Here is a 1,120,275-nt window from a genome sequence, read left to right as displayed (position 1 = left end):
CCCTTCTCCGTGATGTAGATTTCTTTTCAAAGAGGGAAAGTACATTACTTTAACATGATCTGTTCTTGACAATTTCATGCTCCTATTTCTTATAATATTTTTTCTCTAGGTGCTCCTAAATATGTGCATTTATTTGAATAACTTTAAATCATTACAAAGCTCTCTAAGTTGTAAATTTCCAGACCCTCTCTCCACCTCTCACCCTTTTTAAGGGCAGGTATTTTTATCTCTCTTAGCTCTGCCATATTGTCACAATTTGGAGTCAATTGCTTCTGGTTATTGTTTGATTTGATAATTCTTTCTGTCTTCCAAATTTTATTAAACTGTCCTGCATGAAATATCTAACTTATCACAAACCTCATATACACACCCCCTGCTTTGCTCTAACACACTGTCCCCTTGTTGCTATTAAAAGCACTGTGCATTCTTTTAAAATTTTGCAGTTTCCAGTCTTTTTGGTAGGATTTCTTCACCTTCTACATCAGCTTCGTTCACTGAAACGTTTTTGGTTTGTTTGGATATTTTTGCAACTCTTGCTGTTGGCAACAGCTTTGGACCCTTAAGGTTTTTCATAGTTACCTTATTCTTATGGGTGCAGTTTCTATTCAGCTTCATAACATGCTCTTGTTTCTCCTTTTGTGATTTCCAGATGAAGAAGAGGTCTTAACACTCCTCCTGAGGGTAAGGTAGAGTGACCTCAATAAAAAAATTCAGCTGAATGGGGGGAGGATGGTGCTCTGTAGAACGGTCTGACACTGCCCAGGAGTGAATCTAAGTGTGTTTGAACAGGGATGGCAAAGGGGTTGGGGCAAAACCAGTTTGTGGGCCCAATAAACATGTTTTGAAAGTAAAGTTGCATTTCAGGGTTCCTCCAGTGACCAGGCAGATGTGCCAGATGCTCCACAGCAATCTCATTCCCATTGCCCTCACCAGGACAGTGTAATGCTTTGGCTGCATCAGGGAACTGATCCAGTAGGTACAAAAACATATTTTAGCAGAGGCTTTTCTTTGTATTTCTTGCTGATCTGGTCCAGAAGAAAACTACACAAAACATGGAGCCAGTGGCACAGAGGCAGCAGTAGCACAGCTGGAGGCAGAGAACAGCAGGAACCTCTTAAATCCCCTGCCTGGTGGGGCTGGCATTCCCCACACCAGCTCTCAAGGGGAGACCAGCTTGCAGATCTGGAGTAAGCAAAAGTGAAATGCCATGCAGAGCACAACTAGTCAGGAATTTTTACTTTACTTATTTTTCCCCACAAAAAATTTACATTGCAAACTTTTGGCCTGAAACTTTCTTTTTTTTGATGTGTTGTAAGTAACTGAAATAGGTTCGTTCAAGGGGTTTTGGTTCAAAGCCAGATTTTTTCAATTGTAAGTTAATTTATTAATTTAAAAATATTATATCAACATCTGAGCTATTTCTAGATTATCATTCTGGTTGTGTAGATTAACAGGACTCTGTGGATTAATGGTTGCTCCCTGAAAAAGAGAAGTGTGGTGCCTTTAGGATGGAATTTCTGTCTTCTTCCTTTCTCAAACTCTAAATATTTATGCTTTTTTGAGGAAGAAATGCAGGATAGGCAGGAGTGATTGCTGTGAGCCACAAAATATGCCAGGGTAAACTGGATCAGAATTCAGGAGCTAAACTTGACTTCTCTGGGCAGCGCCCCGATGAAATGGAAAACTTTCTGCTCTTCAGTGACTTTAAGATGAGCAGTAATGAAAGCTGTAGCTTCAGGCAAAGCTGCCTAAACTTGCCACAGCAAAGAGGGAGACACAAACAAGAACTGATTAGCTGAGGGGAGTGACCAGTCAGTCAGTGATTCACCCTTGTGAAAAGGGGAATATAGACACAAGATAACTATCCTGCTTAACAGCATGCTGGATAGAGATAGGGAAGCTTTGCATGTGTCCTCAGCAGCATCCGATGGCTCAGTTAACTCCTGGGATATGTCACAGAGAAGTAACAGCAGGCTTTGGCCCTGCTGGAATGGGATGACTTTTAAGAAATATAAAAGTCAAACAAGTTGCTGGTAGTTAAGATATCTTCCCAGGATGTAATCATGGAAAATTCCTTTCAAGAGCTGGTGTTTAGACCTCAGAAAATGCACAGCAAATTGCATTGTGATTTATTTGTCGGTGTCTTTATAGGTTGGGCGTTACTTTACCCCACAGCTGGAGTCAATTTTTAATATTTAAAAGTGGAAAGAAAGCAAAACCTAAACACATACAGATCTGTCTGTTTTAGATTGTGCTTTTCCCAAACATTACTGTTTAGAATTGAACCCTGAATAGATTTCTGCAGAGGCCAGCTGGCAACAGAGAATTAAAATAACTGGGACTGGGTAGACCATATAGAAAGACCTCCTAAACTGCAGTTAGCTGGTCTGGTATTCATAGTCACTGCAGAAATAAATCTAATCTTTCCCTTTTCCTGATAAAGGACATGAGGGTCTATCTTTTTTTTTCTTTTTTACCTTCATCTCTTTCTCTCTCTTTTTGTCTTTCCTGTCTCTCTCTTTCCCTTTTTCTTTCACTATTCTATTGCAAAGAGCTGTACCGAGTAGGTGTGGTACAATGCATTCTTTAAATACAGTAGTTGTTGGTTACCATGAGAGCCTGTTGAAGAAACAGATAAATAGACAGAGGGAGATGATGATTTAAATCACTCTTGAACCACACGCATGCGAAGGAATTAATGGAGAAATGGATGACAAGAAATTTTCTGGTGCCCATCAGCTTTTACTCAGCTAATGAAGAAACAGCTGAAGTCAGAAACAGATCCTATTTCAAAGCCCATACTGTACCTACACTAGAAAATTCACTCTCCTGTGGTTCATGCTCAAGCTTTGTTAGAAAGTTGTGCCTGCCTTGCTGCAGCACTAAATGAACTGACAGGCCGGTGCTTAAAGCACAGCTCCAAGGACCAGGATTTTTGGGAATTTTATTGCATGGTCTGCCAGCAAACTGCCAGGTGATTTCAAAGCTTAGCACAAAAGTCAGTCACCATCATATGCAGATAATCATGGAATAACTAAGCCCCAGTAACTGCCTGTACATGAGTTTATAACCCCAAAGTCTGCCACCAAAGACCAGGTAACAGCTCTATTTGGTCCACAGAGAAAGACAGGCTGGATCTGCCATGGGCTGGGAGCAGAAGCACAGACCCAGCTCAGCTGATGCACAGTGAGTTACCATCTCCTGTATCTAAGTGCTGGGAAAAATCACTTTGCTTCTTCAAACTGCAATGGCACTGCCTGACTCACAAATGTACTGCTGCCACAGGCCTGGGTAAGGGCTCAGAGGCATTTGGAAATTTTTTAGTTGCTGTATTATTACTGTGGATCTACTATACAAAGAAACAAAAATCACTAAGGCTATTCCCAACCTCCCTCATTCTCTCAGGGAGAGTTACCTATGGAAGAGGCCACAGCTTCCAGATTCTCAGAGCCTCTCTGTGCTATAGCAGAGTACACATGGAAACAAGACCATCTCTGCATGGCATATCAGATGTCATGCACAATTTCAGTCTCCCAGTTGCTGGTGAGTGGCCCTGGCACCCCTGCAGAGAGCCATGGATATGTTTACCAACAAAAAGGCTCTGTAATATGCAACATATGGAGATAGAAAAAACAACTCTAATTGGGAAAGGCACAATCTCATTTGGTAACATTGTTGTACCTCTTAATAGTATTTTATTTATTCTCTCTTCCCTACTGAGTCATGGTGGATGCCAAAAGCCAGGACCACCAAGCAAATCTGGCTCCTTCCCCAAAATATGCCTTGCCTGAGCAGATTCACTCTGTGAAGGATTGCAGGGAGATGTTCTCCTTCAAAGATTTTTATATGATTGGAAGGGATGTTGTGAGATAGGCAAAGAATGCTTCCAGCTGAGAAAGGTTTTAGTTTCCTGCCTGTCTAGTCCAGAGCAAGAAACTTTTTGGCTGTCTTTGTGAAGCTGATGTCTGCAGACCACAAGGCATTTAGTTCAAACCTCAGCTGTGAAAATGTGCACAAAAGGAGCGTTTAATTCAGCAGATGTGGGACATCTCTGTTTGAGGAAGGCAACTAATTCAGGGTCTGGCCAGCAGCTGGCAGTCCTGGCAAATGATATATTTTTTAAAATATCAACTCTTGGGACTTGACATCCCCATCATGAATTTTCACATCCCTTCTTTGAAGATCAGCACAATTATGAAAGGTTTGCATTACAAACCTTTGAGGATGAGAAAGAATCCTCAGACCAACTCCTTGCTCTTAGGGGCATCTGGTCTGGACTGGTCAGGCTCTATCGTGATGGGATTAGTTTATCTCTCAAAAATCTGTGGGAGGTGAGAAAGGTAGTACAGATTGCTGTAGTGGCTAATAGGAAACACCAGTGTGGAGGGCTCATTCCTCCATATCCCAGATTCTGTGTGCATTCTTTGACAAGAAACACCTTGCTCACTCTAGAGGCTACCCTAGTCACAGAAAATATGGCCAGGAGTATTCCTGACAGAGCTATACTTCATAGGAAAACCTTTTGTTTCTACTCCTGCAAAGTTTCTGTTTGAAAAGCCTTATTCATTCAAGCTTTCACCAAATGAAACAAGCCAACCCTGCCTGGATTCTGGGCAGTCTACACAAAAGCAGGGCCCCTGCCTCTGGGTCTGGCCCCTCTCTCTGGGCCAGCCCAGACAGACGGGTCTGCCACGGGCTCTTGGCAGCTGGGACTTCTGCTTGGAGGCAGGGTCCAGCTGGGACTTCTGCTTGGAGGCAGGGTCCAGCTGGGTCTTCTGCTTGGAGGCAGGGTGGCTGTACCGTGAGCAGCACTGGCAGCCTGCGGGATGGAGAGGGGGCACAGCCTGAGCCTGGACACCAGGCAGCACACCCTGAGCCTGGACACCAGGCAGCACACCTGAGCCTGGACACCAGGCAGCACACCCTGAGCCTGGACACCAGGCAGCACACCTGAGCCTGGACACCAGGCAGCACACCTGAGCCTGGACACCAGGCAGCACACCCTGAGCCTGGACACCCAGGAACCCCAAAAAGGGAGAAGCTTGCGAGTTCTGCCTCAGAGAGGGTCTTGGCTCCCTGGGTCCCGGCAGGGATGCTGACATCCCACAGAGCCTCAGGTGGAGCTGCCCAATTTCCAGCTGCACAGCCAAGACCTGGGAGGACTGAGACAAGACCCAGTGATTCTCTCTACACAGGAAGATAGGAGAGTGGGACTATTGCAGCTCCTGAACATAAGCAGGAAAGGCAGGAAAAAAATTGGTTCCAAGACAGTATTTTACAATTTTTTTCCTCAGGTCAGATTTTCTTAGTTTGGATCACCTCTAGTGACACAACAAAACTCACATGTTAAAATTACTTGCAGTACTAAAATGAGGAATCTATTCCAAACTAAAGAGGCCACCTAAGAGACACCATCCCCTTCCCTGGCATACATACAGACTTCTTATGAACTGCATCTGAGTGTTATTCTCATGAATTACGTGCTTGACTACGGAAAAGGAAATTAATAGACTTGGACTGGAGCTACCTGTTTTGCAAGAATGACACAAATATTGTCAAATTATTCCAAAATTTTCATGTCCGTGCAGTAGTTCTCAAAATTGAAGAAATGAAAGAAAAACACTTTGTGGTGTGCAATAAGAGAACAGGAGATGGAAAAGTATACAACAAACAAGGAAAAATATATAAAAAATTAATTCAGACATAAATAAAAGTATTCTGTCTCTCTCAGGCCCCAACCCATTTGATTCACAGTGTGTGTGTTCCAACTCTTCATGTGCAACCCTTTTTTTCTCTCTAGGGCAAGGGCAGCACAGATGTAATGCCTAAGAATAGAAGGATACTTTTAAACCATGCAGCTGGATCTTGTGTGACACACAAAATCTCAGGAGCTGATCTTTGCATCATGTCTCAAACTTTTTGTTGAACATGTGTCTACAGAGACTTGAACAACTTAAACACCTCCCTAAATAAATTGCTCCAAAGTTAAATGGTCCCCTGTATCACAAATGTGTCTGGATGTGTTTTCCTTGTTAGATATGTTTTAAAAATGGTGTGCCAAAGGAAAATATTTAAGGTAAGTTATCAAGTTTTGCTCAAGATTCAGATATAGCAATGTTCTCACCTCTCTGGTGTTTGAGAAGTTTTAACTTGGATACATTTCTCTAGAGAAAATATCAGAAAAATAAATATGGAACAGTTTTTTACTCTTGATGAAGAGCACAAGCAAAGGAGCCAGAAATGGATTTTGTAAGAATCCAGATGGAGGCTCAGGGTCACTTTCCCCTCCGCTGTAAATAGATGTCATGTGGTATAGGTGAGCCTTCCCAAAAAGCAAAAGACACCTCTATACAAGAGGCAGGGTCCCTGAAAATATGTCCTCATCAACAGAATGATTCAACAATGTGCAGGGACAGGGCACCTCCAACAGCAGCAAAGAAATCACCTTCCCATTCCTGGCAAAATAGGACTGAAGCACTTGATGGAGCAACTCCTCCAAGCAGCTATTGCTGAGTATGAAGGAAAGAGTGTGAACCTTTAGAAACATCCTTTTGCTTTTCTGTGTCTGGTTCTATGGCACAAGAAAGGAGATGCCTAAAGGGTCTTAGCAACACTTTTCTGTTCCCTTTCAACAGTTTATTTTTAAATATGGCCAAACAAGTGGTTGTCCATGTTTCAGTTATCAGGATTGGAAGCTATAAAGCACTGCAGCACTTAAATTCCTGGATGAAATCTTGGCTGCACTTATTCATTGAGGCTTTTTCTATTTACTTCAACAGGGTGAGAACTGCACAGCTCCTACTTGCCTGAAACCACAGAGAGAGACTATCTGCAGAGTTGGCTGCAGGAGGCTTTCACTGAGCTATTTCATGGGATTTGGGGATTGCTGCCTCATGAAAGGGATTCTTCATGGTTTCTCACATGTGTTTAATCTGTGCTGTGTTTAATCCTGCTATCAGATACGCAGATTTAACTCCAAAGGGTGAGGTGTGAACATCTGCCTCAGGGCAGAAATTGCTTCTTTTGACAAAAAAAAATCCACTCATTGTGTGGAAACTCCTGGACTTCTTGTTGGACATCCCCAAGCTGTGTCCTTCTTCTGTATTTGGGCAAAGAGGTGCCTGCAGATGGTTCCTGCACCCTCCCACGCCCCAGCAATACATCCACAAGAGAGGTGGAGGCAGAGCCCTCTGTGTCCAGGTACCTGGGGTGAATAATCAGGGACTGTATCTGAGTCAAATCACACAGCCTGGCCACTGCTGCCTGTGGAGAGGACTGGTGATGCTCCACTGCAGGGCTCTGTGTTGCTATTCTTTATGTAGTGCTAACACAATCTATGGGACACATATATTCTAGGGACACTGCCTGTGAATGTAAATGGGATCTGCAAAGTGAGAGCTCCACTTTTCTGCATAGTGCTCCATTTTTTGAATTTATGGTCTTGGTGAATTACCAGTCATTGACAGTGATTAAAAGCACCCAACTAATATATCAGATGCTTGAACAATACATCTCAAAATGTTCCACAAAGCAACATGAATCTCTTTTATTTCTATAGCCTCTGGAGTTTCCACATTTCTAATTTAGCTCACTGCTTTATATGATCTGATACAATTCAGGAGGAAAAGACAGAGGTCCTTGCCTGCTGCTGTAACCTCAGAGGACATCTGTGCTATAACACACAGATGCAGAACCTGCAAGGAAGAGTTTGTGCAGCCAGGTCAGTGAAGAGAGAGCCAGCAGCTGTGTGGGCCCAGCCCCACACTCATGCACAGCTGCACTGAAAGCAGCCTTGTCTTTGAGTAGGTGTAGAAAAAACTAAATTTCACCTACCTCCTTATGGCAGTGGGGGAGCCACAGAGGGTGATTCATAGGACCTAAATAAGGCAGTAAGCAGGCAGCTGCCTGGAGCTAGTCAATAGGAACATCAAGCACAGAAACACAAATGGAATTTAGCCCCAGTTGTCTAATATAAAAGATCTGCCAGGGACCAACTCACTGCTTGGGTGGTTCTTCTGATGGTAGTTTGTGGTTTCAGTTATTACTTTCAACAAAGGAATGAGGATAATAAAGATTTCTGAGTCTAATTTAATCTTGGGAGGCTTGTAAAAGTTATATTCTGTACCAGCTTTGTGTTAGGCACAATCCAGTGGCCTTTATTTGCCTTTATATCCTTAACTTCTGAAATATGCACAGTACATAGAAATAGCAGATTCTACAAAAAAAAATACAAGGATGAAATTCACATTTAATCATTTATTCTGTGCTAAAACACCATATCAAAGGCCTGTCAGGTGAAAGTTTCTTGAAAACAAATCACCTCAGACGGAGCAGGATCAAAATTTTACTTTGCATTTAGAGTCAGACACTGAATTTTCAAAAAAAAAGGAAGAAAAAAGAAATCTGTACTCACCTGACTAGCAAATAGGCCAGAGCATTTTTTAGATAAATTATGCTCTTCTGTCAGCTATTGTGAATCTAGGAAAACCTACGCATGCTTGTAAATAGATCCCACTTAGATGGAAGGAGATCTCTAAATGCACTGTGACTCATACAGCATAAAGATGCAAGGATGGATGGTACACTGCACAGGGCTGGAGCTTCTTTAGCATTATATATTCACAGACATGTAGTTATACAGCTACAGGGGAGCACTGATAAGAGCCCTGAGGAAGGAGAGTGGCTGTTTACTGGGTGGATTTTGAGGAACAGAGACCAAATCATAATTTTACTTTCCTTCTCAGTAACTACTAATCAATCTGATAATTATTAACAGAATATTTTTAAAGCTCTGGATGGTCTAAAGTTACAAAGTAAGGAAGGAATATATATGGCCATCCTCAGAACACCATACTGCCTATGATCTGTTCACCAATATAATATAGGACAGCTTTTCTTCTTTTGCTTCCTCATAGTTATGAATTCTCAGAAATTAATTGCTTACAGGCTTCCGTGCATGCTAAGTGGTTTGCCCAGCTGCTGCTCTTCTTAAGTGCTTTGCTCCATCCTCAGTAGATTTTGGGCTCAATTACTCATCTGTCTTCCCCATGATTTTGGCATTTTTCTGCCAGTCAGTGTTTACCTGGCTCTGAAGGGCGATGGACTCCGCAGCCCCTGCATTCTGCATCACCTGGTGCTACAGTGACCACTGGCCAGCCACTTCTGTTGTCTGCTGACCATGTGGATGTGTTTGGACTTGTATTCCAACACCTCACATTGCATTTGTGTGGGTTGTACCTCTGGTCATGTCAAAAAGAGTAGGAGTAGGGGTGGCTGGCACAGCCCTTCTGGATGGGAGTCCTGATGCTGCTGTTACAGGACGGTAGAAATGTAGTCCCAGACACACAGATCTTTATTTGAAGCTTGTTTGAGCTGGGAGACAGGAATTATTCATGACCTTCTGAGCATTTAGAGTATCAAATGAGTTCCACTTATCAAAAACAAATATAACACTGATATATTTTATACATTTTTCACATTATTCCACAGTAATGAGAACTATAAACATGCTTTTTTAAGAACAGAAATATGAGATTTTTGGAACATGAATTTCTGGCAAGTTTGGTAAGGAAGTTGCCTGGAGCACTGAATTTGGCCAATCAGTACATCTGCAGGCTTTTGAACCAAAATGGGGCAGGATCAGCAAACATTACAGGGAAAACCAAAGAACTTTGCACACTTCTATCCTGGGAACCTGCTTTCAGCCCCATCCATCCATCAGCACATGCTTGAATGCTTCCTGTAACTGGGCTCCAGAGCAACACAAACCCTTCACTACAAGGGAGGAAAGAAACTCCTGAGAACTCTGCAGCCTGAATTTTGAGCATCAAATGCTAACACCATTAATTGCTTCCAACCAAGTTAGCAAAGCCAGAGCTATGCAAACCTTTGTGCATGAGCAGCTCACATTGAACTCATTTCAGAATGCTGGGGCAAGTCTACTTGGAAGGCCAGGAGTACTCACCAGGCAAGTCAGTCAGTGCCAATTATTCCCCACGCTGTGAATCAGAGCATGGTCCTTGTGTTACAGATTTCATGATCACAGCCCATGCTTGAAAAGGCTTAGAAATGCAAGGCACTGCTTACAGGCTCTGGCTCTGTGCAGGGTTTTGGTGTGTGAAGGACACCTATTTTCATTGGAAGAGACTTGCCAGCAGCAACTGACAAATTCTGGCCCCATTAATTTTGTTTGTGTAAAGAAAATTTTAAATCTATTCTTTGACTTAGAAAATAACTGAGCATGAGTTTTTAATTCATCTTGCCCTTCAAGGAGACAAATTAATGAACTCTGGTAATACATTAGTCCAATTGCCTCTTTTCTCTTATTGAAAAAAAAATATGTAGAAAGAGGTTAAAAAATGTTGTCTGCCCATTCAGCTGGTGCTTGCATTTCTTGAATTATGAGGTGCATACATTGTGAGCCTGGAGAGATGCAGAATTTTGAGTGCATTTCAGTGCCTTCCACTCACTTTGCCGTTGAGATATTTGCTGACAACCTAAAAGGGTGGAGGCACCTCTGCAGTTCTCTCTGGGAGCTTTTAGGGTTTATTTTCTGTTTGTGTTGTATTCCAGGCTCACAGCTGTAATTTTTCTACTGTTCTTTTGATATTATTGCTGGCAGTGAGTTCATTTCCTTACCCAAACTGGTTGTGGCCTGTTTACAGCCATCCCCTATGCTCACCACATTTCAGTGCCTGAAGAGGCATCCCACAGTCTCTGTCCCTGTGCCTCTTGAGTGGAAAAGGGGCAACACTCACCCAGCAGCCCTGCTTGTCCCTGTCACAGGCAAGTGTCCTCTCCGGCCCCTGCGCAGCCCAGGGACACAGGGGTGGGAAGCAGAGACCCCACAATGTCCCTGCAGGGAGGACAGACCACCTCCAGCTGTCACAGGGAGATCTGGCACAGCCACTAGTTGGGGACGAGTGACTTGTGTTTCTCCCAGGCCAGACATGCCACTCATAGCCCACTGCTGGTGAAAGGGCTGCTGCAGGAGCAGCTCAGAGTCAGGGAAGCTGGCAAGGAGTCCTGCCCTTTTTCACACAGGACCGTGTCCCCAGCCTGCGTTCCCAGACCTCTCCCGCTATTCCCGAGCCCCAAGGGCTGCTGAGCTCCCCGTGTGTCACTCGAGGAGGAGCTGGGTTTGGCTCCAGCCGGGCCAGGGCTGGAGCAGCCACACCCTGGCCTGCGCCCAGCTGGCACGGAGCTGCTGCCCCAGTGTCCCTGAGCGCAGGGCTGGCTGAAAACCAGCAGGCACACACACACACAGCCAGCCTGCTCTCTCACCTGGGCTGGCAGGAGTGCCCTGACAAGGTACCTCGCTCACCCGGGTGCCCCTGTTGCTTCTCCATTTGGACTCTTGCCCCAGCACTTGAATCACCCAAAGCTGTCAAACACTCAGGAGATATACTGGGAAAATAGAAAGAATTAAATTAGTTTAAGCTGGAGATTTTAAACAGCTCAATCAATTCCTTCACCGTCGCTTTATTTCTCTGTTATCTGAGGCTATGTGGGCTTCATATTCTGAGTCCTTTCTCTACTGTCCTTCCTTTCAAAGAAAGCCTAAGATTCTCACTCATACTTTCTTCTGCAGCTTTAGAAAAACCCCAAAACAGTAAACAAATTTAATTAGATTTGTGTTAAAATCAGTGTTGGCAGCACTGTCTCATTTGTTGAATTTTTCCATGACATGGAGTAACTTTGCTAACCCAGAATATGGAGAAAGATGTAGTTTATTCACAGAATCACAGCCTGGCCACCAACTGCCCTTTATGCCAGGCTTTTATTTTATTGTTAGCTAAATTTCCTTGGCTGTCATATGGATGAGAAAAATGAACAATTGCTTCATGGGTGCATAACTTTTTTGAGCAGATAAACCACTAAGACCCATTGTCATCATCCTGTCATGACCCCTCCATACATCTCCCACAGCCTTCACATCACATTTATAGTTGAGGAAAAGCTCTCAGCACCAGAGTTCCTCTGCACAGAGCTGAGCTCTCAGAAGATGTACCACATTGATTTATACATATATATTTATATATATATCCTGCATTTTCAACAGGAGGGTATCACATCTTCTAGAGAAGACAGCATTCAATGCTGAATATTCACTGTCAGCAACAGTACTTTTAAACTTTCTGTGAGGGGGAAATTTTTTTAATTCCTCAGGCTTTTCCTAGAGAAAGATAAATGAACTTGGTGTAAAATTTCCATCTTTTAATAGCATCGATTTTATGTTCAGGCTCAGGACTTAGAATAATCAAGTCAGTTTCATTTTTGTTTATTGCCCATTTCTGCTCAATTTCCTCTCACTGCCTTTCCCACAGTAACCTAGCATGGCAGTGCTCACTCTGGCTGCAGATTCTACAGGAAAATGGTTAAATTGAGTTAAAATTTGTTTCACTAAAAATACACTCACAGTTCATACAAACCTATTTATTGATCCCCTTTTCAAAAAGCTTTACCTGTGACCTATGTGAACTAGACTACAACTCTCTAAGCTTTAGATGATTTAGATTTTCCCAGATATTGCTTACTGTCTGTTTCTAATTCATATGTGTGTTTCTGATCTATGACAACTGGCTGTTTTATTTTTAATATCATGGCTGCACATGAGCAATAAAGGGTGGCACTTCTTCAGAAACCCACAAACTAGCAATAAACTTCTTCAGTTACAAAGAAAAAGAGCAGAGCCTTACTGGCAAAGAGAAATCATCAAATTTGGGGGACAAAATTCAAAGTGAAGAAAAGGGTCTTCACATGGTCTGCAACCCACATGCAAATATTTTTTGGCCACTCGAAAGCTTTTTGCATTTACCAGCCAAGTGCTACGCAGCGAATTCCAGTTGTGCTAAGAGAACAAGTCCAGCCCTCCAAAGGTATCCCAAAGCTGGCTTGTCCAGCTGATTGCCTTCTCTGGTGGCATGACTGGCTGGGTGGATGAGGGCAGAGCGTTGGGTGTTGCCTCCCTCACCCCCATCAAGCCTTTGGCACCTCCTGGATCACATCCCGCCGGGAGCGTGTGCTGGGTGGGCAGGGGGAGGCTGGGCACTGCCCGGAGAGCTCAGAGGGCTGTGCTCACACTCAGAGGGCTGTGCTCACACTCAGAGGGCTGTGCTCACACTCAGAGCTCAGAGGGCTGTGCTCACACTCACAGCTCAGAGGGCTGTGCTCACACTCAGAGCTCAGAGCTCAGAGGGCTGTGCTCACACTCAGAGCTCAGAGGGCTGTGCTCACACTCAGAGGGCTGTGCTCACACTCAGAGCTCAGAGGGCTGTGCTCACACTCACAGCTCAGAGGGCTGTGCTCACACTCACAGCTCAGAGGGCTGTGCTCACACTCAGCTCAGAGGGCTGTGCTCACACTCACAGCTCAGAGGGCTGTGCTCACACTCAGAGCTCAGAGGGCTGTGCTCACACTCAGAGGGCTGTGCTCACACTCACAGCTCAGAGGGCTGTGCTCACACTCACAGCTCAGAGCTCAGAGGGCTGTGCTCACACTCACAGCTCAGAGGGCTGTGCTCACACTCACAGCTCAGAGCTCAGAGGGCTGTGCTCACACTCAGAGGGCTGTGCTCACACTCAGAGCTCAGAGGGCTGTGCTCACACTCAGAGGGCTGTGCTCACACTCACAGCTCAGAGGGCTGTGCTCACACTGACAGCTCAGAGGGCTGTGCTCACACTCACAGCTCAGAGGGCTGTGCTCACACTCAGAGCTCAGAGCTCAGAGGGCTGTGCTCACACTCACAGCTCAGAGGGCTGTGCTCACACTCAGAGCTCAGAGGGCTGTGCTCACACTCAGAGGGCTGTGCTCACACTCAGAGCCTGGCTGGAGGCTCTGGGGGCTCCTGGGGTCAGTCTGGGCCAGCCTGCTCACCTGGTTCACCATCACCTGGGGCAGGCACAGAGCATCCCCTCAGCGAGGGGCTGGTGGCTCCATGGTGGGAGGAGGGGCTGAGACCCCCGAGCCTTGTGCTGCTGCTCAGGGGCACCTGGACAGGCTGGAGAGAAGTTCAGGAAAGGCAAGTGCAGAGCCCTGCACTGGGGAGGGATAAACAGGAAGGAATAACTCCATGAGCAGCACAGCCTGGGGCTGGGCTGCTGGGAGCAGCTCTGTGGAGAAGGACCAGTGGGTCCTGGGGACAGCAAAGTGTCCCTGAGCCAGAAGCGTGTGTGCCTTGTGGCCACCCTGGGGTGGTGGCAGGAGTGTGGCCAGCAGGTCAGGGGAGGTGATCCTGCCCTCTGCTCAGCCCTGGTGAGGCCACATCTGGAGAGCTGGGTCCAGTTCTGAACTCTCCAGTTCCAGAAATTCAGGAACTACTGGAGCAGGTCCAGTGCAGGGCTGTGAAGGTGATGAGAGCTGGAGCATCTCTCTTATGAGGAAAGGCTGAGGGAGCTGGGCCTGATCAGCCTGGAGAAGAGATGGCTGGGAGGGGATCTCATCATTGCATTCAAGTATCTTAAGGGAAGGTATTAAAAGGATGGGGACAGACTGGGGACAGACTCTTTTCAGTGGTGCCCAGTGACAGAACAAGGCATGGGCAACAGGCACAATATGAAATGCCAGTTGTTCTGTCTAAATATGAGGCAAAATATGATCACTGTGATAATACACTGTCCTATGTAAGGGAGACAGAGGACACAGAGAACAAGCTGCCCAGAGAGCTTGTGGGGTCACCTTCTCTGGAGATATTCAAAACCTACCTGAAGTCAATCCAGTGCAGCCTACTTTGGGTAAACCTGTTTTAGAGGGGAGGTTGGACTAGATGATCTCCAGAGATCCTTCCAATAGCAACCATAGGTTCCTTCCAACCCAAACCATTCTGTGATTGTAGAGGAACAGAGAAGGTCACACGGAGAGCTGCCAAAGTCTGCCTAACTCTCTGGCTCTTAGGGAAGTAGAGGGAATTTCAAGGGGCGATTCTTTCACAAAAGACAACCACAGATGAGAAGTTATCATCCTGGGGCTGAACAGGCACCCAGAGGACAACACAAGACTGGCCTAAACCCCCTTGTGTGACCTTTTCCTAACAGAAGAGAATGTAAATAGAAGTGTCCTGCAGGGTGGCACCCTGCCTGCCCAAGTGGAGCAAGACAAGCAGCTGGAGCACGGTGGTGGCTGCAGCTGCTCTGGGAGGGCTGAGGAGGCTCTGGGGACCCTCAGCAGGTTCTGGGAGCTGCTGGTGGCCATAAGCTCATGGCTAGGACCCCACCACTAAGACACACACTGAGCTGTCATTCTCTATACCGAGGGAGGGGTCATTGCATTTTAAATTTCCAGATCTGATCAAGGTTTATTCAGCAAGTTCACAACTGTGTGAGAGTAAAGAGCAGTTCTGTTCCAACAATCCCACTTTATTTTTCATGGCATCTTGTCTGTAAAGGCAAAGTGTATTATAAATAATACACTTCAACTTGTAAATTATTAGATCTAGTGTTACACAATGTTCTGATGGTAGTGCTAGAAAATATCAATAAAGTGAGGACTAAGCTGCTGAGCAACCAACATATCATAGTGACATCGATTATCAAATCAGGCTGGCTTTATTAAGGCTCTGTCAGGCCAAGTGCTGAGTCTGGCACTGTTTGATATCTCCACTGGTGATCTGGAAGCATAAAATCATTGCTAATAAGATATTTGGTAACAGAAAAGTAAGTAATTGTGTGGGCTGAAAGTTATGCAAGACTGAGACTGTGCTCATTCTGTCTAAACACCCTTTAATACATTGAACACTGCTAAACAAGGAATGGAGACCAAATCTCTGCAGAGAGGAGGTATCCTAGTCTGGGGTGGGTGACTCAGAATTGGTCCCAGTAAAGAAATACCTTACCAGAAATTCCCTGTGCAATACTGAAGAGGAATTGATGGTGAGCAAAACTAACTGAAGTCTGACACAGAGTGTGGGCACCAAAACCACAATACTGTGTATCATCAACATTCTTTTTCTCAAGTTTTTTTTTTAAGGCTTCAGGAAAACTGAAGAGGATGCAAAGAAATATGAAAATATCAAAGGGCTAGGGAAAATGCCTAAAGTTGGGAGACTTAAAGAGATCAGCCTGATTTAAAAGAAAGAAAGAACTAATTTACAGGCATGTTAATGAAAGAAAATACACAGTCTGGAGGGGCACTTCTCATAGAAAAAAAGCATAACAAGAACCATGAAGGGGAGATGAAGCCAAATGAATTCACACTGGAAATAAAGCACAGAGTCTTAGCAATGAGAACAATTAATCAGTGGAAGCAAAAAAACTGGAAAGGAAGGATTTTCCATCTTTTCCTCCTAATGTCCCCTGTTCAAGTCTGAACTTGCTTTTCTGCATTCTAAATTTTAATTTCTAAAAAAAAGCAATTGGACTCCAACTCAGTGGGAAGTAATTGAAAATCTGGAGACAGACAAGAGGTCAGGCTCAACTGGCAGACCCTTCCAGGCTTAGAAATCCCCTGCATCTATGAACTGAGCTGCTAAAGACTTTGTCTCAGCTCCTAACAAGTGTAATAAGCAGAGAAGTGCTCTTAGAATGGATAACTTTAAGGGTTTTTTTTGTCAGTGATACATACCACTTAATGAAATCTAAAATGAGGTGACAGATACCAACAAAAACATCACTGATTGAAATTGTTCAGATGTTTGTTACGAGCCTCTGCTGTTATATTTCTTTGTTTGTACATTTGCCAAAGGATTTCTTGGCATGCAAGAAGAGATTTTGTGCCTTTTTGTAAGAATGGGAAGAAAGCAGTGTTTTTATGCAGATGATGCAGACCATATTGATTGCAGTAGTCAATTTACTAGAGAAGCAAGTCCAAAATGCATGCCATGTAGTTGCTTAGGGATTATAGTCAGTTGTAATTTTTCTGCTAATTAAAGTTACTGTAGAAATAACAGTATTTCCATGTTGATTTTATTTCAAGAGCAATGAGATTGCATGTCTAGTGCACAGCTTTATTTGACAGAGAAGCTTGCATCTGTATTATATCACTGACAGCTAGAGCATTTGCATGCAGAATACTAGGGAAAGGTCATGATTACCAAGAGAAACATAAATGTGTATGCACTTACTGGTTTATTTGACTTGGAAGCTTATGCCTAGATATAGATGAGGAATGTGTTGCCATAGGTAGGAATTTTTCAGAGAGAGGGGTGTAATCAATTTGTAATTTTTAAAGAAAAGTATGAATGTATAGGCAATCTACAGTTCTTGCCTTCAGCTGGCTTGCTGGTCTGTGTTGCATTATTTTAAGCAGCAGCTTCCTGTGAAGGTGCTGCTGATTCTGAAAGAGCAGGTTTCATGTCAACAGATTGAATAATAATACTGTGTTCAAGACTCTGCTTCCCACTCTGATCAGTCTGAATTCTTCAGGAAAGGAACATATTCTTGTGTGTAGGTATCATTTATGTGTCTCTTCCTTCAGTGGATAATAAAAAGCATTTTCCCAAAGCTGGCTTCATCAGAAAATGTAGCAGCAATTGCACTGAAAGTCTCAAGCTCCAGAGAGGGGAAAAGTTCACCTCCCCTGGTAAAGCTCAGCACGCCTCTGAAATCATCCAGGCTCTCAGCTCTAACTGCCTTTCTCTCCCCCACATCACAAAAATAGCCTTTGAGTTCAAAATGATCACATACTCATCTTACATAAAATGCACAGGTTCCCAGAGAAGCTTGTGTCCTATTTGCTGAGGCATTCACAGAATTATTTCAGTGCCTGCACATGATGGAAAAAATTCAGCCCTTCTGAGCCTTAGAACTAATGCCAAGGCTCATAATGATGAGAAACATAATGTTAGAAATAATTATGTGAATTGCACTTTTACTGATGGACCGTTGAAAATACAAGTGAGCAAATGAAACCCAGTTGCAAAAGGAAGCTGGAATCCCAGGTATAATGCCTATATTGCCTAGCAAGCTTGGACTTTCTTTGCTAGCCTGCCTGAGTTTCTGGTGTTGGATGTCCTGCAGGTTCACCTGTTCCCACTTTGCCTTCTGGAGTTAACTGAGTAGTTGTGCATTACCAACATCAAGGTGCAACTGCTCAGCTGGGGCAGGTGGCCACATGAGCACAGGATTGTCACTGAATCAGCCTTCCAGCCTAGTGCCTGGCTTTAGGCATGACAGGGTTTCTCTGGCAAAAATGTTCCTGGAGAGCACTCATGCCTATGGCACTGCTGGTCATTAGGCTGTGGGAGGGTGCAGGAATCCCTTCACTGGAGCAGTTTTCTTCTCTGCCTGGTCTGGGTGGACTGCCAGACTTAATTCTCAGGAAAATGCTCTGGAGAACCTTTCCCCATCAGAGAATTCCCCGCCTTCTTTCAGACCTTGCTTTTATTCACATGTATCTGTTTAAAACCAACTCTAAATCAGAAGACATGTCAGCTTTCTGTCTCAAAAGATCTGGGCTGTTCTGGGAGGTGACAGTGCTAGTGCACTCACTGCACAGCAGGCATCTCAGGGAGAGCCAGGCAGTGTGAGCCAGGCTGCTTGGGAATCACATTTTGTCCTCTGACACAGCCTGGACCCGTGTACTCAAGTCTTTTAGAGAGCCCAGCCCCAGAATGAAGTCTCCTTGTTGGCTTTTCTGGAGACCAGGTGATTTTCCAGCTTCAATCCAAACCTAATACCTTTGAGAGGCAGTTGGTTAGTCACAGAGAGTGAAGTCGCAGATATTTTCCCCTATATTATCAAAAGAAAGAGGTTCCCAGGAACCTAATAGTAAATGTGATTTGCATTAAATGCAACTTATTAGTCCCCTTTAATTTAACTAGGAAAGACAGTATCCTGCTTTCAATGTTTTACTGTGGTTCAGATATTTATCTCAGTAAATCATAGCAGGGGGCTATTTAATCAGCAGAAACCAAGCTCAGAGTTTGCAAACAGACCTTAAAATAAAAAGCATAGAAGTGGGTTAGACTAAGCAGGCAGCTTGGCATTCCTTAACACAGAGGCAATTTGTTTTCATAACTTCTGTAGCTACAGCCTCTCATCCCTCAGCAAATAAGCACCAATCAACCTGCAGGGAATCATTAGCTTAAAACAATTGCCAGCAGATTTCTTTCAGGTCTCGGGAGCGCTGAGGATTGCAAAGCTTATCATTTGGCATTCACTGCATCTTTAACCTTTCCAAAGGCAGCAGAAAGCAACAGAGAGCCTTTCAAAAATCTTTTAATAGCTGCTTCCTCTGTATGTGTTTATAGTGACCATAGCTGTTGCAAAAAGCTTTCTGAAGTACTCCAGCCCTCCCTGGAGCACAGGCTGGCTGGTGCTGGGCATTGTAATAGCAGCACATTGTTTCACAGGTGCAAAGTCACTCTAAAACCTTTCCTTTTCCTCCCTCTGGAGACCAGAGCTGGCTATAACTCTGCACATCAGCAGTCCAAGTCTGGTGTCATTCCTGCAGGTGTGGTTTCAGCACAGTGCAGGGGGATGGGAACGTGGGGCTGGGAATTGCACTGGCAGCTTATTAATGCTGTGTCTCTGCACTGGGGACTCTCTCATTAGAATCACCATGCTGGCTGAAGAGTAGCATTTTAATGACATTTGCAGATGTCACTCAAACCATGGGTGGCTTTACTTATTTAAACAGGGCATTTTGGCTACATGGCTTAGTGCACTTGATGCTCTGTGCCTTCCAAATTGTGGTCCCTGAGAATATTTTTCCTCGGTGAACAGAAAAGTCCAGATCCTCCCTAGCAGCTGAGACTACTTAGTAAAACTGAGGAGTAGGGACAGCAGGGACTAGTTATTGAATTCTAATTTTCTGCTGTACTCTGGCTTCAAACTGAGTTGGAGAAGCTTAATACTATTATATGCTTTAACTCCTAAAGAATTCACTAGAAGACAGAGCCCTCCACCCACCCCCTTACCTTAATATGCTTATTCATATCATGTGCTTATGTAGAGAATAAAGCTGAAAATCTGCTCCCTAAAAGTAATGGAAATGTGATTTTTACTCACTGTTATTCCCATGTAATTCAAGAACCAGGATCTCTGCAACATTTATGCTACCTGTGCCAAAGAGCATAAAGCTCCTGATATCATAATTCCTCAGCTGATAGATAGGCAGATACAGCTTTTTTGGCACATGTTTTTTTTACACAGGACTGACAAAATCACCAGCAACCTCCATTCACAAAAGCAGTATCTCCAGACTGTAGCCCTTACAATTTGAAGCATCCTTACAGAAAGCCTGTGGTTCTACAAAGAGACTTCTGTTAAGGCCAAGAGATCCAGTTCTCATTTGTGATAATCAGCACCTCCACCTTACAGCTGGTGCCTTGAGAGGCTACCTAGAACAGAGGCTAGACAGTGTTAAAGGAATAAAGTAGGTTTTTATTTAAAAGGCCTTCAAAGGATACACCTTGGGCAGTACAGGAGCCTGGCCCAGGCTACACCAAGATGGACAGCAGGTCATGAGTTTATAAGTTTTGGTCCATTTACATGTTGGGATTAATTGTCCAATTACAGCTTCAGGCTATGAAGTCCCATCCTCCCAGTTTGCTCTCCTCAATTTGCTGCTGTTTATACTTTTTGGGCCTGAAGCTGCAATGGTGTCCTTGGCTCTTGGGCTGGAAAAGGATTGTTTTGTCTAACTAAACTGTGAGGAGATCTTGCTAACACTTTATGTGAAGTTCAGAGTTATATACTAATGCATCACAGAATCTGGAAAATATGAAAGCTGAAACTTAAGGCATCGTAGTGACATCTGTGAACAAAGCAAGAGGAGATCCATGATCTCTCTGCTCTACAACTCAGGCAACAGAAAACAACTCATCCATGCATTCAGTGGTGCAATGCAAGGTATGAAAATGCTCTTTTCATTCATCTCCATGCATGTGCATCCCAGCAGCTTCCTTGCCCAACATTCCCAAACAGTGTTTCACGAGGTGACCGGTCCACTGCCTGTCCTCATGCAGTGGCAGGGAAAGAGACACAGAACCTGATGCACTTGACCTGTTCCCTGCTAACCTGACTTCCCAGCCATAGAGCAGTGGCAGTGGGTGAAAGGGTAAAGTCTGCTTCTGTCTGAGCAACTTTTAAAATTCTATCCTGGTCCCAGCCATACAGACATGAGGAACCCATGCAGTTGTTTGTGGGTTTAGAGGACCACACTGTGCTGGAATTTAGACAGGCCCTCCTAGGTTCAGCCAGAAGCACCCAGCCAGTCACTGGCTTTGTGAAAATACTGCAGAGCTGACTTCCACATCCCAGCCTGTTTTGTTGACATTCTTGTGGACATCAAGCTTTTGGGGAGAGCCCAACAGACCACCCTTCTGTCTTGGTCAGTACAGATCAATCACTAACCAGATTTTGGCTTTTTTGTAAGTTTTTCATCCATACACTCCTTCACATTTTCCTGCTATTTTTTCTGTATTTTATTTCTAAAACGTGACCTTTACCATGGAATTCTGCTTTAGGTTTGTTAAGGTTTTTTGCAGAGAAACAGAGCCCCCAACCCAAATCTTCTGGGGGCTATCACTAGGACACAAGTGGCCCTGTAGGTCAGGGGTAGGACCCAGGAAGGTGAGTCAATGGAAAGTGTCTTCAGAGGACCATCCAGCTGAGGCTGGGACTTATTATGGGATGATTAGAAGGACCACAGGTGGGAAAAGGGATGGATCACAGTTGTTTTAGAGAAATAAGCATGAATATAGAGAGGGATAAGGAAATCAAATGCATGCAAACCTGTGGCTGGTCAGCATATCATTGGGTCATGCCCTGCACCTGGCCAGCACAGCCTTTCTTGTCTTCCTGTTAACCTGCATCTCTGTTTACCTGGAGGGACTCTCTTCTGTATACATGAGTGTGCATTGACATCTAAGTGCCACAACTAGATATGAACCACAGGTTACAGAGGCCCGTGTGCCTGGAGTGCCAACAACCCCAGCAAGTGAGGGTCCATACAACAACGTGTCTTTGCTAGCTGCTGTCAAGCTGGACAAGCCAGCAGAAGGAAGTGGCCTGGGAGCCAAGTACCAAAGTGGCCATAAGCCTGGGCTGGATACACGCATGTCTGTGGGACCTGGAGGAGCTGGCTACTGCTACTGGAGGCACCAGGAGATCCAGGACGTCTCTTGAAGAGACCATGGGCTCTCAGAGTCATGTGTGTGCAAGTACACATGTGTGTGCAAGTGTCTGGGCATGAGGCAGCTGGAGACAAGAGGGTGCAAGGGTGAGTTGCTGGGTAGGCTTGGTGTCTGCCCTTCCTGGGGATCCGTGGTATTCCTAGGGGACCGGGGGGGACACGTGTGTCTGTGAGGGATGGACATGCTCCTGGCCCTGGCCTACACTCTGTCTGCATATAAAGCATCACCTGAGTAAGTAAATTGAAAAGCACCAGAGACTGTTCCTGGGAACTGAACTCAATCACAGTAATGTGAGAACAACCCTTGTCGTGCCCTGAGCCTGTGCCAGCAAACACTCCTAAACTGTTTGAAGGCATGCTTTGGGATGTAGCTCAAGTTTAAGTTTGCGTGCAGTCATCCTTTTTTGGAAGATAAGCAAACCTAAGGCCCCTCCTCTGCCAGCTAATTTCAGTGCCCAAGATTTAGCCTGCACACATTTAATTTAATGACAGAGCTGTAGACACAGAACCACTGAGCATGATACTCCTACACCAAAAACTTCTGGGTATCATCCTGCCTGAGCTGTGGTCACTGGCCCTTCTCCCTACCCAGCTCAGCACAGGATCAAACATTTGGTTACACCACCCCACTCCAGTGGGCATTGGCTCACACTTCTGCTCCCACTGAATCCCTCCATTCATTCCCCTGGTCTGGAAGGTTACACTTTTTCCTATACTACCTATTAGTTTTCCTTACTCAAGATCCATAGTCATCCAGGTACCCTGCTCACCTTGGAAGTCTTCTGTGCAAATCCTGTCCTCTACCCAGCAAACACTTGCAGCAAGTAGCCCATTAATGGGCTGAGCTAACACTGATCAGGATGACCATGACTGTTTCATTATTTCTTTGAGCTGAAAGGCTTGAACTCTGCCCCAAGATAAGGAGCAAGAAGAGACTAGCAGGAGAGTAAGTTGTATTTCTTGTGGAAAGACAAGATATTTTTAACTTGCTTTTTCTCAGGTCTGATGTACTACAGAAAACTGAACAGAAACACCAAATGGTGGAGTGGAAAGGCTACATAGTGGTTCTCTTCATAATGCCACATCAGGCTTCAGTGGTGCTCAGCCCCATCAGAGCCTGTTTCTCCTGAAAGAGCTCAGTGATTCCCCTCAGTGTCTTCTCTGCCCCAACGTGTACCGCTGAGCCACAGCTGTGGGGTGCCAGCCATAAGTGATGGGGTGCAAAGTGCTCCTCTTATCCAGTCCTGCCTTCAGAGAACAGTGTGCTGCAGGTCCTGCTGCAGGCTCTGCTGGAGAGGACATCTTCACCATGTGCATCTCCCTCCTGCCTCCACCCTTCTAGATCTGCCACAATTCCTTTCTCAGAATTTTTCAATGGCAGTCTCTTTGCTCCTGCTATAAATGTGAGATGTTCCCAAGCAGATGGAGTAAGTATTTGCTAGTAGGAGGTAGGTAAGAGTCAGCATGGAACAACAACCAGCTGTCCATCATGACCCATATTTTATATTGTTAAGGGACTGGATTAATAAAAACAACAGGCTGAATAAAATCAGCAAGTAAAGAGCACAGGGAAATTTCACTGTTTGTGTAAAAGGGAGCATGTCTCCCATCACAAGTGATTGTGCTTTTTCTTAGGACTAGCGTGAAAGTCATCCCAGAGAGTCAGCAAAGGCTAAATCTTGCCAAATAAACACGGTCACTCCTCTTTTACTGATTTACAAAACCAGCTGATAAAGAGAATGAAGAAGCAGCCTACAGCCAGTCCAGAGAAAGCCTCAGTTACAAAATTACTTGAAAAATGAATGTAAGTTGGCTGGGAAATGAGCAGTGTCACAGAGATTGAACACAGGCTGTAAGTCCATAAACAAAGAGGAACAAAAGATAAACATGAACATAAAGAGCTGATGGGAGAATATCTGGGGCATGGATTGGGTGTGGGGAGGGGAGGAAAGGAGGAGTAGAAATCTGCCCTAAGTCTGTTTTTATTTAATGTCTATTATGGTCTGGAAGGAAGCAATAAACACCACATTCATTCAATTTATATTTGATGTAACAGCTCCTATGAGTTAGAGAGGTGTTGTGTAAACTAATGGGGACAGACACAAAACATAAAGAAAGTAAGACAGGCTGGAAATAACAAAACAACAGCCAAGTGGATGGGCACAAAGCAGTAGCCTGCAGGAGGAGGGTCAACCTCAAATGCAGACATGGAACTAGAGAAATGTGCTTAAAGAAGGGAGGCAGAAGGTCCTAATAACAGCAGAGACCAACAAACTGTGACCTTGTGGAGCAGACTCATCCCAAAGGAAGCAACGGGGTAAGTATCTGGACCTATTGATTTATGAGGAATTAAGTCAAGGAGACGAGTTTGGCTGTACACAGCTGAGCAGAGTGTGCTCAAGTGTTCATGTTGAGACAATCTGCTGGAGGTGAGGAAATACCCTGGGGATGTCTGTATATTTTGACAGTGTAAACATCACAAAGGAGGAGAAGGACTGATTTATGGACTGAGGAGGAGCAAGGGTCAAAAACAAGCTAAATACAGGCTGAGTCATTGACAGGCTGAGCTGTACTGCCCTGTGAAACAGCTACCTGAGGAGTGGTCTGACATTTCTTTCTCTGAATCCCTTAAAAGTAGATTGCACACAAACATACGAGAAAATAGTTTCTAGGAAACAGATCTTTGTCTTTGAAAGGAGAGACTGAATGGATGCAGGCAATGGCAGCCTGGGTTTGTCTGCTGATGGGTCTTGTCTGTTGTAAAATCCTAAGTGAGCCTCTCTCTCCCCTAAACTGCCCTCACAGTACAGCTGCCTGTGAAGAAAAAAAACAAAACCAAACATAAAGCCAGGGGATAGCTGAAGCAAAAACAAGAGAAGAGAGAGTCCACAGAACTAAAGTGAATGACCTGTCAGCAGGGAAAAAGTCAGATTCAGATCAGGGACCTGGATACTTCACATCTTAGTGTCTGGATTATCCCACAGGTAAAAGAGAAACCTGAGCTCTCTGCTCCTTTCATCAGACTGAAGCTGAGCCCACACCCTCCAGCTGCCCAAAGATTGCCCTAACCACACAGCCTGGGAGAGGCTGCCAAGGTTACCAATCCTCCCATCCCAGTCTCTTCCGCTGGAGAACGGAGGATGCTCGGGGGATCCAAAAAAACCTTCAGCAGAGGAAAAGGGCAGGGTGGCAGTGTGGACTGTGAACTTTAGAGCTGACTGCTCAGCACAATATGGATTTGGATGGCTCTGGAGGCAGGACTAGAAGCTAATGTTTAAGAGGAACTTGGCTGATAGACATGCAGATGGCTCAGGAATTTAGGCAACACGAGGCTGAAGAGGAAGGAGCAAGGAATTTTGAGGTGTAGTATTAGTTCCAGTGTAAGTTAATCTAGCATTAATTTCTTGCAGGTTCATTGTTTTTAGATGTTAAGCCTCTCTCCTGTGCCAGATGAATGTCCAGAATATACTGGAAAATCAACCTTGATTTAGATAATTCTGTTCACCAGAGAAGTAGCTATAATGCATTATCAAATGATATCTCATGCTTTGGGCTGAGGGGGAGGAAAAAAGAAATCTATTGAAAAACATGTTTTCAAGCGTAAGACACCAGGAATTGGCTTCCCAGCTGTCTGAAGAAGATAAGGACAAAAGTGAAAGTGAGGAGCATTTTAATAAATCACTGGGGAGGGAAACATTAGACTTGTCAGTAAGCTGTATTTCTTTACCTAGGTATTAGTCAGTGTTTTTGAAAAATCTTTAAAGGGTATAAATAATTTTTTTAAACAAACAAAAAAAAAAACCAATTACTCCTTACTACAGAAAGCTGAGAAGACACCCAAACTTCAGATCCTTCTGAGAAGGGAGAACTCACACCATACAGAATCATAAAAGGTATTCAAGCAGAAAGAGGTATTTCCACTTTGATTCTCCTTATTATACAGGCAGTCCATGAGCGAAACAGCCATTTCTGATTTTAATGCAAAGAATGGTTGGACAATATCTTCGGTAGGCAGGAGGTGAGTGCCAGGTCATGCTCTCTATAGATGGCTCCTGGAGGCATCAAATCACACAACAGCTGAGGCTGACCAGCCCCCCTGCAGATCATGTAGTCAGTCCCCTGCCCAAATCAGGGCCATGTGATGATGATCTGTGACTGGGTTTGCAGGGGTTTTAGGATCAGGGAAGAGACAAGGAAGTTGACTCTATGTTCAGAAGGCTGATGTATTATTTTATTATATATATATTATGTTAAAAAGTATACTAAAAGAATAGAAGGAAGGATTTCATCAGAAGGCTTAGCTAAGAATAGAAAAGGAATGAATAACAAAGGTTCAGACTGACCAAAACAGCCTAAGACAGGTAGACTGTGATTGGCCATTAATTAGAAATAACCACATGAAACCAATCACAGATCCACCTGTTGCATTCTACAGCAGCAAACAATCATAGTTTACATTTTATTTTTGGAGCTTCTCAGCTTCTCAAGAGGAAAAATCCTAAAGAAAGGATTTTTCATAAAATATCATAGCTACAATGATCCTCTACCAGAGACTGAGACCACACAACCCCTCTGAGCAGCTTGTAAAGGAAAGTCCAGCCCCATCTTCTTCACACCCCCTCCCTCAGGTATTTATAGACATGGATAAGGCTCCACCTCCAGGCTGAGCCTCAGCTCTCAGAGGCTGGTCTTGTATGCCACTGCTGGAGTCCCTTGGACATCTCAATGGCCCTGCACTGGACCAGCTCCACAACGCTCAAATCTCTCTTGTACTGGGGACCCAGCAGTTCAGACAAGTCTCACCAGTGCTTAGCTGAAAGGAAGGATCACCTTCCTCATCCTCAGCCTGCTGGCAATGCTCTGCCTGGGCAGCCCCAGCAGCTGTTGGTCTCTGCTGCAGGGGCACATCTGGCCCACGGCCACCCTCCCATCCCCTGCCCCAGCAGAGCCTCCCTCCCTCCCCTGCCAGCTGCTCTGCAGCCAGCCAGCCCCCAGCCCATCCTACTGCAGCCCACCAGTCTGGCACCAGGGTGTAACCTCTGGAAATAAAGGGATCCTCTCAGTTCTGCACCCTCTACACGTGTGCTATGGGACAGTCCCACAGATGGACATTTCTCTCTCGGCCCTGAGGACTGGGCAAGCAAAGAGGAGATTTCAGCTGGCTACTGGGAAAGACTTTTTAATGGTAAGGAAAGGAAAGTGATGGAAAATCATGCACTCATGAAAATTCTGTCACTGCAGCTTAGACAAGTACCTAACAGGAAAATATTAGGCCTAGTTGATCCTGCTTTTAGGCAGAGGAGTGGATTTAATGAACTGTCAAGGCCTTTGCCATGGTTTTCTGCTGCATCACTACACAAAAATAATGGCATCGATATTTGAAAAATCTTACCCTGTTATTCTAGGAATGGCACCTATCATTTCACACACTGTGAAACACAGATACTTATTCCAAAAAAGGCATTTTATGGTCTTCTCCTCTGGAGGATCAGGGTGTTCTACAAACACTGACAAATTATCTTCCCAGTACTCCTGAAGTTGAGAAGAAAGTATTCTTCTATGTTTATTCATGGTCATTCAGTCAAAATTCCCAAAAGAAACCAGAGACTTTGGCTTCTCATTTGAGATGCTCAAGAACAGATTTTTTTTCAGCATCTAAAGTATATCTTCAAATCAAATTTCCCATAATTGTGAGTTTTCTGCATATCCCATATCAGATTCCAGTTGTCAGGGTTTCCAGAAAATCAGTTACCATCTGTGAAAAGTTGTGAGTTAAGTGACTAGCCCAGCATTACGTTTGGAATGAGGTGAAGCAGAATAACAACAAAATCCATAATAGCAACAAAATCCAATACCAAGAGAGCACTCAGTTTCCCAAACCACAGTACAATCCTTTCCTATTTTGAAGTCCTCGGCCATCACCCTCCAAATTCCACAGCTTCTGCAATAAGGTAACCATGATTCATTCCACAGCAGGTCCATCCTCTGCAGTGAGGGGGGAAAAAAAAAGCAAAGAAACCACTAGTTTGTGGTCATGCAATTAGAAATTGGAAGATAATGTACACAATGGACCTGAATTATGGCAGTTTTAGTTCTGGCATTCCTTAGCCTTGCTTGGCAATTATTACAGTCCTTTCTGGGTTGGCCTTTTTTTTTTTTTTTTTTTTTTTTTTTTATCATTTCAAGTAGTTTCTTAAGCTTTTACAAAAGCAAACTGGAAAGACAAATTCTTCACATGGAACCAGCTGCTCCACAGCTGGGTAAACAGCAAAGCTGGAACTTTTGTATCCCCATCACAGTTCAGTGGGTGAGAGGAGAGGCAGGGGGAGAACTGCTGACACTGACACTCTGTTATCCTCACATGGTGCCAGCAGTTGCATGCCTTCAGACATGACTCGTGCATTCCACAGGAAAAATGTGGCACCTCTTCTCTTGGAAAAGGTAGTCCTCAGACAAACTCCTGCTCTTACTCCAGCTTTCATCCCTCAGGTTTGGTTCATTTTATAGGTATACCAGCATACTGGCTGTCCTCCAGATATAAAAAAACCAAAGCCATATTGTTAAAAGAGGGTCCATTGGCTACAATAGTCTCTGTAGATGTTAGGGCCAAATAACTCATGGTGGATTTGTAACTGGATAGAAAAGCTAAGCACCTTCTTCCTGAAACTGTGCATCATTCTCTGCTGCTTTTCTGAATCTAAAACTGAAAGCATAGATCTCCATTCTGACCTTCTACAGGTTTATAGACTTCTAATTACCCTAAAGAGTTAATTTCTAATAAGTAACAGCACTGTTATACAATTTTTATTTTCTATAAATTTAAAGATGGCTGTTTTCCCATGTTAAAAATTCACAAATGTTCTAATACATGTCTGTACATAAAGACTCAAGTCATTTCTTCTTTTTGGCAGTGTAAATCTCTTACCACAATCAAAGTCACCAATAAAGCAATTAGATCTGAAGTACCTCTGGTTGTTTAATAACTTTAGGCCTGCACATTAATGGGTTTCAGTCTTCTGGCTCTAAATATCTAGAAAACTAGAAGTCTTATGCATTTCCCTGCAGAAGAAAAGAGGCTAAGATTGGAAGTATTGCATTTGGGATATAGAAGCAAGAATCACAGGACCAATCATGCAAAATAAATGATATTATTATTAGCATCATTTAGAATCTGTGTGAAATATGACAAGTTGAAAGGATGTGTTTAAACATGCCAAGCATGTTTGAGATATCTCAGAAGGATTTTATCATGATGCTCAGATATAAACTGATTGGCTTAGTTATTTAGGGCTAGCTGGCCTACAGAGCAATTCAGTACACTCTAAGGCCAGAAGAAAGTATCAGATGAAAAAAAATACAAGTTTTTGTCTATTGCTACTTTTGGCTCCAGTGACATATGTCATAAATCCATTTAACGCCAAATTCTGACAATTTCTTTGCTTCTAGTGAGACTTCCTTAGAATAGTCTCATCCCTAAGTGAGACTACTCTAAGGATGGCTTTCAGCAAATTCAGGGCTGATGTAGCCCGTGAAACAGCAGCAACAAGCAAAGGGCTCAAAATCTGATCCAGTTCAGTGCTATGGCAGAAACACCAGCCCTTGAATGGGAGCTAATGAAGCACATCTAATTGGTATTTGAATCACATCTCTACCTCTTTTTACACCCTCAGCTGAGAAACTGCAATGCTCTGCCTGCCACTATAAATTCTTGGGAAAATCTGCACTAATACTTGGGATTTTTTAATTTAATCTGATAGAATGGTTGAGGCTGGCAGGTACCTCTGGGGAGCCTCCAGTCAATCCCCTGCCCAAACCAGGGTCATGTTGCCTGTGATTATGTTCAATCAGGTTTTGAATATCTCCACAACCTCTCTGGGCAGCCTGTGGCAACACTTTACCACACTTGCATTGAATATTTTCGTTCCTTATGTTTTAGTCAACTTCCCTGGGTTTCAATTTGTTCCTACTTTCTCTAGTCCTGTCACTGAGCACCACTGAGAAGAGTCTGGCTCCACCTTTTCTTAATCTCTTTACCCAATCAGCTGTTTTATGCACACTACTGAGATCCCCTGGAGCCTTGTCTTTTCCAGGCTGAGCAGCCCAAGTCCTCACTTCTCATATGCCAGGTGCTCCAGCCCCCTAAACATCTCAATGGTCCTTCCCTGGAGTCACTTGAGGTACATCCATATCTCTTGCACTGAGAAGCCCAGACCTAGCACACTGCACTTATTTGTAAGTCAGAAGATTCTTATTCTACATCTGTATGCACAGAAAATCAGAACTTTCCACTCTGGGAAATAATTTACTGCTTCCATGTGCTTATTCTTTAACTCTTTCACAGGCAGAGAGTTGGAAGTTTTTCCAAAAAATACCTGATGAGATCTATTTCCTTGGAAAAGAGAAGGCCAAAGCCACATACCTGCCAGCTGCTCCCAGCTATTCTGAAGTTAGCTTTAACAGGCAGCCACAGCAGTGTGCTCATAGTGGCACCTGGCTCAGTAGAGAGCATCAGTTCAAGCACAGTGTTGGAAATGTCCACATGTTCCCAGCTTATGGTGAAGTCCAGCCTGGCCTGTCTCATACTATCATTATCCATGAGAACCAGGGAACAGCTGGTGTGAGGCTGCCTCTCTGCACAGTATTTGCATGCTCATTGGGCTGTGTGAGCAACTCCCCCATGCCTTCTTTCGCCTTGGGATAACCTATGTTCTTGGGCCAGCCTCCAGGAAATCTCTGCGTCCTGCACAGAGAAACCTCACCACTGCCATCCCTCCATCTTTGCCAGGTTGTGTCTCTGATACAAATCCACCCTGAATCTATAATCAACATAAAAATACACAAAATTACTTTATTTGGTGGTATTGGATCTGTAGATAAGAATTTTCCTGGCTTAGTTGTTTGCCTAGTATTGCAACAAGACTACCTATCTAGAGAGTGTTTCTGTTACTAAAGGCATCACTAAGGAATGTTTAATTCTTAGCAGAACTCCAGTTCTTGCTCTACACAATCCAGATGATATAAATAAATAAACCATTAAACATTCAGGGAAGGCAAATCACCAGTCCATCAAAATACCTGATAAATTAGTTCAACAGACTGGACTACAGACATGTTCAGTGATTCATCATCACAAAGAGTAAATAAATTCCGATTAAGCAAAACTTGATTGAATCATGCTGAAGTTTGGCACTTAACAAAATAGATCAGTCTGAAGTCTTACTTTAGGAACACATAATCTCTTAAGATTTATGAGTGTTATTGCTGACCACATATGTTTCTATGTTCCTGTTTGCTGTGTTGAGAAATGGATACTCTGAGTGTACAAAGGTTTGCCTGCTATTACACATTTTCATCTCCAAGAAACTCTTCTCCTTATTCCCCTTTTTAGGGTACAGAACAAACTTTTGCAATAGTAAACTTCCTGATTTCCTCCTCTGCCCCAGTAAAATTTCCAATTTCTTCCAGGTTGTTTTCCGTTCCATCTGACCATTCAATTCGTTTTGCTAGAACAAATGTTGTGATATAGCCAAAATGCAAGAGCTGAACTAGGGCACTTAGTGTCACTGCATTAAAAGAGCTAAAAATTCTTTCCAATAGCTGAAACAATTTTCACACACTGATCATTGTATTAATCTGTTGGTAGCTGTAGATTAGGAACAACACATGGATATCTTTTAAGCAACAAATAGAGGAAAGAAATAACCCACCCACTTTTTAGCAACAATTATGTTTGTTTAATGTGTATAGTATGGCAATAACCAGAAGTCACTGTCAGGGTGGAGATCCAGATGTGGTGACTGCTGTGAGAATGGGAAGGTAAAGTCCTTTACAAAGCAAATAGAAAAATTATAACCACTTGAATGTCTGCTGTCAAGTTCTCCTCTGGTGTAATACTAAAGCCCTCAAATATCTTTGCTTTTGAGAACTTCTTTGTGGTATAAATATTGGCTAGGGATAGAGTTGGTATTATTAACCTCATTATACTAAGAGGTATAATATGCAGAACAAGTTCCAGACTAACAGTGGTGAGTACTCTGCGTTCAGCCTTGGATGGCTATCATACTTTCCAGAATACTTAAAACAACAAATGGTGATTTTCCAGCCAACATCATGGATTGTGGGTCAACACTGTCAAAACTTGATATTTATAATCTGTGTGTTATCACACAAGTAACAAAGTCTCATGTCCTTATCCAAGCAACTGTGCGTATTTTCATCTGGAAATACTGATCTTCATCCATGCCCTCCATCCAGGCTTTACTAAAGGAAGAAACACTGTGTTTGGAGGGCCCAAACGTCAACATCCCAAGAGGTCACACTTAGAACTAGAGTATGACTGAATTTTAAATATGTTCAGTGCAAGTCAAAGTATGCTCTCCATAAATAGCCTCTATTGCTATAGGAAAAATAAACAAACAAACAAACAAAAAACAAACAATGAAAAAAACCCCACAAAACCAACCAAACAAACCACAGGAAGATTCATTTTGTATGAAGTCTTGTCCTAAATTCTAAGTATTAGTGGTTACCATGTAAGCAGAGCTCACACACATATATGTGGATGCCAACACACAAATATTATTTTTCCATTATGACCGTACCCTGAAATAAGCCTGTTCATTGTTTCTCATGAATTACAAAAGTAATATTCACTGAAGCAAACCTGCCCTTGGTGGTGCCTATGCTCCAGCCCATCTGTAGGTCAGAGAGGAATGCTGTACAAGACAGCTTCTCCTGTGTGCTGGGGATTGTTCAGACAGATGTTCTCTGACTACTGGTGGGGTCTCTGTGGTGCTACATTTAAATTTTAAACCCATTTAAATTTACCCAAACCATACTGCAAAGGGAGAGCCCGGTTGCATTTCCCCCATTACATCTGGGAAAAGACTGGCTAAAGTACATCTTATCATTGGTCTGCAGGTCTTAGGAACTGCAGAAAAACAATCTGCAGAGCATGCAACTATGTCAAGCGCTCTCCAGAAAATATTTGCTCAAAATGACTTACAAAAGCAGTGTCACTTGAAGGGGGGTACCAGGAAGTGCAAATGGGAGAACAAGGGACAGTGAAGCAGACCAGAAGTGCCAGTGGCAAAGGCACTGCTGCCTCTCAAGCAGCTCTTATACCCAGGCTCAACAGCAATACATCTGCTCTACTTGTGGCAGATTGTGTGAGTCACAAATAGGATTTCACAGCCAGCAGCAAACTTGTGAGCCATAAAACCCACTCCCTTCAATTACAGTGATCACCTCCCAGGGATATTGTAAGACTTGATCAACTGATATTTACAGAGTGCTTTGAGATCCTGAGATAAAAGTCACAATAAAAGGCTACAGATTTTTCATAACGTTCATAGACCACCTGCTCAGACCAGAAGCATTCACTTTTAACATTGCTTGAGCCAGCTACCAATCTGATATCTCCACAGGAATTTCCTAAAACAGATGTGGCTGTCACATTTAATCTCTCTTTTTACTAGGAACTCTAAAAAAAGAAACTCCTGGAAAAGGAAATAAAACAAACTGCATTAAAACTGATGGTGAGAAGAAGGCCCATAATTCTGTTCCCACAGCTCATGGATTCTCCATCTGTACCTTTCAGAAAGCTGCCATAGTGACTAACTCTGTGAGCTTCACAAATTAGACCTGACCTAGATCCAGCGAAGTCTTTGATCTGCAGCTGGTTAGTGTAATATTCTGACTGCAGTGAATTTCAGAATTGTTCCACAAAGCAGCAGCTTCAAAAGAAAAACAAATAAAACAAAATTCAGGTTTTCCTCACAACATGCTGGCCCTCACTTGACTGTATACCAAATGAATCAGTCAGCAAACCAAATGGTGAAGTTTAAACTACTGCTGTTTTCTCATAATTCTATAGTATATGCTCTTGAAAAAAATTACTTCATTACTTCCTCTCACTCTTTATTATAGGAATAACAAACTCCAGGAGACTGAAGAAAAGCATGATTCTGAGAACCAGAGGGGGTTATAATTAAGCATATTGTTAAGTGCTTTCTTGAATAGAGGTTAAAAATTTGAAGTTTAAAATCATGTTAGCTAAGGATAAAACAGTTCAGAGGCTTTTTTTATAAACTGATCTGAACCATATGAAACTCTTCAGAGCATGGATCTGGACTGGCATCCCTTCAGAATAAGGTTTCCCATGATGTTTTGGACTTTCTGCATTGTGTATAGAAACTGAGCACAGATGTCCCAACATGTTTCAGAAATTTTAAAACCTTTTGTTCCACGATAGCAATGAGAACAGTGGGAAACATTAATTACAGTCTTATTTGGTGATCCTTTTTTTTTTTTAATTGGCTTGTTCTTGCTTTAAATATGATCCAAAAATATCATAGTGAATCAAATCCAAAGGAAATAGTTTCTTTATCCTTCATCCAATAGTGAGAGGCCTCTTTATAACCAGAATCTTTTTGGAAGCATATAAGAATGTACATAGTCTCAATCAGATACTTAGGTAGGCAAGTCTGACCTTTTGGATAAATTACAGACCAAACTGCTTTTGAGATACATTTCAAGCAAGGTACTGCCATGGCAAAGTTACAGTGAATGACTCAGAGATAGACTGTTACTGCAAATAATTTGTTAGTATTTCTAAAGGGGTGGAGGGCGCCCATTCTAAAAAAATGGGACATAAGCATTATGCAGATTATGAAAAGGTTTTTGAATTCCTCCTTCCTTTTGTTGTGCATGCAGTTATTAAAGGATATATGGTTAAGGCTGATTGTTTTTCACTAAACAGAATAAAAAAACCCAAACCACTACCTATCCCAATCCCAGTGGGGCTTGTTGCAGCAGCACAAATCTTTCTCTTTGAGCTGTTACCAAAAAAAAAAAAAAAAAAAAAGAAGAAGAAGAAGGGGGGGGGAAGAAAAAAAAGCTTCTAGAGGCAATAACAGTATAGAAATATATTTTGTTGGCAGCGTGTGATGGCCATACATCTTCCAGATAGTGTGCTACAAACATCTCAAGGAGAGACTGATTTACCTTTATCTCAGCTGGCAAACTCCGCACATGGTGGTTTACGAGGCAGTGGCGAATGGTTCACACAAACTGAGAGAAATTATTCACAGTGCCTGCTTTGGGAAGCTTCAGAAAGCTGGTTAAGTGTGATGGGCTTTCACTCGCTCCTTTTTCGTGATGCCAGACTGCATATAAAAGGATATACCTGTGCTGCCACTTTGGGACCACTCCTTCTCAGACCCATGCTGCTATTTCTTTAGGCACACAGGGTCCTTAAGTTTCTTTGCAGTCGGGCTGACTTCAGAGGCAAACGCTGCTCTTCTCTTGATGAAGCAACCAGCATGAACAAAGTGGATACTGAAGAACTGTGAATGCCAGAGCCCTCAGGGCAACAACTAAATCCTTTACAAGTAACACAAAGATAAAACAAAGGATCTGATGTTGTGTGGCTTCATAAAAAACAGACAATGGTAATATTCCATATTTAAGAATCCAAGACCCTTTTTTAGAAGCCAGGAAACAGTAGCTTCTGAATCTGTGCTCAGCTGCACAAATATTGGGATGCAGGAGGCTGGAGCCCCTGATGGTCCTCTGTGCTCAGAACTGGGTCTTAATAATTAAGTCAGCTCTTCAAAATCTTTCCAGTTAAATCTCTATGGCCTTATCTGAAGATTCAGTAAAGCTTTCTCTCAAGCTAAAATATGGCAATAGAGACCAGATATCGTACCACCAAGCTATTGTGTCATTGTTTGGGCAGTCAGGGAGGCATGGCAGTGGCAACTCAGACATGGAAAGCAAAAAGCACATCTTCTGCCCTCTCCCTGTAGAAACAACCTTTGGGAGGTGCAGGGAATGCTGCCTTCCATTTTCTTTGCTTCCTTGTTTTATCTCACTCATTGATCAAGCTGGGCATTAAGGTTTTCAGTTGCAAAACAAATACATTTGGACAGATGAAGAGTAAGATTCTCTTATGCTCCTCTAATTTGTTTTAAGGTTAGTAAAGGTGCTTTTGATTCCAAGCTGCTTTTGATTCCAAGCTCTACCTGGCCCCCTGCAGACTGGCCTCACACTCTGTGGAAGTGTTGGCCATGAAATGATCAGTCCATCCTTGCCAGTCTCCCCAGTGATGAGGCTGGGCAACAAAAGGCAAGGGCAGCGTGGCAGGTGTCATGCCTGGGTATGTGCTGTACGGGGTGACTATATGGATGAGAAAATTTGGGCGCCCAGCAGAAACTCATCCAAGGAGTCGGGACAGAGAGTCAATGGATTAGGAATTTGTGTTTGGCAGCAGAAGCAGTCTCTTCTGGCTGTTACCAACACAGTTTCAATGTTCTTCCTATTTATTTGAAAAACACAGGATTAGCTAAGAATCTCCTAGCACCAAACTCCCCCAAAAATGTCAGGAAGAAGAAAGGGGATAACACTGATCCACATGTAAGGCAATGGCAACAACACTGGAGCTGGTCCAGCACTGCAACACTGAGCAACCTCGTGGCCTGGAGGTTACTAACCTGTAAAATATGGCATGGCCCTTTGCTGCTCAGTGCTGGCAGTGAGAGCAGCCTGTGAGGCTGGGTCACCCAGCTCAAGTGGCTGCTCCTGCCCTTCTGCATGCTGGTTTCATAATCAAAATCAGTTTTCCTCCCACACTGAAATAGCTGTAAGCTAGGAGGGGCTTTCTCATATTCATGCTTTCTTTGAATTCTATGTTTCCAAGTAGGAACTTGGATAAGTTCCAAAAAAGGAAGTCCGAAATGCAAGCGAAATAACCTTCCAGTGCTCCATGTCAGCTGACTGACGTAACAGAACCAGGCTTTTTAGCCACATTTCAGAACTAATAGCCATAACCTGCATCCAAGCAAGATCTTCTTTCTCCCCACCTCCATTCAGACAAATAGCAAAGAGGCCATGCCCATTGCTGTCTGCAACACGTGCCACTGTGAAAGTGACCATTGCACTGCTTTTGGTCATCTTTACATCCAAAAATGCAGCTCTAAAACCCCCTCTTTCCCACTGCTCATTGCTACTGGCAATGCTTACTGCTGCAGCTCAGCAGGAGTCTGGGAGTCTGTAGGTATGGCTCATCTCACCCATCTCAGACATCAGTTCTCAGAAGGGGACAGAAGGTTGAAATTCTACAATGTATCTAAAAGAAAGTCACAATTATCTAATAATTCTTTTCTTTAACCTTGCGTTCCATGATTCTGGGATGTAGTGCTTTAATTAAGGAAGACAATGCTCCCCACTGGGCTTCTAAAAGCCACACGTACCTCAGAGTCAAGAATCAGGTGGAGCAGGCACAGCAGTGACTAAGGAGGTCAGCTCACAACAAAAGGCAGAATACCACAGTCATCACAGTAAAACTCCAATGCTCATGCAATCACTGCACCACAAAATATCAGATTTGTCTCTCTCTTGAGGTGCTATCAGACAAAAAGAAATGTTTCATTCATGTTCAGTACATGGTTCAGTTTCTTCAGCTGCCAGATGGTCTCTCTGCAGTCCACTGAGTTCCACTGTGTCACAGAGAAGGTCTGTTGTCAGACATGGCTATCACTGCCTTGTAAACTTAGAGCTTAGTAAAGTGACTCTCCTCCCTCCCCCATTTTATACTGCAAATGCCACAGAGCTTGTGCACAGTCTTTGCCCCCTAAGAAAAGCAGGCATGTCAGTCAGGGCACTGACAGGGCGAGCAGACCCATAAACAAATGGCACTCCTTTTCTGCCAGTGGTAATGAGGGTTTGAGAATGATGAAAAAAGCAGGAACAAACTGAGCTGCTGTTAGACTTCCAGTTAGAAAAGGCTGGCCACAGACTGACAGGAGCCAAGGATCATGAGAGTGGCTACCTTGCTGACATGGGGGAGGTAAGAACAAAGTTTGTTTAGAAGGATCCCTCTTCTGCAATGTTCTCTCTCAAATTTCTGTCAAATTGAGGCTGTACTCAGATTATTTGGATAAATATCCGAATACCCATCCAGAAAGGGATGTAGTCTTTCTGAATTTGTTTAAATACATTTTCAACTTTATTCTTATGAACTTGGCAACGTTCTGCTACAGTCCTTCTCTAGTATTTAGTGAGCATGATATGCAAAGCTATTTTTACTTCTTTTAAATGTATTTACTCACTGGCCACAGTTAACAGTTGTGACAATAGAAATGCCAACACAGAAGGGTCTCAGCCATCTTTGGAAAGAAAAACAGGTCCTGCCTATTGATCTTAAACTAACATATCATGGCTCCAGGATTTTCCAATCTGTCTGGAGCAAAAGGAAATAGTCAACAAGAATGTACATTTAAATCTGGCCCCGGGGACAGAGGGAAACCTTTCAGTAAATATGAAGTTCAGACTAAAGGTCTACCTTCAGTGTAATAGATGGGAGCATCCTCAAGTTCAAAGTGAATCCACCATATCCACCATGCCAATAAAACTACTGACTTTGGTCCCATAATTTCCTTTAGACCCTATTCAGTATTTCATTGACACTTGTAGATTTAGTAGTTTTGGAGCAGTTCCATTTCTTCCCAAGGTGACAATGCATCTCAGATGCAGTGTTGTGCCTGCAGGACAGAGTGCCACATGTCCCCAGCAGTGGTGGTGGGGCAGCCAGCAGGGACCAGGCTGGGGATATTGCCTGAGGACAAGGCTTCTCAGGCAGCAGCTTCCTACACTGAGTCAGCCAGGAGGATGGCAATAATTTCCACATTCCCTCACAGTTCAGGTCGCCACAAACCCCAGGCAGGGTGTATTGTCACACACTGCAGTTGCTATGTCTCCCAGACCCTGAAGGGCACCCGTACCCACGCCGTGTTTTTACACAGCACCGGCACCTTCTCATATTCCCTAAATAATGTGGTACCACGTGTACCAATAAAACCAAAACAAGTCCTGTCTCTCACAGTCTCAGTCAGAAACTATAACCACCAAACCCAAAGTTAGTTTAGCTTTCGTAATGTTGCCCTAGGGTAATATGAATCACGCATTCATCTCTCCATTCCAACAGGCAATTCTTTCATACTTCCTTATGCTCCCAGCCCCCCCTCAGCACTGGTCTTGCATTCTTTACAGTACAAGAAATGTCCACAAGGCACTGTAAACAAAGTGTTCTTTTGTATTTTTTTGGTCTATTACCAGCGCATCCCAAAATGCACTCATATCTGACACATCACAAGCTCATTCTGTGCAAAAATGACATACCTGATTTCTTTTGACATATCTTTTGCCTCAGATTACACCAGTGATAGTTTGTTCACAGCATTTTTTTCTGTATTTTCTGCTGGGAAAGGCAAAAATATTAGGTCAGTAACAGTAACTCTTTATGTCCATGGAGCAGAGTGTGCCCCTTGCAAAAAAAAAAAACAAACAAAAAAAACTCAGATGGATTTTGATTTTCTAATTTGGATGCTGGAATCATTTTAGCCTTATTAGCAAAATGCTTGGGCTGAGTCTATTAGCCCTAATTACAGGAGCAGTTATATGAGACCAGTGGGAACTGTATCCTTGTGTTTTTTAAAACTTAGAAAAGTGACCAGCAATTTTTCCAAGGTACAGATAAGATCAGAGATTGATAAATGCATAATGAGACTTCCAATAACCCTTTTTGATTAGCCAAGTGACTTAGGTGAGAACAATCTATAAAAGCTTGGAAATCCTCCAAATATATCTCCACTTAGTTTGCTCTAAAGCAGCATTAGGGAAAAATATTTAATTTAAGAATAAGAGACAAAAGTAATTTATGTTTTTACAAATTTGCTGAAGATGTTTCAATATCTTTAAAGACCTCACCAGCCACCCAGGATAGAGCAGAGCTGGGAGAAAAACATGGACATCGCTTGAATGCACTTCCAGCAGCAGCTCACTATTCCTTGTAATGTTACTGAGGAATATGAGTTATTTTTGTTCTCCTAAGAGTGAGTGGGAAATTACAATAGAGAAGTTTCATGATTTATCCAAGCCCTGGGAAACGTGGTGGGGCATCCAACTCAAAAATTTTAACATGGTGGTTTCCCAGTCCGGTGTCCTGCTACCCCTTGCCCCAGGAATTAAAAGCCAGTATAATGAGAGCTCCCCAGTGAGTGGCTCGCCAGCAGAGCCCTGAGAGGAGGCGGCTCCCGAACGAAGACAACAGCTACAGTGCCACTGGGAAGCAGGAGAGCTGCCTCTCTGGGCGTGAAACACGGCTGGTACAGGGAAAACGGGCGGATCGCCACTACATTTGCAAAGCCTCCTCCCTGCTCTATGCAATCTGTCTCCTCCGTGCCACTTCCCAGCAGGGGAAGAGCTGGAGGGACCGGGCTGAGAGGAGCAGCACTTCCCCTGGCCAGGAGAGCAGCCTGGTGTCCGTAATTCCGTGTGGATTCTGTGTCCCTTGGGATGTCACCGGACACGCAGTGACGCATGTTGGGACACAGAGCCCTGACCCAGGGCAGCTGTGGGAAAGGGAGGCAGGAGCCGCTCACCAGCAGCGGAGCAAAGCAAAGACACGCACCACCCAAGAAAAGGCGAGCAGGGAGACCATCTGTAGCACCACTGAAGCACGGATCGTCGGAAGCATCTCCGGGGGGCTGAGGGCGCCGGGGGTCCTTGCACAGCGCTGTGGGAGTGTCCCAGAGGTGTGGAGTCTTGGCCACACGAGGCACCAGCCTTGGCGGGATATAGTGGGGTGCTCACGGCACCCCAGGTAGGAAAGCTGAGCAGGCACTTAGAGACCTGGCCCGTAGCATAGACCAGGACTTTTTTGCCCCACTTCATGTCTGCGCTCAGTTTCCTGGGCTCTTAAAGGGCCGACCTTTAATACTGGGGGTTTCTTGTAAACGAGGCTCACCTGTGGCTGGAGTTGGACGGTATAACCTCTCTTCCTCACCGAGGCTTTGAGGAACAAGCTGAAGGTGATGCATAGGGCTGGGGGGAAGCAAGAGAGGAGTCTTCCTCCCCCTGCACACCCTAACCCTACAAAGCACTGACAGCAGTGCGTCTCCAGGAACCGGACTTCAGATGCATGGGACCACGAGTGAGAGGCGGTCACGAGGCAGCTGGCAGGAGACGATGTGGGTTATCCCGGCATAAAGCACCTGTCTCGGAGCAGGTGTGCTCTGCACAGCCGGCCCTGCTCAGGGTGGTGTCAGGTGCGTAGGGATTGCCAGGATCAAGCTTCCCCCCGAGAAACTCGGCCTCACCCCGAGCTCAGCAACACAGGGGAGATTTCTTCCCCAGTCGCCTGCAGCGTGGGCAGGGACACTGCCATCGCTGACCATGTAGCTGGACACTACTGCATGCGCTAGCACGAAAAGTCTACCCGCCAAGAGCAGCAGCAGCGCAAGGAGGTCAGCCCTGCCACCCGCCCTGCTCGAGGCCCCGCCGCTCACGATTTCCCCCCCGAAATGGCTGGCAGGGCTGTGTGCGGAGGTCGGGGGTTCCCAGCAGGCGACTGAGGGGGCGGCGAGCGGCTTCAGCACGCAGCTCAGCTCCCCTCACACCAAATTGCTCTGACAAGTGTCCCCGTCTTTCCTATTGTCAGTCTCCGCAGGGACCCTGCTCAGGCGCCACAGCGAGGACCCGCTGGTGCCATGGGCGGCCGGGGGAGCTGCGCCTGCCACCCCGGTCCCTTCCCGGCAGGGTGAGGGGGAGAGGGGCGGGGGCGGGCGACGCCCCTCGGCAGAAGGTCCGCGGGTGCTCGGAGCCACTGCGGCCGTGGGTGGGCGTCCCCCGGCCCCCCTCGGGAGGTTGTGCCGCTTGGAGCCGGCGTGAAGCAGGATCGCGGTGGGGAGGAAACCCGAGTTTGCGGCGCCGCTGCTGCCGGTGCGCAGGGGCAAGAGCGAGCGAGCGGAGGCACCTCTGGCACACCGGCTCCGCCGGGCCGCCCCTCCGCAGCCCTGGTTCCCACCCACCCGGCCCGATCGCTGCCGGCGGGGTCGGGCCGGGGGGAGGTGGGAGAGGCGGGGGCGGGCGGCAGCCGCGGGGGTCGTCGCCATGACGAGCGGGCGTGCCGCCGCCTCTCGCTGCTGAGCGGGGCGGCCGCTGTCCCTTCAGCACCGCGCGGCCGGCGGGGCCGTCCTGCCCTGCCCTGCCCGGCACCAGCACCCCTCCGGCACCGGCATCCCCCCGGCACCGGCACCCCTCTGGCACCGGCATCCCCCCGGCACCAGCACCCCTCTGGCACCGGCATTCCCCCGGCACCGGCATTCCCCCGGCACCGGCATCCCCCGGCACCGGCATCCCCCGGCACCGGCATCCCCCGGCACCGGCATTCCCCGGCACCGGCAGCCCCGGGCAGCGAGGCGAGCCCTGGCGGCCCCCGCGGGCGGCGGCGATGGCGGGCGGGGGCCGGGGGCAGCAGGGCGCGCCGGCGGGGGGCCGCGGCCGCTGAGGCAGCAGGTAGGGCGGGCGCGGAGAGCCGCGGAGCCGGGCGGGGCGGGTTCCCCGCGGGTCGGAGCGGGGCTCCGGCCCCTGAGGCGCTGCGTGGGACGGGACCCCGGGCGGCGGGGGGGGCTCCTTGTGTGGCGGGGCCGGGAGCGGCGGGAGGGAATGAAAGGTCCGCGCGGCCCCGGGGGCACAAAGGCCGTGAGTAACGGGGCTTGGTGAGAGCGACAGGCGCAGCCCAGGTGAAGGGCGAGGGGAGGGACAGGAGCCTGCCGCGGAACAAAGGAGCCTCCCTCAAGGTCTTCAGTGGGAGGTGGGAGAAAAGAGGGAAAGGGGGAGAAATGGGGGCAGAGGGAGAAAAAGGGAGAGAAAGTGAGTGAACGGGGGAAAAGAGAGAAAAGGGGGGAGAGAAGAAAGAAAGAAGGAAAGAAAGAAAGAAAGAGAACATCAATAGGTGAACATGCTTTAGACTTGTTCATTTTGCCAACTTTCTGTGTAATTGTATCCTAGGTTTTCATTCCCTACCCATCTTTGGAAGGAGCTCACTATGACAGGACAGAGTCTGAGGGCTTTATCTGAAGCGAATTTTGAAGACAATGAGATCAGCATCAACGTTGGAGGCTTTAAGAAAAAGATGAGATCCAACACATTATTAAGGTTCCCCGAGACCAGGCTGGGCAAATTGCTGAGCTGCCACTCAAAGGAGTCGATACTGGAGCTTTGTGATGACTATGATGACACCAAGAATGAATTTTATTTTGACAGGAACCCCGAGCTCTTTCCTTACGTGCTACATTTTTATAACACTGGCAAGCTCCATGTGATGGGTGAACTCTGTGTCTTTTCTTTCAGCCAGGAGATTGAATACTGGGGAATCAATGAATTCTTTATAGACTCCTGCTGCAGTTATAGCTACCATGGGAGGAAAATGGAGCCAGACCAAGAGAAATGGGAGGAACAAAGTGACCAGGAAAGTACAACATCTTCTTTTGATGAGATTTTGGCATTCTACAACGATGCCTCTAAATTTGACAAACAGCCCTTTGGAAACATCAGGAGGCAGCTCTGGCTTGCTTTGGATAATCCCGGGTACTCGGTTTTAAGCCGCATCTTCAGTGTCCTTTCAATAGTGGTGGTGTTGGGCTCCATTGTGACCATGTGCCTGAACAGCCTCCCAGACTTCCAGATTGTTGACAGCAACGGGAACACCGAGGAAGACCCTCGCTTTGAAATCGTGGAACATTTTGGTATTGCATGGTTCACTTTTGAACTGGTGGCAAGATTTGCAGTAGCTCCTGACTTTTTAAAGTTTTTCAAGCATGCCCTGAATTTGATTGACCTAATGTCTATCCTTCCATTTTATATTACATTAATTGTCAACTTGGTGGTGGAAAGTAGTCCGACTTTAGCAAATTTAGGCAGAGTTGCACAAGTCCTGAGACTCATGAGGATTTTCCGCATATTAAAGCTTGCTAGACACTCCACAGGTCTCAGGTCTCTTGGAGCCACTCTGAAGTACAGCTACAGAGAGGTGGGGCTTCTTTTACTCTACCTCTCTGTTGGCATCTCCATTTTCTCAGTAGTGGCTTACACTATTGAGAAAGAAGACAATGAGGGGTTAGCCACCATCCCTGCTTGTTGGTGGTGGGCTACTGTTAGCATGACCACAGTTGGCTACGGGGATGTGGTGCCAGGGAGCACTGCTGGCAAGTTGACGGCATCTGCATGCATCCTAGCTGGTATCCTAGTGGTAGTGCTTCCCATTACACTGATCTTTAATAAATTCTCCCACTTCTATAGGCGTCAGAAGCAGTTAGAGAGTGCCATGAGAAGCTGTGATTTTGGTGATGGCATGAAAGAAGTTCCATCTGTCAACTTAAGGGACTACTATGCTTATAAAGTTAAATCCCTTATGGCCAGTCTGACCAATATGAGCAGGAGTACCCCCAGTGAGTTGACCCTGAATGATTCACTGCATTAGTGTACAAGTCTGATGGCAGTTTGCATGAGAGCTATCAAGAGCTATGTTTATAAATGTTTTCCTATTTGTCTTTTTTTTTTTAGAAGATAGTGTTGCTGACACTGCACTTTGCACTTGGGAAACTAAAGACATTTCTAATACAAGTTAACAGTTTGCACATTTTCATCCTGTTGCATAAAGGTACTAAGTGCTGACTTTTCCATACAAATGTGACCCACTTCCATGCCATTAGTACTAGTGGTATAGTGATGATCTGTTGCTTTGTGCATTTTCTCATATGAGCAGAGAAATGAATGTACCCAAGTGGAATAAAAATTCTCAGCTGTGACATGAGTAATGAAAAATCACCTCTCACCTATACTGGTGTCTGTACTAGTATAAGACTTCCCTTACAATGGTTTGAAACAGACACCTGTGAGTCACTCATACAAGAACACTTCTACCTATATTGCTGACCAATAATTCTGATCATCACTTGCCTGAAAACACCTCTGAATTTGCTTATTCTTGAGTATGTGTGTTAAAATCTGGGTGTTCTTGTTCTGAAATGTTATGGATAATAATATTTTTCAGAATCTTCTGGGCATAGACCTTCCCTGTTTCCAAGATTAGACCAATACCGAGCCCTCCAAAGAAGGCCACCCCTCATTTTCAGATAGCTACATATTCAAAGTCGTCATTTCCACAAGTGACTCTAGGTATGGAGGCCCATCTAGAGTTCTCAGGATCCCTTTTCCAGAAGAGATCTCCTCATAGCTTGGTCCCAGTGCAGCTGCAAATGTGTTGTATCAGTCCATCAAAAAGGTTTTGAGATTCGACATATGAAGGATGTGTGGTTTAAACAATTCGAAGCACCAATGAAAAACTTGGATTTGATTAATGAAGTGAAATATTCCCACATGAAGAGTACAGGGAGCATTTTAGGAATTGACATTCATATACTGCAAAAAGACTAATTATAAAGATGCCATATGTGATGCTGAGATATAAAATCTAATTTTATCAGTAAAGCTTGAAAGCAGGTGTTGATGACAGACAATTCCATTAAAATTGCTGCCAAGGAATCTCTAAGCAAAAAACCATTTTCACTCAGAAAGAAACTCTCAATTTACAGCTAAGGGAGAGTATAAGGGCCTAAGAAGGGAACAGATAAAGAGCTTAATACTGCACTATCTGTGGGTAGATCCTCCTACCTACTTCTGTGATGTAGTCAATTTTAATCCCTTCAAGGGCTGGCATGTACTTGTTTGGAAAAAAACAAAAAAACCAACATGAGAGAACAGATCATATGCGATTTCAAGAGTAATAATGAATCTGCATAGAGTTGTTTTTTGAGTGCTCAGTCTCCTCCCTTACACAATTATACAGACATCAAACACTTGTAGTCAACAGACAGAAGCCACTGCTTCCCTCTTTTTACATCTGTGCTAGAAAAGACTACTGGCACTCAGTGGGCAGAACAGCGTCATATAATGTTCCAAATAATTATTTTTTTTTTAGTTTTACTTGTGAAGACTAGAGAGGTGCAGAAATTAAATTCAAGCTAGTTAGAAGAGGAGATACTAAACCTGAAATTGTCTTTTTGGAAGACTGTGTTTTTAACCATGACAAAGGATGGCTCAACCAACAAAATAAAGCAAATATGATATCAATAGGTAATTGCCTCATTTAGGCTATTAGAGGTTGCAGCTTGGTCTGGATCCTTTGATGCTGTACCAGCTCCACCTAAAAACCAGAAAGCTGAGCACCCAGGATCAGATTTCTGTTTGCCCAGTGATCTATGACAGAATACACAGTGTGAAATAACTTACTGCCTCCCCCCCACACCCAGTTCTGTTGAACACCCTCCCCTCACGTCAGTAGCTGATTTAGGCCATGAAGTGGGAGGGGAAAAAGGTCGTCTCCAACCTTACCAATTTTCAACACAGCCTGCACGAGTTCTAAGTCAGTTGGCAAGCCATTGCTTGCTGTCCCTGAAATTGGAAGTGCCATACACGTGGTGCTGAAGGTAGACCCAGATAACCTGAACTTGGTGTCCAAACTTGAAATCTTTTGCTAAGGTTTACACTTCTGGATGGGGCCGGTTCCATTCAATTTATGCTGACTCCCAGGCATAAATTCAGCTGTCCCTGATTCCTACTGCCCGTGTGCAAGCTACGACACACCCACGAGCAGCCACCTGCCACACGGAGCGGCGGGAGCCACCCCTTCCACTGGGACACCGGGAAAGGAACAAGGGCAGGAGGAGGAGGTGGGCACAGGCAGCACATACCCTCCAGTCAGGTTACGTGCTGCCAGGGTGGCAAATTCCCTCACTGATGCAAGGACACTGCACACTCTGTCTGTTGGTTGGGGCTTTTGGAGAACTCGGCTCCAAGCACTGGTTTTATCTCAGTTTCATAAACAGTAGATTTACAGAGCTGAAAACCAGAAACTTTTAGAGCCGTTATTTGGTGAGACCTGTAGACTTGTCCAAGAACCACAGATTCCCTCAGCTGTTGCTGGTTTAACATTGCAAAGGTTGGATTTAACATTGCAACACATCATTTCAATAACCTACAGCTTATCTTATGTTCTAGATTTATTATTATTTGTAGGGCTGATGTTCTGTCATTTCTGCAAAGATTGACTGGAACGTGTCCAAATTGTATTTTACTAAAGAAAATGAAATACCCAAGGAATTCCAACTTTTATTGTACTGGTTGAAAGGAATTTTCATTATTGCATTTTTATATAAGTGCTTTTGATCAAAGACACTAAATAAATAAAGTACTGAAATTTAAGATGTTCTTATTATCATGGCAATTACTTTACACAGTGCACAGGAATTCCTTTCATAAACTTAACTAACTCCATGTTAAAAGTAGTCACATTTTTGCTCCCCCCTTCCCCTGAAGACCATTCTAGAGCTGTGCTGCTCTCCAAGGCTTGCACAACTTTTAGCACAATTTTATTAATGGCTGCTATATACCAGTATTTTTTTTCTTTTGCCAACACTGTTCTTTAGCTTAAAAATTTCATTTTCCTCTTAGTGTATTTATAGGCAGCAACCATATGGCCTTACATACGTATTTTCACAGGTTTATACCTCTCAAGCTTCCTTTTAGTTTTCTTTTTGCAAGTCCTGTTCTCCCGGCCACACCAGGGGATGTAGCTCTTTTTTTGCATTACTTCTGCTTAGATTTATTATGTTTGAGCATTGGACAGTATTGTACAGCAGTTTTAATATTTGCTTATGACTGACAGAATTTTTCACTGAGCAGAATAACAATTTAATGATTTAATGATCTTAGCTGCCCCAAAATATCTAGGTAAGGAAGAACAGGGCACATCTTTCCTGCCATTTTAAGAAGTAATGTCTATTCTAGGGCTCAGTGCAGTAAATGCTGCAAAAACTTATCTCTCATTAAATAAAAGCTACAGGAAAATGTTTACACTACACTTTGAAGAAAAAATGCAATCTCCCCAAAGCCTCACAGGGGAGAAGAGGTGGGCACTTTTTGCACAGTCAGTGCTTTTGCCAGACTTCCTCACTCCCTGCTGTGTGAGAGCAGGGCATCTGCACTTCCATACACCACTGGGTCAGGACTGAAGGATGAGAGGACTAACTGGCCACTTTCTCCAGAGCTGGTCAGTAATCTGCTCAGTGTGGATGTGCAGTTTACTGAAAACATGGCACTGGCCTGGGCTCCTCCTGCCTGTGACAGTCACCTTTGTGGCGCCTGTGAAAATGCTGTGCCTACTCCCTTTGTATCATTTAAATGAGAATTGTGGTAATATTTCAAATGAGGTAACTTGCTTTATTGCAAGGAATAAACTGTTAGAGAATCTGGATATCTGGTACAAATCTAGGGTATTATGAGAGTCAGATTTGCCCTTGAGAAGCAATATGTTACATTATGTTCCTGAGATGTAAAATCTATATATAGGTTGTGATTAAGCTTTTTATGTATGTTCAGATTTTGTATTATTGCCTGGTTTATTACTAATTTGCTTTCATCAGTTGCTAATTCTCTCTTTCCCTGCAGACTTTCCACTTTGAAAACAGACTGGTTTTTCCTCCCGTGTTATAAAAAGCATGGGCTACTTCACACTGCAAACTCAAAACCAAAAAACTTTGCATTTAGTTTTCCAAATTTAATACCTCCACTATTTGTACCTTTTTGTGTAGAACTTTACAAGACTGCAGGGAACTACTGTTTCTGGTGCTCTTTGTACTGTGTGTCTTGTCCCAGTAGTGTGTAATGCACTAAACAACTCAGTTTTGTGTCACAAAATGGAAATTAAATGCATAAAAAATTTTCTTTCACCAGGGATCTAGGACTGATTTAAGTTTTAGGACATTCAGAGTATATATTATAATCAGAGAAGCCTGAGCCTCATTGTGAAGATAAGTTTTTTTTCAACATGCATATCAGGCTAGATTTCTATTCTTAGAAATGCTCTTAATTGGTGATTGTGGTGGGGAACCCGCATTTTTCAGATGAACAAAGAGTACAAGCTTGTTCTCTACCTGACAGATTAGGGACTAAACAACATACCACCAGCATTTGTAGGCACTAAATCAACTTGACACGACCTTTCATCTCTTCCAAAATAACCCCCATCCCTAGAGGCCCCAGCTGTGCACATACAAGCAGCAGAAAGCCCCTGGAGTAACTGCTCCTGCTGTGCTGGTTATCCATTTCCTCCCACAATGCTCCTGACTTTAATCTACCTTTGATGGTGCTTTCAAACAGCATTCAACCCAAGGCACCACTCATATCCCTTGGTGAGGTGTTGTGCCAGAACTATTCTTTTCTCATTATGTTATTCTTATTTTCTTTTCCAATTTATGCACCTGGCTTCCCATTAAGTTACACCAGAAATTAATTTGATCTCCTGTAACTAACTTTCAAGTTGCACACTATTCAGACAGGATAAAAGAATGTTCCCATCTGATTTCTGAAGCATTTTTTACTGATTCTGCCTTTTTCCTTAAAAAAAAATTACATTTCTCATCTGAGAATAATTTACGGGGTTAAAAATAGAGCAATGGGTAATACATTATTCAAAGCAACAGTTCTACAGAGCAATCATTGAAGCCACTAAGAAACATAACTCTCATTAAAAATTGTGGATCTCTTCACCCCTCAGATATAAAATTATGGGTTGTCAAGTGGAGGAAGCAACCTCCAAACAGTCTAGAAAGTGTTTCCCGAGATCACATGACACTGCTGGCAAAGGTCTGGCTCTGGAATTTATTTGCCCTGCTGGAAATGAGGATGGAGAATCATCTTGCAGGTGTTGGGACTCACACTGACCTCCCACTGCAGAAATTTGTTTGCCTGACATTGCCTCACCCTTTACACACAACCCTAAATCATGTAAGCCCTCACTTGGATAAACACATGAATTTGCCATAAGAGGCAGTGGCACAAATCCAGCATTTCAGCTTCACAGAAGTGCAAAGAAACATCAGCACCTCCCACTCTTGCTTTTTTTCTTTAAGGGTACTAATCGGCTCTGGCTTCTCACAAATCCCTGTTCAGATATAAACAGGGCTAAGATTTTCAGGAATTGGACAAAGACTGCTATAAATCTGACAATTCCTTCTATAGATCTAAAGCAGCCTAAGAGCTGCCCTCTTTCAGATGCACGGTCCAACATCTGCTTGTTGTCACCCAATGTGCAGGTGTTCCGTGTGGTGCAAAAGTCTGTGTAGCTTTGAGCAGACAATTCCACTGATGACGCTGTTGACTTTCAAAGAAATCTCTTAATCTTACTTGGAAGATGAGTGGTACTCACACAGCAGCTCAGTTTGCTTGCCAGCAGCTGCTGTGCTGCCCATCTCAAGTCCTGTACCTCGTGCTTCACCCTCTCGATCTGCCATGGCCTGACGTGGCTATCCCTGCAGCCTCCATGTCATATGAGGAAAGGTGATCTGGTGGGGTTGTAACACTGCAAAATGGGGGTTGGGAGTTCCTGAATTAGGAACACTGATCCCACCAACTTTCAGTGGAAATTATCCTTTCAAATTACTATGCTGTTTTTGAAATTCATGTTCTGTCCCATTCTAAGAACTGTTCTGAATAGTGACACTCTACCATAGCCCACTTAAGGAACATCCATTTGATTACCATTAGGTAAATTCTAATTTATTTCCATCGTATCAGTGCCTAGGCTGGTCAGGCTATGGGCTAGCACCTCCCTGTGTTTGGTTTTCCAAGTATGACAGAAGACAACACGTCAAAATTGTGGTTTGCTTTTGGGAAAAATCTACTCTCTATGTTGTTTCTTTCTCCTTTCCATACCAAGGCACACCTTCCTACTGCCAAAGTTAGCGTGATCATTTTTTAACATTTTGATCCCTTCCTATTGAAGGAAGAAGCCCTGGGTGTATTTTTCTTTGGTGAGCTGGTTCTCAGCATTCCCTGTGGCAGCATGCACCAGGGAAGAGGCTGATGCCACTTGCAAGCACCTTCCAGAAGAGTGGCTTATCCCCATCCTACTCCCCTTATGTGTGTCCCCCTCTCTTGCAGGGTCAGCAGAGAGGCATGGCAGGCCCCACAACAGGGACATCTCAACCAGCTAAAGTCAGGATGCAGCTCTTTCTCCAATCCTTCCTTACTCACCCTGGCAAGTGAACTACCAGGTCTGGCAGTTGATTTTTGCAAGGGACATCTCAGCTGCAGTACTGGAAATGCTTTATAAATACAGGGAAATTTTGCTTATGCTTTTGATGGCAAAAATGCTTGGGCCTTCCTTATACATTGGTGAGGGCAGCCCCACTCCAGGCTCTCACATTCCCCAAACTGGAACTGTACTGGTGCTCTCCCCAGTGCTACCAGTGCACTGCTGGAGAGCACAAAGGACTCTGCCTCATGTGAGTAGTAACACAGCAGTGGCCCATCCACCAGCACACAAAAATACAAACATGCTTCCTCACCCTCGGCACGAGCCCCAGAGCACCAAAACAATTTTACATGCTGGGAAAGGAACAGAGGTGGCAGGTGTTTCTAGGTGCATTGGATTTCCTTGGGAATCCCTTTAGATTCAGAGAAAGGTCAATCTAGACATGTACCAAAAATACAGAAGAAAAAGGCTTTGCTAGACGGTTAATGATACCTGAAACAAGACACCTGACAATTTTCCATCCTGAGAAAGCAGTATTATAAAAGCCAAGTGCATCTTTTCATCTTGCCAGAGAAGATGAGAAGAAAGACATAGGGAATGAAAAGTTAGTCTGTTTCAGTTCTGGGCTTTTAAAATAAAGCAATGCAGCCCAGAAAAGAACAAACCTCAAGGGAAAACAAAGCTGCAACTGAACAGTGTTTCAGTTCTTTCCTTGCAAAGTGCACAGGGCAGTCATGTCTTGCATGGTCTCATTTAGAGATCTGAATCAAAAATCTGAGTCCACCTTCCAAAAGTTTCAATTTCAAATTTCTAAGCACAGCCAGGGGTGTTAGACATACCCTCCCCTCACCTGGGTCAGCAGCACGTCACTCCAAACATGAGACTGGCAGCTTCACAATACTGGGGAGGTAAGGCCATGCAGGTTCTGTCACACTGCTGTGATGAGAGAGCACAGCAGCTGCTTGGCTCTGCAGCACAGTGCCCATTCAGCCCTGAGCAGCCTCGATCCACTGATCAGGACAGAACCTGGAAGACAGCTCAGAAATGGAGCACTAGCTCTTCTAAAATAGCCTGAATGGTTGCTCCTTGCTCTAGAGTGAAGAGCTGAACTAAACAGCTCACATTAGTCAAACACTGTGCAAATAAGACTTTCTCCTACTCTAGCTGAAAGATAGGACCAAACTGTTGAGGTTTTTGTGGAGGCAGCAACTGAAGACAAGTGCTATGAGATGTATAAACTCATGTCAGTTGATGGACTGAATAAATCAACACTAACTACACTTAAAAGGCTTCAAAATTATACTTACTCTTGGAATAAATTTGCATCAATTTTTTGGGATGCAGGACTACTGTATTTCTGGTCCTAGAATCCTAGAGATCCTCAATTCCTTACTTATTCTAACAGTTACATATTTGGGGTCTGTTTAAACAGCTGCTTGTCAACAAAAGTTATAATTACACTAACTAGGAGCAATAGGCTTCTTGGGTTTGTTGAGTCTAATACAACACTATTGCTATTGATTTTACCCACATTACATTGTGGAATGTAAACAGCCTCAAAAACTCATCTATTTTTATAACAGCTGAGCAATCAATGGTGGATGTGTTTCCTTAGCAGGAGCGATACCCACATACCTATAGTGAGTTACCAAATTGCTTTTGGTTGTTTTAGAGTTTTTAATGGAATGGGAGACTCTTGGAATGATTCAGAGCAATATTTCACTTGTATTTGTTGAAAATTTATTGAAATACTGAACCAGTACTCATCACATCAGAGAATTCTGTTCACTTTCTGAGGTAAATGGGATCTGGACTAAGCAATTGTATGTGCATATAAATTGGTGCAGTGCTGAACATTAATACAGTCACCCCGTTATTTTCTGTAAAGATCAACTAACAGGAAAAGCCACCCAAAATTTCTTCTGGATTTCAGGAAAAGTAATTTTATTAATTGTACTTATAAGTGAAGCATTTAACTTGTTTCTGCATTTTTAATACAAAACACTTTGAAAAATTCTAGTCTTCTTTCAGCAGGAAAAATTGTTATATGACAAATAAATACGACTTATCTAGACTGAAATAACAGCTGCACTTTTAAAAGAATCTCATGCTTTTGGATATGGTTGCTATGAAAAATGGTACTACTACTTAATCCTTCCTCAAATAATCTCTGACCTCCACAATCTCTGGACTATGACACCTGTTTTCATGTGCAATGAGAGATCAAAAGGACACCTCTTGCTGTTGAGACTATATACCCCACTGTACTGCAATAAAAATGAAATATCAATTGATGCATCACACAAAAGGCTTAGTGTCATATAAATCAACTCAAAAGCTTTTGGTATCCCTCTTTGATGTATTTGCTGCGAGGCTTTTTTTAACAGCAACCATGCAGGCCTTGGGAGCCAGGAGGAGTGCAAAGCAGCAGAAAGATCTGAATAGGGGAAAAGAAATAGTGTTAGAAACATCTGAGGGCCACAGCCACCTTGTCATGCATCAATCCTTCCAGTGACACCGAGGGAATGAAAGGAGAAATGCAGGGGTAGGGTGCTTGTTTCTGGGCACACCTGTATGCAGCAAAGGAACAGCTGTAAGAATTACACTGGTCAGCTCTAAATACTGTCCAGAGGAGTGAAACAGGAGGGCTGAGCTTTTCTCTGGCAGAAGCTAGGGAGGGATACTGCAATATCTGTCCTCAGAAGAAACATCCACAAGGAGAGAAAACCAGTTTTTAGTAAACAACATGTGGCTCAATTAATTTGACAGAGGAAAATATATGCAGGTATATTAGCATGTGGCCATGTATATTTACAAATTTAATTTCTGAAGCTTGATACCTTAAGAAAAAAATTTTAAGGTCACTGGGGTTTGCGGTGCCATGGTAAATGTGAATACCATTAATGTTTCCCCCCATTGTGGCAGACAGAAAACCTATATTTGAGCCCAGAATCAGATTATAGTTTAATTCCTTCCAGTGTCTTCTTGCTACCTGGGTCTGGGCAGCTCCCTGCTTAGTACCCAGTTTATCCTCTCTGAACTTTCTGTGGCCTTTAGAAAGGCCTGTTTGGACCAAACAAGTATCAGCACCAGGCAAGAACTCTGGCTGTTTGCCTACAGCACATGAAAAATTCCTGCTCCCACCATCACTTCTGGCAAAGCTAAAGCCAGCACCCACAGTAGAAACTTGGGAGGCTGAGGAACAATGCTAATGCACTAAGAAAGGTCCTGGCACAGGGCATGGGGAAGTTGTTAGCTGATGCCATTACACAAGCTCTTCCACTGCACTAATTTCCTATATATTTTTTGTACAACAATAAAAAATTAGGCACAAGGAACTTTACCTTTCCCAAGGGTCATGGGCCATACTTGCAGTCCAGCCAACCACGTAAAGCGGCATAAAAAGCTGTTTACCACCACAGCAGGGCTTTGTCCCTGAGATAACACTGGTTCCTCCAAGGCTTCCCAGACCACAGGCATTGATTTGAGCTTAGTGCTGCCCTGCTGGGGATCAACAGCTTCCAGACTCACACTGACTCTGAGCAGAGCAGGGCTCCCTGCTGTGTGTTGGTTCCTCGCGCTCTGCAGGAGCCTCAGCAGGGAGGGGAGCAGGAGCACAGCAGCAGCTTCCAGCAGGGCACAACACTTACAGGACATCCTGAGCAGGGGCACAGCTCATCCAGCCCTCTCAATAAAACCATCCCATCCATGTCTGCCTGGAGCTGGAGCATGCTAAATCGCTCCATGCACAGAAAAACGTTTGCCATCAGAAGCCTCTGTAACCCCAAAGAAAGGAGGAGAAAACATCCCCACTTTGGTGACTTTGATTAGGTTCTTTTTCATTTTTATTTACTTGGCACTGTTATGTTTCCATTTATATAAAGCTTAAAAAAATTAAAACTTCTACCTTTAAAGTAGAAGCAGGATAAATAAAGCATGAACATTGAAGACAATAAACATTAATGGAAGAAAATCAGATGTGAAACATCAACACAGAGCAGTAAGTTGTACAGATGACTACCTGATTTGCTTTTTTCAGCCAACACATTTTTTCCTCACATCCACAGTTAGCCTCAAAAGCCACCTGGCCAGATGCAGATGCCATATTCTTTTTCTTCTCTTCCCAAAGAAACTTTAAAAAATTGTTTCTTTCTTCCTGTTTTTGTGACAAATACTACTCTTCTCCAACTCAGATGACTCTCTGAAGGCCTAGTGAAATGAAGTGTGAATCTGTCCTGAGGACTGTGTAGCAATTAATGGAAAAAAGTATAAAGCATCTGCTGGTCTGGGACTAACAATTATTCTGAAAGATTTGCTCAGAATTTGAACATCTCATCCTTTCAAAGGAAGGAAAAACAGGACAGCTGAGACTTCAGTGACCTCTGAATAGAAGAAGAGAATAAAAGCTGTTGCTTACATTTGCATGTGCCCACTATGTCCAAAGGACACTTGGCTCAGGGGATGCTCTTAAAAGTAATGCCCACATTCATTTTCCTGAGCAGGAGGAAGAGGAGGAGGAAAATATGCTTTAAAAATTCCAACAAAACAAACCAAATCTAGATGGATGAGAGCACACCATGTAAAAGATAGGCAGGCCCTTTCCAGAATGAATGCACTGAACAAAGAGGAGAAACACATCTTGTGAAAATGTATTTCACAAATGCAACTTAATAACTTCACACTAAGCTATCAACATAATTTGCCTTTATCCAGAAAGCTTACTCCATTTGGCACAACACAATCATGAGAAACAACATGGGCTATGCAGGATGTGTCTTCTCCTTGGCTTTCATTGTCAATAGTGGGCATAACACTGCTGCATCACAGCCTGGCATAGAAATATCCCACAGCAAATTTCCCAGCCAGCAGCTTGACACAGCCTCAAGTTGCACCGGGACAGGTTTTAATTTGGTATTGGGAAAAAATTCTTCACTGAAAAGATTGTCAAGCACTGGAACAGGCTGCCCAGGGAAGTGGTGGGGTCACTATCCCTGGAGGTATTGAAGACACATGTGGATGTGGCACTTAGGGCCATAGTTTAGTGTAGAGTTTGCAGTGCTGGTTAACAGCTGGACTCGATACTCTTAGATCTATTTCAAGCTAAATTATTTAACATGCATCACTGCCTTTGGAAACACAGAAAAAAATGCCACTGTAAGCTGGAGTCCTATTTAAGAATTTTCACATATTTAAGTATGCAAAGAAATAAAGACTTTCTTACTTCATGAGGTCTTTCTGATTAGCTTTATAACCAGGTATACACTTAAGAAAAAGTAACCCTCATCATACCCCACTGACAGAGCCACATGCATAGCAAGTGCTTCAGAGAATTTGTACAGTACACGCTCTGCTTGGAAGCACCAGTGCCTTTCCATGTGAGTCAGGCTATCCCATGTACTTGGGCAGAGATTCACTCACCATGAGCCATATTTATATCTGAAAGTTGAACACACTGAATGGAGAAGCAGCCCAAAGCCACCGTGCATGCTCATCAGAATACACTGTGCAATGCAGACAAGCTATTATTTACTGTAAATAAGTGGTAAATAATTACAATATCCAATAACTGTCAGATTAATTCAGATTAGCAGCAAACTTTTGTGACTTCAAACGTACTGTGGTTCACAAAGGAGCATCAGTCATGAGCTCCTTTTACTAAAATGTATTTGTGGGCAAGTTATTAAGAGAATAATTTTAAAAAAATCAGAAAAAAAACAGGCAATGGAATTATATTTGAGACACTAAATGTAGCCAGTTTTCTACTCAAGTCTATCCATAGCCTACTGGTTTTCTAGTGTCATGAGAACAACAAAGGAACAACACACACCCCTTAAATCCACGAGCATAAACTTTCCAAGTTTAAGAAAACAGCCAAGATGTTTGGGTGACGTTCAGCTATCTCAGGATTAGGCCTTCAGCAACGTCAGATTGCAGAAAGGACTTCCACAGAGCACTGAGGATTTCTGGACTGATCCATTTTCATGGGATCCTCAGACTTCAAGTTCTTGCAGCACTGCTGTGATCTGGAAAAATCCTTTCCAGAGCTGACTTTGAGAGATGTGGGTTTCTGTGCTCACAGTGTTACAGAAAGGAAATAAAACATGAGGGATGACTGTGGAAATGAACATTAATGGTTACTATTAAGATAATTTTGCTTCAGTTAGAATGAACAAGTCAACAATTATACAGGAAAAATTAGCTTTTATTAAAAATGTTTAGTAATAAGCAATGATTTTCCAAAATTGTTTTAACCTACTAAACCTAAACATACAAAGTCAGAAGCAAACATGAAATTGCTCGGTTAAAATCTTATTGAAGGTTAACTTGTCAGTAGTTCTATTAGATTTCCTGCAAGGCTTGCTTTTAAAATATCTTATTTATTGTTCTATTGGCTTTCCTTTACAGAGATGCTCATCCTCCAGTAGAGATGTGGAGTCAACAACATGGATGATTTGATTCATTTATATAAACAGAGGAAAGAAAAAATAAGTTGCATCCATCTCTGAGTACAATGTTAATGCTTGCAGAGGATTCAGAGGTCCATATGCTGGCTGCTGAAGCCCAAGGCAGCTCTTACTCTGACTGCAGTTTGCACCATACCAGAATGGCAACATACTAATTTCATATTAATTTATGAAAGTATTCTTTGGTCACAAACATCCTGTACCTACCCAGTTTACAGTGCATCGGACATTACTTTTCACCCTTTTAAGCAGCTTGTTTGATTTGTTTTATTCATGGCATTCAGATTTTCCTCATACACGTATATTCCATTCCTGTGTGCATGCATGTGCACAAAGTCTGAGTTGTTTCTATGCAGACACATCAGGATAGAAAAAAAGGATGCCATTTACCTTCTGATAGCTTTCAGATGTCAGACTGCAACAGCTCTGGTCTAAAATAGCCTTTTATTAGAGTTCCTCGGGATACACAGTTCATCTTTAGGGTACCACATTACTGAAGTTTTCAGAATACACAAAATAAGAAATTTTTGATCCTTTTATATTATTGTGTATTACACTGTAAAGCCACATTACTCAAACTCAAAGTCTTATTTTTGGTGTGAGAAGTTTAAGATTGAGTAAGGGAAAATCCAGCTGCTGAGGATGCAGGTAAGAGTGTCCAGACAACGACACTTTTAAGAAAAGGCACACCAAGAAAAGGCAAGCTAGGTTCCTCTCCTGATGGTTTAAACCTTTCTATATTTTCTCTTTAATATATATAGATATGAATATATATGTGTGTATATCTACACAAATCAATGTATGCACACACACCTTTGAGCTTTTGAGAACAGAAAATTCAAGAAGTAGAAATTACTTTAAATAAATAAGAACCATAGTAATAGGGGGAAGTTGGTGCTGTTATTATTTTCCTGCATTATGATTATAATCTAATGACACAGTGATATGTTTATACCATTTTTTACTTTACATCATTTAGTTCTATGAATGTGAGGCATAGGACTACCAGGTGCATTTTATCTTGCCTAAAGTAATTTTTATGGATCTTCTGTGTTCTTGCATTTTCCCAAGGAGTGGTCACTGCTCTAAGAAGTATGAAGAGAGTTGAGGATAAGGACGTTCTAATAATCACAATTAAGATTTATTTGCCTCTAGGGTTTACATGTCAGAGCGTGGTGTGCATGCAAACACACAGAGAATGACAAGGACAGCGATGGCTGTATATGGCTCAAACCCAAGTACTGGTACCAGCATGGCTGTAGAATGCTGATCCTCTAAGAACTTTTTGTTTCCACTGGCAAAAGCTTTGTGACATAATGCATCATTTCCAAAATTGGCACTATTCCATCTAAATGGTCCGCATATGTTGACAATTAATGTTAAGAGGTATGAGATGATTACTAACTTCCAGAAAATGTTTAACAGAAGATGCCCATACAGTAGTCACCATTAAAAGTTTAACAGCTGAAGACTGAATGTAAAGATCTTTTCAGCTGTATTGTTTAAAGAAGTATGACTGTCACAGTGAAGTTATTTACATACAAGGCAACGATAGTAAAGATTTCAATAGAGAACACAGTAGATTGTTCAGAGAGTGGATCACATTTTCTGCAAAGTCGGAAATATTTCTTACAACGTTGTAAATTCCACCAATAGATATTCCACAACATAAACCAGACATGAACTTATAAAAAGTTATTAAGAGCTTGGTCCTGCATTTCTGAGTCCCCAAAATCTACCAACAGAATACTATAGAATTTTGAATGTTTAGCAATTGCAGGACAACCCCCCCAGAACACTATTAAATGTTGCTTCTTTTCTATACTTATTAAATATAAGTATTCAATTTATTTTCTTTGGTTTTTAAATTATTATCCCTTTGTAGCTACAATATGAAAACAAACAAAACCCCAAAGCACTAATAATTCCCCTCTCCCCTCAAAACAGTGATTAAAAAACCCCAAATGAAACAAAAAACATATCCAGAAAGTGTAGCTGTTACTTCATTATAAAACTACCGTGCAAAATAGAGGTTTATACTGGTCAGAACTGCAATAGCAATTGGAAGTTTACACTTAAGGAGTGACTGTAAGTATTGCTTCTCCTGAATAACAAAAATTAAAACTGATTAGGCACTTGTTTTCTTGTTTAATGACAGCTGACTCAGTGTGTGTACAAATGACAGAAATCCTCTCTCAAAGAATGCTCTGTAGTGTAACAACTGTTCTGTACAACAGTCCCTGATTCAGGAGAGCAGAAAAACATGTGCCTATTAATTACCTTATTCCTAAATTTTACTGCTATGAATGGGCTGGATACATGTTCAAGTGCTGTCCTGAATCAGGATATGTGTTGAATTTGGAGTTTTAAAAGATAATACAGTGGTGAGCAGCTTTTCATTATACTACAATAGCAAGTTTATCTAATTTGACTGCTCTCCACAATATTATCTTACTACTTCCCAACAGAAAACAGGCATAAAATAAATAGGATAACCAAAGATTACATAATAAATATGCTACTATGTGGGAAAAAAATACATTGTAATATAAGGCTCGGTAGTGTTGCACAATCAAGAAAACATTCCAGGTGTTCCAAAACACAATTCCCAATGTACAACACCAAGTTACCACAACGCACCTGAAAAAGATTGGGAAGTAACAGATTAAACTGCTATTACATTAAACATCTGAAAATGCAAACAAGTGGTAAATGTTTTGCTGCCTTTGCAGAACACCATATGAATATTCTTGACTGCTGTAATTGTCGCTGCTTGTGAAGGAAAATTTGACAGATTGGATATTTGAAAACTCTCATAATCGAATTCCTTCTGACTTACAAAGTTACCAGTGTCCACACTGACTCCTAGTATTGTCTGAAAGGAAAACAAACTCAGAAATTTTGCTGCCTCCGTTTCTTTGCATCCATTGCATCTAGGATAGGTTGCCTCTTTGCAGTGTACCTCTGACGAAGCTCCTCAATTTCTCGTTCCATCATAGGGTCCAAAGCCTTTAATCTCATCTGTAATTCTTCTAAACTCAGATTTTTTAACTGCAAAACAACCAAACAAAAAACAATTCCACATAAAATATTAGAAACTGTTTTCAACAAAAAAGAAAATCATTGCCTTTCATAATAAGCCTTTAATTTACAGCTGAAGAGTTTTTACACACTTGGAATGTATACATGTATATATAACTGTTGATAAAGCCAAAAGCCTTAGTGTGCTCCACCATAAATAACAGCCTATGAAAGCAAACACACATAGTACATTTAATTGAAAATTTAAAAAAACTTGGCAAACCTTGCAAATAAATCACAAATAAATACAGGACTGTAGTTTAACTCATTAGGCTGAAAAAAGCATGCCACAGAATACTAACATATATATATACACACAGTCATATATATAACTTATATTGCATAATCAAGTACTTCTTATTGAACTTCATATAGAAGCCTGAAAAATACACTGCTGCTGTAAGTAATACTCTTGAGAGATATTTAGGGGTACTTTCTGATAAGAAGGACAAGGCACCTTCCTCAACAGATTGCCGTCAGAACTACTCAAAACAAATTGCTAACAGTGTTTTAAGTAATATATTAAATAATTTCCTGAATTCATGGGGGGTTACCTTTGACCAAGTTCTTTTCTCTCAAAAAATATTTTCTCAGAATGTTGAACAGTTCATTACATTTCACTCATTACAAGTGAGTGATCATTCAACACGTAAATCACTTCACTGACTTCCTTGCGGCTGCCAACAAAGGCTGGATTCTTGTCAGATACTGGGGCATATTGGGCACTTCTGCTCCACCTGCTATTGCAAGGAATCATCTGCATTTGAAATGTGTTCTTTGTCTGGCCTATGTGTTTTTTTCCTGATGTAATTTAGTGCCATTCTGCATTTCTCTTTTGTTAGAATTGCCTATGTGCCATTCAGTCACATTATTCACCAGTGTGAAAAACAGTCAGCAAATTACAAATAGCACATATAATTTCCTCCCTAGAAAGGAATAATCTTTATTTTGTTTGTAAATACTCTGACATTGCAAACAAGCACACTACCGAACTCATGGGTTAAAAAAACAAATTTTCTGAATCAACTACCAATGAGTCAATACTTCATTCATGAATCTAGGGCAGACTTCTATCAACACAATCTGATCCGTTTTCTCTGATGAATTAACTGCTACTTTTGATCTTTATTTTTATCAGCAATTGAGGCATATAAATTAGCAACACATACTGCTACATACAGTCCAAACCTCAGCATTATGACTTCTACTAACAGACCACACTGCACATAGTAAACAAATCATTTAAGGTCATAACAAAGAGAGTGGGCATAGCAGAAATGCGTAACAGAGCATATGGAAAAGATGCACATTTTCATGCAACACCATTTTAACCATAAGGTTCCTAATGAAGAAGAGAATTAAACCCCACATGTCAAAATACCTTCAAGGATGAAAGATCCCAAGATCTGCATGAGACCAGATGTGCTCAGCAATGTTGGTCTTACAGAATCACAGAATATGCCAAGTTGGAAGGGACCCACAAGGATCATCAATGTTCAACTCCCTGCACAGTACAGCCCCAAGAGCCACATCAGGTGCCTGGGAACATTATTCAAATGGTTCTTTAACTCTTTCAGGCTCGGTACTGTGATCCCTTCCCTGGGAAGCCGTTCCAGTGCCCAACCACCTTTTGGGTGAAGAACATTTTGAAATGTCCAACCTAAACCTCCCAGTGACACAACTTCAGGTCATTCCCTCGGGTCCTGCCACTGGGCACCTCAAAGAAGAGATCAGTGCCCTCATGAGGAAGTTGTAGATAGCAATGAAATCTCCCTCAGTGTCCTCCAGGCTGAACAGACCAAGTGACTTCAGATGTTCTTCATATGGCTTCCCCTCCAGACCCTTCACCACCATCTTTGCTGCCCTCCTTGTAACGCTTTGTTTGCCCTCCCTTGCTTTCTCCCAAAGATTCTTCTTCTCCTTATGAAGGAAAGAGCTGCCTCACAACGCATCAAATATCATCCATTTTACTGCACTCCTCCCATTTAATAGATAGAAAAAAGATGGGGGAAAGGAATTCCTCAGTCACCAAGACTTCTGCAGAAAAAGACCTTTTCATTTTCAGAGGAAGAAAAGATTAAAAGCCTGCACTATTCTATTTAATTTTTAGCCCACTGATATATGTAACTCGCATATGATGCACTTTTCTGTGAAGATATTCTCTTAGAGGAGTTAAGTGTCAAAGATTTTAAGTATAATGGGAAGAGATGTCAGTGCCAACTCCACTGCTTAACTGATCCCAACGCAGCACAGATGAGAGGAGCAATAAACCCACGTGTGACAGGAATAATGTGTTTAGCACGTGTGACAGGAATAATGCATTTGGAGCTCCACAGACAGCAAATGCCAAAGGCAGACACTGAATAATCTCATGTGTGTGTTTTGTGAGAACTGCCAGGGATGAAGTCCCTACCCACTCTTGGCCAGCCTGGACAGCCACTTATTCTCTCTCAGTCACCACTGCAGACAACAGGCTTAAACTGCACAGAATAGACTCCAACAGAATAGACTCCATCTGATGTAATTACATAATTATTCTGCTCTGAAAAACATTTTTTCATAAATTAGCAGAGAAGAATGTGGTGGGTGAGTTTTTATTTAAATTTCAATCAAGAAACTGAGCCAGCAAACAGAATTAACTACCCTTTAAAGATCACAGACAGCTGGGATGAATATTAAAATAGAAAGAAAATTAATTTTTTAAGCCAGAGACCAAGAATCTTTCAGAATTATTTCAGACACATCTCCCAGGAGAGCCAGATAGCCACAGTACTCATCTATTTGAACAGCTGCTACCCAGGACATTTAAAGGAAGGAAGTGGCAGAAAACAGAAGAGTTAGGAAGGTCTCACCTATCTAACATCAGATGAGAAAACCAGTTAATCTGGGAATTATGTGTGTGTCTGTGCAAATCTAAAAATAGATTTGTCTGTGCTATAGGTATTACCTCACAAACCCTAAAAGCCTGCAATAATCCAAACACTGAATGCAACAACAAATATATCAAATAAGATGTGTAGAAATATCTCAAACAAGATATTTCATTACTCCTATGTAATTTATTGCCCTGCATAAATAAATATTTTGGTTCAAATTCTTAAAGCAATAGAGCTCAGCATTCATTTACTTCCACTTGCAAACAGTTTGCAATTTAAACTGCCATAAATAATCACCAAGTAGCTTGCAGCAGTAACTACTGGGGCTACTGGCATTAATGGGAAAGGAGAGGGAAGCATTCAGTAGCACAGGCTACAGAAATTCAGAAAGGCTTTAAATTTTATTTCAGTAGCTTTTAAAAAGCTGTTAACTGTAACAAATTATTACAATTACAATTGTAATCAGGATAGAATTGTGTGATAATAATAGATAATTCCATTTCTGCCACTCCACATAATGGACTGAATCATGTCCTTTCAGAGATCAAACACCCACAGCCACACAAGAGACAGTAATTAGTGTCAGGATGGGCTACTTCCAAGACAGAGGTCTTAAATGGAGTTTCTGGTAGCAGCATTTGCCTTCACTGGGACCCTTTATTTCACCAGGTAATCACATTTGGGATTTGGGAAAGCAATAGTCCAAACTCCAACTTACAATGCCACACACAGACACAGCGTTTTAGAGTGAGTACACTTACCCAGTTTTCCAGAAGAAAGATTAGGTGTACAATGATAAAACTTTTCTCCTTAAAGATGTATTTGTTAACATAATAATTAAAGAGAGCTACAGAAGAGAATGCAGAAGAGATGCAAATCAAACAAGGAACTCAAACCACACCAGAGCCAGATGACATTAAATAATTTCTCCTCAAAGCTAATGTATTCTCAAGACACAGCCACAGGAAAAGAAGCCTCACTGACATTCTCTGCTTTGCTAGAGCAAGAGAAATCAAATCTGCCTATGAAGAGACCAGACAACAGTCATCCTTATGGGGCAAAAGCTCCTAGTACTGCAAGCTGAGTGCCAGCAGCTCCTGCCTCTACCTACTCCTCTCCCTGATCCAGGGGGAAATCCTGGCAGAAGGTAACCTTTCAGCAAGGAGTTCCATTGACCTAAGTTCCCAAGTGGCTGAAGTAAAGCATAACTAACCTTCTAACTGAACTACAATTTTCAGTTATAATCTTTGGAAAAGTCAACTCAGCCACACACTTGGGAGACCAGTAAGTCTGGAAACTTAGTACACTTTATCTCAAACTTCCAGCAAATGGGACACCAATCATTAAACTCCTTGTTGTTCATTTTTCAACTTATTTGTAATAGGTTAGAGGCTTTTCCAGGAAAGGCCACATGTAGACGCGAAAAAGGAGCACAGATAAGGAATCGTTAGCAAGCTTTTTTTAATGTGACTGTCCTCATTATGCTGGGACACAGTAAAAATCCAAAAGTTGGGCCAGCTCCAGGCATGAAGTGTTCCAGTTGCCATCAGAGCACAGGCCAGAGCTACAAGCGCTCCACAGACAGGCGTGCTGCCCTTGTGTGAAGGTGGCAGGAGCCACTGCTGATCACACCAGGGGTTTAAAATAATCCAGCATGATCATGAAAGGTTTGCTGAATACAGTGCAAATTAGCGAGTCATCAGAAGAACACTTCCTATTGTAGTGGGCTGACCCTGTCTGGGTGCTAGGCACCCACCAAAGCTGCTCTGTCACTCCCACAAGTGGACAGGAGAGAGAAAATGTAACAAAGATTCCCGAGCTGAGATAAGGTCTGGGAGAGACCACTCACCAAATTCTATCATGGGCCAAACAGAACTGAATTGGGATACTAATTAAATTTACTATAAAAAAATCAGAGCAGGATAACAAGAAGTCAATTGGACTTCTGTTAAAACACCTTCTCTCTGTTAATTGGACTGTTAAAAACACGTTCCCTCCACCCCTACCTCCTTTCCCCACCAGTGGAGGGAGACAGGGAATGGAGGTTTTGATCAGTTTATCATATGTTGTTTCTGCTGCTGCTCAGGGAGAGTTATCCTTCTGCTGCTCCAGTGCAGGGTCCCTCCCATAGGAGACAGTCCTTCATAAACTTCCCCCATCTGAGTCCATCCCATGGGCATCAGTCTGCATGAACTGCTGCAGTGTGGGTCACTCTTCCATGAGGTAAAAGCCTTCCAGGACAGGCTTCTCCAGCATGGGTCACACACAGGATCACAAGTACTGGCAGAAAACCTGCTCCAGCGTGGGCTTCTCTCTCCACAGGTCTGGAGGCCCCCACCAGGAGCCAGCTCCAGCACAGGTCTCCCAGAGATTCACAGATCTCTTTCCAACATCCACGTGCTCTCCATGGGCTGCAGGTGGATCTCTGCATGGCCATCTACCTCTGTGAACTGCAGGGGCACAGTCACCTCACCAGAGGCTGCAGGGGAACCTCAGCTCCAGCACCTGGAGCCAGAATCTTCTCCCTCACTTCTTCTCCCCTGACTTTGGTGTCCAGAGCTGTTGCTCCCACATAGTCTCACTTTGCTCATGTCTGGCCACAACTGCCACAGGCAATACCTTTTTTTTTGCTTTCTAAATATGTTATCACAGAGGCGTTACCACCAGTCCTGACTGGCTCAGCCTTGGCCAGCAGCGGGTCAATAGCTGGCTGGCACTAGCTCTGCTGGGACATGGGGGAAGCTTCTGGCAGCTTCTCACAGAAGCCACCCAGCTACCAAAACCTGGCCACACAAACACAATATACCTATGCCAAAAACATTCTTACTCTGGTAATTACTGGTTTCAGATGATTGGTTTTTTAACATGTCCTCAGTGAGGCACAAGGAACTTTTCCCTCACATAGTGATGCACTCACCTCCCAGAACTAAACTTCTGCACGAGAAGTTACTTTTTTGGTCTTTTGGTCTACTTCTTGCATCCCATATGGACCAGGTTCATTTGGATCACTATTTTCAGTGAACCAAAGAATAATTACTTGCAATCAATACTACTGCCTGCAGGAGGACCCACACTGTATCTTACATAATTTTTTTACAATCCTCGTCAAATCATGCTGATGAAAATTCTGGACAAAAGAGGCACTTGGAAAATAGGTGTGCATTCCTGTCTACAGACCTGAGTTCTGAGCAATAAGCTCAGAAGGAAGAAGATAAAGTACAATCAAAAATGGACTCTCAGAAGTCGTGAAGTCAAAGAGTACAGTGCAAATCCTGACTATTGAATTCCACATGTGGCCGGCACAGGAGCCAGAAGGATGGACCAAGTATCTGAGATACCTGGTGGTGCTTGCAGTCCACGGATTTTGGTGAGGGGGTCTGGAACTCAACAGCCACACTTGGCTAACTCACATCTGCAGCCATCCAAACTTTTCAGGGGGCAGAAGCCAAAGTTGCAGTGGATGTAGAACACTATAATCTTAATCCATTCTGGACAGCAAGAGAGGTAAATAAAACCTCCATGCCAATAATGTTTTCAATAAGATAAAAGTAGATTTCATTAATAATTCCATAATGCATGAGTTACCATTGCAAACTTCCAGTCTATCAAAAGTAAAATATGAAATACTGCTATTAAACTGGTGCAACAAAAACAAGCAAATGCGTTTTCAGGGTTTAAATTGTTAAGAAAATAGAAATTCAACCAGAAAGTAATCTCCATCAAGTTTGTCGTGTTTACTTGAAAAAACAAATTCTTCCTAGCAACTGCTTAAATGAATCTTACATGCAACATGCCTATTAGGGGCCTTTGATTAAAAAAATATGGATAGTTAATACTATATTCTGAATCATCTATTTTCCCATCTGCTAGCAATTGCTACAGTATGAATTATCAACAGAATGGCTAACAACAGTTATTGCATCAATGGCAATTGCAAAACAGGGTTGCCCATAGCACCTTCTAAGATTTAACCAGTGGATATCTTGGATTGTCTTTGTGTTAGTGGTTTAAGGTAACAGAAACTTTTCCGTCTAGCTGTTCACTTCCCTCTGTCGAGTAGAGTTTTCTTTTCTCTAGTGGAATGAGCTCCACTTCAAACTCCTTTTTTTTTACCGGTATAAAAAGTTAAACTTGAGTCAGAATCCAAAAGATACAAGGTGGACCTTTCTGCCCAATTTATCTCTCCTATGAATTCACATCCAAAATCTGTGAATCTCACTAGTGAAAACATTGTCCCACGTTTGTGTGCAAGGAAATACTCCCCAGCTACTGTTGTCTGTTCAGCTGCTTCCATGCAGCAACAGGAGGAGAACTGCTTTATGTTTGCTTACACAGCAAATCCTGCTGACCCTGCCTAAGCAGTGCCAGGTGAGGACGAGCTGTCTCAGGCACCCACTGGCCACACAGCAGAGCTCTGACTTGCTGCCATCCTCACCCCTGCTGTCACTGAGCAAATCAGTCGCAAGAAAAACTGGGATGGGGAATGGAATGAGAGCATTTATTTCAGGATGTCTGAGGAGCAAGAATGCTTGTTGCAATGCATGAAGTTATACAAATATAAAAAGGACCTTATTTACTGTAACAATTTATAGGAGAGAAGGACTGGCAACTGTCAAAAGCCAAAGTTCAACAGGACTGCAGTTACCTTAAGCATCTTGGGGGGTAAAATAAGCACATAAGAGAAAATTAAAGATAGAGAAGTTAATGGATTTTTAAAATGTTTTTCTAGGGATAAAATTGTATTTAACTTCTCCATTATTAATTCCTTTTTTCACTAATAGAATTCTCTCTGCTCTAACATTTAAGCTGAACATAATTTTAGCAACACAAAGCTAAATCTTAGTCAGTACCATCAATATTTTTCAGCTCTAGGAGACCTTTATCAGCTTCATATAAAGTGACATTTCAATAGAAATCACTAGGAACAAAACAAACTTTTCTGTAGCATTAGTTCATACTGTCATTTGCATGCTTTTTTGAATAGCGCCCAGGGCTCTCCCTTGAGCACACTAAATACTGCCAGTGCTAAAATTCAAAAATCATGAGCTGAGTCATTTATTTTCATTAAACTACCCCTAAAATTAGATTCCTAAAAATAAGATATTTTTAAGAGAAGGGAAGTGTCTTTTTATTTTCCCCTTCATTTCTAAGTCATCAGGATGCAGATAAAATCTAAATATTTCTGCAATTAAAAAAGCTAAAAAGCTCAGAGGAAAAAAAAAACATGGTAGTCAAAAACTTCAACGAACAATCCTGATTATTGGAACTAAAATCTAAGGAAAAGCATAGCTTATCATGAACAAGGTAAAAGTAGCAATAATGTCTGTTACAGTATTACCCAGTTCCTGACAAAACAGTAAGGCAGTGTGCATTGATGCTTTATCATATCCTAAGCATTTTAAATATAGTTTATGTCAGTTTTACCTACTATAGCATGTGGTGTTCTTGGAGCTATTAGGCATATAGTTTTCACTAAAACAAATAAAGCACCATGAAAGAGTCTGAACATGGGGAAATAAACTGAAGCAATGTATCTCAAAAACTCTGTAGCCAGTAAACTTCCATTATAAGTACCTTTAAGATCAAATCCTTAGTATCTCATAGAAAATGTAAAAAATAAATGTAAGTGTACAGAAGGAAAAAAATCCTACCAATCTCTCTTTCCCCTGCAATTTACACAGGGTGTATTGTTACACTACATGCTAGGGTCTACTGAAGCATGACACTTTAATTTGCTATCACCTTCTCTTTAGAATTTCATCATCCATCACAGACATTTTAAAAATTACTTTTAGAATATCACAGGCAAAAATTCACAGTTTGTAATCCCTTAGAGAAAATCTTGGTGGCTTTTTATATCCTGTGATTTTCTATACTAGGAATCTCAAGCTTAATTGTACAATTTGTCCTGAAGACTACTACAAATGTTTACAGAAGCTCCCAACAAAGTAAATAAGCTAAAGATGAGGAAAAACACTCCATCTGGATACTCACCATGCTGTTTAAACTTCATTGCAAATATATCTACACAGTGTTGATGGCAAAGTAGTTACTACACCTGATCTAAAAATATCAGGATTTCCCCCCCAGTCCCTTCTGATTCTGGAAAAAAAAAAAAAAAAAAGGAAGGGAAGAAAAAACCCCAAAATAACACCCAAAACATCCTTTCAAATATTACCAAGCAAAGATATAAAGATTTAAAAGGAAGAGGGACCCTTTATTCAAAGCTCTTAGCGTAGCAAGTAAGTAGCATCAAAAAGTTAAAAGTATTTTATCTTTATTAATCTATAGCTCTCCAGGGCAAGTGTTTCTAAATAATCTTTCATCCTGAGCTCAGCAATCAGCAGGTATCTTACAGTGTCCTTGAAATATCACATTTCAGCTACTGCAGCTATCATTCAGTTCATAAGCCCAAATGTTGCCCTCATATCCAGAAGTTTTTGCAACTTAAGCCACTGCCTCCCTGACTTCTGATTCTTCCATGAAAAGAGCATGAAAAAATATTCAGAAAAGAACAGTATTTTATTTTTGTAAAAGTCTACTCATCTACACATAAATGCACACTGTATTAAGAACAAAGATATAAGCTATTAGGGAAGAGAAACATTGAAAAACCCGCATTTGTTTAAGACACCAAAACACTGTAAAGATAAATTTAAGAATGAAAAATGCTCCTAGTTTTGCTAAAGTATTTTGTAAATACAAAAATATAGTGAAAAGTAAAGACATAAGTAACTTGAAGTAGAAGGCCTGAGGTTAAAAAAAGCTGCATTAAAAATCTAAAAATTCATTGAATACATAATGATGTATTTTAAAGCTATTTTTCCTCAATAGTCCATTTATTTTTAAAATAGAAATAAAAATGGAACCTGATTTAACAGTGAGTTTTGGCACACAATGCACGCACAACAATAACCCTCAGACTGAGAAAAGCATTTAACCTGAAGAGCAATGCAAGAGGCTAAAAGAATTTTAAACATCAAACCTTAGCATCCTACTGAGAGATAATACAAGTGAATCCCAACCTTCTGAGAAGGGTGATACTCAAAACTAAACCAAGAAAATGAAATATTCCTAACAGGAAGTCTGTTGGAAGAGACACTCAACCCCCAAACCCAAAATGCACGTGCGAATTGCTATTTTATTTGCTGGGAAACCTTGACTTAGCTATACTCTTTATAAGGAAGAAAATTCAGTTTAGTATAGAACAGCTAATTCAGAAAGGACCTAGGAATAACAAATTATCTTTAATAAATGTAAAAATGATAGACATTCTGTTTGCTGTGGTTTATTTCATGCAGAAAGCCTTCTGGAAGTCATCCTATAGCCCAAAAACTCAGGGCAATTTATGAGCAACAAATGCCAGGTTTATTAATCACTGGAAGAAGGAAGAAAATATAGCAAAAGCAGCAAAAAACTCTGAAGAAAATTGAGACATCAGTTGAAAGAGGCCTGCAAACCCCCAGAAATTGTGGAATCTGAACTTCCAGCAATTCAATAAAGACTGGGCTAAGCAGAAAGATTTAACTGAGCTGTTAATCTCAGTTAGCAGGGAGGAGAACTCTGCCTCAGGAAGGCCTGCAGGTTATCACCTTGGGAGAGGGATTGGAGGAGGATGACAGCCAAGCACACCAAGCTTGCTTAAACAGCAATACACAGCCCATGGATACTGCACATAGGGACTGACTGCAGTGAACTGCAAAGGTAGAATCAATACCCCAGCCTGTAGGATCCTTGCCAGATAGTACCAAGCTTTCTTTTATGTACAACTTAAAAGACCAAAGAGAAGCACTGTTGGCTTTTAAAGAATGTGTCTCAGTCCACAGTTCCTCAAAAATTCTTTATTCCTTCCTCAAACATTTTCTGGAAATCCTTTTTCCCCTGCCAGAATTACGTGACTACTATTTAGTTTGATGTGGTTCACAGTATTTAGCTTGATGTGGTTCACAGTTTTCCTAAAAGATTTGGGTGCCCAACAGCAGCATCCTGGCCCACGGCATACCCAAAGGGGAATGGTACTGTTCCACTCCTGCATGGCATTCAGCAGCTTCCTGAATCACAGGGGATGGAGATCTCATTTGCTGATGAACATTTCAGTGTTACGAAAATTGATTAACATTGTTCAGGCTTAAGGACTGAGCAGATTTTTAAAAATCTCTTTAGACCAAAACAATAGTTTATTAACTGTTTCCAATGCTGCCTTCCAGTGAAGTCCTATCTAAATCATACCAATTAAGCACTACAGAGTTTCAGCTGGTTCATTAAGTGGATTTGGTTTTTCTTTTGTCAAAATGCAGCCCCATACTTGGAAACACATAATAAATAAACACTATCAATGAGCCTGATGAAATCCACTGTATGATGGGCTAAATCTAACAGACATCTACTGGTTTGCTTTTAATTCAGACTAAATGAAATCTAAAATAAGTGAACAAATACAAAAATGGATAATCTATGAATAACACTACTTAGGTAGCAGCTTTTAAATAATATACAGTATCTCTTATTTTACAAACATGTAGTAGACCAGTCTATTGCAAATAATATACTAAAAAAATACTGAAAATATAGAACAAGATAATCACTGATAATCTGTCATGTCAACACATATTAACCAAGAGTTCCCTGTACCAACATACAACTAAAAGCAATACTAAATTAAAAAGAACAGACCACTCATCTTAATGAACAAGAAATCCAGGGAATCTAGACACTGAACAGTATACTTAACCATAATCTAAATCTAGTCTCTAAAACACAATCCACCTTTGTGAGAAGTGTGATGCTCACTCTCTATGAATTTAGAAACTACAGTTATTCATTAAGATTCAACAATTCGGTGGCATATTCACTGTTCTGAGTCCAGAACTGCCAAAATCATGGGCCAAAGAAATATTTTATTAGCAAACATTTTGTCTGTGACTCAAACATTAGTGCGATCAAGCCAACACAGCTCTTTCTTACCTTCACAGAACTCTCTCCTAAGAAGATCTACAGAGTATTAATCTATTTGCCTTCTCACAGGAAACAGAGTAACACTAGTTTATTTAATTAGTTTTTTCATATTCTGCAGATATAGTTTTAACTCACTACTCAAGGCTAACAGGTACTGTACAAGCTTTTGTGCCAACACTGTTCCTGAACCCCCATTCAAATTTCGAGTGCTCACTACTCCCCTTCTGCACCTCTGGAGTGAATGATGATGATGGCATAGCCCAAACTCAGGAATGGTATGAGCTCTGCAAACCCTCATCATGTGAAACACATCTCAGTAGAATTTTTCTGGCCTCTCTGCTGATATTCCAATCCATCTCTGGAATGATTAAAGGCTCAATTTTCTAGACTTAAAAATCCATAAAGAAAAAGAAAATAATCACAAAATCTTACCCATTGCATAGTATATCAACAATGAAAACACTGGTAATGTTCAAGTGCAGAACATTGCTAAACTTCTAGTGTCTGTAGCTTCTAGTCTAGATCCCTCTCAAGAAAAACTGTTGGGAAATCAATCCAGGTTTTAGAATTGATTTTGTGTTTACAGTTTGGAAACTGAAGGAGAACCAAAGGCATCACCCATATTATTTCCAAACTTAAGTATCAGGGCAGGAAATAATGTGAACTCCCATGCAGCACATTCCTAGACTACATATAAAGAATAAGAAAAATGTGAGCTAGAAAAATGCATTCCTCCAATGCAAGGTGTTAGTACTCAAACAAAATCCATGCTCAATGCAGTCAACTACTATACAGTTCACAGGATTAGCTTTAAATAAAATTATAATTAAAAACAAAAAAAATGTATTTCGGTTTGCAGTGCCTGGTAAAAGCAGTTCAGTAGCTTTGACCATCTTCATAGCAGTGCCTTTCTGAAAAAAAGATAAAAATACAAACTTTGAGGTTATTAAATGCCCTCACAATTTATTTAGAGTACATCACTGGGGTTTCTGCTTACAGAACATGTATTTCTCAGTCTGAATGGTATCTTGCATTCAAAGATACCACACTGAAGACAGACAAAGTACAAATTTATAGGACTGGTCATGTATTAAGAGTCATTGTTCAGTCTATAAGAATAAAAAGAGGGTGAATAACTCCCTTATCACCGACAGATCTGACGGATATGCATGAGATTAAACAGATACTGGAAATGTAAGTGTCAAAAGACTGCCTATCTGTCCTGGACTTTAAATATTAATTTACCGATGCACATGGGTTATTTCTTGTTCCAGTTATTGCACATGTCTGGACATGAACACTAGGATTTACTGTGAAAAACCCTACTCTCAGAAAGATGTAAATATACAGCATACAGAATGGAATTGATGCAAAAAAGAAATTCATCTTACGTGGCAGTAGGATGCAGGAACGGGAAAGGGAGGAATCATGAGTATCTTAATAACTTCTACATCTCATCACAAACAGAAAACAAAATTACCTCAGATATTTTAAAACCTGACATTAACATAGAGCAGCAAATGTTAAGAACCTCAAAAATGTAATTATTTAAAGAATCCCCAGTACTAGTATCATCTCCCCTTGTCACCCAAAGAGAGAGACGTGTTTTCATTTGAAACTCAAATGATTTTCGGGGTACATTCTATCAGTGACAGAGAAGTTGCTTTTGGCATTAAGCCACCATCTTCTGAAAAGCTGCCATGGTTTTGAATACAAACTGCCTCGCTGAACTACACCACATATTGAGTAGTGGACCCACTAACCAATTATTTTTTCCTTCAAGAAACACAATGCCAGCTCAGGTCCTCTGATGGAGGAAAAACTATACTTTTTCTCCTTAATGTCTAAAAGACTTGCATTCTTCCAGTCTGAAATCAGAGTGCAATCCAAGTCTTGATGTCCCAACATCCTATCACCACAGAAATTCTGTTAGTAATTTAAGAATGCTATAGACATGAAGAAAGCAATGTCTTGTCGGGTTTTTTGACATCACTGAAAAGGTAAGGTTTTCATTATAATAGTCCTAACTTCATCTCACACACACACACCTATGTGCATGAAGTTGAAAGTAAAAATACTGTATAAACTATGAGAATTCACAATGCTGTAAAATCAAACACATTCGAGAAAATTTTAAATTTTTTTTTTGTTGCAATGAATGTCAAATTCACCAAAAGTTCCATTAAAAGACAGAAAATGCAAATAAGGACTTCACAATATTTTAAAATCCAAAACATAGGAAGAGGTATTTTAAAATAGCAACTTTACCAAGTTGAATACAAAAAAAATTGTGGAACTGGTCCATCAGTTAATTTTGTAAAAGAAGCAACTGTGCTTCCATTTTCATTACTGATTCCAACTTTATACTCCAGTTGCAGAAATTTTAGATTCTCACCCATTTCAATCTCAAACCATATTCCTCTTTCCTCCATCAGTATCTCTTATTGATTTAAATGCAGTCTAAGAGAAAGATCTTATTCTGTAGATTTTTAACATTAATGTCTCCGAATATCTTCCATTCTGGGAGTGTATTTATGTCATTTGATGGTCTGTATTGCACAAGGAATCCTAGTAATTATGAACTAAATGCCTACTAATCTGGTTGGTGATGATGTTGTTAGAATGCCAGTCACGATTACCAGATCCTGGCCATTAGAATAATAATAGCAAAGGAGTATTTTCAGCAATTTAACAGTTTCTCCTACTTCAACAAATGTATTCTATTTATACTTCCCTAAGTAGAACCCCAGTGCATAATAAGTTGCCTAGAAGCAGCCACATCGCAAAACTATAAGGTAAATTAATTAATCACATTAATTTGCTCTATTATGCTGAAAATATTTCACCTCTTTCTCACCAATATAATATCACACAACATTTTGAAAGCAATATAATTTGAAAATTAACAGATTTGTTATTTAATGTTGCCATAACAACCATAGCAAATTGTGTAAGAAAATACCAAGCAATAAAGGATGAAATGCCATAGAAACAGATAAGAATAGAACAAGTTGTGTCAGTTCTAGCCTTAACAAAAATTTTAGGCACAGAAAAGCTCATGGACAGAATTATGAAAAGGTGGAGAAACAGAAAAGGGCAGTTAATGTTGGAAAATTTAAAAAGTAGTTGTATGGCATAATGCCAGTGTCCTCCAACAGAAATTACATGCAGATTAGTTGAAACCTCTAAGAAAACTAAAGCACATAATATAAAAATTCAGCACAGATTATGACAGAAACTTGTTTTACTTTTTGAAGTTTTTTAATCTTCTGCTTATAACAATACTGCTGCAGTGTTGCACAATATAAATAGTCAAAAGCCCTCAAAACCTGAATACAGTAATAGCTAAATAGCTGCCAGTTTTACATGGTTTTCTAAAATTCCCTCCAGCAGAAGGAACTAACAATTGACTTAGGAACTTATGAAGGAATTCAAATGTAGGACCTATTTTTCTGTAGGTCAATCCACTACTGCACTGTATAATGAATGTAAACATGAGATGATATCATTTCATCTCTGCTCCTCACCTTTCCAACGACCTTTCAGAGAAAACATCCTGGAGTCTGAATTTTGTTTAACATGGAAGTCATATAGGCTGGATAATATGACGTTCCTACCTATGAGCAAAACATCTTTAACGCATTTATTTCTCCTAAAATAAAAATGTTATACAGATATCTCTGTATCACAGCTAAAGTCAACACACAGAGCAGGCAAATGCAAAGTTTTGTGTACAGTAGAAGAAATAATATATTTACAGCTCTTTGTTTGAAGAATTAACAAAGCCAAAATCAATCCTCTCTCTAGTGAAAATCCATTTTGGATGTTATCCACTGCCTTGTACTGAGAGTATAATCAAGGAAAACCACTTTCTTATTACATCTCTCTTGTTTCAAAGGACAAAAAAAGCAGATGGCATCAAAATGGAGCTCAAAGATGGTATATTTAAATTTGATACAGCAAACATATGGAAACCATTATATAAGGAAGGGAATTGTTGCATAAAATGTTCAGGTGAGATGCAACTTAATGAAAGACAAGAATCTTGGGAGCAGCATAAAAAAGGATAGAGACTAAAGAGGAAGCTTCATTCTACACAAAATCTTATCTAATTATAGGAGATAGCCAAAAGGGCCAGTCCTGCTGTGTGATACCCTCAGGCTACCTTACATGACAATCTACCAATTCTGCAACTGTAGGGTGAACTGGGAGAGGGAGGAGGACAAGGGGGAGTTGGACATTTTTTGAGCATGACAAATTGACTCAGCTTGACTGATACATGGAAATAACAGAAACGAGGCAGTGTGCCTTTCTGTCATGCTTCAGTCTTCTCCTAGCTCCCATCTCCTGGGTATGCCACCCATCTGTCCCTGGCTCCAAGCTACTAAGGCCACAATCAACCTTTCAGCATGGCAAAGACAACAGCTGACTACGGGCTTCAGGCTACAACCCACATTCCAACACAGGGATCTACCTGGATCCCTCTTCTCAAGAGGCAAATTCGTAGTAGTTGTAGTATTGAAACATAGAGCAAATTAACTTCCTTCGAAACCTCCACCTTTGCTGGAGGTCAAATTTGGTCAATATGACTCAAAAGTTATCAGGATAAACAGCACAATAATATAATATCCTCAAGAAACAGATGAAAAATATACAGCTAGACAGCACAAAAATAATCTTTGTACAGGGTGATTAAAAATTTGAAACGCCAGTTTGATTAAATGTTAGCAGAAAGCACATAGTAAGACTAAGTATCCCCTTTTGGATAAGTGTAGGTTGGGGGAGAGATCACAAAAATCTATGAAAGATGACTGTGCTTTTATGACAAAGTGAATAAAATTGATTTTATATAGTACAACTTCTAAATCATATAAAGTATTTCCCCCAAAGCTCTGGAACAGGATTAGTAGTTTCCTCAAATTCAGTCTGTGTGCAGATCTGTAAACAAGTCATTTAAATGCAAGAGTGGGATTCTGCAGGGCTGGGGTCAGCCAACAGAGCAGCTTTTCTCTTTCTGGTATTCATAGCACCTTAGAAGAAACACAGAGATGGTGTATCTCCTCAGCACATTTTAGGATTCACACTATATCTGACAGCAAAATAACAATACCAATACCTATATCAAAAAATGGCACCACTGAAAACCCAACAAGTGAAAATGTAGTACCAGCGAGCAAAGCATTTGTACCACTTATTTCTTGAAGACTTAGAAAATGAAATTGCAAACCTTTTTCTTACTTTACAATATTCTTTAAATGCCAAATACCTACAATCATCAGTCATTATCAGCAGACCACACAATAAATGCTTTTGAAAGTGTTTTTATAACATCATCTTACAATGTAACCTATTGCAAAATTTTCTTGTGTTCTTATATTTCTTCCCTGTTCCAACAGAACAAGAGACGAGTATCATATTAATTTATTCTCTATAAATTTGATCTTCTCACATTTATAAGAAGAATATGAATTAGGCCCAATTGTGGATGTGGATGGGGACCTACTCAAGTGCTGAAGTTATACAACAATGAATTTTAAAGCCCAGTCTAACTTATGAATTGTTTTTCTGAGAAGCCCTCACACCCTTGAAGAGGAAGAAATAACATCTTTGGAAAAAAAGTTTCAGGTGTCGCCTATTTGAATCCTCATGTTGCTTCAGTGTTACTACTGACATTCTGACTTGTTCAAATAACTGCTCAGGCAGCCCTGGTTTGATTTGGAAGCATTCAAAATCTTCTGTCTCAGAAAAGCCTCCAGCAACTTGGCATCACATCTTCTCACCACTGGGCAAAAGCACTGCTTTATCAAAACCACAATAAATTTAAAAGCAGTATACAAATAGCAGAGTTCACAACTGTTGTGATAGCACTGATGAAAATGTGACAACAACCCTAATGCTTCAAGAAATGTTTTAATTAACATGTTTCAGTGAAGCAATTGCTACAATTGCTATTTTTACTTTTTACAATAGATTTTGATTATCATTTAAAACAATACAACTGATTAAAATAAAAGCTTAAGTAACATTCACAGTTCTATATTTCACCAGGAAGTAAATGCTTATTAGTAAATTTTCTGTCCAGTGAACTGAAAGGCATCTGCAGACCTATGAAATATAAAACACAAGGGAAAAGAAATCTGCAGGTATTGCAAAGTAAGTTACCACAGAGCTTACTAAAACTCTCCAAACACTGAGATTCTGCAGCACCACTAGGAAAACCTATCTTACGCCTGAAGTAATTGACATTTTTGAGTGATGAGGACTACACCATTCATCCAGTTTTACTTCATGTTATCCAACATGTAACACTGAGGTCAAAAGGTGTTACTAAAATGACCAGCTGTGATTGATTTTTCCGCACCTGAAGTGGAAACCAAAGGCAGCGGGAAAGGGAGGTTCTCACCCTCTGTCACCCAGCACAGTACAGGGTCCAGGACCACACAAGGAGTCATCACAGTGCTTATCCTGTAAGGCAGATGTCTTTTCCAAAAGAAAAGTTTGAAGTGCAGCCCAACTGTATTTAGATTCGCTGCATCACATCCTCACGACATTTGTGCTAATTTAAAGGATTCAACTAATTTCAGGTGGCTGCTTTGAAAATTTAGAAAGTAGAACAAGTCTTACATGGCTATGGCTAGTGACAAAGCTCTGACTGAATATGGCTCAGTTTAACCTTTAAATATGAGTACTCTAAAAGTAAGATATGACTTCTTAACATAAGCCTCCCACTGACTAAAAGTAGAAGCCCTCCTAGACTTTAAATGTGAAGTTGCCAGGTACAACTACTCTAGAAGGAAGAAATAGAAAGGAAATTTTGGTACAGAACAGTCAGGAAATACTCAGTGATTCCTATAGGTAAGAACTTGTAATGCACCAGTGTCAGCATGAGCCTAACATTTACCAAAACCAGTCTTAAGATATTTAACAAACTCTTGGCATGTCTCCTGTAGATTTCCCTAAACTGAAACAAGTTTTGCTGTCTTTACAGCAAAATTCTATCATCTCTTGCCTGCTTTACAGGTAGACATGGTTGCTATTAAGAAAGGTAGTAAAAATAATAATTTTTAGTCTATACTTTCGTCCTCAAAAATCAATATATGCTTTTTTAATGTATAAATGTAGCAAACACTCAATAGCAACCACCACAGTAAGGAGAAAAACTCAAAGAATACATCAAGCATACAAGACATTAGTCAAGCATAAAAAAAGATATTCCATGTTCGTGAATGCGTAGAACATGACAATTCTACTTAAATTTCCTGAAAGGTTAGTTGGGATCATGGACTGTCTGGCAAGAGGTACCATGTGCTTAGGTGTATAAGGTGAAACAAAGCATGATGTTTGATGGCATAATCAGACAAAAAAATACAACTACCGCTAAATAAACCCATATGGATAAGACAGGCAGCTTTCACTTAATACCTGACACTTACTCAATTGTCAACCACCTGCATACAAAGTTCTTTGAAGCTTTAAAATACCTTTTTACTTTCTTTCCTTCTTTCTTAAGAACAAAATATTCTTCAAGCTATTTCCCATTGTATCAAGCACAAACATGCTTTCATTTAAGTTCAAAAACTGAATGGGTCTAATTTTAATCTTTTACCTTTGCTCATTTGAAGAAACTTGTACTGTTGATAATAGGACACAAACCAGATCTTACTTAAATTATGATTTATGCTATATGTTTGTATCTTCTCAGGAACACTGCATTCCAGATTGATAGCTACTTGGGGTTTTTTGGGGGTGGTTATGGTGGTGTTTGTTTTTCTTTTTTTTTTTTTTTTTGTTTATTTGCTTGCTTTGGGGTGTATTTTAATGTTTTCAAAGCAGTCAATCCTGCAAAAGCAGTTGGCAGGATCACCAGGCTCCTGACGCAGTAGGTTTATTCATCAGGCACTCATTTTGTTTTTTAGCTCAAAAACTCCAGTCTTCATTCCATAACTCATGGTTTGGGAATAGAGGATTCCCATGGCTCTGACACCAACAGCCACAATTGCAAAAGGGACTGCATATTCCCGGCTCCAGACCCTGCCAGAGCCCCGCCGGATGCCAGCACAGCAGAGTCTGGAGGGGATGGACACATGCAGGGTGGCTGTGAGCGTCACCTCCCCCTGGCCCGGGCGCAGGAGCCTGGGCAGCTGCTGCAGGTACCACCCACCACAGCAGCTCCTGCCCGTGCTGCGGGGCACACCAGAGCCACGCGGCATTGCACCACCTTTGCTTGCTTCTTGGGAGAGACTTCACCATTTACAGCCTAGATCACCTGCTTTATTTTCTGAATTAACTGAAGGATTATCATGTAATAAGAATGCAGCGCAATTGTTTGGCAGCAGGTTCCAAGAAATGAACACTTTTGTGGATCCAAGGTTGTCAGGACAAACTGCAAAAATAACGAACTCATTTAAAGTAGAAAATAAGATTAAGGAACAAAAACACAGACAAGAGGAATCAGGATTGATTATGTAGCTGTAAGCATGGAAAATGCAAATCCATGAAAAGTAATAAGGGTATCTTTAGAAAAATAAGCAGCCATCTAGACGTGAAAGTAATGCCAAACATCACATTCCCATAGCTACAACTAAACCAGCCCAGCAACACCATGGTACTCCTTCTTCCTCATCTGAGAATTTAACAAGCTTAAGTTTTAGAAGAGATAATGGAATATGAACCAAAGATTAAGAATTATCCCCTCATGCTAAGTCATTTGTCACAGTTTCCAGGCTCGCTGAAGTTCTGGTCCTACCTCTAAAGAAAAACAAATGGCAAAAGGAATTGTCCATCTATTCTGTGTAAACATTTTAAATTTCCTCCCTCAGGAAACAAGGTATAAGCATGAAGTTCAGCAACTTGCTTCTGGTGAGTGCTTCTTGCATTTATACATGGCTGGCTTCTCTTCTAAGACACTTTTCAGTTCCTAGTCACTTTTAAACAGAGTGAAGATACTGATACTATTACTGAAAAGCATTTTCAGTGCTTTTCTGAAGCATTTTCAGTGTCTTTTCTTCAGACACTGTAGTTTGAAGAAAACATGGAAAAACAATCTAGTTCTTTTAATTTTAAGTGCATAGTAATATTCAAAATAGCAAAGTATAGATATTCCTTGTTTCACCTTAATTCAGTGAGGTAAACTTATGATATTCAAAATTATGGTATTAATCGCATAAACCCAATTTTCTTTTAAAAAAAAAGAACCACTAAAACAAAACACAACCAAACAACACAAAACAACAGGAAACCCAACCTACTTCCCAAGTAACTAAACCCAAACAGCAACAACAAAAAAAACAATCCCCAAAAGAAAACAACCCAAAAAACTGAACTCTCCATAAACACCCACAAAATCCCCAAGAGCCAAACATCTATCACTTCTGCAAGAGCTAGCCTAAATAGCTTTGGGCTATTTTAATTTTTGTATGACAAATCTAAGGGATTTCATTTGCATATAGGGAACTGAAGCAACACTCTTTATTTCTTTTCAACTCTTCCTAAAAATATACATGGTATGAAAAAAAAAAAGAACGCAAACCTTGGGAGATGGAAGATCACAGAAGTCTCCCTGGTTAAACCAAATTCCATGGACTCTGCCCTGGGCTGGTCAGATCCATAGTTCAAATCCACTCCAGCCCCATACTGGGGAACCCCCATACAGGGGCCTCAGGGGAGGTTAGAGGTCCAGAAGCCATGAATATCATTATGAATTTTGCTTCCATTAAGGTTGGATTACTGTGTACAGTGGAGGAAATTTGCCACTGTTGTACTACACTAAGTATTTACAGTGCAAGAAATTCAACTCACTAATAAAAAAGTAGCCATTCCCTTTCAGGCATTATTTGTGATGCTTTGAACAAGTTGCTCAGTACTGTGCCTGTCGTGAAAGTTCACCTTAATAAAAGACTGCCCCACAGGCTCTCCTACTATCCCTTTTTTCTTTTTTAAATCTATACCATAAAATTATACATCATATATATTTTATTTCCATTCAAATTCAACACTAGGCATGGGAATATATTTCTATGCTACAGGTATTTAGTAAAAATCTGTGAGCAGTTTAATTTAAAAGCCATGGACAGCAACCTGAAGGAATTTTTGACCATGCAAAATGTTTTATAAACAGTTCCATGTGCACTGTTCTTCTGGAGTCTCACTAGAGACGAATAATGACCTTGTATTTCATTCTCATTTACTCTGAATTAGCCAAACCTTCTGGTTTTAATTACATACTTAATACACCTGGCATGGTCTAATTACAGAAAACAAAACATCATTTAAACAAAGGGTGACCTTGAACTTAGTCTATCAAAATAATGGTTAACTTTAAGTTTTCAATTTTTAACGAACTGCCAAGACATGCAATAGTGATTTTCCAAATGTGATCATATACCTTTAGAGCAACAGACTTATTGCATTAGGAAACATCTGTATACACCCTTTATGGCTTGCCTCATTATTAATGCAAATCCCTCTTAGATTTCAATAGTGCTATAAACAGTTCTATAGGTAAACACCAAGTCTGCACTACTGATAAGTTTAATGTGTTAGACTACACCAGATCTAGATTTGCCAAGCAACAGCTTGTGGAAGCTGAAGCTGAACTATTTTTAGTGGTTTTGTATTGCTTCTATGAACAAAGGGAACACAATGCGATAGCCATGACAACATGCCACTAAAGAGGCAACAAAGGGTTCTAATACCAGAAACTTAGTTAAATACATTGGGGATTCTACTGCTGTAATGTGGTTACTTATCTGCTTGAAACTGAATATTTCCTTTAATTCTCTTTTCAGCTGTGTTGAAGAGTTTCAGTGACAGAATGGTTTTAAAAGAATGTTTTAATATAATTATGAATTCACACATCGGACAATGTTTTTTAATTCTACTTGTGATCAAGTAATGCTAAGAAGGATATTTTTTAAAGCATCTGGGATTCAAAGTCAACAGAATGTAATGCCTACTGAAAATTCAGTAAGGCCTAAAAATTTCTGTAATATAACCAGATCATGTATCATTTTATATTGATTATTGTTACAGCTCTAAAGCTTCCTACCTAAGCATGTCAGTGCAGCAAATGTGAAGTGCATTTGAGGTAAATTATGTGAATAATAATATTAAGGATGGACAAGAATTAGAATCTGAGCATGCTCAACAAAGATCTCCCAATAGCTCTTTGGCTATTTCACAAAGAGCTGGCATTCAAAGATGTACTCACAGAATATTGGTCTATGTTCCATACTGCTGACCACAGCATGCTTCCAAAACAGAATACTCCAGCACGTATAGGCAGAGAAGTTGGTTATTAGAGATTTTGACAATCTTTCAGCATGGGAACAGATTACTGTCACTGCTGACACTGACAATGTTTTGAACATAGATGACAAAGTTAGTGTTTTGCATGTATGTTAGGTCTGAAACGGGCAGTATTTTTTGAAAACAATAATTCTTCACCAATTAATAGTTTCAACTAATTCATATAAAAGTATCTGATATAGATAAGCAAATATATTCAGGGTTGCCATGAATGTTGACAAACATCCACCACTTAATTTACTTGGCTGGCAAACTAGTAATAACAATGACTGTCTAAAGGAGAAAAGCATCCTAAACTTTTAATACCCCACTGAATTCAATAATATGTTAAGATAAATTAAATAGTAAGAAAAGATTGTACAACATAAACCATATATGTAATAGACTGTGATTAAATAACAATATATATATATATCACTAATTATTTAACTGAAATGCAAAAGCATCCAAACCAAGACTCCACCGCCTCACACACACACATTGCAAACTGCCCAGGAAGGGATATGATCTAAATGAGATTTGTCACAAAGTAATACATCTTAGAAAATGAAGACATGAGACACATGGAAGTGAGCAGAATTTATACTTCACATGAGACCTGATGGCAGGACTCCTGTGTCTTATTCCAGCTCTGCTATGAACTCATCGTGAAATCATTCACTTTCTGTTTCTCTGTCATCATTCTCCTGACAACAGCATTTATTAATTTTTTTCCATTACTAGACTATAATTAAGGAAGTTCTTGAATAAATACTCAGATCTGAATCATTTTCACTGTGCTCTCTCAACTAAAAGGTCTCTGTCAGTGCAATTATGTTGTTTCAGCTCTACCAGAAAATCCTGTTTTCACAACATAGGCTACATGCCAAACACACAAACATGGCACCCACTAACATACTAAAAAAATAATGTGTCATAAATTCAAACAGTACTTCATTCTCTTCAGATCTAGCATGCTATGCTGCTTTGAATGGAAATAATCTTGTCCACCAAACAATGTTAGTGACATAAACAACCTGGAGCAAAAAGGCATGTTACATTATCACAGAGGAATAAAATCAACACCAGCAGTTAAGAAGGTAATCTGGAAAAAAGCAGCAGGGCAAAATGCTCTATAGCTGAGTTCTCACAAACTCTGAAATTAATGGGCACAAATAGTTAAAATACAGTTTAACTATAAATTGAACACCATGATTGTTTCTCCTGAAGATTATTTCCCTAAATAGCAAAATAAAAATCACCATTTCATAAGCATAATATGAGCAAATAAAAATAATCTTTTTGTTCAATTAAATCTGATCCAAAAACTTGACATTAGTCTCTGAATTGTTCAAAGCACATAGTTAATTTTATTATAGTTCAAATGACAGCACAATATAGTTGTCAAAAATATTGCAAGAAAGGCAAATCTACAGTGAAAATAAGAACACAATCCTAAAAATGAGCACAAAATCATCCCTATTGCCTTTTCCTCCCTCGTACTGGAACCAAGAGATGAACTTAAAAGTTTTAAACTCTGTTTCCTTAAGTTTGCATTCATACTTATGGAAGTGAATTTAATTAACCTACCTCAAGGTATGTATAGTAGTAGATACTCTCTTCTCTAAGGCCCTTAATACCAGGAATAAGATCTCACAACACAGTCCAAGGCAAAAATCATCCACTATAAAAAAGCATTCCTACAAACCACCAAATTACATGAATGACACACTGAGACTGAAGATAATGGGTCCATCTCTGCTTTCTACAATTCATAAGTATTTTAATAATCCTGGCAGCATCCCTAAGGATAAATTCCTTGCTGTCTGCCAGTGGCTAACCTCTTCCTTCTGTGAGACCAATAATTTATTTACATGGTATCTAAAAACAGCTTACACATGAAACAACAGAGGGCTTTTGTTTGGTTGGTTTCTCATTTGGCAGTATTTAGTCTTTGTGTCCAAAAAAAAAAAGACTCAGCTCAAAAACCTTTTCTCTGAGTATGCCTAGAGTCTGTTCAACTGTAGGGAGAAAAAGTAGCTCCTTCAAGAAGATGACACACAGCCCAACTAATCTCCCCTGGCTGCTGTCAAGGCATTTATAAGGGTTTTTACAAGGTTTTTACAAGGGTTTCCTGTGCTATGGTTCCAGAGCCAGGGGTGACTTGTCACAGTTTAAAATTAGCGTTCTGCTGAGAGACGTCCTGTCCCAGAGATCCAGCTATTCCCACCTGAGAACGGTCCTGATGCATGCACAGAATCGACACACGGGGAACCGACCATATTCTTTACTGCTATTGATCACTTGGTTGTGTTTCAGGGATCTTCAAAGTAGACACAAATACCAAATCTTTTTAATAATTCCTGGCGTGGGTATTTAAACCCTCATATATATATATTGTTCTAGTTGTGCAATATTCTTCTCCCTAAGGCAGACATGTAAAGGAAGATTAAGTAACCTATATAACTTGAGTAATTTTTTCTTCCTTGGAGGAGTAGGAATTGTTGAAGATTGTTCAAGGAGCTTTAGCGATGCATAAGATCATAAAATTTTAAACTGAAGATAAAAAAATAGTGTTTAACTGACAGATCTGTAAAACTGTGAGACAGCCCCCCTCAAGGTAAATTATGGAAGTATCTTCAATTCAGACATGTTAAGCTAAGCTGGAAAAAGTCCTTAGTAGCACATTTACTTTAGTAAGATACAGAAAAGATCATTGAGTAAGGAACTTTCATCTCTCACTTTTCAGATTAATAAGAGTTTAGGCAAGATCTACCTTACTAAATAAAAACAATAGAGTAAAAGATAAGAAAAGAAACTACTGGAATCAATATTTAGTTGCTAATTTACTGTACCACCTCCTACATGTAGGACAACCTCCTACATGTATTCAAATTCAAATTACCCCGTGAACACATCCCAAGTACAAGGAGCTCAAAAACCAGTGAAAGAATAAACATTTTTCTCATTGTGAATATTATATTGGATATTACCAGTAGACTTGTGTGGTTTTGTGCTTAATGTTTTCTTTATGTAATGTCTCATTTAAAATATAAAGTGAAACTCCAGTTTATCTGAAATAAAAATTTTGAAAGACCACAAAAAACCATGATAGTCTACACAGATCATCTTTTATATCCTTTGCAAGAAAACTGTCTATTTATGATATTTTTGGACTTTTCTGCTTCTAATTTGAAGGAAGAAAATAACATGTACAATTCTTCCCAACAACTCAATGAGTCAGTTTTTCTAGATTGTTCTGGAAAACTCCAAAGAGATAAGGTCAGGAATCAATGATCTTCAAGCAGTAAGATATTTAGATACATGTCTTTGGAGAAACTTTGCCTGCCCACAAATTAGCACCAGGAGCAAGTTTTTCTCAAATGCAAGGTGTTTTCCCAGTAACCCTGTCTACTCACAACTTAGCAGCAGGTGCACACTGCTCTTGAGACTGCAGATTTTTCCTGCAAGATAACTGAAGATAGACTCTGACTAAAGAACTGTTATTATAGACACAATTTGTACATTACAACATAAATAACACGGGCAAGCCAACTTAATGTTTTGCTGAATTAGAGGTAGAAACCTGGTACTAGCAAAGAAAGAAGGATGAGAGGGTCAAGGAGTGTCATTAGGTATTCTTAGAGAGGCAAAGCCAGAGATAAAACTTATAGATATAAAATAGCTGATAGGTACAAATTATTGGCTAGAAAATCTTCAGAGTTCATACTGAAAAACATGAAAAATCACAGTTAACAGGGATTAATTTCATAGAAATTATATGATCTAACCATTCATTCATTAACTGGTACCACACCAGTGCTGTGCTTACCATTTTTAGTGAATGAAAAGGTGGATTAAGAGACAAAGTGAAACTGTTTGTATACCAGCAAGAGGAAACAAAAGGCAAGGAAAAAACATTTAAAACAAGGGTTGCAAATGTTCTCATTGGTCTTACACAGGAAAGTGCAGAACAGGTTTTGACTCTGTATTTTACTTACAGAGTTATCAGGTGACTCGGATTTGACACCAATTCCAAGAGAAACACAGCAGCCTCTCAAAAAAAAATTCCCACTGCCTTCTACTCAACTTCAAGAGCCATCTTCTTTCTAGTCTTTCTTTTTTTTCACACTGTATGGCAATCCAGAGAATTTTAGTTTTAACCAAAATACCAAGAGCTGCTGAAATAAGAGAATGTAAATGTCTTTTATAGTCCTATTAACGTGTGAATGTATAACCCAATATATTGCACCAACTATTTACCTCCACAACTCTGCTTCCCTAATATGGTTACAATTGGATTGTATTGCCATGGAGAATAACTGCAGTTTGAGCTTTCCTCTAATTCTGATTGCTGCTGAAGTTTCTCCTTTCATCTTTGTCCCAGAATGCCTTGCTACTGAGCAGAAATCCCAGTTCTTCTAAACGCCCAAATAGAAAATCAAAACCATAAACCTGGCAGTAAGAGAACAGGCATTATAGTTTCCTGTGTTACCAGAAGACATGCAGCCTCATGGTGGTTTTATTATTTTCATTTTCTGGCAATAGTGTGTGAAATTAACTACCCCAAAACTTAACTGAGTGGTTGTTATGCAAAGAAACACACATTTAGATGTAGGATTCCTCAAATGGAAGTTTCTTCTGAATTTACATTTTTTCTCTCTTAATTCCTATTATTTCATTCCACTAGTGGATGAATGCAAAAGTATCCTTCCTGAAATTTGCTGTTTAATTCTCAAAGGGCCTTTTTTCTTTTTTTAAAAATAATAATATACAGCACCACCTTAAATAAGCTACTGAGCAGTAACCAGAATGTCCTTGAAATGTGATGCTCTATGCACAAACCTAGAAAGACTGGGGTTTTTTGGTCTTTGAAATACTCATGACATGCTATGTCATGCTGTGAAGGTTACATATGTGAGGTACCAACTGGCAAACGTGCACCCTTGGTTCCTGACATCCAGAATCCCCAGCAACTTTTAACGAGACCTCATACGGAGTTAGGAATATACACATGAATGCAATTTCCTGAAGAAGTTCCATTCCAAGCTGAACCCACTGGTTTTGACTGATGAAGATATGTAAAACCTCAAGGAAAGCAGTACTTAAGAACCACTGGAGCTGCATCATGCACGGAAGCCCTCAGTGATGGTGCCATGCTTACAAAAAAGCAAAAGCACATATGGAATTTATAGGGACAAATCTGCAAATCTCAGGGATAGACATATTTCTCATCTCAAAGCACACTTGTGCTCATGTGGATATGCATGAATCACACCTCTGGCCCTCTTGCAGTAGATCCTGACCCAGCATGCCACCACACTGTCTCCCTGCAGGGAAATCACCACACACACAGGCATTTTTGCCATCTCTTTGAAAAGCTGAACAATCTTTCTAAACCTTCTTGTCCACATTTAAAAAAATCCTGGTATCTCAGATGTGTGTGACTTTAGTAAGAACACAGGCAAGGTGATTTCCTGGCTTCAGTCACATGTTGCAGGAATCACATAAAATGCAAACTTACACAGTTTTTTCTAACGTAAAGAAAGCCAGTATGACTCAAGATTTATTTTCCTAAGTATGTGGAAATCACTAGAAAATATTATTTGAACTCAAAGAATTAAAAAATTGAAGGAGTGATCACACAGCCATGAGCTTACAGGGATGATCCATAAGGGGATGTAAAGGTAACATTAAAATCTCAATAAAATGCTGGTTCATTAGATCAGCCAGAAAACTCTTATTATAAATTTTCCTATTGGGAAATTTTGCTGAAGAATACAATGAACTCATTCCAAGAACAAGGTGTACTTCTAAAGAGTGCCCAAAGAAAAACTGCCTTTTTGGTCTTCAAAAAATTATTCTGACCAAGGGGAAGGAGAGCTCCACCTTAAAACACAGAGGATGAGTACAAAGCTGGCCACCACCCACAGAAACTGCTTTGCTTGGCTGTGGGTGAACATATAGTGAACTTCTGAGCACTTTTTGATACGGCTGTTCTCAGAGGATCAGGAGACTTTCCACAATCTGGAGTGACACTTAAGGCATCAGGCAATGAAAGTCCCATGATAGTAAGCCTGAAAACTCCAAATTAGCTCTTATCATGGGGAAGAGATTATAGAATAAAAACTGCCTTCACGAAGCTTGGGATAACTTAGGTCTTTTGAATATTTTAACTTTCTAAGGATCACCAATAATCAACCTCAAAATTAGCTCATGGTACTAATTAGAGCATGGTGCTAATAAAGCCAAGGTCACAAGTTTGATCCCCATATGGCCATTCACTTAAGAGTTGGACTCAATGATCCTTGTGGGTTCTTCCAACTTGGAATATTTTGCAAATCTGTAAATAAAGTTGCAGGAAAGAGATGAGTAAAATGACTGTGCTAGCGGATTACAGAGGTATCCAAATAGGACCCTGTGGATAAATGAGACCACAGTGAAAAATATTTATTCACCTAATAAAAAATATTTCCTCTCCATTATCAGGGAAAAAATGGGCCCATTTAAGCATCTCAATTCCCACAAAACTGGCTTTGAGTATCTTTCTGAAGCCTGTTGACTCAAAATTCTCCAGTCCCCACTACCCAATATTATGAGGCTTAGTCAATACGAGTCTTATACAGATAAATCAATTCCACATATAGTCACCTTTTCTGCAGAGCATAAAGATCTCATGCCTCCTTTTTGTTCACAGAAATTATTGCCCTAGTATGCTCTTGGCATTCTTGACATAGAGAGGCTTAGACTCTTCCTAAGACTCAAATACCACACTGGAGAACATGGTGAGATGGGCCAGGTGGGACCAATTGCTTCAACCACAACTGGCCTTTGGGTGTATCTGAACAAAGCATGTGCTTGCCTCATGAACATCACCAGCTGTAATTCTGAGACATTCACCAGTGTACCTACTTGCCAAGCACCTAGCTGTTGCAAAATACCAAGAAAGCTCCAAGCCAGCTCTGACAATCACAAGTCTGAGGACAGCGAGTCACTCCAGTGAACAGCCAAGAAATGCATTCAGGCCACCCTGTGGCCCTTGTACTGCAGACAAGACTTTCTTCTAAGAAGTTCCAGAGAAAGTTGATAACTTTAATGAGTAGGAATTTGGAAGCAGTACTTCTATACATGTGTCATGGGGCAATTTGAGGACAGTTCCAAAAAAAGAAATGAAAAAGCAGCTAGACTGATTCTCTGTATCTGGCATGTGTGAGCAGTTATGTAGAAACTCACTGAAGTGATCTTAACTGTAGGACAGATGGTATTTGCGCTTTAGATCACTGAGGGAGAATCAGACCTGGCACTCTTTCCAATAAAGCGAGCATCTGCAATGGCACTTCTTAGTTACTGAGCGTGACTGCACGACAGAAGTGCTGTATCAGGAAAAAAATGAGAAGAACTGACACAAATCATGAAAACTAACTCTTATGTCCGAGATGAAGACGAGCTTCTAGCAATGGAAGATTCCTCTAATGAGTCTTAGCTGGTGAGGTGGTTTAAGTCTTGCTACCAGCCAAATGCCCACCCAATTGCTCACTCTGTCCCTTTTCTTATGAGTCATGGGGGAGAAAATAGGATGAGAAAGCTTGTGTCTCAAAATAAAGATAAGGAGATTGCTTACCATTTACCACTGCAGGCAAAACATATTTGACATGGGGCAAATTTAATTTATTGCCAATATAAATAGATTTGTGTAGTGAAAACCAACCAACAACAGAAAACCACTGCGGCAACCCCTGGTCTCTTTCCCTTCCCAGGCTTGATTCACTCCTTCATTACAGACTGCTAGTCATAGCCACTACTCCCTCACAGCACAGAGGGATGGAGGGTGAGCAATTACGGTCAGTCAATAACAATTCCTTGTTGCCACTCCTTCCCTCCTCATAGTTCTCATAGAATCACAGAATGATATGTTTTAGAAGAGACCTCTAAAGAACATTTGTAATACAACCCTCTTGCCATAGGAAAGGGCATCTCCCACTAGATCAGGCTGCTCAAAGCCCCATCCAAATTTGAACACTTCCATGAATGGAGCATCCACAAGTTCTCTGTGCAATCTGTTCCAGTGTCTCAGCAAACTTATTAAAAAATCTTTCCATTTGAAAATCCACTTGCACCTCACTGAATCGTTTAAAGTCATTGCACCTTGTCTTCCACTACAGGCCCTGGTAAAAAGTCTCTCTCCATCTTTTTTTAGAACTCCACCATAGATACTGAAAGGCCACAGTATGGCTTCCCCATACATACACATACTGGAGAAGCTTTCTCTTCTCCAGACTGAACAATCCCAACTCCTTCAGCCTTTTCTCTCTCTGATCATTTTTGCACCCATCCTCTGGACTCAGTCCAACAAATCCATATCTTTCTTGCACTGAGGATTCCAAGGCTGGATGCAGCACAGGAGGTGAGGACTCCTGAGAGCTGAGTAGAGGGGAAGAATCACCTCCCTGGACCTGCTGCCTGTGCTTTTTACACAGCTGCAAATGGCTCTCTAAGCCGTAAATGCATATTCAGACAATCATTCAATGGTTTGCATTCAAAGGGACACGTAAAGACCACATAACCCAACTCCCATTTTAAAAAAGCTTTTTAAGGCTACTTCCACTTTCACGGAAGCAGAAATAAGTGATACATTATCTCACACCTTACCTTATCAGTCCCTAGTCTCATCTCAGTTTGCATTATAACACATCTACTGGGCAACTCCGTCACACAAGCACTATTACATGAAGGCCAGGCTGGACTGACTCTCTGCCACAATGACTGGAGGTCAAAGCCATTTGTGTCTTGTTCAGAGTAAAGCATTTGCTCATATTAACCCTACCTCATGACCAGCAGAAAGACTAAGGCAACCTTCTTTGTTTTGTTGTATTCCCTGTTCCCTCCACCCACGCCCCCAGTAATCTATTCTTCCTTTTGACTTCCTCTCTCTGCTGGTCACCATAAGTAGTCTGGGTATCAGTAGTTAACAATTCAGTGCTTAGACCTAACTGATGTTGTATAATGAAAGGCTTTTGTGTGTACATGGAATAAGTGTTGCTTTTCTCCCTCTTTTTCCTTTATAAATTGATAGGAAATTACATTCTGTGATTCTGTATCTAAAATTGTGAAAGAATGTTAAGTCAAATACTTGAAAGACATTAGGGAAGAACATCTTACGATTCCCTAGGCAACCTTAATTTTGCTTTTTTCCCTAATTATGGCACTGTAACACATTCTTTAATTATATGACTATGGGTTAAAACTCAGTTAAATAATGAGCCCATAAGGGATCAAGTGATCATAAATGCGTCACTCCTTAACTTTTGACCATTTGATTTTGGCATCTGAACACAGTTTTTTAACTCGTTTTTGCATTTAGTGAGATTAGTTAAGAACCCTTCACAAATACTACTTTTTCACACATAACCAACAAACTAAGGATCACAGATGAACATTCTCCTTCATATTTGGTCTTATAATCTGCTTGTTAGAGGTGAAGGAAGACTTTCAATCCATGGCTCAACAAGAACAAGTCCAAACTAATGCCAATAGATTTGGGGAATAAAAAAAAAGCAGCTAGCTAGAGTATTCTACACTGTCATACCTCCCACTCAGTAAGGCAAAGGCTCCGGTATTCCTCCTAACTAAGGTGCTTTACTGGGGTCCCAACTACTCCTGTGAATCTGTAGAGCAGTAAAAACAAGGTCTGCCTCTTAAAATTTGTGCCTGGCAAGAATGCACTATTTTTTTAGACATGGGTCACATTACAACCACTCTTCTAACTTCATAACATGAAAAATGCCCTAAATTGAAAACTATATTACACCTCTACTAACCAAACCTTTCTGTTATCATACTATACTGCTGTCCATCTTCTAAGTGACAGTTCTCACAAGGAGCACAGTACACTCCGGATGCCAGGCAAAGTTCACTGCACTAATTTTCAATTTAAAACTGTAAAATAGTGTCTTGAACTGGCCATGTGCAAAATCCTCTCACCACCACATGTTATAACAGCAACAGCCAGCAGCAGAGGAATTTCAGATAGCAAGTCACAGATGAGAACTGTCAGGTAATTTTTCAATGAATGTGTCTCAGCTCTGGAATTAATTTCTCCTTAACCTATGGTTTAACAGTGTATGTTTGCTGACTTGTAACATAGGATATGGAACTGCAGAAGAAAATTACCATTGTATTTGGTGACAGGACAGTATGAGGTCCACAGGGTACTATTGCTCTTTGGAAGTGTTCTGTTTTGGGAAGCAGCAATGAGATGAGATGTGCAAAGGAAAAAATTAATTGAAATCAAGCTAAATTAATAAACTGCTCAGCAGGGTTTGGAAAATATGTTTTCTAACGAATCTGTGCTAATTCTAGGGTAGCATAGGAATCTGTAAAAAAGGTGGATGCAGGGAGAACACTTTGATGCTGGAAGCAATCCAGCTGCTCCACGCACACATGACTGCCGAACCTCTGAAACTTCACAGAGCTCATCCTCGGTGAGCTGCTGTTGCCATAGCAACAGCTCTTTAAAACACGGAAAACAGGTCAGGTAGTTTCAAACTAACCACTGTTTCCAATGTCACTATTTTCCCTTGTAGTTTTGAACTAGCCCACCTCTGAGATAATCACTGGGCTGTTGCTATAGAGTCATCAGCCCACAGAGAGAAGAAAACAAGGCTCTTGAGTTTCACAGGGATGCGTAAGTAACATGGAGTTTGGCCTCCCTCCACCTACAGCTCTCCCTAAATCCCTTAGAAAACCCCTTCAGACTTATCAGCTCTTTTCCATCTCTTTTTCTCTGCAAATATTCTTTACTCTGAAAACTGTTTGGGACTTAAGATTTTATGTTTTCTTTTTTAAATAAAAAGGCACTGCAAAATTTTAGATTTAAATTCTGTTAACCGCTGAGTGCAAGTGAAACATGAATTATTTGGCCGTAACATCATTCCTTCAAAAGGCCATAACAATACCATTCAAAACTCTATGTAAGGAAGAATAATCACTGCAAATGAGGCCTTTAAATCCCATGACAAGGAAGAGAGGCCAAGACAAATCATGAGACAACAAATGAAACAGTTGAGCATGTACACATCAAGCTGCACTACGACCAGCACACTCCTGCCAATTCTTTCTCTGTTTCTCAAAAGTAGCACTGAAGGTGGACTGCACACAGTTGCTCACATCTTGCCAAATTTTAAGCCACAGGAAAAATATAAAAGGACAAGGCTTAGTTTCATTTTTTAATTTAATGTCTTTGTTACGTGAACCTGCCTGAATGTAGGCATGCTTACACAGGTCTCTTCATCTTGACTCATAGTTGTATTCTAATAGTTAATGGAAACTCTTTAGACAAAAATAGTGATGAAATGTACAACTTTGCAAAAGCAAAACAAAAAGCCTATTTAATCCTACATACACATATCACAAGCACCATGGAAATACCATATTTCTATCTCTCTATGAGCATTATCAGCAGTTTGCATCTTTAAGTGGTTCCCCATCTCTGTAGAATACATGCTCTTCTTGTGTATGGATGGCATTTAGAACATGGGGCTATAATTAATGGCAATCTTAAAGTAACCCAGATGTTTGCACTTTGGAAAGAAAGCCTCCACTTCCATTTACACTTTAGGTAATTCCCCATGCCAAAAAGCACAATCTTCAAAAGGGACACCACAAAATAAAAGAGACTTTTATTTGAGGAGAAGTCATTTTTACTAACAGAACTTTTTGCATCTAGGTAACTTTTTAGGGTAATTTGAAAGTTTGGTCTGTGTCTTTGAAGAACACTTTTCCTCCATTCTTACTTGAAAGTATAATATTGAAATATAAAAAACAACTACATATACTGGACTTTATTGACACCACAAGGGAAAAAAAAAATCAAACATGTTTTTAGAAGATTCCACCTAATTCACAGCTACAAGCACTACAGCATGGTCATACAGCATCATGTGGTCAAGGCTGCAAAAGTTACAAAGTTCCTGCTTCTGAGCTGCAGACCTAACCTTGCCCATCACCCTAGTCTGCTGGAGTGCAAAGGAAGTTACATTTTTCAAAATGGTTTAAGGTAACTTGTTTTAGTTCTCACTACAGCACACTAAAAATTGTCATGGAAATGAAGTCAGAGCGCTCAGCTGAGCGTCAAGCGGCTTCCTGAAATAGCTATAACCATGCTACTGTACCTTTAGAGCTGTCCTACTGAACAGTTTTGTCCTGGAACATTTATGTCAACAAACTAGATTATCTGATTACTATTCTTACATCTGTACAACTTCTAATGTCAAACACAAATGTAAGTAATACCATGATCATTAAACAGATGCCAGAAAAGTGTTAATTCTTCATGTGTTTCTTTCTTAGGAATGGGGTGAACTTGCCCTAAACTAAGGAATGCTGAGAGAAACAGTCTAAGTTGTGAAATTTCTAACCCAAAATCTAAATGCAGTTTCACATTTAGCCACACAAATGAAAGTAGCTTCTTTAACAGTCTGAGCAGTGAAACTTAAGATTGACATCAGTAGGAGTTTTGCCAATGACTTTAGCAAGTATGAGATTAAGTCTTTATGAAGAGTTTGCCAATAACTACAGCTTTGTATATTGGGCTTGCATAACTTTATTTTAAAATTTTTACTCATATAAAAATATAAAGTAGGTATAAAAAAATTTTTTTTGACGGATTTGTTGTGTGTGTGTGGGTGTACCCTCCATACACCAGAGGATATCACATAGGGGTTTTTTTACCTTTTTAAGTACTGGTGCTATCCATGAGGCACATGTCTCCCCAGGCACAAACAGCAACATCAGTGAATGAAAAAAAGAGTCAAGTCTCCAAACAGTTTGATTACAAATTTACAATGCACACATCTTACCTTTTTCACCAAAAACGAAATTTCTAGTTCACAGCAATGCTACAACTCCCAATAAACAATAGTAAATGTGGATTATAATGCATATTTAATTACAGATCTAATGTAAAAGAATGACATTTGGATAATTTTAACATATACTTTTCACACATTAAAATATACAAGTAAATGAGAATAATAAGTTGTTCAGAAACTACAGAAATACAAATTTTGCTCTCAGGTTTCACAGAAGTTCCCCTTTATCTCCAATTTCTGCAAGTTGTAAAAGAAATAAAATTTACATGTAAGGCAAAGTATTTTAGACAATCCCTGGACTTGATATATGTGCACTAAGTCAAATCTAATCATATATCTGAAGATATTAATTCAAAAATAACAAATAACCCCAAGTATTTGAGCCCACTGCTTCAAGTCAATGTGTTAGTGCACACATTGACAAAGTGTGCATTGAAGAAGTGTCTTTCTTCAAATTCTACAAGATATTTGCAAACTAAAACCACACAGATTTTTTTTCTGTTCCTCATAAAGCACAATAGTATTAAATGTCAGCCATTTAATTTCCAGCATTTTGTTTACGAAATATTGTTAACATCTATGCTTAATATAGAGTCTACACATGGTATTTATTGGCTGCTGATCAAAACACGAGGCACAGAAATCTAATACAAGCATTGCAATTATTCAGAGTCAGCCACACAGTCACTAAGCTCATCCAAATTTTTTTTCTGTTAAATTGCTAGAATCTTATCTGACAAAGATCTCATCTGAGTCTAAAAAAAAAAAAGGGATGGGGGGCCGGCACAAAAACCCCTAAACTGATAAAAACATCCCATTCTTTACCAAACCTCACAATGAGGAAATCTTCCTTGAAAATAAGAAGCTATAAAAATTAACTTAAAACAATCTTCCAGTCACCCACTCTCTCGAGACAGGTTTTATTTTTAGTCCTTTTCATTAGCATTAATTATCATAGTAAAGAGCAGAAGAGCAGATTTTGTTTCCCGGTGGTAAATTTGCATGATACTGACATAGAGATGAATTCAGAGAATTCTACAGAAAGCCTGAGCTGGAACAAGCACTCCTTGGTGTGAACATTCAGTGTGGAGATCAGACATTATGCACAAAGGTGTGGCACACAGTCTTGACACTAACACTGATTCATGGAACATGAAAAACTCCTTGGATTAAATACCCTCCCTGTTTATTTGGGTTTTTTTTAACTGTAAGGGAAAACAGAATAGAAACCTGAATCTGAATTGGTTTGATGGACAAAAAAGGAACATTTAAAATTTGTCCAGCCACAACTGCCTTTTTACAAGTTTCTCAAAACTATGCACATTACTGAGCTATTACACAATGATCCTAAAGAAGAATATTAGTACAGACAACTGGTTACTAAGGTAACAAGATGTTACTTTAAACCAGCAGCACTGTCCCAGCTCATCAGCTTCACTCACGTCTTTCCTTTGTTCTTTTTAAGCTATGCACAAATTGCAGACTTGCTATATAATCAAATATACATACTAGAGCTATGCTTCAGCTTCTCAACTCATTTTCCTCATTCAAGCTAATGAGGTAAAAAAGAAGGCATTAAGACAATGGAAGCATTTGAACTCTTTGGTGTGTAGTAGATACATTCTTAACTCTATACGAAGAATCTGAAAGTCGGCTGAAAAGTAAGTTTTGAAATGTTTTCTCACCAGAAACTATTTTGTAAGTAAAAAACAACTGCACACTGAAATTTTTTTATGTGATAAAATAAGATGGCAGGGATCCTATAAAGTTTTGGGAGGGAAAACCTGCTTAAGTCTTACTGACTGAATCTTGGCTGAAATTTTCCAGAGGAAGACTCATGTTTGGAAATAACAGTTGACTGCTAATGGCAAAATAGATTAAGGTTACTCAAGCTCTAGCTCCTCCAAAACACTGATGCTTCTAACAAACAAATTAAGTATGTCACTATTTGTGAGAGCTCAAGCTTGTAAAACCTAAGTGTTCTCAACATCTTTTATGATTGCAAACATCAGGCATCAGCAGTAGTTTAAAAAGCCAGAGGAAATAAGGCCATTGGAAACATTTACAGGAGCAGGTCACCTATAACAATCCTCTGCTCCAAGTGGGATTAACTCCACCAAAACAGTTCCTGATGTGTTTATATAACCAGGTCTTCAGCACTTACAACAATGGCAACTTCTGCAACCCTCCAATGCAGTCTGCTGTTGTATGTAGTTATCCATTCTTCCTATACCTAACTTAAAATAAATTGCTGCAATTCAAGCCTGACCTCTTGCCCTGTCTGCAGAGTGTATGTCAATGATAAATAAAAGCCTTTTGTTCTGTTTAACATGTAAGATTGCAAAAAGTTTTTTGTTCTAGAAGGGTGTTTCCTGCTCTTTTAAGATACAAAAATTTATATAATCTTTGTCAGACAGCACAATTCACTTTCCAAAGCAGCTGAAGTATAGCACTGGCATTTTGTTATATTTGACTCAGTAGTCAGAGTAACAGCCTTATAATAGTCCTACAACTTAAGATAAACAGAAAGTATTGATCCTATTTACAGCAAAAAAAAAAAAAATTACTGTGATTGATTTTTAATTGTTTACTTACATACTAATAGAAGAAGGGACATATTCAAAGAGAAAGGATGCTGTATTCAATACCAGTTGGAGAATACAATGCTTAGGCATTGTATTTCTCCCTCTCTGTATGAAAAATAATTCTCCTTTCATGATAAGAATATACATACAGGATTAAGTTAAATCAGTAAGTATTGGACTTATGGAGTTTTTTTAAAAGTGTAGTAAGTTGTTCTGTTATCTTTGCCTATAACATCTCAGCAACCAATACTTCTCTGCTGGTTTACATGTCAGGCTGGCAAAACCTCCCCTCCTGAACAGCCGCATGATAAACCTAACAAACTACAACATGCAAACCATCCTCTGTGGATTCCTAATACAAATACTTCTCTCACTGACTTACTCACACACATACCTTTCATTTTTTGTAAATAATCACCCAAAACACAAGAAGTTTCTCTAAAAGCCACCTACTTTAAAAGGTACAGAAAATCTCCACTGCTGAGGTTTACACTGTCCTCACAAAATGACCTAGATAAAGCATGTAATTTTCATTAAATTCATTTTACAGTCTCTCCCCTTTCAGCCGTGCCTGAACTGAGTGAAATGAAATTCTGTGTGGAAACTATCAGCACCAATAATATCTTTATCTCATGGGTGTATGGCCCATGCAAACACAGAAACCTAAGTTTCATATCTGCTTAGTTAAGAAAACATTTTTCCTGTCATCATCTGAAAATGCTTCATGATATTCAACAACTAATTAAGAATAAAGCAAAAAGAATCTATATTAATACTTCATTTAAAATTTTCAAATCTTTGAAGAGAATCAGAAATGACTGAAAATAGATGAAATATGTTAATTGCCATTAATTAGAAAGAGAACTGTTCCAAACAAACTCATTCACTGCTTAAATGAAATCAGCATAAACCCAGCCAAGATTTTGGACAAAGATGCATTTCCAATGAAGTTACCTCAGCTTAGCTTTATTAGTGAAGTTTTAATTTAATTCTAGATAGTCTTCAGTCATTTTATGCTATTTAATTTTTACAGAATCAATTGCTAAATTATATATTTGTAAATGTTAACTGAAGTCTCAGTATCTGCAGTACTACTATTCCAAAATTATTATATTTTAATGTATTTGTTCCTTTTAAAACCCAGGGAAATATTCTGCCTAGAGTAACAGATGGCTTTTTATTTTTTTGTTGCTATTCCAGAATCTTTAAGTCACCCAAAATGCATCTACTTAAACATGATACTGCAGTTATTATGCAAAGCATGATCTACATGCTCACTGTTTAATATTTAACAATCTGGATACCATTCCTGTTTGGAAATAATTCTACCAGAGACAGAAATCATTACCCCAGCATTGCTATAATAAACAGATTTGCCTTTTTACATTATATTGTCTCTTAACAAAAAGTAAATTACTCATTTAAAATGAAAAAACATATGCAATTAGTGGAAATTAAGTTTAGCAACTCATTCTGACTAATGTAAATTCAGAGGTTATCATCAATTAGGTTCATGTAAATCCTTTGTTAACATCACATCCCACTCTAACACACATTACTAAGGGGCAGAAGGATTTACAGGGTAATTTTAAATCTAAATGAAATCTAAAATGTCATGATACAGTAAAAACGTAAGCAGCAGGTTATTTCACAACCTGTACATCAATCTCACAAGCTAAGATTAATCTGGATATCCCCACATAACAAAAATGTTCAACTCTTCTTGCTCAGAATTAAAAGTTCACCTTCTCTTGGTGAAAACGAATCTCTATTATTAATATTATACAACACAAAATCTTCAACTCTGAAAGACAATGAAAAAAATTTAAGCAAGCTGCTTTAACAACACCCTGCAGTTATACTACTCATTTAATACATAGCTCTCTCCAGCATGTACCTATTTCATGGGAAACATTCCCCATGGAAAGAACAAAGCTATCCTAACAGAAGCATGGTCGTAGGAATACAAAACATCTACAAAAACAACTGTTCTTAAAGGGACTGGCCAGTCAGATGGGTGAAAAAACACACCATTTGCTCTCATTCCAATTCAATCTGCTGACTTCTGAGCTAGAACTAAAAGTCAACAGTTAAGCCTCCTTATGAAAAAGCTACTTATACCATGCACCATTAACACTCCTAGGAATCTAATACCCATACATTACAGAGCTTTACTGCATTTTTACTTATTCATTGAGATTATGCCACTATTCCTCGCAATGAGTACTATCTTGTTGATTACACTTACTGGCATCAAGGTTTGCCATGCATAAAGCATCAGTTAACCCCAAGTAAAACTGACAGAATTAAAATTAAAAATACTGCTTTAATTATGCCATCTGCCACATGCCTTTTAAAAAGAATTAAAAGGAATTGTGTAAAAGAATTGCCTATAGACTGTTAAAATTCATTGAAAACGAAATTCCACAGCGATCCCTCAGTGTGAGATACACATTAACAATTCAATATAAAAGCTGAAGTGTGAATATACATTATTTTGTGTTTTTTGAAAGAGCTGTATATCAAATCAGAGTATCAACAGCTGCACTTCAAAGGCTGAAGTGGAAAAAGAAAACAAAACATTACAAGACTTCCCCAGAAATACATTTCCTAATATTCACTGATATCAAAGGCCCATACTTTTAGGTTTGAGAATTTATCATGAGACATCAAAAAGAGACAGCAGAATAATGGAAAACAAAGATTAATACCAGCAATTCTATACAAATTCCTACTCAAAGAAAATATTCAAAAGTGTTTGAGCTTGAATGTTTTTGTTTGGTCATTGTTTCTTTTTAAAAAGCAAGAAGAAATGTAGTACAAAAACTCCAAACAGCCCTTTTGCACGAAAAACAGCACTTTAAATCCAGAAGCAAATATAACAGTGATAATTTGGAATAATGTAATAGTCAAGGTGAGTATACAGTAACCGAATTCAGTCTAGTTAAAGTTATTTGCAATATACCTGATTCAATGCAATGTAAAACTTGAAAGTCTGCAGTGACAATTTTTTCTTATCAATTCCTGGAACATGACATAAATAACCAGCACAGACTGATCACAGAACTGAAGGCCCACAGGACCAAAAGTCAGAGATAGACCTTAAATTCCCATATGGCATCAGTGAAAAAGAATTAAGATCGGCTTTTAAATTTCAAAACAGATGTACTTCAGCAGAGGAAAAAACCAAACCATACATAAGAACTTACAGAATAAATAATGCTGCTAAAATTTACTTTTTTTAAAGCTCAGATTGACAACCAAGACATGCTATTTTCTTGGAAAAGACTTTTAGTTATATTTGTGTTGGCAAGTAGTTTTTAAAACCTTTACATCAGGGTGGAAAACTATACTCACACCAAGCCTTTCAAACCAGCCCTAGCACTAAGTTCATTTGCCTTATTTTATATATTTGTTTATCCACATTATGAGAACAGTTTCCTATATAATTCATTTACATTATCTAAAAATATCAGCAAGTATGTAAAACTAACTGCTCTACGCACATTACATGTATTTGTACATTTCAACAAATAAAATAACTATGTTTTATCAGACAGTATAATAGACTAAGAATAGGATAAAATATCACTGTGACCTAAAGCAAATGTACTATTTGGCCACAGGAAATAGTTCCCAGTTCTGCATCTTTCACCTTAAAACATACAGAAAATAGCAAACTAATTAGTTGCAGGGATTTAGCAAGTTTGTTTCCACTTTCTTTTCCCTTCTCTTTCCCACCTCAATGGCATTTCTTTTTCCTACTTCATGCTTTAACAGACATACACATTAATTAATTTGCAGGGCTTTCCATTCAATACACTTAAATATTTCTTCTTAACATGACCCTGTCATTCACCCTGGCTCACAAGTGAAGTGCCCACTGGCTGCCAGAACTGCCATGGTGTGTTTGGCCTACAAGGGTAGGAAATTATGGTATCATTCAGCAAATGAGTTTGGTGGCTTCTGGCTTACAGAGCATCCTTCCTCTTCTACACAGGACGCTGGAGTACTATTAGAATATACTAGTATTAAGCTGTATTTTGATCATTTATATTTCAGTTCTAGTGTAGTAATCCCCTCTTTAAATAAAATTATTACTGTTATCATTTACAATTTGGATAGCTTTTTAGATCCCGCTAAGGCTAATTCCAAACAAAACAGCATGGAATTATCTAGTTCAAAAAGTTTCCATCATTTATCCCTTTCATGAATCATTTAAAGACTTCATGTCAGGAACTGAAAACATCCATGTTGATTTCACAAAGAACAGACAATATATTATGCATGCTGCCCACTGATTTATCCTTTGAGAAAGTTTCTTGCAGGCTACTTGCCAATACTGCCACTCACTGTCAAAAACATAAATAGAAGTCTTTCTAGAATATATAAGTAAATAATAATTGCCAGTGGTTCAAATCAGCAGGCAGTTAAAACCCATATCCTGTACAACATCAGCTGGTACCAGATGCTTTAGAGAAATGTATTTTTGAGTGGACTACTCTGAAGCACTATATCCACTACTGAAGCATCTTCCTAAACTTTTTCTTAGGATGGTTTATCTCTTCTTCACGTTTAAAACAAAATACCATGCCACACACAGTGTTCATACAAATAGTTACTCACTTTTGAAAAAATCCTATTTGGTTTTCAATCAGAGTAATTTTGTAGCAACAAGCCTCACAACACTGCCTTTTCAGGAGGCCAAGGACAAACTGCACATCACATAAATTCCAACAGACTAAAGAACAAATTGCCCAGGTAAGTTGTGGATGCCACATTATTGGCAGTTTTCAAGGTTACAGCTTTAAACAGCTAGTGAAAGATGACAGTATCCACAGCAGGAAAGCTCCTGGACTAGATGACCTCTAAAGGTCCCTTGCTTTACAGAGAACCATTCTAGGTTTCTGAAGTCTGTACTTGCCAGTCTACTACCACAAGGAAGATTTGCATACAAAACTGAATAGTTCAGTTTCTGAAGATCAGAACTGCTTGGGTTTTGTTCTAGGACAAATTCCTATTTCAAAAAGGCAACTTCATTGTACAAGCAATATCAACAAATTCCACATGATTATCCACATACGAATTATTAATGAGTAGGTACTAACAGATTTATCATCTTAGCATTTACAAAAAGAATAAGTTTTGCCTGCATTTCTTCACAAGTAATGGAAAAGATAGAATGAATTTAAAATTGTTCTAAAGGCAGTTTTTTGCCGCTATAATAACACCACTGAACAATGGCCAGTTATTTTTCAGTGAATAGTGCAACTAACTATTTTGTTAGTCAATCATCAGGATGATGATTGCTGCATTTGATAGGAAAAAAAAAAAACTAAAAAAACTCCACCCAAACCAAAATTCAACTAAATCAAAACTCTCTAGCAGCAACAGCTTGTACTATGCTATTTAACTGGCTTTACCTCAGTGGTTTAAATTTAAGAGTCAGCTTTAAGTAGAAATGCAGTAAGTGAAAACTGGAAAGAAAATTCCCCGCCTACAACTGTTACCTAAAATTAAACAAAACATTTCTCTTGAAATCTCAAGTGTGCTTCAAAAAGGCACCATGTGATCATATTTAGCTACTGCAATGTAGTTATGAACATTTCATCCACAACAGATAAACAAAGACTTCATTGAAACATGTTAAAAAATAAGCCAAGGTGAAAAACAGGTATAATTACTTACAAGTCTCTAATCACTAATTATATATTTCATTTTAAGTACAACCTCTAACTTAGGAACATTTTCTTTTTGACCCTGTTACAATTTGCAACACAGGCAAAATGAAATAAACTACAAATATTTTGGAGGGTAAAATAGATGAACTTGTCTTAGGTAGAACAATTCTATGTAAAGAGATGTGTGCTATTGGAATGGTACCAAGAAGATGACTTGTGCAAAACAGTAGGTGGTCTTAAACATCTCCAAGGGAATTGATTAAATGGCTCCAATCCAGTTTAAAATGCTTATCATTTCACTGAGGTAGCCAACAATATTCCATGTCTATAGTAATTCTGTTTTTTCTTAACAGTATTGGGTCAAATTTTAAAGTTGCTATATCACATGAATTTTAAGGAACCAAAAACATTTTTTAAAAAAGTAGTAACAAGGTAGTATAATGTCACACACCACTCCTCATTAAAAAAGTCCTGCATTAATGAGGTGTACTTACTTCAACAACCAGGATGAGGCACAAAAATTAGATATCTGGACAGTATTCTTCAAAGTTGATTTATTTTATTTGTATTAATATAGTTATAGAATTAACTATTTTCAGCACATATAAAATAAACTGCATACAAGAGATTAAACAATAAAAAAGTACTTACGAAATCAAAGTCTCCATCTTGAGGGACTTTCCAGTTATCAGGGAAAACGTTTTTGGATATGTGATAAGGTTCATGCATGTTCTGATTACAGTTTTCAGGGCTTTTATTCTTGGAATCTTGTTTATCAAAGTAGTCCATGAAAGAAGGTCTTTGAACTTGCGGTGAAGTAGCATTTCCTTAGTTGAAAGAAAACAGACAAAAAAGGTAAAAAACTATCCAATGATTAAAGAACTCATGCACTATAAACTAAACTTCACTAATTAATTTTTCTGGGGTTTGCAGAAACTAATACAGTCATCTGTATGTGATGCAAGCCTCTGTTTGTCCCCTGAGGACCTCTGGCATAAAAGCTCATAGTCAAAGTATGATATTTTTGAAGCAAGATACCATGTGGAGAAATGTTCAAGACATTTCAGTGTTGCACACACAAATAATAAGAGAAGTTACTTAATGCAGTATTAATTTGCTATAGAGACTGAATAACATGAGGTGCTAAGCATCCCTTTGGATGATGAATGCCCCTAACTTCAAGGCCTGGTCCACAGGCACATATAGGAAAGGAAGAGAGTTTCACTAAAGGTGATTTAATAATCATTTAGAAAAAGAACTTGCAATATACAGCTACACAAATTGTGTCTAGATGCTGCTTAATTTAATTCATTAACAATTAATATTCCCAGAAAATTACAGGATCACCCTCTACAGATGGTTGCGAGCACCCTGTCTCGATATCCTGGGGGACTTTTTGTCATCAGCAAATAGCTGCAAAAGCTTTATGAAGCAGACAGGGGTTAGCATGAACGCCTGCTCTTTTCTCCTTTTCACAAAACTAGAAGTAAAAAAATGAAATTTTCAGTCCTATATGATTGAAATGTGTTTTCATTTGTGAGATTTCAAAGCAAATTTATTATTAAATAGCAAAATAAATAAACATAACTGTCACCTCAAAGACCATATTCTGCATAGCATTGACACATGAAATGTGTCCTGGACTTCCTGGACGTGTAACACATCTGACATGAAGATATATAAAACACATTTCCACAAATAAAATATGACATAAATAACTAAGTGGGGGGGGGAACCTAACACAAAAAAATCAGACAAAACTATACATTTAAATTACAAGCATAACAAAGTAATAGGAATTTTTATTTTATATATTTGTTTTAACAAGTGAGAAGGTAAACTAAAAATATATTTTGAGCTTGTGTTTTACATGATTACTAGGACTTGCTAATCTCCTTATCTGGCTTTACGCTTGTTTTTATTCATTCACTAAGTGGGGTTTTCCCCCTCTCTTCAACTTCTTATTTCATCATCTCTTTCCATCTCCTTTGTCTAAAGATTTTTGAATTTGCTGCATGGCTAATAGCAGCCTATTTTTTCATTGATGTTTGTTTTTGTACAACCATCTTTTCACAGAATCATCAAGGCCAGAAGAGACATTCAAGATCATCTAGTCTAACCACTGACCTAGAAACACCATAATCACCACAACCATACCCCAAGCGGCACATGCAGACACTTCTTGACACTTCCAGTCATTCCAGAGATGTTGCCCCCACCACCTCCCTGGGCAGCCCATTCCAATGCTTACTCACTTTTTCTGTGAAAAAAAAAAAATCAAATATCTAATCTGAATCTCCCCTAGCAAAACCAAAGGTCGTTTTCTCTCATCCTTTCACTTGAGACATGGCACAAGAGACCAAACTCCTTTCAGGTTATTGTGGAGAGCAATAAGGTCACCCCTGAGCCTCCTTTTCTCCGGGCTAAACAACCCCAGCTCCTCACAGGACTTATGCTCCAGACCCTTCACCAGCTCCACTGCCCTTCTCTGGACACACTCCAGCACCACAATGTCCTTCTTGAAATGAGGGGCACAAAACTGACCACAGGATTCAAGGTGTGACCTCCCCAGGGCTCAGTAGAGGGAGACAATTACTGCTCTGGACCTGCTGGCCACACTATTCTTGATAGGAGCCAAGACTGTATATTGATTTATTGCTTCTTTTCTTTCTGCTGCTCCTAAATTTTGCTGTTCCAGTAAGATTTCTTTTGGCATTTTTTAATGTGTGCTTCTACTGTTGTACTCTAAGCTTTAGTGAATTTAACTTCACCTGCTTTCCTTCAACTCCACAATGATTCCATCAATCAATCTGTTATTTCCATACACATCTTCTTTTACTCACATTTTTAGCTGATTTTTCTCTCAGTTTTTGCTACATTTTTTCACGTAATTTTTTTTTCCTAATCCCAGATCTCTACTCACCATATTTTAATTAGTAACAACTAATAATTCAGTGAACTAAACTCCAGGTCAAATTTAACTGACTAGACTGCAGACACCTCTTCTCCAGAATCTCCCAAGTTTGCCCCCACTAAACTCAAGATCACTTGAAGGACATTCCTTGATCTCCTGAATCTGGGACTGAGGAAGGGATGAGAAGTAAACAGCAGGGATGCCAAACAACTACAGGAAAGAGCACTAAAGAGCAAAAGCCATAATCATAGAATGGGTTGAGCTGGAAGGGACCTTTAAAAACCATCTAATTCCAACTCCCCTTCCATGGGCAGGGATGCCCTTCCACTAGATCAAGGTTCTCAAAGTCCCATCCAACCCGGCCTTGAACACTTCCAGGGATGGGGCATTCACAGCTTCTCTGGGCAACTTGTTCCAGTATTTTAACACCCTTGTAGTAGATAATTTCTTCCCAATACCTACTCTAAACCTGCCCTCTTACAGTTTAAAGACATTATGCCTTGCCCTATCACTACAGGCCATTGTCAGTAGTCCCCTTCCAGCTCTCCTGTAGGCTCCCCGTTAAGTACTGCAAGATCCTACAAAATCTCCCCAGGGACTCATGCAGAGAATGAGTTCTCTCTTCTTCAGGCTGAACAACCCCAACTGTCTCAGCCAGTTTTCATATCAGAGGTACTCCACCCCTCTGATCCTTTTCATGGTCCTCCCCTGGATTTGCTCCAACAGCTCCATGTCCTTTTTGTTTTGGGAGTCCTAGGGCTGAACACAGTATTATGGGTGGAGTCTCATGAGAGCTGAGTAGAGCAGAAAAAAAAATGGAAGAATCTAAATTTTGAAAAAACACACATTTAGAAAACAGATCCAAGAGAAGATAGTAGCATGAAGGAGGTAGAATTAAAAACAGAAATACAATGCACTTTCTTAGTACAAACTGTTCATTACTTGGTGATTACTGTCCAAAACCCCTGAAACTGTTTGTACCAAAAAGATAGGACACCACATTGCAGGCCTTTCACAACCAATTTTTTCTTCTGTTGAGATGGCTGTACTTAAGTTTCATCCCTGAGACATAGTTATAAACAAAAAGATTGCCAGTGTCTGTGTGCAAAACTCCAAGTACCAAAATGTTGGCCCATTACAGGTAAGGAAGTCTCCATTCTCTCACATATAAGGGGCTATTAAAGATTTTCCAAGCACTGCTCGTAATTTTTTAAACTATTTATAAATATCTTCCTTATACATGTAATAGAAGACTACCTACATACAGAAAACAAACCAACCCCTCTGAATTCCTTGCTACCAAATGCATATTATGGAAATTGGGTCAACAGGACTGAAATTACTCCAAGGTAAGCAAAGAACATTTATTTTTTTCTTTGAGAATGTGTTTTATTTGTTTTGCTAAGTAAGAATTTAGAACTCAGTTCTGATTTTAACTGAGCATACAGTCAGTTAGCCCAATTAAAATAGTAAGAGCTGCTTACCTTCACTACAAATACAAAAACTCACACAGAAAACCAGAAATGTGACTGCAAAATGACAGGACCAGAGGTATTTCAACCTTTTTTTTGTTTCTTCCTCCAATGTAAAAAATCCCAAAGAATTTATTTAGAAATGTATTTTTAAGGTTTTATTTTATTTTTATAAATAAATAAATGAAAAAAGAGGCACTATTTCAATCTCTAGCTAACCTAACAGGTACAGTTAGTGTTTCATAGGAATGGGTTGACATCTACCAGTTTAAAGGGCATGTGTAAGCTGCTATCTCTTTTGTATTTATGTTAGAAAACACTCAGGATCTTTATGCCAGAGCAAACTGATAAAGTTTGCATTTTTTTTCCAAAATAAGATCATTTTGGTCTGAAAGTACTTTTTTACACTTTCACGAACAACAGAGTAATGTTATTTCTCAAGCATCTTTCAAGAACCAAGAAAATTGGAATTATAATACGTAAAGATTCCCTTAAGGACAATCAATTTACTCATCTATTCAGTAAGTTACATTTGACACAAAAAATCTGCAGCACAGTCAGTATCACTCCAATCTTGCACTGAAATCTTACTGTGCAATAGCCTGTTCCATTCTAGAAGGATCTGGATTTTTCAGTTCTTCTAAATATTTGCTTTCCAATAAGCAGTGATCACGTTTAAAAATGTTTTCCACTGTTTCAATATTTAAGAATACCTGTCTTCTATCATCCCTGCAAGTTGCCTACTGTAAAGACAGCTTGGGGGAAAAGGCTATAACAAAGCAACAGTCAGAAAGTGCTGGAAAGCCATAAAACACAGAGAGCACCACTGGTGCTGAAAACACACTCTACCTCAGCAATACTCCTGATAGGAACACAGCCAATAGGGATGTCCCCAAACAGTTATGTAAGCGAGTTTTTTCCCAAAAGTATCCTGAATAAAATGAATGAGGCAACAACAAAACACCAACTCTATGACACTGTTTCAAAAACATAACACAAATAAAATAAATAATTCTCAACACATTTCAAAATATAGAGGAATGCACACTCCATGCTAATACATATTTTAGTAAAATTCCACCGATGTGTCATCTACCATGAAAAATTATTTTGCAGTGAAGCATTTCCAACAGAAAAGTATTATATTAATATCAAATTGATTTTAAACCAGTTTACAAGTTCTGCTGTTAGTTAACAAGTAAGATCAGCAGATGAGAGTGACCATCTCCTACAGAAGAGTGACTGCCTCTACAATTTTCTAGGAGGGCACGGGTGCCAGTATTTTGTTTGTCTGGCATTTTGGAGTGGAGGGTTTACAATGTCCAGTGGAAAACATGCAAGTCTTTCTTTCTCTCACTCTGCAACTACGAGTAACCTCTGCAGCTGCGTATCTATGGAGGAAAGGTTTCTTCCTTTTGCCAAAAGCCAAAGCTTGCACAGCCTTCCACATTCTGTGGATCTCCATCTACCTCTCAACTGAGGAACATTTTCAGCTGCTTGGTGAAGTTAGGGATCTGGCTCTCCTGTCTGAAGTGCTTCTGTGAACATCCTGTCAGTATCTTTTATTCCCTCAAAATACACTGCTCTGTCACTATTAAAGAGTCAGAAGCTGTAAAGCAATCAGCTTTCAGCCTTCTTTAGACCTGTATCGACCTATGTGCTCCCAACCCTGCTGCAAGGGCTACCACAGCTTATAAACATCATACTCTACTTTTTGTATTCCATACATTCCTACCACTACTCTCTCCCCTGACAAGGTGCCCTACAACACAATGGCAGTAATTCTGAGAAATGGGAGGCAGAAGCCTAGAATGTCAATTTGACCTCAGTCTCCAGGCAAATGCATCTAACAGTGAACTACCACATAAAAAGCTGCCACAGTCACCTCCTTCAGCCATATTTTTAGCAGGAATTATGACTGTATTTTATGAGTGGGAAAGTTCTACTGCTGACACACACCTATCAAGCAACCACCCCAAATAATAGAGATCAGGCTACTGGGAGCCACAAGGAAGCAGCAGTAGAAACTGTATCAGTTACTTAGGTCAGAGCAGCTGGGATTTTACCACAGGACAGATCTAAGAAATGCTTGACTACTGAGAGCTGTGTAACAAAGTGGCTACTGAGTTCACAGGTTTTGTATCACAGTGACCTATATACCCAAGCCTTCATTCAGCATCGGGCTGCATTCACTCTTCTGTTTGCTGTATGACACACCTATTTACCAGAAATAATTGCAACTGGCATCTAAATGGAAAATCCACATAATTTTCAACTAGTTTAAGCTTTCAGAGACTTTTTGAAGGACTATGAACCCAAGTTACAATTTTTGATGAGGAAAAGTTTCTAGCACAAAACATTCCTTTGCTTCTTGAGAATAAGAACTTGTAAAACTAGTTTAATAATTTTGGGGTTTTTTTCCCTCCACTCCCTGGAAAAAAGAAAAAATATTCAATGATACTACTATTTTAATCATTCTGAGTTGGACAGGATTCATCAGGATCATCAAGTCCAACTCCTGGCCCTGCATAGGACACCCCAAGAATCACACCATGTGCCTGAGAGCATTGCTCAAACACTTCCAATTAGTCCATTCCAGCAGAATTATACTTTATTTCTGTTTTTAGCAAAACAAAGAAAATCGACATTAAACTAGCATTCTGCAACAGCTCTCAAAAGCACAATTGACAATAGTATTTAAAAAAAAAAAATCCCCATTTTTAAAATATACTGCGACCAGTGACATAAATGAACTTTATTACCAGTCAGAGAAAATAGCCTGAGAACCAATACAGACCTGTAAACATCTATCATCTCTATACATATACACCTATATAGTACTATATACAGTACTATATATAGTACTTGGGCACCAAGCAAACATTTTACTGGAGGCACAGTAAACATGCCTGACTGAAAATACATCTGTGAAGTATCAATACCTAGGCTACAGACTGAAAACAGCCCACAACTGAGTTTCCTTATGAAATTCCTACCAAAATTAGGACATAAGTTGTTATAAAACACGTTTCACCAGCTTTTGCTTGTCAGCTGAAACACCAACTGAAGGATTTAGGCCTAAGAGTTTTGAAACACCAGTCCAGAGCTATCCAGAGCTATCCAAGCATACACCTCGTATCACAGAGAACACTGATTTACAGTATCAAACAATCCCTTACCCTGGATGGTGAAATCACTAAAAAATAATGAATAAACCAACTCATGAATTCTTCTATCAACATTCTACAGCATGTCCCACTGTAATCAAAAATACCATTATGTATAATAAGACAGGAAAGTAAGTGCTGGAACCAAACCTGTTGCCTGACAGCTGAATGATTAAACCATCACTTGCCTCAGGCTATCTCCAGTTTGCCAACTTTGCTGGAGTTATGCTGCTCAAAACAGTCATCTGTTGTGGGGGAAAGGGGGGGAAAACAGGGAAGGAAACCTGCTGTCCCAAAGATTATATTCTTATATTCTTATGTTTGATTAGAAGGAAGAATGTGTTTAAGAATTATACTGACTAAATCTAAAATGTTCATGCCTTCTAAGGCAAAAAGTAATAAAACAAAACCTGATTACTTTTCTAGATTCTAGCTGTCAAATGCCACCCCTCATGACTTCTCTGTCCTTGTCTTTTAATACATTCATTACCAAACACAAACTATCTAGAAGCTTCACCAAAGATGCAACAGAAATCCAGAATAAACCCAAACTGCACTAAGAGACAACATTTTTCCAGCCCAATGCAGATAGCCAATATAAATTCAACAGGGCAAAAAAGAGAAGGGGGCATGTTAAAAAAGAGAACAACCACAAGTACTTTGGTGCACTGGAAAGCCCTAACACTAAGCCTTGCTGAAAAACCACAAGAGGAATGTGAGGAAACTGGTCTGAACACTAGTCTCTCCACTGACATACAAAAAGGCTTCTACACAAAAACAAGTAAAGCTCAAGCAACTTAACAAAAGAGGTAATATTTCCATCATTCCCACTCTCTCCTCTACTAAACATTAAACCTCCTAAAGTTAAGTTCCTCCCAACTCTCCTATGTTCTTCATTTTCTTTCTTCCTTCCAGGTACATACCAGAGAGTCTCTGTTCAGAGCATGCAGAGGCATACCAAGCAAGACAGGATAAATGTTGTTTATTACTAGACTGTATAATGTATGTTGGGGCAGAAGGACAGACCTCTTTTTGTTCCAAATCCCAATTTTATCTGGGCACAATTCCCTATTTGTGAAAAAAATATGGTTTTAGTTATTTTCTGTCATGGCTCCCAGAGGCCTCTAAGCATGGGTACTTATAAATAAAAACATATTATTGTTTCTTATTTTGTCCTTGAGCAGGGAAACAAAAGGCAGAAGGAAACAAAACATGAAACTAAACACAAAAGCAATTAAATAAAAAGTTTGTCATAAATATTTTGTGTCTCTAGGAAGGAAATGAAATCTCTCTTCCCTAGTTTACAGAGTTTATTTCTCCAACCCTCTTGTTTGCAATGTTCTGTTATTCAACAGTATCAAAGAGCACTTTTAAGATACTAATTTTGATTTATTATAACCAAATCACACAAACATCCAGAAAGTGCCTACTTTGCCTCTAAAGGTATATCGGAAAAAGCAACAAGTCTCCAAAATCTCGTGTCTTTGTCGAGTACAAAGAAGCACAAAATCTGTGACTGCCTTTCAGAGACAGCAAGGCTTTTTATGTCCCTTCCTGGTGACGTTTATTTAGGAAACTTGCTATTGCTCCTATTTCAGCCAATAGCACAACAATCACAGAACCAGAGGACCAGTTACAGTGGACATGATTTATAGTCATTTTTAGCTGAGAGATGCGGAGGTCCTGTTCTTGAATTATTTCTAGTTTTTAATGTAAAAAAATGCAAATAATGGGTGCCTAATGCAAAATACTTGCTAAAATTTCTTGTAAATGCTGAAACCAAACCTGTGGCCTGACAGCTGAATGATTAAATCATCACTTGTCATGAGGCAAACTACCTCCAGTTTGCTGGCTTTGCTTTGCTGCAGTTACAGGGCTCAAGACAGTCATCTACGGGACAGGAGGGAGGGGAAGGGGAATAATCCAAAGATTATTCTTGCTTGAGAAGAAAGAATAATGGGATTAAGACATATACTGACCAAATGTGAAGATGTAGAAAGGCAACTCCGTAACTGCAGATTGTTACTGGAATCAATTAAAAATTGAAAATAACAGTACATTTTAAAAGCAATGTCCCCAGCAGACAAATAAAACACAAATTAAGAGATTGCAATGCAAACCCAATGCCACTCTTCTGATCTGTTTGGCCCAGCAACAGGAATTTCCTCTCAGCACATATAAAAACTGCGTGGATACTGTGGTGCAATTTTGTGAACTACTTACACAGAACTTACTTATGAAGACTGATTTGCCAAGCTGCATAGAAACTGCACTAAACCCTAATTCAAAATACTTCCACCCTAAAAATTAATTCCAAATTTTTTTCATACTATCTTTCCCCTATTTTTTTAATCACACAGCTGAGAACTCTAAAGGAAAAACAAAATAAAACCCAAAACAAACCGCAAAAAAGCCAAACCATCAACATCTACAAAACCCCCTCTTCCTTCCAACTTCCTGTACATACAAAAAAAGCTTCTGCTTTGCACTTCCAAATAATCTTGAGCAAATTACATCAGGTATCTACATGCAAACACAAATGCAGCTTTGTATTTGCTATGAAACACTACAAAGTTATTTATTTGGCACTGAATTCTACTCCTGAGATATTAGCTCTCTATATTACACACACACACACACAACTTCCCACAGCCCCCCCCCCCCCAGTTGCAGCCTGAGTTAGTCATCTATTGACACTGCCTAATCATGCAAATAATTCTATTAAAATTCATGGACCTCAATCTGCAGTAGTCTTCAGCCAAACAATGAGCATGAGTATGTAAATTAACTATTTTTAAAATGCGTATTTATAGATATTTCAGTATAAGTTATCTTTTTATACACAAAAACATTCACAATTCTTTTTTCTCCTTGTTACATACTCCCTCACACGCTGCCAAAATCAATTAGAACTTTTTAGTTAGGTTTCAACAATCTTTTGATCATAGCCTTAAATCAACCATTGTTGAATTACTTTCCAAAAATGTCCAAATAATTATTTGCTTAAAAAATACAGATCTGCTAAGTGATCATGAGTTACAAAATGATTTTGCAGCAAAATATATTACTGATTGCTGACCCCAAAGAGAGTCATGATACATTCCCAGGACCACTGACATGGAAACAGCAGCCTCTCACATAATCACACCAGTTTAGCTCCAATAAACTTGTTCAAATGTATGTGGGACAGGAGACAAAGAGACAAGCAGTACAATTCACAGTAGGACAATTTGAGAGTCCTCTAGAGAAACTTAGCAAAGCACCAAAACCAGGCTTCTGCTTTCAATCTCCCACTATAGTCAACTTTTTCTCTGCAAATTATAGAGTGCTTAGAGACACAAAAACCCCTATCTCCCTGTTTTAACCACAGAACTTGACACTTAAAAGCCTTTCATGATACAAAACTGTCATGCAACATGAGAAAACACACTATTAGAAGAAAACAAATGAACAACATACGTTTCATGGTCCCATCTTCCTCTTCATCATCATCACTGTTGATTACCATGGTCCCCAAGTCTGATTCTAACATGGTGCTGTTGTGCTCAATCATTGTCTGAGCGCCTTCACTCATTGTACTGGTGGCTCTCATGGTACCGGCACTCTCTGAATTGGTCTTCACCATGGTGTGAGAATCCAACTCATCTTCATCCTATGGGGAAACATTTGCCAGAACACAGCAGAGCATTAAAACAAAACAAAGGTAAGATGCAATCACTTATTGATTAGCATTTTATCTTTATGTGACCTAGTTGTACTGCTGGAGTCCCAGGTTTAAAGCTTTAAAAGAAATAACAAAATAAAAAGATCTTCCATATAAAGAAAAACAAAAACTCTTCTCTCTCTCACAGATGCGTAGCAGGGTAAGTATAACATGGCCCACACACTCACTTTCCATTAGCATTCAGGTTTGAGTTATCTTTGTGATTTTCATGACCCACTTTATCTCTCTGGGTTCCAAAAATCACTAACACAATTAACAGAAAGAGATTTTGCGGTTTTGCAAGGGACTGTCACAAACGGTACTCACCCCCTTTAACTTAGGATCATTCCCAGCATCTGACATTACATATAGAACCCAGATGATAGGCTCATGTTCAATTTGGCTATTAAACAATCTCCAACAGAATTTTTAAAGTCTCCCTCAGAAACAAAAAATCAACTTGACTTACTTCAAGTGTTTACTTACTACTTTTAAAATCTTTGTTACAAATATGAGTAAATAACTTGTTAGTACTACACATAAAAATAGCCCTTGAGCACATACTTACCCACTAAGTGTGGGGGAGATAATATCAAGGAGATAGACAGTAACATTTTGAATTGCTAACAGTAATGGGCCAGCAATTTGAAACAGAGGACTAATGGCAATCCAGTTAATGAAACATGAAATTCATATGGAATATCAATACTTGAAAACACTAATGGGAAATACCACTGGTTTCCAAAATCTGACTTAGATTATACACACAACATCACAGCATTTCAGGAGAACTGTGATGGACTGTGACTGTACACATTTTCTATTTGAATAAAATCTATTACTCAAGGTAAAAAAAAATTATTCTCATTTGTTGATTAAATGTAAGCAATAATATCCATCACTATGAAGTTACTCTGTGTCAAATTGTTGTATTTTAAATACATATGCTACTTTCACGAGTTCTATAACCATATATGCATCCATTTCCTCTATTGCGTCAAAATTTCATTGAGTTCCTTGATAAATGAATTTTATCCCTGATTAGCAAAATATTTTAGCTACATAGTTTGGAAGACCATTACATAACTTTTTTTTTCTCTTCTTAAATTTACCCCTTACAAATAACACGTTGTTGCTATACAGAATCCCAGAATTCTTTAGTTTGCAAAAAAGCCCTAAAATCATCAATCTGGCACTGCCAAGGCCACCACTAAATCATGCCCCTAAATGCCACATCTACAAGACTTTTAAATACATTCAGGGTAATATGTAACATTTAAACAAGTCTTCACCCACTAACAAATTTCCCCTTTTTCCTAAATCTTTGCATTACTTTATAGATTTTAAATGTTAAACTACAAAGTGACTTGTAAGCGCAGGGGCTGGGGAGAACAGAGGCAGAATGCCAGAAGAAGTAAAGCCCAGACTCAAACCCCTGCAAGGTCTGGCACTTTGTTTCTCACTGAACTCATTCCCTGGCATGGCAGACAATTTGCCTCTCACACAGACACACGTGCACAAGCTGCATGGCCTGAGTGCCTGTTTCACTAAGGGCTGGTCTAGGTAGATATAGAAAATTGAGTGCAGTAATACCAGCTCCTGAAAATTACTCTAATACACCTCAACTAAGAGATACAAAAACAGATTTAATTTTGATAGTCCAGCTAACCATAATGAAGCCAGGATACAGACCTAAACAGATTTAAATTAAAATTCCAAATGCCAAAAGAATTATTATTTCCCAGATTATAATTTGTAAAAATTCTTAAATTCTTAATTTGCATTCTTTCAGGGTATTTTTTTTTAGTTGCATTCTATTTAGTACCCTACCCTTAAAAAAATGGTGTTATTCCCAAAGATACAGACAACTTACAGCTACAGCACTAGGCAACCGTGACAGTGAAAAAATGAGAACATTTTGGTACTGCTCCTCCTGGTGGCAACTTTAATTTTCTTTACTATCTACCACCAAATGTCACTGTTCACCCCAGTATTTTTAATGAATTGCATTTTTCCCCTTCTAAATAGGGTATTCAGAAAAAAAAGTAGTTTTGCATTACATTTTAGAAGTGCCAGAACAGTTAACCCACAAGAGTTTCTTTCCATACCGCAAAACAACATAAAACTGACTCACGGCATGCTGCTGTTTCGCCTATTAATCACCACAAATATGGCATCTCTAACACACAAGCAGACAAATCTCTGAGTTTAAGGCACAGTTACATTCAATTTACAGACCAGGCTGACTAATATTAATATCCATATTAATATGCACTTACAGTGCATATGGCCTTAAACTTACCTAAGCTGAAATAAGAAATCAAACGCTTTCCTGGAGCTCAAAAGTTTTATTGTAGAATTAATGGGGAAAAGTGATGGCTAACAATATTAACAACTATGAAATGGAGTCCTAAATTACCATTTTCATAACTTCTGCTTAATTGAAAAAAATATCTTTTATTTCTTCAGTTAAATCAACTACCTGGACTGGGCCCAAAGAATGGCATTTCATTTTCCAGTCTAAGAGTGCCCAAAGCCTTTGTCTTAGTATTATCTCTCAGCAAAGAGAACAGTTATCTTTTAGCCTCTAGGAGACTAAGGATCACAAAAGCCCACCTTAGTACTAGAAGAACAGCTGTCACAAAAAGAGAAGTACACAACAATTTTGATGAATGGTGTTTTCCTTATATCAGGAATGATGTACTGAGAAGAAAAATATCAAACTTCTCATGGCCTGTGCGCATCCCAAAATATTTAATTTTGGAGCTAACACAGATTGCTTCCTGAGCTGTCATTCCAGTTTTTCTCACAAATATGAGATTTAGCTAATATGGCAGTAGACTACATTGGTTTTGAAAAGGTTACTTAATAAAAATATGTAGTGGATCCAAGTTATGGATGTGCACATTTACATGAGAGATGAAAGTGATTCTTTCATACAAATTCTGATTCATGCTTTACAGTATATAAATATTGGTGTAGAACTTGTGATCTGTTGTTAAAAAAGGTAAACACACTGATTAAATAAAAACAAACACAATCTCAATTTTAACCAGGAAAAAAAGAGAAGTATTAAAGCTGAAGTGTCATGTTCTCATACTGTTTATGAAAACAGATACAAGAGTCAAACAATAAAAACAGCTAACTCTGGAGTTAAACTGTCTGCTGCTCCCCTGTGTACAAGTAATAAGTAACCAAACTTGTATTTGGAAAGGGTTTCAGTTACACCTCTGTACAGCAACAGGAGGTGAGGCACAAGCAAGAACTCTAAAATCTCTTGAAATGCTACAGAAATAACAACAGACTACAGAAACTCTGAATAACATCATAATGTAAAGTACAAGTAAAGTATCAGCAATAACCTGCAATCCTATACAACTAACTCTCCGGATCTCTTTATTTACCAGAATGATGTTATTAACAAAATCAACGCTTAGAGCATAAAAACGCAATCACAGAGGTTTTATTATCAGGATAGAAAATTTTAAAAGACTTCAGCAGAAACCACACACAAGACTTCATGATATACCTGTAAAATAAAAGATCTCATCACACAAGAAATTTTCTCAGAGAAGCTGGCCTTGCAGACCATACCTGAGTCTACATCAGTACAGAAGTGAATGAGCCAAAGTGATAAAGATTACACGATTTTTCTGTTGCCTTTTAAACATCAGTAAGGGTGAAGACTGATAAAAAACTAAACGAGAGAAGCAAATACAGCAGCAGCTACTTTTAAAATCTCTCTGCCTGTAGTTTGGCATGTTAAAAGAACACTAGAGGGCAGCAAAGACAACCAACTCGGCTGCAAGGTATTAAAGGAAGATGTATTTACATGCTGGCAAAATTTAGTATCCTGTAAAATAATTTCATTTACTATTAACACCTCATCATCACCTTTGAAAAATGTAGCTGTAGTCACAGCTATCTTTTTTTAAAGCACTGCAGTAGCTACATAAACACACAATATAGCTTGGTCAAGCACAAGGATTTTGTAAAAGCTCCTAAAAGTACAAAGCCAAACTTCAACCTGAGTATATGATTAATACTGAGCACACAAAGCTTAGACCCATCAGTAAAACAGGTAAAAGCTTAACTTTCAGCTCACAGGCAAATCCCATCGCATTCAACAGAGATCTGTCACAAAACAGCGCTTAAGCACATTTTCTACCTCCAGGTAATGATGCCTTGCTGCATGCTTGTACCTCCCCATGTTTATTCTTCCCATAACCAGTTTCTGGCTCCACACTGCTGAGGATTTTAACAATATGCTATATTTCTAACTTCAGGACACCTAAAGGACTTCAATCTAATCTAATTAACACATATGTCAAGTGTTCTTTGGCATGAACAAAAAATGGCAGGGAAAGAGAAAGTTTTAACACTTTCATACAAATTTACAAGTATATATATAGACAAATATAGCTACAACATATACATGCAAACACATGAAAGAAGCATGAAAGCAAATAAAAAAACTTTCAGAAAAGTTCAGCACAGAGTAACTCATCTGATTCACTAGTTCCTTTACAACAACACTATAAATATTGTAAAAATATAAAGAAATAATTACAGCAATTATTTCTTAGAGTCTCAAAATACAGATGCCAACTTTTCATAATTATTATAGGATTAACCAAATAACCCTTTGTATGAATGAATAAATAATTCTAAATATAGGAACAACTAATTATTGACAGTTGGCTTTGGTGTTGATAGTTGTCAACCATCAAGTGCCCAAGCAAAAAAAAGGGAAGACTGAAGTAGCAATTCCTTGATTTAATACTCAAAAAGAATTCAACATTTCTCACATCATAGCAACATTAAAATGTAAAAGAAAACATACAGAGAGCTGCTTGTTAGCTCACTCCTTTAAAGGTCCACAGAAACAAATATTTAGACATGTTTTCTGTAAGCTGCCAGGCAACGAGTTACTTTACATTCCCATAATATAGCTGCCCAGCCTCAGCATCCACTTCACATCACACTTCCAAAAATGCACGAGAAGAGACTGGTCATGCCTCATAATGCCTAAACTAACATTTAAACTTTGATATTGGGATTAACCTTTTGTAGAACACAACACTTGTGATTTTTGCTTAATTAAAAAAAGCTGTACAACTACCTCAGCGCCTATCAAAACATGTCAGATTGTCACAAGGCATTCTCATCACATGAGCAGCTCTCATAACAGGCGTAAAATCAATTCTGAGCACACTATTTATAATGATATATCTCTCAGGGAGGATACAGACATGAAGACTGTATTCTACCTGGAAATTTATTTACAGGTCTATAATACAAAGTTTTGAACAGTAAAAAATATTTACAGTACAATTTACAACTTCTCATGCTATAAAATGTTCACAGATGGTGATGAAAAGGAAAAATAGAAATCAATTTTAGAGGGGGATGTGACTCTTCATCTCTTGAAGGACAACTGAATTGACCCTGAAAATTAAATACATAATTGTGAAAACTTTGCATCTGATTATTTCTCCAAATCCACACAATCCATTCTACTTCCAGTTACGTAAGTCACTTTCAACTTGAGTGCCCATTACTATATAATAAGTGACTTTATGAAGGTATTAAAGCACAAAAACATATTCAAATGTAACTGTTAGAGGTAAACAGGTTTCCTAACATAAGAAACTTCACAGTCAGAACACTTTACACCTTCCTTCTTGATGGGTCTCAAATCATGTACTAGGGAGTAACAAGCAGAACTCCTCACAATTTACATAGGAAATTCTTCGGGGGTTAGATCAATAAATTCAAGCCCCTGACAGGTTAACTGAAACCATTCTTTTTCAACAGTATACGGACTCAATTCACTGCCCATGAGAGAACTTTAACCTCAACAGACGCTACTTACCACTAACACCAATATTTGCTCTTGCTTTTAGATGTTGTTAAATATATTTCTCTCGAAGTTCGAATCTGTTTCTACAGGGAGGCCTTTACAGTAGTATGATTGGGAAAAAAATCCATTTTTGAGGTGTTCTTTTTCAAAATTGAAGTGCCAGGTGGCCATTATTTGCAACTGAACAGTGACACCAATTCTAGACACAATGTAAAACCATTTTTAATAGATATTAAAATATGAAGAAATACATGCATTACTTACTGTCACTACTACTACATAAGGTAACACAGTTCTTTCTAGGACTGTTGCCATCACTGCAGACTTATCAAGACCTGTATTATCATTTGAACTATAGGATCCCATAGTCATGTAAACCACATACAAGCAGCCCTGTATTTCTCACAGGGTTTGTGAAACTGATACATAAGGAAGAGGAACATGCAAGGGTTATTTATTCTTGAATGCTGGACTGCTGACTTCATCCACTACCAAATTGTATAGCAACTATACTGAACTGGCACTCGTACTATCTGCTGTCCCTTTCCCAAAGGAAAATCCTAAACACTCAGAAGTGCAGAAAGAATTGGTTTACTCTTTTTCTGGCAGTTCAACAAACAAGTTCCAAATAAAATGAAAGACACGTTATTGTCAAACTATTATTCACTTCAAATTATTTTGAAGTGAAGTGAGGGGTTGGGGGATTGATTGTTTCTTTTTCAAGAATGACAAACACAAATATTGTAATGCTTTCATTTTATTCTTCCAGATTTTTATCCTGGTTTCCTCCAATAACCTGTGGGTCCACTGATTAACCTCTACCCAGTAAGCTTACAAAACTAAAATCAGAATACCATTTAGTGCAGGCTTCACTTACACCTAACATATTGTTCAGGAGTTTTCCACTCTGCAGTATGTGAGCAACATGCATTCAAGAAACACCTTACAGATAATGAAATTAATTGAAAAGAAAATAGTAACAGTGTCAAAGAATCACAGAATGTTTGGGATTGGAAGGGACATTAAAGACCAACTAGTACCAACTCCCCCAGCACAGGCAGGGACACCTTCACCTAGATCAGACTGCTCAAAGTCCCATCCAATCTGACCTATAACACTTCAGGAATAGGGCATCCACAGCTTCTCTGAGTAATTTGTTCTAGTGTTACACACCCTCTCCACAAAGAATTTCTCCTCATATCTAATCTCAATCTACCTTCTCAATCTACCAGCTAAAAGCTATCACCCCTGTACTACATGCCCATGGAAAAAGTCCTCCAGCTTTCTCGCAGGCTCCCCTAGACACTGGTACAAGTTCACACTGCTGTTTCCTAGTTTGGATGAGTTTGCACTTCAGGCTGATCAGAACCTTTGGTGACAGCAACTGGACAAGATTCTGGTGTTATCTATCAAACAAATCTGGAATTTCTTACAATGATGTAGTGCACTGAAACTGCTGCAAGATATAGGAAGTCTGTATTATACCCAAACAATTATTAAAACCAGTCCAGAACAAAATTTGTTCTGCATTTTGACACACGAAAGATATTCACAGATCACTCCAAAAACTGTTTTTGTCAACAAGGAAATCCCTCCTCACCTCACCGTCAATATTCTTCATTTCAAACACTTGTACCCTTGCTTTTTCTATTAAAGCTAAGTATTTCAAAACTTTTTTTCACTCAAGGCTTACCAAGCAACACAAAATTATTGGACATACATTTACTGATAGCAAAAATCACACTTACTACCATATATGACCAGATTTAATAACTGCTAAATATTTAATCCTAACTACAAATCCTATCACAAATTATTTTCTTGAACCATAAAACTGTGTGAAAACTTAGGGAACTAAAAAAATCTCAATAGCATAAAAAATACACAAATTTTTTTTTTTTAGTAGGTACAAAAATCTTCTTTTACTTGATCTTTTTATAATGGGAAACTTTTAAAAATGTTTAATTCTTCAATATAAACTTTACAGCAAAAACACCTGGACATCCTCTTGTCTATTACAAGATATTCTTGCAAGCCTCTTAACAGGCCTTGTAAAAATCCTTTAGTGTTAATTGTTAATATTAATTAAACAATTACAGCCTGGAAATCAGCATCTGCAGCGAAAAATAAAAAGGAGTACACAACATCATATAACAAGAGATGCCAAAAGAATTCTGAAAGAACATATTGCTGAGGTTTTTACCAGACTCTCTCATCCTTCTCTTTTTGTCATCTTCAAGTCTCATGTAGTGATCCCTCCACTGAAGAGAATCCTACAAAGCTTCATTTTCCAATTTCTCCCTTTCTGTCTTTCACTGTGCTGAAGTCATGCTCTTCTATTTTTCTACTACCTTTCTTTTCTGATCTAACTCATCTCATTCACAAGCCCACTTTCATGGCTTTCTCCCATTCTGTCACTATTCAGTACTGAGAAGTCAGGTCTGCCTCTAATTTGCCTATTCCCTTACTCACCTGTGAAGTTTTCAGACCTTTACTCTTTTCTCACATCCTGTGCAACTACAGGCAGGGCTGCCTCTAGCCCTCTGCAATGCTGGCCTTTAGAACTCCTCTACATCATGATCACAAAAAAAAAAACTGAGCAAGGTATGCAAATGCTGAGCTGCCAACTGCTCTGACCTTCTCACTTATATTGAAGAGCACTTTATTCAAGCAGAGGTTGACTTCTGGTTCTGGGTTTGTTGCTGCTCATGCTCTGCTATATGATTTGTAGCCCCTAAAATTCTATTGGTGTACGTTAAAAAATGACAGACTTAGCATTTCCATACACTACAACAGCTCTCATTTTTAAGAGCAAACCAACCTTTTAAAAATAGTGGCTAATTAGACAAATTAGGCACTGCATTAGACAAAGTTGCCAGGAGGTGCAGGAAGGTGAGTGATCCTCCCTTCTGCTCCACACTGCTGATACCACACCTGGAGTGCTGGGTCCACTTCTGGCCTCCTCACTATGACAGACATGGACACACCAGAGAGACTTAACAAAGGGCCACAAAGATGATCAAGGGATTGGAACATCTCTCCCAGGAGGAGAAACTGAGACTGGGACTGTTCAGCCTGGAGAAGACAAAGCTGATGGGGAAATTTTTTAATGTATGCAAATAACTGAAGGGAAGGTGCAAAGAGGATGAAGTCAGGCTCTTTTCAGTGGTGCCCAGTGACAGGAGCAGAGGCAATGGGCATATAATGAAAAGAAGGCTTCCTGTGAAAATCAGGAAACACTTTTTGTACCATGAGGGTGACGGACATTGGCACAAGCTACACAGGGAGTTTGGGAGTTTCCTTCCTTGCAGATATTCAACAGCTGTCTGGACATGGTCCCAGGCAGCCAAACCTCAGTGCCCCAGCTTATGTAAGGGATTGGACAAGATGACCTCTGCAGGTACCTGCCAATCTCAACCACTCTGTGATTCTGTTTTCTCAGCCCTGTTAACCAAGGATACTCCTGTTACTTTCAGATTTGAGGCACTTATCTTCTGTACTTAGTGACAAGCAGACCCTTGCGGTCTTTTTTACTAACTTGCTCCCTTACAGCACCACAAAAGCTCCGGGCAGAATTCCCAACTACTGCAGAGGTAACACAAGTAACAGATTGCTGCCTCAATCCTGGATCTGAGGTTCTCCCTCACACTGAACACCAAACTGAGGGAAGCATGGAGGGAAGGAGACGGGGGTGGGGGAGGGTTGGGGGGTGGGGGCGGTGGCAGAGTGGGGAGTGCACTGTTTGGTTCTGACTTCTGTACCCATGCAAGAACCATGAGGAGTTGCTAAATGAACTTGTGTAACACCCTCTCCACAGGAGAGGGAGGTGTTCACCACATCCTCAGCTGGCACAGACTGTGCCCAGCAATGGGATCTGAACCTCAGACTAAGTAATCAGATGTCATGCCTAATTTTGCGTTAATGCAAAAGACATCAACATTGCCCAATAAGGAAGATTAAAATAAGATTTTCCTTCCAGTTCAGAAGGAAATAGTACAGATGAAGCCAGTAAATATATCAGATTTTTATGTTGGTAATAAATCAGTATCTTCAAAAATCATCTATTCAATAAGCCAAGTCACAAGCATCAACTCTGCATGTCAAGTCACACAGAGGAAAATCTCCTAATGCAACAAAAATAATCTCAGCCTTCCCTGCCTGTTTATTGATGAGTAAGCAAATACAATTCCGAGCAAACCACCTTTATAAAAACAAGCTATCAATATTCTTAGAACATACTCTTAAAACAGAAAAAAAAAAATGCAGACATCCACACTGATTATTTGGGATACAAAAGATTGCACAGAATCTGCTTGAAAAGTACTCCTATGTATAGATCATCACGTAGCACTCTGTAACAAGGATTCTACAATTTGCTATAGGACTAACTTCATTTACTGCACTGCTCTTTTCTGTTTGCTCAAAGCTGTAACATTCCAGTCTCCATATTCTCTTTGTGCTCTTTCTGAATGACTATACATTGTATGTATGGCAATACACTTCTTTGAAGCACATTCTGCTGCACTGCACAAGACTAACCTGAAATAAATTATGTAGGGAAGAATAATAATGTCAGGAACACAGTTTTATTCTTAACACTTCCAAACAATTCTAAATGCAACCTACTTATCACACAACCTGCTTCTCTCCTCCAACATATACTGACAATGCCACGTGAAGAATGAAGCGTTGTCACCATTTTCATGTTACTTGGTTCAAACTACACTGCAATCACTGCTTACTGAGTGTCATCATTGACTATTCTATGCATTAGACTTAAAAACCCCAAACATCAAGCAAAGTGCCCTGAACTAAAAATGAAACTACTTGTCTAGAAGTCCACCTGTGAAAGTAGAACCTTAAACAATTTGGGGGGGGTTTAATATTAGTCTGAGTAGCTGAAGTTGACATGGTTTCTTTTCCCTCTTCCTAGAAAAGCTTTTTACTAAGACATCTCATGGAATAGTGATGAAAGCTGGCTTATACAGCATAACTCATAATTAAAGAGTGGAATACTCAAAATTCATAGGTGTAAAACTACAGAAAACTGGTAAAAAAAAGTATTTGAACACAACTACAGGAAGTAGGGGAAAACCAGCAACTTATCTGTAAAGTATAGGTGGTTATAGGACAAATGGGTACAGACCGAATTTTCTTCCTCCTCTTCTAGCTCTCTCTGCTGTTCCTCATGTCGCTTGGCCTTTATCTCCATTGCTTCGGTGATCAGGTCCCTTAAAATTGAAACTGGCTTAGCATTCTTAATAAATGTATGCTAGGAGAAAAAAAAATCATTGAAATATGTAATATCATTAAAGTAGTTGTACTTCAGATTTAATTACAAGTCCTATTCAAAACCACAGATTTCAGGGATAAAAAGTATTGTGCATTACACAATAACCAAAATCTACACCAACACAACATATATCATTCAGCTGCTTTGTAACTAAAATTTTACTTTAACTATTTTTAATAACTGCAAACCTTGGGAAATGTAGTCACTAACTATTTCATGATTGAGGATACAATTTTCTAAAGAAATTATGCAGAAAGTTGCATATAGAGTGGTGATGATCTGACATAGAAAACCAAACTTTTTCAGATACTGAGTTTCATAATTTAATTAATCTTAACAAACTGACAGCATAAATTAATGCTCTAACCGAGTATCTGTGGCTACTTACTTCAACAAACCTATACTTCAAATGTCATAAAATATTTCTTGATCTATGATGCTGAAAAGTAGAACCAGTGAAAAAAACCCTTACTTTTAGCAGGAAGTTTAATTTTTAATTCAAGGTCAATTAAAACATTACTTCTTCATTTAAGACAACGTGCATCATACCATTTGCACATTTTGCTGCCTAATGACCACCTGCTGTTAGAAAAAGTCTGATTTTTCGCATCATTATGTGCAAGTACAATTTAGGCAAAACACAACTAAGCACCTCAGAAAAATATTATTAAATATTTTAAAACTGTTCCATGAAGAACAGAAGTGATGAAGCCTCATGCGCTACATCTATTATCTATCTTCTCCCTTGATATATTAATTCAATTACTCTCTCTTTCATTCCATGACCTCTCCTCACAAGCAGTACTTTCACTTCTACTCAAACATTTTGACAGCACCTCCAGCTCCATCACATATGCTCCAAACTCCAGCTGGGAAAAAGACAACACAGACTCCTGATGAACAAAAACAGTATCTGGTTTTCTGGTCAGTTAGCACTGGAAAGAAACTGTAAACTGAAGCTTTTTGTTTGTTTGTTTCTCCTTACTTGCCCACATTAATGCAAGTGTCTTCTATCCAGCTGTCTGTACTCAGCTAACCATACAAACTTCAAATCCTGGAGATCTCAAGTACCGGTTCATACATCATACAGACACTTCCAACTTTCAATTTTTACTTACCTTGTGGTCTGCATTTTTGTATTTTGCAATGTATAAAATTAAATATTCATAGCATCATCTACCAATTTGATGGATTTATTACCAAAAACTACTTTGCAAAATTTTTGTTCGCTTTGTAGTGGAGTTCACTGGAACTTAAAATTTAACAGCTGCTATTGCTAGCTCAACACAGAATAAATCTAGCAGGAGAGTAATACAGGAAGCTAGAGCCCAGCATACCTTGCCTCACTCCAAAGGTCCACACCGCCAACTGTGGCTCACATAGGCAAGTGCCCACTTGGTTGAACTTAGCCCAGGAACAAACTCATGATACTGCCCATCAGACCTTTCTAGGACACAGAGCCACCTGCCTGCTCAATCTGACATGACCGGAAGGAAAGACTGAATATAACCCATGCGTGGTCCACACAAAGAGGTAACCTGGGCTCAGTTCTGTAATTTAGACAACTAAACACTTGTCTAAATCCTGAGATCTATCAAGGACCTCTAATCACAAAGCAAGGATCCAATATTAATAGCAAGAACCAGCCCTAAACTATTTAATGATTAATTTTAGAAGCAGCAAGAGAAATAAAATGGGGGCAGAGATACAGGAGCTGACAGAGAAAATACTACAAAGTGAAAAATAAATAAGGCATAATAATAGTTAAAATAAGATTTTCGCTTACACAACATTTTGGGCTCGAGGTGGGGGTGGGGGGGTCCAATACTGACCTGTAGCAGCTGGGTTGCTGTAGCTCTTTGTTCAGGATTTTTCACTAAGCATTTCTTCACAAAATCTGTGAATTCATCAGACCAGAGCTCTGGCTTCCGGAAGGTCGGAGGGGGATTTGTAGGAATCATAAAAATAGCCTAGATAAAAATCAAACAATAGCAAGTCTAAACAAAACACATCACCACAGCAGCTGAAGCCAAGTTAAAAAAAAGAAATGGCTTTATCCACCTTTTTTATCAGGCTAAGAATCTGGAAGACAAATTTCAAGTATGCAAGGATTTCTACTCAGATCAAGATTCAGAAAGTAAATCCATCTGCTACTAATATAACTACTTCCCATCAGATTTTCTCTATTTAAACTGTATCCCATTGAGCACAAGAGTCCTTATTTAATCTACTGCTGTACATCAATCTGAAGAGATGATTATATTATTTCAGAAATTCTTAGCAGAAATGACAGCACTGCTTGTTTAAACACATATATAAAGTTCCTGTAAACAGTCATGCTCACCTTCTCCTCTCTTAAGTGAGCTAAGTTTTATTTGAGAATTGCTTAGGAAATTTGGGAGGATTTTTATTTCCTTTTGCACTCATCATTGATCAAACATAGCTTTAAAACTTGCTTGGTCAAGTAAGACTTAGATACACATGCTAAAAGACCTAAGGTAACACTAAAAGATGACAAAATAATCAAGTAACAAGTCTTACAGTATTGAAAACCTACATGAAATTGAAAATGCACCATTTTACCTACATAACAAAAATTTCTTCTCTTGAGAACCATATGCAAACAGATTTTTCAACTAGGAAAAAATTTTCATTGTATATAAAAAAAAACTCATTGTATATAAAAAAAAAAGTTTGTCCTACTCTAAGATTACCAATATTGTGCCATTTTTTATATTATGATTTCCAGGTTTTCCTCTAACTATAAATACACATTTGTAGTGGGGGGGAAAAACAGTCATACAATTCTGACAGACTACTGCAAAATAATGAAAATTTTTGAATTTTTGTATGTAATAAATGCATCCAATATCATTGCTTAAGACTTACACATGATAGCAACAGACTATGCAGAACTAGGTCTATTGACAAGAACAGGCTATTATTGTCTTCTAAACCCAAGTTCAATTCAACCACATTTTCCAAACTCACAGGGAGTGAAAGTTCTTCATTTGTTTTTCTATAAGCATAGGCAGAAATACAAATCCAGAAAAGGGGGAAAAACTGACTCTGCACACTTTTAACATACAAGCAGCGCTAGAAGCTTCAGCCTGTGTCTGAAACACAGGCAGAAGGAAGAGAAAACTTAATGAGATTTTATCCATAACTTCTAAAGAAGTGTGACTGGCCTTGAAAGTTGGTTGAACTCATTCAAACCCTCATTAGAAAATTCTTCTTATATTCTGAAGGAAAGTGGAATCTATGCAAAATTATTTAAAAACTGTTTACTAACATTTTAACAAAAAATTAATTCAGTACTGAACAGTAGCTAAATGTTTAGAAATCTTGCCATTTTGTTTAATAAAACTGTATGCTACAACAGCAGCTTTATATTTTCAGTGGGCAGCCATGCCAAACAAGTATATAGACTCATATAGGAAACGTGGCACTCAGTAACTACCTTATCTAATTCACTTGTGATGCAAGATTAATTGTCTTGCAGAAGTACAAGTGAAGTGCTTCTGGCAAAAAGCAGTGGCTAACAAATTCAGCTGTTTCTGTCCTTGAAATTAATTATCTCTTCTGAACTTCGAACTGATGACTTTTGATCTTATGTTCAGCTACTCTTAACAGCCAACTCTGCAGTAGCTATTGAAACCACACAGCTGTAACAGAAGACTACCAACTTCTGTTTATGTGTCAAAATGGGTACCTCCTCTTTGATCATAAACATTGACCTCTCTCCCCACAGGTAAGCAAAGATAAGTTACAGAGTCCTACTCAGCTCCTCAGTTGTAGGAAAAATGTTTGTCTTGGCCAATTATTTTCATCAAAAAGCAGAGAACTGACTTCTTTGTCATTCACAAAGGACAATGAGAAGAAAGAGAAAATTAGTGAATCATTCTTGTAAGCCAGGCAACAAAAGCCACAAAAAGAGATATTCAAGGGTTAGAGTTCTAAATCCACACTCATGCTTTGTACACTCATGGAAAACACCTACTTCAGAAATATGTACATCTATGTAATGCCTAAATTGTAGACTTTTTTAAATCCTACTATGCCACATGAGCTGTATTAACTGTAGAGAAAAATAAGACGCATTTTTGTAATACAGGAAAACATACAGAAATTACTTATTGTTTAGTCCAGCTTGGTAATTATGTCATATACTTGCTAGCGTGTACCTCTCCCTCCAGCTCTCATCGCTCTTAACCAACCTAAAATTCTGAGTTTCAATTCCATCTTCCCCCTCTACTACCTAATTTTGGCTTGCAGATTTCTCTGCAGAAAAGTTAAGCTCCTTTCTTCTTTCAAAACAGTCTATGATTTAGCTTTCACCTTTCAGGAGGCTTGCAAAACAATCACTGGAGAATTATAAAGCTAGTCCCAAATCTCCAGGAATAAAACCGAAACACTTATCTGACAGGAACTCATTCCTCATTTTTGCTTCCACTTTTTGTCCAAAAGGTAATTTCTATCCTAAAATAACTCTATATTATTTTAAAACAAAACTAAGCTATTTCAATCACTCTGGGTGCCAATGGAAGCAGGAAATACTTGGGGTTTTTTTCATGCTTCTTTCATCTTACCTTAGATTTCTCCAATCCCTCTGTCTTCCCAAACTATTACTTGTAGTATTTTTTTTACCTCCACTCCACTTGTAATTTTCTCAGAAGTTTCCCACAGCTATTCATTTTAGTGTAGCTCTCACAGTGGGCTGAGGACAGGGCTCACACAGCCAGTGTTAGGCAAATGTTGCTAAAAAGAAACACCAAATATAAGCTACTATCCACCCAACTACATGGGCTGAACTGGCAGTTCCAAATGCAGGAAACGTTAGGAGGAAATTGCTCAACAGATGGGGCAGGTTCTGACATATTTATAAAAGAGCTGGGGCTGATTCCTTTCTCTCTCCCACCCTCACCATCACCTTCCACATTGTCTTAAATTTCTGAGATAGAAGGACAAATCTTACACAATTACACAGCAAATATACAACCAAATAATTAGATTGTATGACTCAGTCTTCAGTTTTAACCATTCAATCATCTTTAAAAAGAGAAAGAAATCTCTAAAGATGCAAGAAGGATCAGCTTAATCTGTGTTTGTCTTCACCTGCATATAATATAGAGTTAATTTCAAATTTATCCTGAACTGGTCCCTCCCCCTCTGAACCTTGAGCCCAATTCTACTTTGAATCATCTTTCACACATTGGTCTGAGGCAAATCCTTCACCCTGCAGCGAAACCAGAATTCAAGGCAGATTATAATATATGCATGATGAAAAATGGGGGGAAGAAAAAATCATCCAGGGCAGTTTTTGGGGCCACTTCTGAATTGGGTACTGGACAATCCAACACAGTTTCTATCAAACCTGTTCCTGGGTAGCACTTCCATGCTCAATCACCAGCAGTTACAGCTAAGTTGAATACCAGACTGAGAACCAGATCTTAAATGAGAGCAGAAATGCACAAGTCAGCCCAGGATTTTCTTTTTATTATTCTTAAAGGGCCTAGTATTTTAAATTAAGTCCAGGCTGAAAACAGGGGGTTTTTTAGTATGAAGGTTCTTTTACGGACAATTTTATTGGCGTGAAAATGTAATTATGGTGATGATGATGAATTAGGAAATGCCAAAAGAAAAATGAGATGCTCATATACCACACATGGAAATTCCTAACCAGAAAATCCTTGCAGCTCATTCTTGTAGTCAGTCAGGGTAATATATCTGTATTTCACACAGCCCACAAACACATTAAGTGATCAACGGTAGTTTTGTAGAGGTACCACGTATTCTGGCTTTTGGTTCCTTGAATAACTTATCTCTATTACTTAACTGAAATAAGTTACTTGTAATAAAAAGCAGAAAATCTACGCAGTACCATAAATGCTACTGAAGAGGACAACAAAGACTTTTATATTGTGGTGATTTTATAATTTTCATGCTGTGAACATTCATTGCTAGAATCTACGGAGAACTTTTTTATAAACATGATAAGGATACATGACATCAGTTTGTGACTTCACTGTTTTTGGAACCACAAGTACACTACTTAGTTCAGCAATCTACTGTAGGAAACAAACACCAAAACACATTTAAACTCAGTAACATATTTCAGAGTACAAAATCCTATTTAAATCTGGCAGAGTTAAATATTGATTACTGCAACATTTTAGTAACTTTGGAAACAAAGAATCACCAGAAAGACACATTTTTCTCTTCTTTGTGATGCACATCATAGAACCTCCCTCCTTTGTTGAATAGCTTTCAAAAAGACTACTAAAACACCATTGATTGAGTTACACAACTCATCAGCTGTCTAAGAATGAAACATCAGCATGGAGAAGGGTGAAATACTAGCAGGTTCTACACTGGATTTTCTTTGCTGAGCATGTTTTCTTGGTGTGCCTTTTTGGGTTTTTATTCACTCAGAACTACAATATTGCAACCCAGTGAAAAATAAAGTTACTGGACAACATCTCATGTGTTTAAAGTCAAGAAGGTCAGTTCATAATCTGCTTCATAGTAGAAAATAGATTTATTAAAATCACTGCTTCCTCCTCCCATTTGCAAACATAGATGTTGATGAAGATCATTTAGTGTACTCACACTTTTTGTGCAGAACTACCAACAGGTCTGGTTCCATCAAACATCAGTCAGATACCTGACCCAAGTTGATTCTTACAGAAAGGGATAAGTGAAGCTTTAGTTCAGGGAAGTTCTGGACGAACAATAAATGACTAAATTTTTCATCCTAATGAGGGGAAATATGTGTGACATTTAACATGCAATCTACTGTGCTTACTTTTATAGTTTTTAGTAATGGCCACACATTAAACCATGTACACAATACTACATAAGTTAAAATTACATTTAAATTACTTTATTATAAAATTACATATATTAACACTAGGAGAACTTGAAAAATAAAATAAAACACCATAGGGGAAAAAACCAAACTGAATAAAACAAACCACAACTGTTAACAGCCATTCACTAACATAAGCTTCCCTCTGGAAAAATGACCTTTCAATGATCAAATCAAAGTATGATTAACTTAAGATGTAAAGTAATAAAGCAATAAACACAGAGAAAAGATACATAATGGGAAGACTATTCTCACAATTAACAGCAAAGATGGGTTACTGAAAGATAAGCTATTTACATTGACCTGCATATTTATTATTGCTAGTAAGCTCATAACATACTGACAGCACTACAACAGGTCAAGAATGTAAAGATACAGATCTCAAACATTTTGCGATAGTAAGTGCAATTGCAAACCTATTGGAAAGAATCAACCCTTGCCTTGTTAGCACTGTCATGCAACAGAATGGTGCCTTCAGATTCACCTCTGACTTTACTCTTCCTACTAAGGGGGAATTGGACCAATGAACCCTATGGGTCCCTTCCAAATTGACATATTCTTTGATGCTAAACAACTGCTTTCAATTTCAAAAGAATACTACAGATCATTTGTTATGTGACAACAGTTTGAACAAGTTAACATTCTTTCAGTCTGGGGTCTTTCATAACTGGTTTTAAACACATTTACTTAGAAAATTGAATTTTAAGTCCCATCATATTTCCTAACTTCTACCATATCCTCCACTGATATATTTAAAGGACAGATTTTATTGTACTGACTGCTATGCAATTATCAAGACAAAGAGTAAGTTCCCCCTGCTAACTCAGCTAAAAGGATCATGGTATCTGCATATATGCCTGTTCATTATCAAACCATTTTATCAGATGAGTAACAAAATATTTATTACCACCAATCTGCTCCCAAAACTATCACCTCAGCATGCTGACTTAGATAAACTCATAAATTAATTAACTGGCACTATTTCTTTTTTTGATTTTTCAAAGCTTCTTGAACTCTTAAAACTCATCACTTATACTACCCAAAGATATCTGAAAGCTACTCAACAAATTACTTCATGGAATCGTATGCAAAGACAGAACTTTGTTGATCTGCACTGACCTCCTTATGTTTGCTTCTTCCTTCTCTCTCTCCCTCCAAGTCAGCAGATCTATCAGTATTTCTCCAGGTTTTATTCTAACATATTTAAATAATATTTGGGGAACTCTCCATTACTTTTGCCTGTAGTTCTTTACTATTATCTTGTCCCAACTTTCCATCTCCTATTCTGAAATGGAACAGTTTAAGTTTCCCTTGTCCAATTCAGTTTTTTTTATTTCCTGAGCTCATCTCTTCAACACAAAATGCTCCTGAATTCTGCCATTCAACTGAACATTGTCCTTTTAGTTTAAGGATGTAACATTCAAGTTCCCATTTCATCTGCAAGGTCCAAGTCATTGATGTCAGTGACATTTCAACAGAAAAAAGACACAGTCAGCAACCTGCTCCTCAAAATTCTTCCCTCCTTCAACTTAGATACCTGAAAGCAGGGCAACAAATGCCTTTTAAAAGTCTGTAGAAGTGAAAAACAAAGCATGGAAAAATCTGCAATGTTGTGAAGGTTTTTGAACCCTTTGGCTTGATGGGGTTTTCTGGTTTTTGCTTGGGTTGTTTTTTTTTTTGGACTGACAGGGACAAGTGTTTTAGATAAGTGAAATTTTTCAAGTGAAAAAATAATTTCAGGCTACTTAAGATTTTGTGTTTAAACTACCCAGTCAGCTATCCCTTTTGAATTTTAATTGATATCTATTGGAACTTTCAGAGGAAAATACCTAACTGCAAATAACCCCTTACAGATACTAAAAAGTGTGAGTATTAAACATTTTATTGACAGGTTATACTGAAAGTTCACATCCGCAATAATTACAAGCCTACACATTTTTAGTGTTCTTAGATAAAAAATTTAAATCCTGATGACTTAAAAAAACCAAGCACTAGTGGAAAACAAGACAGTGAAAGTAAGCAAGTCTTACAAAAAGAAGTTTCAGACAGCTGAAAGAAACTGCAGCATTCAGACACCATCTAGGACAGTATTTCTAATAATTTCAATCACTAAAAGGAAAACCTAAATGAGATGAAATTTATTTCATTATTCTTATTCTGAAAAGTACCCTCAATTTCAGCACTGGGTGATAAAGATTCATTTTATCAGAGAGAAAAAGAAAAGAAGGGTGCACTGCATGTATGTATATGTGGGTTTTTTAAGGTTTTATTTGAGGGGAGGAAGTGTTTGTGACTAAGGGGGTTGAGATAGGAAAAAAAAAAGATATTTAACTACCTTTACCTTAGAAAGAAGTATCTGTTATAGTGGCTTTTTTACTTAACACAAACTTGGAAAAACAAGTATTTTTAAAATTAAACATTGTTATATAGGAGAAAATTTCCTTTTCATAGTGATGAGCAACACCTCCTGTTTGTGAGGAAATCAAAACCACCGTAACAGAAAGATGGGGCCACTTCAGGCCACTGCCCAATTCAATTCAAACCCTCAGAATTCAACACTTACAGAGCCTCTCAGACTAAATCATACATTGTGGCATATCCTTGCTCAAGAGCTAGGCAACTCACTGCCTAAAGGATATCTCCCAGCCACACAGATGGCCGGGAATCAAAATCGAAGATGTCTTTGTGAATGTTGGTACCTCTCAGCCAGAAGCATCCTGCTATCCCAGAATCACACTATCACTCCCATCACAGAATACATGAGATCAAGAACATGATCTTTTTCTTTTTTCAGCACTGAACTTCTTTCTTATCAGTTACAGAACAAGGAAATTGTTCAGAAAGTGCACACTATATGACAGAATCCAGGGAATACTCTTGTGATTAATTTAGTCTTCTTTTGCCATAGTTAGTTTTACTCCTGATTCAGTACTATCTTGAAAATTCATATTCATTATGCCTAGAAGGTTCCAAATTTTTACCAGAATATGAAATTTACTTTCCCTCCAAGAAAACTCCAATAATAGACCTTACTTTAATACAAAATATTTTCTCTTCTTCCCACAGTATTTTCTGCAGTTTCTGAGAAAACGAGTCAATGATTACATCCAGAGACATACTAACATTTAATGAGACAGCAAGTGGAAAAACTGCATTTGCAATTATATTTACTAGTAGAAGAATCAAGGAGCACGTAACGTATATTTGTGAGAAAAAGCTGCAGTAAACTCACTGGACTTTAAATGTGAAATCTATGACATAACCACAGACAGCAGTAATGAAAGAAGGCATTCAAGAAACATGTGGCAGATCTCCTTTATTTGGGGTATGTTAGATCTCCAGCAGCACTTTTGTGCTCAGTTTCAGGAATCGAACTTTCAGAGATATGAACCGACCTAAGATGGTTTGAAACAGACTAACTACAATGCTTAGATATTTAAAAAACACACTCTGCAAGAAAAGATTGCATGGATTAGGATTGCTCAGTCTAAAGAGGAGGATACAGTGAGAGACATGGTAACAGTCCCCAGCGTGTTAAATGCCACTTCAAAGGGGAACAAAGTCTATAAAGAACCAAAGAGGAGCTAATGAGTTTAAATTTTAACAAGGAATATTCAGGTTACATGGTAGGAAAGTTGCCAATAAACTACCCGAGTTCCAGAACTTGTCATTTTATTCTGCAAAAAAATATAAACAAACACAGTTTGAGAACTTCATTATCAAAATCTGGGCATGTGTTTTGAAGATATTTTTCAGCACCGCCACCTTCCCATTTGCCCTCTGCTCATATAAAACTGAGTTTCTAAAAAAAGTATACACAAAAAAAAGGGGGGGGATTATCATGTTTGGTCAGCCTAGGTACAGAAACAGAATGACCATGTTTAACACAAGAAACATGAAACACAAAGGAACAATGCCTTTCAACAATGTTTGCTGCTTCCTACTTCATCTTTTACAGTAACAGATGAACAGGTGACAGCAAAAGCAAAACAATTCATTCACCTGCAGTATGCAAACTAGGAACTAAAATTAAACTGACAGATTACAAAATTCCAGACATTAAATGCCAACATCCTACAGACATAATGAAAACAACTAATTAATTACAGATTTTGTAGTCTATGAAAGAGTAACTGAGTTCTTACATCTTAATGCAGTCTTATTTCAGGAGAGGAATGAAAACCTCTCCTGTATCTGCTACACTGACTCTCAAGGTACTAAGAGAATACACGACTCAATGGTGTTGCTTTCTCAGCTACCAGGTACATACAAAAAACAGTGCTACTGTCCTTGCATTGCTAGTACTTCCAGTATTCTCCCTTCTAGTTTCAAATAAATGTCATTTATATTGTAGAACCTTAACTTTCATTGCTAGATTAATGTAATAGCCACATTCTTTCCAGAAAGGAAATGTAGTTGCTACAGTTAAACTATTTTTCCTATTCCATAGGCCATGATGCAGCTGGAGGCATTACAAAGTAAAATCTGGACATGTGAATGTCCAAAAGAAAAGAGAAGTACAACCAAGGCACAATATTACTTTCATAATTACACTAATCTTACATTCTAAAAAACTAACAGTCCTTTTAAACTGAACTGAATAGTACAAGGTCATAGTCAGAGTTAAAATTCAAAAATATAGCGCCAGAGCTGATACTTCAGGCTCTGATTCAGCTGATTCTTCAAGGCACTGTGTTAGCTTGGTATGTGTGAGCACTGCTCTCTGCAACAGGGTGTGAAAAATATAAACTACATCATGAAATTCAAAAGCCTATTCAAAACCCATGGAATTCCTACCAAATGACAGAGATAAAGCTAAATATACCAAATTCTGGACATGCTAGGTAAATAAATAAAATAAAAAAAATCTCTGAATTGGCATTGTGTTGGAGGAAACTGGAATTGGTAACGATTGTTCATGATTTAATAAGCGATATGACATACATCCTCAGGAAGATTCTTCCAAAACCAGAAAATCTTCTAAAGAGAAAATGTACACACAGGATTCTGATGACATGTATTTTTTTAAAAGACAGTAAAAAGTAAAATGAACTGTGAGCCAAAGCTAACTCTGTATCTTCAGTTTTATTTATCAAAATGAAAAATCTCTCCAACTTTCTCTTTTCCTGTATGAGACCAAAACTATGAGATGTTCTGTTTGTATTACAATTATACTAATTCAATGCAGGTCACTTGCATTTTACTGAATCCAGATGACATTTAGTAAGCTAAACACAGGCCAATTGGCTTTTTTTTTTTAAGGCAGGGGCTGATTGCCGCTGGGTAGGTCATACAGTGGCTACAGAACACAATTGCTTGAATTACATTTTGACTTACATCAAACACAAAACTGAAGCTAAAAACTACCATTTTTTTTTCTGCATGCCTTCTAGATTTCCCATATTGAAATGTACTAATTTAAAAGTCACCTCTTTCCACCCTGAGGTGATAGATACGAACAGATTCAAAGTTTTTGTTGTTTCTGCTTTCTCTACTTAGTTTAAAAATATACATTTTTAATAGTCTAAGTAGTACAAACAATTTAGTTTCCACTTTATTTTTAATATCCCCAGTGGCTAACTAACCTTTTCAAGCCTGCTCATTTGAACATACCACAGTAAAAAAGAAAAACATAGCACCCTAGATTTAGTGAGTACTAAAAATAAGCATCTTCTATTTCTGCAACATCTGTATTCTCAAATCAACCTGAACTGCCATGTAATTAGCCATACAATAACTTTTACTGATAATGAAGAGAACTAGTTCCAGAGGAGTAGGAAAACCCTCAAGCTTATCTCCCAAAAAGAAATAAACAATATGTCTTCCTTAATGCTTTAATTGTGATCAAGAGCTGATTCTCTTTTGACAAAAACACTAGCTATAAAACAGTAGTTAAGATCTATGATATAAAATACAAAAAGAGTTTAGACTTAGTGCACCTGACTGCAAATCAGTCAGTAATATTCTTTCTAATCATGTCTGCCTGACCTTGGCATCTTTTTTTTTCCCCAGAAGTTATCCACCTTTCAAGCCCTATTATCAATTTCTAAAATAAAATGTAATGCATATTATAAAGTAGTAGCCTCATTATTTGTTTATTCTGTAACACCCTGAATTATACAAGTTAGTTATTATTTGTATCATCTCAAGGTTTTGTATCCACCAATATGATCTGCTACATTTTCAACAAATTTCACCCAACAGAGGAAACAAAGCACAACATAACAGATTAATTAAAATGCATTATGTTAATGCCATTATGCTAATGGCATCCAATGCTAATTAGATTTAGTCATCTCCAAAACACATCCTACTGGGATTGCACATCCTGCAGGAAGTCATGCAGATAAACTGCTTAGTTGTATTTACATCACATCACTCTACAGGATATCAAGGACATAGAAGAGAAAAATTCTTCATAATTAAGAAAAAAAATCACAGCATAAGATATTTTGGAGGCCAGAAAGATATACAGACACTGAGAGTAAAGATCTGCAACAATGTGAACTGGCCTTCCATCTATTTTCCTTTTCTTAAACCAAATTATAAACAAACCTGAAGAAAGATGAAAAAAATAGCAAGCATCTAGAGTCAAGATGCCCACATTATTTAGCCTGGAATATTTTTTAAAATTTCCTAAGTGTTGGGTCTGTGGTCTGTGTTTTACTGCCTGTCCAAACACTTACTGATCATATCTTCTACATTTTTGTTATGGTCTATTTTAATCTACTGCACTTTGTTCTATTTGAAGTCATGTATCATAGCTTTTCTACAATGACTGACACTGTAAAGAAAAAAAAAAAAACAAGCAAAAGCAAAGCCCTGTTACTACAGGTACACACAGAAATCCCATTCCTTCACAAACTATTGAGGAACAAAAATCTATAGCCTATATTGCTGAAAAAATTACAGTTTAGCAATGTGGCTGTTGCAATCACTCAAATATGCAAACAATATAGCAATAGTTGAAGCACTGACCAGAAATGCTGATATTGTATAAATGGGCCATATCATACCCTTAATTCCAAGCAGCTTGTCCCCAGTTTATACAAAATACCTCAGGGCAGACAGGGGAAAGGATTTCTGAATGCAAAGGTTCTTCAAGACACAGCAGCCATATACAGTTACATGTAAATGGCCTTTCCTCTCTCTTCAAATGATACGCTAGCAATCATACTCCTGGCTCCACCAGCAATATGATAACTATTCACAGAGTGAACTGCATAGTTCACATGAAGCATCCCAAAAAACATCTTCAAGATTCATCTTGCTTCAACAGCCTTTGAATAGCAGGATACTTTACAACATATATATGCAACTACCAAGTGAAGGCTTTGCAGATCTGAGAAACGTACGCTTTGAAAATGGTGAAGAACTTGCATCTCTCTCACTCTAATTGTATGTATTCATTCCACTCAAGCAGCTTCACAGAAATTCCTCTATCCAGCCTAAGAGTATCTAGAAAGTTACCTTATAGCAGAGACAATGAGGCAAGAAATATTCCTAAGCAAGTAGAAAACTAAAGCATGAACAACATCTATGTTACCTGAAGAACACATGCAATTTGAAGAGTATCTGCTGGTAGATCCCCAGCATAAAAAAAAATAATAACCTAATCCCTATAAAAATCTGCACAGAGTCACAAAGTTAATCAAACTCCTCCATTCCTTCTCAGATCCAAGGTCAACAATAAGGAAAACTCTATTAAAAGGTGCAGGTTGAAGGAAATCACTACAGATTCAAGAATTTCTCAGGGACACCACAGTTATAGAATGGTTGCTACTGGAAGGGACCTCTGGAGGTCATCTTCTTGAATCCTCCTGACCAAGCAGGACCACTCAGAGGCAGATGCCAAGGACTATGTCCAGACAGCTTTTGAGTACCTCAAGTATGCTCTAGAACACTTCCTAGCTTAAGAGAGTTCCTAGCACTCAGAGTGGGACTGAGTTAGAAGTTCCTCATGGAAGCTAAAACATGGAGAAGCAATGCAAGTGATAAAAATCCTAAAGAGAAAGTGTGACATGAAACAGGAAGAATCATTATTTCCTGTGGATTTCCAAGGCAAAAAGACCTCCTTTGGAAGTCCCTTATCTCAAAGGATAAGTTTTGAAGCATTGATCCAGACTCACGTTTTCCTGAAAAGTGTCAGAAACTATTCCTGACAAATATTACACTATTGAGCTTAAGGAACAAAGACCTTCACAGGGACTTGAACTTCACTTGACTTCTTTGTTTCTCAGAAGACTGATCCTCACCTGGGAAAAAGCAATCCCTCTCACAGTATCACTTCTCTTGGTCATCTGTACATACAGTGTCCTCAGGCCACAGAGGAGCTCCTATGTCTAAAGTTTCTGATGTGGATGATGAGAGGTAGATGTTCTCACTGTTAGAACAGGACAAAGACTGAAGCTATACCAAGCAACTGGAGTCTGAAACAGATTCTCAAAGTCAAAAGCTAGCACAGGGTGAATGCAAATTCCAGACATACAGCCCACTCATCCAGGCCATAGCAATACGCTAATATAAAACAGGGCCATCATACAACTTTGCATTAAGAGTGCCATGTATTTCAGCAACACTCTTTACCATTGTATTTAGATATGTCTTGTCTCTGCAGCCCTACATATCGAGCTGAACATCAGACTGCACAGTGCACCCAAACCTATTTCAAATCAGAAATGAGTGCCACTGATTTGGAAGACAGCAAGAGTTGGAAAGCTGCTGAAGACCATCAGTTCAGGCTTCAGGTAGAGAAAGGCTGGGGCACACTGCTTGAAGACACAGCACTCAACCTGAAAGCACCGAATGCAAATCATAAAGCAAAGGTTTCCCTAGAACAGACAGCAACACCAGAAAGCGCAGAGGGTGGTATCTTAATCATTTCTCCTGCAGTTCCTCTTGGCTACTTGCAAGGAACTATGTGAGGTGATGGACTGAAACAATAACTCAAAAGCAGCACAGCACACTCCAAAGAGCAGAGCCCCAGGCAGAGCATAATAAGACCACCACCAAGTCCCATGTCTAGTGAACTATTTTCTTTGTCCAAAAATGGATATGCCCACTGAAGAAGGAACTTGGCCTTCATAAGTTAAAGGGAACATAAAATCATAACTAGGAATGGCATAAAGATGATTAAACAAGCCACCCAGGATAAAGAGCACTCACTTTGTACAAATTATTCACTTACTTTAAAGAAGCCTTTATTTAAAGCAGTAGTAAACTCCACAGTCAAGCCAAAGTCAACTGACATACAAAAGGAAAGGGAGATGTGAGATTGTTCCACCCTTCCTTTACACAGAAAAATAAAGAGAGGGATTATGAACATACCTGCTACAGACTGCTGGGCTATGTAATCCCTATGTTAGACTAACACAGGTAATGATTTAGAAGACAACAATATAAAGGGAAAAGTCAATTGCTTAAGCTGAAATTCAAGTACACATTAAACTAAGAAGCTGACCTTAAAAACAGCAACAAAAGTTTTAGATAGGATAAATCCAAGATAAAGTCCTTCAGAGATTCAATGCCTGTAATTATGTCTTTCATAAAAAAAGAGCCAGATTGAAAGTTTTCAGATGAATCTGCCCAACAGTACTGATAAATACAGGATGATTTACCAGGTTCTCTGCGTAATTCCACCCCAAATGACCTATCTGATGTCCAGTTGATCCAGAAAATGCATAAGAAGAATCATTTTCCATACAGTAGTTAAGCATTACTTGGGCATCCATTCTTGGCATTAAAACTGAGAGTGTCTTGGTTTAGTATCAGATACAGCTTTAAGTCCACTGGAGCTCTTAGGTATAAACATTTTGGGAAGAGCTATATAAAAATCAACAGTTTGCACTCATATGATCACCAAGGAGACATCTGCAAGCTGCTGAACAAACAATGCCTTCCAAGCGTTATTAAACATGGACGCTAAAAAATAACTAAACAAAAACTCATTTTCTGCATGACTGAAAAGAGAGGGCATTATTTACTAATAGAATGTATTCATTCTACATCCTCTGTGTCTGTGTGCCTGTGTTTCTAAACAGAGTTCTTTGAGAGATAAATCAATATGTAAATACATATTCCTTCATATAAAAAACTAAGCTCTTTCTTTATAGATACTGAGATATGTTTATGGATTATATATATTCCTCGCAAAGAACTAACTCCATAGATAAAGATATTTTAAAAAGCACCCAGTAACAATAAAAATTTGTTGTTTTCTTCACCTTCATTCAATGGAGGCAGGTTTCCACATGTTTGGAAATATCTTGCAATCATGCATTGCATTCACAAAGAATACAATGCTCATTTTCGCCTGAAAATACTAAGGTTCCTTATCTTCTAGATGCAAGTTTTTAAAACCTACTGCTCTGCCTCTGAACAAGATTTGCCTCTATTTCCCTAGCAAGGCTGTCTGTATTGGAGATGAGGCATAACTCTAGGTTACATGAGCACAAGGTACAGCAGGTAAGGAATGGCGAATTCTCAAAACACATCACTCACATCCATATGCTACTCACATGCGCACCCTGAACTCACTGGTTTTTCTCTTTAAGAAGCTGGTGTGCAGAGACAACAAAATACAAGTGAAACCACTACTACTGAAAAATCTGAAAGCAGAGGCTCCTCCAGTGAAGGGATTGCCATGGCTAGGTTCTGATCTTCTCTGTGAAACAGAACTTCAATCTCTTGGCTTTGCCAAGCTTCACTCCTGTGACTTGACTTACCTTTTCTCTGCTTGCATGCTGGAGAGCTCCCCTTTGCCGGGCCAAAGCACCGGGGACATGAAAGGAGGTGCAAGAGATGAAAATTCATGTGGAAATTGGGAAAAGAAAGAATATTCCTGAGCACATCTTGCCTGACCTAAACAACTCAGACTAAGTTTCAAAATTTGGCTTTAACTTACGGTAGGGGACCAGACAACCATTACTCTGGCTCTAAACAGGGCCATTTAAAATCTTCAAATTCTAGAACAGATCCCTATACCTGCCAAATTACATCTTTTTTTTGAGAACCACTGTTTATATATTAAAAACACTGATTAAAAATAAAAAATCCAACCAAACATATCTAAACTGTCTGTAACAAGAAGTCAACTTCATTTTTTTAGTGAATACTCAATCAATTTCTTTAGTTAAATTATAAAAACACTTAATGATAAATTTAAGAAGAGAAAACATATAACTTAACTTCTAAATTTGCCAGAGGTTCTGCAAAGAACGGCATCCAAAACCAACACAGCTTACCTTTGCATATCACCCCACCAGCATTAGCTTTCTCTGCCATTTTGCCACTTAACACCCCATACATTCAAATGACTCCCTCAGTGAAAGAAAAGCCATCTTTGGTTGACCATCATTGGAATGGTTATTTGAAACTAGTAATCACACAATTCTTTCAATTCTTATCATATTACCAGTATTTTATAGGAAACAGATGTTAGCAGCACAACTTAGTAAGAATTATTGAACAACTTTTCTTCCAATTTCATAACAAATTAGGCAATGCTTAGTTGATGCATCTGAAAAAAGTTACAGAATTGCAAGCCCTAAGGCACAGGGCTGGTGTTATAATTTAAACCATCACCATCTGAAATGCAAAGGCATTAGAAACATAATGTTTTACTCTGTTAAACAAATTTCCCTTACAGATGAATTTGTTAATAAATTCTGAAGCCTCAATAGCAACCAAAAGCTCCCATTTCAATGTCAAAAGTCTAGTAGCATTCTTATGAACATAATACTAAATTTCCCCAGATATTTAAAAATAAGTAGTGAAATACAAATAAATAATTAAATACATTTTTTTAACCAAAGCCCATCTTGGCCATAGCAATGGTGAAGTTATGATAGAGTTTTTGATTCCTATCATGAAAGCAAAACAAAGCTAGAGAAGGGAATAATGCAGAAGTCAAATCATCCTGTGTGTGTACACTACAGTAGCAGAGCCTAGGTAACAATTCTCAAATTTAAACACAAAGCAAGATATTTTCAGCGTCTGTTTTTAGCTCCAGATCTGCTGTCTTGGCCCCTAGTAATCCAGTTTTAAAGTCACTCTGAGAGGCTATTTTTAAAAATATGATTGTCAAAGGAAACCAATAAAGGTGGAGACTTTTGTCAATTGCTGAAATTCTGGAGTGCAAAAGTTATTTATTTTAGCAACATGCATCAAGAGCATCTTTTGATCAAAGTTGTGTCACAAAAGGCAGAAAAGTTCCTGTGTCAATGCCAGGTTTGGCAGTCTCCTTCTACTCACCATGTGTCTTCTCATAACTGTCATTAATTAAATGTGTAACAAATGTAATTATGATGTTCAGGATACACCTTCTTCTGTTAACATTAAAGGTTAATTTTACAGAAAAAAAGTTCGTTTCAGGTGTGAAAGAAAGCTGAGCCAACAATGTTTTATTTTCTGAATACAGGTAAGGAATCAAGGTAACATCCCAACTAGACTATTAAAAAGCAGTAGGAAAAGAACATGCTCAGCGTATGAAACAATACCTGGAAGACATATATGACTTAATGGCTTAAGAAAATGAACATTATACCCACTGATTTCATCTAGAAGTACAAAGGGGTCAAGAACAAACTCTTATATTATGGGCATGTTAGTCTAGTTGATTTTTATCAAAGTTCTTTCCAGACAACACTAAAGCAGCTTTAGGAATCATAACGCAAGATCAGAAACACCACTGAAAAATACACTGTTCTCCTGCAGTAAGTTACTTTAAAAAAAAAAACAACTAATAGGTTAAATTTTGCATCAGCTAACTTAATGCAGAACTGAATCTTAATTTAACCAGAACATGCACAAAGTCAACAAGCCAATAGCAGAAATCCTGCAGCATATGCTTTAGCTGCTTGGTGAAATGCACTTCTGTGTCCACACTCAGTCCAGGCACGGTGAATGAATTCTGTACTAAAGGTTATGAATCACAGCCTGAAACAGAAGGCATCTTCCACACGGAGAGAGGCAAACATGGAAACAAGCTCAGAGGCCAGGTACATTACTTTGGGCACAGAGGCATGTCAGAGCAGTGCACTGCTCCTGAGCTGGAGCCACGTCACTCCTGCCCTCAGCCAGCACGGCTGTCAGAGGGAGCACCCCTCAACTTTTCAACACCCATCCAAACAGAGAGGTCCTCTGGCTTTTAGCCTGTCCTACTATTCACCTAGGCCTACAGCAGTAAGAGCTTTCTCAAGCACCATCAGCTTACCATAGTATTTCCAATCTAAAAAGAACCTTCCAGCTACTGCACACTCCACATATTTTCACACCAAGCAAGTGGCAATGCAACCAGTTGCTCCACAGTCAAAATTTATAAATGACAATTCACACAACTGCTAGAAGGATCAAGTTCTAAGAAACTTTGTGCCAATTTCTCTAAATAATTTAATTACTCTGACTGTTTAACAACAGCATGTTTTACAAATTAGGAACTTGCATATGCTCATTTTCACCACCAAGAATCAAATGCTAGCTACTTCTAAATATCAAAAAACACAGCTTGCACAAATTAGTCATATTATTCACAGAAACAAACAAAAAGCAAGACATTTACAGTATGCACACAGTTGCTCCAGAGACATTCCTGGAGAAAAATGAAAGGGGGACAGTACAGGCAAAGTTCACTTGTGTCTGGATGTACCTGCCCAGTGTAGACGTGCCCTCTGTCCCAGGTTAGAGTTCATGATTATTACATTTCTTAAGGAACATGCTGCTTGAAACAGACGACTGATTAAAGACATGCATGTCAGTTTGCCAACAAATCTTGTGCTGGCTGATGCTACCTGTTTTACGTTTTCATAGCATGAGAAAAGGAGCAGCAGTAGAGAAAATACTGGGCTGCCATCTCTAATGCCTCCAGTCCCAGCACCAGGACACTGGGAAGTACTGCACCACAGGTACCCATGAACTCCATCAGAGGTACTCTCTTTTCTGGGAACAGATTACTTCATTATCTTCCAAAATTATTCTAAGTTTCTGGGGGAGAATGGAAAATATAACATGCCTTAAACTTCTCAGACTGTCCAGTGTTCCTGTAATTATTATTAAAAATATGAATTGCACCACCAGAACACCAACTTTTTCCTTATTTAATAGTCAACTATAGTACAGCATGGAGCTCAGAGGAGGAGCGTTCCTCACAGAAGATGAGGCTTCTGGCAGTAGAGTTCTTCAGGCAAGTAGGTAATGATAAGCAATATTAGGAAGAATTATGTCCATGTTTGTGTTTCTGAAACACAAATTCATAACGTATAAAGATTTGTGGCATTTGGAATGCCATATATACAATTTTCATAAGGTGAATTTTTAGACATGGTGAAGAAGCACAGACGAAAGCAGAATCACTCATGTTGATTTTGTTTCCCGTGGGAATGCAAATAATGACAACTTACATCTGGAAGAAAACTTTGGATCCATACAGCTTTAAAAGCAGACTTGTGTTATCTAAAAACTATGAATTTTTACTCTACTTTTCTTCAGGTAGTTATTACAGCTTTCAAACACACTTTTTAAGAGAGTGTATCAGAAATACTTCCTATACCTCAATGCATTTTAAAAACAGCAGAATACAAACTGGCATTAGTACAGAAAATTCTAATTAAAAAAAAAAAATCACAAATTGTATACCCGAATCATTTGAGTTAGTTTGTAAAGTACTGACTGTGTATTAAAGCTTTGTCTAAGAATTTAGTCACTAAAATCAAAGGCTGAGCCAGGCTGATTTCATTCTTCTCTAAAACCAGGGTGGTCTACGGGCAATTTTTGATACCACTGGTGTTGCCAGGGAAACAAAATGAAAACAGGTGCCATCAAATACAAATTAAAGATTTACTTCTATTTTAAACCACCTTAAAACAAAGTTTCCATAAACTTAACTGATACTACAACAAATTTGACAATACTTTATAACAAGAAAAGGATTATAAGTTGTCTTTAGACCATCAAGTTTTAACTGAAGCAAATTTAGACTGATTGGGAACCCTTCCTTTTAAATAAATAAATTTCTTCATTAAATATGCATCATCCTCTTTAAAAATGACCTAGTGTACATTTTAAGGCAATATAATACCATGACAGAAATAGGGTACATGCAGTCTTAATAAGCTTTCTTCATTCCAAATTTTATCCCTCTCCCAATACAAGCAATTTTTTAGATTCTTTATGAAGTAAACAACCAGTATAGGCTCAAAGCACACAAAAATCTTCTGGTAAGTAGCAACAGAAGCTTAATATTTTCCTCCTAATTTGACTGCAGTTTTCTCCCACATATTAAAAAAAAATCAAATATCACTATAACGAAAATCCAAGTAAATACACTTCTGTTTTTAAAACTTGTAATAATGTGCTAAGAATTTGACAATACAGCAGTCAAGTCTCCAAAGCACTTCCTCTAGGTCAACTAGCTATACTGACAGAAAACTTATTTAAGAAAGTGAACATACAATGCACTTCAATAAATAAACATTAATTCAAGTTTCCAAGAATGTCTTAAAATTATTTACCGAGTTCTTTTTTGGCTTAAAAAGACATTAGTTGTATACAAAAAATTCAAACAGACATTTCAATTAAAAGCAATATACAGATTCCCTCCTCTTCAATAAAGCTAATTGCCAGACTGAATAAAAATTAACCTTGCATATTTAGTGCTAACCCTAGAACTTGAAAGACAACAGTAAAAAGAAATTGAAGTATATTTGTAGCTAATATGTATAGCTCTTGACTTAAAAGTGGTATACTTGACAATATCCTGGAAGATATAACAGAATTGCTAATAAAATCAATTCTCCTAAATCTCTGTATAAACACCTTGCTGAATTATTTTCCACATCCATAGCACAGGTTAAACAGAAACTGAATAAATTCAGCATACAATGATGTGTAAAAATGAAGGAAAGTTGTTTTTTTTAAAATAACAATGGCTTTAAAGCTCATTAATAAAAAGGTCTTGTCATGTTAAAATTGTCATTTTAGATTTAATGAATCTTGATTATTTACTACAGATTGCCTATTTCAAATAAAATTTTCTTACAATCTTCAAGTCGCAAAATAATTTTGCTTTGCACTCTTACCTATGTTTACTAACATCACAAATGAGCAAATCTATAGCAATTTAAAAATTTCTGAATAAGCTTTTTGGTAGAATGTTGTCTGCCTACTTGCTTTTAATACTTGCCCAGGAGAAAGCAGCCAGCTCAGCCACAGTGGATACTATTATCCTGTGCCACACTACATCTGCCTAACACATTCTGGGCTTAACCCTCATTACAGTTCTATCAAATAATCTTTAACAATGTTTACACCATAGGGCTTCAGCCAGTGCTCACTCAAGTCATCAAGCATATTTTCATTAATTTCATGGTTTCATTCAAACCCTGTTTAGTGTTCCAACCTCTTAGAAAAAGAAATTTTCCAGGTCCAACATTTACCACGGAAGCACCTTGTAAATAAATAGGTGGCATCATGGTATGGGTCCTTTTCTCAGATTATCACTGCTAAGAATCTGAATCATTCACAGGAGATGCAAAGCATTACATGAAACTAACCAAGATCAAACTCCCTTTACAGTTATTTTAGTTAAAAGTTTCAAGTTAACTCACTTGTGTGTAATTATGAAATTACTGTACTGATCCTCCACTTACTTTGAAAGTGATTAATCAAAGTCAGAGAAAACCAACCATTGACTGAAGCATGTCTCAAATTTCCTACTCAGGAGTAAGTCTAAAAAGATGCACTAATTTAATTTTAATTAAATCCTCATTTAGAAGCATGCAATAAATGTTTTCCATTTAATTCAAGTTAAACTCCAGTTCCAGTACAAATTTCAGATATTCTCGCTTCTGCTACTTTATTACACATGACAGATTAACATTTCCTTCTTACACATATGCACCAGCAAACCCGACATAATTTAAAAGCATAAGGAATTTATACTTTTAACAGTAATACACATTTATTCTACTTCCAAAACTTCTAGTGACGTAAAGAAAATTCTGGTGATGTAAAGGAGTGACAAATCATTCTCTAAACCGCAGTCAAACATGTATGCTAGATTCTGCAACTACTATTTTTATTGTAACAGTTTTGTTACATGAAGTTGCAAGCCATCTCCTCACTGAAAAGAAAAGCAAGATAGGGAGATACAAGAAAAAAGGAGGGTAAACAAAAAAAGCAGGAAGACAACAATTACATACATCAGATTTAGACTTTCAAAAGCTTTAATGTGAACAGGAGTAAGATGCTATCATCCTCCAATTTAATCACTGAGCACACCTCAAGTAATCTAGAGCTTTCACAGCAAATCAATGCTAATGTCATATCATTAAAGAGGTCAATAAACCAAGGAGATCTGTCAATCCTTTTTTTGGGAAGCCATGTGGCAGAACCTCTTTGAAAAGTTCCTTGGGCGATTAGGGATAAAATTTTTATTATCTCTGAAGTTTTGCCAGAGAACAAATGGTAATTTTTCCTATCTTATCAGAGTGGTATTACGAACATCTCTTTCACATAAAATGGGCTGATGTTAAACATACTATCCCTTTGCATAGCAGGCTGTCCAGTCTTAGAAACTGGATGCTGCCATGCTGGCACGTCATTCCCTAGGAGGCTCAATACCCATCACCGAGTCTGGTAAAGTCAAGGAATGAACTGTTGATTGCAATTTAAGGAAATAAATAAAATATCACATGCTATATTTCATATGTTTTGCAACCAGATACCTCTAAACTTGTCTTCAGTGAGGAGAACTCACACACTATTTCTTTTCAGTCCATTTATATATTTTGACTAAGCCATTCCATAGGAATTTTCCTTAAAATTCTGTGCTAGGCACACTGAAAAACTGAAAGAAATTGTATTTCTGTATCACAAGAGACTAGACTATACCTCTAGAGCACTTCCCTGGTTGACTTCCTCACTCAGGAGAATTTTTCCCCTTCACCTCTACAGCAAGTCCATAGGAGGCCTGATCATAAACAAATAAGCAAATTAAATCCTTTGGAAACTCACTGCCTGCATTAATCCTGCAGGCATTACATATTAAAAAAGAAGTTATGTTATGTTCAAAGGGTACTATGTCTGTATCTCTGACTGGCATTTCCATGAAAAATAAGAGCTTAAGGAAGAAAGCACTTGAAATCACCTTACATATATAAGTGAACACCAAACATATTTTAACTAAAATTGTAAATCGTAGCTTTGAGTTTGGAGACCCATAACACTTTGAAATGAAAAAGAATTTTAAAAAATCTATAGAACAGGATCTCTGCACCTCTATGATCAGCTTGCCCAAGTGCCACAAGTGAAACTTTGACAGAAAATTATTTTTCTGTAGGACCACAACGTCCCTTTATTTAGTTTTCAATTCACTACTAAAAATAACTCAACCACAATGAAAAGTAACGTCAAGCTGACAAAAGTACCTAAAACCTCTTCTTTCTATCTAGTAAAAATGCCATTACTGTAAGAGTTAACAGTTGCCTTAATTGTATTCCAGAAAATTTAGAAATTTATCTCCTCACATTAAGGTACATACAACAACCCATCAAAAACAGGCTTTCATGCACCCAATTAAAAATAATAGCTGATGAAATAAACTCTCAAGTCCAATTGTTGTTACAATTACAGCAATTCTCCCGGTGATCAGTAGATCTATCATCTAGATAGTAAGACTCTAGCAAACTCTATGCAAATATTTCATTTAGGTAGCACCTCAGGTATTTGCTCACAAAAAATGGAAACATGCACATATATGTAAGTTCAAATGTACACAATCATTCATTTTTATTTGCCCAACATTTATCATCTTATTCCAGAAGCTTTGTTGAAAGGATTCAGATCATGAACAGAGTATTAGGACCTGGTCTGCACCTCAGCAATTACTTACCACACCATCAGCAGTTCAGGCAAAGAGGTCTGTTCACACACTATAAAAACTGACCATTCACTTAAAAAAAAATAAGTAAATACATTTATTTTGACAAGTAAAATAAGTGAATACACTTATTTTGACAAGTAAAATAAATCTTGAATAAAAAAGCATTTAGCACCTTTTTTTTTTAATGTATTTGCCTACATCTGTTTTGGTTTTCGATTCATACAACAATTCCTGCACAGCAATTATATTCACATTTTGATCAGAGCAGGTGAATAGGTTGTTTACTAATTTGAATTAGCAGCATATTTAATTAAAATTTAAAGTTTTCCTTTGTTAAGAACTCTTAAGTAAGTAGGTCACACTTCCTTAGAGTTCAGTCCTGAAAAGCTGTCGAACAAAAAACGTAAACTACCAAAGATACAGATCAACACCGGTATTAGGAGAGCTTCAACTGATCTGAATCACATACTACTACTACTACTACTACTCCTCCTCCTCCTCCTCACTCCAGGAAAAAATGTTCCATATCCCATTAGAATATGGATTTGTATTTCTCATAGTGATTTATGTGGTAAGCAATTCCTTTAAAACCGATTTTTTTTTCTCAGTCTATACAGAGAACATTTTTTTCTCTTCTGTTAGACAAATACAGTCTGGTGCAAACTCCTTACAGGTTTTTTTCTTGAATAAAGTTGTAATACCTATTTGAAACTTTGGCTATAAATAGTACCAGAGGCAAATATATTATAAACCAAAACTTGACTTCAGCTGCCTGCAAATTGAAGACCACTGGAAGTTTCACCCCAAGAAGTTCTGCTGCATCACAGCAATAGCATTTAAAGATGGAAGAACAGAATGCAGTGGAGAAGGGGGAAGGCTTTGTGGGGGAACACTCAGCCATGACAGGTCTAGAATCCTGTCTAATTTTATCAATATGCCCAGCCAGAAAAAGCCTCAAAGGACAATTAGGACTGCTACAAAAATACCAGTTTGTCCCTTAGGACAAGCATTTTTAAGGGTCAACTTCAGAAAAGCTCTGCAGTTTCCTTTAATAATTATTACATTTTAATCATAATAAATTTACAGACAGCCAGCTGGTTTTGCAACTACCTAAATCAACTTGGCTGATGCCCAAGAATGGATGAGCTATTTCTTCTACCAGTCCCACCCATACATTTTTGTCCCCAACTAGCTGGAGTACCCAGTTAACAATATCATTGAAAGCTACTTCTTGTTACTTGGTTAGTTTTCTATCCAGCTTATCATGTGACCAGCTAAACGCTCATTCCAGCAGAAATGGATGTTGAAAAGGCATGGAAACAGGCAGGAACACCACCCCTCTGCACCCACTCTCTGCGTCTAGGTCTGTATAAAGCAAATACAAAAACTCCATTTAAAACCTAGAGAGGGGCAAAGGTCTCACAACAGCTCTTTGAAACCCCTGCAACAGAACACACGCTCCTCCAATTCCTCTGCTGTCATAGCCATATCACATCACTGCTTTAGGGTCCCCACAGCAAACACATGTTACTTGCACCTTAAAACAGCACAGCTCACTGTCATTCTTCCACAAGATTGTGAAGAGTAGTAAAATAACGAACAGCAACGTACAATCAAATATCCATATTTTAAACTCTTTAAATATTAGCTCACTCTATCTTGACACAGCAGGCAAGAAGACATCAAGTTACAAATTAACAGTGTCTCATAGAAAGTTCTTAAAAGGTAAAGGACTTTTAGAAGTTAATTTGAAGTCTTTTGCAAAGATAAGCAAAAGCACTAAAAAAAGAAAACCATATAGTTTTACAAACCTAGTCTAATTTAAAAGCAGTAATGCTGAGATAAGATAGGTGAACTCTTAAAGAAAACAACAGAAACCAATGAGATAACACCATCTGTTGGAGAGAAGAAATGCAAGAGTGACTGCACAGAAAGAAGTGTTTTTTTCTTTTTTCCTTTCCTCAATTTCTGGCACAAAAGGCATACAGAAAAGTGTCTTCTTAATGGCTACAAAACTGGTCCCAATCTGACTGCCATGCTCCACATGACACCTCTTTATTCTTAGAGTCCTACAGAGCAATAATTCTCACTTCAATCTCCAGTTTTAATGCAATATGTCGAGAATAAAAAACCGGGAAATTGTAGTTTGTTATAAGATACATCAGGAATAAAAGGTTATTACAAACAGATTAGTCCAGGGTGGAAATGACACAGGCTAAGCAGGAGGCATGGATAATCTGGGTAAGTGCCATGGAAAAATAAATATCATGATTGAACTTAAGGCAAATGGAAGCAGCTCAAATTGGCTTCCTCCAATTCACTGCAGAACATGTGATGCCCACATGTCCATTTCCAACAAACTCCACCATAAAGAAACAAAGACCAATACTGTGAAGTGTTGAAAAATACATCTAGCACCAGCTTCTTCCATGCCACAACAATGTGAATTACTGCAGCTGCCTGATAAGCATGAAGAAAAGCATTTGGGCTTTTTTAGTCTTTTTATTTCCTTGTCTTTTATAAGAGAGCTACCAGCATTTAATTTGAAGCACACCAACCTGTCAGTAATTGCTCACCTTGCAAAGAAGGGAAGATTTTATAAAACACACATTGCCATTCTGCAGTTGGTCTAAAAGGCTCAAAAGCAGTAACTCGCCTCAGCTCATTTCCTCTGTCCACTACATGCTCCTACAACTTCTCTGGTCCAGTTCTAGGAGTTTTGATCACATTAACTTTTCAGAACATCAGTTGCTTTATCCAACTCCATGAGGGGCCACAATAATGTTAGTGTTTTCTTAACAGAAAGGTCAGGAACTCCTGGCAACAGACAGGATGTCTCTAACAGCAGCAGCCCACACTTAAATTGATCATAAAAATCTCAGCCTTGCAGGAATAACTGATCACATCACTGCATGAACATGAGGAAAAATTTTAGTAAGGGTGGCCTAGAGAAGGACCTCAAAAAGAGTCATGCTTAAGTTTAAAGACTAGCTTTATGGCAAAGTGTTATTAATCTACTTGTTATTAAAGCCAAATACCAGCAGCAGAAGGATTATATGAAAATTATGCAGCTTAAAGGATGAACCACCAAAAACAATTTTTACATGACAATTTGAGATCATGGTTTAATTAGCAAAGACAGAGGATATTTCACAAGCATGTTACCAGTTTTTAGAAAAAGAGCAAAATCACAACTGTTACAGTAAAACAGTCCATTATCTGTGCTCTCGTCACAGATTAAAAATAGCAGATTTAGAAAAACTAAGGATAGATATCACATGCAGAGGAGTGACTGAACAAAACAGTTAATGGTTTGAATTAAGTTTTATCTGGGTTAGGACATAAATATTTTATCACTACAGGACAGCATATATGCTGCAGTCAATGGGGACATGGGAATTCAGCTGTTAAAACATCACTGCAGTTTCAGAGGAAGAGATTGAGTCTCGACCTAGAACCACAATTAAGTCCCCTTTAATTAGCCCCACTCTCAATTGCTAACTGCTCATCACAGCAGAGCAATCAAAGGCAGATGCAGACAGTGTTAGCCACATTAACCCTGGGTGCTGCACAGTCTACTGCAATCGACATGCTTTTAGCTCTGCTAGATGGGTTAAATTATTTAGGTTTGATATTAGGAATTTTTTTTTTTAACCAGTAAATTCCTTGCTATTTCTAGTGTCTGTATCACCATGTTTTAGGACAACCTTGAGGACATCTCTATTTCTCTCTCCTTTACAACTACCTGAAAATACTCCTTCTTTTAAAAAAAAACATTAACAATACACAGAAGTTTCACTTTTCATCATTAGCAAAAGCAGAAAAGGACTCTGACATTGAGCATGTGAGACAGTCCATAATTCTTAGGTGAATAAAGCATTAAAACTACTGAGCTGGCAACTGCTCTTGACCTTTGAGCCTCAAACCAAGTGTGACAACTACAGCTCCTGTTGAACTCAAGTTTGCAGCAATAACAAGTGAAATAAATCTTTAGTTGTGCCAAGGGAAATATAGGTTGGATATTAGGAAAAAGTTTTTTACAGAAAGAGTGATAAAGTACTGGAACAGCCAGCCGAGGGAGGTGATGGAGTTGCCATTCTTGGATGTTTTTTAAGAAAGACTGGATGTGGCACTCGGTACCATGGCTTAGTTGAGGTGTTAGGGCATGGGTTAGACTCAATGATCTTGAAGGTCTCTTCCAACTCAGTCATTCTGTATGAAATAGCATGCATGACACAGCCAAATACACTATGACAGGAATACTTAACCAGAAAAAACCTGCTTCTTCTTCCCCCTCCCACCTAAAATTCCATTTTGCACCCCCCACTACTTCTTTCCCATACGAAAGTAGTACAGATCTTTGGACAAGTCAGAGTGTGGTTAAGCAGAGGAAGCTATGCTTGTTTGTATGGAATCTGCTATTTCCTCTCTGCCAAAACACTTGTTTAAAGAAGTCATGTAATATTTCTATTAAGCTGTAAATGCAGTTGACAAGGAAATGGCCTACTGGCAGTGCATTACCTTTGTGGCAGTGCCAACCAGCCTACAGCAAAACAGTGTGCATGGTAATTTCACTATGCATTCCCAGGCAACAAAATTGTGCCTTACATAAATACCGCAGAACTCCAGCAACATCTAGGAAAAGCAATGAAAATTTGCCCAAGCTTTCATGCTTGCCTGTATCAATTCTGTGTCATAACTAAAACAAAGCATCTACATATGGCCAAAAGTCCTGTGAAGCTGTATCATATGACACCAGAAAAACTATTGCAACTTAAATCTGTGTATTTCTTGTTAACCACTGTAACAACTCACTAATAAAAATTAAGAAAAACTGGAGGTATCAAATATACAAAAGAGTACTAACTACATACAAGCCCTTAAAAACCATAACGTAATTTATTAACAAGAACACATGTTGTATGTAATCCAGAATTGTGTTAGATTACATTGGCCTTTGATAGCATTCACTTGATTGCAAGAATTAAACAGATCCACAAGCATTCAAACACAATGACCTTTGATTTATAAGCAGCTATTGTCATGCACATAAAAATCCTCTCTGATAATGTAGTCCTCACCTTTCAACAGCTAGTGCAACTAGATACAGTGATGTTATTCAGATGTAATTAAGGCATTTTTATTAGAAGTATAACCAAAAATCCCAGCATGATCAAGTGTAGTTAATTTGTCATCAATCATTCTTCAAAATATTTTTACAGGTCATTTCATCTTAAATTCCCATCAAAATCCAGCTTCAGAGATACTTATTTTGTTCTCAGCTTTCACCTGAGTATTTTTAGTTTGAATTGTAATTTTAAAACAGTTACTATCATGGAAGAAAAATATGCTGCAGGAAAACTAATAAACTTTGCTTCCAAAATTATGAAATGTTTCTAAATGAAAATCACTCACTAGCTTTAACAGAAATTTCAGGAAACATCTATCCTCCAAAGAGCACACACAACCAAAAATCAAGAACCCCACAACCAAAAACAACACTAAATACACTTGAATTCAGATGTGCATCACCTTACAGTAACTGCATATGAACAGTACCTTCTCTTTCTATAGTGGTGGTTTCTTTATATTAAGATTCTGATACATGAGGCACCAGAAAAAGAAAATTGAATAAAATAATTTAGTATGCATGACAACTTTGCAGCAAGTTGCTCAGATTTTTCTGGAGAAAGGTATGCTTTAAGCAACATAAAGTGCCTTCTTAATTCAAAATGGGTTTTAAACAATTTAAGAATGGAGAGCTTATTGATGCTCAGTGCAATCAGCACAGCTGTTCTATAGCTCATTACAAAATAATAGCAGCATGACTAACAGCATCAAGTTATCCCTAGATAAACATTGTTCCCCATTAGCTTATCCAAGTAATTCCTTTGTAACTGCTACTCCTCATAAAGCAACCAATGCAATTTATATTTTATTTTGCAAAAAGTAAACTCATTCATTAAGAGACCTTAGGTATTATTAATAAATAAAAGCTGTCAGGTGTAACTAATAATAATAATATTAGCACTGCTCCCATAGGATAGGTTCTGAATTCTTCATTAGGTCACCTTTATTTCAAAACTGCCTTTCAAAAGCAGACTGACTCTTGGTGATACAAATGCCCAAGGGCAGTATGAAACAGATTCTATATATTACCCCAAAGCCAATTAAGAGCATCCTGCTGCAGCTCTCTCTCAGCTGGAGATACAGGCATTCTGAAACCTTACAGAAATGTGTTAAAACACAGGCAAACTGAAGTCAAGAGACAGCAATACAGAAAGTAAAAACTAGTTAGTATTAAAAACTCTATTCATAAACATACAGCTTTATGATTCCAGTATTAGGGGGTTTTGAATGTTTTGTGGGTTTGAGGGTTGTTTTTTTCAATACAACCAATAAAAAATGCCACCAACACACTTACCCTCATTGGGTGAATATCAGCATATGGAGGCTTTCCTTCAGCCATTTCTATTGAAGTTATACCAAGGGACCAGATGTCTGCCACACAGTTATAACCAATCTCTTGTATGACTTCAGGAGCCATCCAAAACGGAGTTCCTATAACAGTATTACGTTTTGCCATTGTATCCTGTAATTATATTATTTATGAAATTAAACCAGAGATGCTTATTTTCAGGTAACTTTTATATCAATTCTATATCCACCCAAAGGTCAAAGGGTAGTGACTTCCAATTAATACCAAACAGATTCAGCCCATCAGCCTACAGAGGCCAAAGAGGTGACAATAAACCTCATACTAAAATTCAAAGGGATCATCAGGCACTCGATACACGGGGCTATAAAAACAAACTACTAAAAATTAAATAGCCCTGCAGCACATTAAATACTCACCATGATAAAGAATGTTAGTTCTGCCACTACCCTAGTGGCAGTGACACTGCTCAGACACAAAATTCAAGGCAGAAGACAAAGGTGAAAGAACAAGGTTGGGAGCACTATAGCATTTTAAAATTATCTTCCCACAGTTACTTACTGTTAACTGGCCAGCCACACCAAAATCAGCTAATTTTGCATGTCCCTCAGTGTTAAGAAGGATGTTTCCAGCTTTTATATCTCTATGTATTTTTCTCATAAAGTGCAAGTATTCAAGTCCTTTAAGAGTAGATTTCAAAATAGTTGCAATTTCATCTTCTGTTAGCTGCAAGAAAACACAAAACCACTTTCAGGTATACACATAATGTCCATATATTTGACTTATTTAAATCATGACAATTTCATAGTGATTATTGTAAGGAGCACAATGCTTGACTTTTTTTTTTAACAGACCAGAAAAACTTCCATTTTAAAGCTAAAAAAAACGAATAAAAAATAAATTATTAAATGCCAACTATAGAGAAAAAAGATATTGTGTAGACTTGGCAGGCCAAAATGCTTCTCTTAACTCTAATATAGTGCAGAGTCACATGCCATCCCAAATGCTACAATAAATTGCAAGTCAACTGGCAAAAAAGATGACAGACATTTCATTACGAAAGAAAACACAACAGAGTGAAAAAACTGAGACATATTTTGTTTTATTGCTTCATAAATAACACAAACTCTTGAGTAAGTCATCAGCTAGCAGTGGTTTATCTTCACCACTTTAGATCAACAAAATAGGAACACATAAGCTCCTGAACAAGCATTACCAGAGAAACAGCAAGAGTCTCTTTTTCAGGTACCAGACCCCCTTGAGAACACTTCTCAGGTTTTCATCAGCATTCGTTCTTGAATAAAAGCACAAACATGCACACATAACTCATTCCATGTGATGCAACTGCTCAAGGAAAGACAAAGAAACTATCCATACAACTGAAATGCCAAGTAATTACAGTACACTGATGCTTCAATAGAAGAACTAAAATGAACCTCACACATTCTCAGAAATGCAAGAAACTAGAAAAGTGAAGATGAATACTCTGATTTGGCTGCCATGTGGGGTTGCATTTTTCACCTCTTTCCTCTACTTCTCTAATCCTACACAGAAAATAAATTAAGCACTAGCAATTCCTTCCAGTTTCAGTTCTGAAAGTGTTGGTAGACATCCACACCTTCCTCCAAAAAGCAGACACCACCAAAAGCCCATAAGAAATAAAAAACCCACTCGTGATCACTCTAAGCCAAAAGAATGAATCAACAAAAAGGAAAAAAAAATATTAGTCAGCAAGATTATCAGCACCTGAGCTACTCACAAGTAATTTAACAAACAGAACCACTTCCCTGTTGCAGCTTCTATCCAGTCTCACAAAACCTAGGTGAGAGCCCAAGGGGCACAGTTACACATTTATTTAAAGCAGTCCCAAGCTTTCCCTCCTTTCCCTGCAACATACAGCAGTAATTCATAGCGTCTCAGCCCTTTTTCCACTGAACAACTATAACAGACAGATCCTAGCTGAAAACAAACCTGCCTGCCAAATTATTTTTCCAACAAAACAGTTTCTGGATTCTACTCATGGCATAGTAAAGAAGAACAAAGCAAAGTAGCTGCTGCTCAAATTGGCATTGCTTTCAAAAAAGTGTATGTGCTGATATACCCCAAGAGTTCCAGAGACCTTTATAAACCTTTTCCTGTGTGAGCAGAGGATGAAATTGATGGTGATATATTAGCTCCAAGCCAAGCAGTTACCGCCTCTGCTGTGCATTATGCATTCCTTGCCCACCATTTATCTCTGAGATCTTTCAGTGTTTCTATTCAGCAGCACACTGCTCAAAGCCTTTATTTGTGCTACTTTATGCTGACTGCTATGCTGCTTCAAAAGACTGCATGCCAGAAGATCTGAAAACCCCCTTACACACTGGTCAAATAAGACAACTTTCCTGGCATTATGCCATGGGAGTAAAACCATCTACTTGATCTGAGTCAAGCAAGAAGAGACTTTAAATCAACTGTAAGATAAACTTAAGTATGGTCAAAAAGATATTTGGAGAAAGTGACAATCCTCATTATGTGAGCTAAAAATTCTATGGTGAACCACTAAAACTGTGATTATCTGCAGACTCACACTTCAGGCAATTTAAACCCTGACTATTAAACACTGCATCGTGAATGGTTTAAGACATGCTGAGCGTAACACTTGCTGCCCAAACTTTACCAAATCCATGAATTTCAGAAAAAATACGTCCTGAATCTCTAAAGCCTTCCATGCGGCTAATCCTGAACGTGCAACAGAAAATGACCCTGAGTACTGACAAACGTGTAGCAAGATAAGCATACAACTTCTCTCCCACTTTCATCTAGAAACAAGTATGAAAAATGGTGCTTAGAGAATATGGCAGAGATCACTTTTCAATATGTTATGATTCTAAAGAGGTAAACACCTAGCTTTAGTTCTTGAAAAATTAACCACATGAAGATCTTTGGATCATCAGCTCTAGATAGAAAAGTCTGCACAGCAAAGTCCAGCTCAAAAGGAGAGGCTAATGTAAGACTGAAACCAAAAGCTGGCAAATAAGCTATGGAGGGAGAATCCAGCAAACCAAAAGAGAAGGCTGGAGTACTGCAGCCTGATGCACTATCTGGGGACCCTCAGCAAAGTAAAGCTCTACCATGGCTAAATATTACATAAGAATAAAGCATTTACACATCCAAATACACAAAGTGGTCAAAAAAGCCCAGAGAAGTGAATAGCCGCCTAAGAAGTACGCAGAGAGCACAAGTCATGTTTATCACAAACAGCAGTAACAGGAAAGCACAGGAAAAAAGGAAGAACAGATTTATGCTGTTCCAACACACATCAATTCCAGCTCCAGACATCCCAGATTTATCCACTTGTGCTTCATATAATCATCATCTATATAACACAATGCAATCACTAAAATCACTCCTGCTTATATTGTTGCTGAACATGGCCAAGTATGTGCACAATAGTACTAAGACAAAATGTTTGGCTTTAATACCTAATATTATTTAGAAGGATGCAACGAATTTCCAGCCTTACACAAGAAGCAAAGAAAGTACACTCACCTTCCCTAGACAAAATTACCTTTTCAGAAAATAATGCACTGTCATATTGAACATAACCATGCAATCACCACAAAAAAAAAAGGAATTTAAAAAAAAGATTTCAAAATCATTAATGTCATTATTTTGTGCCATTTAAACTTTCTGCAGAACACATACCATCTACGCATAACAGTGAAAGTTCTCCACATGTATACTTCTAAAGCCAGAAACACTATTTAACCACACAGTATTGCAGCTGAGCTATACTGCATAGTTAAATGCAGTACACCATTTCTTCCCTTACTGGATGCACTGAGTATTGCTTTAAAAGTTCCATTATGTTGTTCCTGTAGACCAGAACCATCTTGTGCAGATGTTTTTGCACACATTAACGGTATTTAAGTATTTTGTACATTGCCTGTCAAAAAGCAAATGGTATCCTGGGCTGCATGAGCTAATGTTGCCAGGAGGTGCAGGAAGGTGAATGATCCTTCCCTTCTGCTCCACACTGCTGATGCCACGCCTGGAGTGCTGGGTCCACTTCTGGCCTCCTCACTATGACAGACATGGACACACCAGAGAGACTTAACAAAGGGCCACAAAGATGATCAAGGGATTGGAACATCTCTCCCAGGAGGAGAAACTGAGACTGGGACTGTTCAGCCGGGAGAAGATAAAGCTCATGGGAAATTTTTTTCCTGTATGCAAATAACTGAAGGGAAGGTACAAAGAGGACAAAGTCAGGCTCTTTTCAGTGGTGCCCAGTGACAGGAACAGAGGCAATGGACAGATTTGCAAACACAAGAGGTTCATTCTAAACAGCAGGAGACTTTTTACTGTGAGTGTGACTAAGCACTGGAACAGGTTACCCAGGGAAGTTGTGGAGTCTCCCTCCTTGAAAACCATGCAGAAAAGGCCCTGGGCAGACAACTCTAGATGGCCTTTCTTTAGCAGGCTGGTTGGGCCAGATGACCTCCAGAGGTCCATTCCAACATCAACCATTCAATGATTCTGTATTAGTATAATTTACAACTCCATTCAACAAAATTAAGCTCATTTTACACCAATTTGAATAAATCATGGGTGATTTGTTTTAGCTGACTTGTCTAAAGTTTGAATATCATCCCAAAATAAACAAATTCCAAAATATATCACTACTAAAGAATAAGCAAGTTAGTTAACTGTCTGAACAAAAGCAAGTGTGTGTGCTCCTAAGGAGGTAAAATCACTAGCTTTAGTTCTTGAAAATTAGTGGCTGAGGTACCTGGTGACTGAAAGCTAGGCAGTGTTTCTCCTGTTTACAAAAAGGGCATGAGGGAAGGCCTAGGAATCTATGTATATGTTAGTCTAATCTCAGTTTCTACAAAACCAATGGAGAGCATCATACTAGGTACTACTGAAAGGCTTTGAAAGAACAATGAGATCATCAGGCACTGTGAACATGGGTTCACAAAGAGAAAGTCCTGTTTAATTTGATACCTTTCTATGATAAGGTCACCCACCCACTGCTTTTTAGTTAAGTAAGGCTTATGATACCTCATGGCGTCCTTCTGCAAGATGAACGGATACACAGGGAGCTGGAGGCTGAAGGGCAGGACTCAAAGGGTTGTAGTGAATGGAGCTACATCTGGCTGGTGACCTGTCACCAGTGCTGTACCCTCAATTCTAGGGCTAGTTTTGTTCAGTACTTTTATCAATAATCTGGATGCAGGAACTGAATGCACCATTAGTAAAGTTTGCTGAGGATACCAAAGTGGGAGATGCTGCTTGAATGAAAAGGCTTGCAGAGGGATTTGGACAGAATGGAGCACTGGGCAGTGATGAACAGGATGAAACTGAACAAGCTTGAATGACAGATTCTGCATCTAGGATGGGTAACACCGGGACAAGCATAAATTGGGAGACTCAAGAGCAGCCCTACAGGAAGAGATCTGTGTGTGCTGGTCAGCAGCAGGCTCAGTAGGAGTCAGCAATGCACCCTGGCAGCCCAGAGGACAAACCCCTTCTTGGGGTGCATCAGACTCAGCATCCCCAACTGGTCACAGAGGTGACTGTCCTGCTGTACAGACTTGGTGCAGCCTTGGCTTGAGCTCTGTGTGCTGCTCTGGGCCCCACAGCTGAAGAACGAGGGTAAAGGATGAGAATGTGTCCAGAGGAGGGGAAATACAGATTTATATTTTTTTTAACTTGACAAAAAATAACATACAGTTGTTCTTTACAGCATAGAGACTAGCTGACACAGAAACTAATGCAAACCTGATGGAATTTGGGGAAATAAATGGAGGACACTTTTATAGCCTACCAATTGTGGAAGTAACAAGGGACCAAAGTACATAAAAACAGATCCAAAGATGCTACAGCTACTCATTTATTCACAAAACCACAAATAAACTCTTAAAATCCACAGCAAAATGCTTCCTAATTATGTCTCCTCCCTTCTTTACTCTAAATCAGAATCTGTCCTCATAAGCATGGTTAAAAGTTGCTGTCTAGGTAGTGTAGTGTCTGTGTCCCTACAAGCAACTTCCAACATACAAACAGCTAAGTACAGAACCAGACCATACATGCTTTGTCACAGCACACAACTTGCCATCTGCTCAATACCCAGTAGTCTCTAGTTCTAGAAGTAGTTTGATATTGACATACATGCAATGCCATTGATAATCATGACACAGAACAATTAAAAGAAACAAAACTATTTCATATTAATATAAAACTATGTTCCAGTCAATGTTGCTATCCGGATCTAGATGTATGGTTCTGACACTATTCTATTCCTGATCAATCTGTATGGGCAGTATTTTTCCGGTAAACAAGTTGGTCTATTTTATTCTGACATTTTCCATGCATAGCATCATTCTTCCATCAGCACAGCTCTATACCTTGCACCTTAGTATAATCTCACAGTCATAATCTTTCTGCTTTGTTTCGGATCTCTGTTCATGTCAAGATCCTCACTTAAATCCTTATGGAACATTTATCTGTTTAGTATCTTAGGCTAGTTCTAATCCTGTATACTGTCCCTTTGATGGGTTAGTGCCACCCTCTAAATAAGAGTCAGGCATGGAACAGCTTCTAACCCTTCATCATCACAACCACATGCAGATTATATGTTAAAAAAAATGTGAACGTTAAGGTGAACGACTCTACAGCCTACATAAAATACATTACACATTAAGCCAATCTTAAAAATCAAAATCTGGAGCAAAGCAGCAAATTTTAATGTTCCCTGTCTATTAGGAGACTAAAACAGACACCTAATTCACATATTTATATCTGTCTGGCTATGGATGCCACACACAACGGAGACTGAGGGCTGCATTTATCCAGTCCATCACACACCACCTAATCCATGCAGCTGTTGGGACAACTCATCCACAGGTTCTCTTGCACACATTCTCCTTCCTGAGGCCCCTCTAAAGGGGTCTGGGTCAGCTCAATTGTTTAAGTGACTAAGTCCATTCCCAGCTGCTCTTTTTACACTAATACATGCACATTAAATCTGATACTTCCAGGAAGTATCAGATTACTGCACCTAAACACTCTGATTAGGTTGAACACATTGGGTAGGTCCACTCTCATGGCAAATAAAGAGGCCATTCTTCCACCAGAAGCTATGAAGCTCGAACATTTCACATCCTATCATCATCACACACCTCTCCTGTTCTTCATTTACATGAAGGCAAGGCTGGACTAAAAAAAAAAACCTGAGATGCAGAAGAGAAGGGCAAATAAGCAGGGAAGAAGAGATGACAGTTCCCACAATACCCTTCCCATTTGTAGTATTTGTCATCTAACTTAGGAAGTAGGCAGAAATCTTCAGAGAGAAAAGAAGTTGTTAAAGTTACAGTTCTAACCTGAAGCCAATTTTAGATTTTAGTTCCCACTACCTGCTACAAACTACACTGTCCTGAAATTGCTTTCCTTGAGCCTCCCTTTCAGGGCAAAGATTGAGCAACTAGACTCTTTTTTTTTGAGCAGATGTATATGCTATGAGTAAAGATAGTGCTCTTCAAACAAAATCACAGCCTCTGTCTTGGAGTAAAGTACCAAATCATGGCATTACTTAGAACAACACGGTTTGGTCTAAGTCTGCCAGATAATCTTCACTTAATCCTATATTATCTAAGGAGACACCTCAATATTACAGTAATGGACAGAGTAAGAACTCACTACCATAAGACCCAAGCTACACATAAAATCATACAGAAAATATGCTGCAATAAATATAACAACAAATATCCACTGTACAGGTGATGATCAGTGTTAGAATTTTTAAAGATAAGTAACATAACTGTTAAAAAGTTATGTTTTTAAAAAAGTAACATAACTTTCATAATATTTCTTGAATACAATATACAAGAGACCTCATCTTCTCTTTCCTTTAAATTAGCATTTTTGTACTGGATTATTAAAGATAGTGCTAACACATCAGGCTTCTATATGTAGTTTGAAAATTACTACAGCCTAGCAGCAGCATAAAATTATCTAAAACACAGCTAGTGGCTCATAGGAAAAACTATTGCAGGAAAGCTCATGCTCAACACTAGCTAACACTAATACGTAGACACAGGCAGATCAAGAACTGATCAGAATATGGAAGTCAGACTCTTCAGCCCTCCATTACCAAGTCCCAGCTTCCTATAAGATATCTATGAAGTACTGAACCAGATGTTGAGCACAACCTTAGAAGTAAAGCAGAAAAGTACAGAACCTCTTTAGTTAAAACCTGCACTTAGTGCTGTGCTATGATTCAGTAGCACATGCTTTGGCATGTCTACACACAGCTGTGATCAGCACCAATATAGTTAGTTTGGTTGTGCAAAGTCCTCTTCTGACAAGAATAAGGTCAAGAACTGCACTGGAAGCCCTTAACAGAGGTCTGCTAAAACAATACAACTGTATGCCTTTCTAACAGGAAGCACCTATCTGAGTTGCCACTGTTTAAAACCAACCTCACCATCATAGGGAACGCATTTGCTAACAGATCACTTGGCTCACAAGCTACACACCTGCTCATACCACCCCCACTGGGTCTGACAGCATCACCAAGAGAGACCCTGCGCGATCTTATAAGCCAACAAAGAGCTGGCTGAGCATAAAGGCAGGCTCCTAGAAGTATGAAAACAGTCTTTCCTGGCAGGCAAGGTAAGTAAATACAGCAGGAGGCCATCTTGAACAAACTAAGAACTCATAACTGAGCTAAAGTACAGAAAATAAGGCATGCATAGCACAAAAACAGATTACTAAAGAAGTACTACCTGGATAGTAAAGAGTTGAATCTCAAAGGCCAAGAATAGGGCCTTGAATCTGGAGAGTAAAACAGAAGACAGCAAGAAGATTGTATGGGGAAGGAGGGAGGGAAGGGAGGGAAGGGAGGGAAGGGAGGGAAGGGAGAGACAGAAAGACTTTGTGTTGAGTGGTCAGTCTGTTGACAAGCTATGCAGAAATCTCCCAAACATGTTCCTTGTATCAGTCTTTAGTAGGGTTTCTCTGAGTCTCAGTTGTCTCTGCCTAGTAGCAAAATGGAACAAGTTAGGAATTACTCTAGTAAATTGGACAAATACAAGTCCATGAGAACAGATATGATACATCCACAGGTGCCAAGGAGCTGGCTAATGTCAACTCAAGGCTATCTCTTATCAACTTTAAAAGCTTACAGCAATCAGGGTGTCCTTTACAATACCATAATCTTCAAAATGGGCAAGAAGAAGGACCTGAGGAACTACAGGCTGATCAGCTCATTCTCAGACCCCAAGATATTATGGGGTGAATCCACAGAGAAGCTAACTTTGTTTGTGTTTTTAGACACACAAATGATAAAATAGTGACTGGAAACAGCCAGCATAAGTTAACCAGAAGGAAATGACGCTAAATTAACCTGGTCACTTTCTTATGAGGATGAAGAGAAAGCTGAGGATGTCATTTCGTCTCACTTTACCAAGGCTGTTGGCAGCCTCCAATATATGTTTTTAACTAAATCTGGGGAATCGGGGAGAAGATGTGGAGGAACAACCAGCTGAACTGCCAAGCTCAGCAGTGCTTTAACATGTAACCAAGAGCCAGCTATAAGCAATGTTCTCAGAGACTGATCATAGGGTGAATAGCCCCAACATCATGATCAACAACCTAAACAACAAGGAAGAACACACCCCATCGTGGTTTGTGGATGAAATGAGACAAGGTGGAAACAGCCAATACACTAACAGACAGGGCTGGGCTGCCATGTAGAGAGATCTCAACAAGCTGGAAGAATTAGCTTGACAACAAATACAGTAGTTCAACAACGGCAGAGTCCCACACCAGGAGAGAACCATCCCGTGCCATGACCAGTACGGACTGAGAATCCATGTGGCAGGGAACATTCCTCCAGGAAAGGTTCTGGGTGGCTCCCGAAGACAAGCTGAACATCAGTCAGCAACACCAGCAATACACCCTAACTACAGACTGGCCTTCATTAGGAAAGCACAATCAAGTCAAGTAAAAACCCCTCTCTATTTAGCGTTTGTGAACACAAATCTGGAGCACAGCACCCTGTTCCAGGCTGCCACAAAAGAAAGACTGACAAATTGGAGAGTTCAGCTAGAACTGGATTAGAGGGGCTAGAACAAACCAAAACAATCCTCACTGACCATACAAGAAGGAATAAAAGTTTACAGGGCTAGAGAAAGACTATTGTATCTCCCACTTTTCAGATTGTTAAAACTGATCTGAACAAGGTCCTAAACACTAACTGGACTTCCTTCCTTGGTAGATTCAACTAGCTGACTTCCAGAGGTCTCTTTCAAATTAAAATTATCCCTTATTCCAAATTAGTGGCACACTGTTCACCTCTTTCCTTACCACCTCTAAAATAAACATCCAAATTCAAAACAGTAGCCTTTCTTTTACCTCCAGTTTTTCTACATTTCATCCACTTCCTCACCACAATAATATATAGCAATAAACCCATCTAAACTTTAAAGAGTTTTTTATTGTAAAATAAAATACACATGGAAGACCATAATGAAACTTGGCTCAACTCCTTGAACGGAGACAAATTTTATTGCCCAGATTATAACTTTATATGCAGAGAGCAACCTCTCTTGCAAACTCAAATTGGAAATACATTAAAAAATTCAGCTGATATTTCTGTCTCTCCAAGGCAAACAATGATGGGGTTCTTTTAAAAGGAAAGAGCAGTGCAGGGAGGCAATAAGGTTAAACTTCCACCCCTTCTTACAACAGGAATAACATTTTGGGTGTTTTGTGATGCAAGCTATATACAAGGTACCAGCAGATGACTGATTAAACATTCATTTAAACAGATACCTTTTATTGCAAGACTTTATTAAAAATTTCTTCATATTCTATGTTTACATGGTCATTTCATTGTTTGAGCAACTTAAAATTGGCACTAATTGAAAATTATTTACAAGAGGGAAAAAAAGCTGCTGTTTTCATTGAGTAATTCTAACAATTTTTTATTTGAAAAATCATTAGCAGCTCAGTTTGAAAAAGGAGTGACTAACTTCAAACCACAGATGTAACTTCCGCTATTCTCCAAGAAGTTCCACAGATTTGTTTTCTGAAACATGGGTAAGGAGATCTGTTGACTGTGCAACTAACCAGTCTGTTCAAATCAGAAAAAAAAAGTGAAAATCCTATCTCCTCCTCAACATACCATAGTCTCTCTCATCTTTTAGCAGTGACCTGACTGCAAAGAGATCAGTAGCAAATATAACATTGTGAAACCCAGCAAATACAACCATTAGAACTGAAGTACTATTTTGTAAGCTTTCTTCCAAGAACTACACTTTTTAAACAGAAAGTGAATTATATGATGCTCAGCATTTTAGTATTACATGGCTAGTTTTAAGACAGCCCACAAAATGAACTCCAACATTTTATGTAGGAAATCACAGAAATATAGAAATCATCCAGGAATCAAAATCTTCTTAGAACTGACTTGTAGATGTTCATGGCACTAGTTAATAACAGTACTTCTTTTAATGGGAAGAGGAAGGTCAGATAAAGTTTGGGGAGAGATAATTCTGTCTTCAGAGCAATTGTTATAGCATTTCACAAATAAACACAGGATTTCAGAGGATGTATAAAAAATTTAATAGCATATTAGTCCTCACTGAGTGAGCATGATCTGCTAAACTGTAGAAAAAGGGGAAGAGAAGACAGTTAGTGTATCCCAAAGCACATTTACCAGAGGATGCTGCATGGCCAATATTTGTTTTGAAACCTCCCTATTTCTGAATGCTTTTGGTCAACTGCAGTTGCATGTAATACATACACAGTTATTTTGGAAATTGATGAATACCAGTGTAGCTCAAGCTTCCTTTTCTTTCATAAAAATTAGCCAACACATAACTTGCATCTTATTTCTGGCATACAAAGATTTTTCAGCTCAGGGAAAAAAAGTAATCTACATGAGCAAATTTCCAAGCAGATTAACACAGTTTAATGCAAGGTTGAAAGAAAGGTCTATCATTCTGAGAGTCAGAAAATACAATCCATTTTTTAAGGAACTTACAATGCTACTCTAAAGAGCTAAGGAAAAATAATTCCCAGCATTTATATAACAGTCAATCATTCAGACCCATAGTAAGAATCTTATTAGACAAGTACTAGATAATCTCAGCATTGCATTGCAGAAGCTAGTATAAGCTACCCTGCTTTGTAAGATTAAACACAGAATAAGGCAATCAAGACATTTGTGATCAAGTTCTTTCCTCCTTTTCCTTGACCTGCAGAGAAAAGTAATTTAAGAATGTTGGCCTAAAGCTCGGTCGCTGAAGAGACACACAGCAGATTAGCCCACTGAGCCAGTTCATCACCTGGAAGGCCCACTGACCTGAACATGGTCAGCAGCAAAGCCAGGATGGACTTGTCCATGGACACCAAGATGAGATAAGAAAGTGAGTCAGTGCAGAAGGAATTTCAGTCTTTGTGTATGGACTGTCTGGGTATTAATTAATCCATGTGGGTTCAACTGAGGAAGACAGCTGCTTTACAGCTAATAATAATCACATGAACTTTAGTGAAGCAAAGGCCTACAAATTGGAAATATTTTAACTGTGAAACTACTGAGAAACAGGACTGCTTAAAACTGCAAAACAACATCCTTAGGAGCAAAATGCCTTTAGCCCAGAAACAAAAGATTTACCCTGGATCCCCATGGTAGCATACAGAAAAAGCAAATCCAGCAGGACATTTAAATACAGCATCCAGAATTTGGATACACTATTCACTTGAATTAGTGGAGCTTAAACACACAGAAAAAAGTAATTAGCTAAGAAAACATGGCAGAAGCTAATCATTAAGAGTACATGAGGCATTATATATGTAACTGATAAACTGGCATGTAAAGGAAATAATTTTAGATACAAAATGCACAATCTCTGGACCCAACTGCACAGTACCTGCACAGCTATCCACTCCTACACTTGTTACTTACAATACTGACCCAAATAAGACAATTTTGTCTGATAAACTTACAACATAGCCACTACCTGGTATGTTTCAGTCAGTTGAATTTGGTCCCCAAAGAGTGAGGATTATAATGACTTAGTTAATAGTGATCAGTGGATAAGCAAATGCGCCCTCAATAATCATTAGAGAGACAAGGTTGGTTGTGTGCAAATATTCTCCCCTACGTTAAGAGCAGCCAGCGAGTGTTGCTTCACACTGTAATTATCTCATCTATTGACACTGAAAATCAGTCTCAGACATGCTCTTCCTTCCCTTTCCGCACTGCTCATTCCTTGCATCAGATCAAGGCACTGTGCTGCCACAGTAAGTCCAAAGTTAGCTCATGAGGGGGTGGGGAGGACAGAATAGAGAGGAAGTTCCCCCATCATATCATCAAGCTTATCAAAGATCACCCTGCAGCCACAGACAATCACGGCATCTGACGTGTGGAAAAGGCAGAAGGAACACATCAGTCAGGTTGGAGGACAGCAGCAGAACTGCCCTTTCCTGGCAGCAACCCACAGTCTGAATGCATAAGATACACGTACCTCCCAAACCAGTCTCTGAGAAAAGCAGACAAAACTAGATCTAAGCTTTGCTGACCAGGACTGATGAACACCACACCCTGGATGAGCTAACAAGCACCATGGATTTGCTGAAGTGCTGATGATCTGCCTGGCACATTAGAAGACTCCAGGAAGAACTGCGGGGGGGGGGGGGGGGGGGTCCATTTACCTTCAAATTAATGGCTCAGGCCTCTTGGACAAGAACCTGCTCTTGCTAAGCTGAAAATTTCTCCATATGAATGGGCTCCAAACAGTCACTCAAAATTACCCTAACTTTGGATTCTGTTTCCCTTGGCTTTGGTCCACTTGAACAGTGGAAAAAAACCCAGTGTTGATCACTTTCTAAACAAGATTTTTGAAAAACAGAAACCACAGAAACAGAAGATGATCAATAAATTCTTAGTTTTAGAGACAAGTAACAAAGGCAAATACATATTAACATTTCCTCCCCAAACAGGAGGAGAAATCTACCTTCTCCTATGATTTAATAAAGATCCTAGAATCATTTCGATTGCAAGAGACCTTTAAGATCAAGTCCAAATGATAATCCTAATGGCCATTGCACTAAAGGATTCTTACTTCAACTTTCTCTATTTCTTCTCCTTAAATATGAAGAAGCAGGAAATAAACTTTTCTTTGGCCCAGCCACAGTCTTCATTTGACAATTTAAGAAAGTTACAGAATACATAACTCTATGTGTCTGACTGTATTCAGTAAGTATTCTGATAAAATAAGAAACAAGTCTCTCCATGTTTGCAAGTGAATATATTTATTTTCTTATTACAAAACCATTTCTTATTTCCACTTAATGAATGAATGAATAAATAAATAAAATGTAAGGTCATCAACAGAATGCTCAAGTACTTTAAGAAGCCTCATTCCAGTAAGTCACAAGCTTCCCATCACACATAGTGTGAGTGATCAGGCCACTGTTCCACTAAGAGCAATAGCATTCAAACACATCCAAAGCCTCTGCCTAAACCTTCCAAAACTTGCAAGACAGAGGCATAGCAAGGGAGAAATTGAGGAATTTGCTTTGCTTATTTTTTGTTATAGGCATTAGAACAGTCCCTATTTTACACTGGGATGAAAATTCTGTCCAGCCTGGTAGCCTGCCTGAATATAAGTACATGCCAAGTAAACTGTGATAGTTGTGCGCTCCACCTTCCCAGAGATCTGAAGCACATGGATTTCCTGCTCCAGTCATTACCCATTTGAGTGCACAGTTATTTTTTCCTGGCCTAATTTAGCTGCCTTTTGAAAATCAACTCTCAGCACCTACAAGAACTTCTATATACAGTGGCCCTCTCATCATGTGCAAAGAAAAAATTTTTGTTTTGCATCTACTGTGACAAGTGATCTCTTGTTTTATAATAAACAGTAAGATACCCATATTTTACTTTTTTGACACTACACATGGTTTTCAAAACTTTTTACCATGTCTCTCACTCCAGGTACCTCTTCTCATCATGGAAATATTCAAATGAATCTGGCTATCTGCTTCTAGAGAAGTAGTCTTTACTTCTGATCACCCTTGTTACCTTCTTTAACTTCCATAGTTCTGCTGTGTCCTTGGTACTACTGTAACCTCTGACAACCACTTTACTTATTCAACTATTTCTAAAAGTTAAGCTCAAGCACTCATGAACCTGAATATAAAGACTTTGCCTTCCTCACCAAGCCAAATGTATTTCTTCACATTTAGTTGTGTTTATTTTCTCAGTACCACAAAGCCTTTCAAGTCTTTTCCGGTTTCCACCACTAGGAATACAACTTCTCTCACCAGTATTTCTACCCTCTTTCTGAAGCAGGATAGCACAGACCCATGTAGAAGGCCAAAACACCCTCTTTCTTACATTTTAAACAATTACACACCTGTGACAGAACTTCCCATTTACTCCAGATTACAGCTGTATTTGCTTGAAGAGCCTCTGGTGTGGAAGTCTGTATATAAACCTTTCAGCACATCCAACCAACTTTACATCAGCAAGCATTAATTGTGTCCTTACCAACTCCTTCACAGAAGTCTACTAGCTATACACTCCATGACTTGCCTTTACAAAAGCTTTGTCATTGGTATCCATGCATTTACTGATTATTCTGTGTCTTAAAACAGAATTCATGCTATTCAATCATATGGACCTTAACAGCAGTAGAAGATGTAGTTTGTCTGATCATCACTATGCATTTGATCCAAGACTCCAATATCCCTTCCCCTCAAATCTTTAATTAATCTACTAGGTCAATATCCTACAACAGATGTAAGGAAAACTAGATAGCCTAATTTTATATAAGTACACAGACATTCATAGGCACACCTTTTTTAAAATAAAACTTCAAGCACTTTCTATCAATGCACAAATAAGTTTGCTCCTTTTTTTTTTCTTAAATTCTGTTTTAAATGGGTTATGGTTTGTTCTGCTTTTTTAAATTCTGGACTAGCTTGTGCCATTTCTTACTGGAGCTACTGATCCTTGGATAATATACAACTGCAAGAACACCAATTTTGAAGATTGCAGAACTCCAGCAATCTCACATTGGTTTTGGCTTTTCCCCATCACTTCAACATCACAGCAGCCCCGATACAATCCACCTTTTCCAAAGGAGCTCCCTCTAGTCTCGACACCACCTCCACTTCCTAATAAACCTGATCCCATTTTCTTTTAGGTCTTGTTTTCTAAACATTGCTTTTCTGTCCTTTACTTTCCCCTCTCTGCTCCCAAGTAAAGTGCAAAGAACATCTCAAGGAGTGTTCACACTCCTTGAGAAGTGTGAAGCCCAGCAAGTAGTGTCACCTCAGAGTATGGTAAAAAGAATACCTCAATGTTACAGCCCATTACTGAAAACAATAGACTCAGAAGAATTCAAGGCTGCTTGACACCTACAACCAAACACTTTTCAGAGAAGCTGTTTCTTAATTAGAACAAACAATACCTGCTTCCTACAGGCTTCCTCTATATTATTGCTGTTATAACTCCATGAAGACACTTCCATACAACCCTCATTTTGGTTCCCTCTCACATTCCTTAGCTGGCATCTCTTCCCTTCTCGTTCCTTGAGTAATGCCAGTTACTTCTCACGCTTCCTAATTACTGAGTGAGAGCAAGACAATTTTACACCTGTTTCCAAACTATGCAGCTACTAAGTGCTGACAGACTGTAAGGTGGAAGGGGCAGGGGAAAGAAGCCACAGTTTTGCCTTCTCCAAAGCAGTAATTTTCAAGAAATTCCCAAGATGTTTGTCTTTCAAAATGCATTTGCTTCTGCTGGTGACCACTCCACAGAGAAATGCACAATGACAGTCACTGACTGCATGAGCTCGTTTCCTGGGAACCAAGGCACAGATAGGCCCCTTGGCATCAGCCAAAATCTTGTCTTGTAACTCCAGCTTTTATTCTGGCTTCCAAACTTAATTCACAAGTTGATTTTATGAACTGCTATATATATTTTTAAAAAAAACAACTCACCGTTTTATTACGTAGTCTAATTATGTCTGAAACAGAGCCAGCTCCACAATATTCCATAACAATCCATAGATCTGTGTTCTTAAAGTAGCTGCCATAGTACTTGACAACATAAGGACTAAATGAAAAAAAAAAAAAGGTGGATAAATAGATGAATTCCTAGAAGAAGAAAAAAAAATCACCAGCACACCTGTTGTTAAAACCTACTGTTTGACACAGCTAAAGAGAAGGTGTAACCAAATACATTTTAAATCTGTAATTAGCTTAACCAACGCCTTTTTAGAGTAAATTATGATTTCTTAATAAAGTTATAAAGGCACTACTATGTATATAAGTTTTCTGCCATCTTCAAATACAGACAGAGTTTTCCCAAACATCAGTCATCTGATAAAAAGCTTTGTTTTTCCCTCCTCTGAGGCCTCTCTTGAATGCTTCTCTTCTTAGAAAGACTGCCTTGTTTTCTTCTCTCCAGAGCAAAATCACATGGAAACTCAACCATGTTTTCCCAGTTCTGCAAGAATGAATTTATTTCAAGCACAGAACTAGACTTTCTTACTATAGAGAATCTGCTGGATTTGCAAACGCTTTTCATCCTGAAGCATCTCAGAAGAAGCGATAGTATTGTCACAAGCAGAAGGTATTGCTTTGCTACTAATCAGTTTGTCACTTGACATAAGGCTTCCTTGGATTCACTTGCACAAGAAAGGTAGGAACAGATGTGGTAAACGTAAAAAGGATCATCCTTCATAAGTTATTAGATGGCGTATTTAGGGAAATAAAAGACTGAAGGTTTGGGGTGGGGTTTTTGGCAGGAACTGAAACAAAGAAGGCTACAGTTCAATTGTCATCTATCATCCACAAAGTCAGGAAGTGAGATACTGAGATTTCAGACAGTGGATTCTCACCGGAACACCTATATTATGGGGTAGAATCAAACCCCATTTTGTTTTGGAGCAAGGAACTGCATTTTAGGATCATTCCTGGCAGCAACATTCTTCACAGACAACTGATACAAGAAGAGAGGATCTATGGTTGCCTCCTGCAACATGATATCTTTACAAAAAGACAGGTCAACACTATCAAAAAACTATTTCATTTAAGAGCAACTGTTAGCACTAAATGAATTTGCCTTTTCAGAACAAAAGGTGGGTCAGCCTCCTCCTAACTAGTCCAAATGTCTACGATTTACAAGCATGACATATTGATCTTACTCCTTATAAATTCATGAAGTGAGAAAGGTTGTATTACTTCTAAAGAAAACCCACTGATTTTTGTGACCATCTCTTACTCGATTTATACTATGCCAGGATTCCCAGCAACAACTGGGTATTAATATTAATCAGGAGAAGATGATCTTTTCAAAACATCAAGTGCTGTGCAATCTCAAAACACTGTTCATATTTGCCTAAAGACTGACACTAATAAACTTGATTGTGAAGTTGTAGCCCAAAGCTCCACAGACAACAGAAAAAGCAAAGTAATTTCGGCATCCTCACATTACGGCTTCCTCTTTTACAAGACCTGCAATCGTAAGATCTGTGAATAAGTGTAAGGTAACAATCCACCAGCACTTTCACAAGACTGTTCACTTTTTGAAAGGGATGTTCTCACAGGAAAATGGCAGCCAAGAAAATATTCTTCTGGAAGTTAACTGCTAGCCATTCATCTTCTGCTAGAAACATCTTTATCAATCTTCTGAAACAGGTAGACTCAGAATTTCACAAAGCCCAAAACATTTAAAGGAAACAGTAACCTTTGGCCTTAACAGGGCAAGTAAAGTGAAGCAAGCACAGAGAATTCTAAAGCAGAGGCCAGTATTTCTTCTTTCAACAGTTTTTGTAATGTACGCTCTTTGTACTTCCTTCAATCCAAAGTAAGGAGAGGAGGAGGTCCATAAATTGGTTCCTTTAATTAAGAAGTCTATGTTGGACAATTTACTTTCCATGAAAAAGTTGGAAGCTGCTTATATTTCACCTATTTTCACAGAAATACAGTTTCCCATAGACACTTAGAAAAGGAACAGAAATGTCATACCTACCTGTCACATTGTTGCATAATAGAGATTTCTTTAATTATTTCTTGAAGATCTGACTCCACAGGGACCTGTTTAATTGCTACAACTTGTCCAGATTCTTTGTGTATTGCTTTAAACACACTACCATAAGACCTAAAAATAAGAAACAATCTTTTTTAAAAAACAAGGCAAACTGCTCCTGATTTCCATTATGCACAAAAAGTCACGAAAGCCATATGTTCATGCAGAAGTATGAGCACTTTTCAGGCTGCAAAAAGATCAGTTCTACCAGGATTCTCAGGAAAGACAGAAGAATGCTTTGTCAAGACAGCAAAAATTTTTGTCAGGATTTAACAGGTTTCTAATTCCATTACAGGTGCAAGTAAATTTGCTGTGTCAACAACAACAGACATCAAAAATGCATAAATATATAAGGAAAAGTGTAGAAATCTACAAATGCATGCATTTGCTTTAGTAGTAAAACCTGTCTATAGAGGCATTTATAGTCACTCTCTCTGTAACTTAATATTCCAACATATGCTTTATGTATTGTTTCCCTCTGATCCTATGCCCCTGTAAATAGCTGTACTTACCCTTCACCAAGCTTCTCCAGAACATCAAAGACTTCTTCAGGCTGCTTAGTTAAACTATCTTCGCTTAGCTTTTTCAGTTTGCTAAAAGAAAGACAAAAGTTATTTATTTTTTGGGGGGTGAAAGAACTCAAGCAAATTTTCACACAAGCAAGCAGACAGAATAAATTATTACAAAGAAAAATATATTCCACTGAAAATAAAATACTTCATGTGTAACAGCAAACAAATTTTAATCAACTATCATAAAAGATTATTAAGTTATGACCATTTTTGTCATTATCACTTTCCCATTAATGTTTGCTCAATTCAACACAGCATGGGACCAATCCACTCTTCAAACTACTTCCTTTGCTGAAATAGAAACGGACAAAGAATGCAAGAAAGTATACCTTCTCTCAAAAATCAGCACGCAAACACAGGCCCCTTACTGCTTAGGGGATGCCACACTGTTCTCTATTTATAAACCAATCCTTCACCCACACGAAGTACTCCATTTCTAAATTGCCAGTGAATGACATCATTAAAAGCAGAATTCTGAAGTCAAGATGATTCTGGGAGCATATGGGAGCACTTCCCAGGTAGCAGCAGAAGACTGAAATTCCAAAAGCTGAGTGCTGCAAGAGCTGTTGGGGCAGCTTCTCTTGCGTCTTTGTAAATGCACATAGGGACAGGACACAACAAAATCTCTAATTACATAACACCACCATATTTGCCCTTAGTTCTCTCTCACACAGTCTCAAATCACTCAGTAACACCCTATGATTTCTTCCAGCACTTTGAACTCCCGTTTACCATCATTTGTTGTGCTTTACAATCAGTCCTAGCCTTTCCCTGGTCTCTAGCATTCCCAGCTCTCCAGGCCCCCAGACTCCTGGCAAATCTCAAAACACAACTCAGCTGCAAGCTTGCACTAGAGCTAACACCGAACACAGCACAGGAAAATATAATCACACACACATTGCAGCAGGGATGGGTGGCTGCAACGCGTAAATCCTTCACCATAAAGTTCTAGGGAATTTTGCTGCAAGACTGAAGTAACAAGCTGACTCTACATGACAGCCTTCTTCTAATAAAGTAGAAGATGAGCTGAAGAAAGCTGGTGCTGTAGTGTTAAATATAGTCAATGTATTCCATATGCAGGAGGAGGAAAAGGGGAATAAAAAAAAGGAAACTTGGAAGAACAGCAGATCATTGAGAACTTATGGAAAGTAAGTTATCAGACAACACTTTCTAGAAACAAATACGAAATAGGGCAAGGAAGGAGGGCATGGACAGAAAAGATTGACAAATCTTAATAGTGGAAGAACAGTGATCTGAAAAAAAACCACCCTTCATATTAGGAGATGCAATTCTTTAATATACAAAATCAATAAAAATAAGAGACTAACCAATGAGGGACCTCATGAGTCAAAATTGATTTTTAATTGCCAACTATCTAAGTAAAAGAAAAGAACGTAAAGTAATTGTAAAACCACACAAGTCATAGGGATTGGTGTTAAACAAGGGTACACCCATTTATACATCAAAGAACAACTTCACACATGTAGCAATTACAGGAATACAAAAAGCATCCACAATCAGTAAGGAAAAGTGCATTAACTACAATAAAGACCATGCAGTTTGCTACAGCAAACAGTCAAGAAGCTGGAAAGTCTGTGTGTTTAGGGAAAATAAAAATTGTCACAGCAAAGGAAAGGCACAACTCATCAACATGGAGAAAAACAGTAAAAAAATTCAAACGAAAATTACTAAATATCTGCAAAACTGCCCTACAAGAACAAAACTCTTATCTTTTTCACTCTCTCTGCTGGTTAGACACTAGAGATTGGAAAGACAGAACTTACACCTTGCAGAGAAGCACATATTTCATTACTGAAAAAGCATATGTTGAGACAAATCAAAGAGGAAAAAACATTTTGCTGGTAGGTATTAAAGTAATAAATCATTAATTTTGCTTCTTTGTTCCAAATTTTTTTCCTCTCTAAACAGATCACATGCAGCCTTAAAGACTGCATTCAAGAATAACTTGCTGCCATCATCCCCTTCTTGCCACCAAAAAAAAACCCATGCACAGTATGTTTATAATATAAACAGAGCCCTGAAAAATAAAAATAAAAAGCATGACCTTTAGCTGAGTCTCTCAGTCAAAGAGCTGTGTAACAAAAGATGTACTAAACAGAAAAGCAGAGGGACTGAACTTTTTAGTAACAGCAAGAAAAGAGAAAGTATACAGTACCCCTGACTGGAGATGACCACAAAGATAACACTTCCACCTTCTCATTGAAAAAGTAACGCCTGATAAAATGAGAAAGGAGAAAAAACAAAAAAATCCATACCAAAAGGGTTCCAACAGCATCATTAATGGCAAAGCATTGTGAGTGCTTGAGATGAGTTAGTGAAACAATCACAAACAGCCATAAACTGATCAAAACCAATATCATTGTGAAATAATTGTCAACACTATCTGAAGTACTTGAGAAGCAACCAGGAGATTAAAAATAAATAAGCATTCTATAGTTTTAAAATTATTTTCATATTATCCAACTCAGACACACATGTTACAAGACCAAATCACACTTAACAGTGAGACAGCTTAATACAAAGCCTATTTCCAGTAAGAAAGGTACTGGCCTCAAGAATGTCACCACCAAATACCCTGCTCAAAGCACCTCCCACTCCTTCACAAGCACTGTAACAGAACAGATGCTGAGCCCGGTGTTCAAGTGATAGCATCAACACCACAGTTCTTTGAACCATAGAAAAATCCTAATGACTCAGATGCTCTAATGACTTCTGTTTCTGGATGTTTAAATAGAATATTCAGCTCTTGGAACTGCAGAACACCCTGAAGGGCTGCAGTGAAGACAGCACTTATGAAAACTCTAGGAGAAACAAGGAAGAAGGTGGCGACCGGTGTAACTGGTGCAAAGCGCCACGCAGAATACAAGCAGAGACCAGAAATAGTGTCTTGTTGGTTAAAAGCAAGCAACAATCTTGGGACAGAGAAACACATCTAAGACTTCAGCATCAGCTTTTAATGGCAGGGGGAAGGGGACAAGGTGAAGAGGGGGTAGGGGGCAAAAATGAAGAGACAAAGGGCACAAGAACAATAGGAGAGAAAGACAGAATGCATCTCATTCCCCTCTCCCTCATTGATCCTCTACTTTCATAACGCAAGCATTTAAAACAGAACAAATAAATCAGTAAATCCAGGCTCTGCTTTACTCTGGCCAAAGGATGCAAGTGCATATGTGTGTGTGAGTGTGTGTGTATATATATGTATATATAAATATATAAATATATATATGTATATCTGTATATGAGAAAGTCCAAAGGAGATGCAGCGAAGTTCAATATAAAACCTGAAGAGAAAGTTGTTCTGGATTACTTTTTTCTCTAGAATCTAAACTATCAGGTAGTGATTATGAACTATTTTAGAGGACTTCCAGAAGGGAAGCTGTTCCTTAAACCAGAAGGACTAATTAAACTGCACTTCTGGGAAAGACCTGTGAAAACGATTTTCTTGTTCCAAGAAGGTTTGACTTTCCACATAACACCTGCTCTCTTAACAAGGAAAATACATCCTAGCAGATAATTATACTTTCATAAATCCAGTTCATACAAGAAAACATTAATTCCTAGTCTGACCAGAATCTTATTTGCCATTGCGTACATCAGCAAAATTCTAGGAGGTACTCAATTACAGCATAAAGATAGAAAAACTTGACCTGCAACATGAAAGAGCAAGAGATTTCCTCCCCAAAAATGAAAGAAAAAACAAAGTATGACTCTAGTACCCTGCAGTCATTATATATAGATTTCACAAAATAAATTGGTGATGTGCTACAGAGATAAGGATAAAAAAATCCCTGAAAGTTCAAAAATAAGAATAAAGCTGGAATAAAGAATAGAAAGCCATCAATTACTGTCATGAGTTACAAAAAACTGGACAGCCACTCCAAGAAATATGTATATATGTGGGTTTTTTGTGTAGAAAAACTAGCACATTAAAACATTTAAAATTAATGTCTGGAATCAATTATATTGATATATTAAAAGAGAAGGTAGTAGAAGAAATCACTGCAGTCATCTGAAGTAGAGGTAGCATGTGGAAGCCTTGAGACATTTGCTCTGCTTCACAGCACTCACACAAGTAGAAGCAAGATTAAGACAGTTTACACCATTGTGCTGTGTACTTACATTTAGCATTCTGCCAATAAAGCCCAAACATTTTTGTCCCATCATTTTCAGGAGGAACTTGACAATTGCAAACATCTCCACTGACATAAACATTAAAAAACCAATTTTTTCACAAACAGCTCATATTCTAAGAACAAGTTCTTCCTCTTCCCACAAAACCTGAAAAGTTGGGCTTTTCAGTGAACGTTAAACTCAAGTTTAAAGAAAGGACTGGAAAACCTTCAATAGCACTTCCCATGCCTGTTAAGCAGCCTTTCACTTGGCAGCAGAATGCAGGAGATGGGCACGATTAAAAACTATGTACCTGAGAAAATTCTGTCAATAACTACTTTGTTTTTCCCTTGTATGCAACCTGTATCCACACATGTGAGCTTGCCAAGGACACAGAAAAAACAAAACAATAACAACAAAGGAAAATTACAACACTAAGAGGCAAATTTTGTAACTATTTCAAGAGCAAATCTCCTTTCTAGTGAGAGAAAAAACTATAAAACACACCTAAAGTACAGTTAAAGATTCAAGATGCAAGAAAACGCTGCGTCAACTACTACACAAATTGTTCAGCAGAAAATCAGAACATCTACTCTAAATAATTTCTAAAGTAAAAAGTACTCTGAAAAGGACTCTACCTTAAAAGTATTGTGCCACTGTTGCAGTACAGTGCAGTGTTAGTCAAGGGAGAAAACTGAATTATTTTGACAGCACCTCCATTGAAAAGTCACAATGGCCTAGAATGTCACTTGGGCATCATCATTGCTGCTTTCTGAAGGGCTGTATAACAGAGTTATGCAACAGCCAGTTACACTGTGCAAGGAAGTGGAGATAAAAGTGTACCTGTAAGGCAACACTGGGATTCTAGGACATCCCTGCAGCTCTTGAGTGTACATATGAAATTGTTGCTACTTGTAAACAGATGCACCACAGATATGATGCCAAGAGATCCCTCTCAGTATCTGCTCCTGGGAACAACAGCCACCAAAGAATTCTGGTGTTCACATCTGTCCTGCCAACTAAACATGGTGCATTTCACACCACTATTGCATCCAAGGACAGCACCAAAAATTCAGCCCACAAAAAATAATCTGCATTTCTTCTGGACTTGCAGAAAAAGGGGGTGGCCTAGAACAGTTGGAAATACCATCAACTGGGAAACTGTACAAAACTACCAATAAAGGAGATATTGTGCAAAGCCATGAAAAATTTGCTACAAATCTTAAGAAATAACCAGAGTTAATATCTTACAAAAAACTGAGTAAAAATTTTCTCTTCCACCAAAGAAACAAATTTGAGCTCTGATCACAAATTTCCAGAAATAAGCTTCAAAACCCATGAATATAAAACCATGCCAGAGTTTAGACATTCCCAAATCTAGTTCTTTCTGACCTAATCCAAAAATTTAAACATCTCTTAGTGTTAGTTAGGCCAGACACACACCTCCAGCTAGGCAATAAAGTTACAGCAAATGCCACATCTTCCCCAAAACATCTGGCAGGTTACGCTAACTTCACAGATTGATTTTCAGTCCTGTGATACCACCAGATCACTGCTGTTGGTGACATTGATTACACCTCAGACACTTCCATTTCTTTTCCTAAATTTTTGCTGATGCCTCTCCTACTTCCTTATTTTGAGATGTGCAGCACTGTCAGCCTGAAAGTACAACACAGGCCTGTCCCTTCTTACCCCACTGCCTGCTACAATCACCCTAGATAGCAACTACAAGCAATTCATTTTCAAAGTTTTCCACAGTAGGTACTGTCACTTGATGTGCTATTGGAGAAGGCATCAGATGCTTAAAACTACATTCTTCTCAAGTCTTATCATCCTACAGGAAGCTGTTTATAAAGAAGTTTTTCTAAATGGGGAATGTACAGGTTTTAAAGATGAATGCAAAAACTTATATCCTTTATCACAAGTTTTTATTGTGTAGTCCTTAGATTGTTCATTATCAGGAAGCAAAAGTAAAATCAGAGCTCAAAGACAGTAAATATATATGTAAACCATATAATTAAATTCTGTATGCCACACAACTACAGTCTGTGTATTGTACAACTATATCTTGTTCCAATTGAAATATATGATTAAACTTAAATTTAACACATAACAAAATTGGTTTTTTGCACGAAGAAGTCAAATTATAAATTATTTTTAAAAACGGGCACACTCATTAATATAACCTGATAGTCTATATATTTGAGAAAATACATCTACTGTGGGAATATTCCTGGGTTTTGCCTCTTCCCACTCCCTGATTTGCAATTGCAACTATGCAACGCCCACCCCCACAAGCATCCATCCCTCCAGCAGCAGAGCACAAGGACACTTTCCAACGTGAAACAGAACGACTCATGCATGCTGCCACAGACCCGAACCATCGAGTGAGAGACCCTCAGGGCGGAGATGACTCTGAGGCGACCAAGTTTCCCTTGCTTCACGTTAAAAATGTTGTTAACTCAAGCAGTCCCGAAGGGTTCGTCTCAGCCGGGGCATTTACAGGAGCATTTCGGGGCATCCAGCCTAGAGAAGATCCTTCCCCACGTGACAGAGCCCTCCGGCCGCTAAGCAAGGCTCAGCACCGTCCCTGTCCCACCGCCCCCTCACAGACCCCGGGACCGAGGCCTCACCCTGGCCGTGCCACCGCTCCCGGGCGGGGAAGGGGCCGCCGGGGAGGGTCCTTACCTCTTGGGCGCTGTCTGCTCCATACCGTCGCCGCCGCGGCCCCCCGGGGCCGGTGACCGAGCCCCCGGGCCCCGCCGAACCCGCACAGCTCCCGAGCGACCTCACCGCCCCTCAACGCGGGGCCCACGCTCTCCCACGGCCGCGCTCCGGCTGCCGCCACTACCGCTACCTCCGGCCACGGCGGGGGCCCGCCCCTCCGCGGCGCTGATTGGCTACAGCCGCGGTACAGCTGGCGCTGATAGGGTAACGTGGACGTCGCTCAGAGTGGAGGCTGCGAGAAAGCCCCGCCTACCGCGAGACAAGCGGGCGCTGCCGCGCCGGCGGGAGGGGAAGATCATGGAGGCAGCTGTGCCGCCGTGCTCCCGGCATGCCCCGCGCGGCCGTGGCCCGCGGGGCACGCCGGGAGGTGTAGTCCGCCCGCGAAACCCGCTCCGCCCCCGGGACGTCCCTGCGAGCCGGGCCGTGCGAGCGGCAGCCCCGCGGCGCCGTTCCTCCCCCGCGCCTCGTCCCCCGACTGTGGGCGCTGCGCCGCCGGGCGAGGGTAGCCCAGGGCAGCACCGCCGCCTGAGGGCGGCTCTTCCCCCGCGGCCACCCCGTGGCCTCGGGGCAGCGCTGCCGGGCGGCCGAGCCTTTCACCCGCCTGTGTGCCGGGCGAGGCAGCTGCGCCCAGCCCCTCCTCAGAAAGTCGAGGGCTTCGTGGGCAGGCGGCTGCCGAACGGCGCTGAGGGGAAGCTCGGAGTCAGCCACGGCAGGATGGCCGAGCTGCTCCCCGCAGCTGCCTCGGGTGACACGGGAAAGCTTTTGAGGTGAAAAGTGCCGGCTCTTGGGTGTGTGGTGCCAAAGCACACAAGTCACCCTGCGAAGCGGGGGAAGCTGTCACATAATTATTCAAGCAGCAGGTTTCGGGCTCCAGAGCACCATGCGACAGCTGCAATTTCACCACCTTACAACTTCGACTTTCTGCTGTTTATGTGCCTGAATCAGATAGATCCAAGTAGATCCAGCCAAGTCAATACAAGAAAAGCTTACATGCTCAAGCCAATTTCTATATCCTTTCCTGACAGTAGGTTTATTTGCCTAAGTAATGGAAGTTCAAGGCAGTAAAACACCTAGGCAAGTTCTATAAAAACACTGAGATGCCCACGTTCCACTTCAAACTGATTTTAGATGTGCAAGCATTACTCTCCCACTTCATAGAAAAATCTGCACTCCATACGTAATTTTGCCTCTTTGATGTGCATTAGCAAGGGAATTTCGAATGACTGAAGTCCTACTGTTGTGCAAGTCCTCTACTTTGTCTGAGTCAATCCAACCCAGTTGACTCACTGCAGTCAGGCCAAATGCACAATGGCAATATTGAATGAACCCACAAAACAAATCACACACCACCATATGACCTTTTAGGTTTCTTTGTTTTTCTGAGTCATGGAAAAACTGCAATAGAACATCTTCCTTTGCACAACAGATTAATGCAGAGCTCTTCCAAGCATCATCCCACAAGCCACAGTGGCTCACCAGCATTACTGCCAGATGTGTCCATAGCATAAACAGCAGTTTGTAGGATATGCCAAAAAAAAAAAAAAAAAACAGGAAAAGAAGCCAGCAGATGCCTGAAATGGAGTAAGGTATGAGTGCCTCAGAAAGTGGTGAGGAGGAATCCCACAAGATGTCTCATTTTCCAGTTCAAGGACAGGTGAAGTCAGGCAGATAGCAAATGCCACGTGGCCAGTGTCCAGCTTTGTTCTACAGGGTATTTGGCCATAGCCACTGACCAATTATTATTTACAGTTCACCAATTTCACCTAATGAAGGGAAGTCTGACATTTGTATTTGGCTTTAATACTCCTGGAATGCAGAGATTGTCCCCACATCCTTTAACACAAATATTTAAGGCACTATTTTGTCAGGTTATTTTAGAGGAGGCAGGTTTCGCTCCCCCATCTCAAGCCAAAAGTGCCACTGACTACACATTAAAGCAAGGAAAAGGATTCTTAGAAATAAAATATAGGTACTATATTATGGTTGTAACAGCTATACAAAGAAACAGAGCCAAGAAGTGCTCTCTCTCCCCCTTCACACATATATATCATTTTATGGAAAAACTTTGGGTAAACAGTCTAATCTGCCACTTATACCTCTCCCTTAAACAACAGTTGACAAGACCAAAAGAAATTTTTTTCAAGCAAAAAATAGCACATTTAGAAATTTTCTTGTTTCATTTGAAGCTTTTTAATACCACAATCCCCACTTCAAAAAATACCCTGACTCCTCAGTAACTGAGCAAGATGGAGCAGGACTGTCCTCCATCTATGCCACTGAAGAAAGAAAAGAGTGTAAAAAACTCAAGATGTCTGAAAGAGGAGGAGTTAGGTAGCCTGGCTTTATTACATAGTGGGGCAGACAGTGCCAAAAAAAGTATGGACTGATTCCATGCCTCTCTCACAGAAATTTAAGTTGTATCTTGTGCAATTGCCAGAAAACTTTCTAAGTACATTTAAACTGAAAATAAAACATCAGTGGGATAACGCATATACCACGGTATTCAGGATCACTTTATTCATCTCTTAAAACTTCTAGTAGTGTTTTTAGTCAATGACATTGGAATAAATAACACTCTCTCACCTTTCCCCTCTGACATAAATTTGAGAACCACGCTGTGAAATATGACACTGATTTGGTATTCATTACAATACTGTACCTAGCCACTGGCAAAGAAGGAACTTTGAAAGGGAAAACAGATTCCCTCTGTTCTCCTACCTCATTCAGAGTTCCCAGTTAAGAGAAGTCTAGATGTTCTGGAGGCATGAATATACTATGAGATTGCTGGTGTCTAGACAAGATGGAGATGAGGAACTTGCAGACACTCTACATGAGTATTCCCATGATTTCTTCCAACAACAGGACTAACACTACTAAAAAGGCAGCTGAGTAAGAAAAGGCTTAATGTAGCCCAATCCTAAAAATGTAGGAGCAAACTAACTGAATTGCTCTTTTTTTTCTGAAGTATTTTATCCATTTTACAAATTTATCTGCCTGAATTAGGACTTCCTTCTCTACAGAACTGGCATCAACATCAAATACAATTCCTTAGACCAAAGAATGGATGAAGACCATACTTAGTTTTTGAGTACTATAATTATTTTTTATTATAATACAGTTTTGCAAACAGATAAAATAATATCTATTATAATTACTTATACTGCAATGAAATCAGGAATCATGATAGCATGGACAACTATTAGGTGCTGTATAAATAGACACAAAGGAAGTTCTCAAGCCCCTAAAAATATGAACAAAAAATGTCCTAAGATATCAGAGTCCTATCTCAGTTGTATATAGTTTTTAATAAAACTAAGAAGAATAAAAATTATTTGAGAAGGTCATATCTGCATTTCTAACATGTATTACTAATGTTGGGATTTAAATAACAAATATATACTTCAAAGTCATTCATAAACATAATGCAAATAAATTACCTATGTTATAGCAGGGACCTTATCTCATTCCTTTGATAGCAAATAAAAGCAGCATTTACTTCAGAAGGTATTCGATCAGGCTCATTTAAACAAAGTTCATTGTAATGAATACATGATGCTACTGTAAAACAGCAGAACTAATAAATAGTGTGTGTTTTCCAAGAGATACTTGTCATGAACACTCCCCAAAGAAAATACCCCTAGTCCTTCATCATGTCTGTGGTGCTTGTCACAAGCCAGCTCTTTTTCCCATGTGCTTTCTACCCTTTCACCATGGTAGCTCCCATTTCTTTCATACAGACAGGGTCCTCTGTGCTCTGTCCCTTGATGTGGAATTATCATCCCACAGTAGTTCCATTCACCTGCTTGGCACACCAAAACCAACCAAACCCATAAAGACCCCCAAGCAAGCTCTCAGCTCAATCCTCCTTAAAACCCTCCCCATGTCTCACCATACCTTGGCCCACTCTGGCATTTCCCCACAGAGTCCCAAGGGGGCTGTGTCTCCATTACACCTGCAGATTAGCTCACAGGAAAAGGTGTTTGGCTCACAGAAGGCTGCAGGCCAATCCACAGCCTGGTCCCAAACCCAGGTAAGGATAGAGTTTCCCTTACTTTTCCTTTGCCCTGTGGTACTGCCCCACGAGCAGAACATTCTCTTCTCTACCCTTGAGTTTTGTAAAAATAGGAATTTACTATAATTAGAGACCTCCAACTTTTCATGAAACATGTTTAAGACTAGTAAGGTAAGTCACAAATGGTTGTGAAGGGGGGAAAGGCAAGGGATGGCAGGCAAGCACAAAGATGGAATGAATGCAGCAGCCTGCTTTCCTTGGAATCCAATTCATAAATGCAGTAGATAAATAGTCAACAACAACACGTTTGCATATCTCCCTGTGACTGCCTGATAGTGATCTGGTATGCCAAAAGTTAAGGAAAAGCCTTGAATGAAATACCAGCTTGTTTATACAAAAGATAAGGAAAACTGGCTTCTGCCTGTATTTTCTTCCTACTTATCATGTCTAATGTGAAGTAACCTTGAAGACTTATCTATGAATTTGTTATATACTTTCCTAACCTTGTCAGTCATAAAATAGTTATACATAAAATATAAAAGAACATCATATTTTCAAGTCTGGAAAAAAATTTATACTTTTCTGTAGTGAGTGTTTAAGTAAGTTTAGGACTAAAAAACAAGGCAGAGAGAGGGGGGGGTCTCCTTTCCTGAACTATTCACAATTTAATGGTTAATTATTGTCACTAAAAGGAAAATTAATTTTTGCTGGTCCAACAAAAGAAAGAGGCAGAAAATAAAAAGTCAGGCAATAGAAGTACAGCAATATAGAGTCTGCTGTCCATATCCAATCTGTTAAAATCAGCATGATTCACTACTACATGATTCAAAATTCCTACTTAACATTAAAAAGAGCTATAAAAACCCATAAAATATTAGCTGCACTGCTGCAATTCCTCTCCTACCTAGTATACATTATTTTGATATCCAAAATATTATTACTGGACCTAAAGCCATTTGTTGATTAGGATAGGCTTTTACTGTTGACTAATCATTTAGCTCACAGTCTTGGTAACAAGCTATATATAGACTTACCATTTGCTATTTTTCCTATTATAGCACACTATGGTAAAAATAAACCATGGATACAGAGTTGCTATTTACAGTTGACCACAGAAGATATTCTGGTCTGTACTACAGCTGCATTGATTGTGCTCATGGGATCTACAGATTGGCATTAATGTCAAAAAGAAAATCATTTTGGTTTTTGAAATAATTACTGTTGTTGTGGTAATACTGAGGGTTACTCTGGATTCTCTTCTGCACAAAAATATTCTTTCTCTTTCTGAGAGCAACCATCTGCTCTCCAGTGTGCAAAGAAGTGTGCTCACGCCCTGGAGAATAAATAAATAACATTTAACTAGCAAGCCTTGATGCCTGCAGTTGGGGTGGAAACTAGTATCAGTAACAAAAGAAAGATTGAATCATCATTGCTTGATGAAGCAAGTACTTCATGAAACCAGCTTCAGCTGGATGAGTACACACAGCCTTATGCCCAAGGTTTCCACCACCATGGTGGCTGGATTTTCTCCTATCTTCCTTTAGCTCTTGCGCTGAGAATTTTAATTATACATGGCAGAAATATTTAGGGAAGATAAGGATTTTTTTTTTTTTTTTACTATTTTTAGGGATAAAGATTTCAAGAGGCTAACAAAACCCATTCTTTCAGATTCAAAGGAGGGAAATTTCCTTGCCCTTGTGGGCCTTTTACTGAAGTGCTGGAAGAGAAGTATCAATATGTGTGACGCCAAATGACAGAATAAAAATAAGGAGGACTCAACAACCTGAAAGCACATTGTGAACACTGAGCACTGCAAAAACAATGCCATGAAGTCCTTACAGTTTATTCAGTTACAGAGTTTTGAAGGTTTTAGTAAAACCCTTCCTATTTTTTTCTGAAGTGCATTTCCAACTTGCTTCATAAATATTAAAAAACAAATGTTTTTATGAGGAAGAATCACTCATCTAAATGCTTTAAAATCCAGAAACCACATTTCAGTTTAATTTTTTCCAACTTTCCCAACCAAAGCATGCCAGAAGATCATAATTCAAGTCCAAATAAGTTACTTGTATAACATGTACAGTCACACTTAAAAAAAAAAAAAATCCAAAACCTAAATACAATTCCAGTCTTAAAACTTCGCAAAAAAAAAAGTTCAGGGACATAACAGCCGTTTCATGCCTGACTATGAAGTAATGTGTCTGATTACAAGATAAGGACCCATGGAAAAATCAAAAATCTAAACAAGAAAAATGTTAAGATTTGCACTTACATTCCCATTTTGCACTTAAAAGCAGTGGGAAGCCTCCCCAACAGCAGCCTGTGTGCTAAAGAAAAAACAAAGCAGCAAATAATGAATTTTCACAGAACTGGCTTTGTACTATGCACTCCTTTGAGTCTCCTCTAAGCAGGTTGGGATTGGTTCTATAGGGGAGAGTTTTATGGCATCCTCACCACTACCCAGGATGAGTCCTTAAACTGCTGTCACTACTGAGCAGGGGAACTTTCCGCTGAAAACAAGACTTCAAAGTGACTAAACTGTACATGGGTAATGCTATAAAACCACAGCAAAACATAGAGCAGTTAACCCCATTAAATTTGAGAACTAAGCTTTTTCCACTATTTCTTCCTTAAAAATAATTTTCTTAGTGGATGATTAATGGATTTCTTTAATACCACAAGAGAATTTATCAACAGCCATCAAAACAGCCCATTTTTACCCAGCCCGGAGTTAGCAAAAAGATAAAAAGTTTTGGTGGCATGATTTTCTTTCAGAGCTGAAGAAAATAGAGCATTCCATATGCTAGGAGCTTTCCTAATAGAAACAGTTAATTTACCACATAAGGAGTATCACATGCATACCACTTCCACCTAACATGAATCACTCCTTCCAGTTGGGAAAACTAAGGTCTTTTATCTTCCTCAGGGTGGAGTCCATCTCCTCCCATAGATCCCTACAGAATAAAACTGCTAATGATTTTAAGATTTAAAGGCATTACTTCTTTTACTTTCTTGTGTTCATATATCACGTTTCAATGTCTTCTAAACAAGAGAGAGTTTAATGTTTTTGTGTAACCTTGAACAGGCCAGTACAAAACTTTTATTGCTTCATCCTTGAGCTCTTCTGTAGTTCCATAATCTAGTTTGTTATACTGGCGGTATTCAGCTGCTCTTCCTAGACTAACAATATGCAATATAAATTCCTTAAAGCTAATTTTGAAATTGATGTGCGAATTTGAATACTAGGTTAAACAAGGAAAAGCTGATACAGAGCAAAAAGGCCAAACTATGTGTTTTAGTATATGCTGTATCTCTCCTTCAATAAGGTTAATGGATAGCAAATGACTTCTCTATGCAGTTCAAACTAGGCAGAATGTCTCTAGGACCTGACCGAAAATCTGTTGACATCAGCAGATTCTTTCTTTCAAATATACTACTTTGAGGATCAATCCTTAAAGAAGGGTCCTGTCTAATTCACATGGGAGTGTGAACATAAAGGCAGATTTTTGCTTGACTAGTATTTCTATGCTTGCACCATTTCATCTCCTAGGAGGATGGAGAAAAACCCAAGATTGGAGTCAGATCATATTAGACACTACCATTTCTTTGAAATAACCTCTCAATAATGTGTCATTTGTTCATTAGATGAGAAATTATGCAGTCAGAGGAGATAAACAGTGTAGAAGCAGTCCCCTTATTGTGGAATAGATACTAAGCATCTGAAATTTTAGACAGTGGGAAAATCTGCTGTTCCTAGTCACAGGGACACTAATGCAATGTTGTATAATATGCATTGCCTGGTAATGCATTACAATATCTAAGTATAATTTGCATTGCAATGGTATAGCAATTTTAAGTGAGAAAATGTGTAGGAAGATTAAAACCACATAAATGTGTTAGTATACCCACAAACATATACAGCACTAATTTTGCATAAAGTAACAGGAACAACACATTATAAACACTTGACTCAAATGTTATTGGCATTTTTCTTGACCTTTCAAAATGGTCCTTCAAAAACAAGTACATCATTTTGATGGGTGTGGGATACTCAAAAGCTCTAAGTTAAATGCCTCAAAAGCAGTCTTCAAAACTGTGTTGTAAAGTTTACTGCTTTCGGCTACACAAGACCAGTTTTTGGCACCTGTTCTTGCAATGAAGGGGAAGAAAGCACATTGAAACAAGATTATGCATTATTTTTCAGGAATTCAGCAATTTCTTGGAGAGATTAAATTTACCACAGCTTTAAAATAACAGAGTTAGTGCACGTGTTGAATGGTTGCAGAACTGGGTAACAGCTAGCACAGGAACCTCAGGGGATTTTATTGTAGTTAACCCATCTTTGTGTTCTGTTCCCACTTTTACACACAAAAGAAAAAGGTCGTACTTAATACAATATTTATAGCTATAAGTAACAGTCAGTTCCCTTTTGGTTTTACCTTACCAGCATGTATAAGAAATACACAGAACTATATCTATATTACTGCTACTACTTTGCAAAATGTTGTATATATTGCAAAGCTGGCTCTCTGATAGAAGGCAGTTAAAGACCTCTGCACTGAAATCTGCCAAAGCTGATACTGCAATCACAAACATGTGTTGTTACACTTCTTGTGGCTCATCTCCACATGGTGCAGCTGTTGTGTTGGCTGAAGAAAATGCAGGCCCAAGGGAAACAAATTTAATTCAGCTGGGGTGACTTCCACTAAAAAAAGTGCTTTAAGGAGAACAGGTGTCTTACAGTAAGAGGGATTGTTTGAGAGGTTTTCCCCAAAGTTGCTTTGCTTCTAGGAAAGCTATTCTAAAGTGGTATGCTTGTGATAATAATCTTTTGTGGTCTAATTTTTAAATAATGCCCTTCAGAAATGCAATGGATTCCAGAAATTCTATTTTTGTTTGTTTGGCTCAGTCCTAGGACAGGAAAGCTACTACAGGACCTTTTGCTGCTCATTAGGAGCTGGAGGAAGCCTCATTGCTTTTATTCCGTTTCCTCAGCCTCAAGAAGCTTTGTTTAATCAACAAATGATTGTACCAGGCAGACCTGCAGCCCATGTAAGTCACTAGCTGACACCCCTAGAGCTGTGCCAGCTTAAACCTGTGTAACTATTGTTTTAAGTTTAATTTTTTACTGAATTCACTTAAATGTAGCTCCTCCCTAAATATGTTTCCATTCAGTCAAAATAAGTAAGCTAAGATATAGCATGTTCTCTAAGAAACCAGTATGAAGTATATGACTTCTTTTCTTTTCCAGAAAGACATTTACTTTACACACTGTGATACCTCCTCCAGCTCTATCATGCATTCCCACTTCTCTGCCTACTGTGTTCTCTGGTTTAGCAGAATGGAAACTGTTGGACTGATGTTCAGCAGCCTTCACACTATGGGCAGTAGCACATCCCGCAGCACAGAGGCGCTGGGATCCCTGGGAGCTGGGAAAGACTTTTCCCAGCAGGCTCTCAGGATGTCTCTCTGTCAGTGCTGACCAAACCAGCCCTTCAGGCAGATACTGCAGCAGACAGCAGGTCTTTCTCTTCCTCTTGTCAGCTCTCTTTCCAAAATAAGGTTACTGCAGAAGGCAGTCTCTTCTTGTGTAGATGTCTTCACACAGCACTTTCCTCCTTTAGGCCTGTTTTTTCTATCTCCTGTAAGCTCAGAATTCCTTCTCTTCAAGGCAACAGAAGTCCAAATGGGGGATAATTTTTCCACCCACATCCCATTCCTACTTTGTTGGTTCTCCTATAGGATGTATAGGAGTTACTTGCAGCTTTTCTTTCTCACATCTTAACGAAATAAATGTTGTGACAAAATTCTGTCTTTATTTTGCAAAGTTAAGCTTCTTAGCTTCTTCTTCAATATTTATTGCCAGATGTTGTGTCTTTAGAGTATTGTATGCAGACCTTGGGCTGTTTTTTGGACTTTTTCTCAAATTTCTGAATTGAAGACCCAGTACTCCTCTTTTTGAGTAATATTCAGAACTCAGCAAGGCCAGTAGCAAAATTCATGAGAACTTTGATTTCTCTGTCTGCACATAAAGACCTGCAACAAATCTTGCATTTTTGCCCACCTTCCTTTACAAAAGGGAAAGAAATTTGTTCTGCCCTTGCTACTTTTCTCAATGGGACTTGTGACAAAAATCCAAAGTCACACTGGTGGAAGGAACTGCCATGGCCATGCCTGAATTCAAAAGCCAGGAGTAGATGGATCATACCCTGCCAGAGAGGGGAAAAAAAAGTATTCCAATTAACTAAATAAGGAGAAACAACAATGTGGTGAAACCTGCATTTGCAGTGAAACCATTAGGGAGACACTCACTCTTTAATGTGTATGTGTACAACCAGTATCCCAAACACTGGGAAAAAAAAATAATTATTTGTAGAGTGAGATGAATTGAACAAAGTGTCTGAGTGTCACTGAGGGAAGCTGCTTAAAGTAAAATCTGAAGTTAAGATTAACCTCTTACTTTTCATGGCGTTGGACTGTGTGCTTATCAGGGAAGTTTTATGTTTGAGGTTCAGGGAGAAGGTGATGGCCATGTCCTCTGAATGCTTTCAGATGACTGATTTTCAGCATGTTGCTGGCATTCTTCCAGCTGGAGGCCTGGCCATTAGATAAGCTTAACATTATGGTGGCCATTTGCAAAACAGATGAGAGCAGGAATAGCAAGAGGAAATGAGAAACCCAAGAAACCTACTGAAACTCCCTGAAAATAGTCTTAGCATTGGAAGGAAAAGTCTTAGATCCTTCCACTGAAAGAAAAACTAGTAAGCATAAATTTTCAGCTGGTAAAAGTATAACCACTACCCCAAGGGAGACAAAAACCCTGGCTGAAGCAATACTACCACAAGTGCAGGCTTAAAGAAATCTAGGAAACGTTGCACTAGCTTCCTGTGTGAGAGTCTAGACAAAAGTTTTTAGATATTTCCAGATAGGATGCATTTACATCTGCTTTCAAGTGGGGGGGTTTGGTTTGGTTTGATTTTTATTTTTAATGGTGAAGCCCATAGCTCTGCTGGCTAAGGACCCTTTTTAATAATCCCTCCTGCCAGCATTTAAAGTCTGTTAAATGGCATTGGAGCATTACACTAGCAGAAGACTTGACAGATATCATTTGGCAGATCCTGTTGTGGCCATTCACATCACCCTTACAGCTGCCTCCTCCCTCTCTCTGCCAGAAATTACTGCTTCTGGAAGTGGCTTGGCAAAAGGATCATACCTGTACTTCAGCAATTCTTGTTCAGCCAGATGCTGTAATTCAAACTTGCAAGCAGAGATAGCTGAGGGCCATTCATTTTTGTTCTGCATTTAGTAGCGGAAGTCTCCTTTGCAGTGGTGTTTGGAAACATTGTGAGCAGTGATCCTTGGTTACCACATTTTCACTATCAGGCTTTCACATGGCAATGGAACTCGATGTGGTGGAAACAGGAATGAGGCTCTCTCCACTGGTAATTTCCTGGCAGAGAGAAAATATTAAGTCATCTTTTTTTAATCAAAGAGCCTCACCTGAGTAAATATCCTAGCAATTCCAATTTTTAATTTTATTATCATAGTCTGTTGCTCAAGCTGTGTTTTCTGACTGTGCAACAATAACAGTGCTATGAGCACACGAAGATTTTTCAAACTGGCATTGTATTCAGTTCCTCTTACATTTCCACACATAATCTGCATAACATTATTAAATCTTTCCTGTACATTATTTAGCCTCTGGGATCAAATGAAATCATACATAACTGGAACTCTTTGGACTTTGACAGATGTCCTCTGGCAGATTTTTTGCAGTGGTTTTTAAATTGTTACTGCTTTTAGCTATTTTCTTGGCCTTTTCCTGGAATTGGACATGTGTCAGCTGCTCTGGTGGAAAACACTAACCTCTTAGCTTTTAAATATGATAAAAGTAGGTTTGAGTTAGTGTACCAGACTTTGAAGTGAAGTAACTTGAAGTAAAGGTATGGTCCTTTTCACCAGCTCACCTGCAGGAAGAGTAGTGCTCCACAGAAGGCTGTCAGAAGGGTTGGGAAGGTAATGTGGAGGACTTGCTTGCAAACTGCTGGAGGAATATTTACAGCATCTTGTCTCTGGTCCTTTTTCATGGGAGAGTGCTGGAAAGCTGGGTGTTCTCCTAAAACAGTGAAGGTAATGAAAAAAAATACTGAACTTTGGCAGCTCTGTTTTAAAGTAATACAGATTCTCCTAAAACTGATCTGCTTTGTGGGCTATCTCCTACTGTGTGTTATGAAGTTACCCTAAGTAATACTGTACCTAGACACTGCACAGTTTGTTTCCTTTCATCTCTACATCTGCACAAGCCTTTTTATGTGTGGGAGAGCTTTTTCTACCTTGTGTATTTTGTAAGCAACCTCTTTGATAAAGAGAACCCTAGATTTATTTTCTCTGCCTAAGTTACTATACTTTCTACAGATTTGGAGCAAATAAAAATAGTCATCCTAAATCCATAATTTTTTTTTTTTTAAACCTTGTATCAGGCATATAGTAGAAAAAAATCCACACCATATATTTTGATGAGTTTGGGCATTTTTGAACAACTGAGGATTTCAGTCTGTGAATAAACTGAAGAATGTGTCACTGCATTCAAGAAGCATACTTTCACTTTAAGAAACCACAGCTGGAACAATAAGGTGGAAATTTGACACATACTAGGTTGGAGGTGGCAAGGATTAAAGGTATGGAATTAGAAAAGAAACCCTTATGCTGTTGAACAGAATATGGGACATAAATCAATGACTAACTTTGGTTAAGCTTTGCCTTATGGAGGTATGCAGCATTGCAGCTTCACAGTTATCAGTATTTGTCATCTTGAGTATCAGTACACATGCCAGATGCAAAAGAGGGGCCCAGAGAGAATATGGGGGATGAGGAAAAGAAAATTAATAGTTTCAGTGACAATGTACAGTATTTTGATGTGAAACAGAGCTTCTGTAGTATTTCAAGGAGCTTACATACATATATATATGTATGTATATATATATATGGACAAAAGCTGTTGGAAATAAGCCTTTGACTTCAAAATGTGCCTGATTAAAAAGAATACTGATAAAAATTGAGACGAGAACAGCTGGAACCTTGATTGCAGTTATGCTTTCTTCTGGATGTTTATTTCTAGATCACTTTTGCAGCTGCTTTTATCTACTCCTTAGAAGTTCCTTTAGATTTGAGGAACCATTAGCTCTAAAAGTAAACATCAGCTCAAGTCTGGTTTTATAGATTTTGAAACCATTGAGGGTGGGAAAGATAATGTGAGACTAGTGCTGAACTAGATGAGACTTAAGTGATCCTTTGAACAGCATTTTAGCATCTCAGGCTCCACCTGTAATTCCAACAGAACATCCAGTATTTCCAATATTGTTCTTTATTAAGCAGTTAGGAATTTCCAAGCTCTAGGAATTAAAATACTATTTTCTGGAAGACTTAAATTCATGTCTCACTGTCATTCAAAAGACAGAATTCTTTCAAAGTAAGCCTCCCCTATCTAGGTAGAGAGATGGTCCTTAAAACTAGTTCTGCCGCCTTACAGTATCTGTCATATATAAATATTATGCTTTGAATAAAACAGATCTGCGGGTTTGACTCCACTTCACTCTGTTTTGTTATTGTAGTTGTTTAAGAGTTCTTTAATAACTGTGGGTTTTATTTGCTTAAGAGATGCCTGTTTGGAGACTGGAGAAAGGTTAGAGTTAACTCTGCTTAACCTTAGCTAATGACCTATATTGGTGGTCCCTTTTTTAGATCTCAGGAGTATCAGCAGTGATGCTGTGGCCGCTGACTGACTTTCATGCCAGGTCCCACTGAAATAAACACACTGTTATACTTACTTTATCCTTCTTCCCAATAGAAATTTTTAACACACTTTATTGGTCAAAGCCCTCTGGTAAGTCACTCAGATTTCTATATTTTCAGACTTAAGGTTTTAAGAATTCAAGCACAATATACATTTTGTTGAAAAATCCTTTCAGATGGCTTCATGAGTCTTTTCCTTGATTCTATTTCCATGAGTCTATTCCTAGATTCAAAAAATTTTTTTTCAGTTTCTATATTCAGCTTTCGTTTCTCTGTCCTGAGCATTTCCTCACATTTCTCCATAGGCATTCTCTGAAAGCCCCTAGTCTGGCAGATGCCATGGGTCCTTGCTCCCATCACAGCCAGGAAGGCTGTCATTCCAAAGCATTCCTTGCCCCAGGGTCTCTTCTGCTCCCTTCCACGCACCCACAGCCTCCCAAAAGAGCTGGGTGCTGTACCTTCACAGGCAGGGTGACCCAGCAGTTCAGAAACACGCAGCCTCATGGTAACAGTGAAATTCAAATGCTCCTGGTTGCAGTATGGCTGACAGTATCTCTTTTCCCTCTTCTCTGGAGCTGAAAATAAGAGGCCTTGAGTCAGTTCTGTTTCTACTTCAATGTCATGTCCTTGGCTGTCAGCACTGCTCTGGTGCTAAAATGAGTTTTGGTGCTGAAATGAATGGGATTTATGTTTTTCTTGGAGACAATTCCCAAGGGGGAATTTGAAAGAATAGTGTAACAACTAATAACTTTCACCAGCCTAGCATGGGTGAGCAAGCCAAATAAATGAAAGTTAATGCAAACATAAATCCTGCAATAGTCATTGATACTGTTTATGAGACAGACCATGCCATCTACTCAAGACTAAACAGGGAAAAAGGCCATTTGCAAGTTTCCTCTGACCCTTCACCATCCCATCCAAGTCCTTCAAATACTCCTGTGGGGTCTGTGAAAGGTAACTAAGAGGAGCAAGCAAAATGCCTGTTCTCTGAGCAGGGACCTGGACCATTGTGGGAACAGAAAACAAAAGTTCATGAGAAAAGAAGGTGGAAATCCACTGCTGGGTCTTCACTCTGGTTTGTCCAGGTTTTGCATGGTTTCAGTTTGTTGCTGACTCACGATACCCATGACACACTGGCTCAGCCTGACAGGAAGCGAAGGAAAATGAGATAGAAGAGTGTTCTTTACCAGAAAGTTTTCTGACTGGCCCATGCCCATTTCAGTTCTATTCCTGAACTGATCTGTTCTTTTTCCCAGCTGTTTCTTTGAGTGAACTCCAGAGTGATCTTGCCCTGAGCTTTCCCCACAGTGGCTATGGAGAATTCATGGAGAAAAATGGCTTTTTCTTATGCCATAAGCTAAATGCAGTGGAACTCCTCTCCACTGCACAATCTCTACGGTGCATTAATCAGCATTGCATCCACAGACTCTGTGTTGGTGCCACTGTCCTTTCACCCAACAGGATGATGCACACAGTGGTGCTGTGAGGTAGCAGCAGAAGCTGAGAACACCAGCACTTAAGGCAAAAACAAGGTAGTCATACAGATATCAGTGCCAACAACTTAACTCATGGAAAAGGACATGAAAGCAGGCATGATGAAAATTCTTGCCTAGAACAGTAACTGCTCTTGGGTTTTTTAATAAACTTTTGTTCATTTGTTTATTTTTATGAGGCAGTCTGAAAATAATATCCCTGATTAAGCAAATATTTAAAACCTGCAGCAAACCACACATTCAGCAGATAACTGGCATATAAAGACATTGAAGCACCTGCTTAGATGCTGCCCTAGGTAGCAATGATCTTAAGCATGCACTTAAATACTTTTTGAATCATACTGATTAGCGATACAGATTTATGTTCAGCCTTGGCAGTGTCTTTTAGTGCTTTCTATGCCTTACTGAGGTAAGATTTCCCTCAATTTCCTTGTATTTCAGCAGATATCAATAACTTAACATTCAAAACCCCTGATTTTATTATGAACTGCAGGTTTTCATCAGTAAGGTTTGTCTGGACAATGTAGAAGTGAATCTGCCTGGGAATAACTGTTAGTTTTTTGTAACATCCATTATTGTCCTTTTCTTTGAGTTAGATGCCACAAACAACAGAAAAAAACCCCAGAGATTACTACAGACATTGTGCACATCTGTAAGTGATGATTTGCATATGCTTGCACCACGCTTGTAATGCTCTGAAAATATCTGAAATGCTCTGTAGTATCCTGGTTTATAACATATCCTTCACCACAGTATACACATTGAGAATGCATGCTGAAAACAGGAAACCCGCATATGGAGGGTAGGTAAAAGAGGATTATAGTATACAGGCATTCGACAGAATAGTCCCAGTTTAAGAGTATCATGAGCATCAGGCTTGCATAAACAAATCAGTGTTTAACCCACAGATGTATCTAATGACCAGATGGATTCTGCATGTTTACAACTGGAAAAAACTCTGAGCTTTTCTATTGTTTGTTGACTTACACCCTATAATATTAATTTTATTTGTGAAACCAAGTTATTCCCTGGGATATTGCAAGTTCTTAAAAGGAAATGGAGTTACTTAATATATGCCACAGGAGAAGATGTACGGGTTTGTTCTCTGCTGCCTTGGAGTTTTCATGTCCTAGGTAAGTTACGAGGCATGCGACCAAATGTACAACTGCATTTCTTAAACCAATTTATGGCTTTTATACAATAATTCTTTTAGATTTCCCCCCTAGCAGTTGGCTCGGAGATTGCAAACTTCATGATCCTTTCGGCCTGAGGCAGCTGCAGAACTTCATGGGAGCCCGAACCCCCCCTTTAACTCAGCAGCGTAGTCTACAAACCCATGGCCGTGCAGCCGGCAGGCAGCCCTGAAGCCCTGCCGACCTTCACCTGCAGGTGTCCTTTGACACGTCTGCCAAAAGAGGTAAAATGCCACCACCAGAGAGTAAGCAGAGCCTGTCAGTCTGGGCACCCTCTGCAGTCCCGAGGCTCAGCTTGCGGGGGTCGGCGGTGAGGTATGGAGCGATGGGAAAGGGGCCCACTCGTGTGCAATGGGTCCGCAGCACAGCCCTGCTCAGTGTTTCTGTGCTGACGGCAGGAAAGACTTTAGCCAAAAGGTTGCTTAAATCAAACCAGAGCAAGGTACGACATGTTGTATTTCTTTATGTCTTGACATCTACTCACTTCAGGCACCACGAAAACCTCTCATTGCTGATGGCGTGGGAAGGAACATTTTAGGCTAGAAAAGTCCTTTTATCGAGGGCTCGGGGCCCGCCGTCGGGGCAAGGCGGCAGCACCGCAGCTGGCGGCGTCCGCTCCTCGGTCCCCGCGGCGCCTCCGCACCATCCGCACCTCGCTATTGCGCCGAGGCAATGGCTGCGGCACAGCGCGCAAGTTCCGCGGGATGAGCGGCCCTCACCGCTGTGCACACGGCAAGGACGGACTCGGCCAAAGGCGGTTTGACGCTTCTGCCGGTGCGCGACACCGTGAGCCCCGCGGCGTCCGACGTGGAGCCGGGAGCTTAGGGAACGGGGAGCCGGGGCTCGGCAGTGGCCGGAGAACAAAAGCTCCCCGGGGATCTGTGCTCCCCAGAGAGGGGAAGACGAGAAGGGGAGCACCCGTCGGGCTGGCCGCGGTGGTGATGCACATCGGGGTGGCCAGCCGCGGTACCGCAGTGAGGCGGCTGGGCCCGCTCCCTGCTGCCCAGGGGCAGCCCCGCGGCCGGGACCGCGGGCAGGGGCCGAGGGCGAGGGGGTGGCCGGGCTTGTGCGTCCGGGGGAGACGCGGGCGGTATCCAGCCCGCTGAGGTCGTTGCGTGCTTAATTACGTTCTCTTCCATGGTAATTAATCGTGGCGATATTCTAGGAGGATCTGAGTCCGAGAAGGGAAAAGGGGGACGCTGAGCGGGAGTTGCAGCGGCGGTGTCCCCCGGAGCCTGCCAAGCGCCGCGTCCCCGGCCGCCTACGCCTGTTTGTCAAATCTTGGCATTTTCTGACTAGTTCGTTAGAAACAAAACAAAATAACCCACCCAATAAATCGGAGCGAAGCCGGTGATGATTTAGTCACCAAGAAACACCAGCGGAATCCGATGCCAGATAGACGGGCGGTCACTGTTTTCCTTAAAAAAAAAAAAAAGTCCTCGGTGTGTTGCCGAGCGGTTCGCCGCATCGGCCTGTCTGTCGGCCGGCGTTAGCCCAGGGCTGGGCTCGGTCCGCGGTCTCCCTCGCTGCCCAGCGACCGCTCAGCCCTGCGCGCCCCAGCCGCGCTCCCTGAGCCAGAGGCCTTCGGGGGCCCTCGGGTCTCTTCCAAAGCAGGGTGTAGCGGTGCCCTGCACCGGGGACTGTGCTCTCGGCCCCTTCCCTTGGCGTAGCCCCTGTCATGAGTCGGAGCCGTCCCGAATATCCCCTGATTCCTCTCCCTCCGGCACCGGCTGCGGGCGCACCCCTGACCCCCTCTGAAGACTCTGCCCCATTCATTTTCGCAGGGATGAGTTCCCAGCGACCGCGGCCCCCACTGCCGATAGCGCTCCGCGCACGGATCCCGCACCGCGGCCGCGCACGGTGCCCCGCTGGAGGGCCCGACAAGCGCCGCTGCGGGACCTGGCTACCGTCTCCCAGACGCATTTCTGTGCTCAGAAAGGGGCGAATGGTCAAGGTTTGCCCCAAGCTTCACGGTCGCGGAGGAACTGCTTTATTCTCTTCCTCGCAGCAAGAACAAACATTGCCTATCTCCTTGCTCCCCTGGACGGAATCCAGCGCTCCGGACGAATTTTTTTTTTTTGGAGGGGGGGGGTGGTGGGAAGAGAGAGCAGGGGGAGGTTAAGATAACCGCGGCGATGTCTGCACTGGCGGGACACGCGGATGGGAAAAGGAGATGCGAGGTGAGCGCTCGAACGCCCGCCCATAGCGGTGCTGCCTCCGCGCTCCTCGGGGCCCTGCGACCTCCGTCTCTCGGGCGGCGCGGGGAGAGCCCCGCTCTGGGTCCGCCGGGACCCGCATCCCAGCGTGCAGGGGCCCGTGCCGGGACACCCACGGCGGGGCCGGGGCCCGTGCCGGGGCGGGCGGAGCGCGCAGGGCGCCGCGCCGACCTCCAGGCGGCGCTGCAGTACCGCGGGCCGCCGCCGGCGGCGGGCGCAGCGCGGCCCCGGGCCCTGCCCCCGCACCGCCCGGCCGTGCCCGCGCCCGGCCCGGCGCAACGGGGAGGCCGCCCCGCCGGGGGGAAAAGTGCTGTGTGTGCGGGAGGCGATCTCCCCAGGTGGACGCGGAAAGGTGACAAGGGAGTGCTGGACTCCTGCGGGAACCGGCGGCCCGTGCCCCGGCTAGTGTCACCGCCGCTCGACGGGTGCTACTGCCGTGAAGCCCTGCGGCGTCCGAGCGAGCCCGGGCTCCGCCTGGTGCGGAGCTGACGCGGCATTACCGGCGGGCCGCGCGGCCGGCTCTTGCCGCGCACCTGCCGGCCGGGCCGGGCGGAGTCGCACCGGGGTCACCGGGTGCTCCCGGCCAGCGCAGACGTGCGCGGCGACCGCCGCACGGCCGGTGGTGGGAGAGCGCGGCGTAGCCAAAAAGGTACCATGAGCGACCGGGGAGCAAACAGCCCGGGCAGTGACGTCGCACCGCACCGTCTCCCTCCCGAGTTCTCGCCGCTTTGAGGCTTTTTCGTTGCCTGGTCGGCTTGTGATTTGAGGAGGTGGTTGTTGTTTGGGGATTTTTTTAGATTATGGTTTTGATTTTGAGTTGGTTGTTAAAAAAAAAATATTTTTTTTTTCCTTCTTCTCCACAAGTGCGTCTTATTTCTACTTGCTGTAAAGGGCAAGAAATTATGGTTCTCCGGAAACAATTTCCCTTTGATCCTTGAGTCCGGGGGTGTTGCTCTTGGTATCCAGAAGCCAGCACTGCGGGGAAGAAATTGCGACTCTAAAGACCCCTTTAACTTCGTTCTTGAAGCAACCGGTCTCTTTCGAGAAAGCAAAACGAGGGCATGAGGGTCCTGCCCCCGCGTCCTGCCGGAGTCCCGCAGCCCAGCCGCGGCCGACGAGCCCTTGCCCTGTGCAGGCTCCCTGAGGCGGCCCGCACCCACCTCATACCCGGACCGAGGAAATCACTCCTTCTCCGCGAATTGTGAACTTCCGTATCCTCACTGGCCGGGAGAAGAGATGCTATTTGTTTAGACTGTCTGGATTTAAAACAGAGCATTTTCGAAGCAGGGATTTATGAAAAGAAACGAAAAATAGCCCCGGCGGCCGGCGGCAGCTGCGGGCTGCAACGTGCGCCATCCTCGGCTGCGCTGCCCTGTGAGAGGACACGGCCAAAACTTCCTCTGTCGACTCTTATTCCCCTCTTTGATTAGTTTTTTCTTAGTGGACACTAAAAGGAGGAAAAAATCCCCATGCAGCCGTAATTTATGTCCTCTTCTCTACCTCGGCTTGAATTAACCTGCATAGACCTTATCTTTGAAAATTTTTCAAAGCTGTCCTTTAAGTGCCATTTTCCCCGACATCTATTTGTCCTTTTCCAGTTCTAGTTCAAATTTCCAGTCCAGATGATACGATTAATTCCCTATACATGTGATTGAAATAACGCACATAACAAGATAATATTACAGACAAAAATGTAACCCAAAGCCGACATATGCAACCAGACGCGTTGCAACTATCGACGAACCTGAATAGAGCTCCCTAATCGAGTCATTTGAAGAGGGTTAGGAAGGCCCCATTGAGCAGTAAATTCCCCGGTAATAAATCGAAACTGCTTTAGAAACTATGTGTCTGTTCCAGGTAGGGATTGTGTGCTTAGTCACTGAGCATGGGGATGCCTCCGCAGAGCTTCTCTTCCCGAATCTGCCCTTAGGCGACTCAGTCGCAGTGAAAGGGCAGTGCTGAAACGCTGACGGTCCATAGGGCGACCCGACATGGGCCACAAGCCCACTTGGGACTTGAGCACTATCTGCACCCACTCTTGGCGTCATAGGCACCCACAAAACCCCACACTCTAGGTTTGGGGTGTTATTTTAGATATTTAAGCCAGTCGGGCCGCCTATGTCACTCAGCTGGGGCACGACGGGCAGCCGAGATGGCCGGCGAGACGCAAGGAGCGCACAAATATCCGCGGCCGGCAGTGGGACGGGGGGCGTCGAGATGTTCTCGGAGGGGAAAGTCACCTTAGGTGACGCGGGGGGAGCGGGGGGCGTCCTGCCACTTTAAAGCCCAGTTGCTACCCAAACACAAGTAAACAGTGGGGCCGACGCGGCGGGGCGGGCCGGGGCCGGGGCCGCGGCCGGGGGCGGTCCCGTCCCGTCCCGTCGGGGCGGAGCGGCGGGGCCCCGAGCGCGGGGCTGTGCGCGCCGCGGGGTGGGCCGGCGGCGGCGGCGGGCGGGCGGGGACAGCGCTCCACGCCAGTCACCGCTGAAATGTGATGGACCGGGCAGGGGGCGGCTCAGACTCGCGCCGAGCCTCGCCGGGGTCGAAGGCGGGAGGCTGCGGGCGGGAGGCGGCGGTCTGTGCCGGGGCCCCGGGACCGCCGCGGCCAGAGCTCCCAGCCGCCGCCCAGCCCTCCGCAACATGCCGGTCGCCGCCGGGCCCCGGCCCCGCTGAGCGCCCCCGCTGTGGATCTAATGTCTCCGTGAAGGTGCCGCGGCCGCCGCTTCAGCTTTGCCCCCGGAGGAGCAGCAGGCTGCGGTAGGTGAGTGGCTCCGGGGCCCGCCCTGCCCGCTGCCGTCGGCGGGAGCGGGGCGGACGCCCCGGGAGCGGAGCCTGCTCTCAGCCGGGAGCGCAGGGCCGCCGGGTTTACTTTCAGTTCGCAGCTCCGCGGCAGCTTGGGGTGTGGGTTTCCCCCCCCTCCACGCCGCGGGGGCATTGGTGCGAGGTCAGGCGATGGCAGCCTCCTGGGATGCGCTCTCGATGTCCTTCACGAGAAATTCCTGGCAGGGAGCAGCCGGTCCGTGCATGGACTGCGAGTCGCGGTCGCACTAGAGAAAACTCGGTCGGGGGGAACACCTGGCTGCGCGGGCAGCGGCGGCCGCGGCTTCGGGCGAGGTCGTCGGGGAGCGGAGGTGACCCGGTGCCCACCCGCTCCCTGGGTAGGACGGCAGCGCCTTCAGGGCACGGTCCCGGCCCCGCCGCGGGAGAACGGGGAGCGCGGGCCAGACCAGCAGGTCGGCGGCAAGCAGGTAGAAAGGGCTGTCCTGGCACCGGGCTTAATTTAATTAAGGTCTCCGAATGGAAAAGGGAAAAGGAAGTGCCAAGGTTTAAGTAACATCCGTTTTTGGTTTGACTTTCAACCCCTCCGCCCCAGCACACCTTAATATAAATGGCGTTAAAATCACGTTTGAAGGCGCTTTCTATTCTTTTTTTTAATACGTTTTCTAAAGTTACTTCCAAATACAAATAGTAGCATATGTACCGCCATTCCGACAGAAGTGTGGTTTTCGAAGTTTCTACCTTAAAATGAGGATTTCGTGTTCAGAATAGTTTTCTCAGAATTATTTCCTGTACACCAAAACGAGCGTGGTGCAATGACACCCCCATACACAGCCACCAAACGCGGCTGTAACAGAGGGAGCTCTGCCCTACAGAAACACTGCTCCTACCTCGGTCATAGCTCCCAGCCGGTGGCTGCGAAATCCAGCCTCAAACAACCGGGATGGAGGCAGGAGCCGCCGGAGCAGCCAACGAAAAGTGATTTAATTGCTTCTGTTTCTGTTCCTCGCGGAAAGCGAATAGGAACTCACACTACGACATCTTTAAAAATAAGTCTCTATATATAACCACCCCCCACAATAAAACGAAAAGATCGCCATATATAATAGTATCGATAACTGTCCCCGGTGTCGATACCATGACAAACGAGGAAAACAGGGCAGCAGTGGAGGAAGCTCCGGAGAGCCACGACTCGAGGCAAACGAAAACAGGAGTAGGCAGCATTGCACTTCACACCCGACCTCCTTGCCACATTTTTTTCCCCCAGTCGGCCGATTGTGCTGTGCCACAAACGTGGAGGGAAGGGTATTTTAGGAAAAAAATCGAAAAGAATCTTTCCAGCCGGAGTGCGCGCGGTGCCAGCGGAACGGCAGGAGCCGGGCGGCAGCGGCCCGGCAGGCAGGGACCCCGCTCACGGAGCGCCGGCTCTGCACTCGGAGAATTTCCTTAATTCCTGTTGTTGTTTGGAGGTGGTGGGTTTAGGATTTTTTGGGGGGGGACGTTCTGTTGTTTATTTTGGAAACTGCGCGTTACCAGACCCTCCACACAAGTCCCTTGAGGTGCTGGGTCACCCTCGGCCCTACCTCTTGTTTACAGGCCCGGAGAGACCCCGGCGTTTGCTTTGGCCGTTTTCTTGGGTCGCGGCAGCCTCTTGGCTGCTGGAAGTGAACCCTCAACGAAAGCAAAAAAAAGGGGAAACGGCAGGGGCTTGCCCCCCGCGCCGATGTCCCCCTGCCCTCGGGGGGGGAGGGAGCGTCGCCCCGGGCCAGCCGAGGGGACCCCCTTGCGACGGGAGCAGCGGGCCGGGCGGTTTCGGTTGAATGGGCTGAGTGAAACCCTCTGACAGTCACACACCGCTCATTAGCTCACGGCCCCGCCGCTCCGGCGAAGCTCCCGGCCGAGGGACGCCCGAGGGGGTGCGGGGGGCTCGGCCGCACGGCTCCGTCCCGCCGGGGCTGCGGTCGCCCTTCTCGGCCCCGCGGCGCGGAGGGAGCCGACTGCGGGGCAGCGCCGTGCCGGGCGGCCCTCGGCGGGCCGGGGAGGCCTCCGGCCGGCCGCTCTTCTCGCCGCCGCTGGGATGGCTGCTGCGCGGGGGGCTGGGTAGGAGGTGTGCGTGCGGGGTAGGGGGCTCCTTTTCTCTCCTGCGGTTATCTTGATAAATGAGTTGTTGTTGAAGGAAGAAAAATAAGCAACGGAGCTAGGACGAACGCGGGGTTTATTCCCCTCCCGCTCCGCCCCCCGGGCCTGACTCGGCTCTCCGTGAACACCCTGCTCTATCCCGGGGAGGCCCCCGCCAGGAGGGGTCGGGGTCGGGGCCTCTGCGCCCGCAGGAGGCTGGGCGGAGGGTGCGAGCGACGCCGGGGGCCAGGTCGGCGCGGGGGGCAGGAGGGAGGCGGCTCCAGGGTCCCCGCGGTGGGCGCTGCGGCGGAAGGTGGCTGGGCGACGGAAAGCGGAGAGGCTTCGTCCTCGGCCGCGTCTCCGTTCCGTCTGTGTTTTTACACGATTCGTTTAATTTGAATTTGAGGCGCCTTCGGTTGGGTCGGTGTTGGGTTTTCTCCTTTTTTTGTTTTAATTTGGGGTGGTTGTTTGGGAATGCTATTTTTATTTATTTATTTCCTACGCTTTAGCTTCTCCGGTGGAAGCGATCGCGCCGTGGGTCGGCGTCGGCCGCCGGTCCCGGCGGAGGACGGGAGCCTGTACTGCGGCGGGGCACTGGGGCCGCGGAAAGGCAGCGCACCGGAGCCGTGCCTGGCCCTCCCTGGCTCCGCTGCTGCGCTCGCCTCGGCTAAGGAGCACCACGCTGCTCTCAGTAAAACTCTCTCTCTCCTCCTTTCTCCCTCTTTCTCCCTAGGATTTTCTCCTGGTCTCGGAAGCCCAACAGAGGCACCAGCTGCTCCGCCGGCTCGCACCCACCTCGAGAAGATGGGAAGCAAGGCTCTGCCAGCCCCCATCCCGCTGCACCCGTCCCTGCAACTCACTAACTTCTCCTTCCTCCAGGCTGTGAACACCTTCCCCGCAGCTGTGGACCAGTTGCAAGGTCTGTACGGACTCAGCGCCGTGCAAACCATGCACATGAACCACTGGACATTGGGCTACCCCAATGTGCATGAAATCACCCGCTCTACCATCACGGAGATGGCGGCGCAGGGCTTGGTGGACTCCCGCTTCCCTTTCCCCGCGCTGCCCTTTGCCACGCACCTCTTCCACCCCAAGCAAGGGGCCATCGCCCACGTCCTCCCAGCACTGCACAAGGACAGGCCCCGCTTTGACTTTGCCAACCTGGCCGTGGCCGCCACGCAGGAGGACCCCCCGAAGGTGGGGGAGCTCGCCAAGCTGAGTCCCGGACTGGCCTCGCCCCTGTCGGGCATCAGCAAGCTGTCCCCGGACAGGAAGCCTTCCCGCGGCCGCCTGCCCTCCAAGACGAAAAAGGAGTTCATTTGCAAGTTCTGCGGCAGGCACTTCACCAAGTCCTATAACCTCCTCATCCACGAGCGAACCCACACGGACGAGCGGCCTTACACCTGCGACATCTGCCACAAAGCTTTCCGGAGGCAGGACCACCTGCGGGACCACCGGTGAGGGACCACCACGACGGGGGTCGGGCAGTGGGCAGCCGGGGAGGGGTGAGCCGCTCGAGGGGGATGAGATTCAGCGGCTCCAGGAGCCACAGAAACAGCACAAGAAAGGCCCCCCGCTCACATTCGGAGGCCACGGAGGGACCAGGGCAGCCGAAACCTGTGCTTTGTGCGGGAAGGGCACCCACCTGAGGGAGAGCTAGAGGGGTTCACAGACGGAGATGAAGATCCCAGGGCTTTAGCGCTTCTGAGTCATGACCCTGGGGGGTGCAGGAAACAGGACGGGTCGCAGGTGGGCGCTTCCCTGCTGATCCTCCCCACCCATCTCCGCACGCTGCGGCCCGTGCTGAGAGGCTCCCGCGGCCGCAGAGCCGAGAATCCTCTCCGCCTTCGGGGAAGAGCGGGCTCGGGTCCGGCCGGCAGAGCAGATGCTCTCCCGGTCTGGCACCAGGGAGTGCAGTCACGCTTCGATACGAATTATTGCAAATGTTTTGAACCGGCCAAGAAGTTTAACCATACACAGAATAGTAACGGGAAAAGGAAGGAAGAGGAGGGTGAGGGCGTCTGGGAGAAGGGGTCGAGTTTGGGGAAGCGGGGTCGGGGGTCGCGGGGCCCACGCGCCTCCGGCAGCGCCGCTCACCCCACGGGTTGCCTTCCAGGTACATCCATTCCAAAGAGAAACCCTTCAAGTGCCAGGAGTGCGGAAAGGGCTTCTGCCAGTCCAGGACCCTGGCGGTCCACAAAACCCTACACATGCAGGTGAGCCCGCCCTTCCCAGGCCTCTCAACGCGTGTGCCGCCGGCGCTTTTCCGGCCCGGTTCGGCTCGGCTTGGCCCGCCGCGGGGCAGGGGCGGTGGCCACCGGGGGAACAGGGCTCTGGTGCGGAGGGGAGCGAGGGGGGTCCGGCACTGTACGGCCCCGTGGGTCCGCGGGGGAACAGCGGCCCGTGATTACCTCCGCGGCCGCGGGAGACCCGCGGATAAACGGCGCCCTTGGGAGACGGGCTTAAGGACAGGGGGGACGAGATTGGCGGCGGGAAGTGAGCTCCGGGATCGGGTTTGTCCACGCCACTGCTTCGAGTCGTTTTTCTTGAGGGCTGCAGCCCTGCCCTGGCGGCGGCGGCGGGCGCGGGGCAGCGGGGCGGCCCGGCCGCGGGATGCGGTGCGGTGCGGAGGGACGGCCGCGGCGGCCGGGCGGGCAGCGGTGTCCCGGAGCGGGAGGGCGGTGCGGAGGCTGTTTTCCGTGTGCCCCAGGGGCGCGGAACATCACTACTCCAGAACTATAAAATAAGGCTTTTGGGGCAGGATGGGGAGAGGCGGGCGGCCGCCCGGCCGCACTGGGCTCCTCTCGTTCGTGTCCTCCCCCGATATCTCAAGTTGTGCGTTGCGGTGAGAAAAAGTGCAGTAATACGTTAAACAAGGTGGTTTGTGAAGGATTAATCCTTTGCTTGCTTCAAATCTGAACAGGAATCTCCACACAAATGCCCCACATGTGGAAGAACCTTTAATCAAAGAAGTAACCTGAAAACTCACCTTCTTACCCATACAGACATCAAGCCCTACAACTGTGAGCAGTGCGGCAAAGTGTTCAGGCGAAACTGTGATCTACGGCGGCACAGTCTAACTCACACACCGCGGCAGGACTTCTAGAGCAGCCAGGGACCCGCGCCCGCTCCGGCAGCTCCAACTTGCCCACTTTACTCAAGGAGTGTATTGTAGGAACTCACAGACGCGCACGCACACACACGGAGACACGCACGCAGACTCGGGGCCAAGCTTTCCTACCACAAGTCTGCGAAACTCGTTTAGAGAGTGCGGACTGCAGGATCGGGCCCCTCTCCAACCCACACCCAAGCGTAAAGCTCATCTTGTAGATAATCGCGGCTCATTTTAGAGCTCTGTACAGAACATGGTTTTTTCTTTGTTTGTTTGTTTTGTATCGTGTCAGATGCACATCGATAACAAATCATGGAGGCAAAGTATCTCTTCAAAAAGTTATTTCAAAATAAATCTTTTTTTTTTTTTCCAAATACCTCCCGCCTTCTTGTATTATTCTCTGAGCATTTGGGCTTTTTTTTTCCTGCTGTGTCAATGCAATGGCAAAGCATATTGAATAAATTTCCTAGCCGGGTAATTGTACTGTCACAACAATTTTGGTGATCGCTTTCGTCTGGTCTGTTCCACTGTCGCTGTTGTGTTATCTATTGTTAAGTAAAATGAAAGTGCCTTATTTGAGAGTTTATAGCTCTATTACTTAATAGTATGAATGTCTAAATATTAACTTCTGTACCTTTTTTTTCCTAATTTTCCCGAACGATTTTTTTAAAAGAAGAAAAACAAAGAAATATTTGCAAATAAACAGATCTTAGGAAATAATGCATAGAGCCGTTCTTACGCCAAAGCGGCTTATTAGTAACTTATTTGCAATCAGGCCGTATATTGTAAAAGTTATCCCTCTAGCAGGGATTGCAGCAGGCAGCCTCCTGCCTGTAGACTTTGGACACGGGCAATTCACCCGCCTAGACAGGGACTTTATCCTGCAGAAGACGATTCTTTCCCGGCAGCTCTGGAAGCAAACAGCGAGGCGCCAATTCCGCCCGCCCTCCGCCCCGGGCTCATCCGCGGGCCGTGGCAGAGCTGCGGCACTGGGAGCAGGGATCCCCTCGCCCCGTCCCCCTCCTCCGTCTGCAATGCCGAGCACAAGGCACACCCAGGGGGTTGGACGGAGAGGGATTGTTCCTCCCCTCTCGGGAGACCCTCGGCCCACCGTGGGGGCCCCAGGCGCTCCCCGCCTGGGCGGCTCTCGGCGATCCCGCATGTCCACCCCACGGGCCGCACGCTCAGAGCCTGCTCTGGGTCTGCAGCCGGCAGGATGGCGGCACTGCACGACGGCTCTCCTCCCTTGCCATCCTTGCAAGCCCCTCACCGGTGCCTGTGGACTCTTCTGGAAGGGTGTGGCACCAACACTGAGGCATTTTCCGTGATTTATTGCAGGGCAACTTGGTTATGTGCATCCCTTCATTACCATCCCACTGCTCTTGTCACTCCTGGCACCCTCTCCACAGTGTCTCAAGTAGTTTGGGGCCCCAAAAAATTGCTCTTTCTCAGGCTGGGAGCAGCCATCCTTCCCTACTTCTCTGCCAAATGAAGGACCAGATTAGAATGGCAGGGAGAAATCTTTTCCTCAGGGGCAGGAAGCCCTGTCCAAGGAGAGAGCACTCCCCTTACACCCAGTTCAGCAGAGAGAGCTTCACTCCTGCGCTCCATCTAGCAGGGTATCAGAACTCCAGGCTGGTACATCTGTGGGAAGGATCACAGATCCTAGCATGCCCAAAAGCAGCAGGTATTGACAGGGCTTGTGTGGCTACACTGTCACCATTCCTGATCCTGGCTGGTCCTTTGTCAGGGAACACTGCCTGGACACTGTTCATGAGTAGCAAGTCAAACCCAGCAGTGCCTGGGCTGCAGTCAGACCATCGGTGCAGAAAGCTCTGCATTACTGCCAGCACTGCCTCCACAGAAGGCTACCACGGGGCAGGGACTACGAGCCAGCCCTGTTCTGCCCCAGACCAGGCAGCCAGGTGAAATTCCACTGGTACGGCAGATTTGACAGTGCCAAACTCAAAATTTCTTATGTGGTCAAGGCCTATGTCTCCATCTGCTCCTGTCCAGGAAGATGGGGAAGGAAAGAATGTTTCTGCAGCCAGAAATACTCATCTGCTGGCTGAAGAGCAGCCTCCCTAGTCAAAGTTTATGTCAGTGCCATCTGGTCTCTTCCTCTTCAGCCTGTGAACTTGCACCCCTTCTTTGCTAGGGTGCTGCACCCCTAGAAATATCTTTTCTCACACCCCACCCTGCTGTGTTGGCAGCCCTTGTTCTCCCTCTTCAAAATGCTTTTCTCTCCACACTGCTCCTCTCCATACCTCTCTTCATGGGCATCTTTTTCTCCCTCTCCATGGGCATTTTCCCAATATCTGATGTCTTCCCACCTGACTGATTCTTCTACTCTCAGTGCATTCCTGTTCTCTCAGTAGGTTATTTCCTCTAAGTTCCTCTCTCCTTATTGTTCTCTGAGTTCCTGTCCCCAGGCCGTTTTACGTCCCCAAGTACGCAGGGCAAGGCTGGGATAGCTCTGTTTGAGTAAACACTCCTGTCAGGATACATATGGGCTCAGTCCGCTCCTCATAGGCCAAGTTCTGTGTGAAGTTTGTTTGGAAAGAACTTAATCAGATGAGCAATATCAAAGGACAAAATTAAAGTGATTGTATATAGCTAAGGTTTTATTTAATTGTTTGAGGTTGCTTGTTTAATAATCTTTCCCCTGAGCAGACACAGACTGTAAATTTTTCTTCTGAGGATTTCTAAAGTTCAGCAGAAAAAAACCCAAATTACTGAAGCAGGTCAGTGACGAGCATCTCTAACTGTTGGTCCATGAACTGTTATTTTATCTTTAAACCAGTAGCTATCATCTTAAAATCTCAGAGAATGATCTAGTGTTTCTCTTTACTATCAATTCACTTGCCTATAGCACTGCCACACCCCATTCACTTTTTAAAAATTCATCCATCCCTGGAAAATTTCAGAGGCAGCTATAAAGAACATGCTAAAATACACATATGGTTTGTTGGTTTTAGACCTGTTGGGAACAGAAACAAGCTCTGTAAAGCTACTTTTTGGGCAGGGCTAGGGATTTTATAGCCATAAAGTTCCATCCTGACTTTCACAATGCAAACACTAAATACAGCAATATCCCTGTGACTGCCATTTGTGCCTCTGTGAAGTATCCTCCTTCCCTCTGGAAGTTCTCTGCTCAGTCACAGAACACAGCACTCAGCTCCATGCTTCTGCAGTTTCCCAGAGCTTCCCAAACCACCTGCCTCCTGCTGCTCTCTGTTACTCTCTCTCATTGCCCCCTTTTTTTGGCACTGCTTCTTTTTTGCCTGCACTGGCATGGGCTGATTCTGCATCTTTTGCTGTGTTAGAGGCAGCAGCTGCAGTGCTGTAACAGGAAAAAGAACTAGCTGTGCTACATACCAAGGAGAAAAGGACAACAGATATTAAGAATGTCACAATAGTCTACATTTTTAGGGGAAAATTATAGCCCTTTAAGTTGCATCTGAAAACTGAGCTCTTTGAATATCAGTTGCTGAAACAGACACTGTCCACAGCTGATGGCAGGGCAGCTCAGCTCAGCTAATTGTGCATAAAGCTTTTCTATGTGGTAAATATTACTTAGCAATGGCATGTCATGCTGTTCCAGCCAGCACAGACTGTATCTGATGCAGTGTAAATTTGCTGGCAAAGCCCAGCTTTATACCAGCACCACCTTAGCCCAGATCTAAGTGTCAAACACCCAGCAGCAGCCCAGGAATGTGGCATGGCCACGTCTGTCTGGGTCTAGGGGCTGGTGCCTAGGGTCCCTTAGAGTAAAACATGTGAAAAACCACTGTTCAACTCCTCTCTGCCTTCTCTCCCTTTCCTTTTCCCTCTTCCTTCTTCCTTCTCACTGCTCTACTTTTGGCTATTTGCTTCAGGAGTTGCTTCTCTTACCCCAGACATCCTGTACTACACCCTGCCTCCTGCCTAGTCTCACCTCCATCTCTTTCCCTACTTTTTCCCTCCTGTTTCTTTTTTGCTTTCCCATGTCTCATAATTTCAATACCTTTTCCAGAGCAACTTCCTACACTTAGACTTTTTGGTCCCCTCTTTTGAAACACTCCAACTTCTACTTGATGCCTCATTCTGTCCTTCAGCCACCAGCCCAAAGGAGCTCCTCTCTCTTCCCTGACCCAGAGCTCGTGTCCCTTGTGTGGCACTTCTCACACACTGCTGGTCCTGGCTTGCTGATCCCATTAATTGATGCAATATCCACATGACGCTCAGGAGACATCAGAACAGCACCATAGATGTACTTGGACCATTTTAAGCATGCTGGCTCTGACTCAAAGCCAGCAGCATAGTCCCAGGAGCACCAGGGCTGGTGGCACATGCAGCTGGTGGCAGCCTGGGCTGCTCAGGGGGGAAGCACTGCTGTCAGCAGTGTTGCAGACCCCAAACTACGTGGCCCTCATGAAGATCAAGAGGAGCCAGTGATTTCAGGTTCAGTGCTCAAGGCCCAGAATGTCAGCACTGAGTTTGCAGTTGGTCAGCTAAGGTACACTGGTGGCTCAGAGCCTCCTAATGCTGTAAGTGCAGAAAGTCTTCTATACATAAATTGTAGAAGAGTGACTGGGTTTACCTAACTGTATTACACAAGGGTTTAGGCATATGTTCCTTTATTTTAAAATTTTACTGTGTTTACAGCTTGTATTTCTCTCCTCATGGCACATTTCTTCCTTCCTACTTATGTAAACTTGTATTAGTTAATTTTCCAACTTATAACAGTACAGTTATTATGAAAATAGGGTAGCTACCAGACAAAAAGTTAATTTTATTGAAATGATTAAAAATAGTTATTTGCATTCAAAAGAAAGGCATCATGTGTGTATAGAAAATGGATTTTCTTCTATTTTCAAAAATCCAGGTGCATATGTTTATGAAACTTTTTACTAGAAGCTCCCAGTTTATCAAATGAGATGCAAAAATATCTACGCTGAAAGCAGTAAGCATCTTTCCTAGATCTGCAGAATGAAGGCAGTGGAAGTGTAAGCTGCTTCCCCTTCTTAGAGCCCCCCTTGCAAGCCTGAACACCCTCTCCCAGGTGCAACTTCCAAACACTACTTGGGACTTCATGATGAGTGGAGCAGGACCCAAAAGCACTGGGTGGGACCCAAAAGTAGTGGCCTTGCACCTTCATCCCTACACAGTCAAGCTGGAGTGCTGCGTGGTCACCCTTCCCTGAGAAAGTTTCTTCCTCTGTCAGCACTAGGGCAGATCTTTGCAGTACAGATTGACCAAAAAAGCTTAATCTGAAGTTTACAGATACAGAAAATACCAAGCTCTACCTGAACTGAGTGGTGTATGCAGCAGGGCCTGGCTGCTGCATCATCAGGGAGAGCACACTGCCTGTGTCACCAGCCCACGGGCAGCAGGGGACAGACAGCAGGGGACAGGCAGGGGACAGCAGCCAGGGGACAGCAGCCAGGGGACAGCAGCCAGGGGACAGGCAGCACAGGACAGCAGGCAGGGGACAGCAGGCAGGGGGACAGCAGGCAGGGGGACATGGCTCCAGTGGAGACCCTGCATGCTGTGCCGGGAGATGCAGTGGCTCCAGGGGATGGACAGACATCTCTTCTCAGACCTGGCAATGCTGGCTGAAGGTGGCATCTCCCCTGGCTGCAGGCTGTCACCAGCCCCAGCAGCCAGGCCTTGCAGCCATCACAGGGCTGGCTTGGATTTTGAGCCATGAGGGACACTTCTTCCATCGGGACAGTGGAAGGAGGTTGAAGAGGGTGCTGGGCAGTCTCTGGGACAATTGGGATTGGCCAAGTGAATTCTCCAAGTGAATCTCTTCAGACTCCACTTGAAATCAGCCTCCTCTCAGTAGGAGAAGGGGAGCAGCAGGACTTTTGCTTTCCTGAAATTCTTGTAGGATCCAGAGAGTGGCTCCATCGCCTCACATGGCTGAGGGCTGCAGCTGGGAGACGATTACGATCCCCAGGTCTTTTGACTTTCCCTCTCTGCAGAAATCCCCCAGATTTCTGGCTTCAAAACAAGCTCACTTCACCTTGCCTGCAGACCAGGGATGGGATCGGGAAGGAAACCTGCTGGCAGGGCGGTGCCGGTGGTGCCGTGCCCCGGGCAGTGCTGCGGGACTCCCGCTCCCCCGGGCAGTGCCTTGACCTGCGGCTCCCTCACCGTGCGCTTGCGAGGGCTCTCCTGCATGCCGGGGCATTTTGGAGACCCGTTTGTTTGTCTGGGGAAGTAGGTTGGCTGATTGCTTGCTTTTCTTTTTTCAAGTGTAGAAGGAAGCAAAACCTTTATTTCTTTTTCCCCTCAGAGATTATTTATAAGGCATTATCTCTACTACTGCCAGCTGCCATCCTTTGGCGTCACTAGCGCTCAGCGCACTGAAGATGCCTCAAGGTGTGTCAGCCGTGCCGCACGTCAATGCGCCTTGATGTATCTCCTTGGCTGGGATTGAAAGGTACAGTTTCTAAATCTCCCGGTGACCCAATTTGCATGGATCACTGCTGCGCTAGAATGTAGCTACTCCTTCCCATCGTGTTAATGCAAGTTTGCCTGCCTTCAAAGCAGCCTGGCCTCCGTGTGCCACGCTGAGCGCAGCCCCAGAGCTCGCACTGGGGTCTCTGCGTGGAGCGGGCTCGGCTGCTTCAGGCTTAGTGTCTTCCTCACAAGTGGCATGCTTTAGGTGTTTTCATTGCTATATCGTAGTCCCTTTATTTAAACATTGTAAATTCTTTTGCTTGATAAACACGGGCAGACAGCTGGATTATCTTAATCTCGGGGTTTGCAGTCGGCGAGCACAGCGAATGCTCCCAGGTTGCGGAGGCACCCTCTCCTGCCCGGCTCCCCGCGGCTGAGCGGGGCAGCAGCGCTCAGCGCTCGCTGTGTCACCAGGAAAAGGACAAAACGCCTGCAGGGGAGCAGCCCGACACCACCTATGGTCCCAGGCTGCCTGCCCGAGTGTCCCCGGAGCCAGCCCTGGGGACAGCCCTAATAAATACTTCCAGCAGCCCTGCGGCTCCCCGCGCACTGCCCTGTCTGCCGGCACGCTGGGATGGGAAGGAGGGAGGCGGGAAGGCAAACCCGCAGGGGCCCTTCTGGAAGGCCCTGAGGCCCAGCTGTGATGGCAGATGGGATTCATGGGCAGCTCCAGCCCCAGGCTGCCTGCGAGGGCGATGCAAATGCAGTGCACCTGCCCGCAGGGTGCCGTGACCTCCAGAGTCCTTTGAAGGACGCCTGGCTGGGGTACAATGTAAACCCAGGGCTGATTTAGTCCAGGAGCTGGTTCTGCTGGCATGAATCATTTAAGCACACAAGCACCCCATGACTCTGCCTCTCATTTCCATGTTGTGGTCTTCTTTTCCCACTCCACAGAGGAAACGATCTTAGGCAGGAACCGCAACAGAAAAACGCTAGGAAAACAAAGAAGCAGTCGAGGGGATATCAGTTATATGTATGACTGAACAAATCTAGGTGATTGGGTCAGACCCTCACCAACTTCTTTTGCCATGCACCTATTATCTTCTAATTTTATTTCATGAAAACTGGGTCTTGAAACGAATGCTGCTTTAAGAGGTATATGACAGCTCACACTATCACAGGTAATGTTCCTCCCAAGCTACAACCATAGCTTTGTTATGATTCATATTTTCTAACTCCCATTCAAAAGGTAAAAACCAGATTTTCAGTCGTTCAGCTGTGCCCACCTCACATTTTTCTGAGTCTCATTTGCCTGCTTAAAGCAAAAAACAATTTCTAGACACACCAAGTTTTTAATGAAAAAGTAGTCTGCAATGCAGTTGTGTGGTCCTGTCCTTTTCTGGGGTGCATAACAGGTTCAGTTCCCTAAAATCACCCAGTAAATTCAAATGAGCAGGTTTATGACACGGGAGTGAATGCTATAGGTGGGGACCTTGCTGCCTTTGCCTCGGTCTGTCCTTACGGAGGAAGCACTTGTTTGTCTACTTCAACAAGGTTTGCCAACTGGGATGTGGGCAAATGAACAAGTTACTGCAGGCAAAACAGGGGATGTGGAAGTTCAGCCCCTCAGCTACTGCCCAGAAACTGCTCTAAAGTATTCTTCAACCCCCTCATAAATGCAAACTCACTTTTCCTCTCCCACAGGGAATATTTTGCTACACGGTACTGTCTGTAAGAGGGTGCAGGTGGACACTCGCCACCACAGAGCAACCAAACTGCAGGTTGGTGACACCTTGTCCTGCAGTTGGTTGTCTCTCTAAACTCTGGGGCACAAAAGATTAATTTCCCTAAAAGTCCCCAGTAAAAATCCTGATTCAGGTGAGGGAATGGCATGGGAGCTTCTGTGCTCAATTGGCCTTTGCCTCACAGCCACTTGCCGGCAGCAACCTGGTTTGACTAAAATTCTTCAGGTTTCAGCAACAGGAAATTGCAGATGAGAGAACGGTCTGTAAAGTGCATTTGCACAGTTTCAGTCGCAAGCTGTGAAAAGTAGCAGCTCTCCAAGCCCTCAGCTTTAACACTGCCATTAATACTGGGTTTTTCTAATAGCATGGAGATTAATGAGGGTCTTGTTGTAGTGAACATCCTCCCAATGATGTTCAAGAAACCCATCTCCTGTGTTCACACAGTTTGCTGTCTAAATGTCCCAACAAACTCCCAAGCACCTTACAGTGTCCCAGGTAAAATACAGATGGTTAGGAAGGTGACTCTATTTTAAAACCTAGTTTTGAGGGGTTTCCTCTGCCAGGCAGCAGAACAGGCACCTTGGAATACTCCTCGAGGCAATGATGGGTGCTGTTCAGGGTTCATGAGAGGAGAAATTAGGGTTTTCACCAGCGCCTTATTCCTTTTCCTTGGAGAGCTCCAGGGACTGTTCTCATACAGGTGCTCAGACTGCTAGGCAGGAGAAAATCCCCGTCCCAAAATTGGATGGGCTTTGCAAGCTGCCCCCGAGGACTTAACACCACTTTGGCTTCCACACTGCTCTCACTGGTAATGTAGACAGTCTGTGGTAGTATAAAAGCTGGTCAAGATGGTCAAATAAACTACCAGGACTCCCTGCAGCACTGAAACCTGAAAATATATTCCTCCCAAAGCAGTCAGGAGAGGGATGGGTGCAGGGCTGACAGGAGCAAGGCTGGCTGGTGTCTGCCCCATGGCTAGGTGGCAACTCTTGCCAGTCCCTGAGGACAATAGCCCCCATCCTGGGAGTGGACTGGTTTCAATATGGGACTCTCCATCTTGATCCAGTTTGGATGGGTCAAGACATGTTGAGACATGCCCTTTCAATATGCTGCATTTTATTAAAAACAAAGTAGCTGTGGGCCAGATTGTAAAACTAGGTGGGCCTCATTTGTCTGTCCCTACTGTAAGCCAATGAAACCTTCAACATATTCAAACTCTCACCTTTTTACCCATTTGAATGAAAAAGCATCACTAATAAAAGAAAATGACTCACCTAATGCTAAACCTGAGCTCTGTAGATCAGCTTTGATCAAATTCACTGACATTTGGATAACTGCGTTATTATAACTAAAACATCTTTTAAAGTTTTTTTTTCCAGACGTTCATTCTTTAAAATTTGCTTTGATCACTGTGCATATCCTTTTCAGCAGAAATTTGTCCACAGAGGGTGAATTTTTTTCATTTGTTTTTCATATGGATTCTCTTTCCTTTGTTCATATTTTAAATCAGTGAAGCTACCCTTCAAGCTAGCCCTTACAATAAAAAATGCGGCTACTGTGTGGCTTTTAACAACTCATTTAACCCATCTGTGCTTCAATAGCCTTGTTAGAAACCCAACACAATTTATTTATGCAATGAGGCTGATCATGAGGCTTAATTAGATATTTTGTTTAGGATAAAGTAAACATTTCAGAAGGGCAGAGCAGGGAAGTGGTGGTCTGACAACACCAATTTGTAATATGTTAGAACAGTAGTGTTACAAAATGCTGCACAGAAGGCTATTTCTTTCAGAAAGTACTTTTGAATTAGTTCAAGTGCTCCAGTTTCCAAATAGGAGTCACAATCCGAGACAATTAAAATAAATGGAAGCAGGAATGTGTCAGGACAATTACAAATTAAAAGATTGAAATCACTGGAGATGGAAGGGCAAAAATTTGCCTGTGTGTAAGTATGCATCTGTGTACGAAGCTCAGCTTTAGATGTTGAGAAGGATAAAATTTGACTATTCTTTTTCCATGGAAAAAATTTCACGCATCTATGATGCAATAAAATTTAGTTTAGTTTAATTACGTTTTACAAATGTTCATAAGTACATTTGTACATAAGTACATTTGTAACCAATTTTTCCCTTTCAAGCAGGCAGGAAGACTGCGTAGGTTTTAATTTGTTAATTATCATTTATTGTAATTTGACCATGCAGCTGGGGAAGGTGGTGCCGATTGTTCATCAAAGAGGGCGTCTGCCGGGCTCTAGAGTCAAGATGGTCTCATTAGTGGCTTTTTACAGCATGGGCAGAGTTCTTGTTAGAGCTTGTAACAGAGGTGGATTAACCACAAATAATTTTTAAAACTTTGAAGTCTAAAGCTGCAGCACCTTTTGCCGTATTCTAGGAAAAAAAAGCGAACGTGTTCAGATAAGGTTGGAGGGTGAGATTCTCCTCCTGGCTCGTGCCCAGGTGCAGTTCCACCCTCCCAGGGCTGCCTGCACAGCCATTTTGCAGACACAGATCCCTGTCCCACAGAGTGAGCCCTGTGACTCCGCTCGGCTCCCGCCTCCCATCAAACTCCTTCCGAGCGCACGCTTCTCCAGAGAGCGGGCCCGGCGATCATCAGCTCCGTGCCTCTTCTTAGGGATCGCTTGTTTGCCCAGCACACTTCAGGCTGAGAATTCCTATTAATATAAATCCGCTTTAAACAGGAGATAGCCATTTTTTAATGCAGACGTCCTCTAATATTTTCATGATGTGGCTCCTACCTTAATAGATAGCAGTTGCGGTGCAGATCTGGCCCCGCAGTTGCATAAGATATTTGCGGTAATGAGAACCCTTGCCGACATGGAAAATTAATATTAAGAAAATTAATGTAAGGAAAAATCTTTAATAGGTCTTTATCTGTGTCTAATGCAATTTTGCAGTTAGCAGAAGGAAGGAATTTAGTACCAGGTGAATAGCCAGCTCTTCAGAAATCATGTTTTGTTGACCACATTTTAAGACCTGCTGTTTTGATTTAGCGCATCAGGAGCAATATCTACTTCGTAAACAACAGCATGAAACACCACACTCAGGATCCTGCCTGCCAGACTCAGCTGTCAGAACCTTGCCCACAAGAAAGAGTTCCTTGGTAAAAATGTTTTTCATGTTGGTGCCCATTCTGTCTGGGGAAGTGCTTTGAAAGCTCGGAAACTTTGGCGGGGCAGGAGAGCAGCCTAATGCTCAAACCCACCTAGCAGTGACTGGGTGAACAGCCATTCTATTTCCACAAGCAGCAAGTCAAGTCCTTTGGCAGAACAGAAGTAGCTGATTTCCCAATGAGAAAGGCTGCTTTTACTCGCTGCATGTGCGAGGACCGCAGTGTTACAGCAATAGGGCAGCACACAGACACCGCTCTGCACAAAAGGGGAGGAAATCCTGGATGGGGACCAGCCTTCTCTGCCTCCCACCCCAGCCTCTGTCCCCCCTGCTCACGGCTGCCATCCCATCACAGGACACCAATGTTGGCATCAGCTTTTGCTCAAGGTGATCTGTGGTTTAGATGTTAGAGTCTTTTTATCTGCTGCCTGGGTTTCTCTTGAATAAAAGGAGACCGGCATATTTTCCTCCTTTTTGCTGCAAGGAAGGTAGGTACTGACCCCCTTTACTTCCTGGTGATTGTGGATATTAGAGGTGATGCAAGCACAAGATATCTGGCATGATATTACAGAACCCAAAGGGAAAAGAATTCTTGGAAGAAACCCCTTTCTTTTTTTTTCCTTGAAGTTGTTTTGTTTCATTACCTCCTACCTACATTTCTTGAAAACAATACTTAGCAAGAAGGAGGGATTTCTTGGTAAGCACTGTGTATTGTATGCCATTTTTCAAGGAGTGGGCAGACCCCTAGCAGCCTTCTGAGTCCTCCCTGAGAGACACCAATTGTGAGAGAAAGGGTTGTATTCAATCAATAGGAAAAGTGTGCGTGTGTGTGTGTCTATGTGTGTGTGTACACAAATAAAAGGAGCAGCAAATCCAGCGCTCTTATCTTCCTTCTTGCATGCCAGATCACCTCTAGCATCAGCTCCAGTCCTGCAGCTGCTGCTTTCAAGCAGGGCTCACCGACACCAGCCCTGGCTGCTGACCTGCTCTGGCTGCAGATTCAGGCCCTGTCTTTCCTCCTCCCTTCCCTTCACCCTTTCATTCCCGCAACAACAGGAAGGGGAAAATGAAAGTGAATAGTTAACTGCACTTTTTCAAAATTAAACAGATGCCAGAAGTTCTCTGGAAGTGAAAGATGACAATTATTTTCCAAAATACAGCCATAACTTTTTTTTAAGAAACCCTCTGCTGCTCATTGTTTCATTACTGAGGGTGCACTGAGAACAGTTTGCTTTATCACAGAAGGGACTGTCTTCCTGGAAACCCCCACAGACATATAAAGAAATGTTGTTTGGTTGAAGGAGCTTTCAAGATTTGGACAGCTAGTTTTGCCTAGATAAGAAATAATTTATTCTTCATAACTAATTCAGAAAACATTTAAACCAGATTGACTAGCATAATATTCATCATCATCTTGATACTGCTAGCGGCTTGATCACATTGTTCAGAAATAATACATGAACAAAACATGCTTATAAAATATAAGTGTTGGTGTTCATTCTGTGCTGTGCATGCCCATCTCATTTCTTTTTATCCCCAAATATTTAATATAACTTCATTTTGCCATATGTGGATGGTTAGTTCATAGTTAGTTCATACACAAAAAGTAACACAGTATTTAAATATTGCCCTTCCCCCCCCCCCACCCCGAAGAATGAGATAATTAAATCAACTTTTTTCAGTTCCCCATGGTATTTTTATAGAAGGTAGATAACACATATGTATATTTGGAGACACACACACCCAAAACATATATGATGTTTTGTGGCAGAACCAGTTGCATTTGTCATCAAAAACAGCAAAACATGGACCTGATCCAATTGCTTTGCAGCTTCCTGTCACATCAATGCAGTATAGAAATACAAAAATAATGTATAATTGTACTCACCATATGACAGTAGAAAGTTTTCTGTCTAGATTTTGAACTCTATTTTTATCTCTAATAGAAACCACTATTTTATCTTGCTTTACAATGTTCCTTTTGCATCAGAAAAAATGCTGCTTATATTTGCATAAGCCATTCAGCAGACCGATAAAGATAAAAATGTGCACAGAGAATAGAGGACAAAATTGATATCAAACAATAGACATCAAAGAGCAGAGAATTCACTTCCTTTTTGTTACCTACACCCATATATTTTCACATTAATCAAATCAATACTACATCATTGCTAGTAGCCCCAAAGGGCTCATATTAATTCACTTCTTCTCATTGAAAATGATTTTTTATTGAACTTTGAGCTATCATTATATCAAAATAATATGCTAATAAACATTTAAAATAGTCAATAATGTAGAACATTCACCCCTTTCATTCTTGTTAGGTGGACCCCAAAACAAAAACACATCAAAAGAGAAAAGAATCTGAAATTTCAGTTAATCTTAACCAAAGTCATGCAATGACAATATCGAAGAGACTTTGTAATACCTAATATCCCCCGACAATATTTCAAATCCACATGTGAATATAAAATAACTTCTTGCTTGACTTCATTGACCCAGCATTGCCAGTGGAATAGAAACTTCAGTAATTCCTAAAGGTACCAAAGTGTGATTTGCTCTGATTTCAGCTTAAATTATCTATTTGTCTATATCTGCATTTTGTCTCTTTCAGAAAGCAGAGGGGATTTGTTAGTTCATGGTCTTTAAAAACACTGTCTTATTTTCATTAAGCTAAGCCCACTGCTGATGTAATTCTTGCATTACAAAGGTCTTAATTTAAACCATGACATAAATGCTTTTCATCAGTTGATTTTTTTTTGTTCTTTGTGCCAAATTTCTTGCATTTTTAAAATAAAGAATATGGTGTATAATAACTGCTGCGGGACAGGCTGCTTTATTCTCCAATATGAAAGACAAATGGGGTGTGACATGCATACGTTTCAACATGCAGCACTTACTTCTTCAGGACCTTTACTTTTTCCACTGTTTTCTCAGTAGACTATTTCACTTCCTTTGAATCAGGCCTAACGATAACACCGGATTTGAAGCACGGTTCTCGGCGTTGAGCACACTGACGGGACCAAGAGGTGAAAAGTGCTTCTAATCTCTCTCCTCTCTCTCTCTCTCCCCCTCCTCTCCCTCTTCCACTCCCTGCCTTCCTCTCCTTCCTTTCCCCCTCCACTCAAGGATTTGGGGTCTGCAGATGATAATTTGCAGAACGTTTTGGAAGAAGGGTGGGGATGCATTCCTAACACCCCAAATCCTGGTTTGCATTACACATTAGGGATTTCAAAGCACACCAAGATTTAATCATAATCAGAAAGTAGAGAAATCGTTTCTACAGCATTCTGCAGTACTGAGTCTTACTTTTTTTTCCCTTTGGTATCCCTGTTACTAATACAGCAAAATTGTATTGCCATCATGTCCTACTATTATTGCAATGATCAGTGAGCTGTGCAAATGCATCTGGGAAAACTGCATAACTTGTTTGGATATTATTTTGAGTTTAGGAGCTTGGTTAACTTTCAGATGGAGTGAAAAGACGCTAGCTGTTTCTCTATTTGAATGTGAAAGTACAGAAGAAATTTTTCTTGATTAGCGCTACTACAAATGAATCAAGGTTATAATGGAAAGGATGCAAATATTTTATTAAAGTAGAATTTTCAACATGATCCAGGCTAACATCAAACCGCAGTGTTAGATCATTGATCTCCACAGGACAATATTGTCAAATACAGAACAGATTTAGAAAATCTCAGTTGAATTTGTGTAAGGAATAAAATCTTTAAATGATCTTTCTTCATCTATTGCATTTTAGGAGATGTTGACCTGATACTTCTGTGTTCATCCTGGCTCTATACTTTGTCTTTAAAGCAGTGGTCATAGAATTGCCAAAAACAGGATACAGGGACAGGTTGACCTTTAGTCTGTCATCTTGCTTGTATTATGCAAGAAATTAAATTAAATGGAAAAGGTGCCTTTTTTACTCCGATTAAGTATTTGTAATTAATTAATTTTACATGAGGTAATAGATTAATTCTGAGGTAATAGATTAATTCTATTTCTTAAATTGGGAACCTAAATAAAATTGAAGCTGGGGAAATAAATGTTTTTCCTATGAAATACTTACGACAACAGTATGTTGAATACTTCTAAATTGCAGATTATATCCATAAGGTTGGATATGATTTGTTCTGTTATTTTATCTTTTCTCTTTTATTCACTTTATTGTTCTATCGCATGAACCTGAGCTGAAGAGAACAGGGCTATTCTGTAAGGGTGTGTTCATCTTTACATATTTTAAACCTATTTTGATAGATTTATATCAAGGCTGAAGTAATTCACTCTGGGAAAAAACTTGGCATCCAAACTTTTAAATACAAGCAGATTTTTCTTTCAAATTTTTTAAAAGAAAATTTGAAAATAATTCGGCACGTTCTTAAAGGCAAAGGTTTAAGTCCTGATTCATTTTAAGTCAATGGGAGTTTTGCCATGACTTCAGTGGAGCCAGGACTTCCTTCAAATGATGGGAAACAATTACACTTAGCATTTTCAGATGGAAATTTTTGTGCTAGTATAAATTAGAATTTTTTTTCTTTTTTTTTTTTTTGAGGTGGGGGTGTATATATATTGTATAATCCATAGCGTGAACTCATCTCTGGATATCTTTCTGTTAAGTGACTGTCTTTTTTTCATTAAGATAAGTAACAGTTCAACATATGTGGTTACTTAAGAAATTCCTCAGGATCTTTAGTGGAGTCTTTTGGGATAAGATGTGAAATCAGCCGTTGTCATTCATGACAAAGATCCCACATAATTTTTCCAAAGAGTTCGGCATGCCAATGAGAGTGGATCAGAGTAAGTGATTGTATTTTGCCCATGCATTTTCCATCTGAGGTTTGGCTCCGAGATGGGACTTCTGCCTTTCCTGCCCTAATCTGCCTTCAAATACTACTTTGCATTGAAATACCTTAAGTTCACAGGAGAGCTGTGAACTTCATTACCTTGCCTTGCTTCGCAGGAAGGTGAGGTTATTGTTGGTGAGATCCTGCTCACCTTAATCAAAGACAAAACCTGAACCCCAGAGAAGTAGTTCAGGACTGCTTGTGTGAGGCACCTGCAGGATGGGCCTGGCATTTCTCTCTCAGGTAAAGCTGTTCCAAAGACATTTATTGTACTTGTCACCTCTGATTGCGTTCAAATATCAATGATATTAGAGCTATCCAAGGCAGATGATACAGATTTTGCGCAAGGGGTAAGTAGTTCAACTAGACCTACCCTGAAGTTCCTGCCTTGAACCGTCAGATCCCTAATAGTTCCCTGGGGATTTAACCCCACATGTGGGGTCTTGGAGCCAAGCCAGGCTACTGTAGACAGGACAGCCCCTTCCTTGTGCCAGCAGGGTGGGATGGTGTCCAGCTCCGTGTTTCAGGATGTTAGAAACTGGACCGGCTCCACTGTTGTAGTCCTAGATGTGGGACAGCATCTAAGGCCTTTTTGGGTGTTCCCTGTGGATGTGAGATTGATGGTAATTGTCTGGTGCAGTCCTGCTTATTTACAAAGAATAAATAGCTTTCCTGAACCCTGTGCAGCAGTATGTAACAACTTTGCCTGGAATCACTGGCCAGCACTGCCAGGGAGTTTTCTCCTGAAAGAGAGCTCTGCTCCCTGCTTTCCTCCTTGGCTCTGCCATCAAGAATGGCTCAGATGCACCCTGGCTGTGGTTTCTCCACAAGTTGTGTGGACCTTTCTCTCTGTTGCCTGTACACTTCACACGGTCTGCACCAGGGAAGGCAGGGCCCCCCACACTGCAGGAGCATGGTCTGTGCAGCCTGGGGAGGTCGGAGCTTCCACGTGTCTCCTTCTTCCACAAAAACGCTGTGAACCTGAACAACCTGGGTCAGCATCACATCATGGCCATGCCCTCCCAACCCAGGCACAGGTGGGACAGAGCTGGCCTCAGTGTGTGTACTCTGGCTGCCTGCCCTTCCCAAAATCTGGCCAGAAAGCTGAGTGACAAATGTCACCTAATTGTCCAAATAAACAGTGCCTTTTGAGCTCAAGTGCCTGCCCTATCATGCTCATGATGAACAGGCAGCATTACAAAGTCCTGAAAATGCAAGTGCTGACAGTAAGCACTGAGGTGAGGCTGAACAGTGAGTTGGATATGGCTAAAATCAATGATTGCTCTGTGAGCAAACACAGAGCCAAGAGAGAGAAATGCTGGGCTTTTGTTCCTTCCTCCACAAATGGAGGAAGGAATAAAAATGGAGTCCTTGTATGTCTTGGCTGTTGTCTGTATACAAATGTATTATTGCAGTGTGTAGCTGCCTCCATGCCTACACTTTCATCATTACATTAAGTTCATCCTTCTGTGGGGAATAATTACATTACATGTTAATATTATTAGTAGTTTGCACTGTTAACATTCTATTATGCTCCCACAAAATCCAATGACAATTTCATAGTTAAGACAAACAACTTTACACCCCCAAACTAAATCTATGTATGTATGACCAAAAAGCATTTTTTGCAGCTAAGATGAAGCATTTCCTAAGATTTTAGAATTTTCTTTTTTCCAGCAGCATGCAGTCCAAAGCCCAGCATTGATCCAACAGAACCTGGATGTTGCAGGGACTGCCAGGCAGCCCTATCACAACTGGATGTTGCCTTGTGCAGCTGTCTTTTGTGATACACCTTTTATTTCCACAGTTATGATCTCTTATGTTATGGCTGTGACCAAATACACCTGGTTGATGCACTTGCAATTTCGGTTAAATACATAAGGGGTTTAACAGTGTGATGAGAACTTGTTATTTCAATTTGCATAGCTTTTAGAAAATGCAGAAATAACATGCTTCTTTGGATCTCCGATCTTTTAAGCATTGTAGTCTTTTTATTTTGTTGCTAAGAGTAAACACTGGGCTCTGTGTATCCATCCTGCTCTCCAGCTGGTATTCTGAGACTGTAAGCAGTAGTAAAGGTGGGGCTACAGACTTCAAAGATACTCATACGTCTTGAAACTAAGCACTGTGCTAAACTCCCTTTAATGCCTCTGTGGGAAAGTGTCTCCATATGTCATCCCATGTATTTTCTTTGCTATTTAAAGTATTGCTTAATAGTACACTAAGCTGGTGGAAAACTATTTGCTTTGTTGGGTTAGTTCTACTCGGGCTTAATGCAGGGCTGGGTAAGCACCAGAGCCTGCGCACGGGAGCGAGAGGGACCGGGAGCAGCCGGGGTGGGAGGAAGAGGGACCGGGGCACCCCGCAGGCAGTGGGATTTCCATTGCTGGGAGGTGGTCACCAGTCCAGCTGAGTGGACAAATCCTTGGCTGGCTGGGAGGTGTTGAGGCAGGGGTGTAGCTGGACTTGCACTTCATCAATTGCACAAACACCCTGTGGGTAAGTGGGGTCTGTATCTCTGAAGTATTTTCAGACCTTGGAAATCCCCGTGTCTATCTCCTTTGCTTAAGTCTTCTCCTTTTGGACTGTTCTTCCCAACTCTATGCTTTCTTTCTCATCTCAGCAATTGGAGCACCTTCCTGCAATCCTGTCATCTTATTTCTTGCCTTCCCTGTCTTCTGTGATTCGCTCAATTCTGTAATCACTTTTTTAACAAGTCCCCTGGAAACTCCTTCTTATGTTTCCCTACTGATTTTTGAAGGGTTCTTCCAGACTTTGTCTTTGATTTCCTTCCCTTCCCTGGTTTCTCTACACTTCATCCCTGGACAACCTCCTGTCAGAAACTCATTGTAGAACCTGTAGAACTCATTGTTGTGCTAGTGAGTCTGAGACCTACCATGCATCTCCTGCTATGTCCTCCTGCTTCCACTTTGTCTACTTTTTGAAAAGAGCCCATCCTTTCCCATTTCTTAAATCTGGGCCACTAGACATTCAGAAATGGAGAAGTCATGAGACCAGAAGGACAATCACTCCTTTATTCTGATTGTTTATCTGGACCTTAAAGTCAAATTCCTTTAGAACCATGTTTTTTTTTTTTAATTTGAGGTTGTTGTTCCCTCATCCTGTTGTTTATAACTACAGACCAAATGCCTTGTAAGAATTTGCCTTTTTTAGAGATGTTATTTCTTTTCCTCACCATGCCAGTACATGGTGACATCTTCTGTGTCTTTCAAACTTCTGTGGTTTTGTAGAGGCAGCAACCAAGAAATTTCCCTCTGGCCATTCTTTAACACTACTTGGGCTACTGTGTGCTTTCTTGGTTGCTGCCCTATTTCTGCAAGATACCCCAAGCAAGAAATCAGGTTTAGAGGTAGGGTCCTGAAAATGAAAATTATAAGACTGACAAGACTATTTTCCACTTCACAGTCTAATTATCACTAACTTGACTATTCTACCTCTGCTGGTGCAGTGGTCAGGACCCCTTCTGTTGCAGTAGGACTTCTCTTGTGCAAGTGAAAGTGAAAGTCTTTGTGGACAATCTGTTTGATCCAGCCCCCAGTATCTCCTCTGTGCTCTCCCCGCTGTCTCCCTGCAAGGTGTGATCAGGGTGGCCGGGGCTCTTGCATGAATCTTTGGTACAACCCTGCCTGCTGTTACACAGTTTGACCCCTTATACAAGTGGCTGCACTCAACCCCATTTGCAGCATCCCTGGAGGAAAAGCTAGAAGACTTTAAATGCAGTGTTTTCATTGGAATAAAGGTGATTTTTCAAAGGTGACTTTTTGACAGAGGGTAGAAAAAGTTAAGGTTTCTGCTAGTGCTTAACTGTAATATGGCATTGATATAGAGGATGCATTGTCAAAACAAGCCTGCAATCCTAAAGGATGTATGTGGCCAGCAGTTACACTTATTCCAAGGTCTTTTTAAAAATCATACTGTTCATGAACCATGCATGACTCAAGCTTGCTGTTTAGGAGAACTGTTTCCTCTCTCCCTCCAGTTATAGTGTTTACAAGAAAAAATAGATACCACAGTATATATTTAATATAAAGATATATGATTGTATTTTCCAAAGACCTGCACTTATGGAAAACTACTTTTGACCATCAGAAACTAAGTGCCCACCACATGTTACCCAAAAGACTTCATAGAGTTGAAAAAGTCAGGTCTTACACATCCCCATGAGGCAACCTGGTACGGCAGTGTGAGAACTGCTTTTCATTTGGGAAGGCTGAAGAAGAAGGGATTTGAGCAAACTAACTCCATACATTCAGGACTAGAAAAATCCTGGTCCATAAATTAAAACTTTTCAGAGAAATCAAATTCTACTCACTTCGTTGGAAGCACAAATCTGTTTCAAGCCAAAGGAATGAGCATGGAATGAGCATGATCCCTCCACATACAGCTTTTTGAGTTTGGAAATTCAAACATGAGAGAAATTATCTCTCTGGGTCTTCTGGAGAGAAACCCTTTTCCCTGCACTGATGTGAGCTGGGCTGTACCAGTATAAGTGGGGACAACCCTTGACTTGGCCTTGTGCTCATGCTTATAATATTGCCCCTATTCACAGAGTGGAAACTTGCTGGATTTTTTCCATTAGGAGGAGAAATTGATGATAGGAGTCAGGAATGTCTTTGGTTTATTTACAAAGCATGTACTCAGAATCCTGTTTCTCTGAATGCAGCAGAAACAAACAACAGGCATTTTTCTTACTCAGAGTTTCCAAGCCTGACTCCGTAGTGCGGCGTGTATTCCAGAGCCGTGCTGCTCCGGCCTGGCCCCTGGCAGGGCTCTGCTTGCCTGGCTGCTGCTCCTGCAGGGCTCTCAGGTGAGACCTGCACATGCACATGCACACCCAAGCCCCCTCCTCCCCACATCCTACCAGCTGGCTTCCTAACCCCTGCACGCCACAGGGATCCTGGTCAAGCCCAGCCTTCCTCTGGCTGAGCTCTGTCACCATCCAGGTCACATCTTCTGTTGTCTCCAGCCTTCTATTCCTGAAGGGGCTGGAATGCTCTCTTCATTTATCTTGAGGGACAGACATGTGCTGTAGCTTTTTGGAGGTATGTGACTGGAGATCAAAAAACTCCACTGCCATGAGAAGCCCATGTAGACACAACCCACACGTGCACATGCACACTCATGCACCCTCCTGCATGCACACATGCAGAACCTCCAAGCCTTTGGAGGAGCTGGGTAAAAAGTAGTATAACAGAATTATAAAATTGTTTCATCGTTGTCTAAATAATTTATAATTTTCAGTCCCCCTATTGTAGGCCCAGTTTCACACTGGTTTTACACCCAAACTGCTTATCTCAGATCTGTGGCATGAATTTTGTCAAAGGGAAATAGGTAATTGACAGTGAAAAATTTTCACATTTTTGAATGCCTACAACAAGACAATGTTCTCACATTTCAAACAAGGGCTAATTTTTATGGCATTAAGCCAGTCACTCTTGAGTTCTGCTGATCACAGGAGGGTGCAATGGATAATGTCTAAGATTTTTAATTCCATGAAAAAAATCCCCAGCAATTTCATACTAAAAAGGTGGAGATGATGGGCAGGCAGAGTTACACTGTGCTGTATTTCTCAGTGTACAGTCTTAAAGCTTTTTTCCATCTTTAGTAATATTTACTTCTAGCAAAGAACATTAAAATGGTTGTAAGTGCAAGTGAAGCTAAAAGCAGACTCTCACCAGAGCCCACTGCACAGAAAGTGGAAAGCTGATAAAGTGGCACTGTAGCTTTGTAGTATTTCCCTCCTTTCTTCTCAGGACAATCTGCTTATAACCTGGGTTGCACAAAGGTTCCCTTTTCCTCTGATCTCAACAATTCCGTGATCTCTGAAATTTATGAATTTTCATATGTAAAATTTATCTGATTAATTCTATTTTAAGTACATGTACAATTCTAAAACAACTTAAAAAATATTGCTAGGGTGGGATAAGCATTAAATTGATCCCATTTACATCAAATAAGAGAATAGCTAGTAGTTTATGAAACAGATCCTTTGAACCTGATGTTGGACCAATGAGAAAGGGCTGTTTTCAATGATTCTTTTCATATGTTTATTGGATGCACACATTGCTTATATCTGTCAATAACACTGGGAGCTATGACTAGATAGGGCAAAATAAACATTTTTAAACATGAACAGACTGCATTGGTAGCAGTGGAATGCATCTAGTTAGCTAAAGACCTTGTCCTCAGGCGCTGAAGGGATCATAATTACAGTTGCAACTCCACCTTCTGGCTTATTTTGCTCTAAGGAGTCCAAGATTTTGGATCTTTTATTTGAATAAATGTGGATGCTTCCTTCAGGGTTTGAAAAAGGGAAAAATTGACAGCTACATTCCAAAGAAAGCTTAGCTGGATGGAAAACGACTGCTTGCAATACTAACGCGCTCTTTGTTCAGTGGTGCAAATCATTATCATCACTTTTAAAATGTGTAACTACAATAAACACTGAATATGAAAGCAAAGTTGAAAGCAAAATCTTCATGAGTTGAAGATTTCCATATGAAAATAAATGTATATGTGTGAAATCTTTTTTGAACAACCTTCAACAAGTGTATGGGAAAAATACTGTGGAAAACTCTTCTCACCAGAGGCATTTGGGCTACTTTAAAGGAACACACAAAGGGTAAATTCATGACATGGGGATGGAGAGTGAAAAAGCAGCTACATCCTTGACTAACTTTGTTCTGTGATAGCAAAGAGTGAAGTTTTTTATGGTTGTCTCCATATTTGTAAAGCTAGGGTACTGCCTCAGACATTCTTCCATACTACAGACAGTATTTTTAACATTTATATTCCTCTTCACCACACCTATCTGTAGCAATCAATTTTGTGATAACTCTCAATGGCTTCAGAACAACATTCAAACTCATATGTTCCTGGTCAGGAGAGTTTTAAACATACAGCTCTCTTTTTAAAAAAGAATTATACACAGATTTGGTTATAAACATCTTCTTTCTGCATCCTTAGAAGTAAATAGAGACTCAGAGCCATACACAGGGTTTAATGGAAAAAAGTTAAAACCCTGTGTAAAGACAAGCACCAGCAGTGGAACAGTGAAAAATGAAGCTGTTCAGGCTCCCTGGCATGTAGATTCTGTGGAGTGCACTTTACTGAAACAGTTTCCATATCATGTTTGGCCTCATGAACGTTCAGTGGTAGAGGCCAAATTCTGTCTTCAATCCAATCTCTGCAATTCCCTTCAACCACGTTGCAGCTTTCATCTGTTTTCTTGCATCAGATTCTTTCACAGGAGTTGAGCCGTGCCAAGCATCTTGAAGTTGTATTACCAAGAATGTTTCAAGCACAAATCTCTTAGCCTCATCCCTGAACACAAGTGCCTTTGCCCAAGCGCAGAAAAGGTTTCTTTGCCTTGAATTCAAGGAAAAAACCTGGCAGATTTTGCACAACTTTGAGTCAAGATCTTGGCCTTTAAAGCTGTGGCATAAACATGGGTGTTGAACCAAAGCAGGATTTGGACTGTGGAAGAGGAATCAGTGTCTGTAGGAATCTGTGAAACGTTTCCGTGTGAAGAGAACATTCTCCAGTATTTCCCTAGACCGGTCTGCAGGGCTTGGGAGAAGCAGCATCTTGATTTTCTCCACTACAACCCACATTCACAGATTGAAACTACAGCTGTGCCTTGGTCTGAATGGCTTTCAACCCTCTGTCCCTGGGGTGTCAACCCTTTCTCCCTTCTTGTGAGCAGAAATTAATGGGAGAGGAGGGGAACTTTCACTAGTTTTGGCTCAGGGCTGGCTGGGGCACTAACAGGCTGACCAAAGCATCAAGAAGTCCCCAGAGGAGAAAGGACTGACCAAAACAAAACCCTGTGATGGACAAAATCAAAAGCAGGCAGGAGTGTGAGATCTGAGGGCTCACACATAGATCAGGAAGGTATCAGGTGACCACACCAAGCAGAGGACTCCAGAAAATGCTCAGTAGGCTGCAAGTGTGTGGTGTACTACTCACCTTTTTACTTTTCCTTCACTAGACCGCTGCACCTCAAGAAAAAGCCTTTCCTGTCATCAACCCCTGCACTCCCCTGCCCCACTGCACCGGGCAGCAAGCGTGTGCTCGAGGGGCACAGCCCTCTGCTGCCGTCCTGCTCCCTGGAAAAGGGCCTGGCTGGCTCCAGGGAGAGCTGCTGTCCCCTCCCTGCCAGGGCCAGAACAGCCTCTGCCTAAACCTGGGAGATGAGAGAAGGCTTTTCCCAATGCTGCCGTGCCACCCATCCCAGCCAGGGCAGGAACACCCCTCTGCTGGTTCTGGGACATTCAGCAGGTCATGGGTTGGTTTTTGGGGTGCTCAAGCACATTCCTAATGGAGCCTCTTTTGAGAGAAGTTTCAGGCTGGGGATGGGAATGAGTGGGAGATGGAAGGAGGAAGCCAACGAGAAAAAGCAGCTGAGGAACAGCAAGGGAATGAAGAAGGTATTTGGTCTTTCCCTGCTGCAAATGGGACCACTCAAAGAAGAAACATCTGAGAAATAATTTAAAAATACTGTCTCAAAACAGTTAGGACTAGTAGACATCAGTGAGGGGAAATCTGTCTTTAAGTTCGAGACTCTGGAACTGTATTTCTATTGTGTTTGAACCAGTTCAGTCAACCCCACTTAATTTCTATTGTTGAGGGAGTCTAAAATAGGCAGGAAAATAAGAAAAAAACAAAGTCTGCTGGAGAGATATGCTGAGAAAGAGAAGATTGTTTTGAGAAGGGGGCAAAAAAGTGGAGAACTGACATGAAGAATATAAAATGTACCTAGTGAAGCAATTTTGGGGATTGATTTTTTTTTCTTTTTGGTTTTTTTTTTTGTTTTGTTTTTTGGGTGGTTTTTTTTTTTTTTTTTTGTTTAGTTTAGTTTTGTTTTTTCTTTTTCCTTTTTCCTTTTTTCTGTGAAGAAGTTGTCATCAGCTTATTGTAACCATCCACCTGTACAGTAACTGTAAATACACTGGGCATAACGAGCTAATCTTCTGACTTCTCTTTGCGTCACCCTTATGGGGAAAATGCCACAAGAGAAATTTATCTGTCATGTTGTCATTTCTCATTGAGTTTTAAACCTGTCCAAAATGAAAAAGTGAAGCAGTTTGTTTGAGTTGCAGAAGGGGTTTTGGCTTACTCCCCATGAAAATATGATTATAAATTCCTTCTGCATTTACTGTTGGCATATTATAAACAATTGAGTCCACTGATTACTGAGTTATATAAGAATTTTCATGTTATTTGAGACCTAATTCATCAGGTGCTCTGTGAAAGTGACAGAGATATTTTTTAACATCTAAAATTCAGACTAAAAGAAACTTTTTCTGTTCTGTGGGATTTTTATTATTGGCCTGGGGAGGAGGAAAGAAAACTGTGGGAGTTCTTGCCTCATACACCCAAGATTATTGCTTTCAGTTCAATTTTTACCCATTTGCAGCTGGCCTGTGAGTATTCCTGCTCTGTGACAGTGTTGCCCTCATCCAGATATTCACAAATTTCAGTGTCCTTATTTAAACCTCTTGTGTTCAGCCTCTGCATTTGATTCAAGATTTTAAAGTCTTGGCATCTATCCCAAGGCTTCTTGGTGAACTGTAGGGGATGAAAGAAGCTGCATTTTGACCACTGTATTTTACCTTAATGTGAAACACTGAATTTTCTGTCAGAGATGGGGAAAACCCATGGAAATTAATGTAGTCCACTCATTAGTTTGTGGTCATAATGTCCTCAAGGGAGTGCTCCAAAATGAGAATGCTGAATTTGGGATTTCTATGAGTTAACAGAAGAATATTACTTCCTATCAACTATATGCCAAGCAGTGACTAAAGTTTTGATAAACTCATCAAAGATGCAGAGCAGTCACATACAAAAATATTCCTGTAAGACATATTAGAAATAATTTTTCTGGGGGGGAGGGAAAGCTTTCTGAGATCTTTAAAACACAATTGTAGAAGAGATTATCTGTATGAGGATAACCCAGCTGAAGAATGTCATTTCAGAAAACATTATTACCAACACTATGGAATACATAGCTCTATGCATTCTGTTGCATTCTATGGTATTTGTCATATTCTGACATATTCTTACAAACTATATTTTTGCCTATTACTGCTATACTGAGGCAAACCTGTATCTCAGCTATTTGGGTAGGTGAGAGTAAGGGTGTTGTAAACTTCGTTCTTCTGCAAGTTTCTCATAGGTTTAAAGGTTTCTTTAAAGAGAAAGCAAAGCATGTACATTTTGTAGTTATAGCAAATTGGAGTCACATTGTACCTTAAGTTCTCTTCAGCTTGATTATGAATTAATAAGACATTAATAAGAGAGATTCTTTGAGTGAACTACCAGTCCTCACTCTTTTAGTTTGACTTGTCAGTTATGGGACCAGTTTTCTGATATAAGGACATTTTCCTAGTCAGAAGGCTGTGGAGATCATGTTCCTTTGCTGGACTCATGAAACACCCAACAGTATTTGAACCTCTTTAGATGACACTGGATTTTCAACATACAGCAAGCACATACTGCAAGATATTTAGAATGGAACATAGACACCATTTGATTAAAGTGCAAGTGAGACATAATGTAAAGCTTTTTAAACTGGGAGTTCAGGAATTGATTACTCATTGCTAAGAGGCTCATACAGTGAAGTAAGAACACACTGAAGAAGAATGCTATTAGATTAATTTCTGCAGCAGGGTTTGTGACCCACAACATTAAAAAAAGCAGCAAATCCTGTGTCCCACCTTTGGTTCCATTATCAGCCATTTAATGGTATTGTTTGTAAATATAATCATTATTTGTACAACAGTGTCACTTAGAAGCTTTAAATATGAGACAACAGTTGAGTCATTCCATCTGCAGGATTCAGTTTCCCAATCTCATAGTAATATTTTAGAGCCATGTTGTTAGGAAGGCTTAGCAATGTTTGCTGAGCCCTTTGAAGAAATGAAGCAACGTATTAAGGTATAACAAGGGCTGTTATTTTTAAAAAATCGTAATTTTTTTCAAAAGCAAACAATTTTGGCAACGTGATTAAAGGCAGGAAGAAAGAGGGAGTGTAGGACTGAAGACAGTATGTTCATTTTTTTCCTTGCTAAACAGTAAACTCTTTAAGGAGCACTGTATACTTTTCATCTTCATTGTTCTATCACCCAGCCTCTTGCACTCAAGAGCAGCCATTTCATATCTGTATTTACACTTCTCGAGCCATAGTCTGTGCTCATGCTTTTCAGCACTTTATACATTTATTTAAGGATCAACTTGGAGCACTTATTTCTCCTATTGAGAAAACACATCACATTCCCACATCACAGCCTGCAACTGCAGAACTGCTATAAATCATAAAATATCACTGACATCCCCCTTTCATCTTCTGATAGATGCACTTTTTAGGTGTTTTGCCTTTATTTAGGTTGCTTTGCTACTTCTTCCTTGGGATTGAAACACATTGTCTTTAATTTCTTTTTGCAGCCAATAGATTTTTTTACTCTTGATAGAGCACAACAGTGTGATTGTAAGTTATTGGTGTATGCAAGTCCACTCATGGATCTTTGGCAATCAAAAATTACACCACAAAGTCAACTCCTTTATGAAAAGGCAATGCCCATATCAAAACCATTAATCTTACATTACGTCTATCAGTAATCTATTTCCTGTAAATTTTGTTTGCCTAAGTACCATTTTGGGAAGGAAAAACATGAAGGTACAACTCAAAGCATGACATTGGTGTGCTGTGAGGGAGAGGATAAAATGCTGACTTTGCTTTCCATGGTTTTAAGCTGAATTCAAGTAGTATAAATTAAGTAAGTGTCCAGGCAAGAGGAAAAAAGTAATTCAGTCTAAAGAAAAAGACATAACAAAGAAGAGACAGTATCAGAAAGAGAAGGGGGATGTCTAGAGGAGAGGCCAGTGGGAAATTTCATAGGCAGACAGAAGAGGGATGACATTTGGAGTGTGGTAATGTAGAGATGCAGTCAGGACCATTAAAATGAAAAAAAAAAAAACAAACCAGGATGTTATTAGTTCTGAGCTCTGCTGGTAATTCTGCAGCATACTCAGACTTCTTCCACAAGTTGCTGCTTGTTGGCTGATTAAGCTGATCCACTTGCATTTTTAATCACCTCTATTACTGATGATAAGCATGTAAATATTTTGTGGCCATATTTTGTGACAACTACTTCCCATCATTGAAAATATGATCTAGCACTGACAAAAAGGTGATTAATGAGATTTCACAGCTCTTTTGAAATTTCTTTTGTTATGACTACAAAAAATAGAAATGTAATTTAAAAAAATATGCTAATTCCTGATGAGCTTTAAATAAATAAGTAACAAAGAGTCTGATTGGGACAGTTTGGGTAAATTTAGCTGGTGTGAATCAGTGGCTAACATGAAATCAACTGGATTCATGGTATTTGCCAAACTTCTTTCTGTTTTCTGCTTAAAGTCACCATTAAGTTCAGTGCTTGTTTTTAACTACCTGGTTTCTAAAAGCTGTACATTACTTTAAATTTTTTGTTCTGTGAATCTAGTCACAAGATACTGCCTGGACTGTGCATGAAAAATATGCTGGAGATAAACTGTTTGTCTGTCTTTCTGTCTAATATCAAAAAGTTCAGCTCTGTAAATAAAGTTGAGAGAGTCTATCTGGAATAGGAAATTAGCTCATTTTAAAAGCCACATTCTGAAAAGATTAATTTCCTATCTCCAAAGGTGAAATGTGCTCTTCTTGGATTAGAAAATACTGTCTTCTTCAGCATTTGCAGCATTATGTCTCCACTGTGTGAACCCAATATTCACACAGGATTGTGTAATGGTAAAAGTATTTGCCTGGAACAGCCAGCTTTATGATTGACTGATTATATTCTACTGAAGATTGAAGTGAAGATAACATTTTCAAAAGAAAAATATTGCTGGCACTTGACTACCTGTTCTGTACAGCATTTATTCGCACTTGTCAAGTAACCAAAATAAAACCTTTAATACTGCCAATTTGTGACCTTCTTTGCTGTAAAATACTCTGTTACTAAATCAGCACTTCTCTGCTGCCTGTGTTTGTCTTAAACCTTTTTGTGAAACAGTATCTACCCCCTTAGAGCCATTTACTGCTCTCGCTGTGTACGCAATGAGAGTTCCGTGCAAAGATCAAGGGGACATTAGGTGTAGGTACATCCAGGTGATAGTGATGCAGGGTTTACTTTAGGGTTGCTCATTTATTAGGATACATGTTATGTGTTCTTACTGAAAGACAGCTCAGCGGTATTGGAGCCTGAACTCATTGTTCTCAACATTTAAACACTTTTTACGCTGAATAGTTGGGAAGAGCTGGGTAAATGTTTTGAGGTTTTTTAAGGTAATGAGTGAAAGACACTTGAAACTAGAGTTATGTTTTACCAGCTTAATACAGCCATAAACTGTACTGCCTGATTTATAATGAGAAGATGTTACATTTCTTATAATAATCTGTGATGAATAGGAAGTGTTTTTGCCTATGGCTATATTGTGCTAGGGTCTGATTTTATCAGAGCTCATAAATGAAAAAGTCAGAAGGGGCCACTGTGATCATCTGGCTTGGCCTCTTTTATAATACAAGCCATGGGACTTCCCTGAATTAATTCCTGTTTGAACTGGAACAGAAGTCTAGAGAAACAGCCAATCTCAATTAAAATATTTCCAGTGATTAAGAGCCCACAGCAACCCTTAGTGAATTGTTTCAAGGAAAAACTATCTTTGCCCTTACATTTTTGAGCCTTATTTTTATTTTGAATTTCCCTTAATTCAGCTTCCAGCAATTAAATCTTATTATGCCTTTGTCTGCTAGACTAGCTCTTATTTATCAAAATCATATTCCTGCCGTAGATACTCACAGTCTGTGATCATCTCAACTCTTAGCCTCTTCTTTTCTAAAACAACATATGAAACTCCTAGAGTATGCTATAAAACTTTGTGTACTGGCTTAATCAGTCCCATGGCTCTTCTTCATAGTCTGTGAAATCCCTTAGCATCCTCTATGGACTGAAAACACAAAGAATGATCTGTAGCCCATCCTGACTCCTAGCAATGCTAAGTGTAGCAGCAACACCGTCTTCCTTGCTCTTCATGCATGTCCCTGGATCCCTTGTATCCCTTCTGGCTGCAGTGCTCATTGGGAGGTTATTCAGGAAGTTACTGACCATCAACATTCCGAAGTTCAGTCAAAGTTAGAAATGTACTGAGTACCTTAGAAGATATTTTGGAAGATAATTTACCTTCCTTATGTAGGACCAAATTATATCCAAGCTGAACATATCTGGACACAAGTGTAGGAAAAATTCCACTCACTGCCTGCCTCTCTTACACGTCTATGTATGTAGCTGTGTGCAACAGCTTTAATGGTTAGAGAAGCAACAGGGTTGAGCATCAGGGGCCCCACTCCAGAGCACATCAACTGGTGAAGGGAAGCCAGGAGAGAAAGAGGTGGGCGGCCCCACCCAGAGCAGAACTTGCCCCCCATCTCTCCACAGTGCCGTGGAGGTGGGCCAAGGGGAGGCAGGTCCTCTGGCATTCCCTTTCTGAACATCACCAGTCCCAGAAACGGTAAGGAAGGAGGACATGGAGAGGCAAAGAGGTGCCTGGAGGTGGATTTCTCCAAATCTACTTGACTGTGAAAGCCCGGATACATTCAGTTTTTAAAGGAAGGGTAGCGAGACAGTCAAGACCATTCAATAGCCCAGCAGTATTCCTTCAGCCTTGCATGCTGTTTTCTCTAACCAGCTTCATCAAAGTAATTTTACACTTCATCTTGGAGAATGAGTAAGCATCCTCACACCACTTTAGACAGTATCATCAGTAGTTTTTGTAACTTGCATAGCTACCTATGTAAAGCAGCCACTCACCCCCAGGAGATTAGTGAGGATTATGCTAAACCTCCTTCCTGTGTATGGTCTCTGTTGTTACATTAAATACTTCTATAAAATCTCATGTAGGTATTGTTGCTGATGCTTCCTTTGCCTTTATTGTGGCAGCATAGGTGGGCTTTCAGTTTATAAATACTGCTGATATCATCCAACTGTACAGGATAAAAATGGACATGTTTTATACAGTAAATAAACTTATGACAATGTCCCCATAGGAACTATACTTATACTAATGTTCCATTTACTGCATTTATTTAAGATACCAAAATTAATTGCAACTACCACAGCCAATTTAAGTGCTTAGCATTCTGTTACACACCCTTGAAGTCTGAAATTCATTAACATCATACATATTTTAACGCACTCGTCTGCCCCTTTCTCTTTTCTTAACTGTGTGTAGGATCTAAGATATTTTCCTCAGGGCTTGGAGAGGTGTTGCTCCACACTGTGCTGTAGCACAGGGTCTTAGATATACCCCGTAGGAGTTTAATGAGTGTTTATCTTCTGACAGTGCCAGGAGGCTGTCTTGCAGTCAATCCTTCTGCTGGCTGTAGTTTCTCAATGCAGCGCTGATCATATCTGAGTGAAGGTGGATCTTACTCTCCTTCATAGCAATGTCAATGACCCAGTGTTGTAATAATGTCTCAGAGAAGCACATGCTTGCCCACCGCTGTATTGTATCAACAAGAATTCCTTTTTCAATGCCCTGAGTTTTTTCAAGGTTACAGTTTGTTCTGGGGAGATCCCCAGATACAACAAAGTCTCCTGCTTAGAAGGCAGTCAGGTTTTTGGTTGTAGTGAATTCTCATCTTTTCACATGCACTGTTCTTCCTCGTCCTCTCACCACCACTAGTGACAGTGGTGGTGGGGCTGTGAATGCAGAAATATGCAGACAACATTGTGTGCAGCAGCAGGATGTTGTTCAGGCTCTTGGTACTTCTATTTCTTCATCCAGGAAGGGGTGGCTGTATTTTTTCTTTGCCTTTTGCAAAGATAGGGTCTCACACTCTGCAGAGGTCATTGCAACTACCCAAGCTAACACATTCCTGGGTTAAGTTACCATCTCTCAGTTGGAAACAGTTCAATTCACAACAAGCAGTTTGAAAATAAAAGTAAAATGTGCTAAATTTACAATCAGCCGCGACAGTGTTTTAACTTCACGCTTGAAAAAGATGCACAAATACTTACAATCTTCTAGCTCAAAATTGTAACTTTTTAGTGCATTTTCTTAGAAGGCCCATTCCTACTATGCTCCAAGGCTGCTAGGGATGCTGCAGTTATTCACAGCTTCTTTTGCTGTTTGGACCACATTTCCCCACATGCCTCACATCTGCTTACCAGGTTCCTGGATATCCTTGATATAGTTTGGCCAGTCTGCTGCGCTCTCCAGATACAGAATTCTCTTCCAAAATGGCTCTGTGTTATTCTTAAGAGTTTCTATTTTCAGTCATCCAACTGCCCTTACATACACTATCTTCTGTGCCCAATTCGTCTTGATAGCTCCAATATTTTTGAGAAGCAAGCAAAATTCTTCCCTGATGTCTGGCTACCCTATCAGAAATGTAGATGCAAGCACTTGTAAATCTTTGTCTTGTGAAGTTTGTTTTCAGATATTTTCCAAATCCCTGCCTTGAAACCATCTGTATAAGAATAAAAAAAAAAAAAAAGAGGGGAAAACTATCAACTTTGCACATATATTGAGCAGAAGATTTTTTAAAATCCCTGGTTAAAATGGTATATGGCTGGATTTTCTATCTGTAAGAGTATTTCTTGTGCATTTTCACTCTTTTTGTGCTGCAGGACTTCTATGGCTAAAAATTCATTCTTGTTATACAAAAGTAGAATTGCTTTGCAGAGTCAGAAGTTTTGTTAAAAGTTGCCTATGACTTTCTACGCCTAAACTTGCACACACAACTTATGGCCAGACACTCTTCCAAAAGAGCTATGGAATATTTCCATCCTCAGTGCAATGGCCCAATTCTGTTCCAAGTGCATCATATTATTTACTTGCCTATTGATTTTAGTCATTGCATTTAAAGATGGGAGATATGTTCCCTGGTAGATGTGATGGCAGCATTATGCTGAAGTTTTCTTTATATAGCATCTTTCTTCTGTAGCTGCACCAAGGGTTTCCCATGCATTCAAGATTCTTGGAATAAATATCTATAGATATTTTTATAACATAATAAGAGAAATGTGAGAAAATAGTAATGAAAAGCATAAATAAAATTAATTAAAATATACGTAAGTAAGATGATAAGAATATAAAATGAGAATGTAATGGAAAGAGACAGCAGTCAGCCTTTTCCCCTCCTCTGCACGTCCTCCTCCTGGCTGCCACCGCTCCCTGGGAGTCAGAGCTCGTTAGCATTGTCTCCACACTGAGCCCAGCAGTGATCCTCAGCTCGCAGGGAGCCACGTCAGCCTCTGGCATGGCACGGAGCCTTGCTGTGCAAATGAGCCAGACTGGGGCTGGCAGAGGATGGTGTAAGGCAGAACTCGTTTGTTCAGGCACTTTTCTACCACTTGTCAGCCATGCCAGCTCAGGCACAAATTTCTTCATCTCCACTGGAGGCATGTCCGAGGCTCCTGGACATTATTTAATGCATGAGACTAAACATTGATCTTGTGGGGCTTTCTGTGGGGTCAGAGTCAGGGACACTGTGCATGCCTGCTTTTTCACACAATCCAGGAGGAAGACACTACTATGAAGATTTTAAACCAAAGCAGTATCAAAGACCAAAACAAAGACCACTGGACAGGACTCTGTCCTATGGCATAACTGGCATATGGGCGAATCAGCCTGGAAACTGCTTAACATAAGAGAAATTAGGTGACTGTAAAAACAGTGTGCATCATTTTATGCAAATAATAACTTCATGCTTAGAATGTGATGGTATTTCATTATGAAATGATAGAAACACTTAATTGATAGTTTTGTTCAAATGCTACCAAAGACTGGCCAAAGCTGGCTGGAAGGCAAGCACATGCTCTCAGAGTTGCTGTCCAAGTCTATCTGACTTCTCCTCCTGCTTTATTTGTAATACCAAAAGCACTGACTTTCCTGGGGCACAAGGAAGGTGCAGGTCTTTCAGCATTGCTTGCTGATGGGCATTGAGAACTTCCCTGGCTGGCATAATGACCTGGAAACACTATGGAGCTCCTGAAACTAAGAGAGTGATAGATCTGCATAGGAACCCCAGATTACACGGGGTTCTCAGTACAAATGACTTTCCCTCTCAGTTCCATTATTTCCTCCGTTGTCCATTATTAGGAAGAAACTTCAGCATCCTGTACAGAAGAAAGCTGCCTTGTATTTTAATCAGATGCCCATTTTTGATCTGAGGAATTGAAACCCCTGGGACACACTGAGCACACATGCACCCTCCAGTAAGTCTAACTGCAGTCTGAAGAGCAGGATAGTTCCTTTTTCCTTGTAAAAATCTCCCAGTGGAGCTGATGGGTAAGATTGATTGATATTAGGTTGAGTGGGCAGCCTGAGAACAGCTTGAGGCATGTGTAGGGTGGATCCCAGGGTTTAACTGTGTGCTGCAGGTCTTGACTAGAGAGGACAATGGACAAGTCTGATAAAGAGTAGTCAAGATACAGGTTTTAAGCACCTCAGTGATCAACAAATGGAAGTCTCATGGGAGCTGAGAGGGCCTTGGTGAGCAGAGGCCAAGAGCCACAGCTCTGAAGGGCCATTGGCAAGGTACACCTCGAGCACCCCTCTATCTCCAGTGGGTAGCTGGGGTGTGCCTTGTGCTGGGGCTCTGGCCCACCACTGCCACAGGCACAGAGCCCAGCCCACCATGACCTCTGCAGGTGCTTGCCTTCCCTCACTGCAGCTGCAAGGCTGGGAGAGCTCTGCTGACCGCCAGGCAGGCTGCAGCTAATGGCTCCAGCACAAAGGCTGGCAGTCATGTCTCCACACTGTCATTACCTGGGTGGGCAAGAGCAGGGGAAATTACTGAGAGAAAAGTTAAAATAATTTTCCCTGAGTCCTGATAAAATCAGATTCTCTATGTGTGTCAGCCTTTCTGTGACACTTACCTAGCCCTGAAGAAGGGTTGGTAGCACTGTACTCTTCACACCTCAGTCACAAGTCACATAAGAATCAGTAGTTAGGGTTGTTCTTTTTTGCACTGCTTTGAGGAACCTCACTTCTGTCATGAAACTGCTCTTACCTTAGCTTTAAATTTCTTCTCTGACATGCCTGAAGTCAAGGAAAAAAAATCCTAAAATCAAGTGTGATAAGAGCATGCTATAAACATTGTCCTCTGAAAAGTCAGACAAGCTTCCTCCTAAGATCAAGTAAGAATACTCTTCCAGCCCAGTTGCTCAGCAAGATGCAACCAAAATCTTACTTTTCAAAATAAATATGCTCCTTTGTTTCTTTCAGGGATAAAAAGCTTAAAAACCCTCTCCTGAGAAAATCTGGAGAGTTTGTCCTAATTAGAGGAGCAGATCTGTCCCCCACAACACTCACTCAACTACTTTCAGTCCAGCTGATGCCTTATCACTCAAAATATAAACATCTTTATTTAAAAGTCATCTGAGGATGGATTCATTATGAAAGGAGAAAACACATGAGAAGGAGGTTGTCTGCACATGTCAAAAAATTATCTAAAAGGAAGTGGGGAAGAAAAATTAAACATATTTTAGCAGGAGGTTATATTATAATTCTCACATAAATTGGCAAAAACCTATAAAGCAGCGTTTGAGCCTACATGACAAGCACATAAAGGGAAAATTTTCCTATATCCACATATTTGGTATGGTTTTGAAGTGCTGGTGCAATGTGTGTGCATAGGAGAGAACAAGGGCACGTGCAACGAAAGCAGGAGAGAGCTTCTGTGGCTATGCCAGCAGGGCATGACTACATAATTTGTTGTGTGGGAAGAAACTAGCAGAGAAGATCTTTGAGGTGTTGAAAGTATGATGAAATACCTGGGTTAAAAGATTAATACAAAGAGAGCACATGAAGAGCCAGAGTCATGAACACAGGAAGGCGAAGGATCCGCAGGAGTGGTCCAGGGAAACAGGGAGGGAGGGCTGCACATGAAAGGCAGAGGAGAGAGAAAAGCAGGGCACCAACTACTGCTCAGTGTAAGAGGAAGCACCTCAAAATAGAAGAAAATAGGAAACTTAAATGGGAAGAAATAACGTGAAGACATTGAAGAAATATAAGGGACATAAAGCAAATTAAAAACCAAAATTTTTGGTAAGTTGTGAGTTTTCTAGGGTGAGGACTTTTTGTTTGGGGGTTATTGTTGTTTTGGTATAAAATGCGCTCTAGAGACAGAAAAGTGTTTACAGTCAATATTGTCTGCTTGCTTCCTCTCTTATGATTTTGGTTTGGGGTTTTTTTGGTGTATTGTAGTTTTTTTGATTGGTTAAATGCTTGTTTGGTTGTTTGGTTTTTTGTTTTGGTTTTGGTGTTTGTTTGTTTGTTATGTTTTTTGTGGTTTTAGAGGGGTTTTTTTGGGGTTTTTTTTTGGTTTGGGCTTTTTTTGTTTGGGGGGTGGATTTATTTGGTTGGTTGGTTGGTTGGTTGGTTGGTTGGTTGGTTGGTTGGTGGGGTTATTTTTGTTTGGGCAAAATTTTTTTCATTTCCTTGACAAGCAGCTCCATAAGCAGCTCCTTCTAGCTGTACCTGTGCATCCCTGTTAGCGTTCAAACTGTCCCATTTACTATCCAAAAAAGTTTCACGGATTTTGCCACATTAAGGGAAATTCTCACTGATTCCTTGAGCTGTTAATTCTCTTCACATCATTTGCAGGGAAAGATAAGAATAAGGTGTGAATATCTTCTGTCCTAGTCTTGACTGAACTATATCCATACTGTTCTGTCAGGAGTTCCATGTACAGGGGGGATGTAAGCATAAAGGTACAGTGAAGGGGAGCATGAGCTAGAAAAGGGATGTGCAGATGAATGAAATGAAGCAAGGGGAGTCAGGAGAGAGTCTATGAGCAAAAGTAAAGCAGAATATAGAATAAAAACTTGATAGGGAGAGCTAATGCAACATGCAAACTGCAAATAGAGCAAAAATAGAATTGAAAAGAAGAAAATTAGTAAGGAAATGAAAATGTAACAAAATTTAGGCAAGAAATCTAGAGAAATAGGAAGAAACTAAAGGAAACTCTAGGACAAACTATAGAAAAGTAGAAAGAAAATAAGTAGAAGAAAAGCAGAAAAATAAGCCAGTGAGTAATTTTTTAAAAGAGTAAATATTGACTGAGGTCAGCGTCCTTTATTTATAGGTGTTGTTAGGGAAGAGACGTGCTATACATTTATGAAACACCTGGCAGGTTGGAAACTAATGTTGGAAACAGGCACTTCTGGCTGGAAGACATATTTTTGTTTTCTTTAGGCCTTTCATGACACAGTTAGATTTCTGTAGCTAATCAGGCTGCTGCATTACTGATAGAGTATATTGACATTGAAAAAGAGTGGACATGAGGCACAACAGGTTCAGTGGTGTGTATATAAACATTTCTAACGACACCCTCATGGGAAAAAGTTCCAACTCTTTCCATGCAGAAAACAAGTCATGACCTTTGAGAAGGTAAGCAATAGAGATAGGTCTAAGCTGCCAGATTTTTATTCCTGGCCAACAGGATGGAAAGGGATGCTATGGAATTAGAAATTTGGCTTCGTTTCTAGAACTCCACTTCTATGTGTACACAGTTCTATTTATTTTACCACAATGGTTCAGGTATTTGGACTTTTCTTGGATCAGTGTCTAACCAGACCCATGTCCAGTTATTCTATACACCTTTCCCCCCAGTTTTGAAACATTATCTGCATTGATATGTATAGATTCATTGATTTTGTTAATTTATGTAAGTGCTCACCTTTGTTACTAAGCCCTTCTCAATGCTTTAATTCACAGAACAGATTGTTCTTTTGGTGTGAAACCATACTTTTTGTTGGTTAAACACTAGCAGCTGGAGGGACTTTAGGTGTGTTTTCATAGGGACCATGAAACTGCCCTTTTGTTTTACACTTTCTTGAACTTATATTGTGCCCTTATTCCTTGTACTTACTATTCATAGTATTTAATGTACATAGCTAAAATGTGTAGAAGAGAGAGTCAGGGAACAGTTTAACCTCTGACAAAGGCAGCATTTTTAAATTCAACCCTAAGCATTTAGTTTAGGAAAATCTGTTTCCACTTTCCCGATGAACCCTTTCAAAAAATTCTGTTTTACTACATACAGCAAAGCTGTGATATCAGCCCTGCCACAAAAGGCCAAATCCTGCAGATCCCTATTTGCATGAGAAGTCCTTCAAACTGGGAGTCCTTTTCAAGTGAAAGAAATACACATGTGATTTTAGGATTTGCAGAATTTGGCCTCCAGCTAATTGCTTGGCAAAATTGTGCCCCAACAAAATTTGTGGTCTCAAGTAAAACTTCCTAAGTGGTTTTTGATTCCTTTGCAATAGTATTAAGCTCCTTTAGGAAAAAAGAACTGCCAGGTGATGAACTTTCTTGGGAAAATTTCTACTCTGTCTCAATCCAGAATGTTTGCTAAAATGATATCAAAACAATGCCCTAATAGTTGAGTCATGGATTTTAAAAACCTAATTTTTTACAACAGTACAACCTAGAGATTAATGAATTAATCTCATTTCCTCTATGCATTAGAATAAATGTAAAAGACCAATTTGTCTTGGAAAAACTGATTTCAAATTGAAGGATAATCTAGTAATTTTAAATAGGCCAAATTCTGTAGCTTACTGGAGGAAAATTCCCAATGTTTTTGTTTGACATCAAAGGAGAATTACCTGACTCAGGGCTGTAGCTCTGAGTGTAGCCACTCATCTAAAAGATGATTTTACTAGAGCTGGCATTTTAATTTGCTTCCAGAAGTATTTTCAGAAGTGAAGCATGGTTTCCCTTTCCTCTGTTGGAAGCAGAGAGGGATTCCTCTTTTCCAGCTTGTTTGTTAGGAAGTGCTGCACCACACCACTGTCTCTTTTTGCCTGTTACAAGAATGTCTCCTGCTGCTTCAGCAGATATTTGAGGGCAATCCGTGTGTCAGTCTCTCCAGGGATCCTCCTGCAGCCAGTAATGTCTCTTCAGATGGCTCCATTGCACTCCAAGACAACATGGTATCCAGAAACCCACCAGAAAGGAGAAGATAAAATCCACAGAGCAGGCATTCCTCAAGAAAGGTTCGCACCAGAAAAAAGAAATAAAACAGAGCTACTGTAGGTCAACAGCAGAACTACAAGTGTTCACAACTCCACGGCATCTCTATCCAATTATCCCAAAGGATTTGGCAAATGCCCAAAAGGAATGATATGGTTGTCTACTTTTGTAGGAAGAAACAAACTGGATAAAGTTAATTTCTTTCAATGACAGACATCTGTGATTTTTTACTGGGTTTTCAAATGCAATGTGTTCCAAAAGGCTGGGGGTAGCAATATAGTACTGAAGACCTGTGTCTTATGAATGTTAAATATTATTTTATTTTGAATGTATTTTCATTAAATCAGGCTTCTGATATTGCATGAGATATATTAATAGAAAACTCTTAAACGTCTTAATACAAAACTCTTTGTGGTACAAGAATCCTCTAAAATAACCTGAAAATAGCCCCTCCATGTTTTGTAATGCCAAAATTTTGCAGGCTGCTATCTCTAGTGTTCTCCCTCTCTTTCACTGTTCCCCCCATTGAATCTATCCCAGATGCAACACTAAATACCACTTTATTCAAGACTTCTTCCACCTCTGAAGAGGAAAGGAAACCTTTATCTGGAAATACACATTTTTGGTTGTTTGGTTCTTAATGTGTATCAAGCTGTTTCACATTAGTCTCAGAGGCCGAGGTGCTATACAGAACAGAAGGCAGGCGAGACAGTTCATGATAAATGAAAATTATCTCATGAACATCAGCACCTCATTTGTGTACATGTGTGTTTTCCCCGTTGCCGAGTTAATTATTCTTGGTAATAATATTGAGTCAGACACATGACTATATCATTGCAGACAAACCCATGTTATTAATGCATTTTCACTAAAGTAATCCTTGCCACAGGCAAGATTTTAACCTTCTAAGGGGTTATAAGCTGCTCATGCACGTAGTTGCTCTACCCAAGGAACAGACTGGGAACAAACTTAAACTTGTAGTCCTCGTTTATGCCTTGTTCTCCCTCATCTCTGGGGAGGAATAAGAGACAAAGCCATAAGCATTTTAATATCTCTGAAGATTCTTTGATACAGATGAATTTCTGTGTAAAGATCATATAAGAAAAGAATCCTGGGTGTAAGAACACTTCTTTCTTAAAGTGACTGCAATTTCTTTATTAGGTACAGGAAGGAAGAAAAACACCAGCTCTTGTTCATGAAGGAGATAATCCCAGCTGTCTCGCAGCCGCTCAGGAGAGCTGAGTCCTGTTTGCTCCAGTGACTAATTCCAGCTGAACAGAACACATCTTGTTTCTCCTGGCATTTTGGTTTGAAGGACCTTACCACCCAAAACCCGGTATCTCTGTTTTTTCCTTTCCCTGCCTGGTGGCTGGTGGTGCAGCTGCCCCAGTGCTGAGCACCGGCAGCTTAAAGCAGAGTGACGGGCAGCAGCATTAAAGAACACGCTATTGCTCAAGGGAGCAGCTCCCTGCTGGAACACCCTGAATTAGGGCTGCTTACTTTTCTCACCAAAAGCCTGTTTTTACTATGGTTAGCTCTGTAGAGCTAACTCTGGGAGGACTTCTGTTCTTTTTTGTACATCATCAACCAAATTGTCAGTTAATTTCCTATTGTGGAATCTTTATTACCATCAGTGACCTATGAGGCAGAATCAATATTTTTTACTTTCAAATCTCATGTGGAAGCTGCAGGTTGCCAGCTGGAAAAAAAAAAAATTCTGACCTGTAAATTTAGCAAATATGATAGGAAAGTAATTGAAAATGAAAAATAAGAATCTTCATTTTATCCCTGTTAAAGACTAACTGAATTATAAACACATTTTTTAAAAGTGTCTTTTTCAGATTTGTGTGTGTGTGTGATGTTTCCTTTTTTTTCCCTTTTGTGTCTTTTTTGTCTTAAAGATGTTCTTTAAGGCTCTGTTAAGTCCCTAGATTTCCAATCATGTTGAAGCATATAGTTTTGTTAACCCTAAAACTGGCATCCTAGAGGTGTCAAAAATGAGATTGGCTTAAAAATCTTAAATTCCAGAAAAAATAAGATGCAATTTTTAAACTTCTAATCTTTTATCAAATTTATATTTTCAAATGTTACAAATGTGAGGGGTAGAAATGCACACAAAGAAAAAGCAGCTTAAAACGGTCATGGGTTCATTCATGTCCAAGAATGGCAGTTATAAAGGAAGAAGCAAATATTGAAACTCAAGATAAAATCTTGAGACTTTTCAAAACTGAGCACCACCATCCCCCCAGTCCAAAGCAGTTCTTGTTCTGGAATTTGGATTGTAAATCTCCACTAAGAAGGTAGAGCAAAAATACAGCACAGCACTGTCATTTCTGTAAAGAAAAATTAACTTTAAAAAAACCCTGAAAACAAATCCACTTAAAGCTCAGCAGCTGGTATGAAAAAATGGAAGCACTGAAGACTTGCAAGTGCAGATTAAGGTATACTTCTCCAAGCCAATTTTGTCTCCATGTCTCTTTGCTCAGTGCATGTCCTTTTTGAGGTGAAGACAGTTAAATCCAACAATCTCCTTATGTTTTGTCGAGGTCAACAGTAGTTTTAAATGTGAAAGGACTGAAGCACTTAGTCCCTGTCTAGGAAGCCATTACAGCAAGACCTGTTGACCCTAGAGCTCCTTACACTACACTGCTATTTTAGGAAGTCCACAGAACAGTGTAAATTATTCTGAGATTAATAAAATCATAAAGAAGAAAAGCATGTAAATAGAAAGCATCAGTCTTAGTGGAGAGTGGACTAAATCAAAATTATGCAGGAAAATAATTAAATGATGTTGGAAAAAAAAATTAAGGGAGATATTTGCACAGTTTGTAACCTATGGAAAATAACTCCATCTCAGGCAAGGATCCTCTGGCAGAAAATATAGTCTAAATAGAATTGGGCAGGAGGGGTAAACAGGGTTGAATTCAATTTGTATTAGAAGGCTCATAGTAGCTCTAATTGTACAGAAATGACAGCCACTCAGCATAGTAAACAGCCTACAGGTTGAGATCCTAGTGCAACTTCAAAAACAAGAAAAGTTGAGATAATCTGAATGACCTCTCTATCCCTGCAAAAAGAAGCACTGAAAATAAACAGTTGTACTGAGGAGTAAGTGCTCACTCAAAGAATGCATGAAAAGTGCATAGATCTACAGGGTATAAGGTTTTCCTAAGTAATGGTTCTCTAAGGTGTAAAATACTTTTTCAATAATTACTTACTTTGAATTACTTTTGTTGTTCAAAAATGAGCTACTTTTGCTGATACAGAAGCTCATTTTATCAAAGCTTTGACTGAAATCCAAATAAATTGTTCTGTGTGAGCTTTTGTATTTTTATCAGCTTTGCAAAACTCTGAAAAGATAACGTCAAGATAGAAGACTAATCAAACAGAGGGAGCATTTTACCATCCCTAGACGCAGTGAACTAACACAAAGTTAGTAAAACTAACACGTGTGGAAAGCAGTTTGCATGAAATTATTGTCATCAACTTTGCTCAAAACACAGAATAAAACTTTTCTGAGAGTTCAAATGCCTGTTACATTTCTGAGAATGATTTTATTCCTTTGCTTTTATTTTATTCCACTTACTTTTGGCTGGAATGTACAGAATGGCTAACTTGTGTGCTGAGTGCAATCTTAAGCCAAACCAGCAATAACCCTTTTTGACAGCTGCTCTGTTGAGTTTTCCCTCTCAGATCTTCATACTATTAAGAGCCCAAGAAGCTGAAAAACTTAGTTTGTTGGGTGTTCTTTTAGGTTGAACTCCTGAAAATTATTTCAGGGAAAACAAAATTAACATACTGTGCTAATGTAATTTCAGAATATACAGCTTTTCTGAAAAAGGTGAACAGAAAAAAAGCGAAAAAGCGTCAGAACTAGCCCACATTTGAACACCTTTGAATTTGTGATGCCTATATTGCATACTCTACCTTTAACTTGATGAGAAATTATCTGTTTCCTGAGATAGTGGCCATTTTGTTTGCAGTTGCTGTTAGGTGAGAAAGGTGCATTCTGTTTCTTCCAAGAACAGACTTACTTTTAGTTCTTGGGCTTTTTCTTGAAATTAAAATAAAAACAACTTAAAGACCAAGAGAAAAGTGGAAAGCTTTTGTGTACATACATGGTACAAAAAACCCAAACCCAAACTAACATATATATAAATAAACATAATCTATAACCATAGATGGTGTTATAATTTGGTACTTACCTGCCTTTTCATATACAGTTTGTTGGAGAAAAAATAAAAAGTCTCACTAAGAGATGTTGCAGAGCTGCAGCACAGTGTCCACAACACCCTTCTCCAGAAGCACTTGAATACACAGCAATTCCAGGCTTGATCCCTCATTATCACATCAGGTGTTAGCATTAGTTTGCACATCATCAACATACAAAATTTTAGTTTTAATCAAACATCTAGCTATTGATTGTTATAAAAAAATGACTCAAATTTTGAGTAAAAAAATCCAGAATTCAATTGTCACTGCAAAACTACATTTTCTGTGGCAGCTGCCAATCTCCATAAGGGCAATAAGGAGACCTCCAAAAGTCAGTGGAAGAGCCCCTTTCTCAGTGTCCCTATCATGCAAGCCCATTTTTGTCCTTTGGAATAATGCATTGTATGGTATTTTCTACCTTGTTTGGTATTTAGAGTTGGAATTTATTGCCAGGCTTCCTGGCAGCAAGCTGTGCAGGTTGCAGGCGGAGGCTGATGGAGGTGAGTGAATTAATGTGGTGGCTGTTTGGAATGTCGTCCAGCTGCCAGGGAGAATTATGTTTGTTTGCCTTTGGCACAAGTGTGAAAGGAACAGCCGTAGATTTCAGAAGTGTGAGTCTACATTTTTATATCTCACACTAATGAATACATTTTTTTGTATCCTATACATTTGGGGAAATAGAATTTATTTGTAGATTTTATTTACCACTTGTGTGGTAGAGAAGGAATGTTTCCTCAGAGACCAGAGACTGAACTTGTACTTTAGAAAAGAAAAGGAAAAAAGAAAAAAAAAAAAAAAGAAAGAAAAAGAAAGAAAAGACCTGACTAAGCCAAAACAATGTCACTAAAAGTTATCCTTTTTTCACTATTTTTGCAACTATATCTAAAGTCAGATCATAGATTGGGCAATTTCAGCAAGATTTGAAAATTTCTTCGTGTAATATTATTTTAGTGGTGGAGAAATGTCACTGAAAGACTTAACATTGTATTTGTTTTCTACTGGAAAATTATTTCTTCCAGTCAAACCTTTCCTTTACCTATAACCTGTCAGTTATCCCTACCCCAACCTCCTGTGCTATCAACAGAGGGATGATAATGCTATTTGTAATGTGCTCTGATGTGAAAAGTGCTATGGAAGATTGAATTGTTGTTGCTGATAGGACCAGAAATTTCCCCAACTAGATCTGTCAATAGCTGACACTAAAACAACAAGGTACAAAGTGCATTTGAAGACTGTCAGACACCATTGCCTTTTTGTTTTCTCTAGCAAACTATTCCTTAGATAACTGACTTGACCTAGCATTGCTTAAAAAGATCAAGCGCTCAAAAGATCAAGTGTCTCAGAAAGAAAGAAAAGGCTGGAAAGAATAATATTAGTTACTGCATACTATGTAAAGCCTATTGATCTCTTGTCCCATTATAGTAAGTAAATAAAACTGTCACTTATACCTCTTCTGTTGGTCTTAATAATAGAGAAAGGGAAACAGCTTTCTAGATTTGATACAGTAATAAGCCAAAAATAATAATATGCAAAATTATATATTTTAAATAATTTCCAAAAAGTCACGCTGTAGGACGGATTTTAAAAAGACAATAATGAATACCTATATCTAGTATCTTATTTTCTATGTACAGCCATGTAACTCACATATATGATCAGGAAAATTGTAATTTCAAATAAGATTTGCAATTTAATTTTTAATTTAATTATTCTAAATTTATTGTCTATATGTTAATTGATTGTTGTGAAGACTTTATTATGCTATAAAACACTTCAATTATTATTTAAGGAGAAGCAAATACATTTAAGAGAAAATAAATTGTTGAGTCAATATTCCTCAAATCCTTGTTTCATTCTAACCATTTAAAGAAAAATATTTGCAATCTTAATCAGAGCCCTTCAAGGAAGCAAAGATGTTTTAAATGGCATATCCAGCAGAAGAAAGAAAAATAGAGGTAAGCTTGCAAACAAGACTATTTTCTGGTAGGATGAAGATGTGAGATGTCACTTTGGAGATGGGATTACAAACAAAGAGGTAGAGACAAGAACAAGGAAGAAGGAAAAGGGGGGGACAACAAGAATAAAAAGAACAATAGAAAATAGGGAGTGGAAGGTACAGAATGTGACAGAGAAGACTGAAAATAAGTCAGTGAGGGCAGAGAAAGAGCTTGAGAAGCCAACAAGTGGTGGAGAGAGAGAATTACAAAAAAGTGAGTGTAGGGTGAAAAACCTGTAAAGAGAGGAAAAGAATCTCACATGAGGGCTAAACTTAAGGAAGAATGGCAAGTTCCTCCTGGATGAATCAGTGCTTCCCAATTACCCATAGCAACCCCTCTGAGTCACCCGATGTTCGTGGCTGCGCAGCCTTGGTGCCAGGACAACCATTAAGAGTTGTGGTCCAGTGTCAGAGGCAGCAGAAAAGATGGCAGTAAAAGTCCTGTGGCAGGGAAACCTTACTGCTCCCCAAGCCAAGCACTGCTGCCAACAGACCCAGCTGCAGCTGGCTACGGCTGGAGTCACTCGGCGCTCGCTCTGCACGCAGGGCGAGCGACCCAAGAGCCGCGGGGGTGCCGCAGGCAGCCAGACCTCCACAGCTTCCCCTCTGCTCTGCTCAGTGCCTGGGAACTGAGGGTAGGACCAGATCTGAAGGACAGAGCAGCAGGAGAAATAGGGAAAAGGAAAACCAAAAGAGGGCAAAAAGAGGAAGAGAGTAAAAGAAGAAAGCAATCAGTGGTCATGGCCTCTTTGCAGCAAGAAATGACTTGTACTACATACATAAGTGATCTCTATGTGAACTGTAAGTGGGAGAGGCACAGCAAGGAGCCTGCTGTTGATCTCACGAGCTGACTATGAAAGCTCAAGAGTGACACATTTCTGTCTCAAATCCAGCCGCTCTTAAACATGGAAATACTTCTGCTATGGCAGTTCAATGGCATATATACACATCAGTTTCCATCTGATCAGCCTTGACTTTCTTCTGAAGGCAAGCCCGGATTTATCTTTTTTATTTATTTTGCCAACATGGCCGTATTTGTCAGCATAGTAATCGGCTGGGCCGGTAGAGCTCTGGGGAGAGGCTTCCAGCCGACATGTGCACCCTCTTCTGGTTGGCATTTGCCTCTACACACTGAGGTCAAAGCAAAGACAAATTTGGGTCCTCTCGCTCCTTAAAAAGAAAGAGCCTTAAAACACTCTGCTTATTCTCTTTTGATATGACTGTGAGATCTCTGCTGCTCACTGTCCTATTGCACCAAAAGGACATGAACTTTGATGCACTTATGCCTTTCAGACAAATGATTTTACCATCCATCACGTCCATTCATGGATTTGTTTGTTAAAATAGTATTTCTACTGTTTCACTGATATAGGCATGAATTAGTGCCACTGTTTTCTTCCCCACAATGACAGGTCACTCATGCTCCCTCACACAGCCATTCCCAGCTGAGCTCTTGAACACAAGGCAACCAGTTTCTTTTGGGGGGGATCTGATACATGATTAGGGGGCACTATTGCAGGAAGTCTTGCTGCTCCACTTCATTTGAATACACAGATAGTTGGAAAACACAATGCTAAAATATATCCTTGGTGAAAGAGCACAATCTGAGAATTTCTGTGAAAAGCATTCACTCCTTACTTTGACTGTGGCCTGTTGTGGCATAACCACGTGAGCAAGGACCTGCAGCTGGTAATGGAGGGGCTCAGCTCAGAGGGCCAAAACCTGCTGCCTGCAGGAATGGGGTTCTCAGCAGGCTCAGCACTGGGTATTGAACTGAACTCCACAGCAATCCACTCTGGAATTCTAATCTTGTCTTTAACACTGACTCCTGGTCAAAATCAGTTACGATCTTTCTGATTTGCTTCCACATCTACAGAGAGGGAATAACCCTTGCTTATAATATTTACCAGGCACACTGAAGCAGATCTTCAGCATTTACACCTCATATCATCTGTTCAACTGCCTCTGCTTGACTGGGGACTAGGTCATGCCTCTTTGGTGCTACCACATAAATGTTAAAACTTAACCATCATCTGCTCTTCAAAAAGGGCAGCTCCAATTCCCTGCCTTTTTTTTTTTTTTTTTTTTGAAAGTAACTCTTTGAAATATTGTTTTAATAAAAAACAACAGAATAAATATCTGCTTGGCCAGTTCTTATGTCAAGATCTGGGACAGATTGCTGGATAGTATTTAACATTCAGAGTGGAAGCATTACTTTGGCCCTTGGGCAAAATGTACCAGAAACTTGTCTAGGGTCATGCCAACAACACATGATGAAGAAAGCAAACTTTTTTATTTTAAAATTTTAAATATAATTTTAAATAAATTTTTAAATTTTTTATTTAAATTTTAAATAAAAGCTTTGAGCTTTTTCAAAGAGAGACTAAATTTGGACAATTGTCTTGGAAATAAACTCAGAGAAAATTTAGATTTTTTTCCTGTTTATCAATTTTGTAAGTATTCAAATTTATTATCAATTTTGTAAGTATTCAAATTTAAAATAATCTGTCAACTTCTATTTCTTCTCCTAGAATTTTGTCTTTACTGGTTTTTAACTGTTTCCTACTGTTTTCACAGTTTAGTGCTTGCAAACAGTAATGCAAGCACTGTAAGAGCTGAACAAAATAGGCACCCACTAATATTTCCAGATCTTTTTCAACCCACAGGCAAAGCTATATTTCATTAGTCCAGAAGAATTTCACTCAAACTTTTGGGGATTTCTTTGGGGTTTTTATTGTATGAAATCAATATTCAAATATATATTCAGTTAAGTTATCATCTAATGCTTGCTAGAGCTTACATAAAATCTGGAAAAGTTAATATTTATAGTATAATCCAAATGGAAACGTAATTTGTGTGAGATTTGCTTTACTATCATTAGATACCACATTATTGCAAAACAAAGCACATTACTAAAACAATTTTGTGGGAGGCTCAAGGTACACAAAACATTTGTTGATTATGTGATGCAGATATATCTCAAATGCATATGCATCTCAAAGTCTTTTTAGCAACACTGTCATTTTTTAAGAAACAAATCAAATAATGCTTAATGTCATTTCAGACCAATGAAATAGAACAGAGCTGATGGGGTTCATACTCATTCAGCATGTCTTTTCTGACCAAAAACCATTCATCTAACTGAATATTTACTCCATTTGACGTCCAATTCCTTGTAAACCCAAAGAAAGCTGATACTTCAGAAACATACATGTTAGGCAAATATTTTATATCTATAACACACAAACAACTCCAGTGACAGGAATTCTTGTGTCACATTATAAAAACCTGAGATATAAAACTACCACATGCTGCCCTTTTGCTTATATCATTGGTCCCCAAACCCTGCTTCATCAGTGCTTGCTGAGTAGATTGTGGTCTGGAGAGCCCTGAGAGCATCATGGCCTGTCACCTGCCTTGTGACCAAACACACCTCATGGGTCCCCTGGCATACAGTACAGCTCACAGTCAGACGATGGCTCTGCAGATGAAACACTTGGCCAGCAGCACTGCCTGTCCTGCTGAGAGAGGACCAGGGCTGCCTACCTCAATCTTAGAATGGAATTTCACTCAAAATGAGGAGGAAGGGCTTCACTCGTTTATGGACAACAAATAATGTGGTAACAAGGAAATTCATCTTGCCCAGGGCACATCCAAGTTTGAATCACTGCTCTCAGATTTGAAGCAGTGTCTGACATGGGGATTCACCATGACAGGTATATACTTAGCCCTGGTTACACGTCTGTCTTCTGTCTCCTTTGCAGACTCTCTTGCTTTCAAAACATGCTGAAAAGTCTTGATTTCACCCTGCATCAGAATGAAACCAAATGCCAAAACCTCAGAATCTTTCACGAAACAGAATCCTTGTTTCCTGGCCAGCCTTATTATTGAACCTTAATATGATACAACATGTGTCCATATTTGCACACATGGTCCACAGCCCTTACACATGTGTAAATCCTACTGAAGTCATGTATAAAGGATCAGGCTCTAGGGCTGTTATAGAAAAAGTTCATGTTTCACTGACTTTTTGGTATTCTTTGAAGATATTACATTTAGAGTAAATATAGAGAAGTACATGTTATATGCAAGATTTTCAGAGAACATTTAACTTCCACACCAGAAGGTCACATCTAAGGCAATATGGTCTTGGAACAAGTTCAAAGTTGTCACACTTGATAAAAATAGCTTAAAGGGCACATAACTGTGCTGGAATATGGGAAAACAGTGGAACATGAGAGGGGGAATGATTGAAGGCCCCATTACTAATTATGTACATACTTTGTTGCTATTGAAAGCTAGGTTTCCAAGCATGTAAATGGTAGTTAAGTTAAATAAAAGTGCAAGCAATTAAAAAAATATAAATGCTTTTGCATGGCTAAATCTAAGGGAAAACCCTTTTACAAATATAATTTTATAGAATAAAGGAAAAACTTTTTAAAAATAAGTGAACAGAAGACAAATGTGTCTAGGTTTTTTTCTGTTTATTCTTAGTTTCAAAATTATGTTTATATACTTACATTTTTCCATCACTTATTAGTATTTTTGTAATACTTCATTGAAAATCAAAACATATATTAAATTTTTTATATAAGAAGCTACATTCACTTTTTTTCATATTTCACTTCAAACAACTGCAATTTTGTTAGTTTCTTCTAACATCCTGAAAGAGGGATAAATGTACACAACAAACTGAATCTCAGGAAAAGTTGAATCATACTGGAAGATGGGCTGTTATAGCACAATATATGGCACATTAGAAATACAAGTTTACATTAAACTGCATCTTGAGAGACACATCATATTGGCAATAATTAGCCCTTAGGACTGTATTCTATGTATTGGTTACTCGTTAAACCACAGTCAAATCTCCTGATGATGTTTAAGCTATACATTTAAGTGAGCCTAAAAGAAGGTCCTACAGCCCTTCTGCAAACTGATTCACTTGCACCAAAGTCACACTAAATGGGCAGTTTTCCATGACTGGGACACTCAGTAAGTCATGGGTCATATGTGTCCTACACAGAAAGCCAAACTATAAATCTTCCAGTTCAATGTTTTGATTTATTGTGCTATCATTTTAATTCTGCCCTTGTAAAGAACATGTCATGCAAAGGAATCTTTTACTTTGCCTTTAACTGAGAAATTTGCTATATTTTGCACATACTTTTTAATGATTGATGGCATGGTGCAATCTTTGTGCCAAAATATGAAAAAAGCTAGTGTTTAATGATTTTGTAATGCAAGACTTTTGACTTAGTTCTGCCCAGAATTACTACATGCAGGGCCCAGTCACGTCCTAATCCTATTTATCTCAGTGAGGCTCTTGATGGTGAGAAAATAAAATTGCTACCTTCCATGCTTGGAAGCAAATTTTTCATTCATCTGTGTTCTTCCCTGAAGAGAAACTCAGATACAGCTATTTTTTGACCAGGTTTGGTCTCATAGGAGACTTATGTACATTACCATGGAAGGTAACATATTTTATGGCAACAGTCTGCAAAAGGTATGTTCTGTGACAGCAACTCTTATTTTTTTTTTTTTTTTTGCTATAATAATTAAGTACTTAAGAATTGAAGATATCCCTTCAACCAGAGAAAGACACCTGAAAGCAAGGGTGTCCCATGTGTCTCATGATATGAACAGCTAACAGGAGGATTTTATATCTTTGAGGATGAGGAAGTAAATGATCAAAAAAAGGGCCTGAAAGCTGAACTCCAGGAGGTGCACTGGATACACAGAACTTTGCATACCTCCCTTTTAAAATGTATAACCATGGGGAAAGGTTATATTATATGGCAGCAGAGAAGCAACAATGTAATTTATGCCGCTCAGTTAAAAAGCATCACATTTTTATACAATAACAAAAAAGTAGAGAGACTGAGTCATTAGAAAAATACTTGCACAGCTGGTAAATTGTATTTTTTATGGACCTTATACATGTGATTGTAAGCACTAAGTATACACATTATTAGGGTCAATTTAAATCCAGGCTGATGAAAAATCCGAAGTGTTGGAGGATTTAGAATCTTCCTGTGGATTTTGTTGTAGACTCCACATCTATGCTTTCATTAAAATAATATCTGTTCTACCTTCCCAGGTTTTAAAAGGAGCATTTACAACGTTAACCAGTGCACTGTCTCACAGACTGTACAGCCAACAGATTGAAACGATACTACCAGGATATGTGGAATAACAACAATATTTATTCTGTGTTTTTGTCTTCCTGGAATGGATTGACCACTGATTCAGAAGCAAAGAACTACTGTGATATGGCCTTAGCTTCTCACTAAATTGGAGATGGTAATGTTTTAGTGGTTTTAGTGCTAACCATCTATGAAAGAGCACAAAAGGTGGCAGGCCCCTGGAGAGCAAGAAGATGAAGGTCTGTGTGGCTGTTACAATCCCACTAGGAGGACCATACTGCTCTGTTCTTTCATCTTTGTAATGTGAGAGTGAAACAGTCCATCACAAAGCTGGGGAAAAAAATGACTCATCTGCTGTCCATTTTTATTTTGTCTCAGTGTCTGGAAAGAAGTGCTTCATCTCTTACTGCATCTGGACAAAGACAGACCTCCTGGAGGTGCTCCCAGCTCCCTGAAGATACCAGGATGTTTTGGGTTAAACTCATGCTCTATTCAGGTTTGGGTTCACCTACTTTCCCAGTCCTATTTACCCACCACATTTTTTTTGGCTGTATTTCTCAGTGGTCACTAAATCCCTCCCTTTATGTAGTGTACAATTCTGAGAACTGCAGTGAACAGGAAGGTTTTTCGTCATCTTGCCAGTTCACATTATTTGCTGCTGGAAAGCCTTTGAGCTGATGGAGATTGGAAGGCATGCAATTCTCCATAAGTTAATGCTCACTGCTTTTATCTCAAAGGGTTTTAATGGCCATCCAAGTAATGCAAACTGGATTTACATTACTCCAGTCCAATGAATTGGATCTCATTGAAAAGATTTTGCTACCAATATTTCTTTCAGTGCAGCAAAACTAAAAGCTGCAGTCAGGAAGTGAAGTTATATTTTACAAGACACTGTACAAATCCAGAACAGAGAGATGATCCTTGCCTGAAAAATATATAACATAATGGTGTCACTTGGCTTTATTCCCCAGATATTGCAGTTGGCATGTGTTTGTACATCAGTTTTGTTACATGAAAAATAGTTGTGCCTAATTACATCCTAAGGTGACAACATGGAGATGTGACTGATGGATGAGGAGCCCAAGGACATAATCATATGACAGTGATCCATCCAACAGGGAAGGTATCAGTTCCCTTGCTCCTAGCTGTTGTCATACTGATAGACATCCTGGTGACAGTGAATTTTATAGAAAGGAGATGACAAAATATAGTGAGAGTTTTCAGAGGTGTTTAAAACATGTTGTCTCCCTCTATGAATGTCTGCTTAGGTGATAATATGCACAGGGTAAAAAACTTGGAGTTGGGATGGTTATTTGCATCCCTGCCAGCACAAAAGGGCCTAAGCATCTCCAAGAGTAAAGGAGGGAGAGTGAGGGTAATGTGCTTGAAAGAAGTGCAAAGCATAGAAAATAAAATCCTTCGTCTCTAATGTGATAAACTCAAACAACTTAATGGAGGGATGCAGAGGGGAGGTTGGTACTTTGTAACTTTGTAGAGAAATGGTATAGATTTGCAATTGTCGAGTGCTTTAGAAGGGATGCTGTTGTACCTCAAGACATGAGCTGATGAGAACATGAACTTTAAACTGCTAATTAATAGCAGCTGTCCCACATTCAGAAGTTTGCAATTTAGGGAAGTTTGGATTGCCTTGAAAATTATTTTCCAGCTTCTCTAAAAGAAGTTTTCATTTTTCAGTATCGAATTTGTGTGTTTGAAAGAAGCAAATACACTCTCCTATGAAACACCACTATTTCTCCCCTTTCACACAGATTTGTTTCTTGTTGAAGAAGAAACAGTGTGAAACATGGGAGAAAGCAGAGGTATGAAGAGAAAATCGCCGAATTTGACTCAGTTTTTATATGTAATTTCTGATCAGAATTAAAATCAGCAGCTGTGCTCTGTTGCTAAGAGAATATCTTAGAACACTAATTTGCATTTAGGCCTAATTTGCATTTCTAGAAATGTCACGTGTTTGTTTGAGAACACATAAAGGTTACAACAAAACATCTGGATGAAAGAACAAGACCAAGACCCATGTCTGCAAAGCAGGTGATTCATGTAGTGTCAGCTTTCCACTTAAAATCTAAAAACCAATTTTGGGAAGCTCTTTCCATCTTATAGACTTGCTGATATTTGTTCTTAGGCATGACATAACTACGGAAATCTCGAATAAACTATCAGAAACGCAGCATCTGGATGTAAGCAAGCTTTATTTTTGCAGCCTGTGCAACAAATGTAAACTACTGATAGACTGTGTATGTTGTATTTATTTTGTTTCTCACACAGACCTTAAAATTTTCCAGTATCAAGCAAGATTCAGAAAAGAGTGAGAAACATCACTAGTAAAAATTTTTTGCATTCTCTTATACAATATTACAATCATCTCTCACTGAAATCATGCTATAAACCTTTGCACACTTTATAAAACAGTCTTTCAGATTTTGGCTACCATTACCTGTGGTAATCAACACCTGTTCCATCCTTCCAGGTTTAAGATTACATGCAGAAAATAATAGATGTATATAATGTAATTGAAATGGCATCAAGACCACCATGTCCATCACCTTTGGACAACTGAATGATATTTATCTGAAAATAACTGTTCTGTGCATAATGACTGGATGATATAATGCATAACAAGAAGTATAGCATGAAGTTTTTTGCATCACCTCAATGCATGTGGGATACAGCACACCAGAAATCAATACTAATTGATCATGTGTTTCAGAACAAATGGGCTGACAAAAGAAACCTATGTCCTTGGAATGAAATGCAAGATATGCAATCCTGCTTACTCAGTGAATTTAAGATTGAAGGGAGACTTTCTGCAATTTACAATTCATACTTAAGTTGCTGTTGTTAGCAACACTGAATCTAAAATGTGGGCAGCAAATTACATGAATGAAAAGAAAAAAGATGGAGAGCAAGCAATTGATAATGGCTGCTGAAACAGCAAGGAGCACTTGTTTAAAAAGCAAAAATAAATCCAGAGTGCCTCAAAATTTGCAACCAAACCAAAAATGTCTCATAACTGCTGTGTGATGAATAAACTCTGTACCTTGTTTGTCAGGGCCAGAGGCAATTCTGAGCAACCATTCTATCAGACGTGGGATCCTCACAGAACTTTTATAGGTATTGATTTTTGGAGAGGTGTGAAAAAGCTACTTAATTTCTGGACAAAATACATCAGAAAATTAGAAAATTGAATGCTAACATCTATAAGTTCTCAGAGGGAAAAAATTAGCCTATCTAAGACCTGAAAGTTATATGCTAGGAAAAAGAGCTAAGAAATTACTAAAAATTCTGGAAAGGATAAAAAGCCTCCCTCTTATAAAAGATCCATGTATCTCAATTATCTGCTTTCCATATTTTTTCTTTAGGCCTTTGTACCTTTCACAGACTGATTTCAATTTATACAGATTGATTTCAATATTAAGACCCATGTCTACTCATCTATGAAGTCCAAGAAACTCAGGAGATCAGTCCTGAAATTAGTCCTTAAAGATTTTATTCACATGGAGCTGTGTCTTCCATTCAAGTTCCAAGGGTGACTTTGCAGAGCTGACACATTTTCTTGGCTTTTTTTTCAGTTCTTGTTGCTGTCCAACATGCCTGATATTCATTAATATCAGCTCTACAACATGTAAATCAAATTTAAGATCATTTTTGTTCACATTATGAAGAAATTTTACAACAGACTTCAGTTTCTCCAGGAATGTTCCTGGTACAGCTGCAGGACAAGCCAAAGAAAGGGCATCACAAAGTGTTGCAGTTTCACTGAAAAATTCACTTTGCCAATAAAAGGAACTGGATTTTAGTATAGTTCCAGCAAAAAGGTTCCCGAGCTTTGCCATTTTTATCTTCATCCCCTAAAAACCAACAAATGACACAGAAAGAAGCTGTAGGTTACTTTTAAACTTTTGATAACATACAATTTTTTTAATTGAGGAACAATTATAATAGCAGTATATATACAACTATTTAATTGAAATATATTGATAGCATATTTATGCATTTAATATTTAGTGAAAATTATTGATAGGTACAAGTACATAAAAAATCAGACTTGCAATTTTTTGTACATGTAAATATGTAAATACTGGAGAAAAGTGATTGTTTAACTCCTGAAAAGCAGGACTATTTTAAAGGACTGTATGCTAGAAGTTGTCATTAGAAATACACATTTTGCATGAGCAGTATAGGAATAGTCTAGCAAAACCTGTGTGAAACTTTTAGTGCATAAATCTGCTCATACCCAGAGGCGGTAATAAGTTACATGTTTCTCTACATATACAGTTTAAAATTGTCAAACATATATTTCATGTACTGGAACCAGAAATAACATCTTCTTGGCTGACTTTCTGGGATGTATTTCATAATTAGGTGTAGAAGTCAAAGATACCACTTCCTACCCAAAGGACACATAAACCCTTCAAGCATATCAGAACAGGTCAAATATCATTATATACTCTGAAATTTCACTACTGCAAGGTGGATAACTGGTTTCCTTTGTTACCAATTCAACCAAACCTTGAAAACTGTTTCCAGTTTTAAATTTCCTGGTTAGACAGGCATGCTTGCCTCTCATGACGTACCTGAAAATCATACTCTTAGAAGAATAAACTGTACATTTTCAGCCTGTTCCATTCAGGTTTTTTATCTTGTCTTTCATTCATTCTGGTGTGTGAATAAAATTGAGGACAATTCATTCTGGAGATGTAATACTGCCTCTTTATTTGAGGTTTAATAATTCCCAAAGAAACCAAATTTATGTACAAAGAATTTATGCATGCAGGCTACATTATAAAACACCAGTTACTGTAGCTAAATTCTTACATTTGAGTGCACCATCAATGTCTGGACCAAACCAAGGTGGCTGTTAGTCCATTGCTCCCCCTTGAGAAGAGGAGATTGGACAGACATTCACCCCGTTGACTCAGAGTGAACACTCACCCACAGAGGAGACACCAGGCGAGACTGGTGAAGCTTGAGCTCGGTTAGCATCTGAATCTGCATAAATGTGTCCTGCTCCCCACTGCCTGGAGCATTCTGTCCCCAGACTGCTGCAGGGATTAGCCCAGCTGGGGAAAGCATTTTCCTAAAAAACCAGATGAGGCAGCAATGAGCTGGGATTATTATCAAAAGCTTCCAGAACTTCATGACCTTTTATCACAAAATTAATACTTTTTCTGTTTTACTTAGTGTGAATGTAACTGTTTCAACAGATCATAGTTACAAATAATAAATTTATTTTGATATTTTTGAATACTAATTTTCTATTTTAAAGGTGCCACACTTCATCTATTTTCCTTCACACCAAAAAAAAAAATAGCTTCAAGACTACAGCTGAGAGCTCTTTCCCTATGATTTTCAGGCACAATTTAGGGAATAGAATAACAAATAAAACTTATGATGGACAATTGTTTGTACCTTAATACTTAGAATATACCAAAAAATCCAGATTACAGTGAAAGCATAAAGCATATGTGCAATTAGAAAAAAAAAGCTTTTAATGTTTCCAAATTTCAAATATATGTGCATTTTGGTGAACTTGAAAATAAACCCATAGTAACATGGGGCCTATTATACTAATAAAAGTGGCATGGCAATTTTTGTTTACCTGTTTACCAGTTTCTGATTGGTATATATGATTTAATAATTAGGTAACATGACATCACTAGTAACCTATTTACTTCTATTAGTAAAGCAGGTTGATTTATATTGTTTGTTTTTGTTGCTGTAGTTTTTTAATGTTTAAAAATATTAGAAGATACATTTTTTTTTAGACAATTTAGTTTGAGCTCAGAAAATTCCCAGTAAAACAGAGAGGGCAAATCTTAATATGCTTATAATACATTATTCTTATATATTACAATATAAACAAATTTAAACACATATTTTACATCTATCTATAATATACTACATCATTTACTACAAGTATAATTTGCAGTGAAAACAGAAAAAGAACCAACAAGAAATGTTACAAATCAACTAGTATATGTTTTAGTATCTAAAACAGGAGGGGAGAAAGAAGGCTAAGTAATTTTTATTTTCCTCACAGGTGTTTCTGAAATATCTCTATTAGGAATGATAATTTATGGTTATGAACTCCTTCACACTGTCAATCTCATGCTGTCTACAGGACACCTCAGTAGGCCCTAAAGTATCATAAACCAGCAGTTTTCTGCCACATGAATGGACTGAAAGCTTCTGGGACCAGTTGCCCATACCCATGCTGCTTGCTTGGAGGCACTGGAGCAGAAGAGATGTTGACAGCAGATTGCTCAGTAACTTGGGTAAAGTATCCAGTGTTAGCTGAGGGGCATAGTGAAGGAGGCTGGAGGACTCAAAACCATTTTCCAGGTAAAAAGATCCACACAGGTTGTCTCAACCCTTCTTGTCAATAACCTCAGATTGTCTTGTGTACTATAAACTGCCCAGGCCAAACATTTAAAAATCTATTTAGATGTTTATTTTCCTTGTTTTCCCTTTAACTGCAGCCTCAGGTAGTTTACCCTGGTTGATGCCATGTCTGGAGTGCTGTGTTCAGTTCTGAGGTCTCCAGTTGAAGGAAGACAAGGAACTGCTGGAGAAGGTCCAGTGGAGTGCTGTGAATTTAATTAGGGGTCTGGAGCTGATGAGGAAAGGCTGAGAGAGCTGGGGCTGTTTAGCCTGGAGAAGAAAAGACTGAGAAGGGATCTTATCAATGTGTATCAGTACCTGAAGGAAGCATGTCAAGAGGATGGAGCCAGGCACTTCCCAGTGGTGCCAAGGAGTAGGATGAGGGCAACAGGCAGAAAATGATGCATTAGAAGTTGTAACAGAACATGAGGAAGAACTTCACTCTGAGGTTGACAGAGAGCACAGGGAACAGACTGCACAGGAGAGGTTGTGGAGATAGAAAATTTCTTTCTCTGGAGATACAAACTGTCTGATGCAATCCTGTGAAGCCTGCTCTAGGTGAATATGCCTTAGCAGGAGGGTTGGACAGGGTGATCTCCAGAGGTACCTTCCAACCCCAACCATTCTGTGATTGAGTAATTCTGTAACAGCCACTTAATCATCCTCTACCTTTTCTAGGTTTTCTTCATTTTTTAATCAACTCTATTTTCCTCCTCCATTTTGTATTTTATTGATCCCACTTCTGTTGCAGAAAACAGGAAATAGCCTATAGCAACAACAACAACACTGATGCCAGAAGCACATTGATAGACTCTTTTATAAAGAAAAAATAGGTAGATATGCAGGTAGATATGTTTCCTGAGGACCTCCTTGAAGTGCTGTTTTTTTCATGTCCAGCCAAAAGTGACACTGTTTCATGTACACCTTTTCAATCTCCAGGTAAACTGCAGGTACTTTTGTTAGCTTTTTAGGGATTCACAATTGCTCAAGTTATATGATTGAACAAGATTCCCATGCCACTAGATTTGCAATTTTAATTATACCTATCCTGCATATTTCACTGAAGTGTTGAAATACTGAATAAATTGGACTAGCTCAAGGAGCTGACATTTCTAGCAGACATGCCCTCGTTGCTGTAGTATGCCCAAGTTCATTACTGCACACCACCTTCCTACTACCTGCAAATTCCCCATGTACTCAGCTCACATCCCTCTGTACATCAGGGTCCTTTAGAACCCTCTCCAGCTACTCTTGTTTCATGCCACCCATTTATCTCCATTCCTTCAAAGATTTATTCCTGTGTGATCCCTTCCATTTTTTTTTTTCCTACTGTAGGAAATAAATTATTCAGGGTGTCAACATACTTGAACTAGAACTGAGTTGGAGGTAGTTATAATGAAATGCTAATAACTGCCAGGAAAATTACAGAGTTGTTCTCAGCTGCTAGGTCTGCCAAGCAGCTGCCAGGAGCACTATGTTTTTCCCCTACTCTTCTTCTCATTTATTGATTTTTTCACCAAAACAGGGTGTTGTTCTTCAATTTTGAGCTTTCAGGAAACATTCCAGCACTGATTGGGTATGTCATTCAAAAGTAATAACAAAATGGACAAAGAAACAGAAGAATGTTTTTCTGTTGAAATAAGGGGTTTTGATGCAGGCTTAGGGTATGCTTCAACATTACACTTATCAGTTGCCACATCTTCTTGTTGTGTCAATGCAACTCTGTGGGGGTTATGCTATAAATAAGATTGTTTCCATTAGCATGATTATTTTTCTGAGCTGGCTTGCAGTGCACACTCCTGGAAAGTGTTAAATTCACCACTCCCACCAGTCTAGCAGAGGGACAGAAAGGTATAGCAGTTCTGCATGGGAATTCTTCAAGAATTTTAGTCGTACAGAAAATTTTCAGTCAGAAGCACAACTTTAATTAAAGACACCTGACACCATTAAAATTTTCCTGTCCCTCACCTGCCTGCTACCACCTCTTAGCCACAGGTTAACATGCCACAAGTACTGAAGAATGGCTGAACATACATTGAAGTATGAGCTGTGGGAGTGGTGACCACTGTAAGAAGAAAAGCAGTCCAAGCTGCTTTGACTCTTAGTGAAGCGAAATACTGACTTACAAGCTGTGATTCATGAGTGAAGATGGCACAGCAAGTGACGCAACGGTGTATGCAAAATGAGGTTTGATTCATGGTTAACTCAGCATGTGTATACCAGAGGCAGAACAGACAGGTAATCCAGCAGGATTTGGAGCCTCCAGACCTTGATTAGCTCAGCCATATTTCAATACACGCACTGCTATAGGGGTAGGCTCCTACCCAAGCACTTGCTGTTTGAGCTTCACATGTACTCCCTCAGATACTGTATAGTGTTGTCTCTTCAGCCATGTAACTACATTGCAGATCAAATTCATGGGATTTCAAATTTCCAGGAGGAATATATAACTCAAGAGGCATATTCCAGGCTTTCCTTCAAAACTCAAATCAGAGGCCTTTGTGAAAGGTTATTAATTATCTACATCAAAGCCATGCCCACAGGCACTGCTTACTGCACTTTTCCCTGACAACAATGAGCTCAGCTCATTTCCAAATCACCCATATGCCAACATGTCAGCCTACATTCTATCAACTCGCCTTTCCAGGGCATCTTCTGGTGCATCAAACAACCCCAAAAGGACTTGATCCTGCTGAAGATGGCTTTTCTCTATGATCTAGAGAAGGGAGAAGCACTCTAGGCATGCAGAACATCGAGGGTATTCCTGGGTGTCAGGAACACCTCTCACATCTGAAATAGTGAAATTGACAACCTAAGCAGAACCTTTCTCTTAACCAAGCCAGAAAATGCGCACCTTTATTAAACAGAGTGGGAACAAGTGTTTGTCACCACTGGGGTTTGCCCCACACGACCATTTGTCACTTTTTACAACATGAACCAAACCGCGGAGCTGGGGCTGGTTGAGGCCGGGGCTCACAGAGCTCCGGGACCGAGCCCGCCATGCCCAAGCTCCCCACGGCGGGGGCTCACACACCCGACGGGTGGCCGGGCCACTCGGCCCTGGGAGGAGTCTGTGTCCATGCTGCAGGCAGTTCCGGGCCCCTCAGTTCAGCAAGGACATTGAGGTGCGGGAGAGAGTCCAGAGAAAGGGAATGGAGGTGGTGAAGGCTCTGGAGGACAGGTCCTGTGAGGAGCAGCTGGGGCAGCCGGGGGTGTTTAGCCTGGAGAAAAGGAGGCTCAGGGATGACCTTATCGCCCTCTACCACTGCCTAAAAGGAGGCTGGAGCCAGATGGGAATTGGCGTCTCCTCCCAGAAAAAAATGGAGAGAACATGAGGATATAAACTCAAGCTGTGTCAGAGGATGTTCAGGTTGGACGTTAGGAGGAATTTATTCCCGTGAAGGGTGGGTGATTAGACACTGGAACGGATTTCCCAGGGAGGTGGTGGAGTCATCGTCCCTGGGGGTGTTTAGGTAAAGACCGCACGTGGCGCTCAGCGCCATGGTGCGGTTGTCATGGTGCTGTTCGGTCACAGGCTGGACTCGATGACCTCGGAGTCCTTCCCAGCCTCGCTCGTCCCGCGTCTCTGCCACTGTCACACGGCCCGCGCGCTGCCTCCGCCTGACGGGGACGCCGGGGAAGGCCCGCCCGTCCAGGGCACGTGACCTCCGCCGCCCTCAGAGCCACCGCCTGGCCCCGCCCCGCGCTCGCGCCGGACGCTTCCGGCCGAGGGCCGGCGGAGGAGCGCGCGTGCGCCGGGAAACCCGGAAGCGCCCGAGCGGCGGAGCCGGGGCGGGAGGCGCTGCCGGAGGCGCTGCGTGCGCGGCGCTCCCGCGGCCCGGCCGGCCCGGGGTGGGCGCGGAGCCTCGGGGCGCTGTGCAGGGACAGGTAAAGGGGCCCTGAGGGGGCGTGGGCCCGCGGGAGGGACGTGCGAGGATGTGTCCCGAAGGTACGGGCGCGGCGTTCCCGGGTTTGCGAAGGTATCCGGGTGAAGGCGCGGCGGTGACGGGACGGGGAAGGGTCTCCTCAGGACGGCCGGGGTTTGGGAAAGGCTGTGGGGAGGGATGGGAGTGATGGCAGACCTTAACGTAACCTCAGCTCCATTCGTGAAGGATGTTGGTTGTTTGGAGTTCAGGCTGGCACGAAACTGGCAGGGTTGCCTTGTACACGGTGCTGAGACCGGTGAGGTGCATCTAAGGCGGTATTTTAGTGTGGACTCTTATGAGTTATGAGTTAGGAGTTACCCTTTTTTGATGTTATCCAAATTTATACTTTTGATGACTCCAAAAAGGAGTTTTCCTGGCACTTAAATGCTGTGTGAAAGCATGGTGGAGTGCTCGATCACCTTTTCTGTTTCTTCGTTTGTTTGTTTGGCTTTTCTTTTGGACAAGCTAGTTAATAGTTCTGATATATATATGTGTGTATGAATAGATATATGTTCACACACAGATATGTGTGTGTGAATATACATATATATTATATGTAGCCTGAAAATTTATACATATAAACAGATGTGCTTGCATCTTTCTGTACATTTTATCTTTGTATGTAACTGTATGAACCTATGACTATAAATGATATTTAGAATTATTTTCATACATTCAAACAATGGGAGTGTTGCATTATTGAAAATTAGACTGACATCTCAATTTCTTGTCCTTTTCCTAGTGCTTGACCTGTAATACAGAGGTCTTCCAGAATGCTGGAGTCCTATGTAACTCCTATTTTGATGAGTTATGTGAATCGCTACATAAAGAACTTGAAGCCTTCAGATCTGCAGTTGTCACTCTGGGGAGGAGACGTTGTGCTCAGTAAACTTGAATTAAAGTTGGATGTACTCGAACAGGTATGTTATGTTTATAGCAGTTACAGTCTGTGTCTTTGATTTAAAATAAGTTGTCTGAATTATTTTAAATTGGCCTGCACAGCTAAGTAATAACTTAGTGCTTGCTGGTTTTCTTCTTATGCAAGTATTTTTTCCCCCCTGCACTCAGTTATTCTTGCTTTAATTTCATGCCATTTGTTTAGCAGTGAATGGTAATTCTTTACACGATCTGAAAGTTATGGAGTGTGAAGAGAGGCTTTTTTGTGGACATGTTTCTTCTTTCAGTAGCTATTGTTTTATGGTAGGAGCATTAATTGAATTGCTTTTCCAGTCATATTTACAAATTACATATAGTAACTAAGTTGAAAGGTCACCAAGTAAAGTGGGATCTCTTTTTAATTATGCATACTAAAACCATTTGTGCTTTGTATTGTTTTCCAACTTCAGATTTCATTGTTCCATTTGTATCTGTACTTGAGTAGTTGAGGAATAGATTTGATCATCTGGTTTCTGTGGATTAAATCAAAGACACAGTAAAACTTAGCCTTAAAATAAAAAGCTTGACCAAGTAAAACACTGGATACAGACTTTGGAGCCTGCTGTCAATATGCAGTGGTAAAGCCTTAGCACAGGGATGGTTTCCTTTCATGCTTATCTGAGTTGACAACTTGAGTGTGTGAGATTGATAAAGCTTCTCTCTGTTGTGCATGAAGTAGCAGGGCTTAGCTGGAGTTCTGTGGCCAGATGTAGTCCAACCAAGTGAAGGAGCTGAGAGAAATGCAGCAAAGAATGGGAAATTTAATAAATACATCCCTTGAGAGAAGAATAAAATATACAGGGAATATGTTTTTAATGTTGACTAAAATAAGGTGAGACAAGATAGGGCAAGAATTATTTGGATCTGACAAGAAGCAATTGAATAAATTGCATGTTGGGAGACTTAGGTTAGACATAAATGGAAATCTCATTCATGTGTCTGATTGCGAGGCATTGCAATAGGCTGGGGTGACTGCGTGTCTCTGTTGGGAGCACCTTTTAAAATATGAAAGTTATACTTATGGTTAATTGAGAATCTCTGAACCTGTTCTGGAAGAATCTCTGAACCTGTTCTCTCTCTGTAAGAGACAATCTTAGAAGAGATCTTGCTCTGTTTTCTGTGCTTTTTAAAGAACCTTTCTTGTCTTCCTTCAAGTGTTTCATAGCCTCTGTATTTTCTCTCTCTATTACAGGGTACATACAAGTACAATACAGGTCTATTACTTGTCCATACAGCTGATTTTCTGTAGGATGTGTTCCCCCATGAGCCTTTTTAAATGTATGTGTACAAAGAAGGGTTGATCAGAAAGGATTTCTGGAGGTCATCTAGTCCAACCTCCTGTTTTGAGCAGGGCTGTTGCCAGCATTATGTCAGACATGATGTGTTTTTCTTCAGCTGGGTCTTTAACTCTGTCTTGTGAGAAGCTCCTGTCTGGGTAAGGTGTTTCAGTGCTCTGCTGTGTGGAGAGAAAGTTTGTCCTAATAACAAATGAAGACTTGGGATGGAAATATCAAACTTGCTGTCAAACTTATTACCTGTCACTATAAGAATTTTGCTACTGTCATTGGTGGTGTTCCCTTTCCAGTAGTTGCAGTTACCTGTTAGATGATCCCTTGCTTCATCTTTTTATGCCTATAAACTGGGTTCCTAAATAAACAGCTCAACCTGATATTGTCATGACTCTTGTGGCAAATACTGCCATATTTGGTCATTTGAATGGGAATGTGAATATATGATGGATGCAAAATTTAGGTCAGATTCATTGTTTTGACATTATTTGGCTGGGTGTTTGTAAAATGTAGTTATCTTCATTTTGTTCTTATTATTCTTTGGACTTGTCTGGACCCACAGACAAGAGTGGGTCCAGTGGGTATTTAGAGTGTCTTCTTCTTTTTTTTTTTTTTTTGTGGAGTGGATGCTGTTTATTATGCTGTTTATTTCTGCTCAGCAAAACTCTTCAAGTAAGCACTGTGTGAGAATGCAAAGTATCCAAGCCACTGTAGCTGTCAGGAGCTCCCTTGAAAAGCTGGTCTCTAAAAATGACCAGTATATATAATTTTAGTTGGGCTCTCTCCCTGGATGGATGCATGATACCCAACGTTAGTCCCCTTAACTGCTCTGCTCTTTAAACACTTTTCTGTCCTGGGTTGCGATCCCCAGCCTGGTTCCCTGCTCTTTATCTGACATGAACACAGCTTTAACTTCATGCTTCAGGTTCTTGCATACAAATCCATCTGTCCTGGATGTATTTGTCTAGAGCTTTAAACATTTATAGAGAATCCCATCTTCTGTGGAGTTATACATGGTTTTTAGGAGTGTTAGCATAGGTGACCCACTACCTGGATGAAGCACTTTATGACAGATTTGGGAAGAAGTGTGTGCTTCCTGCTCCATGCACTTTAGGTGATGTTAGTGTTCCCATGTCATGTTGTGCTGTTTTGAGCCACCCAACAGTGTCCCAAAGGATAGATAACAACAAAGCATAAACTGCTGTTTGTCTTATAGAAGATTATAATTTATACTTTTGACCAAATTGGAGCCAATACCTCTTGAGATCAGATGAAATACAGTTCTTGACAGAAAATTTACCAAACGTGAAGAGAATGTTCCAGTATCTGAAAATACTTTGCGTGTATTTTACATATATTTTTGTAAGTTTTATGCTTTCATTAAACTAAGATGAATGTCATTGTAATAACTCTTAGGGTCTGTCCTGCTCTCAGTCCCCCTTTTTTTGTACAAACCAGGTCTGTTGAAGTCTTCTGTGGAAGTCAAGTACTAGTTTGTACTCAGCTTGAATTTTCTAGGTGTAGGGTAGCTTTTGTATATAATTGTGTCACTCTCTGAATAGCCATTTGATTTTATAATAATTATCTTTGGTTGAAGATGAAATCTAATAAAATTTTGATTTTTTTTTTCCTATCCTGAGCGATTCAATTACCAGAAGACTGAACGTTCCAAGAACTTTTCCATCTGTACATAATATGCACATTATGCAAAAAATACTTCAAGAAAGTAACTTGTAATAAAATTTTGAAACTAATACTTTAAACATTATTTTTTGGAAAAGTGTTTTAAGCATTTTTGTCAAGTTTTGTGTGAAGTTCTTGTAGTAGCAGAGGTAACAGAATTTCCTCTGAACTTGATAAGTAGCTTGTGTGTGGTATATCTGTTGACACAGTGATGCCAAAAAGATGACATACATCATGATCTCTTCTTGCTGATTTTGTATATTCCCATAATTAGTTTTTAGCTGTTTTGCAAATGCAGAAGGGAAAGATTAAGTAGTCTTTGGAAGACAAAGGATACCTTGATCTAAAAAGAATTTGTATAGAAAGAAACATGAAAAATTCTAATGTACTTAAAATAATTTTGGGGAAGTGGGAACATTGAAATATCCTTATTTTAAGTCTCTTTTATATGCCACTGCTTACGTGTGAAATACAGCCTTGACTGTGAAGAAAAGGTATTTGAGTTAACACTGATGTGGAGAACGAGTACTTGCCTATCACCCAGCTTTTAAAACAGTCTTGTGTTTTAGGGAAAGGGGAGATTTTAGGGAAAGGGGAGTTATGATCATCTACTCTGCAGTCTTACATGTTAGTCAGTTATTTATGGGTCAAGCCCAGAAGTTCAGTTTCAGTCATATATATTTTTGTGAAGGATTTATACGATTAAATGGAAAATCTAAAATGTGAAGTTTTATCAGTCGTGGGTCTAGAAGAAATATTAAAAATTTCAAGCCATACTTAATGAAAGGAGAAAGATTGCGTAGGAAATAGGGAGGAATAAAAATGTTCTTTGTTATGTTGTGTTATGAACAAGTTGCTTAATTTGGCACACATTTGTATTGTCTACTGAATAGTACAAGAAATAGTTCTCTACAGTGCTTTATTCTAATTGCCCTAGCTGTAACCAGGACAATGGGTTTCCTTACTGACAGATAACATTTGTATCTAAATTTCCTTTGAAAAAGAACTACCTTCTAAATATGTTGTGCATTTGCTTTTATCATCTTTATTTTGAAATAATTCCTACTTCTGTTTCTTTTAATATCTTGTGGTTAACTAGACAAAAGAGAGAATCTGTTAAATCCACCCAGCAAATAGTGGAAAAGAATGCCTTTTGAGGTAATGACAAGCCAGGATCTAAATAGACCTTGTGGAAGTGATGAGTGATAAAAACTTATGCATCTATAAGTCCAGAATGGGAGTTTATTTCTATTATTATTAACAGTGGGAGTTCGCTGCCTTTATCTCTGAAAGCGTTGTCTCTTATGTTGTAATGTATTTTTAGATTGCATGTTTTTTATAATTTATTTCTGTGCCACACTTCATGTGTCTCCCCAGTTTCCCACTGCCCCCCCAAAAATCTCAGGGACAAAAGACACTACTTAAGTTACTGTATGATTAATCATATAGCAGGATTTTTAGCTAAACAGTGCAATACTTGCTTTTCAGTGTCTTGACTAAATAAGACTGTCTGGATGCCAATTTTATTTGTGTTGCTTGTAAGCCTAGGGCAGAATTTTTAGGCGAGGCTTTTGGCTAAAATCCTGAAGTACAGTAGTGAATGAGATGAAGAAAAAACACTTTCTAAAAACAAATCAACAATTTTCTTTGAACTTTTAATGAGAAAGTCTGAAACTGTAATCTCTTAAAATGGGGACTTGAAATTAGTTGTGACTTTGTGTAAGCATGGCTGAAGTAGGAGTCGAGTTTTTGTAGTATAAGATGGGTGTGGTTTTTTATACTTCATTAATCAGCACTCATTAAGGCCCAAATACTAATTTACAAACTGAAAGCTGTACTTGGCAAAAAAATAGAGCTATAATTTAGTGTAGTTTTCTCCTCTGAATATTTTGTCAGCAGTGAATATACAGTACTCTTAGATCCTGGATACAGGATAAACTTTCTGATTGTACCAGTAGAAAGGTTTAGGAGGTATCAGCTGCAGAGTGGGGGAAAGTGTTCCCTAAAATTGCTTCTCTTAGCAGCTGTTCTTGCTGTGATGGTGTAGATATTGTTAAGAATAGTTGACTTGCTTCTAGACATCCTGAGGACTCTCAAGCTGCAAACCTGTCACAGGTGTACATGGTGATGATTTCAACTCTGAACTTAAGAGATGTTAACTACTTAAGAAACTAAAACTTTTTAGGGGGCTTTCAACACATAAAACTAAGATTTGATTATATATTAATTATTCATGAATTTATCACTGATAAATGTATTCATCTCAATATATTTAGGCAAAAAATTACATTAGCTAGCTTCATAGAAATATTGTATAGGCATACTTTAAGGCTTTATAGTACATATCAAATATTAAATGCAAAGTGCCCTTGTCCCCAAATTTTATTCATATAGAAGTTTTGTACAGCAAGGATAGGTCTAGGGTCAAGCAGTGCAGGAAAAGAGTCTTTCTGGATCCACTGGTAGATATTTGTTTTAAATTCCCTAGCAACTTACCTGCTTGATTTCTGAGTTTCATGGACCTTCTCTGTGTAACATCTGTTCATTCATAGGAATTCTGTGTTGAATGAGATGCATGTACCTAACCTGAGCAAGGGGCAAACGTGCTTAAGCCCTGGCTTGCCAGGATAATTCTGGAGTCCTGAAAAAAGATTTGTGTTCCTGAGTTTACCAAAATACAGTTAAGAGCCTGTGTGTGCTGGTCAGCAGCAGGCTCAGTAGGAGTCAGCAATGTACCCTGGCAGCCCAGAGGACAAACCCCTTCCTGGGGTACATCAAACCCAGCATCACCGGCTGGTCACAGAGGTGACTGTCCTGTTATACAGACTTGGTGCAGCCTTGCCTTGAGCTCTGTGTGCTGCTCTGGGCCCCACAGCTGAAGAACGAGGGTAAAGGATGAGAATGTGTCCAGAGGAGGGCAACAAAGGTGATGAAAGGGCTGGAGACAATGTCCTGTTGAAGGGACTGAGGACTTTGGGCTTGTTTCATTTGGGGAAAAGGAGGCTGAGGGGTGACCTCACAGCTCTCTACAGCTTCCTGAGGAGGGGGCATGGAGGGGTGTGAGAATTCAGCACATCTCTCCAGATGTCCAGAGCTACCGAGAGAACCCTTAAGAGGCTCAAAAGTCTTAGAATGTTGCCAAAAGCACTTAGTAGCTTGACTTTGATCCCTCTAGAGATGTGCCACCTGCCTATGAAGATATGAGAATCACTGAGGTTTGAATGATATAGAAATAGTATAATTACAGAATAAAACACAAGTTTTAAAGTTTTGGTACAGAAAAGTTATAAAGACAAAATAGAAGAATTTAGGCCTATCTCATAGTTCTTCCTCCTTCTTGTCTTCCATTTTCTGTGTGACGCAAATATTTTTTGAGAAGTTCTTAGTGAAGGTACACTTGCTAATAAAGATAGTAAGTATTAGAGACAAAAAGTAAATAAGGTTTACATAAGTTTTGCTATAAAAAGACAACTGCCCCGTGGGCTGTCAGAGTGCCTTTGGCTGCCTTGCTGGTCAGATCCCAGCTAAGCAGAGAGAAAACTTTGTAGATAAGAAATAATAAACAACCTTGAAGACCAAAAACCTGAGAGTCCAGCCTTGTCTTTTGAAGCCCGATCAGAACGAATGTGTCTAAGCAGAGACAGACAACAGCCGACCCAGACAGAGGGGGAGATGCTGAACTCTTCCTCCTGGTATGCAGGGATAGGACATGTGGGAATGGTTCAGAGCTGTACCACAGGAGGCTTAGTCTGGACATTGGGATGCATTTCTTTACTGAGAGGGTGGTCAAACACTGGAACCGGCTTCCTGCAGGCTTCCCAAGCTTGTCAGTGTGTAAGAGGCATTTGGAAAATGCCTTTAATAACATATTTTGACTTCTAGTCAGCCCTGAATTGGTCAGGCAGTTGGACTGTATGGTCACAGTATGGTTGGCCAAAATTGCTTCCCTGTATCTGGGAGACTTAGGCTCAATTATTTCTCAACCTGAGGATATACTGCACTTGTAGTTCTCAGCATCTAAGATGATGAAAATACCAGGCTATAAGGTATATAGTTCACTTCACTTGAAGTGAAGATGTGTTGTTTTTTCTCCATTAAAACTTTAAGACTTCATAGTAAAAATATCAGAATATGAGATTAGGAAGGTGAAAAGATGAAGCATCCCTGAAACCTGAGCATTAGAATACTTAGTATTGAGAATGCTGACTTAAATTTTAACATATCAAATATTGCTTCTTATTTTACAGTAAACAATTGTTTTCCTTATTCCAAGTCTTGATTGCTCACCCTGGGACCAGCTCTCTAGCCTGACCTTCTGTTGGTTAAGTGTTGAACTAATTTTTTTGCAGAACACCTGAAGCTACTGGGAAATTGCAGCACTTTGTACACTTTGTATTGTATGTACACCAATTTACTTAGTTGAGTATTTTTAATCTAAACTTTGGCACCTTATTTCCTGCTGAATTGCTGCAAGCAGCAGCTGGTTCCCTGAGGCTGTCCTGCAGAGTTGTGATCTGTGTTGGATGGAATGCCCGGGCATTTTTTAGAAGCTCTGGACTGACTTGCACAGGTTTTTAAACCAGTGAGACATCTACATTAGACCTTGCTGTGTAGGAGTCTGGTTTTGCCAATGAAAAATTTAATAACTTTGTATTTACTAAGTAGTTGGATGTGAAAGGAGCAACAATGGGCCAGTCTTACTAGAACTAAGCTCTGAAAACTCTTAAGCACTAAAATATTTCAAAAGAAATTACCTTACTGTGGCACTGTCAATATTTAATTCCAAATTTGTATTCTTCACAGTAATACTGGTTGCATATCAGTTTAAGTATTTACCTTCACTTTGTTTCTACTTGTACCTTGAATAGTGAAACAGTTTGCAGTAGCTTCATGTGAGGGAGAGGTGGTTTTAAGCTGTCTTCTATTATCAAGGACATGGTAACCCAAATGTCTCCTTTGAACAGACTAATTGTGACATAGTTGTGCGAGTGATTATAAAGGCAAATGCCAAGTCTTGTGGCACGCTGCTGATTAGGGGAGGGAGAATAACTTTTGCCTTGTGATAGAACATCACTATTTTGAGTTACAAATGTGTCTGTAATTTTGATATGCTTCAGTAGTTAATTCTACATTCTTTGTTCTTGTTAGGAACTGAAACTGCCATTTACTTTTTTAAGTGGGCATATTCATGAACTTCGGATTCACGTGCCATGGACGAAATTGGGATCAGAACCAGTTGTTATCACTATCAATACAATGGAATGCATCTTGAAGTTAAAGGATGGGGCTCAGGTAAGAAATGTCATGAACACTTTTCCAACATTGTGAGGTTCATGAGAATAAGAGTTTCTGTAGGCCCCTTTCTTGAAACCTTTCTGAAGAATCTGGTATATGAAGTTGGGATCCCTTTTATTTTCTGAGAGGCTAATATTTTTCTTCTTGTCATGGCTAATATCTTCCTTTATGTTTATTTTTAAACTCTTTATTCGCTGTAGTTGTGTTCTTGCAGATATGAAAGCAAGTTAATAGTGCTCTGTCTGGTTTTTCTGATGACTAGAGAAGAAATTGATTTCAAGAGCAGTATAGCATCCTGTGTTCTTCAGCTTCTCTGACCCAAGCAGCAGTGCTGGTTGCTTGAGTCAGCTGTCTGTGGCACAAATCTGCACTGGGCATTTTTCAAAAGTTGTGTTGCTGTTATTGAAGGAATGCTTTGAAGATCCTGGAGTCTAAGTAATTTTTACCTTTAGAAATTATACTGCTTGCTTGAGTGTGTTTGGAAGACTTCTTGTATGTAAGGGTCCTGAGGGATTTTTTTTTTTTTTTCTTTTAGTTGCTTAGAATAATTTGTACATTAGGCTGTTTTTACAGGCTCAGGTAAGGTTTCCTTCTGACATAATGAAGCTAAAATATGCAGTGCCTCAATTTTTGTCATATGTCTGACTCAGTTAACCAAAATACTTGGTTGTGTTAATGTTGAACTGGTGGGGTTTTTTTAATCAGCATGGTACTTTAATTCTAGAGAGGCTTACAAGTTTATTTGGCTTGTTGGTTTTCTAAAAGCCTTGTTAACATTTTGATTTCAACAGTGCTTCACTTGTATTAAGGATCATGCAAACAAAAATTCCAGTTTGTGAAAAACTCTAAGTGTTTGGTAGGGTGCTTGATGAGCTGTTAAAATTTAACATCAATAACTAGATACAAGGCAGCAAGAACATTGGAAAACACTTTCCTGTTTTTTCATATTTCTTGATATATCCTTATACAGTTACAGAAATAAGAAGCTTTTATGCTGGAGTAGAAATCTCTAGTCCTAGCCACCCACAGAGGACATGCTTGAATTCTGTAGTTACACTTAATCTGTGTGCATATGTGGATGTGCACATATATGCACGACCAGCCAAATATTAAGTACTTTTCCAATGTAAAGGTAACCTTTTGAGGCCAGATGTTTCACAAGAAGTGTGTTTTTGGGAGCAGCAAATTGCAACTAATTATGAATTGCAGAAAAAGATTTGTAGCCCATGACTTTGTGCAACCCAGAACTAATATTTGATATTGGACCTTGCAGATGGCTACTGCTGAAATGATCAGATTTCCTGCTTGCGTGGTATTTGAAACTTAAATTTTGTGGTGCATACATCAAAAGGTCAAGTGTCATGAATGTAAAGCACTCTCAAAACAAGTATTTGTTACAGATGTTTAAGATTCAGAGGCAAGAAGAGAGTTTTGAAAATTGCAACTGACATTTGAACAAATTATTCATTGGTATGTATGCTCAGGAGGGTAAAATTTGGGTCTGTGCCATAGAAGGATTATCTTTGATGAACAAGAATGTAGATGAAAACACTTTTATGCTGTTTTCTGAGGATATGGTTTAAAAAGTTGACAAGTTGAATTTCATTTTTTCAATTACTATTTAAAAGTGTTCAGAGTATGGCAGTGTGCTTGGCTAAAAACAATTGTCATAAAAATTTTTGTAATCACTGAATAATAATATGAATGAAATGAAATATTTCTGTGGAAAATGGCAGTGAAATGAACTTTCAGAGAGTTTAGCTCTAGTTGGAACTGTTCTGCCAGGAACTTCATGTCAGTGAAGAGCATAATTAGCAAGAAAGCTTAGTTTAGTTCTCAAATTGATTGGCTTGACCCTGTATTTCCTTCCTCAGGTGAGACCTCTAATGAGCACAGGGATAATATCACCTGAGCAAAAAATAAAGTTCTTGACCTCAGCTTAGTGAGGTGTGTTTTCTTTGGAAAAGTGCTATTTCAAACAATGTTTCTTTTGAAGAAATATGAAGGTTAAAATACTTGGCATTGTTTGAAGCTATTATCCAGTGACCCTACAGATTTTCTTAAAGGAAAGAGAGGGTTTTGCTTTAATCTTTAGGGAATATCTGTTCCCTAGGATGCTTTTGTACATATATGTTTTACTGTGATGCTGTGTCATTGTTAGTTCAGCTTCAGTATTAGTTTAGTTAGGTTTTTTGTTGTTTGTGCTTATTTCCGCATCTCCTCAGCTAAGTTTGGATTGGACAGTAATGGCTCAACTTCTAGTTTTATGCAAAAATTCTTTTTCTAAGCAGAAGTGTTGTAGAAGTGGTAAGTTCACTTAATGATGTACAAAATCCAGAATTCTGTAGAATTAGTGGAATTTACATTTTGAAGGTCTTTGCTTTTCCCCTTTTTCTTCTGTGCTTTGTTTCCTTTTTCTTCTTTTCTACATCTGGTACTATTGCTTCTAAAACCCAAGCATCAAATGTGGATCCTTTACTGAAGTGCTGCATCAACTTTGAGTAAAGGGGTGTTCTATTGAACATGCTTTGTTTGCCTTTTGGTTATGACTTTGGTTAATGTCAGTACATGAAATAGAATTTGGCCGTGAGGTGTTTCGCATTGCTTTTTGATGTCGGTCAGTCTAATGCAACTGTGCCGGCTTTTTTTCTTTTTGCTCCTGAACTAATCTTCTGCAGCACTGAGTTTTAAATATGAGCATTTATTATGTTCTCAAATATGTTGGTATGATTTTTAAATCTGTTCTTAAACACATTAATGTGATTCTGAAGTTTGCTTGACTTGTATTTAGGTTATAGTAATTGACTGTCCTGACTGTGTTCTTCATGAGTGCTATATTGTGTTTTAGGAAGTGATTAAAGTTCCAGTATTTTATGTTCTTCTCATTACCTATCTGTATATATTAAATCTCTGGGCTTCATATAGAATTGAAACCCCTTTTTAAAATATGTAAATATGTGTTGATTGCTGCTTTTCCTATGAGAGGTTTTCTCCCTTTGTCCTGTTGGACTGTTCTTAACTCTTTTCTCTTCTACACATTCTTTTTTTTTCTTTTAAATATATTTGAAATTCTTTGCTCCTTTCTCTTCCTCTCTCAGTGCTAAAGTATCTCCATGCCCAAACCAGAGGCTTTAAATTCAAGTAGTGCAAATTGGGAAGAACAAGCCTGTAAGCCTGTGTCTGTTTTCTTCACCTTCCTGCCATTATAACTAACCACAAGATTATTCTTCATGTTCCACCTTGAATGCTTTGGTTTTTTTGTCTTGGAACTGATGCAAATGAGGAGATCAAGGAGAAATGTGTTACTTTTATTACTGCTTCACATTTGAGTCCTTGCCTTTAAGCAGAGCACAGTACACCAGAAATATGCTGATGTGTATGATCCCTGTACTCCAAGGATAATTAATTATGGAACTGGGGAAGTCTGTTAGGTTGAAGCACACAGGGAAACCAGATCAGCCTACAGACAATCGAGCACTGCTCCTTTCATGAGGCATTACAAAAAAAGTTGTGAAGGAATAGTATAGCTTTGTGGAGGCAGTGGAGAACAGCCCACAAGCATGACTGTCAGAATACCAGACACATTCTTACCTGACAGCTGGTAGAGACTGCCACCAAAGAATGTTGGAAGCAGAAATTGGTCTTGACCAGGAAGTGATTGAGATGGGAGATAAGGTGTGTTGACAGATTATGAAGGACTTTGAAGGTAAGACAGAAGGCTTGTGTTTGATGAGGGTATAGTTATATGAAGTCTGCTTAGGTGGTAAAGCTTGCTCCAGATCTGAAGCAGTGCTCTAGTGATTTTTTTTTCCTCACCTGGTTTGTAGTAGTACAGTTGAATGTGGCTATATGGACAAGCAGTGCTGTGTTTTTCCATTTGAGTCTACAAGTCTGGTGTTGTGTGACAGCAGAAATGAGGTAAGAATTGAAGTCTGAAGACTTAACTAACAGTCTTTAGTGGCTCACATTTATGCTTTTTATTTGCTCATGGGGAAGCTCAAGGTCTTTATTTTTTAAATTAATTTCATTTGGTACTTACTTTCATAGTAGTATATTTAGTAGTAGTATATTTAGTTCAGTAAATCTGATACTGAGTTTTAGCAAAATTTAAGGCAAAAATTATATCAAGAATTGCTCTATAGAAAGCAAACTATGTTATCAGCTAGTGTTGAATCATATCAAGTTAAGGATGAATATGAAATTCTAATTGAGCAGCCAGTTGATGATGCTCTTATTTATGTTTTAATAGAGTAATAGCAGAAAAAGAGGATTTTGTTTCTGTGTGTGCGTGCATACAAATTAGCGTATATATGAATAACAAGAAAAATTTTCCATATTATTTTGAATTAAAACAAATTGCTTTGTGCAAATCAGACTGTAATTTAATGTTTTCCAAAGGTTCAGGAAGGTTTGGCAGAGTCTTTTGTTGGGTTTTGTGCATTTTCTGTCAAGAGCTCCTGTCTGAAGAGTTCTTATTTTTCTATAAATCACTCTATGTGAACAAAAGTGTTTTATGTAAGAGGTTATCTTTCAAGGATATTATCCTTTTAAGGGATAAATGTCACAAATGTCTTGGAAAAACACTTAATGAACTTATTCTTTGAATAGAAGAAGTAGTAAAAGGAGGCTAAAAAAGGTGCTAAAAAAGGCTTTGCAGCATTTGGTTCAGACACTTGTTGTCTTTCACCAGTGATTTCAAATGAGAGGTTGAGGAGATGAGCAGCTTTGCTTAAAGCTGGATAAATAGTCACATGTACTGGCTGGGTATACAAGAGTGACCATGTAATTTATCTATTTTTTTTTTTCCTGCTAACCACTTTAATAGACTTTAAAAGCAAAGCATCTGATGCTTGAGATTGCAGTAATTATGCTTATGTAAGAAAAAATTGCCTTTGTGAATTTGTTCAAAGATTCCTGCAGGCATATTTCTTAATACTCTAGGTGTAGGAGTCCTGCCACTGCCCTTGTGTTGTCTCAGTCTGAATACCTGTCTTATTACCTGAATGCCTATTAATGTGTTCCTAATTTTGGACAGTTTTCATATGAATTTGCCAGTATATTTCTATTTGAGTCCTTTCAGGGCTAAGTAATGGTAAAATTTCACATGTCTGAAACTGATTACTGTGAATGGTATGAGTGATCCTGCTTGATTCCTTCTGTGCTTATTCCTGGCTCCTAGGACATCTTTCAGTGTTGTTGTGCTGCCCACAGGCAACGATAGTGTGGCGCCTCTGACCTAATCCTATTGCTTACTCTGGGGGAATGAAACTTGCTTTTAGGTGTTAGCCTTGCTTTTAGATGTTTCTGGTAAAGAAGAAGACTTGTAAGCACTTCTGCTTTCTGGCTTGTGCAACCTTGGATGCCATCTTCAACAGCTGTGCTGTACCTAACTCCTGAGAGTACCCACAGGGACAAGGCATAGAGAGCTGTCCCAGTATCTTGAGAACACATATTACTTGATGTGAGAAGGAACTGACTGGGAAGATGCTTTTCTGAGCAGTCAAACAGTGGGTGACCAGGCAAGAGAGGGGATGTATGAATGCTCAGTGTCAGGCATATTTACTGTGATAGCAGGTTTAAGCGCAGAAAGAGCAGTTGTAAATATAGTTGGGACTGTATTCTTGCCAAGAGCTCAGATTTTGAATGTAGTTCTTGTCAAGAAAACATTTTGATGCTGTCAAAATGGTTAACAGTCTTGATCTTAAAGACCCTTTCTGACCTAAATGATTCTATGTTTCTAAAATCAGATTGGTCAATAGGTATTAAGACTGTATAACATCAGTGTTTTTCAATAGCTTTTTTTGTTCAGATGAATGCACTTTGCGTGTCATGAGGAGACAGCCAGGTGAGGTTATGGCCCTGTGTTGGTATAGGTGTTGCAAGGAAGCTGCCAGGAGCTGTGTGTAGTTATAGTTTTCCCTTCAGTTCTGTAGCACAGTTTTACCAATCATACCAGGATGATGAAAGGTAAACCCAAATCTTAAAAATGCCTTGCCCCACCACTCCCATCTACCCTGGCTTTACTTTATTCCTGATCCTCTATCTCCTCTGCCTGTGGTACAGGGGGCAGTGAATGGAGTTGTGGTTAGTTTATTACACTGCTGCCACTTGGTCCTTAGTGGAAGGACTTCTCCCAGTCCCCCAGAAAGGCATCCCTCCCACAAGGGACAGTCCTCCACAAACCTCTCCAATGTGAGTCCTTCCCATGGGCTGCAGTTCTTCATGAACTTGCCTGAACTATCTCTTTCTAAACTGATGATTTTCTTTGGTTTGCAAAAAATGATTGTAAGACAGCCCTCATAGTAAATGAAGCTGAAGGTTCCCTAGCTGCCTTGTTGTAATTCATAGTACTTAGGCATATGTCTAGGCATCTTGTCATCTATCCCAAGTTCCCTTTTTGCTTTTCTTAAATTTAGGTATTTAGAATTAAGAATTGTTTGGAGTTTTTTATTATTATTTGGGTGTATTGCCTTAGACTTGACTCTTTGCCTTTTTAAGACGTCAGTTGTGTGTAGGGAAACATGCCCTTGCCGAAAAGGAAATAACACTTTTCAAGTTTTAAACAACTTATTGCCCCCAAAAACCCCAGTTTAATTGTCCTTTAAATTTAAGAAGGACAGAAATATATTTACTTATGTGTAAATGTGGATTACATACATTAATGTTGCAATGCTTTATACAGAGTGTACATGAACTTTCTTGTAACTGCTAAATCAACGCCCCAGGTTCGGGGTCTGACATCTTTTTTAAATACTTGTGTGGTACTGGTGCTGTACATCAATTTATGACCTTTCTATAGGCTTCAGAGACTGCAGCTTCAATTTTCTTCCTTCAGCTAGTAAAGTTAGAGGCAGCCAGATCGAAACGTGCATATCATCCAATCAAGAGAGCTCTTCTGGAGTCCGCTCTGACTGGCTATAGTGTCCCAAGGATATTTACAAAAGTAGGCACTAAATTTGGATCAGATTTATGGTATTGTTAACTTAGTACAAGATGCTTGTTTGGAGCACGACTTTTGAAGTTTGTTGGTCTTATGTGGAACATCAGTTGGATTTCTGTCCTTCTCAAGTAGCAAGAGGAAAGGATAATGGGGATGGATGTAGTATGTGAAGGAATGCTGAGGCACCTAAGTGGAGAAATGGGTTAGGTGAGAAGAGATTAAAGAAATTTGATGGATGTGAAGTCACCCCAAGACAGGAAGGGTAGGGGTTTTTTTTGGGGTAGTGCTAGTGATCCTTTAACCTTTCATTTATTCACAAGTAATTCTAAATAGATTGTTTAATCAGGTGAGGGTAGAACCCTTACATGAAGAATTCTACTTGTTTGCCTTGGAACACCTGAATAGCTGAGAAATGTCTCACTTATTTTGGTGGAACCTTTTTAGGATGCCATATTTTGGAAAAAAGTAATCCTAATTTTAGATGTGTTGGTGTAGTTTTCCATGTATGTGTATTTTTTTTGGGAATCCTGCATAGGGTTTATTGAATTGGTCATAATATTTCAGACCTAGTAGTTTAATATACTATTATTTTCTCCTACGCTTTGAAGAAAATATCTTCAGAACAAATTACTAAAACACAATTATTGCATGGGTTTGTTCTAAAATAGATAAGGGGCTTGCTGTTTTCTGGATCAAGTTGTATTTCCACAGAAATCAGTGCTTTTTGTTACATGTTTTGGATTTGTACTTTTTAAAAGCCTTGTTCTTTTGTGCAGACACTCTTAAATTAATCTGTGGTTCTCACTACTTTATTTTTTATAATTCCCATTTTTTTTTCTTATCCTGTTCTTTAATATGGTTGGGTTTTTTAAAATACATAAACTGTGGACACCAACTTCTTAGCTAGATTCCTGCTTTCTACTTAGAATTCAAGTTTAACTGTAATTGTGCTTTGATTCTTGGCTGTAGAAGTTGATTCCTCTTCTTTCTGGAACTTTTTCACTCATCCACGTGTTGTCTAAGCATGTGCTTGTCTGATCAGTCTCATTCCACTAAATGATAAATTGAGTAGCTATCAGCTGACCTACTGAACTGATCTTTCTGAACTATAGCTAGTGCTGTATTTTTTTCCCAAGAGTTGTGTTTTGGGACTAGAGAGTGTCCAAGACCCAGTGTCTATATTGCAATGCCATGTCAATGCACTTGGCAATTTTAACATTGGCAACTCAGAAAGTGAAGCAGCAGAATGGGTTAATTTTCAAAACCGAGTTGTTTGGGAAATAGCATTGTGAGAATTCAGAATCTCAAAATTTAGTTTTAAATCAGTACATGTTTATAAACATGTTTGGTTTTTTTTTTTTTCAATACTAAGTTTGTTGATGGAAAAGATTTATTTTGCTGATATTTGAAGTGTTATGAGCTTGCTGCACATGGGTTACTGCTTCAGAAGACAAGAGCTAGATAGCAACCTATGAGGCTTTTCCTGGAACTGGAGTGTACTAGATTTAGAGATATGTGGGCATAGAAGGTGCAAGCTGTGCTTGGCAATGCGTTCTGACTGAAGCATTTCCCCATGTCTTAGTTGTGGAAACTTGTATGTTGTTGAACATATTGTTATCAAATAGGACACAAGTAACAGAAAAGTCATTTGTCTCTGTTTCCCCCTGCTTTATTTTTGCTTCCATAGCATTCTTTGAAACTAATTCTAGAATTTGACTCTTACTTGCCACTGGTAAGTCATGTTCCATTAAAAAAAGAAAAGAAAAATTTGAAATCAAATTATGTAAGCCAAGAGCTGTTTGACCCCTAGATATGCACACTTCTCTTTATTCATGTGCTTGAAAACTAATAAATATATGCCAAATGCCCGTCTTAACAAAATAAGTTTTATTTGTTTTAACCTAAAGCAGGTGCGTCTCTTCTCAGCATGAGGCATCTCGTTTCTGTGCTCATCTCTGTACAGCCTCTGGCCTGTAATACAATTTCACTCCAGTGAGCTGCCTCTTACACCTTTTGACACTTCCCACTTTGCTTGTGAAGTATTTCAAATGTTGGCAGTTTCAGTAGTGTTGCCCATGTGGAGGGAAGAGTGTGTATCTCAGAGGAAGCCCATGTTCCTCCTTTTACTTGTTTAAAACTGTAGTTCCTTATTTTCTTCTTTGTAGTTCTAGATTCCTTTGCTTGGGAGATTGTGATGTTACTTTACAAGTGAGGAAGCAGCAACCCCACTTACCTGTTGTACTGCGCTGCTATAGGAGCTCCTTCTGGGGCATACATTTGTGTGGGTATATATATATATATGTGCATTTGTATTTATGCCTATTAAAGACAACTTTCTTTCTGACTTTTTAATTTCATTATTGCCTGTTGGTAAGAAGGAACAGTTAGGACGGGAAATATGGATTGCACTCAGTACATAAGTAAGCAGTTGTTTTTCACTGATTATAATTTCATGTTTATCCAGTTGTAGAGCTATGAGAGCAGGCAAGAGCCATTTTCTGATTGCTTTGTGGGCCGGTACTGTCACACAAACCCAGCTGAATGGTAGTCAGTGTATTTTTTACTTGCTTCTCTCAAACAAATCATCTTTTTTTTTTTTTTTCTGGAGTTCTTTAATGGACCCATCTTCACATGTTCTGTGATTGCTAGAAAGCTGCAGACCCCCGACTATTTTATACTACATAGTACAGCTTTGTTCTGGAATGTTCACTGTGTGAAAGTGTGAATGTTACAATTGTTTATAAAGCAAATCACCTGAATATGCTGTGTGGAGAGAGGAGATGATTTGTGAAAGCTTTCTAGGCTGCAAAGTGAACTTGGAAGCTGAATGTCAGGTTGAACTCCTGGCAAAGCACCATTTAGTGCATTGTGGAAATGTAAATTATGGTTTTGTTCTGTACCAGCTATGATAGTATCCATTAATTTTTTGGTGGAGTGGCTGTGCTGCTAGGGAATTGAATGAATTATATACCGCAAAGCAACATTATAGCAGGAAAGTGGTTGGCATAATTTAAATAGTAGAGCTAATGCAGCATTGACCAATTTAACTTCTATTTTAGAACTGTGGAGTATGTTGTGGGTCTCAGAGATGTGGATTTGAATGTGAATGCAATAGAATTGCTTTTAGTGTGGCTTAATATGCTATATTTCTGGAAAGAAAATCCCAAATAGTCAACAGGTTAGTAGGTAAAAAACCTACTAATATCACTAACTAATGTAACTAATGCTAGTGATTTGCATGTGCTTATATATTTCAGATGAGTTTACCTGTGTTAAAGTAATTATTGCCTCGGGGTATGTGGGAGTACAAAGAGGGTTTGTGTGACTGTGTGCAGGAATTTTCTAAAATCTACTTTGAGTGCTCAAGAAGGGCTGTTGGCTGTTCAGGTCTTCTGGATGTTCATTCCTGACACAGGTCCCCCTTGAAGATAATTCTTCATGTCATGCTTTTATTGTCACATCAAAATTAGCGGGGAAAATAGCACATCACCTTGCCAGAAACTTGAGTGTTAATACATAATTTTTGAAATATGTGAGTAACCTAAATTCCAACAATTATAATTTTCAAGATAATTACAAGTGTTTTATTTGTAAGTTTATGTGTTGGGGGACTCTCCATGGAGACAGAGAGAGGGTGATACAAGAGTTCATGTATTTGAGGAACTGTACTGCAGGATAGTCCTGGACAGGAAGCTAACTGAATTGGTCTGTGCTGCCCAGCCAGCAGATCTGTTCCTCCCTGCCACACTTCCTTTACTTCTCTTTGGTGTGTACCAAGCAGTTGGAGAGCAGAAGCTGGCATAACACTGAGTCTGAATTTGCATTTGCTGTTAGGCAGCTCAGGGTTTAAACCTACACCAGCTACACTTAGAACAAGATTGTCACAGGATGTCTTCACTGTTCATGGTGGTGCACCAGGTAGAAAGGGTTGTTTGGTTTCTTAATGTGGTTAATTCAGTAAATTTGTATTTGGGAGTGATCTCATGGTATGTACTCCTGAATTTTGGAAAGGAATGCATTTGCACAGGAACAGAGACTCACAGTGATTTCTGTAATATTAGAGTTGAAACTCAGATACCGCAGCATTGCTGATGTTTGTTCCAGAAATTAGGTTTACTAAGACAAAATAAAAGTACACATGTGAATGGTGTATTTGTCTTTATAAAGTACAGAGGACCTGTTCTGATGTGTAGATACAGTTGTATAAAGTAGAAAGATTAAGAGTAATCCCTGTCCATTTACTGATCTTTACTCAATTTTTCCCCTGACCTACTTACAGCAAGGAAGTGTAATGCCAATAGTCAGTGTCTTTGTTCCCAGGTACAGGGAGAAAGGGTTTATATATCATCTTTGGCATAATTCCTAGAAGTTTAGGATCATATTCTGATTCCACTTTCCCGGTATAGGTCTGGGTTACTTCAGTTGATTTACTTTGGAGTAATTCCAGATTTGTCCCAATCCAACTGACATCAAGTCAGGACCCTACAATCCAGCTTTGTTTCATGTAGTTGGGTGAAGAGTTTGGATTTGTGTGGTTTAATGGGGAATGAGGTGAGGTAATGCATGTAAAAAATATTTCCTTGGAGAGGAAGTAGTTTTTCCTCATTTGTTGATAGATTAAAGCATAGATAAATTTGTTGGAATGTGTTTTAGCTCCTCATTACAGCAGAACCTACTATTTGAGAACGGGCATGATTATGGATTTTGTAGCGGAAAAATCCTGCAATTTGTTCACCTTTGGTAAAAGGATCTTAAAATTCCAAAAGACAAAATACTCTTAATTCTTTCAGTACAAAGCATACTCTAGAATTATAGCTTGTTCTTTTTGGAAGGAGTAGTATTTTCTCTAAAATCGTATCATTGAATTATAAATTCTTAGATACAACTTAAGTAAAAGAATTCCCTTTACTCACCTATTGCTTGTGACTTACGTTGAGTTACTTGCACATGAAAGGTGGTTCCTCCTAAATAATCTTGATGCACAACTGATGTAGATTGTATTTTATGTTGAAAACTTATGGATTAAAATAAATTTAGTCTTGGTGAGCTTTATGTCTTCCAAAAGAATGGGTAGATGTTCAGGTTTAAATGTGTGCATTCTATTCTAAGGAAAAATCATTGTCATTGCCTCTTTACAGGCCTTAGAACCTGAGGGAAATTGTACTGTGTTACTGGCAATACACTGGACCATCCAACTGTTACAAAAGTGTGAACTTCAAATGTAATTATTTTTTTCTTTGCCTCTGGAGAAAATGGAACAAACTTGATTCCTCTATTGAGAAATATGATTTTTTTTCTTCCCCTCTCCTCTTGCATGTTTGTTTAATGGTTCTGCCACTGACTTGCTCAGAAGCTGTGTTCTGAGGCCCTTACCTTGGCTTCAAGAAATCCACTTGTCTTCCTTTACATGGCAAAGGTTTACAGAGCTTAGAATGCTATGAGGTTATTCTTAATTTTCAATAAAGTCCTTAGGTATTGCACCTAATTGGAGGATGAACAATGCAAGGCTGCTTTTCCTTTTATATGTGTGACTCATTCTTCTGAAAAAATGTGTCTTGTAAACGGTTTGATTTATTTGATTTGCAAGTATTTTCAGTTAAAGCTGAAAATGTCTTTTAGTTTCATTACATTTCAAAGCCTGTTAGGCTTGTTAACTTCTCAGCATTATTCAATATTTCAAATTAGTTTAGGATTTCCAGAAACTACTAAATCAACAGCAGCAGTAATATGTGATTACTTAGAATTCAACCTGAAGATCATTTGTCCTGGTATTCTAGAAGTGTGCTGGTAAGAACTCCAGTGGTTTTGCGTGCAGTTCTAGGAGGAGAGGCCTCCTTATCAATGCAATCAGTGTTGCTCTGCTGTTGGCTATGGGGAGCACAGTTGACAGCAGTGTAGTGTTTCAGTCCTTGAGTGGGTGGGCTGCTCTCCGGTTTGTTTTTTATTCCTAGTGGTAGGAGAGTGTCATATTTCACAGCTTCTGGAACACCTTCTGTAGGTGAGTATCATCTGGATTGTGTTGTATATGTGTGTAGTTCTGCTGCCTTCTGGAAGTCTCTGCCTTCCTGTATCTCTACTGGATTCCAGGTGTTTAAGCTTTCTACCCTGCAGTTTTTACCCAGCAGGGCCTGGTGAAGACCTGAGACAGAGGGCAGACAGGAGTGTGCTGCTGACTACACATGACTCATTCAGCCTGTTCTTGATGGTCTTCTTCCCATATGTTCCTCAGATGTGGACAGTGATGATATTGTGCATTGTTCTGGCAGTGGGAAATGGACATCTTTCCTGGAAGCTCTTCAACCCTTTTCCCAGCATGGATTTAAAGATGGGCTTATTATATGATGGGGGAGAGGCCACAAGCCCCCTAGATAAAATGGTTGTGGGGAGCAGACTGCCTGCTTCGCTGCAGTCATCTGGTATGCAGCTGAGGCTCTCAGGAGAGGCGGCCAAGGGGAGCAAGCTAGATGAATTGTCCTGCCATACTGCATATGGCCTGTGGGTTATAAGTTGTTCATCGTTGATACTTGCTTATGATCCTTAAGAACATTAAGATTTTGCAGTAAAACTTTAGAAAAATACTTAACAGCATGAAAAAAATCTGCTTAAGCCACAATGAACTCTCTAGTTCTTTTTACCAGCCTTTCACAAAAAGCATCTGGTGGACAGAATAGATCAGAGTCCTGAGTGCATATGCTAGTGGTTTCATTGTCATCAACAGGCATTACATTTTTGTTGATTTATTTTGTGCAGTGACTAAAACTTCATTTCCTGCTCTGTTAAGGATGTTCTACTTTGCTTGACTTGTACTAAAATGAAGTATGGTTGTTGTATCCATATAAAAGTTGAAAGCAGTTGTGTGGCATGGAGTTAATGGTAGACATATCTTTTATCTACTTATGTGTATGCACCGGCTCTTTTCATCTGAAATCCTCTAGCTGTTGATGATGCTAAATTTTCTGCAGTTAACTTTCCCTTCTCAGGACTGTAATCTAAAGGTCAAGATACTGTAATCTATTCTTCATTTATTGCATATCAAAGAGTATTCCTCTCATAAATGTGGCTTATAAAAAAGTAGTTTATTACCCATATACGAATTGTTTAAGCACTTCTGTTTTCAGTCAAGTAAAACCAAGTGCATCTAGTTGTAGGAAAGTCAGAGATTCACTTCACCTGATGCCTGTATAGTCCATCAACTTGAAAAAAGAAGATGCTATAGCTGCTCAGTCATTTTACTTCAGACATTTTTGATGCAACCATAATATCTCCAAAATGGTGTTTTTAGTGCTTCTTTTGTCTTGGGGAAAAAAAACCCCAAAGAAGATACTGCATTTGGAACAGCACAGGGCAGTATTTTTCTGCTTGTCAAAGCAGGGCCCTCACATTTTTGGTCTTATTCAGTATGGAGCTGTATCTAATTGAACTGCTCCTCTCTTGTGTGTGAAGTGTACCTTGGATGCCTGGTTCTCTACTCTGGGCTGTGTTCCTGGATGTGTTTCCTCAGCAGCATTGCTGTTGTTTCTCTGAAGGGCCTAATAAGGTACATGAATCCTGTGGTTAGAGGGCACCACCACGAGATGTTCTTTTGGGGGAGAGAACTGGCTACACTCAGAGCTTGGGTGTCTTGTGGCCACGATTTTTTTTTCAGGTGAATGCTTTTTTGTGTGTGAAACAGCAGAGTACTTTCATCTGACTAAGTTATGCTGCTTTCAGTAACATTGGAAAACTTTATTTGAAACAGAAATAATAAAAATACAATTTTTCAGAAATCTGAAAGTGAACTTTGATTTTTCCAATGAAATGTTTCTTTTTCCACCACTTTTCATCTTGATCATGTACTAAAAGCAAGTATCAAGGTTATGAGACCTCTAGAGCTTGACTCAGTGAATGGGTCTGTATGTTAGGATCTGGTGAGAGACAGACTTGCCTCAGAACTGCCAGCTCATGAGTGCTCATCTTCCCTCTGGCTGTGGTGGACGTGGCTGGAGGTTGATGATTCTGGCCCACAGATTCTTAGTTTAGGATGCAGTTATAAGATTCTGACTCTGTTTAAAGGTAAACTGCAGTTAATTTGAAAGTAACACTCATGTCTACACATTGTTAGATCTACCTGATGGTTATACTAATGCCAAGATCCTATCCTGTCCTTGGCACCAGTATGACTGGTATGAGTTCTATGGGTGTTGCTTGTTAAGAGAAGATGGATCCTGGCTCCTAAAGTATTTTTTTATGATCTGCTGACACTGGTATTTAATTTTTTGAGATTTAATAGGCTTCTGAGTTCTCCTCAGCAGAGGGCATTCTAAAATGTGCTTTTCTCATCTTTTCTCATCTGTGGAAAACAACTGGTAGGCAGTTTGCTGGTTCCAGTATAAATGATGGCCAGTGCCTCAAGGAGAGAAAAAACTGAGAGAATTGCAGCTAGCAGTTATGAAGAGATCCGCTGCTTGTGAAATTCCACTCCAACAGAAGCATTAAGGAAGCATGGTGTGCTGGGATTGAGCTTTTCAAGGGGTGGCATCCTTCTTTTTTTTCAAAATTTTCCTGTCCTGCTCTACTTCAAAACAGCAGCACACCCATACCTGTTCCGTTCTTGTCTCTTCCTTTTGTCTCATCTTAAAATGATCTTAATGGTTAAGTTTTCTTTTTTTCTGTCCTAGTGGTTTTGATGCCTGACCTGTGAGCTTTGCCTATCTAAAAGGTCTGGTGTATAACGTTTCACATTTTATGACTGTAATATTCTTGGATGTCTTTACCCAAATAAAACTCCTGACAGTAATACTTGTGTCTTTAACATGTCACATACTATCATTTTATAGTTTTGTTTTTTCATTAAAAAAAAAACCTCTTGGATTTGTGCAAAAGGCTTGTGTATAACAATTTTATAGGTAGAAAGCAAGGACATACTTAAGTGATTGTTCTGCTCTTTTTAGTTTTCATTGTTGTTTCTAAAGAGACATGTAATTCTTTAAGTGATTTATAAAGTAGCCTTGTAAACGCATGCAGGTCATAATAGTGTAAAAGCTTCCTTTGTACATGATTTTTTTCATCGTTGAACACTCTTGTAATGAATTCAAGTGTGGTATGATTCTGTCATTTGTGCTGACTTCATGTAACTTCTTGCACTAATCACATCTTGATATTTATTTCTTGAATATAAATTCATGTCAGTTTTACTGCTGTTACTGAGTAAGAAATGATTTTGTTCATGCAAGGTTATCCTCTTTTTTTCTTGCAATTTAAGAAACGCAGGTATATTCCCAAACACATAATTTCCTTTGCTCTGGATTTAGTTCACTGCAATGTGCAGCTTGTTCAAAAGAACAGGGGCTTAATCTGTTCTGATGCTGAAAGGCACATGTATGTAAAAGCAAATACTGAAGTGTGGTGCTACTTGGTTTTTAATATATACTGATTAATCAGTAAAGATTCTAGATGAGCAACACATGAGTCTTGCATGGTGTGGAGACTTTTTTTTTAAAATTTGTTCTTGCACCACTATTTCAGATCTTGTTTTAACAGTGGTAGGAGAGCAGGCAGGAGGATGTGGAAGGGAGGAGAAAATGCTTATTGGCATGCAGGTCAGCTCATGTATGTAGCAGTTTGGTAGGCTACAACGTTATCAAAATTATTCTCAGGAGCTCTCTCAGGCAGTTAAATCTATTTTCAGTTTTCTCTTCACCATGTACTTCACACCACCACTTGTTGTCATACTTGCTGCTTTGTAAGGTGCTGTTCTGCTGCCTGAGCTTATTCTTTACCTTTCCAAACTCCCCTCCCCTGCTTCAACCACCTCTTTTCGTTTAACCCACAGTGTGTCAATTTCTACTTCATTTTGAATGTTAATGTAGATTTATTGGAGCTATTGCATAATTGATTTTGTTTTAATTGAGGGAGTGTGAGACATGAGTAGTATAAGCATGCTCCCATCAAACAGCCAGCCCTTAGAAAATTCTGCAATCCTGAAACAGTTTCTATAAATATTTGCTCTATTTAGAATCCTGATCTAAACTAGGCTGAAAATTAGCATAGCAACTGATTAGAAGACAAAGGTAACTTTTCCCAATTCTTATTGTAGTTGGAAATGTTTATTTCTTTAAGATTCGTGAATTTTAAGGATTGAGAAGTATTTATTGGAAAAATTAAGTTATATAGTACTGTCTTATTGAGTTTAATTTTATGCAATAAAAATTGAAATTTGGATTCTATTTGGATGAATCTCACACTTTTAAAAAAATGGAACACTTGCACAATTTCTTGGGGAAGTTTCAAAGTACTTTAATTTGGTTTAGTAGCAGAGATAGTGTGCATGGAGGTTTCGATGTTTGTATTTTTTTCTTGCAGTAAAAATGCAAATAATAGTAGTCTTTATCATAGTTCTGTTTATAATTGAAATTGTTTATAAACTCTCGTATGAAAAAGTTTTTAATGAATACCAGTTTATTTTGGGAAGAATTGCCTTTTCTTTACCCTCTTGGGAATGCTATTTTTGTCATATTTTTCTATTTATTCTTTTGGGAACTTTAATTTCTAAAAGTTATTTCATGTACTGTTTAAATACTTGATGTTTTATCCAAAGCTTCTCATATATCTATAAAACCACTTTATATTCTCACTAGAATGTTAAATATTTAAGACTGAGGTCAATACATCACTGGAATGTCATGCCATTTATGATCCATTTTATTAAGCCATTGCTTTCCTAGTTTCTTAATTAAAATCACCCCTTCCATGAGAACAAAGCTATATACGCCATTTAGCATAGAGAATGGTAATTTGTAATATGAATTCAAATAAAAAATTAAATGACAACAGCTATGTAAAATGCAAACATTTTTCTCCACTGTTATTTTTTTTTTTTTTTGCTATAGTCTAAGACTTGGAGAAGACAAATTATTTGCAGAAGTGTACCTTGGAATTTGGTAGAAGAGAGGGTTCACAGTGTGGTTTTGGGTGGTTTGTTTGTTTATTTAATTATTGTGTGTGTGAGGCTGCAGATATAATTTCCCCACACCTTGTGTTACATTATCAGTAAATCAGTTCTTTTACCCCTGTGTACCAGCTGCTGAGACAATCTTCTAGCTACATGAAAGAAGCTGGAAAAAGTCCCTAATGAAACTGATGAGCTTATCAAGTTTTGAAACTAGTCTCTAGTGCATATAGAAATTCAGAGACAATGTTCTATTGAAACTGGCTTCCTGTCAGTGTTTGCTGTGTGGACACCTCATTTTCATTTTTGCTGGGGCCAGGCACTGCCTTTTGTAGGGCATGCAGAGGGCTGTTTGTCACTGTAGGAGATCAGCTTGGAGACAGCAGGGTTGCTGCTTCACTGCCCTTGCTGCAGCTGCTGAGGAGTCTGCCGTGTCCTTGTCTCCCAGGGCTGGCCATCTCACCCCTGCTTTCCTCACCTTGTCTGTGGCCGAGCAGCTTCTCCAGTTGTCAGAACCTGTGTAGTTCAGTAGTTTTACCCAGTGTGTTTTGTTGCTGTGATATGTATTGCTCTTAATGAAACTCTGAAACCAATAGTTTGCTTGGCCAAAGATTAATTTGAAAGTATTTAACCATTTTAATTTTGTACTTAGTGGCATTTACACAGAATGCCATGTGGGTAGCAGAACTTTCATGGTTCTCTGGGGAGCATGGATTATTGTAGCTGGTTTTGTTGTACTCTTATTCAATAAAATGTTTTACTGAATATCTCATAACAAGCTGCTGTTATACACTCATGGTGGTATTTTGTTATATTGCTACAATAATCCACCTGTATGGATTTGAGCAAAAGGCTTAATGAATTTAGTTTCCCCCCACTGCTGACCTGTCCCCTGAGTTGGAGAATGTCCCCAACTCTGCTTGAAAGGTAGTACTGAGGCAGAGTAACTTAGAAGCTCAGGCTCCTTTTGCCTGAGAAACAAAGCTCCTTCCTCCAGACGTAAAGGGCAGGAGGGAGAAAAGGAAACCCCAAACCTTTCTCTATAGGTAGAGGTAGCAAAGATCCCTTTCATTGCTTATCTGAAATGCTCTAACATAGCTTCTTCATTCTGCTTACATTGTCATATGGTTCTGCTATATCCAGTTGTTCCTGATGTATCTGAGGTGCACACTGGCACCTGGTTTCTGAACATTGTGCTGTGGGATATAAAGATGGTTTAAAAGGTAGTCATCTAAATTAGTGTGGGGAAAAACCTGTTTCCAATAACTTTTATGGGTCATGCAGTATTTAATACATATCTAGTAATAGCTGTGTATGTAATTGTGTTTATATGATCAAAATGTATTATTGGACATACTTTTACATTCAGATGCCAAATTAAAATTTACTGTCAAATGTGGGTGAGGTTTCTTTTTCCATTTAATAATGCTGGAACTAAGATCTACCACTGTGTACAGTCCCACTTGGTATTTTGTAGTTGATTGAAGTATTGCTGCAAGATGTTAATGGGAATTTTCTCATGCTCCTTGGTTTGGCTGTTGTTCAGAGACCAGTTTTCATAACTTCTTCCAAACTATTTCAGTAAACTTACATATCATATGTATCATAAGCCACTTGGTAAACTCTGATCCCTTTAAAACCCTATAGAGAAACAACCACACATTTGAGTTTTACATAGCAAAAGAGATATATCAGGGAATATGGGCAATGTCTTCTGCCTTTTTTTTTTCTTTCTTAGATTAAGCCAAGGGATTAGCCGTACTATAGCTTGCACTCTTTGAAGGCTGTATTTTTAATTTTTTTTTTTTTTGCATTAAAGATACTGCTTTAAAAAAGTACTTTGCTTTTTATTTCTACCATTTTGCTTTTCCTTTGCATTTTGTCATCCTTGTGGTATCTAACTTCTATTTCTGAACATCTGCTAGTTTTTTGGCTATTTTTTGGGCACTATTCAGTAGTCAATATTGGAATAAATAATTATGGAAAAAGCTTCCGACCATTCTGGATGAATAGGGTTTTATCACCAGCAGGAGCTTTTTCATCATCTCATCTGATTTTCTTACAAGAAGATGTCTACAAATTGAACTAATTTTCCCTAATCTAAAGGGTTACCTAAGTCACATTTGTTCTGTGGACTAAACTATGCCACACAAAAAATTAGTCTGGCGCCTAAAAGCATTTCTTGGGTAGACTTATGAAGCATTTTTTACAAACTTGCTCAGGATGTTTGTGGGCTAAGCAGCCCTAGGAAACCGAACATCTCCTTGCATATTTGGAAGTATAAGAGAAAACTTCCTCATGTTGATTTTATGATTCTCTTTGATGTATATGATGCCATGGGGCTGGTGCTCTGGGCAGCAGGGGAGCAACATGAAACTATAGTGTGGAAGGCAAAAATAGTGTACTTCCCACTTTTCCCTCCTGACATTAGGGAGGAAGGAAGATTTTGTGTTCTGAACTAGTCCAGAGGTTGCAACACCTTAATTTGACAATATTAACAATAGTATAGCTAGGAAAGAACTCAGCTGGACTAGTGGTCTGTGGCTGGTGCATACTTTGAGATATTAGTTAAGATGAGTTATATATCTTTTGGTTGAATGAATATGGGTGGCTGGGTGGACTTAGCATAACAGAGTGTATTAAACCAAGTGTAGAATTTGTGAAGAAGCAATGAGGGACAGAATAAAGGGAGTGGGGACCAGAAGAGAAGTGATGAGTATGCTGGTGCTGCTCAGGTCCTCTGGGGTGGGATGTGCACCATCTACTTCTGCATATTTGTTTCCTCAGAGCTGTGTCGAGCATGCCCAGATTTTAGACTCAAAAAGCAGCTCTTGGAGTTTTTGTTTCATTCAGCTGAAAACCCCCACTACTTTTCAGTGCTTTATCTTTCTTTCCTGCAGTTTTGTCCTCCATGCTGCAGATGCAGCAGTCAGAAAAAAATCCTTTTGGAGGCCCTCAGTTTTTGGGACTTTTGAAGTTGAGTTTAGAGATGGTTAATATATTTTTGTGAGGATTTATTCTTCAAAACACTTAAAATGCAGGTGCAGAGGTGTTCTGTATAAAGAGAAATGCTCTCCTCATCTTAGGTCATTTTCCCTCTGGGGGAGGACCCCAAGCTACTGTCAGGATTTACTCTCTGTGGTTGCTTTTTGCAACTGTAAATCAGAATTGATAAGGAAAGAGTGATAAGCTTCAGTAGCTTGAAACTTGGTGATTCCCAGCCTTTTCTATGTGTCTGCTTTAGCCTTCAAGATCTTTCCTGTTTCTAGGAATGTGTAAATAATGAAAATGGTTACTGTCTGTAAATGTCTTGATATGACCCCTTGAAAATAAGTGCTGTGCACCTTCCTTCAACATACCAATCAATGGTAACTAATGTCATCAGTGATTTACATTGATCAAAGCTCTCAACAAATGAAAAACTGTTATGTTTGTCTTTATCACCTAATTGCAGTGCAAAGCTTTTATTCTAGGAAAAAAACAAACCCACTTAGCCCTATCATGGAGAAACTAAGAAATGTGTTTAGTCTTCCGCTATGTCACATCATGCCTATTAGATTTGGAGAGATTTTGTGCTTGGAGCATAAGAAGTCTTCAGTCTGATACAAGAAGAATGTATTATTGAAAATCCAAATACGTTTTGGTTCTGATTGACCTAAAATGATGTAGTGGTGAAGATGGCTTGCATTTTAAAGAAAAAGCTAAGCTCTGCTTGGTTTTCTAAATCAAGCAATTCTTACTTAATAAATGGGTTTTCAATTGTATGTTTTTAGCACTTGTTTACTAGACCAAAAAAACTGAAATATCTCTATAGTTTAAAAACCTAATCAGGAAAATAGCAGGAAAATGTTTCATAATGAAGTGTGAGTTTGAGTGTGGGGAAAAAACAACGCAGGTAAAGATCATTAATTTACAGGGTTAATTATGAAAAGTTGTGGGTGTTGATTGCAGTAGTAACAGACACAGTTTTTCACCCTGACCTAAAACATAAAACATGCAAAGGTTTTGATTAAATACAAAATTTTTTCTCTATCTAAGTAGAACACTGTAAGTAACACGGAAAAATGTCACTTATTAAATATTTGTCACCAAAAACATTCATACAGTATTTTGCAAAGTTGATTTGCAAAGTTGATTGCAAAGGAGCACATTACTTATGAAAAATGTGCTGCATTTGAGATCTCTGTGTTTCTTCTCTTAAATTTGTCTTGCATACTGGATCTAGGTGAAAAACTGTAGTATGAATTTTGTCCATGGAGATAGTTATGAGACATTTTGTTGATGGAAGAAGTTCTAAAACAATGTCTTAATAGATAATGATATTAGTTATCTGACACTTTTGCTTAAAGTTTATAAATCTGTAAGTATACATGCAGAAACTCACATGTAGCTGTGTGTTGGTTTAGCTATAGGCATGTCTACGTATACTGTGTGAATATTAATCTCTTATTTATATGCTACACTGATGAGCATTGCCAAAATACCTTAATGAAATAGTATTTTTTGAAAGTAATTAGGGACTGTAATATAGTGCATTTTCAAATGGGAGCAGAAGGTTTATGATAGGCAAGTGTGCACATAATGTGATTATAATTCAACCATAAGAGAAGAGTAGAAGTATCCTTGGGTTTTATGTTAACATATTAAGTTTTATTTGCACAAGACACTGGTAAGCCTGCATCTGTATATCTGGATGAAGTACTCAGAACTTAATTTTGCAGATAAGTTTGGCTTTGACATTTATGTTGTAAAGATTTATAAGGAGTTAAATGATGGTACTGACTAGGATTTTTTTTTGTCAACTAGAGTTTTTATGAAAATTGTAAAATTATACATACAATTGATAACTTTAAAATACTCTGTATCATGATTTGGCATGAATTTTGGCTTCATAATAGAATTACTCTTTTTTCTTCATCTATGTTGTTATTTATTTTTCAAAGAGGTACTGGACCCAACAAGTTGTCTATCTCCAGTATTGCATTTTTTTTTTTTTTTTAGCCACCACATTGAAATTGCAACTCTTTAATTGTATTTTAAATAAGTTTTTATGTATTTTTCCTACTTAAACTGTATTTTTTCATTATAATGCTTGTTGGAATATGGAATAGTTAAAAAAAGAGTACCTGTGGATAAAAAAAGTGCTTTTCATCATTTAGTACAAGTATTTACCCACATGTAAGTATGCCTGTGTGCTTCCACAGAGGAAGCAGGATTAAAATGACATTCCAGCTGCCACATGGTGTTTCCAGAAACACAGAAAATCACAATGTGGGGAGCACGGTCAATATATTTAAAAACATGGATATTTAGATATCCTTATGTGACTGTGTTAAGACTCATATCAGTAAGATGCAGTGCCACAATCATGTCCTGTGGTAACTTTCTTTATATGCAGTATATTGTTTCTTTGAACCTTTTATTACTGCTTACAATCTGATTTTGGGACTCACACGCACAAAAAGGACTATTTAGGCACTCAGTGCTTCAATATTTGTTCAGTGTGAAGTGGAGGTGAGTGGTTCCTTGCATCCTGCATTCTTTGCCAGGAAATTTGGAAATAAAAATGTTCAGGCCTGTTAACTATATGAAAGCTAGATGCATTTTTTTCTTATAGAGTACAAAACAAATACTTAATCTCTTTGTTCAGCGAATCCCGAACTTGGGTTTCTCCCACAACAGTAAGTCTTGACAGCTATGGCAAGATTTCAGAATAAAGCATGAGTCAAAGTGATGTGTTTTAAAGCCTTATGTTTCCAGAACACTTTAGAAATCTGTGTGTGTCAATACTTTTTGTTGAACAAACATAGTTTTTAAAACACTATTTGGATATTTATTTTCATGGTGTATAAGACACATTCAGAAGTGAAAGTTACAGTTTCCAACTTTGTTCAGTTTACTCTGTGGTAAAGATTTGGTCTGCAGGCTGTTTGAGGGAGAAGGAGAAAGAAGGGAATAGTGAGGAGACCTCCAGGACAGAGCAAATGGAGGGTGTCTGTCTGTGTATGGTGGATTCGGGAGGGAAAGGACCATGGTCTGTGCCACAGGAGGGTGCTAAAGCATGAACATGATCCCTGGGTAACTGCCATGGGTGGATGATCCTTGATTGTCCTTGTCCTTAAATTATTGGTATTATCTAAAGTTTACAGAAAGACTTACTTATGAAGTGAGGGATTTGCCTTCTGACTGATGAAATTATCTGTTGCTCTTCAGGACCTACAGATAAAAAACATCAGTCAAGAAAAGCTCTTTAAGTTTGATGTGAATGCAATTGCACTTACATGAATTAATAGTATTTTGAATAGTACACCTTAGGTTAGTTTTTAAAGGTGCCACAACTATCCACCACTGTAACCAGTATATACCATGTAAAATAAGTGGTAGTGAAACCTGAAAGACTTGATGACTTAATGGTATGTTACTTGAAATTACTTTTGTCGAACTGAAATTTATAAAACAGATCTCACAATGTAAACTAGTAGATAAAATAATGAAGAATTAATGATCACAGAGAATATTTCTGTGAGTTTAATTTATTTTTTAACTCTTTATTTCTTGGGTCATGTTTTTAAGTAGTTTTGTTACAAATATTGTTCTGTGTTTTGATTTGAAACAAGATACAGTATTTTCTTCTTAAATGTTCCCTGAGCTTTCCTTCTTGGCATTATGTGAAATTAAAGGATATTTCCAAGGTTTTTTTTACTTTCCCACTTACGTGTTTTTTTCCCCAAATTGTTTTCAATCTTATTTCTCCATCCTGTTGTCCAGTTTTTAATTTCTTCCTGTTGCACGTGGCTGGAGTTGCAGTTCTGCAGTTGCAGAAACAGTAACAGTCCTGTTTCTCTAACTCCTTTTAGAATGTTTGTAATTTGTTCCCTTGGGCACTCAACTTCATTTCTTTCTGACACTCACTTTCCTACCTTGTTTTAAACCTGTCCTTATTTATTGCAACTTTGACCGGATAAAAAATATTTCCCATTCAAAATGATTGGCACAGATTTGGAAGAAGGTGTTTTGTTTTTATTTGATGTTGAAAGTCATCCCTTTAGTTAGTATTAAGAAATGCATATTTGAATTCTGAATGTTCAGATTTCTGTAAGGAAGTGACATGAGCATGGTATTCAGTGGAAAGAATAACATATGTTGAATCCTGGTATAGAGTCCATGCTGCCTGACAGGAGGCACACTGTATTTTAAATTAACCAATGTGATAAAAAAATGAAATGTTATAATATAGACATCTTTTAGAAAACTTTGCAACATTTACAGTGTAGTGCTGACAGCTGCACTTGACTTAATATATAGCATTCTGGTGGTTTGGTGTGACAGACTGCTGGCTGTTTTAGAAGATAAATTACTGTTTATTTAGGTTTAGGTTAATGTTTCAAAAGCTTTCTTACTTAAAAGCAGAGCATTATAAATAGCAATAAGATCTCTGAAATGCTGTACACATTACAAACTGACAATTGAAAAAGAAAAGACTGATTATAAGTAGAAAACCTGTAACTGTGTGTTTTGAGTAAGTTGCTCTTATGTGTACTCTTTAACATTGATTAACTAGAAAGTTTTTGCAGCCATTCAGCCAGCTTTGTAGTTTAGTCCAACAGTTTAAAATAATGTTATTTAAATAAAATGTAATTGATAAATTACATTTGGTGAAAAATCTGTTCTTCTCCATCCTGGTGCCTGAAGTTTAGCTTAAAAAGAAAGAAAAAAAATCAAGTACAAATTTGCAAGTGAGTTGTTAGAAATACAGCAGAGCTATTAATGTGTACTTGAAAGTTTAAAGACATACATTTTGGGAAATTATATGGAAGTTTTGCTTGAGACAACTAAATAATAAGCTCTCAACTAGGCTTCTGTGTTTAGAATTTGATAGCTGGCAAGTAAGAAAACTATAAGTTAAGAGCAATTATGTTTCAGACATGTATGGAAGTATCTGAAATTTGGTGTACAGTTATAGTCAGTAGATTTTAATTTCTAAAAGCTGTTTGAATATTCATACATAGAATTAATACAATTACATAGTGTTACATGTATGTTCATAGAATACATGAAAAGCATTATGAGAAGAACTATTGGAAATAAGTTAGAAAATGAAGTTTTGTCTTAACATAGCACTAAAAAAGCCATTACTGTTATTTTTGTAAAGATTGTACTTAGTTTTGGAAAAGGAGAAGAATTTTTTATTACTTCTGTTGGTGTTCCAGTTTCCTTCTGTAGATTGTATTGTATGCTGAGATCTCACTTTTTCTTTAGTGAAATGCCCACAGTTCTGAATTTTCAGAATGCAATGAAAGCTGCAGCAGTTTAATCTTCCTGTGCCTAAGGCTAAGAAATCTTTCTACTTGAACCTTCCTGTTTTGGCAAAAAATGCCCTGATGAGTACTACCTTGTGAAAAAATCCCTGTTGTGGGTTCTGTGGAGAATGGCCACAAGCCCAAATTTGGCTTGGACTTATCTTGGACAGCAACTGAGGAAGAAAGGACTGCTAGGCTGAAATCTCTGACCCAAATGCTTTTTAGTAGTGTTGGGTTTTAAGACTGAAATTGTAAGGAAGCCAGACCTGCATGGCTTTGTCATTCAGTCTTCTCTGCTTATTCTTTTGCACTGCCCCATGACATTTTGAACCTACTTGTTAGTTTCAAACAATTTTGATGGAGAATTAGTCACTGTAAGCATAACCTAAACACTTGTGAAAATCAATAGCAGCTGGAGGGACCCTAGTGGGTATACTCTTCCTTCTGACATTGGCATGTATAATTCATCGCCATTTCATTACCTCTTTGCTCTCTTTCCATCCCCAGCACATGTCAAAAGCCAAGCACTAGCCAAATGATGCTCAGCACTGAAAAGAGCTTGCTTGGATAGCAAGTTCTCCAGGCAAAGCTTTGTGCCTCAGGCCTTTCACTGTTATATATCAGAGGTTTATTGTGATGATGGAAATTTGAGAGCTGAGGATTATTCAATTTGCTGGGACCCTGCTGTAGGTCTGCTGTTCAGTAGTGTTTGGGATTAGGAGAAAATTTGGTCTGGACAGTATTCTACCTTTCTCTGGAGGAAGTGGGTGGCAAGGTTATGTTGTAATAAAAATTATTACTACATCCTTGGCAGGTGCTTGGTGGAGAGAATTCTTGCACATGAGGTCTGGCTTTCTAATAAAATCCAGTAGGAAATGTGTTAGGGGAAAATACCCTCTAAAGAAAGTGTGAAGCAGAGCTAAACTACAACCCACCAGAACTGTGCAGGGAAACAAATACCATCAATCATCTGACACCACAAAGGAAAGTGATGTCTTGGTGAAGTCTGGGGCCAGTTGAAATAGTGCTGGGAGACCAGTGCTAGCCCTCTGGCAGGTTGAAGAGAGTATGAGAGAGTGACCTGAATAGATCAGACTTCTGCTAATGCTTCCCAGGTGTTGTTTAATGAATCAGTGATGTGACTGAGCCATGCTTACAATGATATTTTGTCATGGTGAATGCTGCAGGAGCAGACTTGATAAATGCTGGAGAAGTACTTCTCAGCCATTACAAATATTTCAAGTGCCTGCAAAAAGGATGAGAATCTGTCCAGTCTTCAGTACAGTGTCTTCCAAAATAGCACACACAAAAATATAAGCAGGTGCTGTAAGAAAAATATATGTTTGTTGTAGTGCTGGCCAGTTCAGTAGCTGGTCCTGGAAGAGGGTGAGATGCTCCTCTGAAAGGCCCCAGATTGTTAGGCTGGGTGACAGTGGAACAGTCATACTGGTCTGGAGCTTTCATTTATGGAGATAAATTATTTAAACTTAAAATATGCATCCCATTTTGTTCAGACTTAATTTTCCAGAGAATTTTGAAATAGGTATCTGTTCCTTTATCACTCTTAATTTTATTGAATTTGCTTGTCTCTGAACAGAAGTTGGAAAGGAAAACAGAAATGTGGGCCACTTCTCTTGGGTTTCAGTCTGTTCTCCTGTGTGTTTCTGTCACTCTTTTCACCTAGTCCTTCAGGGTTAAACTGTTTCAGTCACTCTTCTTTCTCATTTTCAGTCACAGAGAATATATGGGCCAAAATGACCTGTATCAGCCCATATTACCAGTTTTGCTGAAGAAGCTCACCTTTCTGTTATGTCTTTCCTTTTCACTTTTCCTTTCAGTCAGCCTGGTGTGAGGGTTACTGAGTTAAGAGTTCTATGCACTGTGACTTTTGTGGAACAAACATTTCAGAATTGATTTTTTTTATCCCTCCCATCTTTGCTTCTACAGTGATGCTAAATTTTGAGTATAGCTGCCGGTTGCTACTGTGGTTATTTCTTATTTTGGATTGGTTTTGGGTTTTGTTGGTTTTTTTGTTTGTTTTTTTTTTTTTTTTTTTTTTTTTTTTTTTGTAACTTTGAGAGCTCTAGTTATGGGTCAGACTTCACTTTGTTTGGTATTAAACGCAGAATAATGTTACAGAATTAACACCACCACACCCATATTCCTCCAAGCAAAGCACTGCACAAACTTCCTGTAACACAAGAAAATGAAATTTTGAAAAAGCTTATCCTAGGAGAAATTGCAGAAAAGTCATTTTGAGATGTTTATTAAAAAGCACTTACATCATAGTAGGTGGCCTCATAATTTTTTAAAACTACAGTAAATGTATCAGAAACTTTACTAGATGATCAGTTCACAGTTTATAATACAACTTTCTTTACACAATAGAAAGAATGTATTTGTACAACTCCCGTCAAAAAGAACTTGCAAAATAATTTTATTTGTTACTCTGTCTTCAATATGGGGAAATTGAGGTATATTTGTAAGAACCACTTAGTGAGAACAGCCTGTTCTATTTATCTTTGGCTGTATGTCTTTATCATCATGGGCTTTCAGATGCTTGACAGCTCCTTTTCTTGTAAACAAAGGAATATTCCTTTCAAATAGTCTGGATAATTAGCTAATCAAAACAGTAGCAACATCACAGGGAGATTTTGTTTTCCAGAAGTCAATAGGATGATGGGACACGTTTTGTGGTATCAGTGCAACAGATGCCTTACAAAGCTTTCTGGCTTACCTTTGGGGTTGCTTTGGCAGCTTTTTAGCCTGTCCACAGCATTTGTGTGGATTTTTAACTTGTACCTCTGTTTTTGAGCACATTGTGTTGTGCTAACATAGAATTAACCCAAGGCTTGTGCTAACTTTGGGAGGTGGATGTAACACCCTCAAGTAATGCATGTACCTTAAATGTGCCTTGTTGGTCCTTGCTGCTGGTTGTTTCTGGTAATTTAGCATCAGCCAAAATCATATGCAACAAGAGACAAATAGAGGCTGACACCTTGTTTAAGTTGTTTCTTGATTGCTCCAGTTTGTCTGCTCCGCTTAACCAGACTTAAACCTTGTTTATATGCCCCAGTCCCCACATCTCTGCCTCAAATTCCTAGGTATTTCTCCCTTGTAGTCTGGGACATAATATTAAGAGTTTATTTTTGACATGTTTCTATATGAAATAGTACTGAAAAAAACTCTGGCAGAAAAAAAGGACTTTCCAGCATGTTCTTGTCTGCCATAGAGAAAGGCAGAGCTGAATCTCTGAGTACTTGCTCTGGGGTATGTGGTTTGAAAAGATTTAAAATTGAGTTTTGTTATAGTGGAAAAAAAAGTGGGCAATCTCAAATAGTCTTTTGAAAGTACTAGAAGTATATAGAACCTATAATTTCTGTGTGTAATGCAGAATTCCTTAACTATTCTGCAAAATTGGAACACAGCCTGATTTGGCTAAATTGTCTTACATATTTAACACTGTCATAGTTTTGAAATAAACCTGTATTTACATAATTTTAAAGTAAATCACATCTTGCAAAAGATGTACAGATGTTATATGTAGCATATGTGGGTCACTGGATTTTCTCTGTTTCAGTGTTATGCTTCTAGTTTGCTGTTCATTAAAAAAATAATAAAATTAATTTCTAAGTGGCTAACCTATGTTAGCCAGCAGAAGTGTTGTTGTGAGGATTAGAAGTATAATATGAATCTTTATTTATAATGCATATTAGCAAGTGTATAGCAGTGGAAAAGAACCTGATATCCTTTTGAAAGCAAGATCTTGATAATGCTTACCATTTTACTGAAACATGTGTATTTTAAAGATAATATTTTCAAAAATTTGTATTACTTTTTGTTTCATTTTCGCATGCAGAGGAATGGTAGTACAATGTGGAATGGTTTCTGGTGATGGTCTAGTCCAGCTTCATGCCCAAAGCAAGTCCAATTAGAATGGGTTGCTGCAGGGCTTGGCTAGCAAAGTGCTGATTAATTCCAAGGACTGAGACTGGGCAGCCAGTTCAATACTTGATCACCCTCCAAATGATGAGAAATAGCCTGTCCTGCTTGGAATTGCATGGTTCAGATTTGTACCATGAAAAGATAAGCGGCAACAGGCAGTCTGGCTCCCACTTCTCTCAGTATGTACCCTCCCAGTGCGTAGCTGTAGGCAGCAGTAGGATTATCCTTCTCCAGGCTGGACAACCTTAATTTATCTCAACCTCCCCTGAGAGAGAGCACAGGAGATGGCTTCTGTGCCCTAACCACCATGGTGGTCCTCTATAGATGTGCTTCTGGAGTGTCTTGGAGAGCCCTCGGCTGAGTGCAGTATTCCATACAGTGTCTCACAGGGAGCTAAGGGAGGAGAATAATTCTGCCCCTGGGTCCGCCCTTGCTAATGCAGCCCAGCATGCCCTTGGCCTTTGCAGCAAGATGCTGGCTCATGGGCAGCTTGCTGCCCCCTGGGACCCTTGGATTGATTTTGAAAAGCTGCTCTCAAGTGGTTTGGTTTTTAGTCTGCAGTTCCTGAGCATCTTTATCCTGGGTACTCCAGCGCTCAGTGTTTACATCTAGATTTCACTGAATTCCTGACAGCCCCTTTTTGCACCCCCTCAAGGACCCTATCAATAGCAGCCCTGCCCACCAGTGCATTGGTTTCTCTCCCTAGGTTGGTACTATCCACAGTTTGATGAGAGTGCACTCTATCCCATCTTCAGGCCTTCAGTATGCATGTTAAAACACCCTGGACTTGGTACTGATCCCTGAAGGATGCCTCAAGTAACCAGTCATCAGCTGGACTTTGCACCTTGATCACAGCCCTTTGAGCTCAGTGGCCCAGCACTTTTTCACTGAACTGCCACTGGTTGATATCTCACCAGTCTGTGAATGAGGAGGCTGCCCACGTGAGGAGGCTGTGTCAAAGGCCTTGCTAAAATGAACACATCCTGAATGTTGCTTCAAGTCTTGCCACAGGCAGCCAACTGCTCGGCCATATGAGCACTGCCCACTAGTGGGAAATAAGTTCCACTCCCCCAGTTCTTGCATCTTGCCATTTCAAATACTTTTTACAGAAATATGAATAGATATCTTTTAACTTGTAAAGGATATTAAGCTTATTGTTTTAGAAATGATGAATGGCGAGAAAAAGCAAATTTTATAAAGGAAAAGTGAAAAAATGGGGAGGCAGAGCTCTTTGCAAGTTTGTGTAGGTAATTTGAGTTAGTTTGGGTTTTAAAATTTTAGCTCATAATGTTCATTGATTTTAAACAGTTTCTTGGTTTTTTGTTTCTATAGTACCCAATTTTCTTTGTCTAATTTGGTTTTACAAAAGCAGAGGGACAGTATTTGTATAAATAGCCAAGTGATCTCCATGAGAACATTATTTTCCTGCAGAGTGTGCTTGTGAGGCATTTTGGAGATCTTGCATGTTGAATAGGATTTGTGTGTTTTAAAAGGACAGTGTATATTTTTATTTTGTTTATTTTGAAATTGAAAAGCATAATGAACAAAGGAAAGAATAATGAACAAAGGTGAAAAATCTACTTATTAGGAAAGATCAAAATAAACCTCCTCTGTTATGTGTTCAGGTATTGTCAATTGTAATTTGCTCTAAACCTTGCAATAACAGTTTTAAATTGCAGTAGAAAATTAACTGAGAAACTTGAATATAACTTTACTAGCCTAGGTGTCTTTAGCATGTTACTTATGACTTGCATAGTTCTAGAACTAACCATAGTGCTTCATTAAAACATTTCAGCTGGATTTGTCTACTGGATCTGACATGTCTGTCAAAAGTGGAAAAAGAGACTGATTGTGCAAAATTGTATTTGTTGTATTTGCAGAACAACACCCCAAAACAGGACCTCTTGTTCAAATTTAAGTTTTCCAGGTTTTACTTCTGATACAAGCTAGTGGGAAAAGATACTTTTGTAAATGACTTGTCATACTTAAAAATCATCTCTCTTGATATATCATGAGTATTTTTAGTTTTCCACTGCTGTGGCTCTTGTTTGGAATCATTCTCATTAATGATAAAATGAATGGACGTTTATCAAATCCCATTCCATAACGATAGTTATTAGCACTTTTAGAATGTAACTCCCTTCCCACCACCATTATGATTTTGACTTGAGCTTTTAAATGTTTGTCATCTGGTGTGAGGTGGATTTATGGGAGTGCAGTAATTTTAGTGCTTTTTGGCTGGGTGTTTCTGATGACATCACTGTGATCTAGACACAGTGTGTGACTCTAGTTGGTTCCAGTTTTAAATAGTTTCATAATTATGCTAGTTTTGGCAGTTTCCTTGGAACTTTCCCCATCTCTTTAATGAACATGTTTTACTTCTGGGCTTATGAGACAACCACATGTTTGAGAAATTAATAGTGTGCTCTTAAAGTTAACATTGAGCAGAAGTGTGCAGATACAGAAACCTTCTGGATATATGTGTACTTAGGAGTGTAGGTTTTTTAAGTTCATGGCCATTGTCTTTGAGTAATTGAAAAATACATTTGACTTATAAAATATCAATAACTGTTGTGAAAAATGATGTATATGTTCATGCTCAAAAAACTCAAAACCAACCCTTGCAGCTCCCGAAAATATTTTTCATAATTGTGTATTGCCATGAAATGAACGGATGTTATTCCAGATTAGAAAAAACCCTGCACCCTTTCTTCAAATGTCCGTGAGGTTGAATTCTTCTTAAGTGTAGGTGTACTCTGTTACTTCATATGGATTAAGTCACAGAGATATATTTCTGAGATAAATTTGTGTTGTGTTTTGGCACCATTTTGGAATATGCACATTTTTGCTTGTGTTGAGGTCCAGCACGCTGTAAATGATTTACAGCCGTTTTTCCATCACAACAGACTTGTAGCTCAGGGAAATATGAAAAACTTATTGGATGTAATGTGTTTATTAAGCAATTTATAATTTGTGTTTATTACATAATTTATTTAATGTTGAGATTTGAGACTTTGTTTCAAAATTAAGGATTCTCCTTTCCTTTCCTTTAAAAAAAAAATCCCCTGTCAAAAGTGCTAGTGTTTATTCCTAGCTCTCTCATAGCAGTAAAAGCTTAAACCACTCTTACTTAATCTTTGCTCATAATACTCAAAAATATTGCATAGATTTTGTGAAGTTTTGAGAACATGTTTTGAACATAATTATAGCAGTGTGTAGATAGAAAAGTTAGACTTGAATGTAATCAGGCTTGATAGAGTTAACACTTCAGAAAAAGAACTTCTCCATTCCCTTCTCCCCCCTTCTCTTTATTTTGTAGCTGACATAAATATTAAAAGTCAAGTGTAATGTGATCCTATCAGACCAAGTCATTAAATACTTGTAGCACAGCATTCTGTGCAATCCATGAGTGAGCTTGGGGAAGAAGGAAATGTGGTAATTGAGCTTGGGCTTTTCTTCAAGTTCAAAACATAAATAGTTGTGTAGTGTCTTACCTGAAAAAAAAAACAACTTCTGTCATACATGTGAACTGGTTTCCAAGAAAGAGTATATCTAAAAGTGATTTCAAAAATTTTAGAGGAAGAGTGTGTGATCTAAGTTTTTTCACTAAACTGAAGAGGAAGGAGAGTTGAGCTCTGCTGATGACAAAATATATGTTTATGAAGAGGCTTCCGTCATGCTGGACTTAATGAAAGCTTGAAGCTCTTGCTTTATCTCTGTCAGGTATGCCATAAAGAGAAAGGTGGTTTTCAACTGAAATTGCTCCAAAGTTCTAAGTTCAGGGAGAGTCTTCAGGAGACTTGCATTCCTCGATGAAAAGCATCAGAAGTTTGTCAGAGATGAGAAAACAAACAAATGCCCTCTAAACAGGGCTGATTCTCAACACCTGTTATGGGGTTTTTCTGCACTGGAATGTGACTTTTCCTGTATGACTAAAATTGCCAAATAACCATAAAATAAGAAGCATCCAACAGCCTGCTTTTCAATACTATATTAGTAATTGGAAAATCTCAAATCCTTAATGGTAACTCATCCTTCTTTCAGAAGCTATCATCTAGTCTTTTAATATATAATTATGTATGTTTTATGCAATTGCCCCAAATGAGTTAAAGCTTGTACCTTAACCTTGTTTTTTCCTCAACTAAGATTATAGTGCTCTTCTTTTTTTTCCTTTGAGAAATGATCTTTTAATTTTATCAGAGAATTTCACTGTTTTGTTGTTCTAAGTACAGAGTGGAAGGAAAAAAAAATTTCTTCAGTTACTTTTGAAGTTGTGGACTTGCTTTTGAAGTGTATCATTGCATGTATTAATTTTTTTTAATGGAAAGCAAAATCCATATCAAAAAGCAAGTAATGTGAAGATTCCCTTTTGTAATTTCTCTGAGATTATTAGAAATACCAGGCAGCATGTGGAGAAACACGTGATCTGTCCTGTATAAAAACCCAGGGCAGTTTAAGCTGCTTGATTTTCATGTTAAGAGGACTTAAGAATATCATAATTCATACCGTGTTACTTGACATTTGTTCCCCAAAGCTTCTTTTTGTGAACAAATTGTGTGATACAATCAGTGGCATGACCCAGAAAGCATTTTTCACTTTTTCTGCAAGAGACTATGTCTATCAAACTAATTTGGCTTAGGTCAGAAGCTGTGTTTGCATCCTCTAACCTGTACTTTTAATACATTTACAAGAATATTTGCATTACTTCTCTTGGCTTTCTTACACTTGAGCCTTGTAGTTAAACTGTCATTCTGGAATGTAATGGGAATACTACTGCTGTATTTAAAATCCTAGATTCAGCTAATTACGATTTTCATGTGTCTGCAAATCTCATCTTGAAAGGCTTATATCATTCTGGAATTATGAGCCATGTTTCTGCTTCTGAATTCCTTATGTTGAATGAACTGTATAGAAGCTCAAGAGGAGCAGGTGCCCTCAGTTCATTTATCTTTTCTGGGGTCATGTTTTACTGTTATAGAAGTCTGCAAAAATATTTTGGTTTATGAATCAGTTTCAATTAGTGGTATTGGGAAGGATGTGAGTCTGACATCTTGGAACCATCTGAGGTGGTTTCATGAGTAGGCATATAAGCTCATGCAATTAGGTCGTTTCTCATACTTGTTTTGGTAATCTGCAGGGCTCTGTCTCTGAAGGAATGTTTCAGCAGAAATGGAACTAGAAGAAATACGTTCAGTTGAAATAAATGTTTAAATGACAGGTTTCTTTTTTAAACCAAAGTTAGTGAAAGTATTCATTTATTGTTGTCCAGCTTGTTTTGTGTCAACTTCTGTAGTACAGGATTGAGTTGATGGAAAAACAGTAACAGAAATTACAGAACTGTTACCAAGTTCTCCCCACATTTATTTTCTTTTTGTTTGGTTGACTTCTTTGCTTTCTTTTCCTCTAGCAGGAAGACCACGAAAGTTGTGGTTCCAGTTCCACAAACCGCAGTACCACAGAAAGCTTGAAATCAGCAGTAAAATCACGACGAGTTCAGCAGTCTGCTTCTCCTGACCCTGATTTACCTCCAGGTAATCCATCATTTCAGAAACTGGTTATGTATTTTTGTGTAACTTAAATACAGAAGTTTATTCAGATGACCACAATGTTTAAGTTAGATGATTATGGTTTTGTCTACCTGCACATCACAAAGGTTAGTGAAATACTTGTATGTTAGAAAATAAAACCAAATCACAATAAAATGTAGTTTAATGCTGATAACCTTTCTTTCCATTTTATCAAATTCTTAAATTCAGATAACTCATTTATACTTCAAGACAGCATCATAGAATCATAGAATGACTCAGATTGGAAGGGACCTTAAAAATCATCTGGTTCCAACTCCCAGCTGTGGGAAGTACACCTTTCACTCAACCAGCTTGCTCAGAATCCCATCCAGTCTGGCCTTGAACAAAACTTCTCTAGGCAACCTCTTCCAGTGCCTCAAAATAAAGATTTTTTTTCTATTATCTAATATAAACCTACCCTCTTTCAGTTTAAAACAATTATCCCCTGTCCTGTCTGTACATGCCCTTATGAAAAGTCCCTCTCCAGCTTTCTTGTAGACTCCCTTTAGGTAGTGGAAGTCTGCTGTAAGGTTTTTCTGGAGACTTCTCTTTCTCAGGCTGAAAACCCCAAACTCTCTCATGTTTTATTGATGTTTTTTATTGAGCCCTCTATCTACTGGTGGAGATTGTCGCCAGTTTTTTTTCCCTGGGTATGGAATTTCAATGTCAATGTGGAATTTGGGTGCTGAGCTTGAAGAAATTTTATGATACAAAAATGCCTCAGGAACTATGGATCTAATTACTGTTGCCTCTGCATTTGGATATAAGGTGATTCATGCAGAAAAGTAAAATTGGAGAGTACTGGAATGAATTGCAGTTTGCTGTCTTGGGTCATGTGATTTTAGATAGCCTCGCACAAAACTATCATATTTTTTACCTTTCTTGCTGTCTTTTGTTAACAGAAGCTTTATACTTGACTTGAATCAAAAGACAGCATTGTCATTTAGTGTCTGTAATATGATGTGCTACATGGTATCATCTTGCTTTAAAATGGTTGCTTGAGGAGCCAGGGCTGGAGGGTCTTTTATAGCTTAGTGCTCCAATAAACTCCAGGGGCTTGGAATTGGGGGAAATCATTTCCTACCATGGACAGAGTTTCAGCTGTGGCAGCCCTGTGGAATTTGGTTCTTTGGGTTGCATCTGCAAGCAACAAAAGTCAAGGGCTACTCAAAAATTGTTTGAATATATTTCCTTCAGTGACATTTGCAGGATTTGTGTAAGTTACCTCCTCGTGGTGGAATTGTATCAATACAGTTGTATTATTTGTTGTAAATTATGAAGTTGTAAATACGGGTGGCTTTGGTTTTGGTTTTGAGTGGAGAAATAGCACTGTTTAGTATAGATTTACCTGTCTGGTAAAATGTCCTAAGATTTAATTTGCACATCCTGAATTTTAGTAAGATGTGGAGTCATCTGCTTAGTGTTTTGTTTTGATTTTTTTTTTACATTCTTGGAGGATGTGTGTATCATATTAGTGCTGTATTTTAAAAAAGATTTATTTGTCTTTTTGTTTAGGTGTCCTTAGAGATTAATCTCCAGAGGCAAAGTTTAGCTAAAAATGTAGCTTTGGCAGCAAGAGACTCCTGCTAAACTTCAGTCATTTAGATGTGTCTACTCTGATGGTATTGATTCTATGACTACAGAGATACTAAATTTTTGGAGCATTGTATTTGAAATTGCATTTGTAGCACTTAATGCTCAGTGCAGTCTCCTGGGTTCTGGACAATTTGAAAAAAACTTGTGGACTTCGTGTTGCACCTCAGGAAAGAATTTAGCCCTACTGATTTTTTGGTGGTTTTATTCACTTGCCATCGAACACCTATGTTTCAATGGCAAAGATGCCCACAGTGTTATTCTTAGAAATCACAGGAGTATAAATAACCTTTACCTGCTTTTTCCCCACTTCTATTTAAAACAAAACCCTTTTGAAAAAAAAACCCAAACCAAACACGAAAAAGCAATGAACCCTTTATTATACATGAACTAGCTGATGTTTTTATTTTGTTTTGAATTGTAGGAATTACAATTTCTTAAAAGACTCTTCCTCATATGTGGAAATCTGCTTCTAGTATATTTGAAGCTAAACTCAATCAGGAAGTTTTTTTTAATATGATATTTCCAACAATATAGTGTACCTCTAGCTTAGAAATATCTCCATAGGCAGTTTTTAGCAAATCCATGACCCCTATTTTTTTTGGAAGCTAGGACCCTGCTTCCTCTCTTAATGCATTCAGCCAAAAAGACATACAGATGAAAATGGTGGTGCTCTTTTTCCTGAAAGACCCTTGACATCAAAATACTGAAAAAACTTTGGACCTGTGGAGAGACAGCCTTACTTTTTCAATGAAATTATTAATTTGCTTTAAAATCATATTTAAATAACTGGCTATAATTTTATAGTTATTGGTTAAATAGTCTGCAAAAATATTTTGATGCTGAAATTAGGAAAAGGAGCTAAATGCCTTGTGCTGCTTTCTATTTATGTACAGGCTGTTTTACATCACTCTAGTTATGAATATGGGTATCTTATTCCCCTTAATTATTGAAATAATAAATCTGGTTTTCTGAGTTCATATAAACTAAAAATGTTGTCGTTTGAAGAAGTCAATGAGAAAATCCTTAAAAACAGGTTATTCCATATATTTTTTCAGTCATTTTAGATTGATATGCAGAAAAAGCCAATTCAGATTATGTTAGAAATCTGACAGTACTAAGCTCTGAAAACATTGAATTTAACTGTATTTCTGGATTTCCTCTATCTGGTCATTGAGGACTTTGTATCCTGAAAAAACAAAACATGTCCTATATCAGCTGGGCAAATTTTTAGCTGTGGAACTCAAGAAAATCACTTATGTAATGGTAAAACCTTCCACATACCCTAAAGTGAAAAGTTACATATGAGTGTGAAAAAGATGAATACCTAGAAAAAGCAGTGTAGAATGGAAGTAGCAACTTAAATATTTTCCTAGTTATCTGACAATATTTTGATGTTAATTTTAATTTTTAATTTGAATTAAAATTGTTGACATAAGGGAGTTTTATTTAATGCAAATTTCAGAAAACTGCTCTTGAAGCCTGTGGGTTTAGGCCTCTATCATTAGCTAGCTTTTTTCATCACAGTCACCAAACTAGAACTCGATAGTGTCTATTAAATGTATTTTTAGATGTGTGTAATGTGATAAATTTCTTAGCAGAGAAATTTTAAGGCTTGCTTTTTTCTAGCACAGGGTCCACAGCTAGGTTCAGTATACGTGAAAGACACGAATATAGGTAGTATTTAATTTCTTTACAATATTGTTAAAAATTTGAGTGTTTGCCACATATTGTGAATTCCCAGGGGAGATGATTTTTCCAATAACTTTACATCTAAAACCATGTAAATGGTAAAAAATATATACCTGGATTTGTTCCCAACAGACTTCAGTGCAGGTGCTTACTGTTTGGGTTGTTGACAGAAGTTGGTTTTGATACACCTCAGAGGGGTCTTACTGAACAAGATGTGGATATATTAGGTTTTAGAATGAGAAAGTACCAGGTGTGATAATGCTTAGTTAACTTATAAAAAACTGAGGGAGCACCCTCAGTTTTTTTATGAGGCATAATATATGCACACTTGAAAAGTAACCTAGCAGCTGGTGTTCACTTTTCCTAACCTGTTTCTAAATATCTCTCAAGTAAAAAGTAATTGTTTAAATTCTTTGTCAACAGTAATCCATAGTGTTCTGTTTTCTTAATTAGTTTTAAAGTTAATTAGTTTTGTATACTCTATTGTATTAATAGTTTTTAACAACTTTTTTATGGTATCTTGCATTTCTAGGATGCTGATTGACTTAACAACTACACAGAATATTAAAGAGTTTTAAGTCAAGTTAATTTCTGGATAAAAATGATACACAATTTGTTTAAATTTTGATTTTTTTTTTAAAGGTGCCAGTTGAAAATAATGAATATATTGAAATAATGATTTTTTAACTAAATAAATGAGTTTATCATGTCTTCCTTTTCATTGCTAAGAATTTGTTTTAATTTATAGGTTACGTTCAGAGTTTGATTAGGCGTGTTGTAAATAATGTCAACATTGTGATCAACAATCTCATATTGAAGTATGTGGAGGATGATATTGTTCTCTCAGTCAATATCACTTCTGCAGAATGCTATACAGTGGATGAATTTTGGGATCGAGCATTTATGGACATCTCTGGTGAGTTGATATTTTTTGGTTCTACGTATCACCGTGGAGGCATTCTTAAATTCATACAGAAATTATTAGGTTGCATAAAAATGGCTCTTTTCTATCAGAAGTAGGACAATTTATGTCTGTTTTGATTTCCAGTCAGTTTTTTCTCTTGTCCTGACCTTAATTCTGATGAGCCAACTGTAATAATATAGACTGATAGATACTACATCCTTGTATGATCACAGATAATCACACAAGATGTGTTGTCCTCTGCTCACGCTTGCCGTCCTGTGATGGTATTTGAATTAGTGCTTGCTGCTGGCAGGGACTGCTTAGGCAAGTTTTGTGAGTGAGCAGTAGCACATTAAGGTGCTCCATTGCACTTGTTTGAGGTGATCTCATAGCCCTGAAAAGGCTGGCAAGAGAGGCAGTAAAATGTGCTCACAGTAGTGTGCACAGCATACCAATTGCAAGACATGATTCATTTCACTTCGCATTTTCAGGGGAAGAAAGCCCCCAACTTCTGACTTTTTATCTTGGTCTTCAGTGTTTGAATGTTTCAGTCCTTGAATTGCCAGCACTCACCTGTAAGTCTAGGTGCTCTTACTGATATTGCCTAGAGGTGGAACTGGGGCACAGTAACTGTGCTAAGATCACACAGAAGATTTCAGGTAGAGTGTGGAATTCAATTAATGTTTTCCCAAACCTATTTTTTTGCTCTGGCTAAAATAATTACAAACTAATATGACAAAATCACAAAATATATTTCATTTTAAGATCACTATAAAGGCTCTTGTTTCTTTTGGAAGGTTCAAAAGAAAACTTTGGGGGATAATATGCAAAACTACTTCTGTGAGAACAATGATAGTAATTGTATACTTCCACATGAAACAGTACTCTTCTTTTATGAAAAAGTTAAGTTACAGCAGACAGGGTGAAAATTTTTATTGGGTGCAATTAATTTGTCCTCACTTTCTGTGTATTCAGCATAAAAAGCCTGACACAGGAAATGATCCTCTTAAGTCACACAAGCAAGTACTTCAATTTAAATAGTGACTTTAAAACTGTCTTGTATTGCTTTCTTTTAGTTAAAAACCTGTATTGACAACTTACTTCTTGTAAGTAATAAATTTTTTAATCTTTACTCTTCTTTTAAAAGCTACTGATCTGGTACTGAGGAAGATGATCAACTTTTCTGACTGCACAGTATGTCTTGATAAGAGAAATGCTAGTGGTAAAATTGAATTTTACCAGGAACCTCTGCTGTACAAGTGTTCCTTCAGGACTCGTCTGCATTTTACTTATGATAACCTCAACTCCAAAATGCCATCAATTATTAAAGTAGGTATCCAAAATTATTATTTTTGCTACTCACTTGTGAAGTTTTGAGACTTTTCAAAATATCCTTTAAAATTTTAAGTAAAATTAAAAGCTTACTGTTGCTTTTTGCTAAAGGAGTTTTTAAATTGTATTTTGTTCATACGGTGCAGCTAGTTTATGTACAGAAACAGAACCTAAGTAAGGAAGTTCTGTTCTCAAATATTTTCATTTTTTCCTGGAGTTTAAAAAAGCCCCATAATTGTAAGGGGGAAAAGACAGTCTGGAGATATTATGTTAAAAAATCTCCAGTGGTATACTTGGGGTGTCTGCAATAAGATGGGAAGGATTTTTTTGCCTTAAGTTATTGTTTCAAATGTAGCTCCAACATTTGGGAATAACAAGAAGCATCAGTGGATTGACAGTCTGCAGTGAACCATGTGAGATGGATTAGCAAGCCAAACTCAGCTCCTAGTGAGCAGAGGCACATTATTGTCATTGTTATTGTTATTCTCTGTGGGTCATCAGGATACAGTTTTTTAGTGACTGCCTAAAATATTTAGCCAATGATTGGAAATAGCTGTTTTTTCATAGGGCTGAAGCAAAAAGATCTGTTATTAGTAAATATAACAACTTCATTAATGGAATTAAATGTAATTTGAATATGCTAAAAACTTTTAAAAAGCCTCTGCTGCATTCAGCACCCTGAAGGGTTGGTTACTGAAGGACAGTGGTTTTCCAGCTCAGGACAAAAGCCAGCAGTGCTCCATCTTTCTCTCCAAATATGTGAGATTTTTGCTAATGTTAACTTTAATACTGTGTGTTATTAACTTACTAAAGCATGTCTGATTTTAAGCCTTGAGAGGAAGTTTCCAGGACATGTGCCCTTTTGCTTTCTTTGTGAGGGTTAGAACACTCTAATAATCTTCATAATTTTGATTACTATGTCCATTGCTAAGTTTTGGCTAAACTAATCTTAGGGAGTTTTAATGGAGTTAAAACTTCTCAAAAGAGGGCCATTCTTAAGTGCTTGGGTATGTTTTTGTATGCTTTTGAACTGAGAACACTCAGCTCCCACATTTAGTTTTAGAATTAAAATAATGTACCTGGGTGGAGGTGACAAATCACACATTAAATTATTTGAATAGTAAGCTTTTTTGTTGCTGTTCTTGTAAAATTCATCATGGAATGAAGCAGATGAGCTGATATGGACTGGGGATGTGAGTCCTGCCTCCAACCTCTGTAGAAGCGCTGAGATTTGTCTGACCTCTCAATAATCTAAATCCACTCATTATGTTGACACTGTATTGGAAGCTAACTTGACACAATGATTATAGTTTCCCTCCTGTTTTAGAGAGATGAGTCAATCTTCTGAGGGGCAGCTGAGTTCCACTGACAGAGGAATTATATTCATTGCCTACAATGCTGCTTAGTGTTCCTGTCCTGCACTAGGTCATATGCTCGTTGTGTGCCTTTAAAGAGCAATCCTTTCTTTTTACCTTCCACATCTTAAGAGATTGTTTACTCCTTATCCATCCTGTTGTTCTGCACATAAAAGGTTTGCTATTAACAACTTTAAATCAACTGGCCTTGGAAAATTGGTGTGCAAGGATTAATTTTTAATTTCCAAAATGTATCTTAGGAGTTTACATGCTTTTTTCTTTCAGAGAATTAAAAAAAAAAACCACCATAATTCTGACACCTGACATATTTCATCTTGTCTGTGTAAACAGCTGATATAATGTTATTACTCATTCTCTATGACTTGGGCTAAGACTTCATTAATTTGCACATATGAAAGTATTAGCGTGTATTTATCCAAATACTGATTTTACCACTATAATATTATTTACCCCGGATGTGCTATACTGTTTACAAAGTAATTTTTTGTGGGTTTTGAATTGGATTGCATTAAGGCCAATACTGAAATGTAATTGCTTTTAATTTCCATTATTTTCACCGGCAACATTTAGAAACTGGACCTGGATTTGAAGCTACATCTAATGTTAGAAAGTAGTTTTGGCATAATAATTTTATTTTATGCCACTCTTACTTAATGAAAGGTACCTTTCTTATCTTGTTTGACATTGGCATTATAGAATGATCACATACTCAAAATATTTCAAAGTATTTAGCTGTTTTACCGCTTAAATTTTTAAAGAAGGCTAAGTTTTCATGCCAGCAATTTAGTCTTTGCAAAGCTTTCTTTCATTTAGTGAAAGGTGCCTTAACTACACGTTTGAAACAGAATATTCAGAGGAGCCAGTTTTCTGCCCTGCAGTTGGAATTAATTCTTCCCCCCATTACTTGGCCACTTGGAACAATGTTTGGAGTGGGAAGGAATCAAAATGAAGGACCTTGTATTTTAAAACCAGTATATCTAGAGTTTATCTAGATATACTATCTAGACATCTAGATTATCTGGAGCACGTAGAGATTTTTAAGGAACTCTACAATGAAATTAAAATTAGATCATTGTAAGAGCATTTATTAAATACTCTTACATCACTTAGGTTTGAGAAAATTCTTCAGCAATAACTTTAAAAAACAAATGCATAAATGTTTCAGTGTGTATAAAATATGTTACACTTAATTTTTCAGCTGACGATCTCTTGTGTGACAACACAAGTAAATGTTTTTGGTAGGCTTTGTTTGCAGCCCTCTGCCTTCTGTTGTATTGCAAATCTCATTTTTGCAAATAAAATGCACATACTAAATGAATACAGAGTTGTATGGTTTAAAACTGGGCTTCACTGATGACAGAGCTTTGTTATTATTTGTTTTTGCTCTCTTTTCAGATTCACACATTAGTTGAAAGTTTGAAACTTTCAATCTCTGATCAGCAGCTTCCTATGTTTATACGTATAATGCAGCTTGGGATTGCTCTGTATTATGGAGAAATAGGCAACTTCAAAGATGGGGAAAGTGAAGATTTGATTTGCCACACTAAAGATATGTTGGGAAATATCACAGGTGAGTACAGTTTTTAATTTGTAAGAAGAAATGTTAAAAACATTAATTTCTTTGCTTTTTGCAAATGTAAATATCCAAGTGTAGTTCTTGCCAAGTATCTTGACAGTCTGCAGTTTGCTAGAGGCATTGTGCTGGGTAAGAATGCAGTGCTTTAACATGCTTAATGTTAAGTTCTATAAGGAATTCTGATGGTCTTAATTAAACTGAGGTTGAATGTGATCTAAGAAGACCATTTTGGGAGTTGTGACACTGTAGGTCACTTTGGATTTGTCCGTCAGTATATCATGCAACAAGGCACCTTTCCATAAGCAAGTTTGAAACTGGCGGCAGCCACATTTGAGCTAAATAAGAGAAAAGCCTAAGTGTGCTTCTTAATTTCTTTCCAAATGTCATTGAGAATAGATATATCAGAACTTGTTCTAAGCAAGGAAGTATTACTTTGCACTGTTTCCCATAGTTCTGTCCTTTTACCTTGCCTGGTCTCAACTGCTTTTTATTTTCATATAACATGTATTCCTTCTTCTATGTGATCTTTTGTGGTAACTTAGTGCAACAGGATCTTTTCAGGAGCATTGCACTGATGAGGGGTGAATTTTCTTTACCTTTGGTTGATTGCTTCCCATCTGCTGCTTCTCAGGCACATGGGGTGACTCTTGGGGTGATTCTGTGCAGGGCCTGGAGTTGGACTCAATGGTCCTTGTGGGTCCCTTCCAACTCAGCTTATTCTGCGATTCTGGGAATTTATTTCGTGATTTGTATTTTAATTTTAATCTCCTCAAGTCAAAAGTTTTGGTTATCTTTCCAAGGTTGTATTTGAATATGGGGAAATAGGAAGAGAAATTTACCTCACCTAGAAAATTCTTGGAATTTCATTTGAAGGTGACATAGCTCTCTTAAGCTAGGCTTATATTTATAATATTACAGCAGTTTAAAGCTATGCATAAACTACTAAATTAATTAATTTTGTTCTGTTGAAGAAATATTTTAATTTGCATTAGGAAACTTAATTTTTTTTTTAAAGTCTGTGTTGCTGTCTTTGCTGTCTTCTCTGGTTTCAGAGAAATAGATATATGATGGGTAAATGGCAGCAGTGGAAATTTTTTTTCCAAATACGGCCTTCGCTGTTGTTTGGCAGTCGACCGTTGCCCTCTTATTTCAGATGTAGAATCCTCTGTCATGTTTCTGCTGTGTGGAACTGAGAAAACAAATAAGATATCTGTAAATAGCTCTCTCTTACTGCAAACATGAGTTCATTACACAAAGCATATGATTAGAAGTAATTAATATTCTACAAATATTGGCTTAATATTCTGCTGAGACTTTAAACATACAAATTTTAGAAAAATCATTAGTGTGTATTTTAATAACTTTCTGTATCTAACCAGTGATTTGTACTATTTACAGGAGAAAGTGGCAGGAAGTTTTCTCTGAAGCGCTGCATTGCCCTTGCTTTCAGACAGAGGGTTGTCTCTGTATCATGAATATCTTCCTTTTGTTAGTATGAAATTTCCCCCAGATTTGGCTAGGTGTTAATGTCATAGAGAATTGCAATGTCTTTAGAGTTGCTTGAATTTTGTGGCTGCATTCCTGGAGTTAGTAAGGCAACTAGGGCCATTTGAATACAGGAAAGACACAGAAAGAATGGAGAAATCATATGACTAATATAAGAACAACTGGGATGGGTAAGCAATGACTTTCAGATGAAAAATTACAAGGATTTGAGACAGTAACCAGTATGAGAAAACTGGAAGGAAACTTTAACTGTGGAAGAGGACCGAAGTCAGGAGAGCTATGTGGGTTTTACATGCCTTCTTTTGGTTAAGGTCTGAAAATGTGGTGATACAAATATAATTTACGCAAAGATTAATGTTAAAGGGTATCTGCCTACAAGTACTCAGTCTCTTTTGTATCTAGAATTAAATTTGAGGTTCTTACATCCAAATATGTGTCAAATCTTTGGCAGTCCATCTCGTCATATCTGTTTTAATGTATGCCTTCAGGAAGGTTGAATTGCAATTACCGTTGGTCAGTCCCACTTGCATTCTTTTGAACAACTGTCAGTATGACTTCCTAGCTTTTCATAAGACAGCCATCTCAAAAAGAAGCAATATAATGTAAATCCACACTGTTATACACAAGATTTTTTAGAAGGGTCAGTGATAAGACTAAGATTGCAAAAGAAATCTGTAATTTCCTACACAGCTTTTGTTCAACTAAGCTGTACTCTAACGTTATCATTTTACTTAATTATATGATCATATGTATTTGACAGAGCTGTCTCCTTCAGAACACAAGACAGATGGCAGTTGATGGATGGCCAAGGCAGAGATGTAGAGGCAGTTTTAGAAACTCATTTCTATCTTAACCTCAAAATATTTGCCACACACAGGCTAAAATGGTCATGCCATTTGTGCTTGTTTTCAGAGTCTTGTGAGTTTGTAGTAGCTTTTTTGGTTTATAGCAGACAAGTTGTGAAGAAGAAAATGAATTTTAATGTATACATTATTTAGTGACACAAGAATGAACATCTACATCTCTGTCCTTGAAGCATGTACTAAGCTTCACTCATACAGTTTCATGGCTGATTCAATGAGGTGAAAATTCATGCTATTGCCAGCAGGGATGCATTCCTTCCTTCTTCCTCTAGTGCCAGCACTTGTATTCATGTAGCCACAGGCTAGGCTGGATCATCCATACCTGGCTGAAAATGTATAGACACAGAGAAATAAATAAATAAATACCAAGAGAGTAATTTTCTACTGGGTAATTCCAGATTTATGTTGAGAGATACCAGTTTCCAGACTCCTATTACAGATAAATATCTCAAACACTAAAAAAGAAAGTAAATTTCTGAAGGTCAAACTTGATTTGAACATGCAAGCAGTGAGATGCAGTCAAACTGCACTCTTGTAATATATGTAAAATGTGTTTCTTAACTGGAATCACTGCCCTGCATTATGGAATAAGTCTGTTCCAGTGTGAACTCGCTAGAAAAAAAATGGCTTTAGAAACTGGATGCAGGGTAGCAGACCCATTTAAGTAACACATGGGTTTTGTCATTTTGTTTCATTTTCCAATAGGTTTAGAGGCAATGAAGTGGTTAGTGTAGTTAGTTCAAAGCAAAGAAACTTTGTATTTCCCAAGTACATCCTCTCCTTCATATATTCCTTGTTATAAATGAATTTGCATTGTATTTATGTTTGTAGTGTTTAGAGGATGCTGTGTGTTATCAGGCTGATATGCATGTTTGGTGATTATATAGTGGCTGCACTAGTTTTAATTTAGTGATAGAAAATAGATGTTTGTTCCTCTTTCAATTTTCTGTCTCACAGTATATAGATAGAGGAGCTAGGGTAAAATAGTGCTTATTTTAAAGTTTTCCAAAATATTAAAAAATATGATAATCCAAACTACTACTTGGCATATTTTACTGTTCTGTGTACTTCAAAAAGGGGTATGCTAAATGATGGCTGAAATTTATGGCCAGGTAGACCAAATGTTATGCATGACCCAGGTTCTACAGCTCCACCTTTTTTTCAGTTTTTGCCAGGCGTTCCACCATTTCATTTGTGCTTGCCAACAGCAGTCAATGCTAAACTACTTGAGTCATGATCAGTATCAATTTTTTTCCTTCTACAGCTGACAGTTCTTCCTCTTGGCTTTTTCCAAGATTTTATGTGCACCTCTTCTGTATTTGCTGTTTTTCAAGATTTGTTTCTGGATTTAAATCTGCTCCTTGGGACTTGTGTTAAGAGGGCAGAAAGGGAGCTTGCACTGCCTTTGTGGAAGGAGGTTTCCCTTGGCTCTTAAGCATGTGCAGAGAATTCTCAGGAGTGCTTTTTATTCCTCTTTCTTCAGTTATGCATGTATAAAGAGAGTAAAAGGCTAAAGACTAGTTAGACTAAGCAGTAAAAGGTCTGAAACTTGTAAAAATGGGATCTCTGAGTTTTAAAATACATGAGTAGAATTGGGATGTGGCTATTGCTGTTCTCAGTTAAGTGATTCATTGGACATAATGTTCGCCTTCAGGAACAGCACTGCATCCTGTACCTACAGTACTGCATTACCTACAGTAATTCTGAAGTATTTAATAGCCCTCATGAGTCCCTTAAGAGTGGTGATGAAACCAGATAAAAGCTATTTGTGCTCTTTGTACATGCACTACCTTACCTACCTGTTTGGATCATGAGTCTCAGACTTGAATCTTTAGGGAAGTTCTTGCTTTGCTCTCCATGGTATCTCTACTGATTTTCACAGTTGACTAACATTTTGACTTTGACTCACAGATGGAGCTTTTTTGAGCATAGATTAACTTGTAGTTAGATATGTAGTAGCATAGATTAACTTGAAGTACTTTTGAATTTAATTTTAAAATTGGAAACTACAATCATAATATCATTTAGTCAGATTTAATTGTACAGCTTTAGAAGGACTTAAATGGAGGCTGTCTTAAAAACTTGTGGTATAGATGGCAAATTCTGGTCTCACTGCAGATGTATGATACTAAAACTATGGCAAAGACCCTTAATATTTTTTGGAGGAAAATGTTAATGAAGCAAAAAAGTGCTTGGAAACTCATATTCGGTAATTTAAAATTTGTACTGACTTCCTATGATTATAAGCCAAGTATCAGTGAATGCTGTGTGGAATACAGTTCAAGATAAATTTCACACACCATAAATTTGAATTTAATAAATAAATTTTTAAGTATGGTTTATCTGAAATTTAGCTTGGTTTTTGTTTTAAAAGGCACAGAAGATGAAGCAAGCTCAGTAATGCAATATCCTACCCAGTATATTAGTCAAGATCCTTATTTCCATCAAGATGATGACCAGCAACAAGGATGGGTTTCTTGGGCTTGGTCTTTTGTTCCTGCTATTGTGAGTTATGATGATGAAGAGAATGATTTGGGAGGAACTGGTGATGGAACAGCAGAACAGCAGAAGTCTCAGTCCCTCAAGGATCCTATTATTTCAGTTGGGTTTTATTGTACAAAGGCAACAGTGACTTTTAAGGTAAATATTTCTCTGTGTCATAAAGGATTCATTTGACTTATTGAGGAAGTGCATAAAGATTTTCTAAGCATTCAAATACTGTTTGATTCAAGACAAATATTGTTGGTATTATGAGGGGAGTATTAAGTTAATGAATAACAAGAAATGTGAATGCTGAAAATTCCTCTTCCATCATACTGGACTGATAATGGCAATGTGAGTAGTTTTTTTTATTTGAGCTAGAATTTGAGTGTGACCTTTATAATGTTCAAAGGAAACCACTTAATTTACTTAGATTAATATTTTTTGATGGGAAAAAAAGCCTGGAAGCTTTCTGTGAATGTTCACTGCAGTATTCTATCCATCTAATGCTTATACAAATACATATTTCTTCATAAAACCCCCTCTAATTTAGAGCTAGGATTGGAGGAGTTTTTAGAGACTACTCTTTTTTGGTATTATTGTATGTGAAAATTTAACTTGATAATGTTGAATTAATTTTCCATAGGTTGAAATTGTACTGAAGGGAAAAAAGATAAATAGTACATATAGGCTGAGCTATGAACAGTATATGTAGAGAAAGATTTAATATTAGCTCTAAGCACAGCTGGAAATTGTTGCTGGCCTTCTATTTTGTAAGCTTGCAGAAGGGAATATGGAGGGTCTGACTAAGGTACTGAGATGTACTGACAGAAATTAGAAATTAAGCTATTGAATTAACAGAATACTTGTAATGTGTCAAACTATTTGCAAGCAAGTCTAGGTGCATAACTACACCCAGTGGCTTTTGGCTTTACAATTAAGCATGTATTAAATCAAGGTCAGAACTTTGCCACAGAGTATTTTAGGGTGATTTTTATGACTTTGAGCCTTTCACATTAACTGCAAGACTTTTGTAACTCTCATACAAAAATTATGTGCCTGATTATACCCAGTACCATCAGGAGCTCTCTGTCCCTTTTTTGCCTGTTTGGCTTGACATCTGTGCACAAGAATGTTTTATGGGGCTTTATGCCTAATTTAGCTATTTTTGTTTGGTGGTGTAGAAGGGCATTAGCAGCTCAGCAACTGCCAGAAAGGGTGAGACAAGTGACTTTGGAAGCTGTAGATATTCTACGTGGATGTTGATGTTTTAATTCAGCCTCCTGAAAAATTTAGTTGAAAAATTTGAAGATATCAACAGCATGCAAGTGTTCAGTCATGTTCTTCTGTGTCGATCTGCTTCAGCTCTCATTAAAAGAGGCTAAAAGTAAATATTTTTTTTTACCCTTCATTAATTATATTCCTGGGACACCACTTGAAACATGAATTATATTCCTGGGAATATAATTAATTATGTTCCTGGGACACCACTTGAAACATGAACAAGGCACTGAAGTTCAAATTTCTAATTTATCATGTCTCAGCATCTTCTTTTACACTATGTCATACAGTAGTAATTTTGTGCTCTTGTTCCTCATGCAAGAAAACTCATTAAAAATAATATGAACTTATTTTTTGAACATGTGTTTTGCTAGAGAGGGTTTTCCTAATGCTTCATTTGCAAATTCACGCATTTTATATTATAGGAAGTGATTAAAAACTACTCAAAATGTAACATTTTGCATTCTGGAAATTTTAAATGTGATGTATGATGCTAATATGGTGACAGGAGGAAAACAGAATTCATTGTTCTGCTTGCATGCAAAGAGTGTATGGAATTAATTTGTGGTTCATATTTTGGTTAAAAAATAAGGTCAAGTTTCTGCATTAACATTTTGAATAGTTGATATCATTCCAGCTAAAAATCATGCCAAATTAAATGTACCATTTTTGAATAATGGTGAAAACTATTCTTGTAATTTCTGAGTTCTTTTAATCAATTAATTGCTTTTCCTCTGCAATAATTGCACACAGGTGAAGGTGATCAGTGACTTTTTTCATCCAGTTTTCTTGGACATTCGGATTACAAAATTTTAAATTGAAACAGCATCCATGTGTATCCAGTCTTGAAAACAAAGAGTGTGTAGATATGCTTTTATAAAAATTAGAATTTGAAGTATTTAAGCTGTTCACCATAAACTGATTTGTGTTTTTTCATGCCAAATGTAATATATTCAATATAGAGTGCTTCTTTTTACTTGTTTTTCTTAGCTGTAGGTTATGTACTTTTTAACCTGTGCATGTTTTGCCATTTTTAATTTTTATATCAAAATCATGCAAGACGTATAAAGACGTGTTGCTCTTGATTGCCATGACATGAAACAAAAATGTGTATGGTTATAATCAAAATGTGTCTGAAATATTATAATGATGTTTAATTATTTTCTGGGAAGACTAAATGAAGTATTAATGGATTTTTACAGCAGTTTATAAGCTCATTTGATATTTATAGTGCAGCTGTGTATCTGTTTCATCTTTTCACACAGTTTCTCTTTAGATAAGCAAACTGAAAATACTAGAGTGGGTTTTAAACATTCTGTTATAGCATATTTCAAACAGAAGTTGAACATGAGACATTCTGATATGGATAATGTGCTACAGCTGTTTAATTGCACCTGTTTCCTGACAGTTAATGTATTTTTGCCCATAGTTTACTTTGTCTTTATCAGTTCTGTGTATTAATGACCATACTGTCATTGAATACTAATATTGACTTTTATAAGGTGTTTATCCTGTTCTTCTTTAGCTCACTGAAATGCAAGCTGAAAGTAGTTATTACAGCCCTCAGAAAGTAAAATCCAAAGAAGTTATATGCTGGGAGCAAGAAGGAACAACAGTTGAGGTAATTTTACATTGACAGGGCTTTTTTGATATATTTTTAACAATGTACCAAATCGTTGCCAGTGAAATATTTTTAAATTATTTAATTGCTGATCTTTCATATTCTGTCATATTGTATGTTTTTGTTGTAATAATCACATAGATTTTAACTCTAAACTTCTGTGCTGTAGTGGTTGAAAACTATAGTAATTCCTTCCTTTGAAGTGCCCGGTGTGATTGCTATTTATTAAAACTCTAAATGTATAAACTAAGCATATTTTGCTTCGTTTTTATCCATCTTCTCTATTTCTTGTGGAGTAGAAGGCTTAAAAATGTATCACTTTTTTTTCTTTTTCCTCACTAGGTTCTTATGAAAGGTGAACTTTTTTTTGATTGCCAAATCGGTTTTGTTGGTTGCCAAGCTATGTGCCTTAAAGGAATTATGGGAATTAAAGATTTTGAAGAGAATATGAATAGGAGTGATGAAGTGAGTATGTTGAAATAGCAGTTGATTTGCTCAGTAAGCAATTTTGTTATCCTTTATTAAAATATCTGATTGCAGAAATTGAAACGACTGCTGTTACCAGCTGTGATTTTTGGATATTATTGTGGTAAAGAACTCAGTGTCCATTCCTTAGAGTTGAAAAGATGAATATCTCAAATTGAGAAGAGGCAGAACATAAGACTTTTTAAAAATCTTTTTGGAGAGTAACCCATTGTTGCCTTTGTGATTTTGTATAAAAGATTAAAATATATTTGAAAATCTTTGAAAGTACTTAAATCAACCAAAGATTGGAAGAGAAAAAATGTGATCACTGTATGGTGAAGATAATAGAAATGTGGCACGAATACTGAACGAGTGTCTTGCCTCACCTTTCAGTAAGATTGAGAGCAGTATGAAGTGAAGCAGTTAGACAGTACTAATTTTTGTATTTTAAATAGATGCAAATCTTAAATTGTTTAAGAAAAAAATCAGGTGTCATTATGAACTACTTTAAAACTATTTAATAAAGTGTTGTATGAAATTCTAAATTCAATAATGATGATTTTTAGTTGATATGTAGATAGGGTAATACCCTAAAGTATTGGAGAACAGGGACTATTATCTATGTTTAAATAAAAAGAAATGATATAGCCAAGAAGAGACCTGTTAACTTTGTTAGTGCTCTGTGAAGTCTTGGAAAGTATTTTAAAGAGGAAGCTTAAGAATATGAAAGAAAATACCAAGTGCCTGTATTTATGTCAAGAATCTACTAATCTGGGAAATTGCATATTGTATTATGATAGCTGTGATGGGGCAGCTTCTTATCTTTCCCCTGTGAAAGCATCATGGCTTGGCACCCATCTCAGGTGTTTGTGTGTGCAGGGCAAAAAACAAGAAGATATCATGACACAACCGCTGGGTATGACATTGTTGGGATTTTAGGGATGGAGTGGGACACACTATGTGACTGGTGTGCTGTTATGGATACACAGAGGCTTTTCCAGAAGGAGAGGCTGGGGAGTCAAGGATGAGCCAGCTGCAAAAACGCTGTGCTGGCCTTGTTAAGGACAAGGGAGTTGTGGTTGGGGATGTGAGGGCGGACAGCTACCTTGTCTGTGGCAACTGAGATTGTCAGGTATAAAATCTTGAGAGAATTGATTTTTTAGACTGTGGTGGGTGGGTAAGCAAGAGAATTTCACAGAATCATAAAATAGTCTCTGTTGGAATAAACCCAGAAAAAATCATTAAGTCCTACTCTTAAGGGAATAGCCCTTACAGGGATTGAACCCATAACTGTGGGGTTATTAGCCCCATGCTCTGACCAATGGAGATATTTTCCTTTAAGTTAGTTAATAAGGGACATTTGGGGTTATATTCTTATTCATTTTTCTGCCACTCTCTAGTCCAGGAGTTTAGGAAAGTATTTGCTTTATGACAGTGGTGATGATACTACTTGCCTGTTGGCTGTGTACTGCTGTGGTTGTGGGATTAGTCCTTTCATAAAGGTTCTGGCTCTGCTTGTGATTGAGAATAGATAGTTGAAAAAAATAAATCTCCTAAATACCTTTTTTGGATTAATAACTCTTGTTAGAAAAGTTGTATTGATTTCAGAAGGGTAGAAGTCTAGGAGGAGGGATGTTAAAATCTAGATGAATAAAGAATAATAATGTAGCAATGAGGTCATACATGGAAATAACTGATTGCCTTAAAGATTATGAGTACAGCATCTGAAAGGATTGGGCGGCCAGAAATGGAGTGTGCAGTGACAAGTTTGTATACGAGTTTGTATGCAGAAGAGGATTGGGGCAAGATTTGGAGTGATCATGGTCTGAGGTTGTTTGCTGTCTAAATGCAGCTAATATGTTCTGTATCATGAGTTGTATAATATTCATTGGTTCAGGCAATTTTTATTGATTTGAAAATGTGGAAGGAGTAGACAGGAGCTTGTGTTATACAAATTAAATTAATTTCATTGTTTTATCTTCATTCATAATGCAACATGCTCTTGAGGGTTACTACTGTATGTGTGTCATATTTGTGTTATGACAGAATTGAAACTGCTCTGTTAACGTGACTGTATTTTTAAATTTTTTTTCTTCCCCTGCCTCACTTTCTACTGCTTCATGAAGGAGGCATGCTTCTTTAGCTGTGGAGAAAATTTGAGCGTGAAAGGAATGACATACCTTACCAATTCACTATTTGATTACAGAAGTCCAGAAAATAATAGTATTCGTGCAGAATTTATATTGGATGCAGCTCATCATAAGGTCAGAGAATTACCTTTTTCTTCTAAAAAATTTTCCAATGCTTTCTAATGGATTTCTTCTAATTATTTAAATCTGTGTACTATTAGAGGACTGAATTCTCTTTGCTTTTACACATTTAACTGAATCTTACTTTGCAGCTGGCTAAAAAAAAAGTAAAATCTGTTTGTGTTAAAAAAAAGACACCCACAAAAACCAAGCCAAAAAAAGAGCCAAAATGAAAAAACATGTCCAAAAGAAACCTCCAACTCCCCTCCTGCCCCAAAAACTGAATTAATGTCATAGTTTTCAAAAGCAGTAACCACAGAACATTTTAAGAGGAAGAGAGACATATGAGAGAATACTAGCAAAAGTCAAGCTTTACCAGCACGTAAAGCAAACCCAAACAGTAACTAGTCTGTGGTGTTCAAACTAAGAAGTGGTGTTAGATTTGGACAGTATTAATTTTATAGTTTGCATTCTATATTGGTCTACTTATGGAAAATTTTGCTAATTCTCCCTTTTGTGGAGGCAAATTTTCAGTCACCTATAGTCTCTGTTGTTGTAAATTGTGCAGCAAAACTTTATTCCCTGGTTGTCTGCCATTATTAAAGATTGGTTGCAGTGACCCAGGTGGTCCTTTCCAGGTGTGTTCATAGGTGGAGGTCTGTGCTGTTTATTGTACAGGTAAGCCATTTAAAATTTTGGAATGTATCTAATTTCCTTTTAATTTAAATTTAACTATTTTCACCTTTTTAGTACTATTGATGAAGTGTAACCCTGAAGAATCGTGTGAAAACATGAGTTTAGTACAATCACAAGTACTCATATTTCCCATAGTGTGTTTTAAGCTTTACTCTCTCCTTGGTCTGTCTTCGATGCTTTCACAATTTGCCCATATTTTTGTCAAGATTGGAAGCAAATTTGCTGTGTGATGTATTATATTATGTATGAATCCCAATGCTGGCATAAAGTCTTAATAAGTTTCCTACTGTTGAAAGATAAAACCACAATATTCCTTGAATAGCAAAGCCAAATTGAACGAGCTGAAGTTTTCAGCATATTTAATTAGGTTGATGTGTTGCATGCAAAAGGTCAGATGGAGAATATTTACTTCATTAAAGGTACTAATTGACTAGATGTTATTGATGAATTGGTCAGCATGTCCACAGGAATTATGGATGTGCATTTGTGTGGCCTCAAATGGAACTTACATTACCTATCAGAAAGGTGAATTCTTGTGATAACCTCTGTCCTTTGCTTTGATAAGCCTTTCCCTGTGTTGATGCACAAATCCAAACGAATATATCTCTCTAATACCAGTCTATCAGTTGGTAATCTCAAGATTCTTTCCTTATACAACATTTTCTTTGTTTGCTTTGCTTTGTTGGTAGGAGACATACACAGAGATAGCTGGAATGCAGAGGTTTGGGGCTTTCTACATGGATTACTTGTATACAATGGAAAGCACTGGTGGCAAAGGTACCTTTTTTTCCTTTGTTTACCCTGATAAATAATAGAAACAAAGACTTTTCATGCCCAGATGGTCCTTGACCAACTGTCCCCTAACTTACCTTACATTTACCATCAGGATCATCATTAAAATGCTTTCATCTTCATTGATGTCTTTCAGAGGTTAGTTGTTTTGGTTAGCTGTTGATTGTTGCTTTTCTTCTTTTTTAATTTTTCTTTTCCTGCATAAGTAATCATAATGATATTTTTATAGCCAATTGCTAAACTGAAAGTAAACTGAAAAAATTGTAGCAGTGGTGGAGTTCAAAAAGTATGATGTCTTTTTTTTTAAAGTTGTTATTTTTATTTTGCATATTAAAAAATATCTTGAGAAACCCTGGTGGAACAATGAGATTGATCATATATTTGGCACAGAAGATGAAAATGACTATTGTTTTTCTTCTGTTAAGAAAAATGCAAGGATGCAAGAAAATGGGAAGAATTATCTTGAAATATATGTATTGAAACAATTTGATGAACAAATATCAGCCTAAATGTGCACATAGATATTGGCTAATTCTAAAAAGGTTTTGTGATTCCTATCAGTTCTTTTCTAAGTCTGAGAAGTGGATTTAATGAAGTAATTATATCTACTTTTGTGAGTGTCACAAAAGCTGAGACAAAGGAGTTAATCCATCAGCAAGTAATGTTTGTATTTTTTCACAGATATTCTTATCACTGGTATAATTTCCCCTTCACTCCTCAGAGCACTGTCATTTACAGCTGCTGTTCTGCAGTTTTACTGTCAAATTATTATTACTTTCTTCCCCATCTGTGTATTTATTATTGTGAATACTATTTCTCTGGATATCTGTTGGGAACTTCTTGCTCTTTTGTGACTGAACATTTTTCTGTCCTTGCTACATAGTCCAACTCATATGGGGGTTTTTTCTGTGTTTCTATTTCTGTGTAAGAGAAATCACAATTTCTAATGTTTGGCTTTGTTTTCTGGACATGGTGGACATGAAGTCTCAAAGGAGTAGGAAAGAAACTTCCAGTTTCCTTAGAGATGGATCATGAAACATTTACAAAAATACGTAAATGATGCTATTGCCCTCAGCAGTAGAGGCATACACCAGGAAATTTAACAGTTCTTTGACTCTGAGTCTTTCCTCTGTACCATGAGAGTGGTGTGAAGCTCTGAAAATTTACAATTAAGTCAAACACATACTTCAGACTTCTTCTATTTTTAATAACAATGTAAGTGTTTAATTGCACATTGAACTCCTATGTGGAGAAGTTGAAAACCTTGGGTAAGCCTTATCTCCTTTTGGAATCTTAGTGTAGGAATTTAAATATGCACAGACTATGTGCATTCTGAAGAAAAAAATTAGTTTTGTGGAGTATTTTTTCTTATTTCTCTGAATGTATAAGGAATGTTATGATCATATCTCTTCCTTTTAACTAATGCTTTTCAGAAATTACTGAACTCAGAAACACTTCTTTCTTTTCCTCAGTGTCAAACTATTGTATTTTCTGACTACATTTTTCCCTCCTTAGCTCCTCCTTTTTTCCTGATTTCTTGTAGCCTTGACTTCTGTTTTCTCCATCAGTCACTAGGAAAACACCTCACAAAATGTAGCTGAGCTTTCCATCAAGTCTTACTGTGTGCTTTTATTTCAGTATTGCTCCTTTAATTTCAGGAACTTGGCTATGTAAAATAATAGAATAATTATTTTTAAATTGCTTAAATGGTTGTTTTTCTCTAGAGTCAAGAACTTAAATTTTCAAATGGTTTTATTCCTCAGAGAAACAAATGTGATGCTTTCTGCTAGTTAATTTTTAACTAATTTTTCCATATTGTGGGTTAAATGCAGAGTTGTTAAATAGAATGTAAACAGCTGCAAAATATTTATTTAAGATGAAGGTATAAATACATTCAGATTTTGAAAACAATCTAAATCTGCTGCATTTTTAATGTATTTTTTATATGTAAGTTTGCATTTTACTATTTATTATTTTGGTATAACTGTTTTTACTTACCATTACTGCACTCCACATACCATAAAAAAAAACTGAACCAAACTTAAGTTATAGGAGGCAGTTACTGTGATTGTAAGATTTTTATCTGTCAAGGCAATTTTGGTTTGACACATTCTTTGCACCTTTAACCTTTCCTGAAGCATAGGATTACTGATTAAACCACAAGTGCCTCCTGGATAACATTAACCCTCAGGAGTTTCATCTGTCATTTACAGAAGTGCATTAATCAATTTCAGTATTTTGAATGAAAGCAAGATAGTCATGCATAGTAGTCTTATATAGACATTTTGTCTCTCTTCCCCTACCTTTATTTTTCTGTTTTTTTGCTTTGTATTTCTGTGCAGAACAATTTGTCTGAAACATTATGTAGCCTTTCAGTTTCCTGATCACTGATTTGCATGACCTACAGATCTAGGAGGGTGTGCTGTTGAAGTTTCCTTTTGTTTGTAATGTGTACCTCTCTACTGCAACTTTATTATGCAGCACTCATTTTGATATTTTGGTTGATTAGAATTAGACATATGATTTACAGGGAGCTTGAAAACTCAGTGGTTGAAAATTGGTTTTCTTCATGCATCCCTGAAGTTTCAAGTCACTTGTGATCACCCACTTCTGTAGAACCAACAGGTTTTCTACCTTTTCTATTTGCATTTAGGTGGAATTAACTTGAACTGTTCCAAAAGGTGGTTTGTATGAATTTTGTCACTTAGATATGTTATTCATATACATAAAATATATACAAGCAAGTCTGATTTTTCCTCTTTGAAAAGGCAGGCTCTTACTACTTCTGGCCTTATTATTTTTTGCCTCATTATTTTTTATGTGTTGGTATGGTTTTCTTGCACTCCTTGGTAGTGTTCATCTGAACTGAATACTGTGTAGAATTGGAAGGATAAAAGTATGTATGTTAACTGCCTATAAAATAAATGCAGAAGTCAGTATGCTGGGCTTGAAAATAATCTCTTTCAGGATTCATTCAAAAGATTGTAATTCTGTTCCAGCTGAAGATTTGAGTAGGTTTTATAAGGAGGTATCCTTCTGTCCTTTTATCTTTCTTTTATTGTTCTCTTTCTTCTCAGAAAAACAACAAACCAAGGGAAGCAGAGGCTATAAATGCTCTCACCATCAACTTCTGTTAGGCTTTTAAGGATAAAGTTAATTCTTCTGCTGAGTCTATAAGCCTGTAAAGGCCTGCAGAGCATTATGCCAGCTGTGCATCAAATTCAGCATAGTCTCAGTTTATTTGAGGACCTTTTTCCTCACCAGTGCTTAGAAGCAACAGTGTTTTATGGAGTATGATTTAAACATAAAGGAAAAAAAAGCCCTATGCTTGCTTCCTTTTCCACCAAACTCAACTTCCCTCAATGTAAAGACTGTTTTGAATGAGTGCAGTTAAAAGAGTAGAGTAAAGGAGAGAGACAAAAGGGTGAGTGACTGGCTTCCTCTTGGGCAACCAGAAATCATAGAATTGTTAAGGTTGGAAAAGAACTCTTTAAGTCACTGAGTCCAACTGTTAACCAAGCGCTGCCATGTTTACCACTAAACTGTGTCCCCAAGTGCTATATTAATCAATTTTTTGATTATTTCCAGGAATTGTGGTTACAATGCTTACCTTGAGAAGTTGTGCCAGTGCCTGTAGACAATTTCAGTGATATTTTTCCCAATATCCAATCTAAACTTCCCCTGGTACAACTTGAGACCTCTCATACTGTGCTTCTTACTTGGTAGAAGAGACTGACCTCTTGTCTTTGCTACACCCTGCTTCCAGGTAGATCTAGTGAGCAATAAGGTCTTCCCTCAGCTCCTTTTCTCCAGGCTAAACAATCCCAGTGCCTTCAGTTCCTCAGAAGTATTGTGCTCCAGGCCTGTCACCAGCTCCGCTGTCCTGTAGTCTCAGAACCCTTTAGTCTCGATGCTTATTTTGTCAGACCGTTCAGTTATGTTATGATCAGCAAGATATTTAATGTTTAGTGCTTCTGTCAAAGCAATGAAGACACTGTCAAAAGGATCTTAGGAAAAAAATCAGAGTGAAGTTCTGCAAGCTAAAAATGTTAGAGGTATAGGACTGTATTTTTACAAGTCATATGTGAGAGGAAAACTTCAACTGAAGAATTTCCATGAAATATGTTTAGAGAAATAGTCATGCTGTTGATGTGGCTAGATGGGTAGCCTATACTCATTGGTAGCTGATGAGTAGCCTGTATGCACTGAAGATATATTTTTCGTCTATCTTATTACTCTACTTTACTAAACTATTCTGTTATCTCTGTTGGCTCTTTAAAAAAACAGTCTGAGACATAATCATTAAAGAAATGTTCTTTCTTGTTGCCGATATATCAGTGAATGGTGGTAAAAGAGAATGGAAGGAAGGGTTTATCTTCATTTTTAGTCTGCTTCTTCCAGTCTTGTCATGGCAGCTAACCTTTCAAGAGCATGTCTCTGCAGCACATCTTTTCCTTGATTATTGGAGATACATATCTTTGTGACAAGCTGTAGAAAGTTTTGAGTGCCGTGGCTGTCATTCACATGTGGGTTTAAGCTGCCATAGAAGTTTAGACACCTCCAAAGAGTCCCAAATTTGAAAAATACAAAGTTCATGGAATAGTTCATAAGTTTTACTCTGCTTGGAGGCAAGGCAGAAATTTGTCCTGTTTGCTCTGCATTTACCAGAAAGAATTTTGTTAAAACCTGTTAAACCAGTCATTGTATATTTGTGTGTTATATTTGCATAGTTATATTTTTCTGTATATTTATTAAGTCTTTGATCACATGATTTGAAACAGAAGTAGCTGATAAAATATGTTATTATGTCCAGTTGCGTGTAACTTTTATAAAATTTATTGTAGTTTCTGGGAATCAGCAAGACCTTTCTTCAGTAAAGAGTGAAGATTTTGGAAATGTTCAGGAGATGTCTACAAAAAGCCTCATTGTGGGTCCACTCAATCTTCGACTGGATAGCAGCGCAGTGCACCGCATCATGAAAATGATAGTTTGTGCTCTGGAACATGAGTATGAACCATACAGCAAATCTAAGCCAGGTTTGCTCCTACTGCATATACACAAAATATACAGAATTATACCAGACTACATTTAGTGCTTTTAAAGGTGCAGCTTTCAAATAGTTTTTTGAGTCTGAAGAGGAAAATGTAAAATAAACGTAAATTAATCACACTATCCCTATCTGTGTTGGATGTACTTCTGAGATAATTTCAGACGCTTTGAAAGCCATTTGTTTTAATCATAAGCCTCATGTTGTGTAAGAATACCTTACTTCATTTTCTACTCTAGCTTAATTTTGGAGTCTTAGAGAAGAAAGTTTTCCTACTGGTATTTATTAGTTTAAAATAATAGTTATATAGGATGAAAATGCATGGAAATAAGTTATGGTAGACTGTTAAGATGAGTTTCTCAGAGCAATACAGATTTCAAGTAAGGAAAATCCAGTTATTGCATTTAGCCTTAGAAACAGTGTGGAATAACATTATTAACTACGAAGGGGCAGGGATAAGCTTTGCATTTTTTGCTAGTCCTTAGGCATTTCTGAAACATCAGCTGTAGGGCACAGTTTATATATTTTAGTGTAACATATGTAATCTCCATTTATTGTAGATATTACAGATGGAAGTAGAACTATGCCAAGCACAGAAGAAGTAGCATCGCTGGAGGAATACATTCCCACCAGACTTACAACGTTCACTGTTCTTAAGTGTACAATTATAATCCCTGTGGCAGAATTCAATTTACTAGACCACTTGCTGCCCATAATCATGGGTGAGAAGGTATGTCTGCACAGATAATGATTCAGTTCTTTATATCAGCATGTGCTATTCAATATAAATTTTCTTACTGGCCTGTTATTCCATGTGCTGGATATATCACTGACTTCTGGATTAGTTTGGTGCCTGTGAGCCTTAACTTAGCTTTAACTTTTGAATAAAAAAGATTTTAAAGCATCAAGCAAATGAAAAAGCAGTAGCTCTGATATTTTGATCAGAAGAGTGTCTGTTCTTCAGGTCTTCATAAGCTTGGTAAAGTATGTAGTCTTTTAATATGCAGGCTCAATGGAGATGACATAGATTTTAATAGCCAGCTCTCTGTGTGCCAGTTCCAGACAGGATGTCAGCAGGACTTGGGCATTTAACTCCTGAATGACAGGCTCAGAGAGACAGAAATTTCCTAATAGCCTTTATATGTTTTATGTTTTGGATATGTATAGTATAATGCCAGCTAAAGAATCCTATGCTGGTTTTATTCTTATAGGTCTCTTTTGTCAATGTGCAAAGTTGGGGTGCTCAAGTGGAAAATCTGTGGCTTGTAGTGAAGACTTGGAGTAGGTTTATCTCTTGTGCCAGAGGCTGGAAGGTGTTTTATGGGTAAGGGAGGGAGTGGGAAGAAGCGCAAACCTCATCAATTCTTGAGTTAAATTTCTAGGAGTTTTTGTCCAATATTTCATCTGATAGGCTGAGAGTGCTGTGATAACTCATCCTGAAGAAGAAAATGTTTTGAGGAGACCTCATTGAGGCCTTTCAGTACGTGAAGGGGGCTTCTGAAAATGAGGGAGAGGGTTTTGTACAGGTAGATAATGACAGGACAAGGGACAATGGCTTTAAACTAAAAGAGATCAGATTTATTTTAAATGTTAAGAAGAAATTCTTTATTCAGAGGGTGATGAAGCATTGGAAGAAGTTGCTCAGAGAGGTTTTTTTCCTTTTTAGCACTTTTTAATGCATTGCACTGAGTAGTGTAGTAGGTTGTGGAGCTTTTCACCTTATGGGCATGGGCAGATGCTATTTTCATAATGGAAGAACTGTCCTGTGTTTGTTGTAGGTTTGAGGTAAAAAACTTTGATTCCAGTGAATTTTTGGTTGATGTAGTCATTACTTGGAGTCTCAATTTACATTTCTTGAATGAAGCCAAGTGTATTTAAAATAATGATTTTGAATTTAGATTGAAAATCATATGTATGTCAACTTATTGTCCTATTTAATGAATTTTTTAGATTTGTAGTGTAATTTGGATTGGAAAAGATGTTTGGAGGTGTTCTCCAGGAGTTCAGCATCCTGGTCAAAGCAAGAGCAGCTTGCTCCAGGGGTTGTTCTGTCAAGTGCTGCATAAGCACCTCTTCTGTCTTGCTCTTCTCTGTACCCTCCCAGTAGGTTGCACTAGAGAGCAGTGGATTCTTCTCTGGCCTTCTCCAGACTGAAAGACTTCAGTTGTCCTTGTTTCTCCTAAAACTGAGCTCATGTGCTCTAACCCTATAGCCACTTTGTTTCCAGCAAACTTTATTCTGGTATGCCCATGTCCAACCTGTGCTGGGTGCAGTACTCCATTTTCATGAATACTATGGAAAATAGATTTGGATGTCTAAAATTGTGGTATTTATTTTCTATGGAATGGCATCTTCTTTTGCTGAGATGCAAAAGAATCATGACTGTGAATACATAAAAGATGACAGTATAAAGGCTAGATCAGCATGAGATAAGTATTATGGTGATAGTGCTTTGGAATGATAAAAAGGTAAACAAAGATTTTATAGGATGAAATATTTTGACTTTGCATATTCTTGTACTGGGTTGACCTCAGCCAGCTGCTAGATGCTTACCCAGCTGTTCTCACTCCCCCTCCTCCACACAGCAGTGGAGTAGAGAATGGGATGGGTCAGGGTAGAGGGGGGGATCAATTACCAGTATGAGCAAAACAAACTTGACTTGGATCAATTATTTTCACTTATTGCTAAGAATCCAAACAACATATATCCCCTATGCCCCTTTTCCCCTCAGACTCAATTTCACTCCATTCCCTGACTCTTCTACCTCCCTCCCCTTAAGAGAGGGGGATAGAGAATGGAAGATGGGGGTCAGTCTGTAACAGCTGAGCTCTGCCTCTCCCTCGTTCTCATGCTGTTCTGCCTCAGTGCAAGTCCTTCTGGCAGGTTGCACTCCTTGAAGGAGAATCTGCGCCAGCATGGGCACTCCTCAAGGCTGCAGTGCCCTTCAGGGCACATCCACCTCCTCCAGCATGGGGACCTCCCTGGACTCCATGCAGTGTGGATGTCTGCTCTGCTGTGGTGCCTGGAGCACCACTGCCTCCCCATTCGTCTCTCACCTTGATTTTCATGTTGCTGTTTCTCACTTATTCTCTGAGTCTTTGCAGCCTGTGGGATGTTTCTGCGTATTCTTAAATCTGTTTGCACAGAGGTGCCCCCAGCTTGGCTGAGGAGCTCAGCTGAACCCTGTGGTGGGGCTGTTGCAGCCCTGATGAACCTGGCCCAACACAGTCCCTGGTGTCCCCTCAGAAGCTGCCCCTGCACTGCCAGCACCCAGACACCTGCACCTAAGACAATTCCAGATAGAAAGTTGATTATTTTAAACTTCAAAGAAAATATTTTGGAAAGATTTGAGGATTTGTAGTATAATGCCGTAGTATCTATAGATAGTTTATTTCATGTAGATTTTCTTGCGTGTTTAGGTAAGAACATACAGATATGATAAATAATACATTTAAATTATTACATATTTTTTTTTCCTTCCTGCCCAAGAACTTAAGTGGGCTGTTAAATGCTGCAAGTTTCCAGCCCCTGCGGCCTTTACCTTCCGTGCGAATTCTGGTGGATAAGGTGAACCTGGAGCACTCGGTGCCCATGTACGCTGAGCAGCTGGTGCACGTGGTCAGCAGCCTCGGGCAGCCATCTGACAACCTGCTTCACTACTGCTACTCACACTGCTATCTGAAGGTGAGTGAGGGCTTGAGATGTGCACTGAGAACATCATGTATGTTTAGTTAGTCTGAAGTGTTAGCAGGTTTCCTGTAAGGATGTTTTCAGCTAATCAGAAAGGCCATAGAGTAAACACATTGCACAGAATGTTGTTGTTTGGGATTGCCGCTTCTGACTCGAGCCAAGTGTTTTGTAATGTACACTGCACACTTCATATGAGGAAACTGCAAACTGAAGCCCCAAGGTCCTTGTGACAAGATAGAATTATTCAGAAAGAAACTGTTTTCCTCATCTGAGATAATGCTCCTGTGGTTTGTAGATTGCTACAAATTTACAAACTTGATGGGAAGTTAGGAGGAAAAACTATCAACTAATAGTAGCATTGATAGAGCAAACCCATCACAGTGAAGATATGGACTCAAAAACTGTTAACAAACAATTTAATTGCTTTTCATTGTAAGAGGACAGATCTCTGAATGTTCTCAGTTAAAGATGCATTATGTGAGAGGAGCTCTTGTTGTGAGGCTAGGGGAAGCTTAAGGTACGGAGAACTGTTTTGAGATGGTTTAGTTGCCATCTGCTCTTTGGAGGAGTTTTAAGCAGGCTTTTCCAGCCTTTTAGGATGTGCTTAGGAAGTTTGAAACCTTTTGGGTGCTACAAAAATAAAAATATCTCATACTACTACTGTTAATTTTAGTCATTATCTCAGTTATCTATTCCCTTCCACGCTGATTTGTTCTGTTCTTGTGAATAGTGGTACAGCACTACAGTACTACAGCACTACAGTTTGTTTGCCATATTGAATGGGGAAGAATCATAAAGAATTCCTGTGATGTTTCTTTCTGTAGCCAGGCTCTTATTAAGAAAAAAAAGTTTTGAAGGGAAGGTTGTAATTTCCTTAAGTACCACTCTTTGGTAACAACCAGTGTTGTTATAATTACTCAAAGTGATTTTACTTTGTATGAAAGGCTGTATGTAATCTGCAAGTTTAAAGGACATAGACTTAAGTATTTGAGTTGAAAAATTGTAATTCAGTATTCTTTTAAATTCAGCAGACCGTGCTTAACACTTTTTGAGTGAAGTAAATATTTTGAAATGTATTTTTAGGGCATTATTCGAAGTATATTTCTGTAGCTATATTTGTTTTGGGAAAAAGAATTATCTAAAAATAATTCACATTTCTTTCAATATTTACTGAGTGTATTTATAAATACATACGTTATAAAATATCTTGAAAGTAAAGTAATCTAATCATTTGATAATATACCATTTGACCAACTGAATTTGTTCCAGATATTTGGTTTTCAAGCAGCATTGACTTCTTTGGACAGTAAAGGATTATACTGCATCCCTGTTCCAATTATCCCCTCATTCAGTACTGCTGTTTATGGCAAGCTGATCAAGTTCCCCAAATATTGGTGAGTATTATGCCTGTACAGTGTGTTTAAGTCATGTGCACACTTACTTTTGAATTTTAAATGAGGGATTTAAAAATGCCAAGCTTTGCATATATCCCTAAACTTCTCTGTCTCCTCTCGTATTCTATTACATCTGTTATCATTCATAAGTTTCTTTGTGAGGATAGCTGTCAGTAAACATTTTAGACCTGGTTTGCTTGAGAGACCTGGAGCAAATGACACCAAGGTCACTGTTCAGTGCCAGTATGGGCCAGTCACTTCAGATCACTGATCCTTGTGGGTCCCTTCCAGCTCTGCATATTCTGTGATACAGGAGCCCTGTGGTACATGGCTTTCTTCTAGACCTTGGAGGTTTCTGGAGCCAGTTGCCATTCTTTCTTGACCTGATACAAAAGTTGAAGTTACGTACTGATGGCAAGCTTGGTGTTTTAACTGAATAGGTCAGGTTTTTTTTTTTTAAATTCAACCAAATAAAAAGCAACAAACTGGGGGGTAAAACACCCGAATATCCCAAATTCACAATGCTTCTACTACACTTTTATTTGTTTCCCTTTACAGTTGGAAGTGTTTCAACATTGTGATGAGATATTTAAACTGTTTTTAGTACTTCAGATGTTAAATACAAATATTTTTCTTCTGAAAACAGTTCTGAACTTTATTATGAAATGTGCTATATAATTTTTTAAGCTTTAAATGCAATGGAAATTCAGTATTTGAATTTATCTTTGCAGTTCAGATTTTGTCATCATAAATATCAGTATGCAATATCAGATTTTATTGATGCGTTGCATTTATAAAAACTATTTTCAGGAAAATCCATTTTGACAATATTTTGGACAAGGTATTAGTTTTCTTTATTCCTCATTTTGAGTAGTAGCTGTCTGTAATACTGCTTTATGACTAAATCCATGCAAAAAAATTTACATGAAGTGACAAGACAATAAAAAAGCCGTTAATGGTCAAATATTTTGTCTTCAAACATTGTGTTGAATAGCTAATTTGTAAGATACATTTGTTTGTGAAACCTTAATGGATTATGCAAAAAAGTCTACTTCTATAATTGTTCTTAGTGTCATGTAAAGAATGTACTAATTTTTCTTTCACAAGCTGTGATACCATAATAAATGTAAATGGGTTTTAGCATTATCAGCACACCACCAGGTGGTAGCAGCCTAACTGACTTTGTCATAATTTCTATCAATAGTTTACAAAAGTATTAATGACTTCAAATTAGTTGCTGTTGTGTTGTACCATTTGGCTAAAAAAAAAAAGTTTCCAGGACACCCTATAATCAGCACTAATCAGAGTAGTTCAGGACTTGATAACTGACAGCTTGTCCTTATGCTCTCTGACATTTAACACTAAGCTCTGGTTAGTAATCCTGGTTAGCAAACTGCATGAATAAATCAGTGTTGAATGGCGAACTTAAATTTCTTCACTATATTCTAAACCCCGTGTTTAGTTGTGCAAAATCAAAAAATAATTAATTTAGGGATGAATTTTTAAATAAATCTGTCATCTGACGAGTTCATGGTATTCAAGTGCTGCTGCTTTCTCATGGATGTGCTTGTGCTCTTCTGTGTGTGTGTGTTTGTGCTCACTGTCCATCTCTTGCTCGCTCAGGCTTGGTTTCTTGTGCTTATCCTTGTGCACAGTTTCACACTTGCCCTCATCCTGTTTCACGTTCTTGGTCTTGCCCTTATTTTCTCTCTCTCATGCATTCTTGGATTGTCTTGTGTAATCTGCCTCTCTCACATTCTTTGTCTCTCTCTTTAAAAAATGCATTGTATTACCATGCATGCCCAGCTGGAAGGAGCTGTAGTTTTGGGGAGTGGAGGCAGGGGAATGATCCTGCCTTAAAACAGCAAACTGGCTATTGGCATTTATGAGAAGATATTGTTAGACCAACACTTACTGTGGTACTGTGTTCTAGTGTCTTTTGATGGTTTTCTCACTTTTTTCCTGTGATATGATCTCTTTGAATGGCTTATTTATTTCTTAATGAAATAAAAAAAAAGTTTATAAAATGAACTTAGTCCAACCATTTATCTAAACTAAGCAACACCAATTTGTGAGTAATAAAGTAGAAAAACAAATGAGTACAGCAGCAGCCTGGTTAAATGAAGTGTAGTTTGAAGTGAGTAAAACTCCAGATGAAACGCATCAAATAGCACTTCAGCTAAATCGAAATCAGCATGAGGACTGAGAGCTTCATTGAAGTCATGCAGTGAGTGAGAATTAGTCTGGTAGGATAACCTGGTAATGTCATTAAACTTAAATTCAGTCCTCCCTCCCAAATTATACCACCTGCTTTATTTGGATTTGTGGATTTCACATTCCAGAGTTTCTTAAAGTGCACACATCTGATGCTACATGTGTTCTTCTATTTCTTCGTAGAAAATACATACCACAGACCATACCTTTTAAAAACAAAGACATTTTATGAACTGTTATGGAATCCCTTAGGTAGTATGTTTTGAGTTAGCAGTGAAAATCTCAACTTTATTTCTGACATAAATCAGTAGAAAAGGTTTCTTTTCCAGTTTCAGTACAATAATCTAAAAATTACTGTTATATACAGTGTATAAAATACAAATATAAAAGATACTAATTTTTTAAAACTAGTTGATAAACATTGGCAGGCTGTTTTAACAGATAAAATTACAGCAACATCAGTCCAGTAAATTCCAGTAAATGACCATAAACAGTCATAAAGTGCTGTTTGCCTATCAGATTGATGTCTCTTTTAATTTCAGTTAGTACACTTTCTTTGTATAAAAGAAATGTGCTCAAACTCACTAGTTAACTAAGTCTTGGACATCTTTTAAATTGCATAGCTAATCTGTTTTTATTGGAAAGCGCAAACCATCTGGTCTTTTGTTTTTGTCAAGTGTAACAAGATGCAAAATACAATGTTAATGTCAATATTTTACAACTGCTTTATGTAGTGTTGCATGCCAGATTGTAAAGCAGCTTTCAGGAGGATGTCTAAAACCAACTGAGAATTAACAGAATATGGTTAAAAGCCTAGAGTGAATGACAAGAATGTTTATTGCCAAACAGAAATCTTGAGAGGAATTAGATGATTTTCTTTTATTCTTTTGGCTTCAATGTCTGTGGTAACAGATGAGGTAATCTGGTGTGAGACACTTCAGTGTTATAACCTTCTATCATTTCTAAGATACCACTTCATTGTACTTCTGAGGAATGCTAAATTAAAAGTACAGAATATGGATTTGTTATAGCCTTACTCTTATTATTCTGGTATTTGATTGACAGTGAAGTGTCCTCTCTATAATTTGAGCTAGATATCAGTCTAGTTATGTGTGTAATTTATTGCTTTTCCTAACCTGTCTTCTTTAAACAATTGTTCCAGACTCACGTTTTTGTTTTTCTCTCTCAGATCTGTAGGAAGTTTTTTACTCACTGTCTCTGCCTGTGACAGATTTTCAGACTCTGAGCTCTGGTAGAATGAAGTTATAAATGAGGGTGACATCAATATCCCTGATTCCTTTCTCTTCAGCTTCTTGGTCCTTTAGTCTGCTTTCAAGAGATCAGTTTTCTTGTTAGTGAGTCCCCTCTTTATTATTTGGATACTGGAGCAATAGCTGCTGTTTGCTGCTTTCAAGGAAGCACCAGTACAGAGTTGACTGATAGCTAGTCATGTTAAGTTTGAAGGTGTGAATTAACCTTTTATGAAGAGGTTGAGGATCTGCTAGGTAAATTATTATCTAGGACTTCATGGTCTGCGCTTGAATTATTAGAGAATTCAGAGCATTTAATTGGTTGTTCTTGAGTTTTAACTCTGTCAGAGCAAAAATCTTGAGTAGAAACTTGCAATTAGATCTCAGTAATTATTAGTTAACAAAGAACAGTTTGAGATACTTTGCGGTTTCTGCAAAGATTCTTTCTTTTGAGCTGCTCTCTGCAGACTGTCTCAAGAAATATATTTCAACTTAAATACATGCAGTGTGCTAATCTCCATCAGGATTCATCTTTCTGATGAAGAAGGATTTTTGGTAACAGGAGATTTGATTTGTGTTGGCGCTGTAGTTTCATTTCTTCCATGTTTTTATTGAAGTGCTTAATCGTTATTGACAAAAGCTGACAAAAGTTAAAAATTTGCTTTGCTGTTAAAAGCAGTCACATGTATCATATGTTGGGCACGTCAACTGTCCAGAGATCTGTCACTTGTTTCACACTCGTGAAAGCTGTGAATTACAGACCTGACATAGTTATTTTATTAATATGTGCACTTACAGTTCTGAAAGATCACTTAGGAAATTTAGATGCAGTGCTCTTCACATGAATTGAATATGAGTATTTCCTGTAGGCTCTTTTTATGAAGTCTCCAGAACATTTATATAGCATAGCTGCAATTAATATTTCAACAGAGATTTAACTGTAAAGGTAAACATTTACCGTGTCCTTAGAATCTGCTACATTTAGAGTAGATTGGCAAATCAGGTTATAACTGCCTTTTGGCTAATTATTATGCAAAGATTTTGAGAAATGTTCTTTGCCACCACTTCCTCGCTTTTATTTTGACTTTTTTCACGGTGTAATTGTTGCTTTGTGCACACAATTTAGTTTCTCTTTTATTTTCTAGCTTTAATATTAACATTACCAAACCCAAGGACTCTAACTCCGTCATTACTACTGGTTAGGTTTTTGCTCCAACTTTCATTATTGTAAAAGTGTTTGTTTTTTATATAGCTTTACTTCCATTTTCTTCCATCATGTGTCCCTTACAAGGCAAACACCCTTCTCTTAATCAAAACTATACCATTCAGTTGTATTCTTATTTATAGAATAATTTGTTGGACTTATTATGCAATTGAATAAGGTCATTATATGTTCTAGCCAGGATGTGCACCTGCTCGTGCCTGCTTCAGGGGTCATCTTGTAAATATCACATGCATTTAATGGTATCCCCATGAACTGACAAGGGTGAGAGCAAGTCATGTTGATCTGCAGAGTGGTAATGGAAGATTCTTACACATAAGAAGCTATTTAGCAAGGAAGTTAGGTTCTGCTGACATGGCCTTTACAAGAACCTTTAGCAAGGTACTACTGTCGTGACTGTAGATTTTTAGGATTTGCTGCTCACCAAAGGGAAGTTGAAAGTATATAATGGGGGATCAGGTGAACTGTCTGTTTTTGCTACTTTTTTGATTAAAACATCTTTACAGGGCAAGCCCGTGGAGTAATCTACTGAGGACTAGAAATCGTAGTAGATTTGTGAGCTTGAGAGTCACAAGATTTAGTTGTCATGACATTCAGTGCAATGGTGTTAGTAAGAGTAAAGCAGATCCTACTGGCAGGATCCTACTGCAACTATTCACAAACTGTGAGCATTAGATCATAAATCTAGGAAGTTTTCCCATAAATTGACACTTAGGTCTTGATTTTGGCAGCCTGTTTTACTGGCTAGTCACAATAGATCAAGAGCAATGTCAGTTTAGATTGGGTGTGGATTGCAGTTCACATGGGCTGTTGAGGGGCATACTCATTTCTTGGGTCAGAAGCAGAAACAGGTTGAAAACACATGAAACTCATTTTGTAGCATTCAGTTGTGGCTATTAGTTATGTCAGTAATTGAATTTAACTGCCAGATAAAAATTCGGGGTATTCTAAACAGAAAAGCTTTGGGGTTGAATGCCTGAACAAATGCATTCAGTGTACGGGGCAGGGCAGTTTTAGCCACCTCAGCATTGTTGCAGTTAGATGTGGCACATATTAGAACCTGTTTGAACTATTGAGCTGTGCCAGTGATAGGGGCTGTGCAAAAGCAGAGCACAACAGTCATTCTCTTGGCTCCTGCAGGGGTGGTTGTGTAGTAGTGCCTCACGTGTGAGCAGTCAGAACAGCACAGTAAGGAGTGTGCTGGATTGCTTCAGTGTTGTCCACTTCTCTGCTATTGCCTAGCAAACGCATCAAAGAACATAATACTAAATCACATTTTAAAAAAATTGGTTGGTAGCTGGTTTTGGTAGGGCATTACCTACCACTGACACTTTCAGAAGTTTGATTTGCTGTGCATCTTAGTGTTTGAGGAGTAAGTATGCCAGTATAGTATAGCATGTTGTGAACACTAATGTTGGGTGATATAACAGCTTGAACAGAAGTACTTCTCATTGATGTAACATATCTTGCTTTATAAAAGTTCAAGGGGGTCATGCTTATGTATAAGGATGAAGATGCTTAAAGAACTTGTGTAGAACATTTCTAATCTGCAGTGATATGAACATTTTAAGTTTCAACAAGAACATTTTGGGGCACTTTTCAACTGCACTGTTTTGGAAGGAGCTGTTGTTGGTTACCAAGAAAAGCACTTGGAACAGGAGGGGTTTTGCATTCAGAGTACATGACTTGCAGCTTGATTAGTGTAACAACAAATTAGATTCAGTTGCAACCCTCAAATTTAATTTTTTTAAAAAATCAAGTCCAGATCAAATGTTACTGTTTCTCAGCAGATGTGGTAGGCATCCTTCTGGAAATCTGTTGAAAGTGCACTTATAATAAATGTAAATTGGAAGCAGTTGTATTGTTCAGTATTGTCCATGAGGAGGAAATTCAGCAGAGTTGACACTAAAGGGTAGTCACTGGGAGTGTTTCCAGTGCAGTTATTTCGACTAATTAATTGTCAGATCTCTTCAGTGAGAGTAAATTAAGCTTATTAACTAATATCTGTCCAGGGAAAGTGATTGCACCTGGTGAATAGTTAATCCTGGTTTTTGGAAGTGTCAGGATTTGCTGGCATTTGTACTAGAAACAAGAAAATGGTATTTCAAAATGTGAAGGATTCTTGGGGTTGAAGCTGCATTTTGATTAGAGATTGGTGAAAGGTATTAAAAACACAGTCTTAAAGCTGAAATGCTGTTGTATAGCATAGATCCTAAGGAAAAACTGAATCCCTGATATATATTTCTTTTGTACTGGATATATTTAGAAATTCTGTTTCTCTTAGGGGTAACACTATCTTTATAAAAGGACCTGTTAGGATTTTCAGTGACATTCTCTGCTATGAGGCTTTACCCCTATAGAATCTGACTAGAAAGATGCACTGGTGGCAGTTCTTCACACAAAGTTTGTCCTTTGTTTCTCCAGAATTTTATCTGTAGTTTGGTGCCTTTTTTCCTGCCTGTGAGTGAATCTATGAATTATGAAGAGAAATAGAGTCTCTGCACTGGCATCTCTCCTGCTAAACAACTAGAAACCCATCTGTAACCCTGAAGCTTGATGTTTTCTCATATCTCAGTTCATAGACACATATCTACCTGTAGCTTTCCTTTCCACTCCCAAAAGGGGGGAAAAAATAAAATTAGATCTAAGAAGGACATATATTGAGGCTTCAGACTGAGGACAGCTTCTGACATGCTTGGTCCCTTCAGCATTGTTGGAGAAAGTGTCAGCCTGAAGCTCTGGCCTGAGGCTGGTGCGGAGCAAGTGAACAGGTCAGCAGTGCATACAGCACAGACCATTACCGGAGCCAGCACTCAGCCTCCATAGCTGGCAAACAGACAAGCTTGCAGCTTGGACCCTGAAACTGATTGTGGTGTCATTCTGCCAGCCAGCCCAAATCAAAGGCTGGTTATTACACAGAATTCTGAAGAAATGTACTTTAGTGTTGGAGTTGCTCTCTCACCTTTCACCTTTTTACTTGCATCTTCTTTTTGAGATAATGCCATGGGAGTTGATAGGATTCAAAGCACTGTTTTAAGAATTTGTAGTCATTAAATGAAAGAACTTGAAAAAAAAATAGCCTTTCATTCATTAGTACTTAGAATAATTCTACAGGGAACTATATTGGATTATTCACCTTGTGTACAAAATAATCCACTTTCACCAAAGCTGTGTGTTTATTTCTTGAATAAGCTATATGCCTATATAGAATTGCTGATTTTCTTTATCTTTTTATGTTTACCATCATTAAGCTCATGGAACATAGTCATGTTGCTGGCCAAGCTGTAGCATATCTCTTTTTGACTCTACAGATCTTCACTTTCAAGCGGTAGGCATCACTTCCACCTGAAGTGAGGTACCAGAAACAGAGTTAAATTATGCACCTTCTCTTGCAAGCAGGTTAATGTGACTCTCAGTTGAGGCTGGTGCCTGTGATAAATGGTGACCGCACACATTTTATTAAAAAACAAAGTAATTATCTTGACTCAAATAACCCAAATATAAAGGCTAAGGTGTATGTTCAGCTGTCCATAATACCTTAGCATCTTTACTGCATCTGTGTTCATCTGTAGGTGGAAGAAACATACTGTACTGTGTCCATTATCATTTGTTTGTTGTATTCTCCTCATGCTTGTTCCCTCTGTGACCTAGAGGTGCTTTTGTTTTTTCATAGGAATAGTCCTTCTATTAGATCAGGATCTCTTTGGTTCTAAGCTGTGTTTGTTTCCTTACACACAAACAATATGCATTCTCAGCATTTTTCCTCAATCACTTCTATCCTAGTTGTTTATAGGTTTGTATTTTTAGTACTGTTTCTTTAGCAATGCCTTTTAAAGGAAGTTAAAGTAACCTGTCAGGTGTACATACTGAGGAACAGCACTGAATGAGTATTGAGGTATGGTGTTGAATTCATGTAAACATTTGGATCTCCATTTGGGCCTGTATGTTTGATAAAAATTGTCTGGTTTTTATTATATTTTATTATATTTTAATCTAAAGGACGCCAGCTCCCAGTTTATGAACTAGATTTTTTAGCATGGTGTATTTTAGACGGGAATGTTAGAGGGCCATTTGAACAAACAAAGAAAAAGAGAACAAGTAAAGGCAGGCTCAGGTGGTACATGAAGTTCTTAAATAGAAAAATATGAGAATAAAACCTGTTTGTCAGATTTGGAAATCATTATAACTGTTGTAGATACTTCTGACATCAATGTAAGAAATGGAAAGGATTGTCAGTTCAGACACCAGTACAAAACCTGTGGATTCATTTTTTAATTGATCAGATTTTTTTTCTTATTATAATGTGTGTTTTTCAAACAAAAGCCAGTATAATTCTTTTCTTTACTGATGTTTAACTAGTTTTTTCTTTGTGTTTAGTGGCTGATTCCAAAATGAGCAATTGAATCGAAGGAAATATTTGGTAAACATGATTAGAATATTTATTTGATAATAAAGAAATACCTAGGGAGAATGAGAGAATGAAGAACCTGACTTTAATATTTTAAATGAGCAAGTAGAAATGGGACTTTTATAATGTCATTGACTTAGTTTGTTGCTCTGAAAGTACTTGTATATCTTTGATTTTGTATACATGTTGGATTTGTCTGTGCATATATATAAAATAAAAGAACATACCTTTTTGATGTGTTTTACTGACAAAATCTTAATTATGTGTGTGTATGATAATTTTGATGGCCTTGAAGACTCACTAGAGCTTGTGGAGTTTTTAAATTATTAAATAGATGTTACGGGACACAGTGAACAGATCAAAACTGAACACAGGAAAACTGTATCTGTAGAATCTGCTTCAAAGCTTGTATTATTTTTGAGGAATGAAAGGTGTAAAGTAAAGCAGAGTCAATGCTTAAAGATGGTAAATTTAGATTTAACAATAATTGTGGTCTTTGAAGTATAAAGTATTACGCGTTTACTGAGATTTAATGTTTTGCTTTAAATAGCTTTTGATAGCCTTTAAAATTCTTTTGAGGTTGATACTTAATGAGGCCACAAAATAATAATTTTCAAGTCTTTGTACTCTTTCTGCAGTTATGCAGTGCGTACGTGTGAACCATTAGCGCACCTTGTCCATTCATGTCCTTGCTGTTTAAGACACCCTTGATCCATCCTTTGCTATTTTAAAGGCTTTTCTAGTAATCAGAAAACGAAAATGTGCATCCCTGTTTCCAGAAACTTCTTTTTAATATTTTAACTTTTCTCTTAAAGGATAGTGGAATTTGCTTTTGAGGTACTTTAAAGGACAGAGTTAAGTCCTTTTATTTAGCAGCCTGGTTGGATTTTAAGGATCACTCTTCCAACCCCAGCCATTGTGATTTACCTTTCTGGATTTGACAGAACTCAGACACAGAAGTACAGCTTCTTTTTTTTTTTAGTTTTGTGTATTTTGTTTGTGATATCTCCATTTAAGGCAATAATTTTGTTCAAATGCTAGTTTTGTTTTGCTAATGCAAACATGCACCTTCTTACTGCTCTGACTAGCTATAAAAAAATTGTCAGAATTTCAAGTAATCTTTTTTCTCTCAGTGCAAATGTATCCTTTTTTCCACCAAAATATTTTATCTATTTGTGAAAGACAATAAATGACATACAAAAGTTTTTAGTAGAAGAAAATAACAGAAGCCCCCAAATCATAACCCACTTACCTTTTTGGACAATTTTTTTTTTACTGAGATACAGTTGTTACTGTTTACTTGAAGTTGGGGTTGTGTTCAGCTCTTAAATCTTTAGCAAGGAATTTGAAACTGTGTTAGTTCCCAAAAAGACCTTTGAACTGGGTTTGTCAGTGCAGTTTTCTTCACTGAGCACCAGCATGTTTGAGCCCTTCTGGCTCCCTGTTTTACCTGCTAATGGCAACCAAATGGTTCTGTGTGGCAGATTTAGAGGATTGATTTAATGGCTGTTTGTGCTGCTTCTGGGGTTGTGTGAGGGGGGAAAGAGGAGAGGGAAAGGGAGAGGATGGGGTTACTTCCCTAGACAGTAAAGCAGGCTGCATTGTGGGAAGCCAGTTCCCCAAACCCAGAACCACCCTGGTGACTCCTGAGATTGGATACACTGTAGTATCCAAAGCAATGGTACTGGATTTATAAAAGCTATAAAGAAGAGTAATGCTTGCTTTGTTTTAGTAAACACAGATCTTTGTGGTTTGGAAATTTATGGCCACTGGCAACTTTTACCTGATCACCCCTGGTAGTTTTGGTCATCTGCAGCTGTTTAGTTACAGTATTGGCAAGTTTCAGCTGATTCCTTCTTGTCTCCCACCCACAACCAACATTTACTTACAAAATTAATGATAATGATGGCTGGCATTTAGTTTGGCATTGCTGCTTTTTCTGATAGGAGCTCTTTCTCAGGAAAAGATACAAGACACAATTAAAATGTAGGTGTAAAAATTCTCTGCTTTTTACATGATTGATTGATTCCCTTTGCACTACTTTCATTAAGGCAATGCTTCCCTATTGAATGTCCCTGCTTCTTTGCAGTCTTGTTCTGGCTTTTTTTTTTGTTTGTAATACATTTTGATTTTTAGCTGCTGTAATGAATACTGTTTTTTCTCGTGGTCTTTATATTTGGATCTTGTGGAAACTAATGCAGCTGTCATATCCCTTCCCCTGTTGTCAATAACATCCACCATCAACAACAGGAGGATTCCTAGATCCAAGTAAAAAAGTTAGGCCTTCTCTAGAAGTAAAGAAAGACTGGATGTTTACAGTGTAAGTAACTAAGAAAGGTCTTGAATTCTCATTGAGGGCATTTAATGATGAAAGTTTCTCTTTTCCCCTCTTTTTTTCAGATCTCCACCTTATACCTTGTGGAGTTCTGAAGATGCCGTTCTTTAACAACATAACTTTATGCTTAATATTTATGGTTTACGCACATTAAACCTTAAATACATAAAAAAGACTGAGGTCTGCTTGTTATCTCCTCAGAGCAGGGAACTTGTAGTTTTATTCTTTTATGTATTAAAAAATATAGATCATATTACTTTGATTATTTCTGGAGACAGTTACTAACTAGTGCCTAGAAAAAGAGTTTTTTGCAAAGAAAGAAATAGCTATTAGTGACTGATGTCCACTTGCAGTTTGGTGACAGTTCAAATCCCTGGCATCTGTCCCATTGATGAATCAGTAAACTGAATTTGATCTGAGCATCCTAAATATGTTTCTCTAATGCAGCTACAGGTTTTAGATGTTCCTGCATTACAGTTTCAACAGACACCTTAGTTTATCTTGTGTCCAAAAACAAGACTGAAAACCCCCAATCCCTTCTTGTTGTCAACAAATTTTTAGTTCAGATCTGCTTTCTTGCCTGCTTTCAGAAAACATTTAACCCACAGGTAAAAAGACTCATCAGATACTTTGTGAGGCTCAAATCATGTTGGGGGAAATTAGAACTTTCCTATCTTCACATTCAGGTGGTTGTTTTTTCTTGCACACTTTCTTCCCTTGCAGTCCTGTAGCACAGGTCACTGTTTCTCACTTCTTGCTGCATTACAAACCAGTATTATTATCTGCATGTAGCAACCATAATGTTTAATCTAATGGTCATAACTGTAATGACCAGATGGGACAAAATGAATAAAATTTTTTAAAAACAACCCAAGTTCAGAGCTTTTGACATGTCCAGAGTTGTGCGTTCTTTGCTTAAAAGGGACTTTTTTCAAGGTTTTTTTCCTTTTAGTTTGATTTCATAGTTTTTGTTCTAGTAATATGCATTCATTTTTGCTGTGCTGTATAAAGCTGAATTTTATTGTTGCATTAAAACACACAGTGTATCAAGAATTTAGAGTGGATAGCTTCTGTTCATTTTCTAAACCATATTAAAGTTTGTACTCTGCCCATATTGCTTTGTTTTCACAATTGTTTCAAGGAAATCTGTGGGAATTTTTTTGAAGTTTGCATGTGACTGAACATTTTGTAAAATCACTGACAACTTATATTTCAGAATTGATGTTAAAAAATCTGTACAGAAGTTTATTTTGAAATGACAGCATTTTTCTCTTCTAATCCCATATCTAAAATTTTCAGAAATATCAAGTGTTTTGATTTACTGAAAAAAAAAAAAATTGGTGAATGTTGAAGTTCATTGTTCTCTCCCTTGTAATAAATTGTGTGATTAACAGTGTTTCCTACAAATAAGAGGCCAAGGCAGCTGCAGCTCCTGAAAATTCCTTTATGTCAGAGATGATGTAAGATACCAGGCAGCCTTTAGTGAAATCTGTAGAAGAGCAGAAGTTGAAGACATCAGTCTTGGAGGTGTTTTTGGAATGAAATGTTTTAAAGCAAGTTTAATTGTTGGGGTTTTTTGATAGTAACTAACTTGGTCCTATAGCATGAATAATTGGATGTTGTTCTCTGAAGACTGAAAATCGTGTTAGTATATGTGGACATGGGATATATTTGGGTTTTTTTGTGGATAGCAGTGACTTCATTTTGGCATTTCAACCAGTAATACTTCCATTTTCCTTCCTACATTTCCTTTAGAGGTTTGATATTTGTCATTAAGGAACTAGATATTGTTTCCTTTAGAATAATAATAATAGTTACTTAAGTGTTAAGAAAAAGGATCAAAATTTTTGTTTTTCAAAATTAGATATCAAACATTAGATTAAGTAGAAATACAGATTTGTCGTAGGTATGTAGATGAAGCCTTTGCTCATGTCTTATAAAACCAATGTGCACTTTCTGGTTGCCTAAGAGGAAAGGTGTGCAAATGCTGACTGAAATTATTTGGACATTTAAATTACATTCAGGTTCTTCTAAGGCACAATTGCTAGGTTCTAGTAGCAGGTTACCATTTTTGTTATTTTGGAAAAAATGAACTAATCGTGTTTTACTGTACAGGATATGAGTAATAACAAAGATCAAATTTTTTCAAACATTTTGCAGGTTCCAGCTTTGCAGTTGGGGACTCTGTATAAACCTCTGGACCCAGCTGTTCACCACTATATTCTTTCAATCACTCTGAGGTGTTGATTTTACAAGAATGAGTTGCTGTTCCTAAAGTCTACAAACTGAAAATATTTCATAACGGGCCTCTGAACTTACATGGATTGGTTATATTCATGCCTCTGCATGCTGTATAATAAGGACCAATTCATGTTTTTGTTCAAAAACAGCAAAGAAAACTATTTTCTTTAATGGCACGCCAGATTTATTAAAATATTTCAGCAAGTCTGTATTACAGTTTGTCAGCAAACTGGCTACAACCAAAGAGTATTTAAAAATCATTTAATTAGGACAGATTCATTTTCACTCCATGCCACTACACAGCAAGACTTGCTTGTTCATATTTCTTTAAATTTATTCTGGAACTTGTCCAAGTTCAGCTTTAATGAGTAGCCTATCCTGCTAGTTAGGATTTATTTTCCCCTAGAGAAGAGTGTTTGAATTGGTAGGTTTTTAACCTGTTCAGTTAAATGAACATATGTTCAGAACTGCATCTTAACTCTTGAGTGTAAAGACTTGAGAAATAATTATTCCTATTGTGGTTGCAGTTCCAAAATGCAGTTTAAGTAGTGTTTTTAGACCCAAACTTTGTGCCACAACTTTTTTAATAAGGTGAAGAGTTTTGGTATGAAGTTGCTTAATGCAAATTTAATGGTACAGTTTAGAACCACAGATCTGATATGGTTTACTGAAAAAAACTATTTGTCCTTGTATTTTCACTTAGTACTTGAATATATCTCTTGGGTCATAAAGCTTGGTTAAATATAGCTCAATACCTTATTAATGATGTATTTTCCATATTAACAGGTGCAGGTTGGTGGCAAACTTATATTTTAAGATCTTTTAAATGCATTATTTGTGTTTCAAAACTATTATAATAAATCCTGAATTATAATTGTACTTTCATCACTAGCCGGGTCTAGTTAATATTTCCTTTAAGGAACATTTGCTGCACACATGGTACAATGCTTCCTCTGCCCTGAGGTTTTTTTTCTATAAAGAAGGATTTATTTTCAACTTCCCATTCCTCCAAATGTATCTGAAAAGGACCAGAAGACTTTATTCCTATGGGATTGTTAAAGTACAGTAAGTGTAGAATTTGCATATTGTTAAAAAAAAAATCATATGCTGTTACTACTCCTAAGGGACAATTTTATGGGAAACTTTTTAAGTTTTGAATGTAGCATAGGTCAGTACGGTAGCTGTAATATGCATTAGTTGAATAGTCAGACTTTTAAAGCAAAATCTTTTGCACTGCTATATTGTATGCTGTGTTTGTCACAGCTCTTCAGATTCCCTCTGAAATACATTAATTTGTTATTAAAAATATGTTTAGATGGACTTGTTGTCGAGTCATGTTCATTCTGAAGTTAGAAAACATTTGAAGAAAAATGTTTTCTACCTTCTTGGTTCCTTCCCAATTTTACATTAGGAAACCCATCTTTTGAAATATTTAAACACTTTGTTCTGAAATACTTAGTTTTAATCCTGCAAAGTAATATTCAGAAATAAGGGAAAAAATAGAGAAAATGTTGTGTGCAAGGATAACAAAAGGAAAAAATACCAGAAAGGAAAAATGTAACAGTGCACTTCCATACTGAGATAAATAATAAAAGATTACAGCATGTGGCTAAAAAAAAAAAGGAATACCAGGAAACAATCTGATGTCATTATGCATTACATTTCTTTCCAGGTAATGGATGCAAAAGCTATCCTAAAATGCATAGCTAGTTTTCCAACTCCAGTTCTGTGTAAAAGAAATGAGTTATGCTGTCTGTCTAATACTAAATTTTAAAATAGATTAATTATTGTTTTACCATTTTGTTTCACAGGAATGGATTTTCTTTTTCAGTTTTTGCCTTCTTTACTCATGCACATCTGTTTTGCTTGAATTGATAGATTAGTGAGCTTGGATTTGAACTCTAGGAAATTTTAGGAAAACAAGTTCAAATTCTAACTTGGGCTGAACATCAGAAAAGGTTTCAGAATTTCAGTCTTCACCTGTGCTTTTCATGGGACACAGGGTGGCTACAGGCATATATATGTACATTTGTACAGAGCATTTCTTGTGTATCTGAGGAGCTGGAATGGGACACATGTTTTATGTAATTTTATCCACAAGAAAGTGATCATGTGTCCTCTTGTGCATTTGTGTGGTAGAAATGATCACAATATGTTCCAGACTCTTTATTCCTTTTGGGTGTCTGAGTCAAAGTATTTTTCTTAACTGGTGGGTTTTTTTGGTCTGGTTTTTTAAAATCAGGCAGCATCTGTCTCTATTTGCCTGACTTAATACTGCTATTATTTTCAGTTTTTGTTTCATCTCTCCTTAAAGTAGTTCTTATTTTCAGACTAGGTAATTTCCTGATGTTTAAAAAAATGCTTTTTTTAAAATGGATTTTTTACACCAGCTCAATTCAAATGTGTTTGGATACATTCTTTTCTATGATTTGTACTTTTTGTGAGAAGAGCATTTTCAGGAAAGGTTTTCAGTGTGTTTAAACTTCAAACTGAAACAGGAAGAGCTTCAGGAGTTTTGTACAGATATTTCTTTCCCTTTTTGTGACCTACTGTGCTGGAATGGGGTCTGGTCATGTACTCCAGAAAGATCTGTACTTGGCTGTCAGCAGATGAGGCAGGTGGGAGATGCAGAGTTCCCCCAAACAGGTCTTACGTAGCTTCTTTGTTCCAGCTGTTTGTGACTCCTATTAAAATAAACAAAACCAAAAAAACCCCAACCAAACAAGGCTTAATACAAGATCCGTTCTTCAAAGGCCTCTAATGAGTTTTGATTTTTCTAGCCCCAAAGGCTGTACCTATAGGTAAATTCAGACTTCAAAGACAGATGGGTTTATTCGAACAGGAGATGGCTCTTTTTGCGGGGGAGTTGTGGAGCATGGTGTGTGCTCATATGAAAGAGATTTCTACTACCAATCACAAGGCTGAGTTCTTCCATATAAACATGAAATTTTTTTCCTTCATCCCTGTTTTTTCCTGCAAATGGCATTTGAAGCTGGCAGCATAATTGTGTCATTAGCTTCAAATGAGTTGCAAATCAGAGGCAGTCTTGTTTCTGGTTTCCTCCCCCTTCTCTGCATTTTTGAGACAGGTAATCCTAATTCCGAGCTTTATGAGGTTGGAAAACCTCATTCTAAAGAATACTGATTACTATTACAGGTTACAACATCTGTTTTTGTTTGTTCTTTGTCCTTCATGTGTATTTACATCCATTTCTGAAAAACTTTCATGAGTATCTTCTTTCATAAGAATCAGTTTTTCTTTTTATTTTTATATTAAAATTGTGAGGAACAATGGCTATTGTGAATAGGCTTTATGTGGCACTTTGATCTGTGGTGTAGACATCCACAGCTGAGAAGTATTGTAATGTCCCTTTATAAGCAGTGGGCAGAAACAGTAACCTGCAGAGACATTAAATTTGTAATCCTCAGATCTTGAATGAATGGATATCTGTCTGCTGTGTCTACAAGTGCTGCTGTCCTTCGATTTACCTTGAAAGGTTCTAGACCACAGTGTTAGGTGTGGATGTTTGTTTTTACTGTAGGTATCTGCACTGAGCTTAATTCCTCTTGTTCCAGGGAAGATGGTTTTCACTTACAGCTATTTACTGGTTTTGACAAGGAATTAAAGGAAGGAGCTCCATTTAGGACTTGGGGTGAATTATTCTATGACCAAGTCTAAATTGAAATTGATGACATGATGTTTAGCTGTACCACCGTGTAGACGCAGTGGTTGAGAGATGTCTTTAGATGTTCAGAGTGCTTGTTTCCAAACCATGCTTCATAAGTCACATCTGCAGCTTATGGGCCAAAAGTGTTAGCAGCAGAATATTTTATTACTCTGCTGCTTCATCTAGAGCATAGTGATCCTGGGTCTGAGAAGTGATCTAGTGTTTTTCTCTTCACAGTTGTCTTTGTGAAGGCCCACTCTCACAATCAGATGCAGAATGTTCAAGAAGCCTACTCCTTATTACCTGAATTTTGTCTCATTTCATGCTGCTGAAGGTTTTAGAATTTGGACATCATAAATGGCCTTCTTCTTAATTCGTGGAGCCTCCTGCAGAGTCTCTACTGCCAGTACTATCTTACATATGTTAGGTCACACAGCTGCTAGCATTTTCTTTTGGGCCTAGATAGGAGATGTGGTGTATTATGGCTGCTTCTGAGAGTTCCTTGGAAGGTTTTGATTTTGCTGATCTGAAGTGTTGTTGAATGTCTGCGTGTCTTTACATATTCCATCCCTTGGAATGCATTTTGGTAAAGCATGCTTTTTTCAGGGCCAATGGATTTTGTGTGCAGTTCAATGGATTTTATATGCAGTTTCAGCAGCTTTGCCTCATTTGAGGCTCTGATTCCCAGTGTAATATTTACCTACTGTTTATATTTAAGGGGCTTTAAACATGTCCCTAAAATTTTCTAACGGAGGAGATGTTCCAGAATGAGAAGGAGCTGACACATGGATCAGTAATTTTATTTCATGGAATCATAGAATGGTTAAAATTTGGTGCAATCTTAAAGATCATCTAGTTCCAACCTGCCTGCCATGTAGGACATTAGACAAAATAATGCTAAATAGCAGAAAAAATACATTTCAGTGGTGGAGTGGAAGGTGATTAGGGCAAGAATAATAATGTTAAAAACATGATACAGGAAAAGGCTCCAAACTGAGAGGGCTGAAGAACCTTTATAGTTTTTGTTGTTGCTTGATTTCTGTTGCTTGATTTCAGGTAATAGTGTGTAAATTAGGAAGAAAAAGTAAATTGCTACCTTTGCTATAGTTTTTGTAAAGCATTCTTGTTGATGGTGGATTATTTTGTCACAGAGGAATTTATTTCCCAAACAAATGTCCTTTACTTTGCCTTGTCAAATGCCTGTCTCCTCCTGTTGCTCCTCCCCAATTAAAACATGAGGCATTGAAAAATAGTAGAATCACTTAATGAGCTCAGTTAGCAAAATACAGAACGTGGGTTTGTTTGTATTTTGATGTATGAATATTGTCTATATGTTTTTGGGTCACTAGCCATACGTCATTCAATGATGCACTGTAAGCTTTGTAAATAAAAAAGATGGAACATTCAGTTTTTGAACAGGTGTTTTTAGTATCTGCATAATTTTGAGTAGCTCTTATTTTGATGGGAGCGCATGGAATTGCTTTTATTTAATATTTTCAAATCAAGGGATAATTAGATGAAAATATATGTTTTATTTCTGTCACATTCTGGAGGGAGATATAAAATTAAGTCATATAACAACAGTTCCTGTTTAGGTTTCATTTCTGGGTAAGTAGAACCAACTCTAATCGAAAAAATCTAATAGGCACACAGTTCCAACCTACAAACTAACTACTTGTACTCTAATATTCTGTGACTGTTTTAAAATGGTTATTTTTATGTGCCAAAGTAATGGTTTTACTTTTTTCTTTTATTTTAAACAGGACCAAGCGAGCTCATGTTCCACTAACAGAATGCATTTTTGAGCTCCCTAATTTGACAGTTCAAGCAACTAGAGCTCAGACCCTTCTCCTTCAAACTATTTATCAGAGCTGGTGTCATCCTGTTGGACATGTCAGTTCAGTGGTGGTAAATGAAGCTTTACTGAATGAGGTTTTCCAAACTTCAGGTAAATATGTGATGCTTTTGGTTATTTATTGGGGTACAGAGCACTGCTAGTGAATGTCCATACAGCTGTATTCTTTAAACCCAGGTTTTTACTTATAGTAGCTAACAGACAGATTTTTTTTTTTTTTTTGTATGTGTATATGGGTATTTATAGCTTATATTTAAAATCCAGGATGTAAGCTAAGCCACCCAGCTTCACTCCTTGGCACCAATTTCTGGATGCATTTAATTTTCCCATACAGGATAATTTTTCCATGCTTCCCTCATCTGAAACATCCACTTTTGCTGCCTTATATGGTACAATGTTGTTATTCAGGATCATTCAGAGGTGAAACTGGATTATTAAGGGCTTTATTAATCAATGGCATACATTGAATTCTTTAGAAGAGCTGCAGATGTTTCTCATTATTTCATAAATAAATGTTACTTAACTGTTGTGAAATTGCTGAAGATATGCAAGTGTTGGTGATGATTACATACATAATGAAAGTTGTTATCTGTCACCCTTTTGTAAAACACCCATAGATTTTGGGAATAAATTAAGGATTTTGACCAGTGTACAGAGGAAGCCAGAGTTTACAAGTAATCCAGAAAATGATATTTTAAAAAAAATTTCTATGCAGGCTAGAATAATTTAGAGCTGTTGTTGTTTATTTGTTGTAAATAAACCCATAACAAGAATAACAGATATTTCGGAATATCCAGCATTGCCAGTCTTGGAGAATGATTTATGTGCAGAAAACCATTATTTGAAGCAGAGTGGTGGATTAGACCACTGAAAGTCTTTCAGCTCTGCATTTCTTAATCCTTTCCATTTTTCTTTTTCACTTCTCCTGTTTATTGAACTTAAGTCTGTGTTGATCTAATGTTGCAAAATAACTGTTGTATTTTTGTGCAACCCTTGGAATAAGTGTTTAAAGTCATTAGGTTTTTCTTCTTTCATGAAAGTCACTTTTGTCTTTATTCCTTGAATCTGTGTGGGTCACCTAAGAATGGGATTGTGACATTTTATTTTTAAGTCCTGATATTGTAAAGGTAGCAGGTTTACAATCCACACCACAGAGCAATCTGAAAATACAGTTGTTTGATCACCTCAGATGCTCTTAGGGTTTGCACAGTTTCAAACGAACGTGTTCTATTACTTTCAGTCCATCAATGCAATGAACTGTGGAACAACTTTGCTAACAGTATCTGTGCAGAATAGAAATCTGGAGCACACATTTTAAGTACTTCAAATAAAGTCAATGAACAATATAATGCAGTTATTTTGATCTTCTCTTGTTCATGGCTTAACGCTTCACCTGGTAAATTTTACACTTCTGTAGTTGTGCTTGGCATTAACTAGACTGAAGGCAGCTTTGTGTTCGAGGCTATGAAATGATTCCTGTCAATCCTTTTGTCTGAATTTTTGGCTTGGTTGATTCTGTAATCCTCCTACTGTTCATTTGAATACTGTTGTGTAAAATTTAATATCATGCCTTGTTGAAAGTCGTCCTTGTAATTAGGGTCAGCTTCCACGTACTTTAACAGTAACATGTATGTGTATAAGCCTCTAAAAAATAATTGACTCTATTAGCACAGGGAAGTTGAAATTTCAAGTTTTCTTTTGTCATTTTTCTTTCTTTCTTCTTTTTTTTTTTTTAATGAAGTAACTATGAGGATAATGCAGTCAGTAAGGAACTTGTCAGTAAACAAGGCACATCTGTTAAACACTTTTACTTACATTCAGCTTAGTTTCTCCAACATAAAACAAAAGCTGCTGAATGTTTTACTTGGGAGTTCTTGTTTTGAGTTCCTGCCTGCTGCTGCATGCCTCAGTGGTCTTTTAGGCTGGTACAGAGTGGCCTTACACAGCTTGTGTGTTGGGCCTGGCAGTAGCCTGGCAAGGTATTTGGGCTCCCCCTCTTGCCATTGTGTCTCTGAGAATCTTTGTGGGTGAACAGATGAGCTTTTTTTGTGTAACCTTAACTCTCAAGGAAAAGATAGCCTTTTTCCCTTGGTATTGTGTTTTCCATCTAAGCACAACTTGTTTTTGACTATGCACAGAAGTAATACTTTAAGAATATAGGTTTCCATCTCCATGATGTTGTGGATTAATATTTCTTTGATTAATTTGCTACAAGTAATGGAAGTATAAACACTTGTTTCTAAGTTGCTATTTACTGTCCTTACTTTTCTTTTTCTGATTATATTTATATTGAATTGTAGTGTTCTTGCAGGAAAAAGCAAGAATATACTCAAAGATTCCTTTCCTTCACTTTAGTCTATTTTTCAGGTAACTTTTTCTTGAAATTAATTGCTTACATTCTTCTGTTTCAAAGAATCGTAAACTATGTGTTTCATGAATAGAGCGGCACAAATTTTCTTCTATGTTTACATTTTCAAACTTCTAAAGGCCATCTTTCTTACTAATTAGAAATATAGCAGGACAAACAGCTATGTCTCTATCCAGATTTTTTCCCCTGTTAAAGGTAAATAAAAAAAGCCCTCCTTGTACATGACATTATTCTGAAAAAAAAGAAAGGGTTTATGTATTTCGTCTTCTATTTGTAATGGTCTGCTGTTATCCCGAGGTTTCCAGCAAATCTTACTGCTATCACAGGATTTTATATATTCTTGATACTCAGTGTAGCATCATGCTTGTTTTGTAATTTGTGAATTAAATGTGTCCTCCTATGGAAATGGTCTAGTTATTAGCTACCTACCCAGATCTGTTCTAACAATGTTTCACTGATATACTGTGACTTCAGAGTTTTCTTCTGTAGGTAGCTCCTCATGCATAGCTAGTCTCAAATGTGTTTGCCATTTGTTTACATAGCCTACAACTTTCTCAGCTGCTTATGTCTGTATTGCTACTTTTTGTGTATGATTGAAGGGCATTATTGGACAGAAACAGTTGTTGCTGAGCTCTTTATGTCTTTGTTGGGGCTTTGTGCCAGATGCTGTTGGGAGTGTTGGGCTTTCTTAACACATCAATTCAATGTTACTTGGACTCAAAAGTGATACCACAACCCTGTGTAACCTCTCAGCCAAGATCTCCTTCAGCAACCATTGTGCTATGGCTTTTGGCTATATGCTTTTTCCAACACAGCCATCTCTTCCAGTTTTATCACTGAAACTTACAATATGGGCTTACAATATGGGCTAAAATATTCTGTAAGAGAGGAACAGATTATATAGTGGAAAATAGAAATAAAAAATGGAAAGGAAGAGAAACAGGAGAAACAGGATCACCCAATATAAAGGGAAGAAAAGAGGCAGAGGAATATAAAACAAGAAACAGGTAGAAAGAATTAAAGTAGAAAAGCAGTAAAAGGTAAGAAAACCAAAGATTAACAGGAAGATAAGTACAGATGCGTGAGTTGCAGGACGGGGTGGGACCTTTAGTGAGGAACGCAGGAGTATGGCCCTTTCACGTGCTGTGGAGAGGCTCACAAGGTACAAAGGCTCCTTTGGGAACCTGTTTGCTAGGTAATGGCTGAAAGACCTTCTATGGATCTAGTTTAAAAAGGGAGCTCTGCACTGTGTGTTTCCACTAACATACAAACAGAGTTTATTGCTAGTATCTGGGGTTCTGCCCTAAATTTTCACTCGGAGCAGAAATTTTATCCTGCTCCAAAACTTCTTTCAAAGGTTATTGAGGCTGAAGTTGGTCTAGGGATTCAAAACTACCTCTCTGAGCTCTATGCTCTACAGATTCTTTTTTGTAATAGATTAATGGAATACCAGAAAGGGAAGATTGCTTGAAGATTGGCACTCTTTTGTCCCTCATCTACTTTCCTCCCCTTGTTCTTCAGAAACCTTTTCCTACTAGGAGAAAGACTTTACTCAAAGACTCAACTATTCCCTAGTTTGTTAGTAGATTGTTGTCTTCATTAGATCATCTTAGAGTTTATTTTTTAATTAAGTTGCCCAAAAGCAAGCTATCTGAAAAAAAAAATAAAATCTGGAGTCTCAAAAGCAAGTTGTGTGTGTTTGGTATGTGAAGAGAATTTAAAAATGTACTGTACTACTTAAAATTTGTATTTGTCATACATATTGGTAAGGTCTCTTTATCTTAAAACTTCCAGTAAAAGTTGCATAGAGTACTGTGATTGACTGAGCTTAGAACTTGTGGAGGACAGATAAAATGAGTCTATCAGGAAAGATGTATGTTTTTACTCTAGACATTTTTTATAAACAGGTTTAAATATTATGTCTGCCTTAGCTTGAGATAATTTAATTCTGCTGAGAGCAGGTTTTTAATTATAAATTATATGAAATTTAATGAAACTTCTGAAAGCATTCAACTCCCTTCATTGCAGTTACACCTTTTGTATTCCGTTTATTTAAATGTCTAGTTGAGAAAAGTTCATTTTGGGGTTCTTAGAAGTCAAGATAGATTAAAAAAGAGAGATAATATAAACAGTTAAACTTACTACTTGAATGAGTAACCATTATCACTTAAGTACCAGATTGATGCACACTGCCTGAAACAGTTATGCAAGAACAAAAAGTATAGAAAACCTTAAATAGATGGGAATAGTAGGGACAAAATGCAGCATAACAAACAGAAAGTAAAACAGCTGCAAACAGCTTTTTGCTCTTTTTCATGGGTCAAGAAAAAGCATTACTGACTTTTTAATGCATTACATCTAAAATAAAAAAAAGCACAAAAGCAGTCTTCAATCCACATGAAACTCTTTGGAAATTTATGTTTTGGTTTAATTTTATAATCCTTTTGGTATACAAGCACAACAGCATGTTACATGTCAGTTAAATAATGTGAGTTCTTAGGCTTGTGGAACATCCCGATTCTCCATTTCAGTCACTATAAATGTGGAAACAAATATGAATTTGAAATACATAATGTTTTCTACCTTATTACATGTATGGATGTTAATATTATTGCAATTATTAATATACAATTTAAAAAATAAAAGTAAGCGTACAAAATACCAAAATATCAGGAAAACAGCATTAGTTAAGATCTTTCAAAGATCAAGCATGATTAATCCTAAAGAGTAATTGTACTCTGTATTTTTCCATTATTTGTTAGTAAGTACCTGAAGCACTCTGTTTCTAACCATTTCAGCTTGCCAAGAAAATACATACACAGTCACACATGGCTTTAGTTTACTCTGGAAAACTGGAACTTGCTACCACTTTTTCCTTGTCCTGTTCAGGTAGTTCATTATTTTGTTGACAGTTCGGTTCCATTAATCTGGTATTTTTGGGAAAATTGCTTGCAGACCTTACATTTCTCTACTGAAGGTGATCAAATAGGCATTGAATCCCTCATGTAAATGATGTCTTAAAGTTAAAATAAAATCTATTTTCCAGAAAGTAACTGTAAAACTATTTTATGCAAGATTTCATGTGGGATACCTTAATGGTTGAATAATAAATTTTACCTCATAAAAATGAAATTCAATAATACAGTAGCTTTCTCAGCGCAGTAGCATCTGGTTGAATCTCATGAGAGCCAATATTTTCCAACTCATTAGGATCATGTCGTTCTGTATGTCGTCAACATTGACTTAGCCAAGCTACCTTTACTTACACAACCGCCAAACTATTAAATAGGTCTCTTGTGGAGTGAAGTCAAATATTCCTCTTATTTTGCTTTTGCCTTGGAAGAAGAAAAGAAAATGTACATGCTGTAACATTTAAACATCTGGTCTAAACCACATCAGGGTAACAGTGAGGAAAGTAACAGGATTCAGTATTCTTCCCAGGTGTACATATAAAAAAGGGTTGTGGAGCTGCTGCATAGTTCTTTTAACCACTTAGGAAAAAGACTAAAATAAGTGACTTGCCTTTCTAATACCCCTGTTTTTAAATCTACTTTTTTCCTCTTGCCTGCTCCCTTGCCACCAAACTCCAAAACACAAAAGCCAGCCAAAGACCAACATTGCAGAGTTTAGAGGTAATACAGGTTGTTCAGCTCTAACTTCCTTGCAACATACTGGCATTTAATCTCTGTTCCATACAATGTGAACAATTTTGCATTCATTTGGAGGGGTATGAATTGGAATTTCTGTCTAAAATAGAAGTGTAAGAGTGTGTTCTCCTAATTGCTTGGGAGTGGCAGGACGTAGCTATATGAAGCTTGAACAGTATAAACAGTTTACTGTCTTGTGTGGGTGATTACCCACATGTGTCCTCATCCTTCATGTAGGCCCAGAATGCAGTGTTTAAACAGTATTATTTTTATATGTTGTGCATTTCTGTGAAACTCTGGTAGATTATCAGCTCTAATTTCAGATGGAAAAACAGCATGGATAAGCAACTTAAGAACCTAAGGTTTCTTCTTTAGCTTAATTTTTTTAAGCTTAATATAGTCATGTATAAGATGTTATTTCCTCTTATAGTAAACATTTTCAATGATATTCTTAAGTCATGAACTGACTTGCACTGGAAGGAGATAGGTGGGACATTTTATCATTCCAGTACGTAATCAGTGAGGTTTATCTTCCTGAGTATCTGAATAAATCCTCTGCCAGAAGCAATGGCTCTGTTGTGGCCTGAAATGAGGCATTGAAACCAGTAATTATGATTGCCTTTTTTTTTTTCTGGTCTAATTAATATATACTAATAACCTTTGAAATTGAAGCATACAGTATTCTGATGAAAGAATGGTGGTAGGCATACTTAAGGCATTCATGTGAGCTTAACTCTGATATGTAATATTATGTTAAAGAATCCAATGTACTTCAAAATCCACATGAGAGTTTTTAAAATGTCTTTTGTGTTGAAAGTGAATATATACATACTGTCAACACAACAGTGAACGAGAAAAAAAAATGAGTGAGTTGTGAAAGGAATATGCGCATACATGAAATCCATAGCTGTGCATAAATGTGTATGTGTACAAATTTCTTAAGCTGAATTGTTTCAGAATTGCAGTAGAGCTCAGTTCAATGTCTGTGTTGAAATTAACAGCAAACTCTTGAGTAGGTTAGTGTGCTACCAAAAAACCAAGACACCTAAACTTAGAGCTATAAATAGTGTCCTTACTCCAGAGTCAGTAGTTTATTTGCACAAATAGCAGTGTGACTGAGAGCACCTGTTTTGTTTGTTCAGCTGTTAGTTTGATGTTATTGCTTGTTCTTGTGCTTGGATAGCAGAGGGGTAGGCTGCCTTTTTGCCTTGTTCTAGCTGCCAGGTACTGCATCAGGTGAAAAACTCTGCTGGGGGATTGAGATGTTGGCTTCTAAAAACAATAGAGCATGTTGAGCCTAAATTACTGAAATTCAGTGTTACAGAAGGAAGGCTGGGAAGAACGTAAGTCTTGAATTGAAGTCATCAGTCTCTACTGAATAATAGAAACTGGGAATTTTCTGAGAGGCGTTCAGAGCACAGACAAAAGAAAACTTCAGAGATAACAGAAGGTTTTCTTTTCTGTATGCAAAGGCTCAGAGAACCTGTCAAATATAGAGTGAACCTGGAAACCATCAGTGGTTGCTGATATAAAAATAAACCATGAATGAGGCGGCCATAGTGTTTTCTTGACATCTGTGTTTTTTAAGAAAAAGGTTTGTGCAGAGGTGTTGCAGTAGAAGTATTGATGCCAGTCACTGCCATTTCCTGAACACGGCTCTTCAGAAGAGCAGAAGAAAGCTATTTCTTTGTAGCTAGCAAAAAATAATAGGGTTGTCAGAAAATTCAAGTTGGAAGGGTCTACAGGAGGTCTCTGCCATTCAGTCTTCTGTTAAAATCAGAGTCAGTTATGGGATCAGACCAAGTTCTTTATGGCTATACCCAGTCAGACCTTGAAAATCTCCAAGGGTAAGAATACCCTACCTTTCTGTGCAGCCTTTGCCACTGCTTGTCTGTTTTCATAGTGAGCTTTTCCACCATTCTAGGCAGAAACTTTCATATTTCAGTATATGACAATTGTCTGTCATCCTACTACTGTTCACCTCTGTTTAAAACCTTCATCACAACTTTCTCATACATACAGAAAAGCTGCTAATAATGTCAAGTGTGTTGCTGCTGGTTTTGTCCTTATTAAACATTAAAACAAACCCACAACTTAGAAATCCTGACTAGTCTTAACACTCTCTGATGGTGACTCTGAAATCTTTTTCCTGTTCTAATTCTCATGCCAACTAGATTTAACTTGAGTGTCAATGCATCAGTACATACAAAATAAATCATGCTATTTTCTGAGTAGTAAATATACTGGTGTATGACATAAATTAATTTCAGCTTAGAATATCACTCTCTGCTGGTTTGACATTTGTGGAAATTCCCAAAGTAAGTATCTCTCCTTTTGCCCTTCCGATTAAAGAGTCCTATTTTGTGGCATACTAGTTTGTGTCGTGAGATATTCTGAGGGGAAATGAAGATGCATACAGGTGTTACAGCATAAAGAAATTATTGTAGTTTATGGTCATTATGGTATAATGTTTTCTGTGTCATTGGACATTTTTTTATTATGTTTACTTACTTCTTTTTATTTATTGAAACAATTTTAATCACTTCAAAAGAATTTAGAATGCCTTATAGCACATATCTTCCCCCTTTTTATTCAGAATGAGACATTTCAGTTTGGAAAAGAAGAGACTAATTAGAGATTTTCATCTTGATGAGGAAAGAAATATCAAGACTTTTTTTAATGGAGTACATTATTAAGGAATGTGAATGAAATGAGAAAATAGTAAAGATAAAATTGAAATTTTCCTGTGAAGAACTTATTGTAGTAAAAATGTGTTTATTGTAGTAGTAGTTTTTAAGGAAAAAAACCCAAGGCATAATCAAAAGTAAATAGATTTAACAATAAGCAACTATTAAACATGGTAGAAGCGTGTTTTCTGTTTGCAAATATGTAATATTGACTGCTGACCTTGAGTAGTGAGTTTATGTAATATGTATAGTCTTGATCAAATAAAAGTTGTACTGAGTTTAAGTCATGGGACAGATCCCAAGTGTTGGACTGCTACCTAAAACTTATTAGTGTCTACAATACTAAGAGTTAAAAAATACTAGTATTCTCTAAAGTTATTTTTATGGAATAAACTCTAGTGAATGGTATGGAAAACAACTTTCCATTTGTGAGAGTATTTTGGTTCTTGTGGCAAGGTAAGATGATAAATATCAATGGTATTCTTGCCATAGAGATACCAGATTATTATGTACTGCAATAGCAATTTTTAGTCTGATGTCCCATGTGATTTTATATTATATTAAATCAGGCTTTAAAAAGACATACATACCTTGTAATTATTTTAAACCTAGTGATTATAGATCCAAATCCCATTTTTTAATTGCATGGATATTCAAGAAAAATACCTTCTTCTCCAGAAACATATCATATGGGAGAGTTGTTAAGCTGTTAACAATGCAGACTGTATGAGGAGTAATTATTGTATTTCTTGCAGTCAAGAGTAATGTTTTTCCTACGTGTCTAGTCTGCCTCATGGTCATAGAATATAATGAGTGCAAGTTATATGTAACATGGTAATGGTAAGGACAGAAAGTGTATTTTTACTGGAAATACTGAGCTTCAATTACAGGAGCTCTTTTGCCCATTAATTTTTCACTTAAGTGTTATGTCTCTAAAGGCAGGCAGTTCTTTTGGAGCAATATTCTACCAAAAGTAGAAATACACATTAACATTAAAAGGCAGTAAGGATAAGGGAGACAAAGCCAGTGAAGCATTAGGTTCTCAGGAAACTACAGTAAGCAAGAAAACTCTTAAATTAACATTTTACAGTTTTGATTTTGCTATTGGAAGGTAATTATTAAGGAGCTAATATAGAAAGGGATGTGTTCTGTTACTGTGTTATTTAATTGTGTCCTGTGAATGTCCCTTCTGTTTGTGTGAAGCATAATAGGAAAATTAGAAATGGCACAAGCAGATGTAGCTGCTTTGATTTTGCTTTGAATACTTGCTGTAGGCAACTATTCCTTACTGTGTAGTATTATAAAGGTATGTATCACACTCACACTATGTGAAACAGTGATCAAAATCTTGTATTCTAAGGGTATGTCAGAGTTCTCTTCATAACCACAGCTCCTGGATTCTGGGATCTTTGTCTTATGTGAAATAAAAGCTTATACCTGCTTAACACTCTCCAAAACATACTTTGGTTATAACAGGACTGCTGGCTATTCAAGGAACTATTTCAGAACTATTTCCAGAAACACCTTTGTTTTAGTTGGAGATCATCTAAATAAGCAAAGTCCCTAGTCTGAGCTTAGTTTCTTTCTTTTATGACTATATCAAGTTCAAACTGGATGGTTTTTTTTTTTTTTTTTTTTTTTTTGTTTGGTTTGGTTTGGTTGTTTTTTTTTTTGAGAGTAGCATGCTGAATAAATCCAGATATTACACTGTCTTATGCTGATTTCTCCCAGTTTGATGCTGTGGCTTTGTTGCTGCATCTTGCTCATGCTCTTTTCCTACTTTTACTGTATTTTTGTCAAATTCTGTGATAGTCAACCCTTTATTGAACTTCTTGGTTCGAGTCTTTATGCATTCTCCTGATTTGCCTCTTTTTTCTTCTTTAATACACAACAGGGGATCTGAACAGTTAGGTATGGGTAGGTAGAATTGACTCTTGCATGGTAGTTTCAAATGTTTTTCTCATTAAAGATGCTTTCTCTGAACTGAAGTTTATGGTAAGCATTTTCCCCTCCCCCCCTCAGTTACTGCAGGGCAGGGGAGTGACTAGAAGATGCAGAAATTAAGAAGAGATTCAAGTCTTGGGTAGTGTTATAGAAATGTTTTACCTCTTGACTTCTGGAAAGGTGTTCCTATTACTATTCCAGTAATAATTCAAATTTTCCAATTTGAAGACATGGACTTTTTTTTCTCAACCTGCTGTTGGAAGGAGAAAAGCTTAATTGCTCTAAGGGGTGTAATCTTGTTGAGAAGCTCCATTTACTTCTTCAAATGAATTGTCCCAATAGTGGAATTATATTGTAGACTGTTTCACTTTCGTGAGCTAAGTGAATACTGGATGATTTAGAGCAAAATGCAAGAATTCCAACATTATAGAAGCCAGCCATATTTGCACCTCTGATGAGACTTGGAGTTCCCTTCATGGGATTGCTTGGGTTTTACCAGGCTTGTGTGACATACCACAGCTGGATATAGCACGTCTGTTATGTCAGTTGCTTTATTCTTGCATCAGTTACTATTTTTCATTCTCCTATATGTACACTCAGGTTTGCAATGTTTCCAAATACCAGATATTTTAGTACTTGGAATTACTGGAGAAAGTTTTTAAAATAATAATGATTAAAAATACTAGTAAATTAATCACTTGCTTTACTACAAGCCAAGAAGACCAAGAAGAGTTTTCAAACTGACTGATAGCTTTCCTAACTATTTTAGAAAGTCAAGGAGTCCATATGATTTCAATTTTCATCTATCTCCCAGAATATTTTCCTAACCTTTTTGCTGTCTTTTCAGAGAAAATCTTTTAGGAAAAATCCATTTTTTGCTGTCTCAGTATCAGGCCATTTAGTGCAGTGGCTTGTACTCAGAAGTTACCTGGTGCCTTTTCGTTTCAGTTTGGATAGCAAAAAATGAATTCTTCAGATGGGGTTGTGCCTGTTGTTTGATAGATGCGTCCATTCAGCTTTCTTATTTTGTGTTTTCTGATGTTTTGGCTTTTGATGGACTGCACTAAATTCTGTTCCTTTCCTTGAATGATTATGTCATCTCAGAAACTCAGACTTCAATTAAATTTTGAGATGCAGAATTACTCTTTTCAATATCTTCAGATTTGTGAGTTATAATTAGTCATCCATCTACAGTGAGTTCAGCAAAAGAAGTGAAATAATAGTTTGCTTGATAATGGAAATTTTCAAACTTCTGCACTTCCAAAGGGTGACCAGATCTTGAGAATGAAATAGGGGTTTTGTCAGAGGGACTTTGGGTAGCACAAGAGTCTGTTGTGATTTGTGCTCAGATGTGAGTCCCTTTTTACCCTGTAGAATAGAGAGGAGTGGCAGCCTTGCCTTGTAGAAGGATAGTGCCTTTGCATCAAAAATGTACAATAGCCAAGCAGTTTCTTCTGGTATGGTCTGTTACAAGCAAAGGAAATGGGAAGAGGGAGGATGATTTATTTTATTGATATATTTATTTTCTAAACTAGTCATACTGTTGCTCATGCTTCCCAGAATTTAAATGCAGTTTTTTATTTTATGCTTGACAATGAATATTGCTGTTGTAAGTAGCAATGACTGTGCTTGCTATGGTCTGTCAGTAAATGTGTGACTGGCAGGTTCAGAATTGTAGTGTATACAGTGTAAAACACCTGTTAGGTATCTGTTATACTTCATCTTTTCCCAGTTCTTTTAGAGTCACTCTTGGCTTTTAAAGAACGTAGTTTCTGTGTGTGTTCAAGAGCTTTTCAAATGCTGTGGAATTGTGTTACAAAGATAACGTACAGTTCAGAGGGGTGAACTGCGCTATTCTGGGCACGGTCTTACGAAATTGTATCTAAAAATAAACTGTTTGTGCCAACAAACCAGATCACTTGAGAGACATTAGGAATCCATAGATATTTATGTCTACTCATTTTAGACTGAGCATAAGCTTTAAAGCAAAGCTTTGAGGCACTGACGTAACAGCATTTGCAGTTCTGTTGAAAGCTCCTATGATTGTGTCTTGCTATAGCTCTCATAGCTCCTGGTTTCATCAGTTAACTCTGTATTCCGTTCACTGGGCTTAGATGAGGTGGTTGTGATCACCAAAGTGCTAAGCACTTGATCTTCTGTCTTTCAAGAAAGCTTTTTATAAAACTTGCTTTGATGTGTACTTCGTGTCCAGGCTACTTTCCCAGTGGGATTGCTTTTATGCTGCTGTCTATTCGTATGTTGCAGTATCCCATATGTTATCAATGAAACACAGCTTGCCAGCAGATTTTGAGCTTATCACCAAGATAGTACCTCTACCATATTCAGCAATAAGATCAACTACTTCTCTAATTCATAAAATTTGCTTTCTGTAAATTTGCACAAAGTCTTGAAAAATTCTCTTCACAGGCACAGATTGTTTCCTAAATGCAGGAAAAAAAAGTATCTGAAAAAGGGAATATTACTGGACCAAACTATTGTCATGACCTCAGTCTTCGCATCTCATGCCCTCCCACTTCCTTTGTGGCCTTCATTTGAATGATTTGCTGAGTTTGAATGTAAGCCTTTAGGCAAGTTTCTTTCTAACAGTGTCAGTAGAAAGCTGTTCTAACTTAAAAACTGAGTGGGAAAATGATCAACAGAAAAGAGCTGGTGATTTTTACAGCGTTGCAGTAAGCACTAAAAAGTCCACACACATGGTTGTGAGATGAAATAAAGAAATACGGCACAGAGCATTCACTGAAAACACATCTTTTTCAATATTTGGCTGTGTAGCATTCAGTCTGTCAGGCATTCTGTCAGATACTGCATTTGCTATGGTAGCACTTGATGAGAAAACTGAGCTGCAGCAAAAGAAGCTGCGGACTTTTTAATGGAATACCTTGAAGCATGTGTGCAAGTAAAATGGATGATTTTCTAGGGAGCTGAATTTGTGCATTTCACTCCATTTTACATTCTGAAGCTGGTCTGAGTTATGAATGTTGTCATTTAGGTTTTTCTAATACTGCCCAATCTTTTCTGGAACCCATTGAACTGTATACATTCTTCCAGGGTGAACATGAACATGTTTTATTGTACCAGGTGGCTTTGTTCTTAGGCTTTCAAAATGCCATGAGTATCTGCAGGTTAATCAGATGAGTATTGTTAGATTTTCTTCAATTCTTTCTTTAAAATTCTTGTTTGCTGTAATGCAATAAGACTTATCTGTAGAATAAAAATGTTTCTATGTGTATGTGTCACATTCCTTAATCTCGTTTGCAGTTTGAAAGACTCCATTTACTCTGCTGTTTGTATATAATGGCACATGTTGAATATAATTGAACTTATTCTGATCATGTTTATTTTCCACGCATTTATAGTACTTTAAAAGTTTCTATTGCAAAGAATGGAGAAACTTGAAGCTTTATTGCGCCTGTCTATGTTCAAATGGCTGTGAACCAAAGTGTAAATTTTGAAACCAACTCTGACTTTGCCACTGTTTTGAAACTGTTTTCATTATTAATAAGTTCAAGTCAGGTAAGTCTTCTCTTAATGTAAAGGGAAAAGATATGCCCTTAATTTCTGTAAAATCCACTTCTGTTTTCTTCTATACTGGATAGTCATGCTCTGTTTCATTGAGGAGGTACAAAGCTTCTTGTTTTAGCAATTAGAAAGGTACTTAGTGCAGTTTCACTTGAAATCACAGTTCAGAACTGAAGCACTCCTATGGGTGCTTCCCTGTTTTGATACTGTTTACCAAGTGGAGCTCAGGAACCTGCTGGCCGAAGTGTCCGGATGCTTCCTGCTTTTTGTAAGCTAAAATATCTGCCACTCACTCTTTCTTTCACCTATGTTAAATGCAAATGTAACCTCTCAGCCAAGACTTTATATTCAAACGTTGACTGTATTTTGTTTATTGCCATTTTTTTTTAGTTTTCCCCAGTTTTAAGCATATAAACAAAAAGAGCATCAAGATGAGAAATGACTCCATAGTGGTTCTAGTTCAGATGAACATTCTGTGTTGTCTTGTCCTCCCAGAAGTCTCAAAGATCAACTTGACTTCCAAATGCTGCTCAAGTCATTCTTTTGAAAGGTCACTGATCATCTTAAGGCTTAATGTGGACTTTGGAGTGGGAGATGACTCATAACAGAAATTGCGTGCAAACCTTAAAAAATTTCTTTGTAAGAGACAAATCTAGTCATATTTCAGTCAACTGTATTATCTATTCAAAATGTAACTTTTCAAAAGTTCCATTATCCAAAAGAAATTCCAGTTAAAAAGATGCTTTTTATGACAGCAGTTCATGACTGTAACAACTTTGTGAGACTGCAGGGTTTTTTTGATAGATTCATGCTCGTGTAAGTACGGGAGGAAAATCCGGTGGGCCTGTATTTTAAAAGAATCAAGGCTGGATGATCACAGGGCTTCCTTCTTTTCCTATTCATTTTGTGTTACTTGATGGTTCACAAATTTTCTGTTTGAAATGTTGGTTCCCCCAGTTTTCTAATTGAGGCCAGCTGTTTTCTGAACTATGCTCTTGTTCAGGCTGTGTATCTTTAGTGCAGTTGGCCCTTTCTAGGTGCTAGCTGAAGTATATTTTGCTGTTGGTTTTTTTTTTTTCCCTTTACTAGCTCTTTTAATTGCAAGATATTAAATCTTGGTAGTCTGAACAGCAGGAAACTGATGTGAAGTTAAGGAAGAATAATATAATTTTCTGATGATTGTCATGGCATTCATTAGTGTAATCTTTCAAACAAAAAAAAAAAACCAAAACAAAGCCATCAAACATTATTTTACAGTGACTCACCTATTTAATGGACTAGTGGAATCATAACCTTCTCAGGAACTTACCAAGTAGCAGTTATTGAATAATCATCTTTGTATATATTGCCAGTAGTTCAGATATATGTTGTGATTTTCGGCATTGGCAAGAACAAACCTCTGTTTTTGTAGTAAGTGATTTTCATTGTAAGGTATTTATACTTAGCTGACTACCTCAGATATTTTTTGTTTTCACAAAAATTTTACAAATTCTCTCTGGCAAGACAATCTTCCCTATAAAAAGGGGAAAAATGCCTAGATATAGAAATGTTTCAGCAGCACTTTGCTTAGTCAAGGTGTTCTGTGGAGGAGATAGCTTGGAGTCTGTATGATTTTATTATTTTTAACATAGCTGTTCAAACTCATTCCTTGGTACAAAAGTTGATGGTTTATGGCCTGCCATGTAAAGTGGATAGAAACCTCTTTACTGTTCAACTATCCTTGCTGTTGGATTTGAAATGTGATTTTCTGGCATTGCAGCCTTTGATGTCAGGAAGGTTAGATGAAATCTTTGCTTTCTGTCCTTGATGTGGGCCATCAGCTTTATTAGCCTTGGAATCTGTGTCAGATGAATTCCTTAAGCCTACTGTGAGTTCCACGTGTTTTATCCTGCTTTTCCCAGTACCACATAATATTGTGCAGTGCTACTCTTCTTTAGTTTTTAGTTCCACACCTGTTTCTTTGTTGAAAAAAAAAAAAGGCTTCTATAATATATAGGTACAATAGAGTTCTCCTTTATATCATTCTCATCTGTGTTAAGAACTTTTTGATATTTCACTTGTAGGACTCTGTTTCCCAACAAAAGTCATGTGACATCAGCAGTGAGGTGCAATAAGAGCTCTCTTAGGATTACTTAAAATAGAATGGAAGACTTTGAGTATATAAGGTTGTGTGGCCTTGAATGTGATTTTTATTTGATATATGAGCTGTGACATAGCTATTGCATGACTGAGATGTGCCTGTAAGTGATGCAGTATACAGATGGGGTTTCTCTGAAACAAAGCCAGTGACTAAATCTGAATGTGCTCATTTAAAGGGTAAAGAATACTTCATAAAACATATGGAAACATTTCGATGTTTTTTCATTAAGAAGGCTTCTTACTCCTTATGCATTTTTTATGATTGTTCATGCTAATGTGTCATTTACCTGAATCAAGACTGCCTATGCATTGGTTCAGTTTAGTGACATTTGTGCAGTGATATGAATATTTTATTAAAAAACCCACTAAATACACTTTTCTATTATCCTATAGCTTTTCATAATTTCAAAGGTGAAATAATCCTTTTCTCAGACATGTTGGAAAAACCCTCACTATTATGTATTGCAAAGCACTTTATTTAGGAAGTATATAAAACAATAGTAATAGGCCTGTTGCACAGTAGGATTTGAATTAAATAGGTTTTGGGATCCACTGGTATAAAATACAGAATTATTTAAATTTCAACAAGAAATTTATAGAAGAGGATCTCACTCAGTATGGATGCTGCAAATGGGCAGGAGCCATAGCAGCCCACAGCTTAGCAAAGGTTTTCTGTGTTGTTCTGTGTCAACAGGGGAATTGAGCATACAAAGCATCTGACCTTCTGTGGTCCATAATTACTTACCAGTACCCTGTGGAATAAATACATGTTACTGATTTTTTTTGTCCTTTTGTGGAAAAAAATAAAATATTAAATTACTAAACACTAATTGGTGAATTTTTCTATTCTATTTATTTGCAAGGATGTGAGGTGGAAATTGCAAATCCTGAGTTTTTCCATTCTGCCCCCATATTTGCCATCTGATTTCCCTGATTAGGCTGTGCTTTAAATTTGAAACATACTTTAGCAATATCTATAGCATCTAATGTATTTTGAAATTATTTTTTTCCTACTATGATGTCAAATCCATAGTGGGTTTTAACACTAAAATGTATTAAGTTAATGTAGTGATGGCATTCATAGCTGCTCTTCAGGATTACTGATTTAGCAGAACATGACCCTGATGCTTGAGGTTCCTAGAGAGTAGGTCAAAACAGATATTTCTCTTAGAAAAGAGGGATTTTAAGTACATTACAAAGCAATGGTGTGTGTTTTCTTTGCAATTATAGATGTCTCATTATAGTGGATCAAGAGTTTTGCTTTGTGCCCCCTCAGACCCATGATTATGGTGATTCTGAGACAGAATTTTTCTCAAACTGTTTTTTTCAGTCTGACTGTACTCCTAATGGAAGGTATTAGGGTTCAATAAACAAACATGTAACACTTGGATTTAGGTCTTACAAAGTCATAGATAGTCTTTCAGAAATTTCTGGCATCTTTTATTCTTCTACACCCTCTTAAAGTGTTTTGCTGCCAAATTTTGATATGTAGGCATCTTTATAAGGTTAGGGGATTTTAAAAACTCATCTGTCCTGTCTTATAAAGGACGTGATTTCCTTTTATTTTTAGGATGTAGGACCATACAGCTGTGTATAGGGGCATTATACACTGCACTCCTGACAGAAGCTTTCCCACATATATAGCCAAGCAGATATGTGAGCAGTCTGTTCAGCTTGTAGGTCCAGCTGGATGTTGTTCCTTCTGAGGGTTATTTTTCAGTCATTTTAGCTGCTTTTCTGGCTTATAATGTTGCCCACATGAGCAAGAGAGGCAGCTGAAGGCAGAGGAGATGATGGCATTGCCCCAGTGGAGAATGCCTCAAAAGTGAATGAATTTATAAGCTGGTCTTGATATCACTCTCTGCAGCAGTCTCAAACTCATCTTTTAATGCATCAGGTTCTTTTACTTTCTGAAAGATGTACAGTCTTTCAGGTTAAGATCATTTACATTCTTCGTGTGTTTAATATCGTTCTTAATACTAGCTTCTTAGGTAAATGGCACAGGGTTATTTGTACTTCATCTGTTAATGCTGAAATCCATATTGTCTCAATGGAAAGGATGTCAAAGTTGATGAAATTTTGCATTCTGCTGTGCTGTAATGTAGCATTACAAATGTGCCAAAAATACTTCATGTGTTACTCTGAGAGGTACAACAGCTGAACTTTTCCTTACTAACATCTCTAAATTGAAAATTCACAAAGCAGAGATCTGCAGTCAGTGTGTAGTGGGATTTAGTGTCTCAATTCTGAAAGAGGAACTTTTTTTAGTGCAGTTTTCTATACTGCTGCTCTTTGGTAGTGATTTCAGAGGATGTCACTACTTAGTCACTCTTGTATGGTGAAATTTCTGCACTTACACTGTTGTAAAAATTTCATCTGTTTTTTTTGACCTTAAAGAGTGGGGAAAGTATCAACACTGAAAGGTTTTCATCTACTTTGGACATGTAAGAGGAGAAATTGGAATGGGAGTGGAGAAAAAAAATTTTGATGGTAGGAAGGTACCTATGGAGATGGTGTTTGCAAAGGGATTCTGCAGTTGTGAGAAGCTGTGAAGCAAGCCTCTGTACAGCTGCAGGGGTATGCAATGCAAAGAAAACTACTATTCATATCCAAAACTATTCTAAGCATTAATATTATCCCCAGTATAAAACCAGTTTAAACATTGTTAGTAATAAATACTGCCTTGCCTGGCAGTTTGGTTAACAAGATGATTTTTGGTTAACAAGAACAGTATTTCTTCTGTGGTATTACTGGAACAAATATGACTTTATAGTATTTACTTTTTGGGGGATGATGGTGGGGTTAGTTTGGTTTCCTCTGTGTTTGTGCAAATAGGCAAGATGTATCTTCTTCAAGTCTCTCAGGCATTTATCTCATTCTAATTAATTGATTTCATTGTACAAAAATCTTCTGTACATTAGGCTGTATGGCTGTATTTTGTACAGTTCCTTACTAAAATAAGTAAATACATGACCTCATCTCTTAATTGCCCAGCCATGCCACTGATGACCCAATCCTTGCAGTGTAAAGCTGCTGCTGCTGCAGCTCAGCCAAACTCCAGGGACCTCTCTGTAATATGCTGCTGCAGGCATTTCTTAGTGTGTAGAGCCAAACACCTCTTTCCCTTCATTTCATTTCCACTTTCATTTGCTCTGGCATTTTTATTTCCTAAGAAAGATTGACATTTCAGTTGCTTCAATATGATTAAGTAAATGATCTATGTGTTTTGTCATCACTGGGTACAATTAAAATATCTTTGTTTGTATCTTTGTTTCTTTCTATTTCCCTTGAATATGTAATATATTTGTGAACAAGGTTACTGATCAGCAATGCTGCTGAGATTGTTTAGGTGGTGTTCTAAGATCCTTATCATTACTTGCTTTTTGTTTGTTTTCTTATTTCTCAGTTTATGCATTGCAGCAGAAATGTTGTAGACTTCTGCAAATCTTTAGGAATTGTAACAGAAGTGTTAGCTTATGTGCAGCTGGAAAACAGCTTAATGACTTGTAAAACTGTGGTGTTCATCTAAAAACCCAAAGAAAACCAAAATCATTATGTGTACAAAAGTTGGAGTAATTCTAAATATGTATGTTTCTAAAATTGCTAGCAGCCTCCATGTTTAACATTAACGACTGTCTTCTGGAGAAACAAAATTTAATGATCAGCAAGATTATTCCTAATCTTTTTTTGGCCTTACCCTACATTGATGATGTGCTTAACAGAAGAATAAGTACAAGGAATTGTTTTTTTTAAATCTATGTCTTGTCTTTTTTGTTATGCATTGGATTTATATGTGTCCATATCAGTATGGGCATATTAAAATTCAAATACCTTTTAAAGAAGTGTTAGGGTAGTATTTGTACTCTTAGGGCAGCTTTACTTTGTTAGAAACATTTAAATTTCTTTTTATTTGAATCGCTGTCTGGGGTAAACTGTCTTTCCCAAATCATGTTAACTTCTCTGTCCTGTTGTAAATATTTTACGTCCTTTATGTATTTTCTCCTGCTGCTATGCATTATTTTGCACTAGCAAGATTTTCCAAATCTTTCCACCTGTGAATGTAATGGCAGATGTGTAGTTTACTGTGACAGAATGAAGCCTATTGATAGTTAGTGTTCAACATCAGTTGCCATTTCATCTAGCTGATCTACACATCGCTTCTGTGTACTCTGTGAGAAGTTTATTAGTTACTATTTCCTCTAGGAATTAATTTGAACCATATGTTTGATTATTAATTATCCATTCTGGTTGGTGTGTTGAAAAAATTTATTTCCTGTATTTATTGACATTGTCTGAGTCCTGGGATCTACACTATAAAGTGTTATGTATTCACTCCAAGTGGTAGCTAATGCAATGTGATGTAATTGGAGAAATTTTATTTATTCTATGATATAATTGAACTTAAAGAGGATTTTTCCCTTGCTCCCTTGCTTGTATGCAAGTCATTTGAAGTTTCATTACTGTGGTTCATTATTCATTTCCAGAGTAGGGGCTTCTTAGCACTGCAAAGATAATTCCCGTTCTTGTGGGCTGTAGTAGTTTAATGGAGAGTCCTGAAAGAAGATGTAAGTTAAAGCTTAATTTAGTGTGACTTGTTTGATTGTTGGGTGGAATGTCACTTAGCTAGACTTATCTTTATTTCTTTGGTGGCTTCTCATAAGAAATCCTGTTAACCCAGAAGAAATAATCGAGTTCTTCACAATGAAGGGTTTATTAGTTGAGCTCAGTTTGCCATCCTGAGAACCACAGGCTTGTCTCTGGAAGTAATAATTGCAAATGAGCAAGACTATGGCTCTTACAGATGCAGTAATCTTAGTTTTGTTCCATATGCATCATCCTCAGAGCAGAATTAACTTGAATGTGGATAACCCAGATGCAGACTAAGGAAGGATTTTATCCTCTCCTAAAGTCAGTTAGTGCTCTTGCATAGACCGTGTAGCTCTAACCTCTGCAATGCTAGCATTTATGAATTGAAGATATGAATAGCCATGAAAGTAGGCTTCTATTCTTGTTTGTGAGGGAAGAATCTCCTAAGGGGAAATATTATGTGGTGTGTGCTTCTTTCTGGGAAGTGGCTGGAGGTATTGAGCAGGAATAGTTACAGTGAGGTCTGTGAAAATGCTTGGTGAAGAAGGTTCCATGTTAGAATTCAGTGTTCTAGACATGAATGTAATCTTTCCACAGTTGTAGTAGGGTATGCTTGTGCCTATAGGACAAAGTTGAGGCAAATGAAATAACAAACATCCTTGTAGTATTTATTATGTTCCAGTTTTTCTACATTGTAAAAAAAGGAAATATTTTCTGTCTGTGATGTGCTGAATACTGAATTAATTTCCAAAGGAATGTCTGCTTTTCATTTTTAAGGTGGTATTGTATTTAATGCATTCTAGGCATGTGAAAATGATTATGGAAATGAGGGTATGTGATCTGAACTTCACTGCCACTTGGGTGTGCAGTGTAACTTGTGTTAAAGGCCAATGTTATTCAGTGCTTCTGCTAATAAGGGCAGTTCTTTGTTAAGCACAATAATCCCATTTGATTTGTCTTTATAATACTTCTTTTTACTAGATAAAGGAATTATATTCTCAGTATTGGAAGTTGAATTGAGAGTTTCATTGTTGACTTTTTAATGGTTTTGTGTGGGAAAAGTGTTTTGTCTGAAAAAAAGTTCCTCATTCCACTACTCCACCTCCCAGTATCAGAATTCCAATTTTTATAATAGTGTTTTTCCAAATATGTAGTAAAGTGTTTCTAAGTAGCAAACAGAAAACAGTAGCTCTTCTGATTTGGACTAGTAGAAAGCCTGTTGCCATTTTTCTTTTCTCTTACAGATTGGTTTTGATGCTGTTTCATTGCTAATCTCTCACCTACAGATCTTCTCACTCTGCTGATGACTATAGCTAGCAAAATTTGGCATGATAGTCCCTCTGGAGCAATAGTAGTGGCTCCTTATGGTGAAGCAATGTAAAAATGACCTAGGCTATTGACCATCCCTCAGTTTACTGTTAACTAGTTATGCTAAACTGGAAAAGTTTATTAGTTAACATTGCTCAGTCATAAATTAACTTGATAAAATGCAGTGTGTGAAGAGCTGCATTTGGACAGTTTGAAGGGCTGAGGAGAGTTGAGTTCTTAGCTTAAGACAACAGTTGGTTAGACTGCTAGAAAGAAATTAATTTTCTCCTGTGAGCTCTCTGTCTTAAAGTCCAAGGGAAAAATACTAATTTTCGTAGTTTTATTGGTGCAAATAAGAGCATATGCAATGTGTTGCTATATAATGGAGAAATGTAGTTGTCTTTAAGGATTTAATTTAGCTAGGCTTTAACCATAGATTTATAGTTAATATGTAAATAGTTAGCAGTGCTAGAGAAGTAAATGGGTTGTTAAGATTAATTATCTGTTTGGCTCTTCAAGACTTCAGGATAATAGAGGACAAACAGTGTTTTATTTTCGTAAATAAACCTTTTGTTTGTTGAAAAAATTATACTTGATTTGACTTACAGCTTTAGAAATGTATTTCACCAAAATATTTGCCAGAAGAATTTTTTTTTATTCTCTCAAGAAAGCATTAAACAAAATCCACATTTTAGGTAAGGGCATGTTATGAAAGGAAATTATTTATCAATGCACATTTGATACAAGTAGATGGTATGCAAAAATTTTATCCTCTTTTCCTCACAGAAATCTTATCCCTGGATCTTTGAGTAAGGAACATGAAGTTAGAACTTCATTTTAACGTGGGAAAAAAAAAGAATATGTAGTTTATTTATCAAGTTATTTTGCCTTAAATAGTATTATAAAATACAAAACAGTGGTTGTCGCTTACTGATTCAATTAACAGTAGATGTAAGAGATACAATTTACTACCAAAAAAAGAGTAAAATCTCAAAGTTGAAGCAGTTGTGTAGTTTCCAAGTAAGTAATACAGGACACATTTTAAAAACATAAGAACTGGTTTAATTTCATTAACTGTGGTCTAATATGTTGTGCATCCCACTCTTGGTAAACCACAGCGGCATTTACTGGCTATTGCTTCAAAGCACTACTGGTTTTCATCCCTTTCATTGGCCAAATGTGTCAGAAGAGCATTAACTGAAGTCTGGAAAACAGTTCTCATGGATTTTGCTTTAATGATAAATCTAGCATATAGTACACTTGCTGATACAATCAAGTGAATGGAATTTCCAAAATCTTGACTTAATGTCTTTTAAGTATGAAGCAATAATGTTTTTATGAAGTAGCTTTTAAATGGCATTTGTTGAAGTGGAGAGCAGCTGGATTAGAAGGGTCTGTTTCTAACTGCAATCAGCAATGATCATAGTATCATATTACAGTCACCCTATAAAATAGCTTGTATTTTAAGAAAAATGGGGGGAAAAAGGGAAGGTAGAAATGGAGAGAAAAGCAAGCATGGTCTGTGTGATGCCCAGAGGGGTCTGGAATTGGTTACAGTTGGGTAATGTTGCTTCAGCTGTTTGGGCAACAGTAGTATAGTTCTCAATATAGGAAGTTCTTTATCAGTTATTAGGTTTTTAAAATGTTTTGGAGATACAGTCAATATGCACTTCTCAAGTGTTTTAATATAGGGTGTCTTTTCAATTCTAATGTTTACCAGGATAAAATTTGACTGAAATAATGACGGTAATTGTAGAACCTTTTGCACTTCTTTCCTGTGTTTCTCTGTAATACAAAGTAATTTTAGCACTTTTGCATTTGTATCCATTTGTATTAATGGAATGTATCTGCACAGTCCATCTTTTCCAGTTGATAGGTTTTGCGAACAGGGAAAATACTTTCTGTTGTTTCTTACAGAACACTAAATTTGTTAGTGATGATGTTTGTCACTGCTGAATCTCAAACTTTAATTTAGGAAACCATTGTATCCTCTCAGTAATTGCTTATCATTCTCTTCTTTAATGTGTAGCATCAATGAATTAACTGCAAGAATCTTCTGTTGTTGCTGTTTCAGTAATAGCTTGTCGTTTTCCTGCAGTAGGCCAGGTGTATCTACATCACTGAATTATCAAGGTCTGCTGGTTTAACATTGCACAGGAATGTCTTACAAAATAAATGCATAAATATTTTTGGAGACATGAAATGCTCTTACTAGGTAGTGCTGTTGATCAATATTCTTGAATACTTCCCAACTGATGCTCTTCTATACTTTAATTTTTATTAATATATTTTTTTTTAATAGCATGCTCTCTGCAGCAAAAAATGTATTTCAAAAATGACTTTATTTCCTTAGATTTTTGGGGTTTTGTTTGTTTCTAAGGGGTTTGATACAGTCTTGGGCAAGATCTAATTAAGACATGCATAATACAACTACCTAAAATGCCAGCCAGCTAAGGCAGACAAATTTTTGAATATGAGTTTTAAATTAAAAGAAAACAAAAGTATAGATGACTCGATTGTGAAGAAGGTCTAAGTATAGTTTGACTTGTACAAGCAAAAATAATATATTCATCCCTGCCATGTAGCTGTATAGATGCATCCTTCATCATAAGAACTGTTTCCCTATCCATTAGTTCAAATAAGTTCATTTTTCTTCCTGGAAAAGAGCTCATGTTGAAAGTGCTTCACTTACCTGAGATCTCTAGACAAAGAAGAGGGTCTATGGCTTGATTTAGTTGTATTGGAATGCAGTTTTTTGGGAACAGTCTAGGATAAGGTTGCCTCATGATGTGTCTAGATCTTTAAGTTTAATTTTTTTAAGTTGGAATGGGTTATCTTGGAGGGTTCAGACAACATTCAAATCCATCCATACAACAAGGCTAAGCCAAGTTGTAGATCTAGTCTGCTCAGGGCAGTAGGTCCTGGTGTTCTGCTGGCTTTAATGGACTTCCTCTTTCGCAGAACCCTACTACTATGAGGGTGTTCAGGGCTCTCCTTCCTTGTCGTCTTCTCACTAGGATATTCCAGCCCTCACCAATCCCCTTGCCCTTCTCCTTGCTCTTTTTCCCTCCTAAATTTGTATTCTCTTATAATTCACTGCACAATACTACTACTTAAAGCCACGAATCTCTCTTTTAAATTTTGTTTTGTGGCATTCACAAAAGCTACTTTCTTAAAGATGTCCCATGAAGTCACATTTCTGGAAAGGCACAGTTTTGCTTTATGGGCATCACAATATTTTGCTCTATAATATTGTGGTTAGCTTTAGCTGTATTTCAAGAAACATATTTTAAGTTTTTATCTGAAGTAGGGCTATTTGATTTCTTGTAAACACTGAGGTTATAGGTCGTTTTAATAAAGCAATTGTTGTTCTATTGAATGTAGTTTTTTTCATCAGTGGTGTAGTATGCTATTAAATCTTCAAAACTTTGCCTTCATCCATCAGTTGGTTTATGCCATATTCCATTTGTTACTGTATCTTTGATATGGACTCTCCCTTCAGTTTACCAGATTAGTAATTCCATTGTTAAAGCTTTGTGCGTCTATTGTGTAGGCTGTTGATCCAAGATGGGTGCAAAATATGTGTCCATGAAGTTATAAATTTTCTGTTTTGATTTGGAAATATAGTTGTTTCCATGAAAAGGAATAATTAACTTTGCCTTTTACATTTACCCTATGTTGGAAGAAAAGGGTTAAAAGTGAGAGAATGGCAAGGAGGATAGTAAATTTGCTCAAGTGACCTTTCTGCTGGGAATGCTAAGAGCACCAGGGTGGGAAATCTCAATTTCTTATGCCTAGTGCTGTTCATCCTCTGCCTGGTTTGAGAAGTAGAATTCCTGTGTAGAGACAACACACTCTAACACACATGCCCGAGCCTCCTGCTGGGACACAGTGCGAGAACAAAAGCTCAGAGATCATAAAAGCTCAGCCTTGTGATAAACTACACATGTATGAAGCCCTTTAGTAAAATGGGGCAGGAAGTGGCCCCTCCTGCTGTCTGCTGGGCTGAGCTGAGCCTAACAGAGCCTGTGTGCCCCTGTGACTTTGTCCACTGGGCTGAGCTGAGCCTAACAGAGCCCGTGTCCCTGCATGTCTCTGTCACCCAGCATTTTTATTGAGGAAATGAAATAAATCTACTCTTTGCATTTCAACTGTGCTTTGGTGGTCGCCCTGGTTACCTATATGTGTTGATTTATACCCCCTGTATTCTAAATAACTATTTTTTGTTTTGAAGTGTTTCTTTTTGATTTTTTTAGGACATACGTTAGTGGCTTTTTATACTGAATATGGCTTAGTACTGAGTTCATCTGAGTCTGGTCATTCTTAGTACTGTTCATCTGAGTCTGGTGCCTTTTCAGCATTTACTACAACCTGTTTGGCTTAAATAAGCAGCTACCTTTACACACATGAGGAAATGACTATGTTGTTATTAGTTACATATCAGTAATTATACTGATTAGATCTTATGTTACCATAATATTAACATAACCTTCATGTACATTTCTGAGCCCCCAGTAGTGATATTCCTGGTGGATGACACATACATGGTCTTGAAATGTCATTAGGTCATGTATAGGAAAGTGACCTTTAGGAAGCCCCTTCTCTTCTTTCTTGAAATGATGCAATTAACTTAATGAAGCAGGGGCAGTTGGGAATGGATTCTTTCTCATAGTGTTCCCAGGTGCTGCTGAAGTCCTGGTCTATGCAAGGAAGAATGTGGTTATGTTCTCAGTGCCAGTCAATGTCTGCTGTCCCAAGGTGTCGAATTGACATCTTCCCCTCAGCGCATGAAATTTGAAAGAGCTGTTGTGAGTGTGTAAACATGTCGCCATCAGAAAAGAGAGCAATATTCAAGGTCTGGTAAATTTTTGTGTTTCCAAACAAACAGCCAAAGAGAAGCAAGCACAGGTGCCTGCATATTTGAACTCAAAGTTAAATGGATGAAATTAATCTAGGATTAGTCCTGATAGCCTTCATAGTTTCTCGTCTTTTCTGAGGCAATTTTTAAATGCTGAAATACGTACCATACAGTGACCATTCTGAATAAATAGGTGGCAAATGGTTTAAAAAATTTTGTTCATTGTCTCACTGATTCTTTTTATTCTTGATTTTGACATATGAAGTTTCTTAAAGGAAACTTGCATAAAATTAAGTTTACTGCTTTTTCTGGTTGATTAAAATATTTTTAACATCTGTATGACTACCATGAAATTCTCAGGATGCTGATGTCTTCTAAACTGAGAGAAAGTAATTTTAGTTGAGTTTTAAAATTTGTTAAAATGAATTTAAATCAGCAAGTTAATCATAGTAGTGTTCATTCTGCGCTTCTCTTTATCAAGTGTTTTTAGGAATTCACCTGTGATCTAAGCGAAAAAGGAATCGAAAAATCCTATGTGGCTATAGTAAATGTGACAAAGCATAATATATAACTAGTAAGAAACTTTGATATACTAACTATAATTGATTCCAGCGATTTGTCTGTTAAAGCCAATGCAAATAATTGTAACATCTGTCAAAAACCAACCACTAGCATGAAAACCTTTTAACATTTTTGCACTCTATAAACTATTTTATACATAAACTACCTTATTGTTTATATTAAAAACTAAAAAATATTCGGTCTGTTCCAGCCATTCTAACAAAAACTTTAATAAGTAGACATTGCATAAAAATGACACAATCCAGCAGTTATTTGGTAAGGCCAGCATAATCATAAATTTACCATCCATGCTTTTCCAAAAATACTAACCCATATTGTTCTCTCTGGACCTGTTGCAGGGATGACTAATCCAGCTGCTGAGGTCTCCCTTTATGTGTTTGATGGAACACTTGGCTTGGTAGACTACAGCTGTGTGTTTATGTGCAGTGCACACCTGCAGGGGCCTGACAAATAGCTGTAGTATGCAGAGTATACAAAATTACCCTGGCAGTGCTGCAAATAAGGAAGTTTCTGTTTTGAAGTCCATATGTGTGTGAGCTTGAGATGCCAGCTGGGGTATTTATGTTGCATTGCACAGATGTAAAACTGCCAACTGATTTTATACCAAATAAAGGCTAATCTTTTTATACATACTCGGTGTCAGAGTTATGAAGTGGTACATAAGAATGTTCTCACGACTTAGCTCTTTTAAAATAAAAGCTGACATTAAAAATGCTCAAACGCACAATATGCATAGATGCTAAAGATAAAAACATGCTGTATTTACTTAGATATCTGCTGTAGCATGGTCTTCTAAAGGTTTTATTGTTGCTGATGTATAGTTTTTAGCTGCACATAATCAGGACTTGATTTATTGTATGCATATACACTATGCTATATATTCTTTTTTCCAGGAAGTCACTTCAGCTCTGTGGTGAATCCAGTTTATGGGTTCTGAAATGTGAAAGCCCAATTTATATAGCTACTTTAACTTGAAAGCTTTGCTTTCCTATTTTCAAATGTTCTTGAGCACAGTGATAATTTTTCATCAAATGTAGTATGTATTTTGAAAATTGTTTTAATTGTTAGCAAACCTTGTTTGTGAAGAAAATTTAAAGGTAACACTTGCTTCTGAAAACTAAAGAAATGAAAATGGAAGCCCTGATTTAATTTGCTAAAGCTAACAAATAGCACAGACACGAGTTCTGATAGTTTGATGATTTTCGTCAGTAGCTTGGCTAAAGTGGTTGTAAAGACAACAAGGTGAAATTAATAGTTTGTTTTGGGTACTTAAGTACTGCATGCTTAATCCTTTTTAAATGGCTAAAATGAAGGCTTGGGGAGGAGAGAGGGTTAATGTGCAGATGTGAAAGTGGACAACTTTTGTGCTTTTGACTACTCACTGGAAGTTCTCTAAGCACTTAGCTACTTTCTTAGGCTTAACACACTTTTCCTTCAATTAATCTTTTTCACATTACTGTGTGAAGCAATTTTAGTAATGTATTTAATTTATTGTTTATTCTGGGCTACTAAAACACTTGGAGATGTGCAGAATTCTGCTTTGGCTTACTGTGTCTCAATGTAGACTTGACTTGCATTTATGCTACATTTGTAAGAACAAAGGAAGTGGGAGCATCTTTGAATTATATCACTACAGAATGTGTCCCAAAGGACTTAGGAATGTATTTTGCTAAATGTAGTGCACAGCTTAGAACTGGCTAGCCATCACACACAGCTCAACAGGCTGGTGGAGTTTTTTTTAAAGCAAAAGAATTTCATACGTATACACATATGCATGCATATGCTCACCCTGAGAGTGCTGTCTTGGACTTCTTGTGCTTGAAATGAACATCTGTAAGTATCCCCCAGAAGCTCAAACATTATCCAGGTTCACATGGTTTAGAAACAGAGTTTTTTTGATGACTGAATTTTAGAGCACAAACCTCAGGCATTACTATGAGTAAGCCGAAGAGTTGAGCTGTACCCCCAAAATACTGCCTAGGCATGTCCTCCTGGCTGATATAAGGGTGCCTGTGAGATGCTCAAACCAGCGTTAACTGCTGAGAATGAGTCTGTGAGAGGGCTGGGAAACAACACAGAATGCCAGATCTCAGTGGAAAATGGAAACACTTCAAAAGATGTTACTTCTGCTAGTTGAGTATAGGAAGTCTTAATTGTTGTTATATCCTCTATTTAGGAGGTGTATTCAAGACCAAAAGAGCAGAATTCTGTTGTTGGGTGAAGAAATATGTTGCAAAGATGGTTCAGTTATTTTGTGGCAAGACCAGCTCTGTTATAGAAGGATATCACTTCAAACAGATTGCCGCCACTGCAGGTTGCAAACACACAACTGAAGGCTTCTAGTTCTCAGCTCATGCACAGATGTCTTTCAATAAGTTTAGCCAGTAATTTCTTCAAATTGCTCAGTTTATCAGCAGCACATGTCATCAATCCTGGAGTGGTTGCTCAAGTCAAACTACAGAATCCTTAGCTTACAGACACAGCTGCAAACAGGTGAGCAGGCAGAAAGTAATTTGTGCAGTTTGGTGGCTGTCAGACAAAAGACAGACAATCTGTGTTTAAAACAGATTGCAGGCCTTGCATGAGCCAGACAAAAGGGATTTCTACAACTGCAAATAATTCCAAGGTTAACATATTTTCCTTTCTGCCATTAGGTGATTTGTTAAAATTGGAAACAATGAGCATTATAAATCTACACAGAAACTAGAGATAAGATGAAAGAGAAAAACAGATCGCTAAATAAGTTTACATCCTTCTGTTGAAAAGCATGCAACTGGTATGCAAATAGCACTCCTTTTTATAAACTAAGCCAAGTTATAATACCTATAAGAGCATTTAATACAGATTTTTAATTATGCTAAGGAAGTCTAATTGGGAAAAGAAACAGCATTGTAAAAACAGTAAGTTTGTAATTTGTTCCTCTGTCTTAAAATTTGAACTTTTTTCTCTTTTCAAAATCTCCTTTGGTTATCGTTCAAAGATAATGTGAAGATTTAGCAGGATTTAATTTTAACTTTGAAGTCTTCTCTTTCTCAGATATTTTAATATTGGATAGATTTACCAAGATTTACTGTACCAAGTATATCAGTGTAAGAAATTTGTAGCAAACAAGCGTACTGTGGTGCTAACCGAATTACAATAAATTAGAAAATATGCAATTGCCTAATCACAGATATTACCTCAGATGTATAACTATAGAATATCTATTCCTTCCACTTCTCATGGGCTCAGTAAACTTGCCTTGACCTCAAAACTTCTGCAGCCTTCCATGAGGTACTAATCAAGCTAATGTAATATAGCCCTTCTTCCTGTTTAGTTCACTGAGTAAGTACTTATGTGCAGTAATATTGATGGGTAATTCTATGCCTAGTTTAAGTTCTGACAAATTTACTTTCCACATTACTTAAACTTACCAGCAGAAAGAGATTGTGAGTGGAGGAAGATGCAGAAAGTGACTGTCTGCTGTAAAGTAGCATCTGCTCTTGTGGTGGTATGATTGCATAGGGGATAAATCATTCTGCTTTGAAATACATGGAAATCAATGTACTTTGTGTGTAATATGTATTATGATGAATTCATGTATACAATAGATAATCATGCAAAAGTGTATACAAAACTTATTTTTGTCCCATAAAAAGCCACTGTTGTTTTCTTAATGAAAAAATTAAAATATGTTCATTTTGTTACGATCATGCCTATATTGCATACTTGAATCCATCATAAGTATTGTCATAATTGAAGACTACTGTTGTACAGCTATTTCAAGTTCATAGTATTACTGAAATTGAGCACTAAATTCTGCAGGGAAACCTGATGCTGAGGCTGAATTAAAAAATTCTTTAAATTTCTCAACTATGAAGATATCACAAGCATGTGCTTCAATAAGCTATAGCATGGAACTACCCTTTTTCATATTTTCTGACAAAATACAAATTCCAAGGTAAAATTGTGTCTTTAATATGTGCTGTGTTACAGGACTCCTTGTATTTGGATTTTCTTCTATTTTTTGTATATTAACAGACAACAAGGCTTTAACGTTTCAAAAATTATTCACACCAATGGAGATTTTCTATTCTGTGGCCAGGAAAGATTATATACTAGGTTCTCTCTTTGTAACACTGACAGCATGTGCATTGCTTGTTGATTGTGCAGGGTGAATGCTGCAGATTGCAGCCTGCCATTGCTATGGGCTTCATGTATTCACTGTAAAGGTGAGATCATCATCTTTAAAGGATGGTTTTAATTTGTGTTGGTGAATCAAGTGGATACTGTATTTAAGGAAGGGGAAAAAAGTGTATTCATGCAGGTTGCTGTCTGCAGTCCAGATTGCTGATCAGAGGGTCTTTATACACATCGGTAATGTGCTGTGCAATATAAGCTGAAATATATTCCACAAGGGAGGAAAACGGAATAGGTTACATACGCTGTTCCTAAGTGCAATGAATATAAAACTCCATTACTCACTTTAAGCAGGTGCTTTTTATATGAGGCTTTAAAGAAATATAAAACTGCTGGTGAAATGATTGGTTTGTACAGACACGACTTAACTTCCAGTACTTTGACCAGATAAAGAGGCTAAAAATATTTCTATAAACATTTCTTTAATGATTTCAAGGATTAAAGGTTAATATCCTCCTAGTGTAAGAAACTGCCATTCCAGACATTAAATGTATTGTTTTCTTTAAGTCCTCAGGAGTTGCATAGACCATTTAAAAGAAAATACAAACATGTTAAAATTAGAGCATTGTGTTTTTAAGCTGATATCCTAAACAGTCTATATTAGATTGTTGGAAGGAGTACATTGATATAAAGAAAAGCAGTGTGGTTTAGAAATTGTGAATAAGAATGATTCTTCATTCTTAAGAAGAAAAAACCCTCATCTTTATTGAAAGGGAAATTTTGTCATCCATGTGCATGGAAAACCACATGTAAGGGGTAAACTCAGACCTTTTATTCAAAGCAGCATATATTTTCTGAGAAGGAGAAGCATGGGAAGATTCTTCATGATAATACTGATCTACTATATTTTAATCTTGCAGTTTAATTTCTATCATATTTTTTTATCCACTCTATCTGAATGATTGTTTTCCTGTCATTTCCTACTCATTTACAGTCAGTGATTGTAGCAGTAGTCTCTGTATTCCATCTCTTAATCATGTGACTCTGGGCCTTCTTCACTTCCCAACTGAGGGATGTTAACATTCTCTTTTGCTTCTCCCCCATGCCTAGCAACTCAGGAAATTAACTGTTAATGATTACACTTTAGATGTTCCTTATTTTTGATAACACTGTTACTGAACACTTCTGATCTTCTTTTGAATCTTTATGAACCTTTGCAATTTCATTACTGCTTAAAGGATTACTATGTCCATCCTCTAGAATCCTGCTCTTGTTTGCCTTTTTACTGGTCCTTAACTGTGCTATCCTATATTCAATAAGCTCCAACTGAGTCTGTGAGAGATTTCAGCCACTGGATATTGTGTTTGACAGCAAACAGGTGATAAGGTATCATGTGTGTTACAGGGAAGCTCACAATCATGTGCAGGTCCAGGTGATACCTGGCACTTCTTGTCTTTAGCATAGTAGGTGTGTTACATGGCACTGTAAGGTTTGACTCTGTTCTGGTGAAGGAGGCTTTTTAAAGGCAATGCAGACTCATAGGAAATATTTCTTAGTTTTATAGTTGCCAAATAGTTTGTTTGAGTAGATGTGCCTTAGAGAAGGGGGCTCCACAGGTGCAACAGAAGGTGATAAGGTCTGAGATAAGTTCTGATTTGTCTGAGAATTCGTTTTTTCATCCTACAGTTTGCTGTCCTAGAAAGTTTCTTTAGTTGCTACCCAGCTTTTTACTAAACGAAAAGTTGTAAAATGCAGAGTTTAATCCAGAGTCTAAGAAAAATTGCACTTTTTTGCTTAATGTGTTTGAAGATAAGCCCTTTGAGCTAGTACTGGATTGAATTTGAAGTAGACTAGATAGAAAATGCATTTCATTTTGAGATCCTGTTAGCATTTACTAATGAGTGAAAGTGTTTTCATATATTTTGCATGTTGACATTTGGCATGAGCTATTATTAGCCTCAGATACAGCAAAACTACTGTATTTGAAATGGATGGAAGGCTTGCACAACTGAGATGGAACCAACCAATTGCAAGTGCATGGCCTCCAACCACAGGGTGTCTTACTGAGGATGGGAATTGTGAGCTCTTTCCTCTATCTGTCTGTCTTCATCTTCTTCAGAATCTTGCCTCGAATACTTAACTGTACAGGTTTCTCAAGTTCTTATTTATCTGTATCCTGTACAGATGTACCCGTGTCACTTTTAGCATTTGTCGACTGACAACACATAGGTATGAGGATTGATAGGACATGCTTTTCTGAAGTTACAATCTAGATTTTGATAGGTTTTTTTTTTTTGCATTTTCTTGGAAGACAAATTTTTAATTTTATTTTAATTTTAATTAATTTAAATTTTATTTTTACTTTAATGTGTCAACTTTGGCTTCTACCAGTTGTCTCAAATGATACAGAATATCTGAAATGCAGCTGTTGAATTGAGCAGAAAGGAAAGTCAGTCCTTTTTTTTTTTAACCTATGTTTACAACAGCAGGAAGAGGAACACTAAAGCTACTTTAATCCTGTGTCCTGACCGGTGTCATATTGCCAAATCCAAAATAATGACTTCAATTGGGTCTGCTTATAATTAGTGATGGCCAAATAGCCCAAATGTTAGCAACAACAAGGTTAATAATAATGAGTTGCCCAAAGCTGCGCTTTTCACGGCAAAATTTTAGAGTTATTTGCAATCCTGTCTGTTTAAAGATGGAAAATGGTATTCCTTTTCTAAGTGTTGGCTATTTAGGTCAAAAGGATCCTCAGTCCAACAGGGAGCAGAAGTCTGGTGGTGTGGGATGTGATCAAGGTTCCTTACAGCAGAGGGGTTTTTGATTGTCTGCGTTGCCCAGGCCTGGCCTCTTCTGACATGTGGCATGCCAGGGGACAGCTGCTTGCCACTCCATAGCCCCACCTTGGCTTGCAGATCCACAACCCATTTTCTGAGCTGCCCTGGTTTTTCCCTACTGCTGCTGAGGTAGAGCTGTTCCCACCTTGTTCCACTGCTCTCACAGCACTCAGGCCCAGCTTTGTGCCTCTGCCAACTCCAGGGTGGTTTTTGTAGCAGATTTCTCTCACAGAGTAATTGCTACTAGTGAGATTCACATCTTCCCCCCCACATTTTCTATCCTGAAAAAACTTAGCAAATACTGCATAGTAGTAGTTTAAATAAATATTACAAATCACACGTGAAGCTTAGCAGTCAGTGTGCAACACTTGCAAATTGTTGTCCAGCTGTGCTCCAGTGTTAGGTACCATTGCAGGTGGAAACAGCCTGCTAGGAGTTATGGTAGGTCCATAAGGGAATGTTTCTATTACTAGAAGGGAGGCATAGGTGAAATTTTCACCGTTATCTTCACTAACATCACCTCCAGCTGCACTGTAAAAAGCACCTGGAGGAGGGTGTTTGGTCATCTGATTACTTCTTCTGGTGAACTTGGCAGTGTTAAGTTTACAGTTGGACTTGATGATGTTCAAGGTCTTTTCCAATGTAAATGATTGAGAGATTCTGTGCATTTCAGTGGTAGCTGTTTAGTTCTCATATGAGCATTCCAAATTAAAACCACATTTTACCTTACTGGATAATCACTTGAAACAGATCATCAATGAGGAATATTTAAAGCTTCTTACCTAGAATGCTTTAAGCATATTATTCCAAATGTTCTATGTTTTCTTCAATATTGGTTTTCAGTTTTTGAGCCACAGTTTTCCTATTTACCTCCATTTGAAGCAGAATTTTAGAAAAATCAAGTGGCTTTTGGGTTAGGGCATATGGGGACCTGTATGAAGGCCATGGTGTGGGGGATCTTGAAGCAGGAACGTAACAACAGGATTTTGTCTTTTTAAAATGATTCTCCCTGTAGGTGAAACGCTGCTATTCTTTAGCAAGCTGGGAAATATTTTGCAATATTCTAAATCTCTGTTTATAATGATGATCCTGCATCTTGTTTAGTATTCAGGCAATGGAGAAACCTTAGTTAGTTCACAGGCAGTTTAAGGATTTAAGTGATTTGTTAGAGAGATTTTAACATGTGCTTTTTGCAGCCTATGTTCTAATGAAGAGAATGATACACACTTTTATTGATAAATATTTTATCATTGTTGCCCAAGAACAAAGCAGCTTGACCTTCTTTAGGGGGTATTTCTTTATGGAGTATTTCAGTGTGTCACTTAATTTCAGCCTTTCATACATTTACTTTTTCTTTTAGTACCATGGTTGAAAAGAAAATAAAATCAGAGCTATTTTTTAAGGACAGGCTTCTCTTATGTGTGGAGCTCTGGCACAGAAGCTCAAGTCAGTAGAAAATCTGTCCAGTTCACAATGTGGTAAAGGCAAGACAAGTCTACCATAATCCTGTTGTTGGTGCCCTGTTAAGCCTTGTCAGCGGGTGGGGATGAAACAATAATTTCTTAGAATAGTGATATGTAGACTAAAAACTGGTTGACACAGTTATATGAAAATAGGTAACTGTGATAATCAGAATAGAAACTGTGATATTAAATCAAGTTGAGTTAGGAAAAACACCCAAATAATGTTACCTTGACAGTTCCTTAAAATAAGCTGCCTGAATTACTGTTTTGAAGAAGAAATAAAATAGTAGCCTGTGGACATGTAGATTAGGGTTGCAAAATATGGTCTGTAGATTATGTTGACAGATTGAAAACATCCAATTGTGAGCACAGTGAAGATGCTTGAGGTACTGTGTTGCAAATATTCAATTTTACTATGGAAAAACCAGAGAAAATACTCATACCCCAGCTTCTACATTTTAGGAAAATCTCTTTTTCTCTGTTTTTTCAGTTAAAAAAGGGAAGTGGGAGAGTGTGGGAGGTGGAGGAGGGAACCTCAAACACAAGACTCCAGTGATTTCAGGTGATGTTTGTGAGGAAGAGGAATGATTGAAAGAGATGTTGAAGTTTCTGTGTTGCTGCTGTTTTATTGCAAATAAGAATGTGAAAGCTTTATGCTCTCCCAATGCTTTGAACGTGAGAAATAGGACTGGTGCCAGTTAGAGCTGCTCTTTGTGGCTTCTATTATGTTCTTTCTGAAAGGAGGAAGGAATTAAGTTTGGTTTTAGCTTGGAGTTCCTCAGAAGCGCCATCTCTCTAACCAAGCCCAATACAAACTCCAGAAGTTCTCACTGAGCACTGCCTAAGCAGAGACTGAATACAGATGAGTATCTCTCAGGAAAGAAATTAGGTTTCTCTTATGCTTCAATTTGTTTACTAGCTTTTCTGTGTTAGTCATGTAAAACCTAAATATATGTTTCTGTGAAAATAATTTGACATTTTTTGTCATGATTCCAGTAAGACTTATGCTTCAATGTTATTTCATTTAGTTAATAGCTCCTTACTTTTATTCATGGATTGATCTTTTTACTGTTTGAAATTATTTTGACAAGTATGTGACAGGCTTTTACTATATCATGTTGCCAAACCATAGTTTATTGGTACTTAATACTTTAAATATTGAGATTTTTCCTTCTGAGGCCACAGACTAAATGTGGGGACAATTCATGTGGAGTTGCTTCTCGAAGTTTTTCATGCCTTATTCATTTCCTATTTCATATTTTGCAGTTCTTTTATGAGCTTTCTAAAGAATTATTGTATTTCAGGGATTTGGCGGCAGACAGTTCTGTCTGTTGTCCTCAGAATCAGTAACATTCCTCTTTTCTGGTTTTCTGTGCTTGTTATTGATCAGTTTAGATTTTGTTTCTTGGTTTGCCAGTAATCATTGCAAATTCACCTTATCACAAATGGATTGGTAAAAGATGTTCGTTGGTAAAATCACTAATTAGGTGATGTTTTTAAACATGCCTTAAATTAAATGAGTGCTTAAATTTCTAGGCTTGCTAGAAGGAATTCTGAGCTGATCTATAAAGACATAGTTGTGATCTGTCTTTAGCTGTTTCCCCCCTGCTTGCACGTGGAATGACACTGAATGTAGGAACTTGGGGCAAGCTGTGTGGTTGGATTATGTACATGGAACAAACCAAAGCTGTATCTGGAAAGTTGGAGGGAGGATGTGAATACCTGTTTCAAAGTGTGGGAAAACCTTTCTTGACAGCACAATATTTCTGTATGTGTACCTGGATCACAGTGGCTCTTCATGCTTGGAGTTACAATTAAAGTTACTTAGTGTGTGCAAAATTGTCAAGGTGTAGTAGATTTTAAGTTAGAAAACCTTTCTGCCTATTTTTGGATTCTCCTGTATGGAGAGAACAGAACTTATGTCTTTGGTGATGTGATGTATTCTATGTGTCTGAATCAAGTGAAATAGGCTATACTTGATCACTGAGTGTACACATGGCTACGTATTGGGAAGGAAACTGGGATTTTTACTGCAAATCATTCTACAATGGGCAACATGTTTCCAGGAAGAAAAACCCAGCCATCTAGAAAATTTATCTGGAAGGAGCCATAAGTTACATTTGATGGTGACTGGCATATGTATCTCTTTCTCCATAAAGTCTTTGATTCCTCTATTCCTGGTGAAAATAATAAATTAACTGAAGAAAAAGTGATTTGTGCTAAGAAAAAACAGGTTGTCCTAATTTGACTCCACTGGGCAGCAAAGTCAAGTAAATCCGAGTGGTGCTTTTGCAACTGAGATTCCAGAAGAAATGAGTGCAGCACAAGCTCTACTCTCTTGTCTAGCACCTTGGAAATAAGCCTTTCTCCTATTTAGTTTGTAGTATGTTGAGTTTGCATAATGTTTGCTGTTGGCAATGATAGATTTGGTTTTCCTAGTGTCTGTTCAAATTCATGCTTGATGTCTTAATTAAAAATGTTGTGGTCTGTTTGTCTTCATGCAAAATTTCAGTTAGTACGTGGAGGCATGGAGCATTTCTAATCTAGGAGTTTGAATATCTTCATACTCAATCAATCCCTACTTTAAGAAAAGTTCCTAAACATTGAGGGGAGGGAAGGAAGCTCTAGTCTTTGCTTGCTTAAACATTTGTTTGCTGAAATAGGTGTTCAAGGAATATTTTAGTTCTGTGAACAACTGTTGAGACTTCGATTTTGTAATGATACCACGATGAAAGAAATAAGGGAGACTATTGGGGAGGAACTAAAGTTACAGGGATGCAAACTATAGATAGAGGCATATGAAAGAAACAAGGCTTCTTTCTTCTTTGTAGAGCAGCTTGCCAGTTTGACAAGTTTATGAGAGATGGTTCATAATTTCCAAAAATTTTCAGACTGAAGAAAATGGCCTCCTATTTTAAACCAGTTCATTAGAAATGGTTCAGTAAAAGTCTCCAAACTTTCTGTGCCTTGAAAAATATTTATAACTTAGCAAGGGTGATCACCTTAAGTTTAGGTGATTTTTGTCTTTATGATGAAAATCTAGTTAGACATTATAAGTTTCTTATTGTGTTCTCTGAATAGGATTTCAGTAATTAATAAATAGGGTTTTTGAATATCCTCAGTCTAGAGCTCTGCAACCTGAGTGGAATGTTTTTCTGGCAACTTCTCCTTGGTTACTGTGCTGTGCTGTAGTTATCAGGTGTTAGAAGCTGAAAGCCAGTTGGCGTTTGACATCATAGCAACATAGAAAAGGAAGGCATGAGTACGTTGTGTTTTCCCAATACTTCTCTATTTTCTGTCAAATAGTTGAAAACAGTGAATGAAGTGTTTACCCTAACCCTGTGGCAGAAAAAAAAAGGCTTATTACTGCTACCAGTTACTTCTTCATATGTATTAAAATATGATGATTAATTATCTATGACCATGTATTAAGGGTTTGTGGGTTTCTTTAAGGCCAAACCATGCAGCTTTACTGGCTTCCCATCATGGTCCGTAACTGCTGGCTGGGTGAAAAGCAGTTCATTGGCTCGTTTGAGCAATGCTTTGCTGACTGGCATAAATTTGATGATTGGTCAGTTGAAGAGGACAAATAAACTCTTATTTTCATGAAGGTTGTAGAAAATAAATGTTTTGCATAATGCTGTCATCTCTTGCTGAAATTCAGTAACTCCAGAAGTTACTTGGTGAGGGACTAGGAGTAAACAGAAACAAAGAGTGAGCATGATCACACTTAACTTGGTTCCTTTTTTTCAGACAGGAAACTAAACTCAAGTATAAGTTATGCATGTAAGTAACATGGACAGTTTTAGTATCAATGCAAAGTTGTCCAGGATAATGCATCTAAAAGTGAACTCCATTATGAAAATTATTTAGCTTTAAAAGTACTTAGTCTTCCATAGTGAGAGAAATGAATTGGACATCACACCTTTAATTTTGATTCTTAAAAGAATTGCTGAAAAATGCAAACAGCAAGAAACTACCAGTTTTAAGAGGACTTAAAAGACAAGGGTCAGATTGTGACCTCAGTTTGATTTTCTTTAACTCTAGTATTGGCTGCTACTAATAGTTTTGTTTTGGAATTGGCAGAAGATGGATATTCTCCTCCCCCCCCTTTTTTTTAAAAATTTGAATACAATGGCCTCTATTTTGCACAAATTTATAGGAACTATGAGGAGGCAGAAATGCCTGCAGATATCCTAGTTTCTTTTGATAAATTCATGTATTGTGTCAGATAAGATGCCTTAGATCAAAGGGGATTTTCAGCTTTAAAAGACACTTACCCTGGGCAAAAATGGGAATGAGGGTCTGTTCACAAGGCAAACTAGTAGTTGGTCTTTCAGACTGAAAACTGATGGGGTGTTGTAAGGGAAGGCACACAAATTAATTTCAGTTAGTATTCTTTGAGCCTGAAGCCTTTCTGAGTCACAAATTAGGAAAAGTCTGGATATACCTCAAAGACAGAAGACAGGTTAAATTTTGATAAGAAATAATACCTTGAGTGTGGAACCTACTTTCAGATGGCAGTCTGCTTTACCACATGCTGTGTGTCCCTTCATGCATTTCTTCTTTCTTTCTTTCTATCTTGGAAAGCACTTTTTATTTAAAATGTACTTTTAATGTCTTACCAGAAAAAAACTTGAATATATGTCAAGAAGACATATATTTGCTAAATAGACATATAATTGCTAAATTATTTTGTATGTACCACAAAATACTCCTCGATCTTTAGGAACTGGAATAGGCACAGTGAACTAAGCATAATTACCAAGTTTAATCTGAAATCTTCTTTTCCCTATAATTTTCTTAGGATTTTTTTCCTTACTAATTAATAGATAGTAAAGGTTGTTCTTTGGGTTAAGTCTTGGAGGGATTTTGCAAAAAACCTAATTACACCTCTTTAATGTGTTTAATAATCTTGAAATACGTGTAAAAATGCTTTTTTACCTGATATTCCACAATACTTTCCTTGCATAATTATGGATTTTGGAACAAATTCTATGTTACGTACATGAGGAAATGGTTCCATAATTATACTAATGTTTGCATAATTAACAAGCTGCTTGCCAATTTTAACTGACAAATTCCAAGTTGCTTCTGCAGGAAGGGGAAAAAAAACCCATAAAAAAGGCAACTTCTGTTAGTTTTTCCTTTCATACTTCTTACAGGTGTTGAAACTATTTATTTCTAATTTGCAAGTGAATTTATGTGGTTTTTTTCTGATAGGCAGTGCTGTACAGATTTGGAGGGCTGGCTTCCTCCACCTATGCTCTGGGGCTGTTTTGGGGGGCTGCCCTCAAGCTCTGCCAGCAAATCTCAGCCCTGGCTTGTACAATCCCCTGCTGCTTCTGCCGCAGTTCTGGGCAGCTCTTCAGAGTGACTGCCAATAGCACTGACTTCTTCCAAATGGTGCAGCAGTTTTCTGGTGCTCACAAATGGGGGCTGAGGAAAGACCACCAAAACTTATTTCCACTTGTGACCCTAGGCAAGGTTTGAACTCCAGTTTCCGCTGAAAAATGGCAAGTGTGCCGCTGGCCTTCTGTACTGCTCAGCTGCGTGGATCTATTGCTTTACATAGCTACTGAGTAAAATGTTGATGTCTAAATAAAAGCTGAAAACACTTAGTCATTTTAAGATCCTGAAATTAAATGGTTGTAATAAAAACATGAAGGAGAATAGTTGACGTGGCACTTAAAAAGTGAAAATGAAAGTGTATCTATGTGTGTATATATATGCATATTTGTTATTTCAATTTCTAAATAGTCTTGTGTGTTTTCCTCACAGTATCTATATGTATTTCGTGCATAACTGTTTGTATTGAAAGACCCATATGCATTCTTTCACTTTCATTTAAAACCTGTGAATCACAACAAAAATGCTGTAAGAACATCTAAGGTAGATAATTAAAATATAATTAAGTTTAAATGCCTTGGTGAAGGAATATAAAAATATTTAAATTCAACAGGCTAGTACATTTGCAGTTTTCTTTTATTAGGTGTGAAATCTAAGAATCCCCTGCCAACTCTTGAGGGCTCAATCCAGAATGTTGAATTGAAGTACTGCAGCACATCATTGGTCAAATGTGCCTCTGGGACCGTGGGATCAATAAAAATTTGTGCCAAAGCCCCAGGTATGTGCAGCTGGACCATGTAAAAGTTTATTGCCTGTATAGGAGAATTGGCCTTGCTTTTTACAAGGGGAGTTACTGAAACAAGAATTTACTCATTGTTCCTATGAATCAGAGAGGGGTTTTTGTATTCTGTTTTGGTTTTTTTTTTTGTTATTATTATGTCACGATGATCCAGTCTTGCCTCAGTATAGTCAAATTTTATACTGAATTAAAAAAAAAAAAAATTTTTTTTTTTTCTGCTAAGACAAATACTAATCCGGAAGCATTCAAGATATAGGTAAAATACAGTATACTTTCACTTAGCTTTATCCTTAGCATAATTTTGATGTATTTTCTTGATTGTTTAATGCCTCATTTTCTATTAATGCTACAGGTATGTATTTTGCTTGTAAAGTTTTTGTGGACTCTGTGATTTTTATTTTTTTTTTTTAACTTCTTTAGTACAGTTTTTCCTGAGGAGCATGTGGGAACTTATCGATGTCTATGATGTCTTTATGGATAAAAAGCAGCTAAGGTCAAGAACATTAATAATTGAGTGTCTTTAAATTGAGTTCATGGTGATGTTTAAGTAGATTATTTTATAAAATTGGGAAAGAAATAACTGTTTACAGATAATCAATTACCTTTTTTGAAATCCTCCTGGGAGTCAAGGCATTTACAGGATAAACATTAAGTAGATTGCCAAATAGTTTATGTGATGCTGCTCTTTCTATTTGCTCTTTTAATTCTGTATTCACAATGTAAATTAATAGATGTTCTCTTTGGACTAGTAAATGTTTGTCTTGAAAGTTTATCTTGTTACACTAAAAGCAGTAAGGAATCTAATTTTTATCTTAGGTGATGGTGGAAAAGAGAAGCTGATTCCTTTAATTCAAGGCCCTTCTGACACCAGAGACTTACACAGCAGTAAATGGCTCAATGAGAGTAGAAAGCCAGAATCTCTCTTAGCTCCAGATTTGGTAGCCTTTACAATCCAAATTCCACAGTATATGGACTACTGCCATAATTCTGGTAAGTACAAAACTCTTGTTAAGCTGGTATCACATTACATTTTTTCTATCCAATGTGATTTTCAAAAGAGGGGGTTGATATAAAATGTGCCAAATGTCAAAGTATCTTCTACACACACTGCACACATTATAACTTTAATTCACTGTGAGACAATAGAACTGAAAGCTGCATTTTGATTTATGTCTTCTTCAATAAGGAGTGCTTCATTAAATCTGGTTGCCTTTTAAAATAATAATATGAAACTTTTGTAAACTTCAGGTGGAGGAAGGAGGAGAGGCAGGATCCGTGTTGAAAATAGTCTCTCTTCCTGGTACTGGGTTGGCCTTCTTATACAGAAGTTGACATACTGGATTCTATATGGTTCATATAAATTTGCAGCATAATTTATTATTAAGAATTTGTTTATCATAAAATTTGTTAACAATAAAAATAATATTAAAAATACTGCAGGGCACACATTCAACCTCATCAAATTTGGTGTTGTGGTGGCCTTAAATCAGAAGTTTATAATTTGTGAGAGTTGTTTGGCTAAATTTAAGGGTGTTGTTGACTTTGTGGGCATAAATACTTTTACCTGACATTCTTATGGTTTCTGTGGTCTTTAAAGAAAACATTGGTCTGTTTGAAGCAACACTGAAAATTTTTAAATATGTGTAGTTTAAAATAACTCGCGTGGTTTGTGAAGTACACGTGGAACTGGGTTTTGCTGTCAGTGTGGTGCTTCTTAAAAAACATGCTTTCATGTTTGTCAAAGCTTATTCTATGGCCATGTTAGACAGGGAATGAAAATGGGGAAGAAACAATCCAAAAAAGTATCTAGGTTAAGGAAAGTAAAAGAATTATCTGACCCCAATATTATGAAACACAGAAGTAACTTGTACACTTCAAGTGTGCTTTTTTTCAGTATTTTTTCCCTGTGAAATGATTCTTGAATGTCATTAGTCTGAAAAGTAACAAAGAATTTATTACTGTCATTGCAATTTTTATGTGCATATGTAAGCAACATTTGATTCTTACTCAGAGTAAATATTTGTAAGCACTGTGCACTCCAGCAGTTGTTAGGTTATTTTTTCAGTAATTGTACTTCTGTGTTTTTTGGATAGCGTCATGTTGAAAATGTTTACAGCACTGTTATTATAACAATTATCTTCAGGTCCTGCTCATAAAGCATTGCCAAAAAGCAGTTCATGATTCAATAACAGTAGAATGTCAGATGAAGCTAAAATCTGTTGCACCTGTTGATTCACTTAATACCTTTTAAATGTTCATAACACCAATATTTATTACCATGACTTATTGTTGCTTTTTTGAGGATTTTTTGGTTTAATTTTCTGATTTTTGTCTCAGTCTATGAATTATAATTTAAAGGCTCTGTGGATACCTGTACTGTATAATTACTGTGTTTGTTACAGGTCATAAGGATCACATACATTTTTGCTCATCAGTATTATAGATGGTCCAGTTAGATGGCTGGGAGTCCTTGATGGGTTGTGACAGGAGCTGCTTAATGAGAATTAAGGCATTGACAAATGAAGTGCTGGCCAGGCTCACATTCAGGGATTTTGAGATACAGAACGTTTTTTTGTAATGAACAATTGACTGTGGTACCTGTTTGGTAGATGAATGGATGTACATTAAAATTGTGAAGATTTTAGAGTTAAAAATGCGCTGGACACTTCACCTGCCCCCTCAGTGTCTCAGGAAAGTTTTAGTGATTCTGTGTGCACAATGGCAGTCACTAACCTGCATGCTCAGGTTCTAGCTCTGCTCCTCTAGATCTGTCAGGTGGCACCTGCAAGGAGTGACAAATGAGAGGAAAAATCTGACTGATTTGCTAAAGCTTTGGTCTCATTCAACAAGAAGAATGGCATACTCCAAGTGACTTAATTTTTTTTTAACATAAATTAAACCAGGAGTAATTAATGTTTAATTTGTCTCAGGTTCTATATAAAGGATCAGCAAAGCAAAAGCCTTTGCTTTCAAATACTTGCTGAAGAAACTGGGGCAATTTTAATACAGGAGATATGGCTATCATTTTCATTATTACTGTGAAAATTACATGTAGGAAAAACATGAAGTGCTTTGAGAGCATAAAAATGCATTTGCCATCAGTTGCAGTCACTTCTGGGAGTTTAAAAAGCTACACTGGATAGTGTCACAGAAAAAACCTCATCCCTTGGGAGTCACAGGTTTTTTTAAGCTGTATTACTGGAGGTGATTATGATACTGAAGTTGTTTGTGAAATTTTTCCTGATAATGTTGCATAGAGTGTTCTGTAGTAGGAATTTGGACTAATTAATTCATTAAATGGAATGGAAAGCAACTTAATCAAAAATTAAAGCTGCTCTTTGGATATAAAATGCTAAGGAGGAGGTTGTGCAAATGGCATGAGATTCTTGAATAAATCAGGGCATATTTACCTGGTGAACAGGGAGGGGACTGTTCCTCTTCCTCTCCTTGTTGCATCGGCAACTACTGTCTTGTATCACTTGAACCATATGATCCAGGGTAATCAGGGTGGTTCTGCAACTTCCTTCTATTGCTTATCTGTATGTGGCCCTGCAAAGTTACAGGATGCATTTACAATCTGAGGGACAGAGCATTTCATTTGACACAATATCTTCCTTTTCACTATTTCACTTGTGCTGTTGAGAGGAAGAGGAAAATGAATATGGTTCTATCAGTACCATACTGCATTGAGTACAACCATCAAAGGAAAAAGCTCTAAACTGTACTTTCAAGAAGGGCAGCATTTAGAGCATGTGATGTGTAGCATGTACAGTGTACAATAAGTATAGAACAAGTGCATAAACTTATGATTACTGGTCAGGAGTGTTTTACTGTTTGATGCATAAAGTGTCATTATCACATGGAAAACTGATTCACCTATGGCAAAGGAAGTATCTGGGAACAAAGAATAGAAAAATGATTTTGTTTAATCCTTAAATAGAAGTCTGAATGCTGTGATTTTAATTTCGGATACTTTGGTTGCATGAAAAACTGCCCCAGGTATCTCTACTCATGGTTGTAAAGATCAGTGACTATGCTCCTCAGTCTTTAAACTGCAGCATATAAATAAGTACAAGAGAGGAGATTATTCCATTACCCCAGGGCTTGGGAAGGTCTTCTTACTCTTTCTCCGAAATAACCCTGGCTTTATTAACCCTGGGAGCAAGCTGCAGACCTTGTTTGTTTCACCTGGCCTTTGAGAGAAGAGGGAGATTTCAAAATGAATGCTGGTGTTAGTGGTTAATTATGAACAGCTGTCGAATAGATGAGGTGAGCTGATTAAGCTCTATTTGGTTTGCCATATTAAATAATTGGGAGTGCATGCACAGCCAGTGTATGGACAGCTTTATTACAAATAAATCAAGAGGAACAAAAAAAAAAAAAAAAAAAAAAAAAAAGAAAAAATTTAAACAGAAGTTTTCCCTGAGATCAGCTAAAATACTCAATAATGCAGCAGTGAAATAAGGGACTATACAAAAATACTTGAATTAATATCATGCTCATATGTGTCAAATTCATAAACTCAGTGCAGCAAAGCAAGAGTGGGAGGGCTTCTCTAATTTGTCAAAGCTGTATAAAGGCTGAAGAGCAAACATTCAGCCTTATGAAAGTTGGTATTTCTTGTTTAAGTGATATGTTTCTCAAACTTCCAAAACCTTTAGAATTTTTTTCTTCTATCAGTGTTTTGATATAGGTAAGATCACTCCATTCACCCCCTTCCAATGCCAAATGGAAAAAAATAACTGAAGAAATTATATCTTCAAGTATGAAAAAATTGCCATAAAAGTTGTACCAGCAGGAACATAAACTTTTTTACTATTGTAAATGATCTGATTTTTATCTGTTAGAACTTAATAAAAAAGTGGTGAGAGATTAGAGATAAGTAAACACCTACATATGCCCCTCAAATTTCTCTTTTTTGGAGTTAAAAAAGCATGTTATTGGCATGTTTTTTAATTTAGTTTTGTCTCCTTGCACTTGGGATATTAGCTTGAATTTTGAAGCTGAAACAATTATATGTTTAAGTTCTCATCTAATTTAACTGAGTTCTTGTGGTAGTAAGTAAACAAGTAAAAACTCCTAGTAAAAGAGAATTCATATTCTAATTTGAAGTATTTTGAGAAGATTTAACACAATGAATGAATAAAAATGGTTAGTATATTGGAGACAATTCACATTTGTGGTTTGGACATAAATGTGTAAAAATTATACCCATCTATCTTATTACATTTCCTTTTCTCTCCCTGAGGATTTCACTATGTACTTTATCTGTAATTGTTGCCAGTTTTCTATCAAGTTCCCACTGGGCTTCTGGTGCAAAAAATCTTATCCTCTCGATGACAGAGCTTGCCTGAATGATTTCATGCTCTTAGCATTTTTGTTCACGGGAATTAGGGGGAGAATGTAACTGCAGCTGAACATAGCATCTATTTTTGTAATTTTGAAGTTTAGACTCTGTTATTGGAACTAAATGAAGAGATGCAGGTGTTCTCCAGTTCAAGTCCTTTGGGATTTTTTGATGGTAGATGCTTGAAAAGAAAATGCATGTGTTTCCAGAGTCAAACAGCAGCTGTGGACAAGGATTTATGTTTTTCTCAGAACTTTGGGATTTCAAAATGTTACATTTAATCACATGCACAGAAAGGAGAGCAAATGTTAAAGATGTTACATATAAAACTAGGAGACTGATCTTTTTACCATACCAACTAGTTGTGGGAATAGAGGAACAAAGTGATCTTTAATCTTAATATGCACAATTTCAAAAGGATTATGATAGTTGCCAGGACTCTGGTCTTATGAGAACTGTGCTTAGGCATTGCACAGCATTTATATCTTCTTAATTGCTTTTAAAATCTGGTTTATTCTTATATTTTTCCTTGAAAAAATATGAACGTAATAGTATGAGTTACTGAAAACACAGTATTCATGTAGGTTTACTTTGGAGGGTGGATTTAAATTTGGTTAAATATACATTTTTAGAAAAAAATTTCTGGCAACGTCCTGTAGATTTCAAAATTTGATTTAAAATAGCAGTTCAACTGCCTGAACTGCAAGGCTATATTTGGAAGTTTTCTTTCTAACAGAATTTGTGGGCAGAAGTATTATGTGGTAATGCAATTTCTCCCTCCCTTTCTCTCTGGTGATTTTGCAATTAGTTGATTGTAGCAAACAAAATGACATCTTAAGTTTAGCTGAAATTGAGGCAAGGGCAGCAGATGGTGGCACTGCTGAGCAATTCAGGAAGGGAGAATAGTGTGGGCAGGAGGAGGTTGGTAACAGTGGTAAATGTCAAGTTAATACCAAGGAAGAGAAAGTAAAGCCTCTTTTAACATTCACCAGTTTGTGTGTGCTCCATCCTCTGCCATTACCCTCACAATCTCAGTATGTTGTGAGCTACAACAATGTCAAATATTTTTCCAGGCTTGGATCACCACTGCATCTACAGTCTTACAAAGATCCAGCAGTTAGTACTTTCTCTAAGAGAGAAGTCAACTTGTCCTCAAGTGCAGTCTGTTCCTCTGCTGGCTGCAATTGGAGATTTCACGTCCATGGGAGTAGCAGCAGGGAGGGACGTACTATACTATGCTAACTAGATTGACTACTTCCAGTGAGTTACATAAATCTGGCAACTGCCAGTAAGTTCTGCTTATTGAAAGGTAATTGCACAATGCAGGCATAAGACAGCTTGTTCAACTTTCCCTCAAGAAATTCTGCAAATCCTCTTGGGGAAGAGGTGTTTTCATCTCTCTGCTTATGTTGTGGTCGGTTTCTCTCAATATGTCATAAATCCTTCAGCAATACATGTGTTCTAAAATTCTGAAATTGTGACTAAATAGGATTCCGAGTTTTGTAAAATATTAGTTTAAAATTTGATTTTTTAAAAAAAGGAAAAAGGGAAAAAACCTACACTGTCATGCAAGTTGTTAGGAAGTTAGCCTCTGTAGTTGAGTTCCCTGAACTCTTTCAATCCTGACTGACTTTGAGATGTACTGGTCAGCTGCACTGTGGAAGTCAGGCAATGTCTTTGGTCAAAGAAGCACTTTTTCCTTTTTCCCAATTTTTTTTTCTGAATAGAATCACTTAAGATTAAGAGTTTGGGCAAAATAAGAACAAAGCACTGTGAAGATTGGGACTCAGCTCCAAATGGCAGGAGCCTTAGATGTTGCACTGGGAAATATATGACTGAGGGAACTGGAAAGCCTGCATCTCATCTGGATTTATAACTTTTTTGTAAAAACTCATTGTCTGATTCTTTCTTTTCTTTTAACTAAGGATAACAGTGTAGATAGTTTAGTTGATCTTGTAGTTCTTGAGATAGGGCTTTGAGCTTCAGTATTGGCAATTAAAGAATTGAGCTCTTCAATGGTGGGGGTAGTAAGAGGCATGAAGGCTTTAAAGCACATAAAAGAAATTTCTCCACCTTCTCTTTAAACAGCTCATAACCTAGAAAATTCTGTAAAAGTAATTAATAAGAAGTTGTTGAAATGCCTTTTCTTTTTTAAAGTTTTAACTCATTAAATGTGTAGAAGTTAGGGAATGGCAGATATGAGATTTTTTTCTGCTACCTTTATTTTGTGTGTGTGTGCATGTGTGTTCCATTGGATTTCTGTTTGCTTTAAAACCTGGCAGTATCAAAGTGTTCCATATGGCCACCAAAGTCACATTTAACACTTCTGTTATTGAAAAAAAATCTACATGTGGGTTCAACTGATAATTTTTATTTTCATAATGGTAGAGGCTGATGTATCTGTGCTTCCTTTATGTATGAAAATGCATTTACCTATTCCACTTGTGGCATCTGGAAAAGCATTATTCAGCGAGGTGACTAGATACTTATTGTTGGTTTCAAGTGTTTTGAAAACCTGACAGGTATAGGCTCTCAGCAATTGCTGACACATAGCTTTGGACATTGAAATCTGTTTCTAATTGAGAAAATATATGTTGGCCAGCATATTGGGATAGTTCCCTCCCATTTTGAAAAAACGCCATGGGATCTTTAACTTCCATTTGGACACTTCCCAGACATGGCCATAAGGGACTGTAGCTGTTTATTTTCAAATAGTGTTTAAACTATTTCCAGGTTTTATAATTGAAGTGTATTGCTCTCACTGCCTCTTTGGTGATGTAAATGATTCATATAAGATGGCTACTTTTTTGTAATTAAATGCTCAATAGATATGACTGAAAATCAGTAGACTCTTGGTGGTAGTAAATTCATTTTGACTCGGTCAACTTCAGGTTTTTTTAAAATTTTAATAACATGTAATTAAATAACATCATAGCGTATTTGATAAAAACAACGCTAAATGAAGCATCTTATTTTTAATGCAGAAATTATTTTATATAGAAATATATTTGTTCCAAATCTGAATTTTTTTCAGTCATTTTCATGGTTCAGCTCTGTAGCAGTTTAAAAAAAAAGCTACAGGTCACTCCCAAGATTCCAGTGTTCTGGTTTTAATACAAATGTATTAATAATCTCATTTTTCTGATTCAGGATGCAGTCAGAGTGAATATTCAACCACATTGTCCCTTTCTAACCAAAAATTACTGTTCAGAAGCTCCCACAGGAATTCCTTCCTATGATGTTACCAAGAGCCACTTGTGGTCAGCAATTAAAGTTGGGCCATTACCAAGTGACTGAAGAGCTGGTTTTATGTAGAAGGCAACAGTTCAGTCAGATTAGGCAAAGCAGGTTAGAATTTTAATGGTATTTTATTTTTTTAATTCAACTAGATAACCTCTGTGATGATTCCCAGCCAAGTACAGACTCCTGTAGCTGACCAAACTGAAGTAATTTTGAATAGACAGATGATCTTTAAGGTGTATAACTTTGAAAGCATTTAAATTTGTTCTTTTTTTTTTCATGTGCTGTGAAGCTTCTCAAGGGCAGGCTCTATTGTTACCAGACATCTGGAGACTGTATAAAAATTAGTACTGCAGGAACTATTATTCACTTATAATCTTTAGACCATTTAATCACTCCTGTGTTGTATGAGCTGATTTCGTTTTACCTGTGCACTCAAATAGAGCTAATATGTTCAAAATAGATAATATGTACTTGTGTCAGGTGGCACAAGTACTTAAAATTGGTATCAGGAAAACAGTGCATTGTGTAACTTTTCAGTTCTAGTTAACACCTAAAATTAGCTTACCTATAATAGGTGAGCCATTAATGCTGAGTATTTCTATATAACAGGCTTTAAGTACAGCAAATTCAAACTCAAATGTGGTATATTTGAGGTTATCCTGACATTCTCAGTATCACATGGAATTCTAAATCTATTTGAGAAATGCAGTGATAGGATTAGTGTGGATATATAGTTTAATTAAATAGCTAAATATTTTTAATTCTTAATTTTAATCTGATTTACATGCTTCAGTTGAGGACAAGGCATTTTGAAAAGGAAAAAAAAAAACTTTTGTTTTCCAGAAGTCATGTCTGAAAGAGAAGGTTCTAGGTGTTGCCCTGGTCTTGCAGCCAGTTCAGTTAAGACATATATATGCCAGAGCAAATTAATTTGATGACCTGACTTCTGAGTTTCCATCCAAACTCATTTGTGCTGCAAATTGTTGATGTTACTTTTAGCACAGCATATTAGTGTATGCTCTGGCTTTCCTAAGTGTCTTCCTAATTACTGGTGTATTTTCAAGGTGAAGTAGACAGGCCTGGAAAAAAAAGTGGGTTTTTCCCCCAGAAGATTTAGAAAACTGTGTATTTCCAGAATAGCAAATAATTTTGGAGTTCTACTTTCTGAACATTTGAGAACATTTCATGTTAGGCAATGAATGGGTACTCTGACAATGTGAATGGAAAGGGTGGGGAGTTCCAAACATTTCAGCTCTTACAGTGAGAGTTTGCCTGCATCTACCAACTCTTACACATTTAGCCTGCGTTCCCCATCTATCACTGCAGAGCTTCTGGGGCTGCTTCTCTGGGGTTTGTGCAAAGCTGAAGAAATATCTTTGGCTATGCTGCCTCATATCCCGGAATCTTGGAAAAATAGACCACTGCCTTTGACATGAAAGGAGTCAGACTGACCAGAGTTTGAGCCGTGTCTTTTTGAATTTCAGTGTTTATAACTGTCATACCAGTGGAAAAAAGACCATGTTCTAATAACATGATGCAAAAAATAAATGAAAATAAAGTTTATTCAACTATATAATTAATAATAAATAATAAATCTTCAATTTAATAATCTGAATAAACAAACAAGTGGCTGACTGCGTCTTCTTATCTCCTGCTGCCCTCAAAAGTAGCTAAGCTTGTTTTACTTTTGGAATAAAAATAATTAAACCTTAAACAAATACTGTGTAAATGCTACATAAAGTATGATATTAGAACTTCCCCCTTAAAGCGTGGAAAATAATGGAAATTTTGTAATTAGAAACAATACTTTGAAAATTTAGAGAAGGTATGATTGAGTATAAGAATTATTAAATACAGTATCTGGCTCAGCATTAGTGAGCAGGGTTATGGAGCACATATGGTGATGCATCATCACTTTTAGATAGTATTCTCTTCTCTTCTGTATGTCCATAGATGTAATCAGTCAGATATCCTGTTTATGTAAAAGTTGATAAGGCACATGCTTTATGCTTTGGGCTTTGTATGTATTATATGTACAGCATATTTCTTATTTTTAGTGTAACTATGTTCATGCTTGGTCATGTATTCAAGAGAAATAAATTAATGAAATGAGAATGTGAATTCTCTTCTGTACTTTGGAGCTCTTTTATGTGCCTCCTGTCATAAGAGAAAAGGAATTCATTATTGAGTAAGTCTTTCAGGTTGTTACGTGAAGATTTGTACAAGAAAATGAAATATGTTCAAACTATCTTGATAGTATTTGAAAGATGTATTAGTCCAAGTTCTGGATTAATATTTTTCAGATAGTAAAATCATTGCAAAACACTTCTTTCATACATATTTCGTAATAAATTCATTATTCAGTGATAAGTTTAACATTAACCTATTATGTTAAAAATGTGGTTTTAAAGCAACTTTTGGAAAATCTTACAGATAGAATGTAATTTTCTGAAACCAGATGTATAATTTCAAGGGCACATATCAGTCCTTTATGTCTAAACAAGTAAAATGAAACTTTAATGCAAGTTGCAGTCAGTTGATTAAATTATTTTTAATTACAAAATGAAATAGCTAAGGCATATTTATATTTTTCAAACTAGGAGTAATAAAATATAATAATTATAATACTAATTATGTTTAGTGTAAAGAGTTTTATAATAATTTGAAGCCAATAATACTTGGTTTTTTTCTTCCCTGGTAATATAAGCAAAGTATAAGCCTGTGAAAAGGATGACTTAACACAACTGTTGATGTACTTCAACTGAAACATCTTTATCAAGTTAATACAAGAAGCAGTCATGCCCTACTTGAATTACTCATTTATAATGGCTGAGCAGCAGCCTGGATGTGGACTTTGAAATCCTGGGAAAATAAGATGCATGCATGCATCCAAATGTCTAGGGTCTTTAAAGCAGCTGTAAAATGTTGAAGTGAGATGTCAACTACTAGCTGTTGTCTTCAGTTTTAGTCTGAAGGGAGGTGTGATCATTTAATTGCTAACCAAATTTAATATTGTTATAGTCATTATATCCTCAGTTCAAAACTTTTTATTTTCTAGAGCCATTTAAACTGAAGAATCAGAATATTTGTCTGCTTTTTTGCACACTTTTATTGCACAGATTATTCCAACTTTTTTGAAAGATCTTACTTGCTTTGTTAAAATACATACATTTTTCACTAACTTTTATTGTGCTTGTAATGAGGAAATAATAATCCCAAAGATGTGTAAAATATCAAAATAAGGCACATGTGTGGCTAGCAATTCCAAAAATGCTACCTTTCTGCTCAGTAAGGACTTAAGAGTATAATAGCTGGTAAAAACCATATATTAAAAGGATTTCTGTCTCTTTGCACTGGTGGGATGTCACTGTTTGCACAGGCTTTTGCAGATGATGGCATTGCCAGGTTCTTTGCGTTCACAGCTTGATTGCATGTTTTCTTTGAAAAGACAGACATATTGAAAGTTAACTGTTCAGCTTTAATTTTTCTTCAGATTCTTGCACAATTCCAAGGGGTGTGCATCCTGTTATACGTGAAACAGTGTTTTTTCATTAGAAGTGCCAGATGTTTCTCTAGTACCCTCACACTTCCCAAAGTGAAGTAAACACTCTTCTTTTACTGCAGGAATTGTAGAAGTTCCTGTGACAAGAAGTCAGTGAGAGCATGAACATCCAGTTCTGCATGTTGGAACATCTGTAAGGCAGTGGGAACTTCATTTTGCACTTTGGAGACAGACAATGAAGTCCATGTTGTATCTATCCAGGGATATTCATAATAAACTTGTAGCAGTTGGTGAGACTGCAAGGGTGCTTGATTAAGGGTTGCTCAGGAATTGGTCAAGGAGTTTTTTCCTTCTTTCTGTTACAAGTAGAATTGAGATAACTTGTACTTTGTCTGTTTCCTGGAAAAATCACTGTCTCAAAATCATGATGGAAGGAGAACTGTTTTCTACACAATGGCAGCAAATTAGGCTCCCAGCTCAGAGATCCTGCCTTCCTTCGTGGTACTGGGAAAAAGGGGAGGTGAGAATAATCCACCTTAAAGGTAGAAATAGGATGGGTAAAAGTCTTCACTCATAGTTTTTCCCTAGGCAGCCCTAGTAGAGTTATTTGGTATAGCTCTTATGAAAGAGGTTTAAACTAGATTTGAAGGAGGAAAGCAAATAAAACCAGGCTTACTACAGATAATCCTGGGGGGCGTATGCCACTGTTGGAGGGATGCTGTGGTAGCAAGGTCCTTTGGTCTGCCTCCTCAGTGGAGGTTGGGGATGGAAATCCATGTGGCAGCAAAGACACAAGGGTTATTGAATTTTTAGAAACCAAGGAAGCACCTGAGAATGGTTACATGGGAATTAGGGCTTGTCATCCCCAAAAGGCAGTAATGGATATTCCAACTGAAGTGCATTTACACCAATGCATTCAGCATGGGCATCAGGCAGGAGGAGCTGGAAGCCTTTGTGCGGCAGGAAAACTACGACGTTCTTGCCGTCATGGAAGCATGGCAGAATGACTTGCACAACTGGGGTGCTGCAGTGGATTGCCATAAACCCTTCACAAAGGATAGTCAAGGAAGGAAAAATGTTTGAGTAGCTCTGGATGTTGGAGAGTGTTTTGATTGTCTGGAGCTTAATGATGGTGACACAAGTGTGAGTGTTTATTTTATTTTAGAGTCAGAGAAGGACAACAAGGATTTGGTGGGAGTTTGCTAAACGCCTCCCAAGCAGAATAAAGAGGCAGATGAAATATTCTGTTAGTGGCTGGGGGAAGTCTCACAGTTGCTGGCCCTTGTTCACATGGGGGATTTCAGCTTATCAGATGTCTTCTGGAAATACAATACATTGGAGAGGAAACAGCCTAAGAGGTTCCTGCAGTGTGGAAGTTAACTTCTTGACACAGCTGGTGAGCAAGTGAACTATGAAAGGCACAGGCTGGACCTGTTATTTGTGAACAGCGATGTGCTGGTGGGTGATGTGGTGGTTGAAGGCCTCTTGGGCCCAGCAATCATGAAATGACAGAATTTTTGGTTCTTGAAGAAGTAAGGGGGGTGAGGGAGCAGCAGATCTGCTACGTTGGACTTCCAAGAACATGCTTTGGCTTGCTAAGGAGACTGATGGAAAGAGTTCCTTGGGAGGCAGTCCTGAGGCACAAAGAAATTCAGGAAGGCTGAACATAATATAAAAAGGAAATCTTTAAGGTATAGCAGACTGTACCCATGAGCTGAGAAAGATGAGCTGATGGAGAAATGTCTGACATGGGTGAACAGAAAGCTTTGGCTGGAAATCAGGAAAAAAGAGGAGCTTGTGCATTTGGAAGAAGGGTTGGAAAACTCACAGGCACTGCAAGGATGTTGTGAGGTAACAAAAGGAGAGAATTAGAAGGGCCAAAGCCCAGTTAGAACTTAATATGGCTCCTGCTGTGAAAAACAATGAAAACTGTTTCTCTAAATACATCAGCAACAAAATCTGTTATTGGATGCAGGGGCTAACATGATGGCAAAAGATGAGGAAAAAGCTGGGGTACTTAATGCCTTAATGCCTCAGTCTTTAATGACAAGACCAGTTGTTCTTTAGGTACCTAGCCCCCTGACCTGGAAGACAGGGTTGGGAGCAGAATGGAGGCCCCATAATCTAAGAGGAAATGGTCAATGACCTCCCATACAATTTAGACATACACAAGTCCGTGGAGCTAGATGACATCCATCCAAGGGTGCTGGGGGAGCTGGCAGAAGAGCTCACTGAGGCATCTTCAACCATTTACCAGTGATCCTGGCTAACTGGGGAGGTCCCAGGTTAGCCTGGGAATTGGCAGTAGTGACCCCCATCTATAAGAATGGCCAGAAGGAAGATTTGGGGAACTACAGGCCTGTTAGCCTGCCTTAGGTGCTGGGGAATATTACGCAGCAGATCATCTTGAGTATCATCATATGGCACGTGCAGGACAGCCAGAGGGATCAGGTCCAGCCAGTGTGAGATCAGGAGAGGCAGGTCCTGCTTGTCTGACCTGGTCTCCTTCAGTGACAGGATGACTGACTAATGAGTGAGAGAAAGGCTGTGAATGTTGTCTACCTGTGTGTTAGTAAAGCCTTTGAAACAATTTTCATAGCACACTTTTGGAGAAACTGGTTTTTCATGGTGTAGACGGGTATATTCTTTACTAGGTAGGAAAGTGGCTGGTTGGCCAGGCCCTGGGAGTGGTGGTGAATAAAACTAAATCCATTTGGTAACCAGTCACTAATGGGGTTCTCCAGGGCTTAGTGTTGGAGCAGGTCCTGCTTCATATCTTTATCCATGATGTGGACAAGGGGAGTGCACCTTCAGTCATTTTGCAGAGGATGCCAAGTTGGGTGGAAGTGTTCATCTGCTGGACAGTGGGAGGGTCTGCAGAGGCATCTGGACAGGCTGGATTGATGGGCTGAGACCAACAGTATGAGGTTGGACCAGGCAAAATGGTGGGTCCTGCCCTTGTGTCACAGCACCACCATGCAGTGCTACAGACTTGGGCAGGGCAGAGCCGCTGGAAAGCGGCGCTGTGGAAAAGGACCTGGGCGTGCTGGTCAGCAGTGGCTGAATGTCAGCCAGTGTGTGCCCAGATTGCCAAGAAAGCCAGTGGCATCCTGACCTGTGTTAGGAATAGTGTGTCCTGACCTGTGTTAGGAATAGTGTGGCCAGCAGGACCAGGGCGGTGATTGTCCCCCCATACTGGGCACTGGTAAGGCCACATCTCAAGTGCCGTGTCCAGTTCTGGGCCCTTAATTCAGGAAGGACATTGAGGGGCTGGAGCAGGTCCAGAGAAGGCCAATGGAGCTGGTGCAGGATCTAGAGGATAAGTCATACGTAGGAACAGATGAAGCAGCTGGGGTTGGTAGGTCTGGAGAAGAGGAGGCTCAGGAGAGACCTTAATTTTCTCAAGAACTGCCTGAAAGGAGTTTGTAGCTGAGTGGGGGCTGATCTCTTCTCCCAGGTGACAGGCAATAGGACAAGAGGAAATGGCTTCAAGTTGTGCTAGAGGACATTTCAATTGGTTATTAGGAAAAATTTATTCACTGGAAAGGTGGTCAGGCATTGGAATAGGCTTCCCAGGGAAGTGGTTGTGTCACTCTCTGACAGCATTAAATAGACATCTAGATGTGGTATTTAGGGACATGGTTTAGTGGTGGACTTGGCAGTGCCAGGTTGATGGTTGAACTCTGACCTTGAAAACCTTTTCCAACCTAAACAGCTCTTTAATTCTATATAACCAGCCAGTGGAGCATTTTGGATGGGTTTGCATTGCTGTTTTCCACTGAGGTTCTTTGTTGGGCTGCTACAAGAGTATGATGGAGGGATGTTTGCAGTAACAATGCACCAACCCTTGTAGCCTTTACTGTGGCTTGGCTCTGTCTGGATTTAGCTACCACAGATTTTCACCCCTTCTTAAATGGGAGGTGCTCAGCTAGCTCATGTGAAAGGTTTCTCTATTTTGAGATGTGAATTAAGTTACTCCAGAACACTTGTTCATAAGAGCAAAGAAATTGGTGATTAAGAAGCATAGATGTACAAAAATAGCATGAGGTAATGCTAAGGGAACAAGATGTTTTTCATTCATTTTCTGTGAGGTACCCGCACAGTGCAACACTTGCAAATGAATGCTGCTATACTGGAAGCTAGTATAGCTCAGACTCGGTAACAGCAGCATTTTGGACCTGGCTTTGAGGAAATAAAGCAACATCTGAGTTCCTGCCATGCTTACCAATGTGGGGCAAGCAAAGTTCTTCCACTTCTGTGTAGTAGAGGTACCTCTGCATGTTCCCTTGCCTTAATTCTTTGCTAAGGGTTGTTGTCGGCTCATACCCAGCAGCCAGCGTGGAGAACTGCTGTTTGTGTGTTTCATTAGTCTCTCTCTGTGTGTGACCCAATCTCTGGGATGGTTGGTTAGGCTTCACACCTCACAGGGCTGAGACTCTCACCAGCATTGGAACATTAGAAGCCTTTCTATGATTGCTGCTTCAGAGAAATAGAAACAGTGTAGTAAATAATAATAAGAAGTAGGAGAAGAAGAAGAAGGAGAAGAAGAAGAAGAACCATGAAACTAACCCAGCTTACAGTCCTACTTATTTCTATTTTTTCAGAGAATTTTATTTGCTTCCTTAAGAGACAAAGCCCTCTTCGTACCCTTCATTTCATAAACTGGAATTCCACAATAAGAATTTGGAAGCGCCAGGGTCAATTTCTTTATTAGGGTTGGGAAAAGTGAGAATATATACTCACCAGACAGCTGGTATAATTTTCCTAAACATTTTCATGTTTAGCTATACGTGTATATAAGAAGAGAACAAAATATTGATTCTCATTGTATCTGTGAATAAGGTAGTCTGAGTATTGTTGAGATTTGGGAGGAAAGCTTAGAAAACTGATGGTGTAGTCCATGGTGCATTGTGTGACTTAGCCCTATAAATATCTTGTAGAGCTGCAACTTAAGAGAAAATATAAATCTTTTTAGCTCTAGATATTCTTGTTTCCCAGAGGATTACTAGCAGAACAGGAGGACAGTTTCTTTAATTCCTTTATCCATAAATCAGTCCCTTTGGAAAATCTCCAGTTGGTTCTTCGTACCCCTGGAAGAATGCTAGCCAAACACTTGATGTTTTTTGACAAATTCTATCTATTTGCTGTCAGTACCAGGACAATGTGATCAATATTTTTTTAGGGAAATGCAGACAAATTCCTTAATATATGTGGGATAGAAAATAGTGTAAGTAAATAAATATTATATATCTATATGTGTGTATATATAGATATGTATTTTAGTATAAATATGTAGTGAATTTTTCCCGTTACTTTCCAGTAATTTTCCTACGTAAAATAGGATAATAATAAAATATTTTACAATCTCATAACTTTTTCTTACTTCTTTCAGGAACTCTACCTGGCCTTGTCCTGTCATGACTATTTGATATGTGCAGCACTCCTAAATGAACTTTGCCTTCCAAATTATCTTTTACATAATAGATCTTTTAGTTTATATTAATCAGCATCAATGCTATCAACACAACTTCAGAAAAAATCAGTATTTTTAGCATTATATGGCTTTTTTACTAAATTCTTCCTGCGCTTTTATAAATTAAATTATCTTCCAAACAAATAGGCTACAGCCTAATAAAGTGCATGTTATCCCACTAGAAATTCTAAACAAAAGCTATTGTATGGCAACTTGAAATATGTCCAAGGCAGCTAGCATTGCTGCTTTTAGTAGTTTCAAAATAACATTACACCTACTTAGAACAGCAGAATGTGTCTCACATGTCAGTGTGCCAATGCAAATAGTATTCGGACTTTCTACTATGTTTCCTCTGTGAAGTGCAGTTTAATATTTAGTTGCTGATAGTGTCCATTATTATTGTTATGCTTTGGATCAAGGAAAAGATAAAATAGTCTGAATTACAAAGCATCCAATGCCTTGAATTTTCTGCCTGAGGAATAACAAAAAGTAGCAGACTGAAGTTCAGATTTATATGGTGAATAAGTTTGAGTAGTTTTCTGTGCCATTAGTGGAACAAATTAAACTTTTGCTGCTTGAGTGCATATACCTAAATAGTGTAGTGTGGGAGGATTATCAGCCAGTAAGTCTTATTGGTTTATTGGCAGTAGAGCAGATTTAAACGAAATTTTCCCATGGCAGAGGTACTGTATCAGCGATCCCAGAAGTTTTCCTAAGAAATTTATGAAGTGGTATGAAAGTAAATTACTGAAGAGCCATCAAAGCAAGTATGTTATTAATTGACAATTTATTGACTTCATCCTTACTGCTAGTAAAAAGAAAAAAAAAAAGGATTAGGATTCCCAGTACACTTTGAAGGCTGCGTGAGGTCTTTTGTACGACATTTCAGTTAACCTGTAATTAATTAACTTAATTAAACAAATATTAGTAAAAGAGTAAAAGCACACTTATTCTGATAGATCTATAAAAATAGTCATAATATCAATGTAAATAAGTAATGGAAAGTGTGAATCTGGGTCTGGTTAGGGCAGAGTGTAACACTGATTTTCTTTGATCTTTTGAGGAACTTAGTCCTTGCTCAAGGAAATCTCTCATAAACATCACTGACTAATTGCTAATGTGCTGCTGGGTCTTTACCCTTCAGCTTATGGTCAAAAATATATTGCTGTTTATTATACTGGACCATTTTTCTGTGCCTAGCTTCAATACACTTAATTCAAACAGATTGCAACTTGATTTTGTTGTTTATTATTTTACCTATATTAAAGGAGTGGGATAGTGATTACAGTAGAAAGAAGTGATCTTCTGTTAATTCCAATTTCTTCTATTAACTTGCTGCTTTTGGCTGATTATTTAACTTCTCTGTGTATATGATATCTGCAAAAATATGTGTTACCATCCATGGGAGATGCTATGGGAGATGTAAGAATATTTTCAGACTTTTAGTTGGAAGGTGTTATGCTAAGACTGGAATGTTGTAGTGATAGTAGTTAGGTATTAGTGAGCATGCTGTAGGTCTTGTAAACATCTAATATTTGAATTAGGAATTTAAGACTTACTGATATTATGTGGAAGTGGAGGTCTCCTTAAATGTCAAATAAAAATCAAAAGCTGTTCTTTCCAGCCCATTCATGCACATTTTAAATTTGTAACTTTTTTTAATGTCACTCTGAATTAAGATATGAAGATTTAATGACAGGAATATTTTTCTTATTTCTAATAATTCATAAAGCCTACTGCATGTAAAATACTTGAATTCTCTCATTTTCTGCCTCTTTCTGTTACCTGTGAACTTTTTCTGTTGCAATCAGTGGCTGATAAATTGTTTTCCAAGTAGGAGGGAGAATGCTTGACTTTGAGTCACAGTTTAATTTCTTGAGAAAATACCGTTCTGTGCAGTGTGTCCACAATAGAAGCTATTACAGAATATTTTTCTTTGCTGTCAGGTTTTTGGCCAATATGCCCATGAAAGCAGTCTCCTGGAAATCTGCTTAATCAGTAATACTGTTTTGAAAACAAACATTTTGTAAAGATCTGTCCTTTTTCATTAACAGCTGCAAACATTATAAATAAATCTAAGTCTTTTTTTTTTTTTTTTTTTCACTCACACATGATATGCTTCCCTTCTTTGATACTGTCAGTTTTACCTACTTTGTTCATGGTACTTCAACTTTGATCTGGGCTAATTGCCATTAAATTCACACCGCTCACTGACTTGGCAAGCCAGAGCAAGTTAATGCTATTCATCATCAGGAGAGCAGTTACTTTCTTCTGTCCCCTCTGGGCATGTGCTTGTTTGTTTAACTGCAAAATGATTTGAGCAGTTTTACATATGCTGCTTATACATTTTCCATATGAAAGGCAATAGCATAGCAGAATTCTACAACTGAAGGTTTTTAAATATGTTTATTTCTTAAGACATGGGTATATTTAAAGTTTTTTGGTTTTATTTTCCTTGCTGCTTCAGATTCACTGCTGTTTCTGTCCTGCAGTGAGATTTCACCGGAGGTATTTGGAGCTTGTCCTTAGGTCAAGGAAGGATTTTTGTCTGTTTGGTGCTTCTTTGCTTTCCAGAATACAGATTGCTTTTGCTTGCTGAAACTATGTAAATACATTGAAATTGACAAATACAGGCCTTTTTGCCCCTCTTCAGATGTCACAGGCTGTCTGATCTTGGGAGAGGAAAAGACAGAATCTCCCAAGTCAGTGTCTGTCTTGGACTTGCTCATTGTCTTTGCTGGGCTGTTGTGGTAACTTCTGGGTACTGCATAATTTACCAGTGTTAATCTTGATAGGAGGGAATTAGTTTATGAAATAAGCGTACTTAATAATTTTAAGCATTTAAAATATTAAAATTATATTTTAAATATTAAATAGTTCTGATGAAGCAGGTATGTTTTATAAATTTCAAATCTGTGAACTTGGATTTTTTTTCCAAAAGGTGGAGAATTGCATTCAGTGGAAAATAGGACTGGTTATTTTTAAACCTGTAGTCCAGCAATACCCTCAAGAATCATCTCTTGACCAATAATAGTTCCTCTTCCCAGAGAATGTAATTAATTGAGGCAAGGTGTAGCATCTAACACATTAATAATAAGATAAGAATAAATAAAAAGCATGAAGTAGATTTTTGTAATATGAGGTGTTAAATGGACTCAGTTTGAAACTGGTGAAAAACTTGTTCAGCAGCATTATTGCTAAATCCTCCTGAAGGCAACTTGGGAGATAATAATAGTACTTCAAGCCTTTGCTGGTGTGTCTCTTGAATCTTTCATAACTTTTTGACCTTCATTAATAATAAGTTTTCTGCACTGTGTAAATAATCCTTTTGATATAATCACCTCAGTTTAAAAAAAAAGAGGGGGAAGTACATTTGAAAATTAGAACATATTTTTGCTTGTAGAAAAAATGTAACGATGCTGTTTATTTCTCCCCTCCCATTCAAATTGAAATTTCTGATTTGATCAAAATTATTTGAGGAGGTTGTTTTTTTTTTTAAATGAGCATCTGTTCTTTGACTTATTTTGATTTTGTTTTGGTTACTTATTATTCATTATTTTCAGTTACTGGATTTCTAGTGTTTTTCAGTGTTTGCCTTAAGTCTGCAAAATTAATGTTATTCTTTCTGGAATATTCTTTCAATTTACTTGGACTGCAATGAATGCTTACATCATTGTGTGAAACAATTGAAATGTCTACTGAAAATTTTTATGAATTTTGATAATGAAGATAATTAAATTATCTTTATTTCTTCAGGTCAAATAAATAATGAATAAAATGGAAAGGGAAGAAATGTGATTACTAGTGTGACAGGAAAAATGAAGGATAAAACTGAATTTGCAATAGGGCCAAGCAAAAGTAATTGGGCAGCAATTCTTAATTGGGAAGTACTGAAAAGCAGCAGTGTTGCTGGGAGCTGCATTCAGCTCAGTGCTGTCATTCTCTGTTTGTGGGATAAATGTGAGGGTTTGGTACCTGGTCCTCTTCTGTTTTCTGGATTGAAGCAATCTTAAGAATCAGTTTTAACAGAAATGCTTTGTGGTGCCATCATTGATTGAACAAGTCCACACTGGAGCAGACTGCCTGTCAAGGGCAGGGTGACAATCAAAGCAGAGCTCAGCCAGGTGCCAGGAGCAATGTAGGCAACTGTGGAAGTGTCAACCTCGCTTGCACTGACTCGTTCTCTTCCTTCTTACATCCCACACTTAGAAGAAAAAAAATGATCCTCACAACAGTTCTGTCAGGTGGCTGTGTTGGAAATTGTGGTGTGAGAGCATGAATAGTAGCCCTAATGTTTAAAAGTTTCAAACTACTGTGCAGATGTTGTGTTCAGGATTGTTTGGAGTCCTTAGGGTCCTTCATCTCATTTTGGAATGATGTAGTATAAAAGCTTGTTGTTTGTTTGGTTTGGTTTTCTGATAGAGTTTTCCCATAAGACTCATATTAATGTTCAGGAAGCAAGATTTAAATAAGAGACTGTTTCTTGTTTTAGTTAAGTTTGAGTTCTTTCTCTAGAAGAATAAAATGTGATGTGAGACAGTTAAATACAATAAAAACTGAAATAAGCTATCCAAGCTGAACTCACTGGACCACCCAGGTCTTGGACCACCCAAGGGACCAACAACAAGCAGTTGCCTGAAAGAGATGGCCTTTTACTGGAGGTCGAACAAGTTGCATTGCAGACCTTGGATATATTTGGTAGTGATTTCTTAATGCAGTTGGCTGCCCACTGAAGATGGTCCTTATTCTAAGTTCTCACTGTATAAGTAATGTCCCTATAAAAATGGCATTTCTTATTTACTTCTGACCTTTACAATTTTTTTTTTTTTGGTCATTTTAGGATGAAAGTAAAAGTAGCAGCTTAGTAATATGTTGCTACTAAGTAGAGATTTTCAGTTACTATAGAGCTGTATAGTGTCACATATAAATAAGATTTTTGATTGGGGTATATTTGGTGTCACTGGTAGGGTTTGCAATGAGAATTAAATTGGAAGTGCTCAGTTAAATAATTCTTGCTGGAACCACGTTCACTATGCTTCTATTCATGAGAAATGGTACAATATGAAACTGGCTAATTCAGCATTAGAATTGCTGTGTTCCTAAGCTTAAATGGCCTTTGGAAAATGTAGAAAATCTTAGTTGGAAGTCATTCCAAGGGGCAGGTTTTGTCCTTAAATCCACAGTAAAATGATGTATATGAGTGTGTAAATATTTTCTGTTATTAAAAATAGACATTGAATTAAATTTTTCTGTGGCAATCGTAATTTCAAGATGGTTTCCCGTTGTACTATTTTTAAAATTTGTTGGATAAAGTGTAAGTCAACTTAACCACCCCAAATCAACATTTTTATATGCATGCTTTTGCAGCAATAGTTTTATTCTAGTGATGGTAACTTAAAGATAGAAAGGATACAAGGAGGGTTTGCTGAGTTGTAATTATGTGAGTTAAAAATCCCTCCATCATGTATCAGTAAAATCCTATATTCCTATAATCTTGTTTTAGTAGATAGAGACAATATTTAAAAGTAAACAGCTGTATCTTGTGCAAAACTTCTCTTAAGTGTACGGCTTTATTTCTTTAGCATTCTTTTCCATTGTAAATTTTATTTAGTATCTAATTTTCTGGGGTTTTTTTTCATCCTTTCTTAAAACCAAAATAAAGGTAGCATCTAATTTTTCACTTCTTGCAAGCTGGGTAAAGCACTGGCTAATTATTTAACTCCTATTAGAGGAGTGAAATTTATTTTATGGTTATAAATCCGTGTATTTTTGTCACATTTTTTCCATCTAAAATGGATACAAACATTGTTTTGATCCTGTTGAAAGACACAAAGAACTCCTGTATCTTTGCAAGACAGGAAGAAGCTTTTGAATAAAGAAGACTTCTATTAAAGCCCTGTAGGCAGGGCTTAGTATTGTACTTGTGTGTTATTATGAGTGTATATATGTGTTTGCACCAATTTTAATCTGTGCATTAATAATAGTTTAGTTATCAAATTAATATTATTCATAAATAAGTTTCACAAATACTACATTGTAGTTTCATAGAATAGTTTGGGTTGGAAGGGACATTGGAGATCATCAAGTTCCACCTTCCACTAAGCCCCATCCAGTCTGCCCCTTCATGTGTGTGGAGTGTGAGATTGTACATAGACTTGATCCATCCACATTGTGAAATTGCACTAGGTGCCAATGTCATAATAATTTTAAGTCAAAACAGTTGACAAAACATCAGTTCATGTGTCCTACAAGCCATAGAGCCTTTTCCTTTTACCACCTTATAGCCAACTGAGTAAAACAAACAAGTTCTGAGATAAAATAGTATATCAGTTGTTTTAAATTTCATTTAATAAGCAATATGATGAAATAATGATGAATAAAGCAGTCAGTATTATTTATAGGTATAGAGATAAATTTTGTATTCTTATTACCAGCTTTTCTAATTTTCCTCCAGTTCTCTAATGCTAATAAGTCATTGCAAATCCATGTAAGCAGAGTCCCGATGAACAGTTTTACTGAGGGGAATGTTCTCGGCAGGGCTTTGTTAACCTGATGTTCTGTGGTTTCGCCTCGTAAAACTAGCAAAGGGCTCTCTGCATGGAATGTTAATGGGGTGAGGTAATGAATGCAGGATGGGATGTAAGATTCAAGCATGCATAAAGTTGGGGGTTTGGAGGAGATCCTTGCAGACAGTAGCAAAGATAAAAGCATTGAAATTTTTTTTTATTTGTTTTAAGCCAACAGTTGGATCTCTGCTGGAAATCTGGCTTTGAAGTAACGTAAGAAAGGAATTAGAAGTTAAGCTACATAAATTTCTTTTAATTTGCTCTTGGTGAAAGAAACAAAGTTGAGGGTCATCCCTGTGGTTTTAATACAGTTTTAAAAATTATTCCTATTTCAAAACATTCAGTTTTGAAAATTCTTGATGCAGAACTTTTTAGTTCTGCATCAAGAAATTTTCCTTTAAAAGGAAGGTACCTTGCGCCATACCTTCGCTTTCTTTTGAAGCGTATACTTTGAGAAACTTGCAACTGAGCTAAATTCAGTTCCTGCAATTTGTAATCCCTTTTGTGGGGAAAATGTGTTCAGTACTTTGTACTTCCTGAGGAATCAAGTAGTTGAAATTTTTAAACAAGTGTAATGCTGATTAGTTACATTGTTCAGGCATAATCTGATCTTGAATTTGTTGTCCAGGGAATGGGTACATCTGTGGATGAGCTGTTTCTGCTCTGAGTGAGTGACTGAATTTGTTGGTTGAGGCCCCAGATCAGGTCTGATGAGGCAGGTGTATTTATTTTTGTTACAGTAAAGCCCACCTATAACTGTCAATCTGAGGATATTGATCAGATCACCTCTCCTTAATGACTTGGTCACTTCATGCTCACACTAATCAGTGTGGCAGTTGTGCTGCATCAGAATGGCTAACCTGCAGGGCTTTAACCTCTCCTGTAAATTTATTAGAAACATAATAGCAAGAAAAGGTGTGTAACTGTGATTTGAAACAGATCATCCTTTTTTTTTTTTTTTTTTTTTTTTTAAAGGGAGGGGATATGTACCTTTTTTTCCATAAGACAGTTTTTGTATTTCTTACTTTATTATAAACAGGCCAGCTGCATAAGATTTCACAATACAGAACAAGTAGTAATGCTGCAGAGAATGGATGCAGGTTGTTTTGGGAACAACTACTGCTCCAGATTGAGGGAATAGAAATGTCTGCTAAACATTGACAGTGGGGAAATATGATAAACTAAGCACTGTGAAAACTGCTTACTAGGCAATTTTAAAAGTAGATAATCTTAGCTTTTTTATAGCACACAACACCTGGTCCAACTCAAATTTGCTTATTTGCTGGCATTTGTGTTCACACATTTACATCTAAGCTAAATTAAAGAATGGGGGTGGATCAAGCTGGATTGTTGCTCTCAATTTTTACCAAGTTTTGAGAAAACAATTTTGTAGCACCGGAAAAAGTACAAGTGTTGGGTTTTTCTGGGGGTAGGGGCTAAGGACGAAGAAGGGCTGAAAGAGAAACAGTATAGTCTTTGTAGTACTAGCATTTCTGATTGATACCAGTTATAGATAAACTATGGAATATATGTCTGGAATACAGTAAAAATGGTCATGAGAGAAAGTGGAATGTGAAATGCTTACCTCTATCAGTCAGATGTTGTTAGAATGAACAGCAGCACAGTAAAAATCATGTTATAATGATTTATATGGGCTTGGGTAATTTACCTGTTTTAAATAGTTAAGTGTCTTAGCTTATTCTCAAAAAGATTATTAAGAGATAGCTTTATAAACTGTGTATATTGATAGAGGAACAGGCTTTTGAAGCTTTTCAGAATCAAACAAGATTGAACGGTAATTAAAGAACAATTCAAACTCAAGAGATGTGTATTGTAATTATCAGAATGATTTATGAAGGGTGGTCAGTGTATTCTCCAATGCTGGCAATGATAAAATCAAATGAGGGCTTTTCAGAAGTTATGTTCAATACAGCCATGTTTGCAGTCTAATTCAGGGAAGTTCTGCCACCTGCTTTTCAGTAGAATTAATTAGTTAATTAATTAAGCGGATGGATCTTGACTCATTGCTGTCTCTCACTTAGTACATGTTAGTAAAAGATTTCTAGGGTAGAAATCCTATCTGGTAAATTAGCAAATATTGAGCCATCCCTGTTGTTCCTCAGAGGTTTTTGATAACTTCTTGATCTGTAGAATTCTGTAGCATTTGCTGTGAAGAAAAAACTTTTTAAAAGAGTAATATGCCACTTAATGCTGATGATTGTCTTGGATATTGTTTGGCATGTTAAATAGAAGCAAGATATGTAGTGAGGACTGAAATTGTACCTGGCCTCGCTCTTGTAGGCATTCAGTTGTGCTCTCAGTAGGATGCACAATGCTTGTCTCTAGCCATTGGAATTACTTCAGAAGGATGAGGCTTTCTTCTCTTGTTTGATAGCAAAAGTTAGAAGAGGTTTTTTAAATGGAGGCTTGAAGTATTTAAATTTTAACCATCTGTTGAATATGTTGTGTATGTGTTCATGGACTGGTGATTGCATTGCAGTGATGGCACCCAGCTGCATGTGTCTCCTTTGATGAGTGTCTTTGTCAGTGCCTAATGGAAGTACAGAATTTGGATAAGAAGCTGGCTGAAAGCCAGACAAGATGAGTCCGTGGCATTGGTTTGAGAAAAACAGCCTGGAGCAACCCTCTGAGGCTGTGTTATTCTTTGATGGAATGCAACCAATATTGCTTCTTGGAGTAAAGAAAGTGCTTGTTGACTAGGTGCTCATTAGGCCAAAGTAGTTTAGTTTTTGTTACTTCCTCCACTGAAAAAAAGGGGAAGCCAGTTTAATGGGACAATTTTTGCTGACAATTATGGAAGAGCTTTTTGGTTTTGAAAATCAGGAGTGTGTAGTGGCAACTCCAAGTATTGTACAGCCAGGTCTTGAAATCAAGCTAAAAATCAGAGTATTCTTACGGTTATTCAGTTTTACTTCGTTAATGTTTTTTTTTTATGCTTGTATATTTTAAATATAAATGAAGTTCAGTCATTGAAATGTGGAGTGAGTCTTTAATCACTTCTACTTTGTGATTATAAATTGCGGGACACTGAACCTCTTTTTCACTTCCAACATAATAGTACCTCAAATGTCTGTTGAAGGTCTTAGTTTACAAGATTGCTTCATTAGAATATTTATATTGCTAATGATAATTTATCTGTGTAATTGACTTTTAAGGTAATTTTTGGAGTAAAACTTTAGTTTACAAGATTGCTTCATTAGAATATTTATATTGCTAATGATAATTTATCTGTGTAATTGACTTTTAAGGTAATTTTTGGAGTAAAACTTCAGTTACTCTTAAATGACGATTAAGAATGGAATAAGCAGATATGGATCATGCATTTTGCCATCTCTTTTGAAGAATTTCTCCATCGGCTGCTTTAAAAGAAGCAAAGAATAATGATGATAGTGAAACTTTTGAGAAGTTGTGCTTCACATTTTTTAGAAGGGTTTATTTATTGTTTGAACTATGCCAAAACATATGAAAAATATAAATTGCATAACATAAATCTTGTATGAGAGGGTCAATGATATTCCAGTTTTTCAAAACAGAATCATAGAATGTAAGTTGCTGCATGAATAAGACACAAGCAGACAATTTATTTTATACATTTACTTCTACCTCCCTAGAGTAAAAGAAGTTGTTTTTGACTGGTAAAAGATAGAAACTTTCAGTTAATATGATATTTTAATGTCTGTCCAGGATTGAAAGTTGTGTAGTCTGGTTTAAAAGTGCATAATAAAGCTTGTTGTGAGAATGGAAGCCTGGTAGCAGAAGTCAGCCTAAAGTTGATTTATGGCCAACGGTCACAATAAGTTCAGTTCTAAGTGTAGTATTTACTAATTAATCCACTATGGTAAATCTTCAGTGATTTGGGTAGAAGTTTCACTCACATGAAATTTTATAGGTGACTTGCATCATTTGTGAAAAGAGCAGCTTATAAGTCTCTTCCATTTGAAAAAAAAAATTAAAAATAAATACATATAACTTGCTTCTTAAGCTGTGTTACAATGCCTCCACTCTGCCAAGTTTAGGGTTCCTGATTTACAATCTCCGTTGGCATCAGCACATGTGTTTGACCCTCAAAAAACTCACACACTCTCCTGAGCCACTAGGTCTTGGAGAAGACCCAGAGAGACCCTACATAAGCACTCCAAGACTCAGAAATTAATTATTTTCCTAGAAACTAAATATTGGTTCTTCAGCTGTTCATAGCAAGAGCTCTTTAATATTTTTAAACTTCTAAACAGGGTTATTTTATGCCAATACTAGTAAAACTTATATTTGTTTGCTAAAAAGGTCATGAACCCAGTAGGATTTGGGGTTAGAACAGAGTATAGGAAGTCTAATGATAGTAGGGATTGGATGGTTAGACCAACAAAAGCCACGTTTTTCTGCGTGTGATGCCAGAAACCTCATAGAAGGAATGTTTTCAGCATTTTATCCTTTTTTACTGTGTTGTCCCCTTCTGCTCATTTAAGCCAAATGATCATGGTTTTTTTTACATGATGGGTATCACATATATCTTTTAAAAAGAAAATAAATGCATTAGAAGGCTTTAGAAAGAGTCTGGGCTAGCAGGATACTTGCAGAAAATGTCAAATTATATTAGCTCTGAAATGTAGGAAGCAAACACTGAAAATTAATAGTCTGAATCTTCTTTATGCTAACTTGGGAGTTAGAATAAAGTTGTGACAAATATTTCTTGTTGTGACTGACATTCGAAGAACTTAATGTATTATTTATACAGATCTGCTCCAATGTATTGTTTAAAAGTGCATGAGTCTAGAAGGCATTTGTTGTTTAATCACATGAACTGTGACTCTGGTATCATAGGAGCAAAATTATCATTCTTCCATAAATATTTAATCTTAAAATGTGGATTTACAAAATTGCTCAGCTGCTTTTCTTTATCCTTTTAGTGAAGCAGGGATTCCATGAAATGTCTTTCAAAACTTCGGTTTACTTTTGCTTAGTTTTATTCAAGTAACTGCAAAGGAAAAGATGCAGGAAACTAGAACTGAAACAATTCTATGTTAGATTGTTAGAATTCAGGGACTCTTCTCACATACATGATGTTTGACAGAGAATTTAAGTTAAAGCTCAGACCTTATGCACTGATTTTTAGGTTCATTTTCCCATTTATTTATTGGAAAAATCCTTAATGTTTCTTAAGATAGAGAATACTTCTCTACAACAGTCCCGTAATTCAAGTATTACATAAGTAGAAATACTTGGGTTCTGTGAAGCTGTTATCACTCTTAATACTATGTGGCTGCTGCTGAAAAGGTCAACTAACTGCAGGTTGGTTTGCTCTTTCTGGCTTCTTCATTTGATAACCCAAATTAGACTAATTCTACTTCCTTAAAATGTCAGAGACTTATCTATCTTCACCTGATAAAGAGCAGGCATTAGGGCTTTAGAACTGTCACTACAGTCTCATTGGGTACGCTGCTAATTCACAGATTTGTCTGTGGCACAGCTCCTTGACAGCTATGTCCTTTGCTAACACCTTTCTTATCAAACTTTGCTTTCTCTGCTCTTTATTTATTTGTTTCTTCTTCTGTGAGGTCTGTCAAGGAGAAAATACTTGGTTTTTTGTTGCAGTGTTGAGGAGTGCAATCAGTAGCAGCAGTGATAACAATAGCAGGGTTGGGGTAGTGCTATAAATTGGTGACAGGAGAGCAAGTTTTGGATAGAGTGAGAAATTTGTCATAATTTGGCAAAATTAGAAAGTGATCGCATCCTCCTGAGTCCAATATTAGAAGTTATTGTCTTGAGAGGTCTCCTCAGGAGTTGTTTAGCTGGTTAATTTGAACAGTTTGTTACTTCACGCTGCTTGTGCTCCTGCAGGACTGTGATGGAGAGAATCCTAAGTACATGCTAAAGAAGTACAGGGAAAAGGGAATGATCTAAAAATAAATGAAGTTGTCTGAAGTCTCACTGTCATAAGGAGAAATGTGTTATGAATTTAAATACTCTTTTTTTGGAAAAGGGGAGAAAAAGGATGTTGTATTTAGCTGGTTGGGAATCCACTGGTGAAATTACTGTGTGTACTAGAAATGTAGACTGCAGGGCAGGCTCCTTTCAATGTTTTTACAGTATTGGAAAATGACAGTCATAGAACGGTTTGAGTTAGAAGGGACCTTAGTGATCATCTTGTTCCAAGCCCTTTGCTATTGACAGAGACACCCTCCACTAGACCAAGTTGCTCAGAGCCCCATCCAGCCTGGCCTTGAATGCTTCCAGGGAAGGGCCATCCACAACTTCTCTGGGTAACCTGTTCCAGTGCCTCACCAAACTCAGAGCAAAGAATTCCCTTCTTATACCTGATCTGAACCTACTCTTTTTTATTTCAATCCATTCCCCCTTATCCTGTTGCTACACGCTCTTGTAAAAAGTGCTACTACATTTTCTTGTAGGCTTCCTTCAGGAACTGGAAGGCTACAATTAGGTCACCTCAAAACCTTCTCTTCTACAGGCTGAACAAACCCAATTCTCTCAGCATTTCCTGATATGAGAAATGCTCCATCCCTCTAGTCAACTTGGTGTCCTTCCTCTGGACTTGTTCCAACAGGTGCATGTGCATCCTGTGCTGGGGACCCCAGAGCTGGATGCAGTGTTACATACAGTGTTATATACCGTGAGGTCTCATTAGAGCAGAGCGGAGGGGAAGAATCCCCTCCCTCACTCTGCTGCCCACGCTGCTCTGGATGTAGCCCAAGACAGGTCTGGCTTTCTGGACTGCAAGCATACATAGCTGGGTCATGTCTATGCTCTCACCCACCAGCACCCCCAAGTCCTTCTTGGCAGGGCTGCTCTTGATCTGTGCATCCCCAGCCTCTTGGTGTTGGGGGCTGCCATGACCCAAGTGCAGCACCAGGCCTTATTAAACCTTATGGACCCACGTCACAAGCTTGTCCAGGTGTCCCTCTGGGTGGATCCTGTCTTCGGGTGTGTCAACAGCATCACTCAGCTTGGTATCATCTGCAAATTTGCTGGGGATGCACTCAGTCCCTTCATCTACATCATCAGTGAAGATACTGAGTAACACTGGTCCCAATGCCGCTTACCGTTGATATCCGCTGGGACTCAGAGCCATTGACCACTACCCTCTTGAAGATACTGAATAACACTGGTCCCAGTGCTGCTTATCACTGATATCCACTGGGACTCAGAGCCATTGACCACTACCCTCTTGAAGCAAATCCATCTCCTTACCCATCTAACAGTTCACTCGTCAACTCCTTCTCTGTGTGGTTTAGAGAGCAGGATGTCAGAAGTCCAGATAAATGACACCCGTAGCTCTTCCCATGTCCATTGATGTGTTCACTCCATCTTAAAAGACCCCTAAGTTGGTCAGACAAGACTTGCCCTTGGTGCAGCCTTGCTGGGTGTCCTGAATCACCTCCCTGTTCTCTGTGTGCCTTAGCAGAGCTTCTAGGAGTATCTGTCCCATTATTTTTCCAGACACAGTGGCAACTTTGACAGGTTGGTAGTTCTCAGGGGATCCTTCTTTCTACCCCTCCTAAAGATGGGTACAATATTTCCCTTTTTGTGGTCAACTGGGACTTCACCTGACTGCCATAACTTGAATATCATGAGAGTGGCTCAGCAGCTACATCAGCCAATTCCCTCAAGACTCTGGGATGCATCTCATCAGGTCCCATAGACTTATGTACATTCAGGTTATAATTACTTATATGATTTTGTTTATTGGATTTATAGTAAAATATGTAAAACCTGATTACATTAATGCAGAAGACTACTTTCCCTGACCACAACTTTTATTGGAAAAGAATGGAGATGCTGAACATAACTTCCTGTAAAATTTTAATTTGCTGGAAGTATAAACCCTCACCCTGCTTTCTCTTTAGTGGCAATGAAAACAGATTCCTTAATTATAATAGTATTATTGGAAAGCACTGTTACTACCTGCAAAGGGATTTTAAACTTGCCATCTATTATTTTGCTGAATTGCTCTGAAAGTTAATTCATTGTGATAGTGGAAAACTGAAGAATTATTAGCTCTCTGTACATATAAACCTGTATGTATGTTTTTCAGTCAACAAGTATTTAACAAGATTGCAACTAGTGAATATTTTTTGATAGTAATAATATTTTAAAAATGTATTTTGGTTTATTTGCTGCCAAGAAGATGTTCAAATGGCAAAAAGAGATAGTTTTCCTTGAAGTGGCAAAATCTGGCCGATTTCCTAAGTGTCTTTTGTTTTCAATCGTTTCTTTATTCTTCTTATATCATCACTGTGCATTGCATTTTCTCATCTCCATTGAAACTCCTCCTCAAAGATTCTTCTTTTGTGAGCCTATCAGCTATCACAAAAGCAAGAATTGGAAAAGGGTTTGTTACATCACCCAGTCAGTCTTGCTGCTGGTGTAGTGAGGAGAGGTCAGCAAACAGGGCTGGTTTCTTCTCCTCTGATATGTTTTTGGGTAACTGCTGGCACATTCAGAGTAAAGCCTAGCAGTCACCTGTGTTTTCTGCTAAGGATTAATGGACTTTATCCATGTAACCGTGGTGTTTCAGACATCACATTATGAAAAAGTTTTGGGTTTTGTTACTGAACTGAGATCTTGGAAAGCAATTAAATGTTGATACTAAGAAGCCAGTATCTGTATGTGAAGATTATGTATATACAGATAATGTATATAATGTATATAATGTATATACAGAGCATATGCGTTTGTTCCTCTTGCTAAGGTAGAAAAGCCTCTTGTCCATGTGTGGTATTTGAAGTAGGAGTAGTGCCTTACAGCTGCTTGATATCTAAGATGATAGCCACCCTGACTGCAAAAAAATTAAATAAATAAAGCAATCTGGGGTGCCCAGAAAGAAAATCAAGCCTAAATAAATAAATAAATTATATGATACAGAATTATTTGACATAATGGATTTCATCTGTCAAACTGAAGCCTGTAAAGGCTGTGCTCTACAGAGCTCTGCTGTACAGATAAAAGGTAATGAATGCAATGTGAACTGGTAGTTTGATGCAAGGGAGATGTTTTCATGTCTTTTGGGCTATGTAATAAAAACCAGGTGGATACTAGACTGATTTAATGGGCGATGATGAAGAAGTAGAGGAGACAGAAAGTTTGACCAAGTACATATATGCCCATATGTATGCATGTGTATATGTATGTATATATTTTCTCTCTTTCTTGAACTTTATATTGGATATTTCATTTGAAGAGACTAGTCAGGTCAGTATCTAATACCATAGCTTTGTTGTTGGGCTTAGCTGATGTAATTAGTTGTCAGTGAGAAGGTGATGCTCTCATTACTCTGAATATTATAGGTGCTGTGGTTATGAGCAGGCAGGTTGGTTACATCCACTGTCAATGTCAGACCAGTCTTAAACTGACTTAAATGCATATGTGACCTGATTGGATAATTAGCAAATTAAAGATAGTTAATCCTATCCCTTGGAGAGAGTGGAAACCCATCATGTCTTCTAAAATAAATAGGAAAGTCTGACAAGGATCAGAGGCGAAAAAATCATGCTATGTTCCACTCAGTTTAGGCTGTAAATTTTATAATAGTCTGATTTACAGCCTGTGGAGTTCAGGATTGATTTATTTCCTGCAGCGTGCTTACAATTGTTGTTAAACTCTGATTATGCTGTCATTTAGGTAACAGCAAGCTTTTCAACCCAGTAGGGAAAAATGGATAATGTGTGTTAGTTTCTTGTAGTCCGGGAACTAGACTCAATGACTTAAAAAGTAAATGTGCCAAAGTATTTTATTTTTATCTTTCTTTTTTCTCTCCATTTTTCTTTTTACTTTCCTGGTCCTGGCAACAGCTTCTAACAGAAACACAAGAAGAGTACGTGGAAACTGTTTTTACATTGCTCTGTTACCTAAGGAGCACACAATATCTTCTTGATTTAGGTGGAGAACTTAGTGCCCCTGAGGTTTTACCACAAACCTCATACGCATGCAAGGATTAATATATATTGAGATTTCTTTCTTTCAGGATGAACTTGTGCTCCAGGGATGTTTCATGTTTGCTTTTCAAAACCAAAATCTTTCAACATGTCTTTTTATAAGTAGAATTAGAATTGCTAGTCAAATCCTAAATGTTTATCTGAGAAATTTTGATTGAATAGGACAAAAGAATGTCTGGGGAAAGATTTTATCTGATACAGTAGCTCTGTAGTCTAGATCTCTGTGGGTATTCTGGTCAGAAGTGCAATTAAGACAGTTGTTAGCGTTCTCTCTCTTTGTAAAGGTTCTTAGCATTAACAACCAAGATCTTTCTCAAATGGCCAGAAAAATCCATCTGCCTTAAGAGGAAACTCCCTGTTAGTTCCAAATTATGAAGAAAGCTGATATCTTTGCAGCCATAAAGGCAGCTTCGTGTGTAATGCACCCCACAATTCCCCCAGCTGTCGGCTGGCATGATAGCTATCAACATAATCACTAGACATGCTCTGTGGCTCTGACCCTTTCCTGCCCTTTATATAGGAAAGTGTCTGTTCCATGAGCTAATGATCAGACACAGATAATAAGGCTTTCCTTACCCCAGAAAACTACTTCAAGGCTGTCGTGCTCTCCTAAGTAAGGGTCTCTTTAGTCCTAATACAGCCCCTGCTTCCCTCAAAACTAACAGAGCTTTGAAGCTTCGCTGCTGCTTTAAAAACCACAAGTTGAGCTTCATTTGACCAGTTACTCCATAAGTGTCACCAGGCTATTGAATCTTCAAAATGACTAGCTGGCTCCAGTATACTTACAGTATACAAAACTTTTGTATACTTACAGTATACAAAACTTTCTCTCATCCTATTAGCCATTTCCATTCCTTCTAACTTTTGAAAGGGTTATATATTACAGTCATTGGGTAACACGGTCAGTTGTAGTTATTTCTGAAGTACAGTAAGAAGCTATGTAATTTTCTTCTCATTTTCCTTTTAATTTATTACAGAAGATCACAGATATTCTTATAGAGCCTTAAAAAAAATAAAAAGCAAATATAAGCGATCATGATCATCAAAAATGAATTCACTTTCTATGGGGATTGAATTACATCTCGGAAGTGATGGTACTGCATGTCATTTTGCAGACCTCATTAGAATTCTTCAAATCTGGGTTTCAAACTTTGGCTTCTGAATTCTATTATAGGGGAGTAAATAATTCTCATTTTCAGAGTTGCTGGGATCTCAACAAGCATGTCTTGTTGGTACCAAAATGTTTTCTGCAATTGCTTCAGATTTGTATCAACTACTGTATTGCTTCGTAGAATATGTCTGCATGTTTCCCAGTGTATGGCACTTCACTGGTGTTTGAGATTTTGAGTCCTGGTATGAAATTAATATTTTTAAATAACTGCGATTTGCTCTCACAGAATTATCCTGTAACTCAAACTTTTATTTTTTATTTTACAGTTCAAAGTATTCTTATTTTCAGTTACTTTCCTGTTTCCTTCTTCTCTATTGATTTTGTGAGAATCAGCAGAAGTAAAATCTGTGAGCAAATGTTTGTGAGATGTTTACGAATAGCGGCTGCATGAGCTGCAGGAGCAGATGGACTAAATTGTGAAGAGATGAGAAATTGGCCTTGGGAAATCCAGAGTGAGAGAGAAATAGGGTTGCCTTCATTGAGGGGTCACGAGAATGGCTGATTTCATCCTGAGATCTGTGTGCACAGTTGGAGGCAAGGAGACTTCCAATCAGTTTTGCAGAATTAGATGCAAATGCCATAACCTTGGCACCTTAAATGATGGTGTTGAGATATGCTGGGGTTTGTGGTAATCATTTGATTCTTGTTGAATAGACTCAAAATGCCATCGCTTTGGATGATGGCATTTAGAGCCAACTAAATGCCATCATTTTATAGCCTGGTTATGTAATCTCCATCTCCAGGTAGCTGTAACAGTGGTTTGGAATTCTGTTGATATGATTAACTTAATTCTGATTTTTTTCCTGTTTTTAAGTAGATGTCGTTGAATCTTTGACACAAAAGAAACTTCATGTTTATTTCTTTTGATTTCTCTGTGACATTACAATGCATTGCAACTTGTGTTGACTTCTGGATTTTCAAACTTGGGAGTGGCATGAAGCCTGCTGCATTGGAGAGAGTCTGTTCTCAGGTGCACCCCCAACCCTCTTAACACGAAAGATGGAAAGCTGTTGTGTTGGGAAAGTCAGAAGGCTCTTTGGGGGACTGAAATGGGAGGTTTTATTGAGGGGAATAGGATGATGATCACTGTGTGTTTGCCATACTTTCTGGGTTTTGATTTTTGATGGGCAGTTTTCCATGGAACATTGTAAATATCTATGCTTCCATAGCTCATTCCTGCTCCCTCTCTTCTAATAAATTATGGAGCTGTTTGCTGTGTTCCTACAGCCTTTCACCTAACACTAAATGACTTCTTCCCAGTATATTCAGGAAGTCATTGAATAATTGGTGGTGATATAATCTTTTGTGTAAAGGTTGGGAAAGAACTGGCCTTTTGCAGAGGCACCGGTGATGGTGGGTTTTTGTAGCTAGTTTAGGAAAGTCTGCCTGAGGGGTACAGAATTAAGGTTGAAAGGACATTTATCTGTGAGTCTGACATGGCTCCTGATGCAGGCGAACTTCAGTTCATGGCAGGAGCTGCTGCTCTGAATGTCTAGACAGAGGTTTTCCCACCAAGATTCCAGCTGCTCCATGGAGGCTCCATGGAAGCTCCATGGAAGCTGTCCTGATAAAATAATTTACATTGTGTTAAAAGTGTAATCCAGGAAGTGTTACTCTGGTGAGAATCCATAATAACTGTTTAAGCTTTTTGTGTCTTCAATCATCATGGACAAATGAGTTCCCATCTGCTGCTTATCTTGGGCCAGGGCTGCGCTGTAGATACTGCTTTGGATTGAGTAACTACAATGCAAAAATAGTAGCAGACTATTGATAATATGGGTGGTTAAAAACACCAACAAGTAGATTTAGGGTCTGGATGACATTTTAGGATTGTATTGAGAGCTTAATCTTTAAGAAATTTTCTTTGAACAAATTAATTAAGGTGACTGCTTTAAGGTGTTTTATTTTCTTTAACATTACTGCCCCCATATGGATATAGTCAGAACACACAGTGGAGGTAGGGAAGGCATTTTGTATAATAAAGCAATTTTCTTTTTTTTTTTGGTCAACTCCGAGCTCTTAGACTTCAACTTGCTTTTACTTGCTTGGTACTCAAACAAAACAATTTATGACAAGGTAGGTGCTGGTGCCTTAAACAGACAATTTGAAAAGAAATGTGATTTTAAAGTAATTTTAACACGTAATTTTGCAAATGCACCTGTAGTCAGCATGTTTTCTGGAAATTCATCTTACTGCCAAATAGAAATTCAACACTTAAACTTTATTTGTAAGTGAATTCTTATGTAAGTGAGCTGCAAACTTTTAAAATCCATTTGAATATTGTAAAAATAAAGTTCGACGTTTTACCTCCAACTTTTGAATAAAGTCATGTAGCTGGTACATGCGAGTGAATTAAAGGTGATTTTTGTTAAACCTCTGCATGGTAATCTGGAAGAAATACATGTTCTCATTTAGTTTACGTAACTGTCATTTAAGTTAATTTTATTGCTAGAGTTCTCTGGTTTCTGTGAGCGAGTACTGAAAAAAAAAAAAACCCTCATCTTTTTTTACATAATTTTGTGTGGTTCACTGTAAAGTACTAAATTTTCAGTCCTGAACTGGTTGGATTGAAAGTTTATTTTTAACAAGCCCCGCACAGTAAAATCCAAAAATAAGGAATTAATAAAGGTTTGCTATTGCCACCACAGCATTTTTTCTAAATGACCATTTCCAGGCAACTAGGGGAACAGTTAAAACTTTTTTTAATCAGCTAAAGTGTTACAGTGTTGAGTGTTCTTTATTTATTCCAAGTAGCTCATTCAGTAAATTCTTTGCATGTCCCGAAGGGCTCTGTGTGGAAAGGATGTTTACAAGTACAAAGTCAGTGTTATAGTTATACTATATGCTTGCTTAATGCCAGTTTGTTTTAAACAAACTGATGCAGGTTAGCGTTTGCAATATTAACTTTGTTAAGCACAGTGACAACACTTTGTAATCTTTAAAATATAGCCAGCAGTAGTTTGATTTCTTTTGTTTCGATAAAAAAATGTTTTCTGATTTCTTCTGCATTTTGAGACCATTAAAATGGTAATGAATAACAATTTTTGCTGCATACAGTATTATCTTCCCCACTTGACATCAAGAAAATCCTTTCGTTCTCTTCAGATGTATGTGTGTCATCTGATAAAACTCATTTTTCAAATGAAAAAACATAATCTTGCCTCTGAAGTGTGAATTTGTTTTGGATAGTGTTTGTTCATTGTCTGTAGGAGAAGAATTGGGGAAATGTAGGCATTTACATACTTTTATATCTACAGTAGACCTTTGTAAATACTACTGAATTATCACTTCAGTAACTCATTAATTTTTCAGATCTGTCGTTAGACTGAGGCTTTCATTTGCAATACTGGAATTAAACTAACCCAAAATAAATAAAGGACCAGATCAAAAAAGGAATTGCAGGTGTCCCCTTATTGTAAGAATAGCAAGCTCTGCATGATTATCTGTTAGCAGCAGAAGTGTTTGTTCTGTTGTAATGTTTAGCAATTTGCCTTTCAAACAGGCAGTGCTGCAAAGCGGCACAAAGATCAGCAAGTCGTGTGTGACAGCGTACGCTGCTGCTCACTGCAAGGAGCAGGAGAAAAATGGAAACTTTTTAAGCTATGGGAAATGAAACAGAAGCTCAGCAACATCTCATTCATGTCCTAATAACCTATTGATAATTAGGATATAATATGGTTTAGCAGGAGCAATGGTATTTAGAAAAGAAATTAGGTTAAAAGAATGTTTACTTCTGACCCCACTTTGCAGCCTGATAAGAATTCGAGTCATGCTCAGTAGTAATGCATCTGCTGCTCTTCTGTGCCATTTTAGGGCAGATGTAAAAGCCAATTGCACAGAAGATAGTAGTAAAATGACTACAGAGAAAAATTAGCTGACATAGAATGGAGTGGAAGAGCAGCTGTTGAAGTGGAGCTGAGTGACACACTCCTTGTCCTGTGCCTTATTTTCCTTAAGGGAAAAAGCAAGATCCACATGGTCTGAGTTAACTGATTGTTCTGCAACACCGTTCCAGTGAATTTCTGAAGTGAGAATAGAAACTATGTAGAAGATTCTCATTCTACTACATTAACATTTATTGAAATTTAAAAAAAAACACAAATAAACAACAACAAAAATACCAACCAAAAAACCACAACAAAATACTGTCCTAAAGTTTTGTTCCATTTCCCTTTGCTGCTTCTGAATTTCTTTTCATTTATGTTTTAGTTAAACCTGTTCAACTGAAGAATGCATTTGAAAGGCATTTTCACATTTGACTTACAGCATCAAAATGTATGCAAGACATTAAATCTGCTTTATTGATAATTTTTGTATAAATGTAAAGTAGAAATAATGCTGACCTAGTAGAAACTTTATAGATGATGATTATTTGCTATATGAGACCTATATTTAATGATTTCTATAAAACATCTGTTACCACAATTGAGTTACAAATCAGATTACGCTAAAGTATTTGTCACACTGTAAAAGTAAATGGTACCTTCAAAAAATAAATTGTATTGCAGATTCAGAAAACTCAGCATAGTCAAGAAACAAAACCAAAAGAATAATTGTAGGACAACATGACTGTAAGGGTATGGGGTATTTTGATGGGTCAGAAGTGAAAATATTATATGTTCTTGAAGGGCTACATTTGAAGGAAAAAAAGATGACAACAAGAAAAAAGTTATTTGGTGTATTGGGAATAATATGGGCTTGCAAAAGAACGTGAGACATGGAAGGAAGCTGTTGGATTACAGAATGGATGGAAGGAAGATTAAAACTCAGAATAACTTTGGTTGGAATAAAAAGATATGAAACACAAGTGATTATATCAGTATATAAAGAACATAAGTTAGTTATGCCTTAAGAGCATATTTTTAAGCTTTGATTTGGGGAATCCAACCTGCAGATGTTGCCATACAGTTAAATATTTTGGGTGGGTTTTGAATACTTCAGCTCCACTATGACCAGCTGTGTTGCCAGAGTTTCCCATGCTATAATTTTTCATCGATTCTCCCAAACCTCTAAAAGGACCAAAAGATAGTGCCGGGCTGCTCCATTTAGAAGAACTCTACCATGTTCTTGTGGTGAATCTCTCAAAAAATTTTAAAAGAAAAAAAAAAGACCCCGAGGCAAGCAAGAAAACTCATGCCTCTTCCGTTATCTCCTCCTCTAAAACTGCTGTATTTGCCACTGTCTTCTTTAGTGTCACCAAAGGACCAACAAGTTGCAGCAAGACACAGTGTGTTTTGGTGCTTTTCCTCCCCAAATACAGATAAATTTTTTATCCACTCAGACAAAGTAAATGTTGTAGCAGAAATTTTGCAGCACAGTACAAATATATGAAAATTGAATGTGCTCCTTTGTAATTCCCCAGCAGAGGTGACAGTCCTCCTCCCTTACCTGGATCATAGGTAGGGCACCAGAGGGTCCATTTTTCTGCCCATGTGTCGCCACTAAATTTGACCTGAATCACCAGAGGGCACTGCTGGGTCTCTTTAGGGGCCCATAGTGTCCATCTATGCCTGGGAGAGAGTTGATGGTTATAGAGGAAGCTATATTTTTCACAGCCTATTATCTAATGGTACCTTTTTTCCTTCTTGACCCAATAAAAGATCTAGAAAGAAAATTATAGAAGAAGCATCTACTGAGTTCTGATGTGAGTTTGTTTCTTCCTCCTCTCCCTTCCATTTCATCATGGCAGTGTGTCTCATGCATTGCTTCCTCACACATAAAGGCACATAAAGTATAATTCATGGGCTGTCACTTAGGATCTACAGTATCCACATTAATCCTACATGATTAACCAGTAATCATGGAATTCTGTGTGTCACCTCAGTGCTTCCATTGGACAATATAAAAACTGTGATACCTGTAAATATACATTTGTAAAGGGAGACTGTGTCTTCTCTCAGTATTTAAAATCTAATTTATCAAGTTACACTATATGCTTACTTTGTAATGACAGAATAAAGAGGGAAAGGTTCTTCAAAAAACATCATCTGTTTGAGCCTTCAATGTAAAGAACATTTACAAACATTTTGCAGTAATGGAAAATACTTTAAAGACATTCAGAACTGTAGGCTGTTACTGAATTTGGCAGTAGTGACAGGAAAATAAACTTTGATGTACATTACATTTGAACTTTATTATTTGACTCTGCTATACTGAAGCTTTAGTACCATGAAGTTTCTTGCCTCAAACAGCTCTCTGGAGGTAGGGCTGATTCAGGGTAATCTATCAGTTTTGTGTGTGTCAGCACGAGACGGCTGCTCATAAGCGAGGGGAAAGATCCTGTGCAATCAGTCTGTGCCAGCATTCCCTGGTGGAGCTGGGGGCTCAGGAGTTCACAACCAGACCAATCCTGGAGGATGGGCTGGTTCTGCTGGAAGGTGCTGGGAGCTCTGTGTATTGCTTCTTCAGGTGGCATCCATGGGGGATTGTCATCCTTTTCCTGAATGTGATGATCTCTTGTGACAAGTCTTTGCTAAGGCTCTTTGCAAATCCTTTCAGAATGGGTATATATACATATATAATTTTGGAGGAGTGTTTTAAATAGTGTTATCTCTTCAGTTATAAAATGCAAAGAATCAAAAAGAAGTCTATCTCAACATTTCTAGATATTGCAGCAATACTGGTATCTGTTACATTAAAAACCTATCTGTAGAATATATTAGAGGAGTTAATGCTAAGAAGTTTTGTGATATTGGATAGAAACTATTGTTCTTCTATGGGTAATACAAGGCTGGATTAATTCATGAATTTTTATTAGTAGATGGTTATTTATTTGTAAATAGGGTATGGATTATCCCCATAGTGTTATAATAATTATCACAATGTTTTATTGTACAGAATGTGCTACACATGAAATACCCGTTGTTCAAAACATCAGCTTTAAAATACTGTCTTTTTTCAGTGCCTATAACCACTTCACTAGCCACTACGGCTGGAGAGTGTAAGTGTATGAGCACAACTACAAGAAGTCAGATTAGATCCATAGATGATCTATTCATTCATTTGCTTTATTCTGTTCAAGTGAAAAAGTAATATCTAATAAAGAAGTGTACAGTATATTCTTTGATGTTAAAAATGCTCATCTTTCATGTTTGAGAACTGTTTTTTATCTTGATATTTAAGCACAACTAGTATTCATTACACTGATGTCTGACAAAAAAAATGCATGTTTTAAAAAATAAGCAAACAGTTTATTTTTAAGTGTTGCATTATCTTTCTACCATACTTCTGAGGCAGGAGACTTGCAACTTTATTACATTATCTGTTTTACTTGATTGTAGCGTATGAATTTTTGACTTGATTGTAGCTTATAATTGCACACCTAGGACAGATACAGAAGAGTCACAGTTTAAGTGAGGTTATGCCATCTTGCCATCCACGTTTACTTTAAATTGTCATCTTTTGAAATTGAATAAATTTGCTTTCTCACAACTCAGTTTCATTCACATTTAAATACTGCTTTTGTGTTTTCTTTCATTTTGTGCTTCTGTGTTTGAATTAAAACTATTGCAGTATTTATCTTTTTCAACTTTTAGAATGATTTCAGATATGGAACATCTTTTTCTTAGTGTCTGAGAGTTTTAATAAAATGCAGGTTTAGCCTATTTTAATCATAAGCATCCACTGAAATCTGTTATCCTGCTCTTCTGTAGTTGTATGTATTGACAGATGAAAATAACTAGACTATTCAAAAACACAAATCCTTTAGACTGTTAAATAATCTTCCTTGTAAGTTTGTAAACACACTGCGAATTTTTAAAATCATAATTCAGCTTTTGATAAAGATCTTGTGCTGTCCAGGAAGATGTTCTATATTGTGTGGTAGTGTGAAAAGGATTAGTGTAGAATTTGGCATAAAATCATCTGTGTTAGAATATGTGAAGGTGGTAGGAACAGGTGCTTTTAATGAAATAACTGAGGACGCTCTCGGGTCTCCTGAGGCTTGACAGATGCAGACACTAATGTAAACGTGCTCTCGTGACCACCAAGCAGCACAATAAGATGCTTGCTTACTCAGTGTTCTTTGCTTATTTCATGGCAAAACAGGAGCATTCCAGCTGACGGAACAAGAATTTAGAGCAAATTCTGTTAAATAATGTGCTTCCAATATGTCCGTAACTGTAGCAGACTGCTGTTGTGAGTCTCCCTAAAGGCATACTGCAAACACAACTGGACTGATATGAATAGAAGTTAGTTTCTATAAACTAAGGAGCCACTCAAGTTAGTATGTAAAAAAGCAACTTGGATATTCCTAGCTATCAAGGGCTTGTAATTATTTTTTGACAAATTCTCTAGATCATAAGAAAAGATTAAAATTATTTTCTTTACATATATCTGTAAAATGAGGACGTGAAATAAAAAACTTCCAAGGTTGTCATATTCACTATTGATCTGCTTTTCTCTTGGACTGGAAAGAGCTAAGTAAACAGAGTTATTCTGAGCTATCTTGTCATGTTCTTCAGTCGGACTCTCTTTAGCGTGTAGCTTGTCATTCCTGAGATAGCTGAGCAAGGACTATTATCCACTGAAAATTGGTGTGGTTTTAAAAGCCTTTATATTTGGTATAAATTTACATAACAGGAGAAAGCAGCTACGCAGCAGCAGAATCAAAGCAGATAAACTTTATTCTACATGAAATTTGTGATGTGATAAGGAGGAAGAAACAACTGAAACACAGCAGGTATGGTATTGCTGGTTTTTTTTTTACCAGTTTATCAACTGGTGTTCTCCTAAACCCATGACTTAATGAAGATTTAAAATTACTTAGTGCATGAACTAAGACTTTTGTTTGAATGACAACTGCATACTTGAAATGCATATACTTCAGTCACTTTTAAAACGACCTTTAAAGGCTCTCACAGTTCTCCCCCACTCAAAATCCCAACCCTCATGCCAAGTATCCACTTAGTATCAGAAAATATAAAGCCGTAAACAGGCACAGGACTTTATAAACATCTGTATTTTATTCCAGAATTCTGGTTTTCACATGCAGTGTTATAATTGTAGTAAAGGACTATGAGGTTAATGAGCTGGGAAAGAAGCAGCTGGTCCGAATTATTTCCCTTAATAACTAGAAAGGATGAGGTAAAATCCTCTAGCTTTTTTTTCTCTTCCAGGTACAGAAACACCATAGAGTACAGTCGCTGTTATGTTCACCTCTTGGTTTTAGAACTGGCACCTCTCCAGCCCCAGCACAGAGATACAGCTCTGACATATCTGGATTAGCAAATGATTTGTTTAGATAGTGCTATGGTTACATGGTAGGAACCCCATAGGGCCCCAACATGTGGTGTCAGGCAGAAAATTTAAAATTGCAGGGCGTATCTAAAGCATGGCTATAAGTAAGTGTTCCTTTTAATGTTTCATTACTTAGAACTCTCTTCACTTGTTTTCTTACTGTTTTTACCTGATTGAATTTCTTTTTTATTAGTTTTAATAGTCTGACTTGTGCACTAAAAAATGCAGCAAAGCTTGATCTAAATAGTTTTTACAGGTATGTTTTTTGCTGATCTGTAAAATATGATGCAAGAGCACATACCAGTCTTTTGGAGCACATCCCCAAAAGATCTGCTTAGAAAATGAGTATTCTGAAGACAACATGATATATTGTCAGCCATCTGCAGTAATATTTGCTTTGTAAATAAACTCAGTGTTCTTATAATGCCTGTGCAGATGTTTTATACAGTTTACTTAACACTTCTTTTGCTAAAAATCTTAAGTGAGGTTTGCAAAATCATAAAGCTGCAGTGTTCAGCTTACTGCCAAAATTATACGAAAGGTTACATGTTTCTGTTTATTTGTAACATCTCTTGCAGAAGACACTGTAAAAATGTGAAAGCTGGTTTCACTTAAAAATCAGTTTTTCAAGACAACATATTTAAAAACTCCCACTGTGACCTAAATGTATGACAGCAGCTTTCTACACTTCTACTAGTTAAGATATGCTGTTTTGTTATTTTCCTTACCTGTGAGTTTCCAGTGCCCATACTGAGAAGTTCATATACTTTTTAAACACAATGATAATTTTTTAAAATAATAACCATCTAGACACTGTTGTTGAAATTTTGAGTGAAGAGAAGCATCCACACAAACCCCAAAATGAAAGTAAAATTCCTATTCTCCATCTAGTTAAGCATGGATTTAAAACACTGACTTAATTAAACATTTTGGATTTATTAATCAAAATGTATGTAATAAATTAAAATTTAACTTCAGGATTTTTTAAAAAGTTTAGCAGTGGTGGAAGAGGTTAAAAAAAGATTTAAAAACAAGTGTGCTTACATAAGACAGTGAATGTTTTAATATATATTAAGCGTAGTTAATAAAATACAGATTTTCTAGAATTAAGAAATATTAGTTAGCCTCTCTTAGATCCACATGAGTGAGAAGGTAACCATTTGTGAATCTCAATACCATGTAAGAAAAAGAGCAAAATGAGGTTATTACACTAGGTGTTTCAGTTTTTTGGGTGCATCATGTTTAGCACTTCTGAATCTTCATAAACACTTCCCTTGACAGCTGACTGAAATTGTATGTTCCAAATTGACAAACATAATGGTATTGAGAAAAATAGCTTCTATGTCATCTAAATTAGTATTTTGTAAAACTAGTAAATGTTAAATAGCCATCTCCCTGTTCACTGCTGCTATCAATGAACTGCACATATTTGGCTTTGTTGGTAGTTTTGTGCATTAATTTCTGATGTGAAAAAACGAAGTCACTTTTTCTGCTGGGTGTGTTGGAGGCCCACAGCATTGTTTGAAAAGAAAAAAAGCAATTTTTCTAATGAGCTAGTTTGGCAATCTGGCTGTCTCTTAGGATATTCTGAACGTTGTCTTTCACTGATTTTTTAAAAAATTATGCTTCATTAAATTATACTGTACTGTGCCTTGAAGATTGAAACATGACCTTTAACTTAATTCCTTGATATTTTTTCTCTTTGTATGGGCTGTAAAGGCATCTTTATAATTTGTCTGTTGGTGAACATCGTGACATTCATTATATTATTGAAAAAATTCAATAAATCAGAATTTTTATTATATTTACCTGAAAACCTTAATGAATTGAAAGATTATTTCAATTTATAAAAATATTTTAAAATACTCCAAAAAGCCCTCAGTCATAAAGGCAGGATGACCAACAACCTCTTCCAGTATTACTTGTGTTGGTGCTTTGTGTTGGTTCCTTGCTTTTCTGACATTTTTAACACTAATTTCTTAATGTGTGTAAAAGAGCTGTGGTGAGCTTTCCTCTGCCCAGCTGAGATTCTTTTTTAATCTGTATCTGCAGCATTCATAGTCATCATCATCTCTGTCTATAGTCTGAATTACTGTACATTTCTAGTAACATAAATACTAGTTTAGGAAATTATTAAATAATTAGAGAATATCGGATATAAATTCTTCATTGTAGTCAGTAAATCTGATGGTTCTAGAAGGGGATTGAATTGATACCAGTAAAGGTATGATTTTGTATTTAGTGAAGACATGACTGAATCTGGGATTAATAAATAATTGTCTATTTTTAGATTTTGTTTATTTACCAGAAGATTGTGCAAAGAAGAGCTATTTATACTGATGAGTTCACTAGCATTCCAGATGAATGCTAGAGAATTAACAGAAAAAACTGTGACTGAGGAATCCAGATTGTGCTCTGTGCACTGAATGTGCTCATTAGTAAATTCAATTTACAGAATTTAGAGAATTTCACAATATGCAGTAACAGGGCATTTTTTTCTTGGTATTTATCCTGTGTGGGCATTTTTTCAGTTAATCTGTACATCTTGGAAAGAACCTCCAATATGTCATGTAGTTACCTTGAAATCTTCTTTCTGAGCTCTCTTGGAACTACAACGCATTCCCAATACTTTCTGAAGATGGCTCCCCTGTTGTAGGTGTGAATAGAATTATTTACACATTTGAGATATTATTTTTTGTCTGTTTGTGTCTCGGTACAACTACTTCAGTGTTTGTGAAGATGCTCATCTATCCTCGCTCCTTTCTTTCATATAGGTTTCATAAGTTGATTAAGGCTTTTTTGGTTTTACATGATGCATGTAAGTCTATCAAAGTGGTGCTGTAAATCTCAAATTATCTTTAATGGACTTGTGGCATTTCATTCAAATTTGAGTTAAGTTAATGTGATATTAATAACTGTACCTCCAAAATGTAAATGGCCTTATTTATGTAAACTGAGTACACATTTGATGAAATAGCTTTTTTGATGTGTGTCTCCTGTAATTCACATATACTTTTGGAATCATTGCCTACACAGATAGTAGCTGCAAAAAGGACCAGGATTGGCTGTCCTTTAGAAAATTTGCCAATTTTATGTTCAAAGTACCTAAGACCTGTATATCTTTCTCATGGAGTTACCAAGCACCACAAATGTCATCTTTTTCAGGGTTGTTATTTTAAAGATGTTTGCTTTCAACTCGAGCTCTGTGCATGAAGTTTCTGTTCAAGTGCATGTATTAAAAAAAGAAAAGGAAAATAAAAAAGGTAATGGCTGAACTGCCTGTGTAACTTTACCTGCCTTGCAGTGTCATGACTTCAGCAGTACAACACACAGAGGCTATTTTTATTCAGGCTCATTGTTTGGCAGTTATATGCTATTTATTTCAGCCTTGAATCACTGTTATAGAGCATGAAGTCTTGAGCAATAGAAAGGAATACATGAATTAATAAGGACCTCCTATTTAGAAGATAAATACAGGTTTTTGTTCTTCCTCTACTTGCACTGCTGCTACAGAAATGCATATCTTTATGTGGAATTTCTACTGTAAATCTTGCATGCCTTTTTAAGTTACTTTCATTTTCCTCTGCCTCTCTGACTGTAGGTGCATTGTTTTAATTGAGCACCTCAGAAATTATGTGAAATCATCTCTGTGTTTTCTGTTGCCTCTTGAGAAGCTGAAATAGTTAAGTAAAAAGAAAGCAGGAAGCACAGCTATATATTATTCAAATTACTTTTAAAAGGAGGTACATGAGGCATCTACTGCTGAAAAGATTTCAGCTTTAGAACTTAAAATGCAAAACCAGTGGTATCCATAGTCACAACACTACAAATGTTCAGCTGCTAAAGAAGGAATGAAAATAGCTCCCTTGGCACCCTGCTGCCACAGGGGAAGAATCCTGTTGCAATTCCCAAAAGCATACTGCAGTAAGAAATTACAAAATATACTTTTGGCAGATGATAGTGAGGTGTTTATAAATGCAGAAGCTGAACTGTATTAAGAAACTTCTTGGCAGTTTTCAGAGAATTTGCTAGTGCTAGTTTAAAATCCATATTTTAAAAATACATAACTGAGTGTTCTATTTAACGTCACTTAGAAGGAGATATATTGAGGTATTTCTCATTTTAACTAGATCATTAGTTCCCAATCCTCTTAAAACGTTGTGTCACAGTTAAAGAAAAGATGTGGCAGCACTCTACCAATCCAGTCATAGAGAGAGGGAGGATGCAATTCTGTAACCAGTGTGGTAGCATATGGGTGCACAGTTAACTGCCTAAAGGTGATAGAATAATAATTTGTAAATTTACTAAGCTTTGCTCTGCTGTTTTCATAGTAGAAAACTTGAGAGAGATTGTTGGATATTCTCACCTTAGTTAGGAGTAATGCTTTTGGATCATTACTGATGCTATTCTCTGCATTAATAGAAGTGATGGTCTGTGGTCCTCTCCTCCCTGCTGGCTCATGGGTGATATCAAGTATTTCAGCAAATATCTATTTCCCATGGTTTCAGAGCCTTGGAGCAAACCTCAGCTATTTTCTGCCTATTATATCTTATACAGATCTGTAGTCTATATATAGAATGGTTCTGTATGACTGATTCTTTCAAACCCAGCCTATTTTAAGATAGCTTTGAGACTTCTTCTCTGTCAAAGTATTATTCCCCTCACGGACTTGCAGAAGGTCTTTTTCCATTGACACTTGTTTTCTCAGTGGCTTGCCTGTCCATGGCCTTTTGGCCTTCAGCTGAGTCTCTCTGTGTAGAAGTTTGTGTGGACTTTGGAGGGTTTTTTTATCAACTGCTCTGCAGAATTGTCTACAGTGATTGGAACTTTGTTGCATATGTGGAGACTCTGGTATCTTCATCAGTAATGTCTGTGTAACCAGCCTGGAAAGTGCAGCTTCTGGAAAACTTAGAGAATTACATTCACACTTACCTAGAATACTGCAGTGATAAAAACCTTCAAATAACATTGCCTTTAGAAGAGGTTCTGACATTGCAGCTTGTCTCTAAGGTCCACATCCAGGTGGTTTGGACCTGGAGGTTTTCAAAACCCATTTGCCTTGGAGTTGACTATAGTAAATAGGCAATCCTTTAAAAATGATGAAAAGAAAATTGTTTAGCCAGTATGTGTGTATCATTTTTTTATTTCTGTACTTTCCGCTCTGGGATTTGGAGAATGTGTAATGCGTTTGGCATGGAGCATAGCGTGAATCAGGGAGGATAAATACTGAATCAATGCTATTATGAAACAGAAGTTTTCAGGTTTGTATGCTTAAAACTGACCCTTTTGGCTGATGGGAGCTGGATGCAGTGTTCTGAGTGTCTGTGTACACAATGCATTCATGCAGTGCCATAGTTGATGTTTTCTGGTTTATTGCTTGTTCCTTCCTTCCTACTGAACATTGATCTAACGCTTTTCCAGAATAAACAGAAATGTTGTTTCCTTAGGCAAAGCAGTCAGCTCTGTTATCATTTACATGTGAAGTTAAAATATGAGGCAACAATACCAGTAGGAGAAGTGTGTTTATCTGTATTGAATCAGGTGTGATATTTGGGAGTTCCTGGGTCAGCACTGTTCGTGATTTCTCTGGATAACTCAGCAGAGCTGGTCACCACATTGATGTCCTGTGGCGGCTTGGGCAGCTCAGGTCCCCGCAGGGCTCTGCTTTCTTCCGTAGTGAAAATTACCATGTATCCCTAGGACTGCTGCTTTTCTCCTAAATAATTTACCCTTTCTCAGACCAGTGGCAGGACTTGAGGAAACAGCATGAAGCTGTGGCAGGGGAGGTTTAGGTTGGATTTCAGGAAAGTGTGGCCATGGAACAGGCTCCCCAGGAACATGGTCAGAGCACCAAGCCTGACACTTCAAGAAGTGACACTTAAAGAAGTGTCTGGACAATGTTCTCATGCACACAATGTTATTCTTGGGTTGTCCTGTGCCAAGTCAGAAGTTGGATTTGAGAATTCTTGCAGGTCCCTTCCAGTTCAGCATATTCTGTGATTTATCTAGGTAATTTTCTCTCTTATCCCTTCTAGTTTCTTTTAAAAAACCTGTGATTAAACAACTTGTGGAATTTGTATAGGGAATTCCAGTAGACTACATAATTAAATCTGCTTTGAACTTGTTCTTCTAGGAGAACACCAGGTTTGAGTCATAGTATTTCTTATTTTAACACTAAATTTTTCACCACTTTTTTGCACAATAGAATATCATCCAAAAGTAATACTAAAGATTAAATGGAAGATAGGATTTGTCACCCGACTCCTCTGATTTCTAGTTTCAGTCCATCAAATAAAGGAATTAGCAAAATTTTTGATAAATAAAAAGCATTTGAAGATTTTGTTCCTAATCTGCTTGAGAGTGTCTGTTTTCAGTAGTTCATCCATTCATTGGAATTACTGTGTTTTACAAGTGACAGTAAAAATCTTTGTAACATGAAAAAGAGCCACAACAGCCTTTCAAATGGGACTGAGGAGGTCTCAGGTAGAGCAAATAAAAAATTAGGAAATTGTCTCATAGTTTCTTCAGAGCTCCAAACACTTCTTACTTTAATGGAATGTAGTCTCCTCTTGATCCATAGGAGTAACACTAAGTGGTATTGATTCCATGCAGAAAATGGAAACAGCCTTGACATTGTAACATGTATCTCAACTCATTTGTCACAGAGCTAAACAAGCTGAAATTCTCAGGCCTTTGTTAGCATTTTGGAAACCTGGTCAGGAGGGGTCAAGTGTAATGACTGAGAGTCAGATTGATGATCAGATTTATAACAGTGCCTGTTAGTTTTCTAGTGGGACTTGAGGAGGAAGAGACAAAGGGACCAGATTTTGGTAGAGACCTTGTAAACTACTGGCTTGTGTTACTGAGTTTCTGAATACCTGCTTTTTTAGCAATGTGTCCATTAACAGCCTCTGCTTCCAGTCAGTTTGGGCCACCCTGCAGTCTGACTGGAAACACAGCTCTCTGGGAAACTCAAATGCTTTATTTCCCTGTATTCTTTTATGAATAAAACAAAGTGTTCTAAACACTCTGTGTTTTTGAAAGCATTCCAGTTTTCTTTACTTGCTGGTTTTAAAGTCCTTGTAATATGTTCTTCCTTTCTGTTTGTTTAGTCTTTTCTGTCAGTTGAATTTAGAATTCCTCATTTTCCTTTTCTTTACAGAATAGTAAGTATGATGGTTAAATATATAAACAACCTAAAAGTGAACAGGAGGAAATGATACTTGAGTGAGATATTCTTGCAATAAAAACATAGAATTAAGGGAGAGGTGCTATGCAGCTCATCACAGGAATATTGCCATTACCTTTTCACAGAGATGATTCAGTGATCATTTAAATAAAGCTGATATTTCTGCACACTACAGCTGCCTACGTGTTTTCTTTTTTTCTTGGTCTTTACTGCCTGTTAAGAACCACACACCATATTCTCTAAGGGAAATTAAAGTTTTGATCAAATTATTTTGGAAAAAAATAAGCCTTTCAGGACAACTTGGTTTTGTTTCAAAAACATTCAGCACGCAAATTAAATATGAATATTTTAGCATTTTTGTGAAAACTTCTAACTCAGCATATCACAAAGTTTTTCCTCAGTAAGAAAGAAAAAATGCTAAATGGACTAAGTTCCATTTTAAACATCAGAGATGATGTGAAATAACTGAAGGTTGTTGTCCATACCTTGATTTGATATGGCTTTCTGCAGATTGATTTGCAGAAATGTGACTTCTTGTACATTGAAAAATGATGCCTTACATGCAGCACTTTGTGTTAAACAGTGTATCCAGCAGTTTTGTTTTGCCTCTTTTGTTACATCTTTGAGTATACTTCTGTGTCATAATACTGTAATTCAGCATTTGTGAACATTTGGGTATGTACATTGATAAAGGCAGGATATTTTTATCTTTAAAAATATGATGATGGCTTATCAGAACATTCAATTAAAATTAGACCTGTCTGATTTAGTTATGATTAACACAGGATGGACTCATACATCAAATTTTTTTCTATTAGCTCCAGTAGGCTAATATATGTACCACTTAGCTGTGGCCTATAACTTTAACATCTGAATTCTATCTGTGGGTCCTGCTGTGGGATTTAATAAATGCAGTTCTCTGCCTCACTTTCTCTATTTTTTAAATAAAAATAATCATGTTGAACCCCCTTTTTTAAATGCTTTTAACGTTTTCTGCTGTAAACCTCAATATGAATTAGAAGGTCATCATAGCAGTAGAAGTGTGTTCTTAGTGAATGTTTCTGAATATCAAAAGCTTTTTCAATTAAAAAAAAAAAAAGAATGGTGTTAAAATCTTGTGGGGTATGTATTCTTGGGCAAAGAGTAACTTTTATGAGAGAGCTGTGTTTGATATTACAGACCAAAGTGCCTTAGTTAATGGGAAAGTCTTAACCCACTACTTCTGTTTTAGTGAAGTATTCTAATATTGGTCTAAGCAAATAAAATAATTGATTTCAGAGTTATTTTAAGCACTCAGTAAATGTAAAACTCCATGCAAGTACAGTAGACTTGGAGTTTTTTCTGAGATAAAATTAGGATCATGTTTGCATTTGTAGGCACTGAAGTCAACCTTGAATAAAGAAACAATATACTTCAGTAGTTAGACAAAATTTATTAACTTACTGTAGCAGCTATAATGTAAAAATCATTTTTCACAGTCACATAAACTTTGATGGGTTGAAGTATCTGTTTCCCTTTTGTGACTCAGCAGTTCAGGATGAAATGCAGGACAGTGTCTCTTAGATAAGCTGATTATTTTGCAAGACAGTCATATTGGCTTTGGCCTCGATATTCCAAAGTAGACCAAAGTTGTATGATTAATTTTTGTGCCGTGTAACTCCAATTTCTAACTCTTCGGCTCTCATTCTTCATTTTGGGATGTTATTGAAAATGGCTGTGGTGCCACAGGATAACTAATTGGTGAAGCCTGTTTGGAATGTGGGTAAGTGAGCCATACTGGCAGTAAGCAGAGTAGTGGAGTCTTTTTCCCTTAGGTGACTCCCAGGCTAAAATTAAACAGACTTAGATATTTCCACACTTAGGGATTTACAATGTATCTGCTTTAGTCAGATAGCAGGAAGAATTAGTTACTTACATACTTGGATAAAATTGAACTCTTCTCTTGGGTATAATATGCAGATCTGCATTTTTATAGTATGTCTTAGTGAAAATGCACTTCAAAACAGTAAGAAAAAAAGTAAAAGTTATAATTCTTCTCTTAGGTATCAGTTAAAATAATTAGGTACTAAATGAATGCTAACTCAACCTGTTAGCATCTACATGTCATTCATGTGTTCTGAGACCTAGGAGTCATCAGTACTCACTGCTAAAATAATTCATGGTGCAGCTTATATAGCAAAATGATATAATATTTTAAAGTTAGTTACTAAAAATAGACAAAGTTTGTCAGAATTAGTTTTTATTGTAGGTCACTCTACTTGTTCATATTTGGGATCCCTCCCTTACAGAAAATGTACATCAACTCAAAATTCAGTTTCCCATAGATGTTTTTCAGTTTATTTTATAGGGGGATTTCTGAAATGTGTTACTGGAAGTTTTTACTGGAAATAATATTAAGGTGTGTTTCAATACTGCATACACACAGAGCAGAATTTGGAAAAAATTCTGCTAGGGTGGTGGTGGTCCTTTACTGTGGCAAAAATTCATTTTCAGGCGCATAAGTCGCAAGATTATTGTCTGCTCTTCTTAGTATTTTTTTTCTCCAGATTGTTCCAAATGACTCAGTAATGCAGTTTACTCATTCACAGGATTTGTGCAGTTCCAAAAAGTGGTTTTTGCCGAGGGTTGCCACCTCCCTTCTCCATCCCAAAGTGCTCATTCACTTCTGTAACCATGCTATTTTATGAAAAATCCTTTCCTTAGGATTTTCCTCCTGAGAAGCTGAGAGGCCTCAGGAACAAAATGTAAACAATTCTTATCTGCTGCTGTGGAATGCAACAGGTGGATCTGTGATTGGTCTCATGTGGTTGTTTCTAATTAATGGCCAATCACAGTCCACCTGTCTCAGACTGTTTCGGTCAGTCTGAACCTTTGTTATTCATTCCTATTCAATTCTTAGCTAAGCCTTCTGATGAAATCCTTCTTTCTATTAATTTAGTATAGTTTTTAATATAATATATATCATAAAATAATAAATCAAGCCTTCTGAACATAGAGTCAACTTCCTCATCTCTTCCCTCACCCTGAGACCCCTGCGAACACAGTCACAAACTTCCACATTATTTTTTCACTGTCCTGCCTCTTTCATTCTTTTCTTGTGTCTCTTTGATATTTGAGGCTCTTTCCTGTTCTTTTGTCATGACTGAACATTCCTCAGCTCCACAGCTCTGCTGCTGGACTCTGCCATGTTTCACCCATCCTGCCTTTCCCTCTGGCCTCTGTTCTTTGCAGCTGTGTTCCCAGGGTGGGTGTCCTCTCCCACCTCATCAGAAGTGTACCGCATTACCTGTTTTCCCCACATTTTTCCCCTGAGTTTCTGTGGGGGAAGCCCAGGCTGGTGATCCCTCTGCTCCCTGCTCCTCCAGCAGCCTATGCTCAGCACTCCAAGTGGGAGGAGGTGGCAGCAGGGCCAACCCAAGCAGGAGGCCCCAGTTATCTTCTGCAGGCCCCCCTCCCTTGGGGAGAAAAGTGCTGTTGTTGCAGCTGTCATCATCCAAGGAGACTTTGCAGGAAGCTCATCCGCAGGATGGGAGTGCCAAGCATTGCTGTGCTCTGCTGCCTTCCCTTTGTCGTCCTCCTCTGCCTGACTGCAGCCTCCCTGTCTTCTATTCCTTCAGGAGAGAGTGGGAATTTGTGAAGGAAGGAAATTATTTGCCCAAGCTGAGCCTGGCAAATGACACCATGACTCAGGAAATTCTCAAACATTAAAGATTACACGGTGTTGGGTCCAGTACTTATTTTTCAACTCTGTTACTAGATAGATGTAATAGATAACTCTGGCCAGAACTGAGATCTGGAAAGGAAACCCTAGTATGCTATGGGACTAAGGTCTGGTTTTTTTCTGAAATGTAAATTTAATTAAGAGGAAAAAAGGGGAGGGGAAGAAAAGAAAGTTCTGCACAATCTTAATGAAATCCAGGGAACTCGAGGATTGCATTTTGATGGAGACAGAATAGCAATTTTTTTTTTTTTTATTTTAGGCATGTGAGGAGTCTGCCACCAGCTTCAAGCTTGATACTCAAATTAGTTAAGAACTTCCTTAAAAACTTGGGAGGATTCTTATTTCTTGACATGAAAACAGGAGGCAAATCTGAGGAACTTCTTTTAATAGATACTGATTTTGAAGAAAGCTGTTACACAGAAAACCACTTCATATAGGTGATTAAACTGCCCTTAAATGCAGTGGCTGAGTGGCAAACACAGCAGTAAATTTCAGTAAATTAGTGTGACAGAGGTGGCTTAGTAGGAAGCTGAAGTTACCTGACAGTCAAACCAAAAGGCAAATAATGCAACTGCTTCTCTGAGTGCTTCTGCCGGGTTTGTTTTGTTTGCTTCTTATGGTTTATTTTCTTAATATCCCAGGCACAAGCTATCAAAAGACAACTAGAAGAATGTTTGCTATTTGTGCTGCCTTACTGGAGAATTTATAGGATTGGGCTAACGTTGACTTCATTGAAGGGAAAGGAGAGATTCAGTTCAAAGCTTGATTTACTTGTATTGAACTTCTTAGTTGTAGCTATTTTTTTTTTCAGTAATCAAGAAACTCTGTTAAGTTACTAGAATGATGTGCTGCAGTTACACTGTATTTTTCTTCTCAGGAGACTGCTAGAAATGTGGGATTTTCTGTTGACTTTGCCTGTAGGCTGCCTTTGTGCTGCACTCATTGGGAGGTCTGTCTCCCACTTTCCATATCACATGTATATTAAACCTTTCATTAAGTACTGCTGACAACAGGCGGTGTCTCTTAAAGATGCAGGAGTCTTATACATTGGCATATAAATATCTTATAAAAGATAATGATTGTAACATGTATTTTATCAATCCTCTGTTACCTTTTGCTTCCTTTTTCTAGTTTCCTGCACATCCTGCCACAAGGCATTTTCACTGCTCTTACTTGCATGTTACCCATTTATACTTGACATTGGCTTTTCCTTTAACTGCAGATTTATTTCTAAGGTTTATTACTGACATTTAAAACCTTCAGCTCACATGGACTAGTCTGTGTATAGGAGTTCCTCACAGTGTGTGTTCCAACTCCAGGCCTGGGCTAGGCAGATGATTTATCTTCGTGTGTTTCCTGATTGCCATTTTCCCATTGTGCTCATCAGTCTTTGCTTGTGTCACCCCAGGTTGGTGGGTCTTCTGCCATTTGGAATTCAGCTGGCTTTAAAATTTTGTTGTATACAATAAACTCATAACTTATATTTTTTTCATTAATTTCCCATTTACAGTTTTGCTGATGTGTCTTTTGAGGCACATGTTTTTACTGTTTTTTGGAAAGTACATTGAATTGTGTGTCAAGCTTTCTGAATGTATTTGAATTTATTATTAAATGCAGATTGCTGCATAATTACATTGTATACCACAGAGTAAATGTAGTGTATATTGCTTTAGGAACTATGATTCTTGGTGTTATAGAACTACTGTAATTCTGTGGACTTTGGTGATGAGATCTTCCAGTAACCAGGATTTCTGTTTTAAATTTATTTTATTACTTTTTTCATTATTTCATATATTAATTTGTAGTAAAATTGCAAAGCTTATATGAAAAGATAACTGCCTACTGCTAGTTGGTACACTTTTTCAGTATAGTTGCTACTTTGTATTCCATTAACCCATTTGCTTCTCATTTGTACAGCTCTGTAATTGTGTTCTGCTGCAATAGATACATTATCTGTGTTATTAGAAAAAAAGCCTCACCAATGTATGATCAGATTTTTAATGCAGGTTTAATGGTGATAGTGCTTCATAATTAGGGTTTTAGTGTGCATGGTTTGATGTCTATGCTAATATTTCTGGGTACTGAAGTAATTTTCCTCCTGTTTTGAGCCTTAACATTTTCCATGTGAGGTTTTCTTCACAAAAGAAAACGAGAATTTTACTTTTAGGAAGTAACGTAGTCCTGTCTTGTAATCTTAGGTCCTAGAAAGTGAGATTTAAAGAAAATAAGGTATATTGTAAAGCTTAGGAAAAGCCTAGGAGCTCACGGTATGGAGGCTGCCAGTGTTGTCAGTTAAAAAATTTGCCTTATTTTGCCTAACTCATCCTCTAAAGGATATTCATGACCATGTTTACATGAAAAAATGTTTGTCCTGAGCTTTGGGCAGAGCTAGTGTAAAGTAGGCCTGTCTTTATTAAGAGAACTCACTGTCCTAGACCATGGGGTTTTTTTAATTGAGGTTGTGGGGAGTCATACATTGTATTCTTCCCTTTCTGTCAAGGGTCTTATTGAATCATTTTTTGCAGAGTGTTAATGTTGGCTGAGAATTTGAGGGAAGGTGTTGTGTGTATTCAGTTGCATAAGCAATTTTGTGAAAACAAGCATTTTTCTTGACAAAAAGTTGTAATAAATCAATATGCAAGTTGCTACATTTTTTTAATATGTGCGTATAGTGCTGGTAAGTTTCTCACTTTGAATATGTTATTGAAGTTGTTAAGTATTATTATTTATTATATGTGTAGTGCAAGCCAAATAAAAGTCTGCATTAAAGATGATTTGTTTGCAAGAAAACTGAATACATACAAGGAGATTCTTGAGCAGGTAGTTTAATTTTTTTTCTCTTTTCTATGGTGTGCAGGTGCTGTTCTCTTGTCCAGTGTTCAAGGATTAGCAATTAATGTTGATCCAGTCCTGTATACGTGGCTTATCTACCAACCTCAGAAACGAGTCAGCAGACACATTCAGCAGGTATGTCTTTTAGGAAAAAAAGGGATGGGGAGAGGGGAAGCTTTCACTTCTATATATGCCTAGTTCATTTTTCCAAGTATTTGTAATTTGTTACCACTTCCTTGTGATTTGTTGCATGTGCTGTTGATCTTATTTTGCATTTAAATTGTTAAGTTGGCATATTAAAATTTTAATTTCACAACTTTTTCATTATTAATTAAAAGAACAAAGAAGATGTGTTTGTGATCACCTTCTAGGTGTATTATTTTGTAGCTGTTCTTCTTACTGAGACCTCATAAACCTTGAGTCTGAATAGTGCATCATTTTTTAAAATTTGCGGTGATCTATCAAATAATTGTATAACTGGTTATGAAGTCAGCACTCTTAATAAGCCCCATTTTAATAGGAGAGGAGCCACACAGTTCATAATTTGACAGAAGTGAGTGCTGTAGCAGATTCTGTATGTGATGTCAAAATGGGTATTTGGATACGATGTGCTTGACAGCTGAGGCTGGGGGTCTGTGTGGGGGTCTTGACATGTTCCTAATCCTGATTTTCATGCCACATATTCCTGACCTGAAAAGAACACTGGTTTTCCCTTAAACTAAACTTACTTCTAACTGTTGTTTGGCAGAATTTCGTAGAACTTAAATGCGCTGTAGCTGATCAAACTGGTGGTTGGTGTCACCCGTGATGTTGTCTCACTTAGAAGTGGTCAGTTATTAAGTGACAAATGTAAAAATCTCAATATTTGTCTCATAACTATAGAACACTGTGCCCATCAGAGAAGTTTCATTCTGGGCCCCTGAAGTGGGAGGATAAACATTACTTGTAAACATTTGTTTCTTGTGTCCAAATTACCTCATTAGGTAGTAATTGTCAAACATTAATTTGAGTCCCATTAAGCTCATTCTGCACCAGCATCTGAAAAACTTCACTGTGATAGTGAAGCTTTATTATTGTTTTAATAAATTTACTCTGTTGTTAAATATGTTGAGCTATTCTTCATTCCTGCATCATAACTGGAGCAGCACATTTCCTGGTGTATGTCTTTTGCAAAACAAACCATTTATCTACTTTTTATTGTTACATAGCCTTCCAAAATGTAATCAATCCTGCTTATCCTGCTTGTTTTAAGTGTTTGTATTAAAGTCTGTCTTTAACATCAGTGTATTTAATCAGCTGTTAGGCAGTGCTTTCTTTCTCTTTTGATACTGGGTGACTACATGGGTTAAGTGACTACTTTAGGAAACTTGTTTGTCCCTGGTTTTGATCCTCAGTGGTAAAATTTTTAGCCAAATATTATTTAAGTATTTATTTTGTAACTTGTGTCATTACCTCATACAGCCTTCTAAAGTTTTTCATCATGTATTTCAGATCAAAATTACTGTATTACAATCCTAATGTTATTTGCATTTAAAATGTCTTAGCAATTTGAAATTATTTTAAATATGAGTTTATAAACTCAACTGTCAATGTCATACCATTTGCATTGTTAAATGACTGTGGGAATGGACTGCATTAATAGTACAAATTAAATTGTCTTTAGCAGTCACAAAGAAACTGTATTTGAAAAGAAAACTATACCTGTAATAAATTATGCTTAACCACTGACTTTTTTCTTTATATAATGCTGTAATTATCCTAGAATAAGAATTCTAGTCAATGTTAGGCCTTGTGACTTATTTTTTGCAAAAATTCAGCTTGTTACCATAACCTAACCAGTATAACCAAACAAAAATGCTCTATAAACCTTCCTAATTTTTGAACATTTAACAGCCATAAGATACAATGCTTTCAAGCAAGAGTTATGGTCAAAATGTTATTGATTGGTAAAGCTCTTGTCTTCCTCTGTTCTGTCAGTCTTACACAATTGCAACAGAAAAAAAAAAAGAAAATACTTTCTTTAGAAGTTCTTTGTAGGATTCAGAGATCTTAAATATTAAGACATTTTAAGTTTTAAAACAATGCTTTTGCTCTGTCATTTTGAGTAAGTCAGAGTTGTGAGTTCTGTCTGAAAACATGGAGTTGGAAAACCTTTCGGTACATTTGGCCCTGAGTACACATTAAACTCATAATATTAGTACATGATAAAATAAGTTAAATGAAAGTATTTATTTATTTATTTATCTATCAGTACAGCTATAGTGATGTAAACTTCTGCTTTCTTACGGGGTGGGGCTCAGATTGTCTGACTCCCCAAAGGGATGGGACACCTTTACATATGAACTTCTTCATTTTTGTTTGTCTTTTAACCATTTTTCTGGGATTTTGATAGTGCCAGTTTGGTAGTACATGTATTTTATATCTGCTGAAATATTCACCATGTCTGTTGTAGTGGGTTTTAACTAAAAGCATGACAAGTTAGAAATATGGAACACAATAAGCTGCATTTCCACAAAACTCATAACATTTCAAAGTCTCTTTGGCCTCAGTGCCATTTTATTCAGCTGGAGCAGAACAGTGGCTGCCTGCTGTGCTGGGGTGTGGGGGTACATGCAGCCCAGTGAGGATCACTCCTCTTCATTTATTACCTTTGGACTACTGCTAGGCAAAGCTCTCTTTGCACCTCGCTGCCCAGCAGCTGAGAATTGTACAACTGGTGTGATAACCAAGGCCATTATGTTGGTCTTCAATTGAGGAATGCTTTAGTCAGTATGGATTGTTTTGTACAATGAGCTGTAAGGGTAGTGACACTCAGTGTGGGAGTAGTTTGTGCACCAGTTGCTTATCTGCCTAAATCCCTTGTGTTTCTTTAGTCTGAATGCTCTTTTGAGATGGTAAATTCTTTATAAATGCTTATGAAAGGTTAATTTGACCAGAATTTAGCAAAGATAGTGCTATGGAGTGATTTCTTGTACTCATGCTGTTTATAGCTTGTTAACAATGACTCCCAAATGAAAAGCAAAACAAAGCTGAATTTAGAGGCCTTGTTTTCAGTAATTTAATATTTTATTTTGACATTTTTTGGAAGATTTTTTCTGGTGAGTCTTGTGGCAGCAAGGCCCTGTTTCTAGTAATTTTAAGTATTCTTTAATGTTTTATTATGACTATTTTAAAAGACTTTTTCAGCTGTGGCTTGTTTTATTTTTTTAAACCAGTGCTGTTTTCTTGATTTTGCTCTCTTTTAAAAGCCCATGCTTAGCTTTGCAAGATAAAAATGTGAAGAGTTTCTTTTCCTTAATAAGAAGCCTTAGCTATACTTTGATATGGGACAGTCAGTATGTGTGACACTTTTTGCAATAAATTTATAAATCAGTGTGTGTCATCTTTCTAAAATGCACATTCATTTAAAGCCTTTGTAACTTGTCAATATTTTTCTTGCATTATTGATTTCTGTGAGCTAAAATGAGTAATTTTAGGGAAAGACTGAATTATCAAAAAAATGTACTCATAGATGTCTAATATAGATCTGTATTGCTCATATTTCTGTCCATTTTTTTTGGCTGTTCCATACCTGTGCAGGTGTTACTACCTAATTTAAGAAGCATTTCAGTAACAGAGTAGATCCAAACCCAGGAGGTCAGGGTGAATATTCTTAGTCATGTATCAAAACAACCAAGAGAAAGACATTGCACTTCTTCCAGACTCGTCATGCTTTAAAACACTGCAGTGTCATTTCAGAATCCAGATTTCTCCTTTTCTCAAGCATCTGCTCCATGGAAGACTGTGTATCCCAATTCAAACCCAAGAGTTTTTTCTCAGCTGTGTAGGTAGATTAAAAAATCAGTCATTAACAATTCAATTTAATCAAGTGGTTTTTTTTCTTGAACACTGCTTTTTCTCTGCTCATTTTCTCTTTACCATTATCTTGTTATGAAATCCTTTCACTGCTTTGTGGAAAGTTCATCATGAACTGAAGGTAATACCAAACTTGATGTTGTACTTTGGGTGGTACTTTGTTCAGATTTCTGCATCAGAGATCTCCCTGGAATTTTTGACTAAGTTGAAATAATTTTATCGTTATGACTTGATCAGTAGTCTCTTGTAGAACAAACAGATCCTTTGAATTGTTCTGTCTTAGAATGACTTTTGGAATATTGCACATCCTCAATGCTTTAAGAGCCAAATGTGTGATGATGAGCGGCAATGAATGAATGACAAAACATAAGAGGAGGTTTCAGTACCCAAATTATTTCTATTATTCCATGTTACAGCAAAACTTGCTGTTGAGGGCGGAGCTGTGTTGCCTTGTTTTTCTCTTTTACCTTGAAAAAATGGCTGGAAATGCTTTGATAAAACAAGCATGTTCCTATAGTAAACATAATTAACTTCTTGGTGCACTGAGATTTCTCAAATTATGATAGATTTTGATTTCTGATATTGCTTGCAGGTCAGAAGCACTGTGTTTATCCCTGTCAGGATCTGTCACCTCTTAGCCCATGGAAGTCATTTAAGTTGCTGAAGGATATAGAAATGAAATTACTTCTTACTTAAGGAACTAAAGCTACATGGAACTTAAACCTTGTAACTTCATCTTTCAGAGGCCCTTTGAAACTGCTGATGGAATGCTTTCATTGGTGAAAATGAGGGTTTTCTTGGCTGACATCAGTCCACCACATAAATTTGGAAACATTGCAGTTAATCAGTTGTCAGTCTTTTATTTCAGCAGAACACTTTTCCAATACCTGAAGTGCCAACCTGAAACAATCCTAGAATTTCATCTGAATTAGCAAGTCCACCTGCCAGAAAAGAAGGTGGTTTTGTGCACCCTAGGGGTGAAGCAAGTATTTTTATTTAGCAGTTATTTTTAATTAATGCATTTTTATTCATTCATTTAATTTTAATTGGGAGCTAGGCCTAATGCCTTGCTTTATTTGAACTCTCGGAAAAAATTTAGGAATTTAGGTGTACTAGTAATCTTAGAAATCAAAGCAATCAAAACACTTAAATGTAGCTCAGTAGTTAAACAGTAATTGCATTTTCATGTCATTAGAACTTGTTGCAAGGTAGGCAGGGTGGATCCTCCTTGCTGTCACAGCTCATTCTGGTACAGTTGGACAGTCTTGTAGCAAATATAAATATTCTTCTCTGAGCTAGATAGTGATTGCAAGACAGTCATCTCAGATGTTCAGTAAACACCATGTGTTGAGCAGAGCTGCCATCCATCCCCACTCCAAAGACTTTGTTGATTTTTCTTCCTGCTTGCTAGCTGCAAGCTGCTGCAGGTGTAACCATCAGTCTGTGTGGATGCAGCATCCACCACGTGGGATCACTGGGTTTTGTACCATCTCAAGGACAGCCATTCATGTCTGGGCTCAAGCTTTTGAATATGACATTTCACAAACCAGTGATAATATTTAGGTTCCTATCTCAGAATATTCTTTTGCCTTTGGTTTGTTTTCAGGGAGGTGACTGTATAGGCATCCCTTGAATGAAAGTTATTCGTCTGTTCAGTTGTTCACGTTTTCTGTAAAACTCATTTCTCATGCTCCCAGATCTGCCTACAGTCTCTTCAGCCTCACATTTGTGGGAAGTTGTAATTCAGAAATAAAATATTCAATTACAAAAAATCCCAAGGAAAATAAAATATTAATTCACCTAAGGCAAATTAGTCCTCTTTACAGATATTTTAGATTTAGTTAGTTGGCATGTCTCCACATAAATCAGGAAATACTTGGCCTGTTGTATTTTTGGCAAGCTGTTTTTTAGCTATTATTTTTCTGAGCCTTTCTCTGATTTTAGATCTTTATCATTTCCAAAGTCATGTTGACCACATAATTTGAAGTAAAAAAAATTCTAAAATTGGTATCTGTTGATCTATTTGCATGCTTAAATGGCATGTATATGTGTGTGTTTTGTGTACACATACTTACCATGGTATGTAGTGTGTCAGATTATTTGTGCCAATAAAGATTAAATTTAGAAAAGGATTGCTTTTCTGTAGTTTTTCAACCACTGCTTAAAAACCCAATTTTAATAATTACATTTGAAAAGTAGTAACCTTTCTTATTTTGAAATATGTGAATTGTTATTACTGTAGTATTTTGTATATAATTTCCAAAAAACATTATTGATAAGACTGTCAGTATTCTAGATTTTGACTTTGTGTCAACAAAACAGTCTCAGTCAGTCAAAATCTGATTTTGATTTTGTGTCAACAAAACAGTCTCATATGAAAGCTGCTGTAGTTCCAGAACTTTGTTACATGTTCTGTATCTTCTTTAAAATTAGTAACCATAGCTCAATCCCAAGTAGATGTATTAAAGCTTTACTACATCCTACTTTATAGCTGGCTTTTTGGATTCTTGTGATGAAATGCTTATGAAAACACTAGCCTGCAGTGCCTCCTTTCCCATCAGATTTGCCTTCTCTTACAGCTGTGGGCTCTTGTCATCTGCTATTTCCCAAGCCGTAATTTCCTCATCAGTTTGTGGCTAAACCCCAAATCTTGACGATCCTTTTCCATCTAGTTCAATGCTGATCTTTCATCTTCTGGATTCTTTTAGCCAGAAATCTTATGCCAAAAGCCTGACAAGATTGTACTGGGTGTCATCAGTGCAACATCAGGCTTGATTTCAGTGAGCAAAGATGAAACAGCTGTTTCATTGTCCAGATCAGCACTCGATATTTGGTCATAATTTTTTCCAGCTTTATCTGGCTGTGATAGCCTTGATGTTTTTCACTCTTTGACTAGTAGTGTAACTTATTATATTTTGCTGATCCATTTCTTCAGTGGTTCAGAAATAGATACAGCTTCTCCAGGCAGTATTTCCATCCTATTGTCTTTCGTACTGTCCTGTATTGTCTGCATTCATTCTTCAGAAATTCTTGCTTCACTTTGGCAAGTCAGTGTTCCTGCAGTGTTACATCCAGAATTGCCAAACCATGGCTCAACAGTTCCTGTCATGATAAAGCTGCAGATGGCTATGCCTTATGAGAGTTGTATCAGATAAATTGCAAAATTTTGAGAATAAGTAATGAAAAATGTCTGATGAAAGTTTACAAAACTTCAGATCCTCTCTCTGTATGCAAGTGGGAAGTATTTCTGTGGTGTAAAGGTTGTCTTTTCATAGCAGATGATATTTTTGTTGTTGTTGTAACTAGAGGGTATGTCAAGGTGGCATGTTACTGTATTCCAGAAAAACTTTTCAGTGTTTTTGGAGACAAAGCTAATGGCTGTCCATTCAGAGGGAGGAGGAGAGAGGAGAGTTCTGTTTGTCATTGAAATTAGTATTTTTCTATTAACTTTGCATACCACTGTATATATAAATGGATTGTTTTCACTGGAGTAGGATGAAATAGTTGATTGTCTTACTTTAATTTACTTTTATAGTGGAAAATGGTGAAGGGCATTTGGAAGCCATTCTCCTTCAATTAAATGATTTTTCTGTTTGTTTTGGGGTTTTGTATGTGTGCACATATTGCACACTGCTCGATTCAGTGATCTGTTTTCTATTGGAGAAAATTTACAAGCACATTGCCCGCCTCACACGAATTTGTTTCCCACAGAGATTCCTAATGCAATGTGTGAGGTTTCTCATTACACAGCTATATGGATTACATTTTCACTCCAATACGAACAAAATTAAATTACACAAAAATTAAGATGCGTGTAATCCTAATGTCTGATCTTTAGAAAAGAACTTTGTCATCTTTAAATGATAACCGTCTGCAAAATCAGTGGTAGAAGTATTCTGCTTTTGTCAACTGGAATGCTTCTGCAGTTTACATAGCAGCTGATGTTACAGCAAAATGTCAGGGGCCAACTGTATAGCAACACTGAGGATCAAATTGTTTTTAATAATTTTGTCTTTTCTTGCTTGCATTAATAAAAAAGTAACAACAAAGCAAATAGACTATTCATTTGTTCCAGAATCCATGTGGATTAATGCACATCTCTCTTTTCTAATCTAAAAATAAGGATGCAGTCCTTCAAACTTAGTTTCAATGCCTGCAGTTTTGTATTTTTGTGTATGTCAGCAGTTTCACATTGAGCAGGTTCTTATTTATTGATATGCTTGAAAGTCACAAGTTCATAATCAGTAGCAGTCAATTAATTCTTGTATTTAAAATGTAAGGAAGAAGCACAATAATGTAGAAATATCAATACATCCTAAATTTTGGAGTTTAATGAAGGTTAATAAGTGTCTTTGGGTCTTCATATCTGGCTAAATTTTTTCAGTTTCCATTAAACATTTAGATGATAATTTTAATTTAATAATAATAATAATTTATTTTAATAATAGTTTTTGGTCATCAGCCAAGTTTATTCCTCTGGTTTTTGGTTGGCTAACAACCATGGTACTCTAAAGTTAGTTTTGTGTCACTTTTTTGTTTTCAATAGAGCTTTTCCTGAGACTGTCAGGACTGAAATAAAGAATTACAAGTTCAGATCTGAATGCAACATTTAATTTCCATTTGTTTTCAAAATATTTGTGCTCCAGTCAGTGTGTAAAGTTGTCTTCTATACTTTTCTAAATATGTATTTTAAAATATGTTTCTCATGACAATGCCATAATTCTATGTTAATGTGTCTTGAGTTTTAAGTGTTCACATGGTATTTCTTTTTCTAGCAGTCTGTAGGAGCTGTTCCACTTGGTGTGTCAGTAACTCGAAAGAAAGAGGATGAAGCATCAGTTGGAAGTGCGCCTTTGGCCAGACAGCAGTCAAATCAAGCCTCTGAATATGCTAGCAGTCCTGTCAAAACAAAAACAGTAACAGGTATATATATCCCTAATTGAAACTACCCATTCTGCATTTGCAACCTCCCTTGCTAATGTGTCACCACAACATACCAGCATCAGCTTTAGAGAAATTAAAACTTTCAAAATTAAAAATAATCAAATGTATAGTTTTCAAATCCATGTTTATTTTTATTGTCATTTTTGTTTAGTGCTGTCTTTGGGGCCCTGATAGTCTAATGTAACATATTTTGTAAAATGAGATAAAGGAGATCTGTTTTCAGTAGAATATCTGCTATTCACCTTGATATTTAGTCCATAGTTTTGTCAGACTTCACACTGTGATTAATCTCTGATTTCAGTCAGCCTGTTTACATTGCTTAAAGTCTGGCGTCTGTGGAAGGCAAGATTTGTGCATGAACAGTTAAAATGTACTGTTTTCAAAATCATTCACCATAGAAAGTGCATTTTTTGGCACTTCTGCTTATAGAGTCCAAGAAATTATTTCTTTTAGGAGTATTTTCTGGCCACTTAAGAGTCTAAAATGAAATTTCATTACCACTGATCAAGATAATATGGTTTTCCTGGAATTTGTAGTGTATTTATTCATATGGCACTGTCTGCAAGAGGTGAAGTAGGTGATCATCCAAAAGAAATTACTATCCAGCTGAGACTTTTAGTGATCATTGTGAAATACACTGAACAGATTCTCTTTTCCTTTGCATTGAAGTTTATTTCCAGATTATCACGAAGCACTTCAAGATGTTATCTGCTGAAACTAAGATTACAGTCCTGTTCATTAATGGTAGTTAAATGCCATTTTGTGAATAAAAGGGGCTAACCCAGAAAATCTGTCTGCTGGGTAGCAGTGGGTTGTCATGTTATCACTGGTAGCAAGACAACGGATTAATTTCAAGGACTTCTGTTTGAGTCATAAATATCCTTAATTTTTGCCATTTGTCCATTTACTTTTACAATTCATTTATGCATTTCCTTTAGTTTTGCCTGTGATGAAGTGACTGTACCAAGCATTTTCTTCTATTAACTGTATTCGTCAGCTGTTCTGCCTTATCAGTGTCATAAATGGTATGAAAATGGTATGATTTGTTTCTTCTTGACGTTAATTCTACCTGTGCCTGCAAAGCACAAAGGTCTGTTTCACTAGAAAAACTTTCATTATTTGGAATATTTGACATTCAAATCCAACTATTTGCATTAATAGATGCTAGATTAGTTTTTCTTAATTTATTTAACCAGTTTATAAAAAGTAGGCATGCAGTTCACAGAAATAGCTTTGTATTTAGAGTTTTGAAAATTGGTCTCCCATTCTGACCTGCTCAGCATAGCAGCCCTTTTAGTTCTTCAGTGTTTGTTAGTCTTCACTTTGAGTATTATCTTCTCTGATCACACCAGAATATTCTACTAAAAGAAAACATTATTGTTCAAAGTCTAAAAATGCCATGGATGCCAGTTTTGCTTTTTTGGGGGGTTTTCTGTGTGTGAGAAATAATAAAATGAAATTATTAAGTATAAAAAAGTCATAAAAGCAAAAGTGGGGTTTCTGTGCATCTTAGCTTCTTCCACCTTTTTAGTTTGAAGTCAATATCAAGATCTGTTTTCAGTTACACATTGCTGCAAAAAGGGGAAGTTCATTTGTAGATTACATTTATCTGCTACTGACTTTAGTCATTCAGTTTATCCAATAAGTTTAGCCTAGATGCTGGGGATTTTTTGAAATTAGGTAGATATTTGGCTTCTCTATAAACAATTTTGCAGCATGGAGTTCAATACTGTGAAATGAGAGGTGATGGTGCCAATTCTCTCAAGAGATAACACTGACTAAGAATTTTCTTTTTTTTTTAATTAAAGGCAGTCTTCTAAGGAAGATACTATTGAATTTGGTTTCATTTATTTTCAACTGTTAAAATTGTTAAAGCATACTACTATTTTTTCCAAGTGCTACATATAAGATGGTCTACTGGGTTTATTTTTAAGAGGCAGTCCTTCAACACTACTGGGTTGAAGGACAGCCTGTTTTCGTGGTTTAGCCCCAGCCAGCAAAGCAGCCACTCACTCACTTCCCCAGTAATAGGACAGTGGAGAGACTTGGAAGGGTAAAGGCTGGAAAACTCATGGGTTGAGATAAAGAGAATTTAATAGAGAAACCAAAAGTCACATGCGCAGGCAAAGCAAAACAAGGAATTAATTGAATGTTTCCCATGGGCAGGGAGGTGCTCAGCCATCTCCAGGAGAGCAGGGCCCCAGTTACCTGAGAAGGTGAACTCCATCACTCCCCTCTTCCTGCTTCTCCCAACTTTATTTACTGAGCATGATGCCACATGGTCTGGAATATCCGTTTGGTCACTTTGGGTCACCTGTCCTGGCTCTGTCTCCTTCCCAACCTTCCATGCACCCCCAACTTCCTCACCAGGGTGGCAGTAGGAGAAGCAGAAAAGACCTTGGCTCTGTGTAAGCCCTGCTCAGCAATGGCAAAAACATCTCTATATTATCAACCCTGTGCTCAGCACAAATTCAAAACACAGCCCTTCTTCCCCTGTGAAGAAAATTAACTCTACCCCAGCCTAAACCAGCACACTTGTATTTTAAAATGTTTATGTATTTGTTATACTCTGGAGATAAAATGGTGGGTCTAATACAGCTGAAATATTTGATATTTATATGCAAAAAGTATGAGTAAAAATATAAAATTAATTTCAAAGAGCAAATGCCTCGTATAGTAACAAAATTATTGAAGAGATGCTCTCTGCTTCAGTGGACCATACAGATTTCCCTTATTTAAAAAGAGTCATGTCCTGCTGAATGCCATGCAATTTCAGTTTCCTGAAATTTCATGTGATGTTGGAATCTTTTCCTTTAGAGTTTTCTTATGCCAGGTTTGTCAAAATTGGCTTTGTAGTGGAAAATTCAGGGGACAGTAGAAGTTAACACATATTTTGTGTCACCAAAATACAAGGTCTCTGATTACAAAGCCACCAGTTACAGAGATTAGAAAAGGTAAGATGGAAGCAAATTTGAAAGGTGAAATCTCATTCTCAGAGAAGTTTCAGTGGATTCTGTCTTTGAAAATTTGTTTCTTTACAGCAGTTTAATGTGTTGGAAGATGATGAATGAGTGACCATAGTTCATTAAACTAAAAATAGAGTGCGTATGATTCTTCTTTCTAACTTTTCTGGGTCCCTCGCTCCCACCATCTTTCACTTTCTTTCCTCACTTTTAATTTCACCTACTTTCTGTCTGAGGTTTTTTTTCATTATTTCTGTCACCTTTTTATATCAAGACTATCACACTGATTATTGATCTAGGACATATAATGTTAGCCATTCTACAAAAACATTCTAGGTAAAGAGGCAGTGAGCCTTGTATACCTCATATTTATTAATCATCAAGGCTATAGCTACACATGTTCTAAATTGTAAGAAAACTGAGACCTTGTATTGATAATGTGCACATATGCATGGTCTTTGCATATTGAAAGAGATTTTATCTTAAAATCATGCTGTTCAGGGGGTGATTTTGAATTAATTCTTTTCAAGTCTAGCATGATCTCAGCAGTCACTCCCTTGAGAGCTGTTAGGAACCAACCCTATGTACTAAATCAATGCAATTTGTAATCACAGCTGTAAAATTATTTCAAAGTTTGAGTTCAGTTTATTAGTTAATGGCTGCTGACACCTTGCCAAAAATGAAGCATGGGAAAAGAACAAAACTACTATCTATATGGTATCTGTCTCTGAAAATCCAGGGTTTCTGTTCTGAAGTCCCAAATTTATTTGTAAATCTCCTTAACCACGGAGGCTTCACAATCAGAATAAGATAATAGAATATGTGATTTAAATCTGATATGATGTGGCTGTGAACAAGAAAAGGGATAAAGAATATTAAAAAAAAAAAGGTTACATCTGTTTTTCTGTCCACCCACTTCTCCCATTCTCAGCAATTCAGCAGTTCCATGTTTGTTCAGTGATTCACAGACTTGTAGCTGTGCGTAGAGGCAGGGCTCTCATGTCTTGGATAGAGGCAAAATGATTGCTGTATTTGTGTAGTTCTGTAATATATGTAACATACTTATGCAGGAAGATAGTATGAACTGCAGTAGATGAATAGAGCAATCTTTGAAAGCTGTCTTGAGCACACTGTTGAATAATGATTTAAGCCCAATTGTTTGTTTTCACATTCAAGATGTGTGCTTGTTCATTACTAAAATAATCTGTAATTTTCTTTCATATTTCTAAATTTATTATAATTATTTTCACTGTGTTTGGAAAATAGAGCATTTTCCATGATCAAAATGAAATTGGGTGGGGGGGTTTGTGGTTTGGATTTTTTTACTGCCTTCTGGTGAGGTCTTTTTTTTTAGCCGTGACAGTGAAATATAATTTCACTAGCATCTAACACAATCTGACATTTATCACTTTGGAAGTAACCCTGATGTCCCAGACACAAATTTAACACTGTCTTTTGAGGTGTAATCCAGTGACTATGGCATCTAATTTTTCAGTAACACTGGGAGAGTAGCCTCATACATGCTCTTAGTATGAAGAAGGACTTTAATGAAAGAAGCTACTTTAGAGAGGATGAAAAGGTTATTAATTTTTTGTCACTCAGAATCCTGAAAGTTGTCTTTTCTTATAGTCAGAGAACAGGTATGTAAATGGAATGGAATTTAATGTATTTTCTAAGAAGACATGAACTTTCTGGTTGGAGTAAGCTCCATAACCTGTTACAAAAGCAGCTGAAAACTGAATGCCTTGTCCCATGACTGAACATACGCTTGTAAAACAAAATTTTGCTGATCCCTGTTATGCAACAGTGAGTTATCTGCTCATGGTACAGGTGGTGACTGCATTTCAACCCTGCCATGAGTGTACATCAGGCCTGCAAAGGCAGGCAGATGTTTTTCATTGCTGTGTCTAGCACCTGGCTTTTCCATTTCATTGTCTGGTGGACAGATTGGAAGAGCATTTGCAAAAGAGAATTAAACTTGGGTTTGGGGCAACATTTTTCATAGACCAGGTCTGTACTTCACAGGGCAAACTGATCTTTTAATTCCACTACATATTCAGTATCAGTTCCAAGTTCAAAGCTGAGAAGAGAATCCAGCCTTGTTTCATTCTGCAGGAAGTGTAGGTGTGTTGTATAGGAGTATGTGCATATGGAGAGAAATAAAGGACATAAAAGCATTGCATTTTGGTAAAATCTCTTGTGTTTTGAAACACTGGTATTTTGATCTTTGGAATTATGTTCTTAAAGAGAAATGATTTGTTTGAAAGCTTTATAAATGCTGTTACATCTAGTTTACTATTTTTATTTCAAGTAGATGGAGGATGGTGTAATAAATAGAAAATTGAGAACTCTTGTCTCAGACTTTATGTTTTCTGTTCTGTATAAATCACCTGAATTCTAATATGGACAGATCTCCTTTTGCTGATTTCTTGCTGGTTTACCCTGCTTATTTATTTTCCCAGAACTTGTAAAACATGGTACCTTTGAAATACTTACTCTTCTGAATTTGACCAGCAAGTACCTAAGGAGTTAGAAGACAAGCAAATGAATTGCATGCATATGCAGGGAATATAGGCTTGCATAAGCCTTCTTTCCATAGGAAACCAGGCAAAGAAAGATCCCCGTATTTTCTTTCAATCACTTCTTAACATTTGATAGTGTAGATATAATAAAACTTGCATTGCTTCTTAGATATTTGCTATAACTGGAATTTCTTGGGGTTTATGGGAAGTGTTAGTAATTAAATTTTGAAAGCTTTACTGAAGGAATTCTTAAAATTCCTTCAAAGTATACATGAGATATTTCTGAACTATTAAATACTTCTACATAAAACTGAAAAAAGGACAAGGCTTTAAATTTAAACACATCTCTATTTTATTTGGACCAGGTGATGCTAGATAAACTGATATTTTTATTTGAAGTTCTATTCTAAGTTAATAAAGGTTTTACCAAAAAGTTCCAGTGTAGCAGAATGGTGCCTTGTACTTAGCAAAACCTGGATGCAGTTACTGATTTTTGTTTTTCTTAAAGTCTGACTAGAATGCATAGTTAGATTCCTGCTAAAATGAGCTGTTGGAATGCAAAACCTGGCAAATGTGGGAGAAGTCTGGCTGGTGAGAAATCAATGGATTATCTGAAGTATTTGATTTAGTAGGTCACTATTTCTGCTCAATGAACTGAATGATTATCGTTTATTCATGCCTACTGTGAAATGTATGACTGATGATTAATTTGGGAAGATGAATGGAATTAGATAGATGCTAAATAGTTTAAGTAAAATACTTGAAGGAATAAAAAATCAGGAATTTAAATCTGATGCACATTTACCTACCCATTTTTATAAATGGGCTTTAGTTATTGTATTATGTAAAAAGAAGGTGTTCAGGTACAGATGATTTATAGAAAGTTTTAAATGTCTGGACAGTCAGATATCTATATTAGAAAAAAAAAGATTTTTCTGAGTTTTGTCAGCTAGTGAAACGCTTAACATTTTTGTTATGGTGGCATGATTTCTTCAGTTCACTGTGTGCATTTCAGAAACATTAGTAACTCAAATCCAATGTAGTATATCAAACATTCTTTCTGTATGAAGAAATGTTGAGAGAGAACAAATGTTTTTTTATTTTCAGGTTATATTTATAAGACTAAGGACCTTTATGTGTATTTTTAAAAAGGCAGAGTACTAGGCAGAATTCCATATTTATCAGAACTTACTGCAGATCCAAAAGTTGAAATTCTTACTTCATGGTATAAATTGTGCTTGGAAGGAAAGTGATACTAAGATAAACTCAGGCGTGGACTTTAGATATGAACACACAAACATCACATTTTTGTAATTACTAATCTAGTAGCTCAGTTTGGCCTCTGAATGGCTGGTTTTGATTTGTACAAAAGTGGAGTCCTCTTTTTATTTTTTGGTCCCAGAACTAAATAGGTATTTTTTGCCAGAAGTGGTGCAGCAATCATTAGGAATTTGGTGGGAGAAAATGCTGACCATAGGCATTCCTTAGCCAACATACACTTTCACACAGAAAGATTCTTTCTTGTTGCACAGCATTAATATCACATTTGTCTTTGTTTATTGACATATGTTAAAAGCCTCTGTGTTTTAACACTTACTCTGCTGTTAACTCATTGGGTGAGCACACAAATTTTTTCACTACATCTCTCTGCTGCCATTTCCCTGACTTAATCTCATGAGTTGTCAGAGACTGTGTTGCTCAATTATTATCTTGATAAAAGTAATGTATTATCTGCACTGTTAATAAAGTGGAATGCAAAAATGCTCAAAGGCTAGCAAAGAAATTATTTATGCAAAGACTATTTAGTATGCTGGCAAATATATCACATATTTTAATAAGCTTAAAGGGACTTCCTGCTGTCATTTAAGTACTGCTTTCATTTTCAAACATTCTGATGGAGAGTGTAAATTACAAAAAGTAATTAACATAGTCTGTTCTTAGAAATGAACAATTCAAGTGTCATTCATCCAGGAATGGGAGTGTGGGCAATAACTTGTCTTACGACACCTCACAAATAAAACATGAATATTAGTGAAGGACTTCTGAAGGGCACTGATGGTTCAGAAAACATTGATAAATTCAGGTTTGAGCTTCTCTGCATGGTTTCAGTGAGCTGCTGTTTTGATTAACTTTGAAATTGAATGGTGGGAAAATGGTGCTATAGGATAGAAAGTATTTTAAAAATAATTTCTTTGTGCTTTTGCAGTTCCTTGTATTTGTAAAATGTTTTAATATTAAATCACAGAACAGAATTGTTTGATGGATGTGTATCATATTGGGAACAGAATTTCTTTGGCCATCATACATATTTACAGAAAAGTGTAGATGATTTGTTATGCCTTCAAATAGCTTTATAACCACATATGCTTAGTTTTGTTGTGCTGAAAGTATGAAAATATAGAGACTTGTGAGGAAAATTGGAAGGCAAACCTATGGACAAACAAGTTTTTATGTAATAATTTTCACTGAATTTTTACTTCTGAATAGCATTATACAAAAACTAAAAACCTGCTGATTTACAGAAAATTGCAGGTTTTAGAAGGTGATGGCTGTTTGGGGTTTAATTAGGGTGGTAATTTGGGGGATTTTTTTACATATGAAGAATACAATTCATCTTCTGTTTATTTAAAATCAATCAATAAATAAATGTGTGTGTGTGTGCGCCAGTTTGATTTTTTGGGGGTTGTTTACTGTTTTGATTTTATTGCTTAATGTTATTGATCACAGCATTTTGATCATATTTCTAATCCTATAGAACCCTTGATCAGTTCCTTAAGGTGTTGTATTTGTTGCAAACACCTTAGTATTTTTGAGTTTATTTTTTCATGGAAAGACATATCTAACTCATGAAACTGACTACCTGTTAAAGAAATCCCAATGAGTGCTCTGACTCCATGCTTCCAATTTTAGTAGAGGAAAAATCTCCCTAGAAACAGAGCAATGTGGTAAGAGAACATTTTCCTCTGGTTGCTTTTTTCTTTCAGTGTGTTTTGCTGCCATAGCTCTTGGTAACTGTGGTCAGTCTGTAACCTCATTTTCCTCAGCTTAGCTCCCTTCTGGTGTGTGAGAGGCTGTATGACAGGTGATGTGATGGTGGAAGGAAAGCTTTCCCAGCCTGGTGAGGTCATGGCACAGACACATTTTGAGTAGGGCCATGAGATGTGACAGAGTGTGTGTTCTCGAGGTCGGGATTGAAGGCACTTGAGGCAGTAGTTCGTGCTTGGACTCAGGTGTTTATTCTTTCTTATCAGTGAAACAGCCTCACAACCATGAGTTCTACAGCTTTTCATTAGCAAGGCACAAAATGGCTAACTATCTCTTGTGACAAGGCCTTTTAACACTAAACTATCCAATTAAGAAAGGACACCTAGATTATTTTCCCTTTTAACCCAATAGCTGATCCCTCGAAGCCTGCAATGCAGCCTTTTCTCTCCAATTACAAAACATCACCCAAACCCATGAAGAAGAAGGAAGAAGAAGGTAAAGAACAACAACCTGCCTCCACCCTAAAACCTCCATTCATGTTTACTTCTATATTCTAAAACTCCAAACTCTAAGTTTTCCACCCTGTGATATTACACACTTCTAACCAAGTGCACACCCGTAATCCCAGTGCTGTCAATCAATTTTTAAAGTCCTCTCTACAGCCTCAAGTCAATTGCAGTGTTCTCTTGTGGGTCTGTGCCTTTTAGCACAGAAAGTTTAAAATTCTCAGCATCCAGGGTTCCAACAACAGAGGAGGGTCCTGCTGGCTTTGGAGCTGTCCTGAAGGAGAAGTGCTCTTAGCACTTTTGGGCACCAGTGAAAGTATAAATTTGCCTGCAGCAGGATAACCTTTTCCAGCCAGAAAGAAGCTTCTGCCTTGTTCATGCATGAGGAATCTGAGGCACACAGGAAAAATTAGTCCATCTTGTGCCAGAGAGATTGAGACCTGATAGGTCTGTGCCACACAGAAATCAGGAATAAGGTATTTCCCTTTAATTGCTAGCTGTAAGGAGAGAGGAAAGCAGGAGGCTATCAGTGCCTACAGATTATCAATATTCTTCAACCCAGTAGTGGAAGTCTCAGATGTATGGGGGTTTTTTGCATAGAATTATTTGAAGAAATGTCCATTTGTCCCAAATCACACCTCAGAAGTTCTCTTCTCCCTTTTCTGTTTCTTATGTCACTGAATATTAATAGCACAGAGTAGTGTTATTTTCACAAAAAATGTTTTTATTTTTAAAACTTATATATTTTCTGGATCGAAGTTCTACAAACACTCATTCCTAGTAGGCTAAAAAACACAAAGAAGGGAACATTTGTCTATATAAAAAAGACACCTTTAACTGGAATTTATACCTGTAAGTCTTGCTTAGTGGCATCTGCTACAAAGTGAGTACCTTAATGATTAATTTTGCAGAACTTGGAACTCCCTCTGTACTTTAACCAGAAATTGTTAAATGAGTTACAAAAAATGCTCCTTCAGTGAGTCCTTTTTTTTTAAAAAAAAGTCTGCTAATTACCAATGTGTTCTGAAATTGGTAAGTGTGGTGGCTTATGATTGATTTGGTGTATATGTGTTCAAAAGCACCAATTAAACAGTAAGGGACTAGAAGATAAGAGTAAGAGCATTTTATGTTCCTGAGCACTGGTTTTTTGGTTTTTTTTTAAATTCAACTGGTATGACCTGAAGCAGTCCCCACTTTGTTGGGGTATTTTTTGTCCCCTCATCAATTTGGAAGTGTTTCATACAAACTGTATTTTCTATCTAGCTATTGCTGACACATGGGTTGAACACAAGACTGATTACATTGTCAGGAAATGTTTCAAGGTTTTCAGCTCAGTTGTAGCTAAGTGGCATAATTATTTTAGTAAATTACCTTCGTACTGAGACAGATGAAGCTGACCCAGTCTCCATGTCTGCTGTAGAAGACTGGCCAAACACATGGTAGCCACACCTGACAGTGTCTTAGCAAATATCATCTCCTGATCTACTTGCCTGACAGGGAATTAAGACACTTCTTCCTCAGCTTTCAGGCAAAATTCTGGGATTTACAGTACAGGAAAAAAACCAAACATACTGCTTTCTTCTTTTCTCTTCAGGAGTTATTTCTTTGCTTGTTTCTTCTTTCTACTCCTATGTACTTTTTATTCCTGTTCTGTTTTCCACGGTTTATGGTTGAATGGTTCCTTATCTGTCTGTTGGGTTTTGAGACTTTCTTTTTTTTTTTTTTTTTTTTTATCTCTTGGTTGAATTTGAGGGATTATAGCAAAACTGGTTTTTATCATGGATATTCCTGGAATTTTGCAGATTTTTAATTACACATAAATGAAGAAAAACAAGAGGTACTTCAGTCAGCTAATCTTATTTTTAATTCACAGATTGTTGTTGCTGGCTGCTCCACTAATTGAGAGAAAATTAGCACTGTTTGTTTTCCTGCAAAAAAAACAGGGGAGATTGGAATGAAATCTAACTTTAAATCCCACTCATGAGAGATGTGCTTGTGAAGTGATGTAGGATGTTGACAGTCCCTGCTGAATGCATTGTAGAATATGTAGGTTTACATTGTATTTATCTACTCATCCTGATCTGAAGCATCGTGCCTGTGAAATTCCTGGAGTCTCACAGTGATTTATGTGCCCTTCTCACCCTTACCCACACTTGTGTTCCAGAGTCCAATGGCTCCTGTTTTAATATTTCTTGGTACTCAAGCTGTTCCTGATTCTTACCTTGTAGTGTATGTGTAGTGTAGGGCCTGACTACGCAGAAGATGGTGTGAATTGAGGTGGGGTAGTAAGTTAAAGGAGAACAGCTCTTCCTTGACTAATCTCTTTGTTTTAACTTAATTCATTTGTAGTGGGGATGGAGGACATCTTCATGGCATGAAGCTGTCCGTGTGAGATGTTATAAAACAGCTATTGCATGCTGCTTCTCCAGATGGACAATTGACATGTTTGTCTCTCCAGAACAGCTGAGAACAAGCAATCCTGAAATGTCATGCTTTTTACACTCTCACCATCCAGTTTTCATTCCATATCCTTCTAACATATCCATAATTGGAGCCAGGAATCTCTGAGAGGACTAATTATCCTGCAGTCATAAAAATCCTCTTTCACTCTTTTGATCACCTCTCTTTCTGAATCTTTGGATTCTCCATCAGTTCAATGAAGTGAACATTTCTCTTTAAGATGATTAAAAATACTATTTGTTGAGGGGTTTTTTTCTGATAATGTTGGTGAACTCTAGCTTTGATGGGGAAAATGTCACAGATAAAATCATCCAGTGACATTACCATTGCATTCTCTTGGCAAAAGGTCACCACTTAGATGTTTCAGTTTTCAATCTTCCCATGTTTCATTGCATTACTGAAGAACCAGTGATGCATACCAAGGACCTGGTATTTTTGCTTTCCTTAGATCAATTGATAGCATAATTTTGTCTTAAGAATTTCTCTGTAATTTTCATGCCACAGATTTCTGCTAGCTGTAAAATTGGTAGACATAAATTGTCACACACTGATTTCAGTTTAGTTTAAATTTAAGTCATGGAGTCTTTGTAATTTATTCCTGCAGTTTTGTCAGCTCAACAACATGTAGGCCAACACTAGAAATGTCAAATAAGCTGACAGTAGTTCTATGGGTATCCCAATACACAATGAGTAGGATATTCTGTAAAACATATCAGAAGGAACTATGCACCACTCACAGTCCTGTTTTGAAGTTCTAATGTGCTTGTATTTAATTTAACATTTCTAAAATATTTTCATGGTCATGTTTTTAAATAGCTAACAGTTTAAGGCAATGTCTCTTTTTTTAGAAAACATTGAATTTTGCTGAAATATTTCATACTTTATTGCTTTAAAATTTGAGAAAGTAAGAAAATAGTTTAATTTCTATTCATTTTTTAATGCATTCTCGATTTTTAAAGGGATTTTTTCCAAAGAAAATGAATTAAATGCTGATATTTAATGTGGTCTGTCATTTCTTACAATTTTAGAAAGGTGATACCTTTAGATGACACTGGCAGCAATGTATGTGAAAACCTCTTGAATTTCAATTGCATCATCAAATAGGTTATCACACTTTGAAAACTGTCTTAATTTGTTTAAGTCAAACATTCTTCATAATATTTTCTTAGCAGTTCATGTTGAAGAAGTTGGAACATTTAATTCTATTGTGTTGTATTTCTCACAAGGCTTAACTGGTGCAGTTGTATTGACAAGTTTAAAACTAATACAGACACATTATTATTATTATGTGCTTAGTGAGATATACACACTGTATCTCAAAGAGAAAGACTTTCAGAATGTCCAGTAATCGTTTTTCTTTGCTATCAGTAAGTATATTATTTACTTAGATATTCTTTTTGTAACTGACTTTTTTTTTGTTTGCCTTAGAATCTCGTCCTTTGTCACTCCCTGTGAAAACTGTGCTGAACTCATCTGAAAACTGCAGAAGTCCTGAGGAAAGAATGAAAGAATTTATTGGAATAGTGTGGAATGCAGTTAAGTGCCTTACACTTCAGGTAAGATGAAAAGGAAGTGAAAAAACCCCTATGTGTTTCCAGACTTTATGATACTTTTTATGCATCCTAGTGCTTTTTATTAGAGGGGTTTTAAAGGAGCTCCCAAGTTTTATTGTCTTATTTCAGTAGTTTCAAAGTCTGAGAGAATGAAAAATAAAGTAAGATTTTGGTTAAATTAAGCAAGGAATGCTTTGGTTTTAAAATATTAGGTTTTGAAATACTGTTTTGTATTTAAAGGGAAAGATCCTTCAAAAATTATATTAATAAAAATTGCTTGTCACACTTTTCTGCATCATAAACATTGCAATTAGATTTGCAGAATGCTTTCTTTTCTAAAACTATTTCAGAAAAGTGTGTATGATAAATATTTTCCTGAGGTGTATGATACAATTGCTGTTGTTACACAGTGAAGGCTCAGCAGCTTACTTGCCTCCTTTTTCATGAAAGACAAGGAGATGGCAGCTGGGATTAAAGCATTTTGGATTATACTGCTCTAGATTGTAGCTGCTGATCAGTAAAAGCAGAGTTTTTGTGTAAAATTATAGATGCCATATTAGGAGTCCAGTGTTAAGATTGCAGGAACAAATATTAGATGACTTAGAAGGGCTAGAGTTACGACTGTATTGTTCCCAATACTTATCAAGTGCTTATTGAGAAAATGTTCTAATTTAGAATTATTATGACCTATGCCTCTTGAACCATACATTCATTCTATGAGATAAGTATTTTATGGTACATCAGGATATAGTAGCTAATCTTTTTTTTTTTATTTAAAAAGTCACAAAAAACTGCGAAAGAAAAGTCTCAATTACAACTCTTGGCAAGTTTTTTTTTGTGGTTATTATAGAAAGTAATTGTTAAATGCTTGTTCCTTCCTCCTATCAAGCAATACATTTGATAATATGCAGGTTCATCCCAGAATGTGTGTCTGTGTCGCTCCTCTTTCATGTAAAAAGTACTTAAAATTCACAGTTTTAGAAAGCTTAAAAGTTCAGGTTTTCCCTGAGCAAAAACTTAAGAGTTGTCACCTGATTGCAGAACATAGTGAAGTTGAGGAGATGTTTTCATTAAATCTGTTTTGTTTTCAGCCTTCTCTTTAATCATTATTTCAAGAGTATTTTGCTTGTTTTCCTTTCTTTCTTAATGTTCTTACCACTGTAGATTAAAATGTCTAGATAAGGGAGAGAATTTGTAATCTATTTAAAGGAAGCAGGGTATTTTTGTTATGTGTCTGGCTGGTACTTAGCACAGTGAGACTCCCTATATTTATAAATGCAGCTTACAGTTTGAGGCATAATAAAAGTGATAATATAATAATGGTAATGAGGCAGAGCTGGGGGTCCTTTATAAAGGGGGAGAGCTGAATCAGGACTGCAATAGTCTGCTCCTACATTTTTCATGGTACGTGTTTTTGTGAGCAACCAGCAAATTGAATTTGTTTTGAGGAATGAGTAAAGCACCAACCATGAAGTTTGTGTGTTACTAGACAGGAAAAAAAAGTAGTGTTTCTTTCTGTGGAGATGAAGACTGATGACAGCGATAGGCAGGGTTGTCTCAAAGAGCAATTCCTAAATACCTTGCTGCTTGCCCTAACATACAGATTAGGGCTCATACTGGTGAGGATTTTTTTGTATTGGGTACTTTTTCTGGTGCTTGAGGTTTTAGATTTATTTGCTTTTTCCAGGTTTTTGGGGTTTTTTTTTTTGGTAGAGTACTCATGGTTTCTGTTTTCATCATTGCAACTATGAAATGGTATTTTTTGGTTTTATCTATCTTCAAATTAAACACCCTTTGAGTTCAGTACGGTACTATACAGTAGCTTACACACTTTGTTTCATTCCTATCCCTTAACTGTTGGTAAGGTATTTGCCAGTACCTTCCCAGAAGCTTATTGCATGTTATCAGAGAAACATTTCAACAAACTCCAAGGAGGCACTGCAGGGAAGTTCAAGAATGTGCTTCCACACAAATGTGCAATAGTTATTTCTTGTGAAATATGAAGGATTTATAGATACGTTTGCTCTTCTTTTTATTACTATTAGTAATCCCTATGTCTAATTTATTATGGTTTTCAACACAAAGGCCATATATATATATATAGCTTGTTTCTTTCAATACCTGCCCAAATGGGAAATTTGTGCAAGGCAATGTATGGAGGGTAAGAAAATGAGTATCACGACTCTGTATTGCAATTCAAGTATATTATATTTATTTTATTATAAATAATGTGCATTTTATTAAACATATATAACTATATTTAAATGATAAGTTTTTACAGATTTTCTGTATTATTATTTGGCATGAAGAAGGGAAATTTCTAGAATAATTTGTCTAGTTAAATACTGGAGCATTTAGACTCTGTGGCTTTTTTTCTAAAGCTAATTTTCGTGTTCCTGGATCTTTTAGTTACATGATTTTAGAACAGAAAAGTCTGTAGTTGTCATCAGATAAAACTGAACTTCATAACTTAAAATCATCAAAGGATTATTCTTTTAGTGGAAGTTAGAGTAAGTAAATGTGTTTGGAACTGAAGTAACTGGAAAGTTTATTTTGGATCCAAAGCTGGTACTTGCTTAGCCCTAGCCCTGGCTTGCTTCTGATAGAATATTGCATGAAGGTTTTATGCATTGGAGTTGTGGTATTTAAGTGAAAAGACTTGCATATTTAATTATAAAAAGTTGGTTTATTATTTAGTTGTTGTAGGATTTTATATGCAGCCTTGAAGTCTTTTTGGCAGTTACACTGTGTAGGAGGGTAATACTCATTTTTCACATGTTCTTCATACTAATAGTTGCTAAAATTGTGAAGCAGTATAAACACAATTATTTTTAATTGGCTTTTAATGCTGAATTCCATTGAGAACAATGAAAGATCTGTATTAAAAATAAATTAATTAATGAGTAATGTTGCAACAAGTGCCAACTGCTTAAGAATGTAATTGGTACATTTACAATTTAGGTATGTCACATGTCTTTAAATATCCCTGAATTTATTTGAAAAAAAATTAATCCTTTTCCTGAAACTACTGAAAATTTTATTTTCTTTAATGCATATAACTTGTAAAAATTTTTGACAAAGTGAAACATTGAAAGGCAAGAAAGGGGAGGACAGATTTGATATGAGTTCTTATTCTTTGAACTGTGTTATCCAGGGATCAGGAAGAGAATCTGTGACTTGTAATTTAACAGTTACAGCTCTCAGCAGTTTTTTGGCAATTATGAGATAGGATTATTTCTTAAGTTGTTACTTACCACAAGCCAACAAAAATTTGTGTTTTTGGTAACTAAATAAAACCTTTTAAAAGGTTTGAAGCTTTCTTGGGAAAGAACAGGAATGCTGTGAGGCAGAATGGCACTGTGTTTTAAGTGGTCAAAGAAAATGTATCTGATCCTTATTATGGTCATTTTTATGTACAGGTAGCCTGCTCTCTTAGTTCCTTTACTTACGTGTTCTGCTTTCCATCTATAACATTTTGACTTTTGTCTACCTTCAAAACAAGAATTTCTGTTCTGCTTTTTAAAACTGTAACAAACACTGCATGTCAGGCTCAGCAGCAGATGGTCTAAATGGTAGAACAAATTTGGGTGTTGGAGCCTGGGCTACAGTCTTACAGTATGGAGTGCACCAGAGCCCTCACACAAGGTGTGTAATCAGGGGTGCTTTGCAGCCTGGGGAACCTTTGCAAGATGATATTCTGTGCCCAGAAAAACACATTGCCTTGCTGCTGAGAGCCTGTGAGGGGTGATGGCTAATTCAGAGAAAGGCAACTTCCCTGGAGAGACATGCTCGTGCAAATGTCTCTTTGTAGAAAATCTTCAGTGTCTCTCGTTGATTTATGTGGCTGTAAGATGTGGGTTATGAAAGGGAATCTTACATTGTCACTATCATGAAAGACTGTAAAGACTTGAACAATTTGTCCCTCTTCATAGCACTTTTGGGCAGTCACTTGCTTTATTTTCTTCCCTTCAACCCACCCTCCTCAGTTAGGAAGACCTAATTTTTCAGCAGTATGTATTTCACTCTTCTCTCTAGTGAACAACATTCCTTTTTATAAAAGAAGAATTAAAAATACTCCAGTAACTTAATACTTTCCTTTTTATGCAAGAGTCATTGGACATTTGGAGGCTTACATGTTTGTAAAAGTGTAGAGCGTAGAGTTATGCTTTACTTAACGTTTTAGAAGTATAAGGGAAAATACTGCTTGCTTCATTGGTTTATCATTAGTGTACATTATTTAGCATGTATAGGCCTTGACATAATAGAAATGAAAATAGGGGGTGATCCTGTTTCAAGAATGTAATAATTCGTTCTCTTTAACACATGAATGTGTTCAGTATTGGCAAACGAACATGTTGCTACCAAAACTGAAATCAGATCCTTGAAACAGAAAGGATGTTGCCATGGAAAAATGAAGTAACACTCAGTGCAGCTGCGAAGCATTAATGAATAGGATATTTTTTTAAAAGATCATTTGTGTTTGGTGTGGCTTGGAGGGTCCCAACCAGATGGTTTCCATGAACAGGATCTGACCCCCAGCTTGAGGACTTCTTACTGGCAGATTACTTCATTTTCTTTCCCTTGGATTGTCAGATCCTTACATTAATGCAAGATTTACTGCTGCAGATTTATATTCAGTTACATAAATCAGTCACATCTTACATTAAATTCACAATTTTAGGCACACAGTTTAACAGTTATTTAAAAAGTGTAAAAAGATTTATATGATAGCTTTAATATATGCTATTGATGTAGTTTAATTTTAAGAATTTGGATTACATATATTTTGAAACACTTTCCGATTGGTGAAGCAATCTGTAGCACATATTCTCACTTTTGTCCAGCATATAATTCCATCATTTTAGGTGCACTCTTCCATTCCATCACTGGAACTTGTGAGTAGGCAAATGTCCAGATTCTGTGAGTTAAATGTACACAAATTCCATTGAAGTTGATAGTTGTGAATCTGCCTCTGAGAAGTTCAACAGGTGCAACTCAGTTTTGTACTTATTGGGCCCTTGTGCATTCAAGTTGGTAATTTCTCGTGTGATTATAATCATTGCATAATTTCCTCTAAAATGTGGATTTTAACCATACATTCATTGTGTTGGCCTTTGAAATCCTGCAGTAATGTTTTTCAAAACTTGTTAATCATATAAAACTTTAAATGAAACACAGGTAAGCCAGCCATATCTGTAAGCAATTCTATAGTATTACATGTTGTCAATTATTAGCGAATCCAGATTTAGGATCCCGCTGACTGCACCAGTTTGTCATGAATGAGTGATTTAGAGTAACCTAAACAATCATCATCAAAGGCATTAGCAAAAGAGACTTTAATATGAATTCATAAAGGTGTAACTTGGTGAAGATCAATAGCAAGGTTCACTCTATCATTTACTAATGGTTGAAACATACAAGGGAATATAGAATTGGAATAAATCTGGCATTATTTACACGGAGGCCAAAGATGGAAAAGGGTAAGGGAACCCAAACGCTGAGTCATGAAATTCATACCGGACCTCCTTGCTTGCCAAATCTCTGATGTGGCTTAGGTGCAGCTGGATCTGATCTGGACAACAGTTTATATCTAAGAGAAGAAGTACAAAGAGTAAGGAAGTCCTTTCATTGAGTCATGAGATTCAGAGTAGATCCCCTTGCTTTCTGAACTCCTGATGGAGCTTAGTCTCAGATTTGACAACAGTCTGTCTAAAGGAATTACCTACGTGAATTTCAGTGATATTAATTTAATATGCTATCATCAGCTTATCGGATCTTTTGCAGTTAAGGGATCTCTCTCTGCCTTGGGTTACAGAAAGAATACTCAGTCTCAGATAAGGAATCCCAAACACTTGAAGGCATCCCAGCTCAAGGGGAGAGTCACTGGTGTGCAGACCAGTTGCACTTTACGGAAAGTTTGAATTGAACTCGTCCAGAGATCTGTTGTTAGTAGAGAGGCCTCTCTGCCTCTCAGAGCAGCCTTGAAAGATGTCCCAGCTCAAGGGGAGGTCACTGCTGTGCAGCCATCCTGCCTGGCAGGGAGAGCTCAAAGACAGTTCACTTAGGCTGTCATTGGCTCGTAGTCAAACTGCATGCAATGGGAAGGATGTGCAAGGGACTCCTTGTACTCACAGCTTTCTTTGTTCCTTGATAACTGAGTCTTGGAAAAAACACATTCAAGTGTTATTCACATGATCAGGCATGATGCTCACTGGGTCACTGTGCTCTTTGTGGAGTTTCCTGGAGTACTTGACCTGGCTACAGCTCGGACTTTTACCTCATTTGGAGCTTGTACTGAGCTACTGCAGGTCTGGTTAAGGGGGCTGAGTGTATCCATCACGCATATGGAGGCCGGATGATACCATTTAAAGCCCACCAAAATTCGTGGTCCAACTCCCATTCAATTGTTTGAAATGAGTAGCAAAGAGCTGCTTGTGTAAAAAAGGAATTTCCATCAGAAATTAAAAGGGGTGAAACTCTTGTGATTCTACTTCAGTATTCTTGATACAGCAAAGTAAAATAAACCAAATGTGATCGGAAGAACTTTTCTTCAGTACAAAGCTGTATTAAACTGTAAATGAAATGCAAAAACTCTACTGAATATTGAGATCTGTTCTTGAGACTGCTTTGTAAAACATGTCCTATAGATCCTGCTGCTGGCAATGTGATGAAGTATAATATCTCTTCAAGTTGGTGGAATTTTTGGATTATTATTTCCACATGGTTTGTATATCCAGGCAGCAGCATTTGATGTTAATTGTCATAGATGTGTGTGTATATATATATGTGTGTATGTGTGTGTGTATGAAGAATGGGTGATTTTTTATAAACTGTTTACTCAGCAAATGCACGGATAAAACAATAGTTATAGTGATCATAAGTTCTTTTGTCATCTATTATTCATTATCCCACAATGATTTGACCTACAACCTATTACTAATAGACCAGAAAACACTCTAATGTGTCACTGTAAAAATCTTTGCAAATTGACACAGAGACTAATTTACCATTAAAAAAAATTCCAAATCTGTTACATCTGTAACAATACACCCTAGCTTTTCATTCAGTATAAATAAAGTACACTCAGCAACCTTGGATCAATAAACTACTTATCAAAGATGTAATTAGCTTCATTTTACAACTCAAACAGTTCTAAATCCAGAAACAAACACAAACTTCATGAACTAATGTATTTATTTTTGCAAAATTCTACTTATATTTTTCTGCAGTGAATTCTTGTCAGTTTGTCTAAGCAAAAGAGTACAAAAATGCTGAAATAAAGATGAATATCTGTGTACTCACTAGGCTGGCAAAGTACTTACACTGCTGTGGAATTCCAACTCTATTACAAATCACTATTGTGGTCTTAAAGACCTAATACCCTTCAGCCCTTCAGAGGAGAGTATGAAGTACAAATTTTGGTTTTTTGCTTTTAAGCTGTGCTGACTTTAACAATGTCAAATTGAAAGAGTGGTACCTAAGTTTGCAGCAAACAAATGTTTTTGTCACAGCTACAAATAGTATCTCGTCCAGCAATTTGTATGCTAGGCTTTTCCAAGCAATGTGGAGCAAGGAACTGAATCAGAGCTTGTATTTGCTTAACAAAGCGTTCAAGTGTGCAGGCTGTTGGAGCCTTTTGATATCCAGGTGCCAGAATGACATTTGTAAGAGCCAAGGAAGACTAACAGTCCACAGCTTACATCACCTCTGAGTTAACAAGTTGTGATAAGTCGAGTTCTTGGTTTGGACTCACTCAGCCTCACTAGAAGCTCCTGAGAAGATGGCAACATGGCCAGGCATGTTCCAGGGCATTGAAAATAAAGAGCAAAAAATTCTTATTTTCTGTGAAACCACATGTGCTGCTTCTGATTTGCATTGAAAAGGGGATAAAAGCTATACAAACTATTACTATCTCTTTCTCTTTGTTTAATGTATACACCTCTCCATTTGTTTAAAAGTCAGTTTTTCTCTAAAGTTTGTGGTTTTCATATTTTTCTAATGATTACCTTTTTTGTGCATGCTCATTATGTGGCTTATTAAGCAAAGGCAGAGTTTTCCCTGAAACAGTTCTTTATAGAAAGTAACAGCATATAAAATGTTGGCTAGTTCTGGAGACTTAGCTATTGCTAACAAAGCTAATGAATGGTAAAAAGTGGAGGGCTTTCTCATTCAGAACGTTCTCTGTCTCAATTGCACCTGTAGAAAGGTGTTGAAATGTAGATATATGTATTTTCACTTTATATGGCAACACCTTTCTGATGAATTTACACAGCAAAAACATCCTTCTTCTTTCTTTCCTCCTATAATCATAATTTACGAGCATATATTATTTCCCAGTATTTTGTGTCATCTTTTCTCTTAATTCAACTAGAAGTTAAGACTGTTTTTGGTCAGCTGTGATGGATGAATAACTTCAGATTTTGTACCAATATGAATACTCCACAGTGAGGGGGGGAAATAATCTATTTCTGAGAATCTTTTTTTGCTTTGTTTTTTCAGCTTGAAGTGCAGTCTTGTTGTGTATTCCTTCCCAATGACAGCCTGCCTTCTCCAAGTACTATTGTGTCAGGTGACATTCCTGGCACTGTGCGAAACTGGTACCACGGGCAGGCCAATATGCCTGGCACACTTGTTGTCTGCTTGCCCCAGATAAAGATTATGAGTGCTGGACACAAACACATGGAACCATTGCAAGAAATCCCATTTGTTGTGCTGAGACCCATCCTGGAAGAAGGTAACATGATAAACTCAAAAACCTTACTCTTTAGTTTCCAACTGTCATGAAAATTGTCTTCATTTTATTTTGAAAACTTCTGATTTTGTACTGCTTTGTTTGCAGAATGTTGTTATATATTATTGATGTCTAGAAAGACTACTTACAAGGTTGGTCTCATGGAAATCAACATGGAAGCCATCATCAAAGAGCTAGTTCTGTGATGTTTTGTATAATTGAAACGAAAGTAATTTTTTACCCTCATTGGTTTTGTTATTCAAGTTATTTTGTAGCCAGTGATCTTGACATAACAGGAAGTGACAGTAAATTGGAAATTCCGAGACGGAATGGAGACAGGTTAGGAAAAACTTTTCATCCCACTTAGGTCTTGGATGTAACATTCAGACTGGACGTTAGTTAAACATTCTTCACTGAGAGGGTATTTGGTCACTGGAACAGGCTGCACTAAGCCTGTCAGAGTACTGGATGCAACTGTACAATGCTTTTAATCTTAGGTAGTCCTGCAAGGAGCAGGGAGTTGCGCTCAGTGATCTTTATGGGTCCCTCCCAACTTGAGATGTTCTGTGATTCAATGTAAAATGAAAAAAGAAATTCGTAAGTATAGCAAACTTTCAAAAGAAAAGAATGAAGCTTTAATGACCATCCTGACAGGCAACAGTTCTGTGTTCTGTGTTGTGACTTAGGAATTGCAGCAAGGATTTTGTAGAGATTTGAGGAAAAAATTTGTAAAGGTTGAGGAAAAGTACAGTAGTTCCTATTTGAAAAGCTAATGTTTGAATAGGGCTTTGAGTTTTAGACCAGCCTGAGGGAAGAATCAGCTTTAACATTCTGCAGCTGATCAAGAAATGAACAGAGGAGATAAGCTGAAAAGGACCTAGCAAGTGAAAACAAGTTGCTTACATTGGATATTTTTTATTGTGTTTTGTTTTTTTTAACAGAGCCCTTAGAATTAATCAGAATAAATGGTAAATGGACTTGCAGCAATGTTCTGAATAAATCCTGATGTAAAAATCTTGTTCCATATATATGTGTGTGTGTGTGTGTGTGTGTGTGTGTGTGTATGAAAAATTGTATACTGGAGATAGGTAAGGCAAATATTCTGAGCTGTCTTGAGCCTTGGCTTCCAGGTTTATTTGAATGACTTCTGTGAGAGCTAGTCTCACAACCAAGTTTTGGATTCCATGGAAATGCTGGTATTTGTGGTTTAACCCCAGCCAGCAGTTCTGGCTGAACAGAGCCACTCACTCCTCCACCCTGATGTATGGAGAAGAGAATCAGGAGGTCAAAAGTGAGAAAGCTTAGGGGTTGAGATAAAGGCAGCTTAAAAGATAAAGTTACAGGTGCAAGCAAAGCAAAATACCAGATTGATTTGCTACTTCCTGTCAGCAGACAGGTGTTCCAGCCTTTCTTTTTGGTTGGTTTCTTTGGCTTTTTGGGATCAGCTGACCAGGCTGTCTCCCTTACCAGCTCCTCCTGTGCCCCTAGTTTACTTGCTAGTTGAGCAGTGTGAGAAGCAGGAAACACATTAAGCACTGTTCAGCAATAACTAGAACATACCCATATTATCCACAGTTTTCAGCACAAATTCAGAACAGCACCATACCAACTACTATAAAGAAAATTAGGTCTATCCCAGAAGAAACCAGGGCATTGGTGTACAATTAGTTTATTGTTGTATTCCCAAACTATATTATTTAGAAAGAATTCTTGCTATTTTGTGTATTGATTCTAAGATGGAGAGAGGGAGATGCAGAAATTGTTCCATTGCTTTTGTTGACAGCATTTTCTGAGAAAATTCTGTTTTCTCTCTTGCTGCTGAAATATAAACAATTTAAATGGTATGAAAATTTAAGTGGAAATCACATTCAAGAGCTAGTCCTGCTCCTGCCGTCTGAAATTTGTTTGGATTTATAACGTTGTGTTTCTTCTCCCTTTGATCTGCCACTTATATTGAACTCTTCTCCTTTCTGTATTTTACCTTAATTTATGGCAATGGAAATAAAATTGTAGTTTTTAGTGTTGAAAATCATATTAGAGATGCTGCCAAATGAAAAGGAAAAAAAGTTTGAAAGAAAGAGAGAAAGGTATATGTGGTTTTCCTAATAACTTTCAGTAGGAATGATCTTATTTGCTAATCATAGTGTCAAATAGAAGATGCTGTTAATGGGAGCCTTTGTTTGTTTTAAACTGATGATGTAATTTAAACCATTTATGAAAGTAGGGAGTCATTTGAGTTTTGTCAGACCCAGATTTGAAGGAAAGAGCCTAGTGAGAGAAAAGAATCCCCCTGGTTGGGATAAAGCCTATGGTAAGGAATTTATTTGTGTGTGGCTTCCTGCTCTGGGAATAATGCCAAACAGAAGTTCTCACAATCTTGATATTTTTGGTTCTCTAATGGAGCCATTGCCTTCTCCCATGCCAAGACTCTCTCTTAAAAGATTATTTCCAAGTTTTTTCACAGCTCAAAGTCACCTTCTTTGCTTCTTCCCCTGTAGAGGTAAATAATTTTTATGGACTTGTACTGTGAAATTCTCTTAATTTGCTTCTGTTGTTGAACAAGACTTCAAGGACAGTCAGACATGTTACCATCTCTCAGAAATTATATTTAGTCAACTGTGCTTTTCCTGATAGCCATTTTTGGATCATTCCTATTTTTATACAGAAGATACAAGTAAAAGGCTTTTTCCTCAAGGATGTGTTTTCACTTTTAAGAAAGCTGTGTGCTCACTAATACGTTTTTCTTATTACATGAAAGAATAAAAGAGGACAAAAAGGGAACATACTCCTACTGTCATTTGGGAATATTTCAGCCTACTCAGATACTTACTGACCTCAAGATGTCAACATACTGTAAAAATAGCTTATACACTATCCCACAATCAGGTCTTTCCATGTGTTTACAGAATTTTGCTGCATCTCTGAGGTAATTTTAGTTTGCAGGAATGCTTTTCATAGTACTTTCATTCAGAAACATAATGTAGCTCAGTCATACTAAATAACTAAGTAATCCATAAATGGATTTATTGATGTAAAGAACGAAATATTCCTTTGAACTTCTGTTGAATAACACATATAATTAAGTATTGAATTGCATTAAGTATTATCTTAAGAGTACAAATTAATCAGACAGAGACCTGTGAGGTAGTATTTTCTGAAGATGTTGAAGTAGAATCACAGAATCATAGAGCCAGGTTGGGAATGACCTTGAGTGACCAGCTGGTCCAAACTTGCATGGCAGAGGGACCCAAGATGACATTTTTCAACACCCTGCTCGTTTGCTCCTGAAAGGCTGCACATCTCTAAGGAGGCTGTTCCAGTTAATGATTGTTCTTACTGTAAAAACTTCCTCATACCAATATTAAATCTCTCCCAGTGCAACTTGTACCTGTTGCTCCTTGTCTTCTCTGTTTTGACATCTTCTGAAGAGGAGGACCTCTGTCCTAGTTGTAGCTGCCCTTTATGTAAAACAGTTATGAAGAAGAAGCTAAATTGTTTGAAACTCAGTTTGAGCAAAATGAAAATGTTTAGAGAAGTGCTTAGAGTGAGTTGTGACTTTCTGTGCACATCTAACTTCAGATATTTGACAATTCATCTGTATAATCTCCAAGTTCCAACCTGTAGTGATAGACTAAAATGTGGTAAATATAGCTGGACAACATATGTTGCTATGGTCAGAACTTCTGGACTGCTAAGTGGTCTTCCAAAAATCTAAACTCTTTTAACACAAAGACAAGTTGAAGACATGAAGGGAACTTTTTCATAGGTAAAGCGCTGTTTTAGAGTAACAATGAAAATTTTTAGTATTGATGAAATCCTCTTGTTTTTAGAAGTTTACATTTTCAGTTATTTTGGTTATTGATTTTTAAATAATAATTATTATTAATATAATCATGCTCCTCTTCAGAAAGATAGTAGTAAGTCTTTCATAGTAATAAATTTTTTGAATTCATCTTTTTAAAAATGTTTACTTATGTCAAATACAGTAAGATAGAGATCTTTGGGTGAGACACAGTAAAATACTTTTAGAAAGTAGTGTTCAAAATATCTTAAAATTGTTGTTGGTATTGCTGCTAATCATATTCACATTTTCAGGTGATAGCCATATACTGGCAGTCATGTGAATCACTATTCCAAATATTTAAATTTGAAAGATGGCTTTTGCTTGTGAAGTAAGACAGATTATATATCTTCACAGAATTTTGTAACATATGTTGAAACTCAATAATCTGTCAATAAGTGGCTTGCAGGGAAATAGATAATTAGTGCCATATAGATTTCAACCTGAAAAGAACAGTTAAATGTTTAAAGTAGAACAGCAGTATGTTGGCCTTCGTACAAGATATAACTTGCATAAGATTTTTAAAAATGTTTACCTTTAAATTTACAGAAATTATTTTTTCTGTTAATATATTTAAGATAAATATTTAACATTAACATAGTGTGCTGTTTCATAGGAGGGTCTGTGTGTGACCTTAAAGATCATCCATTTCCAACCCCCCGCCAAGGGCAGGGACACTTTTCACTAGACTGGGTTGATCAGAGCCCATTCTAACCTGGCTGTGAGCACTTTCAAGGATTGGGCATCCACAACTTCTCTTTGCAGCCTGTTCCAGTGTCTTGCTACTCTTGTAGTGAATAATTTCTTCTTTATATCTAATCTAAATCTACCCTATTTTGGTTTATTTGAGCTTGTAGTTGATGTCACCATCTGTAATAGTAATTACTGTGTTTAATTTACCTGTTATGAGAATGGCTTGTAGAATTAGTTCTCACGTTGGAGAAGCTGGAGTTATGCAGACATAGAACTGCTTTCCTGTTGCATGACTGGGAGGAAGTACAAGCGACCTAACATGTAGTGACTGCAATATCTTTTTTAAAAACATTGCATGTCCCATGAGAATGAGGGCTTTAGAAATCCATGTAAAGACCCTGCAGTGTGGGTTCAGAAAGGGAAATGAAGACACAGTAGTCAGGTTGCTTTTTAAGGATTGCAGGGGATACTACTGGTATCCCAGAGTACATGATGATAAAGCTTTCATGATCTCTCTCCTACCATTACTGATTTTAAACAAACAAAATTTCTCTTTTGTAGAACTGTCAGCGTTGTATACACAACATCATGTACAAATACCACAATTGCAATCTGTTTTCTAAAATAAAGATAAGTACTTCATAAAAATGAGAGCAAACACAACATTTATTAGTAGTTAAGCACATTTATCAATATTGTATGTCATGCATATGAGAGGTCTTGTTATGAGCATTAGTTATTAACTCTAGCAAAGAAGCAAAGTGCATCAATAAGTACCAGAGAAAGAGCTTCCACATATTATTTTTTTTTTATTTATACATTGGAAAAATAATTCAAAAATTCTGTAGGAATTTAGTCTTTCTAAACTATTGCAAGTATCTGATAAACACCAGTTTTTTGAAAATTGTCTGATGGTTAGGTCGGTCAACTGCCAAATACCTGAAAGTGGTATTTATAAATTTAAGAAGTTAAGCAGTTGAAATATTTTAATTAATAAATTTTTAAATACAAATTAGTGACGGTGCTCTACAAAATTAAAAATAAGGATTTATGATAGTAGTAAATCAAGAATTAATCAGAATCTTCAAACATTGTAGGGGTCTTTCATGTGTTTATTTTATAATCTTGCCATAATAAATGTTGAGTGTACTGTAGTTCCACTGAAGGCAATTCCAGTTTTCCCAATTTACTTGAAATATTTCAGAATTTCATCAGTGAGATGACAAAATAATAGTGTACGTAGATGGGAAGATTTGATGTAGAGAAAATTCTGATAAATGTGGCACTGATTTTCCTTTCTACCAAGAAGACATTCTTTAAATTATGGAAAATCCTATAAGCCATTTTGCTTTTGATATTTAGATGCTTCGAATTATATTTTAATAGTTTCATAAAACAAATTTGCAAATTAATGAAGGTACTTTTTTTAAAAAAAACAAATAAGATATAGTTACAACAAAATAAGGATTTATCAGGTGCACAGTACCAATAAAATGTACCAACAGGCATACAGTGTATTATATGGAGCTGAAGAAGAGGTAACTGATGACATTGGGGGAATTTCATAGCTGTAAATTCACTGTGTCTTTACTACAGTATTTTTTCAATGTACTGCAGTTTCTGTAAATTGATAAAAATTTATCATTGTTTTCCTTTTAAGGTAGATATTGTGTGCAGTCTAGTAGAGCTACCACTGATTTTTTTCTGTAGATATTCTTTCTTTCTAATCCGTGAAATATAAACTATGTTAATTTACTGTGCTGGTCACAGAGAAAAACAAAGTTCATATGTAATAATTAGAAACATGTCACTGGACTTGACTTTGCATTTGAATTTTTTCCATCTATTACAATTATTTTTTGTATGTCTTGGATGACTGAACTTGGAAAAAAGCAGGAATTAATTGCTTCAAAACTTTTAATCTGCAAACCTTTTGAAAATATTTTCAAGTTACTTTGAACTGAATTCTTCAGTATGTAATAGCTTCAAAATAAACTATTGAAGTTTTCAGTTTGTTTTTAGGATGAGACACAGAGTTTTCTGATACATACTTTTAAACAAGTTAAATGTATTGCTGAAGCCACCTGTAGAAGAAAACATAGAAGCCTTACTAAAATAATATGGTCAAGAGGTGTTGGAATAGAGCTTCCTTTTAATTTCAAAACCCTCCCAATTTCTTTAAATGGTCACATTTAACAGTTGGTGCTATTTCTAACTGTAGTGATTTCTCAGCAGGACATTATTGACTGTAGATCACACCAGGCAGCAAACACACTCTTCATATATTGTTTAAAAGCACTGGTTTGATTTTTTTATTGTCCCATGAGACCCCAAGGTACGTGACCCAGTGTACCTTTGTCTACCATTTTCTCCTCTGACTCTCAAGACTGGCTCCCATGCTTCTGGGGTATTAGATTAATTTGGACTCTTTATCCATGACTTAGGGCAAAATTTTGAAAAATAAAACCTCATACCAAATAACTTTATGAATTTTCTTGTGGGAAGGAGCACTTTTCTCCTTCTCTGTTCTCCCTGCAAAGATGAAGACTGTTTCAGGCATGGCTGAGGTTTGTGGATGCTCAGCAGCCTGCTGTGTCTGGATCTGGCACTTCAACCAGCTGCTTTTACATTACTTCGTATTGGGACAGGCAGTTTCTTTTGGTGGATTGAAAATTCACATGCTGGGCACAGACTGTGTTGTTCAAGTTGTGACAAAAAGGCCCAATTTCCTCAGTAGGAAATCTTACAAATGAGAAGATTTTCTTTAAAGAAAACAAAATGAAACAACATGAAACAAAATGAAACAAAAGAAACCCCAAAGCCCCTCTGAAATATTTTTATGTTCTTACACCTCTGAAGAGCAAAATCTTGTATGTGTTTCAAGTAAAATTAGAATTATCCACATATCTTTGATTGCCTTATTTTCCTCATTTCTTTTGAGCATTCTTTGTATTTTGGTTCAGTGTTTCTCCCAGAGCCTAATTTTTTTCCTCTGGGACCTGGCTGTCATATGTGAGATTGTATTTGATTTACATGGCAAGGTTTTGGTAGTGGGGTGGACTGCAGGGCTGACATCTGTGAGAACATTCCAGAAGCTTTCCTCCTATCCAAAAAAGCCAGTTCCAACTGGCTCCAAATGGACTTTCCCAAGTTGAATCTGTTCTGCCCATGAACTGTAACAGGTGAATTATTTCTCCCTGTCTCCTCTCCTGGTCCAGCTGAGTAAGGGGAGTGAGAGCAGCTGCAGTGGGTTCCTGACACTCAGCCAGGGTCAGCCCACCACAGGGATTCTGTTTCAAGTCCTGTAATCTGTGTGCTCAATTCCTCAACTCTAGCTGGTAGAACTGTTGAAAATTTTCCTTCACCAAAAGGACTTCCTGTTGGCCCTTTAAAGAACTACCTGAATAGTTCTGTGATCCTGCTTTGGAAACTTTTATGTTTCATCTATTGACAACCTAAAGAAAACTGATTTTACAGAAGCTGTAGGCATTTTGTTGTTCAGCTGTGTACTGCCAATTCCCTCAGGGATTATTCCTGATAATGATTCCTGGTAGGATGCCAGAAACTTCTCTGGGTGGGCTTCCTCTTAAATACAGGAAATGAAGTGCTAAGTATATGTCCATAATAATAATTTTTTTAGAAAATCTGTCATCTAGGAAGTTGAAGTGAGACAGTGGAAAGAGCTGCCCTGTGGGCATTGGAATAGGCTTCACTCTGCAGCACCACTGTATTGAGATGCAACCTGTAGACTTTTAAAGGAAATAATTCAGTTTTTTAGTATTACAACCTGTACATAGATATGAGTGTATAATAGAAGGAGTTGCCTCTGAACTGCATCCATACGCTGAAAAAAGTGGGGAGTGTTTTCTAGATATTCCTAATTTTGAGGAAAATTATATGAAGAAGAAAGATTTCTTTAAAGACTATGTTGTACATGTTTGTTCACAGTTTGGAGTTAAAATTCCCAATGGATTTCAGTTTTTAGAAGTTGTAAAAAATTTATTGCTATTGTTTAGATTTTGAAGTATAGCATGGAAATAATGGCAGAATTATATTTATGAGGGTTTGGGATCAATTTAATGATTCTGGATTGTACTTGCTGACTTCTAAGGTGGTTTAGAATAAGGCCTTTGCTAGTTTTGTGAAATTAATACTCTATTTTTTATTAAGTAACTGTTTAACACCCTTCTTTTTAATCACTAGGTGATGCTTTTCCATGGACAATTAGTCTGCATCATTTCAGTGTATATACCCTTCTTGGACAACAGATGACTCTTAATTTGGTAGAACCAATGGGCTGTACTTCTACTTTAGCTGTGACTTCACAGAAACTGCTTGCTTCAGGGCCGGAATCCAGACACTCATTTGTCGTCTGCCTCCATGTCGACCTTGAATCCCTTGAAATAAAATGCTCCAACCCCCAGGTTGGTACATTTAATTGATTTATAAAAGGAAATTAAAAATAACTTGATTTAAGTACAATTGATCTGCATTTTCATGAAGAGGGTCTCTATCTTAATTTTTTTTTAACTGGGCCATCAAGATCAAGGTGCTTAGATTGAAATTTGCTTTGAAGCTCTCTCAACTTCTGTAATTTAAACTCTTCTCTAAATGTAATAGCTGTAGTATAAATGCATCTTTTGGCTGATGGAGTGAAATGAATTGCAGATGTACCATTAAATGCTATGATACTATTCTGCTGTCACTGTGCATTCTTATATTGAAGTGGTTTAATGCAGTTTTTTGCTACATTTTCATTGAACTAACGTTTCTTTGAACATAAAGGGTCTTCTAGGCAAACAATGATATCCTGCAGTAAAAGGAAGAAAAAACAGATGAATGCATGTAAACAAAAGTTACCACCTCATTTGTTTTTATTAAAAGGAAAAGGTGTTCTTAGATTTTTTTTCAGAAGGCACATCTTGTATTTTAATGACTTGGACCTTGTTTGCCTCAATTTCAAGTGCGGTAGGTATTTAATAATATTAAAAGTGGAATGGCATTGTTATAAGTGCAATTCTTACCTAAATGTGAGTTGAGAACTAAGAAGAAAATAGAAAAATACCATATTTTTCAAGCATTCCTATTAAAGTGTAATTAAGTAATTTGTTTTGCAAACTGTAAGAAAGTATTTCCACTAAAAAAATGAAACTCTAAGCTCCATATAAATTCTATTATGTGCATAGTGAGATGTTAAAATGAAGTTGTAGTACAGAATATTAGATCAAATGTTGTTGTCTTAAAGGGTGTCCTTGTATACTGTGATGTTAATTATTTATTGAAGTATTCTAATGACTGAAAGGATGCGGAGAAATTATTTGAGTTTACTAAAGGTTTTTGAACTGTCTTTTCTCCTTTACATGTGCCTTACTTGTCCTTTCTGCTTTACTTATGCAAAAGGGAAGAAAAAAAGGCAATCAGTCTTCTTGAACCAGATGTTGAAGGATAGAAGATGAAAAATGCAGTTCCATAAACAGCATTTGATAGTCATAAATTCACAGTATGAAATTTGATTCCTTACAGTGACAGGCTGTATTTTTTCTATAGATGACAGCCTGAAACTAGGTGAAATTTGGTGAATTTGTTAAATGGTAGCAAAGGTGATGTATTATATTTATATGACTATTATGATTTAATATAAAACCATGTTCTGATGGTTGTAAGGTCAATAGATACTTCCAGTGGGCAAAATTGCCAGGATGTTGTCCTTGGTTGTAGATTTCAATTTTGTAGTAATATGTTATTTTTAAAGTATAAAATGCTGTAACATATTGAGCTTTACAGATTTTGCCAAGTAGTCAGTGGGGTCTCTTTGAGTTATGTGTGGTTTTGCTGAGGAGGGAGTGGAAGCAGCAAGAGGGGGAAGCCTTTTTTAACGAATACTGGCAGTTACCCTTTTTGTCCTACCATTTTTCTTCTCTTAAATAGTGTGCTCTAAAAATAATTATTATATATGCTCAAAAACACTTGGAAAGGAGAGAAGCTTTACACTTACACTAGCCCTTCTCATATAATCAGAAATGCATTTGTAAAATATCGAGATTATGCTTTTGAAAACACACAACCAACAAGAGAAAAAGGAGTCCTTCCATTTTAGTCAGTAGCAACCAATGGAATGAAATAAAGTGTGTTAAAAATAACCAAAGATGCGACTTTACCTGAAGTTTTGAAATTTTATTTACATGTAGACACATGCCATCTTATTTGTTTTAACGAGGCTTTATTGCGAGGCTTTTTGGTATTTTTACCTTTTAATATAACTCTGTGGAAATCATCTCCCTCTAACAAAGGCGTGTCTTTTGGTTTGCTGGACTTCTGTCGCAGTTGAGACAGCCACAATATACAGAGGATCACCGTGCAATTTCAGAAGGCTTTAAGCATTTGCCCATACAGAGTAACATCGTGTCACTTCAGAAGGCTGCAAGCCTCTGCCCTTCTTGTTCTTCAGCCCAGCCTTTTATACCGCTCATGTTGGTGCATTGCCCCTGTGTGCCCTCTGTTCCCTTTGGTGACTGCTCAGTGCACCTGGGCACTCCATGTCTCATTGCTTTCAGTGCTGCTCACCTGCTTTTCACAGCTGTAGCCCCCTGGGGATGAGGCTTGGCCACAGCCCCACTCCCAAGTACCACAAACCGTGTTCCTACAAACTTATTTTGCCCTTAGTTTCAAAGTGGATAGAGTATTTTGATCATACTATTTGGTTGGCTGGTTGCTGGTGATGTTCAGAGACATGGCTACTGCTGTCTAAAGTAGCCACTGTTTCAGAGTGGCTGGAAAGATTCTAGCCTGAGCAATTTAATAAAGTCTCCCTGACAAGATAAGTAATTATTGGCTTTAATGATTGTGACTGCTGCAACCCCAGTAGGATTTGAACCTTTCAGTGTTGGATTAACTGATGACAAACCTCTTCACCTTTTATATGAGCATATATGTAAACACAAGTTCCTTCTTTTCCATTACTTTGTGCCTTTAGGAACAATAGCATAAATAATTTTCTGAAAGCCCTGTTTCATTAAAACATAAAAATATAGGTTAAGTTGTCTTTCAGTTTCTTGGAAAAAAATTGGGACATGGGGAAATTGCAAGCATGTATGATTTGGATATTTGCCTGTATCCTATTAAATTTCTAGAGATACTTTTGCCAGCAAAGTGTCAACACCAGTTAATGCTATATTAGTCAATCAATTGGGTGGACATCACATTAGTTAGTTGCATTAGGACATTATTTGAGCTTCCTACATTACATGGAAAAGATTTGGGAAAACTTAGAAATTTGAATTTGGTAATTTAAAAGTTTACCAGTGCCTATCAGAGTGCTGCAGACACAAAATACTTTAGAGCATAACTGAAGTTCTTCACCAGAGCCAGAGTTGTTTGGCTGTCGATTACTCTGTATATGAAGGAAAAAAATGTACTGTGAGCTTTATTTCCTCTAAGGAAAATTCTGTCAAAAGATTATGTGACCTGCTCTTTGTAAACCTTGAAACTTCAAAAGACAATCCAAGATGAATTAAGAAGGTTTTTATAAAATTCCAGCATTTCACCTCTTAAGAAAGGACTGCACCATGTACTTTGAGACTTCATCACACATTCTCACGCACAAAATCAAGTACTGTTTTATATCAAATATAGATTGACAGCAGTGTTTTTCTGCATCTGTTCTGCCCACATAAGAAGCCAGCTTCGTAGAGCAAAAGTTTCCTGAGGCTTAAAGTTCTTATAAATATGAGAATTTAAATTTTTTATAATGGCAACTTGGGTATGGTATCCAGCTGTGAATCTGCTTATATATTATTTTCAGTTTTCACTGACCTTTTTTTATACAGTATATTCCAATATGTTGTCATACAAATTCCATGATTAATGCCTATTTACAAAAACTTATGTAAATATCTTAGAAGTGAGTCAAACAATGTGCAAGTTAAACAGTGTGTTTCTAAATATTGGAATGACATATGCCGGGAGACTGTTGAGTTTGGTAGTGAATATTCTTCCAAAGCCAGATCAGTTTCACATGCTGCATGGGATCATTATTTTAAAAAATTTGAGTGATTAATTTTGCATTGTTAATATTTTATAAAGTTTACATTTGCTTTTTCCTAGAGACAGTATACGTATGAAATATATGCTAAATTACCTTTGCATAATTGTTTAAATTTATGTTAGTAAAAATTTTACAAGACCATGTTATTTTTTATGTTTTTGAGCTATGTACCATATGTTTGCTCAAAGAACAGATTATTTTTATCTAAGTCAATATACTGTACATGATGCTAATTATTTTATTTGCAATGTTGTTGCTTATCAGAACATTCAAAATGGTGAGAAGTTTAGTTCTGCTATCTTCTAAGTCTCAGTGGAGGACTTTGATGACTTTTCCTTCACCTCGTTAAGAAAAGCTTCATCCTAAAATTTTTATTTTTTCCTTTAGGTGCAGCTTCTTTATGAACTGGCTGAGATCACAAGTAAAGTTTGGAATAAAATACAGAGGAAAGGAGTTCTATATCAATCTGTGTCTTCTGTCTATACTGAAACTATGACAGGACCTTTTCCTCCTAGCTCCCCAGTTAAAAGTAGTGTTGGTACCATTCCACCAGATACCAGCACATACAGTCCATCTGCTGACATTGGAACCACTACAGAGGTATTTTCATTTCTTAAAAGAATGTGTTGTGTGAGTTCTGACCCACAAAATATAATGGTGCGCAGTCAAGGATGAATCAGAATGAGCCATAGAGCCCTGGTGATTGCCCCAATGAACTAATGCACAATACTTTATTACTCATTTTGGTGGAACAAAAAAGAGAAAAAAAATTTTTGCTGTATTGGGCTATATTTATTATTTGTTTGTATTGTTTCTCTGTGAAATGAGTGTGTATTATCTTGTGTCAGAAAACTGCGGTTAGTGTTTTTAGGTCAAGAAGCATGAGCCATTTTTCAAATCCAGAATTAGTAGAATAGTAAGTGCTGTTTTGAAAATACCTCTGATACCTTGCTGCTTGTGAGCTGTTCCAAGTAGTCAGCCAGTCACTCTGATGGCTGGGTCAGTAGAGAGCTGCTGTGTGTAAATTACGTTGGCAACTGGAGAGGTACTGCCCTGTGAAGGCTTCCAAGGTTGGCATTGCAGCCAGCTGTGTGCTCACCCCACCTCCATCCAGCCACTGTTGAACCATTGTGCCATCTGTGACCTACTCCTGGAGCTCAGTCCATTCCCCTGTCCCAGCTGTCCATGTCTCACACTGCTTTTGTGGCTCTGTCACACGAGCATTTGGGTATGCATCTTCAGATAGAAGACTGGCCACTCGGGTTTATGTATTTCTGTTTCCTTAATTCATAACACTGTGTAACTGCCTGGAGAGATCTGGCACCTGATCATAGTGTCAGTGTTTGCCTGAGACTGTAAAATATGCAAGGCAGGGGGAGGAGTCCTGTGCCACACTGAGGAAAGCAGGCTAATTCTTTTATCAGCATGAGTGCCGTGTTAAACTTCACCATTAGTACCATTAGCCAGAAGTCACCAGGTCGCTGGTGTAGAATAGAATGGATGGTCACAGGAAGCTTTGCAACTGCACAGGCATAGTGCACAAGTTAAAATAGTGAGTTGACCTTGTTTGTGCTCGAAGAGCGAGTCAAAAATGTGTCAGATGAATTGAAGGTGTCACGTATTCAGTGCTTTGTTTTTAAAATAAATCTATAAGAATCTAGAGAGACTTTTCTGGATGACTGACTTTCAGTCTCAGAATAGTCCCATCAACTTTAGGGACACCTCATAGAACAGTTCTGGAACACAGGCAGATATACAGTAATTTGGATTCTGATTGCAATACATATTCAGCATTTGGCCAGGATTGGCTTAACCCTGTGTATAGTTTCTATTAATTCTCAGGTTTGGGGAAGATGAAATGGTGATTGCTAGTGCCTACTTTTTACATGCATCACACACACACACGCAGAAGAGGCAGCAGACATTAAAAGGTGTTTGGGCTAGAGTTTCAGTTCTTAAGTTGTTTCACTAAAATGTTTGTAGGTTGTTTGAATAGACTTGGTTTTGGTGTATGCATGTGTGCATGATTTCAGTTATGAAAAAAGTGCCATGGATACAGAATTGAAGGTAAGCAATAATAGTAAGAGAACAATATGGTCACAAAAATAGTGGTTTTCCCCCTACTCACATCAAATTAATTCCTCATTACTATCAGAAACCACCGGCTTTATAAATAACAATTTGTTTTTGATCATCTACATAGACAGCAGTGTTTGGAGTACATGTTGTATTTGGAGTATTAATTGAAACTATTCAGTAATGTTTTAATCCATATGTTACCAAGATTATTTTAGTAATATGGGTCCAAGTTCAGTGTTCATATCCTACCCTTTTGCAAAATGTTCTTCATAATTTATTTAATTTTCTTTGCATTCTCAATAAATGTTATACACTGGCTAGAAAATTTCTTCTCCTGAAAAATCTCAATTATCTAAATGAAATTTAGTAAATTAGTGAGCAAGGGACAATATTAGAATAGATTAATTAAATAATAATATGTTTTTCTGTAGGTTTGACTTGGGGAAATTTTCCAGAAGTTAGCTTTTTATCGGACTCTGTATTTTGTTTATATATTTCTATTGTTTTGAGCCTTGAAATCTTGAAATGTGTCAAACAAAAACAGCTTTGCTGCCATAGCTATGGGATTTTTTAAGTTTAGAGGTTTTATAGTTGCTGTGTTTTGCTCTATGGGAGACACATGATTATTTTTAAAGCTTCTTTCAGCTGCAACAGACTTGCTACAAAAGAAGAAAGCAAACTTGCACAACTATTTATATCAGATAGCAAAAAAAAGATAATTTGTTTATGTGATTTGTGAATGATTTATATTTTAAGCTGTGTCTAATTCTTTTCTTGCTGACAACTTGATATGAGCGCCATGGTCTGATGTGGATAAAGCTACCTAGGCTAACTGACTTTTAGCCTGGGTGGTGGTAGGACAGGAAAACATGAGTGAGAGGCTTAAATGCTGGAGGCTGGAAACAGTTAATCATTTTTACCATCCCTGCCTTGGAAAAGGTAAGGCAGTGCAGACTGCAACAGGCCACTTGTTACTGTTTACTTAAGTACAAACAGTGGTAGAAGTGTTTAGTCCTTGGGGGAACTCAGTGATTGAGCAAGAATGCAGAAGTTATTTTGATAAGGCATAGCATTAGTGTGGCCAAACTGTGATCATCCCTGAGCTTTAGGCACGCCAAGGATGAAGGCCTCATATGTTTGGATCTTCCTGATGAACAAAGATAAATTCTGGTAAGAAAATAAACTCAGTGTATTGGTCAATTTGCAACAATTGGTAAAAGAATTAAATTGTATATTTTAGGACTTGGCATGAGAAGTTGTGGGAAAATAGTTCAGGGTTTCTGACTCTGGCTTGATTTTTCAGTAGATCTGGAAACAGAGCAGAAAAGTAATGAACAAACATATTTAACAGTAACATGCTGGGTGCTGAAAATCCAAAATGAAAATTGAAACTCGATGAGAAACAAGAGTCTTTCGTCTCACTTCAGTTTCTTCGTTTTTTACTGCAAAAAAATTTCTGTGAATTTGAGCTTATAAAAAATAAAAAAAAGATTTCAGCTACTGCAGACCATCAGTTTTTCAGGCCCTTTGACTCTGCTTAATGGTTGTGGTTACAGTACCATGAAGAAATGCAGTCTTTGTTTGCCTCCCAAAGGACAGACATACAACATGTTCTGTCTGTCTTCAGAGGAGCATCTGCCACTGACTGAGGGAATGGGCCAGTTCAGCTGTATATCCAGGTTTTCACTGCAGAAAAAATGTAGGTAGTATGTTGAAGTTAAACTGTTGAAGGGGGCAGAGGCAGCGCCGTGTCTCTCTGCCAGGGGCAGGGTGTTGAGCAGCTGAGGGTGTCTCTGGAGCAGCTCTGCAGCTGCCATGGCTGCCAGCAAGAGATCGCTGCTGGACACCACAGCCCAAGCCAGGTTTAGCTACACTGACCTGCTGCCACTCCAAGGGGGAGTTGGGCAAGTCACCTGGAATTCTGGGGGGGAATGCAGTAGCCCAAGTACACAATTTTAGGTGAGGTGAAGCCTCAGCTCCTTGTTAGGATTTTCAGGCTGTGTGGTATACTGAATTCCAAACCCTGGCAATTGCAGGTCCAGCTTCTGATGATACATCTGGGTCAGTATCTGTAACTCTAGGGTAAATGCTGTTCTCCAGAAATCTCACAAATACTCTTTCAAGTAACCTTGTGCCAAAATTACCAACTGACTGATTCTCTGAGAGGCATTATACATAATTTAATATCTTCAGAAAAATAATCCAAAAGAAGTGTGGGAAAATTATAGCTTTTCTTCACAGTAAAGTTATCTTTGTACTCAAACCACTACATAAAAATAGCTCTCTGTGGAAAAAAACCCAAATAAAATGCATGAAACAGCTGAAAACATTAGATTATAGAAATAAAGGAACCCAATTATAAAATTCAAAAATTACCACGGTGGCAATACGGATTTGTCGTTAACTGCGCCCCTTTAAGTTTAATCAGCTATTGTTTACTTCTTTTTAAACTATCAGAAATGTAGAGACCTGCCAAAATTTTAGAACAAAGTTGATTTTCATTCAAAATCCATTTTGGAACATTTTCAGTGGGAGAGTGGGAGGGTGTGTGGGAGACGAGAAGAGACTGTCTCTCATTCCCACCCATTCCATCACAGTTTGTAAGTCGGTTTGGCAAAATGAAATGTGTTTATGGTACAAACAGAACTTGAAATATTCTTCAGGAGAAAAGAATAGAAAAAAGGAAAGGAAAGGAAAGGAAAGGAAAGGAAAGGAAAGGAAAGGAAAGGAAAGGAAAGGAAAGGAAAGGAAAGGAAAGGAAAGGAAAAGGAAAGGAAAGGAAAGGAAAGGAAAGGAAAGGAAAGGAAAGGAAAGGAAAGGAAAGGAAAGGAAAGGAAAGGAAAGGAAAGGAAAGGAAAGGAAAGGAAAGGAAAGGAAAAAGGAAAAAGGAAAAAGGAAAAAGGAAAAAGGAAAGAAGAAAAAAGGAAAGAAGAAAAAAGGAAAGAAGAAAAAAGGAAAGAAGAAAAAAGAAAAGAGAGAAAAGAAAAGAAAAAAGAGAAAAGAAAAGCTTTTTATAGAATGCAAGGAGCAGAGAGCCACAAATGGGTCCACAAAACATCAGCATTGTCAAGAACATTGGCTTGAGCTGTAAATAAATGTCAAAGTATTGTTTTTCCCTTTCCTTACTTTAATTGGCTTTTATATCTTGATACTTTGTGAAATCCATCTGAAGATCTCAGCACAGGGAAATTCTCCTTGGCTGTCTCCTTCCATCAGATCTGCCCTGCTGAAGGAATCTGCCCAAAGTACTTTGACTGACCATCTTTTTAGAGCATGTGAGTTTTGATGAGAAAGGTCATGTCAGACACAGTGGAAGTCCCACACTGATTCATCATCTTTTAGGGCAATCATTCAAAGGCAAATTATGGTGTGGGAAGTTATTGAAAGGCAGGGTGTCAGAGAAGCTGTGTGGATGTTATATAAAAGAAAGAAATAGAGAGGAACTGATTGTCAGAAATTGAAATGATCAGAACTAATGCCATTCTCATGGCATGAAATCTCAAGTCATGAAATAGGCTGAGGCTTTTCTGATGTCCTCTAAGAATGAGGACTTTGCAAATAAAGACTCATTAAAACGGGAGATAGGATTCTCAAAGCATTGTGGTTTTGGAAGGATGTATTTTTCTCTCCTATCTTTCACTGTTTTACAAGTGAGCAGAACAGATGAAGGGAGGCAGGCTGGTGTTTGCAGAGGGTTCACAGGCATAGTGGAGGACAGCAAAATGGCTGGGTTATGTTACTGTCTTATTACTGGTGCCTGCTATTTCAGGAGGAGCAATAAGGGCTAACACTGGTTAGCACTGGAGAAGTGACTGCTCTGCCTACATCCTTTCAGATGGTGGGGAGCTTGCAGGCCTGACACTCTCCAAGGCTGCTTTCCCCTTGGAACTTTTTCATTCCAAGGACAGGTGCTGGCATTCTTTAGAACATGGGATTTTGTTTACAGTTTTGAAAAGATATGTACTCTTTTGTCACCATCAGTTAGTGTTGCCTTGTAGGATAATTAAATGGCACTGGAGAGAGTAGAGCCCTTTGTGGACATAGCAGGAAATATCTTGTAAGAACATGGTTAGCAAATAGTATTAAGAGGTGGAAATCTGGACAAAAAAGGCAAGAGGCAAGAATTTTGCTGGAGAAGCAAACAGGAAATGCAGGTCAGAGCTTGTGAGAAAGAAGTTAACCTCTGCCCTGAGCGTGTTATTTAGCAGGTTCTGCCACGCTTTTTTTTTTTGCCCCATTTTGTTGGGTGCCATATGTTCCATGTGCCACTCCCACTTGGGAGCTAGATGGATCATAGTGAAATGAGCTAGCTGAGGTTTCTCCATTGCCATGTCCTGCTGTGGCAGGCATTAAATATTTTTAGAAACACAGCAGGAGACAGGTCTTGCTATATTTAATAATTAAATTTGCGGGCAGTGTAAGAGTAAAACAAGAGGAAGAGTGAGCAAACACTAAAAGCAAGAGGGTGATGCTAAGTCCATGATTTGGCGAGATATTTCAGGTGGGGTTGTGTAAGGAAGTTAGTTCACTTAGAATGTGATAGGGAGCAAATGCTTTTTGGACCTCGGGAGTCTGAGAGTTTTTCAAAAGATGATCACCTGTGGCTCTTCAGGTAATCTGTTCAGAGCTGTAAGCTGTATGCCTTATATAAGATTAACAAAAATAAATAGAAATATACTTGTTTTCTTTCATGCATTTTGATTAACACAAAGCCACTGTCACTGTAGATGATTGAAGGTGAACTGGATCTTAATTTTCATTGCATCACATCATATTACATCTGTTAAGCTGGTCCAGGTATTATAGTCTCATATCTAGGTGTTATTTTCTTGAAACATATACTGGTTAGTTGGACAAGCTTTCTCTTCCTCCCATGAATGAGGATCTGGAATGATAAGTTCTTTGAGTCAGCTAGTGACAAAGTAGGGGATTTCTTCCCAATTGTAGTATGACTGAGCTTTTCAAGGGTAAAGGTTACTGCATGCAGATAAAGTATCTTTGCTGTTTCTCCCTGTGTCCTCTTATAGTTTAGAAAACCTATAATTAAATTGTAGGCCTGAGTTGAATGAAAATGTGATTTGTCAACATAAATGCTTCCATATGAGCTATGTCATTAGGTTTGGGCTAGGTTCTACCCATCCAGAAAATAGATTGCTAACAGAACTTCCATTCTTGCATTTTCCAACCTTGGGCTGCAGAGTGAGGCAAATACTGTCAGACTTTAATTTTGCTACTGAAAGCAAGCTTTCCTGGGCATCTGAAGTTGAAACGAGTGCATTCTGGATCTTGCCTGACAGGTTAAAATGGTTTCAGTCCAATTGTAGTTCTTACTGTGTAGATCTGGCTTCTGGGGTGTCTTCCATAGAAATAATCTTGGCTTTTAATTAGATAAATCTCAAACATGTTGTTCATCATATTTTACAATGCCTAATCCCACAAACCTTCAATGAAAGATAAGACTTTGGGTGTTTATCGGTCTGTTAATCTTAGAAACAGCTTGGTCTTAGTGAATCAAAGTGACTAAACCTTTTTCCTTTCTTTATGCTTGAATGAAGAAAATTTACAACACATGGTGGAGTTACAAGTGGAGATGCTTCTGGATATTCAGGAGCTTCTGGATGATATTAGTGACTTATGTGTCTCTTGCATTCAGTTTAATAGGCTGTAAACACTGGGGGCTGATGAGCAGTTATATGTTCGCATCTTTCTTTCCCTATCTGGAAGATCCAGCAAAGGAGCAGGTTGAGATCCTTTGGCTGGTAAATATTATCAGAACATGCCTGCATTGCTCTAATAAGCCCACATAACAGAATTTTCAGTATAGCTTTCATTTGTCATCGTCTTCTCCTAAAACATTAATCTTTGTGTCTTCTTTATTGAGCCCTTAAAATTTTAGGGAAGAAACAGAGATAACTGATGGCACAGAAGCTTCCACAAGCTCATTTGTCAACATTTCATACATTTAAGAATATTACAAGTGACAATCATTTTTAAACAGAAGTATTTAGAAAGTGGCAAATAAAAAAATGTCCAATTCTTACAAAAAGGAATTATTTTCTGAAATATTTTTTTCCAAAATTGCAGGGAAGCGCACACAAGGCGGGAAAAATGTCTCAAACGCAGTGTGTACATAGTGTAGAGGTTATGGCCTTGCTGGGTGGCTCTTCATTTGGTACTTCCAGTGACTCTTCCTTCTTTTGCCTTTCAAATATGTGCAAGCCTCCATGTCCCTTTTCCTATTGTATCTCCAAATATTCTTCAAATATTTGTTTTAAATTGACGATAGTGTTTCCATGGTGTAGCATTAATAAGGCAAGTGTGCTATGCCAAGGAGATGTGTCATAAAACTTTACAGTTTTACCACTCAGTCTTTGCCATAGTCTGTTATCTCTACCAGAGAAAAGAGAAAAATACTTGTTTTATCTTTTCCTGGCGTTACAAATGTCTTAATTCAAATATACTATTTGGGAATCTCTATTTCTATAGTTTGTGCATCCATCCATATCAGTTGAGATAGAAAAAATCCCCAGAAGTGGTGAAAAGCAATACTTCTTTTTTCCTCAGCTCTTGCTTTTATTTTGTAGGGTGATTCTCTTCAGGGTGGTGATGATTCTCCCTTCTCAGACTCCATTACATTGGAACAAACAACAAGTAATATTGGAGTTTCAAGTGGACGTGTCAGCCTATGGATGCAGTGGATGTTGTGTTGCCAAAAATTACTGTAAAATTGTTTGCTCCTGATCCTAGAAATAATGGCACAGGTATTCTGCATTTTTCTGCCTAATGTGCTATTTTAAATACCATTTGAATTCCTAATGTGCTGTTTTAAATAGCACACCCTATTTTACAGCACAGTATTATCTATTCAGAGCTTGTATCAACATTACTGAACACTATAATGCAGAAATAAAGGGTTGGAGCTCTATTTTAAATAACAGCAACAAAATGTAGTTGGGTTACTGCATGCAAATTAGAATTCAGTGTTGTTCTTTGACATAAATTTTCCTCTCCATGTGGACAGATGATTAAGTTAAATTGGAAATAAGTTAGTTAATTTCTGTAGAGTGCTGCATTTACTTCCTTAGAAACAATCATGTTTCATTTCGATATGTTTTAGTCATATATTTTGTGTATGACCATATATAGTCCATTCTAGTTTAATACTGATAATTTCAAATTTCAAGTTAATATAATCACCCTAATATAATGGTTAAAGTCAAAGGAAGTTTAATACAGGGTTCAGAGGAGAAGTTTCAGCTTCTGTGTTGAAAAGAAAAATATGTGTTGTGGACAGTTTATCTTTTTTCCTGTTTGAGATATATTTGAATTATCATCCAACAGTAATTGTTTAAAAGAAACTCAGATTACATAAACTGCAGGACTTCATTTTCTTTTTCTAGGAAATCCTGCTGCTTAGCTATTACCATTGGTGCCCATAAAAATGTGAAAAAATAAAGTGACTCATTTTTAAGGCTAGTTTTCAATAAATGTACTTGAACCTTTGATTTAAAAAAAAAAACTAATTGCACATGAGAAAGAAAAATCTAGAATAATTCGAGTAAATATCTTGGCAAATATTTTTTCTTTTTTTTTCCCCCCAAGGAATTATGCTATAAACAGTTAAACTAGAAACCTCATATATATGTTTCTCAATATATTTGTAGAAAAAGGTTTGGATTCTAGTGTGACACTTGAATCAAAAAGTACTTTATGAGAAAACTCTGAGTAGAAATAGCATCCTCCTATTTACAAAATGCAGTGTCTCAGATATCTTTCTTGTTTAAAATCCTTTAAGTTTCAGATTAATAACTAATAATTTTCTTTGACTATTGCAGAAGTCTGTATTGTCAGTGAATTAGAGGATCTCAGTGCCTCAGTGGATATGCAGGATGTCTATACCAAAATCAAATGTAAAATAGAAAGCTTCAATATTGACCATTACAGAAACAGGTAATTCCTGCGAGTTGTGATGCTTTAATTTCAGTCTTAAAGATAAAGGCAGGTGGTGTTTTGGTTTTTTTCCTTCTTTATTCTTAATTTAATTTAAGGTAGATATTCAATTTCAGTTAAATTATTTTAACCTTTTAAGTAATAAAATCACAATTGTGTTTCCTCAGAATTAGATCTAATTCCAAAGAAATACATAGAAATCATGTCAAATTTAGGAGTGGTTTTTTCACACTTACTGCTCTCTTGATCCATTAAATGAAAATAATTAATTTTAGCTTAACTTTAGAATGGAAAGTTATTGGTTCATGGTGTGTTAGTAAGTGCCATTATTTAATGCTTTATGCTATATTACTCTTGCATGTTGAAGAGAACTGACTCAGTTTTTCAGAAACATCTGTTGCTGTGGCAGAGCAGCAGTTAATGTCATGAAGAGAGCTTAGCTGATGGTCTCTGCTGTGTCCATGGCACAGTGCTGGGCAGACACCTGAGTAAAATTCAGTAATCAATCTCAAGCAGTGCATCAGCAATACTGTGTGTGTTCACAGTCTGCCTTCCCACTCTGCAAGTCCTGCTGCCTGGATAATTTGCTGCACCAAGGTGACTGTGTCACTTGACACCCAGGCACACAGCTCTGTAGAATGACATGTGCCATCTTCTAGTTTGTGTTGGCCATGGACAAACCAGTCTTGACAGAGAGAGATCCTGTGCAGGCTTTGATCATCTGGGATAGGATTTGCCATTGGAGATCAACAAATTCCATTAGGAATTAAGAATTAAGAGAAAATAGAATAGTTATGTTACTCTTTGAGTGGAAAAACATTGCTAAAAGCTTCAGCACGGCTGTTGGCTTTGAAAATAACTAAAATATTTAGGATCATAAATTGTTTTGACTTGGGAACCAATGTTTGCAAGGTCTTATTGAATGCTTATTGTTCCCTATGTACAATAGGAAGGAGATTTAGTATTAATTTAGCAACATTACCATCATTTCTTTATTATTTTATTCTTGATGAGCTATCTTAAAAATTATTTCAATTCCTTTCTGTTTGCCTATATTACAAATGCAGTTATTGTTTGTATATAATATTTGCTAATTAAAATTTGGGGTTTTTTTAAATATTTTAAAATTATGTCACCATGCAGGAGTGCTGAGCATGTCCTGGGGGGCAACAGGCACAGCATGGCCAGCTGGGCAAGGGAGGGGATTGTCCTGCACTGGGCGGCCTCACCTTGAACATTGTGTGAAGTTTTGGGCACCACAATACAAGAAAATTATTAAACTACTAGAGAGCGTCCAAAGGAGGGCAACAAAGAAGGTGAAGGGCCTTGAAGGGAAGCCATGTGAGCAGCATCTGAGGTTACTTGGTCTGAAGAAGAGGACACTGAGGGGAGACCTCATTGCTGTCTGCAACTCCCTCATGAGGGGAAGAGGAGGGGCACACACTGATCTCTTCTCTGTGGTGCCCGGTGACAGGACCAGAGGGAACAGAATGAAGTTGTGTCAGGAGAGGTTTAGGTTGGATATCAGAAAAAGATTCTTCACCCAGAGGCTGCTTGGGTACTGGAAGAGCTCCCCAGGGAAGTGCTCACAGCACCAAGCCTGACAGGGTTGAAGACTCATTTGGACAATGCTCTTGGGCAGATGGTGTGACTCCTGGGGATGGTGCTGAGCAAGGATATGAGTTGGACTCAGTGATCCTTGTGGGGGGGTCCTTTCCAACCCAAGATATTCAATGACTCTGTGAAATCCCAGTAGCCAGCTCCACTTAGCAAACTCTGGGGGAAACAAACAAACAAACAAAAACCCTAAAAAACCCCAACAAACTCAAAACTTACTCCACTTGACAAAATTGTAGCCGTTCTCATTTATATTTTCTAATCTATTTGGAGTACCTTTCCTGTGTGCAAATCTCTGTGGACTAAAAGCAAAAGCAGAGAATAGATAAGGTGCACTTTCTTTCTTCCAGGCCAGGGAGAGATTGGCAGTCAGGACATTTTGAAGGATTTTTTCTACAATGCAGAGAAAAACTTTTGGTGAGATTTCTGTAGTAAATTAAGGTGCTTACCCGAATAACTCTTCTTAAGCAAATTACTTCACTTTATTCTCCTCTATATTAAAAAGAATGGTTACAAGAACTGTACAGGGCACATTTTAACACTTAAAAGCTAACTTTTTCTAAATAATACTGATTTTGTAACATTTGAATACAGATTTGCATTCACAGTGTCTTTGTTCTTGTAATCATTCTCCTCCTTGTTCTGTTAAAGCTGTTTGCTGAAAATCCAGGGTAAGTCTCTTTTCTACACACAAGATTTTACTATACTTATATTCTTATGTGTCTTGACCTCTTGCTTTAGGTTGTCCTTTCACATAAAATTTTACAGTTACCTTTTTTAATTTCTTTTTTTTTGTTTGATCTGATTGAATTTCAGCTTTTTAGGAAAAGATACGGCATAGGTTTATATAGGTTTATCTTGCAATTACATCGAAACACGAAAGCTAAATGTAAACTATTTTTGCTTACAGCAACTCTTTTTTGTTTCTTTTTTTTTTCTTCCTATCTTCCATGCCTCGTTCACTACCTCAAGCCTTGGGGAAGATTCTTGGTCTCTGGGGCAATATGGAGGTGTGTTCCTTTCCTGTACTGACAAGCTGAACAGACGTACCTTGTTGGTTCGACCTATCAGCAAGCAGGATCCTTTCAGTAACTTCTCTGGCTTCTTTCCTTCTGTAAGAATATTTTTAAAATTTTTGAATACAGAACTTTCACTAATAAATGCCAGCAAAAAAAGAGAAAAAACTCTTAAATTAATTTCTTGTCGTCTAATATTTTTTTTTGGTACAAGTATATTTCTTGGTGATATTGATTATGTAACTTGTGTTATTTCCACCTCGTCCTTTAGTAATAGTTGTAATTTTTTAGTAGATAAGGGAATGAGGGTTGATAGTTCACAACCTTGTACATAACAGCAGACTACTGAAGTCAGTGAGATTTATTTCAATCAGAAGTGGGCACACACAGTATGTTTGAAGGCCAAATCTGTCAAAGCCAGTACTAAATGCTGCATTTTTGGGGTGTAATTCTGATATCTACTTAGGGATTTAAGTACTTGGTATTTCTGCACTATACCTTTATGCAGTCTTATAAAACTGCTTCTCTAATTATGATAATGTAACAAATTAATAATCCCATATGTGAGTCTTCCTTTTAAATGCTTGGAAGATTACTTGCTGATTCAGAATATCTCAGTGTGAGATATTTAAGCCATTTTCTTCTTGCCTCTTTATGCTTGAAGAACTTCATGTGTTATGACATTGACCTCTTTATCTGTGGGTCTATGGAATTATTTTATGTTAGTGAAAGTTCTGGATGGTCTGATTTGTTTCCATCAGGAAAATCAATTGGGAATACTTTCTCTTATTCTGTTTGCTTCAGTCCTTATATTAAATAAATTTACCAGTTTGTTTTAATTAATTTAATTTTAAAGTCTTCCAATTTTCCACCATTTAAACTATGTATCCTGTGTATTTAAGAAAGAGATGTTGTTCTTCTGCTAACAATGTTTAAATTATATTAAATTGATTTCTGTCAAATTTAACATGCTGAAAGAAGCAGCTACTTGCAAAATACAGTTGCTTTTATTTGTGCTGACATGATTAAAGCTGATATTTCAATAATCTTATAGAGTTCTGTCAACATGTTTTATTACATTTTTTAAATAATGTTTCTTACATTTTTACATTAATAACAATTACATTAATAAAATACTTCAAGGGTAATATGTAAACTCTCCTATCAATCTTGTGGGAGCTAAGGATTTAATTATCATCTTTAGCAAGACAAATCTGTCTTAAGTAAAGGAATCTGGTATTTTTAAAGTACAGTGCAATGCATAATGAAATTATGTGCTTTAGTATGTGACATAGCTATTTTCAATAAACACTCTGAGGTGATGAGGCAAAACCAGTTCAGTACTTTTTAGATGACTATGGGTGGTTTATGCACCCATGTGGAGTCGGGGTGAAGCTATCTTAGCACCCAAGTGATATTTTAACAGAAATCTCTGGTTTAGATGACCTAGTGCTGAGAAGTGTGGACAAACTGTGCATTCAAAAAATGAAAGATCTTTTGGGTTTTTTTACTGTTAAATGACTGTAGAAAGCTACTAAAAAATATAGAATCCTAAATAACCAGTAATATGGTAATTGATGAATGTTGCAGGTAGATTTTTGCAGCAGTTTATTTATTTATTTCTTTTTCATTGAAACAGACAACTGCAAAGCTTTTAGATGGTTCACACCAGCAACATGGATTTCTTTCTCTCACTTATACCAAAGCTGTGACAAAAAATGTCCGGCACAAACTGATATCAAGAAACGAACGAAGAACATTCCATAAGCTGTCAGAAGGTCACACTGATGGTTCTCCTCATTTTCTCCATGAGATCCTTCTCTCTGCTCAGGCCTTTGATGTGGTCCTCTGTTTTCCCTTGCTAAATGCAATTGCAAGCATTTTTCAAGCCAGGTTGCCCAGGAGTCAGAAGGAGAAGAGGAAGTCACCAGGTCAACCAATGAGGACTCACGCTCTGACTTCCCGCAACCTGCCTCTGATTTATATCAACACGGGTGTAATAAGGGTCTTCTTCCCCAAAAATGAGGAAGATCATCATGTGGCAGAAGGTACAGTATTTTGTGTTAGAGATTTTTTGCTGTTCAATATTGTGCACAAGTACTTGTAGTTAAATCACTGACCATTGGTTCAGTTTTAAAGGTCAGAGTTAGGAAATATCTAACATTCATGCTGCTTCTCTGCACATTTGTTCAAAATTTCTTTTTAGCTATTTATTTGATCCTTGCTATGGTACCTATAGAGTTTGCATTTAAAATGTGATTATAAAGAATAGTCAAAAACTATTGAAAGAGAGCTTAACCCAGTTCTGCAGTGGTGATTCTGTGTCAGCTTACATGACACAGTGCAATGTTCCATAGACACCTGTCCCAGCAGGGAGTGTAAGCAGGGAGCCTTAGCTCTTGTGGACATTGACAACTGCAAAACTATGTGGTAGTAAAGCAAGTAGATAGTTTAGTTTGGAAAATATTATTAAAATGTACCTTATGGATGATGCCCAACAGATGATGCAGTTTAGCATTTTAGTTGAAGCTATTCCAGCTCTCTTGTGCAAGAGGCTTTCAGGTATTTACAGAGTTTGGGTAGTGTATGATGTTCATAAATAGCTATTTGATTGATGGATAATACTTTACTTTTTGATGGATATTGTTTTCCCTTTGAATGTAAAAATATATTTCCATCCCTTTATATATAAAAAGTCTTTATATATAAAAAGTGATGCTGATGTTAAAATTAGACCATGTAGTAGCTAATAGGAGTACATTCACTTCTCACAATTCTTCTAGAGATTAAAAAAAAAGTAGTGTTTTACTAATATAATGATATATTTATGTAAGTTCAGGAGGTATGGAGCATTTTTTTTACCATTATGTACAACACACAATATAATCCTTAGGGTATAGTCTTTAAATTTTTCTCATAACCTAATTGCAATAAGTGCATGCAGTGAGAATTTACATAGATCTTTTTTTTGCCAGCATCCTCTACAATTTTCCAACTGGGATTGCTGAAAACACAGGAAGATAAAATTAGACTGGCTGTCTTGGCAAGAATGAATTATGATTCTAGTTGGAAGGGAGTTCTAGGGCATGCTGTCAAGGAAATCTTTTGTAAAAGTATGTTTTTGTAGCTCTGTAACTGTATACTTAATTAAAAAGAAATTATAAAAAAAAAAACCTTTGTCTTTTTGCTGTTTCTTGCTTAAGAATGCCTGCAAGGAACAGAATTGCCATGGTTAATGGCAATGTAGGAAGAAAAACTCTATGCTTTTAAAGCAAAATGCTAAAGATTATCTTAGTTAATAAGAAAGCCAGAAACACTGGAAAACTCTGAAGTAGCATCACTATGAAAATTGGTACTGTTCTCTCATTTCTTTTTTCACCCCAGATTTTCCCAAAGTCTCATTTGGTTATGAACATGAAATTGCTTCTCTCTTCTCCTACTTATTGTCTTCAAGAACAATAGAAATTAGAAACAATCAGGAGCAAGAGTTGAATAAGACCCACATCTCTGTTGTGTTAGGTCAGAAGAGTGTTATATCTTCTGGAGATATGGCTCCATAAGATCTTCATTCATCATTTATTGACTAGGAGACATTTTCAATCCAATAAGACTTGTGTGTTTCAATTTTTCATCACTGCAGTAAAAGCAGAAAAATTATTTCAGTTTCTCTTCTGGTCAGTTGTCTGCTATTCATACACTGTGCACGCTGATAGCTGCAAAAACTGTCCTTCTCCCAAACTCCACAAGTAATTGTGGCTTTACATATACAGTTAAAAAAAAAAGCAAATCTGTTGTTTACTTGCAACTTCCACAATGAACAGCGGTAGACAAACACTGAAATAATCAAAATCATGTTCCTTCTTCTGAGGAATTTGCATACATGCCTTCACGACTTCACCCACACAATTCTATAGTATTTTAGTTTCACAGTTTTTGCAGCAGCACCAATTAACATTTCTTTTTGTGGTAGATTTGAGGGGAGCATTCTATCCTTGGCAATAAGCAATGCTGCTTTCTCTGAGTTTGATTTGTTATCATATCAGGTGGTATTTCAAGCTCTGGCCAACAGCCCACACTTACTCAGCCATGAAGTAAAGGTAACTAAATATATGACAGCAATATATGACAAGGAACAAGAATTACTGCATAGCAGAAGACTATAAGTAAAAATTGTAAATTGCAAAAAACTGATAAGAAGTTGTAAAGACAGAAAAAAATCCACATCTGGCTAGTTTGAGGACAATAGCAACTCTTTCTTGTACATACTAGGAGCAAAATATCAGGAATCACTATAAAGGACATGATGAATTTGTTGATAGTGAAAAAGAAAAGGCAGCATTCTGAATAAATGTATGTCCTGCATTTGTAGAAGTGATATATTCTTGTCACATGAGCATGACTCTCTACTTTGAAGTCTGTCATAACATATGGTCTGTAACATCCTCCTCACTTACTATTAAAGTTTCAAATCAGTCAGGCTGAGTAAGTTGTGCTCAAGAGATCTTGGTCTTCTGAGGCTAATTTTTAACACACCTTGGAAAATCAGGTTTTAGACAGCTGAAGGTTTATCTAGTAAAATGAAAAGTGTAATGTTCAAATAAAATTAAGACAGGTAGTTTTATTGTTCTCCCTCAGAGAACATAAAGGAAAAAATATTACATGATTCAGTTAATAAAGAATTACATATTTTTTACTTGATAATAAATATGGTTTTATGCAAAATTATATGGTCAGAAAACATCTGATTTCCATTTTTCATTGTGGTTTCAATTCTTAGTTGATAAAACATTTGAAAAGATTTGATATGCTTAGACTTTTCTAGAGAGTTTGACATTTTGTCTCTCATGGTATTTAATTTAAATACATCCCCATGCTGTCTCTGTGGAAATGTTAAATGAATTAAAAATGGCTAACCAGGAATCCAAAAAAAAACCCCACAGAAACTCATCAATTGGGAATAATAAATGAAATTGGTGTTTAATAGTCTGAAAGTCAATATAAAACCGTTGCTGCTATCATCAGCAAATGTTAGAGAGCATTTCCTGAGGCCATGCATCTGGGTTACTGTGCTTGCATACTGCTTGTAGAAAGTACAGTAAATCTTCTAAAGCTGAAGTTATAAATCAAGGAGGATTTACACAGACTGGGTCTTCAGGACTGGAGAGACTATCCTGGGAAACACTGGCTGAAACAGCTTGTGGGTCACAATGGAGTGAGGGAAAAGAAATAAGGGAGGTAGCTGTACTTCTGCATATGGCACATGCTGGAATATCATGTCCAATTTGCTTTCTCTTGTAAAACTGGGTATTAATAAAAGTGGAGAAAGTGCTGAAAAGTATCAAAAATGTTAAGTGCTAGACGAGGAGGCTTAAAAGGAAGGATTAAAAGAGCATAATGTATTTAGCTCAGCAAAAAGATGACTGAGAGGACAAAACCAAATAAGATTGTGAACATGTTGATACTTGAGTCTGTAAGCTGTTCCTAGTTTGTAGTTATATTGTAAGTATAAAGTAATGTATGTTCAGTATTACATTGTAAGTATACTTAACTTGTAATTGTTTTTAAAATGTAGCAGAGATGTTTTTCCCCTCAAATTTTTCAATATCTGCAATGGCTGTTATCGTTTACTACATTATTCCCATATTTTGAAAAGCGTGGGTTAATGAATGGAGATATGAATTCATCTGTCCTTTTAGAAAACAGCTGATTATATTAACATCTGTGATTCTTTCTGATTTAAAATTGGCTTATTTATTGACCTACAGTAAACTGTACACAAAAGATCCATGCCCAGCCTTGAAAAACAATCCTAAAATACTTACACAGCAGAGACTGTTATGGGTAGCCCTGTGCTTATTTTGCTTTGCTAAGTGTCAGAGACAAATTAAAATTCTTAGCCCAAGATGTATTTTAAGAACCATTTTCCAAGAATAAGGTATCTGCCACCTAATTGAGTTGCAGTTATATTTAATACCATGTGAGAATTGGAAAGCAAATACCCCAAGTGTACAGGGGCAGTATTCTCGTACTTAATACAGTACCTTACTACTTTTTGAAAATATGAGTTCAAATTTAGTGAAAACATGGAGTTTTTAATCAGCTTAATTCTTGTATCTTATTTCTAGCAACTAAACTGTCTGTAATTAGTTTTGTTTTGCTTTGGAGGGGCTAAAGGATTTGTCTTTGCTTTTTAAGTAAATGAAGTTCTTTTAAATAGATGGCTTGTGTGCTAACACACGTGTATCAGAACTTGTGTTCCCACTTTGCCACATATTTGCTGGGGTATTCCCTACAATAGTTTGAAAATATCATCGAATTTCTGTGATTTCTTAGATCTGTTCAGAAATATACATATCTTTATACATATTTAGCTGTAAAGTGTGATGTCTTTTCCACCAAGACTACTGGGTCTGAAGAAACCATTTTTTTAAGCTTATCGATTTTGCTGGTTCTTACCACACCAAGCATTTCACACTTCAGTAAAATATTTAAACTGTCTATTACTGCAATCTTGGTTTCAAAACTCATATATGAGAGTCTTGCAGAACTTCTTTGGATGTGGGAGCAGGTGTGATGTCGTTCCATCCTTGTTACATCTCACACAGGTTTTGTAGTGAACCATTTCCCTTCAGATGAAGGAACTCTTTGAACTTGCATCACACCTGCTCCAGAGTTTCCTAGTTAATATGGAGACTTTTGAGCACAGCCTTATTCAAGTGCTTTGTCTGTGACTGCTGACTGAGTTAGCTTTCTACAAAAGACATGGTGCTGTTTTATTTCGGGGCAGAACTTTGGCTTTTGTCTGATATGACCACTGCTTTTAAAACTGAGAAACTTTACATGTGGCTGAAATTTGAAAATTATGGAGATAAGTGAAAAGCAGAGATTTTTTTCTTCTTGGAATAATTTTGTTACTGATGTGAAATTTACTGTCCAGTATTACATCTTGTTCTATGTATATGTGTCAGATTTCAGATTCTCTTGTTTCAGTCCTTGTGTTTGAACTTTCCATGTGCGTTGCAGCCGATTCCAAATGCTACCAGGATGGTTATACTGTGATATCCTGTAATGTTTTACATCTAAAGATATAGGCCCATAATAAAAAGGGTGCACAATTCAGAGTGGTTTACATGCTGCTATTTCAGCAAATAGTTATTGGAGAAACAAACAGATCACAAAGAATATGTCATAAAATGTCTGAAGTCCTTTTGAAATACCTTTCCCCCACCAAAGTGTCAGAGAGAATGAGAAGTTGCAGACCAGGATTCAGTGGTGTGATAAAACTCTGGGGAAATGAAATTACAATAGTTTTGTCTTTATGTATCACAGCAGGGCTATTGATTTTATGTTGCTCCTGTGCAAAATTGAATCCTTAGCAAATATTCTTACGTACATTTTTAAAAGAAATAGTTTTTTAGTGTTCCTGCTATGTGCATTTCACTTTTAATCAAATATATATTTTCTCTTCTAACTACAGCTAATCCGTCTAATCCATCAATTAAGGAAGACACTTTGGTTCTCAAGATTGGATCAGTCTCTATGGCTCCTCAGGCTGACAACCCTCTTAGTAGAGCTGTGCTCAGAAAAGACATTTATCAGTAAGTGTCAGAGGAGGGGTTTGGCTTTTCATATATGGTCTCAGTAAAATTCATTCTGGGAGAAGTTAATTGATCAATAAAACTGGTACGTGCAGCCTGTAAAAATACTTTTCACATACAATCTTTTGATATTCAAAACCAGGTTTTTCTGATTTTCTTCACTTGTGGGCTTTCAAATCCATTTAGACAAATCAAGTTCTGCTGTGAAGTGCTGATGAATAACAGAATTTAAATGTCAAATCACTGTGAAGTTTAAACTCACAGATGAGAACATTTTAAGAGGGCTTCTTTTATTCAGCTACTACTAAGTTCACCTTAGAGAAAAGGAAATTTTTAGTGACTTTCAAAGTGTTCGGTAGCCATATAGTGAGAAGGAGATAGATCTTAATAATATAAATGGTAAACATATATTCAAACTGTAGGATTCTTGATGTCATGTAGATCAAAGCTTAAAGGAATGCAAACTTCTAAGGAGCTCTTTCCCAGTAAACACATTTTCTGTGAAAATGTCATGCTCTGGATTGTGTCACTAAGTATGTGCAAACCACACTAATCATATATAGGCAGCAAAACTGGTGAACATATGTAATCAACATGATAAAAGTAATATATGATCCTTAGTAGAGTTGGCACTGTTGCCAGACATGAAAGTAGGGTTGCAAATAATACCAAGTGAGAAAAGTCACAGAAATACAGATGAACAAGTGTCTTATACTTCCCGTTGGTCTGTTTTTCAGATGTGGCAATATTTTTAACTACTTCATAGTGCTCTTCAATAGAAATTACAAACATCAAAATCTTTTCCCAGCAGTAAAACATTTACTGCCTAGAAAATGACAGCAAGTTTTACTTTTGTCAAGACTAGGATTTTTAGGAGACCATGAAATATCTCCAATTTCACTTCTGATCACTTAAAAGTTGTAAGAGAGTCTTTTTCTTCATATTTCCATGTGGAAGCATTTAAATTAATGGGTTTGCTTGTATGTTTGGTTATAGTAGTTTATCCTTTCTTTTTCTTTTTTTTTTTTTCCCCTTTTGTTTTTAAATGAGCATTTAATCTTTTGTATTATGGAGCTTTCATGGAAAAAGTCTTGCAGCCTGGCACTTGCGGTGGCTTTGGGTAGCAGGGCCTGATCCAGCCCTCCATGTGCTCATAGATGAAAGAGATTTCCCAGACATTTGTGCAGGCTCTTCCTGCTCCTGCCCTTTCTGTCTGATGAGACTTCCATCTGATACCTGCTTTAAGAGTCAGAGACCCAAATGTAGGTTCCACTCTCCTCATAGCAACAAAAACTTTATCAAAAAAATGCCTGATCATAAAGTGAAATCTGCAGTTACCAGCTTCTGTAAGGTCGTTTCAGTCACTGTGGGGGACTGTGTGATGTTCCTTGTATGCACATTACAAACCAGTGATAAGCAACTCCTTTACATCTAAAATCAGGGAAGCTGTGCTAGTTGACATTTTTGAGTCTCTAGCTTTGCCTGTGTGGCTTTACCTGAAATGCTGAAATTCAGTGTTTTCAAAGGTTCTGGTGCATTATTTTGCATTATGGTCCTGTGGGTCTTATAAATGTTCCAGACAAGATTGTGCAGTGTATACTTGGGTTTCATAGTTTCAATACAGATACAATATGCTGCAGTCCTCCTTTAGGAATCATGACACCAAATGAGTAAGGTAGAAGTAAGCACTGGGCCAGAGACATCTCTCATCTGACTGCTACTGGCATTTTGTGACCAGTCTCCCAACATTGTGCTTCCTGTGTCTTTTTCTGACTTTTCTGACATTTTAAGTGATTTCCTCAGCTTCTATGACCACTCTCCTAATTTCTCATCATCTGTCAAATTATTTGTTCTTCTCTTTCCTTCTTTAATTATACTTGCTTTACTGTTTCTAAGATGTATTAGAGCAGAGCATCAAGTTACTTTGCAGTGTTATATAGGACAATATTGAAGTTGATAGTGGGGGGTCTTTTGTTTTTGGGAAGAAGGTGACAATCTTAATCTGTTTAAGCAAGTTCCAACATTTTCAAAGAAGAAAAATTAATACCTTTTAAATTTAAAATTTTAAGATTCCTGTTTGGGGTTGAACAAGATCCATTTTCTAATTACAAAGTCTTTGATCTAGAGCAAAGTGTACTTACAGAAGCATGGTTCAAGATATCTCCTCATTGTCTTACATGACAGTCACTGCTGCTAGACAGCTAGAGTTCTAAGTGAAGTTAATTTCACCATTTTTCAGGGTTTTTAAAATAAAATTAGGCAAAGGGTTCTGTGTTGTTGGGCAGGACATACAGTCTATACAAGGAAAAAACACATGATATTATTAACACATGATGTTGGGTCTAAATATGAGAGTTCTTACAAAGTATTTGCCCTTTTTAACATGCTCATGGTACATGGTACTAGATAAAAAAACTGGAGCTAATACAGAATGCTTAAAAATTGAGTAGTAAGATGAGCAAATGAACACAATGTGTAGTTCATGTGCTTGGTGAAAGATTTCTCAGCAAATATTAACAGAGGTACAAGTAGTACAATATCTAGTGTAAGACACTCTAAAATCAGTTACAGAAGCCTGTTGGTTACTGAGGAATTAGCATCTGCAGTATTCTAATAATGCCAACATGTCTTCTTCAGTCTTTTTCCAACCTCTCTTCTCTAATTTGATGCTGCTGCTTTTAATAGAATAAAAGAAAATAAATTGTTGTTTGAACCACTGTCTTTACAGTGTTTCTGGAGTGGGGATACAAACTTAATTTGTGGTGTCACTTTGCTTTAAACAGTTTTCTGTTTAGGCCTGAACTACAACCATATGCAATTAGTGTCACTTTTGTAGTGCTTCATGAGAAAGAAGAATTTTTACTTCTCATTTAGAAATTGTTCTTTTAGGAAAGGCTGAGAAACATTTTCATGGCTACAGGCTGAACAGCATTTCCAAACATCTTTTGAATTTGTCCCATAAATTTATACATCAAAAGTTGAATGTGCTCAAATATTATTATTAGAGTACCAGTGCATGAAAGGTAGGTTTGGCAGGGCTGCAGATCATACTGAATAAACCAGACCACTTTTGGCCTTTAGGCTGAAGTGACTCCATCTAGGATGTCTTAGGAAAAAGAGCTTACATGCTAACTTGGAGAGAGAACTAAACTGAAAAGGGAATGTTGGAAAAACAATGTGCCTCAATCATTTGGGCACAAATATAGTTTGAGGTGCTTATTGGAAGTTGGAAAGAAATGTATTGACATTGTAACTTCAGTTTTCCTATATGGTGTAAAAATCAGTCGTAGAGTATTTTCTCCAGTAGAAAATGGACTAATTTAGTTTTGATGTTAATATGTAGTAACGAAACATAAATGCACCATAACAGCAAATTAAGGGCTCCTGAAAGAAGTATGGTGACACATTTCTCTCTGGTGACAGTAAGAGACGATGTCTCTTTTTTGATTTTTTTTTTCCCTGCTAAATTGTAGGAGCTGTTTTTTTGGTTTTAATGGTTTCTCATTATTCTCTGATTCTTAAACTTCAGCTCCAGCTGTACTTGTGTTCCACAAATATTACCTGAACTGTACATTGCCATCAAGAAACTGCCAGTTCTGTTGATTGGAAGATTATCAGATTATCAGAAGGCCTTGGGATGTGGTCAGGGAGCAGATAAAGGAGGGTTTTTGGATAAGAATGCAAGTAAGGCAGTTGCTTAGCCTGGCTAAAGGGAGGGAAGAGCAGTTAATTGAAACTGTAGGAGTCAGAGTAAATGAAGTTTCTGCTAAACAATGAAGGACAGAACTATATTTTTGTGGGCTTTAACTACTGATGAATTTTTAAGAAGTGTGTATGTTGGGGGTGTGAACAGTGAATAGCACTAATTGTGCTCAGCTACCAGCAGAAGTAGGCACTATCAACAGGGAAATAGTTGAGAAAACTTCCTCACAAGACCCAGAAATTCTGGTTCTCTGACTGAAAAAATGAGACGACGTAGATGCATGGATATGCTTAAATATGAAGCTGAAATTGAGATGATGTTTAGTTCTGCTTCTGTTTTGTGATAAGGGGCCCATTACACCAAACACTGTGCAAATGCTCTGGTGCATTATAGAGGTAACTGCTGATCATCCCCAACAGGGTTGTTTTAGCAAACTGTCATGAAACAATAATTCATGGCATTTTAGAGAGTATCCATGAACAGATAGAGTAAAATGATGTTGAGTTACAATATTGTAGTGCAGAGTGAAATTGATGACAAAGGGCTCAGCGACTAGAGGCTGACTGGAGGCTGTTGTGTTAAGGTCTTATAAAGTCAAGAACAATACTGCCAAACTATCACATTCTAGGAGTTTAGGTAAGCAGGATCCCAAGCTTTCCTCAGCTTGGCCAATAAAGAACCTAATTGTTGTCCACGCTCTGGATTCATCATTTTTGAGATCCAAGGATTTCATTCATGTCATATATCAAAGCTTAATAGTCCAGGTCTGAGTGTTCTATGGTCATTTTCATGTGTAGATCTTTCATAGATCAAAGCATAAAGCTGTCTTTAGACTGTTTCCAATTTGTGAATGTAAATGGAAATTCTTTAGACGTGCCCCTTCCTGCAAAAACAGTACATGTAAAGAGTTTACTTATAAAAAGGTAGCTGTAGATTTTATTATTATTTCATTTAAATTTTTATTGTTACAAGCTTTTTCTTATTATAATTTTTTTCATTTTTGTAGTTTACTGTTTTTCACTGCTTAACTCTCAAGCATTTCCAAATAGCAAAACAAAGCTCTTTTCCTTATAGAACAGCTGCTATTTTTCTTTATTTCAAGGAACTCCATCTACAACATCCTTGTAATAATAATAATAATAATAATGTAATGTCTGTTATTGGTTAACAAAAATCCATCAGCGAAATAAGGAGTAATTAACAATTTTTTTTGTCTGTACTGATAGTGCTGGAGTGAAAGGAAGGAAAAAAAATGATTCAAGGAGTTTCTGAAAGAAGCACATGCCTAGCCAGCACTCTGTGTGGAAATCTGTTTTTTCTTTCAAATGTGGTTTGGAAAATCAAATGCTTTTCAAAACTTTTCAACAGCACCCACATCTGTAAGCATCTTCTCTTCAGAAATATTTTGACATGTTTATATTTGAAAACCTATACCTTGAAATTATTGTTCAAAAAGCCTGGATTTTCTATAACTTTTTTATGCGTAAAAATGTTACTTTTTAATATCTTCCTTTTCAAACGAAATAACAGTTTAAAAACTGTTCAGTTTTTGCATAGAAGTTAGCATTAAGATAGCTAAATGTTTCCCAGATTATGAACCTAATATGCATAATTTCCTTTTATTGAGGAAATAACTCTTCCTTTAATGAGTTGATTATTTTACAAAGGTTCTATTAAGACTAATTTTCTATTTTACCTATTTTTGTTCTCAATACATCATTGAGATTTATCTGCTAGGCAAACAAAGAATTATCTAATGCTGACCAGAGTTTCTTCTTCTCTGAATAAAGGCAACAAAGATAGTCAGTGAAAAAAAATGTATGCACATAGTTTTTGAGGGAAATGTGAGCTGCTTAATAAATTGTCCATATGTACCATAGGGAATTAGGAAAATATCAGCTTTACTATATGGTAAAATCACTATCGTAGTTTTTCGCAAATTTCAAAATTATTACGACTGCAGGGTGATGTTATATATGAAAAAACATTTAAGAGAAGAAATTATTAGTGTTTTAAAAAGTATGTATTTTATTCCATATAAATTATGAAATGGGATTTTGTTAGAATCCTTTTAAGTTCTCATCTATCTCTTTTAAAGAAAAAAAATGTAACAGCAAAGATTGTGAAATTGCTCACATTATTTATTCACTATTTTTTTTCAGATTTTGAACAAGGATGATTTTATTTCTGAAGATTTTTTTAAACAGGATTCTCTCTGCATATAATTTAAATATACAATCTTGTTTCTTTTTGCATTTAATAATCTTTAAAATGAATAGTTGTTGAATTGGGGTGTTAAAATATTCTTAGTAATTGCAATTTCTGAATATTTTTCTTTGCTATGGTACTTGATCACATGTTTTTTAGCATAAATTTTTCTAAAGACTTAGGAAAATAATCTTTATCTTCTGTCAGATTACTATACTACTCTCTTGAGTAGGGCTTGGAAGTAAAGTCTTTTCCTGCTTTACATTTCTCTCTTCTTCTGTGTTTAGCAGAGAGGCAAAAAAAAATCTGCTTAGACCTTTTGCCCAGCAAAATATTCATATATATGGATAGCATTACATGCAAACACCATTCCTAATTAGCATTGGCATGTTTAAGGCTATTGCAGCAGTTATTAATTTAAAACTCTCAGTGGAAACTAATTGTAAAATAACAGCTGGAACTGCCCATTTAGTTTGAGAAATGTGGTTTGCTAATTATCTAATACCAAAAGCTATTCAAAGCTAAATTTATATTTGGAATTTGGCTTTTAAAATGTTCAGCTTTGACCTTGAAACTTGTTTTTACTTGAAATTTCCTTGTGAGTTTTACAGGAATCTTCAACATAACTAATTTTCCGAAATACATTTCCTTATAATGTAATATTTTCATAAGAAAATAATTTTTACAACTTTACTTTTATCCTTAATTTATAAATTTAATCACTGTGTTCTCCATATACATATCTACTTTATATTTTTTCTTTAACTTAGTAGCACGAAACTTGATTCATACAATAAGTTTTAATTTCTTTGTGCAGTTCCTCAGAGAAAGGAAGTTGAAATCTACTTCATAGAAACATTCCTGTCAAAGAGCAGTGGCATTATGTCATTTAAGCATCCATTTGTTGTTAATCAGGACTGCATTTCTGGAAACCTTACTAAATATGTTAGAGGGAAAAGAAAAACAAATATGTATCAATTAGTATTAATTCAAAGGAATAACTAATTTATTTAAACAGATCAAAGTTGAAATACATAGAATTGATAAAGACATTTTTGAAGTCTAGTAATTCTTAAACAGTGCATATATTAAAAAATTTTGATATAAAATACCAGTGACCTTCCTCAATGATTTATTGTTACTTTCAACTTTGTTTTGAGGACTTAATATACACTTTATCTGCAATGCTCTTCCTTTCTGCTTCTGCCTTGGCTGAGGTGTTTGCATAACTGGGTTCTTGTCACTAGCTGCATCCTGTGGGATTTAGAACTAAATTGGGAGTGGGAATGGGTTTCCAGGCTCTCTTTGAACTGGATTGTGTGTTCAGGAATGTCTCAGGTTGGACAGTTTAGTTGTGGACTTAAGAGCCAGGCATCAAGGATGCATCTCTTCAAAATGGAGTCTATAAAGTCTATGTACTTTTTATGATTTACTGTAGCATGTACTCCATTTCTTTCATTTAATATGATGCCATCATTAAGCTTAAGGTCAGAAGTAAATAGCAGTTTTAAAGTAAAACTTCCACAAGGGCATTGCTGTCTTTGCTCTGCTCATGTGCTCTCCTTAGTTCTATAAAAAGATTTCTCAGCTGTGTGTGATCCTAACTACCGTACCTTCTGCAAAGTTCAAGGTTAAGTTAGAGAAACACAGCAGGCTGGACTTAGACTTTCCTTGGTCTTCTCATACTTCTTGCTGTCTCAAATAATGTTTTAACCCAATTAATTAGTATGTTCTGTGTGGTATATACAGAGCTTGCCGTGTGAAATCCATACAACCTCGGTTTTGAAATCCGTAATATGTTTAGGGTGACTGAGTGGAGGACAGATTAGGATTTCTTTCATTTGTGCTAGTTTGAGATGCTGTTTAACATGTTTTTTTCCTGTTCTCTTTTTTCCCCCAAAAAACTCCAGTTCTGCTGTGACGAAGGCCAATCAAAATAAAATAAAAGAAATTGTTTGGTTTTTTGGCTAGTTCTAATCCTTTAAAACTTTTTATTGTATTCTAGATATGAGAATGCTCATTTTCCTAACTTCTTGCCTTGATATTTCCTAGTCCTAAGATTCTAAGTACTTGTTATGTGGTTTTTTTTCTTAAGACCTAAGCTTATTGCAGTTATTCTTATTTTCTCCCTAGGAAGCATAATTTCTTTCTGTTTTTTTTCCCTTTATGTTTGCATATTTTGACTGAACTCTTCAGAGATCTCATATCTCTTTCTCTTTAACCAACACTGAAATCTACCTCCTTCATTGAGATCAAGCCTGTAACTATTTGCTTCCCTTAACTGTAATAACAGCCTTTTCTCCCATTTGGAAATATTTTCCAAACTATTAATTCCTCCCTAAAGCAATTCTTGTTTTACCACAGGGGTGAGAAAACATGTCAGATATTTGAAGAGTTCTTTGAGTAGAGAGGTCTCACCCTCCCATCCAAGCAAGTGATGTGCAGACCAGCCATGCCCAGTGAAAGGACTGAAGGAGTAAAGTGTGGCCCTGGGCTTCTTTGGGGCTGCCCAGAGCAGGGTGAATGTCCTGTCAGTTTTTTAACATTACTTTATCCATGGTCACTGGGCAATGAGTTTTGTGCCCATTTAAATTACAAATGCAAATTTGAACTCTTTTAAGATCTATTTCTTCATGGTGTTGCGATTTAAACTTGCATATAAGGAACATGCTGAGGGACCTGAAAGAAATAAAAAAAATGATGGGGCCATCAGGCAATTGTTTTCAGTAAGGTTATTATCCTGAGCCTATTCATTGTGTAGGCACACAAGGATTAGCCCTGGCAAAAAGGTGTGGGTTATCAGCTTGGGCTTGGATCAGCTTCATCTGCCATCATGATTTGGGCTTTTGAAACAGCACAGAATTTGATGCTATGTACTAAGAATTTTTCTCAGATTCAGCATTAACATTACTAAATAGACTGTAATGGTTTAAAAACCTAAACAAGAAAGGGTGCAGACACAAAGAAAAAACACATTAAATACCGCTTAAAAATCCCAGAATACCTTTCACAGTTTATGTACTCAGCAACTTTAATGCAATGAAAACGTTTTCAGATAAAACTGGGAAATAAAAGGTAATCCAAAAGATGGAGTTATTTTTTATAGTGTTTTGTGTTTCATGTTTTATGTGATAAAGCAATATTATTGAATGTTTTACATTTCTTCAAGTTACATCCCTTTAATCTTTGTTTTTCCTGAACAAGTAGCTTTATATTGTGCTTGTTACTTTAAAATACAGGGGGGAATGAGGGGAGGTGTTTGGGTTTTTGTTAACATGGGAGAAAATAATTAGCCGGTTCTTAGAAATTAATGCCCCCTTAAGAGCTGGAGTGGTTCCTCTGTATGAATTAATGTTCCTTTGCTTTACACAGACTCCTTACAGTTTCTTCCCAGACTCTACTTCACTGATTCTTAAAATATAGGATTGAATTCATATATCAAGGTTGCTTTTCTGTCTTATATACTGAAAACTAACATCTAAAGTCTTGGCTACAGTAAATAATTTATTCTAAGAGCTTTTAAAACTCTTTATTCTGTACAGTTTTCTTCTTAACTGTGAGTAAAATATAATTTCCATCAGCTCTGGTTTCAACAAATGCTTTTTGTTGAAAAGTATTTTTCAATAGCATATAAAGCAGATTTCTTTTCTTTGTAGCATTTTTAATTCTAGCAGGATCTCAAGGTAACTATAATGCAAGTTGTGTGCTTCTGTTACTGAGAAAAGCATATCCCGTTTGTAGAGAAACATTTGTTAACTTCTGTATACAGATTGTGGTTCATTCCCTAAATACTTGTGGGTTCTCTGATGTCCCTCACAGGGTTTTATCTATGACAAATTCATACCACAGTTCTTAAACTACATTTTGGATAGAAGATTTCTTTCTTTTGCAAAACTGTTTGCCAGTGTCTTTCATTTAATGCTTGTAAGTATTTCAGCTTTGGTTTTCAGTTATTTAACAAAAAGGATTATCAGAAATATACAGAATAGTAACATGTTATTTTAGCATATTTCTCTATGGGATACTCTTCCGAGGTCCCATGGCAAAATTAAATCCATGTTACTGTTATCCTGAGCAACTCAAATTTTACTGTTTAAGTGAGCATGGTTCCTAGCTCTGAACTGACTTTTCCAATAGAGTTTCACTTAGCTCAGCCACCTTAAGTATGGTCAAAAGTCATGCTTAATGTTTGTTACGTTTAAGGTCTTGCTGTGCTATTAAACCTTGTTATGCTGCAATAAAGAAAAAAGAAGAAAAAAGAAATTAAAAAGCCACATACAGTGGGTTTGTTTTGCATTTCAGGAGGTTTTTTTTTTTCTTTTTTTTTCTTTTTGTTATTTTTTTACTTAAGAACAAAAAATTCCGTCACTTCTTTTTAAGGGTTGGTTTGTAATCTTATGGGCTTTATTAGTTGTTGGACGCAAAGATAAATGTACCATTCTTCAGGCTCTCAAAACATTTTTCATGCCCACTGATATTTTTGTTGCTAGGGTTTTGGTTTTTTCTGTGAGAAGGCAATGGCCAGCGCTGGTATGTTAATGGCTAACACAAGTGCATGTTGAGAGTAATAAAATACAGAGATAGTATCAGGCATCTCTGTTTCACTGTAAATGGTTGGCATAAATCACAGCTACTCCAGTTTTCTGGCTTGGTATTGTGTGTTCTTGAGCACTAAAAAGTAAATGGGTGTGGAGGTGGTACAAATAGGACATAAGAGTATCTCTAAATAGATATGCCCTGTACTTGCAGGATAGGAACAGAGGAGGTTTGAACTCTTTCTGATAACCAAAATTATTTTTTAACTATCCAATAGTATTATTTACTCATTGTGAACAGTATTATTTAATCATTGTATGTGACAGTTTTTCAAGAAACAGGAAGAAACTTGTAGATGAGCAAATCCAGTTGCAAAGCAAATTCAAAACTTTTTAAGGTTGGAAGTGTATAAATATGTGCATATATGTATTCAAGAAAAATACAGAGGAGTGCAATTCTCTGGCATATCTTCTTTAACCCACTGTATTCAGACAGCTTCATTGGTTGATTTTTCCATGTTTTTGGCATAGTAAAAAAAAATGCCTGATATATTATGTAACTGCAAATGTTCTTGAAGTTGTTTTCTAAAACTAATTTTTTAAATCTACATTTTTATTTCTCACACTCATAAGAGTGCAGCTCATAAGAGTGTATCTGATTATATTTGCTAAACTGGACTCAAACTACAGATGATGGAATTTGCTGTTTTCCAGATGGGCAGTGTATTTGTTTGTGTGTTTGTATCTGTGCAGTGTCTTTGCAATTTTTTTTAGCTCCAGGCAGAAAAATAAAGCTCTTAAGTTTTCTTTATAATGACCACCATTTAAATATTTGGGCTCCATCATGGAGTCACTGGGACACTGGAACCTGTAGTCTTCATGGTCAGTATTGTGAGTCCACAGGGATATTTTGAGTAGATTTGTATCTTTTTTGTTTCTCTCTTTGCCCTCCTTCAAATGTGTATTAAGTAAAACTCCCCTTTAATAAATTTTGTTAGGCATAGATTCATACTGACTTAGGAGATGCCAGTAGTCAGTTAACAATAGTCTATAGGGGTTTTAAGGAAGAAAATATACTGGCTTTAACATGACTGATAATGTATTTCAGAATTACTGTGGAGTGAGGTTTTATATCTGGAGAGTTTTCAAGGGATATTGAAATAGACAAAGTAGTGCCAGGACTTCAGGAAGAAAAATTAAAGGAAGGTTATTTTTAGTACTGTGTTATTGACATATTTTACAGTATCATATACAGTATTTCAGAAATAGTTCCAGCTTGCCATTATGAATATGATGATTCTAGAAGAAGAAGAAGAAGAAAATACAAGTGGCATCTTGAGAAACTAATGTAACCAGTGCCAAAGATAAATGTGAATTGTCTTGGAAATTTAAATATTCATGTTTTGGAGTAGTTTCTTGTATTGACCATGCTATAAGCATTACCAATTGCAGTAGACATGCTGAAAGTATGCATTAATGCACATTGTTTAGTGTAAAGGAAAAACTGGTATTTATTTGTTTGTAATGTTCTTTTCTGCTTCAGATACAATTTGATTGATGTCCAGGTATGATTTTGATATACTAACACAGCAGCAAAAAGAAATCCTGTCCCACATCAACTTATGAAACACACTGAGGACAGTTTGCCTTCCAGCCTGTTCCTTATACCAGGTTGTATTGCACCATTTAGAGAAATTCCACACATCAAATATGAAGGCTGTGTTCAGTGAAACTTCACCTAGGTGAATTTATAGAACATCTGGAAAAACAGAGATATTGTACCACTTAGCTAGATTTATCAGTTAAACCAAAGTGAAATTCAGGCTGAAAACAATGGGGAAATCACAAGATTATTTATCTTAGTCATATGGTAAAGCAAGTACCCACGAAATATTTAAAAATCTGAAAGAAGGATCCTTTGACTGCCAGGCAGCATTAAGTTCTGAGATAAAATTATTTCTACCACAAAACAAAAGCATAAAAGTCTTTGAGTTATATTGTATTTTGCCTATTTTACTAGTCCCCTCTCCAAACTTCCACTGCTTAGAGAAACTATATTCCACTTGGTTTTTTTCAAGGAACATTTGGCATCCAAAAATATCATACAGACCTTCCACTGGAATTGTGCACACTTATCATTTATACAGTCTGTCAAGTGTATATTTATACAGTGCTTCCTGAATTTGGGTGAACGTTTCAAAAGTATAAAGAGATTCCTCAAACTGTCTAAACATTAAACAGTATAAAAATGAAAAACTGATTTTTAAAAGTTCAGACTTGCTCATGCTGTTATTTTTGCTGAGGAATTTAAACAATAAGATTATAGAAGTAATTAAACAGACGACATCTAAATGCACAGCTGCAAACTTCAGCTTTGTTTCATCTTACACTTTTTTTGAGAGAGACCAAAATTACTTCATAGTTTACTAATACTGTACCTTGTGGCCATAGGGTCATTGATACTGTGTTCCAGAGACAACTCTGGAAGACAAGTGCGCTGCAGAAGTTCTTCAGCTTCTTTGCAGGCAATTACTGTGCTGCAGCCCTTGTAGTGAGGCACTGCTTTGGTATGTCTGGTCACCTCACAGCATATGTAGAGTGTTTTTTGCCCATAGGACTAAGAAAGGAAGCAAAGGCCAAATTTTTTGATGTGTGATCTACTGTAATTCCTTTCATGTGTTTAGTAGCTTCTGTGTGGTCAGTGCACTGCTACCAGTCCTGACCTTGGTGTGTGGCCCAGTTCAGTAAAATCTGGTCTTCCTAAATGGATAGCAAATGGAATTACAGTAGCACCCACCTGGCACCACCACTGTAATTAATGAGCATGAGGGGGTGTTGGTTTGGGTTTTTTTCTCTAAGTATCTGTTGGGTTTCAAAATAAAAATATATAAGTAATCACATAAATAGAATAAATAAATAGCATATCAAATTTAAAATTGCAATCACTTATTTTTATTCATATTTTATAACTTTGCATTCTCAGAATATTCTCAAAATGTTTTCTATGCAATTAGTTACATTGACAAAATAATTTTGGCTTTATGCCCACAGTATAAATTGGTATACTGTTGAAGAGGTTGATTTTGTCATTTAGAGATATATACTAAGCAAGTTTAGAGAGAAGAGCCTCTCCTATTTTCCTTTGGCATGTTCTAGCCTTGCAAAGAGGGAAGCACGTCCCATGGCAGGCCAGGCAAAGGGTCTGCCTAGCCCCAGAGGTTCTTATGTACAACATATGGAGGCCTGGCAGACTCTGCTCTTCTGCACATCCATGCATCCTTTTAGACTTCTCACCTCAATTCTAGCCAAGACAGCGTTTCCTGCTCCTTCTGAGAAGGTGTCAACCACACGTGGAAAATAGGCACAAACAATTGACTTCCCATCACCAGATTTATTCTTCTGTCTTCGAAACCAAATCTCTTTTCTCTTGCATTATGATAGCTCAATGAATGTCAGTCCTTTTATAAAATGGTTTGGGATTAAATAAATACATGTATGACTCAGTAGTTGCAGTTGATGAAACTGGTGAAATAGAGAACACACAGTAGTTAGAGAAATGTGATTCTAATTTTACAGTTTTTTCATCTCTGAGCAATTAGTTTAAGAACGAAGGGTTTTTTCTGTGTTGTCTATTTTTAAGAAAAAGCTACAAAGCAATTGTAAGGGAAGACCTGTCTGCTTCAGCTTGGCAAGAAAAAGCTGTGCTGAAAAATATTAGTAAAAGAAAACAGTATATTTGGATATTTTAGGAAAAAGTTTGGTTATTACTATAATTCTTTTCTGTAGAAGAGTTATTGCTGCACAACCAGAAAAGTCTAGCAGCAGAGAGGAGATAACTCTGTGTTTCTAAGTATCCCATCTACATATCTCAAAAGTGACTATTTAATATTTAGCTTGGACATCTTTAAGGGAAACATTTGTGTGTAGAGTACTGTGATGGCTTTGTTGAAGATCCTGAGTACCTTCTCTTAATGTCATGCTCTGTCAGGAGCCATGATTGTCATAGCAGTAGATTCTGTACTGTGCTTGAAGTGTCTAGAAACTTGGAGTGAATTCAAATAGCAAAATTCAAACAACTTTTTCATGGTTAAATTTTCTAAACATGTATCTAACACATCCTTATTCCAGACTGACACAGAGAAGATCCAAAGATACGTTAACAACAATCAACTGAAATCTTAGTGCTCTTTTATATGGTTACCTATTCTAAATGATAATGAGTGTAGATGCTTTGTTCTATACACCCAGTTGGTTTTTCTTCACCGTGCACTTTGGCATTCATGTATTGGATCCTGTTTTAGGGCATGCTTATCCATAATTGAATCATCTTTTTTGGGTTTTTTTTAATTTGGAAGACCTGAGTTCCCGCATGGAATTCATTGTGTTACCTAATGATCTTTGTAGCTATTTGTTGTTGTAGCCTCTGCTTTAGCTTTTTTAACACTTTTACCAATTCCTCTCTTCTCAGTGGTACTTATCTCTGTAGGTGTACAGGGCAAAAAGGGACCAGTGCCCAAGAGACAGAAGTCAGAAATTTATCCAGAAATTTATCCTTGAAAAAGAGGAAAGTTACTTGTTACACTTATATTTTTTCATCCCTGTAGCAATTGTTTGAAGAAGCAATTTGTCAGAAGAAAATTTTGCATACGTTTCAGTTACTGGCCTTTTTTTTCAACACAAGCAATCTATCTCTCAGCTGATTTATGCCTATGTACAAAAATGATAAACACTACAAAACAGTATAAAGTTAGAACTTATGAGTGTTGCTGACTACAAAACATACTCCATTAGATTGTAATCTAGAACTTTTTGCTTTGCATTAGGATGTTATGTATTTGTCCACTATGTGAATTTAAGAAAGGGTCAGTAATTTTTATTTTGCTCACAGAGCTATCACTGATGCTTTCTTTTTACAAGAGATATTTACACATATGAAGATGAACCCAGGTACCTTAACCATTCTTACTTAAAGGAATGTGTTACTTTCTGTAGATAATATTGATATATCTGGCTGTGCAGATCACAACACTAGGGCAAATCAAACAGAATTCAGTTTTCATTGTTAAACAGATTCCTGTAATCAGTGGTATCATTTACTAATCAGAAAAACATTAAGCAACTGTACTCAGTTTGTATTTTCATTTAATAAAACATTGCTGGTACCAAATCCAGAGTGTGCTGCCAGCAGTTATGGAGATGGCACAGTAGTTGTGTTATTTTGAGGCTGAGCTGGAGAGGGGAGAAGGAGCAGCTGCCAACAAAGCCAGTCATGTGTGGCATGGTTCCTGGGGAAAAGAGGCAGAAACAGTGAGAATTGGAGTTTACTGCTGATGGCATCTGAAGGCCTGCTCTACTGATCCAGACTAAAATAAATTGTTTCCAACACCCTGGCAGCCATAAAACACTGTTTGTTACACCACAAGTCTCCCTGTGGACAGATTGCAGGGTGGGAAAGCAAACCCTTGTCCTGGAAGACGTGTGTATCACTCAGTATGGCAGAATATGTACCCAGGATCTTGTGAGGACCTTCTCTTCTTGCCTAAAGATGTCTCCTTCTCTCTTCTTGCAACATTAGAATGTTCTTACCTGCTTCTTTTCTTTCATTTCAGCCTTAGTGCCCTGATTCTATGATTCTTCCTTTGCCCGGTGTTGTTCTCTCCTTTTCTTTCTGCTTCTTATTCTTCTTTCCATCTTCTTCACAAATAATTTAATATCTCCAAGTTTAGGCACATCCAGGACTTCCATCATGGGAATTCATGCTATAGGATTTTTTTTATTTTAGTACTTAGATCATGTCTCTGTTTGTTGTGTGATGTTGGGGAAGTTCTGTTTCTCTCCAACGGGCTCAAGTCTTAATTTGTCTGTGACAAAAAGACATGTAGGTATCTGTGATGCCATCTATTTGGTACAGTTAAAAAAAAAGAAAGAGTAATTGTCTTTATTTAAAAAGCTGATACCTTTCCAAGGTTTTGCTTATAGAAGCTCAGCATTCTCAAAGGCCAGTGTTGTTGTCATAGATTTTCTTGGTTTACCACGTTTTTGTTCAGTATTCTTCTTAACACCTATAGCATCTCATTCCAGATGGAGTCCATTGTGTCCCTAAGAAACACTTTGCTTCAGTTTCCGTTTGGTAAAATACATTCAGTGGTTTTGTCAAGGAGGAAACTTTATTGAATCAAATTGGGGAAAAGGCAGTGAAGGTGCATTAGGTCAGTGATGAATACTGCTGTGATTTCTACAGTAGTCAGTCACATCTTGTGCATAGGTGAGGGGCTTAGAGACTATGTCTAGCCTGGGACTTCACAAGCTTAAGCAGAAGAGGAAAGGGTCCTTTCACATATGTATAGGCCATAGGTTATTACATATTTATCCAAGCTTACTTTCTGTTTCCTTTGTAAATTAGGATAGGAAGTATCTTTTATCGCCAGGCAAAACCTTTAATAAGTAAAATTTGGGTAGATAGGTTCATTATCTCTATACCCGGAAGCAGAAATCACTGCACACAGAGATCCAGTAAGTACTAATAAAAATTAGCTGTTATGTGTAAAGTCTGCAAATATTTCTTAATTATTACATAATGTGTAGTCTTTAACAGCTATTTTCCTGGCTTGTTTAGCTTTTTGTAGGTCTCAGATGAGCTGTAAGTGAATAAATTTAACTTCTTTACTATGGGTCTCAGAACTATGCTTATTCAGCAGTATGTAGTAACTGGTTCAACATGAATTGCTTCTTAAATAAACATACAAAAAGCTTGACCCACACAAAATCAATTTTAAAAAAAGAAAAATTTTAAACCTGTGTTTCCTGTTACATTCTTATGGTTGTCTTTGGTCGCTTGTCGTCTTACTGTATTGTTGACCAACTGTTGTATTCTGCACCACCTGTCCAAAGATTAGAGGAGATAGTGAAGTTGTTTTCAGAAGAGGGAAGCAATTAAAATCATAACCCCTACAGTACATTTGAGCTGCTAAAACATCACTTATACTGGAGATAGAGGTCATGAATTTGGCTTACTCTGTTTTCCGGAATTTATTTGCTGCAAGGATTTTAAAGGGTTCAGAGTTCATACAAAGCACGTGTACTTATGATTAGGCCAGGTTTGCTGTGGTTTACCATACCTTCATCCTTCTAGGAAGTATAAAACTAATAAATTGGAGGCATACTTAGAAAAATTGTTGATACGGAAAAACCAGAAATGAATGCTTATGTAAATCACTGTATGTAAATTGTTGATATGGGAAACTAGAAATGAGGGCTTATGTAAATGCCTGTATATATATTACTTATTTGGGAAAAGGCTATGTTTTGATCCTTGTATAAAACTGGCATGATGCAATTTCTGAAAGCCATAATGAGCTTCATCAAAACATCAAGGCATTAATTACTAATCCTTGTATTTTACAAGTCTGTGTAAAATATGTGTTTCTTGAAGTGAGTTGTCTATAGAAACACAGTATGCTTGGGTTTCAAAAGTGTATCTGAATGATCAGAAGAAGAGTTTTGTATTATATATAAGAGATTGTTAATAGTAGGATAATGCAAATATGAACTTTTATATCAGCATGAAAATATTGAAGCTGAAAATATTAGGCTGTAATATCCCAAAGTGCATTAGTAAAAGATGCAGCAGACAAATGTGATAGTAGCAACACAACACACGAGTACCTTCTCTTTAAATAATACCCTTGTATATTTTGCTGCACCTAAAGATTTTTGCCAAAGAGTCATTTTGTTGTGGTTCATGTTTAAATAAGTAAATTTATGAGGGTAAGAAAGGCATTGTCACAGTGGGGAGTTTCAGATTAGTGTGTACAGATGCACTGTGCTCAAGGAATTTGGTTCACAAGGTCATGGTTAGCTGAATGAGTCTAAGGAATATCTAGGTGAGCCTATTGCATGTTATCAAGCTGCTCATAAAAGAATGAAAAATGCTTACTGTGAAGTAAAGGGGAGAACAATCCATTATGCACATAAAATTAGTATCATATTCTGTTTTATATATGCGAGCAGATTTCCAAAAATACGTAATTTGGTGCTTTAAATAATATTTCACAAAACAAATATTCCAGTATTTACTTGTATTAGACAAAGTATAAAAATAGACATTGGATCATACAATAATCTACTGTGGTAGGGTTTAAAAAAAAAAATCTGCATTCATATTGATGAAATAATGCCTTAGAAAGAATAATAAAAGGCACAGTGGTTGTGGTTAGACCTCTCTGTGTGGAAAGTTGACAAACACATTCTTAAGTTTTAAGAAACCACATTTAATTTTGAAATACCACGACTGACATAACAGATTTTCAGCGTGTTTCTACTGAGCACTTAAGAAAGTTATAGGGACTACTGAACAATGCCATCACACTGCCATACCAGGAATGACTTGATCAAAATGGCTTTCCTGTCATCCACATGCCTCTGTGGGTACATGAGATTAATTACTTAATTTTCTTAATTGCTAACATACTCCATTGGTAACAATGGCAGTGTATTAGCAGTTTCAAGTGTTATTTGGATTTGGGCAGCGCTGGGATTGCACTTTGAAACTGATTGCCTACCTATAGTTCGCATACCTGTACTCTTGAGTTTGCAGTTTGGGATGTGCTACTTCAACAGTTATTTATGTTTAGATTATTAGCATCAAGTTCACACAAATTGCAGAATGATTAATTTCTCTGTGAAGACAGCAGCTGTATACTAAATCATCTTGGCCCAAGACCTTGAATAGAACAGTAGATTGGATGTCATATGCAAATAAGAAGCTCAAGCTTCAATGCAGATCTATAAAATCAATAAAAATAGACTACAATTTGTGATCATAGATTGAAGGGAAAAAGAATTAAGATCCCCTTGCTCCCTTATTTTGAAAAGCAGCGATAATATAATGGTGAATTTTTGTTACAATATCAAATGAGCAGTGCACAGAAGGCTGTATTGCTCCCAGTATAGAAAGGGCAAGAGGTTTTTTTAGTATTTCCCAGTGCCTATTAGCAGAAGAGGAATGCAGTAGAAGAATCCTCTGTTACTTGTCACAGGTAAAATTGAATGGTCTCAGCAGCCCCCACTCATTTAATAGCTCTTGAATGTTTTGTTGAAGTTGAGTCTGACTGTTTCCAAAACTCAGCTCAAGACTGAAGTACTTTGTAAAATCTAATGTCTTAGACTTTAAAGGAATCCACAAGGAATGCGGTTCACTCAAAAATGCTTTTTTCTCACTTGTTAGTAGAATTTTATTTGAAAAACTCTGTGCTGAAATACAGTGGTTAAAGGACTGAATTGTTTTTCCATCATCTTGGAGTATTCTTTTTAATTTTTATTCTTTGATGAATTTGAACAGTGGGACAGTTGGTTATACTTCGTGGTTAGACTGGTATGTTGCTGTTCTTTTTGAGGACTTGAATGTGACATCCTGTATCCATTCAGTAGATATGAATCAGTCCTACTTCCCCACAAGGCTGCTTGTATAATTCTGATTGGAAGTGCAATGAAGTAGATGATTGATCTCATATCAACTTTGGCACATTTAGCTAAATTAAGGAATATGTTCATTTGCAGATCTCTCATTGAATTCCATAGGAAAGAGGCAGATGGGTAATTTGAAGATTCAAAATTAAAATAATGCTTAGTGCAGACAAAAATGGCAAAATCGGTACCTTCATTTTGTTAATTTGGATTTTAACGAATATCTGGTTTGTCTGATTGTGACCTGTGGTGATTTCTTTTCCTTTTTTTGACATTACAGGAGAGCACTTAATCTAGGAATTCTTCGAGACCCTGGATCAGAAGTTGAAGACAGACAATACCAAATAGATCTTCAATCTATCAACATTGGTACTGCTTATTGGAATCAGTTGAAACCAGAGAAAGAAAATGGAAAAGGAGGGGTTTTGACAGAGACTGAGAGAAATTCTCAAAATCCAGCACTTGAATGGAACATGGCCAGTAGGTAGGGATTTTTTTAAAGACTTACTCTTTTCTGAAAATACGTAGCACAAACACTGCAGAGAGCATGCACAGTGTACCTGAATCAAATAATTCAATACTGGTTTTTTGCTTTACATTACAAGCACATTTCCTGGAGCTTTGGGTTACACATTTGAAATGCAGAGTACTGTTGTTGTTATGCTGTAGTTACTGTCTAGTTACTGTGTGCTTTGCTTCCATTATAAGCTCTTCTCCAAGTTACTTACTGTCTGTCCATAAAAATAACTCCAGGGCTGAGACTTCAGCTTGTCAGTCTCTATAAGCAATGGAGGTTCTGTTTTGGAGGTTTTTTTGGGTATAGGGTGTGATTTGGTGGTAGTGGTGGTGGTGGTGTAGGTTTTTTCTTTTTTTCTAAACTTCTTTTGTTTGTATTTTTACAAAGCTTGAGTAAAACCAGCTTCGACATTTCTAAATTAGAGAGGGATAAAGTAGAACATTTCCTATTGATTCTAAACTGGTTTTTGCACTTCTGTAACTAAAACCAGATGAATTTTGAGAACTAGATATTTCAGCTACGTCTCCTATATTGAGTATTGTATATGTGCACACAAAGCCCCACCCTCTGGTTAAACAGGGTTGAAAGACAAAGCATGCATACACTTGCTTGCTATTTTAAATTTTGATGTTTTCGGATATAAAATTGAAGGGGGTAATTGGTAATTTGTGAAGATTTTAAATATTTATTTTGGTTTTAATATACTTTTTTATACTTAAAAATTCATGCAACTAATTTAAAAGTAAATTTTACAGACTGTGTAGCAGATTTCAGTTTTCAAACTGGCAGGAATAAGGTCTGATGACCAAGAGCAAGCTTTCAAAAGTAATGTTGTGGATTTAGAAGCATTTCTGCTAGTAAATGCCTCTGCCCATACATTTAGCTATTTATTTTCATATAAAAATCCTTTCTATCTAATTCACGCAGAAACAATCTGATTTTTATGAAATGTGTGCATAATTTTATGGTTCCTGAAGTATGACTCCTGTCTCCATTTAGGGATGAGTTCCTAAAAGTGATAGAGAAAAACAGGCAGAATCATCTGGAAATAACTACTTCTGGTTTAATTTTCAGAAAAATGGGAGATGAGAGGACTCAGATTTTTCTAAAAGTAAAGCAAGTTGTAGCAAAGGCTACATGAGGATGGCACACAGACTGAGCTTTGTTAGTGATGTATTGATGCAAGGCCAAGAGGGCAGATAAGCTCACTCTGGAGGAGAGCATGCAGGAAAAAGATGTGGTCAATAATAAATTCCAGTTTATCATTGAAAAATAGAGGGCAGGAAAAACAGTTCTAACCAAAGAGATGATAAAATGACAAGGAGTCACTGGAGTGCAGATAAAAATTTTAACACAGAAGTAGACTCTGGTCTTAATTTATAAGATCATGTGGTTCTTTACTGTCTTTGAACAATTTATCTTTTTAGCTCATGTATTTCCAAAGAGGTTCTTTATTTTAAACTCCTAGCCTTAAAAAATGTGTATGACTTTCTAGTTGGGCCTTGATGTTGGTCAGGTGCATTGTGAGGTTCTTTGTCCCAAAATTCCACGTCCACTTCTATATCTCGAAAAATAAGATTACGTTAATTTCCAAAGGACTTGCAGCCAATTTGCAACTTAAGCTAACATAGTAAAACCAGCCACTGAGAGATTGGCTTTCCTTTTCCTTGCCATTGGTGGCTGAAATCCTACTGCCAGCACACTCTGCATCTGAGCTTTGTGGTTACAGATTCAGATAGGAAGTTTGGTTGGATTCCTGAGAAGCTAATAGGGCAAGGGAGGCAGCTGTTACAGACAATCGTGAGTTCTCTTTTTGGTTTTTTTTTCCTATAACTGTTTGGACATGCTTCCTCAGCAGACTTCCAAAATTAAGTTTTATTAGAATACAAATAAGTATGTTTGGTTTAAAATTGCTTTTGAATGAATCTGCTACTTTTACTTTAATTTAGAACAGTTGTAATTAAATACATTAGATTTTCCTTTGTGGTGTGCAATTACAGAATTTTAGTTCCAGCTTGTTTTCAAGAAAAAGTATGAATGCTTTCTTACACTTTTGGTTTCAAATTTTGCATATTTTCTAAAGTTTTTTCAGGATCTTTGCATTTTTGCTTTTTATTTATTAGTCAGTTTTTCTGTATCTGGGTTTATTTTATGACCTGTGGAAGTGATGTGTTGAGAACTGGAAGAACCTGCACTGAACTCTGCCATCCATGGCGCTATTTCCAGCATGCACCGAGGGGGCGGCTGCTGGATGTTTTACATGGTGCTTACTGTTTCCAGGGTTAAGTTTATCTTAAAATTTACTTCAAATACCACAGAAGCTTTATGCCTTAATCTAATCTTGATACCATTTTTTAGATTTCTTTGTTTCCTATGTTTAACCTGGAATATAATGAATGATTTTTGCTGAGTTATTTTAGGGTTAATTTCTTTGTTTGGTTTTAATATACTTCTGTTTATTCTTACCCAGCGCTCTGGTATATTAGGATCACTGGGTCTAAAGATTCTTCTTTGGAATCTATTTTCCTCATTTTTATAATACTTTAATGCTATATGGGGCAGTATAGAATCTAACCTATACCCAGGTTTTTCACAGTTACTTTACAGAAAACTTCAGCGTAGATACCAGCCATGCCTTTTCCATTCTCATTTGCAAAAGCATTATTGGATTATTTAAAAATAAAATTGCAAAAATTTTAAAATAAATTATATTGTAATCTAATCTACAATTGAAAATTGGCCTCATTTTAAAAATTTGCATAAAAATTAAACCATTGTAAGTTGGAGATCTATGGATATCACACAAACAAGTACCTGAAGGCTTTTGACATAATTTATCATTTAAATGCTTTAGCAATCTTTCCTCTGAAAGTAAATCCTTTGAATTTTCACATCGCTTTTTCCAGAGTTCAGTTCTTCTAGTACTTAATACATTAAGGGGTTGTTTCCTCCCCCCACCAAGCTTTACACTGCAGTTTGGAAAGCAAGCTGTCATACTCTCAGACTAAGTTGTTGAATACTTACAGGTGTTTAGTGTTAGATTCTTCAGGTGGGGCTATAGTGAAATGCTGGTGTGATGCCTCCTGTGTCTCTGCAGGTCGTGCCAAGGAGAATGGGGGCACTGGAACTCCATGGTAGGGTGGATGCAGTCTTGCAGAAAAAACTGTCTAGATGCTGTGCTGTACTGAGGATCGGGGATCATAACTCTTTCCATTATGAAATGTTTATACTTCACCATGGATGTTATAAAAAGCTCCCTAATGGTGTAATATATAAAAAGAATACTGGAAACAGTCAGACAGTTCTAATAAGGTTATGTACAAATGAAACCTGTCCACATTTATTCCCTTTACCAAACAGCATGTGGGGAACTGGGAGTACTTAACTGAAAGAAGTTTTCTTGATTGAAAACTGCTTTTTCAGCTTGCAGATCTCCTCCTCCCTCTCCCTCCACTCAATGGAAAAAACAACAGCCCTGAAGGAAATAAAGAAATATATCCTCTCTTGAGGCCTCGCCCCCATCCCTGTGCAATCCTTCTACAGCTCCCAGCAGCAACTTCTGCTTCCTGCAGCCTGAATAAACTTTGTTTAAAAAAAATAATAATTGAGCTTAAACGCATTACTTCTCTGTGTGGTAATGAATTGAGTGTGGCAATATACTGCGTTACAGTTTTGTCCTTGGCATACCACCATCTGGAACAGCTCTCATGGAGTACATCAGGGAGCCAATGATCTGTTGTACAAAACTGAACAAAATACCACTGCAAGGATCCTCAGAAAGGTTTCCTGCAGATTTTTCTTTGAATAGTTTTCATTTGTATGCTTTTTTGGAAAGTTCTTGGCAGCTTGCCAACTTCTAATGATGAAAGATCAGAAAAAAATTGATCTCTAGGTCTTTGTGTAAGGAAGTAGGGGCATTCCCCTTGAATCTTTTGGAATAAAATGTAATGCATTTTTTTTAGTAATTTATTTTAATTGATGTCTTTTGTGGTACCTTAAGTTGTGCTTGTATTTGTACTGTACAAAGCCTTTCTCAACAAGATGGGGTGGTTTATTTTTTATATTAATCCACAGCAAAGAAATGCTGCACAGCATTCTTCATAAGGTAGAAGTTAGCTTTACTCAGGTCTTATAATACAAAAATAGTAATTTTTTACAGCCAGGTAGTGTACACTTGTTTATTTTTTAATTTTGGTTATTAGATGGTTGCTATGATATTTTACTGCCATGTGACATGTCTTTGCAACACCTTAGAAAGCTGAAAGGATGTGAATTAGTCATTAGTAGTTAGATATCCTAATACATTCCTAATACATTTGTGTATCAGGGATTAGCTGATTTAAACAGTTACATGGGAAGCCTGCAAGAGAAAATGCTTTCATAAGTCTCAAGTTAACATGCTGTCTTAAATAACATCTTTTGACATTTTGCATGCTTCAACACAACTAGAGAACACTTTGACTATATGGCCTATTTCATGCTAATATGTTTTTTTCTTTTTCACGTCACAAAATTCTCCGTGAGGACTTTCTGTAGCTAGTAAAATTACATGGTGTAAATGTGCTTTTGATTGCTGTTCATGTATTGAATGCATACAAGTGTCTCCCTGACTTAGTGAATTTTTAAGTATATAAGGGCTCAAAGTCTAGATTCAATAAGGTATAAGTAAGAAAAAAATACAATTAATAATAAGGTGAACATTTCCAAATGCCACATCTAGACTATGTTTAGCTATTTCTGGCCATGTTTTCTGTTTGTTTTACTTAGTGTTTTCCACGTGAGAGTCATAGTAGTAGGACTTAGTCCTACTTGTGCATTTTGTCAGCTTATCCAGTCTCACATCATCGCATCTCTTTAATTAGGGCATCATCATCTCTTTGGCAGTCCTTCCTCTTTGTATAAATTCAACGTGCTCCTGACTGGATATAATCAAACACTAATGATTTGATTTGATGTAATCAAATGTTCTTGCTCCCATTGCAAAATTCTGTTCTTCACATTTTTTCTCTCTTCCCACAACATTCTTTGTCATATTAATCATTAGATGTCTTTGCTTTCACAATACTTCCAGACCCCCTGTCTATCCATTTCTCTTTTCATGTCTTCTTTCATTTGTTTTGACTCATCTACACTCCCTGCTCATCAGACCTCTTCATGCCACTTACCAAGACCAACGCGTTCGGTGTTTCAAAGAGGCACTGCCTTGTTCCCTCCTGTGTGTTATAAAGGTGTTTGCTGTGAACATTCACACTGTTATTGCAATGCTTTATTCAAAATCCTTCAAAAAAATTAATTTCTAGTATACTGTAGTATAAAAACCATGAGACAGGTTGCCACTGTATGGATATTGTTACCCATGCTGCTGTTCGTAGTTTCCCTTTGCTTCCCTGTCTGTGGTTGTGGTTTTGTTTATACTTAAATTGTAAGCCTTTGAGGACAGAGACCATTTTTGTCCTGTGCTTTTGCAATGTAGTTCTGTGGTCCATAACCAGAGTTTGTGTTATTGTGCACTTAAAGCCCAAATTCTGTGCTAGGGCACCTCCAAAACTTATCACAGTTGCTTAACTGCCTTGTTCCTTTGCGTTAGCATATGGTCTTTCAAAGGCACTTACTTTTAAGTGTAGATGATCAACTGCTTTAACATCTTTAAAATACTAGCTTTTCCTTTTTTTTCCAAGACAAATATATAACAGATGCATAAATGAACCACGGAATGAATGTGCTGCAGACATAGAGCCATCATTACGCTCTTCACAATCAAGTTTTTTCATAAGCTCATGTGGCGTACACCTGTGTTAAGTTAGCGTTGCACTTAGGTGCAGTGTGGAAGACTCAATAATTCAAAGTGGAATTTGTTTCTTTGTTCCTTTTGTACTCTTTCTCATATCCTCTCCCTTCGTTATTTACTGTGCTCTGTTTGCCTTCTGTTTGTACTTACAATTATTTTCCTAATACTTAATTTGGCTGAGGTTCAAATTCACCCACAAGAAATTCAGAAAGTAGTAAGTAGAGCTGGACAGGGATAGCTCATAAGGATGACTTTAAAAAATAAAATAAAATAAAGCAGTAATCAATGTATTTTACCAAAAATATCCTTTAAGATGCAGTGTACTGGGTATCTACTAGTATGAAGTGTGAAAATTAAGAAATGAGAATATGCATAAGCTGAAAAATAATTTGATCAGTGATTGAGGAGAGCCAGTTGAGGGTTTGAGGTTCAACAAATAATTTGCTTTTACAGCTCTGTTTCATATAGTAAAGTAATACTTATTAGCATTTCTAGAAACTTCAAGTAGAAGTTTTCTAGTATAGTTATAGCTGCATGTTCTTCCATAGAATTGTTCTTCTATTTAGCTCTTTCATTGTCCTGAAAGAAAAAGGCATTTCTTTCTCATCCATTGAGAAGGGGAAATAGGAACTGGGTAAAAAATAATTTGGTTTGAATCTAAAATGGAGGTGGTGGCAGGGAGAGAAACAATTGTAGAACTCCAAAATCTAAAACCATTTTGTCAAATTGATGATGTTCACTAGCCACCAACAAGTCTGATTTCTAATTTGGAGATCTAATGAGACTAACCCTGTTCTAAAAGCCATCATTAGAGCTCAACAGAGATATAGCTGACCAAAATGTTAAACCTTTTAAGGTAAGATGGTAGTTTTCTCCACTCACTAATTGGCTTATTCTTAAGCTGCACACTTCTTGTGGTAGTATGCAGCCCTCTCAGCAGTGATGGCCATTTGAGGCAAAAGTTTATTAGAATTGTGCTCTGCCAATACTAGCTCTGTGGCATCTGCTCTTAACTTCTGTTTACTGTTGTCCTAAATAGATTTAAAACCTTTATGGCCTACCTCCATTGTATAATTTGTATTCCCTTATGGACCATCATCCTTTCTAAATGTTTTGAGGACACTTAAAAAAACTGTTAGTAGAATTTGAAGCATCAAAATTGAAATAGCCTAAGCACTAAAATGAATTCTGTATCTTCTGCAGTATGAATTTTGTATCTTTTGCAGTAGACTGAATTCCACCTCAGGTTATGATTTAAGTCTTGGCTTACAAACCATCAGCATTTGAGATTATCTTTTCTACAAAACCCATTACAGAACCATTACTAGACTGTGCATCACAATACCCTTTCTTAATCAAGAGATTTCAATACCTGTTCTGCATGCAGTCAAGTCATTTCTGCATAGACAGGCATATAAGCATATTGGTTAATAACATTAACATGATAACTCTAGCTGATGGTAGGGGCTAATTGTTAATTGCATAGTTCATGTCTGGCTCACTTGTGTGATTTACACTGATGCCTGAACTGCCATGTCTCCCTTAGAGATGGCAAAATTAAAGGTCATGCAGGGAAATGTAACTGACATGCTGATGAAGAGTTCTCCATGGATCTATTAACTTCTTCTCTAAGGCCATGTAGTTTGTCCTTTAAACTTGCATTATTTCATAGTTGACAATTTTCTATTTTGTAAGCATAGGAAAACTTACCTTAGACCTATAACTTCATGATGATTTTTAGAATTATCCGTGGTGAAATGTGGGTATTTGATGTTGCTACAAACAATAATGGGTAAAAAGAATTATCAAAACTATCTTGGTGGAAGGAGTCTCCCTGGAATTTGAAGTGTATCCTCTTTTAGGGGCTGAACCACATCTTGATCTCATTACATTTTTTTTCCCTCATCAGAGGCTCTCAGATGGCATTTTGTGGCAATAGTTTATTTGACCTGACCCAGAAGATTCTGGCCATTTGGAATGTGTTGTCATAAGCTATTAGGGATCCATCTATACGAGTTGTGCTTCTAGGCTTACTATTTGGTTAAAGTGGGGGGGAAGGGAAGAGTGGTGGGGAAGGGGGTGGGCAGGGAGAGAAACCAACAAAAAACTCACCTAGCTAAAAAATAAATGCAATTACCAAGTTTAATGACACAAATATTCTTGATAAGTAAATGTTGATATTTAGCTGAAAAAGCATCAAAAACAAGCAGTGACAGAAGGAATTGAGGAACTCGACTAGAACTGACATCCCTGTTTTTCAACTAATTCTGAACATCTTGGACAATAGTTACTGATTTCATGTGGAAGTCCTAGTGTTGCATGTAATTTGCTGGTTTAAGTTTTCATGTATTTCATTTTTGTGTCGGTTTCCTGCATATTTCTTCAACACGGACTTTTAATGCCCAAATTCAAATATTATACAGGCTTCAAAACAGCCATTTATAAAGGGAAGGGCATCCACAGGCAAGTTTTAAAAATACTGGTAATAAAGTTTGCATCTTTCTTCAAATTGTTGTATATAGCACATTAAACAGGAGAAGAAGCAGTGTCAAGTGTCAAACTTGTCTACCTGGAGATAGGTGGAAGAGTTAAATATTTAGACATACTTATCCTGTGAAATGAAGATAGAAGTCTGCCTTCAGGATTGGAGTTAATATGATTTACACCAATGATACTTAAAGATTATTAAGGTAGCAATCAAATGCCCAGCTAGTACTGAAGAAGTTTTTGCTATGTGCTGGATGTAAAGAATAATATGGAAGGATTTTGCCTCTCAACAATTTATAATGTAATTTAATCTTTACTTTTTTTCCCTTTGTTTCCTAGCATAAGGCGGCACCAGGAAAGGAGAGCTATTTTAACTCCCATATTAACAGATTTCACCGTTCGAATAACTGCAGCTCCTGCCATTATTTTTACAAAAATTGATGCTGCAGAGAATTTACACCCAGAGGTTTGTACAAAGTGTCTAAAGAAATAACATAAGTTTTAATATATGTTAATATATTTTAATATATGTTTTACTATATTTTAATATATGAATAATCTTAACATTTTGCCACTCTACCATTTGAAGTGTTCAGGTGTGTTTTCAAATTGCCAACTGGAGAAAGGTCGCAAGCTGAAATGTTCTTTCTCTGCTGGAGAAAGAATTTTTGTATAGCATTTGATATTAAAGGCAGTCCAGCCAGAGGTAGATAAGCCTATTTTCACTTCCAAAAATGGGAATCCTTTAATGATTTCCAGCAATATTTTTTAAAAGTTTGTGATGGAAAGGTGTTGAGAAGAGGTGCAGCGTAACAAAACATTGTATTCACAAACTTCTCATAAAGAAACCTGAAAATGCTATCTGTAGACTATATATAATAAGAAGGTTAAGCTGAGTTCCCTTAGCCAGATTTCCAAGACCCCAAGTTGCCACTAAGCATCCATTTCCCTACCTTTGCTGTGGGTTCTTCCAGGTACTGAGATTTAACAGTCACTTTTGCTGGTATGTTGTTCAGATAAGTCTGTGAAGCAGGTTACACACAAAAGGTATTGGCTGACTTTTTGCCATTAGTTTGTAGCTCAAGTACATTTTATATGGGGAGGATATCAGAAATTTTTTTTCAGCTCATAAGGATAATTTCCCTTAAAAACTACCTCCTGGGAAGAGCAAAATTGGTACAGGAGTGTAAAGGGTACTAGAGGTGCATTGCAACATGCAGTGGGTGTACATTGTTGGAAAATAACAGCTAGTGGGCATAGAGAGAAAAAATCAGCAGTTTCACATTTTGTGTAAAGGGTCATCAGAAGGTTAGATGGAAAATTATTTAATGTAAAAAGGAAATAGAAAGCCCCAGTATGGCTAGGATGCAGAGAAGTTACTCAAGTTAAAAAAAAAAATCTGATCTTTGCTAATGCTTATGTTCAAGAATGTCAGTGTTTTCTGTACATGCATTCTTCTTGTTATCTATTCCCTGGATGACATTCCATCATGAAGGGAGAGGTCTAGTTTAGATTAAAGCTTGAGCACTGTGCAAACTTCTCATGAGACAGAGCTGTTCTTCTCCCCTTCTGTCTGTTTTTCATCTCTTTATTGTTTGCCAGCATTGGTGAAGATCTCTATTTGTGCTAGACAACACCAATAAAACAGTGGCTATTCAGCTAGTGTTGCCAAGGTATTAAGAATGGCTTACAGGCAAAGAGAAATCAATCAGATTGGCTATCAGTGAGTTCCAAAACATGATTTCATTATAAATCATGCAAAGTTTGTGTTTAAATAAAAAAATCAAAAAAGGATATCTTTTTCTTGGAAGGAAAGGAGAATTGGAATCATTGCCAAGGACACTCTGACGGCCCACTGATACTAGCAAGAGATGGAAATAAGGCCTTGTGCATGAGATGCTTTTCTTGCAAAATTTGCCCTAAAAGTTCTGCTGTTGAAAGCCATGCAAAGAATATGCCACATCCTTTAGAAGCATGACACACCAGTTTCTCCTAAAAAGACCACATTTGTACTATGTATAATGTTATATATAATATTATGCATTGACTACAGCAGGGAACCACAATACAGAAGCTGAAAATACAACAATATAGAAGCTGAAAATTACTTTCCCAATGGCTGCTTCTTAGTATTTTCCCTTAATTTCACAGGAAATTTTGGTCTGTGGTCATTCTTTGGAAGTGAATATGACAACAAATTTGGACTTCTTCCTCAATGTGGCTCAAGTGCAACTTCTTCAGCAGCTGGTACAAGCTAATATGGTTGGACTGGAAGCTTCCAGTAGCACCACTGAGGTAGGTTTTTCCCTGGCTTGCAACTGGATTTTTAAAAAGTCCATCTCAAAGTACTGTAGCTCTGAGCAGGTGTTTGTTCCATCTAGAAAAAATTGTATAGGTAAAAGAAATACATGATTTTTGTTGTTTGTATGGTCAGTTTCAAAATGCATTCTGATCTTGATTTATGAATAGAAAGGGTGTTAAGAGTAAATGCAGTAAATGCTGTTATTGTAGTGGTTCTGCAACATCTTATGTACAAGGAGAATTTTCTTATATAATGTACAAGGAGAATTATGTAAATGATGAAGGAAACAAATTTTTGAGATTATTTGCTGTTGAACTTTTCTCAAATCTTTGGTATTTTCTTGTGAGTTCACATGCTACACTGTCCTCACTAAAGCTAGTAAACTATAAAATCTTCTTTGTGCCTAGTAACCCCTACTCACATTAATTGTCTTAGGGACTCAAGTCCCTAAAATTCAATCCACCTCTGAATATATTCATACTTCTTTAGCAAGAATGTTGGTACATCATGAGGGATCCTGCATCTGAGCAGTTGGAATATTAGTGATTAGTAATCAGCAGCCATCTCTTGAATTTTGTCATTCTTTATTTTTGAGACTGGATACCTCCGTTTATATTGAAAGCCAATCACTGTCACAGACTGGTAAGTTTAAATTTCACACTTTGACACTTTTGGGCTGATACAAACAAAACAAAAAACAAACAACAAAAATAGGAGAAGATCGGGAAAACTTTTGCCCTAAGAAAAACTGCATGAAAAACTATGTATTTCTTATCTTCAGAACTTGGAATCTAGTCAGGCTGACAGCATCTTTAAGATAGTAGGAGTTAATAAATGACAAAGCACTCATTCCACTGGAATGGCTGTTGGACCTATTGAGGTACCTTTTGCAAATACGAACAAGAGTTGGGGAAAGAGTTATTGAGCAAGACACAGTCAAATATTCCAAGAATCTGGCTAATGGGAGACCTGGAGAAGATTTTCTCCTTCCTTTCCTGAATCTCACAGTTTCAGCATTGCACATGAGTCTGGGTGAAAGTAAGGAATGCTCTAGAGCAGCCAAACTATTTACATTCCTCTCTCTTCACCCTGTCAAAACTACAGAAGTTGTTTGCGCTAATCTAGGTATCACATCACCCCCCATTCCTTTATCACTTCCCAAGGATAGAGAGAAAGAAAGGGCATTGTTTCATTAACATTTGGAAACATGAAAGATGTAGAAAAGAAATGCAGTGTATTTTTCTTTTCCTTGGTTATTTTACAGACACAGGGCCTCTTTTGGAGATGAATACTGTAAATTATGTATAGAAATATCTTCAATCAATTATTTGTAGAGCACTCTTTTCCCATTGTCAGTGGAATGGACAGAATCAGAAGATTTGAATAGATGCCAAGAATTTAAATTCTGAGTTGGCTTTGTGCAGAAGTGCTGCATGACTTACTTGGACTGTAAAAACTTAAAAGGAATTTGCTACAAAATTTCAGAAAGACTTTTCTGGACTACATCCTGAGATAATTATTTACTCTTCATTGGTAACTCCCTTGCATCACTGAGGTCTCCTGTAATGAATAGGGGGATATTTCTGTCTGAAGGTGTTTGCCTTGTCTTTAGTAACTACAAAGAACTACATCTGGATTTACTGTATTGGAAATATAAATCCATTGGTTCGTTACTGTTTGTCCCGTTCTGCTTCAGTAATGTGTAGCTCTGTGTGCCGAAGTGAAGCCACCTTACCCTCTAATATATGCACATTTATTATTATTCTTATGGTTCTCTAGTCAGCAGGAAGAAATATAATACACTGATTGTATGCTGCTGTTTTAATCTTGGTGAATGAAATCAGGAGCACATTGCTTTTCATACTTCACACCTGCATATTATTTCATTGCAAGAATCAAAGCATAATTTATGTTGAAGACACTTCTGGATACCATTCCTTTACTCAAAAGAAGACGAATGTTCAAGCTAGATTAAGCTTTTCAGGATATTGTTCAGTCAAGTCTTTCTTTACCTCAGAGGAATGACTATCTGGATAATTGCCCTGTGCTTAATTACCCTTGCTTTGGGATATTTTTGTCTTTATATCCATTCAGAATTTTGCTTGATAAAACTTTCAGTCATTGCCTCACAACATTTCACAATACCTTTCCAAGAACAGTCTGACTTAATCTTCTTCATAGCCCTGCTTTAAGTAAATGAAACAATAATTAGATGCCCCACCATCATCCTTATCCTTCTCTTTTTCTGAATAAACCTAGCTCTCTCACTCTCTCCTTATAAATTCTGTGCTTTAACCTTTTAATCCTCTTGGTAATCCCCTACCCATTCAGGTTTGTCAGTCTTCTGCTGTTGAGCTCAAAGCTAAAGACAGTGCTCAGGATGTTGACATGCAAGTATCAAATCATCTCTGATCCAGTGGCTGTGATGCTGGTAAGGCTTCCCAGTAAATGCCCAGGTCTCACACTACAGGGGCAGTCTTATCACATGTTCAAGTGGCCATGTGATCACTTGTTCAAAATCGTCACATGTTCAAGTTGTTGGCCACCAGGACTCTTGGGTTCCTTTCTGCAAAGCTATTCTGTAGCAGTGACGTCCAGCAAGTTTTTGATTTGGGATTTTACCATCTCACCATTTCACAGAATCATTTAGGATGGAGAAGACCTCTGAGATCATCAGGTCCAAGCTTTGACTGATCATCACCTTGTCAGCTAGACCATGGCAAGTGCCATGTCCAGGTCCAGGACTCTGTGTTTACCTTTTTCCTTCATGAGGTTTCTGTTAAACCATTTCTCCATTTTGGCAATGTCCCTCTGAATGGCAGCCCCTACCCCTCTGTGTTTCAACAGCTCCCCCCAGTTTGGTGTCATCTGTCTTTGGATATATTTTGTGTCATTGCCAAGATCTGTAATAAAGACATCAAACCATGGGGAATGTCTGCCAGTAACTGGAGTTTGGCTGTACTTTGGAACATTGAACATTACTTTCTGGTTTTAGTGGCCTAGTGTGGTTTTTACCCACCTCACGGTCCATCCATTCAGTTCACACTTGAGTATTTGAATAAAAGTCAGCTGTGGAAAACTGCCTGACCTTGGACAACTTTGCTGATGGCAAAGCACCTGTTGTTCAATACTCTGTCTTCAGAATCCATTATCTTATCACAGGAGGCAATCAGATTGGGGTAAAGCATGACAGTCATCAAAGTAGCAACCCCTTGTTTAATCTTTAAAGGTGTGATTTCTAAATGGACTGTATTTGGTGGTTTACTGGGCAGTGCTATGAAGATTTGTGTAGACAAAAAAAAAAAACTCTAAAAGTGATGATTTATGGGTAAATCTCTTTTTTTCTTCAAATGTTTTAATATTCTGTAAAAAGTTTCATGCCAGGTCTCCAGTGCTGTGTTTTTACTTATTATAAGACCTAGCTTTATACTTTTATAAATCTTTGATGTACAGTGGGCCTATTGTACTGACTTCTTTATAAGGTATAGCCTATTATTGCAAAGAATATTGCTTTGATCTACTTGACAGCTTTAGAGTAAGGACACATATGTGGTGTTTGATAGATTACCTGAGGGGCAAAGAATGTTGCTGCCTTTTTGTAATTATTCACTTTTTCAAAATTAATATATGCCAAATTCTTAGAAGAAGAATATATAATGCCTACAGGTGGAGAACAGAAACAGAAATGCTAGGAAATGAAATACAAATATAAGAGTGAGGTGCCATTAATGTCCTGATTTTGTTCAGTGATACATCTAATATTATAGGTGAAATATCAATAAAAGGGCCGCATTTCCTCCTTCTTAGAAGAGTTTTTAATATTCTGGTGAAAATATTTCCAGTATAAATGATAACTAGTTTTACTGCTGATCAGTGATAAAACAGGTGAATTTTCAAGGAGTTCATTTCTTCATCTGGCGAATCTATTTCCTGGTGTCCATCACTTACCACCTGGAGATTTTTGGCAAGACTTATTTGTCATACTATCATTTAGAAGCAGAAAACACAAGAACTCCTCTTTGAAAAAGAAATTAAATTCAAACCAACACACATCTTGGTCTGCTGCTGACCATGTAGGAATGCATGAGTAACATATCTAACTGCAAGCGAATGTTACACTACTCATATATGGCTACTGAGGTCCTTAGCAACTTTTATTTTCCAATAAGCTTGAGATTAAGCCTAGACTTTTGGAAAAAAAATTGATGCATACAAAAATTATTTCTTTAAATTTGTCCTAAAGATTGTTCCTCTCTGGTAACTACACTGGAGGCATTGAATGCAAAGAACAGTTACTTTGTATCTTCTTTGAAAAACTAAAAGCTACTTAGAAATGCTTACTTTTTCTTCACAATTATGGCTCTAGATGAAGAGAAGATGATTGCTTTTAAAATTCAAGGCAACTTGAAACTTCTGAAATGTTTTCCAGAGGATGTCCATTGAAAGCATTCACTCGCTTTCTGTTCCCTATGGTATATTTCTCCTTATCCCCTCCATCACAAAGTCAGTCACAGAATGGGTCAGGTTGGAAGGAGCCACAGTGGATTCTCCTGTCCAACCCCCCTGCTCAAGCAGGGTCCTCCAGAGCACATGGCACAGGATTGTGTGCAGACAGTTCTTGACTATCTCCAGTATAGACTCAGATGTGCTGGCAAAACAGTCTCACAAAGAATGATCTGGGACTTGAAGTGTCTGCTTGGAATTTTTTTTCACAGCTGATACGTATGTCAAGCATAATTTGCAGTCAGAGCCATCAGGCAATGGGCACAAGCTGCCATTCACCTGGGGGAAGTGTTGAACCAAACAGGGGAAACCTGGTGTGGGCACATCTTTGTTTTCTTTCAGAAATTCCAGGCATGACCTGCTGGCTAATGTTTTCTGCTTTGTTAAAGCCTGCTTTTAGTTATTTGACCTTTGAGCACTCTTCCTAGGCTGCATGAGTACTAGCTGCAGCAGTGTTTGTCACCTTGGCAAGCAGATGATATTCTGCTTCTAGACCTGGCTCATGGCCAGTCACTGAGTAAAGCCCACCAGCAGGTGTGACATGTTCCATAGGGCACACCCCTGTGTTCTGATAAATTGCAGCAACAACCCACCAGCTTCCTGAATAAATGGTATTAATACTGGGGGGAAGAAAAAGTGGTTTCAACTTTGGCATTTTGTTCTTTTACCACAAAAAATGTATTTGGAGCCAAACTACTATAAATATTGACTATTTCAAAGTGAGCAGCATGTTACTTGTGTTCATCCCAGTAATGGGCAAGGCTGGGGGAAGTACAGCTCCTGTCTGCTCAGATTACCCAAACAAGAGTAAGCAAATTCTTGATGAGTAATAGACAATGCAGCATTAAAGTGAACTAATTAATAGCTGAGAAACATCCAAAAGGGAGAAGACATAGAAAATTCATCTATGGCAGCTGATTCCTTCCTAGCTGGGCTAAATCTGAGTGAGGGCTGATTTGTCACATTAGACATACTGCAGTAATATTTGCAGGAGGTGTAAGTCATTCTCTATTGCTGCTGATGAGGCTTAAAAAAGCTTTTCTGATGAGTTTTAAAGCCCTGTAATATGTTGGCTCAGGAAGTCTGGAAGAGTATCCTGAAGAAGTATTTCTCTGTGCTTTCTTTAATTATGGTTCTTGGTTTTTTCCCTCAAAGGATCCAATTGTATCTATGTTCAGAGAACAGGAGTTTAAAAATATCTTTGTTCTAACTCAGTAGGGTTGTTACGTTCTTTATTTCTGTTTATGGCAAACTCATCAACCTGTTGTTGCTGTAACTTCATTGTAAGATAAAGAACATGATCTGCAGGATATATGTACAAAAGTGCTGTTACGATTGCATTGCACATAAAATTTGATGGAATGTTAGCTAACAGAGTTTACAGCATTTTTTTCTTGCTGATGATACTTTAGCAGAGCAAACTTTTGAGTGATGAGCAATTTAATTACACTTTAGTTAAGGCTATTAATTACTTGTATGAAAAATGAAAAAAAAATGTTGAAAACAAGCATAAATTTGTTTTCCATTTCTATTTTGCTTAGAAAAAAATGACAGTCAAAAAACCAGTAAAACAAGTTCCAGCTAATACTACTTAGGAAGCCAGACAGTCAAAGTGTGAAATGGCAGATCCACATGTTGCACAGATGTTGTATTGACTGGATGGTATTCTTATGGAAAGCTTGTGTAATTGGAAGTATTTTTAGTATGTTGAAACTTTGAGAAGTTGGCATTCCCATTTGCCAGTTTCCTTTGAAGAAGCTGTTTATCTTTTGTCTTTTAGTTACTGAAATCTAAGGTAATCAGTGTTCAAGAGCCAAAACATTCTTGGTTTTTATATTTTATACAAATCAGTTGAATTTAGGTATGTCCTGATATCCTGAAATGTGTTGGCACATTAAAAAAGCTAATGCTGTGTAAAAATAACTTCCTGAGGGTTTCAGAACTTTTTTCATTATGCCTTTGGTATTTGTTGTAATGAGTGAAAAGAGAGCTAACTTAGTCTATGGTATTAGTAATGCCCCAGAAACAGTAGGTATAGAAAAACTAGCCAATAAAATATTTCTCAGTGAATTTTTTTTTTTTTTTTTTTTTTTTTTTTTTTTTTTTTTTTTTTTTTTTTTTTTTTTGTACTTGCACAATTCCTGATCGGGTCTTGTGTACCTGCTCAGTTCTGCCCATGTTTCAGAGCTTTGTATCTTCATTCCAGAGAATAGCAGGTCACACAGCATGTAGTACCAGAACTTTGATGTCCTGGGCTATGAGATGCTTTCTCGTGGATCTTCACCACCTTAATTGAAGAATCACAAATTTATTGCAGCTGGAATTAATATGTTCAGTTTATTGATAAAATTGTTAGCAACAATCTCATGACCTGGGATTTGCGGACTGCCTTTTTGCATGAATAGTTAGTAACTTTAGCTTCCTTATTTTAATGATTGTACATTTCAAAGAGTAAGCTGTTAAAGTGCTTCTAACTAGGTTACAAAATGTAAAGTTTCCGATACTGGAAATGAAGTACCAAAGTAAAGAGAAAGTAACAAAATTTGGATTATTTAGATTTGAAATACTTTGATTCTCAAGCAATTTGGCAAGAGTTAGCTTAAAATTAGGCTTGATTATTCTCACTGTGTTGGTTTCATGGATTTGGAAACAATGGAATATATCCAGAGAAGAGTTTTCACAGTTGAGAAGGATTGCAGAAAGCTGTAGTTTCTAAGCACATACCACAGCTGGATCCCCAAAGTAGCTCTAATTTGTGTCAGTTAGGAAATGTCTTATGCTTTCATTCCTGCGCAGTGAGGCCACTTCTCTGTGCTTCAAATTGAGACTCTGCCTTGTACATCCCAGATGGATTTGTAAAAGACAACAACTTCCATTACCTAAAAGCTCACAAAGTTTTGATAAGGAAGAATTGCATTTCATGTCAATCTGTGTAATGTCCTTACCATGTGAAAAGGAAAAATTAAGAAGTAGGAAACAAAGGAAAATTTGTTTTGCTGTAAAAATGTGACCTTTAGTTTCTCTCCTAGAATTACAGGGGAAAAAAACCAATGTTCAAACTGATTGTTGCAATGAAAATGGCTCTTTGAAGAGATCTTCATGCTTAGATCCTGCAAATACAGACATAAAGACGAAAAAAATGTTTATAATCTCTCTTTGACATAGATAATTAGGAAAATTTTTATCTTACAATGAAGAGTCTCTTCAATAAGCATTTGGACTAATTAGTTGGGCAAGATCAACAAACATGTTAAATAAGATGGATATTAAGCTGAAAAGGTAAAGAATTCTTAGTATAGTAAAACCAGACTTGAAATTACAGATTCAAAGTGTATTTCCTTTTTGCTAGGAAGAAACCCGGTTTTCCTGCTGATTTTTGATGTCCACAAGCACACAGACTATGTGGGGGAAAAAAATGGAAAGTTGTATCCGATAGCTGTTTAAGCACTTCATGGTTCAAGGCCAGTTTCTATGACATTTTCCTTAATGTTTTCTGTGACCACTAAAATTAAGGTGATGAGATGTTCTTGCATATCAGGATTTCACATAAAATATAGCTGGGGAGGAATTTACCCTATACAATAATCTACAAAGAAGTTCATAAATAACATTCTTCCAAATATGCCTTGCTTCAACACAGAAGGATATTTTGTATTGTTAATGAAAGGAAAAATACAAGTATTTCTCTAGAATGCTGTGAAGCTTCATATCAATAGTGTTTAAAGACTCCCATGCTGGAACAAATCTAATGGGAAAACATCTCACAGGGCTTGTTATTTTCTGGAAAAAAGAAATTATAACAGCAAAATAAAAAGTTAGAGTGAGACAGGAAAAAAGCAAACAGAAACCTTGAAGTGTTGCTTTTCCCCTATGTTCCCATCAATACTAGTTAAAGACTGAAGTTTACGGATTTTTTCTCTTTGCTTTTGCTATTTTTCCAGATGTTTTAAAATAGAGCATAATGGGATAGAATTATTTTTTCATGAGTTTTAAGTGCAGGTGGGGTTTCAGTCCACTTTTTTTTTTTTAGCCTACAGTTCTTGATTATCTGAACCAGACCTTCTTGTGTCTGCTCAATGAACTGCATTTATTCTCTCATACTACTCTTAGTAATATAGTCTAAAAGACAAAGACATTTTGTTCGATCTCTGCATTCCATACCCTGCCTAGCAATATTTTGAAGTTATCTTGTGAATTATTTTTATTATTACTATCTTCAATAACATTGTGCTTTCTTATCCAAGTAAAATAATAACAGAACAGTATGTAAAGTTAATTTAAACTTCACCATTTCTGATCATTTAATGTACTGACCAAAATAACCTGAAGTATTCATTACAGAGATAATAAAAATATTGCTATTAAAAAGGTCCAAAATTCAAACTTTTCTTTTGATTAGAACACATGCAAAAAAACATATTGGTTCATTTTTGAGGGGGAAAAAAATAAATTAGAAGACCATGAACTGTATAAGAATTGCTATATGTTTGCCATAAATAGCAAGTATAGTTGGTGGTTGGCATATATGCAGGACAAAATCACTGAAGGCGAGACAGTGGCTCAAAGTGCCCCTAAGGAGAAGCGTGAGAGAACACGTGCTTGGGCTTTCTCACAGTGTGACGCTGCGTGTGTCACACGGGCGATTTGCTAAGGCGGCTGACGAGGAGGGAGAGTTGCAGTGTTGGGTCACACGGTGTGAGACTGAGGGTTCTGCATTCTTTGATCTCAACTAATCTTCTCCTTTCAGTCATCTAATGCTGCTGTACAGAAGAGTTTGATGCTGTGGCACATTACCTTTAGACAGCTCCGGTTATGGTTTCTTCCCTGCATGGAGCATCACCTGCTAGGTAGTGTGGAAAACTTGATCCTTGACAGGAATTATAAACACATGGATTCTGTAATTTCCTTTATTTTAAAGTAAAATAGTATTTTTTTTCCTTAAAGAGAAAGATGAGAAATACAAAGGGAAAGGACAGAAGCCAGTAAGGAATTAATTGAAGGTATAGTGAGTGGGCAGTGAGAAATTTAGGTTTTCAATTTTGTTTTCTTTATGAGAAGAATGCTTACTTTTTTTCCCTGTAATTCTCTCACAGGAAACAAATTTTTCATGAATTGTAACCTATTTTTAGAACTAAAAAAATCTAATATAGTCACCCTCTATGTCAGTCTTCCTCAAACAGTATGTAATATTTTGTGCTCTCATCCAAATTAGAAAGCAGAATAGAAGTTTCAGTATTAATTAATTTTTTTAATCTGTTTTGTAAAAAAGCAGGAGAAGTATGGTGACAAACCAAAGCAGGTATTGCCCCTGAGGGAAAGCCATTATTCAGTAGTAGGCAGTATTCACTGTTCAGTCACTTTTGTGGCTTGTGATGGCCTGGCTGATCACCTAGGGATAGATACTCTGCTTAGTTTCATATTGATTTTCTTTAGGACAGAATTCCACTTCAGTACTATCCTTTTATTAAGCCAGGAAGCATAATTTTCTAAATGTACTGCTGGTGATTGTATTGCCTGCCATCCTAATTTTTCTATTTTTCCAGCCATCTACCCTCTGTTTTCAGATTCATCTGAGACTGTCTAATAGAATGATACATTCTGTTACTCATGCCTGAGACTTTGTCAGGAAACAAATATGGCTATTTTTTCACAAATTCATTTGTCTGTTCTGTCAGAAATTCATGAGATCTTCATACTGTTTGAAAAGTGACAAAAATGCCTGCATGAATAAATTTTCTTTTAATTAGTAGTGAGTTTAAACATAAAAGAGTATAGCCTTTTCTGTATATAACATCTAATGGATCAAAGTTTTCCAGGGGGTCCAAGTTGTGTTATTGACAGAATGAAGTGGTTCCTGTTTCCTGTGAAATTAATTTGCACGAGTCAGAGCTGCAACAGTATCCTTGTACCATTTACAAGCGGTTGTATGCATAGCAGAATTAGCTATGTTTTATAGTTTAGGAATTTTATAACTAAATTTTTATAACTGTATTTTTGAAACTAATAAAAAGAAAAAAAGGAAGCCAATCTATAATCAGAAGTTTTTTATTCATTATGCCTTAGTGAAGGAATGGTATCTGAATCAGTTTCATCTAAATCAGTTTCATCTAAATCTATGTTCCATCTATTCAGATGAAACTGATTCAGATCTAAATCTAACTGCTTCTCTCCAAAGTTGAATATGTCTATCCAAAATGTGACATTGCTGCATCAAATGTTTGATAGAAGTTTGTGCCCTCTTATTAATCTGTGTAGATAAATAATTTATGTAGCAATGAACAGACATAATACAGATCCAGCTTTTAATGTGTTTGAAACCATAAAATACCTGAATCAGTTTCATCTAAATCCATGTTCTGTAGCAGCAGCTTTTTGGGATGGTGAATGTTTAATTGTGAGGTGGCACATATTTTCTCTTTCTGCTAATGTTAATGGCCTGAAACCCTGACATGTCAAAGGAAGATGTACAAATTAATTTGTGTGGTTTTTTCCAAATATACAGTAACATGAAGACATGTAAAAAAAGTTAGCACATTTAAGACATACTCATGCATAGAGTTGATGGAGAAAATTTGCACCATGCATAACTTGATTTTCTTAGTCAAGATTGTTCTACAGATTAATCTAATCCACTTAGATAGTAAGTAGGCTTACTAGATTTAATTGCTTTATGGAGTGGTTAAAATTTGTAGAATGGTTAAATTTTTTGAAATGTATGTGACATTAAAGTCTTCTGATAATATCTATCATTGAGCTGTTCATATGTTTTAAACATAATCTTGTAGCTCAGTAGCATCAGAGAGCGTGCCAAAAGTGTAACTTTTTGAGAATGCCAATAAAAACCTTTAGCTGGAATAGCTGAATAATACTTGCATCATTTTCCTGGTAGCTTTACCAGTACTTGGGTTCCCACATAGCCACTTGTCAGATGTTTTCCTGAAAATAACAGATATTTTGGTTAGTTCAAGGACACTATAAAAATAAAGTCCTTGCCAGTATCTTGAGTCATTGCCATACCCTGTTTCCGTTCTTAGGAAGCTCTGTCTCATCATTTGATTTTGTTGCCAAAACCAATTGGGAGGTATCTTTTTGAAGGACTGTGCAGTACTTCTTGATATTTCATATGAGGAAACATTCTCATTCCAGTAGAAGCCTAGGTGTTGTTCTTATATTGGGAAAATTGATGTGGTTTTTCTAACAATCTTCAAAGCATAAATCTTACTTTTCAAATAAAGAAAGAGATACTTAGGAGTGAAGTAAATTCACACTAAAGTGGGGGGCCTTATGAGGCAGGGTCTGTTTTGCAGACATGAAGGGAAAACATGAGGATTATTCAAAAGGACATAAGCATCTATGTGGAGTCACAGAGTTTTCACACAACAACAAAAACTCCTCATGACTGATCTGAGTTCTGTGTTAGCCTGGAATTTTTAGAAATGCACAATTTAGTTTTACACTTCAGATCTAAGCAAGTGATGTGTTTTAACATTTTTAATTGCTGTTCAATTTCATTCATCCCCTTGCAGTACTGCACAAGTTGCATCCAGAGTCATACTATGGGGATTTTGAGATAGCTGAACTAAAACTAAGTATTTTGCATGGAAGAGTATCATTTGAACTTCACACTTCAGTTGAGGATTCCATAGGTAGACAATAATTTCTGAATGTTAATAATCTTTCCCGGGTCATCAACATTAATTTCTGGAATTGGGTGGGGTTCTGAGCTTCTCTGTTTGTTCTGTGTCTTGCTTGCAGGGAAGTTCACCTGTGTCAATAATAATAATTTTCAACTTTTCTTGAACATTTGAATGTTGCGCTGAATTGTGGTTGAGTGGGTCAGAGAAATAGTAGTGTTCCTTTGTAGACACACAGTGTTCAGAGTGGAAGGATAATTAAGAGCCTAGCTCTATTTAATTTCTTTCTGACATGTTTGATGTATTCTGCTAGCTTTCACAAAAGCCAATCTAGTGAAATTACAGTGAACTAATTTTTAGTGCAGTGTCATGCTGTGGTGGCAGGGCTACAAAGTACATGCATAGGGTCTGTGGCTTTGAGAAGTAATTTTAATCTGGTACTGTTGGTATTCCCATTTAGATAAAAGAGGTAGTTCTCACACTGACTTACACTGAGGAGTGTTTCTCAGGAGTATGGAGGAGATTAAAGAGCAGGACAATACTTCCATTTTTACAGCTAGCTTCCATCTGATTGAGTTACTGGTTGCTATATCAAATGGTGAAATCATAAATTATGATTGTGATTGAAGATTGGTATGAGTCATGCATATGATGCTAATAACATGTACTGAATCAAATTCAGATTTGCAGCTAATTCTAATTTCTCTGAACTTACCTCTGCAGCTGATTGACTGCTAGTACCCTTTTAGAGAGAAAACATTTTAAAGTTCTCAGTTGTTTACACATAGTAGGCAGCTCTGGTGGTTTTGCTGTGCTTAATGGGTTTGCTTAATAATCTTGCATATTAGCACTTTTTTTCCTCAGTACGTGCTCCTAGGCAATGTTTCCAGCTCTTCATTTCACTGAGACTGTACCTTCCCCCCAGATTACCTGTGACTCATTGTATGAATCAAGACTGGAAGCTTCATTCTTGACTCATCCTAAGTAATGGTTTCCACTAATTTTAACTTTCTCCATCAAAACAGTGGAGGAATAATGATTTAGTAAAGAATTCTCAGAAATTAGCAGCGACAATTATTTCAGATTGTTGGGGAGCTGTTGGAATTACAGAATCCCTAAAACTGAAAATCTGTTAGGCTTTACTGAGTTGGGGTCCTGTGTACAAGTTTCATAAAACTGATATTTGTCTGAAGACCAGTGATTTAAGACGTTCATTTAGAAAGTTGGGCATTTTTTTCTTCACAGAGCTACAGGGATAATTAGGTTTGTGTGTTTGCATTAGTTCTCCTGTTTTCTTGCAGTAGTTTGTATGTCCTTTTTCCTTTTCTGCTAGGACAGGCTATCTGGTCTCTACAGATCATCCTTTTTGGCTGATTCTTTGCCTTCCAAAACAGGAACAGAGGAGGAGCGATACAGGATCACAAATAAATTATCTGCCAAACTATTACTTTTTCAGTGGGAGATGGGCACAAAACTGTTCAACATTCTCTTGATAAAGTTCATTATAAAGGCAGTAGTGCCTTCTCCACACTAGGTAGGTGTTCATTACACGTTGAACACCTGGAAGTTTTACCCATTTCTATTAAATCCTTGTTGTACAATGTAATTTCCGAGTAGACCGGTCTTGGTTGAGTGGTTAATTTCCCAGGTATGTCTGTGAGCAAGCCCACCACAGGAAATTAATTTATGGTGAGTTAAATAATTATACCTAGAATAACACTAAGCAACAAAGAAAAAAAAACCAAAAAACCAACCAAACAAACAAACAAACAAAAAAAACCAAAAAACAAAAAAAAAAAAAGCAGCAGTTGTTAGTGAACCAAAAGGAACTTCATGGCCCAAAACTGGAAAAACATTTTTATGGAAAAGCAGTATATGTAAACAATATTCAGTAATATGTACTGTCTTTTTGCATCTTTATTTTAGTACATTGTAGTAATACCATATAGAAGCATGTAAAGGTCAGAAGTGTTTTTCTTTAAGTAAACTTTGTAAACTGTTTGTGTCTGGGCCTGCTGATGGAATTCAATGTTGTTACCATCCCACAATTTGAATGGCTCCAATGGCATCATAGAACTGCAGATAAAAGGTTTGAAAATGTCAGACTGCTGCAGGGTGTGTTTCACAAGCGTTCTCCCCTGATTTTGAGGTGTAACGTCCACTCTCAGCATGACTCGCGCGCTGGCTGCTTTGGAGCAGCCTCTCGGCACTGAGGCTGGTGGGGCTGGAGAGCTCCAGGCCTGAGAGAAGGCTGGAGATGCAGCTCCGTGTGTCACCCACCCTGAAGCCAGCTCGCAGAGCTCTTCTGGACCTTTCCTTCCTGCTCCAATGCCAACTGTTGTTTTATTTAATTGTTTTAAACAAATTCATTGGGCACGAATTAGGATGCAGTTTTGAAGCTTAAGTTAATCCAAGATGAGCTGCTATGCTCTGTCCTTTTCCTTCACTGCTTTGTATTGTACAATGAACCAGTGAAGGAAACAGAACAGGCCAAAAAAAGCAAAAGGTTCTTTTGGTTGGTTTGTTGTTGTTTTTTCTTCCTGGGATTATTTTTTTTGGATGCTTCAAGACCCTGAACTGGCTGTTTTACTGTCATATAAGGCACAAATGAGGAGACACAAATTCAGTCTGGCATGGACTTGTACACCAAGGCTGAGACAAACAACTTGGTAAAAATGGGGATATTTTGTTGTGGCCTTGTTACCAAAAAAACATATTCTGGAATTACTAATTTTGTAGGTTTTAGTTCACATGCCATTTCATGACCTTTACTTCTCCAAGTACTCTTTAAAATATTCTCAACAAATTGAGATATGGTTTAGTCAAAGATCAGTTTAGGTACAAGTTGATATAGGTGAGATGTAGTAACCTAGGGGGGAAAAAAGCAGTAAAGTACAGATAGATAATTTTTCAGGCATCTAGCAGCTTTAAAACCTGAGGCACTCAAGATCCCAGCACGTGTTTCAGTGAGCAGTAGTGTGCCAGCAGTTGAATATTTCTCACTGGAGACTCCTGTACTGTGGATTTTTCTGTTCATAGCATGTACTCTGACTCAGTCTGACTTATATTACTGGAAATAATGTAGAATGAAGTTTGTTTAGTTAGGCAGCATCTGTACGTGAAATCTTTTAATCTGCTGTGGATTTAATTATTTGAATTGCCTTTAAAATGCTTAAAATGGATAAAGTACCTAATAAATAGTAAGAAAAAGATTGTAACATTTGATTCTGGGAATAGTTCATTTAACTGTACAGTTTCTCATTTAAGAGACTAAAGATAAAGGCTGCAATATGAAAGTCAAGTACCAAGTTACTTTACCACATTACAATAATGACTTTTTATTGTTCATACATGCATTCATCCTCTCTTAGAAAATTATGCCTATTTTTTTTCTTTTGAGGCTTTGTTGAATTCCAGTCTGAGTTATTTCCAGATATTTGGCATTTTCCTCCTGCATCTTTTAATTTATTTTACAAAATGCTAAATATTAGAATGGGAGAATATTTAAGTTTACTCCAATGGGAGTAAATAACTTTGTTACATTTCTCATGTTCAGAAGTCATAACAGTGAATGATATTTCTAATATTTCCATATTTAATATAATTAAATTATTTAAACCGCATGGAAATGTGACCAAAAACTGAGACTGGTAAAATTAGACACCAAAATCTTGCTACTGCAATGTTAGAGAATGTCATGGAATTGTAGACTCAATAAGGTAGGAAAAGACCTCCAAGGACAAGGTCATTTAGTCCAACCTGTGACCAAGCACCACCATGGCAACTAAACCCTCGTGCTGAGTGCCACATCCAGCTGTTTCTTGAACACCTTGAGGGATGGTGACTCCACCAGTTCCCTAGGCAGCCCATTCCAATGCTTAAGCGCAGTTTCAGTGAAGAAATACTTCCTATGTCTTAACTGAACCTCCTCTGCCACAGCTTCAGACTGTTTTCTTACACTTTGAGTATTAGCTTGGGAGAAGGGGCCGACCCTGACCTTGGTGCAATCCCTTTAGGCATTTGTAGAAGAGTAAACAAACCCACCTCCTTCAGTCACTCCCTGTCAGACTTACTCTCTACACCCTGCACCAGCTCAGGTGGTGTGATGTGCTTAGGATGCACTCCAGCACATCAATGTCTTCTTGCACAAGCCCAGTCAGACTGCATCAACAGTCATCTCTAGGCAGGTCACCTGGGCATAGGAGGAGATCAGCTTGGTCAGGCAGGATCTGCCTTTCCTCAACCTCTGCTTGGCTGGGCCTGATCCCAGCCTGATCCCTTGTGCTTGTCCTGGGTGAGGTTTCAGCTGTTGCTTTTGAAAATATCCAAATGAAACATGCAAGAAGGCTCTCATGGAAAAATGCTGCTTCTTGGCTTTAAACAGAGAAAAACCCCAAAACAGTGCTCCCTCCCAACTCCCCCCAAAAAAACCCACACACAACAAAAACAAAAACCAAATCAAACAAAAAGAAACCAAAAATTAAAAAAAAAAAAATCACAGAAAAAAGTGTGCAAAACTGAGCAAACCCTCATCCTGTCTAAAATAAACGTGTGTTTTAAGCCAGTATTTTTTTGTATAACAGCAAAGATATGAACTTAAATTTTGAATTTAAATATGAAAAATAACACCAAAAAACTAATGCTTTTAGTAAAAATAGTAATGAAAAAAGCTTGTGAAGAAAAAACACTGCCAAATTTCAGCCTGGTCTTTTTAAATTGAAAGCCTTTATTTGGAAAGAAAAAAAAATTGAACACAAGTTTCTTACTGGCCTTCACAGGGTAGCAAAATAAACATATTGTTTGTATTAAGATGAAAAAAAAATAATTTTGTTGGCATTAGAAAGGATTTAGCACTTGGATATCCCTGTTACAATTGGAACATTTAACACAGCTTTGATTTATGAATATTTGCATCAGTGTTTAACAGAATGTAGTCTCTCAACTTGACTTTTGATGAGCTGGGAAAACATTGCACAAAGAAGCTGAGTTTGTATTGCTCTTTGCCATCACAGCTTGCCTGTAATTCCTGCAGTATTGTGAAAACTGCAGTTCCCATCTGAAGTAATTCTGTAGGTCCAGAAGCTCATATACACAATTACACTTCAAATTGGCATCATTTGTTTTGCAACAGATCCTGTTTGAAAAGAAAACTCCTTAGAGGAAAAAAACCCGTTTGACTTTTATGAAATAAACTACTTCAGGCATCTCTGCTATTTTTGTTGCCTCATTTTGGCTTGATTTAATAGTTCCCTTTTGGAGGACAGCTTTAGGTTCATTTTATAAAGGACTATTTCTGCAGTTGGATTGATACAATTAGAAGCAATCTGTCTAGATTTAATAAGAGGACTGAAGTTTTAATTGGGAAATTTATTAGACTGGAGGACAAAATTTAATAGTCAGATATGTTTGTATGTTTGTCTTTCATTATATTTCCATGTGAAATTAATATGTCAATGTGCAAAATAATTTTGATAATGGTCAGAATTCAATTCAGTCACATAACTCATATGCAAAACGCAAAAAAATTGTTTTAGTTGGAGTGTTCAGCAGAACAATGTGGCAAACTAAGGTCTATTAGATAACAATGATACATTAACTAAATTTCTAAACTGTTGGAAACTTCTCAAGGCAGTAGATGAAGTACTTTGTGCCAAGGAAGAAATTACCCAGTGTTACGTTTGTAATTCCAGTTTAAGCTAATGGAAGACAAAAATGGAGCATATTCCTTTTATGGAACTTACATTGTCCACTAGGCAAGATTTTTTTTTCCATGTAAATATTAATACTTTTTAGAAAAAGGAATAAAACTAGGTCACATGCAACAGTGATGGAGCAGATGTGATTGGCACTTTGATTTTGTGGTTTCACACTTGTGAGTCTTTCCATAACATATGTAATGTGAAGCATGAGCTCATGATTGGCTGAAGGGTTTTGATCAGAGTTAAGAAATGACTGGAAATTTTACTTCAATAGTGTCATTATATGACCTTAATTAATATGAGAAGCTGGAAAAAATATGCAGATGTAGATGTTTTTCCTCTAGAGCAGCTGCACTTCCAAAGATTATATTGCTTACAGTTATTCTATTAATTAAAGAATTATTCTGTGAAGTACCAGAAAAAGGAGCATTAAAATGTTTATAGTGAAATTTGTACATGCTTACATTGTTATTGTTGAAAATTCTTGAGAGATTAAGAAATATAATGTGGCAACTCTGCCAATTGTTGTAAACGCTTCTCTTTGATTTGGTAAATGGGTTGGTTATCGGTCTAAAGTATTAGGTTTTGTGTTTACCTTGATGATTTTATTTCTGCTCTTTATGGAGTAAAAACTTTGAAGACATCACTACCGTCTAAGTATTGTGATTAGAAACGGAAAATAAACAAGACATACCTGGTTAAAATTGCAGTGACCTTAGATGGGACTACTTGCCAATGTTGAAAAGCAAATCTATTTATTGATCCTTGATTTTATGATCTACTTATCTGTGTGTGTTCTACAGGACATGCCATTTCCATGCCCTTTCTCTTGGTAGATATATGTGCCATATGCCCTAGTGAACTCAAGAGGTTAAGCTAGTAAAGTTACCTATCTCAACACATGAAAAGGAAGAATTAGCCACAGTTCCCCAGCTACCAGTGTAGCTTTCAACACCTTTTCTATGGTGTGTAGTATTGATAGGATATATAACTGTGAAAGGACAAGAAAATGCACTGAAGTGATCTAAGAAGTAAACTATCATCTTGATGTGTTTTTTCTAGCTATTGAAAACCTTTCCATATTGCAACTTATTCTGACAGTGTAACTGTAGAATACCTCTGATTGAAGTACCATCTGGTTATGCTCAAGGCTTTAAAGCTATTATCTCAGCTTAAAATTTCAGCGTCCTATACTTTTTTCTTCACCAAACTATCCATTTTTAAACCACAAATATTTTTCCAGTCCTTTCAGATTTTATCTAAAAGTATATTTTAACAGTATTTAAATAGTTCTTAAGCAATAACAATTTATCTTGATAGATGGCATGCTGTGTTTTTTCATTTTATTTTAATTAGCTATTGTGGAACCAAATTCCCTTTTGTTTTATTCCTTTGAATACTGTTTAATTATAGTTATCATGCCAAATATCTTAAAGGTTATTTTACCAATACAGTTTCATTTAACATAAGCCATGTGGAATCAATAGTCCTGTTTCCTAAAGTGAATGCTTGGAAAATCTTACATTCATATGTTAAGAGTACACATCCTTTCCTCATTAGCTGGAAAGTACAGGGATTTTGGCACAGGTTCTGTGTGGAAGCATTGTGCAGCTTTTATATGGATTTTGTTTTTAGCCTTTGATGACACTGTTTAGAATAGGAAGTATCTAATAAGTAAAGCATTTTGTCTAATGTGCTGCCAGTGTGTTTAATATATGCCTGGAGGTCTGAAACATTATCTTCTCCACTATAGTAATATGCATTTAATTCTCTGAAAGCAGAAGGTCGAACTTTTAAAAGGGACTCAAAGTACATTTTCAACTAAAATAATTTGAAACACATGGGATAGGGGACCAGAGTAATGTACGGTTGGTTTTTATGGTTTAATCATGATCATGTTAATGCACACCAGTAGCTAATTAAAGAAAACTTTTATTGTTCATTTTAAATGGGTTATGTAAAGAGTAAGAGAATTGATATTATACAGCCCAATGATAAATGTTACCATTACATTTGCTAACAGCAAGATGATATTGCTGTTCTTGACATCTTTAAAGTATGGGCCCATTTATTCCATAACAGAGCAAAGAATCTTTTTAGAGTTGTTATACTGAGCCTTGTTCCCTCTCATCTTCTTATCCCATTAGAGGAATACCTAAATGGTTCCCGAGTTTATTACTAGGCATATCTTCAGGTTAACTTTGAAACATTGTTGGAAGGCTTGATGCTGAAATTGATGCAAGAAGTTCCAGTGGTACTTCTACACTTTTATTTTGTACCCGGTTGTGTTATGTACAGCTGTCTTGCAAATCATTATTCGTGTGTTTCAGCCTTTATAATGTATGTGGTAAGACCATACATAAGTCAAAATTTCATTGTGAAACCGGGTGGCATGGAAAACCGTAATAGGATATGGTGTCTTTCACCTTTTGGGCACTGGTTCATATCCCATACTGCTTAATACTGAGCAGAAATTGCCTTCTGAGTGCTGTTCAGTGACCTGCATGAATTGATTTGGGGTCTCAGTAAAGTTTCTGTAGTTGAATGTCCGCATAACAGGAAACTCAGCAGTTGGGACCAATTAGCACCCTTGCAGTAGTCTGCACAGAGAACCTATAGTCTGGCTGGTGATGGAGGCAAAGCTACTTTCTTACCTTCCTAAAGGTGCTTTGTATAGACCAGAACATTTAATAAATACTTAATGATAAAAAGAGGCAGAGGAAAATAACTAGGCTTCAACTCAAATCTATTTAGGTGTGAGAAGAGAGGATCCATTCAGAAACCAGAAGTACTGTGATTTCTTCCTCCACTTTGTCATATACATGGGATGCTTTTCTCCCTGGAAGGTTGTTACTTAGTGGATGATGCTGTATTTTCAGTTCCTCTAGCCAAGTCATGCATAATCTAAATGTCAGGTAGCTGCAGAAATTTCTTCTATATAGAGGAGAACAAGAGAATATCAGGTAGTAACCGTAAGAGTGTCATTCACTGAATCATGCTTTCTGAAAACATTTTTCATCAGACTTAACTATCTCTGTGTAGCAATTAAAAATTGCTGGGTTTAGCAGCATATGCCCTCAACTTAATTGCAGGCAGCATTTCCATGAAATTATATGGGAAGATTTTTTCACAGCTCCATCCTTTCTTTCTGCTTTCTCTCAATACATGAGCAATGAAACCATCTGTACCAATTTTGGAAGTGCCATCAGTGCAGGATATGGATGAAGCACTTTATAGTTTACCAGGCAAAGAGGCTGAGGTGTAAATAGCCTAACTTTGCTAGGATATCAAGAGGAATGAGGATTTCTTGGCTCACAATGTAGTGATTCATTAAAATGGTCTCTAGTTATTTTTACAGAGGCAGCTCTAAAAGTGATATCACATTTACAAGTCAGTGATATGAGTCTGCCATAGAAAACAGCCGCAAAGAATTTTATTGGTTATTTGAAAAATATGTACATGAGTGAATCTGAAAAGATTGTAACCAGAGCTGGCAAAAACCTTTTCAAAGAAAATCTCAGCTAGTTAATGGTTCTGTTTTAGGATTTCCTCTGTAATACTTTTTCTAGTATGTTCATTCCTTTAAAGAAAAGGAGAGGAGATTGCTCCCTTTGTTTCATAAAGCACAATATAAAGGAAGGTTTAAAAAGCCTGCTTTTCTTTACCTCCCTCATAACCCAATTTCTGCAGTACGTGTAGAATCTAATACATTACTGCATAAAGACCGCAGAAATTTGAGGAAATTGAGAAATTCACTGCCCTTCATTCCTATAGTTAAGTTGCTGATAAATTATTTATTTGTAATTCATTATTCTCTTTTGAAGAGGAAGTTAAGGTACGGTTTGCCTTAGTTCATATTTCACTTTTTGAAGATTCATTTGGGTGGACAAGATAAGAAGAAATTATTGAAATAGGTCCTGTAATGAAGAAATTAAATCGTTGAGTCAATGTGCAGCATCAGCCAAAAAAACCTAACGAAATACTGGACATCTGGATGGAGATGGAGAACAAGACAGAAGAAGCATTTCACTTTTGTGGAGAACTGTAGTGGTTCCACTTCTTGGGTGCTTTGTAGAGTACTAAAGAAGGCCATAGTGAAGTTATGAAAGTAGAGAAGGGAGGCTAAAAAGATTGAAGGTGCTCGAGCACCTTTGTGAGGAGAGACTAAAAAGGTTGGGATTTCAATGTCTGAAGAAGAAAAGGCTGAGGAGGGCTGTGATCTTACTTTACAAAGTCATAACAGCACTAATAAAGCTGAATGTGGACCTGAACAATTCATGTGCTACAAAAGGTTGGGGGAAAGCGATGTCACTCGGAGGAGATGGTTTAAAACAAATTTTTTTTTAAAAATTGAAACTTGTTGCCCCTGAAGGTTGTGGAGAACAGACATTGTCAGTGCGTTCAGGAAGGAAGTGGATGAATTCAAGGACAAGAAGCCCAGAAATGGTTACTAAAACGACCATGCAAACATGTACCCCTGGCATCCTACATGCAGCAGCTGTAGAGGAGCAGATTGTAGGAAGTGGACAGAGTTTCTGGTATTTCTTAACAGAGTTTCCTCCTGGTGCCATCAAGAACAGTGTATTGGGCTAGATGGGTTAGGAATCCAACCGAGTTGGGCATTTCTTATGTTAGCTCCTGTACAGAGCAGAGCAGCAACTACTGCAGCAGCACAGATGGAAGTGTTAGTTGTGCTGTGGAAGCTATACAGGGTGAATGTATGCCTCTAACCTTCATATGAATCTGAGTAATTCGTCATATATCAATTATTATTCAATTTTTGCAGTTTGTTTCTTTACCACATACTTTAGTATATGCTCCCCATCTTGTCCTCAAGCTTTTTATAGGATTTTTACTTGTTTCATGAGCAGTATTGAAAGTGATTTTTACTGACGTACTTCTTTGTCTTGGGATATCTCTGTCTCTTGAGCTGGGACAATAAGGTCTCTGGACCCAGCCTTGCAACTTTTTATTTCAGTCTTGCACTCTTTTTGTTTGTCAGTGGTTTATGTTTTCTTTTTGAAATATTTCTATATGCAGTGATTTCTCACATGAAACCCTATGAATGTCACAAACCCTATGTAGCCTTGGTAAGCTAAGAACTCATTCCCCTCACCAAGATAGTCTTTAGATAGTTTTGATGTTTCCTTAAACTTTGGTGTTTTATATAAGGCAGCTGCCTTCCATGACACTTTAACAAAAATATTTTTCTACAATATATTTTTCAATACATTTCAGATTATAATTTCCATTTAGTCTTTTTATGATTGTGTCGTGGATTGTTATTATGTTCTATTTCATCTAATTGCAGTACAAAATTTTAGTGACAAAGGTGACTTTTTGAGCATCAGTGCTCAAAATCTGAAAACAATTCTAACTAGGCTTTTATTTACAATATATTATTTCATAGATATATGGGTTTATATCAATCTATAAATTTCTTGTAAATTCTTTAGAGCTTTATAAATGAAGAGTTTAATTTTTTAAGTGTTTTCCAAGCCTAGAAATCCTTACTGCTTGTTTTTCGTTTTTTTCTCTTTTACTTTTTTTTGGCTCTTCAGCTATTGTGAGTCATCATTTCATTGGAACAGACACCTGCTGTGTTTTCATGAGTGATTACTGTGTTAAAGTTAACTTGGCAGATTTTTTTTTATAATTCTCTCTTTTTACATCATGTTTATGTAGTGATTTTTTGCTGTTACTGAAGTGGAAATAGCTGTAATATGGATATCAAAAGTTAATATAACATTTTCCTTTGCAGGTTTCCAAGCAGGAGCAGAAGAAGATGGATGTGGCTGATGGAGGAACAGTTGAGACTTCTTCCCGTTATAGCGGGGCTCAGGACAGTGGAATTGGCAGCGACAGTGTTAAGATCAGGATCATTCAGATCGAGCAGCACAGTGGCACCAGCCAGCACCGCATTGCCCGTCCTTCCCGCCAGTCCTCCATCGTCAAGAATCTCAACTTCATTCCCTTTGACGTTTTTGTTACAGCAAGTCGAATTTCACTGATGACGTACTCGTGCACTGCCTCGCCTAAATCCAAATCAGTGCAAGATCAGAAAGACGGTGAGAAGATCAGTAAAAGCTCCTTGAACCTTCCAGAAACAGTCTCAGGCAGCAGCCATGACACCAAGAAGCCCAGTCAGCCATGCATCTCTTCTGTCACAGCAGATGATCTTTTGAACAGTAACCCTCCCCTGTCTGCTGGCAGAAAACCAGGTCTTCTGTCGCTGGAGAGTCTGCACGCTTCCACAAGGTCCTCTGCTCGACAAGCCCTGGGCATAACTATTGTACGGCAGCCTGGGCGCCGGGGGGCGGGGGACATCGAGCTCCAGCCCTTTCTCTACCTGGTTGTGTCACAGCCCTCTGTGCTCCTCAGCTGCCACCACAGAAAGCAGAAGGTGGAAATATCAGTGTTCGACGCTGGTCTTAAAGGAGTCACCTCAGACTACAAGTGTACAGGTAAGGGCATTTAACATCCGGTCCTGGTTGTAACCATGAAAATGATTGCATGTCTCAGAAGTTGCAGAGGGTGGTGGAAAACAGCTGAGAGAACTTCAGGACATCTTTAAATATCAGTCACTAAATATACATATTTTTAGGATTATACCTACAGCTGAATCAAGTTAAGTGTGTAAAATGTTTGAAATTAATTAAGATCTAACCTTTTAGCAACCAGTTCTTCCTGTTTCTTAGTACTGCTTTCTCATTACCAGATAGTGGCAGGGATTGTTGCATTGCTGTAATTTCTGAAAGTTTTCTGAGGAAGTAAAGGTTGCAGGCCAAGGTAATTTCATAAAGAGCATTTTTATGACTGAATGTCACAATATTTTCCTATATAAGCCTACCAATCAAATGTAAAGGTAAAGGTAGAATCACCTGGTGTTTTGGACATAAGCTGTAAAAAAAATTAAGTGATCTTTCAAACAGCATCAAGTGATGTCATGTATTTTAAGTTTTCATTCAATTGAGCAATAGGGTTTTGCAGCAAATTCCATCTCTTAAAAAATGCTTTTTTTTAAAATTCTATATGCAGGGTTTATAATGAGAGATGTCAAAACAGCTCTTCAGTAGAAAATATTCTGAAATACTCTTTTTCTGCCTTATCTGTACTGTGGAAGAGAGAAATGAAATTATTGCAATTCATTTGTCTAGCAGTCAGTACAGGGTATACTGATTTCATGAGATATATCATTATGGAGTGTTACCCCAAAAAATGTAAATGAGTATGCAGATAAACATACAGCCAGGATGATATGGGGTTTCAAATTGTTTTCTGAATGAGACCTGTAGGTATTGCTAGTTTTTCCTTGATATTACTCCCAGCACAATAGTTGTGAAAAGCAGTGTACTTTCCTATGTAGCTTTACCAAATCTTTGCTGAATAAGATTGTATTTTTTTAAAATTACCATTAAAATAATGTGCTTATGCAAAAGACTAAAAATGCAATCAGTTCTCAGAAATCTGAATTGTTGTGGAACTTTTAAGAGGGATTAAACAGTGAGAAAGGTTAGGCAGTGGAAGAAAAGATACTTAAAACAGGGAGATTTGTTCTCTGCTACATTTTATTAATCCTTCTGGTTTTGTCTTTCTCTGCTGTTCCTGTTCTATCCTGCCTTGAATGAAACACATTTGTGTCAGGAATTTGATTTACTCCAGATTCTCCTGTGTATTTCTTATGTACTATGTATAATGTCATTGCAGCAATTAATGTGAAGCAAATTCACAAAGCAAAGCTTGAAGGAAGCTTGGAGTAGGTTTAAGATCACATCTTCATTAAGTTAGTGCTTTGGAAAGATGCGATAGGACTTCTTCATTTCTCGTGTCTGAGGCATTCAAGCGTGTCCTTGGCACAAGCTGCCACCACCAATGAACTGGGCAAGGTTCTGTCCATTCTGCTTCTACAATTAACTCCTGAAGTCTTTCACCATTTTCATGTCTGTGGCAGCAGTTCTACAAAACACAAGCTGTAATAAAATCTTCTTATAAATTGAAAGTGCATCAGAGAGCACAGAAGCATGGCAAGAAGTCTAAATAAAGATAGTAGGAACATAGAGCCTGAGAGCTCCTCAGTCACCACAGGTTGCTCATTGGGAGACTAAAGATTAGCCATACATGGGTCTTACCCTTTTCTTTGGCTTGAAGTTTCCATGTCAGGCAAATGTAAAGAAGTGTGGGATAGGGCTCAGACATTATGTGAAGGCAGAAGTCCTGGTTTCATGCTGCTGCCTTTGTGGGCAGTAAATAAGTACCTTCCTTGTGTATCACACAGAATCCTGTGCTTGCTGCCCTCTTCTCAAAAGAGTTTGAGAGGTGCTTGCTAAAGTGCTAGTACCTAAAAATACAATTCTAAATGTATTAATAAGTTAATAAAATTAAGGCACACTTCCAGTTACACACTAATTCACTCAGGAAGGGAGGCAGTATAAAGTTTTTATTGACTCTTGTTTAGGAAGACCTGCTGTGCTGGTAATCACATCATTTAGGATTAATGTTGTCATACCGCTATAGTAACACCTTGGTTTTGGAAATTCCTATTTTTCATTTCTAACATGTATTAGAAGGAAAATAGCCATGAACTGTATGTTTTTTATATATATGTGTGTGTGTGTGTCTATGTGTGTACCTATTACACACACTCTATATATTGCATATCATATAATACAGAATAAGGAGCTCTTTGTGGCATTTTTTGTGTTGCTATGGTTGATTTCATTGATCACACCAACTCTTCTTGGCGTTGTGATTATTTGTTGACAATTTTGTCTGAAAAAAGATGTATCATCCATATGAAGAACAATATAAAGATTGAAAGAACCAAGTTAATTTCTCTCCTTCTGTACAGTACACATGCACTTTATTCCTATATTTCTCTGTGTATCAAGGACTGAAGAATGGGGAAAAGGCATAAATGATGTTTGAATTACAGTGAATGTTGCCAAACTGTATTTCCAGTTAGCCTCTCTAGAAGACTGCTCTTATGTGTACATATATGCATGCAACTATTATCTAACCTAGAATGGGGAAGAGAACATAAGATAAATTTAAAAGATATATTTTAACTGGATTATAAGAACTGAGGGAGCATTTTCCACCTTGAAAGCAAAACAAAAAAATTACCAGCCAAACCATAAACCTAGTGAAAATATGGTGTGCGTCCCATCCTGTGATGGAGATAGCACAGCGCAGCAGCAGCTCAAAACTTCAGGCCTAAAACATTGCAAATTTTGATCACAGCCTAAAAATTGAGACTTGTCTGAGCAAAAGTAAAATTACATAGTTATGAAGTTTTTTGGTAAACCTATGGGGGTGTTTCCTATGGTTGAACTTACATAGTTGAGCTATATATGGAATATTTACATTATATTCAAAACATGCAAATAAAATCTCCACCATTTAAAATTTTTCTATGTATTCTATGCATTCTACAGCATGTACACTACATAAGTGTATTTTAGGAATGTTTTTAAAATTGTTTCTATCAATTTTGGTGTGAAATTCTGAAGATTTCAATACTGTTTGTTAACAGCCATAGATTTAGGTCTTGTGAAATACTGTGCCATTTCTTATAGCTTTTATAAAAGAAAAAAATTCACAGTTCTGAAATAAGCCTCAAAGTTTTGCAAAGCAGAAGCAAATGCAGAATTCTGTTGAGAAATTAGGAAGGTCTTATTTTTTGGTTGACATAAGTTCTTTATCCAAAAAAAAATTTGGATAAAGAAAATCTGGTGATAGTCTGGATCTAGTTGTGCTTTTCATCTCTCACCTCCCAATAGTGCACTTCTAAGAAATATGTTGTTTAGCTGTAAGTCAACAAAGATTTTCTAGACTTTAGAAATGCTTCTAATAGGTAATTTGATGACAGTCTATTTTACAAACCTTTGTATAAAAGAGAATAATAGTTAGTCCCAGGCTGGTGACAGAATTAAGGGTTACTGCTTCATGATCATTTACTGCTTTGAACATTATGCAGAAATGAAGATTTTATACTGTTATGAAGCCATATGTATTTTATTTGGGACAAGGGCTTTGTTATTAGTTTTGAATAGAGCATAAAATTCACAATCTTGCACATTAAACTATCACTCCTTTTGTGAGACAGAGCATTGTACAGTGGCTGAAACACCAAATTTCATCCAAAGAACTTGGCTCCTCCAACACTAACTGTTATTTATTTCTAGCTTAATTTCTGAAGCGCAAAAGAAAGAAGAACTTAAGAATTAAATAGGGGGAAATAGGCCATTCAAAAGTTCAACCTTCTTAGTTTATTAATTATCAGTCAGTCGCAGCACATTTCCATCAGAGCAGTCTCTGTATGTGGGAGCATTTGCCTGCCTGGGAGCTGAAGACCCAACGGTTGTGCTTCCTCAGTCTTCTCTACAACCACTTCCACTGGAAAGTCAATTTGTAGGAGGAGACTCATTAGGTTGTTGAAATGTTAACTCAGTTTTCTTGTGGTTGTGCTAAACTGCTTCATTTGTGTATTGTAATTGTGCAGCTTGATTGCAGTTATGCTACTGCAAGGTACAGGAACTTAAAATCAAAGTAAATAAATTAATGGAATAAATTTTAACTCCTTAATAAATGGTACTAAAAAGACTAGCTGCTCCTTGAGTTTACTTGTTAGATTCTGTAAAAAAAGACTGAAAGATACTGTAAAATTACTCTTTTTTATTAAATGCTCATCCTATATTTAACAAAAAGGCATCTGCTAACTGTTAGTTTTTTGCTAGCAGAGTTTTGGCCATTTTTACTTAAATAAAGTGGGTGCAATTGTTTTTAATGTAATCTCATAAACTGCTTTTATAAATATTTTTTTAAAATCTTTATTTGCTTTGTTTCAGGTAATGTAATCCAGATACAAAATTGCCTCATTTCCTGACCACTGTGCTCTGGGCATTCTTGAAAAATCTTTTTTCTATTTGTTTGTTTGTTTACTTTCAAAGAGGAGGTTGTGGTGCTTGGTTGTTTCAAGGGAAATTTCTCAGTAAATATCTGTTATGCGTGGAATTTCTTCAACTTCCGCCAACCACTCATTTGCAAAAAACAGTCATTGTGGGGCCATCCAGAATTATTCTTGATTTTTATTTTATTTTATTTTATTTGACACCCACGCCTTTGATGGCAGGGGGTCCATGAAGAGCAGATGCAGTAGCTAAGACCACATGTAACCTCTGATCCGATGGAAAGCCTTTTCCAGGCTTTTGCATGAAAAGCAGCAGAGGCTGGCTCTGGCGGGCAGCCTGATTCACTGCCTCTGTCAGCCTGTGCTTCCTACATGGCACAGAGAGCATTTCAGGCTGTTTCCTAGCGTGTCACTGAGGGAGCTCTGCTGGAGCGTCACCTGTTCCCCTCTGGGTATATTTATTGTACATCTGCAGTCATGGCTGAGGGGGAGCAGTGCAGCCCCCACCCATAAAGCCAAGTTGGCCTGGGAATGTGCATTCCTCAGGTTACTGTAAGTGCTCATTTCTGACACAGCACTTGTGAGTACGCTAGCAGAAATGTTTTTCCACTTGTGTTCTTTAAATTCCAGTAGAAACCGTTTTGAAAACAAGACCAAACGTTCCACTTCAGAGTTTCAAATGCAGAGATGATTGCAGCATCATACTGGCTTTTAAAATTGACTGCAGACCAAACTATGATTCATCCATTGAAATAAAAGCACATTGCAGCGCTCGGTTGGGCTGGGGAGCGTTCCAGCCGAGCGGGCCACGCCGCCGTCCCGCACACGCGCTCGGTGGCCCTGTCCCCTGCCCGGGGCTCACGGGGCTCTGCTCCCCGAGCTCCCCCCATTAAAGCCTCCCAGATGGCCCCTATGCTCCCTTAGCTGTCAGCTGTGAAGAGGAACAAAGACACATTTTGGAGAATGAAAATCTCCAAGATGCAGAATTTCTCCTGCCTTCCTGGTTTCCTTTCCCCTGACTCCCTGTTCTCTTCGGAAGTTTGGGGTTTGCTGCCTGCTGTTGACAGAAGACCAAGGGGATAGCAGTGCAATCAAAAGCTTGCAAATTCAAATCAAGTTTAGGAAGATGTTGCATAAAGTGAAGTTTGGAGCTGAGGTCCAGATCTCAGCAAGGCTAAAAGTGGCTTTGGATGTTTGGGTGAATTTAAAAATAGCCAGAGATTTTTTTCTTTTAATTTTTATTTTAGAGGGGAGGAGAAAGGTAAAGGTGGATCTGTAGAAGGTTTTACCTTCTCAGTCTTACAGATTTTAAATTACAGTTTTGTAATTTAAACTTTTGTTGATCTGTGATAGTTGTCTCACCATTTTTCTTTTGCTGCTGCAGACAAATTTTTCACATGGTGTAGAGGATAAAATTTCTGGCCATCTTCACTGCTCCTTGCTTCTCAGTTCTTTCTTTTCTCTATCTTGGCTTGCTGTGGAGTAATTCTAGCCTCTCCTTGTACTTATATATGCATCCCCTGGGTTTTCTCCAGCATTTTCTTTGTACAAATAACTGCAAATTTAAGTGTTGATTTTTGGGAGAATCATAGAAAATGGAAATGGAAATGACCTATTATAATACATTATTCAAAACCAGTTCCCTGCTGATGCATAATTGTTCCCAATTGTATATTTTATAGTGTTCTGTCAAGTGTATTTTTAAACATTCTGAATGCCTCCATCATTTCCTTGAGAGACAAGAGTCCTTTTTCTAATAGCTCTTCTCATCATGAATTCCTCGCTTCTCATTCTAAAATTCTTTTTTTTTGTTCAGTTGCTTCCCTGTTTCCTGTGCTTTTGGCATAGGGATTGATTGACTGATATTATTTTATTCCTTTTCTGATTCTTGATCCTATGAAAATGCATGTGCTTAGAAGATATTAGAAGATATTTTAATAGGGATACACGTCTTTTGGTGGTTTGACCCTTGAGATATATATTTGTCTTACCCTCATACATTTTATTTGGAACTCCCCTCAAGTTTTTGATATACACAAGCATAGTCAGTTTTGAGACCTCTGGATTTTACCTTTCATATAATTACATAAAAACATAAAACTGGACTATTTGGTTGGACAGCCAAGTCTGTTACCCAGGTTCCAGATTAACTCTGTGCCATGGGCTTGGAAGCATTCAAGCTGGCTCTTTGCATCTTTGGTATTATTAACTTTGGTATTATTAAGCACTCAAGCTGGCTCTTTGCATGGCCCTTTGGTATTATTAACTCTGATGCAAAATTGTCAACGCAATACTCCGGCTTCCAAAATTAGGTCAGTTTCACTTGAACTTAAAAAATGCTTGAACTCAGTAGGACCGGTGCTGGGTTAAAAGTAATATATTTTGTTGGACTTGTGCATTGTGGTTTCTTCATGTTGTGTTCCTCCAAATTTTGGAGTCCTTATTATTCACATATCCCAGTCCTGCAGTGCCCCAGGTGATGACAGTGTTACACTCCTTGGAGACGAGACAAAGCAAAAAAATCTCCTGAGAGTCCCATGGTTGTTTTATTTTTTGGTTCTGTGCTTAAGTGCTGCACTTCCCAGTAGCCTGAGGGCAGTTTGTATAGGTAATGAAATATGTCACACAGGGATTTTCTGCTGTGTAAGTTCTTTTCATCAGAGATGTTTTCTGCTTGAAAGAGCTACAACTTTGAAATAATTATTAGGTACTTAATAACATAAACACATCTTAGGATAATAAGATTACCTGTAAGTATATTTTACACAAGAGGTGTTCAGCTAAATTTAGTGGATTTTCTGAAAAACTGGTAGAAGATATAGGTTGCTGTATACAATATGTGATGATATCTTCCAGAAACGAGACAAAAGAATGGCATATTGCAGTGTTTTGTGCCATACTGGTACACCTAAATGTTTATATTGATACTTACAGAGGAACGGTAATTTAGAGATGAATTTAATCAATTTACTCATGTTCATTGAGCAATAGTCAGTCATTTTTACAATGCTTTACACTATATATTCTGAAAAATGTTAAAATGTTAGCTGTTTATGATGTGTACCAGCACAAAATAAGATTAATTTTATAGATCCAACCCAGAGATCCTTGTTCAGAACAGCTATAAATCTGTGTTTTGGAAAAAATGTGTACCTTGGTGGTAAAGAGGATGATGATGATGATGAGTAACAGCAGTAGTAGTAGTCATAGTACTAGTATTTTCAGTATATTAGAAAAATGCCAGACACAGCAAGATATTCCCTAAAACAGTTACTATAGAAAAGGAAATGTTCCCTAAAACAGTTACTGTATGAAAAGGAGTGTGCCACCAGATATTACAATATCTGGTTATTGTAATTAAAAGAAAAGAGTTATAAATTGTAAAAATGTAGAAATTCTCATGGAAAATATACAAATCTGTTGTATGCAGTGACAGCTCTTAAATAACTGTTGAGAGCTGACTTTATAAATGTGTAGCAGGAAGAGAGGGAAGAAAAGGCTGTAATGTATATGCCATACAGTACAAATACTGCTGTAAAGTCATTGCCTGAAAATTGATCAAATAAAAACAAAAGAATGTGCTAACTTTTGATCTTTTCCATATAGATCTAAAGTCATGATCAATTGGTTTCAGTAGGTTCTTTGAAATCACATAAGGGTTCATATGTGCCAAGTTTTATATGAATCACATGATAAGGTCAAGAAACACAAATTCCAAAGCTGGCTTTATATACCCAGTCCACATATGACTGTGATACCACAATACCATATGTTGACTATAACAGTGAGTATGTAAATCCTGTTCCTGAAAGGAATTAATTCAGTAAAACTCAATGCAATTATAGCAGTTTTTAATTGACTGAAAAGGAGAGCAGCTTCAAGAAAATCTTCTTAACTTGAGGATGAGACAGACATTCAATGATTAACACAGCAGACTTGATAATAAACAATGACTGATTATTCATAATTTAAGACCATAATGCCAGAAATGAGAATGGTCATAATGAAGATCATGAGTCCCTAAAGATTAAAAAGCCTTTTTACCCAACTGTTTTTCTTATGTGTGATACGTGGAAAATGAAGACCAGAATAGCCCTTGGATGGATTTATTTTTAATATACTTCTGTAGTATTACAGACTGATCAAGGAGCACCATTCAAGGTGGTACCCAGGAATAGCTGCTGGTTGGCTATTGGGTGAAGCTGCAAAGGGAATGGTACAACTGCACTGTTGTCATGCTCTGTTCCTGAGCTCTGATAGCATTCTGGGTTTTTTGCCTTTATAATTTGTCTTTCCATTATTATTTTCTCTACTGAGCAATGACGATACCATCTAGTAGCAGGTTTTGAGCACAGATTCTCTTGTAAGGAGTCCTTAAGTGTCATTACTTAATCGTTAATTAATTAAAGCTGAAATTGTGTGCTATTTAGAGTTGTTTTATTGATGTATTTTACTCATATTTTACTTGGCATTTTTGCAAGTTTTCTAAATTTTTTGTAATTCAGGCTTTGTGCTCTTACCCATGAGTGCATGCATTATTCCACACATGCATCTGCCTGTAAGTGCAAATGCTGTGTAAACCACTTATATCAGGTATAATATTTACCGTATTACATTTAAAATTCTTTAGTTTTGTCTGGTCAATTTTGTATTTAGCATTTTGTAATTTATCATATTCCTGGAATATAATTAATGTCTATGATGATTATCATCTGTAGATCCTGGGAAGACTCTACCAGAAGCTCTGGATTATTGCAAGATTTGGTTGCAGACAGTAGCAGGAGAGGTAGATGCTAAAAGTGGTATTCCACCTCCTCTTATCACTGTGCAAATTAAAGACTTCCTTAATGGACCAGGTAAGTGCTGCACTTTATTCTTTCCTTTCTAATGTCATCTGTAGATATGCACACATGGACACAGGATGGTGCCCTGAGCAACCTGATCTAACGGAAGGGGATGTTTGAAGGAGATCAGCACTGAGGTCCCTTTCAACCCTAATTATTCTATGACTCAGTGATATCAGATAATCAGAAATGTATTTTATTGCTTGCTCACAAATGTGAAATTTTCCTCTGGCAATTACTCTGAATGAAAGTGAAAACTGGGGAATGGGCAGTCCTGGACCAGCCATTGGTTTAGGATTTAATTATTAATTTTCTTCCCACAGTAACGTTAGAAAGGCCGAATCTGTTGAATTTCTAGCAGAATGAAGCCTACCTGCCTTCAGTCTTAGAAAACTGAAATGTTATTGCAGTTGTGTTTAGAAAAGATGACTTTTATAATGTTTCTGAAGATTTTTCTAAGCCATCTTCTCTTGGGTTCTTTGAAATCTGGATACCTGGCTCTGGAAATTCCAATCACCCTAAGCGCTGATATTGTAAAATTGAAAAATTAGTGATATTGTGTTTCTTTAATTAAAGTAAGTGGTGTAGTGTAGAAGTTTGTTAGCATTTGCATAACATAACATGACTTGAAATTCCACTCCTAGAGCATCAGAAATTCTTGCCAATTGCATTCTCTATTTTGTGAAGTATGTATTTATAGCTGCATTACAGTGAAAAATAATTGAGGTTATAGTGAAAGTTAGAAAATCCATCATAACTATTTTTTCATATGCATATATGTGATAGTTTGTTGAATTATTTAACCTATTTTTTTATCCTGAATATCCTTACTTCGCACAGCACAGCTGTTATGAGCCATTTAGTGAGGAGCTCTTGAGTACAGGATTTTCCTGTTCATTCAGTTACCTGTTCATACAGTCTTACAGCACACATCTAATCCTGGATCTGCAGCAGAATTTCTTTTGCATGCCTTACAGCTGTAGCATCTGAGCACTACAGAAATACTAATTTACCTTCACAACCCTCACGTGGATGATGGAATACTATGCCCTTGACATTCCACAGAAGAAAACTGAGGCACAGGGACATTAAATATTTTCTCATTTTATTAACGTTATCAATTTAAAACAAACCATTTCGTTTTCCAAAGTACTTAAAAATACAGAATTTGATGTTGGAAACACAGCTCATATTGTCTTTGGGTGAAGCAGAAATCACTTCTGAATATCAAAGCCCAAGGCATCAAGCTGAGTAACCAGTGAATGAGACACACATATTTGACCCTCACTATAAATACCGTGGTTAAGTAGCTTGAAAAAATTTTTGCACAGAGGCAGAGCTTTCAAGGAAACAATAAAGTATGTGAACAATCTCATCATTGCCCCTTTTTTTTAATTTTCCAGCTTTCTAAAGATATAATTTCAGGGAAGACTTTTGTTAGATTGATCCATATTTGGGTACATTAATAGGCCTTTGAATCTTCAGGCCCTACTGCAAGTTCTGCTGCCATTTGAGAAAAAAAATGGTTAATTGATAGTAATGATGGCTTTTCATTCTAATCAGGAACAGCACAGGAGGGGTTAACATACCTTCTATCAGGGACCTTGATCACTGCTGCCAGAATGGTTTTCCTTTATCCTTCTGCTACCAGTTCTTATATGTCCTCTGTCCCCACGTTTGTCAGATTTCCATATTCCCAGACCCTTCATTTGTGCATTCCACTTCTCTCAAGGTTCTCACTGTAGTTTCCTGGTACTGCCTTTATATTTCATTTCTTCCACACCTGAGGGTCAGTAGGACAGATTCCTAGTAAAACTAGCAAACATGGAAGTTGGCAGCAGCTTGCAAAGTATATATTCACAAATAGTGGATGTGTTCACCCCAATTTCACCAGTTCAGTTGTATCTTGCATTAGTGTTAAATCTCTCCCCTCTATAGTGTTTTGCTGAATAGGGAACTGGAAAACCATAAATAATGCATCATAATCTTCAATCTGTTTATTCTTACAAACCATTTAAAACTTCAGAGATTTCTTCCAGGATCTATTCTTAGCCAAAAGGCTTTTTTCACCATCTTTTTGCTGCTAATTGGAACTATCATTGCACATGACTCAATGGTAATTTCTCTGAATTTTAATGAAGTGTTTGCCAGTGTAGTATAACAAAACAGCTCCACCATCCCTTGCAGATTTTTCTAACCTCAGCTGTTACCACTATGAGATCCTCTTCAAATAAACTAACCTTTACCAAGAAGCCTTCCTTGGGGGATGGAAGTTTCATTGGATGAGTAATGGAAGGCTCATTCTGCATGTGATTGCGTCAGAACAGCACATGCAGAGAGAGTTACAAGAGCCTGACAGCTCCTCAGCAGGCTACTGGAAAATGAGTTACTAACTGCCCTGTGGGACAAGAAGTCCCCTAACCACAGCTTCTTCCAGGGTGAGGTAGCTTGGCCGTCAGCAGGCCTGGAGAAAGTGTTACACCACCAGATCCTAGCGCAGCTGGCAGTTGTTCTTGGAGGACAAGAACTTCAGCAAAACTCCCAAGAGCTCTTGCAAGATCAACAAACAGTATGTGTGATGGGAGACAGCTTAGCTAATCATTTGAGTAAAAAAAGGCACCGATGGGAGACAGCTTAGCTAATAAATTAAATAAATAAAGGCACCGCTGGAGTAGAGTTATGTTGCAGGCCTTGAAGGCTGTTCTTTTTTGGTGAATATCTGGCAAAGAATGCTGCTGCTAACTGACCTATTTTCTAATGACATAGTGTGTGCTTCATGGTCATTTATGTATATGAGGTTTATAACTGTAGTAAGTGAATTGCTGAAATGCATTGAATATACTGGTAGGTGCTGCCTGTTGGTTACAGATGATCAACTGTTCTGAAAAGTCAGCACATTTTTGAAAGCTGTGCCTATGCAGACAAAAATATGGAGCAGTTAGGATAACCATACAGTTTTCTGTGTGAATTTTGAGTGTTCAGAGTTCAGTGGTTTAATTGTAATGTCATTTCTCTTTCAAAATACATTGTTGGTGTGCTGAGGTTAAATTTCAAGTACGAGACTCAAACATGCCTATATTTTATAATGCAAAATGCCATCGAGCAGTTAACAGAAGAAAACCTGCAAGTGGTTCCCAATGTTTGCTGTGTTAGATAAAACCAGTACTCCTTGCAAATAGTTTGTCAGCTGAAGTAGATAAGTAGATGGTGTTCCACAGAAAACTCGTATGGTTTCACCACACAGGAAACCAGGTTGTCAGTCTGTATTAGCTCGGAGATCAAAAAACTACAGCAAGTAGCTAAACTTGGAAACCACTAATTAAATGAGAATAACAGGATACATTAATGCACTTCTTGCCACATGAGTTGATTATTTTGTACATTTTTGGCAACTAAAGAAAAACCATATTTCTTCCAGATTTAAGGTAATAGGATCCTAGGAGAAATAAGCATTCATCATCAGGCCTGTGGGAACAGACCTCAACTTTAACCCCACAATGTATTAGAGGACTACTCGTTCTCTTTCTACAGAAACTAATTATGTAAAATTTTAAAAATTCCATTTACGTCACTTTACATGACTGTCTATCTTTTATATTCAGTCTGTTGCTGGATTGTACATCCAATTTTTGTCTAATACATTAAAGTGAACTATTTGTTGCTTCAGCATTAGATATAATTCATTATGTGAGGAACAAATATGACCATCTTGTTTGAATAGGTTTTGAAAAATTACCATCTTTACCTTTTAGTCTGCCTTCTGGATTTTTTTAATCACCTTTCTTACCTAGAAAAGTTGTCTTTGATGTAGTCTTTCTGGATACAAATGATGCAAGAACGTGTTTATGAAATATAGCGTCATAAAATTTGCCTTTAAATACTTATACATGCAAATTATGGATGCTTTATACTGAAGTCCTCTTTCTGCAGTAGTTTCTTGGGAAGGCATTGGGTTAGATGCGAAGTAATGGAGGTCCTTGATATTTCACCTTTATAAATAATTTCTGCAGAACATAATATTCAAATAAACTAAGAAATGTTGTGTCCCACTGAAAGATAAAGTGAAAACTGGGGAGCTGGTGGGTTTCTCCTTCATGCCAGTCCCTCCACACATGATCTGGGGACCACGAGGGGCACAGCAGGGGATCTTGGCTTAGGTATAAAAAACAATAATCAGAACTGCACCATGGCACTCTCTCCAGCCTTTTTTCCCCCACTGTTTGCAGAGGCAACAATTGTATCCATTACCAAGGTCAGTGGTTTGGAGAAACCTGGAAAATAGCAGCTACCAGAAACCCTCTAGAATAATATCTCCAGCAGGTGATAGATTAGTTGGAACAAATTGGAACCATTGCACTTCAGCAATCCTGGTTTCTTTCAAGCTGTTTTAAAAATGTCGTCATTTTAATACACAATATCAGCCCTGCGGAACAGTCCACAGCAGGTTAATTTGAATCATATGATGTATCACTGCCCTCAGCTGACATGAGCTCCGTTCCATGTGTGAAGCCATAATAAATCCATTCCCAACCGAGGCAAATTCCCTGTGAGAAGGTGAACTAATCCAGGCCTCACACTGGCATGTTAGCCCTCCATAATTGAAAGCAGGGCCACCTGTTCCCAGCACAGTTAGCCTATAGAGAGAAAATTAGCATTAGATCAGATACTTAATATATTGAAAAATCATTCATACTACTTGCAAGTTCAGCTGTGGGCTGCTTAGCATGACATCATATATAAACCTAGGAATGTGCCCACTTGATCCCAGTTTAACAGTTTTGTTAACCATGGTGTTTGTTAACTTTGAAAGGAGAATTTTTTGATTTAATGAGAGCTGACACGTGAGAAGGGGAACTAGCCAGGGTGCAGACTTTTCTAATTAACTCTGGGTCATTTGCAAAACTTTTGAGCTTTCTAGTAGGGCTTTTTTTTCCCTTTGCTCTTTTACAAACAAGTTTTTAAAGCACTGACACTGTAGCCATGAAATTATATTTATTTGATTAAGAGGGCAAAGAGAAATATTCCAAACAGGTGTACCAGCCTGTAGGTATTGCTTTGGACTTGACACATCTATTGTCTGTAATATCAGTGTAATAATGAGGGAAATCATCAAAGTAACTTTCTAAAAACAGTCTACAACACTTATTTTAAATTCATTTCTTATATGTCCAAGTACAGAAAATGAAAACTGCACGCTGGAGCCACACGGATAAGTTGAAAAGCATTTTCTTATAATCTTTTTCAGTGTGTTGGGATTCTTTTAACGCTTATTTCAGACATTTGCTCCATTTTCTGAAGGGTTCTTTTTTTTCCTTCCCATGTGCTTCTTAATATAGATGTATTATTCAGCAGCTAAGCAGAAAATAGAGAGTATTTATGGGTTCTTCTCTTTTCCACAAACGTGCTCCATGACCTGGAACAATTTATTTCGTCTCACTGTATTGTGCTTCATCTTCCCTGACGCTCTGTAAAGAGAGTTAATGTTTCCCTTAGCCTGGGTTTTCCTTTCATGATAGTGCCTCCCAGTGCCCCCATTATAATTTTTGGCCTCAGCTCCCAGCCCTTGGCGCACTTCTGTATTGTACTGAGCTGTATTTGATAGCTGCACAGTTGCTTAATTTCAGTCATCATCTACTGGATGGCAGTAACCCTCCGTTGTTTATTAATGGCATCTTTGGGCTTCTTGACCTGCAATAATTTATCTTGGTTTACTTGTGACAGTTTTAAAAAATTAATACAATTGCATCACTCTGAGCCTTGTCTGACATCTCAAGGCTGGAGCTGTTAATGTCTAAGTGTCACCTTCAAGCAATGTCAGTTCCATGATCACACTAGGTCATGGAACAAGTTGTTATTCCTGCTGGGGAGCACCCAGCACAGCTCAGGGTGATTTAACTCCCTGAAGGCTCTAGTTTGCCATATTGGCCTTGGAGAGCTGCGGGGCTGCAGCACAGACAGCAGCAGGTAGGAATACTGAGCAGTGACCACCAGTCTCTTCTAAAGTAACTGGCATCTGTCTCACAGAAGCAGAATGCAAGATGGACTGCAGATGGCCTCTGAAGCCTTGTCTCAAGTTTCTTCCTCATTTTCCCTTGATCCAAATTGGGAATGATGAATTAGAGGATAAAAACAATTAGTTAGGATTCTTCTTGCTTTTCAATTTCTCTTAATTTGTGTCTCTTTTGATGCTTGACCAGACAATTGAGAACAGTACAACTGGTCTTTACATGTCTCTTTCCTATTTTTATAAATTTAATTTTTGCAATTCAGCCATTACCATTTGCTGAAGGGCCACCCTGACTCCAAATCAGAATCAGGGTTCAAGATTACCTTTACCTTCCTCATATTTCCTCTGTTTAAAGTCCCTACATCAGGATGGGTGGCTAAGGGAGAAAGAATATCACTGTTGGTAAACTGTTTCATGCCATCATCTACTCCTCTCCTGTTTAGGACTAGGAAATTAAATCATCTTAAGAGTTTAGGATAAATAGCAGTTTTTTTCTATAGAAATTCTGTATATTAAGAAGTTTAATATTTTACAGCCTTCTTGGGGAAGGGGAGAGCGAGATCTATGTCCAACCTTAAGGAAAAAGACCTGGCCTTTTCTGTTTCAGCTGTGAGAAGTACAGGATTCACTGCTGATTGAAAGTTATGGAAAATGAATCAATTCTTAGAAAATGGCATATTTTTCTCTCACACATTTCAGCATTTCTTGGTCTTTGAAAAGACTGGGGTCTTATAAATGATAGAATCATTAAGGTTGGGAAAGACCTCCAAGATCATCAACTTCCGCGTTTGACCTAGCCCCACCATGGCAACTAAATCATAGCACTAAGTGCCATGTCCAGTCATTTCTTGAATACTTCCAGGGATGGTGACTCTACCCCCCTCTCTGGGCAGCCCATTCCAATGCCTGACCACCCTTTCAGTGAAAAAATTCTTCCTGAACTGGACTTCCACTGGCACAGTTTGAGGCCATTTCCTCTTGTCCTGTCACTGGTTGCCTGGTATAAGAGGCCACTCCCCACCTGGCTCCAGTCTTCTTTCAGGAAGTTGTAGAGACCAATAAGGTCCCCCTTGAGTCTCCTTTTCTCCAGTTAAACAACTCCAGCTCCCTCAGCTGCTGTTCATAAGATTTACTCTCCAGACCCTTCCCCAGCTTCATTGATCTTCTCTGGACACTCTCCAGCCCCCCAATGTCCTTTGTCTAGTGAGGCACCCAGAGCTGGGGGCAGCACTTGAGATGTGCCTTACCAGTGCCCAGTACTGGGGACAGTTGCTGCTCTGGTCCTGCTGGCCACACTGCTGGTGACACAGCCAGGATGCCATTGGCCTTCTTGGCCACCTGGGCACACTGGCTCACGTTCAGCTCCTGTGAACCAGCACCCACGGGTCTGCTTTCCAGACACCTTTCCCCCAGCCTGTAGCACAGTATGGGATTGTTGTAACACGAGTTCAGGACTCACATTTCACCTTACTGAACCTCATAGACTTGGCCCATTGGTTCAGCATACCCTTATTCAGCTTATGACTAATTTTCATGGCATTTACTTTCTGGTATCTAAGATTAAGAAAAGACTATGGTAGTTTTTAAGTCATAGAAGTAGTAACATTTTGTACATTAACTTATGACATATATTAGAATAAGTCCACTGAAGCTTCCAGCTTCAGTAAACTGGAATTTACCTGGAGCAACCATGCTAGGAGCTTTTGTTATTTTTGTGTTGCTTATTCGTCCTTAGCCCTCCAAATAAAAAGTCTTTTTGAGTAACATCATTATCCCAAGTTCACAGATGCAAATTATATCTTCCTAATACAAATTTGAATGTTATGGAGAACAAGAATAAAATACTTATAACCCTGATTTTTTTTTTATCTGCAGCTCTAAGTAATAAAATGACAAAGAAAGAAATTGCTTCAGACAGAAATTTCAGAATGCTGCTCATAGGTTTCTTTTTATAGTTGTTATGATTTAGTTCAAACAGGCCATATTGAATCCATTGGGTTTTTTGTAATAGATTTCAAAATACATAATAAATGTAAGTAATATGATGACTAATGGGTCAAGTGAAGTTGGAACTTTTAAAATGAGAAAATAGCTGGAAACGGTTTTCAGGAAACTATTCCAGTTGATTTTTGGTCCCCCACAAGGTGTACATTAACATAAAACTCCGTAGAATCGCCTCTGGGACCTGAATTCCCTCTCTGATTTCATTATTCCAAAGTGTTTCTTTTTCCTCCACTGTTAAGTCATCTCCTGGTGTGGTGGGAGCATATAATAAGTGTAATTTATTTATATTTATCTAATCTCCTTTTAACTCGCTAGTTATTTCATCATTCTGTTTCCTAGCTGCTGTTCAGAAAGTTGTGAAGGCTAATTAGAAACTAATAATTGAAATACATGGATTTACTGGGTAATCTAAAGAGAAGTAGTGAAGAAATTGAGGAAGAGAAAGAGCAATTCAAACTCTACACTCAAATGCTATACTGTAATCAAAAATTGCTTTGATACCAAGTAGTTCCGTCAGAAATAGCTCACTTGATGCACTCAATTTGCAAGCACAGTAATTTTTTTCACTTTTTTTTTGTGGAAATAGATAACACCTGGCAAAATAAGTAATTGCTAATACATCTTAAATCTAAAGAATGGATTGGGTTATAAGTTTGATAGCCAGTCACTAATAGGCAAAGGAGAAGCTGATGTAATTGAGGCGTTAAAGATGTCTTTGAATTACCTCTTGTGTTGATTCTGATGTAATTTTGGGCAATTCAAAGAGTAGTGGAGTTACAGGAAGCCTGTGTTTTCCTATGGGTATGGAATCTGCATAGTGTTATGTGCTGTTCTTCCCAAGGTGTTTAAAATAATCTAAAAAAACTGTTACACTTGGATTTTGAACCACAAAAATTTTTTTCCAGTTGAATTTGTGTGACTCATAGATTTTAAAGCTCTTTTTAGTGCATTTTGACTGTCTGGTGAGGCAGCTGAATATCTGTCTTAATCAACTCCTATAAATAGCTCTTCATGTTTCATCAGTTTTCATTGTTCTGTCCAACACTTGTATATATTTTCCTTAGAAGGAATGTTAAAGATTCTTTTACATTGCTAAGGATAATGTATAAAAGAGGTCAAAGACTAAAGATTGCTCAATTGTGTTTCTTCTTTTCTTTTTGAATGTTTTACTTAAAATACCAAAGAATCTCTTTACATAATCTTTAACCAGTTGTAAAAATAACCTGTATCATTATGAGATAGTTAAAATATTTCCAGTGAAGGTTCCAAAGTCACATTTTCTGCAATTATGCTTTTGGCTGCCACTACATTCTGTCAGGGCTGATTTACTGTATAATAATAATTTCATACAAAACTTTGTCAAGTTATCAGTCATGACAGCATTTTTCTGTGTGACATGCACAGTTTCCAGACAGAAAAGAGGGAAGTCATTTGCATTTCTCTGGTGTCATGGTGGCCCTTTTTTTATTGCCTTCTTGGATGAGTGGCCAAGAGCAGTGATAAATCACAGGTCCAAGTGCCAAGTATGTTCCACCACTGAGCTGCACCAGCGCCCTGTGTCTTCTCTGCCCTGGCAGAAGGAAGCCCCAGAAGGAGCTTCTGCCTTTGTGGTCATCTCCTTTTCCATCCTTCACACTCAGGTTTTGGATGCATTAAGCTTTGGATTAAGCCCTTGACATCTGTTGAGTCAACTTAGGTCTAAGAAGATTTTGGGTGTCAGGGAGGTTTCTTGGGTTTTTACCCCCTTCTGGGCTATATTACCGTAGGAAAGTGCTGGCAATTAGATGTGTATTAGATAAAGCAGTTAGATGTGAAAATTAGTCTTCCTTTACTAACTTAGAAAACTTAATTATTTAGCAAAAGCAATAAATAACATCTATTTATTTTGCTTCTTTATTACTACATTACTAAGGGAGAAATTTAAATGTATAAGCCAGTTGTCTTCTTGGTTTTTTTTAACATTTCATTTTAAAAACACTCAATTTGACTATTGTAAATAAATTAATGTCATAATGTCACATGGGTCTCTTCTTTCTTCCTAACTCCTTTCTCTGTTCAAAAGAAAGAGAGGCCCCGTGATGTCCTCATAGAAGGCAGATAAATCTTGGGAGATTCCAAGTGCCAAGAGGGTAGGGAGTTTTTCCAAAGTATTATGACATTTTTCTTCCCATGATTTTAATTAAAATGTCAATGCACAATGATTTTTGGAAAATCTTCCCAAGTTGATCTTGTCCGGTTTTGGATGCCTGAAAATCTTCACAGAATCATTGAGGTTGAAAAAGACCTCTGAGATCATTGAGTCCGACCTTTGATCAACACCGTGTCAACTAGACCCTGACTAAGTGCCATGTCCAGTTTGCTTCTTGAACACTTCCAGGGATGGTGACTCCATCACCTTCCTGGGCAGCCAATTCCAGTGTTTGACAACCCTCTCCAATCCTGTTTTCTTCTAACTTTGGTACTTGCCTTCCTGCTAGGCCCACATATTAGCTTGTGTTTTGCCAGTTCCTAGTTTAGCATGGAAGGCTTTCAGTGCAAGAGAAAGCATTTTCAGAAAACCAGTAGCTAAAGTTCTAAGTTAAAAATCGCTTTTCAGTCTTAAATTTCGGTTAGCTGTAGCTTGTGGAAGAGTGCAGACATTTTTCTAATATTGTTTTGGGTTTTTTTTAGTTCAGCTTTGACAGATCTTACAGAACCATTAGTAAATTTCTCTTATCTATGTCGAAAATGTGCCAGATATTTTTGGGGGAGGGGATTAGAAAAGTACTTTGCCACATGCCTGTGAATCTCTGAAGTCAGTATAAACCTGTTCTTAAAAGCAGCTCTGAAACTCTGCCCCTCCAGCCCTTTAGCGTTGGTGTAAAAATTTACCTAAAGAATGGGAGAATCCAGCTCATTAGTTTGTATCAATGTTGAGTAAAATGTGATGCTGGACAACTTGAAACTAGTTTCTATGAAATATTCATTAATCTGTGTAAAACCTTCAGCAGACAGTGTTTCCTGTATATATGTATAATGAAACTTGAAACTAAGTAGTGCTGTTTGAACATTTCATCTAGTGTAGATATATGCGCAGAATTTTAATCACTTTTGGTTCATGGGGTTGGGGCAGTGGCAGTAAAACAGCAAAGGGAAAAGCCCTTTTCCCCCTAACCAGAATAGCTGTCTCATTACTGGTCAAAACTGAATTTGAAATTAAAAATCTTAAAAACTAAGTTAAAAGCTGGATTTCTGTAAGGAATTGTTATGTACTGATGCTGCAGCACAGAAATTAGTTTCAGCCTTCGTAAAATCCCGCTTCCTATCTGTGAAACAACTTTGGCAATTCCTACATCTCAGCTACCAAGATATCACTATTAACAATGTTGTTCATATTAATTGTGGTTCCTAAAAATTCTGTGAATCTTGTAGTAATCCTTTTTGGTGAGGAGATGAAAAACATTTTAAAAATAATAATGACTTCTTAAAAAAATTTAAAACAGTATCTTATTCCAATATCCCTGGAAAATGAAGAAATCTAAACATACCTCAGTTTTTGTATTTGCTTCTTATTTCACATTTTGTCTTGAAAATGCATTGAAGATTGCTGCATATGAACTGTGTAGGAAACAACATAATACACATGTTATTCACTCATTTAAATGTGTTGAAAATGTTTGCTGTTGGCTTTGGAGTTTAGTCAAATAGTTCTTCTGGATATAAAACTCAAGAGAATGTGAAGTATATTTTTATTCTGACACAGAAGAACTAATGTATCTCCCCTCCTACACAGTCAAACTGTGTGTCTTTCAGATAGCTGTGGTGGTCCCTGGGAAGAAACAAGATAAAATCCACTTTGTACCAAGTTTCTTCCTTTAAAACTGTACATAGTGATGGTTGCTTATAGTATTTTTCATTATATTTTAATTCAGGTTTATTGCTAAAAATTCTGTTTTGTTATGTTTTAACACTGATTCAGTCCTTGTAATGAAACATGGTGGAAATATGATGCAAGAGCTCTTTCCACTCAATGCTTATATTTGCACACAGCTTGAATAATTGCACTATAGCTTATCACATTTCTTTCTCCAATTCTCCCCTACAGCTGACATAAATGTGGACATATCAAAACCTTTGAAAGCAAATCTCAGTTTTGCCAGACTTGACCAAATAAACCAGTTCTTGAAGAAAATCATAACCACAAATGAAGATGTTCCCAGGAAGGAGGCTGCTTCATCAGCTGGCATTATTCCAGATGAGGACATCACTTTGATATCCAGACACCCCAGTACAAAGGACTTCCTACCTGCAGCCCACACCAGCACTGTGCAAAACGCTTCAATGCAGGAAAACTTGTGGCAAGCCCTTTCCTGCTTCCAGAAAATTTCCATTCACACCGTTCAAATGGTTGTTTTGATGGAAACCATCCCACACCCCAGTAAACCTTGTATGTTAGTCTCTTTCTCAAACCTCAGTGGGAGCCTGAATATTAAAAGTGGACATAAAACTGCAGGTAAGAGGTTTTTTTTAAAGTTGGAAGAGCTACTGGTTTGTGTAAGTGGTGGTCTAGTGGCCGCTTCAAAGTGTGGGGCATTGCAGGGCTCCAGCCAAATCATAAATCTACAACAGAAAATAGCAAATCTCTGATAGGCTCTATTACCCAAGTTTTCCTTTCTGTGAGGGAGCACCCAAGAATGATTAATTCTGTAGTTAATATCCCCTAGCTTGTAATTACTAATTTATTGATGGAATTCTGGCTGAAATAGTGGTTATGAGAACCACTCCTCTGGTATTCCAATAATTTAGCACATAATTCAAAGGGCAAAATTTTGACAGTTTTCACTCTGTAACTAGATTTTCTTGTTAGGACCTTTGTTTCTGTCTTTAAAAAAATGTAAAAATAATTGTTCAGAGCCCTGACAGGTGCTACTATGTAAATATTGGGTCATGCTGTTATTCTCCTCCAGATTTATGAAGTTTTCAATTTTTACATGTTTCCTCTGCACACCTGAGAGTCACACAGGGAAAACAGGCACTCTGGCCTCATTACTGAAGCACTGCAAGGAAACTTTAAGCCTCGGGTACAATTAACCAGATGCAAGAGACTCATTTAAAATGGAGATATTTTGAGTGTCATTGTAAATTGTTTTATTAGCATTTCAATAAAATTAATAAGATGGTATATTTCCATGATGTGGAGATGAGCCAGATGTAGGTAGTTGGAAGAGTAGCTTGAAAGGTAAAACGGTCTCTAGCTGAGAGGAACAAGTTGTTGGCCAGCTGAGGTGGTGATTTATTTCTTTTTCATCAGAAATATTTTTCCTCAGGCCAGCAAGTTCCAGTTCTTCTTTATTGTTTTAAAAGCTAAAAATGAAAAGTTTAAGGTTCATAGGACATGAAAACCCGTGAAAGTGCTGGGGCCAGAAACTTTTGATTTATCCATTAATAAACAGCAGTGCAGGCAGGAACAGTGCCTGTGTTCCCACGCTTTTCCACTCGGATCACAGCTCTAGCATAGAAGGCACTGCAACTGCCTTTATAATGTGCTTTAAATAGTTTTAGTTCTGTTTCTGTGTCATAATCCTCTTCCCTTCCATGGGTTCCCCTCTATCATTTGTGCATTATCTGTCCCATGGCACGTTATGGTGTCCACATCATGCTTCGATACATCAAAGCCGGGCTGCTCCCTCACTGTTCTATAAAGCAATTTGGCAAACTCACGCTGTATTTCACGTACCCTGGAGGTTTTCATCCTCCCAGAAGGAGGACGTACCTTGCCCCACATGTTAAGCCTCAGAAACATTTTCAGCTATGAAGTTCTGTTTCTTAATTCGTCTGGCAGTCTGAGGAAATCAATCTTTATTTTACGCGGTATAAGCCATACATGAATCTTCAGTATGGTCATAGTCTGGCAGGCGTTGTGAAGTGGAGCAATACTGATGTCAAATCTAATGAAAATGGACATTAGTTATTCTATATAAAGAACTTCCATAACCCAAAATTAGTAGACATCAACAGACGCTTTTCACATTTTTTTCCAGTTAAAAATGCCTTATCTCTGCTTTATAAAAAGAAAAGTACATCTGCATGAGGTTTTGCATACTGTTGTGATGGTGCAATAAATTAAGATCTAATTAGAGCAGAAGACACACTTCCACAAAACTGATTGAAATTATAAAAAAATCTTTTGAGAAATTGCCTGTATTTTTTTCTTTTTATGGTTGTGAATCTGAATTTAAAGTGCTGATAGAAACCAAGGTGGAAATTACAACTTCGGGAGAGAAGATAAAATACTCAGTGTGGGGGAAATGGTATTTTAATCTAATATTAAAAATCCTTTAGAAGAATACCACAGTTGCTAACTAAATTTGTTTTATTATTACAAAGAAATTATGCAAGCTAACCCAATTTTTAAAAGTTTTTAGCTGTGTCTTGAGAGGAAAGATCATTTAAATATCTCAGTTCTTCACTACTGTTCTTTTTATAAAAGGTTTAATAGATACACCTTTTGAGCTGAACAGGGTAGTGTCAGGGTTTTTTAATAGAATGAAACTAATACATGAATACTTCCCTGTGTCTTTGATTTTACAGTCGAATAACTATTGTGACCATCTGCAGCAGCTGCATTTTACGAATTATTTGCTGAACCAAGCTAAGTGCAATGACAAAAGTAGTCATCTCAGATGTACTGTTAAAACAGAGGAAGAAAAAGGAGCATTGCTTGCCTTTTGTACAGTATGGCCATCTGCTGTACAGATGTTATTATATAGAATGACTTCAGATACAATAATTGTAGAAAATTTTCATTAAAACCTCAACAATTTGCACTTGTTTACTTGAATCTGCATAACTCCCCAGTGAGACAACACAATACGCTTGGGGTTTCTTTGGTTCTCACTAGCTTACTCTTTGATCCTTTTTGATGTGCTGACTTTAATAAACATAGTTAAAAACACTATTCAAAAACATCATGGAAAAAACTACAAAGGAACAATTATAGCAGTAGAAACTACTCTAATCCCTTACTTACGCAAGCTATTTTTAGTGAAATATGGTTTTTTACACGTTTTATGTGGCAGTGTTTTATAAACAGTGTAAACGACCCCTTTTCCAGATGAGCTTTAATGCAGGAGATGAAGTTGTTTTGTAAGGAATCCTATTTGCTAGGAATTATTGAGAAAAAAAAGAAACCTCGCAAGAATATATATTGTCGGCATTTTCCCTTCCTTATAGGGGGGAAATAAAAGTGCATGACCTTGTGTATTGCTTTCATTTCTTTTCAGCTGAAATTAAGAAGAAAGCTTGCTATCCAACTTTTTTTTTTTAATTATCAGTTTTGTCTCTGGACTTGACTGGTTTAATCATGGAAACTAAAGGCATTCTAGTTTCGTTTTTCTTAATTTCTTACGAAACTAAAAAATTTTAGCTCCTGAAAAACAGCAGGGCTAATTAGTTGAATGATTTCATTTCTAACAAAAGTAATTATTAGTGTTGAACACTCACATTGCAACTGGATAAAACTAAAACACCTCTATTTCTACATATACTGCTGCGCTGTTCTACAACCCCAAACCTTTAGTGTGTCAAGGGACTTCATCTTTTGGACATTTTTCAGGTTTTAGTACAACAGTTTCTTATAACAACATGGTTACTATTTCTGTTAGAATACTTATGTTCCACTCTGTACTCATGCTTAAAGACTCACTGTTTTGGTTTTAGTAAAATAATACTGTTGTAGACTGTATTGCACTGTACTGGCACAAAAAGAAAAAATAATAAAACAAAATCCCTTTTCAAAAAACTAATAATTTTCAATAACTTTAAAAGAGGTTACCATTACAGTTTTCCTGATGCCCTTAAGGGTAGGATTTTGTCGTACTGATGTTCAATAAAACAATTATCTCTAGTCATTTTATATTTTGTGGCTTGGAGTTACAAGTTAAAACTTGTACCCATTTTTTTGAAAACCAAACACTTAGCTTGGCAGCTTATTTGTACTGTTGATGAAAACCCCAAGTCCAAGAACTGCTGTTATTTCTGGTTCAGTGATTTTTGTCCTCTGAAATATGTGGCATCTTCCACAAATTCTTAGAGCTCGAGTCCCATGTACCCAGTCAGATCTGAGATGGCTTGGTACTGTGCTTGAAGTGTGTGACTCACTCCTTAACTGTCACAGGGCATTAGAATTGAAGTAAGTTTTAGCAAGAAGTACTAGAAAATAGAATGCAATTCTAAACATATGGCTTTCAGTTAGTTTAGGCTTGTAGTTGAAATTAGCACTACCTACCTGCCAAAAGAACAGATAAATTAAGAGAAGTTGAGGACCATTCTTTCCCCAAAGTGAAAGACAGCAAGAAGCCTGTAGCCTCTCAGTGGAGCCTTATTTTACTCTGGCTGGGCACGGGAGGGAAGTCGTGCTGCTCAGTGTCTGAACTGAGAGAGTTACGGACATAAAATATTCCAAAGATCATACACAGAATTCCCCAGTCCTTTGTCCCATATGTAGAGATGATTACTTTAGCATATAAATAAGGGGGGAAAAATAAACACTAGTTGAGCCTATGATAATTGCAAGTATTTTTACCAAACCTGAAAATAATTACATACTTGAGATACTTTACAGTACTTTTAGAAATTAAGTGCAGATATGAATTGCTATAGCACAAAGACCAAACTTCAATTTGGAGTTAACTAACTCCCTCGAGAAAACTCTGCTAAGGCGTTGTCATAGCCTTTGGATGCTGCAGATATGCAAGTTAGCCCATGGGGAAATAAAACTTTAAATTAGATATGACTACCTAAAATAATATGCAGCAGTAACAAGCCATTTACAACACCCAGAAGGCGTTTGTTACTTTTAGAAAGAAATATAAACTCTTTCCAACACTTGAACAATAGGAAATTAATTCTCTGTCAGTAAAAGCCAGAGGACAAACTAAATATTTAAATGGCCACTGAGGACTGAGGTGGAAGTGCAGCTTGTAGACAGCTATACAAATCACTAACAAACCTTAATGAATATTGGGTGTGGGCATCAGGGTCCTGTCAGATTTGACACCGTGTCCCAAGTAGCTTAAACCCAACACTCAAGGAAAGGTGGAGACCTCATCAGGTCTCTAACATCTGGGATTTTATTTGTCATTTTGGCATATCCTGCAAGCGCAAAAGAAAGAGTAAAAGGGGATTATCCTGACAATGAAATGAGTTACTGAATCTTGTGATAATGAAAAGCAGAAGAATTCTAATTCCTTTCTATAGTCCCTGAGGTGGAGGTGCGTTTATAGTTCTGCAGGAGTATAATGTAGGAGGGAAGAACAGATGGCCTAAAATCCATGAAACAAGACACCATCTAATCCCAGGACTGAGTACCACTATTAATCCTGGTCAGATTCCCTACTGATACTTTGTAATGGGGTTCAGAATTGCTACTGATGAACTAGCACGTTAACTTCAGAGAGTAAAAAAAAGAATTAAAAGTTCCTTGAAGGTTGTTTGTTCAAGACTGTGTGCACTAATTTTGTAGACCTGCATTTGCTATCTGAGTACTCAGCTTTAAAAGTATTTCAGGTTAAACTTGATTCAGAACAAATATGGTTGGGTTTTTAATCTCTTCAGTTTTTATTGTGAAATTAATTACATATTTTTTGTGACTGGAATTTCTTTTGATAGTAGGATCCCAGTATATATGTGGTAGTAGTGGGTGATATAGTATTTACATGGAAGTCAATTTAATAGACTGTTTAAATTCATGAGACAATAGAAATAACAGTGAAAGCTGGATGTTTTTATACATTCTATGCTTTCTGTGATGTCCTTCTGATTCAGTCTTCATTTTTCAGTGTGAGGTATAGGACACAGAGGTAAGCTGTTTAAATTGATGATATACTGACATGTTTCTTCTTTTTCCATGTCAATAATATTTTTATGGGATGGAATCACTAGCTTGCTGCCCTGACAAAAGGTGCAATTTCATAGGAAATTCAGGTTATTTCAGCCACACATTTCTGCACGCTGCCTTGTGCTAGCTCAATTACTTAGGTAGCTGATCAATGGATTGAGTCAGGGCACTCATTTCTCTGAAAACTAACTGGAGAGGTACATTTTAATCACCACGCTGGCACAAATGAGAACACAGAGAAGTATACAAATAAAGAAGGATTGAAGGGAGAAAACTGGAATAAGCCTGGACCTGGACTGTACTTGCTCCTCAGGAGCCACATTCCAAGATTGCAGGGAAACCTGTTTGGTTTGTGTGGCCTGGGTGTATCTGTTGAGCCTTGAACTTCCACAAGCATAATTGACAGGGTTAGAGAGGCCCAAATGGAGCTCAGCTGCTGCCAGGCACTATCTTCAGGATGGTTTATTTATAAAGAAAAGTTACCCTCTAGTTCATGAATGATTTAGTTTACTAAAGCAGTTAAAATTCACTGAATCCAGTGTAGAGCCAGAGGAGCAAGACATCAAAGCTGTAACTCTAAATCAACTTTGTGGTGATTATATTGTATACATTTTGAGCGGAATCCACTATTTTGTAATGCTTCATGTGCTGGGCAACCATTCAGTGTCTGATTTTTCAGTTGTGCTAAGTATCTACAACTTTAAAGATCAGAGACATTTTTAGGTACCAGCTATCTCCTGATAATAAGCAAAAGTTTTCGACCAGCCACCTAAAATTAAAGTGTGAAAATGCGTAGATCTTTTTCTTAATTGAAAAACATCCCCATGTCCATGTGTAGAGCTGGAGTAAGAATGTTTAGCTGCTTTTCTGAAACCTGGTGGTATCTAAAAATGTTTATGATAAAAGAACCAAATACTACTCATACCAATATAGAACTCACTTTTGAAAGCTGGACTCACAGATGTAATATGAACACTATTTTTGTTGGTTTATATTATGCATTTTTCTCCACCTAATTGGAATAACATAAGGCAATATGAAGCTTTACAAGTATATTCTAAATTATTGTACTCCCAAGACACCCTTGACCAATAATTAAAATCCCTTTGGATCTAAACTTTAATATGCCCTCTGTGATCAGGCATCACAAAATCCAAAATTACCAAATCACCAAGTGAATTGAGATTTTTTAGTTATTTAGTATGCAGTAGTGTAATGAACATGATGTACCTGCCCAGTTATTCTTTAAGGGAGATGAGCTCATTTCAAATAGATAACCATCTTTGACTTCTCTTCTGATTCATCACTGACCTGAACTCCATTTGAACCTTGTTAGACACAAAACAAGCAGGATTCCTGGCCTGAGCTATAAAATATAATTAAGCCCTTTTGAAATGATGTGTAAAAGAACATAGCTTTACCCCTACTATAACTACTACCACCACCACAACCAATAAAGTTAAATCAACCACTGCCTGTAATGGATTAAAATAATAAATGTTCCTGGATTTTAGTGTTTGAAGTACTTGAAGAAAACAGGCTCCCAGCAGCCAGTACCGCTGAATGCATGGGGACATTTATTAGTGATGAATTCAAGGGTTTGGCCTGTTTAAGATCATTACTTTCTGTTTACCGTGTGTTACACATCTCATGTTTTTACAGAGCCCATATGTGTCCCAATGTAATGCTGAGAAACTCTCTTTCACTAAAGAATAGCTAATTGGTAACATGTAAGTATTGTTCTCATGGGGAGAATGAACCATCATAAGATTCAGCTTGATACTAATGAGAAATCCAGTGCGGTCAGTGGATTGTTAACTAAATCTCTCCTGGAAAATTGTTCTTAAAATTGTTCTTTACTGTGCTTCACCATTTGTTTGCTACTGCTGTTTCCAGACTTGAGTAAATTGGCTAGCTCTTAAATTAAATGCACTATTTCCCCTGTAATTATTTTCACAGCTTTGTCACCTTTTCTTCTCAGAAGATGGTTTGTCAAGGATATTTGTCAACAGAGCATTGTAACTGTAGTATAACTACTCAGTATGTGATGTATCTACAGTTTTCTTAAGAGGAAAGAATTGTGTAGATAGTTGTACCAATATATTAGATCTAAGGGCATATTTACATTTCAATAGCTGTCTTAATGTCAGTGACGGGCTGAAAGTAGCTGCTGAAGTTACAAATGTGAAGAGTGAATGTTCAGAACCAAATATCACAGACTATCACTTTAGTACAAGGTAGTAAGGAAAACCACTTGCTAATTGATCTTCAGCAGCAAGATTGTATTTCTGCCCCTCAGGCATGGAGGACCCAATGGGGGAGCCTGGAGTTCTTCCTTCAGAGGGCACCAGGATCCCTTGGGTGGGAATACATTCCACAGGCTGCTGCTGGAGTGACACCACATCGCTCACATGCCTCTGAACCAGCGTGGCTGCCTCTGTGCTCTGGGACACACTCTTGCTTCTGAGCTGCCCCAAACTCAGAAAAGCCATTTTCTTCATAGTGCTATTGTTTGTAGCAAAGCTACTGGCTTTTCAAAAGAGAGCTAAGTGCCAGTTCAGTGCCGTTTGCTACCTTTGTTAAAATACATGTGTTTTCATTTTCTTAATTCTCTAGTCCCCTATTGAAGTTTGCCAATTAAAATCATGCTCTGTGTTGCATTAGGTGACAGTGCAATGAACCAAACAGCTTTTGCAGCTAAGGAAGAGCAAATGCGCAGGGAATAATAGAAGGAAAAAAGCTCCTTCTATATTTCTACTCATTTCATTTGGAGTTGATTCAAATGTCAACACTGAAATGTTTTTGAAAACAGAAAGTCCATGGTTTATGTCAAAACATTGTCTTTCCCTTTGTTAACCAGGAAGAACAAACAGAGCTCTTTTTTAATACCTGTGTTGCTTAAACCCTAAGTGATTGTTACTGTAAGGCACGGATTGTTTTTATATATTTGCTGCATCTATTAAAATGGGCCAGCTCTTTCTTTTTCTACTCACACAAAAGGATTTATGACAGCAGTTTAACAAGGATGAAGCCTCCTATTATTGACAAATGCTAATGCAACTCTACTATAATTATATATCAACCTTAATCTAACTATGTGTGAAACTGTATTAGGGTACTCAGATTCTGTGAGATGTCTTTCTAAATCTTAGCATAAATCAAGTATGTACTGACTAAAAAAAGATGTTAGGTAAATTTTTTTTCTCTGCTCTGTTGTAATGATCTCCACCTTTAATTTTGGAGCAAGGTAATTTTTTGAATGTGACAAGCTAGTTATTTGTAAACCCTCCTACATTGTTTCCAACCATATAAAAATACCTGGATATTTCCTTTTGAGCATATATCTTCATCAAGGTAATCCTTGCAATCGTACACAGAAGCCTGGTTTAAGTTCTCTTTTGCTCCATTAGTGTAGATGTGTTTCGTGGTGCTATTGTGTTTCTGGCTGGAGTCTAACAGGGGAGGGCTGGCAGCATTTTTTAAATGCTGTCCAAAGCAAGTGCTTTGTATTTATTAGTCTCTTGGAGGAGTATTTGAAAAGTCATGAAACTATTTGTTCCTAAAAGTAAATTATTGCACGTACTGAAAAGAGCATTGGTGTTCATAAGCCATAATCCAAATAGCACAAGTTAACTTCTACATGTCACAGCAATCATTTATGAAGATATATTGCTTCTTTGTGCTGCCATCTCAAGTTCTCTTCAAATGGAGACTTTGATTTAATCTATTGAAACTGAAGGCAGACTACCACAATAGAGGTTTGTGAGAGATGCATTGAAGGACTGACTGAAAATAGTGTGTGGGATGGCAAAAACAAGGGAAAATTATTTTGCATCTTTACTTTTCTAAGGTGATTGCTTTAGGCATGGGAAAGCACTTCACAGACTGAACATATACTTTTGGGATTTCCATAGAAGTAGTACCTTACTGGAACGTCTCTCAGACACAGATATCTCTTTACTTACTGCTTTTTAAGGTTTATGCATATTTGTTCTTCATTTCTTTTGTTTAAGCTTCCTCATAACATCACTCCATGCAAGTTTGTTTACATGCTCTCTGCATTGCAGTTTTTCTAACAGTGAACAGTGGTTTTTTAATACTGAATCACTTCATCCCTGAAAGGAGATGTAGGTACAACTGCTAGAAGGGACAAGGGTGTGATTCTTGTCTGCACAAGAGCACTCTGGGTCACAGCAAGAAAAATAAAAATCTCTTCCTGAGTTCCTGAGCTTTTCCTGGTATTTGTAGGACACAATCCATGGATGTGTCTTGTAATATTTCATGTATTGAAAACTAACCAACACTTCCTTATTCTTAATTGTTTCTTCATTTCTCATTGTTTGCTTAGCATTTGAGAAAGGCACTGCTGGTTTTGAACCAGCAGTATTATGTGCTGAATGCTCAGTTCTGCTTCTAAGCTGTTGGATATTGTGTTTTCTTTGTACTTTGTGGAGCTGAGATGACAACACAAAGAGACTGCAAAGCATAATCCTTCCAAGTGTAATCCCAGTGAAAGAAAACATAAATAAAACCACTTGTATTCTGGCATTCCTTTTCCCCTTCTGTTATTTCTGCAACTTGGCACATATTCCAATAAAACTATAGGAAGAAGTTTCTCTATATTGAAGAATTGTGCAATAGTTACCAAGAATTTCTTCTCTTTAAAATCAAAATTCCATATAGAATATGAAAGGAAAAAAAAAAGAATAAAAAAAAGAATTTCCAGGTTTTGTAGTGCCTCTTAAAATAACTAACCATAGCAGGGTGTCAGTGTGTGTTGATGCTACTTTGCTTGATTAGCACTGAAATTTGGTGTCAAAAACCACCTTGAACAGATCTGTCCCATAAGCCTGGTACCCATGAGAGCAGATGCAGGATTTCAGAAGCCAGCCTAAATAAAAAACCCCAAAGCTGGAACTCCTTTTCCAGTCAGTGACAGCAGTCCTGTTGATTGGCATGGGACAATGGTTTGTTTGAGCCCTTGATCATTCTTACTAAACTCCAGCTGCTCAAGGGAGAGATGGTTTAAGTTTGTGGTTCCTACTCAGGTTGGACACAATTCAATGCCATTATTACTGTGGGCATTGTTGGACCACCTTCCTAGGGTTTGCTGGTTTTTTAAAAAATATGCAATGTAGTTCCTTCCATTACAAAAAATAGTGCTCAGTATTATGAAACTGTAAACTCCAGGTTGCAGACAGACTTCTTCCTTGGATGCTAGGAGAGATTCATAAGAGAAGTTTTATTGCATGGACTCAAAACAGTGAGTTATGTTTTGGGGGGATTTTTCTCCCAGCAAAGTAATAAAAATATAAAATTGAACTGTACCTTAAATTAAACTGAAACACCTGTGTGTAAGCCTTAGGTGGTTTTTTTAATCTTTTGCCTTTTGTAAATGTCTAGTTTCATTAGAAAAATAAGCTGTGTGCATTATAAAGTAGGGTGGCATCCAACATTCAGGATGTTGAGTCCAAGTATTAGCACCAAAGGAGATAAAAGTTAAGCCAACCTCAGATGTAGTACTTTCCATGTAAATATACAAAAGAAATAGAGATATTAGGCATGGTTTATTTTATTAAACACTGGTTTGCAGTAAGTTAAATTTGCAAGAGCTGGGATATTTCTAGATGATGTTTCTATCCTCAAAATGTTTGTCTTTAATAAGAGTATATAAGTTCTGTCATAAATGTAATTTGCCATTATCATTTTTAGGTTTTATGAAGCTATGTAAAGTTCAAAAGGTTATGATATGAAAACTTTAAACTCTTTTTCTCAGGAAATGTGCATTATGTATTTTGAGATAAGCATTTGTTTTGAATTATTTGAATTCAAACAGAACCCTTCTTCTCCTGCTAAGTACTCCTAAGTCTAGCAAGGTGCTATGTTATAGTAATTAACCTGGACAAAAGCAGAAAGAACTGTTCAAAATCTCCATTTCCTATCAGTTTGAAATATAATCAAGCGAAGCAGCTGTTCTTGTTCTTAATAGACTTTTTTGAAAAAAAAAATTCATCGTTTAATGAAAAATGTCTCTTCTCATAAACCTTAAAATACTCAGAACGCAAAAAGTCATGTTTTGGCAAATGGTTCTTTGTAAGGAATGTGGATGAGACATACCTGCTCTGTTATAGCAACATGGTATAAAGCCTGGTTGATAGTGTGGGATGAGCAAGCTAAGTAAAAGAAACAGAAAATTTAAAAAAAATTACAGATCTCATTGCCCAGCTGTGAAGTCCTTCCTTGGAGACAAGAGTGATTGTCCACACAAGTATTTCCATGAAAGTCACTTTACTCACTTGTGTGAGTAAAGCCTTGTGGGCAGGGTCCTCATGGTAAAGTGAATTCAGAAAATAAGCGCAAAAATGTTGGGAGAATAACCTGCCAGTGTGATTAAATTTCTCTTTCTTCTTTTAGGAATCCATGGATCATCTTTAGTCCTTGACATAAAAGATTTCTTACTTAAAACAAGTCTCAAAGAAAGAGCGAAATCTCTGGTTGGCCCTTTTTGCTGCTCTGTTAACGTGGAAGCCAAGTGGTGTAAGCACAGTGGTGACCCTGGCCCAGAGCAATCTGTTCCAAAAATCTACATTGATTTGAGGGGAGGACTGCTGCAGGTCTGTATAAGATGTTTATGGTTGTGCTGTTGAGCTAAACTGGCTTTGGATGATTGAGTTTTCAAAAATAAACTTCATTAAAGGCTTCACGTCCTACAACCGGTTGCTAGGTTGGGGATTATTGCATGTTTGATTTGGGTGGTTTTTATTTTACCTTATAAAATAAGTATCTACTCTTTCATGTAAACTGTTGATTGAAAAATTGTGTACTGTGTTTTGGGTTTGATTTATTTTTTCTAAAAATACTGCTTAAACCCTGTATTTTAGCTGTATGTGTGTGTTCCTTAAAACTACTGGATCAAATTGCTAACACTTAATATCCAGGGTCATGTTCTGATGGGTGTGTGTTTGTCCATGATCTACGTGTCTGTAATGCCTAGGGGTAGCCCTAAGAAGTACATATCCTTTCTTTTTAAACTTGCACAAATTTCTCAGGGGAGTAATTGCAAACTGTTGTTTGTAACAATTAATACTCAGTTTTCCGTGCTATCCTCTCCTTTTTGGAAGTGCCCACAACTTGAAATCAATCCAGGAAGCTTGGGAGTTCTTGAAATGAAAAATAGTTCTGTGGGGCTTAAATGAGTGGGCTTTAAGATATGTCTTGTTTTAATTATTTTTATTACAGTATCTATACACACCAAATGTTTTTAAATAAATGCATAAATCAAGTATATAAAGCACAAAAAGGGAATTTTGACATTTAATTGTGTCAGTAAATTTTTTCCCAGAATTGGCATTAGAAGGTCTTAGAACCACAGCACTGGAAATAAGGTCAATCAGGTAATAAAAATTTAGAAAACAGTTTATCTAAATGTATAAATAAAGTAAGTCTCTCTTTTTGCTCCTTTTTTTATTTGTTTTTCACAGGTACTTGGCTGACTACCTAAATGTGTTGGTAATAAAATGCTAATTTTTTTTCCAAAGTTTTGAGGTTTGAGAAGTACCAAAAAAAATGTATAACTCTCAGAAAGCCATTTATTATTAGAGTATAATTAGGGACAATTAGCTTTTGCAGAAGATAATTAAGTGTTTGGTCTGGCAAAATAGATTTGAAAACGCTGACAAAATCATTAGCAGTTCTGTTTCAAATTAATTTATTTATGGCTAATAATTTTACCAGCCCTAAACATGACCTCACCTATCACTGTCACTTTGTATTGCATCAGAACCTTGAGAGCTTATGTAAAATCAATGCCTCATCTCTGAATATTGTAGTAGGAGTTCCATGCCCTGGAGTTCCCTGCTGCCTACAAATGAGTAAAAGTGCGGGATGGAGAAAAATGTTCATTCCTCCTGTTTCAGTGGGGAACTGGGGCCTCTGGGATTGGCTGAAGATGACAGAGAGCTCCTTTGAGGTGGTGCTAGAGTAGGTGTGGGACCCCAGGACCAGAGGTACTCCAGAAACCACAGTAGAGATGCACTAAATTCAGGGGATACCTGCCTAGGCTGGGAATGTTTAGCTCAGGACTGGCTGTGGCTGTGTTTCAAGAGGGTCTTGGTTTATTTTCTAGGCTTACTTCTAGATGCAGGGCAAGTTGCCTTCTTGGCAACTTCACTCCCTTTAGGTATTTTTTGATTTTTTTTCACATTTGAAAATTGGTACTCCCCCACTGAAAAATTTGCACTACTCTTTTATGTGCACACCTGACTTGCTTACGTTACTCACATCATTACTGTGACTTTTAAGTTACACTCTGGACATTTTGATTTCATCCCACACTGGTTCCATATCTAATTTCCATGTCTAATTGCTAGTTGCTTCTTTGTCTTCTATGGTGCTTCTAGGCCTGCTTCTGCACATGAAGTCTAAAGTACTTGTTATTAATAATGTAATTCTGTCAAACAGGAGCTTGATTTGAAAGAAGCAGCAATGCTTGTCCAAGCTGGGAGAAAAGGCCTTCTTGCCTTTTATATTGCTACAAAGTGTGCAAAACTTCTGGACTTTGCATTCCCAATTTCATTAGATATTTTTCTGTATTTCTGTTTTAAACTTCAGAAAACTTTGGACTTTTAAACCTCATTTGGAGGGCTTACAGAACACCCAATTCATATGCTTAAATTTTGTGCTTAAGATGATCTTTCATATGTCCTCTGTGTCACATTCTTAGCTGTGTCACTTAGTTTTAAATGTATTCCAGAATTCCAGTTTTGAAGCAACAAGGTCTTTAAAGAATTTAAACTTTGTATCTTTAAGGGGTTTTTGTCATGTCTTAAAGTGAGAAACCAGTGACCAATCCTAGCATTATGTACAGTTCTGGAATATAACATTTAAGATCTGTGGTCTTCCAAGCAGCATCACTGTGCATTGTTAAATGGTAGGAATTAATGTTTTCCTACAGATAATGAAAATAACACATTTGACAAATGGTTTTGTAAGGATATTTTGTTGCTTCTGTCCTTTATTTGAAAATTAAGAATGCTTGTAAGCAATTAAGGTGAAAGTAGAGCAGACTCAAAGCCATATAAAGTTCCCGTTGTTTTGGGGAGGTGTTTTCCCCTTCTAAAATGGCTGAATATTTGTATGTAATGTTTTCATCTTTTCTTTCTCTGTCTCTCTTTTTTCTTTTTCTTTTTAAAGGTTTTCTGGGGTCAAGAGCATTTGAACTGTTTAGTTCTTCTCCAGGAGCTTCTGTGGCAGTACCTGACTAAAAAGGGCAGTGTAGAGACGTTGATACCTGAACGTACACAACCAGCATGTTTTTCTGCAGAAAGGAATCAAGCCTCAAAACCTGAGCATACCTCAGATGATCTGAGAACAGGCCTTTTCCAGTATATACAAGATGCAGGTAAGGATATCATTTTGGCTCTCTTTTTTTCTTCCTTTTCTTCTAGATTATAAAATAAAAATAGTAGTAACCTATTAGACATTACTTGCCTCTTACAATGAATAACTTTATATATTTTTTGGAAAAGCAGTTGAAAAGACATCTGCTAGAATTTTAAAGAAATACTTTAAAAGACTTTTTTTGATTTCTTTCCATTAAGCTGTAATGTTTTAAAAGTCAGGGAAATTGCTTTTTTATTTTCTCTCCTTTTGATCCTGAGGGATTTCTTTTTAATCACTTTGGTTTCATAAACCAGCATGTTTCTTTCTAGAAATTGCATAACAGATTATAGCTTTCTTTCATTTGACAGAAGCACAAAAGCTGCCCAATGCCTATGAAGTTGTGTTTTACAATGAAACTGAGGACAGTCCAGGAATGATGCTGTGGAGATATCCAGAACCCAGAGTGCTCACTCTTGTAAAAATTAACCCTGTTCCTTTTAATACCACTGAAGATCCAGATATTAGCACTGCTGACCTTGGAGATGTTCTTCAGGTGGGTAATGAGTTTTCTACTTTCAGTAACAAATGAAAATGTTACTGCTGTTAAGTGAAAGTTTTCAAACTCAGATTTATTAAAAACGAGCACAAAACAAATGTCAGGAGCTCTATAAAACCAATATGAGGTACATTGCACAGCTTGAACATATCTTTAGTTTCAAAACTACTTGTATAAACCTTCTACCCACTTATCTCTGCAGTTTTTATGTTGCATAATAAGCTATAGCCAAGTTTATCGGGTTTAGTTTGTGAGCATACAATTTTTATTCTTTCTTTTTATGGTTTCATCCATCAGTCTTTGCATAAAGACTTAACTTGGTTTGAAACTGAAACATGTGAGGAAAGACCTCATCTGAAATTTCCAAGATCTAGTAGAATCATTGAAGTAAAAGCTCCAATCTGGCTGTTCTCTCCTGTTTCTGTGATGGCAGATGGCTGCACTGCTCTTAGTAAGATCCACAGGGTAGGGGGAAAGGGTCTGTTTTCTCTCATTTGACCTTGAGGGGGTTGAAGTGGACAGTGCAGTTTGACTTTGTGAGATCATGGAACTTCTCTTTGAAGGAAGGTTGAGTGCTGCAGTCTCCATGCCCCAAAAATAGACCATACCTCAAAATTACACTGATCGTTAATATGCTGGTATTGTTGCTTTCTAATGTATGCAATTGGGTCATTACATTTTCTCCTGTCCAATGTAATTCTTTTTAAATTCACTTATTCCTTGCATACATATTTTGATTTTAGCTCAATTTTAATTCTGGTAATCTCTGTTTCCCTTTTGTATTACAAATTGGACCTGTCATTTTTTTTTTATTTCAATCCGGTTGTTAATCAGAATAGTGTTGTGAGTCAAGGGAAATAAATATTTCCCAGTTCTTCCTATTTGTTCCAAACTGTTGAATTATATTTCATTATTGCTGTGATGTTAAAAATTGCTTTTAAAATTGAATTATTCACCAATATGCTTTGAGTTATGAATAAGTAGGATAATCTTCCTCAGATAAATGGTATAATGTTATTACCGTGCACATACTGTTGGTGAGATCATGTCAGTGTCCTGCCAATTTCTTTGCCCTCTAGACAGCCAAATGTCAGCTCCTTTCAGTTACATGAAAATTAAAATTAAATGGAAAAAATCAGCTCCACTTGGCATGAGGTTTGAATCAAAGATCAAAATTGTGTTATTGTAGGCTGTCTTGATGACCTATTAGGTTGCTATGAAAGCCAGCATTTTGCCTCCTTTCAGGCTGGTATTTTTGGAGCACGGCACACCAAGGTTTTGGTTTAATGACATTACACTCCCATTATAGATAACAGACCTCATGAACCATTATGTATGTGCTTGTGGAACAATATGACCCTGTCCAAGGGGAATATCAGCTCTTCTTAGAGTGGGCATGCACAGCTGGACTTTCAGTAGCACACAGGTTCTGCTTTGTGCTTCCATACCATGGTCTAGAGAAGAGAAGATCCAGCTCACCATCGTTGCCTCAGAGAGTGAGAAGCACCCAGCTGCCAGGGGTCAGGTTCTGTCAGCCTCTTCTGATGTTCATGTAATTCTTCAGATTTCTACCACCAGAGAAAATATAAAGATATCAGCCAAATTAGAGGACATCTAGTCAAAAATTCCACTTCGGGCACATGAAATCCTACAAGAAGATCCACGCCTTGGTTGTCAGCCATTAATTGTGGTAGTAATTGTTGCCTGGCTCAAGGTGGGGATTTATCACATTTTCCAGAAATGGCCATACACCTGATGAACAGCCATTTTAAACATGGGCAGTGGGCATTTTTTTATTAATCTTAACAGAGTTATGTCAGTGGAATAAGTAATGCAGAGAAAAATTTTAATTTCTTTAGGTAAATTTTAATTTCTTTAGTATTTCTTTGCTAAATACTCATATTAAACATCAGATTCTAATTTAAGTTAATCCTGAGGCCTTTCATCAGCTCCATTTTTTACCTGTGTGGATACATGTTAATTAATGTACTGGGGATTTAGTGCATATGGAAAATTCATTAAATACAAAGAGAAAAAAGATAAAATAGTATTTATTTTATTCCATTCTTGAAATGAAACATTAGAGAAACATCTGCAAGCCAAAGACTTTAGCTTTTTTGGAAAAAAGATCTAAATTTAAAAACAATAATGATACTAAGCTATATTAAAAAACAATAATGATACTAAGCTATATTAAAATATACTTTAAAAGCTTCCCCAGGATTGTGGATATAGTCAAATGCAAGGAGGACCCATAATGTCCCCAGCTGTGTTACCAGTCTCCCTTAGTCCTCTGCTTCACAAAGATAGAGTTAAAGGTGCCCTTCTGTAGTTTGTCTTGAATTTTTGTAGGTTTTTTTCTTGAAGTTTTCCAGTTGCATGCTCTTTCTTTCTGATTAAGTTGCTATGACAGTTCATCTTGCTTTCTGTCTTTGTAGACTTTTAGCATAACGTTTTATTCATGGGTAGGTTTTAGAGCTCTCTGTTTTTGTAGCTATTATTCAAATTCCTGGAACTTGAAAAAGCTTCACCATAAAGAGAATTTTTCTAAATATTGAAGGTGCATGTTATCTGGCACGGCCAAAGGATAGGGAACAGCTTCAGATCATAAGACTTGATATGAACTATATTGTTTCAGTTGCACCTTGCCTTGCTCCCATTTCTAAATTGCCCCAAGAGCTGTTTTCTTGTGCTTTACCTTGTGTTGTTGCAAAGGGAAGCAGCTTCACTGGTCAAGTTTGTCATACTCTGTTTTTACAGTCCAAGCATTGTTGCTTTATTTGTGGGGGGGAACAGGAAGAACTGATGTCTCTGCCATGGCATACCATATGGCATTTCTTTAGCAGTTTGAAATAGAGCTTGGATCTAATAGTTTGAAGGAAGTGAGAATCCTAGATCCGACTGCAAGAAATTGCAGCAGGATTATATTTCGAGGAGGAGGAGGTGGAAAGTATCTGAATTTGTTGTTTTCCATGTTTAACAGACATGGCAAATTCTGTATAATCTTTAAGCCCTTTTTGTCCTATATTCACATGTTGCAAGTGTCCTTTGGCTCTGTGTGATTTACCATTCTTTCAGATAACTAGTATTTGAGGAAACACCTTTCAAAGGTGAAGAATGGTATTGATGTGAGAATCATATGCCCACCTCAGGACTAGAGGGAAGTCCAAACTTGGAAAATGTTCACAAAATTTTTTCAAAAGGTAAAAAGCAAGATGAGTAGCAATTCCATTATTTTTAAACTATTAATGATTGATATATAGATAAGTTTAAAAAAAACGGGATGCTCTCTGAGACTTTTTCTGTTATAACAGATGAAACTTAAATAATTCAAGTAAACTGCTGGTAAGAGGAAGTCTTGTGGTTAAAGATGAGCAACTTCAAAAGCCTCTTTTATTCTAGGCTTAAAGCAAGACATGTATGTCTTTTGTTCATGTACACAAAACCAGAGAGAAATAACCTACTGATCTTGCTCAAAAAATTTAGTTACTGCTACATTTAGGTCACTCTCATGTGCAGATAATTTCTGTAACAAAAACTGTGCAGGTGTTTATAAACTTGTCTCAGTGACTATTCACATGTGAAGACTTAAGGCACACCACAGTTTCCCAGTTTAACATTAAGCTATATTCTGTAAGGTAACCAGCTCAACATTACAGGGCAAAGGTCTTCTGATTGTGATGGTCTTGTGGTGGGGCAGTTGAAGTTGGAATCTGTGGGCAGTGATGATTCTTATTCCTATGAAATCTGACCATGAAATATCTTTCACCCAGAACTTTGAAGCATGGTAATAGCCTTCAAGCAGATTTTGGTTTGGAATGTATGTTGGAATGTCTAGTGTAGAGGTGTCAGAATTGTAGAAGATATCTGAGCATCTTTAGGAACAAGAATGGGCTGGACAGTCTCAATTTCAGAGTAAGGGCTTCATAGTGTCTCTCTTAGTGTCTCCTAAATGATGAGGGTATTGGCTTGATATGGCTACTTGGACAGTTGAAAGAGAATTTGTGGCAATTTCCTCCATTCTGATTGTTCTGGTTGCCTTGAAAGTATGGCATTGGGATGAAAGGAGTAAGAGTAATTTCTGATTTCAGACAATAGTTTATTATTATGCACTAATTCCACCGTCCCTGAACATAAAGAATAATTGAAGACTATATTCTACATCATAACAAAGACCTGTATTTCAGGGCTGTTGTGTGATGCTAAATTCAGCTGTGCTTTTACAGTTCCTTGGATCTGTCAGGTCCATATCTGAGAAAGGACAAGTCATCTTTGTTTCTGTGATATTTTTAAAATTCAGAAGAGGCAAAGCAGGAAAAAAAAAGCAGAGAAAAATCTGTTACTGATTCAGTAGTGACTTCCACATTGTGCAGATACAATATGAAGCTAGCTACATTTAGATATTTAACCTCAAAGAAAGTTCTGTTGAATATTTGTGCTGCGGGGCTTAGAACTGTACTTGAACTGTGTGTCTAGTTTCCCCAAAGTCTTCCTGTGTCTTCCTGCAGTCTTAAGAGTCTCAGATTTATGTTTATCTTTGCCTGTGATGTTATTATACTTTTCTGATGTAATCTGGCTTATATTTTTATATCATTTATCTTTACCAAGAACAAGGTTGACAGGTTTAGGTTGGCAGGGGAGAGAGTAAAGATTGGGTGGGGCTCACCAAGGTAGGAAAACAGTTCATATGTCATCAGGGAAATACTCTTGCTTTTCTGCACAGGCAGGTGAACAGGACACACAAATTATCTCCTGTACAGCTGGAGGCCTGTTTTTATCTAGTGAACCTTTTACAGGGATTCTCATTTATTGTCATTCCATCGTAGACTTATCTTTTCAATGAGGGATGTTGCTGGCACTGCCCCATATCTCAAACAAAAGCAATGTATTGTCACAAGAGCATGTACCCAAGTGGCATGGATTTAAAAGCAAGAGAAAACCAGATTTATCTAATCAAAGTAATCATACAATGTGTAGTGTTCCAAATTCTGGGTTATTTGATTTAGTTAAGATGCATCACTAACACAGACTTAAAATTCTTTCTCCTGGATTGTCATCCAGTGGGAGATGCAAGCTGTTAAACAAAAGAAAGATAAACTACAGCATTTGCTCATTTCTCCATATGAAGTTAAAATAAAATATCTGCTGAACTATAACCCTGACAGATTTTTGTATTTGAGGATGTTTCCCTTGTGTACCTGCCAGGATTCCTATTGCACGCACGTGTAGTCAGCATTATTACAGCTGATGAAACGATGAATGCGTGCTGAGGTCTCCTTTGTTGGCCTTTCTTCTTTATATAGTATCCTAAGATACAGAGCACAGGTTCGAAAAGTGGTGATTAAATTAACCAAATCTCAAAGTCTACTGAAGAATATTTTAGGGCAGTGAGTATAGTTCTGAGGTTGCAAGGGCTTAACTGGGATTTAATATGGAAAGACTACGTAAATAAAACCACTGTGGTAAAATTCACACAGAGCATTTCCAAAGGTGGTGAAATCTTTTTTAGGAGAACATAAAATATTTGCAACTTCAAAGGGCAGGGATTTAAAAAATTGTCTGTTACATTGCCTTACATGCATGTGCTATTTAAATAAAGCATTTGCAAACTTGCTGGTCTGGAGTCTGATTTTTTCAACGCTGTCATCCAATAAATAGTCATATTCTAACACCTTGTGGCTGCTTAAACAGTGGCTTAAGGAAGCATGAGCTTAAGAATGACTGACATTAGACCTACTGTAAGTCATTATTCCAGGAAGGATTTGACATGACAGTCAACAGGAAAAGAATTATGATCTATGTCAAAGACATTCATTTTTCCTTTTAACAGAGAATACCTCATTTTTGGCTGACTCTGCTTCCCTTTTACTTTTCATTCCCTGTTGGGGCTAAAATATTCAGCTGGGCATTTGAGAGTCTGGGAAAAGTGCTTTCTGGGAAACCACAAATTTTTGATTTATTTCTTATATTCCCAAAGCAACAACTATTTTGGATATCCAGATGATTTGTGCATGACAGGTTAGTGATTTAAGTTCACAGTGTTACAAGATAATAAGCTGTAAAGTTTAACCATGCTTCTTGATAAACCTGTTGGCTTGCAAGTTACTGAATCTACTGTCACACAGTTCAGTACTGCGTCTTCAAATAGTGGCACCTTTTAGATGGATGAAGAAATAATTTCTCTCGCTGTTGTGAATTGCTCAGACGGCAAATTTGGTGTTTTGTCTGCTTTTTAAAGCTTACATTTCTTTTTAATTCTACCTTTGGATGTTATTCAAAATTATGGTATTAGTCATACTACTACTATATAAAGACTCTATGGAGTGTTTTTATTATTTCTCTACTTTGTGAAGAGTTGCAACAAGCTTGAAAAGAAGCAATTTTTACTGAACATACCTGATCATAAACTAGAAATGTAACAAGTGCCATTTATTGTAATGTAGGGAACCTCTTTCTCAGCAGTAGATGCAGTGTTTCTGTTTTTGCAGGAGTACAAAAATGGGTGCAGGTCATCACATAAACAGCTGGTCTTTGTAAGAGGCCTGTAGGTTTGCTTGTAGCTTGAGCCACTTACACTTCAGATGATCTGCAGGTGAGTAAATTTTCTGATCTGAGTTTTGCACAAGTTTTCCAAAGTTAAGACTCTGCCTATTAATTACAAGTATTGTCTTCATTTTCTTGCAAGGAAGGAAATAGGGACTAAAGAAGTTGGAGTCTCAAGCAGATGTTGAAACAGAGCCTGTTCTCTTAAGGAATTCCAGCTTTAAATATTATTTGTGAACTTCCTTGCCTGAGAGTAGGATTATCTCAGACTTTACTATTTTGTTGCTGGTTTGTGTGTGTATAATCTTAATTATTTTGCTGTGTGATCTTAGTGTTCCCTGCATCAAGATGAGACTGTATCGTTTGTCCTAGAGTTTCCCTGTGCAGTCTGCAGGGAGTTAAGCGTAACTTGTTGGGAATGTTAATGGAAGTTGTGCATAATTTGCCTGTGCATCACAGTGAAATTTACCCTCAGGGGTTACTGAGGCAGTGAAAATTCTGCAGGGTGCCAGAGGACTGACGAAACTATCAGATTCTCTTAATGACAGATTTACACTCTGCCTGTGTTCTGTACTCTTCCGATTTTGTGACTCTGATTTATGAAACTCTGCAAACCCAAGTCCTTCCGGCTCTACAGTGACTTTGTGGCGCTTCTCATAGGAGTCAGGCTTTGCTGTGGTGAAAATGTGTGGTCAAAATAGCTCATATACTGAAAATTTTAAGGTGCATTTTGTGTTAATAGACTGCTAACCTCAATGGTCAGAGGTGACTAGGTTTCAACATCATAATGCTTGTATTATTAGTAAATACTGAAGCCTAGAAAATTAAAAGCCTTAAATGAAATTTGGAAGATAGTTCCTGTATCAGAAAGAGACAATTAAGGGTGTTGAAAGTAGGTGAGTTCCTAATGTAAGATCTCCAGTCTATATACTTTTGTTTCTCAATGCCTGAAATGATACATTAAGACCTAATAAATTAAAGAAATATTGTTACTTTTGCTGTTCAAAAGGCAAGTGATCATCAGATAAACTCAGTCTCAAGGTAAATGACAATTAGTATAAAAGTTTGACACTTATCAGTACATGATTTTCCTGTTTAAAGTTCTGCAGAAATCACAGTTATAGCCCAGTGCTATTCTGTGCTTTCTTAAAAAAAAAATCAGTTAGTGTGTTTAGAGTAATTTTTCCATAATGAAAAAAGCCAGTATCTCTGACAGATTACATTACTCCACACACCTGCATTTGCTCTGAACCTGCTAGCCTGATAAATTGATAAGTTGGTCATATGTTGTTTTAAAAAGGCAAAGAACGTAGTCCCTAATAAAAGAATGCTACATATTTCTTCTAAAAGGTTAAAAAGCATTTCTCAGGGCTCTTAAATTACCATATTCTGATACCAGGGGAAAATAAAACCTGGGCTTAGAGTCGTGTTTGTACTTAGAGGGCTTTCCGGACAGGAAGGCAATCTTGCTGCAATTCAGTAAGCCACAATACCAGTGGGGCATCACAGGTGAAAAAATTGCAGCTGTACCCCTCACCACAATGTATTACAACTGTACAGTGGAATATTTCCTGTACAGAAATAGGGCTTGGTTAACTTTGTTTCCCAAGAGTAGATCACATTAAAATGTTATAAAATCATGATTTCCTGCATTTGAATACTTGTGGTTTCTCAACTGGTTCCAATATTACAAAAGGTTTTTTTATAGCTTCTATTAGTTGAAGATGTATAGAAGCTTTTTTCCAAAGTCAGCTAAAAAGAAGTTATGTATTTTTAAAGAACAGCTTTTCTCAGAAGACAAGAGTTTTCTTTCACATCTTTTCATTACAACTCTAATTGATATTTATTTTGTAAACTGCAGGACAGACATAAATTTAAATAAAATGAAATAAATATACTAATAAGACTATTAGTATTTATGTTAATGGAGTTGAAAGAGCCATAGTATATGTTATTAATCAGATAACCAAATAGTAGTTATTTTCATTAGTCAGCCAAAGACATCACTATAGATCAAGGAAAAAGTTAAATTAAGCAGATATTGCATATTAAATTTTAGAGTGAGTATTTGTAATTTAAATGTCCTAGCTTTAGGACCACATTTATTTTTTAAAAAATTCAAAGAGAATCAAAACAATTCTGTGAAGAAATTATATGACATAATTTTGAAAAACATCTCCAATTGGGGTATCTGATTATTCCAGAGTGTTGAAAATCGAGAGTGTACCATAGTGGAATATATTTTACTGCCTGAAATATATAGCTATGTAATACTTCAAACTGCTGTCAAAGTACAGAAAGCTGTAATGAAAATGCAAGGGAGGCTGAGGTGGGTGGGACACCAAATACTTTGTACAACTAAATAATTTTAATCCTAGGTACTACTGCTAATCCCAGAGCTACTTATACGAGTCTATATTTTGCCTTTTGCCCTCACTGTAAGCCATCTCTCTTTTTTTGGTGGTTTGGCTGTTTGGTTTTTTCCTTCATGAAATGGGAATATTGGTGGTCTGTAGCTGTGCCAGGAAAGTCTGTTTTCTACACAGATATGATACAATCTTAGCTCTGAGGAAGATTAAAAAATATTATCTAACAGGCAAGTGGTTTCTAGCATGATTTCACACTGTCAATCACACAAGATACACAGGAGTGTGGATGTTGAAGTATCCTACATTTGCCCAAAATGTAAGTGTTTCACTGGTCAGATTGCATTGTGTATATTGTGTGAATCAGGCATATTACCAAGTTCTATTCTATTTAATATTCTTTTTCTTTTGAGCATATTTTCTACGTATTATACTGTTTTTCTGCAGAGTTCTTTTGCTAGTTTTATATAAATAATACTTCAAAATCAAATTTAAAAGAATGTTTCTGAGAGTTATTGCCAAGACTTTTTTCCTTATAAAAATCTACATAAAACTTTTTATTTCCTGCTACTGCAACTTCTGTTCACCTAATGAGAGAATTCTATTTTTAAGACAGTTGGCCCTAAACCAGTAAAATATCTTAATAAAAGAATAGCTTTATTATAAAGCAACCAGTTTATTCATGCTTAGGAAGCTAAAGTCGCAGTCTGGGTTGGTGTTTGACTCAGAGTTCCAGTTTGTGTTGTGTTCTGCCTCATTCACTGAGGTGGCCCTGCTTGGAGAAGATAAAACACACACACACTTCCTGTCTTTGGCGTGCCTTTTTTTGTGCAGTAGTTGTTTCTGGACCGAGAATAGCTGAATTTCCAAGAGGAAGCGCCCACGATCTGAGGGACTGAGATTCAAGAAATGAATATATCTTCTGTAAAAGCTTCTTTTCTAACAAATGCATCAATCAAAAGGAAGCATCACTAAAAGAAACATTAGGCACCCAGCTGTTAATATCTATCTTTCTTTCTCAACTGGACAAGATGTATTTTCCAGCCTAAGATACTTAGCATGTATTTAGTTTTAAAGTTCACTTTTTTATACTCAGTTAATACTGAGGGCATAATACTTTTATACAGCCTTCATTCAACAGCCTCAAAGAAGTAGGCTGATGGCTGTAGCTTTTTCCTACAGACAAAAAGATGTTTATGAAAAAGATGGGATTAGTTAAGAAATGGAGATATTTTAATTATTTCTCTCCTAGCTGGAAATTATGTCCATGTCTGAGACCTTTTAGCATTCTGATAAAATGTATATTAAATAATAGGTATCATCATTTATGGTAACATGGCAGGTTCTGGAAGTCCACTGATGTTGGCTCTGCTCAGCTGTAGAAATGTACCTGTAGACAGATAAGTGGTTTGCACCCAGCACTTTTCAAGTCCAAATTAGCCAAGAACCCTAAAGCTGGGAGGATAACATCAGCTCACAGGAAAATATAGAGGCATGTCGTCATCTTGGAATTCTTTGAAAAGCACTTAGGGGTCAACACTCATCTCTCTAGCAAGTCTTAATGTTACACATGACCACTAGTGGGAAGAAGGAGTGTCTGTAAAACACAAGGATGAAATTAACAACACAGCATTAACAGACTGTGTAGCATTTCTTGACCCCTCTAGTTTCCAAGTAGGAATTAAATTATTCTGGTACTGATAATGTGTGACACAATATATGATGAATAAGAAAAAACACAATCACATTGTTGTGCTTTAGTGGGAGCACTTCATGTTGGTTACTAACATTGTACTGTCTTGCTGATAGGTTAACAAGTGTGAAGGAAATTACTGGAAGTATGCAGGGTTTTAAGAGGATTTTCAGGTTTCTCATGGTTTGGCCTTTTTTTTGGAGGGGGGAATGATGTGTATGTTGGAGGTTTCAGCTCTGCTCAAATCAGGGATGTTTTTCATATGTGTTAGTGTAATATACATGAAATTTTTTGTCTTAAAATAGAGTGAAATGAGATTCAGAGAAAACAAGAATCTTCTCTGTTTTAAGTAAAAAGATTTTTGCTCCAAGGCAATTATTTCTGAACAGTTGTTTGTATGTGTCATGTACTTTGTCAATACAGCATTTTCCTTCTTCCTCCAAACACTGCCATGCCATTTTCAGATCTCCAGTGTCTACATTTCACAGCAGTAAAGAGAAAAAGGAGCAGCTTTCAATTTCTCTTCTTAGCGTTTGGACTGTTTCATACAGCTTTTAATTTCAGCTTCTAACTTCTGTTGTTAAACAGAGATGCTGCTGAAAAATAAAACATTTTACTGTGGTTTTCCTCCCTATTGCAATAATCATCCTTCTAAATAAGTGTGTTTGCCACAGTGTGTGGTTTTCCAGCAAAACAGAGCTTGGAGATTCTTGGTTAAATCTGAGCTCATGGTGAAATAATGCTTTTATGCACACTTAAGTGACAGGTGAATGCAATCATTGCAATTAAAACTGTCTTTGAGAGCTGTGGAAGAAGACAGAAAGCTGCAGGGAAGTGTCTGCAGGAGAACCAAGCTCGTTGTTTAGCAAAAAAATTAAATTTGCTTTGTTTGTGTTTGTTTTTATAGACGCAGCCCTAGTGGTCACATTTTCTAAGAGGTAACAATTATATGAATTATAGCTTAGGTTTTGTTCAAATATTTTGAGGTAAAACCATACTTAATTCGACATGTGGGGAATTTCTTTGTTGCTGCTCGTTCACTTATTCCCACTGCTAATGACTCAGTTCTGGCATTATAACCCCTTTCCAGGCTTTCACAACTATTATTTTTGGCAGCTGATATTGCCCAGAGCTACCATCTTTCCTTAAACTTATCCAGATCAGGCATTAGTAATAAACCCCCTAGAAAAAATAAAGCTAGATATGTAGAAATCAAAGATTCTAAGTCAACTAAGCCTTTTGCAAGCTTCAAACTAGAAAGTTTACAGTTTGTGTAGTTCCAAAGCATGAGCTGTATTTTGTATAGGAAATCACATACTGTGTGTCCTTGATTTCTTATCTCTAATGTGCAGATGACACTTTGAAACAAACTGTCTCTTGCTCTGGTTGATTTCTTGGCATATTACAACATAGTTAGAAAAAACTGTAAACAAAATAACGAGGAATAATCTTTTCTGCTTGCTGACCAGTCTGCAGTAACTGTTCAGTGATGTTGTTTCTGGCTACTCAGTGATTGCTGAGTTCAGCAGTCATTCCTGTGCCTTTCCAGATTTCTCATCACTCACTTTAGCAGTTGTCCTGCACTACACAGAATCACGGCGCGGGTACGCTCGGAGGGTCCGCGCTGGATCCTCTGCTCAGACCTCCCTGTTCAAGAAGGGTCATCCTGGAGCACATGGCACGGGATTGCTTCCAGGTGGTTCTTGAATATCTCCAGGGGGACTCTACAATCTCTCTGAGTCACCCACACAATGAAGTTCTTCCTCATACTCAGATGGAACTTCCACTGTGTTAGTTTATACCACAGACCGCAGCCTGAACACAAGATACAAAATTATTACTTCTTTGTGGCGTAATTGTTTTCATCATTATACTTTGCAATCCTTTCCTCAAGAGGAGTTTCAATGCATCTGCTACCTAATGAGTGGGTGGAAATAATGAAGTACCTGTTTTTTTAATATAGACAGGATGTGTGAAATCCAGTTTAGGTTTTTTCAAGTTTTGCTCTGCCTTTATTTTAAATCTTTATTTTTAATGTCTCCACATTATTTTCCTCTATCCTTATTGATAGTTTTATGTTTTTGTAGTGCCACTTAAAAAATTATCTTACTGTACTCTTGAACTTGTTCTTTCAGCTCATTAATCTAGTGGGAATAGAATTTATCACCGAGCTTAGCCTCTTTTAAAACACCCATTACGTTCTATTCTAATGCAATTTTGTGGGATTCTCATTAAGGAAAGAGATTTGTTTTGAGATGTAATCTAAGAGAAATAAATATCCTACATATGATAGCTTTGTTAGACTTTCATTGCACACATATTACTCACTAACATTGATAAGAAAAGGTAATTCATATTTTGATGGACATTAGGAAGCACAAGACCAAACCAAGTATTCAAATATATTGAATCAGGTTCCTAAAAGAATGCCAAGATATTTTAAGGACTGAGATTTAAAAATATGCAGAAATAAATATAGCTGTATGTAAAGTATCTATGCAACCATGAAAGGCTGAAGCCTTTTGTCAAAAATGAAACATATCCTCTTATAATTATGTAATTCCAAGACTTCATGCTATAGGAAGTATGACAAGTATTACAATATTTAACTAAACTGAAATGTTTTATCACCAGTGGAGATTGTGACAGTTTAAAAAGAAAAGTATGTGAGTGTGAATGGCTCCATAATGTAATATAAAAGACAGCAGATGATGGAAGAGGCTCTTTGTGTATTCCTAGTTAACGTAGGGGAGTTCTTTGGATGGATCCAATGTATCCATAATTGGAGGGTAGGAACATTGCTATGGTATTGTAGCAGCTTTGAGTGTTCATCCACAGGCATTAAACACTCAAATAATTTAACACTGAGAAGTTCTGAAAAAAAAAATCTAAAAGTCTCATGGCACTGAGAGCAAAAATAATCACTGTAGTGGGACTTGGAAATATGGCCACAAACTTCACGTGGTATTTCTTAATGCTGCTGTTGTGCACAGCACTATTGTACCGTTAGCAACAGAGAACCAAGAAAGATGTTTTCTGGCTCATCAAGCCCAGCCTTCTCCCACTGGGCCAATGCTTGTTATTTTCTCCATCTAATTAACAAATCAAGCTTTTAAAAGTAGCTCTCATGAGCACCGAGGCTGTCCTTGCACATCCCCATCTTTATTCTGTACAGTATCTAGCCTTACACTTTATTCGTAGGGCAACTCCACTTTGACACAAAATTTCTATAAAGCTTTCTTCTATTAAATGTTCCTCTCCTGAGGTGTCTGGATGGAACAATTATGCTCCTGGTTTTTAATTTCATTTAGTCTTCAACTCTTCACAGCAATAGTTAATACAGTTTTAAGATGAAGAATTGGAAGCATGGCATACTTCAGTTGAGTCCCCTCTGGTGTCTTATACAAATCAATTAAAATTTGCCCCTCAATTTTGGAAATATCCCACTTGATGTCTCTCAAGATAGTATTTGCTTTTTCCAGGCTTCATCATACTGCCTCACACTTTTCCAGCAGACATTTACAGATCTTCACCTTTTCCAATTGAATATGCAGCTTATAGACAAATGTGTTGTTATCTTTACACATATGACAGGTGGGTTTTGATGTTAAATCCATCCCTTTTTCTCACACTCTAGTCTTCAAAATTAAATCAGCTCTCCTGATTGATACTGCAGTGGTACTCTGTGTTATATACATTACTGGCATCAGAGGCTTACTGACAGTTATCTGATAATTTTTTTTTTTTGTCCTACATCTTGAACTAAAAAAATTTTAGAGACTGTGGTTGCTTTTTTTGGTCTTCACATATCATTGTGGCTCGACAGATGTAGTTAAAATCCACCTTTCAGGCTCTGTGGTTCCACATGTTAATTCCTCCAGAATTCTTTGGTGATTATTTATGTTCCTTTGCCCTCCCCAGCTTGAACCATTGAGCTCCCTGAATTTTCCTTCTTAACCTTCGTTCCTGTTAATTAATCAGCTTACTGTCATCTCCATCTGCATTATAATCTTTACTGAATAACAAGGAAGAATGCTTACAAAACTTTTTGTAAATTTACTTGCATCTCTGCCACATTCTTACTTTTTTCCTGCTTATTTATGTACGTATGTATGTATGTATGTATGTCTATACACAGGGATAAAACAGGTAATAACACATACATATGCAATTTTTTCCTACTATTTGCTTTATGTCAGCTTGACTTATAGTAATCTTGAGCATGTACAGCTGCCATACCTGTGGATTTCTGCATCTTAATTCTAAAATCTTCATAGCTGACTGAATTTACATTTGTTTTAAATTCATATTCTCAGTCACTTTTTTGTTATTACCAAAAAAAAAAAAAAAAAAGGAAAAAAAGACACCTAGAGTACAACCCTTTATGATCTATACTTTTATTATGATTGGTTTTCTATTGCCTATAGAAATGCCTATAATAACTTTCTCTCCAATTCAGTGATACATCCTGAAATAATCCAAGTGGATTATTTACAGACTTAAGTTTAGGGATGTAATTAAGCAGAAGCCACTATGTATTTATTTGGTTTCATTTGCCTTTATTTGTCTAAATAGTCCTTGAAAGAAAAGGTCATGTGCTTACAAGTGCTTCATTATTTCACCCAGGGTTTTCAGCAATGTGTTGGCCACCACAAAGTGGTGTGTTGTCCATTATAATTTTTTTCTCTGTGTCATTGATTATTTTAATAAACTTATATTTTGTTATGTAATAAAACTAAAACAATGAGTTTAAAAAAAAACTAATGATGACTAGAGTGTCTTTGATACAATGATGTGTGGATGTGATGGATTTTTTGGCTTCATAATACAAATAATGTTTAGATTAATTGTCTTTATTACTCATGGTTTCCATGGTTTCCTGTGGAACAAGCAGCTATTTTTGTACAGATGAAGAGAAAGTTGGCAGTGTTAGTCTGCATCTTCATTTCAGTCAAGACAGCACAAGATCCGAGTAATGGTTACAGTTAAGATTTTCTAGATGACCATTTACTTTTATTTAGTTCAATTAGTTTTACACTTTTAGCATATCGATTAAAATGCATTCTATTTTCAGTCAAGCATAAAGTAATTATTCCTTCTCCCTTTTATCACAGGTTCCTTGCAGCTTGGAGTACTGGGATGAGCTTCAGAAGTCATTTGTTGCATTCCGGGAATTCAGTCTGTCAGAAAGCAAAGTCTGTGAGCTGCAGCTGCCCAGTATCAGCCTTGTGAACGATCAGAAGGAGCTCATAGCCTCTGACCTGTGGAGGATTGTCCTCAACAGCAGCCAGAACGTGGCTGATGACCAAAGGTAATTTTAAAGGAGGAGGGAAGAAGACATCCAGTGCTACACTCCTGAGAAATGTGGTTCAAGGGACTTAGAAATCAAGATACTCTTTTTAATATGTGATAAGAGCAGTTAGTCCTGTGCGAGGTTCAGACTGTGGCGCTTCACACAAGGGCATGGAGTGTCCGCAAAAAGAGCTTTCCTTTAGGTTCATAGGCAGCCTGGCAACATCATAACCATCCATTTTTTGAATACAAGACTTACTGAAAAGTGCAAACTAAAGAAGGCTTAGGTGCAATCCATCCTATAATGTTGTAGTAAACATTCTTCTTCCATACAATACTTTCGCATCACCTTGATTCTCTCCTCAGTGCAAGTCAACAACTATTTTAAAGATATTGAGCAAAATGTTATTATTTCAGTAGTATTGCATTATTATTCACACAGATTGCTTACTATGCTAAAAGGAAAAAAAATTAATCAGTGTTTTAAACACTGGGGATCCATTTTTCATTATGTTTACAGCTAGAAACACTGTGCAATGACAGATATTCACTCTGTGTGCCTTCATTCCATTTTGGTTAATGTGCAGAGTAAAAGAAATAAGTTCTGTCCAGAAACAGCAGTGGAATTGCTTTCAATGACCTGCTTAACATTTTATATTTAGAGCAGAAAACCCAAAATTACTCTCTTGGACCATTGGTATTTGCTGATTCTTGCTGCTTTTTTATGAACCCAAGCTTCAGTGAGAATGTAGCATCCACGTATGTGTTGCATGAAGCTACAGAATTCAGAGAAATCAAGGAATATGAGCATGGCTAACAAAATCAATGAATAAAATTAAACATCTGGTTTCCATTAATAGTATCAGGTTGGAAATGATTTCTTGATGTTAATTGTGAAAGAATGCATTTTCATCATTGAGAAGTTAAGTGTTTTAGACAAGGTTAATTCCTCTGAATGTGGGACCCTGGCAGAATTGCCTTCCTGGTCAGATTAACACCACAGAAATGTGAACTCGGTGGGAACTGGAAATGATGTAGTGAAATTTAGTAGATTTTTTTTTTTCATCAAGGCATTTAGCACTGTAGTCATGTTTATTGTTTTCTGCTGGAATAGGGTTTAGCACTAGATGCAGTGTTTCATTCAGGGAGCTTTGATAAGCTAATGAGCTGTAATTGTTCAGAAACAGCAGGAATTAAACTGAAGCATTTGCAGTTCACTGCGCAAGATAGCAGGAGATGAATGAAGGCAGCAAAAAACATTTGCCTCACTACTGAAGCATTTGAAGGTAAATAAACAAAAGAGGGAAGTCAAAGGATAGTTCCTTGAACTGACACCTACCTGTCCAGAGGCTGCAGAGTCACTAGTCCTGATACTTTTGTTAGTTCTGGGCAATTCATAACAGCTTTAAGAAGTGTAGCTTATACCTACATGAACTAACAGTAGACTGGAAATTTAAAGATTTGTATAGGTCAGGGTGAGCTCCAGAAGCCAGAAACCAGTGGGATAGATGAGGAAACCCTCTGATTTCAATCAGAGGAGAGAAAAAGTTCTATTCCCTGCCTCAGCAGGGGTTTTAATTTGGAGGCATGGGTTTGCTCTCATGATACGGTGAGTACTGTGTCCAGTTTTTGGGGCCCCAAGCTTAAGTAGGATGTGGACCTGCTGGAGTGATTCCAGAGAAGAGCCACAAAGATGATCAGAGGGCTGGAGCATCTCTCCTGTGAAGACAGACTGAGAGACTTGGAATTTTTCAGTCTGAGGAAAAAGTAGCTCCAGGGAGACCTTAGAGCAGTATTTCAGAACCTAAAAAAGCTGGAGAGGGACTTTTTACAAGGACATGTAGTGATAAGGGGGGATGGATTTAAGCTGAGAGAGGGCAGGTTTAGATTATATATTAGGAAGAAAGTCTTCACTGTGAGGGTGATGAGGCACTGGAATAGGTTGTCCAGAGAAGCTGTGGATGCCTCATCCCTGGAAGTGTTCAAGGCCAGGCTGGGTGGGACTTTGACCATCCTGGTCTAGCATAGGTTGTCACTGCCCTTGGCAGGGGTATTTGAGCTGTGATCCTTAAGGTTCCTTCCAACCCAACCCTCTCTGGGGTTCTGTGATAAAAATTCAAACTGATCTCTCTAACTTCAAACAAAGCTGCACTGCAAGCTTTCTTAAGGATGGCTGCAGGAAGGACTGGTGTGGAAGAAGTAGTCCTGACCAGCCAGGAGTGAATTTTCTCAGAAAAACTTCATTGGTCAAAACAAGAGCAGATATTCCTCAGATATGAGGCTTTGACCTACAGTGTTTGAGGCACAGTGGCTTTTTCTTGGAAACAGAGCAAACATGCCAGTGATACATCACTGACCTGGAGGTTTTGAGACAGGGCCCAGGAACTGAATGTGTATGGTTACAGCTACAGAACAAATTGAAGATAATGGCTAAGGCCTGAGGGTCTGTTGAAAGGAAGCCTCATGCAGGAGGTGGTGACAAAAACTGTGGACCTGCAGAGATGACAAACCTTTCTAGATGTCTAGTGGCTTATAGGAAGATCATGTTGGAAGTAACTTTGCTGAAAATGTGGCTTCATCAAACATACTGCTGCTGGTATGGATAATTTCTTCTCACCAAATATTCTGAAATAGGTTCTAGATTCAACTTAACCAAAAAAATGCCAGACTTTCTTGGTTTTGAAAGGAAAACAGTGCCCATGTTGTGGTAAATGTCAAAGTCTTGTTCCTAAAGCCAGCCTTTAACATGGGATTTTGCAGACTTGTGGGAAGAGCCTCAAGGCTTAATGCCAGTGCAGAGTGTTAAACCAGGGATTTCTAATGCTGAGGGATCTGTGAGAGGAAGAAACAAAGGCTGTCTAAAAGTTGAACCTCAGTTTTCCTTTACACTCATAATAATTTGATGTTAATTACATGCAACTGTATGATTGATTAGCAATTGTAATACACTATTAATTGTAAAGTATAAAAATGCTTAGTCTTGTTCAAGTTTATCTTCTTAGTTTGATGTTGCATTTTGGGTCAGACTTTAACCATGCCATAGGCATGCAGCCGCTGCTCAATGTTAATATTTTTTCCTTAAAATTTGGCAGGGTTTGTTTTTGGTTTTGTTTTTTTTTGTGGCAACTTCTATGATATGCTAATTATTATTAGCAGAGAGCTGATCTGTTGTGGTTTAGTACTTTATTACTGATTCCTAACATTGGTTAGAAAGTATGAAATTTGGTGTCTCATGTGACAGGAAAAAAACAGGGTGTGTGAGAAGATGTGGATTCAGCTGATACAATGAGCAGTAGCTGGCAGGGTCAAAGAGAGCAACCAGTAATGAATATGGGAATATGCAAAGATGCTTCAAACCCTGTGGTGTGCAAACTCTTCTGAGATTGATCAGGAGCTAACTGGAACTATAAAAATCAAGGAGCTGTCTGGTGAAGGGCATAATATATACATGTGTGTTGTCTATTTTTGAGAATTTTGTATCCCAGTCATTATTTCTATGTATGTATAAGGTTTGCATGAGCATTTATGAAAGTTTATTTAATGAATAAGCAAATTTGAAGTACTAAGTTAAATAATTTAGCATTTTTTGGGGATGTAATACAGTGTTTATGAAAGAAATCATATATGGCATAAATGACTGTTTATGGAAGACCTTAAAACAGGGGATTACAAAAAAATATCACAGAATAAATTATTTTTATGGGTTGCATTTACCTGTTGCAGGACTTACAAATCATAATTGAAATTACTTTTTAAGCTCTGTTTGGTTGTTGAGACACTAAAGCCACTTCCTGGTTTGGTTGGGAATGATTTTTAATTTTTTTTGTTTAAATGGGTTTAACATTACAAGATGTTTAATATATTTGTGCATCTTCTGTGTAATTTAAACAGTATTTTTATAATTACTGTCATATTAATGTAAAATAGTAATTGAAAGTGCCTTAAGATACAAACCATGAAACATGTACAAAAACTTTAAATAAGCCTTAAATTGCTACTTTTTAGAAATTCAAGTGAGGAATCATGATCATGTTTCTTGCTAATTGTTTCAGCTTTTATTCAAAGTAAGTGTACTGGATTTTGACCTCTAACAATTTGGGTTCAGACCAGTATTTGAGTCATAAATTAAATGAGTTAAGTGGTCTCTTTCTTCTTCCTAGTGGATATTTTCCCATGTTGTAGTTTCATCACAAATGGCAGTTTTGGTTTAAATATTTCTCTCTTAAAATAACAAGAATAATGCAGGTCACTGCTAAGTCATTGTTCTCAGTTGCCATATGTTTAACTTGAGCTGCTTTGCATAATGTGAAATATCATAATTTATATTACTTCAAATGTAGATATTTTCCATTTTAAATATTCTGATATTTCCCAGCACTTTAAAAAATAAAGAAAAAGGAAAAAGAAAAAAAATCTGGTAATAAAATTAGGTCAGTTTTATTTTTAATTTCCTCTGATTTTGCCACATTCCTCTTTTAGCAGGATGTGCCAAACACAAAGCAGTAAAATCTGGTTCTTCCTGTTCTTTAACAGCTGAAAAATTGTGGACAGTCCGCACTTCATTTTGTAGCTCCAAGGAAGCCAAGAAATGTGGGGGTGTTTTTGTATTGTATTCACTTGATGAACAAATTTTTATTTTCACAATCACATTTTCTGATATTAATGCTTCTACTGTCATTCACCAAGACTTAATAGAAATTTTCCTGTATTTTCAGTTAATACTGCTTTATTTGCTGTTTGTGCACAGCATGTGATAAAGGGCTTTGGTTTTTTTTTATTTTTGTGCTCTCTGCAAAGTTAAAGAAAAAAGTGGCGGTGCTACAGGTCTGATGGAAGTCTACCTAGGAGAAGAGTTTAAATGGGATTCAATTTAAAATCAGGGTCATGGTAGTGACTACAGTTCCACTTTAAAAACTGTTTATTTATATTATGACTTTTTATTGCAGATGGGTTTTTTTAAAGAAAATACTATAATAACTTGATTGCTGCTTCTACTGTATTTTGTACTCTATCTGCTTTATACTGTTACTATAATCTTATTTGCATAATGACATGGGGGGCTGTAATTCTGGATATGGTTTTTGGTTGAGTAAAAATCAAATGGACCCCCTCACAGATAAAGCAATTACACTTCAGAAAAAGTCTGGGCAGGTGGGAAAACAGTGGTGAAAGATCCTTGTTGCATTTCTTTTCAGATGGTTCCTAGAAGGCTATTTTCTCTCTGTAGAGACTTTACCTTCTTTGCCATCACGGTTTAAGATGCATTGTCCTGCTCCTCTCAGCCCTCCACTGCCAGCTCTTGTCCCTCCCTGGCAGGGAAGATGATGCAAGGCCAGTTCTGTCCCATGGGGCAGCTTGTCCCACCCTCATTTGCTGTTTCTCTCCGGTTAAGTTTTTAAGCATCTTGTTGGACTCGGAATTTTGCAGGGTTTCAGTGTTGGGCCTTTTTGGTTTCTAAGGTGACTCCATCAGGAAACAAAAAGCAGCTTTGAATCTTTTTGTTCCCAACATTTTAAGCTGCTGAGTATTAGCTCTCTGTGGTCTGTTGTTTGTGGGGCAGAAAAAATGGAGAAAAAATTGGCTAAATGCTTTATTTTATCTCCCTGGTGTGAAGCTCCTGCCACGTTTCCTTCTGCATCAAGCATGTCCTGTTGCTCTGTCATCGTGGCATTTATGAGTGAGAAGTTACAAAAGTTCCACCACAGTCAAATGCTCAATGAATAAAAAGTAGATATATAAAATCTTACTGAATAAGAAATTAGATTTTGTTTGGTTTTTATTCTATGAAAATATACATCCCCAAAATACATCAAAAGAAATAAAAATGCTTAGTCACTGATAGGTGAGTCAAGAAATAGGTTTCTGAGGACAGTAAATATATATTTTCAGAATAAACCTCAAATATCAGAAACAAATGTCCTTCTTCTTTACTGCAATCAGTGTTGCAGCTGTTCATGAAATTAAGTCTTAATTCACAATATCAAGGTGTAATTCGTTTTTTTAAAAGTTCTTCATAGTTTAGTTTAACATTTGTTTACACTCATCTACCCCAACAGAAAACTGTTTTCATTCATATGCTCCTAAGTTTCTGTTTCTAATCAAAATGCAACAAGCAAAAAATCTTAAAATATTAATAGTTACTTTGAAAGAACTAACCAGTTTTACAGATTCAAAAGTACTTAGTTGTCTAAATCAGCATATAAATTTTTGTCCTTTTGGATTTGGTTCCTTCCTTTGTTCCAGCACTCTAAGAAATATCCATGGCAGAGCAAAGTAAAGCACCCTATTTCTCTGTTACCCAGTCCCATAGATATTTTATCATGTGAACACAAAGAATCATTTTATTTCCAAAGGTGCCAGTTCTCAAGAGGCATACAACACTGGTTTTGGAATGTAAACAGGCAGTTTAAACAGGTAAATAAGCACAGGAAAGCAGCTGAAATTCTGATTAAATCAATTATCTTTCGTACTTTCCTGACCTAATCCATTCTTATATCCTGTCATGATTCTTTAATAATTAACTAATCTTAGTTGGGTTTTACTGCTGCCTAAGTATTTTACATCCACAAGCCTTAAGTTGGATTTAAGCTCTGTAAATAAATACTATACTAGATAATTATTGCAACACTAAATGATACTGATGGGTTTACCTATCCATGGAATCCCATGCATTTGCAGCTGAACATTTTGAGTACCTAGCATATTTGTGCATTATTTTGAAGTAAAACACATTGCAGGATGAAAAATCCCATTCTAAAAGCTTAAGATATGTTGCTTGGAAAGCCACTGTTCAAACTTAAACTTGTGTTTGAATTTAAAATATCTTTAAAATGTTAATGGAAGTGGATTTATGGTGCTTTATAAAGACTAATGACTTTCTGACAAAAATATTAAGTTGACCTTAGTTCATCTTTCATTAAATCTTATTTTAAAAATAAAGATATTATTTGAGGATGTGGTTGTAATTCTCTTGAATCAAGTCTAAACTTTTAAACTAAAACTCTTGAGAGCCAAACTTCAAATGGAGTGAGAATGAGGAGCATTAAGGATAGTTTTTGCTAAATTAGAAAGTTTATTTGCACTTCTGTGGTGTCTTAGCATTTTATAGAATTGTGATGTAGTGTTAGTTTCTCTCAAGAGACTGAAAGATAACACTTGGAAATTCATGGTGTTAGGAGCACAGCTATGAAAAAAAATCAGGAGGGTGGCACTTTAAATGTATAGTTAATATGCTAGTTAAGGGCTCCAGACTGAGCTTATAGTACTTGAAAATAATTTTTGAATCATTATTTTAGAGGGAGAAGGACAAAGGAAATAAAGCTTGCAAAGACTAGGTGTTCATACATAGAAGTAGTTTGATGGTTGCAAGTTGGTTTCCTTAAAATCAAGCGGGAAAAAACAAATTCTCTTGACTTTTCATCTCATTCTTATAGCTTTAATAACAATAATTACTCTGTTTAGCCATTTCAACAATTAAAGATCCGTGGCATATTTTGGGGTTTTTTTCTGCAAATAGGCTTTGGGTTTGTGGTTCAAATATTTGTAAATTGAAAGAGTAGTTTGATAAAAGCATGGATGGATTGCAATCTGGTCTGTTACAGTCTGCTTTGGAAAAAGTACAGACACTGGCATTCGCAGTTAAAATAAAACTATGATGTTGTTTGTGTCAGAAAATGAGTGTGGAACGTCCTCAATTCCTGCAAAATCCTGGAAGTGCTGAAGTACTACTTTGTTATCTTCCTTCTGCAGCTCAGAAAGTGAATCTGGCTCCCAAAGCGTGTGTGATCAGCTTGTGACCCCCACGGCGTTGGCAGCTTGCACCAGGGTTGACTCCTGTTTTACTCCTTGGTTTGTGCCATCGCTGAGTGTGTTGATCCAATTCACCTGTTTGGAAGTCCACCTATGCCATCATCTTGATCAGCTTGGCACAGGTATGTACTGCTTTATGGAGAATAATAAGAACATAGTTCACAGATGCTGCTTAAGCACTCTCCTGCCGTGTGCAGTCCCCATTTCCTCATTCAAACAGGCATTCTTGAAACAAGCCATCACAAACAGCCACCAGTGGCACAGGCTCCAGGGTGAGACCGATGACTTGTGTGCACTGAGCCTGTGCACAGGGCTGGCAGTGAGGCTGGAAGAGCAGCCCCTTCCTGCCCCCAGAACGGGTAACTGTAGAAGCCGTCTGTTTTCCATACTCTGATTAGGGACAGCAGGTGCCACTTCACTTTTGAGCCATCTTAGTGAATGAATTTGATCTTTTACATTTTCCAGTGTATTAACAGTACTGTTAAAATACTTGAAGATTTTGCAACCCGCTCAGTAAAAATTCCTTGGAAGAGCTCTGAGAACTGCAGATTTAAGTTATTTCAGTTATGATCACTTTTGGAGCTACATCTGGTTTTGTTCAGTGCTCTCTGTCATTGCATTAATGGCAAATACATTCCAAGAGATCTTTAGATTACTGTCTTATTTTCAAATGCCAGGAATGCTTTCTATGGAAGATGGGCAAACTTCTTGGATAATTTTGACAGGGACAGCTTTCTTTGTGTGTAGTTTTTGTGTTTCTGCAAATATTATAATATATTCGTTATTAAATCATACCAAGACTGACATTCAATGACCAGCAAATAATTTCTTCTCTGTCAGCTACCTCTAACAGTACGTAATCTTTCTCACTATTACAGTCCAATTTCAGATGCTCTGTCTTTAAAATTACATATACTGGAAAAGGCAAAATTCAGATTAAAATCAAACGCAGCTGTTTTATTTCTCAGCGTTGACTGAGCTTATGCTGTTGTTACTGTTGTTATAGCATCTAAAGGCCTGAAGTTTTGGGGCTCCTTTGTGCTACATTATACACAAAGGGAGCACAAAAGTTGTTGTATCCATTGCAGTTTGTAGAATAACAGGGCTTGATCCTGGATAGGGATGAGTGTTTTGGTTCCAAATCTGTAGAGCACTAGAGCATATGCTGATTTTAAGCATGTGAGTAGTTCCAGCAACGTAAATAATAGCATCAATGGAAATATTCACATGCTTAATGTTACACAAGGGGTGTACGTGCCTTGCAGTGTCTGCTGCCTCAGTGCTCAGCACTTTGCACAACTGAGACTTCAACAAACATGATAAGATCTTTTTTGTGATAGCTTTCCCATGCTTTAGTCTCAGGATACTGTTTTGTTTCATTTCTAGTAATATGGGGTAGTATGTCGCATTGCAGCGGCTTTGTGGTCTTGAACTCTCCATAATTGCAGCAAAGGCAACTTCCAATGTGGAGCCTGTTGGCCTGCACTGTCACATGTCAGCAAATACTGTATTGCCAATTTTTATCGTGTTTGTAATGTGCTATTTGTGGAATATCATGTACACCTACTGTAGCAAAAATTCTCACAGAAATATGGTCCCTGCTCCAAATAGGTGGCAATCTGGAGCATTGAGCAGTGTGCAGATAAAGCAGTTGTGCTGGCTGGTTTATTTACCATGAAAAGATTGTGCTTTGCAGATACTTTTTGTTTGCAGCTGCTATTAATTATGATACTGTTTTACATCTAACAAATTGTGAACAGGATTAATTTCAGATTTCAGAAATGTCAACTCTTTGATAGATTTACTTGTTTTTATCTTATGTACAAGCAGTAAAGCACAATTTACAAAAACATAAAGAATGCATCAATGGTTCTAGTCTTGTTTGTTCTTTTACTTTTCAGCACCACCAAAGTTTCTTCAGCCATTTTTATCTGATAAGAACATGCCATCTGAACTAGAATACATGATAGTTTCCTTTGACGAGCCTCATGTATATCTTCGTCAGTGGAACGATGAATCAGTGTTCCAGGAGATCCAGTTTTCAACTCAAGCTGACTGTAAACTTCTGGAGTGTCGAAATGTGACCATGCAAAGTGTTGTGAAACCTTTCAAAATCTGGGGGCAGATTGCTGTGTCCAGCAGCACAGCAGGAAGGCTGTTTGACTGCACGATAATGGTCGACCCTATTTTCATCAGCTTTGGCCAATACGCACTTCATTCTCTAAATACAGCCATTCAAGCTTGGCAACAGGTATGCAAGCACAATAATGAGAAAAAATATAGCTACTGTGATTACTATAATAGCAAATTAGAATATCAACTGCTTTCATTAAAATATTTCAGGATGTTAAAGCCCTAACTTATGATGAAATTGTTTTTTCCTAATAAACATTAATTCTGCGATAGCAATGAAAATTAGGAAAAAAGTATGTAAAGGTAAATGTAGCCAGAATGGCCCAGATTTCAGTGAAACTACATGGATTCATATCAGAATAATCAAAACCCCAGTCTTGAAATGCAAAATAATCCATTAATTTATGAAAAGGTGAATGCCTTTTCATGATACATCAGCTCAACTCAGTCTGAGCAACAGCGCATATTGTTTCCAGCTACTACTTCCATCCTTATTGAAGTTCAACACTAGTTTCACATTACATTCTGTGCAAGCAGCATTAATGGCTGAAGCCAGTCCCAGTATAAGAAACTTGCTTCTGCAATGACCCCTCAAAGGCCTGTAATTCCCTGACTCCACTATAGCATTGAAATCAAATCATTCTCTTCATCTGCCTGAAGACCTATGTGGAGCCTGGGAATTAATTACCTATCATGGCACTACAATAACAAAGCCCCCAAAAAAGGATAAAACATCTGTTTTATATCAAAAAATTCTTTTTTAAGGGCATTCCATGGTTTTCTTGTTGCAAAAGGACATTCATAAAACAAGATCTAGTGTGATTTAAATCTTCACAGCTGGCTCAAATATCAATGTGAACAAAAATCTTTGTAGCTCCAATTTCTGTTTTTTGTCATATTTTGAACAATGCTTTTAATAAAAAACAAACATAGAAAGTATAAGAGAGTCCTTGTAGGCTGTTTAAACCCAAAATATTTCTGACTTAGTACTAGTCCCTCATCTAAGACATGTGTGGCAACTACTGCAAAATGGCCTTCAGAAAGGTCAGTTTCCTCTTAGGATGGGGGAAAAAAGATCTCTCAGACATAGCTATACATATAAATAAAATATGGTGCATAAATATTTAAATGTTTTAAACCACATCACAGTGTGAATGACTGACTGACTACTCTGTGCCTTGAAGGAATATTTTGAGTTGAAAAAAATGGAATTGTATATTTGATTAAGTAGAGCCATATGTCGCATGGTATATTGCTGACAGGTACATTCTATGAATAGTTGGTACTGATTTATACATGGATTTGGCAATGTTAACATGAGCCACAGGAGGATATAATTCTGTAATTGTTGCTGTAATTTTCTCGTTTCCCCTCATGTCAGGGGTACTTGCCACCATGTTCTGATGTGGTGGGTATCTAGCCCAGAGTATTTGAGATTAAAAACTTGCATCGCTTTGAAATTAGGGAACAGTTAACACACAAGTGGGTTCAAAATAGCTTATTAAATTAATTGTTGCCAAGAGGTTTTTTTATGTGACTTTCCCTCCAGTTTGAGGGGTTGGCATGCCCTGAACAGGGAGGAAATACATTTCCCAGTAATAAGCATTGTTTGATGTCTGCTGTTCACACAAAATGCAGTATAAATGCTTCAGCTAGAATCATGAATTTAATAACCGAGAAGGGTTATTTGAATTCTCCACATATTTTTTACTGGATTAAAATCTGCAACAAGTGATGTTGGAGTCAGTAGACAGACAGATGAAGCATGAAACAATTTGGCCATGCACCTTTAGGTCAGGAGTTCAGAATTAACAGAGCCTCTGTCAGTGTCTTTGTTTCCTAGATATGGACTGATTTTTGTTGTTGTTATTTTTGATGGGTTTTTTTTTGTTGGTGGGGTTTTTTTAATTAAGTAATGGTGAGCATTTTGAAAGTACATTAAGCCTAAAAAATACCAGGCTTAATACTTCTAAGTCACATGCTGAAAATCTGAGAGGATTAGCACTTTTTAAAAACAGTTTCCCCTTCTGACATTTTTCACTGTCTAATCTGAAATCCCTGTTTAACTACAAGCAGTAACTGGCTAATGCACATCTAAATACAAAGCTAGAGTAATGGGTTTAATAATTAAATACCTGGGCAAGGAACTTCAATATTGTTATTACTTTTATTATTTAGTTTTATTATTTAATAATAACACAGACACTATCAAGTGAGACATCAAATGCATGTTTTCTGTGAACATACATTGGTGGAGCGCGTGGTATTTTTTTCCCTTTATTTGGTCATTTAAGCCTTCATGAATTGTTTTACAGCCTTATTGTTTTGAGATATCTAGAGACAGAGGTCAGCTGAGAAAACAGCTCTCCAGGTGTGGTACAAAGTGTTATTTCTGGGAAAAAGCTTTTCCTTTGTGGTCTCACATAAACCAAGCATTGCAGCTCTTTTCCCAAACTCCTCAGAAGTTAGAAAAGCTCCTGGTTTAAACCTGTTTTAGAGCACTAGAACTTCTTTTCCTCAAGGTCTGCGTGGTGCTTAACCTTTCTGTCGGCAGTTGCATAAGTTTTTCTTAATGAGCTGGGGTCAGTTGAAATGCCATCTGTGATTGCAGTGGTTTCCCCACCTTTCTACAGTAAGCACAAAGAACAAAGGGAAAAGGATACAGAAGGTTTCTACCTGGACATTGCTATGAGAGTGAAGTTTAAAGAATCCCGAGGAAAATGTTCTTTTCTCTTAGAGAGTCTTCAAGGGAGACAAATTGCAAAAGATTTTCTGTGAAAAAAACCATTACTGGGTGATAGTGTGTGTGTGTGTCTGTGTGTACATGAGAGGGAGAGAAAAAGCTTGCACAAATCTTTGGTAGCTTGTGAAGCACAAAGAAAATAACTTTGTGCACATGAAGAGGCCTAGGTTTTTATGGTGTGGGTTTTTTCCAGATCCAGAAATGCTTTGAAATAGCTGTGAGCTAAAACACAAGGAAAAGTCCTGAGACTGGAAAAGTCTGGTGACTAGTATTATGTGGGATGTTTTTCCCCTCTCTGCGTAGAATTCACAAAATATTTGAAAGACCAATAAAGGAGAGACACTTTCCAGGCCTCTCTGAGAGAAAATAACAGCTGAAAAATGATCTAAAGAGGGGCAGGAAATTGTCCCCCAGGAACTGACCCTAATGTGTATCTGATTCAGGCTGTTAATCTTTTGCTGATTCTTTTGATACGCTGTTTTAATTCAGAGAGGGTTTTTTCCAAATCCACACTTAGGTGTTTTCAGCTCCTGGAGTCATCATTCAGCCCTTCAGCATCATTGCACACAAATGGCCTGGTTCTAGGTGGTTGTATTGTGCCTGGTTTCTCTAGACATTCTTTTATCAATCAAGATACCAAAATGTCTTCACTCCATCCTTTTGCTGACTTTTTTTTTTCCCCTTTTCTGCTTACTCTAGAAGCTTCTACTGTCAGACTTGAGCAGCAATGTGGGATCCAGTTGCCTGTGGTGGGTACAGGGTGCTGATGCAGATCCCTAAGGACAAAGAAGCATGGGTGTCCAGTGCATAGTTGCCACACTGAGCTAAAATATCCTCAAGCTTCCTTGTTGTTCCTTTAGTCATCTGTTGTTATCAAGACTGGAGGCATCATTAGCTTTCTTTCAAGCCTGGCAGTACAGAGCAATGTCCTATTATGCAAATCTTGGTGTTTCCTTGGTTAAAGCTTTGGAACTATTAAAAAATGGCACTTGAAATACCTCTTCACTTAACTTTGAGAACTGTTGTTGTTAAAAGCATTGAATTCTAGTAGCAAATCCAGCTTTCAAGACTGATGATTAATGGCAGTCATTCATCAGCCCCAAAATGTGTGCAAGTGTATTAATAATTCCTGATAGGATAACAATCCCCAAGCAGAAGTTAGAAGTTCTATGCATGCCAAAAACTCGCTGCATTCTCTTTTCCCTCTGGGAAATGCAAAAACCTACAGTATGTGTTTACTTACTTGACACTAAGTTAGCTACTAAGGTAAAAAGAAGGAAGTTCATCATCTTATGGCATTGTTCTTTCAATCTCTGTGTATCAACAAGAAAATGTATTGGAGTGAAAAGAAAAAGCTTTTCCTAAATTCCCCTGGGGTTGTGTATAGGTTTGACTCTAACAACATGCTGAGCTCTGTGAATAGTAAATCCTCCCTTTTAAAAAGACCATTTTGCAAAGCTGTAACAGGAAAATACATATATTTGTGGTAGACTTATGGGTATGTGGGTATGGCAGCTTGACAGTAAAAAATCATAGATCCTTCACTAGAAAATGCCAAAATAAACTCTGCACTCACTGTAAATGTCAGCCTTTAGCACACTCAGATCTGCTACTGAATGTGATACAGACATACTGCTCTATAAAGAGTTTTGCTGCTTAGAAGAAGTGCAGTTTTGGTTATGCTCACCTGGCTCCTGTTTCACAAAAGATACCTGATGTTATGCAGAAGAAGTGATGAGATTTGGGAAGAAGTTCTAATCTGAATTTTCTCATGCTAAAATATTCCTAGGGTGAATAGTATTTGCACAAACACTCCCAGGCAATCATTCTGACATTCAGTTACAAAAGGAATTACAAACTGCCTTGATTAAGGACAAAGAGGCAACAGACACTAACTAAAACACAGGAAATTCTAGCTGAGCATCATGAAAAACATCTTAACTGTGAGGGTGACCAGTCACTGGAGCAGATTGCCCAGGGAGGTTGTGGGGTCTCCTTCTTTGGAGTTATTTAAAAGCTGCCTGTCTGGGATCCTGTGCAGCTTGCTCCAGGTGAACCTGCTTTAATAGGAGCATTGGACTTGTTGGCCTCCAGAGGTCCCTTCTAGCCCCAGACATCCTGTAGATTCACCTTGGGTTCTTCTGGAGAAGCCAGTAGTGAACATGCATTCAAGGATGCTAAACTGGACATACCTCACACGCTTCACTTCTCAGAAAAACTTCCATGTGCATCACCCAGTAATGTGCTACAAGCAATGCACCAGACTGGTTTTCAAGGGTAACTAAGGCTGCATAGGGATCTGAGGAAATATTTCTCTCCCTCTGGTTTGATCTCTGAATTTCTGCAGGCTTCCAGGCACATTGTTATCAAAGAGCTAAGGGATCCATATGATTAGAGGCAGGGAAGGTGCTAGCTTTGTAACATCCATTTAAAAGGTCCACTGAGAGTGCAAGAAGGGGAAGCAGAATCAGCTCTCAAAATCCATGGAGGTTCCATAAGTTAAGAAAATGTCATGGGAAGAAAGGATGAGAAACGAGTAGCTTAGCTGTGTTGTGAAGAGGGAGACAACCAACAGAAAAATATCATCCTAACAGTGTGCTAGGAAAGAGGGGTCAGTAAGAGGTAACAAAAGCGACAAGAAGATTAATATTTTGTGTTAGAACCATTAAATTGCATAAAGACATATCCAAATGTTGGTTTCTTTGAGTAATTGTTGCAGTTGCTAGATAGTTGCTTGTAAGGGGAAGATGCCAGCCCACTCATGAGTAGGGCAGAAATATATGAGAGATGATCTCCAAATCAAATTGTCAGTCACACTTTGACCTCTCCCGTACAGGGGATTATAGCTTGTGCCTTCAGGGGTAGAAGACCTGTAGCTGTGGCAGTTTTTATGACTATCATATAGTCTCATTGTGCCAACAGAGTGACAAGCAGCCAGATGAAAAGCAGCAAGAGAGGGATGGAAAGATGCTGGAGAAAATATATTGTAAAATCTAATATTTTTTTTCCTATTAAATGGCATGATACATTTCCAAACTAGCCTCATGGAGCTGTGAAAATAATCTACTCGTCTCCTTTTTTTCCTTTGTTGTCTTTTCAAGTGATGTGGTATCAGGAAAGAGCTGATCCACAGCAATATTTCAAAGTAGAAGCAGAAGCTGGGGAACAGGAACTGTAAACCTATTGGCCTGAGAGTTCAGTTGTCAAACACTGAGAAACCTCTGCATTCCTCTCTCTCAGGCTGTTCTACCCTGTCTGCCCTATGTAACCTCATTTCCTACTGAATTTAATGTTGTTGAAGTTGTTTACCCAAATTCGAAAAGGTAGTTTTATTGTAGTTTTAAATCTTTAAGATTTACATTACAGAAACATAAAGTAAAATATTTAAATCTTGGGATATATTTTGTCAGCACAGAAACTAGATTTTGCAGAGATTACTATGGGGCCAAAGCTAAGGGAAGAGATGTTGCATTTCTGTGTTGTAGCAGTCGCCACTGGGCAGGCAGCTGCCAAATGTCCTGCAACTGACATTGATTCTTCCTGGCTTTCCCATCCCTTTCCTTTCAGAACCGATGCCCCGAGGCAGAGGAGTTTGTCTTCAGCCATTTTGTGATCTGTAATGACACCCAAGAGACGCTGAGGTTTGGCCAGGTGGATACTGATGAGAATATTCTGCTGGCTACTCTCCACAGTCACCAGTACAGCTGGCGCTCGCACAAGTCCCCGCAGGTATGTCAGAAACAGCCTTTGCCAAAGCTGCTGCTGGCTTCATGCACTGATTCTTCGGTTTTCTCTGTGGTCTCAACCATCTCTAAAGCTCCAGTTCCTTCAGGAGTCACACACTGGGGCAGCAACACAGAGAAAAGGTAAACAAAGTGTGAGGAAAGCCAGAAGTCTTTAAAAGTTGCTCAAGGGTAGAACTGGATGTGCACTTTTTGTAAAACAAAGCAGTTGTGTGAGGCTTCTGAAAAAAGGAAAGACAGCTTGCCAGGTTTCTATAACTAAGTGATCCGTGTTTCCTGAGATGTACATTAGAGATTTGGGGAATTTTTTTAACCAGTTGTTTTTACCAGAAGCATCTGTTCACTGAAATTGTTTGCAGAAGAGGGTCAAACTGGACAAAGCTCTCAACTTAGTGCTTGCCTTAGAAAAGATTTGAAATTGTCAGAAACACCCCACTTATGTAGTTTAAATAATACAGTTTCTGGGTTATTGGATTTTTTGTTTTTAAGGATAAACACTGAAACTGAAATAAAAAAACTTTTAAACTATCAACAGGAAGTATTTCAGTGAAACTATAGAATCATTTAAGTTGGAAAGACCTTTAAAATTGAGTCCAACCCAATACTGCCAAGTCTACCACTAAACCATGTCCCTATAGTGCCACATCTTTAAAAGACTTTCAGGGATGGTGACTCAGCCATTCCCTGGGCAGCCTGTTCCAATGTTTGAGAACCCTTACCATGAAGCACCTTTTCCAGATATCCATCTAACCCTTCCTGGCATAACTTGAGGCCCATTTCCTCTTGTCCTGTTACTTGTTACTTGGGAGAGGAGACCAACACTTGGGAAGTAGTAAAAAATAGACTTCTCGTCTTTGTTCAAGACAGGACAAGAACTTAAATCTAATTTAAAAAGTGTTTGTGAAACAGCAAACCCATTTCTTCTCTTTTCTTTAGTATATACCCAGCTCCTGCTGAGTATGAAACTACAGAGCTGTGCCACCCCATTTGCTGAGCAGTAGTCCTGCCCTGAAAAATGACTAAAATTTTAACAGGTCCTAGGAGGAATGGAGTGAATGGGAGTTCCTAACTCCTCTAGAGCCCGAGGAAATACCAGTCTTAGCATGTGAGAAAAAAGGCAAATTTTGAATTGTAATTCTAAACAGAAGTTGTGCCCACTTTCACTGCTGACAAGTTTCAAGTTACACTGGGAGGCAGAGATGGCAAATTTACTGTGGTTTTCATTCACATGTCAGCTGATGGATATGCAAAACTACTGAATTTTACATGAATGTGGTAATCTGTGCAGAGCAAAATCTGCCAGAGTAAACAATTGCAGTTGACACTGAAGTCAGGGCGTAAGTTAAGAGGAAGCCAAGCTCATAAAGGACCATCTGAGCCCAGCACCAGAGGAGCTGTTATAAAACGTGTGTGCTGGTGTCATAGTGACAGAGAGAGGCCTTTGGAGACTCTGGAGTACTCTATGTCCCTTTCCATGTTTTAAAAGGACACATTTTCTCATACACACAAAACGCCCGTGCTGTCCCATCCCACAGGTGACCAAACCAAGTGGTGACTGTGCTCTGTGCAGCTGGGCACGTGTCAGAGTGTGGGACAAGATCCCCACTCATCAGGTGACATAGGATTACAGTGGTTGTAATTCCCCTTGGTTGTGTGAGGGAGAAAGAAAGCTAACTAAGTGTAACCTATAACTCATAACTAATTATCACTTTCAGAAATACATGGAAGAAGAAGAAGGAAATATTTAAAATAATGTAAATAAACCTAGAACTAAGTAAGGCTTTCCTCTTAAAAAATTCTTACATTCATTTTCTGGTTACTTGCATAAAATTATTCAGTTGTGAGAATCCTCATTTTAGATAGACCTACTAAAGGTGTAGTTCTGAGCATGGTGTATATTTAGTAATGGTTCAAACTGGAAGGAGTTTTAAAAATGAAGATTATCTCAAGCAAGTGAAAAGTTGAAGAATTAAAAGGACAGCTCATTACTGATACTTTCTCTTAGTTGCAACTGAACTGCTAAAAACCACCATCAGAATAAATGGCATTAGACATCTAACACCTGGGAAACTTACACTGTGCTTTCAGTCACAGACTTGAGCAGTGCAAAACATTCCATTTTCATGGCGACTGTGCAAGTTTCTTATTAAATAAAAAACAATAGTGCAGGATGAAAGGTGGAAAAGTCCATCAGAAGCTCAAATCACGCATAAGGGAGTGGGTGAGGTGACAGTAGGAGCTTCAGATTCATTTTTCAGATATTCATTCTTCAGCTAACAGTTGGTGATGTCAAAGGGTTTCCCCATTCTGTTTTGCTCTGATCAGATTTAGATTCGCTGGAGAGTTGGGCTGATAAAAAGTCAGGAGTGTCATGATGGATTCCCGTGTCCCAGGAGATGGCAAAGCTAACAGCTGACTCCTGACTCAGCCACACTGCTGGCCAGCAGGCTCTTCTAGTAGGGAGGTTCTACTTCCCTTGTCCCAAACTCTGGAATAATTTCAACACGATTTCTGCTCTCTTAACATTTTTAACAGCCATGTCTTGCTGGAAAATTTAGAGATTAAAAAACAGCACTGAGGTAATTTCACTGAAACTGTATGGGAGCACAGGCTTTCTACACACAGTTGAGATAGAACCAAATTTTCTTTATAAAGGTCTTGTAAAGAGAGAACCTTGGCATTCCCCTACAAGCCTATTCATTTGCCAATAGGAGTCCATTGTAAATACAGCATTCAGAATGGCAGTTCATTTAACCACTACAATCCCTTGTCATTTTAAATCATACAAAAAAAGTTTGTTTAAATATTATTACAATTGTTGTCATGTACTTTTTTTTAATGATTCATACAAATCCTTGAAATGAAAACAACAACTCAACCGAGACATCAGGTTGTCCCTGTTATACTGTGGCACTTTTCTAATTGTTTCCATGCAAAACTATCTAGCAGCTTGTTATCCAAAGGTCAGAATAATGCCCAAGCAAGGACAAACCCTCTGAGTGTCATATTCATGGAATGCTAGATGACTTCATAGTTATGAAATTATTTCATTTCTCATGATAATTCCTGACTTGCCAAGTTAGTGAATTTTAAGAACTCTGAGAGCAGATTGTAAGATAAATGTGAAATAATCCATACTTCTGGAGTCAGGGACTTCCCTCCAGGCATTAGTTCATACTTGACTTACTTGACTTACTCTTGGGGATAAAATGAGTTAGGACAAGGTCTTAGATACCACATTCTCTTACTGGGAAAGAAAACCAACTTGCACAACTTTGGCTGGCTCATGTTTCTTGTTACACAGGCACTAAGAAGCAGCGGTTGCCATGAAATACTTTATTTAACCTCTGCAAAATGTTTTTTTAGTATGGCAAGGCAGTTCAGTTAAATGAAAATAAATAGTTTTTAAAGGATTGTATTTCTTCTACATTCACATCAATAAAATTCTCCATTTTTCTTTTGCTAATGAAGACTAGAGATGCGGTAATTGCCCATTTAAATTATTTAACACAATTAAATATATATACACATAAAATATATATTTTAGCAGATAGTTTTATAATGATTTTTTTACATTTAGAATTAATTTTATTATTAATGAAACTATTGGCTAAAATTTTTAAAAATTCAACTTTTTTATGTTACGAAAACAGCTATAGCATACCAAGGATTTGGATTTATCAGCTCTTGATGGTGTCCCTCCAACTGTTTGGCTTAACTTAAAGCTCCTTGCTTCCTTCATTTTTTCCCTGCCTGGATCCTTTACATTTCAGGGAACCCTAACCTTTCCCTTTTAACTTTCACTCTGATTCCTGCAAGTCTCACTACTTTGGCTAAGATTTCAGTAATAAGTCTGAGGTCTGATGCTCACTCTTCTCTGCCACTCCATCCCCCCCACATTTTCCTCAGATTTCACGAGGTTTTGGCCCCCCCTTAGGGATAAGACACCCCCAACTGTATAGTCCCTTTCAGAGTTGGGGTAGGTCCAGAACTGATGGTATTTGAGGCTTTAAGCAATTCTATCTAAAGCTGCCAGATTTTGTGAGTTCCTTCTGCAGATTTTAATGAAAGTTAGAGGTCTGTTAGATATCATTAAAAGGGAAGAGAAGATACATCATTCCTGTGCTCTACAGACAACACTGGCTCCTACATTATTATTGGATCAAGTCTGCACTCCTTATCTTGATCTTCACATTGTTTTGTGGGATGGGCCCCAGTTACATCAAAAGTTATGTTTGTCTCCAAGACAGCTGTGTTTTTTAGATGAACTGGAGCATATGATACATAGGGTGAAACTCTGAAGTTAGAAGAGATCAGATCTTCCTAGTAATTTACTCAGAGTTAAGGAATTCTGTCTTGCAAGACAGTAGGCAATTGGAGGGTCCCACTAGGGATCACAGCAAATGTAAAAACCAGATATCCATGTGAGAGTCCCCTGAATGTATTCTGCAGAGATTGCTTATGAACAGACAGCAGAAATTGGCTATAATGTGCTAGTTATTACTAGTTGTTTTCCCTACACTCAAACTTCAGCAGAGTCCTCTGAGGAAGCACAGAGTGATGGATTAAAGTTCATTTGTGTGCTTTCTATGCAAAACATAATGTTGCATAGTAGAAGTTTTAAGAAAGTAGCAGTTCTCAAACCTTTCTGTAGTCTCCTTCCAGGGTTACAGTAACAGTTACACATTTTCACTTTTCATCATCTTTAACTTGAAGAAGCAGATATAATGGATAAAAAATCTGTTGCTATGTTGAATTGGACAATGACTTCAATGAGAATGTGGGTATTAATAAAATGTATTTCTTATCAAAGTAAGTAAATATGTCTGAAACCATGTGATTTTATTGCTACTTTATAGAATTTGAGGGAAAATATATCTATCATTTTTCTATCGTACCCTTACAAACTCTTGAGTAGATATTAGTACTGGTTAGTACATTATTAGTACCTTCACTGGAACACATTTAAAATTTTTCTTATCTTAAATAGTGTGTCTGTGAACACAAATTCTTAATTTTATAAACATACTTTTTAAAGGCTACTGTAGTTTTATAAATAACAAATTTGTTATATAAGAACTTCCTCCTCGTTCTACCAAAAAAGAAGACTGAAGCCAAATTTTGATTCATGTTACAGCAGGATCACAATTCATTGTTGTTATTTACTTCCAAGTTGCTGTTCTTTCAGATATTGGGCTATATAGTGTGAAAAATTATATGCAGTAGTCTGGTTTCAAGCTTAGAAACTGTAACTTATGTATCAGTTGTTATTGGGATATTTTCCCATGTTACTCTTTAGGAATGTTACAGGTTCTCTGAACAGTCTCTTGTACTTTACAGAATCCTGCCCAGGTCATTAGAGAACAACATCAGGCAAAAAAAGCTGTATGTTATTTTATACTGTTCACATGGTGAGAAGAGTACTATTGCTTTTTTGGGGGGTCCTGCATTCTAAGTCAATGCTCATACTGTACTACATGTAATTGTATTTCTAGATAATATCTGGGGCAGATAAGGGTTAATATTATCCATGAACGTTTATAATTTGGTTACTGTCCCTTAACCAAAAGACTTTTTTGCAGTGTGTAGGGTGAGTTTGTGTTCAGGTCTGCTTTGCAGGTAATGTTGAGGTTCACAACATCTCCAGGAGCCGCCAGGGTCAGAGTTTATCTGCCAAGTGTGACCTTTTTTCTACTAGCCAGCATGGGGGTGATGGAAATTGCCTTTTTCCATGCTCTGTACTGGCTTTCTGTCCTACAAGGGCCAATGGCATAGAACTGGCCAGATCTCCCAGAGAGATCACTTGAGAAAATGAAGCCAAAGTGAAGTTCAAGCTGTTTTGGTAGCCACTGCAGCTGATAAAGTGCAGAATAAATATTTCATTCACTGTTCTTCCAAATATGAGTTGGTTTTATTATTGTGAATCCTAATCCTAGTCCAGAGCCTCTTTGTATTGTGAAAACAGAGTAAAAAATATCAATCAAGCTTCTCCTTTAATTTTTCAATTAAAAATTTCTTTAGCTTCAAGTCTTAGAATTCAGCTCCCATCTCCAGAGCTACATTTCCTCCATGCTGCTGCGTTGTCACAGCATTTATTTTACTGTCTTCTATCTTTTAAAATAACAGCTGCTCCCACACCATTTACCAGGTCCTCACCTGATTCTTCCCAAACTCTCAGAATTCATAGCAATTACCCTTGTTTCCCCCAAAAAAAAACTTTTTCTAGTTTCACTTAGAAGGCAAATACAGTCTAAAGAACCTTGGTGAAACCAAGTTAAATCTGGTGAATCTACAAGCAAAGTAGATTCACCATTTGCATCACTAAGCATTTTGAGGGCTCAAGCTTTAAATTACTTATACAGCTGGAAATGGATGCCTTTTCTGGACAGGCTGAATTCTTAGTCTCACTTTTAATCCCCCATTTTAGTCCTCATGCTTTGTCATATGACACACAGCTTTTTTTACTCAGATCATATCTTTCACTCGCACATCTAGCTGAAAACCTAAGTACATTTGAGGAGCACATAGAAACATTCTGTGAAGAAGCATGATAAAGACATTATTTTAAAGATAAAGCTTTTCTAGCCAATTGCTCAAGTAAGAGCAATGTCATCTTAATCTGCCTTCCTTGAAGTAATTTCTGTTCCTCTCAAAACAGAAATCCATAATGGCTAAGAATTACAAATCCAAGCCCCAGCCAAGTCTAGTCAAAACAAAACTCCTTGGGTTATCTGCTGGTATATTTGCCCAACAGAAAATGCAGAAATTAAATATTTACACGAATGAGTGCCTATCTTCACATATACAATAGATAGTCTGTGTAAATTCTCTCTAAGCTACAAATTTTTGCTTATCAATGGATTGTATTTCTTAGAATGCTTTGAAGTCTCTTTTTTTGTATCTTAATGCAATGAATTCTCTTTTCTCCTAATATATGTCCCATACCTAGCTAAATTCATTGAACTTTTTTGAACAGAGTCTCTAATAAATTCTCAGAATTAGCATAAAGCTTGATCAACGAAAGAGTAAATGACAATTGTTGCAAATCTTTAGTATCAGGTCACTTTGATACCTGTTTGGTCACAGTGAGGTGCAAATAACACTAAGGTTCTGGGTTTAATCCCTGTATGGGCCATTCACTTAAGACCTGGACTTGATGATCCTTGTGAGTCTCTTCCAATTTAGAAAATTCTGTGAATGTGTAAATCTGTTTTCGGCTAAAATTATGCTAATGTCTGATTACTTAGTTCTTTAAATCACTGCCATTTTTATTTCTTGCCATATGCTTCTGCCACATCATTTTGTGTCATTTGCTGATTATTTCTAGCCATCTTTTCCAGAAATCTCACACTTATATAATCATTCAGAGATCCTTTTTTTTTTGTTTTTATGGAATGCAAAAGTAAACTTTACTTTTGGCTCAGAAGTAAACTTACACAGCACCCAATTCTTGTACTGTTAGGTCATTAATACAAATATATTAGAGATCTTTAAAGTAAATTATGAAGGCTGTATCCTTCATGTTTACCAGTATGCAAATTGCATGTTTGTTAAATAAGAAAATGCCAATAGATTATAATAGCTCTTCTTTATTTTTCTTTCTGAATCTTGAAGTTAAATGCAGACTAATCACTACGCAGAAAATTAGTAAGGTAGCATTTGGGAGCTAATGATTGCTCAGGGAAAGCTGACAGCATGTTCCTTGGGAACGTTCAACTCGTGAGCAAAGCTGTTTATACAGGGTGGGAGACATCCTAGTGTTGTAGCTACATGTAATTACTAATTGTCAATTATGGCATTTACATGACGTCTGTCTTTGGAGCACACAGTGTTTTGTGGGCCTGCTAGCTGAGGCTGACCACTTAAGTACCTTTTCTCATTATTTGGCTGTCATTTCCAGCTACCATTCTCTCCAAAGTAAACAGTTTTCGTGTTTCTCCTAATTTTCATATGTGATGAGATTTATTCCCAGCTGCCTCTGTGAGAAACTGAACAGATTCCAGCCACTGCAGTTGGATTTTTCTTGTTGTTTTCTTTTTCCTTTTCTTTAACTAATGCTTCAGAATCAAAGTGACATGTTTGTTTATGAGTTTGGCTATCCTAGTGTACAGCCTCCCTCAACATAACCTTGTGCACATCCAGATGCCTGTCCTTGCACACACGGGCACGTATCAGCCTTTGTGCTTCCAGCATAAAACTCATCTGAATCTGAATGCAGCAGTCATCACTCTTGCAAATTCAAAAGCCACCCACTGAATGGATGTTATTGTTCTGTGTGTAACTTGTGCTGAGGATACCACAAATTGCAAACAGGCTACCGAGTTGTAATATCTTTGAAAGTTATTGCTGTGGTTGTTTCTTAAAACAATGAAGGAAACCCCAACATCCAGCCCTTCACTAAGTCCAACTGACCAGACCCATGGTGAGTGCTAGCTCTTTCTGGAAACAAATCATGGAAGAACACACTATTTACAAGTTTCAGTTTTTGCTAGTGTAAATAATCAATCTTTGGGCCTGATCCTGTTCTCAATTACTTAAATTAATTAATGACAGATGTCCAAAATCAGAGTGAAATTCAACCCTCAAGAGAGAACTCCCACAAGGCCTTCATATGACTGTTTTAAAGAACTTAAGTGATGCTTAGGCTCTGTGCTGGCCCTCTGCAAAGAATAAATTTTACCCAGAATGCTTATTGCTTTGATCCCTTATATATAACTCACATCCTTAAGTTTGCACAGCCACAAAAGATCTATACAGAGCTAAATAGCCAGATCTTCAGCTGGTGTAAATTTATGTAACTTCATTGACCTACATGGAACAGTACCAATTTTCACTACTCTGGCTTAAAGAATCTCCATGGGACAGAGGTAAGTGCGTATGGTGGGTAAATGGATGAAAGGCTCTTCAAATGATGAAAGACTGTATTGCTCTGGAAGTGATTTAAGTTAAACTGGAAAAAAGCCACTCCTTTTCCGGAATGAATCACATAGGGAGTATAATTACGCAGTTAAATTTCTTCTCATGCAGTCAAGCTTGAACTTACCACCACATTTGTGTAAGAAATGAAATGTTTCCCATCTCTCAGCAATATACCACATTCTGCATTTAACAGACACATATATGCAAGCTGTACAAGTCCCTCTTTATTTTCGAAGGGAAGGGTATTTGTAATTTTCTGTTTTGTTCTGAAGGCAAAAAATCTGGCATGGACCTTTGTTCCATATCACCTTGCTGGTAATAGAATGGGCTTCTAGAACAATTTCAAAGGCAGTGAAGAAAATCTCTTATTTCCTGTTTTATGCTCTCTAGTCTACTTGCCCTTTCTTTTGTGAACAGTTGTGTGCCTGGATGTTAAAGCAGATAATTTATAGAAATGCATGATTCAAAGCCATTTTATGGTATTGTTGCTTCTTCTGATTGTGTCTGAAATCACAGAATTACAGACTGAATGGATCATTCAGACAACTGGTGTGCTTAGCATTGCTGAGGTTTCAAACCAAGAATATTTCTCTGTCATGGGAATTTATATCCTACTGCAAGGCACTTTTTTTTCCCGGTTATGTATTGAAGTAGTAATTTCTTTCTTTCCAGCTGTTACACATCTGTATTGAAGGCTGGGGAAACTGGCGGTGGTCTGAGCCATTCAGTGTGGACAATACAGGGACCTTCATTCGCACCATTCAGTACAAGGGCCGGACAGCATCCCTCATTATCAAGGTTCAGCAGCTCAGCGGAGTGCAGAAGCAAGTAAGGATTTGATCCAGTTAGGAAAAAATAACATGAGTAATTTAAACTGTTGCCTATTCATGAATTAGTCACTTTGTTATTTATTCTCTCCTACTGGGATCTGCAAAAAACAAGTATAGCAGTCTTTTGGGTCTATTTTGGGGAATTTTTACAACCTTTTTCTTCACTTTGGTGTCGATCTTAGCATTTAAAAGCTCAGTTACCAGCATGTATTTTATATGCTCCAGTAAACATCCCTTTGCGTGGTTCATAAGTTCTGACAGTGCTAAGTTACATAATCTCTTGCATGTTTTAAGCTCTCTAGAAACAGATTTTTCTCTTAATTTCTTTTTAAGAAACTGTTCATAATATATTCTGGGTAGTAATTCAGGCTTACATGTTTTTTAAAGTAAAAGAATTACCAGATTAACATTTGAAAATCAGCTGCTGTGCAGTAACTTCCCCTTTACTATCTTTACAAAGAGATGTGTAATAGCACTGCAGCCATTCTGCGTGCATTGGCAGAAGCCAGAGCATGTGGTGGGCAGAACATGCTCAGCTCATGGATGTGGCAGAGCTGTACTGCACAGCAACAGTACAGCTGACCAGACAGGAGCAGTGCCTGGTGTCACTGAAGGCCCTGCTGAGATTTCATGTGGTGGGCTGTAGCTGTGGTGTGTGTGTGTCATGAAAAAAGAAATGATGATGGTTGTACAGCGAGGGTACACGTGGAATGGTGTTCCCTGGTATAGCTTGGAAAAATTCAGGTACATCTCTACAGTAAATAGTTCATGCATGATGGACAGCAGCAATGCTGAGTCTAATCTGATCATTTTCTAGGTGTGTGCACTTAAATACAGAAACAGCTACGGTCATTTAATGAAATTCAAAGATTTAAAACGGCAGACATACTGTGAAAGCTCTGGGTCATTGGCTTGTGATGGGAATGTGAGGTATCTGTAGAAACCTTTCTGAAGTACATCCCTGTGACTGTTCAGAAATGTCTGAACATTCAGAGACCATCACAGAACTCTTAAAATCCAAACCAGAACTGTCAGCCATGGGCAGTACTGCTGAGTTCAGTGGGAAGGAAAGTGGATACGTGTTTCTTTCAAGCGTGGATACTGCCTTTGCAATATTTCAAGAATTTTAATGCCTAGTTTTCTATGAAATTGGACGTACATTTGGCCAATAAAAATAATGTTTTACCAGTCACTGCCTTCAGCAGTGCTTGGGGAAACTAAAGCAGGGAGATTATTCTTCTACAGGTTTTCACTCTCTAATTCAATTTTGACTTCTTTTTTTCACAATTGTTTACATAAGAGCTGTATTTCTTGTGTGTTTTAGATCCTAATCTGTGGAAGACAGACAGTCTGTAGTTACCTTTCTGAAAGTATTGAACTGAAAGTGGTTCAGCATTACATTAGTCAAGATGGACAGGCTGTTGTTAAAGAACACATCAACTGCCTTGCAGCCAAGCAGAAATTGCCTTCATATATCCTGGAAAACAATGAGCTCACTGAGTTGAGCGTGAAATCTACAGGAGATGAAGAATGGTCCCAAGATGTCTGTCTGAGTTCTAAACACACAGAACACAGCACTGTCATTCAGGTACGATGGGAAATGGGTATATGGAATAGAGTATTAAAAATGGCTAAGAGAACTGAGCACTTCACATTTGGACTTCTGCTTGATATAATTAAATAGTGAATGTTATCATCCTGAATAATGTCAGTGTAATGCTGATCTTTCTGCAAACAGGTTCCATCTTCAAAGAGTTCAATTACATATGTGTGGTGCACAGTTTTGACTTTAGAACCCAACTCGCATGTGCAACAGCGATTAGTAAGTACATTTAATGTTTCTGAAATCTAAATGTTCATGCCTTATGTGTCATATAATAAATGGTCAGAATGACCCACTGTAAACATTTATCAGTAGTTTGTTTCAATGGTTGTAATACTGAAATAAAATTGGTGTATTTTTTTCTTTTTGTAGATTGTTTTCAGCCCTCTTTTCATTGTAAGGAGCCATCTTCCAGACCCTATTATCTTACATATAGAGAAAAGAAGCCTGGGACTGAATGAAACACAAGTAATTCCAGGGAAAGGACAAGAGAAAGCACTGCAAAATATAGAACCTGATCTTACACACCACCTGACTTTTCAAGCCAGGTAAAATAGTCATTTTCCTTGAAAATGGTTCATTTGTATGGAAAAGAAAGGATAATTTACACTTGAACTTCTTCTGCATTTTTTTCCGAAAGTGTGCCATGCCCAGAAGGGCTTTGACTGAACAAGCATATGTAGCTGAGATTATATTGGAGGAAATATTAAATTTGGTATAGCTATCCTAAGAACACTGGCACTTGTTTCATTAAACAGTCCATATTCTTGGGTTTTAAAAAATACATTCCTGAATTATCTTGAAATGTTTCTTGAGAATACTAAAAAGGTTTTAGGGTCATTACAGGATGGTAAAAAATCCATCATGTCAATAAATTCTTAAGAACTTGTTGGACATCATAACTTGATTCATCCACGATTACCATGAGAGTGTTCTTGCTGGTACACTTGGGAAGCCTCAGGAGAGAAAATGTTAATGCTAATGCTTGATCTTGTTGTGACTGAGTTTGTTTTCAATGACAGGGAAGAAGATGATCCATCAGAGTGTGCAGTCCCTATCTCAACCACTCTAATTAAACAGATAGCAAGTAAATCCAATCTGGATGGCAACGTCAACCAAGTGCTCTCCGAGTTCTATGGCATTGCCAGTCCTCCCCAGCCTGCATGGCCTTATAATAGGAAGGATTCAGACAGGTAATTCCTTGCTAAACCTTCTTTGTGACTGTTGCATTGCCTTTCCAAATAAACTGAAACCACATTCTGGAAGACTGTATGTGATGAACATTGAATATATTTTCAGCAGTTACATAATTCCTGCATGTAAACTGCAGAATCTGTGCCCAGTGGGGAAAAAAATTAGGTCAGCCTCAGGGCTGCCCTTGTTTACACTGAGAAGATTGCATCAGTATGGATTTTTTAAAAATGGAACCTTTTTTTTTTGTGAATGCACTTTCTTTATTGCAGCTCTAGAGGCTGTTGTTTATTCAGCTGCTGTTTGTTTCAGTAGAGAAACAGGGAGTTGCTGTAGAAGTAGTTGTTGGGGAAACAAAAAGGAAATGTGATTTGATGACTACAAAAGTCACAGGTTTAGCTCTGTAAGACAGTGGTAACTTTGTTAAGCCATTTATTAATTGACTAAATTCAGGCTGAGCTTGTGGAGTTAAAACTATGCCTTTATAGCCTATACCTGTCTAGATCTTTCTGACAGCATCTCAGTGTGTTCCAGAATGATAAGGTAAGAAGTTTTTCTATCTCACAACCAGAAAAGCCTTGCAAATTTCTGAAAAAGACACCTTAGCATTTGTAATCTTGAATTCATTATTCCTTTGACTTGAAGTTTTTGTTTATTTGTTTTTGACAGCAATGAGCAGCTCTCCCAATGGGATAGTCCAATGCGGGTAAAGCTGTCAGTGTGGAAACCCTGTGTGAGAACTCTGCTGATTGAACTCCTGCCCTGGGCTTTGCTTATCAATCAGTCCAAGTGGGACCTCTGGCTGTTTGAAGGAGAGAAGATTCTTCTTCAAGTACCTAGTGGGAAAGTAATTATACCTCCCAACTTCGAGGTAACTATGCCATTCACATTAGCAGGCACGGGTCTGCTAAACACACTGATTCTGAAGAATGGTACTGAAGAATTTCCAGTTACTGTGTCTGTTTGTCTGTTAGTCATATGATGAGGACTAGCAATAATAGGAATTCACCACACTGACTGAGTCACCGAGTGGGTAGCACAACATACTTGGTAGCAGTGTTTGAAAAACAGCATCCTAAAGATGCATACTTAAAAATTGTCCACAAGACACTGTAGGAAGAAGGCCTTCGTTCCATCAGCAGCCTTTTCCCCTTCCTCTCAGTTCAACCAAAGAATCTGCAACGTGGCTGTAAAGTAGCATCCCACAAAGGTTGCTGTAAAGGCCAAGTAAAGACTTTGTGCCAGCATGTCACTTGAGAAATTGTTGACCACAGTAGCAAAATTGCCAGCCTGAAAGGCATATTTGGTTTGAGAGCACTTTATGTAATGTTATTTCATAGGTTTTAATGTTACCAAGAGAAGTTGATAATGACACAGAATGATTTACAATAGAGGAAGATTTTTTTTAGAATGCCTCCCTTCCTTAATTCAGTAACAGATCTTCCCACATGTCTTGGCCATGCACATTTTTTTATTTAATTATAACTCTGATATTCTTTAGTTTTGAAATATTTAAGGTGATTTGACACAGTAGCTTCTTAATTCCAGTAGAGCAATCTGATAGTTCCTCTTTATTCTTTTTCTTTCTCTTCATTTCTTTCCCCCCCATGTATGTCTATTAGTAAACAAAAGGTCTGCCTAGTAACACATCTCAGCACATTTTTTTAAATTATAACTCTGATATTCTTTGGTTTTGAAATATTTAAGGTGATTTGACACAGTAGCTTCTTAATTCCAGTTGAGCAATCTGATAGTTCCTCTTTATTCTTTTTCTTTCTCTTCATCTCTTTCCCCCCCATGTATGTCTATTAGTAAACAAAAGGTCTGCCTAGTAACACATCTCAGCGTAGACTATGGCCTTGATCCCCTGTGAGGATCAGTTCCTTATCCACCTTGTAGTTTCATCTTTCCTTGTACTACATAGGAAGAATCAGAGGGAGAAGGGCAAGAAATTGTATTCACTGCCTACTGGAAACTGCATTTAGAAGTCTAGTAGAAATGTATCAAATTGTGAACCACTGACGATCAGTCCTTTTATCACTTGCAGGAAGCTTTTCAGGTTGGAATATACTGGGCAAACACCAATACTGTGCACAAATCAGTGGCAATTAAACTGGTTCATAATGTGACCTCTCCAAAATGGAAGGATGCCGATAATGGGGAAGTAGTGACATTGGATGAAGAAGGTTTCGTTGAAGCTGAAATTAAGCTTGGTGCTTTTCCAGGTCATCAAAAGGTTAGAAGAAAATTATAATGATTTGTAACTTTATCATGTAAAAACAAAGTCATATAGCAGATAAAACAATCAAATGTATGCAGTGTGAAAGCTTCTCCCTAATTATGTTAATATATGTCCAACATAAAGAGAGTATAAACAATGTATGAAATATAATTTAAATAATTAGATTGCCAAAAACATACTGTGCAACCCATAAAGATAATACAGTATCTCCTGGAAAAAGAATTAATGAATTTTCAATCTTGTTTGGATAACATTGACAGATGCAACTTCAAAAGTACATGATGTGGCTCCAGTTACGAAGTGCATGAATATAGAGAGGATTTCTTTGATTAGAAAGAGAACAGCACCTCTACTGCTACATTTCACTACCTTTTGTGGTTTTGTGTGACTTCATCACAATTTTCATTTCATCATAATTTTATTACCTTACAGTTGTGTGAATTCTGCATTTCTTCCATGGTTCGACAAGGTATACAAATTCTACAGATAGAAGATAAGACGACAATAATCAATGATACATCATATCAAATCTACTATAGGCCACAGCTTTTTATTTCCAAATCCCACTCAGGAGAAGAGGTAAAGCACTGTAGATACTGTTTTTGTTTGTCATCTATGGAAAATGGTTGTTTGTATCTGTAGTTGTGTTTAGATGAGCTGTATATAGCAGACCTTGGAACGAAAATCTTTAGACATAATAATCATAAAGTAATTTATATCATTTAGAATACTGAATCCTGGGTAAATTCAACTCCAGTAATTAACTGTGCTCAGAAATCTGTGCAAGCAGCAAATTCTTGCACATTGCAGAATTAGTTCTGCCTGTTCTCCATCTGTTCAGGCACTAATGGCCATTTCAGTAAAATAGGCAGCGTAATCCGTAGTAGCTGTTGAAAATGTTCTCAGAATTTTTACTGAGTTTGTGTGTAAAAGAGGTATATTGGCCTGGCAAGCTGAAAACTTTTTGTTATCCTTTTGGGAAGATTCCAGTTATCTGAGCAAAGCTGCAGAACTAGAGATGTGCCCAAAGTTTATGTATTTCATAGACTGCATGAAATTGTGAATATCAGTTTTCTAATAATCTCACAGAATATTTAAGGACTAGCTTGCAGGAACTAAAATGTATGCATGGTCAATATATTTTAATCAACCATTTCTACATATTTATTGAAGATTACATTTATAGTAAAATATGTGGAAAGAATTCTTAGGGTCCAACTTAATAGAAGAGCTGGCAGATGAACAAATTTTTAAAGTTCCTGTTTCTGTATTGTTTTCTTTCTGCTTTAGTTTTCTTCACATCGGTATCTACGGTTGCGCATTGCACATTTTGTGGCAATCTAAATATAGGGAATTGGGAGAATGCTGAGGCTAAAATCCATTCTTATTTTTGTAACCCTACATGGATTTTGTTCACACATTTGTGTTACAGGAATGTAACTTGATTTTGATAGAGCTATGTTGTGCTACTGAGAGCTGACTGTAGATCACAGAATTAGAAAATCACAGAAAGGCTTGGGTTAAAAGGAACCTTAAAGATCATCTAGTTCCAAACCCCTCAGCATGGGCAGAGACATCTGCCCCTGGAGCTGCTTGCTCAGGACCCCCCGATAGCTGTGCTGCAAACCTGTACCCAAAGGCAGGATTTGGCCAAGTATCCTTTAATGCAACGCTCTTAGTGCAACCTTTAGTTAGTTGTGATCATGGGCTACTTGAGAGTGTTCTGTGCAAAATCAACATGAATAAACCTCCTTTTAGGAGCCAGCATACCATGCTACCACCCCCTTTTTCATTTCCAGGACTTCCACTGCCCCGACAGCACGGTGTTCAGCGTCGGCCCGGCCGGGGCAGGCTGCGCCGAGGCGCCGAGCGCCGTGCCCTGCTGGGACCTGCAGTGGGAGCCGGGTGCCTCGGCGGCGGGGGCGTCCCTGGGGGACAGGCGCCTGGTGCTGAGCTTCGGCAGCACCGGCAGCCGCCAGCTGTGGAGCCTCCCGGCCGTGGTCAGCGCGGAGCTGGCGAGGCAGAGCGTGGCGGTGCCCACGGGCGCGCGCGCCGAGAGCGGATTCTGCACCAGGTACTGGGCGCTGGGCGCTCTCCAACAGCCAACTTGGCTTGTTGCTGTCAAGCCTCAGCTAGTCAGAAAGCGTAAGAGAGTAATGCAAAAGTCAAAAATTACACATGCCCCCCATATGTAAAGGCAAGTCTTACTTTAATTTAAAAATTGTTACCTTCTGATGGTTTTGATGCCTTTATTGTGAATGATTTAGTGATATGACCATGTACAAGTTGTACACTTTTTAGAATGTATGGCCTGCTATTTTTTTTCTGTGCCTGTAAATAAGAGCCTGAAAAGCTTATATTGGGGAATTAAGGTGTTTTTTTAGTTTGTGAACAACAATTTAAGAGTTCAAGGACAGCATGTAACCATGCAATACAAAAATTTAGGTTTTGCTTATAAAAGGTAGACATATATTTTTATAAGCATAATAAGAGGATAAAGAAGAAAAGACAAAAGGGATGAAACTATTTTGAGATTACAGTAAGGAAAAATTTCAAGTTTTAAAGCTTGAACTGTGCAGTTGTGCCTTCTATTTACAAACTTATGGAACCAGCTGGTTAAAAATAGCAGTCCAGTAACTTGTCAGATGAGCAGCTTCATTTCTTGAACCTGATATCTGAATCTATTCATGCTTGTACTGGTACGAACAAGAAACAATCTGCTGAAATTAGAGAAGCCACATCAGTATATATTACCAGAGAGGTGACTCTTCCCTGAAGTGCTTGATATTATTCAAACCCTCACACAGTTCCTCTGCTGAGTCCAAGAGGTGTCATTTTGGATACTAAAGATTCTCACACAGACTTCAGATTTTAAAAAATTTAATGGAAACAATAAGGGAAGTATTCCTTATCATTCTGCCACAGGCATAGAGAATCCCATGTTTCTAATCTGATTTTCAGATTTAATGTCATCATGAGGTTAAGGGTTTTTAGCAATAGCCAATAAATTTGCTAAAGAGAATAAAACAGAATGTATGTTTATGCATGAAGATATTTTATGTAGCTAACGAGTATAACTAAATTAATTTCATCTCATTTTGGAAACCAGTGTAGTGATGATCCATAACATTAACATTTAAAAGAGCAATAGCATTGTGGATCATTCCAGGGGAGCAGTCATTTAGATTTGTTCAAATACTTTTCATATGTACCAGAGAAGTATCCATGCAAATTCTTCTGGAAAATTTTAAGGATTTATGTTGGAAATTTGGGCCTACAATCTCATGCTTTTAATTTAATATAAGTCTCTGCTGGCTAGAGCTCTCATCTTGTAGACACACATGTTCAGTTTAACTCATGGGTACTTTCCATGAAGCAATTTCTTCTCTCATGTTTTTTAGGCTATTTCCACATGTTCTTCTGTTGAAGTGGGGATGTGTACTTGCCTAAATATAGATAAATATCTATGGACTTGGAACTTGATAATAAAGAATCTTACAGATGCTAGTTTTGAATGGTTTTAATTGTTCAGGGTAATAATATGTAAAGATTTCCTCCAAAACAGGCATACTCCAATATATCTGCTTCTGTTTTAGAGCCATAGCACTGACTTATCAAGAGCATCTTGGCGTGACGTACCTAACGCTCACAGAAGATCCTAGTCCTCGTATAATTATCCACAACAGGTGCTCCATTCCATTGCTTGTGAAAGAGAATTTCAAAGGTAGGTACTGTGCAATAATTAGAAACAGTGCACTGTTGTAGTATAACTTATCTCACTGTATCTCCAGTCCAAAATTGAGTTCAGTGGGTGTTTTGGTTGTAGCAAGAACTTGATGCCCTCACGAAGGTCTGTCTCAAAGTGAGAGACTCTGGAAGCTGTTGGAGCTAATTGTGAGGTCAGGAGCATGAACTTAAATATTTGTCTCTGGGCCTTTGGGTCTCCCTGGTTCCAGCTGTCAAGGTGACCCAGCTGTAGGAAATCAGTGGAGTTTTGCTGACATCAATTCAATCCCATGGAACATTTCTATTTTCTCAAATTTGCAAATGTAACAAAGCATATTGTCAAAAGTCTGGTTGCAGTAAATTATTGTAATGATCAGCAGAATAATATTTCTGTAAAACTTTGTGAAATAGAAAGAGAAAAGGAAAAAACCCAAACATAAAATATTCTAAGTAATAGAAAAGCAATGTTTTAATTTATTATTATATTTCAGACAGAAACTTTCTCATTTGAGCAAGCATGGATGACTTTTGATTTCATACAGGTTTTAGAAGGCTCTGATCTTTATATTTTATAACATTTCAGATACACCCAAGTTTGAAGTTTACTGTAGAAAGATTCCAGCTGAATGTTCGGTTCATCATGAACTTTACCATCAAATCTCCAGCTATCCAGACTGCAAAACAAGAGATTTATTGCCCAGTATTCTCCTGAAAGTGGTGTCATCTGATGAATTAGTAAATGAATGGAGTGATGTTGTGGACATCAACAACCAAGGAACACAAGTAAATCATTATACATTACTTCCTAATTCACACCATAAATGGTTGTCTTTCTGACCTGCACAGTGCATTGTTCCTCTGCAATAAATTTATCCTTTCTATTGGTTTAAGGGGTTTTATTTAACTCCTGGGAACCCTCCTGCCTAACTAAGCCCCTTCCTGTGGAAGTTTCATAACACAGACTATCTTCTCTACTGTCTCTTTTTGAAAAATGCTAGATTGAACATAGAGGCTTTATAACACTGATTTTTTTTTTTCACTTTTTAATCAACCTGGTGTTGCCTGGAAAAATCAGTCTTGAAAATTTCTGGTCTCTGTAAGCAAAGAATGCCACAGGATCCAGGAAAATTTGGGGACTTAATTATCATGGGATAATTTTCTTAATATCTTGTAGGAATCATCACGGTCATTCTCCCTCTGTGTCTTTACAGAAGCTACTCATGTCTTTCTAAAACAAAACAACCCCTCCCTTTTCTTGCCTTCTGTTATTTTTCTCTGGATTTTGAGGTAAATGAAAGCTTCCTTGACTGGAGTAATTCTTTTTGATGGGAATTTTTTCCATCTTTGAAGTCATTAGTTTACATGGAATCAACATAAACTGCTTGGCTCTTTGAAAGAAATACTAGTTTCAGATGTTTTCCCTGGGCACGAATCACAAAATGCTCTTGATTATTGAGTGTTATGTTATATAGCAAGTAGTTCAGTTCCATTCAGCAAGCCAGTCAAGCAATGCAAGGTTTCGAATTTCAGTCATTAATGTTATGCCAGACCAGGGTTCTTTATAAGTATCTGGCTCCTAGAAGGAATTAGATGCTAAGACAACATTTGGGGATCATTGTCTACTTGAACAGCTCTCCAAAAAAGTATAGCCTTCTGTTATTGAAGTTTTAGGATGTACATGTTGAAAATTTTCCCAGGATTTCTAAGTCTATCTTTCTCTTTGAAAACAATGAATATAAATGAATAAGGAATATACTAATAGTGTCACATACAATTCAGTTCAGGTTGTGAAATAAGTGGGATTTAAAGGATCTTAGGTAATTTGTATTTCTTCTGTGTAGTCACAGATAGGTACTTCTTTTTTCTATTAAAAAGTAAATTTAAAATTACTTAAAACTAATATCTTAATAAATATTGAAGTGTTTATCATCAGAATCATCTGAAGTTGGAATTTAGAATGACCAATCTTCAAGATCAGTGGATGTTTATTTAGAATAATTAGAGTTTTGAAAATTCTATACATGTCCTTTTTTCTCCAATTCCATGTAGGACTGTGAACCTCTTCCAGACAAGCAAAGGATTAAAACTGACATGTCAAAAGTAGAAATTCTCTTATATGTAATTGTCAGAAGAATAAGAAATTTGATTAATGAAATTTAATTATCTGTACAAGGTTATTATGAATAGCCTAACAATCAGTTTAAGTGCTGATCCTACTAAACTTCTAATTGTTTTTGCTTCTAGTGATTTCTTAACAGCAATAAAGATTCTTCAAGAGAAATAGCTGTTTGTTTTACCTGTGCTAGCCCAATATCTTTGTGTTATTTCTCAAGTTTGCATTCCATTATATTATAGCTTCTGTCATTGCAATCCAGTAAACAGTTGTGTTGATAGTAACCTTACAAGAAAAGCCAGCTTGCTCTAACGAGGACTGTTGTGAATTTTCCAAACCTTTAAAAGATCTTAATCTTTTATATTCTGGAGAAACACAAAACTTGCACGGAAATATTGCAGAATTAAGCTCCAAAAGCAGTACATCACTTTTTTAAGTAGGATATTCCTAAAGACAACTTGTCCAGAGTGAAAGTTTGTACACCTGTAAGCAAGACACAAACCTGTTGTCAAATTCCCATTTTTCCTACCTTTTTAGTTGTTTTTTGCTTTCTGGTAGATTTTTGCCATTTTCTTGTGCTGACACCTTGCCTGTGAAGGTGTTCTTACAAATCAGTTTAAATGGCTTAATAATGTGTTCAGTCTTCAGTTGTTAATGCAAGTTTTCATGGATCCAAAATGTTCCTTACTTTTCAGTCTTCATGTGTTTGACATGATACTATCAGCCATTCATCCACCCAGCTCTGAACAAGGGCAAAGCAACATAATGTTAGTTTAGGGTTTATTTTCTAGAGGAGAAAGTGGGATTTTTTTTAGAGCTCCAGGAAAATGCCTTTCTGCTTAATCCAAAATCACAAATTAAAATTTCCTCTTTATTCTTCTCATATAAACTCTACCCTCCCCAGCACATCTTGCTTTTTTTCTGGAGAAGTGTCTTATTAAAATGTATTCAGTTATGCAGTTGAACGATGAGAAGCAAATTTCATCTCCCTGAATAACTGAAATATTCAAAGTATCAGAGCAGTTACTTTCTGAATCACTGAAATCTGACTTTTTTCCTGAATAGTATCCTGATTTGAGTAAAAGATCTCAACCAGAAGGCATTAATAACATTAATTTAATTTATGACATTAAAAATAGTGATTTTGGTTACATTCCATGTGTTTTTAACCCTCTCCTTTAGATTGTGTTCTTAACTGGCTTTGGCTGTGTTTATGTGGACATCACCCATCACTGTGGAACAATAGTCATAACCTTGGCCCCAGAAGGAAGAGCAGGACCTGATGGTATCAACCTCAACAGGTACATAAAGCACATAAAAGATGAATAAAAGCATTGCTGGGAGCTCAGTCAGCTTTCTAAGTGTTAACTGACTTAGAAACTTTAAGTTAACTGTTTGTTTTGTTTAATACTGCTGCATGTTCTGTAGCATATGTTTAGACCATATGGCTTTGTATATCACAGTCAAAAAGGACAATCTAACATCAAAAGTCATGTCACTTTAGGGTATAAACATTAGATGACTGGTACAAAAAGAGGATCTGGACTGTTCATTTTAAAAAAATAGACTATTTCCATAGTAATTAATTTTGAGTGTTTTCATCAGTTTAAAATTTATTTAGCCAGGGCCTGCCATCTGTAATCTTACAAGCTCCCAAAGATTTAATATGCAAGAGCTGTAGAAATAGCCTTACAGTTAGTAATTAATCATGCTTGATTATAACACCCTTCTTTAGAAGATTTCTCCACTTCCATAATACACCAGAATCTGGTCCTCAGCTTCATTCAAGTGCAATTATAATATGACTTATTTCTCAGCTGCAGAATCTTGGCCTCCGGCAATCCTGTTACAATTAGAGTGGAATTTGTTGTACTGTTTTTATTTGCCTTGTAATTAAGTATTAATCCCCAAGCAACTGGTCATCAGCAGTACCTGACAGTCCATTTGCTAGTTAAACTTGGCAGTGGGCAGTTTACATTGCAGGGGGAGGCCCTCAGTGCCATCAGTATAAAAATACTGCAGTGGCTTCATTGGAGGGCACTCACTGTGTGTGATGTGAAATGATTATCTGTAATAGTAACCTTCAGTGAAACATCTGAGCCTGTACCTGAATCATCAGAAAATTGTGTCTGTGATGTGTTTCAATATCTGTTTCTCTAAAATATAATAGGGAATTACTGTGTAGATAGAGATGTTCCTGTCCAAACTGTCCTGAATGAAAAAGACAACCCTGGTATAGATCTGTACTGTCCTGTTTCTTAGAAGACCTCCTGGGTGGTACTCACTGTGGTGATTCAGGGTGCCAGATCCCAGTAATGTTAGCAGGACTTGCACAATGAGCTTCCCACGTATTACAGAGAATGTCTCTCGATAGCTCTTTGAGCAAGCGAGATGCCAGGTGAGCTCAAAAGACAGGAAGTAATAAAACTTCTTTTCTCTCCTGTCTAGAAGCCAAGAGCAGACCCTGTCACTGAAGTTGTTCATCAGTCAGTTGAGTCTTGCTGCATTTGATGATATTACAAACCACAAAGTGTCATCCGAACTCCTGCGTCTCACAGCGGACAATGTTTTCCTCCACATGGCCCCAGCCAGCAGCTCCCTGTCACAGGAGTTCCAGCAGGACTCTGTGGAAGGCCTCCCACAGTTTCATAGTCTCCAAGTGTATTGTGAAGACTTGCAACTGGACAATCAGTTGTACAGCAAATCCAATTTCCATTTTGCAGTCCTGCTGTGCCAAGAAGAGAAAACTGAAACCGTGCAGTGGTCAAGAATGAACAACCTCATTGTTTGTAACAAAGATTTGGAAAGCTATAAGGAAAACTGCTTTATTAAACTCTGTATTGCTTTTTCTGAAGAAGAGAATTTCATGTTTCACGTGAATGACTTCAGCTTTGAGCTCAAACCAGCTAGGCTGTATGTGGAAGACACCTTTGTTTACTACATTAAGACTTTGTTCGATACATATCTTCCAGAAAACAAAACTGCTTGTAAATCCAGCAATGCTTCAGATACCATCCTGATAGTGCCTGAACAAGTGAGAGAGCATGCAAGAGCTTTAGTCAAGCCGGTGAAGCTCAGAAGATTAAAAATACAACCTGTTAATCTCCTTGTCAGTATTCATGCTTCATTGAAACTGTATATAGCCTCAGACCACACCCCTCTCTCCTTCTCGGTGTTTGAGCGAGGACCCATCTTCACCACGGCCAGGCAGCTTGTGCACGCCCTGGCCATGCATTACGCTGCTGGAGCCCTTTTCAGAGCAGGTCAGTGCTTTTCCTTAACAAGCAGCATTTTCATTGGTACCAGGATTCTGGGACTGTCATTCAAGATGAGTACCCTGGATGTTAGCAGTACAATTTTTGTTCTCCTTAGACGCTGTTTGATAATGATACTTTCAGACACCATTCAGGTCCTGTCATACAACAGATGGGAGATAAAATAGCTGAGCAGACACCAGTGAAGATTTGTAACATTGTGCTAAACATTAGCCAGCCACCTGAAACCCTGACCACAGCATAAAAATGTATTCTAGCTGGCTTAGGTTTTGTCATTTTATATTATAGCACTAGTCAGAATCAACCCACATTCCTTACATAAACTCCCCAAAACAGTGTTTAATCAAATTATTCAGCATGTTGCTCTGCGTTCAGAAGTAAATTATAGGCCTGAATGTTGTTTTGTTGTTAAAACTCCTTTTGGCTGCAGTTTATGATTAGGAATCTGTCTTTCTTCATACAGCCTTCAATCTAAACTGGCACACAGATGTTTGTTGTCCTTTGATCCAAGAACTATGAAGTTTGCTGTTAGTAACTTTTTCCTATATAGGATCAATAGCAAGCAATTAGTCTTTTTAAGTTATCAGGTATATTTTGTTTTCCATAAATACTAATGCAGAAGTAATGAAATCTGGCTTCTGATGTGTCTTGGTGCAGCACAGAATTTGTGCCTGAGACAGAAGGAAGCTCCTCCATGAGCACACGCAAGTAACAGAGCCCACACTGAAACGTGGGGTTTATTTTCCTGCAGTAGTAATAGTCAGATTTTCTGAGATCCTGATGCTTCCATTTGGACTGGAAGCATAGCTGCAACCTAACTTCTGTGCACACTTTCCAAAACTGTACATGTGTATTTCATCTATTTATAGATGCTGACATTGTGTTTCACTGCGTGCATACCTGACTTGCACTGCTGATTGTGACAACAGTGTGCACAGTTTTGCACCAGAACAGTGTACCAGTTCATTATTTTCCTGCAATATTATGCTTGCAAAATTTGCAGGTTTTCGTTTTTGCTACTTGTTTGGATTTGTTCTGTAGTTAAATCTCATTGTACAGAAGGGCAGATCTAGTTGCTTGGTAATTAAGAGTGAAACTGTAGCCAGATATGGTCCACAGTGTAAATGCTTCTCCCCCATCACTTGCTCTGGGATCAGTGATGTGTCTGAAATCAAGCAGATTTAGGTATTAAGAACTGAAGTTTGCTTTGGTGGAACTTCTCTTCAGGAAAATAGATATGCATATATACTTAACTCCCACTGGAAGTACTACAACTAAAATGTATTGTTTGAAAGGTGTCACCATGATTAAAATGGTGAATTGTGCTGATTAATGTTTGGTTTAGCAATGAAAATGGTTTATATTGAAGACTTTGTGACACTTGTCAAAAGAGCTGACTGTGTCAACAAAGTAAAAAAGGAAGGAAAAAATCAAGCAAAAAGCTTTATATGATCTGCAAACCCTGAGGTTTTTTCTCACCATTAGCACAGTTGGTCTCTTATGGAAGAGGACCTAGTGCTCCTGCATTTTAACTACATTAATCTGGAATATGGGTTGTTTGACCCCCTTCTGCTCACCACTGTTTCATGCATAAATCATTGGTAGCATCTGCACAGACAGCCTGCCCATACAGCCATACCTTATACTCAGGGATATACACTCTCTTGCCCTTAGCTGTGTGCAGGACCACTGCTGACCTGTGGGAGAGAGCAGTATTTGCCCCAAAGCTTGCTGAAGGGGGTGCATCAGGTTGCCCTGTGTGTTGCAAAGGAGTGGTCAGAATCCATTAAAGCCATGGATGGGGATGGAGACCTCTGTTCAAGTATGCTGGTTAGCATTGCTTATCTCAAATCAGCCAAACCTCCAATGGAAATCTCTTATTCTTTTCTAATTAAGTTGTCCCTATATAGAAGCTAATCCAAAATACACTGGTACCACATCTAACCCTATAAGTGCCTATAAAGAAAATTCAGCGGCTCTCTGCTAATACAGTTATATTCATTTCATGTCAGTGGATATAATTACTATGCATAAGTGGGAAATGGTAACCTGACATGATACTGTATTCTGCAAAGTAAAGTGCCACACAGAGCTTGTGAATTGAGGGATTGTTCCTGGTTCCTCATTCTCCTATTCCTGACTTACTCCCAGGACTTCTTGCCTGGGTTGGGCAGTCCAAGCTGGCAGTGAGGAGCCATTGGGCTTGCTCTGAGCATTGGCCAAGGAGGGTCACCCATGCTGCAGGTTGTACATTATTCCCATACGCTCTCCCAGGGTGAGCAAGATCCACCCAGAGCTTCTCAAACCTGACAGATAGGGACAGATTACAGCAAACCCTCCCTGACATAGCAGGCAACCCCTCAGTTTTGTGTTTAACTGTTTTCATTCCTGGTTTTTATCTGTTTTCCGTTCCTGAAATGCTGGCTGGCCCAGCAGGCAAATGGAGCTGGAGTCCCCCATGTCCCAGGCTGGTGGTGGCTGCTGGGGATGTTGCAGGGCACCAAGGCACTAAGCTGCAGTGTCCTGTAGCCACTTGCCATGACACCACCGTGTAGGACTGTCAAGAATATTTGAGGGGGGGAAAAAAGGCTCTAAGGAATTATTGCAATAATATTGATCAGAAAAAGCAGAGAAACATCTCTCCCATGTATACACACCTCCCCCACCCCTCCAGCTTTTCAGCACTTCACACAGTGGCAGAGATAATTTATTAAAAATCCTACAGCAGGCCCAACCTGGAGTTATGGCTTGGTCCTGGCAGGAAAGGACTGCCAGGGGATGCTCCTTTCCAGGACAGCAGGGCCACAATGTGTGTTGCTGCTCTGTTCACTGCAATGCCGGTAGCACTTGGGTTTTGTTTTTGTAGTCCATCCCACCCTCTCTCTTATGTCCACTCTGAGTCCTGCTTTTCATATGACAAGTCCTAGAGTTCTCAAACTGCCAGAACTGAAATGTGGGACAGATTCAACAAGAATAATAGATTTTTCAGGAGCTTAGAATGATAGTATGAGATTAATTCATTTCATATGAGTAACATTTTCTCTTCTGTTCAGTTTCATGATTCAGCCTTCCACAGGAATGACTGGGAGGGGTTAAAAGAAAACAAGAAAAGCATCTGGATAGCAGGAGTTTTCAACGATGAGATGGGAATGAGGAGGGCAGAGTGCCGATCAAGGGCCCTCATGGGAGAGCAGGAGGCCAGTCTGTCCATCCTTCAGTCTCCTGGCCCTGTCACACCTTGTGCACTCTGACAGTGCCAGCTGAAATTCGTGGTACCAGGGCTCAAAGACCAAACAGTTCCTGTTTCACATTTATTGCCATTTCTAAATTGCTCTCTCTGGGCTGCCAAAAAAAGAGTTATGCAGCACTGTTTCCCTAATAAATCCGCTGCCTACCAGCCTGAGAAAGACAAGACCTGCAAATAGCTTTCCAGCAACAGATTGCTGCGTGCTCAGCCATCCAGCAAGCTGCTGGCAACCCTGCGTTTATATAGGAAACCAGATCTGCAGATACTTCTCCTGGGATATGCATAAGGAATACTCCCCTATGAGTAACCTAATCAGCATGTAGATGTCATTGCTGTTTACACAACTGTACTGAGCAGAAGACATTTGTCTGGCTTTCACTGCGCTCTGAAAGAAAATGATCAGCTTAGAAGGGTTGGGGTGGATTTAAAATAACTTCTTAAGCACTTGTCAAAAATCTGCATCCCTTTTCCTAACACTCCATCAAGCAATTGACCTGCACACTCCCGTAAAGCAGTACATTGTATCAGTGTAAACTCCCTGTCACAATTCTATCACATAAGGATGTGAAATCACAACGCTGCCTTATAGTGTCTAAAACCAACCCAGCCATCTGAGTTTGCAGTCCCATTCCTCTGTAGCTGTGAGGCTCTCGCATCCGCCTCCCTCACACACTTTTAGCAGAAATACGGGAAGCTCCTGGAAGGAAGTAATTCTAAAGCTATTTGTGAGTTTGCCAAAAGGATTTCTTTGATTTACGAAGTATGAAAGATTGCCATTTCTGAATTCATAGTGGATGAGTTATTTCCTGTGTTTTGCTCAAAGGAAGTTCATAATGCAATGAATTCTAGTGTGAAAAAGATAATTAAGGAATAACCTTTTCACAACTGCTGCTTCTGCAGTTTTTGCAGCTGTAACATGTGTCTTGTTTCTCCACACAGGCTGGGTTGTTGGATCGTTGGAAATCCTTGGAAGCCCAGCTAGTCTGGTGAGAAGCATAGGGAATGGCATAGCTGATTTCTTTAGGCTCCCCTATGAAGGGCTGACCAGAGGCCCAGGAGCATTTGTCAGTGGAGTTTCCAGAGGAACAACATCGTTTGTAAAACACATTTCCAAAGGTAGAGCTTTCACTTTATTACTCCAGCTACTGCTTTGTTGTCATGCATTGTTAAAGTTTTAAGCAATAAAATCTGTCCATCCTTCAGTCTCCTGGCCCTGCCTTGTCTTGTGCTGCTCTGACAGTGCCAGTTGAAATTCCTGGTACCAGGGCTCAAAAACCAAACAGTTCCCATTTAGCTAAGCTAAGAGTATATGTGACAAGCTCACATGCAATGTCTCATGTACTGAACAGATCACCACTTTACTGCAGTGCATGAGAATGTTTCAGAAACTTCAGAATTTTAAACCTCCCAGTGGGAAATAGATACTCACTCAGCAAGTATTTCATGTGATAACTGCAGAAGTATTAAAGGTGTTCTGCACTTCTGCTAGCCATCAGAAATTCTACACTCGGTCGCCTCATCATATTTATTATTAAAAAAAAAAAAAAAAAGAAGTAGATACAGTTGTCTCAACTGTGTGAGTACGTGGATGGGATTTGACAGTGGGGCTGGCCTGCCATGGGAACAGGAGGAGCTTTTCCCTTGCAAAGCCTGTACAAACAGTGCCATCGCGTGGCTCCAGCCGCCGCACAGACACAGCGGCTGCCCCGGCACAGCCGGCTGCTGCTCCGCGCCTCCGCTCCTGCCTCCCGCAGGACGCGGCCTCACAGCTCCTTCTGTAAATATTTGTTTACCTCTCCATCACCCCCTCTCCATTTAGATTAGCCTTCCACAAGTCAGGCAACTGGAGAAGGACGTTCAGATGAATTTCTGTTCCCACCGACCAGGCAAACCTGGAGCAGGCTAATGTAAAAGGCGTGACACGGGCCATAGCAGCAGCGTGGTGATGCTTAACAAATAGTAAAGCATCTTACACATGGGTGACTGTTCACTTGACTTGCTGCTCTGCTCATAAGCTCAGCATTGCAGTGAGGCACACAATGTCTCCGTGGTTTAAATGAAAGCATTTTGATCCAGACCCAAATGTATATCTCCATGCATTTAGGTACACTGACGTCAATTACCAATCTGGCAACAAGTCTTGCTCGGAATATGGATAGGCTGTCACTGGATGAGGAGCATTACAACAGACAAGAAGAATGGAGAAGGCAGCTTCCAGAGAGCCTGGGAGAAGGACTGAGACAGGGGCTCTCTCGTTTAGGCATTAGCCTTCTAGGTAATGTACTATTAAATATCAAGTTAAGTGATAATACTGTTTTCTAATCTGTGCACTAGCCTTTTCTAACTGTGAGTTATAATTTCAAATTCTGGGAATTTGGTGTCTTCTCGTGAAAAAGCCTCGCAGTATGTATATTAGATACTGTTTATCAAGATTTACTAACTTTTGTGTATGATTTTTGCTGATAAAATAATTACAGATATAGAATGGGTTTGCACTTTCTTTGTGAAATAATATTTTCATTCGTACATGATGTAGCTCTAAGCAGGAAAAAAAGAATAATTCTGCAGCGTGACTTGTAACTAATTCAACACGAGGACGTCATCATGCTGATGTTTACTTTCCAGTGAATTATAGGAATGCCTTCTGAACCTGCTTGTTTTTGCAGCACTGTAGATATCAGAGATTCTTGGGTTTGTTTGAAAACCACTTCAACTTACTGCAGATGTTAAGTAAGCTTTGATGAGGAATTCTGCTTTTACAAAGAGACTCAGATCGTCCTGATTCAGTGTAATTTTATTCATCAAGCAGCGGAGTGGTTTGGTTAGAAGTGAAGATTACTCTATCCATTTCAAAATAGCACCTAAAATTTTGAAAACTAACCCGCACTGGAAAAATTCTCTGCGAGAAGTTTTGCAGTAAGGGGCTGGATTTTCTAGGTTACTTCGACTTGTCACACAGCAAAGGAATGCAGAACTGTATTGTTTGGCAGAGTTCCTCAGTATGTATTAAACAGTATGAATCTCTTAGAGATCAAAGTGACCAAAAGCAGTCCAGTGCAAAAGGTTAGAAGTGCTGAAGCTTGAAAGGATTTGTCCTGTTTCCTAATCTTCAGTAGTGTACACAACTCCTAAATTTGCAACCGCAACCCTGAAAGCCCCAAAGAGGAAGTGGTAAAAATGTTACAAGTTTGGGTTAAGTTGCTGGGAATTATTTTAAGCAATAACATTAGATTATGTGAAGCACTGTCATTTGATAATGCCTGTAAACTGGCAAGCAAGTGTCCTGGGAGAAATGTGCATAAAGGAGAAATTCCATATATTAGTAGCCACTGTCCCAATAGTAAGCTGTTACTGGTGTTGCAAATCAAAGGCAGTTTGGAGGAGGTTTTATTTTTCCCTCTTGTTTTATTGGGCTAAGGGCAGTCAGGTTGAGTTGCTGGATAAAAGATTATACTTTTAGAAGCACTGTGTCAGCCTGGTGTGTATGTGCTGGTGAAATGGTTTGGGGATTTTACCTCACTTATTAATTAAACATCAAGGTAACATGGTGTCTATATCTCCTTCACTGACACACCAGAGCCCTTCAGAGCTAAAAACATAAGCTGTACAGCCTGGAGTAGAGTAAAGCTTTGACGCTTTGGCTGTATCAAGGCAAAGTTTCTGCTGTTCAGGAAAGCTGGGAACTCCTCACATACATGCACAAATGCACAAATGCACCGTTCCTGCACCTCCCCGCACGCAAGGATTCTGTGGTTCGTGGCAGTACACCCGAGTTAAAAGGAAAACAAAAACTAGAGCTAGAATTCCAGTGCCCCTGATTTCCTAAGAAATCAGATTTCGTGTTAAAAACTTACAGCTTCATATTAGCATTTAAACAGTACTCCTCCACAAGCTAGGGTCTTGTTTTTATTCCCGCTGTTATTGTTTAGCGATTGCTCCCTGCTAACTACCTCTTTTCTTAGCAGTGGAGTCAGTGAAGCACCCGCATAAATAGCTACAGTTACTGTAAAGCTGGATGTGACAAGTATGGAACTCTGACTAAGGGAGAAATCAGAAATATTCCACTACATTGTATCAGTTTTGTAATTGAACATGATTTTTTAAAAGCATGTTTCCTCTGTATAGGCAGCAGCATTCGTATAAATTGTGTCAATTCGTATAAATTGTGAATTATTAATAGACCTATGTTTCAATTTCTACAAACATGTCAGAAAGCTGCTGCTGTCCTGACCATTTAGTGTAAAGAAGATTGTGGCTTCCCCAAAAAAAAAAAAAACAAAAAAAACAGTCGTATTTGAAGTGATGGTATCGCTGTGCTGCTTTTTTTCCCCAGCGCGTTCAGAATAAACATGAACATGCTTACTCTAAAAACACTTCAGGTTATTTGTACATAAAAGCTGCAGTTATTTTCCTTCACAAGGATGAAAGGTTTGATGAGCACAGAAATGCAAAGAGGACAACTGTAGGAAGCCGCAATTTCTGTGGCTTTCTAATGGTGAAATTGAAGAGTGTGAAGGAGATTTCTATGATGGTCACAGCACGCTCATGTTCGTAAAAGCCATCTGAGCCACGCAGGCAGCGAAGACAATGGCAAATGTAGATTTTGTGCCTAGGTGAAGTCATGTAAGAGTCCTAGGTTCACCAGTATGTAGTGGTATCTATCCAGAATGTAGAGGTGCCTTTCTGATTTTTGTGAAAATCTGGCTCACGGTGGCCCTGATTCAGCAGAGCACTTAAGCATGTGCTTAAGAGCTTTGCTGAATCGGGGCCAAAATCATGTACTCTCGTCTCCTCCTCAGTGCAAGTTGTTCCCTGTGGTACATTCTTAAGTGCTTTGTCCTGTCTCATTTTAAATGACTCAAGCACTGTCAGGGTGTTGTTTGATTTGATTGTTATCTTTGGCCAGCTGTTGTCTTCTTTTCTAATTTGGGGGAGATTTCTGGGTCATTTTAGTAACACTTGTGCGTGAAAAGAAGCAACAGCTTATGATAGGTGTGTTTTTTCTATGTTTAGGCAAAAATGCAGTGAAATTGTTGGTAAAATATTTAGATGATTGACTCCCCACTGAGGAACTATTTTTACATTTTGTGTGACAGGGTCAAACTTTAAATATTAACTTTTAAGCATGTAAAAGAGACTGTTGAAACTATCGGCTGCATTTTCAACTGCTGGTCCTAGTGAAAAATATTATATTGAAGTGGCTGCCTTTAGGAAGTTGAGCATATCTAAATAACCAAAAAGATGACAACTATTCAAAAAAGTTATTTTTTACAGTGGCGGAAGTGCTCAACATTTCAGTTACTCCTTTGTGCTTTTGGGCAAGTGGATTGACCCATATTGCCTGACAGTGTAACTGTCCTGGTAGAGAAGGCAAAGCCTGGGTTTCCGAAGCTCAGATTTTTGTTATTACAGGTGGTGGTGGCTGTTCTCGCTGTACACTATCACCGAGTCAGGGCCACTCTGTGTTTGCCTATCTACAACACAAGATAGCAGAAGCCAGTGCTAATCCTGAAATTGTGTGCTATTCCACACACTAACTGTGCAACTACATTAATGCATGGCAACAGGTGCTTTTTTTCTTTGAGCTGTATTTTTCTGTGATGTTTGCTGTGATGAGATTATGCTTCAGCCCTGTTTTTGGTGTGAAACACTTGAGGCAGTCTTGAAAGACAACAGAGGAAAGGAAGCAAAATGGCTTCAGCTTGGGCAGCTTCCAGCCTCATGGCAAAACATGGCCAGTTTCTCTTAGTGGGGGATTTTTTCCAATTATGTCTTACTCTGAAAGAGTTTGTCACAAGCAATCCGAGTTTTGCCAAGGTCTGAAAGCTGTGCTACGTTCACCAAACTTTGTCAGTCTGCACATGAAGCAGTTGCTGCCCATAATCAAATTCTTCTTGAAGTAATCCAGTGATACACTCTGAACTATCTGAATTTTGTAGCTATCAAAGTAACTTTTTTATTGTTACTGAGCAACATGTATTAACCAGAGTGCACCCCATCTGATGTTTAGCAGATGTTATGTTGTTGCTGGAACCTCTTTGGTCCAGTAATGGAAGAATATGTTTTTGTTTTGTTGCTTTGGTGTTTAATTTTATTGAGGTTTTCTTTATACATGCATAATCTGTGTGTACATATGTGGACATGCATATAAAATCAAATGCTTAGGGCAAGAAAAAAAAAAGAAAAATGGAGAATGGTTTCATTTAATTAAAAAAATACTGTTCGAGGGACATTACAGGGAAAGGACAGGGACAGCAGTGGGACACCATGTGAGAGAGAATGAGAGTGGGAAGGGAGGAACCACTACATGTGGTTCCATGCTCTGCTTTCCTGATACCCTACTGAAATCTGGCGGGCAGAGACTTTCTGTGGTAAGTCCATCCCTCAGGGTGCTCCTGCCAAGAACTCTGTTAGAACACAAGAAGCCACAGGGGCACAGGCAGATGTGCTCTGCACAGTCTCTGGTGTGAGGAGTAGTGCCCTGAGCCTCACGTGTGTGTCACCACTCTCTCGCTGTTGCTGGGGTTTGAGGTTGCTCAGGCTTTGGTCTATGTCTTTTTGCTTTGCTCACACGTGCTGCACATAGGATAGGAGCTGCACAGATCTGGATTCCCTACACAAGGGTGGTAGGACCAGCCACTCCTCAGTGAAAGGAGTAAGGTTATCGTTTATTTTGTGATTCGTGGGCATGGCCACTGCACATAAATGAGCTATGGCAGTGAGTTGCAATTCAAGATAAGGAATTACAGAGGAAGAGAAGATCATTGGGTATATTTTTTGCAGGTAGAACAACAAGACTTGCAAAAGGATTTGAGATCTTCACAGAGAAGTTCAGAGCATGCATCAAATACCAGAGAAAGTGTGGAATTACTAAAAACTGGCTAATTAAGCTATAGATTATTTGGGGCATTACATAAATATTCTTATATAACACAGTCACAGCAGTTTCCATTCTGTTTCCTCGTCCTTGGAGCCTAATTCTAGCTGAGCAGTGCCTGGAGCATACCACAGGTCCTTTGGAGCAGGTTCTTATTATTACCTTATAACTTTGCTCAAGTATATTGCAGTAAATAATTTACTAGTGCTAGGACTTAGGTGGATTACATTTTATAAGGCAATAACTTCTGTTCTGAAAGTGCATTTGTTGTGGATGACCTCAATAGATAGGGTGAAGGAGGTCACAGGATAGTTTAATATTGTAGCTTAGCACAACACCAAGTATTGTTTTATGCCTTCAAATGCATCCCAGTTGCACAAAAGACTGGACACACAATCCCAATTGTGTAATGTGGTGTTGAGATATTATTTTAGTCAAGCAGCAGGAGCAGCTGGTAAGTGGTAATGAATTGAAAATTGTATCGTCTCAATGGCATGGCATTAAGGAAAAAGCTTTGTGGCCTTTGTGGTACAAAAGGTGAATATTTAGCAGCACACTCAGCTTCAGTGAGTGTGCAGCTAAATATTCAGTAAAACCAGGCATCACTTCAAAGACAGACCTGCATTTTCTGTGGAAATGATATACATTTGTCAAAAGGCTAGTGCTACAGATTTTGGGAGAATTCTCTCTGAGAGGAGAGGAAGGCATTTATGGGGGATGAAAGTTTCCTGAATTCCTGATCAATAGTATCCCAGGGACAAGGATCTGGGGAAATGTGTGCTACTTCTCATCCTCTCTTTTTCTTCGGACAGTGACTGTGCACAAATACAATATTAGTTCTTGTTGTTTAAAGTCAGCAATTTCTTTATTTATCCAGTGACAGTAACTAGAACCATCTGAAAACCAGTGAGCAGCTCACTGCCTAGTGCACGTCACGCTGGTAAACACATGGGGCCAAATACCTCGGTTGCGATTGTCTGAATCTGTGGAATTATGCCTGGATTTCCTTCCCCTTCCAAAGCAGAACTTTCAAAGATGTCTAGGTTGAGGTGAAAATGCCTAGTAACCAGGGTGACACTCAATCCTACTCCTTAAATAATTGTTTTATCTTGATATTTGCAGCTGCAGGTGCAAACTGAGACCCGGCCAAGAAGCCTGCAGACTTGCTTTTCACTGAGCAAAGCACCCGGGGTCGGGCAGACTGGTGTGGCTTTGTCCAATCCTTGTACCCGCAGCAATCTCCAAATAGCTTATCTATCAAAATTACAACAACTAGAGACATGTCTGTGGTTAAGTGGCTAGCATAAACTCAAGATCAAAGAAGTGTACCACCTCACATACCTGTTTACATTTAGGAAGATTTAAGTTGAAGTTCTCTGTTGATACTAAAAGCTGGGAAGGTCACTATGTCACCTGTAAAAGTTTGACCCATGCACATTAAAGTAAAATATGATGGTTTTCACAAAAAAAGTAACAAAAAGTCTCAAAGTCTAATTCTGCTAATCTTAGTCATATATCAAAAGTTGCATTAGCTTATGAACATTTCTGGCAGTGGAAGAGGATATAAAAATGATCTATTGAATACAAACAGTTTTTATTCTCATGAAGTCAATCTTGCACTTACGTGAAAATCTCATTTCCATAGCAGCTCTAGCTGTCTAAAACTGGAGGATTTTATTCCTAGCCCAACATTTTCAGAATTGTGACACAGAATGAGCCAAATTAATTACCTCAGCAAAATCATTTAGCAGAAGCAGTCGAAAGAGAAAAACGTACTGTTAGGTTAGGTGATCTAAATGTTTAAAAAAAAAAGGTTAGATCTTAATTGAAGCTAAGATAGTGTTTAGCTAATTGATCACATGCTAAATAGCTGTATAAGTATGGGGTACAGTCTTGAATCCAAATAATATTCAGGTCCAGTAGTAAGATTTCCTCTTATTCCGGAATATTTATCTTCACTACTTACTGGAGACTCTTGTTTTTTCAGGTGCAATTGCTGGGATTGTGGATCAGCCGATGCGGAATTTTCAGCGAGTATCTGAGGCCCAAGCTTCTGCTGGGCATAAAGCCAGAGGGGTCATCTCAGGTGTGGGGAAGGGAATCATGGGCGTCTTCACGAAGCCCATTGGAGGGGCAGCTGAGCTCGTCTCCCAGACAGGTTACGGTGAGTATCTTATTGCCAACACCTCCATTTACATTTTAAAATGCTGTTCAGATATGACCTGCTATGTCTTATTTATCCAGCTCAATATTGTGTGACTTAGAGAAAGGTTTAGAAATGCCAGAGCTAAATACTTACAAATGCTCTGCTGCTTTTCTGAAACGCCATCGTGTTGTGCTTCTCTCTTGTGTTACTGATCAGCGATGTACAGCCACAGAAACAGAGAATGCAGAAAGCATGAAGTAATTCTTGGAATACAGTAGAATTAGTTACAGAAACATATGTGCTTGAAAAATAGTTTTTGACATAAAAGGATTAGAGCAACACTATGTCCAATTAGAGCGTTGTTTTGAGATTGCTTTGTTATGGCAGGGAAAGAGTTGGGCTATCTCTACAGAAAGAGTGAGTTACATTCTTGGGAGAAAGAAGTGAGTCATGTAGTAAGAGCATACCCTTTAAACTGGAGTTTCATAAGAAGACAGTCCTGTTTTCAGAATCATGAGAAACCTTAGAGCAACCAGAGGTGGAATTTCCAGCTAGACTGAGCATTTAATGGCACTGGTGTTAAATCTTTTCAAATTGATGGAAACAATTCTGGACAAACCAAAAGTGTAAAAGATAAAAATAAAATATCAAAATACACTGATTTATTTGTCTCCAGTATCAATAAATCATTTTCAGCTTGAATATTTAAAAAGAAATGGTGGTTGGAGGGAGTCAGGGAAGAGAAGCAGGATATTTATAGAAGGACAATGTATCAATAATTCCACCTCACTAATTATACCAGACAAACCTTGAATATTTAAGCCTTTAATCACTAGCAATATTTATGCTTGTTGTGTTGACTAAAATATGAGTAGTTCTTGTAGAGCTTAAGGTTAGGATGCTTCCCACAACATCCACAGCTCATTTCATCTAGTAAAAGAAATAATGAAACAATTATTAGAATTCTTTCAAATCAACTTTATCTTGTTTGTATGATCATAAATAATAACTGTTCTCCTGAATTATACACCCCATAGGTGTGAAACCCATGTCAGCAAAATCAGAAGGTTTTTTCTGTTGTCGGCTGTCTCCGTGTTGGCTTTGCTGCCCAGGACATTATTATTTCTAGATTTAATTCTGCTGCTGTCTTTATCAAGAAACTCCTAGTAGTAGAGGGACACTTTTCATTGTAGATATGGTATATTAGACATCATGTTTTCCATGACCATGTGACAAAAAGAGTTAGCCAGGAAAAAACATAAAACTATATCAATAATAGCTGACAGTGCGTGAGAGGAAAATACACAAGAGTTCAAGTAACTCTTACCCACAACTGGATTGGAAGTGGGACTGTGCCTCTTGGGGGGGACCAAGGGGTGGAGGACCACACAGAAATAAACACATGTTCTCTCTGTCTCCATCTGTAAATAACATTTTCACTCACATAATGCTGAGAACCTCGGTAAGCCAACTGTTACAATTGGGATGCTGCTTTTAAGTATTACCATCAACATGTGTGCTAAAAATTAAAGGGTTTTTTTCATTGCTGATGTTTTGTTTAAATTATTATCCATTGTGTAAGAGGGAATCTAAGTTATTGACACCCTTATGCCTTTGGAATCCTTAGACAAAAGAAAATCTCTTAATTTATTTGTAAAGAAGTACATTTGTAAAAGAGTAACTTTGCACCAAACCATATAACACTAATGCTTGCTGCATAACCTACCCCATGTCTGTCAAGTAAAATTTTTTAAAACTACTTAATTTGTGAATTTTTTTTGCATCCCACGCATTCTTTCTGGTGACCATACCTCATCATTGAATGTTTACAGGCTATCTGAAATCATGCATACTTTATCATCTTCAGCTTTGGAGAGTCTCTTTAGAAACCTGCTTAACTGCTGCTTGTAGTCTCCATTCTGTGCTGGCACTAAGAAGAATTCACAATAAACCGGATGCCCCAGGAGATCTCATAAATGTACATGGATCTGTGTTTAACAGCTGGATTAAGTAACTGAACATTTAAATGCAGTATCTAGGCAAACTTGCCTTCCAATTTGTACCAATTGTGACACGTATATGAAAGTATTTTAATATTAAGCAAGAAAGTTAACAATGGTCTTGATTTTTTCTACATAAATCCTAAGTGATGTGTCTGATCCTGCTCTGAAGTGATGGCTCTCAGGAGTGTTATGTTTCTCTTGATTGCAAGTGTAGAGCTGATTCATGGAACACACAGTGGGCTTTTTTTGGTTTCTTGCTGAAGCGAGATCATGGGGGTTAAGTGCACAACTCTTGCATTGTAATATTTAATGAATTATCTTGACTACAGCTTCCAGAGATGTGGCATCGTTTTGGATCTGCACTATTTTATGAACTGCTTTAAACAGATGACATCACTGCAACACGTAACGGCGCTGTAGAAAACAACCACTAAAAAACCTGAATTCTCTTACCCACAGGTATTTTGCATGGAGCTGGACTTTCTCAGCTTCCCAAGCAGCGCTCTCATCCAAATGATCAACAGGTTGAGCAGGCTCCAAACAGCCACGTCAAATATGTCTGGTAACATTATTTAGACAATTGCTCATTTTTACATCCACATTGTTTATTAATAGGTTTTGGCCTCTGGTCAAGTTAACAGGAAAGGCTTCCCTTGGAAAGGCTGAGTTATGGCAGTTTGTTTAGGAACATTAAACACAAAGGTAGTGCATAGAAACCCAATCTGCAAATGATGGGCTGCTGAGCTGCATCCAGCTTTGAAACTACAGAGCTGATCTTTATTTAATGGTATTCAGTGAGTTCTTACTTATTTTATCATTGCACTGAGCCCAAGAAAAATACTGCACATCTCCAGAAACAGCTGTTAGTGAAGATAGCTTTATTTTCTGCACTGAATTTCTAAGCCACTTCTCAGGGTAATTTTTCTGTTATCGAGGAAATAGGATGGGAAATAGGCTAACCTAGCACAGATATTAGGCCAATTCTGCGGTGAGTGATTGAGGGGTTTTGATAAGTAACAATTTCACATTCATTCTTTAAATCTGAAGTCTTACATCTTTCAGTAATGGAGTTTTGGAATACACTCCCTGGCTTATTTTACATCTGTAGGTGATAGCTACAGGCTTCAGTAAAAACAGTGATCAAAATAAGCCCTGAAGGATCCAATGCGCTACACTAACTAGTTCTTTTTTGTCTTTTTTTTTTCTTCTTTTAACCCAATAATGCAGGAAAATGCTGCAATCTCTGGGAAGGCCAGAGGTCCATATGGCCTTAGATGTCATGATTGTGAGTGGATCAGGCCAGCAGCATGAAGGCTGCTTGCTGCTCACCTCAGAGGTGCTCTTTGTTGTGAGCATCAGTGAAGACACACAGCAGCAGGCCTTCCCCGTGACTGAAATCGATTGTCTGGAAGATGATCAGCAAAAAGATCTGCTGAAGGTGCAGCTAAAACAACAGAGAGTGCCTTCTGACTTGGAGGTAAAGACTTGAGTACCTTTTCCATTCAAAGATGAAGTTACACTGATTCTGGTGCTTTTGGCAGTGGGAATACTCACCTTTGGGCTGGGAGGCCAGAGATTAAAGTGCCAAACCAGGAGATCTGTCCCTCACAGTTGTCTGTGTTTCCCTTTGGGTGAAAGGAATGTGTCTCCTCCCTTCTATCCTCTTATCAATCATGATGTACCATATCTATGACAAATTTTCTGAGGGAAAAAGAGGAGGAAGTCTGAGTTCTTGGCAAGCACCACTTCTTTCTGGAAAGGTTCTCATGGCTACATATGCCCGAGGTGTTCATTGTTTGGCAAGTCAGCATTGCACCCTGTGCCTACCAAGTCCCAGCAAAAGCAGTTCCTTTTATTCTTCTGAGAATTCTGTTAACAGTTCAGTGGTGCTGGTGCTCCTTTCAGCGTGCTTTTTATCTTGTCTCTCCTAGTGATCTTGTTTGTCTGTATTTACTTCCTTAGATCTTCCTTCTTCTGCAAATGCTAGCTTTAAATTGGATTAGTCCCTCTCTGAGATGGGATGTAGCAAGTGCTTGCCAGTAAGAGCATAAACGCTTCATCTTCATGTTGAAAGATGTCTAAGCCCTTTGAATACTGAGGGTTTTTGGATTAATTATCTTCTTTTAATGGCAGAAGAATGTTATATTTTTACACTTTCGGGAAACAATGTTTATTGTATTAAATTCTCAAGTAGAATCATATGAGAGAGCATTTCAAAAACAAACATGCATGTCCCAGTTTTTATAAAAGTGTGCCAGGTAGTTTATAGACTGCTATACCAGAAATTTCCGTTTCAAATATAAAAAAAGAGCATATAAAAGCCCTGAAGTATGAGGTGTGACAAAAAGTAGGAGCACCTTCAGTCAAATCCTAACTTTGCTGAAGTCACTGAAGAGTTTTGCTGTCGATTTCAGCAAGGACTTCATCTGTGTCGTGACAGCACTTGAGTATTTTTGTGAAAGCTTTCTTTAGTGCTGAATTCTCTATTTATATTTATTGTCTTTCCACTAACCTCAGTCTCACAGAGAACTGTTGACTGAAGTTGCCTTCTCTCACCACAAAGCTACATGAGGGATTACTTAAATTGTGAAGCAAATGGGCAAAGCTCAGCTTTTTTTGTCCCTGAGTGCTGAGTGGTTGGTGGAGGCGCACATCAGACTGTCAGAGTCCAGACTGTGCTGCTCAGTCCAGAGCTATGTCCTGGAGGGAAGAAGAAGAAAAGTTTTTTTCACTAAGGCACTGGATGCACTCAGCCTATCCTAACCCTAACTTTAGCACCAGCCCAGGTATTTTTTTAATTGGATTGGAGTGTTGTCTTTGCATCTGGCTTTCTGAGGGGTAAGGAGAAGGCTGCTGCTGTGGGGGAAGGGCAGCTTGGTGCAAGTGGGTGATGAAGGGTGCAGAGGGTCTGCCTGTTTGGGAGAAGGGAAGGCAAGGGATAGGGAGCCTAATTCTAGCCCCCACAGCTGCTGCAGCTGGGAGTGTGTAGGATTTATGGGCAGGTGGGGCTCCTGAATGCACGGAGCAGCCCTGCATGGCACATGTGGAGTCCAATGTTCCCACACACGCACGCTCATAACATCCTCCTTTGGAGGTACTGGACCAAATCCATCTTTTTTTTCTGAAGTTCTGAATGAAAATATGGGAGTCCTGCTCAAGTGGTGCAGCAATGCAGCTCTAGGAGCCGTAAGCCTTGAGCCCCCAGCCTGAGTGCAGCATCTCTTTTGCTGATACAGGCTCTTGAGAACACAGTGAAAATGCCATGGGAAAAGCTGGGAAAAGTGCCTGTGTCCCAGGTGGAGCCAAGTCAGTGATGGCAAGACAGCAAAAGTTGAGTGATGTACAAAACAGACCTGGCAAAACATTCCTTCAGAGTGCAGATACTGATACTGAAATTCTTGTAAAAATTTAAAGAAATGTGCTGTGAGGAAGAGCAGTTGAAAGAAACAGAATAAAAAAATTTGAATATTTTTATGTTAAGGCAGCTAAGGCAGCTACACAGTAAAAGATTCCAAAAAGCTTCATACACAGTTTTAGTAATTACTTAGAGTGTTTTGTAATTAATATTTGCTATGAGTTTTTTAGTGGATTGGGAGATCTCATACTTGGTGATTTCCTTTCTGCAGCTGAATTTGTGGTCTGGGTGTCTCATGCAGCACTGGTGCTGATAGGAGCCAGAGCTTCCCTTCAGCTTCCTGACAAGAGCTTCTACAGAGTCTTCAGATGTGATTAGGAAAAGGAACCTTAGGAGGAGCAAGTTGTGACTTGCAGATGAGCAGCCTCTAAGCTGCAGAGTGATGCCTAAATAGGCACAATTCCTCAGTATTAATAGTAGGCCATTGTGTTGCACTGAAAGTGTCCTCAGCTGAAGTGCAGACATGTCTGTGCACGATGGCATTTGCAAAGATGGCCTCAATTTTTAGCTGGAAAATGCCCAATCAGGTCAATCAAAATGTTATTTCGAGTTTAGCAAAACAGAGCTAATGTTACCAATAAAAGTTATGTCTATTTTTCTGGTTAGTTTAGTCAAAGATGCTAGAAATAATATAACAAATTGAAACATTTAATTTCAAGGCTATAAAAATCCACTTTTTTGCATTACTGCTCACAAAAACAATTGCCAAAAGTTTTGTTTCAGCTCTGCCCAAAACAGTTTCTCTCATTCCCTCTCCTCAACTTCTTGGAACAGTTAAGAAACAAAACATGAGTTATTCTACAGCTGTAATCACCAGAGATGTTATAGAGCACATTTTGACTCCTTCAGCAATAGGTTTGCCTGATGCCTTGTTCACCTCCGCAACATAAAACTTAATCCATCTGGATAGGAATAGCCTGGATGGATTCTTAAAAACTCTGGCACTGACAAGTTTGTTATTGAAAGGGAAGCATTAATTGTATTTGGATTATCTTCCAAAGTAATTGAGACACTGCTTGTTTCCAGACAGATGTCAAACTCAAAAGTCCTGCTCTTCCAGCTGCTCTTGGTATAGCTCCTGACATCAAGAAGACAAGAAAAAATTGAAGGGCCCTGGAATTTCAGATATTCCAGATTTATTTTTTATTAATTGTCCTATGTGTTGTCATCTTTCGAGCTCAAAACCAATCTTTGGATTTCTCAAAGCAATGAAAAAAAATCCTAAAGAGCTGGATCTCCTTAGTCAGTGTGCACATAGGAGGAGATCAGTGCTACACCCATCTGGACTGCACAGCACAGGTGTTGTAGCTGCTGTGGAGTTAGAATTGCTGAAGGCTTATTCATTATAAACCATAATGGGAGAAATTTTAGAAAAATACTGGAGTTCTTAACCCAAAAGTATGGCCTTGTAGTATGAAGGGACATGATATCTCTAATGTTCCTCTAGGAGGTGCATTAAGCAAGCCTCTGTCAAGTTTTGAATCCTTGAGTGATCTGGATATTAACATGATAAATGTCCAAAGCAGCAAGTGAGGGCACTTAGTGACAATCTTAGGTCCCATTTAGGAAAAAATGTAAGATAACATCAATTCCAAATTTTTCTTGTCTTGAAAATATAAGCCAAACTGAAACTGGCTGCAGAAGCAGACACTTAGTTACAGATGAAGTCATCTAAAAGCAAGCAGGGTCCCAGTTACTTTGGAAGACCATCCAACCATAGTTAATATTTCCTACTGAATAATTATGCTGTATCTGTGGAAAATGGCCTGGGCCTTAATGAAGAATGGGTTTGCAAAAGTAGATGAGTAGGATACCAGCACCATTTCCATCTCCTTTGGTAAGCAGGATCTTCTGGTCAATGTGGAGGCAGAACCCAGCTGTCCCTGGGCTTACCTCCCTGTGAGAAATCAGGAAAAAGTGTGAAGCCACCTACATGCAAGATTTACCCTGTAACTTAAAATCCAGTTTACATAGGTGGTACTTCAGTATATTTCTCTCCTTTCAACTGCTGAAACAGACTAACTGCTGAGATACTTTCACTGAGCCACCAGACCAAAGTCGTGGTTCAGACACCGTTCTCCACCGTTAGCAGGGAGTCTGCTGCAGCAGTCTGCCGTCTGATTTTTCCCTGCCTTAAGGTCGTTCATGGAAACAAGCCTTTCCTCTGCCCATTTCATCATTTCCACAGTTTCTAGGCATAGGCTTCAACCTTAAACTTCTGAGCTTGTTCATGAGCCTGCTTCCTTTAGCAATTTTGTGATGATGATTGAAAACAGGAGTGTTTTTACTCACTGAGCAGCAAATCCATCTCCAAAGGCATAGTAAAAAAAACAGAGGGGACTTTTTTCATGTGAATGTGACACCTGTCACTATCTATCAATCATATTAATTCTTTCTTCAAATAAGCAGCAGATATTTAAATGAGTCTTGCAGTCCAGAGACATGACAAGATACTGATTGTGGATGTTAAATAGAATCTAATGGCACTGTTTGAAAATATCATTCTATCTAGCAAGACCTGTAAAACTCCCTGAAAGACAGGCAGAAGATAGCAGTCTTTAATCTTTAGCATGAATCCTACAAAAATTAAACTGGTCAGCAATTTTCCGAGTGTAAAATAAGGAAGCATCAAATCCTAGCCCTATTACAGCTGCTGCCTTTTTCTTCATTGTTATATTTCGGAAGTAACTTCTATTCTGAATGGCTTAGCTTGTCATACTACTATAGTGTCCATGGTGGGATTTCTGAAATACAATTTTTTTGAGACCATGCTACCAGCTTGATGCCTCCTTGTTTGCCTTGCCTTCTCAAGCTAGTCATAGTCATTTTCAAGTTCTTCAAAAACAAGGGCACAGCAGATTGATCTTCCAAAGCCAGGTTTGCCCATAGCTTTTCTGGATAATAGTTTTGCTGGTTGCCATATGATAGATTGCAGTATTTGCTTTACTGTATTTTTTCCCACTAGGGTAGGTCACTTGCATTCCTCTTGCTAGAATCTTAAACAACCTCTACCTATTTCAGCCTGCAAAACACAGATCCCTTAATGTCATCTCCAGAAACAAAATGCCCAAATCATCTTTAGTAAAACCCTCTTGTTTAGAAAAATGTCCTTATGTGGATGGGTTTTGTTCCCAGAAGCAGATGGATATATCTTGCCATAGAATATTCACCTGGAAAGTAGCTTCTAGTCTTCATTTTAAATTAAGTAAGTTAAAGACTAAAATATTTTAGCTAAATAGAATTTCTGTATGATAAGCCTTGCCAAGAGTTACTGACATTTTTCTAAAAGGGATTTCAATGCCTTTGCTGTATACAAGGAGTTGTAAAGTTCTACTCTTGACCAATTCTCAAAAGATTTTCTGTGGCAGAGTTAGAGCTTCTCAGAAGTCCAAAACAGCAGAGGAGAGGATTAATTCACCAAGAACTCAACTATGGGAGAACATTCATGATTTAAAAAATCCTTTAAACTATTTTAAGATTTCAGGCAGGAAGATTTTTCTCAGAGAAATGTGGAAGTTATCCTCCTTGCTGCTCAGCTCAGTTACTGTGGAACACTCAGTAACTATTGTATCTTATCTGATTCCAGGCCGAGGGCGCCAGGGAGCGGCTGTCGAAGCAGCAGTACAACCGCCTGGTGGAGTACATCACAAAGGCCTCCTGTCACCTGGCCCCCAGCACCGCCGCAGCGCCAGCCCCGCAAACCGTGGCTGCTGAGCAGCCCCTGACTATAACAAAAACCTATCAGTATGTAGTTGATCCAAATTTTGCCCAGGTATTCATCAGCAAATTCACCATGGTGAAAAATAAAGCCTTGAGGAAAGGATTTAATTAATAGTTATTTCTGGTGCGTGTAGTAATGGCGTACCAGTCTGAAAGCAATGCTTTCTCTGCAGAAACCTACATCAAGTAGAGATGCATGTAATTGCTGAGGAGGTAGAAATTGATAACAAAGCCCAATAGCTTTTCTAATCTTGACAACATTCCTGCTTCCTAGCCAAAATACTAGTGCTGGAAGGAAAGTGTTCTGGCAAATGAATAAAGTGAGAAGGAACAGCCTTGGACTACAGCTTAATCAAAATCCTTTTTCTTTTCAATACCCAAAAATTAGAGAATGGGGAAAAATTACGTGCATATGGACGTTTTTACCACACACAGAAATGTGTATCAATACCTCTCTATCTTATTTTAGGGTCTGCCAGTTTCTGTTATAAACCAGGTTTATAACTCAGCTGTAAAAACTTGCTCAAGGCTGAGCCTTTCCCCCCACACCCACACTCCCCCAACATGTGCGTCTTGAGGCAAAACATTTTCCCCCACTAAATCTGAAAAACCCAGTGTGGCTGTTTTAAGTTACTAGTGACAGCTGGGTTTTAGCACCACTTTAACCTTAAAATAGCTTCCTCTATTTGACTGAAGTTCTGCAGGACATTAGTCCATAATGTAAACTAGTGCCTTTGTGTGGTTTGGAGAACAAAACATGAACTACAACATGACTTTATTTTTAAAACTGTCTGTATACAGAAACTTTATTTTATCCACCATCAGATTTTCAGAAGTACTTTCAGTGTATGTATGATCGTGGGTTGTCTGCTCATTAACTGGAAGCCAGTAACATGCAGTTCAAAAATTGAAGAAACAGAGCTGTCTCCTTAAAATCTCCAAGCTCAATGTAACCCAGATGTGCAGGTGCTAAGTACACCTTGTGGGGTCTTGCTTATTTCTGATCTGCCACCACTATATTGTATATGCTCCCTTCAGCCCTAATTCATTTTATGCTTATCATCTTCAAACTGATAAAACCAGGAATATTTAGAAATGTGGCCTTTCAAATATGTACTAAGCAAAGTGAGATTTTTTTTAATTGATTGAAAACTATTGACCCACAAGCACCAATTACATTAACAGTTAATGATGCCATCACAATACACTTACAAATATATGTTAAACATCTGCATTTCTTGTAGTAGACAAGAAATCAGTCTCTGGGCACAGTTAGATGACTTTATACACCAAATCTGGCTATGGCAGTTTCATTTTAAAACCAAAAGCTTACTTGGTTTCCAGCTACGCGTGTTAACTTTTCTCTCATTTTCTGTATGCTTACCAAAATGAATTATGTCTGGAGATTCCTGAACATGGCTGGAATTGGAGTCAAAAACTGGAATAAAATGTGATCACCATTTGGAGCATATGCTTTATAGTTAATAACTTCTATGCATACTTGATATGACCAAATGCACAGCAAATAAGAATGTAGTAACTGCAATGTTTTTCTCTTGAGTTCTGTTTTGTTAAAAGGTATTTCTAAAAGCTGTGTCTCTCCTCTACTGAGAATAAAGGAGGCTGGGGTCTGCGTTGTCCTTTTCTGACTGTGAAATAAGCCCATCCATTATCAACATTTCATCCAATGATTTAATAACTTAGTCATTAAATAGTCACTGTTTAAATAACACTGTTTAAAAATGTATATGTATATACACACATGTGCTTCATTCCTGAGTATTTTATGGAAGTTGTTTAATACCTCTAATTTTGCATATTGATGGATAAATTGTAATATAATTAAATTGTTTAAAGATAATAAAGCTATTCCTGTAATACTTGTTCTTGTGAGCTGTTTATTCATTTGGTTACAAGGTGTAGGACAATGACAAGACTGATGTACAAGCTTCATGAGGGCCTCATTAGATCCAGTTGGTCACTGGACTTTGTAGTGTACCAGAAAATGCAATAGATCATGACAATACTTTGGAAGCAAAAACTGGTGACTAGCTTGCCAAAAATGTGTGCTGAAAAGTTTTATGCTTTTGTGACTAACTGAATCAAAACAGCACTGTACTCACCATTTCAATTAGACTAATCTGTTCCTTATTTATGGAGTACACAGACAAGCCAAGGGGATGCAAACACACCTGTATAAAATGAGGAACAGCAGTTTCATTTCTAAACGTTTGTAGATTTCAGCCATTTTTTTAAGATTCATTTGTGTTTTTCCTGAATTACATTCTCCTGGAATAAACACTTGCTTAAATTACACTTTTCTTCAGTGAATAGAGCTGCATCTTTACTGCATTAGGCAGGTTCTTTCTCCCCCTTCTGACCACATGTATGGAAACGAGTGGGGACGGCACATAAATCAACCTCTCCTACATATGAGCTGTGTGAACTATGAAAACAAAGTTGTCCAAAGAGCAGCTGCCTGTACTTAGCTGCTAAAGCAGTGCAATGTGTACTCTTAAAACATGCCTACTCTCATAACGCTCTTTAGACCTGGAGAGCTCACAACTTCAAGTCTATCTTTTTAGTTTGCTTCCAGAACAATCACTCACTCCTCAAACACTCCAGAATAAAGTAAGCTAGCCAAAAAATTTGAAGCCATAGTCAGGCAAGACCTTTCCCAAAGCAGTTCAGTTCAAATAATTCCTTTTTATATATCATTTCATACATAAATATAGCAAAAACCTTCAGACACTTGGGATAATCTCCAAAAGCAGCCAAGCATGTTTTTCAGCTCTGCATCGCCTGGAAACAGAATGCCCTGTAACAAGCAACTGATTAGGGTCTAACTCACAGGTCTTGTACTATGTTATGTCCCACTCCAATTCTTTGTATGATAGAATTAGCTGAACTCTTGCTGGCAAAGGCAAAAGATTTTTAAAAGGAAGAAAAAAAAAAAAAGGGAAAACTGGTGGGTTGGTGCTGATTTCAGAAAAGCAGGTTAGGTATCCAGCTCTGCACTCCCTTCCTACTCCAGAGGAAAGCAAGCTGTGGGTTGGTTGGCATTGCCTGCTTAAGGGAAGTACTTGCCTTGCATTCAGTCTGAAACCAGACTGCATCCAGAAAGCAACAATTGCAGCCTGCAGACTCTCAAAGCACAGCCACAGAAGTTAGAACTCAGCTTCCTTTGTTAAATACTTTTAGCCAGAGACATCCCTGAGCTTGCTGTATCTGTCAAAAATTGCCTTCAGTCACAAAACTCTCATTTCTTTAAATCACATGAGCTGGTAGCTGAAGGAACACAGACTGCAATAACTGCTGCTGGCTACAACCGCTTAAAAGAAACTAAGAATTCAACAGTAAATTAATTCATAGCAACTGTGAAGAATACAGGGCCTAGACCAACAAGGGAAGTCATGTCTATTAACCTGCACACCTGGCAGTAGCAAGTTTCTTTGCCTCTGAAGCTGTCAGTAAGACTGAAGACCCCTGGCTATTTAAACCTGCAGACAGGCCTGAGAAAATGTTAGTCAGTACTTAATGGCATACACTGTTTATACTATGCATTGGGAAGATAAATGGGTATCATTTGCTATTGTTAAGCTCTGGTTTACATTTATAGGAGCTGGGGTATTTTGATTACTAGATGGTTTCCCCAGCATCACTAATGTCAAATTCTTTCTTTGCTTAAAGGAAGCACTGTCTGCATGGGAAGTTTAAAGAAAATCCCATGTTGCTCCATAAAATGTTCTGGATCACATACATTACTTATGTGCTTTCATTAGTCCAAATGTTGTTTAAGGATACCTATTAAGTGTTAAGTAGTTAATGATCCATGTAAAATAGTAAGAGTTATTCCAAACAGGATTTGAACCGAAGACCTTCAAATACAACACAGATGGCCTAATTTGTCATGCTGCTTCATACAAAGACTTCCTTCCTTTCATGCAGTCAGCTTTTGCCTGCTCTCCTAAGTATCCACATTTAGCAAACAAAAGCTGCAGTCCTAGTACCTTCTTCATCCTGAGCAACAGGCAATGACAAAGCCTGTTCTCACTGACAGGTTATCATGGCCCAAGACAGAGCATCGTGCCTCAGACTGCACAGAATGTAGGAGGGATCCAAACTATGCTCAGCTGACTACTTCCAGATATTAAAAAGACGATACATGTCTAAAAGCAGCATGCCAAGATTTCTGTTACCATATTACAATATTTACTTTGTCTGCCTGTACCCCCTTCCCTCTTGTACATCCATTAGATGGGAACATGCCTGCAGTTTGGAGTCCTTTTCCAATTAGAGTCATATGCCATGTGTAAGAATGGGCATTTGCAGAGTCTGTAAGTCTTGCTGTAACAGTTTGCTGATGTGAGGAAGACAATACAGTGATGACAGCAGAAAAAGACAAGAAGGTTGGCTGGTGTATTTCCAGAATTCCTAGCGAAATTCTTTCGTCTCAAGGTAGCTCACCTTGTGAAGCCAGAGGTAACACAGACCCCTCCAGAAATCCACCCTCTCCCTTCCTGCAATCTGTCCTCTTGCTCATTCCCATAAGCAGCTGGGACAAACTAGCTGTCACTGCTTAGGGATATACTGTGTTATCAAATGTGGAATTTGGCCAAAAGACAGATGCAAATAATTCCTGGAGGAAAGGCAGACTTAGTCATCTTGGGCAAGTTCTGAAGACTTTCCACCCACCCAGTACCTGAGCCTTTAAGTATTTCTACATTAATGAAGAGAACTAAATGTCACTGACATATTTATTTTATTTATTGAGTTGCATTAGAGCGTGCCATGCACTGTGGTGCTTTGCACTTTACACTTCAAAGAACAAATAAGATTCAGTCATCAAGTCTTCTTGAAATGAAGGGAATCTGCAAGATAAAAAAAGCCCATTAAGTTATGATGGACAAACTTCATGCTCTAAGTAAACATATTAGTATGTACAAATGCAAAGCAGCAGAAAGAAATGTTTCTGCAGTAGTTTAGTCTAGAGGAATTCCCCGTTATTTCCTGAGCTTGAAGTTTCACACACCCTTCATGTGGCAAACAGAAGTGAAACATGGAACAAATCAAGAGCTGGAACAACATTGCACAGCACATCAGATTCACTATATATGCTGCACTGGTAACTGAATCAGTCTTGCTGAGGGTCTGCAGGAGAAAGGAATGCAGCTTTCAGATAGGAGCCAGAGAGGAAACAAGTGGTGCAGGCAGCCTACCAAGGAAGGAAGAAAACCAAATTCGAATTGCTTCTCCCCATTATACTGAACACAATCCAAGACCAGCTGTGCTCCATGACAAGAGTCTTGAAAGTGGTTAGCACCAAACTCTGAGCTTCCCCATTTATTCCATGGCTGAGCAAACAGCAGATGCCAGATACTCCTCACACTTATACCTCACCTCATTTCCACTGCCAGTATCACCACCAGAGTCCACAACAAGCAGATGGAGAAGTGTGAATTCACAGGGAGGTGCCCAGCAGGAACAAACTTGGTCTAGAGTGCCATGCTACCACCATAAGTAATGAACTCCTTCCTGCCCACCCGACCCCCTCCTCAGTTCTGGGCCTAAGCACTGGTTCCACAGAGAGTATTCAGTGAGGTTAAGCCACTGTATTTACTGCCACATACAGGATATACTGCAGTAAACTGGGAGATGTAGAGTGTGCATGATCACTGTATCCTTCAGGTAACTACACCAAAAAAAGGCTTAACATTCAAAATAGCTAACATTTAAACTTCTGAGGCAAACAAAAATGTCTTCAATCTGTTCTGGGTACTTGTCCTTTTTTTACAGCCTTTACAGAACATTTGAAACACTGGCATTGTTTTCCCATTCTTCTACTTCTGTATTTATGTGCAGGCACAAAAAAAAATCTCTTTCTACTATGAAAGACTCACAAAGTATCTGCTCTTATTCAAACAGGCTAAAGAATAAGAAACATCATCAATTCAAACAAAATCACAAAAGACGATTTTTCTCCCATGTTTTCTTTTGAGCCAATACAATTAAGAAATGGAAAAATTGTTTAGGAAACATTTAATTTTAACAGGTGCACACAATGTGCAATTTTTTTTAAGCTGCCAGTGGAAACACAGGCTGAGAGTGGAGCTCCATTTGTACAGAAATAAATCCTGCTCATGATTTGAATTAAATATTCAACATGCATCCTTGTTGACAGTGTTTGTTTCAAATGATTTTACCACCAGATGGCCCTTTAGAATACACTGATGAAGGCCACCTGACTAAAGGATGCAATTCCAGTATCTAAAGAAGTTTAAAAGTGACTATAAAACAGCCAGAGAACTGAATCAGAGGCAGAATTACCAAGATTTACACCAGGTAAATTTATAATTTCATTATTTATATTTGTTGCAGTCATAGCTAAAGAACAGCAGTATCGCACTCTCACAAAACAAAAAAACCCAAAACACTACCAAAAGCTGGGAGTGACACAAGGCTCTTTTACCTTTTTTCCTAATGTTTTAGAAGAAATGGAGCTCTGAGCTTTTTTACAAAATTGTGCTAAGCAGAAACCAGATAGTTCCAGATTGTCATAGAACAGAATTCAGTGTTCATAGTGTTAAGTACAAATCTTTTATTCAATCTTGCTTGTTCATGCAAACAAGCTGAGAAAATCCAGCTGGCCAGGATAATTAAAGCCACAGATTATCACGTAATGATCACAGTATGAAAACATTCCAAAAGAATGAAAAACTATCATTCTAGATTAGTCTGAAGTCATTTTAGGAGAAGCAGAGAACTCAATGTAAAAAATTTGCACCAAGAAAGGGGGAGGAACTCTATTGAGTTGTCACATCAGCTTGTGCAGCTTAGTGAGTGCAGTTATTAATAACTACAACACAGTTGAAATCAAGACTTTTTTCCTGGTGTTACTAGCAAGGGAGAACAAAGCTGGATAGTTTTCCTAGAAAAGGCAGCTTAAAAAAAAGAGTATTATGAACAAAGTTCTATCTATTCAAGCTTCATACAGTATGGCAAAAATGTCATTATCAGAACACAGAGCTGTATGCCACTGTGATTTTTAATACATATATAGGTGTATATAGATGTATTTCCCCCCTCACCAACTTCAAAATACAAAATGATAAGCTGTCTCTGTTTCTTACATTAAGATGTATGCTATGAGAGAGAATCAGGCTCTCCATTTTCTCACTCACTGTACCACCACAAGTATGTAAGCAGAAGATACAGACAGGCCCAAGTTAAGCAGTTCAAGATGTGACAGCACGAACATAACTGTGGAATCAGGCAAATCTTGGAGTTCAACATTAGAGCTTTGTCTCCTCTCTGTGGTTATGTGAGGAGGGCAAAGGCCTGGCATCATCACTTTGTCTCCTGTACCCACAAGTTAAACAAATTACACAAAAGGTATTCAGGAGCTTCTATCCTGCCTTTATTCTCCAAACCCCAGTTCTCCTGTTTCTTCACATTTTTATTACCCAGAGGTCTCCTGAGTGCAATTTGTATCCTTTTTCTTTGGAAATCCATTTCAATTCGAAAAAAAAAAAAATAAGACCCCTCCAAGCAGAAACATACCAACTCAGTGAAATCATCTTACTCCTGCTGTCATGCAGTAAAGTTCATTACCTGCAGACGCAGCTTACCAACACTTGACTGGTGCACTTTCAAGCACACCAGCTCTCTTCATGGCTTCAAAGTCCTTCATGGGATCATAGTTTCTATAGAAGTCTGCATAAGCTTGTTTCCTGGGTTCAGCCACTCCAAACTGGAAAGTAACACAAGAAAATTAAAGTTTGCAAAGCTTCATACAGAGATTTTTCTTCTGTTAGTTCCATAATGTCTATCAGTAGATATTCATCTAAAAGACTTTAGCTCTAATAAATTAATAAACATTCCTTTGTTCCTGTTAAAACCCAGAGGTCAGGCTACCTGATCATTGGTCAGGAGAACAAATGTCTGAAGTAAAACCTTAAAAAAGGTACCACATCACACTTTCAAGATCCAAAACCACTCCATCTGTACTGATACCAGAGTGTCCAACACCCTCCCTGCTAATTGATTTATACATAAAACACATCATTATGGCAAATTTTGTACCTGTGGGCAGCTGCAAAACTATAACTCCAGATAAAATGGCATCCTACACTGAAGGGCTACATTTGAGTTACACTGTAAGTCAACTACATCTGGTAAAATTTTACAAGACTGCCGAGCCACTCAGACACTCAGTCACAATGAAGCACAGGGATATACTCAAAAAGCTTCCAAATTCTTGAAAAAAATTCCAAGGTGTGTTTGTACAACAGCGGCTGACATGGAACAAAGTAAATGGCTGCTGAGATCCTTGTGACCTGTTCTAAACCTGGTCTGCCACCTTACCAGTGTGCTAACATGGGGGTGCCAAAAAAGGTACTGACCCAGAGACTGCTAAAAAAATTATATTCTAAGTCTGACCATAAACAAGCTTGCCTACCTCTCAACAGATGTGTTAAGTACATGTGTGAGCTTATCCCTTCTGACAGACATTTGTGGCTCCGAGAAGTTGTGAAAAACCTGAAATTAACTTAATTTCTCATCACTTTTGTCAACAACTTCCTGAGCACTCAAATGTTGCCAATACACATGCATGAGTTAAAGAGGAAACCAAGATGCAGTTCTTCCACAAGAATTCACACTGTGTTTTTTGCTTTGTGTATGAGATCCAAGAATTATTTAATAAGAGCACACAAGAACAAGTACTGCTCTTTATCAGGAATCAAACCTGTAAGGGTGTTTTTCTGGAAACATAATGCTCCATTTCCACACAACACCTCAACAGCAAGGACAGAAAGACCACATTGGGTTTTGCCACACTGATACCTTCAGTGTGAAGGATGAGTTTTCCAAATTGCTTTAAAGCAAGTTTCCTGAAATCAATCAAGAAATAAAGTAAGACTTGGACAACTCTCCCAAGTCTCAGAAACTGTGGCAGACCAAAGCACAGTCTCTTGGGTTAATGGGCATCAGCTGAGAATGGTCAAGAGCATTTTGGGACTAGCAGACTCAAGGTCAAGTCGTCAGGAATTGCGTGACCTTGAACACAGCATGAAAGACCAGAATATTCACATCATTTCTTCAAATGAAGATTAGGAAGATTTATTTGTGCTTTGGAAAGATGCTTACAAAAATACATCACTAAACCTTTCTGATGAACAGCTCAACCCAATCTCAACACAAAAATATTATGAATTCTTTAAATATTCCAAGGAGCCCAGTTTATAACTGAATGACTACAGAGCCCACCTTGTACAAAGCTGCAGACCCCACAGACACCAAAAATGCCCCAAGGAGGTGAAACTTCATCCGCCTGGCCAAAAGGCCCCGCATCTGGGGCTTTGGCAACAGTGCAGCCGGCATGGTGATTGGATTTCCTGAAAGAAAAAAGAAATAAGAGAACTGTGGGAGAAGCTCTGCTTAAAATAATGTTTGGTACTACAGGAAGGTCATTCTTTTTGTATTGTGCAAGAATCATCTTCACGATGTTAGCAACGGTGGTCCTGTGCGTTTGACCTTCCAATCAGAATATTTAGGGGACAAAATTCAAGGACAACCTATTCATGACACGATTCTAGTTTCAGTTCTTACACTCCTTATTGCCAGTATTTGTGGAATCAAGGCCGGCCTTCGCTGTTCACACTAACGCTGCGCTCCCCGCAGGCTTTTCCCTCCCAGGCCTGCTGTCCGGCTAGACATTCTAAGCAGTACCGGGGAGAGCCGGGACCAGCCCCGCACCGTTCCCCGCACCCAGGGCGCCCCAGCCCCGCGCTGCGGCCGCCACGGCTGGGCCCGGCTCCGCCACCCTCAGGGACGCGCAGAGGTCACGGGGCTGTCGCAGGGCCACGGCTGAGCGGGGAGCGGCGGCTGGCGGCCCTAGGGACGGGGATGATAAGGGAAGTGAGAGGGAAGCAGTACCGGGGAGAGGGACCAGCGGGAGCCGCGGCGGGAGCAGGGAGCGGCCTCACCTCAGTGCCCACCAAGGTCCTTCCGCGCCGTCGGCCGCGCTCCCGCTGCGGCACCGCTACTCCGCATGCGCGGGGGGCAGCGGCGTACGGCGGGCGGCGCGGGTCAAACTCGGCCGGGCGCAGCGCCCGGCCCGTGTGGGAACAACCCGCAGGATCGATTGGATTGGAAAAGGCCTCTGGGAGCATCGAGTGCAGCCTGGGAGCGAACAGCACCGCGCCAAACAGGCCCTGGCACTGAGTGCCAAGTGCAGACTTTCCTTAAACAGCCCCAGGGACGACGACAACACCACCTCCCTAGGCAGCACATGCCAATGCTTGTTCAATCATTTTTGCTGTGAAGAAATTCCTCCTAATGTCCAACCCCAACCACTCCTGGCACAGCCTGGGGCGATGCCTTCTTGTGCTGTCCCTTGTTTCGGGCGAGAAGAGCCCGACCCCAGCTGGCTCCAGCTCTCAGGCCTCTGTGGAGAGCCGTCAGGTCACAGCCGAGCCTCCTTTGCTCCGGGCTGAACACCCCCAGCCCCATCAGCCGCTCCGCTCAGGCCCTGTGCTCCAGACCCTTCCCCAGCTCCCTCGTCCTCCTCTGGGCTCGCTCCAGCACCTCAATGCCCTTCCTGGATGGAGGGGCCCAGAACTGAGCCCCGGTGTGGCCTCACCAGAGCCGAGTACAGCGCCCGGCCCTGCTCCTGCTGGCCATGCCAGTCCTGATGCAGGCCAGGATGCCACTTGTCTTCTTGGCCACCTGCGCACACACTGGCTCATGTTCAGGTTCCTTTTCCTATCTTTAAGGTTCCTTCCAGCTCCAACCATTTTGTGACTCAATAGAGAGCCATGGGAGAAAACCAAGTCACCCCTTGAAGAGTGACATTGCTGGGCTGAGGGACTCAGGCCTTTATACAGAGAGTTTGCCAGGAATTATTGGCCAAGCCTAGAAAGAAATGAAGCCTTTGTAATCCTTTCTAGATGTCTCTTAGACAGCTTTTGTTCCTTTCTTGAAAATGAGGAACATGTGCTTTGCCCGTGATTTCCACTTAATCACCACCTGCACGTGGAATTGTCATTTGTATTCCTGGGGAGTCTCTGTGGGATTTACACCAAATGCTATAAATTCTTGGCTTGAAAAAACAAGTCCCTCCTGTGCAGTGAGGCATTCATTCATGCCTTTTTCTCCCTTGCCAAAGCCAGCAGATCCTGACATCAAATGAGAAAGATGGACCCTTAAAACTGAAGAGGAGTTGCTTTTTCTATGATGAAATTAAGAAGAAATAAGTGTCAGTAGAAAATTTCAGAGGGAAATCATACAGCTGTGGCTACAAGCTGGAAGAATGTTCTTTGCAATAGCAGTTCGAATAGATGCAATTTGGACAACATTCTCTCAAACTGAAGAAAAGTTTGTTACAATAGTTGAGACTAAAATGAAGAATGTCTGTCTAAGAGTTTTTCCCATGTGGATTAACACAAAAACCCCAAATGTTACTGATGTCATGCAGAAAGAATGGCACGATGAATCACCAAGGGCAAATTGTGCAGATTTGGTGGCCTCCTATAACAGGGTTCCAGCAGTGGTGGATGAGGGATGAGTGACTGATGTCACCTGCTTGGTCTTGTGTGAAGTATGTGACACCGTCCTGCGTGACATCCATGTCTCTAAACTAGAGAGGTATGGATTTGGTGGATGAACCACTTGGTGAATGAGGAACAAAGGAATTGGCTGTATGATTGCGCTCGAAGAGTTGTGGTCAAGAGCTCAATGTTCCAGTGTAGACCAGTGACAAGTGGTGCTCCTCACCTTGGGACCAGCATTGTTTAATGTCTTTGTTGATGGCATGGACAGTGGGATCAAGTGCACCCTCAGCACTGTCCACTCCAAGCTGTGTGGTGTGGTCAGCACGCTGGAGGGAAGGGATGCCATCCAGAGGGATCTGGACAGGCTTGAGAGGTGAGGCTGTGCAAACTTCATGAAGTTCAGCAAGGCCAAGTGCCAGATCCAGCACCTGGGCTGAGGCAATCCCAAACATGAATACAGGCTGGGCAGGAAATAAGAAGGGACACTTGCGAGTGTTGATGGACAAGAAGCTCCCCATGAGGCAGCAATGTGTGCTCACAGCCCAGAAAACCAACCCTATCCTGGGCTGCATCAAAAGCAGAATGGCCAGCAGGTTGAGGGAGATGATTTTGCCCTCCTACTCTGCTCTGGTGAGACCCCACCTGGAGTGCTGTGTCCAGCTCTGGAGCACTGCATCTAGCTCTGGAGCCCCAGCACACGAAAGAATGGACCTGTTGGAGTGAGCCCAGAGGAGGCCCACAAAGATAATTAGAGGGCTGGAACACCTCCTTGTCTTCTTTGGAGAGAATTTGGGGTTGTTCAGCCTAGAGAAGAATCTGAGAAGATCTTAGAGCAACCTTACAGTGCCTAAAGGGGGCTTACAAGAAATCTGGAGAGGGACTTTTAACATTGGACATATAGTGACAGGATGGGGTAATGGCTTTAAACTGAAGGATGGCAGGTTAACATTAGATATAAGAAAGAAATTCCCTACTGAACTTGCCCTCATGAAAAATACAATTCAAAAGTAATTGGAATAAAAGTATGGCAGGTTTCAGGGCTACTGTCATCACAGATAAGATATGAGTAATTTTCCTGTAAACATCAGTCTTGTGGAGACAGAATATTTTGGTGGATGGAACTAGGTCTATAAATAAAAAAATCTTGATTGCTGTTTTCAATAGCTTCCTTCATGGCTGGCCAGGTCATTAAATTCTTTTCTGTGTGGCCAGTTTCTCCATGTGCCTGAGATATTGCTGGCTAGGCATCTTTGTGTTATAGTTAAATTGCTAAATGAAGTGCTAATTGTTATCATCCTTTGATGTCATTACTGTGGAATATACAGCCAACTCCTTATTGTTCTGTGTAAAGGGCAGTTCAGGACTGTGCAAATAAGAGATAAAAAAAGGATGGAGAATAATTAGAGCAAGAGCTGTGGAAGGAGAGCAGGGACAAACAGCTCCATTAGGTCAATGGACAGAGTGGCTTCCTGTCACACCAGTTTCTGAGTGGATTATAGGGCTAAGTGTGGTTTGGACCTGAGTGGAACCCATGCACCCAAATGCAGGAAAGTAAATAAACCTTCTGAAAACAGGAAGGCATATACAGAGATACCGAAACAAGAGCAGTTGTTTCCTTCCCAGTCCAGTCCTTCCCTGGGGGGTCCTGACACCTGCTCCAGTGTCTTTGGGACACAAATGTTAGGATTGTTCACTGAAAAGGCGTCACAGCTATTGAAGTAGAATCTCCAGTCCTTTTTTTTTCCTCTCGAAAATACTGTAGAGCCAGCAGCAGTTTACACTTTTCCATTGTGTCCTTGAAAGGGATCATCTTTTGAAGAGTGAAGGAAAGCATTAGTGCTAAATCATTTTTTGCTTGTGCTGCACCAGAATTGAAAGTAAAATTTACTTCTGACTTTAGTGAGAGAAAATTTAGTCAGTGAATCCTTGTCTTTTCCACAAAGAGCACCAGCTGCGATACTCAGGACTGTACTTTCTGTGGTGTGGACTGACGCCAGCTAGGAACAGGACTGTGACAATCAAGTGATTTTGCATATGCCACAAAAAGTCTTTAGATAATCATAATTTGGATCAAATTAGAACCAAAAATCTACTGGAAAAAGATCACATGGGACATCAGCAATCCCCTGAGCCAGATGCAGTCCCAAATAGTTTAATATAAAATCTACCCATCACAAAAGAAACAGAAGGCAAACAACGCTATGTGCCACATATGAAAATGCATGCATTTGGGCTCATCCTCCCCTTTCTGTGCCAGAATTAACTGATCAAATACCCTCTTCCCACAGCTGTGTCTACATCCAGTAATCATGCTGTGGAACGAAGATATGGTGTCACAACAAGTTTTTTAAACAGAATTGGAATGGCAGCTGTACAAAAAAATGAGGGTGAATCAATGATTCCTAAATGGAAATAGTCGAAATTAGTAGGGGGAAGAAAAATATCTTTGTACTTCCAAAAGAGCAGTATAAACAAAGGAGGAAATTTCAAATCACAATAAATGGAGCAGACAGGGATTTCACAAGCCTTTGTTGATTTTATGCAAGTTTCTGAAATAGAAGAATCTCAAAAAAAGTGATTTCTTAAGTTTTATTCCACTTGTAAAGAGACAGATTTTGTATATTGAATACACATGAAATAGTGAAAGAATTATGCAAATGATCCTATGTTTGGTACCATTATGAGTTATCCTCTTAAAAAAAAGGAGCTATTTCCCAAGTTTCCAACTTGTAGTCAAGACATGGCTAATGTGTGTATTCAGACCCAGAAGCAGAAAACACCTCAGGTTTCAGAGCTGTGACATTAACATTCATGTGACACTTTGTTTTCTGGATTTTGGTTCCCCCTCTGAGGTTCTCCAGGTTTGGGGGGGTCTATCTGAAACAAATACACTGTTTCAGCTACAGGAGACCCTTGGTCAGATAAACTGGGCTTTTAAAGAAATAGAACACTATATGTGTCATTCTAACAGAGAAGTTTAACTTGGGCAAGTGTAACTTCGTTATTCATTGCCATTATGTTCTACATTATCATCTGATTTCTTAGAAAAAAACAAAACCACACCCACAAGAAACACCTCCTTCCAGTCCCTGTTCTTGTTCAAAGTCCTTTAAACGATGCCAAGATTCTTCTGTCTTTTGTGGTTTTACATGTTATGTAGCTTGTCTGCAATGGAAATAAAGTCATCAAAGAAACATTTTTATACTGTTCCTTAACTCCTCTGTATTTGAGTAGGGGTGCCTTACTCTGAGAAAGTTTTCTCATTCCTCATCCTTGTTTTTCCAGGAATATGTTGAACCACCTTTACAGACAAGTACTCCAACCTAAAATTTAACCAGTCAACACATAAAATCATTGCATGTAATTCAGTCTCTACAGGCCCATCTCAGTGATAGCCCACCCAACGTGGGCCACAAGCATTCCTAGTCTGCGTCCAGCTCCAGAAAGTGTCCACAATAAGAACAGCACAGGAGCAAAGTTACTCCCTTAAAAAATGAAAGCAAAGACCACAACATGAGGACAAAAGGCCAAGTTTTCACACTCCTGTTCAAAGCACACTTTGGTTCACGTGGTGTGACATGGTTTAGTTTCACACAAGGCAAAATCCTCTAGCTGCAAACATCATCTACCATACAGAAACTCTTACATGGCAGACAACGCTCGCATGACATGCCCAGCAATCCTGGTGAGTCCCTACGTGCACCTGGTACATTTGCCAGTGCTCCCCTCCTTGATTGTGGATGTGTTGTTCTCAGTCTGAGCAGAAGAGTCACATGGTACTCTTCAGTAATCCAAAGCCATTGAAAGAAGGAGTGTTCTTCATACATTATTAGAGTTTAGGCCAGACCCTTTGCTAGCTTCTGTTTTTCCCAGATGTGACCAGTGAACATCAGACCTCCAGGAAAGCAGGAGGTGGCCAACTGCTGCTGTTGACTCAGCTACAATTTTGCTCAAGGAACTAATTCTCACAGAAAATGACAGACTTCCCTATGGGTGTAAAACAGGGGCTGTGAAGTGGGAAAGCCTCCTTCAAATAGAAGATCAGACTCACTCTCCACAAGGCATTACATTTGCACCTTCCTTGGTTAGGGTCAAGGTACTTGCTTGGGCAGCTCTTGGCTAAGCCTGCTCCTCTTGGAGGAGTGAGCTGCACAGAGAGAAGGGGCCTTGCTCAGGCTGGGGCCAGCACCCTGCAAGGGTGATGTCTAAAAATTTGCAACAGTAGGATTTAACCTAGGGATATCTTTGCTGTTTTTTCCATTTACCTAGTACAATACAGAGCGCATTCTGACAGAAAAATATTGGCCCAGGTTATATATAAAGATCACTTTGCAATTGGTTCCTGTGGCAATTTTTAGACTTTTTACTCATAGATTTCTGAAAATCTCATTTTAGTCTGTTTTAATTCACACTGAGGTGATGACATGGTAAATGTTACGAGATGTTGGCAACTTTTCATTTCTGAAATGAGAGTCTAGAAGCAGTGAAGGGTGTCTCAGATTTGTTGTGACTTGTATCATCATAGTGCAGTCACATCAATCAAATCATATCCATTTATGAAAAGAGAGTTCATGAACACAATTAAAAACCAAAAGTAAAATAAAAAGTACCCCAGAGATTATGTATTTCTTGACCTCTTTTTGATCTGGTGAATTAATTGTGAGCCTGAAAATTTATTCATTGTTTCCAATTACATTACCGGGTCTAGCCAAATATTCTTCCTAAAGAAATGCCATTGCTTTCATTTATTTTGTTATTGGAAAAATCTACCAATTTAGAATTGCTATGTTTTGCAAAGTCTTCATGATTTCTATTTGATATTTGATGGTATTCCAGATATAATAGATTTTCTTTATAATCATAACCTTGGGAATATTTTAAGTCCCCAGAGTCGGGGAGTTTCTGACTACAAAATCTGCAGATGAGCTAAAATCCATCTCAGATTATGGTCCCAGGTTTGAAAGATGAGGCACACTCAGGCATGTGAGGCTCCTAGAAAGTAGTCAAATCATCTGTTCATGTTTTTTTAACTTGTTATTGGCATAAACTTTTTAAAATATCTATACTTAAACCAGCCTGTTTTAACTTTACTGTTTTGTTTGAAATAATCTAATTAGGAAATTATTATGGGTCTCAGTTTTCTACTGCATTGAAACTTTTGAGCTTCATGATTAACAAAACTGGCAATAGATAACAGTATAAGCAACCTTAAATATATTTTGGTTAAATGACTTCAGGATACATTTTCCTGAAACAAATTTGGCCATGTTCAATACGGCATTACATGTAAACGTCTGGAAAAATTGCTGTGTTTTTCCAAGCAGGAGGCATGAGATTTCTATAATCCATAGCCCCCACCACAGTATTAATTAGCATGGCTCACTAACCAGGGACATAATATTTGTAAATGAAACTCTAGAAGGGCATCAGTAAGGAACAGGATGTTGAAGCCAAATGGAAAACATGAACCAATAAAAAGGCTGAACTAGCTAGAAGTGCAAGCTCAGCCTTTGAAGTTAGTTCAAGTACTGCATGCTTTAATTTTGGTGTAATCTTATGATGGAGGTACAAACAAGAACGCAGAAACAGATTTTGTAACATTTGGCCCAATTGTAGATGAATCAGTTTGTTGATGGTTACCAACAATTGCACAGCCAGAGAAGCTGTGGTCTTTGTTAAACTAGATTGAATAATTGGCTTCAGTGGGAGTTTCGGGTGCAGAGCAAATGAAGTGTCACAGCCCTTGACTCTCATAAGATTCCTTAGCAGAGGCTAAGCTTTTGCCTTCAGAACAACCTGAATATGGATTCAGAGAACATGAGTCCCTCAAGGGTTCATCTACTCACTCCTGCCCCAGTATGGGTCTGAACATACTTAGTCATTCCTGGCAGATGTGCATACCTTATCTGTTTTTAGAGCCCCTCTGATGACAATAAGGATACCAAAAGCTCTCTGGGAAGTTTGTTTCCAATGCTTAACTGTTGTCTCAGAGCACAATCTTTGATTAGTACTACATTACCTTGGCAAGCCCAACTAAGCCTATGTATTTCTTTGTTTTGGTTTGTAATTTTTTAATATACTTTCATGTGGAACTCCAGTGACAAAGCTGTGCTTTTCTGGTGTTTCACTCAAAAAAAAAAAAAAAAAATCACTGTTTTTGTCCTTTGGACAGCTTTCTGAAGGCCTACTATTGCCAGGTGCTGAGCATCTCTGGAGACATGAATTAAGAGAACAAGTTTCAATACATTCAACAAATTACAGAATCAGGCAGCCAGGAGTTAAGATGATCTTTGAACTCGAAAGTCATAACTGGAAAATGAACATAATCATACACACTCTCCTTTTTTAGATCAAGCACTCACTTCATTAGCTTGAAAATAGTAAATAATTTATTGTAGTCTTTAGTGAATAGCCCAACACATGCTGTTAATTACTTTCTCATCTGGGAGAAGAAACACAGCAAAAGTTAATTTTTTTCCTGCATATGCTTTCTAGAAGAAATCAAATGCCCCAAAAATGCATTTATTTCTCTTTTCAGCAGCCATGCAGACCTCTGGAAGGAGCCATATTCCTCAACAAAGCAAGTGTAATGGCTCTGTTTCTCAAATGCAAGTCACTACAGACACAAACATTGTAATGAAACAAAGACTTTAATTTCAAAAAAATAACACAGAAGAAAATGTTTGAAATATTGTATTAGAAAAAAATATATATATACACATAACTTAAGCCCTATGCAATTATGATGGTAAAAGAGTTTACTGAAGAAGGTATGCATTTGTTGAACTCTGTGTGTGTGTAAATATATATATATATGTATATGTATATGCACCTATACATGCATATGCACATACAAAACTGTAAGGGTGTAAGGGTGTAAATTATTCTAGAGATGTGATAGATTCAATTCCCAAAGTACCATTTTCAGGAATGAGTGGTATCCAAGCCAATCAGAGTCTGGGGTTTACAAACCCAGAGCTGGGTTGGGTCTTGCAGCTGGGATGAAATCCATTGTGTTGTGCCTATGGATGAAAACTACTAAGAATGCTATAAGCTTGTTGGTTGCATTTACTGAGCTGTAGTCACCATGGCCTATTGTAGTGCATAATTCCAGGGAAATCTCTGTATTTACTCACTTAGTCAGATGGGGAATATTGCATAAGCTATTGTGTGCCTGTGCATTCCTTGAGTGTGATGCTGTGGTCTTTTTCTTGCTTGCCGTGTCATTTGTTTCATTTAACTGTCTCATTAATGGCAAAATTGCTTTGCTTTGTTCAGAAATCCTATTCTAAGAAGCAAGTATTACTTTCTTCTTTAACTTCTTGCCAACAAAATATTTTCAAATACATGCGGTACAGAGGAATTGTACAAGATAGTTTGAGAGCAAAAAGAAATATCTAAAATTAAAAGCACAAATCCACTTACTACATTCCCATTTTTCCTTTGACATGAAATGAAATCTTAACGTGAGAAATGCACACAGTTCATCAGCATATTCTGAGCAAATACATAATTAACATGTGGAATAAGCAAAGCTGTTGTCAACACTTTCACATATGTTACCACGAAACTAAAATATTTGAATTAGTAGAGAAATAGAGGAAAATCCAAGTAAATAAAGCCTGTGCTTGACATAAAAATTAGCTTGACTCTATGAGTATTAAGAGACTCTCATCTCTACCTTAAGTATCCTTACCCTAGGACAACTTAGTGAGTCCTGCATAATTACTTGACAGAGGAGTGTCCACTGTGGTCATTGTGCAAATGCTTTACTAAATCATTGTAGAAATAAAAAGGTGTGCGTTCTGTGGCAGGTAGATAGAAAGTGTAGACTTCGGTGTTTTGTAATAATGCCATTTGCTGGGACTGACAGAACATTTTTTGAAGGCTACATTATAAGAGGGGAAAATAAAAGAAAACTATGTAGCAGTACCATGTGGCTTCTGATTTGGGAACTACAATTTAGCCTATTAGACATGGACCTGTTCCAAAAGCGCACATTCAGACAATCATGCATGAAGGAGTTAGAAACACAGATGTGAATTATAACTCCCTGAAATCCTGGGAGTGCTCAAAATTAGGTGGGTTTGAACTGTAAGTACAGCTCCAGAGCTAAAATTTTTGTTCAAACCTGTCTTTCCCTAACATTTTTACAGCAACTATTGAATGTATTAAAACCAACCATGTTCCATAAGCTTAAAAAAAATACTAGTTAACACCATCTTAGCTGTATTCAGACATGATTCACAATGGCTGGCTAAAAACATTTCTAAAAAAAGGCAGTAACAAAAATCAGCAGTTGAATGTAAGGGGACAGTTTAAATAGGTCAAATTTAAGCCAGATTATTGCAGCTCAACTGGCCACATACAGCTTCACAGTGATTAGTTTGACCCAGCATTTAATATTAGAAACATAAATAATTTAAGGGTTTTCTTTTCCACGTTTGGGACAGAACTTTGAAACATCTGTTCTCTCTTCAGTCCTTTTTACACACACATGCTAAAGTCAACATTTTTGACTAGAGCAATGGTGTTGGTTGGGACTAGGGCTGGCCATTTCACAAGCACAGAAGAGGTAGAGGATGGAAAATGTACCTGGAACACTGAATTGGGCTAAAGGCACAGAAGGAGCAATGAAGGAGCACCTGCCATTTTTCAGTGCTCTCAACAGCAGGAAACTGAGGGGCTCAAATCGATAGAGATATCCAGTTCATTGATGCTTTTATCTGTAGATTTCATTACTGCACGTTTCTCTTTTTTAAGTCAAACATGTTTGCAAAGTGAATCACATTTATTCTTCTCATGTAAATGATGTAGAAGGTGTGGCACAAATCAGTCTGGCTTTGGCCACCCCATACTGTATATAAGAGAAACTGGGTCTGCTCCACCACTACTGTATCTGCAAAACACCTCTCCCCATTGCTGGTCTCAATATCTGATTACTAAAAACCAGATTTTCACACCTTGAAGGAGTCAAAAGTACCCATGGTTTGTGGTCTAAGACAGTTCCCCATTAACAGGACTTAAAGAAATAGCCATTAAAAAGGGATCATGAAGAGTGTAGAGGCAATGGCAGAGCAGCCTTGCACAGACTCAAAGGAAAAAGCATTTTGCCCTTTTTAAATGGCCTGGTCATGGCTACTACCACTCTTGTGAACTGACAGAAGTGTGCACCTCAGTAACATAATGCAGCACTATGTAGTTTCAGGAATTCATCTCATGGTCTGAGATTTTATGTCATGCAGCAGCAGAAGAGAAGTCAAAGCAAAATGCATAAAGCTCCTTCTGAAGCACAAAATCACAGCTTGTGTTAATGGCAAAAGTATTTGAATGAGCAGTTTCGGGACTGCACTCTCAAAAATTATAAATTGCTTAAACAAACATGTCAGGTCTGATAAGAAAAAAGTGAAATACACAGTAATAGCATCTTAATGTAAATATTTATGAATTTAAATTACATCTTTAAAAAATCCAAATTAATCGTTCTACTATTATAGTCCATTAATTGGGAATAAACATCAAAAGTAAGCCTGAATGATTGCATTGTGTACTTTAACACCACTAGAGCATACATCTATCCAGAAGTTTTCTAGGTTTGCAAGTTTCTGGAAAAAAGAATTGGTTTTATTGTCTGTAACAGCAAACTTCCCAGAGAACTGTTGTTCTGCTGTAGAGACTTCTGAGTGTCACAAAGTATAAGTACTCAAAATAAACACAGAATAAATTTTAAGTGTCTGAAGGGAGAGGTGCTAGGGTTGTTGAGAAAACCTTTTCTAGATCTTTAAAACTGCTGAGCTCACATAGGTGGTAAATCAGCAACCTGTGAGAGAAAAGATCTCAAGAGCAAGACAAAAAGACAAGAGCAGTACAAGTGTTCTGAACTTATCTAGAATCACCATTCAGAGCAGTAATGCTTAGTCAGTACTCAGACTCCCTGCTGGAACTGGTCCCTTGGGATGAGACTTAAACCACTATTCCATTTCTGGTGTATCACCAAATAGCAATTCTAGGGTATCTGCCATTGCATTAGATTAGATCCAGTAACCCAGAAATTTAAGGGGTCTCTTAATGTATTCTCTGTTCAATTGCCCAGTATTTCTGTAAAATTGACACATAAAATGAAAAGAATGATACGCCATGTAGTTCTAGCATTACTGATACATGTGATCCTTCTCAGCTGTGTACTGAAGACATGGCCTTGGCACTAAAACAGAGCACGTGTGTCTATATACACCCAGATGTTTCAGCTACCACGGAGACAGAACAGCAAACTAGATTGAGAGTAAACTTCAGTTTGCAGGACTTGGAGTGAATCGGGCCAGTTTGAAAAATTATATTCACTAATTAAGTACTTCTTTTTAAGTTTCATTAACATGTATGGTATTAGTCAACACAACTGTCTGGGACAGTCAGTTTTTTGCATGAGGTAAATTTGCTGGTAAATTTTTGTTCACTATTTGCAAGGCTAGAACATTCACTAGGAGTTTTATCATTTGTAACAAATATCTGGATAATATTTTTAATTTTTAAGTAATCGAAGTGTTAATCATGTCAGAACTACAAGTATAAGATAAGCAATGTCTGCACATTATTTAACTGCCTCAAATTTCCATGAAGGCAAGAATACAGCAACACAAACAGCCTGCCATGCTCCAGCATTTGGTTGCGTGCACTGCACTGACCACAGCAGTAGAAGGTGGCCTTCCATGTGCTTTTTAGGGTGACATTCATCACTACATTTATGGCACTTCATGATTCTTCTCTGCCTTTCACATTAATGAGCGGTAGGCCACACAGTACCACATGTGCTTTGCTCACTACAAGATGCTGCATTCCAACCTCCTCAGATGTAGTGAACATTAAAGCTTACTGCATTTGTGAAATTTAGGAAAACATAAAAACCAGGGAAAGAATTTTGTGTTTTACTCCCTTTTAGCTTCCACCAAAACCATATTTTTCAGGTAACTCAAACACAACGAGTGCAGACAAGCATGAAGCTAACTCTGAACCATGGGCAAAGCAGGAACTGAACCAATGATCTCCCTTCCTCCTTCTGTGAGAATATATGATCAGGGCAACTACATCCATAGAAGAAAGTGTATTTCTTCCCTGCCAGCCTGTCTCCAGCAGGAGACAGTCCCGTCCCTAACTCAGGGCTAATCCTCAGGAACAGCTTGCTGATCAGCCTTTCTTTTACATGCGTTACACACATGTGGGGGAGAATGGAGCCAACAGCTTTGTGGTTGGGGACTGGTTTTTAAAGAGGTCTGAAGAATGTGGAGAGGTCTAGTATCATCCTGTCTCTTGCCTAGTAGTTAATTCTTCCCCTGCTCCCTTTTAATTTCTCAATTAATCCTTGGTCCTTAGTCCCCACATCAACTGTGCCCCAAGTCTTTTTAAAACTTCTTAGAAGTAGGGAGAGCTACACAAGAGCAACCCTCTGTTGAGTAATGCCTTGGGATTAATGATATTGTATAGAAGGTCCCAATCCCATCTGTGTCCTGATTGATTTTAAGGCTTTCTTGTGGATCAAAACTCAGAAATGAGACAGAAGGGGAACTTTGGAGCAGGAATCAGACAGAACTGGGAGGAAACAACAAGAGCATTTGCCTTTACAATAACTCATGAGTTATCCTTGATGAACAGAAGTTGTATGAATTGCATAGTGAGAGCACAGTGTCCCAAAACACCCTGCTTCAGGGCTGTCAGTTCAAGGCAGTGCTTTACTTATTCATTAGATCAGGCACTGAAGAACTGGGTTTGATTATAAGATGTTTAAGATGGAGACTACCTAGTAGTTTGCACCATGCATACTTCAGTGGAATCCTACTGCCATTTGAGCCTCAAGGTGTATTATTAAGTTATGAACACAAGAGCCAGTGTCACAATCAGGTTGAAATGGAACACATTGGAAGATGTTTATTTTTTACCCTTGATCCCCTGGTTCTTGATAATATTCCAAGTCATCATCTTTGCTCTGGAATTGTAAGAACAAACCTTGCAAGCACATTATATTTGTGTCTCCTGGCTACCTCCATTGGATGTCTCTGGATTCCCTTCCTCAGAGAGATTTTAATGGGCCTGAAAAGGTAACAAAATGTCATTGCTGTGTTCAGCCACTTGGAATAATCAGAACAGTTCTTCAATAAATGCATCAGCTCAAATTGGGGAAATCAATTTATTGCAAATTAGAATAAATCATTACTGATTCAGGTAGTGAGGGAGAGAGGGAAAGAAAATAAGAACATTTACACACTTAGAGAAAACACTTTTCCTCCATGTTTCCCAGGTTCAAGTTCCCTCCAAGCACCTCTCCTCCCATCCTTGTAACCACCACTGGTTGCACTCTGTCCCTTTGGTGAGGCACTGGGAAGTTCCTTCTTCCTACTCACTATTTTCCTCTGCTGCAGCATCGATCCTCCACAGGCTGCAGGGAATATCTGCTCCACTACAGAGCACCTCCTCCTCCTCCTCCTCCTCCTCAACTTTCTCCTTAACCTCTTCCTCTTACACCTTCACCTCTGCCCTTGGTGTTCCCTCTGTTGTTTATCACTCCTTTCATTTCTTCCTCCACTCTCTGGCTTTCTTTGCTCTTTCTGAAATGTGTTTCCCCAAGATGCCACCGTCTTGGCTGAGGGATCAGCCAAGTCCTGTGATGGGTCCATTGGAGGCAACTGGGACAGGCTGTGCCCAGCACATGGCAGCCCTGGCCTTTCTCACAGGCCTCCTGCTGCCAGCCTTGCCACTTATCTCCAACAGACCAGGTGTGACCTGCTCTGTTTCAAAGTGGAGGGAAGATGCCCCATCAAGAGCATTCATGGCCTTGTGTAGCTGTCTCACCCTACCAGCAGAGTGGGCAGATCACTATAAGATAGCTGGCAGGCAAATTTCCAGAGGCATTAGGGAGTGGGCTGCAACTGAACCTGGTGGGAGAAACCTCACAGGACCTCAATTTTCTCATTGTGTTAGTCTGTACCACAGCCTGCTGCCTGGCAGGAATGCACTTCTCCAGTCTGGAATAGCCAGAGCAGCCAGAGATGGCTGGGCTGGGCTGGGCTGGGCTGGGCTGGGCTGGGCTGGGCTGGGCTGGGCTGGGCTGGGCTGGGCTGGAGCAAGGCGGGCAGGTGCCCTGTGGGCCCGGCTGGAGGTTTCTCAGCCACAGAGCAGGAGCAGAGGCTCTGCACCAGGACTCCACGGGGAGCAGAACAGTGGTGAGAAGACAAAGATGTGTGGAATACACACCTGCAAGGTGCAGGAGGCCCCAGGTGGATGGGTTATTTTAACTGCAACTGTAGAACATGGTAAGAGGGCAGAAAGAGAATGGAAGACCAAGGAATGCTGCAGTTTTCTCTGAAGTCATTTTCAGAAAATGCTGCCACAGGAAGATTCTTTTCAGGCACTTGAAATTTTAGGAGGACTAGTGAGGGCAGGACACGTAAATTGCCTAAAATAGCAGTGCCAAGTACAGAATTAAAAGAGGAAGGAGGAGCAGAGAAGGAAAGCAGCAATATTCCAAATCCTATTAACTTTTTTAAGTCTACCTAATTTCAACATAGGCTTAAAAATACCAAAAAAACCAAACCTCTAGAGGATTCTTCCTTCTAGGAATTTAAGCTTTGAAGCAAAATTTGGTTTTCTGTCTTTATCAATTTTTTTTGATGTCCCACTTCTTTCTCTCAGTCTAGTATTTAATTGGCTTTGGCAGAGGTGATCTATTGTTAGTTCTGTGTCAGGTTCTTGACAGTAACTTCAGAGGGTCTGAGATTTCTCCAGTCATCTCATGTTCCTATTTAAAAAATCTTAACTGGAAAGCTTAGATAACCTAATTTTAGACTGCCATTTTGCAACAAAATTTCATCTGATCAACATTAGATCCGCTAACCATGGCTGACGTGAAAAATAAGTTTGTTTTCATATGAAGGCTGTACAGCTTCAGTTAAACATGATTTGCAGCAGGATAACTTGCTACTAATGAGCATCAGCACTGGCAGCAGGAAAACTAGCTTTTAAGAATTCACGTTTCAAAGCACACTTGGTGTCAGTCTGGTACTCACTTCGTGCTTCTTGGGAAGATTCAGAATTTCGGCTTTGGAGGAATGGTGGCTTTTACAAAACTTTCAGGCTTCAAGGAGGACATAAAGAAGGAACCTGCATATGGAAAAAAAATTAAAATTATGTGAAACTGAAGGAACTGAATATTACATAGTGCTATTGCTAGCCCTACTACTAAATGGATATTTTTAATAAATAAACAGGTCATCATATCCTTGGCAAAGACCTACAAGGATATTCACAGCTGAAGCAAGGATGAAGCAATGCTTCCCACATCCTCCAAAAATATACTGACAGACTGTGAGAGAGAGGTTTCAGTATCTGCTTGAATGTAAGCTGATGAAGCACAAGAAGCCAGAGAGGTGAAATGTGTATGTGATTGCCATGTCACTGCAGAATGAAGAAATGGTTTTATTCCTCTCTGCAGCAGGACCTGTACTGTAAAGGCAGTGCAAAGATACCCTGCAACTTTTACTTTTTCCTTCTTAGAAAATAAACCACTCATGAGTACAGCACAGAGAGCAACTCCCCTACAGACAGCAAAAGAGAGGCAGAGATTTCTGTACACAATTTAGAAGAAGAGCAAGCAAAGTCCTTGTACTGCAAGAATTTCACCTATGCTCTAAGCTTGTCCTGCTAAACTACAGAGCTTGGTTAATAACCTGCAGGGAGTGATGATGATGATGAGGTTTTCTGCAGATCTTCTTGCCTTTTGATGAGTATTCTTTCCTGCTCCAAGGCTTCTATGTACTTGGAATAGGACCAGGAAGCCTGCAAAAACCATCAAAAACCATCAGCCTTCAGGTCACATCACTGTAATTTCTGATCCATTTCAACAGTAAGATAAAAAAGGTGTTTATGTTATATTCCTATTACTGGATAATTACAAATATTAGGATTTTTTTTTTCATTACAATATTGGAATAATGGGAGAAAGAAGTAAATAAGTAAATCTCAAAACACCAAATTAAGCAAGTTTGACAGATACAATGTTTATATTTATTCTCCATCCCTGGTCTGAACATTATTCTCTCTCCCTTCTTCAAAAACAAAGCAGAAGATCTTTACCCTCCCAAAATATCATTTGTGCTATCAGGACTTAATTTTATCTCTGTGCTACACCCTTAGTCCTTCCCTTGGACTATGATTGCTCTGTTTGACATTAACCCAAACCAGCAACTGATTTGTGTGGTGGAGAGGAAATACATATAAGAAAAGCAGTTTCTAGCTTATGTCCTTTCACTGAATGTCTCATGAGCCTCACAGCTCCTTCTGCCTGCCCTCTCCAGCAGAATGCTGCTACCACTAGAGGCAGATCAACTGGAGATGCCATCCTTTCCTTTTCTAAGGATAAAATACTGCTTTTAAAGAAAACAACCACAGGTAAGATTGCATATAAATAATAGGTTGTTCTTCCAAAGCAGGATGAGAACTGCACTTTTATTTGGCCTGGTTTTTATCTTACGGCCTGAGAGGTTTGGAGCCAATTTGTCATACCATGATTCAGTAAGAACTTCTATCACCTTCCTGTTGTAGGAAGGGGCTTGCAGAAGGAAGAAGAAACTGCCCTTTAAAATATTATTGTTTTTTATGACCTCTTCTTGAGGGCTTAAATGTATACCAGGGATGTACTGGCTCACTCAACTCACTTTTTTTTTAAATAGGTATGAGCAAAAGTAAAAAGGTCCACTTGAGAGTAAGAGTGTCTATGCAATTCACACTGTGATTTCAGATTTTGGGGGTATTCATGGTACCTTTTTCTATATTCTGCTCTTCACTACCATAATGCCATGGGAAGAGCTCTATGGAATACAAGCAGTGGCCAAAGCGTGATTTACTCCCAATTCACATGATATATCTGTGCTTATGTGGTTGCACAGGTTCCCTGTTATGTTCTGGCAATGCCAACTCAGCCATGAATGATCCCTTGATATGCCCAATGTAGCATGTCTGTTTTTCCCATTTCCCAGTAAAACAACTGTTACCTTTTCACTACTGATTTGATGCATCGTCAGAGTTGTTATGGAAGAAGCCTTAAAGTTGTATTTGCTGTCAAATTTTCAAATACCTAGATTTTCTAAAGGAGTTCAACTTCAGTTTTTGACATATGACCAGAACAAGACTCTAGCCTAAACCAAATTCTTTCAGGATATGAATTTCACAAATAATGAAAAGCTTCTTATTCCAGAACTGAACTACCTTTTCTTCAATTTATCTTTAAATATAGATTCTTTTTTAATCCATACACCATAAGACATTAACATTCTGTTAGCTGTTAACACTACTCAGAACCCACATTTTTAAAAAAATTAATAAAGAACAAAAAAAAAATCACCTGTCAGACAGGCAAACTTAAAACAGCAAAGCTAATTGTAGAGGAATGAACAGTTATTGAAGAACCATCTGACAGCAGTATTCAAAACCAAACTCCCTCCTCCCCTTTGCCCAAGATCATTTTATCTCTCTTGAATGACATCTGTAGGAACATGTATTATTTACCTTTCTCCCATGTCCTCCTGTAGGTGCTAAAGTTGTTGATGATCTTCTCTTCACATCAAGCTCATCTAGCAAAACACTCTTTGGCACTTGAGTCAAGGGCTTAAGCTGAGTCAAGGGCTCAGGCTGAGTCAAGGACTTAAGTTGAGTCAAGGACTTGGGTTGAGTCAAGGACTTGGATTGAGTCAAGGACTTGGGTTGAGTCAAGGACTTGAGTTGAGTCAAGGACTTGAGTTGAGTCAAGGACTTGGGTTGAGTCAAGGACTTGGGTTGAGTCAAGGACTTGAGTTGAGTCAAGGACTTGAGTTGAGTCAAGGACTTGGGTTGAGTCAAGGACTTAAGTTGAGCCAAATTAATGAGTTTTTCCCCCGCTTCTTTACCCTGCAAAAAAACTCATAATTAGATGTGAACAATAGTTACAGAGCTAAAGTAAAAAGCAAAGTCTGAGGAACAAAAAATTGTCATTGGAAATTAGATAGTGTCACTTGCAGTAATGTTTTGTAATGCCTATTTTCATAATTCATCATTCTGAGCATATTTTAAAGTAGCAGCTGCTTTTTTAAAGCATTTCTTTGTTCTAGTTCATATTTCCTGTCCTCTACACTCCTACAGACCATCTTTATTTCAGATTCAATACCTGCTCCAAAATATAGCCAAGTGACAGGGCAGAGATCTACAATAGAACATATTTTAAGGACAGAGAGGACATTGTGAGCCTCTAATTTGGCCTCAGGTATAAATGTAGAATGTAGGATTTGTTGTGATTAATTCCAGCTTGGTCCAGTAGCTGTGTATGAACTACAAGTATACAAGTTAGGAAACCAGGCAATGTACAATCTACACTGAAGTACAAGGCATGGTAACCCTTGGCAAACTGCTCTGGGGATTAACTGTTTGTCATTTTCATGTTGGTTTGTTTCACCTTTGCACATTCTGTTTGATGATCCCAAAACTCTTCATAAACATCAATTGATGTTCATATTTGACATCACAAAGAGCTCTCTCCAAGAGCTGAATAATATTACCCTCCCATGTTCCAAGAGAGGAAGTGAGGAAAAAAAGGGGATCAAATTGTTCCCAAAGTCACTTAATAACCCCCTGAAAAATCTGGAAAAGGACCACTCTGTCTTGTTTCCTTGCTCCCAAAGTGCCTTTTCCTTCCTCGTAATTCCCACTGTCCTATGAAGCATCAACTCTAAGAATGACTTTTGGGTACAGAGCTGCCCAGGCAGTGTGATGCTGATCTTCTCTGCAGAAACAGGCTCAGTACCTTCTGTGGCACACTCAGAAGGTGAAATGGGGATGCCAATGCAAACACAGGGGCATTGTGAATACTACTGCACTGCAGTTTATGTTTGCTGGCTCTCTCAATGAGAATGGTGAATTAAGCAAGTTCTTTAAAAATGACTTCTCATAATAAATTAAGCAATGTTATAATGGATTTAGATCCCATGCCATTATATCACTTACTAACAAATAAGCTTATTGATAAGAGACATAGCAGAAACACAAAAAAGGAAAATAATGTTGATGGCTTTCTTTGCTAAGGGCATGGAAAGAGTATGTACAAACCTACAATGCAAGTTAAAGCTAAAAATTTAAAGCTATTTTGTGCACTTAAAAGCAAAAAAATTCCAAAATCTATTTTGGAGATAAAATGCAATCATGTATACAACAAAATACTAGTACTGGCATCAAGGCAGTCTGAAAAAAGTGACATATATTTGAAAGTATGTGACATGTGCATCTAGCAGCTAACAAAGGAAAAAGTCCATTGCCTGGATGGCAGACTGCCCCTTAAATAACAAATAGGCACACAAAAAATATTGAGATAGTCAAAAAATACCAAGTTATGTATCATTGCTCAGTGAAAAGCTCCTTATCTGCCCATTTTTCCCACTATACTACATGAAAGTTCAACTCTTATCTGTTCAGTTCTGAAACTGAGGTGAGCACAGGTAGATTCAGTGCCCCAGGGAGACATGTGTAAAGGAAGAAGAAAGCAAATTCCTCCCCTAGGACTATGATTACTCTGTTTGACATAAACCCAAAATAGCAACTGATTTGTGGGGTGGAGAGGAGATATATATAAAAAAAAGCTGTTTCTAACCCTTGCCAGAGCTTTGGTCTTGTTCAATGAGCCTGATGGGGCAGAGGAACATAGTCCTTATTTTCATTGCCAAGAAATCATCACCTTCCACAAGCCAACAAATGAACCTGCTATTGCTCATGTTAGATGAAACTTATCAGTATCCTTCAGGGATACTGCATCATTTGAATTATGCTGTCACATAATTCAAATGAGGACAGAAATCTCAGGCAAGAGAACAGGAAATGGTAAATTATTTAAACAAAAACAGAAAGAAAAAAGGATTTTTAATATATTTGAAAAAATTATGTGTTGCACCCGTTCTTTTACGAAATTTTAAAAGGTAACTGGTTTACTGATTTTTTTTTTTTTGTGAGGCAAAGAATAGTCTACAAATTGTTTACTAAGGAACATTTTTTGCCTGTCATTTTCTAAAATTTCTTACTCTGTTTCCCTGCTTAGAAGCATAATTCACCATCCCCATTTGTTCTTCATAAAAGCTAGGCTTTTGCCCTCCTGCCTAAGATTTGCTCTTTATTCCTTGATCTTGATCAGAAATCTCATAGACAGGCAACAAACAGATGGAAAATAAGTCTGTGAAAACGCAAAAGTTTATTACTTGGAAATATTGCATTCTTGCACTATAAATATTGCCAATGGCCTTGGCAGACATATGTATATGGAGACATTGTGCTTTGGAGAAAGTAAGATGAGTTCTTGGATTTTAGACTTCCCTTGACATTGGTGTGTGGCCTTGAGTAATGCTTCACTGGTCCTCAGCTTTCATGTGCATAAAGAAGAACAACAATGTATATATGTTCTTACAGGTCTTTGTCTCTATCTGTCCACATATCTGTGTGGTTCATATCACGTGGAACATCTCCACACATCTACATGGTACTTAGAATATGTCAAGGTCTCTGTAATGCTACTTATTATAGTTTGCAAGTCCAGTAATTTCTCTGTCCTTAAAAGAATGTTCTCTCCTCAAAGCCTGCCAAACAATTGTATTTAATAAAAAATAAACTTTTTCAAAGCCTATAATCAATAGAAAAAGAAGTCCATTATATTTTAATTTTAAAAATCCAAGAAAAACAGTTTTACAAACAAGCATTCCATTGTAGAGGTCACAGTTTTGTTAATGCGCTGGAACTGTCTGGAAACTTGCTGTGAACAGTCTAACAATTTCACTTTCAAAGCTGAGAAACATTCAAGAAAAGGCAAAGATTTTGCAAACTAATTACCACATAAATATTTGTTTTAACAATGTGCAGGATTTTCAAATAGTCCTTCTGGAAAATAGATACAAAATCAGTTTTGGTTTGGCTTGGTTTGATTTCAGTTGTGGTCCAGAACGTAAATTCTAATATGAGACAATATATGATGAAAGTCCAAACAGGTCTGCAGTAGCCCACAGTACACATAGACTGTACACAGATTTATTGCTCTTAATTCAGCCTTCTTTTTTGCTCTTGTCTTGGCACAAAAGGTGACTAAAATACATTTTTTCCTCTGGTTAAGGAAAGGAGTATTCCATTAACTCACCTGCTTCAACTCCAACATATGTATATGTACTGGCAGCATTGGGAAGTAATCACCTTAGGACTGGGTTGCATGTAAAGCTTAAAATCTAACAAGATAAGGTAGCTTTGGATCAGGCTGAGAAAGGGATATTTTATTTCATGTACCTTTGCTCGTGTTACTCACTTCATCACTGCTCACCTGAAACTTTATGAGCCTTACCTTTCCTGTTATCCCTTCCATCTTTAGCATCTCTTTTTCCTTTTTTTTCTCCAAGGAAACTAGAATTTTGAGATTCTCCGGATTGCTTTGAAACTCACAAAATTCAGGCCAAAATTTAAACAGAAGAGCAAAAATACTCATCTGCACAGGAAGAAAATAAAGTCAATCTTGACCGTATTAAGGAAACAGTTGACTGTAAAATAAAATGCACAATGAGATAACTATTTTTTTTGAACACGCAGCCTTGTTCCTCCCACGTACTCTGTCCTGACATTTCAGCCCAGCTTTGCTCGGCACATGCTTTTCATCAATGTGTTTATTACTGGTGAGAAATCTTCCTAAAACACAGTTAAAAGGCACTTTCTTTTTTTATATTTCCCTAAACAATTGTTTGCATTAATGAAAACATCCATCACTTTTTACAAGTATTCTTGATAAAATATACACCAGTAGAATTGCTTTTGCACCACTGTTCTGCTCAAGTATTTCAAATATTCAGTTCATTAGGGAGAGGGCTTTTTTTCCCCTCCTTAAGAGAAAGGAAATACTTTTTTGCCTCTGGAAAGGCTCTTAAACCACATTACAGATCTATGAGCAAATCTTGGATAATTTTTAAATGATATAATCTCTCACAGGGTCGTTTTTGAACTAGAATAAGAAAAACAATTTTAGAAAAGCAAACAGAGGGGCTCAGTGAATTCTGTTGCTGCACGTACTAAGGCTCACATTTTTCAATTTATTTAGATGTTTAATTTGCATTGAGAAACTTGGCTTCAAAGGAGCCAAGCATGCTCACTGCTTCTGGCTCAAGAGGCTTAAAGTGACATGTGAGCCACCGTCGGGTTCCAGTCACAGCTTTTTGGCCTAGTTCTTCCTTTGGTTTTGTGCCACATTTCTGGAGTTCACTGGGTTTTACACAGGCTGAAAGGAGACTTCTCTTTCTCTTAGGACCTATATGAACCCTTTTCTCTGACAAATCATTCATCTCTTGTCATCCAAACACTTTATGGACTCACACTTGATGTCTAAAGGTGTCAGCGGCAATTTTATAGGAAAAGAAGAACAACTACTTTTCTTGGACTTAGAAGATAAGACAAGGCAGTATCAAGGGATAAGAAAATAGTAAGTCTGTATTAAAGGTTCCAAAATTGCTATTCAACCTGATTAACAGAAAGATCAGAGAGAAAACTACAGCCACTTAATACACACTTTCTGTAATAAAGGAGGGAAAGATATTCAGCAAGTTAAGCTGTCTTTGTGCTTGACTCACATCTGCGTTTTTCGTAAAACTTGAAAACCACAGACTTTCTAACTACAAATTACTTCTGTGACATTAACCAAGTGGTAAAGAACAAGCAATTAAGAACATAGACAGAATTCATTTCTACTGCCAGAATTCGTAACACAGACCTGGATAACACCTTTCCAGGATCAGCTAGTGGTCAGAGATTTTCTTTACTGAGCAGTATAAATCTCTTCCATCTCCACCTTACAGTCATTGAAATATATGACTATAGCTTTCTCCTCCAAGCCCGGGCTTGTGTGTGGAGTCCTAACTGTCACATAAGCAGCAAAGACTGTTCTTAAAATCAGGCACTCAGTCTCTAGCCACACGTATCACTTGGCTTCTTACCTGTGCCTCTCTAAAAATGTAAGGTCCTAGTTCTTTTCTGTGCTCCACAATCTTCTTTGCTTGTTCAGGTGGGATGTCAATCTGCAAGGCTGGGGGTATGGCAGAATTAATAAAGCAGTCAATAATAGCTGTGATCTTTTTCTGAACTATGGTATCAGCACAATGAGAATGGCACAAGTCCTGAAAGATAAAAATACCATTTTCAGTCAATGGAGAGAGACACAGGCAAGAACTTTTAAAGGGCACCAGTCATCAAAGAGCTGTAGTCAAACAAAAATAATTATACAATAAATTCCTTTAGTATGCAGGGCAAAATTCTTTTAGTAAATGTGCAAGGTCAAAACCATACTTCAGACATGTATGAGGCTTCTGGTTTGCAAATGCAGATACATGGCAATCATTGCTTTTAGGTGATAATTTCTGCCTGCATGTTTGGATGTAACAGCATAGATTTTAAATGCATACTGGCAAATAAGAGACATTTCTGAAAAGAGAAACACATCTACAAGTGTGAAATGCACTGATTTTCACAATGAGCCTCCTATAACTTGCAAAGCCATGGTAACTAAAAGATAAAGAAATGCTTTAAGTGTTCCAACAAAAGAGGGGAAATATTTAGAGGGTACAAGATATTCTAACTAGGAGTGTTGTCACAATAGGCAACAATGTTAGCTACCAGTACAATCTTCCATTTATTGAAATCTTCTACTTTCACCATTCATTAAGATTTTCTAGTTTCCCAAAACCTCAGGGTTTGAAATAACTCTGTACACTATAGAATACAAAAAACCCTGACCTTACAGGAGTGAGATGTCAAAGGAACACTGGGGTTTTCTATTTTTTTAATGTGGTCCTATCATTCTTGTAAAACCTATTATTACTGCATTTTGACACCCTGACGATGCCACCATTGGACTTGACATGAAGGAAAAATAACTCAGTGTCCTTCCAACACTTTGAAACATGAACTTTCCCTTTATCCATATATTTCAAGAAATTTATATGACACTAGAAGACTATCATGTATATCTTAGAGACACGATGAGCACTCAAGAGTTTTCAAGAAGAGAGCTCTTAAAATGAAGAATCTGAATTTAGTTTTGGTATAGAAGGCTGTATATTTACTTTGCAAAGAAATTAAAACCATGACTTTTAAACAGAAACGTGGTATGTGAAAGAGTTGGCTTGCTTTGTTATGAATATTTTTAGTTTTGGGAAGGGAAAAAAAAGAATTATAACAACTATAATAAAGAAAGTAAGGCAATGCAAAAACATATTCAATATATCCTTAGAATATATAATATGGCTTTCTTTGCTCATCTAGCACAGAAGGCAGAGAGCTGTAGTAAGTAAAAGGGAAGACAAACAAGCCATACGATATGAAGAGAGATGGGACTGAGCGTAGATAACCAGATAGAAACGATCCGTGGAGTTATGTTTCTTCATATTTGTTTAAATAAAAAAAGTCTTGGTTTTGGATTGTCCCAAGATGTGCCTCCAGCCTGATGGGTTATGGGAGTGATGCAGTCACTGACAGCTAAAGGGAGCTCTGTCTAAACTGATGGCATGATAGGGCTCAGACAATACAAGTATGCACTGTGCAAAGTGCTGCCCACGCCTTTGGCAATATTCCCGCAGTTCAGCCTGACCCACAACACTCCTACTACTCCAGCCCTTTGCTTCTAAAAGAGCATCAACTGCCAACCATGACATTGCATGCATGGAGAAATCTGGTCAGATTCAACTTTTTCTGGATAACAAGACAAATAAAATTAACATAAATGCAGGAAAGGGGGTGGAACAAAAAACAATGAAGGCTTTCTTCAGAGAGCAGTTCTACAAAGAAAAGAATTAAGACCACGCTCCACATTAATTTGCAGAAAGTTTCCGTGTCCTCCATAATGTAGCAATGAAGAATCAACAAGAATCAACAAACCTTCAAATATGTAGAAAAGGATTTATGTCATGGAACACCAGGCACCTTCATACCAGAGTTTAATCTAAGCTAGTCACACTGTAACCATGAGAGAGAGACCCCCAGGGAACATTTCAGCCAGAGATCCCTTGCCTGGGGATCAGAACCTTTGTGGGGAAGAGAGATTGTCCCCTGGAAACAGGAGCTTCACCTTCTAAAGCAGACACCAAATTCAAATTCATAAAATTAAACAGTGAAAGTACACCCACACGCCTGCAGCGGATCTCCAAGTGCTACTGCAACAGCAACTGTGTTTACAGCCCAATTTCTGAGCACGTTAGCTAATCTCATGCTCCCTGCCTGCCATGTGCACACAGGCTATGTTCAGGAGCTCAGGAGAGGTTCTGGTAGCACTTTTGCATCAGGAATATCCCAGAGGCAAAAGGAATGAGGAATACATGAAAGATCTGTGGTGACCCTGCATGCAGTCCAGGATTTTCCTAGGAGGCTGCAGTGTGATTTCAAGTTTCACTCCAGAGGTTTTTCGTTGTGTTTCAACCCACACAAGCAATTTCACTAAACCTCATGTATCTGGGAGAGATGTAATCCCTGCTGACCTTTCCCATCACATTTCACTTTGGTCCCAAGCTCAGCTCAAGTCAAATTTGATTCTGCAAAGTGCAAGGGAGCTGCAGTCTGCATTGTACATATAGGTTTTTTTGATACCATCTTTATATCTGTAGAATTTATTGAATTTTAAAGTTATCTGTCATTTTTGAGAAATTACCAAATTTAGATGGCAGCTATAAGGACAGAATGAACATTTTAATGCTTGCATATTTCTACTCCTCAACAGATGTATACCAAACTCTGAGCATTAGCAAGACAGCAGTGTTCCTTCTAGAGACTCAGAAGAATGCTACAGTTTGAAGAAGCATAAAGAAATACAAGGATAATGCATTTGAGTCAAGATTAGCTACCCTTAAGAAGTGAGGATTTTCACTGATGAAGAAAACAATTTAAACAATGAAAGAGGCTTTACTATGAACAACAGAATGCCTATAGATATTTTTTGTTAAAATTCTGCTAATATGCAAGAATGGATGCATTTGCTGACAAACTGAATGCTATTCATTTTGCTCTGTTTTACCACCATACCTTATACTTTTGCACCTCTTGCCAAAAGAGCACTCCGTTCCCCAGGAGGTCTCCCTTCAGTTCCACAAAGTGTTGAAACAGATTTGCTGTCACTGGATCCAAGAGCGCCTTGCGGAAAGCAATTATTTCACTAGATGAAGAAACAGTCTTATTGTCCACATGCTGTCAAAAGAAGAAATAGATGCACCAAATAAACTTTGTTTCAAAAAGCAATAACAAAGGCATTAGTTAGTGTAAACTGACTGATTCTTATCTTTGCACTGACCCTAACTTTCAGTAGTTTATAAGTTTATGACATGGATACAATAAAATGTGGCAAGGTTTCATTTCTTCCTTTCCTTTTTTTTTCTAGTTTGGTTTGGGGAACATTTTTTGGAAGATGTGATGGAGAGGAAATGACTGACAATGATTTAGACCATATGACTGCATACTACAAAGTATAGAAACAGCTCTTGTTATTGATTATGGTAATGGGCTACTTTTCTAGAGAACAGTTTGAGTTTTATGCAAACAAACAACAAAGGAAAAGGAACACACAAACCACAGAGCTTAAAGTTGTAAAATGCTTCTGACAGGGATCTTACCAACAGAATGAGGTTTGAAATGTGTTGCTATGATCACCCACAGAAGCCAGAGTTTGCTCTCTGAAATAAAGCTACCAATAGTAAAATAGAATTTAAAGTCATTGAGACATTTTGGAAATCCTTGTGCTGCCAAACACAGAACAGTAGGCAGCCAGGAAAGGGTGGGGAAAGAAAGATGGCTTATGCAGGGACAGTTTGTTTGAACTGAAGTTCATGCTGGCCTGCTTTCCTGAACAAACAGTTCTTGTGCTGTTGCTGAACAGCAAGCCAAACAACATCCCTTTTGTTATCAGATGGATGAATGAAAACCATCTTCTAAAAGTGGTTTAAAACTCTTGAAGTCCTGGAGGGGTGGAGTGCCGTTCAATGGTGAGCATCAGTCAGAAACATTTTTAGTTGTTGCCAACAGTTCTGGAAATCTAACCTGATCCCAAGCTGAAAGGGTTTCTGCAACTTATCTTAAAACCAGGAGTTATGCTCAGTGTCCTGTCACAGAGCCTGCCAGGGGTAACAGCCTACCCTGGCAAGGAGGGAAGTGGCTGTCCAGAGGGTCCTTTGGTGAAAATAAAGTCAGTTCAATTTAGGCAGTAGGGTTGGATCTTCTGAGCCCTTCTCCATTTCTCCAAACATGTTCTATTCCCTGTGACCAGAATTCAGGGAACCTTTGAGAAAAATTATTTCTAGGGCATATTCATGAAGGGAATGCTTCCATCCCTATACCAGTACGTAAACACCACTTATTTTATGGGTCAACAACCTTGAAGCAGAACATGGAAAATAATCATCTTCCTGACAAACAGACAAAGGGAAAACTCAGTTAACAGAACCCACATGCACTTTGGGTCCCTTTTGTGCTGATGGTTTGCATGGATAATTGGTGACCGGGTCTCCAGTTTGATTTCAACAGACAATAAAAGTTCAACTGAACAAATGTACACAACTAGTATGCTGGCAATCACAAAAAGTTCACTGCTCTTCAAGAGGAAAAAACTGGCAAACATCTGATGAAATCTATTATTACAAAGGTTTAAAAAGTTTAAATTTGATATTATCTCAGTGCTGTGAGATTAAAATACAATTCTAAATGAAACAGATACTGTGAGATATGATTAAACCTGCCCACTCGGCTGCATACTTCACATTCCCTTTTGTGTCTGCACGTAATCCACTTGCAATAATAAATAAACTACCAGATGCTGGAATGAACATCTTGTCCAAATAAGTCCACTGCATGCAAAATACAGATAAATGTGAATTAAAGGTACAATATTAGTTTAAGGAGTGTTAATAGTGCTCCAAAGGCCACAGTGAGAGACGTTTATTTTCAAGTATGACCTCTCCAGACAGAAAGGGAGAGAAAGTTACCATGAACATCCAGCAGGGAACTAAATTCAGGAGTAATGTGAGTAATCAGTCCACTGTAACCAGTACAGTCGTGATTGCTTTTAACAGCATTACATTTGGGCCTCACACTGTCAACAGGGAAATTGTGAAGAATGTGCAAGGTCCAAATGAAAAAGACTGTGAAACTGCAGACACAAGAGACATAGTAAATTTCACTCGTCTTCCACATCCCGGTTGTCTTTTGCTGGTCTTTGTGGGAAAGATCTTCAGTTCTGTCCCTTATCTATAGTTAATGCCATGCCTTCTTCAGCTATAAATGAGCACCTGCTCATTAAGACTGGGGAATTGCAGAAGACAAGAGGCAACACCAATCAAACTGTGCACTCCACTGGTGGTGGAGTTTACTTCATCCATAATGTTCTAAGAGACCACTTATGTGAGAAATAAATTTTGGGTTTGATTTTTTTTAGTATGAAATACTTTTAGTTCCCTTGTACAGCTGTATCATAAATACAGACTTGATCCTGCAACTTCTTTGTAGCTGAATTATACCTCAAACAAAGGGCAGGTTTCCTGAAAAAGGACTACATAGCATGCCCACACTGTTTTGTCACTGTGAAATATGAAGCCAGTGGAGAATGTCATCTGGTTTCACTTCTTCTAAAATACTTTCTTCAAAGAATCTTTTCATCCTCTAAATTTTCAATAAGAAAAAGAAAAAAGCAATTGGACATAAATGGAGTTAGGAAAAGCCTAAAAGCTCATTAGAAATATGTATTTCCTGTAAACTGTTTATTTGTGTTGAACACAGCATTTTCTAAACTAATCTCCCTGCCAACACAGTGCAGCAGGTGCAAAAAGAGGCACGAGTTAGCTTCCAGACCTGGAAGCACCTTAGCCTCATTGGTCTTCTGCTAGGGCTTGTAAAGGAGGCAGAGTTCAGCTAAAAAAAAGGCAGAGGGTTAGGATTTTTTAAAATTTAATTCACATAATTATTGTTAAAATTATAGTTTCTCTTATTAAAACCTATACTTTTCAGATTGCTTAGTGCTCTGAATCAATGGAAAATACTCAGTTTATATCCACTTCTGACAACACTTCTGACTACCTTCATGATGTTATAAAGATGAGAGAAAACAAGTTTTATGAAGCAATGCAGTTGCATATGTGTCTGCTTGGTTGAACTTTGAAGTTACCTTCTGCTATGACATTCACATGTCAGAGCTGTTGTGGAAGTGCAAGACACCAAGTCTTTGCCTCTGCCACCAGCAGGATGATTCCCTTACAAGGATCACAGCCACAGAGGCACTCATAACAGGCAGATGTCAGCTCTGCCCATTCCTCAGTCTTTCTAATGAACCAGCAGGAGTGAAAGGCTCCTCACTCCCAGCTTTGTGGCAACTTTCTGAAGTAACCAATTGGAGCAAGGCTTGTAGCAGTTAACCTCCCCACTCAGAAGAATTTCACAAGTCCTGAAGTCAATTCTACAGCACTGCAGCTCCAGATGGGAGAATGTGGACAGCATAAGAGAAAGAATTACGGCATGGGAAGCTCACTCATTTGCTTGTGTTCTGGTCCCCTTAGGAAAATCCTTTACACAAAGCAGTATTTCTTCAGTGTGCAACTGTATGACTAAGGCAAAATGGCATAGACAGAGTGTAGTAAGGCAGCAAAAATTAGGTCACTCTCCTGGCAGGCTGGATGGCAGCAGAGCTAACACCAGCTCCCTCAGATTTGGTATCTAACAATAATACTGTCAGTTAAACTAAGCCTTCAGATGAATTGACTTTGCACTTACCAAGATAAAAGTTTCAACCTGCACATGCTACAGCATCTCTTTCAATGTAAACTGAAAGTAAATTTTGGGCTGCTTTTCCTCTGAACCTTTCTACCCCAATGGTAAATTATGAGCCAAACAAAAAACAATGCCTGTACATGTTGCTGTTGTTAAAAAATTACCTTTGCTTCTTCCTCTGCTCCATGGTGTTCATCTGCCAGGAACAATGGCAGCCATTGTTTTTCTAATCTCTTCTGGACACATTGCTGAACTTGTAGCAGAACCTCTGCCGAAAGCTGATCATGAAGGCTTTGTCTCCTTCCTTCACCTGAATGCATTAGCTAAGCAATCCAAATACAATAACACATGACATAAACGTTTGTGTATACCCAAAGTCCTTTATCTCTCTACATCCTTGATTTAGCAAAGCATGAGCTTAACTGTAAGCAAAGCACTTAATGCATGCTTACCCAAGGCTCACATGTACTTTTCATAAAAGGGAACAGATTACATTTGTCCCTACCTATAATAGGATACAGACTCTGGTGAATAATACCCCAGCTTGACCAAGTAAATTGCCTAAGTATCAAGATATATCAGAGCACCACAGCTCAGACTTGCTGTCTGTGGCTTTACTGACATACTAAAATAGAAAGCTGGAACAAGTCACTGTGCCTGAAAGTCCTTTTTACACTTTTTCTGAGCTGTCTTGTGCATGCTCTGACTGTGGCCTGTGACAGTTCAGGAGAGATGTCCTGTAAGAGGTAGGGAGGAAAAGCCTGAACAGGAAGGAAGGGACCTATACAACCAGAATAGAACCATATTTCTGGCCAAAAATATAGGTAATATTTGAGGAGATAGCTTGGGGAAAAGCTGGAGCAGACCCACTTGTGGATTTTTATCTCAGTCACAGTCACAGTGATTGTTCTTTATGAATGGCTCTGTAACTGCTACCTCTTCTTGTTGTTCTCTGGTAGCTGGGCTGTTGGGTCCAAAGAAGTACTCGTTATTTAAGTACTTGGTTTTAATGTCTTTTGATTTTTCATCACTTTTTTCTTTATCCTTTTGGAGCAGCTTTCTGAACTCTTCAATATCTAGCCAGCACATGAGATCCATGCTACAAACAAATTTAAACAGACTGTTACTTCACTATTGAGTAAATTTCATCAACATTCTAGGGAGTTATTAGTTTAACCACAACTATACCATACCAAAGTATTCAAGACCTAAATACCAGGTCAGATTGGGCTGAAATTTTATGTAATTTTTTCTCTGCTGGTACCATCTGCTGAGACCATGGCACTTGCTGAACAGGCAGAGCAAACTTATATCTTAGACATCTCATTTAGGGTGCCACCTGGGAGTACCCTGAAAGGAGTAACCTCCTCAATATGCCACTGCTAAATCCAGCAGGGACTGTGGACCAGAACCGTCATGCGGAGCTCACAGAGAGCATGAAGAGTGAAACAAATGAGAATTTGAATCAGTAGTGAGGCTGCGAGCCCCTGAGAAATGAGTTGACACCTCCTGCTCTGCCTCCTTGTTATATTGCCTGAGAAAGGAGCAGGGATGACAGCTGGGAACATCAGCCCAAGAAATCACCCCCTTTCTGCCCCACGTGAAGGGCTAGAGTTTAAGTCAGTCTGCAGTTGAGCAGATAAAAACAATTAATGGCAAAATTTGTTTCTGGGGTTTTTTGTGGCCTGCTTTCTCATAAATTACCAATTCTACCACTTATTTAATTAGTGACAAATCATTTCAATGATGCAGTTCTCAATCTATATATGTTCATAATGTTTGAGTGTACACTATAAATTTGTTTGTTTTCATAGAATCATAGAATGGTTTTATTCTCTAAACCAGACAACAGAATAAATGACATATCTGCAATTTTAGTTTAATTTGTTTGACTGTTTTCTGACAGTATCCTTTATATGAACATTTTAGTGAGTACATTCACTGTATCTGCAGGAGGAAATATGAAACCTTAAATTCAGACAAATCTGTTTCAGTTTTCCATTTGGTTAATAACTGGCTTTTTCAAAACATTAATCTATGAATAAAATGTTCAAAAGCATCTGACTGATTTAAGAACAGATGTTCTCCTTTCAAAAGTCTTTTGAGACCCTTACAGAACCCTAAGTTCTATTGAGACTGAAATTCTTTCATTTGCTAGTTCATCACAACATGACTAAGTTCACACAAATGCAAGTGATCCAAATTACTGTGGTTTTGTGGAGTAACTCCTTGGCCTCTACCTATGAAAACTGACCAAATATGTGCATATTTTTAAAAAGTAAAATATATAATCTTCAAGTGTGTTAGATAAACTGTATAGTGGTGGCTTATCCTGGCATACTGGATCAGGAACACATTCAGAGTCAATTAGCCTGGCGAGACTAACAAGTGGTAATTCACTAACCCGAAGTAACACAGATTGTCCTGCAATTGTGTGAATTTATCCTATTTATTTAACAAAGTATTAATTAATGGAGCTTTGCTTAGTTTCTTAACAGAATTTGTGCACAGGTACTCAGCAGCCTGTGCTTCCTGAAATTTGGATCACTTACATTTGGACATTATCAGAACCATAAGTTTTGATGAAAAGGCAAATGATGTGTTCATTGTTTTTTTCTGACATTTTCCAGACCGCATTAGTTCTAGGATCCCTTCAGCTTATTAAACACCTTTATTGTAGTGTGTCAGCTGGACTCCAAAGTAACTAGTCTGGACCCAGCTCTAAAACACTTCTGTGAGACTTTTTCAAATGTTTTTCTTCATTATGAATGTTTATTAAAAAAAAAAAAACCTCCATAAATTAAACATTTCTCTGCCTGGCTCTACCACTTAGGATGGGATTTGTCTGTGATTAACAAAGCAGGAAATACCAGAGACAATTCAGCATACCTGTCCATGACCTGTTATCTGCTGATTCCTACCATTTCCTCAGTTAGAGAAGAACTCAAGACTAGTGGTCTCTGAACCACAATGTGTGAAGGGGGTGTGCAAGACCATTTGTTGAGGGGCAGCAAGAAAATATTAAAATTTTAGTAGCACATGTATATAATGTATAAAAAAAAATATATATATATATATACACACACAGACACACTAAGGTTCCATGCTCAAGAAGTTTTTACTGATGAGATGCATGAGCAAGAAATTTGGAGACCACTGCTCTAGACAACTAACTCAGAAGTCACCTGACTACAGGCAGCTAGACCATAAGAATTTCCATCTGAACTCATTATCTGCAGTCCTTTTGTAGTCAGTAATCTCAGGAATGATCCATTCAAATGGGTATAAGACTTTTCCTTCAGAATTAGGAATATTGTGTCCAGAAGTATATATTTTTGTCTCTCTGACTACAAAGAGATCTATGTGATGATAAGCAGAAGTGATGACATGGAGTCTTGGCCAGAGGAGTTCTGTGCCAGATGCCCCTTTCTGGGCAGTTTTGAAAAAGCTGACCAATAACCAATGTGAAGCTATAGCAGTGCTTGACTAGAAGCAACAGCCAATATGCAAAGCACCAACTCATGGGAAGCCAGATTAAAGGAAGGAAGCAATAATTTAAAGACAAAAGAAAAAGTATCAGCTTCTGTTCAGATCTTACTTTTAAAACAAACAGGCTCACCTTTTCAAAAACCCTGCCTAAGGTTGTATCTGCTACAAGCTAGTACTTAAATCTGTTCAGCAGACACAAAACTGTGGTTACTGTCACACTATGACAATAACATGCCTGTTTTCTATTTGTACATTTTTATAATAACCAGCATTAATTTTTAAAATGTACTAGATTGAATCTGTACTAAAAAAGAGAAATTTTACTCATTGTAGGCTAATTGTTCTACTCAGGGGTTTGCCACTAATCAAAGCAGAAACTGAAAGCAGAACTGTCATACAAGTATGTTTGGACAGGAGAATTTTTATCCCAAACATGTTAAGACAATTCAGTTGTCTGAACAATGTGTCTGTGTGTTTCATAAATATGCAAAGACTTTTTTAAAATACTAAAATCTGTCAACATTTAGATAGCCAAGATCATTGGCAAATATTTCTTCTGAACTTAGAAACAGGTAAAATAATAATAATAAAGAAACGTACCTAGCAGAATGCTTATCAAGAAAAGCCTGGAACTGTTCTAACTTCTCTTTGTCATGGATCAGGTCAGACAGATTAGGACCTGCCAATTCTTTGGGAGCTTGATGCAAGTGCTGATCTTCTTTGAGAGCCCCTGTGTCAGCAACAGTACTCTGAGGGGAGAAATTATTTTGCTTGCATAACTGCTTTTTTCACCTCTGCATTTTGCTCAGTCTAATAATCCTTGCATTAGATAACCTATCTCTGTAAAATAGCTTTCTAATCACTAAGAAAATAAATTGAGTTAAGGCTCCAGCTCCTTGTTAGCTTTACTTTTATGTTTGCTTTAAACATATCAGTGTCTGCAGGTTCCATAATCAAATAATCCAATATATACCTGTAATTCACTTGAAATGGAGGCATTTACTCAAGAGTAGGGGCCCAAAACACATTCCACAGACTTTAGGTCTGATGTTGATGGAACTGACAGAAGACCTGTGTATCTAATTAACACAATGACTGTCAATCAGTCCCCAAAATGAATGGTAGAAATCAGACTATTTGCTTTTCCAAACTAGCATCTGGTCAGCTTTTCATTGCTGATACTCAAAGTGTGAACCCTCTCTGACAGAGAAAGGGTTTGTTTTTGTTAGTAGGTACTTGTCTTACCTCATCCTTCTTGGAACTACTCACTTGATGCAAAGCCTGGAGCTCTCTAAAGTACACGGAGTCCAGCTGTTGAGTTTCTTCCACCAACTCCACCTAATAAAAATAATATCTTGTATCACCCCTACAGTACACATTATAGAAAGATGGAGAACTGCATGGGCATTTTGCCAGTGACAGTGGATAGAAAAGAATACATTTGTCAGCAATGAGATGGATGTTTAGAAGAGACAAGAAATCACATTCTTGTAACAAACAATTCTATCCATAGCTCTGGTAGAACACACTTTTCCCATCTGTGTAGGATCAGATGCAGATTTCTATAGAATACTACTAAATAAGCTAACTATAACTTTAGGCAAATTGATTCAAAAAATTGCTAAATTCTAATGGGTACATAATATATCATGTATGTTGTGCATATATTATATTGTGTATATTGAGTCAGACATACCTGATTGCCTATACCAGCAAATTGTATGCAAAACTGCCACTGAGAAGCAGAAAAACAGTTCTTAAAACTAGGACTCTCAATGGGAAGCGTCAAGAAGACAGAGTGCCGCAGATTTGGAGAAACAGAAATTTAAGATGAGAAAGATGTTAAAATATCTAAACAATAAAGATGAAAGCTTCCTGACTTTCAGTCTTGTCCTCTTTCTTAAATTATTAATTGTGTGTGATTTGAATTCATGAAGTTGGCATTTTTAACTTAATTAGAAGCTGTATGTAACTAGAGCAGTTCTTCACGTTATGTACAAACAATCAGTAACAGTGAAAGAGATATTTGGTGATCCTGACTAAACCACTTAAATGCAGATTTTAGAATATTTAGCAAAATCGAGCCAATGCCTTACACTGATCTGCATGCCCATTACAAAGATTAGAGAGCTGTGATTATCTTATACAAGTGTTTATGTGGCAGAGAGAGATGAGAATGTTTAGAATAATATTCATGACACTTTCATCTAAATGTGAATACCACACTAATCACTGTGTTATCTGAATGCCTTCAAGCTCGATGTAACTTTATTCCCTTGTTATAAAGTGCTTTGGGCTATTCTTTCCCTTAAAAGAAAATATAGTTTAAAATTAAATAGTAAAACAATTCAGAACATTTTTCATAAAGTTTGAAGAGAAAGCAGACAGAGGCAGAATGTGAGTCAACAGTAAAAAGAAACTCTCCTGATTTCATGTTTTCATTTAAAGAAAAACGTAGATATATATATTTTGAACATGCCCCAAATGAACAATTTTGGACTCACCTAATTCTTGATAAAATATCTTGTTTCATTATGGGCCAAATATGTCCTGATATAGAGTAGAACAAAGGGGAAGAGTAGAGCCAGGGACTGAACAAAATACAAAGCAGACGTTGTCTTTGTGCTTGGGAAGGAGTGTGACTAACTATCAGCCTGCACCTAGTACAAAGAGACGCTAGTCCCTCCTAGAACAGGTCGTTTAATGTCTGTGTATTGTAACTCTTCACAAACACTTGTAATGTGCAGTCAAAAGGATTTTGTTGGTTTTTTGTGCTCAGATTAAGATCTTTGTGTTATTAGGGCACTGAGAAGTCTGCATGTAACCTCACTTGCAAAGGAACGCATCCTCCAAACTGAAAGGGCAATAGATTATCCTGTGGTAAACTCAAGGAGATATAAACTGACACATATATTAACTGAAAGGAAAAGTATATCTCTTCAATTCTTACTTTTCACTAGAAGCACTGAAAACAGAGAGCTCTAAAGCAGACTCCTTTTTATGCAAAAACGATGTATGAGAACCCTTGGCTGTGCTGATGATTTGACTCAGTAAGGACTGGCAATAGGCTCTGGATAACCCTTACAGAGAGCACGCACAGAAAATACCCAACTAGAAAAGACTAAAACTAGCCTGATAGAAATTACATAACGTTTCATATTCATGAAAAGTATCAGTCAATTCCAAGGTGCACTGCAGGTCATAAAGAATTATAGCTGAAATAGTTCAGAAAAAATAGTTTATCTGAAAGGTTAGAAAAGACGTTGAAAAGCAAAGAAAATATTTTACAGATGTGTTTGGATTACTATATTTCATTTCACTAAGTTTCTCAAAGTTTCAAAACTTCTAAAGGATATTATGTTATCACAGGATGAGAGGGAAAATCCCCTTGTGAATTAAGTAGAAGGTAGAAAATCAAAACCAAAGAAATAAATAACTTTCATTATGGGGTGGGGCTCCTATTGGAGTCTCACAGGGACCTGCTCTGAGGCTGTTTTTTAAACATTCAGAAACTATCTGGAAAAGGAGGTGAGTGAGGAGACAACAAAGTTTGCAAAATGATTCCACAGAGCAAAAAATTAAATTGACTGTGAAAAGCTGCAGGATAGCAGGACACTTTAGCATCTGCGTGATAAAAGGCCAGCTGAATTTAACGATAATAAACATTAAGTCATTCCAGTGAGCTCCAAATTAGGGCTTTCCATTAGTAGTTATTACTTGGGAAGGAAATCTTGGAATCATTGCAGATGGCTATTAGCTTACATTTTGCACATCCACTCAAAGTTCACCATGAGTCAAAAAGCAATCAGAATGATAGGGACAGTTAGGAATGGGCAAAGAGCACAACAGAAAACATGGTTCTGCCACTGGATAATCCTTAGTGCTTCCAGACTTGGCGTATTGCTTGCGTCTCATCAAAAGAATATAAAATAACACATACAGATGGGGCAATAAGTGCAACAAAGGTATGGAATGCCTTTTATAGGAGGAGAGGTCAAAGTGTCTAGGATTCTTGAGTTTCAAGGAGATCTAATTGAATTGGGATATAATAGAAACTTGTAAAAGCATAACAACATTGAGAATAGGACAAGATAATGATTGTTCACTTGTTCTTTCTGATATACAAAACTAGGGCACCAGGTGAAATTATCAGGAAGGTGTTTGCAAACAAATCAAGATACACATTTTTTTCTCCTATTGCATGACTAAACCATGAAACCCACTTCTACAGTGAGGCTGAAGATACATCACTCGAGATACATTTTACAGAAACTCATGGGGGGAAAAAATCTCCTCATAGACTATTACAATCAAAAATAGGGACAAGACCTCTGTTCCATGAACTTTCTAGGTTGCAAAGTGCTGAAGATGGCTGTATGTCACTTTTCTTATACTCCGTTCTTAAATGTTTAATACTGGCTAGAAGACCATTCTCAACTTTGATTTTAGGTATCAATTCATTTAGTTGTTCTTATATTCATGCATGATACAGAACCAAAAATAGACTGTATTAGAAAACTTCTGAAAAAAGACATTTCAAAATATCTTGCAGGGGACAATGTGGGAATGTTATTACAAGCTGACAGAAGTATCATCAATAAGTGATGATATTTCCTATAAATTGGAGATGCTTCATCTAACCTCATAGTGAAGAAAAACAGGAAGAACAACCATCTTACTGCCCTCTCTCTCCTGATTTTTGACTTTAAGTTTCTTCTTCTATATCCAAGAGAGAGATGCTAAAGACTTGAAATTAGAATCATAGAGCATCCTGAGTTAGAAGAGCCCTACAAGAATCATTGAGTCTGCTCCTGATCCTGCACAGCACCATCCCCAAGAGTCACACCATGTGCCCAAGAGCATTGTTCAAGTGCTTAGCACTTCTTGAATTTTGTCAGGCTTGGTGCTTGGTCTGGGGAGCCTCCTCCAGTGTCCAACCACCCTCTGGGTGAAAGAACTTTTCCTAATATTCAACCTAAATCTGCCCTGACACAACTTTGGGCCATTCCCTTGGGTCCTGTCACTGGGCACCCGAGAGAAGAGACTGGTGCCTGTAGACCACCTCACTCTCTTCCTCTCCAGGCCAAACAAGTGACCTCAGGCCTTGTAGGGTTCCCCCCAAGGCCCTTCACTTCCTTCATAGCCCTCCTCTGGACACTTTCCAAGAGCTTTGTATCTTTCTCGTATTGTGGCACCCAGAAGGAGTTTGACCTACAGCGAGCAACTTGTAGGTAAGTTCACAAAGAAAGAGAGCCACAGCATCCACCACTGTCATCACCATTTCTTGTTGTTATTGGCCAGAGGCACAGTCAGGATTGCAGCCATTTCCTCTGACCTCCATGAGCACGCTCAATTCAAGCTTTCAGAACATTTAGGGATTAGAACTGAGTACACCTCTGAGCCACTTTTTCAGAGCAATAATCTAAAAAGTGTATGGGACAAATACAGCTGAATCACCATGTCACATTTCCGTTATGCTAAGCAGTAACTGCACTTAAATTCTAAACACCAGAAATACCTACTGTCACTGCACTGACACTCTAAAAAACCACCTTACTATGTGCTTATCATTAAAAATACAGTGTTTGTGGGCAATCCATCATAAAAAAAATTACTCCTGATCAATGGTACAATTGCAGAAACATGAAACTTCCTGAGTGCAAAGATCAATTTTACCACAACAAGATGTGTTTCTCCCCAATTCACAGGCCAAGGAGTCTATGAAGCCCACAGCTTCCTTTCAGATGAGAAGTCTGCTCTCCACAAGCTCAACCTGTTTCCACATATCAGGATAGTAAGGAGTAAGTAAAACATCTTGTAATACTTCTCCCTTCTAGATTATAAATACAACAGGGTTCATGTGAATGATCTTGTGATTTTCTTCCCTGAAATAAGAATTTTTTCATGGTGTCATCCAATATCACCTTTCTATAAGTGTATTTGTCTTCTTCCACCATCTTTATCCACGGTTCCAGCAAAACAGTGAGGATATGTTCTTCTGCTGTGTCAAAAAGGTCCTCAAAAGCTGGGTCAATTTTGTGATAAATCATGTTTTTCGTATTCTGATGAAGTCCAGTGTCCATACTGGCAGATGGAGCAATGTAAGTTGCATAAAGGAACTACAATAAAACAGAAGAAAACAGAAGAAAACTTAGCCATCATAGATTTCAATGGTCAAAGACCCTTGAAGGAGAGAATTAATGCATATTTGTCCCCCACTGCCATGCTGTATGTTCAGAATTAGTATTAGTTCAAAATTCAGTAACTGACACAATAGATCCCCCTGCCATTTTTACTTTTACTCATTAAATTGTTAATGCAATTTTCACTTGGATATATTTGGCTGATACTCAGATAACCACAATTATTACAGCAACTGCATTCCTCATGAAGTCACACTGTTGTTTTGCAGAATATGTGCTGGGACAACTAGTGAAGGCATCTTACTTCTTCTACGAGATGTAATTTGTAAATTTGAAGTTAAAATTCATGAAAAATGATACTATTTCATTCTGTGTGGAGGTTCTCTTTGATAGTTTTTTGACAACGGTGAGACTCTTATTACTGTACAGGATCTGTGCAGGACATACCACTGCACAGCTAAGGTCTAAGCCCTCACCAAAACAAGAATCACAACATGCTTCTTATCTGAAGCACAATTTGCCATTCAACATGTACAAGGAAGCAGAAAACTGAACCTGGAGTGTATTTCCTTCTCCCTAACAGCTCATCCCTGAAGCACAGAGTAATTTTTTTATTTTTTTTTACACAGTCCCCCATGTAAAACTTTTGCTTCCTAAATGTTTTGTTAAACATGCTATAAAAATGAACATAGAAAACTCAGAGTAAAACACTTTTTCCCCAGGAATATATTGGAAAAATATATTCCATAATAGCTTTCTAAAACTTCATGATTCTGACTTCAGCTAGGAACTCAAGTAAAAAAAGATGCTGCCAAAATATATTTCATATCCTTATAAATATTTTCTCTTCTTCATATTGTGAAAGTCTAACTATATTTCAAACATACAGTCAGGGACCAGATTAGCAGCACAAATCAGAATTTTTCTCTAGGATACCATTGACAAGTCCATTTTCACTATTTATTATCACACAAGTTTGACAATGAAGAATTCAGGATTCTTATGATTCTCATTTTCCTTATGTTGCTAAAATCCAGCTGTAACTAGCAGATGTACAAAGCAATAGAAGTGAAGAAAATAATATGTTTATTCTGTGTTCAAGTAGTAATAAAACACTGGTGTGCTTAGATTTGAAGCACAAGGGGAGAATGTTTGAGTACATTAAATAACTATGTTTCTGTTTGTTTAAAATTAAATGTTGATTTATTAGACTCTCTCTTTCAAACAGCAACAGTAATAGAGTATATCCTCATTATTTTGGACCTTTACAATTTGAAACAAACCCTTTAGATTCTCCTGGTGTGGGGTCACTGAGGAATATAGGGCTATGATGTCTGCCATCCATCCCCCAGTTAGCTCTTGTTATGATTACTGTATTTGCAGTAGGAGTTGCAGCAGGATTACTGTAGGATCCTGTGTATGCAGGATCCTACACTCCTTCCACACTTCTACATTTTCAATGCAAACAAAAAAGGTTTGTGCCTACTGTGCCTATTGTTATCAGTGCAATAATGATATGCAGGTGCAAGGTGTAAGAGAAATAGAAGATCCATAGGAAAAGTCTTACCTGAAAGCTAGACCACATTTATCCTAAATTAAACCCTTCTCAATAAATCCCTAAGTACATTTAAATTTAAAAGCTTTAATTAGATTCACAGCGATTTCAAAGATTGAAAGTTGCTTTGAAGAGCCCTAACACTAGGAAAGTTTCAGTTAAATCATGTTAAGTCTGATCCAGAACATTTAATTTATAAAATTAGCCAGATTAGAAAGGCCAAGTCCAATGATATCAAGATGCAGTATCTTTAAAAACAGCCTTTTTAAAAAAGGGGTTAACCATTTCAGTTGTCATTAGGACTACATTTCTCCACCTGTTACAACTTAGCACACAAGGGATCTGTAAATTAGTAAAAAGCTTCAAAAAGATGCCCTCAATGTTTTAGCACAAATTAACCTGGTTCCTTAAGTGAGTGATCATTTGAGCATAGTTTTAAGAATAAAATAAAAACAAACATACCACTAGTTTCTTGGCTGGAATTCCCTTCCCCTGTGATTTTAACCTGAGTATATTTGCTACTCTTCTTTAGAGATGGCAAAAAATGTCAGCCTACCAAGTCAGGAATTGTCCAGACAAAGAAGTGTTGACCAAAAGCTATCGACAATCTGCTCACGCCAGCACTGTTGTAATATATTGCCACATTTGGGATTAGGGACTGTCTTTGTAGGCTGCTCTACCTGCAGAGATGCTCCCAGTTCTTTATAATTTCATATGCAAAACCAGAACATAGTAAGGACAGATATTTGTCTCCAGAACAAATAGTTAGGGCTGGCAACACACATGAAGCAAAAATTCAAAGGTGGTTAAGCTAGCTAGAGGAATGCATTTTTCCAAACTCCAAGAACCAAATTCTCAGTGGTGTAATCATAATAGCCTCTTCATTTGAAGGATGCACATTTGCAGTGTCAGAGGATTTGGCACCTGTTTACTTAAATTCTCATAAGAATCCATTGCAATGGTATTTGACCAAGTAAGTGAATGCATGCACTTGCAGATAGGAGAGAAATGAGTAGTAGCTTTCATCCCTGTGTCACTTGCATCAGAGTTGAGGTGCATCTGTAGATCTGCACAGATTCAATTGCAAGGACTGCAGGAAAAACAACTGAGAAGAGTTCTAGACCAGTCAAAAAAGAGGAAAAGTGTCTGTTCACAGCCTTCAACACTGGGCAATGCAGTTTGAAACACATATTTTATGAAAAGTAATTATTATAGCCTCTTTTTATTCCCATGTCATGGAATTCCTGAGGTTTTCTAATTCTCAGTGAGTGGAATATTGAAACCATTATATTGGTCAATCTCCTAAGGGATGAACAAGAAAAATTACATTAAATTAACTTGTAGGTTAACAAATTCATACAAAAATCTGAAGCATAGGACATCAAGCGCATATCAAAGTTTGTTGATTCATTGTTTTGTTCCTATTGAAAAACACAAGATTTTTTTCTACCTGCCAGCTATAAATTCTCCTGTAAATGTAAATATGTGATGGATTGAACCCAAAACCTTATCTGGAAATTTGGTCAGTTTGCATATTGGAATTACTTACAATTGCATAAACCTGATCATACAAAATGCTTAGAAAATTCACATTAAGACTTTGGCCTCATTTTATGACTTTCCAAATCAGGGATTGTACAGGCCTTGGGTTCTGGTGTGAATTCATCCCCAAAAGAGAAGGCTTTGATAAGCAATTTCAGAATGACTGGAGCGAAGCAAGAAATGTGAGAAAGATTTAAGTCCAAGTGCTTTGTACTGCTGCCCAAAGGAATGGATACTGCTCTGATTTAAACGAGCACCTTGTGCAGCTGCTTGGCAGAATGATGTGATGGAAGCATGCAATGCACTGGCTGGTGTTAAACAGAGAGACTAAACTGCCTTAACCTCCATCATCACTTCCCACTAACATAAATCTTGTATCTGACCCTAAAAGTCCACAGTAATGAAGACTCCCTTTATCTAAATTGATTCTAGCATTAAGATATTGTATTTCCCACAACTGCATAAAATTTTCTAATTCTAAATAACTTTTTAAAAAATTAAACCCCAACATTTTATGTTTCTTTATCGGTTTTATTTTCAGATTTTTTTACATGTGAATATGTTTACAGTGAATAACCATGTATGCTCTTGGATGATTACCAGTACTTGTCATTATTCTTATCCATCAGATTTCATTCTCACTGTACTTTCTTTCCCCAGGTGAATGCATATATACCTTGGAAAGCATTTTATTACTCTATCACAAAGCTGAAATAGCAATGCCTAACAAATGAAACAATGAGTAGCAGATACACAGCAATCAAGGTTTGTTCTTTTTTCTAACAGGAAGCAGGCAGCACACATTTGGAACACTCTGTCTCTACATGTCTCTTTCTGTAATAAATTGTAAAATATATATGACAATGTGTCATGTGAATCTGATTCACATTCTCTTAGGAGTATTTGGAGTGACTGTCTTCTTGTGCCAAAGGTGAGTGCAGAATTTGGGAAGGCATCCCTTCCGTAAGCAGACTCTGAAGATTGGTTGCAGCTTGACTCTTTACGGTGTTCCAATGAAAACAAGTATAATTTTTCTGCGGCCTTAAAAGGCAAGCTTGAGAATGATACCAAATGTTGCAGCACATGTGTTGATTTGTTATGTTACATTTCAGCTGTTAGTTACAGTTTCACATATTTAGTTTTGATGTATTTACTTTCATGGCTATGTGTATGTACTGTCTGCAATTGCCGGGTAACATTGATTGTACGATGTTCTGCTGTCACCACCAGGCCAGCACTGGAAATAAGATTAGTAAAAAAGACCTGGGCCTTAAATTTTCAGTCATGCAACCACTACAAAAAGAATGTAAACTGGTGTGAAATGAAACCAAAATGAAAACCATCAGAGACTATAAGGTAAGGTTTGGCCAGTAATAAAACACATAGGAAAATGGTGCCACAGAATAGATATGGTCAGCTTGTGTATCTGCTGTGAGGAGGTCCCCAGCCACACTCAGGCATGGACAGATGCAGGAGACAGTCAGACTTAAGGGGACATTCAGTTGCCCACAGCCTCAGGACATAAAAAGAGCTGGAGGGGAAAACAACTAAATTGGGCAACAGTTTAGTTTACCCAGTAAGAGACAGGAGAGGGAGGAATCCATGGCTTTGCCTCTGCTTGGAGTTTCTGTACAAATAACTCTGATTTAGATGAGAATTCTGGACAAATATGAAACTTCTCTTATTTTCCCAGTAAAACCTCCAAGAAGGAAAAGAAGACAATTTCAAGAATGTCAGGAACATTACTCTCACATTACTCTCACCTGCCCTCTACAGATATTTGTTCCAATGATATATGAAGTAGTTTTGCTCTATTACTGTATATATTGAAATATGTGGACAGGATATATTCCTACACAAGGTTTAGAGAGGAAAATCAGACCAAAGTTTCACAAAAGTTCCTCGTAGTTCTTCTAATGATATCACACTGTTGTAGTTTCTTTCCCTGAGGGAATCAATCTACTCTGCCTTCAGCACCACTGTGGGCTAAGTGCATGCTCAATCAAAATACTCTTTTATAGGAAATATCAGTTCCACTTAACATTAAATGAGGGTCTAAAGATCTATTTAGGGGGATGACAACCATGGTAAATATAGTAATGATGCCCTGACAATCATAAAAATTGAACAGGGCTAACAAGGACAATTTTTCATTACTGAGGTCATTATCTGAGGTCTGTACTATGAGATCTGCAATTCTAACCCAAATAGGAGATGGAAGGAAAGGTACAGCACAATTAGTTGCTTTAGAAAAAACACTATCTCTGATGTTAACACTAAGCAGACAGTTTCCAAATATGACTCAGTGTAGCAAAGGGGAGTTTAGGTAAACTGAGTATAATAGATAAAACTGGGAACAGGCTGCAGAGCCTGGAAATCAAACTATGCATGTTTAATGTTTGAATCAAGAAATTCCATGGAAACAATCCAAAGAGCTTCTTTTATTGCCCACAACACAGATTTACTTTGGTGTGGGTTGTCAAGTTTTGGAAACTTTTCTATCTTCTTTTCAGTCTTTACATTGAACAAATGCATTTGTGAAGGGAACTAATAAATGTATTGTTGAAAAAAACCCACATTATTTACAACTTACTTGAGCTTGCTGGCATATTTGAAAAGGCTGAAGGGTTTCTTGGTAAAAAAGCTGATGATAAGCCTGTAGGTCGAACCAAAAGTACACGCAGTTCTTCCACAACTAGAGATGAAAAATATTGTAGGTTATTGCTACCCAAATATCACAATTTTATAAAAAATTGACTTTCCAATGCAAGTAATTATTTCACTCCTTGGGGTCATCATAAATCAAGCTCAATTTAAAATGGATTTAATCTTCTGTTGCATACTGGCAGAAGAACAACATATTTCATAGCATCGTCACAGTGATACTCTATCTTTTATTGTATCCTTTATGCATAATTGGCCATTAAAATCGTTAACATTGTAGTTAACATCTGAAGAGTAACCACATTTCAGTGGCATAAAGCCAGTGCTAAAGAAGAGATGCTGATAATGGACATGCAGAGTTTGTGCCATTGCAAAATAGCGTTTTGCAGCAAAACCAAAACAATTAAATACTGTGTACTTGACATATTGTACTGGGATTATCATTACATTTTTATTACATGTATTTCTGAGACCCAGAGTCTTGGCCTCATTTCATAAATTCAAACAAACAGCAAAAGATCTTTCAGAAGAAGTCTAGATCTTTCCCCAAGTCCTCCATTTTAAACATGTGTTTATGGGGTTTAGACCTTAAAAATGCCCTGAAACCCTCATCACTAACCAATAAAGAATGCATTCCAAAAAGGTAGGGGTAAGGAACTTTGTTCCACAAACTGTAGCCTTCCAGACCTGAGTGAAATAGGCTTCACAGCTGAAGAGAAAACTTTAAGCAAATAATTTTGAAAGGAGCCTGGCACGTGGAAAGGCTAGAGACACTTGGGTGGTTGCCTATCTCCAGTGGAAAAATAAGTTTCTTTCATTTAGATTTCTTTTATACACATTTAATAGTTTTAGCTGAAGGTATTTAGCTTTGGAAACATTAGATCTTGCCTTCTAGAAGCGAGAGGCATTTCTAGCTACTGCTGCTGGATTCTGGGTTGTGCTAGTGGTGAAACAGATGTCCATCTTCATTGCATTCAAACCTCCCCTAAAGACTCAATTTTTCTGCAAAGCCACTAAACGCTAACTCAATATTCATAAACTGTTCCAATTCAATCCTCAATTTAAACCAAGCAATGAATGATACATCTGCTGACTACATAGAAGAAATAGTATTGTGTGTCTTAGAAATACAAGGAGATTCATGGAAGCATAAGAAAGTTTTAAAAATATTGGAGATTTTGGACATCAATAACCCAAAAAGTAAGAAGAAATCAGATTATTGTTAGTACTAGCACAACAGATTTCCTATATTTTTAAAAAATCATTTTTGTGGGTTAAGACCTCAATTTTTTCTGCCAAGTTAAAGGTTAACTTTTAAAAATTAGTAGCCTTTTTTTATCCCTGATGGTACAATAAGAATTCCAATGGATTTGAGATGGTAAGAATCTGACAGCTTGGTTAAGACCTGTCATTAGTCTGCATATATACGTGAACAGTTTATTGTTGTTGAGGGATTGAAGTCTCACAAGTAATAATTCATCCAGTCATCAATCTTTCTTTCTCCATTTCTTTTTTTCTTTCAGTCTGGCTGCCCTCTATAACTTGGCATTCAGTCAATTGTGGACTAAATTATCACAGAGTAGGAAAATATTCATACCTTATTCCCTGACTTCTCACAGAATTGTGTGAAGTAGTAGCCTGCTCTGTTCTCCAAATAAAGAGACTGCAGCATGCTTTCAATTCCTGATCCCCTGAAGACAACACTGCTAGCAACACTTTTCCCCTGGACAAATAAAACAGCAAAGAATAACAGGCTTTCATTATTTTCAAATGTCACTACATTGCCAAGGAGGGCCATGAAGTGTGTTCAATTAGTATTTTCATCCCAAGAAAGCAGATTCCATTTTCTACTACATATGCAATTGATCATGGCCCTTCACACCATCTTCCCACTAAATATTCACATCCAATGGAATAAATCTGATGACTGAAGACATGCAGAGAAGCTAAGTGATTATAGCATCCCTTAGGTGGTTCCTCAATACTTAAAACAGAAAAACAAACCTGGCCTTAATTCTGTCATTAAGTCTTAGCTCTACGGAATTCCAATGATACTCAACAACATCAGTTAGCTGTCAAAGGTTGTCTCAGCTCAGGCTACTGTGTTTTGAATTAAGAGAAGTTAGGAGGTGGTTATTTGGTCAAGATTCAAAACATTTAACTATTATGGAACAAAAGATACATCTTCTGGGGTTACACCACTGACAGGAGCAACAAAATCATGAGCAATTTATCGAGCCAGAAATCCATGCTCATTACCATGGCTAGCTCCTAGAGCATTTGAGGAAGAACACATCCATTCTGTCAATGCTCACAGAGAAGCCAGAAAAGGCTTCTGTAAGTAAATTAGCTTCTGATGATCACAAGAGAGTAACTATGGCTGAATTGCTGTCTCTGATAGCAGAAGTGAAACCAGATGAGTGTGGTGGCTGGCAATCAGCTTCTCTCCAAACAGTAACAAGTATGGAGGCAACCACACTTTTGAAGCAGAGTAGGAAGATCTCCCTCCCCAGTATGAAGTTAAACTATGAATCTCTGCACTCCCCTTTGCATCATATTTGTGATAGCAAATTGTGTGGTCTTGACTGTAGGTTCCAGTCTAACCAGTGTAAATATCCAGTCTAACCAGTATGATATTTTCTTCTGTCAGTAAGAGGGAAAATGCATATGACGTATAAAAACTATTGCTGAATATACATTCCTAACTGCAAATATCCCTTAACTGCAAAGACTAACATTTTTTTTCTGTCAAAACCAACAAAATAAAATTATTGCAGTGAAGTATAACTAAAGTGTGATTTTGAAGTGCAAAACAAACAAGCATGTGCTCAAGTGCTCAACAAACTCCATGCACATGTTGGTGGGCCCAGATTTCTTAATGGTCTTTTTCTTTCAGCTGTCAGGCTATTGGTATCAATACCTCCATGAAAGAGCAGGCTTTTTTTGAGACCATTCCACAAACAAGAAAGGTTTTGGATATATTTTAGATTTCCAGATGTTGACATCTCGTACGTTTGATTTCTCAGCTTTTAACAGTTATTTAGAAAAGGCTCATCTGTGCAGCCTGTCTCTCCTGAGGTTTGCTCGACTATTGCTTAGCAGGCAATAATTCAACAAAGAAAGGAAGTACACAAGCAATAAAGAGGGATTGTACAAATGGACCATCTTCCTCTATGAATGTTTTAATTTTAATGACTTTCTAAGGCAGATTCAGTTTTGACTGTAAGTCTGATATACTTTTCTAGGCAATGATTCCACTGAAGCATTTATCCAGAGAGTTTTCCATCATAGCCTACGGAACACATGGTCACTATGGAGATCAACACCTTCTAGTGAAAATAAACCTCTGTGTGTGCCATGACTGATTTCCTATCCAAAAGGTGACAGATACAACAGAGAAAATGCTGACATTCTGATGATACCTCTGCATAAAGAATTGACATTCATAGCATTAAACCAAGTTCTCCCCATTTTTGACTACTTCATACTTTAGCATAAAGTGTTTTAACCCATGATTCAAGACAACTAATATTTTCAAGCCATACTTACATGGAGAAGCTCAGCATAGGTGTATTTTCTATGACCCTGGTATTCTGAATCTTTGGTCCCATCCAGAGCTAAGCTATGAATCATGTCTGTGCTTATTGACATTGGCCTGGATCACAAACAAAAAAAATTTCAATACATATTTTAAAAAAATCTAAGGCTGCTTATAGAATAAATAAATAAGAAGGGGCAAAAAACTGGTGTAATGATAAAGTGAATAGTAGAGGAAAAAGTCCATGGAGTTTAAATTTACAATGAAAAAACATGTAGAAGAATACCTTTTTCATATTGCCCTGCGGAAATCATTGGCATAGCATGACTCTGAGGGTTAGCATTTCTGACAGGTTAAAAGAATATGAATGTATAGAATATTGACTATTACATAAGAGAAAACATTTGTATTTGGGTAATAAACTCTTTTGTGTTGTGGCATAAACAAGCGAGAAACTAATCAGCCAGGGAGGAATTCTCCATACAAACAATCTGTACCATAACTGGGCTTCACTAAGCAGACAACTGTATTAAAGCATTATTGAAAACAGTAGAATTTAAAATACTTTCATAAATATTTGAGGTATATTGCTGCGCAGAAAGATACACAAGGGACTTTAGTACTTACCGTATTCTACTGCTAGAAATATCATCCCTTTGGAGAATCTGACTTCCTGTGAGAGTAGGTAGTAATCCTGACGATCTCTTCAAAGAGAAATTTGGTTTAGCTAGTTCTAATAAAGTTGTTGGTGAGTTTGTCCTACTTTTGTAAAAGACATTACAGAAAAATAAGGAAATTCTGATAATTTTTCCACCATTGTGTTTTCTTAACATGTTCTCATTGAGTGGTCCAAAACAGTCAAGAGTTTCCAGGAGTATTCTTCCTTGTCAATCACAGTAAGAAAAATGGCAAGTTGCAAAAATTTCTGAGTATTTTTCAAGATTTTTCAGCATACCTTAATAACCACTACAGCTTAGAAAATGCATTTTTAACAGGTGGAGATATGCTATAAGCACACTGTACAGAACTACAGAGGATGTCAGGTGAAGAGAATATGAACACGTTTTGTGAAACTTTAGGCAGATTATCTTAAGTCAGCCCACTGTAAGAGAGATACAATCACTCAGACTGGGAGAAAGGGGTCATTCTGACACAGCATCACTTATTATTTTGAACAAAATCACACTCTGACCTTTTGGAGATGCCAATTGCATTCAGACTGCCCTCAGAAATTCACCCAGAGCTGCTGCTTTTTCTAAGCTCTTGCAAGCACAGTGTATTTAGAAGATTCAAAAGTCCACAAAAAAAGAAGAGCAAGAAATAGGCCATTTGGTGACTCTGTGAATGTTGACAGTACCTGGTCCTAATTTGTGTCAAATTCAACAGGGACTGGAAAACCTGCAGGTTCCTGTCTGCCTGACCTACAGCTACTCCTGGCTCCTTAGCACACCTTGTGAACACAGGTGTGTCTTGCTCCCATTTCTGCCATGATCAACAGGAACATGGCTTCTGAATCCAGCTTCTTCTTAACAGGAAATCTGTCCCACTGTTTTCCTCTATTATCTCCATGAATCAGATTTCAAAGGAAGTAACTGTAGCCCCAAACTATCCAACCTAAAGTAACAGAGGTTACTGACAGAGTGTGCTGATAAATCTGTGGCATAGCCTGTACAGTTCTTGATACTGGAACTACAATTTCAATCCACATTCTCCAAGTACCAAGTATCCTGAGGCTTAACACTGTATGGCTGAAAACCTGTAGGTTTTATTGCAGTTACCTCTCACACTCAGGCTTTCAAGGAAGAAAAGTGACAAAACTGAACAGACCACCTGAAAGCTACAAACTGTGAAAAGGTCTGTTGAGTATCTCATGGCCCTCTGTAGAAAGTAAAACACATGTGTAGCTGCTTGAAGGGCTGTAGCGATAGAAAATGAGCAAAATTCTGCCTTTTTTGCAGACATGAGGAATAGATCCAGGTTAACTGCAGTGAAGTTGTAAGAATTACTCTGGATTAAGACAAGGTGGAGACAAAGATGCATTGCTAGAGACTTAATTTTGCAGTTCTGAGAACTTCCAGCTAAAATATCTATCCAAAGGACTTAGGAAATAGCCAGGGTGTAACTGAGAAGATAATTTGACTCAATTTATAGCAACTTCTTGCATGAAGTATAATGAAATTTTCTTGCATTTTTATATGCAACCATCTTCAATATACCGGCTTGCTGCATATTTCCTAAAAAAACCTTGTTCTTGTTCCATTGAATTCAAGGAGTTTTGTCATTATTTTTGACAGGAAAAAGCTTTGTTTTCCAATGTTGTGATCCTACTTACCTGAAGAAGGGAAGGTGGTACGTCAGACTTTTGGGTCAATGGCAACAATGTTACTATTTGTGGGAAAGGATCAATGTCCAGTCTTGGTCTCTCTTGACATGTGTGCCAGAACTTCACTTTTGCACTGGCAGCATCTATTGCTGTTGAATGAGTGACACAAAATCTGGGACCCCTAGGGAGAAAAAGCTAATAAGTAGAACTTTCCAAAGTAATGAAACAATGGGTTATTTGGCTTTTTTTTTTTTTTCAGTGATGCTGTTAACTGTACCAAGACAAGGTGCTATATGCACCTAGGATTAAAAATCAGTTAGTGTCAAAGGTATGTTTAGATACTGCATGCTTCCAAATCTAAAACCAAACTACACATAAGTAAACTGAGGTTGCAAATTCTGCACCATTACAAACAGTTGCCCTTCTATCAGTCTGCAGGAAGGTATGCCCCATCCATCCTACAGCAAAGCATAAGAAAGGATTGTAGGCCAGGACAGAGACCACAAGTCATGTAAGGATCCACAATCCCAGGTTTATGCCTTGAATTTGTTAAACCCCCCTAGGGAGGAGACAACACCTTCAAAAATTTAGCCCATATTTTGGAAACAGGTTAGATTTTATATCCTCACTTGAGCTGTTAATATGTAAAAGGCATTTTGTATGACAGGTATTGAACAGTTAGGTCTCAGGCTTAAACCCATGAAGGCATACACACAAAGCATCCTCAGAACTTGGGAAGGGTAGTATAGGGAACAGGTTAGGACAGAATTAACCTCCTGTGCCTGGAGGGGTTTCCCTGTCCTGCAGACTAAACTTTAATTGAACATTACCCAAGGCAGAGATCCACAAAGCAGCTCAGATTCTCCGGTAAAAAAATGACAAGGGCTTATTAAGGCAGATCCACCAGGCTTCTCAGCAGATTGCAGTCTAGGCTCAGCCAAAAATTCATGTGCTACTACTTACAGTGACATTGCTTCTAATAATTGCAGTGGGATAAGTGACAGGAAATAATAGGCTTATCAAAGAAAATGGATATTTATTAAACAATAGAATTTAATTTCACATCCATTTTTTCATACCAGTAAAGAAGTAGTGGCTTCACTACTTCAGGCTGAATCTGTTTTAAATGCATTATATTCCACTGCTCTCCATGCAGTAGCTCAAGTCTGAGCAACACTTCTGGACTGAGGAAATAGTCTCCACTGCTCAGCAGGTACAGTTTTTTCATCTTACTGAGTTGCCTGCAGTCAACAAAAATAGTCACATAAGCATGTATCAAATGCTGTACAGAACTGACTACAATTTATCCTACTGCTTAAGCTGATGCCATGCAACACGTTTTTAATTGCAAGTGGCAGAAGCCAAAATATTTTTTCCACAAATTAGACAGGTTGTGTATAATACAAAATGTATAGTGCTGTAGAATAGACTATCTGAATCCAGCAGGATCTTTCATTAAAGGAGTTTGTCATACTGATGTCCTACTTGTCAATTTAATTTCTTTTATTCTTTAGGTTCTTTCTGTTGCCATCCGTTTTCCAAATCTCTTTCTAACACAGCCTTAATAATATGATTCTGACTTCATGTAAGCCTTGCAAACATGACTTTGCAAAAAGAGTTTTATCAGCTTCAGCAGAGTCATTCCAAACCTTGTCAGGACACACATTTAATTGTGTCTGTTTATTCATACATTACAGTTTATTCTGAAATCTCAAAACTTGCGTTGATCTATCCAGGTTACAAGTATCAAAGCAATGGGAATAACTGTTAAATAGTGGGAAGTACCTTTGTTGCCTTGTAGTGTTCTTAAGAACCTTTAGTCTTTCAATATCCATCCAGAGCCACCAGTACCTCTCCCCCAGTGTTCCTTTAATGAACTTCTTGAATCTTTCAAACTCATGTCTGTTGCCAGTGTCGTACGTCTCGTGACTAATACACCAGGCAGCCCTGCTGTCTGGCCCAACACTTTCAGTACTTGGACTTAAGCTTCCTTCTTTTCTTACATCTTCCTTGGAGTCCACAGCTGTAAGTGGAGAAGAACTTTTGTTAAAGAGTGACTGCAGTACCATAAGCAAATTCATTATTCGCTAGCTTGTGTGTAAACACTTCAGGCTGTTTTGTGGAACTTCACGTTACTTTCAATGTCAGCTGACTGGAGGATCAGCTCTGAAATTGGTTCCTTCATTGCAATTTGAGAAGATATTGATGAGAATTCTTCCCCTGTCTGAAAAGTTGTGCTTCCCAGCTCATCTTCCTCTTCAGCTGCACTGTGCCATTTTGGGTGTAGATAAACTCTTGACCGCGTGTGGGAATGAGCTTCAGCAATGGCCACCGAGCAGCCCTCCTCAGCCTCTCTGGACCTCTCCCTGGTAACCTTGGCTTTTGCAGATGCCGTCCCTGAAGGGGAAAGGAAACTCTGTTTGTGGCATTCCTTAGACAGGTAACCTGCTTCTTTGTCTAACTAGTCAGATATTCCTTTCAACTTCCTCTGAAAATAAGGCACATCTAACCAGTGCTAGCCACTGTCACAGACAGACACTTGGATTAGGAACGTGGCAGAGAGATTCCCAGCTCTGCAATTACATAATTACCAAACTATATATGGCAAAATGTGTTGATCTTAACATAAAAATTAGTATGATTTAAAATATATTTTCTTAATTCTAAACTATTTCACCTGTTTTCATTTGACAGACAAAAATCACCGCCTCTTGACACAGGTCTGTGAAATGAAACATGGAGAATCATTTCTCAGGACCTAAGGCAATTAGGGAGATACATCTCTGAGAATGGAGAGAGAGCAAGCTCCTAACATATGAGCTGAGGCTTCTCTTCCTCTTGCTACTGTGTAAAAAGCAGAAGCAGGGCTGTGCAATGAGGTATATGTCCATATGTGCATCTGTATTTTCTCTCCCAGAACCTCTGGAACTTGCCGAACAATTTCAAATAAATTTGAAGATAGACAGGATTCCAAATGATTACATCTTACAAGATTCATAAAAATTGACAGCCAAAAGACCTTTAAGTGCCCAATATTAACACCCTAAGAAGATGGCTGAAACACATCATATGCAATCAAATATCCAAAGAATGCAGACAAGAAAGTCTTTCGAAACATATGAAAGCCTCTCCCCCAAAAAACCCAAAACAACTCAACTGAAACTTACAGATTTCTATGGGACAGAAATGTGTAAGAAAAGAATACTACTACTATCACGAAATTACTTGGCTACTAGCTCAAACTTTCACTTTATGTTGTAGCTATGGAAGGAAACAAATGCCTGTCTGAAGCCACAGATACCATGAGATATTCTGAAGGTAACAAGTGGAGTTAGCAACAATTCCTTAGAAGGCCTTTCCTTTTCAGCTAGTCTGAGCTGTGTTACAAACCACAGGGTTAAGTAACTCCTGTTAACCCTTGTAACTTACCCAGAAGGGGACCTTTTCCAGGTAATGATTCATCACTTTTATGCTGCCCAGGCAAATGCTGAGTATCTTGAATTTTACTAGAAACTACAGGATGCGTATGTGAATCTGTAGTTTTCACAGAATGACTTTGATTTGCCAAGGTAAACCAATCCTTTACCTGAGAAACTGTAGCCTAGGAAAAGAAGTTTCATAGAACAATTAAAATTCCTCTGTTTATTGCAGTATTTCTGAGAGCTACAGCTTACTGTCCATAGGAATTCTGTCCAGTCTGTTTGTGTAGATTTCTGTAAGGATAGTTCCCAATGCAGAGAGCAGCGTGACAGTAGCTGAGCATACTTGTATGAGCTGAGCTTCTGTTTAAGTTGTATTACAACTCATTGACCTTTTTCTATAGCACAAAAAACTTTGAATACAAAAGTTATTTAGAGCATCTGAGAATCAGAAAATGGCTTAGGTTGAAAGGGACCTTGAAGATCATTTATTTCCAACCCCCCAGTACTACACTAGGTTTTTCAAGAGTCGGTGGTCCCATTAGTTGTGACACCAGTTACAATAATTCTACCCAATTCATTCAATCTACCTTGATGTTACACCCACTAAATATGTTTATTTTACCTCGCCAAGTGATACATAGAACTTCTTCATAGTCAATGAAGTCAGTGCAGAGTCATCCTCCTCCTCAGGACAGGGAGAACTTGGGCTTTTCTTCCTTATCCTTATCCAGGGAGAGTAGTCACTATCTATAATGAAATTAATGCCAGTCTTGCTCCATTCTACCTGTGATATCAATTTAGCTAGTCTGAAATTAAATGTTGAGACAAGAAAATAAGTAATTTTAGCTTTTAATCAGAGAAACAGTTCATTTCCCCAAAGAACTGGCAACTTTAAAAAACTGTCTATCTAAAAAAAAATGGCTACACAGAACTTCATTATCTGCTTTTTTTATAGAATAATGGAATTATAGAATATCTTGATTTGGAACGGACCCACTGAGTCCAGGTAGGTATTATTTCAGTCTTCAACTGCTGTCACATCTGTAAATGCCACTCCTGCCACTACACAGCTCACCAGCACACAGATAGTGCTTGCATTACCAAGCTTTACCAGTCTTCCAGGATTTTGCATGTATCTCTGCAGTTCCAAGGCCTGCCAAGATTCCCTTGAATATTTTGTTCACTAAAATTGAACTGTTCTCCCAGATTGCAGAAGCCCTGTATCACTACCAGAGACTACACCTCTGGTTCCTGACAGAAGCAGTCTTCCAGCAGGAATGCCACAGCACTGATCACACTGATGGAACTTGCAGATGATAGATAACAGGATAGCTGGCACTCTAGTGTTCAGCTGGCTGCCCTGTGGGGATTCCATAGTACTGAACAGCTGTCCAGTGCCACTTTGTGTTGGTGTGAACCTTGCAGTGTTCAGGAAAGGCAATCTTAGACATAACAACAGTGAGGATGCTCTGGCCCCAAGAACTGGGCAGAACTTAGTTAAGTTAGAAACAGGTACAAAGCCAGCCAAGTCACATGTGAAGGGAAGATGAAGCCTACGCTTGAGCCTTCAACCAAGTGAATGCTCAGTTTTATTTGTGCCCACTATTGGAGATAATTAGGATTTATTTCCAGGGTTAAGGTGTCTTCACCTTTAAACACAAGTTCCCCTTTTAGCATCTGAACTTATCTTGATTCTGATTCAGGAAAGCAGTTTGAACTACTGATGGCAGTTGAAATTAGGTACATGCTTAAAGGCAGTTTTATGCAATTCTCTTGGTAACTCTGCTTAATCAAACAGTTTGCTATAGCAGAAGATCAAAGCTATTGTTTCGTATGGCCCAGATATGTGTAAAGCAGGCTGTTAACAAAGGTATCATTCAGCACTCTCACAGTTTGCTTGTTCTTTGCACACTTTTCCCCCTTGAACTTAAGGGCAGTTTCCAGGTTATCAAAAATAAAAAATTTTTTCTATTTCTTAAATGCATAAGTCTATACCCCAGTAATCACTCTGCCATTACAATCAGCAAATATGAGTTTTGTGAACCAAACTCCCAGGCTGCTTCTCCTTTTTTTTGGACCCCTAAAACATGTAACAATCATCTGCATCTAGACACAGCCTTAAGGGATATAGAGGTAGGTCCTCCCAAAAATGCACACTAGATCTCCTGAACATCTGCTGAATGGACATCTGGAAAAACACTGCAAGTTTGTAACAGTAAATCATCCAGCTATGCCATGGCATCCTACAGAGGACTTTGCTAAACTCTGATAGAGGCCCCAAAGACACTAAACTAATGATTGAAATAAAAAACACTTCCTGTTTTATTCCAAATTAATTTCATAGACTTGTAACTTCTACTTATATGGCTTACATATTGATTAGCAAAAGATGCATTGCTAACATGACATCTCTGAGGTACAGAGATTTAGAAATCAGTAAATCCCATTCTTACGCTCTTTGTAATGGTGTAGTATAGGATGGAATTCATGGTCAAGGAAAATTACAGCATGATGAGTGAAAAAAGTCACTAACTTTACTTTATCCAGGTCACTAAAATATTACAATAAAGAAAACAGGACAAGAGAGGGCAAAACCACTTTAAGAATACTACCAAGATGAATTAAACAAAAGAGGAAAATGTACAAATTTATAACTGAAAGACAGTTAATTAAAAGATTGCAATACCTGTATTCAAAGTAACAGTCACTTTCTAGAAATGCTGGAAGCCTTTCTTTCTTAATCCACTCAATTGCTTGCTCTTGATCGAGTTGCTATTAAAAAAGAAATGCCAAATTTTTGCAATTCTTGACTTACTTGCCACGTAACTGATTCTCTACAACCCCCTTCTACAGAAGCATTGCCTCAGGAAAACAAATACAGAGTGAACATCACCCTTATGCTGGAACAATTACTTTCCAATTAAAAGCTAAAAAGATCTAAACCTGATTTCACCTATTAAGAGTTCAACTTTTGTAACAAATCATGAGTGGTTTTTCTTCAGAAATAGTGTGTGTATGAATCATTCTTTTACTGCACAATTTCAAACGCAAATTACATGCACAAAAATTTTCTGCAACAGGAAACTGCTACTTTCTGACTTTGACACATTTTTTAAATAATAGCTATTATTTTTCCTCAAGAATTTGAAGAATAAGGAACCTTAAATTAAGTTATACTTTCAGAATGAGAAAGCTCTGGATATTAAAATCAAAATCAAACAAATAGAAATCCAATTAGTTATCACCTCTCATGCTTTTATGTTGGATCATCACTGCATAACTGCACTGTACACGGTAATTCTCATAGCGGAAACCCACGCTCGGTATGATGTGGGGCCACAACAAATTTCTGCTCAGGCAGTCTAAGCCTCAGTGCCTCACTGAAGCAGAAAGAGAAGTGCCTCCAAGGAGTAGTTTGGGGGGGGTGAAAGGGAAATGTTGAGCAGCAAGTTACACTGAGACAGCTAGTTCAATGAAGTAAGAGTAAGATCTCTGACTATGGCCACAACGATCCATAGTTGCTTCCCTCAGAAATTACATACAGCCCTTCCTAGTATTTTTTTAATGGTGTACTTTTTCCACTCTTAGGGGATGATCTATTTTATTCATCTGAGGTGCAGTTTTCCTTTTACTGAAGGTGAGACTAATTATTTTGAAGAACGTAGTAACTACCCTTGTCCATAAAAACAGGTGAAGTCTGGGCAAGGATGGATACTACTTGTTATATCAGGTAACCAGTTTATGTGGATTACAGCTTGAATTTTCTTTCCATGAGCTAATATTCCATTCAGGGCAAGGGTTATTTCTGCCTCATACGTATCTGTAGGGGATTAAAAAAATCTGAATTACTCAGAAAGTGGGTGGTTTCATTTAGAGAGAAGAAAATATTTCAAAATATGGAAAGCTTATGTTGGCAGTGGCTCATACAATGTAATTTGTGGAGATGGAGACTAATTACTCCCAACCACGTAGTGTATGCTTCTTCTTGGCAATTGACAAGTTTTCTTGAAACACAGAAGATAGTTTCTTTATTTTGGCATTTAATATTTATGCATTTACTGACTTACAGCCCAGTTTTTTATCTGAATGATTCATAACATGCTCATGTCTGTACATGGCTGGTACACAAAATTATATGTCATATCAGAAGGAAAAACTTTCTATTCTTTCCCCATCCCCAGAGAAAGATGCTACATTTAATCTGGAGTTTGTTACCTTGGTTAGTTTTCTTACCCAATCAGCCTTAGACCTTGCTAGGACCCAATCCAGCAAAGCTTTTAGCACGTGTTTAAGTTTAAGCATGTGTTTAACTTCCCTTGATTAAAGTTAAAAACATACTTAAGTGCTTTGCTGAACTGGGGCTTCTCTGAAGTATGTGGGATGCCAGCCAGTTTCTTTCCATAGTTGTGATCAATTCTACACAAGTCCTACACAAGTCAAATCTACACAGATTTCTTTTTCTCAATGTATTTCACACCATTGATATTGACTAGGGATTAGAAGATACTTACTTCCATATTAATGATTTGCAAACGTGCAAACACACATGAAGAAAACTTTTGCTTATCTGTAAATTTGTAACAATCTGAGAGGGAAGTAAGAAAAACACAGAGAAAAATACCACTGTGTGTATTTCTTAGTCCTACTAGGATTTTCCAGCCATAACTCCTTTTCATAAGTAACCTGCCAGTGATGATCACTCAAGGCGACTTTTTGTAATCAATGTAACATTTAAAAACTACTGTCAATCTCTTTGGTTTGTGTGAAGGCAGCCAAAGCAAAGCAGACAGCATCACCTGACAACTGAAAGATCAAATCCTACTTCATTTGAACAGAACTACTTGATAGAGTTGATCTGGGGTGGCTTCTTCTGGTGCAGTCACTGTAGTGCAATGAATGCAGCTTTCAGATTTCTTTCACCCTGTGTAGTTGCAGTAACCATTTGGGGCAAGCTGTTACACAGGCCATTTTGTTCCAGTTCAGACTTATGATGCCAAGCTGAACTGGATGAGGCATCTAAGTTACCCATCAAGCAAAGGAGGAATCAAAATTAAGAAGAAATATCACCCATTTGCCTCAAAAGGAGAAGAAAGGGCACTGAGGTATGTTGTTTCTCAAAAGGCTATAATGCTTCCCATCTATGGAAAATATCCCAGGGAAAGAAATGGAATCTTAAATAATACTGAAGCCCTGTTTCTCCAGACCACATGAAAGAAGAAAATAATAGTGAAATGGCTTTGAATTGCTCAAGAAAGGCCATCCACAGTGGTAATGATGTGGAGGTTAGCCCAGAGAGCAATGGAAGCCACACTTGCACAAACACACAGCATTTCCTTAGTTTAATACTGAGAGCAAATAAGAAATCAAGAATAGCTCTTCTGCTTTTGTGCTCTCAAGCAAAGAATTTGTGAAAATTATTATTTAACATGGTAGGGATGTCTCTGAGCCTTGTCCTTTTTTTAGCATTTGTCCAGTTTAAATGCAAATAATTGCAGTATCACATTAGTATAATTTTGTTAAACATCATGGCATTTTGACCTCTCTCACCACTGTTTTCTTTTCTGAAAATCATTAATCTTATACTGGAAAAAGCAGTGGTCTGTTACAACTCCCTGCTTTTCTCTCAGCTTTCCAGCTGTGACATAATCTTGAGCAGGAACTGAAAAAAATGGAGCAAGACCTTAGACTGGCCTTGAATAAAAGGAAATGACACATCAGTCACATCCATGCAAAATAAGAAAGAAAGGAATAAACAAAGCGTCCTAGTGAAACACTTTTTTTGTCCTTGAAACCTGTTGTTTGAAGGTAAAATCCCACATCCAATTACACCAACTGGTATTCTCCCAGGTGCGTAAGATGCTTCAACTGCTGATTTTAACCTGCCTAATTTGGTGCTGAAGACGGACCTGGAAGTAGGCAGGTAAGAATACCAAAACTGATACTGTCTAAGCAAGCCTGAAAACAGATTTTTTTTTTTCCTAAATTCCAACCCATCTTTCCATTAATTTTGCTCTCTTCTTGCCAAAGATTATTTTTTCTGGCCATTTCAAGTGATGCTAACCATGTAAATCCTTTAGGAATTAATGGAAGAGAGACTTATGTGTTGCCAGACCACAGATGAGCTCATAGCCACACAAGGAAATTAATTAATAAGGAAAGACTGAGCTGCATTAGTTTCAGTCAATTTGCACATTCCAGGGATCACTAGTAAAGTAACTGTTGTCATAATATTTTTTCTTTTAATATTAAAAAGTATTTAGACCACACAGCTGAACCCTGCCCTACAGAATCTTCAAAATTTTGTGCTACAGGATGTGCATCTGTAATTCCATTCACTTTGTCTGCTAGACACATGTGCATTACAGGGCATAATTTGGCCCATCATTATGTTTTCCTAACATAAATTAACATTTTTCCCAAGCTACCGAGCCAAACACAACAGTAACGACTGCCAGTATCTCTACAGTAAGATCTAACTATAAACTCAGGGTCTCTAAGATTCTTACCATAGTGTTGTAATTTGGATCAATACTGAAGGCTGAAGAAGCAGTGTGCATTTTGGAGAGCTGCCCATCATTCTTTTCCTTGCTTAGAACATCATCAACGGGGCTTGGAGGTTTTTGATCATGTAGAACTTTTTTTGACTGGCTTTCCAGGCATCGTTGGGCACAATTAACTACTTCAAAAGCCCCAGCATCAGAGTTAAACTTCACTGGCTGGGCAAAAGTCTACAAAAGAAGTTAGGAAAGTTTATGGTACTGTAATAAGGCAACTGTCATTTAACAAATTACTTTTTATCATATAGAAGCGTCCTACAGAATAGAAAATTGCATTATGAGGCTTCTTTCTCTTGGGGCCTGAAATAGTAATTTTTCTGCATTCTTGTTTTTGCTGTATAGCTTTCCAAAGCATTTCTACCTTTTCATCTCAGCAATGCTTAATTGTCAAGAATTGAATTCATCCTAGATCACAGACCATTCTTTTTCACATGTAAATAATTGATTCAGTACATTGAAGTCTAGAATATATCATTAACTGACCTTAGTAATTGTCCTACAGAGAAGTACTCACCTACAGGATCAGATCTACAGTTTTATTGTCCCATTTGTTATTATCAACAATCAATGCATGATTAGCAATGAAACTGACCTTTTAAATGTGAGATGCATTTGAGGAGGATCAATCTTAATATTTTCATATGTAGGAAAGGTTTGTCACCATACTGTTACTTGTAGGTCAAACAACTACCAAAACCCATGTCCTGTAGCAAATTTTATTATACATCACTAGTTCAGTCAAATACTGTATAATAGATGAGATGCACTAAACTCCAATTTTGGCCATGCAAATGTGACTTTTGTCAACTTACAAAACCTCACTGCACGTGTACACACTAAAACAGAACCATATTTCATCTTTTAAGCTCTGGTATCAGGTATTTCCCTGAAAGACTATCTTTCAAATTCTCTTACTTGAAATGAAGAGGAAAAATATGGTTGTATTTTACATAAGTCATAGAGGATACCCATGGCAGTTATGATTAGGAGATTATATAGGACACATGTGCATTATACACTCTGTATTATATAGAGTATATAAGTATCTCTGCACTCAGCTGGATGACAAGGCATGGTGTATTTAGGTACTCAAGAAACTATGGCCACACCTAAACCCAGTGCCAAAACTTATTTTGGCTTTGCTCCAGACAGAATCCCACCTGGTGTTTGCACAGTTGTTCTCCTGCATTTAATAAGAATATTTTATTTGTTCAAGTACTGTATTTTTAATTTCCTTGAACTTTTTCATATATCACATATATGCACACAGACATAACTTATATACATTCTAAATATGTTAAATACAAGCTACATCTAACATAGAAATATACTACAAAACAATTTGATTCTTCTTCACACCTGTATAAGCCCAAAGTGATGATGGTAGTGTCATCTATTTTGGTGCTTCTGTTTGAAGCCCCCTTGTCGATCAATGTCTTGTAGAGCAATGCCCAGAATTGAACCATGTGGCTGCAATATGTTTTTTCAGCATTCCCTACTTATCCCATAATGTCTCACTGTAGAGGCTCAACCTGGCAAAGCACACAGCAAGTGAGAGCTTTAAGTGCACAATTAGTGCCTATGACATCAGACCATCACTGCTCAGGGCCATGCATTGAATTGCATGAGTCTGTTCAGTTACCTAACTTCAGCTGAAATCATGGATTGGTTTTTGTTCTCTGACACCTCCTGCCTCTTTTGGCATTAATTTTCTCCAGGGCACTCAGCAGGTTTTAGTGCTTTTTTTCCAGATGTACTGAACAGCATCTAACAAACCTTTCATGTGTAGCAGATTTCCCTACATGCAGACCTCCTCCCAGTTTGCTATGTGCACACTTCATTTACTTTCAAACCTAATTTGTGCTGCTACCAGCTTTTAAGTGACTAACTGTGCAACCTTAATAGCCTTTAAATGTTTTCTTCCTTATATATTCCTTTAAGTTTTAAATAAAGAAACTGAAGAAAGTACACTAAGAAACAAAGTACTTCAGTCTCTTGGGATTTGAAATGCTCTCCCTTGAGGAAAAAAAAAAGCAAAGAAAATGCAAATGTCATAATAAAGGGCTTTGTGACTAGACATGATGAGGTTGGTTGTTTCATATTTTTCAAATTGAAAACTAAGCAAATACAGTACTAGTTTAGCACATATATCTACTTTTATTTATTAATTTGTAACTTACTCTAGATCTAGGGTTTTTTGATACTTATTCTATTTAGCTGAACAAAAAACGGTGGCAATTTAATGTAGTAAAATGGATGCTAGTGACAATTTTTAAAATGTAAAGTGTGTTGCTGTTTTGGGGTCTGACTATCAACCATTTATAAGACAAATATACTAATGGAGCAAAAGAACATGCTCTGATGGGATAGGAAGACTTAGACTTCACACACCACATACTTGACTGAAAAAGGGGGTTCTAGTCCAGACTTTTGGGGTTTGGATGCAGTTACTCATCCCCAGGGACATCAAAAGGCAGCATATTTCTTCTATCAGTCAGAGAGTAGCCAGTAGACTTGACTCTAGTAAGGATGCATCCAGTTTTGGATCCCCTGTACAAGCAGGATATTCACATATTTGATCAAGCCCATCAGAAGACCACGAGATGGTCAGAGGCTGGAGCACACCCCTGAGGGAGAAGCTCTAGGAGGACTAGCAGCAGCTTTAGTGTATTTACAAGGAGACTGCTGAACAGATAAAGCCAGGCTTTTTATGGAGGAGTATGGTGTGAGGACAAGAGACCACTTGTCATACACTGAAACAACAGAGGTCTCAGCTGGATCATAAGAAAAAAGGTGATTTTGGGATAACTAGCACTGGAATAGGCTGTCCAGAGAGGAATCAGCTGTTGGAGGTTTTCAAGACCAACTGCAGAAATTGCTAAGCAACCTGGAGTAATTACTAAAGCACTGACCTTGCTTTGAGAAGGAAGCAACACTACAGACCTCCTTAAAGTCTCTTCCAGGCAGTAATCTATGATTCTGTACAAATCCCAAGTTCCCAAAAGAGCATCTCTCAAACTATCATACAAAAGCATTTTAGAATAATCTAAACCTTTCTGGAGAAGCTTGTTTACTCAAAAAATCTAGAATGATAAATCAGAATGTTTTTATAGGCATAATAAAAGAAGAGATAATTCCTAATCTTCTTAACCTATCACCACCACAAAAATAACAGTGACAATATTATAAGAAAAATAAAATGGGAACACACAACAAACCACCCCCAGAACCTGATTTTTTGTAGGAAACACTTTCCCAATTACCACACAGGAGAGAGGATCAGTAAATCTATTTCTGAAGAACTTTGGGGCAAAACAATCAATCTAACCACTCAATCTGAAAGTTCTCACACATTACAAGCCACAAAAAAAAAATGCACCAAGAAACTGTTCAGTACCCTTTAGCAAACTTAAAACCTTTCTACTGGAAGTCAAGTACTGTAAAATCCTGTAACACTTCTCAGGGCAATGAGAGAAGTTTATGGCACCACCAATATTCCGTCACTGCAATAATGAGGAATCTCTTCAGCAAAGACTCCTATGCTAAGGAGTGGATGATAGTCTACCCTACAAAGGAAAGGGAGAAATTATCCATGCCAATCTAATATACTAAGAAATGTCTTTCTTACCCCACATTTGGCAAGTGCTTTTGGTTTTTTACAGACAAGTAAAATACACTGACCAAAGACTAAGTGTACCATTCTCTTTAGTTTGAGCCAATTTTTGATGCTTTGAAGATAGAAAGGGAAATCTCCAGAGAAATTATACTTCAGGATGTTAAGAAAAAATAAATCAGGTTTGGCAGAAGCCTTGAAGCTTTGGTTTCATACATTGTCAATGTAGCACAATAAATAAGATCAAGAACTTGAGAATACCAACAAATAAAAAGTCTACAGACTTTGCAAACTGTTTCACTTGCAGGAAATTCTCCTCCCAAAGGCAGTATGGCCAATGTAACTCAGTGTAGTAATCTCTGCCTCAGTAAAAAATCCCTGAGCAAATAACAAAAAGCTGTTTTCAGACTGTGGTAGCAATACTATTAAATAAATAAACAATTGCATGTATTTTTTTGACAGCAAAGAAATTTCTTAGCTGTCAAATGCACATTGAATATGGTTTTCAGCTGAAAAATAAACAGAATACATAATTCTGAAACCTGAAGTTATACACTTAACTGAAGGGAAGACAAATTTCTCTCAGTCCTCCCATAACAGAAACCAAAACAGCATCCATCATGATGTTGCCAGGATATCAGACATATAAATCTCACTGTTCCCTGTCTTAACAGTTTTCAGATACACTCAACTTCAGATACAATTAGCAAATGTGTAAATATGCTCACATCCCAGACCCAAATAATGTAGTTTGATCCCAAGAGAAACAGAATGACCACAGCTTGGCTGCTTCTTAGGTTAAGGGTGGGAGTGAATAGAGATCTCATCCAGGAACATTGCCAAAACTTCCTTAAGAAGAGTATATATATATCATAAATAAATGTTCGTGAGAGTCCACACCAGAAAAGAATTTGAGCAGCTCTATGAAGTATCTGGAAAAATTCACATTACACATGGTCAATGAAAAATCTCCCACTGACTTTAATGAGTAAGACAAAAGTCATAATCACATATCACAATCTAATTAAGAGAGAAGAACACATTTAGAGTAAACCCACTATTAATAAGGAATGTAGTCAGGAATGCTTTGTTTGCTTCCTTCAATGTCAAAGACATGATGCAAGCTTTAGTGCTGGGTAAGTCTCAACATAACGTGCATATAGGGCCCTGCTTCTGCCAAAGCCTTTTTAAGGGAGGTTATATTGGCAACTGCAGCCTCCCTCCTCCCACCTGGAAAAGACAAGAGGAAACTAATGAGCATGCACTGATGCCTTGAATCAATGATTTGTTGCATGGAATTATTCAAAGTTATCTTCAAAGCAGCGAAGAGCCTGAACAGAGGGGCAGAGTGGACTGCTTTTTTGCTTTCTGCTCTTTCTGTAATCTGTGACTCAGATCAAGCACAATTTTATTTGTGACAGCACTAGGTTCGCAGGACCATTCAGTCTTCAGAAAGACCAATTGGCCCAAGCTTTGTTACTTGGGTTTTAATTGTTTTCAGAATCATCACCTGCATCAAATGCTAGACCCCAGACTACCTGGAGGAGAATTTTCACAGTGAGAACAATGTTCAAAAGATACATTCTTCAAATCTAAAGTTGATAAAATTATGGTCACTTAGAAGATTTCTGCTCAAGGGAAACCAACAACCAGGGACTGGCCACCAAATTGTCATCTCCTGAATGTGCACCAATTGAGGTACAGGGTAGCACTTTTGTCTCTAGTGCAACCCCTTGAGGTTGCAAAGAGGAGGAGTGTGCCTTCCTCAGGATCACTGGTAACAGGAAAATTACAGGTAAGACTCAGCATGGACTTGGGATGGAATGAGTAGCAAGCAGCTTGTAAAGTGCAGGAGAAACAAGTTGACATTACTGTGCTTGCCTTCAACACTGAGCTGGATGGAAATTTCTGACTAAACATATCCTGACTAAACATATCCTTGGATGTTTTTGATACATGGATCAGAGATTCAAATTCTAGCCTGAACTCCTAGAAATGGAAATGTGTCCAGGCCAATGTTTCTCTTAAATCTTTCATTTTACATTAGTTACTAAGGAAGGTGTAACTCGTTTGTGTGTCATGTAATTGGTTTCTGCTACTGTGAAATCACCGTACTACTGGCAACAAGTGCCCTCCTGAGGTTTTTCGTATTATGCATTTCAGAAATACTTTCTGTAAATTACACTTTATTACAGTATATAGCTCTTTGGAGTACCTAGATATTTATGTCAGATTACATTGAACGTCATTATAACAAGAGGATCACCTAAGGGATACATTGTAAATCAAAGGGAAAAAAAAAACCACATGAAAAACCTGCTGCTGTTATTAGCAAGTCCCCAGTGATACAATTTTCCATATGCTAATGGTGCATTATAAATCAATGCAGAAGCAATCCCTTAAAATAAGCATATGCTCCCCTTCATTTTTGTATCAAGTCTCACAATATTTTCAGTTTAACTTGTTGCCTAACTACTAGCACACCTGGGTAATGCTGTTCCCAGGCAACAGTATATAAGCACAACAAGAATAAAGCAATGGAAATTTCAATGCACTGTTTTAGTAGAAGCCTTCTGAGAAGGAGAAGGTAATCAGGAATGTAAGGTATTCAAACCACAGAACTCAAGGCATTAATAGAACTTAATCCTGAAGAGGATAAATCCTTAGAAAAAGATCAAAGAGAAAATAAAACCAATTATGAGAACATTACAGTTAAAAATAGCTAATAGAGCATCTGTTTTCATGAAGATATGTAAATATGTGGGAGACCATGTGTCATCCTAGAAACCTACCAAGATTACCAGCATAAAACAGTGTTTACTCAGGAGCAACTGTGAACTCTTTCCTGTGGGTTTCCAGAGCCGTCAGGAGTGCCTGGACAATTGCTGCAGTTCAGAGCTGCTGAGCTGCGCCAGGACTGTGGGCTGAGAAGCTCTCAGAGGCCAAGGAGAATTTTGGCCTCTAACAGATGTCCTGAAATTTGTCCGTGTCCAAGGAGATCAAGAGACTAAAAAGGCCGGACTTCTTACCCACTCCATCCTCTGCAATTTGGGGAAAACTTGAAGCATTGTTTCCAAATAAGCAGCAAAGGCATGGAGGATGGTATTCCTGTGCTAAGAACAATCTGGCACACGGAAGAAGGCCTGGGTTTAAAACCTAAGTACTTAGGCTTGGATTTAGGCAGATATCCTAAGGCAGCTGTGGGGCAGGGGTTGGGGGAATTGAGGTGTTGGAGAAAGGGGAAAAAACAGCCCTCTTACCGCATGACTTGTTCCATCTGTGTCTCTCTAGCTTTGTATACTCTTCAGAATCTTGCAGTGTGGTGAAAACACATAAAGACTGAGCTCTTGAAAGAAGTCAGTATCGATGCTGTGCACAAAACTTGCACTCTGGCATAGAGTTAATACCTCCAGATTCTATTTTAGGATTAAAATTTAGAATGAGGAGTCCATTCTACCATCCTTAGTAGTGCAATTTCCATGCTGTGTACATTTACACAAATCTAGGATGTAGCTTAGAGAGACAGCTATGTCTGGTTCAATTAAGTAAGCCAAATCATTCAGCTATGAATCACAACTGAACTTATTTCATTACTAATCTCACCAAGCCATTTTTTTAGCTCCTTTGAGGTCCAAGGAGTATCAAGAAATATTCTGCTCTCTCCTAATGCTGTCAGGGGTTCCTACCAATCAAGCTGTAGAATGGATATATGTTCTTGTAGTGTAGCCTGTTGGACTGAAGCGCCTTAGGAAGGGAACAAGCTGTGGGACAACTCTGTGGCACATCGGGTAGGAGCCACAAGTGACTGACCCTGTGGAAAGGGCTGTGCCACCTGGCAAGGGATTTGAGTGCAAGGTGTCAGGGCCAAGACTATTAAGATGAAGTTGGGTGAGGTTGCCACATTGAGGGAGCAGGACTGTACATGTGACTCTCAATGGAGTGTGGGGAGCCAGGCTAGTTGATAGGGAAAAGGAGCAAAATACAGGAGAACTGGTTAAATACAAGGTACTGGGGATGATGGTCTAACTGTAACTGGATGAGCTACAGAATACAGTGTAAGGCTGCATCCTTCTGGTTGCAAATGGGAGAGGAAGAGGAGGGAAGCGCCAACTTTGAAACCTTCCAAGCCATGAAGAGAAAGAGTTGTTTCTTGAGCTAAAATGTTAATTCATCACTGAATACATTGCCAGAAAACTGTAAAAGGACAAACATTTGTTATGTTGTCATGTTGTAACACTGTAATAGAAGTGGACACCTTTTAAAAAAGTATTTATGCATCTTTTTCATTTCCTATTCATATTATTTTAGTGCACTGTGATTTGAATACATAAATTATTAATTATGTATGTTTAAATACATAAATAACCTAGGTATCTTGGTGAACAAGCTGTCCCTGAGCCAGCAGTGTGTCCCTGTGGCCAAGAAGGCCTGGTGTACATTAGGAAGAGGACTGCCAGCAGGTCAAGGGCTCTTCAGTACATGGGAGACATGGAGCTCCTTGAGCAGTCCAGTGGAGGGCTACAAAAGAGATTAAGGGACTGGGGCAACTCTCTCATGAAGAAAGGCTGAGGGAGCCGGGCACGTTCAGCCTCAAGAAGAGACAAATAAGAGGGGCCCTTATCAATGTCTATCAGTGTCTGAAGGGAAGATGATGCCAGGCTCTGCTCAGTGGTGCTGAGCAATAGGACAAGAGGCAACAAGCAGAGACTGATGCTCAGCAAGTTCCAGCAGAACACAAGGAAGAACTTCTTTACTGTGTGGGTGACTGAGCACTGGAACAGGCTGCCTGGAGAGGTGGTGGGGTCCCCCTCACTGCAGATATTCAAGAACCACCTGGATGCAAATCTGTGCCACGTGCTCTGGGATGGCCCTGCTTGAGCAGGGAGGTTGGACCAGACGACCCACTGTGCTCCCTTCCAACATGATCCATTCTGTGATTCTGTAAATTAGCAAGAGAATGTCTGTCTCCAGAAGCGCAGATAACTGGGCTATTCTTACTGATAATAACACTGAGCAGTAAGAGTTGCTACCATTAAAATCCAGATATATGGCAAAATATAAAATTTTCCAAGATGGATTAAGTTACTCTTAATCTTAGTAAGGCTTTTCTTGTATTTTGCAAGGGATTTCTGTAAGGTACTTACCGGAAGACTCAAAAATTCATTAAAGAAATCCACAAGCATATCATCTGTGGCTAAGCATTCTTCCTATAGAGAGATAAAACCACAAAGCACGGCTTGTAATAATCTGCACTAATATTTAAATGCACTATTGCCTCAAACAATATTTTTCCATGAGATATGACATGGAAGATTTTGCAAAATATTATTTCCCATTTTTGAGAATATAGTCATTGCATCACTGTTATATTCTAGCCATTGCACACTGCCTAGTTCTTAGCAATTTAAAATGCACACATGAAGGTAAATCCTTTACCAATGAATTTACAGATAAAGCCTTCATAAACCAAAGCTTCTAGATGCTAAAACTCTTGAAAAAATGTGCATAAGCTAACAGTCTAGAAATTCCCCCCATTGTACCTTTCTCTCTTGCACTTGGGAAGAAGGAGAGTTTAATATTTCACCAGGGCCACCTTCTGCTCTCACACTGCTGCTTGGGGATATTTGAGGACTAAAAGGGAGTACACTGACCTATAATTTGGCTCAGCCAGCAAGCAGTATATGCCATACTTTGAATCTGACAGAACTGGGAGTTTTCCTGTTGTCCTCATCAGAAGTGAAGACTACATCTGCAGGTGGTTTTGTATCCTTTCTGATGCCTGCATTTTAAATCCTAACATGACACAGAAACTGTAGACTGGAAGTTCAATATTTTTGCTGTTGACAAATCCAAAAGTATGGCTCCAAGTCTTACTTTTACTGACTCAGTATCTCCACCATCCCCATTTCAATTCAACAGAGGGTAAAACCAGAACATTATTCCACTGGTCTTCAGATATGTGTCTTCAGTATAATGAAGACAAATAATTTTTAATAGCTTCATTTTCCTGAATATTCTACAATTTCAGCCTTGCAAGGCAAGGAGAATGAATTTAAATTTAATGTATTTGCCAATAGCAGCAAAGGTGTTGCAACACAAATATTTTTTCTCTTTCTGAAGTTGATAGCATTGAACTGTGCAAGTGAGATTGGCTGGCATTAAAGAGAGGTTATACACAGGGTACAGGCAGGCAGTATCTTGATCCAAACCCCAGTGGTTTGACCTAAATGCAGATAGCTTGTGCCCAGATAAGGAAGAAATATGAGATAACATGCATGATAAGTCAGGACTAGACCTGATGGTGTTTGTCTGGCCCTAGTCTGCCAGCATTTATTCCTTTGCACATGTGGTTGCTGTGGTGACTAATACAGCACAGGCAAGGTAGCCCAGGCTCATTCTAGAAAATGCTGCCAGTGCTGAAAGCAAGGCTTTCATGCCTTATTCAGATCACAGGCCTGTGGCCCAATGCAACTGCAGTGCCATGGACCTAGAGATGTTTGGGCACTGCTTAAATAGGGGAACTTACCAAAGTGTCTAACCCATTTTGAAATTAATAGAGAATCCTCTTACTAATGTCAATAGGCAATCAAATCCAGAAATATCAATTCTGCAAGTGTTAACACAATTAGGAAAGGAAATTAATTAGAAACAAGCTATAGTCAGCCTCACATTTGGTTTGACACTGACAAGGATGAATCTCAAGCTAGGACTAGATATGATAATACATGATGAAAATATTTTATTGTTTCAAATGACTTATTTAAAAAAGTAATTTATTATTGGCTAAAGTATAAGCTCTTTAGGAATATGCAGGTAAGATGTTTTTAATTTCCTAAGGATATAATTATCTGTAGTCCCATAAAAAGCAAGAAATAAACATAGTGGTTGATTAATAGATAAAATGCTTATGATATTATTAATGTGTGCTTTATTACTTACTGCATCTACACATTATATACTTTCCTCTGGTTTTTGGAGAATTTTTTGTACACAGCCTTATTTTCATTTGAAGTCAGTTGCACTTTCTTATGTGCACATTATAGGTTAGGGAGTTGCATGTACAATACTATAGCTTAGATTTTTGTGCCAGAAAGCATTTGGCTTCATTTCCTTCCATGCCATTTCTCCTGCAGCAAAGCCTAAATTATGACTAGAAAAAGCTGCCTTAGAATTGCAAATGAAGGTTAAGGTGTGCTAAAAATTGGTCCAAAACTTGTGCTTTTGTTGGTTCTGTTTATGGCAATAAACACTATAAATGAAACAGTATCTAGAGATTCCCAAAAGCAATATCTACTTTAAAATACATGGGAAGTGCCCAAAAAGCAGTAAGTTACAAAAGCATCCCAAACAGGGAATAGGCAACCATCACCTGAGCTGTAACAGTAAACATGTCATTTCTTATGAGGTAACAGACAAACATATATACCTTTCAAACAAGAAGAAAAACATCAGGGAAATCCTACAATGAGCTATGAGCAAAGGGCAAAAAAGGCAAAGTAAGGAGATTGTTAAACCTGTCATATTGAATCTTCCAGTTGTTTGTTTCCTTCCTTCATCCTAATTAATTTTCATTTCCATCTTTTTTCTCCATAGCCTTCTGTTACTTTATTTTTTCTAACTTTATTTTCAAACTAAATATTTCGTCTGACAAAATTTTAAGAAATTGCTCAGTAATCTATACTTACAAAAAAAGAAATGAGAAAACAATGGTTTCCAAAATGGTTTTTTACTTTTTTTGCTCCATAGCTGCACGATGAAAATAATGACCAAGGCTTATAAGCATACTTACTAACATTTCTTCCGTTATACACGGAGGTTCTGAAAAGAAGATATAAAATATCATGTTATCCAAGCAGCACAGTTAATCTGGTTCAACTACAATACAACAAAAAGTAGTGAGGCATGACAACCCTCCTGGGTATTCTGAAATAAAATAACTTGGTCTGAAGAAATAAAATAAACTAAGAACACGCTGTAATGTTGACCCATGCATGAAAAGATTAACTGTCACAAGAATTATTTAAATATAAATCAAGTATTATTTAAATCATGTGATAAAATTAAAAAGATACAATTGTGTTCCCAAATAATCAACTCGCATCCATTCTAGGAGAATATCCCGTCTTTAGTGATGCCATTTGAGGGGCGGTAAAGTTCTCTCTTCGGAGTGATGAGTTCTGCCGGGCAAGTTTACACCCGTCAGTTCAAAATGCCCCTCTTCCGTGCCACCGCCTCTGTACCTGCGGCCGCCACCGCGGGGCCCGAGCCCCGAGCGGCACGGAGCGGGCCCGGCCCTGCGGGGACAGCGCACGTACCGGTGGTGAGCCGCTTGGAGCGCATCCTGCCTCCGAGGCCGCGCCTGGCCAGGTGGGATCCCGGGGAGCGGCGGGAGCGGCTCCTGCTCAGGTGGGATCCCGGGGAGCGGCGGGAGCGGCTCCTGCCCAGGTGGGATCCCGGGGAGCGGCTGGAGCGATTCCTGGCCAGGTGGGATCCCGGGGAGCGGCGGGAGCAGCGCCGGGGCCGCCGGGCCCGGCCGGGGCCTGTGGCCGCCGCGCCGTTGCCATGGCGCTGCAAACACGGCCCGGGCAGCGCCCGCGCGGCCCCGCGCTCCCTCCGGGGGGACAGTCCCGACGGAGATGCCCGAGAAGAAGGAATCTGAGGATGCTTGTAGCCAGAAATTAAACTGAACACTCCCAGAATGTCAGTTTGGCTCCGGCATGGAAGAAAAAGTCACGTTTCTGGTGGGATCAGCGAAAGCTGTGTGCAAGGAAGGAATTCAGGGTCCTGTATGAGGATTTCAGAGGGATTTAGGTGTTTCACAGCTGGGATCTGAAAACCATCCTGCCTAGCAAGTACCTTATCCTAGAACTGCATAAATCCTTCAGGATTTTTTGGCATGGAAGTTCACTCAAAGGTTCTCTGCTTGTTCCAGAGCAGCGCTGTTTTTAGTGGCTTGGCGAAAATCCCACTGGGGTCAGTTGAACAAGATGTCATGGATGCACGGCACATGAAGGCTCCTTTGAGAAGCCTAACCCATCAGCCAGGCTGGAGAAGTGCCTCAAAGGCACTAAGACCTTGCCATTCCCAGAAAACTATAATTTGTGCCTCCTTTCACAGAGCATAGTATATCCAGTTGTAACGCTCAACTGTGAAAAAAAGTTTTATTTTAACTCATACATCACTTTGGTGGAAGTTATGGTAAGTAAAACAGAATCTGTGGTAAGAAAAAACAGAACAAATGCACATGCCTGGGGATTGCATCTTAAAGTCCAGAAGCTGATGAGTGTTAATAATGAACAAGCAAATCTGTTACCATAGAGGCAGGGAAAATGGCTTCATCTCCTAGAAACACATGATATTTTGCACCCTCTACTCCAGATGTGCATTCCTACTCTGGGGGATGCCTGCCCAAACACAATCACTGGTCTAGTTGCTAAATGCCAGAACAATACTTCTTCTAATTGTCTTAATGGAATATTGTTAGCTCTGTGATTAGCTTTTAAGGGGGGGTTGGGGGTAGGGGGTGTCCCTTAAGGGGACAGTAGTACTTCCAAAGGCCTAAAAGATAAGCTGAATAATGTGTTCTTCAAGATAACACATTTCAGGCAAATGTTTCATATATATATATATGAAAAGCATATTCAACAGAAGTAAAGAATAAAACACGAAGATTCAGACAAGTTACTTATGGACAATTTAAATATCAGTATTCTGATGAAATATTAACTGTTCTTACATTCTCTTTATGCAGACTCTACTCAATAAGACATGACAAATATTAAGTTAACATTGAATTTCCTAGTGCTGTGTATCAGGACATATTCTATTGTCACTATGAAATATTTCAAATAGGTGTACTTAATGTGTATGTAAGAGAAATATGCATAACAGCCCATAAAATGCAAAGTTAAACCTTTCCAACAGGTAGAATCACACTCCATTGTATTATGGGCTTGGATTGTCTCATAACCAAACTACTTAATATGATTTTAAATGTTAAACCTAATGTTCATTCTACTAATTTTCCCCCTGCCCCTCTTTCTTTCTGATGGAGGTATATATATAGTCTGCAGTGTAGAACTTTCTCCTAAACTTCCCTGATTGCTTGCAATTTTTGAAGATAAAACAACAGAAACATGATGAATGAGCCTTTTTATTTTTTTTTAATTAGAAGTGGAAGCTACAAGACAGCTCAGAAACAGCGGAAGTCTGGAAGTGAGTCAATTAAGAAAAATAAAATTTAAAAAGGTCCTTTTCCTATCCTTCTGCCATCAGGTATATTTGGACATAAAACTCCTAGGTCTTTGTGCTGTTTCAACATGCTTCAAAGATTACATTTAGGATTAAGCTCATCAGAAAATAGGCATTGTGCTCTCTCATGGAGAATCTATCAGCAGTCATCACTTTTTCATTATCATAGTTAACAACACACATTTAGGTCAAATACCTTGTGTTTGTGTGCATTCCAGTCCTGATTTTACTTGCCAGTTAAAAGTTCACCAGCTAGTAAAGCTGAGATATAAAGATCAAGATAATTTTCCTTTTCCCCATTTTTATTTCCATGCTCTTATTTTATTTTAATTTTTATTATTGTTTAGTATAGCAGATCTGCAGGCTTACAGGATGTTTCATAAATATAGTCGAAGCTGTGATCTATCCCAAAAAGCATCTTACCCTGTAGTAAAGATAAATGGCTAGACAGGATGGGGAATAAGTTCTAAAAAAGGAGATACCCATAAAATATTGGACAAAATAAAGAAAAAATACTAAAAGTAGGCTTAAAATTGTTAGAAATTTTAGAAAATGGTGATCTGTCAGAACGCCATCACAGGAAGAAGCTGCTCTGGAAGACAAATGGAAGGAAAATATCAATTGGTCCATTTCATACCTGCTGGCATTTCCCACCTCTGCTTATTTCATTTGGAGAACTGAACTTTCAGTCAAAACTTTAATCTGTCCTCCACAAATTTCTGGAATATATGTCTCTCAGGGTCAGGATTTCAAGGTATTACCCAGGCAAAGCAGATTAAAACTGCTGAGACAGCTTTGCCTGCAAAGAACCACACATATAACCTATGCCAGCTTGCTGGATGAACAAGCTTCCTTGGGACTCAGGTACAGACAAAGCATAAACTGGATTGCTTTACTAAATCCAAATGCACACTTGTGTTTGTAGGTGCTAACCTGTGCTTGATTCCTGGCAGTGGTCATAGTGAAGTCATGAATTTTCACATAATTATGCATTCAAAAGGTAGCAAATACTCATAACAAAAATGCAGATACAGCTTTAGAGAGATACTTAGGGACACCTATTGATTTGCCATAGAAACATCCCATCTCAGATATAAGTGGGCATTTCTTGCTGTGATTCCTTTAATACCAAAATATTTTTTACGGAAGTCTGACTTCAGTTGAATACAACTACAGATTCTTTTTCAGATGATTACCAGGGAGATTTTAGTTTTGCATCTGGTAGCTGCAATCACATACACTGAAAACAGGTGCTATGAAGCCTATTTCAATATTAACTGAGAAGTGCCAAAGTGGGAGTCAGATCGCAAGAGAGAAGCACAAGTCCAGTGTTAGATAGCTGGCCCTTAAATGCCTTAAATTATTCTGTTGGCAAAAACACAGAGGCTGCCTGTGGTGATGGTACAGCCTCTGTGTTGAATCTGATAGTCCCAGTTTACAGGCACAGTTTAATGCAGTTCTGTGGCTGTCAGAAAAACTTAGTGCAAACACCTGAGGAAACTGTTATTGGAAATATGAACAGGCAAAAGAATTTGAGAAAGAGAGAAATAATATTCCTGAAGATAGTCTAGGTTAAAAGCAAAAAACTAAGTAGTTAAAAATAAATTTGGATGTCAATAGCATGCTGGCCTGTATCAGCAATAGTGTGGCCAGCAAGACCAGGGCAGTGATTGTCCCTCTGTACTGGGCACTGGAGAGGCCGCACCTCAAGTGCTGTGTCCACTTCTGAGCCCCTCACTACAAGGACATTGAAGTGCTGGAGAGTGTCCAGAGAAGGGCAGTGGAGCTGGGGAATGGTTTAGAGCACAAGTCCTGTGAGGAGCAGCTGAGGGTGCTGGAGTTGTTTAGCCTGGAGCAAAGGAAGCTCAGGGGGAATTTTATCACTCTCTGCAACTACCTGAATGAAGGCTGTATGTAGTGAGTTGGGGGTCAATCTCTTCTCCCAGGTATCATACAATAGGACAAGAGGAAATGGCCTTAAGTTGTGCCAGAGGAGTTTTAGATTGGCTATTAGGAAAAAAATATTCACCAAAAGAATTGTAAAGCACTGGAACAGGCTACACAGAGAAGCACTTGAGTCACTATCCCTGAAGGTATTATTTAAGGGACTTCTGGACGTGTCACTTAGGGACATAGTTTAGTAGTGGACTTTGCAATGCCAGGTTAATGGCTGGACTCAATGATCTTAGTGGGCTTTTCCAACCTAAACAATTCTATTATTCCAGAGACAGTAAAGGAAGAAATGGGACTTGGCTTTGGGCTATCAGCATTAGTAACCTTTAACTGGAGGAGACTTTCAGAGGGAAGTTTGAAGAGCTTTACCTCTACAGAAGTCTTTATTTGGATAGTCACTGGAGAATACTTCTTGACTTGTCCATGTTGCCAAGGGCCCAAGGATTCCTATAACAATCCTACTCCATCAGGACAATGTAGAGGTGTCTTATAGAATTTAAAGGCTTTACGTAAGGTTTGATTTCCATTTGCTTAATATGGGTCTTGAAAAACATTAGGGGGATACGGAGACATGCCTGGAAGATGAACCAGAATTCGGAAGGACTGCTTAGCAATTTGTGATATACATTTGTACTCTTACTACCTCCTACATGCCAAGTAGTGTGGATGCCTCCTGCATACACACCTGCAACCATCTGAGTTCTTTATAAATTTCTATTATTGTCTTAAGGCGTAACTCCTAGAGCTTTAGGAGAATTTCACACTACCTTTCATAATTTTGGAAAAGAGCATTAACACTTAATTGAAAAAAATATTTAGCAAGGTTATAAAATAAAATTATTAGAAATAGAAATAGAGAAAATATTTAGAAATAATTATTAGAAATAAAGTAATTCTGCAAAGACAGAATGAAAATCAGGAAAGAATTACTAGAGCCACAGCTGTCAAACCATGTACAAGATAGAAACATTGACATGGTGCATACGTCTACAGCAAGGCAGAGAGAATTTTTTGCTAGCAGCGCTACTACAGTTAATGTAGCATATCTTTCTGCTGAAACATAATACAGATCAGAAGAAACTGTGACAGTTATTTCTCACAGAGATTTCACTGTCATGGGATGTATCCAAAGTTTTGGCACTGTGTACAAAAGATTGCATTGTTATTGCCTATTATCTGTTTTCCATGTAGATAAACTGGAGTCATGATTTGTAATACATTTTGGATGTGCTAACGTAAGCTTTTCAAATGTACAACCACTTCCTACTTCTAGTGGTGCAAGTAGATTTCATGACTTTCTTTTTCTGGGGTTACTCACAGCTTGGTTTATGACAAGTCAGTTTTTTGATCATGCTTTAACAGATGTTCCAGTCCCCCAAAGGTCCAATGCAAGAAGCATAATGAAGAAGCTTCATCAGAGGCAATAGCATATGCCAATAATGTCAAATGTCCTGGCAGTAGATGTCAAATACCAACAAGAAACACTAAACACATGCATGTCTCCCTTTCTTGCTATCAAGCAGGTGTAAACAGCAGCCCCCAAACCCAGGATTCCCCAGCTCAGTTATCCAAGGGAAATATTAGTGATGCATCAAATCTGGATAGCAGCCGTGCTGTTTGACAGAAAACATCTCACTGACCACCAGTTCCCATATTTTTGTTACATTGCTGTGGCTGCTGTAGAGGTCCATAATGAAAAGGATTGGGAGACTGATCAAGCAGAAAAAAAGAATCAGGAGGAAAAAAAGAAAATATTTCATGTTCCTCCACTTCAAGAGCATAGCAGTGTCTACTCAACAGGTGCTGAGAATTGTAGGAGAATCCATAACTAGAAGTGCTCCTCAAGATTTCAATAATGCTTCAGAAAAGCATCCAAAAATTACAGCCATCTTATTTTGTAGGTTTTTTGCTTTCCTACCTACCTATTGCTCTCCTAGACTCCAGATGCAAAACTGAACTAAAACTAACTAAAACTGCTACCAGATGCAAAACTAAAATCTCTCTGGTAATCACCTGGAAATGAATCTGTAGTTATATTCAACTGAAGTCAGACTTCTGTAAAAAATATTTACGTATTAAAGGAGTACCTAGTTGAAAAATAAAGAACGCTTTAAGTTATCAAATGCTCACCCAGTCTTCATTAAACAGACTAAAAATAAAATAAAATGAAAATGCTGTCATTCTAACATTATTTCAAATATGTTACATGGGAATACTTAGACTTTTCCAATTTAAAAAAGTTAATGTATTCCCTTTCTTGTTTACTAACATCTTAAAAGCATCAATTAAGTATGAATAAAATGCATATAATGTTTTTTCTGTGCTCATTTAAAAATCATTATAGAGAAGGCACTTGTACAGTATTCATACTTCATAAAATCATATTGGATTTTATTATCAAATATATTTTCTGTTAAACAAAACTAGGACTTGGGGAATAAAGTCCAGAGCTTGCACCTCCTGAAACTATGAATTCTCAAACGTTTCAACTGCAACACTCGTGTGAAAGAGTTATGTTTTGTACTCTAGACTGGCACGGAGACTGCTGGATGATCCAAGGCTGTGGCTGTGAGAGGAACTGAGCCAGGAGGCACTGTTCAGGCCAGTCTGTAATTCCACAACCTTGCTTGGTTGCCGTAGTAGCTGGCTGTGGGCCCAGCACAACTTCACCTTGTAAAGGAGGCCCAGAGAAGTAATACCTGGGAATTGCTTCCCAGGATGCCCACTCCTCTTGTAGGTTTTGGTACACAGCTCCTGGGGGCAGGAATTATGGCCACCACTGCTTTAAGCCACTCAGAATATTTTGCATTTATAACGTTGGGTTAATGTGTATGAGTTAAAGAGGGAAGGAAAACTAGAGTTCTGTTCTGTAAGAAAAACCTTTGGTGCCCCCTTGTGATATTTTATTATCAGCATTTGAAACTAAGGGCTATTTTCAGGGAGGAAAGCAGTTCAACATTAGGATAGTTTCACATTTAAGTAAGTTAATTGAGCAAAGCATTTCAAGAATTAGTTTGTTTTATTGGTGTCCATTCTATGTTGTATGACATTCTCCCTGGACTACTTTATGAAAATTATTTAAACCAAGGAAAAAGTCCAGAACAGAAACTTAAACAGTGTCCCAGTGAGCATTTCTGTTTGGAGCAGAAAATGGGACTCATTGTACTTTCTCACATTATGCCTATTTGGGATACAGAATCTTGAACATTTTCTTAACAGAAACACTTCCAGCAGAAATGCTGAAAGGTAACTGCATCCCAGTAATAGGTTTTGTACATCACAACAGAGTACACAAGGGCAAAAGGATGAAGGAAAATGAAGACTGAAATTGCAACATTTATGAGAGTGCTGCTTTTGTACAAATCTTTTCAAAAGAGGAGAGAATGTTTGCAACACAAGAACTCATTTTTAAAAGCCAAAAACGTTGCTATGCCACCATCTCCAGAGCATCTAGTCTACCAAAATGTGCACCAGGAAAATGTGATGCAGTCAAACCAGTGGAAAATTTCATTTTGTAGCCCAGTGGTCTGAATATAGGCTAGGTACTGTGGTACTGGCAGAAAAAAGCACTTGTAGGAGATGTGTTCTTCAGGCCTCTAATAATGTATTACACCCAGTTCAGGACTTCAAGAACTTTAGTTTCTGCTCAATGAACAGGAGAGAAGAGTCCTCCGTTTAGGCACCAGCAGCACTTTAGGATGATAATTAACATTTTTGCTGAAGTGGAAGACTGCTGCACAACTGCTGAGTATCTCAGCAATAATCTTGCAGCTCCAAAAATTTTACCAAGCATTACTATATTTGTCTAGGGTACTACTGCTTCCCAATTAGCTGTCCCTCTTTTCCCAGTTACTATCCTCCTACCACTTCAGCTGGTTCTAGTCATGACACAGTATCTAAGTTTAAGTAGTTTATAGAGTAGGTTTTTCACTATGAATCCAGAGTGAAAAGCAGCAGCTGAAATACATGCATGGTTTCCACATCCCATTTGCCTACAGAGAGATTAAATGGGTCTACAGAATTAAGACACAAGCACTGTTGCAGAATTGCTTTCAGAATGAGTGTTAAAGCACAGAGGGGGGAAATTCTAGGGGCTTTTAACACTTGAACTCCAGTCTTCTAGTCAAAAGTCTACTTTTACATGAAACTTTGAGTGTTTGACAGTGCTTGTAAGTTCATTAAAAATGTCATGCCATCAATATTTTCAGCTGAAGGGCTGGTTTCATTACTACTCATCCATTAGCACCCAGCTGAATAAGGTCTTACTAGCATTTAGGCTTCTGACAAGTTTGGGTGAGTTCTAACACTCTCCAGAAGCTTGTCAAAGATAAAAATATGTGTTAAGTCTTTTTTTAATGGGTATTTCAACTAATCAGAGCTCAGAAAGTAAGAAAGTGAAAACAAGTTTTGTTTTTGTTTTAACTGAAATTAAACACATCATTCCCAAAAAGCAACCAGGCTCTGCTGTGGCATCTGACAAGTGGTAACAGAAACTGCTAGATATTTTGCATCAAAAAATCCCATAAGATTCAGCACAGACAAAAAATTTGCACCTGTAAAAATATAAATATAATCACATCAAATACTAAATCATCACAAGACTCAAGCAGAGAAAGAAAAAAGCCTGAAGCTTAGAAGAACAAAGTATGAGATTACACATTTAAGGTTCAGTAGAAATTAATGGAAAAAAATTTGGATCTTTCCAAAATTTGTGGGAGGAATATGGGAGTACTACACCAAGTGACTGAAGTCAGAAGACCTATACAAGAAATGCTTATCTTAGTATACACTGGTCAAAGTATTTCTTGTAGGGAAAAGAAAGCCATAATGTTATTCTAGTTCTTGAGGAGGTTTCACTTGGGATACTGGTTGAAGTGAATCAAAGAATAGATTCCAGTAGAAACAAAGAGGAGTGAGGAGTTGTTAGACACAACATTTGTTGTTGGGTTGTCCTAAGAGATGAGACTAAATTCAGAGGATTTTTGTCAGTGAAAGAACAATCATAATATTGGGGAAGTCTAAGGTAAGGATCAGATATACAGAATAGCTCTTTTAATAGCAGTGCTAAAAAAAGGCAACAGGTTAAGCAACTAGTAGAGCAATCTGGAGTAGGTCACCAACACAGTAATGGGACAGTATTCTAACCAGTTTTAAGACAGAACTTGATGAGTTGACATAAGAGCTTGGCACTAGATCCCAGGAGTCCTTTTCTAATCTGACAATGTATTTCTTTATGTGCCTATGAAAACAGAAATAAATTACTTCTTGTATTATAATTAATCAGCATAGCCTCAATTGCCTAAGGTGTTTCAAAGAACAACTAGTACATGGAATAGGAAAATTATCTGATATATGGTGTTGAGCTACTTAATTTAATGACCAATTTTTTTTAATCATTTTTGGCTAGTTAGTGATAAAACATACTAACATTCCTTAACCTATAAACATCCAAAGATTTATAACCATTTTTTGCCTAAGCTCTTCCATACTTGTCACCAAGGAAAGAACGATCAGAGACTTAAGTAATTTCAATTTCCTTCTCACAAACCACTTGAGGTTTATGGTTGCTGCTCCAAAAAAAAGATTTATGAAGTAAAATTCTTGCAGCAACATCTGTCAGCAGCAAAGGTTACTTCCAATAATTCTATTTTGGAACTTAAACCCACAGCTCTGGCTCAAACCATCATGGTCAGAAAACTAAATTCATTCCCTGGGCATTTGTAGGCAATGCCACTCCTCCCACTATATAGATCATGTCTGTCTGAAGGGAAATGAGGATTGCAAAAATAAAATTTACAGCAGCCCAATACTAACCTAAATATTATCTTGAACATTATCCCCATGTTCCAGAGGGAAAGACAATTCACTCCTCCCTTTCCAACAATCTGTTGTCAGTTGTAAGAAGAAATCTTGAGCTGGAGAATAACTGTGGGCAGGACATTTTAGAATGATGCCTTAGGCTTTAGTTTTTATATTTTTCAGATTCTATGCTGCTTCAGTGTGTGGGTTTCATATTAGGGGATCGTAAGCTCTCTTCACAGAGTAGGGAGACGAAACAATTCCTTCTCTAGCTGGGGATCCAAGGAACACTAATCCAGATCCCAGGCCCAAGAGCATAAACAACGGTGGACTGAAGAGAGAAAAACAAGAAGGATAGGACTTCATGTGCTAAAGCTGTAATTAGACAATTAACTCCAATATGCAAATGGACCAGAACTTAAAAAAGTGAGAAACATCAGGACTGGTCGTCTATTTTGTGACCATTTTGGGTTCATCTTGGGTGTAGCCCTGGCTGGGCTCAGGTGCTGCCAAGGTGTGTCCATTGAGGCCTTCTAATAAATACCTGCTTTATTCTTTAACTGCATCTAGTCTCTGCTCTAGGTCAGCCTACACAAGGCATCAAGAATACTCATGATCATTGTCATTTCTACTCCAGGAGTACTTTTGCATCCTTCTTATCTGTGCCAGCACTCAGGTCTCCAAGAATTAATTCAGCCAGTAAGAGAAAGAAACACGAATTCCTAGCCTTGTAAGCTGTTTTCTGTTTGAGTTTTTCATTTTGTTGGAAGAGAGGCGGGGTGGGGGTGTCATTGGGGGGGTTTAGGGGTGGTGTTTGTGTGCTGGGGTGGGTTGTTTTGTTTTGTGTTGGGTGTTTGGGTTTTTTATGGAGAACTTAGGTTCTCTTTTGCTGTTTCATCCAAATCCAGACTCATATAGCTTTGTGATATGTGATGGAGACTAATTGAGAGATACAGTATAGAGGAAAAAAAGCATACTAACCGTGACTCTTTACCTGCCACTCTCCTGCCCCAAATACTTAATTTCTGTCGATAAAGCAATCCTATAAAGTGTTTTGATTCCTTTCACCCAAATTATTAGAAACTATTAGATAGCTCTCATATATCTTGTGTTCTGTTAATGTGTAGGTAAAGAATAACATATCGCTACTTATTTCTCCCTTGTGTCAAGGAATAAAGCTAATTTTATTTTTAAAGAAATTTTTTAAAAATTATCACTGTCATAAGAATACATTCACAAAGAGATGGAAAGTCTGGCTTCTCACTTCCCCCACCTCTGATAAAGCAGTGACAATCACAGAGAACACATTGCACTCAGACAGCAGAGCATAGATTACTTCTGTAAGCACCAGATTGCATTTGTGATAGATCCAACTGAGCAAGAGATTCAAGAAGATATTTTTGTGAGATGGATTTAGAAGGAAAAAAACGAAGAAACTTCTAAATACACCAAAAGAAGAGAAAAATGTTTAAAATTGTGAAATAGGACTTTTTTTTTTCCTTTCAAGATTCTCCTTGTTGAATGGCTACTGTAGACATCAAAGATACCACCTTTAAAAACAAACAATGCCTGTACCAGAACCAATTTACTCTCTCTATCCTCTATATGCTTTGGAAAAGCTCACAGAACTCCACCAAATTTTCTGAAGTGGAAAAGATACTTAACCAATTCTTGAACTGAATTCCTGTAGGGTTTCCACTCAAAGGTACCTATTTCGGTAATATTTTCAGAACTCTTGAACCCCATGCATTTCCGGATTGTGCTGCAACACTCCACAGCAGAAGCGAGTTAGATATTCTCACTGCTTATCATAACTTTCCCATAATTTTCAAGAACTCATTTAAAGTTTTTTTAATTGAGACATTTTAGAGATATTGGTATTTAGCAAAGGTAACATGCAGTGATGACATTGTGTTTACTACCATCCCCTACTTTATTTGGTAATTCAACAGCAAGAAACAAAATTAATCCAAATTTTCAAAAAGATAAATGACATATATTCATATTCTTGTGTAATATAACTTCCCATCTAGAAAGCTGTTTGGTTTAACCAATAGAAAGTATTAAGTTTAACCATAGAAAGTATTAAGCACTTCTAGAAAAAGTATAGTTACACCTAAGGAATAAATAACAAATCCAATGGTTATTGAACCTAATTAACTTTTAAGTGGACCTTGAACACCTAAAGCTCTAAACAATTAGAAAAATACAAATAATAAATCAATTAACCATGGTCCCACTTGCAGTCTCCTCCTCTGTAATGAATGCCCTTTTTCCTAAACCAAACCTATGTGCATATACTTCTATATTCCCTACTTTGTCCCCAAATCCTTTGCCTCAATCGTTCCTTTCGAACAGACTAAGCAGTCTTCAAGTTGCTACCAGTCTAACCTAAGAACAAGGCAAAGGCTCAGCAAACACAAATATAAGTATGGAGTTAAAGTATTGATACTTATATTGATGCAATAAACATGATCTTCTGGCAGATATATTGTGTTGACTCCTTCTTTAATGATAACATTTGGGTAATAGAGTTAGTGTTAAAATTTCCTTACCATTTGATTAACCATTTTTCTCTCTTCCTTCCAAATGCGATGTGAAACTACTCTGCCAAAAATCAAGAACAGTAAAAGTACTAACCAAGTTACAGATCAAAACAGAGGTGAGAAACAAGAAGTGGTGTTTCTAGAACATCCAGAAGTTATTATCCTGGTCCGTTTGGCTTAAACATCCACAGATTGTGTAAAAATAAAGAAAAAAACTTAGCGGCTTGTCATTTTTAGACACTAAAAATAAAGGAATGTGTGAATAAATATTAAAAGAGGCGAATATGAAACTTAAGGTTTACTTGAAAATTCTTCTTTTGCTGGGGTTCTTTTTTTTAATCTGACTTATTTTAAAATAGCTCAGTGTTAAGGCTTACCTACAAATACACATAGTCTTCAAAAATATAACACCAAAGACAACATCATAGGGAGAGTGAGGAATAAACACCAGCTGACAACAAAAGTTCTGCAAGACACTTGTGACAAACTTTTTGAAAGGACAAGTAGGACAATATTATTTTAGAAGTGAATTGATATTATATCTTCATAGAAGTACTGTGTCCATTTCTGTCACATGTATTTCAAGCTGTTTGTAAACGCTAGGATACAAACCAAAACCACATAAAAATTGCTGGAGGTCCAAGAGACAGATTGATTTAGTTTTCTAGAAGGGATCAGTATATTTAGTTCAAGAGCAAGATTCCTCAATTTCCTTTATTAGGAGATAAATAAATAAATAAATATCTAGAGATAAGAGTGATTTTCATCTGTAGATGATCCTTTTGCTCAAGTAGAAGTGTGAAGGTGACCTAGTATCTGGGGGCTGAAGTCAAGTCAGATTAAGCATAAAGGTAAGCTCACAACAGCAAAGGTGATGCCTCAGCATTTTCAGATACGTGAATATACACAGTACCACCCAAAGTTTTCAAGACTCAGTACAACAGAATATCCACACAGCATCAGTTTAGTTTATAAATTACTATTCTACTGAATTCCTTTACAGAGGCTAAGATTAATTATTGCAATAAAAAATTCAGACAACTAGTATATAAGTTCTGACATTTTACCATCCATATTAATAGAAGTATTTTTGCAAATGTACATAGTGTCCCATTGTGGGACATTTTAAAAATATTTACTATAATTTAAAGTGAATAAATAAATCTGATTTCAAAGACTTTTTTAGAAGTAATTTTCTTTAATTTGTCTTTAAGACAGGAATAACATTTTTAAACATCAATGAGGTCATGTAAGCTAAATATTAAAGACTACGTTTAAGACACTTTATTTAAAAATTAAGATGTTAGTTTCTACCTACTACACAACAGGTAAAACAAAACATAAAATATTTTTAAATGTTCATTTTTTAAAAAACAAAATTATACTATGTTAATTAAGATATATACATAAGAGTTACCTTGGTAAGTAAACAAGAACAAATGGGATGATACTTTCAAAATGCATACCTTTAGGAAGAATAGGAACAAGATCAGGAATTTAGGGGAAGGGGAAAAAGAATTAAATGTAAGGAGTTACAAGCTTTACAAATTTAGAGCCTTTTTAAATTTCTTTTGCTTTGGGCACTTCCTGGTGGAGCATCTTTTTTATTCTTCCGTTTTGCAGATAAACTATTACATTCTTTTGACCCATGGAATGCCTGCAGACATAAAATGCAGAACTCAAATGCACATGCTTCTCTGCTACATAGTCCCCGTTTCTTTACCAATTGATATTTAGCAGGATATTGACATCTTGGACAGGGTTTTAGGGCTTCATCAGTGAACAGAGTTTTAGCAACCTGTAGCAAGAGGAGAGAGAAAACAGCTATTTATTCTTGTAAATGAAAATGTTCTAAAAACTGAAAATCAAGTATTTCTTAGGTACCTACTTTCATGTATTCTTCCTGCCTACTAGCTGAGTGGGGAACAGAACTGCATCTCCTAGGTGTAAGCTCAGTGTGTGAAGGTGGTGTCTGTAAAACTGGAGTTCTGGCTTGAGCTTGAACAGGCCTAAGAGCAGATCTATTGAGAATATTAAGCCTTGTAGCAGCATCTTCAGCCTTCAATAAATATTCCTGTTAGTTTATATGAATTTAACAAAGAAAAAAAAAAGGGGAGAAAATTAGGATTTTATTTCACTTAGGATTTGCAGCTAGATTTTACTTGTCTGGGTTTTTTCCCCTCTACAACAACACATAAGAAAAGAAAATTATATATATATCTCACAAGTATTTACGATTAAATGTTTATATTTAGCAAGGGATCAAGAGAGAAATCAACAAAAACTAAGTCCTGTGAGCAGGGTAGAAAGCCAACTGTCTTTTAGCGCACTCTACTGGTGCTCGTGTTTGTGAATTAGGACATCTCAAAAGCAAGCGTGCATGTATCATGTGGAGAGCTGAAAAAATATACTCCTATTAATATGCTTATTTCTCTAGATGCCCCTTAGAAGACCTTCTACATATCCTTTGATGTTCACAAATACCCTATGACACTGTGACACGAGGAGTCCTGAAAATAATCAGGAAGTAGTGTAGAGCAGGTCCTACAGCACTGCAGATGAGAGTGAAATGGACAGTGAGGAACAGCATGGCACAATGGTATGAGCAGCGTTTAAAATCTAAAGCTACAATTAGTCAAGGAGGAGATCCTAGAGGATTCTTGAGAAAGAGCAGGACGGGTAAATAAGAGTTAACATGGTTGAAAGATCAGCACTCAAATTGCAGACAACTGAAAAGCAGTAAGAGCCATTACATTCTCCTGTTAGACCCCATCACCTGCTCATTTTGAACCTGTCCCTATCAGTTGCTTTTCTCTAGCCATACAAGATGTTTTCTCTTTCCTTCTATCTTCTTTCATACTTTAAAAATATCACCTTTGAGAACGATCTTACCTGAGCTGCTTCTTTCAGCTGTTTTATGTACAACTTTCTCCTCTTATCTGCACTTCTGTCTTGTACAATGATTTCACGCCAGCTTTTGCTTACTTTCCAAATGCTGGAACAAATAAAAATTTTATCCACTTTCAATTTTTTTTCAAGTAGTGCAGAAATCATGATAGCAAGACTACCTGGTAAATATTTTTGCATGGTTTCATAAACTCTTGGTCATTTTACAGACTGCTGCTATAGACTAGTTCTTTTTTTTGTTATGAAACACAGGTCTCATACCTTACATATCACTGTATAACAGAAGAGTCTAAACAACAACAGCAACATTAATAGCACAGCATATCTTTGACCTAGAAAATAAACTAATTTCTTCCTCCATATAAGCCACTTACCAAGACTGTTTCAAGTCACATTTGTGTTTAGAGTTCTGAAAACATCTGTGCCCTTAGACTTTCATCTATTCACCCATTCCCTTTGTTACAGAGAAATCAAGAGCATTGTGTGAAATGTAACAGTTCCTATTGATTAGAAATTAATCGAGATGATTACTCATGAATCAAAATTCTTTGAGCATCTTTATGCTTAGAAATAATTGAGGAAATAAAACAAACAAGAAAAACTCTAGAAAATGTATTTTGAGTGCTATGCACTACTGGGAACTTGTAATGAGGATAAATTACTTTCTAGGCTTAAAATAATTTTTAATATATTTTAAAATTTACAAGTATTGTGATTTAGTTTTGAGTTTACTCATTTTCCATTTTGTTTTACCTTTTTAATGCCTCTATTTATTTTTAGATCTACACAGAAAGACCTACTTAATTAATGATGAGAAAACTTACAATTTTTTTCAGAAACAAACAAATTTTGTTGATGACAACACCTAGTATTCCAGAATTTATTCTAATTCATTTGCAGAAGCACATCTTTTTCCCTTTTTGTGTGTGTGTGAGGCAATAGTACTTACCTGCATAGACTTTCTACAGTCAAAGCATCTAAAACTATAGCAAGAACATGTTTTAAATTCCTATCTTTCAATTCTCTTAAAATATCTAATTTTTCAAGGCCCATTTTCTTGCCAATAAGTCCAGGAAGAACATGATCTAATGCAAGTATTTCTGTTTCATCAATATTGTCTGAGATTTGCTTTTGGTGCAATCTTTGTCTTTGCAAGCAAATTTGATGAACTATTTTCAGAGCTGGAGTTTTTGAGAGATCTCCATGACTTACAACCAGGTCTCCACCAGGCTGTTCTTTTAGAACTAACTCATGATCTTCACTGAGAAAGTCTCTTTCTTTTGTTAATATATGCATTGAAGTAGGACTGCCATGATTATCTTCTGCCTCTGACTGGGAGCCTAGTTCCCGAAGAGTGGATAACCTCCTGACTCGCTCCAGTTTTCTTGTCCTTCTTTTACTGTCTAAAGTTCTGGAATCTTCTTTGTGCTTTTGGAAGAGCTCTTGGAAAGATCCCTCATAATCAGACAATGAGTCTTCTGATTTGTCCAAAGGAAGTGAATTATATCCACTGTCTTCAGGCGTTGAAAGATCTGGGTAATTTGCTACCTTAACAGGGGGAGAGTTTATATCGCATAGTCCAAAGTTCAAGTTCTCTACTGGACTGGTGATAGCAGTCAGGTATTTGCCCTCACTGGCCTCAGGTAGGCTACTCCTACTGTAAGCAGGATTCCTAAGCACCCCATCTCTAACACTCATAAGAACATTTTCATTAAATTCATTAGTGTTACTAGCAGTGACATCCTTCCACTGAATTGGAGATAAACCTTCTGATTCTAACAATAAGGGGTCCTTACACTGGGACTCGTCTAGTGTAGAAGTCCTTTGTTGTGAAAAGGAAAGCCTCCTTTTTGGAGAATCAGGATTATAATTCTCAGGTTCTGAAGTGCTAGTTGTCAGAGGTCTGTAACCTTTATCTTTTGGAGAATATGCAGCTGTTTGTGAAAGCTTTTCTTCAGAGCTCAAAACACAAGAGAATATTTTTTTCCTGATGCTTCCTGAAGAACTAAGTTGTCTTTCACAGCCTCCTACAGTTGTGCCAGCTTTGATGGTATTGGGTAAAAGCAGCCTCCTGCGTAGTGAGGGGCCTTTTCTACCCAATTTAGGCGTTTCAAAAAAAATTGCACTTTTATTTGTTTCTCTTTCTTCTGATAAGGAGATAGAATTCAATTCTTTTTCAATCGATGGCGACCTGGGAAAGAAGGCACTTGGATGGACATGCTCAGAACGCCCCTGTAGCAACGATACACTTGTTACACTCAGTGTTTCTTCGTGTTCTGCATCAGGATCTTTTCCTGACTCGTTGCGTCTGCTGTCCAAAAATGCTGAAGTGCAACATGTGTCTTTAAAATTTGAGTATTTAAAGCTGCTCCTGGGAGGTGTTAATCTATTTCTTTTAAGAATATTGAGCCTCACTAGATGACTGTCTGACATCTTCTGCTTGGCACTTTGACTTTGTAAATAAAGATACCACTGCTGTTTCTGAAACAAACAATAAAAGCAGTCACCAAAACCCCCTCAGATTAGAGAGAAAGCATTGTGCAAGTCTGTCAAGATAACAGTCATAACAAAAGTGTTGTCATTAGTCTCAGTAGAAACAGTGCTTATACATAAACACAAAAATAGATGGTTAGAATAAGTGATTAAAATGCATATTGTACTGTGAGGCAAATCAAACGTATCCAGTTAGCTAATTGACCTGGCAGTCCTCACCTGCGGAAAAAGCACTTCAAATAAGCTACACAGCAATTAGAGGCTCATTGGTGCTGAAATTGGCAACAAAACTCCCCAGCATTCCAGTAGAGCCAAGATTTTTATTAGCACTGTTACTGGTTCATCCAGCAACTAATAGTTCAGTACTCAAGAATGATCAGAAGCTCCGGTAATAGGTGAGTTTAGACAAAAGGAATTTTCTCCTTAAGTAAAATAAGAGAATTAATCATGAAGTTACAGGTCTAGAAGTCTCCCTATTATTTAGATTCCTAAAGTCCCCAGAGGGAATGAATTTGACCTCTAGCTATAAAGTGAAAAGTGCTTTTTTCTGCCTTAACATTTAAGTGTTATTTTGTCAAGAAGCTCTCTGCTTTTGGTCATGTCTACATCTCTGAGTGTTCTGAAGGCTTACATTTTAAAGAAAATGACTGATTATACACACACTCACCAGTTACACAGAATTTAAGAGCTACTATATATTTTCCTAGAAAAGTTAGAAGCGGCTAATGCACACACTTAAATTAAAAATGTGTGGAAACAAGCTTACTTTTGCCACTCTTACACTGCAGAGTTTCTCCACCCTAACCATAGTGGCATTAGGTCACTGCTTTCTATGCACAGTAACTGTTTAAGACTAATGCAGCGAGAGGGCTGCTCTCACAGACACCAAAGTCATTCACATCAGGGTTGCAAGACTCAAGAGTTTGAATCAGCACCTTTTACTGTGGTATGTTACCTCTAGAACTGGCCTCTAGAACCCATATTCTGGAACATAAAGCCTAGAATTAGCAACAGAAGTAGGAATCTTTAGAGGTGGCTTCAACATCAAATACCTAAGCCATTGCTAATATCCCAACGCTCCTTTCTTAGTCTAGCCCTAAGGCCCTAAATACAAGCAACGGGAACTCAAACTGCTCAAGAGAGGGGAGGCAGCATTATTCTTTGATGATCTTGGGTCATTAATTAGCATTTCTTGACCCATATGGAAAGCACTTTTGAAGATGATTGTAATATTTTTTAAAAATGCTTTGTTTTCTTTTCTACTGTAAGAAGATAGCAACAAGAGAAGTTCAAAAGGAAAAGGATGTTAAACAGCAGAATGACACCTTGGTGTTAAGACATACACAATCTTGCTAATATCAGTATGAAATCAAACCGACTTAAACAAACAAAATCCACATACATAACTGAGAAAAACTCTTCTATCAAAGACAGGCATGGGAAAATAAATCCAAGACAACAACAAACTGAAATCTGACATGCTTTGTTCCCTTCTCCCATTCACCTCTATAAGTACCTTCCTTTCTTGTTTGTTTTCTGTCTCTGTTTTTACCTTGTTCCCTGTTTTACACAATGAAACAAGTGACAGCACAAATAGGAAGCACTAAGACAAAGCTCTTAGTGTTTAGTGAATTTAGAGATTACTTCTTTGCTGTTGCAGGACCAACTCCAAATAGCATTTAATGTTTCATCTGCATCACTTTTCCACTTTTTAGTAGATCTGTAAGTACTGGTGTCCCCCAACAGCTGATCCTGGGCCCACTATAGTTCAACTTATTCGTCTGTGACTTGAATGAAAGGGGCAAACACCTCCCTCAGCAAGTTCACTGATGGCACAAAGCTGGGAGGAGCAGCTGATACCCCAGAGGGCTGTGCAGCCCTTCAGAAGGACTAGGCAGGCTGGAGAGATGGGCGGGGAACCATCTGAAACTCAAGAAAGGCAAATGTAGATCCTGCACCTGGTGAGGAATCCCAGGGACCAACAATACAGGCTGGGGGCTCACCTGCTGGGAAGCAGCTCTGCAGAGAAGGTCCTGGTGGACAACAAAACGTCCATGAACCAGCAGGGTGACCAAGAAGGCCAAGAGTACCCTGTGGTGCATGAGGAAAAGCATTGCCAGCTGGTTAAGGGGGGTGATCCGGACACTGCTCAGCCTTGTTGAGGCCTCACCTGGAGGGCCATGTTCAGTTCAGAGCTTTCCAGCTCAGAAAAAGAAATACTGGACAGAGTCCAGTAGAACTATGGAGATGATTAGGGGACTGGAACACCTGACTGAGGAATCTGGGCCTGCATAGCCTGGAGAAGGGACCTTATCAATGTCTATCAGTATCTGAAGGGAGGGTATCAAAAGGATGCAGCCAGGCTCCTCCTGGTGATACCTGGTGACAGGACAAGAGGCAATGGTAGAAACTGGTGCATAAAAGTTCCACCTGAACATGAGAAAAAATTTCTTTACAGTGAGGATGATAAAACAGTGGAAGAGGCCGACCAGAGAGTTCATGGGGTCTCCTTCTCTGGAGATATTCAAAAGCCTTTGGACGCAATCCTGAGTAATGTGCTCTGAGGACCCTGCTCAAGCAGGAAAGTTGGACTAGATTGATCTCCAGTGGTCTCTTCCAATCTTACACATTCTCTGATTCCATGGTTTTAGGCAATAGGCTGAAAAGGCTCTGTCATGAACCAGAAAAGAACTTTTTCCTGTATTTTTAAAGGTATGAAATCTCTGTGCAGTACACTGCTATACCTCAGTTGATTATTCATGTTATGAGCAAAGGACCACATGAGTGTAGCTCATGAGCTCAGCTCTTCTTTTTGTAAGAAGACAAAGACCTATAAAAAAATCTGACAAAACCAGAGGGCATTATCTTCACTAGTCCACGGGAAGAATAGAGGCTTCAGTTTTATGCTGAATTTTAGAAAACTACAGTTTGTTAGCAAATATTGCCAGTAGATATTATTACCAAAAATGTTGATAGAAATTTAAACTGAATTCTAGAGACAGCTGTTCAAAATCTCAATCCCACCAAAAAAAGAAAAATCACATATCCACACTTACCTTTCAATATATTAGTATTTCCCTTAAATACAGTCAAGCTAACCACATTTAACAAAAGCCCAAAGGCTCCCAGGCTTAGAAAATTAATTTTCAGGCAGGATGCTGAAGAAACAACAGCAGGAAAACCTCATGCTTGCAGTTTCATTCTCAGGCATTCCATGGGAGAACTGAGAACAGAAAAAAATTAAAACATTACAGTATAAAAGAAGTAAAATTGTGTTTCAAGTAACAAAAATCAGCAAAACAAGATTTTTGCAGCTATAAGGGAGGTCAGAATAGCAGAGTTAAAGAAATTTCGGTAACTCTAGAAGCCGAATATGATGCTGTACAGCGGCCAGCGTCCGGCAGGGGGAGCTTGTGAGCACACGACATTGATTGGAATATGCTAGAAAACATTACTGGAGAATATAAATAAAACTGCCAATTGACACTGAGTGAACAGTGGCCGTCCATTAAGCTTCATTCCACCTCTTTTCTATACCTCTCCATGAATTCATACCTTTTTATACTTGTTTTTACTTCTTTAGCCCCTACTCCACAATTTTGAGACCTCACGCGAAGTGTTGCCTTCAGCCCTGAGGCCCCCAAAAAGAAGGAGGACATGGACATGTTGGAGCGAGTCCAAAAGCAGAGCATGAAAATAATCAGAGACAGTCTGAGACAGTGAAGGCTGCTCAGCCTGGAGAAGAGAAGCCTTCAAGGAAAAATAATTGTAGCCTTTCAGTACCCCATGGGTACCCATCAAGAAAGCCAAAGACTTTTTACAAGTGCATTTGGTGATAAAACAAGGCAGTAAGAACTTTAAACTGAAAGAAGGAAAGTTAGGTTGGATGTTAGGAAGAAATTCTTCACTATGAGGGCAGTGAGACACAGGTACAGGTTACCCAGAGAAGTCACTCCATCACTAGCAGTGCTGAAGGTCACGCTGGATGTGGCTCAGAACAATCTGATCTAGTAGAAGGGGGCCCTGCCCATGGAAGGAGCTGAGAACTGGATGATCTTTAACATCCCTTACAACATGAACCATTCTGGGGTTTACACAAACACCAGCATACACCTCAAGCTCGTATACGATGATTTTCCAAAATGTAGTTCCTGTACAAATTAAGCTTTAATTTAACACAAGGTCTCATTTTACAAATACAAAAGGAAAAGCCTTTCAGAGGTGCTGAACATTTCTCATAATAGAGCAAGATTCTATTTCTATTCATAAGAGATACCGAACAAAATCTCTTATAAGACTACCTTTTATAAGCACTTATTTTTTATTATGAGAATTTCATCTACTAAATTTGAGCCATAACACCACACCTTTTTCATTTGGGTATCTTTAACTAGTTCCTGAAAGTTTTCTTAGCCTTGTGTTAAATGTCATCAAACAGATGTGCAGGGAAAAAAAGGCTGGTCACGCCACTAGTCAGTTACAGAGGAAGTAACAAAATCCATACTTACTAAGGAAAGATTTATGTGCTTTGGGCATTTCTCATATCTATTATTAATTTTGTCATTCTCAAATCAATTTACAAATCAACTGCAAACTTTCTGGGAGTTTACTGGACAAAATAATTCATATTCAGAGACCCAAACTAAATTTAGGACAGGATTCACAGATTTGGACAAGGAATAATTTCTAACAAGTTTAGTCTTCTCAAACACCCTAAAGAGTTGAAAATGTTGGTCACTAGAAGGCAATATAAATGATATCTCCAATGTAGGCATAAATTCTAGGATGGATTCACATCTGTTCTTAGCAACTTGTATTCCTCAGTAATACAGACAGAACACATGCATTGAACAAGACATTGTCTGCCTTTTTTTAAAATCTCTGTTCACCACTGCTAACAAAACAGATAAAGACAAGGTCTTGGTGATACAGAAGTATTTTTGCTGTTATTTAAACAGATATGGTATCTGCAGTAAAACAGACTCCACTCTTTGACCCCAAAGTCACTGATACCTTCCAGGTAATAATACTGGAGATGACACAGCCAAGTCCTATCTGAATGAGGGGGGTCACTTACCCTAATTTATGAAGCAAATCAAGATCTTCCAATGCAAAGGCGGTATATTCAAAGTATTGCTTACCCCTAGTAATAACCTGAAGTGAGAGAGGTGCAAGAGAAACATTACCCAGCTGAGACAGTTTTCAGTCCACAAATATATGTGTTAACTGCAATGCCTAATTACCCAGCGATGGCGATATTGAGACGCAGCTGAGGACCAGCACCCGAGGGTCTCTCAGTCACCTGGGATGCCGGACACGGGCAAAGCAACCGCTTCGCCCTCTCGTCTGGGAAACCGGTGGGCACGGGAGCACACCCTGGAGGCCGCCCTCCCACCGGGTGCAGCTGAGGCGGCGGCGGAGCACCCCGAGCAGGGCTGAAAGCGAGGAGCAGAGTGAAGGCGGGCTGGAGGAATTTCAGCAGCTCTCGCCGCCCGGCCCCAGGCCCGTTGCCCTTGGCGAGGAGCCGCTTCGCTCTCCCCACCCACACCGGCCCCTCGCGTGCGGCCGCCGCCGCTTTCCCTCGCTCGGCTTTGAACTACCCGCCCTGACCAACCGCTGCCTCCCCGCCCCCTCCGCGCTGGCCCGGCCGGGAGCCTGAGGAGACCGGGAGTGCCCAGCCCGCCCCTCGGGGACGTGAGGGAACACCGGCGAGACGAGGCTCGCCCCGCTCCTCACACTTTATACTTCAGCGCTGCCTCCCCCCGCAGCACCCAGCCCACTGTTAAAGCGCCCCTGAATCGCTCCTGCCCTCCTCTGCAACTCCAGAGGCGCCCAGTGAGGGTGAAGTTTTCCCGCCTCTGCCAGAGCCCACTCCGCTCCCTACGGTGGAGGGGAATGGGGGGCGGAGGCGCAGGGGCGCCGGTGCTAAGGGGTGCCTCAGGGGTGCCTGAGGCATTCGCAGCTAATAATCCTTATCTGCACCACAGCCTTTAAGCTTGGGTTATAAGGGGTCTAGTTAATTTGGGTTAATTAGCACCTTTTTACCCGACAGCCCAGGACTAAACAGTCACAGAGCGTTCGTCAAGTACATCACCTTCAAAGCAGTCGGGAGGAGGATACAACACCGCATAGGTTGTCCTCAAATCTCCCCATATACTTTTTCCCAGAGATTCCTGGAAATACTATTCTCCCTGGCTACAGCGCAGAGCACATTTTCCACAGCTTGTCCTGTCGTGAATGGCCTAAGGGCTACTCCTGTTTAATTTGTTTAAAAGCTTGTAGTAATTCAGAAAGTGACCCCTGGGTTTTGCTGTGGTTTTAGTTTTTCTGTGTACTAAAATAAACCCAAACAAAAAACCCGACCCAAACACAACACCGCCAAAACTACGACCACATGAATGGCTGTTTTTCCTGGTCTCGGTAAGGATAACGTGAGGCTTCACACCGGCGGGATGGGGAGGGTCAAACCTAAACCCGGCTCTAAAAGCAACGCCCACATTTTAATAAGCAAACTCCCGGCTTAAGTAACGTAACCTCTGCTCGTGGGGTCTGGCAATTTCTCAGCCTTCCCCTTTGGCACTCCGCTCCTCCTGGTCTGAGGCAGCCTGAGAGGGGCCCGAGGAAATAAAGGGTTAAAGGTTCCCGCTTCAGAGCCGGCGGAAACTGACTTTTTGGGGAAAGAATATCGGTTTAGTTGATTACAAGGTAACAGTTATGGCTAAAAAGGGAAAGGCTTTTGTAGTATCTCCCCCTTCCTTTTTAAAAGGAGAAAACATTAAAAGCTTTCTTTAAGGTAGTAGAATTTTTCTGAAACTGCTTTCTGTAGTACCGTCTGTTTTGCAGGAACTGAATAAAATTGTTTTTCAAATATTTGTATTTATTTATAAAATACCTTCTCAGTAAAACTGGGAGCTTGCTAGTGGGACTGTCTCCGTCAGTCAAACCTGGATGGATTTTTTTATGCGAGCTTGGTCAAAAATATCCACGAAATTTAACAAGTCGTAATTGCGACATTTTATGCAAAACATAGAAGTATCACACTACAAAGTGTGTTTTAACAACAAAAAAAAAAGTCCCCCCAAAAACCCACCGCAACAAAAAACAAGCAAGCAACACCAAAACCTGAGAACGCTACTTCTAACAAGTGAAACGAGGCGAGATTCTGCAACACTCGCACTGCGCTCGGTTATGGCTGCATTTCCTTCCCCTGTCTAAAGCACCTGTACCCCTGTGCCTTCCCCATCTCGACACACAAGCCTTTCTTCTCATTTGCCTACCAATTGCCCAAAATTATTTCACTTTACAGTACAGTGGGAGTCTCTCACACAGTCTCAACACTCTCCGCTACTCTAAATCCGAAGAAGCATCTTTAGGGCTAGAATTTACCAGCAGATGGGAATGGGATTTACCAAAGTGCTCCTCTCGTAAGGGGCGGATTTTATCGGAAACGGCTGAAGTAACCGAAGCTTTAAGATTTGGTAAAGCATTCTATTTTTCTAAGGGAATGTTTAAAGGATGCCAATAAACAAACAATTACATTACTTCTTTATTAACAATGGAAACATTATTTTCACAGGATTAACTGATTTTTTCATGGAGGTATTTTTAGTAAATCCTTTTAAATTTGTCGGTTGACAAACGCGTTTTTGAAATACTAACCAGCCTAGAGAAATAATACTGGGGTGGGTTGGGGAATTGTTATTCGCTTTTTTAGGACTTTGCAATTTCCTACCATGCGTTTACCAAGAAAGATAGAGCTCAGGCTGTTTTTCTCCTCTGTTTAAACCTCTTGGTACCCACACATACCTGCGGCTCCGTAGCAGAGGAGCGGATGCAAGTAGTAACCTATAACAATACCTCTGCCTTTTACAAAGCATTTTTCTTGCCCGTGCTTTATTCTGGCATTCCAAAAGTTATGTTTAGCTTTATTCTTAAAGAGCAGCGTAAAGAAGGAAGTCTAAAGCCATTACTGTGATTTCATTACGTTTAATTTAAACACAAAATTAGGTACACTACAACTATTTATTATTACTCAAGTTCGTTTAAAGTAAGTTACAAGTCCTATAGAAGGTGATTTGCTGGTAGGAGAACATCAATGAATTACAACTGATAAAACCTCATCCACACTAATTTGGATGCTTAGGAAACAATTTTTATTCAGCATTCAGAAACAGATCTTTCCTTAAACTAGGGAACCTTGGAATGATCTAGTAGTTTAAACTGGCATATTCACAATACATAGTATTCCTTAAACATGGGGGGGGGAGGGAAGGAACGCAGCAAAGATACCTACAGTATCTTACAGTAGATTACCTACAGTAATTCTACAAACTGTCAGTCGAAGATTCAAAATTCCTACCGCAAGCGTGGTGGAGCCAGTGACAGGGAGCGAGCGGTGTCGTTTCAAATCTTGCCCGCACTATTTTAGTTCAGTACATCGGGAAATAGCGACATATGAACTTCTTTCATAACAGAACCTTACACTTAAAATGTGCAATATATATGTTTGTAGTATGTAAGTTTGGTTTCATGGGAGTACATATGATACCGATCACGGCATCAAAATATCAAGATGCCGGGGTTTATCCACAAAATTTTAGGTAAAATGCTTCTGAAAACAGAGAGGACCTTGAGGTAGAACCCCTCGGTGGTTTAAAACTCCGCAGCCGCATGACCAGACCTGGCGCGGGGCATTCGCTATCCCGAATATGTTTGGTACAGCTAAAAAAAGAATGAAAACACCGGGTACCGTGGGGCTCATTTTACCTAACCATGCAGCTGCCTATTTTCTTCATTGACAACGGACGCTGCTATTCGTATGGAAGCTTGTGTCTTAAAATAATCTGTGTGCCTTTTTTTTTTTTTCCCATTTTTTTTTTCCTCCCTCAGGTGGCTAACACCCAGAACGGAATATTTATTACTTTCTCAGCCTCATTACCATGCACGGCGCGGAGGCCGGAGCTGGCGGCGGGGCGAAGCACGGCCCGCCCCGCCCCGCGGGCGCCGCGCGCTCGTCATCAGCGTGCGCCGGGGAGGCGGCGAGGCCGGCGGAGCTGCGGCAGCCTGCTCCGGGACTTCGGGTGTGCCCTTCGCTGCTGGGCGGTGCTAGTGCGGCCGTGGTGGGCAGGGAAAGGCCGGTACCAGGCTCGTGGGCTTCGCTTCTGCGTGCTAGACCCGCGGGACTGTGGGGGAGGTCGGAACTGGGGCGGGATGGGGAGCCTGGGGCCGTGGGCTGTGAAAAGGGCTGACTGCCTTTAGCCTTCGTGGGCTCTGCGGGACGTGAAGGAGCGGGTTGGTTTCTTACGGGTGCATAAAAGATGCTTGGAGAGGGGACCTCATTAATATACAAGAATATCTGAAGCGAGGGCTTCCAAGAAGATGAAGCCAGGCTCTTCTTGGTGATGCCAAGCACTAGGACAATAGGCAGCAGGCAGAAACTGAGGTGCAGGAAGTTCCACCTGAATAGAAGGATGAACTTCTTTACTGTGCGGGTGACTGTACACTGAACAGATTGTTCAGAGAGGTTGCAGAGTCCCCCTCACTGGAGATACCCAAAAACCATCTGGGTGCACTCCTGTGCCATGTGCTCTAGAATGAGCCTGCTTAAGCAGGGAGGTTATACCAGATGACCTGCTTTGGTCCCTTCCCTCCCAGCCTTTCCCATTCTGTGATTTGGTGACGTGCTCTTCCACATGGTACCCCCACGTCTCTGCAATGGATTCTGGCTGCACCCCAGCAAGTGTTGGTGCATGACTGGGCCTGTTGGTGTTAGCTTGGTGGCACTTAGGGCTGCAGGGTGTGTGAAGGCCAGCTAAACCTATGGGACGTCCCTGCAAAACACAGAACTGTAATTCACTGCTGCCCTTAGCAGCAGTATAATTTGCTGCACAAGCAGCACTAACTCAAGTTATTTAGCTACAACTGTGATCCACTTTAATTCAGCTCTGTGTTTTATAAGAGTCTGCTGTTTTCCAGTGGTAATGGGTGGCTGCACATATCTTACTGCAATGTGCTGACACAAAAAGACTGTAGCACATGTGTTACAATGCCACTGTGATTATGGTGTAGCATACTTGAAAGCTGTAGAGTTTAATAGATTCTTTCCAGTTCTCCTAAATGGAGTGACTGTGGGAATTTTAAAAAGATGGTTTGTCAAGTGTTGATCAGACTCCTAAAGTATGAAATGTCCCTGTCCTATTTTCAGTATCATCGTTTTCCTGCCTGAATTTATGCTGAAACAAACTCTGAAGCTGAGGGAAATAATATTTGCTGTAATATTAAGCAAAAGCATCTGAGAGCCATTCTCATAAGGAAGCATCAAGAAGGCTATTTACTGGCATAAGGGCTAGGAATTCTTGTCTTCTGTGTCAGACAGAACAGCAATACAGAAAACAGCAGCCTCAAAAAACTTAATAGGAAATATTCATGTTCTTGTCTAGACTTAAATTTGGTGGGGAAAAAAGTGTTTATCTATGTACAGTAACCACCTTAAAATTCATGGTTGCGAGTACATTTACATGTTAGGATAGGATTACTTAAAGATTGGTAGAGTGTTTGTGGAGTATATGTAACTATTTAGTCTGATGCCATAAAGAAATACTTGTCTTTAAATAAGTCTGAGCTATCAAAACCATTATGGGACATTAAGAGGTGTTTGGAGAATAGCATTGAGTTATTTCTCTTGATTGGTAGGATTTGAAGGGTTGAATTTCATCTCTATGGCCCCTCATTGTTTGTCAATTTTTTTGTTTTGCTTTTCGATTTCTGCTGCTCTTCTACCCACAGTCTGTTCCCAGTATTTCTAATACTTTAGAACAACAAATAGTGTATCAGGTTAGCTGGTGTGTCAGAGGGGGAGGAAAGATGACAAGGCTTACCTTCTTTGTTAGCGCCATTGTGACATGAGTGGCATATAAGAAATTATTGAACTTTTATTGAACTGCAAGGAAATTCTTAACATTGGCAGGAAGGAGGAAAAAATATTACTCATTGGTCTTTAATGTTTCAAATACTGTTGAATGGAAAATATCATGCTGTTCTCATCCTTAGAGGTTTTCTATACCAGAGTGGTAAAGCTCTGTGGAACCTGATGTTACTTTGCTTTTAAGAAGTTGAACTAAATTACTTTCTGAAGTCTCTTTCAACCTGAATTAACCCATGTCCTGTGCATCAAATATAAATGGAATTTCTTTGTATTTACTTTTAAGGAAGTGCTTTCATGTTCTCATACCTTTAGCTTGAGATATTAAAATGATTGTGTATGCCTTGGAAACAAAAAACCAAACCAAAAATCCCCAAACCCAAGCTAATGTGCATGTTGTGTATTTTTTGTTTTAGAACATGGATTCACAGAAGGACGTTCAGCCTCCAAAGCAACAGCCAATGATTTACATTTGTGGAGGTAAAGAAAAGACATCAGTGATTTTTTTTATTCCTTGTTACTGGAGATTTGGTGTTTTAATACTGAATAGTGCTTAGTCACTACATTGAAGGGTACATAGATACAAATAGTTGCAGTGTATATGCTGATGATGTTTAAACCTTTATGCATTGATGGTGACACATGTATGGGGTATATATGCAGTGTTGTGGAGGTAATTCCCTAGAGCTTGTGTTGCTGTGTGGAGCTCCTCGATCTCTGTATGTTTTATTGACAGTGCTGTAAGGGCCCTCAGCTTTCCCTGAAGTATAGTAGTCAAATTCTCTCTTACCTATAGATAAATCAACAACTTAAAAATTAGTGATTTTTCAGGAATCCCTGGAATATTTTGTCTCTTAAGACAATAGACTTTGGGCTTTGGAGGGATGAACTGAAATTTTCATTTGTAGACTATTCAGGATCAAGTGTGGAAAGTGTTCTATGCAGTAATATTTGGGTGATTTTTAGCAAGATTCTCTTTTATCTTAATGTAAGTGAAACTTGCTTTTTATTTTCTCTTTTTATTTTTTTCATGGTATCTTGTTACTATTGAACTCTTGATACAGATTCATTACACTTGCTATGTTTGTTTGCCACAAATAGGAATTTGATTATCACAACTTTTCAAAGTTATCTGTGCATTAACAGTGCTGTTCTTCTCTGCCCCCACTTCCTTTTTCTTCCTCCACAACATCAGAATGTCATACAGAAAATGAAATAAAGGCAAGGGATCCTATCAGGTGCAGAGAATGTGGCTACAGAATAATGTACAAGAAAAGGACAAAAAGATGTATCCTTTTAAAAGTGCACTTGAATGCCTTTAGAAAGCTGTGGATGGAGGCAAGGGGAAACAGAATAGAAGATTCAGAAAATCATGTAGCAATTCTTCAGGGTCAAAAATGAATACAGTAAGCAAACTACTATAGCACAATCTCTGCAGTGTTATTTGGCATCTGGATTTCTTTTCTGGCACTTTTTTTTTCCATTTTCTTTCTATATTAAGTTACTATAGTCTGCTGGGTAACATATTGTGAATTGTTCATATTATTCAGCGTCTTATTAAAGATGACTTTTGAAATACTTTATGTAGAAAGTTGTGATTAGATTTAGACAGTCTCTTTTCCTCTCCATCTTTTTTTCAACCACAATATATTTTTTTCTTTAACTGCATTATTCCAGTGGTAGTTTTTGATGCTCGATGATGTCTGCTGAAGAAAGCGACTTCATGATACAATCTTTTAATAACTTTGTTCTGTAAAACTGTTTGTGTGTAAATGCACGCTCTTATTTGTGTTTTAAGAGATTGAAGTATTAAAGTTTACTGTAATACTAAATTTTGTCTATATTGTCTTCCATCAATAGATTTCTAAAGCTGTTGTTTAAATTGTAGTCAAAGTATGCAGTATTTTTTAAGTTCAGTGATAATTGTATTCTTTTTGAGTTATCTTTGTTTTCATTACTCTCATCTAAACTTTATTTGCTTTTTAACTTTGCTAAGTGTTCTTTGGACTCCTGGGAACTGCATAAAATAACTGTGGTTTGAATAAATTCTACTGAAAATAAATAGAAGGCTATAGAAGGCTAGATTTCAACAGATCTGAATTTCAAAAAAGAAAATCTTGAAGGACATCAGAGCACCCAATTCTGACACCCAGTTTTGGACGTGTCAAAAGTACGGATGTGTGAAAGTGTGAAAAAATAATTTCTCCTGAAAGAAGAGGGAGAGGGAGGAAAGTTAAACATTAAGAAGCAATGTGGAAATTTAAATGCTGTTTGACTTGTTTGTATTCAAGGAAAGAATTAGGTGTGTGTTACAAAGATTTTTTGGGTAGCACCCTAAAAAAGTGGGATCTTGTTTTGCTTTTCAGATGACTTTTCAGGAGTTTGTAATAAATGGTGGGTTCGTGATGGTGAGCCAAAACTTTTTGCATCTGTTTGTGTGTTACGTAACACCACTGAAGGGTACTACAGCATACTGCTGGATTGTGTGTGCCTCGTCTCCATTTTGATGGTGCTGACAGTGCTGAGATAACTTGCTTAACTCATCACTGTAATATCTTTTTTAATGTCTGCATGATTGTGTGCTGGCCTGTAAATGAACTGCAGTGGCTTGTTACAGGGATGAAAAGAGCATTCTGAGATGCTGTTTTGGAGCTGTTTGGTTTAGATTTTCTTAGGTACCTGATCTATGCTATAAAGACTAGATTTTTTTCCCTGGAAACCAGATAAGTCGGGTACAAACGATAACCTTTTTTTACTACACAGCTGCTATCAGTTCACCAGGCTGGCCTGCACAGCGTGCACCTTGTGCCTGCATAGCAGAACGAAGGGGTCGGCTGCTGACACGGCTGCTCAGAACGGTGAGAAGGAGCGGGCAGCAGCAGCGCTGCCGAAGCTCGCCGGCAAACAGAGGCGGGCTTGGTCCCGCTGCGGGCACGCCGGGTGCCGCTGGCTGCCGGACAACGGCGGCGAAGAGCCCCCACTGCCCTCGGGAAGGAGCACGGACCTCCTTTGGAGAGCAGCGCCGGGGGAGTGCAGAGCTGACAGGCAACACTGCCGTGGGCGCCTGGGGACACTGGCTTCGGGAGAGGGACCGCTTGCTCTCCGCCGAGTGCAATACTACGCTGAAACAGAAGAGTGATGCTAACCAGAGCTGCACCCCCCAGAGCGGTAGCGCTGCCCGCCCTCGGCAGGCGCTCCCCGCAGCCCTGATCGCCATCCTGAGCCCAGCTGCGCCTGCGCGGCCTGGGCGAGGGCCGGGCGGCCCCGGGCTGCCGTGCGGGCAGGGCCGCGTCCGTGCCCCGGAGACAGCGCGGCACCGGGCAGGTGGGTGCCGATGGGCGACGCCGGTGTCGCCGCTGGAGCACGGCGGGGCTCTGCGGGAGCCTCGGCAGGGCAACCCTGGGGCGGGCGGCGCCGTGTCCCCGGCGCCATGTTGTACATAGCAACAGTTGCTAGGCACGGGCCGGCCGCGCTGCCCCGGCTCCGGCGGTGCGTGAGGGGAGCCCGGGCGCCGGCCGGGAGGTAAAGCCCTGATCCGGGCCGGGGGATGGGTGCAAGGCTCTACTGGGGCCGGGCTGTGCCGGCCCTGTGTCACCAGGAGTCCTGGTCACCGCGGTGCCCGAGAGCTACGCTGGGCAGCTCCCTCCCGGCCACGGGAATAAACGGGAAAAACCGCCGGTGGTGATGAGCTTTTAATTCTTCTATTCTTCTTTAATTATTTCCTACATTTGTCCCTCTTTCCATGCGACTTTTTCCTTTTCTGGTACTGAAACCGTAAAGTCTCGGGGCAGAATCTCTATGCAACACCTAATTATGACCAGTTATTATTTAAGTGATACTGTATTGTAGACATTTTTGTGTAACTACAAATTAATGTGTGTAATTATGCAAGACATTAGGACATAATTATTTTAATTTGATTTATAACTACACATAGTTGTTTTCACATATTAGCTAGTTGCCCTTAATGTATTTCTTCAAAATTAACTGATTGCTTCGTGCACTATATAAAAGGGGGGGAAAAAAGAATTTCTTCTCGGTAGAGCTTGTGGTCAAAACAGAAGAAGATGCAGATGAACAGATCAAAGGTACAGGGAGACAGAAATGTCTCATTTGAATCCCTCATTTCTTCAATTACAGACTTACTGGCAAAGATTCAGATTAGTGCTGTAATATAATCAGAGACCCAGAAAATGCAGTCAGTGAGGAAAGAAAATTGAATTTATTTTGTCTACAGAGAAGCCAAAGATTTTCCTTCCTTGAGATACACTACATTGGTTAATGTCTTCCTGCTGTAAACAGGAGCGTCCTTCACTATCTTCTCCTTTGTGATTATCCCACTTGGTTAAAACAGGTATGTGTTAAATAAAACAGAGAATGTGGTAGGCAAAAATTTGCAATTTTTCTTTAAGAGGTCTTTCTCAATTGTTCTGACTTGCAGTAGAGTTGCATACTCTTAAGAGGCATATCTCATACTTCTGTCAGTAAGCCTCTTGTGAGGGACAATTCATGTGATCAGGCCTTCAAATCTGATATTTTTTCTTTTATAGATCTGCTTGCATGAGAGAGTGGAGTGTGAGCAATTTTATTCCTTAGAATTGCTGCTTCTTTTTTTTTTCTTTTAATATTTAGTTATGGGTGATGAGTCATTACCATATTTTCTGGGTGAAGGAACCACTAAAACATATCAAATACCTATTAGTCATCTGGACTACAAATTCATTGAAAAATGCACAGATGTTAAGCACCTGGAAAAGATTCTCAGGGTATTAAGGTAAATTTATTTTTCAACCTTCATTAATAATTATACTCTTTCTCTGTAAAATTTGATGGAACCTTCTTCTATTTGTCTGAACCTGTCTGTCACTTTCTAATTTAAAATTAAGTATGAAGTTAAAGTGATCATGCTAAAAGTGTCCCAATGATAACAAGAAATCCAAGTCCTTTTTTAACTACCCAAAAGTTTGAGTAGCTCAATGCTAGGTTTTTTTAAAATGCTGCCACTCTATTTTGGTTCTCTCATGATCCATGTTGCATGACTAGCAATATCAGATGCCACACCAGCTTAAGTTTTGCTTTAAATGACACAAGTTTCTTTTTTATGAGCACTGTGGTGATAACTTTTGAGCTGTGTATGTGGACATTGGAAAATGGTTGAAGGTTAACTGGGATTTTCTAATAAAAATGTTATTAGGTGTTAGTAAAATTGGGTTGTAACAGGAAAATAGTCCTCTGCAGTCACTGTATGGACTAAACATGGAAGATGTGGTGCAGTTCTTTTTTGTTAACATTTCTATCTTTGCATTTTAAAGGTCTGGTGAGGAGGGTTGTTACCCTGAACTTACCTTGGTTTGTGAGAAGCGAATTGAGCATTTGGATCCAAGGAGCAGAGCTCTGAGGAAAGATAAGCCTGCAGCCACAGCTTCTGATTTCACAGCTGAAGAATGGCAAGCAATTAATAGTGAACTGATGGTACAGGATCTCATTTATAGTGGCCCACAATACAATCACTGTGATGTATCAATCTTCTTGTGCCTAAGTAGAATGTAATTATTTGATTAAAAGAGGAAATTATCAAAGGATTATGTTTTAAAATTTATTTTTTGCTTAATTCCACTGAACATTAACTGCCCATTTTAACTCTACGGTTTTTTTTGCAGATCACTTTTTATTCAAAAAAGCACTATTGCTCTTTGTCGTAATTGCTTTTCTCCATTAAGAGCAGTGCTTTTTAAGGATAATTGCTCTACTGCCTTAAGGTAAAAATATATTATTTATTTCTTTTCAGAGCTGGCTGGCAGAAATGAATGAAGATGATAAGAAATCACAGCTCCTGAGAACAGACACACCAAATGAAAGACAAGATAACTTGCCTCCCATTCGTTGTTCCAGCAACTGCCTTCCCACTAATCAGGTATCTCCAGTTTTTTGTGTTAATTATGCTATTTTCTAAAACTGGGAGATTTTATATGTATGAACTTCTAATCATTGTGCCTTTCTTACTAAATTTATTTTGTTAACTAGAAAATAAAAACCTTTAAGCTCCCTTGCAAGAGACCAATGCTTAAACAAAAGTGCTTTTTTAGTACTAGCATGTGTATTGCAATAATAATTTAATTCTGATCAAGAATTCACTGCCAAAGCAGATCTCCTTAAACAGCCTTTTATGTTCTTGGATTCATATTTCTAAGTACTGCTTAAGCATGTGAACTAGGCTCCTTCTGGATGAAAGTATGCTTGGAGATTTTCTCTAGCTGCCAGCAAGCTTTTGTTCCATGGGGCCAGTCAGAAGCCAGTCCAAAACAAACACCCTGGAACTCATACAGTGTGGATGTTAGTCTCTGCAGCAATTGTTTTTACTCTATAGCCACTCCTGTCCTGGAGTAGTGCTGGTGTATATGTCGTCTTTGATTGTGCTGGTATTCCCACTGCAGTTGTACAGCATTCTTCCTAATTTAGCCCTTAAGCAGACTTAATAAATCTTCATGACTCCAGGAAAAATATTTACGTTTTTACCCCAGGTATTAGTTTCCTTACATTTTGGTGGATTTTTCTTTTTTTCATTCATTTATCTGCCTGAAATCAGTTTTTTTTCTGTCCAGCTTTTCTTGCTAATACTAAATCCAGTGCTACTGAAGTGTCTTGGCAGACAAGTAGGTTGGCAGACAAGTAGGTGTGGATGGGATTTTTCTGAATTGTCAGGTATTATCACTAATCAGTTCAGTCTGATTCTCAACATTTTCTTTGAAATTCTGGGACGCTGCAATAGAAAATGCATTAAGCATTGTTCTTTTTGGAGGTTTGTGAGTCAGAAACGTTATGAAGGAATCCTTACGGGTCATGTGATCTTTCATATTAATTCCTATTTTTCTTGAATACTACTAATAAATTCTATTCACTAATAATTCCTATTTTTCTTGAATATTACTAATAAATGCCTGATTTGTGTTCTTATGTTGTCAGAAACTACTTCTTATTGTCAGCTGGTACATAGATGTTGGACCAAGGCATTTGGCATAGCTAGGCAGTCTCTGTTATGTGGTATACAAAGAGGCTGGAGATTCCAGTGAATGTTTGATAAGTGGTTAGTATTGAGACTAAAGTGTGCTTTTGTTTGGTTTGGTTTTTCTTTTTAATTAATGTGTACTCTTTCATATTTTGCAATGCATGTTCGTCTTGACTGTCCTATTTTGCTGAGTTGGATTGTGCCACTATAGCTTCATGTCCTCTATAATTGCTAGAACAGAAAATGATTTAATACCATGTGAACTCAGTAAATCCAGTTTAGAATCTCAGCATAAAGTGATGGAAAGTGTCTTGAAATCTAGGATACATCATGTTACTAAAGAGGATGTGTTCTCCATACAAAGACAAAATATTCACCCTTTTTTCCCCCTCTTCCTTTAAACCATGCAGCAGTCTTCAGATCAAATTTTGTTCTTTTGTTCTTCAGTTTTTGTTCTCCCTACTAGGTTTTGGTGTTAGCATTCAGGAAATCTAGATATAGCTTTATGCTTTACCTGTGGTATGTGATTTCCATTCCTTTTGTCTAAGCAGACGGCCTCTGAAGGAATTGTAACCTGTCCTGGAAGAGAGAAGGAAAGCCTGAAACATTTTATGCAGCAGTACAGTTATATCACTACTAGATTGCTGCTGAATAAAAAGAAGCTGTTTATATAGCACACACTAAATTTTATACCTGCAACATGAAATCTCAAAAAATTGAATAATGCACATAATCTGCTTTTCTTTTTTCTTTATTTCTTTCTTCTAAAGAAATGTGTCATCTTACAGTTTTTAAACGTGTTTGGCTAATCAAGTGGGACTATAATTATTTTTCAGATTGGCATCATATAATTTTGTAAGTGGGATCAAGCTTAGAATCATCCAAATTCATCTTTCTGCTGGAAATAAATGCACAAAGCCTTCCATAATTTTATGTTATTACTTGGTTGGAGACTGTTTATCTGATCTGATGCATAAAAAGTTCAGCATTTTCAATGAATCCAGTTCTGAAAATCATTATGACCCAAAACCACTGGATTGTACTAATGGGTACAAATTTGGTAGATGAAAGCATCTTGTTTTGTCTGTAATCAGATCTACTTGCTGATACTATATGTAGGTGTAATTTCAATTCACTACTGGTAGTTTTTAACCTGTGTAGTGTTTTCTTTTTATTGGTGTGAATCCATGGGAGGGATTCCAAAAATGGGCTGAAAAAGAGGAAATTTTTTGCAATATTCCCCTCTATAACACAATGTGGAGTTTCTGTCTTACACCACTCTTTTTCCTACCATGCTGCCCAGAACTGTCTTAACTGTCCATGCTGCATAATTATTATTTTTGCTGCCTCATTTTGTCCAGGAGAGAAGTAAAGTGTTTAAAGATATTAATATTCAAAAGACTGTATTGATGGGATTTTAGTTTAGGATTCTTTGCCAAACATGGTTTTCTAATACTGTTCCAGAAAGATTTGCATCCTCAGATACCTCCTCATGCCACAGCCCAGGGCATGCAAAATGCATACAAGTTATGTTATAAAAATCCACCATGATAGGATCTAACAGCCTTCATGTTGTTTTGGATATTCTGAATTAAAAACTAACACTGGTTAGCTGCCATAGAATAGTAATGTTTTAGGACAGCACACAGGGCCCACAGGAGAACCAAAGCCAAATTGTGTCACCTGTACTGAAGCCAATTGTGTGTTCATCTTTGGTCCAGAAAATGTTCAGTGAGCTTCAAACCCAGTGGGATTCATGCATTATGAATTATGGCAGGAACATGACAAGCACAGAGATTTCTTTTTTTGAGTTCCATGGCATGCAAGTGTACATTTTTTATCAATGCCTCTTGGATGAGATCCTCTGAAATATTACTGATCGAGAAATTCCTGACTCTGTTGGAACCATGACTTGATTACAATTATTTTAAATATATGAGACTTAGAATATTTTTAATTGTGAGGTTTTCAATGTTTCTTCCTCATTCCTTAAATGTACATGCTGTAGTTCTCCCCCGAAGCTGGAGTTGCATTAGTGTAACTACCTTATGAGAGTCTCTTCTGAGAGTTGCAGTATTTTTGCTCATTTAAATTAAAGACTTTGGTTGAAAAAAATACTTGATATTCATTACATTAGTAATATACACCAGGATGGATATATAAGGATAACTCATGTTTCAGGATGTGTATTTAGGAGCTCCCTCCTCTAAACATGTGTTGATCGCTGAACATATCTGTCATTTTGTCTCGCTTCCTGAAATACATAACATTAAGGGTAATTCTGGAGTTATATACTACAAAAATTTGTGTAACCTAATATTATAGATGGTCTGAAGTGTTTACAGGAAGGGTCACATTTGCATATGTAAATTGAGGTGTTTACATTCAGCTGCCAAAGTATGTCCTCATTACAGTGTCACCACTGGTAAAGCGAGTTTAGGAAGCTTCTGGTCATTTCTTTGGTCCAGTTTATCACATGCTGAATTGAACTGGTACAGATATTTGGAGATTGTACTGTGATCTCTATCAGATTGTTTGTTTAAACGCAGAAAATTGTAAATATGCAATTCTGCAAAGAATTACTGGTCTAACTCAGTGAATGCTGGATTGCAAGGTAAGAGGAGGACTGAATGGCCAGGATAGGGTAGATGGGAATATTTTGAACTGACTGTTCCACTGTGAAATACCTGTTTGGAACCACACCTTGCTATTAAGTATTTTGAAGTCAACAAGCAGGGAGGGGCATAGAAGAAGTATAGTCTCATGACAGAGGTAGAAGAGATGCCAAAGGTGACAGCTAGGGAAATAGAGTCCATTAGTGTAGGAGATGAGTTGAGATACAAGGCAGTTAAATCTGATTGTCAGAACTGATTGTTGCAGGAGGGTCATCAAGATAAATTTTAGGTAAGGCAAGCTTCAATGATGGAGCTTGTCTAAAATCTAAAAGAAATGTAAATTATCTTGGAATTAGCTTTAGTGAAGTGATAAATGGTGAAAAGAAGTCGAGAAACTACTTTGAAGTAATTTATTTGCAAATTTGTTGTGAGTGTTCCAGGGACTGCCAAAATCTGTGCCTGTAATTCTCTTGGAAAGGGAAGGTTCGTGATTCACTCTCAGTGTCAAACACCAGGTCACAAGGCTGAGTCTTCCGAAGACTGGGTTATTCCTTGCTGTGTTGAAAGAGTGGCTGGGAAGATGGCATCACAAGATACTAATTAGAAAGTTTCACTCAGTGCCTCTGTGATGTGACAGGACAGAGGACAAGAAGTGTGAGACTCAGGAGCCCCTCAGATTGCAATGATATGTGAAATGCATTAAGATTTTCTTTAAACTAAGATGAATTACATTTTCAAGACTGAGCTAAGATTAGTCATGAGTGGTGTTGGTTACTAGGAAAATATGTACTGCAGAAACAAAACCAAAAAAACCACTGTGAATTCCACTGCAACAAATTGTCTTACAAGATGGCTGTTTGTTTCTCTTTTAGAACAAAAAATTGCAAAACAAACAAAGAAGCAAGAAAAACATACCACGGGATTACAGTGAATGGGACAAGTATGTTTAATCCCTTATATTTCAGTTTTTAATAAATCTTAATTTACTTGTTTGACTAGGGAACATGGTGTATTTTGCAGAAACATAGTATTACAGTCAGCATTTTAGGGAACTGTAACACTGGTGAAACTTTGGTTTTTCTTAATAAATATTCTGTTAAAATGCAAATGACACATTGTGTTGCTAACAGCTGAGAACAAGTTTGTCTACACTTTTATACAAACTGTTTGAAATATAGTAAACCAGCAGAAAAATAAATAAAAATTGATTACTTAATTGATGAGATTTTTGAAAACAGCTCTAGGGTTATTTAACATGGACTTACAAACATGGACTTGTCTATATCTAAAGCCACAGTTCTACACTGAAAACAAAACTGATGAATACTTACTCCTGTACTGTACTGAACCCCACTAACATCAAAGAATAAGCTTCAGGCAGGTGCATCAATTTACTCAGATGCAATTACACTTAATAGAGGTTTAGACAGTAACTATTTTAGAATGGATGGAGCTCTGATACAAAGACATTCTGCATTATGTGATGGTGGCACATCAGCCTCCCAAGTTACGTGACAGGTTCATGCCCAAATTGTTCAACACCGAAAGCAAAAAGCACATTCTTGTGTTGTACTTTGTAGAAGCTTTTCTGTAGCTCCTGAAATCTGGAATATAATGCTCTAGAATCAGAGTGAGGAGGCACAAATTTCCGGTGCAGTAGATCAGGATATTGTGGGGTTTGGGTAATGAAACTATACCCCAAAAGCCCTTACAAAAACCCTGTTCTGCATAAGTTTTGCATATCACTTTTTTTCATGCATGTCTCTTTCAGAAATTGGTGCCTTCCTGCTCAAATGTGGACAAAGAAATTAGGTTATAAAAATACGTTGTCCAACAATTTATTGTTTCTTTCATTTATTCTTTACTCTTGGTACTGTATCTTTCCAAAGTAATCATACAGATTTTCTTTACCCATTTACGTATACAATCTTTAAGTGCTTTAGCATGTTGATAATAGTACAGGTTGTGAATTTTCTCACAGAGTGTATTTATTTTGGATAATGAGTACACTGAAACAGAGCTGTCTGAAAGATGTTTTCCAGTTTAAAGCATATCATGCTTTTAAAATGCTTTGAGGAAAATTTCAAAGCTTTCAAATAATTGCTTAGGCAATTTCTAAACAAATTGTTTCACTTCTTATCTTAAAACCATTTATTTTAAATGTGGTTAATTTATAATAAATAGGTAAAAGTAAGCTAGCAAAAGATCAGATTCAAAATGGACAACAATTAGGGTTATGTGAAAAGGTTTTGAGTTGGAGAAATTTTCAAAATAGTACCTCAGTTTCAGAAAGAAATTATTCATATTGTCAAGATTATTGTGGAAAAGCTATTTTCCTTTAAACCCTACACAAAAAGCAGTAAGAACAATGTTTCTGTATAGTATAGGAATTGATTATTACTGTATTTTACAGTATTACAGCAGCAATATTTTTTTGATATACATTCCTGAACATTGTTTTCAAAAGCTGCTTTAGTGTAGCTTTTGAAATGTCTGAGACTCAAGTTTACAGTATAAATTGCTTTGAAGCTGTTTCTTAGTTATTTTGGCAAAGGTTAATGGGGATGTTTGATAGGGCTGGGATGGAGCCTGATGAGACTGTTTCTTAAATTTTACCTGTCTTTTTTGGGGAATATAGTGAGGAGGTGAGGCAGAGATTTTTCATGGTCACCAATAATTGAATGCAGCCTGTATCTCTTTTCCTTTGGTTTATAATGAAAATAGAATATGCCTTTCTATCAGCTGAGGAATCTTGCTATGCAGCATTATTGAATTTGTCATTTTATTAATTTAAGGTTCGATGTGGAAAAGGAATGTTCTAAAATTGATGAAGACTGTGAAGAAAGTAACTCAAAAGCAAGATTCTTCAGTAGGCCAAGTCTACCCATAATTGAAAAGAAAATTGACACAACTGGTAATGTCTTAGAAACATAATTTTTCTTTAGTTGTAATACTGTGTTGTAGAGCATGAATACTACTTAGGAAGTATATCATAAAGTGCCTTTATTTTTTAGCACCTACAGATGCTAAAAGTTGTTACATCTGGTATTATAAATGAATTGTAGAGGTTAGCCAACTGCTTTTTTCTTGCATGCTGAATTGTATGCCTATCAGAAGAATTTAGTGCTTTATTACAGAAAATAAAATACAAATTTGTCTTTTAGCAAGCCATGTACTTTAAAAAAATTGCAGACTATGAGATTCAGAGTATTTTTTCTGTTTTGGTTGCATCTGTGCAAGTTGCTAGTTGTTGTTATTATGTAGAAATATTTTTTGCTAGGAATGACAAACAGAGAGAAAATTTTTATTGCTACTCGTGAAAAAGAAAAGGGCAACGAAGCCTTTGCCACTGGCGATTATGTGGAAGCAGTGACATATTACACTCGGTGAGTAAATACTATTGTGTTCTTTTATTTTAATAACTCTTACTTGTGAATGTTTGTTTTAGACCAATGTAATTGAAACAAATTCTTATTGAAGCAACTAGTGACAATTAGATTATTTTCAAAAGGGCAGAAAGATTTGACACAAGAATATTTAAAGAACTGATCCATCCTCATATTAATTTTTATTTATCAGAAGAGAAGGGGCTAGAAAGTAATGGAATGCAATCTGCAGGTGTCACAAATTTCCTCAAATTTTTTAAACCATTGCGATTCAAGGGCATGTTTACAAAAATAAAAGGATAATCAGAGTGCTGAGAAACTAAATAATTACAAATGTAACTTAACTCTGTGCTTTGAAATGGTAAGGACTTAAAAAAACCCCAGAACTCAGAAAGTGTCAAAGTTGTTGTTTAGAAATTTAGAGGACATGGGACTCTTGGGGTGTTAATTACCAGTGTAAACAGAGGATAATGATATGACACTACTGTGAGATGAAACATGAAGATAATTAATGAGCTATGATATTATAGTGGGATAACCTTGAAAAAAGTATGCAAATATTAATACATTTGTGGTCAGTGCAGATAAGTATGGAGAAAATAATGAATAGAAATAGTGTGGAACAGCAATAAAATAAATATTTAACAGATTTATGCTTAGGAAGTATCATTCATAATGTCACTGAAGGAGTTAGGATTTTGTAGAACAGCTTATGAAAATTTATCTGGAGGTTGCTGATATAGATAGATATGTATATATGTATGTATGTGTGCACACTTGTAATGATATTCATAGAGCACAAGCTGCTTAACTGAGGCATTTGATGTGTGATGGGTTTGGGTTTTTTTTTGTTGTCTTGAATTGCAGCCTAAAGATCTTTCTTGTTTTGTTTGGCTTTTTTGCACAAACATAAAAAGCCTATAGCTGTATTTCATGTACTATAAATAAAATACAAATACATAATACAAAAATAAGTAAAAACATCTGCTTTTGGTACATAAATAAGGTACTAATAACTAAGGATTGGCAGAATCCTTTCTAATGGAGAGTTTTTCCATTTTTGGCCCCCATGGGGCATTGTATGCCTTCTGAAATGTATGATAGTGACACCATGCTATTCTAACTGGTCACTTTTCTAATCTTATCTGCAATCTATTTTCTTAGAGTTATAAACATTTAAGTAAAATATTTTGGAGTGAATTGTTAATAACCTGAAGGGGTCATCTGTGGCTAGAATGGGAAATGTAGAGTCTGACCTCTTCTTACCCATTGGCTTTCCTTACTGGCTTGTCAGTCTCTTGCCTGTTCCTCTTGTGTGAAGACAAGCCTTCACACATTGAATCGCTGCTTAGACTAGAATGCATCTTCTCTTCTTCCTCACCCTCCTACCCTTTCTAAAGAGCATGCACAGATTATCCCATGACGATCATAACTGCGTAGAGCTTTTATTCTTTCTTTTTGTTTCTCACATGTTGTGCATTTGTGGACAAGTATTTGAGATTGTTCTTCAACCATGTTTTTTTTTTCCAAGGAAATGGTGTCTATTGCAGTGTGCTGTCCCCCCTTGGCACTTCCATTGCTATTCTTTCCAGAGACCACAGTTTAGGGTCTTCCTTGACACATTAACAAGGTTGTTGGCAAAGATTCCCTTACACCATTTTGTTACGTGCATACTAGCTGTCCTTGTTCCTCAGGGATGATCCTGTTACAGAAACTAAAACACTACCTACAATACCAGCCCTGCAGCCAGCCATGTACCTGACAATTCATCCACTGCTACCTGAGTCTTTCCATCTTACAAGCAAGATCAAGGAGAATCCCATGTGTTCTTCCCCACCACCATGCTTTTCATCATAATCCCCAGAGCTGTGCAGTTACTCTTCATCTCTCAAAGGTTCCATCTGGCAGTTTTTTTGGAGTCTACATGGATGGTAGGAGGAGGTAATAGTCTAAGTGACAGATGAGCCACGGCATCTCCTCTGCAACATCACAAGTCTAAGTCCTGGCAAGCAAGAGGCCTCTGAAGACAGCAAATCTAGTTGGTGGATGGTTGCCTGTGGTCTCACAGGAGGGAGTCTCTAACCACTACTGTGATTAGAATATCAGCATTAATATTGCTATAGCTTCCAGTAGTGAAGTGTTTCTAGATTCAGGTTTTCTAACTCTGACTCTAACATGATCAATATACCCTTTCTTTTAGGAGTATATCAGTAATACCAACTGCAGCTGTGTATAATAACAAAGCTCAAGCAGAAATCAAACTTCAGGACTGGGACAATGCTTTGCAGGATTGTGAGAAGGTACTAGATATGGAACCTGACAACATAAAAGGTAAAGTAGAAAATAAAATTTCAATGTAATATTTTACCTCTAGCAAATAAAATGGTACATGTTGTTAGTTGACTTAACTGAGCTTTAGATCAGGTCTAAATGAAAATAAGGGAACAGCATAGCTCCCCAAAGCAGTTTTAATGGTTCTTTGGAGGTTAGTGAAGTTTTAGGCAGTTCATCCTATTGATATGTAAAGGGAATTATTACATGACAAAATGTTTTCTATATGATAACTATAAGCCCTCTTGTATTCATGCAGTGTTTCCATAATACCCACGCTGAATTACAAATTAATTTAAAAGTGACACGAAAACAAGCAAAGTTGCTGGTTTATTCCTTTCAGAAGTCAAGGACTTGAATGTAGCTAACTGTATTTGCATGGGTGGAGGTGGAAAATCTGAAAATTATGAAAAGGTGCTTCACAATTCATGACTGCTGCCTCAAAAGACATCATGTGAAATTGCATCATTAAAATCATCAAGAAAACAGTTGTTACTAATATAGAAGTGCAGAATTTTAGAAACTGCATGACTGCACTAACACTGTTTTTCTAGGCATAGTATTTTTATTCACTTTATACTTTAAATACATAAATAATACACTTTGTTCTTTTGTAGCTTTGATGCGTCGTGCCACTGTGCACAATCATTTGAAGAATTACCAGACAGCTATAGAGGATCTGAATAAAGTGTTGTCTGTTGAACCAGAAAACTCTATGGCTAAGGTAAAGATCAGTGAGTTGAATATGACTCACTGATGCAGTTGTAGCATAAAGTTAGTGCAGTTCATGTTGTTTGATGTTACTTTAAGTTTTGAGGGCACACTCCATCTGCTGTGCCATTGATCAGCTTCCCAAGATCACATGTGGTGGAAATCAGGTACTTGAATGTGGCCAGATCTTCTGTTCATGACTTAATTGGGAGGAAAAGCCTTCTCTATTAGGGTAATTTAGGTGCCTAAAACATTTTCTCCTGAACATGCTTGCAGTATTAGTGTCTTGCTGATCAAAGCTATTTGGAAATTTCTCTTGAAAAGATCCATTGAGATAGGTGCATTTAAGTTTGAGTACATAATGAGAAGAAAAATTCAACAGATGCCAAGCTTTTGTTGTTACAATTTACCCAAAAGGAGAAGAGCTGGATTCTGTTCTTGCTTCTGTGCTTCAGCGTGGTGTTATAAATCCTCATTTTTCATCTCCAGGATAGAATGGAAAACCTTTCATACCTTCCAATAAATCTGGACTCTTCATAACCAATTTTGGATCAAAGGAAGCCAGATGCTTTATTTGAAAATTAAGGTCAGGATGTGGTCCTTGCACTACTATTACTCTGGCTGTTTAGGAGAGGATTGGTTTGTGTCCTTTCATTGGTGCCTTAGGGATGTTTTGCAGGTTAGAACAGTCCATGCATTTGGATTCTGTGTGTCCTGAGAGCCTTCAGTACGGGGCAGTTTTGATAGGAAACTGTTCGTTGTATGCTAATTATGAGTCCATCATACTACTACCTTCCCAATGTTTTTACATGACTTCTAGATGCTGTGCAATTGTCCCAACTTCTGACTTCTGTCCAGCTCTTGTTGGTGGCATCTTATAAGCTGCTAGCAGCTTGTTCATTGCTGCTTCTTTCATGGAGTTATTTATTACTGTTGCTTGAACCAGAGAAAGTGGTGCAAGCCTCTTGTGTCAAACTGACCATATACAGCATTTATCCTTTTTAGGGTGCTCCTGGAGCTGAGTTCCTGTCCAGAATAGTTCCAGAGTTTCACATCAACCAAAGAATTACATGTCTCTAGATCTGAGTTCTGAAAGAGATTTTGGTCTTTTTCTTTTCTGTTTGCAAGACTGAATATCTAAATAGCCTGTCAGTCTGTGACTGCAAATTGTACAACAGTCTATGTGAAAAAATGTATCAAATAGGCTGTGCTGAGACTTCTTACAATACCAGACAGAGATAGTCACTCATTTTGATTACACTCTTCCATGACTTGCTTTGCTGAGTAGTGCTTTTGTAGCTGAAAGCAAATATCTGTACTTTGTCCTTATTCATGCCAGCTATTATGCCTTGGCTGGCATATCTAGAAATGACAAGTGCTTGGCAGGGCATTTTTTTCAAGTTTCTCATTACTTGGAGAATCCCCAAAACTCTTTTGAGCTAAATATGAATGTATGGAACTTATGCAGAGTGCATGTTTATATCCAGAATCACTAATGCAAAAGTGAATTGGTTGTCAGTAACTGGAACTCTTCAGGGTAGTTTGTCCATGTGAATCTTTCCTTGGTCCTGTTTTTATCTTTTTCTTGTGACAGGAAGTACTGAGATGGCACTTTCTTGCACAGTGTTGAATTACATTCAGAATACCACATCATGCTGGGTGTGTCTTACTCTGCTCTGACAGAGCAAAGTGATTTAGTAGTTTATGGGTTACAGTGACAGTGCTGGGCTAACAGTTGGCCTAGATCTTAAAGGTCTCTTCCAACCTTGATGATTCCAAGGGCAGTTAAAGAGGATTTTTTCAGTAATGGAAAAATATTATAGAATGAGAAGCTGTTTGATCATCTAATTGCAGTTCTTATAAGAGGAGCAAACCTTATCATTATTCAACAGTGTCCTTCTGCTAGACTGTTAAGAGACTGTTGTCTCTTGGTTCTTGTTCTCTCAGTTGTGTTTCCCTGTCAGTTGTCCATCTGACATCAGATTCTCCGCAGCATAAATTTTGATTCTGAAATTAGGCTTTTTTGGAGATGCTCTAGAGAACCTGTTTTCTACATCTCTTCTTAGTATACCATGCCAGATCTCACAATCATAAATCTACTTTTTTCCTTTGAATTTAGTTTTTTATTTTTGATAAGCAGTGCATTCAAGTACTTATTTATTTATTTATTTATTTATTTATTTATTTATTTATTTATTTATGTGATATCTTCACACAAAGATGTGAAGATATCCCATGTCTATTTCTTGTGAGAGAGACAGAAATTGACTATTACTCCTGGTTTGATTCTGACTCTTGTAAGATTCACATTTATTTACCATCTTTTTAAATTGGCAACATTTATCTTGATAATTCTTCAGGATTTCACATGGATTATTTAACAGAATGTATTTGCTGTACATAAACTGTAATTTATATACATAATAAAAAAAACTGCTATTGCTGATTTTTTTTCTCTATTGTAGAAAAGTCTGCTAGAGATTGAAGAAAAGCTGAAAGGTTTAAAGCCTGTATCTGAGCCTCAAGGTAAAGGAAAAAAAATACTAATTCAAGAGATTGAGGATTCAGAAGGAAGAGAGGAAAATACAGAAGAACGTGAAAGAAGTGGTGGAGATAAAAGTAATGTATTATAATTTCCTACTTTATTTTAACCTAAGGAAAAAATAGTTGTCTTGGAGATAGTAATGTTTATTCACACAATTCATCCATATATTCTTGCAAAGAATTTTGCCTGTTTGAAGAGTAAACTTACATTGACTACTTAAAGTATACCTGAGTGTGAAATCTAGAACCTAGTTTTTTTACACATCTTTGTAATTCTTTCTAGAATGGGCCTAACAGAGACAAATGGGGAATGTTGCTATAAATCACCTACTTCTCTGTGCCCTGTGCAATTTTACACCTCTCCTTTGATGTGGACCCAGTTAAAAATTTCTTCTGGTGAGAGAACATTTTGTGTTCCTGAGATCTTTCTCTCACACAGCTTTCCTGCCTTCCCATCAGCACATTTTTCTTCTGCATTTTTCTTCCCATGCTTGCATCAAAGGGTGTAACAATGATCAAGTATAATTTGTTAACATCTATAATTTTTGTTGTTGTTTGTTTTGGAAACTATAATTCTTTTTTTAGTTTTTTTTTTTTTTTGGTTTTTGTTGTTGTTGTTTGTTTGTGTTGGTTTTTTTTTTTTATTGTAAGAGCTTATCTCTGTGCTCTGGAAGTTTTTATTAGAGGTAAACAGCAAGTAATTCTTGTACTGGATGTAGTTTACAAGCAGTTGAAGTGTATCTCCCATTCCTGGATTAGTGTGTGGTTAACTGCAAGGCTCCTGGGATGAAGCCACTGGCATAATCAGAATCCATGGCTTGCAGGAGGAGGTGAGGTAGCAGGGGCTAGGAAGGCTTGCATTGGCAGCTTGCTTTTAGATTCAGCTGCATGGCTGGCCTCCAGCCTGCAACAGAATAAATCCCTAGGCTGACTTCACCCTTCTCTTTCTTTTAGTTATGTTGGCTCTTTAAGGTATTGTGGAATGACAGCTGTGACTTTTATGTTTTCTGTGTTTTATCTTGAAACTAAATCCGTCTGTGGGTTTTGCCACTTAATCATGAATGTTGGACTGTAAATTTGTGATATAATAATGTATTATTGGCACACAAGATTAGAGAAAATATATTTTTCCACATCAGTTGGTGTCTACCAAATCTCCTGAGCTAAAACTTTGGAAGAAAGGAGTGCATCATGTCCCTAGCCTTAAATGTCTGTTCATTTGGGGGTGTTTTCTGTTGTGAGCATTCAGATGACTGTGTGCCTTCTAGCTCCATAGGAAGACTTCCATTGTGTTGATGAAAGGTTAGGCCTTTAAACACAGGGAGGATTGCTGACTGACGCCAATGGCATATGTGTTCCTGTGATACACATAAGTATTTCTGAGATTTAAGTGGAAAGCTTTTTCATAGATTACACTGTATTTTCTTGTACAGCTGGAAACAAATATGAATTCAGTTCAGTTAATGAATAAGAAATGTTCTGTGAACCGAACAGCAATAAAAGACTAAATGTGTAGTCCTGTAATCACAGGCAGTCCAGTAGTCCCTGTAGTCCAGTCATGTAGTCACATTTATTTCACGTTCTAATTGGTAAGCCTAATGCATTCCTACTGAACTTACAATTTAGATTGGAATTTTTTTGTTTGTTTGTTTTCTTTAGGGCTGAAGAGTTGATTTCTGAACTTTGATCAAAACAATCTAAATAGACTGTAGTCTCTCTTCATCTTCTATGTAACTGAAAGCAAAAGTAAATGGAGCCCTTTCTGTACAATAGAAATGGAAAATTGCTTGCATTGTAGAGATTATAAAACCCAGTATTCAGGCACTGCAAAAACTAAAAATCATGTGCTTGACAAAGCACCTGGTATTTTGACATGCTTCCAGAAGTTATAACCTCAAGTAATAACTACAGTTTAAAGATAAATTGATACATTTTAAATAGCCCCTTTTAATTAAGACAAATTTGTTGAGCTGTGTGGTATATAACTGATCTATTACAATATTAAAGAATGTTATATATATTATATTATTATAGATTATATAATAGTGAACTCTTACCAAACTTCAATTGTTTTAGTTTTATGATGGCCCTTCCATTTTAAGTTTGTTATTTTAGTAATAACAGAAATTAAAATTGTTTCATGTCTGTGTTTGTTGTCATTCTGGTCAAAATTCTGTCCAGACTTTTCATTACCTTTCTTCAAATTCTCCTTGGAATTTATAATGTGTCTTGAATTTTTATTTCCTTAAGAAAAGTTCAGAAGTATTGGTATTTTTTTTTTTTTAGCCCAGAATAATGCTTTAGTTTTGCTGTAGAGACCAGTACAGGACCATTGTTTTTAAAGACTGAAACTAAAAGACAATGAGAATTATATTTAAGAAGTATAGCTGTACATTTTTTTGCACGCTGTTTACTCAGACTTGAAATATTTAACCAATTAGTATTACCCAGCAGATACACAAGGTAACTATCAGCATTCCTATTGTCAGGGGGACTCCAGACTCCAAATGCTATAAATGCTTCCTGTTTAATCCAGGACTGGCTCTATGCTCTTCATCTTTAGGAAATTTTTTCCTGTATTCAGGAATTACAGGTTATTTACATTAATAACATTTACATCACATATTGTGTGCCTGCCTTGCTTTTTTTTTTTGTCTCTAGAAGCTGGGACGCTCTTCGACAGTGTTTCACTATGTTTTGTAAAAGCTTGTCCTATCACCTGTTAGTTTGTGATGTTGAAATTTTTTTTCTGTTTTGGTGTATGTAAAATGGAAGTATTTTAGCATGTATGTTAAGGAAGTTTTTAATATATTGGTGTTTTCATTCATCTGCCCAACAAGCCTTTTACCACCATTCTGCCTAGCAAATAGACTTTAAACCTTTTTGGTATATTTGGTACTACCAATTGGATGAGTGGGTGGGTGGATGTCTCAAATATAAATAATTTAAGTTTTACAAAAATGTCTGTGTGGGTAGGTTTAGCCTGTCATTGTTACCACTGTGGAGTATTATTATTAAGTATGGTGTTTCAAAACAGGGATCTCAGCTAGGTAGGAGGCACTAGAGGATCTGTTGTTTCTACAAATCTTATGCTTTCCCATCCTGTTCAGTTTGATTGCAATAACATTTTGTCTGCTCAAAAAAAATTATTTCTTTCATTTTGGACCATCTGAAGTTCATCCGTGTTGAGTCAGTGTCAGATGTTTTGTTAAAGTCAATTGAAAGTATTGTTCCAATGTGTGAAAAATTCACATAGATAAGAACAGATAAGAATATCAGGTTCTTATCTGTTCTTATCTATGCAGCAGATAAGAACATCAGGTTAAGGGAAGGGGAAGATTTCATCTTAATCGTTCCAAAAGGCAGAGTTGTTGTGTGCTTAGTAGTATCGAGAGTCAGGCTCTGCAGAAATCTCTCTTTGAATACTGTGGTAGTATCCTGATAGGAAATCAGATGAATATGAAAGATAGAGATTTTATTATGTAATACCCTTATTCTATGAGTTTTCCTAAATAAATTTGTAATAAATAACAGTGAAGGTTGAAAGATCACAAGCATGCATAAAAGGGTTTTTGACATGTTTAAAGGAAATCTTCTTGAGAAGGATTTATAAGCTTTTATCCTGCCTATTCTGTGTTATATTTGAGGAGAATTTTGAATAACGTTACTGGCTTGATAGCTTGTGATCTAATTTTAATACGCGGACATTTGATTTGGTCACGGAAGATCAAAGCGTCCGTGTTGAAATAGGCGGTATTTAAAGAGTTAATGTCAAGGTGAGCCCTGTACCATTCTGACACCTCAGGACAGGGGTTCCCGTGTGCCCAGCTAGGGGCAATGAGGCTTCGTAGTAATCCCTTCTCAATAACAACCGCAAGTTCCTCGTAAGAAGGAATTTTTGTGTGTCCTTAGCAGTGTTTTCCGAGGCAGATGAGCCCCCGTAGCGTCGGGATGCGGCGGCCTTGGGTCGGTGTCCGTGCGCAGCACCCCCGTGCCGCGGCGGGCCGATAGTCTGCGCTGATGATGCGGCTCTAACCCCGCTCATTAACGCCCTTGCAGGCTCCGGCGCGGCAGCGGCGGCGCAGGCGGCGGCCGGGGAGCCCGCGATGGGCAACGCGCACAGAAAGTCCCACGGCAAAGGCAAGGCGCAGGACAGGGACGCGCACAAACACAAGGACTCCGCTGAGAGCGGAGGGAAAAAAGGCGCGTCAAAGAAGTCAGAAAAGCATTTGTCAGACTGTGAAGGCGAAGTTAATGGCTATTTACGCAGCGATGAGAAGAGTGAAAGCGCCGAAACTGAGGAGATCTCCACATCGCATAGAGAAGGGTCTCAGTCGGCTGGTGGTGGCAGTTCCACTTCACTTCCTCCTACTGCAGCAAAACTAAAAAGTGAAGGAAACGAGTTATTTAAGAGTGGACAGTTTGGAGAAGCTGTGCTCAAATACTCGGAAGCAATTGAATATGTCACTGGTCTTGGTGAGTGTAATACCTTATGCTATAAATCTAGAAGTGTTTAGATGATTTAAAGGAACTACAAGTGAACAAATTTAGCCTGCCCCTGGATTTTTGACAGGAGTTACCTTGCAGTAAATCTTGCATCGTTTCAGTAGACAGCAGTTCATGTGACAGAAGATAGAGAATGATGAGTGAAATAATGTTTTAATTTTCTAGGGGTAGAGCTTTTGACGTTTGTGTTTGAAATACTTACATACTCCAGGTGATGTGATAAAAGAAAGCTCTTTACTGCTTTGCAGTGTCAGCAAACTGCATCACTGCAGTGCAGCTTGGAGTATGCAGATTTTTAATTCTTAAGTGTAAATTCAGTAATACTATTTGATTTTAATTGTAACTTCTTTTAGGAGAACAAAGTCCAGACGATTTAAGTATCTTGTACTCAAACAGAGCAGCATGTTACCTCAAAGAAGGGAACTGCAGTGACTGCATTCAGGATTGTAACAGGTAAATTGAAACCTCCCATGTAGAGCAACAACATTCCTAGTGATGATTAAACATTTTAACTGATATATTGCTAGTGCTGTTTGACTCAGAACAGTACCAATAAAGTCTGATTCCCTGTCTAAATGACAGATACCTTTGTTACGTAAACAATCACATGAAAACTAGGAAAGAAAGAACTTTTAACTTACTGTCTTACTGTGTAAGGTCAGCGTTTAAGCTTATTATGTTCACAGAAATGCATAGTAGGAGTCAAGTTTTTCATATAAAAGCAGGTTTACAGTGGAGTTCTACAGTAACTAATATGCAAAAGCTTTGTTAAGCCAAATGCCTATCACGGTATTAAAAGCACATGTATGGTGTATGTGTGTGTGTTCTCTGTTGGTTTGTTGTTTTGGTTTGGGAGTTTTCAATATATACTTGACATAATTATAAACAGTAATTACAGCTGTTAAGGAATTGAGCTAAAATCCTTTCTGCTTATTGTGGCTTTTAAGGATACAGGAGTTAGAGAAGATAGATACCTTCAGTACCTTTCAAACACTGTGTCCCACTAAATTAATACTGTATTTTTGGTGTTTTGGGTTTTTTAAATATTTCCATAGATTGAGTTTATAATGCTGAGGCTTAAGGTGTAAAAAAGAATCTTAAAAGAATTAGAAATCATATTACTTAATCAGTGGGGTTTTTTGTACAGCAAACTGTTAAAAAAAGCCCTCCAAAACTAAAAATAAAATATGCACGTACCTTTGTAGTTCAGAGGTACAAAACATTTAACTTACTGTATGTATTCTACCTGACAGAATAAGTTCTTTGAGAAAAATTACTCATTAGCAGTATTTTGTTAAAATAGATGTAGGATCACAGACAGCTGGCCAAGATGGTGTATTTAAGACCCATCACATTTTTGTATTCAGGAAGTTTGAAGTATGTAAAACTTCAGCTGGAGTCAGTAATACAGAGGTTTTAGGTTTTGTATTCTTACCAATTAGAAGCTTTTTATTCTTAGTATCTAATGATAGTGTCCTTAATGTCATGCATATTTTCTGGATGCACAAGGACTCATAGTGCTTAGTGGTAGAAATAATACAGAGGTAGAAATAATTTACAGACTGGGAAGCAGAACTGCAAACCTGCAAACACATGTAATGTTAAATCTTCAGTAGGCAGCGTAATATAATAGATTATCTACAAAAAGGTTACTTGATTTCAAAGTAAAAAATTATGTAGGGTTATATCAGATGAAACCTTCTCCCCATGAGCACTGCTTGGCATTGCAACTGGTTGCCCAGAGATCCTGTGGAGGGTTTTCAGGCCCAGCTGTATCAAGACCCGAGCAGCCTTGTTTGATCTTTGAGCTAAACAATGTCTGTAGCAGAAAGCTGGCGTATCTCAGTCTGGGTGGCTTTATGACTTCATGAAATCAAATTGTCTAGACTCATCTTAATTTCACTATTTCAAAAGTTTCTCTCTCTCTAGCAAGAATCATTGAAAAGAAGGTAGTTCTTGAGAAATAAAATCTTTGACTGCTTCATGGTGCTGGGAAGAAGTTCTAATTGCACAATGTTGAGCTTGGTATTGACCAGACAGACAGTCAAAAACGTAAACAGACAAAAGGCAGGCAAAAGTCCAAAAAAAGTGTATATTCCTGTCCTAGTCAGTGGGTTTTTTAAGTGCACACTTTCAGTTGAGGAAGAAGAGCTGAAAGTCATGTTAGCAAAAGCACCATATACTGATGAGATGAGATGAGAGCAGTTTTCCAGATGGAAGACAGAGCTTTGAGTAGAGTAAGCTGTAGTAAAAGCACTAACAGTTTCAAAACTGGGTGTAATTTAGGGTGTTGATATGAACCACTCAGACCCATTTTCCTTTATTATTTTACTGTGTCATCTCAAATCACAGAGTTGCATATGGTTGTGTATATCATAAAATAGTTCTTTTAATTCAGTTACTTCTTTCCAATCCTGCATTTTTGTTTTTGTTTTCCCAGGGCTCTGGAGCTTCAGCCATTTTCCCTTAAGCCTCTTCTACGCCGAGCAATGGCAAATGAGTCAATGGAGCGGTATCGACAGGCATACATTGATTATAAAACAGTCCTGCAGATAGACAGCAGCATCCAAGCAGCACATGATAGTGCTAACAGGTAACTCCACACAGAAATCCTCTGATAACAGTCAAAATAGAATTGAATTCAAATTTGTTTGTTTTACATGCTCCCTCTCTTCTATGTGCTTGGGAGTTGTTGCACAACGGGTTCATTATAGGTATAGGCTGTTCTTTTAGTTGTTTTCCCATAATTTCAGTTTCCTTTTCCTAGCACTGGGTTCCTTTCCTGTTTTTCAAAAATATAGTATTTTCAATATTTTAAGGTTGGTTATTTTAAAAAGTGCTCCTACTTGTTCTCTTTCCTAACTTCTGTTTTATACTACATAAAGTAATACTTAAGGTCCATACCATTTCTCTGCCATCCTGTTTCCTTTGCATATTAACTGTCTTTCTGTGGCACTTGGAGATTTATGTAAAGTGTTAATCCTTCTGAATGCTTCAGTTGTGGAAATACTGAAGTAGCTTGAGGCAGTGGTTGGCTACAAAGCCTAGAGGTGTAAAAAATATAATTGAATATTATTTTCAAGTATTAATACTTTCAACATTAATACTTTCTGCTAAGAGAGACATTTGAATTTCTCTAATTATACTTTAATACTATAAAGTTGAAAACAGAACAGCCATTAATCACTGAGCAGAAACCCACATGCATGTGACCTTTACAGTGGAATCTAATATGGTTTTTTTCTTCCTAAGGCTAGACCATGAGCACTTGCACTATTCATTAAAAAGTTCATAATGCCTTTTTTTAAATTCTCTTTATTTGACCAGAGGAAATTGAGGCACATCATAATCTCTTAGAAGTCCTATTTTTTTTTGATACCACAAAAATTTTTAGTGATCCTCTGTATCTGTGGTGATAATAGAGCATTTGGATTGGTGGAACAGCTACTTATCCTGGTACCTATGTAATTATTACACTTTTTAAAAATCTTGCTGACTTATTTTATCTGCAGATACTCTTTTCATATTCTCCTTGACTTGGAACTTGCTTTGTAATAAGCTTATTTCCCTTTTCTCCTTAACACTCTTCCTTTTCTCCTCTCTAGGCCTTCCTTAAGTTTTTAGCTTCACTGCTCATAACTCTTTTCCTCCCTGGCAACCCATCACCTTATTTCAGCTGCTTCTTCCTTCTTCTCTTCTGCTGGTAATTCATTTTTGCTTGCGAATTATTAGTTTCTAAACCATAGACCTCCTGTGTAATTGAACTTTAACTATATTTTTAAAAAAATATTTTCTCATTTGAAACTTCAACTGAAACTGTGCTAAAGCTTTCTTTTCCTTTCCAAAGTAAGAGACCTTTCTAAAAATGAATTTTAAAAAACATTACTGCCTTTTAACTTAAAGAGACTACCCCAAATATAATATTTTGGGGGTTTTTTTTTAATATTAGGAAGATCAGATCTTAACAACCTTATTTTATTGGAGGTGTTCTTGGCTTTTAATTTTCTGATGGAAATTGTATAGTGATGCTTTAGGATGCTGACAGGAAAAATTCATCATCCTGCTTGTGTCTGAGGGTGGGTTTGATAAACCATGTTGAATCTTGTTTCTCTGTGCTTACATAGCTAAGCAGACTTTTCAAAAACCTTAGAATCAATTGCATATTTTTAATGCTTGCATAAAAGACAAGGGTTTTTAATAGCAAACCTTTGTCTGATCATTTCCAATGAAAAGGAAATAATTAAGAGTTTGGGTATATGATGGAAACAAGCATAAACAGTTATTTATGTCGGTTAGGTGATGTTAAATTGTGTCTTTTATTGGTTCCTTAGGTGATTTTTTAGATAAACTGGAAGGACTGGCTCTTTTAACTATGTCTGCCAAATAACTGAAAATTGCATTTCAAGCATGCTTTTAATTAGTGGCATTTTCCTAGCTTTGTGAGCATCAGTGGATTTCCTACTTGGTGTATTTTAATTTCCTCTTCAGTGTTTCATTATTTACTTATCTCTGTTAGAAATACAGAAGCTCTGATGTGTGGGAATATGTTTATGCATTTCCTCTTACTAAACTGACGTTTTGTTCCAGTTGTCCCAATTCCTTTAGTATCAGTGAGCAAATTGCCTGAAATAGCTTGGAAGCTGTTTTTGCAAAGTCCCATATGAGTACTGTACTGCAGAAAGAAATTTGTGATCAGCTCCAGATCTGCAGGATTGTTGGGTCAAGTTGGGGTGTTGGTGGTGGGAAATGAGTGTTCCAGCTTTTTCATGAGACACCTGTGCTTTTTAAGCTAATCATGGCACACAAGTGTGCATTTTTGCAAAAGACTCTGCTTACATTATGATATTACAAGGAGTTGATCATCGGATACTGCAGGGTTCTTTCTGTGGATTTTGATGAATTAGAGTTCTTTCCTGTAACTTTTTAAGCCCATTATGATAAATGAAAAAACAAATAGGAATTCAATATGACTCTGGTTTCCTGTGGAATTACTCCATTACTTTCTATGGGAAATACCTGAAGTTAATTAATTGACATGTTAATATGAATTGTTTTGTTGCCTAAAAAAACAACCTGAGTAAATCTTTGGGTTGTTCAAGTTGTGATGGTATGCCACATTTTTCCTTAGCAGTTGAGTTCAGGCTATCGTTAAAATCCTGAAGTTTAAGTAAAATTAGAGCAAAGCAGTACTTGGACAAGGCATATTGTTGTTATGTCCTCTGAGATACTTAGGAATGGTACAGGCAGAGGAGAGCCCCTGCAAGGGCATGTGCAGTAAACACATAATAAAATAGTGGTTTTGATCACTTAGAATACAAATAAAGCAACTGAATTATGCTAAGGAATGTGATATTCTGTGAATTAAGAAATTTATTTTCAAGTCAAAATGACATGGTTTTTATGCAGCATGGTTGGTGTAAGACATAAACTCATTATATAGCTCTACAAACAGACTTTTTAATCTCTATAATTCTTTAAAATATTTTGGTAATTTCTGTTCTACATAAAGGAGATTAGAACTGGGGCTGCTTCTTGTATTAGTTTTTTGATCAGGCCACAATGGGAAAAGAGTATGGTCTTGAGTGCTCTGATTCTATTGCCAAAGTATTACACTGATACTTTTTTTTTATAAATAGCTGTTATTCAAATACTTTAAAAAAACATAAGTAAATAAGAAAACTCCATTTGGTAATTTATGTTCATTCTATGTTGTTCTTCATGTCCCTTTCAAGGTTCTTGATTCTTTTTTTTTTGGATGTGCGTTCATGTAGTGTGTTTTTCACAGTGTTAGATGGAAGTGCACCTGATTAAAAAATTTTCGTTTTATTTCCTGTAGTATCCATGTGAATTGCTTTGCTACTCAATTCAGAATTTTCCTTTCTTAAATTATGAATTAGACTTTTTACCAGTTGAACTTGATTCTTAAGCCCATTTTGAGATTAGGAGATGTTTATCACGCTGTTATTCTCATAATTTTTTTTTTAACACTACAAAATTTCTAATGGAACCACGAAATCTTAAATAGTTTCACTTACTATGTCAACTTATGTCTTTCTCCAAAAGAGAAAAAGGCAATGGGAAACTCCCACTTAAATAGTTTTGGATTGAACCACACATATGTAGAAATAGTTGACATATATATATATATGTGTGTGTGTTGGTTTAAGAAAGACAGTTTTTATATGTAATTAAAATATTTTTAAATGGGGATTGATTGATCCATTTCTGACTATATAACCATAAAATGCAACTTAATGCAGACTACTTTGTGACCTGCATTGCTTTCTTTAGTTGTTGTGGAAGAGGTTTCATTTGACATTTGCAAATTTAAGTATCACATTTTGCCTGAAAATATTGTAATCTTACTTACTACAAGTAACACCTATGAACAGCTGGGAAGAGTAACCAAAATAAATACATTGATTTCTTTTTTTTGTTTTTTTTTTGTATTTCTTTACTTGATGTGGTAGGCAGCATTTAGAGCTTAGTTGCAGAATCAGTCATTGTGTTAAATATTTACAGATCGTGCAGAAGTCAGCTTGTATTCTAGATGCCTCCATAATACTCTAAAGTGGAAAAAGTCTAAATCTTAAAGGAATGGGATACTGTTAACTGTTGTGATAATATTTTTCAAATTAGCCTTAAGAATAATTGTTCAAGTTTTTTTTTTTTTAATTGGAACACTGCAGTGTTGAATTGGTTGAAAGTTATTAAAGGGAGAGTTAAATATATGAAAAGTCATATTGATGGGGCTGTTCTTTTTCAGAATAACAAAGACTTTAATGGATCAGGATGGTCCCAATTGGAGGGAGAAGCTGCCACCAATTCCAGTTGTTCCAGTTGCTGCTCAGCTACACAGGTGGGATGGAGGAAGCCCCACTTCAGAGAATAAACCAAGTACTACAGACATCAGCAGAGAAGAAGAATTGCAGATGAATTGTATGTATAGCTAATGCAAATACACATTCAGAAAATAAACCTAACTAGAAAATGGAATACATTTTAGCAATGTCAAAGAAACTGCTTTAGAAAACACTCGTTAAGAGACCTTTGTGAAAATGCAAAGTAAATTACTGTCATTTACTGTCATGATGGAGTTTAATGTGCTTTGTGGAGCAGTTATGGTAAATTTTTTTAACCAAGTGATGTAGTTTGCAACATGTAATTTAGTTATATAAAGTTAAGTTATATAAAATCTGCAGCAGTACCCATCAGCAAAATATCAGGATCACCAAAGCCCAACTGCTGGCCCTGCCCAGGACACCCCAAGAGTTACACCATGAGCCTGAGAGCATTGTCCAAACCCTTCTTGAGCTCTGTCAGCCTTGGTGCTGTGACCACTTCTCTGGGGAGCCTGTCCAGTGCCCAACCACCCTCTGGGTGAAGAACCTTTTTGTGATATCCATCCTAAACCTCCCCAGCTCCGCTTCCCTGAGTCCTGTAACTGGTCATGAGAGTGAAGAGATCAGTGCCTGACCCTCTGCTTCCCCTTGTGGGGATATTGAAGACCTCAGTGAGGTTTCCTCTGTTTCCTCTAGGCTGAGCAGACCAAGTGACCTCAGCCACTCCTCATACAGCTTCCCCTCTGACCCTTCACCGTGCTTGTGGCCCTCCTTTGGATGCTCTCTAATATATCTTTTTTACATTGTGGTGCCCAAAACTGCCCCCAGCACCCAAGGTGAGGCTGCCCCAGTGCAGAGCAGAGTAGGACAATCCCCTCCCATGGCCTGCTGGCAGTGCTGTGCCTGATGGCCCCCAGGACATGAGCATCAGTGGTTTCCCTGACATCATAACACAGTTATAAAACAGTTTTCCTCCAGAAAAACCACCCCCCAAACAAATACCCAACTTTGGCAGAAGATTAAGAGACACCTTTCAGAGATGTTCTGGACTTGTCCATACATAATCACTGAGAGCTGAACTCTGGGAAATTTAATCTCATTCTTGACTTTTTTCCCCTTCATTGCCGTTTCCATTTTTCTCCTTCAGTAAATAAGGTGAAGGAAGCTCTCTGATTCACTTGTTACTAACATTAAACACCCCCTTTGCAAAGGCTTTAACCCTGTGATTCCTTATTCAAGTATTAATTAGTTTCCCTTTGAGTTTATTTCAGTATAAAGTAGTATTGAAGATAATCTCCCCTTGATTAACAACAGGGGTGACTGCAGTTTGTAACTGGGCTGTTGGCTAAATACATACCAGTGATGGGGTTATGTGTCTATAATGCATTACTGCAGTACTGAGTGTCCTCCAAGTATGTGGCAGCATTTTGGTGCAAAACATGTCTATTTCAAATAGAGCAGGCTTTGGTTAGGCTCTGTTTTTAGAAATATTTAAAACAATGATTGTGTAACTGTTTTTTTCATTGAAGGCTGACTCTTAAGGTTCTGCTTGCCTTCTCAGGCCTCTGCTGCATCAGTGAGACCTGACAGTGATAGCTGGTACTAAAAGGCTGCCAACAATAATGTTCAGTTGGTAGTTAATCCTTACTGTTGGCTGGCAGTTTTTTGCAACAATTGTATGTTTTTCTTACAAGTTGTCTTACAACTTGAGTTATAATTTAGTTGTGTGTTTCATGTAGTTTATTTTTGCCCAACTCCATGTGTAGCTTTCTGGCACAGGAAACTGCCATGTTTTTATAAAAGAACTCATTGAGTTCAGTTATAGGTTTAAATTGTTGGTTATATATGTTGGTTATATACAGTGTTCAAAACCTGAAGCTTGGCAGGAGGCTCATATTCTTTAGCATTGTGCAAAAAGTAGATTATTTCATTATGATTTACTTAGAGCTATTTTGATAATTACTGTTTGCTCACAACAGAGTAATGAAGCTGCAGTTGGGATCAGTTTTTCACTGCAAACACAGCTAAAAACTGTAGCCTAACCCAAAAGCATCTACAGCCAATGATGTGGAATTAAGAAGGAAAGGCAATTATGGAATAACAGTCAGTACACTGAAAAGTCTCATTTTGTGTTTCAAGGTTCTTCACTGCATCTTTTAGAAATAGTTCTTAACAGAATATTACTGATGTATCCCTAACTCCAGCTGATGTGATGATTTGTTTGTCACTGTCAGTTTAGCATAGTAACTGTGGAATGATTGCAAAGAGAATATTAGCTCAAATGATGGCCACCTTGGTGTGATGGTGGAGATCTGGGAGGCCTTTAACCCTGCCGATTAAGTCTCCACCATTGTAAGTAAAAGCAGGGTCTCAGTGGACACAGGTAGGCCATCTCTACCACACAAAAGCTGGGAAAGCTTAGAGCTGTCTGTTGCATTCCCATTATTTTCAGCAGAGAAGTAATGCTGGTGGATGGGGAGGTATTTGTTGAGTAGGTCTGGCCGTGCCTTGGTTGGAGCCGCAGGGGAGGAGGGCACAGGAATGGCCGAGTGCAGAGTGACACAGGGAGGGACTCCATTGCCAGGCGTTAATCCTTAGTCTGCACAGATCATTCTGCCACCCTTAAGAACTGACCTGATGTGACACTGTGATCCTTCCGTGCTCTAGGTGAGGAAGCTACGGAGAAGTTCAAGAGGTTGAAAAATGAAGGGAATGATTTTGTAAAAATGGGGAAATATGAAGAAGCTGCAAATAAATACAGTGAGTGCATGAAGTTAAATACTGAGGAATGTACTGTCTACACTAACAGGTAAAGATCCAAAAGCTAATGCTGCTTTGTGGGACAGCAGTAGTTACTTTTTCTTATTTCAAATAGAGATGTTGCATCTTTTCACTCATTGTTGTGAAAAAGGGATTTTTTTTTTCCCTACTTGGTAAGTGTTTAGAGTAACAAAATGGATTTCTTGTAAAAATGTTTTTCAAGGGGAGCAAGTAGTAATGTCACTGATATATATCTTAAAATCTTATATATAAATAGAGTAAGCAATAGTAGAAGTTATAATTAGCATAGCATTTTGCAGTGTTTTTGAGATTTTTTTTTTTTAAGAATACTGGTATGATTTGAATTAAAAACTTAACATGCAGTAACAATATCTCAGATATGAAGAGTAATAATTCAGAGAAAATGTACATTCTGAGAAAATAAAAGTAAGAACACAGTCATACATCAGCATTATTTTAAAGGTTGACCTAATTCAGCAGTATAATTCTTTATGCTAATCTTATCAGCTCCTACAAACTAAGAAGGATTTGATTAGACCAGTACTTGAATAGGAGAGTTCCAAGTAATAATTAGGTACAGAGAGCAGTGTTCTTTATTTAATCCAGAGCTCATTTTTACCCAAAATCTGTATTACATTAACCACTATACTATCATATTGTACTAATGTAGGCTCTGCTTTTAAAATATTTGCACACCTACTTAACTTCAAGCATTAGTTACTTGCATTTTGGCTTTTTTTTTCAGGAATTAACCTTCTCTAAATCCATCCAGTGATGTTCTTGATAGTTAATGGTACTTTAAAAAATCACATTGAGACTGAATTGTTTGAAGTATTTTAATTAACATTTGCGAGTTAGAAGATGTTGGCACTACAGCACTGTAGAATTACTTACATTGCTGTGTATTCTGTTTTTCTGTGTTAGAGCTCTCTGTTACTTGAAACTGTATAAATATGAAGAGGCTAAGCGGGATTGTGATCATGTTCTTCAGATAGAAGATTCTAATATTAAAGCTTTTTATAGAAGAGCACTAGCCTACAAAGGATTACAGGTGAGGAAGAACAACATGCCAGGTATTCTTAAGCACTTCTAAACTTGCTTATCCCCTTCAAAGGCAATGAGGTAGTTGCTGTCAATTGGTGACTACAAACAAAGTACTCAGTGTGATGATTCATTACTTTGTAGAGCATAAGGCATACATAGAACATTATATAAGTATTTTTGCTATATCAAAACCTGCATGTTGATGTAATAATTTGAGAAAATACAAGAATATTGCAATAAATAAGGTTTGACTGGAGATTGGTTAAGCAAATTTCAAATCTGTTCTAATGTTCTAGTATTCTCCTTCTGGGTATCCCAGTCTCTTTTTTCTGTCAAGGAGTTTACTATAACTTTGCTGATGACAAATGGATTCTCTCCAAGTTTGTCTTCATCTGTCCAAACTAAAATCTCAAGCTGTCTTTACATCTGCTCTTGTTTAAGTGTCATACTAAACTAGGGTTTTAATTATCATCATCTCCTTCCTCCCCCAGTGCATTACAAGCCTTTGTCAGTACTGTATTTTGTCACTCTGTGGCAGTGGCAGTAATCAGACTTTTCCTTTCCATCTGCATGTTGGTGGTATCTCCACAGTGCTCATCTTACTTACAGTTTTTAGAGTATCCTTTTACCTGATCATCATAAATGCAGACACATTTGATCATATCCATCCTGAATGTGATTTCAAATCTCATGTTCCATCACTGAACTATGTTGTTCTATTTGTCCCTCCCTCTGGTGGTTCCCCATTTTCAGTGTTGTTAAGTTAGCCTTTACACTCCACAATGCTCCCACAGCAATCCTTGCTCTACCCATCAGCTCTTACTTGGTATTGAGTGATCAGCTTCATGATTTTGTAGGCTCATGATGGCAGCTCACATCACCGGCTTTCTATTAAATTCCCAATTGTCTTTAAACAAGAATCTGAAGTGCTGTCTTCCATGTTGCAAGAGTGGACTGGAAGTCCACCAAGTTTCATCATTGTCCTTCAAGTGAATGGATGCTTACTCATACCTCCATTATGTTTGATGCCTTAACAAAAAATTACTGGATGGTGTCTCACCTTACAAGTCACCTGAGAACCTGTTTGTGCTTAGCAGCATACCAGTCTATTCTCATCCCATGTTATAATTCCAAATGGAGGTCCTAGGAATGTGATACATTCATTCCTCTGTTGCAGTAGTTATAAAATTTTTGAAGTGTGATAAGTCCAAGTTTGTAATGATTTTTCTGTAACTGTGCTAAGCTACCTGATATTAATCATCTCTAACCTTATATTGTTAGACTTGATAAGACATCAGTATAAATGGGTATTACACACCAGTGAAGAAGGCTGAGAATTGCTTTTTGCATATCTTAGAAAAGAAGTGCTATTTTTGTATTATTGAAGACAACCTAAAACACAGTGTTGATAAACTCCTTCAGAACAGCCTGAGCAGGGGACTCCCAAAATGTTTTGTTGTGGTCGGATTTAATGCCTTCATTATTGCTAATTTCAGGGATGAAAGTGATAGGTAAAATCAGATAAAATGACAGAAATTATCTGAAGCTGACAAATTACTTTGTAATAAGAATTGTATGAGCTAAAGGCATATAGTTTGGTAAAGATCTAACTAAGGTGGGAAGTGTTATTTGTAAATAATTAGACACACCTTTAACTAAAAAAGCCGCAGCAGAATTTGATGTAGTAAATGAGGGGTTTTTTTTTCATATTTACTAGGATGTAGTTAAGAGAAGATCAGGAAAAAACACTAGTGAGATATGTTAGGCCTGTGACACAGGACACAGGACCCCAAACTGCATCTCCTGCAGCAGAAGTTGGTTGCTGACCCTTGTTACTGTTTCCAGAGGTCTGTTCCAGAATCGCTTTTCCCTGTAGTTGTGAATCCTCACATCTGTAATTCAAATTTTTTCGCTTAATTAGTAGTGGATTTCTGATGAAAGCAACCTGGCCCCTTTGTGCATTCCTTTGTTAGGGATACATAATTCTCATTCTCAGTGTTCCTTCATGACCTAGCAGGCTTCAGTTCACTACTGATGTTCTGCTCCCCTTCGCACTTTGAATACTGGCCGCCAGTTTGGAACAAAATGTGGGAAAGTTTGGGTGACTTGGACACTGTCTCCTCTGTTACAGCTGAGGTGCTGAGGAAGTACCTCAGGTGGTACATGAGGAATTGTTTTTCCATAATACAAGTGATTTAATAGTAACATTATGATGCTGCTTGGGAGCAGAAGAAATACTAGACCACTCACACAAAAAATTATGTTGGTCTTTTACTGTCTGCATGGTCTTTTAGTGTTTACTGCTGCATTTCATCTTTATTTTTGATACTCCAGCCCTTGCAATGTCTTGATTCTCCTATGTGATAATTCCAGTCTTCCTCAATTGATGCTATTAACTTTGTGACTTCTGAAAATTTAGTTCAAAAATAGTAATTATACATTAAAAATGGGAAATAAAAGCATGAAACAGATTGCAAGGCTGATTATTGAGGAACTGTGTCCTAATGCCACTCTGTCGCTGTGTTTGTCCTAATCTTGTTTAGCCCAGAGGTCGTAACGTAATCCCAGTCTTCTCAAGTATTAGCAAAATTTCACTCTAAGAGATGGTCTATTGGATTGAAGCCCAGAAAGATTAGATATATCTTTAATCAAAGCTCAATTTAACTCTATTATTGGCAAAGCAAGTATGCAAACTTGCTGGACTCATGTTATGTTAATTGTAAAGCAGTGTTACACTGTAAGCAATTCTGCTTAAAAGCAGCAAACTTCAATAATTTGCTCTCTGACACAGGGAATAGGTTTCTGAGTATAGATTATTTCATATTGCATATTTAATTGGAAATATTGAGTCACAGAGTATTAACTCATTCTCATTTCCTTTTTCCCCTCTAAAGAAATCACACTATGAGTATGTAGATTATTTTAGTCTACTTAGTGTCCAGATCCCAGTATTTTTGCCTTTCTTACTTGTAAAGAACAGTATGGTACTTCAGATTTATTTTTCTAATGATGTGCTTATGAGAAAAATATTTTCTTCTACTTACAGAATTATCAAGCCAGTGCTGATGATTTCAGCAAGGTACTTCTAATAGATCCAAATGTTGTTGAAGCACAAAAGGAATTAGAGGAGGTAACCCAACAGCTTCACCTTGACAGCAGTGCTGGAGCTGGCAATCAGCAAAGACATGGGAAGAAAATCACCATAGAAGAGGTGGTGTACCTGTTCATTTCTTAAAAGCAAACACAACACAAGCTGCACATTTGAAGAGATAATACTAAAGCTTTTGTTTGCCCATCTTGAATCTATATCTCTCTGGGGATGCTGTTGTATTTTTCATATCATTTTGAGGGCATATTGGAGGATTTTTACATAGAATAAAGCTTGGACTGCTCACAAGTGTATTCAGAACTACAGCAGGAAGGAAAATAGTCCATTTAGATGGCACTAAGCTCGAGGATATGCTCCTACAAAAGCTGCTTAAGCTTTGAAATATGTTTTACAGAGTGCAGCTGTGAAATAGTTTCATTTTTGAAGTGTGTGCTGCCCAAGGAGCTGCTCTGGGGCTGTGCTGGCAGAGGTCCGTGGTCAGCAGATGTGCTGGCTGCTCCTGTGCTGGTCCTAAAGTTATGGGTCTGAAAAATGAAATTCTACCCTAAAGAGCAAGAGTAAAACATCTGTGGATCTTACAAAAGAAACACAGGATGTAATGTTATGTACAGGATCAAAATGTTAGCTTTGCACAGTTCTGGGTAGAATTGGGTGATGAAAGGATTTTCTCAGTCATCTGATATTTTTGGATTGTAGCTGTGCTACAGTCTTTTCTTTTGTTAAAGAATTCTTTTTCCCCTTTTCATTTAAAAATGTATAGTTAAAATACATAGTTAACAGTCTATACAGTTGTACTGTAATGTAATGATGTAATTTCAGAATCTGGTATAATGGAAACTGCAGTTATTAATATAGGGGAGATAAATGTTCTTGAAGTACTTCAGGTTGTCACGAGCTCATGGGATTTTATGTAACAGGCATAAGCTGGTATAGTGTTAGTTAAGCTCTGAGTTGTGACAAACAACAGGACCTGGAAAGGGTTTAGAGGAGGTTTGGGAAGTGACCACATAATTCAGAGACCAGCTAACTACATTGCTGGCACTGGTAATTTTTCTAGGGGTCATGCAGGAAACATTTCTGTTTGCTGGCATCATTACAACTGCCCCTGTGGAGGGGCTCCCCTCTTTCACCTGCTGTAGTACAAGGCAGTCTTTTTCCATAAAGACAGACTGCAAAGAAAAACAAAATTAGAGAAATAATTTATCATCATTATACTTTGTTAATCAAGCTATAATTATAGGAAAGACAGTCAAGGTTTCTCCATCAGTTCTAGGGATTGTTGAAAAATAGAACAAAATGTCTATAAGCCAAATGCAGTATTTTCCAAAAATTACTAATCCCGTGCAATTACTAATCTATGCAATACAGTATCTTCAGACTTTTCAAAATACTTGGCATTGAGAGACCCTATTCAGTAAGTTTTAGTCAGGTTATAATAATTTCACAACTCTTGATGGCTTGAAATAGATTTTAGCAAATGTAGTAGGCCCAATAGTTAATTTTTAGTTACTGATTCATGAAACTTGATGGAGGCTGCAGTCTCAGGAGAACTTAAGTGGACAGTGAGGCAGTTTATCCATGCTGAGCTTTCTCTTTCCAAAGCAAGACTCCAAACAGCAACCTGATGCAGCTGCCATGTGCCTGTAGTGCCCTGGAGGCACAGCAGAGAAGTGAAACATGAAACATGTGTGTCTGCTGTCTTGACTCCAGCTGTCCCTGTCTTCTGGAACTTCCCATTTAATACGTGTGTAGAGTCCTCCTTTCTGCCGGTGCTCTCCAGGGGTGATTCCACTGTGCAGTGCCAAGCAGTGAAAAGGAGGTGTAAAAAATTCATTTTTGACTGTGAGCCTTTAAAGGTGAATTAGAGAGCTCCTGTTCTGGGGGCAGTGGGGCGTGGAACAACATGGGTGCCTTTCTTTGATGAAGAGCAGACTGCCAGCTTTAATCCAGTGCTGTGGTGGATAAATGCAGTTCATGAAGCTTCAGGTTATCTCTGTGTCCACATTAAGTGATCTGTTGCCACTTTGTTTGTGAAGGTGACTGAAACTGATGAACAGGAGGAGGGGCAGTTTGCTCCATCAGAAGATGCTGAGACTCACCATGCTGCTGCTGAGGAGGCTGTTCCAAAGCCAAGGAGGTCCTCGGGGAGGCTCCGCGTTTCGGAACCACCCAACGCTTACGACTTCGGTCAGATCATCAATGCACTGAATGCCAATAAGGATAAAGCTGCTTGTGCAGATCTTCTAACAGCTACTGATCCAAAAACATTGCCAGTGCTGCTAAGTAACAAACTCGAAGGAGAAATCCTTCTGATTTTTATCCAGTCATTGGAACATTACATAGCTGGAAAAGATCCTGGCCTTGCATATCAGCACCTGTTCTACTTGAGCAAAGCAGAAAGATTTAAGGTAAGAACCTAGACTGATTGAATGTCTACTTAAATTGCACAGAAATCTAAAAGAAATTTTCCTATCTTAAAAGGAAAAAACACACTGAATTTTGTGTCTCTGTCAGATATAATGATTTTCAGTCAACCTGTGCTGATTATAAAATAATTTGTTGCGGGTTTTTTTCAGGTGGTGCTGGCCCTGCTCAGCAAAAATGAAAAGGAAGAGGTACAGCATCTGTTTGACTTACTTACAGAAAGCCACAGTGATCAGTACTCACTGGAAGATCTTGAGAGCCTTAAAAAGGTTTATGAACTTTAAGAAGTAAAGTTTATTGGCTGCATGCATATAGTTCATGTTAGAAGATGAATGAATGAACTCTGCTAATTTGCCTGGGTTCAAGTGCGTCTTTACCTGGACTGCTGGAATTCTATTTTGTTTTGACAGCATATGCACATTTAAAACTTGCTGCTCTTCTCTTCTTGTAGTTGTATACATCTCTAGAATTTAATGCCCATCTATGTTCAGTAACAGAGTTAAATTTCATTTGGCATACTGATTTTATTTAGATTCAGAAAAACATATTTTACCTTATATATGCAGTGGGAAATACCTTGATGGTACAGTAGGTAAATACACTTTTAGTCATCACTTGTTACATCATTTTGTGAGTTCTGTGTTCTCGTGATAAAGAAGTGTCTTCAATATAAATTGGTCAGTTAGCAGTAACTTTGCTAAAATGAGTTTACAAGGAGTATTAACATTTTTCAGAAAACTCCTGTGGGCCATTTGTTTGTTCACTGTTCCTGGTCTGTACAAAACAGATCTAAATATTTTGGCTCATTACATCGTAACAAAAAAAGTGAATGAATTATTGATTAGCTTGTCATGGAAACAATTATTAAATGGATGGGTATGTTTTTAACAGGTGAGTAATTTTTGGTGCACAGAGAACTTTTTTCCTGTGTGTGTAGGAGGATGGCTGGTTTTCTGAGTTTTGGGCAGTGACAGAAGAACAAGTGGCTGCACTGCACAATAGAAATATTTAACTCTGAGTTTTGTATTCAGATTATTTAAAATACCAGCTGTTTCTGTTTACAGATATATTTATAAAACTACAACAGTTTTTTGGACCAGTATGATTTTTTTTTTAATTTCAGGCATTAGTTACATTTTATATTTGATTCTGACAAAGTTACTTCAAAGGTGAAGCTTTTAAATTTTTCAGATACCCTGATGCCTTCTTTGCACAGATGATATAAATATATATCAAACTCACTTAGCACTGCAGAAATATCATTAAGAATGTTGTTCTAATTAAAATTTTTCTCAGGTATATATTAATTAATAAAATTTTTTTCTTGAGAAGTACAATTATGGCTTTTCTGGTTCAGTACACTTTAGGTTTATAATTCTGACATGTGGATTATGAGTTTCAGCTTGGATTTTCAAGAATGAGGCTTTTAATTCCTAAAGCATCAGCAGTACAACTGCTATGTAGCAGTTAACAGGTTTTCGCTTTGTGTTGTGCATGTGATCTCCTTAGATAAAGGCAGACCCTAAACTTTGGCTGTTTAGGATGTAAAGCACCAGCAGTGCCTGCAGTCATTTTGATGATGGTCCTGCCTCCTTCAGGTTTCATTGAGATTGGCTACTTTTTTAGACAGCCTTTGGGAGGGCCTGATGGAGAGGCAGAACAATTTCTAAAGACACAGAACTTAAAAAAAACTGAATCAAACACATGTAAGGGACTGTACTGCTGATGGGGCCTGAACAGCTCAAGCCAAGGGCACCAGTCTTCAAAACTGAAGGGGCAGCATTAGACCACTGGAAGGCATTTGGGGGGCAGGGCATGCAGAATGGAATATCTTTGGGTGTGGATTTCACCATTTGTTTGACAGATCAGGGCTGCCTAAGACAGTTCCTCTTGCTTCAGTCTGGGAAACTGTGGGAGAAATCTCTGCAGCCCCCAACAGCTGCAGCTGAACAGCAAAGGGGGGTCACTGTCACAGACAGTGTCCTTGGCCAGGTGAGGCCGAGTGGCCTCTGCACAGAGGCTGCTGCAGCATCCCAGGTGTGGCACTGGAGCAGCTGCAGACCAAAAGCAGCTCCTTGCTCACCATGGGACCTGCTGCAAAATGTGTTTTGTGTCCCATCTGTGTAATGGTCAGCAGGAGAAGCCCCAGAGCTGAATTACTGCTTTCTTCACTGCTGGCAGGGAGCTTCTCTCTCCCTGGACAATCCCTATCTCTGACACTCTGGTTTAATTTTCTCCTCCTATTTTTGAACACTTCCATATTTTAAATCTTCTTTCTGCTCTGTACTTGGCCTTTATTTATGTTTTTGTTCGTTTGTTTGTTTCCCTGTGCTCTCCATAATCTCTTCTGCAGTTTTGGCTGCTCTGCCAGGCAAAAGTAGGACTGTAGCTGTCACCTCAGCACTGCAGTGGCCTCAATGTGGACGCAGCACCTAGAAACAACGGAGTGGGCAAAAGGGGGGAGAAGAGCCCCCCATATGTCTTACCTGGCAGTGTGGCAGGGAGACCCCAATCTCAGCATGTTGTTATGCTCTTGGCTTGTCACTCACCCCCTCAGTGTCAACATCCAGCTCTGTGAAACAACCAAACCCAACAGCAGGACAAAAGCAGGAGAGCACTGGTTCTGCAGGTGATGGGAGCGAATGTGACCCTGCAGTGGCAATAATGCAGCCAGTCACGAGCACAGAGGATGTGTCCTGTACCGCCGAGCTGACCAGGCCTACACACAGCCAGCTGCTCCTGGACACAGATCCCTGGTTTTCACACAAGGGATGAGAGCGAGATTCTTTCTGTAGCCACTAAAAATGCAGTCAGTGGCTAGGGAACCGCACAGGAATTGGGGGAGGGAGGGAGTGTCACACTGTTGTTATTTTGATCCTTTCAAAGTATTTTTGATGGCTTTTGAGAAGCCAGCTCGGCTGCCAGGGCTGAGTGTCACCATGGCAGAATTGCTTCCCTGGCCAAAAAGTCAATGGACCCCAGGGCCACCTGTCACCAACATGTTTTATGAAAAATCCTTTCCTTAGGATTTTCCTCCTGAGAAGCTGAGGCCTCAGGAACAAAATGTAAACAATTCTTACCTGCTGCTGTGGAATGCAACAGGTGGATCTGTGATTGGTTTTATCTAGTCGTATCTAATTAATGGCCAATCACAGTCCACCTGTCTTAGACTGTTTCGGTCAGTCTGAACCTTTGTTATTCATTCCTTTTCTATTCTTAGCAAGCTTTCTGATTAAATCCTTCTGTTCTTTTAGTATAGTTTTTAATATAATATATATAATAAAATAATAAACCAAGCTTTCTGAACATGGAGTCAACCTTCTCGTCTCTTCCCTCATCCTGGGACCCTGTGAACACAGTCACAGCCACCACTCTTCCCACTCTCCCTGCCCAGTGGCACAGGCAGTGGTGAGAGCCCAGTTACTGGCAAACCACACTGCTTGTCCTTATGTGGGATGTATTTCCACTCACCAGAACCTGCTCTGCTTTACATAATCCAGTTGCACAAATAAAGGGCTACTCTTGCGGCTGCCAGGCCTTTCAGAAGACTTAGATTTGCTCGCTACAATAAACAAAATATCATTTTGAACAGCAGGAAACACAGCTTCTTCCGTGCTGTAATCAAGATTTATGACCCAAGTCAGTGTAACTCTGCCTGTGAGCTGCAGCTACCCAAGGGACAAAGGGCTGGCAGCTGGAGCAGGGGCTCAGCCCGGCTGGCTGAGAGGGATCAATTATCCCCGACCGGAGCGCCCATTCCTTCCTGGGCCCTCCCCGAGGGGATGTAACACTTCACTTCGCAGTGCAGGCGCAGCCTCCAGCTGTGGCAGTGCCATTTCCTTGCACCCCTGTGCTACTTCTCAGTTGCTCCTTGCACACAGTGACATGGGAGTGGTTTTCCTTGTAAGCAAGGGGGATTATAAGGGGATAAAGTGCACCTCACGCAGAATGTTGTGCTCAGAAATGTCTTGAGAATGCAGCCTGTGAGCAAGGGGAAGCTTGAGCCCACACAACCCCAGCAGGACAGCTCTGGTGCCTAAACACAACCACTCCAATTGAGGCTGTTGAGAATTTTAATGTCCCTGTTGAGATGGAATCAACAACAAAGCCAGCTTTTGTAAAGCCAGCTCACCAGGATCTGCTGCAAGGAGAGCTGTACCTGGCAGCTGGCTGGGTTTGACTCCAAATGCTTCCTGCTGGTCCCTGTGTGCAGGGTGCTGAGACAGTCACCCCTCAAAGATACTCAGCTGGCCTGGCACATGAGCGAGGTGCCACAGCAGATTCATCTCCAGAGCCATCTGCCAAGACTCGGGGTTGTGTTCAGCACAGAAGTTCAGTGTCATCCCTAAGGCCGTGGATCCAACTCCTTTTCCTCCAGACCAGCTTTGATTACCAAGTACCTCACAGCCACTCTTCTCAGTTTCTCCTACCCTTTGAGACTGAAGGCAACAAAGATGTTGTCACCAGTCAGGGATTGTGCTTCACACCATGACTGGGTCTGGGGGTTCTTCAATCCTCACAGGGAAACCATTTTGCTCCCACAGCAACACCAGATTATCCCATCTGGGAAGACCATGTGCCACCTTGGGGATGGCAGGAGCACTCAAGGTGGTAATTGTGCTCCTCAGATCTTTGTCATTTCAGAAAGTGATTCTAAATAAATCTCAACATCATTCCAAAGTTTCTGTTCAGGACTGCCACAATTTCACCTGAATTAGAATATTAATGGGTTTTTAAAGTTCATTAATTCTAGTATTTTTCAACCTTCTGCTTGATTATCCTTAAAATGCATTATTATCCATCAGAGTGGTGGTATTAGTAAGTAGGCAACTATTTAAAAATCAATCTGAATGACTGGAAGAGATGTAAGTCAGTCAAGAAATCTTTATGCAACAATAAGAAGTAATTAGCTCATACATGCAAAACTTTGTGACACTGACTGAAGGAAAGGATGGATGGACAAGCCTGGATGCTTCACTACAACAAAGACATGCAAACACCATGAGGAAAGCTTTTATTATGGCTTTTATCTAATGTTGTAACTATCACTAATAGTCTCAGATACAGCAGGCATTAAAATAAATTTCCTCAAGATCCACAACCTGACATGAATTAGTCAAATTGGCCAGGAATCATGAAAAAAATCTGAAAAAAACCCACCATGTTGGGACATCAGATGTAAACTTGATCTTTCCTGTAATTCATTGCAGTGCAAAAAAAAGGTATTTAATTCTTACAGTAGATCTGTAAATAAGAGAAGCATCTTCTACATAAGTGTATTAATAGGAGTGTATATTTTACTTTTTTATAGACTCAAAACTCAGTGCTGCATTAAATTTACTGGTGCTGTTAAGACTGCCTTACATATGAAATATTACCTCTGAATTTAAAAATATTACAAAATTAATCAGCAAAATGGTTTTCTGCTAAAAACTTCTCTCCAGAAAAAACTCACCTGCATTTTAATGTGACCTCTTCAAGTAATGTATAAAATTCTCAGATGATTTTGGAGTGACTGAAAATAAAGGTATTAGTTGATAAAATTTATTTACAAGAGTAAACCATATTCCCAATTACCTGCACAGCAATTGAGGTCCTGAGAAACTAAGAGGTAGGTTTCAACTTGCTGAAATAGCTTTTCCATCTGACAGAAGTATAACTTGCATATGGTTTGGGGTGAGGCAATCCAGCTTGAGCTTCTGCAACGCACCCCCATCAGTTTTAGTTTTCTCACTTCCCTGGCCTCTCATGATGCAGGTGAGAAAATGAGCTGAAGGAACAGGCAGTTCAGCTCAGCAAAAACACCAGGTGTTACCCAGAAACTCTGACCAATCTGTGGTGTTACTGCACAGAAAGAACTCTGTGCAGGCCATGTGAACTGAGAAGAGCGTCACTTTAGATGGAGAAAACGGAGTTTGAGTTTAGTCAGCCATCTGACTTGTGCCAAGATAGTGCAGTTTTGTTTAAAGAGCTCCTGCCAGAACTGCATCCCTGTCCCAAAACCATTTACTGTTCTGCCTGCCAGAGAGATCAGATTTCTTTTCATCTTAGAGAAGGCTGAAATCTTGTACAAAACGCAACTGACTTCAGATCTTACATTTCCAAGAATCAGAACATTCAACTTCCAAAGCACACCCAATAAAATAAAAATATTTAAAGGCAGCAAGAGATAAGAGCAGTCAGGAAAAAAGGCTCCCTGGGAATATACACATTTCATAGGGCTGATCAGCACATTAAACAACAGACCACTAGAAGTCAGTATTTAGACATTTATTTCAGATATGCAGTTTACACGCATATTATTGAGCAAAACCGAATTGCAAATATACAAATACTGTAACAAGCATTACCAAATAACGTAACTGGCACTAGTGTTATAAGCTATTACTGAAACTGGTGAGGATAAGTCATGGAAGAGGACTGTAGCTCATGGCATTCTTTTCATCCAATCAAACCTCCAGTAGCACCATAATGGCAATACATGAAACACAAGACAGAACATTGTCAACTGTTATTCTGAGATTCACAACTTTTTTCATTTTAGTGAATTACTTAGCAAAAAATGTTAACAGTGCAGGCGCTTTGGCCAACTTCAGCTTGTGTTCAGCTGTACATCTTCCATATGCAAAAGAAAAAGAAAAAAGCCAGCATATTTGGAACCCATCTTTGCATTTGGGCAGTCATTGCACTGCACTTAAGATTCTGGGACTGAAGACAGGCATGTCTTGCAAAGAGATGTCAAGTCCACTAAAGCCTGAGTGAGTCTTTGGTAGGCCAATACCTCATTGTTATATCTACGACAGTCATTTTATTCACTAGGATTTTCTTTTGTGATCCAAGTTGGCCAAAGAGGACATTCTGGAAAACATTACAGTAAAATCCTCAGACGACCAGGCACTTCAAACCCAGTCTTTTCCAAAGGCACCAAGAATGGACGGGGCACCAATTTTCCCCCTAATGAAAAGTGGCTGCATCTGCTTTTCTACAATGCTTGGAAATCACTGGATTGTTATTTTACACTTTTTATACACTATATAGTAGCCTTACCTGCTGCATGATTGGTTGCATGAATAAATAGGTAACCCCACTGTTCTACACAGGTGATGTCTCCATTCCACCATAAATTGAGTACCAATTTCTTATGTTTTGAAATTATGTAAAAGCCATAACCCTGCTCAAAGTGTACACACATACAAACACTTCTGACACAGGCTACATCCATCTGAAGATATGCAGTTCATTCTACATGCATTCTAAATACAGTGTGTCCAGTTATGAAACAAAATTGTCATTCTGAATATTCACTGTTGAAGTATGTTTGTATAGGTCTCTGCAGGTCTTTGCTTCCCTTAAATTTAAGAGTTGACACAAGAATGGTTTTAAGTCACTAATGCTCAGCTAACACCCTTTATCCCAAACCCCATATTTTCCAAGTGAACAGTGCAGGACATATTATTCATTTCAGCATTTAACATATTAAGAATTTACCAATTTTTATCTAAATACACCAAGTATACGCTTTCAAGCAAAGTCGTGGCAAAAATACAAAACATGGACATATTTGTACTGCTGTAATGCACTTGGTTAAAGCCTTCATGTCTCTTCATACAGGTCGAAGATCCATAGGAAGTATTTTGCCATATCAGACAAGTATATAGAAAATGCAGTTGTATCAAAACCTTGCTTCTGCTGGTCACCTGAAACCTACAGAAGTCGCATGTGATTCAACCAGCTTTGACAGGGTTCTTTAGTGGCAAATATATTTTTGCAGCACTTACAGATTTACATTTCAGTCTGAATAGCAGTGCTTAATTCCACAGCCTGTTGTGAATGGTTGTTGTTTGTTTCTTTCGGTGTTTCACCGACACCTAAATCTACATCTGTCGAAGATCCATTATTAATGCTTTCCTCAGCAATGTAACTCAGCTGTGGAACATCAGTGCTTGGGGCTGCTGGAACAGGCACAGGGATTCCACTCGGCTGTGGAGAGTTTTCCAGGCGATCGTTTTCCACCTCTGGGAGAACACTGACTGTGGTAAAGCGAGTGTGATAGTCACTGGAGCCATGGCTACAGGAAGTTTTCATACTTTCCATATCTGAGCAACTGAACTCAGAGAAATGGCTGGAGTGCGAATCTGCTACAGACGGAATACTATCGCTCAGAGAGGGAGAGTCAAATTCACTGGAGTTTGTGCTTTGCTGCTCCAACAGCTGAGCATCCATGTCCTCTCTCGTCTCATTAATCTTCATGCTACTCTTCTTTCTCAGCTTACCTTTGCACTTCTTCCCCGCCGTGCTGTCCTTGGACCACTTGGTGGCGCCGCCTTTGCCCTCGGGCGGGCCGGAGCAGCCGGCGGAGCCGCGCCCGGCAGCGCCGCCGTCCTCCACGCTGCTGCTCCCGCTGTGGTGCCGGAACTTGGCTGGCTTGGATTCGATATCCACCTGCACTTCCAGGCTGTTACCTTCCCTAGAACAGGGGAGAATCCGAGAGTGTAAGAGGTCGTCGGAGGGTGGAACAAACTCTTGCTGCTTTCCTACATACATCCCTCTCACTTTCACTGTGTATCTTGTAAGGAGAAATGTTTAACCAAATAAACAGCCCAAAGGAAAACACAAAGTCTGAACCGCCAAACGCTTCACTGAGCTACAGCAATGGCATTCCTCTTTGGAAATAACCCTGGCAAAATGCAGAAAGCAGTCACACCTAATTCCATCTGTAACAAAATCTACAGTTTCAAAGTGTAATCTTGAATGCAGAACAGCTGAGGAATGCTTAAAATATCCTCTATTAAGCAAGTCTTATAAATATTCTACTTTCACCACATTTCCCTTACCTGTCCAAAGGGATGTAGGAGTTCAGAATGGATCCTGCCATTGCTTTGGTACTGGCATTGTCACTAACTGTTCCCAAGCTAACTGTGCCAGATTCTCCACTCAGACTGTATCGTTCTTTCTGCACATCTGCTTGTACTTCCAGTCTTTGAAAGAGAAAGAGAAAGTTACATATACTACAACAATTAAAGCACATTTTTTGAAAATTAGGGCCACCTTGTAGATGGCAGTAAGTAAATAAGTCAGTAATTATTAAATAGAGTCCTTGAGTCACTCCCGTACAGATGGGCTTATTTACCCTACTGACACATGTTCTCCATTCCCATTGTCAAAATTACTATTTTTTGATTAAAATCAACCAAACAAAAACACCTCAAAGCAAAACCAGAGTAATTTCCTAAAGGTGTTAACCAAAAGTTCTGGATTCTTTCCCTCCTGAGATTTACAAGGACAGCTTCCAGGTTTAGCTACAGTTCTTTTGCAGATAATACACTATACTCTAAAATGGTAAAAACAATCAGAAGGGTACATAAATTCAAGACATGATAGTACCCATGTATCCCCCTGCTGCAAATTACTACTAATCAAACAAGAAGCAGAGAACTGTGTTCTGTACTCTGCTTTACATTGTAGTGCTATCAACTGCAACAGGAAAAATAGAAACCTGGGCAATCTTAAGCTGGGCTCAGCAGATATCCCAGAAATCAAGTTTTTTTCCAAATGTCATGTTTATCTGTGTACTGACATTGAAACTGGGGTGGGTTTTTTTTTTGTGGTTTGTTGTTTTTGTTTTGTTGTTGGGGTTTTTTTGTGGGTTTTTGTTGGTTTAGTTTTTTGGGTTTTGTTTGTTTGTTTTAACTCTCAGCTCTTTAAAGAAGAGGGTATGTATATCTCACTCAGCAGTCACAGCCTGGTACACCTGTCCCAGCAGAGGGGAATTCTTGATACTATCCCACTCTCTACTCTATATAGCCTGGAATGCCAAATTACTCAAAATTAGCAGTGTTGGCAGCTGAACCCCACATGCCAACAATCCTTTCTACACACTCCCTTTCTCTTCAGGATTCAGGAGAGCCAACTCCCAGAAAGGTCAAATTTACAGAAGGCATTAAGCATGCGACGAGAAGCTGCCACCTTGGCAAGGCCAGGTGTTCGTCTGCCTCCCCTTCTGCCTGCAGTCCATTTGGAGTCCACACGCCACCCAAGCGTTCTGAAGGCACAGCTTGGTGCCTGCAGACCAAACAAGTCAGCACTTCTGACTTTTGGGTGAGGTGCACCAGAGAACACAACTGTGTTAGAGATGAGCTGCCTCCCTCTGACTCCTGCCTACAGGCAGCTCTCCTGGGGAAGCAGGAGAACAAGATCTCAGGCCCCGCTCAGCCTAAACAAAAGCAAAGTCTTGAGGACTGTGGTCAGGCAGGATCTCTTGAAAACCAGTAAGTTTGCCAGGGATTAACTGTTTATCTCCCAGAGACACTTCCGTTAAATAGGAACCGATATGAAAAAGCAAAAACGGGGGAGCGGAGGAGGTGCCCTTGCTGTGTCTGCACGAGGGGCAGGGCAGGGCAGGCTGGCAGTGGGTCCCTCACCTGTTAAAGCAGTTCACCATGGCACTCCCCGAGAGGCTGCCCGTGATGCTGGCCCCAGCCAGGGCCATGGTGCTGGCCGTCTCGCTCAGGTTGTCGCGCATGGCTCCGATCCTGTCCATGTGGCTGCCGCTGGCGCTCAGGCTGCCCGTCAGGCCCCCCACGCTGCCCTCCCCTATGCTGGGGTTGTGACGCGCCTCCGCCACCGACGTGGTATCTACAGAAACAGAGAAGGCTCCTCAGCTATGGAAGCAGCACTTAGCTGTTTCTGGAATGTGACCATGAAAGCTGTTTCTGAAATTATGCTGAGAAGAAGGATTTATAAAACACATGGTCACAAAAAGAGAACTTTGTAAAAAGAAAAAAATCCCCAAAAACCCAAAATAATTTTAAAGGGCACCTTTCTCGGCGCTGCTATAATGGCTATGCCTGACATCACATACTTAAGACAACAAAAAATTAAGCATGGATACAAGAGAAAACATGGATAAAAAGAATGCTGAGAGACCCCATCACACAGCATAGTGCCATGTAATCAAAAAATTGAAGCATCAGACCCTAGTTGGCCCTATCAAAAAAAAAAAACCAAACCTAACCAGCTTCCACAAACCAGGATTCTGAAAGAGCAACATTAATACTATGTTAAAACCTTTACCTATGGAGAAGACTTGAGTTTGGCTTTGATTAAAATGGCCAATAACTTTGTAATACAGCCCAGCACAAAATGCCACAGAGAAGCAATTATCATCTGAGAGGCGCAATTTCAGCAATGAGCAGAAGCAGCCCCAAATGCAAGTAACTACTCTAGTATCTAAGATAGAAAATACAAGTCACAAAGCCCATATTTATAGAAAACAATTTCTTACCTACAGCTGCATTTGTTCCACCAACATTTATATCGTTTTCATCATCAAATTCTATCCTGACACCTTTTCCATTGCCAGCTGACACACCACAGCCTCCACTTCGGCAGAGAGAAATTGGAACAACTCCATACACATAAGCCAGCATTATAGGAACACCAATACCTACAGAGGGAAGTAGGGTCTTTCATTAAATTGACTTTTATTTTAGAGCCTTTCATAAAGGCAATTTCCTTTTCCAAGATTACTTAATATTTGATTAATAGTACACTTGAAAGAGATCAACAGGGAGCAAAGTTAAGAAATATTGGTAAATTGCAAAGGTGAAATGACAGGAAAGTACTTTCAGCAGGCAGAAGGCTCTCTGTCGGCATTGGTAGGAAGAGAAACTTAATGATTGATGAATTAATACTTTCCACATGTCCATAACATAATTTACAAACAAAATTAAAGTCCTTTAACGATTCACAAAAGCTCCACTGGGGACTCTGCTGTTCCACCTGAGAGGCAGAAATAGCAGACATCTATTTCAAATGTTACTCGAATGAAAATATTAGCACCTCTACTACTTTAATAAGGGGCTTCAATTTACATCCACTTAAGGGAGACACAGCTTTGCTATTGATTTAATAGACTTAACATTATTATTACTCTAGGATTTTTCAATATAAGATTTCCTTTAAAAGTAAACAATTCAATGGAGTACGGTGGCAGGAATTAAGGGGAACCAGCTAAAGGAGCTGTAGACTAAAGCACACACAGATACACACACATCCATCCCACCACTTTGAGTGGAAGACGTTAGTTAGTCCTTTGGCATATGAATTAAATCATCCTATGGCTTGGCTGATAGAAGTATACAGAAGGTACAAAACCCAGCAGATTGAAAAATGTCAAGTTGGCACATTCTGAAAATGTCAGGAGAGAAGCAGACCTAATAGAAAGGCTACTCAGTCTAATCTAAATTAAGGGTTCCAGAGTCTCCTTCAATAGAAATTGTTCACATTCAAGGAGGCACTCCATATTCTTATGGTCATTATTTTGGAAACCACACAATGCCCTGAGACTGGAGGCCATTTGTTAATGGCAATGGAGCCAAACTCCACAAAAGAGCAAAACTCCACAAAATAAAACCCAGCTGCTTTCCCTGAAAAGCCACGCTTCATCTCTCTTCAGGATTAAGAAACAGCTTGAGAGAAATGAAGTAAGGCAGACCTATAAATACAACTATGAGACTCTGTGTCCCACCACCTGTTTAGCAGGGATCTGACACCACAGCCACATGAGAACAATGCAATGCAGCCTGACACCAGTTTCATGGCTGGCATACCCTCATTTGCACAGTGGTCCACCATTGATAACAAGCAGTTTAAAGCCACAGCTTCATGGCCAAATTGAATCATCACTGGCTAAAACTGGCCTCATCTTTGGGATGTTACTCATTACTCTCTGAGCATTGCTTCTGGCACAAAGGGGAACACTGCAGACAAACTGTGTGTACAGGGGGCTGATCCAGCTTAAAACTAAATGTGTGTCTTAGTGTGAGTTAGCTATCTACAGCAGCTTACTGTGCAGCTGTGAAGATGCCTGTGCTGCAAAAAAGAAGCAAGGCAAGGCAAGTCCCCTCCTTTCAAAAACAATCTGGGTTTACAGTGATCTTGAAATTACCTGGGAAGATGAGACAACTATTTTGTAAGGAACAGCAAGATTCTCCTTAAATGCTATACTCAACAATCACCATGATAAAAAGTGTGATGTAGTTTGAACTGACTCCCAGAGCAAAACAAGTGGTTTGTCAACTACTGCAATGTTAAGTCTAAGAGACTATTTTTGTTCTGCATGGAGAAAATTTTGATATGAAGTTATTAAAATATGAATAGACTCTGTGACAGTTTTTTTCTTGGTCATTTAAAAACCTTTAAATACTTCAATCTTAAAAAGCCAGAAGCAACAATGTGGAAACTTCAATTTTCAAGATAAAAATTAGTTTTAATTCTTGAGAAAATGCTACATTAAAATCAAGTGCTGTATTCTTGACTCTGCCCCAATAAATGTATAACCTCAGACTCCTCCTTGTCTTGGTTCCTTCACCTATAAAATGAAACTACAGCACTTAGCTGTGTTATTCATGAGTGTTTATACAGTTCTGGTTGCAAGGTGCTACCAAGACACAAAATAGTAGTATTTGCTTACCTACGGTTACTGCAGCTACAACTGGAGAAACAATTACAGATAAGGTTACACCACCTGCTATAGCCAAGTTCCGCTTGTGCTTTGAAATGTCTTTGCCTTCGTATCGATTGTGAATCTTGAAAGAAGAAAAGAAAGGGGGTTTAGAGTATTAGCAACATCAATAATACATTGCTGCAGGGATGAAGAAGTGTAATCATCACGTCTATGCAACGATTTATTTCTTATCTCAAAGAAAGTAAAATTTACACATATCCCAATTTTAGGCAGTCTCTTACAAGTAGGAATCCTCCCACCCAGCAATTAAGCATTTATTCTCAGCCTCAAGTTTCAAGAGCTAAGTAATTGAAGAGCTTTGTTTAATCATTACTCCAGCTTATGTGGCTGGGAAAAGCAGACAAACTTTCAGGATAAAGGAATTGCCACATAAGATCAAATTGACACATCTTATTCCCAGTTGTCTTTCCCCTGAACAGTATGGAGTTGAAACTTTCACAGATTACTAGATCTATAGAAACAGGCTGACATAACAGAGCCACAAGAGAGCTTTCACCAAACATAGCCTGGAGGGAGGGTAAAACAAGAACTCCACTTTTCCAGCATCCACTCGTGACAAGCTGTTGAGACAAGAAATGTTTCTGCAAACCTGAGTCTTAGCTGTGCTTCTGTTTACAGAGGAACCTGCTGCCCAAACCTCTCACTGATTATTAAAAGTCTGCAATTACTCTGAAATGTGACTGCCTTAAACTCACCTGCCACAAACCCCAGAAGAACCTGAAAGGCCTTTAAAGATCACTGTTCTACAGAGACTTCCCACATTTGTGTGTTTCATTTACTCTCCCTAGGAACATGGTGTCTCAGAGGTATGCACTACATCTAAGATATAATTACAAAGGATATAATTACAAAGGTATCTTAATGGCTGTCAAAAGCCAAGTTAAGCCCCACTCCATCTAAGGAAGAACAAAAAAGATGGGTGCACAAGAAGACAATGACAAAAAATGAGTTGCATGTCATGCTTTCTAAATAGCATGTTCTTGAATGCTGTGCTTTCTAAAATATAATTTCAATTAGAGATTTGGTAGGGCTGTTCTCATTTTGGAATAAACAAAGTCTTTGTTCAGGCAAGGCAGGCAAGGAAAGGGCAGAGAAGGCACTGTGCTTTGTGCAACAAGAATGCATTTACTTGCTCTGAGGTACATTGTACAGAGAGCAATACAGAATGAGTGAGCACTTGAATATTGAACATGCCTATGGATTAAAAAGAAAAACTGAACATGAACACTCTCAGTGTGAGTGTGTAAGAATTACAAACACAGAAAGATTAGGTTTCCTGGGGCTCTGAGCAATTAGCAGGATTGCCTAAGGCACTGAATTTTACCGTTATGGACAATTTTAACTCCCGAAACAAAACGTACAACTCAAACAGACAACCATAAAGGTTACTGGATTCCTTAAACACAAAGCAAGAAAAAAAGGAATGGAAGGAAGAGGTTACAGAGTAAAAATTGATTTAAAACATCAAGATAGAAGGTCACACTGGTAGAAACTACTATGCAATAAGAAACTTCTGGATATTGACTAAATAATAAAGAATAATCAAACAAAAATACTAAGCCAGAAGAATTTCAATAAACACAGAAACCTATCAGGTTACAAGACTTCTATCTATAAAACCAGAACATTACCACTTCCTCAAGGAAACTCTATCAAAGCACAAGCACAAACACTTCCAATACAAAGGACAGACAGAATGTTGAAAAAGAACAATGAAGCTTCCTTTACCAAAGCAGCAGCAGCATTAAGAAAATAGAAAGTAGGTCAAATGACTATGAATGGGTATAGAAGAACAGCATGAGGGTGTTAGGCCAAAATCAAAAACGTTAAACTAGAGGAGACAAAAAGCAAGGGATATTAAAGTCAAGGAGAAACTATTCTATGAGTACAGTGCTAGTAAGAGGAAGACCAAATTGGATCAATTTGCTGTTTAACAAAAACGAAAGAGCACCAGCAGATGAAACTGGAGACCTGCTCCTATTTTCTTTTCCCTTCAGTTGTCATTGAAGATCAACTGTGAGCCAGACAACCGGTGACAAAGAAGTAAGATCTGTACAAATACAGCAGATTGGAGTGTACTTACATGAGATGATCTGAGAAATATCTCAGCAGGCCAAATTTCAGAGTCATTAATAGTAATTTTGGAAAAGTATTATTAGTAGATGTCTGAAAAAAAAAATCCAGGAAAACTGGAAATGGTTAAATGGAAATGATAATCTTTAAAAGGGTACAAACCAAGAAGCTGAGGAAGTAAAAGACCACTGAATGAACTTTCATTTCCTGAAAATTGGCACCTTGTAAATATCAAAGCAAAGGTAGGAAACAAAAAGGTCACACTGAATTTTTTTTCAAGTAGAAATCATGCCAATTTAATTTTCTCCTGTAACAAGATAAGTCAGCCTTGAGGATGGGGAGAAACAGATGTCACACACTGACTAATTAAATTCTTACATTCTTGTATGACACTCAAGCAGTTATAATAGTCCAGACTGGAAAACAAGGATGAGAGAAATCTACTAAGCTTCATGTGAAACTACAGAAAACATGTGAATAGTCATTTTTTGTAACTACCCAAATTGAGACTCTTCACTTCATACTTCTTCTGAGAGATGTGCCTTAGATCCAACTGTATTGAACATTTTTATTAATGTGGAAGATGGAAGGAGAAGAACGTGTGTGGTGAAATTCAGGGCAGTACAATCTGGCATGGTTGCAAGAATGCCAAAATTCACTCCAGTCGTGAGAAGCTGAAAAAATGGTCTGAAATGACCAGCTGCAGCTGAAACAGCCTGAAATGACCAGATGCAGCTGAATGGCAATGAGTTCAAGACTGCCCGTAGGAAGAAGCCAATTGCCTGAATTACCAGTACGTGGGAAAGGGTCTGTGTTTTAGAGCACACAAAATGAAGATAGCACTTTGTTGAAGAAGAGGTAACTGGTAGTTATTGGCACAGAATCACCCTTGCATTTAACTCAGCAGTAGTAATGCTGCAGCTTCACTGCTGTATTCAAACTGGACAAAAAGGCGGCATGAACAACTACAAGGAAATCCAGAAGAGGAGAATCAGAAACCTAAACCAGCATTTTCTTGACAGTTCATCAAGAAAAACTGGAAGTGCTAGGTTTGTTAAGAATGGACTTGAAGTATCATTAAATATGTAGTAGCATATTGCAAAATAAAAGGATTCTCTGCATCAGCTGAAGAATAGAGCAGTAGGAATCTAATGTAAATTCTCTTCCTATACCTATGTTAAAAACACAAAGTTTTTCTAAGAAAACCAAGCTTGAAGGGCCTGTGGGATCTCCATTGTAAGATGCTTTGAACTGCAAATTTTGACAGGAGTCACAGAGAAATGACCACTAAGCACTGAGGTACCACAGAAATTCTCACCAGGCTGCCTCACAGACTAATGTGAGAGTGCTCTGAGACTTTAGTACATGAAGGGTGCTCTGTGATGGGGTCCTATTCCAAAATATAATGAGAAAAACTAATAGTGCAATTGCAATTTGAAACAGGTAACTGCTGCCTTCTTCCTCTCCTCACTTAGAAGGTTCCAGTGACTATATGAGACTAAGCCATAACAGAATAAAAAGGTCAAAACCCAACTGTAGCAGAAAGCAGGGTGCTTGCTAGAAAGAAAAAGATTAAACAAACATTCTGTCTAGCAGACACACTCCCCCTTCCCTCCCCAACAAATACAGAATTATGTGTCTGTGCTAGTCACTGCGAGAATCCATGCTGATAAAAGCAGAAAACAAATCTTCCAAGCCATCATTTCAAAAAGCCTATTTCCAAAAGACCTAGATAACTTATTACTATATCCTAAACTACATATAAGAATTTGTTGATTACTTTATAGTAAAAGGGATTATATTTTTTAAGAGGAAATATATCAACTGCCTTCTGATTAACATGAATGTTTTTAGCTCCTTCCCAGAAGAAGTAAAATGAAGGCAGGCTAGGTAGCACTGAAGACTGATCCACACTGGTGGACTGGCCCAAGGCAGTTAAGAAGCTGCTGAGTATAAATCCTTAAATATGTGTATACAAAAACCTGAACTAGCATAATTTTATACTAAAATTCTGGTAACTAGCTGCCTTTAAGAAAAAAAAAATTCCTTTTTGTCTTCCTTGAGCTCTAAAGATTGTTTAAGGGACAGAAGGGAAACCAGAGATTAAAACCAGAGCAATTCTGAAAAAGCATGCAGGAACTTTCATAGCAGGATGCAGAAATTGGAAATTGTTCAGTGTTTTGCTCTGCATGTTTGTGTGTTTCAAGAGAACCTAGATTCTTAAAAACACTGCTTTTAGTTCCTCTACAACTGATACAAATATCCTTAAACAAAGCAGGGGTTGGTTGCTTTGGTATTTTAGAGATTGACTGTTTTTTTGTTTTGTCTTTTTCTTTTAGAGGCCAGTTAAGATACCCAACTGAACATAGCATCACCAAAGCCATACAACAGAAGATAAAACCTGACACATGTTGGGAGTTGAAGCACTTTTTACCTTACGTCCCACATAGACAGGAATTCCAATAATCATAGCGGGAATAGCAATGCCAGCTATTAGGGCAATTCCTACAGGAGCTCCAACAAGTGTCCCTAATTGCCACAGGATTTTCTTCTTACGGCTCCATGGCTTCTTTCCCCAAAATGTGCAACCTGACGGGCTAATAGAGAGAAATAAGAATGCTGTTAAGAAACAGTAAGTAAATCAAGGTAGCTGTACACTACTGAACGTTTCTCTAGTTACAAAATTATTGTCCCTAGGTTCAAGTTACAGATGTAACACATCATCAGTTCTTTCATCAGATTATTTTTTGCCTTCAGAGCATATTTTGCAATGTAATAAGAAGCATATTGTATATTGCTACACACCAATCTATGGTTCACAGTAACCGGTATAATCAGAACTTCTGTATTGCCTAATACAAGGACAATACAGATGTATTAAGACATCAGTAAAAAGAGGGTGTGTTAGTCCAAAATACTTGATTTGTACTAAGAACATGTTGCATGCATAAAATTTACAAAATATTTTAAAATAAAAATAATAAAGGATTCATTTCAATACATGTATTGAAAACTGACTTAATTCTCTAATATGAACACTTCAACTGTGATTCTCTACTCCAAGAAGAAGAAAGCCAGATTTACAGCACTTGGGAATCTCCTTCTAAATACTTCAGAAAACAAATCACCAACCACACCGATTTTTTCTTAAATGTACCTTAAATAATGTAAATCTGAGATCTCTTTCATACACAGCCAACAGAATTCACAGCCGCAGACAGCACAAGTCATATGATTGCAGCTTCCATCATTCATTTTTATTATATAAGCAGCACAGCGTGGGCATGGCTTTATGTCATCAGCTGTTTAAAAATGAATATTAGAGTCATATCAGTTCTTTAGACAATCAAATATAATCACAATACAGACATACATTTGGGAAAACTGATTGAACCGTTATCTGAAAAACTGAAGAAGTTTTTTATAAGGTTGCTTTACAAATCTTCATTTGGCCATGACTTGGTATCAAATCTGTTTTTACAAACCTTGGACCGGGCAAAACTAATGAAAACAAGGTGCAGTAGACCACATTCAAGTAATTGAATAGTTAAGGCATACTCTCTGTTCAAGGATTTTCTAAGCTTAATGAAATATATATTAGAATCTGACATTAAATATGTATGCTAACACAGGACTGATAATAAGGTCTCTTTAAATATAATCCCCTTTCACGTTTCATGCTGTTATGAATCTCATACTTTAATATTCAGTCTCCACTCTGTTAACGTATCTTAAATCCATCTTCCCATTCACATTAATGTCCTTCTTTGGTACTGCCAAACTCCTCTTGAGTCCTTTTCACAGCCCTACATTATACTTACTAACTCCCCCAAAAAATATAGTGGAGCAGAAGAAAACTGGAGAATCTCCACGTTCCCAAGTCAAACGTGGAAAAATGAGGTTAAGCAACAGGCTCTGTCAAACAAGGGGTCACTGAGCAACAGTGAAAAATACACACACACACCACAGTTGTGATCTTCACTCCTGTTTAGCACCTGCACTTTAGGACAAGCTGTTTATTCACAGCAGCAGAAATACCTTGCAGCTCCTAGCGCAGAATTCCAAGTCTACTGCGCCGGTGCTACTAGGTAAGACAAAGGGAAAGGAGAGCTCATACTTGATAGAAAGAAAGAGGTGCAGAACCAGCAGAAAGAAGTACCTCTACCAAGCCCAGTGCACAAGGAGTAAGCAGCTGAAAGGATTCATTAGGTACTCCCACATGAGAGCACATGCACAGCCTACAGGGCAGAAAGTACTCAGAGCAAGTTCTTCAGCACAGGAAAGGTAGAGCTACTGCTCTTCAGGCTGAGAGGAACTGAAGGGGTAAGGAAAGGAGCTGGTGTGCTAATTTATTTAGCTTCTTTTTAATTTTATTTGAAAGCTAGAGCAAGATGCTAATTTTTAGGGCAAGATGGGATGCATTGTTAAAATAAGCAAGTGCAAAATACAAATTAGAGACTCTCAACTCGGGGCTGGATTGGAGAAAAACAGCTCTAACTACAGGGTGCAAGTAGGACTCTTTACCCCAAATATCTACCTTGCTTGTTCAGGCAAGGTAGATAAATCAGGCAAGCCAAATAAATCAGAGCTTGGTGTAATTCAGAGCCAATTCTTATCAACAGCAAATTGGAATTTTGATGTGCTAAACACTATTCTGAATAGTTTATCTGCTTTTTTTTGGGAGTTACAAACAAGCTCAGCTTTAAGAGATGGAATTGTTTGCCTTCTGGTAGACAAGACAGATGAAAATTTCCTGGAAAACCAGAAATTAGTACTAACAAAGATATCAAACATCAGAGCTGGCATCAGAGGAATAGTCTTTTTGAAAACAGAAAATCAGTGGTTATGAGTTTTCATTTTAACAGCTGGGGAACTTCACCTACAGTGGAGAAAGCAAGTGTACTAAGTGATACAACTAAAAAAGTCAATGTGCAAAACACAGGATGCCTTGCAGCAAGTTTGATTTCCCATTTTTCAACTACAAAGAACTTAAAATGGTGACAAGCTTTTAAGGCTTAAGTCAGATATTCTGATCACAGAATAATTCAAAGCATAACATTTAAAATTTTAATCCAAATTTAGAATTGTTATGTTTCTGAAAGACAAAGCATCTAGTAACTATCTACCATGTCACTACTCCATTCTTTCCTTATCTAGGGCTAATTGTGCAAATGTACAGAAGAGATGTTTTACAGACACAGCACCCCAGTGATAAATACCTGCTGCTCCAGATTCCTGGCTGTAACTGATAGATGAAGAACGAATTGTTCTCAGGCGCAGGCTCTGGGCTCTCTCCTGGCGGGCAGCATCGCAGGTCTGGTTGGGATGCCAGATCTGCTTACAGTGGTAGCAGAACTCCGTCCCGCAGCCCGCTCGCCCGCACGTCAGCTTGGGGCAGCTGGCACACCCGAACGCGATCACTGCGTACCTTTAACAGTCAAGGGGGCAAGAGAGAACTTCGTTAATAAAACCAGGTCTAAGCATAGAACAAAACTGACCAGACAGCTCAGAGCAGCTGAAGCAGGTACAAAGGCAGTGGACATTAGAAGCTGACTACTTCCTTCAGGAGGTGGCCAGCACCAGTTCCTAAACTCCTCTTTCCACAACTCTATTGCCGTTGCATTGGATTAAGATTGTACAGAAATACTATAATCACTGCAACACTCACTCACCTTTACTCCATGCAGTATTCAAATACACTGCGTTTGAAGGTGAATGCTATAATGTAAGGTTTACAGTCACCAAGAAACTACAGTTTAGAAGAGTGGGACAAAAAACCCAAAAAAGGTGTTTAAGCAATTAGGAAAGGAAAAGTTATAGTTTCAGCAGTGTCCCAGTCACTCTGGGCATGTCTTAGATTGACCCTGTCCATTGCAGTGTAACCTACAGCTGTGACGACACCTGGTCTGGCACTTGCAAGACATTTTAGGATTTTACTAGTTGCCTTTCATGAATAGTTGCCTATCATGAATACCCCTACTTACTTTAAATAGATGTTTGTTAACTCTTTGTATTTTAAAATGTCAAAACAACGAGGCAAGTATTTTATAAATAGGATTTTGGTTTCTCAATAATTAAGACATTTAAAAAATACATTTCAAAGGCAAATGCAAAAATTGATCAGAGTATGGGCCTCAATGCTACCTTTACTCTGACAATACTACAGAGCAAAAAACCTCCAAGAATGCTGAGACTTACAAAACTGTGTTACACTACTTTATAATCAGACACTACATTAACAGTTCTATACTATAAGAGCTGAAGTGACAAAACTGTTCTTTCATTAGACCTGCATTTCAAAGCTCATATGATAAAAACACAATGTGGTTCACATTAACAGTAAATACAAACGTATATATATATATATATGCTTATTAATTCATACCCATTGTAGCTTTTTTCAATGATTTTATGTAATAGCTGTCTTTTAAATATATAATACTAAATCCACTGCTATCAACATTTAAAACAGATGTATGCTTTTATTCACATGAACAGGGTCCCTGAGTAGACTTCAAGAGATTTATAAATGCATCAAGACTTAAGTCTCTGTCTGTTCAAATTAAGGTGATTTTATTTTAAAAGACTGTTTATTTTTATCCCCTGTCCATTTTATAGCAGTTGCATAAGTTAACTCAAAATATTCTTTATTAGTAATGATACTTAAAAAAATATTCCCACTTACAAGCCTATCTTAAAATTTAGCTATTTTCATTTAAGTAGCAGATCTGAAACTCTGCAAAGTTAATGCAAATCCTGTCCCTTCCGTTATTGTTTTAAAACAGCATATTTGATGTTCCTCCCTAAGAAATCTTGCAAACAAATAGGACTTTCAACATTTAACTTACAGATGATGTAGTTACAAATGAGATACATGCTTGTCTGTTTACAAATATTTCTTGCTTTCCAAGTAGAGATTTATTTCAATAATTGCTAGACTCTTCTATATTGCTGCCAAGTTAATCAGCTTCATTTTCCCCACTTTCTGCAAACTGAAGAGATAATTGCTTTGCATGTACACAAAGAGACTCTGATCCAAACACTTCTTCAACATACAAGGATACATTCAAGGCCTGCTAATCTTAGACCAAAAAAAATCTCAAGTCTAAGACACAGAATAAAGCATCAATTGATATCTTGCCACCTTTCTATCACTAATAAAGCATGGGCACATCCCTGAAAGCACCCCCTAAATGGGATTGATGTATCTGGCACACCTTTAGAAAGTAACTTTTTAGACCGGAGAAAATATCAGTTCAAACTGTACAGGATTACAGGTTTAATTTTAACATTTGCATTCTTTTTAAAGGAGATGTGAAGGCCTAAAGTCCTTGTTGAGGGTGAGAGAAGGGACAACCAACCAAACTCAAAGTAATACCCAGTAAAACAAAAACTAGAGGCAGTGAGCCATTAATTGAAGGCTGCACAGTGAAAAGATGGAAGGAGAATCTGTACTCTTTTGCATGATCTGCTTTTTGACTGATAAAGGTATGAAAATTTAGGCATCGCTGTTCTCTTCTAATGATGTCAGCAATACAATCTTAGAGCAAAACCATTAAATAATTCAAACAGAAGAAAAGACAGAACTCATTTGGAATACTGATTCAGTGATGCTTGTTAAGATGACAGTGGAGAACTGGTATGAAAAACAGAATATAAAGATATTGGACTAGGAGAAGGCTTATGAGGCTTTGTACCAGTGCTCCTTCCCCCAGGGAAAGATCACCTTTGTGACAGTGTCTCCTATCAAGCCACTGCTGGTAGGTTACAGCTGGTCCAGACTTCCACAGTGCTTCAGGTAACAACCATGATCAGGATGCATTTGAGCTTGCAACAGAGGCTGTGGATGAAGCAGCCCTGGGTCAGAAAGCCTGTGGTGCCAGTGGTATGGACCGTTCTGGCAAGGGGCTGCTGCAGCAGAGCTTCTCCTCCAAACTGATCTGCAGTTCTCCTGTGGGGAGGATAAGCAGCTCTCCACTCGGACAGAAGTAAGAGCAATACACTTGGTACTGCAAATAACTGTTTCAAGATCTGTTTGGTTCATGTTTTGCTGACCCTAGGACTTGTTTTTACCCAAATAAGAGTTGAAACAGAGAGGAAAAAGAATAATTTACTTCCTAACCATTAATTGTTGTTTCCTTAGAATCCAGGAGACCAATGACCCCAATGTTTTAACAGACTGATCTGGTTCCCCTCCATTTTTTCATTTCAGGGATCAAAGTTTTTATAATTATTTGCTCTTTATCCAGTCCAGATTTTTGACTTAGTGTGATGCCCAAACTCTGAAACAATACTACATGGGATGTCTGATCAACACTGAGAAGAGCTGAAGCACTGTTGTGCACCATCCATTTTTTACCTATTTGTGCAGTAGTTTTTTCCTACCAAAATGCTCAATTTCATACCAATTTCCTATTTATTACAGTACTTGTTTCTAATCTTAAAGTCAACTTCAGGAAACTATGCTACCCTCTGAAGTTATTGCACCTCTCCTACTTTGGGATTAATTGTAAATTTAGTAAATGCATTCCATCCATCTCCTTCATGAAATATTTGATCCATGCTTAAAGGTCATAACCCCAATGCATTCTGCCAGTTCTACACTTCAAAAACTGTCCAGAAAAAGAAATAAACCCCAGCTTTAATTGCATATTTTACAACTGGATTAGCTGCCAAAGCAATTAGAAACTGTGACGACTGTTGCACCACATAATTATTAAAGCAAATGTCCGTTGATCTGCAGTTTGTGTGCACTGAATGCCATCCATCATCCCTGAACAGTGTTTGTTAGCAAAGGCTCTTCTGTGGAAGTCTGAGTAGTGTTTGCTTCCCTAAACCTTACATCTGTACAGTTCCTTCCTTCATCTTCCTGCTAAGCTCCACCACAACATCAAATCCCCATTATTACTTTCCATACCATTCTCACTTCTCTTTCCTACCTCCCACTGTGAGCTTTCCCTCAGCTGGGCACATACAGAATTGTCAGACAGTGCTGTGGTGGCTGCCTGAAAGCAAAATTTAAATTTTGAACTGGAGGATTTATACACAGGTATTTCTCTTGCTGGAGACACTACTGATGGTCTTTCTGTTGCTCAAGTAGTATGTATGCCCTTCTCCCTAAAGTACTTACATTAACTTTTGCTAAATTCTCAATTCCTGCTGCCCAACAGATCTAAGGGTTCTGAAGATTTCAAAACAATCAGGAGAAGGATGGGAAAAAGACAAAACAAGATTGCAGGAGCTCTTGTTTGTTTAGGATGACAACCAGAAACAGTGATCCTCCTGAGAAGTATCCAAGTAGCCAACTTAATTCCACTTTAAACTAGTAATGAGAATTCAGTGTGGAAGCACTATCTGTGCATTAAAAGCAGAACTCATCTATCACTGTGAAGCATTTCCCTGCCACTTCAAGTATAAGGAAAAATCATGGTACCAAAAGCACAACATAAGAATGCCCATACAGTACAAGTTTGTTCCCTTCACACAGACATGGTCTGCCATGGCAATATACTGTATTTTCACAGGACTCCCCTCCTAGAGTATGGAGCATGCAACAAGCAGTTCTGGAGCAATGATTTAAGTACTTGCTGCACACTAATGCATTGCTGTGGTCCCACATGACTGCATGGAACTTCAACTTTGCTCTGAACACCCACTTTTTATTTTTGTGGTGGTGTTATCCATAGCAATTATCATCACAGTTTCTGACCACTGAAAGATACTTAGGTTTTTTCTTAAAAAGCAGATAAGAAAATTGATGCATAAAAACCAAAACAGGTTAAACAAACCTGCCTTAGTCTACTTTATTAAATACTAAAAAAGTATCTGAACCACTGAAACATTGTATAATAGAAAATATTTTAACAGGTCTTAAATGCTTCTCCTCAGCTTGAATAGTAACTGTTTATACCACAAAAACGCAGGGCAAAACATGCTTCTGAGTATCAAATAATACCTTCAAGTGGTTGTTTTATTTTTAAGTATCAAAATACTAAGAGTAAACTGTACTGGCTTTGTTCATATGACTTTGTTACAAGCTCATGCAACCAAAACATCCCTCAAGTTATTTTTCCTTCCACCCTCAAACTATGCCACAGCAATGCCATCCACTTTGGACTAGATATGAAACTATCACCTTTCCAGTCCCTGCTTTTGACTTGTGTTAGCAAATTCTGTTTCTTTCAAAGTATGAAAGCAAAATTTTATTTTAAATAAGTCCTAAACATTAAGCACCTGCTTATTAATATTAGAGTATTTAATCTACCTAACAGTCAGTCCTATCTTGCTTGTTCTCCTGCAACATTCTTCCTCTTCTTCATTCTTCTTATTGTTCATCTGTGAGGCTTTGAAACAGAGCCGACAGCCTCTGACTTTTTAGTGTGCACTGCACATCTGGATTGCAGTCATGCCTGTAATCTTTAAGCAGCATGATAACACAAACAATCTCAAAAAAAGCAGCTTGCTGAAGAATGGCATTATAAGACACCAGCAGCACAAAAGCAGGATGAGCTGCTGCTCAGTAGTATTCAGCCTACTTAGAATTCAGCATGGTTTCAGAACTGTTTAAAGTATTAAAGCAAAGTTAAAACATTACGTTCCCCAGATAATAAGCAGGAACAAGCTGATTATCTTACATCAGAATCCTGCTGACAGGCAACAAGTACTGTCTCAATCAGCCACAAGATGGAAGATATCTGAAGCAGGAGAGGCCTTTTAATTCAAAGAAAAGCTTAAATCATTTTCCACAGTTAAAAAGCCAAATTACCCACAGCGCTTTAACAAATTAAGTTAAATTACAGTCACCAATTTTTCAATTCTCCTCAGTTTGAGCTTTGTACCATTACCTTGGAGTGCAACATCTAAATTCCTTTTGCTTGCTGTAAACAAATGGCAGGCATCTACCAATAAAAGTTGCTTGACATGGCTGAAATTCCCTCTGTGCAGAAGAAAAAGGGGAAAACCTACTCCAGAAAGCATTTTATTGGGAAGGTGGTTGTGGCTTGGAGTGGTTCTTATTGTTGTTTTCATTTTAATTTGTTTTAATTTCTTGTCTTTTTTCTTATTAAAGAGAATTCTACCTGCTACCTACTAGTACAACAGTAACAACACCCTAAGTAAAGCAAGTGACTTTTCAAAAATCATAATTTTATGTAAATTATGTATTACTACGGTGACTTTTTTGCAAATATAGGAAAAATACATACCCACAATCTGGAGCTGGGCACCACCTACAATCAGGATCTGCAACCAGCCATCGCCTAAGCATAAACTCTTCATATTTTTCCATTAAGATGTCATCATTTAATATCAAACGAATATCATGAGGATTAAAGCGTTCTGAGCATTCTGGGCAGCTAATATTAACTCTGCTCTCAGAGATCTCTATCCGCAGATACTGACGCAAGCAATCCACACAGGATCTATGGTGACAAGTCATTATCTCCGGGAACCTGTCCTTGGAGTGCCGCAAAAGGCACAAGGGGCATTCCATGAAGTCTCCGCTTGGTTTGCTGCTAGAGGTTGTTCCGTTATCAGAAGAGGTACACGTGGAGAAAATAGAGTTCTTGTCTGTACACATTTCTGAATGAATACTTTCAATACTTGCAATTCCATCAACACCTCCATTTAAATCCCTAGACTTGCGTTTCGTGTCTTTTTTTCTCCGAAAAAGTGAGCCCAGTGAAATTCTTCTTTTCTTTGGTGCCTTTTTAACTGATGGCAGGCTCACAGAGGAAGCAGAAGACTGGAGGTCCCGATCAGAGCCCATTTGCCGATGTAAACTCATGTCTAGGTCACTCATCAGAAAGGGGTTAAATTTCATACACAATCCTAATCATTTTTAAGGATCAAATAGAGGCAGAGGATACAGACATCTTATTATGTAATCCAGTTTGAGAGTCTTCATGCAGAAAATTCACATGTATCTGCTTCCAGCAAATCCTTCTGAAGAATTCCCTGTATTAGGAGGAGACATAAAAAAAAGCAGGATTAGAATCACAACTATCACTATTGGTTCTGAAAGGTCACAGCACTCTAGTGACCTGTTATTCCTATTGCTACCATCTTTTCCTCACCATCTGACCCAATACCTCTTCCTGTCAGCTTTTTCTGGCCTTTACATCCTTCTTATCTTAACAAGCCTGAAATTTCCTTCTGGTCAAGGACTATCTTTGTTACACTTAATCAGTGCAGAGAAAGGCATCTGCACTCCCTCAAGGGAAGTAGGGTATGTGCATGTGTCTTTGCATGTGTAGAAATTACCAAAACCCAAGGTGACAATTAAGTAAATATGCAAGTTTTTCTATAAAGCTTAGCAACAGGCTTACAGCATTGGAAACTTTTCTGTTTTCTCTGCCTTACATTTTCTGCACATGTGATAAAGTCAAGTACAAATCAAATACAGTTAATGAAAAGAAAGATTCCTCAGTGTTTTTTGAACCATTCAGACTGACAGCAGAAATTAAATCACTGTGGCTAAACAACTCAAGATATTCTCAAAATCGGAGGGTTCTCAGAGAAGTATGCATATTTATAGCATAAGGCATCTGAATATTTCAGGGAGCAGAGCTGCAGAGTGACAGCCAACACTGCTTGATTATATAGAAGCTGAAGGGCACAGCAAAGACTACAGTTAAGGTGACTACATTTGAATTTTTTATCAGATATATTTCTGTAAGAAAACAGAAGTCCACAAACCAGATTTCCATCATATACCAAGCTTCAGTTATTACCTATGTATAAGATGACACCAAGGATTTCCTTCTGTTCTCTGCTGCTTAAATGACTGCACAGTGAGAAGAGAGAGAAAGAAGGAACTCTTCCTATTTTCCTCTGACAGAGGAAAAAGCAGCACATCATCTTCAACCAAAACCACTAAGTTCTCCCCAAACATGCAACTATTCCCACTTCTTGGAAGCTTGACTGTACAAGAGGAATTTTTTAAACTTTTGGTGAACTGCATCTGTGACAGAAGAATGAGAAGGCATTTCTTATGTGACACCAGTGTTGCAAATCTACATGCAAAGCCACTGTAATGCAAAACTACTGCCATCCTTTCTTTCCTCAGTGTTTCCCAACTGACCTCCCAGAAAGGTGACCTTACCAAAAGATAAAATCTGAAACTGGATACTAAAACTAAGTCCAAAGGTAGGAACAAAGGAATGTAGAGATGAATGCCTCTGTTTATAAGAGCTAAGCAGTCTGCACAGCCGTTGGAGACCGGCACAAATCCAAACACGTGCAGCAGCTCCGGAAGGGATCACTGAGCTGCTTGGGTCAAGACTAGGGAAGTTTCGGGGGACGGCTCACCAGCAGCGGAAACAGGAATCCCTCTCCAAAGAGGAAACACAGAAATAGCCCACAGGCTGTCCCTCTCACCAGAGCCGCTGCTGGGCCCTCTGCACACCAGCACAGGCTAAGTCTGTACCAGCAGGGAGCCAAGACAACACCCCTCGGTTTCCACTACCAGCCGGTATGGCAGTACTCCACATGAATATTACCTTCCTCAAGTGTGAAAATTTAAGACAAGAGAAAAAAGGGGAAAAAAAAACCCAACCCCACACAAAAATCCCTACCAAACACATGTACATCTCCTGGTTTTGATAAAAAGAGGTCCTACATTCTGAGCCCCTAGGGTTTTTTTAGAATTAAAAAGCCACCATATTCTATTTTTCGAATACCGAATTATTACTGCTTTCTTCTTTCTTCTTTTTTTTCCTAATAAAGGAAAATCTTAGCACTGTGAACATATTAAAAAATAACCTTGGCTTATCCTCAGAGTCTAAAATAAAGCGTATAAATACTTCAAGAACATAACATACTCTTCCTTCCCTCCTAAGGGAATGTTTTTAGTCAAAAAAACTGATCTTGGATGCTTTACCTGCTCAGGTTCCCAAAACAAATTTTATAATTTTGCAGCCTCTGTTTCTCATTAAATGAACTAAAACATTTCCTGATCTAAAAAAAATTTTAAAACGTGAAACTGAAAAAAACTACTCCATAATTTTCACAGAAGACATCCTTCTCTTCAGGATCGTGGTATCATGTTATATCATAGACAGACACAACTGGTAGACCATGTCTGAAATATACTACAGATACAGTCCATTGCTGACAATTAAATTTGTATGCTCAGAAGTGCAAGAATAACCTTAAAAACATTTTTATAATTGGGTAATTACTAACATTGGTATGTTCACACAGATACCACGAGGACAGTGGAAAGTGCCAACCTTCTAAATCAGGAGAGTTCATGAACAAAATGAACAGCAAGCAAAGCATTCATTTCAGGCAAAAAGTCTGTTGCTGATTGTTTGTTGGAGGGGGGGGTTGTGGTTTTGTTTGTTTTTTAAAATAAAACAGAAAAAGGTAGGAAGTAAACACAGTAACACAGCCAAGTGTATGACTACAAGCCTTCCCCTCCTCCCTTTCTCTGGAGAGGAAAGAATGTGTTATTACAGCATTTCTGCCAGTTCCAACAGATGTACAAAATCAAGAAATAGCAGTTCTGGTGATGAACCAGTTGTACTTTTTTTCTTTTTAAATAAACAAAGATTCTCCCATGATGTAAAAAAAGAGACCAGTACATCCCATAGTTCTCTCTGCATAGTGGGATCTGATAAGCAGTCTCTCTAAAAAAGCAGATTGCTCTTCTAAGGAAAATAGTTAAACTTTGACAGGACTTTTGAAAAGAAAAGTTATTTCAGTTATTTCAGACAACTGGCAGTTGCTCTGCCAGTTATTTCAGACAATCATCAATTATGCTCTTTATATTTAAATGCATAGAACTAGTTTCAAAAGCCAAGCCCTTCCTTATACAGGAATTTTGGACTGACATTCTAGTGACGTTCAAAGATGACTTTGCTGAAGTGAAAAGATTCAGCAGATGATTTATTAGAGGAAAAAATGAAGACAAATGTTACAATGCTAATAATGATCAGAACTGCACAAAATCATAAAAGCTTTACTAGCGCAATCTGGAGCACTGGCCAGTTCTCATGTTGCCCAACCCAACACAGCATCTGCATGTTTCTGCTGACAAAATAAGTAAAGTGATTTTGTACAGCCAGAGAACACAATGCCCGCATTATTCCAGCAACAACAAGTTCACATGAAGGGGATACTCTGCGTGCAAACTGAAGCTCTGAAATCCAACTACTTGAAATGAGACACAAACTATGGTAATAATAAACAACCTAATTTTGAGACAACATACATTGCAAGTTTTGCATTACTCTCACCGACCAGTATGAACTCTGTCAAGTTCAACACAGAAGAAACTAATATGGGCAACAGCAAATGGACAGAAAAAACAGAGACTGCAAATCCTAAAACTTTTTAAGTTTACCACTGTTTTCAATATTTCCTCAAAAGCACTTACTGACTACAGAAAAACCGTATTTCTGGCTCCCTGCCATGCCGAAAGCCCTACCACAAATCCGGATTCCAGCCGTGCTTTGCATTCTGCTCGTGCCATAGACTTACCACAAAACACCAGTTGCCACAGCACAAACACACCTTGTCATCTGAAGATGCATAAAGGACATTTAGAGTTGTAACTATCTGAAGCTCAGTATTAAGCTGGTATCTGTTCCTTCTGCAACCCTGCCTAAACTATTTGCTAGGGAAACCTAATAAGTATCCAGCTAACTGCCTTCAACAGTTCTTTTTGACCATGCTCCTTTAAGTAAATGCTATTGGTGACCATATAATGGAGGGGGAGGGAAAGGAATTGGGAATAATCTTGCCAAGGGAGAAGATTTCAGCTGAAGAGATGACTGGGGTGATGAGTATCTTCTAATATGGCTCTCCATGGCACAACCTTTGCTTTTCTCATCAATTTCAAAACACTTCGGAAATGCCCTAAGTGCAGCTGAGAATAACTCTGCTGATTTTGCAAGAAAAGGGTGACAAACGCCTACCTCTACAAGCCCAGCTGCTGGGGAGATTAGTTCCCTCATGTTCCTAACTGTCCTCCAAACACACCAGAGGCACAAGCTCAGCATGCTGCCTACTCTTCCATTACATGCCCAATCTGGGGCAAAAAGTCCATCATCAGGACAAGCAGCTTCACATGTTTGCAAAACAAAGGCAGGCTTAAACATCAGCATAGGAAAGGAGAGAACCCACCATAAACACAAATGTAACTACATCCTCACTAAACACCTTAAATATTCCCTCATGTGATTGGTGCTAGACTTCTGTTCCAAACAAACTCTCTTCATCTTAAGCATTTGCTCCCCCAACTCTGTTAGCATACTGAAAGCTACTTCTTGATTAAAACTGACTCTTAATAGCTTCCTTTCTGACATCTGCAATTCCCAACATCTGTACTCTCTAGCTGCTTTCTGAAATGCACTGATCCAGCTTAAAGAGAGCTGGAAAAAAAAAAACCTACAAAACTTCAGAGCTTGAATTTCAACCACCATCACGGATAATTTCTGCTTCCCTCTTCCAATAAGCATCTCCTACCAATCACACACAATTCTAAAATTTCTAAGCTGTGATGTTGTTAACATAGAGATATCACTAATCATCTAAAAGAGGCATCAAAAACAAATTTTCCTTTTCATTTAATCCATGGTCTAAGAGCTGTAAACACAGTGGAATAAATTGTAAAACAAAAATATGGAAGAGCTGAAGCTACTCAAATGCCAACACACAGGATTTTGAAATGGCAAACAAGTACCTGATTTCAATGGACACTCTAAACGTCAGGCCCTTCCACAGCAGTGTTTAAAAATGGGGTGAAAATACAAACACCTTTGCCTGAAGATTTCCAAAAGAGTGCCTCCCTACTTGCTTTACACATGCCTCAGGTTCAAGTATACATCTGGCATTGCTGAGTTAAAAGAGTGATGAACAGCCTGGAAAAGTTTAACATCTTAGACAGGTTAAATTTTGACATCTGTGTGCTTCTGCAACAGTCTGTCCCATTTAAAACATCTGACCGTAGTCATATCAATGCACATGGTGTCAGGGCATGTTAGGACTGTTACTTTTATTACAGATGATTTAGTACAAGCAGAACCAACACTTTGCAACTTGGAAGAAAACAGATGGAAATTATGTTAAAACAACAAAGGTTCTGGCAGAACCTTTATATGCACTAAGATGAAAACTAAAATCCTTTAATGGTAACACAACGCAGCATATTGCGTTAGGCAAATGCATATTGTGCAGGTGACATGCTTAACTGCAACAGTTAGCAGAATACCTTTGTGACTCCTGCAGTACCTTTCCCTTCATATTCTAAGATCAAGAGTAGCAACATTTTCCATGTGGCATTTCAAAGACTGTAAAGACACTTGAACTTAATTTGTGTGGCATTTTTGATTGTCTTCTTTGATTTCTAATAAAAGGTGAAATAAAGGGTTGATAGTATTTGGACTAAACTGAACAGTTAATTCTTCAAAAGAAGGTTAACAAATTTGTATCAGAAGATTTCCCAAGCTTTTAACACAAACTCAGATACTTATTAAACATTTACAGTGATTTGTTACAGTATGACATACAGGATGCAAAAAAAGTCATCAAAGCCTCTTAAATAATTCATTTAAATCAAACGGAACTGTGTAAAACTACTTCAAATATATGCTCATGTAAATTTTACTTCATTATGACTTTTCTCCTTCAAAAAAGAGCACCAGCATGGTAATTTACATGTTATGGAAATCTTACCTTTCAGACACTTTGACAGTAAGGTATCTTTTACTTTCTATGCTGCTTTGTTCTAATAGTGATGTATGTGAATGCTTTTCTTATAGCATGAAGAACATTTATTACAAAAGTTACTGGAGTTGCTCCTACTAGTAGTAAATCCTTTCCAGAGTGAAAATCACTTGATCATTTAGTCAATTACATCTAACTTCTTTGTGCTTACAATGGACTGTTGATAGCTGCAGAGGCCATTATTCCAAAAACAGAATTCCCAAATCCACAACTAACTCAAGTTTTTCAAAACCTTCAGAAATCTGCCATGTCAAGACTTAAACTTCACATATCATCTTTAAATGACAGAAAAACAGCTGCAGTGACATAATATCACTTCTTTAATTTATGTAAATCCAAAAGACTGGGAGCAGAGTTCCTAGCAAGTACCATATCAAGTTGTGAGCACTAATTTGGAGCTCACAGTGGGCTCAGCGAAGGTGCTGACAAGATCTGGGACATGCCCATATCAGCACAGTAAGCAGAATAGGGTAGGTCCCTTATCCCTAATTTGAGAGGAAGTCAAACCCTCTGGAATAAGCCAGTTTGGCACATGTAGACCATTAGACAAGTGCCAAGTGAGGAACAAGGGGTCTTCCAGGAGCAACAGGAGTTGCTTTAACATATGGAAGTTGCTACAATGCAGTCAGTTTACTTTAGAGAAAGTCTTCTAATTAGTCTCACCTGACTTCTTATGGGGAGATTTAGGTTAGATGTTAGGAAGAAATTCTTTACTCAGAGCATAGTGAGGCACTGGCACAGGTTGCCCAGAGAACCTATGGATGCCCCACTCCTGGAAGTGTTCTAGGCCAGGTTGGACCTAACCCTGATCAGCCTCATCTTGTGGGTGATATCCCTGCCCATGCAGGGCAGGGGGGTTGGAACTAGATTATCTTTAATGTCCCTTTCAGCCCACATAATTCTATGATTCGATGTTATTAAAAAACTGATATTCATGGATACTATTATACAAAATTAAGAGAAAAACATTTGTGAGGCAGAGATTAAATTATCTCTACTGCACTGTTACCATGTCTCAGTTTGTTCTGACTGCACTTTATTTTTCCTTAAGGTCCTGTGTCAATTATCTGGAAATTCTATTTTCACTTACAGAACAAAGCAATATTGTTTGTAAAACAATGACACAAACAGACTGACTATGAACACACTTGGGCTCAAGGACTGAGAGAGTCAGACTGACCGGGCATGAAAATCAAAGGATTGACAGTATTTAAAATACAGAGAAGCCTACAGAACTGTCAAAAGTGAACTGATATACAATGTTCTGTTTTAAAATTCACAATGGTATGTAGCACATGACAAACTAACCCTGACAGCTAGAAAAATCTTCAACAGCTTATTAAAAAAAAAAAAGTTATGCTTCTTCCTTAGAAATTTATGAGCAATACATCCTGTATCATGTGTCCATGACAGCTGCTATTAGGAAAGGAAGTCTCGCAAGCTGCTCAGCTCATTCTGAAAGTCTCTGAACAAATGACTGGCAAAACTGTTCCTCTTGCAGATAATGCTTGTAAATAAGAGAGTACACCCAAAGTAGCTCCCTCAGTCTGGTGGCAAAAGGAAAGAATTCCTTAAATTCTAAAAACATTAATTTTCCAAGCCAGCAGCATTAAATCTGGGTATATTGTGTGCAGTGGTCGACCAAACTAAGAACTCAGTGGAGAGATGTTATTTGTGTACCTGCAGGCCTGTGTCTGTTGCAAGTAAGACTATTTGCAATTTTCCCTTATCTATCTCAGCAGAGCAATCTTAGTGCAACCACGCATTTGCTTGCGTGTCAAAAGCTTCTCCTGTGCACCACGGTGCCTTCTGCAAACAAATGTACACCAAACCCTGCCAAGAGGAAACCAAAGTCTTGGAAACACTGAAGGAAAAAAACACAACAAAACCAAGAAGGAAGCAAAACAAAAATCACCAAAACGTTTAACTACTTTAATCCTTTAATCATTAAAATCCTCACACTATGCTTTTCTTGCAAAAGTGACTAGAATGTGTTCCCTTAGCACAATGATGGGCATGGACGTTCACTTCTGAATATTGGGGAGAGATTTATCTATCTATATATAGATACAGATACATAAAGATAAGTATTGTTCTAAAATATTTTACTAGCTAGTGGTCTGAAAAGTGGAAGCAACACTAAGGGATTTAAAAACTGCACAAGCTGTGTCTACTATGTACCAAAAAAAGAGGTTTAATCTAACAGTATTAATACTTTCATTCCTGCAGTTGCTTTTTATTCTACACTATACATTGCAAAATAATTAAAGACATACACCAGTGAAATAACAAAAGACAGTTTTTGTTTCCTGCAGTGTCACCATCCCTGCAAGTGGAAAACATTGCATCACTCCTGAATGCTGAGATCATTCCTACAGAAAATGTTCCAAAATGAAAATACGAATACCAACAAATTTCCAGAATAAGCAGATTTCATTTCAGGTCTGTAATTTTGCCTGGTCAAACAGTAATGGCTACATACTGAATTCTGACAAGCTTTCTTTTCAAGCAGGCTTACAAGTTTGCCCCACAACAAAAACAAACCGAATAAAGCATAGCAAGAAATGAGATGGGACAAATATTGTAGTAGAGGGATCTGGAACCATGAACAGGAGTTCCAGAGAGAGCACACAGACAGAATTTGAACAGCATACCAGAGACAGCAGCTTGAGGGGATGCATAAGGGGTTACAGATTGCAGTTCCTAGCTCTTAATGATTTTTAAATTCAGCAAGAGCCAGAGTTTCTGTCTTGTGCTGAGGGAAGATATTATTGACTGGCAGCATCTTCCAGCTCTGTTTTATCTCTGGCATAATCAACCTCTATTTTGGAGGCAAGGGGGACAAAGAAAAAACATAGAAAAACAACTCACAAACACCAATATCCCCCCTGCCCCAATCTTGAAACAGCTTTGCCTCCAACTCCAACTAAGAAATCCTGGGAGCTATTAATGGATTACTTGATTAAACATTTGGTGCTGTTTTACCATTTAAAACCCCCCCATACATACAGATACACTTTGCATAACACTTTTAAAGTAAACTAGTTAAGAGATTTAGAATTGCTAAGAAGTTAGTAAGAGTTTTGAATTCTTCCAGGTTAGGCTGTCCAGGTAAGACATCAGGTTAGGCTGACTAACAACACCTTACCATGGGGATAAGAACTTGGTCAGTTTCTCAAAGTCACTGTGACAACTCACAGTAACTTACTTTGCCAGTATCTCAGCCCTTGAGAACTGAACAACTGCCCTACATTGGTCTTCTATGATATCTCATTACAGAGAATTAATAATTTTGGTAAATATAATTCAATATAAAACTTCCGGAAATGCTTGGATGACTGAGTGAATAATCCATGCCTGTCTATTCTAGCAGCAGCAAGTCAGGGATACAGACAGAAACTATGACAGAGTTTTCTGAACTCTGTTATGGCTAATGCCACAGCTTTTGAAACTGCCCTCAGGTCAGGTACAAAGTTGAACCAGCCTAACCAACAACTCCTGTTCACTCAAGAGGTGAGATTAGGTCAAAACCTAGCAAAACACATTCAATTCTCCTGCAGCCTGACCTATTAATTTATTCTGCCAAGTACATTAACTGAAAAATCCTGCGTGGATATATTTCAAATCACCATGTCAGTTTTTTGCAATAATAGCTCTAAATTAACTGCTGCAATATCAAATACAGCCCAAGATTAAACAAAAGAAAAAAAAAAGGGAAAGAAAGAACAACTGAGAGAAAGAGAGACAAAAACAAAGACAGGGAAAGGTCTAGCCAGGGAAACAAAAATACTCCATCCTGCCAGAAACACTCCCTGTAGCTTCCAGACAGGAAACTCACTGCCTCCAGAAAAACCATTGGCGTCAGGAAATGGCAGAAGTACCATGAAACTTATCTCACAGCTGAACTTAATGCAAAATGAAGGGAGAACATTAGAAAAGGAAGGCAAAGACAACGGACTAGCCACAGATCTTTGCTTATGACTACACTAGATGAAATTTTAAATCTTACTGATGTCTCATTGGAAAAAAAAATAATGGAAAAGATTATTCTAGTCCAGCTGAAAATAAATAAATAAAAACCACTGGGTTGAAAAGACAGAGCCCATTCAGCACAGGAGAAAGGGAATGATCTAGCAGCATTTACAGGCAGACTCCACTAGCACTGTAAATAGTGTAAACATTACTTTGAAAGCACAAAGCAAGAAAAAGCTGAATGCCAGTCATTTAAAGTACATCTGATGCTGTACCTATGCTGGAAATACAATACATGCCAATAGGAGGAGTTATTTTGCCAGTACAATTATCCCACCTACAACATCATCATACTATGCCAAAAGATATGTCTGTCAGCACACAGCAGGATTTAGCCAGGTTGATGAGAGTTTTTCTAAACATTTTTCACTGACATTGACACAGACAGAAGAGTAAGCAGAGTTTCTCTATGCAAAAAAACTGCTGCATAAAATGGGTAGAAAAGTCATCACAAACACACCCACTCATGGCTTTGAAGACTGAATCTTGTGAAACTTTATTGCTTTAATGGTGTCCAAGCATGAGTCAACATAGGGGAGTTTGTGAATCCCCTGCACACCACTGCATTAGCCAGAGGCCTCATGTCAGGTGACACACTGGGTCACAAAGTGCTGACAAGACCCTGACAGTGCTGCCACATTCAGGATGATCAGAAAGCTTCACACCAAATTTTTAAAAGTAAATACTCAGAGTTTTCCTGCTAGGTTTCACACATTTACCAACAGAATACAAAGTCAAAAAAGACCTGCAGAAGACCTAGAGTGATGTTCCTATGCCAGCTGAGGATGCTACAGCAGTTCTTAGCGCTTATTGACACAAATGAACGTGTCAAGATGTAGCTGCACTATACCACTCACTCTGTTACTTTTTAATTAGTAAATTACACCTCCATTGCCAGGCCTCACAACACAGTAAGTACTTCTGAAATACAACTCCCTTGCCCTCATGCTTTTGAGGAGGGATTGCAAAGCCTTTTTCTTTCCCCTCACCCTCTCACATTCAGACTCACGTACCTTTTCTGTGTTGAATGTTACTTTTTTCCTTCAAAAGCATCATCTTAAACAGCTCTTTCTACATAATTACAGACTCATCATTAGTTGGGCCCCTTTGTGTAACACACTGTGACACATTATCTATTTCCAGCAGTTACAGGCAGAAAATACCAAGCAAGCATAATGCAATTCGTACAAAAGCTACTGTGCTTATTTTCTCCATTATTTAGAACAGCTAAAGCTCCCTAATTATAGCCTCCAAACAAACCTGTTTTATTTCAGGTTCTGAGGTAAAACCATGCTTTGTGGTTTTTAAATAGTAACACTGGCAATATGCCTTCAACTGTACCCTTTTTAGTAGATCTCTAAAAAAACCCAACACCTTAAGTCAGATTTAAAAGCCTCCTAGACCACAGAAATATCAGATTTGGTAAACTGAATTAGTACAGAAGATGCTGCCTCTAACCATGAGTACCTGCTAGCCTAAACCTGAGATCCAGCCCTCAAATGTTGAGATTTCTTCCTTTAAAAAGCAGCACAAACAATTTGCAAACATAAAAGCTTCTTGTTTATTTTTAAATTCAGCTGCAACCTACAGCTTGACTCTGAATCCTGTCACAGTGGCCTCCACTGCTCCATTCTGTTCTGATGGCCTTAAATATAGCAGCCAGATAAGTCTTAGATGAAACAAGTACCTTAAACTGAATATAACACACAGGCTTCCATATTTATTTTCAGGTCATAGATATTTGTTTAGTCAGTAATAATGGAAGTCAAATCTCTGCTCATCTTAAATCTAAAATACCAGTTTCTGTGGTGGCTCTTAAATTCAGTGTCTTTGAGTCCTTGTTTTCTTTCTACTTGCAAGTTAACCATTAAGAATTTCAAATTGTAGTAGATGATTACTGATTTATTTTCTTTTTGCTCATCTAAACCTAGTGTTAACACGGGGGGAGGGGGGGGGGGGCGTAGAGGGAAATCCTTGAGCAATATATTTAGTTTGCCTCTAAAGAATATCTTCACTTGAAACCTTGAAATACCAGCAAAGAACTCTTACTGTAATCACAGTTCAAAGAGCTAAAAGCAATATCCTGCCAGCCAATAGTGTCAGGCACAAATATTTACAGAATATTCTGAAATGCCTGTAATAAACAAATGGGAGAGAGATAGTTTATCAAGTACATTTTTGGCCCACAAAGGACACAGAGCGAGTAGCAGGCCCCAAGGACGACTCCCAGTGCCACCCCCAAGCACTGTTTCCATTCCAGCATGCCAGTCCCAGAGCAGAGCCACTGAAAGCGCACACAGCAGAACCTCACCCTGACTTTGCCGACGTCAGAGCTCTCTTGCCAGCAGACGCTTTAGAAATAGTTACATTAATTCTCCATTGTGCTGTGTAACTCAGAGCTTGCATTCCTGCATCGGAACACGAACGCAAAAAGAGCAGGAAGAGAGGGAGGACAAATTCAATTTTTCAGCCCGAGATTACAGCTGTGTCTGGCACGGTCTGTCCATGTGACTGGCTCGCTTTGCAGGCTTCAGGTACATTCTCTCAGCCAAACAGAGGCGGGAGGGGAACAAAGCAGCGGCAGCAGGAGCCGAAGGTGGCGGCGGCCGGAGAGCCGGCGGGGCAGGGCCGCGGCCCGAGCCGTTCCCCGGCCGGCCGGCAGCAGGCAGCCCCAGCCCGCACCCGGCACACCTTGTCCCTTCGGGCCGCCCCGCCCGGCCCAGACACAACGAGGGCACACGGCAGTGCATCTGCCTTCTTCTCCACCTTCCAAAAACAAACCAGATGCCTCAAGTAAGAAATATTTGAATTATTCTAGAAGCAGAAACCAGAGCCAAAGCTAACAGTTTGTACACTCTGTGGATTGCTGAAGACGAAGCGATTGCTGAAACTGCCTGCAGACACTGGTCCGTGGTGGTGGCAGAATACCTCACACTGGCTGCCTGGGGAATGTACAATAACACTAAAAAGATATCTAAAATAACTAAGTCTCCCCTATTGTTTTGGTTTGTTGTTGTGGTTTGGGTTTTTTTTGTTTTTTTTTTTTTTTTACAGCGACCAGTTCTTACCTTTGCACCAATCCAACACCAGTAACACTCTGACTCTTCCCTCAGAAATGTAGCATTCACTCTCAGCAAGCTACACAAAAACACACACGAGTGTGATGGGTCATGTCACAGATCCTCACAGTCAAGTCTGTAAGCAAAATGACCTTGCAACCATCTTCCTGCCTTACTCTCAGCTACCCCATATATTTATAATAAAAGGCTCCTCACTTCAGTCAGAGCATTTGCATTCCTGACATCAGCAGATGCCAGATGAAACAGAAGAACCCTCACTGAGGACAGCATTCCGAAACAGATTCATAACATGGATTTTATAAACCTGCATTGAATACTCAAAGATAATGACACTTAGCTTCCATGGCTCCTGACATGAGTCTGTTTGTTAATGAAAATCATCTTGGGAAGAAAACTGAGTGTCTGACAGACACCAGACAAACCAGAGAAGATGTTGACATTTAAACGAAAACCAAACACAATTGAGCTTTGAGTTTCATATTCACAAAGGGCCACATCTGTCTCTAGATAACCTGATGACACTACCAAACAATAACATAGTTAACTGTAGCTTACTATCCCGTTCCAGCTCAGTGCACTGTGATATGGACAAACCTGTATTTGTATTTGCTATCTTACAGCAAGACCAGATCAGTACAAAATACCTGGACATGATGCCAGCTGCTCTTTAGAAAATCTGGATATCAAATCTAGATATCACAGTTTTCTTCCCCTCAGCTGTAAGGATTACTGCACAGGTGTAACTGCTAAGCTCTAGTCTGAACCCAAGACCTTTCTTTTGGCCATTGAAACAAATTTTTAAAATGTGGTATGTTTTCTCAGGGTGGGTGGGGAGGTAGAAACAGCAAGAATAAACAAACTCTGAAAGTATTTAGGATTTCAGAATAAAGTGTTACCACCAGCTCCATTCTTCAGGCAGCACAGAAGTGCCTACAGCAAATGTGCAGCACAAGACCTTTTTTTTTCTGGAAGTCTACTTTATAATGCAGGGTGAAACTTCAACAGAATGAATAAATATTCTTGGTGACTGTTTCATATTCAGTCTGAAATGTACTTCTCTAGCCTTGTTACATTGCAGTATGTGTGTGGTTTCCTTGCTAAAGCTAGCATGAGACAAAAATGAATCATACACTGCACCAGTGCCAGAACAGAGAATAAAACAAGCTCAATCACTGTTACTGAGGAATGAAAGTCCCCTACAAAAATGTTGGTTGCACATCTGTTTGCATTGTAGGATTAACTTTTTCAGTGTCTCTACCTAAGAAATAAGGCATATAAAATGTCAAAAGAGTTCAACTGGTCTACAAGTGAGACATTTATATCAGATCATTTTAACTTAGGTAAGTTGATAAAACAGGAGCTTTAATGATTTAATAGTTATTTAGAAGCTTCAAGTCTATGAGTGAAGACAGCAGATAACAAATTCCACTCTGAAAAAAATGCAGTTTCTTTAACATTTCTGGTATAATGTCTGTTTTCAGTACAGGGAGCTTATTCTCTTTTCTAAACAATTAGTCAACACTGCACTAAAAAAAAAAAAAAGCTATAACAGAAAAGTTATTCAGAAATCAATTCTGAAGTTCTTTTAGCTGTTCCATCATTCACTTCTTTCATGCTCACATCTTTTATGATTATGACCAAAAGCATTTGTAACAATTCACTTTCTGTCCTCATTTCTGACCTTTCTGATTTGTAATCCTACTCATCCTCAAAAAATTCCAGGCACAGAAAATTATCAAATACTGTATGAAAGAACATAAATGATTCCTCACTCTCTTCAAGTTGTGTGCAACTACAGAAGCACTCTGCTGCAGTTTTAGCCAGTATTATTAAAGAACCCTCCTCTGAAGAGCAAATCTGTTGTCACCTTGCAGTCATCACAGTGGTACAACTGTGAGAGAATTGTGTGATGGAACTTAAGGAAGCTGAAAGGCCAAGGCATATTTAAAAGGATTCAAACATCACTACAGGTAGAGATTATGAATGATAAATGCAAATAAACTAGAAGAACAATCTGCCAGGTCAACTCACATGGCACAATACTTCGTCCAAAAAGGGATTGTTACAGCTCACAAGACTTGCGTTATTTACTTATACTAGCAAGCCTCAACCTAAAATAAAATGTATGCTGAGAGCAGCCTTTTAAAATACCTGCTGGTCAGGCTGACTGTTCCTTTCTGGGAAGATAACAGCTACACTAAAACACACCACTTTGTTTAAATTTCAGTTTTGATATAACTGAGGTAGTTTGTATCTGCCCACACTTCCCCATTAGAGAAGTTACAGCACCTTCAGCTGCATTTGTGGCTTTTCAATGGAAGAGCAAAGCACTACTAAAACTTCACAGGTTTCACTGTCTTGGTCCCTCTCCTTCCTCTCTAACTGTCCAGTAACATAGTAGTCTCTGAAGCCACAATCCTAGAAGAATGTTCTGCTGAGACTTAAGGGGAGAAAAGAAAAATGAGAAAGAGAAAAATATGTGTGGAGTGAAAGTCAACCTACCACAGAAAGCAGAATTCTATACAATTGACATGTATCTCCAGTATTGTTTGTTCACTAATCTGACCTCACCTCAAATTACTGAGAGAAGGGAAAGAGGGGGAGGATGTAACACAATTTGTTCTCAGGACAAAAAGAAAAACCCCACAAGTATCCAGAAACTGCCCTCTCCTTATCAGGTACTTACTGGTGTAATTGTGTGTCATCTACTCCTTCCTTAAGTCTGACCTGATAACAAAGAAGCAAATTAATATAGAAGTTTGGATCATGCCCATGTTTCAGTATTTCTGACAACTCTGGTTTCTACTTTGACTTCTACCTTCTACCTTAGTAAAAACAGTTTTTCTTATCCTTTCATGTTTGTCTACAGTATAGAGATCCACCAAAAAAAACTGAGTTACCAAGTCTTTTTCTAGCAACAAGGACAACAAAACCATTGTGTTAAACAATTTTTTCATATAGAACTGTTTCCTACAGTGCACTTAATCCTAGTACATGAAAGTTCTACACAGCCCTGCCATACCTGGCAAAAACAAGTGAAAGCAATTGTTATCACACCATGTTAATGTGATTATAGAAGACAAAATCTTACCCTCCTTCTGCCCCCCAGGAAGTCCTTTCCCCAATAAACAATCTGCTTGTTGTGACTTACAATATTATCAAATACTCTTTAGGTAACAGAGGCAGAGAAAGCTACACTAAGAACTATTAGAACATTTCATATTGCACACTTGAGTGCTCAAAAATTAAGGATTCCAGAAAGCAAGCTGTCCATAAAAACTAAATTCAGCATCCCCCCAACCAGCCAGTTGACAGTGTAGCTGGTGCACTGGAAGGCAATGCAAATTTTGGTCCAGTTTCAGCACCTATGATGGCTGGCTGTGATATCTGATCCTTGTCACCGTTTCCAGGGACATCAGGACATCTCTTCCCCTGTCCACAACAAAGATCCAACTACCAGGACAGGCAGACACAAATTAAGGGGGGCCAGTTGCTTCCCACCCAAGCAGTGAGAAGTACAGCATCAGGGAGCTGTAAGAGAAGCTGGAAGACATCTGCTGGATGCCACTTAGTGCTCTAGCAGTCATTTCCAAGCCTTGGGGGATCCTAAAGGCTGTGTACAGCTTCTGAACTTCCTGTAGAATCACACAGACATACTGATTTTTCTGGAGTGGCCTCATTCCAGCAACAGCTTCTCATTACCATACTAAATGAGGCTCCATATCTACATGTTGTACATTTTTTGCTTTATAACAACATTATACAACACTGAATTCACAAATATCACACAAATCCTTAAGATATTTTTACCAGACTGAAGGCTTCAAAATCATTAGCAAATCAATCTCCAAAGCAGTCCTGTGAAACCTTCATAGAAATTCTGCAATGGAAGATTATTTTCCAAATTTGCAAAATGAGAAACAAACACCAAAGCTAAAGCTATCACCTGAAATGAGATTCTGATATTGAGGGCTGCCAAAGTTCTAAGGCTGCTTTGCACCAATATAGGACTGTATAGGTCCAAAACTTAGACTGAGCATTGACAGCACTGACCTGCTGATCAACACCTGAAAGTCTGAAGATGGGCATATAGGAAAATACCTAACTATTCTATAAGGGCCTTGCCCAGTACTACAAACACTCTGCAAGTGAGGTGCCACAGACTCCTTCTTCTAGCATTCCCTATCTTAAGCTTAAATCCCAGCACACTCCAAATAACGTGGCTGTTGTCTAATGATTTAAACACCAATAGTATTTTTTCTGTTGCCAGGGCATGAGAATGGTCTCTTCCACAAATTTTCTGCAATTTAATAATTTGCAGACACCAAGTGACAAGACTTATCTAGCATTAACTAGAATTAGTTTCTCTTTGGAACTTCTATCCCCATGACAGATTTGATTAACGCTGGCCAATGGGTTTCTAAAGAGCACAGCAAACCTGGAAGAATGCCTTCTCTCAAGGACAGTCTGCTACAGCGTGTTTTGAACCAGCAATTGTGCATACATCTCAAAGGAAGAACCCTGTGAAATAAACCCATGCTCCTGCAACAGCAGACACAGGTGTGTGCATCGAAAAGCTTCATTTAAACCTTTCTATCCCTCCTCCACAGATATTGATCATTAATTAGCAGGGGTTAAGGAGCTGTAAACAGTCTCTTCTTTCCTTTTATAATTTTCTTTTGCAGGTGCTCTAGTTTGAGAGCAAAAATGTGAAGTAGGGACAGCTGTTATAAAAAGGGAGATTTGGTTTAAAACCAGCTGTTTCAGTCTACATCACCCTCAGTTCCTTCATGCAACCTTTTCTTCCTACTCTGCCTCACTTTCCATTTTTCCTTCTACCTCTTCTATTGCCTCTATCCATCACGTTTTCCTCTACATCCTTTGAACTGAAGGTAGACAGCTCACACTTAGTCTGTAGCCTCTCATCCTGACAGAATCAAGAGCAGAAGGAAGCATTCCCCCTTCTCACTTGGGTCTCTCATCATTGACTTGATGCCCAGCAGCTGCGATACAAAATCTAAGTACCTCACCACTTGCTACAATGGCTGAAAAAGCGTGGCTGTATGTGAAATGTTCAGAATTTTGGTGCCACAACAATCAGAGAAGATTGTTTTCAACAAAATGCTCAGAACCACTTTCTAAAAATTTGCTATTCCTTGCAAGTTTTCACAGAGATAAAATAAAGATGGAGCGAGGCTGCTCTAAGAAAAGAAAAGCAAAATAAAATTTAAAAAAACACCCCAACCTCTGATCCAAAATACAGATATTATAACATTCTCAGAACAGTTGCACTAGATTTTTAAACATTAAGAAACCTTTCCTCTGGATTCTCAGAAACACTATTTGGTGGGTTTTTTTTTTGCTTTAGACCAACTACATTTTGAATTAAATATAACCAAAAACCTGAATGCCTGGTTTCATAACATGAAGTATTAATCTTACTTATATAAGATACTGTCAGTTCTAAGTATTGTATACACAGTTGTATACACAATACTTGGAGCTTCTAACAAACTCCTAAAAAGAGGAATTCTTTGATGTTTACTTGATGTAGCAGCCTCAGTCCAAATGAATACCTACCAAGAGTATTTCCCTTCCATCATACACTTACCACATGTGTAAGTGAATTTTTTTCGTATCTAGTATAAATTCTAAAAACAAAGCATGAGGAGAAAGGAGGCATCACTCATTTTACAGACAGATGTTTGAAGCAGCTAAATAATGTGACTTGCCAAACTCTCACAGAGACAATGCACAGAAAAGGTGACAAAGGGCAGAAGAGAACATGTCTTACCTCACAGCCAGACAGGGATGGCAATGATCAGCCACCTCTGTCTGAGCTGCTAAGCATCAAGCCACAGTAACTCTACAAGTTGTTCTCATTTTACTTGTACTCTATCATATGTAGCACACCAGGCCACTCATCACCATGGGCTGTCCTCAAAAACATTTAAAAATCCCACCACCATTTGGAACAAAAACAAAGCATGTTTTTTGCTCCTTCATATGTAACTCCATCATCTGTCCCAAATATCCACAGACTGTGTCAGTACAAACAACTATTTCTCCCTTTTATCTCCTGCTCATTTTACAATATCCTCCACAGGACTGATGTCACTGGAGAAAGACCCTTTACATTTTCCTTTGCTTGGCAAAATATATGGTCTGTAATGGCAGCCTGGAAGTATTTAATGCCATTCAACAGTACACCTTTCTCATCCTTGAAGGAAAGACATGTATCTAGAAGGAAAGACAAACACTTGATTAAAAACAGACGAAAACAATTTCAAAGAATTTAATGTACTGACTCTGTAAATTATAACAGGAAAGTGTTGATACCTTCAGAAGGAAAGATTATGACAAAATAATTTTAAAAGCTTGAAGGCCTTGGTTTATTTCTCCAAAGTGAAGCAATCTTCCCTAACCAAGAAATAAATATGTAAAAGGCCAAGCCAGCTATATTATCCCTCAAACTAATTCAGAAATATAAGTTCTAAAAGGATTTCAATAATATACTACTGTAATCCCCAATTTTATTTTAAAAAAGCTTTTTAAGCAATTATTTAATTTGATTATGTTTTTAAAAGAAGCTGCAAACTTCCAACTGTCTACTAATTCATAAATTTGCAAATTACAGAATGAACTACATCATGCTAAAAAAAGCCCTGTTAGAAATGCTCAGGCACTTGATCGAAAGTGAGTGGATGTAGCTTTTGTCTAAGACATATTCTTTCAATAGGAAGAGGCCAATCTATATTTTACTCAAATATAAATCATACAAGAATGTATTAAAATGTTACCATTTTAATATATTTCAAGCTAACCATGAGAAAACAGATGCTGTTACTTAAATAAATCAACATTGCCGACTACCCTCCAATTCACCAGAACGTAACAAGTCACTCCCAATTTTGAGTTCAGGATCCTGTCTGCAGCCTATGTAAGACTCCATTGTGCAAACAACAGGTGCAACAAATTTTCTATTGGTACCAGGCCCTAAACACGAACTTTTAACTTGTCAGAGTGGTTTCAGATTCAAAATGTACATTTATCTCCCAGCCAGTATGTTCTAGTACCTTCTATACTGCCATCCATATAAATACCAAATCTCTCTCTCTCAGCACTGTGAATACCCAAGAAAATTGATGGCAATGAGCCCAACAGCCTAATGAAACACAGCTCAAAAAACTGGTCCTTCAAAAATCAGTATTTAATTTGCTACTAATCCAATGAATATATTCTTGTTCTCACACTATAATATAAGGACAGAAGTTCTAACTTATCCTCATCTTTCTAATATCAAAACTGATTTTCTACCAGGAAAGATGTGAAGCCTTGGAACAGAAGTGTTAGCCAGGGAAGCAAGTGTATGACCAGAGGCTGAGAGAGGGAAGTACTGCATAAATCTCTGCATCATTTACAGCCACACACAGCCACCTGTAACACAGTGAATTACATACTTTCTAGATTTACAAACAGTTGCAGAAGACTTGTTTCTCCTTTTGTTGGTGGTCAGCAGAAAAACAGGAAATTAATCAGGCTGAAATAATAAATCTTGAGAAGAAACACCATGAATTTTTTTGATCTTACATAAGATTCATTATTTTTAAAGTGACAGGAACTTCAACAGACAAATTGATCTAAAAATCATAGTTTTAGCTGATAGTAGAGTAACTATGGATTGTTCAGAAAAGGAAAACAGATTTGGGTCTTCTTTTTCTTTATATTATGTCATATCACAGGTGCCTTTCTGATGCATCATGATCCATATCCGAGTTCACTGACTGATGGAACACCAGCCAAGATAAGAAAGTTGGGAGGGCTGCCAAACAAGCATCAGTGCCAAATTACAGTGAACCCTTCACTTTCTTTCCAGCTTTGCCACAGAAGAGGCTTTATTTCCAACAACTCCGGGCCTCCGTTTTACAGATACGTTGTTTATAATGCATTTGCATTCACTAGGACTTCCTTCAATGAACTGTGAGAAGTAACATACAATGACACCAACAAGCTCTGAAATCACTTTCCCATGCAAATGCAAAATCCTGTCATCTTTGAACACCATTTCTTCTGGTCTGTCCCATCTGCTATTTAAGAGGAGTGAAAAATAAGCCGGGTAAAAAAAAAAATAAGGACACTAGCTATTCAAGAGAAACCCTTTCTACAAAAAATTAAAATGGCAGTCAATAGCCAGACTATTTTGATTCAGGATGTCACATGACATTTAAAGACAGCTGTCTAATTGCATATACAAAAGAACAACAGAACCAGACTATAACCCCAACTAGAGACCACAATAATGACTCGAATTTCAACTTTGCACTAAAATATTCTCCCTGCCCCCAGTCCCCCAATCAAAAACTAATCTGTGGGGGAAGGAAATTAATAAAATTGAATCCTGAGCAGGCACAGTTTTTGTCTTAATAATAAATTTTATGGCAAATTGACAGCACATTTTTTTCCCATTTGTGAAGCATTATTAAAGGTGGGACAGAATCACCCTGGAGCACGCTGCATGTCTTTCAGCTGACACTGATTTAATCCCAGGCTGCCACGTTTTCACCAGCCACCCAGAGGGGTCAGAAACGAACTTGTCTCTACAAACCAACATATAATTTATGTCCTTAGCCATTCTGGGCTGAGGAAGCAACTTGGATTCGGACTGGTTTCATTTTAAAAGTGGAGGGGAAATTTGAACTCCTGTCAATCACTGTATCAGCTACCAAAAGAAAAGGTATATAACAGGAACACTCTGATCCTCTGCATATCACTAAACTTTCTTTGTTTTTCCTTTACAGAACAGGGTGAAATAACTCCCTCTTATTTCCATATTCCCTTCTCATTACATATAACATCTATAGTAGTCCACACTTTTTTCAAATTAATTACATTTTTAAGAAATCTAATATTGTAACACCAATCCAGTTATTCAAAAGAAATATTTTTATTCCAAATCTTATTTTTCTTCATTATTTTAAATGCCTCAGAAATATAATAATTAGCTATAGAATAGTCTGCAATCACAACCAGCAAAAAGAATTTTTAAACTGGTGCCTTGGATTTCAGATGTTCTGGTAACTCAAAGTCTGCCATTTAAAAAAGAGTATTAGCCCACAATTTTTGCTGAGGAACAAGCTAGCTGGAAGCGTTAAACCACACAGATAACCTTGAAGCTAAAATTTTATGGCCATATAAATGTGTATTAATATCTCAGTTTTCCAACAATCTTTCCCAAAATACCAAATACATGATGGAAAGCAATATACTATACTACAGCGCAACTAATTCTAACCAATAAACAAGCTTGTGAAGAAAAGCTTCCTTAAAAAAGAATTAAAGTAGCTTTATTCTAATGAATCAAAGTACAATCTCATCTAGCTGTGACAGAGATTTCTTGTGCCAAATAATTTCACTATTTTGATACAAATATTTAGTATTATGCCCTGGATAAAGGTAAAAGGAAGCCAGCCTATTTACTGAGCCAGGGAGAACATTAAGTTTGTAAAATGTAATCCTTGTATTTGTATGTAGTTCACACTGCTCTGGCTTGTCAACAAGAATAAAATATTTCACCACTCATGGACTTGACAAATATTTCTCCAAAGCTACCAAAAAGGTGCCGTGAAATAGAGCTGAACTAGTAAAACTCTTGGAAATTACCTTATTTCCAAGAGATTGCTGAAAGCACTTCACTACAGAGTGTAATATAAAAAGAGAAAATTTTAATTAAAAGTTTTGGTGACAGACCAAAGCAAACAAAAAGCATCGTGTCTTTTAAAATGCTAACCACACACTTATACAGACACAGCAAGAATATTAAACACATGGCATCCCAGGAGAATGTGGGGAAGCAGTTCTCACAGGTCAGATCTGCAGAAGAAATGAAGTGGTAGTGATACCTCAACATGACAGAATTTCAGCAGCATTCAATACTGTAGCTATAGTAAGAAAAACGAAAACAAAAGGGCATCCAACAATTCTGCATATTTGTGTGCATCTGAAAATCAAGTATCTGCAGACATCCTAATTAAGCAACCTTTCCCAGTAAAAACTATTCTATTTTAATTATATTCCTTGAGTAATGTCCTGGTTAAGCAAAGCATGAGATAGATGCTATCTAGTCTGGTTTTGGGATACTCTAGGTAAGGAGTCACCAAAGAAGAAAAGACAATGTCCTGCACTACCACTACAAAAAAAAGAAAAAGAAAAAGAAGAATCTCTATTGCCTCTTTCAACCAGGGAGCTCATCTCCATGGAAAACTTTTCTTTTTACATGACTCCAATAAAGATATGAAAAACTAAAATAAGTCCAGTAAACCTTTTCCAACACAAATTCACAGAATCAGTTATGTTGGAAAAGACACCCAAAACCATGTCCTAGTGTTAACCTAACACTACTAAGTGCACCACTAAACTATGTCCCTCATATAATCTAATCTGAGGTGTTTGACCTGAATAATAGTTCTTTTGCTATGAAAGACTCAAGTTGAAAATCCCTTCAGATTTATACATACAAATAAAAAATGTAAGATCGGAAGGTATGTTTGATTTTTATTTATTTAAGAAAGGAAAGTTGTTTCACTTTTGAAAGAAGTACTTTGAAGTCAGGAGCTTCACTGTTTACTTGAAACCATTTATTTCCTCCTACAGTTCCAAAGAAAAACATTACACAAATACATTAGAGGAAGCAGGTGTGAAGTTTCAATGAAAAGGTATTTAAACGTCTGAAAAACAAACTTTGTCAGCCCAGGAGACCTTTCAAGCATTTTTTTATGTTACCTGCTAGAACATATAATTTAATATTTATCTTGCTACTTTATTAAAAGAAAGCAACCACAGGGTATTATTTCACAGTACTAGCAAGCCATGCATGCTCTGTGCCCCTAAGCATAAAATAAAATGATCACAGAGACAAGAAAACACTAATGTCACTTCAAGCTGTAAATATATGAAGAAAATCCTCAGCATCACCAAAATAATGTAGTAAAATACCTAGGGACGTGATAGTTCAAACAAACAAACTAACAACACAAAATCCCCCTTTAAGCTAGGTTGCATAATTCCATGAGATACTACATCACTTGTTTCCAATGTGCCCTCAGTTTCAGTTCAAACATACTTCTTGTTTTATAAATCAGTTATCACTGAAGTTACAGTAATATCTGGACTTGTTTAAGACTAGTTAAGCTAAATATAGCTTTAAGAAATGTATTTCAACAGGAAAAAATACATTTACAAAATTATACTAATGTGCAATTAGGCAGCTTCCAGGTTTTTTGTATTTTAACATAACTTCTCCCAACAATGCACAAAGCAACTCAGTGTCGACAGAAACATGACAGAACGACATGAATGTAGGTAGACATGGATGCATTTTAAAATATTAAAATATTTAAATACTAAAGAGAATACAACTTTTCCAATGTACAGAGCAAGAGGCCCTGGTATAGAGAAACTTTATGCTCAGTAAGCTTCACTACATATTTTCAGATCCTACAGAAGCAGCTAAATTAGCTTCAGAGGGTAAATTAGTACAAGCAATGGCCCATGTTATCTCTTGTTGCAGGTTAACCCACCCTGAAGCACAAATTCAGAACAGGACCACCTTTCACTCTTCAGAGTGTGGTCAGGCATTTGGGTTAAACTGCCTGTAACAGAGGCTTAAGCTAAATCATTGGATCTGAATAGGAGCAAGGACACTCATTGCATTATATGAACGACTGTAGGTTAGTAAATTCCAAGAGAAAGTCATTAATAAATAGAAGGTGGCAACGAGTATTAACATTTTAAATCACTGTGGCTATTTGCTAAATAAACAATGTCCTTCTGCTAGCAGCCAAGTTGCCAAACTAGCTTACACACTAACTCCCAGAAGGCAATAATTTACCAGAACTCACTCTAGAGGTACCAGATACCAGCAGCACACAACAGAGTACAGCAGCCCTACAAAAAGCAGCAGCAGGCTTGTAAAGCAAGGATGGATACAGCACCTCATGGCTAAACAGCAGATGTTATGGGGGAGGAGAATGCAAGCACACAGTCAGATTAAGTCCAATTGGACTACTGAAAACAGAAAATAAAGTAGTAAGTTAAATGCACTGTGACTCACCTCATTTTTAGATTTTAGCAAGTAATTTATTTCAAAATATGTATTTTCTTGTTAAAAGAAAGGCTAGTTATTATTATGACTGCCTGACACTTCCCACTCTAACATCCCATTTTCCAACCTGCTTAGAATCTTCTCAAGCAAACTGGGCTGAAAGTTATACACTAGAATCTTCTTTAGAACTCTTATTTCAGCCAAAGTATTTAAGACAATAACAAAAGAAACACCACAGATCAAAAAACCGCAACAATCTAATGGAGAAAATTATCCTTGAAGAGAAAATACATCAAAAACTTGCAGTATTTTCTCTGGAAATGTTCAACTTTGAAGCTGGAATTTGAATTGCAGCCTGTGTAACTTGGATGTACATTTTATCACCCTTTCAGCAAAGTGAATATATCCATGCTTGCAAGTTTTTGGGAGTAAGAGAAAAAGATACCCAGTCTTCAGTAAAGAGCATGTATTTTGTCTGTCAATATCTCTACTAAACTTGATCTAGCCTGGAACTGAATAGAATCTTCCTTTCACTTCCACGTGAGCAATATGCCTCGATCAAAGTACCAGAAAATAAAAGTAGGAAGCTGACTTTTCCTTTCCAACATCCAACTAATAAGTGGCAGCAATGTAGAAGAAACTTCCACCAAATGTGGAGAAGGTGGGATTTCAACTTAAACTGTGTTGCAATTTTAACAGTAGTCAAAGTGGTGGCTGCCAGAAAGGCAGCAACCTGCACTGAAACTGCATGGTTGAACAGCAACTCCATCAGAGCATGCTAAAGAGAAAAAATGTATGAAAAAAAAGGGGACTGGAGGGTGAGCAAACCAACAGTTATTGTTTGGGGAAGTAATCTGTGAACTTTAGCACACGTAATAAGAGATTACATATGAGAGACAGAATGGACTGGCTGATCACAAACACGAGAGGAAAACAAGCCAACAAAGGCAAGAAAGATTCTACAGAGTAGTTGAACAGGAAACAGAGAGGGAAAGCATCTCCAAATCACAGGAGAGAAAAAGTAAAGACATCAGATTAGGTATTGAAAAGGATATGATTTTAGATTAGCTAAGGGATCACAAGCCTAACAAAAATCTTAACTGGCTAAATATGAACGGGATTTGCATAAAACACTATTAATGATGCAGAAAGTAAAAGTTACATTGCCAGTGACAAAAAAAGGGCAGCAAAAGCAGCTTGTACTTTCGAAGCAAGCCTTCCTCTATTGCCCATCCTCTACAGTCCAAGACAGAGATAAAACACTACACAAGCACATGGATCATGCTGTCTTGGGTCAATCCCTATAAAGCATGACACAGTATTATTAAATACTACTAGCTCCAACAGCAGCAGTCTGCCTAGTGAGTAGCCTCCAAACCTCCTGATATGAATTCAATTATTATTTTTAATGGATAGAAAACAACACACAAACTACATTAGAAATAATTCTCTTTACTTGATGAAGTTGCATTTGGAAATGATTGCTGAAGTACATTACAACAGTATAACTGCATGGCTTTTATCCCTTCCCCCCCAGTACTATCTTTGCCTAGTACACAGTTATCAGGTCACTGGTCAGGATTTTGTTTATTCTTACTCATTGTGCCCCCCATAAAAATAAATAAATAGACAAATAAATAACGACTGCATAATGCTACATTGAAAGCAGAAATTGATTTTCCCTAAGTCACTGCAGAGCACCAATATGTTAGATTCATATTGCTGAAATGGTCAAAACCATACTCATTCCACTGAAGTAGCATGGTTATTATCCCTGTTAACAGATGCAATATTAGAATGTGATTAAGGATTAATTTATTTACCACCTCAGATGCCTGACCAGAGATAGCCTAAATGAAACTAAGTTCTTGGGCATGTTACACAGTAAATATGATCAAAGATACCTGCAGTATCAATAGTGTACACATATCCCTACCCCAACCAAACACAACCAAGATTCAGATGTCTATTTCAGACAAGATAAAAATCTTTTTTTTGTTCTATTTGCATTATATCTTATTCAATGGAAATAACTGCCCTAGAGACTAGGTTTATTTCTGCCCAAAGCAGATGGATGCCCCAGTAGAGACTGCAACTGCATTCTGAATAATGCTTCTGCAGTGGGGAAAAAATCGCAAAAACCACAGCTGTATAATTAAGAACAATAACTTGATAAAGGTAGGCACAAATGCCAATCCAGCTATGGTTGCTTCTTCAACTTCAATTCTGGCCTTTTTTAACATTTGAGACTTTTACCTGAAACCTTAAAATTACAATTAATTGCATGCAGTGGCAGAAAGAGTTTCACTTTTCATCTACATGTGCAATCCTTCACATTTCAAAGCCTGGCCAAACCAGTCATGTAATTGCTGCAGAAGGCATATCTTGTCCTTTCCAGTTTTTTTAGTGCACTCATTATCATGGTTTCTGAGAAACAGTTAAACTTCCAGCATCCTAAATCTATTTTCCTTGTCTTTACAATAGACAGAGTTCTTGCATTCTATCTACAATGAAAGCCTGAGCCATTCTTCACCTACAAAATGCACTGTTTTGCAGAAGGAACATTAGGTAAGTTAAAGTTACTTCAAGTAGGTACTGACTTCAATAAAACATACTCAAAGCCATACTCCAGTCAAGTGTTTTTATGACCTGACACTTGTGATAATGAAGTTAATTCTAATAAATCCCCTTTCTTCAAGGAAAATCAGATCACCAAAACAAGACTTCATCACCTAATACTCCAAAATCACCCATATCCAGGTACTAATCTACAGTAACACTATAGAAAGCACCCTATTTCAGAGATGAACTTTAAAGGTGAACAGCTCTAACTTCAAAAGGACTGTATTTTACAGAGAGTTTCACTACCCACACTGCATTTTTACAGATAAAAGCATCAATCTACCCAGGGCTTCCCCTGAAGTGTTGCATTTATGTTCACTGTACTGCCAATTGGAAGCTCCTTCCTTTCAGGATTCTAATTTATTCTCTCACTGAATGATTTTTAGCACAATAAAATTATTCATCTGCATACTTAGAGGTGCATTTTCACCATTTCATAAGAAATACCAACCATAGCAAATATTCTTTATTACCTACTTTTTTTTTATTTTTACCGACCAGAGAGAAACAAAAGCAAACTTACAGATAGTTTAAGAGAATCCATCCCACAAATGCAGCATGTTGTGGCTTTTACATTAATTGTGCATATGCAATTTTCCATCAAGTGGCTTTAAAAAGCATACAGTGCAAAGATCCCCACAGCTTGTGAAAGACAATTTAGGTTGCAACTGTTACTTTCAAATTATTTGTTACCCTTAAAACAGAAAGGTAATATTGTACAAATTTTGAGACAAGAAAAAGGATACGATTGTATAGCCCTAAAAAAACCCCAGCAATATTTCACACCTCAGAAACAAAACAGAAAAAAAGGAACAATGAAAAGAAAACCATGTCACTGTCTTCATGTTTTACTCAATCAACAGTTCTTGGTCTAGATCCAGCCAAGATATTATGCTGATTAGGACAGGGTGTAGGAGGTAGGAAGAAACTGTTTTCACTGCTTACTGTTTTAAAGAAAAAGCTGTAGCATTGCTGGGCAGGACAAAACAGGATGCTTCTATTTCTTAACCCATTCCCCAGTAAAAACACCTCCTGCAAAGCTTAAACTTATCTTTTGCTGTTGAATTAATCTGGTACATCGTATACCTTATCTACTAACTAAATTAAACACTGAAAACAGGGAAGTTTGTTCTTCCTTTCCCAGACATGCAGGCAACATGTAATCCTAATAATCTAAATTCTTGCAAAGCAGAATATTTCTCTTTGTTTATCCTTGTTCTCTTTTCATGAGTTAGTTAATCCATTACCTAATTTATCTTGGAATCATCTTTAATTGTTAATAATGGAAAGACTCAGGACTCCTGTGCTGAGTTTACAAGCTCTCTTCCATTCTTGCCCTGGCTGAATTTCTGCCTGGTGTCAAGTCACAGAAGGCGAAGTCTACTTTTCTTCAGCTATGCACAACCACCACAAAGTCCAAACAAAGCATACTGGCACATAAAGGGAAGAAATAAGAATAGAAAGATGAAGAAAGAGAGGAGATTAAAAAAAACTCAAACTAATCACATAGAAACTTTAGGAAGAAAATACTTTTGCTCATTAGGTACTAAAAACTCTCAATCAAAAAGTAGATGGCTTAAAACCATGGTGGTGTGAAATGAAGAGCAGCGTGCACAACAGGTTTTTAGGTTTCCTCTCTGTGTTGTCCCACAGATAAATCTTACACTGACTGTAAAATCTTACACTTCAGTAAAGCAACAGCCTGGCTTCACAGACTATAAGCACTATCATTCCCTTCACTTAAAAAGGAGCTAGAAGCTTGATACCTCCATCTCTGACCCTGAGTAAAAGGGCTCCTGGTCTCCCAAGATGTTTTTAGCAGTATCATATAAAGGAAAACTTGACTTCTTTTGAAAAAAGCAAAGTCAAACAAAAAGTAAGTATCAGATATAGCTTCACAGGTAAAACGAAAGTGAAAAGGTAGCTGCTTGTCTCAGTAAACTGAAGCAAGATCTTCAACTCAGGGAAAAAAAAGGTAATTTAAAATGCTTTATTTTGTTTATATTTGATGTAATAGTATAGTAGAACACAAAATCAGAGCACCTCCATTAGGACACACAGCGGAGAACACTTTGATTAAAGTTATTTTTCCACACAATCAAAAAATAAAGTACTCTTGAACATGCTCTACCTTCCAGACACATTTCTTTGCATTGATCAATGTATTAGATTGCTTATCATGGAAACATGAAAGGCAGACTCAGGGCCAGATAGTTCCCCATGGCCGACCAGAAGAAAATGTTTGTTATCAAGCTTCAACTTTGCCAGTAGAATGATGTCACCACAATCACTATTTATTCCCATGCAAATGTTCTTCCACTATCAGAAGTCTAAGGGACACCTGGAAGTTCCCTACATAATCCATTTTGATATGAAGGAGAAAAGCCAAACAGCATGTTGCAACAACCACTCTCTGTCAGCATTGTCACCTATTATACACAGTTCCTGTACAGATGTTAATTAATACTCAATAAAACATTTACTGGGAAAGTCCTATTAGACCTTAATACAAGGAAGAGCTGCAACACTGAATAGGGCTTGGCACATGGCCCCAATGTGCAGGTCATAAAAGCCTAAAGCACTCCTCAACCATCTAATTTACACAAAATAAAAGCCTTCTATTTCCTAAAAAAAAGTATAAATGTTTCTTCCTGAGATTGAGCCCTGAATGGCAATACTACAGAAGATCTGCCAAAACATCCCTCCCCTTGTCCAGTTTCACAGAAATATACAGTAAGTTCTGAGCACCATGTACTTTTAGCAAAGGAAACAGATGAATGACGCATTTAGGCACAGCAACACCAATACTCTTTTCCTCTGGAATGCAACTGTTATGATGCTATGAAAGACTCTTGTCTAAAAGCAGTTAACAAGGTTATTTTGTATAAATACTTAAAAATAAAAACAAGGCACAGCAGCACTAGTGCTGTGCTGCCATCAAATCCAGAACACTAGCAGGCAGCACTGCCAAAGCCCCATGCCTCAAGCAAAACCCTCAGTCCCACCTGAACCTCCACTGTTCAGAAGATCCCTAAGGTGCAAGATCACTTAACACTTCCTAAAAAACATTTCTTGAAAATATGCACGAGGTAAATTTGTCTCACCAGAAGTCATACACAATGCACTAAACACTGCAGCTGGAACGGTCCGATATATTAAGCATTTTAGGATAAAAATAAAACGTGATTACTTGATGTGGCTCACAGAGTTTGCTTTTATGTGAAAAATCTGATCATTAACCAAGAAACTTAAAAGTGGTAACTTTATTTATTAAGGATATGCAGCATCAGTGAAACACAATGAGAACAAAACAACACAATTCTTACTGCATACAGTGTCCCCAGAGTTAGTCCTTTTGCTGAAGCAGTTCTTCATCCACTAAATGGAACAACAGAAGGGGACAGCTAGGCGCTCCAATTTAGAGTAAGCTCTAATCTGCCTTATGGGAGCAACTAAAGGACCTATGGAAAAGTGTTTGTTTAACAGTAATTTGTCTCAACTATAAATGGAAGCAGAACAGAACTGACATAGTCCCACAATGACAGTTTGTGCTGAACAATAACAGGATGCTTGCATTAACAGAGTTGTGCTCTATTTAGGAAGCAAAAACAAGTGGCTATACCAAACTCAATTGGTACAAACATTTATTTCTGCAAGGTGCCCTTTAAATGTCTTGTTGAAGACATCATTAGGGGATATGCTGGCCTCTAAAGAGAGGAAGTTTTAATGCGTGAGGAAACACCTGTATATGTGAAACTTTAGGCTCATTTCACTAGGTCATTTTGCTAAGTTGCTTTAGGTTAAAATAACTCTGATATCAGCTTTCCAGACTGGTGCAGTATGTCCAGATGCAAAGCGAATCTTTGGAAACTTGCCCTTCAAAAAAACCCAAAAAAACTGCAACAACTGTTCCCATTTTTTGTTTGGCTACACATCCAACAGGAGGTTACCAACTGCCCAGCAGGTGACTGACTTCAATCCACAGTTTAAAAGTGGAAAAGTCTACAGTAAGCCCTAAGGTATGATTAATTCTTAATTCTTCTAAGAAGTATGCTACAACATCAATGAAGGTATAGCAAAACAGACACACAAACCCCTTCTCACTTTCTGTAATGATGGAAGACCTAAGGGTCGTATCACAAATGACATCTCACAGCTCACCTGTGGGGCTTTTCTTCCTTCTACAAATTCTACTTTGAAGAATTCAAAGAGCATTTTAAAGCTGGCATAAGACATGCTCACAACAGGAAGAAAACTTCTGGTAGAGCCCTGTAATATTCTAGTCCAACAAAACATTTACAGCTCTTTCTAGATATCCATTGCTTTGGTTTGGATCCTTGAGTCAGTACTTGCATTAAGAGGAAAAAAAACAGAAAAAACAAGCAACCCATGCCAGAGAAGGACCAACAATCAAAACCAAGGTAAAACACAGTTATAAAGTGCTTGAGAACTGCCAGAAATGTACATGAAACAATCAAGGTCACTGAAGAAAAGACTAAGGCACCTTATGACTCAAATGAGTGAAATCTCTTCCACAAAGTCTCATTCCATCAACTAAAAAATAAACTTACAAAAAGATCTGCAATAATGAGGTGAACATAAGTTTACACAAGTTTAGAAGAAATCTGTCAATACATAAATATCAGCAACAGACTAAACACCTATTTATTATTACAATGCACCAAGAAATAAAATAAAATTTTGAAGTGGTTGAAGTAATCCCTCAAATGAATACTTAACGGGGAAGAGTGTAATTCTACTTGAAAGTTTCTTTCTGGGTTAAAATAGAGCACAGCAGTATCTCAAGTGTAATCTAAATACTGCACACAAAAGTATATGTTTTTCCTTAAAGATTATTTCATTGATGATTTAAAATACAAACTACTTGAAATTAACTAAAATTAGAATAAAACAAGAATAAAACTTCCACTTTGGAGACTCATAAATAAAAGGAAGTCTCCTCTTGTGAAAAATAGGAACATTAAAAAAAACCCAAACAACTGTTTTAAGAGCCTCTTCCATATTCTTCCTGCTGGGGGAAAAAATGGTACATTTTAATGTACCATAATGCAACACTAATAAAAAACAATCAGTTCTCTAAGATTAAATGTAACTTCTTACCTTCTTGGTGGAAGTCTACCTCCAGGTGCAATTCACATGCTTTTAGTAAGATCCAACACCAGTCCCAGTGTCTTGAAGCTGTATTAGGTACACCGATTCATTCAGTTACACATCTTCCATCAGCTAACACAGAAGGCACAATGAAACAGAGCTAAGACAAACACAAGACAAAAATCTGAAATCAACTTCTTATGGATAAGCCAGTGTTAAAATTAATATTTTATTAATCATTCAAAGAGCCTTCACTGACCCTCAGAAAGAACTGGACTGACTCACATCTCAGCTACAAACCAGAAATCACGCTAGGAGTAGAACCCAAAACATGTATCCATCAGTTCATTTAATTCAGGTATTAAAATTTATTCTGCTAGGTCAGTACATAATGTTTAGGTACAATTCAGAAAACAAATCACAAAGCTAATATGGATGTCTGTCCATGGGCCAGAGTAAACTGACCCCATAATGGAGAGCACCAGCTTGGCTAAAGGCCATCAGAGGACAGTGGTCCAGAGCACTATAGTTGTACTTCAGAGCTCAAAGATCTTTCTTAGTGCTTCCAAACCAGGATTCAGAAGTCTTATGAAAAGATTTAGGCATCCTACACTGTCATCCTGGAAGGAAGGGGGGTGGTGTTTGTGTTGGATTTTTGTAAGGAATACTTTAATAATACAAAGCATGGATCAAACAGGCCCAGTAAACAGGGGAGAAAACCCTACCTACTGTAGTCAGGAAGAATTCAGTCTGAAGTTTTTCTTATAGTAGCTCCCCTATTTCTCATAGGGGAATAGTAGCTAAATGCTGTTAATTAAGAATATGGGGGGGAAACCCCATATATTTTCCGCCACAAAAGACTCTACCTAACTGCCTAAAGAATTCAAGGGCTTGTGTTCTTTCACAGGTTGATAATATTTACATAAACCAAGTTTTCCTAATGCATTTATTAATGTTAACTAGGAATCTCATAGCTAAGGGAGTTTTAATGATTCATTTGCTAATGGAGAGACCAGAATTTGTACACACTACGAAGGTAAACAAATACATCTGTCAAGCATCTTCTTTCCTCCTGAGCCTTAGCTAGTACAATTAATCAAAATCTGATGATTGCTCTGCATAAGGAATGTGTCATTTGTCTGACAGATTTAAGTTGAAGGGGAGCGAAGAAAAACACACTTAAACATTTCAACTCCTTTTAGAAATTATGATCTTATGTCCACAAAATCAAAAATAGCTGACAACATAAACACAACAGCATGAATTCAGCATTTTATGAATGCTGAATTGTATAAAATGCAGTTGAAACTGGTATACTTCAAGAAATATGCACAGAGAAGAGTTATACATATGTAAGCCTTTTACTGAACTTGGTTTTAAGATTAGCATTATTATCATTGTGCAAAAGCGACACTTTCATTTTCTGGACAAACAGGCTGAGTTCACATACAATTAAAAATAAAAAAGTGCTTTCTCAGCTTTTTGAAAGCTTGAAGTACAAGCATTTAAATGTTTACAGTTAAGTAAGTACCAGATTTTGTAAACTGTTAAGTAATGTTACACAGCCATCATTTCTAAGCATTCAAGTGAATTCTGCTAGCTGGGCAATTCAGAATTTTACTTCAGTCTGACCTGGATATTAAACCAGAAACTTTGTTTTCCAACGAATTTAATAAGAAACATTTAATCAGACAGTGAAATATGGTTCTTTGACTAACAAAAAGATTAGTTAGTAAAAAAACACTGAGGGGGAAAATTAATTTTCAAAATGAATTTATGTTTAGTTTTGTCTGCAGAATTAAACCCTGCAAGATGTTTTTCCCCAAACCGTGCTTAATAAAATAATGCTATCCTTGATGACAGTTGAGATAAAGCTCTAATCAGTACCAATGCCAACTACAGTATTTTAACAGAAACAAGATTTGTTGTGCTCCTCACGGAAAAACACAGACATATATCCAAGAAGCAGCCACAAGGGCATGAAGGCTTCAAATTTTGATTTCTCTGCTCAGCACTAACAGCATTCTAATACTGTCTCTTTGGTATATCCCCATAACTCCATTCCACCACTACCCCTCTGGCAAAGCCCCATTTCTTTCTGTCAAGAGGCAGTACTGGAGCAGAACGAGAAATGCAGAAGGATGTCTTCTCCCTTTGCCAGCCATCACCTCTTCAGCTCACTTACATGCACGCTGGCTTTCACACAGTTTGTTACCAATTCCTCCCTATCCTTCGAACGTGCGCCTGCAGTAGCTGCTGTGTGTGTCTAGCAAACTGCTAGGTGGAAAACTCCCAGCTTTGCAGAAGGACCTATGTAAGGAAAACACTGGGCAGGACGGAGGCTATTTCCACTGCTTGTCCCCCGCCGCCTTCACAGCCGAGATGCACTATCCCTGCAAACTCCTCCGACCCACCGGATCCGGGGTGGGCAGCACACCACAGAGAGGTCAACCAGCAGCTCTCCGGGGGGAGGTGCGAACGCTGCCCCGGGCGTGTTGGAGGCCGGGGAGCTGCTCGCGTTCCTCTCCCCGTGCCAGGTCTCCCGGTGCCCGGCAAGTTCAAGTGCCGGAGTTCCCAGGCCCCCGGCCCGACGCCGCTACCGGGCGGAGGGAACGCGGCGCCGGCCGAGGGGCCCCGCGGCCCACCCAGGCTGGAGGAGGGCGGCAGCTCCTCCCCGCACACCGTGTCGGGGCCGAGCGGGACCCACCCGGGGCTCCCCGAGCCCCGGGGGCCGGCCGTGCCCCCCTCCTCCGCCACGGGCCGCTCGCTCCGCCCGGGGGGAGACAATGGGCACGATGACTTCACCCTCCAGCAATGTGAGCAGCAGCGGGGGACGCCGCCGACTTCCCCCCGGCCCCCAGGACGCTCTCGGGCCCTCTCCCCCTCGGGCTCGGGCTCCCGCCCAGAGGCGGCTCCGGCTCGGAGGTTCCGCTCCACCCCTCACCCGCCGCCACGCTCAGGGCGGCGGCCGCCGGCGGAGGCCCGAGCCGGGGGACGCCGCCACCGCCGGGCCCCTCGGCGCCCGCCGCCCCGCCGCGGACCCACCCCCGGTACCTGTGAGTCGGTGGGAAGGAAGCGGCGCTGCTCCGCCCGCCTGAGCCCGGCGCCGCGCAGGAAGCGCCTCCGTGTGTGTGTGTGCCTGTGTGTGTGCCTATGTGTGTGTGTGTGTGAGTGCGAGTGAGGAACGGAGGGGGCGGCACCGCCCGGCCGGGGCGGGGCGGGGCGACGCGGGGCCGGGGCCGGGGCCGGGGCTGCCCGGCAGGGAGGCGGCGCCCGGGCCGTCGGTTTCCGCGACGCGCTGAGCTCAACGCGCACGGCGGTGCCGCCCCTCGCCCGCCCCCGGCAGGGCGGCCCCGGCGGGCGGGAGCGCTGCGGACCCCTCGGTGGGGCCGGGGCCGCCTCCTTGGGTCCCCGCTCGCTGCCGCCCCCGGGGCGGTGCGGGGGATGCTCGGAGCCGGCGGGGTGGGTGCGGTGTCTCTGCCCCCGTAGCGGGGGACGCCGCAGCGCTGCCAGCTGCAGTAGCAGCGCAAGGTACAACGTTACATGCATGTACACTTCGTGGGCTTCACACCCATGGAAATGGAAAAGTGCGAGGCGAAGAATGAATTATTGGGGCGTTTCAATGGGTCGTGCTGCTGAGCGCTGATTCACTTGCCAAAATGATAAAACGCTGCAAGATAGAGATTTACCTTCTTTTCGCCCCCCCTTGCCATTTGAAACAGAAGCCGCCTCAGAATTTGCCCACAAGCCCGCGTCTCTTCCCTCGTGGCTTGGCCCTGTTTGCATTTAGCTGCGGTCAGCCCCGGGCTTCTTGGGCGCCGGCGTCCAGCAGCCCCAGCCCTGGGCTGCCTGCGGCCGACCTGTATCGCTCACCCGTCCCTGAGGTCGGGTTCTCCGTCTCCTTTTGCTACTGTCCTTCAGGCGGTCTTCCACGGGATTCCCTCCCTCTGCAAGCCTATCGCAGCTGACGCCCTCTCCCACAGCCGGCTTGCTGCTCCTGACCTCCGCTCCTGGCCCAGTTCCGAATCTCCTCGGGCATGTTTCAGAATTCTCTGCCTACATTAGTCTTACATTGGATTTAAATCGTGTGCTTTTTTTTTTTCCCTAGTTAATCATGCACACTGTTGTCTCAGAATTCTGTGGAACTGGAGCTGATCCTGTGCTTATGACTAGTGGTTCTTCCATTAAGCTGGTATGAAACCTGAAAACTTACTCTGGAAAAAGTTATTAATCACCCAGCCTGCATTTAACATGCACAAAGATAGTAAAATGAATAAAATGTACCATGCTTTTCCTGTGGGATTTGCAATGTACCGTCAGTTAAAGGCTTGCACGTATACTTACCTTTATTTATGTGCATAGTTCCGTTTAAGTCAATAGGACTACTTCCAGTACATCAAATTAAAAGTAAATACAAGTGATTCCATGGTGAGATACTTAATCTGAAATGACAGAATAGGCAGTTACAACAAACAGGGAGGGGAAGTGGAAAATAAGGGTAACACCAATGAGATTATACTGGAATTTTGACATGTTGTGTACAAAGCACGGTAGTTCCCTCTTGGCTTGTAAAAGCCAGTGGTGAGTTGCTCAGGCTCCAGTACTGCAAATATGTACATGTCACTTAGGGTGTGTAAGTGGTGCCATTGTGTTCAGCTGGATAAGATTTACAGAAGTTTACAACATACAACAATTTGCAGAGTAAAATCTTGGACACTTTGTTATGTATGGGATTTGATACAGAAAAAGGGAATTAGAGAAAGGGAATTAGCTCATAAAATGAGAAAAAGATAAGAATGGAGATGTGTGAGGGAAAGAAAATGGAGAGAGAAACAAAGAGATTAGCAGATAGAATAGCATGGTAGGTTAGTGAACAAATTTTGGAATAGCAACAGCAAACCTTACCAGCTTAAATGTGCAGCTACCAAGAAAACAAAAACCAGGCAGCAAAACAGTTCAGTAATATAGTACTTTCTAAATGTCCAGAGGGATTCAGCAAAGCAGTACAAGTGTTCTGAAATATCTTGGCTAATGCTGGAGAATAGGAAGGGAACAGAACCCTGTTTTAAAATTCTGCACTGGGACATTGAGCATTCGCTGTGATGGTGAGATGGTTTCTCCTTGAAGCTGATGAGGGACAAAGCAAACCTCCAGCCAGACACCCTGCTGAGAGTTTGGCAGTAGAGGGCCTGCAGCCAAGTAGGTGCTTTTCATCAGAAGTATTCAAAACAGTCAATTAATGAAATACACTAAGCATAGGGAAGAAAGAAACTCTTTTCTGCACACAAGCTGTACACCAAAACTGGCAGTTGTTTATTTTGGTATGTAAGGAAGTTACATTTGTTTGCTTGCTTGCTGGCTTATTATTATAGAATAGGATGACAAAGAGGTATTAAAGAAAAGTAGGGGCTGCTCAAACTCTTGAGCAGAGAGGAAATACTTTATGTGCACTGCATTTGGTGAGACATACAAGGTTTAAGAATGTTAACTAGCCTGTCTTTCCAAAACACTTTCTGAAGAACATCTAGGATTTAACCTTTGTGGATATTTAATTCAGTTGCTGGCAGAAAAGTACAAAGTATTATATCACAATACAAAAATACTGCCCTCCCAGCAGAGCATCTGATGTGTTCTAAGGAGGCATAAGCATTCACAACATGCTGTCAAACATGGAAGGGTAAAAATCTTATCAACATGAAGAGAGGTCAGCAGAGAGGGCTGAGGAAAGACAGTGCTTTTCTTCTTGGTAGTAAGGAATGGAGAAATGGGTATGAGATAGACAACCTCATCTCAATTTTTTATGTCCTTTCCATAATCTCTGCTTATCTGGACTGCTGGCCTCAGTGTAATTTCAATATTTACATGTGAAACACTTTGTCTTATATGGTAGTGTAAAATTGGTACCTTGGGCCAGAATTTCACGTGTTGGTGGTCTTTTCTTTAAAGTCATATTGGAAGAGTATAAAATATGATGTGTACATGTTTTCATGTCTCTGATCCCACAACTGAGTCTCCCTTTGAAATCTTTTATCTGAATATTCAACCATCATCTTCAACATAAAATTGGCAAAGTGAAACTCTATTTTTTATTAGGTAATTTCATGTTTCCTGCAGGCTCTATCATCATCTGGTCTCCAGCCCATCATTTTTAGGGAAAAACCTGTCCTCAACCCTTCCCCTTTTGACAAGCACATTTGTGTCCTTGATCTTCCTTTCATCTTGTTCTGAAGATCACCCTTTGTTGGAAGATTCACCACTCTCCTATGTTTTCCAGCTCAGCTGTCTTGCCAATTTATTTTTTTTCCTGGAGACTTTATTTTTAGCACCCCTGATTTTACTGATCTGTCTTACAGTATTGCCCCACAGATGGCTGCATTTGCACAAAAAGCATTGCAGAAGATTGATGTGGCAGCAGGAACAAGTGGCATAGGGAAGGAAGAGAACTGTCCAGATCAGTTTTGCCTCTGGAAAAAATGTAATATGGAAATGCATTCTGACTTGCAACCAGAGAAGAGAGGATAAAAGCCTTTGATGAATTGAAATATCTGCAATACACATGGATAGCAAAACAGAAATCAGGCATGTAAAAAGAGAAAATATTTATAAATACCTCTATACAATTGATAAATATTATATATAAATACAGCTAAGAGAGAAAATGCACAGAACAGGAATAAGTGTTGAATACCATCAGGTTTTTGTTTGCCCATTGTGAAAGATTATTTGCCATGCACGGATTGTCATAAATTGTACTGAGTGCAGTAATTTAAAAAAACTCTAATAATACCTGTGTACTATGATGACAAGGCTAGGATAATGGATTAGTGACAAATAGAGCTATCTAACATAGATGCAATCTCACTGATCCAAGTTACAAAGTGGCAAGATACCAGTAAATAATGTGCAAGCTGAGAACTTTCCAAATTTTTTGGCATGTCATAAAACATTAAAGATAAAGGCTTCCATAGCCATTTCAAACATCTCAGATATCTTTGAATTACATCATCTGATCTAATCAGTTTCTGTGGTAGTCAATAGAGAAAAAGTAAAAGTAGAAAACTGGTGATATATAGAACTGCAGTCCCTAGAACATGCCTATTGCAAGAAAGAAAATCTGTTTAAATAAATAAAATTTATTTAGGTTTCTTTCCAGCCACTATGACAGTGAATAAAAATAAGTTGAGAAATCTGAGGGCCTGAACCCAAAAAGTGTTCCTAAACCCATATAAGATGTCACTCAACTTACAGGGCTCCAGAAGTCTGCAAAAGAGCAGACTTATAAATATGAGCTTAAAATTTCTCAAATGCCTAAAACTCTACTCCTAGATGTAGTATTTAAGCTCTGGAGGTAAGGAGTTGCAGGATGCAAAAGTGATACCTGTGTATTTTCTTCGAGTTAGCCATTTTTAAAGGCCAGTTGTCTATTACTGTCAATATCCTCAAGGAACTTCAATTTGTTAGAAAAATAAATGAAAGTCAAGTAAGAGTTATGCTGCAAGAAGCAGCAGACTGTAATTTCTGTTGCACAACATTGTTTCCATTCTCGTCTCCTGAGCTTTTCTCCTCTTTTAGTCAGAACGGCCTGAAATTTCTGGTTTTCTGGGTTCAGAATTTATGTGCTTATTCTCTGCCCAAAGGTGAAATTGTTTCTGGAAAGCTTGAGCAAGAATGTTTTTGCTGGTTTAAGTGTGAGAACAGTGGGATGGGGGGTGAAATGTTGCATAAAGGTAAAAGTGCTTTAGGGTTTTTTAAATAACTTTTTCGTCATGATGAAGAGATGTGAAGAGATGAAAGTAGTGGTGGAAATAACCCTGCTCAGTGAAGACCTATACTTTTTCTCAAATTGGTCTCAAATGGGTCCTTCAAGCAGCATATGCATCTATGTCAGAGCCAGGGAGCATTCACACTTGACCTTCCCTGAGAGGAAGTGCAAGTATCTGCTCAGATTTAGCTGTCCTTTGAGTCACAAACAGCTCCTCCGTATTTTCATGGTGACCCACTGACCGTACCCCAAAGACCTGCCCCATTACTGCCTAATTATTCATGGGGTGGCTCATCTGCAGTGTATCTACAGGTTCTCTCACAAATAAACTGGGACTGGGGAGGCTGCTGAGAGAGGGGCTCCATGCCCACAGGGGCCGTACTTCAGTGCACACTGTGGCCACGCTCTGCTGTTGGCGGTACGGGTTCTCCAAATGTGTTGCAGCAGGCTTTTGTGGCCTTCTCTCTCTCTGCATGTCCCCATGTCACAGTTTTAAGTGCCACAGGCTTTTAAAAATATAAACCATCTGTGTGACAGTGAGGGGTCTTGGTCAACTGTCTGTGGGATGTGCAGAAGCAGAGTGCTTCTCCTCAAGAGCACCTTCCATTGTCTGCTGACCTGCCTCAAGTCCGTGGCCAGGAGGTCCCTGGACCTGAAGACAGCATGTGTTTGCAGCCAGGGTACCAACTGCTAGCCTGGAGAGCAGAAGGAAGGGATTCTGGGCAGGCATGACAAGACACAGCTCACAGTCACATGCTGTCACATGTGGTCATGCCAGATGTTACATGTCCAACATAAGCACACATTGGACAAAGACAGTGAGCAAGGTGTCCTTCTCAGCTGGGGAGTGCTCACAGAAGCAGAGCTCTGTCCAGGAGCATTGCTATGTGGATTGGTGGATGAAAAGGACAAAGGTGGTGAAGAGTGGTTGCCTTTAGCCCCTGCTTAGGGAACACATTTTCTCATACAATATCTGTGAGAGCCAACAGTGAACACATTTTCTCATACAATAGCTGTGAGAGCCAACAGTGAGCAGCAGTAGGACACAGGACCTCTGTGCAGAGAGCTTTTCAGTGTGTCATCCCTGCTGGCCTCACCAGGGCAGATGAGCCATAGGAGAGAGTCACTTGCGCTACGTGGGGAGTTACAAACACAGCTCTGCCAGATTGTCTGGCAGTTCCCACTTATGGTAACACATTCTGCAGCCCCAGCCACTGCCAAGGGCAGAGGACACGAGCAGAGCACTCTGATGCAGCCTGGTTCTCCGCAGCATTGGCAGGTGAATCCTACAAGTACAACAGCTACAGCCACACTGCTCTCCTCTATGCACTGGGATGGCCATTTTGCCATGAGCATCATCACTGTGCCTTCCTCCCTGCCAACATCACTGGCAAGTTTGCTGTTTGCTGTGACTGCTGTCAGCATGACCCTCATAAAGCAGCAATTCTGGCCTTTACCTCTTGCCCAGAAGTCTCCTCTGTTGTCTCTGTTTCCTCAGGCTAGCCAGAACCAGGCCTTCCAGAAGTGTGAAACTCTTGCTTCCTTGCATGAAGCTGACTCCAGACACGAGTTAACAACAACAATTTCCTGTGGTCAGAAGCACCCAATTCCAATGCTCTCTCCAACTGTTTCCAGGACTTCAAGCCTCTTTTGCATCACACAGAGAGGACAGTGACTGCAGTGCTGTGAGTTTACCCAGGAATGGTACATAATTAAATCTTTGACAGAGATCTAAATACTGGTTTTGGTTCATGGGGCAGCATACCAGGACATGCCTAGATTGACCACGATGCAGTGTGACCAGAAGAGAACTGCTGGTCTCAAATGCCCTTTCTTCATGCAAAAGAAGTACCTGAAGCATCCAAAGAAAGGTCACACCATGTGCCCAAGAGTGTTGTCTAAACACTTCTTGAACATGTCAGGCTGATGCTGTGACCATTTCCCTGGGGAGCTGCTCCAGTACCCAACCACCATCTGGGTGAAGAACCTTTTTATAATATCCAACCTAAACCTCCCCTGACACAACTCAGGCCATTCCCTTGAGTTTTGTGGCTGGGAAAACAGAGAAAAGATCAGTGTCTGCCCCTCCTCTTCCCCTCACAAGGAAGTTGAATCTGCAATGAGGTCTCCCCACAGTGTCCTCTTCTCCAGCCTGAACAGAACAAGTGACCTCAGCTACTCCTTATATGGTTTCCCCTCAGGGTCTTACATAGGGGTGTTTATGTGCATTTGCATTGATGTCAAAGTGAGGGAAATGCTGAGATGTGTTTTCTTCTCCCTGCTGTTCAACAAGGTCCCCAGGAGCTGGTACTCCATCTGGCTTCACCTCTGCTGTCTACAAGTGGAGTGCTACAGCTTTTGGATGGTGTGCCAGCTGTGCCTCTCCTCAAAAAGAAAACAGAATTTATTTAAAATATATATAACATATGTTTGAAGCCATACTTGTTAATTTCTGGAACCAGAACTAGCCTTTTTATTTTCATTCTAGAATTTGCTTACTGTCCCAAAGTAATCAAGTCAGGAATCAGAGGATTTGACTTCTCTGAGGACTACATCTGCCTGGAGTTCTACAGAAGGTGCTTGTGTGTTGGTGTTGCTTCATTTTTTCCCTTTTTTTTCCCCTTGGCTTGTCTTCACAGGTTTTTTTCCCTTGATTCCTTTCTATTTTTGCATTAGATCAACTAAACACATGACACCTTATACTACACTCTCTGTGCCCCCTGCTCTCAATTGTGGCCAAGATATACGGACAGAGATTTCCTCTCACCCAAGGGTAATGAGTCACAAAGTCTGGATGATTAGAAGGAAGGGTTAGGGTTTCACCTGCCCTTTGGGAGATCATTTTCTCCTTCAGATACCATTCCTAATCCTACACTTACCGCAGATGCACTCTACTACAAAACCTGCAGAAGTGAGTCCTTCCTGGAGACTGCAGTGCTATTCATCACTTTATGGAAGGTGTTTCTGCCCCACATTTATCCCTAAAGGGTTAGAATTGACATTTGGCACTGAAACTTGTTTAATTTTTTGTTGGTTTTGGTTTTGGTTTTGGTTTTTTGTTTCAAGTTTTGATGAAGTTTAACCACTGAGATAGTGCAGGTTTCTGCTTGGAGCAACAGAAGGGCAGCCATAATGCTCAGTGGGCAGTCTCTCTGATGTTGCTGGGGGGTTATCTATAATGCACGGGGTGTTGATGCGTTTGAACCACTTCTGCTTGGGTTTGGCTGGCTGTGCAAGCATGGGGCTTGGTGAAAAACAACAGCTCACCAGCCTTCCAGGCTGTGAAGTGCTCTATGTTGTTGCAGCATTAGTGCTGACACTGAGCTAGTCAAGATCTTGTGATCCTAGTCTTTCCACTGCTGCTTGATTTTTTTCCCCCTTCACTTCCCTAGGGAATACTGAGGTTATGAGATTTTGTACAAAATTGTTCCCTGCAACAGTAACAGGCAACACACATCTCTCTCTGATTTTGTGGAATTCTTTCTGCAATGCCCAGGCTGTGTTTTAGGCTTTAGGTCGTCCCAGTTCACCACTTACTTATCTGTCAGGTCTGGGCCACGAAATATAGGGGCTGAAGTTATTGGTGACTGGAATTCATTATTACACCCAGGTACTTAACTGACATATCCAAAAAGTTGGATAAGTTTATGATCAATAAGAAATCCATGTAAGTACAGAGGTGAAGAAGGCAACAGGCAAATGATGAACTCTACTAACCATTGACCAGGGAAGACCGTGCACCTCCACACATGTATTCAGTCTTCACAGGAGAGTGGTTCCTCTGAAGCCTCTGGTATTGCCTGCTACTGGAGACAGGGCTCAGTGGGGTAATTACTTCAGTCATGACGACAGATACTCCAGTGACATCAGTGGAAATCCTTTTCATGGTGCTGAATTACAGCTTGACAGCAGCAATCTCGTGACACACTCCTTCTGATTCCACACCTGCGTTGTGACAACTGTATTGCTTGGTTACATGAAAACAATATCACTGCCTAAGGGGAAGACAAAATGACAATACATTTATTTTGATGAGATCTTTGGATTCTTTGCCATCTCCTGTTTGCTTTCTGTATTTTTTTTTTGTTTTCCTTTTTTAAGGATTCAACATTTATTGGGACAGTCTTTTCACTCCTCGCAATTTTACAATTGCTCTGATTAGATTGCTTTCCCATTTGCAATTTCTTTCTATGTGCTGCTAGAGTTTAGAAACTAGTGTACCATTATGATTTCTCTAGGTTGCAATTGACGGGAGTGAAACACCTCCCCATCCCAAAGGTGAGTTTCATGTAGTTATCAAAGGTTTGGAGGGATGCTGCTTATTTAAATTTTCCAGACAAAAAAAAAAAGAAAAAAAAAACCTCACAAACTGGGTTCATATCATCTGTTATGTGTAAAGACTAATTTTTAAAAGTTTTTTTACTTACCATGGTAAGAAAAAGCTTGGAGCCTGACCACCTTTAATTGGGACATGAAGGATGTACCACAGTGTTTTGAAGACTGGAGATCCTTAAGCAGTTTATATTCCGATACTGAAGACATAGGTTAGTGTAAATATTTTAGGCAGGTCATTTTTGTGTCACATACTGTAGCCACATGTGAGCTAGTCTCTGAAGAAGATGCATGAATCATATTCTGGCTTCATCTGCCTCTCTTCTTTCAGTGTAGAGAAAGCACAAATTATGATCTTAGGTTCAACCTTACCATTTGAATAGTTAAGGTTAGGTAAGATGGATTCTGTCCAAAAATTAGCCAAATATCAGAAAAGATATCAAATGTTCTTTTTTTCCTTCCCCCGTAGCATTGCTGAAAATCTAGGTGGTGGTTTTTGCAGAATTATTTGATATAATAAATGCTTATATTTAAAAGCAAAGGGCTATGATTAATCAGGGATGATAGCTTTCATAGTTTAATTTGCAAATAGACTCTTACCCCATTTCTCAGACTCTTAAACCAGTTTTTCCACTGCTGGAGGATTCTATCAACCAAATCACAGCAGACAAATGGAGGGAAGCAGTGAGGGAACCTCTTTGCAAGGAATTTTTTTGTGTGTGTGCATAGATGTCAGCTAGCTGGTTGGTAGTTTTTATTCCTCTTTATTCCATATGAAACCTTGATTTAGTGCTTCAGCCGTACCAGGAATGTGTAAGGGTCAAGCCATAGGACTTGTACAGCCATTGAGAGTGCTCCATGTGGGCTTCAAGTATGTCAGGACTAAGGGAGGGTTAGAATAAGTAGAATGAGAAAGTACAAGATCATAGGTTTTTGCACCATACTGAACTGTCATTTTCATGCTTTTCATAGAATCAGCCCCAATACTGATAGATTAGGAAAAATCCAGAGGGGAGGGAGTTAACACCCTCTCAACGCTGTGCCCATGATGGCCTGCTTTCTCTTTGTCTAACTGCTAAGCAAAATACAAGTTTCATAAATAGATACACTGAATATAGATTGCAGGAGATTATTTTAGCACCGTATGAAGACATGATGCCAGTGAATCTGTAATTTGAATATATGTTTTTGTAGCGAAATCTAGTTTTGTTTTACACATAGACACATAAGAGCAATGAGGTTGTCAGTTCTGGCCATCTTAATAGTGTTGCAGCATTCTGAAGAAGATGGCAAAACACTGCATTCAGTTGAGAAATCAATTTAAGCAGAATGCTCAGGGAAAATAGATTGTTATCTATAGAAAAGGGAAGTTAAGGTCAAGTGGAACTTCACTAAAGTATGGTGTATGTTGGAGAAAATAGAGAAGTTCTATGCCACAAATGGAGTTGAGCTTAATCAAGTTGAGCAATTAAACTTGTTGAGTTAGTTTCATTGCAAGAAAAATAATCAAATATATCTAAATATTAAGTTTCCTGAAACTGAAATGGATACTGGAAGAATATAAGGTACTTGTATACCAACGTCACAGAAGTAGTCACAATAGTTTGCATACAGAATTAAGTAGCAGGGCAACAAGAACACCATGTGCAATGTTTTAACAGGAATTAGGCAAATCTTTGGGTGTCCAAACTGACTAGTGCTCATATTGCTACAGACAAGCACCCAGATGTATCTTCTGGGTGTTTTCCTTTTCAAGGTTTCTTCATCCCTACTGCCTGGATATCTTCACATTATAATGTTTCAACAGGCAAAGTTTTTTATCAATAAATAAAACTGATCATTGGTATATATCTAATCCTAGTGCCATCTGTATAGCCAGGTACATGAAAGGCAGTTTTAAAATAGTTACATGGAAGAAAACTCTTTCCTTCCTTTCTTTCATATGCACAGATAGGCTTGGAGGAGAGAGTTGATGACTTTTACTTTCCTTTGGGAAATATAGTGAGCTTTTCCAACTGGCTTGGCCACAGTTTGTTGGAGCACAGCCCTGCCATGCACTCCTAGTTCTCTGCAGCTTGCTCACTTTCCCAACTCTTAGGTACCTTCCAATTTAATGAGATTATTTTCCCTTGGTGTTTTGCAGGTTTTTCCTGTCCCTTCTTGTTTTTCAGTGGAGTAATCGTGCTTACTAATATCTTATCCAAAAGGCCAAGACTTCAGTACAGCTGAAATACTGCCTGGACTTTCTTTTGTCTCTTGTTTGTACCTGCCTTTAAACTATTAATTGGAAAAATTCAGAAAAAAAAAAAAAACATAACTTAGCACATATAATACTCTACTAAATATTTTTCCTGCCAAAACGAAAGATGATGTCTCAGTGTCAGTGCACAGAACAATAGTGAGACCAATTCTTTTCAAACTGTCTAGAAATTTCCTACTGGGACCTATGGAGAGCTGCCTGGTGGTCCCCACAGACCTGTATTGCTGGCTCCTCATCTTTTCCAGCTGCTAGCTTCTAGTAAAAGCAGGGGGGAAATGGTATTCCACAGAAATAATGAATACAGCTGCCCCAGGGACATTATGTGAACATATACCAGAGAAAAGATGATCTCCACAACCCTGGAAGCAGGGGAGACAGAATTTTTCATCTTCCTCCCTACAGTTAAAATACACTTCTCTAAAGTACTTCTCATCCAAGTCTTGATCCCTGGAATGTACATGTAGGATAAGAACCTTAGCTCCTGAGGCTAAGGATCTTGTCCCATTACTCTGCCAATGCAGGCTTTTTTAATAGTCCTACTCTCAATCTAATTACTTCTGCAGTCCAGCTTGAAATTTTCTCAGTCAATGTAGAATTCAAACAGAACTGTAGGCTGTATGAATAAGCCTAGCCAAGTGGGAATTTGTTCTGACTAAAGGTCAGGTTTGGCCTCTGAAGAACTGTGTAGTAATGAGTGGTTCCCTTGAAAATTGCAATTGTATGTAAATGTCACAAGAATACATGTATCTTTATTTAAAGAACTGGGGTTTTGGGGTTTCCCCCTCTGGGTTGTTTAAAGCCACATGACTGAGGTATTTTACAGTGCAGCTGTTACAGATGACTCTGACATAATCTCCTTTACAATGAAAAGGAGGCATGGAAAATAAGAGATCTTCAGGTAAGAGAAGAATCTATTGAAAGTGTCCTTAGGGCTTGTCATTTACTTTTTTCACAAGAAGACTTTGCTCAATCCTGCCTTAGCACCCAAGTGACTGTGCTGCAGGCTGGAGTGCTGAGGTTCAGCCTGCCTCCACACACAGGCCTCTGAGGGGCTGCCTGGGGCTCTGCCTCCTGATAGTCTCCTTACTGTGGCATTCACCTTTTCTGAACAGAGGAGACATAATTCTCTCTCTCAGTTTTTTTCCTGGAGAAGCACAGAGATCAAAACAAGTCTTATCTCATTTGCTACTCCTGTGTTTGTACCCACGTGGAATGTATTCTGGAGATTGTTTGACCAGTTGGATCCACGTGTGTGGGTTGGGACTCTTGGGCACAGAATCACAAGTTTTCAGTAGTGTTAGAAATTAGAAGTATGATGTAGTATGTATCTCTTTAATATATTATAGTATAATAAAGTAATTAATTAGCCTTCTGAATCAATGGAGTCAGATGCATTATTCTTCCCTGTGTCAGAAAATCTTCATAAATCCGACACCTCACCTCTGAGCACTGAGGCCAGGGAGAGCCCCTTTCATACTGCAGCCTCTTTCCTGCTACCCAGTTGCTGTTCCATACCAAATTCAAGGTCCTATGTAATGAAATTCTCTCCATATCTGTCTTCACAAATAGTGACCCCGGTATGTCCTTAGGGTTACAAGAGATTTATTTTAGCTAAAATAAAAGAGAAGAGAGACTCAAGTACCAACTACTGATAAGTAAATAGCTTTTATTCCAAAAGGAAACATGACGTGACAAAGTATGCTTCAGACGGAGGATTGCGGAGGCGTACCAGTGGATGTTCACACTCAGCATGGCATTTACTGTGCCCTTCTGACAATTACCACCTCTGGTGTAACCCAGGGCTGCTAAGCTGACACAGAGCTGGCTTTCCCACCACAGAGGATGCCAGTGAGGTCAAGTGTACCACTGAAGGGGCAACGTCCTTCTGATGCATCACTGGAGCTGTGCTGTGGGCAGCCGCAGCCTCCTCTCGGCGCTCCTCTTCCCTCTCACCCCAGCACCATTCTCTCTCCAGAGCACAAGCCCAACTTCTCACCGTTCCTGAGCAGCAGATGCTTATGATGCCAGTCCAAATGCTTGCTAACAGCAGGAGCAGGTCCTATGAAACAGTCCTAGCTGCAGCGAAGGACATGGAGGGCAGCTTACTGCAGTTACAGCTTCCCCTTGTAAATGGCTGAGTAAAGAGGAACCATTTGGAAAGGAAATGAAAGCAGCAGGCGGATTGCCAGGGAGAGATGTGGGGTCAGAGAGGGAGAGGTGGTGGTGTATTATATCCTAGACAGAATGCAATTGAAACTGCTGGGAGGGAGCATGCTTCTGGCACATCACTCTCTTCCCCTAAAGCGTGGTTGTGTGGGTGCAGCAGGAGTCAGTGAACAGCTCTGCTTATTGTGTGACTGTTTGTTATTTCAGCCCACTACAGACTCAGGGTAGAATTACCTAAACACTCAATATTCACATTTTGAAATATTCTTTTAATTCCAGAACTATAAAGACTAGAGATCTTAGGGCTTTGAAAATGAAAGAGAACAATACAATAACTTGCAGACGCATGTAATAGTTTTTTACAAGAGGTTATGGTAAATTTTCTGACTACGGTTAATCTGTAATGTATGTAAAAAATCTCACACCAACATGCAAGAAAGGGAGAAGGAACACAAAATAAAACCTATTTACTTTCAAAGGCGTGTTGACATCTAATACAAAATCAAAATTTAGGTTTTGAAAAACTGTACATTTTACCAGGCAAAATCTAATGAGGCTGATTTTTAAACAACTTAGCACAATTACATTGATTGCAAGAGCAATTTGGGTAATTACTTGTGGAAATGACCATAATTAGCCAGAAATGAGCAAGAACCTTGCAAATGCTCCCATATACAAGATTTTCATCTTTCTGTGAGATGTTCAGTGCTTAGTACAATCTCCTTTCTTTAAGCAAATTAAAAGATGAGGTGCCATATATTCATAAATGATGTGTCATAATCTGATATCCAAACCCACCAAACTTTGGGACAGTTCTGAATTGTTACTTGTGAGGGTTGGGGTTTTTTGGGAAAGAGGGGTGTCTGTTGTTACAGTTGCACTGCCCAGTTACACACGCGAGTGCATTTTATTATGCAGATGTGGAGGGGGAGGAATCGTGCCTTTTCCATAGAAGTTCTGCCAGGCATCGTGTCAAAAAGTTAATTTCAGTATGGTAAGAAGAACAAAGAACAATTTTAAGAAGAGTTTGATATTTTATTCATATTTAGATTAGGTCCAGGGAGATGATGAGAATGTTAATTGGTCTCCTTGAAGAGACAGACATTCCCACCAAGCAGAAAAATCATCTCAAGCAATTGGGTCTTTTTTCTTCATTATTCTTTTTTTGCCTTTTAATCTCCACTATGCAAAACTAAAGGGCAGTTGAAGAAAGCCAGGACAAATGGCAAGAAAATGAGCACATGAACTGAAGAGACTTCAACTGATGAAGGGGTTTGTGAATAGCAGGGACAATAGTCAAAGTAGGTCCTATCCTTCTGAATAGAAATGAGTTTGCTAGGACCTTTCATAATTGTTTATGACCTATTATTGTTGTTATCATCACAGATCTCTAGTGAAAGAGGAAAGTAGCTGATGGAAATTTATGGCAACTTGAGAGATAAAATGGTGACTCTGTAGAAACTTTTACTGTTAAAAAGCATCATTGAAAAGTTGTAAGAATCTTCTCTGTTTAACCAAATGGTCCTAGCAATAAATACTTCCCAGAAGAATGCTCAAAATAACACTCTGAAGTGACTATCACCATAAAACTCAACATAAGAGTTGTGTTTTCGACAAAACTCACCTCATTGTTGAACAACACAGTGAACTTTCTCTGTAAAACTCCGTCCAGCTGGACAAGGTACATAAAACTAGTAAAATGAAATAGATTAGCTCTAAAGCTCGAATCAAGAGGTGGCAAACCCTGTGCCAAAGCCCTGTTTTTCAGCTCTGACAGGCTATCTCCTAGATGGATAGCAGTTTTCCAACATTCAGTGTTATTTCAGTTGGCTACATTACTCTAGTTTCCTCATGTTGTTCCATCTCTGTTAATGTTTATATCTGTCTTTGGACATTTTTTTCCACTGAGCTCTTCTGCTTCATTAGCACTGCTGCTAAACATGACGCAGGAGCCTAACCTTTGGGGACTGCTGACTCTGCTAGGACCCGATGCCCAGCTCTGTCCCACCACCTCTGACTTGTCCTAGTCCTGGTACTGTGAGGAAGAAGAGTAGCCATGTCACAACCTGATGTGAAATACACCCATTTTTATGATAGCAGGGGGCAAACCAACCCCACATGAGCAGGGTGAGTAACAACACTACCTGCTTTTTTCATCTGGAGGTGAAAAATTTGTGGACAAGGGAAGGGACCAGGAAGGGGGACTTGCTGCCCTCCCTGCTCACTGCTGAGTTGGTGCAGAAGGGCGTCAGTCGAAGCAGAGCAGTTTGCAGGGGCTAAGGAGGAAGGCATCTCTGCCTAGCCCACCCTAAGCAGTGGGAGGCAGTGGCATTCTGGTCAAACAGGGCTCCACCAAGAGACAAGCTCTGCTTCATCTGGGCTGTGGAATGACTGCTTGTCTTTGGGGAGCTTTTTCTGCTCTTCAGCTCTCCTGCCCAATAAATTCCTGTTTGGTCAACACCATCTGTTCGATTTTCCTTTGAAGATAGGGCGTGCTGGGCATTTGGGCAGGAAGAGGATGGTTTCCCTCAGAGGGTGGCTGGAGGCCTGAGCTGATGTTTCCTTGATCAGTCCAGAGAGTGAGCCTGGCAGATGGATAGCATGATGGTAGTCTCTGAGATGGAAACATTTCCAAAAAAATTACATGTGGCAGAAGACTGAGTCTGATGGCATTACAGGCTCAAGCCAATAATGTGTCCTTGTCCTGTCCTCTCCTTTCCTATCCTCCCCTGCTTCTTATGATGTAGCTAACAGTACAGTTTCTGAAGAGGAAAAAAATGCAGCATTGTTGCTAGTGAGGAAGCAGTAAATTCCTTTGTGAATGTCTTGGGCTGTGATGATCCACAGACCAGCATAAATTTGGGTTTAATTTGGTTCTGGCTTTTGCTGCCAGAGGAGCGAGTTCAACTTAATTTTTCCACCTCAGCAGGATATGATACCAGATGAGAATTGTCTGACTATGGATACTACTTAAATGTATACTAAGCTGGAATATAATACTCTGATCTAAGTTTTTTTCAAAAATGCTAATTTGAAAGACAATGCTTAGTTTGTAATTTCAGGGAGTGGATCAGAGCTTCACCTGGCCCATGACTGCGTGACTCCCATCAAGGAGCTGTTATGGTACATGCCAACAAAGGGGCTGGCTTCAGGGCTATGATTACTTTGGCCCCATATTATCTATTCTTACTTTGCAAATGAAATGAATGTGCTTATAAAGTAAACATCCATCATGCTCCAGGAAAGACTTGGGAAGCAATGATTCCTACCTGAAGTGAGCTCCCATGCAGCTCAGTTTCCTACCTAGCTGTCAATAGCTTTTTGATGGGCTGCTTGGGATACATCAGATGTATATCAGATACAATTATCCTCTTTTGTTTGTGCCATTGAATCTGGCTCTGCTTGTTAAAACTCAACCCTGCTCAGTCTACAGTGATCATTTTCATCACTTGCTTTAGCAAACTTTTATGACCTGGAGAGGTTCAATTGCAGTTAGCAGCAGTAGTGTAAAATTAATTACTTTTGTATATTCCTGTGCTGTAAGCACTGTGTGCAGCTACTGTGCTGTAATATTAGATTAAACTGAGTACATTATTAGCTTTATCAATGATTCATTACAATGTTAGTGCCAACTAAAAGGACACAGAGTACCCGTTTACCACTGTGCCTCTAGCAAACACTGCAACACATACAGGCACTTTTTTTGGAAGAGCCTTTATCAAGGAATATAAAGTAGCAGAAATTTCCTGAGTTCAGTGCAAGTGTTTCAAGTATATTATATCAGAAATAGGAAAAAAAGAAACAAACCTGCTTTTCACTTCAGACTTAAGGCAAGGTGTTCAAGAAGAGACTCTGAGCTGTGTGTTCCAGGCAGCCAGGGTTAATACAAAATCTGTGTGACAGCTGTAGAGTAAGAGCTGGACCATTTGTAACACTGATGGACAATTTTGCTCCTGTCAGTCTGTATGAAGGCTGGAGCAACTGGATGCAACTGTGAAATGAGGTTGAATGAAAAATAGAGACTCACAAGACTCTCAGAGGCATGTGGCATCTGAGTGATTGCCTCCTCTCAGCCATCTCTTGTCTTTCCCCATGTTCTGGAAGGTGTTGTCTCTTTAATTCATTGGTCCATTCGTTTCCCCCACTGAAAAGTCATTCCTCTCACACTCTTCCCTTCACAGCAGGCCCTGGGGGAAGGGTGGGCATTTGGAGTGCTGTTTATATGTAGCACTAATTACAGAACAGAAGAACAAAATAAAGGAGTTTTTCTTTTTCTCTTCCTTTACCTTTTGGGCCAGGATGAGAAGGGTCCTTCCACAGAACAGTCTTTAGCTGGTACAGATGAATAACACAATGTCAAGGCTTCCCAGTCTTTTTGAAAGCTGAGTGATTGGCCTGTGATATGCACACTTGTGTACAACTGTATATTCACCACAGTGGGCTTGAACGGAATCCTACTGTACCCCAGTTTGCCACTGGTATAACCACTGATTTCAGTTAAATTAGTCTTTATTTACACTGGTGAGAATGAAGAAAGGCAGGTTTGCTAAGTGCAGCAGATCACAGAAACCAGTCTTTTTCTTCAAGGGAGCATTAGTCACCACTGCAGGCACTTTGATTTGTTAGCCTCACACAGCACAAGCAGGCTTTCAAGGAGGCAAAAGAGTATTTGCACGGATTTCCCAGGATGTTTGGTGCTCCTGTAAGAGTTGTGTTCATTTTGGTAAGGTTGGTTAAAATAGGCAATTGCCTGCTCCAAAAATGAACCAGTGGAACTCCAGAAACAGACTGTACCAGGGGTTAGAAGCCAGGGCTGCTGTGGGTGGGACTGACAGGCATTTCCTTCAAGTTTCCTTGGGTTCCTTCCAAGAACAGCCCACAGATGTTTACAGGGCATCTCTGTTAGTTAGTACCTGAAGGATGGGAGCAGTGCCATGTGTCTCAATGCTCATGTATGATTACTATTACTCACTGGTAGGTATTTGAATGTGCCTTATAGAGCTCAAAGTCCTTCCAAGAAAATAATAGTTATTCATGATAACAATTAGATTATTGCAGACTTTGGAGACCTGCTGGGATTCACTGACCCAGGACCAGGAGACTCAGTAAACCATGAGTAAGAAAATTAAACTCCCAGTGATTAGGTTTCATTTCACTGGAGAAAAATCTGTATTTCTACTGGAAAACATTTAGGGTTTAATGACTCAAAAATAACTGAAAACTACTGAGTACCGCTTTTGCCATTTGCAGATAGATGACAGTAAATAACATTGTATAAATGAAAAATCTAAATCATCAGATTCGCATATTTAGCTCAAATGAACAGAAACACAGAGTGGTCAGTCTGGCAGGGACCTCTGGAGGCCACCTAGTCCAAACCCCTGCTCAGGCTCACTTTGAGCTGGTTGCCCAGAACTGTGTCCAGATGGCTTTTGAATATCTGCAAGGATGGTCACTCCACAACCTCCCTGCACCACTGCTCAGTCACCCTCACAGTGAAAAAGTGTTTTCTTATGTTAAAACTCATATGTTAAATCTCAATTTTCGTGTGATGCACATACGAATAGTTTTGGAAAGTAAAAGTATCAGGTTTTGCTTTCTCTCCTTCAAACTGAGTAAACAAAATGGGCAATGTCTACAAATGACAAGTAAATAGAAGAAATTGAAAAATAATTTTCCATTAAAATGCTTGTTGTTTCAGCCAAATCTAATTAGAAAAGTAATTTCCTAGAAGCTTGAAAAAATTTTCCCATTCCTTTCACAAACATTTTTGCAGTATCACTGCACATTATGCATGGAGGATGTCCCTGAAGAAATCTGGAAGGCCTTGTTGTTGGGATGCCTCTCACAGCTTGCTTGTGCTATGACACCAGCAGGAAAACCAGCCACTGTATGTGATCCAGGCTGCAAGGCAGCTGGAAAGGCAGTGCTCCCTTAATATGCAAGACATATATATATATATATATATATGTGTGTGTGTGTGTGTGTGTATGTATGTATGCACAGATAGATACATATATAGTTCTGCCAATGCTCTATGAATATACACACATTAAAAATGCTGAGTATTTAAATCAGTACCTATGTAACATAAATACAGAGATGCACTCTAGTGTATGTGTGTGTGAATGTATATGCACACAACCATACGTGTTTAAGCTTCATTTCTCCTTTATTCCCTTCCTCCTGTAATAGTCTCCCTGGATTGTAAGCTTTGTGGATCAGATGCTGTGCCTGTACTGGTGCATCTTGTCTTGAGGGGGAAATGAGGGTAATCATGTAATATAAATCACAGAATCACACACAAATATTAGTCTATAACTCAAAATCTGTGTTCAAAGAACATTAAGGCTGCAAACTCAAGCAGACAGAGATTGGAAAGACCAGGACCAGGGAGTCCTTTGCCACTTTAATTCAATCCCTTTGCATACTGCTAATTACCTGATCATATATTCTGGTTTTAGCTTTTTCATCACCTCACTCAGTGTTGGAAATGTGTGGTTCTAACTTACTGAGCAAAATTGGCTTTCCCCCGACTGTTCCATGGGTGAATTTATATCCTAGTTGTTGCATGCTGTTCAAACACTGCTACTGGAAAGAAATGGTTGTTTCCACTCTTCTGTAGGGGTGATGTCCGTAGCTAATGGCAAACTGACCTAGACTAAGGCAGGGTAGTTTTGATTTGGAACAACTGAGATAGATTAAAGTGAAAAATTAAAAAACTTGGGGGACACAATTTGAGATACACCTAATTTTTCACAATATCCATCACCAAATAATAGCTATCATTTCAAAGCTTTGCTCCTGAAGGTGTGTTTGATGCTGAGAAGTTCTAAAAAATGAGCCCAGAGAGCAACAAGACACCTTTAACTGCAGATCACAGCCCAAGTCACTGAGCCATCTGAATCCAGATGGGAACTTCTGTAGTTGTGCTCAAGACACCCAAGAAGTAGAAGAGAGCTCTCCATGATGAGGTGTGGGTCCCCATACATTCTGTGGTGAGAAACTTCAGGCCAGCACACATCAACAGGCCCCACAAATGGAGTTTTGGAATGAATTAAATATGAAAATGAATAATGCACCTTGTGCACCACTCACCAGAAGGCCTAGTTTGAGACCACATTTCATTTCATATGCCTCTTAAATATTACATTGTCACTGCACTACAGAATGATAGAACAAAAATCCCAGGCTGGATCCTGAGACAAGCAGTGGAGGTTTTGGGAGCCAGGCAGGGAGGATCAGGAGCACCAGCCCTTCAGAAGGTAGCAGGAGCACTGAGAGCTGCAGAACAGGTGAGCTGGCTGGATATTTTATTAAAGTCAACCCCCTTGACACCATTCCTTGCCATCATTAAGTTTCAAAGTCTGTCTTGGGTGTATTTCTTTGGGGGCTGCCATTTCCCATAAAGATTTTCCAGTTCTTCTCAGCCTCTGACATACTCCCATCTGTTTGCATTCACTTTTGGCTTGGAAACATTGCTCAAGAGCAGGAGCAGGTCAGGTGAATTTTTCTGAAAGAAGAGGCATATTTCTTGAGCACAATTTGTTGGTACTGCAGGAAAAGTATGGTTTGTAAGAAATTTGTCTCCTTTCAAGCCTTTGGGCTGATTTTTTTTCCCATGGGCTATGTGGCTCTGGTGTCTGCTCTCTGCAAGGTGTTCCCAGCTCATCTGGCACAGCCAGCCTTTGTGCATGACTCCAAGAGCCTCTGCATTTCTTGTGACCTTTGAATTCCTGCCCATGCTCCGAGCAGTCCCCAGGCTGTGCGTGCCGCCTCCGCTCTGCCCTCGAAGGACTACCTGAGGTGCAGCAGCAGCTGCAGAGAGACACCAAGGCTGTTCCTGGAGCTGCCCACAGCCACCCCATGCGTTTTCCTGCTTGTAATTCACAGGAGAGATGTGAGCTCTATCTGGGTGATATCCCATGCCTGCACCTTTCTGGTGCCTTTGAGTCCCATTTGACAGTAAGAGCAAAGAGAGGGAGGTGTAGGTATCAGTGTCCCAGGGTTTGCTCTCTGCTTGCCTTTTTTGGATCACCTGTGGGCTATGGAGCTGGTGCTGCAGCCAAATGCTCCTCAGGGGTGGGGAAGGCAGATGTCTGGAAGTGCAGAAGGTTTCTGGGGAAGGAGTGTGCAGGTGGCCACGCGAGCGAGCAGGGATGCGAAGGACCGAAGGGCTCGGGCGTGGGGCACACAGGAGATGGGGAGGACAGTGCTTGGCATGGGGCTGGCTGCCAAGGATGTGAAGTGGGGGTCTGCTCTAGGAAACTGTCACCTGAGGTGTTTTGGAAAGGGTCAGGGGGCAGAACAAAAGGTGTATGGCCTTCTTCCCTTGTACAGCTCAGTGCTCAAAGCTGGGCAGCAGGACTGCCAGGCCATTCAAAGGCTTTGCAGGGACACACGAAAGAGCCCCCTCAGGGGCTCTGACAAGCAGATGCACAGTGAGAAAGCAGCTCACACACACAGGCAGGGGGGCTGAACAGCTTGGCCTCCATGTGGCATGCTGTGTCATTGGGCTGGGATGCAAGGGGAAGGTGAGAGTATCCCCTCTTGTCCTGTCTGAAAATTCATATGGGAATTAAGATGCAGTGTTTGTGGCAGTCAAGAGCTCAGTTTGATGATCCCTGGGGCCCCTTCTAGCCCTTTCTCTCTCTCTCTCTCTCTCTCTCTAGGCATATATATTGTTGTACAACACATCATCATCTGAGGGCATTTGGTTCCTACCAGTGAAGCAAGCCCAGCATCTCTCCAAACCCAGACACAGGACTGTCCCTAAGTGTGCCCCTTTCTGTGCCTTCTGCTAAAGCACATGTGTGTACAGGTACATGTACATGCCTTCATCCTTCTGATGCCTGTACACTGGTTCTCATGACCAGGGTTTGCACTGGAGCTAGTTCTCCTGGCTATCAACAAAACTCCTGTTGGCTTTAAGAAGAGCAGGAGTGGGTGGAAGTATCTGTAGAAATCTGATTTCAGGTAAGAGGGATTTATATAATACACCAACAATTAGAAATAACTCAGCTAAATGTGAAAATTAACAATAGGAGGGAAGCAACTGATTTGAAACTGGGCTTTTCTTCTATACTTTTCATTTGTCTGTGGTTTAGAGAAAGCAACCCCTCTTATTGGAGGTATCTGACTCCACAGCCACTGCAGTACATCACTGCACATTTTTTCTGCCACGTCTGGCAAGGAAATAGAAATCTGTTACCTGGGCTTCAGGTACAAGCCAGAAACATGACATTTAGTCACCTGCTCCTCCTGTTTGTGTGTGTTAGATCAATGGTATGGACAACTGTGAATTAATTGCTATTCCCTTTTATGTACTCTAGCTGGCTACAGCTGCTCGAGACACTTTGAAATATCCCAACAACTCCTGTATTGTTTGCTGACACTTTCTAAATTCTCTGCTTGGCATCTGGTTGTTGTGATATCATCAAATGCCTTGTTTCCCTTGGAGGCAGCCCGAGGCTTTGGTTGAGGGCCTGTGCAGGTGTTACGGAAACAATCCAGGGCAGTTTGAGTAGCATCTAAAAGCCACACTGTTTATTTTTCTGTTCACGTGGGCTGCTTATCACAACCACCTGGAAAATCTCACACATGCAGTTACCCCAAAATGGGGCTTTGTGACAGTGCAAGAAAAATGGTTATTTCATCTGCTTCACTAGCAGTAAATCACCAGTAGGTAAAGCATGTTTGGTGCAGAGTAGGAAGGCAGAAGGATGAGAGGGAGTTTTAAATTTAAAGGAAGGAGTTATTGATAGGAAAAGATTAACCCAAATTTCTGCTGTTGGTGGCCAGAAACCTGCTCCCTTGCCATGGCCTCAGCTCCCATCATCAACTTATGCTTGTCTGGCATTTTGCTGTGTGAAGGTTACAGCTGGCTGCATTTGTGGGTGTCAGTACTAGCTGGTACACCGACAGTTTGCACAGAAACTCCCTCTCACAGCCGCAGAGCATTTGCTTTCTCTGCTGCATCCCTTCAGCTTGGCCAAGGTGGGAGCTGTGGCTCACTGGAGACCCATGGGTGTGCTGGGGACAGGAGGGTGCCTGTGTGGCTGGGAAGGGAAAGGCAGAGCACACCAGGAGAGTGCCAGGGGCACAGTGTACCTGTGGATGGCCACAGGATCCAAAGCTGTTCCAGCTTTTCCCTAAAAACAAGTTGGAACACAAGGAAATAAGTGAGGCTGAGATTAGGGTGAAGTGGCCTGTTGTGTGCCTGAAGCTTCCTGTGGGGTCACTGTCTCAGGAACAACATCAGCAAGAAACCATGAGCCAGGAAAGCAAGAGCTCTTCCCTGTGCCTTGCTTTCTTCTGAGGTACAGGCAAGGTCCTCTTCACCTGCACCACATCACCTCTTGGTTCTGCTGAGGTGCTTTGGGGTGGCTGAAAGGGCACTCTGACACCTGTCTGCCCTTCACCATCTCTCTACCCAGCTTTTTCCTTCCTGCTCCACCTCAGCCTCAGCCTTTTCTTGTGCAAATATGTGTATGGCTGGAGTTGTATGGCCGTTCCTGGCTGCCACAGCAGCTGATGTAACAAGGAATAGGGAAATTGTCCTTGTGATCCTGCTAATGGGGTGTGCATGGGGAGCTCCTCTCCTTGCTGTATCCTTGGGGCTGCACAGGCAGTGTTAAGGATCTAAGTTCTTTAAGGACACACACCACCACCACCCAGAGACAGTTCAGCTAGATAGATATCCAGGCTGAAAATCAGTGTACCAGGGAATCTAATGCATTAATCTAGTGAAATGACAGGTATCTCTGGAAGTTATCCCAAAACCATTTGGATGGTGATTTCCCAAGAAGATATTCCAAACCTCCCATAGTGGTGGTGTGCTCATAGTAAAGCTTCCTGCACTAGCACCCACATTTTACTTTTGCTGTGCAGTATAAACCTTTTCACTCTGCCTGGGCTCTGCTGCTTCCTTTAACATATTGTCCATTTTTACAACTGATTCAGCAGTTGTAAAAATGAGCTCATGAGCTATCACATCACTCTTATCTTCCTTTCTAATCCTATCTGACATTCTGTTGGCATATTTTACAACCTTATCATTGAGATTTGTGCTCTCATTTGAACTCAGTCTGTCAGAGATTGGAGGGCAGGGAATCCTTGAAAGAGCCTCAGCCCTAATGATAAATACTGAAGAGGAGAGGCATCTTTCTTTGTGACCTCTTGTTGTGCTCTCTAAGAAACAAAGGCCCCAGCCTACCATAGGCTGTCTCCATACCCAATGCCACAGAACCCCCTGCCTTCACTGGGTTCAGGACATACACAGAAACACCTGTTTCAATGCAAGGATTCAGATACCTGTTCTTTCTCAGCTATCTCTCCATTTTCCTGGTAGGGCTGAGAAATGTATCCCTGGTCAGCCCCTGCCATAATGGTATGAGCAAGCAAAAACTCCTCTGAAGCTGCCCAGCCACTGCTCTTGTCAAGTCTCATGGAAAACATGCAAGAGTTTGCATGCTGCCTTAGATTTCTAAAGGGATTCACAACAACATTGGAATTATTTGTTTGTTTGTTTCAAATGTAGTGAAAATCAGAAAGACTCAAAGGTTACTGGAGACTAATCCACTACAAGTCTGAGAGACTGCCCATCCTCATATTTACATCTCCTGTACTGTGGTTTCCTCAGGGCAGAGAATCCCTTTTCTTTGTAAAGCAAAGCAGGTTTTCTGTGGTGCTAGATATCTGCTGAGGGAAAGCAGGGCTCCTGGTCTTAAAGCATTTAGCCAGGTGAGGCTTCTGCACAGCCTCCACAAATGCCTTTCAATTCCAGAATAATTCTGAGCAAGGCCCTCAGGATTTAGCCCACAAATTGTGATTCTCACAACGCACAGGGTTCCTGAGATGATCTGGACTAGAATTGTGTCAGGGAGAGGTTTCTCCTCCTGCTTGTGTTCCTGGTGGGGCAATAGTCCTAATGTCTGTAGCTCTCATATGATTGCAACTTGTTGCCCAAGAAGCAATTACGGGTGAAGTCTGAGCTGCCTTCCTGGGTCTCGTTAGGCATCTGGGGATAACTGGATGGATGGAATGTGCCAGCAAACATATTCCCCCATACCAGGCTTGTCCTCCTGCTTGCTTGCATCAGTCACATGGAGTGATCTGCTTTTACACTGGGGTAAGGGCAAATCAGGTGAGTTAGAGAAAGGTCTCGGGTGTAGGATTGTCTCCAAACAGCAAATGCTGAGGTGCATCTGTACCTCACCCCTGCACAGGAGACCTTGGGAAGGGAGGGAGGGCTGGAATATAAGTTTTTCTGTAGCTGTCTTGTGCAAGGGAAGCTTCTGGAAAGCTGAAGCTATGTCTCCTTACATTTTCCCAAATCACCGTGAGACACCAGAGAAGATGTTTCCAGTGAGAATTGTCCAGGTGTCCTGGAAGGGGAAAGCAGGCTGAACTGGCTGCATGGTGGGGTAGCCTACAAAAGCTAGCCCATGCACATGACCATGAGCTTGTCCTTGGTCTGGGGCTGCTGGGGTGCTCTACCCTCTTTTCTGAAGCCCACTGGCAGTTCTCCAGGATGGCTGTGAGGGTTATACAAATCTCACATGAGGTGTTTGTACCAAGCAGGCACTACTAGGCTGTCATGGAAGAGGTTGCCATTAATTTTTTTCCTCCCTCTGATGGCGCATTTTCTAAACCACAAAGCTGCTTTGATCTGGACAACATCAGGAGTCCTGCTGTGCTGTGGGTTTTCCCTTTAAACCTCTTGGCAATTGTGCACGGTGGCAGCTATGCCTCCCCTGAGGGCCACTGCTCAGAGGTCCTCCAAATGGGCCCTTTCCTACAGCTCTGGACATTTTTTCTTCTTGTGACCTTCATACACAGAGGTTTTGCTTGCTGTTGAGCCTTGGCTGCCTTGGGTGGCTGCAGCTGGTGGCATGCTTGAGTTGAAACCCTCCACGTACCCAGGAACGTGACCTGGCGTGAGCCTGGCGCTGCTGACTCCTTCCTCACGTTCCTCTCTGCAGCACGCGGAGATTTTGCAATCTTGTGCTCCTGGTTTATGTCCCACGTGGACCAGTTGGGAAGAATTGGCTCTGACTTGTTGTTCAGGGCAGGGAAAAGGCTAATTTCATCTAATGTGTGATAATCCAGCATGGTGCTGCTCTGTGCATCAGAGAAGTTGTACTTGGAGGTCTGCTTATTCGAATGGAGACATTGGTTTCAGCTGACCTGGGTATTGTCATGTTACTGCCTGAAGGACTGGATTGGGCTTGGACTCCAGCTTTTAGTGCAGATGGTTGTGTGCTAGCTTCCTGCCTGCTTCTGCCTGCAGCTGATGTGGTCCTGGAATAAACTTCTGTTAATAACAATGAGAGAGCAGTAGGGCCAAACCATCCTGCCTGGCAGTCTGTCTGGAAGTTTGTCCCTCCTGTCCAGCAAGGAATTTGGAGCATTTATGTAAAGATGGCAGAAGTAGTCTGTTCCAGGGTGCCTATGGGACAGCATGAAGGAGCTAAACTCATTTTCAGATACAGAAAACACACCTTTTCATGGTTTTGTTCTAGAACTCACTGGAAAGGAAGCAAAGTTTTCAGCTGCCACCAGCTGCCAAATGCTCTGCAGAAGTGAAATTGGTGGTGTCCATCCATTTCCCCTCCCTACAGGCAGTCATCCCTACAGAAGCTGTCCCAAATCACCTCCACAGCCAGGCCACATGACAGCAATCCTGGGATTCCTGATGGCAGCCTGGTCACCACAGGGTGTGGTGTGCCTCTCCACCTCTTCTAGGGGAGTGCCAAAGCTCTGTGTGTCTTACTAGACATCTCCAAGCCAGGAAGCAGCTCTCTGCCTGGGTTAGTGGCCAAGAAACTTTCGGGTTTCTGTGGTTGAGATGACTTCTGAGGTATCAGAAAGTTGTTTTTTTCCCAGTCCCACGACCAAAGAAGAAGTCGAGATTTGTCGGTTCTGCTTCTCAAGGTTGTTTATTTTTTTTTTATCTATTACATTATTTCCTTGACCTGCTGAGATTTGTCCAGCAGGTCAGGTTGTGGCACAGTGACTGCTTTTGGGCTGGTGTTAACTTTTTACACTACGAACTACGTGTGTTTTATTCACAATAATTTTCTAATACTTATCACCTATGTTAGACAGTTTATCTTTACTCTAAACCAATCAAAAAGTGTCACTATCTTAGCAGAAGATGGAGGACAAGAAGAAGGAGAAGAAGAACAGAATATGCCCAGATTCTTCTATTTTGCTTCTTGAACCCCCATTCTAAAACTTCAAAATTCTACTTTTTCACCAGGTGACAAATTAACTATCATTTTACTCAAACTCTTGTGGCTTGTAAATCTTCACACAATGTTGGTAATTTTTCCTATGGACTAAAATCGAAGGCACAGGTGTTTCTGACTCTGTGCCAAGGTCTCTGAGCTCCTTGCCAGGGTCTCCAATCACCCAGGGCAGCCAGAGGAGTGTCCTGGGTCCTGACATGAAACCTGCCTGATCCCTCACCTTCAGCAGAGGCCATGGAGTGTCAGTCAGAGGACACTGCTGACAAGGACTGCAGCTCACCCTGAAGGATGCTGGTGCTCCAGGCACTGCTCATTCTCTCCACTCACGCCTCTCCTCACTTCAGCTGCTCTTTGCTGCAGCTCTGGGTAGAGGCAAAGTGAGCAAGCTTTCTTTCTTTCTCCCATCCACTGAATGTCTGCTCATGTTCCAAAACATGCTTCCTCTTTTATCTGATTTCTAAGGAGTTCCAGTTTCTCAGAGCTCAGTTGCTTTTCTGCCTTCTCTGCCCCTGCCTTTCTGGGCCATGCTCAGCCACAAGTGTGAGCTATGCAAAATGCTTGTCTCCCATCAGGTGTAACAGATATTCTGTTATAACCAATTTCTGTTCAACTGCCAGTAATAAGGATGTAAATAATGCATGAACTGATGCTAGATGGGGATCAAATATGCACAGCTGTGAGTTATTATGTGGTACCCTGCTTTAAGGTTGGTGAAAAGAACCACTTTCCAGCTACTTACAATTTTTGTATTCTCTTCCCAGGAACTTTCATCTGAATGTGATCACAAGATAACATCTTAATTAGTCACAGTCTTTGTTTCAGTTTCTGTTTTGCTTGACTTCCTTGGTTGAACACCTGAGCTTCCCAGACCAGGGAAGCTGGTCATAGGAAGCAGGGTCATAGGAAAGCCCATGGGAAGTGGAGATTTTTCACTGTATAGGGCAAGCAGAAAAGTAAAAAGGGAGGGTTGTTTTCATATCCTTGCCTCTCCCCTCATTTAGAGAAGCTCTAAATAATCCAGCGTAAATCATCCCCATCTGGAGGCCCGTGGATACCTCCCACCTTTGACTGTAGAATGGAGAAAGTTCACCTGAGGCAGGATGTTAGCCTAGGAAATGAACAGCCATTGCCTCTCCAGAGCATTCTGACTGTGTCTTATTTTCAAGTTTTCCTGTTCTGTGAAATGACAGCAAATGGGGCACAACACATGGCAAATTGTCTCTGAAGCTATCAAAATTGTTACTTTTGGACAGTTTTGTGTTCAGCTATTACAAGTATGCTTTTCTAAATCTTTTCCTGTCTTTGTTGGTGTTGCTGCTTGCTCACTGAGACACATCAAAAGACTTGCCAAGTTCCTTTTTTCTGCTGCACAAAAGGCACCTGTGCCTCTCAGGCTGATCCATTTCTAGCACACTTGACACACGAAGGTCAAACACTTTTTCTGGTGCTTCTGAGCCTGTGCATTGTGAACCAGCTGAGCCTGTGAGTGCTCCTTTCACAGCCCTGGGCAGACAGGCGCTGTGGCAAGGCAGCACCCAGCGCTCAGTGAGCTCAGGTAGGGAAGGCTTTGCTTTGCAAATCATCTCACCAGGGATGACTCAACCCTGAGGCAGGCACGTGCTTAAATCAAGGGGGACTACCATGAAATTTCCATCCTTCCCAGGCTGGAAACTGCAGGCAGCCAGAGCAGATGTCAGAGGATCAAAGACAGCGGAGATGCCAAGTGTCCAGGCTGTTTAAGGTTATAAATAAGTATTTTAGGAACTGGGGAGGGTGAAAGGCCCATCCTTCTGGCTGGTCCTCATTCTCCCCAGAACTGGGATGCCATAAGGGGGATAAAGCAGGGGGCTTTACCTCAGTGCACTGCTTCTCCTGTGGGAGAAGACAGCACAGCACCTGGGCCACTGATGGCCCATCACAGACTGGTGAAGGCATCATGTGCAATCATGTGGGGAAAGACTACTGCACTGCACAGAGTTAAGCTGAGGCTGTTCAGCACTTATTCAGTTTTTTAGGTTGTGCCATTTTGCAGTTCCCAACAAGCTCTATCTCATCTTCTTGCATGTGGAACTTTTGTCCCCCCCTAAGTCCTTGCTTTGTTCCTGGTGTAGGGTGTTGTCTCTCAAGAGCTGTAAATACAGCGTCTCCCTTTAAGTTAACATTTCTTGTTGGTGAGTGGTGCATGGTTTGCACTCCTCCTTGTGCTGCTCTCCCTGGAGTGCTGGGTGCAGGCATCACTCAGGGCCCAGGAAGGACAGACTCCTCCATGAGGACAGAGGGAACAGCCCAGCCCTGCTTCCCTCCCCAGACACGGGCACTGCTGCTTGCCAAGGGGAGCACAGGGGTGTGCAGAGGGGAGCTCTGTGTCCCTCTTGTGATGAGCCTGCACAGGAATCTACATTTGGCTTTGAGAGGGGGAGAGGCTTCTGGCCTGAACATCAGCATCCAGGCTGCCTCTCCGCACTTCAGAGGGCACTGGGGAAAAAAAATCAAAATTCAGACCAATAAAAGAAAAACAGTTGGAAAGATTATGACTTGTCAGTGTCCAAAGCCCAGGCAGGAGCAGAGCATACCAGCAAGCAGAACTCTGATAGTCACTTCAGGAGGCAAAATCCCTCAAGGAAGTTCTCCTATGGCTCAGAGCTGGGCATATGAGAGCAAGAGAGAGATTTCAGAAAGAAATGCATAAGAACCACAGATGGGCTACTGGCCAGTTTTTGTCTGCTTTTCCTCTGTATCCCTTAGGAAATACCTTGTCATGACATCTCAGCAGTAAGAGGCATTACCTGGATGCAATTTGTCTGCAGTCATTAAAAATCCATTTTTAACTTTGTTGAAAAAACCAGTGGTCCATCCCTGCAGTTGTGCCTCACTTAGGTGCATGCTTCTTTTGGCTGGAGGATTTTCAGAGGTGCTCAAAACTGTTATACCCCCAGCACTCCCACAGATTTCCTGGATGATGTGTGCCAGACTATTACAATGGGAATAGCTGGAAATCCTGGCCAGGATCCTTTCTAGTTTCCTCTGCTCTGCAGTGCTGCAGTAAACGTTCCCAGCTGCACCCCTGGATGTGGTCACACACATCCCTCTGCTGTTTGCTGACATATGGAATGAATAGCTAACAGCTTTATTGACACATCTGTACAGGGTGCAACTGTCATAACAAAAAGATACCCAGGCATCCAATTTAGCTACAAATTTACCTCTGTCATACCAACCCTAGACCTGTGATTCTGAAATGTACTGCCATAATTAATGCCAGATTTTTCCAGTGAGGATATTAACAACTTCACATATTCCCACACACTTCTTTGTCATCCTTTTTGGATCCTCCTTTCTGGTATAGCACATTTTGGCTATGAAGTGATACAGCCAACCAGTACTAAACCACTTGGATGGCTGCTCTATCAGCAATCAAGAAAACAGTGTCAGAATTGGGGAATAAGGAGGGGAGCTGGAAGGGAGGAGGCTTTAAATTTCATTTAATGATGTCTACTAAATACATTGTCAGAAAATGAAGCAACATCATTTACATGTGGATAAGAAAAGGAAATAGTTGTAGTTCCATTTTCACATCCAAAAGCTTATGAAGTGACAAATGGTGTTTATCCTATCTGGAAAAAATGTTATATTTAATTGTAATACTGTCACTGCTGCCAGCTCTCACAGATTCAGTGTGTGGCTCATGACAAATGGTGTCTTTTCAAGCCTTGGTTTGATTATTTAGGAATCTCAACAATGCTTTTCTTTGTGGCTTGAAAGTATCTCCTAGAGCAGAACCTGAAGACTGAAGACTGAAAGGCACTGAATTCATTATCTAATGATGTTTTAAAATATTTTTTATCATTTTTAAGAAAGTGTGATCATTTCTCTTATTTTCCAGTTTTCCAAGTTAGTAATACCACACTCTGGAAAAGGAAGGCATGCTATACACAGGTAGGCATGCAAGTATTTGTTGCCACAGTGTCTCCCTGCAGAGAATCACATTTATCAATGCAAGCCTTGTATTTTTAGACACATAGCAAATGCTTACATATATAGGAGGTGCAAGAATATGTAATTATAGTTTTGTTTGTTCACGTGATTACATTTCCTAGACCCATCTGGGAAGATACATGCCATTATACCCTGAAGATTATCCACACCATAAGACCACATGGAGAAACTTCCTGGGAGAAATCTAAGAGTGTGATTAAAAAATAAATTAACAAACCACAACAAACCAAAACTGAAAACACCCACCTCATCCATCATTAGACACTAGATTTTTCCCATTAAGAAACAGTGAAACTAGAAATGAAGCAAACTTTCATGAGATAATTTTCTGCAGTTGAAGATTGGTGGGAATATGCAGGTAAATCCAGTGCTTAGCTGAAGGCAGTTGGTGCACATATTTTGACAAATATATTTTTATTTGACATCAAAGAGCATTAAAAAAGGGAACAGCTCATCTCACAGTTTCCTGAAAGTGCTGGGCCCTCATTCACATGCAGAGCAGCTTCTTATCTAGTGAGCCATCACTTACTGTGACTGTGCAGCACTTTTCAGAAACAAAGGGACAATGAATGAGCAGGAGAGAATCCTCCTGTCCCCCAGACAACAACAGCTTTGCCCTGTCACAGTCAGCGTGAGAGAATGCTGTTGTAGAATGCAGGAATGTCTGACTAGGGGTTTTGACTCGAAATAGATCTTGGTCCAGTCTGAATAAACATTATAATGCTTAGCCACAGAAAGATGTTGTCAAGAGAATGGTTTCACACACTGGAATTAGAATATTTCTTGTAAACATTAGCACAGCTCAGTTCCTTTGAACGTGGAGGTGCCTGGCCACAGGGAACACAGAGTTTATAGTCGTGCTGGCACTCTTCCTCTGGCCAACAGAACACCAGAAGGAATAAACATGGGAAGATGAAGCAAGGCAGAGGGGAGGTGAGCTCTGGGAGCAGCTGGGAATACTGTGGCTTCCAGGCTGGGGCTGGGAAGGTCACTGTTGACATGGCACTAAGTTCCATCCATACAGAGCTTTGAGATCCCTGCTTGAAGCATGCTGTGGAAGCATGACACCTGGTAGATAACAGTGCCCTGAGTGGAAAATTCACAGGAGCCTGGTCAGAGAAACCTTTGGAGTCACGGAAGGAGTCCCTCAAACGTGCTGCAGGTGCTCAGCAGCAGGGAGGGTGGGAGGGAGCACTCAGTGCCCCTGTGTGCTGGCAGACTGCCAGGGCAGGTATTCTTTTGGGCCATCCCAAATCTTCTGGGGTTAAAAAGACCCAAATTATCAAAATGACAGGTTATTTAAAGTGAGTCATTTCACCCAGCTGATTCCAACAGAAGGACATTTGGGAGCAGCGTCACCAGCATGCTGTCTCCCCCAGAGATGAGCAGCAGAAACTATTCTTTAATTTGAGAATAGCAGGGTACCACACAGACACCCTTCTAGGAACCACCAAGGGATATGCAGAGGACAGGACAACTCATTTCCTCCAAGGATTTCAAGCAAAGGCTTGGTGGTACTTAGCAAGCAGACATTTACTGTGAAGTAGACAATCCAGTTTTACAAAGGCTGTGGGGCTACACCAAAATGTGAAGGTGCTGAGACACTGCTCTGTGGGATTCAGACCAACACCCTGTGTGGCACTGCCAATCCCCCAATCCACACAAAGAAAAGGTAGAAAAAAAATCCATGCATCCACCTGTCAAGTCAACTAGCTCCTGCCAGTCCCCTTTGCTGGCAGCCCTGGCAGCTGTGGGAGGTGTGGCAGGGTGGGTGCCACAGCTGGTCAGACAGGCTGTGGAAGGAAGGCTGGGCATGGTGGCAGTGAGACAGCAAGGGGTGGCCCTGTTGTGGGAGGCACTGTGCTCCTGGCCTCTGCCCAAAATGAGTGCATCCTTTTCTTTACTCTTTTGGAATATCACAGGGGAAGAAGCTGAGGTAATGGTCCTGTAATGTCTCTGGGTGCATTTTTGTGCCTGCTCAGCCCTGGGCCTTTGTTCTGGAGTGATACCTTCCCACTTACATAGATCTGCAGCAGATTAAAAAGAGCTGGATTGAAGGATAGAATGGGTATAAGAACCTGGGCCATACCTCTTGTTTCCAGCAGAACCCATCCTTATCTAGAGCAATTCATAGAAAATAGTAGATTCCCTTTGGATATCTACCAGAATAGAAAAGCAGAAGCTCCTGAGAAGTTCGTGTTCCCAGAAGAGCTATGTACTTTAGGACAAAGCACACCCACCCTTTTCTCTGGCCTCTTCTTTGGGATGACTCATGCAGATTTCTGCTTGCTGCTGCCTTCAATACTCCAGTGAGTCTGCTGTGATTCAGCTGTTCTCATTTTGAACTCCCTCAGAGCGTTCAGTCAACCCCAGCTTACCAAGATCAGAACCTAATGAAAACAACATGATACAATTTCCAGAGATGCCTGGTATGCTTGATGCTCAGCCACCTTTCTCTGCTGAATTGTCACACAGCTTCTCTGCAGGAATACCATCAACTTTAACGCTGGCTGGGACAGCAGGCGTGGGGATGTTTGCCACAACCTCCATTGAATAGTTCACATTCCAACCAAGTATTTTTTATCACGTGCTATGAAGAAAACATGATTTTACACACAGTAGAAATAGCTGGGAATAATGTTTTACAGGGCCAGATGGTATAGGGCTGCCACTGTGGGCCTCGAGAATCATGCCTTCCCTCTAAGATGAGGATGTCCTGTCTGAAACAGAAAGGTGCAAAATTAGGAAGGGTCCATCTCCAAAGATGTTCAGCATGTGGAGCAGAGGAGTCAGAAACTTTGTTTGGACCTGGAAGGTCGAGAAGAGGTCACATCTATGAGCTCAAGTACATGTTAGAGTGGGAAAATAGGTATAAAGAGGATCATGAAATAAACAGCTGATAGGGAGAACCAGGGAAATGAGTCCACAGATCAGCTTGGTTTTTTGCAGTAAATAATATAAATAGGTACTTGAACAGGACTACAATCTGCTTTAAGTGGGAAGAGATGAAGGAAAAGAAAAAACACAGCCTTGTTGATTAGAAAGTTCCATTACATTTAGCAAAGGCCTGAAGGAACCATGGGATGAGGAAAGACTTGTTTTGGGGATGGTTGCCAGCTGAGCTGTGATGTTATTGTAAAAAAACCTATTTTGGTTCTTGCGCAAGTCTTGGGAGGCAGTTTTTTAAAATTCCAGGGAAAAGAGAAACCAAAGCAGCCAGATCAAGTGGAATCTCTTTTCTGTCTTTTGTGAGCGATAACAGCTCAAGTTACAAATGAAGATTATTTGTGTTCAGGATTCAGCATGCTACCTTTTAATTTCCAGTGCACATCTGTGAACCATCTAAGAAGTTCCACAGCAAAAACAGGAAAGATGAATGATGACATTACCCAGTGAAACAAATTAAGGCAAAAAAAAAAAATCCTAAGACAACCAAAAAATCCTGTTTGGAAGGAAACTCAGAACAAAGAGTTTTCCCCCCTTTTTTAATATACTATAAAGAGCTTAAAGGACACACATATAATTTCTTTCCCTTTGGGACACGACTGCAAACCACATAATGGAAAAAGACACTCAAAACAAGTTGGCCAGAAGAATGGAGCAAATGTGTGGCTCATGTGGAAATACCTCAGCCCTGTTGCTGATCTCAGGACCTCTGCTTCTTCTCAAGTAAAAGTTCCAGCAGCATTGCACACCCACGGATTGGATCAGCCATTGGCTCATGAGTGACAGAGCAAAAATTTGACTTCCTGTAGAGCAAAGGACATTGCCTAGCCATCTGCAGAGCCTCCTGGGCACAGTGTGTTGAGGAGATCAGAGAACAGTCCTGATTGCTTTGGGGTACCACCAACATCATCAACAAGGCCTTTGCTTTTCTGGAAACAAATGCTTTTCTTTTAAGCAAGTTACTCCCTCGCTTCCGGGTGACCAGATTTCACATTCATCTCTGTTCTTTGAAAGATAAATTCATTAAAAAGTTGTGATCACACCACACCCATCTCCTCTCTAATGTGAGCAGTCCTGGCTTTCCTCTTGAGGAAGCTGATCCCTTTGTCCTTTTTGGTTGCCTTTCTCTGACCCCCTCTATTCAGAAGCACACACACTGCCCCACAGTGGGTGCCCGGGGCTGGAAGAGCCTCCCTGAGGATGCTCTCCATGTTCCTGGCTTTCTGGCTGCCATGGCACACTGAGCTGAGGTTTTAAGAGAATAGTCCATGGTGACTCCAGCAGCATTTCCTTCAGGGGTGGCTGCCAGTTGTGATCTCAGAAGCATGTAAATGTGATTCAGATTATTCTACAGATTGTTCTACCCTGTACATTACCTTGGTGAACACTGAAGCTCATGTGTCACCCTTCTGTCCCCTCCCTTGGCTTTGTTAAGTACTTCTGGAGTTCTTCACCTACAGCTCAGCACTTCACCAGACAAATGAGCTTGCCATTCACTGCAAACCTGGGCATGCCAGACACACACTGTTGCTCCAGGCTGCTGCTGAGGGTGTTAAGTAACACCAGAGTGACTTCCACGGGTCCTCTTGCTGCCGTTTTTCCATCCTAAAAAAAGTCACAGTTGAGCCCTTCACTTTCTTTTCCACTTTCAAATCACAAAAGGACTTTACATTCGCTCCATGATGTCTCAGTATCTTCATAGCCTTTGCTGAGAAATTGTCAAGAGCTACCTGAAAATCTAAATACAATATGTACAGTATCTCTGCATTATTGTTACCACCCCAATGGATTCCCCCTGGTTGCAAGGCTGTCCCTTACAGAAACCATATGGACTGCTTCCCTTGACATCACACTTCCCTTTGTGTAAGTGGTTTTTTGGCTCTGCTGTTGTAGGAGGGATGGAAGTCAAACTCACTGCCCTGTTGTTTCCCAAGACTCCTCTAGCTGAGGGGCTACAGTGGCAATTCTGAGCTCCTCCTTCTCCAGCACAGAGGCCACTTGTAATGGCACTTTACACACCTTGGGCCACCAGTTCTGCAGCTTCATATGTGAAATATTCTGTAAGTGGTGCCTGGTCCTACTGGTTTACTGACCTCCAGCTTATCTGTTCGGTCTATTATTTCCTGAGAGTTCAATTCAGGTTGCACTACCTCCTCTGAAGAACTGCTACCAGGAATATGCTGGGTTTGGGGCTCTCTCTCATGTCTTCAGCAGGAAAGACAGGAATATTAAACACAGTGAGAATTTCTGCTGTTTTCTTGTCTTCCCCAAGTGCCCTTTTACATATTTGTCCTCAAACTAGTTGGCTTCCTGCCTTTGCTATATAAAGAACTATTTTCTATCAGTCTCTGCAAGGCTCAACTCACATTATTTTTTACCCTTTTTAATTTCAGATATATGGATGTCTTACCCTTATTTTATGGGCTTTCTTGTTCTCCTAATTTGGGTAAGCTTCCCATTCTTTAAACATTAACTTATTGCTTGTGATAGCATCCTTAATGAGGATACCTATTGAGCTGTGAAATAGTCTTTTTGGATCACATTGTTTTCTTTTCAAATTATGTCAAGATTTTTACCTGAGATTTTAATATAGTAATTTTTTTAACAGCACCCAGGCTGCCTGTTCCCTTCTGGCTTTTGGACTGCTCTGTTTGACTTTTCTTTTCTTTTCTTTTCTTTTCTTTTCTTTTCTTTTCTTTTCTTTTCTTTTCTTTTCTTTTCTTTTCTTTTCTTTTCTTTTCTTTTCTTTTCTTTTCTTTTCTTTTCTTTTCTTTTCTTTTCTTTTCTTTTCTTTTCTCTTCTCTTCTTTTCTTTTCTTTTCTTTTCTTTTCTTTTCTTTTCTTTTCTTTTCTTTTCTTTTCTTTTCTTTTCTTTTCTTTTCTTTTCTTTTCTTTTCTTTTCTTTTCTTTTCTTTTCTTTTCTTTTCCTTTTCCTTTTCTTTTTCCTTTTCTTTTTCTTTTCCTCATTTTGATAAACCTCTCTTGAAAATGAATATCCATATGCTGAATCTGCTTGGGTTGTTCTCTCCTGCAGCACTGCCCTAAGTGTACTGTGATTTCTGACATGGAATTGCTCTCCCAGGAACATCTGAAGCGGGTTCTGTGTGCCACCCAACACCAACTCCAGAATAACATCTTTTTGTGGGTTCTGGGGCTGGGTTTGGTTTGCTTTTTTTTTTAAGCAATCTTCTGTTTGTATTTCTGCATCTCATGTTGATAAAGATCCAGATGTGGATCACCCTAGAACCTGCCTTAAACACTTAGCTTTAATCTCACTTAACAGTTCACAGAATCAGAGAATAGTTGAGGATGGAAGACACCTCATCAACCCACCCCTGCTCAATGGAAAATCAGGCACAGCAGGCTGCTCAGGGATGTGTTCAGTTGTGTTTTGGGTATCTCCAAGGATGGAAGCTTAACAACCTCTCTAGCAAACTGTTCCAGTGTTAGACCACATTCACAGTGAGACATTTTTTTCTTACGTTTAAATGGAATTTCCTGTATTTCAGTTTCTGCCCATTGTCTCTTGTTCTTTCTTTAAATATCTTTGAGAAACTCCCTTTAAGTAACTGCAATGAGAGAGTGCTGGGAGATCTCAGCACAGCCTGGCCAGGTTTTTAGTTCATGACAGTCTTTTTCTGTGTTAGGATCCATGTAAAGATCCCTGCTGTTTAGTACTCATGGGACTGCATTTGGACTACTGTGTCCAGTTTGGGGCTCCTAGGAGAGCACTGACAGCCTGGAGAGTCCAGCAGAGCATCACCAAGATGGTTGTGGTGATGTAGCACCCACTGTGGGAGCAGGGACTGAGAAAACTGGATTTGTCTAACCTGGAGAAGGTGGAGGAAAGGTCTTCATGGTGCATAAATCTTCATTTTGGGGAGTCACAGGAAAGACTGAGTTATGTGTTTATTGGATGTGCATTGCAAAAGAGAGAAATTCCAGCTGGGCACATGGAAAAAAAATTCATGGGAGTACTTAGCCAGGGGAACAGGTTGCTCAGGTGGTGGGATCTCCACACTTAGAGACACTCAACACCTGGGCTGAGCCAGGCCCTGAGAAACATGAAGCAACTTAGAAATTAGTGATGCTTTGAGCAGTAATTCTTCCTCCACCCTTGCTTTTGGCATACCTTTTCCTTGAAGCTCACCTATAACTTATGGCAAGATAATTGCCTTCTCTGGGCATAAGCATTTGTGAATGCCAGGCTTCATTCCCAGTCAGAGCAGAGAGCACACTTAATGAAATGACACAGCTCTCTGCTAACAGAACACGTTTGGCATCTCCCCCTGCCTCACAGTGCCTGGAAGCAGAGAGCTGAGTGCCCTCCAGGGCAGTGAGAGCAAGGCCAAGATGAATAACTCTTCCACTCCAAGGCAAGATGGAAAAGACTCAGAGCAGTCATGAAAACATTGCTCCTTTGCAGGCAAACTCATCCCTGCTTTTCCATCCTTTCATGTACCCACCACAGAAAGTTGCTAACTAGGACTTGGAAAGTAAAATGTGCATTGAATGAATGGGTTTGGCAAAGAGAACATCTGTTTATGAGTAACTTCTTGTTCTCTACATATGATAATGGTTATGGATTAGTGTGCAGAATACTGAACTTGTTTACAGCTCCTAGGAACAGTATGTTTTGAATCATTAATAAGGAGCATTTTCAAATGCAGAATTTCTCATCAACACAAGCGTTGCTGCTTTTCCCCTCCCTCTATAAGTGCAATTCAATTTGCAAATTAAATATCAGTGAGAGTCACTTAATGTCACTCTTTCAGCAGCCACAGAGATCAACATTTTTATTGTCACTGTCTGTTCTATTTAGTATATTGATACTCATGACACTTATCCGGCAAAAATAGAACCATTTTCACATGATCTCTGAAAGATATTCCAGTTTTAATCTGTCAGGACACCAAAGAAAGTAGGAAATATTTACTGGGGGGGAGGAGGGAGGAGGGGGCAGGGGGTGTCTGCTTGTTTAAAATAAATCTGGGAAACAGAATCTAAAATGAAATAATCTCTAGCTCAGACTAAATGCCCTTACACTTCTTTCTCCTTACAGAAGGGTAGTCCCTTCTAGGGGAGATGGGCTAACCACAGGATTACTGAGAACTCTGCATCTAGTGCTTGTCTTAACAGAGTTTTCCATGATTTCACTCTCACCTTTTTTAGCTCAGATGCTTCCTTTTCCTCTTGCTTTTCACTCTACTCTTTAGGCAGCTCGTTCTCTTGTGGAGATACTGCCTTTAAAAGCAATGAAATAACTTTTTAGTACAAGTACCTGTGTGTAAATCCCAGCCAGTTGTTGCGCTGACTTAAGCTCTGGCCGGCGCTAAGCGCGGCTTTGGAGGGCTGCGGGTTTGCCGAGCTCCCCACAGACAGCACACGTCTTTTGCTTGTTTCTCCCTGTCATTTTCATGCGGTATTGCCTCTGCCTCGATGCTTATTTTCTCTAGACTGCAACGCGAGCCTCCGGAATGGCAGCGCTGGTGTGTGACTGGGAGGTCTGCATTCCAGTCCCCATCTGAGCCGGGAGCAGAGAATAGCCCGTGACATATCGCGGCTGGAATGCCTTTTTAAAAGAGCTTTTTGGCAGCACTCCAAACACAGCAAGTGCGGGACGAGGATCCGATTTCACCTCTAATGCAAAAAATATTCATGTGAAAACTTCTCTTCCGCAGAAGAGATTGCAGCAACAGTTAAAAGTTGTTTCCTGCGTTGTCTGATTTCCATGAGCGAGCACCGCGCCCTGCGCAGCCACGTTCACTCCTCTCGTAGCTAAACTGATCTGAGGCAATTGGCTGTCTGCTCCTTCCTGCGTCCAAAGAGATTCTCAGAATTACTGGGGCATGGCTGGACGAGTTTATCAGACAAGACGACAAGAAAAAAAGTAATAAATAATAAGAAAATTCACATGACTCGATTTTGGACTTCCTATTACTGCTTTGCCCAGTGCAGAACCTGAGGGAGGAAGACTCTAGCTGGGATGTGCAGTGGTCTCTAAGCAAGCAAGCCCATGACCAGTGCCCAGACAACCTTTGAACCACTATCCATGAGGCAGCATTTTTCATAAAACAACTAACCTGTTCTCCACTCAGCAGTTTTCAAGAAGGACCTATCAAAAATAAGCCTAGGGAATAGTATCCACCTCTACTAGCCACTAAAAATCAGCAGGTCAGCAGAGATGTTTGCTTCATGTCATCCTGCAAGGTTTCCCACATCCTTCACCTGCTAATCCTCTACAGTCTCAGTACTTCCTATTTTGCTGTATGCCACCTCTGCCCTTACCAGACCCTCTGTGGGTGCCTTACCGTAGGCTATTAAAATTATTGCAGGAAAAATAAACTGATTTCAAAGCAATTGTTCCTAACCAGTACCATGAAAATTGCAGCATCTCTCAGGCCTATAATACAAGCTCAGACTCCCAAAGATCTATGTATAGTTTTTGAGTGCAGGGATAGGTTGATCTCATGTAAAATTCACCTGCAGCCCTGTCCTCATTTGTGTCCTTGGACCTTCAGAGCTGTTATGACGATATGTGCTGTCAGGGGCTGGACACAGACACTTCCCATTATTACAGGAAGGCTTAGGGCTCCTTCTGGAACCAAATCACTCAAACAACAAAGATTTTGACTCACAACAAGGCCGAGTGGCTCCTTTGCTATCTCTGATGGTTTCTGTGAGTGTTGACAGAGACACGCAGACACAGCAGAGATAAAAACGTTACCAACCATATGCAGACAGAGAAATCTTCATAGCAGGAAAATCCCCCACTTTTGTAGATGCCTTTGGCTGGAAGATAATGTCTTTGTTCCCAGCTCCAAGAGGCTGTCCCTCCTATTTGACATCTCCTGCTCTGAAAGAAACAGACTTCTGCACATTCTTTGTAAATGAAAGGGATCACACTGAGAAAATGTTTACTGTTGTCTTTTCCTGCTTAACAGAAAGTGCCTGTGCGGTCCCTCCTTTCAATCAGGGACTTCTCAGAAAGCATCAACAGTAACACTGAAGGAGTTTGATGTGTTACTTTCGTCTCTATTAGCCATTATTGATCCAGAGGAAGGAGAAGCAAGTTGCATCGGATGGATGCTGCATCCCTGAGCACAGACTGTCTATACTGGAACTGATCAGGTATCTGAGCTTTGCTAACTTTGTGCACAAATGCTCCAGCACACTGTTAAAGAGAGGATACAGCCTGTGGCTGAGAGTTCCTCTTGAAAAGATTAAATCTACCATCTCTTCTAGAATGATTTGCACAGTAAGGAAAATTACAAACTTAAAAACATTCCAACTCAACCTCTGAAAACAAGACCACATTATCAAAATGTTATAATCTACTCATTGTTATATTTAAAAGTGCAAGTATTTTTAAAAGCTCAAGATTATTTCCATCCAAAAACTTGAGAAGAATAAACCATCCATCTGTGTCTTGAATTGTTATACAGGTATATCTGCTTACAGTTACAAAATTTATAAGAATATAACAGGGTGTTTTGTCAATCTGAAACTTCCAAAGTTAAACACCTTTAATAAACCATCTTCTCCAATGCTGAACATTGAATAATCTAAAAATACAGTTAAGAAACCCAAATATCTTGAACTGTGCCTTACTCCTCACTGTATTACATTGATTTTTTTCCTCCTGTGACATCCCCAGGATAGCAGAGAGGTGAAAAGAGGCCATGGGGGACAACTGTGCGGAACATTAGCTCCTGATGGCAATTACCACGGTGGCAGAGCTGACTGTGGAAATGTAAGGTGCCATGGCAGCTGGGTGCCTGACCCTTTCCCTTGTCTCTGAGCTGTAAAAAAATCTCTTTACTTAATTCTGGGGATCAGACTTCTTAGAACCCTTGTCACAAGCTATCAGAACCACGGCATAAAACTCTTTATTAAGGCTAATAGTCTAACAACAGCTCCCTGCCAAATTGTGCATAACCTCTCACACAATGTCTTTCTAAACCTGAAGATTTATTAACAGAAAAAGTGCAAATATCAGAGTGATGGAAAAAAACTGAAACCCCTTTGACTCAGTCACCCCTCTGAACGTGTCAGGCAGCACATTTTCTGTCACCAGCCACAGCAGGCAGATCTGGGCAGGCTTCTTTTGTGACCATGAACTGTACTCTCAGACTGTAAACAAGATAAGAACCTCCCCAAACCTGGAGGGCCTCAGCACTGCCTGCTCCAGCATCTTTCACTTCCAGCAAGCAGCAGAGAGCAGAGGGGTAAAGGACAGGAGCCCTTCCCAGTGGGAAGCGGGACTGTGTGGCTGGGACAGGGGCCTGTGTTGAACTCTTGAAGACAAAAGGCTTTCCTGTACATGAAGAGCATTTCAAAAACTTCCTCTCATGGCCTGAGAGTTCACAGGCTTGGTAGACAGACTCTGCTAAAGCTCTTGAAAAACTTTTCTTGCCTGACTTGAACACAGCGGCTCTGTTGAGGAAAGTGACATTTTTCTCTGGAGATACATGCTGGCTAGGATGTGGTAAAGCACTTTTTGAGAAAAACTCTGTTAGCAGTCCAGCAGGCACATCCTCCCCTTCCACAGCCCCAAAAAGGGGGTTTGGAGATGGCACTGGACCAGTGCAAATGGCTGGGACAGGAAGTGAAGAACCAGGAAGGGGAGTGGGATACAGGGATCAAAGCAAGGATCCGGGATCAATATTTGAGCAGAACCAGAATCAAGCCAGCAAATATGTTCTGACAAAAGGCTCCCTGGGATTCCCAGGGTGTCTGTGGGAAGCCAAGTTCTCTTAGGTTCCTTGGGAACTCCCAAATGTTCTTGAGGTGTCCAAAGGCAGCTTTAAGCTCACCCAAGTACAAGCCAGTTACAAGTCAGGATGGTCAATTTTTGACCATCAAATCCATCAAGCAGAATCTTCCCAGTATTCACCAACCAGCTTGGGAACTGGATAAAGAGTCTTTGTAACATTCAAGACAATGTAGTTTAACACTGATGAACACACAGCTGACAGCATGGCTTTTGCTGCTCCTCATGCTCTCCCCAAATGCCCTGTAGCCACCAAGAGCACAAAAATAAATTCCTCCTGCTTCTCATTTTGCTCTCACCATTATCACAGTACGAGTGTGCCCACGTCTGGATGGCTGGGGATAGGTTTCACTCCATCCCAGCAGTGAGCAGGGGCAGGAACTTGCTGTGGTAGGCACTGGTGACCCAGGCAGAGGCAATGCCCACTTGGAAGAACTCAAGGCTGCAGTGGAAGATGAAAATGGAAAGATGAAATTTTGGATATTCATCTGAATGCAGCCTGGATTCATCTGAAGGAGAATGATCAGGGCCTGTTTTTCCCTAAATCCACCTCTTCAGTCTTGGCTGACAGGATTGTGTCTAGGACACTGTCAGGCAGATGAGAGCATTTTCCATCCATAATTAACCATCTCTGGCAAAAGAGCTGATGAAGAAGCAGGCAACAAAGATTTTATGTGGTGCTTAGGACAGATTTACATCTCTCTGTACTGTCTGGTGCAAGGAAGGTAAAGGCCACTCTCACTGGAAGCATTTCAGTCTTGCAGTTGATTATGAAGTCTGTTCCACAACTGGTTACCACCACTCCTCTTGCCACACACGAAAGCATCACAGTCACAAGACACTGACAACCACATCAGCTCATAGTCTGGAGTCTCATTCTTGCTTTTTTTTCTGTGGGAAGTTCCTGTTTAGGTCAAATGCATCATCACTGTGGGAGACACAAAAGCAGAGCTCTGTCATTTATGATTATAATCTATTTTGGGACACACTTTGCATTTCAGAGGTGTTAATCTCAAATACTGGCCAGCTTCTTTGTCTTCACAATGTCCTTCTATTTCAGAAATTACAGGGGTTGCAGTGTGAGGAAGATCTTTCCTTACATTCTGTTTTAAAGCTGCTGTATGGCCCTGCACTGTGGGGGCTGTGTAGACCTGGTTAAAAATTTCTAACTAAATTATTTTCCGAGTAAAAATGCCTCACTCTTTCCAGAGTTAGTTTTCCAGATAGAGTCTATGCTGTGCCAGGGAAAGAGGAAGGAAGCTAACACTTTCTGGCCTGAAGGTCAGGGCACCCTTTCCTTATGAAAGAAGTTGAGGTTTAGTTGCTATTTGATTACCAGACAAACATCTGATCTTTTCTCACGTCCTTCTAGAGAAACAAAAAACCAAAACAGAACTTAAAAAATACTTTGGTGTTGGCCTACAAAAATTATTTGAAAATTCTAAAATCTAAACTGCTCTTGTGGGATGGCGTGAGCTTTTCATTTCACAACCACCTCAACCAGTCAGTTTCATAATGAAAGCAATAGATTTTAGTGGGACTGGACTTCCCCTCAGCAGCTCTTCCCTTTAGATTTAGCTTCATTTAGATTGGCAGAGACCTTAGAGGTCATCTCGTCCCTCCTCCCTTGTTAAACACTAGTCCAGCAAGATCAGATGGCCCAATACCATGTAGGTCAAGTTTGAAGGTCTGGAAATGACACAGATTCTCTGGGCAGCCTGTTCTGGAACAAAATCCCTTCCTGGTGAAAATGGTCCTCCTAACAGCGGGATGAATTTCCTGTGCTCAGCTGGTGCCCGCTGCCCTTGGTCCTACCAGTGGGCACCACCCAGAAGAGTCTGACTCACATTCCTGAGCTGGGCAGAGCAAAACCATCTCCCTTGGCCTTCTCCTCGTGGGGGAGGACAAAACCAGCTCTGGCTGCTTCTCTTCAAACACCATATGCTCCTGCCCCCTCACGGTCCTGCTGACTCTGCTCTGGTCTTGCTCCAATTTGTCAGTGAACTTCTTGAGCTGGGGAACTGCAGAGCAGACACAGTACCCCAGCTGTGGAATTCACAAGTGTGGAATACCAGAGAGGAGCAACTCCTCTTGACCTGCTGGCTATATTCCTGCCAACAGGCCAACATATGGCTGCTCTTTGCCAGCACATTACAGATCACAGAATATTCTGAGTTGGAAGGGACCCAGCAGGATCATCAGGTCGAGCTCTTAAATGAATGGCCCATTCAGGGATTGAACCCACAGGGACTGAACCACAGCCCTGGTGGTATTAGCACCATGCTCTGACCAGCTGAGCTTGGTCCTGCTTGAAGCACACAGGGACACCCAGACCCCCTTCTGCTTCCTGGTCAGACTGAGATGTGGCACAAACTTATTCCATCCCATGAACAGGACTTGGCATCTGCCTTTGCAGATTGTCATAAGGCTCCTTTCCTCCCCCTGTAAATAGCAGCCTTGCCCTCCAGAATGTGAACCACATCCCTGCAATTTGGTATTACCCACAGTTCCAGTTGTTAATACACACCTTAAAAAGTGTTGGCCCCAGTACCAGTCCCAAGGGAACACCACTTGTGACCTGCCAGCAGAGGATTTTGTACTGCTGATCCCAACCTTTTGAGTCAGGTACTCCAGTCAATTTTCTATCTACTAATTGTCACTTATACACTCCATATCTGACCTTACAGAGACATAGGGAAGATTTTTGGGTATCTATAGACTGAGAGCTACAGCCTCTGTGTGAAAAGAAAACCACAATAAATTTGGACTAAAATGTATTTGTTACATTTTCTGAGTGCTTGACTTTGCAAATTACCTGAGTTTTCATTTATACAATTTTATCTATATTTATACCAAGTGGGAAGTGTAAATATGGGGCTCAAACCCTTTTAAATATTGGGGGATGTGCATGTGGATATGCTGGTGTGTTGCTTTTTGCTTTGGTTCTGTGGTTTGTTTTTTTTTTTTTTCTGGTAGATGCTTTGAAATCCTGTGGGTGAAAGATGCAGTAGGAACAGCTGAGTGATTTTTCCTGATGAATCTCACTCACTGCAGCTGCAGTGACCAATAGTACTAATGTTCTACTTTTCCACAAATCTTCTGCCTACAGTACTGGGTTATGTGGTTATTCAGGTTTCTCTCTGTGCTGCCTGTGGTTCATGAAGACAGCCCTCCCAGCTGCAGCAGTCACTACCTCCCCATGGCACTGGCAATGGCAGAGGTACATCTGACTTCAGGACCGCCCCAATCTTTCCCTCTGTCCCTTCCCTTCTCACATTAGACCAGGCCATCCTTGCAACAGCAAAACATCAGTTTCACTTACAGTGCTGAGAACCTTGGAACTCCATTTGAATAGATGCCAAATTTACTTCACAACCAACACTAAATGGGACACCGGGGCTGGGAGGGGGATGGAAAGATTGCATTTGAGAAGGGAAGGTTTTTCTGCAAAGAAACTGAAGAAAACTTATTTTAAAAGCTCAGGATTCTTTACTGTACCAAAAGGCAGATGTGGCTTTTGGTGACAATGTTAGCTGTCTTCTACAGATCAAACACCCACTTCTGAAGAAGAGGTTTTGTGCTAGTGGGTGAGCTGCAGGCACTCTGCATGGTGGACAGCCCTGCATGTCACAACAGACACACGTGAGAATTTCACTTGCTGAATGGGTCCCAGAGTGGGGTGGTGCAGCCTGAGCACTGCCACTCCCTGCCAGGACTGACTGTCAGAGCAGCCATCCCAAAATCCTGTGCTTAGGGCAGGCACTGGCTGGGAGATGGTCATGCATACTCAAATTCCTGGTTTACTCCTGCTTACACAATGAGGAGAGCTTAGTGACAGCTTTCCAACAACCAAAATTCAGAAACTGTTCAAGGTTTTAGAAAGAGGGAAAAGGAAATAATACACAAGTTCATAGAAAAGCTATTTTGAGAAAAAAAAAGGTCTCTGTCTTCCCGCAGGAACTGCAACTGCTGAAGCTGTTCATTAGCCTGCTGAGTTGCTTTGGATATCTGGATGAAGATGGGTCTTATCTGAGGAAGGGAAGCCTGACCAAAAATAGCAGGAAGCAGAGCCCAGAGAGACTGATGCTTTCTTGTTGAAAAGTTCAATTGGAAAGCACAAACACAAGGCAACAGTGAGAGAACAAACCCCACTGGACACATGCTGGGCACAGTGCTCAAGGCACTGCTGGAATGCACTCAGCCATGATGGGGATGTGGCTGGTCATAAGAGCTGATGTAGAATGAAAGCTTTGTAAAATTTGGCATTGCTGTAAGTACAAATGGTTGTATCTCAGGGTGGAAAATTGTTTCTTGCTTTTGTCATTGAGTTTTCAGCATACATTGGGACACAGAGATCCAGAAGAGCAATGGCTTACCACGCTCTTACTCTGTGAGGACTGTCCTTACAGCAAGCCATGTACCTGATGGCTGGACAGGATGAGTGATGGCTACTATTTCATGCTAATGCAAATGTTTTGGTGATATTTTAAATTTTAAAGGAATGGTATGCTTTAGAAGAAATCCCAAAGCTGGTTGCAAATTAATGCCGTAGACACAAAACAGAATGAAGTAACTTTTAGGGAGGAAAATGACAATTTTCCTCCATAAAACCATAATGATGTATGCTCAAGCTTGTCAGAAAATGAGGAATACTAAGGTCAGCTCAAATGGTCCATGTTTTTTATTCTGTTTAGCATGAAAAGTGACAATTCTGCTCAGGAACAATTCTGTCTACAGAAAATGTTCTGCTGACTTCTGCAGACTATGGCTCAAACTCTTGTAATGTCAGCTGGTGTCTCCCCAGAAGGAATTTATTTCTTGAAGTAGCATTAAAGATATAAAAACTCCATTATTATTACCAAACTTTGCCATTATCAGTGTCAGCTTATAAGGGTACTGTGGTGATTAAAACTTGGGGAATGTCTGAACAGGGTTTGAGAGCTGTGGAGGAACAGGATGCTTGTGCCATGCCCAACACCAACTGCCCTGGCTCTGAGCTGTGGAACACAAGGTTAGACATGATAAAGACCACAGGTACTCTTGGCAAAATGGTGAATCATGTTATTCTGGCAGAAGGAGGTTATGTCAGGGCAAGAACTAAAACACTGTGGAGAGGCACGAAGTCAGTGCTTAAGGCCAGATAGAGCTTTCAGGTAAACAGGTATTCACCTGAGTAACTCCATCAAGACAGAATCTACTCACTTCACATCTGCCTAATTAGTTTGGTAGAATTGGTCCCTGATTCTCCATGCTGTACTTTCTTTTTCTTTTTTTCACTGCTTTATTTTTGCATCCTTTCTCAGCACCAACTAGCAGGCTCCCACGGGTTTAGTGCATTCCATTCACACCCATGTTTACACTCTTCCTCTACTTTCCCTGTTTTACTTGAGCATAACACAGTTATGAAAATATAAAGCTTCATGCCCACCTGTGACATCTTTGTTCCCAAACTATGATGGTCCCAAAAAAAAAAAAAATTTTAAAAGGCATGTCATTTCAAACAAATGACACAGAGAACTGGGGTGCCTTGGTGTGTTTCTGACACCACTCACAGCCAGTGGGCTGACTCTATTGCCCTTCAAGTCATCAACAGTCCTTCTGATAAATGCCAGTTCTTCTCATACAGTACTTGCAAGGACTCTGGAAATCTTTCACAATGACAATCTCACACACATCAGAGCCACACTGCTGTGACTTACAGAGGCTGTGCTGTGCTGGATCCTGTCCTTCATTGCTAGCACAGGGAGAAAAGATACCAGGTACATAAACTAAAAAAACCCATATGATTTATTTTTTCCATTTTTAATACCCATGAAGCAATCATGGCAAGATGATATTACTTTCTCACAAAAAAAAAAGCCTTCAGTGTAATATAAATGATGAATAAACATGGAAAGCAAAGACAAAGCCACTGAAAAGTCATGAGGCAGGGTGCCATTTCAATGCAGTGGCTGAACTACAGAACTGAACACTAATTTTATTTTTTAAAAAATTATACCTCATTATTCCCAGTGAGAGAGAAATTTTCCTTGCCTGAATCACATAACCTTTTATTTGGTGTAAGTCCTTCTCTACATAGAAAGACAATTCTAGTCTCGTTCATTTAGTCTTTCTGTTTTCTACTTGGCTGAGATGTCTAAGCAACTCTCCCTTTCCTATGGGGAGCTGGCTTTATCTTCATTTGCTTTCCATTATTCTATTCAGAATAATTTTCCTGCTTTCAGGACTTGGTCTTCAAAGCACCTCATTATTAAAATTCCAAGTTATCTATGTTTATTCTTTTTTTCCCTAATAAAAATAAAATGTATTCAGAGTTTAAAGTTAAAGATGGTGCAAGCAGAGCCTAAGCATCTTAATCAATATTTAATTTAGCTAGATTTGCTACTTAATTCTGAGTAGCCAATTCCATGCATCCATTGCACCCCTTGGATTTACAAGCAATACAAGCATTTTACCCATACATGTACTGCTGCATCTGCAAGGACTGAGACAACAAGCTAGAGGCTCACACTTTGCACTTTTTATTGCTATTTATCTTAATATTCCTCAGGAAATGATTGAGATCACTTGGCTGTAAAATTACCTCATCCATGCCTTAAGATTATTTTGGTGTCACAGAAATCTGGATGAGGAAACTGAGAGAGCTTTGAAAGCCTCAGATATCTGCACAGTGCCACCAAAGGATTCACTCTGTCACCTACACTCACAAAAGCAGGCAAGCATCTCCCCTCAGAGCTGGTTCATTAAAGAACCCAACATAAACACACCCAGCTGTGGCAGAATGAAAGGAGCCTGTCTTCACTGGAGAGCGCAGCAGTGGGGACGCAGAGACTAAAATCTACCCAGCCCAGTGATCTGTAGTAGCTAAGATACTTGTTTACAAATTGTAACAACTCCTCAAAGAGTATCTGGCAATATAAAACAGTTTATCTTGTCTTCAGAAGTTGATCTTGTCCTTACAAGAGGAATCTACACTTTGCACAGGGTTTAAATGATGCTTAGAGCGTGTCAGTTGCAGCATTCAAGCAATGTCTCTCTCCTTACCCACCTCTTCCCCCATTCCCAGAGCAACTGTCAATCAATATTCCCAGCCTCTTGTGTTTCTCTCATAAACTACAATCAGACATTTACATACCACTGAACTGCTCAAAGTCCACTGCATAGCTACTTGTCCAAAGTTAGCTGCCCTGCTGAGGCACACCAGTGTCTCTTGTGAATGGATGAGCTGCCCATTAAAAAAAAAAAAAATCTGGGCTTTGAATGGTTGGAAATTTGCCTGCAATTCACACAGCTGGAAAGGGACATTATTGTTTTTTAGACATCTTTGTCCATGTCTACTTGATATCTCTATGTAAAATGAGCTTCAAGACAATAAGACAGGCAATTCCACAGTGGAAAGCTGGAGAATACCATTGCTTCAGTGGAGTTACTCTGGATTTACAGTGTGGAAAGTCAGATTGGAATCTGGACAACTGATAATGGGTCAGTAAATCCTTTTCTCACCTTTTTTCCTCTCCCCAAGAAATACAATGAAGCTAACAAAAATGAAACTAGACCAAAAATAAAGTGAAGTGGCTGTTGCACACAGATACTGCTGCACTCAGTGTTTTCATAAAGATCAGGGGGTTTCCACATGGGAAATTCCCTTAAACTCTGTGTTTATCCTCACGGGAGATGAGCAAGCAGCCAAATAAGAGAATGCAAAGGATTCAGCTGCTCCAAAGGAAGATTGGCATTAGATTGCAGAGGGAGAATCAGAATTGCTGTTAATTTTAAATTTAACAATCACTGTTAAATCTCCCAGCAGTCAATGAGGCCAGCACAGGCTTCAACATGAACATCTAACGAGAGAGGTTCGCCCTTGATCTTGCCTCAGCCTGGTGCAATGAAATATGTGGCAAAGGACATTTTCTCAAGTACAACACAACAGAAAATAGAAACAACACTGATTACACAGGAGGCCTAAGACTGCTTAGCTCATACGTCTTGCAGCACTAAGAATATTTTTTAGTCTGGCTGTTTTCATACCAGAAAAGTGTCTCTGCTGTTAGCTGTGCTGCACCAAGAGCCTCACCAAAGTCAGGGTGACACTTCAAGGCAGCTTTTCACAATGCAGCACCCTGAACACTGCTGTTTTGTTCCCACAGCCCAACACTGTGCACAGGGGTGGTGAAAGCAATCAGTTTCACAGTCAAAATAAAGCCTCACAAGCCTGCTATCAGTACCTTGTGTTCCCTTTACTTTTCCTCCCTCCTGCCTCTCAGTGGATACTTGATTGCACTTACTCTTCTGTTTCCCTTGAAATTTCCCAAACTTCTTCCTTCTGGATACCAGAAGGCAAAGTGGGCTCCAGCTCTGAGGACAGACTGCTCATTTCCTCTGATGCTGTGAGGGGTTTTGGTCCTGGCCTCCATTGCACTGGACCAGGTGCTGCCAAGGGCTGTATGAGAACAGAGTAAGACCTTTAAGAATGATCCTTTGTGACTGCCTGGACTGGAAACCCAGGGAGCAGAGTGGAAGAGACTTGGAAATGCTACAGGAAATAAAGCAGCACCCTTTTACAAACTCATCCTCACCCTGTGGGACTGGAGCAGTCTGAGCAAAGTAGCTCCACAGGCAGTCCAAGACATGGCTGGAGAGCACTCCCCAGCTTCTTGCACTCAAACAGGCAGTGTCTGGCCTGACTTCTGAGCCTGGGTGCTAGATTTAGGACCTGGCCATCAAGTGCTGTCATTAAATGATGTGCTAAGAATGGAGAAATGTCACTGAAGACCTTCCAAAGCTCTGATTCCATAGCTCATACATCCTCTTGCTGCCAAACTTGTTTCCAGAATGAAAACTGATCCCCTGCTCAACAGGGAAATGTGAGACCCCCTACATCCACCAGAAAGAAGAAAGGGAAGTGTCTTGTTCACAATCCTTCCTTCTCTGCTTACACTGAACCTCAGCCAGAGGCAGTGACACAGGGATGAATTTCTTAGAAACTGTAGGAAATGGCAAACACCTGGCTCAGCTTCCCTGTTTAAATCTTCTTTCATTTCCATTATGCCTAGCTGAAAAAAGGCAGGTCTTCCATCCTTGGTCATGATTCTGGATCTAAATCTTCTCTGGACACCAATTACTTTTGCCCACAGCCACTGAAATCAATGGGACTTCACCCACTGGTGCAGAAGTCTCAGCTGGAGAGTGAAGATGTAAAATCAGAGCTTTTGTCTGCAATTCATGCATGCCTAAGAGTGCTAAAGAAATAATTGTTAACAATGAGATTATTAATTGACATATCATGGAATTTATATTACCTTGTCATGAATATATTGGGTAAAGTGAATATATATGCATTGAGTAAAAAGCCCTACAGGCTATCAGTACCAGTAGTTAATTTTAAGGACTTTTTATGCATGTTAATGACAACATTGCTCTAAGATTAAGGTATTCTGGTTTTACTGGCAGGGAAGCAGAGGTTAAGCAAGTTTTTTAAGGCCACACAGCAAGTCCTTGGATTTATAACTCCCAAATCTGCCTTTGCTCAGTCCAGCAGGTCATGCTGACTAACTGTGGAATGCATATTTCCAAAGAACTCTTAAGGGACAAGAGGAATCAGAAGGAACAAAAGGTACAGATAAAGTAAGCATTAATTCTAAAAAAAAAAAAAAAATGTTTTCCACCATCCAAAAAAACACAAGTCAACTTCTGTTTAAATTGTTATACCTCACCAGTGCCTTAGCCAGGAGCAGGAGCACTAGAAGAACATGAGGGAAATTGTCCTGACAGCATTTTTAACAAAACTGAAATAGACACAACAGCTTTATGTAATGAGATTTCCAATACAAACAAAATCTAATACTTGTCTAAGATCTCAAATAAAGTTTATGGAGGTTTATCCCAATGTAGATGAAAAGTTCAGAGAAGCCAGAACTCTTTCCTTCCACGCAGATCTTGGCAGCCAGGCGACTGTAGGAAACAAGCAGTGGTACTGTTATTTCAGCTTCTTGAAGACTATTTCTGTGCTACTGCTCTCTATTATATAAGTCTGCTCCTCAGAGTTGGAGCAATCCATAGGTACTGGAATACTTATAGAAACCAAACCTCTTTTAAGCAAATTAAAAATTTAAATACCAATTTACTCATCTTAAAGGTGAAATATTTTCAGAAAACTAAAACAATTAAATGCAACTGACCCTGCAATTTCAAAGCCCTTTTGTCAGACATGAACCAAGGCAAGTGTGAAAGGAAGTGCTGATTACGTGACAATGCTATAACCAGACCATCTGGAATCTGACTCTGGAGCAGGAATAAAGAATTCATTTCCATTCCATCAAGAGTCTCCATCCATAAAAAGTTAATTTTGTTTTATAAGTAAACAAAAGGGAGTTGCTCAGCCTGACACAGCTCCCTGGATAATCAGACAGGACTTACAGGGGCCTTAAAGCACACAGTGGTTCAAGCTGCCTTCTCCCTGCACCCTTTTCTGACTGCACCTCATTTATGCTTACACACCTCAGGACATGGGACAGATCCCAGCCTGTTGCTGGCAGGTTAAAATTAAGCACCTGCAACAATCTTTCTCATGAATTGAAAGAGAGGCAGGTACTGAGAGTGGAGTGACAAAGTATCAACTAAAAACCCCGCAGAGATTAAAGAACTGAATGGCCCTGGTTGAACTTGGCTTTGGTTAAAGTCAAGCAGCTGGAAAAGCTCCTGATCCCATACTCACATGTAAAAAATAGATGGAGAAATCACATATTCTGATACTTAATTTAGAACCTGACATTCTAAACTTACTCTGTGGGTAGTTAAGTCAGAACCAGACACTACTCCTACTATGCATTACCGTTTCAGAAACAGACTTCTGAGACCTTGTATACAGAGACATCTTAAATAAAATTACAAATAAAATTCACATTAAGAATCTTACTCGTTTTAGTCAAGAGAAAAAACTCCAATTCTGCTAATATTTCCTGTTACAAAACTAAGAATATTTTGCTCATTTTGAGAGCTCTGGTAAAATTACATTTAGGTATCTGCAACTGGAAGAATGAAAAGATTTCCCTCAAACTCTTAATTTTGCCAGGAGCATGGGAGCTTGTCTGTGTCTGCCCAGTTTTCCTCTGAAACATCTGCAGTTTCTAAGGAAGTTGCTAATCTCTCTCTGAATCTTTCTCCTTACTCTTTTTGATCCATTACTTTCAGCATTCTTCCTTCCTGCACCAAAAAGTCACACTGAAACTCAGATTCTAACACTTACCTATCTAAACCAGGGGAAGTTACTGAAATGAAACATTTTTATGAAGAAAATATGATCTGTGCTGTGCACCAGTGGCTCTCACACGTGGTTGGTGGCCTCCAAGGCAGCCATGCAGAGAGAACAGACTACACAGCACTGACTCCACTTCCTTTTCTCCCACCCTGGCGCTGGGTGCACATCCTTGTCTCGTCTGTGAAGTGGCAGGGCACAGCCAAAAATGCCATGGTGTGTTCACAAAGCAGGGTAGCTGTGCAGCTGGTTCTGCCAGCTCACTGGGGTGACTGGGAGCCACAGTGGCCTCAGCTCCCAGCACCTGCTTTGGCCTCAGCAGGCTGACCTGGGGCACTTGCAGCAGAAGGGGAGCATCTGCAGTGCTGTGTGTCCACTCCAGAGGCTATTGCAGCATCCTCCACTGGTCTGTTACTGAGCCATAGCCAAAAGATTGGTGGTAAACCTGGGCCACCCCTGCATCTGTGCTGCTGCTGCACTCTGCAGATGTCCAGAGCCTACAACAGCCTGTTCCACGGAGCAGAGCAGTCTCCATCCACACACTATCCCATCTCACAAGAAGTGCAAAGACCCCTCACACCCACTCTGACCTAAACCAAGTCCAGCTTGGTTCACAGGTCACATGTTGGATGTTTTCTGTTGACAGCTGAAGTAATCCACACACTCAGTTTGATTTAATAAAATAACAAAAGCATTAACTACAGCACTGAAGAAGGGAAGTAAAACTGAAAACAAGGCTCACAACAAGGTTAGCTTCTTGTATCTTTATTACAGGAAAGTCTAAATTAAAAAGATGATTACTACTGGCAGCAGTGAACAAGTGAACTGGAGACAACTGATAACCCTCTCTTCATATATGGTCTCTTCCCTCCCATAAAGGGCTTTCACTGAAGACAAAGCTGGGCAAATAAAGATACCTTGGAAATGACAATGGCTCAAGTAAGACAGGGGATAGTGTGCTGTAAGCAATAAAGATGAAAAAAGAAGAGAAGTTGCAGGGAAGAAGTGTGTTTCATGAGCAGAATCCTCAGTGTGTATGAAATGGGGTGAATCTCAAGCCTAGGTGAAATGTAACAGAGGCATGGAGTGGAGGGCAGAGATGAAATGACAAGGAGGGGCAGAGTTAGGAAGAATGCAGTGGGAGTGAGAGTAAATTTCTGTTGGGGCTACCTGACACAGCTTCCCAGTTCAGGCCCTTGGGGTCAGATGCAAGCACTAGTGCCAGGGCAGGGGCAAGGAAGCACATTGGGAATAAAGCAACAAGTGCCTGGCTGCTGGCAGGAGCTGAGGTCTGTGGCCTCGTATCCTTATGTGAGTTAAGATTTAAAAACTGACTTGCAGTTAAGATTACATTCTTGGCTTAAAAATACATATAAAGTATTCCTAATTGCTCTACTGGAGCATTGCTTGTTTCTTGGAGGAAGAAAACGTTTTCAAAATACACCTTTGAATTTCAGAACATACACAGCAGCCTAATGTTTCTGCAAACCTAGTGTCCTTTGGGTAGAATGGCTCAGAATGGACAATATGAAATCCCCAGGGTCCTGGAAAGCCTGGAAATGCCATGAATAGACACCTTTCCAGCTTTATTGCCAGGCTATCTTTTAATTCTCCCAAGCATTTGTTCCACCTCCAGAAGCTTTCTGGAGGATGAAGTTAAGCCAAGGCAAATAGTTCCTCTAATTAGTGTTAAATTTCACTTGATAAATTGGACAAAACTACCAAGTTTTTAACTAAACAAACTGTACTACACAAAAAAAATAGTTTCTCACTTTGCAAAACAGAGAGCATGACTCTAAAAACCAAAGAGAAGTGACATCTGTAAACTGACAAATTCACTTACTATCAAAGCAATGGGGCTCAGTGGGGGAAGCACACCTCTGAGAAGTAGGTAATGTGATCTACCCTTCTTCTACCACCAGCACCAAGAAAATATGTCCCTAAGTCAGTGCAACAAATAAAAACAGAATCTGATGACAAATGACAAACACCAGAATTCCTTAAATCAGACTTATTTCAAACTGATCTCACTGCAGGCCTTGTCTGCTATCCCTACATATCCTTTTGGCACAGGAGTGCACAGAGTAAGGACACCCACATGCTCATTATCTGTGCACATTTTCAGGCTGTAGTTCTAGTAAACATTAGACTAAAAAAACCCAAAAAGTTCCTTGAACTTTGAAATAAAGAATAAAGCTTTGACTTCTGTTATAATTAAAAACTTTGAGAATGGCCTTCAGTTCAAGTCCTGTGTTCACCACTGGTGTTCACTGACACAAGGGTTCAAATCAGTACCATAAATGGGAAAACCACCAGTTCTGTAAGGAACACATCTGGCAGGATTGTGCAGTCCTGACAAGCTGTCATGACTTTCAGTAGGATACTTCATTATTCTTCATGTCGTCTACAGAAACTGGTCTTGCCAGCTGAAACCTACTGATATCTGCACACTTCATTTTTGTCTGAAAATATCTGTAGCCAAACAAACCAAGCCAGATGTTCAGCTTGCAGTGAGACAACAATATGAGGAAGAACATATGGCATTTCAATCTTATAGCCTAGCAAAAATCCACTCTATTACCTAGTTTGCAGTATGCACACTTCATTAAGCCAGACAGCCTTTAAACATTACTATCTTCAGGCCCCTGCAAGGCTATGTCAGCTTTTCTTTTAGAAAACTTACCTGCAAGAGTATTTCTTTGAAAAACCCCCTATATTAAGGAATCTGGCTCATTAAGGAATTAATATTCTGCAGATCAAAACAAATTTACTGTGATCTTCTTGCTTTGCATTAAGAGAATGTTATCTGTTCTTTTTTATTTGGCAAAGGAAAATGAGATGTTATTGTATACACTCGATCCTTCATCTGGATTCCTGCCTTCTGATATTTAGATAAACATAACTTAATGCACCAGAAATATGTAATGTTTTACAAAGAGCTCCTGTTCACATTTGGTATAACTTCTTTTGCTAACCTATGTGCAGAGGGATCCTTGTGTAAGAGGAACCAGTTCAGCTTCCACATGAGCAGCTGTTAATGTAGGCACACATTCAAACATGCAGTTGTCTGAAATAGCAGCGCTGTAGACGTTGAAAGTCAAGAAGGGCCAGCTCAGGTTGCAGGGCTGCATGGCCACCCCTGCGGGATGGTGTAATCACAAGCCAGTGAAATCCTTCTCCTGCTAGGAAGCTATTACTGGTCACTCCTCACGCTGCTTACAAGGGTTGGGATTGGCCTTTAAGCAGTGATTCATGAAGGTATCACACTGCTCTGCCTGCCGTGCTGCTCTTGGCTCACTGCAGCCTCTTCCCTCCTAGTTTCTGCAAGCCATACATTGCACACAACAAATTCTGTTCCAAAGGTCTCTCTTCCCATTTTTTCCTTATTCAGAAGGTAATTTATAATCACAAATGGAAAGAATGTATCACTTGAAGCCATGACTTGTTCACACTTTGACTTCATAAGATATTCTAATTTGCTTCTTTGTAGTTACAGCAATTTCCAGTAGATTCCCCGTTCCCTTGGCATTAATGAAGAACAACAGTTTTGTCTCATCCCAGTCGTTAGGAAATACTAGTTGCTCAATGCTTAGTTACAAGAGAGAATTACAAACTACAAATGCCTACAGCAGAGACACATTTTTCAGGGTTCTGCACACGCAGACTGCTCAGCTGCAACACCAGAGCACTCATCCTGCTTTGCGTAAGAGCACAGACACACCAGATCACTGTCAGTCGGGGACCCGTAGTGTTCATCTCAGATTTCTCTGGCAGCATGACCCTGGGAACACTTCACTTCCCAGCAATAAATAGCAAAGAACTACCAATTAGTTGCATTTGTTCCCTAATAGTGTATGTTTTAAAAGTGTTCTCTTCTTGAAGCATTTGTTAAGAGCAGTACAAAAATGTCAGGCAACACAAAATTCAGCTGAAGTACTTAAATATGATTAAGATAATGGGCACATCGTAATACTCTCAAGTGCATGTCCAGAATTATCTCTGTTGTCACCAGAAATGAATTTAATTATATGAATATAGATTCAGGATTCATGACTCAACAGTATTTCACCACTTAGAGTTCACAGAGAGCTGCAGGTTATGAATCTGGACGAGGACGTTTGACTGCTTCTAGAAAGCTGCAACACCACAGGAACAGAAGTGCAGAACAACTGGCAACATTTTTTGCAACACTTTGGATCACTGAGGAAATTTTACAAAGTGTATCGCAAGTAACCAATCTACAATGTTAATGCTGAAATGTAAAAAAAGAACAACGAATGAAGGAAAAGCATTCTGACCTAATTCTCACATCATCGAAGATTTATTTTAGCCAATTCCAATATGAATTTAAGACCTGACTTCAGAAACAGGAACAAGTCCAGAAACCAGTTACTTTGTGTGCCAGCTGAGGAAGCTATCGGTTCTGTTAAAAATCAGCTTGGGGTAACATTTAATATCTGCTAGACTTTTGAAAATCCTGAACATGACATCAGTCAATATTACCCTTTTTTTGAGTTTTCAGGGAAGCCATCACTTGCAGTTTGTACTTCTGAATAAATTACTTAATTTGCATTTCTCTAATTATGACCAAATATATTTTGATTAGAAAAAGAACTACCTCACTAACTAGCCAGAGCGAATGATTTTTACTTATTTAAGTTAATAAAAACAGCCTTCGATATTCACTGACTCATGGTAAAATTTAAATTCCCAATCAGCTGCAGACCCAGAAACTACCGAGATCTTGTTTCATGTTCTTTGCCCCTTGGAGGTTTTCATGAAGAAAAGCCTCACAGTGCCAGATCACATCCAGTAATTAACTACCTGTTGTACTGTGGCAGCCAGAAACAGTATCTGCTCATGACAGTCAGCCAACAGAACACCCCCTTCTACAAAGCAAATTACCAATATGAGTGAAAACAGAGCCCTTGAAGATCAGAGATCTGGTACATGAACAAGTTACTGCGAGGTAAGATAGGTGTGATCTTGCCAGGGGATAAATGTGAGCACCAGGACAGCCCACTGCACAGGAGCCTGTGTCTATCCTTTTTACACTCATTTACTTTGCACTATCTCATCCACCAAGTTGTTTCATGTCACTGGAAACAGAAATCTCTTCATAGCTGTTTGTTTTCCCTCTCAATTCCTTATTCCATTTGAGCTCATTAGTCTAACAACAGCTTGAGACAACAATCTGTTTTGGATTTGAAGAGTGACTAATCTTGACTCTGTATTAACATCATGAAATTAATTTCTGGTGACAGCAGGGATAATTCTGTACCTACACTTGCAGGATAGAATGATGTACCTGTTATCTTAATAATATTTAAGCACTTCAGCTGAATTTTGTGTTGCCTGGCACAAAAGTGAGTACCTGGATCAAGGTACCAAGGTATCACTGCAATAATAAATAAAAGAAATCTTCACCTACAGACGATCCAAGTCCTTATATTGAAATAGTAGAACCCTCCATGACAAGTAAGCTAAAGTTACAGAGGTAAATTCATTCTTTAGAAGCAGCCTTTGAAAAGAAAGACATTAGTGTTTGCAGATATATTAAAAGGCACAGCAGACCTTTTACAGTAGCAGAAGTATAAACAGTACAAACTCCACTTTTATCAGACATCTATCACGTCCTTATTTAAAGGAGCAGCACTCATTACACATTGAAGTTCAAACAGTGCTTTGGATTTCTTTCTGGTTGAAAACATGAAATATCTTAATTTCAAACACAATTTTTTAAACCTTTTCAATGTGGAGTTCCTGCATGCCTGCTTATGCATGCAGTGAAATAGGAAAGGCTACTTAAGGCTCAAGCTTTGTTTTGTTGGTTATGTTTTGTTCCTCCTCATAGGCAATCTGAAATTTTGAGAGGCCTCCAGACGACACGGTCAATACCTGATGTCTCAGAGAAGAGAGACAGCCAGACAGCAATTTTAATTCAGCAACAATACTGAAAACAAAACAGACAAATCTAAAGAACCTGTGCTCTAAAATCTCATTCATAGCAGCTGCGTGGTTGCCATTTTTTGTTGCCACTTCTTGGGGAAGTTCCCACTTCTAAAATACTCATTATCAATGCACAACAAACTTAGTAAAATGGGGTAGCATTGTTACTGCTGCACTAATGTAATAATAAACCAAAACATATTTACTACATGTATTTATTTGAGGCATTCACCCAAACTGAGAATACAATACAAATTATGCATATTATACACACTGAAAGACAATGTCTTTAATCAAGATGCATGGTATTATTAACAGAAATGTACTTATTTAGACAAGTAAATGCAATTTAGGTTTATGATGAGTTTATATTTATTTTCATGAACAATGGCACCATAAGTGAAATACTCAGAAGAGGAATATGTTCTCATTTTTTGGTTTTCTTAAGATGCTTTCTCTTCTGCAGCATTGTGCTGTTAAAAAAAGTATTGTGTCATTAAAGTCTAACTTAAGAACTGACATCAAGATTTATTCAGATGCAATTTAGAATGGGGCCCAGCTCCAGCAAAACCCCTATCACACATCAAAACAAAAACAACCCCTTTCATTCAAACCAATAAACAAGAAAGAAAAATATACATGGTATCAGAACAGAACCATGTAGGTTACATTTAAATGTACAATAAATGTTTTATGTTATTTAGCAACAGCTGAGGAGTGGTTAATTAAAAAAAAAAAATTATTCCTTAGCCTCACCGAATTCATTTTGTTTGGGATTTGCAAGGCAATGGCCAAAGAGAATTAGATGTCTAATCAGCATGGGGAGAGAGAATCCACTTTCTTTGACAATCTCCCACTTATGCAATACCTTTCCAGCCTTCATAAAGAAGCATCTAATGGATTCGTATCCCTAGGTTATTTACAACAAAGGGTTTCACAGCAAAATGGGAAGCAAAATAGGAATAGAAATACAGAATAGATCAAGATTTAATTTCATCCATTGTTCCTAAATATTAGTGTTTTAAACACCTTTATTCTGCATACTCAGAAAATAATACATAAGCCTGTAGGTTCTGTCTGAAAGCAAGTGAAATGGAAAACAATTCTAGAAAGGAATTCTATTCAACCAAGTTCTCTCCACAAACATGAAAACACAATTACATGGTTCAGTCTGACCCTTATGGGAGGACGAAAAAGTTATCCTTCATGATATATTTCACAATGACCTTAAAGAATTATTATATACATGGCAGAACACCTAAATCACTTTTTAATTACCCTCACAAAGAAAGTTTGCTTAGCAACATTTCAACAAAAATGCAACATTTTCAGCCCAAGTCTTCTTCTAAAGGACAACAAACAGTTTTACTCTACAAATTTTACTTCAGGCAGCTATTAAGAACATTAAATTCATGTGGGGAAGACACACAACATTAACCTAATAAATAAAGGAGTGATCTATACAATAGAGACAGAGTAAAACTTGAACTATTTCTCATTCTTATTACAAACTAGCAGATAGGAAACTATGGAGATGCATTAAAATAACTATGGAGTTGCAGCTTATCACTATCTATATATCAGAAAGTGTTATTACATTATTGAGATTTCTTGAGGAGGACTTCTAAGAGTATTTTTCTTTCAACTGAAGCACTTACAAAAAAATCCAACAATAGAGTTACCTCTCTTCATAGAAAAAATAAACCAAATGTGGTTCTGTACTAGGATATATTTTTCATATGCAGGAATTTAATATTCATAATGAAAGGCCTTTTCTAATCACAATATTTTATCAGAGAGGGCTATCTTCACATCTTGTTTGCAAGTCAAGGTAAGTCAGAGGTATCTTAGGAATGCTTTAGAAATCAGTGTTTTACTTGAAATTAATTAATCCCTCTTTCAAAGGGGCAAATAGTATGTACAAAAGGCAAACAGTATATACAGCTGCCACTGTCTGCACCAAGCAAATAATTCCAAGCTCAAAATAAGATTAGAACAGGAAAAAGGACTTCTGTACTTCTTTGCATTTGCTTCAGTGCACCAGTTCAGGCTGGTTTTCCACAAAAGGAAGCACCCCACTAACATAATATGCTATTCCAAGGGACAGGAGAGCGATGACAATGATGAGGAGCAGCACCCTCCAGAAGCCCAGGTCTTCCACAAACTCCTGCCACGTTGTGCGGAAACTGGACAGAACTCCTTCACCTTGCTGGAGGTTTGGGTTAAGAAGGGAATGGCTTTCCATTGCACTACAAAGGATTGAAGTTAAAAATACATCAGAGTAAAAGAATGCATCTGTAAGTATGTCAGTGATCCCACTACGGGCATCTGAAACATTCTAGATTAAAAATCAAACCCCCCTACTGATTTATAGCATTGCTTCTGCTAAATCAAGACAAATCAGATCAGAAAAGCACTCCTAATTCTAAACTTATTTTAGCTGAAAGGACATTTTATTAACCTGTGCAAAGAAAATGATATTTGTGTATGTATAACTGCACTGAATTTTCATGCCTGCTACCCAGAAACCTTCAAAGGTCAGTCCCCATAATTCCTACTAAATATGGCTTAGTAAAATATAATGAAGCATAAGTTATGACCTCAAGAGGCACACATTATTTGTTAATAAAACAAATCATGACCAAAAATAAACTCTGATTAATAAAATGGAAGCGTTAACCAATATTAATTGAGATGCTGAGTTCTGCAGTGACCTTTACTACTCTCCTGGATATCTCTGTTACACGCCTCTTCTGAAAAAGCATTTAAAAAAATCACAGAAAACAATAACTTTGGACAAGAAGAAGTTCAGAAACTTTCTGAACAAGTTGGGATTGCTGTGTTTTCTGCCATAGGGTGTTCAGTGACTGCTTTGATGTTGTAGAAATCCACTACCAATCTATCAGGCCTCCTTAAATTGTCACACTATAAATTAGGGAGTGGAATTCTCACTTTTAATGAAAAACAAATATAAAATCTGAGAGAGGCAGTCTTCTTGACAATTGATCACCTTTAGAAAAGACTTAAGTTGTCTAAAAATCCTGCACAGCTTCTTGTGTAATTCTTCCAATTTTGCTGGTTTCACAATTGTAACAGGAAACTATCTGCTGCTTATGAAAAATCTCATGAAAAATAGGAAAGCTTTTGCATAGCCTGACTTCGCTTAAAATTTTGGCCATCTGCAGAGTCTTACTACTTATCACTTGAGTGAAATTACATACATGGATGTTTACAGGATCAGGCCCTGACAACCACAGAAAGGAAATGGTGGAATCAATCACATATTTAATGATGTCAATAGCAGAATGTAAGCAAAAAAAAAAAAAATTCCTCCCTTTTATCTGCTTTCCATTACCATACTCCTAGATATTTCTTACAAGACTAATAATAAAAATTTTTAAAAATCAAGGAAAAGTAATTTTCAAGTCAAAACTAATTGTAGAAATGCTGCTGTTCTTCATGACAGAAATAAATTGAAAAATTAAGGTTATCAGAGAAAAATCTCATTCACAAAGCTCTCTTCTAAGATTACAGCATGGGAAAACTTCACACTATTCATATGGTATTTTTTCTCAGGAAGTATAACCATGGAAGAACAATTAGCCTGAACTCCCACAGCTTGCTCAAGTATTGCAGCATCATGTGCACAAGATTTCAGGAACCGCCTATTAAACAGCCTGTATTTTTGTTTTTTAAATATTTATCATGCTGTAAAGCTATTTTAGCTTACCCACAGGTGCAGGATTTAGTAATCTTCCTTGCTTTTTATGATTTCCCAAGCAAAACAAAAGGTTTAGCAAAAGACAGCCTTTGTGCAGAATTTCTTACTCAGTAAGTACTAACTAGTTAATACATAACCACGGAGAGGTTAAATAAAGGTGCAATGCAATTTAAGTGGAAAGGTCACATGCTTGCTCATTAAAAAGGGTATGCAGAAAACATTTTTACTGTTTTATATTATGACCCAATTAAAACCAATGCTATTCAAGATATTTTTTCTTATTACAAATTAGAGCTGCATAAAAACTGGTAATGCAGCAACCTGTCAAAGAAGAGAAGAGTTTGTGCCACACAGCCCAGACAGATGTTCTGTGTCCAGCAGCAGGTGGGAGTTCACATTTAGACAAGCTTGTGGCACAGCCACAGGTCCTGCTGGGCTGTGCAGAAGGACAGATGTCTGTGTGAGAGAGGGACAGAGGGAGCTCTGCCTCCTGGCAGCAGGGCCACTCCTCACCCGCAGGAGGGCAAAGCAAGCAAAACCAAATTTGACTTGGGAACAGAGCTCTGGCCTCTGCTTCCCGAGCAGCAGCAACTGCCTGTAACGAGGAGCAGAAAACTGAACTCAGAGACTGTGTTTAGAAAGAGCCTTATTTCTCCATAGGGTCATACATAATGTAAGAGTTCAGGGGGCAGAGGACAGAAGACATTAATCTAAGTGTCCCTAAAATGTGAAAATAATACAAAGAGGGATAAGTGAAACTATGGAGGTCTGAAAAGCCAACTGGTAAAAAGATATTATTTATTTACAAAGCAAACAGCACACAAGCTCATTTGCTTTGGCTCCTGTAGGTATCTGTCATTTGTTACTTTAAAAATAATGTATTTCAGACATTTTAAACACCTTCCCAAACAAGCTGGGTAGTGCACTGTTTATGTCTCTGTGCCTGTCCCCAAGGAGAGTTGCTGACTTCCTGGCCAAAGCAAACAATATAACATTTATGAAGGTCAAATAACAGAAAGGAAGCTATGTTTGTTAAAGGGACACCATCAAGTCAAAAACCAAAATTTAAATGGGGCTGAGCTGTTTGTCCATGTGTTTAAACAAAATCAACCTAAGCGCATTTCTGTGTGTCAAGAAATTTTCAGTGAAAGTTAGTGAAGTCTGAAAGGTAATATGCACTAATTCTTACAATGTACAACCATGTAATTTTGAAAATAAAATTAATTTTTTGTTTCAGGGCTTAAAGCAATCTCTCTGACAGGTAAGGTCACCTGATGTATAAGAAAGAACTTCATGGAAGTATTGGGTATTATTTCTGCAGTTTTGTTAGTTTCACCTTTTCTGTTTACTCAGCTTAGATCTAACTCCATCTATACAGCTTCTTTTCTGTTTACAGTACAGCCTGTTTACATTTTCACATAAACCAAGCAATAGTTATATGACAAAACTCCCTGTCTTTTGTGATATAATGCTCCAGTAGTCTTTGTTCATGGTCATCATTAGACAATATAAAAAAGCCACTTTTTTTTTTTTTTTAATAAGACATACTAGAGAGCAAAAGTCACTATTGCTTTGTACAACGGGACTGACAGTTTTCTTTATGTAGTGAAAATGTCTTGTTTTGTGCTTTGCAGGACTTCACTGCATTTTTCAGGATAGCATCAACTCCTGGAACTGACTCATGCACCAAGCCTGTTCTCCCTATATGTTTGGTTTTTGCTGAGAAACTTTTATTTTATGGCATACAGCTTTCAGTAATTACAGTTCCATTTCGTGCTACAGAATCCCAATTTATTACTATTGATTTCCTCTCCCTTGTAACCCCAGGTTTTTGTCTATGCCATCTCAATTTTCCTCAAGGTTGCCTGTATCTCATTTCTTGGTATGACTAACATGCTTTTGATTTTTTATTTAAGAAAATTCTAAGGAAGCACAGTCCCAGAACCAGACTTTAAAGAATTCATTAACTTCCCTCCAACCCAACAATTTCCCTGAAATGGTCAGCAATTTTCTCAAAATCTTAAATTCTGCATTAGCTATCTCTTTAGCCACCAAAAAATTCTTATTTTCCATCTTTTCCAGAACTGCCAACAATAGAAATTTTAGATATGACACCATATAAAATCCTTTATTCAAGTTCAGATGTATGAGAAGTCTCCCACCCCTTTTTTTGCATAGAAAATAATCAAAAAGATGATTAGGTTGGCCTATGATATCACAGGTTAGCCTGTGACACTGCCATTTTGCATTTCAAGCTATTTCCCACTTGGCTTTGTGGTAGGTGGTAGAATATTTGTGTTTGTGACTCCGAATGGAAAATTAGTAATTTTTTTTTTTAATTTTACCCTAAAATTAAAATCTCAATAGAAGTTCCTTTTTTTCTTACATTAGATCGATTTAAAGAGATTTTTCCAAAATTTAACACTCAATTTTGATTTTGTTTGATAATGTCAGGTCAAATTTGATATTATCTGTTTTGAGGAATAAACAATCAAGTTAATCCCAAAACTCTAAAAGCCATAAACATTATTTCTCCTGCCTGGTAGTTATTTTTGTTTGGTAAATACCTTTCGCTTTCAGCTGTCTGCATTGTCTCCAGCTTTGAGTGAGTTCCTCTGTTAAATCCTTTCACCTCCTGCTCCTCTAAAGATTCCAGCAGTCTAATCACATCTTTATTCACACCCCTTCGTTTGGCAAGAACAAGTGGTGTTGCACCTTGGTGGTTGCTAAAACAAGCCCATAAAAAGACATAAGAAAATTTAAACGTAGAAATTTTGTAACAAGTCAACTCAGCAAAACGTATTACAATTTAGTAAGTTCTGAGAACTATTTTCTGTTTTCTCAGACAGTAATAAATTCCAATCTATCCAAGTTACAGCACAATTGGCTATAGAAGAAAATAAGTATATTTAGGTTTGAAATTGCACAACTCTTTTCCCCCTCTAATAAAATCAAATTCTTAGGACTCTCATCTAATTGGAATCTCTGGGTGTTACAGCAAAAAAACCAACAAAACACAACAGTAGATTTATGGCAATGTTCAAGTTTAAGCTTAATTTCAAGAAAGAATTGTGCAATCTGGCTCCTAATAGTTCCTTTTCCATGAGGGTATTAGGACATGAAGCAGAAATGAAATAAAATACAGACGGTCCCTCTGCTGCTATTAAAATAATACTGAATAGGTCCAGAGCTGCCTTTAGACCAGGAATTTCCACCAGAGCTGTTTGAAATGAGGGGAAAAAGTCCCAACCCACAACCCATAAATAATCTGGTCTACCAGTAACTAGTTTTGCTGAGTTTTAAACACTAATGAGGGACAGGTGAAAAAGGGACAGATTTAAAAACTCAAAGGTTTTGACATTAGTCCTGGCTTTTGCACACCCTGTGAACAGGCAGAAAGTTCCACAAACAAAGTAATTCAGCACAGGAATGAAACAGCTAGTTATTTTGCAGCTTGAGAGCTTCCATCTGAGCACTGGCATCTGACAGCTGCTGGAAGCCAGAAGGAAAGAATATACAATATTCTGAGTCACAGACTTTGAGGGAGGGCAAAAACACTGAAAGGAAGCATTGTTACCAGAAGAGTATGGGAATGAACTGACACACACATATACTGTATTTTCTTTGTCTTAGATAGTACCACAATAGAAAATGGGGTGGAAAAATTCTTTTAAAGTAGTCAATGTGATTTTTTCTTTGGTGCCAACCACCCACACCTGGCTGTCTGGCAAAACCAGGACAGCAATGTCATCAATGAGGCACAATTAGATACAGCTCACACCAGCAGCAGCTATTTACATTTGCTTTGCTTGTTGCACAGACTAGCAGAAGTGGCCTCTTACTGTTTTTCTCCTTTTTTATTTTGGTGGCTTTTTTTTTTAATTAGGTGGTATCTTTGTAAAGTAGAATTGTACCAAATACAGCATTTCAGAAACAGCAGATTTATATGCAAGGCTCTGGCGACAAAAGACTAATGTATTATAAAATAAGTACTGTAAAAAGTGACTTACCAAATATCAATTTTAAGTCCATTAGAAACTAGGAACTGGATGGTATCAACATGCCCACACAGGTGAAGGGCTGTGTTACCCTGGTAATCAGTGGCTAGCAGGTCAGCACCAAATTTATGCAAGAGTTGACAGATGTCTACATTTCCTCTGGCTGCAGCCAGGTGAAGGCCAGTTCGGCCCCGGCTGTCACGGATGTTCGGGTCAAAGCCGCTCTCCAGGAGCCGTTTGGAGTAGTTGAAATCGCCATCAATACAAGCCTGCAGCAGCGGCACGTTGGTCTGGGAGGAGTCGTTCACAAAAACGTAGGACATTGCTCTGACTCTCTCAGGAGGAGGTGACCAATCTGCAAGTAAAAGGGTGAAAAAATGATGGTGAAACCAGGCAAATAAACACAATGGTAATATTCACTAGACTGCTCAGGTCCCAAACAAGAGTGCAAACTAGCTTACAGGTCAACTCTGAAATCTTTCTGTCACACACATTAACTTTGTGAGCTGCATTCCCTTCTGGTAAAAAAGAAAGAGCTCACACCTCTGGAAAGAGCAGCAAAGCTTTGTTAGGAGAGAAAACTGGCAAGATCTCTGCCACAGATGCCAGACAGGTGATTAGTTTTCAACCTAGTAAGGAACCACACTTAGTAGTATTGATATTAAAGGGCAAAACACCACAGATTGGGACAGAAAGGAAGAACCTTTCATAAATGGGGACACTCTAAACAATTCAGTCCACTGGTAGAGTCACACTAACTGCAATTTTTACCAGCTATAAGCAAAGTTGCCCTAATGGACTTTCACCCTCTGAATTTGAACTTCAATGCACAAACCACAGTACAGCTAAAAATGCTTAATAAAATACTAATTTCTTCATTCTGCATTAAATGTATTTTTCAATAGTCTTTGAGAACATTATTTTTACAGTGTCAGAGATACACAAACTGTGAAACAAACAAGAACAGCAATACAGAACACAGAAAACTGAATGTATTAGATGAAATTGCCCACTGAAAACTGGAGGTGGGTGCAAGGAAGACAACGGTAAAATCAAGCACAGAGCTACTGTGAGTTTGAGTAGAACCTTGACACAGAGAAATACAAATGCGGTTTCTCTGGCTTAACACTAAAGAAAGGATTAAGCCCTTTTCTGTATTAGGACATAAAAGAGGAAGATAAATGTTTCACCATGGATTACTTGGTATAGAACATTTGATGAACTATGATTTCAGTTTTGCAGAAGAATATTTCAAGGGTGAGTCAAATCATGATGACACTGTGTGCTTACACTGTGTGCTTACAGGACACAGAAAAGATGACTTGAAAACAATAAGGAAAAAGAGAATGATTTAGCAAGAGAATGGTAGAATGTCCATGAGGCAATTTTAAGAAGCAATGAAAACATCTAGAAGACTGGACAACAGTCCTCTTTTTGTACTGCCTCAGAGAGGTGGTAAAAAAAAAAACATATAAGTAAGTAAAATTCTTCTAGAAGAAATCTCAACAGATACATGACATAGTTAAAGTGATAGGAGGGAAATAGGATTTTACTAGATAAGCTTAGAATAGAAAGTGAACTGGAATGTCACTTGAAACAGTATTTTTCACTTGCCCAGGGGCTGTATTCTGGGCTCACGGTGTAGCAGTGTTCTGATTAACGATCTGAATCTCTTATTAAAACTGCTATACACAGATTTAAATTTTCTCATCTATATAAGGTATCCTTCCACACCAGTGCACTCATTCAGCCAGGAGAATGGAAACATGGCCAGTAGCCAAAGAATTCAATTTAAAACCTCTCCTTTTATGAGAGTTCATAATGTCTATCTTTTATAGCTCTTTCCCCATGTTTTAGATCAAATTCAAGATCAAAGTACCTACAGAAGTATTTTCAAAATGTTTACACACTGGTCTGAATAACAGCTCTAGCATTGGGGGCTGTTGAGTTTAATAAATCATATTTAAACTTCACTAGGCTGTGTTTCCTATCTTGACAAATTCTGCTACATATATCAACACTTGTCTAGTTTTCCAGTGCAGGAATACACAATGCTTTTTTCTTTATTGGATGCTGAAGAGAAAGAAATAGAAATAAATTCTATGTCTTGGTATCTGTATAAGGAATGATTCCAAGCAGAGTACATTCCTCTAGGCTGCAAGTATGTTTTAAAGCACGTGACAGTACATCACAGGCTCAAGAACTCTTTTCCACAACCATCTCCAATAGCAAGTGGCAGGTTCACTGATACACCATAAAACTTAGTGTGAGACTGGAGTCATGCAGGGCACTGACAGCCTCCTTATAACCCTATACAAAAAGACAGGAAAATGTAATTACTTGAATTTTCAGTGAATATATTACAACCCCCTGGATGCTACAAAGCTATGATTCCCAGCTGACAGCAATTTCAATTTTCTTGCCCATTTTCCCCCCAAATCATGAATGATATGAGAGTTTTTCTTCCACTCTGCTCATCCAGTCTTCATTGAGAAAAATAATGGGCCTAGTTTCTCTGTGATATGATTGTGACCTTTATATTCTGCACTAAATCTTCCCTAAAGCAAGATCATAAATCATTTTAAAACCTCCAATTATCAGCCATAGTAGCAGCATATCAATACCACAAACCCCTACTCACACTTGACAAAAAGTGGTTTGCTTGTAAAATAATGCTTCAGTGTTTAAACCTGCTTAATATAACAGGGCCTAACATAAAGCAACATGAGAATATTATACTGGAAGAAACGTAGGCTGTTTGAGAAACAGCATGGCATGCTCTGTTAAATATAAGCTAATGGCTGTATTTTCATACCAGACCTGTATGTCTGGTAAAGCCTTACAGAATTCCCCAACTGTGATGAAACATTAGCTAATAATACCCAGGAAAAAAGTCACCTCCTTATCTTCTCAGAAAAGGAAGCACAAATACTAGCAGTTAACAGAAAGTGTATCTGGAATCATTCTGATTCAGAATCTATCATCACTAAAATCTTCTAGAACTGATCACTCATGTGTAGAAGACTAAAGTAAAACCTTACTATTTCACAGTAAGAAAGACAAAGATGAGGCAAATCCTTCTTCCCAAATACTTGAAGATTGTGGACTAAGCAAATGCATTCACAAAAAAAAAAATCTGGACCATCTGGTTTGATTTATCTTTGTGATTAAAAAGATTTTTTCTAGTAACACAATTCTATTTCACATATGGCTAGCTAACCTATGCCAAATACAAGCTGCACACAAAGCTGAACTAGGCACCATCTTTAAAATGTCAGTCCCCAAACAGCATGTTCTTGCCTCAAAATTAACCCAACCTAGAAAAATTTCCTGTGTAAGAAAACTCATTTAAAAAATCACAAGTAAAATTAATTAGGTATTTTTTATTAAACAAATGGTGATTACATTTCTGCCCACAGTATCAAAAAGTTTATTATTGCAATGTCTATCAGATACAACAGACTTGGGAGCAAAATTTAGAAACAAAACAGCATTAGCCATTCAATTTAAATTGTTTCTGAAAGGTGAATCAGGTAAGGACTCTGAACCTGTCCATAAGCTGATATCCTACCAGTAAGGATTGATTTCATAAGCACCAATTAGGACAAATGGACTTGCATTAGTAACAAGACACAAAATATTGCAAAATGACCATCCTGAACATCCCAAAAAATTACTACTACTACTTACATTAATCTAATTTTTAAAAACAGAAGTAAATGACTGCGTGTAAAAATGCATCACTATCTACTTGAAAATGTATCTGTTCAAGAATATTTTTGTTTAAAAAAAGATTTGCTTTTAATAACTTGGTACTTTGATAGAAAATTAGTTTTGTGAAAAAAAGTAAACTCAAAGACATCCTCCCAAGCTAGAAGGATTCCCATTAGAAAGGCCTAATATAAGAATACATTTTCCCTAGATTTATACATTTATTTAGCCTCAACACAGTGTACTTCTTAATTAATAACTTTAGAAATTATGCTGTACGCCTCTTCAATGGCACATGTAGTACAGGATAAGAAAATTTAACCAAACTGTTTTGTTTTCAAAAGGAATCACTTATATTAAGTGATTCTGTAAAAATAATTTATTTACTAGGAGTCAGTTGTCTCTCACTATACTGTGTACAACAGTAACTCATTGTCACACACTGACCTGTTGCAAGACACATTCTCATCTGCAGAAGCCAGGAGTGATCTTGAAAAATTCAAACCTAAAAATTTGTGTTAACTGTGCACAGTTTTATTTTACAGTAAATATATGCTGTTGTCTCTGCTTTCTCATTAAGTTCAACAGCTACCAAACAGCCCCAGGAAGAGGAGAGAACAGCTCCACATGAGAAACACCATCACTCAAGGGACCCATCCCTCCAGTAAAAAGTATCAATGAACCGGCCAAATTGGGATTAATCACCAGTCACTGCTCCATAGGACATACTAGTTCTGGAAAACTACAGTTTTCCCCACTACATTCAGGAAAACTGAACTAACTGCCCCTATTTTAAAACAACACATCAGTACCACAGAACAATATCAGATGGCTCCATCCTCGAGACTTCTCAGTATTAATACAACCTCTGACATCTAGAACCTAGGCATCAGTAAGATTACTACTAGGGAAACTGCCACCACCAAGAAATGGAAATGAAAACAAATCCAGGAAACAGCAACCTCCAATGCCAGCAAACACACCATACACGTTACTTGCAAACTTTGCATTTGTCAACTCCCTTGTGGCAAACGGCATCCTCTTTCTGTAATGCACTTTGAGAGCACTTCAGTGGCAGTGGCTTGCAGAGCTCTTCCTCTTCATTATTTAAGTGAATGAAAAACATTCCAGTACTTTGCTTAAAATGCTGAGGGAGAAATTCCTTGCTAAGTTTTAATGCACACATGTATTTATGTGTAAGTTACTGAGAAGTCATTTAACTGAATAAATATTATATTTAGTAAAAAATGATGTGATCAACTCATTTCCATTTAGGAAAGAACCCCAGCATGTACATCAAAATCCACTTAAGTTCTGTATTTTCTATTAGAAATCTTTATCTTTTCAGTACAACTGGAACAGTTTTACGGCTCCACCAATATGGAACTGCTGCTAAAAGCAGCACCTCAGATTAAGCACAGCATGATGCCTATATTTTGCAGATTTTCCCTTTCTAACTTTAGCTATTTTTTCAACAGTTCCTGGATTTGAGGTATCACAGCAGGTTTATAACACCTACATGCCCTCTCCTGTCCCTAGTCAGCCACATGGGTAGGTGCCAACAGAATAACATCATTTATGCCATTTGTTTCCAGTCATTCCCATTCCCTTATGCAGACATGAGACATCCAGGTAATGATCTCTTGATGTCAGGACCATCCTGTAAGCAGAAACTCTGGGGCACTGCATATACAAAGGGCTTTTCAAGTACAGGCTACAAAGTGCTTTATGAAAAAGCTTTAACAACTATTGCTGCTCTTATGGATCAGCAGATGATGGCATTTGGAAACAGGGAGCTTTGCTCATTATTGCCCAGCATGTCAACACTACAAGATCAAAAATATACAAGGACTCAAATGCCAATCCAGGGTTGCAGAATGGTTCCCCAAATAAAATGGTACAAGCTTTGTGTACTTAGGTACATAAAACAAGGGAAAAATAAGAAAGAGATCATTAATTTAAAATGCCTTTATTAACAAGCAGATTCACAAACATTTTATCCTTGCTAAACTTAACTGGCAATTCAGCTGCATTACATGTTTGAGCACATTTAACTTCTATCAAATATACAGCTAAGTATTTTTGAACATTGCTTATCTTTCATTTTCTGTACAAGAACTACTTAGGAAAAAAGGCAATTTACAGATTTTTTTTCAAATTATCTGCAACCAATTCCTCACAATTGGCTCAATTAAACCAGTATATATCTGCAGTACTTCTCTGATCACTGTGGCCATTTTGAAAACATCTGTTTTTATATAAAGTTATTGAATCACATCGGTCATAATTATCAACCTCTTCACAAAGCTTTACCTGAACTCCTTTTTTGTTTCTGCTGGGAACACGTAGGGCGTATGCAGGTCAAGAAAATATTAAAGGTTGCTATATATTGTTTTGTTATTGGTTTAATAGTCTGCTTATTAACAGAGTAGCGAGAATTTGTCCCACTCCTACTGAAGTGTTTGTGTTTAAGTTTGCGGCAGACTGGGAGCAGCCTCCCGAGCAGACACTGACGAGGGCTATGTCCGGCCGGCTGCCGAGCAGGAGCAGCGCTGGCGGCTGGACGGACACTGCCACCACGTGGACTGCTGAATTCCTGTCCCACTGCAGGGACTGACACAACCACAGAACGCTTGGAGCGGGGAGATACCTGAACAGCGCATCTGGTGCAGCCCCTTGCCATGGACAGGGACACCTCAGACACCACTAGGCCAAGGCTGCTCACAGCCCCATCCAGCCTGGCCTTGAACACTTCCAGGGATGGGGCATCCACGGCTTCTCTGGCCAACTTGTTCCAGTTGCTCTTCACCCTCACAGGAAAGAATTTCATCCTTATATCCAATCTAAACCTTCCCTCTGTCAGTTTAAAGCCATTCCCAGTTGTCTATCATTTCATGTCCTTGTAAAAAGCTCCTCTCCACCTTTCTTGTAGGTCCCCTTTAGGTACTGGTGTGGTGTGTAAGCCTTCACTGACATAGAACACTTTTTCTACATTTGTGGTGTTTTCTATTTTCCTGGGAAGGAAATTACAAAAGGCCTGAAAATAAGATTTTATAAAACTTTATTAAAAGGAGTCTGAAATCCAAACTGCTACTTCTTTGCAGTATAAACAGCATTCTCATTTAATCTTTGATCCTCCATTAGTGAAATGAGGACTTAGGTATGTTGCTTGAGTTCTGAAATCAAAGGTATTTAATTTTAAAAGGTATGTATTTATGCCTGTTTCCTAAAAATCACTCAAAAGTAAATCCAAAACACCCCCACACCCTCACACAAAAAGCCCAGTCCTTACCTAGACAAATAGTAAGTCCAAGATGACATATTAACTAAAATGGGAAAAAAACTTTGCGTCCAGGAGGAATCATCAGAAATCAGAACTTAATAAAAGCAATAATGCAAACTAAGAACCAAATGACTTGTTATATAGTTCATATTTTCTTACTTTTTTCCCTTATAATACATATAATAGCTTATATGTCCTTAGTCACGCATAATCTTGATGACATGGCCTTAGTGTGCAACATCAAATCTGGTTTAGTGGCCAGTGAACAGAAACAAATCACTTTTAAAAGCAGATGTCTCCTAAATTTGTGAGTCATTTATATATAACTGTATGCTTGACTTCATCTTTGAAAAAATATCTTGCTCTGCTTGTTCATTGAAGTTCATTACTTTATATCAACAATGTATTTATATCAATGTACCAATGATAAGACAACTAACACTGTCAAACATGCAACTCTTACTACAAGGGCTGGATACGAATATTTCTGTTCAGAATTTTCATGTTCACACAGTAAGTCACTAAATCAGTTTATCAAAGACAAATAGTAAACTGATAAATTTACTTTTTCAAATATTTTAAATATCTATCAACACAGCATGACTTTAAAAACTTAACAGTATCACAGCGGATTTATGTGACAAGATAAAATGGTAACACTATTAAGGTTGTATGTGGAACTACTATATACATAGTGATACTACCCTTGCATAAATAGTGGCTTCACCATGCTTAGACTCAAAAAAATTTCTACATCTAGGCAAACATGTAGTAGTACTAGTGACTGCCCAACTTCAGTCTAAAGGGATTGAAGGGAGTAAACCCGCAGCCTAAGCATACCCAGGACAACAGGCAAGTCTGAGGAAAATCAGAGAGGTCAGCCTCAAGCTCCTGATCTGCACAAGGGCTGGAATTGACCAAAAATGCAATGAAAGATGATTGAAAAGAACCTGACAGTGAGGTAGCTCAATTAATGTTTACCAATTGCATCAATTTATCCTGCTGAGCTTGGAAATAAAAGACATCACATATACAGGGGGAACTTCTACCTTTAGATAACTTAGTAAATAGCAGTGACTCATCTGTAAAAGACTCAGTCAATATTCAGCATGAAAGCTGGTGTCTAGTCAATGAACAGCAATACCCAGGTTTCTTTAAAGAGGTTTGACAAGCTCTATTTGAGGAATGATAAAGAGGAACTGTGGAAAAAAAGTCCATGTCAATTATGACTTCTGTGAATAAAGAGCCAACATAAAGTAGCCACAGCAGATCACAGCAAAGATCCTTTTAGGCCTAGTATAATTTTTGAAATGGTGGCAAAAAGCAGAGGGCAGAAAGAACATAGAATAGGGCAAGCATATATAATATTGCTTTTTCTATTCAAAATGGATGGGGTTTTTATGTATTTGGCTCCATTTCTACCTCTGAATCTGTTCTTTCTCCTCTTCAAAACAAATACTTCTAAACACCCACAACATACTCTGGTAAGTTCTCCAACTCAGTTCTTATGAAGAACAACATCTTTTGATCTTGCTGAATCAGGGACTTGCTAGTTCCCTTGTAGACCCCCAGCTCTCTTGTGGGAAGAACAGACTGTGCACCTCTGCCTGTTCTTTTCCTGCCATTCATGCTTCTACAGGCCTTCATCACAGCCTCCTCAGACATCCCTTTCCAGGATGAATTTTGAAGTCCACCTTTCTAGTTCATTCCTCATTTGGAAGGGGGTCCGTGTCTGTGACCATTCTTGTTTTGCTTCTCTGAATCTCACTCATTTTTACTCTGTTTTGTGAGCTGGGAGACAGAGCAGGGTTGATTCAATCAATACGTTTGGATTAACAAGTGTCATGACAAAATTCTTTGCTTTGTTCTTTACTTGTTTCTCAGTAATAGTCACTGGTTTTTTAACCTTTCTTACTGCTGCTTAACATTGTTGTTATATTTTCATGGAATAATTCATCAAAACTACAAGATACTGCTCATTACTGAGAAGTAATGGAAAGTTAGGATTCTCTCTATGCTGAATCCCTCTACTTACACTGAACTCATGTGCCAGTATGTTGCAGTATCCAGTCACTCAGTTTTACAGGGCTCTTCTGCAGCTTTTCATAGTTGACCCTCTCTTTACAACCCATGTCCTGGCAAACACTATCACCTTGTTGCTCACTGCCTTTTCTAGGCTGTACATGTAAATTCTAACAGTTCAGAAGCCAGAACTGAACCATGCAGAACTAAAATTATTCCAGTCTTACTGATCATAAGTTGACTAAAACTGATGTCTTGGATCAGGCTGATCCAGCTCACCCAGCACTCTGCTTTCAAGAGCGGCCATCAGAGATCCTCCATTGGGAGAGCACATGAACCCGGCTGCTTCCTGCAGTCCATGCTCCACACACACCCAGCAGCCACCACAGCACATCGTGGACCTCCCTGAGCAGATCTTTTAGCAGCCCCTCAACAGACTTTTTGTCCATTTTCTAACTCATTCCGGAATTTGCTCACACTGCCACCACAACGCCCCTATCATCCTTCCCTGTATCCATCTGAAACTACCTCCCAACAGCCCCAGCATGCAACTCCCACTTCAGTGCCTCAACACTGGATGAATAACTATCACTTTACTCACTGCCTTCATTGCATAACCCTGGTCATGCCTCAGCAATATCCTGTGAACAACCGTGACTCTTCAGTCTTTCCTCTTAAGGAAGCTGATCCCCTTGTTCCTTTCAGTTGCCCTCCCCTATCCCACTGTGTCCTTCTTCCAATGCAGAAACTGGAACCACACAAACTACCCCAGCTGGTGTGGGTGCACCAGCTGAGGCAGCAAAATGGTGCCCTCTGTCTTCTTCTCACTATCTCTTTCAGGACAGTCACCATTTTCCTGTCTCTCTGACTGCCACAACACACTGAGCTTAGGTTTCCAGGGAATATTCAGTGGTAACTCCAAGCACTTTCTCTTGATTGGTGGCTGCCAGTCTTGAGTTCATCACCATGTGAGCATGGTTTAGATTATTTTACCCAAGGCATCATCTTACTTTGTACACTGAAGCTCATTTGCCACCTTTCTGCCTCCTTCCCTTTTTTGAAAATTTCTTTTTGCCTTCTTTATAATTTTTCAACCCAACCACTTCTGCATGTAAGAAATGTCTTTGATGCTACACGCATCCACTCTCCTCAAAAGCCTCTAGTATGGTACTTTGTTTTAATGCTTCCTGAAGATCCACATCACCTGTATCTACAACCCTACTCAGTAACCCTGAGTAAAAGCTGATGAGTCTTGGATGTAGTAAAATTCTGAAGATATACCCATTCTCAGACAGAACCAGCTCCTAAGGTAGTAACACATAACATGGACAGGCATTTTCTTCTGTGGAAAAAAACCTCTAAGGTGAAGAAGACACACAAGCATTTTACACATCCATGGGAAGCCCATACACCCCAAGCCATTTCTGAAATGTCCTGCTGCCCTTTTTCTGTCATCATCCACCACTGCTGGTCACTCAGCAGACACTCTAACACACTCTGAGGTCTTGAACATGCCAAAGAATATCATAATGAGCAGATTTATGCCTTTGAAATTATATTATAAAATTCAGCTGATGTAGCTGCATTATTTGGATGTCAGAAATTTGCTGACTGACAAAATTGGTGTTTAAGCTGCTCTGTTCCACAGCCAATTGAAATTTTATTGAAAAAGTAAAAGAAAAAATGCCACTTGGAAAAGTGGTGCTGATAGATGAATGTAGCCAGAATCTAAGTCCTGTAAGTACAGACAAGGCTGCAGTGGGGGACTGCACAAGATAAAACCATTTTCCCCACATATTTTTCAAGTATCATCTTTAAATAGCAAAACAAACCACAACAAAACTGGCCATTTCAGTATCTGTGCTCCTGACTTACAACCACAATAAACACTCACAATGGAAATTTGGTGGAACAAACCCTCAGTCAAGACAGGCCTGCTGCCTGCTCTTAACAGCATTCTATGGATGGTCTCTCCAGAAAGCTCAATGCTTCAGGGATCATGTGTTTCACATAACACGTATAAATCAATGCCCTTTAAAATATCTTATGTGCTTATTAACTGATCTATCTGGAAGTGAAACATCCACAACTTGAGATCATGTGGGGAGATATTAACAGACAGACTGACCAAAAGAAAAGAGTGGCAGCCCTCAAAATTCCAACATACCCAAATCCCTAGAAGAACTTCTAGTAGTAGTTCACTCCTTGGACAATCAGGTACCTCAAGTCTTGAACTGCAGATGAGGACTTCAAGGCCACATGTGCTCAAACACTAAGTTCAAAAGAACATGAGGTAAGATAACACAATTAACTTAAAGCACTGCTTCAAATCCCTTGCTCTCGCTGATGAGACAGCTTTAACTGAAGGACACCAAAACCTGAAGAGAGGAAATCTCTGCGTCACTGATTACAGCTCAGAACTGAATTTTAGAGTCCCCTCTTGCAGAGTCAAACTGACACTGCTCTGGTAAGAAGACAGCAGATGCACATACTACAGTTCAACCTCCACCTCCATCTCAGCTTACTCATCACACCTGTTCTTTGACACAAAAAAGCCAGCAATTAGCCATTGTCCTAATTTCCTGATTGTCACCAACTCTTACTATTCAGACTGCAAACATTACTATAAATTTTTTTCTTTTAAAAAATAATTTAACAAGTTCTTGCTAATAACGTATTTCACAAACAAGCAAAAAAGAAAAACTGATCTATAGTCTACAGGTAGCATTAAACTTAGGCCTCTGCTGCAGCAAACAAAAACATTGTTTTTACAAACCAGTTACATTCCATCTAGTAAGTGTTCAGTTTTTGCTCTTCCTTGACCTTTTGGAAGGCTGGTCCCGAATATCAGTGCTCTCTCATGGTTAGAAATTTTCATATACTATTAATCTTAAAATCTATGTTAAATTATTCACATGTTAACATGATCCTTTAGCTCAATTTATTTCCCTCATGGTGTTTACCTTGCTGGTTAAACAGAAAGCAAAATTACAATTATTCTGCAAAATTAAAAAAAGCCAAATGCCTCTTCCAACACTCTTAATTTCCCTACTTGACCTCGGCATATCTTCTGTTTCAGTTCCAGTTTTTTTGCTGAGAATTATTAACATTATACAAAGAATTCCTAGAGTTCTGTTCATGGATAATAGTAACTCCTTTAACTGGATCACTGTAGCAAGCATTTACTTTTTCTGCAAGTCATTATCTTGTAACTCCCCAACATTCTTTGGTTTTGTGTTGCTTTCAACTGGTAAGAATTTCTTCTACAAAATTTTTGCTTGCAAGGTTACAACTCTAAACCCTCATTCTTTAAATTGTTATTAAACTTGTTTCATACCTTAGTTCTCAAGATCACCCAATTCTTTCTGTGTAGTACTATAACCCTCTTCCATACTGTCAGTGCCTCCCAACTCCCCATCACTATCAAATTAAGACAGTAAAGTTTTAATTGCTACATCAACACCTCTATTAAATAAGATTGGTCTTAAGACTGATCTTCAAAGAACTAATTTTATACCCTCTGATACTCAGATTTGATGGATTTTTGATTCCATATTACTCACCATAGTTCGTTTCTAGTTACTTCCCTATCCTGTCCACAACTCAGGTGTTATCCCTACCTTTTCACCACAATAACAACGTGCAGCAGCTTTAGTGTGGTCTAGAAAATTAAAAAGGGAAATACTCCATTTCCCATAAAAATAGTAATTGCTTCATCAAAGACAGTTATGACAGCAGGTTAAAACATGTATTTCGTTTTTTCCACTTATCTTGTTTACCCCTAGAAAGCACGTTCAAAGCCGCTCACTTACCGACGCCCTGTCAGCAGGGCGGCCGCGGCCGCGCCCCGCTCCCCGTCCGCGTCCCCCTCCCCTCCCCTGAACGCTGGCACTGCTCCCGCTGTTCTCCCACCAAACGGAATCACAGCGCTCCACCCTCCGGCTCCCGGGCCGGCCTCTGCCCAGGGCCCGTCCCCGGATCCCTCCCCAGGCCTGGCACAGGTCTGTCGGGGTGACAGCGTCCCACCGCGCCCTAGCCGTGCCCTCCCGGGCCTCCCGCAGCCGCCCCGGCCCCGCGGTCCCGGCCCCGCTCCCGCCCTACCTGCGCGGGGCTCTCGGGGAGCGCGCGGGGTCGGGCGGAGCGAGCGGCCGAGCGGGCGCGCGCGCCCCCTGCTGGGCGGAGGCCGCCGGGCGCTCCGTGCCCATCCCCCCCTCACGGCGCCCTGGGCCGGGGCGCGGGCGCGGGGCAGGGCCCCGGTGCGGTGCCCGCGAGAGGCAGGAAAGCAGGAACGGCGTGGCCAGCCGGACCAGGGCTGTGATCGTCCCACCGTACTCGGCTCTGGTGACGCCACCCCTCCTGTACTGGGCTCAGTTCTGGGCCCCTCCATCCAGGAAGGGCATTGAGGTGCTGGAGCGAGCCCAGAGGAGGACGAGGGAGCTGGGGAAGGGTCTGGAGCACAAGCCCTGAGCGGAGCGGCTGATGGGGCTGGGGGTGTTCAGCCCGGAGCAAAGGAGGCTCGGCTGTGACCTGACGGCTCTCCACAGAGCCCTGAGAGCTGGAGCCAGCTGGGGTCGGGCTCTTCTCGCCCGAAACAAGGGACAGCACAAGAAGACATCGCCCCAGGCTGTGCCAGGGGTGGTTGGGGTTGGACATTAGGAGGAATTTCTTCACAGAAAGGATGATTAGACACTGCCCAGGGAGGTGGGAGGGGCTCCAGCCCTGGAGGTGTTTGAAGACTTAAAGACTGGACTAGACTGGTATGGTTGATGGGATGGTGTTCCGACAGAGGTTGGACTCGATCTCAGAGGTATTTTCCAACCTAACTGATTCTGTGATTCTGCGATTTTGACGCTCCTGTGTGTGCTAGCCCTATAACACCACAAAAATCAGCAAGCTAAAAATTCAGGCAGAAGTACAGTGCCCATGTCCCCGCCTCACCTCAGCACCAAGGTTCTCTGAGTATATGTGAATGGAAGCGGGGGTGGGAGGGAAGAAAGGGTGGGGGCTGAAGTTATTTGACTTCACCCAAAATATTAGTGTAGCTTTTTTTTTGGATGTATGATACCTCAGCAGGTCAGTAAGCGAATCACAACAGTCTGGTCGGCTTGGAAGGATCAGAGGAAATGCATGCCTTTCCCAGACAATGCCTAGGTAGCAATAGCCCGCTCAACCATTATTACAGACACTCACAGAAACATTACAAGCTGATATGTAAATACTTTTTCTTGCTAATAGAGTAGCACCTTTTCCTGTCAACCATCCTCTTTCTGCTCCAACAGTGTCTGGGGAAAGGGAAAAGAATACAAAAAGCATAGTCTCAGCACCATTCTTACTAATAACAAGATTTGTAAAAACTCTAAAGAACAGTGCACAGGCAAAGAACGACAGTGAAGGTTTTTGGTTGGTTTGTGGGTGTTTTTTTGTTTTGGTTTGCTTTTCTGGTTGTTGGGGTTTTTTTGTTTGGGTTTTTGTTTTTTGTTTTTGTGGGTTTTGTTTATTTTCTTTATTTTATTATTTTCAGACAATTAATTTTGAAAGACAGTATCTAAAATAAATTATCAAGGTCCTCTTCTCTTATTTTCTCAAATACACAGTTATCTTCATTTGGCCCAACTAAAAATCTTTTCCTTGAGATACAACCCAAATGAACTACATGCAGTCGAACAAATAAACAGTTAGCAGGGCATGCATTTCAGTAACTATAGGTAGATACAAGCTAGAAAATCTCACATAATACAGTTCACGTTGATCTCTTTGGGATATTTCAGAGAGAACAGAATTATTTTTTTTCCTGCTGGAATAGAACACAAGAACAGTTGCTTCTGCTCTAAGGCTTATCAAATGTACTGTATGTGTGGATTGAACAGCAGTTCCAAATGTGCCAATATCGATGTTGTTTGGCCTTATAGTGACCACAAGGACATATATACAGGTACTTTACCTGCTGAATAAGCCTTCTGAATTAGATTGACTTCTGTCAATCACACATTCTTTAACCATAACAACATAAATGCTACCTTTCAACTCTACATTTCCTACAGGGTATCCAGTACTGTCTGAAGCTTCTGAACACCATATCATCTGGCAGGTATAAGCTGGCAAATTATACTATTCCATTCCCTATATCTGCAGTTTTCTGTTGTATTAGGAAAACTTATGGCACTGATTTATTTTTTTGATATATGTTGGTACAGTAAATGTTCTGAAAATCTAATAAAAGTGTCTATCATGAAGCTATGGTAACCGTCCTGCAGTAACTAGCATCAAGGCATTAGGAAGCTGGAACCAGGTTTTGCATACCTTATCTCTGTAGAAGTTATTTCATGCCTGTTTCATAAAATAACACATAACAGCAGAATTGCCTAGGTGCAGGCACTTCTACAAAGCCTCACTATCTGCAAAGTCCACCCATGCTTCTTCATTTTCCTACTCAATCTTACTGCTGCACTAGATTGTGTATTCAGACAAGAATTTTCAGGCTGTTATGCTAAGCTAGTACTATCATGTACTCCTACAGGATCAGAAACAAAATAAAAGTTATGTTTTTCTTCTCATGAGTCAGCAGTAAGTTTTCAGAGTCTTTTAACAGCATCAGTTAACTTTACTCCAACTCAGACCAAAGATTTATAAGACTCTTGGGGATGCTAATGCCAAAATTATAAAGACCCAACTCAATCAATGCTTTTTCAAACGAGAATGTACAAAGGATAAACTTTTACTACATTTTTCAAGCATCTCAAAAAAAAAAAGTAGAGAAATAGCAGAGGAAATTCTTAAGAACATTGTGATCACAGCATTTAGAAGCTAGCTAAGCATGGTTTTAAGGTTTGATACTAATTCTCTAAAAACACAGCTTGGTGTATGAAGACATAAACCACTTCAAATTTGCTGTATAAATGATGTATACTATTCCATACTATCATTGTTAAACGCAAGAGCATACTGGGACTTGTTTTAACAGCTCTATTCTAATTATCAGCTTTAATTTTTCAGCTCACTGAGTTTTGTATCAGCAACCAGACACAGCTGATATGCTCGGTGATATTCTGCTGCCCTGTCCAAGACTGTTCTTCTCACAAAAATATATTTTAAATATGTTCAGGTCAGACCAATGGCCTCAAGCCCAGAGTGCCATGGAACCAAGTCCTTGCAAAAGCTTTGCCACAGCAAAGCCGCTAAACCACATCCTTCAGTTTCCAGCATAGGTGCAATTCCAGTCAGAAGATGTTGTCTCTCCTAATATCATTTACAAATTATTTGTAAATGCTGAAGGCTGCACCTAACCTAGAATTTCATCTCCAGCAGTAACAAGTACAGAGCACTTTGAAGAAAGGGGCAAGAGAACCCACCAGACAGTTTAATCGATTTGCTTATTGAAGAGCAGTTAATCATTGGTTTTATGGTTTCTGAAGGTACAGCAGCATCATATTTTTACTGAATTCAGATTGACTTTTTAGAAATATTTTTCTTTTAGAAATATTTTTCTTCAGCCAATCATACACCAATCAGTAGATGTATTTATTTTAATTCACTTTATGTTATTTTCCTTTCATTCAATAAATGACTTGAAAGAGCAACATCTTTTAGTTATTTAGCTGTTCAGAAACTATCAACAATGGATACTAATTCCTGCAAATGAATTTGGAGCTGCATCTTTTATGTGATGGGAATGTCTGTGTATGAATATGTAGCATGTCAGATTTTCTAAATGGGTATGATTCCCATCCAGAGGGAAAAAACAAATTCACCAACAATCCTAGTGTGGAATCTAAGTACAAGTCTGTAAAATATATCAGCAGGTGCATGCGGATATTCATACCTGATCTCCATACACATTCTGTCTTTCTGTAAAATTCAAATGTGTCATTCAGAAACACTTGCAATAAGCAAGTAAAATGAAGCAAGTTGTTGAACCACTAAGATAAAATAATTTTTTTTATTCAGACATATTTTTTACCCTCTTTAGCCTCCCAAAAAATTAAGTTCTCCTCCTTTTCCTACCTGAGGAAGTTCTTACTGATTTTTTTAGAAGTTTACCTAACCAGAAAAACAGTGGTTGGGCTAAACAACACATGCAAGAACACACCGTATTTACATTTTGGACTCAATTTCTCACTCACTAACCTCTTTTTGTTGGATGCTGTATTTCTTACTATTTTTCATCTGTTCAGGCATCTTGTTCTCCAGAACAGATTGATGAATGTAAATTGAGAATAAGCTGAAATGCTCTTCTAAGTACTGTAACAAAATATACTGAGCAAATTGGTATTGAGTTACCCCCAGCAGTAACAGTATAAGAAATGAACTGGCAGAGTGGCCCTTCTCTCATAATTCTCTGTTTTAGTACAAGCTGCTATCCACAGCTGATTACATAGTGAATGCTAATCTTCATAATTAAAAGTTTGCTTCTGTTACAAATAAACTTAGAAATAAAGAGATCCAATCTTTCCCAAGATTAAAATTGGTCTTTTCTTCTGCATCAGTTACAGTTTAAAGCTATGAAATAACATGCTGTTCACTGCCTCACTGCTCACTCTAATCAGCATGGGCCTAGAAGATTACACATGGTCCTTTCTTTTTTCCTCCTCAGATATTTTCAGTTGGCAGACAAAGTCTTTAGATATCACAAGGTTAAATAAAGACATTACTAATGCTGGAATTCTTTTTTTTTAAATTTCAAATATCTAAATATCCTTCCATCCTGAAAGGCCCAAACAAAAGATACAAGTATTTTAGCTACAATTACGACTTTTAGTTTATTAACACTTCTATTTAAAATTTAAAAATTTCTCTGTGTGAATGTCACAGGTCTCATTTGGTCTAACATTGCAGCAGTTGGAGCAAGCAAGTGAAGCGGGGAAAAATTGAAAGGCAGAAATGGATACAATAGGGTAGCACAGAACATACAAATATTATACCATATAATATATATCTATATCCCTTATTATACTCAGAAAAAGTCAAAGTCAAGGAGAGAGAATGTAAAACATATTACTAAAGCTGTGATGATAAACCTTCTAACATATTTCAGCAAAACTGAGCAAAGATGTGCTTTTTAGTCAATTAACTCTGGACTGAAATTTTGGAATGTGCAAGACACTTTTCCTCAATGGTACTTCTCTCAGCACAGTTGTAAGAGTGATAGAGTAGCAGCCTTATCTCATATTAAATACAAATTCCTATACCAACACACCTGCTCACCATTTCTTGGCCTTTGGCTGCCTTCATCATCTGTTCTGATACCATTTTCTTCACACAGCTACTGAACACAAAGGTCTGAAGAGGACAAACCAGAGAACTTTCTGATTTTTTCAAAATTACATACTTGACTCTTCCGTTCCTTCTCCAGGAGAAAATTACAGTCCCTAATTACTGAACCATCATTTTCTTGACTCAGTTAATTTTACCCTGTTCTTAACATCTTTATAGCGCAACAAACCAGCTGCAGTTCCTTATAGCCTAGTCTCAGCATGACTAACCCTGTAAGATTACATTTTACTCTGATCCTTTCCTGAAAAGATTGAGAAACAACCTGTTTTGTGTACAAATGGTCCAGTTTCATGTGCCTGAGTCACTGTACTCAAATCGGAGCTCCAGTGTGTCTTCTTTGGAATCCTTTGTATACCCTGGAAAAAGAAACAAACAGAAAAACCAAAGAAAAACCCTCCAGCCGATGAACAGAGGGAGCAGCCTTAAATCAAAATCAGTCAATTAGGTTCATTTTATACAGTATACAAATAAAGCAGCTGAAATCTTTACTAGAACACTCTCTGTGGGAGGGAGCAAGTGGGAGGCAGGAAGGGGGTGTCTTTGCAAGCATAAAGCTGGCTAAAGCAGTTATTTTGCTCCCACGCAAAACTCTGACAACACTACCTCTAAAAGGAAAGGAAAAGGGCAGGTAAAGCATGACATGGAATGCCAGAAAAGGGAGAAAACAGCAGAGTAAAGTGAGATGTTTCACTGCTGTAAAGGCTGCCAAGGGAATATATTTCAGAATAGGTTTGGAGGAGAATTTGGGCAAGTGGAAGAGATTTAAAACACACCACCCCCTTTCTCCCCAGACCTACCAACCTTATTTTTCATGAAGAGGAAGTGAATATCGACACAAGGTCAGTGAAGTACTTACAAGAAAAGTAACGTGCCAATTCTTAACCTGTTGATTTTAAAGGTGACCTCTAATTTGGTTAGTAGTCAATGTCGTGCTGTAGCTAATCTCATCACTGGCAACATGGATGTCAGCTGAGCAGCTCTCTTCTGGATAGTCACAAATGAAATGATCAAACATCAAGTGGTATGTACCGTAGTACTGCATTTCTCAAATCTGTATTGGGAAGTGCACCAAAAGGACAGAACTAACACAATTTGCTGTAAAGACAAGTAGGTCTCGTGATTTGGAGAGAAAAAACCAAAAGGGCTATAAGACAAAAGTTTAAACTCAGATTCACACAATAGGTCAGTGCTTGATTCAGAGAGTAGTGCTTACAGTTCAGAGTAAGAAATTTGATTTAATTTTTTTTAACAGGATGGGTTTGGGGATGATTAGCAGATATGATAATAGTAAGAGATAAAATTAACAACTAAGAAATACTGTGAACAACAGACCCAGCAGTCTGAATTTTCATCTGGTTGTCTAAACTGAATGACAAACTTTTGCACCTGAGTTTTGCAGAGAAGAATAGCATTCAATCAAATACTTCTTGCCAGTCCTTGAGATACAGCTCATTCTGCTGGGATTTTTTAAAAATATTAACAGAGATAGGAATCTTCTTTTCTATTTGGTGGTTCAGTATCTGACCAGGAGATGGTAGACCTGGGTCTCTAGTTCAAACAACTCCACAAAACCATGCTCTGTTTTTAAAGACACAGCCCCTAGTTTCATTTCTTTAAAAACCCCATTTCTTTCATCTGTTTTGATTGGGTTTTTTTAAATACTGTTTTACCTTTTCTTTGTTTACATTTTTTTTAGAAATTGAAGTTCCTGCATCTGCTTGTCTGTCGGTTTAACCCAATTCCTCTTAACTTCCTGGACTGCCTTAAAAGAATTTTTAAAAATAGCAGAAAAAGTCAGCAAAAATGTATTTCCTTTCACATAAACATTCAGAAACACATAGAAATAGAAAGGTTGTGGTTTATTTTGGTTTTTAAACAAAGCCTTTGATTTTAGCACAAGTTCACACTACACTGTTCTTCCCTCACGAGTTAATAGTTTCCAAAGCTGTGTGTAGGTGCACGACGCAACAAACCTACAGATCACCTACATGCTCTTATATGATGACAGAGTGCCTACATATTAGGAACATTAGGATACATATATCACCTTGTAAATACAGTGGATAGATACCTAAATGTGTCCTTTTTGTGAAATATTTTTCCTGTGCATAAACCACAGGTGAGTTAGAATCTCTAATACAAGGGTTTGAAGGAGAAAAGCCCCAAAACACCAACACGCCCCCTATCAACAGCTATATCCAGAACTTCAAAAAGTGGCACAAATCAGTGCCAACAAGAACTGTTTATAAATATGTCAAGAATTTATATAAAAGATTATATTAATGTGAGAAAGGTAATCTTTAAGATTACAAAAAGTCCCTTCAGTTTTACCTGTGTATGTAGCAAGTTCAGTGAAATGAAATTCTACAATCCATCAACCATGTATTGGGAGAAGGATCCATACAACTTTTCCAAGCCAAGGGGAAAAAGTAATAAAACATGGAGAAATTCTTCTGTTGAATGGTTGTTTGACTTTTTCAGCTAAATAAAATGGAAGTGTAGTCCAGAAAGATTTCATTACGTACCAGATTAGAAACACCAAAGCAAACAACAGATGTGATCTTGAAGTGATGTCCTGTACTCATTCTTTACACATCATAGCAAAATGGAAATAAACTGGGGTCAGGTTATCCAATCTCTCCACTGATTTTGGTGGTACCAAACATGTAAGTTACAATATAGAACTAACACTTTTTCCTCCTTTTCTCAAACAACTCTGGGTTTCTCTACTCCCAGAGCAGCCAGTGCCATGCTGCAGTGCTGGCATACAAGACCTAGCCTGAAGCCAGCTAGCTGCAGCACCAACCACTGTGGAGCTGCAGCAGGCTGAGCTCAGAGCAGGAGCAAAGCAAATTGAATACTCCACATGCCAGGGGTACAGCTGGCCTGAGCCTTTGACTTAAGGCAACCTGGGTAAATCTCCACAACCATGGGACTGGAGCAGTGCAGGCTCCATGGCCAGTACAGATATATCACTTGCACTACGCTGGGTCTTGCAGCCCAGACAGCCTCATTTCCTATCCTGGGCTTGGAGCAGTGCTGGATGGAGAATTATCTCCTCAGTTTGCCATAGCTGAGAACCATGCAGTTCTTTCACTGGACAGCTAGTACTGCAGTTTGTAAAGGCACATCTAGGGAAATGGATTTGTGGAGGCTGAGCTCTAATGCAGTAGGTTTAAACCAGACAAGTTACCAGCACCAAAACCCAGGTTTCTGTGCATCTTTCCTTGCTGCCACCAAAAGACATGGTCTGTTCTTCCACTCCATTCATTCATCTGCTGCAATCAGTGCATCTCACTAAGCAAGTAAAAATAGGTTTGTTTGTTTTCTGTTTCTTTGTAGGAAGAAGTAGACCTGAGCACAACTGCAGCAGGGAGCCATTAGACCGGCTCTGCTATACTGCCTAACTGCCCCCTCGGGGCACTCTGACAAATGGCCCCTTGGCAGCAGGCTCCCCATCCCCAGGGTTTATCCTCACCCACAAATTAGCATTACCATTTGCGGCACAGCAAACAGAACCAGACGACTGCCTCAGGCCAAAACCAGGCCATCAAAACCAAATTAAAAATAAAGAGCCAGTATTTTTAGATCAGGCTAGCTCACCAGTCCAGTTCACCACTGTTTGCCCACACAGTATAATGGAGGAGCAGCCCAGGGAGCAAACAACTGAAAGGGGAAGAGTGCTCTGCTGTTTAAGCCAGGCCACTTACTAAAAGAAGTGCTCAAGCTATGGCCTCAGGTATTATGTATATTAGTGTATAGAAATGAAGACTTCAGATAAAAAGTAATCCACCTTTGCCCAGAGGGGCAGGCAGCTTGTAACTCAGAACTCAAAGTTCTCTTCTATATTGCTTATGGGTATATTTTTATTTGTGGTCACTGCATTGTGCAAGTATAAATATTAGGAGGCAAGGAGCCACAAAACACCTCTCTGTAGATTCTGAAAGAGAGAGGGAAAAAATAGCTAGCTGCAATAAAGGACCCTTCAGGGATACTATAGTGCTAAAATTTAAAACATGCAACATCACAAAAAGCAGTAAATTCCAATTAAAAATTGGCCTCAGAAAAAACCCCAAACCAGTCAAGCTGCTGAAGCTTGAAGGCTTTGTAACTAATTCATAACTTATTCTAAGTTACTAATTCATAACTTATCCAAGGGACTCCTTTCTCTGCTTATAGTTGTTGTCATGCATCTTAGATAGTTTCACTTAAGCTTCTTGCTCACCACTTTCTGATCCCAAGCTTACAGTGCAACTCCTTCATGCTCTGAAGTCTCACATAAGGAAGTTCAAGTTCTGCCACTTTTTTCACCACTGGGAAAAGAAAAAAATCCACAGAGACATTTGGTGAAATCTAGGGAAATAGCTCAACTACTTTCATGTATCAGTTTTTGCTGGCTAGCAATGTGCTTTTAGAGAAGAAAAACCATCCAGATTCTGGAGTAAAGTAAGGTGACAAGCTGGTTATCTTCCTCACCTCTGTGTCTAAGCTTACAGAACAGTCTAAGCTCCACTATTTACAGAACATGTCTGTTCCCTGAGACTATGGTCTTCTAGGATAGCCTTCATTCAAAACACAGCTAAGCGCGATAGATGTTACAGGACACATGGATGAAACTTCCGGGGGTGCTGCTTTTCTGGAACAGATCGCCAGACAAAGTGTATAAAATGTCAAGAAAATTGACATGCAAGAAAAGCACGTCACTCTTCCAAGATCACTAGTTTTCTGCTTACTTTTGAAAAAAATGTGAGTCTAAAGGCCCAAATCTGTAATCAGTTAATTCTAAGCTGATTGCATGATTCAGCAGAAAACTTAAACATACCTTTTAAGCCTGTGAGCATCTGAACATTTTTTGGCAATGGAATGTGGGTTACCTTTGGATTTGATGTATTTGTGAGGATAATCAAAGTTACATAGAAATGGAATCAACTGAAAAACTTCTCCATTCTCCTGTGTATCTGATCATTTTACAATACAAGACAAAAATAATTCCATCTGGAACTGCACTGCAAGATATATTTGAGATGTAGTAACTGCCAACTGTGTACTCAGAGATATCTTTCACAGCAGAATGAAGAGGGCAAGGGAATAATAAATAAAATAGACACAGACTGTAAAGTTCCTACCTCACTAAGTAAGCCTGAGTTCCTTAGTAAGTCTAGTAGTAAAAGGACCTTCATTTTAAAACATTGAGAAGAGCACTAACATCTCTATGCCAATGAAAAGACTGAAAAAAGCTAAATAACTGCAATGCCTAACTTAACTCCAGCTAACAGCAAAGACTGTTCACTGCCCTGATGTGGCCTGAGCCTATCCCAGTCACAGGCCTGGATCCTGCCTCAACCCTGATTTACAGCTGGCTTAATAACACTGTGGTCTAACTTCAGTTACTGGCTGTTAAGAAAAGAAAGACATAATGATATAAAGGAAAGTAAGCTAGAGACATTGTTTATAACAAGAGAGCTTCCTGTCCTATTGCATGTGATCTGTAAATTAAGAACTGTTTCATGTAGGTATGGCCATCCAATTAAATGCCTACCTAGAATACACACCTAATAGTTCCCATGTGGTAAAGTTGCAATGTGACTTGCAAACTCAAAGGAATATTCATATGTGAAAGTCTTACCTCTACACCACCCTTTCTCTTGCCAGACTTCGTTCCCCACTACCAGACTTTCCAAGATGTAGGGGGAGAGAGCTCGAGGGAATTTATCAGACCAGATGGGTCTTTTAACCTTAGCAGGATCATTCAAGCCTTGTTCAGATTTCAGATTCAGCCACTGCAGCCAACAACAACAAAAATCCAAGGGAGGGCTAAGTTAAGCACAATGTAAAACTTACCAGAGAGCGCTTCATCCTCACAATCTTGAAAGAAAAATAGGCTAAAATATTTTATGAATTCTCTCAACAGACCCATCTCACACAATGTAACCTTCAAAAACAAAGGTCAGAAGCTTCACTATACATGAATAAGGAAGAAGTGGTCAATACCTATTAAAGTAACTTAACTGTTTTTAAATTCTCCCCTGTCCCATTTAACTCCTTTTTTAAAAGTAAATATAACCACTCCCATATTCCAGCATGGGAATTTGTGATGAGTTTCGTAAGATTCAAAGCAACGGAAAAATGCAATAAAATGGACTGTGTTTACTACTGTCATGCATTTATTCTCTAATGCAATGTTATTCCAGATCTTTACTACTAAATCCTCAAATCCTGTTGTACTGTAAGCACTGTGTGCTCTGAGTTAACATTACTCATGAGCATCACAAATAGGCATCTTTACAGGATTTGTGTATTTTCGAGGCTGATAGATTTCTCTTGTTTTTCTAGGAAATATCTACACAACCTGCCCTTTAGTGAAAACACCAGTCTTGTAGGGTTCTCTGTAAAGGCTTCTGACAAGAGCTGACTTGAACTCTGTTAGACTTTCATTATCAATAATGCATAAAGAGAAAAAACCCTATCTGGCTTGCTTTTAGTTTGCTGTGGCCTTTCTACATCTTCTCTGAAAGAGGGCAGAAGTAACACCAATAGAAAATGCAGACAATATTTGCAGGACTAGCTGCACAATGGGATAATGAGGACAGAAAAGTCAGGCAGAGGTGAGCCCACTAAGTGTGAGAAATGGATTTGTAAGGAAGTCTCAAAACCTTACAGGAAGCTCACAGAGTCTTGTTCATCTGTATGCAAACACTGAGATAAGGTGTGCCGACTTAGGAAGGCCATGGAATAGAGATGACGTTGAGAGAGAGATTGAACTAGAAACAAGTTTCAACAAGTTTCAAACTACGGCCTTGTAAAAAGACCAGATATTTTAGAAAATTAGAACTGTGAAAGATGTACTGTAGCAGGACCACATGGGGTAAAAATATAGGTGATTTGTGTTAGAAGAATTAGCAGCATTGTGTGGCAAAAGCTAATAGACTGAAAAACATCTATAAGGTATTGTAACCAGGAAATAGGTTGGCTTCTGACAGAATGGTGTTGAGTTTTACACCTCTTATGTCTCAGCCTTCATCAAGACTGACAATGGAATACAATCTTTTAAAACACCTCTCAGTTGCCCTGTCTCTGAAGAGCTGGGAATAATCCAACAACTAACTGCTGAATCTGATTGAGAGAGTTGTCTTATTGTTGTTTAGGTTCTGAAAAAGCATAAGTTTAAACAGCCATAACCTATGAGAATGCAGTACCATTGAAGCATTCCTAAATTCCACAGTGACCATAATCTCCTGAGTTTGCTCAGGAAAGTGGTGTGGCTATTATAAAAATCTCTTCAGTCCTGAGAATACTACTGTCATAGCTACTCTGGCAGATCATGCAACCCCATGCTTTGGTCAGAAAGGATGGACTTTCTTTGCCTGAGCATAAGGTGGAAGTGTCAGGTTTCTCTTCTTCCAAAGCTTGATGATCCCAAAACACTTCAAACTCACAATGACAGCATTGTAAATTCATCGTAAATTCAGTTCAGAAGGATTTTCTCCAGCTGTATCAGTGGGTTCAAAGAGCAGACATGTTTTTGTGCATGGAAAAAAGTAGACATCAAGCTAAATATAGATTGGAAAGAATTGCTTTCAGTTAAAATTAAAAAACACAGTAGCAAGGTTTTCCTTATCCCTGTTAATATCAGGACTGTTACCAGAAATGGCAGCAGACCATTAAAATCACTTGTCTCACAGTCAATTCAGACACCAGATATGACGGGAAGAAAGTTTCATAGTCCAAACACAAAAGATAAAAAAGTGACTATCACCTTGTATTGTGTCTGCCACTGTTGTCCTCACAAATTACTGCAAGAAACTAGCCACAGACTAATGTGTTATCCCTTGGTAGTGCAATACTAATCATACCAGATGGCATTTCCAAGGAATTGCAAATGCAGATTTCAGATTTAGTAGGATTTTGACTGGTTTTATTTTTTGGATCAAAGCACAAACTGGTATATGCTGCCTGAGTACTAGGATATTAGGGAGTGAGGGTTGTAAAACCCACCTCCATCACAAAAAAACAGTGAATGCAGTAGCAATTTACAGTGGCAAAAGCTAAATAATTCCCAAAGGTCCTATTTCTTCTTTAAGACTACAAAAGAAGAAATGGTGTCTGCAGCATTTGAAGCGTCATTGCTTCTTTACAGTGTCACATAAACGTTAAACATATATAAAAGTAATATACAAAGCAATTTACAACACCACTGTCTGTCTTGGAAATTACCTTGACCCACTGCAAACTGACAAGTTTATCAAGCACAAATGATTAATGGTTTCTAAAGTATATTAGAAAATCCTTTCCTTACTCAATGCCCTTGTCCAAACATGTCTCCTTCTTTCTTCCACCCTATTAGCAGCTGCTTCTCTCTCCCCAAATCAGAATTCCTATCTCCCTGCCACCCCCCAAGGCTTTTTGCCTTCAGCATCTCCCACCTTGCAAGTCTCCTGTTGCATGGTCTAAGGCTGACTCTGACATGTTCCCCTGGAAGAGCTGGTCCTCAGAATTGCCTCAGGTGGTACAAACCCCATGGCAGAACAAAGCCAGCAAGGGGTCACCTTGTGTTATCCAGTTTATGGTTCCTATGCACAGATAGTGTAAGTTTTGAGGCTGGACTAACGCACATCAGCTCAACAGAGTACAGCAAACACATGCTCAACTCCCTTACACCTACAGCCAGTTGAGAACCACCTTCACAAACTCAGATTGCAAAGGCACAGCAGAAACACAGTGCACGCTTTTCTGTCCAGTGAGAGGAAATTTTAGAATCCCATGACAAAGAGCAGCACCCATCGGACAGATGCATGCTTTGTTATTGCTGTTAGGATTAGGAAATGAGGGCAACCAAAAAAGCCTTGCTTGTGCACACATAAATGTGCAAATACACAAAATAAGCAGAACCGTTGCTGCTCCTCCTCCCCTGGCATAAGAAGGGAACTCCAGCTGGAAGTTTCAAACACAAATCAGCCAGTTGGGTAAACAATATTTGGTTGCTACTGGTTTCAAATTGTAACTAGCAATTGTTTACTGTGTGTATTGCAACAGCTGTTACAGACATTCCAGAGCCAGCACTAGAACAGCACCAACACTGCAAACACACAGTTCCACAGAAAGCACCAAGGGACACCAAACAAGTAAAGAGAAGCATGCAGAAAAAAAAGATGCATCAGTAGTGCAGTTTTAACAGCAGCTGCCAGCCAAGACATCAGTGAAGACTAGATAATTTCTGACTTCAGTGTTCAAGAACTTTCACCCACACTATGCCAAACCAAAGGCAGCTTAATTATGAATGTGTCTCTGTGTATTTTCTAATTTTGTCATATGTGAAGGAAACCTGAATTTGACAGCTAAATGCCATAGAAGCAGAAGTCATGTAACATTAAGAAGTTAATTGTGAACAATTCTAAGGACCCAAAATATCATCTGCAAAACCAGCAATGCCCCCCAGCCCTCTGGTACAAAAACCTCCTCAAAGTCCACAGAAAATTCTCTTGTATGTCTTCATATAGAGAGGTTTATGCTTTCTTAATGGAAATTATATTAATTTTTGTCCACTTTTCACAAATGGAAACTTTCAACACAATTCTAGAAAGCCATTACCTGTAATATTCTTTCTGCAGTGTCTGATGTCTGGATATAAAGTCTAATATTGCTGCATCACAATGTAAACATCCAAAAAGGCTCTCTGGGTTTGGTTCTTAAATGTATCCTGTCAGGTAGAAATGCAACACTGTTTTACTGCTTTCCATATTGCTGAAATCCTTCTGAAGATGCTAATGCTCCATTCCCTATATATTCAGGTAAAATAAAAATTGAGATTACCATTTATACACATAAAGTTACTAAAACTATTATTAAAGCTTGCAGATGACAAAAAATAAATATGCAGAGCAGCAAATGGGAAGAATTAGAGGAGAATTAGAGGAGAGTCTTTTTGGTGTGAAGTGCTACAGGGTGCTGGGTGTGTCAGTGTTTGCAGGCATGACACAGTCTCTTCCATCGGCTGTCAGCTGATGATACACAGTCAGACTAGAGGCAAAGCTCACATTTCTAACTGTGAGGTAGTGCACAGCAATGGGATATTCTCCACTGGTTTTATATTAAGACTGTATCTGTCCCCAAAGACTTTCCTGAGCTCATATTTAGAAAGTGCCATGCCTTGCTCTGCATGAGAAGTCAGTTACTCATTTCAGGAAGATGGAAACTAGTTTGAGAACACCCTTGGTATTCCCTCTGCATTAGGTGGCACAAACTCATCACTGCAGCTCCTCCTCCTGTTGACTGCCCAGTATCAGAAGACAGCAGTGGTCCTTCTGGCATTGGTGTTTATTGAGAAGAGGTGCTTCCATTCACAATCACAGCAGAGGAAAATGCTCGAATTGTACATAACTGCATGCAACATTAAATTTTAGTTTCTTATATCCACTTTTGCTAGCCTGGCAGAAAATATGGGAGGGTTCCTGGGATCCCCTAGGTTTCAAGTACTCTTGGCATCTTTCTGCAGAGTCTTCATGGTGTCTTATATTGGACCATCTCCCAGCTCCTGCAAGGTCAGAAAGAGCAGGGTGGCAGAGCTGACATTTATGCTGTGTGCTCTATCACTCCTCTTTGGGTACCCTGGAGAACATCCTAGGATGCATGACTCAAATTAACTGACTCAATTCAGATTGGTAACTTATTTTTTTTAGTCAGAAAGACTATACATGTACAAACAACAAGTGTTGGTCTGAGAGTTTTTCCCAAAAAGAACTGAAAATTAAGAACCTGTTATAAAAGTTTGTAGAACGATATGTGGGGGAAAAGTTGAGGAAAGCAAAACTAAAACAATCTTTCTTATTTAAACAGACTTTTCAAAGATTTTCCTGACACCCAGTATTTCACCTATCTGCATACCCACACACCTGTTTGCATGTATTAAGGAATAAAAGAACCCCTTCCCAAGGCATTAAGTCCTAGGGATTTAATCTTTATTCCCAAATCCATTTATTTCTTATCCAGCAGGCAGGTCTAGTTTTTCCTTTTAATTAAAATAAGCACTACTTTGCTTCTGTGAAGATACAAAAGCCCCTCTGTCTCTTACACAGAGGATCATCTGCTGTGCTTTCTCGACTACCTTTGCAATTTTCCTCACATGGGAAGGAGGAGACACATCCTCACAAGTACCTGTGGTCCACATATTTGGGCATGAAACATTTCATGTGGTAAAAATGTATCTGAAATGTGGAACAAAGATGGGATGCAAACATCAGAATTAGATAAAGGCCCAGCCCTCATTACTGACTCTCAGTGAGGAGCAAGCAGGTCACTACAGACCCAGTTTACTACCTGGGGCTCAGCAGTGCTGGGGGGTTAAAAAGGCTCAAGTACCAGAGTAAGTGCTTCTGGCTGTGTGCTGTTCATGCTGAAACCTCCACAGGGAAAGTACACGGAGGACTTTATGCATCTACTTTTCCCAGATCCTCGCTGCCACCCCTGCAGCTTTTACAACCTGGATACAGGGCACCTCATCCACTGTGGCAGCCCAGGGCTGGGAGCACAGAGGTCACATTACCATTCTGCCACTCCAAGGGAGTCCCACCTGGCTGCACCCTACCCTCACATTACCATTCTGCCACTCCAAGGGAGTCCCACCTGGCTGCACCCTACCCTCATTGCCACCTCTCTACTCAGCAATCATGAGGGAAAAAAGACAGGCATGATTCAAGGTTTCAAGCTACTTCCAAGCAGTTTGAGTTCTCAAAGAACACTGTGCAGCATATTAGTAGGCAGATTAATTTGTGGATCTTCAAGAAAGGATGTTAGGGGAAATAAAATCTCAGTTCCATCTAGAATAGTCACATTAAGTATGACTGTTTAACACTTAAACCAGCAGTTTCCTCAGCTGTCTTTTTTTTTAATGGTGTTATTTTATCTTATTTGATTCTACTGAATTAAAAGCACAGCTTCACATCATGGCACTGGGGATGAAGTCACTACTTACCTCCAACTTTTGATTACTGTTATTTTCAAAAGGGCATGTATTAATAGAACAAGGGAGAATGGATTTAAACTGAGGGTGGGTTTAGATTAGATATTAGGCCAAAAATCTTTAATGTGAACAGTTTCCCCAGGGAAGATGCGGATGCCCCATTCCTGGAAGTGTTTAAGAAAAGAGTGGACAGGGCTCTCAGCAATCTGGTCTAGCAGAAGGTGCCCCCACACATGGCAGGGGGATTGGAACTACATGATCTTTAAGGTCCCTTCCAACCCAAACCATTCTTTAATTCTGTGATTCCCATAGTAAGGTTATGACACAGCAAATCGAAAATAAGAATCATGTTAAGCTGTTGTGTTTGGGGATTCCCCTCCCCCCCTTCATTTTATCACCTGCTTTTAACCCAGAAGGCAGAACAGTCCATGCCAGAAACTCCCCACATTGTTCAGTGTTACAAATATTTGTGTTTAGCCTCTTATCAGTGAAGTATTGTTGAGACCAAAGAAAATTACTGACATAAAACAAAAGGAGGAAACAGTGCAGTCTGTAAGGCAGGAGAAGACAGAGTTAAGTGAAGAAGTACAAATACAGACATGTCCCTAAAATAACACAATAGAATCCAGCATAAGTTTAATACAAATACAATAGAAAAAGCATTTACCAGTGTCAGCAACGATCCATTCAGTAAGCACACAAGGCAATTCTAACAACTTCCAAAATGGATGGAAATTTCTATTAAAATAAATTTGCAACAAAAGCTCAGATTTTGTCCCAAGCAACTATTTTAGTTTTGGAAAGAGCACTAAAGTCTTATCTACTCAAAACAGGTACCAACATAAAGAAAACTCGTGTTTCGGCAACAGCAGATGTTCAGTAGTACTATTCGTGTTTCTTACACTTTTTGTCCTGAATTTCAGGAATCATACCATGCAACTTGAATCGGACACTTTCTTGTATCCCTTCATATTGGAATATCCCCTTAACAGTGTTACTATTACCTGTAGTAAAATCTCCTGAAACATCTAGAACTGCTGTCTACTACCCACTAGTCTGTCCCAGTAGCTTGAAGCACAGCTCAATCGTTACCATAGGAATACAGAATAATACAGAACTAGTAAGGCATTTTCTTTGGGTTTTGGTTTTGATGAAAAAAAAGTTTTCATAAAGAAAGAAAAATAGAAACAAGCAATAAACCAAAATAGAAACAAACAGAAAGATCTCAAAAAAAAAAAAGTTATATAGCAAGAAAGATATCTAGATATCTTTTTATCCCTCCCATTTTTCCTTTAGAGAACTTAAAGTTAAGTGATTTTGTTTTAACAAGAGTCAACCAACCTGAATCCTCAGCAAGCTCTTAGTGGATCTGTTACTCACCATAGAAGCATGGACCATTAAAGGAGAAAGGATGAGAATGAGGTCCTTATTACAACATATTTGAAAAGAACAGCAGGTCAGGAGGCTAAACTGTATCTTAACATTGAAACAAAAATAAAACAGACATCCTTGAGTTAAAATTCTTCAGAGCTTTCTATGCTAGAAATCTTCCCCCTTGGCCAGCAGACAATACAAGTCTGAAAGTATAGGAACTTCCCATATGAAATTCAGATGAAATTCAGTTCTGTGTCCAGCTGCACTTTTGAAATAGAATTTAAATAAATAAGAAACACAACCTAGTTTGATGTGAACAAATAATCTTTTTAGAGCAGTGCTAAAATCTTAGCTACTCAGTCTTCTGTTTGTGTACATACACATCCAAACACATTTGTGAGCTACTGAGTGAGGAGAGAGGAATGTTCCAAATGTGCATTCCTCCACTGCTTGCACAAATGGTGTGTTGCAAGGTCAGGGGAGCAGAGATCGTGAGGTCAGAGACAGGGGCTCTAGTGAAGGAAATGCAGCCCGTGATCAGAACAGCTTTGATTCTGGTACACCTACAGATTTCTGCGTCACATTTTACTTACATTTCCAATACCATACACACCACAACTCCCTTATGGTATTCAATCCTTGTCCTCATGCTTGCTTTTCACAGAGAAAACCACCTTATATCAGAGTCCTTTGGTAAAGAACCACATAAGAAGCTACTTTTTGCCTGTTACCAGGCTCTGCTCTGTTGCATTTGCTCAAGTACTCAACTTTTCATCTGTCCTTTCATAAACACCTGAATCCTTTTCCTTATGTTAGAGGCTGCTGTTCAACACAGACTGGAAAAGGTCAGCCTCCTAGATTCCCAGCTCCAAACCTCTGCTGCTTCAAGGAAATGTGTCTCAATTCTATTAATAAGTGCATAATGACTGGCTGTCCTCACAGCTGCATCCCCAATACTCCACATTATTGCATGGATGACCAACACAAGCAGACCATAATCTCAGTTTGCATTCAAGGATGTCAGTGTGTTGCATGAAAATGAGACTGATAGGGATATATGTACCTGCTCATACTGTCTTTCTCCTGATGAAAAAGGAGAGGCCACAACACAGTCACGAGGTCTCCAATTGTTAGTGGCTTCTTGTAAGAACCACAGCATTTGTCTTTAGGAGCTCGAGGTAGTAAGGGATAGACTGAATCAGCCTCTCCAACGTGGTCATTGTTCAAGTTTGCAGAGTCTGAAAGAGTGGAAGGGCAGGGGTGTTAGAGGTTAGATCATTCAACTCTGTGTTCAACTCTACTACGTGATAGTGTTGGTAAATACTTTAGGAATGTTTGTTTTGAGCAAAACATCCATTCTGTCAAGGTGTCTCCGTTGTGTTGGGTGTCCTGCTGTCCCCTGACAGCTCCTCCCGTGAGATAAGTTACTGGGCAACAGCCAGAGTAGGCCTGCTGTAACCTCTGCAGCAGGAAAAGGTGGTGCCAAGCAAAAACAGGCACCTGGAAAGCCAGGTTAGCCTGCATGGGCTTGTTCCAAACTTGGAGTTGGCCCTGTTAGATGTGGTTAGGGGATTCAGGTGGTTGCTGTGATGCTGAGGGCAGACACACGAGTCATGTTCAATATGTCAAGCAGCTGCAGTAAAGCCAAGGTCCTTGCACAGCACTCCTACTCCAGCAAACACATCACAACCCCATTCAGAAGAAGCACAGGACAAGGACCAAAAAAGCCTTAAACTGAGTTTGATTTTTCCCTTTGCATATTTTATTTTAGTCAGTGACACATACAAATCCCTTCACATAGAAGGTTAAATACTGCTGTTTAAGGCAAACCAAGAAAATCAAGTAAGTACTAACTTAGTCTCTCTTAGGGAAGTATTAACTTCTCTCTCATAATGAAAGATAGACAGGAAGGTGAAAAAAGTCAGCAATAGAATGTTTAGGAAAAAGTATCCCAACCCTAGCAAGTTCATTCACCTCAAGTTTCCCATGTTTTCATTCTATTAAAAATGAAGGTTTCTATTATAAAAGCTGCACTGGTTTGACCTGCAGACATATCTGTGCTCAATAAAGTGTTGTGGTGGCAGAAAAATGACTGCTTCCCATTCATCAGCACCAGCAATGCGGTCCCTCTGCCTCCTCTCCCACACCAGCTGCCAGGTTGCTTGCACAGGTGTGTGCTAACTTGTTTCAGATTGCCAAGACTGACTACTTAAGGCCAGTCCATGCCATTGCCAGAAAAGGAACATACTTTTTCATATTTTTAAAGACTTTTTTTTCCGCTAGTCATCCCTCTTGCAATATGAGATGAGCAAGTTTGGGCTAATCCTTGGTTTTAACACTAAGTATCAGTTACACAGAAGCATTCAGTATGCTTTTCCTCTGGAGAAACATGTAGGACACTAAGTGCTGCCTACACATCTTCAACAATGGGGAAGAAAGAACAGCACAGAGGTGCATTAAGAATGAACTTTACTCTCTATTTCACTACTGTTGGAAAAATTTTGTTACTCTGCCATAAAACATCTCTCAAGTAACAGTGTGCTAATAAATACTAGAACGTGTACAACAAGGAAGGACAGTTTGCTGGGTGAGATGCTTTAAGAGCCAAAATGAATATTTGTTCAACTGTCACTTGCACCAATAAAAGGCACTGTACACAGGTAATGACAATTAATGCACTCTTGTCTTTCACAGAGCCCTTTGATCTCTATTTGGAGATTGTTTTTTACCATAATGGAAGAACACACAAAGCAGTACTGCCATTTGTATTTTGAAGCAACATTTATGTAAGCTGAACCATTTTAAGTTTTAATTGTAAGCAAATAAGGCTGTAGAACTACTGTCTTTGCCAACCAGGAAGCCTAAACATAGCTTATTAAAATCTATTGCATTGTGGAACAGAAATTCGGGTTCATTTTTTTGTCTTGAGAATGTGCTGAGCTTGCAGCAATATTTAAGGAATAATTCTGTGTCTATCTTGGCCTCTACAAAATAACTGACTGCTTTTGGTAGCACAGTCATCACACACCTTTATAAGCATACACAGGTGTACATGACCTGTAAAATTAGTACTGCACATGTCCTTAGCAAGTCACCCCTCCTCATCAAAAGGGCCTGGTGTAGAGAAAAAAACTAATATACATTATTTCTGCTGGTGCATTAAGAGAAATACACAATCTTGTCATGTCAAAAGACATCTTTAAACCCTGGAAAGTGATATTTTGAAGAATTATTTCCTGCCAGAACTTTGTAGAAGAAAAGTCAGTTGGCAGTGTCTGACAGCATATTGCAGGCATTCCTGATAGATTTAACTTTCTTTAGCAACCCTGTTATCAGTTTCATCAAGACTAATTAAGACTCAGGAGTAATTACTGGGAGTCATCTGTAGGGCTATAGCAGGCATTGGATCAGAACTAAAAAGACTGCTTCTTAAAGCAGAAGTCATTCACTGTCTTTAGCACTCCAGTCAGTCTGAATTTAAGAGACTGTAAATAAACAGTATCTTTTAATTTACAAAGTATGCAGGAAAAACCTTTCTAGAATTTGTTAGGAAGACTTATTCATACCATCCTCTATAGCCCTCCTGAACTCCCCTTACATACCTTAGTCACACATAGCAAGTGAAGAGCTCTTGAGACACAAACCTCTTATTTGGTCCTTCAAAGCATGCCCACTTCCCAGAACAGTTCACTTCAAGCAAGGTTACCACAGCACACCAAGCACTTCCCATAAAATCAAAACAGCATTCCCTCCCTAAAATTGCTGTGGAATCAGTCATACTGCTGCTTCAAAACACCACTATTCTCATTAGAACTACAGCAGCGTGAAAGGAGGAATGCAGCAGGGACATACGGAAACTTGCAAGAGTCAGATACGAGTACGAGTTATCAAGGCTCCAAGCCTACCAAAGAAAGATCACACATGCCAGGACCACATTTAAATGCATTTGAAAAGTCATCTAGGCCACAACAACCCAAACATATGCCAGATTCTGCCCATCACTACAATTGCAAGATAAGAGAACAGGACGTTTTCCCAGCAGTCATCAATACACTCATCAGTGCAAACCACTGACACTATCAAAAAGCATTTACAATTGCAAAATCCAAGAATGTGTGTAATCCCTCTATTGAGCTCTCACAAAGACTTTCCTGTGAACTATTTAGAGGCAAAGGATTCATCAGATATGCCACAGAATATAAAAACAAAGCATGCAGTTCTTTCCATGTGAGAAACAAGTTTGTACATGGAGAAAAAAACAATAGCAATATTATTATTATTGCCACCCAGGCTTCACAGAGAGCACTCTGTCATTGGAACTCCCTGCTTTACAAGGCAGACTGATACTCTAAGAACACAAGGAAAGGAAGATAGCAAAGGAAGTCTTGAACCTGGGAGGTAGGATAATATTTCAGCTCTTTCATATAACAAACTATTTGGCTGAAAAATTCAAACTTGCCTGCTGTAGCTTTCAAAAAAATTATGAAGGCATCACTATTTGTCATATTTAAATCCAAAGTAACTGAAAAACAAGTGGAAAATGGGGAGGGAGGAAACTAAATGTAGCCAACAGATGAAAAACATGGCCAGTGTCTCAAAACATGACTTTTGACTAAATAGTCAGTGTTACTTTACTCATCCTTTGGTTTCTGCCCAGCTGCCTTTATCAGTCTGTTAAATTATTGAAACAGTGAGCAGGGCAAAATACATGGAATGCTCTTTTCTCCCAAAGCAAGACCTCAGTAAGGTTCTTGGCCATGGAACTCATGGTCACTCAAGGCCAGTAGCTTTAAAAGAAATGATTACTCAAGTGAAAAAAGATAGAATAACCACTAAGTACAACTTTAAAGACTAACCCTGAGTTTCTGTTTTTAAGCCTTGGCACAAAATATCTGAGGCCAGAGGCTACAAAACCTCTTCAAACTCATCTACCTGCACACCCATCCTTTCGGGTAGTTGAAATGGATTTTTCTTTTTTCTTGGCTTATATGAAACTCACAAGACCTATTCTAGGAATCCTGCAGACCTGTCCTAGAATACAGCACATTGAGATGTAATTTTTCTACAAACTCTTCCTATAATTCTCACAAGTCTTCTTGGAAGCTCTTGAAGGAAGGAGGTCCGTGTTACTCTTCTACCTGCCCAAGTGCCTCTTATTTTTGCCTCTGTCTTCTACCCACTGGGTGCCATGTCAGCTCTGGCAGCTGTGGAGCAGCTGTGGAGCAGGGTCCTAGAATACAGCACACTGAGATGTAATTTTTCTACAAACTCTTCCTATAATTCTCACAAGTCTTCTTGGAAGCTCTTGAAGGAAGGAGGTCCATGTTAGTCTTCTACCTGCCCAAGTGCCTCTTATTTTTTCCTCTGTCTTCTACCCACTGGGTGCCATGTCAGCTCTGGCAGCTGTGGAGCAGCGGGTGTGGGCTCCACTCATTGATCCAGAGGGACAGAGAAAGGACAGACTACAGACTGTTCAGAGTGAAACTGCACTTTTACATTTTGGGAAACCTGCAGAAAGGCATTTGCTTCAGAAATTAGAGAAATACAGTACCCTGAAACCTAAACCCGGTGAACCAACAGCCAGGACAGGGCTGCAATGTTTAGCATTTTAGATACACCCTCACTCATCTCAGTAAGGAAGGTAGAGCACCCTGCAGTCAATATTGTAGACATATCTTTGAAGGTTTAAGCCCTACACGTGAAAGTTGATCAGGTTGTTATGGCCAGGCTTACCATTCTGAAGATACTGCTCCAGCTGTGGCTGCCTCTCTCTCATCTGCCATTGGTTTGGTCATTGTTAGATAAAACTCTGGATGGAAAGCAGGCACAGAGCTCCCCAAAGGCTCCTCAGCTGCTAAACAGACAAAGGAAAGCTAAACAAAAATAAGGAAGTATTCATAGTTTCCAAGGAGCTTTCAGTGCTCTCTTGTTTTGGCAGCAAGACATGATGTCCTGCAAAAGGCACAGGGCACTCATCCAGAACCTCCCTGATGGACCTCAGGGCCAACAGCAAAGGCAGAGCCTTTTTCAGGGCAGCCACCAGAAGACAGCCCAAGTGAGCAGCCTCTTTTGAAATGGGATCCCCATTTTTTACAATCTTACCGCTTTTGAGCTCATGCTCCAAGCCACAAAACTTAATATTACATTAACCTTATCAGCTGGGTCTTACACACAAACAAATTCTGATTACAGATGTCTTCTCTTTTCAGCATGTCCATACAGGATTTCTTTGTTCTGTACCCACAGAACTATTTTTTATGACCTAGTAACTTCTGTCCTTGACTTGTGCTACTTCAGAGGCTTTTACTCTTTTGTCTGTGAGAGGTGATGAAAGTTACTGGATCATCTAATATTGAAAAGGAAAAAAAAGACACAAAACCCAACCCAACCAAACCAAACCAAACAAACAACAAAACACCAAAAACAAAACAAAACAAAAAAACCAAACCCCAAAAATCTTTAATGAACACAAATTATCTGAAAGTTTGATTGTTCCTCCAGCTATTACAGTTGGCTAATATGAACATAATGCCTCTGTACAAACCCTACATCATCTATAAACAGACCTGGAAGTCCTGGAAAACCACAATTACACTATTTTACAATTGACATAGGATGGCTCCAATAGGTTTGGACAATATTTGCTCACTTAAAAATATAAACATTCTCTACTATAGGCAAACACTCTCAATAGAAGGCTAAGCTATGTTTACTTTCTTAAAATGCACATTACTAAACACAACAAAATACAGCAAGTTTGCCTGGAAATATTTTTTAACCCAAATCAAAACAATGTGTCATTTGATCAGTAAAATGAGACTCCCTACAGAATGCTGAGACATTACTAATTAAATTTATGCACCAGTATTCAACTCAGCAATTAGTGTCATTAAATCATGTGAAAGATGACATTTTCCCCTCTGGCCCTTGCTGCCTAAGTCTTTCACATGACTCCAGCAACTGAAGTATGAAGGAAAAATGTTTATTACTGCAAAAATTAGCAATTCCTTTCCTTTTTGTTAAAACCAGGAATGAAGCTTAGAATCACAACTCCCTTTTCCCTATTCTGGCAACACACCAGCATTTCCAAGGTCTTGATTTTTACATATGATGTGTGAAGTGCTCAGAGACACACAGCATAAAAGGGTTAGATAACACGACATGCTTTGGTTTAATGTAAAGCTAACTGCAATAGTGAGTGTAGAGTGGTTTTTATCTTCAAAGCCCTTCACATACATGATTTTCCTCCAGGGAAGACTTATCTCTGCTCTACAGGCAGGCAAACTGAAGAGACAAGAGCAAGAAAATTTGCCAGGAGTCTGACAACCAGGTGGTCCTCTCTCTTTCCTCTGTGCTCAGGCCATGCCTCACCTACAGAAAGTGGTGCTGTCTTGTTATCATCACTTCACACAAACTGAGACTCTGGCCTACTTAAAAAAATAATTAATCTCAGTGCCAGCTGCTGGGTAAGTTTCTTGAAATGCAATCATGTGTCCTCAGGATCTGGGCTACAGAGAAGAGAAACTTCTTGCGACCAACTATATTTTTTCACATCCCAAAGAATTAAAGGAAAATGCCCATAAACTTTAAGTGTGTATTTGTGTATGGTGCTGAAAACCCAGATAGCATGTTCTAACCTGGTGGAAGAGGTACTTAGTCTTCATCCAAGATTTCCACCTAAAATATATAGAGTACCTTCCCTAAATATGACAATTTTAAGCTCTAAAAGCTATTATCTTCAAAAAGAGGAGCAAAGACACAGGCCATGGTTGGTGCTGTTTCTTTTTCATCTTTCTGCATCTTTCCCCTCCTGAGCAGGAGATATCATCAGTTTCAAAGTGTAGTTGACCAAATCTCCCGTTTAGTCAAGTCCCATAGGTTTGCCTTTTGGTGTTAGTCCTGCCTACGCTGTCTAGATCAGCTATTTCACCCAGGGCCATGCTGGTGATGTGCAGAGTTCAAAGTCAGACAGAAAAACAGAAACAAAAGTGCTAAATTGTTAAGAAGCTGCAAAACTGAAAAGCCAAATGAAAAGCCAAACATCACAACATCACAAAGGCAAAAATCAGGAAGGGCCTGAAAATCCAGTGACATTTTTAAAGCACAAACCATTGTCCAGACAATCTTGATCCCACCCTAGAAGCTTCTGTAACTTAGTCTTGAAAGAGAGCCTTGCCTCTCCGTAAGCAGAATAAATCCTCAGAGCTCTGTTAGGGGATGCTCTGATCAGTGTGTAATCCCCAGAGAACTCTCAGGACAGAGCACGACTACAGCACAGAGTAATGCCTGGCTGTCCTTGGGTAAATCTAGGGCCAAAGCTTATATCCTTCAAACGCACGTCCATCTGGCATTGACACTCCAGCTGAAGGTGTTCACAATCATTTGCAGAGAATGGCTGCACAAATCTCAGTTCAGCAAGTGCAAACAGCCCAACATGAGTTGGATTCATCCCAAGCAAAGGGAGACTGGTTCTTCAGCTCTCCTTCCCACTGCTAATACTTAATAAAATATCAAGACAGAAGATGAAAAGAAAATTGGATTGCTAGAGGAATCAAATGCACTAGCTCCTAAAGGAAGAGACAAAGGGGAGAACACAGAGCCACCTCTGGACTGTCTTAGAGTCCATACAAAGCCCCTTCTCCCAGAGGAAGTTGAAGGCTGTAAATCCTCATAACAAGTCAAGACAGGCACCTTCTGTTAATCCACAGCCAAGTGCCTGAGGAAGAGGAGAAGGGCTAAAGTTGCACCACTCTCTGCAGCATTTCTGCCAGCCCTACCTAAGCAACTCACTTTAAGCAAGAACTCTTTTAATATATCATCATTGGTTGATCACATTTCCCTCTATACGATTTTCCTTGGGTCCTCAGCTTAAAGCTGAGAAATCCCTTGGGAGGTGAGGTTCCAAGGGGTAAGTTGCTCACAGCCAGTATATCTGCACGTCCCCAATCTACAATGCATCCAAACCATCCAATGCTCCATCACCACACAGTGCCTCTGAACAGCTGCTCCCTTCAGACTGTCCTTTTTAAGAGAGCAACTGCTCTGGGAGACAGCAAGGAAGCAGAGACTGGGGGTGTCAAACAACAGAAGCACTCTCAAACTAAAAAGTGATGGGAAGCAGGAAAATGCACAGCAAAAGAAATGGGGCGGGTAAGGCACAGCCACAAACAAGAACTGTGTGCCCTTTGCATTACAAGTCAGGAGAGGAGCTTGTAGAGGTGGAATAGGAAAGCTTTGAAGATTGCTGCCCTGAAAGGGGCACAATCAGTTCAGCAGCTTGTTCAGGATACAGAAAGACAGGGTCAACTGAAGAAGTGTTTAAAAGATAGCTTATTGAAAAAGTTGGTCTCATGGAAGAGTGATATTATAACGTTGTTACATTCAAAGCCATCACATTAGAAGCTGTACTTCAGAAGCCATTCTAATTCCAGTTGCAACGTCTTTTATAAATTTCTTATCCAATCAGCTACTTCCTCAAAGCTCGCTAGCATCCTCATAACCAATTCTTATTGCTACGTTTTGCATGATTTGCTGCAATGCATCTTCTTCTGTCCAATCATGTAACTCTACAGAAACTTTGTGCTGTATCTTCTACTTTTTACCAACTCCACAAGTTCTATTGTTAAACTTTAAAATCTTCTGCTATCTTGCTTAACATATTTATTTGCTTACATGAGGCATATTTCTACTTGCTTAAAACATATTTCTGCTTAAACTACAAATCTTTATTCTTATTTCATGTCTGGTTCACTATTATACTAAAGCTTCAGGCCTTCTCCAAGGTCTTAGGTCAAACACTGTATCCATCTCTATCTCTGAGCTTGTATGTTTGAGGCCTTGGGAGCTCTCTATGCTTGCATTTCCCACATCAGCTCACCCAACAGACACCAGAGATAGACCCTCCAGAGCAGTATTCAAGAAATACCCTCAAGTATAGCAGTGCAGAAATCCATCTGTGAGAGAAGTTTATTTCTAATTTACATTCTTTGCATCACAGAATTGTTGCATCTGTGGCACATTGTGGTCATGATATGTGATCTGGTCACATGTGATGAAAATTACTTTATCCTGGAGTAAGGCTTCTCGTACATGTGCATTTTTCTACATTAACAGAGTATTTCAAGCAAATTAAGCAGAACAGGATATAATAATTATAGGCAAGCAACCTCACAGAAGAATAGGGAAGGCAATTAAGAGACAACAGCATAATTGAAAACCCCAAGACCAAGTGCAGGAGCTACCAACAGCAGGAATGAAGGAATTGAAAACAAAAATCAATTAACAAGTTCTAAAGACTAGTAGGAGGCAAACTCTCAGTTACCAGAGATGCAGAGAAGGGAAGAATTTTGCTGAGAGCTCTAATGATGTTAAAACCTGTTGAGCAAGAAACAGTGGGCCTTTTAAAAATGGAAGCAAACGCATAAGCTGATTTATTAGTTCAGATAGGTTATCCAAAATGCTCCGTTAACCGAAGCAAAATACTACTGTGAGAGGTCCCACAGGGAACAGAATTGCGGAGCTGCAACTCCAAGGGCACACCTCAGCAAACATTGCTTGTCATGGCAGCCCTGCTGTGACTCATCTACTTTTTAACTGTGCTTCTCCAGCTGTTTGTGCAGTCACACAGAGTTGGGAGAGATGGATACCCATCCAGGTTTACTGGCTGAAAAACTGCTTTCAGAGTGGTCCTGTCACTGCAACCAGGAGCACAGCAAGAAAATTGCCAAGAGAAGCACCTACTTAAGCCACCAGCATAAGTGTTCACCAAAAAGGACCCTAAAATAGGGCTGGTGAGGTAAAATCCTGCTACTCAGAAAGGATAATAGTGTACGTCCAGACAGAAAAAGCCAGAAGAGATTTTGCTTGGAGCCAAGGACTGGCAAAGGCCAGCCAGAGAGCAAAGAGAAGGCTAACAAAGAGAAGGCTGACAGACACTCTGCTTTCACAGCAAAGCTCAGCATCATATGTTCCCCTTCCCTTTTCTAAGAAATCCAGAGGAAGGATAGAGGGCAAAAGGACAGAGGCAACTCAACAAGGAATGAAGCAAAAGTAGAGATAAACAGGAAGATTCACCCTGAAATCATCCACTTCTCTTGCCTGGGGCCATATATTATTCTCTGAGGCTCGCTATTCTCTGGAATACTTCAAGCCTGTGTTCCAGCTGTTTTGTAACTCTATGTGGAAAGGGTCACTCCTGAGGTATCAACTTAGGCAATTCAAGACCCAACACTTGGTTAACCCCCAGCTTGTCAAAAAAAATCCTGCAATCAAGTCTGCAATTTGCCTGGACTGACCTCCACAAACTTTCCAGAGTTGTTCATGGGATTAATGACCAAAATTGAGCAGCTGCACCCCTCTCCCAGAGGCCAAGGAAAAGAGGCACTTGGAGCCAGCAGCTGCTGCTGCTTGGCCAGTGTTTCCTATTTAGCCAGCTTACTATACCCTTCTGCCACAAGTCTTGGGGTTTTTTTCCTGTTCTGCCTCTCAGTCACTGCTGGATTTCACCTTGCAAATGCGTGCTCCATAAACAACGCTCTGCCCCTCAGACAGGACAGCATCAGGAGAACCAGGTGGGTGTGAGGGCCAGGTGGGAGGGCAGGGCTGGGGGTAGCACCAGGCGCACCTCACCTGCTCGGAGCTGCGGCCGTGCCGCGCCCTGCAGAGCAGGAGCCCCTCCGCGCACACCAGGCCCGGTGGGGCCCGGCAGCAACACCGCACCCTCAGACCGGGCCCTCCGACCGGGCCCTGAGACCGCTCCCTCAAACCTTTCCCTCAGACCGGGCCCTGAGACCGCTCCCTCAGACCTTTCCCTCAGACCGGGCCCTGAGACCACTCCCTCAGACCTTTCCCTCAAACGATCGCTCCCTCAAACCGCGACCGGCTCCACCGCTCCCTCAAACCTTTCCCTCAGACCGCTCCCTCCAAGCGCTCCCTCAAACCTTTCTCTCACACCTCTGCCTCAGACCGCTCCCTCAGACCTTTCCCTCAAACCTTTCCCTCAAACCTTTCCCTCAGAGTGCTCCCTCAAACCTTTCCCTCAGACCTTTCCCTCAGACCGCTCCCGCAGGCCGCTCCCGCAGGCCGCGCCCACCGGGTGACACGGGCACTGAAGTGCCGGGGCCAGGCAGAGAGGGAGCTCAGAATAGCTCAAGGAAAGAGCCTACGAAGCGGTAATTCGTTATGAAGTGATAGTAATTCACTATTTCTCAAGGAACATGAACCAGCAACCATCTGGCAAAAGGGGTATACAGCAGGTTTGTTAAGAAAGCTAAATCCTTTTTTCACAAAGTACCTCACTGGAGGTCAAGTGTAGTTAAAATGGTACATCAGTCTCTGGCCTGGGACTTTCATTTATGGCTAATTCCCAGACAATAAGGGTGATTTATTTTTGCTGTTTTTCACAGCTTGCTTTCACGTGTTTCTGGTACCCTTGAGGGAAAGACACTGCAGGGCTGGGTCTTCTCATGTGAAAGTCCTCGTGGACTTAGACAAGAAGCTCTGCTGGAGGTGTGGAATGAGCTCATTAACAGGGAAATGATGTTACAGGCATCTGCCCTGTAACTGAAGGCCTGCTGTGACCATGTTTGCTGGCCTCACTAAAAGGCCCCTTTTCAGAGGAAGAAAAATGCTTTGCAAAGGCTGTGATTGGCAGGATGACCTAGGGAAAATCCCTTTCCAGTAAATAAGACTTGTACATATTTTTCAAGAAACAGGTTTAACTGTGGACATTGTGAATGAAGTGGAGAAAAGTAAAATAAAATTGTATAATGTGTTTGATAACTTGATTTGTTTTCATTTTTCATCTGTGCAGCCAAATGTAACCAGTCCAGTGACTTCAGGAGCACCCCCACAACAATCTTCTTACAAAGCCAGCTTTGTAGCCTTTGTAGTGTCACAGTTGCTCTGGTATACCTGGGAGATGAGGTTTCCTATACTCTGAGGAACTTTGGAAGAGCTTTTCTTCCACTCCTGAGCAAGGCTGCTGTGTGTATCCTTGTTTGTATCCCAAGACATTTTGCCAATCCGTATCTCCACTTTTGTAACCTGGGAGGTTAAGCACCTGCAGAACGAGTTTGATGGAAAAATGTGAGGTATAGGAAGACAGAGGAAAGATCTATGCTCCAGGTCACATGAATTTTCTACTTTTGTCATTCTAGGTTGCTGGTCTCTTCTCATCTGCCTAAATCTGGTTCCTGAAACTGTAGGAGGGGAAACTGAGCTAATTTTGGTGTTGTCCTGATTGCAGGGTGGGGACATGGTGTGGCTCTGTTGCTGTTCTATACCACCCACATGTCACTGCTGGGGACACGATTTTGGGGGGAAGCAAAGGTGAGCATGTCACTGAAACTGCAGGAAAAACAAACTCTGCAACAATATCTTTTCAGTGTTAGAGAATTAGCATTACATTATTCTGGCCAGGATGTGCAATAGAAATAATTTCATCCACACATGCCCGGGTTCTGCACTGAAAAATCACACCATCAGACATAGTTCTTTACCAGACTTTTCACATATTTATACATAAAAACCCAAAGGAATTCTCATTCATTGGTCCTAAGTTATACAATTCTTAGCATTCAATCTCCTATTGGTAATTGATCCCTTTGCCTTTGATGTTAATAGAATGATGGTCCTTCATTCTGTGGCTCTCTTATCAATCTTTTCCCAGACTAGGTGTCTCTGACCACACCATGGGGTGATGTTTGCTAATATTCATCTCCTGTATCTTGTGGCTACTCCCCAACTGTAGATGTTAAGCTCATCTGGCCTCACCTCACCCAGCATTGGTGAACAGAGTAGTTTGAAGAGAAACTTCAATTCTCCTTTTCCTGGGATGAAGATCAACAATTCCCTGACTAAATTTACATCAAAAAATTTTAGAAGTTGTATCATTTTCAACAAGTGCACCAGTTCTGCCTCCCTCTCCCCGGTGGGAAGGCTATTGGCATCAGCCCTGAGGAGCCCATCCTCTGCCATTGCTGTCCATCCCCTCCTTTTTTCTCCAAGACACAGCTACAAGTGGCAAATCTCTAGCAGTGGAAAGAGACAGATTAGGTAAGCTTCCATTCATAGACATGACAACATAATATGCTTGGGGCCCACCTTTTGATGGGTAATCTCTGTTTGATGTCATCTGGTGACTTCAGGTTTAACCTAGATCTCATGTAACCCAAGGTCCCAGTTAAATGAAACGTGACACAGCCATCTAGCCTGCCCGCGGCATCATTTTTGGTCTTTGAATGCTCAGGTATCACATGGTATATTTTAAAATGTGCTCAGAGCTATAAAAAAGTAGATGTCTGGCCACCTACAGCCAGTTGGAACACTACAGGATTAGGGATGTTTCCTTAGCAGGTGACATGGGAAACAGGAGGCCATTTGCCAGATGTACTGCTCTTAGCACTTAATGTACAAAAGGGCCATTATGGTGGCCTAGCTTGTCAATCCTTTTTTTTCTTAATGATTACTTTCAATCCCAATACAAGTGAGACATCTAAATTTCAAATTACTTTTTTGAAAATATTCTTCCTTTGCTGTTGTTGTCCAAGCTCTAACTACATGCACACCTTGTGTTCTTAGTGTAGCTGGAAACATTTGTTTTAAATTTGTATTAACTTCAAATGCAATATCCTAAGAACTTGTAACCCCTCCAACTGCATTTTCATTTCCATACAGCTACTCTTTCTCATTGATCATGTCCTGTAGAAGAAAAGTCAGAGTAAAAGCTTTCTTTTAGCAAGGTAGTTGTACCACATGGACTCACATATAACTACAAAAGTCTACGGAGAATTGTGGTCCCAAGGACTGCAGTTCTCTCTAGCATATTAGTTTGGACCACAACTCCTAAACATATTGAAAAAAAATACAAATTGTATTGTAAAAAAATACAAATTGTAAGTTGTTTTAGAGTTTTTTTTTCAGTTATCCCAAGCACAAATATGTCTACTAAATGTAGATTTCAGGAAATCTTTTTTCCAAGACTCCTAACTCGAGACATTGAGTGGCTACCTGTGAACATGCAGTTGTCCATCACAATCATTAAGAATGTTACCAAGAAGGATGCTCAAGATGCAAGGACTGAAGACACCATTTATTCAAGGGTAGACATCTAATCAGCACAAATTGGCAACAAGACATTGCCAGACTCTAGAACATCTTAACTTCCAGCACCTTGCCCCCTCCTCCCCTGGACCCAGTGAACTCTGAATTCCCAAGACTTCAGCAGAGCAGCAAAAAGAATGTGTGCAATCCAGATTACCTCTGCACCAAACCTTTGATTTAGTTGCTCATAAAGTCACATCCTGCTCGGGAAAGCGGATGGCAAATATAATACCATTCATTCATTCAAATCACCACCCACTTTATGGGCAGGCTTTTGGCTGCTGCTAACCTCTGAAGTGTTTGCTGTGGTCAGAACGGAAGACCCAAAAGGACTTAAAGGAATGAAATGCCAGAGGATCCAGCAAAATCAGCTTAGCACTGGCTGGCTGCAGGGCGCAGAGGATCAGAGTAAGCCTCTGACATGTACTAGAGAGAATGTGTGGCAGCAGGAAGTGCCTGCCACTCAGGCTGCCTATTAACTCAAAGGAACACTTCTCTACTATTGAAAAAGTTTATTTTTCTTCATGCTGCATTATTTTACAGCAGTACTCCAAAGATGCATTGGTAGAGGCACTAACAAATGCCTTGTTTGCCCTAAGATTTAGAAATTAAATATAAGACATTTATTGAATAGGCATCTGTAGTATACAGCAGGGAATTACCATGTAAACTAGACTGTGAAGAAATAAACCAAATCAACCCATGGCTTTGTTTTCTTAGGCTGTCATAATTACCTCAGCAGAATTGCCTTGCTGTTTCCTTCCATCACAGAAGTTACCCACTATTCCATGCTGGTGCAGAGGCTAGTGCATGACACCTACAGAAGTCTTGTACAAACTCAGAGACTTCCTGTTCTCCTTTTTCAGCTACCCCATCGGCAAGACGTTAAATAAGTTGCTCATTCTTACAAAACAAAAATTAGTTTGGTTAACTCCAGCAGACTCACAGAACACACTACTTATCTAGGAAAACAAGCAGAAGTGAGGTGACTTCTTACTTTCTTGCTAGTGCCCTGAGAATCCTGAAAATAGGTTTTTGTAATATCCTTTAGATCTTCCATTAAACCTTTAATATCAGATTCTTCAGCATTTCCATTATGGTGCTAAGTATTTTTAGGTCATTAAAATTTTCTCCAAAGCTTAAATGCTTTATAGTTGACACTACATAAAATCAAGGTTATACATTCAGCCTCTTAACATGTACATAACTTGCTTGAACTGCCTCTTTTGTAGGATTTACCACCCTATTTCAAAAATTCTTAATTCTAGTCACACACCTCAGCATGACTGAAAATTAAAAGACTATCCCAGGCTGCCGCCATCAGGACAGGACTGAGTATACAAATTACCTAAGTTTAACCTAATTCTTTTTACACCAAAGGATTTTAATTAGATTCCATTTACACCAGACCAATTCCACCTCATTATGCTAGGCTTATTTCTCAAATTCTGTAACAGAAAACCTGAAATTTTCCCCTTTGCAAGAGAGGAAAAATAAGGGGGCTCCTGAACTGTCTTTTGGGAGAGCTCAGAAAGCATAATAAAGGGCTTTGACTGCAACAACAGATCGGAGAACACTGGCATTCCCACCACACAACAGATTTCAGAGACTTCCAGAACAAACTAACCCCTTCTTGTGAATTCCATAGAATCTGTATTCTTTACATATGGTAACTGAAACCCAGCAGATTGCAGTGGCTACTGGTTGTGCCTTCCTTCATGACTAACAGATCTTTGCGCCTCTTCCCCACCCCAGCCTGCCAGGTTTTACCCTCATCTTTGTAAAAGCAGGACATGCCACTTCCACTGCTTCATTTTTCCTTTTGCATTATCAATTTTGAAAAAGCAACTTATAGAGCCAATTATGGGCTAAACTCGGTAGAAAATACCCTTTTTTATTCCACAGGTCTGCGGAAAGGGCAAAAAAGCAAGGCAGCAACTGTAGGATAATCCATCTGTGGATGGACAAGCTTCAGTGTATTTGTTTATTCACAGTGAAAGTTTTACAACAAAAGCAATTTTACTGTTCTCGTTTGTGCATTTAACACTTAGCTTGATTAAGCATTTAAGTATTAATCCTGCAAAACTCCCAACCTCAGTAGCAAATGAAACAGCTCATGTGTAAAGTGCTGCCTCTTCTCATTTAAGTGCCATAGGCCATTTCACGGCAAACCCCCCTTTAGGGACACAAGCTGACTTGAAGACCCCATCAGCCCTGAGTGACGACAGAAATATTTCTATGTTATTGTGCACTAGACCAGATACAGATCAAGCAGCAACTTATTAAAAAAAACCCAAACCCTTTCCTCCCTCCCTTCACTTCTATTATTTAGAAGACAGTCTACAGGTGTAGTCTTATCTTCTCTACAATCCATTAAACCATACGATAAGAGTGGGATTCTAACTCAGCATTCTGGATGACAAGCTTATGAAAAGCACACTGGACAAAAGAAACCATCACAAGTAAGTCAGTGTTTAAGGAATTTTTATTAAACCAAGAATTTTATAATCCAAATTATGTTTCTTTGCTCAGCTATCAATTCTCACTGTCAACTAAAACAGTGGTGATAATCTGAGCTTTTCCACAGTAAAGAATTACAAAATTAAAGAAAGGAATGCTTTAAATTTTTGTACTGTGCTGAAAATTCTTTTCCCCTGGGTTTATAAAACATTAATTTGTATTTTTTATTTTACTATTTTTTTTTAAATTTTAAATCAATAAGTAATCTAGGACTAGCATCTGTTTTGCTGGCCCCGGCGTTGCTCTGTACGTAAGCTTCAAAGTTTCCTTTCCTTTTTTTATTTATTTTATATTTTGCAATGTTTTTCTCAATATTTAATAGTTTTTCCATGTTTAGATTTTTTTTTCTTCGGTGAAGCGAAGTTCTAGATTGTAGTCCCGGATAGCTCTGTGAAGAAAAACAACGTTTTTATGTTTTAAAACAAAAGCAGCACTTGGTATGTTTTCTGACATGTTTTCTACTACCGCACACCATGCAGCACTCTGGGCTTTTATTGTTTCAATGATACCCAAGTTCTTTAGAAACAGAATATCAGAGTCCTCCCACTTTTTAGGGGACACAAAAGTATTCAAAAGTCTGATCCTTGGCAAGACAATACTTACTCTAGAACTGGACCGTCCCTTAGACAGCACTGCTTTAAAGCACAATGTTATTGTGACTGACTGCGGGCACCTCCACTCTTGAGGATCATCAAATAACTACCCTAGCAGGATTTTCAATTTCCAAATACTAAAACATCATGGAGCAGATGGAGAAATGGTCTCAAAGTATGGGCCTCTTAGTTTAGGAGAGACAACCTATTAAACACTTATCTCCAGAAACAGAAATGTGTAAAAATCATGACTCAAATTCCTTCTCCAAAAGGAAAATGTTATGTGATCAAATGTTAAATCAGGGACCTTCAAATGATAATTACAAATGTGGAAAGCAAGTTCACAGGCAAAACCCAACTAGACAGAAGAGATAATAGATTCCTTTTTAACCTCAACTTCGTGTTTTTTCCCTGTCAAATTGTTAAGGTACCACCATTTGCCTCTGTCATACACAGTTAAGATACCAACCTCACAGAAAGCAATGAAGAAAAACCACAATTTTAACTGATATTAAATTCACTCAAAAGTGAAGTCAAGACAATATACAGTTTAGTTTTCACTCACTTGACAATTTTAGAATTTGATAAGTATATACAAACTACAGTATAAATAAGCTCTTTAATTTCTAAGAAAAAAGGGGGTTGGAGTATCATTTTAAGCTTATTTCAATTCCACAAGTGTTCTCAATAGTATGAATAGCAGCATTTGACAGAACTGCCCATTTTTGCACACATGCCTAGAGCTAACTCCAGCTAAATGTGTTGCTAGAAACAATGACATGTCAGTAGCTTTTGCTAACCAAGTGAGCACAGAAGCTTGTTTACCATAGCTGTTACTTCCTCTGGCTGCACATGACACAGAGCCTGGACACATGCTGCTTGCAAGGCCATGGACCAAACACTTGCCTTAGTCAACCTATGGAACTACAGTGGCCAAACTTACTTATTAAACACTTGGAACCCCAGTGGGATTATTAACTGCCTTTTGAGCAGCCTCTTTAGCTTGGTGGGCTTGTAGTACGGCTACAGCTTCATCAACCTGTTAAGCACAAATGAAAAATTAATTAAGGGAAGATCAGCAATTTTTGTATATTTAAGCTAATAATTCAGTGGAAATTATGCATACAAATAATGCCTACATTGTTGAAAAGAAAAATGAGAACATTACAATTCCAGTTCATGCAATGTAAGTCACTGTCAACCTTTGAAAGGGGACACTCTTGCCCTGAGCCACCACTGCTTTGCTGTTACTCCACTGTGCTGGCACAAACAACTGTTATATCAGTGTAGACTTAACCACCTACGGAACCAGTGCAAGGCTAAAGTCCACCCACCTTCGAACGAAGAGACTCAGGAGACTCGAGCATGTGGAGGAGTTCAGAGTTGTCAATCTCCAGCAACATACCAGTGATCTTACCCGCCAGAGTAGGGTGCATGCTTTGAATAAGGGGGAATAGACGTTCACCTAGAAAGAAGAAAGTTAGTCAGGGACAAATCCAGCCTAAATTTAAGGGATAAGGGAAACAAACTTGTTTACAGCTAAAACCATTTACTCTGCATTTAAAGATTGAAAAAGTGTACTTTAACTGTCCTTCTGCTACAAGGCATAGAGAAAGGTATCATGTACGCACCTAACATCTGCTTTTGTTCTTGTGGAGGGGCGGAAGCCAACATGGAAGCAGTCAAGGGTTCCTGACCTTGCACATGGACAGCAGGCTGCAAATTAATTTAACATTTGAAAATGAAACCCTGGCTCATAATTAGGTGCAGCTTCAAACAGCCGGTATTTCACAACTTAGCATACACAATGCCTACAGTGTCAAAAACATAGAAGAAATTAATCAAATATTACTGGTTAGAGCTGAGTGATGATGCTGAAGATTATTAGAAACTGCTCCACTGAGGAGCAAACACAAGAATTTAGGCTAAGGTATGAGGAAACTGAAAAGAACAAAGCAACATGGGATCACATCCTGTCCCAGGTAAACTTCAAATATACTTAACTCCCTAGAGTGCTTTTACTCTATTGCCATGATACAGAGCCTGAACTGCCCTCCCATCACCTCACCACCTTCCTCTGCAAAGAACATCAGTAAAAGCACGGAGCAGCTCCCCAGAGCACATACCTGCTGCATAGCAACCTGTGGCTGCGTGTTGAGGTGCTGCTGGGGATTGCGAACACCCGCAGCGTATTTGTACTGTGGTACTGTGCGCACGGCAGGAGTGGCTGCAGTAGCTGCTGCTGCAGGACGTGGACCCATCGTTTGTGTTGATGTATTAGCTGAAAACATAGTAACAATTCCAGGTGTGGATAATTATTATTATTATTATTTTGCCCAACAAACCAACTTGAATCAAATATCTAATTTAGGTATTGCGTTGTAGATTCATCTTAGTAGCACTGTCAACTGTCACATCTCTGGTGACATACAAAGGTTCAAACCCTGAAATTTACTGGATGCTTATTTCCAGTCACTTCATTCATGAACTGCCCTTTTTACATGTTACTGGAAAAAGATTCATGATAAAAAAATCCCTTTTTTTGAGTATTATTATAATTTCATTGTAAGCTAAAGGACATTTGATTTCCTGAGCATATTATGTCAGTCATTCTAAAAAATATACTTCTAGGAAATAAATGGCTGTCTGATACATTCTGGGAGAATTAAGCCTTCAGAAAGGCTGTGGACTCCCCATCCTTAGATGTGCAAGACCAGCCTGGATGGGGCTCTGAGTACCCTGGTCTAGTGGATGGTCCCCTGCCTCTGGGGGCTTTAATGTTCCTTTCAACCCAAACCATTCAATGATTACAGTCAATTCTGGTTCATTCAGTGACGTGCAGATTTTGCAGTCATGATACTGACACAAGAATAAAATATGTAAAATATAAAAAAAATTAGTAAGAGCCAAAATTGTATCATCTCAATATTTCTACATGCATCCTTATTACAATTGCTGCACTATGTTTAGAAATGAGAGAAGTCACCTTACAGTATTACTGAAGTGCACACAAGTGCTTCATCCTGAAGAGATGGTATCACAACTGGAGTCTTTGCTGGGACAGTATTTAAAGCAATTACTAGAAGGTGTTATTAGCTTATTCATTAGGAATATCACATATGATATTAAACTTACAAATGTTTATTTTGCTGAACCAGCAAAATAGGAATGGAAGTCCAATACTTAAAGTTTGCACAAATCAAACTCACCAACACGCTGTGTTGACATGACTCGTGGAACCTGGGAAGAAGCTGGTCTCATGGTACTGAACGGTGGTCTGGGTGCTGCTGGGCGGATCGCACCAGGCATGTTTTGGAATGCTATGGTTTAGAAAAAATATACTGTTACATGCTGAAACACTGAGTGATGACAACATGACAAACAGAAGACTAATACAGCAATGCCATGAAAATCTATCTGAAAGTGCAAAGGTAAATGCTATAGAGTTTACAGCAATCACTGGAAAGAGGTAAAGAAGTGACTTACGATGAGGTCTGGCACCCTGAGCAGTCCAGCGAGGACTAGGTCTAGCAAGTTGAGCAAGTTGATTAGTAGGATAGTACGCAGCACGGTTCTGAGTCTGCCAAACACAACAACATCACTTAACTTTGCTGTCTGTGAAGGGCACGCTGCACAGCCCAGCACCCTCCACTAAGAGATTAAAATGCTGAAATCACAGACACATGCTAACAGTTCTACGTACTATTATATCTAAGCAGATTTTATGCAATACAAAATATACTCAGTTACTCATCTCTACACGTACCTGAGGAATAGCTGCCATGAAGTATCCTGAAGGAGGTGCTGGCTGGTAGGGGTTGATTACAGGATTAGGTACTGCTCTTACACTTGCCATCCTCTGCATGTACTGGTTGGTGAGATGAGCTTGGCGCTCCTCTTTACGCTGGGCTAAAGCTACATATAATGGTTTAGTAGCCACAATTCTACCATTCATTTCTGTGACTGCTTTGGTGGCTTCTTCTGGTGACGAAAAGCATACAAATCCAAATCCTTTGCTGCGGCCACCTTCCATCATCACCTGTCAGTACAAAATTTAGTTTTAAAACTAAGCCTTCTGTGTCACACCTATTTAACTTGCATGAGTTTCTTGTTTCAGCTTATTAGAAGTGCGACCACAGGTTTAACTGAGTATTTGATATAAATGAGTATTATTGAGTAATAAATAGCTGTTACGCAAATAGAGATGAAAATATCATTAAATAAAAAGCACAATAATGCACTGAAAGATGTAATTTTTCTTACAATATTCTCACTACTTACTTTATTTCAAGAAAGGATGATCATATGGTGTTTAACCTGACATGTACAATAATCAAGAAAGCTGATGCCCACATTTACACATCTGTTACTGAATGAAATTAACTTTTCTTTGGTGACAGATCACTACACATTTTCAGAGAACAGATGAGCTCAATTTATGAACTTTACCTTTGCACTAGTGATTGTACCAAATGGGGAGAACTCTTTTCGGAGACGCTCATCATCAATCCCATCATCAAGATTTTTCACATAAAGGTTTACACCCTAAGAAAACAGGTAAGTTATTTTTAAAAGCAATTGTTCTGTGTAAATCTCAGAACATCATATAATAGAGTTAGGCCTCTTGATTTAAAACTGAACCTGGTATCTGGTGATCCTGTCCTGCTTCATTTGTTCAAACTTGCGCTTCAGCTCCGTCTGTCTTTCCACCTTTTTCTGAGCCCGGCCAACATAGATTTGTTTTCCATTGAGCTCTTTCCCATTCATTTCATCTACAGCCTTCATTGACAAATGACAAATTAGCAGTGCTTTGTATTCCAGCATTTTTCAGACACACAAAAAATGCAATTCAAATTAAACATCTACATAAGGAGTCCAGAAAAAGAGCTAATCCATCTCAAAATACCACTAATTGAAACAAAGTACCCCAAGGCTTCCCCACTTATGGAAACATGAAAACTGCTTTCCAAGTATGCTTCTGCCTTGTTGAAGACAAGTCACAAGGGATGCAAACCACTTTTTCTATATGAAGCTGGAGGAAAAAACCCAAGTTGCAAGAACTATTTCTCCAGCCTTATCTTGATAATTGCAGAAAAAAAGCAAAGAGTAAGCAAACAAAGTTGAAAATCTTTAATTCACCTAGCTCCGTCTTTAAAAGTAACACCTGAAACTGTAATATCTACCATATCTTTCTATACTAAATGTTAAGCTACAGATGATACGTACAGCCTTTTTTTTTCATTATTAGTCTTTCATTAAGAAAAATAATTAGAAGTAAGAAAATGTGAACTTCTTCCCTTCATACTATTTTGAGTTACAGCTCTTCAGATGTAAAAGCTCTGGCATGTATTTACTTGAATAATTTAAAACCAGAAGTCACCAGTTTATTGTATAAGTTTATGATCAAAGCCATTGGACATTTTTACAGATACTGGAATTTTATATTATTTAAAACACTCAACATGTGATTCTGACTACAGTAAGAGGAAACCATTCATCAATTAATGTATGCAAGACTGAAAAATGAAGATGTTCTAAAGACAGACAGGATTTGTTCTAATCTCTCACTTGTACACTTGCAGTACTGACAAATCACCATAATGCCTTTTGAAAAGCAAACTTTGTTCTGTACTGGATTTTTTCCCTGGTGCTATGTCCCTACTGTCACAGTAAACTGACATATCAAAGCAACCAGTTGACAAAAAATTAAGTTATACAGCATACTGGCATGATATAGACATGTACACGAATAAAAAGGACCCTTTTTCCAAAGTTACTCCTCAGAGTAAAAGCACATTACAGGGCTCTATGACTATTTTCTCACAGTTGTGCCAACCATGCTTTATAAAACTAATAGCTTTCCTGCTGACTTTGCAGAAAACACAATTCTTTTTGCCTTCTGTGCAGAAGGCAGAAAGGCACAAACATTTTGTACAACCTAACTGGACGCAATGATTCAGAGATGTAGTAATTTACTATGCTGTATATTGCTCAGTATGCGAGAGTCCAAATACACTGAGACTTTTAGGCCCAACTACAACAGGTTTTAAAATTATTCAAGATTCCCCATTTCTACACTAGCTCCAGCATTACCAGAGTATCTTGACTTAACAGACTTCTCAGACCAACTGACATTTGCTCATAGGAAAGCATTCTAAATGACAGAAACTCTGCTAAGTAATTTAGGCAGTGAGCATCTCTTTTTGCAGTGTCCTTGACCAATTAAAAAAAATTAATCACTCAATGAAACATATTATTTGGGTCTCAGTTACAGGATTACTAAAATTAAGTCCAAAAGCTTACTTTTTGGGCATCTTCATGTCTTTCAAAACTAACGAAGCCAAAGCCTTTGGATTTTCCACTCTCATCAGTCATAACTTTCACACTTAGAGCAGGACCTAAAAAGAGAATGAAATACTTATGCTTCATAGACAGTGTATTCTTCTCACTTTTTGAACATTCTCTTTAGAAGATACTGTTTAGTTTATTTCACTTGTATTACAAAGGACTCCTGCACTAATAGTATCAAGTAAATTTCATCCATTAATATGAAATTACTAATTTGCCCTGATGAACTTCAGCCATTATGGCTGAAGTCCATCATACTGAATTTCTTTTCCAATGTATTTTCAACACTAATTTCCCCTTAAAGTGAAAGAAAATTCCACCACAAAGCAAATGAAATTTGTTTCATCATTAAAAATTATGACACTTGAAAAGTATTAATGCTTCCATGCTTTGAAGCAGGTACTGAAAAAGCCAGAGGAGGTCTTGCAATTACGTATACATTTCACTATTTATCCTGGTGAAAGGCCATCTTGGTTCAGCAATTTCATAACCTCTGAAAAATTGCAGTTCACAGACTCAATTGGAAGTAGCCAATTTAGTGTAGCAGCTAAATTCGCTACTGTTTCAACCACAGATACTTGAAGTGCAGAAAGGAATTTCCAGTTCATGCTGTTTAAGGCTGCTACACGGTATCTCTTGTACAAGGCTTTCCTCTGCTTTACATAATATCCACTGGACAACAGCAAAAGCATTCAGGAGAGAAAATAAATTAAAAAAAAAAAGGTGAGATTGAAAATAAAACATGAAGAACCTCTAATGGCATTAAGGGACGTGCCATTTGCTATTTTGATGGTAACACATCATATACATTACTACATCATGGTCATATGTCCCCCATAATTTTGTCCTGTGTGTAACTGAGGATCAAGGCAGAATCTCATAGCTTGGTGATGGAAGAGTTCCTTATAATTTTCTATTAGGTCAACCACCACAATGCAACTGAATAACAGAGGTAAGTTTGCAGGTCAATGAAAGCAGTAGCAAATTCATTAGTCACACATCCTGTAGGGTGCATTTAAAAAATCAATCTGTCCTAAACTAGAGAACACTGCAGAATGCATAGACACATTACTTCCAGATTACTGAAAGCAGTTCTCATGGCAGGATTAAATATGATACTGTGCCTATTTAAAATTCAGATATTACTGCACTTTTGAATCTGAAACTGGAATTAAGTACCAACTTTTCAGTAACCTTTATTACATTTCTACGTCAATATCAGACAGCCCTGATTTCTTGTATTTCAAGGCACTGCACAGATAAGATACATGCAGTAAATTGAAGCTCACTTGTGTTTATATAAACATTAAGACATTACCAAACTTGCCAAAGAGTTCCTTAAGTCTCTCATCATCCATGTCTTCTCCAAAATTTTTGATGTAAACATTGGTGAATTCTTTTGCTCTGGCACCAAGCTCTGCCTCACGTTCCTTGCGAGATTTAAACCTTCCAACAAATCTGGGTGCAGGAAGAACAGAGTAATACAGATTAAAGTAAGTGTCTCAAGGTTTAAAAATTTACTTTAATACTCTGGCATTGTATTTTATTCCTAATCAGTCTCATTCACTACAGGTACGAAATTCTTTAGATAAAATATTTATGATAAAACTCAGTCAAGCAACTCCACTGTCCTTTGCTACACCAGCATCTTTATCCCAGTTTCAAGGCAAGAAAATGCTTTCAAGCCTTTGGTGAGATTGTTCACTCTTATAAAACAGCCTTTGACAACAAGAGCTCAACAACAGAAAGAGTACTAAGAGACTGAACAGAAATTCTAGATAACAGCACAATCCTTAAAAGCAGCCTAAAAGCAGTTATTGCTCTCTGATTCAGTTTTTACCTAACTGTCCCCCCTCCCTAGCACACCTCTCCAGCCTGCATCAAAGACTTTGTTTTTAGGCATAGTGAAATAAATAGTTCAACTTGCTCTTGAGTCAAATACTGTTGCAAATTGGCTGGGAACACCCATGGTGAGTTCATACTGGCAGAAAACAAGTAGAACCTGAATATAACATTCTGCAGCCCAAGGACATGCCCCAGCACAGACTGTACAGGGCTGACACTGATTTCTGACTGCAGCAAACCCTTACTTTCAAAGTTTATTGTAGGTTTTAACTTTATAGTCACAAATTTGGCAAATGCAATACAGCAGCATACAGTACCTCAGTAATTTTTAAACGTTGACAATTTCACCTATTTATAGCAATCAAGTATAGTAAGAATAGAAGTGCAATGTGTTCAGCAGATTTTGATAGTTAGTGAAGTGTTCTAATTGATTTCTAAAAGACTAGTCTGAATAGAAATTCAAAGCAAAATTAACTCTCATGATATATTTTATTCCTGTGCTCTAATGACGGCATGTTGACCATTTTTACTAATTTAAAGTTGTATAACAATGGATGCTGAATAAAAACATCTATAGTATGTCAGTCAAGAACAGAACAAGCAGGAAATCTAAAGTTTCAAAATATATGTTTTCCCTGTGTCTTGATCTATCCATCTCTACAGATAAAAATAATCCACGACAGTAAACTGATGCTGATTTCTGTTATCCTTTTTCCAAACCCTCCTAAGTATCTAGAAAGATGTTATTTTGCAATTATACCAAACACCATAATGATTCCTTAGGCATAGCTGTGAAGCATACTCACTCTCCCAGCCTAAATATTATTAAAGAAGTTGCCAAATAACATTTTTTCCTACAATGTATAATAGTGATAATGTTTAAAACATTACATTTCTCTTAAGTTTTGTTTTCTACTCCCTAGATATGCCTATTAACAGACATTCATACAAAACTATTAGTCTAATCTAACCACTCTTTAGTGCCAAGTAAGCACCCTTTAGTGCTAAGTATCAGCTGACTCCAAAATATGGATAATACACTTATCTCACAACTCTTATAAAGGATCCATTATTCAGAATGCTCAGTGGATTGTATTTTATCTCAGACCAATAAGATCAGAAAACCAGGGAAGATCCCAAATCCTCATTATAGTATTGGCTTGTAAGACAACACAATGATTTTTTTTTTCCTCTGGAGTCCATTATTTGTCTTTTTGAACTTAAGACTCACTCCAGAACAAGCAGGTGATACAATTCTTAAAATCCCTAGCACTAAAACTCTGCATCTTCTTAAAAGTAGAAATTTTCAGAAAAACCTTCCTTTCCTATGTAAGCTTTTAAGTATTTGTCTGCCCTAAAATGAGTTTCAGTTTGCTGATCCCCAAATACTTATTTATGTACTTACACTTTGCGGTCATTAAGCAGCATACCATTCATTTTTTCAATAGCTCTTTCTGCAGCTTCTTGTGTCTCAAAATGCACAAATCCATAACCCTTGGATCCATTTTCATCACACACCACCTATTAATGAAAAACCTTGTTGTAATACCCATGGAATGTTTCCAGCATAAACTGAGGAATTTGTGTGTCAATACATTTTATTTTCCACTAACCTTACAAGACAGGATGTTCCCAAAAGCAGAAAATGTATCATACAAAGCTTTGTTATCAATTGATTTGTCCAAGTTTTTGATGAAGATGTTTCCTACGCCGCTTTTGCGCAGAGATGGATCGCGCTGAGACCACATGATGCGCACTGGTTTGCCCTTAATGACATCGAAGTTCATGGTGTCCAAAGCTCGTTCAGCTGGAAAAACATCATGGAATTAGTAGGAAATGCTAGTTATCTTAATAAGCATTCAAATACCAGCTGAAGCACAATTCTTACTACTATTTTTATTATTTCAAGTCCAGCACCATCACTGGTGCCAACCCAAGCCTCCAGTGTACTCTGCTGTATGCAAGGAAGAACTGGCAAACTCATCAGCAAAAGCTGCACTTTGGAAGGAGCACAAGTCAGCTGAGAAAGCTGCAGAAATCTCATTAGCCCATAAGACTAGATCTGTGAAAAGATGCTACAGTGACAGGAGAAAAAACAGCAAGTGGCAGCTGTTACAAGGTTTAACATTTCTGAAAATCAGTGGTTTCTCCCAGATCACATGGATGTGTATTGTGTCAATGAAAATGCTTTCTAGGGGTACTGCTTGTGCCTATATGAGGCCTTTTGCAAATATTAACATAAGAACACCTACAACACCAATACCCCTTAACTGACAAAATTTTTTTGCTAAATGGACATTCAAGCCTTATTCAGGCAGTTATTCCACTGAACTTCCTCAGTGACCAAAAAGATCTGTAACAAAATTCTGAGCAAGAGACAGCTCAAAGAGATTCAAAACTGGCACTTATTTAGTATAGAAAATCTGACGTATATTTTAAAAGCTCACAATGAAACATATGAGCTCAATGAAGGAGCAAGCATCAAAACAGAAAACCAAAATAATGTAAACCAGGTTTTGTTACTCCAATGGAGTAGTTTTTCCAGTAGAACTCCATAACTAACTTCTCAAAATCCTGCATGGAAAATTTCTTGTGTATTTAGATGGGGAAGTATCAAGACTTGCTCATTTTTCACGTCTCTTCAAAGCCACAAGACATCTCTGTGATGTTGTAACTCATCTTGTGTCTTTAAGCACAAAGAGCAATAGTTCTCAAGTACAGCAGTTCCTTTTCATCCCTGTTCCTGTAAGTCTGGAAGAACAGTGAAAAAAGTCCCAATAAATACCTGAAGTCATACCCATGGGTACTAACTCACTTCACTCTAACTTGCAAATATCAAAACAATATGATGGTTAGCAAGACTGAAATCAGCTTAGGGATCGTTAGTGTCAGTAATTTTTTTTTTTGGGAGGACCAAGGGCCAATCACATTGTGAAAACCCTTATTTAATGTTTTTGTTCATCAAGTGCTGCTTTTGTCTTGAGCTATATTGTTGCATGCAGTGGCCAAAGACAATTTGCAGTGAGCCAGGGATTCAGCTGATATACCATGTTCTATATCCTTTCTTGTGACATTTCCAAATTACAAATAAATTTTACAATGATATTCTCTGAAAGGCATATAAAGAGATGGATATCTAACATTTTAATGGGGGAAAAGATCATTGAAACTATTACCATACTCACATGACAATAGCAAATCAGCAACTTATTTAAACTGAAGCCACAAAAATTAGATGCCAGTCTTCTAAATAAGTTAATAAAAATTAAGCAGGAGAGAAAAGGCAACCTAGATTGTGCTAATGAGAAATAAAAATTGGCTCTATACTACCAAAACGGCGGGGCGGGTGGAGGGGTGGGGATTGAAAACAAAACAAAATACAAAAAAACCACAAACAAACCCAACAAAACAAACAAAAAACAAAACAACAACAACAACAACAAAAAAAAAAAAAAAAAAAAAAAAAAAAACCAAAAAAACACAAAAAACTGTGGATATCAGACTGGCCACAGCAGAAACTTTTAAGACTTCACTACTGCCCTGGAAGTCATTGGAATTATTACTGCCAGCACCAATAGATTTGCCAGCAACAAACAGTTCATTATTTCCAGAAGTAGTAACAGGGCTTCCTTTACTTGAAAAGAGGCTTTTCTAATTCATGCTAATTGCTTCTAGAATAATCCTGACACTCCTCAAAAATGTGTGTTCCTAGACACATTTCCCAACCATCTGATTGAAAGTGAGTCCATGGGTCCTTTGCAAACATTACCACTCTTAATAAATAGTGACCCTCTGTCTTAGACCAGCACAATTTCTCCAGAAGGGCAGCATGGAAACTTCATCTCTCCTTTGGAGCAGAAATACAAGAAAATTAAGTTTTTCTGCCGAATCGACACCAGATTGTCATTCCACGATAGATTTTTAAAACATTACTAGACTCCATCTACAACCAGGTACAAGCTACTCTCATTAATATTCCTAAGGAGTGAAACTGGCTCACTTTCATTACATTTCAGTCATAAAAGGCTGTGCCAGTTGCAGGAGGCAGCTCCTTTCAGCAGCGAACTTGTTACCAATGGACACACCTACCCGGGCTGTACTTCTGCTGATTCTGCTGGAGCTCTCACTCAATGACTCACCAGCTCCCATTTTAGTCGTGAGCAACTGGACAGTCCACTTTAACAATTTCAAAATCACTCAGAATACACACTTAATGCCAACCTGTGCTAAAGGTAAACAGCAGTAGCTATGAAACAAAAAACCTCTGGAAACAACCATTCTAACAATCCAAAGGATTCTAATGCAGTTTCAGATTACTCAAGAATGTTTCCAGTTTAGTGATTAAACAAGATTGCCCGAGTTTTACTCCAGATTATGACTCAAATTCAGAAAAGTCACAACTCTGACATGTGTGCATACCTCACACATGTGTCATCAGACCTAATTAGTTTTTAGAAGAGCTTTGAGATTCCTCGTTTACAGGCAGCTGGTGATGTCAAGCACACCTTCAAAGCTATTTTTCAAAACCCAAGGTAGTTGTTACTAGCTGTTTAATAGACATAGACAGATGTAGCTGAAAATTTGGCCAAACCAATAAAAGGTATCTAGTTTGGATGATTGTAAGAATAACCATTCATCCTCAAAACTCCTATTTCAAGGTTTCTGTAAATCAACATTAAAAAGCCTGCATAAAGCCCCCAGCAAATGCTTTGTAGGTATTTGCCATGAATATAAAGTTCTGAAAATCTTGAATAAGGATACTCTTGCAATACTATTAAAGTGCACTTTAAACAACTGCTTTCAGATATGTGCCAGATGTAGATTTGATAAAGACAAGAAATACTTTTAGCTGAACTGGACTAGTTATAAACTAAAATATGTGTATCTCCAAAAGCCCGAAAAACACTTACAACATTTGGAGTAACAGCATCTTTCTAAGAGGCATATTGAAAATCTGAATTAAGTACTGCTCAGGTGGAAAAGCTCTATTTGTTCCCACAATTGACAAATTACAAATCAAGACACAAAGTGCACTGGTTGCACAACTAATGACAATGATAAAGTCAGCTCTTATGGAACTCTGTCAATACTAAGGAGAAGCAGCATTTAAATCACCTTCACCTTATACCCTGACATTATTATATCACAGTACTGACCTGTGCTAACCCCTTATATTTCTGAGAAACTGTACCAGACATTTTTATTTAATGAAAGCAAAGTATGTCAAAACAAGCATTCAAATCGTCTCCTCTTAAAGCATGGCTGAATAAATCAAAAGCTCTCTGAACTGAGAGAGCTGATAACAGGTGGAGTATCTGCCTATTAAGATGAGGCAGTAACTTTTACTACGTACATACAGATACCATCGGTACACCAAAGTCTGATCTGATAATGGCTGTATGCTAAAGCTAACTCTGAAAGCCAGTTAAATCTAATTGCTTGAAATGTTTGTAATGCAAGTATCTCACTTTCATATGCTTGAAAATAAAACCATTATGATGGAAAACTGTTTACTTAACTGTATTTGAAATCACAGATCTTCTAGATGGCCAATTACCTTTTTTTTTAATTGGACTCCACAAAACCTAGAACCAGTCGCAGTAGGTTCTTTTAGTGAAACGCCCTTCAAATGGATCACACTGTGTTTGCCAACATGACCAGAACTGCAGAGAAAGTTTCTTTACCGATATAACTTTGGAGAAGCAGCGTGAAAACACTTCATGAAAAAACAAGTTTCATAAAAAGGCGGCTTGGGAGAAACAGTGTCAGAGAATTTACTGCGAAGACACACGAATGAGAGTAGAGCTGGGGCTCCAGCTACATAAGGAAGAAGCACAAGGAGGCCCGAGTAGTTTCATGTCCTCCCTGCACGTGACAGACCTGCCATGGTGTTTTAACAAACGCTTCGGCCTGGACGCCTGTGAAACTACCCAGCCACGCCGGTGCGTCCTACTTCCTTCTCCCGGCCTCTCAACCACGCACTCACACACACCCAGCTCCTGCGCGGTTATTAAAAGGTGCTAATGACTGCGATGTTTTTCCTCAAGCTACCCTTCATCTCGGACGGACGTGAAGAGCCGCCCGCACACTCATCCACAATCCCCTCCCCGGCAGCGGGGGCAGCCCCGCCGGGGCACCGGGGCTCCCCGGGCGCTCCCCCGCCCATCGCCGGGGCCCCGCGGCCGCTCTCGATGCGCGGAAGCGCCTCCCCCCCCGCTTCTCCGGCCGCCACGAGGCGCGGGCGGCCCGGGCCGCGTGTAAGCGACGGCCCCACCGCCAACTTCCCCCCGCGCCCCGCCGGGTCCGCCCCGTCCCGGGCGGCAAAATGGATGCGGGGCGGCGGCCGGGGCGGGGGGCAGGGGACAAACATGGCTCCGCCGGCGCCCGCGGCCCGGCACTCACCGTCGGCGGGCTGCTGGAAGTTGACATAGGCGTATCCGAGCGAGCGACGGGTGATCATGTCCCTGCAGACGCGGATGGAGAGGATGGGCCCGGCCGGGCTGAACTTCTCGTAGAGCATGGCCTCGGTCACGTCGGGGTGCAGGTCCCCCACGTAGAGCGAGGCCATGGGGTAGCTGGGGGCGCTGGGGTTCATCCTGCCGCCGTCTCCCGGCGCGGGGGGGGCGCTGACGAGGCGGAGGCCGCGGCGGTCGGTGCGAGCGGGGCCGGCGAAGGCGGCGCGGGGCCGCTCGGACTCAACGGCTGCGGCGGGTGCGGCGGATGGGCGGGCGGGGGTCGGGTCGCGCCGTGCGGGCCGGGTGGAGCTGGCGGCGGCGGGTGCTGCGCTCGGCGGGGTCGGGGCTCGCTGTGTGTCTCCTCTCGGCTGCGCCGGGTCCGGGGACTTCGCTTCACCGGGTTATTTTATATCAAACCGGCCGTTTGCAGAAAGGTTGTCGGGAAGGTTGGATGAGGAAAGAGGATTATTTTTTTAAAAGGTTTTTTAAGATTTTTGGATTTTTTTTGGCTTTTTTAAATATTTTTTTAGTAATAAATGGTGCTGCGGGGCCGGGCCGGCGTGTCCGGTTGGTCCGGAGCACACGCACTGCGCACACAGCTCCGACGGCGGCCGGGGGACAAGGGGGCGGCCGCCGCCCCGGCCGCGCTCTATATATACCCGCCCCGCCCCCCCGCCCCCGCCGCGCGGCGCGCCACGCACCGCGCCGCGCGCACCGCGCATGCGTACCTGCGGGTGGGGGTGGGTACACGCGCGGCAGCCGGCGCGGAGCGGCGGCATCGGCGCACGCGCGAGGGCGGGGCGGGCCGGCGGGTTGGCCTCGCGGGGAGTGCGCCTGCGCCCGCCCGGCGTCACGGGGGCGGCGCGAGTGTGGGGGCGGCTCGGCGGAAGGGCGCACGCGCGGGAGGGAGCGCACATGTGCGCCGTTGGGGGAGGGCGGGTGGGCGGAAGGGCGCGTGCGCGCCGAGCGGACCAACGGCCGGCACGGGGCGGGGCGTTACCGGCTCGCTCGCGAGCTCCGCGCGCCCCACCCGCCGCTGGCCGGGGGGAGGTCGCGCGCTCGGGGCCGGAAGGGGGCGGGGCTCGCCCCGGCGCTCGGCGCGTGCGCGGTGACGTAGCGCTGGGGGGGCGGTGGAGGAGGGTTGGGAGATGGTGCGGCTGCAGGAGCGATGGGTGTTGTCACTAGGCCGGGAATAAAGCGGGATTAGCCTTGGGGCTCTGTTCTGCTCGTCCCTTAAGTTAGGCGTGTTTTAGTGCTGTGTTTTGTGCTAAGGAAGATCGGGCTGTAAGTTGGAGGGCCCTGGGGGCTGCCTGGGAACCTCTCTGCAGCTCCGTGGGTGGGTGAGGTGACCGCCGCCATCCCGGGCAGGCTGGGCAGGCTGGTGTCAGGCCGCATCCCTAACGTGCCTTTGGGAACTTGCCGTCCGAGTGTCGTGGCTTGTGCCATGCACAGAATTTCTCAGGGAGAATCACACGTAGAATCACAGAACGGATTAGGTTGGAAAAGGCCTGTGGGATCATCGAGTCCGACCTTTGACTGGACACCACCACATCAATTACACCGTGGTACAGAGGTGCCAGTACTAGAAGCCTCTAGTACTTCCTTAAACACTAAAGCAGTCTTGTGGGATTTGGAAAACCTTGCTTTATTTTTAGCTGGATTCTTTAGTCTAGAAAAAACACTAGTCCTTTTGTGAGAAAGGAAAATATTTTCCTATCAATTAGAATTCTAGGGGGCATTTTAATTAATTGTGTTTCAGATTCTTGCAAAATAATAGAGTCAAATAAAATGTGCTTCATTCCTGCTAAACAGAAGTAAAAGTAGTTGCACTAAACACTAAGCATTAATGCAAGTGTAAGGCAGGAAGCTGGATCATGGATTTGCACAAGTCCTGGATGTAACTGCTCTTTTATATTTAGTTTTTCTTACTCTTTTCTTGCTGTTCTTTACACAGTTTCAACATAAAGAAAAAGAATGGTCTGCGGCTTTGCATCCTGTTTTGTTGTTTTATATTTTGTATGATGATTTATTTTTCTTTGACTAGTATTTGCCATTATGGGTTTAAGTAGAGCCGTAGGGGGGAGTACTTGTGGAATTTTGCTGTCAAGTGTGAAGATTCCACTTGCACTCAGCAGCTGCTGCAGTTTCACTGCCTCTTGTTGGAGGTGACCAAACCCACAGCAGAGCTGGCATCTCCCCGTGTGTTCCATGGCAAAGTGTGACAGCTTTGTTCAGCCCCCACCATGCCCTGGCCTTAAACTGAGGTACCCTCTGGAATCTGAAGCAGCTGACAAATGAACACATCCTGAGGTGGCAGTGGTGGCTTCTTTCCGCTGTGTACAGCAGATGGCCTGCACCAGCAGTGTCTTATAGTGAGGTTTGATGTGTTTGTTAAAATTCAGACAGTGGTTTTTAGAGAAAAATTAAATTTCTCTCGTTTAAATACTGGTTTATAATGCCCTCCCTAGGATGTACTATGTACTGTTTCTGGTCTCTCCTTTCCTTACATGGTTTTGTTCTTCATCTTGTCTCCTTTCCCAAACTGTACTTTTTCATACTTGCTGTTTCTTTCACACTTTTCTGTCATTGGCACTTGATCATATTATTACATGTTTTTTCTTCCCTTGGCATGTTCCTACTGTTTCTTCCTCTGTTTCTGCCCTTGGCACTCTGGGACGATGGCAAGATAGAGCCCAGAGTGTAGTAAGCCGTTTCTCTTTTACCAAATTTAACAAATAAAATTTGCAAGTTTTGTTCAGCACAGAGAGGGACATTTTGGAGATCTTGTCTCTTAACATGGAAGGATTTCAGAGTTTTCTAACACTAAATGCGATTAAGGCAGTAAAGATGCATTCTCAACCTTATATGGGTATCCAAAAGAGTTCAAATTACTGTTTAAAAGCACTGTAGCTTTCTAAGTAAACTTGTCTAGTGTTTGTTTTGCAGCAAAATAATATATTATTGGATCTTGTCTTCATAGATTGTGTTCCTTTGGCTTTGACCTGAAGCAAGGATCTAACTTAGTTGAAAGTTTTGCTGTCTATTCCCTCGCCACCAGCCTCCTCAAAGCAGCAAATGGGACTTTAGATAAAAGCCTTGTCACAGTAGGAGGTAGTCTAACCCCTCTGATGGTGCCCAAAACAAGGATCTTGTCCTCCTCCTGTAACAGAGTTTTCAAGATGTGGCCTAAGTGTTTTAAGGGAACAGGAAAATGCTTTCGTGCTTGAGGCACAGAATTGCATTAAACTTTAGATTTTGGTGCTGCAAAATACTCTTAGTGATTTAGGATTGAACCTTGCAAAGGACCTGGACATTTGTGCGCTTGCTTCTGCAGATTGCCCACCAGAACTGCAGTCCAGAGCCCTGGGTGAGATTTGGGTCTGGGAGGGCTCCTGGCAGGAGAGCCCTTGTTGAGTATTACCTGATATTCTCACCTGGGTCTCTCCCAGATCCATTTTTGCTCTGCTGCTCTCAGGTTCTACGTGGTGTCTGATAAAAGTTGCTGTAGAGAGCCTGTGTTGTCAGCTGGGCTTATTGCCCAGACCGGGTGTGTGTCCTGTCCTTGCAGGTGTTACGTGGGGGTGGCTGGGCCTGGAAGTTGGCCTTCTTAGCAGAAACCCCTGCTTTGAAACCCCAGGTTTGGGATTTAGCTAGAATGTATAACTCAGTGTTTCCTTGTCAGCTTCAGGGAATTGCAGTCAAACAGGAATTGAACGAGGGGCAATAATTCTTTAATTATAAATCTTTTAAGTATTTATGCAATCCAGATGAGTTACCTGGACATGTTGCCTCCTTTCAGCTCAATGTTCATAGAACTCAAAAACAGGAAAAAAAGTAAAGTGTACACAAAGTTTTTCACTGAGGGCAACTGAGAAATATTTCAGACGTCCCAGATACATTATTTCTAAGCATAAACTCTACCAAAGTTAAATAAAGATCCTTTGTAACTTAAAGCTCTAATGAGATACAAGATTTTTCTTTTTTTCCAGTGGTCTTATGTTTTGTGAATGCAATTGGTTTTTATTCTAGGCTATCATGGAAATAGGGAAGTTATTGAATTTCATTCAGACTTCAATAAATTTCCTCTCTTGCCTAGGAATTATGACTTTTTGATACATGATGGATTGCAAAACCAGCTTTACAGTTAGCCACAGGAAGCATTTTTAAATAGTATCTGTAAAGTGCCAGTATTGAAGATTTTCTTTTAATTAACACAGCCTGAATGTAAAAAAGGTTTTATTGTTTACCCAGGTTTTTAGTTAGCCACAGGAAGCATTTTTAAATAGTATCTGTAATGTGCTAATATTGAAGATTTTTTTTTAATTAACACAGCTGATAGTTAAGGTCTTGTTGTTTAGAATACACACACTGTTTCTGAGTTCAGGAACTGCTTGATCATTTTCACATCTCAGCATTTACCTTTTCTGTTCAGCTACAGGGCACTGCCATGAGCTAAAATGGCACTGTGAAAGCTAAAACCATGATGGTCTGTGTTAAAGAGATAAGGAAGAACACATACCTTTTGAAGGGGAGTGCCAGTTTCTTTAAACTAAGTGCCTGACTGATAACACTGTTTGCTTTTGGTAGCCTGCTTAGTCCAGATAGTCTTTTCAGTGCTAGATAATCTTTTGAGCTCAGCCAAACCCAAGTTCTGAGTAATTTGTTTAATAAAAAATGGGGAGAAAAAGATATATCAAGACCTCTGAGCTCTGTATTTTGAGCCTTCTTGAATGGGGTCAGAAGCAATTTTGCTCTCGTTTTTGGGACTATTCTTCATTTGTACAAAGAACTTTATGTCTATTTACTGAACTTGTGAAGGAGAAATAATTTTGGCAACAGAACAGGGAAAGAAGTGCCATTCTCAGGCAGTCATGACATGGGAAAGGTAATAGTTAATTACTTTGTAATGTGCCTGAAGCAAACAAAGCAACAGGTTTGTGCAGTGGGATTGTTTTCCCCAATACCAAGTGCAGCTGAGGAAATAGGAATGTACTGAACGAAGTTTGGTCAGGAATATTGCCTCGAGTATACTTTGTCTCCCCCTCCTCACTCTACTGGTTAATTATTGAGCCTTGGGAGGTACTGTCAGGGTTGGAAAGTTGGATGGGCGGAGGGAGAGGTACTAGAGCTGGGGCTGGGCAAGGAGCTGCTCTGGGAAGGCTCTGTCTGGAGGAGAGGGACAGTGCAGGAGCAGGGCAAGGCAATGCTCAGCTGTCACTGGCTGCACTGAGGGCAGGCTCAGCTGCTCTGGGTCTTCTGACAGTTCTCTCTCACCCCTTCCTCCTTCCCAAGAGTGAGCTTCGTGCTGCTCCATCCCTGTCCCTAACACAGCCACCTCCTCTCTGACACATCCTCTGCTCCATTTCACTCTGCCTGATGCAATCCACACCCCTCACTAAGAAACCACCAAATCAAGGTATTGTGAAAAACAGATTGGTGTTTCCCTCTGCCCTTTATTAGCTACATCAGAGTTTGTTTTCTCTGAGGCTTGCTCCCTTCACCAGTAGCTGCAGTATTTCTTCCTGAAGAGCTGAAGTACTCTAATCAAAAACATTTGAGTATGGTGCTGCTGTTCCTGAGTGTCCTCAAAGGGCCACACAGTGACTGTTAAGTGTTGTACTTGGGGAAACAAAGTCATTGCCATATTTCTATGCAAGCACCAGACTGTTAAAGATGCAGAATGGGGAGGGGGAATTGTGTAGGGAAGAGACAGGAAGAAAGCATGGTAAGTATCCAACTATATTCCCTCCCCAAGTGAGAATGCAGTATGATCCCAATTGAGATTTTTCAATATTTTTTTTCTTATAAATCCTCTGAGGGTGGCAGTTCAGTCTTCTCTAAGGCTGCCTATTCTGGGGTGTTACTCTCCTGAACTTAGAAATTATTTTTCTAATGTCTGACCCAAGTTTCCATTTTTGCAGCTCCTTCTCATTCTATCCCTGGTGGAAGTACAGAATATTTTTTTTCCTTTGGTTGGTTTTTCTTCTTTTTTTTTTCTTTTTTTTTTTTTTTTGAAGTACTTTTTTTCTAGCAGAGCCATGCTGCTCTTCCTGGTTATGCACTAGAGAGTATTCTGGTGTGTATACTGGCTCAGGGAATGGGTTAGACTGGAGTGACCTCTGGCATGAACAGATAATCTGCTTCAGATGGGCATTGCTGAATTAACATGTGTATGGGACAGTGATTCCTGTGCCAGCATGTGCCAATCTGTGATTCCCTATTCCAAAGGAAGCTGCTGTTGCTGTGCTATGTGCACACCTTGAGCATGATCAAGTGCCAGACCTTTCATGTTGTGGGGATTTTTTGTGAATATTCTCTCTACAAAAGGCTGATGGTAGAACCATAAGAGTGTGTTGCTTGAGAAAAAAATTGGACTTGCACTGGACCACCTGCAGTCATTCAATTGCCAGGAGAACAGGAGGACCAAATAGCAAAGGATGCTTTGGTCAGATTCAAGAGAAAAGTCCTTTAGCTGTTCACTGTAACTTGAGATTACCCATATACAGGACAAATTTCTGTGTTCCATGGATAATGCTTTGCCCTGGAATTTTCTCACAGGTCTCAGTCCAGGCTCTTTGACCATTTTATTATGGTCCTGCCACCTTTGAATCAGAGCCTGTAATCTCCTAAACCAGTGCTGCAATTCTGCTGGTCTGAGATGCCAGCCTGCAACTCCTCTAGCGCAGCCCTGCAAGCCCTGCCAGCCTGTGATTAATTATCTCAGTTCACACAGTGAGCCAAAGAAAACTGCAGGGACTATCTGAAAACCAAGTACAGAGAGGAAAAGTCAAAATGAAACTAAGTAGAAGGTGATCCACAGGCCTGTGTGAAACTGAGGGAGGGCAGAGAGGCAGAGTGGGTGGCAGGGCTGGGCTGTGTCTCCTCCAGCCGGATGCTGAGCACTGGGGTGGCTCTGCAGGGGCAGCGTGGCATGGGAGGGATGATGGCTGAGGAAGGAGGGTGCAGGACATGGAGACACATACTTGAATGAGATTTTGTCTCTGCTTGCTTGATTGAGCTCTCACACCTCATGTTGGTCAGTATGTATCAGCTCCACAATGCTGCACCCACCCAAGAATTTTGTGATCTTTTTGCCAGGTTTCCTTCTCCCCACTGCTGGCGCAATATCTATGCACAATATCTCCCAGTTCCAGTGTGACTTTGCATCAGTGGCAGGAGGGTCTGGGCAAGCATATTATGGACCTGCGCACAAGACCTGAGATCTGAGGCAGGAAAAGTCCTGCAAATAGCAGAGAGAAGGCGTAAACAGGATTGAAAGGATCTGTGGTTGAAGAGAGCTGGTGACATGGAGGATAAAGGGGCAGATGGAGAACAAAACAGAACAGATGATAAAATCTCCAAGGTCCTGTGCAAGGCCAGGGGTTGTACTCATTGATTCTTGTGGGTCCCTTCCAATTCAGGATATTCTGAGATTCTGTATAGGAAGTGCCATGAAACTCTGACCCAGACACAGATGACAGAACCTGCATAAAACCTCTGCTCATGTAAGTTAAACACAATTGTTTGGACAAATGTGTTCCACCATGAGGAGTTTATTTCAGTAAATGCTTTTACCCAGTTTTAGGACATTGCAGTTCAATTTATTGTGTTGCCAAACTGTGGGCCTTGCTTGTGAAAGGAGCCAGATTGCTTGCCCATAGCCTGACATGAGCTTTGTGGCTAAAGCTGACCCTGTTCCCCTCTTCACTTCTGACACCACAGCAAAGTTCTTCTCTCAGCTCAAAGGGATGGGACTGGCCATCAGCCACTGCCCTGCAGTACGGCTCTTACCTGTGTCAGGTGGGGAGCAGGGTGCTGCCCTTGTTACAGACTCTGACATCTCTTCTGCTGAGGTGTGTTTTGTGGTGTCTCTGGCTCCTGAAGCACTTTGGGTTACAATTGGAACCTGGTGTTCTCACAGAACAGGAGTGTAGCCCTGCCTGACCATCCTTTAGAGGGCACTGACTGACTGTTTGTGGTTCCATCATCTGCTGAACATACCCAGGGACTTGCTGCCACTGAGAGAAAGACCATTCCCCTTTCCTGCTCCTTTCTTCTGTTGTACTCAGGGCTTTCTCCCATTCTCCAGCCCATGCTGTCCTGACCACTTCCCTTTTCAGGGCTGGTTGGTTTAGGGTTGGTTTTTATTTTTTGCACTGAGTTAATTTGGGATGTTTTGGTGATTTAAGTCTGCTCCCAGAGTCAGAACTGACACAAGATAGCAGCAAGGTGTGTGGCCCAGAGACAAAAGAAAACTGTTCCAGTGCTGATAAAATGCTAAATGGCCTTATGGCCTCCTGTGGAATTATGTCATTTGCAGAAAAGTTCTAGAGAAATAATTAACACTCATTTTGGTCACCCTGTTTTGCCTAAAAAAGGAGGAGAGCAGAAGGGAAGGAGACAGATTTAAGGGATGAGTATTGGTGAAATGACTGAAGAGAGAGATGATATGTCATGAGAGGCTTCAGGTCCTGGAGCTGGGCATGGGAAGAGGATTTCAATGGCTGTCCGGAGCAAGGGGGATTTCACTAAGAACTGTAAGAGGTGCCTGAAGCAGGATTAAATGTCCAACATGTTTGGCTCGTGTCCCCTTTGTCTTCACAGAAGGGCAGGGCCCAACTCGTGTGGAAAATAGATGATGTGTCTCTAGCTAAGCACCTGGGTCTCTCTGAAGACCTGAATTCCTCTCCCACTGTTGCCACATTTTAAAACACTCTTCATTTTTTTTGTCATGTAAAGTCATCAATTTAGACTCCTAGAGCTACCTCCATCCCACTTGCCAGGTTTGCACCTTTCCTCTTGGGCTTTATATGAGTCTGCAAAGAAACAAAGTCAGTGAGCAGAGGAAGAGGAGCACTGGGCTGGAAGTGGAGCAGGGGCTCTCCTGCCAACCAAGATGACCACCAAGCCAAATGACCCATCTGGAGATGGTCCTTGGCCCCTCAGCAGCTGGGGCTGTTCTCCCAGCTGACTGACTCTGCTTCCCCTGCTGCAAGGCAGTCAAACCTCTCCAGTTACCTGCAGACCCAAGGGACAGGTAACAAAATGCCAGATAAAGCAAAAATTAGCAAAAGATGTAACAATATACAGATTGCCACCCTTCCTAGGGGAGATGACAATTCACTGCCTTTGACTGGGGAGGTGAAGCAATTGGACTGTTATTTTGAAGCATGTGTTGAGCTGGGACTGCTTGTGAGAGGCATCTGAAGATTTTTGGTGCTTTTCTGCTTCTAGAAATGTTCAAGCTGCTCTAAGCATCAGTGTCCATCCATAGGTTGCATGCACCTGCCCAGCTTATGGGTGTTCTAGTGAGAAATCCCAGATCCTTAGTTATGATGGTGTGTTGTTTCCATGCAAGCTCACTGGAGAGCATCATGATGAATGCCTGGTGAGGGCTTCCTCCCCCAGGCTGGTGCATTTGGTGGGTGTAGTAAGAGAGCCAGGCACTGGTGACTGGGCCCAGAGAAGTGAGTTACCAGTGGTTCATTGCAACATCAGCCTTGCTCCTCCTGGGCCAGGACTCTGTGCCAAGGGTGGGGTACAGTGCAGCATGAGCTCTGCTCCACAGTGAGCTGATGACTGGGAGGAGAAGGGAAGGGCAAGGCATGGCACCAGGGCATTATATCCCATCCAAAAAGGGACTGGAAGAAAAGGAGCATGGAGGGAATTACATCTAGCCCAGCATTACAGACTTCACTCAAAACAAGAGCTTCAGAAACATCTCTGGTCCTCTCTTTGCTTGACCTTCATAGTCTGAGGGGCATCCTGAATTGTTCTGAGGCAAACCCTTCCATCCTGGTTCCTACTTCACTCACAGGCAGCCTTCCCCCAGATCTGCATTTGCTCTGTCTGTACAAGTGACAGCAGCCTCTGAATAAGCAGAGGATGTTAGCTGTCATCCACTGAGGATGTGGCAAAGGTCTATGGACAAGCAGTGCTTGAAACATTGTTTAATGTTTCATCTTAATACTGCTTAAGATGAAAGATGAACATTAAAAGGCTGGCATTTTTTAACTACAGTAGAATGAGCACAGTGAAACCCAGAACAAAAGGAAAATGAAATAGAAACAGCTACTAAAAATGCCATTGCAAAGGTAATCCAAAGAAATATATAAGTGTAGAAAAAAGAATGGTCTTTTCATGTACTGCAAGCTGCCAGTTTTTGAAAGCATCACAAAATAAGCTGTTGAGCAGTGGAATGGTGTCTTGGTTTGGAAAGACAGGTGCCTGCTAAAGGAGACAGGAGCCTCCCCTGAAATGGAGAATGCAAACCCTCCCCACCCCTCTGAATTGCTATCAATTTTAAATAAGAGGCTCTCAGGCAAAAAAATACGGGAGCAGGAAATAACAGTTCTTTAATAGGGAAGGGAAAAAATAAAAGGATAAAAAAAATCAATGCAATACACTAGAACAACACTGACAGAGTCAGAACTCAACCTGACACCCTGTGGGTCAGGGTGTTGGTGGCAGTCCAGTTGGAAAAGGGGCTGCAGTCCTCCTGGATCCTGTAGGAAATCCTGTGGGGATCCTGTAGGAAAGGATGTATTCTTCCTCCGCAGATCCGCGGAAGTAACAGCAGCTGTTCCACAGGGAGTCCAGTGGAGAAGAGCCGTGCTGGTGTGTCAGAATCTCCAGGTTATATCTGAGTAGGAATGCTTGGCTCCTCCCTCTGGGCGGAGCATCTCACAATGGGATGTTATAGTTCTTATCAGTCATGTGGTGACACTCAATAGCCCCTTATCAGCAGATGTCCCCCTGTTGATTATGATCACTCAGGAAGAGAGATGAGGAGCATTGCTCACTTGACACCAGACAACTGCCGTACAGATGGCAATAGGGTACATCTTGCCTTGCAATCTGGAACAAATGGACAAAACCAGGCTCCCCAAAATGCAGCTCTGCTGAGCTGCCTGGCCCATTAAACCTCTCTGCCAGTGATGCTGCTGCTGCTGGGCCAGAGGCAGGCTGGGGCACGGCCATCTCAGCTGTGCCCACGTGCTGAGGGGTGGCTGGGCATGTGCTGAGCAGCACATCTGCCATCAGACAAAGCTCCTACCAGGTGAGCTTAGCCTCCCTTCCATGGGCTGGGCTGCTGCTATCTCTTGCTGCTATCTCTTTCTTCTATGCCCAGCTACCAATTTTCAGTAAATTTATCAGAACTCCACTGTATTTGAGGCATCTTGGCCAAATTTGATCAAGATTACCTAGGGATACTGAGGAAGAAAACAGGCAGTCAGGCATTGGGATTATACAAGTCTCTTGCCTTTATGAAATGCAGACTGAAAATAAATCCAGAGCTCAGAAGAGTGGCAAATGCCTCTGGCTGTTACAGAGTGCCAGGGACTGAGAGGAGCGATGTGCTTTGTGCACAGAGGCACCCAGCACTTTTGCCAAACGTGGCACTGAACTGGGCATGCAGTGCCAGAGGGGATGTCCAGCCAGCACAGGGATGGGCATCCCAGAGCAGATCTGATGGGAATCTGCTGCTGCCCTCTTCTGCTGCTCTCAGCCTGGATTGTGCCTATTGCACGTGAGGTGTGAGGGCCTTCCACAGGTCAGACACTCCAGTGCTGAGAGCAGGGATGTTCAGGTACTTCAGTGATCTTGAGTGTGAAAGTCTTGATGAACGTGTACTTGGATGTTGAGAGGCAAAAATGCAAAGCTGAATAACAGGTCTTTGATCATCACAAGGCTCTGACTTACTCATGGATATAAACTGCTTTCTTCTAGTTGGCTAGCAGTTTTTTTCCCAGGTATTTTTCTCTGTAAGAACAAGTCTGTTTCATCCAGCTGCTCATTTCAGCTCTGCTGCTGATGTTTTTGTGCCCTCTGCCTGTGCTACATGCTGCATGGGCATGAATAAGCAGGTACAGCACATTGGCAGACTCTCACGGGATCTGCAGCAAACAGCGAGCACGGTGATCCAAAATCATCTTCCATCTCATGCTGGCAAAGAACAGAGCCCAAGGGCACTGATGCCAGCTAGCATAGCTGGGCAGGGAGGGATGGGGGAGTTCTAACTCCTCCACGTCTTTTCTGACATCACTGCCCCGTGGAGTTCATGCTGGGTGTTGTTCAGCAGTCCCTGTGCTCCCTAGTGTTGCAGCCAGCTTCACCTGGCAGCAGCACAGCTTCCATGGAGTGAAAAGAAGGTTAACAACAGCCTCTGCTTCCTGCAGTAGTGCCACTGCAGCCAGGTTACTGGTCTTCAAAAACAGGTTGTCACTTGTTCACTTTGTTTTGCATAAAAGCAATTCCCTGTCCATCTTCATAAGAGCTGGCTGGGCGGCTCAGACTTAACAGCTTCAATTTCTTCCCTGGGGCACAGACAAGATGTTGCCAGATTATTATCCAAAAATTTCCCAGATCCAGGAGGAAGTCTTTGCACTGGTGGACAGCAACCTGTCAGTGAGCCACGAGTGCCCTTGAGGCCAAGGAGACCAAACTCATCCTGGAGTGCATGAGGATAGGGTGCCAGGAGGTTGAGGGAGGTGATCCTGTCCCTCTGCTCAGCCCTGGTGAGGCCTCACCTGGAGTTCTGTGTCCAGTTCTGAGATTTCTAGTTCAAGAAAGACAAGGAAATACTGGAGAGGGTCCAGCAGACGGTAATGGAGGTGATTCACAGAATCACAGGGTTGGTTAGTGTTGAAAGTTGCCTCTGGAGATCACAAGTGCAGTTGATTTGGGGTTTGGAGCACCTCAGTTATGAGGAAGGGCTGAAGGAGCTGGGCCTGTTTAGCCTGGAAAAGGAAAGGCTGAGGGGGAGCTCATCAATGTCTCAGTATCCGAAGGGAGGGTGGCAAGAGGATGGAGCCAGGCTCTTCCTGGTGGTGCCAAGCAATAGGACAAGAGGCAGCAGGAAGAAACTGGTGCACAGGAGTCTGAACATGAGGAGGAATTCCCTGCTGTGAGGGTGACAAAGCAGGGAACAGGCTGCCCAGAGGAGCTGTGGAGTCTCCTTCTGGAATGATTCAAAAGCTACCTGGACACAATCCTGAGTAATGTGCTTTGGAGACCCAGCTCATGCACGAAAGGTGGAACTAGATGATCTCCAGTGGTCCCTTCCAACCTTACCCATTCTGTGATTCTGGGAGGAATCCACAGCTGCCCTTGGGCTACAGGAATGTGGAACAGAAAAACAGGGCTGGCTTCCCATGGCTCTTCACTCTCACTTTCTGAGTAATTCTGTCATTTTGAGAGTGGAAACAATCCTGTATTCTACTCCTGAAGGATCAACCTCGGGAAGGCATGAGTGTCCCAAAACAGACCACTCCACAGGATATTCTGCTGCTAATTAGCTTTGGATTTCCTTATTTTCTGTATAATTTTACGTTTGCCCCACCTTCATAGGTGAAGCCTTCTGCCACTGTCACCAAATGGTGGCTGTTTGGGACCAGAGCACCAAAATGAAAGACTTTCTTTCCTGCATTTTGTTCCCTTGGAAAGGGATTTGCATCCATGCTTTACTTGATGTCCAGTAACTTGTACCTGCAACTTATCTCTGCTCTTCAATTTTCCTGCCTATCCCCTTTCCATCTTTGTTCTTACTGCTGGCTCCACATGAAAGCCAGTATTTTTTATAGCCAGAATGTACCACTAATTCCCACTGCCAGGGAGCAAACAGGAGCCCTGACATGTATTGCTTGGCTTATCAGAAAGCAGGGCTGTGTGGTGAGAAGCTGTAGCAGGCAGGAATACACAGCCTGTTGTGCAGCTCCCCTCCCTGAAGGGGAGAGTTTGCTGTTGCCCAAACAGAGCAAGTCCAAGCAGCCAGCAGCACCCTGTGCTCCTTCCACACTGCTGTCCCCTGGCTGTGCCGTGGGGGAGGAAAACAGGGGCAAGGGCATGGCCTGGAAATGCTGAGTGCTGGCTGGGACAGCAGGCTGCCAGTGCTTTGTGCAGGCAGGGCATAGATCTGGGCCATGCCCAAGCACCTCTGAGCAACCTGCAGGAAGTACTTGGTGCCAGCTGAAGAGCCGTGGGGAGGAGTGAACCCAGCTGAGCCCAGCTGCCTGTGTGGGTGAACCCCTCCCTGGTCTCACTGCCAGGGCTGCTGCTACTGCTGGAGAGGCACTCTGCAGCTCCCCTTTCTCCTTCCAGGGCTGCTGCTGCTGGAGAGGCACTCTGCAGCTCCCCTTCCCTCTGTTGCACTGTTCACACCACCTGCATCTGCAAATTGCTTCTCCTCCTCCCCCTTTCCCTGCTTTGCAAGATGGTCAGAACTAGAGTCCCATCCAAGAGTTGTCTGTTGTCTAAGTTACTTTTTTTAAAATTATTGTATCATTTCTTGCTCAGCCTCCTGACAGATCCCTAGCTGTTTGCTTAGACCATTTGAAGCCCCTTGGTTGCTGCCCCATTCTCTGCTGGCACAGAGGTTTGTGGCCAGGCTGTGTTGCAGAACATGAATCACCAGCTCTCAAGAGCCTGGCACAGTTTTCCCTCTCCCAGTCCTTCTCCTGCAAGCAGCTACCATACAGGTTGTTTGAAGCCACAGCCTGGTTTTTAAGCATTTCCCATTGTTATTGTGGAGATTCTGCAAGATTTTTTTTTTCTCAGTCACTGAGGAAATCAGCCTGAAAGACAAACTGGGAGCAGAGGGGTCCCAGCTTGGTCTGAATTGGTGCAGAATGATGCCTCCTCAAGGTGCTGGAGCACATGCTGCCTGCGTGTGCTGCTCATGAACTAGACTGTGCTTCGACTCTCCACCTGGGACGATTCCCAGACTGAAAACCAGTAGGTATCACACCTTCCTCCTTATGACATAGGGGGTGGAGGTGAAGTTTGGCTTGGTTGTGGAGCCTGGAGTATCTTGGCTCAATACAGATCTTAGTTAGGGACACAGGATTTGAAGCAGTCGAGTTAGCAAGTTAGAATCAGATTGTGTTAGAAGGAACCTCTTACGATCATCTTGTCCAGCCCTGCTGCCACAGACAGGGACATCTTCAAGTATATGAGGTTTCTCAGAACTCCAAGCTGACCTTGAATCTTTCCAAGGATGGGGCATCCATTACCTCTCTGCACAGCTGCTCTACTGTTTTGCCACCCTCATCATAAAAAAAAAAAAATCTTCATTATATCTGAAGTTCCATCCCATATGCTGAGCTGGGCTTGACCCTACACAAGGTAACCCATTTCAGATTACCAAAGCTCCCAAGCTGCTGTCCATCAGCTGAGCCATCAATTGTGACTACTGTGCTCTTCATGCTGCCAGTGAAGTGTGCTAGTCTGAAACCCAAAAGAAAGTGGGACTCACTCAGGAGTACTGGGCTGGGTCTGGATCTGTGTTTGTCCCTTATTATCAGGCTCTTGCAATCAAGCCCTCATGTGCATCCATGTCTCCCAACATCTTTGAAAAATGTGCAAGCAGTAGAATGGTGCTCAGGCCATTTCCTTCTCCATGAGCATGGCTGCACCCTTAACAAAGCTGTCCCAAAATAAATGAATGTTGGTACCCTCTGTTCCCAGCTCTGGGGTGAGAGCCAGCCCACAGAGGCTCTCCTGGCTCTGCTGGCTCCCTTCCTACCATTCTTTACCCCTCTATCATAGCAGTGGCACAAAGGCTTTCTCCCTGCTGTGAACAGGGATGATCACACCCAAAGCTACATTTATGTACCATAATCTCAAGTGTCAGATCAACCAGTGAAAACCAGTCACCTTCTCCATCTCTTCCTCTGTGCTTTTCAGCTATTGCACCAGGAAAATCTGTGTTTCTCAGAGGGCCTTGTTCTCCACTGCTGTTTTGACCAGGCACAGGTAGGTGGTAGCTGCCTGCTGCATCCCCATGAGCCTGGGGCCTGCCTGCCTGAGCAGGGGGCAGAGAGGATGGGGATTTTCTAGCTGTGTCCTGCCCTCTATGTCACTGTCAGCCACTGGGAGCCTGAAGGAGTGGCCAGAGGCACTGGTGCCAAGATGCAACTCCCAGGCACTACCGCTGCTGCTATTTATAATTTCCCCTGCCTGTGCCATGTGGATGAGATAACAGGATAGCTGTTCTGCTAGGCAAGCTGTATTTGTTTTTACCACTGATATATCTTGCTTTGTCATGGTTTCCTTACTTCAATAAGAAGCTATTTTTTTTTAAATTAAATGCCTCATTAATTTCTGTAAACAAGGAGGGTGAGGCCCATGCTGGAGAAACTTAAAATGTTTTCAGTGAAATCCAGTGTCACAGAGCAGAGGTGAAGAGACTGGAAACTGACCATGACTCACCACTTCATGCTTTTGAAGAACCATATCCAGAGATGGCAGTATTTGCCACTTGATGGCTCCTCCTTCATGCATTGGTGGTGGCCTGATCCAGAGGTTACTGGCTCCTTACACTGACTTCTGTGGGAATGTTTATGAGCTTTTTTGTCCCTTTGCTGGACCGAGGTTGGAGTGCTCCATGTGCTATGTGACAGAGCCTGCCAGCTAGACCTGTCTAGTCATTAGTTTCTCTGACAGCAACAAGGTTTGAAACATTTCTCTGAAATCCAGTAACAATCCAGAAGGGAATGAGATCCTATCTGCAAGAGCTTGCCTGGAGAGCTGAATGGAAAATTATAGCCCTAGAACACCATTTACTAAAGACTGGTGCAAGACCTTTTTGGCTAATTAACACTCCCTACCTCGTCTTTTGAAAAGCAGAACTATAATTTACAGGGAAGCTTGATCCGGAAGCTGGGATCTCAAAAATTGCATGTGTTTCAGTAAACATCTGATTCATGTCCAAAATTTGCTGCTAGTGTCCCCTTCACTGTATCTCAGGACTGAATGTGGGAAGATGGGCTTTGCTTCCCCTGAAGTTCAAGCTGTGGGTCTGGACACCTCTCTTATTTCACCATTACTCCAGCTTGAATCCAGCCTATGTTTGTCTATTTGACAGGCTGAATTCAAGGTGGTGGTTACAAGTCTGTATCCTGAGAGGACCTTTCTCCCAATGGTGGCAGAATTCTCCCTGCAGACCTGGGCAGCTTGTCACCCCAAAACAACATGGGGTGGGAAGCCACATTTAGGGTGTGTGACAAAAAAGGGAATTTAAGAAAGCTGTCTCTCCTAACTGGTTGCCCTGTGATGTCTTGCATGCAGGTGACCATAGCAATCCAGAGGAGCTTTTTTTTTAAAAAAAAAATCTGATTACTGCTTTCTTGAGCTCTCCTTCAGCCTCTACTTTTTTCAGAGTTGATTTATCCCCTTTCTGTGAGTAATGAATCAATGGCACACAGATCTCACTGCCTTTACTGCTCCTCTGGCTTCCTTCCTGTTGCTTCACACCCTTTAGAGGTTTTAGAAAGAAGGTAAAAGCAGAACAGGAAGGGTTGCCCTTAAATGCTGATCTCCTTTTGCTGATCTCCAAATGGCCATGTCCTGCAACCTTCATGGAGAAAGGAAGATGACCCCAGGCTTTTGAACTCACTCCCTTTTCCTGGCAGCACTGTCCCTCTGCCCAGGGGAAGCTTACATCTCTTGGGTCTCCTGCCATCCACTTTCTTGTGGCACAGGGTGGGGAGCTGCTCCTCTTTCTGTTATTTCTCTTGAGCCCAGCTTCTCCTCTAAACCATGTGGTGCCTGAAGGAATGTCCAAGATTTCTCCCAGTTGGACAGGAATAACTGAATCAAAAGGCCCCAGCCTGCTCCCACCAGCCATGGCCCATCCCCTCAGACCTGTCCCCAGGGCATGTCCCCAGGGCACAGCCCCTCTCTCTGCAGCCTGCCAGTGCTTGCAGGGCACTCGTGCCCCTGGGCAAGAGGTGGGCTGGGAGCAGGGGAAGGAGAGGCTGACATTTCCGCTCCTGTGGTGAGAGAAGCTCAGCACAGGGCTCCTGGCTGGCTGGAGCTGCCCTTCAGAGGCCACCAACTGCATGTCCCTGCACCATCACACCGCTGGGGATGAGAGGGAATGGGTGTGTGGGAGCAAAGCCAGCCTGTCCTCCAGGCCCTGTGCTGTGGGAAATCCCTTGTCCATGCTCATAACTGCACCACCAGCTCGTGGCCAGTGAATGTATAACCCCAGAGTCAATTTTTTGCTATTCCAGCATGTGAGCTCCTTTTGCAGCAGGACAATGTGGCCCCTGGGAGGCTCCAGCGCTGACGCAGCCGCTGTGGTGCTGGATTTCCCCTCCTGCTGCTGCTGCAAACCACTGCTTCCTTCCACAGCCCCTCCAGCCCCGCCCTGGCCCGCTCCCTGGGGCGGCTGCTGATCTCCCCAGAGCTCCTCCAGCCCTGGCAGAAATGCCAAGTCCCCACAGCATTTTGTGCTCCCAGTCTCTCGCACGCCCGGGTGAAGGACGGTGGGAAAGCTGGGCAAGATGGCAAGTGCTGAATGCGCTGGGAGAAGTCTCGGTGTGGCAGAGGGGAAGAGGGTTTCAGGGCTCCTGCCAGCACTTGGGACCACACCTGAGCAGCACCTGGGCACCCTGCTGTTGGTCCTGCTCCAAGCACGGGTGCTGGAGTGGTGGGCAGGCACGTGGCAACTCTCCATCTCTCTTACATGATGACATTTTTGTGCTGGGTAACGTACCTGGCTGTGTTCAAAAGGATGCTGGTGGCTTTCTGAAAGCAAACAGGTGTGCTCCATCAAGAGTGATGCTGCCTCTCTGCTCCCCAGTGTGGGGGGAGTGAGGCCAAATCAGTCAATTAGCACTGATTAACGAGTAAGAAAAGGAAAGCTGGCTCAGGTAACATATCCAGGTACTCTGAGTACCGGAGCAGAGTGTGCAAGGTCAGGGTGCCCTTCAGTCAGGGCCTCAGACACATGGAATGAGCTGTTCCTGGCTGCTTCCAAGTAGACAGCAAGCACAAAATCATCAGGGTTGGGCAGGGCTGGCCCTGGGCAGGAAGGGCCCAGGTGCAGAGGGCCAGGCTCAGTGAAGCACAGTCACCCCACAGGGTGCTGGCTTACACCCTGGGAACAAACCTTATCTCAGTTCTCCCTGGTTCTCAGACACTGACACTTCATCACTTGGATTCCTCTTTTTCAGCCTTCCAGCCTGCACAGTGGCAAAGGCAGTGCTGCAGCAGCTTCAGGTTTGCTTGGCTGTTTTCAGTGCCATGTGCCAAACAGAGCCCAGAGCTGCTGGGCAAGACCATGGGCTGCTCTAACCTCAGGGGCTCAGCCCAGCTCCCAGGAGGCAGAGCTGCCTCAGCAGGTCTGGCCCTGTCTGTTGAGGTGGTGTCAGATTCACTTTGTCACAGACCCAGGGCTGGGACACACTTCTCTTCAGCAGGGAGTTCTGCTGTGTTTTGTCCAGTTGAAATTGAAGGCATTGCTGGTGGGCAGTGCTGCCTGCTTGGGTGAATGAGACCTGTATGCACACCTGCAGAGGCTCATGAAGGAATATGGGAAAATCCAGTCTGCCCTGACTGGGAGGCCTCCCAGAGCCGAATTTTTGTCCTTCACACCCCAAGCTCTGACTGCAGCAGCACTCCCTCAGCTCACAGCTTGCGTCTGAAGCCTTCAAGTCTTTGGCTAAAGTCATATCTTGCAAGGGAAAAGCAGAGACAGACCTTGTTAAAGTGTCTTTCCTGTAATGGGGGCATCTTAATGTGAGTTCAGCATTTGCTGAATGGGAATAAACTGGTATCTCTTCTGTGCTGCCTTACAAACAGCAGCGAAGTGCAAACTTCTTCACAACACAATATTTTGTCACTTCATTATTAGTGTGAGCAAGACTTACAACTGCTAGGCTTGCAAGCCCTCCTACCTCCAGAGAAGTTGCCTGTGCCTGGCACTTAGGCAGAGGCAGCCTGAGACAGCCCCACACAGCCCTTCCTTCCCCAGCACGCCGGGGTAAGGCTGCTCAGGAAAGCTGGAGAGAACAACCCAGTGTATTTGCTGCAGTATTCTAAGCACAAAGACACACCATGCTGTGATTATTTTCCATGTGGATGTGAAGACATGGAACATGGTGTAATTTATGGTTATGTTAAAACTGCAGTGCATGAGCTGCTAAGGTGGCCAGCAAGCAGGCATGGAAGTTTGAGGAATGCTCAAGGGCAGATTCCTCTCGATCCTCCAATCTAAGTGGCATTTGGTGAGGTCTGCATGGAGATGCATTACTCACCCTCTGCTTCCAGTGGGAAGTGTCATGGGCAGGAGTGGGTGGGGACTGAGAGCAGGTCACAAGAACAGTCCTTGCAGTGCCATATATCCCTCTGTCAGTCTAATGAAAGCCTAATAATTAGGATTGCCATTCTCTTTATTTTTAATTATGAGATAGCACTTTATTGTAGTAGGCAAAAGTAACTCTGTAATTAGCTTGTATGATTACTCAGTTATTAGCCAGTCTCTGATGCTGCAGACACCCAGGAGAACCCTTGGCAGGCTGTCACAGGGCTGTGTGGGTTGGATGGGACCCCTGGCAAAACTTCCCCATCCTGCTACTGAGACCATGCACAAACCTGGCAGGGGTGAGGACAGCACAAGGCTCCGTGCATGAGGGGATGACCTCCAGCAGTGAGGTATTGCCATCCAAAAGACTTTAGCTCAGCTTCTCTGGGCTGCTGAGACCTCACCATCCTGCCTCCCCAGTGCCCCCAGTGTGGTTTCTTTCACCTGCACAGGTACAGGCTGGATTTCCCAGCTCCAAGGCCCCCCCACGCTGACACCCCATGCTCACTGGGAGCAGGCTCCTGCCAGAGGGCATTGCTTAGCACTGCAGTGCCCAGCAATGTCAAACTGCTGAGGGCATGGGCTGAGAAACTAGTGCATTTATATAACAAATTACACTAGACAGAAAGAATGAAGGGGTGCAGAAGACGGCTGTGACCAGCCCTGTGCTTCTCAGCCATCTGAGCCCAGCTTGCGCTGGTGCCTGGGGTTGCTCCTCCCCAGGGGCAGGAGGTGGCATCACCTCTGCCCAGGCAGGTTGCAGCCTGCTTGCCTTGCTTGGATCTGAAGGACTGAGCAGTTTATGTGGTCACTGCAGTGAGAACCAGGGAATCTTTACTGGGCATGAGGAGGAGAGTGGTGCCCTGGTGCAGGGAGCAGCTGGGCATCGGCCCGGTGCGTGCAGGCTCACAGATGAGCTGAAAACACCTGGGATGGGTGAAGTTTTCCTTCTGCTGGGCAGATGCAAACCCTGTTCTCAGCTTAGCTGCCACTGCTGCCTGCATCCCACGCTCTGCTGGGCTTGTGGGGGGTTTCTTGTCCCCTCCTCTCACCCCCGCCAGGTTTGCTTCTTCAGCTGAGCCATTCCGGGGGCCGGCTGGTATTTCAGTCACTGGAGAAATTAGTAACTGATTTATGTAACATCTCGTGTGACTGACTGCAGGGTCTTCACAGAGAGACAACTGAGAACAAGAATGCTATCAGCAGAATGAGAAAAAGGGGCCCAGAACATACCCCACAGTGACCTGTGGAATCCCCCTGCAAAGCCAGATGCCACTCTGCTGTCGTGGCACCTGTACCTGTGTGCCATGGCCACGTCCTGTTTCCCTGCAGCTCAGCTCTGCAGGCCAGGCCCAGCAGCCACATTGCCATGTCCTTCCTTGGGCTGACCTGAGCCAGTTCTCACCTTGGAAAGGAGTTCCTGGTCTCCTCTGTTTCTCCAGATGTCAGGCCAGGCCCTGTGCCAGCATACAGCACTCAGCACCGAGGTTCTGTGACTCCCAGGCCCTGCTCAGGCTGGCATCACCCTCAAACACCTCCCCTGCTGCCCCTGCCCAGCTGCATCAGTGCCCAGCAGACACAGGAGCTGTGGTTCAGCAGGAGCTGGGTGCTGTAGGCTCTTGCTCTTCCCCTTGGCTCCCTGCTGAGACTTTGCTGTCTGTCACCTCTGGTCATCAATGCCCGTGGTGGGGCAGGAGGGATGGTCACCCCACATGGGAAAACCTGGCAGAGCGATTCTGGGACATTGGATCCTGCAGCTCTCCCTGACTCTCCTGGGGCTGAAGCTTTCATCTTGGATGGTGCAGGGGTCATTCTGAGCATGCACATGTCCCTGGGCCACTGGTGGCAGACCTGACATCCCCGTGCAGGGATGGGAACCCCACTGGTTCAGCAGCGGTGGGCGGGAAGGCTGAGCAGCATGCCAGCATTCCTCTCAGCAGCTGTGATTCAGTAGCAAAGGAAATAACAAAGAAATGCTTGCAAAATAAAAATGCTTTTGATGTGAATAGAAATGTTTATAATAATCTGGATTTTTTTTCATGTAAATAAGGCTCAGAAAATGTGTTTTGTCAAAGTGACACACAGCGAGCTCTAGTAGGTGTACCCATCTCAGCATAAAAGGAACAGAAGCCACTCACTTGATGAACCTGAAAGCTTTCTTAGAATTACAAAAGGAATAAATGATCTTAATCATATTAACTCCTGGGTGGTCGCCTGAGTCTTTGTGAGCAGTATTCATCACATCCCAGACAGTGTAGTTTTAAACTCTCACAAAAGACAACTTCAGATGATCTCATGGTCTCCTTTTCAGCAGTGTAAATTATTGCTAACACCCCAAAGCCTGGCATTCAACTCCAACATAAGCGTGTCCATTTCAGCAAACCTCAGCATGGGCAGACAACTGCTGCTCCCCACTGCAGGAGCGCTCCTGGCAGCCTCCCAGGGCCTCTGCCACAGCCTCAGCATCCCCCCGTGTCTCAGGGGCTCTGGTGCTCGACAGGGGGTGAGGGGAGCAGAGGGGCTGCAGGAGCTGGGACATTCACTCCTGCCATGCCAACAGCTGGGCAGGAGGGCAGTGCCTCCTCGTGCCTCCCACAGGTGCCCTGCAGGACAGTGGTCCTGCCCACGGCCACAGCTGCAATCCTAACATCAACTGCTGAAGCTGCTGTATCATCATGTTTATAAAGCATGGAAAACAATGTCTGCATGGTACCTTTCCCTTCAGCTGTGTGTTTTCAAAGGCAGTTTCTCAGACTGTCTTGGTCTCAGGTGAGAGGTGCCACTAAATTTTTGCCATACTGACATCGATTCAGCAGCTCTTGCCAGTCTTCTTGATTGTGAAATGAAAGTTCTTCACCAAAGGACTAATTCAAATGCAAAATGAATTAGGCTTTTTTTATCTTACTGCACATGTACTTCAGGAATTTAGGAATATTAAGAACCCCTAGAGACTACCTTCTTTTCAGTTACCATGGTTCATCTCGACAAGCAGCAACCCCCTCACTTGCAGGCAATGCCAGAGTTCTGGTTTTTGATGAGGGCAGGTGGGAACAATCCTGTGTTGTTTCTGGAAGAGCTACTGGAGTCTGGGCACCTCAGTGTGGTGGGTGAAGTGTTGTGAAGGGCAATGGAAATAAATTAATCCCCCACTCTCCCTTTCCCATCCCCTTTCCTGCAACTGAGCTGGTAGGAGATGGCAAACACTGTAAAATTCAGTTTATTCACCCAGGATCCTGGCTATGGAGCAATTATCAAGTGAAAATGCAGCAAGAGATGCTGTGCTCAACATTTACCATCTAAACTTGGTCTGATACAATGTACAGGTTGTTTCCCTACAAACCTTTCATGGCTTCTCTCTCCAGCTCATGCTGGTTACTGCAGCATGCTCCCAAAATCATAATCTGCAGCAAATGCTGAGATCTCACCAACATGTTGTTTTCATTAAGTAACAACACACCATGGAGATAAACTCTCTTACGAAAACCCTTTAATATGTATTGTTTATAAACAAAGTTCACCTTCCTCTTTCCTTTTGGGAAAAAAAAAGATGAAGCAAAGTGCTTTTTTATTGCCTAACCTAGTTTCTTTTCAGGAACAGAAAAAACTGTAAACATTTTTAGCCTTGATTTATATCTTACACAGGAGTAGAGTGTGTGCAGAACAGGATCCAGCAGTGAGTGACCTCTGCTTCACACAGGAGTGGCTCATGGATGAATCAGTCTGGCTTAGATCATAAATGCTCACACAAGATACAGCTTTGCTCCACGGGATGGAGCAGCCGAGTACTGCATGTGGCTGATGCAAGTTGGCAGGATGGGGCTCTGCATGTAGGCTGTGATCACAAGGTGGGGGTCCCCCAGTTCTGGTGCTGATGCTGTGCCTCATGCCCTCACAATCAGGGACCTCAACATAGAAACTACAGCTTGGTTTTCAGCTGCATCAGTTCTCTGATTGTGAAACCACACAAAGAGACGTGGAGGATAGTGCAGGGAGAGAAACAGCAGGACTGTAAATCTTACCCTGCAGTGTCAACTACAACTTTTGCCTTGATGCTTTTGCTCTCCATTTGCAGCATGTACCTTCTGCCTTGTTGAGCTTCCAATACAGTTTCTCTGAAGGACAACAGCAAGGCCTGTGCTGATTTCAAGAACAGACAATTCCCAACCCAGGACTGGGCACAGCACAGCTCAAGGACCAGCCTCTGCACCTGGCCTGTACGTGCTCCCCTCCCTCAGCTCTGTGGGGGCTGCAGGGGCCTCCAGGGCTCCTCCAGGTCAGTGTCCTGGCAAGCACCACCCCATGTAGGCAGCACCCACATCCTGCAGACAGCTTTGAATTACTGAGAAAAACGAGTCCAGGTCCCATTTGCAGGTTTCCCAAATGCTTTTTCTGTTTGAATGCTTACTCTCAGCAGCATTTGGATTTGCATGTATGACAGGTTGAATCAAAGGTTTATTGTCTGCACAGCTCTTCTGTTTATCTAGAGATTGTGATTTTGGCAGGAAACAGCTTCCTGAGGTCCTGGGGTGTCTGTAGGCACAAGGGTCACTGCAGGCACCAACCCTGTCAAGGGGTGGCTCCGCTGCCCTCCTGCTTCAGCCACATCAGCACAGAATTGCAAGGAATCTGGAGGATTTTGCAGGAGTCGCTTTCCCCACTGCCTGGAAGTGAGGGAATTTGTTATAAACAGCAGCGTTAAGAATCTCCCTGCTCCTCGGATTGTCGTCGGCAGCCCTGCAGAGGGTGCCCTTCTGGAGCACGGCCGCAGCTGCTCCCAGGACAGGGACCCTGAGCCGCGGGGAGCCTGGCACTGAGCGGGTCAAAGCGCAGCGGGCAAGGCTGCACACACACAACGGAGCAGGAGCCAGCAGGATGCAGAGGGGAGCTCCTCTGACTTCAGCCATCAAAAACATGGCTTCACTTGCCCGTCACGGGAGGGAAAGGCACCTCCAGGACACGCCTGTGCCTGTTACACACAGCATTAGTCACCCATGTAGAGGGACCCATTCTTGTCTGTTGGCTTTGGAGGGGGCCACAGGGATTACCGCTACCCTGCACGCTGAAGCTTGCTCCTGCAGACAGGTGGAGGGGACACTCCCACTCTGCCTTCCCCATCTACAGTACCAAGTCCAAAGGTCAGGTGCTTTAGAGTTCAGCACCGTGGCCTCTTCTATGGTTCCACACCGAGGAATACTGTCCAAGGGTCTTTGGGCTCAAAACTGCTCCATTAGGCTGGATGTGGTGTTGAAATGTGGAGCCTGACATCTTTGTAGTCCATGACCTACCACACCAGCCACTTGCTGCCACGAGACAGATAATGATACTGTCCAATAAGCAAGGCAAAAAGAAAGATTTTGGGTGTTCTGGACAGAAAACATGCTGCTGCTCTACCAGAAGAGCTAGAATTCTTTACTGAATACAAAAGATGAAGTTTCAGTTTGAACTGCCAACACTGCTCATTTACAGGCACCAAGGCTTTAGTACTTAGGTCTCTGGACATTTCTCCACTGAGGTTACACATAGCAGATGGAGCCTGCCAGACAGTAATGGACACAGAAATGAATTTCAGCATCGTGTTCAGCCTCTGGAGGAATTCTGCAGATGCACTGAACAACAGCTGAGAGCACAAGCCCCCAGGGCATGTGTTTGCTATGCCCTGCAGAGCCCAGCACATCATTTGCTACCATTATCAACAGCAGAAGGTTTCTTGAGAGGTTTCCCTCTTCTTGCAGATAATTCTGCATCTTCTGAGAATTCTGAGAAACAACACGCCCTCTTCTCACTGCTACTTCCTCAGTCACAGAATAGTCAGACTCCTGCACAGCATCCTCAGGCTCTCCTCAGAGAGGCAGCTGAAGGGTGTCAAATACTTTCAACAGTAGCTCTTAAGTAACTACAAAAATACTTGGTTTTTCATCAACAACATAGGGAACATTTTCTTTTTTTTTTGAGATGTAGATTTTATTTCTTGCTGTAACACACCATAAATTGCATTAGGGAGTCGGATTTGTTATTTTGGTGGTTTTTGTGTTTTATACGAGAATACCAACCAAAATTCAGATGCATATTGTCTTATAAGAAGGGGTTTCAGTCTATGACACAACTGAGAGCCTTAGCACATGCCACATGATAGAAAAGACATAATTAAAGAGGATCTTGTCACAAAAAACCCAGTATCAGAGGTCAATTCTGCAGGACTTGCAAGTAAAAGAAAAATGTATCATCAGAGTGTAACAGACATTTCTTGAATCAAGAGAAGGTCATCTGGCTCATCTCCTGGACATTTCATTTCATCATGAAGGATTCTTAACTGATTCTTTAATTTGTTCCAGGAACCTTGTTAGGGAGAGTGTAATGTAGCTTTTGCTCCATATGTGACACGAAGTCTGTTCCAAATTCAACTTACACACCCTCAAAAATATCTGTGATTTTGTATAAGGTTTTAATTACATCTTGAAGTTCCTTGTTTGAATAATAAATGCTGTAATTGAACATTTCAATTAAAAAGATCTCTTACATGAGTTAAGTCAAACCTTGCAGCCCTGCAGACAGAATTCCATTCTTTGGCCAGGGAATAGGAGCAGGAGCAAGGCAGTCAGCCACATTGAATTTCTCTGCCAATGTCTCAGCTGTGACCTTTAAGGACAGCTTTTAAGGGCAGAGAAGAGTTTAGGCTTCCTCATTATCATTCCAAGAAAATGTAATTTCCTATTATCATCCCCAAAAACAGAGAGCAGCAGCGAGGTGTGACTGAGCACAGAGCTGGCCCCTGTCTCTGGCTGGCCTTCCTTGGGTGAGCTGTGTCCCCTGCAGTCACTGGAGGCCTGCAGGAAATCCATCCAGCTCCTCGGGGTTTATCCCTCAGTGCCTTCCCCAGTGCAGGAGGAGCTGACAGGCAGGGGAAGGAGGTTGGTCACATTCAACCTCCACACCAGCTGAACTCCTGGGGCACGTGTGGAATACTGCAGCAGTGTAGACAGTGATGGCCATGCCCTCCTGCTTTCCTGACAGCTCAGGACCGGCTCTCCCCTCCCTGGCTGGCTTGTCATTCACACTGCCAGCCTCGGACAGGATGTCCATGTCCAAACATTAATGACCATAATGCATGAGCTGGCTAAGCTGCACAGCTGCCTCAGGCATGCAGTGTGCTGGCCTGCTGGGAGGGGAACTTCATGGCTCTGCTGGAATTTGCTCTGTTTCAGGGAAGTGAGGCACAGCTGGGTGTGCAGCCCCGGGGGCTCTCCTGGGGTCAGCAGCAGGTGCTCAGCACACACATTGCCCACTCCAGGTGCTCACGGAGACAGAGAAGCAGCACAACTTCAAGAGAAGAACCAAGAGAATGAGCTCTTGAACTTCTTTGAGGCAGATTTCTCATCCTTTTGCAACAAAATACCATATATACAGAACTACCAGCGAACAGGCAATTCAGTAATTTGCCTCCTTGTTTCATTCATTTGATTAAGAGAAAAAAAGAAAAATATTGAAATCCAGAGACAGAAAATCCAGATCTTTTTTAGTCTTAAGTTTTTACAGTAAAGTTTCTTTTAAAGTCAACTACTAGGCTAAAACCAGCCCAGCAGCTTCTTTTTCTCACCCCTTTGTTATCAATGCCAAGGTATTATAGGATAAAGGAGGAGGTGACTCATGAATCAGTGTTGCTCTTTAGAGGTATGAGGCACAGTCCTGGGAGGCTGTGAACTCATCACAGACTTCATCTGGGTGATCACTGGAAGCCACCCTTCCCCATATCCATTTTCTGTCACCACCACATGACCATCTAGGCATCAATTTTAGATTTTCATCTGACTTCCAGGGGTTTCCTCAGTTAAGTGCAGTTTGACTAGAAAGCATCCTGGATCTATCCTTTACATTTCTGTGGGTTTAGAACATGAGGTACTACAAAAATATTTAATAAGGGACTTTGGAGTTTTTTGCCCTGCTATCATTATGTTTATCCCACTGTAGGAACGCTGTCCACTGCACCCCAACCATTAGAATTATTTCCTTCCCCTACTTAAAATTCCATCACCTTCTGCTTTCTTAACCCCACAACTCTCTCCCAATCTGCTGAATGCTGCTGAGAAGCCCCAGGGCTCCCTTAGGCAGTTTGTCTGCCAGGGCAGCTGCTCCTGACAGCAGGAGCCAGGGAAGGCAGCTGGGTGGGCAGCAGGCAGGTAGCTCCCACATGATGGCTGGAGGTTGTCCTTGGCTTGGGCAGGCAGCAATTGGGAATGTCAAGTCTAATTTTCATTTTACTTTGCAAGCTTATTCAAAACCTTGGGCCTTGTGTATACAGAAGCTTCCAGAGTAGGGAAGAACTGTTCCTGGTATGTACTGTCCCACTGAAATAGCTGCTGAAAGCAGAACTCCCCCAGCTGACCAACCCCTCAGGATTATCATGCTGAGCTCCTGCAGTAATGGAAAAGGAGGAAGTGTTGAGTCTGTGATGACATGCCCCAGCAAGGAAACTCCAAATCAATTAGGCACTCCTTTGTGTGCAGCATTTGGTATCTTCACTCCAATGATGATGTCATTTTACTGGTTCCTCTAGGACTGTAATTGTGACCTAAATTTCTACTGTGGATAGCAGTACAACCAAAACCAGATTTTCATCAACATCTCATCAGTTTTATCAATAACACAGGCCTGATATATGATTAGTAGACAAATTTTTCATTTAGAAAATGGTGGGAAAAAAGAAAAAAGGTAGAAATCTAACTGTGCTTTTGAAGGTCACATTTAATGAACCTGATCCCATTTTGCATTAAGTCCAGAACATTTTTCTAGGTCACTTTCTGTCTAAAAATTCTCATGTGTCAAGTCCATGTGTGAGCAGCCTGTGAAACACCTCCCAGTCCTATAACATGAAGGTCCCACTGCATATGCTACTCAAATGGTCCCAGCTCTGAGGGCTGGCCTGGAAGTTGGGTTGTGTAATCTCTTATGTGCTTTGAGGTTGAATTTTTTCTGCCTCTTCCCTATATCTCTCAGCATGTCTTCTTACTTCCTTTTGTTTTAGTCTTGCCATCAGCATTTTCTTGGCTCACCTCACCGAAGTGCCTGTTTGCATTCTTTGGGAAATAACTGCTTATCTTTCAGAATACTTAACACCACAGACTTATCTTCCCTACAACTTAAACTGTTCCTATAGCCCAGCTGTGCAACCTGCTGTTCTGCTGGGGCTATAACACACCATGAATTTCAAGCATGATAAAAATAGACTGGAAAAAGATGGATAGTCTACAAAATTTGCTATGCAAAAGACTTATTTGTACTATTGATAGGCAGCAGGAAGTAAAATCCATCCTCTTTCCCTGGCAGGTCAAGTTATGCTGGACCTGCTTCATTTTGGAGAAGGAACTTGCTCATTGCTGTTGCTGCCTTAGATAATAGACCTGCATTTGTTTCCCTGTTACAGGGTAGGCACCTTGCTTCAGTAATTTTCTGCTCCAGTGCAAGAGCCCGTCACCCCTCCATGGTCACTGCTCCTCCACACATGGCGTGGTGAGCACGTGGAGGTGAATGGTCTGGAGTCACTGCAATGCCTGACATCACTTGGGTGAGAGCTCAGCTGTAAGCACTGAGGGGTTAACCTTCCTCCACCTGGAATGGAACTGTGAAGCCACAGAGGGAAAAACTGCCAGGTCTCAAACTGCTTTGCTGAAGTTCAGTGTTTTCTTTACAAATCTTACTGGAATCCCCTTTGGCCACCCCAGGAACATCCTTGGGCCAGAAAGATTCTCATTCATGAAATGCCACTTGCTGGCAATCCAGAGACAACCTCACTGACCTAGAAGGGCTCTCCAGTTTGTTTGGCAGTAGGAGTGGAATTAGATGTGCTGATGCTAAATGGCTTAGCATTAGCAGCAAAACAGCTTAAATACCCTGTCCCAGAAGGTTAAACTGCAATGAGCCTCTTAAAAAACTCTCAGTGCAATGGGCAAGCACTTGGCTCTGTAGCACAAGGCTGAGGATCAGTCTTCCTCTCCCCTCCCTGCGTGGCTATACAGCAGCAGAAGGCATCAGAGGAAAACATTTCCAAGTGTTACTTTTGAAACATAAAGAAATAAAATGATCACATTTAGATGTAAAAAACCCCCACCCAAACCCTAATAGAATTGAATTTTACATTAATCTAAGAATAAGAATGGTCTACCTTGACTTATGCAATTCTTTCCTCTTTAAGGAACCTAAAAGATTCAGCAGCAGGGACTTGGCTTTGCAAATTTACACATTGACAAGGTTATGTGTCTGTCCTACAGGTCACCAGGGGTCCACATCAGCCTGCCTGGGATGGTCTGCTGGGATGGCAGCTCAGGTGTACGATATTCAGATTTTATGTGGCTGGCACGCTCATCTACAGCTAATGGCACCGCCAGTGCATGCTTCCAGTACACAGATACCACTTTACTCACCGAAATATGTTGATTCCTGATGAAATACTCCAACTTTAAAGTACTACAGTGCAGTTTATACAAGGGACCAGGATTAAAAGCAAGGAGAAGAAAGACCATAAAGCAAACAAACAGTAAAGGAGTAATTTCTCCCACTCAAACCAATGTTTCCTGCCATGCAAGAAGGAATGTCTGGTCAACAAAAATAATTTGCTAAGTTGCTTCAGAGAAACACATCTAGAGGAAGAAAGAAACCATCATAAAACACACTCAACCCTAACAAAAAACAAAAGAAAAAGAAGGTAGTCTATGGTTGAAAATACTATTTTCCAATCCCTTTTCAAGAGAAGCCTCAGACATGTAATCCAGGGCATGACATGTTTGAAGTTCTTGAAACCTTTTCTTTTTGCCCTCTTCCTCCAAGTCAGGAATCACATAAAGTAATGGGTCTGCAATGAATTACAGCATTCCAGATCTGCATCAAGTAGCTGAGTTAGGGGAACCTGTTTCAGCCTCCTTCAAGGCTACTTTCAGCCACTGCAGTCTGGTAACATCTGGAGGCTTTGCCAGGAGGGCATAACAACCATCTGAGCAGTGACTTTAAAAGGTTTCTGGAAAAAAATAATTTTCTGAAAAAAAAAAAAAAATTAAAAAAAAAATTCTGCAGAACAGCTCTACCAGAAAGTTCTTCAAAGATATCTAAAACTGCCTTGTTTGCTACAGGAACCTTGGATGTTCCAGAAATGTGGGTTCCTGACAGGCCAAGCAAAACTGCGTGGCTTGGAGCGTGAACCTCCAAAGCCCGTAGGAACTCCTAATTTCAAGCCATAATTGTTGCTGTATTTTGTGTGGGACCAGAATCTGAAGTTGTCAATTTCTCCCTAGTTCTAAAAAAGCAATTTGGCATGATTGACTTGGCTCTACCCTGTATTTCACTGCTAATAACTGTTAGCCCACTGGAAAACCAGAGGTGCATCCCTCACCTGAACGGTGGAGATAGGGATGCCCAGTTAGAGCCTCACTTCAGGATCCAGGAGTCCTCCCAGTCCAGCCTGCGCTGGTGGGAAGGCTCCTGCCCCTTGTGCTCCTGCTCATCTGTGAAGCAAATCTATACCTCTAAGATATTAATATTCTAGATTTATATAAGAATATAAATTTGTTGTTTCAAGCACACGGTAAAGATAGAAGTGCTTTGCATTTACTGAAGCCACACCTCAGCCTCGCTGAGGAGAGAAGGTAATTTGACTCTCAACTCCCTAGAACTGGTGATAATGTGTGAAGTGCTGGCTCCAGGAAAATCACACCAACCCTGAGACTAAACCAGAGAGCTGCCTCAGCTTTCTGCTTTCAGCTCGAAACTGAATTACATACAACAGAAAGTCTTCAGAACACTTTTTTGTCACTCATCTCTCAAAAGCAGAGTTTGGAGACAGCAGAGCACAATGTAAAGAATATTGAATTGAACCTAATTTTCTGTATTCATATTGAAGTTGTGTCTTATCATGAATATTTCTGTATTTTTCAAAGATCAGGTAGTTGTTATGGCACTTAGCACTTGGTAGGTTTTAAAAATGGGTTTTGTTGTTATTTCAAATCCAGCTACAAGAGGACAAAAAAACCCTCAATCCTTAGGACAAGTGATTTTGTTACAGAAGAATAAACAAATAAACAACCTTTACTGTAGAATTCATAACCCCAAGAGTTGAAAAGCATGCTTGGTCTCACTCATCCCAACTAGCAGCTCCTACTGCTACACCTAAGAGGCAATGCCAGTTTTTCAAAGGGCTGGGTAGGCAAAACATTATTTTCTGTGAAATCCATGGGATTAATGCAAGGTCTCTGAATACAGCTCAAAGGTGGCAGTGATTGTTTAGAACAGGTCTTCTCATGTGAGTTTTGAGGCACCTTAAAACCATACCAGGAGCAAACACATTCCCCTGTTTAAAGGGTATTTTGAGTAATCATTTTCAGAAATGCTGAAATTCCATATCTTTCAACAAATTTTAATTGCACTTTGGAAGAAAATAAAACTACTTACCATTAAAAAAAATCCCGAGAGAATTGGGAAAAGTGGCAACATCTTGACTTTCAATAAATTTTCTTTTTCCAAGGGCTGTCTGTCCTTCCTTCCATCCTCTGTCCAGAGTCAGGACACAGCAGCCTGCCAGGAGCTGGCTGAGCTGTGATGTAGTGGCAATAAGGAATCCTACCCCCCACAGGCTGCATGCTGCCTCAGCACAAGGGGCAGCCAGCTGAGTCACTGCCTTCCCACAAGGGCTACCTGGGCCGTCAGGGCTGCTGCTGGAGAGGTTTTAGGGTGCTGAACTTGCACCTTTAAAGCTGCTGCATGGCCACACCACCATCCTGGGAGGTTTCCCCGTCAGAGGGGCACAAGGCTGCCAGAGAGGCTTGGCTGCCCCATGTGCAATGGGGGCTTCCATGCAGACACCCCCAATCCCTCCTGGCTTGTGCTGTTCAAGCTGTGCTGCCCAGCCCGTCTGTCCCTGTGCAGACAGATCCCAGAGGAGGGTGGGCAGTGTGTGGGGTCAGTCCTGCACTCAACACTCACAGCGTGCCAGGCCCACAGAAGCATTTTCTGCTCAGCAAAGCAGGAGGCAGCACTGCCACACTTCAGGGGCTTCAGAGTCAGAACAAAGACTGAAAACACATGAAAACACCTTTGTAGTAAGAGAAGGCTGATCACTCAATAGAGGACATTTTTCATCACCTCATATTGTAGATCACTTGAGTGGAAGAATGGGGGAAATGAAGACACCATGTGAACCTTCTGTGGCATTTAAAAGATCAGCCTAACTGCAGAGATCAGAGAAGGCTCTCTGAAACAAAACCCACCACACCATTCAGTGACCTATGTAAAGATACCTTCGTATTTTGTGTTCAAAGGCACCAGAGTAAAATATTCCTTATGCTGTGTTCCACTCCCATGATTATATGTGCTTCTTAATTTTCAGAAATACCTTGATTTCTCCAGGCACATGGAATTACTTCACAGAACCCTATTACTCAAAACTTTCTTACCATGGGAAAAAGGCTTAAAAAAAAAAAAAAAAAAAAAAGGGCATTTTTCAAGGCACATGGTTTCATCCAGTGTAAGTATTTACCATGCTAGCTGAAAGCCACATCTTTTCATTAAGTGAAGCAGGCAACGTCTTCATTAAAGACAGAACTCACATATGCTACAGAGCTGTGCTCCTTTCTAAAAGTGGATGAGATATCCCCACTGGAATTTTTTTAGTCATGGTCTGTCAACTTCCCTTGCTTCCAGACTGGAATGTAGCCCTTTGTTTTGTAAATGTATTTGATTACTGCTTTTTCCTTTTGACAAGTGCTTTCATGTATTAAAGAAGTCATTGTTACTTTTTCCCTGGTGACTGAGAGATGCACCAAGCTCTCCTCAGAAAGCCTTGTTAACCTCTGCCCTTCAAACACTTCCCTTTCTCCTGTTCTTAATTGGATTCTAATTTTTATCATGTACTGTAACAGATTATCACCTTCCAATTCTAGGAATGGTGACTATGTCCCCAATTACTTTTATAAAAGTGTAACATTATCCTAACCACTTTTTCTACTAATCTTGATCCTTAAATACCAGAACAAAGGGCTCAGATGCTTCTGGAAATGGAACATCATGATCCAAATTGCAGTGGTGTAATAAAAAAAAAAAAATACAGGAATACCTAATCTGTAAAAGAAAGATCTGTAACTTGCTAAAGTCAATTCCATGTGCAAATGGGTAAGGCCACCGAGTTCATGTTCAGTGAGGTGGTTGAACTGTTTCCTCCAGGTATCAAGATTAACCTGGTAACTTTTAATCCCAGTAAAGTGTATGTAAACCTAGAAAATACTTACACTGTGCTTACAGGTGCAGCTCAATCAAAAAAAGCCACATAAGCTTCCCTCACGTTGACTGCGCAAGTGTAACATTAATATCTGAATACAATTCCATTACTTTCCAAGATCCTCAGTACTTGACAGGGATATGACACTTTGAAAATCAGTGTCAATTTCCCTGTAACTATTTCAGTTTCACACCAAGTATCCACAAATGCTGTAGTTAGTCTGAATACCATGGATGCACACTTCCCTGGGGATGGGGAATACAAGAACATCATTGCTTCATCACTTTGGACTTTTCCACAAACTGAGCTGTAGTGTCTGAAACCTCTGGACAACTGAGCAGGAGGCTCCTGTTTAGTTCTCCTTTAAAGACCTAACAGGAGCAAGCAAGGGCGTTCCATATAAATAAAACTATTCCAAAAGGTCAGCTCTTAAAGAAAGTTTTTAACGCCTTTTGCTCTAAGTCTGGGGACCATCTATGTTAAGGTATCTCCAGAGTTCCAGTCAGGAACAGTCAAAAAGCTCAGGCACCTAATGTTATAAACTAATTGATTAGAGCAATCTTAAAATCAGGTATGGGGTACTCAACTCAACTTCCCTAAAATTAACTAAATACCTAAATGTACATTAAAAATTTCCATAACAGAAATACACTTTCATACTGAATTTCTGTCTAGTACTGTCATTCCTTTTAAAGGTGTAGGAAGACAGATGACATGAAATCTACACCAAAGGTAGTTGAAAAGTCCATTCATAAAACTTTTATTCCACTTACATCAACTTAATACACATGTTCTGAACAGTTATGCTTGGATTGTTCATGAAAATTTCATAAGACATTAAACAAAGCTAGCCATCATCTCAAGTTATTTCCCTGTTAACTATTTTTACAGCACATGCATGTTAGGCAAGTATCAAAAAAAAAATCACAAAAGCAAAAAACCTAAAAAAGTTAAATACATGGGTTTTTGTTTTACTGCTGTGCTCGATATACAGTGTCATTATGAATATCAAGCAATTCATTTTTACTGCATCTTTACTTGTACATTTGTTCTTAGGTTGCTTAAACCATTTAAATACAAATAAAATGTGTAGCAAAAATAATGAAAGCAACAGCAGGTAACTTTACAAATAATGGAATGTGAACCGTTTCTCTGTCCTTCTCTAGAGAAAGCTGACTGGGTTATCAAACTGTCTTAAGGAACACTTCAGCTGCAATCAAAGATGTACACTTGATTGGAATATTCCACAGATGTCACATGTTCCCCTGACATGCAATATCTATGGGACATCAGTTTATCCACAGCCATGTGTGCTCCAGCTTGGATATTCAGACTAACTACACCTGTGGCTGCAACATTGATTATCCCTTTTTTCCATCGTGACAGACCAATATGCAAGCAGTCATCTTTGCCTGACATAGAAAGCTGTTTTAACACTGGCCTTGTGGGAAGCCACAATGTACCAAAAGTACTATGCCAAACATGTAAAACTTGTATAAAAATTTCACAACCCTATATTGGCCACCTCAGATGAAAACAGATAAATTCCCCAAATGTTAACTGGCTCTATTCCCCTAATATTAAACAAAACCACATGGGAAATATAGAAATCCAAATAGAAGTAACATAAACCTGTCAAATCGTAAACAAAAACTATTTGTGGGACAGCATGGATGACAAATGGTCTACTGTTTAAATTTCAGAATGAGGCAGATGGAAGTTGGAAGGCTGGTTAATTCTCCCCTCCTTCTCCTGCTTCGGCTTCATCTCCCTGGGTATCCGATGTCCACAACTGTTTAGGAAAGAAAACAGAGTAACAGGCACATTATTATACATTCATTACTAATAATTAGTAAGCAATTTTTAGAAAGAAGGTCTATGTCTTAATAATAGCAATTTCTAACAGGTCCTACTAAACACTGTGGAGAAAGAAAAAGCACACAGTAACATGAATCTATTTCCTGGCAATGGCAAGATGGAAATTCAGTTCTAGGCAACCCAACCCTACACTGCGTTTAATGAGCAAGTTTATGAACAGTCAAAACCCAAGTATCTTACTCACAGGGCTTACTAAAATACAACTAACATGCAGGCAAGAATCAGAGTGAGTGAGCAGGTGAGAATCAGGAACTAACAGCAATTTCTTTCTCCTCAAGCAAGTTTTACATGCCTTTCTGAAGGAAAAGCTTCAGTAAAATTATCTCTCCATATCAAATGCTACAGCAAATAGTACTTTTTCTTCAGAACAGGCATCTGGAGATTTTCTCTGGTTTTTTTAAACACCAAAATGTTTCATCAAAATCTCTACCCCCTGGCTCTGTTCAGTTAGCTGTGCTCCCCTTTAGCAACTTTCAGAACACTGAGCTGCCAACTTGGCGGGCAGGGCAAGGATGGAAGAAAATCAGGCTAAGCATGCACTATGCACAAGATGTTATTTTCAGCTCCATAAAATCATACTAAGGAACCATATATCAAGTTAAGTACCAGCTAAGGAAACAGCATCAGTTCCAGAGCAACAGTCAGTGCCAAGAAATTATTTCGTGAACCAAGTATCTCCATGCTGGCTGCTTCCAAACTATTCCCAGCCCAATATGATTTGTCATCTCTCATTTTATGAAGTTAGAGAAGCATTAACCAAATCATTCATGCTCTGTAGTATAAGGTGGTAAAACATAAAACCAACTAATTCTCTCCACTGACAGAGCTGTACCAATGAAGTCTTACAGAATGCCTTTATTTTTTAAATCCATCATCAGAAACATTTCATGCTTTAAGGAGGAGAAAGCAACAATGAAACCTGTAGAAGACAGTAGCCTTGTCCTTGCTCTGAATATAATGCATGGTATCTGCACTTAATCTTCCATGCTGAAGGCATTAAGCAACAAGTTATTTTACTGAAGATAACAGTACACCAATAGTCTGTTTCTAGACCTGCACTGCAATCTTTACTACATTATTATACTACTACATTAGTCCCAAATTCAGTGCTATTCTTTTAAGGAGTATCACTAAGAAAAATTCTATCATATTTTATCAGAATTCAGAAATCAGAGGTTTCTATCCTAAATCATCATCCCTCAAATACAGTCACAAGAGTAATTTAGGATGGAAAAGGCCTTCAATATCATCAAGTCCAACCATTAATAATGCCAAGTCCACCATGTCCCCAAATACTACATCGACACAAATTAAATACTTTCAGGGATGGTGACTCAACACTTCCCTAGGCCACCCTGCTTGACAACCCTTTTAGTGATGAAAATTTTCCTTATGTCCAATCTAAAATACACAACCATTAAGCCAAAAGGGCCTGAGTGCTATGAAAGGGGCATTACCAATTTTACCAACTGAGACACTGAGATCAGTTTAACCAATCTGCTCAGGGTGGGAGGGAAACACTTAGGAAGAAGGACTGCCTTTTATTTAATAAAACAAAATTTCATAACAGAGCAAAGAAATTATCTAGCAATTCCAGTAAAACAGATTTTGATGGTATGTTAAACAGCCCTCTGAACACTTCTCTGCCTTCAGTCCCCACAGAGAATGAATAGACTTCTTCAGCCATACAAGACTCAAGGTAAAACAACCAACAAGTGAGCAAAGTGCTACTTCACCAAACTGATCAACATGCTAAATCACTGTTTAAAGCCCACCTACCTCAGACTTCACCACTTGCATAACTAGCAAAACAGACCTTTTCTACATTTATGAAATTCACTGTAGCCTTTGTCAGCCATACACATATCAGAAGTTATTTTCTACCTCAAGAAGTTGTGGATAAACATGGAATCAATGCACTCGTACAGATCACACTAAGCATTTAAGACAAGACACATCACTCATTCAAGAATATGGAATCTTCCATCTGTTTACAGCTTTCTCCTTGCAATGGAAAGCTCACATCAATTATCAGACCTACTGCCCTAATCCACACACTATAGGAGCTCAGTCTGACTTTTGTTCTTGTGTGAAACAATTTGCTTTCCAACTGCTATGACAAGCTTTACATTATTTTTACTGGGAAGTTAGCAATTAAGGTCAGCTTCTCTCCTGTTTCAAAACCACTCATTCAGAGGGCAGCTCTTGAGCAATCCCACTCAAGGGGACAGTACACAGACACTGAGAGCAATGCCAACCCCTCTATCTGTCTCCAATACAGAGGTTGAGAAATCACTTCCATTTGTTTTGTAAGCAACAAATGGAACAATAACAAGTAGTTTTTGTGTTAAGCTGCCATTCCCATGGAAAAGGCTCCAAAAGACAAGAGAAATTAAATGTTAGATGGAAAAGCAGAAAGTATGGCAACTCCAATTTTTTTACAACTGCACAATTTTACTTGTAGTTATTTTTAAAGCAGGGCAGCTATTTTGCAAAGGTTTCTGATATCAGAAGCACAAAGTGTTAACAAGGGGCTACATATGGCAACAAGAAGTGTTTCTTATTTTTTCATTTCTTGCTTGCAGCTCTTCTCCCCACAGACCAAGGAATGAACTAAGCCATCTAATTAAACTCTTGCATGTTTGCTCACATTTAAGTTTCATTTGCTTTAGATGTTTATCTTTGTCAGTTTTAAAGTTCAAAGTACGATAAAAAAATCCCACACACAAGATGAAGATTTTGATTATTCTGACAACTTACAGCACAGCTGTGAGTCCAAGGAGGAAAAAACAACAATAAAAAAAATTAAGACAGTTATGTTACAACTGCCGTGGAAATAGCCTGGCTAGCATCGATTTCCATTTCAGCTTTACCAAAATTAAAGCCAAACATAAAAACCTCTAAACCACAAGTCCTTAAATGGACTTGCTAGCTTCTAGCTTTGTTTCCAGTTTTCATGTAGAATCTCTTCCTTGCAGATACATTAATGCAGAATAAGCTATATGAAATTTGACATAAGCTTTAAAGAGGCAAATGCAACTGCATTCTCAGATACTGCTTAACACTGGGTAGTAGGTTTGATAGTCACAGTTCAGACTCATCATTTACACATGCTAGATTCCTTGATTAAAATAACCCGAAAAATGTGGTTAAGTTGTCAGAAAATCATGTTAATTAGCATGAAAAAAACCCCAAGAAAAACAACTAAAACAAAACAAGAAAAAAAAAAAAACCAACAAACTCAGCAGGAAAAAAATTTAGCTCAAAAGGATGATGTACTATAGACTTATTTCTGAGTGACAGACACAGCTCCACTGCCAAGAACAAAAAGGACACCTTGAAGTGCCAGAAGACCAATCCTGTAATCTATTTGCAAACTTTGATGATACTCACTGTCAAGTTGTCTCTCAGTAACTGCATTATTAGCGTGCTGTCTTTGTATGACTCTTCACTTAATGTATCAAGTTCAGCAATTGCTTCGTCAAAAGCCTAGTGTTATAAAAACAAACAACTCCATTAGCCATGTGACAAAAGGTTATGCAAATAATTTAAATGGAATTTCCCCCTCTTTGACTTACCGTTTTTGCAAGGGAACAGGCCTTCTCCGGGGAATTGAGAATCTCATAATAGAACACAGAGAAGTTCAGAGCCAGACCTAATCTGATGGGATGTGTTGGTTGCATCTCCTTTTTACTGATTTCAAAAGCTTCTTGATATGCCTGTTGTGATTGCTCCACTATCCCTTTGGGGAAAAAACAAACACAAACAAAACCCACAACAAGTAAGTAATTAATACACTGTATACAGACATACAATCAGGACTGTGTTCACACTTGCATGAAGAAACCATGTCAGGAGTGAACGCCTGTGAATGAGCACTTTACCTAACAAGTCACTATTTAATGAAGATTTTATTAAATTACATTCTCAAATTATTAAAAAGAAGGGAAGTTGTTACTGACTAAATCACAGGTTTGAGTCTCTTCCCAATGCTCCATGACTACTTGTATTTACAAATGTTTGCAGCAGTTTTGTAGCTCTGAAGACAAAACCCACCATCTACTTGATACAGTACCACAATTTCAATGTCTTTAAAGACTGCAGTGCATTAGAGAGCCACATTTTAGTCACAGGAAACATTGATGACCTTTGTCTGTCATGCTGAACCCATTCAGTAACAGTCATCTATGAGTCTCCATTCAAACTGCTCAGCAAAGACAGCATGGCACACCTCAAATCAAATTAAATATGTATTTTTAAAAGCTTCCAACATAGTTCTATTTCCAATGCAGACACAGAAAGCATTTTTACCTAACTTAGAAGTCCTAGTACCTATAAACCTTGAAGGGAGAAAAATTAATAATTTGGGTCCTTTATTTTAGAGATGAATCTCTCATCACTCTTAACTGATTCAGTTGTACAAGTTATTAACACTTGGCAAAAACCAGCAACTACAATGTGGATATGAAGATTGAAGAGCTCAACAGTTTCCTTTCTCACTGAAGGCACGTGAACCTAGAGCAGGTCCTGCCTGCACAAGTCAGGGATCACGGCCCAACACAGCCCACAAGCTGCAGGGGCCAGGGAGGAGCTGCATGCTGAGCACAAAGGGGCGTTTGTTCCTCAGCTCACCAGCAGCATCTGAGAAAAAGGTGGGCAGAAAGTCATCCAATTCAGATGCAAAAAGGATTCCAACCCTAACGTTTCTGGATCAAACCAGAAATGCATCCATGTCTTCAAGAGTGCAGTCACACGTATTCAAAAACGTAGAAAGGAATTTTAAGGTAAAGACTCAAAAATACAGCAGGATTTAAGTAAGGAGTTTTCAGACTCCAAGTCTGAAAACAAGAGAATACTAATGCTCAGGATGTCTATGCAATCACCCACCATTTGTTCACCTTTAGATAGCCACAAAAATTAAAGCATCATATTGTTCTCTTCCACATGGAAGAGTAAGGACATGCACTGCACAGTTCAATCAACAGTGCTCTCTCTGCACTCACCACTAATAATGGAATGCTTCAGATCAAACAGCTGCCCTAATGTCTTGAAAATGGCCAGGAGTTAGTACATTATAGTTGAGAAGAACTAGGTTTACTGCAAGTTAAATTTAGAAATTGTGAGAAATGTTTAACTCCTCTCATAAAGTAAAAGCCTTAGAAAATTGTGCTGTTTATGAAAAGCAAAACAAGCAGAATGAAAAACAAGTAAATTCAGGGAATGAAGCTGAGAGTTTTATTTTCTAGTAATTTTTCTTTAACATAATTTCAAAGCAAAAAGTGTACTTTTTCTCCCTATTTGAGAAAACAGTTACCTTTTGACCAACATTTTGGAGCACTCAGTGCACAATTTGAATTTGATGTATTCTGTTAATTTTGAAATCAGTCACACAGTATAAAACAGTTTTTAACCTTGAATTCTTTAGGAAGTGCAGCTCCAAAGTTAAAGGATAAAATAGAGTGAGTACCTGCTTGACATTCCTGTCTGCTAGACTACCATAAGGAAGCCCCATCCATTAAAATAAAAAATGTGGTTTATGAAGATAAAAATCAATTCCTAGTATTGGGAGCTTTATATTGTTGCTGTATTTAGTGCAAACAGCTGGAAGAGTAGTGTCCAACTCAAAAGCCATTTTTTCCTGCACAATAATTATCAACTGCTCTTCTTCAAGGTCACAGATAACATACAAGAAAAACATGTGACATGAAACACTGGAGGAGAAGGATGAATTGAAAAAATGGAAACCCACCATAAACTGCTCAGCCAGGAGACTGGGTTAAATAAAAGTAAACTTTAAAAGCACTTTTTAAACAAAGATTTTCACAGTCTAACTTTAGAGCCTGTAATTTAATCCTCAACAGAAAAAGAAACTTTGAGACTCAAAATATTGTACCTCCTATGCATGTGAACAGAATCTCTAAAATTACCAAAGGAAAACATGGTAACTCTATAACAGATCTAAGTACTGGTAACACATACAATTCTGCAGTCACCAAGACTGGCTCAGTTTGCATGCAGTAAACATCAGAAATCAAATCCAGCCTTACATACCAAGTATGAGGATCTCTGTGTAATTCCCTATTGCCCAGCATGCTGGGAAAACTGGGCTTCACTGTGTCATGTGGATATAACCCATGCCAGTAAAGCAGACACATCTATCCCATTGAAATTGTTCCATGTCTTTCACATCTATGCCAAGCTCAATCTAGTCTCTGAGGTCCCACAGCCATCATTCTGTGCCCCACTGAGGGGTTTAGCCACGGGCTACAGGTGCTGCAGGGCAGAGCGGGCCCGCACGGCTCAGCGCTCCTCACCCCCGAGGGTTCCTGCATCCCCAGTCCCTGCAGGCTCAGGGCAGCCCAAGGCAGTCTGACACACCAGGCTGGCTCTGTGCTGGTGTGCTGCTCCTCAGGGCACACTGCCAGCAACCCCGAAGTGGCTCCAGGAAACAGCCTGGCACTGTTTGCAGTGAGCTGGATCTTGCTAATGCATTGCTCTGAACTAAAGGGTACTCTGCACGGAGGCAGCAAGGCTGTTAGCGCGTCTGCCACCACAGCAGGTAAGGAACTCACAATGCTGAGTACCTAATATTAACTTTTTAGACTAAAATTAGGTGAAGGCAGCTTACCTACAATTGTGACAAGCTGCTTATATGAAAATATAAGAAATTTGAGGAAATTGAAGGCATTTGGACATTAAACTACCAGGATTACAAAAGAAACTTTCCTAACAGTAACATTAGTTTTATTAAATCTTTTCTCCTCCAGGTTGTTTCTAGTCTCTTTGGTCACAGAACCTACGCAGACTTCTTATATTCTGTAGAAATGCAGGAGGAATGGCAAAAGTCTAAGAGGTAAAACCCCTAAGATTCAGCCAGACAGAAATGCATAAACCAGTACTTCAGTGGTAAACCAGATACATGCATGTAGAAGTTGGAGACAATTTCAAGATTTTGTGACTCAGAGTCTGTTTTGTGCCTCCATCGGCATGTACGTGAACATTTCTGTAACTCATTTGAAAGCCAACAATCTATGATTTTCCTTCAGAAAACAGGAAGCCTATTACTAAAGAAATTAACATGCAAATCGGAATTACTCTAAAATTATGGTTGTGTCACTACCTCACCAACAGCAATTTAACTGGACAATGTTTATCCACAAAGTGACATACAATACCTTTCTTGTCATCTCCAGCAGCAACCTCAGCCAAGTAACGGTAGTAGTCTCCTTTCATTTTCAAATAGAAAACTTTGCTTTCTGCTTGCGAAGCATTAGGGATCAAGAACTTTTCCAAAAGAGACTAAAAGGGAAACAAAGAACACAGTGTTTTGAACATATGCTGAACCAACAATTCAATTATATTTCAATTTATTTCAAAGTCAAGACAGCTTCACTTCTTGCTTATTTTCTTCACATCCTACATAGCACAGCTAGAGAACGTGTTCTGGATTCCAATTCTAGATATAAAAGGAATGCTGCATTGTGTGCCTTGATGGGGAGGAGGAGGCTGTGTCAATTTAGCAGATGAGTTTTATATGACCAAGGGATGGCTTTCTATAAATCACGATACAGAATTCTGGCTGAAATAAGGTAGTCCAAAGACTCTGGGCAAAAGGTATACCATGAAAGAAAGCCTGCATCCACAAAATACAATAAAAGGATTTGATAACATCAGTTGCCAAATCAGAGACCTAATAATTTTACATACACAGACAATAAATAAGCTTCCTTAGCCCAGCTCCCATTAACTTTAATGCTCCACTGGCATTCCCAGCAAGAAACCACAAGGTGAATCTGTATTCTTGCATTTTCAGACAGCTAACAATCTGACATTCAGCTCTGTAGCACCTCTATCTGACTTTATGTGCTGCCCTAACAGGTATTTCCATTATCTTCCAAAGCAATGTAGCTCTCTAGAATCACTCCATCAAATCCTCCCCAGGGGATGGCTGACATTTAAGACCAGGTTTTTCTAGATTATTCTAACTGCTTGTTAACATAGCAAGTTAAATAGCTGAGGCAGTCATGTAATTTAGCAATTCTATTATGATGGAAAAAAAAGAGGGAAAAAAAAATCACTAGCTCCAACACACTCAGTCAAATTAAGGTACAAGCTCATCAAACTTTGTGATATTGAGTGCTTGAAGTCAGACTCTAAAAGAAAAGCCAGTTATTTAAAAGTCAAAAAAGGTACAGCATGCCTGAATAGTCAGAATTCAATCAGAAGCTGTTACATATACTTGGTGAAGGCTATGCAGAAAAAATTTTTTAAGAGGTTTTAGTACAGATTTTTTGGCCATTTTTTTTAAAGAGGCTTTAGTACAGATTTTTTGGCCATTTTTTCCCTGTATAAATTAGATGACTGACATTGCAGTTTTGCTCCCCTTTTTTAGTTTTTATTTCCAAGGATAGCACAGAGACAAACTAATTTAGTTCCAACTTACAGAAAAGATTGCTGCTTTACAGCACTCTCCTCTCAAGGCCATCCAGCAGGTTAAATTAATGTATTATAGAACATACTCCTGGGACAGGCTGCAACTACTGCACTGTGACAGGGACACCTGTGGTACCTGCTCTGCCTAGCAGGCTAACTATTAAGCTACAGAAAATTGTAATTCACAGAAAGAGCAAGAAGAGCAAGTCTGGTCTTGGTTTTTGTTTTGGTTGCTTTTTTCTTTAATCAAAGTACTGCTAATTCATTTATATGAATAATGAATATTTATTGGTAGACTCAAACTTGCATGAAACTCCTCAAAACGAAGCAACCCTTCACAGCATCTCTCTCATTTCTATTGCAGCAGACAGATAATAAAGAAATCAGGCAGACAGACATGAAAGTCAGACAAGGTTCAGCCATGCCGATGCTACAATGAGATAAAAACCTATAAGTGGACTTTCCTTAATGGCTTCAACAGAGTGGATTTATTTGTTAACTTTACTATTAGACCTTTCCAGTACTGTGGGACTTGGTATATAACTTCATTTTATAACCACACAGGGAAACACTGAAAAATCCTGCATGTCCTCACTTCCCATCCAAATGACAGCAGAGACAATTCTTTGGCAACAGCAGGAACTCAACGCATGCCAGTCAGCAGCAGAAGTATTTTTCTGGAGACAGTCAAAAGGGCTGCTGAGCTGCCTCATGCCAAAGGCACCCTTCTGAGGGCTCCCACCATGCCAGGAGAAGGGTTCAGAGCCAGCTCTGTCCCAGTGAGGCTGGGATGTAGCAGGAGGCCAGCAGGTTTATGGGTCACACACCTCAGCTCCCTGTGACTCCTTACACACTCTGTTCTCACCACTAGAGAGCTTCAACATTTGCAGCTAGAACATTTTTGTGAGTGCCAAGGCCCTCCAGTGACAACTGAAGGTTACCAGCTACTGAGAACAAGGCTCCTTATCAGTTTTTCTTTGTGAGACTTCAATTAAGCCAGGTGTGTCAGTCTGCACCTACACTTCTGGCACCTTGGGGAGTCGCCCTTCTTCTGCATCCACCATTAGCTGGCCAGACCAAAATATTTTTAGTGATTCCAGACACAGAAATGATTCCTCATCCCTATAGGAGGTCATTTGATTAAAATGTACAGGTCTACTCACTCACACAGCAGGAACCAAGCTCCAAGATTTAAACTTCACTTAGATCACAAATGAGGTGAAGCTGTTTGCAAACTGAATGGATGAATTGCACCAGTAGACAGATAGGAGGAAAGACTACTAATTATCTTTTTAAACAGACCAACACCAGCAGGGCAAAAGGAGCTTGAACACTGTAAATCTTGTACTGCAAGAAGTTCTAAAGCCATGTTGAATTTCAAAGACTGATGAATTGAGAAAATCCCTTTGAACAGCTATTCACAGAATATAGCCAATGCAGAGACTCCAACTCAAACTGCACTGGGAGCTTACTCATATTTGGATGAAAGAGTCTATTCTATACAAACAACACGTAGGACTGGTGTGCCACGTATCTCTGGAAGAATTTTATTTATGCCAAATACTTCATAAACAGCAACAATAAACCCTGCAAGCAGATGAATATTTAAAAGCTAGCATGTGAAATGACTGAAAGGAGATCCCCCCCTATTATTTATTTGGTCATATAAATTCAGTTTCTTCTGCTTGTATTAGTTCATTTATTTCAGGATCTATTTCCTTTTACTGGCAGAAGTAGATACAGATCACTCCTTTAAAGTTAGCCTGAAGATTCAGGATACCCAGATTTATCCTACAGAGTGGCTGTGAAAGCATAACCTGCATGGACATGGTATGGCTACAGAAAGCCAGACAGGTAAGACCAATGAAAACTACTGACCTTTTAAAGTTCAATTACAGAAGACAGCAGAATCAGAAGCACAACAAATCTAACGATTTGTTATCTGCCAACACAGCTTATGGGGAATACTGTTTGTCTTTTGGATTTTTTTAATAGCTTTTACTGCAAAGCATCTCTGGAGGATACATTTTTTTCCACAAGGAGGAATATCTAGGTATTTAAGTTCTATTGATAGGTTGTTTGTGCATAGCTTAAGTAATACCAGCAATACATGGCCACCTTCTCTCTCCTTTACCAGTTGATAGGGCAGTGTTTATCAGTATAGAGCTGATCACCATACAGGCCACTCAAGTGGGAGCAGCTAGTCCAAGATTGGCTCAGTTAGGTGAACTGTATTTACTAAGCTGATGTGATCAGCATCACTGCAATGCATACAGCACCCTGACTACTGCAGTCCATACAGCCCACGTCTATTATTACATTTTATGTAGTTACGGTCTCATACTTGTTCATGATGTTCTCTGCTACCACGTGAAACTCCATCCAGGCTGCATATATACTAACACATGGGCAGTTAACTACAGCATCTTCATCAGCATCTGGTAGGAACAGTTTTCTGAACAAAACCAAACAGTCCCTGCCTTTGAAACCCCCCAAGGACACAGGAATAATTGTCAGAGCTCTTAATTTGACAGCGAGAATCTAACTGCTGTGAAACAAACCATACCATTGTAGTCAACTAAGCAGACGAAACAGCACTTCAGAGCACTTTTCAGCCCAAACCTGTAACACTTTGTACAAGTGCTTCTAGTACTTTTGATAAGTCTTTTCAGAAAGAGTTAATGGGAATTACCTTTTTTAAAAAAAGGATGTAGTAAATCTGAATATCAACTCTTACCTATATGCTGGCTGTTCAAAGATGAGGCTTCAACCCTTCACACCTGCAGTTCTGGCTGTGACTAAGCCAGCTTTCTGCTTCTTGACTGGCCAACAAACACGCTCAAACTCAGGAGATGTCAGCTGTGCTCACACGCACCATTGGTAGGATTTGGTACGTTCCCTCGCTCTCAGCAAGAACTAAAGAAAAGTCTTTGTCTCCAAAGACATACCAGAAACTGTCTGCACACAACTTGAATTATCCTAATGGTGAACTTCAATCCTGGCTTATTTTAAACACTAAACTGGAGAGAGATTGACTTCCTTTATTCTCTTACACATTCTACTGCCTGAACAGGATACAGTCAACAGGTGGCAACATGAAGTACATCACATTTTGAGCCACTTTGATGAAAGGCTTTTCATCAAGGCTCCTGTGGTTTTGCAAGATCAAGTCTGAAAGGTTAAGAGTTATGAGACTTAGGAATGTGAAAGAAGCCTAACAAGTATTTAGCAATAAACCCCAATAGCCAACCTTCTCCTAAAATTCTGCCTGCATCTTACTGCAAGAGGACATGCTTCAGTTGTCCAACTGTGGCAAGGCCTGCAGTTGAAGACAGGAAGCCAACACAAAGACTTGAAGAGTCCTTTCCTGACACTTGAAACCTAAAACTACTCTTGTTTTAAAAGCATTTGCATCCTTGGCAAATGACGTCTGTGGGCCAGAAATCTATTCCCAAATCCACTATAAGAACGTAAAATTAATTTTATTTTAATGCTCAGTTTTGCCTCGTTGCTTCTAGTTCAGTGCTTATTTCCTTTTATTAAAGGCTTGGTCTCAGTACATGTCATTGCCTAGAAACTTTAGATAATTATTAATGCACTAGGGATGATTGCATCAACAGCTCCATTTTCTATTTATATATTTCCTTTCAGACAAGCAGGAAAATAAGAACAATCATCAGGTTCTAGGAAAATGCAGTAGCAATTAGTGGATAATACACAGTTAAAGAACTGGGAATGAGAAGCCTTACCTTTAAATATGGAAATATTAGTTGCTAAGATATCTAATTGAATAAAAACACTATAACTATAGGAGAAATAAAAAGATATTATTCTTGCACAAAAGAACCAAGGTGAAGAATGGGAAAACTCAAAAGAGAACACACTGATAAACTTTAGGTACTTTAAATACTATCAGTTCTTCTCTGAAATAACCTGGCTTTTTGTTTAATAAATAAGCAGCCTTTTTGTTTTCATGCAGTATCAAAAGACACCTAACACTAGTTACGTTTTTTCTAATTTTGAGAATAAATTACACAAAAGTACTAGCTGAACTTCAACTCACTTGTCACCCACCCATGGTATATGACATAGGGATGAAGATGACACAGAACTCTTGTATTTAAATTCATTAAAGACATGAAAGAAACTGCATCTTTTTTTAAGCTCAGCTTGACACTAATTTAATATTTAATGACAACAGCCTGGTATTTTCACGATTTAAGTAGCATCCTTCTCCAAGATGTTGTAAGAAAACAAGAGGGATCATACTGGCTGACAGGACTCCTCTGTCTGCTAACCTCACTGCAACACTGCCCAAAAGATGATGCTACTAGAAAAACCACATGAACAAAGCAAGAAAGTCTCATGCTTCTCTTAGCCTCCATCAATGCCCAGGAATTTTCTGAGCCAGATGAGGTTTCCCTGGAGGTAATAACCTTTAAAAGGCTTTTTGTCCACATTCCACACATTGTTCGAACTCCCATTACATCAAAACAACCTTAATACCCACAGTGCACCAGAGAAGAAGCTGCAGATACCTGTGTACCTGTACATGAGTGTTACTTTTGTCTTTAAATTACTTCTCAGTTTCATTAAAAAAAAAAAAGAAAATACTCTTATTAATTCCCATTAGAAGCTAGCAAGTGGTTTTCCATGACTGTTTTTCCAAATGAGGATTAAGAAAGTTACGAGCTATAAAACAATACATGCCATTAGCTGCACTGCACAGATTGGCACACACACTACAGAGGGTTTAATTAAACCATTTGTGGCCAGTCATTTTATTTACACACATCCATCTAATTGTTGGAGAAAGAGACATGTACTTGCATTTTTAAGAGGTGTATTTTTAGACAATCCCTTCCCAAACCCTGTTTTGACCCAGGCTTACTATGCTGCTCCTGATTACAGCTCTGCCCAGTGTTTGGGATTAAGGGCTCTGTAACGGCTGCCTCATGGGTGACCTCCATCCCTCTTGTGAAAACCAAAAGGACTGTTCTCAGCCTTCTACTCCAGCCAGAAGTGACACTACAATTTAAAGTCACCTACAGAATTCTCTCTACTAGTTTGCTCACTAGAACAGGAATACAAGAAAAGCTGTCAATATTAGTGACTGCTGAGGCACTGGAGATCTCTGCTGAAATATCTGCTGAAGAAGGAAACCAGCCTTCTGCCTGTTCTCAGTACCAGTTGTTCTTTCTTCCCATCAAATTGGCTGCCCACAGAAAAAGCAGCAGAAGTTTGAGAACGGTGACAAGGCTGGCTGGAAGAGATGAAGCAAGAACCCTCAGCAGGGGAGGAATTCAGAATTTGGGACAATGGATCTTAAAGGGGGACAGAAGAATTTGACTGCGGAGTACTTTGCAGTGTTTATGCAACAGGGGGAAATGTGGAATTGCTAAGAGCAGGAGAAAGGTACACTTGATTAGCAGTTTTGCTGTAGTCAACCTGGTGAAGATCTAGAAAGGAAATGAGCAGAGGAAATGAAGTCTGAGTACTAAGACGGTAACTGAAAAAGATCCAAAAGGACTGACGGGCCGAAGAAAATCCCATATGACAGAAACAATGGCAAGAAATCTTAGTTTATACATAAAAATATTACTAAACCAGCCTAAATGCGCTCCCTTAGAAAAGAGAACAAAAGCAACATCACTATGGGCAAGTGAAGGAAACATGGAAGAAGTAGAACACACTGAAAAATCATCCTCATGCTGAGACATATGCTGGGAGAGAGATACAAGTCAGTTAGAAGTAGGTGCAGGCACAAAAATGCATACAGGGTGCTTGGCACAGACACAGCACTGGTCAGCAAAACAAGAAAGAGCACCTGAGGCAACGAGGAGCAGCATCTCAGTTCACACTTTTACAGCCATACGTGTAGCTCCCTTTGCAGATATGCCTTCCCCAGCTTAGACTACCCTGTCCTTTACTAGCTCATTTCTTCTACTGTTTTGTTTTCCAATTAGTGTTTATGGCACAGGAGGCAAGTGTGCCTCATATCAGGATACACTCTTGAGATAATTCAAAAGACTCCTCAGGTGTTTCCTGCCAATCATTATTGTTTTCTACCAAAGCATGCACAATAAACATGATAGTGAAGGAATTCTGAAGCACAGGCAAAAATACCTCCCCAATTTAGTAACCCACTCTGAGGAAACTCATATGAAAGGCAGCAACTGTAAAGACACTTAAGAGAAAAACATTAGGATTAAAGTCTTAATATTTTTAAGGCATTGCTACAGATCTTAATAAAGTTTCCACTGAGGATCAAAGTCAATATGTAATTTTAACCTGGGCCTTTTTTTTCTCAGCATCACCTCATTAAACTGCTTCTTGAATATGGGGGACTTGCATCAAAATAAAATTGTAGCAGGTGCATCCATCATTATTCTTTTCACAACATCCTCTGTGAAACTTGAGATAAAAAAAAACTGAAACCAACTGAGTTAGTTGGGTGAGAATTTCTGCCCAGGATGTAGCTCTCAGCTATTGCAACTGTACTCCAAACCAGAACACATCTTAAGACTCCACAGTTTTGGTCTCTAAACAAATACTAATAAAACTCCCCATAAATACGATGCAACACTTTTTATCCTTGCTCCACAATAGAAGCAGGAGCCATTTATCCTTTAGCAGCTTGCACTATGAGCAGATTTCAAACCTCCTGAAGCAGAGTATGGATTGACTATAGCACTATGTATAGTGTATAGTGATCCACAGCACATAACACTGTGTGCTATGGATCACTATAGCACACAGTGTTAATAAAAACATTTTATTAGGAGAAATGCCATTTTAGCTATGTAAACCTAATCTGCACTAGGAGAAAATGACCAGTTGAAAGATCAGATTACTTTTGTTGAATCTTTTGTAACATAATCACAAAGGGTAATATCCAGAAAAAAACCTCACCACCAACAAAAACCAACAGGCAACTTTTCTCAGCCTCATGTGAGCTGCCTTATAGAATCACAGAATCAAGTAGGTTGGAAAAGACCTCTGAGATCATTGAGTCCAACATATTATATCTAATAAAAAAATTGAGAATTTACTGTTGGTCTCAACAGAACATGACTTCTTATTACTTCTCTTTGAAGAGGCATTGCCAGTCTTCTGTCAGGTTTCAAGAAAAACAATCCACTGCACAAGAGTTAACTTTCAGTAAAACTAAAAAGGAGTTTAAGAAATAATTACAATCTTAATTATCTTCAATCAACTTTAATAGCACAAGCTTTCTCAAGCTATTTAAAAATGGTTGTCAACTACTGCCTGAATGGACAAGCAGCTTCAGAGGCAGGAGCTGATGTGTGCCCCCAGCAAAGTACAAGTAAAGCGTTTGAGAACCTGTGAGAGAAAGTGTTGAGAACTGTTACGTGCACGGTAACGAGACAGAAGTTTCCAGATAAAACGAGAGATAGTGCAGTATTTGTACTGCAGATGTGCAGAGATAATGCATTAACTCTCCTCATATTCTAAATTTTATGTTTCTACCACTTACAGCTTTCACAGGCACAAGAAGAAGCTGATACATTAGCAATGAAGCGTTTCTGCTTCTTAGATTTCTAAGCAATCAACCAGTGAAACAAATACAATTACCAGCTTCACAAAATTGCAAGTACATGCAATGAAGTTGTTCCTTCAGCAGCACAAAGAAGATGAAGAGTTATCTGTCACAGGTGACTAAACTATCAACTTACTTTATTGTGCTGTTTAGAACTGAGTATCAGCAGTAGATACATAAAGTACTTGAATAATGAAGGCTGCTGTCAAATTAAGCAAGTTGTTACTTCGATGCTTTTGAGCAGTATAAGCACTCTGTACAAAAATATTAAACAGTAATGCCAAATGAAATTAGTACAGCGGGCTAGTGGTTATAATAAAGGTTTCTCCTACTTGCAATAAATGCAAGAGGATGCAGATACGTGTATGTATGTGTTCACACATGTGCAAGCAGAGTTAATGTAAGAAGTAGCTGCATTTATGCAGAGCACCTTAGCTGATTTTATGATAAATGGGAGCATTAAACATATGTGTCAACATAATGGATGCCCTTCTTGCTAAGATTAGAATAAATTAAAAACAACACAAGTAATCTCATATTTAAACTGATCCATGAATGATGATTTCATTATCAAAGATTCAACAGTTTTGCAACAGTCTAATCACTTACAAAAGTAAAGGATATTACTCTAGCTTAGGCGCTGCTTTCACTGCAGGCAACCAACAAAAACCAAACTAACAACCCAAACCAAAATAAAAAACTAGCAGCCAAAAAAACCTCCAAACCTGAAAGGGTGTAGCTACAATCAGGGAAGTGAGTGAAATCATAAGGTTGATACAAATTGCCTTGGCTTCCTACCTTCAATACATATGAGCAATGATATCAACCAAACCCTTACTGAAAAAGCCAGACTTGGAAAGTTAAACAAAAGCTTATAATTTATAACCACCCTTCTAAGTTCGCAACTCCTGGTTACATTTTGCTCTGCAATATATAAAAGTTCATTCACAGAAGCATTTGTGAACCAGAGTACTCACATATTTTCACATACGTCACTAACACATCACCAATTACTATCTTTTGGTGCAAATTTTAACAACTTGAGATGACATCTTGAGTTCTACATCCAGGTTTGAGCTCCACAGCACAAGAAAAACAAAGATATACTGAAGAGACTATGGGGCTGGAGCACATGAGGTACAAGGCAAGACTGAGAGAGATGGCCCAGAGAATTCCAGCAGATCTTACTGCTGTGTACAGCTGCCTAGAGACGATGGAACCAGACTCTTCCTTGAGGTCTACAGTGACATCACAGGAGGCAGCAGACAAGTTGGAACTTGAGAAGCTCTCATTACATTCTAGTATTCTTTCCTTAACAACATGAACAAATATTGAGACAGGCTTCCCAGAGAGGCTGTGGAATCTCCATGCTTAAAGATAATAAAAATGTGACTGACAAGGCCTTGAGCAAAGTGATCAAACTAGATCTGTTCAGACCAGAGTTGAACACAATGACCTCCCTTTTAACCTCAATTCTTCTGGGCACCTAACTCCCAGATTTCAACACACTAATCACCCTCTTCTCTGACTGACATTTCTGCAAATAGAAGGTTCTACAAATTTCTCCCCTTTTTCTTCTGAAAAAAATAATACAGATCTCAAAGTGCAATAAAAGATAAAAAATTAAGCAAGCCTGAAGGAATCACAGAACTGACGGTAGTGATTTTCAGTCAGAACACAATTTTCTGTTAGTAGCAGATATCATCATAGCAAGAAGCTTCTAGGGTAACCTCAGTCTACAGGTTAGCTGTGCACTTTAACCATCAGGAGGACACACTAAGCATACAGTGGCTGACTTTTAAAAAGACAATTCTCACATTGGCATGCCAAAAACCATATGGCTTCCTGTAGGAGAAAAGACCAAATTTCCTAACCCTCTCATTATGAATTATTTAACATTTTATAGAACTTAATATAGTAACTTATTAGATGTTTGCAGGCAACTAGAAAATAGTTCCACAGTAATTTGAGAATGATGGCAATAGGCATTAATTCTGTGGTATGCTCTTTAAAAAGCCATTTAGATGCATTTGGAATGGAATTACACTCCCTTCCCCCAGTGAACTGCAGCCCCATGACAGGTTACTAAATATTCTACTCCCCCTCTCAAACAATATACATAAAAAAAGAAATGTAAACCTAAAGTCACTAATCTGAGATATAACTGAACCTTCTGCTCTCACAATTACCACTTCTAAAACGTGAAGCATCCATTCTAAAAAGTGAAACATCCATAACAAGCACAAAGAAATCTCAAGTATGAGCACACAAGGAGAAAGTTTTTATGCTTCCGAGGGTGAAATTTGGAAGAAGTTGCGAAGAAAGCAAACAATTCATCTTACTGGAAGGTCCTAAATAACACCATCAACCTGCTGCTTTTCTAGCAGGAAAGGAGTGGGGGAAAAGTGCTGAGTAGCACCAATGTGTAACAGTAACTCCAGAAGGCTGAAGGGCAGCCAAGGTTTGCAGAAGTTCTCCAGACCTTAACAACTAAAAGGGAAAATAAATGGTGAAAGGGTGCTTGGGCACTGCCAGAGGAGATTTACTTAGGGCATTTCTGCAGTAGAACTTGGAGGGGGAAGACTGGGCATCAGGCAGGAACATGGGAACTGTCACATACTCTGCACTTGGAGGACATGCAGGGACTGCTGCAGTATGTGCCAGCTTAGGGAAGAGTGCAACTGTCTGGAATTATATCCATACTTATGTGAAGATAGCCAGTCATGTTTTCAATTACTAGTTTACATTTAGCTCATGTAAGAGACTTCCTGAAAGCTACGAGAGCTCCTGAGAACTTCTAACATACAAGCAGTGCAGGGTGTTAGCTATTCAAAGACCTCTCCATTCTCCTCTGTACTTCAGAACCCTTGTTAGCTGAAAATTCAGCTTACTGCAGATTTAATTTGAATCACTTCAGTTACAACTCACTTCTCTGCTAACAGCAGTTTAAAGAAAATCCACACTTGCTATACTAATAACGATTTTTATTATGGAAATGACAAATGAAAGATGACTTTAGATCATTATACTGGTACTTTAGACAGACCCTCCTTTCTACTATAAAAACTACTATGAAACAGAACATGAAGTACGCACTTAGCTAACATGAGGAAAAATACTTAAATAAAAGCCTAATTTCCTGTATCAAGTAGAAATTTTCTATAATATTCAAAGCACTTTTCAGATGCCCAAATAAGACAATGTATTTCCTTACACAGAGCATCACACACACTATATTACTATTGAAGAATTTGGAAATATAGGCTTCATTGCCACAGTGCAAGGAACTTGTACTACACTCAATGGGCCACAATTATTTGATGTTTATCAGCACTACCAGACCAACTCCAAACTAGAGCTGGTTATATTAAATTTAAATGCATATCTGACAGAATTAGTGCTGCAACAAGATATTTAAGGTGTCTCTTCTTTGTACAGCACACTCTAAGGCTGCAGGAAACAGGATGAGTTAAACTCTTTTGCAGAGTTGTAGAGGTACTACATGGCAGGATGAAGAAAAAAGATTCAGGAAGCAGCAAGGAGGCAGATGCTGTCTTCCTGTTGCAAGGTCAGTGTAAAAGAGAAAAATAAACATTTGGACCTGACCGTGTAACTATTAACACTTTTATCATTGGGCCCAAGAGGGATGAAGCAAGAAGGAAGTTTGTCATTAATTGCTCCTACTCTTTCTGCAAATTAGAAGAAGAGATGGAAATATAGCCCAGGCAAAGTTTAGTATACTTGGTATCTACAGGATTAGAGGAGCTACTTCTTCCAGTACACTAGATTTCATTCCAATAAATGAGGGAAGAGAGCAGGAAGCTGCAGAGGAGCCAGCTTTGGCCACACTCTTCTAGTCACAAACACATTCTCTAAATTGCTTTCCTCCCTTCAACACTGAAGTTAGGATGGCAGTCATACTCAGCTGTGATGTAACACCCCTGGGCATTAAAGATTACTTAAGACACTAGCAGACAACTGAAGACACAACAACAGCTCAAAGAGAGCCACAGCCTCAATAAAAAGATACAAAAGTTGCAGAGCTGCTTTTGTACTCTAATTCATAAAGCTCATGATTAACAGCTTTGAAAGTTTAACATTTCAGGTCTTATTAATTAATGGCATACTTCACACCAATTAAGATTGGTTAAGGCCCACTTTTCTCTTCTGTAAACAGTTATAGATTAGATTATGCTGCATAAAAATTAGAGATCTTCTGAAAAAAAAAAAAAAAAACAAACCAAAAACTAAACCAAACCCTAGTTCTACATTTGCATGTAGCATTGTATAGACTTCTTGTTCATGTTAAACAACTGAATCTTACCACAGTTCTTTTTTTCCCGGTTAAATCAATAGTCAGCCACATTTCTAGATAAGAATGAACACGCATAGGATACTTCAAGAAAGAAAACAAGAGTATAGCTTTAAATGTAAATTAAAATCTTCAATGTAATTGGCAACATCAAAGGTCATACATGTCATCTGAAATTATTTTTAAATCCTATCCTTTCAATACAAAAATTTTCATTTTTTCCTTTTTAAATGCAAGTCTAAAAAAGTAGTTTTATTACTGCTAATCACTGCTTAAGGCATTGTGTCTTCTGGACAGTAATTTTTCTTTAATGTATGAAGGAAAATTGGACTGGTGATGATAAAAATTAGTCAGTCATTAGCTTCTTAAAAATAGTAGCCCGTTAAGAACAGTAACTTCTTTGTATTATATATGTCTCATTATCACAAAGAAATTCAAATCCATTTTGACATTCAGAGATTAAACAAGACTCTCCACCCATATCCTACCCTCCCAGGCACTCTAGTTGCTGCAGCAAACTCAAAAGCTGGGTTTTGTTTTAGTTTTTATATTTAGCATGCACAATAAAAGGTAGTTTCACCTTAAACTGGTTTCCATTATCATACAAAAAATTAATTACAAACATGAAATGCTTCTAAGGTTTCTAAGCCCAGACTTAATTAAAATAATTTCTTAAACCAAAAAAGAATTTCAGACCCTGAACTGAAAGCATCCACCCCCACCCCAACTTTCCCATTAGTAAAATAATTAAAGAAAGAAATAACCAATTAGAGTGCCAGATTTGGATCCTCATTTCCTTGGCTTGAATAGATGAGCCACCACTTTACAACGCAAGTACTAGTAAATCAGTTCTTTCCTATGAGTAAGTTCTGCATTTCATTTTCACAGCAGAAGTTAAAGAGTTATCCTTACACAAGATAACAAAACAGAAAATTGGGTGTGTTACAATAACCATAGTGGCCAGCTGAACTGGAAGCCAAGACTCAGTTACCCATGCTGACTCTTACAAATCCATGGAGAACCAGCCTTCCAGAAGCTATCACCACCAGTATCATTTAGTTATCTCAAACATCAAGCAAAATTTATGCTATTCATTGATCTTAACGTTCATATGGTATCAGACCTTCAGGCACTTAGCTATTTAACTTCCCTCATGTTGCATGTCATTCTGTCACCTGCAGGTGATCCCTTGTCACATATGGGATGGTAGCCAGCAGTGTCCACAGTGCAGTGGACAACTCCACTGCTGACATAACCTCTACCTCACAAGTGTTGGTAGGACTGAACAGCTGCTCCTTGCGTGCTCACTGAAGCACCACAGGAGCGTGCAGTTGGAAAAACCTGACAATCTGGAATAAGCATTTGGAAGAGGTTTGGATTTCATAAACCAGTCTCCCAGTGAAAATACTGGGAGTGTTGCTTGCTGTACACAGGCACATATTAACGTAACTACAAGTCTCAGAAAATGCCTAATTTGAACACCCTTTGAGTTTGCTACAAAAAAAAAATTAAGTCTAAGCAGGTATCACAGCATTTCTACTGCCTCTTCCTGCAAGCAATTTTCTGCACGGCTGAGTCATAACTAACATTACATCATCTTACCCAGGGAGGGGCACAATTTCCGTAGAGTAAGAACTACCTCTTACAACCACAGCAGCATATTAAAACTGCAGAAATCAAAGACATCTTAGGATACAAATATTGCATTAAAGAGGAAGGGGCACTGGGGGAGGAGAAACCCCCAAACTAAACCTGTACACAGTTCAGTCTCAGGGAAATATATTAACCTTTCATAACTACTACTTTACATACAATAATACTTCTACATGCCTCCAAGTTTATTAGCATTCATAACTATAATTTGTATAGAAATAAACAGCACATTAGAGGGAAAGAAAAATTCAGATATTTTTTAAACCTTATTGTCAGAAATAGCATAGGAGACCACAGACTAGAAATAGTCCCAGAGGGCCCAGCACCATTTACTCTGCAACTCTAAGTAAAAGTGGATCAACAGTTTCATTATTTCTCACCAGCACATCGTTGCAGATGTCTCTTAGCTCAGTCTCAATTTTCTCTCTGTATTCTCGAGCCATCTGCTGTTTTTTCTCAGCGCCTTCCGTCTTTTGTTCAATACTTGAGACGACTCTCCAAGATGACCTACGGGCTCCTACAACATTTTTATAGGCAACAGAGAGAAGATTCCTCTCTTCATTGGACAACTCAGCTCCTTGCTCAGTCACAGATTTCATGCAACTTGCCATGTCATCATATCTTTCAGCCTGCTCAGCCAGTTTGGCCTTCTGCACCAGCTCATTTTTATCCATGCTGATATTTCTAAAGAGGAAAAATAGTGAGGCATTATTCAGACATTGGTCAAGGACAAAGGTGTTTTAACTTCATAGGCAGAGCAAGGTGTATTCTCTAGTTTGGAACTGTAAGAGGTACGACCGAAATCCAGCACACAGGGCATACTAGCAGCACTGGGTGCTCAAACACACGGACACAGAGTTAAAGTCACTCATGCCTCATAAAAAACCATAAACTTTTAGAAGTATGTTATTTTAATAAACACAAACAAAAGCATCCAAAGGTGAACTGAAACCAAATAACTCCTTCTATTTTATGCACAAAAATTATCCTAATTCTTGCCACCACTCTTTCATAAGACTATATTATCAGTGCAGCAAAATTGACAAAGAAAATATCCAATAGTAAGCTTTCCACAGGAGACAACCAAATAAAGGCTAGACAAAGAATACCAAGCAGCATTCAGAGCCTTAACAAAATCAGTTACATGCAGAGGTACGTCACATAAACATCTGCAAATCAAATCCCACACTGGATGTTAAAAAGTCATAGTGCAACAAATATCTAAATTGTGATTTGTACACCTTCCCACAATACTAACTCCCTTTCCCCAAATGGAAATCCCCATTATGGGATGTTCTGTGTCAGGTATTTCTGCTCTGCCCAGGAGGTTGTGCTTTCACAGACAAAAGAAAATTTTACTACTTAAAAATAAGACCTCAACATCTGTATTTCAGCTAGCACAACCTGGCAGAAATCCCTCGTAATCTGTCTTATTGGCACTTAAAATTTTTTTTTAAAAAATCAAACTCTGCTAAGCAGAGGTATTGAGAAATTTCTTTTGACACAGGAAGAAAAAATACTTCTTTCTCACCACCCATCCTTCTGTGTATCCTAACTTAATCATTTGGAGGAACTGGTAATGTGCTTTGGGGATACATTATCCTTTAAAGTTTAACAAGATTATTAAAGCATGAACCAGTTTTGCTCATGAGTGCTTTATCTATTTCCGTATGTTCCACACACCTCAATCAAACATTTTCATTTTTAACCACTTTTGCCATTTTACGTGACGTTAGGAAAAACAATGGCAGGGCTAGGTTCTGTCTTTGGGAATAAATTAAGCACATTTTAACATTCCAGGAGACTGCAAGTTTTAATGGCTCCCGTCCCCAACAGGGAGGCACAAACCCGACGTTTGTCTGCGAACGCCCGTTGAAGAACTTGCCCACACCGCGCGCGGCGGGGTTAAGGAGCCATTTTAAAGCAAGCGTATGGCGGTGGTTATTTACCGCTCGGCATGATCCGACCAAACTTGGTCGCAACGCCGGCCGCGCCGCCGGTCCCCGGGGCACCGCAGGCTGCCGCGGCAGCATCCCCGGGCGAGCGGGCGGGCCGCCCGCCGCCCCCACGGGCTGGGCGCTGCCGCGGCTCGGGCTCGGCGAGCGCGGTGACAGCAGAAAATGGAGCGGCCCGGGGGCGGGCGGATCGGAGGGCGGGGCGGGCGGGCGGCCCCGGGGCGCTGCGGCCGCCCCTCCCTTCCTCCCTCCCCGCGCCGCGCCCGCTGCGGGGACACCGAGCGCCGCGCCCGCCGCCTTTGTCACGGCGGGTGGGCGCCGGAGCCCGGCCCGCCCCGATCCCGCTCCCCTCCGCCCAGCGCCGCCGGGGGAGGATGCTGCGTCCCCGCCCCGGAATAGGGAAAGCCCGCGGGTCCATCCCCGGGGGATTCGGCGCGGGGGAGGGGGAGCGGCGGAGGAGGAGCCCCCTCCAGTCCCGAGGGAGCCGCCGCTCTCGCCTGGACCCCTCGGCCGGGGCGGGGAGGATGGGCGGGGGTGGGGAGGCCTGGGCGTTGAGAGGGGGAGTTGGGGGGGGGGGGGGGCTGGGCGGAGGAAGGGAAGCGAGCACGGCCGAGGGGCGGCCGCCCCGAGTCTTCCGCGCCCGGGCAGGGCTCCCAAAGGGAGACCACACCCGGCAGGGCCCACCACCCGCGCCCCGGCCCCCGCCCGGCGGGGGCGGCGCTCCCCTTCCTGCGGGCACGGCGTCGCCCTCACCTGCCGCCCCCTCCGCCGGTGCTTCCTCCTTTTTGCCCGGCAGAGAAAGGCCCCCGTCGCCCCGAGCAGCGGCCCCCGCGCCTCGTTCCCTCCCCGCTGAGCCGCGCCGGAGGGAGCAGGGCGATGTCCCCCGGCCGCTACGCTCAGTGCTCCCGACCTGCCGCGTGCCGGAGGAGTCCGTTCCGGACGGCGGCCCCGTTACCTGTGCGCGACGGACGGGCGGGCACGAGTGCGTCGGTGCGGGCAGGCGGCCGGCGCGGACTGTGCGGCTCTGGCGCTCGCGGCGCTGCAGCCTCGCTCCCTCCCTCCCTCTCCCGGCGCCGCGCACGGGGCGTCTCCACCAATCACCGCGCCGTTCTTCGCGGGCCGCGCGCCGCCCGTGACGTCAAGCGGCGCTATGGCAACGGAGCGCGAGGGCGCGCGCGAACCTTCCCCCCCTCGCGCTTCCCCCCCCCCCCCCGCGGTCACGCCCAGAGCCGGTTGCTGCCCCGCCCGCGGGCGCGCGCCTGCACCCCCGAGCCGAGCGGGGCGGCCCGAGGGCGCCGCGGGTCAGGGGCCGCGCTCCGCCCCTCCCGCAGCACCGGGCCCGGCCCGACGGGGAGACCCCCGCACCCGCCCGTGGGCGGCGGAGCGGTGCCCGCGCCTGCGGCACGGAGCGGGGGCGGTAGCACCGCCTCCTCGTGCGGCCGCGGGGTGTGCGCGGATGTCACCGCCGCCCCCCGCGCAGCCCGGGCGGGCTCTCCCGGCTTTGTGCCTCCCCGAGCGCCCAGGCTCCCCAGTAACCCCCGCCGAGCCCCGTGCGTGGCTGGGTGGCCGAGCCCCCAGGGTGTTGGGGGGACCGGCACTGTCCCGGCACACGCGCGGCTGCGGGACGGCTCCGCATCGAGCCGCGCCCCGGAGCCTCATCCAGCACCGGGAGCGCGACACATGCCGGGGGTTAAAAACGAGAGGTCCGGAAGAGGATGGGGGGCCGAACATGGCGGCAGGGCCTGGGACACCCCCCCGGCGCTGGCGGATGGGCGCTCAGGGGCTCTGCAGGCGCCGGACGGTCCCTCTGGAAGCCTCTCCCTTGGAAAGGCAAGCGGGCATGTCGGACAGCACCACCCAAACGTTGATGAGAACATGCTGACAGGAGTAGGAAGAGTATTAATAAACATTGCTGTTGTTGGAAATGCTTTTTCATTTTCTGAAAAAAACCCCAAACCCTGTTTCCTAAAGGCCGTGGAAGTCGGCATTCACTTGTCCCCTTTCTGAACAGCATGCCCCAGCCTGAATCCTTGTCTCAAGTATGCCGTGTCCTGACCTCTCCTGGTTTCTCCTGGGCTCTGGGATCAGCACTGTCTCACAGGATTAGAAATAAAAATGGAGAATAATAAGATGGAGAAAGCACCTCGATATATTTTTTGAAAAAGGCCAGGTAGGCTAAAGGTTCTCTTCTAGATTGATTTTGTATCCGTCACTGCCATGGGCCAGGAGCATCTCCAGAGTGGGAGGGGGATTCCCTGCCGGGGGCTGGCTGCAGGCGGCTGTGCCTGCCTCCGGGAGACCCCGGCAGCTCCCGCCCTGTTCCCGCTTGGTGCAAACCTCACGGAAAACCTCGGCTCCGGTCACATGCCCGGGACTGTGTCCCGGCTGCCGGGGCGGCTCCCGCCGGAGCCCCGGGACTCGCTCGGCTCAGTGCTCGGAACAGCTCCCGCAGGGAGAGCCCCGGCGCGGGCCGGGCCTGTATTTACGTCTACAGCCATAAAAATCTGCTGGTGGGGCAGAGTGAGGGAGTAGCGTGGGAAGAGTGAGGTGCTTGCTTCTGGAAAGCAGGAGGAAGTCAGGGATGTATTTGTGTTCTGGAGTGGCCGGGAGCAGGTTGGTTCGGTACCAGAGAGAACAACATCGGGTTCTCCCGCAGATGCTCTGCCTCCTGCTCTTGCCTACACGCCTCTCTCTGTCTTTTCCAGGCAGTTCCAGGACAGCTTCCCAGAGTGGTCCTGCACCCTGCAGGGACAAAGTGACCGTGGACCTGAGAGTGAGATAAAGTGATCCGAACGGGTTCGCTTTCATCTTCAAAACAGTGATCCTTTATTTTGACTGAATATCAGAAAGGTGCTACTTTTAAGATCCTCATGTCAAAGTTGACTTGAGCAGTTCGTTCTTCTGTGGTGGCATTTTCCCTGCAGAGTTTGTTTCTGGATTTCTTACTACCCTTCCTCGTGGCCTAAGGTGTATGTTGGGGTTTGTCATAATGTACTCCACGTAAGTTTTGCCCATCAACCTCTGGTATCTTAGACATTAACAGTGGGATATTTTAAAAATTATTTCTCATCAGTTCTAGTTCCTTCAATTAACTCCGAGGTTTAATGAATTTCACTCATGTTCCTATGGAATTTCGTTGGAAAGCTTGTGAAAAGAGCTAAAAAAAGCAAAATAGGCAATATTGTGCAGAGTGAAGCTCACCAGAATTTACTAGCTGTGTCAGGTGAGAACATCACTGTTGCTTAATTTAAATGTGAAGGATTTAACCCTCCTCTTTGGTTTCCAAATGATGCTTCATTGGAGTATACAGGTACAGAGGGGGGTTTTTGAAACAAACATTGTAAGGCTCAGGTTCATAAAGTATTCCAATACACGATGCTTCATCTTACATGTTTTTATTTTTTACCATTATTTTCCACTTTAGGAAGCAATAGGAGGAGAGCTTTAGAGCTGTACTTGAACACAGATGGTATGATGGCACAGCATTTGCTGCATCTTGTTTCAAGTTATATTACAGAGTTCATTTTTAACATAAGCTAAAAACCCTTATTTTGTAGAAAAGTCTCATTGAAATGGCAAGCACCCAAATATAGAGCATACGTTTTCTGAGGTACTTGGATATTTTCTGGTAACATGATGAAAAATTAATTGATGCAAGAAAAATTATAATCCTTAAAAGTGCATAAAGAACCCAGACTGGAGCTTGCGCTAGAATGCAGCACAAGTGTGTATAACATTTTGATATTTCCAGGAAATATAGGGGAATCCCATGTGAAGTAGGCTGCAGTACTGTAGGCAGCGTTAATAGTTTTGTGGAAGGAAAACATCAGCCTTTCCATTCTGTCCTTTCCATTATTTTTGGTTTTGGAGTGAACGGAACATCTGCAACAGCCCTAATTGCCACTAACCATAGTTTTGTTTGCTAACAGCCCCGTGCGTCAATAGACGCTGCACTCTTTCCCCTTTAAGTGGGCTATTTTTGCCAAACACCATTTCCACTGCTCTGGATTTCATGAGCGCTGCCATTTGGAACAGATCCGAGGAATTTAGCTGTTACTCACCTTTGCATATGCTGTCTCTTAAACAGATACTCGCCTGCTGTCTTTTATTCTTGCATTTCCTGCACTTTTCCTCCATTGTGGAATGTTTTATTTTGTCTTCCTTATTGCAGTTTTGACCAAGGAACTCGGTCTCTTAAAAACCTGGGCTTTTAGCTGCTTTCCTGTTCTTCAGATGCATTTTCTCTGTTGCTCTCCTCACAGCTTTTTGTTCGATGACTTGCACTTTCACTATCTCAGACTGTCAGGCGGCAGCCAGCAGCAAAAACTCATTTGTAGAGTTAGAAACATTTGCATATGAAAGTACATATATGCATGTTTATTTACACTCATTCTTACTTTACTTTCTTACATGAGAAAAAGAAATCCAGGGATGGGGAGGGGAAAAAATTACTCCAGATATATTTTATTTCCCTTCTAAAACAGCTTTTAGTTCTTCTTCCTTCCCATCCTTTCTCCATAAGTGCTTAGTTATTCTTTCTTGTGCTTAAGCAGAATTAATTAAAAGTAGAAGAGTACGAGGTTGGGTTATCCCCGTAGTAGATGAGGATGGCAGGAATTTTGGGGGTCACCCTCACGTAGACCAGGACCAACAACGCAGGAAATCCATAAGAATATCTCTTAGAAGTTGGTGAATGCTGTCAGGACATTCACCACAGGCTCTGTGGTGGTGACTCTTGGTGCTAACCAGGCTGCTGCGAATATGGAGATGTTCTGAGTTACTGTTGGTTGGTGTTTGTGTTGTTTTTGGTTTTTTTTTCCTGGGAACAGGAAAATGAGCAAAGGCAGCCTAGCAAAGGGCATTTCCCCAGAGACCAGGAGATGATTCTGCAAATTTACGGCCTGCAGAGGGAAGAAAAGAAGGGCTGGCAGCTCTGTTGTGTGCTCTCCTACTGTTAAGAGCTACATTTCCAAAAGCTGCTGGCTTAAAATCCCAACTGTTGTGATTTTGTTACATACCTTTCTGGGCTGATTCTCAGGCTACATGATCGTATGCATATGGGTGTATTTTTATGCAGCCTTTGTGTGCTTCTGTAGGGTTTTGAATTTCCTTCTCCCACTTAGCAAAATAAGATCCTTCAATTAATACAGCCTTTCTGGAATAAAACATTTATTGACATTTATTTTTAGGTATGTATCGTACCTATCTTTATTTTTTTCCTTGGCCACTGCCTGTGATTTGCAAGCCAAACTTCAGGGTTTGCAGAAGGGAATAAGATCTTTTGCTCACCTAATTTGTAGTCTGATTGTGCCTTTGGATCAATGGATACTCTTCATCCTCGGGACACTCTTGTAGGTTGACCCACCTGAAATACTTCAGAGAACGATGCATTTAGAGTATTCTTTTCTTTTTTGTTCCCTTCCCCATCCCCTGTGTTCTAAAATGAGTCAGATTCTGACTTTCTGTCTGGTGCCAGTGATAAATCATGAATTGTGGATAAGGCTACTATTTTCCATCACTGAGTGGAAAGTAGTTGGAGCTGCTGGATTTCACAAGGCCTTTCTCTCTGCCTCATCAAACATTCTGTAGTCTCCTCATCTGTTTGGAGTCTATTTTTTAAATAAAAATTACAAATCTAGCCAAAGAATCAATGTACCAGTGAGTCCTACATAAGCAATACTTTACCTTGGATTCAAATCCTTAAATGATTTTGTATGTGGATGGATTTAGGTGTATATATATTAGAGAGTTAGTGCATGGTTGGAAGTGTCCCTAAGGGTCATTCCTCCAATTCACTTGTCAGTGCAATGTGGAGATACTTACCACCAAAATTATTTTTAAATGTTTGCAATGATCTTGTCAACAGTGACAAGTATTCAAGGAGGACAGGATACCCAACAAATAAATGGCATAGAAATGGTGAAAAGTAGGTTACCACATTCCCTGATTCTGAAAAAAATTAATGTAAAATGGCAACTGCCTTCACAGAACCTGTCACCAAGTGATGAAGATAAATCAGCACTGCTCTTTGCTTCCTACTGACCTTTCTGAGAAAGGAAGCTAGATGCTAGTCTACCTTGTTTAGAAAAAGTTCCTAAAACTTTTGAAAGACTGTGAGTTTGCAGAGAGGCCACTAAGAGCTAGATTTACTCTAAAGAACTTTATTTCTGAACCTCAGTGTATGAGATGGGGAAAAACATCAGGAACTGTCTGCATTTACAGGGCTGCAATAACTTCCAATAATCCATTAGCTGAAAGGAGGTTTGAGAGGTCTGGGTGGTGAGGCTGTCACATATATATATTCATGTTTGTATCTATACATAGATCCTGAATCTCATTTATTTCCTTTCTTTGTAGTGTTCAAGTGCGTTAGGGACATTGTAAAAGTGTGCAAATAAAAAATCTTGAGTTGTTGAGAGCTCATTTTGAAAAAGGCATCATGCCATTGCATTGGGTGTATCTGTTTTCTCAGGAAAAATCCAGTTTGTTTCTGTACTTGCACTGATCTTACAATTGTTAAAATTAGGTATGAACTCAAAAGTTGCACATAATAACAAAGTTCATCACTCATGAGTAAGGTTGATTAATCAGACTATTTTGAGATGCAGCTAGGGAGCAAGTGTTTTAGGGATGCTGCTGCAGTCATTAGAATTTTGAAGAAGCCAAATGAAATATCCCCACCATCAGCAACAAGAAGGACATTTAACATGAATGTTTGAAAATACTTGGCTAGATAGAGGCCTGCAAGTAGAGTATACATGGTTTATGTGTTATGATTTTATTATATTCTCATTTCTATCTGATTGCCTAGTGCTGAGGTATTTGCATGTCTTCCAAAGATGCAGAGCCCATCACATCTCTTTTCTTCACCATTTCTCCTTCCAGGAAGCAAGAGGGATGGTGCCAAGATGGGCATGCTGTGCCCTGGGATGCAGGAAGGGAGTTGAGCACCTGCTCCTTTAGGAGCACTGACTGAACCTGAATCCTCTGGGACTGCAAGTATGAATTTGAGGGAACTTAGCGTGGCATTGATAAATGAACTCTGCATCAGTCTTATCCCAGTCCTTCACACAGGGCTGAATTACTGAATCCAGAGTAATCCTGTTCATTTGTAGATTAATACAGTTCTTTGCGTTTTGCAAACAGTGGCCATTGGGATTTGGGAACTCAGAATTCTTTAGCTTGTATTCATTCCCACAATGTGTAACTGCTCTTGAGTGAGCAGGGTAACACTTAAAAAGTGTAGCCAGAAGAGACAGGATGTCTTGAACCAAACTTGAGACTAACATCATCCTATTATACCTACTTTGATTTATTTTTGGACTTATTTTTTATTTATTTCTTCTTACTAGCTAATGTTATTTTAATGTTGATCGTCAGGAGAAAGGCTCCATAATGTCTTGGTTCAGATCAGTTGTGCCACTGAATTTCAGAGCTTCTCATCTTGCATGCGTTTATCCTGAGTTTGTCTCTTATTTTTTAAAGATAAATGATTTATTTTCTTAGCATTCTTTAAAAATAGAACATAGTTGTTGGAGTTGAAGGGATCAGAAAAAAATGCTAAGGTGCAAGTCTCATAGGGTATGTTCTGAAGATTTCTGGAGGACCTAAAAATGAAGCAGCATAGCTCCTCTAGGACACACGCCAACTTCTAAACTCTCATTCTGAACATTTGCCATTAAAAGGATCAATGGTTATCATATTGATCCTGTATGTCTCTAAGGTAATCCAAGGAATTATTAATACAGCGAATTGTTTATCAGATAATAATTTGAAGTTAAAAATAAAATGAGACAGTATTTCAAAGGTCATTTTATGAGGTGGTCCTTTTTAATTTCTAGAGTAAAAAAATCTCATTAATCACTTACTGGTATCTGAACAGTTTGATACAGCTGTGCATGGAGGTAAATTTACTAATATATTTTGCTTAGATTTCCACAAGCCCTTGGCAAAATTATCACAACAGGCTACTAAAGAAATTCAAATGTAGCTTTACAAGGAAAACTTAGGCCCCTAAATACATACTAAAGTAACTTTATTCAAGTTATAGGCATTAATAGCACTTCTAATCTTGAAGCTTTCCTTAATGCAGTAGGAATTTACATTTTCTACTGGTAAAATCGCTCAGTTCCCTTGTTTTCACTGCCGAGCACGTGCAAAACCATCTTGACAGCTCCAAGCTGCTAAGCCCCAAAGAAATACATAAAATAAGCATTTTCTTGCAAGGTTCCTCACAACTGCCTGTCAGCTTCAGTTTTGCATCCCAGCAACCAATTTCAACTCACTTTATTTTATCCTGACTACATTTATCAGAATTTATTTTATATTCTTGGTAGGATATTGAAGGAGGATCTCAGGGCCACATATTGCTGCTAAATGTTAGACAACATTTAGCATGAACAGGGTCAGAAATTAAAACCTGTCAGTTTTTAGCCTGGCTGCCTTTGAAGTTAGCTTTGTGAGATCGTGTTGTTTATCTCCCTGTACATTCAGTGATTCCCTGGGTTTCAAGCAAATTTGAAAGATGAACTGAAATCTCAAGATAAATAAGGTCTGTGAAAAACTGCAGTTGTACAGAGGACAAAGCATGTAATGAAATGCCTGAGCTGAGGCAGAGGCAGGTGGGTGCAGCCCTTGTACAGCCCCCAGCCTGATGGAGTGGGCTCAAAGATTTCTGATTGAGCATAGCATGTGCCCTATAGACAGTGGGCCTTGGAAGAGAACCTGAGGTTGTAATGGCAGAAGAGATTTTAGGAGACAAGGAACTTAAATCTATGAAAACAATCAATCAAACCCCACCTTTTTTTTTAAAGTTCTTGCAGAACAATTCTGTTCTCTCACCCTGCCTCTTCTTCCTGCTTTTGGCCCTGAACACCTTTTTTCCTCCCAGGATCCCTGGAGTCTGTTGCTATCTTTGTATTCCCTTTGCTCTCCTGGCTCAGCATCAATTTCTGTAACTTAACCGCTCTAAGAATCCTGTCTGATTTAGAAATGAGGTCTCAAATATACACCCTGGTGTGAGCCAGTTAATGGCTGGCTGTTTCTTCATCCAAGAAGTTCAACCAGGCTGTTAGGATGTGCTCCTGTCAATAGTTGTAACAAAACTAATTGGTACTTACCCTTTTCCATCCTGACTGGAGAATCTCCTGCTTTGATATTTATACTCCTGAAACACTTGTGGATTCTTATCATGCCCCCTTGTCAGCTACCTGACATTTTGAAGACCCAGCTGTTGTGTGTGGGAGGTAATGAATCTAGTTTAAGAGAGGCTAACTAGAATGAAGCAAATTATTACTTTTTAAATCCACACACACATTTTGAATAGTACATTGCAATGGTTTTATAATATTCTTATATGGAGTTTTGCAACTGTCCCACAGGTGTGTGCTGCTCTAAAAAACATGTGTGAGTTGTATATTTTACAAATCAGCTTAGCTGGAGAAACCAAGAAAAATGCCCTGCCTCCTTTGTCTTTTCTGTCAGATTCTTCCACAAGATGGATAACTTATCTAGCCTGGAAATGTTTGTAGTTCTTCTCTGGTCAATTATCTAAACAGGACACAATTGAGTTGATGTCAAAACAAAGACTACACACATGTATAGTAC

General features: G+C 39.0%; 14 protein-coding genes across 26 annotated transcripts; 5 read left to right on the top strand and 9 right to left on the bottom strand.

Annotated features, from left to right (window-relative positions):
* Positions 1-41,331: 41,331 nt before the first annotated feature.
* On the top strand, positions 41,332-44,392 carry KCNS2 (potassium voltage-gated channel modifier subfamily S member 2; the record flags this gene model as incomplete). The annotated part of the gene is made up of 2 exons (XM_084206933.1): positions 41,332-41,375; positions 42,922-44,392. The coding sequence occupies exon 2, from the start codon at positions 42,959-42,961 to the stop codon at positions 44,390-44,392; it is 1,434 nt and encodes a 477-aa protein (XP_084063059.1). The 5' UTR covers positions 41,332-41,375; positions 42,922-42,958.
* Positions 44,393-57,331: 12,939 nt separating this feature from the next.
* STK3 (serine/threonine kinase 3) lies at positions 57,332-186,058 on the bottom strand. Its single transcript, XM_084221988.1, has 11 exons — positions 185,885-186,058; positions 179,006-179,086; positions 178,437-178,565; positions 176,402-176,516; positions 159,959-160,123; positions 159,386-159,553; positions 129,049-129,186; positions 127,070-127,195; positions 115,817-116,009; positions 105,456-105,631; positions 57,332-60,522 (listed from the first exon to the last, which is right to left on the bottom strand). Exons 1-11 carry the CDS (start codon positions 185,905-185,907, stop codon positions 60,364-60,366), a joined length of 1,473 nt encoding a protein of 490 aa, XP_084078114.1. The 5' UTR covers positions 185,908-186,058; the 3' UTR covers positions 57,332-60,363.
* A 21,107-nt stretch (positions 186,059-207,165) lies between these two features.
* On the top strand, positions 207,166-213,167 carry OSR2 (odd-skipped related transciption factor 2). Of its 3 annotated transcripts, XM_084204996.1 has the most exons (4): positions 207,166-207,390; positions 210,259-210,982; positions 211,642-211,741; positions 212,449-213,167. In XM_084204996.1, the coding sequence occupies exons 2-4, from the start codon at positions 210,330-210,332 to the stop codon at positions 212,629-212,631; spliced, it is 936 nt and encodes a 311-aa protein (XP_084061122.1). In that variant the 5' UTR covers positions 207,166-207,390; positions 210,259-210,329; the 3' UTR covers positions 212,632-213,167. The 3 variants fall into 3 exon arrangements, with proteins under 3 accessions (XP_084061122.1, XP_084061121.1, XP_084061120.1); XM_084204995.1 differs by lacking the exon at positions 207,166-207,390 and having other exon boundaries at positions 209,702-210,982; positions 212,531-213,167; XM_084204994.1 differs by lacking the exon at positions 207,166-207,390 and having other exon boundaries at positions 209,702-210,982.
* Positions 213,168-274,339: 61,172 nt separating this feature from the next.
* Positions 274,340-704,813, top strand: VPS13B (vacuolar protein sorting 13 homolog B). The gene is given in 63 exon segments (XM_084211579.1): positions 274,340-274,440; positions 275,221-275,398; positions 283,535-283,678; positions 319,204-319,324; positions 323,394-323,561; positions 324,697-324,878; positions 327,653-327,827; positions 332,577-332,842; positions 335,490-335,585; positions 335,928-336,050; positions 338,177-338,314; positions 339,685-339,772; positions 344,632-344,823; positions 345,395-345,564; positions 348,324-348,518; positions 349,794-349,918; positions 369,019-369,203; positions 411,185-411,319; positions 412,157-412,330; positions 469,615-469,724; positions 478,220-478,367; positions 491,253-491,380; positions 499,877-500,111; positions 508,846-509,066; positions 513,074-513,286; positions 521,350-521,466; positions 521,469-521,526; positions 522,601-522,715; positions 525,305-525,446; positions 526,988-527,396; positions 532,826-532,946; positions 553,138-553,341; positions 561,989-562,115; positions 563,801-563,944; positions 587,549-588,251; positions 597,415-597,552; positions 609,636-610,043; positions 621,843-622,042; positions 624,621-624,828; positions 625,178-625,362; positions 641,082-641,278; positions 649,009-649,190; positions 650,970-651,319; positions 657,512-657,673; positions 667,279-667,434; positions 668,761-669,024; positions 669,175-669,258; positions 669,412-669,587; positions 670,062-670,232; positions 670,900-671,101; positions 672,278-672,466; positions 672,905-673,051; positions 674,272-674,546; positions 676,069-676,196; positions 676,782-676,981; positions 679,494-679,612; positions 680,760-681,574; positions 685,773-685,949; positions 686,938-687,108; positions 693,698-693,874; positions 696,319-696,421; positions 697,087-697,336; positions 702,861-704,813. Coding segments are annotated over 62 exon segments (12,099 nt in total). The 5' UTR covers positions 274,340-274,440; positions 275,221-275,251; the 3' UTR covers positions 703,107-704,813.
* Positions 704,814-707,739: 2,926 nt separating this feature from the next.
* On the bottom strand, positions 707,740-713,116 carry COX6C (cytochrome c oxidase subunit 6C). Of its 3 annotated transcripts, none has more exons than XM_084221007.1 (4): positions 712,981-713,116; positions 712,262-712,389; positions 710,606-710,744; positions 707,740-707,865 (listed from the first exon to the last, which is right to left on the bottom strand). In XM_084221007.1, exons 2-3 carry the CDS (start codon positions 712,373-712,375, stop codon positions 710,619-710,621), a joined length of 240 nt encoding a protein of 79 aa, XP_084077133.1. In that variant the 5' UTR covers positions 712,376-712,389; positions 712,981-713,116; the 3' UTR covers positions 707,740-707,865; positions 710,606-710,618. The 3 variants fall into 3 exon arrangements, with proteins under 3 accessions (XP_084077133.1, XP_084077135.1, XP_084077134.1); XM_084221009.1 differs by having other exon boundaries at positions 710,623-710,744; XM_084221008.1 differs by having other exon boundaries at positions 712,931-713,054.
* A 15,504-nt stretch (positions 713,117-728,620) lies between these two features.
* RGS22 (regulator of G protein signaling 22) lies at positions 728,621-786,541 on the bottom strand (the record flags this gene model as incomplete). The annotated part of the gene is made up of 26 exons (XM_084201923.1): positions 728,621-728,694; positions 729,261-729,369; positions 731,098-731,475; positions 734,927-735,067; positions 736,560-736,739; positions 739,633-739,794; positions 743,520-743,678; positions 744,292-744,454; positions 747,445-747,593; positions 748,090-748,182; positions 752,769-752,963; positions 758,678-758,779; positions 760,346-760,471; positions 762,298-762,403; positions 762,914-762,990; positions 764,619-764,790; positions 765,689-765,850; positions 766,395-766,632; positions 766,746-767,006; positions 768,039-768,210; positions 768,654-768,837; positions 770,718-770,803; positions 774,538-774,759; positions 783,346-783,408; positions 785,991-786,019; positions 786,517-786,541. The coding sequence occupies 26 exons, from the start codon at positions 786,539-786,541 to the stop codon at positions 728,621-728,623; spliced, it is 3,828 nt and encodes a 1,275-aa protein (XP_084058049.1).
* Positions 786,542-800,299: 13,758 nt separating this feature from the next.
* FBXO43 (F-box protein 43) lies at positions 800,300-804,090 on the bottom strand (the record flags this gene model as incomplete). Its single annotated transcript, XM_084222021.1, has 4 exons — positions 800,300-800,548; positions 800,639-800,824; positions 801,643-801,745; positions 802,607-804,090. The coding sequence occupies 4 exons, from the start codon at positions 804,088-804,090 to the stop codon at positions 800,300-800,302; spliced, it is 2,022 nt and encodes a 673-aa protein (XP_084078147.1).
* A 9,087-nt stretch (positions 804,091-813,177) lies between these two features.
* On the top strand, positions 813,178-816,918 carry POLR2K (RNA polymerase II, I and III subunit K). 4 transcript variants are annotated; one of them, XM_084202375.1, is made up of 4 exons: positions 813,178-813,283; positions 815,488-815,551; positions 816,267-816,359; positions 816,749-816,918. In XM_084202375.1, exons 2-4 carry the CDS (start codon positions 815,491-815,493, stop codon positions 816,769-816,771), a joined length of 177 nt encoding a protein of 58 aa, XP_084058501.1. In that variant the 5' UTR covers positions 813,178-813,283; positions 815,488-815,490; the 3' UTR covers positions 816,772-816,918. The 4 variants fall into 4 exon arrangements, with proteins under 4 accessions (XP_084058501.1, XP_084058499.1, XP_084058502.1 ...); XM_084202373.1 differs by having other exon boundaries at positions 813,185-813,230; XM_084202376.1 differs by having other exon boundaries at positions 813,190-813,287.
* A 2,787-nt stretch (positions 816,919-819,705) lies between these two features.
* SPAG1 (sperm associated antigen 1) lies at positions 819,706-854,654 on the top strand (the record flags this gene model as incomplete). Its single annotated transcript, XM_084202102.1, has 18 exons — positions 819,706-819,845; positions 820,384-820,543; positions 820,860-820,985; positions 825,565-825,632; positions 827,488-827,606; positions 827,973-828,078; positions 830,279-830,409; positions 831,027-831,133; positions 833,586-833,739; positions 837,724-838,140; positions 838,524-838,623; positions 840,611-840,763; positions 844,937-845,109; positions 847,680-847,821; positions 848,718-848,844; positions 851,884-852,048; positions 853,983-854,354; positions 854,523-854,654. 18 exons carry the CDS (start codon positions 819,706-819,708, stop codon positions 854,652-854,654), a joined length of 2,892 nt encoding a protein of 963 aa, XP_084058228.1.
* Positions 854,655-860,688: 6,034 nt separating this feature from the next.
* Positions 860,689-917,838, bottom strand: RNF19A (ring finger protein 19A, RBR E3 ubiquitin protein ligase). Of its 3 annotated transcripts, XM_084211970.1 has the most exons (11): positions 917,702-917,838; positions 914,657-914,807; positions 881,176-881,926; positions 875,191-875,399; positions 873,129-873,273; positions 872,406-872,568; positions 867,845-867,959; positions 865,655-865,816; positions 864,792-865,005; positions 863,205-863,348; positions 860,689-862,837 (listed from the first exon to the last, which is right to left on the bottom strand). In XM_084211970.1, exons 3-11 carry the CDS (start codon positions 881,790-881,792, stop codon positions 862,153-862,155), a joined length of 2,454 nt encoding a protein of 817 aa, XP_084068096.1. In that variant the 5' UTR covers positions 881,793-881,926; positions 914,657-914,807; positions 917,702-917,838; the 3' UTR covers positions 860,689-862,152. The 3 variants fall into 3 exon arrangements, with proteins under 3 accessions (XP_084068096.1, XP_084068097.1, XP_084068098.1); XM_084211971.1 differs by lacking the exon at positions 914,657-914,807 and having other exon boundaries at positions 917,702-917,807; XM_084211972.1 differs by lacking the exons at positions 914,657-914,807; positions 917,702-917,838 and adding an exon at positions 894,045-894,111.
* A 60,697-nt stretch (positions 917,839-978,535) lies between these two features.
* ANKRD46 (ankyrin repeat domain 46) lies at positions 978,536-999,210 on the bottom strand. 4 transcript variants are annotated; one of them, XM_084213531.1, is made up of 5 exons: positions 999,173-999,205; positions 997,239-997,343; positions 986,068-986,410; positions 984,625-984,783; positions 978,536-980,585 (listed from the first exon to the last, which is right to left on the bottom strand). In XM_084213531.1, the coding sequence occupies exons 3-5, from the start codon at positions 986,376-986,378 to the stop codon at positions 980,369-980,371; spliced, it is 687 nt and encodes a 228-aa protein (XP_084069657.1). In that variant the 5' UTR covers positions 986,379-986,410; positions 997,239-997,343; positions 999,173-999,205; the 3' UTR covers positions 978,536-980,368. The 4 variants fall into 4 exon arrangements, with proteins under 4 accessions (XP_084069657.1, XP_084069659.1, XP_084069658.1 ...); XM_084213533.1 differs by lacking the exon at positions 997,239-997,343 and having other exon boundaries at positions 999,173-999,210; XM_084213532.1 differs by lacking the exon at positions 999,173-999,205 and having other exon boundaries at positions 997,239-998,035.
* Positions 999,211-1,000,372: 1,162 nt separating this feature from the next.
* Positions 1,000,373-1,023,788, bottom strand: SNX31 (sorting nexin 31; the record flags this gene model as incomplete). Its single annotated transcript, XM_084201789.1, is given in 18 exon segments — positions 1,000,373-1,000,720; positions 1,003,192-1,003,252; positions 1,004,273-1,004,347; positions 1,004,604-1,004,632; positions 1,004,635-1,004,697; positions 1,005,660-1,005,727; positions 1,006,027-1,006,103; positions 1,006,673-1,006,702; positions 1,006,705-1,006,747; positions 1,008,567-1,008,654; positions 1,010,183-1,010,273; positions 1,013,930-1,013,987; positions 1,013,989-1,014,038; positions 1,022,131-1,022,143; positions 1,022,145-1,022,193; positions 1,023,405-1,023,438; positions 1,023,440-1,023,544; positions 1,023,774-1,023,788. Coding segments are annotated over 18 exon segments (1,053 nt in total). The 3' UTR covers positions 1,000,373-1,000,616.
* Positions 1,023,789-1,035,240: 11,452 nt separating this feature from the next.
* On the bottom strand, positions 1,035,241-1,051,182 carry PABPC1 (poly(A) binding protein cytoplasmic 1). Its single transcript, XM_084222541.1, has 15 exons — positions 1,050,482-1,051,182; positions 1,045,693-1,045,886; positions 1,045,485-1,045,600; positions 1,043,553-1,043,692; positions 1,042,190-1,042,284; positions 1,040,528-1,040,665; positions 1,040,336-1,040,431; positions 1,039,653-1,039,925; positions 1,039,373-1,039,466; positions 1,039,096-1,039,206; positions 1,038,013-1,038,167; positions 1,037,518-1,037,602; positions 1,037,221-1,037,351; positions 1,036,830-1,036,925; positions 1,035,241-1,035,681 (listed from the first exon to the last, which is right to left on the bottom strand). The coding sequence occupies exons 1-14, from the start codon at positions 1,050,672-1,050,674 to the stop codon at positions 1,036,833-1,036,835; spliced, it is 1,914 nt and encodes a 637-aa protein (XP_084078667.1). The 5' UTR covers positions 1,050,675-1,051,182; the 3' UTR covers positions 1,035,241-1,035,681; positions 1,036,830-1,036,832.
* Positions 1,051,183-1,085,621: 34,439 nt separating this feature from the next.
* On the bottom strand, positions 1,085,622-1,111,739 carry YWHAZ (tyrosine 3-monooxygenase/tryptophan 5-monooxygenase activation protein zeta). Its single transcript, XM_084211926.1, has 6 exons — positions 1,111,625-1,111,739; positions 1,109,095-1,109,398; positions 1,093,931-1,094,054; positions 1,090,334-1,090,497; positions 1,090,149-1,090,244; positions 1,085,622-1,086,669 (listed from the first exon to the last, which is right to left on the bottom strand). Exons 2-6 carry the CDS (start codon positions 1,109,386-1,109,388, stop codon positions 1,086,610-1,086,612), a joined length of 738 nt encoding a protein of 245 aa, XP_084068052.1. The 5' UTR covers positions 1,109,389-1,109,398; positions 1,111,625-1,111,739; the 3' UTR covers positions 1,085,622-1,086,609.
* Between the last annotated feature and the right edge of the window lie 8,536 nt (positions 1,111,740-1,120,275).

The sequence above is a fragment of the Fringilla coelebs genome (genome assembly GCF_963513975.1).
Source record: "Fringilla coelebs genome assembly, chromosome: 1".
In the NCBI taxonomy this organism is placed as follows: Eukaryota; Metazoa; Chordata; class Aves; order Passeriformes; family Fringillidae; genus Fringilla; species Fringilla coelebs.
The sequence above is the reverse complement of the archived record's forward strand: the minus strand, read 5'-3'. Positions and strand labels throughout refer to the sequence as shown.

Bases quoted from the DNA above. Each gene is read 5' to 3' on its own strand.
- STK3 (XM_084221988.1), bottom strand. From the start codon at position 185,907: ATGGAGCAGACAGCGCCCAAGAG. The intron at 179,087-185,884 runs GTAAGGACCCTC...TCTTTCTTTTAG, and splicing joins GAGCAGACAGCGCCCAAGAG to CAAACTGAAAAAGCTAAGCG. The intron at 176,517-178,436 runs GTAGGTATGACA...TTTTTCATTTAG, and splicing joins ATTATGCAACAATGTGACAG to TCCTTATGTTGTCAAGTACT.
- OSR2 (XM_084204994.1), top strand. From the start codon at position 210,000: ATGCTATTTTTATTTATTTATTTCCTACGCTTTAGCTTCTCCGGTGGA. The intron at 210,983-211,641 runs GTGAGGGACCAC...GTTGCCTTCCAG, and splicing joins GACCACCTGCGGGACCACCG to GTACATCCATTCCAAAGAGA. The intron at 211,742-212,448 runs GTGAGCCCGCCC...AAATCTGAACAG, and splicing joins ACAAAACCCTACACATGCAG to GAATCTCCACACAAATGCCC.
- COX6C (XM_084221007.1), bottom strand. From the start codon at position 712,375: ATGCCGGCTGCACTGTTGCCAAAGCCCCAGATGCGGGGCCTTTTGGCC. The intron at 710,745-712,261 runs GTGGGCTCTGTA...GTTACTTTCCAG, and splicing joins GGTCTGCAGCTTTGTACAAG to TTTGGAGTGGCTGAACCCAG.
- POLR2K (XM_084202375.1), top strand. From the start codon at position 815,491: ATGGATTCACAGAAGGACGTTCAGCCTCCAAAGCAACAGCCAATGATT. The intron at 815,552-816,266 runs GTAAAGAAAAGA...CCACAACATCAG, and splicing joins AATGATTTACATTTGTGGAG to AATGTCATACAGAAAATGAA. The intron at 816,360-816,748 runs GTATCCTTTTAA...GCATTATTCCAG, and splicing joins CAAGAAAAGGACAAAAAGAT to TGGTAGTTTTTGATGCTCGA.
- RNF19A (XM_084211970.1), bottom strand. From the start codon at position 881,792: ATGAAATTTAACCCCTTTCTGATGAGTGACCTAGACATGAGTTTACAT. The intron at 875,400-881,175 runs GTATGTATTTTT...TGACTGTTAAAG, and splicing joins TGCCCAGCTCCAGATTGTGG to GTACGCAGTGATCGCGTTCG. The intron at 865,817-867,844 runs GTAAGCAAATAC...TTCCCTCTGTAG, and splicing joins TGTAGCTGCAGTAACCGTAG to GTATTGGTGTTCCTATAATG.
- ANKRD46 (XM_084213533.1), bottom strand. From the start codon at position 986,378: ATGTCCTACGTTTTTGTGAACGACTCCTCCCAGACCAACGTGCCGCTG. The intron at 984,784-986,067 runs GTAAGTCACTTT...GGCTTGTTTTAG, and splicing joins GGACTTAAAATTGATATTTG to CAACCACCAAGGTGCAACAC. The intron at 980,586-984,624 runs GTATTTACCAAA...AATCCTTTGTAG, and splicing joins CAGACAGCTGAAAGCGAAAG to TGCAATGGAAAGCCATTCCC.
- PABPC1 (XM_084222541.1), bottom strand. From the start codon at position 1,050,674: ATGAACCCCAGCGCCCCCAGCTACCCCATGGCCTCGCTCTACGTGGGG. The intron at 1,039,467-1,039,652 runs GTACGTGTAGAG...TGTGTTTGGCAG, and splicing joins TCATGGCAGCTATTCCTCAG to ACTCAGAACCGTGCTGCGTA. The intron at 1,037,352-1,037,517 runs GTGCGTACATGA...TCTTCTTTCTAG, and splicing joins AGAACAAAAGCAGATGTTAG to GTGAACGTCTATTCCCCCTT.
- YWHAZ (XM_084211926.1), bottom strand. From the start codon at position 1,109,388: ATGGATAAAAATGAGCTGGTGCAGAAGGCCAAACTGGCTGAGCAGGCT. The intron at 1,094,055-1,109,094 runs GTGAGAAATAAT...TTTCCCTTTTAG, and splicing joins ACATCTGCAACGATGTGCTG to TCTCTTTTGGAAAAGTTCTT. The intron at 1,086,670-1,090,148 runs GTGAGTATCATC...TTTCCTAAACAG, and splicing joins TACTGAGAGACAACTTGACA to TTGTGGACATCGGATACCCA.